General features: G+C 36.6%; 1 protein-coding gene and 2 pseudogenes across 3 annotated transcripts; 2 read left to right on the forward strand and 1 right to left on the reverse strand.

Annotated features, from left to right (window-relative positions):
• The first annotated feature begins 25820 nt into the window (after nucleotides 1-25820).
• On the forward strand, nucleotides 25821-940736 carry DIAPH2 (diaphanous related formin 2). Of its 3 annotated transcripts, XM_037165779.2 has the most exons (28): nucleotides 25821-26176; nucleotides 74096-74128; nucleotides 77239-77415; nucleotides 92797-92901; nucleotides 97811-97831; nucleotides 209000-209139; nucleotides 242122-242196; nucleotides 242275-242344; nucleotides 244957-245093; nucleotides 249051-249159; nucleotides 261099-261209; nucleotides 266867-266985; nucleotides 268891-269007; nucleotides 271248-271366; nucleotides 275470-275534; nucleotides 278498-278602; nucleotides 283658-283978; nucleotides 284989-285103; nucleotides 384159-384260; nucleotides 386044-386138; nucleotides 418275-418376; nucleotides 431141-431380; nucleotides 456755-456884; nucleotides 557031-557155; nucleotides 641129-641293; nucleotides 685856-685991; nucleotides 729538-729633; nucleotides 935327-940736. In XM_037165779.2, exons 1-28 carry the CDS (start codon nucleotides 26045-26047, stop codon nucleotides 935389-935391), a joined length of 3327 nt encoding a protein of 1108 aa, XP_037021674.2. In that variant the 5' UTR covers nucleotides 25821-26044; the 3' UTR covers nucleotides 935392-940736. The 3 variants fall into 3 exon arrangements, with proteins under 3 accessions (XP_037021674.2, XP_037021675.2, XP_037021676.2); XM_037165780.2 differs by lacking the exon at nucleotides 97811-97831; XM_037165781.2 differs by lacking the exon at nucleotides 74096-74128.
• Nucleotides 403272-403384, reverse strand: LOC119064210 (uncharacterized; annotated as a pseudogene).
• On the forward strand, nucleotides 761685-763591 carry LOC119064205 (E3 ubiquitin-protein ligase FANCL-like; annotated as a pseudogene).
• Nucleotides 940737-1153433: the final 212697 nt, after the last annotated feature.

Raw genomic sequence — 1153433 nt, forward strand, 5'->3', positions numbered from 1 at the left:
ATGATCACATAGGGGCTTTATCAAAATTGATATTATTGTATTCTATATTAAATCTAGTGAGTCAGAATCATTGGGGGGGTGCAGAGAAATCCTCATTTTAAACAAGTTTTTTTTTATTTCCAAGCAGATGGATTGAGAGCTAAATTGTGTACAGACTAAGACCTGATCAGGGGAACATTCAGTTAAAATGTAATGGAGATAAAAGCCTTTGAGATTGATGGAGTCAAAGAATGTGATCTGCAAGTTGCTACTCTCTTCTTGCCAGTTTTAGAAGGAAGGCCTAGTAGGGAAACTGGGAACAGGGAGGTTTCACAAAGCACATAATTGACTCCATCTGTTTTCCTTCACTAAAAAGGAAAAATTAACCAGATAAGACTAAGAGCTCAGAGGAGTTTTTCTGAGCTGGTTCCAAATCAACCAGGAAGTCCATGTAAGCACCTTAATGAAAAAGAAATTGATTTGGTTGATTGACTATAGTTGTTAACACAATAACAACACACCTATGAACTCCTCTGATTTTATTTTATCTGGCATTTTACACTCTGCTCTTCCTAGTGAATGCATCTTACCTGAAATCACTTAATGTTTAGACTTTCAGCTGTTTAATAATTCCAGGGATAAAAATCTCCATGTTTCCCATATTTTTCCTAAAATGAAAAAAATCTCAAATTAAGTAATTGACTTTTATTCAGTCAGAAAATGTTTCCATGTCTTCATAAAAAGGATAACTACATATTTGGAAATACATTACTTGTCATTCACTGCAAAATAGATTACTCTTAAGAATTACTTTACTTGTGTCCTTATAGAATCCCAGGGATGTACTCACAAACTAAATTTGATGGCATATGAATATTCTGCTATGGCTAGAAATATTCTTCTGAGAAATCAGCTGACATGGTTTGTTACTTTGTCAAATCAACTCTCTATATGGCTAGAGTTGGGTATTATCTTGCTAGAAATATGCCACCAAACTGCAAAAGATTGTAACATATTTTTTTGTTTTGAGAATACTGTGAATATTTCTATACATTCCTTGTAATTTTTCCAGAACAAATCATATTACAAAAACAATTGCCTCCTTTGCAAAGACTCTCTCCTTTCATAAAATTAAGTCAATTCTGATTTCAAAATTAAACATGAAGAATGATAAGATTTTGTAAGAGAAAGAACTGTTCTTTTAATATCCATTATTTCCACCTATCATCCCTAGTTTTCTAAGATACATTTCCTGGCTCAAATGTTGTGCCAGTAAGTTAGTAACACATGAAAAGCACATGATAGCCCCTGGTTATATAGAAGTTAGAAGGTGCTTTAGAAAGTATGAGGTGTGATGGTGAAATAAATTGTCACTTCTACTGTGATCCCACCCAGGAGTTGAGAGATTATGCTGTTAAACAAACAAACAAACAAGCAAACAATGAAACCTAGAGAGAAGAGAGCTAGAAAATAAGGAATTGTCGGTGGGTATGCAAAACCGTGTAAAAGAAATACTAGAGAAAAGGAATGAATACTGGGTCACTCTGAAGTTATATTTTTTCTAGATTAGGAGAGGCTCTAATGGAGTGTATATAAATATTCCCACAGGGGCATGAGATTGCTCTCTTTTTTAATTCCATACTTACCAAAACAATTTTTTAGTTATTATATTATTTTACTGGCAGTTATGTCAGTTGCTAAGGCTGCCACAGACAGGTTGATTTAAATGGAAATTTATCATCTCACAATTCTGGAGAGTAGATGTCTGAAGTCAAAGTAATGGGGTTGGTTTCTTCTTAGGCTTCCCTTCTTGGCTTGCAGATGAAAGTCTTCTCTCCTTGTCTCCACGTGGCCTTCCTTCTGTGTGTCTCTGCCCTATTTCTTTTTTAAAAGATTTTATTTATTTATTTTTAGAGAGAGGGGAATGGAAGGAGAAAAAGAGGAGAGAAACATCAGTGTGTGGTTGCCTCTTACCTGCCCCTACTGGGAACCTGGCCAACAACCCACACATGTGCCCTGACTGGGAATCGAACTGGCAACCCTTTGGTTCGCAGGTTTGTGCTCAGTCCACTGAGCTACACTAGCCAGGGCCCAATTTCTTTTTATAAGAGCAGGGATCATTGGATTAAGGCCTATACTAATGACCTCATTTTAACTTAATTACCACTTTAATGAACTTATCTTCCAATAGTCATAGTCTGAGATACTGTGGGTTAGGGTTTCAAAAAATATATTTTGTGGGGATACAATTCAGAGCCTAACAGTTATTATTCCAGGTTTCCACATACATTAATACAAAGAAAGGTCCCTGTAAATATATATCATCTAATATAAATTTAAACATCAAATGTTTGGCAAAATCTAGTTGACTGTGAGTTACCTTTCTAAAGGTCTGATCTTCTGGGGAATCAACATCCAGTTTTGAATACCTACTCTGTTCCAGGCAGTGATATATGCACTAGAGCCTGAAAGACAAAGGAAACACATTTCTTATCCTTGAGGAGCTTGCAATCTGGAGGAAGGCAAACAATATAAACAAGCAAGTACAATAAAATGTGCTAACATTATTACAGAGGAAATGAAATGTTGAAGGAGTAAATTCAGCTAGACCCATGGTGACCCAACCAAGATAAAGGAGTATATTAAGCCCTAGAATATTATTCAATTAATAATACAGCTTAAAGTTTTAGAGCTTATTATTTTTGACCTAATTTATTCATCTATTTAGATTTTTTGGCCTAAAACCCATTTCATGTAGAAGTTTTTAAAAGCTTTATAGAATGCTGCTTATATTTACAGAAAAAATCCAGCAGAAATATGTAAATTTTATGTCATATTATGATGGTCATGACCTTGCAGAGTGTGTTATACAAATTAAAAGTCAGTCTGATAAGATACTATAAGATAAGCCATCACTGAACACAAGGCTAGATATAAAAACTCTGAAATCCAAGGAAAGTTAAAAAAATCAAACTATACATAGGAACTAGAACAATCTGTAATGATATGTAAGAACCAGGTTATCAAAGTAGTGACATAACCCAACTCACTATCAAGTACTGTTTCACTTAGCAGATACCTATCTTATAAAAGTTATCCCGAAGTTATGATACACTTTCAGAAGCATTCAGAGCATTCTAAATTGTTTTTCATAATACCACCATTTTTCTGATAACCAAAGATAACTTGATCACAAATCTGTATACATAACTGAATCATCATTATAGATCTCTTTTTCTTTTTAGTCCTTCAAGGATTATATTAGGAGTAAAAAAAAAAAGTAGGTTTTAGGTCAGCAAATGCCACCAAGAAAAAGTCAGAGACTCTTTCTGTGGAGTTGTGCACTTAAAATGGTTCTCTAATATAAGTCTAACAAACAAAAATAAATATGGCATGACAAATGCTAACAACTTAAACAAAAAGTTGTCAAGTTTTGATAAGCACATTCCATTAAAAACAATTTTTACTTCCTATTGATTTTTTCCTTCCCAGGTTTTCTTGAAATAAAATACATCGGTATGTCATTTAGCTTTGAAATATGTAACATAAGAAAGTTGAACTAAATTAATTTTATGGTCATCGTTATTGAAGAATCTAAGACTTTGCCCTAAGTACAAGTTAACAAGTTAGTTAGCCACAGTTTCATAGATACTGGCAGAACACATGAGATTCCAGAGCCAGATACAAAAGATAGTTTATTAATATCAGCAGTAGCAGTTGCTAAAGTATTAGCATTTGTACCAGTTCCCTGAGCCCCAATTCTCACAGGGTCATGCAAAGAGAGCTAGAATATATCTTCCCATGCAGTAGAGTACATTATAAAAAAGGAATTTGGAATGCATTATTTATAATGGGCAGTAATCTCTGGAGAGGAATACTATCTGTTTTCCATGGCTCTTTGCTATAAAAAAAGTATTGTTATAAATTGAGATATAATTCACATACCATAACCTTTTTAAAGTATACGATTCAGTGGTTATGAGTATACTCACAAAGTTGTGCAATTATCACTATAATTCCAGAATATTTTCCATCATCTGAAAAATAAACCTCATTCCCATTAGCAGTCATTCTTCATCCTCCCTCCCCCAAATGCCTGGGAATCACTAAACTACTTTTGTCTCTGTGGATTTGTTTATTCTAAATATTTCATGTAAATGGAATCATATAATATGTGACTTTTGTGACAGGTTTCTTTCACTTAGCATAATTTTTCAAGTTCATCCATGTTGTAAATAAATGAGTTCTTCATTTATTATGACTAAATAATATCCATTGCATAGGTATAACACATTTTGTTTATCCATTCGTAAGTTGTTGATGGACAATTGGGTTATTTTAATGTTTTAACTACCAAGGATAGTGATGGCATGAATATTTATGTACAAGTTTTTGTGAGGACATACTCGTATATCTTCTATTCTCTTGGGTATATAACTAAGAGTGAAATTGGTCTCATATGTCAACTCTATGTTTGACTTTTGAAGAAATGCCAAATTGTTTCTCAAAGTAGATGCATCATTTTATACTCTCACTATTTTTGTGTGAGAGTTCCAATTTCTCCACATCCTTGCCAACATTTGTTGTTTCCTGTTTTCTCAATTATAGCTATCATCGTGAGTGTGAGTGATATTTCACTATGGGTTTGATTTTCCTTTCCCTAATGGCTGATGATGCTGAGCATCTTTTCATGTACTTATTGGCCATTTTCATATCTTCTTTCAAGAAATGTTTATTAAAATCTTTTGTCACCCATTTTTACATTGGATTGTCTTTTTATGGTTGAGTTGTAAGAGTTCTTTATATATTCTAGATACTAAACCTGTATCAGTTATATGATTTGCAAATATTTTCTGTGGGTTTTTTCAATATTTTAGATTTTATTTTATTTTATTTTTTAATTTTTATTTAGTTATTTTTCAAGTACAGTTTTCTGTTTATTTCTCCCAACCCAGCCCACCCCTCCCCCATGCACCCCACCTCCCTCCCATTTCCACCCCCCTTAGTTATTGGCCCCATGTCCTTTATACTTGTTCCTCTAAATCCCTCCCATTTTTCCCCTTAAATTCCCTCCCATCTCCCCTCTGGTCACTTTCCCCCTGTTCTCTATTTCAGTGTATTTGTTTTTATTTTGCTTGCTTATCTGTTTTGTTGTTTAGTTTCCTGTTAAAGGTGAGATCATATGGTATTTGTCTTTCACCGCCTGGCTTATTTCACTCAGCATAATGCTTTTCAGTTCCATCCATGCTGTTGCAAAGGGTAGTAGCTCCTCCTTTCTCTCTGCAGCATAGAATTCCATCGTGTATATGTACCACAATTTTTGGATCCATTCATTTACTGATGGGCACCTAGGTTGCTTCCATCTCTTGGCTATTGTAAATTGTGCTGCTATGAACATTGTGGTGCATAGGTTCTTGGAAATTGATGTTTTGGGGTTCTTAGGTTATAATCCTAGCAGTGGAATTGCTGGCTCAAAAGGCAGATTCATTTTTAGTTTTCTTAGAAAACTCCATACTGTTTTCCATAGTGGTTGTACCAGTCTGCTATCCCACCAACAATGAACTAAGGACCCCTTTTCCCCACAACCTCTCCAACATTTGTTGTTGGTTGCTTTGTTTATGATAGCCATCTTGACCTGTGTAAAGTGGTATCTCATTGTGGTTTTAATTTGCATCTCTCTGATAGCTAGCGATATTGAGCATCTCTTCATGTGTCTCTGGATCTTCTGTATGTCCTCCTTGGAGAAGTGTCTGTTCAAGTCCTTTTCCCATTTTTTAATTGGGTTGGTTGTCTTCTTAGAGTGGAATCATGTTAAGTTCTTTGTATATTTTGGAGATTAAACCTTTGTCTGAGGTATCATTGGCAAATATGTTTTCCCATACAGTTGGTTGTCTTTTTAATTTAATACTGTTTTCTTTAGCCACACAGAAGCTTTTTATTTTGATGAGATCCCATTTGTTTATTCTTTCCTTTATGTACCTTGCTCTAGGGGACATATCAGTAAACTAACCGCATAGTTTTCTTCCTTCCTTCCTTCCTTCCTTCCTTCCTTTCTTCCTTCCTTCCTTCCTTCCTTCCTTCCTTCCTTTCTTTCTTTCTTTTTCTTTCTTTCCTCTCTCTCCCTCTTTCTTTCTTCCTATCTCTCTCTCTTTGTCTCTTTCTTTCTTTCTTCCTTTGAATCTATTCAAGTGACATTTGTTCACACACCCATGCAGGTTTCAAGTGTACAACTCTACAAAACATTTGCACACTGCATCACATACCCACTGCCCAAAGCAAACTCTTCCTCTATCCCCATTTATTCCCCCTTTGCCCACCTCCAACTTCCCCCACCCCTCTTTCCCTCTATCATTGCACTGTTTTCTTTGAATATGTGAATATATATGTATGTATATGTATACATATATATGTATATATGTATATGTGTGTGTATATATATATATATGTTTGTTTTTTGCTTAATCCATTCACCTTCTTTTATCCAGTCCCCCATCCCCAACATCCCTGCCCTCTGACAGCTGTCAGTCTGTTTCATGTGTCCATGCCTCTGTTTCTATCTTATTGATCAGATTATTTTGTTAATTAGATTCTGGATATAAGTTAGATCATATGGTATTTGTTTTTCTCTGACTGGCTTATTTCACTTAGCATAATAATCTCCAGGTCCATCATGCTGTCACAAAAGGTAAGATTTCTGTTCTTTTTTTATGGCCAACTAGTATTCCATTATATAAATGTACCACAGCTTTTCTATCCACTCATCTACTGATGGGCACTTAGGCTATTTCCAGATTTGGTTATTATAAATTATGTTTCAATGAATGTAAGGGTACATATATTTTTTTCTAATTAGTGTTTTGGGTTTCTTTGGATATATTCCCAGGAGTGGGATCACTGGGTCAACAGGCAGTTTCATTTATCGTTTTTTTGAGGAAACTCCACACTATTTTCCACAGTGGCTGCACCAGTCTGCATTCCCACCAACAGAGCAAAAGTGTTCCCCTTTATCAACATCCTTGCCAGCACTTGTTGTTTGTTCATTTATTGATAATAGCCATTCTGACAAGTGTGAGTTGATATCTCGTTGTGGTTTTGACTTGCATTTCTCTGATGATTAGTAATATTGAGCATCGTTTCATATTTCCATTGGCCATCTATATGTCCTCTTTGAAGAAATGCCTATTCAGATCCTTTGCCCATTTTTTAAAAGATTTAATTTATTTATATTTTAGAGAGGGGAAGGGGGGAGAAAGAGAGGGAGAGAAACATCAATGTGTGGTTGCCTCTCGCAAGCACTTCCACTGCAGACCATGCCCACAACCCAGGCATGTGCCCTGACTGGGAATCGGATCAGTGACCCCCTGATTATCAGGCTGGCACTAAACCACTGAGCCACACCAGCCAGAGCTGACCATTTTTTAATTGGGTTTTTTGTTTTCTTGGAGTTGAGTTGTGTAAGTGCTTTTTATATTTTGGAAATTGACCCTTTATCAGATGTATCATTGGCAAATATGCTCTCCCACTCACTGAGTTCTCTTTTCATTGTGTTAATGGTTTCTTTTGCTATGCAAAAGCTGTTTAGTTTGATGTAATCTCTTTTGTTTATTTTTCCTTTGTTTCCCTTCACTTTTTTGATGGTGTCCTCTGAAGAACAAAAGTATTTAATTTTAATAAAATTCAATTTATATTTTTGGTTAGTTTTCCTTTTGGTGTTATGCATAAGAAAGTGAAGTCAAAAATATTTACAGCTATGTTTCTTCTAAGAATTCTAAAAATTCAGTTTTTTCATCTAGATGTTTGATCCATTTTGAGTTAATTTTTATATATGATGTGAAGTAGGAAGCCAAGTTTATTCTTTTCCGTGTGTATACGCAACTGATTCAGCACCACTTGTTCAAAATACTATTCAACACTACTTGTTGAAAATACTGAAAAACTACAGAATGTTTTCCATGTCCAAAATTAATTGACCATAAGTGATTGATATATTTCTGGTGTATTTATTATTATGAGAGTACCGTGCAGTCTTGATTACTATAGCTTTGTACTAAATTTTGAAATCAGGAAGTTGACAAATCCAACACTCTAGTTAACTTTTATTCAATATTATTATTAGCAGTTCTAGCTTGTGCTATCCTGCATGAAAAATAAATTAAATGCATCCAGATTGTAAAGGATTCAGTAAAACTGACTTTATATGCAGATGACATGATTATCTGTGTGGAAAAAACAATTGAATCTAAAACTATAAATTTATGAAAGAAAATATAGGAGAAAAATTTTGTGAACTTGAATTAGGTAAAGATTTCTTAGATATCATATCCAGTGTACAGTCCATAAAATAAAAATCAGTAAATTGGGCTTCATCAAAATTAAAAACTCTGGTTTTCAAAAGACACCATTAAGAGAATGAGAAAACGATGCTGGCCGGGTGGCTCAGTTAATTGGAGCGTCTGTCATCTCTTGCTCCAGAAGATTTTGAGTTCAATTCCTAGCCAGGTCACATACCTGGGTTTTGAGTTCAGTCCCCAGTCAGAGTGTGTATGGGAGGCAACTGATTGATGTTTCTCTCTTGCATGTATGCTTCTCTCTATATATAAAAATCAATAAAAAAAAACATATCCTTGAGTGAGAATTAAAAAAAGAGAACAAGAAAACAAGTCACAGATTGGAAGAAAATATTTGTAAGGCATATATCTAATAAGGGACCTGTATTTAGAATAGAAAAAAGAATCTCAGAACTCAATAATGAGAAAACTATCAACCCAATTCGAAATAAATATTTGAGAAGACACTGCATAAAACATATTTATTTGCTTATTTTTAATTGGATTTTATTGACTATACTATTACATTTGTCCTGATTTTTCCCCTTTTGTAACCCCTCCACCAAGCACCCTCCACTCCCTCAGGCAATTTCCCCACCATTGTTCATGTCCATGGGTCATGTGTATAAGATCTTTGGCTGCTCTACATCCTATATTATACTTTACATCCCTGTGGCTATTCTGTAACTACCTATCTGTACTTCTTAATCCCTTTACTCTTCACCCATTCTTTCTCTCCCTTCTGGTAACTAATTTCTATTCTCTTGCTTTTAAGAGTCTCTCTTTATCCTTAACCTTTGGCCTTTTAATTATGATGTGTCTTGCTGTGGGCCTCTTTGCATCCATCACAATTGGGACTCTTTGAATTTCCTGGACTTTCATGCCTATTTCCTTCACCAAACTGGGGGAGGTTTCCTTCAGTATTTTTTCAGGTAGATTTCCAATTTCTTGTTCTTCCTCTTCTTCTTCTAGCACCTTTATAAGGTGAATGTTGGACCCCCTAAAGTTGTCCCAGAGGTTATTAATACTATCCTTATTTTTCGTTATTCTTTTTCCTTCTTGTTGTTCTGTGTGGTTGTTGTTTGGTTCTTTTTGTTCCAAATCATTGATTTGACTCTCAGCTTCATTCATTATACTGTTATTTCCCTGTAAATTGTTTTTATGTCAATTATTGTATCCTTTGTTTCTGACTGGATCTTTCCCTCATTAAAGATTTTTAAGTGTACAACACACTATTAACTATAGGCATGATGTTGCACAGCAGATCTCTAGAACCTATTAATCTTTTTTTAGTCAAAATGGTTTACTTACATTTGTTAAAATCAGAATTGAAATGGCATGTATAAAAGAATACAGTGGATCTTTCACTATAGTCAGGTGTACCATTGCTTCCAATTTATCAGGACATGTGATCTGCACAGAGCAGGTATATGGACTCAAAACTGTCTCAACTGGAAGTACTCTCCATTTTAACATACCTATTAATCTGGCATGACTGAAATGATATACCTCTTGACTAGCAACTTCTCTTTTCCCTTTTCTCCCAGGCCCTGGCAGCCACCACTCTATTCTTATAGAAATTTTACTATTTTGGATACAAATTGTGTAAAATTGTACAGTCAAATACATGCAGTTTATTGTGCATCAATTATACCTCAGTATTCATGGAATTATACATACCTTTGAGAATAATAATTGCAGTTAACATTTATTATTTACTATGTACCAGGCACTGTAGTAAGCATTTTCATGCATTAATCTATCTCATTCTCAAAGCAACCTATGATGGAGGTATTATTCTTAACCCCACTTTGTCTGAATGAGGAAACTAAGGCAAAGTTACTTGGTCAATGCCACAAAGTCTCATAAAAGGTGGAGTATACCATAGGTTTGCTTCCTCTCATAATAATAGCTGAACTGTATTCAGTACTTTCTGAGGCAGACCCTGGGTTAATCATTTGACATGCACTATCTCATTTAATCCTCATATCAGCACTATGATATAGGTAATACTTTGCAGATCACGAAGCAGGCACAGTGGAATTAAGTAACATGTTCCAAATTATATAGCAAGTACAGATTTGAGGAGGAACAGAGATTTGAACCTAAGATCTTCATCTATCAGGTGGCTTTCAGTGGAAAATAGGTTGAGAACCACTTCTCTGTTTAGAAGTTGCGCCTGTTGTGTATGCTGATGGGTCTGATTTGCCTGATGCCAAACACAGACATTTATTATGTGGATCCCTCACTGCCTTGGCCCACTTTCCTGATTAGGTACTCAGACACTGACTACAGCTTACATTGTAGTGGAACCTGCTTAGATTTCTTATCTGACTGACCACCTCCTTGCCCTTCTCCACCACTCCAAACCACACTGTACAGATGAATTAGTTCTTCCAGATTTTTGACCTTAAATACTTGGGTGTCTACCAGCTCTAGTTTCCTCTCCTTACAGACTTTGTGTTACTGACAACCACAAAGCCCCTTAGCACAGTAGATTCAAGTTAAGATAAAGGCTAGTTCACAAACCATCTTATTCAGATTTAAATATATCTCCTTTCTTATAGGTCCATGGATTTATGCTGGTATTAGAAATTCCCTGCACATTTGAGGGCTGTGAATGTGGAATAAGCCATGCTCCCTGATGAAAGTTCAAGGGCCTGGGTTACAGGAACTCTCTTGTTTCCTTCAAGCACCCACTCAGATAATTTTGAAACATAAGTATATCCACTCCCATTAACCCTATCCTCCCTTGGGACTGCTTGTTCTTCTCTCTGGCAATACAGAATTGAGTGACAGGTGCCTCAGTATTTCCATAAAACCATTGAAAGCAATCAATTAACCTCTTCTGCTCATCTGCCACTGCTTTGCTTTGCTCTGACAGCTCCTGCTGGTTTGGATTTGATCCATCTCTTATAACACTTACTGTGTTCTCACCTTGCATTAAATATTTGGTCTCACATTGTACTCTGTTTATTGTTACTTTCTATACATGCAGTTCAGCACTTTTAAAACATCTGAGTAGAAGAGTTGTTCCTGGGAGGGCAGTTGCAGTGCTACAATTCAGTGTACTACTTCTTTAGTACCTCCCTTCTTCATTTACTTCAGTATCTCTTGCTGGTACCTTGTTTTCCTCTTTCCTCCATCCTATGACCCTCTTGCTCAGGACTTATTTTATTCTATGTCAGTGGTTTTCAAACTTGAGCATGTATCAGCATCTCCTGGAGGGCTTGTTAAAACACAGAAGGCTGGGACTTGCCACAGAGTTTCTGATGCAGCAGGCCTGGGTTAGTTCCTGAGAACTTTTAGTTCTAACAAATTTCCAGGTGATGCTGATGCTGTTGGTCTGGAAACTATACTTTCAGAACCACTGTCCTAACTCAACACTGTTCATATTGAACACCTGCCTATGTCTCTGGCTCGTCCTGTAGTGGGGCTAGACCCTTTCTTGTGAATTGCCTTGATGTGCAAAGCTGGCAGGTGTGGCTGAGAATCCTCTGAGGCCCAGACCAGAGGCAAATATTTAAATTAGAGCCAGTTACTGTGAGTTACCCTAAAGGTAGAAATTTAATGTGCTCTCTAGAAGTAAGAACTGAGAATAAAGATGTTGGATTTATGTTCTAAAGCTCATGAAATATCCTTCTAAAATGTAGTTCACAGTTCAACTTAAGCTAGTTCAGCTTTCTAGAAGTAAGAGAGAGGAAGAATAACTTTAGAAAATGAAACACAATCTACTCCTGAATAACTGAAATCAATGTAGTCTCTCATATCCTTATTTCTCTCTTCTCTCTCTCTCTCTCTCTCTCTCTCTCTCTCTCACACACACACACACACACACACACACACACACACACACACACACAAAATGCTGTTCCCTTTACCTCAAATGCCCTCTCCTCTAATTTCAAACTTTTGGAATCCAACTTATACTTAAAGGCCCAAGTTTTCCATGAAACCTTACCTACTCTCTTCCTCTTCTATATTTATGTAACATTCTTTTGAAGTTACATATGTATTTTCCAGCTTCCTTGACAACATGGTAAGCCTCTTGATTGAGATCATGGTAGGTTTGAAAATTTCATTACTGGGTGACAGGGAAGGTAGTGATACCATGATACTAGACTGTAGATTGGGAATCCAGGATAAAAAACCTTTTGTTTATCCTCATCCTATGACATCTTCTATTGCTTTTTAGAGAGGAAAAAGAAGAGAAAGAGAGAGAGACATCAATGAGACATCAATCTGACAGAGAAACATTGACTGGTTGCTTCTTGTACATACTCCAACCGGGGAGCTAACCTGCAACCCTGACTGGGGATTGAACTGGCAACCTTTTGGTTTATGGGATGACCCACCAACCCACTGAGTCACACTGGCCAGGGCATGAAATATTTTTGATATTGGATGCTAAGAAAACAATTCAGACAGGTAGCATGGGATATAGGAGAGCACAGTAACCCACAAGCTGTACATTAAACTTAAAGGGATGGTAGCCAGCAGAAAAGTACAAAGGTTGAGGTCTTTGGTGTCCTTAAAGACAGAAATTAGGGAACTAATGAGAAGTTTTCTTTTTGGAAACACTGCACACTTAGAAGACTATACACACATTAAAATAAACCTAACGTTGCTCAGAACTCCACTTTTGTGTATGCTTTCAGAGAGTTTATCAGCCAAAAACTGCAGTTCATACTCACAGAGTACTCACTCTTGACATACACCTGTGACTGTCAACTTATATGTTTCCCTCTTCCCCCTCCTCTTCCTTACTTGGCTTCATTTGTTATCCTCCCTCTCCTATAGTAGTTTGAATCTCTTACTCCCTGTTCCATGGGAGTCTCTGCTGGTGTTAGCCTGTGACCGGACATAGAGTAAAGGGGCTACATGGGGTGGAGGCTAGGTCCAAAGAGCCAAGTTGAAGCTAAGAGCCAGAAGGAGCAGTACTCAGAATGTATCAGAAAGCAGACTAACTGCCATAATTTTATTTGTATGCTGGAAGCATGCTCTGAGTGCTACAGGTTTATAACATGCAAAGTACAGTAAGTAAAGTTTTGCTCAGATATATGCTTATATATTAAAGAACATAAACAAAGCACACAAATAGATACACATGGAGATAATTTTTAATTTATCATGTTAAATTAACATACAAACATGTTCCTGCATCCTCAGTGCCTGGACATAGTTACTACTTAATATTTGTTACTATATTATTAACTAAAATTATATATGTAAGTTTTAATATGCTAGTTACATTATAATCTAATTACTTTATAGTCATACATCATATTTAATAATCAAAAACAGTGTTAAAGGAAAAAGCCATCTTCTAATAATATTGGCTTGGACAAAATGTTCATTTAGTTTTTTTCTGTAAGATGGCTCTAGCAGAGCTTTGTTGTCCTTAACTTCATTCAAAACAATTTTGTTAGATTGTATTGTGACAACTGTCATATCGGCATGCATTAATAAAACTTATCAAAATTAGCCCTAGCTGGTGTACCTCAGTGGAATGAATGCTGGCCTGAGAACTAAAAGGTCACCAGTTCAATTGCCAGTCAGGGCACATTCCTGGGTTGTGGGCCAGGTCCCCAGTTGAAGGACACATGAGAGGCAATCTATTGATGTATCTCTCACACATTGATGGTTCTCTTTCTTTCTCCTTCCCTTCCCCTCTCTCTAAAAGTAAATAAATAAAATCTTTAAAACAACTTATCAAAAATTGGTGAATTTTTGTTAGTCATTTTAATATTGAAGATGGAAGAAAATATGCAACATTTTTGCCATATTATGCTTTAATATTTGAAGAAAGGTAAAAATGCAACTGAAACATAAAAAAAGATTTTTGCACAGTGTATGGACAAGGTGCTGTGGCTGATTAAGTGTGCCAAAAGGGTTTTGCGAAGTTTCATGCTGGAGATTTCTCACTGGATGATGCTCCATGGTTGGGTAGACCAGTTGAAATTGATAACAATCAAATTGAGACATTAATTGAGGACAATCAATGTTATACCACATGGGAGTTAGCCAACATACTCAAAATATACACACCAGGAGTTGAAAATCATTTGCACCAGGCTTGATTAAGTTCATCACTTTGATGTTTGGGTTCCACAGAAGTTAAGCAAAAAATATCCTTCTTGACTACATTTCCACATTCAATTCTCTACTTAAGTGTAAAGAAAATATTCTGTTATTTTAAAAAACATATTGTGATAGGTGATGAAAAGTGGATACTTTACAATAATGTGGAATGGAAGAGATTATGGGACCAACAAAATGAACCACCACCAACCACACCAATGGCAGGTCTTCATCCAAAGAAGGTGATGGTGTGTATATGGTGGGATTGGAAGGGAGTTCTCTATTATGAGATTTTTCTGGAAAACAAAACAATTAATTCCAATGAGTACATCAACCTATTAGACCAATTCAAAGCAGCACTTGAAAAAAAGGTCCAGAATTAGCCAACATAAAACACATAATCTTCCATCATTATAATGTGAGACCGTATGTTTCTTTGATGACCAGGCAAAAACTGTCACAGTGACTGGGAAGTTCTGATTCATCCTCTATATTTACCAGACATTGCACCTTCAGATTTCCATTTATTTTTGTATTTACAAAATTCTTTTAATGAAAAAAAATTTAATATCCTGCAAGACTGCAAAAGGCACCTGGAACAGTTCTTTGTTCAAAAAGATACAGGTTGTGGAGAAAAGAGAACCCTAGTACAATGTTGGTGGGAATGCAGAGTGGTGGTAGCCACTGTGTAAAATAATATGGAATTTTCTCAGAAAACTAAAAATGAAATTGCCTTTTGACCCAGCAATTTCACTTATGGGATTATACCATAAGAATCCTGAAACACCAATCCAAAAGAACCTATGCACCCCAATGTTCATAGCAGCTCAATTTACAATAGCCAAGTGGTGGAAGCAGCCTAAGTGTCCATCAGTAAATGAGTGGATCATAAAACTATGGTACATTTACACAATGGGATTCTATGCAGCAGAAAGAAAAAAGGAGCTCCTACCTTTTGTGACAGCATGGATGGATCTGGTGAGCATTATGCTGAGTGAAGTAAGCCTGGCAGTGAAAGACAAATATTATATGATCTCACCTATAAGTGGAACTTAATTAACAAAATGAAGGAGAAAGCAAGATATAACCAGAGACATTGAAATAAAGAACAAACTGACAGTAACCAGAGGGGAGGATGGAGGGAAATAACAGGGAAAAAAGGGAAAGGGTCATCAAAGAATGTGTATAAAGGACCCATGAACAAAGCCAAAGGGGAGGTAGGATTGAGGGTGGGAGGTGGGGGTGGGGGGAAGATGGTGGTGGAAAAATGGAGACAACTGTATTTGAACATTAATAAAAAGAAAGATACAAAGTTTTGGGAAAATAGAATTATAAAGTTGCCTGAAAGATGGCAGAAATTAGTAGAACAAAATGGTGAATATGTTGTTCAATAAAGCTATCGGTAAAAATGAAAAAATATGGTTTTTATTTTTATTTAAAAAGTGAATGAATATATTGGCCAACCCAATAGTTATATAATTAGCATAGGGCCATATATGAGGCTGTGCCTACAGTAAAAAAGCTCTATTCTATAAATTTGCAATTAAGCTTGGCCCTGTGTGTCTTTGAATTTGGTCACCAATGAAGCCGAGGTTTTGAGGCCTTTTGATGATGTAAATCAACAGCATGATGAGGGATGAAAGGATGAAAATTTTCATGCAAAACAGTGTTGGCTCATAGGGTTCAGAGGCAGGTCTGCCTTTGTGTAATATCGGGCTGCGAGATAAAGCTGCTGCTGATGATGAGATGACAGCTCACCTGAGCCTTTATGTTTTGAAGGCACCAGGAAGCCCACATTATGGAGCTATTAAAAAAAATAAATAAAAGCATTGGCAAATAGATGTCCTTGCATCTAGTTCTCAAGAAATCATCCAATGACTAAAAGTCTTTTCCAAAATTTTCCGAAAAATTCATGTGCAAATCTCAAAGAAAGCCTTCTGAATAAATCTGACACCGATGTAGAGGTATGTTTTAACTTCTAATAATGTCAAAATAGAAGACTTAAAAATAAGTAAGACAAAACCTATATATTTTCTGCTACTGTATTAGGTAAAATATAATTTAATGTTACTGGTTTCTGGGTTGACTTGCTTAATTATATAAATTTCTAAGAGTTGTTCTGCTGTATAATGTATACTTGGTTTAATATGGTAGATGTGGTCATTTTCATAAACTATGAGACACAAGGCCTGGGTCAGAAAGAAATTTTTCTGTCATATTATTGTATAGAAAAATCAAACCCTAAATCTCCTGCTTTTGCCAGAAGAGGAAGGACAAGATTGGTATTCACATGAAAATATCAATTCTTGGAATTGTATGCAGGTATGTTTGTCACTGTGTTAGTAGGGGAAGTGGCTTAAATAACTGATTTGGGTCCAAGAAACAAGTAAGTAATAATGAACAAATAAATATTGATGAGGGATGGATGAAACTTGAAAATGTTACCCTCAGTGAAAGTAGTCAGTCACAAACACCATATATTGTATGATTCTGTTTATGTGATGTCCAGAATAGACAAATCAACAGAGACAGAAAGTAGATTAGTGGTTGCCTAGGGCTGGGGAAGGGGTGATGGCTGAGGAAGGGATTATTTTTGCTGTGAGGAAAATAGTCTAAAATTGATTGTGGTCATGGTTGTACAATTCTGTGAATATACTGAAAACTGATGAATTGTACCCTTTAAAAGATGAATTGTATCATATGTGAAGTACGTCTCAATAAAGCCATTAGAATTTAGGTGGGAGAAAATATAGAACAAAAATAAACCTATTTCTAAGACTTGCCTAACTGTGAATGCCCACTTATGAAAACCTATTTCTATTATTTACAGATGTCAAACACATATTCCTTAGTTTTCATGTAATTAATTATATTTTGCAAAGGTCAGAAAATAAATACAAACCACAAAAATAAAACAGATAATAGATTTTAATTGCATAATTGCTTCCACTTTTGAACTATAGTCATCTTTGAGACTGTTTATACTGATTATAAAAAAAACCCTGAACTTCAAAAAATAAATAGCATCTCTACAAACAATGATGTGTATTTCTTTGATTCACATACTTTAACAAACAAATTAAAAATTTTTCTCTCACTATTTATTACTATACATACCTATGTCTTAGTAACATATAGATTGGACAATTACCATTCATAATCTGTTAAGTCACTCTTGAAAATCACTTTGGGACTTTGGTTAATGTAGAACATGGAAGGGTGTTCTTTGTTAGAAGCATATTTTCCAGACTGTATCCAAAATTCCAGACTGTATCCAGACTATTTCCAAAATTCAGAGGGTTGTTTTTCAGCATTGTGTATGAAACTATAGGTGGCATGAATTTGGGAATTCTCAAAGTCTCTATCACTCTCAGCACTTTTGTCAATAGGAGAAATGAGCACTGTTGTCTCTTGGGCTAATTTTTACAGGGCTGTGCTTTAGCTGCTTGGCATCCTGCTTCCCAAATCCTGTAACCATCACAATTGAACACAATAACCTTTACTTCCAGGTAAGTGACTGTTATTTTTCCAGGTGTTTCCTCATTGTACACTTTTCCTCCACTGGGACCAATCCTGTTCCTAGTAAGAGAGGATTTGAATATTTCAGCAGCTCAGTGGCTTAGTTAGCATCAATCATGTGGACCTATTGCTTCTGGTTCTATTCTGATCTCACAGACTAGTTGAAGTAACTGGGTGTCTTGAGTACCATTTTTATTTGCCTGTGTCTGCTTCACTTCATGGACTTCATGGGGCAGGCTCAATTCCTTTAAACCTGGTGTCCTGCCTTGTTTAGTGAGGTATTGCTAGAACTTTTAAGGGGTTGCTAATTGGTTTCTTAATCCCAATTCCCATGCCTAGATTCCTGCTACATACTGCTTGCTTCAACCTCTGCATATTGTTCACCACGAGACTGTCTGGATTCTATTCTATGCCTGCCTCTTGGGACACCCATTGCTGTACTTCAGAGTCTCGCTGTCTGCTTGCCCACTGCTTACTCAACCCCTTCTATTTCACTTTCCTGTCCAGACTTGTCTTGTTGGTGATTATAGAACCCTTCTTAGCTTTCTAGGCTTGCCCTAATTAGTCTCTTTAACTCTGGATATCAGGCTCCTTGGTCTGGTTCTGCTTGCCAATAACAAGCACCTGTTGAGATAATATCTCCCAGGTTACCAGTAGGTTTTTATTTCCCTGGGCCAATGTTTTTGTAATTAGTTTTCTTTTAGTAATTCTATTTTCTCCCCTTTGTTTCCTGTATGTAATCTGTGGAGAGAAAGTTGTGTGTGTGTTTTTAATGGTTTGGATTCATTTCTTTCTCTTTATTTCCAACCTGTTTACTCTAGTTCCAATCCTCATGACCTTATCTGGTAGGACTCTATTTACTTTTAGTTACACTTCAGCAGTGATATCTCCAAGGGGCACCTCAGAGGTTGAGAAAGAAACCAGGTGGACATGAGCAGTGGTATGGTCTTTGATCTCATGCTAACTTCAAACAGGTCAGCTTGACTGGTATTTGTTGTATATATTGGGGTTCTGTGAAGAGTTTGCTTTAGAAAGAAATAACCTGTACTAAAGGAAGAGTAAGTTTGAAAATTAGTGTTAAAGTTATTCTGCTAAACCAGCTCCTTCAAATAACTTCTTTATTTTATAACATTCCTACTAAATATCCCTATAAGTTACTACTACTACATCTTACACCCACATCTGTTTACATAACGGGGAAACGCTATGAGGATAACTATGTTTCCTACTATTATTCAACATCTATGTTCTCACCATTCTAGTCAAGCCCCACTGGCCCCTCCACATTATTCCTCAGTATTGTTTCCAGGCCATTCCATATGTGGGCTTCTCCTCACTTCCTTTCTTTGCTTTGCCTATTCAAGTCTGATTTCTGTTTCATAGCTTGATAGTTCAAGTTTTTCTACGTTCTCTTTGTAAACTTGATTTGTTTTAAGCCCACTTAATTTTACCCCTTTACCATCTTACGTTGAATTTAGAGTCAGTACCCCTGAGTTAGGCAGCTAATTTCCTCTTACTGTTTCCCACATTTGTTTTCTTAGCTAGATTTTTTACCCGTTGATGGCAGAAATTTTATATTTTACAGTGTATCCCATTACAAGTGTTTATCTATCACAAACAACACATTAGCAATTGGTAAATATAAGAATGGTGTAAAAATAAGGTGGAAGTGCAGCTGGTTGGTCCATGGATGAATTTTCCTAACATTTTTAGTTTTGCAGTGATCAGGAGTGAGCTTTCTCACAATTAAGGAGAAGTATCAGGATTATATGAAGACTTTGGGGCGGGGGGTGGGGCTGGGATGGGAGAAAAGACAAAAAACTGTACTTGAAAAATAACTAAATAAAATTTTTAAAAAAGGATTATATGAAGACTTTAAGGAAAAGAGAAGAATTCTGCATAAAGACTCTGCCTCTTTAGTGTGATTGGTTTAGTGGCTTCAAAAACTCCCAATTTTCCACAACATTAGATTATCTGATAAAGCTATGAGTATTGATAATCAAGCTGTCAAGACTTTTCACTATGTTTTTAAAAACTTGGGTCCTCAGTTAGATAGTTAATTGTGGAGAGCAGGGCCAATAAAATAGTGTTGGTCTAGTCAAGATAGGATAAAGTATACAGAAAAAAAATGGAGTCACTAGTGTCAACCAAGATAGCTACCAGTCAGCCATGTCACTTTAGTTCAAGAAGGAAACTCCCTAGGTTATGTTAGACATATCTGGCAAGGAGACACACCTAAGATAGATATGCACATGTAAAAACAGCAATGCCTAAAGAGCAGGATCACCTATAGATAGGCTCCTGGGGAAACTCCCCATTTACCATCAAGGGTGCCAAGGCACTTAAAAAGAGACCCATAAAGGTGGAATACATCAAGGGTATAACTGAGGCAGGCTCCAGACCACTGCTGACATAGCTGAGCTCTACATACCAAGATGCTGTTCCACGTCACACTGATCTCCCTTGGCATCAGCAGCTGGAGGCTCTGTCTTGCTGGATTTATGACTTTGTCTGCTCCACTGCCCACCTGGCTTTAGAGATTCTTCCTTGCAAGACACCGATGGCTCCCTTGCCCACTGTACTGTCTCCCAGACCTGCAGATTGAGACTCTGGGACTTGGGTTTGTTACTCCCCATTGATTGCTGCATGTGTGTTATATTTCTCTTAGAGTGTTAGAGTATGAGTAGGATATTAATCTATGTTGATGTCCTACTTTAAGTGAAGCTGCATTCAACAAAAACTGAGTGAAGAGCATAGTTACCTTGCGTGATTCTTGTCTATTCCTTGGCGCCAGTGAAGGGAGAAGCCCTAGGAGACCTTTGCTCACCTAAGACCCCAGGCATCATAGGAGAACGATAAGGCCGTCTGGGAAAAGCAAATAGCTGGATAGTCTCTAGGACTGGGACTAACACCCCTGCTGATAGAACCAGTTTTCACATTTAGCCTTAGTACTCTGCTTCTGCCCCGTAGATAGAACTAATTATCTCATTCTGCTTCTGTATCCCGCTTCTCCACGTAGACAGGAAGACGCCTAGGCTATATAATCCCCAAGAATGCTTTGTTCAGGGCTCAGAATTTGGAGACTGACTCCTATGGGCCCATGTACGTTAATAATAAACCTCGAACTCCAGAATCCCTCGGTGTCTGGTTGCTTCATTTTCCTATAACACCAGGTTGCTCAGTAGGCAGCTAGCTGAGCAGTTGTCCAGTGGACTTATAGGAAAGACTATATTGTGAAACATATGCTCATGACATTTGATGGAAATAACATCTATTAAAAGTGACTGCCCTTGAGGACCCACTTTGGGAAAGAAGAAGTATGAGGACTACCAAGCACTGATGACTGTGATGCTGGTTAAAAAAACAGCAGATATTTAATCTCTTGACTATTTTCATCAGGATACTTACTGTTTTCATTAGGGCTCTGATTACAAAGTTGCATTTGATTTCAGTGATCTTCCTCAACCATATTTCCCCCAAGAGCTCTGTTATTTTTACGTGTGCAATTTTGCAGAACAATGTTTTTCAGGAAGACATATATGACAGTGTAGCAGAATGTCTGGTACTTTGTTATCTGCCGGACAACTGGTTTGGTGTTGGCCATATAATACATGCTTAATAAATACTTCTTTATTCTTAGGCAAACTTTAACTCATAAATATTTTTCTATGACCCTGCCTGCTGGGATATCCACAGCTGCACTTCAGAGTCTAGCTGTCTGCCTGCCTATTGCCTACTCAACCCCTTCTGTTTCACCTTCCTGTCCAGATTTGTTTTGGTGACTATACATACCTACTTAGCTTTCTAGTCTTGCCTAATCATATTTATCTAATCCATATTTCCTTTAATTTCTCTATTAATGACCCAGATTGTTTACATAAGAACATGCAACAGAAGGGAGACACCGAAAGCCAGAGGAAAACTATAAGGATCATCAGAAACCTCTGGGGTAATGAATGGATGCATCTAAGGACAATGTCAAGAAGACTAGAGCCTAGCAGCCTTTTATCTTTCTTTTCTCCCAGGGCTAGCTTTTTAGCATTTGACTGTATGCTAAACTCATGAGATGCCAGAGGGAAAGACCAAAAAGTTAGTGCTTCTAGGGTACATGTTTGATATGCAAACTGATGGTGGTAACGTCCTCCTTTCTTCAGCACCTGAGAAAGGCTGTCTCTCTATCCACCAGCTTACTTGTGTGTTCCAGAAAGGTAAAAATAAAGAAATGCAGGTGCAGTCAGATCAGCCCAAGGACTGCACTTGGTGAGATGCCTGGTTCATAATCAGTGGACAAAGTGTCCTTAAGGGAGATCAGTGGCTCCTTTGTATGTTAACTTCCAAAAGAGGCCAGTGACCCTGATGCCTGAAGGAAGGGTCTTTGTAATTACTCTTTATATTACCTGGAGCAAAATGCTGAAAAACAAACATCAAGAATTAACATGGGTCTGAGATAACCACAATAAAGTAAAATGTAAGCCATATCAGGAACAGAGTTTTTCACTCTTTGCAGTAAAGATTATGCATCTTTTCTTTTAAATATTTTATTTATTTATCTGCCCTGGCTGGTGTAGCTCAGTGGATTGAGTGCGGGCCTGCGAACCACACGATCGCGGTTCGATTCCCAGTCAGGGCACATGCCTGGGTTGCAGGCTGGTTCCCTGCAGGCCAGTTCCCAGCAGGGGACGCACAAAAGGCAACCATACATTGATGTTTCTCTCCCTCTCTCCTTCCTCCCCTTCCCCTCTAAAGATAAATAAATAATAAAAAATATTTAAAAAAAAAAGAAAATCTTAAAAAAAATATTTTATTTATTTATCTTTAGAGAGGAAGGGAAGGAGAGAAATATCAATGTATGGTTGCCTCTCATGAATCCCCTGCTGGGAACTGGCCTGCAACCTAGGCAGGTGCCCTGACTGGGAATTGAACCGCGATTGTGTGGTTTGCAGGCCCGCGCTCAATCCACTGAGCTACACCAGCCAGGGCAAGATTATGCATCTTTTACAGGTACCTCTAACTTGATTTCAAATGTAGCCTCACCTGGCCTGAGGATAGTGAAACCCAATCTTACCTCCAAAATAACGTCAATCCATTTTAAGTCTATTTACACCCTCCAAACAGAAGTAGTTGTACTATCAATACAATGCCTTCCCTCCTTTTAAAATCACACCAATGAGACCTACAAGTAGGGACTTCATGATCTGAGAGCTTCTTGTGTTCTGCTTCTTCTCCTGCAGCCCCCATCTCATGTCCCCAATTTCTTAACCATAAGGTCTCTGCACATGTTATCATTATTTCTTTTGCCTGGACTGTTCTCCATTCACCTTCTTTGCTCGGTAATTGCTCAATACATTTTTCCTGAATATCCTTCCCAATACCCAGAAAGTTCCATAAGAGCAAACTACATCTGTCTTGCTCACCAATGTACCCACAAAACCTAGCATAGTATCTAACACTTAGGCTGTCAAGAAATACTTATTGACTTTACACCTTTAAGACTCAGTTCTTTGGGAAGGTGTTCTGGAGCCTTCGACATCCCAGTGTGTACCTCCCTCATGTGCTCACAGGCTTCCTGTTCATATATGTTGTATTGAAGTACAAACTATGTGAGATTCTAAAATGGCAGAATTGAGGTCCCTTCATGTTTCTAACCCACCACACTCAGTAAATCACCTGGTATACACTAAGGAGCTCAATAAAAGTCTGTTGAGTAGATAATTGAGCAAAATTTGAGCTTGGAAAACCCTCGGCAATGGCCTATGCACCTACATCTCTCAAACATGAATTATATGAAAGCATTGGACAAAAAGGTCACATCTTTCTGCAGTAACCACTTTTCATGCAACTTTTCAGGAGGGGCAACAATTAAGTAATTTAAATCATGTGTGGGCACGTACACACGTGTAGTAAGTTGAATTCAAAATATACATCGGAATTTAAGTCAAAAAACTTGAACAAAACTAATTTACCTTCGGGTTCCTTTTCTTCCCTCTCTGGAAGCATATATTCCCTCTTTTCTGCTGTCTCTGGGTAGTTTACCTCCTGCATGACTACAAAGACAGTTAATGATGCAGCCGGTGTTAAAACTGTTTGGGTATCTTTTTAACCCTTCGTTCAAGTTAATTGCCTCACCATGCCTACAGCATGGTCAAACTTATCCTAACATACTTAGTAAATATGTTTATAAACAAATTACATTCAACAAAGCTGAATTTAGGTTGGAGGGGGAAGGGCTAAGGGAGTCATAACCTGAAGATATTGGGTTGGCCAAAAAGCCCATTACATTTTTTCCATAAAATAGAAAACACATTTTTCACTTTCACCAATAACTTTATTGATTTGGATATTTTGCCTATGTCGGCTATCTCCCGCTATTGGCTTCTAGTGGGTAGAGACCAGGGGTGCTGTGAAACAGCGTGCAATGCATAAGACAGCCCCATAGCAAAGCACTATTTGCCCAAAATGTCAATAGTACCAAGAAACTTGGAAAACCACTTCTGATATGTTTGATCAGTCACAGTATCTTTTCCATACATTGCAGAAGTGGGTTTTTTTTGCATTTTAGTTGTTTTTACCTTTCTTGAAGTAATAAAACATAATATGCTGAAATATGTATTTTCTTCCATCTTCAATATTAAAATGGCTGCACAAAAATTCACCAGTTTTGATAAGGCTTTTTAAAAAACAGGTGCTGATAGGATAGCTGTCCTAATATGATCTAACAAAATTGTTTCAAATGAAGTTAAAGACAACCAAGCACTACTAGAGCCATCGTAGGGAAAAATGTAATGGACTTTTTTGCCATCCCAATATCTGAGTAACAGGCATCTGGACCTGCTTAGGGATTTTGTAATTTGAACTTACATTTCATGTACCTTCCCTAGCATATGTGCTCTTATTCTGATGGAAGTTCATTCACATCTTGCCTTGTCCCTTGAAACATTATTTTTAAAGGGCTCTGTTTAAAAAGTATGGAAGAAATATTGCGTGGGCCTCTTCCTGACAACTCAAGGTTTAAAGACTCACAACACCTGCTTTGCCCTGCTGCTGCTACACAAATACACCTAGCATTGTCTACTGATTTACGTTTTAAACGAAGTTTTGACACATGTGATCTTTTTCACTCCCCACAACAACCCTAAAGCAGACAACTGTACTTGAACAACAATTTAAAAAAAAAAAGTTGTTCGGAAAACTGAGCATAGCACTCAATCCAATTTCTAACTCTCTACAGGTGCTGTGGTTAAAAAACCTTATACCCCACTCGGATTAAGTGGTGGGTGCCTGCTACTTCTACTACCTAACAGCATGGGAATAAAGGAAGACTATTTCTTTAGCCGCCATTCAATCATTGCAATAGAAAGCACCCACGGTTTCCACTTTGACCCATACAATCTGTCTAGGCAATTAATCAGTGCTCCCTGAGGTGGTTTTCCTATGGGATGCCAATTGCTTTGCCAATCAACCCCTCCCATACAGCGTAGCAACACCACACCCCAGAGCCAGGCCTCTGCCAGAGAAGGTGCTCTGGCCTACACTAGTGAAAAGGGATACTCTCAGATAGACCAGTGAAACTTACACAGGAATCCTCAAGGGCCTCAGTTTCCCTATCTCTAAAATGGGCTACACCTCCTCTCTTTGGACTAGTTCCCTCCCATTTCGCGAAAGGCCCCTCGGAAGTGAAATCAGTGCTTAACCACAGCTTAAACTCTGCTCCCTGAGCTCCGGTCGCTGGGCCGGGCATGCTCAGTAGCTGAGGCCGGCTCCGCACCGAGAGTAGGAAGCAGTTGTACGCGCGGGCGGCTGACTGCGGGCACTTTGATGAATCACGTGTGTTGAGGCCCTCTTAAAGAGATAGATACCCACTTTCTCCACCCTAAACGCCGCCCCGAGGGCGGTGGCAGTTGTGGTAATTGCAGCTGCTCAGGGGAAGGGCTTGCCCTAGCGCCGAGTAGTGGCAACGGCGTGCGGCGTCTGGGGTGCCTGGAAGCCCGGTCCTTCCACGGGCACCTCCCCAGGCTGACACACTCTCCCAGGAAGTAGTGTTCCCGAGTCAGCGCCCGAGGCAGCGAGACCGCTCGGAGGGGCTTCCTTAGTGGAGGAGAGGTGGGGTTACAGGGCACAGGTGACAGGGCCGGAGAAAGATGGAGCAGCCCGGCGCGGCAGCGTCGGGAGCGGGAGGCAGCAGCGAGGAACCTGGTGGGGGCCGGAGCACCAAGCGGAGCACGGGGAACCGGGCCGCCAACGAAGAGGAAACGAAAAACAAACCCAAATTGGTGAGTGCTCCCGCAGCCCCCGCCGGCCTTGGGGATAGAGAGAGCCCCGGGATCCTCCTAGCGTTGAACGCGGGGGCACCCGGGGCTCCCTCCCAAGAGTGACCGCGACCTCGCTGTGCAACCAGGAGAGCCGCTAAACGAGCGGCCACGCTGAGGCGCGGAGACGGCGTGGGGGCGGAAGAGCACCCCCTTCTCCACTTAATCCTTTTCTTACTCTTGTCAGACCTTTGAAGGCAGTTCGGGAAGGAGAAAGGCCCCACCCCAACTTGGGCAGACCCTGACTACTGGGCAGGGTGTGTTGTTTGTCCAACTTGTGGGCGCCAAGCTTCTTTGCGCGATCTTATTCCCCTCCCACCCCTGTCAGATGCTGGCTTTTGGTTCTTTAACGCTTTTAGGGTCTGGGCATGGGAAGCGCTCTTCCTTGCATCCAAATACTTGGGAGCCCACCCACAGACTTACCAAAAAAAAAAAAATCCTGTGAACAAAAACCCCCCACAAGACGTAGGCCCCCATTCTTTTTACTTTACCAGAAAATCTAAGGAAGAGGCGCCTACGTGCCTCCCCCCCCCAACTGGCCTCTCCATGTGCTCTCCCCCAAAACATTTCTTTGTAAGGGTGGGGGAGATACCACCAACTGTCCTGTGTGAATGAATAGACATAGGAGGACAGCACTTCTACTTAGTTGGTTAAGAATTCTCAAAACCACTAGGCTGACTCCACAAGTCTCACCGTCCTGAGAGTGTGTGAACCAGTGGTAGCAGTTCATTTCCTGCCACTGACTTCATGTGCAGAGGAATGAAATCTATGGGGCCCACTCTTAGATTGGGAAATACTGGAGTTTCCTCTACTCATCAGTTAAAAGGGTTCCTCTTTTTTGCTGAACTTTTTAATTCAGGTGGCATAGGGGGAAACGGTTTGCCTGCACAAATTGAGCACATACTCCTGCATGAACGTTGTTAGCCTAGCTCTGAAGCACAAGTCAGATGTTGCCCATCTAGTTTTCAGTTTTAACCAGCAACTTGTTCATAATTAGGATGGACAGAGTGACTTAACTAGAGCCAGTTCTTATGGCAATTTGGTATGTAGCTGTTTAACTTCCTGGTCCAGTACTATTTGCCTTTCACGTTAGGAAACAGTGGTCAATGCATTATAGTGTCAGGAAATATACAACCTTCCATTATGTGGGAAGGAATCTGGTTGGGTAGAATAAAATGACAAGTTTAAAGTCTCATCAGTTCCACCCTAACTTGAGGCAAATTGAGAATTTACTTACTGGATGTGTCCTATTACCCCAGTAATTACAAGTGAAGAAACTGAGTCACAAGGTCTTTGTGAATTGCCTAAGGTGGGTTTAATGGGTGCCCCCACCATAATGAAAGTGAGAAAAGTTTTGTGAGTGTATCACCAAAGTTTAATGTATTTAAGAATTCTGATGTGATTTTGAAATTTATCAGTTTGTGGTAAGACAGTGGTCATATCACCTTTTATTTTTGACCCAGCACAAAACTCTGGTTTAAGCAGTGATTAAAAGTTTAAGCAAACATAAAAGTGAATTGAGAGTTTCCACAAATAGTTTGGTACAACCAGCAAGAATCTTTCACTTTTAGGAAGTATACCAGAGAAAACGCTTATCTGTGCCTGTTAGTAAGTAACACCTTGATTATATTCTTCTCTTTCCTTTGGCCATTTGTTCTGTTTCATCTTTTATGTTTTACTTGCTTTGACAAGGTAACTAGATAGTTATGAGATAATATCACTTTCAGTTCCTAGCTGACACTAGTTTGGTGTTGAATATAGCTTGATGTAGTAGAACAAGTATTTGAATCCAAGAGTTTAATATCAGTGGAAACTTCTCTCTTTTTTTGCTCAAATATAACTTTTGAGCCTTACCTGATTTTATAAGCAGAGGTGTCAGAGTTAATAAATACAAATTTAGGAGGATATTTCAGCACTTTTCAAGGCAACCAAGTTGACCAAATAAGAAGACTTGGTAAAGTACTACACATTATAAATGCCTTACTCCTTATTTTCAGTTGTCTTATTGAACTACTCAACAGTTTCTTCTAGTCACAGGTGGCAAACATATCCAGCCCTCCACCTTGTTTTATCCTGCCCAGCACCTTGTTTCTACTCAGCGGCAGCGCCGAGCTCCCTGCCCCTAGTTAAGCAGTAGTTACATTTATACAGTCCTAAAATGACATTCGGCCCTTTGAAGGCAACTGCGAGGCTAATGTGGCCTTCGGTGAAAATGAATTTGACACCCCTGTTCTAAGGCCTTTTAGAGAATAGTTCACCTGGGATTCTTAAAATATTGCTAGTAAGATAAAGCTTTACCTAGACTAAGTTTTATTACTTTGGGTATTATGCTACAATCAGTGTAATAGTCCTTAATTATGTGCATGTGTGTGTGTTCATGTACATGTGGGATTATAAAAGCCATATGGTAATAGGAATTATTTGTGTAGGTGATTGCGGGGGATAGCAGTTCTTTAGTTCTTAAAATTGTATGAAAAATTTTGAATGTATGTAGGTACCTACATTTTTCTGGGCCTCATAGCTTTCATCAGTTTCTCAGAGGCATGTGTCACCTATAGAAGAACAAGAACTATTGGGTTACAAAAGAGAGAAGGAGAGTACAGAGAAGGCCAGTTGATTCCACTTAAAGTTACTGGGGAGAGGAGGTCAGTGATGGAGGGAGTATCAAAATAGCACAGACTACAGGAGTGATTGATATTGAAGATAATTCACCTGGGGGCAAAAAGTTAATTATACAATGTCAGTATAGTATTAGCCAAGGTGAAAGTTGCCATTATGTAGAAAAATGAACTTAATAGCTATCGTATATTGGATTCGTAAGACTTGTAATTCAGTTGTTTTCATTTAGTTACTCATTGTTCTGGAAAACTGGAGGATGAAGGCATGGTTTCTTTTTTCTATACACAACTCTCCTTTCATTTATGTCCCTAGCTTCTGATGGCTATTAGTGAGAATTTTTTTTCAGAGAGACATTTCAGAGACATTGACTTCTCTTTAAGATTAATTCAGTCAAAATGTAATAAAATTTACTTCAATCTGCTTGATCCATGCCTCCTCATAATGACCTTTTTATTTTGATTGTCTTTAACAAAGGCAACTTTGTTTATGACTCTTCATCACATTGCCTAGATTGTAGCATCTCATCAAACAGCATGATCCTTAGATAAATTTGTAATTTGATGTCAACCATGGAATGTATTTTCTTAAGTCAAGTAGTACAAAGACCTCTAGCAGTGTTATGATGGAATCTCATGTTTAAGGCAGTGACTTAACCATTAAGAGAGGCTAGTGTTAAGGTAGATCGAATACCTTTCACACACACAGAGTGGTGCAGAATGGGTATAGAATGGCTTAACATTCTCTGGTGCTTTTGTCTTTTGACTTTGTGTTTGTATATAATTCCTGAAGCCTTTAATTAGTAACTTGAAGTAACAGAAGTTAAGTTATCTTTTTGGTTATTATATAATTCCTGACAATTTGGTTATTTTTTATTGGATAAATCATGTTTCATTTTCATTGATAAACACTGAGTTTTATGATTTTATTTATGTAACATTTACTGAGCATTTCCTATGTGCTCTAGACATTATTCTGAGGGTTGGTGATATTGGGTTGGCCAAAAAAGTCCATTATGTTTTTTACCAATGATGGCTCTGATAGTGCTTAGTTGTCTTTAACTTCATTCAAAACTATTTTGTTAGATTGTGTTGTGACAGCTGTCATATCAGTCTGTGCTTAAAAAAAGCTATCAAAATTGGTGAATTTTTGTGTAGCCATTTTAATATTGAAGACAGAAGAAGATACACATTTTCAGCATATTATTCTTTATTATTTCAAGAAAGGTAAAAGCACAGCTGAAACATGCATACAAAAAAATTTGTGCAGTGTATGGAGAAGGTACTGTAGCTGATCAGACATTTCAAAAGTGGTTTTCCAAGTCTTTTGGTACTATTGACATTTTGGGCAAATAGTGCTTTGCTGTGGGGCTGTCTTATGCATTGCAAGATGTTTAGCAGAACCCCTGGCCTCCACCCACCACTAGAAGCCAATAGCGGGAGATAGCTGACATAGTCAGAATATCCAAATCAATAAGATTATTGGTGAAAGTAAAAAATGTATCTTCTGTTTTACAGAAAAAAACATACTAGGCTTTTTGGCTAACTCAGTACCATAATATGGTTGGTTATATGTTTATTGATTCCTTATTCTCTCCCCAATTCCATTTGTCTGTTTGGAGGTTATACATTCTTTTCTTTTACTAATAATTCTTTCCATTAAATGAATATAAGATGTGAGTTTAACATTTTTGCCCCTGTACTTTTTTTAAAAGATCCATGTTACCCTTTTCTTTGAATTTGAAGCATTCAACATTTTTGTGAAAAAAAACTTTCATTCGATATTTATGACATTTGTCTTGTCAGGCAGCATGCTGCTGTTGTACAAATAATGAAACCACGTCACTGATGTCTTCAGAAGTCTCTGCTAGAGATAAGTTTAAAAGCTAGCACTTTTATTGTCAAAGTTACCTATAACACTGTGTCATTATGCTTCAGGGATTCTGAAAGTGAAAAATGATTCAGTCTTTTTTGTACCTTTTTGGAACAATTGCAATTGTCATCCACCAGCTTTCATTCCAAGTACCAAGAGCTCTGGCAGTAGCAGCATGTCATTGACATGAAGTCACATTCTTTTCCCACCTGATCTCTAAAGCACTGTAAATAACAGGATGCTCTGAAAATAGTACATAACATAATATATGCCAATTAACATGAATCAGCACATTTGCCGAAATATTACTGGATATCACTAGCACCATAGTGATTGTTATTGAAGACCCAACATTCTCGTGTTCCTGTATTCAGTTTGCCATGCAGAAGAGACCAGTTCCTTCTGTTAGATTTTGGCTGTTTTAATACTTTATTTTGTCTCAAGCTTGAATGAACTAAGATGATGGCCAGGTGACTTGAAATATGATTTATATACCTTCTGTCCAAATGAGCATCTTGTAGAAGACACCCATGTGGAAGACTATTCAAAAGTGATGCAGTACCGCCCTGGCCCCCTGGCTCAGTTGGTTAGAACATGGACTTGATACACCAAGGTTGTGGATTTGATCCCTGGTCAAGGCACATAATAAGAATCAACCAATGAATGCATAAATAGTTGGAATAGCATGTCAGTGTTTCTCTCAAATCAGTAAATATAAATTAAAAAATTAAAAATGATGCATACAAATGAAGGTTTGGATATTTTCACAGCTATTGTTAATTTAAGTAATAGAAAGAAATTGACTTATACTAATTTAAAACTTATTTACTTGAGCAGGCCACATCTGTTTCAGTCTAAATGATTTACTCTGGCTCTAGCTTGAATAGACACTGAACTGAATCCTGATGCTTGCTTTTGTAAGGTAGCCTGGGGAAAAGGATATTTGTGCCTTTCTCATGAAAGAATGTAGAAAACTAAATTCTTACTAATCACCATTTACATAGGCTTTGGCTTAATGAAGGTATTCCTGTATTGCTTTAGAGAGGGGAAGCTACATTGCTACCAAATGCAGACTAGCACATTGGCTGCCAGATACTCCTTCTTTCAGAGCTCTAACATTTGCGGTGCCTACTTCAAGTGAGAAGCTTCTGCCTATTTTTAGGTAGCCTAGGTAGGAATCCAAGACTTCATTCGGAAAGAATCGTTCCACAAAGACTATTGAGTCAATCATCTAGCAATTCCGGTATTCCCCAAGGGAGAAATGGCTTGGGCACAAGAGATTGAATAATTTTTCTTGTTCTGTGATAGATACACATGCTCTGGTTAAGATCTCTAAATTATAAGGTATTTTTATCTGCTCTTAATTATTTGGTCCGTCTCACCCACCTAAAAGTAAAAGAGGTAAAATGAAGTTCCCACTTTCTTTGTGACAAGGGCTAATTAAGACTTTTTAATAAAACATAAAAATTTCAAACATACTATAAATAGTTGAGAGGAGAGTAATTAATATCCAGTACCTACATACAGTGGGGCAAAAGTAGGTTTACATGTGCTTACAACTGTAAACCTACTTTTGCCCCATCCTGTACAATATTATCTCAATTTTCAACATTTGCTTCATTCATCTTTTTAAATTTTTTCTCGCTAAGTAGTTTAATGCAAATCCCAGATATCATGTCATTTTAGTCCTAGGGACTTAGTACACAAAAATTCCTTTTTAAGTAATATAACCACTATATGCTACTGTCATATCTTTATAAAAATAACATATTCCTTGGCATCACCTAACACTCAATTTATAATCAAATATCTCCAATAACCTCAAAAATAATTAGATTTTGATCTAATCTGTACCTAATTAATGTACATGTCATTGAGCTCCTTAAACAAATACAGCTTTAAATTAATGGTAAAATCATTACAGTCAAAGTCATTCCACAGAAAGTGCTATCATATAGTATCATATCCAATTAAGTTCTCTTTTGTCTCTAATTCTGTAGAAGTGTTTGGAAAAGTTCACTATAAAAATACGAAGTGACTCCTTAGAATAGCTATTATGTATAATAGAAAATAGACCAAATTAAGACTTTTAGTTCCACTCACTGGTTGGATAATCGCTCATTTTTCATTTTGCATTTTTTCAGGTAGGGTGGGGTTTATACGTAAGAATTTTCCTCTTAGGGAAATGTTGTAGAGAATTTTGTGAAGAAAATGTGTCCTTGAATTCTATGCATAAAGCGTTCATATTGGCTTTTTGATACAGACACATAAGTTTGTTAATAGCTCTAGTTTTTATTTCACTACAAATGTCATTTTAGTACTTGAGGTAATATTTTTTTTGTGTGTGTATTTGGTGTGCAAACCCTTACAGAGAATTCTGAACTTTTAAGTCTCCTTAGTTAGACATTTGTGGGGTTAAAATTGAAAGCCAGGCTACACTAAGGTGATAGAGCTGGGAATGGGTGGAGTGGGTAAGCATGGGAATTAAGTTGAGAAAACCACAGGCTCTCCACACAGATTTACTAAAGAAATTGTGTAACCACTGCCTTCTACACAACAGTTTAGTGCTATTGTTGTGCCAGGAGGAGATAGGTACATAATTTATCAATCTTTTGGAATTAAGTCAACTTAGATTAGTAATCCATCTCCACTCTGCAACTTCCAGGCTGTCCTTTTACTGACCCAATCATGTAGGCAATTTTTTTCAAAACAGGAGATGAGTGATAATTGTGAGTTTGGACAGATGGCCTTTCCTCCTTTTGTTTTGCCCAGGAGAGATAAAGCTATAGAGGTGTTGTTTTATGTGCTTTGAAATGAATCACTGGTCAACTCTCAAATGCTTAATAGCATATTATGTTAGCTGAAGCTGTTTAGGAAGATTGTATATGTAGAATGAAAGACCTTATGTAGACTGTACACTTACATTTTGAACTTTAACAAAGTGTGTAATAGAGACCAGGGCCACTGTGCAGAGTGGGGCCCTATTCAAGGGTGAGACACCATACAGGTCACATCATGTACCTAATTATGTGCCTAGTTACAAGACTGTGTCTTCAGGGGACCACTTTTTTGAAGGCACACCAAGGTGCCATATGAGCTAGCTAATTGCTCTGAAAACCAGAGGATTGTGTTTCTGAAATTTAATAGGAAATTTACCAAGATACAGGACACAGTTTAAGGATATCATTTAGAATAGGTATTTTCCATTTGTCATTGATTTTGAAAAAAAGAATGTAAGGTGACTATCTATGCAACATGCTGCCCTTAACATTTGCTTTTAAGCTGTTGTAGTCCTCAAATGTAGAGTGCTGTGTCCTTGAGGATATAGCCTGCAGGTCAATGTTAATTACTTCCTTTTATTTAAGGCTCCCCATTTTCTGCACTCTTCCCAGTAATTTTCTTGACATTATTGTTTCACAGTGCTTCATATGGTCACAGATTGTGTAGGATAAGACTGCATTTTGGGGAAGTTACAACCTCAATTTATTTTCATTTACATTGCTCATGATATAAGGTAAGACCATATAGCCAGTTAAGATAGGTTAAAATAAATTTGGCAGAAGCATTTCCTCTAATAATATGCTTTATAGCTGAGTACTTCACATTACAAAATCAATGTTTCTGGAAAAGTCAGTGTGTACATAAAACATTCGTGAGTAGAAACAATCTTTTTGTAGGCTGATCTCACAGCTTGTTTTTCATTGGCAGTGCATTAGCTTACATGTTTCCTCCCCTTTGGTTGAGTAGCTAATCGTCTTAAAACAGGCTGTTAAAGAGAAGAATAATTTTACACTGCAAAATAAAAAAAAAGCCTGGATTTTATCCATGCTGGTGCTTTGGCTTTTCATGGTTTTTTTTTTTTTAATCAAAGCAGGGTTAACTCATGTTCTCTAATCTCTAAATTCTTAGGCTTTCTCAGTATAGCCTATACTTGTTTCATCAAATCATTTTTAGAAGGTCTTGTGTATTTCTGTGAAATCCAGGCACTCTTGTTTTTATAGAAGTTGAGTAGGTCTGAGACCAAATACTAAGTTTTTCAGTAGCCATATCTATGTATAAAAATTATAAAGTAGGAATTGTGCAGGGCTCAGGGCCCAATTTTCCATCATCTTCCTACCATCTGTTGTAGCTAATTGGGGATCAAGATATGCTATGTTAAAAATCCTTGATTTGTACCCCCTCCCTTTAAATATTCTATTATCACTTGTGTATTTCTAATTCTGAAGATCATCTTATTCCTTGTCATTTATACTGGTTTCAGTAATATTATTAATGGTGAATGCTATTGCCTGGCCACAGAAATAACATGCAGAAGGATGGCCATTGAATGTTTAATCAATTACTGAATATTACAGAAATTTATTTAAAAGCATTTCCCATCCACACCCATGGCCAACCATGTTACGATAAACTAGTAGAAACTGCATTTTGTTCTTGGTACCACTACTTCATGGTTTTAAGACCCCACATTTTATTTTATAGAATCTTAAAGTATTTCATATAATATACAGAGTTGAAATAGGCTAAACAGGATATCCAAATGATCCTATTAAGTATTTTTTTAAAGATTTTATTTATCTTTAGACAGGGAAAGGGAGGGAGAAAGAGAGGGAGAAAAACAGTGTGTGGTTGCCTCTCAAGCGCCCCCTGCTAAAGACCTGGCCTGAAACCCAGGCATGTGCCCTGATTGGGAATCGAACCAGTGATCCTTTGGTTCACAGGCTAGTGCTCAATGCACTGAGCCACACCAGCCAGGGCCAATCTTTTTTTAAAAAAGAGTTCCTGGCAGTTTAAAGAGGTTATATAGAGAGTAAGCTGACTACTTTTAAAATGTAACTCTGGGTAAGTCATTTATCTCTCTTCTCTCTGGGTGTCAGTTTATTCTGTAAAATAAGGGAGTTGAAATAAACAGTCTTCAAGGTTTCATTAAGCTCTGATGTACTGGGAATCAAAGGTTACTGAGAGCAGTAATGAATCTGCCCTAACATAAATACATGACATCTGGGTTCCAGTTAGATGAAAAGTTGACAATCATGAAAGATGACTGTTAATGCTGAATGCTAATGGGTGAAGATCCCAGTTTAATTTACTGTCCTGTTTCTGGAGTGTGAGTTAGCATGGTTCGGTGGAGGTCACATCAACGTTGTTTTAACCATACACTGTATGCAGGGCCCTGAGAATGCTGGCTCTGCCCTAGGTCATCCTGATATTTGGGTAGTATGCCTTAGTTCACTGATCAAGGGCAGTGCTTTAAGCCTGCCCAGAGCTGATTCTCAATGAACAATCTTGTATATAGTGGCTGCTATTCTTAGTGCCTTGCATGTATCTGTCAAGAACTGTGTAAGGTCTGGGATTTAATTCTGCTTACCAATTTGTGTTGCTGTTCCCTGGATGGTTGCAGAAGATACAAGACTCCTATGTCAGAAACAGAACACAATTTGTTATTCATTGCATAGCAGTTGCTAGAATGTCAACAAGACATGCTGGTTCACTATGGTCTTAAGTCCCATGAAATTGACCAGAATAGGTGCCTGCATAGGTAGTGAGTTGTATTAGAGAAGAGGAACACTGAGCTTAGTTGATTGATCATTTTTATTGTAAGCAAATGCAAGCCTGCTCTATGTTTGGGAGAGGAGGTATTATTACTCTATTTTCTGCACTGCTATAAACAAACCCCTAGGAAATGGCTTTGGAGAAAGTGCTCTCAGGGCTTTTCAGTCTTGGCATTCCCAGCAAGAATGTGCAGGGATGCTCAAGGATTGATGGTACATACTCTTCCCCATCAATAGTAACTCATTTGATTTTCACAGCAGTTATTTTGTAGGTAAGGAGAAAGGCTCACAGCACATATGTAATTTGCCCAAGGATATACAGTGGTGAATTTGGAATTCTATACCAGTGTGACTATAAAATCCTTTGCTTTTAACCATGATTTTCTATAGCGCCTAAGACCGTAAACTTCAGAGTACTTCTAAATTGACCCGAAGACCTTCCTAGTGGCTCCCTAGACTGGTGATGGTTGGGCCTGGCCTAGATTTTCCAGTATCCTTATGTATAATTTAGAAGACAGAATTCACAGCCATTCATTTTAGTGCCATTGATAATCAAAAGTGAACACTCTTTGAATCACTGCCATGAAGTAGTGGTCAGTCATGTGACCATTGCTAGAAAAGAGCCATGAAGATAAAACTGATGTGGCTGTGGATTTTAAGGCTACATGAACATAATTCTTAAAAATACTAGTCTGGCCTCTGTTAAATAATTTCATGGTCAGCACAAGGCCTACTGTACTTTACTACTGTTGCATATTGAATACAATTCTCTTTTTTGTTCTTTGTATGTTAGCCATGAAGAGAGTCACTTCTGAACATTGCAAGCCATACTGCTTGCTTCATCTTTTACATTTTCCCTTCTTCTCCCCACTCACCTTCTTCTCCCCACTCCCCTTCTGTTTGTGAAATTTTGTGTGAAGTAAAACTGCTTTGGACAAACTAATGCTATCTCCTACTACAAAAGTACACAGTATGCATTATTTCTTGTTTAGGGGTGAGCCAAGAACCACCTACCTTCTCCTGCTGCCTCCTGTGTCTGCTTTGCTTAAAGATTGGCTGCTATAAAAGTGTGGCATATTGAGCCAAGTGCTATCTCTTTTAATTAGGCTACTGAAGTGTTGTGACAAACTATTTTTGTGTTGATGTGTGACGAGTAATAGAGCCTGAAACTATGAGCTTCAATGTCAAATAATATGGAAGCTCATTAATGTGACTTGAGTTCTAGTCTCTCATCCTTAACCATCATCCCTCCTAAAAGGAAAATAGGGCCTTTAAGTGTAGAAAATGTGATGAGTGAAATAGATCATGCATACACCAGTATATGCCTGAAATCAGTTGATTTCACACTTATGATCACTAATCTTAATGAGTTAAAATTTCTATGTTGTTTCTTTTCATTGAACTATGTACAATAAATGTGAAACAAGGTAAAGGATGTCTTAAGCTCACATAATGATACAAATATAACTGGGAAAGCTGATAATTAAGCAGACCAATTATTTTTAACATTTATATATTTAAAATATTCCTCTTACCTCTTCTTACAGATTCATATTCTCTTCAAATATCCTGGTTGTTGATGTCCTTCTTTTGTTTTGATATCATGGAACCCAAAGAGTTTTGTGTTTCAGGCAACATATAAGGAAGGATGTAGTATTCCTTTGTTTCCAAAAATATGTTCTTTGCTTTACAGCAGTGATTCTCTGTGGGCGGACAATTTAACCTCCTAGGGACATTTGGTAATGTTTGGAGACATGTGTGATTGTCACAAATGGGAGAGGGGTGCTACTGGTATCTAGTGAGTAGAGGTCAGGGATGCTACTGAACATTCTATAGTGTGCAAGACAGCCCCCATCACTACACCCATGAGAAAGAATTATTTCATCCCAAATGTCAGTAGTGCCAAGGTTGAGAAACTTTGCTTTGGACCCTGTGAGTTTTTGTTCTAGGATGAAAAATTCCTATGGCTCCCTAGCCATTCTTACTCTCCATTCTCTTCTTTCCTCTCCATTCTCTTCTCTCCTCTCCATTCTCTTTCCTCTGTATGGTGACAGGGCCAGATCATCCCTGTCTTCCAGGAAGCATTGTTTGTTTCATTGACTCCTACCAATTTTACTTTCATTTCCTTTCTTTCTACTACTGGAAATCTGCTGGAATGGACTGTTTACAATTTTGTAGTTGCAAACTATACCTCTTATCACTTGTCTCATATCTGACCTCTAATAAAATTAATCGTCATAAATGCCTTTAAAAGGCTATTTTTCCACCTGCTGATTTCATGATACCTCAACAAATTTTGATGTTAGTCACTTTTAACTCATCATCTGTGCGGATTTTAGATTCCATGGTATGGAATTATCTGGCAGCTTCTACCTCTTGATTTATTGATTGCCCAAAGTAACACCTTTCCTTGCCTCTGACCCCCCAAGATTCTCATTATCTTTATCTGCTCTTCTCCACATACAATTATAGGCAATCATGTGCTTCCTCAAATGCTACCTGAATGCAGTTGGAGCCAAACCTTTCTAGCTACTTTGACATCTAAATTCTTTACTATATCATTGTTTGCTGAAAGGCATCTCCCAACTATGGTGCAGTCGTACTACAAACAGCAAAACGTTGATTAATTTCTCTGTGATCCATGTGAAACCTGGAATTCTTTATGGCAGTGGTTCTAATAATCTTTCTTCTTTCAGGGAAAATAAAAATTGGATTGATGTCAGTTCCCTGAACATACACAGACACATAGACATGCATACACACAGTATTTGTAAAGTTTATATTTTAAATATAAGATTTACTTTCATCTCACTTATCACCACACTGTATTATTATAACATTAGTCCTTTATGACCTTTATGATTTCTGGTCCAGTTGAAGCAAAGTTAACTTCCCTGTTTAATCAGTTACTTCTCCCTCAATTTGACAGGATCAGCTTATTTTTATATTCGGGGTTACTGTTAGACTACCTAATTTTATCTTTTCTTTTTTCTGTTTGCCCCTTTATTTAAGGGAAGCTGTAAGCTGCATTGCCCCCTCTGCCTGAAATGACCTCTTATCCTTTTTTCTCTCTTCAGTGAATTCCAAGTGCTTTCCTCTTATTTTTTCATATAACTTCTTAAAATCTTTATTGCCTGATTGAAAATGACATGGTCAGTGCACTCCCCTTCAACCTTGAGTTTCCTGTAGAGAGACACTTTATTCTGTGACATTTATGGTCATAGTCACAGTTATACTTATTATAAATGTGTATTACAGTGTATAATTATTCCACACATGTGAAATTATTATTATGAATGAGGCATCATGCTGAGGGTATAAACGCAATTAAACATATGTCTTACTCGTGAGAAGTTCATGGCCTAGCAAGAGAAGAGGGACATATGAGTCTAAAGTAGTAAGTCCTATAATAAATAGGTTTCAGCAGAGTGCTGTTGGAATGCCACATACTGTGTTAGGTAGGCAGAGGAAGGATTTCACAGAGGTCACACTTGCTTCTGGGTCTTGGAGAATGAAGAGTAGTTTAGTAAGGTTACAAGAGAGGAAATTCTCAATAGAGGAATTATCATGTATGCAACTTTAGAGTTATGTAAATGCAGGGTTTTTTTAAGTGTCATTGATTTTAAAATGTTATGTCTTAGAAGAAAGGCTGTGACCGAACTTGCTTTTTAACTGAATGTAGGTGATCAATCATATGAAGCATTTTTCACCAAATCAAAAGTGAGGCAAAGAGAAGGAACTAACATTTACTGAGCATCTACAATTTCCCACACATTCTTCTGGGAGCTTTAAATCACCATCTTAATTTTTATCATAAATGTGTATGCTAAGTATAGTAATTTCCCTCATTTTACAGATACAGAGACTGAGTCACATAGAGGTTAACTGATTCTGATTCCAAAATACATGTTATTTTGTGGTAGCATGCCACCACCTTCTTAGAAGTAACAGACTATATTTAAAATTTTAAAATGAACTATAATGTTTTTCTACTCTGTAAAAGTATACTTAGTATTTTTATGTTTTATTTTTTCTTCCTATCACAAGCCTCATTCAGAGTCTAATACATTCATCCTAATACACTTCATCATTGTTGGATTAAGTTAGTTGAGAAATAATAGAGATTGAGAAGATGGCTGGAGATTGTCCACAAATATCTGATTTAGAGCTATATATAGTTAGTTTACTACTGAGAACTTGGGCAAGCTATTCAATTGGAAAGGTTCTTGCTCTGAAATTCTTCTTGCTCAGCACTTAATCTAATTTAATGACTTTTGTAGAAACCCACCCCAGTACTGTACTAAGCATTACTAGGGTACTAAAATAAATAGTCCCTGCCCCCACTAGGAACACAGTGTTGAAAAGTCTTATGTGCACAAAACACTGGTGCGAGGTGGAATGTGTTAAGGGCTACTGGAGAGGTAAAAAGTGCTGGTAGTATTTGGGTTGACTTCATGGAAAGATTGGCAGTAGAAGAGGGTCTTAAGTTCGTAAAGAGTACTAGAGAGGGGCATTCCCTGTAGTGGGAACAATGTGCCCAGCTGCCAGGGGCTAGGAAATTAGGGCAAGTTTGAGGAATTATGGAACAAACTGGCAATTTGTTCATCTTAATCCCTTCCTCTTTTCCACCCATCTTCCTAACCCTCTTAAATCAATGACACTTAAAAAAATAAATTTATTTAAGAAATAAATTTAAATTGAAAAATTTAAGAAAAAAGCTAGCCAAAATAGGCCCCGGTATATTAATACATGCAAGAGTGGTGGAGGTCAGTCTGGAGGAGGGAGATTACAGTTCATTGCAGTGAATACTGAATGCTCCTTTAAACACTTTGGAGTTCATTCTGTAACCTGGGCAGAGTATCTGAGCAAGGGAGTGATGTTATCAGACCTCACTGGAGACTTTTTATAATTGGAAACATCACGAAGTTTTAAAACTTTTGTCAAAACTGTGGTAATTGGCATGTTTGTAGTGCAAATATAAAGGCATGTATTAATTCTGATATGCTTTGACATGCTTTGATTTGATAACTTTGAACTTGTGAAATTAAACATGTACTGTAAATAGCATGTGCTTTGATACCTTACAATTTTGTGGTGACTTAATTGGTCCTTGCTCCCAACCTGTTCATCTGTGCCTCTAAGTCTAAAAGTTTTTGCCTTTTTTTTTTTTTTTACAAATACATACTTCTCTAAAGGTCAGGTAGCTTACTTAGCATACAAGGCTGTTGCTGTCAACCTGAATGTATTGTGTCTAGACTGAATTACAGTTCCTGGAATATTCCAAGAGAAGCTGCATGATTTATTATATATACAAAACTAGGTAAATTTATCCTCACTGAGGTGTTGTCGTGATTTGGTTGTTCCCATTTTCTTGTATGAATCTCCTGTGACAAAGTAAGAGAAATACATTGCTCACACCATGGCAAAGTAGTCTTAGGGTTGTGATTTCAACTTGAATTTTCTACTTAACAATAATTCACTTAAACAAGTGAACTTTGTACTAAGAGGCACTGTCAGCTAAGCTAGGTTTCATTACTACAGCTTTTAAAGCTTTTTTACTAGAGGGGTCCAAATGAATTTAAGATAAAAGAGGAATGAAAATTTGTCCATATGCAAAGGATTTCATATACCCAGCATATCAAACTATATGTTAATCTGTGTTCAAATATAGTTTTTACACAGAACCTGATTTATAACATGTGGATGAAGTAATATATGTCAACATTGTTATTATTATTATTATTATTATTATTATGTTTATTATGTTTATTTGCATGTAAAACTTTAAAAAGAAATAGAGAGTTTTAAAATTTAGCTGCTCCCTTAAAAGTAAAGGTAAACTGTCTTTCTGTTATGTTACGTAACTGTTATTCGGTGTTTGGTTTAGTCAAGGACAAAGATAATTAGACCAAGCTTGAATGTTTTCTGATTATTTTTTATTTCTTGAGTTTAGAGGTAGTACCTATCACGTATTTTATTGAACATGAATGATTATTTTCTATGCAGTGGTTTGTAGCTATAGAAATGGAACATCATTTTGCAAGGTATAGGCTGGGAAAATTTTCTAGCTCCTTGTTGGATTACAAAATTCTGAAAAGACATAGGCCTTTAGAACATGAATTGTCCTTTGCTAGACAACTTTCTCACGAAAGTTTTGTGATTCTTGCAAAATCCCTTTTGAGCCCTCAAAACACATAGTATTACTACATGGCTATATGAAAGGCGGTAGGGCAGAGGCACTCCTGCTAACTTAGAGCCAAAAATAATTGCCTGGCCTTTTTCCTCTGCACTGATGCTGCCTTGGTGTTATAGGAAAATGAAGCAACCAGACACTGAGGGATTCTGGAGTACGAGGTTTATTAACGTGCATGGGCCCAGAGGAGTCAGTCTCCAAATTCTGAGCCCTGAACAAAGCATTCTTGGGGGTTTATATAGCCTAGGGGTCTTCCTGTCTATGTGGCAAAGCGGGATACAGAAGCAGAATGCGGTAATTAGTTCTATCTACGGGGCAGAAGCAGAGTACAAAGGCTAAATGTGAAAATCGGTTCTATCTGTGGGGGTGCTAGCCCCAGTCCTAGTGACTATCTGGCTGTTTGCTTTTCCCAGATGGCCTTATCATTCTCCCAGGGTGCCTGGGGTCTTGGGTGAGCAAAGGTCTCCTAGGGCTTCTCCCTTCATTGGGACCTGGCAGCCCAATCACCAGTGGAGTCATCTCTGCTTTGTTTTTTCTCAGTGACCTCCATAAATGTGGTGGTGCTGGAAACAATTCACTTCTTCAGTCTCCCTCCCATCTGACTTTGTTGCCAAAAAGTTGGAGATGATGATGGCTGTGAACTTTTCCTGCTACTGGTCCCTCTCCCTGTTTTGCTTAATAGTATGGGACACATTTTCCCATAGACATTATTTCTTTATTTGGTATATATTGTAGTATATTTCATTTTCCTAATATTCTATTTAGGGCTGAAGGATAAAGAGTCATGGAATATAGGTGCTTGTTATCAAGGAATTTATAGTTATTATAAGGAAAGTAAGCCTTGTATACACATCAGTATTTAATTAGTACCATACAAATGTCGGATTCAGAGACAAGAGAGATTAATAGTTTGAGTTAAAATAGGCTAGAAACTGAGTCACTAAGTCCTTCTTTCCACCCTTCCTCCCTACCCCACTCTCAAAATTCCCATGGGAAAATGCATTCAGAATTCAAAAGAGAAGAGTGAAGTGTGAATTTATGGATTATAGAATATTCCATTTCAGCATTTTTATATGGATTGGGTCAATGAAAATATTATAAAAACACATTTAAGTAGATTTTAGTAAACAAAATTAAATGTTCCTGATTTTTTAGAACACCACCTTATATTTTGATTATAACTATTGCTATACTATTGATCTGAGATGTGCAGTACATTGAAAAAAGTAACTTATTAATAACTCTCACTGGTTTCATATATTACTTGAAAATGTATTTATGAATAAGCACTATTGTTCAAAGTTGAAACGTGTGACATTAAATTGTATTTCTCTGGGACTGCAAATGCCAATATTTAAAGTATTTTAAATGCTTTTTAAAAATATGGAAATAGTTTCCATTTTTTTCATTCCTCTCATTTCCTTTAATTTTTTAAACTCCCTTTCACACAGACTTGTTAAAAAGTGTTTTTAGGACCACTTGCCTAAAGGCCACAGGGAAACTTGCTAAAAATCATGGCTTCTGGAGCCTCAGTGGACCTACTGAATGAGAATTTATTTGGTGTGGGCCCCAGGAATCTGCATTAGTAAGCTGCCTAAGTGATTTTGTACTTTAAAGTCAGAGACCCACAAATCTCATGTACAGCTTGTAGAATGGCAGCCCTGCAAGTTATCTGACCCACAGATTTGTTTTGTTTGGCTTGTAGCATTGGTAGTATGTTTTTTAAAATTTTGATTTGTCAGCTCCTAAACATTGGGAGTTTACATATAAGTATAAATTTCTGCTTTCACTTGAAACAGAGTAATTTTGTAATACTGAGACCATGTTCCCATGTGGCTGCCCATAGTCCCTGTACCTGAATAATATCTGTCTCATTTGAATGGGTAATATGCTCTTGAATTTGTTGCAGTCCACCACTTACTGCATTTTACCCTGGGTTCAAGTGTTACTCAGTGTTTACTTTTCTACAGTTGCAATGCATTGCTCAATTGTATTATCTGCTTAGAATCTGTATGCTTTTGAGTTTTTGATGCCAGATCCAAAATTTAAAATAGATGAGAAGTTATTGGAAAGAGGTGAAACTGGAGGCTAGGAGACTAGAGAATTTATAACAAGAGTAAAGATAATAAATGTACTTCTGAACTAGGACAGTGATACCACAGATGAAGAAAAGGAGGAGATTCAGACTTAGAAGCTACTAACCTTGGTTATTGACTGAATTGGGGTGGAATCTGGGTAGAAGGGGGAACCAGCATGGAGGAATAGGGAAAGAGATGGAATAGGTGGGCAACTGAGTTTGTTTTTGGGCACAGTAACTTCAGGTGATAATGGGGTATCATTGCTAGGTACTAAGGTAGAGCTTGTTAGGGAGCAGAGATCCCCTCACTGTGTTGGGGGACAGGATGACTCCTAGAAAAGCATATAAGATCTGGATGTAAAGCTTCGATTAAAAACCATATTAAAAAAGCTACCTACTTTTTCTGATTGCAAGCTGAAAAAATCCTACAAAATTGTGACTGGAAGGAATAGACAGAAAATAGCATATGCTCACCTTAATATAACCTGGGTGGAGGCTTTGCATACAGAGTCCTTGGGGGAGGTGTAACAGAATCCTTGTAGTACATGAGATAATTTTCTAAAGGGGTTAAAGTTTAGCAAAGGTTGACACTTTGCTGCAGTTTATCATGATAACACACTGATTTAATGACAACCATTTCTTTTTCACCAATGGTAACTTTGGTTTCTTTCTCCCTTTATGTCTTCTGTATTTTAAATTTTGCTCTGTGAATATTCTTCAGTACTATGAAAACTAGGAACGTGCTGTATTCCAAAAAGTTTTTGTCAAACATTTTTCTTTCTTTATATTTCTGAGAACATTGTTTCTTTGGAACATGTTGTATAAAGAGATTAGGTTTGCAGGAGTAGCTCCCCTTCTTCATACTTAATGCACATTGTAGATATGCTATTTTATAATAGTATGAGTCTGGGCCCTGGGAATAATCAGGGCACAGTGGAGATAGTTTCTTACTCTTTTTCTACGTACAGGGCAGATCTTAGGGAATATTATGGAATTGGTAAACTTTATCTTTGGGATTTCCCAAATCCCTCTCTGTGCTACCCCTTTTCTGTATAATAGTGCCCTTCCTTCAGGTGACGCCCCTTTCTCCTATAACTCTTTTCCCAAATCTTCGCTGTTCCTCAGTGTTCCAAAGTCTCCTACTTCCTCTCCAAAAACTCTTTCCATCTGTCATACAACTTATCTCGCCTAAGTATCAGATGAACTAAGGTATGCTAAAACCATTTCTGGAATTACTGTTGTTTTAAAAAGATGATTATTAACAACAATTGGTTGCTTGGGAAAATATCCAGTAGGCAGCACAGGAAAGTAAATAAAGCGGACAGTGAAAGGAGAATGTTTTGGAGGAGTGGGTAATCATCAGCAGCTCTGATTTAAGTATGAAGAGAGGAATAATTGGCCCTAAACTGTTTCTAATCTTCAAGTCTTACCTTTATTCACTTATGAACCCATCTCTCACACATGTCTTAATTCATGACTGCTTCTGTGAGAGCAATGGAGAGGCTTCTGGCATTAAATGTAAGCAAATAGGGTAAGAAGAGTGGGTCTCCTAAGTTTGGGGTTGTGGACTTTTGAGTGAAGGGTATATTCCAAAATGGCTTAATATAAGCAGTAATGAACTAATAAAAGTACTTTCATATTTTGTATCCATATATGGTGACATGCAAATTCTAAGCTTAGACAGTTTGATCATTGAGACAAATGATGAATATCATTAAAAACATTGGTTTCTAATAATTTGTAAACTACCTTCTGTTCCTGTCTCTTGAGTTGTATGCTTACAAAAGGATCCCTTTTAATTGGTCCTGAACATGTAATCCTAGCTATAACTGCCATTGTAATGATATGATTTGATTAAACATGAAATTGATGAAATGTGTGTGTGAGGAGAAAGATCCTTCTATGAAAATTAAATAGAAGTCTTCTGTGAGTTGATAAAGCAGCTAAAAAGATTGCCTTTGAATTAAGCCTAGGGAAGGCAACCAAAAGCCTGGGTAAAACGAACAAAAATCTAGAAGGATTCCTATCTATGGCTTTGCCGGTATCTTTAGGTTCTTTTAAAGAAAATGCTAATAGTAGAGAATGCATTAAAGTTGTGGTTTATGAAAGGAAGAGTTCTCTGAACTTCATCAAAGAGCCTATATTAAAAGAAGTGGCCCTAGCTCTACATCAGAAGATTGATGAGTGAATGTGTATTTCTACGTTGTGACAACAAAATGTTGAAGATAATTTTTAATTTTAATGATTCCTCATTTTAATCACCTTTTACAGTCACTACCTACTGCACCTTATCATGTCTGTACCATACCGTACAGTAAATGCTCATTTTCCATGCTCTGAAATGAAGTTCTGTCTAGCATGTGTTTACCATTTGTAGGCATAAAGAGGGTTTAACATGGCTTCAGGTTGTTTATTGAATGACCATGGTAGTCAAGCAGATTGTATTCTCATTCACTCAAATTTATTAATCACAGATTAATTTATTATAACATTTTCCATGACATGTGAAGGCATTTATTAAACATGGAAATTGTATTTCATGGAAATGATAAAGTTGGAAATGATTTTAATATATAGTGACTAAATTTATCCAGGAGTATGCTTTGTGGAACATGTGTAGTCCTCCTAGAGCAGAGGCATCAAACTTATTTTCACTAGGGGCCGCATCAGCCTCATGGTTGCCTTCAGAGGGCCGAATGTAATTTGAGGACGGCAACTATACCTTAACAGTTAAGTGAGAGGCCGGATTCGGTCCTCAGGCCTTGTGTTTGCCACTTGTGTCCTAGATAATCATGAGGGTTTCTATATATGACATTTACCTTAGTATTCCACATTTTTAGTGGGTTTTAGTAGTGAGATTGCTCAGTATAATATCATTTACAAGTGAAGTCTGATAGGTATGTTCTAGAACCATTCTCATATTACAGCAGTTCTTTTAAATGCAGATGAATTCAACTACCTATGCTTATTCTGATCTGGTTTAGTCTCCAGGGTAGGATGAATAAGGTAGTTTTGTTCTCAAGAAGTTTGCTGGATTGACTTTTTGTCCCTGCTGTTTTGAAAAAAATAACATACTTAGCCACTAACCCTTTAGGTAATGTTAATGATCACATGGGTGGATAATAGTCAAGGGGTTAGAATTCTTATGCAGAGGGGTATGCCATATCACAATTTATTTTCAAAATTGCTACTTCACTGTCCTGTCTGTCACATTCTTCCTGTTGATTTTAAGTTGAAGTTGATTGCTTTTAATAAACAAAAGATAAATTTCCTTTTTTTCCTGGTTCCTTTGAGTAGATTATTATCTGAATCAGAAGGGTTAGTGTCAATCAGTTTTTGGATAACATATACCAGGTCTGCCCAGAAGGTATCCAGCCATATAATATGAAAAATAGAGACATTTATTGAAGATACAAGATACAAAAAGCATTGTACATAGGACAATGACACCTCAGTCCCCTTCAAAGTAGGTACCTTGGGACCTCACACAGTTCTCCCAGTCACCATTAGCTGCCCTCTTGTATTTTCTTGAATCTCATTGATAGTCTGACATTTCTTCCCTTTCAAAGGTGATTTTAGTTTTGGGAAAACCCAGAAGTCACAGGGCACCAAATCGGGGCTATAGGGGAAAAGACACCTGGGTGATTTGATGTTTCACCAAAAATAGCAGATTAGTGATGTTGAGCATCTTTTCATATCTGTATGTACTGTTTGGAGAAGTGTCTGTTAGTCCTTTGCCCATTTTTTAATTGGATTGCTTGTTTTTGTTGTTGAATTTTTTGACTTCTTTATCAATTTTGGCTATTAGCCCCTTATCAGATGTATTGGCCAGTATTATCTCCCATTCCATGGGTTGTCGTTTTATTTTGTTGATGGTCTCCTTTTGCCATACAAAATCTTTTTAGTTTGCTGTAGTCCCATTTGTTTATTTTTACTTTTGTTCCCCTTGCCTGGAGTGATGTATCAGAAAAAAATATTGCTATGAGCAATGTCTGTGATGTTCCTGTCTATGATTTCTTCTAGTATTTTTATGGTTTCAGGTCTAATATTTAAGTTTTAATCTACTTGGAATTTATTCTTGTCTGTGATGTAAAAGGGTCTAGTTTCATTATTCTGCACATATATGTCCAATTTTCCCAATACCATTTATTGAATAAACTATTTTTAGCTCATTCCTTGCTTCCTCTGTCAAATATTACTTAACATTAGCTTCACTCTTGGCATTGTACATTCTTTGGGTTTTGACATATGTGTAATGACATGTATCCACCATTATAATATCATGCAGAATAGTTTCACGGCCTTAAACATCCTCTGTTCTCTCCCTATTCACTCCGACACCCTAACCCCTAGTAATCACTGTTCATTTTACTGTCTCCATAGTTTTGCCTTTTCCAGAATGTCATAGAGTTGGAATCATACAGTATGTAGTCTTTTTAGATTGGCTTCTTTCACTTAGCAATAATGCATTTAAGGATCCTTGAGTCTTTTCATTGCCTTGATGGCTCATTTCTTTTTAGTACTGATAAATATTTCATTGTCTGAACATAACAGTGTTTATCAATTCACCTGCTGAAGGATATCTTGTTTGCTTTTAAATTTTGATAATTATGAACAGTGCCTCTATAAACAAGTGTGCAGCTTTTTGTGTGGACATGTTTCATCTTCTTTGGATAAATACTAAGGGGTGGTAAGAGTATGTTTAGTTTTTTTTAGTTTTGTAAGAGACTGCATGTCTTCTTATGTCTCTGGACCTTCTATATGTCCTCCTTGGAGAAATGTTTGTTCAAGTCCTTTGCCCATTTTTTAATTGGGATGCTTGCCTTCTTAGAGTGGAGTCGCAAAAGTTCTTTGTATATTTTGGAGATTAAACCTGTGTCTGAGGTCTCACCTTTAACAGGAACCTAAATGACGAAACAAACAAGCAAGCAAAATATGACCAAAGACACTGAAATACAGAACAGGCTGACAGGGACCAGAGAGGAGAGGGGAGAGAATTTCAGGGGAAAAGGGGAAGGATTCACAGGAACACGTATAAAAGACACATGGACAAAAACTAAGGCGGGAAGGGAGGGAAATGGGAGGGAGGTAGGGAGCACTGGGGGGTGGGGTGGGCTGGGATAGGAGTAAAAGACAGAAACCTCTACTTGAACAATAATTAAGTAAATTAAAAAAATTTTAAAAAAGACACTGCCTGTCTTCTAAAGTGACTCAATCAAGGATTTGCATTGAGTTTTCCTATGCCCCCACTTTTTTTTCTAATTAACCTTTAGTCTTCCCTAAGACCTCTACTCAGTTCTCCCATTACCTCCCTGACTCAGTAATTTTCTCCCATTGACTGCTTTCATAGCACATGTACCTCTCCTTCATAGGATTTCTCATAAGTTTGTGTGTGTGATTCTTTAATGTCTATCTTCCCCAGTAGTTTGTAAGCTATATGGAAGCATGGATGGTGGTTCATTTTTTACTCACCATTTTATCTCTAGCACTTGGCCCACAGTGTCTAGCATTTTGGCAAGTATTTATTAGAATGAATGAATGAATAATATATAAATTACATCAATGTTCTTTTTCCATGATGATTGATAATTATGTTTTGCTTTGGAAATTTTATTATGCTTGAAGAATTATGCCTAGAATTCTGAAGAAAAACTAGGCAAAAGCATTTGAAACTTCATGTCAGAAGAGCCGAGCCGCACAAATTCTCTAAACTCCAAACTCTGTATGTGTGTCTCTGTACACACAGAGACACATATACACACGTTTGTGTATGTTCATATCGAGGCATTAAAAATAGTGTGCTTTCAAATGAATCAATCAATTTGTGATGACTATTGACCTAGCAAAGAAAATATTAGGCAACTCTTTTAGAGAAATGTGTTATTAGGTAAGAGATAATTACTGATTTCCCTTAAATGAATGGGTAAATAGTGAAGTGGAAAAGTTCTGTGTGTGCTTTAAAAAATTACTACATTAAAACTTTGCTTGCATCTTAAAGGATTAATGTATACTGCACAATAAAAATGGGTATGTAATTTAAATCTTGTCTTGCATGTGGCTTATTTTTGATTATCATTTGATTACTCATTAACCTGAAGGGGGAAAAAAGATTTGGGGAGCAAAGCATTCATTGAGATCATTCATTTTTGTGCAACACAATAGCTGTGAACTTGAAAGTGATTTCAGAACAAAGATTTTTAACTCAGGGTAAGAAGTATTGACTACTGATGCAAGCTATTAATGGAGGCAAATCTCATTGAAAGTCATACTCTAGGGACACTTATTTCAATATTTCACTTGTTATGTCTGGCTTATATATGCTTTCACATGGCAATATTGATTAAACAGTGGAGATTTATTCTCTGTCTTCATTGGAGTTAAGCAGTTATAGTTAAGAGAAAGTGAGGCACACACAAGATGTAAAGTGATGCTTTGTATCGTTTATTTCTTTTAAAGTTTCAAAGACCCAGAGTATTTTGTAAGATATTTTACACTTAATTAAGAATGAATGTCTTTATGTTTGATTATTAATGAGAAAGGATTAGGGTTTGAGGGAGCGACCGCTACTCAATGTGTATTTAAACACAGCCAAAATTTTAAGTTGTGTCAGAATTCTTTCATAAGCATAATAATATGAGAACAAGATTACTCCATTGTCTTTTTTACTTTTGGACCAAACATAAGGCATAACCCAGACCCTTTTATGTATTTTGGGTAACTTTCCTCTGATCTGGCTCCCTGTTACAGCTCTTTCAGTTATCTGGTTATGGTGTAAAACCTATTTTGCCACAGTGTTAGAATAATTGCAGATTACAGATGGTAAACTAAGGCTCTAAAATAATAAGGTGACAGATCCTTGCAAATTTGTTCAGTTGTCACTTCAGTGACAGTTAACCTGGGTGTTAGGGATTTTGTTTTTATTTTGTAATGATGCTGCCATTTCTCAAAATGTGTTTTTGGATTGTTTGGGAATTATATGCAGAACTAGTTTATAAGAGAAATGAGAGAGCCACTTTCAATGTCACATTTTGTTTGACTCTAGGGTATATTTGAGTATTTGCAGTGATAATCAGAGTTTAATGTTTTTGAAAGGAAACAAGTGTTTTGAATATGTACATTCTGGTATATTAAAGAACAAATTCAGTTATTTTCATATAGGGATAAGTTGGTTGTTGGTATATAGTCATTTATCTATTCTGATCAATCTATTTAAACTGCTTTGTTGAAGTATAATTGGGATACATAGAACCATGTGTATTTCAGGTGTACCACTTGCTAAGTTATGCATATGTACACACCCATGAAACCATCACCACAATCAAGATAGTGAAGATATCCACACACCCCAAACGTTATAATGCTTGGGAATTACTCCCTTCTCCCCTCATCACAGCCCCAAACCAATAATGTTTGCATTTTCTTCAGTTTTCTGATAATATTTCTGTACTGTTGCTTTTGGTAGAATACACAAGTGAAGCCATAGTTTCAGTCTTCTTTTTCTCTCTCCCCACCTCCTTCCTTCCTTAAGGAAAAAACTTTTGATTTTATTGATTTTCCTATATTGTTTTTCTATTTTATTGATTTCCATTTTGACTTTTATGATTTCCTTTCTGCTTGCTTTAGCTTCCATTTGCTCCTTTTCTGTTTGCTTAAGGTGGCAACTAAGTCAGTCATTTGAGAACTCTTATTTTCTAATCTACATGATTTGTTATAAATTTTCCCTTAATTACTGTTTTTGTGGCATAAATTCTGATATGTTGAGATTTTATTTTCATTGACTTAAATACTTTCCAATTTCTCTTTTGCTTCTTTAACTCATGTTATTTAGAAGTGCATTTGTTTTCATGTATTTGGAAAATTTCCAGAAATCTTTTGCTTTTGATTTCTAAGGTAATTGTGGTCTGAGAATATAGTTTGTATGACTTGAATACTTATAAATTTATTGAAACTTTGTTTTGTGGTAAATGAGCACATGCACTTGAGAAGAATGTATATTCTGCTATTGTTGGGTAGAATGTTCTAAAAATGTCAATCTCATCAGGTTGATTGATAGTGTTGTTCAGGTCTTCTATATTCCCGCTGATTTTCTGTCTACTTGTTCTATCAATTATTGAGAGAGGGACAGTGAAGTCTCTGACTGCAATTGTATATTTGTCTATTTCTTCTTCCAGTTCTGTCAGTTGGTGCTTCATGTATTTTTGAGCTCTGTTATTATAGGCATAAACATTTTGAATCGTTATGTCTTCCTGATCAATTCATCCCTTTATCATTATGAAATGACCTTTTTTTATCCCCAGTAGTATTTATATATGTGCATGTGTACATATATAAATACTATCCCTGGTAGTATTTATATATGTGTGTGTATTATATATTTTTTGCTGTGAAATCCACTTCATCTGATATTAATACCGCCACTCTAGCCTTCTCTTTGCTTGTGTTAGTATGGTTTAATCACCTTTATATTACCAATTTTTCTGGCTGCTTTTAACATTTTTTTCTTTATTACTAGTTCTTAGTAATTTGATTAAGGTGTGCTTTGGTGTAGTTTTCTTCACATTTTGTGTGCTAGGTTCATTGGGGTTTTTGAATTAGAGGGTTTATAGCTTATTTATTTTCAAACTGTATTTTTAATTATAGTTTGCCTTCAACCTTTTTTTTTAGTATTTCAGGTGTACAGCACAATGAAGAATTATTCATGTAGGTTGCAAAGTGTTCCACCTGATAATTCAAGTGCCCACCTGGCACCACAGACTGTTATTACAGTATTGTTAACTATATTCCCTATGCTTTACCTTACATGCCCATGACTATTCTGTAACTGCCAATGAGAAAAAATTTTAAAGATTTTATTTATTTATCTTTAGAGGGGAAGGGAAGGAGAGAGGGAGAGAAACATCAATGTATGGTTGCCTCTCGTGCATCCCCTGCTGGGAACTGGCCTGCAACCCAGGCATGTGCCCTGACTGGGAATCGAATCATGATCCTCTGGTTTGCAGGCCCTCGCTCAATCCACTGAGCTATACTAGGCAGGGTCCAATGAGAATTTCTTAATCCCTTCACCTTTTTCACCCAGTCCCCCAAACCTCCTCCCCTCTGGCTTCCGTCATTTTTTAAAATGTATTTATGGCTTTTTCTATTTTGTTAATTTATTTTGTTTTTTTGGATTCACATATAAGAATATCTATCAATCATATGGTATTTGCCTTTCTCTGTCTGGCTTATTTTACTTAGCATAACACTCTCTAGGTCCATCCATGCTGTCACAAATTGTTAAGATTCATTCATTTAACAATTTAACATTGGCTGAGTAATATTCCAATGTTTGGGAAAAGTCCAACCATTGTTAATATAATAAAATGGTTTGCACAACATCAATGTAACCTGGCAGCCAAGGAGAATGGACTGGAATGCACGTGCGTGAACAATAGCAACTTCACTATACTAGTAGTGGGGCTGGTAGATACCATTGAGTGAGCATGTGTACTGTGTGGCCATCACATTCAAAATGACTGAGTGACTAGAGCAACAAATCTGCATCAAATTTTTTGTTAAGGTTGCATATTCCTCTGCAGAAACTACTTAGATGATTCAGAAGGCTGCAGCTATGGACAACTGGTGATTGGCAGCTTCATCAAAACAAAGTGCCCACTCATGCGTCACTCATGCATCACTCATGCAGGTTTCCTGCAGAGTTTTTTTGTGAAACATCAAATCACCCAGGTGACTCAGCCCCCCTATAGCCCAGATGTGGCACCCTGCAACTCCTGGCTTTTCCCCAAACTAAAGTCACTTTTGAAAGGGAAGAGATTTCAGACTGTCGATGAGATTCAGGAAAATATGACAGGGTAGCTGATGGTGATTGGGAGAACTGTGTGAGATCCCAGGGTGCCTACTTTGAAGGAGACTGAGGTGTCATTGTGCTATGCACAATGTTTTTTGTATCTTCTTCAATAAATGTTTCTACTTTTCATATTACATGGCTGGATATCTTCTGGACAGACCTCATATGTGTATCACTGCTTTTTTATCTATTCATCTGTTGATGGAGATTGGGTTGCTTCCATAGGTTGGTTATTGTAAATAATGCTGAAATGAATATGGGAGTGCATGTATTTATTTGGATTACTGTTTTGTGTTTCTTCAGATAAATTCCCAGAAGTAGAATTGCTGGGTCATAAACACCTCCATTTTTAATTTTTTGAGGAACCTCCAAACTGCTTTCCATAGTGGTTTTACTGATCTGCATTCCCATCAACAGGGCACAAGTGTTCCCTTTTCTTTACACATTTGTAATATTTTTGGCCATTATATTTTTAAGTATTTATTATCCCTCTTCACTCTCTCTTCCTTTTGGACATCAATTACATATATTTGGTCAATTGAAAATCTCCCCCATGTTACTGAGGCTGTTTTCATTTTGACTTGATTTTTTCTGTTTCCTTTGGGTGGTTTCCTCAGCGAATGTCTTCAGGTGCACTGACCTTTGCTACTGTAATGTCTAATTTGACATTAATACTATCCAGTAAGTTTCTCTGTTCATATATTGTAATTTTCATCTCTAGAAATTCAATTTGGGCCTTTTTGTATCTGTCATATCTCTAGTTACCTTTTTATTCATGCAGAATACAAATAAAAATAAATTTTAATGCCCTCATCTATTAATTTTTACAGTCTATATTACTTCTGGGTCAGTTTTGATTGATTGGTTTTCTTTCTCTATTCATTATGTATCATAAATTTCTGCTTTTTGTATGCCTGGCAGTCTTTGATTGGATGCTAGATTTTGTGAATTTTATTTTGTTGGGTGGCAGATGTTTTTTGTGATGCTTACAATTATTGTAGAATATTATTCTGGGAGGCAGTTCTGCTACTTGGAAACAGGTTGATTCTTTTGGGTCTTGATTTTCATATTTGTTTGGAAAGACCAGAATAATGTTCAGTTTAGGGATAATTATTCCCTTACTACTGAGGCAAGAACCTTCTGAGACGTCTATGGAAAGCCTCATTAATTATTGAGGTTTTTCAGTTACATGTTGGAAACAAGTTGTATTCTCAGCTTTGTATGAGGGCCAGGCAGTGCCTTCTTTTTAAGCGTCTTGGATGGTTCTTTCTTCCCTATCATCAGGTAGTTTCTGTACAGGCATGTGTCAGTCAACACTCTGATGAGTGTATAGTTTAGACATCCACAAGTCTCCTGAGTTCTGTCTCTGGCACTCTGCAATGTGAACTCAGCAGCCCGGTCTCGGATTTTCAGCTCCTTACTCCAGCCAACGGCAGAGGTCTGCCTAGGTCCCCTTCCTGAGCTGTCACCTGGACACTTTCAAGGAAGTGTGCTGGGGCAGTCAGAGGGCTTGCCTTATTTACTTACCATGTTTCAGTGAGCTTTGTGTCCTGATGCCCAGCGTCTTGAAAATGCTTGTTCGAAATATTTGTCTGATTTTTCTTTTGTTTGTTTGTGTGTTTGTTTTGGGCAGTTTGGTAAGTCTAGGCACAAGTGGAAGTTCTAGACACATTTTAAAAAACAAGGTGGTTTGACATAGCTAAACTGGTTGTTTTTTGCTATCTTTTCCTTGCTCCTCTAGGCCAGCACATGGTCAGTCTTGACTGAATGTTAACTAACACCTTGTGATTTTTTTTTTTACTTTGGTTTCTTTTTTTTAATATTTTAAAGATTTTATTTACTTATTTTTAGAGGGGGGAAGGGAGGAAGAACGAGAGGAAGAGAAGCATCAATGTGGGGTTGGTTTTGCATGCCCTCTACTGGGGCCCTGGGCCACAATTTAAGCATGTGCCCTGACTGGGAATCAAAATAGTGAGCCTTTGATTCACAGGCCAGTACTCAATCCACTGAGCCACAGCAGCCAGGGCTAGTTTCTTTTCTTTTTAATATATTTTCTTGGTTATACTATTATAGTTGTCTCATTTTTTCTTCCATTTATTCCCCTCTGCCCAATACCCCCATCCCACCATCATTCCCCCACCTTAGTTCATGTCCATGGGTCATACATATAAGTTCTTTGGCTTCTCCATTTCCTAAATTATTCTTAACCTTCCCCTGTCTATTTTGTACCTAACAATTATGCTTCTTATTCCCTGTACCTTTTCCCCTATTCTTCCCCCTTCCCCTCTCTGCTGATAATCCTTCATGTGATCTCTACTTCTGTGAGTCTGTTAATGTTTTAATTGTTTGCTTAGGTGTGTGTTTCTTTTTTTAAGGCTTGGTTGTTAACAGTTGTGTTTGTTGCCATTTTACTGTTCATACTTTTTTATCATCTTTTTCTTAGATAAGTTTCTTTAACATTTCATATAGTAAGGGCTTGGTGATGATGAACTCTTTTAACTTGACCTTATCTGGGAAGCACTTTATCTGCCCTTCCATTCTAAATGAAGGCTTTGCTGGATAGAGTAATCTTGGTTATAGGTCCTTGCCTTTCATGACTTGGAATGCTTCTTTCCAGCCCCTTCTTGCCTGCAAGGTTTCTTTTGAGAATCAGCTGATAGTCTTATGGGCACTTCTTTGTAGGTAACTCTCTCCTTTCCTCTTGCTGGTTTTAAGATTCTCTCCTTATCTTTAATTTTGGGTAATGTAATTATGTTGTGCCTGGCTGTGTGCTTCCTTGGGCCTAACTTCTTTGGGACTCTCTGAGCTTCCTGGAGTTCCTGGAAGTCTATTTCCTTTGCCAGAACGGGGAAGTTCTCCTTCATTATGTTTTCTAGTAAGTTTCCAATTTCTTGCTCTTCCTCTTCTCCTTCTGGCACCCCTATCATTTGGATGTTGGAACATTGGAAGTTGGCCCGGAGGTTCCTAAGTCTCTCCTCATTTTTTTTTTTAATTCTTGTTTCTCCATTCTGTTCTATTTGAATGTTTTTCTTCCTTCTCTAAACTGTTGATTTGAGTCCTGGTTTCCTTCCCTTCACTGTTGGTTCCCTGTACATTTTCCTTATTTTGCTTTGCATAGCCTTCACTTTTTACTCTATTTTGTGACCTTAACCATTTCTGTGAGCATCCTGATTACCAGTGTTTTGAACTCTGCATCTGATAGATTGGCTATCTGTTCAACACTTAGTTATATTTTTTCTGGAGCTTTGATCTGTTCTTTTATTTGGGACATTTTTTTTTGTCTCAGTGTACCTGTTAAGTAGTAAGAGGCAGAGCCTTGGGTGTGCACCAGGGTAGGGTAACCCATGTGGCCACTTTGTGGTGCTGTATGTGGGGGAAGGATCAGACAGGGAATGGTGCTGCTTGCTCAGGTCTTTCCTGCCTTTCAGTCACTTCTTCCACTATCCACAAGGGTATTGCGCCCCTCTGGTACTGATTCCCAAGTGGGTGGGTTTGTATTTGTTCTGGGACCCTATGGATCTCTCCAATGAACTCTTCTGTGAGGCTGGGAGTTTCTCCTGCCACCACAACTTTCACAGGTTTCTTCAGTCAGATGCTTTGAGGCTTTATTTCCCTGTGCTGGAACCCTGGGTTGTTTAGTCTGTATTGCTCCCCACTTGTTCCTACTGGTTTATCTGCACACAAATATGGGAACAACTGCTCCACCAGCCACTGTCTTACCTTGCCTGCCCTAGCCTCCAGCCCCAACCATGCCACTAGTGGAGATGACTCAGGTCCCCATCTCTGCCCCTCTTACGGGTCTGAATTAATGTTTCTTCTTTAACCTCTTTGTTGTTGGACTTCCATACTGTTTGATTTTCTGGCAGTTCTGGTTGTTTTTTGTTTTTAAATTTGTTGTTGTCCTTCAGTTGGTTGTAGGAGGAGCCAAAGTGTATCTACCTATGCCTCAGTCTTGGCCAGAAGTCCTACTTTACTTTGTAGGCACAATCTCTCGGATTTGGTAAAAATTGCCTACTTAATAATTTTAACTTTGATCTGGCAGTCTCTCTTTTAGTCCAAAATTTTTTGGAAATTCCTTCCTTTACTGAACTTTGTTGGTTCATAAATATTGTGTATATGCAGATTCTCCCAGTTTCCAAACATTTTTCCTCCTAACAGTTCTCCTCTTGGTCATATAGTACATCTATTTCTTTCTAGTTGTTTATTACGATGCCCTTTTCAGCCTTGGCAAAAATTCAGCCTTTTGAGTTCTCATGTCAAAGTCTCCAGCTCAAGCACATATATTTTTAGTAGAACTATAGCACAGAAACAGAATTTTAGTGCTAAAGAGATCCTCACTGTTTATCACTTGAAAGGATTGAGAGCACACTTCTCCGTCTTTCTGCAGTAAGCACCCATCTAGGTTTTGCCTTGTCATACAATATTTAAGGTATTTATTTTCATCCTTGATTACTGTAACAATTCATATAAAAGCTTTTTAGAATATTTTAAATACATAATATAATTTAGGGATTATCTGATTGGTGTAAACTCACATGTTCTTTAAGCTGGAACATTCTCATTGGCCATGGTGGCAGGGAGAGGGAAAGGAAGAAGAGTATCCAAGTTACTGTTCACTTAGAAAAAAATGTTACATTTGTGCTGTATGGTCACATCCACACAGATTTTGGCAGAATGCTTCCCATCAATTTGACAGATTTTATTCATGATAAATGTACTTCTGGAGGGCTTGAGACAAACTACTCAGCTATAAATAGCTATTTCTGAAGTAATCCTTTCTGATTTGTTTTCAGTTTGTGGTTCCTCCCTCTCTTTTCCCACTCCTTCCACCCCTCCTTGAAACTGTACCCTGTGAATTAGTTAAAACATATTGGATGCAGAGACTAGTAGCATATTATACATATGACCTCATTTTGTACTGGTTTTCTCTTTCTGATAACATTCTTTATGGAATTCAAGGGGAAGCTTCTGTTTGACAAAACTAGGTCAAAAAATGAATTCTTCATTGCTGGCTGTCTCCAAAGCTTAAGTTGAAGTCATCATGTCCTTGACAGATTAAGTAAATGTACTCACTTTTGTATTTTACTGGAGCTAAATTTATGTAGATGAAAACAGAAAGTGGGAAGGTTTTAAATCCTTGTTGTAGGGTTTATTATGTAAAATGGGAGTACTTCCTTTTTTAATGTAATTTAAATAAAGGCAATAAACATTTCTAATGCAAATCCAAACTGAGAATTCATCTTGTAGAGATCATGAACATTTATTATATGATGTTTTCCTTCTGTATTTTTAAAATGCAAATACCACAGGAAAATCTAGTATGTGTACATGAGTGCATTTTGGTGCTTACTGAGTATTTTGTATCTTACTATTGGTCAGTCAAGTGCTTCCTAATGAACAGTGGAAAAGATCTGTGTGTTACTGGTGTGAGAAAACAAATTTAATAGCTTTTATACAGAAGCTAAGTCATAAAAGCTAACTTCATGTGAGTGATCTGGGAAGCACATGACCTTTGTGCCTTATAGCTCTTGCTTGGATTCTGAAAGTAAAAACTATGTAAATGATCTAAGATGTCAGCTGAAAAACTTTGGTTAGGTTTCGCCCAAGGGAAATATTGAATATGTTGAGATGGGTCCATCTGTAGTATGATGGATCACAGCATACCACGGACCTATGTTTGCTAATTATTTTGTGAAGATGTATTATTAGTCAGCATGGTAATACTGCATACAGGCCAGAGAATATTATAAAATGGTTTTGTTTAACCTCTGTGTGCTGCAGTTTTCTTATGAGTAAAATGGGGATAATAATACCTATGTTATAGGTTTGTTGTAGGGATTAATTAAACCAAAGCACTAGGAACAGTGCCGGGCATATAGTAGGTGCTTAGTGGATCTTAATTAGTAGTACTAATATTAATGCTCTCTCTTTAGGTCTAGGTTTTCTTTCTTTTTTTAACATACAAATCATTATTTAACACATTCCTTATTATGTGTCCACCTATACTATTTGGCAATTTAAGACATTCACATTCATTCATGTTCCTCCTCTCTCTCCCTGTCCCTTTACTTCCCTGCCCTTCTCCCTCCCTCCAGTCCTCTTTTCATCCCTCCACTATATTTCTTGGACTTGTTCATGTCTAGATGGAGTAGTAATAGGCTCAGAATATAAATGTTCTGTGAATTGAGGCAGTTTGATTAGGAGATAGAATTTGAAGCCATACATCCCAGAAGAGGAAAAGGGACCCAGACATCCTTTTGTTTGTTTTATAATTTGTTTTTTTTAATTCAGATTAAATTTTACAGATCAAATGTATTTAAACATAGAATGAAAAATAAACTTCTTATTTGTTTCCTGTTACTTTATTACCCTGACTAAAAAGCAACCCTTTAGCTGAGGTGAGCAGGGTGGTGGGATGTTACTTTCTAAGCAGGCTTCCATGGCTTCTGTATATTTAGGTTCCAGAGGTGGATATGTGTAATAATTCCTTCCTGAAAGATTCCCCCCCCAACCCAACACACAAACACTTTTTATTAGCCTCATAGATAGAGATATGGGTAAACCGAATCAGTGTGTCTGGCTGGTTAATGGAAACCATAGAGATTACAGATATTTTTTAAAAATTGTTTCCACATTTTTTATTGTTGTTCAAGTACAGTTGTCTCCATTTTTCCCCCACTTCTCCCCCACCCCATCCACCCCTACTTGCCGCCCCTATCCCCACTTACCTCCCTTGACCCTACCCCCCCTTTGGTTTTGTCCATGTGTCCCTCATACATGTTCTTATAATATGTTCTTGTAAATATTATGACTATTTAAAAAAAATTAAATCCTCCCCTGAGGATATGATTTTTATTGATTTTAGAGAGAAATGAAGAGGGGAGAGAGAGGAAGGAGGGAAGGAAGGAAGGAAGGAAGGAAGGAAGGAAGGAAGGAAGGAAGGGAGGTAAACATCAGTTGCCTCTCGTATGCTCTCCGACTAGTGATTGAACCCACAGCATAGGTAGGTGCTTTGACTGGGAATTGTATGTACAACCTTTTGGTGTAACAGGATGATGCTCCAACTAACTGAGCCACCCAGCCAGGGCCTGAGTCTGTGTCTTGATCAGGGGTATTAAGGCTCTTATGTTTATCGAAAACTTCAATAGTATTGATTATGGCCATTAAATAAGTAATTTCATTTAACATAAGTATAATATTATTACCAAAATAGAATGATACTTAAAGGGAACTCAATTTAGGAATATTATGAAAAACCTGGCAATGATTCTTGTGCTGGCTCATTAATTTGGAGCTAGAACTCATGACAGCACAGTAAGAGAAATTCTATAAATATTAAGCACATCTATATTTGTATTTCAATGATCTACTGATTATAAATCTTTCTGTCAGTTGCATAGTTACATTTTTCAAACTTTCTAATTCTTAATTCGCTAAACCATTACAAAACCAAATTACTCAACAGTGAAGAAAATAGAAATTTGAGAAAAATTTGCTATTAAAATAGGTTCAGAACTTCTCAAATGTAGCCTGTATAACTGATGTCCTGTTTTATCAGAGAGCATTTATCATGCATAATCTTGAGTGTTATTGACCTGTTTAAGATGTGTAGAGATACATATGTCTTTTTTATTGTTTGTTAGGAACCCCTATGAAAGGTCTTGATTTTGATGATCAGGAGACCTTCTTGGTGTCTGCAAAGTCAAAGAATTGCAACAAGGTGTTACTAGGCCTGTTGCATTTTTCGGCTTTGTGCAAAGTATGATCTGTATATTGATGTATAGAGGATACCACTGTTATCTTAAAGTCTGGCTGGAAAGGGAGAAAACTTGTCTACATCTGAAAAATGTCTGTGATTTTACAATATTAAAAAAGACAATCATCTGCTTTGACTTTTGTATGTGTGTAAGGACCATTTTATTAGTTCTTGAGTTGCCTGTAATTTTTCAGACAAAGGGGTATAACGGTTAATAATTTTTTATATTGTAAATGGTATAGTGAACATACACTGCACAGAAAGCCTGAAGGGCTAAGTATAGTTGCTGACTTATTTGCCATTCTTCCTCCTCCTCAGTTAACTCAAAAAATGAAGAGTCCATTGTGGAATAAACAGTGTTAGAGTAGAAGAAATTCAAGTTCTAATACAATTATTGCTTTGCCTAACATCATAAAAATATCAACAATTTAAAATTCCCTGTTAATTTGTTATGATAGTGTTCATAAAACACAGTGACACAAATGAAATATTTCTGCAATGTGTTCTTTATTTTACTTGGACAGAATTTGTCACTATATTTAGATGGAATCCCGTATCCCAATTAAAAATAAGTATTTAAGGAACACTATGGGACAAAAGCTTTAAAAGGAGTTACCACTACTCAGCATAGAGTCTGAAGCCAATGGGGGAAAACAAAATATTACAAAATTTAATAACACTTTGTTAGTCTTAAATTCTTTCAAAGATCTTTTTTAAGTTTCTTGACATTTTACATCATTTTTGCCTACCATGTAATCACGTTTGCATAAGTTTCAAAGTGTACATTGTTTGTTATAATATTTGGTTATTTTAAAAGTTATTGTATGAGTCTAAACGAGCAGTTTTTGTATTCCACAGGGAAAGGGTTATCTACTTTCACTTTGGAAACACTTTTATTAGTTGTATCTTTGGAAACATGTTCCGGGAGCGAAACAACTGACATACAAATGAACTTTTAGATCACAACCTGTTGCTGAATTGGAAATTATTTGCAAATTCAAGGATATCAGTTAAAAGTACTAATAGTGAAATTTAATGTAAATCAGTGCTTGGTTTATATATCTTTTCCTACCAAAAGTATGTTATAATAATACCTTATTCACAACTCAGGTATAATTTTCAGGTTTAGAAGATTCATACTCTTGAATCTTTAAAGGAGTGAATCATTCTGTTTTGTCAGATTAATTTTGAAGCTACATCAGAAAACTGGATGATGTGGTTATTTATAAAAGGTACTTAATGTAGATAGATACATCACCTCACAATGATTTGCTGTGTATCTCCAGAGTGATAATCATAGACATTTAGAGATTTTTGGTGTGCTATAAAGATGGTAATCATGACAGCAGATATTAAATTACTCTATTAAATATAAACAATAATCATATTGACATTGCTTCAATAACAAGTATAGTTTTAAACAAAATTGTATATAGTAACTGCCTTTTTTATTTCTATTGCTACATCCTAGTCTAAGCTCTTATGAGCTCACAACAGCATCTCTCTTTCTCTCTCCTCTCCCCTACCCATCTCTTGAATTCAGTCAGTCACAGTACCTTTGAAACAGTGCAGAAAAACTGAGGACACAGTTGGGACTAAGAGGGACCTCATACTTACTACGCTGAGTTTACATTATGTCAGAGAAGACCAGCAATTATAGGAAATTATAGTTTGATAACTGGGATTGTATTACAAAAGGAGAAGTTGGGAACCATGGGAGAGTATAACAGGACCAACTATAATCTCAGCTGAGATCAGAAAGGATGAGTAGGAGATGGTGGATGAAGAAGGGGGTGATGTGGCATGAGCACTCTTAGCACAGCAGAGTTTTAGCACAAATCATGGAAAGGCCAAGGCTGAAAAAGAATTTGAGCTCTAATCAGTATTTTTTTTTATTGTTGTTCAAGTACAGTTGTCTCCATTTTCCCTTCACCATTCCCCCCTGCCCCACCCATCCTCACCTCCACCCTTGATCCTACACCCCATTGGTTGGCATTCTCCATGGGTCCTTTAACACACGTTCCTTGAGGACCCTTTCCCTTTTTTCCCACATTATCTCCTCCCCCCAACTCTGGTTACTGTCAATTTGTTCTTTATTTCAATGTCTATGGTTATATTTTGCTTGCTTATTTATTTGATTCATTAGGTTCTACTTATAGGTGAGATCATATGGCATTTGTATTTCACTGCCTGGATTATTGCACTTAGCATGATGCTCTCCAGTTCTGTCCATGCTATCCTGACAGGAAGGAGCTCCTTCTTTCTTTCTGCTGCATGGTACCCATTGTGTAAATGTACCATAGCTTTTTTTATCCACTCATTTACTGATGGGTACTTAGGTTGCTTCCAGCACTTGGCTATTGTAAATTGAGCTGCTATGAATATTGGGATACACAGATTCTTTAGAATTGGTGTTTCAGGGCTCTTAGGGTATAATACCAGCAGTTGAATTGCCTGGTCAAAAGGCAGATGCATTTTTAGTTTTCATAGGAAATTCCATACTGTTTTCTACAGGGGCTGCACCAGTCTGCATTCCCATCAGCAGTGCACTAGGGTTCCCTTTTCTCCACAGCCTCACCAGCACTTGTTTGTTGATTTGTTCATGATGGCCATTCTGACTAGTGTGTAGGTATCTCATTGGAGTTTTACTTTGCATCTCTCTGCTGGCTAGTGATGCTGATGAGCATTCTTTCATATGTCTCTGGACCCTCTGTGTGTCCTTGGAGAAGTATCTGTTTAGGTCCTGTGCCTATGTTTTCAATTGGATTGTTTGTCTTCCTGGAGTGGAGTTAGTAACAGTATTGTTATGCTGATAAAGATTCTTGGAGACAGAGTTCAGAATGTACACACAGGTTTTAGAATTTGGATTGTACCCAGAATTCAATGCTAATTTCAACTGTGCAATTTCTTGTCCTTTGACTTGAGGCAAATGTCTTAATGACAGTAAACCTTGATTTCCTGACCTATAATATAGAACAGTAAATTCCAATTTTGTAGGGTTGCTGTAAGGTTTTAACTAAGACAATGCATGTAAAACTCTTAACATAGTGCCTGCACATAATAAATCCTTAGAAAAATGGTGGCCAGTATTTAGGTGGAATAGGCCAAACTTGCTGATCTGTACAAGCTGCCTTTCAAGCCTTTGATTCCTTCTCCAGTATATCCTTAATTTTACAGCCTATAACCCTTATGTGAAATTTTAAAATCTGAAAGTTCTGAACACAGAATTTTACCACTTGGCCAGAGAACCTGATCTGTCTTGAGGCTGTATTTATTTTTTATTTATCCTGTTTTGGGGGATATTCATGTTTCACTATTAACCTTGAGTGCATTTGCTTTAGGTTGGTATCACAGATTCTACTGTGTATGTTTTGTAGTGTGTATAATAGTTCCTATACCATAATCACTTCTAAAATATGGAACACTCTGAATTCCAAAATATATGCAGCTTCAAAGGTTTCAGGTAAGGGATGGTGTACCTGAACCATCCGAAGTCACCTTTTCCAAATAGCACCTTCTCCATGTTTGTCTTTGAATCAGGAAATCATAAGCACTACCATTGGTTGTCAGACTTAGTCTAGCCTACTCCTTCTGCTTTTCAAGACTGTCTCCAATCTGTCTCTAACTTAAATGTCCAAAATTGAATACTCTTCAATTTGAATTTTGTTTCATAAGACTGCTTCCCTCAAGTTAAATATTAATGCTGCTCCTTCTATCTGACTTCCTTCTCTTTCCCTATTGCTGGCTATTCAATTCCTACCCAACAGTTAGGGCACAATACTTTTTTAAAACAAATGGTTATTTTTTATTTTTAAAATATTTTATTTATTTATTTTTGGAGAGAGGAGAAGGGAGGGAGAAAGAGAAGGGGGAAAAACATCAGTGTGTGGGTGCCCCTCATGCGCCCTCTACTGGGGACCTGGCCTACAACTCAAGCATGTGTCCTCATTGGGAATCAAACCAGGGACCTTTGGTTTGCAGGCCAGCACTGTTTCCAGTGAGCCACACCAGCCAGGGCATAGGTACAATTCTTTATATAGTTTCTTAACAAAGTTACATGTACCTCTTTCTTCTCTGAATACTTACACTGATTCAGTCATCAAATATTGGAGCAGCTGTTGTGTACCAGCTACTGTTTTAAGTGTTAATGATCGGAAAATGAATAAGACAGGGAAATTATGGTCTTTACTGTTAGGGAACCTGTTTTTTTTTTTAAGCTGCAACACAAATAACTAAATAAATAAATGAACAAGATAAATTCAGGTAGTGGTTAACGCTGTGAAAGTAGTTAAGACAAATCATGTGATAGGGCCTAGGGAGGAGGAGGAGGAACTACATACCTCAGAATCTCATAGTTTAGCATTTAATTAACTATTTGGTTTAAAAAAATTAATTGATTTGAGAGAGGAATTAGGGTTAGGGGGGTGGGAGACAGAGAAACAAACATCGATTTGCTGTTCCACTTATTCATATATTAATTGGTTGATTGTTGTTTGTGTCCTGAGCAGGGATGGAACCCAAAACCTTAGCGTAAGGGGATGACACTCTAACCAACTGAGCTACCTGGCTAGGGGCTTAACTGTTTGTTTTTGTGCAGTTAGTTTTCGTTCTCCGGTTATATTCTGGATTCCTTAAGGGCAGAATCCTTTCTTAAACTTCTGTGTGCCATAAAATGCTGAGCATATATTAGATACTCAAATGTGTTAATGTTTAGTTGAGATATTTGTCTTTGTTTAAAACAGGGAAGATACAAACTTATTTAAAGCTAGCGCTTTTTTTCATTCCTATTGCTTTTTATTCATAGACTAAGAAAGAATTTTCAGGTCCAAACAATTTTCCCATTTGACATGATTTAGTACAAACCAAATACACATGATTTCTGTACCTGCAGAAGAAGTTATTACTCTTAAAAACCTGGATGATTCCTGCAGTTGTTTCTGATAATTCAGGTACTAAATGACCTCCTCCAATTCATTAGTGTTAGCTTTTTTTAAGACCCAAGTGGCAAACATACATACCCTGAAAACTTGGCCCTTAGCTCTGAAGCTGAGCATGAGTGTTACATGGAAGACTTTGCTGGATTCCCATATTAGTCCCCTGTCTTGTGCATTTAAGATTTGCAGTTCATGGAGAAATAGACAAAAAAATGTACTTGAAAAATAATTAAATAAAAATTTTAAAAAATGTTAGTAAAAAAAAAAGACAGTGACATGAAACTTATAGCTGGGTAAATAATTGACCATTAATCTTTATTGTGATGGTAAACTTAACTTTTTTTTTCTAAAGAGCAGAGAATTGTCCAAATCTGTGACTAAGTTTTTTGAGTTGGTGGTAAGAATTTTGAATTATATGCAATCTAGTTCTCTAATTTCTTAGATACTAGAATAATGTTCAGTGTTGTACAAAGTTCATAAAACATTGTGTTACCATGTAAAGTTAGCCATAAGAAAGTTGAATCTTTACATCTTGCAATAGTGACTGTTGCATTTAAATCAGAACTAAAGTGTTAGAATTTGTAAATAAATGAGCCATTTCTCTTATTCTTAAGGGGTTGAGACTTGGGAATGAAACTTTCATAACTTTACAATATTTATATAATACTGTACTAAGTTATATTTAATATAACAGATTATAAATGAAGTTTAATAAACTCTGATTGCCTGACTAATTTACAAGCTTACTGCTTTGCCAGAGTTGATTTTAATGAAAATATGTGGTCACTATACTTACTGGCATGAGATGTCCTCATCCTAATGACCATTAATTCTAGATTTACACAATAAAAACTTACTGAAATTACTTTAATCGGTACTTTTAAATCAGGGTTGTAACACTAAAGTTATTCAGTAATTTCTTATAATTCCACTGTAACTCTGTAGTTTGTACATAGGAATAAAATCTGTAATGTCTGCTTGCATGTGGTGTGAGAGATGCATGCACATGTATAAATTACCTTCAGATAAAATTTGAGAGGTTTTCCCTGTAGAACATCATTATAAATGAGACTTTTTAATACAACCATGTAAAACATGTTTTCAAGTTTACATAAAAATGACTGTGATTTATTCTTGTCAAAGAAACATGTCTTACATTTCTCTGAACTTTGTGTATTTTGTGTTGGTCTTCAGAATTTTATTTATTTGCTTTTTGAGAGAGAGAGAAACATCAAGTTGATGTTGCACTTATTGATGCACTCATTGGTTGCTTCTTGTATATATCCTGACCAGGGATCAAACCTACAACCTTGGCGTATTAGGTAGATTGTCTAACCTGGCCAGGGCTGGTGTTGGTTTTTGTTATTGTTCTCACCTCCTTTTGTGCCTTTAATTTTTGACTGCTATAGGAAGATTGTTGTGTGGCAGAAATTTGTTTTCTATTTTAGATAATGTAATAGTAACTGAGATAATAATTCAATGTATTTTTCATGTACATTGGCCCAAAATCACCCTTTCTGAAACCCATGCTCTTCAAATCCGCTTTAAGATTTTCTTTCTTTTTTTTTTTTGAATCTTTATGGGTACTTTATTCAGGTGGCCAGAGATCTGAGAAGAGGGTGGGTTCATACCCTAAGGGCCATCTTAAATTTCTTTCCAAGCCAGCATTTTTATAACAGAGAACAAAGTGCAGTGAGGGGTTTTGAAATTCAGGGAAATTTAAATTAAAAAAAATAACTGCAACATTCTCACTGTGGGCAGTTACCTGTTCCCAGGGGCCAGTGGTGGTCTGCTCTCCCTAGAACACAATGGCCCAGATGCCTTCTCTCATTCCTCAGGCGGTGGTCTTTAGCTGTGCCCCAGGAGGTCTGCTGTCTTTCAGGGGTGTGTTCGGCCTTATCTACAGTTCCTGAAACAATAGCTTTAACGTGTGCATTACCTACTGGGTTTAACTATTTACTTTAAACTAAAAAGTCCAACTCTTGAGTCCCCTATTATTCCCACAGTGTTAGTTTTAAAATATCTTATTTCTATTAAGTTGAAACAGCAGAGTCTTTCCACATATTAGAAACCATCCTGTGGACAATTTAACATGAGCATAAGCATGAGATACACCAGTGGAGGTGGTGCAGTTCGTCTCCATACCTGTTGAGAGCACAAAACAGTTTTTAGTACAGTTGACAAAAGTTGCATACTCTTTAGCTGGGACTACATTAGTGACCTTTAAGGAAAGCATTTCCCTGTCCTTTATAGTTACCACTGGTCCCCAGTTACAAATATCAGAGTAGGTCATTTTCTTTTTTTGTATGCTTAAACACAGTATAATTTTGAAGGCTTTCCAAGGGAGTACAAACACAAGACATGAAGTGAACTTTTATTTAACATAAATTCCTTCTGCAAAAGTCAGAAATATTCAGAACATATTTGCTAAATATACCCAAATATTTTCTTCCCATTTGAAAGGAATAAGTTGTCCATAACAAGGGGTTAAACAAGAGGTAAAGAAAAGAACATAAGTCATCGTTTCTAAAGATAACTTTCAGATCTTCTTTTAGTGCTTTTTTTATTCTGGTGTGATGAGTCCAAGTTTTTATTCCTTCCAGCTTCACCATTGTGGGGGTGGTGAGGAGTATGTCCCAAGTTTCAGTCCATTTTTCTTCCAGTTGGCTTTCTGGAGATGCTGTCACCCAAGTCTTAAGTAGCACCTTGTCTGCAGGCTCAAATGAATGCAGTAAACCTGTGGGGGAGAGGTCTCTGATGCAAGGTCATTCATCACAGCTAAGGTCTGACTTAAATGTTGTCTGTTTTCTTTACCTTCACTTCTTGATCTACATACGTACCATGTCTCCCATCCCAATCGTAGCCTGAAATGATCACCTGTACACAATTTCATAAGGACTCAACTGAACCCCAGTTCGAGGAACTACCCTTATAAAAGGTTTTCTTTTTAAACAGACTGTATTTGTTTCTTTTTTATTAAGTTAGAAAGAAGAGTTCTAAATATTAATATCAAGAAAATGTTTATGAAAGTAGATTTTTACATGAGGGAAATTTATGACAAAATATCCACATTAGCCAAATGTGCATAGTTACGTGTTTTCTTTATGGTTCTCTATCACAAGTAATTGCAATAATTTTTTACATGACTGTAATTTCCTGTGTGCCTCAGGGTGCTCTAGCATTCCAGAAGATGCCTGTTAGGGAAAAAAATCTTTAAGAACACACTAAAAACAATGTAATTCTCCACCATTATTTTTGAGATTTGATTTATCAATAACCAGACATTAAACTCAAGGATAGCTCTAGGAATAGAAATTTATCTAGCTAGATGGGTGTTTCAGGTAGAGGGAACAGTGGGTACACAAACAGGACATACTGGACCATACATTTGGGGAAAGAGTTTCAGGATTTCCATTTTTGTTTTATATAGCATATGGATCATGAGGGATGGGGAGAAGTAGGACTACAACTAGGGCTGAATAATACAGGACTTTGAATGCCATGTTAAGGCTATTAGTCTTTATTCTATAGGTCATCAGGAGCAATTGACTACGAACAGGAGTGTGATAGTCATTTATAGTTTTTAGTGTACCTTTGCCAAGCAATGCTCTAGGCATCATAGTACATCCCTGAACAAAACAGATGAATATCCCTGTTCTCATGGAGCTCATGGACAAATAATGATAATAATAATAAATTACAGACTGTTAAAATGTGATGTCCTAGTGAAATAAGGGAAAGTGGAGCACAGTAAGGCAGGTCAGGAATGCACAGAGGAAGTGGGTGTTTCCATTTAAATAGGATGGACAGAGTAGGCTTCACTGAGCAAAGACTTGAAAGGGGAAGTGATAATGGTGGAGTAAGCTGTATGGGAAATGGAAAAGAGCATTCCAGGCAGAGGGAAGAGCTACCACCTATGGCTTATTGCCTTACTGAGGAGAAGCGAGGTGCTTAGTGTGATTGGAACAGAGTGCATGAAAGGGCCAGTAGTAGGAGGTGAAGTCAGAAGGATATAGAGACTGTGCATATCAATAGGACCCTTTTGGCCATTGTAAGGATTTTGACTTTCACAGTGAAAAGAGGTAGTCATTGGAAAGTTTTGAGCAGAGGAGTGACATGATCTGATTTTTCTGTTAGCAGTATCACTTTGGTCTGTTTAAAACTAACCATAAGAGGATGAGGGTGGAAGGAAGCAGGGAGACAGATTAGGAGGCTATTCCAGAAATCTAGGTAAGAGGTGATGGTGTCTTGAACCAAATCTCTCCTTTAAGAAGAGGACTTCAGCAGTGAGAAAGGAATGGAAGCAGAGGTAACTATTAAGAGGCTGTTGCCTGATGATTAGAATGTAACCTGGGATGGTTTGTGTGAGGATCAAGAGGGAACTGCAGAAAGATTACCACGGGACTTGACAGTTGCTTGACTATAGGGAATGAAGAAAAGGGAAGAGAGCAAGGTGACATGAACATCTTAAATCTGGATAAATGGAATGCAGATGTAACCATTAATAAATGTCACTCTCCTGTTTGAAAGTCCTGACCCTCTGAGTTATTTTGTCCACTTTGTGTTCATGTAGTGTTTCCATTGAGTTATGAATTATATACCCACTTTTCCCTCCTACCACATGCCTAGAAATGGTCTGACTTTTAGAATTGTGGCAGTATTAAGGAGTAATTAAGAAGGTAAAATTTAAGAATTATGAAAGAAGGGATCATCTAAATTAGCATATAGTTTGTATATGGAGAATAGTTAATTAGCCACTTGAAGAACATAAAGTATGTTGGTGAAATTGAGTTTAGTAGATGACGTGTAAGATGTGGTGGGGAAGGACTGTGGGTGCTAGGGGAATGTTCTTTGGGATTATGCTTTGACCCCCTAGGTAATGATGGCCAAAGGCAGTTACCCCAAAAGGGGTAACTGTGAATTTGCCACTGTGAATTTGAGATTACTATAAACTGTTCCAATTCAGTAATTCAGTCCTAATATCCTAGAGCTTAATTATGCTCACAGAAAAGGTCATGTGTTGACTAAGTTTTAGTATGAAACAGTAATTAGATATGTGGTCCTTGGACAAGTCACTTATTATCTTTAAGCTGCAGTTTTATTATTTGTAGATAGAGAGGTTTTGACCAGATGATCTCAAATTCCATTCAAATTTAATATTTCTAACTCCATAGTGTGTGGTTAATATTAGGACAGAAATATATTAATTTAAAACAAGAGGAAAAATTCAAGCCTATTCTCATAAGACAAGGTAAAAATGGAGCTAGTAATACTTTTTTTTCTTATTTCTGTCCCCTATATTAAGCTGTCAACATACACTCAGTTGAGATATAGATTTAAAGCTTTTCAAACATATGTGTACCTTAACTTAGACAATTGGAGCAAATCAAATCATATTTTTCTCTAATTTACATCCTCACTTTGAAGATATACATCTGATTCCAATCTTGAGTTTTTAACCATACCATAAGGGAAGAGAAGAAAAGCAGGAGTTGCTTGAAGAACTGTATAATCTATCTAATCTAGCTAATACTGGTGGACAGGTATGTATCTGGATGGTAACAGGGTAGTTGAGGCACTTTTGAGACTTTGGCATTTTGTACTCTCATTTTACATTACAGGAGATCATGAAGCTTGTCATTGTGTGTAAAACAGTTTGCAGTAACCCACTGGGAAAATTAAAGAGAAAATTAGAGATAATCCTAGAGAGAATTGATCTCTCTTAAAATGGGTTCAGTTCTGATATAACTAATCCCGTCTCTTTTACTTTTCTTAGACAGTAAAGATTGATTGGGGTCTGTGTCAGCAGGCTGTGATGAAGACATTGTATATAGATATAGAAGTGTAGATCCCTGAAAGAATCAATGAATTGAAACTAGAAAACAAACTGTGCATATAATAGTGTATTTGTCCCAGCTGATACAAGGGAGAAAGATCTTTAACGGCATTTGGTTGGTGGTATTTGAATACAAAATAACTTCCTTAAAACTCACAATGGACTTCTCCCCACCAGTGAGAGGATCATATTTTTCTTAGTAAAGAAGGATGTAACCATGCATTACCAACTAGATTACTATTGTTCAGCTTATGTTGTAGGACATAAATGTACAGGATATAGCAGGAGGCTTAATTTCAATTCCTAATGTGAATTTTAAACAAAACCTGTTCTTCTGTAATCATGTTTCTTAGCTTGCAGTTAAGCATATTTATAATATATTATAATAAGAACTGCCCTTCATGCTGAGAGTATGTTATTGTAAGACCTTGAAGTATCTTCAGAATCATGAAAGATTACTACATGACTAGAAATAACTTTGCTTATTTGAATACTACTTTATTATTTGAGTATTGTGTATTCTAGTTCTTCAAATCCTGGTGCCACTGTGTATTATGTGGTAGCTTTCATTAACTACTGTACTTTATTAAGGAGAAAACATTTCCAATTATTCTCAGCATTATAAGTAGAAAACCACATTAAAAAAGTGCTGGAGTTTTTGAGAAATGGGCATATATTAGCAGAATCACTAAGTTCAATTTTATCTAGATTATTTATAAAGGTATCATTTAAATATCCATCAGATGTAACAGAATTCTGGACTGAAATGTTATATTATATTTCATTATTGTTAAATGTGACATTTTCCTATTATTCATATATTTTGGTGTTTTAAAAATTTATATATTATAAAAACATGATTATTCATTCTAAAACTTAGAAAAATTTGAAAGGGCTTATGACTTTGCTGATCATTTCTCATGTTTGAGCTTTGTGGTCTCATAATGTCTAATCCAAATGTGACTTTGGTACCTTGGGCATCATCTTTAAAAACAAATAAACACCCCTAATCCTTCATTTTTAAGTCTTAAAAAGTTGGGGTTTTTCCTTCTGTGAAAAATGTACTTGTTTATATATTTAAACTGATTCTTTTTGACTAGTTATACTTGATTAAATAAAAATTGGGAATAATCTCATTATTATTTTCTTATTTTCTCAGTGAATTTCTCTTATTGACAGTTTTTTTTCTTTTGGTTTTAATAGAACATTCAAATAAAAACTTTGGCAGATGATGTGGTAAGGTGGTCTTAGTAGCATGTTATTACATTACTCATGCATGTTGCCTTTTTACTAAAGTGACTGGACATTAAAGCATTGATATGCAAAGGATATAGAAAGTTTGGATATTTACAAAGTACAGTAGAATGGAAGAATTTTCAGTAGAGACACCTCTTTGTTTGAATAGTAACATAAACAATGATATAAAATCTCAACAAAATTTTGATATTATCATCTTTATATACAAGGTCTGTCCAGAAAGAATCCAGCCACGTAATATGGAAAATAGACACATTAGTTGAAGAAGATAACAAGGTACAAGAAACATTGAACATAGGACAGTGATACCTCAGTCCCCTTCAAAGTAGGCCCTTTGGGACCTCACAAAGCTCTCCCAATCACTATAAGCTGCCCTGTCATATTTCTCTGAATCTCATTGATGGTTTGAAATCTCTTCCCTTTCAAAGGTCATTTTAGTTTTGGGAAAACTCAGAAGTCACAGGGCACCAAATAGGGGCTGTAGAGGGGCTGAGTCACCTGGTGATTTGATGTTTCACCAAAAAACTCTGCAGGAGACATGATACGTGAGCAGGCATGTTGTTGTGATGAAGCTGCCAATCACAAGTTGCTCATAGCTGTGGCCTTCTGAGGCCTTCTGAATCATCCAGATAGTTTTTGCACAGGAATATTGAGGCTTCATGCAAAATTTGATATAGTTTTGTTGCTCTATACCCTCAGTCATTTTGAATGTGATGGCCACACAGTACACAGGCTTACTCCATGTTGTCTACTGCCCCCACTGACTAGTACAGTGAAGTCATCGTTGTTCACACATGCACATTCCAGTCCCCTCTCCTTGGCTGCCAGGTTACATTGATGTCATGCAAACCATTCTCATATTATTAATGGTTGGACTTTTCCCAGACAGACCTTGTATACTTTAACCAAATTTGTTTTATCTCTCTGTAAAGATCTCGCTGGAAAACCTTTTTACTTTCTAGCCAAGTAAATTGACTGTGCATATATTAACTACTAATGTGAATATTGCAAGAAATTAATGTAAAATAGAAAAGGAATTAAGTTAATTATGTCAGATTTTAAAATGCTTAAGTGTTTTTTTGAGCTGAATTTATCATAGTGAAACTTTAAAAGTTGTGGGCTTTAAAATTTAAATGTGACCTTTCATAGCTAAACTTTAAAAATGGTGTCTTAAGCTATGCCAGTTTTTTACTTGGTGAAGTTACCTATGTGCAAACAACGTTAAATATTGTTAGTAATTTAAGGAGGTGAAAGTATGTGGCTTAGCTTTATTTTCTTACCAAGATCCAGCTGAAAGCAAAAGCCAATTTTCTATATAGAAATGAAGGGCATAGTGGATGATCAAATATGTATGTAAATAATGCTACTCAGTAGAAAAAGTAGCACTGAAAAGTTAAATATTAAATGATATGACAAGACAGGAACAGTTGATTTAATGGTTGACTGCATATTCAAATGCTTTTATGTCCATGTCTTTTAGTTAAGTTTGACTATTGGATATGTATTCAGCTTATTTGGGATTGCTTAATATTTTTTACTGGAGTTGTTTGAAGATATACTACATGTCTAAACCAATTTAATTTTCCTCAAAGAATTAAAAGAAAATTTGAAAACATAGCTGAAGATGATTTAAAAACATGAATTCTAATGTGAACACTGGGATAGGAACCAGGGACTCATGAATTTAGCGAGTCACTTTTTTCTGTGAAATGAGGGTGTTGGTCTAGATGATGTTTCCTTTCTTTACAGCTCTAAAATATTATTATTTATATAATCTCTTTGTAAGTAAGCATATACTAAAATCATTTTTGTAATCCTAAATAAGCTGCTTAAAATGGCTCATATTTCTTTCAAAATACACTTTTTAATAAAAAAGTGTTGTTTGAATCAAAATGAAAAGTATGTTTTTTTTAATGGGGTCAACAGAAATTTACATAAGTTGTGGTAATAACTTCTTGATGCTTTTTGTATTGTTGAAGTAATTTATAAGTCTCAGTTATGTGTCAGTGAAGATGTGCGGTCCTTGCACGTAATGCATGTCTGCTTGTTTAACGTGAGCTGTCAGTGTGCATGTGTTCCCTAACAGTAACCAGAATAAAACTGAATTGCATTCAGTTTTATGGTAATTGCTAATTTTTGATGTCTAATGTTTTGTGGTTTAAAACAGAATGGCCTGTTTAGGTGCAGCTGGAGTTGTTAACCCACTTCCTGTGAAATAACATGCTAATTATTAGAGATTGTACATGGGATCAATGGTTCAGAGTCAATATCCATGAAGTAGCAAAATCTTTATAATAGTGTTTATAGGATTAAGATATTTCTGTTTGTGTTGTATATCCAGTAAATGGAAAAGGTGATGTCTTGTTAGTCCCTTTTTAGGGAAGAAGGGAGCAGAAGTAATAGTAGTAGTAGTAAGAACAATAATAACAAATAGCAGCTAAGTACACTAAACATATCAACTTATTTAAATCTCAATAACCCTATGGTGTAGGTACTATCATTATTTATTTATGTAACATACATTAAGTCATTATTGCTATTTTACAGATGAGGAAGCAGGGAGACTGACTGGTTTGCACAGGCTAAGTGAGCTAGCAAAAGGCAGATTCATACCTAGGTAGTATGGCCTCAGGGTCTATGCTCTTATCCATTGCGTCTACTGCTGCACTGACAAAGTATTCACAGATTTTGGCACTTTGAAGAAAAGAGGCATTACTATAATTTCCCCTTAGGATTGGATATTAGAAGCTCTTTTCATTTTCTTTCTCTTTTTATCATGGTTTGAAAGTTGCCAACAAAGACACATTCTTCTGGAAAAGTACCACATGACTTTGATGCAGGACTTTTGTTTACCTACTTCCTGTGCAAAAACTAATGAGAAAGGACTAAGTTTTAATTTTTGAGGAATATTTTCCACCCCCCAGACTGCTGAGGCTGAAGAGCTACTTAAGGGTTTCAAAATAGTACAATCTCTAATTACAGCTTGCTGCTTAAAATAATATCATACTAAGTATCATTTTGATTTTTCAGTTCTTCATGTTTGCGATTCTTGATCTCTTTTTTTGGCTTATTTTTTTTTCTCTTTGCAGCGTGACCGAATTACAAGTTTCAGGAAATCTACTGTCAAAAAAGAGAAACATTTTATTCAACATCCTATTGATTCTCAAGTTGCAATGAGTGAATTTCCAGCACCTCAGCCATTATATGATGAACGATCTTTAAATTTGTCAGAAAAGGAAGTACTGGATCTCTTTGAAAAAATGATGGTAAGGTCAACCCCCTAATTTTGTTGTAATTTTAAAATGTATGGCCAAGAATAACACTGGGTTTTAATGTTTGTATGCACTGTGTTTATAATCACATAAAGGAGAGACCATAAACTTGTTGATACAGCAGGACTATTTTCAAAAGTATGTTCCTTGAGCTAAACATTCATACTTATTTCCTGCAGTATGAGCTCCTAAAAACAGGGGCTGTCATATTTACTTTTATTTTCTCATAGTCTATAGGCTCTGGCACATCAGATCTATCTTCTAGTTAACTACTTTGTGTTCCTGTTTCTAGAAAGCATAACAGGACTGAGTTCTTTGTTGCTGCGCAAGGTATCTTGCTGGGTGTATGAAATAGAGTCGGGAGGAAAGAAGGTATACAGACAGTAATGGGAGCAAAGGAATTAATTCCTTCAAGTTTGTTCTAAGCAACATTCATACACCCAATATTTCCTAGCATGGTGCTTATTTTTTATAGCTTGTGGTCTTGATTATTTCTTAGATAATAATAGATGTAGTAGGTAATAGATGATAGTAGATATAATAGATAATAGTAGATGTAGTATAGTATTTTGAGTATTCAATAGTGTATGATAGGATAGGGGAGAGATGAGGATTTGGGCCATGTTACATTGGTTTCCTTGACCAGAAAAGAAGTAGACATCCTTACTCATGATTCATTCATTTATAATTCTATCCCACTTATGCTTGTAAAATTGGTAGATGTCTATTTATCTGGTGTTAGGGTTCACAGGCGTTTCCACGGTCCCTTCACTCACACCAAAATAAAAAGTTAACAATCACTGAAAATCTAGACCCTTTTATCCTACTCATTATGGTGGTAAGAAGCTTGTCACCACCCTTCTCCCCACCCCCACTGTTTCTCTCCTGTGCCTAGAAGAGGTAACCGGCCTTCAAAAAATATCAGTTGAAAGTTGTTGAATGAATACAAAATAATTCCCTTCATCTTTGAACTTTTCCTTGACTATTCCTCCTGTCTAGCCACAACTGGCCTCTGGCTTGTCCCCTGACACAAGTCCTGACATTTCTACCCTCTTCAGCTCTTCCTCTTCATCCTGTGGTCCACCCTTGTACACTCTTTTTGCTGCTGCTCCTTCTGTATCAGTTTAAACCATTTTTCAGCAGTCCTTTCTCTTGTGAAGTCTATTATCTGCTGACCTTCCTTAGTAAAAGCCCCTAGTAATCCTTTTGACTTTTCCCTTTCTATTCATTTTGGTGATTTCAACTATGATATCGATAACCCATACTTTTTTGCTCTTAGTTCCTTGGTTTCCTAAACTCTGACCTATGCATCTATGTATTTAGCTAATTATTGGCACAAATACACCTTGAACTGTGTCATGCTTGGGAATGATTTTACCCATATAAGATTTTTAACTCTGGAATTCTCCTCAGAAGCTAAATAACCTATGGTACCTCTCCCAGGCTCCTAATTTTACAAAGCCTGTATTGTGTAGTGGTTATGAACATGGACTTGGGGTCATTCTGACTTGGATTTAACTTCTGGCTCTGCCAATAATCGCATTACCTCTGAAAGGTTATGTAAACTTCTCTACAGTTTATTTTCCTTAACTGTAACAAAGGTATAAAAAGGTCTACCTCATATGGTTATCTTTAGGATTAAAGGAGATGATATTCTTAGAATAGTGCCTGGCATAGAAACTTTCTGTGTAGATAATTGTATAAACGTGTGTTACATTTCCTTTCTTTCTCAAAGTTTTGTTCTTTCATCAGTTGCCAGTATTTCTAGATCACCTAGATTGCCCCTCAGTTTACCACTTGGTTGCCATATTTTAATCAGTTAAAACAATGATGATAACAGTAGAAACAAGGACATTCCTCAATACTATTAACACTTTTAACCTTTTCTTTTTTTACCCAAACCTCACTCAAATTATACTTACTGCTTTAATCTGCCAATTAGTTGCCAATTTTAATAGTTCTTTGAGCTTATTGGGGCCATTGCACTACTCTATCTCGCTTAAGCTTGATACTTCTAGGCCATCTCCCACTCCATTGGTGTTCTCTGTCACTTCTATTGCTTGTCAAATCCCTTTGGTTCTGCTTTTGCAATGACTCTTACATCTGTTTCCTCAATTGTCTTCCAGATGCTCTCATCCTAGTTTTGACAGTCTATGTCTCTGGTTGTTTCTGGTAGGCTGCTAAAATAGTCTCCTGACTGGTCTTCCTCCTGTCCTTCAGGTTTTGCCTGTTCTACTCAACAAATTCCATAATAATGATTTCAAAACATTATTTTTCCAAAGCCCCAGGTAGGCCCTGATGTTTTCAGACAATTATTTTATATGTCCCAACTTAGTACTTCAACTATGGTCCTAGATGACTATTTCACACCTTTAGTTTGATGTTGAATCCTCACAACTCTTACCTATACATCATACTTTGATGATGACCTTGCTGCCTAAGTTACTGAGTAAATAGAAACAACCAGAAGAGAATCTCTACTCCCTTATGTATCTACCTAACTTTTGGTATCTATACTCACATAGTTTGTCTTGCTACCTGTCGCCATAGTTGAACTTTTCATGTTTCAAATCCTTCCATTGTGTACAGTTTCTATTCCTTTTCAACTATTCAGGGATGATACTTCAATACTTTTTTCTCCTCTCACCTCTCACATTCCCAGCAGCATACAAACCTATCTCATTTTATAAAACCTTTTCTTGACCTTATTTCCCTTGCCAGCTACTGCTCTATTTTTACTCTCCTTTGAGGCAAAACACCTTCCCAGATTTTGTTTATATTGATTGCTTCTGATTTCTCTCCTCTCACTGTCTCTCCTAAACTCCCTCCAGTCCAGATTCCATCTCATTATGCCAGCAAATTTGTTATCTGTGTCACCAAAGATCCTCACGCTGCTGGATCCCATGAAATCAGTTCTCAGTTTTCATCTTAATTGACTTACAGGCAGCATTTGATGCAGTTGGTCATTCTCTCCAATTTGAAATGCTTCTCCCTCCACCCCCCAACATTGATTTGGTTTTCCTTCTATTCTTTGGGATCCTTGACAAGAAAGAAGTCACCTTAATAGTGCTGATACAATTTATTATTTGGGATTTTGGGTTGATATATTTGGTGAAAGTTTAAATATTGTGAAAGGCAATATTCAAATACAATCTTATCTTACTCTGATAATCAAAAGGCCTGGGGATCACAGCTATTAACAGCAGTTCTCATTGTACAGGCTCATAGATGTAGGTAATAGGGGATATTGGGCTGAAACTTCAATTACTGTTGGATGTTCTTTTAAAGTATTAACTTTTATTTGATTATTATAACTCCTATTTAATTAATAATAGCTGACTTTAAAAAAATTACTTGGCTCTTTACAGCTAAATAAAATCCTGGAGTGGGTCTAGTTAATTAAAAGATATCAGTGGTTAGGTTTTACTTTACTAGCGTATTAGTAGATTATTAATGTTTCATTGACTCTGCCATCTACTCTATGCATTGGTATGTCATTTTTCATATTGTGAACATTCAATGACACAATAATAGATGTTTTTGAGTAATGGTATCAGTGACTATTGATGACAGATTTAAAGCTTCAAATTTGAAACTTTTAGGTGATTGCTTATTTTTTTAGAGCACAAGCTATTTATTACCAGTGTGTCTTCAGTAGTTTGTAAAACTTAATTTTGTACTTAGGGTATGGTCACTGACTATTAATTAAAAATTAGGAAGTGGTCTCTGAGAAATACTTTCAATAATAAAAAGAGACACTTGCTTTCATATGATTTTTATAATGACCTTCATGGGGTAAATTATAATTGCTCTTTAAGATTCCTATTCCCCCACTCACCCAGAGTCATGTTTTCAAATCTTACACAAGTGGGTAAAGGTAGTAGGACCAAAACAACAATAATTGCTTCAACATTTTGGGGGGATAACTTAAAAGGATTACTACACTATATAGCAGTATTACATATTATCTTTAACCCCCAATTCAAAGTTGAATAAGGTCCATATCAGTAGCCTTTCTCATGGTAATCAAAGACTTTTGAATGGATTGTAAGTAGGATTGGTGAAATATCTCCTCCCTGCCTCTTTACATATAAGAAAAATATTAAAAATGCTATAATAGAATAACTATTCAACATTTTAAGCTTACTGAGACTAAAATGGTTTTTGTACATTGAGGATAGTGCTGAAGGACTATTAAATATTTAATAATCATAACTTATTTTTATCCAAATTGAATTAGTGCAGTTAGAACAAGAAGAAAAATGTGTCTTAGCACTTGCATTTATTTTTTATATTGCTGTTTTGTATGCAGTTGTCCTTTTGGGGGGATGGATGGTAGGGGATTTCTAGTTAAAGTTTAAAAAAACTTATAGAGACTTCAAGTTGTAATTAAATTTCCGTTAGCTAGCACAAGGATCTACTGAGTGGAGGTCCAGCTTACACTGGTAACATTGGATTTGTATAAATATGGCAATAAGGACTGTGTTCTAATACAAGTAATTAAATAGTTGCATTATATGCAAAAGAGGAGCCTAGTGATGATTTATGATTAATTTCTAGGCATACTTCATTTCAACTTCATTTACTAATGACAATGTTTGATATATTACTCCATGTACAAATTCAATGTTTTATACTTTGTTTCTATTCAGCAATTTATATTAATGTATTTTGCATTTTGGCATAAACTAATAAGAATGTAGTTATATACAACAAATGCTAAGCTCTCTATTCAGTCTTCCATCTGATAGAACTCTGATAAATAATTCCAAAGGTTTTAATTTGTTCTTTCACTTTTGCCTTTCATCTCTTAAGACACTGAGTTTCAACCTCAAGTGTTGTACTTTAGCCCAAGTGTACTTATTTGCCCTTGACTGCTATCATGGATTTATTTCTTACCCAACACCAATTTTTTAGGAGTTGGTTAGCTTGGATGATAACCTTTTAGTGCTCTCAACATAAGTAATTTTAATTAATGGTTAGGTTACAATAAAACAAATTATTGGTAAAGTAGGTTTAAAAATCTATAATAAGCCATGGAAGTGTTTTAAAAAATTACTAGACCATTAGAAATTGTCTAGGTAGCATAATTTCCATTGGTTACCGCTTCATTTCCAATATTCTTACTCCATGTCATTAGACTGAGAAAACACTAGTATCATTTCTAGTCTACACAGACTCCTAAGAAAAGCTTAGGAAGGAGGAGCAAAACTTACCCAGTAAACAGGTCTAAAAGGTTATTAAATGTGGGTCATTCTTTAATTTCCTTACCAAAATTCTTACCAAAGCTTTCACAACTGAGAGACTAGTGGGCTAGGAGTCCTATGAAGATGAATTAAAGGAACTAGGTTTGCAAATTTATTCCAATTGTAAAAGGTAAACTTCACAATTCACTGCCTCTCTTCTTGGTTCATAGGTAGACATATTTTTCAAAATATTTTGACCATTTGAGAGGTTTTGCTAGTATTGATTGTCATGTATGCATTTCAAAACCATTTATTGCTGTGTTCAGTGTGTCAGGTCCTGTGCTACATGCTGGGGGTACAAGGATGAATGCAGCACCTCCCTTTTCCCCTTAGAGCTCAGAGTTTAGTCAGGAAGACAAGCAAATAAATGGATGATTTCCATGGTACTGAAACAGCCGGGAGTAGGCTGCTGTGTATACTTAACCCAGTGCCAGGGGCTCAGAGAGGAAACAGACAAGACCTGAATATACTATAAAACCAGTGCCACTTGTGAATTTTAAGTATTTATTTCTGAAAGCATTAAATCATTCTGAAGTTTGGATGATTTAGTTCATTGGAGTCCAATGCCTTCTAAATGCCAGGCACCTCTAAGCTCTGAAGAGAGAGAGAGCAGAGAATAACATAAAGAAAATCCCTCCCGCCAAGGAGTTTATGTTCTAATAGTGATGACATAGCAGAACAGAAGGTGTACTTGTGAGAAAGAAAAAGACAAATTTTTGTCATGGAGAAGTTTGACAACTCTCTACTGAAAGTACTTTATTAAGTACAGGGAACAGAAAAATGACAGACACTATCCCTGTACCTAGTATTTCATTTTGTACAGCTTGCAGGGTTAGAACCATTTTTATATTTTTAAATGGTTAGGAAAAATCAAAAGAAGACTGCTTCAGGGTATGAAAATTGTTTGAAATTCAGTGTTTGTAAATAAAGTTTTGTTGAACACAGTTATAGCTATTTATTTACATATTGTTGATGGCCCCTTTTGTACTACAACTGCAGAGTTGAGTAGTTGTGACAAAGATCTTCTGACCTTCAAAACCTAAACATTTACTGTCTGATTGTTTACAGAAAAAGTTTGTCAACTTCTGTACTCATGTACTAATCTCTAAACTTTTTGATTTTCTATCCTGTAAGAAGCAAAACATATAAACACTACAAACACACAGGGATGAGTAAAACTAGGTTAATAATAATAATTAATAATGCAATAATTAATTAATAATACAAGAATAAACTGTTCCACATACTTACAACTCTAAACCTATTTTTGCCTTAGGTATGCCTTAGCAAGTAAGCCCTATATATTTTATTTAAAATTATATTTTATATATAAATATACACTGTGTACATTATAAAATACATAGTAAAGAATGAGAAAAGCAGGAAATGTACATGATTTTTAAATGATTTAAAATGAGCCCATTTTATTTATTAATTTATTTAAAGCACTAAAGCTTTTCCTGTCATGGTTAATAAGTTTTTAGAGAGAACAATGACAATGTCATTTTTTATGTCTTGTTAAAAAAAAGACGTAATTAGAAGGTTTAGTTCCTAGATCATTTTATTTTGATATTAGGCTTGATATCTGTTAGAGTTGAAACATAAATCTTACAAAGATATGTAGGTCCAAGTGGAACAAGAACATCATTAGCAGCACTCATTAAATCATGGTATTAACTCTGCTGAGTCCAACCTATGAATCAAGCAAAGGTTTCCTGCTGAACTGTGTCTTGTAAATTTCCAACTTCCTTGATGATAGTCAGTTGTTCTTGCAATTAATCTGGAGTTCAAAATGAACTTTAAAAAATGGGCTTCAGCCCTGGCCAGGTAGCTCACTTGGTTAGAATGTCATTCTGGTACACCAAGGTTACCCATTCTATCCCAGGTCAGGGCACATATAATTTAAGGGGAAAAAATGGGAGGGATTTGGAGGGACAAGTATAAAGGACACAGGGACAATAACTAAGGGGGGGGGGTGGAAATGGGAGGGAGGTGGGGAGCACAGGGGGGTGGGCTGGGATGGGAGAAATAGACAGGAAACTGTACTTGAAAAATAACTAAATAAAATTTTTAAAAAAGAATCAACCGATAAAAACATAAATAAGTGGAATAGCAAATTGATGTCTCTCTGTCTCTCTGCTCCCTCTCCCTCCTTCCTTCCTTCTCTGACTTCCTTTCTCTCTCTCTCTAAAAACAATGGGCTTCAACTGATGTCATCAGGGCTCTTTGCATTTTTCCTTCCTTGTTTTTAATGAGGAGACCCTCATCCCCATTTTTGCATACTCATGTCTGCTCCACACATTGTTTCTTATGCCTGGAAGAGGGAGAAAGAAGTGAGTCATGTAGGGAAGGGTCAAGGAGACCAACTTGGAAGTTGGTTTTGCCAATTTGTGTCTTTGAATGGCATTCATTTAAATAGTTACTTTTTTACTAATTGATAAACTATGAAGGGATTGCTTGTCTTTTTGTGAATGAAAAATGCCTAAGTCATGCTAAATTTCAACAGTTTTTAAATATTTTATTTTTAGATTACTAGAGCTATATCTCTTGTAACGTACAACATATTTTCATGTTCACTTCCTATCTCATTTCAAAATATTGTAAATGTTCTACTGTATTTTAAATTTCTAATTTTTGTTGAGAAAGGTGCTATATTCTTAACTCTATGTAGCACTTTGTGTATTTTGGTTTCAACTTCTTTCTTGTAATAGCTGAAATTTTACATGAGGGGTAGCCTTACTCAGGAATCCCTCCCACTTAGTTTTTTTCATAAAGCATCTTTTTATTAAATAAATTATTTTCTTATTATGTGTTCTCTATCAGATTGTTCCATTAGTGACTCCAAGAAAAGTAGTTTCTATATTATGTTATTCAAACAGTCTAGCAAATAATATAAGCTGAGTTTAAAAAAACAGCTGTATTTTCATTTGGCTCTAAACCTTCTACAGAGTAATTTTTCTAATGCTCATTTTAGCATGATTTCTGAGTGTCTTCTAATAGTAATTGTTGACAAAAGATTTTGTTCTAGTTTACTGTCATGTTGTTTTGAATGTATATTTCAGCTATTTCTACCAAGTGTTTACCCAGTTTCACAAACCTTTTGTTACTTTTAAATGGGTTTAAATGGTCTAAGTTGAGGTAGCTTAAAGTGGGAGTCATCATTGATAATATCCATCTATATTTATTTCAAAGTTACCTTAATGATTTTTATCTTGCAGGGTCAGCTTCTTATGAACTGTAGATTTTCATTATTTTTACCACATTGCATGACTGATGAAAGGCTCAGACTTATGAGTAGGAGACGCAGCAGTCTAGTATTTTCTTGTTCACTTGTGTTTGCATTATTGGTGTTATCCTTTTATCCTCAATCTGTTGTCTTTGTAGGAGACTTTCAAAATTACTTTTCCATTTTGTTTTTTTTTTTTCATTTGAGGGTCCATTTAGTTGAAAGTAGATAAAACAACTTACAAATCCACTTAACCATGCAAACTACAGTCTGTTGCAGTACGCTGACAGTGAACAAATATGCATTATGAGCATTGCACTATTCCCCTAAGATACCCTGGTAACATTTGGACCCATGAATCTAAATATTAAATATTAAAGCTTATATTCTTATATTTTTAATACAAGTAAATATTTCACAAACTGCAATGGACTATATAATCTGTTGACTCTGGAAACCATTGGTTGAATGTTGAGTTTGGGATTAAGGATTGGGAAAGTGAAAATAATATTTTTGTTTTGCAATGTCTTAGTATATGTTCTAAACTTACCCTCATGAGGTAAAGAGGTATATGTAGGTATTTAAAGTTGGATCCCTCTAACGGGACCTGAAAGCTGAATTAGGAGAGTTTCTGTGTCTTAACTCAGTTACAGTCATTTAATATCATGCTTGTTTCCCTGTTTCTGCTTTTATGATATTTGTAGAGTTAATTTATTTGGACAGTTTTTTCCCTTTGTTTTCCATCTGAGTTTCTATGTCTCTTGGGGCTACAGTCTATATAGGTAGTTATTTAATGCCAGGTGGAATTGGTCAGTTATTTAATTATATAGAAAATCTGTAAATACTCTTATTGGAATTTTAGGGAAAAACCTTCTATCTTTTCTGGTCCACAGAAGCTAGAGGAATTATAGAACCTATCTTTAGAAAAGAATAAATTAAAGAAGTGCTGTAAAATTCCATTAATTTTAACCTTAGAATAATCAAACCTAACCATAATCACAGTTCATACTAGGTAGTTTTAGGAACTAGGGTATACATTGGTTCATTCTCTTTAAGTCTCCCAAACATAAAAGTTAAAAAATACTTGAGTAATTCCTGTTGAGAAGCAGAAGTATCTGAGCATTTGATAGTAAAGTCAGGTTCAGGGGTAAAATCAACCTTAAAGTGGGATCAAGACATGTTGCAGAAACAGAAACACTTAATAGGAAATATAGAAATTTATAGCAAATTTATATAAAGAAGGAACAAGTATTGTTTCTTACAGGAAAGGAAGAGATATAAAACTTAAAATGTTAACATGTACCTCTCATAAAGCAAAAGAGAAAAACAGTAGAAGAATTAGAAGGCGAAGAGAAAGTTTTGAAAATTATACTGTCACCTTTTAAATGATTTATGAGGCAGGAGATGGAGAATGAGAATGAATATGAATGAATGGGCAAGTAGTTCAACTTTTAACCTCCTTTGACTCTAATATGGTTCCTCAGCGATAACTTTAAGAATACAATGTTTATTTGCTGAAGAAGTGAAGAAACTTGTCGTTAATGGGAACATTATATCATGGCATATGTAGAAGGAGTAAAATAGTTCGATGTTAACAAATATGGCTTTAAAAATATAAATGGTCAGTTATTTAGACTTCAAACAACATTTTAAAACTACAAAATACTAATTTATTTCCATGTGTTCTAGAAGTGTTAGCTGAATATTAAACATACTGAAGGCTCACTTTTGTGTTTTGAGTACTATAAGAACTCAGTGTGTTTAGAAGTAGTTTCATATTCAATTACATTGTTTAGAATTAATATTTAATTATGAGTAGTGCTCTATTGAGTTTTATAATTGTGTCATAAAGCTAAAGTTAATGATTTGGAAGTATTAGTGATATGCTTCTCATTTCTATAAAAATAAAATGAGTCATTATGGTCTTTTCTGTTCATATGAATGGTACCTATTCACAATCAACCTATGCAGCAAGTTTGTAGGTATAGAAAAATTTTGGTGGATATAAAACAAATTAAAGTATTTAGAGAAAAGATCCTAAATATTACATTGATTCAACAAATGTTTATTAAGTGCTTATTGCACTCCAGGAGCTATGCTGTTTGCTGGGAGGATATAGATATAAGTGACCCAGTTTCTGTCCTCAGTTAGTTTATACTTTAGGGGAGACAGATTTTTTCATATAGTTTCAATTTAAGTGCTGCAATATTGGAATTCATATGGGAGAATAGAATAAAGATAGTAATTTCTAAATGAGGTATTTGAGAGAAATATGAAGAATTAGTGTATGTATGACTTATTCACATACAGATCTGGGTGGGGTGAGTGAGATGAGATGAGACGGGGTTGATAGAGGGAGAGGATGGTCAAGATGACAGCATTGTAGGCGGAGAGAACAGCATCATGTGCAAAGTATTGGGAGTATGTAACAGCATAGTGTATGTAGGAAAACTACAAACACCCTTGCATTATTGAAAGTTAAGGGGTTAGATTAAAAGTGGTAGAAAATGAGACTTGAGGGGGTGATACTAACACTAATAGCTAGCATTTTTGAAGGCTGATTAATCTAGAGGGTGGGGAAGAGTAGGTTTACAGTTCATATGGAAAATAATACAGTAATTAGATAATAATACAAGAATACTTTTGCCCTACCCTGTACACCAGGCTTGAAGTGCATGTTAATGCTTAATCTTGACAACATTCTTCTGAGGCCTCTAATCTCATATTCCCCTTATTGCCCTGCCTATCTCCATGCAAAAAGATTCTACTCTGATGGCATGATCTTAGCAGTGTATACGATTAAACATTGAATGGAGATACATTGTAATGTAGAAAAGTCATTGGAAGGAGAGCAAATTCTCTACCCAGAGACTGCCAGAGGTGGCAGTAACATACTCTTAGGCCTGGTGGTAAAGTTCACAAATCCAGAAGTGTTCCAGAGTTGATTTTTCTTGGGTTATGCAGATTGCTGCTAACCACATTTGCAGGAGACTGTAATTTAACTAGAATGTTTTGAGGCAGTATAGACATGGCCTAGCATATATATGAACAGCACACAGGGGTTTTAATGGCAACAAACACAGTGTGAGTTAGCAGAGTGATGTGTTTGCCAATACAGTAGTAAAATCTGAATTAATAGAGGTATTTCTAGGTGAAGGAGGTAGAAGTCCTTTCCTTCCTTGTGTTTATCCAACTACAGAGTATTTGAGAGAGAGAGAGAGATGGAGAGAGAGAGAGAGATAAATGCTAAGCTGTGTGTCACATGAAGATAAGTTGAAGCTGGTAGGTATACTTTATTGTAAAGGTGAGAGTGCTGCCTTCAAATAACATTTGCATGGTTGTTGAGTTTATTCCCTGTGCTCAATTTATCATCTCTCTTAGTTTAGACTATTATCATTAGTCATGTAAATTACTTTAATTGTCCAAATTATAGAGCATAAAAGAATCCACTCTGGCTAGCATAAATAGAAAAAATATGCTATTAAGATATGCATAAGGAACCTAATCAACAAAACAAACAAACAAGCAAAATATAACCAAAGATACTGAAATTGAGAGCAGGCTGACAGTGACCAGAGGGGAGAGGGGAGGGAATTTCAGGGGAAAAGGGTGAAGGGTTTGCAGGAACAATGATACAGGACACATGGACAATAATGGGGCTGGGAGGGTAGAAACTGGAGAGGGAGGTGAGGAAGGCTGGGGTGGTGGGAGAGGGATGGGAGGAAAAGGCAGAAAACTGTACTTGAATAACAATAAAAAAATTTAAAAAGATATGTATAGATATTAAGTACCTCTTGAATCAGCTAGCTTGCAGAAATGGGCTCCAGATCATTATAGGAAGAACTTCCAGAACCACACAGCTAAAAAACAGTCCAACTAAGGAGCTGTTGCCACCCCAAAACCGCTTTGTCAAACTGTCATGATAAAAAAGGTGCAGTTGCTGCCATGAGTTCAATAACCATATCACCTCTGTGGCCAAGCACACCAGCAAAATGGATGGCTTACTAGTGGACTGCTTCTTTTTACATAGTTCCCTTCTGAATCTACACCTCCTATAAATGCATTTCATTGGTGGAAACTAAGCCATATGCCTGTACCCTAGTTATAAGGGAGACTAGCAAATGTAGTTTTTATAGATTCTTCCTTGGTTAGGCAGGCCCGACACTGTGAGGGTGTGATAAATGTAGTGGGCATGTTCAGATGCTGCTGAGCAGGCACACATGACAGCAGACCACTCTGGTCCCCTAGCGGGTCTCCTCGCCGTCACTAAGATTTTTTTCTCAGCCTTCAAGACTGAAATCCTGGCGAAGACTTTTCTGACCATTCCATCAGTCCTCTGTGTTTCCCAAGCATCATTTTCGTGCCTCTATTATGATTATTGCTTTATATTTCCATTTTCCATACTAGACCACCAGTTATTTATTTTTATTTAAGAAAGAGCATTTACTAGTTAACAGGCATTGTCCCAAGTGTTTCATAAAAAGACAGTTCATTTAATATGTGGTACTAGCAGACATTTAATATTGCACTCCCTTTACCAGCTTAGCATAGCCCCTGGTGCATGAAATGTGTCCAGTAAATAAGTGATTCAAAATTTAGAAAGTAGAGGAAAAAAACTAATGACACAGTCCTGCCACATTAGTGCACTATTACTATTTGGTTGTACATATTTCACATCCAGTCCAAAGAAAACCTTAGCAAAAATTAAGCTACCCTAACATGGGATGGGTGGCCTGCTGTGGTAGTGAATCCCCTGTTAGTTGAAATTGACACAGAACATATATAAGTATCTGTGGACTACATCAAAATTGCTATCCAACTTAATTTCTCTGATTCTACTTTGATTCAACAATGCTAAATGTAGCCTATGAGAGAGAAAAAGGGAAAAGATGTTTTCTGCTTTCAAGTAAGTTATTAACAAGTGTGACATACAAATGAGAAATAAGATGAGAAGATAGGAAAGTAGGGGTAGAGGCAGTGATAAAGGTGATCAAAGGAGTGGTCATATACATACACGCTAAATTAATAATTATTGACTGAATGAACCATCCTAGGACTCATTGCAGTAGGTACAAATTTAGGTCATGAGATTCTGACTCACTGAAGTTACTATTCAGTTGATACATGTAGTTTGATTACTTTTCACAAATCCTTTGTTTTTTCCTCCCACATTCTCATATATGAGTCTTTAAAATAATTTTAATATTATTCTTTGCTCATTGGTTTACTTGATTAAAAAAGAAAAATAGTAATGGTGAGAATTACTAAGAGAATAAAGGGAAAATCAATTTAAAAAATTGAAATACAATTTACGTATCTTAATTCTACCCTCTAAAAGTGTTCAGTGTGTTTTTTAGTATATTCAAAGAGGCAACCATTACAATAGTAACTTTTAGAACATTTTTATCACCTCAAAGACAAATACCATACCTATCATTAGTCATACCCCAATCTGCCCATCCCTTCTCCCTGGCTCCTGGCAACCACTACTCCACTTTCTGACTCTATAGAACTGCCTATTCTGGACATTTCACATAAATTGAATTATATTATGTGTGTCTTTTGTGACCGGCTTCTTTCATAATGTAATTTTTTGATTCATTCATTTATCAGTATTTCATTCCTGTTTATGGCTAAAGAACATTCCATTGTATGGACATACTACATTTGTTTATCCATTTATCACTTGATGAACATTTGGACTGTTTCTACTCTTTGGCAATGCTGCTATGAACATTCATATACAAGCTTTTTGTGTGCACATATGTTTTTATTTCTTGGGTATATAAGTTGGGTCATGTGGTAACTCTATGTGTAACTTTTTGAAGGACTGCTAGGCCGTTTTCCAAAGTAGCTGCATCATACATATCTCATTCTGTTTCTCCACATGCAAACCAACGTTTATTATCATCTTTTTTTTTATCCCAGCCATCCTAGTGGGAATGAAGTGTTATCTCATTGCACTTTTGGTTTGCATTTCCCTAATGAGTACTGATTACATTTCCATAATGAATACATACTTATTGGCCATTTTTATATCTTCTTTAGAAAATGCCTTTTCAGATTCTCTGCCCATTTGTAATTGGTTTATTGTTGACTATATATTCAGGATAGAAATCCCAAATTAGACATGATTTGAAAACATTTTCTCCCATTCTGTAGGTGAAATCATTTCCAACTTGGTGACCCCCAAGAGTAACTTATTATTTTGCAAGGGTTAACATGAGTTTCAAAATGAAGAAAAATAATTTGTCTAATGAAAATTACATATGTATCACAAAATAAAGGAAGATTCCCAATCAAATCAAAGCTTATTGAACCTTAAAATATGTTCTTATAACTGCATATTTTCCCCTCCAATGAGGAGTTTTTGTTATCCTGATATAGCTGACTATGTTTCTGCCTTTTTTCCCAAATCCAGCTGCTTCTTGTGAATTTTTCTTCAGTGACATAGATATATATGTTCTTTTAATTTACAAATCATATTTGCTCATCCAAATAATAGATGCTACTATATAATAATATGCTCCTAAGGGAGCATATACCAAACACTAAACCATGTGTTTGTTATTTAATGTTTATTTTTTTGCTATTAGGGTAAATAAAGAGTGATGTACATCTCTACTGTAAATTGCCAATTTATTCTGCAGAATAGTTAAAATTTTTTTTTCATTCTGCTCATTATTTGACTAGGTACAGATATGAGCCATGAAGATATGGTAGATTTTATACAAGATTATGTTATCTAGAGTGGAAAATAATAGCAAAGAATCTACAAAAATAATTATTGTTGTTAGTCATGGCATGACTTACTATTTTAAGAAAATATTAATATTTATTAATCACTTTGAAGCTCTTAAGCAGAAACTTGCTAATGCTTCTAATAAATGTTCTTTTTAACAGGAGGACATGAACCTTAATGAAGAACGAAAAGCTCCTTTACGAAACAAAGATTTTACCACTAAGCATGAAATGGTTGTTCAGTATATTTCTGCTACAGCCAAATCTGTAAGTAGTCAGCTTTCCTGGCACCAACATAATGAGCTTAGTGTTATCTGCTTAGAAATAAACAAACCTCGGATCCTCAGGTTCTTGTCTCATTGTACTCATAGAGACTATTCAGAAAAAAATACACATGTGTTTTTATACATTTAGTATATATTTCAAAATTGTTTATAATTAGAGAGAATTCCATTAATAAACAGGACAGAGTAAAAATAGAAGGCTCTAAGTTAATCCATTGAGTTTTGGGGTAGAGGTTGTTTTGTGCACTTACTAAAAATTGACAGCAATTTGCAGTTACTCCACTTACTATATAGTTTGTTATATAAAAACTCTGGATTTTGAGAGCGAAGACACAAATATAGCTTAGTCACAAGCTTCAACTAAGGTTACATTAAAGCTACATGTCTAGTGCGTGCTGGCATGAATTTTTTAATGTTTTTAATATTCAGTTTTGTTAGTTTTTTCATTTTATGTGATACTATGTCAGCCGCCTCATAGTTGTTATTGTACAGCTTAATTTGATATATAAAGAAGGTTGCTTAATAGGAGCTTTAATCAAATCTGTGTGAGTCCCAAAAGATTTGAAAGTAGAGTTCACTGAAAAGACTTACCAGAAGGAAAAACATAGTGTTTTAATGGAATATGTTGCTTTGTTCATATCTTAAGCTACTTCCAAAAATAGTCTTCAGGATTGATTTTATTTTGTAAAAAAAAAGAATTTTTGAAATGGAGAAATATATTGTTTACATTTCTATAAAGAAAAACATTTTCTTGTAGAGATCATAAAATTACTATGTTTGTATCTATTTTATGTGTGTGATGTATACACACAGACATGCAGTGATAGTGTATGTGGTGTGTATATTATTATATGTGTGTATATATAAATAATGTATATAGATGCATGTATACATTTAAAACATGCATACTTTACATTTTAAAAGTTCAATGAAGAAGAAAATATATATTCATTGGAAAAATATAGTCTAAAATTATTTGGCTATCCTGTTAATGTTATTTCAGTACAGTAATTGCAGTGGCAATTCCTAATGCATTTTGCCCTGATTCTACGAAATATTTATTTCATATTATACTTTAAGCAAGCTAACTCTGAATGCTGAACTATTTAAACATAACGCATTGCAGCTCTGCCAGAGCAGAACAACAGCATGTTTTTTAATTTGCTTCTGGTATCCAAGGGCAGAAATATGTTTCAGGTGATAAGTGAAATTTGCCATGAGCATTGTTTTCAATAGAATTAGATGATGCACAGGGTTTTACTTTGAAATTCTGGTGAATCTCTCCTCATTTTGTACTCATGTTATTGTTCACAGTAAAATGCTTTAGGAAAACACAGGGTGTATATTCAGTGTTAGTTTTCTAATACCTAAAGGCAAATACAGCAGTAAATCTATATAACCAGATCTGACTGCAAAGTACAGATAATAATGTATGAATAATCATGTCATGTTTTTAATGAGATGAGTTTATTAGTGTTTCTGGCTCACTTATTGTTTTTGTTTGTGGAAGTGGGGCTGAATGTAATGAAGATTATATGAAGCTCTTCACCTTTAGATTTTCATTCTATTGCTATGTAGAACATGTTTTCATTTATTCTCATATTGTTTCATTTTCAAAGGACCAAAGAAAAGCACACTTTAAGTTATATACTCATTTTTCAGATTAAAATTCTAAAATTTTGGGAAATGTGGGATGAGCTTTCTTGAATTGTTTTATTCAAAAAAATGGAAATTGAACATTCCTAAAAAGACAGTGAAAATTCTGCCTAAAGCATTAACCTCAAAATCAGTACCATAACTCTTTACTGTATGATCTTTGTTTCATTTAACATATATATGAGTACCTGACACATGTACAGCCTTTCATTAGAGTTCCAAGATTAGACATTTTATTTGCTAATATTTTTCATGGAGCAAATATTATGAAAGAAAGCCTGTTGATAAGCATGTGTTAAGCTTTCTGACCTTGGGGAGACATTAATTAGTACTGTGTTTTCTGTTGTTAAAGAAAATTGCTTATGTAATTTCTTTTTGAAGGTGACAGGGATGTCATTCAGTGACAAACAATCCTCTCCTCTTTTGACCTTTTCATGATTATGACAGTAAAATTTTACATTAATTATAACCCAATGTATGGCCATTTACATGTGTGTAACCAAGGTTTCCATCTTGCTTGCATATCTTATATATTTTTATCTATATTTTTTATGTTTACCTTTTCATTATATTGGTACACTGATTAAAATATTTTCTCATTTAAAGTAGATAGGATTGTAATTATATCTTTATGAAAATGATTTATAAGTAGTCAAAACTTTCATCTTGAAGTTAAAACAAAGTTAAAGGCTAAAGTCCCCGGTGGAAACATATTTTATAGTCACATGTAAAGCATGTGAGAATTACTGTTAAATTGAAACATAAATTCTACATTTCCCCCTTTAACATCTGCATTAGTCATTTTATATGGAATTGAAAAAGAAAATATGCACTCAGTAAAAAACGTCCATCAGCCTCCTGAGTTCCTATAAGGACAGTAAAGCAAAATGAAACTGTACATAGGTATGTGCTCAAAATCTGTTTCTAAAGCAAAGGACAGAGTATTGTGTAATTAACGTTGTTAAAATTAGCATGCAATAAGAGAATGTGAAGGAAATGAAAAGATAATAAAAACTATTGCTTAATTTTTTTCCTTTTCAAGTCCCACAATAGAGAATGCTAAATTGTATGAATATTAAAGGAAAAAGTAGCTGGAGTAAATGTCATTGATGAATGAATGTTAAATAAGGGAGCAGAGAAGAACCTTTTCTCTGCATCAGCTGGGCTTGTTTGCTTATGGTACCAAGTGTGGTTCTGACCTGACCTCGGGTAGTTGGTACATGTACTCATTTAGCCAAAAGTAGCCTAGAAGAGCCCATATTTTAAGCAATAACATATGTTTTCAGAAATGAAAAACCAGGTTTTGTTAATATTGCAAATATTGTCTGTCATATTGATATGTTGTCATATAGAGGGCATCTTGCATATTATATCAGAACATCTTATATAGACAGTTATGAGGAAAGATTAGTCACTGAAATCCTGACCTTAGTTTGCCGTGTGCCAGTGTCCATATTAGAATATAAGGAAACCAGTTTATGTGTAACTTAAATCACGATCTTTGATGTTGAGATTTTAAAATATGTAAAATTATATTTTTAAAGACACATGAGCCCTTGAGAGGTATCATTGACTGGAAAAAAAATCTCAGTAGGAAATACTTTCAAATAGTGATACCAAACACATCTATAGATATTTTAGATTGATCTGTATAATAAGCAGTTAGAGTTTCAATATATCTGTGTATGTGTTTGTATACATGTATTTTGGCTTTGCTTTAGCCATTATCAGATATTTTCTTTTTCAGGACTTCTATTCCAGGCATGGCCTGCATTTGCTGAAACAGCTGAATCCAAACATGACCAAACCAGTTTTTCTTAGCTTCCTTCTGCCAGTCTAATCTGTTTGCCGTATGTGCTTTAGCTAATGCAGTTATTTTGCAATCTGAATGAATCATTAAATGGGCCATATTCTGGTAATTTCACTGGGTATAAACCTGCCTTAATTGTTAAGACAGGCTGGCATTCTTTTTTTTAGTCTCATGTCAGTGCTAAATAAACAAGGGACAAATAAGACCTCTGTCTTTTTGGTGGGAGGAAGTAATTTAGTTCAATAGCATATCTTTCAATTCAGAAGACTGTTAATGGCATCAAAGAGGCTTTTATTCAACTAAATAATCACTGCCTATAAATAGTCTGTCAAGTGAATATTTAAGAAAGCTGCTTCTCTATTTGGAGATTCATGGATTCCTCTGAAATAATTTACTTGGAAACTGTCATTATCTTTTTGTATCTTGTGGTATCCGGTTCAATTTGGGATTCTTACTGGGATCTTAATTATATATGATTTTTATTTTTGAAGTATTAGCTGAAAAATACAATACATAAATAATAACTGTTATCTTATTAATAGTTTTAAATTGTGGATTTGATTGCTTGATAATTCAAGTGTAGAGATCTGATATAATAAAATTATGTTTAAAACTGTGATTTTACTTGCTTTTTGAAACACAAATCTGCATCTCAAAAAGTCTCTCATCTCTTATCTATTATGAAAAAGCTCAATTGAAGTTATAATTTTGAACTTTCTCTTTATGACTATCTGCATGTTTAGATATAAAATGCTTCTATTTCATTACATTATATGGAAAACTCTGATGTTATAATAGAAATTCTAGGATAACCTAGAAAGCTAGAATTATAAGCAATCTATCTTGCTTGTAATTTTCAAGTCTAATATAAAATATTGTATCTTAAATTTATAAAAATATGAAACATTCCCTAAAGTTAATTTCTTAATACATGAGTTTGAATGCAACATATATAATTCTAAAATGCTTTATTTCAAACTTAACAGTATGCTTATAACAGGGAAAGAAAAAATGCAGTATTTGGAAAAATTAATTTTCTATTGATAATTTTTTGAGGGGCTATGGGCTGGTAAAATATCTGATGTCTAATTACACTTAATCTTGCATTACTTGATATTTAGATTGCAATGTATGAGAATCCCATTATAGCACATTAAAAAAATCCTCAAATTATAATAATCTTTTACTTGAGAAACCTTATTCTACAGACTTTATACAATTTTGAAATGTGGTAGAAATTAATACTGACAGATTTGTTTTAGTCTCTAGATCTAAAGTGTTAAAAGCATATATAGGATTAGCTATTTACTAATTTACTAAACACTTCTGTGAAAACTTTCTAATTACTAATACTGTTGATATTTGTTTTCTTTGTTCCGTGTTTTGTTTCACACCATAACCACTCTCCGTTGACCACTGCATGCAGATAGTCGGAAGTAAAGTTACGGTGAGTACAAAAGATGTATTTTATCCTTAGATGTGAATTTGTGCTTTTTGGAATTGAGCGATTTTTTTCTCTTAGTGTTTTATATGTCCATTTATTATTTTTTTGATGTGTGAGATGAATATTAAGATCAGGTGATTAGAACTTAACTATGATAAGTATTCTTTCTGTGGTCTTGGGAAATGTTTTAGAACTATAACATGTTTGTATACTTTGTCTTAGAAAATTTTACTTTTTTTTGGAACTGTGCCTATGTCAGTCTATGATTCTGATGAAATTGCATGTTATACCTCACTTTCTTTGGAAAGCAGGGAGAGACTCCTAAAATATTGGTTTATGCTAACAGAGGTTCATTTTCAAATATTTCACTTTGATTTTAGTATTACTGAGTACATGGCATAGTGAAAACAACTGTTCATATTCAGTCAGGAGGCCTAGGTGATTGTCTTTGTCGGGTGGTACCGATTGGCTCTGTGAGTTTGGGCAAGTCGTGCAATTTCACCTTGGTTCAGTTACTAAATGGATAAATTGAAATGATTGTATTATATTATCTTTTAAGACTCACTTGTTGTCTTTTAAAGTTCTTATATTCAAGGCACTGTATTGCAGTGTTATAATTACATGATATAGCAAAATGGCCTGTATTGTAACTGAGAGGTATTTGTAATTACCTTGTCTTTATGGCTAAGCAGTCTATAGCAGGAAATATCTTTAGCATCACCATGTACTGTGGTATCTAGAATAATGAATGTATTTCATATTTCTCTTTAAAAATTTGTTCTTTTCTCTTTTTTTTCAATTCAATGTGACATTTTGGGGAAAAAGCCACCAGTCTTTTGGGATAATTAAAAAAAATCAGTACATATTTCTTTAGTGCTTATTATGTACCAAGAGCTGTGCTAGGTGCACTGATAACTAGAAAATAAGAATCAGATTAAGACCTTTCAGTTTCAGTAATATACGTTGAAATAATCAAACCTTAAGTTATGTGTGCTGATTTTAAGTGTACTGCAGGTCCTTGAATAACATTATTTCATTCAGCATCATTTCATCGTAACATTGATGAGATGCTATAGGAACTTAAATGTTGTTTATATCTATTAGACCATGGTAAAAATTGGTTTTGTTATATGTTGTATCACTTAAAGTTGCAAGTTCCAAGAACCTATTGATGATGTTAAGTGTGGATGCACCATAATAGGATTTCATAAGCAGGAGACAGAAGTAGTCTTAGAGTAATTAGAGAAAACTCCATGAATATTTCTGGACTTAAACTGGGTTTACAAGAATTGTTAGTTATGATGGCCGGCATTTGACTCGGGAGAGGAGACTATGGAGAAACTCCCAGATTTGGGAATATTCAATGCAAAAGCTTGAAGAAAGAACCAAATTGTGTTTGGGGAGTGGCGTGGGGAACAGGTGTGTTTGGGGAGTGGCGTGGGGAACAGGAAAGCAAGAGATGAGGTTGATTTTGCTGAAACAGAATATATATTGGAAAGAATAAAAAGTCAAGTTGTAGGAGGATATTGAAGTACAGGCAGATTATTAGAAATTAGTTTGAGATCAGTTAAGCAGGGTTTAAGAAAAATAAATTTGATAGTAGTAGGTAGGCTGGATTAGGCTAATGGTTCTCAATCTTGAAAGTGTATCAGAATGCAAGAGATCCTAGATGTCAGAAGAGTGAGTGGAGATTACAGTAATCTTTTCCCAGGACCAGTATGGAGTTACAACTAGGTGGTGGAGAAATTATGTGGAATAAACAACTGAACAATAATGGGAGAGAAGCCTGATAACCACTAACAGACTGAATAAACAGCTTCAGCAAAATGTGACTGGTAGGGAGTATGGTGGAGATGCAAGAAGGCTGACCAGGCATCCACAGGCAGCTACTGAGTGCCAGAGAGGTGTTTAAATGGCAAGTTGGAACCTCCTGAGATGTGTAAGGTTTAAACCCTAAGCTGGGATCCCTAGCCTAGAGCACCATAGCTCTAAAAGTATGCAGATAACACCCAGCTGTGAAAGCGGCAGGGTTGCTCTCTGCCAGAGGTAGGCAGCTGGCGATGCAAAGAGCTGTTTAAAGGGCCAACACATAAATTTTCATTTGCAGCTACTTACCCTGGGCTCTGGCAAAGGGGCCAGGGTGGAGTCGGTGAGACACTACTGAGGAGAGACTGGGGAAGGAAGCTTTGGGGATAGAACTGAGAGACTAGCCACAGGGATCCCAGTGCTGAGTCATCCCCCATACTGCAGCAACCATCCTGGTCAGGCAGACCACTCCCCTCTGTGGGGCAGCAGGAAGAATGGAAACAATAGCTCTGACCCCAGAAAGGATTCTGCCCCACTGTGTGGTGCTTAATTTCAGCCTGACTGCTGAGTGCAGAGTGACTAGATTAACAACTGAAGGAGACAGCCACAGACAGTAGATCCCCAGTAGTCTCATAGGCTGCCTAAGGTCAGACAGGGTCACCATCTGACATCACCAGAGAGAGATCCAGAGAGAAAAAACAGTGGTCAGTACTAGATGTTACAAGACAAAATCCACCATGGTCTTCTCCATGATTTGTGATATTTTTTCCTGTATAGATTTTTAACATTCATTTCTTGTCTTTCAAGTTTGTGCATATTCACTAGGTTTTATATTATAGTTTATTTCAATTCATATATTTTGCCGTCCCCCTCTCTTACCACATTTTACTTTCTTCTTTCCTTTTATTATTTTCATTTTACATTGTTTTCTCTCTTGCTTCAACTTATTTCCATTCTGCACTCTTACTATTTCTCCCCTGTCCAGCCTCTTAAAACCAATTTTCTTGTCAGTGGTCACCTCACATCCTTTTTCCTGCTCTTAAAAGAGCCACATTCTCTCTTCACCTTCAGCACTCTTTTCTTGTTGGTTTTGGATAGGGTACTTACTGTTGCATTGTTTTCAATTTGATCTCCAGAACTTCACTATTACTGTATTTCAATCTCAAATTTTACCATTTCCCTCTCCTTCTTGTCTCAAATTTTGATTTTCCCTTATCTTAACCTGTTTTTTCTTTTTTCTCTTTCATTCTGCCCTTTCCTTTTTTCTTTTCATCTCAAATTTTAATATTTCCCTGTCATAGCCTAGTTTTTGTTCCCCACTCTTAGTATTTCCTCTCCCCCATCATTTCAAAATCACTTTCATTTCCTCTAGACATCACTTAAACTTTTCTTTCTTTTTTTCCCTCTTATTCCCATCCTACCCATATTAATTTTAGCTTATTTGTTGTTGCGTTGTGGTGGAACATTTTTTCCAATTTGGGCCTATTTTTATTATGTATTTACTTTCTGTTTCCTTTTTCTTTCTCTAAATTTATTTTATTTTATTAAATTTCTGTTTAAACCTAATACAATATGCTTCCCTTTTCTTACTCCATTCTGCTTTCTTCATTCCCTTTTTTATTTATAATGTAAATTTTACTTCGTCTTTTTGCATTGCTCTGGTTTCCTACTTTTATTAGTGCTCCTCTCTATCCTCTCAAGATCATTTTTCTTTCACTAGGTCATTTCATATTCACTCTCTTTTCTTATAGTAGTCCTAAACTCTTTACATCCTTATTGATACTGGTTCATTTGTTATTGACAGTGTGATTGCTGGTGGGAGTTAGTGTTGCAGGTGTGGGTTTGTCTCCTGGGCTTTGTGGATTTGTTCTGGCAGCACCTGTGTAACAGCACAAAAGACGTGGTGGGCGGAGTGACCTTCAGTCAACCAAAAGGACCCACCAAAGAAAGACCCTACAACAATCAAAATCCAATTACATCCAGAGAACCAGCATAAAAGGTATAAAGGGCATCTGAAGAGCATCAAGTTCAAGTGATCAATGTGATTGTGCCACTGAATCTCACAGGCCTCCTCCCATAGAAGTTCACAAAGTCAGGAAGTCAAAATAGATCAATTTAAGAAGCAGAAGCAAACAACAAGAGTCTCCCAAATGACAGAAAGCAAAGAAACAACCTCCAATCAAAAGGAAAGGAAGAATCCTCAGAAACAGTGCTAAATGAAATAGAGGCAAGTCAACTCTCAGATACTGAGTTGAAAACAGTGGTTAGCTTCTTTGGGATGAAGGGCTCTATATATATATCAGTTAAGTCCATTTCATCTCAGGCATTGTTCAATGCCATAATATCTTTGTTGATATTTTGTTTGGAAAATCTGTGCATTTATGACAGTGGGGTGTTAAAATCCCCTAGTATACTTGTGTTGCTGTCAATATCTTTCTTGAAGTCCTCCAAGATTTTCTTTATATATTTGGGTGCATGTATATTTACCATGTTTATGTCTTCTTGGTGGATTCTTCCCTTGAGTATTATGAAGTGACCTTCTGGGTCTCTCTTTATGGCCCTTTTTTTTTAAGTCTATTTTGTCTGATATGTGTATTGCTATTCTGGCTTTTTTTTCCTTGTCCATTTGCTTGGAAAATTTGTTTCCACCCCTTTACTTTCAATCCGTGTAGGTCTTTTGTCCTGAGGTGGGTCTCTTGTAGGCAGCATATGTGTGGCTCATGCTTTCTTATCCATTGAGCTATTCTGTGTCTTTTGATTGGAGCATTTAATCCATTTACGTTTAAGGTTATTATCGATAGGTAGTTATTCATTGCCATTATTGTACTTGTGTTTCTCTTTGTCTCTCTCTTTATTTTCCTTTCCTTAAAGCAGGCCCTTTAGCATCTCTTGCAGAGCTGGTTTGGTGGAGGTGTATTCTTTTAGACTTCTTTTGTCTTGGAAGCTCTTTATTTGGTCTTGTATCTTGATTGAGAGCATTGCTGGATAAAGTAGCCTTGGTTGCAGGCCTCTGGTTCTCATTACTTGGAGTATTTCTTGCCATTCTCTTCTTGCTTGGAGCGCTTCCATTGAGAAGTCAGCAGCTAACCTTATTGGGACTCCCTTGTAACTTCCTGTTTCTTCTTGCTGCCTTTAAGATTCTCTGTTTATCTTGAAATTTTGCCATTTTAATTATGATGTGTCTTGAAGTGGACCTCTTTGGGTTGGAGAGGTTGTGGAGAAAAGGGGACCCTAGTTCACTGTTGGTGGAATTGCAGACTGGTACAACCATTATGGAAAACAGTATGGAATTTCCTCAGAAAAAATAAAAATCAACCTGCCTTTTGACCCAGCAATTCCACTGCTAGGATTATATCCTAAGTATCCTAAAACATCAATTTCAAAGAACCTATGCACCACAATGTTCATAGCAGCACAATTTACAATAGCCAAGAGTTGGAAGCAACCTAAGTGCCCATCAGTAAATGAAGGGCTCAAAAGATTGTGGTACATATAGACAATGGAATTCTATGCAGCAGAGAGAAAGAAGGAGCTACTACTCTTTGCAACAACTTGGATGGAACTGGAAAGCATTATGCTGAGTGAAATAGGCCAGGTGGTGAAAGACAAATACCATATGATTTCACCTTTAACAGGAACCTAAACAACAAAATAATCAAACAAGCAAAATACTGCCAAAGACATTGAAATAGAGAACAGGCTGACAGGGACCAGAGGGGAGAAGGGAGGGAATTTCAAGGGAAAAGGGGAAGAAGGGTTTACAGGAACAAATATAAAGGACACATGGACAAAAACTGGGGGGGGGGATGGAAATGGGAGGGAGGTGGGGAGCACTAGGGGGTGGGCTAGGATGGGAGTAAAAGAAAACTGTACTTGAACAACAATTAAAATAAATTAATTAAACAAAATAACAACAACAAAACTATGGTTATAAGGCAGCTCAATGAACTCACTGAGAATTACCAGAAACTACAGGGAAGCTGGGCAGAGCTTACTACAAATTATATCAGCATGGAAAAGGGCATAGAAACAATCAACAAGGCCCAAGGGGAAATGAAGAATACAATTTTTAAATTAAAGAACAGAGTAGAAGGAATCAAAAACAGGCTGGGTGAAGCAGAGGATCAAATCAGTAAGCTGGAGGACACAGTAGAAAACAACTCCCAGAAAGAGCAAGAAAAAGGAAAAAAAGACAAAGAACAAAGTGTTTAAGGGAACTGCAGGACAACATGAATATCATAATATCCATATAATTATGCTCTTGCTCTGAAAATATTGGGTCTAATGGAGAAGACAGACAGGTAAATGCAATAAAGGCAGGGTTTGAAGATGCAATGTATTAAAACCTGCAAAGTGGCAGCCACCAGCCATGGAAAAAGTTTAGATAGGTGTTATGATTGATCTGATATTTAAATAATTTCATACCCATTCTCTTATCTATTAGTTGCTTCTTACAATGGAGTTTACAAATTCTGAGATAAATAGAGGAACCTATAGGAATTAGCTTCTATAGGAAGTGATGAGGGAGTAGTTCTAGAGGTTTCGGTGGGAAGGGTCCATAAATGGAGGAGTTTTTTGTTGTTGTTTTGAGTTTAGAGAGGGGAGCAGAAAAACAGTATTTAAAATTACTCTTGTCAAAGTCAGTTAAAAATGGCTTATTTTTAATGGTCTCATTAATCTTCAAAAGGTGAGAAATATTCATTGATAAAATGGGCAGATAAGAATTTCACAGAAGTGTTCCAGAGAGAAGAATTTCTAGAATAACCACTTTAAGTATCACAGTTGCCTGGGAATTAAAAAATGAGTGATGTGGAAACCAGATTGAAATGGGAAAGATGAAATATGTAATGAACTAGGTCTGCATGACCCTGTCTTTCTTTTATCTATTCAGTATTGATTAGAAGCAGAAATGGAGACATTTGAGTCCTCTCTGCTCTTGAACTATCATCCATTTTACATTTCACTATTCTCCTTTATACATTTTACTTTAAAAATCAGGCTGGAAGCCCTGGCTGGTGTAGCTCAGTGGACTGAGCTCGGGCCTACAAACCAGACATTCGAGGTTCGATTCCCAGTCAGGGCACATGCCTGGGTTGCAGGCTGGTTCCCTGTAGCCAGTTCCCAGCAGGGATGCACAAAAGGCAACCATACATTGATGTTTCTCTCCCTCTCTCCTTCCTTTCCCCTCTAAAGATAAATAAAAAATAAATTAGAAAAAATCAGGCTGGAAAACTGCCTGTTAACAGGAACATAACCAGCCTCATCCTCATGCAGTCTTGCTTCTGACTTTGCTCATCGGACTTTTTTTTTTTTGGCACAGAATGTTTTCCTTCCTTTGTGAACATTCAGTCTATCCTCTACAGCTCTTCCATGAAACCTGTCCTGATTCCCACCCTGCCACCACCCCGATTTCTATTTAATAATTTATCTGAATTTCTGTAAGCACTTTTTTTTAATGTCATATAGAATCACTTTCTACTTCATCTTATACTTTCAATTACATTATATGTTCCTTAAAAGCTTCTCTTATAATACTCTGATTTTACTTTATAGCAGTGATTTTCAACCTTTTTCATCTCATGGTACTCATAAACTAATTGGTAAAATTCTGTAGCACACCAAAAACATATCGTTTGCCAATCTGACAAAAAACTTGGTATAATTTTGATTCATTCACACTGGATGGCTGTTGTGTTGGCGGTTGTCTTTTTTTTTTGTTTTGTTTTTGACAATCTAAGGTAAAAGAGGTCAGTGCTCTGACTGAACAGCCAGGTACTGCATGTTTTAAAAATTCTTGTGGCACACAAATTGAAAATTGCTGCGTGTGCAAGGTGGGGTGGGCAGAGCAGGGGAGAGTAATGGGGGAAAATGGGGACAACTGTAATTGAACAGTAATAAAAATCTTTTCAAAAATCACTGATTCACAGTAATCTATAAGCCTTGAATAATACTGTCATCCTGTGGGTCTGTGTTTTTGTATCTGTGGTATAGACTCTGGAGAGATGACAATTTTAGTAAAGGTTCTGGGTTTAGAGGCAAAAAAAAACCCCTGGGTTTGGATTCCCACTCTGCTGCATACAAGCTGTGTGACCTTAGATAATTTACTTAAACTCTCTGAACCTTAGTCTTCCCATTCATAATATGGGGATAACAATCTAAATTCAGGATGGCTTTGGAGTTTATTTTTTATATTTTAATATATTTAACATATAAAGAGGCTTGTGAATAGTAGTTCTAAATTATGTTTTTTGTTAAATGTATTTAATTCTTCAAAATACTTGGTATAGAAAACATAACAAGAAGAATGACACAGTGAAATTGGAGTATGAGCTAGTATTTTTTAGTGAAGTATTCAAGGTGTGCGCTATTTGGTAGTATTTATTCCGGCTCAAGAATTGTGGGAAGATTTAGCTGGATGGATAAAGGAGAATACTTCACCTATTTATTGGTAGCTATGTGTTTTGTGGTATAGATTGTTGATGGGCTTTGAGAAAATAGTTATATGTGGTCTCAAGATAATATTGACAATGTTATTTTAAAAATTTAATAAGATTTGTTTTGGATACCATCTATAAAGGGAAATGGTAAGATATCTTCCTGTAGATATCTTAAAGTTAGCAAAAGAGAATTTTCAAAAGAGATAGAAAGAACTGAATGAGTTTTTAATGGTTTCCAGTTCTAAACTGTTGTACAAGCTTTTGAACCAAAATAAATTGTTCTTATTTAGTAACACATTGCATAAAGCAGATTTAGAAAACAGCAAAAATGATTGATTTGATTTTCACTGGAAGCTAAGAAAAATGTATCCGCAGGTGGAAAAACACTATTTTTCTGTGGCAGAAAACAAAGAATTGACATGATTACATATGGTAATTGGAAAATAGAATTACAATAACCAGACCTTACAATGTTGAATATAAGGTAATTTAATGACATAAATATTTGAGTGCCTAGTGTAGCAGTAGCATTTGGGGGGATGATATTTATTTTGGCATCAGAAAGACCTTAGTTTGAATCCCTCATTCAGCATTCATTCATTTGTTGCGACTTTGTTAACCTCTCCGGTCACAGTTTCATTCCTTAGGTACTCAAGTGATGAAGCATATAGTTAAATTCCTCATGGAGCTTACATTCTAGCTGGGGAGATGGACAGTAAGACACATATCAATTATAATGGCAGGGAGTGGTAAGTGCTATAAAGGGGGATAAATATGAGGAGAAAGCTGTGATCAGGGGTGTGCTATTTTAGATAAGTGAGCTCTCTCAGCAAATGGCATGGAAACGTAAATCAAACTGTACAGATCTATGCAAATATCTAAGGAAGAGGTTTATAGGCAGAGAAAACATTAAGTGCCATGGCTCTGAGGGAGGAGTGTGCTTTGAGTATTTGAAGAATAACAAAGGGGTCACTGTGCCTGAAGTAGGGTGAACCATGGTAAGTGGTATTTAGTAACCAACCCAGGAGCTAGTGAAGGTGACTAAAAATATAGGTTAATCATAGTAGTGGGTTGTACATTTGGAAAGGTGGTTTAAGGTCATTTTCGAAGGAATGTGCTGAGGAGTTGTAAGGAATCCTGGAAGGTTTTGAGCAATGGAATGATGAAGTCTGAGCTATATTTGGCAAAAATTAATGGAGCAGTGAAAATTGGAAAGGTTAGAGACTAGGGCAGGGAGATCAAGGTGCGGGTTGTTGAAGTAGTTTGATTTAATAAGACTGTGAACTGGAGTGTGGTTACTAAGAACTTAACAGCAGGTGTGGATGGGGGAGAGAGATTGTAAAAGTAGAATATCTCAGCCTCAGCAAATGATTAAAAAGGCAAAGGAGATGCGTGTGAATCAGTAACGACTGAAATTTCAAGCATGAGTGATGGACGTGATGGTGACTTCAGCATTCATAGAGAAGTCAGGAGCAAGACTGAGTCTGGAGGAAAAGATGATGAGTTCAGTTACACATGCCAATTGGGGGAAATTTAGTAACATCACAAAAAAACAGGAAAAAAGTTATCACCATGAAAGAACATTTCATTAGCACTTGTACCATTAAGAGTAGAATTTAATAGTTTGATTCTCTGTTTCAATCTCTGGCTTTTACTATTTTAAATATGCTCTCAGCACATTGCTGCCCAACATAATGTTTATCATCCTAATACCATTTACCTGTTTATAAACAGAAACTTCAGTATCTGTACTAGGAAGTGAAGGCCATGTGCACTTCTACTTGGCTCAATGGACCCTGACAGAAAAGAGCTGGGTTTTTTTTTTTGTTGCCCAGGAGCATTGCTCACCAGATAAGCCATTTTACATAATCAATATGTCACATTTATACCTTTTGCTGTGTTTCTAAATAATGTGAATCAAAAGGACAGCCTCATTGTAGGTGGAGGTTAGGTACAGATGTATGTTTCTTGGCTATAATTGGGGCATGGGAATCATGGGCCCTGTCTGATTGAGTGACTATTGCAGAACCTTTTTGAGCCAAATGAATATGTTTGCGCTGGCGAAGAAGGCCAGACAAAGAAAGTTCTTGTAAAAAGTACAAGTGTATCGCCAAGTTCAAAATAATAACTTCAAAATGCTACTGATGTATTCCTTGTTATAAGCCACTAGTAATCATCATAGTTATAAAATACTACTAAGTGTGATGGTATGTATTTGTGGGTTGTGAAGCTGCTATTGCATTATTAAATTGAAGTTTTATTAGCTTACTGCTTCAAATAGTGTCTTGATGATTACTTCATTAATGTGAAATTTATGTCAGGCCAATTATTTGAATAATTCTGAAAGATTGAATAATCATAAAAGTCAAATTGTATTTGCCTTTTAAAAAATTGTATAGACCAGAAGGGGGAGACAAAACATTGATTACTGAGGGTTGAAGTGACCGCTTCACTATAAAACATGGCTTTCTTGCTCTACAATTTGATTGCTTTTTTCTTACGGGTTTAGAAATTGTAGGATCGTTGCTACTGTAAAATATTTAGTTTTATCATGGTAACAATTTTGTTAAAAATCTAAATTCAATCGGAATAAAATAGTCAATTATTTTTAACTGGTAGAACTCATTTGATAAGCAGATGAAAATAAAACCTCAGACTGTTTAATGATGGTATATTATAAGTGATCTTCCAAAAATAGCAGAAGCACTATTAAAGTTCCAGTTTCCGTCTTTTCTAATTTCACATTCATTACGTGCAAGGAGTAGCTACCTTTCCATTTCCTCATGTTTTAATACTTGAAGGCAGCTCAGATATTATACTTGTTTTGAATGAGAGTATCTACGTATGTTTTGAAACGTTTTATTATTTACCTGTTCTATCTATTCTTAGAACAATTTCTTATCATTCCCTCTCTTTCTGGTGCATTGTCATTAATGACATTATTTCATCATGCCAAATTACATTCATTGTTTAAGGAATGCTAAGACAATGTACATTATAGAATATTAGCAAGTCATCTCATTTTGGGCATTTAAAAACTTGTAAAAGACAGCATGAATATTGACTTTCTGTTTAGACATATATTTTGTAAATTGATTGCATTAATACTTATGAGAATGAGACAGTTATGTTTTATAATCTATCCCGATACTAGAAACAAAAAGTTATACTTTTCATTTAGGATTCTATACTGCAAATTTATTTTCTTTGTACTTCGATTGTGATCATGTTAAAATTCTATTGAGGATATATTTCTCTGTGTGTATAGTAAGGTAAGAGAATACATTTGAAGTCTGATGCTTGATTTAAGACATTTAAAATGAGTACAGCTATTATTTCATATTGCATTGATTTTTGGTTTTTTACTTTTCAACTATGGCAAAAATTTTGATTGGCCATATAGCATGAGATAATTATATGATAAGTGGGCTTTTGTGTGTGTGTGCATGTGTGTGTTTGCTTTGTTGTTAAGGAGTATAGTCTCTGTACTATGTATCTATTAACAGCTCTGTGCAAAGTGTGCTGTTGCTATTACAAAACTTACAGTGGCATGCATGCCACAGGGAAACTTTTTATGATGTACTGCTTACTTGATCCAGGTAGTCTGGGCAGTCTGAGAAAAAGTGGAAACAATAAGATTAGGATCAATATTAAAGAGGTAACTTACTATGTATGTATTCAATTTGGGGCTTTTTGTTAAATATTTTATTCCATTCCCATTGTCGTTAATTAAGTTTCTTTTATCAGCTTATCTGTTAGGAAAGGCCTATTTGGTTGAATGAGAATTGGCTTCCATTGAATGGGATAAAGGCATAATAGTATCATCTTTAAAATGCCACCTTAGACTTTTAAAGTGGTTTAGAGTTTTTAAAGCCCTTTCACATATTTTCTCATTTAAGCTACATATTACATGTATTTCTGTAGGTTTGTGTATCAGTTTTTTAGGAAGACATTGCCTCCATTCCCATATTCCTGGGGTCTGGCCTTATCACATGGAATTTTTCTGTGTAGTATGTACTTGCCAAGATGTTTCCCATCAGTGGTCAACAGATATTTATAACTCGAATTAGTATCCAGGTAATATGCTGGTATAAAGTGCTTTGTGGGCCTGCATTTCTAAATAACTGTTGTGTGACTAGAAATATTTAAGGCAAATGTTTTTGCCTTGGTCACCATAGTTATGATATCAGGGTTACTAAATTAATCTCATATGCAATTATAATTGTAACCACAGTTACCAATAAAAACAATAAAGAAAACTTTATTTCTTTATTGTAAAGACCTGTTTGTAAATTTGTACTACTCTGTCATGACTCCTTTCTTTAATGAACTTGTGATTTAAGGAAATAATTGCTTGCACAATGTAATTATTGTGTTCTGAGTATAGTAGCTACTTTGCTTCAGGTAAATCATCTATTTTCATTGATGATGAAAGTTTTTTGGCAGAGTGGTTTTGCAGTCAAAGAGCTCTTTTACAAACTGTGATTGGCAACTGCATCCTAGATAATTTTTTGTGTGTCTATTTATTTGTCTATCCTCTCAAATTTAAATTAGCATAGGTTTCTCTATGTTTGAAAACAGATATTTTAAGGGAACTCAGACTTTTCTTCAAAATGATCTAGAAGGGCACCAAGTGCCCACAACTGCTTAGCAAATTCCATGTAAAAGGTAACTTAATCCTCATAAAAATGATTACCCCTATATTAGAGCTGAGGAAAATGAGGCTTAGGAAAGCAAGTGCATTGCCTGGGGTTGCCCAGTAAGTAAGGGTTCTTCCAGGACTTGAATCCAGTCAGACTGACCTCAGAGCTTGGCTTCTTAACCCCAACCTAAGAATTTGGTGGATTCCAGGCAGTTGTGGATAATGATCATCACCATGGGTGTTTACCTTTTTTAACATTGTTATTATTTAGTCCTTCACCAAGGTGATTATTATCTTTTACCAGTTGGAGCCTGCTGGTAGTCACAGTGACATGTAGATAGAGCCCTGCTTGTGGGAAAGCTACTACTCTATCATGGAGAATTACATAGCTTTCTGCACATGTTGCTCTATGGGACAAAAATGACTGAACAGATATGGTGTATGTGTTCTAATAGCAGGAATTCACAAACAGGTAACATTAACTCACATAAACACGACATACTGAGCAAGTTAAATGTGAGGAAAGAGATACTGCTGCTTTACGAACCAAATATTTTAAAAATCCCATTTTTAGCAATGGCCTTTATTTCCTTTTAAAAGCCATTTTCCCTGTGTCTTAAACAGATGAACACTGTGCCTCTTCAAGGTTTATATCATTGCTGTTCACTTTTTAGTGTGCACTCATCCTTTTTATAAATGATTTCAATTAAATATTACTTTTGTTTAATTATTACTGTGTAATTAAAATGCATATAAGCCATCAAAGGTCAAGGACTGTGTCTGAATATTCCTTACACGTTTAAAAATATACTAGGCTAGCCCTGGCTGGTGTGGCTCAGTGGACTGAGCACCGGCCTGTGAACCAAAGGGTTGCTGGTTTGATTCCCAGTCAGGGCACATGCCTGGGTTGCAGGCCAGGTCCCCAGGAGGGGCAGAAAAGAGGCAACCGCACACTGATGTTTCTCTCCCTCTCTTTCTCCCTCCCTCCCCCTCTCTCTAAAAATAAATAAAGAAAATCTTTAAAAATAAAAAATACACTAGACTATTAACAGTCATAAAAGAAACATCCTTTTGTTCAGTCTCTACATATTCACAAGTCCTCTTACTCTGAACTGTATATAAACTGAAATTTAAAAGCTTTTATAGTGCTTGTCAAGAACAGAAGTCTTCTTCCATTGGAAAATATTATCTAGTATCTTAAAAACTTATTTTTTTCAAGAATAAACTTAATTTCTCCTGTGGCAGTTCAAGGCCTCTTTTCTCTTGATATGTTTCCCACTTCCACTGAGAATGATTGTCCATCACCGTCCATGCAGTCTCTTAGATTTAAGTGGTCCTTCAACTACTTCTTCTTTCACTTGCTGTAACTTTTCCTTATAGTCCTGCCTTCTTTTTAATTGGCTTGGGACTGTACAGTTGGGGCCTCAGAACCGTAAGTGTTAATTGATGATATTTCTAATCGGAATGCTTTTATATTCATTTTACTCAGTCTGTGTGTGTGTTTGCAGTTCCTTAGTTTTAGTGGCAGTGCTGCTATTGATACTGCTATTGTGATTTTTCTGTGCAGAGGTGACTAAAAAATACTGAAAAGAACTCTGCCCCACCCCACATCCCATTTTCCCCCCATTATCTGGGAAACTCCAAAAACTTCATCACACCAGTTAGAAGCGTTCTGGATGTTCACTTGGAGTTTTTCTCCCAGTTGTTTTGGCTCACAGCTAGTGTACAGAGTGAATCACACCTATAGGGGAACCACCACATGAAATTGTTGTTTATGGCATAAATTATCACCTAGGGAAAATTACAGTGCTTGGGTTTAGAAGACCTGGGGTTTGGCTGACGGCTCTATCTCTTAATGGCTGAGTGACTTAGGGATAAAACACTCAACATGTTCATGAGCCCAAGTCTCTATTTTTATCTACCATGACATTCTAATAGAGTGATGAAGTAAACTATAAAACACACTACACATTGAAACCATGATCATTGTAGTTGCTAAGGCATGTTTTTTGGAAGTAAGTGCTAAACCACAACTACTGCCAGTGTATTGTGACAGCTGCATGCATGTCTTTGTTCCTTCATTCCTCAGTGTTTAGAAGCCAGTTAGGTTGTAACCTTTGTAAAAGCTCAGGTCTTCTAAGAAGGCCACTAGGCCACAGACTACATTTAATGCTACCTTTTTATTAAAAAACACAAGCAACCATGAGGATTATCTCTAGTTTTTCATCTAAATTTTAAAATATCTGCATATTAAATTGCACAGCATGGTATCCTTTTCTCATTTGATTTGAACTGTTTTCTCCATCTAAATATTGTATATAATTTACAAATTAAGTGTTCAATAACTATTTCCAAACTAAGGCCACACAAATACAGTAATGGGGAAAGCTTCTGGAGTAGTATTTTAAGATTTATGGTAGTAGGAATTTGGATTTTATTTTATTTAAGCAGTACTAAATGTTTACATACAAAAGGCCATGTTTCTTTTAAAATAAATGTTTTAAACCAAATAGGATATTTAAAGCAAATATTTTGATTTTTCAAATTTGTAATGCTCATTCTAAGAGTATACAGTACATTTCAGAAAATTAGATGATGGAGTTAGAATAATAATAATAAAAAAAACCCTATATTCCTATAACGGTAATGAAAACCACTGTTAGGAATTTGGTACTGATATCCAGTTACCTCTCTGCTATAGTTATGGTTTTTATTTTAATTTTTATTTATTTACTTTTAGAGAGAGGGGAAGGGAGGGAAAAAGTGAGGGAGAGAAAGATCCATGTGTGGTTGCCTCTTATGTGGCCCCCACTGGGGACCGGGCCTGCAACCCAGGCACGTGCCTGACTGGGAATCAAACTGGTGACACTTTGGTTCGCAGCCCATGCTCAATCCACTGAGCTGTGCCAGCCAGGGCTGTAGTTATGTTTCTAACATGGTTCCTACCATAGCTATACTTCCCTTCAGAAATGAACCCCTATTTTATGATGAGGTGAACTGATACAGATAACTTTTGGTAGATTACAGTTTCTGATAGCAAAGTAGTATTTTAATCCAATCCTAGCACCCTTACATCATTTAATTACAGTCTGGTTACTATGAACTCAATATCTATAAGCATTTGATTCCTTGAATAGTTCTGGCATGATTTTATCTTTAGTAATGTTTGAGGATGTGAACAGTTATAGGCCATTTTTACACTTAAAAATCTAATGAAATCTGTCCATGACCCATTTCGTTATTGGATGAACATTATACACAAATTGCTATCAGGATATGAAACAACATTACATGTCAGTTGTCTCTGATAGATATCTATTTATAATGATAAATTTTTCTTATCAGATATGAAAATTTTGCAGAAAAATCTATAGGTGTTAAATGCATACAAAGCAGCAGAAAAATGAATAACTCTCATGAAACTTTGTAAACCACAATTTCTATTACTTTTGGTGGGCACTGTTAAATTACTGTTGCACAGGAAGCAAGACCTTCATTTGGAAAAATTACTTGCATTAAACAGATGACTAGGCTGAAGTAGCTGCTAAACAATTTCATGCTTTTCTTTTGAATGTAGTTCAATTACAAAATATCACATCAGATTTAGCACAAGTATATAAGTGCATCATTTAAATTTTATTTCTGAGTTGTCACATTTTAGAGAAGTTGATTAAAATCACCTAAAATGCTTTATAGGTTCTCTTATGTAACAGTTTAACCATTTGAATTGAGTTAAAGCAAGACTGAAATTTTGGCAGTTAATACCTTTATCTAAGGAGTTGATCAATTGTTTTTAGTTACTCACTTTGCCCTTTTTATTGTTGAAGGTATAAGGAACTCATCACCACATTTTTATTTGCTCTAATTTTTTATTTTGGGGAATTTCAAATGTACAGAATCATCATCATAATATTACAGTGAACACCCAAGCCCCTCACCTAGATGCTCTAATTGTTAACATTATGTCATATTTGCTGTATTCTCTCTTTTTCATTTATCCTTGTCTTTCTCTTTTCTGAGTCTTAGTTGCTGATTTGTAATATTTCTCTCTTAAACACTGGGTATCTCTTTAAGAACAAGGACCTTCTTGTGTATAAACACAGTATAATTTTAAAACTCAGAGAATTTATCGCTGATACAATACTATTATTTAATATACATACTGTATTCAAATTTCCCAAACTATTTTCCCAATAATGTTCTTCATAAGTTCTTTTCTGTGGGGTCCAGTCAAGGATCATGTGTTACATTTATTTGTCATATCTTCTAATCATTTTAAATCTAGAACAGACCCACCCTACACTTTAAAAACTTTTATTTCATTAACATTTTGATTAATCCAAAGCAGTTGTTTTACAGAGTGCTCCTCATTTTGCATTTGACTGATTGTTTCCCTGTAATTAGATTCATGGTAAACATTTTGGTCAAGTCGGGAAACTTGCCCCTTATGTAGGGATGTTTGTCCTCAGTGCATCATATCAGGAGGCACGTAGTTATCAGTTTGCCTCATTATTGGAGATGTTAAGTGTGATCACTTGGTCCAGAAAATATCTTCCATATTTGTCTTTGTAATTAATAAGTACTATGTGAGGTTGTACTTTGAGATCTTGTAAATGACCTATTCCCAAGCAACATTTCACATGGCTTTAACATCTGTTGATGATTCTTGCATGAATCAGTTATACAAAAATAACGGATTTTACAAAATGGTGATTTTGTAAAATTATTATTACAAAATGGTGATTTCTCATCATTTTTCTACATTTATCATCCGGCATTCTTCTTCGAAGTAGGGCTTGGTTATTTCCCCTTCCTCTTTTTATTGAAAAAAGTACTATTATGAACTAATAGGTTATTTAAATTTAGTTCACCGACATAGTTTATTCATAAAAACCATATTAAAGCCTTCTAATTACTTACTGAAAATAAGAAATAAACTAAAGAAATTAAATAACATCTGTTTGGTTTGAACTTAATGAGGTAATTGCACATACTAATTTCTTCACACTCATCTAAGAGCAGCTCTATTTCATCCTCCCCCTCCCCCCAAAAACATTAAATAGATATAGTAGAATTTGAAGGAATGAAATGTCTGACATGGTAGATTTATTCACTGTAGTTGTTATATTTGGGCCTTATATAGATTCATTGCTGCACGGTACTTCTAAATATTCTAAACACTAAAATCTACTTTTGTATCTTACCTGACATAAGGAATCTTATATCAGATTGCTATTTGAAATAGAATGCCTTTAGACATTTTTATTTTCAGAATTCCACTATTCTTTTTTATATAAATATTTTTATTTATCTATTTTTAGAGAGAGGGGAAGGGAAGGAGAAAGAGTGGGAGAGAAACATCAGTGTGTTGTTGCCTCTCATGTGTCCCCTACTGGGGACCTGGCCTGTAACCCAGGCATGTGCCCTGACTGGGAATCGAACTGCTGACCCTTTGCTTCATAGGCCCATGCTCAATCCACTGACCTACACCAGCCAGGGCAATAACACCCCTTTTTTATTACAAAATATTTTATTACAAAATCATAAAGTGTGATTCTGTAACATAACAATGTCACATTCAAGCATACCATGTGACCTTAGATGAAATTTTCAAATTAAAACTATAAATTATTACACCCATATTATTACCATACCAACCACGTACTCAAGCAGGCCTTACTTATGCAGGACCCTGTATTTTAATGACTTTTCTACTGCTATTTTGTGCTATATATACTCCCTGTTTATCTTCAATATTTATTTATTTAAAAATATTTATTCAGTACATCTTGAATGTGCCAGGTATTTTTCTAGATGCTGAGGGGAAGAAGTAATAGGGGGAAAAGGCCCATGGAGCTTAAAGCATAGTTGGGCTAGTGTTAGAATAGACCATTGATAAATATGGTTTTTTTATTTTAATAAATTTTATTTAGTTATTTTTCAAGTACATTTTTTTCTATTTCTCCCATCCCATATGTTTGTTTTTATGAGCCTCAGTTATTTCATTGTAAGGGGAGTGGGAGCCACATTTTTAGTGTGTAAATTGATAATTTTATATTATAAAATTGTAGTTGTATTAATCTCTTATAGACTATCTGGTTCCCTGTAAGGGCTTATTTAATATTAAGCATTTAATGCATAAAACCAGATCACAGTGAAATCTTAGTAGTACGTCAACGCTAACTTTGATACTCATAAAAACAACCAAAACAGATAGCATTACATAAATGAGGGGTGGGGTGAGGTGGGGAGGAGATCAACTGTGGTGGTGAGAAAAGTCTTGAATATCTGAGTTAGGACTAAAATAGGAAGGAGGGAGAGGGGACAGGGGGAGAGGGAGAACAAGCATAAGAATAGCACGCTAGTCAGAACCGAAACCAAAGTAGACTTAGGGATTACATTTTACACATTAAGTCATTGGTTTGATTACAAGGGAGAAAGACATGTTCTGGCTGGTAACTGATTAAAAAGCCTAGCCTTTTTGCACAGAAGCTAAAAAGAAAAGGGAGAAAAGAGTGGAGATGATCACTGACAGCATAAGCATCAATGGCTTGCCAATATTAACACCATCAGTGACAGAAGCAATTTAGAGATGGTGGTAACAATTTTCCAGTGGACTTTAGAAATAGTGATTGAAGTAGCTTGATGCACAAAATGTAATAAAGACACAAATAGAAGAGTTTTGTTCAGCAGTAGGTCAGGGAACAAAAAGGCTGTGAGGCTAAGTCACAGGCCTGTGTGGTACCTCTTAACTACAGGTGAGGAATGTCAACAGTGTGAGAAGGCTGCTTTCTATCCTCCCACCCTTCATTTTGAGGATGGACACTTGTAACTGGAAAAAGTCCCCTTCCTTGCCCTTGTGGGAATCACTTCTGTATTCTATGTGTTTTGTGCCTGTACAAAAAAATCTGCTGATACTTTAATAACATCTAAGGATATTGTGTGAATGTGGATCCTGTGGCACACCCTAGTCAGTCATTTGGCCTTAGGTACCATCCACCTGCATCTGAATATTTCAGTTGTATCTGTTGCATTTTGTAACATGTTTATATCATGGGGAAGTATAATAGTCATTGTAGACAGACAGAGGCATATTTTAACCTAAACACTTAAAATAGCTGCATTGGAGTGCAAACTTGCATCTCCCTGAAATATTTTTTCCTAGAATGTCTCAATCCCTATTGATCCTAGGTCAGGAGGTATTTTGCTTTATTGATCTGCTTTCTGGCTGTTTGAGATTTTAATATTCCACATAGGTACACCAGTTTTCTTTGTGAGTGACACAGCCAGATTACATAATTGTACATATAGGATTCTCTCATGTTGCTAAAAATAATACTGGAACAAGATGAATGTCTTAATGAATAATCCATTTATTTTATTGAAATATTAATATCCATATTAAGACCTCATTTAATCTCACCTTTGATTTAAAAAAATATTGATTTTATAGAGAGGAAGGGAGAGAGAAATGTCGAATTGTTGTTCCACTTATTGATGCATTCATTAGTTGATTCTTGTGTGTGCCCTGACTGGTAATCAAACTCTTAGTGGTATATGGGGACTGTGCTCTAACCAAGTGAGCTACCTGGCCAGGCCTGGCCCTTGATTTCTTATAGTTATAGATGTATGGAATTGGCAATATTGATAAATATAATTCAGTCCTTTTAACTCTGGTACTTTAGGAGGAGGCTTCTTCATACAATAAAACATTTCTCAAATATATGTAAAAATAGGACTGTGAATATAAGCATCAACAATTACATGAATGAAATGAAACTCATTCATTTGACTATCAGGATTTGTAGAAAGTGTGTGGTTTCAAAAATTAATATGGAGGTGGTCACATACCTAAACAACTTAAACATAACCCTCCTTTCCTTCCTAATATCCTTGGACTGTATGTAGGACTTGCTTATTAGAGAGAGGAAGGTGTACTGTTATGTGGTTTATGACTTTAAAGAGCAGTGAACAGCCATGGCTGGGTAGTTCAGTTGGTTAGAGTGTTGTCCTGATATGCCGAGGTTGCAGGTTTGATCCCTAGTCAGGGTACATACAAGAAACAACCAGTGCATGCAAAGGTGTGTGGAACAACAAGTCAATGTCTCTCTCTCTCTCTCTCTCACTCACTCTCACTCTCTCTCACTCTCTCACTCCGTGCCTCTCAAATCAATAATAAAAAAGAGCAATGAACAGTATCAGAGCCTAGATGATAAAGATGGACTTCAGTGGAGTCTATTTGAGTGCTCTGGACACTGGATCATTGTGGAGGTAATTATCAGTGCAGAGTGGAGTCCTTGGACATGTTGGCTAGACCTAGACTGCGTTTTGGAGAATGGGCATTTTTGTAAGCTTGGCTAAATTGTAGTCAGATCATGTCAGATATGGTGAGCAACAGTGGTTGGGAAGACAACTTCTGGAGTCAGTAGGCTGGGGTTTGAATCCTGGCAGACTCTGTAATCTGGACTTTCTCATCAGTAAAATGTGATGACAAACTACAGTATCTGCTTCCAAGGTATGTAGTAAGGATTAAATGTTAGCTACTGTTATTGTTCTTGTTCCTTGGAAAGTGAAATGGATTTGGTTTTGCACACAAAAAAATCAATTTGGTTTCTGAAAGTAGCCAAATATAAGGGAAAAGGTAATAGAAATTAGGTAAAGGGGAGTGCAAGAGTTATTTTTTGAGTCCTCATATATGAGCCATAGTCCAAACCTAAGAAAACGTGGGGCTCCCTCAGGGGAAGATAGTGGATAGAAAAGAGTAAGGGGACAAAGGCAAAGGAATGCTCACATTTAGAGAGCAGAAGGATGAACTGGAGCTAATGGTGACCATAAAAAGCAGAAGAGAATGTCTTAAGGAATAGAGGGAGCAGGGAGGTGAGCAAGGTCAAGTAAGACTTTCATAGGGTTGAGGAAACCTGTTTATGTTTGAAGAAACCAAGGGAGTTAAATCAAAATACAGTTATACCTGCAGGTCCTTTTCCACAGAAAGGCACTAAAAGTGCCCTGTTACCATCAGTAAAACTTTACACTATTGTATAATATAAAGGTTATTTAATGCAGTAGTAATCAAAAATTTTGCAGCTGACATGAACTAAATGGCCCCTTGATAACCTCTGAAGAATTTAGCATCCTACTGTTAAGTCCTCACCTGATAACCAGGCAGTAATTAAGGGACTGTGGAGAATGGGGCTTTAGGTAATTAGAACTTAGAACTAGTCCTGTCTGTTGTGAATGGCTTCAGATTGTAAGCACATTTTGTGAGAGTATCAAGCAAGACTGGTAACAAATACTTTAGTTATCCTAAATGTAACTTCTACTACAGAATATATAACAGATGTATTTAGATTTTTATTTAGTTTTTAGTTTTTATTTGTGTTAAAAATACAATCTATTGATGAACATTGACAATATTACTTGCATAGCTATTTAACAGAGGAAAGAAATAATTGTGGAAAATTAAGTGAGGAAACCTCAAGCTGAAACACTTCATTCTGCTTTACTTTCAGTGATGATGGTACTACTCCTTTTACTTTAGCCCAATAATATTTTCATGTTTCGTTTTGTGGACTAAACTCCCTAGAGTAGTAGGAAGGTTTCAAAACAAAAGGTAAAAGAAAACACTTGTCAATATTGTATATGTTATTGCTAGTAAATTTTCTTTCAATATAGCTGGTGCCAAATTTCAGAAAATGTAATAATTGAAGCTAGTACAAGCGGTACCTTCTGTAATAAAATAATTTTATATTATGTACCATGATGTAAACTTTATTGCTTGCCTTGATTTATATGCAAATATTTCTTTTTCTTGTAGTTTATATGGCTTTCAGCTGTTATCTTAGTTTTCATGCCCTAGCCTACCTCCAGTTTTTTGAAGATTACCATCATAAAATAGGCAAGTAGGAAAAATTATGGCTACTTCCTGTCTCATTTTGTGTATTTGTTTCAGTAGCAGGACCAATCTTTTAAGCAACCAATGTTGCCAATGTCATGAATTTACAGTAAACCTGTGGAATTTACATATATAAAACAGAGATGTCATGCTGGTGAATTCAACTTACAAGCCATGGAATAGAACTCTTGCAGTGAGGCTATTAGTTTCAGGTAATTTAAATCTCAGTGGGAACCAAGAAATGGATTTTCAACTAATGTATTTTTCAAGTCTTCAATGATAGGAGATCGTAATATTCTGTATAGAGAAAAAAAAGTCGGTGATTTATTTTTAAGGCAAAGAGATTTAAATTGAATGAAGTGATTAAAAGTAATTTCAAGATTTATTTCCCCTTTATAGAAATAGTTTTTCTTCAGTTTAAAGGAAATTTGTTAAAAACTTAGGTTCTTTTTCAACATAATGCCAAATAGAATTAAACATATCTTCCAATGTTGGGAACTTTTTCTATTGGAAGGAATGCAAAGTATGTTTATGAGGACTTGCACAGAGCCTGATATAGTCTGTTCACCAGGACCATTGCAGACATCACTCTTAAGGGACATTTTATACTAGCTTTTGTGTCAGGTAAAATTATATCTTGATAAAATGTTTTCCAAATTTTAGAACTTGAAGGAAAATGTATAACTATTTTAAAGTGCAGGTAGTAGTAATAATCTTGTAATAAATGTTAACACTGCCACTCAGGTGTGAACCATTGTTAGCTCCTTTTCACACATTTGTTTTCTAACAATAATGGTGTGGAATGGTAGAGAGCATTAGTTATGCTCCTCATCTGTATTTGTCATGTTACTTCCTGTAAACTTCTCATACTTGTAACCTGGAATTCTAACAATTTGTTTAATTCTTTGTCTCTTTCAAGAGAACATGGGATTCTTGAAAGCTGGGGCTGGTTTCATTATTTTTATTTCAAGCAAAGCTAGCATAGTGCTTAATACTTAGTTGGTAGCTGATCGGTTCTAGAAAGAATCCTATATTTGTTGTAGGATCTCAAAAGGGTCTCACAAGACTTAAGGACCACCATCTTGGCCTTTTGAAATATTTTTAAGAATCAACTAACACCCCTAGTATTACCCAAAGAATTATGTAAATTGCACATATCAAAGTATAGGTTAGAGAAAACAGGAATGTTTGTGGTGGAATAGTTAAAATCTTTTTGTTTCTAATACTCCAGGCAGTGTTATTTCCAGGCGGACCATTTGTTACTGCATGTTTGTCTGTTAGTACTGTAAGCCCTTTAACGGGAGACTATGTTTTCATTCTTGTATTCCTGTTATGCCTATTACCTAACGTTGCCAGGAATATAATCATGCTTGTTAAAATTTTGAATGAATGATAAGTATTCACTGGTTTATTGCCAGCATACCCTTCCAATACTCCAACTACAGGATAAACAGTTTCAGGGTGAGACCCAACTATGAGCCATTGTAAAATTCTCTGACATTCAAAAGAGTTCCATGAGTATAGTCTGGGGTTTCTAAGACCACTCCCACATTCAAAGATTTACTAGAAGGACTCACAGGATATAGTAGAATATAGTTCTAGGAGCTAAGATTTATCACAGTGCTGTAGTAAGGATGTACAACCAGATCATCAGGGGAAAAGCACGTGGATTCTAGAAGAATCCATGAGCAGGCTTCCTTCTGCAATCTCTCTCCCATGAGGGGTCACATTCAGTGTTCTCTTTTCTTACAGAAATGAAAATGCAGCAGTATATCTGCAATGTTCCTGCTCAGGAAAGCCCAGTAGGGAGTCAGTGCCCAAGGTTTTTCTTGGGGGCTTGTTTTGTAGACACTCTGTTTAGCAGGTACCCAAACTCTAGACCCACCCAAAGAAAAGCAATTATTCAGTGTAATTCACATTATTTGTAGAGCAGGCACAGAAGCCTGTCCTTATCAGTTAGAGAACAGTGGGATCACTTTGGAAAATACAGTTCCCAGACCCCAGCCATGGGTCAATCTTGCTAGCAAGCCTTAGTCTTAGACTTGCTATGCTAATGTTTTTTTCTTCAGAGTATGGATTTGTATAAATACCATTTTTGGTAGGGAAATGAAACCGGATGGCATTTCTTCTAGTACTTCAAAGTAGTCTTATGCTTAATTTGTTAACAGGGAGATTAAGGTTTCTGTTCTTTATTAGGGTGCCTCTAGTGCCTTGGTGGTTTAAGTGCCTGTTCATCAACTTGAATTGTTGCTAAATTCTCTTCTTGAGTTTTATAAAGATATCAAGCATACCTGTCCTCCCTCCTTCTCTGCCCTCCTTCAGCACAGATCTGGAAAGCTTGCTACAAGCATGGTTGCTTATATTCCACCTGCCCCTGCAAGTATGGTCAGCTAGGCTACAGTCTCTGTTGATTTCTGTCTACTGATAGTTCTTATAGACCCCCATAATATGATATTGCCTTTTATTCACAGAGGGCTTCATTTTTTTCAAAGATTTTGTTTATTTTTTATAGAGGGGAAGGGAGAGAGGGAGAGAAACATCAAAGTGTTGCTGCCTCTTATGTGCCCCCTACTGGGGACCTGGCCTGCAACCCAGGTATGTTCCCTAGACTGGAAATCAAACTGGTGACCCTTTGATTGCCCACTTAACCACTGAGCCACACCAGCCTGGGCTTAATTTTCTTTATTTTGGTTAGTGGATCAAAGTGTTTGTAGGATAGGAGCTAAGAAAACAATACAACAAAGAGAGAAGGAAAGATTCCAGAAAATCTGCTCATACTGTTGTAGTATCACATGTCCTAAAATGTCCAAAGCTTAATTTCTGAGCTATTTAGATGAATTCCTGATAGGTGACATCTCCATGGTGATTGATAGAAAATCACTTTTGATTACTGCTTCAGGTAGTTTTCTGTGATAACATGTTTTCTGATTTTAAAGGTTTCTGTCAATCAGGTTTTACCATCTTGCTTTTTGAAATACAATTATGGCAGTTTTGTATTCAGCAGAGGCCCTGTATCAGGAATTTAGTGTTCTGACTATTCTCAAGTATTTGTAGTATTGTCCACATTTCTGCAAATTAAGGTAAAAAAAAAAAACACTTTTGTGTGTCTTAGAGAATTGTGGGTGTCAATACAGGCTTTTACCCAGTTAACCTTATGTTTTGAAAAGGAAAAAAAAAAAAGAAATTGCTGTCGACAGTGATATGTGACAGCTAATAGCAGAAAGAGGAACTATAAAAATATGGTAGTCATCAGTTATTTCACAGAGAGAAAAACAGTCCAATGCTCTTCAGTGGTTTCAGAGAGCAGCACTGTTATTATTGCACAGAATAGAAATTGATCTTGCTGAGGAGTTATCAAGGGACAATTCATTGTACTCTTCATCATTGCAGTCTGGGCATAATATAGTTTCAAAATGATTCTGTCAGGAATGCTTAGCATTTTTTCCCTTTTAGTTGTTACATTTTAAAAAGTATCTTTCAGGTACACAGCATGCACTCATAGATCACTGATTATGCAGGATTAAGGACTAATTTTTAGCATTCCTTATGAAAGCTTACAGGGAAAAATGACTTATTTGACACTTGACACTTAACATAATTAAAAATCTTATGGGCATAATTACAGGGGAACTATGCCAAATGAAAGAGGGAAGTTTCCAGAAATATTTGGTAAAATATGGAGTGCATTTTGCATGTTTGCCCCCCTTGCCTTACATTATTTTTTTTAGATTGATTTCCAAAAAAAAACCAGTCATAATTAAAACACATTGTTTTTAAACGATGTTTCTGGCTCTTGACTTCCAGCCAGCATGAAGGTGTAAGTAGATACACTTTGCTTCCTTGCAGAAACAGAAGGACAAGAACAAATTTAAAGACAAAAAACAACCAGAATTGCCAGAAAATCAATCTGTATGGAAGTCTGACAACAAAGGACTTAAAAAAGAAACATTTATTCAGACTGGTAGGAGGGGCAGAGAGGGTAGCCTAGGCAGAGAGGATGCATGATAAGACAGTGGCTGGCAGAGCAGGCATTCCATTTGTGTGCGGATAAACCAGGAGGAATAACTGGGGAGTGAGACAGGTGGTACAACCCAGGGTTCCAGCTTGGGGAAATAAAGCCTCAAAATCTCTGACTGAAAAAACTTGTGGGGGTTGAGGTATCAGGAGAAACTCTTAGCCCCACAGGAGAGTTCACTGGAGAGGCCCACAGGGTCCTAGAACGTACGTAACCCTACTCATCCTGGAGTCAGCACCAGAAGGGCCCAATTTGCTTGTGGGATGCAGGGGAAGTAGCTGAAAGCTGGTGGAGATCCAAGCAAATGGCATTGTTCCCTCTCTGACTCCTTTCCTATAGACAGTGCCACAATCCAGCCAAGAGGGTTGCCCTCCCTCTGACGAATACCCCTAAGACTCTACCCCTTACCATGTAACAGGTGCATTGAGACAAAGAAATATGGCCCAAATGAAAGAACAGATCACAACTCCAGGAAAAGAGATAAGTGACAAGGAGATAGACAACCTACCTGATGCAGAGTTCAAAATGCTGGTAATCAGGATGCTCACAGAAATGGTTGAGTTTGGTTGCATTGGTCGCAAAATAGAGGAAAAAGTGAAAGCTATGCAAAGTGAAATAAAGGAAAATGTGCAGAGAACCAACAGTGAAGGAAAGGAAGCCAGGACTCAAATCAATAATTTGTACCAGAAGGAAGAAATAAACATTCAACCAGAACATAATGAAGAAACAAGAATTCAGAAAAATGAGGAGAGGCTTAGGAACTTCCAAAAGAACTTTAAATGTTCCAACATCTCAATCATAGGGGTGCCAGAGGAAGAAGAATAAGAGCAAGAAATTGAAAACTTATTTGAAAAAGTAATGAAGGAGAACTTCCCCAACCTGGCAAAGAAAATAGACTTCCAGGAAATCCAGGAAGCTCAGAGTCCCAAAGAAGTTGGACCCAAGGAAGCACACACCAAGGTACATCATAATTAAGTTACCCAAGATTAAAGATAAGGAGAGAATCTTAAAAGCATCATGAGAAAAGGAGGCAGTTACCTACAAAGGAGTTCCCATAAGGCTGTCAGCTGATTTCTCAAAAGAGACCTTACAGGCAAGAAGGGGCTGGAAAGAAGTATTCCAAGTCATGAAAGGCAAGGACTTACATCCAGCAAAGCTATCATTTAGAATGGAAGGGCAGATAAAGTGCATCCCAGAAAGGTCAAGTTAAAGGAGTTCATCATCACCAAGCCCTTATTATATGCAATGTTAAAGGGACTTATCTAAGAAAAAGATGATCAAAAATATGAACAGTAAAATGACAACAAACTTACAACTGTCAACAACTGAACCTAAAAACAAAAAACAAAACAAACTAAGCAAACAACTATAACAGGAACAGAACCAGAGAAATGGAGATCACATGGGGGGTTATCAGCAGGGAGGGGGAGGGCCCAAGAATGGGGGAAAAGGTACAGGAAATAAAAAGCATAAATGGTAGGTACAAAATAGATAAGGGTTAGTTAAAAATGGTATGGAAAATGGAGAAGCCAAATAACTTACATGTATGACTCCTGGACATGAACTAAGAGAGGGAATGCTGGTGGGAGGGGACATGTAGGGTAGAAAGGAATCAAGGGGAGAAAAAATGGGACAAGTGTAATAGCATAATTAATGAAATATGCTTTAAAAAGATGTTTCTGGTTCTTCATGAGGTAACAGGTCTTGACACTTTAGCACTTTGTGGGATGAGGGAAGGCAATTTACAAAGTACTCGAACTCTGGTGCCATCTCATGGGGAGGTAAAAACTGCTATTGTTCAGAGCTCAGGAATGCAGTTCTTTGGAAGTTGGCAGTTTTACTTATTAACTGGGAGAAGAATTAGGTCAATTATGGTATTAAGAGGCCCAACACCATCCCAGTATTTTTTATAACTGTCCAATAACATTTACTGACCCCTTACAGTGTATGCCAGGCTTTGTGATAAGTGTTTTTCATGGATGACCACATTTAATCCCCACTATAACCCTATTAAGTGGTCATTATTTTCCCTCCAGTTTAGGAGGAGGCTGAAATTCAGAGAAGTTGATTAACTTGCCCAAGGTTAGTTGTGCCTGATGCTAAACTCTGATCTATTAACTGCTATGCTTTGTTGCTTCCTACCCAAATGTTTGCCCCAGGTGCCGTGATGTGCTATCTAGCAGGTTTTTCTCAGTCACTGTAGGAAAATGGAGATAAATATAGTTGTAAAAAATATGTGAGAAATGGATAATAGCTCATTATTCTTCTAGGACTTTCTAGTAGGGGCACGGACTTTTGGTAAATGAAATGCAGACCTACCATCTCAAGTTCAAAACTGTAAAGATATGCTTTGTTTCATAATATTTATTGGTCCTTCTATGGTTTTATAAAGTTATCTTCCTTTGTTGTTTTGATACTTTCTTATGAGAGGTCCTTGGTTACTCATTTTGCAGATAGTTCATTTATCCTTTTGCACTTGGGTGCCTGGACCCCATAATGCTGGAACTCACCTCTGTTGCTTTTGGGCTGCTACAGCTGCCTAAGCTGGGACTCTGTTCCTCTCATTCCTAGTCAGCATCTCATTTTTCAGGACTTAACTCTCGATCCCATTACTCCATACCACCAGTTGCAAGGAAGTTCAGAGCTTAGAACTTGTATTATTATACTACATTATTTTATGGGTTAACTGTATTTGACAGAATAAACTTTGCACTTAAGCATTTTATTTAAACTTTTAAAAAATTAAATATGACCCAGAGTTGTTTGCCAACAGATTTAGAAACATACTTAAGAATACAGTAGTTCCCCCTCCCCTCCCCATTGTTAGTTATATACTTCTATGGTTTCCGTTATTCATACTTAACTATGATCTGAAAGTATTAAATAGAAAATTCCAGAAATCAACAGTTATAAATTGTAAATTATGAGCTTTTCTGAGTAGCTTGATGAAGTTTTGAGTTCTCTTGCTCGTCCTGCCCATCCTGCCTGAAATGTGAATCATCTCTTAGTCCAGTCTATCCGTGGTATAGATGGTCCCTTTCTGCTAATCACTTTTGTTGTAAGATGACTGTGGCAGTATCACAGTGCTTGTGTACAAGTGACCATCATTATACTTAATAATGTCCTCAAAACACAAGAGTCCTGATGCTGGCAATTCAATATACCAAAAAGAAAGCTGTAAATTGTATGCATAGGAAAGACATGTTTTGTATAAGGTTTGGTACTATTTGGAATTTCAGGCATTCACTGGGGGTCTTGAAACATATATACCCTCAGATAAGGGGGGCAGGCTATTTTTCCATCCACTTATAAATGGGAACTGCTTGTATAACACATGTAGATTTGGGAATACTTTTGCTATCAGATTAGATTGAGTATTCTTGTTAATTTGAGTCCTGTGATATACATGAAATTGTGTATGTTTAAGTTAGTTTAACAACTCAGTTGCTATAAAAGCATAATTTCAATAGTATGTAAATTTAATGTAACTTTGGAAACTTAGAGTTGGTTTGTCCATTTCAGTGTTAATTTATTTAAATTTTACACATTTTAAAATAGGTTTGTGTAGGCTGTTAATGTTTTTTATTTCAGTATTATTACATCTTGAAAGTTACTTTTAACTAGGCTCTAAGGAGGTGTTAATTAAATTATTAGTAATGAGTTTGGTTGCCCTTCTTTAGTTAATAAACTTTTGAATTTATATTCATTTATTTGTCTTGAGTGTTATACTTTAAAAGTAACCTTTCTTAATTCAAGGACAAAATGACACACACACATACTTCACACACTTATCTCCATGAAGTAATCCTGTAAGTGTAATCAGTCATGCAGACTTCTTTGTGGGTTGTTTTTTTTTTTAAATTTCTCTATGTATGAGAGACATGAACATGCTGAATTTGTATGTAGTGTGCTTCAACTAAAGAAAATCATTACAATTGTGACCTACTTTTTTCTATTGGCCTTTATTCACTAATAGACAAGTGTTTTGATAAAGTATAAAGTAACATTATTATTTTTTCAAACCATTTGCTATGCTCTTTTGTAGAATGAAAATTTTCACTATTTGTCATAGTGCAGAATATAGAATATGAAACTATAATTTTCTACTTCTCTTAACTACAGTTATAATTTAAATAGTCCTCAAGATACATTTCTTTTGCCCTAGATATAAGTGAAGCCTGTTTTAAGTTCAGAGCTAAAATTAAGGACTGTTTTAGATTGAGTCCCCAGGACATTCAGTTTTTCATTCTGGGTAGCACTATCTTCCTTTTACATTTTCTGTGTTGTCTGTGTAGATGGTTAGAAAAGCAATACTTCATCAGAACGATGGGTTATTGCCAGCACCCCTCTGTGAGATGGTTATGAAAAGCATGTCCATTTCTCTCTAATTCAGAGTGCAAGGTTTTTACTGATGTTATATACTTGAGCTCCTCTGACTCAAGGAATAGGTAGCTAAAACAGCTTTTACACCTGGTTTTATAGCCTTTGGTACCATTTGGTATTTCAGCGAGTTAGGTGAGGTGGTTCTTAATCTTTCTCTACCTCTGTATCATTAATGTGGTTCATTGTCAGTGAGAGCTGCAGTCAAATAAAAATGGAAACTTTGTAATTTATGTGTAGCCTTAAAAAGGGAAAGAAATGAAGGATTATTGCAGTTGGTGCAGTCCCCGATACAATTAATATAAAATGCATATAAATCCTATTAGAGATCTGTCATGGGTGAAAAAGGAATATGAAAAATTCGTGACCTATCTTTATTAGATTCAGTTAGAGAGAGACCATACAGAGCGAAGGAGCTTTACGAATGGCATATTAATCATAACCATTCTTCTGAGATAAACTTATTTTTCATAACTTATCAAAGCCGTACAGTGATTAGTCATTCCCTTTGGTATAGGAATGTTTTACATATTGTTCTGAGGTTTGAACTTCACAGCTTTAAAAACTGATTAACAGATATTTTTAATACTAAAATACATCTCATTGAACTGCATAGCTTAGGCAGCTATTATCCTATAATGCCACCTCAATAGGGAGATGGGCTCGTTATCAAAACATCTACATCATTGTTTTGTTGTCTGTTGAACAAGAAACTCTAGGGAGTTGTATTAGAGACCAGGTAGAAGAACTTTGCTACAGCAAGCAATCGTTAAATCATGCAGAAATATTTTTTCCTTAAGTCTTTACTTTAAGCAACAATTGGGAGATGCGAGCACCATTTTTAAAAAATGTTTCTTTCAATTCTTGCAGTCTTTTATCATAACCATTCTCTTTGAATAGGAGAATTAGCTCAAGGGGGTGGTTAAGACCATCATATTAATGTACAGTATTACTAAAGAGAGGGGATGTATAATAGCTGTAATCTGACAAACATAACTAAGTTCCTGTTTTTAAAAACATGTGAGAAGGTTTTATAACGTTCTTTTATAAGATATGAAACTTAGACAAAATGTGAAGAGTAATAGGTATAAAATGTATCCTATAGTGCGGGTTAACAAAAATTAGAGATGCTGAGTGATTAAGCATTTAATGTCTGACCTCCTGTTGCCACTTGAGTATGTATGGTACATTAGATCCTGTCAATAAAAATAAAGCACTTTATCATGATGAAGATATATATATATATATATATATATCATTTTATTTCTTTGTTTTTAAATTTCTACAAGTATATACATTAAATAATACAAATAATACAAGTATATACAATAAAAATAAAATCTCTCATTTTCCCATCCTATACTCTAGAGGAAAGTACTATTAATAATTTGGTGTACGGTCCTTCTCAATATATTTTAAATACTTATTTATTGAAGGAATATACAGAAAAATGCATGTCATAACCATACAACTCAGATGAATCATCTCAAAGTGAATTTACCCATGTGACCAACACCAAATTCAAGAAATAGAACATTAGCAGTTATTCCCAATTCTTGTTGCCTTCAGCCACTATTTAGACTTGGAGCACTATACAGTATCCCCCCTCCCACCCACTTATCTGTGCTTTCCTTTTCCACAGATTGTTACCCATGGTCTACTATGATCCAAAAATATTAAATGGAAGGTTCCAGAAAATAATAATTGTTAAGTTTTAAATCACATGCTGTTCTGAATAGCATCATGAAATCTTGAGTTGTCCTGCTCTCACCCTTCCAGCTCCAATGTGTATCATTCTTTTTGTCCAGTGTAATCACAGTGTATACACTACTGTCCAGTTAGTGACTTAAGAGCTGCCTCAGTCATCAGATATATTATCAGAGAGTGGGGGCGGTTTAAGCCACATTCACATAAGCTTTATTGGAATATATTATTATAATTGTTCTATTTTATTATTAGTTATTGCTGTTAATCTTAATCTAATTTATAAATTATACTTTATCATATGTATGTATAGGAAAAACAGTATATGTAGGGTCAGTGGATGCCAGGCAGCCACTAGGTGGTCTTAGACTATTCTATCTCTCATGGATAAGGGGGGGACTGCTGTAGTTTAGTACTGCCTATTTTTGAATATTATAAAAGTTGGATCATAGAGTATATACTTTTCTGTACTCACTTTTTCCACTCAAACCCTGTTTGTGACAGTCATTTACAGCCTGTAGCTGTTCAATATATTGCTCTGTAGCCAGGGTCAGTAAATCTTTTCTGTAAAGGACCAGAAAGTAAATATTTTAGGCTTTCTGCATCATACAGTCCCTGTCGCAACCGCTCAGTTTGGCTGTTTTAATGCAAAACCAACCATAGATGATATGTAAATGAATGAGAGTGGTTGCATTCCAATAAAATTATACTTACAAAAATGGGCTGTGGCCTAGATTTGGGCCATAGACCACAGTTTACCTACCCCTGCTTTAGAATTTTCCATTATATGGATATATTACAATTAACTCACCCATTCAAATATTGATGTACATTTCAGTGTTGGCTATGAATATTGTCATACATGTGTTTTGTATACTATTGCATGCATTTCTGCTTGGTTTCTGAATTTGCCACATCTGTATTATGTGTAGTTTCAACTTAAGCAGTAGTGCCAAGTGCTTTACTAAAGTGATGGAATAATTCACACCCCTACTAGTAGTGTAGTCGACAGTAACAACTTATCAGTTGTTACTGTTGCCTGTTTGTTTGTTTATCTGAGAGCTTTTTATTGTATTGTTTCCCATGACCATTTGTCCCCCTTTATATCCCCTGTCCCCCACCATCACCACACTGTTGTCCATGTGCATGAGTCTTTTTTCCTTTTTGCTCAATTCCTCTACCCCCTAACCACTGCCCCAAATAGCTGTCACACTGCTCTCCATGTATGAGCCTGTCTGTATTTTGCTTCTTAGTTCAGTTTGTTCATTAAAGTCCACATATGACTGAAATTTTATGGTATTTGTCTTTCCATGACTGGCTTATTTCACTTAGCATAATGTTCTCTAGGTCCATTCATGCTGTCACAAAGGGTAAATTTTTCTTTTTTATGGCTGAGCGGTATTCCATTGTGTTAATGTCCCATGGTTGTTTTATCCACTCATCTACTGATGGACACTTGGGCTGCTTCCATATCTTGGCCATTGTAAATAATGCTACAATGAACATAGGGGTGCTTATGTTCTTTCAAATTAGTGTTTTGGGTTCCCTTTGATATATTCTCAGAAGTGGGATCACTGGGTCAAAAGGCAGATCAATTTTTAATTTTTTGAGGTATCTCTATACTGCTTTCCACAGTGGTTGCACCAGTCTTCATTCCCACCAACAGTGCAGAAATGTTCCCCTTTCTCCACATCCTTGCCAGCATTTGTTGATTTACTGATGATACCCATTTTGGCAGGTGTAAGGTGACATATCATTGTGGGTTAACTTCATTTCTGTGATGATTAGTGATATTAAGCACACTAATATGTCTATTGGCCACCTGTGTGTGCTCTTTGGGGAAGTATCTATTCAGGCCCTTTGCCCATTTTTTAATTGGATTGTTTACTTTTTTTGGTGTTGAGTTTTGTAACTTCTTTATAAATTTTGGATATTAACCCCTTATCAGATGTATTGGTAAATATGTTCTCCCAGTTGTCTTTTCATTTTGTTTGGTTGGTCTTTTAAAATAATATTTTTTATACTTACTTAGGTTATGTATAATACATGGTGATAGTTTAATTTAAAAAATTAAAATGTTAGAGATTCCATATATCAATTTACATTTACCTAATCACAAGACTCCATATAGACAATTTCATATATGTTAGCCCCTACATTAATCAGTTACTTTCCTTAATCCTGATATGCTAACAGAGTTCCACAGCATACATTATATAATTTATGTATTGAACTGACTTTTATCCTCAACAAATGTCTAATAGTAGCATTCGGTAGCCACACAGAAAAAAGAATATTTGATTACTATATAACATGATTTCTGCACATGTATTCTATTGATAGCCTTTTCTAGGGTTATTTATGACCTTTATCTTAGAGTCCAAATCCAAAGGCCTTTTCTCAAGTGTCATATACTTCAAATGATTTTTGGCATTTTATAGCCATTCTTTCTTGAAATTCCTGTGTGTTCTACCTATCTGAACCCTGTTTCCATTTCCTAGCTTCCCATCTTCCTGCCCAAATAATTTTGCCTAATTCTTCAGTTTTTTTCCCTTGCCATTTGTTCTCCTGAAAAAACCCCCGCCTACCACAAGCCCTGGGTGGATGGCTCAGTTGGTTGGAGTGTCATCCCATGCACCAAAACGTTGTGGGTTCATTCCTGGTCATGACACATGTCTATCTAGGATGTGGGTTCTATTCCTCCTCAGGGCATAGACCAGAGGCAACTGATCGATGTTTCTTTCTCTCTTGCTCTCTCTCAAAACCAATAAACATATCCTTGGGTGAGGGTTTAAAGAAATGTCTGCAATGATAAGTACATATCATCAGCCTTAATGTAGATGCTCCTAAATTTACATTTCGATCCAGGCATCTTGCTGACTTTCTGGTCTTATAATTTCAGATACATACAGAGTATCACTGTTTTGTCTCATTTTCTCAAATTTAAATATCTAAAGTAAAAGCCAACATCAAAATATTAATATTTACTCTCTCTTTTTGTTCCCCCCAAAGTCTCAACCTTCCTCTTACCCCCATTAGCAAATACAGATAGAAAGTATTTAATGAAACATGGTTAAATAGCAAGGAATAGAATCATTTCTCTTGTTGAGAAAATGAGAGGGAGGGGAAGGAATGGCACATTTTATAAAACTCTTATTAGGAAAGAAATTTTAGCTGTGTTCAAAATAATGTGAAATATTGTTGATTTTAATATTTGTTCTTTAAATATAAATCACTTTACAGCCATAATTTGGGATGGTTAGGCTTGATACTTTTGGAAAATAATGCAAAAGTAGTGTTTCATTATTGTAATATAAAAATGAGCAGAGTTTAATTCTTTATAATGATCCAAAAATAAAGTTACAAACATATAGCTAACACTTAAAAATAATTTATTCAGCATAAATAAGTGATGAGTGTCATTTTGCATAAAGGAATTGTTTCTGGGTAGTAAGAAGAAACATGTCTTTCCAGTGAGGCACTAATATTCTCTGATTGTAAATGGAGTTAGTTTAAAACTTCTGAGGAAAGCATGTAGTTTATCATAATGTCATTTCCAAATGTGGAAGCCTTTAATCTCATAGAAAATGAGGAGAGTCACTGACATTCTTTAATATCTATGACATACTGCTGAAATGTGTGATGATAACTCTGAGGCAAATTCCCTGATGATAGCCTGGCAAACTGTTAGAGTGTAATATAGGTATCATGACATATATTTCTGTGTCAACTGTGTTCCAGGCATTGTTGTAGCAGCTTATGAGTAAATTATAGTGAGAACAAAGAGAGAAAAATACACTCATGCACATGTATCCATGTACATACATACACGTATGTACACATACATATAGGTGGGTAAATAGACAAAAGCCCAGATATAAATGCTGTGGTGAAAAGAACTAAAATAGAGCAGGGTAAAAAGTATTGGGTGAGGGCTATAATTTCAAATAGGATGATCAGGACAGACCTTGTAGTGATATTTCAGCAAAGACAGGGAACAAGGTAAGGGAGTGAGCCAAACAAACACTTGGCATGGTGTTTATTTAGTAGGTTTTTATTTACTTCTCACTTCACTTCTCAAAGGAATGGGTGCCTAGACTATTTTGTAGGTCAAAACTAAAGAAAAACGTGATGTCTTGAGTTTTTCTGCCTTTGATAACATAAGGGAACCATATAGGGAAAACTTAGTCTACTCCGGGGAACATCTACCTGGCTTTTGTTTCACTGCCAGTGCTGTCATTTGGGGTTCCATGCTGCCCCTGTTTGAGATCCAATTTTCATATTAATTAAAATGATTATGTATAGTACATGTATAATACCAAATAATTATATCTCAAAGAATGTTTGTTGCAAAATGTGTATTTTTGGTCTACTTTTAATGGAAAGATTTCATTTCAGGAACCTTTATATTATGTATAACTCTAGTTCTTAGATACTTTAAGAAAGGTCCCTCAGGGGGAATACTTTGTAAAGTATCTGATTATCTAACCACAGTGGTGTACACCTGAAACCAATACAAAATAATAGTGAATGTCAACTGTAATTGGAAAAGATTTTTAAAAAATGTAAAATAACTCCAATTTAAAAATATACTATAATTATAGAATTTTTAGAAAAGGTGACATTCTTCCCTTCATAATGGGGCTGATTTAACAAGTACTAGATAGACAAAATTCAACACAGCATTGATTGTTAACTCAAATGATGCATAGATATGAGATAAAGAAAACAATGATACAATTTACAAAATGCCATCACTTGCACCAATATCTGTATCACTCCAAAGATTAATTAGTATTCTGAAGTTATAATGACAAAAGATTTTCTACTAGGCAGAAGAAAAAGTGCACTTTCTTTTTCCATCCCACCTCCTGTTTTGAATATACCTGCAACGGTGGTTTAAATCTTGCTTAAAGGTTTACAATAAAAACATGTATGCACTTCACATAAATGTTGTGAGGCTTAATTGGGTGTTAAAGAACACATTTTACATTTTCAACATGAATGGTTTCCTACTCTAAACATTTTTATTAAGCCATTTATTCAACAAAGTAAGGTCGGCACAGCAAGCAATAGTTTAGATGTTTTTCAGCTTACTACTCTGTCAGGAATGTTTGTCCAAACACATTTGAAATACTATGTTGAGGAAAAAACCCTTTAATGGAAATCCAGGTAACATAAAAATAATCACTACTGTTCAACTATAAGATTTGTCTACAGTTTGATTTTATGACTTTTTAAGGATAGCCTCATTTAGGGATATCTCACTATTTTCTCTTAAATTTTCTTCTATTGATGATTGTTTTAAATTACATGAAGCAAGAGATCTTTATCCTCTTTCTCTGGTCAAAGGTAGCTTCTTTTACTACTTTGACAGTGCCATGTATTTATGTATTTGAAAAGTTTTTTTAAAATTTAATTTATTTATCTTTAGAGGGGAGGGGAAGGAGAGAAGGAGAGAAACATCAATGTGTGGTTGCCTCTCGTGGGTCCCCTGCTGGGACCTGGCCTGCAACCCAGGCATGTGTGCTGACTGGGAATCAAACCACAATACTCTGGTTCACAGGCCCGAGCTCAATCCACTGAGCTACACCAGCCAGGGCTGAAAAGTTTTAATACATGCTTAGCAAAGATATTATTAACTACTTAAGCATATTTCATTGATTGGTGTATAAAACGTTAAATTATTAAAACTTTGGAAAGCCAGCCACAGTTATTTCTTGATATTCCATGGTGATTTTGCATGCTGCTCCATTAGGTATTTGATGTAAATAGGATCTCTCTAACTCACTCTTTCTCTCCCAATTCTACCTGTTCTGGAGACCTAAATATGATCTCTCTTTGTCTCTCTAGTCCAATAGTAGCTGGAAGAGAACAAAAGTAATCTCCCTGTTTCAATGTAGGAATGAATCAATATGTTTGCAGAGGCCTACTCTGTTTTATATGCTTGTCATTAAACATTATTATTGTGGTAAAGAAATGTATAACATAAGATCTGTCCTCTTAAAATTTTAAATGTATAGTATGGTATTGTTAACTATAAGAGCACAATGTTGTACAATAGATATCTAAAACTTTTCATCTTGGACCAGTGAAATTTTATATTCATTAAACAGCAATTCCCATTTCCCTCTAGCAACCTTAGCCCCTAGCAACCACCATTCTACTTCATGATTTGATGAGTTTGACCTCTATAAATACTTTATATAATGGAATCATAGTATTTATGCTTCTGGTACTGACTTTATTTAGCATAATGTCTTCAAGGTTAATCCATATTGTAGCATATGACTTGATTTCCTTCTTTTTATGGATGAATAATATTCCCTTGGATGCATATACCATATTTCTTTATCCATTTATGGAAATTTAGGATGCTTTCACCTTTTGCCTAATGTGAATAATGCTGCAGTGAACATGGGAGTGTAGATATATCTTTGAGAACCTGATCTCAGTTCTGTTGTATATATACCCAGAATTAGGATTGCTACATCATATGGTAGCTCTATTTTCAATTATTTCAGGAATTTCCAGACTGTTTCCATAGTGGCTGCACTATTTTACATTCTCATCATAAGTATTCAAGGGTTCAATATTCTCCAGATCCTTGTAAACACTTATGTTCTGTTCTGTTTTTTAAGTATATTTTATTGATTATGCTATTACAGTTTTCCAAATTTTTTCTCCCCTTTATTCTCCTTCTGCCCTGTACCCCCAACCATGCAGCAGTCCCCCCTTTAGTTCATGTCCATGGGTTGTACATATAAGTTCTTTGACCTTTCTCTTTCTTATACCATTCTTAACTTTTTCCCATCTATTTTATGCCTACCAATCATGCTTTTTATTCCCTGTACCTTCCCTCCCATTATTCCCTTCCCCTCCCCACTGAAAACCCTCCATGTGATCTCCATTTCTCTGGTTCTGTTCCCGTTATAGTTGTTTGCTTAGTTTTTGTTTTTGTTTTTTAGGAGCAGTTGTTGGTAGTTGTGAGTTTGTTGTCATTTCACTGTTCATAGTTTTTTATCTTATATTTCTTAGATAAGTCCCTTTAACATTTCATATAATAAGGGCTGGGTGATGATGAACTCCTTTAACTTGACCTTTCTGGGAAGCACGTTATCTGCCTTTCAATTCTAAGTGCTAGCTTTGCTGGATAGAGTAATCTTGGATGTAGGTCCTTGCCTTTCATGATTTGGAATACTTCTTTCCAGCCCCTTCTTGCCTGTAAGGTCTCTTTTGAGAAATCCACTGACAGTCTGATGGGAACTCCTTTGTAGGTGACTGTCCCCTTATCTCTTGCTGCTTGTAGGATTCTCTCTTTCATTTTAATCTTGGGTAACTTAATTATGATGTACCTTGGTGTGTGTTTTCTTGGGTCCAGTTTCTTTGGGGCTCTCTGAGCTTCCTGGACTTCCTGGAAGTGTATTTCCTTTGCCACATTGGGGAAGTTTTCCTTCATTACTTTTTCAAATAAATTTTTAGTTTCTTGCTCTTGTTCTCCTTTTGGCATTCTTATGATTCTGATGTTAGAGCTCTCAAAGTTGTCCTTACGTTCCTAAGCCTCTCCTCATTTTTTTGAATTCTTGTTTCTTCATTCTGTTCTGGTTGGATGTTTATTTCTTCCTTTTTTTTCCAATTTGTTGATTTGAGTCCTGGTTTCCTTCCATTCACTGTAGATTCCCTATGTATTTTGCTTTATTTCACTTTGAGTAGCCTTCATTCCTTACTTCATTTTGTGACCAAGCTTAATCAGTTCTGTGAGCATCCTAATTACCAGTGTTTTTAACTCTGCATCAGATAGGTTGGCTATTTTCTTGTCACTTAGCGCTTTTCTGGAATTTTGATCTGTTCTTCTATTTGGGTCATATTATTTTGTCTCATTGTACCTGTTATATTGTAAGGGGTGGAGCCTAGGTTTTCACCAGGGCGAAGCAACCCTCTTTGCTGCATTTCTGGTGCTGCCATTGGGGGGAGGGGTCAGAGAGGGAACAATGCCACTCACTTTGCTGTAGCCCCACTTTCCAATAAACTCTCTTGTTTGAGATTGGGAGTTTTTCCCTCTGTTAGGAAAACAATTGGAATTAAAGTAAATTCTCTAAAAAGTATACTAAAACCTTTCAAATACTGATTTTTTGTTCTTTTAAGTTACTTTTTGACCAATCTACAAGTTTTCTATCTTAAATTTAGCATCAGTCACCCTCCCATGAAATTTAAGTCTGGAGTATTTCTTTGGTTCTATTATCCCCTTTGAAGCATCTGAATGTAACTCTGATAGTTTTCTGTCAGTAATATTGGTATCTGGTCTGACTTTTGGGTCTTAAAAAGGTTATTTTCACTTTGGAAACACTTTAAAGATGCCTTGAACTTTTTTCTAAAGATCTATAATCCATTTGTACACATAAGGCATAGTGGTGTAAGTCTCCCACATACAAGGCTCACAACAGGCAAAATTCTATATGTCCACTTTAGATTTTTCTGTAGAATACAATGTTTTGGCTGCTTTAAAAACATTAAAGACACACTTGCTAGGTTGTGGTTTATTGTCTTGACTTTTGAAAGTTTCAATACTACTCTTTCTTAGGTTACACAGAAGTTATAAAGTATGTTTAAATTTTGTGAAGAATGATCTTTTAGACTTTCTGAACATAAGACACCATCAAATTCACAGTAAACTTTTTACTTCCTTGTATTAGCAATTTTAGTACTATCAAAAAAAGACATTATGAAATGAGCTACATTAAAACAAAGGGATATTGGATTTAGTTTCCTGAATAATTAGTTCCTCTGTTTCCTAGCTTCCCAATACCCACTGGCTTGCTGTTGGACTATGCATGAAATTAAAGGGAACTTGAATTCATAAATGGCCCCTGGTATTGTTTGAATGAAAGGACCATTTTAATTCACAGGTGGATTTTGATGCCCTTGAGCACATATTGTATAAAATGTTGAATCAGGCAGATAGGTGGCTGGTATTCATAAATGCTGCTACTGGTATATTTATGAGAATAATATCTGCCAAATACAGGAAGAATTATGGCAGCGGAGCTTTTTCTAGTTTTAGGAATTATATTAGAGACATTTTATATTAGTTGGAAAAAGTGTTGCTGAAGCAATTGACAAATTATTGAAAGGAGAATATAAATTGATTCTCACTATACAACAGAATAAATTTCAGAATAATTAAAGAGTTAGGTGTGAAGATACAGAAAACATTAAAGGGTATATACAGGGTCTGGCAGAAGTAATGCCTGCTTCAGTGTGGTTGGTAGGGTAATAATAAGGGTGTAATAATTTATAGTTTTAATTTGAACATTTTACTTAAAAGGTCATGTGGTGTGCTCAGTGTGCTATTGTTATGTTACAGAATTACATGCTTATGATTTTTTATAAAAGATTTTGTAAGAAAAAGGGATGTTATTTGTGCCAGGCCCTGTAGTTTTAACTCTATGCAAATTGGGAACTTTTATAAATGAAGAACAAAGGATGCATTATTAAAAGGCAAATGATGAATTTGGAACAGTTTTGTAAAATTTTGATAATGGATTAGTACTTTTACTATAAGAGTTTTTGTTCAGCACAAGAAAAATAAATATCCTAATAAAAATATGAGCATAATACTCATATAGTGTAAATTATATAGATGATGTACATGGTATGTATGGTGTGTATAGGTGGGCTTATATGGTTGTGTATGGGCATGTATGCATGTGCTCATGTTTAGCCTTACTAGTAATAAAAATGTGGTACAATTTAATAGGTAGAAAATGTCTAAAATAATTATGTGTTTGGTGAGGGTACCAAGAATTCATCATTCCCAGTTTTTGATGGTTGATTTACAAAATGGTTTAACCTTTCTGAAAGGCAATTTAGCAAAATAAACACAAGCAACAAAAATGTTTATATTGAGATCCTGCAATTCTATTTCTAAACAATTTCCTAATGAAGCCAATATATACATTAAAAACAGGAATCTGTATATGGATGATCATTGCAGTATTTTTGTCTAATAGTGAAAAATTAGAAAGAGCACAGATGCTCAATAATAAGTGTCTTTTAAGTAATTATTACATTATATTAAAATAAAACATATGTATGGAATAATAAGAAAGATATTCATGATATATTAAGCAGGATATTAAATGCACATACAAGATATAGTATGATCACAATTTTGTTTAAGCAGTATATCAGAAAAAAAGACAGGACTGTGCTAAAATATTAACAGTGGTGTTGGAAAATGAGAAATTAATGGTGATTTTTCTTCTTTTATGTTAACTGCATGTATTTTCCAATTTTCTAACAATTAGATTGTCTTAGTTTTGTAATGAGACAAAAAGCAGATTATATATACACACATGTACATATACACATATATACATATACATATGTATATACATACACACATATATACATATACACACATATACGTATACACATATATACATATACACATACACACACACACACACACACATATATAAAATCTGCTTTTTCATGTTGTGAGTGCAAAGGGTGTAGGAACCCACAGCAGTTCTTTTGTCTACCATATTTTTTAGATAGTACAAAAAAACTTATTTGAAAAAATAATGAAGGAGAAGTTCCCTAATCTGGCAAACAAAATAGACTTCCAGGAAGTCCAGGAAGCTCAGAGATTCTGAAAGAATTTGGGCCCAAGGAAGCATACACCAAGGCAACTCCTAATTACCCACCCCAGATTAAAGATAAGGATAGAATCTTAAAAGCAACAAGAGAAAAGGGCACACCTACAAAGGAGTGCCCATAAGAGTATCATCTAACTTCTCAAAAAAAAAACAAAAAACCCTTTCAGGCAAGAAGGGGCTGGAAAGAAATATTCCAAGTCATGAAAGGCAAGGACCTACTTTCAAGATTACTCTATGCAACACAGCTTTCATTTGGAATGGGAGGGCAGATAAAGTGCTTCCTAGATAAGGTCAAGTTAAAGGAATTCATCATCACCAAGCCCTTGTTATATGAAATGTTAAAGAGACTTCTCTAAGAAAAAGATTGAAACTTTGACAGTAAAATGACAAAACAACTATCAACAACTGATCCTAGAAAACAAAACAAAATCAAATGACCTAACTGAACAATGAGAACAGGAACAGATTAAAAGAAAAAGAGATCACATGGAGGGTTATTAGCAGAAGAGTGGGAGGGGGAAGAATAGGGGGAAAGGTACAATGAAGAATTGTAGATGGTAGGTACAAAATAAATAGGGAAGGTTAAGAATAGTTTGGGAAATGGAGAAGCCAAAAAACTTATATGTGTTACCCATGGACATGAGCTAAGGTGGGGTAATGATGGTGGGGGGGTGTTTCAAGGCAGAGAGGAATAAAGGGGAGAAAAAATTGGACAATTAATAGCATAACCAATAAAATATATATTTTAAAAAGACATGTATATACATGTCTATCTTTCCTTGTACACCCTGATCTAGTCACATGTGGATTTTAGCTTTTGACAGAGCATTGTATTAATAATTTATTTTGACCATTTTAGGGGGTATGTTTGAGACTATAATGATAATGGATTAAATGTGAGTTAACATTTGGAAGTAGATTTACAGCCAGTTTTGTTTTTTGTTAATAGGCTGGGAAGTTAAAAATAATACCTTGTAAGGGAAAACATTGCAAACAGATGAAATTTGGAAAGAGATGCAGTTTATCTCAGCATTAGCCATTCACAGTTGAAGAGCACTCATGGGAGAAATTGTATGTCTTTAAATTATCAAATTATTGGAACTGAAATGCTTTAGTACAGATCTAAAGAGTAAAACAAAAAAAAAAACCAAGTTGATAGTTTGTAACATTTTCCCATCTATTGTCTGTATTACAAGTAGAACTCCCAACGCCCACACTCATAACAATAAGCTCTTAAAAACAAATAAATGTTTCACAATTTCAGTTGTAGATAATGTATTCAGAAAGAGATGATAACATGCATAATAGTAAGGGACAAATATACTAGTTTTATTTACCTACAGATGTTCATCAGGACGCTTTTTCCTGATGTTTTTGATTCAAGTGTTTTTGATTTTTCTCAAAAGATCAATCTCATGAGCTATTTAAGAAAATGTTCATTTGTATATGTAAATAATTGAGTCCATAGACCATGTGATATTTCTTTTTGAATTAGGGTTAAAAATGGACATATAACACATATCACAAACCTATGCAGCATAATCAAATGAGTATTAGGAATTGCTTTGCTTAAGTATTTCTTAGCATGCCTAGAGTCATACTTATGATTGCATTTTTTTCTTTCTTAAAAGTACATCTCTTGGGGAGACCACACAATTACTCCCTTTTTGGACTTCTCTCAATCAGGCTATTTCTATGACCCCTCCTTGGGCAGTTACCTTTTGACTCATTCCAATAGCATTGGTGAGTAATTCAGTCCATAAAATCAAAGTTAGACTAGAGTTGTGATATATCTTATTTATCCAGCTTTGTATTGAAGTTCAGCTGAGTGGTTTTTGATATTTTCTAATGTATAATAAACATAAAAAATAAATCCCATTTTATAGGATCTCATTGAAATTAAATGCTTTTGCACAGCTAAAGAAAACAGTATTAAAATAAGAAGAGAACCAACTATATGGGAAAACATATCTGCCAATGATACCTCAGACAAGGGTTTAAACTCCAAAATATATAAAGAACTTACATGACTCCACTGTAAGAAGACAAGCAACCGAATTAAAAAGTGGGCAAAGGACTTGAACAGACAGTTCTCCAAGGAGGACATACAGAGGACCCAGAGACACATGAAAAGATGCTCAATATCATTAGCTATCAGAGAGATGCAAATTGAAACCACAATGAGATACCACTTTACACCTGTCAGAATGGCCATCATAAACAAAGCAACAAACAAGTGTTGGAGAGGTTGTGCAGAAAAGGGGACCCTAATCCATTGTTGGTGGGATTGCAGACTGCTACAACCACTATGGAAAACAGTATGGAGTTTTCTAAGAAAACTAAAAATGGATCTGCCTTTTGACCCAGCAGTTCCACTGCTAGGATTATATCCTAAGAACCTTGAAACACCAATTCAAAAGAACCTATGCAACCCAATGTTCATAGCAGCACAATTTACAATAGCCAAGAGCCGGAAGCAACCTAGGTGCCTGTCAGTAAATAAATGGATCAAAAAACTATGGTACATTTACACAATGGAATTCTATGCAGCAGAAAGAAAGAAGGAGCTCCTACTCTTTGTAACAGCATGGATGGAACTGGAAAGCATTATGCTGAGGGAAATAAGCCAGGTGGTGAAAGACAAATACCATACGATCTCACCTTTGACAGGAACCTAAACAACAAAACAAACAAGCAAGCAAAATATAACCAAAGACACTGAAATAGAAGACAGGCAGATATTGACCAGAGGACAGAGGGGAGGGAATTACAGGGGAAAAGGGGAAGAATTTACAGGAACTAGTATAAAGGACACATGGACAAAAACTAAGGGGGGTGGAAATGGGAGGGAGGTGGGGAGCACTGGGGAGGTGGGCTGGGATGGGAGTAAAAGACAGAAAACTGTACTTGAACACCAATTAAATAAATTTAAAAAATTAATCTCATTTCAGAGCATAAAGATCTAATTACAGCCACAGAAGCTACTTAAAAGGATGGATTTCATGCTCTAAAAAGAATTCTAGAAGAGGAATATCCAAAATGTCCTCATTGTGGCAATTTTCTAAAAATAAGTTTGTAGTTGATCAAAGGGACCACTTTAAGTTGACCAAAAACTTGGATAAGTTCTAATGTGTTGACTGAAATATGGCTTGAACCTTGGCTGGTGTGGCTTTAGTTGATTGAGTGCCATCCTGCGAATTGAAGGGTCACCAGTTTGATTCCAAGTCAGGGCACATGTCTGGGTTGTGGACCAGGTCCTCAGTTGGGGGCCTTTGAGAGGCAACCACGTATCGGTGTTTCTCTCCCTCTTTCTCCCTCCTTTCCCCTGTCTCTAAAAATAAATTTAAAAAACATTTTTAAAAAATGAAATAAAAATTGGCTTGATATTTTGACTGGATTTCTATCTTGCAAAAGTTTCAACAGTCCCCTCCATTTTATTTTGTTGGGTATAATTTTTATTGTACTTCTTCATTATCATTTATTCCCCTTGTACAGTCCTCCCATCCATAACCACATTGTTGTTTATGTCCATGAGTCATTTTTCCTTTTTGCTTAACCCAGCAAAACCCTATAGCCTCCACATCCCCCCCAGCTGACATCCTGTTCTCCATCCATGAATCTGTCTCTGTTGTGCTTGTTAATTCAGTTTGCTCATTAGATTCCACATACAAGTGAAGTCATATGATATTTGTCTTTCTCTTATTGCCTTATTTAACTTAGCATAATGTTCATCAGGTCCATCCATATTGTTGCAAAGTATAAAATTTTCTTCTTTTAATGGCTGAGTAGTATTCCATTGTGTAAATGTCCCATAGTTGTTTTATTCACTGAGCTACTGATGAACATTTGGGCTGCTTCCATATCTTGGTAGTTGTCAATAACGCTGCAGTGAACATAGGAGTGCTTGTTTTCTTTTGGATTAGTGTTTTGGGTTCCTTCGAATATAGTTCCAGAAGTGGGATTGTTAGTTTAAAAGGCAGATCCATTTTTAATTTTTTGAGATATCTCCATATTGCTTTCCACAGTGGTTGCACCAGTCTGCATTCCCACCAACAATTTAAAAAGGTTCCCCTTTCTCCAAATCCTTGCCAGCACTTGTTGTTTGTTGATTTATTGACAATAGCCATTCTGACTGGTATAAGGTGATACCTTTTTGTGGTTTTAATTTGCATTTCTCTGATGATTAGTGACATTGGTCACCTTTTAATATGTTTATTGGCCATCTCTGTGTGCTGTTTGGAGAATGTGCAGGTCCTTTGCCCATTTTTAATTGTGTAGTTTGGTTTTTTCGGTGTTGAGTTTTCTAAGTAATTTATATATTTTGAATATTAACCCTTATCAGATGTATTGGTAAATATGTTCTCCCATTCAGTGGGTTGTCTTTTTATTTTGTTGATGTTTTCCTTTGCTGTACAAAAAAATTAGTTTGATTTACACTCATCTCTTTATTCTTTTGTTTCCCTTGCCTAGGATGATATATATCTGATAAAATAGTGCTATGAGCTATATCTGAGATTTTGCTGCCTATATTTCTTTCTAGGAGTTTTATGATTTTGGTCTAACATTTAAATATTTAATCCATTTTGAATTTATTCTCGTGTGTGGTGTAATTAGGTAGTCTGGTTTCATTTTTCTGTACATATCTGTCAAATTTTCCCAACACCATTTATCAAATAAACTATCTTTGAATAAGCTCACAGTATGTGCTTACTTCCTCTGTCAAATAGTAATTGACTAAAAAGGTGTAGGTTTATTTCTGGGCTCTCTATTCTGTTCCATTGATTTATGTGTCTGTTTTTATGCTGGTACCATGTCGTTTTGGTTACTGTGGCTTTATAGTATAGTGTGATATTAGGTAGTATGAGTCCTCCTGCTTTGTTTTTCTTTCTCAGGATCACTGTTGCTGTGAGGGGAATTTTTTAGTTCCATATAAATTTTTGAAATATTTGTAATAGTTCTGTGAAATAAGTCATCAGAATTTTGATAGCAATTGTGTTGAATCTGTAGATTGTTTTGGGTAGTATGGGCAGTTTAATGATGTTAAGTCTTCCTCTCCATGAAAATGGTATGTGCTTCCTCTTATTTTTATCTTCTTCAGTTTCTTCAATGTCTTATAATTTTCTAACTACAGGTCTTTTGCATCCTTAGTTATGTTTATTTCTAGGTATTTTATTCTTTTTGAAGCAATTATGAATGAGATTGTTTTATTAATTTCCATTTGTTTTAGTTCATTATTGGAATATAAAAATGCAACTGATTTCTGTATATTAATTTTATATTCTGCTACTTTGCTGAATTTATTTATCAGTCCTAGTAGTTTCTTTTCAGAGGCTTTGGGAATCTCTTTGTATAGTATCATGTCATCTGCAAATACAGATTTACTTCTTTTCCAATTTGGATGCCTTTATTATGTTTAGGTGCGTTCTTCTTTTCTGATTGCTGTGTCCAGGAGTTCCAATTTCAGTACTATGTTGAATAAATGAAAGTGTACATTTCTGTTTTCTTCCTGATCTTAAAGGGAAAGCTTTTAGTTTTTGCCCATTGAATATGATGACGGGAGTGGGTTTGTGATATATGGCCTTTATTATGTTTAGGTGTGTTCCTTCTAGTCCTGCTTTGCTGAGAGTTTTTATCATAAATGGGTGCTAAATTTTATTAAATGCTTCATCCTTCATTTTGTTTATCTGGTGAATCACATTTATTGATTTGCAAATGTTGTACCATCCTTGTGTTCCCAGAGTAAATCCCACTTGATCATGGTGTGTACTCTTTTTGATGCATTGCTAGTGTATTTGGTTTCCTAATATTTTGTTGAGAATTTTAGCATCCGTGTTCATCAGGGATATTGACCTTTTTTCTTTTTTAGTGTCTTTATCTGGTTTTGGAATGAGGGTAATGCTGGTCTTGGAAAATCAGCCCTGGAGTCTTCCTTCCTCTTGAATTTTTTGAAATAGTTTGAGAATGAGAGATGTTAATTCTTATGGGAGTGTTTGGTAAAATTTCCTGTGAAGCCATCTGGTCCAGGGATTTTGTTTGTTGGGAGTTTGTTGATTACTGCTTAAATTCATCTAGGTATAATCTGTCTCATCAGATTCTCTGATTCCTCCTTGTTTAACTTTGAAAGATTATATGCTTGTAGAAATTTATCCATTTTGGCAAGCTTGTCCAATTTGTTGACATATAGTTGTTTGTAATATTTTCTTGCAATCCTTTGTATTTCTTTGGTGTCAGTTGTTATTTCTCCTTTTGTTTTTCTGATGTTATTTATTTGGGTCCTCTCTTTTTTTTGGGGGGGGTCTGGTTAAAGGTTTGTCTTATCTTCTCAAAGAACTGACTCTTGGATTAATTAATCTTTTGTATAGGGTTTTTTTTTTGCCCTATTTTGTTTATTTCTGCTCTGATCTTCATTATTTCATTCCTTTTAGTCACTTTGGGCTTTTTTGTTCTTGTTCAGTGCCTTAAGTGTGAAGTTCCATTGTGTATTTGTCTTCCTTCCTTCCTTCCTTCCTTCCTTCCTTCCTTCCTTCCTTCCTTTTTTCTTGATAGGTGTGTAATGGTATGAATTTCCCTTTTAGGATTGCTTTCCCAGTATCCCACAGATTTTGGATTGTTGTGTCCTCATTTTCATTTGTTTCATGGTGTCTTTTGATTTCTTCCTTTATGTCTTCATTGACTCATTCATTGTGTAATAACATGTTATTTAACTTTCATGTCTCTCTGTATTTTTCAATTGTTCTTCTTGTGACTCTAATTTCATATCATTGTGGTCAGGGAAGATGCTGGATAAGATTTCAATCTTCTTAAATTTATTAAGTTTTGTTTTGTGTCCTAGCATGTGGTCTATCCTAGAAAACATTCCATGTGCTTTTGAAAAGTATGTATGTTTTTCTGCTTTTGGGTGAAATGCTCTGAAGATACCAGTTAAATCCATTTAATCAAGTGTGTTATTTTAGACCATTGTCTCCTTGTTGATTTTCTGTCTGGGAGATCTATCCACTGAACTCAGTAGGGTGTTAAAATCCTTAACTATAATTGTATTTCTGTGCACCTCTCTTTTTATGTCCATTAAGATTTGCTGTACATATTTAGGTCCTCATATATTGGGTGTGTAAATGTTTATTAGGATTATGTCTAATTTTTGGATTCTTCTGTTTATCGTTATATAGTGTTCTTCTTTGTTTCTTACTATAACCTTGATTTTAAAGTTCCTTTTGTTGAATATAAGTATTGGTACCCCAGCTTTTGTTCCCTTTTCATTTGCATGAAATATCTTTTTTCTTTCCCTTTACTTTTAGTCTTTGTGTATCTTTTGATTAGAGGTGGGTCTCTTGGAGGCAGCATATATGGGTCTTGTTTTTTTATCCAGTCAGCTACCCTCTGTCTTTTGGTTGGAACATTTAAGACAGTTACATTTAAGGTGATTATTGATAGATACATATTTAGTGCCATTTTATTGTTAGACCATTTTCATGTTTTTTTCTTCTGCTCCTCCTCCCGCTCCTCCCCACCCTCCTTCTTCTTTTCCCTTTAACATTTGTTGCAGTACTGGTTTGGTGTTAATACACTCGTTTAGTTTTTCTTGTCTAGGAAGCTCATTATTTCTCCTTTGATTTTAAATGAGAGCCTTGCTGGGTAAAGTAGCCTTCATTGTAGGTCCTTGTTTTTCATTACCTTGGATATTTCATGCCAGTCCCTTCTGGCCTGTAATGTTTCTGTTGTGAAATCAGAATACAGCCTAATTCCTTCTCCCTCGTAGGTAGCTACATGCTTTTTTTCTTGTGGCTTTTAGTATTATCGTCTTGTCTTTAGGCCTTACCATTTTAATTATGATGTGTCTCAGTTAGGCCTCGTTGGGTCCAACTTGTTTGATACTCTTTGAGCTCCAGTACTTCTGTGTCTTTTTCCTTCACCAGATTAGAAAAGTTTTCGGTCATTATTTCTGCAAATAGGTTCTTGATCCCTTGCTGTCTTTCTTGTCAGTCTGGTATTCCCATGATGCAGGTGCTGTTATGCTTCATGTTGTCCCCAAGGTTTTTTAAGCTCTCCTTATTTTTAAAAAAAATTTAGTTATTTTTAGAGAGGAGAAGGAGAAAGAGAGTTAGAGAAACAGCAATACATGGTTGCCTCTTGCATGCCCACAACAGGGGACCTGGCCTGAAACCCAGGCATGTTCCCTGACTGGGGATCAAACCAGTGACCCTTCGGTTCGCAGGCCCATGCTCAATCCACTGAGCTACACCAAGCAACACTCTCCTCATTTTTAAAATTCATTTTTTCTTCATGGTTCTCTGCCCAGGTGTTTTTTTCTACCTTGTCTTCCAAATCATTGATTCACCCCTCTGCTTCATCTAATCTAATGTTTATTCCTTCCAGCGTATTACTTATTTCAGATTATTTTATGCTTTATTTCTGACTGGTCCTTTTTAATGGTTTCTTTGTCTTTTTTTTCCATGCTGTTGAATATACTTATAGTCATTACTCTAAAATCTCTATGATAAATTGCTGGCCTGCATTTCATCTAGTTCTTCTGGAGAATTCTCTTATTCTTTAATTTGGGGTCTGTTTCTTTGTCTTCCCATTTGGCTGCCTCTTTGTGTTTGTTTTTATGTATTAGGTAGATGTGTGAGACTCTGGTATAGGCCTAAGTCAAACTCTGCCTTTGACTGGCCCTGGGCAACCTGTTTGGAGCTTTCAGCAACCCCCAGCGTGTGGCTTCCTCTTCTGGGCTTTGTTGTGTGCAGAAAAATCAGGGGCACACGAAGCCAGTTTTTAGCAGCTGCAGGCCTGGGGCCATATCAGCTGAAGCCTCAGAGCTCCAGCAATTAGACTCTGCATGCAACCATTTTGTAGGGTTAATCAGTGAATGTCTTCCAGGTGTACTCCTCAGCAGTGGGGCAGAGTAATTGCTCCTCCTCAGGGTGATGCCATTCAGAGAGGAGTGCTCTGCCTAAAAAAGATGGTTCTTGCAGTATGAGGGATGATTCAGCACAGGGATCCTGGTGGATGTTCTATCAGTTCTCTCTTCCCAAAGGCAGTAGCCCTATACTCTCCTCACATGTCTGTAGTCCACTCTGTCCTCTTTCTGCTGGAGCTCAGCTGGATCTGGCTGCAAACAGAATTTTGTGCATTGCCACTTTAAGAGTCTCTCTGGATCTCCTCTTGTATCTCCGTGGTGGACAGAAACCCTGCGACTTTTCACAGCTGGATGTTATCTGGGTTCCTTTCTGGCTCTGGTGCTGTAGGCCGGGGAGTCCAGCTTGCAGTTAAGACCCCACACTTCTTAGGTGGAACCCCCTTCAGTATTTCAGCTGCTCCTGTGGGAGCCTAGCTAGCTCTCTCATGCCTCCTCTGCACTTCCTAGCAGTCTCTGTGTGCTGCAGTGACTTCTTCCATCTGTCTGTGATTAATATAAGAGTTCTCTCTGGCTAGTGTTCAGTTGGTTATTCAGGATGATTTTTTAAATAATTCTGTGGTAATTCCACTTTGTTCCTAGGAGGAGGTTAGTGTAGCTTCCACTTACTGCTCTGCCATCTTGGGTCTGATTGTTTACTTTTCTTTAGTGTTTGTCTTCGGGTAAGACGTATCATCCGTCTGTAATTGATTGCTTATATGTGACTAAAATAACCTTTCTGTCACTCACAAGTATTAAATACTTTTCTAGTCAGATAAAATTTTCTGAAAAACTCCAAAATTTAGATGTAAATTATTTGCTTACTACATTTACTTTATTTTATTTACTATTTGCTAAAGAATATTGTCAGTTATATTTTGGTACTATGTATATCTTCATGGAAGTTTTTAAGTAGATTTTTATTGGCTCTGTTTATGTGAGTAGAAAATTATGCTAAATTGCAAAACTAGAAATGAGCTATTTTCTCTTAGATTACTTTTTCGTCATTTTGTTTCCTTGTTATATAAGAACATGTTATGCTAGCTATCCCATAATGATGATTAAACTATTTTGAAATGTTCTGCTGGCACCTTATACTTAATATATCAAATATAGATTCCATCATTTTTCCTTATTACCCATGCTAGCTTCCCCTCATCTGCTTTTTATCTGTGGTCCTTGTCACTGTTAGCAACATCACCATTCACCCTGCCAACCAAATCTGTGCTACCCTATACTCATTCCTCATCCTGTGTTCTCTGGAATCAACCACACCTCAGAATCTGTTTGTTCCTGTTTGGTTCTTGTATTTTCACCTTTATGTTCTCCACCTCCAATATCTGATCCATCCTGTGAAAAGCCTTCAGAAATCTTTATAAAGCTTAGTATTTTCTCTACCACCTCTTTTATATTTAGAATTATGTAAGTTGTGTCCAGTGTTAAAATAAAGTAATCCTGAGAAGAGTTTTGCCTCTTGAAGTCCTTTTTCCCACATGGCTATGTAACTTTTATTTTAATTGCAGTTTTGTTTTTGAATCCACCTCAAAGTTAAAATGAGTTTAAAATAGGGAGGTTTTAATGGTTGAAGGTCATTAAAAACCTTAATGATCAGAACTGAATAATAATTAGAATTAGAATAACAGAAAAATGCACTTTATGATTAGGTACCTATATATAGATTACCAGCATTCTACATTATCTGTGAGAGTCAAATATTGCCAGTAAGTGGAGAACATGCACATGTTGCAGTGGGGAGTAATTCTGGCACTGACCTAGCTTAAAGGTAAGGAGCATGCTTGATTTGTAAAGTCAGAAACAGTGGGAGGTAGAGGAGATCATTTAGTCCAATGCTCTCCTTTGAAAGAGGGAAAGGGAAATGATTTACTCAAGATTGTATAACTGGTTATAGAGCTATATAGCTAGTAGTTGAACTTAGTATGTGGAAGAGTTAAAGTTTGGATTATTTGGAAACATGTATTACTCACACATTTGAAATAGAATGATATTAACAGAGTGACAAATACAAAGTCTGTCCAGTAGTTATCCAGCCATGTAATATTTAAAATAGAGACATTTATTAATGAAGATACAAGATACAAGAAACATTGCATGTAAGACAATGATACTTCAGTCTTCTTCAGGCACCAAAGCAGGCACCTTGGGACCTCACACAGTCCTCCCAATCACCATCAGCTGCCCTGTCTTATTTTCCTGAATCTCATCTATAGTCTGAAATCTCTTTCCTTTCAAAGGGGATTTTAGTTTCAGGGGAAGCCAGAAGTCTCAGGGTGCCAAATCTGGGCTGTAGGGGAGCTGAGTCACCTGGGTGATTTGATGTTTCACCAAAGAACATGAAATGTGATGCATGAGCAGGCATGTTGTCATGATGAAGCTGCCAATCACCAGTTACCCATAGCTGAGACCTTCTGAATCATCAAAACAATTTCTTCAGTAGAATGTTCAAGCTTAATGCAAATTTTGGTACAGATTCTTTGCTTTACTTGCTCAGTCATTTTGAATGTGACAGCCACAAAGTACACATGCTCACTCAAGGGTGTCTATAGTCCCCGCTGACTAGTACAGTGCAGTCGTCATTATTTAATCATGCTCATTCTAGTCCACTGTCCTTGCTCCTGGGTTGCATAGATGGCACACAAACTGCTTCTTCTTCTATTAATGATGGCTGGACTTTTCCAGACAGACCTGTTATGTATTATAAGTTTAGAATATTTTGTAAAACAGGTTCCTTTACTTGGATATGCTTTCTTGGTTAAATGTTGGTGTAAACTCTAGAATGGTCCATTCAAATGAAACAGTCTAAGAAAATAAAACTAGGTAATAGTTAGTCTGTATTAACAACTGAAGACTGGGTTAGATCATAGTCATAATTGTATTTAATTCCTCTTATATCCCAAGTCTTATGTATTATTTGTTATTTATGTAACACTTTTTAAAGGGTCCAAATTTCTTATTATAAAGGGAAAGGTATTAGCTAAAGATTTAAGGAGAGAAATGGAAACCAAGGACTTGAGGGGACTTCCTGAATGGCAAATTGTCAGAGTTAAGGCAGTTATTGCAAAGAATAAGAATATTATGTATCTATTAAACCACAGTCCAGGTGAAGAGAGCATGTTTGGTTAAAAATCAAATTAACAACCCAAAAGATCTGCAGGGCTGCTTTACAAAAGATAGGAAAATCAAGTGTATTAACAGGACAAAGCTCACTTAGGACAGTAAGTTATAATGCTTTTTAAATTTTTTTGGTCTTCGGGTGCTTTGTGCTATTAAAATTATTAGGGACACTGAAGACCTTTTGCTATTTTCTAAATAGACTTAGGACTGAGGATAAATTTAAAATATAAGAACATATGGGCACATACTTCATATGCTATCAGAGTGATGATTTATCCCAAGACATAGCTTCTAGAAAATTCCACTGTAGATTTGTGAGAGAATGTGAGTGGAAAAGTCAAATGTCTTAATATTATTCTGAGAACAGTGTTAACCTTGCATCCACCCCTAAAATGATTTCTGTGACACCCAAGAGTCCTCTGAGAACTTTTGTCTGTGCATTTGGGACCAGTATGGGTAGGAGTGAAGCTTGATATAATTAGAGATGATTTTGGTACTAGAATGTAGTCTTTTTTAATCTTTCCTCTCAGTGAGTCTAATTCTCACCTGCTGGAGAGAGGCTTCTTAATTTGGCAGACATACTGGTTTTCAGTAGCAAAAAGAGCAGTCAGATTGGCTTGACAGCTATGCCAAAATGTCTGTTTCAGTGCTAGTGCCCATTGAGATAGTATCTGTTTATATGGATGTGGAGGGTGACTTGGCCAAGTAATCTTTGCATGCTATATTTCTTTTTGCATGCTATATACTTTCCTTCTTACTTGGAAGGATCACATTGCACATTAATATAGCAAATTATCCAAAATACCTTGTGGTAGGACAATTAGTTAACTTTATTTAACTTTTTGTTTTTAAATTTTAGATGATACCAGGGCATTATTATCATCTCATGGGATACTAGTGTCTCACAAGACTTCGAGAAATCTTGATTTGTATTGGGTTGGCCAAAAAGTTTGCATGTTTTTTCCCATAAAATAAAAGACATATTTTTCATTTGCATTTTTAAATTTTCATTTAATTTCATTGATTTGCATATTTTGAGTATGCAGGCTATCTCCTGAGTGGGATAATGTTGATTGTTCTCAATTAATGTTTTAATTTGATTGCTATCAACTAACTTCAACTGGTCTACCTGACCGCAGAACATCATCCAGTGAGAAATGTCCAACATGAAACTTCACAAACCACTTTTAATACATTCGATCAACATCTTCTCCATACACTGCACAAATCTTTTTCTTTCTTTCCTTTTTTTTTTTTTTTTTTGCATTTCAGTTGTGGTTTTCCTTTTTTCCTTTTTATTTATTTATTTGTTTATTTACTTAATTATTGTTCAAGTACAGTTTTCTGCCTTTTACCCCCATCCCAGCCCACCCCCCCCCCCGTGCTCCTCACCTCCCACCCATTTCCGCCCCCCTTAGCTGTTGTCCATGTGTCCTTTATACTAGTTCCTGTAAATTCTTCTCCTTTTCCCCCCGAAATTCCCTCCCCTCTCCCCTCTGGTTACTGTCCCCCTGTTCTCTATTTCAGTGTCATTGTTTTTATTTTGCTTGCTTGATTGTTTTGATGTTTAGCTTCCTGTTAAAGGTGAGATCATACAGCATTATGCTGAGTGAAATAAGCCAGGCATTGAAAACAAATACCATATGCTTTTACTTTTTTGATATAATAAAGCATAATGTACAAAAATGTGTATTTTCTTCCATTTTAATATTAAAATGACTACACAAAAATCGATGTTTTTAAAAAATGCACTCTGATGTGATGGCTGTCACAATACAATCTAATAAAATTGTTTCAAAAGAAGCTAAAGGTACTAAGCACTAATACAGCCATCTTATAGAGAAAGAAAAACAAATGAGCTTTTGGTCAGCCCAATAAGATATAAAATTCTGTTTTCCACTTTTATGCTGTAGAGTTCACTATTCCCATTTCCATAATAGGGAAGTCAGTATGGTTTATAATAATAAGGAATGAACCACAGAAATTTATACAGGTATGCGTCATTAGGTGGAAAGTTAGTACATTGTTGCTAGGGTAATTTGTGCCTAAATAACATGTTTTGATTTTTGAGGGCATATAAATAGGTAGGCAAATGAAATCTGGTGAATGTGTTCTGAGACTGTTAAAATACTACAGAAAGAAGAAAACTTAGTATGTGTATTATCAAAAGGTCTTTATTAAAATTCAGCATGCATTCTTATTTTTAAAATGTTTACTACAGTAGAAGTTACATATTTCCTTAATATGATGAAAGTATATATTTCAAACTGAATCTCACTGTTATGTTTAATGGTAGAATATTTGAAGCATTCCCACTGATGTCAGGAACAAGATAAGGATGTTCATAATCACCAGTAGATTTTAATTCTTTATTCTTTTTTTCCTTTAATTTTTTGCAGGGCAGGAGGGCAGTGTGTATTAAGCAATGCAATGAGAAAAGAGACTGAAGTATAAAATTTATAAAGGAATATGTAAAATTACTTGCATATTATATGAATATCTGAAAAATAATCAGTTAATAGCATTCCTATATACAAGTAGTGAGTTAAATGGTAATTAATAGAAAAAGTCCTGTTTATTATAGCCATAAGAAACATGCAATGACACACTACTAAAAATTTGAAAATGTTTTTTTAGAAATTGGAAATAATGTTTAATTTTATATTGCAGGATAAATATTTAAGAACAGCCAGGAAAAAGCTGGAATAAACATGTAGTGAAAAGGAGCTAATCCCACAAAATGAGAAAAAATATTAAAGATATAGTAATTAAAATAGTTTAGTTATGCTTTAGGAACAGAGAGATAGGTTCCAGGAACAGAACAGAGACCAGGAATAGACCTTAATTCATATGGGAATTAAATGTATGATGTAAGAGGCATTTGAACTCAGTAAAGATCCATTATTCAATTTCAATAAACAAAGTTGAATACTACATTACAGAGTGAAAAATATATTCACAACACATGGGACTAAGAGCTCATATTATTAATATACAAAGACATTTTATAAAATTAAATACAAGCAAATTGAAATGTCAATTCTACATGATCTCACCTTTAACAGGAACCTAAAGAACAAAATAATCAAACAAACAAAATATAACCAAAGACACTGAAATAGAGAACAGGCTGACAGTGTGCCAAGGGGAGAGGGGAGGGAATTTCAGGGGAAAAGGGGAAGGATTTACAGGAACTAGACACATGGACAAAAACTAGGGGGGGTGGAAATGGGAGGGAGGTGGGGAGCACAGGGGGGTGGGCTGGGATGGGAGTAAAAGACAGAAAACTGTACTTGAACAACAACTAAAATAAAAAACAAATAAATAAACTAAATAAAAATGGAGAAACACTTGAACAAGCAGTTTACAGTTAAAGTAATACAAGTACTAAATACATAGAAAGTACTTCAAGAAGAATTAAAAAAATGTGGATTAACCAACAGTAACATAACATTTTGTAAGTCTCATAAATTAAAATTAGCAAAGGAGAAAACAGCTGATAATATGATAATAATATACAGAGGGTATGGGAAACAAGCACTAGTTTTTCTCCTGTTATTTGTTGGAGGGCAGTTTCACAATATCTATTAAAATTTGGTCCAGCAATCCCAGTTGTTGGGATTTTTTAAGTATATTTTATTGATTATGCTATTACAGTTTTCACAATTTCTTCCCCTTTATTCCCCCTCCACCCTGCTCCCCTATGCCCCCAGCATTCCCCCCCACCTTAGTTCATGTCCATGGGTTGTACATATAAGTTCCTTGAGTCCTCTGTTTCCTGTACCATTTTTATCTGTCCCCATCTATTTTATGGCTACCAATTATGCTTCTTCTTCCCTGTACCTTTTCCCCCCTATTCCTCCCTGCCCCCTTCCCACTGAAATCTCTCCATGTGATGTCTATTTCTCTGGTTCTGTTCCTCTTCTAGTCATTTCCTCAGTTTTTGTTCTTGTTGTTTGTCTTCTAGGTTCATTTGTTGATAGTTGTGAGTTTGTTGTCATTTTACTGTTCATATTTTTGATCTTCTTTTTCTTAGATAAGTCCCTTTAACATTTCATATAATAATGGCTTGGTGATGATGAACTCCTTTAACTTGACTTTATCCGGGAAGCACTTTATCTGCCCTTCCATTCTAAATGAAAGCTTTGCTGGATAGAGTAACCTTGGATGTAGGTCCTTGCCTTTCATGACTTCAAATGCTTCTTTCTGGCCCCTTCTTGCCTGCAAGGTTTCTTTGGGGAAATAAGCTGATAGCCTTATGGGAACTCCTTTGTAGATAACTCTTCTTTTCTCCTGCTGCTTTTAAGATTCTCTCCTTCTCTTTAATCTTGGGTAATGTAATTATGATGTGCCTTGGTGTGTTTTTCTTTGTGTCCAACTTCTTTGGGACTCTAAGCTTCCTGGACTTCCTCGTAGTCAATTTCCTTCTCCAGATTCAGAAAGTTTTCCTTCATTACTTGTTCAAATAAGTTTTAAATTTCTTGATTTTGTCCTTCTTTTTCTGGCACCCCTATAATTCTGATGTTGGAACATTTTAGGTTGTCCCAGAGATTCCCTAGCCCCTCTTCACTTTTTTTTTTGAATTTTTGTTTCTTCATTCTGTTCTTGTTGTATGTTTATTTCTTCCTTTTATTTGAAATCAGTGCTTTGAGTCCTGTTTTCCTTCCTGTCACTGTTAGTTCCCTAAATATTTTGCTTTATTTCATTTTGTGTATCTTTCATTTGTTTTTTTTTTTTTTCATTTTTTGACCAAGCTCAGTCAGATCTGTGAGCACTTTGATTACCAGGGCTTTAAATTCTCCATCAGATAGGTTGGCTGTCTCCTCATCATTTAGCTCTCTTTCTGAAGCTTTGCTCTGTACTTTCATTTGGGCCACATTTCTTAGTCTTGTCACACCTGTTAGGTTGTAAGGGGATGGGCCTTAGGTATTCACCCAGGGCGGGACAACTGTCCTGGCTGCAGTGCAGTGCTGTCTGTGGGGGAGGGGCCAGAGAGGGAAGAGTGCAGCTCACCTGCTCAGCTCTAGCCCACTTTCCAAGGAAGTCTGAGGGAGACTGGGAGTTTCTCCCACTGCAGGAACCACCATTGTACATAGTGAGCTCTTCAGTTTCCCATTCAGCCAGCCCTATCCTGTCCACACAGTCTGCTGCCTCGCCTAGGTTTCTCTTAGCAAGGCCTGACTGAGTGGTCTGTAGCCTTGCCGCAGTTTCTAACCGGTCTGGTTTTTCTGTTTGTTTCTTTAAGTCCTTGATTGTGGGCAGTCTATGCAGTTTGATTTTCTGGCACTTGTGGTTGTTCATTGATTTTAGATTGTTTGTTATCTTCCTTTTGATTGTGTGAAGAAGTGAAGGGTTTCTACCTATGCCTCCATCTTGGCCAGAACTCCCAGTTGTTGGGATTTATCCTCCACTTAATCCTATATAGACATGCAAAGATGCATCTACAAGAATATTGGATGCAGTATGTGTCTTGGCAGGAGTGGTTAGATAAATCTGCTTTCGTTCTTCCCCTAGTTCAGTGTGCTCCAACACCCCAGCCTTCTTCTGTTTTCTGAGTACACCCAGTCATTTCCATTTTAGGGCCTCTTCACTAGCTATTCCCTCCACTTGGAAAGCTTTTTGCCAAGATGTTTTTTTTTTTTTACATGACCTACTTTTTCTTGTTATTCAGGTCTCAGATTAAGTATTACTTTTCAATAAAGCCATTCCTCATAACTATCATACAGTTGCTCTCACCACCTATCATATTCCTCTGTTTTATTTTTGTCATGGTAACTGTTACTATTTGATATTTTCTTGTATGTTTATGTATTATCTATTTCCCTGGAGTGTGAAAAGGCAGTATAAGTATGTGATTAAAAGCATTGACTCTACAGCTATAGCTGAGTTCAGATTTTGTCTCTGCCATTTACTATCTTTGGGGATAATTTTAACTTAATCTCTATGTGTTTCACTTTCCTCATTGGTAAAACTCTGCACGAGAATAGAACTTATCTCACAGACTTGCTGTGAGAATAAATGAACTGTTAACGTCTAAAGCACTTACAGTGTAATTAAGATGTGGTAGACACTCACAAAATACTTGCTCATCATTCATGCAGAAGAATATTATGTAATCATTTCAAATAATTTCAGTGAACTAGGAAGATCTGTGATTGCTGATATCAACCTAGTTTATGATATAATATTAATGAATATAGGCTAGTAAACACTGAGATGTTAACCTCAAAATATCAGTGTCTTTAAACAAAGGCTTATTTCTTGCTTATACTTCATGTTCATTATATGTGAGTGTCTCTGCCTCATGTTATTCTCACTCAGGATTCTGGGTTCTACCATATAACAAAAGGAAATAGAGGATACACAATGGCATCTTAGATGCTTTCATCTAGAAGTACCATCTTTTATTCTATTCAGATTGCATCTGCCAAAATAGGTGACAATACCACAGCTAATTTCAACCAGTAGGAAAGTACAATTCTATACTTTTCCTCTGAGGAGGAAAACCCAAAATATCAGTGAACAATCATTATTAATGGGAACATAATAATTGAGAAAGAAGTACAAAAGACTAGGTATTTTTTTTAGTTTTCACAAGTTCTTCCCCTTTATTGTAGGGTAAGGACCTATCTTTTCAAGGATGTGTGTGAATAAAGTACTTGGGTTGATATAAAAATGTATGGAACAATGTACAAAACACTAACAGTTATTTTTTCTGGGAAGTAGGATGCTCACTTTGCATGGCATATCTTTATGATCTTGATGAACTGTTTGATCTATTTTTCAAATGCCACATATATCACTTTTATAAGTAAAAAACAGTCTTCCAACTTTCCCTCACATATCCTTTGGTAACCAAGTAAACTGGAGTCCATCTATGTGTTGCCTTGATACATGACCCCCAACAATTACTGTTGAAGGAAACAGGTTTTATTTACAGGATTCCAACCTCAGGGAGACTGAGAGCACTCCTGCTCAGAGCCTTGTTCTCTCATGAGACAAAGCACCTCCCCTGGTCCCCACCAGACCGTAAGCCCAAAAATGTGCCCAAAAGTTCTCCATATCCTTATCTGTTCTTAAGCTGGCTTCGCAAACAATTCCCCATCCTCTCTGGAAGGTACACTCATGGGTTTTAGAATCACTATCCTCTCTCAGCAGCTCTCTCCTTCAGGATCTGTGGCACATTGTCTTCAGCTTCCATGTAGTAGTCCAGGAAACATGTGCCATATTCTCCAGGCAGGTTTCCCAATGGGTCTCCTCTTTCTCATTGCAGCTCTTAATCTAAAACCACATGACATCTTACTCCAAACCACTTGGTGCCTTCTTACACACCAGACCTCATAGCCAATCCCCCTACTTCATTGCTTTTTCCTCATGGCTGCTTTACTCATGGCTGGCACTCACTACTGACCTCATGGCTGATGGGGTGGCCCTTCTACATCCTTTCAAACCACGTGGGTGCTACTTTTCCTCTCTCTGAGCTCTCATTGCTGCTCCCTTCTCTCTCACAGCCTGCCCTTATTTTTAAATGTTGACCTGGAGCTTCCAATGTGACTTCATATCTGGCCTCTCCTATAATGAGCTATTTTTTAGAGTTCCCCTATACCTTTTACCTTCTTTTGGCTGCCATCTTCAGTCAGGGCAAGAGTACCCCATGACACATGAGCCTTGCCTACCTGCCTCTTGTGCAGGTGCTGTATAAGTCCCCCTGGCTACTTCATGAGTCCCTGAATGCTCCCAAAGTCACATGCACCTTTGCCTGTGGTGGCTGCACAACTGTCAACTTGTCATTGTTATGGAAAGTATCTTAACCTCCATATCATCCATTACCTTCCCCTATTCCCCTTCCATGAGCTGTGGGGAATATGCTTTGCCATTTTCAGGGACCCCCTGCTCTGTACCCCATTTCACTTTGACAGTGTGCCATGGCCAGTAGTATTAAAGTTGAGTCAGTTTGGGATGACTTACACTGTATACATGTGGACATGGACATGAAATTAGCAATGAGAAAAAGAGACTGGGGAGAAATCAATTATTTTCTGGATAGAGAAGAATAAAATGGGATTCTATAAGGACCAGTGATAATAATAAAGTCCTATAAACTGTCTGATGTAGGGAATTGCATGGTAAAATTTCCAAGCTTAGTAGTAACAAGGTCTTTTGGATAGTTAAGTGCCGACCAAATAGGGGCCGACCACACAAAGAGTTTTGTATCACTTTGCACTTAGATAGAAAATGTGACATAAACAGGAGATATATTTCTGATCTCTTAACGTTATTGTTGGTAGTCATTCCAGGGCTTTTCACAGCTTGAAAATTTCTAATTTTCATACTTGTTCTTAAAATAAGACATGAGGTGATACACTTGTATGATTTGCAAACAATAGAAGAAGCATGACTTCAGGTAACAATCATTTCTTTTTGGGTTTTTGTTGTTACTTGTAACAATTTGAGTACATACATACATGTACCCAATTATTTCCCTCGTTATGTTCCCCTTTTACTGGTATTTCTTGGAAATGCATACTTTTTGTAGGGTAGACACAAATGCAGGAAGTTTTGTAAGGCGGCACAGATTTAGCTATAAAGTATGTGAGGTGGTAATTTGAAGGAATTTTGAAATTCAAAAATTACTGAATGATTTACACAGTGGTATAACAGAATTATGTAGAAAGCACTAAGAGAATTTGAAGGAAATTCTTTTCTTATCCTAATCTATTTTAAAAATTGGTATTATATATTTATTTTGTCTATTTTAAAAACTACAGTTAAGGTAGAAATTATGACTTAGTAAATTTTCAATATGTATTTGTATTCCCTTTTCATCACCTTCTGTTAAAGTAAATAGTATACTTACATTTTATATAGGAAGGCAAACAAAATCCTATTCAAAACTGATTAACATTTCTAAAGGATTAGGTTCTGGTATTAGAAAAATTAGAATTCCATTATATGAGTGAATCCAGAGAAATCAGATAGGGCTACTGGTGTTTCACATATTCAACCTGCTGACTTTTCAAAGGGTTTTATTACCATGGAGAGATATACGTGACAGCACTTTTTTACGTGCTTTATATTCCTGCATGATCATATTGAAGACAATAGGATTTTCTCAGTATTACTGAGGACCTCATACATATGTCAAGGAATGTTTTAATCTAAATGTTGCATTTTAAGATCAGCTGCATTTAGAGTGTGCTGTTCACCATATACTTCTCAGCAGGTGATCTGTGTGAACTAGGGAGACAGTATTCCTGCTCAACAATTTGACATATATCTTAAAGTATGAGGCCTGTCCAGAAAAAGTCCTACCGTTGGTAATATAACTTGATCAGTTTGCAAAGGAGACAAATGTAACCTGGCAGCCAAGGAGAGTGGACTGGAATGCACATGTGTGAACAATGATGACTTCACTCTACTAGTCAGTGGAGGTGATAGACTCCATTGAGTGAGCATGTGTACTGTGTGGCCATCATGTTCAAAATGACTGAATGATTTGTATTTAAGTGTTTTGTCCATCTTGAGTTTATTTTTGTATGTGGTGTAAGTTTCTGGTCGAGTTTCATTTATTGCATGTACCTGTCCCGATCTCCCAACACCATTTGTTGAAAAGGCTGTTTTTACTTCATTTTATGCTCTGCTCCCTTTGTCAAATATTAATTGACCATAGAGACCTGAGTTTATTTCTGGGCTCTCTATTCTGTTCCATTGATCTATGTGTCTGTATGCCAGTACCAGATGGTTTTGATTACTGTGGCCTTGTAATATAGTTTGATGTCAGGTATTGTGATCCTTCCCTCTTTGTTCTTCTTTTTCAAAATTGCTGTGGCTATTTGGGGTCATTTATGGTTCCACATAATTTTTGAAATGTTTGTTCTGTGTCTGTGAAATATGTCATTGTTATTTGAATAGTGATTGAATTGAATCTATAAATGGTTGTGGGTAGTGTGGACATTTTGTTGATAAAAAAGGAACTGCCTTTTGACCAGGCAATCCCACTGCTAGGATTATACCCTAAGAATTCTGAAACACCAATTCAAAAGAACATATGCACCCCAATGTTCATAGCAGCACAATTTACAATAGCCAAGAGCTAGAAGCAACCTAAGTGCCCATCAGTAAATAAGTGGATAAAAAAGCCTATGGTATATTTACACAATGGAATTCTATGCAGCAGAAAGAAAGAAGGAGCTCCTACCCTTCCCAACAGCGTGGATGGAACTGGAGAGCATTATCCTAAGTGAAATAAGCCAGGCACTGAAAGACAAATACCATATAATCTCACCTATAAGTGGAACCTAATCAACAAAACCAACAAGCAAAATATAACCAGAGACATTGAAATAAAGAACAAACTGACAGTAACCAGAGGGGTGGTGGGAGGGGATAATGGGGGGAAAATAGAGGAAGGGCCGGCCATCAAGGACCATGTATAAAGGACACACATACAAAGCCAAAGAGGGGTAGGATTGAGGGTGGGAGGTGGAGATGGCTAGGTTTGGGGGGAGTTGGAGTGGGAAATGGAGACAGTTGTACTTGAACAACAATAAAAAATAAGTAAAAAAATGACTGAGTAGAGCAAAAGTATGCATCAAATTTTGCATTAAGCTTGAACATTTCTTCTCAAACTATTTGGACAATCCAGAAGACCACAGCTATGGGCAATTGGTGATTAGCAGCTTCATCACAACAATGTGCCCACTTATGCATCATTGTCTCATGCAGAGGTCTTTGGAAAAATATCAAAACATCCAGGTGACTCAGCCCTGCTGCAGCCCAGATTTGACACCCTACAATTTCTGGCTTTTACCAGAACTAAAATCACCTTTGAAAGGGATGAGCTTTTGACCATCCACAACTCAGGAAAATATGAGAGGGCAGCTGATGGCGATTGGGAGAACTGTGTTAGGTCCCTAGGTACCTAACGTGAAGGGGACTGAGGTATCATTGTCTTATGTACAATGTTTCTGGAATCTTGTATCTTTTTCAGTAAATGTCTCTTTTTCATATTACATGACTGGATACCTTCTGGACCGACCTCATATTTTGATACAGGTGTCATGATCTCTGTTTACTCAAATATATAGTAATTCTAAGCTTTTCTCAATAATTACTCATGTGTAATTATGGAGTTCAAGAAAATTACCAAATGTGGTATTGAAAATGAACATCCAAAGCCATGAGGGAAAATATAGGAACATATACATGTTTTCAGAATCTCTATATATCTAATACAAATGGAAGACCTTATTTAAATTTTAGTAGTAAAAAAGGGCATATATGGTAAACATTACTTTTACCTTTGGCTCATATTTGCAAAATAATAATTCTTATTTGAGACTAATAATATGTGTTCATAAATAATCAACTTCCCTTCCATATTCAATTGTAAAACATGCTAGAAAGTAACAAAAATTATAGGCCTGCTATTCACTCCACAGTTATTTAGTGAGCTATTATTTACTTAGCAATACAGTTCAGTATAGAGAATACAGAAAAAAAATATATCTTGATTTCAAGGCAGTTATAATTTCCCTGTTTGATCTGTTTAGAGAGGTTAAATAATTTGTCCAAGGGATTATGGCTGGTCAGTGTCAGAGCTGAGAGAAATTCTTCTGACTCCAGAGGCATTTTTATTGCTACATTAAATTGCCACTTCAACAGCAGGACAAACTTCATGTAGTAGATGACAGTGAAATTGGAGTTTAAAGTATGTCACTGGAAGAAACACAACAAAAAGGGAATTTCAAAAATAGTAGTAAGGAAATTGGTCCAATCCCAAAAGAAGGCATGATTTAGGAAGTAAGAAAATATTAGTAATAATATAAAAACTTTAATGGCAGGTAGTATTAATTAGATACATATTATGTGTCAAGTACTGTTTAAGTGCTTTTAATACATGATTTCACCCTCACAATAATACGAGAAACAATTATTTCCATTTTGCAAATGGGGAAACTGAAGTCCAGAGAGGATAAGTAGCTTGCTTAGAACTAGTAAGTGGTAGAGCCAGTGTTTGAAGCCTAGCTTTGGAGAACACACTCTCACTTTTATGCTTTGCAGCCTCTATGTACTTTAGTATGGAGTGGTAAAAATCAAGCCAGTGTTGCTAATAAGTTCTGTGAATTAAGTACATATGAAAATTCAGACCAAGGTCTATGGCAAGATCTAGTAGGTTCCCTCAGTTTCTAGTGTTTCTCTGCATGTAGGCAGAGCATTGGATATATTGGTAGAGTGGGCAGGTCAGGTGGTGGCTGGCAGAATGGGTGTCCCACATTTGTGTGCAGATAAACCGGGAGGAACAACTGTGGAGCAAGACAGACTACTCATCTCAGGATTCCAGCACAAGGAAAATAAAGTCTCAGAACCTCTGGCTGTAAAATACTGTGAGGGTTGCAATGACAAGAGAAACTTCCAGTCTCTTGAAAGAGGGTTGAAAGCCAAGCAAGTGACATTGTTTCTTCTTTGGCCCATCCCCCATATACAGCACCACACACAGTAAAGCGTATTGCCCTGCCGTGGCAAATACCTAAGGCTCTACCCCTTACAATGTAAAATGTATGCCTAGACAAAGAAATATGGCCCAAATAAAAGAACAGAACAAAACTCCAGAGAAAGAACTGAACGACAAAGAGATAGCCAACCTATCAGATGCCAAGTTCAAAACAATGATAATCAGAATGCTCACAGAAATGATTGTGTACAGCCACAAAATAAAGGAAGAAGTGAAGGCTACACAAAGTGAAATAAAGCAAAATACACAGGGAACCTACAGGAAAGGGAAGGAAACCAGGACTCAAATCAATGATTTGGAACAAAAACAAGAAATAAACATTCAGTCAGAGCAAAATGAAGAAACGAGTATTCAGAAAAGTGAGGAGAGACTTAGCAACCTTTGGGAGAACTTTAAACATTTCACCATCTCAATCATCGGGAAAGAGGAAGAGCAAGAAATTGAAAACTTATTTGAAAAAATAATGAATGAAAACTTCCCCAATCTGGCAAAAAAAAAAAAAAATAGACATACAAGTCCAGGAAGCTGAGAGAATCCCAAACAAGTTGGAACCAAAGAGGAACATAGCAGAGAACATCATAATTAAATTGCAAAAAATTAAAGATAAAGAGGGAATCTTAAAAGCAGCAAGAGAGAAGAATAGGGTTACCTAGAAGGGAGTTCCCATAAGAGTATTCACAGATTTCTCAAAAGAAACCTTATAGGCAACAAGGTGCTGGAAAGAAGTATTCAAAGACATGAAAAGCAAGTACCTACATCCAAGATTACTTTATCCAGCAAAGCTTTCATTTAGAATGGAAGGGCAGATAAAGTGCTTCCCAGATAAAGTCAAGTTAAAGGAGTTCATTATCACCAAGCCATTATTATATGAAATGTTAAAGGGACTTATCTAAGAAGATCAAAATATGAACAGTAAAATGACAAGAAACAACTATCAAAACTGAACCTCAAAAACAAAAACAAACTAAGCAAACAACTAGAGCAGGAAGAGAATAACATAAATGGAGATCACATGGAGGTTATCAGTAGGGAGGGGGAAAGGGGAGGATGGGAGAAAAGGTACAGGGAATAAGAAGCATAATTGCTTGGTATAAAATAGACAGAATAGTATGGGAAATGGAGAAGCCACAGATCTTATATATATGACCCATGGACATGAACTAAGGGGGAAAATGCTGGTGGGAGGGAGGTGCAGGTCAGAAGGGACTAAAGGACTGAAAAATGGGAAAACTGTAATAGCATAATTAATAAAATATACTTAGAATACACATATATTTAATTTTTCAATTGCAGTCGATGTACGATATTACCCAAAACACTAAATTGAAAAGACATATATACCCTCATAGTCATTGTATCATTATTTACAACAGCAAAAGTATGGAAGAAATCTAAGTGTCCACCAATAGATAAATGTATGAAGAAGGAGTGGTGCATATATACAATGGAATATAATCCAGCCATTTAAAAAAAAAAAAAATGAACTCCTGCCATCTGCTGCAACACTGATGGATCTAGAGAGTATTGTGCTGAATGAAAAAAGCCAGACAGAGAAAGATAAATGTGTCTTATGTTCAAGCCTTTACTTGCCCCCTTCCAAATACAGGAGAATGAGATCTTTCCCTTCCCCCATGGTCACCATGGCTGATCCCAGGAATCATTAAAAGTACCTAAAGATGCCTTGGTTGAATGGAAAAATCTATGGTGATTTTAATGACCTTTCCAGAAGAGAAGGGGCCAGGGACATTTTCTAATCACCTTTTACCCCCTCCCTTTCCCTATCAGGCATAATGTCAAATCAGAAGATATTTATATATGTTATAAATTTTAAATAGTAATTTCCTTCAAAGTATATTGTTTTTATCAGGTCTTGTTTTAGATTTTATATTTAAATTTTTTTTAAATTTAGATGTTACTTTTACACAAAAGATTGTTATTTAGTTGTAAATACAGATATCTACTTACTTAGAATAAATTAAGTTCTTTTTATTGTGGTGTGGTGTCTGAGTATCATACTTGATATTAACCTAATTTTTGAAACACAACCACTGGGGTTAAGAATTCAATCTTAACTATAGCAGCATTAAGGGCCTCAAAAGTTAGTCAGGAATTCGTGCCCAGAATCCTTGTTTTGTAGAATTATATAATCTAATGATTTAGAATACTTTTGTTATCTAGACTTTAAGGTACTTATAAAACGCTGTTTGCTTATGGAATGAATTTTCTGTTGATAAATGACTGTTCTCAAAGGCATATTGATTTCCATATAATTATATAGCTAGTTATACTCTAGTTTGTTAACAAAACAGTCTTGGATTTTGCATAATTTAATGGGTATAATTAATGACTATTCTTCTTTTGTCTGATAGGCTAAGTAATCAGGCTGACCTAGACCAATGATTTATACTCATTACAGAATGGAAAAAAATAGCTGCAAAATATTTTTTCATGATGCTTCTCTTTTTCTCAACTTCCACTCATGGCATTTGATTAATTTCACTTTAAAGGTGTACAGGCATAGTTAATATAAGAAATAGAAACACTCTAGCCAAAACAGTGGTAAAGTAAAAGATACATGTAACATACTCCTTTACTGGTATGCTTCAAATTATAATGATGTGACTGAGTAGACTGGTACTGGTGTTTTAGATATTAGTTATTTATAATTTAATTATTAGGTAAGGGTGTTTTATTTTTTGGAGTGTGGATATAAGCATCTGAACTATATGTGTCATATTGGGAAATAATCGGTTCCCAAAGGAACCTTATAAATAGCTTCATGGATGAACATGTTTATACCTTATTAGCAGTCCACTATGAAGAGTATGTGTGAGTGTGTGAGTGACTGTGTAGCTGAGGGAGCATCCAGTGATCTTCAAGATGAGGCAATGAAGCCTCCTGATTGATCAAGTCAAGGTAAAGCAGCTATTTAGTCAATTTTACTTCTTAAGGGTAGAAACTATATATTTTTTTCTCCTTCAGTAGCTAGAGTTGTGCCTGGAGATAGTAGGTGCTGAAAAAATTTGATTGTACTATTGTAAGTAAAAATGAGATTTGGATTTTGATTATAAAAATGTTTACGCTATTTTCAGGAGTGTATATGTTGTGTAAAATAGGGTAGTTCTGTAATTAAAAGAAAGCAGGCCTTTTTGTACCACTATCCACTCCTGTTTGCTAAGCTTTTTCATGTGTGGCTTGTAGAATTTGTTTCTCACAGTGTAAATACAGTGTTTTCATGTATTGATCTCTTAATTCCTATTAGGCACCATGCTGGTACTTTCATAGGTGTTATCTTGTTTACCACATATCTTCATTATATGTATGAGAATTCATATTACAGTCTTCATTTTTCAAGTTACATGACTCCAACTCAGTATTTAAGTAAGCTACCCAGTAAGTTGCTTGGTAGTAGGCACTGGGGCTTTTATTTGAATTCAGATGCTGCTTCTCTTAAATATTCTTGCTGGCAGTAAATCTTCATTTTCTGAGAATGGAAATAATTTTTAGAAATAGCCTAAATTAATCAAATCCTAGCCTTAAAATATAAAGCAATGAGACATGTTTTATTGCTTGGGTGGTAAACTGTCCCTGAAGGTAATTCCTTCTTCCAGAAGGGATGTTCAGGATATTTTCAGCAGTTGCAGCATAATTCTAGTGCTTATATAACCCATGAGATAACTGATAGACAATACACATTTGGAAGATTAAAATCTTGTTAAAAAACAAAACAAGATAGTTACTTTATAGTCACACCTGATGCCAAAGCAAATCACTTCCATGCCATTAATTGTATACATTAAGAGATGTAAAGAAATATTAGAGTATGAAATTACACCACTTATGTTAGTGTAGAACATTTGATAATTTCTAAGGGAAAATTTCAAACTGTTTAGCTCACTTCAGTTTCTACAGCACAGTCTCTAAAGTCTCTTTTCTTTAACAGGTCCTTGTGGGTGTTCTAAGGGAATGATTGAAATGAAATGACAGAGTCAGACATTGTAACATAATAGATGAAATGGAAAGTAATTATGTTAATGTTGACTCATTATGGAGCTCCAGCTATTTTTACTTGCTTATTTCTGTGTAGAAACCTGTGCAGCTGAGGTGCTGAATAAGAAATTCTTGCACAAATGAGCCTGGAGGCATGTTTCTAATATTGGGGCTAAGTCTATGCAGTATCGTAATGAATTTCCCTAACTCAGTATTTAAATGAGCTATAAGAGAACTTAGTTCTCCAGCTAGAAAATCTGGATTCTAATATTTATCATCAAAATTTTTAGCTTCATGTTTGAATCTTTATAGCTGCATATACTTCTCATTTGTTGATTATTGTGGAGAAGCCCTGAATCTATACTACATGTACATCACATATAGTGTCAGATTTTTCAAGATTTATTCATAGAGAAGTATTTTAGAGAAATTGTAAGGAAGGGATTTATAACAAAAAATGTTAGGGCAAAATGATGTTGATAAATACATCTTGGCAATTATATGTACTCAGTAGTATTTTGTAAGGAAGCACTTGTAAACTATTCATTCAAGAAGTTTGTCCAAAAAATGAAGAGTGTGCGTATGTGTTTTTGTACAAATCCAGTCATAATCATATATATACACATATGGAGATATATGAAATGCTTAAGAACATGGAATTTGGAGTCAGGCAGAATAGATGTAAATGAAGTCTGTCTGATTCCCAAACTGAAGTGTTACTCCACAGAGACATTTAAAAGTATCATCCCCATAAATGCTTACACTGCCCCCCATTACATATATCCTCTTTCTTCAGTCATCATGTATAATCACGTTTAATGCTCTTAACCTTTTATAACTCAAATGTCCTGCCTGTATTGAGGAGAGAAAATATTGTAGAAATATCTGTATGTTCAATTGCAATCTATGGTGTAATTACTTCTTAGAAAAATAATATATTCTCGCTTTTAATTTAAAGAGACAATTTTATTTACTATGCCAAGGGATGGCTTCTGAAACAATTTAATTCCTAAAACAGTTAAATACCTATTTTCGTCAAATTATGTTAAACATTAATTTAATAGTTTAATTAAAACAAAAGAATATTTTACCTTAGACATGAACTTTTCTTTCCTACTGTCAATGCGCTAATGCTTTTTTAGTAATAAACTTAAACATTTGTTGTTCTTAAAATTAATGTTGGTCCTATAATGGTCTTTTATAGTGTCAGTTTGATATTTCATGTCAGTCTTCTGTATCTGGAACTTTTGAGACATTTTTGTATTATTTCCCACAAAGATGCAAGACCTAGTTATACTTTATTTTACCTGTGTAGCAGTGGCATCACGGTAGCATAGAATTATTATATCAGAACAAATATAAGAAAATTATCTAGAGCAGAGCCATTTAGGAGAAATGTAATGCGAGACACATATGTAAGTTTAAACATTCTAGGAGCCACATTTAAAAAGCAAAGAAAAAGTGAAATTTATGTTATTTATTTTTTGAAGATTGTATTTATTTATTTTTAGACAGAGGGGAAGGGAGGGAGAAAGAGAGGGAGAGAAACATCAATGTGTGGTTGCCTCTTGAGCACCCCCTACTGGGGACCTGGCCCACAATCCAGGCATGTGTCCTGACCAGGAATCAAACCGGTGACCCTTTGGTTTGCAGACTGGTACTCAATGTACTGAGCCACATCGACCAGGGCTGAAATTTATTTTAATAATATTTTTATTTAATATATTCAGAACATTATCATTTTAATGTGCAATTAAAATTATTAATGAGATATATTATGTTTTGGGTAGGACTGACTGACTTCAAAAGTCTGCTATTTTACATGTATAGCACATCTCAATTCTAACTAGCCAGATTGCAAGTGGTGGATTGCCAGACATGACCAGTGGCTACCATATTAGACAATGCAGATCTAGACTCTTGATTTCTATTCCATCCAAATATCTCTGATGACATGGAACATGAGAATAGTGCTAGGGGCTGACCAAGTAGGACATACCTCTCTGCTAAAGCATTATCAGAAAATCCAGGTGAAAGGAACTGTCTTCTGTAGTTTTTCTGTAGTTCGTGCATTCTACATGATCCTCATGTGTCCCTCACCTGAGGGTAGGGGGGCTTACCTTCTCCAAATTAGAATCACTGACCTTATTTGACCTATTATTTCCCCCTTGAGGAAACAAGACCCAGATTCATTCAAGGGCCTATGATCTGCAATAAAGTTGGCAGTCTCAGATTCCTTTCTACCTGAAGTTGCCTTCCTCTATGCCTGTACATGTTTTGAAATAAATCAGTTTTCCTTCTCCAGTCTGGATAGCTAACAAAATGGAGATATCACATCATTAGTGATAGTTCTATAGATTCTGTTTTTCTTATTAAGTATCCATTGCCTCTATTCTCTTTGACTCTCTACCAGTCACTTAAGCCAAACCCTACTGTAGTCTCAAAAAGAGAGAACTAATTGTTTTTGCATTTTAATACAAATTTGCAATCTATCCTATGAACTGAAAAACATCTCTTCTTCTCATTAATTGTAGTGCCTTTTTATTTCTTTAAAAGTGTATTTCTACTACATTATTACAACCAGGTAACAGTTAACCAACTGATTATATGCCTAGTGTTTTTTTAATCCCTTTGCCTGAATAATGTCACATAATCCACCAATCAAAGAAGGTGGCTTCTGTTGTTATACAGTGATCCCTCACCTATCACGGGAATTATGTTCCAGAGACCCCCCCCAGGATAGGTGGAAATCTTCGAAGTAGCAGCATTATATTTATTTTATTATTTATATGTATTTTAAGGCTTTATAAACCCTTCCCACACTCCTATAAACCTTTCCCACACTCTTATTAACCTTTCCACATTCTTATAAACACTTCATATGCTCTTAAACACTTTCTACACTATTAAACCTACGTAATTTTAACAAACGTATAAAATTCTATATGGTACTCACCAGTGAAGTAGACATTTGTCCTTTGCTATATCACAGTTCACTCATTGTGGCTTTACTGTACTGCGGGTTTTAAAAATGTGCATTGAGGGATGATTATATCTCTTTTTATTTAATTAATTAATTAACTAATTAATTATTACTGTATGGTTCCATACAGTTTTCCTGCCTCTTTTCTCCTGTTGCTCTCCTCTGCACCATCGCTCCCACTCCCAGTCAATTCCCTCCATTATTGGTGCCCATGAGTCCTCTATGCATGTTCCTTGACTTGCACCTTCCCCCTCTTTCCACCATTATCCCCCTCCCTCCTCCACTCTGGTTACTGTCAGTTTGTTCTTTATTTCAGTGTCTCTGGTTATATTTTGCCTACTTGTTTCTTTTGTTTATTAGGTTCCACTTATAGGTGAGATCATATGGTATTTGTCTTTCAACACCTGGCTTATTGCACTTAGCATCCTGCTCTCCAATTGCATCCATGCTCTCCTGAAGGATAGGAGTTCCTTCTTTATTTATGCTGCATACTCTTCCATTGTGTAAATGTACCACAGTTTTTTGATCCACTCATTTACTGATGGGCACTTAGGTTGCTTTCAGCACTTGGCTATTGTAAATTGTGCTGCTATGAACATTGAGGTTCATAGGTTCTTTTGGATTGGTGTTTCAGTATTGTTAGGATATAATCCCAGCAATGGAATTACTAGATCAAAAGGCAGTTCCATCTTTAGTTTTCTGAGGAAATTCCATACTTTTTTTCATAGTGGTTGCACCACTCTGCATTCTCACTAACAATGAACTATGGTTCCCTTTCCTTCACAGCCTTGCCAGTGCTTGTTGTTTGTTGATTTGTTTATGATGGCCATTCTGACTGGTGTGTAGTGGCATCTCATTGTAGTTTTAGTTTACATTTCTTTGATGGCTAGTGATGCTGATCATCCTTTCATATGCTTCTGGGCCCTATATGTCCTCTTTGGAGAATTGTCTGTTCAGGTCCTTTGCCTATCTTTTAATTGGATTGCTTATTATCTTGGAGTGGAGTCATGTGAGTTCTTTATATATTTTGGAGATCAAACTCTTGTCTGAGGTATCATTGGCAATTATGTTTTCCTACAAGTTTTGTTTCCTTTTCATTTTGTTGATGTTTTCTTTAGCTGTGCAGAAGCTTTATAATTTGATGTAGTCCCAGTTGTTTATTCTTTCCTTTATATCCCTTGCCCTAGCGGATGTATCGGCGAAAATATTGCTGTGTAGGATATCTGAAATTTTCCATCTTATATCCTCCTTTAGGACTTTTATGGTATTGTCACTTATATTTAAGTCTTTTATCTACCTTGAGTTTATTCTTTTGTATGGTGTAAGTTGGTGGTCAGTTTTCGTGTTTTTACATGTAGATGTCCAGCTCTCCCAACACCATTTGTTGAAGAGGTTATTTTTACTCTATCTTATGTTACTGCTCCCTTTGTCAAATACTAACTGATAGTATTGACATGGGTTTATTTCTGGGCTCTCTATTCTGCTCCATTGATCTATGTGTCTATTCTTAAGCCAGTACCAGACTGTTTTGATTACAGTTGTCTTGTAATATAGTTTAATGTCAGCTATGGTGATGTCCCATACTTTGTTCTTCTTTCTCAAAATTACTGTGGCTAGTTGGAGTCATTTATGGTTCCATACAAATTTTTGAAATCTTTGTTCTATATCTGTGAGGATGTCATTGGTATTTTGATAGGGATTGCACTGAATCTATAAATTGCCTTGGTTAGTATGGACATTTTGATGTTAATTTCTCCAGTCCATAAATTAAAGCATGGTATATGCTTTAATTTATTTGTGTCTTCCTTAGTTTCTTTCTTCAGTGTTGTGTAGTTTTCTGTGTACAGGTTTATACCTCCTTGGTTGGTTTAAAAATATTTTATTTTTCTTGTTGCTGTATTAAATAGGATTTTTCCTAATTTTTGTTTTTGATATTTCATTATTAGTATACAAATATGCCATTGATTTCTGAATGTTTACTTTGTAATTCACTGCTTTGCCAAATTCACTTATTAGGTTGAATAGTTTTTTGGTGGAGTCTCTAGGGTTTTCTTATTTTTTAATTTATTTTTTTATTGATTATGCCATTAGTTGTTCTAGTCCCCCCTTCATTCCCCTCCACCCTACCCCCCAGTCCCCACCATTACCCCCCCTTTAGTTTATGACCATGTGTCTCAAGTTCTTTAGATTCTATATTTCCCATGCTATTCTTGCCCCCCATCAATTTTCTATCTACTGTCTATGCTACTTATTTTCTGCTCCTCCCCTTCTCCTCTTCCCACTCCCCTGTTGCTAACCCTCCTTGAGATCTTCATTTCTGTTTCCACTCCTGATCTAGCTGTCCTTTTAGTTTGTTTTTGTTTTAGGTGTGGTTGTTAATAACTGTGAGTTTGCTGTCCTTTCACTGTTCATGTTTTTTTTAACTTTTTTTTCTTATATGAGTCCCTTTAACATTTCATATAATAAGGGCTGGGTGATGATGAACTCCTTGAATTTGATCTTATCTGAGAAGCACTTTATCTGTCCTTCCATTCTAAATGAAAGTTTTGCTGGATAGAGCAATCTTGGTTGTAGGTCTTTGGATTTCATGACTTGGAATACCTCTTTCCAGCCCCTTTTTGCCTATAAGGTCTCTTTTGAGAAATTAGCTGACAGTCTGATGGGAACTCCTTTGTAGGTGACTGTCCCCTTAGCTCTTGCTGCTTCTAGGATTCTCTCCTTCATTTTAATCTTGGCTAATGTAATGATGATGTGCCTTGGTGTGTTTCTTCTTGGGTCCAACTTCTTTGGGACTCTGTGAGCTTCCTGGATTTCCTGGAAGTCTATTTCCTTTGCCAGATTGGGGAAATTCTCCTTTATTATTTGTTCAAATAAGTTTTCCACTGGTGGCTGTTCCTTTCCCCCTTCTGGTGCCCCTATAATTCGGATGTTGGAGCGTTTAAAGATGTCCTGGAGGTTCCTAAGACTCTCCTCATTTCTTTGAATTCTTGCTTCTTGACTCTTTTCTGTTTGGCCATTATTTGCTTTCTTGTGGTCCACTCCATTGATTTGAGTCCCAGTTTCCTTTTCATTGCTATTGGTTTCCTGTGCAATTCCATTCATTTCAATTAGTTTTGCCTTCATATGTTTTCTAATTTGTGGCTATAATCATCCAGTTCTGTGAGGATCCTGATCACCAGTGTTTTAAACTGTGTGTCTGAGAGTTTTGCTATATTTTCATTGCTTAGATTTATAGGCTCTGGGGCTTTGAGATCTTCTTGAGCCATTTTTGGTCTGTTCGTGCCGTTAAGTATGAGGAGCGGAGCGTTGGACTCCCAGGTCGCTGGGTTGTGATGCTGTATGTGGGGATGTGGTCAGAGCGGGGAAATGGCGACCCCCTCTGCTGTTTTGCACCACTGGGTGAGGAGCAGATCCTTAAGTGGGTCTATTTACACTGATTGGTTTACATCCTACTTTCCAATTTGGATGACTTTTATTTTTTGTTCTTGTTTGATTTCTGTGGCTAGGACTTCCAATACTATGGTGAATAGCAGTGGTGAAGGCAGACTACCTTGTCATTTTCCTGATCTTAGTGGTAATCCATTGAGTGTGATGTTGGCTCTAGGTTTCTCATAAATGGCCTTTATTATGTTTAGGTATGCTCTCTCTACTCCCACTTTTCTGAGTGTCTTTATTATAAATTGGTGCTGTACTTTATCAAATGATTTTTCTGCATTTATTGCTATGATCATGTGGTTTTTTTTCTTTCATAATGTTAGTGTGATGTATTACATTTACTGATTTGTGAATATTGTACCATCCTTGCAACCCTGGGATGAATTCCACTTGGTCATGGTGTATGATCTTTGTAATGTATTGCTGGATCCAGTTTGACAATATTTGTTAAGGGTTTTATTTATTTTTATTTTTTTACTGTTGTTCAAGTACAGTTGTCTCCATTTTCCCCCTATTACTCCCCCCATCCCAGCTATCCCCACCTCTTACCCTCAGTCCTACCCCTGTTTGTCTTTGTTCATGGGTCCTTTATACATGTTCCTTGACAACCCTATGTTCATGGGTGTTATTGACCTATAGTTTTCTGTGTTTCAAAAATGGAGAACTTGAAGCTCAGAGAGTTTAAAAAGCTTTCTTAAATTCATATGGGCTGTGACTTGTGAGGCCAGGGTTCACATCCTGGAATCAGACTCCAGAGTCATACTTATTCTTTGCATAAGCCTTTGTTTTTCATTTCCCCCCTGCTTGGCATGCTGTCTGGTAGGGATTGACCTATGTGTTGTTGAGCTGTACTTTCCATGCTTTCATCCTTATCAGAGGGAAATGAGTTATATTACCCCTGCATGGTTCTTTGGCATGTTCTAAGTATTTGTAGGGTCCTCTTCTTTTCACCTTCATGCTTGCAGTACCCTCTTCCATATAAGGGAATGGAAATTTCATCATGTGAATAGAAATCAAGAAATTTGGAATAGGGAAATGTAGGGCAGACAGAAAAATATCTCAGGAAGTGATTGAAGTTGGCTCATTGTGTTCCATTCACCCATATTTGTAATTCTCACCAATGAAATGTCTCTTGAAATAATTGTCTTTCCTTTCCATTCCCTTCCCACTTTTGTATATTTAGCCCAGGACTTTTAGAAGAGCCTCTCGGATGGTATCCGTAACCCCTTGGAGGTGTCTGCAGAGTTGTTATTCTGAAAATTAATCTAATAATATTGCTCTTTGTTGTCTAGCAGTGGTCCAGTGCAGGGTCCTGGCTTTCTACCTTCTATACCTGTCATTCCCTTCTTGACTGCGCCCCATTCCCCTATAATCCTGAACATCCAGAACTCTACCCTCGCTCTGTTATTCATAATCTCCCAATGCACTACACACACTTTTCTACCTCTGTTTGTGATATTCCTCATTCACAGAATGCCTTCCCCATCACTATCTTCCAATGATGTCTCTTCCCTCCATTGGAATTATCATTTTCTTTGTATTCTAATAAATCTTTTTTACTCATAGGTTTCTTTATTTTTTGTTGTATGGTAGTTTGTGTTTTTTTTTAAATATTAAACTCCTTGGTCTGGAAAGAAACATAACTGACATTTATTGACTGTCTAGGTGTCAGGCCCTATGCTAGCTATGTTTAATTTATATCTGCAACCCCAGCACTAGAGTAGAATATGGTAGTTACATAGTAAATATTTGTGGAGTTAATGTTGTTTACAGACTTTAAAACACATTGGAATGCCTTTGGGAATTCTAACTTAATAACATATGGGCAGGATACTGATATGTACTAAAATGCCTACTAGGTGCTTTATATCTATAACTTCATTTAGTATTGGCAATAACACTGTGCTGATGGTAGTTTCCCCGTTTTATAGATGAGGAATTAAAGCTACATAAAGTCAACTAGTTACCCAAATCACTTGTCTAGTAAATGCAGAGCTATAATCTGAATCCAGATATAGCTAAATAATGCTTTCTTACATTTGAAAGTACAAATTCAGCATGAAGAAATAAATTTTGGTGGTGGTAACAGGTGTAGCAGTCTTGGCTAACTAGATCAGCTGAATCAAGCACGAACAGTGTTTTGGTGCTGGCACTTAGATCTGATAACCTTTACTTCCCCAAGGTATTAGTTTAATCACATGTTGCTTACGTTCCAGTTCCCTGTGTTGATATACAGTAAACTTTGCAAAGGTTCTTATTGGTTGTATACTTGATTGAAATGGAAGTTAGTACAACATAACTGTAGAAACAAAGGCTCTTTTACATTAGTTTAAAAAAAAGTCTGAATTACAGAATTTTTCTTTGACAGAAATACGAAGACCCGAAGTAGGCTAATAGCATTGCCTAACAGAGGGCTTTAGGAAACATGTTTTACTGAATGTATTAAAGCTCTTAGTAATTAGCATATTGATTATTTGTCAGTAAGAAGGGGCTACAGAATCATTTTTGGAAAAGGGTAGAAAACTAGCATTAGTTGAGTGGCATAACTTATGAAATTCTCACATTGTCTGATGAGATAGGTAACCAGAGATTTGTTAATTAAGACTAGAACAGGTTAAATAACTTGCTTAAGTGACAAGGTAATTGGTGGAATAACGTAAATGTATGTTTTTTACACTTCCCCAAAGCACACACACTTTCAGATATGCCAGTGACTAATTTCAATATTCTTTCTGTTCTCTTTGTTACTCCATCCACTTTATTAGCTAACATATTTCATAAGTGTCATACAAAGATGAATTTCAAAACTGCTCTATCAGTAAGCACCCAAAATCCACATATATGATTTGACTTCACATGCTAAAATTAAAACATATTGTAACCATTTAAAATGCCATCAATCAATTCATTCTTTTCAATTATGCATAAGCTCACCTTAGGTAAAATGGCTTATTTTTCACATACTTGCTTGAATGCACCATTTAAAGATAATAGTCACTTTCTCACACCTTTTAAATGATAATAATATTCTCCACTATGTCTTTTATTTCAATTTTTACCTCCTTTCACGAAAGTCAAGCTTTTGATTCAGCTTCAGCCAAAAATGGATAAAATAAATCCCTTCTCTTTAGTGTAAATAGTATAATTGTCATTGATTTACACATAAATTCTGAAGATCCAAATACTAAATTGCTTTTGCCAATCAAATTTTCTAACCCACTGTTGTACATGGTGATAGCTCAGTTTCATATGGTAATGTGAGTAGCAGTAAACCCGAATGAATCTAGGAAATTTATGTTGACACATTTTTCAGTGATATTTAGCATGTTGCAGAGGAGGTGCTATTTCACATCAATATACTAACCCTTTCTGAATGCCCCATTCATTGAAAACACTGAACACACCATTCATCACACAAGCCAGAACTCTTAAAAGCTAGCAAGCTTTAACATTCTACTTATAATTCAGTTGTGGTAATGAAATATGAAAAATAGTATTTTAAGATTTATTTAACAACACTTTGGTAAGGGTAACACATTTCTTCTTAGTCCCTCATTAATCTGGTTTTACACATGGGCTGGTTCCACTTATTTTGGAGGCAGTTAATCATTAAACATTTTTAGTAGAAAAACCTCTCCTTATAAAAAGATTTTTTATTTTCTCGTCACTGATTTCTCACTTTTCTTCCCAGATTTTTAACTTAGAAAATGCTATAAATAAATATCTTAAGGTAGCATTGCAATATTTCTGCCAAATTAAAATAGTTGTCTAACATTGCTTGTCCTTGTTTATTAAGTGGTCTATTGTTTAGTAGTTGATGACTTGTCTCTTCAGAGATGTTTAGATACTCAACCCTTTGCAAACAGCTTACTTTTGACATAGACACTAGATTGTCACCCCAATGAAAACAACACTAATCCTACCAGCCAAGTCCAAGGTTAACTGCTTAGGAAAAGAACAAGTTATCAGTACATTAAAGAACATTGCCATCTTGGTGGACTTTCTGTTTAAGTTTGTAGAAAGTCAATTTGTTGATGAGGTACCACTTCTAAGTTCAAAAGATAAGGCTCTGTTACCCTTTTCTTTAATGAGATGATTAATAATTTCCCCTGTTTCTGTCTCGGTTAAGCCTGATTAACAAATAATTATTCCATGTAGGGGAGCAGGAAAAATACGCATTTCCAATTAAGTATCATTTGGGAAGAATTTTATTCAGTGAAGCTCTTGACAGATCTGAATATGGCAACAATATTTTTGTATTTTACCTTTGGTCTTTCTAATTTCAGTTAATATAAAGTATAAATTAAAGCAAAAGTACCATTTTAAGTCGACTGTGAGAACTCTTGGCAGTGGTTGAAAAAAAAAGAATTTAAGCAGTACTTTTCTTCGGAGCTCCACAATAGCATTATATTTTACATATTTTTGTTTGAGCACCTCAATTATGAAAGCTGCAATATCAAGCAGAGTTAAACTTTGAACTAAAGGAAATGTATAAATGTGTCAAATTACGTTTATATTCACTTGGTCCAGTTTCTCATTTGACACATTTAACAAAGCAAGCAATGATAAAATATGCATGTATTAAGTATTATAAATTTGCACTTGAAACTGCAGAATCTTCTGACTGAATGAATCAATACTGCAAATAGTTTTTAATTATATAGCGTTTTTAATAGTATTTTGTCTAATAGTCTACAGTGTTTATGTAAAATATAGTCCTTCTTTTTAAAGAGTATCTGACAGGGAGTTTGGTCTCATGTTTCAAAGTACAGTACAAACTCTGTCCGAAATTTCAAATGCTTTTGGAATGCCTAATTTGAGTTCTGCATTGTATGTGTTTTAATGCTGCTGTCACTGTGACTGCTGGAACATTCAGGTCTAGTAGAACTAATAACTATGTTAATAAGTGTTTCTTGAGAGAGAGAAGATTCCTGACTCAGGTACCTCCCTTAATATATGCATTACCCCTTATTGCGTTATTGTCATTCTAATTATTACCACTCCTTTGTCCCTTTTTCCACCCCCATGGCACTTATCCTTTGCTGCTGCCTCTGTGGGTGGTGAGACAAAATATAAGGAAAATAATGTATGGGTGTGGGGGTTTATAGTTATCTCCTAGATCTAAAGAAGTGTGGTGCTGAAGAATTGTTCTCTGTAGGTCCAGAAGAAATAAGTGGAAGCAAATAATAAGTTACTCTAAGGTATGTTGTTTTACATCAGTAAAAGGACTAAGTGTTAACTCAAGATGCCCAGATATGGCATGGCTACCTTAAGAGGTACTGAGAATGTTGACACGACAGTAAAGTGTAATGGAAGGAATGTATGTGAATTTTGGAACCAAGCAGATGTTTATTTCAATTTTAGGTCTACCTCTTAATAGGTGTGTTGCCATAAGCAAGTCACTGAGTAAGGGAACCTTAGTTTCTTTCTCTCTAATGTGGGAGACAGTGCTTACTTTGTAGGTGGTTGGTGTAAGGGTTGAGATGATGTATGTAAAGGACCTCAGCACTGTGCCTGGCATGTAATAGTTGCTCAGCTCTTTTATTCATTTTATGAGTGATCAAAAGCCACACTTTAGAAGTATGTACTTGGGTATGATACAGGGTGCAGCGGGGGCGGGGCAAGAAAGGGATTTGGAATAGTGTGCAGAATTCAGAGTGTATAGGAATATTGGAGAGACATGTAGGATGCCCTCCCCCTCCCCCCCCAGGGACGAATGGAGCAGGGCCATTGAGAACTGTTTTGCATAGCAACAGTTTTGCAGCTAACCTCTGGAATGGTTATTTAACATATCTATAACCTTTAACTGGTTTCATAGATATGTTAAATAGCTGTGGCCAAGTTTGGGGCCAGGGAGAGGAGGTAGTAGCTGGGACTGAGGAAGGTAAGGAAGGGCTGCGCCCCTGAGGGAGAGTGCCTGTGTGGGAGCTTGGAAAAGACTGGCTCCGGGACATGTGGGGATAGCTGCCCAGGTGAAAGGGAAAACCACGCAGCTTTGCCAGAATGAAGATCCCTGCAGCCAGGTGAAGAAGAAAGCCACATGCTTTTGGTGGAGTGCGGACTCCTGCAGCTTTGGTAGAAGAGGCCCACATGGCTTTGGGGTGCCCCCTTTGGCCGCGTGGCCTGGAAAGCAACAGAGACTTTGACTGGAACTGGGTACAAAGGACTCTTGCCAGTGGACCATGAGAGGGTACCACAGTACTTTGGATTAACTCGAGATCCTGCCTGCACGGTGACACAGCTGATGGTGCCAGCGGCCTGCAACACAGACATGTGCTCTTTTCCTGATTTACATACGGTACCTGGAGTTGGGACAGTGGGGGAAGGGAGCGCTGTGTGGGTGTAGGTGTATACCCTAAAGGACTTTGCTATTTTAGTGGTGGCGTTAGGCCTGAATAGCATTAAATAAACATTTTGTTTCCTTTTCACAAATCTCTGGCATTGAGAGATGTCTTTGCAATTGGCGGCAGACAGAAGAGCCCAGTAGATATTAGTATTTTGTTTTTGGGAGGGGCCCCTGTTGTATAGCAGTTTTGGGCATCCCTAGGTGGGCCAAATATTGTATTGTCCCTCCCTCGGACCTCTTGTTCGGTAACAGGTATATATGTTATTTTGGACAAAGGAGAAAGGGAGAGAATGGGATCTTAGATTTCAAAAGTGACAATGGGTGATTTGAAGGTAATTGAGGAAGAGGGGAACACACATAGCAGGTGACTTTTTGCTAGGCAACTCAGAAGAATGGAACGTGGGGGTGAGGAGGGCAGTTAGTCAAGAGGCTCTTGCTTGGAGTCTTTCAGTCAAATGCTATAATGCTGAGGTTCCCTTCGTGAAGCAGGTTTTTTCATCTGAATCTCTAAGGCAGGAAAAGGGGGAGGGTCAAAGGCTCTTTCTGAGTCTCTCTCTCATGCTTAATAACCAGGTTAAAATCAATGTCCTGCAAAGGCAAAATGTTTAGTCCCCTTCACCAGCAGCATGCATACTCCACAACAAAGCAATAGTAAATGTTTTTATTGAATAAATGGATACAGAGACTGAGCTGTTTGGCAATTTGATGCATTTTCACCCTGTTATAAGTGAATTGACTATTTGCTCAAAAGCAGTTCACATTAAGCTGTTAAAGTAATTTTCATGTCTGTATTGCTGATAATTTCTTTTAGAAAAAGTAGGAAATTGAGGATGGTAAATGGTAAAATGTGTTTAATTTTATTGTACCATTTTCAAGAGGATCTTAAAGGACACGAGCCTCTTTTTGGCTGAGGGATTCTTAATGAAACCGGAAAAAAACAGGCATTTGTGCTGCCTGTCACACACTGAACCCAGTAAGCAGAAACAAGGATTGAATCTTTATGGGTGCTTTATTCAGATGGCCAGCCATCTGAGAAGACAATGGGTTTGCACCCTAAAGGACTGTCTTACATTTCCTTCCAAGCCAGCCTTTTTATAACAGAGAACAAAGTGCAGTGAGGGGTTTTGAGATTCATGGAAAATTAGATTAAGAAAAATATCCTAAAGTATTCTTGCCCTGGGTAGTTAGCTGTTTCCAGGGGCAGGCAGTCTTCTGCCTCTCCCTAGAACACAATGGCTTGCATATCTCCAGCTGTGCCCCAGGAGGTCTGCTGTCTTTCAGGGGTGTGTTCAGCCTTATCTGCAGTTCCTGAAACAATAGCTTTAACACATCATTACCTACTGGGCTTATTAACTATTTACCTGAAACTAAAATTTTCCAACTCTTGTGTCCCCTATCATTAAGAGATAAATGATAGTGCCAGGAGTGGTGGTGATTTTTTTTCCATCAGAGTTTTAGGTATCGAGCTGTGTCAAAGAGAATGATGTCCCAAACCCGAGCTTCATTAAACGCCAACAAAATTGTCCTTAGTTTATTCTTTGGCCATGGGAAGTATTATCTAGAACATTATCCATGCATGACTATAGCATTGAGATAATGGGATTTTATTTTATGTAATATACTTCTCAGGAATTCCAGTTTTCTTTGTTTGAATCTGGTAATGTAAAGAATGAGTGTTATTTTTAAAGTGTGCTCACTTTGAGGTAATTCTTTCTGTAAGTATGCCTATTGTTTGGGTAGGGCTAAGACTTAATGATATTTTTTCGTGATTATTCAACATATTCTTATTTTTATTACTCTAATGTAAACATTGGCTTCTTTTACTTTCCTATTATTTGTAAGGAGGGTATATCTACTAAAAATCTTTCTTCATGAATAATGTTGTCACCAGAAATGTGGAATACTTTTGGTTTGAAAACAGTTCCATGGTAAAATATTGCAAAAATACCTGTGATTGAATAATCAACCAATACAATTTCTATTCATTTGGAACATACCTAATGCAGTTGTCTGGAAGAATGCAGTAAACTTTACTTAATAGCTCAATAACCTTTTACAAAAAGGTGCCTCTACAAATACAAAATACTTCCTTAAGAAAGTATGGCAGAATAATCAGAAAAGCCTCTATTGTTTTTTGTTTTTTAATTTTAGCACTAAAACATTTACGATGTTTTTCCATTTTTCCCATTTCTGTTCTTTCAATAAAAAACCTAGGAAAAATTACTCTTAGACACCTTGTGATATTTCTGAACCTAGTGTTCATGCTGCATTTATTTCAACAAGGACCTCCTGGTACAGTAAATTGTATATCCCATTGGACCAGATCCTTACAGTATTAACTGCCATAATATAACATGGTGTATTTACATCAAATTGATCTCATATCTTAAAAAGCATTTCTTTTCATATTCTGTATAGATGCAATCCAGAGGTAGATTACCTGGTGAGATGATAATAATAGTAAGTGATTTTTGCTGAACAGTGAATATATGCCAAACATTGTTATAAATTTCTTAATTCATTTGTCTTAACGTGCCAATGAAGTAAGTAGTATTTTAATTCCATTTTATACAAGGCCTAAACAGGCACAGAGAGGTTAATTCACTTTACCAAGATTCCATAGCTAGTTAGGTGGATCCAACCTGTTAACAGCAAAGTGGCACCAGATGTTGGACCTTGATTCAGCAACCTCAGCTCTTAAGTTCAGCTGGCAAAGAATTTAGAGCCAAGAACTCTAATTATAAGAGAAAATTTATTTAGGAAGTCACAGAGGTAGAAAAAGTAAGACATGGAAAAAGTAAGCCAGCTGGGCTCTGTGGGTTCAGGAAAAAGTTACAGAGGCAAGACAAGGGCTCTTGGAGCTTAGGAAAAAGAAAGGTAAGGAGAATGTGCCTTGGGGACAGAGAGGGAGAAAGGCACAGAGTGCTCCAGAGAGTGAGTGAGAGAGAGAACAAACTCTAGAAGGAGATGGTGAGTGCCCTGGGGAGAGAGGCACGGGTGTGCTCAGCAGAGAGAAAGAGGTGTTGTGTGCAGAGTCCTTTGTCCTAAGTGTTTTCATTGCCTCTAAATGTGGGACTCTTAGAGGAGGATATCAGCTTTTCCAGGTGTGTGGTTTCAGGGTCATGGTTTCCACTAATTGGTTGGTGCTAGGGAGGAGGTCATTAGCCACTGCAGCCGATCCTGAGGTTAGCCATGGCTTTGCCCCACCTGGCCTTGCTCCTTTTCTGGGTCTGGAGCTGAAACACAACTAAGGTCTACGTGTTATGTCTAGTTTGACCAAAACTTTGTCTCTGTGGTCAACAGATCTGAGGCTTTGTTCCTTAGATTATTTGATGTCGGCCACAATCTTATGGTCTTGAGGGCTTATTGCTTATGGGAGAGGTCATGCAAGGGCTTGTATGGGAGTCCTATGAGACTATTCTCTGTTTTCCTTGTTCTTCCTCTAAGGGGGTCTACAGCATGGCTGGTGACATACCATGGGAAAAAAAGGTCAGGGGGGGTTCCAGAACTTCATGACCAGCAACATGAAAGTTCAGGCTGTTTAAACTTCATGACTAGCAATATGCTAAGGGAGGAAAGGTTTCTCTGAAGGTGAGGTCCCACTCTACTATACTTGTGTTTTCAGTTTTGCCTGTTGGTAGGCGCTTGGGGCTTCCCTCTCTAGTGACCTTCCGTATGTGGTTTATCATTCCTGCTCTGTTCGTGTCTGCCTAACTGCCTACTACAAACCCAGGTACTTTGACTCAATTATCTATTCTGTTAACATTGTTTTTTCTAGCTGGTAGATACTTTAAGCTGCTACCATGCTTCCTGCTTTTCCCCTATTTCATGTTCAATTGGCCCTTCATTCACAGGGAAAGCATAGAAGCTCCTTAGTTTCTCCCGTTTATTGCAGATCCTCATCCCATAGTGTCTGCCTCTGTATGAACTGTCTGAGGTCAGTAAGTAGTAGTATCATGACTTATGTTTCCCATCACAGTAATTGCTTCAGTCTCCCAGGCACCCAACATTTGAAGTGATTTTCAAACACATTGATTTTCTACATTTGCAAGTGCTAGTTTAAATAGCAATAGAAATAAAACTTTAATAAAGTAATGTTTGGTTGGCATGATGTCTAAATTTTGAGATTAGGTAATGAGATGTTCGAGGATTTTGCTCAGAGCTTATCTTTCTTGTCTTTTATCCCCATTCTACAGTCATAATTGTTATTCATAATGATAACCCTAAGGAGGCATCAAGATCTTTGTTCCTGAGACTGTACTTATAAAAGGAGGAATGTGGAGGCTTCTTTTTTAGAAGTATTTTTCTTAACATGAGTTTAAATAACAGTAACAATAACCAAAAAAGTTAGTGTAGTCATGAAAAACTTAAAGTGAAAGTTAAATTTACTATAACATATCATAATTCACACCAAACAGTCATTATGGTTAATCAGTATTTGGATTTTGAAAGAAATACATATGCCATAAGAATTCTAATATGTATGAGTCACAGAGCAGATTGTCGATGATAATTTGATATTTCATTTCTATGGCAGTTAAAGCTCTTTATTTAGACTCTTATTTTATACTAAATGAGTTCAAAATATGTATTACATTTCTGTAAAAAACTCCATTATTTTAGAATGTCACCTATCTAGTACATTTTATATTTTAAAGCTGAAATGTTCATTGATTTTAATTAAACCATAACAGGTTCACATAAAAATAGACAACTAATTTCTCTTTTATTTCATGTCAGTTTGGTCAGATGTCTTATGAATTCTCACAATGTGCTGGACACTGAACATTTCTGAGACCATAGGTTTACCATGGGTTTATAAGGAGAAACTGTGTGGTACTGGATTCTTCATATCATTTAATAAGCAGACTAGCCATGATTGAGTGTCTGACGTGTTGACCCCAGTAATCATAATTGAAGTGTTTACCAGATAATTTTCATCCAACAACAAACTTCAGTATGTCTAATGTAGGTAACTGTATGCTTAGGCCCCCTGAGAGATAAAAGGTGCCTTACTACCTATCTTCAGACTCCTCAGTTCTCACAAAGATAAGCTGTGTGGCTGCTATGTGAATTGGCAGAAGATTTAAAAATACAATTCAAGTTCTTTTTTTCTTTTTTTTCTGTGGTGATACTGCCTTTACTTTAACTTTAAAGTTTGTGTTGTTTTCCAGTAGCAGAGGCCCTAATTAGTTAGACTGGTGTTCCTTAGAAGACTTAGATATTTGTCCTAATACAAAAACAGAACAGAACAAAACAAAACAAAACTTGTTCAGAGGCAGAGAGAAGAAAACCCACCAAACTTTCTACTACTTCAAAGCTCAAAGCTGCCTGTACCTATTCATTCACTATTTCTGGAAGTATTTATTGCATATCCCTGATATCTGACATTGAAGGGATAGCTTTAAAAGAAAAGAAGTAAAACAAAACAAAACAAAAACATGATCTCTGCACTTGAAGAGTTTTCAATATAACCAGTGAAATGAAAGATATGTACATTCTCATGAGAGCATGAGATGGAAACAGCAAGTATCTTTATGAATTCTGAATTCAGGGTGGGTTTTGTTTTGTCTTGTTTTTAAATTAGGGAGAGATGGAAAATACTTGCCTTAGTATTTTCATCCTGATGTATTATATAATACATTAATATCAACATGAGTGTTCCTTGAGTGTACAGGTCATAGCACTGTTGAAATGTCTGCAAGTTTATGTTCTCTGCAGGTGTTTACTATTTCCATTTTTACAGGAGAGAGTGAAACATACACTGAAGACAAATAGTTACCTGCTTTTCAAAATGTTCGGAAATTGCAAATTATGACTTTAATAATAAGTTAGAATAGGTTTATCATAGTAGTGAGAGTTCCAAAATACTATTTCCAGAGATACTATTTTTCAAAGAAACACTTAAAATTCATAAATAGGTTTCTAAAGTTTTTCCTGCAATATATGTTTAAATGTAAAAATATATGTATCTTTCAAAGGGTATCACACCTAGTAATCTTAACTGTGTTTCACTATTGATTGAAAATTATGCTAGTTTTATTATGTAGCTGGAAGTTTATTCCCATTCAAATAAGTAGATTTTTCATTATGGTTACAAATTCACTTCAAGTGATATATCTGCAGCACACTCAACTTGCTTGGACCTTGTTTTCTTGTTCTGGTCTTATTAGCCCTGAATATTACACATGATTGTTATGAGGATTGACATTATATATGTGAAAATGTTTGCATTATAACTTGCTATATAATGTAAGGTACACCTATGGTATGGAAGCTAAGCTATCAGTATTTTTATCCAGTAGAGGGAGTTAACCATATACATGTTATAAAATCCAGATCTAAATTTTCTCTTCTGTTCAAATGATTTATTTTTATGTCAAAGTAAACTTTTGAATCAATGTCCCATTGTTTCTGGTTTTCCTAGAATAAATTTGCCTACCTCAGGGGTTCTGCTCTTTCTCGGCTACCTGTAAAAATTGACTATTTCCTTTGAAATCTCAGACCCCTGTCCCCTTTCTCCTTTGTCCATAATGGCATGTAAACCACAACCGTCCAATGCATTAGGAGTCATATCTTATGACACCCCTGGAATGTACATCCACAATAAACTTTGTACATTTTCTCCTGTTTAAAAAAAACCCTTTTAAAAAAGGATATATGCATGCAAAAAATCATTTTTTGTTGTCATACCATTGATAAAATATGTGATGAATACAATGATATTTAATAGTATATTAAGTAAAATAGTGCTTATTTGATTCCTTTGAAGTATGTAATCTAGATAGCTTTAGTTTTGTATTCTAGGGTTCTGGAGAGAGTGATTCACAGTGGATGCTGGTTATTTACATTATGCATTGAGCTGTTTCAGCTTTTAGGCCTACTCTGACCACCTATGTAATACTCAGTGGTAAAAAGGTAATAAATTGGCAACCATAAGTTGGAGTTTTGGAAATTGGTTGAATTTAAGTGGTTTGGCCATAGATGAAATCAAGGTACAATGGGATATGGGAAAGTGGCACTTTATTTGGACCACCGACATTCTAGGAATCTTCTGACCTGATAATTAAGATTTAGTTACTTGATTTTCTAGGCAGACCTTTGGTACCATTGTAGTTTCAGGTGATCAGTCTGGTTTGGAGCAAAACTGTTGCCAGACTGTGGGATTCATAATACAGGATGCTTCATGCAATTTGTAGGGAGAAAGCATAGCATGATGCCAAGTTAGCTAGGATTCAGGGCAACTTCCTGTGCCAGCAGGGGACGTTTACCTTAAATATATTGGGCTCTAGACTTAGGTCAAGTAAAGCTAAATCTAGACTCCACTTATAGGCAGTGATGAGGATCAGTATTTTGAGTTCCCTGGTCATAACTGAGCCTCCTGATAGAAGCTATCATTGCCTGGAAGTAACCGTTTATAAATCTGATAGACCACGCTGACAACATGAAACATGCATCTGCAATGTGATAGATATGTCCATTTCTCTTTGCTTCTGTTGACCTATATGGAGATTGATTGCTGCAATTAAGAAAAACTCAAAAAATCCCTCTAAAGACAATAAATCCCTGGACTAGAAATTGAAGACACTGGAGTCACATGTGTGGTTTAATTTCATCTTCCAGTTGAAGGTTGGAATTTTGAGTCAGGAGGATAAAGAAAGTCATTTGCCGATTGTGCACTAAAGTTAAATATTACATTTTTAATTTTACATTTAGTAAAGAGTACAGTGAAATGGTTAAGATGGTTTTTGTTTTGTGTATTTTACTACAATAAAAACAATGAAAAAGATCACATATGATAGTAACAAAGTACAAGATGATTTTAATGATCTTAATAGGAGGTATGTATAATTCACATAAATAATTCTACAACACTTTGAGAGCTATAAAAAGACTAGAATAAATGGAAAGAAAATAATTTTAGTTGTGATGAATAAAGATGATAAAGACAGAAAATTTTCTTTTTGAACTTAATCACTTTATAATGAAACAAAGACTGGCATTTTAATTGAATTTAACAAGATTATTATATATATGGAAAAGGAAACTGACAGGAATATAAAAATACCATTTTGAGAATCAGGGACAATATTGTGGTGGTAGGAACTATCCCATAAGAAGTTAAAGCAAACTATTTTTGTGGGAGATACTATATTAGCACACATTCATACAGATAAGTGAAAGTAAAAAATTCTAAAGTCTAATAACATGATTGATTGATATACTAATAAATAGGAAGACTTAGTATTTTGTGAGGATATAAAATAAGGGGAAGAGATAGGTATCCCAATGCCATTTATTATTCTGCCTATAAATCTGGGAGAAAAATAGGTTCATAACTCATATTGTATATGAAAATCATATAGAGATTAAAAGTCAATTTCAAAGTGAAAACATGATAAGCTTTGAAGTAACCGAAGTTCCGAAAGAAAAGATTTATTCCTGCTCTGGCTGGTGTGTCTCAGTTGGTTGGAGTGTCCTCTTATAACCAAAAGGTTTCAGGTTTGTTCCTTAGTCTGGTCCCATGAGGGAGGCAACCTGTCAATGCTTCTCTCGTGCATTGATGTTTCTCTCCCTCACTTCCCCTCTTTCTAGAAGAAATGGAGACAACTGTACTTGAACAATAATAAAAAAGGAAAAAAATAAAAGCAATGAAAATTTGTCCATGGGTGAGAAAAAAAGATTTATTTTTTAAAATAAATACAAGCTAAACTATTATGGAGGTATCAAAAATAAAACACTGAAAAATATTGACAAGGTTTTCACACAAGGGCTAACTATTGTTGCTATCTAAGTACTGCATAGAGCATGATGGAAACATTCATGTTTGGACAGATAAATGTGCAAAAAAAAGACAATATACATATGTGGAAATACAATTAGTAAAGTGGGGGAAATTAGCATACCAGTTGAGAAATTCAAATTTTAAAAGTATAACTTTTCCATCTATTTAATTGGAAAGAATTAAAGTCACATTACATAATGTGAATGAATTTGTTTATTATAGTGTGGAGAGTGTTAAATTTGTTTGAAAAGCAATCTGACAGAATATACAGAATATTTATACCCTTTGACCTCTGTTATATAGTACTTAGGAGAATTTATCTTAAGGAAATTATCCAGAATAAGGAAACAGTGATTCTTTGCAGGATTGTTTATACTTATGGAAAATAGGCTTAGGTGGTAACCTTAATCCTAAAAAGAAGGGAAATGTATAAATTAAGGGTAAAACACTTAAAAGAATATCAGGTAGGCATTAAAATTATAATATAGGCTATATATAAAATTATAATATAGGCTATATCAAGCTTTTGACCAGCTTGATACAGTGGTCAAAAGCAATTACATGTGTGTTACGATGCATGCTTTTAATGTAAAATGTAAGCTTGTAATCAAAGATTAGATTACAGTGTAAAAACTAGTTTCTGGTATGGTAGTGTTTTTAATGATTTTTTTACATTCTTTACAAACTTATTTTTAAAGGAGGGTTAGAGAAAAAATGAGAATGGGAAAGACTTCTAAGAATAATGTTAGGAATGCTAAAGTATGCTGCTAATTAATAATGGCAAAACTTGTATTGATCTTGTTCTATGGACCAGGAACAACCCTATGTTTTTGTATGTGTTCTCTAATTGTTGAAATGTTTGAAAGCTGAAAAGGGAGAAGGTTTAGGCAGGATATATTTGTCTCCATATCATTGACAGGCTGTGTGATAGGAAAGCACTATCAGAAAGGTCCTCTTTTATTCCACTGGGTAATGAAACAAGCAAAAACAACTATTATCAACAATACCAACATTTATAAGAAAACACATTTTTACTTAATGCTAACAAAACAAAATGGCAACAGCATACCTGTACTCCCTTCTATATTCTCCACATTGGGAAATGGATACCACTGTACATTCAGATGGCTGAGCCAGAACTGGGCCTTTGTTTTTCATACCTAGCAGTTCCTCATTCTCTACCTCCAACCCATCACCACATGCTGTTGATTTTAACTGCTCAAGTATTTCTGAAACTGGTCCTTCCTTCCTCATTCCTACTGTTCTTTCCCAGTTTAGGACACCATACTTTTCACTTAGGTTAATCACACTAGCAGCCTCCTATCTGGTTTCTTTTCTAGGTACGAATGGTACCTAACATACTGACATATAGTAGACATTCAGTAAATAATTGTCTTGAGTTCCAAGACTGAGTATTACCTACAGAGTTCCAACTAATGTTAGTGTTAATGAGGTGACCTTGACCATGTCTGGACTTTAAACTTTAGCTAGATTATTCTGTATATTTATGAATGGGCACATACATGCATGGTCATGTCAACATACGGTTTTTAAAGTTAGAAGATTGGTTTCGTAATCATGTATACTAATTAGTAGTCATGAAAATGATGCTATCACATTACAAATAGCCAAAATTTCATAATTAGGTTGTTGATTTGACTTATTGTGCTATTTTGGCATTGATTATGCAAAGAATTCTGAGTTGCTTTGTGTCTTTTAATGAAAAATATAGGACTCAATTATTCCCTGTGTAATCAGTGAGAGGGTATTAGGAATTGGGAAACAAATTCAAAAGAATTTTATTTATTTTGTTTTAAAGAGAGGGGAAAGGAGGGAGAAAGACAAGAAAAGAAACATCAATGTGTGGTTGCCCCTCATGTGACCCTACTGGGGACCCGGCCTGCAACCCAGGCATGTGCTCTGACTGGAAATCAGAGCGGTGACTCTTTAGATCACAGGCTGGCACTCCATCCACTGTGCCGGCTAGCCACGCCAGCCACACCAGCCAGGGCAAGAATTGGGAAATAATTTTAACTGACAGGAATATTTGTAAGATACCTTTTGTGGGGAAGGTCTTTTTTTCCCTTTTTTTTTTTTCTTGAGTATAGATGTTCAGGTGATATGTAATCCATATTCCTTCACAACCCCTCCCCTCATCAATATATTTTACTTATAAATGTCTGTCTATAAAGATGTGTCTTGAAGCTTGTCTTAAACAAATGCAAGGTGATCCATATTTGAATAAGCATCCTCTTTGTGTTTGAAGTTGAAAGAGTGCAAATCTTTTTTGGTTGAAGCAGGAGAGATTGTATCTGCTTTGTTATGAGGGAAGGGTTTCTTTTGTGTCCTCATTTTTTTAATAGCTTTCTACATTTTTTCTTGGACTGTTTTGTGTCTCTCCTTTATTATTAACTATTTATTGGGTTAGCCAAAAAGTTCATTTTTCTTCCCACAAGATGGCTCTAGTAGTGCTTAGTTGTCTTTAACTTCATTTGAACCAATTTTTTTAGGTTATATTGTGACAACTGTCATATATCAGTGTGCACTTTTAAAAAGTATCAAAACTGGTGAAGTTTTTGTGTAGACATTTTAATATTGAAGATGGAAGAAAATAAGCAACATTTTTGATATATTATGCTCTATTATTTCAAGAAAGGTAAAAACACAACTGAAAGTCACAAAAAGAAGATTTGTGTAGTGTATGGGGAAGGTACTGTGACTGAATTTGTCAAAAGAGGTTTGTGAAGTTTTGTGCTAGAGTATTCTCACTGCACAATGTTCCATGGTTGGGCAGAGCAGTTGAAGTTCATAGTGATCAAATTGAGATATTAATTGAGAATAGTCAATATTCTACCATGTGAGAGATAGCCGACATACTCAGAATATTCAAATCAATATAGTTATTGGTGAAAATGAAAAATGTGTCTTTTATTTTATGGGAAAGACTAAACAGACTTTTTGGCTACCCCAATATTTTATTCTTTCATGCATTATTTCTTTTATTCTCACATTTTCTTTATTACAGGCTTATACTTACATATATGAGTAAATTGCACCAAAACAGATGGTGAGACTTTGTGTGTGTGTGTGTGTGTGGTATCTTTTGATCAGTTTATTTTCATTTTTGATTTAGGGTTATATATATCTTGCCTAATTGTAAGTAGTATATTCTTCACTTCTATTTTGGATAAACTTTAATGATACCCATAGATTTTCAGCAAATTCACAAACACACTAAGAGACAGTGAAGACCCACCTATATATTTAGGACAAGAAAAAGACTTCCGGCAATGTATTGGAATTTCACTGGATCCATGTGTTCTTTTGATTATCATAAAGTAGTGAAGCTAACTTCTTAGAAGTCCAGGTTATGCCATTTTAAAAATCTTTATGCCTCTGGGTAAGTTGCCTTATCATCCAAACATTGCTGGGGGAATTAAGTGAGACATAAAGGCAATCTGTAAACTGCTAAAAGAATGCTACACATATTTCAGGTGTTCTGATATTAAGGTTCATTTTGGCAGCCTCAGATGACAGTGATTCTTTGATTTCTCAGTATGATCTCTGAGAACTCACAGATTTGGATAGAACCTTCTTTGGATGAAGGAGGATTGTACACACACACACACACACACACACAATGTATATGTATGTGTGTGTAAATTGAGTGTACATGTGTGTATTTTGTTGTGGTAGGGGAAACAGGCAGAAGGTAGGTAATGCTAGGCATTGAGATTTGGAAAAGTAGTTATAGCTCTGTTCTTGGTCTGTTTTTGGTCTGTTCTTGGTTCTTGTAGGATCTGTCTAGGGTAGATCTCTGCAGGAGCTCTTTGTTCCAGTTGTCATGGTGATCAATTCCAGTATTCCATTCCTTCTTGCACCAAGAACATTTCTCCAACACAGGCAGAATTGAGGAGGCTTAGCCCAAACACACCAGTTGTGGCACTGGGGGGAGGGAGTGGTAGTAAAATATAGTGTGGAGGTGCCGGAGGCCTCAATGACAGCTGAGGAAGCAGGCAGAGGGACAAGGGATAAGGTTAGTTGCAATTCCAGCCCTTGTGTCTGCCAGCGACTGGTGGCCATATGTTGCAGGGCACTGCTAGGCTGGAGATAGGTGTAAGCTGAAAGAGGAAGGTACAGAGTTGTGTGCCGGGATTTGGGGGTATGCAGTGGCATCCCCTGAGAGTTCTGGGACTCCAGGGCACCATCTTGTCCACCTAGGCAAGTGGATTGAGGGGGTCAGGTGGTGTTGGGCCCTCAACCCACGGTTTCTTTGGCAGCACTGCCATCACTCCCTAGTTTTATTTTTTTAAATAATATTTAATGTATTTTAATTACAAAAGTAATCATCTTCAGTTTAGGGAATGTGGAAACATGGCAGGTTTTAAAGAATAAAAGTATATATCTAAAATTATTTTTAATATTTTATTTATTTTTAGAGATAGGGAAAGGGAAGGAGAAAGAGAGGAAAAGAAATATTAATGTGTGGTTGCTTCTTGTGCACCCCCTACTGGGGACCTGGCCTGTAGCCCAGGCATGTGCCCTGACTGGGGATTGAACCGATGACCCTTTGGTTTGCAGCCTGTGCTCAATCCACTGAGCCACACCAGTCAGGGCTATAACTAAAATTCTATTAGGGATAATTACCATTAACATTACCATGGATCACCATTTAGATGATAGAAATATTTTTACATAATTGAAATTATACTGTATATAGAGTTTTGTATCTCATTTCACATATCGTTAACTCAACAGTATATTTCTATGTCAAACATATTTAATGGCTACATAATATTCCATTTTAAGTAGGTACTATAATTTACCTCTCCATTTCTCTACATTTGGTCTCTGCCAGTGTTTACAAATTTCCCCACTAAAAATTATATCATGAACATCTTAATACATAAATTTTGGTCTATAGTTCAAATTATTTCTTGTGATGATTCTTAGAAGTAGCATTACAAGATCAAAGAGAATGCATACTTTTTGAGGCTCTTAATTTTTCTTATCATAGAAAGATTAGGTCAAGCCGGCATGTTGGTATAAGCATTGTAAAAGGATTTCTATCTCACCACATGAACAGGACCTTTTAGTTTCTTTAACGGTATTCTAAAGCAGTAAGTGCCTAATTTCTGTATAGCTCTATGTACTGCATTATCAAATTAATCTATTAAACAAAGTATTCTACTTTATGCACATATTTGAATCTTATACAGCTTACTATGAAGGCAATAAGTACATGGTACATTTTTTTCTACATTTGGAATCTTTTATTGTGCTGGGTTATTACTCTGTGATATTGCACTACTCTGTTAAGTCCCCAAACTAAAGCAATAATTTTTTTCTAAGTTCTGTATCTTGGTGGCCTTGACAAGTAAGACTGTACTTTGGAGAATAAGTGATCCAGGACTGCATTTTAGGACAATGAGAAGTGCCAAAAGCATGAGAGAAAGACTAATGGATAGGATACTGAACTAGAAATCAGATGCTCTAGATTCTATTCCCAGCTCCATTTGTCATTGTATATCACAGCCAAATTTGATTAAAGAACTTGTCCAATCTGTAAAAAGGGGATACTATGTCTCACCTTACAGGGATGCTTGAGGGATTAATGCAGTATTTCTTAAAATACATTTTGTCTTCTTCCAAAGGAATTCTAACTTTAGAGACCAAAAACTTAAGTCAATCTAAAATTTGGGAGTAGAAATTAATTTTTATACTTTGAAACTTTTATATCTCCAGTTTCTTAAAAGCATTTATTTCTTGTTTATACAGAGTATAGATTGACTACAGAATTCCTCCAAATACAGGAAAAAGTGATAGTGGGCTTATGAACAATTAGATTCTGCTTTATAACTTACTATATTACCTATGTTCTTCTGTATTTATCATATATTACATTAAAATGTAAGGTGAATCAATTCTTTAAAAAAACCCAACATGAGTTAACATGTTAAGTTTAAAAACAGTATGAAAGTATTTTGCTTTAGTAATTTACGATATTTTCATTTGAGAAATATCTGTGAAACAGTGGCATGAAACAGTTTCTTTATCCTCATTGCTTGAATTCATGTTTTTTTCTGGATTTGACAAAATCACGTCTGTAAACTGATCTGGCTTTATTCTCATCTATGATGAGTATTTGCTAAAAGTAGTGGAAATGTTGGGATGAGTAGAAGAGTTAGGTGACAGTTTTAAATAATTTCTAAGCCTCATTTAGATACTTTCATTAAAAATTCTTTTGGTAAAGAAAATGCCGTTGAAGCTGACTTTTGAGCTCTTTGATGACAGGGCCTGTGTCTTAGACATCTTTGTGTATATACACCCACTGTCTAGCACATAGTAGGTGCTTAGTAAGTGTTTACTGAAGAAATTAATCTGCTGGTTGAGATAAAAATAAAAGCAATGCATAAAGGTCATTAGTTTCCAAGAAAACTTGTATATTGTAGAAGTTACAGAGGTCTTTGAAATAATTAATATCTGCCCTGGCTGGTGTGGCTCAGTGGGTTGAGCCCCTACTCATGACCCTAAAGGTTACTGGTTTAATTCCTGGTCTGGGCACATGCCTGGGTTGCAGGCCAGGTCCCCAGTAGGTGTGTATGAGAGGCAACTGATCAATGTTTCTTTCGCATATTGACATTTCTCTCCCTCTTTCTCCCTCCTTTCCCTTCTCTCTAAAAATTAATCTTAAAAATAAGTAATTAATATATTTAAAAATAATATTTTACACATATACTATACTTTTCTAAGAACTCGACATGTTTACTGCACTTAAAAATTCACATTTGCAGAGATTATACTGGGTACAGATATTTCAGATTGGTTGTATTTTGAACACTGAGTGCTTGTGCTTTGCGTAAATCCATACATGTAATTATCTTCTGGGACAAGAATAGAGCTTTTGCCCTTTAACTTTTTGTTTTCTCTTTGCTTTCAGGGACTTAACCAGATTGATAGTTGATCTGTAGCAATTTTTAGTATTCCAAGAAAACTCAGTTTTTGAATTCTTTGGAATGTCAGTAATGTTTCAAAATAATTTTATTTTTTGGCGGGGGCACATTTAGTTGTGATGGTGCATACCATTTTGTTTGAATTCTCACCAATAAGTTTTGAGATCTATGTGAACACATTTACTAATATATATGATATTTCTCATAAAAATGCTTCCCCACAGGCACATTTTTGTGTTTCAGTATGTGAAATATTTATTGGAGGAAAGAAGTTCCATCTCCCAACCCTAGGATTTTGTAAAGTTCTAGTACTATAAAGTGTATCACAGCAATAGCTATAGTCCTAAAATTTTATGTGAAACATTACAAAAAGTCACTGCCCTTGAGGAAGTCTACTGAAAGAGTAACACTTAAAGTATCTGGTGGAGGAAATAAGGAATTATCAAGAATAATCACGGGGCCATAAGTAATCTCGGGAGTAAGTAATATGTTTATTCTGGTATATATGCAGGGATGAGAATCAGTTGGAATTTGGTAAGTCATATGGGACTCAGTATCCATAGGATATCACTTTTGGGGAGAGACTTACTGTGCTTCTGCCCCATTTTTTGTCTTGGTAGTGGTTACTCTTTCTTAGAGGCCTCAGGAAGTATCTATTCCTTAATTTGTCACAGAACTATGGAATCTTCTATCTGCAAGCGACCTTAGAGGTAGTCTTTTAATCCAACACCTCATTTTCATAAGGCGAGGAAACAATCAACCAGTGAACCTGTGCATCTCATGGCACAAAGCAAACTGTCATTGAGCAAAGCTTGAAATTGAAGTGCCCTATTTTGCACTCCGGTGAGTTTTTCTCTTTAGCACACTGCCTCTTTCGTATTACTAGTGTTGTGTTTTAATCATCAGTCTAGTCTAGGAAAATCTCTCAACACCACTTTCTGCTAATCTAAAATGACTTATGTGGGATGTGGACTGTTCAGCAGACCAGATAGATCAAAGGGACTGACTTCTGGATCCTAGTGCGATGAAGAAGGAGGGTTGGTCTATAGGTTTATGTAAGATCATGAATCTAGAGATTTCTTTTTTTAAAGATTTTATTGTTTTTAGATAGCGGGGGAGGGAGGGAGAAAGAGAGGGAGAAAAAAATCAATGTGTGGTTGCCTTGTGTGCTCCCACTGGGGACCCGGCCCACAACCCAGGCACGTGCCCTGACTGGTAATTGAATTGGAGACCATTTGGTTCGCAGGACGGTGCTCAAGCTACTGAGCCACACCAACCAGGCCAAGTTTCCTTTCCAGGACTCATATAGGGTATATATAGGGTATAGCTTTCTAAAAGTAAGGGAGTTTGACTGAAGGTGAGAAATTGGTTCTCACTGAAGGTTAATTAGTGTATCTGATATACTCTGCAGTATTTCAGGAATATGTGCCACAGTTCCTTTCTGTCATATTTGTGTCTCCTGAAAACTCACCCGTAACTATACTTTCCAAATATGGTGTGAATTTGTGTTGATATGTATGCATATTTCAACAACAGAGTTAAAATCTTGGGTGGTATATCCATTCATTCATTCAACAAATATTAAAGTATTTCCTGTGCTCTAGGCACTATGTCCTGGACTGGGGATACAGATTTTAAGGAGACAGACAAAGTCCTTGCTGCCATGGGACTTATATTTTAGTGAAGGGGGACAGAGAACCAACATATGAGTAAGCAAAGAAAATACCAAATAGCAATAAGAGCCCCCAAAAGACTAAAATGGAGTGGTGAAGGGGTTTTTAGGGTGTTGATTTAATGCTGGGATATGTCATATAAGATCATCAGAGCTCTGGCTCGTGTAGCTCAGTGGATTGAGTGTGGGCCTGCAACCCAGAGGATTGCAGTTTGATTCCCAGTCAGGGCATGTGCCTGGGGTGCAGGCCAGTTCCCAGCGGGGGACACATGAGAGGCAACCACACATTGATATTTCTCTCCCTCTCTTCTTCCCTTCCCCTCTAAAGATAAATAAATAAAATATTTAAAAAAAAAGATCTTCAGAGAAGGGCCTCTGAGGGGGTGATATTTAAATAATGGAAGGAGACAACCATGCACAAATTCAGGAAAAGAGCCTTCAAAGCAGATGGGAAAACACATGCATAGCCCCTACTATGGATATGGGTTTGGGATGTTCGAGTGCTAGAAAATAGACTAGTGTGGTTATAATAGACCAGAGAATAGTGCATAGGGATGGGGAATGGTGTCAGATGAAGTTGTAGAGGTAGGGAAAGGCAAAATTACAGAGGGCTTTGTAGGCCCCCAAGCATGGAGTTCGAAACGAACAGAAGTTTGATCTCTGCTACTTACTAGCTGTGTGACCTCACATAAGTTTCTTAACTTTGTGGGCTTCAAGTTTTCTCATTGGTAAATTGGGGGTAATTATTGCTTTGCAGAATTGCTTATAAAGATCAGGATAGTAAATTGTAAAGTGAATTCACAGTGACTGGTGGTGATTATGTTGATAAGAGGCAATAAATATGCATTGATTAATTATCAATGTGTCAAGCATAAGTGCTGGACATTTTATACTTCTTTATATTTAAATCCTCAAAATAATTTTGTAAGATGGTGAAACCCACAAAAATTGTTACTTTTATTGTGAAATAGTTCTAAGTAGCAGATAATGGATTCAAATTTCCATGACTCCAAAGTCAGTTTCCTTCCACTGTGTTAAGGGAGTAAACAAATTATAATGTATTGGTTCGTTTTGTATGTGCATACAATTTGTGACTATACATGCTTTTAGAGAAGAGATCAATATTTGATATTATATGAGTACTTCTTGCCAGGCAGAAACTTTCATGCATGTTCATATTTCTCTCAGGCTTAGGATAATGTCTTGTTCCTCCTAGAAACTCATATTCATTGACTAAGTAGATCTGCATAACACTGTTAATACTTGCCAATGACAGACCATAACTTTAGAAGAAACTTTAGGACTCTTCAGGTTTTGTTGTTAAGATTTCTGATTTTGTCCCAAAGACACACATCATACAGCGGCCTCTTCTTTTGATAGTGTCCCTTAATGTACTCATTGGAAATGTCACAACAGTGCCTTAACGTATTGGGCTCCAGATGGCTGACTTTTCTTGTTCTTTTGTCTTCCTTTGTTTAAAGGAATGTAGAATTGGTTGCAGAGCCCTCTGACTGATGTTAGATTTGAGTAGTGTAAATTATGTTCGTTAACTTGCACTTAAAAAAATCACCAGTTGTGGGTTTTATTCTTTGCTGTACAAAACCTCACTGAATATATTTGATAAGTTAAAAGGTTCATTTATTTTGTGGGTGAGTTTATAAAGACATGATTTATAAAGACAATGATTATCTTACCTTTTGAAAATATTTAATGTTGATATTTTACATTGGTTAATAGAACAAGGAAATGAAGCATCTTAGAGATGTGTGTGTGTTTGTGTTGAAGTGTTAGTAATTTTCTCTCTGACAAGTAAGTGACAGGCTAAAATAATAAACCTCTGAAGAGGTCAGATCAAATATAGAACATGAAGTAATGCTATTTTTAGAATAATTATCTTGATGGCACAGGGATGTGTGGTTTCTTATGTTCAAATTCACAACTTGGGTCTGTAGAGGTAAGAACATTACCAACAGAACAGTGGGTAATCTTTGGAAGTAATGCCATCACATTGGATTATATTATACTGCTGCTTCTATTGGCATAACCTCTAACTGTAACATGATGCATATCCCTTTTGAGCCATAACATTGTTTGAACTTTAAAAAAAAACCTAGGAAGACTACATGCTCAGTATTCCTATCAAGTTGTTTTTTCAAGTGAGGCTAGGGCTTTGAGCAAAAGTATTTTGTGATATTTGTTGTATACTATTTAAGAATAGAATTGATTCTTATGCTGCATAGATGAATTATTTATTACAAAAAGCTTGAATAACCTATAACTCCATCGCTATTGTAGAAAATACAAACAAATGTTTGACTTTGTTAGGTAAAAATCAGTTTACTGAAATGAAACCAAAAAAGAGCAACTTCTGGGTATTCTTAGAATTTACATATACTAATCTAAACAAAGCATTCTTTAACCATACTAACCAGCAGACTATCCTACTAAAATAGTATTTGATCCCAAAGATGTCAGTTTCTTTAATTAAACTGAACATTTATGGACTATGTGACTTTATTATAAATATATTACTACTTCTAATGTTGCAGTAATTTTTTAGAGGTCAGATTGCATAAAGGGAAAATTGAGTATTCAGTTGCTTGTATACAAATTAAAATCTTATTCATCTCACTCATTCTTATCTATCTATAAAATACCCTGTTTTGTACCTCCTGCTGTCTGGTTCTGAATGTAATCACTGCTCAGATTTTCTTACTTGGCCTTGTCTTCTCACCTTCAACATGCTCTGTGGTGCATAAACAAACACAACTTTATCACTGAGTATGGAAGAAATTGTCACTCAGTGGTTCAGCACACAGGCCTCAGAATCCCAAAGACTTGGGATCAATTCAGGCTCTACCACTTATACTGCCCAGGTTTTGTAAGCCTTTGTTTCCTGATTGTAAGCATGCAGATAACATCATCATTTAGCTCAGAGTGCTTGCATAAATTGGGAAAACATCTTACTTCCTCCATCTTAACCTAGCCTGGCTTCCTCATTCACTTAGTAGGTGAATTAAGTCTATGTTTTAAAAACCGTTCTTGTCCAGTCTTATCTTTCTAACTGCATTATTAACGGTTAGCACATCATATTCTTCTGCGATGGTTTAAAAAGACTAAGCAAACCTACTGCTTCTACTCTCTACCACAGCTGCTTTTCTACACACCTCCATGCCGAAGCCATCTTTTACAATACAGATATATTTGTCACTCCACAGCCAAAGTCCCTGTTTTTACCTATGGCAGTTTTTGAAATTTGAGCAAAATATAGACCTCCTTTTAAAGGACATAACTTCTCAAAGGCCCCAGTGGTGGCTTAAAATAATTTAATTATGCTGTTTTAATATATGCACTCACACAAAGTAAGATATAAATTATGCCAGTAGTTCTTATATAACTTTTAAAAATAAATATGCATATTAAAAATATAAAGCCAATAAAATTTAATTTCACATTATTATAAGGAATAAATGAAGTTTTGCTGAGCCTAAATTGCTCTCCGCAATGTGAAGACATTATATTGAAGGCATTTTTGAGTTCTCTGTGCCTCTCTCTGCCAAGTTTGAAAATAATGGGGAAAGTTTTTGTTTGCTAGAAGACATTTTTTTTATTTCATTTACATTCACAGCTTTATTACCTACTTAAAATAGTTTCTATCTAGGCTGTAGGAAACACTTATTATAATCTGCAAAAGTATTATTAAATTAGCTTTGTTACAGTGTCTAAACTTAGAATTAGATCTAAAAAATGGTAAAGCAGAGAGGGAAAACATTAGATTTAAATATCTTCATAGTCTTTGCCCAAAATGACAAATCCTGATAAAGTTTTCACTATTCAGAAACATATCAGACTGATAGTTTATTAAACATATTGACGAATTTTGAATAGCATGAAATATTTTAATTAGCTTTCTCTAGCAAATCATTTAACAATAACAATGGTTTAGCTTTTTGTTGTTTATGTGTCTGAAAGTGTGTATATCAAATGAGATTGCTGGACAAGAAATGTTTCACAAGAAGTGAAGTTGAATGTTTTGGGATCAACATTCTACTTATTAAAATATTCTTTTATAATGGTAGAAATGAAAATTTGTGCATTGAGTAATTCCTTGATATTATTATAAGTATTTTCCTTCATATTTTATAAATTATTTTTAATATTTTATACATTAAATACATGTTTCATAGCAAAAGAAATACCAATAGGGTGACATAGTACACATTTAGAGTTTCTTTGTGTACTTGATATTTCTAAGAATACATGTGCCGAAAGAATAATTTAAATATTCTTGTTACGGTTTTAGGATTTGTGATTTGGGGGTAAAATGCTTTAATCTGGTATTTAATATATAGAAGCTTCAGTAACTAAACAATAAATTATTTCTCATAGAAAATCTTATATTTTTAAAAAAGCCTTTTAGCTAATCACATATAAAGTAACTTAGTCAAATCCTTTTGGGACAAATGGTATGTATAATATGAAGAATTACAGTACATCTGTATTGCTGTGAATTTTTTTTCTATCCTAGAATTTAGGGTATGTTCTCGTATTTTGCATATTACTTTCAGCTTCCAAATAAAGCCTTAATTAAAAAGGGCTTAATTCCCCATTGTGCCTTGCAATGGGGAATGACACTCTCTGATGTTATCTCATGATAGTAATTATCTGTGTAGGTTTTTATCTTAGAGACTCTGAATTGATAATGTACAGTTATTTTTATGTTGTATGTTTCATGCAGTGTAAAGAATTTTCACTGCAAATTGCATATATAGTAATTTGAAATGTTGTAATATATTTATTTCAAAATATATTTTGTATATTCTGGATAAATGAAGTACGTAACTCCATCGTCTCCTTTTATAAGGTATTTGTCCTAAATATTAGGAGAGAAGCCATCTAAAGTTTAGCATTCAGAGTTATATAGCTCACCAAATGTATCACTAATAGAATAAATAGGTAGATTAATTTGGATCAGGCGCTTGTTTTATGTTTCCTTTTCCTATTGGAACTTAAGAAACTGATGATGAGGAAAATAGCCTTTTAATTTCCCAAGCTTTTAAAGGCTTAGGAGCCTCTCAAAGGACAATACTGAGACCTTTGTAGGTATAATTCCAAATGTGTTCATCTCTAACATTGCTTTTTCAGAGAACGGCTATGATAGATAAGAAACTCATTTGATTAAAGTAGGCAAATTAACCTGACTTCATTAGGGTTTATGAATCATGGTCAATAATAGTAACATTATTACTGTTTTCATGATAATATTGTCCATACTCTTTGAAGGTGACACCGCTGGTAGTAATTGCTATTTGTGTATGCATTATAGTTGAAAAGACCTGTGTAATGATCAATTCTTCCTAGTGTCTGCAGGAAGATACCTTACAGCGTAGAACTAGAAAGCTTTCCTCAAATTATAAGTAAATATGTATTTACATTAAAGAGTGACAAATCATTCTCAGAGTAAGTCATCCTAAATTATAAGTCCTATCTCCACTGCAAACTTAAAATGTTTCTTCTAGACTATTGCTTCTCTGGTTTTGTTACTAACATTTCATATCGGGGTAGGAAGATGTGATTATTATACTAACCCAAAGTTCTTTTTTGGTTCTTTGTGTAATGTCTTAGGATAATACAAGCACACTCACACTGACAAGTGTTTCCAACCTAGTGATTTTCAAATTAAGAAATAGCTTCAAATTAGGAAAGCTTTTTGTTCACCTAGCTTTAGAGTAGCATGATGTATGCTAATTGGTAACTTTGCGTTATTTTTTAAAGATCAAATGGGCACAGTGGTAATTTTCATTAATCTCATACAGAGCAGTTAATTAAAATTTCCATTATTATCCATCCATTATCTAGTTGTTTCCTTTGTTTAGTATCAGAACAGGGTGTTAATAATAAGCCATTCTTGTATTATAGCCCTATTAAAGATAGTGGGAATTAATCTATTGCACTATTTTGTTTTTAGGTGATTTCTTTAATATTATGGTGTACCATATTTATTATGCTGAAGATTCTTTGACATTTTATAGTAGAGGTTTCACAATTAAGTACTTGTTGTTTAATGTTTTATTCAATATTGGGAAAAAGTGACATACAATATATAAAGAAGTAACCTGAGGACCAGAACATTAGTGTTTTTAGTCCTGCTGTCTTACTAATTATGTGAACTTTGGTAATCACCGCTGTTTTCTATTTCTGTAATTAGGGTATTAGAAGAACTGACATTTAAGGGCCAGTCTAGCCATTACATGGTATCACATTTTCATGATTATCAAATGTGAACTTGTGATAAAACCCCTAAGTACTTCTAGGCTTGATAAAAGTCATTTATTTATTCTATGAGGCTCTGTATTTTTGGTTTCGCTCCATTAGGTCATTTGCTTCCACTCATTATAACCAGAGATTATCTTAAATTATATAATTTAAACTTGTTTCTAAGATTTGGAGGAGTGGTAAGTCTCAATGTGATGGGCTGGCCCAATTGTTCCATAAATAGTATCTTAGCCATGACCATATGGAAGCTGGGAACTAACATTGTCTGGTCAGCTTACTCTGTTTTAGGCACTTCATATGCATTGTCTTACTTAATCCGTAACAAACATGGAGGGGCTAGGTGTTTATTACCCCTATATCATGGATAATTCAACAGGTTTATAGAGATTAGTTCAATTGCCTGCTGAGGGATTACCTGGAACATAAGTGAGGGGGCCATGATTCAAACCCAGTGGCAGTTTGAGTGGTCCTCAGCATGCTGTCATACATTGTCTCAATTTATCTGTTCAATGCTCACGTATCTGAATATATTATAATGGGATATCTCAGAACTCTAATACTCTGATGGAAAACTAAACTGAATTTTGAACCTTCTGCATGTTGAAACTCAATAGTTGTTCATTCATTTGTTTATTCTCCATCCATCCATTCATCCATTCATTCAAGAAATATGTATTGAGTACTTACTGTATGCCAAGCACAGTGTTAAGATCTAGAGATACAGTGTTGAGAAAGGTAGGCAAGATTCCTGCCTCATAGAGTTTATCTTTTAATGAGGAAGAAACAGTGAACAAACAAAGTGCTATAGGAGATAAACATGTAAAACTAATGCTATAAATGAGGTTTACAGTGGGATAAAACTAAGATGATGAGATCTAGCAATGGAGGGGTCAGGGGTCAATCTTTCAGACAGAGAAAACAGCAAATGCAAAACTCATTCTACAGGAATAAGGTTTATTTATATACAAGCCTCCAGGGGATCAGTAGAGCCTTGTTATCTATTAATTAAGAAAAAAGTTTGAATTTCATATAGAAGTGGTATGTGGTGATAACTTGCAGTTCTATGCTATTGGCATTTACTTGTGGATCTGTATATAGCCTTAAGAGGTAGATAAATAAGCCATAGAAATTTGGAAATGATTTCATGGTGATGGTTTTACTTACTGTGCCACTGTGCATACTGTGCTTACTGTATGTGGTAATTTATACAGTAGACTTCTTGAACATCTGTGTAGCTTAACAAAGCAAGAAAAAATCGGGTCAGTGGCCAGTGCACAAAATACGGGCACTAAAAGTATGAAATTATATTCTTTGTTCTGTTATTGTTATGGACAGATTCAATAACAGCACACTTTTGTTAAGGTTCACTAAATTCATTCACTATGTCAGGTACTTGGCTTACATGGACTTCCCAGTTTAGAAGAGAGACAGACACAATGACCTCCGCCCCAATGTCTTATGTGCTATAGGAGTGATAAAGCCACAGTGGTATAAGGGAATAATTTCCATATACATTAGACTTTAAATGTTTACTATTTAATGGAATTTAAAAAATCAGACATTAGAAATGATGGATAATTTCTATATTGAGAAGGTCTTCTCAATAAAAAGACAATAGTGTAATACCCTAAGGCATCTATTTTTTCTCATCAACACATTGTTTTTTAAAATTCTATATATTCTAATGCTATGAATTCTACCAAATGAGAAAAATTGCTTTCCTTATTGCAGCTTAGATACTTAGCAGAAACTGAGTATAATTTGTAAAAACTTAGAAAATGGGAATCAAGCAAGGGTTTTTATTCGTAGGGATATGTTTGTAATATATTAAGTGGTACTTATGATTATATGTATCTGGAAGGTAAAACTATGCATTATTGGTACAGTGAATGTGTTGATGATGTTTTCCTCCCAGCTGTTTCCCCAAACTACTTAGATAATTACAATTTGGTGACGAAGCTAAAGAGTTGTGATGTTATAATGAGTTCTAGAAATAATCCCACCTATATTGGAAATTAAGCTCAAAACTAGCTACTATCAGATAAATGTATTAATGACTTTTTTAAGATTCATCTATAACATGAGACTAACAAAGTTAGAAAGAAATTGGAATTGATGAATGCTTTAGACTAATTTGACTAACATGCTAATAGGAGACTATATTGTTTTATAATGTTTGTTCAGGTAGGCAGATACGCCATTTCAATAAATGTGGGCTATGTATCATGTTTTATGTTAAGGTTCATTCACTGTGTTTTGTGGAAAAGAATACAAATATCTTAGCTGTAAAAATTAATAAGATGATTGCTAAATGTTCATCCTGTGGGTTGAGGAGCAGCTAATGTTAATCCTAATACCTGAATTGTAAATTTAAGCTTTCCTGTCAGCGATACTTTATGCAACTCAGGTCCATATTCTATTCAGGTCATGAGCACCAGCAGTGTAATTTTCTTTTAAATGAGGCTGAGGAGAGTGTTGAGATACACCCAATGTGATTTCAACACATCAGTTCTGTGACCGTGAATTTTTAAGTGCCTAGTACTCTGCACACATTTTTATATAGTAAAATCTTAATATATTTTATGCATAATTTTGTTTCAAAATTTTATAAAAAGAAACTGTTTTTTGTCTTAATTGCTATCATTTTCTTCTATATAGGGAGGACTGAAAAACAGCAAACATGAATGCACCCTGTCTTCACAAGAATACGTTCATGAATTACGATCTGGTATTTCAGATGAGAAACTTCTTAATTGCCTGGAGTCTCTGAGGGTTTCTTTAACCAGCAATCCTGTCAGGTAGGTGGTTCTTATTTGTTTTGGTATGATTCATACAATTTGTACTGTATATAATTGTTGGGAATGTAATCAGTTAAATCGTGTTAATGTCAAGATTTTCTGATCAGATGTCTAATGTTAGCTAATGTAATAATACAGCAATGTCTAATTATGAGGTTGTAAGCATTTAAGAAAGTGTAGTTAATCTGATCTCTAGTAATATTCTATTTTAAGAAAACAAATATTACTTAGATGTGTAGTTCCTCTGTGGTTATATAAACATGTATCCAGAAGTTAAATATGCATATTTACATGGAAATTTGTATACCCAGGTAATGGTTATTATATATTTATTTATAAAACAAATTCAGTATACAAATATACAAGGAGGGACCCAAAAAACCTGGAATTATCTTCTGGGGGGCAGGCCCCCTGTAGTACAGGCTTCCCATGCCAGGTGAGGGTTCTAGGAAAACATCTGTGTCAGTGTTCCAGCTGGTGTTGTTGTGAGAGTCTGTGTTCAGCTTCACTGAATTTTTTTGTTTGCTTATTTCATGATGGATGATTTATGAGTGCACTTGCCCACACCATACTGTGTTGAGCAGTTTTTGACTGCTAAACAGCATATGATCCTTGTACCCCACCCTCCCTAATCACCTGATCTCACCCCAAGTGACACTTAGTTTCCCTGGATAAAGAAAGTGCTGAAAGGGAAATGTTATTCCAATGTGGAAGAGTTGAAAAAAAATGGTAGAAGCACTAAAAGGCATCAAAATCAATGATTTCAAAAACTGTTTTCAAATCATTGAAGCAGTGGAAAAACATCTCAATAGGTGTGTTGCATCAAATGGAGAGGACTTGGAAGGTGACTGAAGTTTAAACATATAAGAATAAATGCACAATTTTTAATAAATAAATTCCTGGTCTTTTTGGTTTCCCCTCATATTGGCTCTATGATATCATTTCTTTTTTAACATGAGAAGTAAATATAAATATAGGAGTTACTTCTACACATTTTAGATATACTATTTACATATTTCTATCATTTGGAATAGCAAAAATTTAATTATTTAACCAATAAAAGAAATGAAAGTACTAATAAACTCTTCAAAATTGTTGAAAAAGACTCTAAACAAGTTCCTTGCCAGTGATATATTCCAGTAACTGATTTTCCCATATTAAGCATAAAAATAAAAAGCATTTTTTTTACCATATCAAAAGCATTTTATTTTATTTATTTTTTTTTAAGATTTTACTTATTTATTTTTATTTTATTTTATTTTATTTTATTTTTTTAATTTTTTATTGATTATGCTGTTACAGTTGTTCTATTCCCCCCTTCATTCCCCTCCACCCTACCCCCCATCCCCACCCTCACCCCCCCTTTAGTTTATGACCATGTGTCTCAAGTCCTTTAGATTCTATATTTCCCATGCTATTCTTGCCCCCCCATCTATTTTCTATCTACTGTCTATGCTACTTATTTTCTGTACCTTCTCCCCCCTTCTCCTCCTCCCACTCCCCCTGTTGCTAACCCTCCTTGAGATCTTCATTTCTATGTTTCCACTCCTGATCTAGCTGTCCTTTTAGTTTGCTTTCGTTTTAGGTGTGGTTGTTAATAACTGTGAGTTTGTTGTCCTTTCACTGTTCATGTTTCTTTAACTTCTTTTTCTTAGATAAGTCCCTTTAACATTTCATATAATAAGGGCTTGGTGATGATGAACTCCTTGAATTTGATCTTATCTGAGAAGCACCTTATCTGTCCTTCCATTTTAAATGAAAGTTTTGCTGGATAGAGCAATCTTGGTTGTAGGTCTTTAGATTTCATGACTTGGAATACCTCTTTCCAGCCCCTTCTTGCCTGTAAGGTCTCTTTTGAGAAATCAGCTGACAGTCTGATGGGGACTCCTTTGTAGGTGACTGTCCCCTTAGCTCTTGCTGCTTCTAGGATTCTCTCCTTCATTTTAATCTTGGCTAATGTAATGATGATGTGCCTTGGTGTGTTCCTTCTTGGGTCCAACTTCTTTGGGACTCTCTGAGCTTCCTGGATTTCCTGGAAGTCTATTGCCTTTGCCAGATTGGGGAAATTCTCCTTTATTATTTGTTCAAATAAGTTTTCCACTGGTGGCTGTGCCTTTCCCCCTTCTGGTACCCCTATAATTCGGATGTTGGGGCGTTTAAAGATGTCCTGGAGGTTCCTAAGACTCTCCTCATTTCTTTGAATTCTTGCTTCTTGACTCTTTTCTGTTTGTCCATTATTTGCTTTCTTCTGGTCCACTCCATTGATTTGAGTCCCAGTTTCCTTTTCATTGCTCTTGGTGTCCTGTGCAATTCCATTCATTTCAATTAGTTTCGCCTTCATATATTTGTCTAATTTGTGGCTATAATCAACCAGTTCTGTGAGGATCCTGATCACCAATTTTTTAAACTGTGCGTCTGTGAGTTTTGCTATTTATTCATCGCTTAGATTTATTTCTGGGGCTCTGAGATCCTGCTGCGCCATTCTTGGTCTGTTCGGGCCCTTTAAGTGTGAGAAGCGGCGGCTTGGATTCCCAGGTCGCTGGGTTGTGACGCTGTATGTGGGGGTGTGGTCAGAGCAGGGAAATGGCGGCCCCCTCTGCCGCTTCACACAGCTGGGTGCGGAGGAGCAGTGCCTTAGGTGGTTCACCTGGGCCGGGCCACTCAGAGTCGCTGGGTTATGACGCTGTATGTGGAGGTGGGGTCAGAGCAGGGAAATGGCGGCGCCCTCCACTGCCGCTTGCAGTGGGGACCTGCCGGGCCCGGTCCAACCGCCCACTCCCTCGCCTGTCCACCCGCGCACAAATGCGCGACCTCAGTCAACACGCAGCCCCGGCCCGGCTGTGTCCCCCGAGGTCGCTCGCCTGGTTGCTCGCTGGGTCGCTCACTAGGTCTGACCCTGCGCCTGGATTCCTCGGGCCTGAGTGTGTCTGGCCAAGTTCTCCTGTGCAACCCTGCTCCGCCAGCCGCTGGTTTCTCCCCTTACCGGTCAGGCTGAAGAATTTGTTGTTAACGGACTTCTGAAAAGTTCAATTTTCCGTGTTCTGGCTGTGTTTTCTGTTGCTAATATTTAGTTTTCTCTAATCTTGGTTGTGGGAGAAGGCACGGCACATCCACCTATGCCTCCATCTTGGCGGAAGTCCAATAAAAAGCCTTTAAATTACACCAAAAATAAAATATTTTTATAAGGAAAATAGACTTTCAGTGTAATGTGAAAATATTGTGGGGTCTAATTACACAATTGCTATCCTCTTAAGTATAGAAATTAATACATAAAATATATAAAAATTGAGTTTTTATTTTATTCATATTCTTAACATATAATGGGGTCACATCTTGAACTTCTCTCACTTAGCTACAGAGCCTTGAAAATAATTTAGAGCTCAGTAATTCCCTTAGGATTTATGTATAAATTCAAATTCATCATAGTATAGTTGACTCTTGAACAACTTTTGGGGGGTAGGGGTGCCCACTGCCTGTAGACTAAAAAATTGGATTATAACTTAAGCATCTGCATAACCTAGATTTCCAGTGCCAGTTTACCCTTGAACAGTACAGGTTTGAACTGCACGGACATGTTGTTCGAGGGCCACCATTTTTTTTTGAATCCTCACCCAAAGATATGCTTTTAGAGAGAATTAGAGGGAGAGGGAGAGAGAAAGAAACATCTATGGGTTGCTTCCAGTAGGCACCTGATAGAGGCGGGCAGGGTAAGGGGGTGAACCTCAACCCTTTGGTGTTGGGAATGATGCTCCAAGCAACTGAGCCACCTGGCCAGGGCAACTATATTCATTTTTATCTATAGTGCATTTGTCAGGAAAACTGGAAAATTATAATTCTACAATAAAAACTTTAAAGAGGAAGTGGTAAGACAAACTTACATTTCAATATAATCATTCAAAGGTTGCTATCTTCCTATTTCTTCCAGAGTGCCTTTGGTTTTAATGATTTGAACAGCATGTGAATTCTCTGAGAGCAGTAACCAAAGTGGTGACCCCCCACACCATGTCCCCCAATTCTTTCCTTCTAGTTGCCCTTCACCCCCCCTCCCCCTCATGTCCCTGCCTCCTTCATGCCCATGTAACCTACAGCACTCTTCCACAGTGTACTTCAGTGTTCCAGAATTTCCATTGCTTAACTGATTAAACAAGTCAAAAAATAATCTGTAAAAAGGGACTGTAAGAAATATGCTTCTTGTTTTAACGATTTGAACAAAGATTTGCGTTCTTTCCTAACAGTGACCTTGGCAGTGGTTTCCCCCCTCGCCACCTCTTGCCTGCCCCCGTCACCTTCAACTCCACATCCCCTCACATAACCTTCAGCACTCTACCATAGTGAACTTGTCTGTTCCCAAATTTTGTGTAATGGTTAACTGACTTAGTGAGTGAATAAATTAATCTTTAAGAAGCGACTGCGGAAACTGATTGCTGTGGCCCAGCGGGTTGGGCCTTGTCCAGAAAACCCAAGTTCCATTGGGTTCAGGGCACATGCCTTGGTTGTGGGCCAGGTTCCCTGGGAGACAACTGATGGATGTTTTACTTTCTCTGTCCCATCGATGTTTGTCTTCTTTTCCTTCTCACTCCCTTCCCCTCTCTCTAAAAATAAATAAATAAAATCTTTTCAAAAATTACTGTGGAAGAACTTGTGAAATTTAGGAAAGAAGGAGTTCAGGGAAACTAGCAAAAATGCCTTTTTATTAGATGGCAGGAGAGGCCTGAAATTATACACCGGCCTATTAAAATGTAGCACTGATAAGTACTAGACAACTCCAAAGAACTATGGGATTAGGAGAAAAGCTGGCAGGTCCTGACTGGCTGGAGGCAGCTGCATTATGGTAGCTGATTGGATCCATGGTGATGTGGAGCTATGTATATCCTCACAAACCATGCATTCAATGTAACCCTGGGTGGAAGTGGAAGCTTGCTTGAGGAACTTGCTGAGTAGAGACAAGTCACTCCAACTTATCTGCTTGTGCTTTGGTTAAGATGAGTGGGAAAGGGTTTGGGAGCCGTGGTAGCTTTTCTGCTATGAATGGAGTCAGTGGCAACAGTGACATACTCCGGGTGGCACAGCTCCTGTTCTGAGAGCTCCAAGATTCAGGGCTGGAATTAAGAACATTATACCTTGTTGTGTGAATCAGATGCTCACAGCCACTCTGGTCAAGAATGTTTTCAAGGTTAGGGGAATATTAGTTTCCCACATCTCAATCGTAGGGGTCATCAGAAAGGCAGAGAAAATGTCAAAGTATATTTTTTACAAGATCCATGATACGACCACCAAGCCTATCAATGCCCACCACTGGCTTGGCAGAAGTAAAGCAAAGCAAGAGCTGACTCCATATCAGGTGAAAGTTTTTACTAAAGTGTTTGGTATCCTCAGTGGTTCTGCAGAGGTGAAGAGCCTTGAGGTATTGCAGATCCTCACCTTGGAAGACATGAACGAGTTCACCTAACATATTCTGGAAATGGTCAGGGTAGCCTTTGGGCAGAGTACACTTGTTATTCCATCCATAGTGGATCGGGCTCCAGAGTATGGTGAGGCCAGCCCTGAGTTTATCCAAAAGAAGGTGCTGCATTTAATTCATGAGTGTCCTCAACAGGAAGGTAAGAACATTCAAGAGCTCCAGACTGAGCTTTGCAGCCTGAGTATCAATGCCATCAAGGAAGCTCTTGAATATCTGATGGTCGAGGGCCATATGTACCCCAATGTGGATGGAGAACATTTTAAATCTGCTGAGTGAATCAGCAAAAAGTTTTTACATTTCCTGAGGACACCTGCCTCCAACTGTGACTAAGTTTGACCTGTTGACTTTTAGGAAGTAGTGTTTTTCAACAAAAGATCTCAACTGGCATCCCTTTGGAACCTCACAGCTTCTCCAGCTGCTCTGAACTTTTCCATTTTTCTAACGATATTTGAAGCTCAGAGGGAGATCACAGTGGAAAATTGACTGGACTTGTAAAGTTTTTACCGGCAAGCAAATGAAAATATTCTTGATCAGTTGAATGGAGAAAAGATACAGAAAAAGTTGAAAATTATTATTTAGTTGCGTAGGAGCTCCTTGTTTCTGAAATATCTATATATTAGGCAAAAATAGATGCAGTCATGGAGCCAGCTCAGAGACAAAAACAATTCTGTTGTTTTTACATTAGACTTACTTTCTGTCTTGATTTGGCTTATTATAGTCATTGCTGTCTCTTGCTGAATCTAGCAATTAATTTAAATGTGCTAAAGATAGCAACTTGTGAATTCATATGCTTATTTCCAGTGTTTATTGAATGATTTACTTTTCTTACCATAGGTTTTTTCTCTTTAAATGAAATTATACTGTTTAAATAGCAGAGTAATTTTTGAATGTTTTAAAAAATGTGATTGTTTATTGGATAGTTCTTCAAATAGAATGTGATATTTGGATAAATTACAATCTGTTGTAGTTATGTGGTACATTGGTGCTTGATTTCTGTAAGTTTGATGTTCTAAAGAATTATTAGTAGTCCTAAATGCTCTATTTTATATATAATTGTTACCGAACAACAAGAGGTGGTCCGAGGGAGGGGCAATACAATATTTGGCCCACCTAGGGATGCCCAAAACTGCTATACAACAGGGGCCCCTCCCAAAAACAAAATACTAAAATCTACTGGGCCCTTCTGTCCGCCGCCAATTGGAAAGACATCTCTTAATGCCAGAGATTGGTGAAAAGGAAACAAAATGTTTATTTAATGCTATTCAGGCCTAATGCCACCACTAAAATATCAAAGTCCTTTAGGTTGTACACCTACACCCACACAGCATTCCCTTCTCCCACTGTCCCAACTCTGGGTACCGTAAATCAGGAAAAGAGCACACGTCTGTATTGCAGGCTGCTGGCACCGTCAGCTGTGTCACTGTGCAGGATGTCGAGTTAATCCAAAGTACTGTGGTACCCTCTCATGGTCCACTGGCAACAGTCCTTTGTACCCAGTTCCAGTCAAAGTCTCTGTTGCTTTTCAGGCCCCGCAGCCAAAGGGGGCACCCCAAAGCCCCGTGGGCCTCTTCTACCAAAGCTGCAGGAGTCCACACTCCACCAAAAGCATGTGGCTTTCTTCTTCACCTGGCTGCAGGGATCTCCATTCTGGCAAAGCTGCATGGTTCTTCCCTTTCACCTGGGAAAGAGGGGGTCTGCACCCTGCCAAAACCATGTGGCTCCCTCTTTCACCTCACCAAGAGGGGTCCTCACTCTGCTGAAACCGCGTGGCTCTCCCCCCATCTGGCCAAGCGGGGACCCTTCATGTCTCGGAGCCAGTCTTTTCCAAGCTCCCTGACACAGGCACTCTCCCTCAGGGGCGCAGCCCTTCCTTACCTTCCTCAGTCCCAGCTACTACCTCCTCTCCCTGGCCTCAAACTTGGCCACAGCTATTTAACATATCTATGAAACCAGTTAAAGGTTATAGATATGTTAAATAATCATTCCAGGGGTTAGCTGCAAAACTGTTGCTATGCAAAACAGCTCTCAATGGCCTGGCTCCATTCATCCCTTCCCCCTGGGGGGGTCGGTGAGGACATCTTATATGTCTCCAATATTTCTATACACTTTGAATTCTGGACACCTTTCTAAATCTTTTTTTGGGGGGGGCCCCCCTGGCTGCACCCTGTATCATAATCATGTTTCATTTTTATAGGTTAGGCAGGCAAACAAATAAAATGTACGTATAGGAGAATTAAGCTTAGTAAGTTTAACTGAAATTTATTTAAACATTTTATTAAAATACTTTTATAAACTCTTTGTTGTGATTTTTTTAAGTACACTTGATAAAACCTTTTGTTTTTAAGCAATAATACTTTTCATTATCCAGAATAATTTTCCCTTCTCTATATAATACCAGTAACATATTAAATTTCTGTATTAATAATTTATTTTAGTACAGATTACATTAACTATGTGGGACTTTCAAAAAATTGAGATAAGCCCTCAGTAATACTTACACTGAAGATGGTATCTTCCAAGTTCCTAATTTTATTACATTAGAGAAAAAAATGTATATATAGTCATTCAGACAGATAAAAGATTAAGGCAACATTTGTGTTAATTGGATTACAAAAAGAAGATGCAAAAACAGAAAATCCCTTCAATGCACCATTGCTATTCATCCATACTGTTAGGAAGACTATTGTCATAATATTGCCTCTCATTGTCAGCCTTTACAAAACCATCAATTCTTACTTAAGCATTGTGAGACATAAGCTTCACTTTTCTTCCCCTTAAGAGCAAAGTAATCATAAATGGCACCTTTAAACCACCAATGGTTAACATACTATAAACCTGTTTTTGTCCTCTGTTAAAAAAGGTTGCCTGCTTTGGGGAAAATCATACTAGGGAAAAGGCCATGAGGGGCATATTCCTTCATCAGATCTGAGCACAGAAAGAAATAGACTAGGAGACATAATGTTCTTTTGTGATATCAATTATAAAAGTGCATGAAATCTGAGATTAAACTCTGATATTTTTATGACTTTAGAGTCACTCTTCTAATGGTCCACGTTTATTCAACTGGCCATTGGATAAGTATTCATGTTTTCCCCCCTACTCGAGAAAGAAATACTCCTTCAGAATGAGGAAAAGGGCAAAAAAAAAAAAAAAAAGCCTTTGGGCTGCCTTTGTGCCTGGGGACAGATGTGATATGTACACCTGAATTTAAGGCCCAGGACCATCTGCTTTCCCTCCCCATCTTCTGAGGGGAACTGTCCATGTGTGTTCCTTAAGGATCTTTTAATGTTTGTTAATATCCCAGTACCCATCCGCCTCTTATTCTTCTGAATGGAATCATGTGTTTTCCTGGGATTCTACTGTAGGTAAGGGACTGCAAGTAGAAAAATAATAAGTAGGGCTACCTCTAATGTGAGTTGAAATCAATATTTTTAGGCAGAATATAATTGCTAGATTATTGCATACATGCACATTTGGTACATGTTAGGGATAGAAGATTTTTTAAAATGCACTTTAAACCATCTGCCTGACATGCATACTTCTTTTTCAGTTTTGTTTAGATGATGAATTACTGGGTCTGTGCTCCCATTCCTCACTGGTCTTGCTTTGTACGTGAACCAAACATTTGAGGATAAGATACAAATCCTGGGCAAATACCATCAACTATTTTGGGCAGGGACATGTAAGCCTAAGGAATCTAAAGACCTTAAATGATGATTATGGTCTACTTGGGCTTGTTTTTCTATGGTTCCTAGGCATGTAAAATATATACATTACATTGAAGTTGATTCTAAATTAACTGAATAAGTAAATTTGAAAATGTTTTCAAGTCGGAGCTTATATTATTACTGTGCCATAAATGCTAGTAATGATTTTATTACTTTTATCTGCTAAATTTAGATTTGATTTCAAGTATAATCTGAGAAATACAAGTTCTTTTTTTTTCAATTTCAGTCTGCTTTTTATTGTGGTGCATCAAAAATAGTAACCACCAAGAATTATTTGCACTCATTAAACCTCTGTGCATTTAAATGTTAAGTTTCATTTTACTAGCTTAAATTCAATTGACTTCTAAAATGATTATTAGCCCTGGCTGGTATGGCTCAGTGGGTTGAGTGCTGGCCTGCAAACCAAAGGGTTGCCCCTTCAGTTCCCAGTCAGGGGACATGCCTGCATTGTAGGCCAGGTCCCCAGTAGGGGGCACTCCAGAAGCAACTACACATTGATGTTTCTCTCCCTCTCTCCCCCCTCTAAAAATAAATAAATAAAATATTTAGCAAAATAAAAATAAAAATATAAAACAAAGAAAGAAAAAAATCAATAAAATGGTTATTAAAATAACAATCGGATAATATTAAAATAATAACTACCATTTAATTGAATTTATTGGGGTGACATTGTTTTGGAAAACCATATAGCTTTCAAGTATACAACTCAATAAAACATCATCTGCATACTGCATTATGTGAACATTTTAATATTTACATAGTACTTATCTGCTAGGCACATAGGAGTGCGTGTGTGCGCGCGTATGTGTGTCCATCCCTCTATGTTATGCCTGGGTTTATATTTCCAACTCAGACTGCTCTCTTACTATTCAGACTGTCTCCAAATGCTTTCCTAGATGTCCTACTGATATCTTTAAAAACATTAAAAAATAATGACAAGGAATACTGTATAGTGTTTATTATCCCCAGGAAATGGTCTACAAGCTTGAAATACACATTCAACCAGGTTATCTTTATTATTAGTATTAACATTGTTCTCATTTTATAGATGAAAAAATTAAGGTTCAGAAAGATTTGGTAATTTTTTCCATTTTAATGTTACATGGCTACGAACTGTCAGCTGAGATTCCAACTCAGACAATGTTATCTCCAGAGCCTGGGCCCTTAACTACTTTTTAATTCTACCTCACAATAAGGAACATCTTTCAAAAGATCCTTCTTTTACTCTTGTCACATACTAAATATTTGGTATTATTTCTTTCATTAAGATTTGTCTGACTTCATTTTTAAAAACCTACTATGAACTCTTTCAGCGGAAATTATGAAGAATATAAGAACAGTTGTGAACTCACCTACCAGTTTAATAAGCAAAACTATTTATTCTTGTTATAGAAAATTTAGTACTGCAACTCAGTTTAATTTTAATGGTACTACAATACCTCTTGAGACTGTTTTCACTGACTAAAAAATCATGTGAAAGTCTGCATGTTCTATAAACCAATGCATTTATTTTTTGAAGTATGATGTCTTAAGAATATATATCATTATGTTGAAAAGTATCTTTTTCTGATGGCAACATGGCTCTGAATAGTGAAATTTGGGACTTATTTGCCCTGTTCATTAGGGATGATACCTGTAATAATTTAAATGTTATTCACATAATATTTATATCCATTTATTACTATGTGATATATTAAGAAAATGTTTTACTATTACACTATAAAGAGTTAGTTGTCTTTGGTAATACCTAAAGTTGGAGTAGTTCAGTGAATAGCAGCTAATAGTATGTGATTTGTTTTTACATAGCAGAGGGATATCCCATATGGGAATCACCAAACAATGTTCTTGTCCATATAGAACTTATATTCCAGTAAGAGAAGTCAGATAATTTAAATGAATTTTTATTTATTTAGAGAAATAAAGGGAGGGAGAGAGAAAGAGAAACACTGATTTGTCGCTCCACTTAATTCATGCATTCATTGTTTGATTCTTGTGTGTACCCTGACTGGGGATAGAATGATCAACCTTGACATATTAGGATAATGCTTTAACCAACTGAGCTACCCAGCCAGGGTGGGAAGTCATATACTTTATTTATTTATTTATTTTTAAAGATATTTATTTATTTATTTATTTATTTATTTATTTATTTATTTATTTATAGAGGGAAAGGAGAGAGGGAGAGAAACATCAATGTATGGTTGCCTTATTTATTTATTTATTTTTAAAGATATTTATTTATTTATTTATTTATTTATTTATAGAGGGAAAGGAGAGAGGGAGAGAAACATCAATGTATGGTTGCCTTTTGTGCGTCCCCTGCTGGAAACTGGCCTGCAGGGAACTGGCCTGCAACCCAGGCATGTGCCCTGACTGGGAATCGAACTGCGATCCATTGATTCGCAGGCCCGAGCTCTGTCCACTGAGCTATACCAGCCAGGGCTAGAAGTCATATACTTTAAAAAAAATTACACATAAAATGTCAGGGTGTGATCTGTGCTAGGGATGGGATGTTGCTATTTTATATCAGATGGTCAGTGTAGGCCTCCCTGACTTTTAATGATATTTGAGCAGAGGTCTAAAGAAAGTGTGGGAATGAGCTATATGGTTCACTGGAGAAGGAACATTTTTAGAAACAGGAACCAACAAAAGCAAATGTTTTGCCCTGTTCAGGAATGTTGAACAGGCCAGTGGCTGGAGGCAGAGAACGAAGTCTTGGGAGCCATTGGAAAGACTTTGGCTTTTACTCTGAGGGAGCTGGGAAGCTGTTAGAGAGTTTGGAGACAGTAATGGCATGATCTGACCTAGATTTTTAAAGGATAACTCTGGGTTGAAACAGGGAACTGGAAATCTCACAGGAATTCTGACAAACATTGTATAGCTGTGCTTCATGGGGGTTGATATAGAAGGTCATGTGACATCCTAAGGTAGTCCTAGAGTCTGATCATTTTCGTCATGAGCATCCCTTACTTCAGCGGCAGAAATTCACAGAGGATCGCCCTGATTAGTACCACTGGCAGCTTCCTTTCCCCGATATTAACTGCTTGGTCTTCTCTGTATTGCCCAGGTGAGATTCTTCATGGGATTATTCTGGTCGCCCTTTGGTTCTGCTTGGGCAAAGCTTTTCGTGAGAGGCCAACTCAGACTGCAGGTCAGGTTAAATGCTTACCACACCACATTTCAGGCTACCATGCCTGATGGAGTCAGATTTCCTTTGGTAAGGGAGAGGGTGGCAGGGTGATATGGTCCAGGATTTGTCCACCTTGGACTGTTATCTCAGAAGCTGACTTTATGAAGTGTTCCCCCTAAGAAGGTGATATGAGCTTGTCAGACAGCAGACAGCACAGTCACTTTAATAAAGATGAGAAGGAAAGTTATTGTAGGGGGATCTCTTGAAGATCAAGGTTTATTTTATTCATCCTAGAAATTCAGATTTTAACTTTATTCCTTGTGGCATTACAAGTTGAATAAATGAGCAAAAGCAGCACATTGCTACCACAGAGTGTCTCTGGTATTCCTGTGTGTATGTATATCTGTGTGTTTTGGAAAGAGGAGAAACAAGGAGCACCCGTGTCCTTATTTTTCCTCTGAATGTCCTGAGAATTCTTACCCAATTCTATAGTAAGCCACCTCCAAGCAGTGGTCTCTCCTTGGACTTTTATCTACCAGTAGGCTCTGTTTCAAAAATCTTCTTTCTTAATAAGGGGTTACTTTCCTCAACCTGCCCCTCAAGAATGCTGAAAAATGATGGTGGTAGGGTTTGTGTCTATATCACATAATTAAATAAGTTCTGGAGGTGCAGTACATTTTCCTGTTTTGGGTATTTACAGTAAACATTAGCAGTGTTTTTTTTTTTTTTTTTTTTAGGCTTTTAAAAGTTCTGCAGGAAAGAAACTTATTTCACATTATCATCCCAAAGTTTCAAAATGAAAAAAAAAAAAAAAAAACACCTCATTTTATTCCTTAGAAATGCTTATCACCATTTCATTGTCAAAACCTCACCTTCTATTTCTATCAGATTTGAACCCACAGACAACTGTAGATAAGATTATCGAACCATTTCCTAGTTTAAAATATCCCTCATAGAAACGAAAAGTTTAAGTAATCAAACCAACACAGCAAAGAACTAGTCTTCCTTTTGTGCAGAAACTAATGAACAAACAAGAGCTATGAAGCAGCAACAAAATAAACAACAAAAAATCAGAAAGGGAGGGAACTAGTGTAAGAATAGACTCAAGAATGAGAACAGTTTATATAATAAGAAGGGAATTACAGAGAAAAACAAAGAAAAGAAAGGCAGTCTGTAAAAGGATAAATTACCTTGAATGCATAGTGGCTTATATAATAGTAAATAGTCCTTGAAATTCAGCAGGAATCATTTAATATTATTGTTTTAGTTTCCTAGAATTTCCATAACAGTTACCCAAAACTGGGAAACTTAAAAAAACAAAATTTGCCCTGGCTAATGTTGCTCAGTGGATTGAGTGTCTGTCTGTGAACCAAAGCATTGACAGTTCATTTCCCAATCAGGCACGTGCCTGGGTTGCGGGCCAAGTCCCCACTTAAAAGGGGTGTGAGAGGCAACCATACATTGGTGTTTCTCTCTCTCTCTTTTTCCCTCCTATCCCATCTCTCTAAAAATAAATAAATAAAATCTTTAAAAAATTTATTCTTGTACAGTTCAGTTAGCCAGAAGTCTGATATCAAGGTTTTGGCAGGGAAGTCTCTCCTAAGGCTCTAGGTGAGGTTGTTTCCTTGCTACCTCCCGCTGCTGGCAGTCCTTGGGTTATGGCATTGTAACTCTAAACCTGTCTCCGTGGACCTATCTCCTGTGTGTCTCTGAGTGTCTTTTCTGTGTCTAGCATAAGAACACATTTAACTGAATTTAGGACTTTCCCTAATCCAGTATTATGTTATCTCTACCCTTAATTATACCTGTAAATACCTTACTTCCAAATAAGATGATATAATGCTTTGTAGGTAGATGATATTCAACCCAATACAATCATGCAAAGGACAGTTATCCTTAAGATCCTTGAAATAACAAAATTAAGCTAAATTATGTCTAGGTAAAAACATTAACTAGTTCAGGATATTTGAAAAAGTAGAACTATATACTACTTCTAGACCTATGTTTATATATAACTCCTTAGTGGAATTAAATTTTCTTGGCCTCATTTCCTTTATAAAGGAAAATGAGAAAATTTTTATAAAGAAAATTTTTCTGTAGTTCTGCATAGTGAGAGATAGCCTGTTATAAGATAGAGTCACACTAGAATGGCAGTGATGAGATCTGATTTCTAGTTCTAGATTTCTCACTTTCTGTGACCTTAATCCAATCAGTGAGTGACTTCTTTGGGTGGTAGTTTCACCATATGTAAATGAGATTGGAGCCTTCTAACTCTAAACTAGTATGTTTTACGTTCTCATTTGCTTAGTTGCAATCTTAATACATTTGCTATTGGAACTAGATTAGTATTTAGAAATCATTTTAAAAGGTGAGAAAAACTTTCCTCCATAAGACTAGAAGATTTCTTAGAATTCCATTATTTTCTTGCATCTATAAATATTATATTCAATGAATGCCAGGCAGGTATTTATAATTTTCTTTAGTATACTTAAGAAGGCAGTTTTCAAATGTGTTATGTAACTCTTTTTAAAACCTAATGTTCAGGGGTGGGGAAGGCTGGGATGGGAAAAATAGACAAAAAAACTGTACTTGAAAAATAACTAAATAAAATTAATAAAAAAATGAATAAACTTATCAAAAAAAAAACCTAATGTTCATTAGAATCTAGGCATTTGGCCTATCATGGCTGATACCCTTCTCTCGTACAGTTTTAACTGGTTTATTTTTGTTCAGCCCCTACTAAAATAATAAATATGAACATACAAAAATAGTTTTACTAAACATTCTCAAAGCACAATCATTTCAGAATTTTAAATGGAGTCAAGAATTTTAAATTCATACGCTATTTAATCCCTCAGATGATAAAGGCTCTACGAAAGTCATTTCATTATATTACTTTCTGCTAAAGGCAAATATTTGAAAATTCCTTGTATAAACCATTAACTGGCTATATCTCAAATCACTCCCTTGCCATATATTTCCTTCAATAGTTATTATTTACTCTATATATTCACCTGCATCTGCTTATGCTCTAAAATAGTTTCATGAGTATATGTCTGCTTCTGTTATTTAGATTTTTAGATTCCCCTGGGGAAGGGACACTCTTGCCCTCTTATTGTTTCATAATGGCAGATATGGTATAATTTGTATACAACAATGTGTGATTTGATGTGGATATTGACCCACCATCAATAAAACCAATGCTTCTCCAGCAGTGAGAATGAATTTGCATTAATTTGGCACTATTTTGTGTCCATGCATTTTTACATATAATCAGAGAAAAAGAAGGAAGCTGACTTCCTCCAAACAAAAGTGTAACCTGCTGGTTTGATTTGAACCACAGTAATAAGCTACAAACAATATTGCATGCTTTATGCAATGGTCTTTTTACTGTTGCATGATGAGTTAATGAAATTGAATGTTTACAACTCTGTTAACATCCTAAATATCCATGAATTTTGACTGTAAAATAAATCCTAATCTGCCATCACAAATTGCATTAGACTCTGAGCACACCATGGTCCATGTGTTTTAGAATAATGACTGTTATTTACGTATTTTTGTTCATATTCCTTTGCTAAATTTTATGAAAGGAAGCAATGCCTGCTGAGAAAGGACCAATAAGTTTGGGCAATTTTATTCCCAGACAACTCCTTATAGGATATGTAGTCTTCGTCAGTACATTCAATGAGGATCCAAAGAAATGTAGAGGAATAAGTTATTGTGACTAGGGGTATTTAACACATGACAAAAACCAGCAAATACTGGTTTGAGAAATAGTAACAGAGAGTTGTGATTGTGTAGAATTCTTTGCAGAGTTGTTGCTGAGATTGCCTTGCTGCTTGAAGGGTATTTTACCCTATTAGCAATTTTTTTTCTTTTTTACTTGGAATTTTAGTTATTGATCTGCAAACTCATGGCATAGTGTGTATGTTCACTTTCTGTGCAGATAGCTTCCTCAGCCTATGTTTTTAAGCAGATGAAAACATTTAAAATGTCCTTTAGGGTTTACATATGTGTAATTATGTGCATTACTTCTAGAACATCTTTCTTTTTTACTTGATATTTTCTAACTTCCCATTAGATTTAAACATTTTCTTGTGTATTAACAAATGCACATTTTAACATAATCATTGTAATGACATTGCTACTCTTGACAATAATGAAAATTAGGAATAAAAAGCACTTTCTTAATTATGGGTGTTAATAACTATTTAAACAACTTCTATTAAACTTACTAAAAACTTTTCAAAGGAACCAACACTACTTAGAAAGTTAATGTAAAGGTAGGTGCAGATCAATACTCTTAGAACATTTTGCATTGGTCTACCAGTGAAAAATGGAATAGTAAAGACAGTTTTTTATGATGCAGAAATATGATCAAGACTTAAAATTGTGAGCACACCTCATAAAGCAGTATTACTAAAGCAGGGTTGTTTACTATTGGTATTTTAAATTTGTTCGCTTTACCTTTTAAATGCATAAATCGATTTAGAAGATCCTAGTACATTTTTACATGAGATAGAGTATAATAAATTTAGTGCACTTACATTAAATTTTATGCTTTCTTTTAAAATCTTGGACAATAACTTGAATTAATAACAACCATATTTATGCTCATTTAGTTACATTGGTACCACATATGTTGACATTGAATTTTTAATTATATAATTTTAGTTTCAAAACATAGTTTATTACTTGCTTGCACTCACTGGGAAACAGGCTTTTCATTACTCTACAGACTGTACTAAGATACTTTATGTTAAACCAAGTTTTCTTCAGAAACAAATATAAATTTCTGCATTTCACGCTACACTAACAATACCAGCTTTTACACACAACTCCAGACAACACATTAGAGTGAAAAATAACCAGTATGAATGTCCTAACACGTTTCGTATAGCAGAATTATCCCAGTATTTACTTTCACTCCAACTGAAGCAGAATTTTAAGAGTAACCGCAGTTCCACAGATATTCAAGAAATAATGGTACAGGTCCTTTGATACAGTTTTACATTTTAACTGTCATCTGAAGATAACACTTAAAAGGATCACTGGCTCTACCTTTGACTGTCTAATGACGTTCTGGTGAGTAGAAGTAACTGGAATTTTAACTTCCAGTGGGAACACATTGTTATAATCTACCATGGAAGTAGGCCAAAATAAAAGTATTTATACAAACCTAAAAAAAAACCCCACACAACACAACTTTAAGGCATATCCAATATTATTTTTTATACTAGAAACAAACTGCTAACTGAGTGGATTCTTTAACAGAATGTGGGGGTGACTTTCCTCGCAAGTCCCTCCATGTGCCACGGATGAGAGTAATCATGCCTGAGACATGATGTGATCTGCTTGGGGAGGAGAGGTGGCCAGTTTCCCAGAGGAAAAAGGCCTTGAACAGTGGCCAGTTTCTCAGGGGAAAAAGGCCTTGAGTACCTTCCTCCAAGGGCTTTTATTGGGTTGTAATACACAGAAATACAGGGCAGCAAGGATCAAACAATAGATAACATTTCAAAGAAATCTGAGGGTTTAGTCTGAGTCAGAGGCTGTCAGGAAGGGAGTTTTAGAGTTTCCTGCTCAAACCCTTAACATATGAAGGAGCATACTCTGAGCAGATTTCACAGCTTTATCAGGAAGTCTTTGTGATGCCAGATTCTCCCCCCCCCCATGCTCTAGCAAGCTAAGGAGCTGCACCCCTCCCCATTAGGTTTTCAGGCTTAAGGGGATTAGAGCCAGGAAGTATTTCTCCCAGAGGTCATGGGGACTTGGGCTATGTCAAACCTGGGGGGCGAGAGTCCATTTCTCTTTCTTGCAGCCCCCTGATTCCTTCCATGATGGCCTCCCACATGATCAAGTCTGGCCTAGGTTTCCCCGAGATGTGAGGGGTCTTACCAGTCAAGGACTTCCGACCATGCTTTGGGGGCAGGGAGGAAACTGAGGCAGTATTTGCTACCAGAGATAAGCCTTGTCTTCTGTGGCTCACATTCCAGAGGTCACAGACTCATCCTTAGCCACAGGGGGTAGAGAGTTCCAATTCCTAAAACCAGGCAAAGCAGTCCACAACAATAGCATACTAAATTTCATTTATTTGAAAGCATTTTACATATATTTTATTGCATTTTCAGTGTATTGAAAATTTGTTTTTGGGAAAAAATCTTATACATATGTGGCATTTGAAATATATTTTTTTTAAAGATTTTATTTATCTTTAGAGGGGAAGGGAAGGAGAGAGGGAGAGAAACATCAATGTATGGTTGCCTTTCGTGCGTCCCCTGCTGGGAATTGGCCTGCAGGGAACTGGCCTGCAACCCAGGCATGTGCCCTGACTGGGAATCGAACCGCGATTGTCTGGTTCGCAGGCCCGTGCTCAATCCACTGAGCTACACCAGCCAGGTGAAATATTTTTATTTTGATTTATATGAGATAATTTAACTAAAGGTCTTGGACACATATTGGAGTTTTATATGCTTCTCTTATTATTATGGGACTATTAGTAAAAGCACTTGCACTTTACAGTAAGAAATGCAGGTATCCCAGTACCATTAAGATGAGGGTAAGAATGCAAACTCCAAGTAACAAGAAGGGAAGGTGGTACTTTTCAAAAGGCCTAGGACAATTCCCAGTAATGATTTGAGTATAAAGTATTATAGTTTAAATTTTCCTTGTAGCCAAGGGGAGAAAAAAAAAAGGCTTAATATTGGGAGACACAGCTGTTATCTGATAAATGATGGTGTATTTATTTTTCAGGAAGGACATTATTCCTAATTCTGAGATCCGATAATTTTATGTTGTGGCTCTTTAAATGAGGGATATTGAACAAAACAGTAGGGTGAGTCTTTGATAGTTTTCCATACAGTACAGAAGATTTCTTTGTATGTCCATATTCTCCATTGGACCTTGAGTTTAAAAAAAAATTAGGGTTGTGATGTTTCTACAAAGACCCAGGGTAACAGTACTGGTATGTAGCTCCCAGGAATCTAACCCACTACCAAGATATACTTGAGAAATGTCCCTGAGGCTCTCCCCATGGAATATCTATCATCGCAGCTGGACTTTTGATAGGAGCTGCATAGCTGAAAATTCTCAACTAAGATTCTAGCTAGCACTTGTAGCGCAGGCAGGCTTCATGGTAGATTGAAAGAAGATTTGTGTGCAGTAAATAACTGTGTTTTCTCTGTGACCCCAGCTATTCAGCTAGTGTTAGATAATGGACAGCTAATTCAGGGAGACTTCCCACCTGGTCAGCAAAACTATCATTGTACAGCCTCTCACATCCCACAATTGAACGTAAAAGTCTTCTGTTGGGATAGCATCCAGGACAGCAGAACATAGAAGACATTATATTTAAATAATATACTTTGAAAAACTAAATCAGCTTCACATGAGATGCTTAGTAGTTTGCCATATGATTATGAATCTCAAGCCTTTATATAGTCAGAATTAACCCAATCCCATTTTTTTAGGTCTGTTCTGCAGCACACAGTGTTACTAAAATATGCAGATTGAGTCCAATTCTATTTTGGAGGGCACTACCTGAGTACTGAGTACTGCTCTAGTTGTTCTTATGGGGCAGTTCTGTGGTATCATACCACCTTTCATACCAACTTCCAAAATAGTTTCCTGGAGAATAGTTTTCTGCATTCAGCATTCTTCAAAAAGTATTGAAGACCAAATGCTATACTGGATTGTTAAAAAGATTTTTTTCATGAGCTATCATAAATTGTCACATGGAATTAGCATTTGTCAAAGAATAAGAATACCCTGAAATGGATCCAGCATTAAAACTAAATAGGACTTCCGGCCAAGATGGAGGTGCAGGTGGAAATACTGTACCTTCTCGCACAGCCAAATTTAAGGACAACAAAGATTTAGAAACAAAATCACAACCAAAATGGACAGAAAATTGAACTGTACGGAAATCTGACAACAACGAACCATTCATCCAGACCGGTAAGAGGGGCGGAGTTGGAGGCCAGCAGAGAGGGTTTGCAACAGGGAAAAGTGGTGGCTGCCAGATCGACCCAGGTGTGCAGGTGGTGGTTGGCAACAGGCAGACCCAGTGAGGGCACAAGGTGGCTGGCTGACCACAGTCACACATTCATGCGTGGATCAACCAGGTGAAAAAATGGACAGTGAGACAGACCATGCAATGCAGGGCCCCAGTCCCAGGAAATAAAGCCTAAAAGTACCAATTAGAAAAACTTTCGGGGGTTGAGGTGCCAGGAGAGGCTCCCAGCCTCACAGGAGGGTTTGTTGCAGAGACCCACAGGGTCCTAGAATGTACACAAGCTCACACATCCGGGAACCAGCACCAGGAGGGCCCGATTTGCTTGTGGGAAGCAGCAGAGTGGACCGAAATCTGAGAGAGCAGAACAAACGCCATTTCTCCTTCTCTGACCTCATGCCCACATATAGCGTCACAGTCCAGAGACTGGGTAGACCTGCCCCAGTGAACACCTAAGCTTTTGCCCTTCATACTTAATAGGCACAAACTGAAGAACAGCTCAAAGCCCCAGAGCCAATACTTCTAAGCAAGCAAGAGATAGCCAACCTATCAGATGCACAGTTCAAAACACTGGTGATCAGGATAATCACAGAACTGGTTGATTTTAGCCACAGATTAGATGAAAAAATGAAGGCTACACTAAGTGAAATGAAGGAAAATGTACAGGGAACCAATAGTGTTGGAAACAAAACTGGGACTCAAATCAATGGAGTGGACCAGAAACATTCAACCAGAAAAGAATGAAGAAATAAGAATTCAAAAAAATGAGGAGAGGCTTAGGAACCTCCAGGACATCTTTAAACATTTCAACATCCGATTTATAGAGGTACCAGAAGGGGAAGAGGAAGAGCCACAAGTGGAAAATTTATTCGAACAAATAATAAAGGAGAATTTCCCCAATCTGGCAAAGGAAATAGACTCCCAGGAAATCCAGAAAGCTCAGAGAGTCCCAAAGAAGTTGGACCCAAGAAGAAACACACTAAGGCACATCATAATTCCATTAGCCAAGATTAAAATGGAGAGAATTCTAGAAGCAGCGAGAGATAAGGGGACAGTCACCTACAAAGGAGTTCTCATCAGACTGTCAGCGGATTTCTCAAAAGAGACCTTACAGGCAAGAAGGGGGTGGAAAGAAGTATTCCAAGTCATGAAATCCAAAGACCTACATCCAAGATTGCTCTATCCTGCAAAGCTTTCATTTAGAATGGAAGGGCAGATAAAGTGCTTCTCAGATAAGGTCAAGTTCAAGGAGTTCATCATCACCAAGCCCTTGTTATATGAAATGTTAAAGGGACTCACCTAAGCAAAAGAAGATAAAAAATGTGAACAGTGAAAGGATGGCAAACTCACAGTTCTTAACAACCATACCTAAAACAAAAGCAAACTAAGAGGACAGCTAGATCAGGAGCAGAACCATAAAAATGGAGATGACATGGAGGGTTAGCAACAGGGGAGTGGGAGGAGGAGAGGGGTGAGAAGGTACAGAGAATAAGTAGCATAGAAGGTAGGTAGAAAATAGACAAGGGGGGCAAGAATACGATGGGAAATGTAGAAGCTAAATAACTCGTGACAAATGGACATGAACTAAATAAAGGGGGAATGGAGGGGAGGGGTGTGCTGGGTGGAGGGGAATGAACTGGGGGAAATGGGACAACTGTAATGGCATAATCAATATTTAATTTAAAAATAATTTAATATTTAAAAAACTAAGTAAAGCATTAATGACTTTTCAAATATAGAAGTGCTTAAGAATTTTATAGTGTTGAAGTCAGCATTATAAACATCAATTAGAATGGAAAATAATTTTATAATGTAAGTGGTATGGAATATGTACCTGCAGGTATTCTCTGACCTTATGACATATCTTGTACCTTAAAAAAACTTTCCTGTCAATTTATTTGCATAACATTTTCTCCTAGGAGTAGAATGCTGTATATACTGTGCCAAGTTGTTATTACGTAAGCTTGTTGTAATTCTTGGTTATCTTGGTTATAAGTTACAGTAATGTCTTCACATGTTGAAATCATGTGTCTGAATTTGCTGAGGACAATAGTTTGGTGCAGGCATTCACCTCAATGCATTTCTCAATTCTTTCAAATGATCTTGAAAAATATGAGTAATACAGTTAATAATAGACAGCTATAGAGGAATTAACTTTGAGGAGTGAGAATAAATTATATATGATATTTATATATCATATATAACTTATGTGGCAGGAAATTTCTGAAACTATGGGTTGACGGGTGCAAGAAAATATGAATTATCTAATGGTATGGTGGAAATATAAGCAACATGCTGGATACGTGATACTAGATCTTTTAGTTTGTGAGCCCACAACAGTGTTGTGATTACATGATAGCAGGCAACTATTTTTGAGTGCATATATTATTATTTGTCTTAGACAGCTTATCCATCTATTCAGTGTTTTGGATCAGATCCCTGTGTGTGTGATTTGGATTCATCTTTGACAATCTGGTCATTACATTTGACCATTTTCTTTATTTTTTTCCAAGGGAAGTATACGTTTTATATATATACTTAGGAATTTGTAACAAGAATTATTTGCTGTTTTAGAAAATATTTTGCCAAGAACAATGCATTTTTGAAATTCAGGTCACCAGTATGTCACTTGTAGCTGATGTTTGAATGGTCAACTTATATGTATATATGCATTTCATATATGCTTGCAAGCATCGACCGTTTAACTCAGTCCTCTAGTATATATAGTCATGTCCAAGCATTTAGTCATAAAAATATTTATTACAGACATATCTCAGAGATATGGCAGGTTTGGTTGCAGACTGTTGCAATAAAGTAAATATCGTGATAAAGCAAGTGCCACAAATTTGGCTTCCCAGTGCACATAAGTGTTATGACATAAGTGCTGTAAATGAAGTTAAGTGTGTAATAACATCATGTCTTAAAAACAATGAAGATACCTGATTTTAAAGTGTTTTATTGCTAAAAAATGCTAATGATCATCTGAACCTTCAGAGAGTGGTAATCTTGTTGCTCATGGTGTCTCGCCTTTATGTTCATGAAAATGCAGTATCTGTGAGGCACAATAAAGCAAAACACAATGAAATGAGGTATGCCTGTATTTAAGTTTAAGTTAGCTTTCTCTTCTTTTTCTTTTACATTGTGGTTAGGGCTTTACATTTTTTTCTTTATTGAATTTATTCAGACAACTAAACAAAACAACTGTTCAACCATTTCTCTCACCTTCTCTCCCTGCCTCCAGAAACCACTAATTTGTTCTCTGTATCTGTGATCTCTCTCTCCCACTGTCTCTCTCATCTATCTATCATCTTCATCATCTATCTGATAGATATGTTAGATTTCACATATAAGAAAAATCATATATTTGTCTTTCTCTGACTTATTTCATTTAGTGTAATGCCCTTGAAGTCCATCTGTTTCTAATCACAAAATATTGTTTTTCTTCTTCTATCTAAATAATTTCTATGTGTGTGTATGTCTGTATGTATGCATATCCATTTATCTATCAATGGATACTTAGGTTGTTTACATGTCCTGGATATTGTAAATAATGATGCAGTTAACATAAAGATGCATAATCTGTCTGAATTATTATTTTTAATATGTTTTATTGATTATGCCATTACAATTATTATTTTTATAATCTTCAGATGATTACTCAGAAGTAGAATTCTTGGATCGTATGGTAGTTCTAGTTTTAATTTTTTAAGGGACTTCCATACTGTTTTCATAGTGGCTCCGCTTAATTTGTATTTCCACCAACAGTGTACAAGGATTCACTTTTCTCCACGCCCTTGCTATCACTTGTTAGTTCTAGTCTTTTTCTTAATATCCACTCTTACAAGATCTATTGTTATGTCTAAGCAGGTGTGAGGTGATACCTCATTATGGTTTGGGTTTGCATTTTCTTGATGATTAATGATTTGAGCATATTTTTATGTACCTGTTGGTCCTCTGTATGTCTTCTATGGAAAAATGGCTATTCAGATCTGCTCATTTTAAAATATTTTTTTACTATTCAGTTATATGAATTCTTTATATATTAAGATATTAGCCTTTATCAATATGTGACTTTGAAAATATCTTCTCTTTTTCATTTTGCTGATAGTTTTCTTGGCTCTGCAGAAACTTTTAAGTTTGATGTAGTGCCACTTGTTTTGTTTTGCTTTTATTACTTTTGTTTTGGATGTCCTATTTAAAAAAAATCATCACTAAGACCTGTGTGAAGGGACTTACTGCCTTTGTTTTCTTCTAGAACTTTTACGGTTTCAAGTCTTAAGTTCATGCGTTCAACCCATTTTAAGTTAAATTTTAATATATTTTAATGATTATGCTATTACAGTTGTCCCAGGTTTTTTGGTATGGTATAAGATAGTGGTCCAGTTTCATTCTTTTGCATGTGACTGACTAGTTTTCTGAAAACCACTTATTGAAGAGACTGTCCTTTCCTCATTGCATATTCTTTGCTCCTTTATTGTAAATTAATTGAGCATATATGCACAGGTTTATTTCTTGGTTCTCTATTCTGTTCCATTGATCTGCATGTTTGTTTTTTAAGTCAGTACCATAGTCTTGATTACTATAACTTTGTAATATAATTTGAAATAAGGGGCCTTCAGTTTTGTTTTGTCTTTTCAAAATTGCTTTGGCTAACAGGGTCCTTTTGGGTTTTATACAAATTTTAGGGTTATTTGTTCCTATTTCTTTGAGAAATGCCATTGGAATTTTGATAAGAATTGTGTTGTATAGATTGCTTTGGGGAATAAGGACATTTTAACAATACTAGTTCTTCCAGCCCGTGAGCATGGAATATCTTCCTCTTTATTTGCGTCTTTTTCAGTTTTTTAAATTAATGTTTGTAGTTTTCAATATGCAGGTGTTTTATCTTCTTGGTGAAATTTATTCCGAGCTTTGTTATTCTATTTGATGCAATTGTAAATGGGATTGTTTTCCTAATTTCTCTCTCTGATAGTTTATTATTAATGTATAAAAATGGAACAGATTTTTGTATTTTCATTTTAAATCTTGCAACTTTACTGAATTTGTTTATTTTAAGATGTTTTTGATGCAGTCTTTGGGGTTTTCTATATATAGTATGAAGTTACCTGAAAATAGTGATTATTTTACTTCTCCCTTTTCAATTTTGATTCTTTTTGTTGTTTTTCTTGTTAATTGCCCTGGCTAGGACTTTCAATACTATGTTGAATAAAAGTGGTGAGAGTGGGCATGCTAGTCTTATTCCAGCATGATTTTGGAAGTAAACCTTTCGTCTTTTCACCACTGAGCGTATCTGTTGGCTTGTAGGATAGGGCTTATATTATGCTGAGGTACATTTTCTCTATACATACATGTTTGTTGAGAGATTCTATCATAAAAGGATGTTGAATTTTGTCACATGCTTTTTTCTGCATCTATTGATAGGATTTTATGATTTTTATCCTTCACTTTATTAATACAGTGTATCACATTGATTGATTTGTGAGTGTTGAACCATCCTTGCATACCTGGAATAAATTCCACTTGATCATGGTGTATGATCTTCTGAATGTATTGTTGAAATTTGTTTGCTAATATTTTGTTGATAATCTTTGTATTTATGTTCATCAGGGATATTTTCTTATGGCATCTTTGATTTTTATTTTCAGCCTAATGCTGGTCTTATAAAATGAATTTGGAATAGTTTCCCCCTATATTTTTGTTTTGTTGTTGTTCAAAGTATTTGAGAAGGTTTGGTATTCTTTTAGTGTTTTATAGAATTCACTAGTGAAGCCATCTAGTGCTGGACTTTGTTGTGAGGTTTTGTGATTATTGATTGAATCTTCTTACTAATAATATGTATGGTCAGATTTTCTATTTCATCATGATTTAATTTTGGTAGATTGTATGTTTCTAGGAATTTACTCATTCTATTTTGTTCAATTTGTTAGTGTAAAAATGTTCATAGTAGTCCCTTATGATTCTTTTTATTTCTGTTATCAGTTGTAATCTATTGTCTTTTTATTTCTGATTTCATTTGCATCCTCTCCTTTTTTCTTTTTTTCTATTTTCTTTTGGTGAAAGTAGCTGTAGGTTTGTTAATTTTATCTTTCAAAGGAAACAGCTCTTAGTTGTATTGATCTTTTCTACTTTCTTTTTAGTCTCTGTTTTGGCTCTAATTTTTACTTTCTTTTTTCTTTTTTCCTAATTGAGCTTTGTTTATTCCTTTTTCTCTAGTTTTGTGAGATGTAAAGTTAGGTTGTTTATTTGAGGCCTTTCTTGTTTTTTTTGTGTGTGTATATTAGGCATTTATCAGTATAAGTTTCCCTCTTAGACCTCCTTTTTCTTTATCTTATAACTTTTGCTATGTTGTATTTCTATTTTATATTTTTCTCAAGGTATTTTTTTAGTTCTCTCAGTTTCTTCCTTGACCCATTGTTGTACATGGCATACATTTTATTGTTTACATATTTGTAAACTTTAAATTATTCTCAAAAATGTTGAATGGCTCTATTTGTACAGGTGCTTCCTAATACTTGTATTTTGTGTGAGGCCATATATCAACTATCCATTGCTAAAATTTTAAAAAATATTTATTTATCTTTAGAGGGGAAGGGAAGAAGAGAAGGAGAGAAATATCAATGTATGGTTTCCTCTTGTGAGTCCCCTGCTGGGAACAGGCCTGCAACACAGGCATGTGCCCTGACTGGGAATCGGACCTCGATTGTGTGGTTCGCAGGCCCGTGCTCAATCCGCTGAGCTATGCCAGGGCCAATTGCTAAAATTTTTTTATGTGAATGTCTGTAGATCAATACTTTATTGGTGTGTCTACAATCCATAATAATGAATTCTAGTATGATAGGGCTCTGTATGCTGAAGAAGCAGTTATTTTGTTTAATTGTATATGAGAAGCAGGAAGAAAGTACATTTTTGGAAATCTCCAATGTTATTATTAGCTAAATTTTCCCTTGTCTCGATGATAGAATTCATAATAAATAATAATAATAGTAAACCTCCCTAACACTGCTTTTGCTTCTGACTAGACACATTGATGATATTTTTATAAGTTGTCAGTTTTATCCATTATTCCTCATGAACAAAGAATAACCCAAACACATGTAACCAGTAATTGATCATGTTTATGTTAGTTGCTAATAATATAGTTGAATATGAGGTGCATAAGGATTGAGGAGTAGCAGTTTTCAATTATAGTTTTGCCATTAACAAACTGTATGACCTAAGACAAGACACTAAAATTCTCTAGTTTCTTTATCTGTAAGATGAAAGAGACAATATAGAGTAGCTTACTTTGATTTCACAACCAGTAAAGGTACTGTGCTCAGTGTGTGGTCTTTCAGTGAGGTTTGTTTGTAAATGAAGACAGAACCATGTTGTCAATTTAAGTGTTAATGTTTGTTTTGGTTTTTAACTATTGCAATTGAAAAGAAAATTCTTGCAATTTTGAAGAAGATCAAAGATACTTCAGCAATTAAAACATGCTTTTTTTCAAAAGCATTTGTATATTTTCAAACACCATGTATAAGTATGTATTTTTTAAGAGCACCTATATTTCTAGATTTTTCTGAAAATGAGCAAAGACCAGGCTGACTATAGTGAATGGCTAATGTTTTTTCCTTAGGATATTGCATTATAGTCCTATAAGGGTTTTATCTATAAGTCGTGTACATGTTTATTATTGTTTTGTTGTTATTTTGCTTTAGATGATTTTATGTCACCATGCAAGAGAAAAATAATTAGCATGTTTGGCTTAATTTGGCTTTGGTAGGCCTTAAAAAGTCCCAAGTTAATGTATGGTTATTAAAGATTCTTTACTTTTCATCATATAATTATTATGGTTTGAAAAACATTTATGTAAGGTGATTGTATTAAGATATTTATCTGTGGTTAAGGGTGCATATATGTGCACACAGAAATATACCCAATTTCCACAGTATATTTTTCAGTTACAGGGCAAGGGACTTCAAAATATTATGTAAAAGTAAGCCAGAAAAATAGAGGACAATTTTACATATCACATTCTGAGACAGTAAAACATTTGGACTTCCTGAGATATTTTGCATCCACAATGAGGTTCCAAAGAAATGCTTCCTTTTGGTTTGGTTGCAGTTATTCTATACTAAAAGTGTTTGTGAACATTAAATTTCTTGGATCTTTGTGTTTGTATCTATCACATTGTATAATGAATCATTCATTACATATTTTTGGAACTGCACCTGGTAGGGGAGAAGGATTGTTGCATTTCTGTTGTTCAGGCATCAAATAGTAATTACCCTTCAACTCTCCTTGTCCCTGTTATTGTGAAAGAAAATTCTTAATTTCTCTGCTGCCCATCCGAATCAGGCAGTATAACATGCAAATTAGTGTAGGAAAAATGGAAATTCATGGGTGGTATTTTCTAATGCCTCTCTGTTTTCCTGCTTGCATTCATAGAACCTGTTACCTTATGCACAAGAAATAAACTTGACATCAGCTGTGTTTTATTTTTAGTGTTTACAGATTAGGAATGGGATTTCTTGGAGTAGTTCCATTTTAACAAAATTCTACTAAATTACAAGAAATTGGGTTTCCTGTGGAATATGTGATAGAATTTTAACTGTATCACATAGCTTAGGAAAATGAACCAATACATTTGTCTTGTGGAAGTTAACATTTTATTATAAGTTTGACTAGTTATATTACAATGAGGCAACTTCAGTTAGTGTCCTAACATAATCTTATTCACAACCTAAAACCTATAAAGAAAATTTAAAATACAACTAGGACCATCTCTTTAAAATTTTTAACAATAATCTGTAAAGGAACACAAGAGAAGAAAATAATTTTTCTGTAGCCTGTTGGACATTTTAAAAGATTTGGACTTGAGCCATTTTGACTGTCTCCAAAGTAGTTTTGAGAGCTTAAGAAATCAATGGTAATAAATAAGGAACTGTATCCTTTGAGAGAGGATTTTTACTTCAACTACAAGCCCTCAGGAGATTTTTATATGTAACTCAGGCATTCACAGTTTATGAATATTTAAGAGGAATTTTTTTCTTATTATATGAGCAGCTAGAAAGCACATACATTTCCTCTTTGTGAGGAAGTCTTAAAAATATGTAGGTAGTATGAAACAGCAGGATCTTTCCAGTGATACCTGATGTGGAGAATAAATGTAGCCAGATGAAACCCTCTTAAGCAAATAACAAAGTATAGAGAGAAAGATGGAATGTCCTCTTTGGTGTTTTCTAAGGACATTTTAATTGATCTATCTCAATATTGGATTCAAAACCACTCAGAATCAAGGCTGGAAAATTGACATATTCAACCTTTCTATGAATCAGGTGAAATAAGTGGAAAGTGAATGTTGTACTTCAAAGAAATATATATAGGCAAATGTCTGGAAATGGCAGTATTATATCTAATAGATACAGTTAATTGGTCAGAAATAGTTTGTGCATTAATCTACCATGATGAATAGTTTCCAAGGATATTCAAATGCACGTGGCCCTTGTGTTTACTTTCATGTACCAGACCTGAGTAGATAACGTGTTTTTTATTGTTGTTCAAGTATAGTTGTCTCCATTTCTACCCCAGCCCCCCAACACTCTCCCCTGCCCAAGCCATCCCCACCTCACACCCTCAATCCTACCCCTCTTTGGCTTTGTCCATGGGTCCTTTATACATGTTCCTTGATGACCCTTTTCCCTTTTCCTCCCCATTATCCCTTCCTAACTCCCCTCTGGTTACTGTCAGTTTGTTCTTTATTTCTATGCCTCTTGTTATATTTTGCTTGCTTATTTGTTTTGTTGATTAGGTCTACTTATAGGTGAGATCATATGGCATTTGGCTTTCACTCTCTGGCTCATTTCTCTTAGCATAATGCTCTCCAGTTCCATCCATGCTGTTGCAAAGGTTAAGAGCTCCTTCTTCCTTTCTGCTGCATAGAATTCCATGGTGTAAATGGACCACAGTTTTTTGATCCACTCACTTACTGATGGGCACCTAGGTTGCTTCCAGTGCTTGGCTATTGTAAATTGTGCTGCTATGGACATTGGGATGCATTGGTTCTTTTGAGTTGGTGTTTCAGGGTTCTTAGCATATAATCTTGGCAGTGAAATTGCTGGGTCAAAAGGTAGTTCCAGAGGGAATTTAAGGGGAAATAGGGGAGGAATTTAGAGGAACAAGCATAAAAGACACAGGGACAATAACTAAGGGGGGTGGAAATGGGAGGGAGGTGGGGAGCATGGGGCAGGGTGGGCTGGGATGGGAGAAATAGACAGAAAACTGTACTTGAAAAATAATTTAAAAAGAGTTACTTAAAAAAAAGACAGTTCCATTTTTAGTTTTTGAGGAAATTATAAACTGTTTTCCACAGTGGCTGTACCAGTTTGCAATCTCACCAACAGTGCACTAGGGTTCCCTTTTTTCCACAACCTTGCCAGTACTTGTTGTTTGTTGCTTTGTTACACTGCTAAATATTATGGAAGACAGAATAATAAATGAGATAATATAACTATCTTCAGAGAATTTTTAATACAGAAAGGTATGTAAGACAGATGTGTCAAGAATTGCACTACTAAGTAATCAGAGATAAAGATACATGGTTGTTCAAAGGAAAAATAACTCATATTTGGATGGAAGGTTCATGACAAAAAACATTAATGGAGGAATTAACTGTTGATTTGACCTTGAAGGGTTTGGAGTGATGGAGTTGGGGTTGCCTTCTGGAAAAAACCATACATTAAATAATGCAGGCAAGTGTGGGAAGGATATCAGGAAAGAGAATTTCTCTGATATTTACTGGAACATGTGGTATAAGGCCTGAGGCTGTAAAGGTCGGTTGATATTAGATCAGAATCTGGATTTGAATTCCCTTCCCTCTCCCCTCTGGTCACAATTTAAGGGGGGAAAAGGGGAGGGATTTGTAGGAACAAATAGGAAGGACACCAGGGGCAAGAACTAAGGGGGTTGGAAATGGGAGGGAGGTGGGGAGCATGGGGCGGGGGGGCTGGGATGGGAGAAATAGACAAAAAAACTGTACTTGAAAAATAACTAAATAAAATTAAAAAAAAAAAAAAAACAAAGACACTGAAATAGAGAACAGGGGGGCAGTGACCAGAGGGGAGAGGGGAGGGAATTTCAGGGGAAAAAGGGAAGAATGGATTACAGGAACAAGTATAAAGGACACGTGGACAAAAACTAAGGGGGATGGAAATGGGAGGGAGGTGGGGATCACTGGGTGGGGGGGCTGGGATGGGAGTAAAAGACAGAAAAACTGTACTTGAACAATAATTAAATTAAAAAAAGTTTAGCCCTGGCTGGTGTAGCTCAGTGGATTGAGCACAGGCCTGTGAAACAAAGGGTTGCCGGTTTGATTCCCAGTCAGGGCACATGCCTGGGTTGCAGGCCAGGTCCCCAGTAGGGGACATATGAGAGGCAACCATACATTGATATTTCTCTCCCACTCTTCCTCCTTTCCATCCCCTCACTCAAAATAAATAAATAAAATATTTTTAAAAAAAATTTAAAAAAAAAGAATCTGGATTTGAAATGGGTTAGGTAGTGCAGAGAAAAATGGCAGGAGACTGGTTAAGTACAATCTAGTCCAGTGTTTTGAAGCTGCAGAGACCCTAGTTTGGAGGCTCCTGGCATATTAAAGAAAGGTAACTAGGGTCACACTACAATGTTCGTAGAGACAATGGAAAGGAGGGCAAGGCATTTGTGGGAGTCATTCTAGAATAGTATTCATGAGTGGATAACAAAAAGTCAAAGGAAACTCTACAGGATTCGTCTTCTAAAGCCTTGTACCACACATGGGATTTATCTCCTGCTGTTCACCCATGCCCACTTATCCAGCCCTAATGACACAGGTCTCCTTGCAGTTCCTGGAAGTTTTCAAGCTTGCGAACCACCACCTCAGTACCTAATTTGTGCTTATTCTTCTACTGGAGAAGTCTTCATTTCCTTCAAGGCTGTGCTCAAATACCACCTTATCAAATAATTTTTCCCTGACCACATGCATTTAAAGATAACATGTTGTCATTTCTTATTCCATTTGCCAAGGTTTATTTTGTTCATAGCACCAACACAGTGACATTTTATTATATTTTTATTATCAGTGTTCCTCTTTTGAGTATGTAAACTATATGAAGGTAAGGACATAGTTATGTTGACTGTCATGTCTCTATCGACTAGAACATGCTGGTACTTCATAAGTACTCAATAAATATTTATTGAATAAATGAACAGAATAAATGCAAAGGTCAAAGAGATTGGGGGCTCAAATATTATGCCAGTATTTTCAGCCTGAATGAATAAAATGGTAGTTGTGTTATTTACATAATAAGGAAGAATGGAAGAGGGGTTGATGTAGGGAAGCACTGACACAGAGGGAGAGAAATTTAGCTTATAAATTCAGTTTTAAGTATATGCTGCTGGTGAAACAACCAAGGCAAGGCTGTGGAATGGGCAGTCCAAAATGTGAAGAGAAAACTGAGATTGAGGTAAAGATCTTGAGTCATCCTCACAGCATATGGTTGAAGAAATTGGGGTAGAAAAAAGAATGACAAGAAATATAAAGTCAGGATTATCATATTTGAAAATGAAAATTTCATTTTAGGTCCTTTATGTTTTCAATTTACAAACATACTTATACATATTTTTGTTTATTTCATAGCTGGGTTAACAACTTTGGCCATGAAGGTCTTGGACTCTTATTGGATGTGCTGGAAAAGCTTCTGGACAAGAAACAGTAAGAATAAACATGAAAAAAATCAGAAAAGGGGAAATGTTTAGACACAGGATAATATGGTTTTTTTTTTTTATTCAGGCAAGAAAATATTGACAAGAAGAATCAGTATAAACTTATTCAGTGCCTCAAAGCATTTATGAATAATAAGGTGAGTAGTGTTTCTTTCTGCCTTTGTCACAAAAGATGAGAGACCTTGCTCAACAGCATGGAAGTATGAAACACACAATATAGTGTGTACTTATTCAGTTTATAAATGGGTCTTTATGATGCAAGTCATCATGTTTCATTTAAATAGTATTTAAAATATATTTTGATTCATGAAATATTTATTGATAGGCTTTTGCAATCATGGAAACACATAAATCTTGTGCCCAAATTAGTTAATACTATTTTTTCTTTTATGGTAGTAGAAACATTTGAATGTCATATGTTGAATACCATCTTCTTAGAGACTGTTTTTATTCTTTGAAAAGGAAAATTCAAAGCCATGGTTTGGCTTGATCACTAAGAGCATAATAAAGTTAAGATTTCTCTTTCTTTTGTGTTCAATTAATGTTAGTTAACATACATAAAAGACATTTATGGAAAACAGTGGGGTTTTTTTTGTGGTTTCTGTTTTTTCTTCTTTTTTTTTGCGTTGTAAATGACTCAATAGGTCTAGACATGGGTTTTTCTCAAAGTAGTCTTTGCTCAGGTTATGAAATTATAGTTAGTTTTTCTATAAACTATTTTGTTACTGTCTTAGAAATGATTTGCCCTATATTTCTGTAGTCAAAATACCACTAGCTAATTACATACTTCTCTTTAGATGGTGTTTTAATAATCTCAAGTATTAATAGAGATAAAGAATTACTACAGTAAACAAAAACTTGCCACATGTGAATTATAGTTATTAATAACCAATGTAGTAAGATTGTCTAAGTAATCTGAAAACACTTTCATAACTATATGGGATTATATGCAAGTATGTATATACAGGGTGAGGTAAAAGTAGGTTTACACTTATGAGTATGCGAAACAGTTTATTCTTGCATTATTATTTATTATTATATTATTTTCTAAATGAACATGGTGGATTGACTTGGATTATTCTGAAGTAAGGTTAAGCTTTAGTTAAGGGCATGTTAATGTCTTGCACATAAAGGCTCAGAACATGAATAAATAGTGGATCTTTTAAATTTTAGGTGTATGTAAGAGTTAGCCTAGACTGTGCATTCAAAATAAAAATATACAGTGATGTATGTTTCGTGTTGGAATAAACTATCATAATCAAAGAATGAAATTTTCATCTTTCATCTGCGATGACACAAATATCAAATTTGTTGGCCCCAGGGAGTTTATGTTACCTACATCAAAAACTCCTTTTTCTTATACAGTGCATGTCAGAATAGGATCATAAAAAGCTACCCATTTCTTCTTAACTTCTTTTGCTGTAATATTGCTCTAATATTTAGATACATGGTAGCTCATCATTTCTCATATCTTCATTTTTATTTTCAGCATTTCCCCACATAGTAGAAAATACTTTTAAACAATAAGTGGAAATTTAAAAATTTAAGTGATTTCACTCTCAGTCTGATTGATTTTTAAACTCATTAAGTTTGTTAATTGCATGGTAATCATAGATCTCTCAGTTTTACACCTGTGTTTTTCACTTATTTTTCTTACTGTGTGTTATCTACTAGCCACCTTTATACATACATATCCCTTTTGTTTTCTTTGCTTCTTTTAAATTTTGTCCCTTCCATTTCCTTTTTTTCTTTTGTTTTTTTTTCCTCTGTGTATTTCTTTATTTATTATGGCCTCTTTAAGAGCTTTGTCTATTTTCTCCAAGAATTCTTTTAGAAGTTAAATTAGCAACCTTAACATATTTATATGCTTGGTACTTAACTAAAGGTTAGCTTGAAATGGCACTTTTACTCTGATGAAATGTCAGATTTTACCATTAAACTAAAAAGAAGCAAATGTATTTCATAAGAAATCTGAGAAATACTTTATGGGACAATGATCAAAGAAAATATTCTTACTGTAATGAAAACCCAAGCTGTGTGTTTTCTTTAAAATTTCTTAACCTATTTCATTCTTATAATGCACACTTGTACATGCATATTGAAGACTAAAAATAAGTAAAATTGGTGTCTTCTCTGCCTAGTTCAGTGTGACACTTACTGAAATCCTGGTGCCATTTCTTTGGGCTTGTAGCTTATGGAATACAGCACAGCTGTCTGAAATGGGGGAGGATATGAGACAGAAAGTGTAGGAACATCTGTACAGAGGCTTATTGCTTAAACTGGCATATAGTATACAAAGAGGTTTTCAACATTTTACCCTTTTTGGTCAAGTTAATTTTTCATACAAACATATTGGATAATTTATCCATAAATTGTAGATATCTTCAGGGAAACCCAGTGACATAAGTAGAATTACTTTAGAAAATCATATCAGTATATGCTTTACATGTTCTTCTTTGTTTTTCCCAACATTTTAAATTTAACATTTTAAATTTAAAATTTCTCCCAAATTTTAATGGAATTTTTAGGCAGGCTAATGGAGATCATTTCTGATCAAGGGCCATAAACTCCAAGATACAGTCATTTCAAATAAAAAAAAGAAAGACAACTGCTTGTTTGAAGAACATTCATTTAATTAGGTAGAATCTCATTGTGAAGGTGTGGGTTTTTAGAAAATCAGTATCAAGTAGATTTTTAAAATTAAAGATATGTTCCAAAGACATCTTCAATAAAAATAATTTTTTTAAAGTTTGGATTACAAAGGATTCTAGGAGATGAAAGAAGTCTTCTACTATTGGCAAGAGCAATTGACCCCAAACAACCCAACATGATGACTGAAATAGTAAAAATACTCTCTGCTATTTGCATTATTGGAGAAGACAACATGTAAGTATGGCTATGTTATTATATTAACTGCATGGAAAATGCCACCTGAGAAATTAAGAAATCCTGCTTTTGTGCTGGTTCTTTAGGTAACTTGCAACCCATGGACATAAACTAAGGGGGGTGCTGATGGAGGGTAGGGGGTGCGGGGTGGAGGGGGGATAAAGGGGAGAGAATATTGGGGAAAATGTAATATAATAAAATATACTTAAAACAAAAAATGATATGAAATTTTAGGAAATAGTTACCAACATTTTTATATTATGTTTACATTTTAGCTCTGTTTGACTCCTTTGAAAAGTAGGTTTAAACAGATAGAATCCTAATGGGAAATTCTTCTGAGTTGGATTTAAAGTGAATGAATAGAATTTTGTCTACATAAAGTAATTAGTAAAAATATAGGGCAAAAATCAGAGTAATTTTGGCTAAAGACATACATACAATCGCCTCTACCCCTGCACACACCCACCCTACACATATGGCACATCACAAATTTGACTTCTTTAACTAACTGCATTAACTAGTGCTTTTATTTTGTATTATTATATATAGCTTTATTTTGCTTTACCTGTCTGTGGTAATGAATGGGAAAGATAAGGCAAGTATTTGTAGAATGAAATAAACTGACCTGTTAAAAAGAAATAACAAGGCTGTTGTCAGTGTTTCAGTGTATGTAAAAAATGCCAGTGTTAGCAAGTCATTGCTGACCATGCATTAGATCATTTCTACTTATGGGAAAAATATTGAATCAGAATAAAAATTTTAGGTTTGATGTCAATAATGTCTAGTTAAGAAGAAACTACTGTGATAAAGAAAGAAATACCTGTGAAGGACATGGACTGAAGTGTTTCTTCTTTTATTAAATTGTTTTGTATTTTCTATCGTACTTTTTGCATTATCATTTAGTCCATCTATACCCCCCTCCCACACACAGTAACCACTCTGTTATCCATGTGCATGAGTCCTTTTTTGCTCAACTCCTCTACTCCTTAGCCTTCCCTTCCTTAGTTATCATTCTGCTCTTCATCTGTGAGTCTATTTTGCTTGTTAGTTCAGTATGTTCTTTAGGTTTTATATATGACTGAAATCATATGCTATTTATCTTTCTCTGACTGGCTTATTTGACTTAGCATGATGTTCTCTAGGTCCATTCATGCTGTCGCAAAGGGTAGAATTTTATTCCTTTTCAAAACTAGTAGTATTCCATCGTGTAAATGTTCCATAGTTGTTTTATCTACTCATTTACTGATGGACACTTGGGCTGCTTCCATATCTTGCGGACTGTAAATACTGCTGCAATGAACATAGGGGTGATTTTTTTTGGATTAGTGTTTTCAGTTCCTTCAGATATACAGGGTCTGTGCAGAAAGTATGCAGCCAGTGTAATGCGAAAAACAGAGACATTTATTGAAGAAGATACAAGATACAAGAAACACTGCACATAGGACAATGGTACCTCAGTCCCCTTCAAAGTAGGCATCTTGGGACCTCAGTTCTCCCAGTCACCATCAGCTGCCCTGTCATATTTTTTCTGAATCTCATTGATGTTCTGAAATCTCTTTCCTTTAAAAGAGGTGATTTTAGTTTTGGGAAAAGACAGACATCACAGGGCACCAAATCTGGGCTCTAGGGGGCCTGAGTCACATGGGTGATTTGATGTTTTGCCAAAAACTTTGCATGAGACATGATGTATGCATGGGGACATTGTCATGATGAAGCTGCCAATCACCAGTTGTCCATAGCTGTGGCCTTCTTAATCATCCAAATAGTTTCTGTAGAGGAATGTTCAAGCTTCACACAAAATTTGACGTACATTCATTGCTCTGCTCACTCAGTCATTTTGAAATGCAAGGGCCACACAGGACACATGCTCACTCAATGACGTCTGTTGCCCATCACCCCCACTGACCAGTTCAAAGAAGTTCTCAGTGTTCACACATGCACATTCCAGTCTACTCTCCTTGGCTGCTAGATTACATTGATGTGGCAGAAACTGTTCCTGTGATATTAACAATGGCTGGACTTTTTCCACGCAGACCTCATATTCCCAGCAGTGGGATCATTTGGTCAAAGAGCAGTTCCATTTTTAATTATTTGAGGAATCTCCATAGTGCTTTCCACAGTGGCTGCACCAGTCCATTCCCACCAATAGTGCAAAAGGGTTCCCATTTTTCCATGTCCTTGCCAGCACTTGTTTATTGATTTATTGATGATAGGCATTTTGACAGGTGTGAGGTGATAATTCATTGTCATTTTAATTTGCATTTCTCTGATGATTAGCGATGTTGAGCATCTTTTCATATGTCTATTGGCTATCTGTATGTCATCTTTGGAGATGTATCTGTTCAAGTCTATAAATCAGTTGTATTTTTATATGCCAATAATGAACTAACAGAAAGGAAAATTAAGAATTCCATTCATAATTGCCACAAAAAGAATACAATACCTAGAATTAAACCTATCCAAGGATGTAAAAGACTCAGAAAGTACTCAGAAAGTACTCAGAAAATAATGACACTGAAGAAAGAAATTAAAGAAGATACAAGTAAGTGGAAGTACATACCGTGTCATGGTTAAGAAGAATTCACATCATTAAAATGTCTATAATACCTAAAGCAATATACATACTCAGAGCTATTCCTATCAAGATTCCAATGATGTATTTCACAGAATTAGAACAAATATTTCCAAAATTTATGTGGAACCACAAAATTTATCTGACTAGCAACAGCAATCCTGAGAAAGAAGAACAAAGTTGGAGGAACCATGCTACTTAATATCAAACTTTTCTATAAGGCCATAGTAATCAGAACAGTTTGGGACTCGCATAATAACAGACATATAGATCGATGGAAGAGAATAGTGTGCAGAAATAAAATATTGCTTCTAAACACTTTGTTGCATCAGCAGTGATTTCAATTTAAATCAGAATAGGCCTAAACAAAGTTTTAAGATGATTCTAATATATTGACTTTTTTCAACCTGCTAGAATAAAATGTTGCTTAATGCTGAATAGTGTCCTTAGAGAACAAAAGACAAACACTAAACAAAAATATTATTATGTAGCATTAAATATTGTCTCAGTGTGAACAAACTACAAATCTGTTAACATGCAGAAGTAAGATTTTCTTAGGTTTTATAGAAAAAATGAGTTTACATATGAATAAGAAATATTTTTTATTTAAATAGATTTTTCAGTATTTCATTCATATAATACAATCTACCCTATTATACTTATGATTTAATTATAATGTCAGATATATTTTGGAAGAGTACATAGAGTTTAATTTGATTCAGACTCTGTACTAAAAAAAGATAAGTCTTCAGTATTTTTTTTCAAATAACTAAGTTTCTTGTGCCAGGTGAATTATGAGTGCTTCTCTAATTACCTAGGCTTTCTCGTTCAGGTATTATTTTTTGTTTCATTTTCAAATAATGTTTTTAAGTTCTTTTTTAAAATTTTACTCATTCCAGCACTTTATTATAAAATTACAGTCAGGAGAGCATTTGAGATCTTACTCCCTACCATGTATCATTAGTTTGGTTCAAATAAAGTCTTGTAAAACTCAGAAAAAAATTACAGTTGTATTACAGTTGAATAAATTTTTAATAGTTGTAGATGCCATTCTGTGTTGAAGGGATATTACTTAATATCTGTTACATGAAATATCAGTGCCTGAAATTTTATATTTGAATCTTTATTAATTATCTTTTTAAAAGTGTCATGTAGAAAAAGTTGTTCCTCAAGATTTTTAAATTGAATTTTATTTTGTTAGCCTGCAGTTATTTAAAGCTCTCAGTATTTGCTGTGTTAAAAATACGCAGACAGGAACATGATTTTTTAATTGTGATGATCAAGCACCTGGAAGAAATTAGAGAAAATTGAAAGAGAATTACCCATATTCCCAATGTCTGTGCGAGACATATTTCTCATTTGTTTTCTATTTTTTTCCTCTATAGTCTAGATAAGCTTTTAGGGGCTATAACTACAGCAGCAGAAAGAAATAACAGAGAACGATTTTCACCAATTGTGGAAGGATTGGAAAATCATGAAGCTTTGCAATTACAGGTGAGTTAGTTTTATCTTACATTGCTTCTAGGATTATATTTTGAGCACTCACTTTGTGTGACATAAACTACATTTGTGCTAACACTTAAATTGAATGGAATATAAACATGAAGTTCTTCTTGTTGCTTAGTTCACAAAAACTAGAAGTTTTGCTCTAAGTGATGTGGCTCAGTGGGTTGAGTGCCGGCCTGCAAACTGAAAGTCCACTGGTTAGATTCCCAGTCAGGGCACATGCCTGGGTTGTGGGCCAGGTCCTATTTGGGAGCTTGCAAGAAGCATCTTGTCAATGTTTCTCTTGCACATTGATGTTTAGCTCCCTCCCTTTCTATTTCTCTTCCCCCTTTTTGAAAATAACTAACTAAATAAAATGCTTTTAAAAAGCTGGAAATTTTGCCTGTCAGAACAACAATTTGTTTAAAATTAGAAAAAGAATCCTTGGCTGGGTATCTCAGTTGGTTAGAGCATTGTCTCAATATGCCAAGGTTGCCAGTTTGATCCCTGGTCAGGGAACATGGAAGAGTCAACCAATAAATGCATGAATAAGTGGAACAGCAAATCAGAGAGAGAGAGTGTTCCTCTCTCTCTTCCTTTCCCTCTCTGAAATCAATAAATACAAGAATAAAATTAGGAAAAGTACTTTGGATTATTACAAATGTGATGATTATGATCATCATTAATATTTGGATAGAAATTTAGTAATTAATAAAGTACAGAAATTAAAGCCATAGCAGTAATCAGGGCAACCGGACAAGCAGTTCAGCCAATGTCATCCTACCAAGTTTTAATGATGTCTGTGGGCTTGTTGTAGAAATTTAAGAAAACTAAACACATCTCACTTTGGGTTATACATACAGCATTCCAAAGTTTGACTCACCAGAATAGTAGGGATTGAATTGCAACTCTTAGGACATTTTCTATTTGATAACCCTGTGTAGACCCAGCCTAAATGTTTTATTTAGAAAATGACAAAGCTCAGTATCTTAGATGATTTCAAGAAAGGACTCATATGCATGATAAGTTTGTCCTTGACTGGTGAGAACTCATATTTATTAACCATACTTACAGCCTGAGATCCTGGACTAAACGTTTTAAATTGTGGCTATTACCTGATTTAACTCTCACAGCAACCCACTTATGTAGGTACTGTTATTTAGTCATGAGTGTTTAAATATTCAAATTTCTCATCTGATGTAAAACAAACATTTTCTTTTCTTTTTAATTGTATTATGAATTATTGGTATGTTTTTTCACTAGACATTGAAACTATAGCAGATAGGTAAATTGGCATGTCCAAAGAGAATATGGTAGTGTTATAAAGCTATAATCCCTCTCCAAATATTTAATGATATTGGTTAATTGTTAGTTCTACTTCAACTATTCTGAGCAGTTTGGATATACTTTTATGGTGTGCCTTTTATGTCCAGCTTAATATATTTAAAAATAGTTATAGTATTTATTTCCATTGTTTTTTTTTTTACAATTCACTTATTATGAACTACATCTCAATACTTAATTTAATATCTCTACTGAAGGTTATGAAAACTAACTTTTTAGATGACTTCTTGAAATGTTTGTCCTTCTTCCTGTGGTTGGCTTACTTAACTAAATTTCTTTGACTTTTAGTCATATGTAGGAGTTTGCACTTGTCTTACAAAGTTTGTTTAGGAGGAATTAGGTTTTTTAGATATATCAAAGTTTTCATTACATCACTCATTCAAAATCACATGGCTGTTGAGCGGTAGAGCTATTATTTGGATCCAGGTGTTTGTGATGCCAACATTGGTATACCGAATTGTCTGATCTTTACAATGACAACTGTACTATAGAGTAGTTTACCCACACATGAGATGGGAATGACATTTTGTAGCCTTTAGAAAGCTGAGCTGAATGGAATGATAAAATGGCAGGTTGTTAACAAGTAAACATATAATAAACACAGTAAACAAGTTGAACACCTAGTAAATATCTAGGTGTTCAAGAGATCGTTGTGTATTTAATCCAGATGCAAACATGCAAATCACAATTTGAAATTTTCTATTCTATTGAGCTACAGAAATTAGTAATTGTGTACAGAGCCTCTTACTCTCACAAGAATTTTAAGTGTGTTTTATTTGGACTTTTTCATGTGAATGAAAACTATTAACTAGAAGTTCAAAAATATATTTGGAATGTACAATGAAAAACAAAAAAATATGTTATTTCAAAATATAATTAGTGTTATATTATAACACAATGGCTTTTCTTTTTCTGTATTATCTATTCTCAGACTTCTCAAAATGTTATTATAGCCCTGGCTGGTGTGGCTCAGTGGATTGAGTGTGGGGCTGTGAACCAAAGGGTTGCTAGTTTAATTCCCAGTCAGGGCACATGTCTGGGTTGCAGACCAGGTCCCCAGTAGGGGGTGCTCGAGAGGTCACCACACATTGCTGTTTCTCTTCCTCTCTTTCTCCCTTCCTTCCCTTCTCTAAAAATAAATCAATAAAATCTTTAAAAAATGTTATTACAGTCTCAGGAAGTAATTCTGTTAAAATATAGGACTAATTATTTTCTTAAATAACAACTGTGTACCTTTTTTCTCTTTTTGTGTGTGTGTGTTTTAAAACAAGTTATTAACCTCTCACAATGGAGTTCTAGCTCTTCTTTAAAGTGAAATTTTATACCTGTGATTGAATTTTCATTACCTTCAGTACTTCAAAAAGTAGATAAGACAGTAAATTACATATCTTCATATACTCTCCCTTCATTGAATTCCCTAAAGCTTAGTAGCATTTTCTTTTTCTTTAATTAAATCTTCATTGTATTTTTTCACTACCATTTATTCCCCTTATATGTCTCCTCCTCTCCACAACTGTTGTGTGTGTCAATGAGTTCTTTTCACTCAATCCCTTCACCTCCTCACATCCCCCACCACTTGCTGTTATCTTGCTCTTCGTGTATGAGTCTGTCTCCATTTTTCTTCTTACTTCAGTTTATTAATATGTTCTACATATTAGTGAAATCATACAATATGTGCCTTTCTCTGACTGGCTTATTTCACTTAACATAATGTTCTCCAGATCCATCTATATGGTCGCAAAGGGCAGAATTTTTTTTATGGTCAAGTACTATTTCATTGTGTAAATGTTCCATTTTTTTAAAGGTTTTATTTATTTATTTTTAGAGAGAGGGGAAGGGAGGGATAAGGAAGGAGAGAAAAAGAAATGTGTGGTTGCCTTTCACACATTCCCTACTGGAGACCTGGCCCACAATCCAGTCATGTACCCTAGAGTGGGAATTGAACCAGTGACCCTTTAATTTGCAGGCTGGCACTCAACCACTGAGCCACACCAGCCAGGCTGTAGACTTTTAATTGCCTACGAATATTTTATAATGGAGAACACTTTACCTGAAATATTGGGTTCATTAAAAAGCCTGTGTGTTTCTCGCTGTAAAAATATAAGGCACACTTGAAAAACTGAAAGATACATTTTAAATTTTTACCAGTAACTTTATTGATTTGGATGTTTTGAGTATGTTGGCCATCTCCCACATGGTATAATGTTGATTTTACTCAATGTTTCGATTTGGTTACTATCAAATACAACTGGTCTACTGGACCATGGAACATTGTCCAATGGGAAATCTCCATGAAACTTTGCAAAGCAATTTTGACACATTCAATCAGTCAAAGCACCCTCTCTATACACTGCACAAATCATTGGTTTTTGCATTTCAGCTGTGTTTTTATCTTTCTTGAAATAATAAAGCATAATATGCCAAAAATATTGTGTATTTTCTTTCATCTTCAATATAAAAAATGGCTACAGAAAAATTCACCAATTTAGACTTATTTAATACACACTGATAGGGCAGCTGTCACAGTGCAATTTAACAAAATTGTTTTTAATGAACTTAAAGAGAACTACTTACTATTAGAGCCATCTTACTTTTTGGCCAACCCAATACAACACTTTTTCATACTTGTATCCTTTTCCTCTTGAATGGTTTAATGTAAGCACAAAGGGGGCCACATTAGGTATGTACTACATACATCTAGGAAGGCTTCAGTGAGGAGGTGATGATTTAACTGGGTCTTAAAGGATAAACAGGAATCGGTATTATGGTAGAATGGGAGACAGAAGACTTCCAGTAAGTCAAAATTGAGGTCAGAGTAGTCTGACCTCACAAAAGAAGACAGAGTGAAGTAATATCAATTTACAGCTGAAAGTGGTTTGTGCATACTGCAGCAGGAAAAACTAGGGTACACTGAACATAAACAGTAGTTGTTTATGGAAAGAAAAAGTAGTATAGTTAACCTTCAATGATGTGTTATAAAAAGGGCCCAATCTTTATAGGCTACTGTTAGTCCAAAAGGTACCATGTCTTAATGTGTTTCAGGAGCTGTGTGCAGAAGTGTATTTAGCATGATTTAATGCTTTTTTAAAGTGTTTTCCACTGTGCCAAGAATGATAAATTCTTTTGCATGTCATCATTAGATATGGTACCTAAAAACATAGCAGTAAATATATATTCACTGATGTGTAATAGGTTCACTTATCCTGACTTTACCCATTGGATAGATTTATCATTTTGGAATATAATGGAGAACCAAAAAAAAAAAGAAATAAAACAAAAGTAAAATAAAACAACCTGAGCAGCCTATAAAATGTCACAAAATCCATCAAGTTAGCCTCATGATGACAAAGACATTTTGGCCTTTCATCAGAGCCTATTAACTCTTCTTTTCTGTGGTGCTGCAATGAGCCTAGTGATTTCTTTTCTATCTGTAGTGGACTAGATGCACAGGTTGTGAGGTTGGGAGAGGGTTTATTCCAGACTGGTGCACTACATGATCAAGAAGTGACAACTGGCAGACTAAAAAGCAAGGGAGGAGGAGGTAGAAATTCAATAAAAGACTGGAACTAGAATGTAAAAATTATGACATTTGCTTTCATTTAGTGTCAGAGCAAATAGCCCTAAACACCTCAGTAGCTCCTGAGGCTATCTCTGTGTTATATTGTAGCTCACTAACTCGGATATTTATTTATTCATGTCCCTGAGTTAGCAAGAAAAATAAGTTATAGTTAGGGTATTTTGTTTAAGAATATGGCAATTACATAATTTATTTCAGGAAGATTTTTAGGCAAAAACACATGCCACTAAATAGACAAATCATCAGATATATGCACTGATCCTTTGTAGCTTGATTCTCTTCACAGTGGTTCTCAAGTGTTAATATTTTACTCTAAGCATACTTGTAAGTTAGTGCACTCATACTTTCACATATAAGGAAGTAGTTTTGGATAAATCACTTACCATGTGTTAGTAGAGGTACATTTATAATAAAACAAGATGCTTCAACTCATGAATAAGGATAAAATTTGGGAAAAATAAATACATGTATTAAATATTAAATGTTGAATGAATGCCTGATATACTTAGGAAACTTGTTTTACTTATTGACAATTGTATATTTCTACCATGTTTAAAGTGGAGTTAGTACAGTGAGGGGAGTGTATAGGTATATTTGTACAATGCAGTCATTTTTCAAGTTATCATGTTGGCTTCTTCAGCACAATTTGACACCATTTGATCACTCCTTTATCATAGCTCTCTTTTTCCTTGACTTCTTTTTTTTTTAATTAAAAAAAATTTTTTTTATTTAGTTATTTTTCAAGTACAGTTTTTTGTCTATTTTTCCCATCCCAGCCTCCCCCGCCCCTTGACTTCTATAATAGTACGTTCTCCTAGCTTTTCTTTGACCTTATGTTGCATTTAAAATCTGTCTCCGTGCTAGATCCTTAAATACACTGATTCCTAGATCTTGGTCCTAAGTCCTTGGGTCCTTCTCTATACCCATGCTGTACATTTTCCTTAAGCAGCCATATCCATCCTTACGACATCAACTTATATGTGATGGATCTCTTTCAGTTCTTTTTTTTTTTTGAAACTTTTAATAATTTTATTTAGTTATTTTTCAAGTAAAGTTTTTTGTCTATTTCTCCCATTCTAGCCCCCCCTCCCCATGCTCCCCACCTCCCTCCCATTTCCACCCCCCCTTAATTCTCGTCCCTGTGTCCTTCATATTTGTTCCTCCAAATCCCTCCCCTTTTTCCCCCTTAAATTCCCTTCCCTCTCCCCTCTGCTCACTGTCCCCTTGTTCTCTATTTCAGTGTCTTTGTTTTTATTCTGCTTGCTTGTTTGTTTTGTTGTTTAGCTTCCTGTTAAAGGTGAGATCATATGGTATTTGTCTTTCAACCCCTGGCCTATTTCTCTCAGCATAATGCTTTATTCAAAATTCCTCCTGAGCTATAGCTCAGAGGAACCCCATATATTCAGCTACCTCTTGACTGAGTTTCAAACTCAATATTGTTCTTAATTCTCTGTACCCTCCTTTTCTTCATCTTTCTTACCACTCCAGCGCTATATCCAACCTTAACTTGCCTTTCCCTTGTATTCCCAATCCTGGTTAACCTTAGCATAATCCACCAAGTAGCATAAACTAGAAATGTAATAATCATCTTCAATTATAATCCGATTTTCCACCATTTCCTCAATCACCACATTCTACAAATTTGACCTTCTTGGTGTTACCCTTCCCTTCCTTTGTATGGTTTACCTCCTCTACTCCTGCTGCCATTTCCTTGCTTTGGAGTAATATTTTATTATTTCCCTGGGGTCTTACATATTATCTCCACCCTGCATTCTAACCCTTTTTAAATCATCTTCCACAAAGTTATATTTCTGAAATGCAATTCTTGTTACAGCACTGCTCAAAATCCTGCAAAGGCTTCCCATAGCCTCTAGAATTAATGTCTGGTCCTTGTCCACATAATATACTTCATCATTTCACTGTTTGTTGCTTTCTCGCTAGCCGCACATAGTCTACTTCACTTCTACATAACCTTTTTGGTCTAATCATACTGTACACATGTTCCTGAACATTTTATGCTGTTTCATACCTCTTCTTCCATACCTTTGTACATGATTTTGTCCTACCTGTAACCCTTGTCCATTTCTTGATTTAATTAACTTGCTCTGCACATTTTTATCTTTCTCGGTACTTATTTTGATGTTTTTTTTTTCTAACTCCTGTTGGGCTAGGATAAAGAAAGACCTTGTTAATGACAACAAAATACTTAATAAGGTTAAGTGTGTGACAGTGTCAATAAAAGTTTAAGAGCACAATTTGTCACAGCTAATGGCAATATGGATAATCTGTTGGAGGATGCCTTGGAGTTGGCAATTATTGTATTCTATAGCTCTATGAACTGTGATTAAAATAGATGTTTGTATAGTTTTCAGAGCTGATAAATAAAATGTTCCAGCATTTTCCCACTAGTTTTGTGAGGATGTTCCATGTTTAAATATTCCCTTCTCTGCCACTTAGGTAAGAAACTGAATGCCATTTCTTTTTCTAATAATATCTGTCATGCCAACAAAATTTGAGACATTTAAATACTATTCACCTATTATATCCCAACCAATTTATTGGGGATAGATATGTGTTACACAGAAAAACTTAAACAAATAAAGAGCCTTGTCTTAGAAAGTTTGCAGTCCATTTGTGATATTCCACTCTCTATACCACACCCCATGCCACACATGCACACCCCAGGGTGAAGATAGTAACAGCCTATGACTACAGACTGCAGATGATTATTGTAGAAAGAGAATGTACTATTATAGTAAAGAAAGGATTATAATGTGGTAGAAAAACTGATAGTAGTTCAGTTTAGTACCTACTTATTTATGGCACAAATTATTGGATGTTTTATCACAGGCACAGATTTGGTGGTTTTTATATGTGTTTATGTATATGCTTAATTGCTAATAAAGATATCATAGAAATCTCTTTATGATGTAAGGAGATTACTGAATAAAATTGCAAATACACAAACTACTTGATTCTACTGGTTTAAAATCAGAATTGTAGTTCTAGGCTATGATATTTATTAATAATGGAGAAAATTCACTGATTTCCTGTGATTTTAAAATGTTTACTCTCATGGAAGCTGTATTTAAAACAAACAGAGAGGACCATTTTGAACTTAGAGCCATTATAAGGAAGCTAAGCATCAGAAGGAATCTGGATAATGGACTTTGTGATCTTCAATTAAATGGTGCTTGTTTTCTTTCTCTACTACAAGGCAAATTGCTGTCCAGCAATGCCAGATTTGTACATTGTAGTGCGGCAGAAAAAAAATCCAAGACTAAAAGTTATTCAGCCTGAGTTCTAGTCATCTTTGTGATTTATTATTAGCTGTGTGATCTTGGGAAAATCACCTAATCTTTCTAAATTTTCAGTTTCTTTACCTTTAAATGAGCATTTTTGACCAAAGCATTTTATATTCTCTATTGCTTCAAAATCCTATGATTCTTTAGTATCTGTCTCCAAAGTTGAATATTTTTTTGAAAATAGATTGAGAGGTTCAATTATGCTGTTAAAGGTTTATATACTTGAAAGTTGAGCATAGCAGTTTTGAAACCTCTTATTATTGAGTTTTGTACTTCTTTGGAGCTAAGGTTTTTCACAGTAGGCCAGAAGCCTTTTTTCTGTAAAGTCTCCAGTGCAGTGCTATTCAGTCAGACTTTCTGCAGTGTTCTTCTTTATTTGTACTGTTCAGTGTGGTAGCCACTAACTGCGTATGGCTCTTGAACACTTGAGCAGTGATCAATGAGACCAAGCAACAGGATTTTAAATTTTATTTAATTGTAATTAAGTTTAAATTATGACTCATGGCTCCCTATTGAGCTGCATGGCTCAGTTTCGTGTGTATGCATGCACATGTATCTTAAGGAGTAGGGTGGTAGTAAGTAGAGGAGAGCGAGAAACCATTATTTTGGATAATGGGATGCTGCCATAGTTCATCATTTTATATATATATTTGAATCATTTTGTTCCTCCCTTTTAAAAAATGTTTTTGTGTTCCATGATATAATAGCCATTTAATTTTTATTGTTATAATTGTCATATAAAATAACTATTTTATATTCTAAATAACATCTTGTTAAAATAGTTGTATGTTTTTCTAATTAATCTGTAATTTCAAAGCTAGATATTCCCAGTGTATTAAATATGATGCACTAGTTAAATTTTATTACCTTACCTATGCTTAATAAACTTTCCAGAATCACATTCTGGAATGTGCTAGAAATGACTCTATATTTGCAGTAAGTGATAGGTTTAGAATTATGAGTTTCCTATCAATTATGAGTTTCCTATCCTGGCTGGAGTAGCTCAGCGGATTGAATGCTGGCCTGTGAACCAAAGGGTTGTGGCTTTGATTCCCAGTCAGGGCACATGCCTGGGTTACAGTCCAGGTACCCAGCTAGGGGCACATGAGAAGCAACCACATATTGATGCTTCTCTCCTTCTCTTTCATCCTCCCTACCCCTCTCTATAAATAAACAAACAAACAAACAAACAAACAAACAAACAAACAAACAGACTTTTAAAAAATCATGATTTTCCTTTCTGCAGTATGACCTTCGATAAGTTATTTATCTGCTTTGAGCCTCAGCTTCATCATCTATGTAACAAGGATAAGAGCAACTTATCTTGTATGATTTTTAAGTTATTTATTCACACATTATATGTAAAGTTTTTAATAGCATTGCAACATCTCTCTTATTAAGTGTGAAGTTGTGATATTTTGATGTTGATACATTCATTAATTTCATTGACTTTTGCCATGTTTCTCATCTCCTGATCTAAATACTTTTATTTGTATAAAGGTACAATTCTAAGACTCATTAGCTAGTTTCTTATAGAAGTGTTCTCTTTACTTATAGGGTATTAATATAAGCCATTAAGTTAGAATTTCTTTTGGCAAAAACAATCCTAGCAGATGGCAACTTTTCTCTCTATTAATTTTGGATTGGACATGTACTTTGGCTTGTTTGGTGATGTCATAGATGTAACAAAACAAGGATTACTCAAATATAGCTATGCTCATGTAGAATATATAAACATATCTCAGTCTATTGTAACTATAAAGACTTCAGTTTTTACTGTTAATAGAGTTATGTATCTATTAAGGCATAAGTATAATAATTTATGTGCTGTGTTTTTTAAAGTAATGCCAAGTGTGGGGTGACTGGGGCTGGGGAGAGCAATGGGGGAAAATCGGGACAACTGTAATAGAACAACAGTAAAAAAGGATTGGGTGGAAAAAAAAGAAAAAGTAATGGCAAGTCTATGACAAATAATTCAGCAGTTGTATGTGTTTTAGCTTGGCATTTGAGCATTCATAGGGAATAGACTGCATTGTTCAATTATCATTTTGACATCTAGTAATCTTAGAAACAACTCCTGCAGTCCCGTATAAAGCATGTAAGTTTTGATTTTTGAACCTGGATCTGAGGTAAAAGTGCTCATCTCTCAAAGAATCATCTTAAATGCATAACATACAGATGTAAAAATAAAAGCAATATACCTTTTAATCTTTTCTCTGTACTTGAAAAAATAAATGATAATAATAGGTTGGGACAAGTAAAGTCAAAATACATTTGAAATATATTTTGCTAATGTTTTTATTCCATAATATTTTTGTGAGGTAATAAAACTTTATTGGTACAAGGAGGCAGCACACCAGATTAGGCCTGTGGGCTGCAGTTGGCCCATAGTCTGTAGTTTGTCAATTCCTGGTCTCTATGCTTACTTAATCTTGGCAGCCTCAGGAGATTGGTTATCACTCAGAGGAGAAAAGGAGGCTTAGGGATTAGAGGGTTATCTGGTCAGTCTGGGGTCCCTGTGGGACGTTCAGTAGTAGGTATATTGAGGTACAGTTGGATTTGTACATGGGGAACCAAAGAGGGGAGAAGACAGAGGTCAGGGTCCCAGTCCAGATGAGGCCTCACTCAGGGTGTTGGGCACACTAAGCAGATAGAGTAGAGCTCATACCAACTGTTGATTTATTTGTATCCTCTTCTATAGATACTGAACATCTTTATAAAATCTGGTATTTTCTGGGAGTCCCCTTGCAGTTGTTCAGCTCTTTGACCACTCCACTACTCATCACTACTTTATTAATAATCAATTTAAACATGCAGCTCTTCACTTAAACTATTAGTGGCTATACACTTGAGAGGCATTTTCTAGAAATGCTATTAACAAATAATGTATGGAACACCTGGCAATTAGCATTTTAATAATTACCTTTTAGCTTGCAATTACCATAAAATAATTCCCCTTTTATAGCAGAGGACCTCAATAGCAGAAGGTAAGAAAAGCAAAACCCATTTTCCAGTGTCAATATAGTTAATGAAGCACCTTCACTTAAACAGAAGCCCTTATATTTACTTTATCATGCATGCACATTATTACTGGTATCACAATACCTTCTAGTTTATCTTAATCCATTCAATTCATTTTTATACATAATAAATTAATTCAGCTTAATCATATATTTTAATACTCTAAATGTTGTGTAAATCCATTCTAATAATAGGATAGAAATAGTATAAATCAATGTAATGATTTCTCTGAGTTATCACTGTTGCCTGTTTAATAGCGTAGTACTTTTATAACTTTATTTGATTTATTTTAGAAAAGTGTTTATAACCATATAAAATTCAGGCTAAGTGCACTCTCAGGACAGCTGGTTATGTAAGATACATTTCATGATCATTTTAAAGGGCTCTATTTGCATATTTTTGGAACTTTGTGTTTCTCGGGAAAGTGTTTAGTATTCCTTCATATTGTTCAGCAAACCATAGAAGTACTTGACCATCCATCATGTCTTCATTACAATTATTCTCCACATTAAAATTATATTATTATTTTGTCATTTATACTTTAAAATAATAATCATCCTTAAACTTGTAAAAATGTTTACATTTTTAATCTTCATAATATATTTATGCATGCCTTTAGTAAATGGAAAAATGTTTGAATACATTAATTAGATATTTCTTTAAATAATTTTTTAAAAATAAGTTTTGCTTTTTAATTGCAGGTGGCCTGTATGCAGTTCATAAATGCCCTCGTCACTTCTCCATATGAGCTTGATTTTCGAATACATTTAAGGAATGAATTCCTCCGTTCAGGACTAAAAACTATGTTACCAGTAAGTTGAGTGTACATACTATTTATGCTGATGAATTTTTACATTTTTCTTTCTTTAGACAAAAATACTTGCAACAGAGTAAAGAAATGTGTCTTGCTCTTTTCTTTTGTAAAGCATTAAGTATTTCATAAGACTTTTTCTATTGCAGTAATATCAGTCTTTATATGCAAATGGTGATGTATCCAGAATGGTTTTTTAATGCTCGAAGTGAAAAGGGAACTTCTTTTCTTTCAATGTAAATATTGAGAATATAAAAGACTACTTTTTCTGCAGTTTCAATTTTTATTTAAATTTTTTCTCTTTTCTTTAATAACAAATTGATTTTATTTATATTCTGCACAAGTATGCATAGAATTTCGATTAGTATGTTCTGGACATATTTCTTAAGATTTTTATTCTTGTTAGGGTACTCTAGGAACTTTTCTAAAGAAAAACAATTTTATTTCTTGAATGCGAATATTTACTTCAATTTTGAGTAGCCAAAGAACTTACATGCATGACCCATGGACACAAGCTAGGAGGTAGAGATTGGTGAAGGGAATAGGGGTACTGGGCGGAGGAAGGCAAAGGTAGAAAAATTGAGACAACTATAATAATATAATGACTAAAATATATTAAAAACAAAAAAACAAAAAGCATTTTTGAAATAACTTTACAGGCTTGATCTGAGATAAATGAATAAACTTGTTCTTTAAATACAAATACAAGAGCAGTTACTTTATATTTTATTTAATATGTTACCTGAACATGAGAAAATTTGTTCCACAAGATAGCTTTGTTAAAGGAGACAAGTAAAATCTCACTAGTCTGTTCATTTAAGGTACTCAGGTCATACATGAGAAACAAAAAATAAAAATAAGAGAGAAAAACCTGAGGAAAGAAAAACACAAAAGAAATGTCAATGAGCATGTATATAAGACTTAGCGTTCTAGAAACTAGAAATAGCTTAATTAGGGAAAATTCCTGATGAAGCAGAAGTGTGTAGCATGTGTCAGTTCCTTGTGTGTCTTAACTGAAAGTAGTTGGAAGGCATCATAAAATGGATGACTGGGTCTACTGACTACGATTTTAATCATATACATGATTGGGTCTGTTTTACAGATTTCTGTATCAGTTCCACTTGGCTGGAATTTAATGACCAATGAATTTTTTATTTTTTAAAATATATGTTTTATTTATTGATTTTAAGTATATGTTATTGATTATGCTACTACAATCATCCCAGTTTTTTTCCCCTTTATTCCCTTCCACCCTGCATCTCCCCTCCCACTAGCTTCCCCCACCTTAGTTCATATCCATGGGTCATACAGATAAGTTCTTTGGCTTCTCCATTTCCTATACTATTAACCTCCCCCTGTCTATTTTGTACCTACCATTTATGCTTCTTATTCCCTGTACCTTTCCCCCCATTCTTCCTTCTACTGTTCCCCACTATTAACCCTCCATGTGATGTCCATTTCTGTGTTTCTGTTCCTGTTCTGGTTGTTTGCTTAGTTTTTGTTTTTTTAGGTTTAGTTGTTGATAGTTGTGAGTTTGTTGTCATTTTACTGTTCATATTTTTGATCATCTTCTTTTTCTTAGATAAGTCCCATTAATATTTCATACACTAAGGCCTGGGTGATGATGAACTCTTTTAACTTGACCTTATCTGGGAAGCACTTTATCTGCCCTCCCATTCTAAATGAGAGCTTTGCTGGATAGAGTAATCTTAAATGTAGGTCCTTGCCTTTCATGACTTTCAATACTTCTTTCTAGCCCCTCCTTGCCTGCACAGTTTCTTTTGAGAAATCAGCTTAAGGATTTCTCAAAAGACTGATAGACTTCTGGGAAGTCGTTTGTAGGTAACCGTCTTCTTTCTTGTTGCTGCTTTTAAGATCCTCTCCTTATCTTTAATCTTGGTCAGTGTAATTATGAGTTGCCTTGGTATATGCTTCCTTGGTTCCCCATTCTTTGGGACTCTCTTGGCTTCCTGGTCTTCCTAGAAGTGTAGTTCCTTTACCAGATTGGAGAAATTCTCCTTCATTATTTGGTCAAATAAGCTTTCAATTTCTTGCTCCTGTTCTTCTTCTGGCACCCATATGATTTGGATGTTGGAACATTTAAGGTTGTCCTGGATGTTCCTAAGCCTCTGTTTATTGTTTTGAATTCTTGTTTCTTCATTCCGTTCTGGTTGAATGTTTATTTCTTTCTGTTCCAAACCACTGATTTCAGCCCTGGTTTCCTTCCTGTCACTGTTGGTTCCCTGTACATTTTTCTTTATTTCACTTTTCATAGCCTTCACTTTTTTCTATTTTGGGACCATACTCTAATTTCTGTGAGCATCCTATTTACCACTGTTTTGAACTCTGGATCTGATAGGTTGGCTATGTCTTTATCCCTTAGTTCTATTTTTGGATCTTTGACCGGTTCTTTCATTCGGACCATACATATTTTTTTTTAATCTCAGCACACCTGTTATGTAGTAAGTGGCAGAGAATTAGGTGTTCCCCAGGGCAGGGCAACCCACGTTGTTGCATTGTGTCATTGTATGTGGGGGAAGGGTCCAAGAGGGAACAATGCCACTTGCTTGGCTCTTGGCTGACTTTCAGTCACTTCCCCACTATCCACAAGCAGATTGGGCCCTTTCTATGCTGTTTCTGGGGTGGGTGGATTTGTGTACATTCTAGGACCCTGTGGGTCTCTCCAATGAACTCTTTCCTTTTGGCCTGGGATTTTCTCCTGCTCCTGCAACCCCGTCAGGTTTTTACAGCTAGAGTTTTTGAGGTTTTATTTCCCAGTGCTAGAACCATGGGTTGCAAAGTCTATCTTGCTCCACAGTTGTTCCTCCTGGTTTATCTGCACACAAATATGGGACTGCTGGGTCTGCTAGCCACTGCCTTGCTGTGGGCCCTTTCCACCCAGCTGTTTCTTTGCTCCCCTCCTACTGGTCTGGATGAATGTTTCTTTCTTTTTACTCCTTGGTTGTCGGACTTCCACAGAGTTCTATTTTTTTGGTAGTTCTGGTTGTTATTTGTTTCTAAACTTATTGCCGTCCTTCTTTTGGTTGTGGGAGGAGGCAATGTATTTCTACCTACATGTCAATCTTGGCCTGCAGTACAACAATGAAGGAATTGGTTGCAGTGAATCAAAGCAACATTTTAAGTGACCTATAATGAGGTTTAGTGTGCAGTTAACATAGGGGCATAATATATAACTAGTTATAATATGTGCAACACATTTATTCTTGTTTTGTCAGAAATATTTTTTCATGAAATGGCTTTGGCCTTCATAGCTAGATATAATGTATGGTCTTCATTCTAGTTTGCTTTTGAGTTGCCTACTGATTTCTTTTGTTCTTTGTCCTCCCAGGGTTATTCTTCTGTTTCTGGGAGAGTAGTAGTAATGTCTGGGGCACTTATTGGGACATTTGTTTAGAAAAGTACCTGAAATGTACCCTAGCTGGTGTGACTCAGTGGATTAAGCACTGGACTGCGAACTGAAAGGTCGCGTGTTCAGTTCCCTGTTGGGTCACATGCCTGGGTTGTAGGTGTCCGGGTCCCTGCTTAGGGGCGGGTGAGAGACAGCCAACTGATGTTTCTCTCTGTCTCTTTCTCCCTCCCTTTCCCTCTCTCTGAAAATAAATAAAATCTTTTAAAAATTACTGACATGTGTTTATAATAGTTCACATAATTAGTAATAGTGCAGTTCAGTAACTTTATAATATTCTGCATTTTTAAGCATAAAATTTTAGTTATGCATTTTCATTTATTTTTTATAAGGTATCTCATCTTTGTAGTACGTAAAAACATTAATTTATTGAATGATTATTTTATCAAGAATTTATGGATGTATCTTTTTAGGTTGGACATTTGAAAGGAAGTTTAATATATATATGTATGTGTATGTATGTGTATAGCATTTACATTTATTTTAATGGAACATTATAAAGAAACAATATTATAAGATATTGCATTGATGCATGTCCATATTTCTATATTATTCTGTATATGTTCATATACTATATATAGTCTACTGTCCTCATTTAAAAGCATATTAAAATTTTTGCAAATTATTTTTACTGAAAATACTTTAATTTTATTTATATGTTTTTTATTAAATGTATTGGCAGCATCATTGGTTATTTCCTGAAAGTATTTTAATCATGCATATTGATTCCACATTTTATAAAGTGCTGATGCTAATTAAATGTCAGTTTTTAACTTGGAATTTTCTATTTTTCAAATATATTTGAATGTGTTCAAGTTTTATAGTGAGCATCCAAGAGGAAATAGAATGTGACATGAGAATAATAAAAGGTTTATAGTCCAAAATGTGTTACAGGTTGTTTATGCAGTGACCAGAATATTGAGTGTGTTTTTCTTGTGCTGTTTTCTGAACACAATTCAGAAATCACCTGATAATATGACTGAGCAATGTTAGACAATTTTGCATATCAGTGAATTTCTTTATTCCCCTTCAAAGTGGAAAACTAGACCTAAAAGCAGGCTCTTACTAAAGAGGAAACTAGTATAAATATGCTTATTTGTTACATATTTATATGAAATTATACAGATATATATTAATATGTATTTTCCTATCCTATTTAGCTATATTTTCAGTTAATTCTTATGTTTGGGAATGTTAGAAAAAGAACATCTAGAAATTGCATAAATTTGTGTTTGCTTTCAGTATTTGCCATTACATCTCCATTTATAATTGTTCTATTGAATAAAAATAGAAACAAGAAGTGCATCCTATTTTGTTTTACTGACCTAATGTGAAGTACACCATGCTTGCATTTCCTTTTAGAGTTCAAGCTCAGCTCTGAAAATCCTAGTCCCACTTTCGGTATCACCCTTGAGCATCCACAGTTGTGATTATACAATTGGGTTTTGAAAGCTGCACCTTAAAGGACACATATTAAAAGATATTCCAGGTGATATATATTAAGCCCAACAATCTCTAGTGTGGCATGCTTCCAAAGATTTTGCTTATATTATTATTTTGAAAATTATCAGAGGTTTGTAATGCATGTGCTTATAATATATTACAAAACAAACCTTTGATGCCCAAGTTGGTATTTTGTGATTTGGCTAAGCAAAAATGAAAGGTGGGGGAGGAGGCTAGATAGGCAGCCTTATAAAAAGTCCTGATACCATTTTGCTTTGAGTCACAAAATATCATTTACAATAAATTTGTTTATTCAATTTCTCACGCCATACTTGGGACTGTTGTGCTTGAGTATATCCTTGTATTTGTTTTCCCTTAATTCAATTGATCTATATTTGTATTTTTTTTGCCAGAGGCATATGTGAATGATATAATTGCATGAGTTCTTCAGCAATCTTTGACTAGTGTGTTTAGTCAAAAATGACAGCATTTAATTTGGGTAATTAGCAATTAGTTTTTTTTCCTTTGTAAAAGTGATTGTTAATTTTTTAATGTGAATAATCAAAATCTGGGGCATGAAAAGAAAATCCAATGAATGCAATGAGGTTCTTTTATTTTAAAGTAGAAAAACATCATGCATTTACTTTCTTTTAGGAAACCAAGTGTGTGGGTCAATATTTGAAAGTACTTCTATGTATATAAATGAATAATAGTGTCTGGCCTTTATTACCAAAATATACTGTTGTCAAACCGTTATTCATCTGTTAAGTTTTATGTTTAAATATTAGGATCTAAAAGAAAAAGAGAATGATGAGCTTGATATTCAGTTGAGAGTATTCGATGAGAACAAGGAGGACGACCTAACTGAATTATCACATCGTCTCAGTGACATTCGAGCAGAAATGGAATATCCTTTTGATAAACCAGAAAACTCATTTTGTGTGTGTTGTGAAAAATGGATTTGTGGATGAATTTGTGAATCATTATTAGAATTCTTGTCTGCAAGCCCAATTTATATCCATTTATTTATATTACAACCTCACTGTGATGCTGTCCTTGAAACTCATGTTGATGAACTGTCAGATTGTCCTGATGATTTACACAGACTATATTGAAATCTGCACAATGGCTTGCTGTATTATAGGTAGACTGTGCTTAATGTTCTTGAATACAAAGAGTCTAAGGAAGTATACCTATTGGGGGGAAAGTTCATTGAGTTCATAGGTAGGTGGCTATAGGTAATATATTTATTAGTTTATTAAATGGTGCTCAGTGGTTTAGAGGTATAACTCAGTTCAAATAAATGTCTTATTCTCAACCCAAATATTTTGGTTCCTTAGCAAAACGTTGTTGGTTCCTAGAAATGTTTAGATGTGTGGTATCTGACTATAACAAGGCTGTGTGTAAAGAAGCATTCGAGTCAAATAGAGCTGGCAACTAATGTTTTTATGGCAACAATATATTACATAATGATTTGATATCTCACAGATGGTTGTCACTACATTATTGCCCATTTATTTCACACGCATTCAATTTCTTACTTATAGATTTTAGGGAAATTGGGAAATACTTCAGAACCAAAACGACCTTTGAGCTAGACCTCTTTTGTTCTATGATGTTTTGTTTCTTCTTCCTCCTCCCCCCCCTCAAAAAAGCAGGAAGTAGTTTCAGCTCCCTTCTTGAAACTTCTAGAGTGCTTTTGTTTGCATCTGTCTTATTTATGTAAACATCTATGCCCATTTGAGAGGGCAGAAATGTTCTATTTCCCCCCAATGTTCCTATTGAAATGCTTTACACATAAGTACTGGATAATTAGGTATGCAACAAATCATGGTGATAAGGGATAATATCTCATAATTTCTTATCTATCATTAGTGACTCTAGTCCACAGTGATTTCCATCATATTAAATGCTTTTTATGTCAATTAATAAATATATTGCCTTATGTACATTTTTTTTTATAATTAAACTTCACCATAAAGCTATTTTTGGATCCATTCTGTAGCTACTTAATGACCTTAGGAGACTTCAACACAACATTCTTGCATGGGGTATAAGAAGTGATCCCTCATATACTCAATTCTACTTCAGAGAAAATGTTGACATTTCAGGTTATTTTTAGGATGTTGAATTACATCTCTTCTACCTTTCTTTTTACTTTTAATGTAATGATTTTCCAGATCCATTTTTGAAATCTTTCTAGTTTATTAAAAACACTTCAACTTCTACCATTCTTTATATATACTAAGAAAAATGTTACTAGTTTTATTCTTTACTGCAATCTTTTATTAAGCAGTAAAATGCAAATGAATACAAACAATGATAATTTCAGATTTTATTAATTGTTTCATCTGTATAAAAATAAAACTGGTTTATGATCCTTTTTCAGTCCACACAGTGCTCTTTTATCTTCTTTCTGTCTTATGTCAAAGTGAAAATGAAGGAGCAGGGGCTCTCATGAATAGTATATGTCTTGCCTCTATCACAGCTACAGAAAGATTAAGAAAAAAACATTTTTATTAAAGGCATTGCTGTTCCAGTTGTACCAGCTTTTCCAGTTGTATCAGACTTGAAAATATAATGAATAACTGATCATTAATATTTTGATGGTTAAATGGTCTTGGAAATACTATTTCAGACTGTCTTGGTAAAAGATTAACAATTCTATAGATTATACTTCTTTATGTAAATGTTTAAATACAAGATAATAGAGTTGAAGTTTTAGAAACAGTAATACGAACAAAATGATAAATCAATGAATGAAACTTTCATGAAGAATCTTTGATTTTTTTCCTTGACTTACTTTTTTCACTGATATGAATGAAGTATACCATCTTCTGTATAATATGTTGAAGGACACAGCTGCTGAAAATTATTTATTGTCCATTCTACAACATTTTTTGCTCATCAGAAATGATTATTATGTCAGGTAAGAAGCAGTTCTGAGAGTACTATGTGAACAATTTGAGTTAGACATTAGAGGAAAGTGAAAAATGTGGTGGGTCCTAGCCAAAAATTGTAAGAGCTTGACGAATGAAGGTAACAATTTTTAAACAGTGTTAATTTCTTTTTAATTGGGCCGGAGGAATTTATTTATAAAAATGTGGTACCCCAATGACTGGACTTCTAATAGCAAGGAACCCCACAGATTTTATTAACCTCATGATTAATTTTCTTTGCTAGATAATGGTAGTACAGAATCAGCACTGAACAGTCCATGGTAGAACTTTAAAGTTCTTATATACTTTAATAAGCAAGGTTTTACTAATATATCAATTTTATATAGTTTTTATCTAGTAATAGATGTGTTCTTTTCTAAGAAAATAATAATGCTAATATTTTAGCTTTGTTTACATTCACTAATATAATTCTTCAAAATAAATGATTATGAGAATAATCCAAAAAGTTAGAAGTTTTAGAGTCTAGTAACTGGGAAAATATCTGAAAAGCCATAAAGTTACATAAAGGTGTCTGAGTGACTGAAATAATCCATCAGGTGGTGATCATGATCATATGTTTAACTGTTCAAAAGACTCTTTAATTGTTCTTGGTAGTCTGATATTCATGACATTGTGCAAACTGAGGTTTTCTGGTTTGTCAAACTTTGCTTGATTAATGGGAAAAGGAATGCTACCATGGGGTCAGCTACAGTCATAACAAAAATGACGGTTCTGAAGCCATAGAAAACTATCATAGTACAGACCAGCACAATAACTGATGAACATCATGTCACAAAGATGTAGAAGAATGTTGAAAATATTAAATTTTATGCTTTTTTAAAAGTAGAAAAGATGATAATATACTTAATGTGATTGTGGTTTTCTAAAATAACTTTTGGTAATTAAAGGGGTACTATGGCTGCGTGTTCACAGCTACCTGGGGAAATTATGTAAAGCCTTCAATTCCTCAGTAACTTTGATTAAATGAGAATTTACTATAATATGACATCCTTTTCATTCTGAGAAAATCTATGTGTGGTAGAAGTGTGACATGCACTTATATTCTACTGAGGGATAATTAACCTGTCCTCAAGGACAAAAATTTTGTTTTCCTTATTTACCCAAAGAGTCATTGACTGGGCTGATTATAATCCAATGTTATCTATCCTAGACCCTAGGATTACTTGCAAGAGCCTCAGATGTGTAATATACAGGGGTGGGAAAAATTAGCTTTACAGTTGTGCGTACATGAAACAGTCTATTCTTTTATTATTATTTATTAGTTATTTATTTGTATTACAATTGTAAACCTACTGTTGCCCAACCCTATATATTATCACTTATTCTTGATACCAGCCCTATGACAAAAGTCATATAAGACAATTGGAATGTGTTTGGCCCCATTAGCAAACTTTTAGTAGGTTGACTAATTATTATCACACAATTTTATGGAAGTTTATGTTATAATTTGTCTATAGTACTATTTCTTTCTGATTTTTCTCTTTTGAATTTATTAGCTACTGGTCAATACTCACTGTTCCCGAAATATTAATGCCAAAGGTGTCTTTTTAAAATTCTGAAGTATGCACATGATAATTTTTAAGGCGAGAATTACTTGGTAGATTACAGAATTATGATATGATTTAAAACCTTAGACACTTGGACAAAATTGAGGCTATAGCCATGCATATTAAGTTCATATGATTGCATAAAATAGATCTTTTAAAATATGTGCATAAGTAGATCTTTGGAATAGTCTATTCTGTAAGTGGCTCAGTCTGGTTTTTATCGGGGTACATTCAAAACATTGCTTGCCACCTGATGTGAAGATAACTCATTCCTCATTGAAATTGAGAGCATGTAGAGATCTAGAACTATTTCTTTATCTATGGATATAGGACTAACAGGTCATTTGTTTTCATTAAGTCTAGGAACAACAGCCTACGTTTAAGTAGGTAGGGTTGATAAGTAGTGTCTTTGAACTCAAGCATGAATCTCTGACAAATAGAGTATTAAGTCACTAAGTGGTCGCAGTTGCTTATATCACAGTGGACTCTGCATTGTAGCATCCAGACCATCTTTAAATATAGGCATATTTCTTCTTAAAGGAGTGTTATGACTTAAAATATTTTTAAACAGTGCTAGAAAAAGACTTAGTTTTTTTTATCATGCCAAAAATTGATTTATATAGATAGAAAAGGTATTCAATAATAATTTCTCTCTTTTTCAGGCCACAGTATTACAAAATAATTGAGGAATGTGTTTCACAGATAGTGCTGCACTGCAGTGGTATGGACCCAGATTTCAAGTATAGGCAAAGATTAGACGTTGATTTCACTCATCTCATAGGTAGGTAATGTAATCCTCAATGTCTTTTGATTGTATTTTATTCTCTTCTGTATAATAGGCATTTTTGAAAGGTAGCTCTCTTCAGTAAGTGAGCTACCTTCCTCTATTAATATCTGATAAATCTTCCTCTATTAATACCTGAGAAATCATTGTGTTTGTGGGTACTCAAACACTATAATTATTAATTATGATGATCATGAGAGTTCTTCCTTTGTGATTGAAAATATTAACCTATTTGATAGGTCTGAATACTCTTGAATTAGGATTAAAATTAATACCCTACAAGAAACATTGTTTTATTATAGTGATTGCCTTGGTGTTTAGAAACACAACTCTGAAGTCCTTTTATAGTTGTACCTTAAAGGCTTTATAGACATTACATGTACAATAGGGTCTAATTAGTAATATACCTATGTTATTCATGTTCACATTCAAGAAAAGAAATACAGGGTTATTTCAGTAACTTAAGACCTTTTAATTCTGTCAAAGTAGATCAAATTATATTTCATAGACTTAAAGCTAGAAAAGAATTTGGGAAGATCATATTCATCTACGTGGATTACTGAGGAAATGCCACTTTATCATCCTGTACTGATAAGTAGCTATACTTTCTGGACCAGTGTCTGGACAATATGAAACCCGTTTTGTGAAATATGCTGTGCTATGTGACGTTATAGTTGAACAGTTTTATTTATACCCAATCAAAATCACTATTGCTAAAATTCAAGCATTAATTCATTTGCCTGTTTTTAAAAGAAAGAAAAAGCAGCTGTTTAAAGCCAATTATATTATTGTTCTTCATTTCATAACACACAGCAGATTCACATTAATATTCAGATATGAATTCCTTATTACTATTTATTATGTAATAATCACTTTTACTCATTTATTAATGAGAGATATTAATTGGTTGTTCCACTTATTGATGCATTGATTGATTGCTGCATGTATGTGCCCTGATTGGGGATCAGATTCGCAACATTGGCATATTGACATGATTCTCAAACCAACTGAGATACCTGGCCAGGGCTATTCTTTTCTGGTTTTAAAACTTCTGCTTCCTTATTCTAGGCAATCTAGAGACTTATAGGATAGAATAAACTATCAACCTCACTTTTTAGCTCAGTACATTCTCTCTTTCTGGGCTTTTTATGGAGCATTTGTATTATGAGAATTTCCCCATGTTAACCTTTAAAATAGAACTTTGATAATTTTTCCATGTTAACCTTTAAAATGTGACTTAAAATGTCTGTGTAACATTCCATTTTATGGAATACCCTAATCATCTTCACTAGTTCTTTCTTACTGTACATCTAGATTGTTTTAGGGTTTTCACAATTATAAATGAAGTTCATGTGAACATTTCTGCACAGATATTTGGCTTTTTCTCATTATATCCATAGGATTGATTTCTGTAAGTGAAGCTATGTATTGTAAATGCTAAATTGTTTTTAGAAAGTGCACCAATTTACCTTGCATAGCAACTAATGTGAATACTGGTTTCACTGCATATTTTTTGTTGAGCTTGATAATCAGAATTTTTTTCATATTTTGTTGAGAGTGTTGTAAGGGACTGTTTCCAAATATTTCTAATGGTTTATAATCTATTATAGATTATTATGGGCACACATAGTATACTGTTGATTTTGTCTAGCTTGTTTAGTGTTCACAGACATTTGTTTTGTGTACTGTATGCCAGGAATTTATAATTGTGGATTGTTAAGAGTATTGGTGGGGGAGTGGAGAGATGAAAGGATCAAATGACAAAGAATAGTCAGCATCATAGACCCGTTAATATCTGAACAAATCACTTAACTTCTCTAGGCTTCAGTTTCCTCAACCTGTACATTTAAATAAGTCAGATATATGTGTGGCTCTTAATATGTTATGGTCAGAGGCCTTTTTCAGTAGCTGATGAATGCTGTAGAACTTTCATTAGAATGTGCACACACAGACACACAATATGCATGAATTCACAAAAAAATTAGCAAGTGCTTCAAGAATTTCTAGGAAATCTATGGATTTCTAAATTAAGATCACCTAGACTTGAAGACCATACCGTCTCTTCTTATTTCACAATTTTGTGTGTCTTGTATTTTTTATAAATCAGATCATATTCCTGCATAATTTTTCTTTTTCATATTTTTATTGTTATTCAACTAAAGTACTCCCCATGTTTTCCCTACCACTTCCCCCCACCCCACCGAACTCCACCTCCCACCCTCAAACCTTCACTGATCCACCCTTGTCTTTGTCCATGGGTTCCTTGACTTTACCCTTCCCCTTCTTTCCCCCATCATCTCCCTCCCATTCCCCTCTGCTAACCGTCAGTTTGTCCTTTATTTCCGTGTCTCTGGTTCTATTAGGCTAATTTATTTGTTTTGTTGATTAGGATCCACTTACAGGTGAGATCGTATGGTATTTGTCTTTCACTGCCTCACTTATTTCACTTAGCACAATGCTCTCTAGTTCCATCCATGCTGTTGAGAAGGCCAGGAGCTTCTTTATTTCTTTCTGCTGCATAGAATTCTATTGTGTAAATGTACCACAGGTTTTTGAGCCACTCATTTACTGATGGGCACTCAGGCTGCTTCCAGCACTTGGCTATTGTAAATAACAATGTTAGAAACATTGGGATGCATAGGTTATTTTGGATTGGTGTTATAGGATTCTTGGGTACATTCCCAGCAGTGGAATGACCAGGTCAAAAGGAAGTTCCATTTTTAGTCTTCTGAGGAGATTCCATACTATTTTCCACAGTGGCTGCACCAGTCTGCATTCCCACCAATGGTGCACTAGGGTCTTCTTTTCTCCACACCCTTGCCAGCACTTGTGGTTTGTTGACTTATTAATGATAGCCATTCTGATTGATGTGAAGTGGTATTTCATTGTGGTTTTATTTTGCATCTCTCTGATGGCTAGTGATGCTGAACATCATTTCATTTGCTTTCTCTTAAATAGATGAGTTTCATTTTCTAAAATTTTACAAGGTAGAAACATACATGTACTCCCTTTTTGCCTGGCTTCTTTCCTCAGCACAATTATTTTGAGATTCATTTATATTGTTCTATTATATGCAGCAATAGTTCATTCCTTTACATAACTGAGTGATATTCCAGTATAGGGATGTAGTGAAATACATTTATACATTTACTTGCTGATAGACATTTGGGTTCTTTCTAGTTTTAAGATATTACAAATAAAGCTGCTATAAAATTTATATACAAGTCTTGGTATAGACATATGTTTTTACTTCTTGAGGATAAATAAATAGGTATGGAGCCCTGGCTAGTATAGCTCAGTGGTTGAGTGAGGACCTCTGAGCCAGGGGGTCACTGGTTCGATTCCCAGTCAGGGCACATGCCTGGGTTGAAGGCCAGGTGCCCTCGCTGGGGGGTGTGTGAGAGGCAACCACACATCGATGTTTCTTTCCCTCTTTTTCTCCTTCCCTTCTCTCTAAAAATAAAATAATAAATTCTTTAAAAAATAAAAAAATAGATGTGGAATTGCTAGATACAGAAGAGACTATGTGTATAGTAATGAGACTTGTTGAAGGGGATTCTTCAGTTATTTATGCTCTCAAGTATTTGATTATATTCAAGAAAGTTAATGTTTATTTCTTTATATATTCTGCCTCCATCAGAAGTTATTTATGTGTAGTCTTTTCTTAGGAAACCTGAATTAATGAATGTTATTTTGTCACTTTCTCTAGCCTTATTTTAAGCATCATTTTGATTCTCAGTAATCTTAAGCATAGACTCTTGGGCACCTCTCTACACATAATAAACTGCAAAACAATTTTTTAAAATTCTGTAATTATAAAGGTTGCAAAACAATTGAATACCTTTAAAACAATGATGATTTAGTTAAGTATATTTCTGTGCTGGGTTTTATAACTCAAAAATACTCTCAGTGAATTCAGTTAGTTATGCAAAAGACAATTTATAGAGGTTTATGTTTTATGTATAGTCTAGGCCAATTTCGACTTAATAGCAATTGAAGTAGATATGATTATCTACATCATAGAATTATAGGCTGGCAGCCATATTTGCCTAGAGATCTGATGCAATAATTTCTCATCATTTTTTGGTTAATATTAATAGATTCTTGTGTGAACAAGGCAAAAGTTGAAGAAAGTGAACAAAAAGCCATGGAATTCTCAAAGAAGGTAAGGCTCATAAAATATTACCTGTTATTTTTAAATTAGTAATTGAATACAATATGTATTCTACTTTGTTTCTTATAAATGTTATTTCAGTTGCATAGTACTTTATGTTTCTGGATTTAGACATAACCACAGGATATTAATGTTTTTCCTGATAAGGTAAAATTGCTACTATTTCTTCCTCATCACCTTTAATCCTTTATGGAAGAAAATGCTAGCCATATTCTACTAAAGTGACAAATGAAATAAAATTAGGTTGTTGGAAGGACATAGTTAGAAACAATCAACCAAAATACATCCTTCCATTGCTTTCCAGCAGTTCTCACAGTAGGTATCTCCTTGGAGAACTGTGAGATTTTTAGCTACTATTATTTGTTTTACTCCACAGTCAGTGCTATTGATTGCAACCAAATGATGCAATGTTTTCTCTCTCTCTCTCAGACTTACCTTCTTTGATTTTTTAATAATTATCACTTTAAAAATGATATTTCTGTTTCATGTAGGTTTGGTGGAATCTGAGGTCCCCTTATGTAAATGCCAGCTTTGTGAATATCTTCATTTCATTTAAATCTTAAATTGTCTTTTCCTTGTTTTATGAAAGCATAGTTACAATCTTATTAGCCTCTACCAGAAGTTGAATTTGTTGTTGTTGTTGTTCTATACCCTGTGAAGTGTTAGTATAGTATCTCTCTGCTGTTGGTGGCAGGAGAACGATTGAAGCACAACGCTAAAAGCTCTCCAGTTTTTAGCCTCTGACAGCAAGATAAAGTGTTTACATATTGCTGTCTCTTCAGAGTTAGGACTTACTTTGGAGATTAGATAATCAATTTTTCTGATACTTTAGAAATTATGGAGTATTACTGAAGTTATTATTTCAGGGCATCTGTAGAAATGTCTTCACTCTTTCCGTTATTGGAATAGATTTTTAAGAGCTTGAGTATAAAATGTTTGTTTGAGCTGTCATTTGTATTGGTAAAGGAAAATGCATGCTTTTGACTAATATACCTTTATATTTCTAATGTTCTTGTTGTAAATAGCACATTTAAAATTGCCTTTGAAAATCTTAAAATCTCTTTAATTTTTCGCTGGCACTGTGATTACATACCATAAGACTGGAACAAATGGTGATAATCTACCTGGTAAAATTTTCTGTAAGCATATGCTATAGGAAAAGGAGTTCTGAAATAATAAAAATGATTTCTGTGTTCAATGCTTTATTCTCATCACCTACATTTAGAATGAAAACATGTATGGTCTCTCAGTGGTTGTCTGAATGCTTTGTCTTATTCTGGTGATTTTAAGGGATAGCATAAAGCAGTTTAAAAGAGAGAGTTGGGGGACTAGAATGAGAAAGTTGTAAGATCTCAGCTTTGCCATTAATTAGCTGTGACTTTAAGTAAGCCATTTAACAGGCTTTAGGTAATTAGTCTCTTTGTGCTTAAAAAGAATGCCTAAGTTTAGTGGATCTATAGGAAGTCTTCCAAGTCTTCTAGAGTGCGTATCTCAGGCTTCTCTGATTCTTTGTGTGGGTTTACAGATGAAAATCATTTCAAGCAGAAATGCTGTGTTCCTCTATTCAAAAGTACTAACAAATAAATACTTTGTAGAGGAAAACCATACAGTGTGCTACTGTAGACACCATGACTGAGAAGCACTGGGAAGTTAACTTTCAGAGGGAGGATAGGAATACAGAAGCAAATACATGTTAACTGGGATGGTAGTGAAGTGGGAAAAGCTCCCTCTTCTCAGTGAACTAGGAAACAAAATCATTTGCTGACTGTGAAGGATCTGGATTGGTTTTGAAGTTTAAAGAGGTAAGGGTTTGGACCAGCACATGTAGGACAGTTTCCTAGGTGTCAAGTAGAGATGGATTAAAAAATTAACTAAGTGTTTCAGGTTTGACCCAAACACTGTGATTATCCAATTTGCTCACCCACTCTTTCTTCAGAGTTGGATCTAAGTGACATTTTATAATTTGTAAAGGTCAACTCTACTGTAAAGATAAATACTTATTTGTCATGAACATACTTTTTTACTATGTCACAGTGCCTAAGTACAATTTTATATGGTAAGTTATCACTCTTAAAGGCAGAAATAACATCACTGGAATAATGCATAGAGTTCTAAAAATGACTTCAAGTGATATCGACAGCAGGCAAATGTTCTATAGCTGGACATGAGCAGTATTCACTCTAACTATGCAGGCATGTTTGGGCCTGCGTACAGCCCTGACTGGGATAAGAGATGTGCAAAATGCAGTAAGTGGGTATTCACCATTCAGATGGTCTCTGACTTATTAGCACACTTTAATGTAACCTTTTCTTTTCCCTCTTGCAACATTTTAGTCAAATGTTTTAGTTAACCCTGTGGAAGAGAATGCCATTATGGCATATATCATTCTGTCAGATTTCCAGGAGCAATATTTTTTGGATGCTAGACCAGGTTATAGTAGAAATATTCTAATTTATTTTAATGTACATTCATCCAGTTGAACATTTAAAAAAGTGCAGCCTCTTTTCAAGATTAAATGTAGTTAAGCAGTAGAACTGCTTGATGGATAATTGTTAGGTTTCATTTGCTAATTACATAAATTTGAAAGTATGGGATGAAACATTTAAAAACATGAATAATTATAAAAACTGACATTCAATAGCAGAAAAAAGACCTATTATATATGAAGATGGACTCCTCAGTTCACCCTTTTGAAACTTTGTTTCGTATTTTTTTCAGGAGTGAAAATGCGGTTTGTTTACCTTGGGTTGGGGGAGTATTTCTTCTACCACCATAGCAATACCTCACTCCCACAGGGGTGCTCAATTGTTATGGAAATAATGAAGTTCTGATTTTTTTAGTGACATGGAATTCAGTGAAGCAAGAAATACTCCACTTATTTAATACTTAATGTTCTTTAAAGCTTTCTTAAAACTGTATTATTAAGTGTACATTTATGGTGGTGATCATTGCAGTTCGATGAAGAATTCACAGCTCGACAGGAAGCTCAAGCTGAGCTTCAGAAAAGAGAAGAAAAAATCAAAGAGCTTGAAACAGAAATCCAGCAACTTCGAACCCAGGTAATGAACCAAGTTATAGACTTTCTGTCATGTCACAGTGAGTTCAATGGTAGAAAATTATCTTGTTAGATGGAAGGAAAAATATGACCTGAAGCAGATTTTGGCAGGTTCACATTTTCATTGAAATAACTAAAGATTTGATTTTCCAAGAAGATAAATTGTTTTAACACTGGGATAAAAATAAGGCATTCATTGCATAAACTGTCCTGAATATCTTTAATGGACTATATTACAAAAAAAACTGTCCCTGAGATGAAATTTTCATTATAATTTGAAAAGTTAGATGGATACTATTTTATTTTCTTTTAAAAGTAATGTGAAAGTGCTCCTTAAGTTTAATAATGCCCAAAGCTTTTTGAAATCTCTTTAAATCTCAACTACCATAATTTCAAAACCTATCAACTTTATTTACCTTTACATTTATATATGCTACGATGAAAAGATCCCATATATACTTAAAATATTAATTACAGTGTTTAAACTTAAGAACTGATTAAGTAGTCTCAGCATATTTTATATTTTAAATGAATATTAAGAAATGTAAGATAACTTCTTAACATAGTGGATGCTCATGTGTTGGTTGATTGATTAGATCTGTTTCTATCAGTATACTGAAAAATGACTTCACAGTCATCAGAAAACTTCAAATTAGCCAAGGTGATGGCCTCTTCCTACCCTTAGCCTATTCTACTCATATATAGTTGGTAATTTCTTTTCACTAAATCTTTCCTTCTCTCTTCTTTTTTAGATTTTATTTTTATTTTTAGAGAGGGGAAGGGAGGAAAAAGAGGGAGAGACATATCAGTCAGGTGCCACTCACAGGTCCCCAACCAGGGACCTGGCCCAAAACCCAGGCATATGCCGTGACTGGGAACTGAACTGGCAACCTTTCAGTTTGTAGGCTGGCACTCAATCCACTGAGCCACACTGGTCAGAGTCTTTTTCTCTGTCTATCTCCCTGTACCCCCTTCTCTCTCTCTCTCTCTCTCTCTCTCTCTCTCTTTTTCTCTCTCTCTCTTTGCTATCATCTGATTTCTCTTTTTACATCTCTGAGAACTTAGTTTTTCTTTGTTTTTGACCCACAAATGGTGATATTCCCTAATATTCTATCCTTTGCTTTTTTACTCTGTAGTTCTTTGTACTAATATCCCATTCAGTATTATAATTCAAATATCACCTTTTAGAAGGTGTCAGGTCTCCTGAGTTTGTCTTATATTTCCAGCTCTTGATTGTCTTTCCACATGAATGTTGAAATCAAACCAGCGTAATCTCCATTCTTATTTGTTTAAATTTAGCATGATTTTTTTTATCAAGAAGCTAGAGGGTTTATTATTTTTATTGTTTTTATGGCCTTGTCCCTGTGCTACCACCTGACAATTTTAACTGGTCATCGTTTCATAACAATTCTTTCTCTAATTTTTTTCCTTGCATCAAAACCCAGAACCACACTCAGGGTCACTCTCATTACATCCTGCCTCAAATGTTACAATTGTTTCTTAACTTTTCTCCCTGCCTATATTCTCTTCCTCCTCAGATTCATCCTTTTTGTCAGTGGCAAAATAATCTTTCTAAAATACTGCCCTTATTATTGTCACTCTAGACTTTACTATGTTCAAGGGTTGCCTGTTGCATTCAAGATTAAATAAAAATTTCCCAACCAGGAGTTTGAAGGACTTCTATTATGGGCTCCCTTATCTCCCCTTTGCAGCCGACCTTCTCTGTCTGCTCCCCTGACTACAGCCACTGTTGCAGCTAAGTCACCTTTCCTCCCTTCACATTTAGAATTTACTGTCTCCACACTTCTTTCTGTCAGCATTTCCCAGACATTAGTTACAGAGATGCTAATAGATTTTTCATGAGGAAAGCATTCCATAGTCTAATAAATTTGGTACACTTGAAATTCTCCTCTTGGAGGGTCAGAATATTCATTATAATATTAAAGGGTCTGAGGTGGCCTATATTGAAGAAACCCATCCACCTCTTTTTCATACAGCTTTACAAAACTAATTTAACCATAGTGCCCTTTATCTTAGACCATCTATTGAGCTTAATTGAAAAATGCTGATTTCATATCATTCTGTCAGAAATATCCTCCATTGTTCATCTGTGCCTGCAAGACATATCGTGTAAGGATAATCTTAGTAAAATATCCTTTGGAAAGCTTCACCAAGCACTCCACTGAGGAACTTCTGTGGATTTTTGTAAACCACTCATATCATAATTGTTTGGGTGCCTGCTTTGTTTCTTCTACTGGGACATACAGACCTTGAGAACAGTGTCCTTACTTATGCTTATTCAAGGCCCAACTACACCTAAAATAGGGCCTTACAATTTACTGAGTAGCTGGTTATTTATTATTAAATCAGACTAATTTGTAAAAGTTCAGTCACACAGTGATTTCTGGCACATACAAAATTGTGTTAAATATTTTTTTAAAGATTTTATTTATTTATTTTTAGAGATAGGGGAAGACTGGGGGAAAGAGAGGGAGAGAAACATCAGTGTGTGTAATCATTTTAGTAAAATTACTAATTTCCCAAAGTTTTCAGAAAAATTATTCTAATTCTCTCCAGCATTTCTTTGACCTCCATCAAGATTTTAAAAATCATGTTATTTTCTATCATTTCGCTGCATTAAAATAAAATTAAAAGAATTTCACATATTTTACTCCTATGTTTTTCATTCTTTCTAATCTAAGGAAGGATTGCATTACACTAAAGGATTTTCATTTGTTCTGTGTATGAACACTTTAGTTGTATGTATGTAAATACACATGTAAATATATATGGAAATAAAATATATGGATAAAGCACATTGAATAATACGAAAAACATTTTCATGTTTACCCATGATTTTTTAGCCATGATATACCCATGATTTTAAATTTTCAATAATCTAATAAATAGAGCAGACCTTTGTGTTGGTTATTTCAAATATCCTTCAAATTATTTATTTTGTAAAGATATTTCTAAGTTTATTTGGCACAATTAAATAGTTCAGGTAGGAAATTCATATTATTACTGAGGATAAGAAGACTTGCTCTGCAAGTACAAAGATCACTATATCAAGAAATTTCATCACTTTGAAACCTTTCATTCAGTTGATCTAAAGTCATGTCTTAATTACAGATGTTTGTTGATTAGTATGAGTTTGTTATAAATGTTTTTAATAAATAGCTTTGCTTCTATATTCATTTATTTTGGAAAGTAAATCATTTTATTCAGTAATTATTTAAAGAATCAGGTACAAATTAATCACCAAAAAATCAGATAATATGGAATGCTATTTTCTCTCTCGTTTTTCATTCCTCATTTAAAGAATGAGTTTGAAGTTACTTTCTGGTAGTAGTATAAGTTATACTCTCCTCATAATCCAATCTGAGTGAATCAGTTCCCCTCATGGCAGTGACACACATACATGAAGAAGCAATCTGCTGTAGTGGAATGAGGACTGCATTAGGTATGAGAACCACATTTGAATCTTAATCAAATTTCAGACTACAAGACCTTTGATTAGTCATTTAACATTTTTGCAGTTACAGTTTCATCATCTGTAAGCAGTGAGTTAATAGTAAGATAAAAATGTCCGACCTACATTACAGGGATATAATAAGAATGACAAGAAATAATACAGGATCCGTTAGAAGTAAGTCTTGATTGAGTGTGTTTGGTAGGTTGTGTGAATGTGTTGCATGAGGTGGACAGCAATTTGGACATTTCACCTAAAATGTCATATGGTGTGCTTAAGTATAATATTGGTATGTTACCGAATTACATGCTTCTGATTTCATAATAAAAAAGGGGCACTATTTGTGCCAGGTCCTATAGATGTAAAAATGTCGATGAACATTTATTAATAGGGACATAGATGTTACTTTCTATTAATTATTGGTATTAGAAGACAGCTAAGTTACTGGTACTCTGAGACTCTTTTTGTGTAAAGTTGATTGTCTTAACACAATCAAATATATGACCTTTTAAGTATTAATTATCTCACATTCAAACTAAGTAGTCTAATAGGCCCAAGCCATATATGAAGTCTGTCCAGAAAAAGTCCAAACATTGTTAATATAATGAGAATGGTTTGCTCTACATTGATGTAACCTGACAGCCAAGGAGAGTGGACTGGAATGTGCATGTGTGAACAATGATGACTTCACTGTACTAGTCAGTGGGGGCGGTAGACACTGTTGAGTGAGCATGTGTACTGTGTGGCAGTCACATTCAAAATGACTGAGGGAGTAGAGCAACAAATTTGCATCACATTTTTTTCATTAAGCTTAAAGATCCCTCCTCGGAAACTGTTCAGATGATTCAGAAGGCTTTCAGGCATGATGCAATGAGTGCAGAGATAAAAATATGATGAAAATGGCCATAACTCTGGGCAACTGGTGATTGGCAGCTTCGACAGTACAGTTTGTCCACTCATGCATCATGTGTGAAACATCATATTACTCAGGTGACTCAGCCCCCATGCAACCTAGATTTGGTGGCCCAGAACTTCTAGCTTTTCCCAAAATTAAAATCACCTTTGAAAGGGAAGAGATTTCATACTTTTGATGAAATTCAGGAAAATATGACAGGGCAGCCGATGGCAACTGGGAGAACTGTGTAGGGTCCCAAGGTGCCTACTTTGAAGGGGCAGAGGCATCATTGCCCTATGGACAGTATTTCTTGTATCTTCTTCAATAAATGTCTCTATTTTTTTATATTATGTGGCTGGATACCTTCTGGACAGAACTTGTATAATACTTCTTCGCATATAGTTATATTGAAAGGTAATTATTTTCATTAATTTGGGGGAATGTTTCACAAAATCTTTCAGGATGCCAACTTTCTTAGCATGAGTATTAGCAAAATTAGTCAATGTCCAGAATTTATAATGCTTACCAAAAATCTATGCAACTATTTTTCATGTACTGTTAAACCCTTATATGTTGCTCAACTAAATAAAGTGCTTATTATCTTAAAGCACAGATATCTCCTGATAAGTTTTCTTTGCTGTAATAGTTTACTACAAGTATTTAAACATCGTTTTTATTTTCTTATCTTTCAGGGAAATGGACTCTCAGGTGTATCAGGAATTCCAGGCCCTCCTCCACCACCTCCATTGCCAGGTGCTGGGGCACCCCCGCCCCCACCCCCACCTCCACCAGCACCATCTCTACCTGTAGGAGGTCCCCCTCCTCCCCCTCCTTTACCTGGAGTAGCTGGTGGTATACCACCACCACCACCTTTGTTCGGAGGACCTCCTCCACCACCTCCTCTTGGAGGAGTTCCTCCTCCCCCAGGAGCACCAATTGATCTGCCTTATGGAATGAAGCAGAAAAAAATATATAAACCTGAGATCCCCATGAAGAAAATCAATTGGTTAAAGGTAATCTTACAACTTGATGTTTCTGGCTTTGTCTAGCTGTAGACTATCATTTGGGAAAATGACTCCTCTAAGAACATACAGTGAGATCTGACAGTATCTGCATAATAAATTGTTTTGACCAGGATAATGGTTAAATCAGTTTTAAAGTTAAATGTATACTTAATGCTTTTTTTCATAAATGAGTATAAATGCTTTAGAATGTACAATGCATTTAAAAAAAAAAACAGGCACAATCTACCAAACTATTGGGTCCAAAAGCTGCTGGCTCAGTCATTTGTGTGTATAAATGCAGTGGTACATTAATTTAGCAATTTACCATGCAGCGTAATGATACTTAGGTGTCACAAAGCATCATGATATCCTGGACAATGTACAGTTCTAATCTTGGTTTTCAGTGTAGTGGCTAAGAGCATAGTTCTCTGGAGCTACACTGCCTGGGTTTAAATCCCATCTTTGCTATATACTAGTTTGTGCAGTCACTTAAGCTTTCTGGGGCTCAGTTTCCTCACATTTAATGTGGATGTAGTAGCTCCCACCACAAAGAATTGTTGTGAGAATTAGATTAGATTAGTTGATATATGCAAATAAACCGTTCTTATGGTTATTGCCTTCAGTCTAGTAAGTAAACATGGGGACTTCATATTTCTGAATCTCAGTTTCCCCATTTTTAAAAATCCTGGATCAAGAAGAATGTATGTGAGTTGTGAATGGACTTACCAAATTATTTTTAATGTTCATTCCAGTAGAAGATTTTTAATATCAGTAAAAGATTTTTAAAAATGTAATTTGTGATATGCTTTCCCTATCATATATCTTTCTATATAGTAATAGAATTCTGTGCCTTTCCCAATGAATATTTACGTACAAAGTGTTATTTGGATAGGTCCTAAAGTTGATTTCATAGGTAAATGAATAAAGGAACTATTATTCAACATTGGTGAAAGTGAATTTTTGAAAAATTGAATATTAAGTAATATTTTAGAGACTTATGTTTGTTATTTTTGTTTCAGATTGAACCCAGAGAATTGTCTGAGAACTGTTTCTGGTTAAAGGTTAAGGAGGACAAGTTTGAAAATCCAGATCTCTTTGCAAAATTGGCACTGAATTTTGCTACCCAGATAAAAGGTACATTTCACTTTTTTTAAATATAAATTCTTTATTCTGATTTACTGAAGTCATTGCTTTACTAAAATTTCTACTAATGCATAAATGTGTCATCCTTCCACAGTGGACAGAGTCAAACATGAGTAGATTAATTATTAAGTGTATTTACCTAGCAACTAAAGAAGGTAGCTCTTTTTCCATTTAGTTATTCATCTGAAAATATAGGTTTTATTTTTATTATTTAGTATGTGTTATTACTAATCTATTATAAAGTTATCATTTAAAAAATAATGTATCAATACTACTGGCTTAAAGGTTTCATGAAATTGGAATAGTGTTGATGCCATGGGGCTTAAATTGTCTTTCCTGCTACATTTGTACTACTGATCCGTTTGGTTTCCTAAGAAATTTTGTAATTTCTATAAGCAGATTTTCGGGAATAATATCAAAATCTGGTACCTAATAAGTCTATTTTACTGATTTTATAATAGAGTGCCTTGTTTATGATTAGATCTTTAGGCTTTTATGAATGTCACACATAAATTCTGTGCCATAGGGCTAACTTCTCGGTCTTATAATGAAACATTGTGGTTTCTGAATTTTCAATAGTTTATATTAACATTACCGTTTTACTTGTTACTGCATAATTTATAGTTTAGTGAAGCATAGTATTTATTTCAGTCTGAATGAGTCTTTACAACTAAGAAATTGATGTATTCCATATTCCCATGCCCTTGGAATTAGCACCTTTATCATTCTTTACTACATGCCCTAGCATGTGAAAATATAAATTTTGGAAGATTCAGAGACAGGGAAGGGGCGGGGGACAGAGAGGGAGAGGGAGACATGGAGAAATTATTCCTTTTTAGCCCTTTTATCACATCTTGCACACTGGAGGTGCCTGTGCTCTGTTTTTTGTTCCTTGTAAATTGAAGTTCACATATGCAATGAATTCTGTGGTGATTAGATTATTCTGAAGAATTTTGACATTTTAAAAAATTTCTGTCATTATGTCTTTTTTTCCTTCTTCTTTGCTAAAGTAAACCTTATGTTTGGAGGGTTTCTCAAGGACTCCAGAGATTACTATTTATTCTAAACTGTATTTAAAATTGAAAATGTAAAATGTGCTTGTGTTAAGGTATTCATATAATAAAAAAGAAAGAAAGAAAAGATGCATGGGAAACATAACCCTTCAATTCCACACTTACAGCTTCTTCCCCAGAGAAAACCACTCTTACTAATTTGTCACATTGCCTACGAGAAATAGTCTGTGCCTCTAGAAGCATATGTATATTTCTCTTTTTTGTTTTTTGTTTTTCACTTCCTGTTGTTTTCACTTTATGTCCTTGGATATTATTTCATAACAGCTTATGTTTTCATCCTGTGTTCTTTTTATATACTTTATAGAAGTCTGTGGTCTGGGCTTATTTAAATTTATTTAAACAGTTCCCTGTTAATAGATATTTATATTAGTTCAAATCCTTTGATATTTCAAGCAATGCTTCAGTAAACATGTACCTGCATATACCTTTGTGCACATGGGATTTATTTGTAGGGTAATTTCTAGCAGTGAAATTTCTACATAAAATATGCCATACATTTATAATTTTGATAGATGTTACCAGAATGATTTCCAAAGAGTTTGTGTCTATTTATAGTGCCACCTGAAATTTATATGAGTTCCCACAACTTTTGCCCATTGCAGAGGTTTAAATGGCAAATCATTCATGTCATAGTTTTTACTTCTTAAATTAGGAATGAAGTTAAGCAGCTTTTCTTTTGTTCATAGGCAGGTTGAATTTCTTTTTTTCCGTGAACTTTTCCCTACAGTTCTTTGTACATTTCATATTGAGCACTTGCTCTTTTACTTATTGATGTGTTTGTATTGAGTCGCACAAGAATCATGGTTTTCATAAAATTTTAGTGTTAGTCTGGACCTTAGAAGTGAGTCTTTATTTTACCAATGAAGAAAATGAAATTTGAAACACAGAAGTAACTACATAACTCATTAGGGAATTTCTAAAAGTAGTGTGGCACAGTGTGGGGAAAGCCAGAGGAAATTGAGTTATACACATACTTGCATTCCAGCTGTGATAACTTGTAACCTGTGAGGCTGAAGTTTCTCAGCTATAAAATGAGTAGAGTAATGTTTACCTAATAGTGTTGTGAGAATTAAATAAGGTTATATATTTAAAGTGCTCAGCACAGTGCTTAGTGTGGCAAGCACTCAATAAATATTAATCCCCTTTCCCCTTTCATTTAACAGGGTATGTGTGTTTTGTTTTAGTTTTTGACACTTAACACAGCTGTTAATTCAGCAAGAGAATTTCCTGCTCTTCAGAGAAGCATTTGGTGGACCCAGTCAATTACAATAGAAGTAATTCTTACTGTGACTGCTAAAGTCTAATCAAAGTGAAGTAAAACTAAACAAAAATCATATAAAGGCTCTCATATTCACTGCTCACAGCACTGCATTTCCATTCCTGTTAACTCCGATTCTCTGGATTTTCTAGGCAATGCTACTGCTACCTTTGAATATTTGGGTACAAATCAGGTCAGGAACACCTTTCTCTACCATCACTTTTACTAAGATTTATTCCTGAAGGGATATTTAAAGGAATAATTAAACATCATAGAATAGTCTAGATATGTATAATATATCCAAAACACATTTTAATGATGTCAAACTGCCATTCATTTGAATAAAACTTAATAACTATTGATTTATGTTACTGTAGTAGCTGAATTTCTTTGTCATTTGCAAGGCTTTGATTTATGATCTGGTCAATAGGTGGGAGGATCAGTGTAAGAAATTATCAGGAGGCTCTGGCTACATGAGGGTCCTACCTCCTGGGCATCACTTTCTTCCCTATTCATCAATGTGCCAGTCACTCAGCTGAGTTCAGAAAGGAGACACATACTCATTGTTCTTTTTTTCTTATTTTCTTTTTTTTATTGTTGTTCAAACACAATTGTCTCCATTGTAACCCCCTGGTCTCCCTACCCCACCCAACCCCACCTTCCACCCTCCATTCTACCCCCTTCGTCCTTATCCATGGTTCATTTGTACATGTTCCTTGATTTGATCCTTCTCCTTCTTTCACCTCTTATCCCCTTGCCCCCTCCCCTCAGGTTGTCACTTTGTTCTTTATGTCAGTGTCTCTGGTTATATTTTGCTCATTTGTTTTGTTGATTAGGTTCCACTTATATGTGACATCATATGGTATTTGTATTTCACCACCTGATTTATTTCAGGTAGCATAATGCTCTCCAGTTCCATCCATGCTGTTGCAAAGGGTAGGAGCTCCTTCTTTTTCTGTGCTGTGTAGTATTCCATTGTGTAAATGTACCATACTTTTTTGATCCACTCATTTATTGATGGGCACCTAGGTTGCTTCCATCTCTTGGCTATTGTAAATTGTGCTGCTATGAACACTGGGGTGCATAGGTTCTTTTGGATTGGTGTTTCAGGGTTCTTAGTGTATAATTCCAGCAGTGGAATTGGTGTTTCTAATACTTGTTTCCAAAGCTCTTAGACCCAGTGTCCTAAAACTTCTTAGAATTTCCTCTTACTGCAAAGATTTGGAGAACTCACATCTCTTTTACCTAAATTCATTGTAAGAAAATGTTTAACTTTGGAGTTTAAATGAAAAAATGTCTAATTTAGCTATTTAAAGTTTCTGACCACTAAATAGAAAGTTTTAAAATGCACTAGTTTTGGTAGCTATAATGTTTAAATGTGCAAATATTTAATGGAGGGAAGTGCCATTAAATTATACTTTCTATCTGAATTGCTTATTCTTAGGGTTGTAGAGAAATTTATTTGTAATTTTCTATTATAAACCAAACTCTTTTTTAGGATAGAATGGACCTCTTATTTAATTTCTGTTTGTAGAGTGCTCAGCAAGAAGGTATTATAATAAATGGGAGGGAAAGAAAAGAATACGGCTTGTTCCTGGATGGGGGAGGTCATCATCCAGCAAGGGTGAGAGCAAGAGGGGCACTGCATTTAATGAACTTGTATTAAATGTCGACATTCATATTTTTAAGAAGCCTTAGCAGCACCAAGTGGAAATAGTAAATTTTGTGTAAGGCAAATGGAGATCCTAGAGGTGGTATTATTTGAGTTGGACCTTGATGTTTAAGTAGATTTTCAATAAAGGAAGAAAGAAAGAAGACATTCTAGATGAAGAATACTCCTAACAAAGTAATGGAGGGAGTAGGTGAAACACTTACTGTGTTGAAAGCACAGTTTGTAGGGTTGGGATTAGGGGTGAAGGTGGTGAAGTAAAACTCCACATCGAAGAAATGGGTTTTGCTCTTTAATTGTTAAGGGCCCAATAATTCGATGATTAACCATTGAGCAGGTATTTGACAGACAGATTGGTGATGGGAATTCACAGATAAGTGATGGAGCATTGATGGTATGAATACACATCACTAGGCTAGGCAAGATATGGTTATGATATCCAGAGCAGTACAAATTCTTAATCTCTAATGTCTCTTCTAGTTCCTGAATCCTATGTTCTCACACTTAACATATTTAGGTTCTTCTTTTAAGCCATTGTGATGCTGTATGACAAAATATATCTCAAAATGATCTCTGCATTAGTGGAAAAATGTTTCTATATATATTCAAGAGAACTAGAAAATACCCTATAAGAACTTTTGAATATACATCATATATGCAACTGTTGAAATTTGTATTTGCTCTGTTTTTATTGTTTGATTTGAGGATATTTGCCAACATAGAAACATCAAGACTATAATAATGTTGTCATTTTCTTTAAAATTTTATAGTAATTGTAGGTAACATTGATATTATATAAATAAAGTAGTGATGGATAATATTAACTAAATTTGAAATAATAATAAAATATATAGGTTATAACTTCTAATTCTAATTAGAATTTCTAGGATTCTCTGGAGGCTTCAGGAAAAACAAAAAATGTGTATGGAAGTTGTAAGCAATTTCTTGGTTTTAATGTTGCTTGGAGGAAATATAAGTAAACATGAGAGGTTAATACAATTTACCTTCTTTAATAATATTTTTATTACACAATTTAGCTTTAATAACAACAATAGAAAATTGAGGTGTTATAAGTATTTCAAATACATATGTGTCATTTGGCATTGCTTGAAATACTGGGCATAACTTCAAGATTATGGGGGATCTGAGTTTGAAGATGTATTTATATAAAAACACTTTTCCTCTACCATCATTTTTTAAATTGTGTTTCTTAGTCTTAGAATCAATGGGTTGCTTATGAAGATACCTACTTTTGTTTGATGGATTAATAGTCTCCTATCTTTAGTAAAGCAATGGAAAAAACAAGAGTGGCAAACTCTAATTTATCTCTGCCTTCATAATATAGAAATTCTTGGAATTGAATTGAAAATAGTAAGGTGTCAGCCTGAGAGCACACACCCACTATAAGACTGTGCTAAAGTATCCTGAGAGACTGGTGCCCTAACAAATAATTTGTCATCTTAAGGACACAATAATAAACCAAGAAGACTTAAGAATCAAGAAGGCAGGCAACAAAAAACCTACATACCTGTATATAATTTTGTCATTTAGTTATTTTTGAACATAGTAAAATTATGATGAATACAGTATTCTGGATACAAATGGAATACCACTAGGTAAGAACTGTATTTACTTAAGAAGTCTATGATGGCATGGATTCAGATAAACCAAGGTTTGAGATAGCCACTTCACCATTCACATTTTAATTAGTGCTGACCAGAAGCTACAGCAATTTATTTTAGGCTAAGATTTTCAATGAAATTATAGAATGAATGTACTATTTAATGAAGGTGATATGTACTCATTTAAAGGCAGTTGGGGCCAATCAGTCCATGGGGAACCCTTACAAAGTCTAAGCACCAAATGAATTTTTGTGGCTTTCATTTTGGACCACCTTAAATTTTCTTTTGTTTTAATGTGCTTTCCATGAACACATACAAATGCTTTCAGGAAAAAGTTTTAACATGGAACCTTCTGCTTAGAGGTCTTGCCAACTGTTACTTATAATAGTTTCTAAGCAGTGAATACTTCAGAACAATCCCAAGCCAATACTTCATTGGTTACAATTCTAAGATGCAGAACATTTTCTTTAAAGTTTTCTGGTCCCTGAAAAGTCAGTAGAAACAAATGCATTAACTGAAAGTAGTATTTGTTTAAAAAAGAAAGTTTTACTCAAAGACAATTATGAATAAAATAACTATTTAGGCTGTCAAACATAATCTTTCTAAATTTCCACCCTGTAAGGAATGCTTACAATGTCCTTCAGGCTTGCTACTTTCCCCTTAGAATCAAAAGAAACCAACTAGGAATTTAACATTTCAATTACCTAAGAACTACTTAGTAAAGTGAAATTCTAGAAGACATACTACTATATTTCAAGAAAACACTATTAAGAGATAAGCATGTGTTGAAGAAGGCAGTTTATAAATGAAACATTATAAATCTTATGTTCATGCATACAACTTATAAAATAGAAAATGGTATTCTTCCAAATAGTATAACATCACACTAACACTATATAGTTGAGGTTGAAAGCTTCTTCATACACATCTGTTACACATCACAGCAGTATATACCTTAGATATTCTCTTTGTCACTTGACACATGCCAAGCATGGTTTCACAGACTTGTATGTTTGCGCAGGCTAAAACATTCTGCTTTATCTACTTAACTATGTGACTAAGTTAATCAGTTGCAGGAACCAAAAAGTTTTATAATCAAGTAAAGAAACACATTAAACCTCCACAACAGGATAAAAAATGCTTCTAAGGACATGATATAATCCTAACAGGAGGATGGATTATGCCTGTAGATATTATAGAGTATGTGGGACTAGTTTGGAGCCTGGTGAAATACATTAAGATATATGAACCTAAATGATCATCAAATCTATAATAAGTACTAGAAACTCAAATGTGAATTATTGGTGTTTTTCCAGTGGAATGTCCACTAATTTATGGCTTAGCTCTATTGAAAGCTGTTCTACCATTATAGGTTTTCAGTCAGTGCAAATTAATATCCAAACAATAGGGGGCAGCCTGAATCAAAAGGAATTTTGAAAAATTACAATGACCGCATATATAAACTTATTTTTGTATTCTGAAAATAGTGCTATAAAACTCAATTATTTTGCCAGCTTCTTTAAAGTTTCTACCATCATAGATAATTCAAATGAACAGCAATAAATAAAATAAAATAAAGTACTTCCTTTATAGAAAAAAAATGGTTTCCTACCAATTCTTTACTAAAGGAAATAAAAGCAAAATACTTGTTGGTCTCCTGCCCCTTTGTCAAATATTAATTGACCATACAGACATGCGCTTATTTCTGTACTCTCTACTCTGTTCCATTGATCTATGTGTCCTTAAGCCAGTACCAGGCTGTTTTGATTACTGTGGGCTTGGAGTATAGTTTGATATGGGGTGTTGTGATTCCTCCTACTTTGTATTTTAAAACCTTATCTCATTTAGTCCCAGCCCTAGATGCTATTATTATGGTTTTATAGGAGAAGAAACTGAGGCTATGGGAGATCAAGCAGTATCTTGTCTACGTAGCTAGTAAGTGGCAAAGCTTAGTTTTGAACCCAGGTTTGTTTTTAATCAGTTACCTTCCCTATGTCGTAACATTGACTTTTACTTTTATACTACCTCTTGTACTTACCTCTTAATACTTTACTTTTTAAAGTATTTCACATTAATTGTTTCATTTAATTTTTAAAATCTATGCTGTAGATTCTATGATTATAGCTATTTTGTGAAAAAGCAAAGTAGCACTGGAAATCAAGCTCAAGCAGGATGATTGCACAGCCTGCATACTGTACCACTTGCTATGATTACTATGTGAGCAAAGACATGGAAATAGGGCTTGTTAGAACAAGCCTGAATTTACAGCCTGTGCTTTTGACAGAACTAAACCAACAAGTTTGCCCACTAAGTAATTGTTTATGGTGTGTTGAAAGTCACATCTTCCAATATAAAACCAGTCTCAAAAGAGTAAAAAATATATTGAGGTTGCTAGCAACGCTTGGCTGAGTTCTCCACGTTTGTGTGGTCTGCCTTTGGCATATCCATACCCCAATATTAACACTAGTCTGATACCTCCCCAGCATCATTTCTTCATGCTCTTTGCCATGTGTCAATAGTGGCTTTAGGATTATCCTTTTAATTTAAATTAATTTCATTGGAGCTATAACAAACTATGTGTTGCATTCAAATGACAAATGTAACTATTGTGAAGTATCAGTATTCCTGCATGTGGATGGTTTACTCAGAGTTGACTCTGTCTGGCCTCATGTGGTAAGAATAGACTGATAACTTGATCCTGGCAATGCGTGAGAAATGCAGTTTTCCTAGCATGTAATTGTTTTTAATACAAGGCAACAAAAAGGACTACTCTTTCACATGTGATGCTGTTAGGATATTTGTCATTTTCTATGAAAAGAGAATCTGTTGTGATTAGGTAACTTTTGTGCCATGAACAGCAATAATAAAGATGCCATCACGGCTCTCCTGTTACTTCCTGTTCGTTCTTATACTACCAGTCAGATCACATGTTTGTTAATTATTGGCAGGTCTATTTCACATGCTTTTGTTTTCTCAATACTGAGAATTTAAGTATTTTAATAACTTAGTGTATTATCAAATGCGAATATATATAACTACATGAGAGATCAGAATATGATTACAGAATCCCTGTATCATTGTTTATAGACCCTCATTTTATTAATAATATTATTACTTGTCATTATACAGTTTATTAGTCCATTTCAGGGCATAAAATGAACACATATAAAGGTAAAATCATAGGAAATTAATTTCTTTGATTTGAAACAGGATTTGGGAACAAAAGTGTACCCGTCTTTGAATATTTCAGACTAAGGCACAATTTATCCAAGGAATTCCTTTAGAATATACAATTTCTTAAACACTTAGAATTTTTTACCCTTTCCTGAGGTGTATTCTAATCAGCTATATTTATTTTTTCATGTTCACTTATATAAAAACTATGAAAGCAATGAGATTTTCTGTATTTTTTCTTTGAAGTTTATTTGCCCGAATATTGTTTGTTATCCTCTAAATTATTTAATATTTAAGATTTTTTATAAAGTGATTTTTAAATTTAGTATTTCAAGTTTAGTATTAAATTTATCATTTGTTACATGTCACACATTGTTCTGAACTTTTTACATATATTACATAATTTAATTAATCCTCTTGAAAGAAAACTTATCAGCTAATGTCATTATTGCCAGTTTGAAACATTAGGTAACAGGGTCACAGGAAGATTAAGTGACTTGCCTGAAGGTCACAAGGGCAGTAGATAGCAAAGCTGAGTTTAACCCATTGCTTTTAATTACTACACAGGTAGCCAGGTTCCAGTTCATTTACATGATGTTAATTACATAGTTGGTAGTCTACACTCCTTTTACTATTTAGGAACTATATATCATAGAAACCACAGTCTTATTGCACCAGCCTGCTGTGTGCTCAGGCAGGCAGATCTGGGGTTTATCTGGAAACCAGAATGTGTATGATAGCAGTGAAGAAAATTAGTGTGGTTCAGTGATATACACTGCCTGTGGGAGAATTTCCAGACTATCCACATTTCTGTCTGAGTTGCTTCTGAGTCTGAACAATATTACTCATTCCTGGCATGTAAGTGTACTTATTTTAGGATCAATTCTTGAAGGTGACACTTGCAATTTGGGAAAGATATGAAAAACTCTAACAGAAGTTGATGTTGTTTTAATCCCTCCAGTTGCGTATTAGTTCTTAACAAAAAGTCTTTCCTATTGAAACTGCTGTTGGAAGTGGTTCAGAATTCCCTTATAAGGAAATGCTACAAGTTGTTTTGCAAGTTTATTTCACTATTATAGTAAAAGCTGAGGATTGTGAGCTAATTCAGCATGTCTTGCTTTTTATATCTTGCTTTATTCCCTAGCATCCACCCTCACTAAAAGGAGGGACCGTATGAAGTTAGATTCTGTCAGTCATGTTCGTCTATCTTCTTGGAGGCCTCCAGTTCATGTGACTCCTAGAAATGTAGTAATCTAAGCACCTAAATTACTCTTCACACCTGTAATGCAAATATTAATGCTTTTTTAGTTGTGTGGCGGTTTGAGATCCAAGGCCATTTCCAAATGTCTGCTAGGAGGTGACTGTGTATAGCAGTTGGAGGCACAACAGCATGCTTCTTTGACTGAAAAGAATTAATGTGTCAACTTATCAACATACATTTTTATACTGTTTCAAATACATTGCTTCTAAAAAGTTGCTGAGAACATGTAAATCATTTAAAAAGGTTATGGGAAGCTTAATTTTCTAACAATTGTTATCAAACTACTTATTAAGTAGAAATCATGCTATTTTTATTTTTTGTATCAGAAGCACTTGATCATTTATAAGAATCATTCCATTTTTATGTCCATCACTATTGGCTCACTAAAAGGTTTGGTATCCATAAGCATTTATTTAAATTTTCTGCACTTTCATTTTGAATTAAGGTCAGATAAGAGGGTCTGCATGAAGTATTTTCAATTCAAATCATCAAAAGGAGTTATATAGGTGGGCTTTGATACCTGGTGATATTAATAATATGTGCATTTGAAATATATTAATCATTGCACATTATAAATAATTAAATCTATTATAATTACCCTGAATGAGGTTGCTTTGAGTATTTCTGAATGCATTTTAGCCTGAACACTGCCATTAAAGAAATTTACCTTGGAACCATGTAGAAAACAGCAGAGTTGCTAGGATGTTGGAGTTTGTGGAATGGCTGCTTATGGAACATCAGTATTTTACTTATCATATTAAAATTCTTTATTATGATATTTGAGGAGGAAATAAAATATGCCCTGATTTATTGTTTATATTATGTGTAGCTGCATAACAGAAATCTAAAACTTTACAAATGGATCTTTTAATAATGCCTTTGCTCTAAAGATGCATACCCTGAAATTTATAGAATGTAAGCAACTTGTGAGCTTTACCATGTAGAAGTAGGCAACTGGAGCATATGTAATATTAGATACTTCTTCCGTAGTCAAAATAGATAATATTTAGATGCACTAATAACTTTTAGTGAATACATCAGCTACAAGTTAAGTAAACCACCTAGTAGGTTTAATACATTAATATGCTAACTGCTGTACAGAATTTGCTGGTGTGGACAAATACCTTTCTCAAGAGATGTTCATTACTAATTTCCATTACTAAGTAGTGATTGAAGACTGTTTTTCAGATCAAGTGTTAATGAAAGGGAAGATAATTTTTAATGAACTTTGCAGATAGTGTCATAAATTTAAACTCCATATCCCTGAACTTTGTAAAATAATCTTTTTTCTGACTTCTCTCAGACACCTCCTTTCTCTCAGTGGACCCAGATACTTGCATCATTAATGCAGTATCACATTCACATTTCACTAATTTTGGATAAACTGATGCTTGTGTCTTGAGAGCTACATTTCCTTGTGAACATATTAGTAAGTAATGATGGCCCACATAGAGACTAATTTACTGCAGAACTGTGGTAATGGCAGTTTTCTAGCAACTCTTCCAAACTGCCATTGAGGCCGTCCTCCTTGTCTCATTTGCTCTTTTAACAAATATGTATTGAAATTCTTTCATATACTGTACAGTACTGGTTTTCACAGATCAGATTGCGTATTGCACCATTAGGCCTGTGACTCACTGAATGAGTAAGTGTGAATTCTCTGTGATGGAAAGGGATTTGTATTGTTTTACACTCACAGCATTCCTGTATTTCTGTTCTTTAGGCCCTGCTTGCTTACTCAGACTCAAGATAATTATTTCTTCTACTACCTTTGGGAATTTCCTAGTATCCCAATTTCGTTGTTGTTATATAGATATGCTTACACTGATCTGTATTAAATGAACCACTGTATGCATAGCTATTCTCTTACTTCAGCCCTATTTTTATCTGAGTCTTCTTATTTCTTCCTGTAACTCAGTGTGATAAAAATGTTCCAGTGGACTTTGGGGTTGACCAGTATTTTGAAGTTTGGGAACAGGAGTGGAGAAGGCAGCAATTAGAGTATCCAGTAAAAACAAAACTAGGATTTTGATAAAGACTGTTTCGGGTGTTGTAATATGCTTGCCATTTCACTGGGCATTTGGTTTACAGAATTAGTAATTTTTTTGAATTAGCTGCTTATATTTTCCCGGAAATATATTTGTCTATTTTCAAGAAGTATGTAATAAATTATCTAGAAACTCTGCGTCCCCTAATAATAATCAGTAGATTTATTTTCCAGGAATTTTTATATTTACAAATGTGTATATTAAGTACCTACTTTGTGCTAGATGCTAGTCTAGGCCTTGAGAGTGGGGATATTATAGCTGTAATCAAGGCAGATGTGGTCTTAATTCTCTTATAACTTCTTTTAGTCTAACGGAGAAGATATAATAATAACATGTCATGAAATGAATATGAATTTTAGATTCATACCATTAAATATTCTAAAGAAGATAAAATACAATAATATGATAGAGAATTATTTAGGTGGAAGAGTAGTGTGATAGTTATGGAAAGTAATTTTAAAAGCACATGAATTGGAGAATGTAAAACACATCTTCAGAAGCAGAGACCAACACAGTTTTAATGGGTTGAGTTGCAGTAGATAAGAAAAACACAAGAAAATCAGGATCACTTGTAGTTTTGGGGCTTGAACAAACAAAATACTGTCCAATAAATATCCTGTTCTGGGCATTGAGTCAGAAAAGGCTGAGGGCAATGGCGTTGACAGAAAAAAAAAATGGTCAGAGGATTAGAACAATGTGATAATCAAGATCAAACCATTTTTTCATGTACTATACTAGTATTTCCAAAGACGGGAAGTACAGTGCAACCTGAGCTAGTTCATTGTTGATGCATGGAAGTAATATGTATTGGTTTAGCATTAACTACTGCTTCAAGTCTAAGGGTTTTATCTTTTGATTTGATTGTAAAGAGAATTTTTACTTTTTTCTGTGTTTAACTCTTTAGTGAAAATGAACATCGCACCTTATTTAACCAAAATGTTCCTTATGATTTGCTTCAGGCTGAGGTCACACTGTGTACTAGGTATGAATTAGTTATGAAGTGACCAGTTTTGTTCTGGTGAAGAGAGAATTTTATTTTCATTCATACTAAATATGTGATTTAAGAAAGTTTTTTACATTTTTTGTGTGCCTTAGGGGCACTGAAACTGTACTGATAAAAACCCCATCAAGTTCAGAAAGAAATGTAGGTCATTCCTTTTGAACTGTCTACTAAGTGGCTTGAAACACCATATTCCAAAGTCCTCTTTTTAGATAGAAATAATATCCTTTGTCCAGGAAATTATTAAGGGTTATTCATTATCTTCTTTCAAGAGTTCAGAGGAAATTCAGCATTTATTAATTATTGGGAAATTGCCAAAATGGATTATACATATGTGACAAAGATATTCATGTAAATTTTGAAGTATATTCTTATTATGGCTGCATGATTATTTGTGATAGATAGCAAAGGGCATTCTCGCTCATTTACTGGTGTTCCATGTCTATCCAGCCTTTTCTCTGATAACTTAATCCTAAGAAATGAGTGAAATTAATAAAGCAACTGTTATTGTTGATTATTTCCTTATCCTTTTTATCCCAGAAAACTAAGCACCAAATCTGAATCCTCAGTGGGTTGGTTGAGATTTCTAAACTTATAAATGACCATTGGTACATCTTCAGTTGTACTATTTTATTTCATTTCAATTTAGCATAAAGGGATTTTAGCACCAGTATAGTAACTTTATTTCTGGAAGCACTGTAAAGATTCACATTCAAGAAGATAATGCAACTTCTCTGTATGATTTTTTTCAAGCAGCATTGTAGTGCCTGTGGAAAGTATTATTGCAGTTTAGATATGCCAACTTGCATCTAAGATAGCTTAGTGTATTTCATTAGTGAGCTCCCCAAAAGTTATTTTGGATGGTCTCTGAAAAATATAAGAAAATTTTGAACTAACTCTGTTGAGTAACTTGTCTCCATTCCATTTCCAATTTTCCTTCAACTGCCACTTTTAGTTAATAATACATAACAGGAATCACAATTACAGGACTTTTTTCCTTTTAGAAATGATATCATAGTGGAGATTTAAAAATATATGTATAGTCGTGCTTGTGTATGGAAGAGTTACATGTTTTATCATCTTATGTTGATACAAACACATCCTTCAATGTGTATAACTTGTTTACATTTCTACATAAAATCTCAGTTGATCATGTATACCTTAGACTAAAGTTGGATTCTGATCTGCTCAGTAATTCTTTCCTCAAGCTGAGACCTTACCACAGTAGAAACACAAAGCTCTCAATGTAGGAAAAGTAGAATGGTAAGCAGTAGAAAAAGTGAATAGTGCTAGTCTTGGAAGACCCCAGTCTTTCCATTTCTATATTCCCAAAAAGCTCCTGTGAGGGGTCTGGTACTCTCACTGTGAGGGGTATGGTACTCCTATTGTGAGGGGTGAAGTTTCAGGGCTTCTGTTATAGTTGTTCATTGCAAAATGGTGCCCAGCTGAGTGTCCCACTAGGGGCTACAATTTGACACAGACTCTTTTTGACAAACTGCCTGTCTCTAATTCGTTCAGCAGTTTCATAGCTCTGGAGACAGCCCCTGTGGGTCGTGCAATATGCAGCCACTATACTCGATTCTACTGGCCTTCATTCCACATTCTCCCCTCAAACTGTTTTCTGTAATGCTTCCTACTCTGTGCTACTTTATTCCTTCCTATTCTCTATTTGTCCTTTGCTACCAAGAAGGTAATTCCTCTAAGGATGCTTAATTACGTCTCTTTGTTGGGAATAAGGCAAATGTTACCCTGGAGTGTTATATTTGCTGTAATTACTATGTCAATATCAATTGGGATCTGGAATATATCTCAGCATTTTCTCTCTTACTAGCACCCCCTTACTTCAAAATGGAGCATCTTTAATTACAATTTGCATACATCCTAACCTCTGAGGGAATGATTATAGTCTTATACATTAAAAACAAAGTCCAATTTAAATAAATAAACTTACAAATAGAATCTGGGAACAAAGTGATGATGATAATGGTTCTCACTTACTTAGTTTACTCTCTGCAGAGCATTGTTACAATTGTCTTACATGTATTTAACTTATCGTATAATCTCAATAACTCTTTGATGTTACTATTACTAGTCCTATTTTATATTTGAGGAATATAAGGAACTGAGAAGTTATATAACTTGCCCAAGATAACACACATAATAAATAGAGGAATGATGATTTAAATGAGGGCATTCTGTTTCATGGCCTTTTTTTTTTTACTATACTACAGTTTATGAATTTGCTAATTGCCTTAATATTGTTTTCCCTTTAACATTCTATGAAACTCTGCAATAAATTATCACTTATTTTTTTCTTGGTATTCACTGGGGATAAAGTAGCATCATATCAGTAGCTAAAAGAGGTTTTCTGGTTAATCGATGTAGTACTTTTAGAAGTTAGTACATGATAAAAACTGCATTGCCATAACGGATGACTGGAAGAAACAACTTATTATATATATGTGAGCACATATATACCCACGAGTTTGTATTCCATATCTCTAAAGTAGTGGGGTGATATAAACTTCAGTGTACTTTAAATGCAGTTACTGTGCTTCAACTATTCAGTGTTTCTTTAGAAACAAGAACTACTCCAAATTACCTAGAGCACAGCAAGGGAGTAAAGAGGATCTGAATCTGTAATAGCTCTTCAAAGAGTTGCCGTTATTGTCTTTTTCCCCAGGAATATACAAGGGAAGACCCTCCCAAAACTGGAATTATCTGCTGGAGAGTGGGCCCCTTGTAGTACAGGCTTCCCCTGCTCAGTTCTGGGAGCCCATCTGTATCAGTGAACCAAGTGGTATTGTCGCAACAGACTGTTCTTTTGTCTTCACTGAATTTTTTTGAAGACTCTTTCAATTCATTTTTCCATTTCATGATGGGTAATTTATGAGCGCATCTGCCCTCACCTGTCCCCACCATGCTGAGTGTTCAGCAGTTTTGGATCAAAAACAGCATGGCCCTGCCCCCACCCCTGTGCTCCACCCTCACTATTCATCCAATGTTGCCTCAAGTGATTTTTTTGTTTCCCTGGATGAAAACAGTGCCCAAAGGGAAACCTTTTGCTGAAATGAAAGAGGTGAAACAAAAGATGGAAGCACTAAAGGTATCAAAGTTGAAGAGTTCAAAACCTTTTGAGCAGTGGAAAAAATGTGACAGATATATTACATCAAGTGGAGAGTACTTTGAAGGTGACTGAAGTTTAAACATGAGAGAATAAATGCACAATTTTTTATTGTTGTTTAAGTACAGTTGTCTCCATTTATGCCTACTACTCCTCCTGGCCCCACCCATCCCTACCTCCCAACCTTGGTCCTACCCGCCTTTGGCTTTGTCCATGTGTCCTTTATATATGTTCTTTGGTTACCCTTCACTTTTTTTCTCCCACTATCCCCTGTTCCCTTCCCTCTAGTTACTGTCAGTTTCTTCTTTTTTCCATGTCTGTGGTTCTGTTTTGCTCTCTTGTTTGTTTTCTTGATTATGATTATGTTCCATTTATAGGTGAGATTATATGGTATTTGTCTTTCTCTGACTGGCTTATTTCACTTATCATAATGTTCTCCAGTTCCATCTATGCTGTCACAAAGGGTAGGAGCTCCTTCTTACTTTCTCCTGCTTAGAATTTCATTGTGTAAATTTACCACAGTTTTTTGATTCACTCATTTACTGATGGGCACATTGAAATAAAGAACAAACTGACAGTAACCAGAGGGGAAGGGTGAGGGGATAAGGGGGGAAAAAGTGGGAAGGCTTGCCAAGGAACATATATAAAGGACCCATGGACAAAACCAAAGGGTGATAGTGTTACAGGAAAATGAAGCAACCAGACACCGAGGGATTCTGGAGTACGAGGTTTATTAATGTGCACAGGCCAAAAGGAGCCAAACTCCAAATTTTGAGCCCCGAACAAAGGATTCTTGGGGTTTATATAGTCTAAGGGGTCTTCCTGTCTAGTAGCAAAGTGGGATACAGAAGTGGAATGCGGAAGTTAGTTCTAGCTATGTGGTAGAAGCAGAGTACAAAGGCTAAATGCAGAAATTAGTTCTACCCGCGGGGGTGCTACTCCTAACCCTTGTGAATATCCTGCTGTTTGCTTTTCCCAGATGGCCCTATCGCTTTTCCTAGGGTGCTTGTGGTTTGGGTAAACAAAGGTTCTTCAAAGCTTCCCGTATCAATAGGATTGAGGGTGGGATGTGGTGGTGGGTGGGGGTGGGGGAAAGTGGTGGCGAGAAAATGGAGATGACTGTACTTGAACAATAATAAAAAAGAAAAAAAACCATTTTGGAAAGAAAGAAACTTAGAATGATTTTATCATAGAGAAAGCGTAGAATTTACTTTGTTTCTTTTAACTGACTGATTTATAAATATCAGAGTATTTATAAAAAATAAAACTCTACCTTTTAACTGATATCACACTACTGTGCCTTGGTAGGAGAAAGAAAGCATGAACTATGGATTCTGTTGAGTATGATACACAGGTGGAGATATTTAGCAACTGGAAAAGCATATGGTCTGGAACTCACAGGGTAATTTAGCCTGGACAAAAGGATTTGGGAGGTTATTTAGTAGTTGTACACTCACTAGATATTGCGAGCCACATCTTTTTACTTATTAAATTTAACTAATTAATTAATTAAATCTTTATTGTATTTTTCCATTACCATTTAGTCCCCTTATACCCACCCCCAGCAATCACCACCATGTCATCCATGTCCATGAGTCCATTTTCCTTTTTGCTCAATCCCTCTACCTGCTAACCCCACACTAGCTGTCATCCTGCTCTCCTATGACTCAGCCACATTTTGAAATATAATTCGTTATGGTCAGTTGACCTGTTTCATTAATGTAGAATACATTATAGCTATACACACATATATCACAATTTGCAAAGGAGACAATTGAAAATACATGAAATTTGTTAGCTTAGTCTTCTCTAAAGATGAATTATTTGAATATGCTGCTATATTGGTTAAACTACTTGAAGAATATATTTGCTGAGGTTAGGGCCTTAGTTAATAAAAAATTATAAAAATCTGGCATTGCTTTTTTAATCTTCCTTGAGGATATATGTTTATTGATTTTAGAGAGAGGGGAAGGGGTATGTGTACATATACACATACACATTATCTCTCTCTCTATATATATATGTGTGTGTGTGTGTACATATATATATGTGAACATTGATGTGACAGAAAATTGATCAGTTGCCTCTTGTATGCACGCCAACTAGGGATCGAACCTGAATCTAAGTATGTGCCCTGACCAGGTATCAAACCTGTAACCTTTGGTGTATGGGATGATGCTCCAACCAGCTGAGCCACCCAGCCAGGGCAAAATTGAGGCATGTTTATAAACCCAAACGTAATCTAAGCAGACAATCCTATATAAGTAACTAACTGTGAAAAAAGAGAAAGGCTTAAAAACACAAATCACTTATTTAATTGTTTCCATTGTACTAATACACCATAATTTCTGTGAAGTACCATTTTAAGTTGTATGCTTGTTTAACTGTACTAGCCACCTGGAAATAAAAACACAGTCATAGACATAGCTGTCAGCCTCTGAAATTCAAAGGAGTTTTTGGAATTTAATTTCTTCAGTAAAAGATCCATCTTTAGATTACTTCGTTCACAGTGGAATATAATGGTCAGAAGTGTAGAAATGACCATTTTTGATTTAATTTATTTTTGTCACATAGTTTTTGATACTAGTAAAGAAAACATTGAGTATGATTGACCTTATTAATTTTAATTTCATACAATTTAATAAGACTTGTGTTAGTGATTTTACAGGATGAAACCTTTATCCATTTATGCTTTTGAAAAATGACCTTGTAAAATGTCAAAATTGCTATTGTATGCTTTTGAAAAATACTTAATGATTTGTGCTTGATGCATTTAAACTCTTTATTGAAGGTCAAGGATTCTGTTAGGGCACTTTTGTTTTAAAATGCTGACAGAAATTAACTAGGTGGTTGAATTCTCACTGACAGTACTGTCACATTTTTTAAGAAATTGTCTAATGATAAGGCCAGATTTTGCTCATTAGTTTTCTCAGTAACAACCACTAGTTCATTAAATATTGCCCTAATTAGAGTCTGTAAGTGTCAAAACTTAGTGGTCACAGTAGCAGTTCTTATTTAATAGATATTTATTTTAAATTGCTATAGTTTTGCCATTCCCTATGACTGTGCATATATACCATGCATTTTGATCAGATGTATGGGTATTCCATAAGCTTGGTAATTGTTGATTTTTAATGTATTTTTGGTATTCAAAGTTGAATTTAAACATCCACAATTTTATTTACAAAGTCATACTCCATACTAGTAAAGTGTCAAAACAAAGGCAATAAAGAAAAGCTGGTATATATTTTTATTTTCTAAATTAGAACTTTCTTGCCACCTAATTACTGCAGCATATTTTGTGAACAACTTGACTTATTACCTACTATCTAAGCAAGAGTTGATATTGTGTGATGATGTTTTTTGCACCCCAGCCCTCTTAAAGGCGATAGTTATAATAAACATAATAGTTTCAAATGTCCTAATATTGAAATATAAAAAGCGTATGTTATAAAGGAGGAAATATAATTTTCTCTCTATCCCTCTGGGGTCTTCTTGGCTGAGACCCCCTGTAATAAAAGACACATTAACAACAACAAAAAAAACCCAGAAGTTTATTAATATGGGTACTCCCATTTACCTAGAGAGATGGCCCAAGATACCACTTTGAATACTATCTTCAGCTAAAGACAAAAGAAAGATGTTGGGGCTGGGGGCCAGGGGCAGGGGGCCACAAGCAGGGTCGCGTTTAGCCAGTTATGGGAGGTGACCAGGAAAAGCAATGGTAATGTGTATTGTACAGATCAAAGTAGGTGCCTTTCTCCATTGATGTGTTTCTTGTGATTTAGAATCATCCTTGTCTTCTTGGTACAAGAGGCAGGCATCCTACCAAATGAAAGTTCCTTGTAAATGTGAATGTCTTTAAAGAGGGTAACTTTTAGTCAGCTTTCAGAACTTCTCCTGTGTCTTATAGTTTCTCAAAAGTAATCTGCTCAAAATAATCTTCATGCTGTTGGAGAGGAAAACATTTTTTCTCTTCTAATTTATTGATTGAGACCTCCATAATAAAAAGACATCATGTATACTTCATATATATGGGAGATAACCAGTAAAACAGAGTAATTCCCCTAAGTGGACTAAGCTGTCATCTTGAATACCACCTCTAGCTAAAGAAGAAAGATGTGGGAAAAGCGTAACTTCCACTTGGTTTTCAGAGCATCTCATTCTAAAGTTCTCAAAAAACAACAACCTGAAATAACCAATATTGCAGAGAAGCATATTGTGTGTTGTCATATTTTGCTACCCTTCACTGGACATGAGAATATAGTGGTACCAAATGTAGGATTGTGCCTCTTTTACTTATACCATTAAAGTACTTTAATATAAAATTCTTAGATTAATCTGTACGAAGATCACTTCCTCTGTAGGTGTTTGTCCATACTTTTTTGCACATGTATGTTCTGTTGATATACCATACAGAGAACTATTTTACTATGTTCATGGATCCTTGAACATACTATGATTGTGATACCTAATAGTTTTATAAGTATTATGAAATTATCCCTCAGAATTCTTTGTCCTTGGTATCTGAGAGAGGCTTGGATGGTATGTACATCATATTTCCACATGTCTGCAATTACATGGTATAAATGACCTTTTGGATGCATACCCTGTGGCTCTCTAGTACTTTGGGTTTTTACTCATGATCTTCATTTAAGTATTCAATCCTATTAAATGTTGTATGACATGTAGGAATTACAAGACACTTTTGGTTACTAATGATTTTTCTTTCATATTAAAAAGCACTTTATTCATACATTTTTAAAAGATTTTATTTATTTATCTTTAGAGTGGAAGGGAAGGAGAGAAGAAGAGAAATGTCAATGTATGGTTGCCTCTCATGAGTCCCCTACTGGGAACTGGCCTGCAACCCAGGCATGTGCCCTGACTGGGAATCGAACTGCAATCATGTGGTTCACAGGCCTGCGCTCAATCCACTGAGCTACACCAGCCAGGATATTCATACATTTTTATTATAGACAGAAAGGACTTTGGTTGTATAAACTGTAGTTGTCCTTCAGAGGTAGAGTAATGAATTAGATTTTTTTCACATTCTTTTTTCCTCACATTCTTTTATTATTGTTCAGTTACAGTTGTCTCCATTTCTTCCTGCCCACTCCCACCCACTACAGCCACCCCCACCTTCCACCCTCAATTCTACATCCCTTTGGTTTTGTGCATATGTCCTTCATACATGTTCCTGACAATCCTTTCCTCTTCTTCTCCAATTATCCCCTCCCACCTCCCCTCTGGTTACTGTCAGATTGTTTTTAATTTCAATGTTTCTGGTTATATTTTGCTCGCTTCTTTGTTTTGTTGATTAGGTTCTACTTAAAGGTGAGATCATATGGTATTTCTCTCTCACTACCTGGCTTACTTAGCATTATCCTCTCCAGATCCATCCATGCTGTCATGAAGAATAGGAGTTCCTTCTTTCTGCTGCATAGTAGTCCATCGTGTAATACTTACCACCAACTTACACCATACATAAAAATAAACTCAAGATGGATAAAAGACTTAAATATAAGCTGCAATACCACGAAAGTCCCAGAGGAGAACATAGGGAAGAATATCTCAGATATTCCACACAGTAATATTTTCATCTATATGTGTCCCCTAGAGTAAGGGACATAAAGGAAAGAATAAACAAATGGGACTTCATCAAATTAAAAAGCTTCTGCATAGCTAAAAAACAGCATTAAAAAGAAAAGAGAGCTGACTGTATGGGAAAACATATTCGCCGATGACATCTTGGACAAGGGTTTGATCTCTAAAATATATAAAGAAATCACACAAGTCCACTCCAGGAAGACAAAAATCCCAATTAAAAATGGGCAAAGTACTTGAACAGATACTTCTCCAAGTAGGACATACAGAGGGTCCAGAAACATATGAAACTTTGGTCAGCATCACTAGCCATCAGAGAGATGCAAATTAAAACCACAATGAGATACCACTTCACACTGGTCAGAATGGTCATCATAAACAAATCAGTAAACAATAAGCATTGGTGAGGATGTGGAGAAAAGGGAACCCTAGTGCACTCATTGTGGGAATGTAGACTGGTATAGCTACTGTGGAAAACAGTATGGAATTTCCTCAGAAAACTAAAAATGGAACTGCCTTTTAACTCAGCAATTCCACTGCTTGGATTATATCCTAAGAACCCTGAAACACCAATCCAAAAGAACCTATGCACCCCAATGTTCAGAGCAGCGCAATTTACAATAGGCAAATGCTAGAAGCAACTTAAGTGCCTATTTGTTAGTAATGATTTTTGATGTGTTTCACAGTCTTGACACTTTTTAATATAGCTATTATTTATTTTCTGAGAGTGTGAGTTTCATGGGGTTTCTAGACCTTGAGCCGTCATTGCTCTTTTCCTAGGCAAGGCTATATTTGTACCCCCAAATCAGTATCATCTCCATTTGGTTAACAGCCTTCAATGTCTTATGTAGTTTGTTGATGTTTTTCATTTCATCTGATGAGTGCAATCATTTATATTATATTAAACGTCATCCTTTCAATAGTCCTGCTTTGAAAAGATATTTCAGTAGATAGCATAAACATTAAAGATAAGATGTTGAATTTAGTGCTGAAATGTCTATGGAAGGCAACAACGGTCATTTGTGTAATTAACGCTTTTGTAACAACTGGGCAAATGTTATTGTCCAGTAAAGCTGGCTTACTTTGTATCAGGTTGATTTGTGGAGGTATTCATAGTTACATGACAGTACCTTACAGAGGAATTACATGCATTTTCCTTAAAGGACATTCTTAGCTTCTAGTTCCTGCGATTTAAGCTCTTTACTTTTCTAACCAGTAAAGATAGTTGTGTTCTGAAGAAAATTTTATATTGTACCTAAATAAACACAGTAATTAATACATACTTGTGTTGAACCCTGTAATATTTCTCTTTAGAATATGTGAATAGACTTATAACAAAAGAAGAAAAACACAGATTTATTTTATGTACCTTTTCTGCAATAGTTTACTGAAAATACATTTGATTTGGGGAAAAATAATTATTGTGTAGTAGAGAGGATCAGCTCATTTTAATTACTCCCTTCCCTGTTAAATAAAGAAATGCTCAATTTATGGGGCCCATATTAGTCATTTTCAGTTTGAAAAACTGGATTCCTTTATCATTTGCAATTTTTTTTCAGTTTTACTTACTTTTTAATGTTCAATTACAGTTGTCTTCATTTTCCCCCTGTTTATTATTCATAATACTTTTTTTGTTGTTGGTTAAATCCAAACTCATATATTAATTTCTAATTGTCGTTAATGATAAAAGAACGCATTGATTAGATACATTTGTCTGGCAAAGATAGCCCTTGAGGATAGAATGAAAATTAGTCATCTTCACTTGGGTTTTTTTGGACTTTATGCTGCTCAGGAGGTGGTCATGATAAAAAGTGAAGAAAAGGCCCTATAACAAAAAGGACTGGGTTGGTTAGAGAGAAGGAGAGTTAGGAAAGCAGGCTCTGGAGCTATTCATGTTCAGTTCAAAGACTACTTCTACCAGTTTGTACCTGGTGTGATCTTCAGTAAGGTCCTTAATATGTCAGTCTCTTCATCTCTACAATGGAGATAATTATATATCTAGCTCTTAGGTTTATTGTGACAATTGAGTTAATATACTGCAGTGTTCGAAATAGTGCCTGTCACATGTGAGATGTGATAGTTCCTGTGACCATTTTTTAATCTCTGTCAATAATGTTTGCTTATTAAAGCAGCAGGGATTTTTTTTCAGTCCAGGTATACAGTCAATTCTTTGTCACCTGTTTGCAAAGAATATGGTCCACACCATGGACACTATTCCTATCTATCTGATCAGTGTCCACACAGAGTCTGTTATCTGCCTAGTACTTAGTACAACAGTCTTATTTTGTAGGAAAAGAAACTGCGAGCCAGAAAGTTAACTTCTTAAGGTTGTAAAGCCTGGAAACTGGGAGTCTGATTTTGACTGTACTTTACTGATGGATTCATTGGTACTACTTGTTCTTAATGGCTTAAATTTGCATCTTTTTCTTCATTTTTGAATAATGAAATCCTTCAGTTTAAGGACCATGTAGTAAATGTATAAAATGTTAACACGGGCATAAGTTGTTTCGGTTTTTCCAGGAAGAATATGAACTCTGAAATGTAATTTATGAAATTATCTTTCTGTTGATATCTGTTATGAAATTGGATATATGAGGTCTGTGCAGAAGGTATCCAGACATGTAATATGAAAAATGAAGACATTTACTGAAGAAGATACAAGAGGCAAGAAACATTGTACATAGGACAATGATGCCTCAGTCCCCTTCAAATTAGGCACCTTGGGACCGCACACAGTTCTCCCAATCACCATCAGCTGCCCTGTCCTATTTTCCTGAATCTCATTGACAGTCTAAAATCTCTTCCTTTCAAAGGTGATCTTAGTTTTGGGAAAAGCCAGAAGTCACAGGGTGTGCTAAATCTGGTCTGCACAGGGTCTGAGTCTCCCTGGTAATTTGACATTTTGCAAAAAAAACTGCATGAAATACGATGCATGACTGAGTGCTTTGTCATGACAAAGTTGCCAATTGCCAGCTGCCCATAGCTGTGGCCTTCTGAGTCATGCATATAGTTTCTGTGGAGGAATGTTCAAGCTGAACACAAAATTTGATGCAGATTCACTGCTCTACTCAGTCATTTTGAATGCGATGGCCACACAGTACACATGCTCTCTCAATATTGTCTACCACCCCCACTGACTAGTACAGTGACATCATCATTGTTCACACATGTGCATTCCAGTCCACTCTCCTTGGCTGCCAGGTTACATTGATGTTGCACAAATTGTTCTCATTGTATTAATAATGGCTTGGCTTTTTTTGCTAGAAACTATATATGTACCCTAACATGTGATAAAAGTTAGACTCAATAACGGAGGGAGATAAGGTTAATGACAAAGAAGAAAACGACTAAGGGATGGTCTGGGCATTGTAAGTAGGAGACATAGGCTCCAAAAGAAATCAATGACAGGAATGTAATATTTTCTTTTTAAGAATTTATTATTTTTAGAGAGAAGGGCAGGGAGAGTGTAAGAGATGGAGAGAAATATTAATGTATGGTTGCCTATCTCATGTCCCCTACTGTGGAACTGGCCTGCACCCCTGTGCCCTGCCTGAGTATTGAACCAGTAACCCTTTGGTTCGCAGGCTGGCACTAATTCCATTGACTCAGAGCAGCCAGGGCAGAATGTAATGTTTTCAAATTGTCCACTTTCCACATAAAGTTAGAATGTACTATTTCCTAGTTGTTTACTTTTAAAGTAAAGATCTGGCAAATATGGAATGGAAAATCCTTTCATTTTCAGTACACTGTTAAAAGTTTCAAGATTCCTTCAGTCTTGCAGCTTTTAGCTGAATATTATTGGTTTTTCTCTCTCAGCTCTTAACTTAGAGATTCATGTCTCCATAAACATACATTTTCATAAAACATTTAAAACATGTCTATTTTATGTATTTTGTAAAATTATAATATTTGTTTAAAATAATATTTATAGTACTGTTGATTATGACAAAATTAATAATTCATCATGTGTTTTATTGTTATTTGCCATTAATACCTATAAGTTCACTATCTAATGCCCTTGTTTTCAAACACAGTGTCCAGTGCATTATTTTAGCCAGTACAGTCTGGTTGTCCTCACTTCTGCATTTGAGTTACACGTCTGTTTGTGTTCCTGTCACATACTGCTTCCCAAATTAAATACCTGATGCCTCTGGTTCAACTAATCACAGCACTTACCTCCTTCATAATCTTGTTTACCTCTTTTAATTAATCTTGATACTAGCTTTGAGAATACTGAAGAGAGCTAACATGCCAGAGTGGAGCCTTTCATTTACTTAATATGCATTCTATTAAGGTGTGCATTTTGCTTTCTAAATGCTCTTGAGTTACTTTGAAATGTCCTCTTTCATGTCCTCAACCAGTTTCTGTCTTTCTGAGGGTAGGAAAATTTAATCAATTTGTTTTGTTTCTTTGACAACATCATTGGGTGTTTAGTTCTAGCTATTTCCTGACTAATTTCCTCAGTATAGAAATGTTCATAATATGAGGATTTAGTTTAAATTAACTTACATAATAGATAAATGCAGGAGTTCGGAGATTTGTGGTCTATTTAAAAATCCCAAGCCAAATATATTTGTTATTAGTATGAAGTATATTATTGTTGAACTCTGTACCTTTGCCTATTCCTTATTTTTTTAACCCTGAAAATGGGAACACTTCCTAGAAATTTTAGGCAATAGAGATTGTGCTTGTAGCCTTGATTTTTTTCCACCTTTCTTGGCAAAGATAGTCCTATTTGGCCCTGTGCTTTAGTAGTTCTGCATTTGGAAGAATGTTGATTTTTCCCAATTTGGTTCAGTATTTTATGCAAGTTATTTTTTCTTGAAAGGAGAATGAACAAGATCAGTGAGACAAATGCTTCACAGCAATAATTAGCTTTTCTGTAAAAGGAAAGGGTGATGAACAAATACTGTCTTGATAAATCAAGTTGTTAATCCATGAATGTGTATGAGTCTCACTGGCTGAGAGTCTGTTGTCACTCAGTAGGTCAAATCTAATCCATGTGTCTATAGTCTTAACTACTCATTTTCACATTGGCTTAACTCTGTATATTTAGGCAGTACATGTTTTTGTAGATCTAAGCTTGCATATATTATTAAGTTTTATCCATTATATTTACTTTCCAATGAAAAGAAGTGATGACTTGTAGTGAATACATGTACATTTGCATCAGGATCATGTGGCCCACTCCTGTGTAAACTATATTAATGACAATCAAAATACCAAAAAGCAAAGCTGCAGTTTCATTTATGTTTTTTGTAATTCTTCATATGATTAAAGGCAAAAGATACAACTGACACTTCCCTAAAGCATGACTACGTTGATTCCATAGAAGATTTTAATTGTGAATTGTTAATTAAAGATCAAATATCCTTCTTTTTTCCTTATTGTGTTAATTTGCTCTATCAAGACTGATCATTTTTCAGTATATAATTATTTATGAGAGGGGACATAAATAAAATATGTTCTAAGTTTTCTTAATATTTTCCAATTCTCATTTTGTTATATTTGTCCCAATATCAGCAAGTAATGGAAGAGAGAAATAACAGTGATTTTCTTGAAGGATGATATTATGGGATATTATTTTCATTGTTATAAAATAAATGTAATGCTTGTGAAAATTGTTGGGCTGTCCAATCTTAGATCAAAGCCAGGCAGCTTTGTAGTCCAGATTTGAGATGACCTGTAGATCTTTCCCATTCAAGTTTTCGAATGCAAACCACATTCCTTTCTTGTCTTTACCTTTGTTTCTGCATTTTATTTGCCCTTTGTTTCCCCTTCTCTGTCTTCTTCTTATGTTCTCTCTCTTCCCTACACAAATTTGTACCAAGAGGAAAACTATAATTTGTACTGAAAGAGGGGAAAATCTAAATCTGTATTTATTTTTTAAATCTACCTACATGGGGTATTATTTATGATTATGCTGAAATTGTCAAATGGGTTTGCTTTCTAAACAATTAAAGAAGCAAAATTTTATTTGCCCTACTACAAGGCTTTACCTGTATGTATACTTACTTTCCTGTAATTTTTAAAAATGGAAATAATATATGGAGATGCCATTTTTTTTTCAAAACACCCTTCTGTATAATGTTGTAGTCACAATAATGCATATACGGTGACCTGAAGCCTAGTTAGTTCATAATATTTCAAATTCCATTGAATGAATATATTGTGTATTGTTTAGTTCCTGCTTGCTTCATTTGTTCATCAGTCATTAATCCAAACAGTTCTTGAGCATCTTTTATATTATGTTCTTCTTGGGCTGGCCTAAAACAGTGAATAAAAAGGTTTCTCACATGGACAAGTTCACAGTGTAGTTAGAGAGACAAGTGTGTAAATAAATAAAACTATAGTGTGGTAGTAAGTACCAAGGTAGAAAAAACTGCTCTGGGAATAGTAACTGCCTGAGATACTTGAGAAGGCCTCACATTAGGAGCAGTGATTTTTTTCTGAAGAATGAATAGGGATTATTGAGGTAGAGAAAATAATAAAATATATTTCAGGCAAAGGGGTCAATGCATGCATGGAAAAGCACAGTTAGGTGATGGTGTTAGGAATGTTTATTGCAGCATGGGGGAGAGACATTAAAACCAGCCATTGTGTGTAGTAATAATGTGGGTTTAGAATGCAACAGACTCATGGGATAGTTATTCCTAATTGAGCCTCTTCCAGGAAAACTTAATAGCACAGACAGTCATAGTGCTGAAAAGAGTACTTCCTGCGGTAAATGACTTCAATGATAACATCGATAGACTCTAACATTCAGCGAAAGGTTATTTCGTGCTAGCTACTGTGCTGAGCACATAACATGTATTCACATTTAATTCTCAGCACCCTCTGAGGTAGGTACTACTATGGAAATCTAAATTAAGAAAAAATGAGGTTCCAAGTGATTAAAAACTCCTCTAAGCTCTCATAGAAATGGCAGAACTGGGATTTGAGCCCAGTTGGTCTGACTCTACATCCTTTGCCCACATATATATATACATCCATAGTCCATGCAATGAGCTATCTCATATATTACAGTGGAAATGAAAAATCTAGATGTGAAATTTAACACAGCCTCTTTGTTTATGGATTTCACATTCTAAGACTTGTGCAAGGCAACTGGTAAATAATTATAGAGCAAAGCAGTATATGTTCACTGTCCTGGAGATACTTTTAAGATAGTGGGAGAATATTTATAATTGTGAGGAAACCACTGGATTTAGTGCATAGGTTCAAACCCTACTTTTGTTTCTTAGTACCTGTGTAACTTGCAACAAATTACCTAGGTTCTTTGATGCTGAAGATTCTGTAAATTGAGTTTAGTAATAAGTGTTACAGAGGTGTTACAAAGAGTAAATAAAATAAACCAAATGAGTTATACAAAGCCCAGAGTGACTGTCAGATATCTTCAAATAATAGCACAAACATCCTGTTGTTGGTGTTCTGTATTGCTTTCAGCCTGTGCATATTGGTAGTAGTGAACAGAAGTGCGTGGAGACACTCATTTGAGCCCTGAAGTAAGCCTCAAAAGCCATTTATCCCCTTTAGGAGCCAGTGTTGTGGCCGGAGGAGCACTTGTGGTTCTTGTTATTACTGCAAGCTGCACCTCAGTAGCAGCCATCAGGGAGTTTTGAAAAAAATCAAGGCTTATTACCCACAGGTCCTGAGGCTCACACAAAGTCACAACAGAGAGAGAGACAAAGAAAGCAGAACCTGGGATTCTGCCTTTATTGGTGTACCTAGGGTTTAAGGAGTTCCTTCTTTATTGACGAATTTAAAACATAAGAGCAGTAATTAAAAGTTTAGGAATGGAAAAGCAAGAGATCAAACAGTAATCTAAGTCAACCAGACCTGTATAAAAAGGAGAACTTCCTGGGTGGGGGTGGCTGCCTCTATCTGTTCCTGCGGATGGCTATGTGTTTATTGGAGATGGATGTCTTTGATGTGACTGCCTGGGCAATCGAAAGCTTAATGTCAGACAGTTACATTAATATCAAAAAAGTTTAATTGTCAGAAACTTACACTACAGTTGGAAATAACATGGCATTTGAAGGGAGACAAAAGTTATGGTGACCTTGGAAACCTGGAGTCTTAGTTGCCTAAGCTGTAAATACCACCGGCCTCTTGGCGTGTCAGCACATTCCTTATACACGTTTCCTGGGTCTTTAGAAGGAACCATCCCAGAAGAGGTAGCATTAGGCCTTGAAGAATGAGTAAGAGTTCACTGCCGAAACATAGTTTGAAATAAGAGTATGGTGCCTTTAGAAGCCTCCTGAGGAAAACCTGTAAAACTTAAGAGAGTTGCTGATGGCTAAGCATTGCCTTGGTGTGTTACATGGGCATCTTTATAAGCAAAAGGAAGTGGTCATGGACTAAAACAGAGAAAACAGAAGGGACTAGAGCAAAATACCCCCCTTTCTCTTACTGTGTTCATTGAGCAGAAAATAGGGAGAAAGGGGGTGGGCAGCCACGCTGTTCCTGCTTGTCAGTTTTCTTTTGGAGAGGAATGCACAGATTGAATAACAGGAGAGGCTCATGCTCCCAGTTGGCTGTCATTTAATAGTTTTCATGTCTGCTTTTTATAGGCATTTTGTCTTCTTCCTGCCGTCAGCTGTCACTTTGTGCAGATGTCATTGTGACTACCATACCTCAGTAGTCAGGGCCTAAGAACTGGCATTAAAGAAATTGAAGTCTGCAGCACCTTGGTTTCTAAGTTACTGAATTATCCTGGATGTCTGAAGCTTCCAAAATCAACAGACAAACAGCAGCTACAGCCAGGAGAACATGTCATTATATTCAGAGAGGCAGCCACATTACCTGTAGCTTCCAACTAGGTTAGAAGAGATGGACTATGCCAAGGAAAAGACTTAGAAGAGAGAGTTGGTATAAACTTTGGGCTTAGAATCTGTTGTGTGGCCCTGGTTGGGTGGCTCAATTGGTTGGAGTGTTGGCCCATGCATGAAAAGGGTGTGAGTTTGATCCTAGGTCAGGACACGTCTAGGTTGTGGGTTCAGTCTCCAGTCAGGATGTACACAGGAGGCAACTGATAAGATGTTTCTCTCTCACATTGATGTTTCTTTCTCTCCCTGTTTCTTTCTTCCTTTTTGTCTCTCTCTAAAGTCAATAAACATATCCTTGGGTGAGCATTAAAAAAATCGCCCTGGCTAGTGTGGCTCAGCGGATTGAGTGCTGGCCTGTGAACCAAAGGGTTGTCAGTTCGATTCCCAGTCAGGGCACATGCCTGGGTTTTGGGCCAGGTCCCCAGTAGGGGAAGCATGAGAGGCAACCACAACTGATGTTTCTCTCCCTCACCTTCCCCTTCCCTTCCCCTCTCTCTCAAAAACAAAAACAAAAACAAAAACAAAAACAAAATGAATCTGCTGTGTGAACTTGGACAAACGGTTTAATGTCACTGTTTGTTCTGAGGTATAGTATCGTTTAATAGTACCTGCTTTGCACTGTTGTGAAAAGTAAGCTAACACAGTTCTTTCACTTGGATAGACATTCAATAAATGTGAAATTTTTTGTAATCCCACTTCCTGATAAAGGAACATGTATGGTTAACTATTCAAAATCCTCAAGGTCTTGATATTTGAAGTTGTTTACTGTTGAAGGCACCGAGGTAAAGAGTCTACAAAAATTACATTGTCCAATTGAGTCACTTTGAGTGGATTAGGAAATGCTCATTGAGGAATAGTGAGAAATGTACTTAAGGGGTTTACAAGTGGGAGTGAAGTTGGCAGAATTGCTCAGACCATTCTTCAGAAATAAATTCTGGAGGTTAAGGTTGTATCCCATTGGCATTTGGGAGCCTTGGTGGATCTCGAAGGGTGATGTTTGGGACCAGCTGATCCGGCAGCCGGACAGAGAAACTTTGGGCAGGGACTTGAGTTATGGGACTGTTTTAGTAATCAAGGGCCAGGCGATAACAGCTTAGAGGCTGTGTTAATAGCAGTGGAAATAGAAAGGAGGAGGCACATTTTGAAGGATCAGTGAACATTCACTATGGAGGGATCCAGTTAATTTAAGGAGGTAGAAAATGGCCTTGATGATGGAGAAATAGGAAGGAGTCTTTCTGAAATGCAGTGTACTACTTCTATTATTTTTGTGTGTATTTACTTTTATGACATATTAGGATATATAATTAGGAATAAATCTTAGGCAACTAAAAAAAATAGACATGGAAAGGCAAGCTTTCTAAGAGTGTCACTGAGGAGGGGAACCAGAAGCATAGTATGGAATCATGGGAAGTGGTTATGGTTAATGGCAAAGGGAGCAAAAGGTCTAGAAAATGAGAAATGATGATCAGTGGTTGATGTCTCACAGTAGGTCAGGAAGAATGTAAAAGAATTTGGGGGAAATTTAGGAGTAAAACTAGCAGTTTCAGTGAAGTGGTATATCTGAGAGTTGGTTTGTTGGGGATTAAAGATGGAGTGTGATGTGTTTCTTGGGTTATTTCTTTATTTTTTTAATAAAATTTTTTGTTTCAGGTTTTCAGATTTATTACTTGTGTTGTATATTTTTTGCCTCTGCTTCCCCCTATAATTTCCTTCTCTCCCTCATGAGAAATCACATTTTTATCTTTTATTTTTCCTAATCCTTTCAGAAATCCTGAGCATCCATCTTTTCGACAGCTTGAACCAGATCAATTCCACCGCTTTACTCCTCTGAAAACTAGTTGTAGATACTTGTCAGTTAAAAACTATTTGCTCATGCTAAGTGAAATAAGCCCGTCAGAGAAAGACAAATACCATATCATTTCACTCATATGAGGAATCTAATGAACACTGAACTGACAAGCACAACAGACAGACTCCTAGATGGAGAGCAGGCTGGCAGCTCTGGGGGCAGCGGTAGGGGGTAGAGGAATAGAACAAAAGGTAGATGGACTCATGGGCATGGACAATACTGTGGTGATGGGAGGAGGGGAATGTAAGGGAACTAAATGGTAGTAGAAAAATACAATAAATTTTTTTTAAAAACCTGCTTGCAAGATCCCATCAGCTTTTTCACCAAGGGCAGGTGGGGAGGGCTAGGAAGGAGATTGTGCAACTTCGCTGCAGCTTAAAAGGAAAGAACTTGGGAGTCAGAGGTTTGGGGTTGAACCTGGCACTCCCAGTTACTAGCTAGGTGACCCTCAGCGGGTTACCTATCTTCTTATATGTCAGTTTCCTCGTCTGTAAAATAGAAGGGACAGTAATAGTTCCTCATCTGGTTTTCATGAGTTTAAAAGTATTAAAATGTTTCAAATAGCGGCCTGGTCCATAGTCAGTATTATGAGTGTTGGGTGCCGTTAGTTTCTAGTTGTTATTTCGATTTATTATTAACTAGACTTGAGGTATGGACATGAGTTAGGAACATATCCCACATTTAGACTATTTTATTTTTTTATATTGGAGAAATTTATTCTCAAAGTTATTGATTTTATTTTTAAAATAAGATGTTTAATTCGGTCTCTTTAAATATTGGGTACTGAGCACATTAAACATTTCAGGAAGGATGGGGATAAGTAGCACTTTATCTAAAGATTATATAAATAACATGAAACTTACACAGAAATTAGGCTACATATAGTGCCTTTCAGGCATCAAAATCACCATATTCAACTTAAACTATTTCTAATACCAACTTTTTTATGTGAATCAATGGGCAGTCTTAACAAACATTATTTCTAAAAGAGGACTTTGACATGTCATTTTTTAATTGTGTAAATGCTCTGCCTTACACAAATACTCTAGTGTTTTATTTTAGGTAATGCCTCATTTTGATTTTGACTAATGCACAATAAAAAGTAACTGAATTCAATAATTTCCACAGGCTCATTCCCATCTGCATTCACTCTTTGTCTTTTTAAGTGACCCGGTTTCTGGCAATCCTTCCCAGTGTCACAGAGTAACAAATACTATCTGATATGCTGACCTTATGTCAAATTTTACTTTTTTCCCTTCTATTTAATTTTTTAAATCCATCTTTCATGAGTCACTTGTAAATATGTGTCTATATACATGTTAACATGGCATTTTTTATGTTGTGGCTTTGTAACATCTTTCTGGGTTAAGGCAAATACTGAGTCAAAATCTCTTTTGTAAGAAAACCTCTTCACCTAACAAATTACATGATCTGTGTACGAGAAAATTCATAGCTGTAGCTGTAGTGTTCTACCTTCAGATGTATACACTGAAACTATGTATTGATCAATTCCTGTATGCTCTCTTTTGATCTGAGCAAATTATATTTCAAAATTTCTGTTGCTAACCATGTCTTAAAAAGCTACTTAGCCTTTGTGTTAGAAGTAAAACAGTTATGTCAGGTCCTACTGTTAACTTGGTGTGGCAGGAATATGTTATCCTCAGACTGGAATGCTGCTAAAAAGGTGTGTCTTGAAACAAATCACAAGCTGTCAACATGTTGGTGATTAATTTCTTGTTTTCATTTGGATCAGTAGGTGGGGCAGTTCCCCAAGTGTGAAATCGACATTTAGTCTTTCTTTTTATGAAATGTAAACCCATCAGTGGCTAATTCGTGAAAAATCGATGCTCAGCTTTTCTTAAGGTTAAGTTGTTCTCATTTGTCTTGGAGAACATTTCAGTTAGCTTGTGAGTTTATATAATTTGGCAGAAAGGAAAATGTATTTTGAAGTATTAAATTAACTCGTTCTTGACCTTTTATTTTGCAGTGGTAATATTAATGTCGTTAGCATGTCCTTATGAAAAAAATTAGAAGAAAGAGATGTGCTGTATATCAAAGGTTACTTACCTTCATTGTGTAAGGAATTGGTCATCCTCATGGCTTTTATTTACTCTCTATGCAGGCTTGTTCTTAAAGATCAAGATATGGGCATCCTTTTTCCCCCTCCTCAATAATTCAGGACTACAGTCACTGTTTATAGAATGGGGTGCTATCTATACCTTTGACAAGTTGTTTCCATCTGTTCCCAAAGAAAATTGTTAAAAAAGGAGTCACTCAGTTGTTAGTTGCTACATATTGGGGTAGCCAAAAATCCATATGATTTTTTTCTGTGAAATAAAAGACACATTTTTCATTTTCACCTATATCTTTATTGATGTGGTTCTTTTGAGTATGTTGGCTATCTTCCATGTGTTATAACATTGAGTGTTCTCAATTAATGTCTTGATTTGATCACTATCAACTTCAAGTGGTCTATCTGACCATGGAGCATCACCCAATGAGAAATCTCCAGCATAGAACTTCACAAACCACTTTTGACACATTCAATCAGTCACAGCACCTTCTCCGTGCATGGCACGAATCTTTATTTGCATTTCAGTTGCAGTTTTACCTTTCTTAAAATAATAAAGCATAATATGTGGAAAATGTTACATATTTTCTTCCACCTTTAGTATTTAAGTGGCTACACAAAAATTCACCAGTTTTCCTAAGTTTTTTTTTAATGCACACTGATATGGCAGCTGTCATAATACAATCTAGTAAAATTGTTTTAAATGAAGTTAAAGTCCGCTAAATGCTACTAGAGCCATCTTATGGGGGTGGGAAATGAGGAACTTTTGGGCCAACCCAAATGTCACTGTCCACCACAATGTAATTTGCTTTTATCTCCTAAAGTGTAGCATTGCTTATCTTTGCATCTGTCTGCTTTGTAGTTTTCTTGGCTCCCAATACAAGTCTTCAGGGTTGTGTAGTAAGCAAGAGATCGTATATCAGTTTTTAAGGGGAAATTTGTTGCTGATCTGGTCTTACTGGTTAATGTTAAACATGAGTGGATTTTGTATTTGGTATAACTGGGAGTCTGTGGGTTCTGTCACCAGTTGCCATCATGAAGCTGGGTATGAAGTTGGGCACCTCTTCTACTTTTAACACTTTTTCTTGGAGCTGTCTGAGGCCAGTGCAAGGACTTTTTAGATGCTTCTATTGAACATGCTTAATTTAAGATGTGTCAGACATAATTGCCATATAACCTTAAACCTAAGGTGTGTCTATCAATACAAACTTGATAATAACTAGATATTTTTAATATACCCCTTTGATGCAAGGATTATAAACAGTTGCCATTAGCCTTTTCATTTCCCTAAAGAAATTTTACTTAACTGAACACCAGCAGTTGAGAACTTCTACCATATTTTTCCTTTGGTTGATGGTGATGAGGAAAGAAAACTGTATTTTCTAAGATTATAAATAGTATATTCAGTTGAAGGTCATACGTGTAATAAAACTTTGATAAAGCACTGTATAACCTGAATTCAGATGTAATTCGAATGGGGCAGGAAGGGTTAGGAATTGTCTTTCTCTCAGGATAATTTGGGATCTCCTTAGTTCATTTTATGTTTTTTAATTATTTATTTATTTTTTAGCTGGTGAAAGGAGGGAGAAAGAGAGGATGATGCATTACTATCAACCAAAGTCCCTAGTTTACCTTGGGGTTACCTCTTTGCGTTATACAGTCTAGGGGGTCTCACAAATATATAATGGCATCTTTCCACCATTACAGTACCGTAGAGAATAGTTTCAATGTCCCAAATATCTTGTGTTCCACCTATTCAGCCTTCCCTCCTGACTCCCCCAGACCCCTGGTAACCACTGATCACTTTACTATTTCTATAGTTTTATCAGACCTTTTCAGATTGACTTCTTATACTCAGCAATATGTGTTTAAAGATTGTTCCATGCGTTTTCATGGCCTGATAGCTATTTATTTCATTACTGAATAACATTCTCTTATGTGGATATACCAAAATTTGTTTATCTGTTCATAGAATTTGTTAATCTGTTATCTGTTCTTCTAATGAAGAACAGCTTGGCTGTTCCAAGTTTTATCTAATATGAATGAAGCTGTTATAAGTATTTGTGTGCAGGTTTGTTTTGTAGATATAACTTTTCAACTAATTTTAATAAATACCAAAGAACATGATTGCTACATCATACAGTAATAATGTGTTTGGTTTGGTATGGCTGGTACTGTTTTATTCCTCCAATTCACAAAATTAGACTAATCACAGCCACTTAGTGCATAACCCCCTCATCATTGATTTGTGGGTGATTCACTTTTAATTTATTTATTAAGTTAATTAATTATCTTTGATAATATACTAAGTTCCTCTGATCTCACCATTCAAAATAAAATATATTGATTTGATAATCTGTCATTTAACTATGTGCATCCATTTCCCAATTTATTATTTGCCTCTCCCAAACTGTGCCTAGTGCCATTTTAGTATAAGATTTAAGAATGATTCATTGAATGTTTTTACTGTTTAAAAGTTAATTGGTTATTGAGGACACTTTTCTTAAGAATAGTCAGCCAAATGATTTTAACCAGTTTTATCCCTCCAAATGTGTAATAGACCTTAATTGATTTTTACTTAAACCATTTTACATTAATTTTATACATTTTGAAGCTTTTCTGCATATTAATAATGTATTTTTAAAAATATTTATTTATTTATTTATTTATTTATTTACTTACTTTAGAAATGGGAAGGGAAGGAGAAAGAGTGGGAGAGAAACATCAATGTGTGGTTGCCTCTCATATGTCCCCCTACTGGGGACCTGGCCTGCAACCCAGGCATGTGCCCTGACTGGGTATCGATCCTGCGACCCTTTGGTTCACAGGCCTGTGCTCAATCCAGTGAGCTATACCAGCCAGGGCTAATAATGTATTTTCGATTGGCCACACAGAAAGAGTTTTCTGCTAAAAAATGAGTTCATTTGTGAAATTATAATAATCAGGAAAGACTAGGATTTTTATATCCTTATGTGGAACAGACCCTTTGAAGAATTTGTCAAACTGTTAATGCCATACTCTTGTATTTTAAATCTACCTGCTCCCTTAAACTAATGGGAATGAAAAAGATTCCTCAAGAATATGTTAAGCTTTTGGCTATGTGGTGCTATGTTTGACCCACTCGCTTCTGTATTCAGGTACGTGCTGAATAACAAAAGCTTCACACATGCACTATGTGTTGCATCACAAATATCGATACATTTTAACAAGGGATGGTTAATGTTAATGTATGAAACACTTTCTAGTGAGAGTCAGCCTGAAACATAATTTAAATAAATGCTTGCTTGAGTTGATTAGAGAACACAACTCCTAATTTACTTAGTGCTCTATGGGTCTATGTGTGTATGTAGCTATAATATATCAGGTTTCCTAATTAACGGTAATTAACTTCTGGATGTATATGTGTAGTAGCAAAGCAGTTTTCAGTTGTACCCATTATTACTACATATATAATGTTATTACACATAAGATTATTTGAGCCATCAAAGAGGAAAGTGCAGATATGATGAATGTAATTCCTGCTTTCTTATGATGTCCTTAGTTCTGACAATCAAATTGTTTTTCTTTCTCCCAGGAGGTTAGATATTCATGGATGGGGATCATCTTTTATTCCTCTTAGTGTTCTTAGGGACTTGTGCATAGAAAGTCTTAAAAATTACTGTTATATCACTGGATGTTGAGAGCCTTGAGTAATATTTTCAGAGTAAAGGTTACACAGGAATCTCAAGGACCAAATAATATGATGCAAACAAGTTTAAGGTCTAGAAATAAAATTAATAGCATTCAGTGATATTGAAATGTAACAAATAAGTAGAATGTGAATTGATTAGGAAAATAGTTAATAGGTAATTAGTTACTACTTTGTGTGTACTCTGAGGCTGGGTGAGTAGAATATATTGTATGCATTTAAAATTCAGAATAGTCATTCAGAAAATATTGACTAAGAGCTTCCCTTATAAAGTACTTTCCCTTGTTTTGGAGGAACCAAGACAAAATTACATAATTATTATGATCAGGGAGTTTTCAGTGTAGTTGAAGAAGAGGCTTGTAAACAAACATTATGGTACAGTAAGATAGTTGTTCTAATGGAGGCATGCACTATATGTATAAGAGCAATGGGAAAATTGGGAAAGAAAATATCAGTCACCTTGAAGTAAGGACTTGCAGTTAGATTGTTAAAGGCTATGGATTATGTAGAATCTAACAGGGAGTAGAATATATTAATTGGACTGGGAAGAAGACCTAGGATGGATAAAATCCCAGCTCTGTAGCTTTCTAGTCCTGGCACCAAGTGAATCAATTTACTTGTCTGAACCTGTTTCCTTCACTGTAAGGTAGGGATAATGATACCAAGTCTACCTAGTTTTAGGGTTAAGGGTAATGAGTTACTATGAAAATGGTTCCCATACAAGTGCTGTATACATTTTCACATGCATTATTTTTGTTGTTGACATTGTGTGGTGTTGTGCATCCTGAACACCTTTGTTTGGAGTATGTGTGATACTATTTTCCTCCTGGTAGATGGAACAGGAAAAGCTCAGCAAGGTGGCTTTTAAGATGAGCTTTGGAAGAAAAAAATCCTCTATGTTGTATGTAGATGATTTTATAAATATACTATTTTTAAATGCAGTTATTTACATTAAGTTAGGTTTTTCTCTGAAGTAATGTTTTTATTTATTTATTTATTTTTATGAAAGAGCGAGTGCTAGGGGTTTGGGCTCATAAATGAAAATACATTTATCATAGTCTTCAAATGTGTATAGATCTATTCCTGAAAGTTAAATATCAAAAAGGTCAAGGTGATACTGGTGTAAAGAGAAATGTCTTGTACAGAATACTTTGATATATGTGTGAGAGCTTTGAGGTAGGGAGAACTGGGAAGCTAGATATCTATCTAAAGGGCTGTATTTTAAATACTTTTTTATAGAAATGTTCTATTTGCAAGAGTTTTGATCAAACCAAATGGCAGCTACATTTTTCTTCCACAGTTCTTATTTGTAGATCATTTTTGTTGCCTAGAGAACTTCTTTGTGGCTTGTCACTGGATATCAGGTCCATGGGAGATTTATGGATTTTAGTGATTGACAGCTAAGCATTAAACCAATGTGGGGGTTTGGGGAAATGCCCATTTTTATAGTGCCCATTTGGGGAAATGCCCATTTTATTTCTAACTTTAAATTATATGATAAAAACAGCAGTAAATTTAGAAAAGATATATAGAAACTTAGAAAATATATATAAATTGATGTCATCTGGAATTCTGGCATTTTAAGATAATGATTTTTAACTTTTAAATAATCTCAAAATTCTTTTTCTTCAGAAAATATATATTTTTGAAATATACCATACGTATATGTGTGCCGTAAGGATGTGTTAGGTGTTTGGCAGTCACAAGTTTAATTCACATTGAATATATTATTTGATAAATTTTACTATTTTATTATTTGGATTTTGATTTGTACTTAAAATTATTCATAGAAACTGTTACTATTAACAGTGTTGCAGATTTTATTTTCAGATTTTAATTGCATTGTGTTACATATGAAAAAATATTAGAATTGGTATTTCCTGTGTTCTTTCACTGTATCCAATATTTTCTTTCTATTTGATTTTGTTGAAAACATCATAGTTTTAGTGTTTTTCTGTATACCTGCTGATTTAGATTATTTTAAAGGCTCTGAAAATAACAGACTGTTTTGATCACAGTGCTTTGTAATAGAGTTTGATATCAGGTATTACGATCCCTCCTATTCTGTTCTTCTTTCTGAAAATTGCTGAAGCTATTTGGGGTCATGTACAGTTACTTATATTTTTTGAAATGTTTGTTGAATATCTGTTAATTATGTCTTTGGTATTTTAATAGGGATTGCATTGAATCTCTAAATTGTTTGGGTAGTATGGACATATTGATGATTCTAATTCTTCCAATCCATGAACACGGTATATGCTTCCGTTTGTTTTTGTCTTTAATTTCTTTCTTCAGTGTTGTGTAGTTTTCTGAGAACAGATCTTTTACCTCCGTGGTTAGGTTTATTCCTAGGAACTTTTTTTTTTTTTTTTTTGCTATATCAAATGGGATTTTTTCCTGATTTCTTTTTACAATATTTCATTGTTGGGGTATAAAAATACTTTCATTTTTTGAATATTGACTTTGTATCCTGCTGCTTTGCCTATTTCACTTATTAGATTGAGTAGTTTTTTGGTGGAGTCTATAGGGTTTTCTATGTATACTATTATATCATCTGCAAGCAATGACAGTTTTGGCTCCTCCTTTCCAGTTTGGATGCCTTTTGTTTCTTTTTCTTGTCTGATTGCTATGGCTACAACTCCCAATACTATGTTGAATAGAAGTGGTGAAAGTGGACATCCTTGTCTTGTTCCTGATCTTAGTGAGAAGACTTTTAGTTTTTGCCCCTAGAGTATGATGTTGGATTTAGGTCTCTCATATATGGCCTTTATTATATTGATGCTCCCTCTATTCCCACTTTGCTGAATGTTTTTATCATAAATGGGTGCTGTATCTTATTAAATGCTTTTTTCACGTGTGTTGATATGATTGATTTTGTCTTCTGTTTATGTGATATATTAAAGTTATTGATTTGCAAATATTGTACCATATTTGATCATGTGGGATGAATCCCACATGATCATGCTGTATGATCTTTTTAACATCTTGCTGGATGTGGTTTGTAAATATTTTGTTGGGGATTTTAGTGTCTATATTCATCAGAGTTATTGTCCTTTATTTTTCTTTCTTTATTGTGTCCGTGCTTGGTTTTGGGTTTATGATTATGCTGGACTCATAAAATAAGTTTGGGAGTCATTGTGTTCTTGGATTTTTTGGAATAGTGTGAGAAGGATAGGGGTTAGCTCTTCCTTAAATGTTTTGTAAAATTAACATGTGAAACTGTCTGGTCCAGGGCTTTTGTGTGTTGGGAGGTTTTTTTTCCCACTACTTCAATTTCACTAGCTGTTATCAGTCTGGTCAGGCTTTTTGCTTCTTCTTGATTCAGTTTTGGAAGATTGTATTTTTCTAGATATTTGTCCATTTCACCCAGGTTATCAAATTTTGTGGCATAGTTGTTTGTAGTAATTTTTTACAATCCTGTGTATTTTTGTGGTATCAGTTATAATTTCTCCTCTTTCACTTGTGATTTTATTTATATGAGACTCCCTTTTTTTCTTAAACAGTTCATTTAAAGACTCATCAGTTTTATTTATCTTTTCAAAGAACCAGCTCCTCAATATTAATCCTTTGGTTTGTTCTTCTAATCTCTATGTCATTTAATTCTGTTCTTATCTTGGTATTTTCTTCCTTCTACTCACTCTTGGTTTTGTTTGTTGTTGTTCCTCCTGTTCTTGTATAAATAAGTTTAGGTTGTTAATTGAAGTGTTTGTATATTTTGTAGGTAGGCCTTCATTGGTAGGAACTTCCCTGTCACGACCCTGCCTTTGCTGTGTCCCATAGGTTTTGTACTGTTACCACTCCTTGTTAAAAAACCTCATAAAGTTGTATAGATTTTGACTCTATTTCATGTGTTTTATTTTTCTAATATCCTGGGTTTGGTGTGGTGTACCTCTACTCCTGAGAAAGCTGACATGGCTATATGGAGAAATTTTGCTTATGGTGGCAGCAGACTTCATGTTGGGTTTTTGTGTGCTATTGGCAAATTCAGCTTCTCGCCTATTGTCCTTGAATAATGTTGATATCCTTGGACTATCAGGATATAGAAGAGACTAAATTGCTCACACCAAGTGTGTCATTACTACTTAATAACTCCAAACAGACTCATGGTTCTTAATAGGCCATGCTGTTACTTGACAACTTTATATGTTAGTGGAGTACACTTATTTGAGGGTGCATTTCATGTGAATTTAGAGGACATTGTGGTACCATACTAGAGAGAGGGAGCAAAAGCAAACACCCCAATTTAAAAAAAGTGGAAACGGTATGAAAAAACACGTCTTCAAGGAGGACATACAAAAGGCCCAGAGACATATGAAATGATGCTCAGCATCACTAGCCACCAGAGAGATGCAAATTAAAATGACAATGAGATACCACTTCACACCAATAAGAATGGTCACCATAAACAAATCAGGAAACAACAAGTGCTTACCAGGAGTTTGTGGAGAAAAGGGAACCCTAGTAAACTTGGTGGGAATGCAGATTGGTGCAGCCATTGTGGGAAACAATATGGACTTTCTTCAAAAAACTAAACATGGAATTGCCTTTTGATCTGGCAGTTCCACCGATGGGATTATACTCTAAGAATCCTGACACCCCCATTCAAAAGAGCCTATGCACTGTATGTTCATAACAGCACAATTTACAATAGCCAATAGCTGGAAGCAACCTAAGTACCCATCATAAATGAGTGGATCAAAAAGCTATCATATGTTTACCCAATGGAATACTGTGCAACAGAGAGAAAGAAGGAGCTTATACCCTGTGCGATAGCATGGATGGAACTGGAGAGCATTATGCTAAATGAAATAAGCTAGGTGGTGAGGGACAAATACCACATGATCTCACCTATAAGTAGAACATAATTAAGAAAATAAACAAGCAAACAAAATATAGTCAGAAACTTTGAAGTAATGAACAAGCTGACAGTAACTAAAGTGGAGGAACAAGAGGGATAATGGGGGAAAATAGGGGAAGGGCTGTCAAGGAACATGTATGAAGAATCCATGGACAAAGCCAAAGAGGGGTAGGTTCCAGGGAGGGAGGTCGGGGTGTGTGTGGTGGGGGCCATGGTGGGGTGAAAATGGAGACAAGTGTACTTGAGCAGCAATAAAAGAATAAACTCGGTAAATGGAAAAAGAAGAAAAGACATAACTTCATATGTCTCTAGGCCCTCTGTATATTCTCCTTGGAGAAGTATCTGTTCAAGTCCTTTGCTCATTTTTTTAATTGGGTTTTTTGTCTTCCTTGAGTGGAGTCATGTGAGTTCTTTATATATTTTGGAGATGAAACCCTTGTCTGAGGTCTCATTTGCATTATGGTAACTGAAATAAGCCAGGTGGTAAAAGACAAATACCATATATTCTCACTTACAAGTGGAAGCTAATCAACAAAACAAACAAGCAAGTGAAATAGAATCAGAGACAGTGAAAGTAAGAACAAACTCACAGTAACCAGAGGGAGGTGAGAAGGGGAAGGGGGAAGGGTTTATGGGAATATGTGTAAAGGACACATGGACAAAACTTGGGGGGGGGTTAATATCAAGGGTGAGATGTGGGGATGGCTGAGGTGGGGGATTGGTGAGGGGGAAATGGAGACAACTGTACTTGAACAATAATTAAAATAAAAAATATTCTAAGAAACTTGAAAATGGACAGTTAGCTTTATAAACGCATGGTAAATTTATATTTTGATCGTGTCTCCCAAATTGGAGGTCTTTCTTATCAGGACTATCATTGTTGCATAGATGATAGAAAAATCATACAAATCCACTTGCCACTTGATTGGAAATAAAAATGAACTAATTTGGTAGGTCTTCAATTAATATGTTTTAAGTACTTTTTGAATACATTAAATATACTATTGTAAATCTTAGGAAAAAGGATTTAGAAAGTATTTTATAATGTAAAACATGATTTTTTAAAATATGCATTTGGGTTCTATTGAGCTGTGTTTTATTACCACGTTCAACCTAATCAGGTACTCTGGGTGTGTCATTCTAAGAATCAAATAGATTCTCAGAATGTCAGTGAGATTCCCTAGGCTTTGAAATAGAAGGCCTAGGGAAATTTTTCATATTTCTGGACTTCAAACTGCAGGTGGCTCTCTTGGTCTTTTTAGTTCTAAGTTTAGGTTAATAACTTCTGTCCCCTAACTGCTTAGAAAAATCTTTTTCCTCAGATTATTAGACCTACTCATGAAAGTTGTAATAATTGTATTTGTATTAGATTGTAACCAAGATAGCTTTGTTTTCTCACTGTAGAAGATGCATTTTGTCATTTTTTCAGTTAGTTTACATTCAGTATTATTTTATAATAGTTTCAGGTGTATAGCATAGTTGTTAGGCAGTCAGATACTTTACAAAATGCTTTCCCTTATATTTTTAGTACCTACCTGGCACCATACAAAGTTATTACAATATTATTGACTGTATTCCCTATGCTGTACTTTACATCCCTATGACTGTTCTGTAACTACCAATGTGGGCTCCTTAATCCCTTTACCTTTTTCACCCAGCCTTCCAAACCCCTTCCCCTCTGGAAGTTGGTTTTTAAAAAACAAATTGCTTAGCATTTTTTGAGAATACATCTAGTTTTCCTTTTCACGTCCTAAATGAGGATTTGCTAAATATCAACTATAGTGTTGATAATGCTTCTAAAATTATATCAGTGTTCTAGCATCATTTTAAAAAGCATATTCATTTTTCTTCTCAATTTTAGAGTAGCATTCCTCTTTTATGCCATACTTTATTTTGGACACACTCGGTACTCTAGGGATTTTAAAAGTACTAAAATAATTGGATATAAAAACTTGTTGCTACAACTTCAGTTAGAAACATAAGCCTCATCTGTACCTTTATTTATTCTAATGTCTATTTCAACAATATTGAGATGATGAAGATGAGGTGATACATTTATGCCAATTATGTGCCGAATTAGAAATAATATGCCCCATATATGGATTGTTGAATTGTCACTATTAATAACATCACTTTTTGTTTTTATAAACTGAAAATCTAATTCTTCCTTTTGCAAAGTAGATAAAATATATGCAATGGCTACTTTTTTAAGATAATGGATTAGACTAAAATATGATGGGTGAGAGAAAATATTCTATAAAGATACTTCTTGCCAGTACTTGATTGTGTTAAAGATGTAAGCACTAATATCCAAAAGGTTGTTTGCAATAAAAGTCTTATACCAAGTCATTCATCAAGTAATGCAGTGTTAACCCCAAATGGTGAATTCTGTGTGATGTGTGCATTATAAGTTTGCTTGTGATAGTGCTATAAAAAAGGCACCAATACCATACTGCCCGAAGAATGACACATGTGGCATTACTGCAGCTGGGCTATTGTCTAGGAGATTCACAGAGGAGGCCTCCCAGGAATTATTTGTATGTTCCTTTTGTATCAAGTTTTTGTCCAGAAAGTCACTGTGCAAACAGTAGCTATTCCTTAGCACCTGCTTCTTCAAGGAGGAGTGAGTCTTTTATTTAGAGAACATCAGTAGCCGTTTCATTCATCACTGCACAAAAGACCTACATAAAGAGTGGCATTCTAGTGACACCAAAGAAACCAGAGTTTCCATCAAGTGTGGCACTTGCAAACACTGATTCTGCCTGTTTCTTTTCTGCTTTTTATGCAATTACACCCAGGTCTTTATTTCAAGAAAAAAAAAAGATTCAGAATAATAATGGGAAAAGTTTGAAAATGCAATTTTAAATTTAAAAAGCTGTATTATATAAGAGCTGTGGCAGTGCCATGTATAAACTTGGTCATTTGCATAAATATTACTTTAATCTTCTTAAAGTATTAGGAAATTAATTGTATTATAGAAGTCATAATGCCAAGATATTCCATAGAATATCTTTGAAAAATGTTTATGGGGTTGTTTTCAATGTGCCTATTGTACTAGCATCTAAATGGTTTTTTGTATTTCTTTCATGACATCTAATGATGTCTACATCCAGTGCATCCGCTACTTCCTAGCTCTCATATTGGCCATTGGCAGTATGATGCCTTTCTTTGATACTCTGTTAAAATTACCCTCTCTCTGGCTTCTAGTTACTAACCCCCAACCTTCTCTGTTAGCTTTTTCTTATCATTATTCATCATTATATTATACTTGACAGGATCTTCTTGATACATAGTTTGTCATTTAAAAAAGATGTAATGGTTTTAGCACATATACAGAGTTCTGCAGCCATTACCACAATGTGACTTTAGAACATTGTTTAACCCAGAAGGGAACCAGGTACCTGACAGCAGTCATTCTTCACCTCCCATCTTCAATAATCTGCCCTCACAATCAATAAACTACATTTGTCTGTGAATTTGCCTATTTTGGACATTTCATAAAAATGGAATCATATAATTTCTGGCCTGTTGGCCTGGCATCTTTCATTTTGCATATACTTTCAAGTTTCATCTATGTTGTAGTATTTATCAAGGCATTTAATTTTTTTGTGGATGAAAATATTCCACTGTGCAATATACTACATATTTTATGTTTTCATCAGTTGATGGACATTTGGGTTGTTTCCACCTTTTGGATCTTCTGAATAGTAGTGCTGTTGAAATCTATGTGGAAGCATTTGTATGAGAATACTTGTTTTCAGTTTTGGGTATATAATTAGGAGTAGGAAATTCTCAGCTACATGGTGATTCTGTGTTTAATATTTTGAAGAACTGCCAAACTGTTTTCCAAAGTAGCTGTAGAATTTTACATTCCCATCAGCAATGTAACAGAGATTGAACTTCTCCACATCTTACTTAATACTTGTCATTGTCTGTATTTTGACTGTAGTCATCCTAAAGGGTGTGGAGTAGTATACTGTTGTGGTTTTGAATTGCATTCCCCTATATCTTATGTTAATTAAGCAGGTTTTCCTTCATTTTTTGGCTGTGTGTGAGTATGTACATATATACAAGGTCTGTACAGAAGTTATGCAGCCATGTACTATGAAAAATAGAGATATTTATTGAAGAAGATACAAGAAACATTGTACATAGGACAATGAAGCCTCAGTCCCCTTCAAAGTAGGCACCTTGGGACCGCACACAGTTCTCCCAGTTGCCATCAGCTGCCCTGTCCTATTTTCCTGAATCTCACTCATGGTCTGAAATCTCTTCCCTTTCAAAGGGGATTTTAGTTTTGGGAAAAGCCAGAAGTCACAGGGCACCAAGTCTGGGTTGTTGTGGGGCTGAGTCACCTGAGTGATTTGATGTTTCACCAAAAAACTGCATTAGACGTGATGCATGACTGGGTGTGTTGTCACGGTGAAGCTGCCAGTCACCAGTTGCCCATAGCTACGGCCTTCTGAATAGTTTCCACAGAGGAATGTTCAAGCTTGACACAAAATCTGATGGAGATTCATTGCTCTCTTTGCTTAGTCATGTAATGTGATGGCAACACAGTACACATGCTCACTCAATGGAATCTATTACCTCTACTGATTAGTATAGTGAAGTCGTCATTGTTCACACATGTACATTCCAGTCCACTCTCCTTGGCTGCCCAGTTACATTGATGTCATGCAAACCATTCTTTATATAACAGTGGCTGGACTTTTTTCAGATAGACCTTTTGCATATAATACCTCAGATTTCATTATAAGGAAACAATTACATTAACCCCATTTGATATTTAGTGAAATATTTTTTTCATGGCACCATAAAAACATAGTAGCATCAATTGTACCATGATAATACAGCTAATAATTCTGAATTGACTCATGGATTAAATTTTAGTGAGTAGAGAGAGATAAAATAATTGTAATACATGAAAGTATACTTAAGAGACTGCTTACCTTTATTTACCATATGTTTGAACATTGATTTTATTTCCTATTTTCAGGACTTTAAGATATTTGTCCAGCTCAGTAGTAGTTATTTTTTTTTGCCTATCTGTATACATTGGTGGTGAGTTGTTCTGGATGAACCACCCCTTGCAATATATCTCAGCTCCAGTGTATGAGTTTGAGTCACACTATTTAGGAGGACATTAGGTATCTCCTGTACTTGATGTGTCCACAAGTCCCAGAGGGGAAGCATTTCTTTGGAGATCATTGGCTTTTGGAACTCCTAAAAAGTTCTTCATGTTTAGTTTTATTTACCACAATGTGAAATGATAAAATTTTGAGGAATGACCTTATTATGTTTTCATTACAACCTATAGGGGAGAAGAAAACCAAGTCTCTCACAGTGGTATATAAAAAGTTAAAGAAATAATAAAAAAAAAATACTTCCATAAAAGTTGCTTGTAGCTTACCTCTCCTCCCATTGATGTTTTTTTACAGCATAATGTGTGTGTTTTTGTTTCAGCATCATTTTATTTGGGGGCAGACTTCATATATCAAGTCTTGTAACTAGAATTTTTATTGCAAATGCTAGTTGTGCTTTTCTGCTTTTTTTAGTCAATACACATTTATTAAGTTTCTACGTTTTTCTAGGCACTGTGCTGCATGCTGGGAATATAGAAATATGACTGTGTTCCTAGGGAATTCTAGTGGATATGGTAGACAGGTAAATAGATTATTATTATAATGTTGCTGAACCAAAAAGTGGGGTTCAGCTGCCTGCTGCCTCCCAAAGGCAAAACCTAGAGGCAGACGCCAGTGAGAAAGGACAGGTTTTATTTGGATGCTGAATGATCTGGGAAAATGGGTAACTCCCCGTCTCAAAACTCATTTCTTCAACAAAATCCAGACAAAACCCAGCTGTCCTCAACAAGAACAAAACAAAAGAGAGTTCTCAGAATTCCTGCTCCATTTCAAAATTCCATCCTTTGGAGCCCGAGGTGACTACTAATCAGTCATTCAGATAGGTTAGGGGGTTCGCAGCTGCTGTCCGTCTTCAGGCTCCCTCCTGGTGGTTGCATGCGGAGCCAGTGCTGCTAGTGGCCATGCAGCTTCTAGGAATGCAAGGTCCCATGCCCCTGGGCTGGAGAGTGCTAAGTCGCTGGTGAATATTCCACCAGGTTGGCACGAGAGACTCTCCTGGAGGCCAGGGGCCACATGACTTCGAAGATCTCATGGCCCGTGGAGAGGAGAGACCAGTACACCCTCTGAACAGTGACTGATAAGCAAGAGGGAGTTTCTTTGTTTCCCCAGGTTTATATATTAACTTCAGTTCAGGTGTGGGATAAACTGGGCACTTTCTCCAAATGCCCAATTAATTTCCTAAACTTTTGTGTACTTTCAGTGGGTCCACCTCTCAAACTTCTTCCCCTGGCTACACTGACAGGTATCTTTGGTCCAGCACCTCGCCCTGCCACCATTTCAAATTTTATTGTGCAAGTGCCTGCCTTCCCCTGGTGCCACCCCCAATACAGTATAGGAAGAGGGTAGGAGGGCTTTTCTCTCTTATCCAGTTATCTTGCTAATTTTGTGCATTCTCCATGTAAGAATTTCCTTCTGCTGCTATATTTCCTGAGGGCAGGGAGCATGAGCTCCGTTACCTGGGCAGTGCAGCTCCATCCATGGGACTTGAGGCTGCCTCACTATGGCCCTGGACAGTTTCTGATCTCCCCTGCCTCCCCTCTGTTCCCCACCCTCAGTCCACTCCAGCAGTCCAGTCAGTCTTTCTGTCAGTATCTATAACATGTGATAAACCCAGGAATAGAGATGAGTAGGGTACTGCAGGACCACAGCAGAGGGAGGGTCATTGAGCTCAGATAAAGGATGTCAACAGGAATTCCCGGTTAACATTGATGTCAGGTCTGAGTTTCAAAGGCTTAATAGCGGTTAGCCGATGGAAAATGGAGGTTGCAGTAGCAAGGAATTCTAGACAGAGTGGAAGTACACATTGAAGCATGGGTTAATGTTTGAGAAAACCTTGTTTATTCTGGAAACTCGTAGTTTTCTGTTATAGTCGGTAGATAGTGTACTTCTAGGGGAAGTGGTAAGAAATGAGGGTTTAGAGGCACGAAGGGAACAAGTCATTAATGGCCTACTGTGAAATGTTTAAGAGTTTGGCTTTTTATCCTAAAGGCAACATTGAATATGAGTTTTAAGCAAGGAAGTGACATTTTAAGATTAAAACATTAGAAAGTTAACTGTGATTATGGTATGAGACCTACGACATGGTTGGTTGTGTGGAGGGAATATTTGGACTTGAGGCATGTAGACAAGTCTGGAGCTTATTGCAATAGAAATCTAGGCAAGGCACTGCACACATCTAAACCACAATTGTAGGAAGAAATGTGTACAAATTCTATAGATTAGATAGTATACCATTTAATTTTTACAACTTGATAGGGGCTATTACATTACTCAGTTTACTAAATTATAGTTCTCTTTCCTGAGGTTATCCTTGTCATCTTGGTCAGAATTGTGAGTAGTGGTTGGGCAATTTAGTGCCCAAATCTTGGGACTAATCTTTAGTTTTATCCCACTAGATAGCTAATAATAGCCATTATGTTTACTTGGTTTTTTACTAGTCTTATTTCCTTATCTATTACTAGCATATTACATGTAAAAAAGCACTCAAATACACAAATTTTAGATTTAAAAAAAGGACTTGGAAGAGATTATCAGAATTATTACAAGGCTTTGCATAAGTTTCCTAGAACCTTTTTGTAAAAAGTATCTTATAAAACATTATTTTGTTTGTACCCTTTTGGTTCTACTAAGGGATGGAACCTTCCTTCCTTCCTTCCTTCCTTCCTTCCTTCCTTCCTTCCTTCCTTCCTTCCTTTCATTTTTATTTTTATTACTAGCATTTTAAAATAATGTCTTTGGCTACAGACTGAGTACAACATTTTTTGCAACATCCACGCACATTTTTTCTTTTTAAAAATCTGCTTATTCCTCATAGTAAAAATATGTTCATGCATGGTATTTCATTATAAACATTATAGTCAATTTGCCCTAGCATTATTAACTGTCAAAACTGCTTTATTTAAAAGAGTCTGATTTATATGACCAAGTAGTGTGATTTTTTTCATGGTTTTCCTTAAATAATTCAGTAAACCTACTTTTGGCCAAAATAATTTCATTTCAGTTGCTAGCGTCTGTGTTGGGATGATCGGTTGTTTGTGTCACATGACCATTGCTGAAGGCCAACTCTTTTTGAAGGGCTGTAATGCTACATAAGAAACCATGATGCTCTTAAGGCACACATGTAAACCACTGTACGGCATCCTTTCCAAAGGTTCCAGATTCTGTATTTTGAAAGTGTTAAATCCATTGCTCACTGTCCACAGAGAGTTTTTCTACTATAAAAACAATTACTAGTGTGCTGTTAAAATTATTTTGTGATTATTAGATCTTCAGATATAGTTATACTTATATAGATACGTCTAGACTACACATCCATTCCATGTCAAGAAATGAAAATGTGAGATTATTATGAACAAGATTAGAAAACAATTAAAATTAGTTAGCAGCTTTAAATATTTTGAATCCTCACATTCAAAATGTACTTATTTTCCAAAGGAAGTTAAGAACACTGGACCAGATAACTAGATCAAAAAGATGCCAGATTTAATAATCTGAGTAGTTGCATTAAATGCTTGTTAATGTTGTTTTAAAGGTCATCTCCATAGATACTCTGTTGTTGATTTTTCCTTGCTCTTTCCCTTTTTTCCTTTTTAAAATGATCAGTAGGATGCCATAATTTACTTTTAACTAAATAGAGAACCTTATAAATTATTTAAGCCCTTTGAATTAAAGCAAAATAGAGTAATAAAGAATGTCTAAATAGTACAATAATATAAGTAAACACATACATTTTTCCCAAAGATGTTTGAAAGAGAAGAGTTGGAAAACTAAAGTCACTGTTACAGGATTAGCAAATTCCTTTAGAGTCAGTTTACTTTGTGATACATGAGTATTTGTTTTTAAGAGTTGAAGGATGAAGTTAAATTTTGAAACTTAAAAACTATAAATGTTGCCTAAGTGCACTCTTCATGATTATGAAGTTATGAGCAGATATTAAACATCAGGAACCCCAATAGAAAATATATACAGATTTAATGGGCTAAAGTGATTTAACCTGATATTTTGTTAACAACTCATATTTTCTATCTAGGTTGTTGTAGTAATTAGCCTGAGGGAAACTGCTCTTCCAGATGAAAATGTCTTCCATCTGGGAATGTCTTTTTTAAAAAAATATTGAAGTTATTGGGGTGACATTGGTTAACAAAATTATAGGTTCCAGGGGTACAATTCTATAGTACATCATCTGTATATTGTATTGTGCATGCACCACCCAAGTCAAGTCTCCTTCTGTGTCACCACTGATCCTCGCTTTACCCTCTTCTACCTCCCCATCCCCCTTTTCTTCTGGTAATCACCATGTTGTTTTCTGTGTCTTTGAGATTTTTTCCTCATCCCTTCAACTTTTTTACCCTGCTGTCCAAGACCCCTCCCCTGTGACAGTCTGTTCTCTGTGTAATGAATATATTTATGTTTTGTTTGGTAACTGATTTTGTTCATTAGACTCCACATATAAGCGTGTTCATGTGGTACTTGTCTTTCTCTGACTGGCTTATTTTAAGTAGCTTATTACCATCTACATCCATCCATTCTGTTGCAAAAATGAAAAAATAAAAGGGTACAAATATTGAAGATTTTATTTGGTCAACATTGTTTGTATATAGAAATTAAAATTTTAAAGTCAATGAAAATAGAATATAATTATTCCAGTAATTATTGTAATTTACTTTTATCATTGATATATAGATAATGAACAGTTGCAACCATATTCTGAGGAGAAACACATAGGTGACATACATTCCTCTTTAAAGAAATCTACATTGTGTATTCAGGACTGAATTCTTTTCCACGTGTTAGCCTAAGGTTCTAAAAACTAGGAGAGTGAAAATCAATGTGGAATTGTCAAGCAGGCAAAATATCTTGTCTTGGGATTATACAGATCTGCTTCTGAAACAAAAAAAAAAATCATCCTCTAGCAATGAGTAATCTTTCACAATGTAGGACGAGAAAAAAAAAAAGGTAGAATTCAAATTACCACCATGTAACTATTTAAAAATTACTCCATACTCGATACCCTGCACCACTATGTTATGTTAACACAACCTCCTTCTGTCATTTATAAAGAACTTGATTCAGAATATTACTGTTCGGGTGGGAATATATTGCCATTACAACCACTATACAGTTTCTGGTACTTAATTTTTTAAGTGTGTGTGTCTGTCTGTGCATATGTGGCCTGGATATATAGTAATCTAGGGAGAATCTCTGTATCAGTGAGCCTGGTATTTTATCTAGGCATTGTTGGTCTCAGAGGTCCCCATTAAAAAAAATAAGGATTGCTACTTCTCAAACCTTGTCAGATGCTGGGCATATTACCTGCATGCAAAATGGAGGTATTAAGGATAGTGATCCACCTTAGCGATCGCCTTATTTATAGACTTACAGAACATATTGACTACGGTATGCATTACTTCTAGAACACTACCAGAGCTTTGCTTGTAAGATATTTTAAGAACTGCACAAGAGGAAGGAATCATACACCTTAAATTCTGAATTGTCTAGTTCAGTCACAGTGATGCAGTGTTCAAATGAACTAGAGCAAATTTCATGTGCAATGTAGGACAGAGACACATGCACTGGATACACCAGGGAAAGAGATTACACGTACAGGGACTAGGTAGCATGAACTGTGAATAAAAGTCATCTTGATCTATGGGAATCCTTTTTTATTGGGAATGACTTTTGCTTGAAATTAATGAAGAAAATTTCAGGAGTTATGCTAAGTAAAGAATTTTAAAATAATGTTTTAACTTTTTGATTCTGCAAAATCTAAATTTCTGGAGTAAAAAACCCAAGAAATTGTCTATCATGAAATCATATGATCAAATGAAATGCACCTATGTTCTACAAAATCTCAAATATACAATTTAGGAAATAGTAACTATTCTTCATGTAACCTATTAACTTCATTAAAAAGTATTTAGACTTCAGTTTCTTGAATTAGAGATGCACTGATATTGAGTATCACTTTAATATTTTTTAACATGGTAATCTGGACATATTATCTTATAGAATATAGACTTCTAGCCAGTGAGCTGAAAAGCTTGGATTTAGTTCTTTGAGGGTTCTAAGAGTTCTTTACCAAAGAAATTATCAATCTTGAGGAGGAATTTAGAGAGAGAATGGGATTAATATGCTTTTAATTTGCTTAAGCCATTGAGAAGGGGAACCAAATAGATTGAACTGCAATTGAAAAAAAATCAAAGGTGTAATATAAATTTGAAATTTTATTCTTAATTTAAGTTTTGAAGTTTAGCATATGGTCACCTAGAATTCAAATCTATTTTTGATAATAAAACACTCTAAGTTTGAGGAATGAAGCTTATTTTTGCCACATCTACTGCCTTCAAAAAGTTCAAGATTGAATTGCTTAGTTAAATATAAGGCTAGATTTTATGTAAAATATACAATGTTAACATTTCATTTTATATCTGGCTTCAATAACCTTTTCATGTGCAAACTTCTCAGAAACCACCATAGAAGTCAATAATCTTCAAGAAAAGTCAGTGTTTTTGAGATGCGATATTTGAACAAATACAGCTAGAAAAGCTTATACATTGATATTTTATAGAACACTTGTAAGTCACAGATGATTTATATGTAGGGCCAAAGGGCTGTGTGCTGTTCAGCAGAAAAACAGGTTCTATACAGTACTTACTGTGTTCGGTGCTCTCATGGTTGCCCCAAATACTAACTCATGTCTTTATACACATGCAAGGTGTATTAATAGAGCAGAATGTTGGTGATAAAAATTGAATAGGAATACAAGTAAATTTAGAAATAACCATCATTCCATCAGTTCCAGCTTTGAACCAGTTCAAGAGAACATGAGGTTTTTTAAAATTTCATTATAAGTGCACAATAGAGGAGAGAGTTGACTGACCAAAGTTGGGTCATGAGTCAGACAGTCCTTTGTGTAACTGCTCTTTATTTTTTTCAAACAGATTTTACTTTAGGGAGGTTCAGTAGATACATGACAGTCTTCAAAATAGCAAGAGGACAGTTGCTGAGTGTCAAATGCTTCGATTGTGCTACTGATATGTTAGTTGAGTTTACCTAACTCCATTAATGCTACCAGATCCCTTGTGAGTTATAAGTAGTATTTTTAATCTCAGAGTTGCAGTTGAAGAAGCAGAAGTTTGAGAGAGCTAAATGTTTTGCTTATAGTTATAAACCACTAACTGTAGATCCAGAATTTAAATCCAAGTCATTCATATGATGTCACATATAAGGGAAACCTAATTAAGAAAACACACAAGCAAGCAAAATGTAACCAGAGATATGAAAACTAAGAACAAACTGACAGTAACCAGAGGGAATGAGGGAGGGGGAACAAAGGGGGAAGAGTCTTCAAGGAACATGTATAAAGGACCCATGGACAAAGCCAAAGGTGGGTAGGACCAAGGGTGAGAGGGGGATGGGTGGGACAGGGGAGTGTTGAGGGGAAAATGGAGACAGTTGTAGTTGAACAGCAACAAAAAAAAGAACACCGAGTTAAAAAAAGCAAATGCAAGTCATTCATACCATTGAACGTATGCCTAATTATTTTGGTTTATAATAGGCTATAATTAAGCATTGAAATGAACAAAAATTTCTCTTGAATCAAGTCTCTATTTAGCTGTGCACTAGATGACCTCATTCTACCTTTTGTGTATTGTACTGAATTACTGCTCTTAGGAAACCATACTGGGCTGCTTAGATGTCAGGCACGTATATGTCTTCCCTGTTGCTTTCCCCGGCCCCTTTTGCTCTTGCAAATACTTGTAATCTGGTTTATTTGTCTTGCCACTGTAGTTACTACAGCACGGGGTCACTTGCCCCCAAGAGTTACCTTGGGGAATATTTTCATGTTTTCCTTCATGTCCATTTCTAGTACATATGTTCACTTTATACCACTTTAGTGCAGAAGAGATTAAAAAATATCTTGAATTTATATCACCTGTTTGTGATAGCCAATTTACCATTTCCTTGTATATTCTGTCAGTGATAGTGCTGTTTTAAAAAATGTTTTTCTTATTTTTTATAAATAGTATCTTATGGATTTATGGGGTATACTATATCCTGGTTTTGGGAGCTAACACATTTTAAATATTGTATTGATTATGCTATTAAAGTTGCCCTAAATTTTCCCCCCTTCCCCTCTCAATGCAACACTCCCACTCCCTCAGGCAGTCTGCCACCATTGTTCATGTCCATGGGTGACAAGTATAAGTTCTTTGGCTACTCCATTTCCTCCTATACTGTACTTCACATCCCCATGGCTATTCTGTAATTGCCTATTTATACTTCTTTTTTTTTTTAAATTTTTAGTTTGAATTGTTCAAGTACAGTTTTCCTATTTGTACTTCTTAATCCCCTCAACTGTTCATCCATTCTCCTATCCCCCCTTTCATCTGGCAACCATCAAAACATTCTTATTATCCATGGTTCTCGCTCTGTGCTTCTTGTTTGCTTAGTTTGCTTTTTGATTAAATTATTGATAGATATGTATTTATTGCCAGTTTATTGCTTATAGTTTCAATCTTCTTTTTCTCAAGTCCCTTTAACATTGCATATAATAACAGTTTGATGATGATGAACTCTTAGATTTTTCTTGTCTGGGAAGCTCTTTATCTGCCCTTTGATTCTAAATGATAGCTTTGCTAGCTAGAGCAAGCTTGGCTATAGGTCTCTGCTTTTCATGACTTTGAATACTTCTTGTCAATCCCTTCTAGCCTGCAAAATTCCTCTAGAGAAGTCAGCTGACAGTCTTATGGGAAATCCCCTGTAGGTAACTAACTTCCTTTCTCTTGCTGCTTTTAAGATTCTCTCTATCTTTAAACTTTGGCCTTTTAATTATGATGTGTTTTGGAGTGGGCCTTTTGCATCCATTGTGTTTGGGACTCTTTGTTCTCCTTGGGCTTTCATGGCTATTTCCTTCACCAAATTAGGGCAGTTTTCTTTCTTTTTTAAACATAGATTTCTGCCCTGGCTGGCGTAGCTCAGTGGATTGAGCGCAGGCCTGCGAATGAAAGAATCACGGTTCGATTCCCAGTCAGGGCACATGCCTGCGTTGCAGGCCAGTTCCCAGCGGGGGACACATGAGAGGCAACCATACATTGGTATTTCTGTCCCTCTCTCCTTCCATTCCCCTCTAAAAATAAATAAATCTTAAATTAAGAAAAAAGATTTCTAATTTCTTGCTCTTTCTTTTCTCTTTCTGCCACCCCTATGGCGTGACTCTTGGACCTCTAGAAGTTACAGTGCAGTATAAACTCTAGTGACTTAATATGTACAAACTTGCTGGATGTATTTTTGTAATTTTTTAAAGATCTTCTTATATGTTTTTTAAAAGATCTTCCTATATGATTACATTAACCCCGTGTCAACTTTGTTACAGTTTGCTCCCCCCCCAAACTTTCCAATTGCTTGTAAGTTTTCCTTTAAATTTTTTTCAGATGAGGGAAAGTTTTATCATTTATTCGTTTTTGTGGAAAGTTGGTTCAACCATTTAAACTGGAGTTTCCTATTAGAAAAGTTTTACTTCTGTTCCTCCAGGGAAACAGAGGAGAGTATAGTGATTATAATATAGACCGAATTGAAATTATATATGTAGTGCTTTGGATCATCCTTGGCTTCCATTTAAGTGGAGCTAACTTTTTTCATATTCTGCTTCCTGTGTCTCCATCTGTGACAGTCTCTTGGCAAGATTTCAATCTAATTTTTTCTTTTACATTTGTGGTTGGAGCTGATCCAGCTTCTCCTGCTTCCTGGGGGGAGTTCCTTGTCAGGTACGTGCATTGACTTGGGGCTCTTGTAATGATGGAGCAATACATGCCCACATGTAGGACATTCAAGTTTCTTAAGACTCAAGTGGGTCGTATCTATGTCATCAAACCAAAGCATATTAAATCGGGAAGTAACCTTAAAGATCATGGTCTAAAAGTCTCACTGTGCATATAATTCAAACCCAGGGACACTACTTTTGCTTTCTTGCTCAGGCACACAGACTTAATTGAAGAATGGTGAACTTGGTTGATTTCCTGTTAAGTCACATTATGTTACAGAGACTTTGTTGGTATTGATCACATTACACATTTACTTTTGTATTTTATATATGGGAATGTAGTATTTTTTTTTCTATTGAGCCAGGCTATAAGTAGTGCATGTCTGTTTCTTGTCATAAACTTTTTAGGATGAGACTTGGCAAACAACCTAGCCATCTGAGGTGTTTTTTTTCATTGTTGTTTGTTTTTTTACAGAATGTTGTGTCTGTGGTGATGTTCTGTCTGACATTATTATAAAAACCTTTTGTTAACCACATTATATGTTTGTTAACATACTGAGATATAAGAAACTTTTTTTCACGGTTTACATAATTTCACAATGCATTGGGTACTTATCATAGTCCATTGGGGTGCTACTTAACTTACACATCTCACAGCACTTTGGATTAGTCATCATTTAACAGTTTGGGATGTTGTAGGCTAAAAATGTTGGGTCCCCAGATGAAGTATATTATTCCCTCCTGACCTGATAGGACTATAGCTGGTATCATCAGCTGTCAGGGCTTTGAGCAAGCCTGACTTGGGTGTTTTATCTTTTCCAGTAATTTGAGACATGTACTTGTATTGAATGTACATGAATATCATCTATAGCTCTGCTTTATTAGTCTGTGTTTGGATTGTCTTCAAGTGTTTTCATTTTAATATGTAGATTGACACATTTTTATACATGTTGCTGGAGACATTTTTGTACTACTGTACTTTAGATATCAAAATAATACATATGGTGTTCATTGTTTGTCTTTTCTTTGTAGTCATTTTTTAATGACTAAGTTTTCATTGGGAGTATTGGTAATATGGTTTTACTTTTTCTCTTCTCACTTTTTTCTTAAAATAATAATAAAAGATGAGGTTTTTAGAGAGTCATAATATTTCCTCATACAAAGATATTTACTACACTTTTTACTTAGACTGCCTTTTTAAAAGTAGGTTTAGACCTATAGAAAAGTTAAGAAAGTTCAGAGTCCTCATATACTGCTTCTGTACCTCCACAGAATTCCCCCTATAATTAACATCTTGTATTAATGTGCTACATTTGTCACAAATGATGAACTAATAATGATATGTTATTTTTAACGGAACTCCATAGGTTATATCAGCATTCATCCTTTTGTTATATGGTTCTGTGTGTTATGAGAAATGCATATGCTCTGTATACCAAAAACTGATACTTGACTTAGGTTTCGATGATGGCAGTGTCATTTCTTGGTTCATTGATTCATTGATTCATTCATCCATTTTGGTGATATATTTCTCCAGTAACTATTGATTGAGTGCTCTCTGTGTTAAGACACTGATAGATCTGCAAGAAGTCACCACTCTGTGCATCTCCAGTGATGAAATGGGGTCATGTATGAGAAAGTCTTTAAAAGGGGAAACCCTTTAATGACATAATGTTGTGCTAAGTAACTGATTGCTGATTATAGGTTTCTGGCTTTGAAGTGTTTTCCTAAGTTAAAACAGTGGTAGTAGTCATATGTTCCAACTATGTTTTAGACATTTATTGGAAAAATTTCTAGAAACATGTAATCCTCCCAAACTGAATCGAGAAGAATCAGGAAGCCTGAATAGACTTATAACAATTAGTGAAATTGAAGCAGAAATAAAAACTCCTGACAAATAAAACCCTGGATTGCATGGCCACACAGGTGAATTTTACCAAACATTTAGGGAAGAGCTGACTCCTATCTTTGTCAAACTATTCCAAAAAATTCAAGAAGAGGGAAGCATCTTGAACTCTTTTTATGAGGCCAATAATATCCTAATTACAAAACCAAGTAAAGACACAACAAAGAAAACTATAGGCCAATATCCCAGATGAACATAGATGCTAAAATTTTCAAGGAAATTTTGGCAAACCAGATCCAGCAATACATTAAAAAGATGGAACCAGAATAGCTGCAGCAATCTTAACAAAGAACAACAAATCAGGGGGGTTAATGTATCCGATATAAAACTATACTACAAGGCCACTGTAATTAAAACAATCTAATACTGGAATAAGGCCAAACACATAGAGCATTGGAATAGACTAGAGTACCCAGAAATAAACCTAATTAATATTTGACAAGGGGGGGGTAGAAGCATAAAATAAAGTTAGCCTTTTCAACAAATGGTGCTGGGAGATGTGGAATGGTACATGCAAAAAGATGAAAGTAGGCCACCAACTTAGACCATACCAGAATAAACTGTAACTGGATAACATACTTAAAAATAAGTCATGACACCATAAAAATCTTAGAGGAAAACATAGGCAATAAAATTTCATGTATCCCAGGCAGTAATATTTTTGCTAGTACATCCTCTAGGGCAAGGGAAATAAAGGGAAGAATAAACTAATGGGACTACATCAAACTAAAAATCTTCTGCATGGCTAAAGAAAACATAAAAAGGTAAAGGGAACCAGACATAAGGGGTTTGCCAACCATACCTCAGACAGGGGATTGACGTCAAAAATATATATAGAACTCATATGGCTCAAGACCAAGAAGGCAAACAACCCAATTAAAAAATGGGCAATTGACTTGAGCAGACACTTCTCCAAGGAGGACATACAGAGGGTCCAGAGACATATGAAAAGATGCTCAGCATCACTAGCCATCAGAGAGATGCACAGTAAACCCACAATGAAATACCACTTCACCCTGGTCAAAATGGCCATCATAAACAAATCAACAAACATCCGATGATTGATAATGAGATACCACTTCACAAGAGTCAGAACGGCCATCATTAATAAATCAACAAACATCTGGTGATTAATAAATCAACAAACTGGCGGTGATGCAGAAAAAAAGGGAAACCCAGTGCACTATTGTTTCAAGTGTACTGTGGAAAATTGTATGGAATTTCCTTAAAAACTAAAAATGAAACTACCTTTTGATCCATCATTGTCACTGCTGGGAATATACCCTAAGGATCCTGAAACACCAGTTGAAAAGGACCTATATACCTCTATGTTTATAGCAGCATTATTTATAATATCCAAGTGCTGTAAACAGCCTAAGTGCCTATCACTAAATGAGTGGATACAAAAGCTGTGCTACATTTGCACAATGAAATACTATGCAACAGAAAGAAAGAACTCCTATTTTTTTGTGTCAACATGGATGGAACTGTAGAGTGTTATGCTAAGTGAAGTAAGCAGATGGTGAAAGATAATTACCTTACTGTATGATCTCACTTATAATAGGAGGCTAATGAACAAAACAAAGGAGCAAAATATAACCAGAGGAATGCAAAAAAGGAGCAAACTGACAGTAACCAGAGGGGAGGGGGAATAGGAGATAAGGAAGGAAAGAAAGGGGAAAGACCTAGTTAAAGAAAAGGTATAAGTCACCCATGGACATGGACAAGAATGTGTGGGTGACAGGGAGGGGGGGCAGGGAAGAGGGTCAATGGGGCAGTGGATAGCAAAGGTGGAAAATTGGGATAAGTGTAAAAGAACAAAAGAAAAATAAAAATGGAAAGAATTTGTATTTAACCTGTATAATCTTAAGGATCATTCTGTTTTTTGTTGGTTGGTTGGTTTTTGGTGTGCACATGTAAAATACATATGTAAATGGTAAAAAAAATCCTTTGAAGATATGGTTTCATTTTTTAAACAACCTTACATTTGGGATTTTTAAAGCATACTTGTCTGGCAATATCTGTGGATTAAAATACATGGACATTGATTGCGATGGTTTACGTGTACTTATTTAGATGTTTAAAATGAGGTTTTCTTTTATGCAGATGATATGATATTATACATACAAAACTCTATAGGCTCCACCAAAAAACTAGTTGACCTAATAAATGAATTTGCAGAATATTGGGGTACAAAGTCAGTATTCAGAAATCAAAAGCATTTTTGTACACCAGTAATGCAATATCAGAAGCAGGAACTAGGGAAAAATCCAATATACAATAGCAAGAAGAACTATAAAGTGACATAGGAATAAACCTAACCAAGGAGGTAGAAGACCTATACTCAAAACTGGGAAAAAGAAATGTACGTTGTTTTTTGTTTTTGTTTTGTTTTTAATAAAGTTCACAAATTTATGGCTGCAAATGTTAAATGTTATTGGTATTAGAACTGCTGTCCCTGTTGGTAGATTTTCAAATGAGTGAATTGTTTGTGTGTGTGTGTGTGTGTGAGAGAGAGAGAGAGAGAGAGAGAGAGAGAGAGAGAATGTGAGCAAACTTCACATTTCAATTTTACGGATCCTAATATGACTCATTTTTCACAAAAGACTTCATCTCTCTGAAGTCTTTTGCTATCTTTGCTTGACAGAGAGAAAGAATTTGATGCCTTTTTGAAACTGCCTTCTGCTGCTTAGCCCCTTCGTGTTTTAGTTGCCTTATAGTAAAAATGGTGCAGAGAATTGAAAGAGCAAAGCAGTGGGAGTTTTATAGCTTGGGATGCTTTAAGGTTCATGAATTTGTTTTCTATTTAAATACTGGGTGTGGGAGCAGGGGAAGTGAAGTAATATTCTGATATTCATTTTTTCTGTTGGGATAGTTGGCCGTCCAGAATATCAGTTTACTTCTTTATATAAAACTAGTAGTATTTTGCCTTTTCTGAGGGATAGTTTTAATTCTGCATTGCAGAGATTTAGTAGGAGGGAATTGTAGGCATGCTTTTAATATTTATAAAGTATTTTAAGGACTGTGCATGAAAACTGTATATAAATATACTACTATAAAATAACATCACTAATACAAGTGAGATGTTAAAAACAGAAAAAATCTACTTGCCATTTAGTGAGCAGAGACATTCTTTTCCTAATTTTCATTTAGAAAACTATAAATTAAAATGATAAAAGAAAGGCAAACAATTTTAGCAATTGCTGCGGGGAATGTTAATATAACTTGCTTACTTGATGTAACTTTAAATAAATACTCTTGACATTAAGACATCATGCTTTCTGATCATGTAATGGTAAACCAGAGAAACATGTTTGAAATGGGCCTAGTTTGGACCACAGTGCAATATGAATTGCATCCTTTTATATCTTCAAATTAATTTGTGACATCTCTGTATACAGAAATAGATGTATAAAGAAAAATGAACACCTTGTTTTTCTACAAGAGTGTCATTTCTTTTGTGAACCATTATTATCAGTTTTCTACTTGGGCATATAACAAAGAAAATACGTAATATTGTTTTATCTTCCAAAATTACTTTGCTATATAAAAATACATTGTAATTTTGCAATAAAAGAAAACAAAAATCTACTAAACTGCTACTCATTTTTTGTATTAATCCTACACATGACCAAATAGATTGTACTGTCTTATAAAGTTTCTAGTATCTTCCCTTTAGCACAGCTAATTCATCATTTTCTCTTATTCAACTAGTTTTATGTCCCACTTTTCAGTCCCCAAAGCACGCACCACACATACACATAGAGATGCACTGATGTGTAGATCCAATCAATTAGAAATCCCTTTAACTTCCTCTGAAACTTTACCAAATTACTCTGTCTTTGCATTCATGTTTTCTCGTACTATGGACAAAAAGAGTCCCTACACCTATGAAAGAATGACCTGTCCACTTGGGCAATGGTTTCCACTCCTCAGTTATTTATCTTCTCTTCTCATGCTATGTTTATATTTTCTTTACAATAGATCATTTCAGCAGCACACCACCATGGTCTGGTGTCTTCGGTTTTGAAAAATATAAACACTTGATCTCATAGCCCTCTCTAACTATTCCCCATTTCTGTTTTTCACAGTGAGAACATCTTGAAAGATTTCTCTATTAGTTATAGATAAAGATAACCATTTGAGATCATTGTCACACAGATGATATTTAAAAATGTGTTTGGATGAAATCACTTTGTGAAAGAGTATACATGGACAAGACGAGGAAATATGGGACCCATCATCCCTGGTGTACTCTACCAGTTAGAGATTGGAGAAAGGAGGAAGATTTAGTAAAGCAAATTGAGGAAAGGATGTTTAGGAAAAATGGAAGGTATAGTGTCATAGAATCAAGATAAGAAAATGTTCCAAGAAGGAAGATATGATCTGAGGGATTAGGTGGGAAGACAATGATGCCTCCATTGAATTGGTAATGTTGAAGCCACTGATAGCCTTATGAAGTTTCAGAAGAGAGTTTGTCCTAGATGTCAGGCTGGATTGAGATGAAAAGTGAAATACGAGCTGGGGGAATGCATGCACTGTAGCTAGACAACTCTTGAGAAGCATGGCTTCTGTAAGAACACAGGAAGGATGGTGCCTTCAGGGTGCATGATATTAGGGGATTTTTTTGTTAGTATAAGATGCTAAAGCATCTTTGAATGCTACTGGGAATAGTAGAGTTGGGAGGGATAGGTTGAAAATGTAGTAGAGAGAAAAGAATATAAAAAGTGAGAAAAATGAAAATGGAAGATCCATATGTGGAAGAACTTCCTTTGGTGGGAGTGTCCTTTTCTGCTTTGTAATAGGAGAGAAAAGAGGATGGTATAAATGCAGCTCTGTTTTCTGGTCACATGATCAGAGTGTTCCCACTTGATGGTTTCTATTTCCTCATGAGTTAGTCAGCGGGGTCATCACCTAACAGTTTAGCAACTATGTGTATTGGTTTGATGAGTAGACTGTAAAAATTTGAAGTGATTCTTGGGATATTGTAGCCATCATTGCTGGGGAATATTTAGTGTTCATGTGAACTTAATGATTATTACTTTTGAGTGATATGACTCTTCTCAGTTTTTTTTTTCCAGAAATACTCAGGTATATGAATGTAGAAAATACAGAAGCATTGAGAGAAAAAGTGCGTTGAGTATGTGTGTTAAACAGTGATCGCTGATGCATAGTAATACTTATTTGGCCATGGAATTTAAACTAGATGGGGAGGCAAGTGAGGATATGATGGATGGTATGCCAAAAGCCTGGTGGTCTCAGTGATGCTTTAAAGATTGAGTGAACAGGGCTACCTGATAGATTAAGGTGGAACTATAGGCAAAAATGTAATGAGATATTGTGACTGAATTGGGATTTGGGAGGTTGAGTTATTTTTGGTGACTACAGTGTGACCATACGAGGGAATATCTATGGTTGAATTAAGACAAAGATAGATATGAAGAAGCAAAAGAAAGTAAGAGGCTAGATAGTTCTTGGATGTGGCTGATGAAGTCAGCAAAAAAAACCATAGAGTGGACAAAAAGATTGAGTTGGTTGCTAAAGTCCTCAGGAAATGAGTGGGAGTGACTAAGATCTGAAGATAAAATGGAAAAAATGGTATAGCTGGATTATGCTAGCTACTACCTATTTATCTCACTAGTGTAATAGGAAAATTAAATATTGGCAAACCAATTACCCTATAAACCAATGACTGAATGAAAATCACTTCATGAATTCTTAGGTGTAGCCTAGTAAAAATGGATTACATTGTGTTTATCTAGTTCAGATGGTATATTTAATAAGAACAGTGTAAGTGGAATGACATTAATGATGGCTATCTGTGCTTATAATGAATTTTTGAAACTTAATATTTAGATTTACATAATACCCTTTATTTAAGAAAGCATGTTGTAAAGAAATGTGTAAATGCAAGCTATCAGTAAAATGACAACAAACTCACAAGTATCGAAAACTGAACGTTAAAAAAGAAAACCAAAACCAAAAGAAGCAAACAACTAGAACAGCAAGAGAATCACAGAAATGGAGATCACATGAAGGGTTATCAGTGGGGAGGGGTGAGAGGGAAAATAGGGGGAAAAGGTGCAGGGAATAAGAAGCATAATAGGTAGGTGCAAAATACACAGGGGAGGTTAAGAATGGTATAGGAAGTGGAGAAGATAAAGAACTCATATGTATGATCCATGGACATGAACTAAGGGGGGAATGCTAGAGGGTGGGGGGCAGGGTGGAGGGGGATAAAGGGGAGAAAAAAATGGGACAACTGTAATAGAATAATCAATAAAATATATTTAACAATAAAAAAGTAAACATAAATAAATACTTGAAGTACGTAACAGTTATAATCATTTCCTCAAAAAATGTTTTGTAGTGTTTCATAGAAACAGTATATAAAGGATTTACTTGAAACATTTCAGATTGTTGACAGTATCCAAGTATTCAATATCTATGTATTGATTTGTTATCAATATGGTCTAATAAATTTGTATTTTTCAAAGATTCATTACTATACTAAATTATTTTGGTGTTCAATTTTCACCAGATTTGGTCAGAGAGAGCCCCGCCAAACTAACCTCTTGACATACCTCTCCTCCCTTATCTTTTTTTAGCACTACCTTATCTTCCAATATAAAGACATTTTAGTCATCTTGTACCTACCCTTCTATAGCACTGAGATCAGCTATATTTCTAAGGATCCTGGATAGTAGATGTGTGTTGCTATTTACTGGAATGCCAGTAAAAACAAGTTACTTTTAAATTAACGGAGTACAAAATGTTAAGAATGTAATCAGAATATGTAATTAGGAAAATAATGGGATTTCAGTTTTACATATATCCCATTGGTGTGATAGAAATGTGAAATGGTTTCAAACCCGCATGTGGTAACCTGATTATAATTCATAATAGTTTAATTTTTGAAATAATAGTGTGTAACGTGAGGACGTAGCAAATATTTACCTGTCAAAGAAAATATTGCTAATATATGTAATGATCATATATTAATACTCTATTTGAGTTGCTTGTGTGACTCAGTTAATTAAATAAGAAATTAAAATATCAAACAGAATTGGAGCAGGGATTTAGTGAGAAAACAGAATCTACTTCCACCTCAAAAAATCACAGTTAAACAGTAGATTTAATAATCCACTATGGAGTACTATAGGAGGACAAAATTCTACTTGAATTTATTTACTTTTTGAACTTAAACAATCTCTCATATTATGGGGTTACATAGAGTTTGTTTTATGTATAAATATTTCTTTAATTTTTTCATATATCTTTATTGTAATTAGAAAATAACATTTGATGAAACTTGTACACATTCACTGAATTAAATAATTCAATTAAAATCAGTTTAAAATTTCCACATTTAATGTTCTACTTCATTTTCTGAAATCCCTTTTGCATTGCTTGATATTTGATCTTTCTAAAATTCAGCAAACACTGAGCTATGTCAGCAGAAACCTAGTTAACACATTTTGGGTACTTTTTATTGCACTCAAGATATCGAGTACTTACTAGTTTCAAGGCACTGTCCAGGGAACTAATTTTTTAAAAAGTGGCTGGAATTACTGGTGTTTCCAGTGAAGTTGATAGTAGTGTCTGCTCCCTCCCTAGCCAACAGCACTGGACGAGCTTGTCAGATATATTACTCATTTGGTTGCTAAGGAATAAGGTGAGAACTTGAGGTTTATAACATAATGATATTTGATATTTTTCTTCTCTTCATTATCAATGCCATATCTGGATGTGAAAACCAATACACTTTTTAACATTTTCCTCAAAATATATTTTTCCTGAAATCCCATTATTTTTTAGCTATTAAATTTTCTCTAAAACATGTCTTAGAATTTATGGTGTAGTTTTTGCCCTTTTCCTATGGCAGTGATAATCAAATGCTTGTTTTTTGAAACATTTTCTTGACATGTCTGAAATGGATACATTTTTCTACCCACTACTTCTTTTTCATTGATTTTTTTTTCTTTGTATTGCTTCTTGTTTTCTGAGTAATCATGTATTTTTTATTTGGGTCAGTAAGTAGAAGTAGTAGTATAATTATGAGATTATATTAAATGAATTTCTTTTAGTTTGACCCAATCTGTATGAAATGGCAACAACTTACTAATAATTGAACCATGTTTGTTTATTTTTTTACAGCCCTCTTGAAAGGCAATAATCTTGTTAACATTGAAACTAGAGTCATTTTTGGCTTTATTCAGATGTATCAGTTTTGCGAAACCATAGAAAGATGTTCACATTCTGTTAAGGAACAGAAGAATTTTGTTATGCTCTTTGGATATTACATTAAAGTAGATCATTGCCTCAGGATCCTATTTAATATGTCCAGCTGATTTATTATTTCTTTGTAGTTCTTTTGCTTTGATTTGTCTCATCTTTGGAAAACTTGGCATTTATTTCTATTTTATTTTTTACACTGTCTCAATCCTTACCTCTGCTTTCATTACTTTTAGTAGTGTTACTTGCTGAATATAAATCAGGTAAAGGAGAATATTGTGTTTTCAATTTCCAATAATGAGGCTTGAAAAAGAAAACATGGTTTGCAGGTTCCCAGAATGATTTTTTTAAAAACTATCAATTTCTATATATTCTGAAAACACTGTACTTTTGGGTCTTATGTAATATCTAAAACAATATAAATGTTAAATACACTTTCATTCTTATTTTTGTTTACTTGCCTTTTTCTATTTTTTAAATTATTCTTTAAGTCATGACACAGGAAACTGACTTTCAGTGTACAGTTTTTTAAATTTTAAAACAGGTATAGATTGATGTAATCAAAACCATGATCAGGATACAGAAATGTTTCATCACATCAAAAACTCCTTGATGTTACCTCTTCATAGTCCTACATTTCTGGCAACCACTGATCCTTTCTCTATTACTGCAGTTTTGCCTATTTGGAAACACCATGTAAATGGGATTATTCAGCAAGTGACCTTTTAAAACTAACTTTTTAGGCCTGGTTGGTGTGGTTCAGTGGACCTAGAGCCAGCCTGCCAACCAAAGAGTTGTGGGGTGGATTCCCAGTCAGGTCACATGCCCGAGTTGCAGGCCAGGTCCCCATTAGGGGTGCTGGAGAGGCAACCACACATTGGTGTTTCTCTCCCTGTCTTTCTCTATACCTTCCCCCCTTCCTTATTTTTTTTTTGAAGTATATTTTTTTGGTTGTGCTATTATAGTTGTCCCATTCTCCCCCCCCCCACTTTATTCCCCTTTGCCCTGCACACCCCCTCCCACCTGCATTCCCCTGCCATAGTTCACGGCCATGGGTCATACATATAAGTTCCTTGCCTTCTCCATTTCTCATACTATTCTTAACCTCCCCTTGTCTATTTTGTGTATCCCAATTTTCCTTCTTATTCCTTGTACCTTTTGCCCCCTTCTCCCCTCCCTGCTGATAACCCTCCATGTGATCTCCATTTCTGTGATTATGTTCCTATTCTAGTTGTTTTCTTAGTTTGTTTTGTTTTCGTTTTTAGGTTCCGCTGTTGATAGTTGTGAGTTTATTGTCATTTTACTGTTCACAGTTTTGATCTTCTTTTTCTTAGATAAGTCCCTTTAACATTTCATATAATAAGGGCTTGGTGATGAAGAACCCCTTTAACTTGACCTTATCTGGGAAGCACTTTATCTGTCCTTCCATTCTAAACGAAAGCTTTGCTGGATAGAGCAATCTTGGATGTAGGTCCTTGCCTTTCATGACCTGGAATACTTCTTTTCAGCCCCCTTCTTGCCTGTAAGTTTTCTTTTGACAAATCTGCTGATAGCCTATGGTAATTCTGATTTTTCAGTTCAGGACTGGAGGGTATTGAGTGAAAGCTGCCTGCGTGCAGTTGCTCAGGCTCTAGAAGAACTCACAGAGGATATGCTTACCATGTAGAGTGACTTGACTCTAGGATTTTGCCATAGGAAAATCTGTCTTAGTTGTTTTCTTGGTTTTACCAGAGAAACTCATATATGTGAGCTGGTAACTTCCATGCTAGTGATGAAAATAGAAAACATAAATCAATCATAGAATCATAATCTTAAATGTAATATATAGCAATGAACGACTTTGGCATCTTTAATGCAATTTAATTATGGGTAGAATGGTTGATGTGCAATAACTATGAAAAGATCGCTTTGGATTTGTTAAATTACAATGCATTTTAATTTCTGATGCATAGATTTTAAAGAATTCTTATAATTTGGCAAAACAGTATTTTCATTCAATTGAGGAAACATTTTTTTAAATGTCTATTATGTACCAAATTGGTATTCATTTCTAGTGATACAAGTATGGTCAATATATGGCTGATGGCTTTAGGAAGCTCACAATTAATTGAGGAGCTGGATATCTAAACTACTGATAATGCAATATATTAACTTGTACATCCATGCTAGGAACAAAAATGCTGTGAAGGCCCATAGGAGGAAGTAATTAATTCTGCTTGGTAGAGTTCAGAAAGGCATCCCAGAGGACATGGTATTTTACCCTAGCCATATATTTTCAGGCTGAGAAGGAGTTGGCTATAAAGAGCTTTCAGCAAAGATTGTAGGCTTGGAAATATATGTGGGGACTATTTAATTTCCAGCCAGGTTTTTGAAAGGCCCGGAATGCCATGCTTATTACTTGAGCTTTATCCTATAGATTGTGAAAAAATTAAGTATATAAAAATATCATAATCTTTTAAAAAGCAACCCCAGTAATGAATATGTAGAAGAAATGAAAATAGTTAAAGTGAAAAAGTGCAAAACAAAAATTTGGGAGACTACTGTACATTCCTAGCTCTTCCATATACCTTAATGCATTGTTGTAGTCATTCATCTGTTCCCTCTCAAAACAGAGGTTGTGTATAATTCATTTTTGCTTTTGCATTGCCTACTGTAGTGCCTAGCTGTGGAATAAATGGATTAATGTAAGAATGAATGGACTAAGCAATAATTGTTGAAGGCTTTAAAGAAGGCAGTAGAGACGGAGGCAACATTTTGTAGGGCATAGGCAAGCTTAGGGAGAGAAGAGTCATTAATGACTTGAGGGCTTCTTGTATGGTATATATTGGGTTATGATGCCTTTAACCAATATAATAATCAGACAAACCACTTTTCATGTTACTGGATGTGAGTTCATTTTGGATTATCTTTATTTGAAGGTGCTGTGGAAAGGGTAAGAAATTTGGCTTATGCATCTGAACCTCCAGGGGAAGGCCTTTATCTGTATTTTTCTATATTGTTGTGTATGATATTATGAATATATATGCATTGCAACACACATCTGTTAATACAGATTTGGAAGCTAACAACATCACCCATATCTGCTTTTAAATAATTTTAGATTAAACCATAGGACAATTTCTAGGAAGGAGTAAAGAGAACAAAGGGCTCACACTTCTTGATTCATTTTTCATCTAATACAATGGGGCTGTCCTTTTTCAAGGGATCAGCTTGAAGTAGGTTTTTTTTCATTATGTGTGTTTATGCAGTTCATTTTTATTGATTACATGCTTTAAAAGGGTTTAATGTGGCCAAGTATTGAGGATGTAGCTGTAAGAGCCTTTACGTGGTGGTAAACTTTAGCTTTTAATACCTGCTGAAAATGCAATGTTTTCTCTCTTATTGTAGTTGACAGGTGTTTTGTTATTATTTCATACTCTTTATTTTGCCAAAAGGCAACTCATTCTGCAAGGTATTTTATGCCAGGGACATTTTATTGTACTTTGTAATGAGAGCTAGATTTTATATAATCTTTAGACTGTGTGTTTTTACTGTGGATTATAAATTACTGGAATTACTTAAGCAAAATTCACACTGAGATTCTTTACTTTCAATCTGGTAATGGCTATATGCAGTAGAAAGTGAGTCCAAAAAACTGCCAGCAGATAATCATCCTTGCATTTGGGAAACAAACTCAGTATATTGTGCTTCAATTACCATTAACTATTTCAGTAGGTATGCTCATCGATTTATTTCTGTTCTTTTTGTGAAACCAGATTTTTCCTTTATCATATTTAGCAATTGAATTTGAAATGATTAATATGCTTACCTGTAACTTTACAGAAGCTCATTTCTTTGTGTAACCCATCTGGTTAGACTGCATGGATTCAGCATTTGTAGGATGATTGCTGGGATGCATTGGATAGGAATTGGTATTTATTGAGGTTGTTGAGTGCCAGCCACTGTGCTTCATATTTTACACATGATAGTTCATTGATACGCAAACACTAAGTGAGGCAGCATACTGTAGTGGGAGGAATATATACTGGAAAGCTCTAATGTCTTGAGTTTGACTCCCATATTTATTGCTTGTTATATAGACAAAGCTACTTCACTGCCTTGAGCCTGAGTTCTTGTATAGTAAAAATGGGGTATTTACTCTAAAGAGTTATTAGGATATTTATGATACTAAAGGGATGGAGATATTTAATCTTTGGCACTTATTAAAGAGGAGACGACATAATAGTCAGCGTCAGTAGTTAATATTAGAAATTAAATGTTTGATTTTCTTTGGGTATTATTACTAAATTATAGTTCATACATAGCATTCATGGACATAGGAACATATAAGTAATCACCTTTTAAGTGACACTTAAAACAAAATTTTAATCAAAATATTAATTTGGCAATCATCTTGGATTCCATTGCTTTCTGAAGGCAGTGAGTTTTTCTTGGAACTCTTTCATTTGCTTTGGTAACACCTAGCCACCTACTAGGCACTTAACTATTTCTTTAATTATATTGCATTGGAATTGTTTGGAATAGCATGCATTTGTCACTAAACTGACCCAGCAAATTCTATTGTTTATTTGCATATTTTCTCTTAATGAGACTATAAATGCAGTTAGTAAATTGAGGAAAAAACCCTGCTGTCTTGTAGTTAGGCCTCTTTGCTGGTACATCTGTACTCAGTTTAGAGGGAAGCTGTAATTATTACCTTGAGGTCTGCATATGGTTAGATTTTACACCTTCAGCACACACCATGGGTAAATGGGTAACAGCCAGTTTATTTTCTCCGGCTAGTGTTGTAGATAAACACTTCATATTTTAGTTTATTCCTGATGTGACGTAATTAAATACTGTTCTAATATTTATTCAGTAACTTTTGTAACTCAATAAAAATGGCAATGGCTGCTGCTTGTGGGACATTTTCCATAGAACGTACCATTCCACTTTAATTCATTTGTTGACTCATCTAGATGGGGTTTCTGGGTTTCTTTGCCATAGATGTTGATGACGCCTTACGAGCTGTGCTTCTTATATAAACATTTAGTTATCTAAACAGTAATTTCGAGCCTAGTTTGGTTCATACTGCTATATAATGATTTTCTGTTCCCATAACACAGGAAAATGTTATTTTGTCATCAGTAAAAAGAGGGTGTGGTACTTACTATTTAGACTTTCTTTTCCTAGTTGATTGCATTAAGGAGCAATTCCAGGAAGCTTTGGACCATTGTATCACCATATCTCATTCCATTATAGACATTGATGAAACTTGGATTGCTGGATAGTATAATTTCTTTGGCACAATTTCTATTGATCTTGTCAGATAAGTCATTATGTGCTGGGTTTGTTCTGAAGTCATTTTGGGAATAAAAGCTGTTGTTGAGTTGAACACCTGACAATCAGGTGTCCCCTTGTCAAAGGCAAAGTATATAAACCTGAGATTGAATTATATTCTGTCTCCTTCATACTATAAAGTTGTTTTTCCTAATAAACTTCTCAAGTAAGTGGTCTTTTACTCATTGTTTTCATTCATTTCTTCCTCACACCCTGTCATGTGGTTTCTGTTGTGACTGCTCTCTTAAAATTCCACTCTATGGTCTGAAATGGCCTATTTGTCCGCTAGGTTCTGTTGTTACTAGGACTTTGACAATGCTGGTTCCTGCCATTTTTTGATATTTTTAATGACTTCCTATTATTGAAACATTTTTCTTTGTCATTGTGGGGACAGTATACCCCCCTGTTTATCATACCTATTCCATTGTTCTTTTTGCCCTCTTAATTGGTCATTCTTTTTTGTGTCCATGACTTTCGGCATTCTCTAAAGTCTCTTCTTCTGTCTTGGATTCTTTTTCAATGAGTGTTCAGTCACTTATTATGCTTCAGTTACATCTTGAAGAGAGATCATCAAATTCTCCTTTATATTTATGTACCTTCATCATTTTTTATTCTAATATTTCACATATTTTATTCACATACTGTTTCTTGAATATCATCTTCTAGGTTCTTTAGTAAATGAAATGGATGTGGAAAACAAAGTTGCATGAAACTTTGTTGTTTTTCCTGTGAACTTGTAACTTAGGGAAGGTGATAAGATGCATACATACACCTTGAAAGTAGGGCAGCATATGGAAAATATTTAATCAGTGATGTACATAGGCAAGGAATGTGCTGGCAATTGCAGAAGGTTCATAGACAAAGAGGTACTTTATTTGGGTCTTAATAGATAGATACAGGTTTGACAGCAAAGATGTAAAGGTAGGCAGCAGAAAGTCTTTTGCAAGTATGCAGTACTCCTGTAATACCTTTACTAACTTTAGGCGGACTTGCCTTAAGTGGACAATAGGCAAAGATTATAATATTTACAAATAGAACCTATAATCTTTTCATGTATATTAAGCACATAGAAAAACTGTATCTACAATGAATCATGTCATACCCATATCTATGTATTAAAATACATATATATTGGATGCAGAACTTCAAGAGTGACTTTAAATAGTGTAAGGATGTCTGTGATATCAGCGGTACTTTCTGCTCTTTCATTTCTGATTTTACTTATTTGGATCCTCTCCCTTTTTTTCTTCTCTTTTTTTTAGTTTATTTTAAATTTTCAAAGCATTCTATTATTTTTAAAAATATTTTATTTCTTTATCTTTAGAGGGGAAGGGAAGGAGAGAGGGAGACAAACATTAATGTATGGTTGCCTTTCATGTGTCCCCTGCTTGGAACTGGCCTGCAGCGAACAGGCTTGCAACCCAGGCATGTGCCCTAACTGGGAATCGAACTGCAATTGTCTGGTTCGCAGGCCCGCGCTCAATCCACTGAGCTACACCAGCCAGGACAGTATTTTTTATTTAGTTATTGTTTAAGTACAGTTTTCAGTCTTTTACTCTTATCCCAACCCACCCCCCAGTGCTCCCCACCTCCCTCCCATTTCCACCCCACTTAGTTCTTGTCCATGTGTCTTTAATGCTTGTTCCTGTGAATCCTTCCCCTTTTCCCCTGAAATTCCCTCTCCTCTCCCCTCTGGTCCCTGTCACCTTGATCTGTATTTCAGTGTCTTTGCTTATAATTTGCTTGCTTGTTTGTTTTTTTGTTTAAGTTCCTGTTAAAGGTGAGATCATATGGTATTTGTCTTTCACTGCCTGGCTTATTTCCCTCAGCATAATGCTTTCCAGTTCCATCCATGCTTTTGCAAAGGGTAAGAGCCCCTTCTTTCTTTCTGCCACATAGAATTCCATAGTGTAAATGTACCATAGTTTTTTGATCCATTCATTTACTGATGGGCACCTAGGTTGCTTCCAAGTCTTGGCTATTGTAAATTGTGCTGCTATGAACATTGGGGTGCATAGGTTCTTTTGCATTGGTATTTCAGAGTTCTTAGTATATAATTCTAGCAGTAGAATAGCCGGGTCAAAAGGCATATTCATTTTTATTTTTCTTAGAAAATTCCATACTGTTTTCCATAGTGGTTCCACCAGTCTGCAATCCCACCAACAGTGAACTAGGATCCCATTTTCCCCACAACCCCTCCAACATTTGTTGTTTGTTGCTTTGTTTATAATGGCCATTCTGACTGGTGTAAAGTGGTATCTCATCGTGGTTTTGATTTGCATCTCTCTGATAGCTAGTAATCTGAGCATACTTTCATGTGTCTCTGGATCCTCTGTATGTCCTCCTTGGAGAAGTGTCTGTTCAAGTCCTTTGCCCATTTTTTAATTGGGTTGCTTGTCTTCTTAGAGTGTAGTCGTGTGAGTTCTTTGTATATTTTGGAGATTAAACCCTTGTCTGAGATATCATTTGCAAATATGTTTTCCCATATGTTTGATTCTCTTTTTATTTTAATACTGTTTTCTTTAGCCACGCAAAAGGTCTTTATTTTGATGAGATCCCACTTGTTTGTTCTTTCCTTTATTCCCCATTGCTCTAGGGGACACATCAGTAAAAAAGTTGCTGCGTGAAATATCTGAGATTTTCCTGCCAATGTTCTCCTCTAGGACTTTAATGGTTTCAAGGCTTATGTTTGTCTTTTATCCACCTTGAATTTATTTTGGTGTATGGTGTAAGTTTGTGCTCAAGTTTCATTTTTTTGCATGTAGCTGTCCAGTTCTCCCAACACCATTTGTTGAAGAGGCTATGTTTACTCCACTTTATGCTATTGCCCCATTTGTTGAATATTACTTTCCTGTAGAGACTTGAGTTTATTTCTGGGCTCTCCCTTCTGTTCCATTGGTCTATGTGCCTGTTTTTATGCCAGTACCAGGCTGTTCTGATTACAGTGGCCTTGTAATACAGTTTGGTATGAGGTATTATGATCCCTCCTACTTTGTTCTTCTTTCTCAAAATTGCAGCTGCTATTTGGGGTCATTTCTGGTTCCATATAAATTTTTGAAGTGTTTGTTCTATGACTGGGATGTACGCCATTGGTACTTTAATAGGGATTACATTGAATCTGTAAATTGCTTTGGGCAGTATGGACATTTTGACGCTGTTAATTCTTCCAATACATGAACACAGTATATGTTTCTATTTGTGTCTTCCTTGATTTGCTTCTTTGGTGTTTTGTAGTTTTCTGTATACAAGTCTTTTACCTCCTTAGTTAGGTTTATTTCCAGGTATTTTATTTATCATTTTGCTATATGAAATGGGATTTTTTTTCTTGATTTCTGCTTCTGCTGTTTCATTGTTAGTATACAAAAATGCCTTTGATTTCTGGATATTGACTTCGTATTCCACTGTTTTGCCAGATTTATTTATTAGGTCCAGCAATTTGGGGGTAGAGTCTTTAGGGTATTCCAAGTACTTTATCCTGTCATCTGCAAACAATGATAGTTTTGTTTTGTCCTTTCAGATTAGGATGCCTTTTATTTCCTTTTCTTGTCTGATCACTGTGGCTAAAACTTCCAATACTATATTGAATACTGTTGGTGAAAGTGGACAACCTTGTCTACTCCTGATTTTAGTGGAAAAGTGTTTAGTTTTTGCCCATTGAGTATGATATTGGCTTTAGATCTCTCATATATGGCCTTTATTATGTTGAGGAATGCTCCCTCTATTCCCACTTTGCTGAGTGTTTTCATCATGAATGGGTTTTGTACCTCATCAAAAGCTTTTTCCGCATCTATTGGTGTGATCATGTGATTTTTTAAAAAAAATATTATCTTTAGAGGGGAAGGGAAGGAGAGAGGAAGAGGAACATCAATGTATGTTGATGCCTCCCCTGCTGGAACTGGACTGCAGGGAACTGGCCTGCAACCCAAGCATGTGCCCTGACTGGGAATCGAACCACCATCGTGTGGTTCGCAGGCACACGCTCAATCCACTGAGCTACACCAGCCAGGGACGAGATTTTTGTTTTTGCTTTTGTTTATGTTGTGTATTACATTTACTGACTTGTGAATACTCAACTATCCTTGCACCCCTGGGATGAATCCGACTTGGTCATGGTGTATGATATTTTTAATGTATTGTCGGATACGATTTGCAAATATTTTATTGAGGATTTTAGTGTCTGTGTTCCACAGCTATATTGGCCTGAAGTTTTCTTTCTTTGTTGTGTCTTTATCTGGTTTTGGAATTAGGATGATGATGGGTTCATAAAAAGAGTTTTGGAGTTTTCCATCATTTTGGATTTTTTTGAACAGTCTGGGAGGGATAGGGGTTAGCTTTTCCTTAAATGTTTTGTAGAATTCTCCTATGAAAGCATCTGGTTCAGGACTTTTGTGTGACCGGAGTTTTTTTATTACTACTTCAATTTCATCTGTTGTTATTGGTCTGTTCAGGACTTTTACTTCTTCTTCCTTGAGTTTTGGAAGATTATATTTTTCTAGAATTTTGTCCTTTTCACCGAGGCTTTCAAATGTCTTGGCATACAATTCTTAATAGTAATTTTTTACAATCCCTTCTATTTCTGTGGTGTCAGTTTTAATGTCTTCTCTTTCATTTCTGATTGTGTTTACTTGGGTCCTCTCTCTTCTTTTCTTGATGAGCCTACTGAATAGCTTGTTGATTTTGTTTATTTTTTCCAAAAAACAGCTCCTGTATTCATTGATTCTTAGAATTGTGCTTTTAGTCTTTATGTCATTTAATTCTGCTCTGATCTTGGTTATTTCCTTTCTTTTACTTGCTATGGGCTGTCTTTGTTATTGTTCCTCAAGTTCGTGGAGGCATAGGGTTAGGTTGTTTGTTTGAAATGTTTCTATCTTCTTTAGGTAGTCCTGTATTTTGTATGAACTTTCCTCTCAGGACTCTCTTTGCTGTGTCCCATAAGTTTTGGGTTGTTGTGAGTTTGTTTTCATTTGTTTCCAGAAAGTTTTTGATTTCTTCCCTAATTTCATTCTTGACCCATTCATTGATTAATAGCATACCATTCAATCTCAATGATTTTGGGTGTTTTGGGTTTTTTCTTTGGGGTTAGTTTCCAGTTTCAGTCTCTTGTGGTTGGAGAAAATGCTTGGTATGATTTCAGTATTCTTGAATTTGTTGAGGCTTGTTTTGTGACCTATCATGTGGTCTCTTTCTGAAAATGGTCTGTGTGCATTTGGAAAGAATGTGTATTTCTCTTCTTTGGGATGAAGGGCTTTATATATATCAGTTAAGTCCATTTCATGTAGGGTGTTGTTTAATGCCACAACATCTTTGTTGATATTTTGTTTGGAAGATCTGTCCATTTTAGATAGTGTTGTGTTAAAATCCCCTACTATAATTGTGTTGCTGTCAATATCTTTCTTGAAGTCCTCTTAATGTTTTTTATATATTTGGGTGCTCCTATTTTGGGTACATATATATTTACAATGTTTATGTTTTCTTGGTGGTTTCTTCCCTTGAATATTATGAAGTAACCTTCTGGGTCTCTCTTTATTTTCCTTATTTTTGAAGACTATTTTGTCTGATATGAATATTGCTATCCCAGCTTCTTTTTCTTGTCCATTTGTTTGGAAAGTTTGTTTCCACTCCTTCACTTTTAGTCTGTGTAGGTCTTTTGTCCTGAGGTGGGTCTCTTGTAGGCAGCATATGTGTGGGTCATGCTTTCTTATCCATTGAGCTATTCTGTGTCTTTTGATTGGAGCATTTAATCCATTTACATTTAATGTTGTTATTGATAGGTACTTATTCATTGCCATTTTTGTACCTGTGTTCCTCTTTGTCTCTCTGTTTTCCTTTCTTTCCTTAGAGCAGTCCCTTTAGCATCTGGTGCAGAGCTGGTTTGGTTGAAGTATATTTTTTTTAGGTTTCTTTTGTCTGTGAAGCTCGTTATTTTGCCTTTTGTTGATTGAAAGCCTTGCTGGGTAAAGTAGCCTTGTTTGTAGACATCTGGTTTTCATTACTTGGAATATTCCTTGCTATTGTCTTCTGGCTTGGAACGTTTCTATTGAGCATTCGGCTGCTAACCTTATTGGGGCTCCCTTGTGTGTTACTTCCTGTTTCTCTCTTACTGCCTTTAAGATTCTCTTTTTGTCTTGGAATGTTGCCATTTTAATGATGATGTGCCTTGAAGTGAGCCTCTTTGGGTTTCTCTTCTTTGGAACTGTCTGTGTTTTGTGGATTTGTATGACTTTTTTTTTTTTTAATCAAATTAGGAAGTTTTCTATCATTACTTTTTCAGATAGATTTTCTATCTCTTGCTCTTCTTCTCCTTCTGGTAACCTATTTTAGAGATATTATTATGTTTCGTATTGTTTTGTATTTGTATTAATCCCTCTTCATTTTTACTGACCCTCTTTTTCTTTTCTTGCTCTTTCTGGGTTTTTTTTTTTGTTTTTTTTTTCTGCTTTGTCCTCCAAGTCACTGATCCAATCTTCTGTTTCAGTGATTCAGGTTTTGATTCCTTCCACTGTATTCTTCAGTTGAGATATTGTCTTCTTCATTTCCTCTTATCTTTTGTTTATAGTTCCTATTTCTTGTTTCATGTTCATGTAATTTTCAGTACGTTTCTTATAGTTTCTGGTAACTTGCTGTTAACTCATTGAGCTTTCTGATAACCAGTGCTTTAAACTCCATATTTGATAGCTGACTTGCCTCTGTTTCATTTAGCATTCTTCTGCGGATTCCTCCTTTACCTTTATTTAAGCATTCTTTCTTTGTCTTTTCATTGTTTGTCAGACTCTTCTTGTTATCTTTTGCTTCTTAAATTGATCTGTTCTGGCTCCCTGGGTTTATAGTGTGAACTTCTGTGGTAGAATAAAATACCTTTGAGATTCAGTGGTGCAGTGTCCTTTGGGTATCCTGGTGTTTGCAGCTTCTACATATTCTTTTTTGTGATCAGTTGGATGCGTAAGGCAAAATGGTTTAAGACAGCAAGAGAGTATTCTATGATATTTACAGTAGCAGCCAGTAGAGAAGAGATAGGAGATCCTTTCACTATGTATAGTGTTAACTCTGATATGCCACCCAAGTAGCCACTTTTTAGAAAGGATGGAAAGAAGGTAAGATTCTTGTTGGGGAGGGAAGGATTGTGAATTGGATCTAGAAAGCAGTGAGCTTGTGGGAGGTGAGATTCTGAGGTAAGGTGAGAGAAAGGATAGTAAATAGGTGTACTGTGTGAGAGGATAGAGTTAACCACTACAGTAATAGAGTTCAGGAAAGTCTGAAGTAGGTTATGATGAGGGAGGGGTGTTGTATAGTATTTAACATGGTATGGAATAGCTATTATTTACAATAATATTAGAGGAACAATCTTATGACAGAATCTATGAGATCCACATAACAAGAATAGGGAGTATAGACCCTTGGGTAGTGTGCTAATGCAATGCAAATGAATGACAGTAAATTAGCAATACAACATGAATGAGATAGCAGGGGAGACTTGTCAAACAATATAGTATAGCCAGCCAAGCAAAGAAGACTATACAGAAGGAAAAGGAATGCAAAAATACTATTAAAATAAAAGATGTAAGAATAATGAAAAAAATAATATTACAAATATGCAATAACTTTCAGGTTTCTGTAATATCAAAGTGAAATTTGTGTCACTATATCAGCTGCCTGCATGCTCTGTGTCTGGGTCCAGCCCTGGTCTTTTTACAGTTACCGGTTTACTTGTCTCACTTCTGGGTGTTTGAAAAGAAAAAAGCAAAAGGAAAAAAGAGAAAAAAGCAGAAAGAAGGAAGAAGAGATAAAAATGGAAAGAAAGGAAGACAGAATAAAACTAGAACAAAGGATAGCGAAGTAAAAGGAATTGAGAGATATAAAAATAATAACAAATAAAAATAAAAAAATTAGTTAAAAATAATCAGAAAAACAAAAAACTTCTTGCTTGTTTCAAACTGGCCAAACCACTTGTTTTGGTCTTGCTGTCTATAGCAGGCTGAGGCTTCTTGTTCAGCACTCAGTCAACCTTGTCTGTACTTTCCCCATGGCTAGCCATGCATTCTCCCTGAAGCTAGCCTGGTGCCTCTCCAAAGTTCCTTGGTTGTGGGTTCCAGGGGTGTGCTCATACCAGGTTTAAGGGTGTGGGCTCCGAGTCTTCCAGAAAGCACACTTTCCCTGGGTTGTGGGCGCAGTTGTGGCCGTGGGGCCAGGCCACCTCTGGCCACAGGGGCTTGGGTGTTCACTCTTCCCAGGGCTATGTGTGGGTGCTTACAGCCCCCGTTTGTTTGCCACTAGTTCTTATTTCCCTCTCTACGGCTTCAAGCAACCAGGTCTCTCCTGGTGCCACTCAAACCTTGTTTGGCTGGGGAGGGAGTGGTTGACCCAGCTCTCTCCCAAGAGCCCTGTGATAGACCCGCTGAGTGCAGGGCCTGGGCCTACAACTTCCCTGGTCTCTGCTGATTCCTGGATCTTTACTGTCCTAAAGCACTCTTCTTACCATCTGGTTTTTCGGTGTCAGCTACAATTTCTGGTCTCTTATTTTCATATATGCTGTTGTACTGTTGGCTGTTTGCTGTTTCTCCATTGATTGGCCAGGTTTTTCTTTTGTGTGTAGGGGGAAGTGGAATCTTCTCCCTTGTACCACACCCCCATCTTTTCTCTCTCCCTTTTTTTCTTGATAAGTCTTGTTAAAGGTTTGTTGATTTTGTTTATCTTTTCAAAGTACCAGCTACTGGATTTATTGATTATTTGAATTGTTCTTTTACTCTCTATATCTTTTAATTCTCCTCTGGTCTTGGTTTATTTGCTTCCTTGTACTAGCTCTGGGCTTTGTTTATTATTGTTCCTCCAGTTCTTGTAAGTATCGGGTTAGGTTGTTTATTTGAAATGTTTCTATGTTTTTTAGCTAGGGCTGAATTGTTAGGAACTTTCCTCTCAGGATTGCCTTTGCTGTGTCCCATGGGTTTTAGACTGTTGTGATTTCATTTTCATTTGTTTCCAGAAACCTTTGATTTTTTTCTTGATCTTATTGTTAACCCATTTATGATTTAATAACATGCTATTCCGTGTCTATGAGTTTGAATCATTTTGAGATTTTTTTCCTTGAGGTTGGTTTCTAGTTTTAGTCCCTTGTGGTCAGAGAAAGTACTTGATATGATTTCAATTTCCTTGAATTTGTTGAGGCTTCCTTTGTGTCCTATCATGTGGTCTATCTTTGAAAATGTTCTATGTGCATTTGAAAATTATGTATACTTTGCTTCTTGGGGAAGGAAGGGATATATACATATCCCATATACATATACATATATACAACGTATACATATGCATATGTATATATACATATATATATAACTGATGTATGTATGTAACTGATATGTGTGTGTGTGTGTATATATATCAGTTAAGTCCATTGGCTCTAATGCGTTGTCTAGTTCCACAATATCTTTGTTGATGTTTTGTTTGGAAGGTTTGTTCATTAATGACAGTGAGGTATTAAAAACCCCTAATATAATTGTGTTGTTGTCTATATCTTTGTTGAAGGATGCTAGGATGCCAAGCTTATATATATATATATATTTGGGTTCTCCTATGTTGGGTGCATAATTCAGTCTTCCTAAACTGAGTCAAGAAGAAGCCAAAAATGTTAACAGATATAATGGCTGGTGAAATTGAACCAGTAATCAAAACACTCCTAGCACACAAAAACCATGGACCATACAGTTTCACAGGAAAATTTTAGAAAACATTTAAAGAAGAGCTGATCCCTACCCTCCTCAGACTATTCCAAACAATCCAAGAAGAGGGAAGACTCATGAACACTTTTTATGATCCAAGCATCACCCTAATCCACAAACCAGACAAAGACACAAAAAAGAAAGAAAGAAAACTTCAGGCCAATATTGCTGATGAAAACAGATGCTAAAATCCTCAACAAAACATTGTCAAACCACATCCACCAATACATTATAAAGATCATAAACCTTTAACTGGTTGTGCGGTGGGCATGGGTAGTGTGGAGAGGAGTAAGGGGGGATAATGGAGACAACTGTAATTGATCGACAACAACAACAAAGAAAGAAAATAAGAGCATAAAACATGATTAAGTGGGATTCATCCCAGGGATTCAAGGATGGTACAATATTCACAAATTGATAAACATAATACATCACATAAAAGCAAGACAAAAATCTCATGATCATATCAGTAGATGCCGAAAAAGCATTTGATAACATACAGTGCCCTTTTATGATAAAAAACACTCAGCAAAGTGGGAAAGAGGGAGTATACCTCAAAATAATAAAGGCCATATATAAGAGACATACAGCCAACATCATATTCAGTGTGTAAAAACTAAAGCTTTCCGACTAAGATCAGGAACAAAACAAGGATTTTTGCTTTCACCACTTCTATTCAATATAGTATTGGAAGTTTTAGCCACCTCAATCAGGAAAGAAAAAGAAATAAAGGATTCCAAATTGGAAAGGAGTGAGTAAAACTGTCATTGTTTGCAGGTGACATTATAGTGTACACAGAAAACCCCATAGACTCCACCAAAAAACTACTCGGCCTGATAAGTGAATTAGGCAAAACAGCAGGATACAAATTCAATATGCAGAAATACAACGCATTTTTCTGTATCAACAGTGAAATACAAGAAATGGAAGCTAGGAAAAAATCTAATATACAATTGCAAGAAGAAATGTAAAGTGCCTAGGAATAAACCTAACCAAGGACGTAAAAGATCTGTATTGATCAAACTACACAACACTGAAGAAAGAAATTAAGGAAGACACAAATAAATGGAAGCATATGCTGTGTTCATGGATTGATAGAATTAGCATCATCAACATGTCCATACTACCCAGACAATTTATAGGATTCAATTAAATCCTTATTAAAATACCAATGACATTATTGACAGATATAGAACAAACATTTCAAAATTTTATATGGAAGCATAAATGATCCTGAATAGCCATAGCAATTCTGAGAGGAAGAACAAAGTAGAGGGGAATCACAACAAGTAGTATCAAACTATATTACAAGGCCACTATAATCAAAACAGTCTGGTACTGGGATAAAAACAGACATATAGACCAATGGAACAGAATAGAGGTTCCAGAAATAAACTCAAATCTTTATGGTCAATTAATACTTGAGAAAGGGGAAAACAACATAAAATACAGTAATATAGCCTCTTCAACAAATGGTGCTGGAAGAGTTGGGCAGCTACATACAAAAAAAATAAAAATAATAAAATAAAAAAACTTGACCACCAACTTACACTACACACAGAAATAAACTCAAGCGGGATAAAAGGGTTAAACATAAGTCATAACATGATAAAAGTTCTAGAGGAGAACATAGTCTGGAAAATCTCAGATATTCCATGCAGCAATATGTTCACCAATATATCCCCTAGAGTAAGGGACATAAAAGAAAGAATAAACAAATGGGATCTCATCAAAATAAAAAGAATCTGCATGGCTAAAGAGAACACCAGCAAAATGAAAAGGGAGCGGATAGTATGGGAAATACGTTTTCAAATGGTATCTTGGAAAAGTGTATGATCTCCAAAAGAGATAGAGAACTCAACTGCACACCAGGAAGGCAAACAATCCCCTTAGAAAATGGGCAAAGGATCTGAACAGACACTTCTCAAAGGAAAACATACAGAGGGCCCAGAGGAATATGAAAGGATGCTCAGCGTCACTAGCCATCTGAGAGATGCAAAGTAAAACCATAATGAGATACCACGTCACACCAGTCAGAATGACCATCATAAACAAATCAACAAACAAGGGCTGGGGAGGTTATGGAGAAAAGTGAACCCTAGTACACTGTTGGTGGGATCATAGACTGGTTCAACCACTGTGGAAAACAGTATGTGATTTCCTCAGAGAACTAAAGATGGAACTGCCTTTTGACCTGGCAATTCCACTGCTGGCATTATATCTAAGAACCCTGAAACACCAATCCAAAAGAACTGATGAACCCCTATATTCCTAGCAGCATGATTTATAATAACCAGTTTCTGCAAGCAACCTAACTGCACATTAGTAAATGAATGGATAAAAAAACACCAGCACATTTACACAGTGGAATATTACACAGCAGAAAGAAAGGAGCTCCTACACTTTGTGACAGCATGGATGGAGCTGGAGAGCATTATGCTAAGTGAAATAAGCTATGTGGTGGCAAAGTAATACTATATGATCTCACCCATAAGTGGAACCTAATCAACAAAATAATGAACCAAGCAAAATATAACCAGAGATATTGAAATAAGGAACTGACAGTAATAGGAGTGGAGGTGGGTAATTGGGAAAAGAAGGGGAAGTTCATAAAGGAACATGTAAACAGGATCCATGGACAAAGCCAAAGTGGGTGGGATTTAGGTTGGGAGAGAGTGGTGGTTTGGACAGGGGAAAGTGATGGTAGGAAAATGGAGACAATTATAGTTGAACAACAACAAATAAACAAGCAAACACATGTATTCAGTTTTTTTTTCTGTATTCACTTATACCTATTGTATGTTCCATGCCTTTAAAAAAAATACTGTACTGGATATCAGATATAATCTGTGCCCTTTTAAATGTCTTATCTGAGTTATTTCCATTAGATTTAAGTGGAAAGCTTGATATATTAGTGCTTCTTTCATTTTTTAAAGGCTTGTCACCCCCTAGTTTGGTGTTCTGTTTTTTTACCTGATATTTTAATATGATTTTCCTGTACAAAATAGGAATCCATCGCTTCTTATTATCCAATTCGAAGCTTTTACTTTGATTATATTCTTTTGTGGTGTTTCTATTCCAAATTTTATATATTGACCTCCTGCTCGCTCTGTCTGTAGTTATAACCAGGGCTTAAATTCACATTCAGCGTGATCTAAATTACAAGCCGAGGCATGCTTTGGCGAGAGCATGAGGAAAGCAACAGTGAGTCCCCACAGTAATCAGACCAAATTCACCTGGGTGAAGTCAAGGCCAGCCTATTGGCAAGCACAGCAAGTTTGAAATAGCTGCCAGGGGAAAGAGTCAGCAGGTTGGTGTCCTGATCCAGTAAAATGTATTTGCTGTTTGAGACTATTAGCAGCTACTTCTTACCTGGGTTATTACTTTCTCTTTGATGTTTCTGGTAAAATCTTGAATTTGATGGATTTCTGATTTTTTATATAATGCATGTTTCATTCTAATATTTTTGCAGTATTTTACTTTATATGGTAATAGCTCTATTTCATTTTACAGATTTCAGAGAATTTGGGAAGACATCCATTGAAGTTGCAATGTACATTTGAGTTTCTTTTTTGAGATTAAAAGCAATGTTTAATCTTAAACATTGCTTTTAGCTTATATATGCCTTTATAAACAATACAGTAACCCTCTATTGTATACCTCTTGAGCTAAAAAGTTAATGAAAGGTACATAATAGGCAATTACCAATTCTACAATAAGTGACTAGGTTTATGTTACTGTTTTATAGCATATCTTTTGAAGTTAAATTAAAAAAATCTTGATACCAGAGAAGATAATATTATTAAAAGAAGTTCTCACAGGAGACAGAGTTCTCATATCTGGGCCCCCATCCAAGAATTTTTTTAAAAGTTCTTACAAGCTGACAGCCCAAACTATTTCTAGCCTGTATGAATAAAGTACCTCATGGAAGCTCATTGTTAAACTGAAGCTATCTATGATATATTTAATGATATACACATTCCTATCTCATTTATGCTTATCAGTGACTGAACATCAGACTAAGTGTATGTATTGAATAGGTTTCACAGAAGTTGACTTAATTTACTTTGATAAATAGCTTACATGTTGAACTCAGGTTATCATTCTCATTGTGTGTAGGTGGTAACACATGCTACTGTCTGGGAGCATAACTGCAATTGACCTTGATATAAACAGTATTCTATTTAGAAATATGTATTTTCACTAGAATTTGGTTCTCGAGATCTATTTGTTATTGAGATACAGGTTCTCTTCTCTTCTAGCATTGTGATAACTGCATTTATAAAGGGGGAGAAAGTCAATGGTATCTTACTAATTTTAATATCTATTATGTGCATACATATTTTTAATTACTGTGTAAAATGCATTATTTATTCCTAAAACCTCTGCGTGTGCAGCAGTATGAGATTATAGAAATATATGGCAAGATTCTTGCCCTCACATTAATAATTGATTTAAAAATAATCCAAGCGTTCCTTCAGTATCCTTTGCTCTTCCTTAAAACCCTGTTACTTGTCACTATTATGAGCCAACTTGTTGACCAAAAATTGCCCTTATTGTTAGATTCTGACCTTTAGAAGAAATTAAAAATAGTAGTTCCATTGTTTCCTGTTGATTATATTTACATTTTCAGTTTGGGGAGTATTTATTGATCTGTTAGGGTGTTTGTTATGTGCATTAGAGCAGTTCTTCCAAACCTTACTAATATTCACAACTACCTGGGGAGTTTTTATGAGATGCAGGCCCTGAGGCGGTACCTATAGTTATTCTGACATTCTGATTCCATTATTATGGGTGTGTTCAAATCCAGATTACAAGTGGATGAGAGTGTAAGGAAAGACAGGGGTGTGATGACAGATAATCTACATTTTTAGTAGTGTAACAGAGAGGGTGATAAATTGGGAAGGAAAAGGGTTATGAGACTGTTGGTCTTAAGAGCAGGATAACTTTCTGCTTATTCAAATTTTGTTCTTAGGTCTTTTCACATTTCCAAAGTAGTCTCAAAGGTTGCTTACTACTTTCAAATAAAAATCCCCAACATACTAAACTTGACATTAAAAAAGAGAAAGAAATGAAAAGTTTAGGTACTTTCTCTCCTAACCTTCTCAGTTTTTCTAGTGCTTTGATATGTCAACGGAATATACTGATGTGATTTTGCAAACTAAAGAAAATTACAGTTAAAAGGTAAAATTGAAACCAGCGGGAAACCCAAAGAGAAAACAGAGACAAACTGCTATGGTTGTTTCCCATTGAGCTCAGCTGGCAAAAAAACAAATTGAAATACTCAATAATATTTTCATGTACATAAAGTAAGAGAACTGTATTACATAAAATTCAAAGGTCTGATTTATGGTTTTTTATAAAATTCAGATTTTCATCCTATCATAAAGCAGCATTCCCCAAGTGAAGCATTACCAATCAGTATAGCTCCTTCTGAGCTCTCATTTTACCTAGATATTGATGAGATGGTAGAAACTAATTTTATGATTTTATTAGAGCTGATTTGTTTTTATGGTCATTTTATATGTCTGTATGATACAATCATAGGAGACTCTATGGGGAAAAATGTGAGGTGGTTATACTTTAGGATCAAATCATTAATCTCTATAGGATTGATACATTTTAAAAGCATGAAGAGCCCTGGCTGGTGTAGCTCAGTGGATTGAGTGTGGGCCTGCAAATCAAACGACTACTGTTCGATTCCCAGTCAGGGCACGTGCCTGGGTTGCAGGCCAGTTCCCAGCAGGGGACGCATGAGAGGCAACCATACATTGATTTTTCTCTCCCTGTCTCCTTCCCTTCCACTCTAAAGATAAACAAACAAACAAACAAACAAATAAATAAACAAACTCTTTAAAAAAATAAGTAAATAAAAAGCATGAAGTGTCCTGTCTAGTGTGATTCAGTGCTTTGAGCTCAGGTCTGTGAACCAAAGGGTCGATGGTCTGATTCCCAGTGAGGGCCATGCCTGGGTTGCAGGCCAGGTCCTCAGGGGAGGGCACTCGAGAGGCAACCACACATTGATGTTTCTCTCCCTCTCATTCATTTTCTCTTCCCCTCTCTCTAGAAATAAATAAAATCTTAAAAAAGTAAAAATAAAGCATAAGGAGTAGAAATGTTTTTTATTATGTGGACACTATTTGAAAAACAGAATTATCCATTGATAATTATAGTAAGGCAACTTCTAGATGCTATTTTGTAAGGAAATGTTTGAACACTTTCAAAGGTTGAAGTGAGAATAAATGGACCTCAGTTTCAAAATCGAGTAGTTAAGAGAGCAGGCACTTATTGAGCATCTTTGATGTCAGGGGTTGGCAAACTATGGAAGAGCCATTGGGCTGGCCACCTGTTTTCATGTATAAAGTGTTCATTGCTGCCGTGCTCCTTTGTTACTTTTTGTTTATGGCTGCCTTCACGCAACAGTGCCAGAGTTAAATAGAGTTGTGGCATAGACTGTATAACTTGTAAGGCCTAAAGTATTGACTATCTGGTGCTATCCAGAACTCCCACTTACACAGTTCCTAGAATTTATCTCAGCTGCTTTTCAAAGGACCTCTTGGTTCCTTGCAGAGGCCTATGATAGTGGAAGTGATCACTACTCATTAGCTAATGCTCTTTGACTTAGGCATACTCATCAAACATATGCCTTCTATGAGCATATTTATCCACTCTGTACAACCATTTTTTTGAATGTACTGACTTCTTTGAACCATTGGGTCCCTGGCATAATCTCTAAGCCTCCTCTCACTTTAGTTCTTCATCCATAAATTACACAAAAATTAGTTTAAAAGGCTGGACCAGGGGGAAACACATACCCCAAGCTGGTACTTCATTTCTAGTTCTGTTCTTCACCTTCCCCTGTCACATTTTTTATTAGGGATCACTGCGCACTAAAGTCAGAATTGCAGTTTGGGCAAGCAAGAATCCCAAGCCATGGGTAGAAAAATAAACCACAGCTTTGATTTAGTACTCTAGGATGCACAGCAGAATATTTGGTTAGACCAAAGGAAGAGCTCTATGAGGGATTTTGAACCATGGGGTATGTTCACTATCTCCACAGAACTTACCTTGAATTATTTAGTAGTAAGTTATGGGAGACAACTATGAATCTCATTCTATATCTATGAGGAATGATGGAGCCATACAGCAACATCATGGACTTTGGGGTCAGGCAGCCTGGAATTGAATCCTAGCTCTACCATTTAACTTTTCTCTCAGATTTTTCACAGGTTTCTGGAGACCTCAGTTTCCTTTTTTGTAAAATTGGAATAATAATACTGTTATGGACTGAATGTTTGTGTCTCACCAAAATGTATACATTAATGCCCTAACCCCCAGTGTGGCTGTATTTGGAGATGGGGCCTCTAAGGATGTAATTAAGGTAATTCAGTTGAAAAACACGGGGATCGAGCCACTAGAATTAGTGTATTTCTACGAAGAGACACAAGGAAGCTAGTTCACTCATTCCGCCTCTGCATATGCACCAAGGAAGGGCCATGTGAGCACAAAATGCAGTTGTAGCCATCTACCTTGCCAGCACCTTGATCTTGAACTTCCCAGGCTTCATAACTATGAAAAATTTTTGTTGTTTAAACCACCCAGCCTGTGGAATTTTGTTATGGCATCCTAATCAGACTAATACAAATATCTACCTTGCATAGTTCCTAGGAGAAGCCATCCAGTGCAGTGCCTGGTAATGGTTGTACATAGACTCTTAATCATTACATATATCCAATATTATCCCAGTTCATAAGAGTCTGCGAACAGAAATATAATTACAGAAACTATTGTGTGAGTAATGTACCTGAATTGGTCTTGCAGGAACTAGTCTACTCCAGTTCTCTACAACTGGTTTAGGGATTCTCCAGGCCAGGCCTACTTATTTATATAATGACTTGGTAGCCCTTGACTTTTGTATGTTCAACCTTCAGAGTATCCTTTGTAGATATTATAATTCAGTGAAACTATTAAATTTCCTTTCATATAATGAATTCAGGCATTTTTACAGACATGATTGTACTGTATACCAAGTAATATGTCTGTTTCCGTCCTATTGCTATTTTTGTCTGTATAGAAAACATTTGTGCAGGTATTTTAATATTTTATTGCAATTTGGCTTCCTTTCATAAATTATAAATGGTGAATAAGAAAATGAATGTGTTGATACTAGTAATAAGAAATATGGGTATTAGACATAAGACATTGTGAAGAAGATGGAATTTGTCAGGCATATTGACAGCAATGAATCTTTAAGCCCGCAACTCCACCCCAGCATGCATAACATGTGTGTTTTTAAAATATTTCTTATTTGTACTTCACTTATACATTGCAATATGCCTCTATGGCTATGAAGAATGAAGATGAAGCAGGCAGAGGGAAAAAGGAGTGCCAAGAGGGAGGAGTTGCAATTTTGAACTACATCTTCAGGAAAGATCTCTACGAGAAAGTGAAATTGAACGAAGATGTGAAAGAAGTGAGGGAAGATCTGGGGATGATATAACATCAACTGTAAAGGCCTTGTTGTGCTAGTTGTTCTGGTACATTTGAAAACAGCAACAGATTTATTGTGGTGGAATAGAGCGAATGAGAGGAAAGACGTTATAAATGAGATCAGAGAGGCTAAGAACACTGCATTAAATATAAAGCAGGACATTCTATGCCACTGTAAATGTAAAAAGCTTTGGTTTTTACTCTGAATAAGACAGGAAGCTATTGGAGGGTTTTGAACAGAGGACAAACATTAATTAATTAATTGATAGGATAGAGGGAAAAAGGACAAAGACAGAATTGTGGTTTCTTTTTAGGCTGCTGCAGTAACCTAGGCTTGAAGTCATGCTGACTTCAAATCCTTAGAAGTGGAGTTGATAAGAAGTGATAAAACACTGGATTTGCCCAAGAACGTGATATGGCCTGTGAGAAAGAAGAGTAATTGTTGACTCTACATTTGTTTGCTTAATAACTTAGGACTGGATTGCCATTTGTTGAGGAGAAGACTAAAAATCACATATGGCATGTGCTAAATCTGAGATGCTTCTTAGATGGTCAAGTGGAAATATCCAGAATATGAGAAGTTTCTTTACCCCTGAGATATAGCTTACCAGGGGTCTTTTATTTGAAAAAAAATTTGCTGACATCTATAACACTGAGTTTATTCTAGACATGCTCAGGTATATATATATAACCCAGACTGAAAAATCCTACATTGTCAACTTGAGATCCTGGCTACAAATATTCTGGGGCATTACTTTGTTCAGTCTTGCTAAGCAAAGCTTAAATAAATTGTGTGCAGAATTACATCAGTAAAAGATGGACCACATTAAAAAAGAAAAGTCTAGAGAAGATGAATATCCAAACTGTATTCTCAATAAGAAATGCCCTTTTAGCTTAGCACTACTGAGTTTTATCATACTGATTTCTACTGTTATGTTTTCCTTGGTACTCCTCTTTGACACACAGGGCCCTTGGGATTTATTGCTGGACTTAACTGATCTGTGACATGAATTAGGAAATGTAACATAATAGGAGGTTATCTGAGTGCATGAGGTGCCCAGAAAAATATCAATCCATACTTACAAAGCCAGAGCCAACCTACAGTAAAGGGATTAACTATAGCTTGAGTAAGGTACTTCACATTGGTTAAAGGTTAAAAGGAAGAATTCCCACCTCATTTGTCAAATACTATACCAGGTCGAGGTTACTTCAGTTTTACTATTTAAATTATCCCTTCAAACAAGGAAAATTCTACCTAAAACCTCTAACCCAACTTTATTTGTTCTTTCTAAAATATACATTACCTGCTGAGTTGTTCAGGCCCAGCTGAAAATATATATTAACACCCTGTCTGATGTGAATTGAGCACTGGTCTATGAACCAAAGTGTTGTCAGTTTGATTTCTGCTCAGGGCATATGCCTGGGATGTGGGCCAGGTCCCCAGTAGGGGGCATGAGAGAGGCAACCACACATTGATGTTTCTCCCCTCTCTCCTTCCCTTCCCTTCTTTCTAAAAATAAGCAAATAAAATATTTTTAAAAAAGAAAATACATATTAGCTAGTGGATGTCGTTAAACATAATGTTAGGTGACATTTAGTGGTTTTCAGTAATTGGCTTAATGAACAGGTGTGCAAGTATATTGGTTGGGCAGATGTTAATTTGCAGTAACATGTGCTGCCTGATTTGGGGGGTTCTTGTCTAAACTACAACCAGGAAGATTTGTTCCTTAATTAAGACATCATTATAAAGTATGTGTGTGTGATTCCCAACATCAGAACCATTACTCTTGTTTAATGTGCAGTAAACTTGGAGAACACTCCTGGTAATGCCATTGCTATGGTTTCAGGTACTGTGCAGGTGTCAGAACGAAATCTACCTTTCTGTGGGATGCCTTCGTTATTACAGGCAACACAGAAAGGGGACACTTCCCATCTGTGATATGCAGCACATAAGGGGAGATTGAAATGCAATTTCTTGGTACATGTTGCATCAGTTTTTCCTCTGAAGGTTTGGTAAACAAATGTGTTATTCCTCACAAAATAGATTAAAAAACCCATTGCAAAGAAAATTGTGTTTGCTTACCAAACTGACTCATCTTTGTCTGTATTTTTAAAATTATTTTCTCCCTATTGTTTCTGATTCCTATCTACACTTGGTCCTTGAGATTGCCAAAGCTAACAATTTATACATTATAAAAAGGGATAGGTTTATTTATGTATTTTACTCATATCATTTTTATTTCTACATTGAAAAATAGAAATTTGTGAAGGCTAATATAACAAAGACCCATATGCCAGCCTCCTAGAGTGAACAAATATTAACATTTTGTCATATTTACTACAGCTCTTTGCTTTTAAAGAAATGAAACATTAGAGATAAAGTGAAAATTTCCAATGTTCTACTTATCCCAGTATCACTTTGCTACCCTAAGACAAGCACTGTCAATGATCTGCTATCTATTGCATGTTTTTGTAATTTCCTTGTTTATATACTCATCTATAAGCAATATAGTACATCAGATTAGTATTTATTTTTTATTTAAATGAATGATATTATACTGAATGCACCATTTTCCATCACTTTTATTTTTCCATTCAGAATTGTGTTTGGCACTATATGTTCATTGAAATATTTACCTGCACTATAGGCACTGTAAATACTGGGTTGTATTTGATTATATTAATATCCTACAATTTATCCGTTTCATAACCACTGACGTGGCTTTGAAATTTTGTACTGTTATAAACATTGTTACAGCCAACATCTTCTCTCTTTGATGTTTTGACCTACAAGTAGAAGGATTGGGTTCTAGGTAGGGAAGGCACACCTTAAATATATTAGACATAAATCAATGTATATTCTTTTTTAAAACTGTATTTTCATTGTTGTTCAAATACAGTTTTCTGTCTTTTACTCCCATCCCAGTTCATCCACCCATCCCTACCTCCTTCCTTTTTCCACCCTGCCCACCCCCCCAGAGTTTTTGTCCATTTGTCCTTTATAATTGTTCCTGTAAATGCTTCCCCTTCTCCCCTGAAATTTCTTCCCCACTCCCCTCTGGTCACTGTCAGCCTGTTCTCCATTTCAGTGTCTTTGGTTATATTTTGCTTGCTTGTTTGTTTTGTTGTTTAGGTTCCTGTTAAAGGTGAGATAATATGGTATTTGTCTTTCACCTCTGGGCTTATTTTGCTTACCATAATACATTCCAGTTCCATCCATGCTGTTGTAAAGGGCAGGAGCTCCTTCTTTCTTTCTGCTGCATAGAATTCCATTGTGTGTATGTACCATAATTTTTTGATCCATTCATTTACTGACGGGCACCTAGGTTGTTTCCTGCACTTGGCTACTGTAAATTGTGCTGCTATGAACATTGGGGTGCATAGGTTCTCTTGGATTGGTGTTTCAGGGTTCTTAGTATATAATCCTAGCAGTGGAATAGCTGGGTCAAAAGGCAGATCCATTTCTGGTTTTTGGAGAAAATTACATACTGTTTTCCATAGTGGTTGCACCAGTCTGCAATTCTGCAAGTCAACTAGGGACCCCTTTTCTCCACATCCTCTACAACAATTGTTTTTTGTTTTGCTCATGATGGCCATTCTGACTGGTGTGAACTGGTATCTCATTGTGGTTTTAATTTGCATCTCTCTGATAGCTAGTGATATTGAGCATTTTTTCACGTATCTCTGTATCTTCTCTATGTCCTTCTTGGAGTAGTTTCTGTTCAAGTCCTTCACCCATTTTTTAATTGGGTTGCTTGTCTTTTTAGAGTGGAGTCGTGTAAGTTCTTTGTATATTTTAGAGATTAAACCTTTGTCTGAGGTATCATTGGCAAATATGTTTTCCCATACAGTTGGTTGTCTTGCTAATTTAATACTGTTTTCTTTAGCCATGCAGAAGCTTTTTATTTTGATGAGATCCCATTTGTTTATTCTTTCCTTTACATTCCTTACTCTAGGGGACATATCAGTAAAGAAGTTGCTGTGTGAAATATCTGAGATTTTCTTGCCAATGTTCTCCTCTAGGACTTTAATGGTGTTATGACTTACATTTAAGTCTTTTATCCACCTTGAATTTATTTTGGTGTATGGTGTAAGTTGGTGCTCAAGTTTCATTTTTTTGCACGTAGCTGTCCAGTTCTCCCAACACCATTTGCTGAAGAGGCTATCTTTACTCCATTTTATGTTACTGCCCCCTTTGTCGAATATTAATTGACTGTAGAGAGTTGGGTTTATTTCTGGGTTCTCTGTTCTGTTCCATTGGTCTATGTGCCTGTTCTTATGCCAGGACCAGGCTGTTTTGATTACAGTAACCTTGTAATACAGTTTGGTATCAGGTATTGTGATTCCTCCTACTTTGCTCTGCTCTTCTTTCTCAAAATTTCAGCTGCTATTTGGGGCCATTTATGGTTCCATATAAATTTTCGAAGTGTTTCTTCTATGTCTGTGCAATATGCCTTTGGTACTTTAATAGGGATTGCAATGAATCTGTAAATTGCTTTGGGCAATATGGACATTTTGATGAGCTTAATTCTTCCGATCTATGAACATGGTATATGTTTCCATTTGTTTGTGTCTTCCTTGATTTCTTTCTTCAGTGATGTGTAGTTTTCTGAGTACAGGTCTTTTACCTGTTTTGTTAGGTTTATTCCTAGGTATTTTATTTTTCTTATTGCTATATCGAATGGGTTGGTTTTTTTTTTTTTTTATTTCTGCTTCTGATGTTTCATTCTTGGTGTACAAAAATGCCTTTCATTTCTGGATATTGACTTTGTATCCTGCTCTTTTGCCAAATTTATTTATTAGGTTGAGCAATTTTGCGGTAGTGTCTATAGAATTTTTCATGTATACTATCATGTCATCTGCAAACAGTGACAGTTTTGTTTCCTCCTTTCTGATTTGTATGCCTTTTATTTCCTTTTCTTGTCTGATCACTGTGGCTAAAACTTTCAATACTATATTGAATAGAAGTGGTGAAGGTGAACATCCTTGTCTTGTTCCTGATCTTAGTGAAAAAAAATTTAGTTTTTGACCATTGAGTATGATGTTAGCTATAGGTCTCTCATATATTGCCTTTATTATATTGAGGAATGCTCCCTCTATTCTCACTTTGCTGAGTGTTTTTATTATAAATGGGTATTGTACCTTATCAAAAGCTTTTTCCGCGTCTGTTGATATGATCATGTGGTTTTTGTCTTTCCTTTTGTTTATGTGATGAATTACATTTACTGATTTGTGAATGTTGAACCATCCTTGCATCCCTGGGATGAATCCCACTTGGTCACGTTGTATGATCTTTTTGATATATCGTTGAATGCGATTTGCCAATATTTTATTGAGGATTTTAGCATCTATGCTCATCAGCAATATTGACCTGTGTTTTTTTTGTGTGTGTCTTTAACAGGTTTTAGAATTAGGGTAATACTGGCCTCACAAAAAGAGTTCAGTAGTCTTCTCTCTTCTTGAATTATGTGAAATAGTTTGAGAAGGATAGGAGCTAGCTTTTCCTGAAATGTTTGGTAAAATTCAACTATGTGCCATTTAGCCCAGGGCTTTTTGTTCTGGGGTTTTTTGATTACTGTTTCAGTTTCACTAGTTGTTATCAGTGTATTCCAGCTTTCTGCTTCTTTTATTATTTTTTTAATTTTATTTTTTCATTTTTAGAGTAGTCAAGGGAAGAAGAAGAGGAAGAGAAGCATATTTGTGGTTGCTTCTCACATGCCCCCCACTGGGAATCTGGCTCACAACCCAGGAATGTTCCCTGGACTGGGAATTGAACTGGAGACCCTTCGGTTAGCAGGGCAGCAGTCAGTCCGATGAGCCACCCCCTCCAGGGATTTCTGCTTGTTCTTTATTTAGTTTTTGAAGAGTATATTTTTCTAGAAATCTGTCCATTTCACCCAGGTTTTCAAATTTTTTGGCATATAGTTTTCATAGTAATTTCTTACAATCCTTTGTATTTCTATGGGATTAGTTGTAGTCTGTTCTCTTCCATTTCTGATTTTGTTTATTTGAGTTCTCTTTTTTTTTTTGATGAGTCTACTTAAAGGCTTGTCGATTTTTGTTTATCTTTTCAAAGAACTAGTTCCTATATTTATTATTGATCCTTTAAGTTGTTGTTTTAGAGTTTATCATGTAGAGACTAAATTTAATCATTTAATTCTTCTCTGATCTTGATTATTTTCTTCATTTTACTCTCTCTGGGCTGTGTTTGTTATTGTTCTTTGAGTTCTTGTAGGTGTAGCATTAGGTTGTTTATTTGAAGTGTTTCTACATTTTTAGGGAGGCCTGTATCACTATGAAGTTCCTTCTCAGGATTGCCTTCGCTGTGTCCTATAAGTGTTGGAGTGTTACGTGTTCATTTTCATTTGTTTCCAGGAACTTTTTAATTTCTTTCTTAATTTCATTATTGACTCATCCATTGTTTAGTACCATGCTAATTAAATGAGGTGAATGAACTGTTAACACATAAATATAATGATAGCTGTGGAATTTCTGTGTAGGAGGGGTTTATGGATTTTCTATAACACTTTTTTTTCACAGCAGCCAGCCAGCCATGTTTTTTTCATTTTGGTTTTTGGGATAACTTATTTGGGAGAAGGCATGGTAGAGATAATGAGGGGCTTAAGCCACTACTTGGCACTGCCACTCTTCACAGTTTCAGGGCATTTAAATTGTTTCTGAACTAGAGAATTACCCTCTTAATATACCAAAAATGTATCTTTTATTTTAAGAAAGCAAACAGTACTAAAAAAATGATTAGAGAAACAAAGGTAGCTTACTCAAAAGACCTCATCTTTGAAGTTTGTTAACTGTGTATATGGAAATGGGTGCTAGTGTGGTGCAACTTGCAAATGGTACATATCTATTTTTCATAGCAGTGTCTGCAGGAATTCTTATATGGCAACTTGTTTAGCAGCTAAAGTTACTTTAGGTACTTTAAAGCAATTTCACTAAATGAAAGACATGCCTACATTTTGACATAATGTACAATAAATGCGTATCTTTTCCTTAATTAGTCCAAATTAAGGAGATTTTACATTTAACTCCAGTGCTGCTTGTAGGTACCTGGTAAAGTAGGAATTAATGTTGCACATTAGTAAAAAAGCAGCAATTGATTTTTGGTTCTATTTGGCTTATCTTTTCTGCTTAAGTGCTGGTATTTAATTTGTAGAGAAACCTCTAAACAGGTCTATATTTTTATGTTTATCCTCTTACTCAAACTAATGAAATAAATGTATTTATTGATTTTGGCATGAGCTTTATTAATGTAGTTAGTATGCCTTACTAATATTATTATATGTGCTTGGATTAGTGCCATCATTGTTTATGAATCAACATTTTTCTTTCAGTTCAAAAGAATACAGAAGCTTTAGAAGAGAAGAAGACCCAACCTGCAAAGAAGAGAGTGAGAGAGTTGAGAGTTTTGGATCCCAAAACAGCCCAGAATCTGTGTATGTGAATTTTCCTTCCTAGGGGTTGATGAAGAGAGGGTGGTTGTTGAATATATTTAAACAGAATTGTAACTTCTTTGAACAGGTATGTTTAGCATTTACTAAAAACAAATTTCTGTGTAAACATGATTTGGCTTGTCTTTTTGTCATTCAGGCAAAATGAAGGTCATCATAATTTAAGCTTCTTCAGGCTTGATGAAATTTATAAATAATAAAGCTTTGGAAAGTACTGATAATTAGGCATTGTTAGAGGAGGACTCAGTGAGACATAAGGTAGAGTTGAAAAGATTGGTATTTCTTTTCCTTCTGTTTAGGCTTGGGAGTGAGAGTTTTAGAGTATTCACTAGTCACATTGGACAAATCCTTTCCTGCTATTCCTTTACATTTGAAGTAATTGTGATGTGAGCTACCGAAATTATTAACTACTGCACTTTAAAATTGGTCACTAAACCTTCAGGCCTTTAACATCCAGCCAGCCTTTAGTGTACTTTTGTGAAGCATCTGGACAGTTAAATCCATCTTCATTTAAGTAGGCCTTCAGTTTTACTTTGATAAATTCTCCCCTTTGTGTTGAATTTAGCATATTTTTAGTCACCAGAGTAGACTGTGTTTATATTCTGAGGGTACTGAAACACTATGCATGAAAAATTGCAACATATCAAGCATTTCTAATTACTCAGTGAGATATCATAGGAATTTATTTTGTTAAAGAATGTGCTATAGGGAATCAGATTAAAATAAACAACTCATCATTCTCCTGTCAGTCAGAATGTTGCTGTCATAAACGCAGTCTCCTAATAGCTCTTGTGAGTATGTACATTGCTTCTCTGACAGTAAAATTTCTTTATAAAGTGAATGTTCAGTATGTTTTTCAAAAAGTATGATCTTAATTGCTAGTTGGTATGTGTCAACATTATTACTTTTTATTATAGTTATCTCATTTTGTGTTTATTTCTAGGTAATCATGTGCATAAATAGTAAGGATTTGTTGTTTTAAGTATCGGTGAAGTCATATGGTCCTTTTCATGGGAAAAAAATTCTTAGCAATATATTCCTGTTCTAATGATAAGAACACGCAAATGTTCTTTGAAAAGTATGTTTAATGAAGGTTAAATATAATGTATTGTTCGAAAAAATACCTCCTGAGTTAAGTGTAAGCTTTTTAGATATAATTTAATTAATTAATTCAATATTACAGCGTATGTATTTAATAAAGACATTGACAAGGGAACTCGAGATCCAACGTATAAAGCAACTAACAGTACCACATGAATGTCAGCAGGAATGCAAAAAGCAGTGATGATTCAGACGCTTTAATTTTTTTCTTATATATGAGAACTACACAGTAGATTGATATGCTTTTCTTGTATTTGGTTACTTTATTGTCATTCCTGAGGAGTGCTGCGTTGGAATCATCTGATAATCTATGCACTGAATTCTGCATTGAATTAAAAGGCCAACTTGAAAGCAAATCTTTAAGTTTTCGTGGATAATTTTGTACCAGTTCAATCTGAAATGCATAAACACGTAATAGGTCTTTTATTTTGTATCTGTAAATACATGTTACCTGTAAATATTAAGGCCTGTGATAATAGGTAGTTTTACCTAGATGAGTTGTGTAATACATTGAATGGGAAGTACTTTTGTTTGTTTATAACTCTATAAATTAGTATTAGTGACAGAAGTTTCAAAATTTGATTTTATGAAACGAGAATCAGGCATTTATTAGGATGTAAAAATTTAGATGCTGTTCCGTTTTCACTAAACTTTATTTTTATTTTAGCTATCTTCCTCGGGTCATATCGTATGCCATATGAAGATATAAAAAACATCATTTTGGAGGTCAATGAAGACATGCTGAATGAAGCCTTAATTCAGGTAACTTGCATATTTTCCTTTTAAAATTCATTTTTGTGCATGTTTCTAGGTTCCTGAATGGAGTTGTAAGAAAATGTTCTTCTGTACTTGGGTAGTAGAATAAGGAATATCTAGCTATGTTGGTAGTCAGAGGACCCAATGTAGGAGATTTAGATTCTACTTTGATTTCTGGCATTCATTAGATAAGTATATTTTAAAATTGAAGTTTATGAATATGTAGACATATCATTCCATTATTCACTATAAATAAAATTGGATATCATCATCACACAGATTCTGTAAAGTGCACATTGTTATTATCACTCCATGGATATAAAAGAGGAGAGGACAACACGTTAAATGGCTTGCTCAAGATCAGTGGGTAAATGGGAAAATTATGCTTTGTTAGGCACTTAACATCTGCTGGGGATTGTGCCAAGAACTATGTATTTTCTCTCATTGAATCCTACAACAATTTTGTGAGATAAGTACTAATATCCTCATTGTATGAATAAGGAAACTGAGGCTTAGATAGGTTGCCTGTTGTGGCATGGCTGGTAAGTGTCAGGGTAGCAGAGCTGTGCTTCAGAACAAGGTCTATCACGACTCTAAAACCAATGCTTTTTTCTTTTTTTAATGTTTATTGATTTGAGAGAAAGAGAGAGAAGGGGAAACATCTATTTGCTGTCCCATCCATTTATGCATTCAGTAGTTGCTTCTTGTATGTGCCCTGACCAAGGATCAAACTCACAGTCTTGGTGTATCAGAACAATCATCTAACCAACTGAACTCCCTGGCCAGGGCCATTGTTCTTTCTATTCTATTACTTTGCCTCCTGTGGGCAAAATATTTCAGCTTGTTATATCTGTGCGTCTTCATCTGAGACCACATGGTTCCTGTGATGATTAAACCAAATAAAGTGCTTTCTAGAATAAAGCAATATACAAGATCTAACATGTTACTAGAAATCTTGGTATGCCTTGTCCTGTCTAGTTTAATTTCTAGAAGTAAAATCTGCAGAGACTTTTCATAAAAGGGCATGTTTATTATAGTTATTTTGTGGTGGTGGTTGTTGTTTATTTTGAAGCCATGCAGTTTGCTTTGATTTTACCAACGCAAATCAAAAGAGTAGTTGATGGAGATGGAGTAGTTTATGCTGTAATAGTTTTGCCGTAACTTCCTCAGACTGTGTCTAAATCTCAGAGAATCGGCATTTGTCATTTGAGCCTGCTGTGTCTGTATGAAATTCTGTTAGCCTAAAAGTAAAACAGTTCTTTCAAAGTAAGAGGCAAACTAGTGTTTATTTGAGATCAATAGGAATATCTATTCTGGAAACATTGATTCAGGTAGAAGCCCATTTTTTTTTTTGGATTTAGAGACAAAAGGTAATGAGAATTTATGAGAAAGGGAAGGGGAACAATTGTATCAATAGAAGGAAGAAATTTCTGTTGGTGAAGATAACATAACACTCATAGTGATAATTACAGACAATGTTTTTAATGACTATTAATCCAGTAGTCCTTGTCCCAGTAGTCATAATAATTGCTTTCTTGTTATCTTTATAAACAGGTCTCTTAGGCCTGTTACAAATGTTATCTTACCATGTTTTACAAAAACTTCCTAAGGATTTGAGATATGAGTTGTGCAAGGCAGTTCCTCCAGCATGGAAGTTTTAGCTCTATTTTAAAGTGGCTCTCTTCATGTTATTGATTACAGTTCCTTCATTTTGTAGTAAAGGCTTATATTATAGTTTACCTCATATCTATGTTTTAAATATACAAATATTCACTTTCTAAAGGTTTCATGAGTTGATTTAGGCTCTTTATTATACTGACACTTATATTAATCTCAGTAAGAGTGACTGACACTTTGATAAGAAATCCTCCAAAATTTTTAGAAAAGTGTTTTTCTCTGTGCAACTAGGAAATCCATACATACATAGCACTCTGAAATGGAGAGCCAATCACATTTCTCCTGTCCCACTTAGTTCCACGGTTCTTTGCGCAGTAGTCAGAATGAGCGATGAATGAAACCTAAACATGATTTAGTTCTCCCTTTTTTCCACTGGATGTTTTAAATTTAAACTACAAAAGGCAAACAAATTTCGGACTCCTACTGAAGAATTGAAGCTTTCTAGTCTTTTATGTATAATGAAATTACAGTAAAGTAGAACAATATTTTGAAGAATTAATCAATGCAGTCATTTTTTTACCCTTTAAATTATATAGTTTTTTTCTTTATATGCTTTGGTAAAAAAAATAATGCAAACATGCAGACTGCTACTGTGGTATTTATTTCCCAGTAACATCAAAAACTATAATTTTTTGAACAACAATTAAAATAAAAATTTTAAAAAACTATTATTTTTTAAGTCATGTTTTTCATTCTAGGGAATGTGAGAAGAGAAAGATTCTCACTATGAATGCTCCCCTACTCTTCAACAAGGTTTCAACATGTGTATATAGAAAAGCATTACCTGGAATTTTTTAATTCCTTTTATTTTCGCTTTATTTTCTGACATAAACAATATATATTTGTTACTCTCTTGAAAGTGGGTAGTCCTGGTTCAGTTGGGAGGAATGAATTGCTTAAAATTTAGAGATGACACTAAATTATGCCAATATTGTTGAATGTGTGGGTTTATTCTTAGCTACCATGCAGAGAAAACAAATGCTTGTGAAATCACATTATTATACCAAATTTGGGCCTGTGCTCTGGGAAGGTGAGTGAAGGGGACTCATAAAGTTCAGATTCTGCCAGACTCCTTTTGTGCATGTCATGCTGTGCTTCCATGCACCTCCTATTTGCTGTATGTGGAGGGACCTTGGCCTGTCTTGTCTCTTCCTCTTTTCTACACCTCCCTTCCCTTTTATAAGCCTTTAGTTCTTTCTTTTTTTTTTGCCCCATGTCTGTGTATTTTAGCCCTTGAATCATTTGCTCCACCAGTTTTGTGCCTGCTGTTGTTGGAGGCCTGCTTTTTTTCCTTGTTTTTCTTTTTCAACACCAGTCTGCTTTCCTTCTCATTGCTAGATACTCTACAGTTTTCTCTCATTTCTTACTGTTCTCCATCAAAACTTATCTTCTTCATTATGATGGTAGGAGAAAACAATGTAACATGCAGTTTACCGGTATGCATGATTGACATTGTGCTGCTTGGATACAGACAAGGCACAACTGGTGAGGAACTCACCAGAGCTACTGAAGTTAATAGTGCATTTATCTAGAGCAACCAAATGTCTCAGTATCTTTTCTGGTAAGGAGAAAGGTCCTGGATTGGAATGATTAGTTTATTTTCCAGCACCAAAAAGAGTGTTTGAACTATAAAGAAAGAGAAAGACTAGAATCACCAGTCCTCTTTCTCTCTCCCATTCTAGAAACTTTTGCTTCAGTGATGCAAAAGTAACATCAATTTGCCATTCATAGGAGCAGTTTGCCATTTGTGTCTAATCACCATGTAGCACATTGATAATGCATAGGTTTAAATGTTATCATCAGATTAACTTTGTTGTAAGCTCTGTTTGATCACAGCTCTAAACTCCATCCAGGTATAAACATATAAACATAGCTTGTTGCTCACATGGCATGGTTGTCTCCTCATAACAGCAAGACAATAAAAAACAATTAAGGACACATTGTTTTCCAAAGACTTGAATTAATGCCAGTATTAGTTATTTAGCAGGATAAATGTCTTATAAAACTTTTTAAAAAATCATCATTTGCCCTGATCATATATTTTAGATGTTTAGAGTACCACCCTGACACACCAAGGTTGTGGGTTCAATTCCTGATCAGGGCATATACAAGAAACAACCAATGAATGTATAAATAAGTGGCACAACAGACTCACACTCTCTCTCTCCCCTCCCCTTTCTCTCCTTTCCTTTTCCCCCCCTCTCTAAAAGTCAATAAATGAGATTAAAAAATTAAATCGGCAAAATTAAGCCAAAATTTTCAGATTATTAATAAATAAAAATACTAATATCTCCTTTATTTCAAAATATATAAATCTAAGCTAGAAACTGAGTTCATATGGGAAAGAAGTCAAAATATCCTAAATTACTTTCAGTAGCACATAGAAACATTTAAAAACTAATCCTATCCTGAAATTACCATTTTTTAAGAGAATGCAATTTTATTTATTATTTATTTATAAAAGTTTTATTTATTCATTTTTAGAGAGAGGGGAAGGGTGAAAGAAAGATAAACATCCATGTGTGATTGCCTCTCACGCACCGCCTACTGGGGACCTGGCCTAAAACCCAGGCACATGCCCCAACTGGGAATCAAACCAGCTACCCTTTGGTTTGTAGCCCGTGGTCAATCCACTGAGCTACACAAGCCAGGGCCTGAAATTACCATTTAAAAAAATTTTGTATTCTATTTTCTCATTACCATTTATCCCCCTTATATCCCATCCTCACTGTAATCACCACACTGTTGGCCATGCCCATGAGTCCTTTTTTCCATTTTGCTGAATCCCTTCAGCTAGTAACCTCCACACCCCTTAGCTTTCATCCTGCTCTCTATCAATGAATCTGTCTATCTTTTGCTTGTTAGTTCAATTTGTTTACTAGATTCCACATATGAGTGAAATCATATGATAGATAATTTGTCTTTCTGTGACTGGCTTATTTCATTATCATAATATTCTCCAGGTCCATCTGTGTTGTTGTAAAAGGCAAAAGTCTTTTTTTATAGCTGAGTAATAGTCCAGTATGTAAAAGTCCCATAGTTGTTTTATCCACTCATCTATTGATGGACACTTGGGCTACTTCCACATGTTGGTGATTGTAAAAAATGCTACAATGAACATTGGAGTGCTTATGTTTTTTCAAATTTGTGTTTTGCTTTGCTTCAGATATATTCCAGTAAGTGGGATCACAGGGTCAAAAGGCAGCTCCATTTTTAATTTTCGAGGTATCTCCGTACTGCTTTCTACAGTGGCTGTACCAGTCTGCATTCCCAACAACAGTACAAAAGGGTTCCCCTTTCTCCACATCCTCCCCAGCTCTTGTTTGTTGATTGATTGGTGTCAGCCATTCTGATAGGTGTCAGATGATATCTCATTGTGGTTTTAATTTGCATTTCTTTGATGACTAGTGGCATTAAGCATCTTTTCATATGTATTGGCCATCTGTATGTCTTGTTTGGAGAGTGTCTATTCAGATCCTTTGCCCATTTTTTAATTGGGTTGGTTGGTTTTTCAGTGTTGAGTTTTGTAAGTTGTTTATAAATTGTGGATATTTTCCCCTTATCAGATATATCAACGAATATGTTCTCCCATTCTGCGTGTTGTCTTTTTGTTTTGTTGATGATTTCCCTTGCCATGAAAAACTTTTAGTTTGATGTAGTCCCATTTGTTTATTTTTTTCTTTTGTCTTCCTTGCCTGGGGAGATATAGCCAATAAAAAATTGCCATGAGCAATGTCCAAGATTTTGCTGCTTATGTTTTCTTCAATGATTTTTATTCTTCTGGGTATAACACTTAAGTCTTTGATCCATTTTGAATTTATACTTGTATATGGTATAAGAAAGTGATCTAGTTGCATTTCCTGTACATATCTGCAATTTTCCAACACTGTTTATTGAATAAACTGTCTTTAGCCCATTGTAAGTGCTGGCTTCCTCTGTCAAATATTGACTATAAAGGACTGGGTTTATTTCTGGGCTTATTCCATTTCATTGATTTCTGTGTCTGTTTTTATGCAAGTGCTATGCTATTTTGACTGCTATGGCCTTGTAGTATAGTTTGATATTAAATAGTGTGATTCCTTCAACTTCGTTCTTCTTTCTCAGTATCTCCATTGCTATGCAGGTTATTTTGTTGTTCCATATAAAATTTTGAAATATTTGTTTGGTTCTATGAAATACATCATTGGAATCTTGATAGGAATTGTATTGAATCTATAGATTGCTGTAAGTAGTATGGATATTGTAATGATGTTAATTTTTTCTATCCATGAACACGGTATGTGCTTCCAATTATTTGTATCTTCTTCAACTTCTTTCTTCAAGAGTCTTATAATTTTCCAAGTACAGGTCTTTTACATCCTTCATTAGGTTTATTCCTATGTATTTTATTTTTTTTGTGGCCATTGCAAATGGGATTGTTTTCTTAATTTCCCTCTTTGTTAGTTCATCATTGGCATTTAAAATGCACTGATTTCTGAATATTAATCTTGTATCCTGCTACTTTGCCAAATTCATTTTTCTGTTCAATAGCTTCTTGGGGAGTCTGTAGGGTTCTCGATAGATAGTATCATGTGATCTACAAATAGTGACCATTTTACTACTTCTTTTCAAATTTGGATGACTTTATTTCTTCTTCTTGTCTGATTGCTATGGCTAGGGCTTCCACTACTATGTTGATAAGAGAGGTTAAAGTGGACCTTCCTGTGTTGTTCGTGGTTCTAAGGGGAGCTCTTGTACTTTTTGCCCGTTGAGTACAGTGCTGGCAGTGGGTTTGTCATACATGGCCTTTGTTATGTTTAGGTATGTTCCCTCTATTCCCACTTTGCTGAGAGTTTCGATCATAAATGGGTACTGGATTTTATCAAATACATTATTCTTCATTTTGTTTATGTGGCAAATCACACTTATTGATTCGTGAATGTTGTACCAACTTTGCATGCCTGAAATAAATCTGTTGTGATCATGGTATATGACCTTTTAGTGCATTGCTGTATTCTGTTTGCTAATATTGTGCTGAAAACTTTAGCATCTGTGTTCACCATGTATGTTGACCTATAATTTTATTTGTTTTCAGTGTCTTTATCTGGTTTTGGAATTAGGATAATGCTAGCCTCAAAAAATGATCCCTGGAGCCTTCCTTCCTCTTGAATGTTTTGAAATAGTTTGAGGAGAGATATTAGTTCTCGGAATGTTTGGTCAAATTACCTGTGAAGCCATCTGGTTCAGAGCTTTTGTTAGTTGGGAGTTTTTTGATTACTGCTTCAGTTTCATTAGTTGTTATCTATCTATTCAGATTCTCTGATTCTTCCTGATTTAGTTTCAGAAGATTGTATGTTTCCGGGAATTTATCTATTTCATCCACATTGTCCAGTTTGTTGGCATATAGTTAGGATTTACCCAGGAATGTAAGGCTGGTACAACATTCACAAATCAATAAATGTGATTCATCACATAAACAAAATGAAGGATAAACAACATATGATATTGTCGATACATGTAGAAAAACATATCCTGAAATTATTGAAGAGCTTTTAATATATAGAATTAATATTTCCAAATAATATGCAAATTTTCCAAATTATCCAAATAAATAATAGTATTTAGTAATAATAAATTTAGGTGATTTTTGAGTTATTATTTCATCTTAGAAAATTTGCTTCAGTGTAATACATAATATATGACCAATGAGTGTTTTGGGATGACAGTGGTAAAAATGAAATATTTGTGCAAACACTCACATATAGACTATTGTCAAAGAAATGAAACTGTTTAAAAATTGTAATTCAAGTCTTAAGGGAAAAATAAAAGTATCTTCTATTTTAGAACATTAGTGGAGGCAAATTATTTTCTTAAGTGCTGAGGAAATTCATCTTGGTAGGGAGTTTATGGCCACATTCACAATGCATAAGCAGAAAAAAGATAATTAACATGAAAGGCAGTATAATATTACTGCAGAATAACTTGCAAAGATATTTCTTTGTAGCTCAATTCAGAAAATTCAGGTGCCCCTACTTATATGTGAAAAATACTGCATCTTATTTTCTTTGATTTCTAACTAATATTTAGCATTTCATTTGACTAACAATGTGGACAGCAGACTGAAGAAATATTAACAGTATTTTTGATTTTAGAAATAATATTTTCATATCACAGTAAATTTGTGGTAAAGTTCATGAAATATTGTTTATAGCTATTACTACTTAAAGATTACACTTAAGATTAAACTTAAATATTATAGTTACTAAAGTTGCCAGTTGATTTTATTTTTGAATGCTTTAATCAAGATGCATATAAATATATCAATTTATTTTTGAGAATGTGTTGATACATATTTCAATATAATTAGTTTCTTTTGCATTCCTATGTATTTATTCTGAGAAGGGATCCATACACTGGTATAAAAAGGTTTATGGCATAACCAAAAAGGCTACAAACTAGTATAGAAAAATTTCCCAGTCAAGATGGTGGACATGAATCATTCTCAAGTTCAGTTCCCATTCACTGCTATCCATAGAAAGGATACTGTTGTGAAAATTCCAGACCCATGGGTTGATTCTAAAGCATCCTCCTGAACTAGAGAGGCCAAGAAGGACCACATTAAAAGGGTAAGAGGAACAGACCTACAGTACAATAAAAAGTGTTCAAGCCAAAATGAAAAGATGTTAATTTAAATCATAACAACCTATGAATGTGTAAAACTCACTGGAAATGAGAAATAGATAGTCAAAGTCAGATTCACTAGTACTATAATGGTGGTACATAATTCACTTGCACCTGTAATTAAAAAATAAACTATTAAAAATAACTATAACTACAATAACATATAATTAGGTCCATAGTATAAAAATGCTGTAAATTATAATATTGATATCCCAAAGTAACTTAAAATATGAGGGGGAGTAAAATTATAATTTTTTAAAGATTTTATTTATTTATCTTTAGAGGGGAAGGGAAGGAGAGAAATATCACTGTGTGGTTGCCTCTCATGTGTCCCCTGCTGAGAACTGGCCTGCAACCCAGGCATGTGCCCTGACTCGGAATCGAACCACGATCGTGTAGTTAGCAGGCCCGCACTCAATCCACTGAGCTATACCAGCCAGGAAATTATGTTTTTGTAAGCTATTAAAGTTATCAGCTTAAAATAAAATATATTTTAGAGCTCATTTTTTAAAATATTTTTTATTTTTAAAAGATTTTATTTATTTATTTCTAGAAAAGGGCAAGGAGGGAGAGAGAGAAAACCATCAACATGTGGTTGCCTCTATTCTCCCCCCCACCAGGGACCTGACCAACCAGGGCATTTTCCCTGACTGGGAATCGAACCAGCAAGCCTTTCGTTCACAGACTGGCACTCAATCAACTGAGCCACATCACCTAGGACTAAAATTGAATGTATTTTAAGTGTATTTTAAGCCTTATGGTGACTAGAAAGAAGAAACACCTCTAATAGATTATGATAAAGTAGTCAAAGAATACTGTTGCAAAACGTATTCAAATCACAAAGGATGAGAGTAATAGAGAAAGTTAAAAATGTAAGTGCATTGAAAATTTAAGAGATCAGAAATCCTAAACTTTCTACAAGGAAATGTGGAAAAAGCTCCTTGACATTGATCTGGGCCATGATTTTTTTGAATATGACAGCAAAATTACAATTAACAAAAGTAAAAAGAAACTATTGGGGCTATATCAAATTAAAAGTCTTCAGTAGGGCACAACATGTAACCAACAGAGTAGAAAGGCAACCTACAGTATGGGAGAAATTGTTTGCAAACTACATATCTGATAATGGGTTAATATCCAAAATATATGAGCAACTCATACAACTCAAGAGTAGAAAACCAAATAATGTGATTAAAAATGGACGAAGAACTTGAATAGACATATTATCAAAGAAGATATGCCAGTTGCCAACGGATGCATGAAAACTTGCTTAATATCAGTAATCATCAAGCAATGCAAATTAAAACTACAATGAGATTTCATCTCTTATCTGTTAGAATATCTGTTATCACAACAAGAAATACATGGTGGCAAGGATGTGGAGACAAGGAAACCCTTGTATAATTGGTAAAAGTGAAAATTGGTATAGCTGCTATGGAATACACTGTGGAGATTTTTTTAAAAAACTAAAATAAAACTACCACATGATCCTCCAATCCACCTTCTGGATTTATATTTGAAGGAAATAAAATAACTATATCAAAGAGTTGCCTGCATACCCATGTTTATTGTAGCATTTTTTTTAAATAATAGCCAAGACATGGAAAGAACAAACAGGTAAAGAAGTTGCTATGTATCACAAAAGCCAGCACAGGTGAGAGTTTTAAGGAAGGACAAAAGAGAGAATGAGATCTGGGGAAATGATGCCTTTCATATTCTGAACTGCAGTGACTTAGTTTAAGTAGCTGTTATTTTCTTATAATTCTTTCTTAAAACAAACCACACTATTTATCAGACACCTACCTGTATTCTTTAAGTAAATGTTCTATGTATTGTGTTCCATGTCTTTCTCCCTTATTTTTAGGGGAGACATTTACATCTGCTGGTCATATAACTCTGGTGTCTATTTTCTGCTCACCCTCAACCCTCTTTATGTCCTCTATTTCTTCTCTTTCCCTCTCATTCCTCTTCTTTTGTTAATTTCCCTTTCTTTCTTTCATTTTAACTAATTATGTTTTATAAAGGATACTAATGAATAATGATCCTTTCGTGAAATACAGCTCTAGGGAATTTCCTCCCTGACTGGAAACTACAGAAATAGCTCCAAGGTTGTCTTTCCATAACACATGTGTGGGAACCGTCCAGCTGGTGCTCCCCCACATCCTCCAGTTAATTTCCACCTCTAGTGGCATGGCACTATTTATTACTTTTCTGAAACCCTTTCAAGTTACCTAGCACAGGATCCAATGTGCGGGGTCTGCCAGTAGCCGCAAGATTATGTTTTTCCACATGTTATCTTACATCTCAAAATAGACTGTATGATTTCTATAACTTATTACTAGGTTCTGCCAAAATGATTAGAATAAAGTAAAGGTCATCGAGTCTCTTCCTTTGATTCCAGACAAGGCTACTCCTAATTCATCAAAGATAGATGGCTATGTATCGATTCTGCAAGGAAAAAGCATTCTACAACATCCCTCTTTTAACCAGTTCCAGATTATAATTATTCTTGTAGTCAGAATGTCATGCATGTGTAATAGTACAGCTTGTTTTTGTCTCCTCAATCCATCTTTGTAATCATTGATCTATTTATGTGGCTATCGACCATCTGTATTTTATGCAGGCTGTGAGTCTGCATGTGTTCATGTACTAAGTATATCAATTAAGGCTATAATGGCATTATTATTGTAGAATTTGAAAACATTTTTCTCTTAAATAACAACTCATATTCACCACATTCATTTTCATAATTGTGTAGGGAACATGAAACATTAGCAATGACAGCAACAATCATAAAATATTTCTTTCCAATTTCTCATCATGGTGGAATTAATAATTATTTTATGGCATGCTTATTGCAATCTAAAATTACTTTCATCCATGTGCTGCTGTTCTTTTTCATCTTTTGCTTCTAACTGGTTAGTTGATTTTATTTTTTGTTACCTTTCCTCAATGAAGCCTTCTTTAACCCTTGTTTGCTACTTTCTGTCTATTGTTTATATTAGACCTATTTCACACAAATGTGATAACTTTTTTTTGTCCCCTCTAAGCCTTTTGTTGATTAATACTGGTATTTTATTCATCACCATCACCGGTTGTGATATTGTCCATGTATGATACCACTTGTTTAACAAAGACAGAAATGGTAGCTTTAAACGATGAATTTTTTCTTGTACTAATTAGATTATGAAACATTTTAGAAATGCAAAACCTTTATTTATACTTTGAAAACATAGATCTTATTAGTAGTTGAACAACATATGGCCTCAAAGACCATACTTTATACTGCCTTATAGACTTTAAGCTGTGATAGTACTTCATTAAAATTCTGGTTCTTTCACACTGTATAGATTCCTTGAGTCTATTGAAGTGAGGTGATGTTTGCGGTACACCAGGGATTCCTTTGTGATTATAGAACTTTGAAAGTGCCCTCACTTTCCTCACACAGACTTCCTGAACCCTGAACTAAGAAATGAGAAGTAAGGTTAGACCCAAAGTTCTACTCTAACTTGCAGCTGTGTGGCTACCTTAGGACAAAATGCAGAAGTCCCTGAGCTCAAGGGAAATGGGGGGGCAGAGTGTCTACCTCTAATGCCCTCAGTGAAACAAACTAACATGGAGAACAACGACACTGTGTTTTCCTAAACTTGTTTTGTATTATATAGATTTGCTTTGAATCCGAAGATCATTAGCTATTCATATATTTAATAAGTAAGTCCTTTGTAATCTATTAAAGTACAAAACCACTTCCTTTGTGATGTGTAGTCAGGGGATAAAGTACTCAAAACATTCCTTTCTAGATATAAGGAATAAGTATTGACTTACCATATGGTTTCTGCAAAGCTTCTACCCTAATTTTCCATCTCCTGTGTAAAACTCTTATAGAAATTTACCTAGTCATCAAATCTATTAAAGTCATATGATACTTATAATATAATTTAACAAAATACTATAGTTAACATGCTATGGCATCCTTTAACACAGTATATTGATATAACATGATGGATATTTTAACTAGTCAGGAAGGAATACACAAGAGAGATTGAATGCTTTTTATTAATAAGCTTAGAAATGGGCATATAGAGTCATTGTTTTATGTATACAGTTTTGTATGTCTTAAGTATTACACAATGTATAAGTTTTAACTTTTTTTTCAAGTACTGAAAGCATATGCTTAAGGCAGGGTTCCTCGCCTTTGAGAGTATTGGCATTTTGGGCCCAATAATTCTTTTTTTGGGGAGTGCTGTCCTGTTCATTGTAGGATGTTTAGGAGTATCCTGGGCCTGTCCCACAAGGAAAATGCCTTCAGACATTGATAAATATCCCCTAGCAGGCAAAAGTGTCCCTCGTTGAGAATCACTGACTTAAGAATTACTTTTATTTGTTAACCATAAAGTATATAAGTACTAATTTTTCACAATTCAATAAGGTTCCAATCATTTGCTTTTATTTTCTGAGTTAGAAACTTCATGACAGATGTTTTGGACATTTGATTAATCTAGGGAAAAAGAAAACAAAACTTGATTCCATCTGCTTAAAAAATCTCTTTCCCAGAAACATAAATTATGTAAGTTTAAATTGCAAATACCCCTAGTCAAGCATTATTGAAAGGATAGACCATACTTATTTTTCAGTTGTGAATACAGGAAGTCATATTAGTGTGAATTGACTTTTTTCCTTATCACATTGTAGGTGTTTTTTTGGTTTTACATTATCAACTTATTAGTGTTGAACAATTCACTTTATATCATTTTGTAAGCCTTGTGTTTATTATTTTAATATGCCACTTAGATAGGTCAAATAGTATACTGATATCTTTCAGTTTGGACTCAGAAAGCTGGGTTTGACTTCCAACTCTACCACTTACCAACCTTGTGAACTTGAGAAAGTCATCTAACCTCTACAGGCCCATTGAATTTATTGTCTACATAGCTGATGAGGTTTTTTTTGTAGAGATTAAATAACATGTGAAATTCCCTCTAGCACAGTGTTGGTCACATGGCGGGTACAAAACAAATGTGTTTTGGTTGGACCGAGTGGGATCAGTTCACTTAGGTTTGGTATTTTTCAAACATTTTCTTTGAAACTTTTAGTTAACTAGTCAGCCCTCAGTTTTCTATACTGATGGAAGCATTATCAGCAGGTGATAGTTCTTCTGGGACTTCTTACTTTTTCTATACTGTCTGGAACTCCAAAAATAAAGATATCAAATAGGGACAAAGAATAGTAGAAGAGCCTAAGAATAGTCTACTGTTTTTGAGAGGATAATTCAGAAACCTCACTTTTGCCTCTTTGGTACTTTGTATTTCATCCCTTATTTTGTATTTCTGCTTATTTACTTGCTAAAGGGAAATGTATAGTCTTTTCAGTGGACATATATACTAACAGAATTCTGGTAGATATAGAATTCTAACAGCATTCTAATAGATACAGTCAGTGGCGCTGACTTTTAGGGACTTTGATAGGTGAGAATGAAGTCTCCTTAATGTTACCACAACTTTTTAATACTTCTAAAGTATTTCATAGGTTGTTTTTTTGTCCATAAGTAAATAAACTTTTATTGGAACATGGCCACGCTCATTTGTAGGTTTTTAATATTTCACTTGAATAAGTGAAACAGAATGTTATCTATCAATTGTTTTCTGCAATTTTTAATGTGTTGTTGAATGTATATTTTATGTTACTTGTGTCTTCTTTTTAGTGTTTTTAAGATTTAGCTTTCAGCATTTGTACTATTACTAAGCATGAGATGAGGCTATCATAATTTGAAGTCCTTAGAGCAAATGATCTGAAAATGTTTTAGATAAGTACCTGGCATTTTTATATTTGCATTTTGTCTCTTTAGGATTGTTTTACTTTAGTATACTGGGTAATATTTAGAGTCACAGAGATCATTTAGAGTCACATAGATCATGTATTTAGATCATTTAGTATCTATGACAACATATATGAAATCTTAGATTTACAAAATTATTAACATCTATTATGAATAAAATTGATATTTGTTTGAGTATTAGTAAACAGTATTTTGTACAAACCAAAGTACTGGGAATTGGGAACATGACTTTGTCTAAAGGTTTGGTGGTAGAAGAATTTTTCCTATTAAAGAGTTAATTAGAAATGGTGTGATCCATTCTGAATAATTAGTTATGGTATAATATCTACATTCCATATTTGTTCTAATAAAGAATCACAACATATAATCAATACTTAGGGACTAATAAGCTTAGATAACAATGTGAAATGTGGCTGCAGAACTGTTTTCATTGGTCAGAAAAAAAGGTGGGACTGCTCTGTGACAGCAAGGTATGGGGACACTTGTGAGATGGGTGAAACCTGCAGAGGTCTGGCTTTGCATGAAGGATTACAAGCAAGATGACCTCTTAGGAATGGAGAAAGCATATGGATGAAAGCAGATATGATTCCTGGTGCAATAGTTAAAAAGGTCTCTCCTTCTCTTCCAATTGTGAAGACATGTCTTCTATGAGGTACTCACTAAGGTGTGACCATTCTTTTCCAAACTGCTTATTTGTACTCAAATTGAATTTTGTCCCTGTGTCCCGCTTATGCAATTAGAGACCACCAAAAGTTAAGGCTAAAATGAAATTTATATTTATCTTACTCATTTCCTTTATTTTGTGGAAGGAGAAACTGAGGCTTAAAAAGGATTATATCACACAGCCAATGTGGGATCACAAATCGGTTCATATCAAGCCCAGTTCGTCAATTTATTTTTTGCCCCTATTGTTTGACCTGTATTTTTCCTTCCTGTAGTGTGCAGATGGGTGGATAGGTTTTGGAGTTTCCTGTTGGGCAGGAACAAAAAGTGGCCACAAAATGTTTACTAATTAAATAGTTTGTGAAATGTCCATCATCAGAAGTTAAGAGTAGAAATTAAATTATCCTTTTAAAGTATCTTCTTCCAATGTGAGAAGACATTATAAATGCCTTCGTTGACATTCATTACTATTTATGTTGTGAAATATATAATTAGGTGCCAAGAAATAGACTTACTTTTACTTAATGCAATGTAAGGAGCATTGGATTCTATTTGTGCATTAATAAACAGCATTTTAGCAAAATGAAAGTGTAGTTCAAATACTAATATGATCATCATTTATTTTATCCAATATGAAGGATGGAGGGTGATTGGCCCTTATTATTAATGAAATCAAGTCTTTCAGCTTTGTCAGAAAAATAAGAGGATATATTTTGGCCTTCATTTTATAATATTTTAAGAAGTGCATAGCTGAGTAGATTTGAACAATTAATTGCTTCTCAGGAAAAGCAAATAAGGTGTCTGCTTTTCTTCCTTGAGTGGTTATGACTAATTGCTACACTATCTCTTTGGAGTTTTTACTCTTCAGTGATTTATTCTTAAAATTCTGCTGTCAGTGTAGGGGGGATAAAAGCATTGTGTTTGAGTTTTACTTTCTTATACCCGGTGCAGTCTCAGGAAGTCACTTATCTTAGTGTTAAATTTCTTGCCTGTTAAACTGGGGGGAGGTGTACTTGCTGTTAATAAAAATTAAATATGAGCATTTTAGAAATCACCTGCAAACTATAAAATGCTAAGCAAATAGAACGCAAATATTGATGAGTCCCTTGGAGATCTACGTAGCCCTAACCTCTCACCTTCTCTAGTTGTTTAGTAAAATTTAAATTAACTCTCCACTTGAACATTCAACCATCACTTGAAAAAGTGTCCCAAACAGAGCTCATATGCTTGTTTCTTCCCCTAAATAAAGATATACCTTCCTTATATCCTAAAGTTCTTTTCATTCCTTCTCTCTTCTTTGACCCTGTCTGAGACTCATCTGGTTCATCATGCATTCTTACTGATCTTTTGACTGAACATTTATCCACTCTTAACCTTCCATTCACTCAGGACTAGACTGAATCTCTCATCACTTCAGTACTTGTACTACTGTTCTTTACTGTTCACTACTTTTGAACTATTGTTTGCTAGCTGATCTTTTCATCTCCAGACTGCCTCCAATCCAGTCACCTCACTAGATTCAACTAGGTTTTCTTTATCCTCCATTAATTTATTTTCTTCTTTAAAGGAGCAATAGCAGTGATTGCCATGTTTTTTATTTCTATTTCTTGTTTTCAGTTTGTTTTGTTTATTTTAATATATATTCTTTATTATATTGTTCCATTACCGTTGAGTCCCCTTATACCCTCTGCCCCCAGCAATAACCACACTGTTGTCCGTGTCCATAAGTCCTCTTTCTTATTTTGCTCATTTCTTCCACCCCCTAACATCGCCCCTACTAACCGTCATGTGTTCTCCATCTATGAGTCTGTCTCTGTTTTGCATGTTAGTTCAGTTTATTTGTTAGATTCCACATATGAGTGAAATCATATAGTATTTGTCTTTCTCTGACTGGCTTATTTCAAATACTGTAGAGGATCTCTAGTTAATGTCAAACGTTTGGTGAATTTCTCCCAGTTTTGATTTTGAATAATCTGTACCTGACTTGCCTTTGGTTTTCTCCAGGCCTTTGCACATGTCCTTCCATCCCTTAGATGTCCTTCATTTCTTTCTAAACATAAAACTGATTACTTTGTATAACACCCTGAAATAGAACTAAAAATACACCCTACTTTCTATACCATCCTGATAATTCTCTGTGTTCTGCATCTGTTCATATGTACTATGCCGTTCATAGGTTTTTGGAATAGTTTTTGAAAATATTCTGTACATCTGTGACTGATATTTTGATCTGTATATAAGCATTCCCTGTTCTTGTCATTTTTTTTTTTTTTTTAGTTTGTGTAGAACCACTCAGATACAGGATACAGTGTTTCAGCTGTATGAAATATATGATCATATCATGCGATTTGGTGCTATTTTAAACTGATAAGAACAGATACTACACTTGATCTTAGCCAAAAGGCCGAGAAGTGATGGTGCTATTTTAAATTACACATTGTGAAATTGTTGGATTGATCCTTTCTGTAGGGCTGCTTTGAGAGGGTGAGCGGTCCATGCTAAGCTTAGTGTCAGGTTTATGGATTTCTCCTTCTTGACTGTTTACTTCTGTGTTCTCTCTCAAGGATCTCTGAGAGGTCACCCAAATGTCCTTTATTGAACTAAAGAGCTTTATGAAAATAAGCACGATGACTCCACATAGCACCAGTGTAACACTTATACGGAGTCATGATTAGTGGTAGGCAATTTTGCCAGTCCTAAACATTTCTGTCATAGATTACTGTGATCTGAAAGTTCTTTAGCATTGAGAGGTGAAAAGTGCTCCATTTACCTGGGCCTCAACTACCTGTTTTGGAGACTGGGCTTCAGGCATAGGATTATTGGTCTCCATTAGCCAAGATTCATGCAAGCAGTTTTTTTCAGCACATTAGAGTCCAAGGGGCAGCCAGTAGATCTAGTTTATGTAAGTTTTATATTGTATATAATTCTAAAACAAAATTGTGGCTACTTCTAGATGAAGAGAATTTCTGTGACTGATGAAAAGCATCAAACATAGGGAAGCTTTTGTTATTGGTTGATGTAAATCCACGAAGGTTATCTGAACTCCTGTAAAGACAGCAGGTGCTCCACAGGATGTGTGTAAGGTGGAGGCTGCTTCCCCATTAAACAGGGGACATACCACAAAGAAGGGTTCAGCTTATTTGATCAGGAGTTTGAGAATGTTTACCAGATATCTCCCTTATATCCTCAACATAAGGACTCCCTTCCTATGCTCTTATGCCCAGGTTTCCTCAGAAAGACAAACAGGTCAAATGTCATGAAAAGGGCCAGCCTTGAGAGGATGCATAATTAGTTGATGATGGAATCATTAGCCACATAGGAGTGACTGGTTAGAGTGGGACTGCATCTGAAATGAAGCCCAGCTTCCCCAAAGTGATACACCCCACCTAACCAGCCAAAACGAAGTCATGGGGTAACAAATGTATTTGGTCACCCAATACTGATATACTGCCTTCTATATGATAATGAATACTCATTTCATTTTTGTGGAAGTTGATATTGCTGTATATTCCAGATCCTGTCTACATATAATCTAATTCATTGCTTTTATTTGATGGTAGAGTAGTGGTAAAACTTTCTCAATGAATGTTTATAAGTAAACATTACCACATGTCACTAATTAGAAAAACAATCAGTTTTTGAGGATTGCAGGGAAGACTGTTGTGGCTTTGTATCTGTTTGAAACTCAATGCCCCAGGCCAAATGTACTTTGTGGGCTATTTTAATAGATAATTTGAATACTGCTTCGAGGGGAAAATATTTCCAAAAAAATACATGATTTATTATAGGATTTATTCAATTTTTGTTTGATTAACTCCTCTTAATTTATGGTGTAAATGCATATGTAAGCCTAAGATTTGTCCAGGATCATTTGATTGTCTTTTGCCTCATTCTTTTTAAACTCAATTGACAGTTCTTTACAGGATATTCGGACAGGGTCCACAAAAAGACAGCAATTATTTTTCCTTTTAAAAAATAGTCTGAAATAGATGAGTTTAAGCCTTGGAGAGTATTACCGAGCTTGTGGAGGAAAAGTAAACTGAAGAATGTGTCTAGACATTGCAAATATGAGGCGTCATTATCTAGCTGATGATGACCAGCTGAAAAATGGCCCTGACTAGCCCAACACAAGAAATCAGTATTAATCCCGGGAAGAAAGAGGGAGAGAAACATCAACGTGTGGTTACCTCTTATGCAAACCCCACCGGGGATCCAGCCTGCAACCCAGGCATGTGCCCTGACTGGAATCAGTCAAACTGGCAAATCTTTGCTTCACAGGCCGGTGCTGATGCACTGAGCCACACCAGCCAGGGCATATATCTTATGTCTTTACAGGCCTAATTCTGTTTTTTGTTTTTGCCGAATCTTACTACTGTTTGCTTCTTCCTGTGTTATCTGTATTTTTTATTGTAAACTAGTGATTACTCAATATTTACCTGTGAAAATACTTTAAAACTGAAGTTTAAAGGTACTTTCCTTCTTAGAAATTCTTATGAATTCCTGCCAGGTACCTGGGAACACTACCAAAGAATAATCACTTTAAAGTGTCAGTATGATTTTTTACAACTGGGTAGTTTAAATTCTGGCCAAAAACCCATATAGAGGCTGTCTTGCAGTTACAGGATTTCAGAGGAGAAGCCACGCCTTACTCTCAATCCCAGAGTCAAGGCAAAAGGATGCAAGATTCAGTACTGATTTTCTCTGTCGGTAGGCTTTGGTTTTTCTTTAGGGTAAGACATTAACTGAGGATATTATTTTTGGGGGGGGTTGAGATTTATATAATGAACTAAATTTGTCCTCTCATCTGATGAAAAGTCTATGCTTTATGTACCATCTTATGTTTGAGACCCATTAATGCTATAAAGTCTAGACCAGTAGAGGTAGAAATTGGTAGATGTTCCTAGGACAGTCTTGGCCTTCAGCATTTAGTTATATCTGTAGACTAGTGTTATCTTTTTTTCACTTGAGGGAACAGGGGAAATGATGGGAGTTTTCCTTAATTTTTTGACAGCTAGCTTTTCATGTAAAGGTATGTTGAAAGAGTTTTATGTGCTCTGTAAATTGACTAGGGTATCTACTCATCTAGAAAAATAAGTCTTTTCTAAAGTATCTCTCAATGACTCATTGGGAAGTTGGGAGAAACCTGTTTGACACTGCTAGTCTGCCACCATGTTCACATCAGCCCATTTTGATATTCACAGATGCTAAGTTTTGTTGCTGCTTAGTTTACAAACATGTTGTCAGCTTGACATGGATGCATGATGTGTCAAAATGTCCAGCGTGTTATGAAAATTTCATATTGACTTTCTGGTTCTTTAATGTACAGGGTAACTGTATAATTTATGTTTGTTTTTGATTACCAAAAACAAAGAATACTTACTTAATGATAGTCCATCATGTATGACAGTTTCTAGTATAAACCATTTGAACTAATTGAAATGATTTATTGGTACTATAATGATCTCAGAAATCAAAGCCAATGTATGTGTTTGTGTGTGGATTGTTTTTCTAGATCGGGAAGTGTCTCTGCCTTTGAATCTGCAGTGTGGTTGAAGCTACATCTGATGTAGCACATTTCTTTTAATTACATGGACCTTCTGTTAGTACGCTAGTTTTCATAGCCTGCATGGAATTGTATCATTTCATATACCAAAACAAAACTTATGGAACAGAAACATTGACTTCTTAAAGTGGAAATGATTGGGTATACTATTAGCATACACTCCTCTATACTTGGGTGAAATTTTCAGATTTTCTTTTGGGGCAGTCCACATAAAGTTAGTTACGCTCTTCAAACTCTGTAGTTACCCTAGATAAATGTCTTGACTGTCAAGTTAGGATTCAGCTTTGGAAACATCTGTATATAATACTTTATAGTAATGCATCTTTGCATTTGTTTGTGGCAGTTTGAAAGACAGTTGAGTGTAGCATAAACAGGATATTGTATACCTATATGTAAGAAATCAGTTTGGCCTCTTGTAATAAAAATATATTTATGTTTTATTTGAAATATGATAATTTAAATACATAAACAATATATAATTTATAAAAGAATATTAATAAAATGGATACTACTTACACTTAGGAAGAATATATTATATTTCGACATGGACATACACATACAATATGCTATTCAATGTTCCTAGTGAGTTATTCATTCTGTACTATATATCTTTTAATTATTTTTTTAAAGATTTTATTTATTTATCTTTTAGAGGGGAAGGGAAGGAGAGAGGGAGAAAAACATCAATGTATGGTTGCCTTTCATGTGTCCCCTGCTGGGAATTGGCCTGCAGGGAACTGGTCTGCAACCCAGGCATGTGCCCTGACTGGGAATCGAACCGCGATTGTCTGGTTCGCAGGCCCGTGCTCAATCCACTGAGCTACACCAGCCAGGGCTCATATTTTTTAATTCTTAAAATCACCTTTAAGTTTTAATACAATTTCTGATATTTATTTTTGAGCGTAAAGTAGGACAAAAAAGAAACTAAATTAGCATCAAAGGAATACTTTCAGTAATTATTTTTAGATTAAGTATAAATCATATAAATTATTTTACTAGACAATACATTTGTTCTGCAAATAAAATCATGACTTTAATGGGAGTCAAAATTTTTATGCACAAACTAGTCACATTTTTCTTCCTTTTATAATTAAAAAAATTGCAAATATGTCTGTGAATTCCATTAGTCTAGTGCAGAACTAGGACTCTGTGGATAATTTAATTGAATTTAAGCTAAGAAATGTTTTAATACCATGTGATTTCCATAGCTCAGATTTTTGGCTATGGAATGACAATGAAGGGTTAAACCCAAAAGAGATTTTGCTGAAAGGATCCATCAGAACTTGTGACTGAGTGATCATTGCCAATTTAAAAGCTTAGAAGATGGATAGGATTCCAGTCTTATTGAAAGAATTTAAAAAAAAAAAAAAAAAAAAGAAAGAATGGAGCCATTCTGAGAAGCTGATAAAAGGATGGGTCAGAGTGAGGATGGATTCTTCTTTAGATTTGTTAATTTGAGTAAATGATGGGGCACCTGGGTGGGACTTTCTTATAGCAACATGGCAGTTGAAGATTGGTAAGAGTAGTGAGGGCTGGAGCTGTTCACTTGGCATTATTGGCACTGAGATGATACTGATCCTGGAAGAGTCAATGAACCTTCTAGGGAACTGAGTTAGTTAATACTAAGTCTCAGAATTTAGTGTAATTTCTTTTGGAAAAGTTTTCCTTCCTCAGCCAAGTCGAAGATTAAATAGGAAAGTTTTCTCAAGGCTGCTTCTTTGTAACATATGGTGCTTATATTCCAAGGTCAAATTTTCTCATCATGTTTTCAATGCTTGTATGTCCTTTTGTCAAATAACATTTTTTTAAAAGACTGGCTCCCTGAAGAGGGCTAGAAAATCTCCCCCTGAATTTTTGTCCAGCTAAGCAGCATTTTAACATACTCTACTGAGCTCAGGGAGTCTATTTTAGGAATTACAAAAATGGTAGGAATTTCAAACCAAAAGGAGAGAATTATAGCATGACCACCTGACAAGAAATGCATTTTGGATAAACCACAACTCAAATTACTGTCAGTCACATGTTGATTATGGTTTCCATGTTATAAGCAAGTATATGCATGGCCCTTTGTACCTATAATCTTTGTGAGGCCCTTTGTACCTATAATCTAGTGCTTAACATGGTGATGATCACATAGTTCGCAGCCAGTATATATTAGCTGAGTGGATGGATGAAACACAAAATAAGTATAGAACTAGATGTAGCATCATTTTTTTTTCATTTAACTCAAAGCAAAGAACAGGAACACGTGAATGTGATATTGGAACATTAAGTACACACACTTAAGAAATATGCCTTAAAAGTGTTGAAGACCATATAATAGTTAAGGGTTTGAGTTTTTGACCAAGTGACATGGGGGAGGTTTGTGTTAAGATCACAGAGATTTAGCCAAGACTTTGGGGAAACATTTTGTGTCTGCATTTTCAGAAAAAAAGTCAACATAACTAAAAATCATCCTGTTTTAGTCACGGCCAGGTGTTTAAGGTGGTTAGAGCATCATCCCATACACCAAAAGGTTGCAGGTTCAATCCCCAGTCAGGGCACATACAGGAGGGACCCAATTGATGTCTCTCTCTCACATCAATGTTCCTCTCTCCCTTCGTCTCTGTTTAAAATCAGTGAAAACATACCCTCAGGTGAGTATTAAAAATAAAAGCATATCGTTATATGCATATATATTATATATAATTTTGTGTATATGCTATCATGTATTTTAAAAAGGGTAAATAGGGTAGGGGGAGGTTAGGGCTGGAGGGATGGAGAAAAAAGGAAAAAGGACTTATGGACATGGACTGCAGTGTGGTGATTTCAGAGGATTGGGGGTAAAGGGGACTAAATGGTAGTGGAAAACTACAAGAAAGATTAAATAAAAAATAAAATAGCCCTGGCTGGTGTAGCTCAGTGGATTGAGCGCAGGCCTGTGAATCAGAGGATCGCGGTTCAATTCCCAGTCAGGGCACATGCCTGGGTTGCAAGCCAGTTCCCTGCAGGCCAGTTCCCAGCAGGGGACACATGAGAGGCAACCATACATTGATGTTTCTCTCCCTCTCTCCTTGCCTTCCCTTCTAAAGATAAATAAATAAATAAATATTAAAAAAGAAAATAAAACACATCGTAAAGAAGTAATTAAAAATGAAAATAATAAATAATAAAATTTTAGAAGAAATATTGACGCCTATCCATATATGTAGGGAATGATCACAGTAAATTTAACTGCTCTCCTGCTTCGCAAATGACTTAATGAGATATAACACAAAAAGTAAAGGTTATGTTTTGGCAAGAAGGAAAGGGCATTATGGTTCAATACTTTAACTTAACTAACCTTTAACGGTGCAATTAACATTTAAAGGAAATAAACTTTTGGAAGTATTATAGAGTAATTGCAGAAATGTAAAAAGTAGTTAAAACCCCATGATCTGTTAGGAGAGATGCCTTTAGATAGGACAGACAATGTTCAGAAAATGGATCTGTGATGCATAAAAGATGAAGAAAAATGTGCTCATTTGGTAACATAGTTATTGCTTTCCTCTTTGTTGTTTTGTGTGAATTTCAGTTCATTGACATTTTCAAGGATGAAACTTTCATACTGACCCAGAATTGATGGTTAAAACACAGATCTTGATAGATTTGAAACAAACCGCTCAGTAGTTATCAAGAGTAGTGGGAGGGAGAAATGAAAGGCCATATTTGTCTATCAGATCCCAGTTCGTTAGAATCTAAGTTGTATTTCGAAAATTACCAGTTCTAGCTTCTGCTATTATGAACAGCTTTTCCCTTGCAGTGTAGAGGGTGTCTGAACTCATCTTTGCAAATTATTTAGAGAATATATGTATATATACAATGGTAGTTATCAAGAAGGTAACTAAAATTGAAAGCTGTTTTTCTTGCTCTTAAAGAAATTTATCTCTTTTTTAAATCCCTAAATTAGATGTTTCTAGGTGTTTTAGGTAATAATTTACACATCCCACCATTTGTGTTGGGTTCCTTGTAGTAGATGTGGGATGATTTTCCTCATTTTCTGTTTTGAACTCTCTCCAAGAAACAAGTGCGGGGACAGGGGAGGAGATCGCCATTGGGCACAGCTGGCGTGTACTGAATCCCTCTGTCTGCCAAGGGTATGGACTGTTCTATGGCAAAGTGTAGAAACATGTTTCTACCCCTTTCTCCTTTATAAACATGCTTGATTAGATTGTACCCAAGCAGTGCTTATCGCATTGCTTTCCTTTCCACAGCACCTAGACACATGACTATGTGGGTAGCCCAGGCCTGGAGACACATCCATGAAGTAAATATGCTATACTCAGAAATCACCCCAATCCTTTCCAAAATGTAAGCTTTGTTTGATGGACACAGCCTGATCCTCTGATACATGCTGCCTTTTTGTTAGGAGATTTCTCTTCCAGGAGGCCCCTTAGTCCACCATACAAATACCCTTCTGGTGGATACCTTGGACTGCTCATGTTGGTCTCAAACGGTGCCTTGGATACCTACATTTTTTTCATTTTCTTCTCTTGACATACTTTCAATTTGTAGCTGAAGGATTGTAGAGGGAGATAAGTAGCTCTATGTCTCTCCTTTGTCCTCTTAACCTCCTTCCTCTTTTATTCAGATACTTATGGGCATGAAAACATCAATGTCCCATCTTATACTACATCTTTGTCTATGAATTTTAGTATGTATGTATGTAAAAAAATAGGTATATTTAAGCATTGGCTGTGATGGCCACTTGCAACATGGAATTAGAGGTAGCTAACTCATTAAGCAGTAAGTGGTATAAGTAGTCATTCTCTCTGTTACATGTGTGAGAGAATGACTTTTATTCCTAACCTTATTTGCAAATAGAAACTACTAAGCACTGGCACTTAAGCTTGTAACTCAGTCATAAAATGGTGTCCAGAATCAGAATATATCTAAGCCCACTGAATGTGTTAAATATTTCATATAGCTGAACAGTGAAAGAAAAGATGTCACCTACTATGGAGATTACATCCCGAAGAGGAGTTAACAGGTTTACCTACAGGTGGAAGAGAAACAAAATAACATATTTCACATTGTGACCTAAAATTCTATTTTAAGCTTGATTCATTCTCTAATACTTTTTATTCACAGTTAAAACTTAAAATTGGTTAGAACCTAATGAACAAAACAAACAAGCAAGCAAAATATAACCACAGACATCGAAATAAAAACTGACCAGAGGGGAGGGGGGAGGAGATAATAGGGGGAAATGGGGGAAGAATTGTCAGGAATATGTATAAAGGACACACAGACAAAGCCAAAGGGGGGTAAGGTTGAGGGTGGGAGGTGGGGGTGGATGGGGTGGGGGAAAGTGGTGGGAGGAAAATGGAGAAAACTGTACTTGAACAATTAAAAAACAACAACCAAAAAACACTTAAAATTTAGATGGAAAGTTTAAAATATTGGAATTGATATATTTTTGTACTTTCAAAATGTTCTTCATCTTTCTAATTTAGTTTTCCAGTAATAAAAATTATGAAAGTCGCCAAACTGATTAGTTGTTTTTCTTAATAACATTTCTCAGTAAACATGCCATTTACAGAAAAAAATTTTACAAAACAATTGGATAATTTATATATATCCAAATGAATCCTTGGTATTTACTTCAATTTTTTCTATAAAATATAATGATATTAGTAAAGCAAAATAGTGAATGTTCTTACTTTTATTTGATTATAGGTATATGTTGTTATATCAATATCAGTATTTCTTTAAAGTGAGAGGACATGATATTTTAACTCTTTACACTAATTAGTTATAGAATGGATTCCATTATAGGTCTAAAGGTTAATGGTTAATGGAAATGGAAAATTGAGTGGGATGAGAGAAAAAATAAATGGTAAGAGCAAAAACCCACTTAGAGTAGAACATGATACCACTTTTTCTCCCCAGCACTTATGTTATACGTTGCTTACTCAGTTTTTGTAATGTGGAAAATCTATAGCATAAAATTTGCCATTTATTTATGTTTAAGTGTACAATCAATTGGCATGAAGTATATTTACATTGTTGTTGAACCATCACCATTTTCAGACTTTTTCATCATCCCAAACAGAAACAATACACTTCTTTAGCAGTACCTCCCCATTCTCCTCTGCCCCCAGGCACTATTAACGTCTATTCTACTGTCTTTAAGAATTCATCTCTTCTAGATACCATGGATAAGTGGATTCATACAATATTTGCCCTTTTGGGTCTATCTCTCATGGTTCATGGATGAGTTAGCATGTATCAAAACTTCATTTGTTGACTTAATAATATTTGTTTTTATGTATGTACCATACTTTATTAATTTATATGTTGATAGACAAATGGATTATTTCCACCTTCTGGGTAGTGAATAATGATACTGCGGATATTTGTGTACAAGTATCTGTTTGAGATTATGTTTTCAGTTGTTTTTGTTATATAGTATGGATAGAATTGTGGGCTCAAATGGTAATTCTGAGTTTAATTTCTGAAAAACCACCAAGTTGTTTTCAGTAGTGGCTGAGCAACTTAACATTGTAGCCATCAATACATGAGGATTCCTATAATTCCACATACTCACCAACAATTATTATCCCCCCTGCCCTTTTGATAACGGCCATTCCTAGTGGGTGTGAAATGGTATCACATTGTGGGTGTTTTTAAAAAATGTTATCATAGAAAAAAAGGAAGGGTTTATGGGAACATCTATAAACAACACATGGATAAAACCAAAGGGGGGTAGGATCAAGGGTGGGAAGTGGGGATACCTGGGGGGGGGGAGGAGAATGGAGACAACTGTACTTGAACAACAACAAAAAAAATTAAAAAAAAAAACAAATGTTATCATGGAATTGTTTTCTTAATTTCCTTTTAGATTATTCATTGTTAGTGCATACAAATGCAACTGATTTTTGTATGTTGATTGTGTATCCTCAGATTTTGCTGAATAGATTTATTAACAATAACAGGGGTTTTGGTGGATTATTTAGTGTTGCCTACATATAAAATCATGCCATCTATAAACAGAGATAATTTTTTTCTTCCTTTTCAGTTTGGATGCCTTTTACTTCTTTTTCTTGCCTAATTGCTCTGATTAGAACTTCCAAGACTATGATTAATAGAAGTGGTTAAAGCATGCATCTTTGCTTTGTTCCTTATCTTAGTAAATAAGCCTTCAGTCATCACTATTGAGTAGGATGTTAACTGAGTTTATCATATGTGAACTATATCATCTTGGGAAAGGTTCCTTTTATTCCTAGTTTAAAGTGTATTTTTCTCAGAAACGTGTGCTAGATTTTATCAAATGCTTTTTATGCATTGGTTGAAATGATTGTGTGTTTTTTTTTCTTCATTTGTTCTCTTAAAGTGGTGTATCACATAGATTAGTTCTCATATGTTTAACTACCCATGCGTTTTGGGGTAAGTCTCACTTGGTTGTGGTGTGTAATCCTTTCAATTTGCTGCTGAATTCAGTTTGCAAGTTATGTTCTGAGGAATGTTAAATCTGTATTTGTAACCAAATAAGCAATGGGGTCCTACCAGTCACAACAAGGGGCAAAAACTCTGGAGGCAGCCTTCAGTGGAAAGGGAAATGAGTGTTTTATTCAAAGGCTATACAGTTTGAAATCATGGCAGGTTTCTGCCTCAAAGCCTGTTTCCTAAAGACACCCAGTGAAAACCACCTGGCCACCCTCTGCCAGCTGAGTTCAAGGTTATGCCAGAAACCTCTTCTCCTACCCCAAAATACCATGCTTTAAGAGATGCAGGTGGGTTAGGTGGTTTCCAGTCACTGTCTGGTTTCAGGCATCTTTTGGAGTTTGTACTCCAGGTGTCCTATTCACAGTTTGCTGCCCTCTTCTTCCAGCCACTGCCCTCTGGTGCATCCGTGTGCCTGGCTGAGACACACCCATGCAGCCCCAGCCCCTGGCACTGCTGTGGTGCTGGTGTGGGCAAGGCATGGTGGTGCTTGTTACCTGGCCACCCAGCTTCCAGGACACATGGGCCCAGGGTTACTCCTGCTCTGCCCTACCATCCAAGTCCCTGCTGTGCTCCTGGTTCCCTGGCCAGGCACCTGCAGTGTAGCACCCAGGGAGGTGTAACCAGGAACTTCCCACATCATGCAGTTTCCCGGGCCTTCTGGCCCAGGGACTTCAGTCCCCAGAGGCCTGGAAAAAGAATAACAAAGAGAGAAGCATTTCCATGCTCTTCACTTTATATAGTCTGGCCCAAAATCTTCCGTGTGGTGAAAGCATGTGGGGGGGGATGGTTTCCCTCCTTCAGGCCGGGCTGCCCTGTTGCTGGGGCAATTGCTCATGCACAGGCCTCCAGGCTTCCCAACCCCTTCCCCATCTCCAGGAGGGTTATAGCCTTTGGCACTGCTTCTGGGCTCCCCACTCCCCTCCACCTAGTGATCTGGGCAGACCCTCCCATCATTATATATTTATCAGAGACTATTGCCCTGTAGTTTTCCTGTAGTGTCTTATACCAGCTTTGCTATCAGTTTAATAATGGCTTCATAAAAGTTTTCCATCAATTTTTTTCGGAAGAGTTTAAAACGGATTGGTGTTAATTTTTTAAATATTTGATGGAATTGACCTGTGAATCCATCCAGTCCTGAAGTTATCTTTGTTAGGGAAATCTTTGATTACAGATGTAATCTCCTTACTCGTTATAGGTGAACTCAAATTTTCAAAATTGTTTGGATTCAGTTTTGGTAGTTTTTGTGTTTCTAAGAATCTGTCCATTTTTCTAGGTTGGCATTTGTTAGCATGCAAAAATTCCTAGTTGCCTCTTATAATCCTTTTTATTTATATAAAATCAGTACTAATCTCCCAAGTTCACTCATTTTAGTTATTAAAGTCATCTTCCTTTTTTCCTTTGTCAATCTAGCTAAAGATTTGTCAATTTTGGAATCAACTTTTGATTGTGTTGATTTTTCTCTATTGGTTTTCAATTCTCTATTTTTTTAAAAATCTCTGCTCCAATCTTTATTTCTCTCTTGTGCTGGCTTTAGATTTAGTTTGTTATTCTTCCAGTTTTTTGAGGAATATAGTTAAGTTACAGATTTTAGACCTTTCTTTTTTAATGAAGGTGTTTATTGCTCTAATATTTTTTCTCTTAGTACTGCTTTTGCTGCATTCTATAATTTTGGAATATTGTATTTTCATTTTCATTCATCTCAAGGTATTTTCTAATTTCCCTTGTGATTTCTTTTGGTTGTCTCAAAAGTATGTTGTTTATGTCTGCATATTTGTGAATTTTCTACTATTCATTCTGTTATTATTTTCTAGTTACTTTCCATTATAATCACAAAAGATACTTTGTATATTAAAGTCTGTTAATGTATTAGGACTTTGAGGGTAGAGTGTTTTGTATGTATCTGGTAGGTCTAATAGTTTATAGCAGTGGTCCCCAAACTTTTTGCCACCAGGGACTGGTTTTGTCAAGATAATTTTTCCATGGACCAGGGTGGGGGTATGGTTTGAGGATCATCCAAGCACATTACATTTATTGTGCAGTTTATTTCTATATTATTATTACATTGTGACATATGACACAATAATTATGCAACTCACCATATGCTGGGGTTAGAATGTGGGCTTACCACAACTGTGACTGAGACTAGTGTGCAGTGTAGGAAAGAGGCATGTATGAGAGTGGTAAATAAAATAATGGGTGAGCCATGCATGGACTGAAATAAGTGTCGGATTCTGACCTAAAACCTGCTACTACATGCAGCTGACTTGTCACTTGCCACTCACTGATAGGGTTTTGATATGAGCCCACAAGCCTCATAATAAGTCATGATATGATTTATTACGGTCTCTTTGCAGTCAAACCTCTCTTCTACTGATCATCTGTATTTGTAGCTGCTCCCCAGTACTGACATCACTGCCTCAGCTCCACCTCAGATCATCAGGCATTAGATTCTCACAAGGAGTGTACAACCTGGATCCCTCACATGCACAGTTCACAGTAGGGTTCGAGCTTCTTCGAGAATCTCATGCTGCTGCTGATCTGACCAGAGGCTGAGCTTAAGTGATAATGCGAGCAATGGAGAGTAGTTGTAAACACAGATGAAGCTTTTTTTGTGGACCACTCACCTCCTGCTTTGCAGCCTAGTTCCTAGTAGTACACGGACCAGTACTGGGAACCCTACCCTAGAGGAACTCAAGGACTAATGACACAGGGATGTTGAGGAATGGAGTATGGTGTCTGTTTCATGTATGCTATTCTCTTACTAGAGAACAGCAGTGTCTTTCTTCATGAAACACCTTGATCTACGTATTCAGTCAGGTTCTAGACTTTTGAAATAGTTTATTTAAATCACTATTTCTAGCTCACTGATTGCTTTGTGGAAGGTCCAATCCCGGAAACTTCCTTCTGTGCCATTTTGTGTCAATCCTTACTTTCTAATTCTTTGTTTCTTGCTTTCCGACCTTTCATATGTCTTTTGAAATCCCATAACTAGTTCCCAAAAGGTTGGCTGCAGGCTAATGTAAGAATAATTAAAACTATACCAAAGTGCAAGATAAGCCAGATTGAGAAGAATTAATCAATTTTGCTTCTGTTATATATCACACTTGAGCATGCATCAAATTTCATCACTTTTGCTTGATTTTCTGTTAAAGTGAAATTCATCATGTATTTAAATACAGACATTGTAAATAATGGGAGATTATTATTACAGTCTTACTGTGCTTTATAAGATTGAAAAGGATTTCAGGTTTTGCCAATATGAATACAGTTGACTTATTAGTAATATTATTATTATTATCCTCATTACACATGAACTAATTTATTCAGAGTATTTTTTCCATATGGATTGACTAATTTTCATGACAGAAAATAAAGCTTAAAAATTATATATTTAAGGCCCAGGAGGTCAGTTTGTTTATTTCTATCTTATGACATTTATTGCAATATGATCTTTTCTTTTTAAAGATTTTATTTATTTATCTTTATGGGGGAGGGAAGGAGAGAGAGAAAGAAATATCAATGTATGGTTGCCTCTCGTGCATCCTGTGCTGGGAACTGGTCTGCAACCCAGGCATGTGCCCCAACTAAGAATTGAATCATGGTTATTATGTTTGCAGGCCCACGCTCAATCCACTGAGCTACACCAGCCAGGGCACAATATGATATTTTTATTTAACTTTTTTTTCCATTTTTTAAAAATTTTAATTAAAGCCCTGGCTGGTGTAGCTCAGTGGATTGAGCACGGGCCTGCAAACCAGACAATAGCGGTTCGATTCCCAGTCAGGGCACCTGCCTGCGTTGCAGACCAGTTCCCTGCAGGCCAATTCCCAGCGGGGGACACATGAAAGGCAACCATACATTGATGTTTCTCTCCCTCTCTCCTTCCCTTCCCCTCTAAAGATAAATAAATAAAATCTTTTAAAAAATTTAATTATTTTTCAATTACAGTGTTCTGTCTTTTACTCCCATCCCAGCTCACCCCCCATGCCCCCACCTCCCTCCCATTTCCACCCCCCTTAGTTGTTACAGGAACTAGTATTTAACTTTTATATACGGTAGAACATAGTAACTGATTATTATATTTATATAATTATTGACATTAAGTTGTAGTTCATTTTCAGGTATGCTTTTAGGAAGAAGGTGTGTTAACAGTGGTACTATAACAGAACCACAATTAGAAATTTATATGCTACCCTATTTTATTACTTTTAGAATTGTTAATGCATGCTTAATAATTCTAAAAATAAAATAGTAAACGCTTATACTTTTTTTTTAGAACCTGGTTAAACATCTTCCTGAGCAGAAGGCACTCAATGAATTAGCACAGCTGAAGAATGAGTATAATGACCTTTGTGAGCCGGAACAATTTGGAGTTGTGGTATGTATCCAGCATGAGGGTTTGCAAACTCAACTTGGAGGTTACAGTCAGGAACAGTGAAGAAAGACAATTCTTCAGTTGTTGATATTTGTTTTACTTTATATCTACATATTTTAATATATTATGAGCTGTCAGACAAAAACTCCTTGTTTGTTATTATTTGTCATGGCATTGAAAAATAAAGAAATAGATATTTATATCTTATAAAATATTTCAGAATATCTCATGGAAACTCCTCCATACCAGTGCTGATATTTTATTATATTAATATATGAACAGTAACTTTCTGTGGTATATATTACCTCAGAAAAAGCAAAAGATTTCCCATAGAGTATCATTAATTTATTAAAAGCTTTAAATACATTGTCTCAAGTGGTAGAAGAATCTCATAAATATATATCATGCTTTAGTGTGATTAAATCATTATTAAAATATATCACATTTTCTTAATCCCCTCCATTTCAGAGGGGTACAAAAGATGGTTAGATATGAATTATGTATTACAGAATATAGTTGTATTTTTAAGTATTCTCCAAACCTGCTTTTCAAAAAATTGCCACCCAAAAGTGAGGAAGGGAGGGCAAGATGATTGATTTAATTTCTCAAAGAAAGAGCTGTTTGGACATAGGTATTCAATACAAGTTTGTTGCCTTGTGGGCCTTAAAAGTTCTAGTACAGCGGCCATCTTTACCCTCGCTCCCTGACTATTTTCCACTTGCCTACTAAGACATAAAATTAACATAAGACCTAATAGTCAAACACAGTGTCTGATTCATCCAAAATATTTTATAACATTTTAATAGTAATATATTTGAATTGATCTGATTGAGTTCTTTGTAATTTAAAAATTGATGAAAGACAAGTACCATATCATCTTACCTATAAGCAGAATGTAGTTAACAAAGCTAATGAACAAAATAGAACCCCCAGTCATGGAAACATGGAACAGACTGACAGTGACCAGAGAATATTGGGGTAGGGGATAATGGCGCAAAGAGGGGAAGGTACTAATCAAAGAACATGTATGCATGACCCACGGTCACAGACAACAGTGTGGGAATTGACTGTGGGATTGGGGGTTGGATGGGCGAGAAGGTCAAAGGGGGGAAATTGGGAAAATTGTAATAGAATAACCATAAAAATAAATTAATAAAATTTAAAAAATCCTATCTAAAGTCAAATTATGATAGGTGGGGCAGAGAATGTTCCTTTTGAATGCATTCATTAACTGTTTACCCATATTTAGAGTTTATTAATTCTCAGATATAGGTTTGCAAACAATGATCTAGGAGGATTCTTTCAAATCCTTGACAAGTACATTTGGAATGTATATTTGTGATGAGATAGGGCATGTAAATGTACCTGAGGAAGGCATTTTTCTCATTTTTTATTTAGGTGAAGTCTTCTGAACTGGCAAGATATTACCACTTCAGATTACCAGCACTTTAGTGCCATACTAATTAATAAAATTTTCTAGATCAGAGTTCTCACTGAAAACCTAAGGTGCTTGAATTCATATTACAGTTTAAACTAGTCTATGTACCATCTGAGAATTCAGCTGTGTCATGACTGTTATGAGTTTTACAGTAGGTACACTACGCAATTTTTCTCAGGCCATTTTTTCTGACTGCAGTTTATCTTAGAAGATGTATTAGTTTTCCAGTAAAGTCCTTCAAAAGGAATATCCTTCGTACCACACTGTGGAAATGAAATTCGGGGACATAAAAAGCAATATACCTTTTGAACTTGAAGCAAACTAGGGAAGGGAGGAGGTTTCTTGTTTATGCACATAACTGTAAATAACTCTGGGGCTGTGTACCTGAAATCACCTGGTCCTCATATTTACTCTCCCCATGCTAGTGACACGATGGGGGGGGATGTCAAGGACATTATAAAGTAGTTTATTCTATGTGAATTTTTGAAGGCAGTATCAATTAGTATTTACCACATAAATTTTGATAATCGTACATATTCCAAAAAGATATTTTTGAAATATCTTTTCCAAAAGGCACAATGATGTGCCTTAGTCTTTAAAGCAAGTATGCTTTGCAGTGCTTGGGATAGGTTTTATATAAAATAGACAGTTGATAGATGTTTATTAAATTGAGTTATAAGACAGTTATTAAATTGAAGTGTGAGCCTGAGATTAAAAATAGCATATTTTAGATCTGTATATGTGAAAATTACCCTAAAACATATTCCTTATGGTCTTTACTGAAACTGAGTTCAATTTTTTATGGATATACCTGAATATTCTTTAACCATCAAGTTTTATCATTAGTATACATTTTGGACAACTTTGGAAATGGATATAGAATAATGTTCAGTAATGAGAGAGGCTCCAAACTGTTTGTCTTGCTTCTGCTTTCTTGCTCCTTCAAAAATGGTTAATATAGTCTTCTTAAAATCTCTATTCATCATATGACATCCGTATCAAACACCTTCAGTGTCTGCCAGAGTTTACAGAATAAAACCTGAGTTTCCTTAGCATTCTTATTCTGTCTCTGGCTCTCTGGTTTTATATATTCCTGTTCTCTTTGGTGCATTCAGTGAATTTGTGTCTTTATAACATTTTAGGTTTCACCTCAGCGGGACTCTCATTGTCATTTCAGCAGTTATTTTTACCTGTTTCTATTCAGTGGTGTTTCATTTTTTCATAGCAGCTGTATCATTTCTTACCTGACTTTCTCAAGTCTTCTCTCCCTCCCCTCCCTGTTCTTTTCACCTACTACAAACAACCTAATCTGTTATTCACTGGACAAACAGCAAATCACTTTAGTTTCGGAACCTCCAATATCTCTTTTACCTACCTAGAGATAGGTAGGGATTACCTACCTATCTCTACCTATGTCTTATTAGCTTATTCTCTTATCAAACCTCAGGAAGAGGGTTACTTTATTTATTATGAAGAATATTGTTTTTATTATTAGTGATAGAAACAAAAATGTATTGAGGAGTTACTGTGTCATATACCATGCTAAACAATTTTCTCCCAGCATCTCATGTATTCCTCATAATCCTTGAGATTGGTACTGTTACCGACTCCATAATTTGAAAGAGGAAACTGAGGCCAAGTAAGATTGGGAAGGCTGTCCAAGGTTACACAGTAAGTAGGAGATCCATAATTAAAACTAGGCACCCTGACTTCATAGGCAGTGCTTTTAACAACAGTTATATACTGGTGTGTGTGTGTGTGTGTGTGTGTGTGTGTGTGTGTGTGTGTGCGCATTTATGTACAATGCTCTATTGTGTGCTAATTTACTTCTCTCCACATGGGGAATATTTTACCCTACTTTAGTTCTGTTATTTCATTGCCTATTCAATTTGTCAAGCTCCATCCTGCCCTTCAATTCAGAAAAAGAAAATCTTCATTCGCTTAATTCTCGAAAACAAGTGAATGGAAAACTGGAGAGATGGATGAATAAAGATCCTTCATTGGTCATGAGGTCCCTGATACCTATTTTCTTTCTCCATTTCCTAGCATCAGTTTTTTTCAAAGATTAGTCTCCTTTGACTCTACTTCCTTACCTTCAATGAACAGCAATCAGAGTTCTGCCTTAAATAGTACACTAAACCTGATCTATGAGAGTTCGTTAATTACCCCCTAATTTCATTGAAATACACATCGGATCTACTCACTTCTCTTTATCTGTGCCATCAGCACTTTTGCCTAGGCCAGCATCATCATTCTCTTTAACTATAATGATATACTCTGAGGTTGTTTTCCCTGCTTGCACTTTTGCATTTCCCCAAATCAGTCTCAGCAAAACCATTGTTGTGATATTTTGTAATCCTCACCCAAGGATATATATATTGATTTTAGAGAGAGAGGAAGGGAGGGAGGAAAAGAGGGAGAGGGTGGGGAGAGAGATCATTTTGAGAGAAAACTATCAATTGTAATCCTCCGACCAAGGATCCAACCTGCAACTTCTGGTTGTACAGGATGATACTCCAACCAACTGACCCACACAGCCAGGGCTCAATGTGATATTTTTGGAGTGCATTTATGTTGCATCATTATACTATTGAATATTTATTTGCTTTTAGAACGTCAGCGTGTCTATATGGCACAAGAGCTGCAGTATAAACTCCTTACCCCAACTGACCATCTTTTTTACTTTTATCTCTTAATGTTTGGCTTCTTGCTCGCTATCCCTCAGCCACATTGTATTTTTCTTTCTTTCTTTTTTTTTTTTTTTTAACTTACCTGCTGTGTTCTACCTCTGGAACATTACACATGCTTCTGCCTTTTACTCCCACCCACTGCCTGCTTCTCTCCTGCTTAAATTTCATTCTCTGGTGACATCTCCACTTACCTATAAATCTAAATTATGTCTCTCCATTAAATGCTCTCATAGAACATTTATTCTTTTCCTTTCTAGAAATTATCATGGTTTTTAATTAAATGATTAAAATTAATTAAATGATTAATTCGCAGGGTGTTTAAAATTAATGTCTGTAAACCCCCACTAGACTGCAACTTCTAAGTCCATGCATCATGTTGATTTTATTCACACTATGCATATTTAACAATGTTTGTTGAATGTATTAGCATGAAGATAAGATGAAGTGGACTTTTCAGGCCTAATTCTATATCCATATGACCCTTGAGAACATTGAAGAATTTTGTCTCCTTAACCTTTATCCTCCTTACATATTCTAGCAATAAATACTCTTTCCTCATTTTATGTATGTGATCCTTGCCCAGTGCCTTGTAGAGTTCACATTAGTATATCATTTCCTGGATGATAAAAAAAAAAAGAATTTCATCAGTTAGGGATAGACATATGCCAGAGGTGAGATTACTTCTGCCGGATTAACTAAAATCATCATCATCAAACAAACAAACCCAATAAAACTGGCAAAACTGGAGGAAAAACCTGGCTTTGACTGTCTGAAAGAAAAAACTTATTGATGACAGTGACTAGGCTTCACAGCTTTCAATAAACTTTTGGGGGTATTCTCAGCAGCCACATTATTGGGCTTGCTTGTATTTACATGTAAAAAGTTAAAAAGAAACCCCCCAAAAGAAATAGAAAAAGAAACAAATGAAAAACCTATGGACCTTTCTTCTGTCTAGAGGTAGACCTCCTGGTAAGAGGGATATGCTAGTTCCCACACCTTCTATGATCAATAATCCTTTTCTTTCGGGGACTAAACTGGCTGCACAACCTCCCGCTGGTACTTCCTTGTAATTATGTGCTGTGACTTTATAGGTAAAAAAAGCACAGATCTTTGAAAGCTCTTCCAGTTAGAACCCCCAGCAGGTACTTTTAGACTCTTTGCAGTGTGTTTGCAGCTCAGCTGTTCTCTAACCTCAGAGCTATGGAAATTCCCACTTGTCTTGTGCTGAGAATAGAGACCCATACTGTGTGTATCTATTAAACTAACACATCTTCTGAGAAAAAGAAGGCAATAATTGGTTCTCTTCTTAATTGGTCCTTTGTTTCTCCAACTTCAAATTACCCATATTTTTTCAATTAAAATATTCTAAAGCTACAATGTAACAAAAAGATTTTGAGATAGCGTGTGCATAAAAATGTAATGAAAAGTGAAGATTATGTGACATTGCTGACAGCACACTTCATTTTTTATTTTTCTACACAAATATATGAAGACAGGAGAAGTGGATTTATGCCTATAGATGGAAGTGCAACTATAAAGTCTGTGTTCTTTTTCATTTATTTTAAAACCCCATAAGAGCTTATGAGCTCTATTCAAGATAGCTTAACCAGGTGAAAAGGAAAATTTTTAAAGTGTTTTTTCCCCCACATATCATCATAGGCAATTACTTTGGATGGAAAATTGTGGTTCCTCTGTTCCATCATTATCGAATAATTATTCAGGTTTGCATATTCATTGGGAAAATCACACTTTCCTTTATATGTATCCAGAGTGTTTAGTGTTTTGATATGTCAAATGCCTTGATTGTCTCTATTCTCATTCTTTCTGTCAATATGAATGCTAGCTGTTAGTTCTAGATGTGCATTCATTTTAATCCAAGAAAAAGCTGGTTTAATAATTTTGAGATCAGATTAAAGAAAACCCCATGTGATTCATTCTCAAATCTGTGCATTCATATTGTTCTTTTCATTACTTTCTCATAATAATCCATTTGTGACAGGATTAATTATATCAGCTTTTGAAATAAAATAAGTCAAAATCTGAAGACAGAATATTCATATTAAGTCTATGGATGTCAATCAGTTTTGCTATTGAATGTGATTTATTACATTTAAAGAAACAACTTTACCCCTTCCCCCTGCATATATCAGTCATCTACAATACAACATAGCAATACAGTAGATGTTTTGATGGTAATTCTTGGCCTCAAACAGTGGTTTTGAGAAGGATGTTTGGAAATTCTTTGTTAAATTCTATGATTCCTCTGAGTTTAGAGTATCTTTTGAGACAGATATTGTTACTGTGTTCAACTCCAGAACAAATGAGTAGAGGTTTTTTGATGCATAATTTTCACATATTCCTATCTTTAGGGAAAATACTCTTTATCAACACATCATTACTTTTCTGGTATAGAGTCCATTTTCAACACTCTACTATTCCAAATCTTCATTTTACAAATTAACTATGGCTCTTATCTCTCATGACATCTAATATGTTACAAATATTTGCCACTGACTCCAGCTAGCTAGAGTACTAGTATTGATTTTGTCCAGGCCAAGTACTCAGTGCATTGCAGAAGGTGTAGCAAGGAGCAGGAGAAAACCAGTCCTTGAGGAGGTTGTTGCTAAAAAGGGTTAAGAAAATTATTTATTTAGCAGAGAATCACACATGTCCCTGCTTTATTTCTATACTAGCGGCAGGATTTTGCTTAGTCATTGAGTCAGGTTCTCACAACTTTTATAACCAGTTCTGCCTGTTGTGTAACTAAGTCCACCTGTCTATGGGACTTCATTATTATAACCTCTGTTACAATCGCTGATACAAAATCATTCTATATACTCAATGTACACTGGGTTCTAATTAAGTATTTGGGGGAATACACCTTGTAACAAATGTCTGTAACAAACAGATTGTTACAAATATATCTGTTAATTCTGATGAATTGTTAGCATTATTTCTTGAAGAGACTAGAGGATCAATTATGCTCAGATACGATGGTAGTTGAAGGTGTATTTCTTAGCAGTGTAAAGGAAAATATAATGAAATAACTTTAGCCCTGGCTTGGTGCCTTAGTTGGTTGGAGCTCTGTCCCATACAGCAAAAGGTTGCAAGTTTGATTTCTGGTTGGGACACATACCTACGTTGTGGTATGTGGTATGTGTCCCAACAACATAGGTGCCCCCTCACATACATGAGGACACATGCCTCTCATAGTCTCCATTTGGAGGATATATGAGAGGCAGCTGATCAATGTTTCTCTATCTCTCTATCATCTCTCTGTCTCTGTCTCTCTACCTTACCCTCCTCCCTCTCTCTTCCTCCCTTCCGTGTCTAAAATCAATAAACATATCCTCGGGTGAGCATTTAAATTTTTTATGTAATAAAATTTTGAAATAATCTAAAAGGTGAGTGACACATGACTGCAGGAGTGACATGTGGCCATCTCTTCCTCCCTCATGTGTGATTTTCATACTTGTGCCTCTTTTCTTTCTCTCTGGATTCTTTTGGTAGTTTAGCAGTTGATCAATATTCACCAGCTATATAGGTAGGGAAGTATATAAAATTCAAATTATATTTGAACAAAACTGTGTCAAACTCTTTGGGGAAATGATTCACTTGTAGCTATTCAATAATTCTGTCAATGCACATACTTTTTAAGAAAATTTTATTTAGTTATTTTTCAAGTACAGTTTTTTGTCTATTTTTCCCATCCCAGCCTCCCCTGCCCCTTGCTCCCCACCTCCCTCCCATTTCCACCCCCCTTAGTTCTCATCCCTGTGTCCTTCCTATTTGTTCCTCCAAATCCCTCCTTTTTCCCCTTAACTTCCCTTCCTTCTCCCCTCTGGTCACTATCCCCTTGTTCTCTATTTCAGTGTCTTTGTTTTTTTTGTTGTTGTTGTTTTGTTTTCTTTCTGCTTGTTTGTTTTGTTGTTTAGCTTCCTGTTAAAGGTGAGATCATATAATACAGATCAGCTAAAGAAATAATAGCTGCTTGATGTAATGTGATACACAAGTGCATCTTAAACCAAATAAATCCTCTACATAATACACCACCATGGTCAGCATCCCTCGGCATTTCAAGGAATGAATTATAAAGCTGAAGATGCCAGTCAACAAAAATGCTGTGATGGACCACAACTAAAAACAAACATATTTCAAAAGTTCTTGTTTTATTTACTTAATATCACTTATACACACTCAAGTGCCTTATCAGACATGAGCCTTTTAATAATTGTACCTGTGGCTGGAAATGTTGCTCAGTGCTTTCTATTATTTGTAAGCTGAATTATCCAAGACATTTCCTTACACGCAACCAGATTCAGCTATTGCTTAACAGTGTACCCTGGCCTGTTCGTAAAAATCCACACTTCATGGTTGTACCAAAGTATGTTAGTACCATCAAAGTGTGCTCGTTTGTTGCTCCTGTTAAAACATGTACCTAATAAAGCTTCCCCTCCTCCATAGGGTCTTGATTTTACAATAACACATTTTCAATGATAACATGTCTAATAAAAAGTGAATATTTCAGTTGGCTAAAGGGAGCAGAGCATAATATTTCCAGTGTATTCAATTGATAATGAGCATTGTTCTTCACCAAGCCCTGGAAATATACATTCCTTCTTGTGGGTGAGAGAAACTTTTCCCTCAGGCTTCTGAGAACAGTCAGGAATCATGTTTCCTTTTTGAAAATTTCTGAGGATGAGAAAGAGGGTAATAACAACCAGTGCTATTGTTTTAGAGTGCTTACATTAATTGTGTCAGCTGCTATAATGGGGTGTTCACACAGTATGTCATTCAGGTCTTATTGTAACTTGCATGGATGATTTAAGGAATATATTTTACTGATAAGGAAATAAACTTGGATTTAATAGGTAACTTATAGTAGGTTGTACAAGTCAAAATGACAAATCCAGGTATGTGTAACTGAAATTCTCTATTTCTTCAACTATTCTTTACATACGGGTCTGGAGAGTTCAAAATGGTTTCTGTCCCTCTCTGGGTATTAGGAAACATTTTTTCTCAAGCCTCTCATTTCAAATAGTTATATGGAGCTCTGAATTTGGGCAAATACTTGGCATGCGTAGTATTGTTGGGTTAACTCACATGGTAGCAAATTGCCTTCCATAGGTTGTTGTTCTCCATATCAAGATTTATATCAGCCTACACACTAAACATCATCTTCCACATTCAGCCTTTTGTTGATATTGGGGTTTCTATATATGTGAATGAATCCATCCATCCATCCATCCATTCATTCATTCATTCATTCACAATTATTTTAATCACCTATCATATTTATCAACTAAATATGCTAAACCTTATTCTAGAGAGTAAGTAAATGAAGAAATTTTGCCAGATCAAAGGGCAGCTCTAACCCTCTTATAATGTACAACCTCTTCCCAAAATCAGGTTGAGTGATGATAGGTTATATTCAGTAACAGCAGTTCAACATAGTTCTCTAGAATATCTGGTTTGACTTCATGACCGAAGAAATTATTTTAGGGACAATAAAACATCACCATCTGCTGTTAATTTTGTTCAATACACATTTTGACTGATCTACTTGGGAGATATGGAAAATGATTAGTCAGCTAAGGAGTGCATTTAAACTCAACCAGCAAATAATCGAACTAATATATGCAAGACCCTGTGCTGGTTGATGTACAAGGTACAGTCTTTGACTCTTTTCTCTGTATACTTTCTCCATCAGTGACCTCCCATAACATCTATTCAAATAACATAAATCTGCCAACTCCAATGATTATCTCCTAGACAAAGGGACTGAATTTCCAAAGCTGCCTGATATCACAATAATACTAAAAACTCAAAATATCAACAAAGCAATATTATTTCCCCATCATAGAAGTATCATTTTACTGTTTATGGGAGGATTTAAAGGGAAAGGCTGGCAAGGGATCATAGAGTATATTCATAATTGAACCTTGAAGTACATAAAATTTAAGTTTGAATAGTGACCATGGAAAATTAGAGACAATTCTAAGAAATTCTTCAGGTTAAAATATAGGTAAGGAATGGTATTAAATTATATTATGTTTAATATGATTTGAGTATGACTCCAAGATTTGGAGCCTTAATAATAGGGAGCCAGTAGATAGTATCTTTGTTAGTAGTAAAATGAAATATTTGGTGTCTGAGAAGACAGTGGACCAAGTTCACTTAAATGCTAATAAAAATTATTTTGTAACAACCAAGTAATATTTTTATTTGTAGCTCTTGTCCCCTTAATTCCACTGTTCCACAACTCTAGAGGCACAGACTGAAAAATAAGGAAACAATATTTATGGATCATTTATTTGACTCCTATTTAATTATCTAAGCAAGACTACTCATCAGGAATTTCCCATATGTTACACATGAGGAAAAAGTAAACCAGAAAAATTAGGTAGGTTAGTTTCACATGATTAGATTATGTGAAAGTTAACAGAATCCGTCATTTGATTGAATTTACTACTAAGCTGCACCATAGTGTAGGCAGCAACCAACCAAGGAAAGTGAAGCCATTTACCCTCATTTCCTGGAAAAAGACAACCAAGCAAACAGTAAAACACACCAAATCAGCATCTTTTTCTACCTTCATTATTGCCAACAATCTTCTACTTCACAAGAGACTTAGAACCTTGGAGCCATCTATGACTTTATCCTCACATAACTGGTCAGTTACTAAGTCCTACTGATTCTCCCCTATTTCCATCTCTTGTATCCATTGATTCCTTTTTCTTCCTGTCAAAATCCTAGCTCATTACCTGTTTCTCAGACAATTTTGAAGACTTAGGAATGGTATTCCTGCCACTAATCTCTGTTTCAACTACTCATTTATACTGCTCCTAATATGGCTCAAGAGGCAGTGTGGTATAGTGGCTGAGAGTCTTCCTTCTGTGGCTAAATGTCTAAGTTTAAATGTTCAGGTCTTCAACATGCAATTTGACATTGTGCAAGTTACTTAGTATTTCTGTGCATTACTGTCCTCATCTTCAGAATGAGATGGGTTGTATGGTCTATCTCACTCTGTGATGCAGACACTGGCCCACGGTGTCTGAGGCATTATGAATGAGATGAGACAAATTCATACAGACCTTCAAAGTCTTGTGGAGGAAAAGGGATGTCATAGCCACTCTTCAAGGGGAGAGCACCTCGGAGCCCTTTAGCCAGTCTCTTGAGAGGAGGGCGCCCCGACCTTTGCTTTGACAAGCTTTTATTGAGTTTAATTTGTGTAGAAATACAGGGTGTATACATAAAGCTCATCAGTCATTGCCAGGCAGAAATAATTAAACAATAGATAACATTCAAAGAACTCTGAGGGCTTATTTTGAGTCAGGGTCAGATAGGTATAGGGCCATAAAACTTTGGGGAACAAACTCACTTCATACTTGACCCTTATCATTTAAATTGAGGGTATTAACCAGGTAGGTTTCATAGGATTTTGTGCATTTTTTCTTAGCCCTGATCGCCTTAGGAAACCCACCCTTTCTAGCACAGGGCCTCACCCACCTCTAGCATTGTTTCAGGCTTAAGCCAGGCAGGGGAAGTAAGGCAGCCAAGAGATTAGGAGACCCTTGGCAGACAGAATGAGGACTCAGGCTATGTCAAAGCTGAGGGGCAAGGGTCCATCATCCCTTTTTTCTATAGCCCCCCAAGTCCTTCCATGAGGGCTCTTCATGACCATGCCTGTCTTAGTTTGTCCCTCCTTTGAGGAATCTTACCTGTCATTGGCTAACCAGTCATCCGTCAGGGGCCAAGGGGTGAGGTGAAAGGGGGCAGAGGCAGTGCCCCTACAAAAAAGATAAGGTTTGTCCCCTAAGTGGCTTATGGTCCCAAGGTCTTTTTACTCATCCTTAGCCATGGGGGGGGGGGTTACAGCTTCTCAAAGCAGGCAGGACAGTTCCCATCAACTCTAGAGGTGTTCCTCCCAGTTTATCTGCATACAAATGTGGGACTGCCTGCTCTGCCAGTTGCCACCTTGCCATTCCTCCTCTTCACCCTGGCTTCTCATCTCCCCCCTCCCCACCAGTCTGGATAAATGTTTCTTCTTTACTCCTTGGTTGTTGGACTTCTATAGAGTTCTATTTTCTGGCAGTTCTGGTTATTTTTTGTTTTTAAAGTTGTTGTTCTCCTTTTGGTTGTGCAAGGAGGCAGAGATATCTACCTATGCCTGCATTTTGGCTGGAAGTCCTTAATAGGAAATTTTTAAAGACATTGTGGTTCTACTTACATTTTTCTGTTGTTATATACATCTTTGATCTGTGGCCAAACCATTCACTCAACTAAGTGTTATATTTGTACATTTTCATAGTTCACCTCAGAACAGATTTTTGGCAGTTTAAATGCTGTTGATGACTAATAATTATGCAGTAAATATATAGCAACTGTTTAGCTTCAATAATATTAACTTAATGCTAGAAGGATAATTTAATTTGTTTAAAGCTGAACCAGCTGTTTTTTTAAGTTTTATATAAAAATCCCTTTGTAATGTCTAAGCCATGCAAAAACAATATTTTTGAAACCCAGAGAGAATTAATTTTATGCAGAAATTTTACAGCATTGTGTATAAAATTATTCCCACTTGAGAGAGAAATAACAGGCTTTGAATATATTCTTATAAAACATTCCTTATCTTACAGATGAGCTCTGTGAAAATGTTACGACCTCGTCTCAATAGCATTCTTTTCAAACTCACATTTGAAGAACATGTAAACAACATTAAACCAAGCATCATAGCAGTAACTCTTGCCTGTGAAGAACTGAAGAAAAGTGAAAACTTTAACAAACTTTTAGAATTAGTTCTTCTGGTTGGAAACTACATGAACTCAGGCTCAAGAAATGCCCAGTCTTTGGGTTTTAAGATCAACTTCCTTTGTAAGGTAAGATAATATTTTATAATGATAATTTACATCAGTCATCTCCTGTATGAGGGGGTCATTCTCAACAGCAGTAGTACTCAATAAAAAAAGTATGCTTGAGTGGGTGAATTTTATGGTATGTTAATTATATCTCAATGAAAACAGATACATAATCTTTTATTTTCAGTAAACTGTGAGTGACTGAGCAGATTCTTTTACAGTATGGCTTTAAAGTTTTTCGGATCAAATATTACTTGAGTTTGTAGATCAAGAAAGCTTGCTTTTAAAATTAGATGAAGTCATGTATTTCAGTCTCTTTCCACTTATTTTATGCTTCTCCAGAAAGTATTTGAGGAGTGAAATTCAGCCAGAAATTTCTTCTTGACTATACTTTGCTTATTCTACTCTAAGAAAATAATACTATTGTTGAATAGTGCTACTATGCTTATACTACATATCTAGTGCATTTACTAAAAGTTTTTAAAAAATCAAGTGGTGAATTGAGTATAGGCCTGTAAACCAAAGAGTTACTGGTTCAATTCCCAGTCAGGGCACATTCCTGGCTTGCAAGTAAGAACCCAGTGAGGGTTATGTGAGAGGCAAGCACACATTGATGTTTCTCTCCCTCTCTCTCCTTCCCTTTTTCTCTCTCTAAAAATAAATAAGTAAACTGTTAAAAAATAGAATTGCACTGGCTGGTGTAGCTCCGTGGATTGAGCATGGACCTGCAAACCAAAGAATCGTGGTTTCTTCCCAGTCAGGGCACATGCCTAGGTTGCAAGCCAGGTCCCAGCAGGGAATGCATAAGAGGTAACCATACATTGATATTTCTCTCCCTCTCTCCTTCCCCTCTAAAGATAAATAAATTAAATTTAAAAAAATTGTATAAAAAGCCCTGGCTGGTGTAGCTCAGTGGATTGAGCACAGGCCTGTGAGGCAAAGGGTCACCGAACAGTTCGATTCCCAGTCAGGGCACATGCCTGGGTTGCAGGCCAGGTGCCCAGTAGGGGACACATTAGAGGCAACCACACATTGATGTTTCTATCCCACTCTTTCTCCTTCCCTTCCCCTCTCTCTAAAAATAAATAAAAAATATTTTTAAAAATAGAATTGCAAAAGATGTATTAAAAAATATCAAGTGGTCATTGTTTTATTGTTTGGATCAGGCCATTTCATAGTATTATTTTTGAAATTTCAATTCTTGTAAATAGTAAACAAAGAAGTAGAGAAATGCAAAAGTGATTGTATATGTCCATTTGTAAGCTAAAGCAAACCACCTTATTCAGAAAATACCTGTCTATTACAGAGAGAAAACTGAGCAGACTGAGGTGAAGGCCTGTAAGAAAGCGAGAGACAAAAATAAATCTGAAAACAAGCAATCTGTCTTTGATCTCTCACCATTCTTTCGCCTTTTTCCCCCTCACATCTGAAAACATTGCAGAAATTTGGTTAGTTCTTAAAGTATAAGAAGAATCCCAGATCTAGTATAAATTTCTTTTCTATTTATGCATTAAGTAGATGTACATTACATATACATTGACAGGCATTTTTAACATGTATCAAAAATGATTTGCTTCTAGTAGTTCTAACTCACACATAGAGCATAACATTTGTAGATAATAGGATATATAATGGAATTTTATCTGTTTGTCCCTGATTTATTTTTGAGGGATATAAGGAATGAGAGAAAGGAACATACCAGAATGCTAATGTTTGTCAAAAAAAATTTTACTCTCTTTTTTTGTGGTATTAGGGGGCATGTAAAATTATTTGTTAATGCCAGAGAAAATAAAATAATACTTATAAAAACCTGAAATAAATCATAGCCACATTTGTAGGATAAAACTAATATTTAAGACTTTTTCATTGTATTGAATACCATATATTTAATACTAATGAAGTCATCTCTCACCCAGATGCTACTTGTTTAGAGTATATGCTATTTATTCAATGAGTAAATCTTAAAGTGATCTTGTTTGATGACCATAAAAATAGTATAAATTAAAGGAAAATATCATTGGAAATTTGTATTATAAACCTTTTTCATATTTAATTCATATAACATGGTATTTAAAGCAAATTGCCCTAATTCAAATAAACATGTGCCTTTTATGTGTCTTACTTTCACACCATTGAAATTAATTACATGAGCAGATTTTTTTGAACCAAGAATAAACAAGTCAGTTATACACAGGAACAGGGCATTGTATTAAATCTCACAGAAGGATTTTACAGTTACATCTTATATTTTGGAAAGAGGATTCTTCCTGTCATCTACCTGTCAAATAAAAGTTCTTCTACACAACGCTGATCCGACATCTAACACTAGAGGTATACTCAAAGGATTCAGCACAAAGATTTTTGCCAACTTCAAATATCACAAAAATAATCTTGTGGGAAGTACTTATATGTAGTAATAGTTGTTTTAAAAGAGAAAAAGGTCCATGTTTTAAAGTATCTCACCCTATCCCCCCATTTTTAAGTAGGATTTTTATCTTCAGAGAAATACTTGTCATTAAAAAAGAGAAATATAATATGTATGCATGATATTCCCATAATGTCTAGGATTCCATTATGTTCCTAGAATACAAAGGATTTTGAGTAGATATAAGTGTCTAAAATGACAGAAATTTTCTGAAGTACATAGAAATGGTTAGCTTGGGTTTGTAATCTGTTCAAAATGGAATTGACTGCTGATGTATGATTACCTAGAATTGCTGTTAAGTTCCAAGTAGATCAGAAAAGATTACTTGATTGATTTTTCTTAGTGTTATTTTTTCTTAAAAAAAAAAGCACAGGGAACTGTCTTTGTAGAGTGCTGCTTAGTTTTAAAAATGGTACTATTTAACTACCTAAATTATTTGAATGATAACTTTCTCATTGAATTTGAAACTGCAATCCAGTGTTTTTCACAAGAAACTTTACAGTGTGTTAAAACTATCTGTCTAGGTATAAAAGAGCCATTATATAGTCAGTTAAGCTTATTTGGTGTATCTTGTAGTAAAGTAATATTAAAAATTCAGATGGTCATAGTTGGTTCTATAATATTTGGGAAGAAAAGGAAAACAGGTGGGTTAATCTAAATGTCAAATATCACCAAAACGTATCATTACTATAAGTACTACCCTTACCACAAAATCTTTAGTTAACTTTCAGGAGTGAATTATTATTTTGTGAGTCCCCAAACCAGGGTGCTGAACTATAATGAATACCAATTCCATGCAGATGAATTGTCAGTGTTAGCTTGTCCTTGGGTTGCCCATTGGTTACTAAAATTTTAATGAATAGCAATTTTGCACCAACGAATTACTTGTTTATGCTTTTAATACATAATAACATATAATCTGCATAACAACAGAACATTTAAAAATACTCAGCACTGCCTGGGCACTAACCTTTGTGGGTACATTAGATAAGGATCTTTGTAAGCAATAGAAAGTGACTCTGCGGGATGTAAGAAAAAAATGGAATTTACTGGGAGGGTATGAGGTAGCTCAGCCAGAAACTGAGGAAAGGGTGAGGAACTTGGCCTTTAAAAGAACAACATCTATGGCAGCTTTGAGAATACAGGGAGCAGGAACTAATGGAAAGAAAGGCTTTTCATGAAGTTGCTTTTAACCTTAATTGACATTCCTACCAAGACTATGTATGATGGAAGGTTGGTCATGCCCCAAAGGCCACTGTTAACAAAGGTAGGAATACCAAAGTGAAGGGACATCAGACAGATTCAAAGGAAAAACAAAGAGATGGTACACCAGGGGGACAGCTAAAATACAGACTCAGAAAAACCTCAAGAAGCTTGTGGTACTATTGGGTAACCAGGAAATATGTATAGAGAGTATTATGTAACATCACAAGACACACTGTCAATGAATACAAAAACTAATGGACATTGAAATTAGCAGGACTTCAGAGAAGGGAAGAATTTTTTTCCCCTTCTTGCAGTATGGAAATGAAGATAGGCAGTAAGGTAAATTGGAACAGAAGGATCTTGAAAAATAGGTAGAATTTGGTTGTATAAAGGGAAGAAGCCTTAATCTTTCAATATAGAACACTGGGCTCAGAACCTACATTTTTGCTTCTGTTTTGCTAATCACTAGACAAATGTTTAAGGCTAAGTCACCTCCTCTTTCTGAACCTCAGTTTTCTATTGTGTAAATAAGGAAATACATACAGCGTCCCTTGTTTATTTTGATAGGGTTTTTTTTTTTCAGAGTCAAATAGAACGATCTTTATCAGAGTTCTCTGAAAAATTGTAAGTTGCCTAGCTGGTGTGGCTCAGTTGGTTGGACATCATCCCGCAAAGTGAAAGATTGGTGGTTTGATCCTCAGTCACGGTACATGTCTGAGTTGTGGGTTTGGTCCTGTGTTGGGCAATGTATGAGAGGCAACAGACAGATGTTTCTCCCTTACATTGATATTTCACTCCTTCCCTTTCCTTTTCCCTTCCCCTTTGCTAAAAATAAATAATTAAAAGAAAAAGTTATAATATTAAATAAATGCTTATAGTTCTTTTTAATGATTTTACACAACCAGGAATAATCATATGTTCGAGGATGAATAAGAAAACCACACTGCCTGAAATGTTGAGTGCATATTGGAAACAAATGAAAACATTGGTAGGCAGGATATGAAAAGAGTTATTTACATACTAGTGTGGATATCTTGCCTCTATAATATATATTTGAAAATCATTCACTGCCCATTTCATAACTTATGGAGGCCAAAATCTATTCTTTTTTTTTTTTTTGCCTCCAGTTAATATTTCCTGCACCTTTGCTATGACTTTCTGGTCATTCTAGTTAGACAGAGAGACATAACAAATTATAATACAGTTAGATGACGTGCTTTGGTACAGAAGGGAAATATGTCATAAGATGAACCTGAAGAAAAGATTAGGGTTTACTGTAAAGTAAAATTTAGATATCTTTAGGTCATTAGGAGTATTGTGATAATGTAATTGTGCTATTTTTTCTAAGATTCATGACTTATATGTAACATATAAAGACCTCATTTCCCAGAGGCCATGACATGGTATTAGTGACAGAATGTTACAAGCATTGCCCTAGCATACAAATGAAAAGCATCCATCTCCCTCATAGAAGTTGTAAGAAGGAATATAATACAGGTTCGGTTTCATCATGAAATAGATTATGTACCAGATGATATGGTTTATATGGAGAATGACTCCTGTCAATGGAAGCAAAATTTGCAAATATGCAATCCAAGAGAAAATCTGCAAAACACCTAAGAAAAAGTTCATATCTAAACATTCTATACATTTCAGAATATCTAATCATTTTTAGCTGAAATTGTGTGAATTGTGTTCATATAAATTTGGAATCTTAACATCAGAAAATATCTAGTCTAGCCTTTTTAGTCTGCAGACGAGAAAACTGGTGCTCAGAACAGTGAAATACTTTGGTTAATATATTGGTCAGCTGGGGTTGTCATAACAATACTACAGGTTGCTGGCTTAAATAACAGAAACTTATTTTATTACAGTTTTAGAGACTGGATCTAAGATCAGGGTTCTAGCCTAGATGATGTTTGGTGAAGGCACTCTTCATGGCTTTCAGACAGCTTCCTCCTCACAAAGTTCTCACATAGTCTCTTGAGAGAGAGAAAGAGAGACAGAGACAGAGAGAGAGAGAGATGGATATCTGAATTTCTTCATATAAGGACACTAATCAATTAGGCCCTGCCTTTATGACCCTATTTAACCTTATAATTGCCCTGACTATCCCAAGATTGAAGGCTTTCTGTGTGGTGGAACTTTTAGCGCAAAAATTGAGATAGTCTTAAGCAAACCAGGACAGTTGGTCACTTTAGTTATAAACCTAGAGCTAAGACCCTGGCCTCCTAATTAAACTCCATTTCCTTTTCTCTTAAACAAGTAACAAAAACAGCTTGCCTCTTGCAGTTTTATATTGTCCTTTGTTACTCTTCTTTGTCTAGTTTTTGCCCTTTTGCTCTTCTTTGCTTCCCAGTGAACATCATGAAGAGAATTATTATATTGGGTTGGCCGAAAAGTCTGTATTTTTCTTTCCATAAAATAAAAGACACATTTAAAATTTTTCACCAATAGCGTTATTGATTTGGATATTTAGAGTATGTCAGCTATCTCCCGCGTGGTATAATGTTGATTGTTCTCAATTAATGTCTTGATTTGATGGCTGTCAACTTCAACTGGTCTGCCTAACTGTGGAGCAACATCCATCAAGAAATCTGCAGCACAAAAATTAACACAACACTTTTGACATCTTTGATCAGTCACAGCACCTTCTCCACACACTGCATAAATCTTTTTTTTCTATGTTTGACCTTTCTTGATATAATAAAGCATAAAATGCCAAAAATATTGCATATTTTCTTCCATCTTCAGTATTAAAATGGCTACACAAAAAAGTCACAAATTTTGATGTTTTTTAAATGCATGCTGATATAACAGCTGAACAGTGCAATCTAACAAAATTCTTTCAAATAACATTAAAGACCACTAATCCCTACTAGAGCCCTGTTACAAAAAAAAAACAAATGAACTTTTTGAGCAACCCAATAGAACTGTCTACACTTTACTATTATTATTTCATTTCTTTTTCTCTTCCAAGACTCAGAATTCATGAAGTTTGGGTGTTTATTTTATTCTACATTATATCTTCCAGTGTCAGTTGTATATGAGGTCTTCAAAAAATTACCATTGAATGAAAGCCAGGCAGCTTGATTAATTAAAGGATTTGTTGTGAATGTTTACAATAAATGTTAATTTTTAAGTGAGAAACGTTAGTACTTTACAGATATAAGTGTATTTTTGCAGGAAGCCTATTGAATATGTAATCATAATACTTTGCTATTGTTTATTTGTAAAAACATAAGCATGTATCATTTGCTAAAAATATGAACCAGCAACTTACCCTCAAATATTGTTTGAGAAATAAATATAGAACTATTCATTTAAAACCAAAGATACTTTAGAAAATAACCACTATAGGATATACTGAAAGTCACCCTAGGAAAGATCAGTAAATCCTGGTCAGTAGTCCACACCTTTGGTTGGTGTGTTTTTACAGTTTATAAAGTGCTTTCCTTGCAACTCAGAGAGGTTAGTTATCATTAACCCCACTTGGCAAATTAGAAAACTAAAGCCCAAGGAGGTATGTGATTTTTCAAGATTAAAAAGCTAGGAAATGTTCTCTATTTCAGATTTGGAGGAACAAATAGGAAGGACACAGGGACGAGAACTAAGGGGGGTGGAAATGGGAGGGAGGTGGGGAGCAAGGGGCGGGGGAGGCTGGGATGGGAAAAATAGACAAAAAACTGTACTTGAAAAATAACTAAATAAAATTAAAAAAAATAAATTAAAAAAAAAAGCTAGGAAATGTTTAAATTTAGGCTTAAATATAGGTTTTCTGTATCCAAAATCCTTGCATCAAAATGCCTCTCATTTCAGTATAATGGAAGATTTGGTTGTAGTAGCTCATCTCCAGGAAACATTACAGAACAAGTTCTGGCATTTGCAGTATTCAGACAATGGGAAAATTTACATATGGGTTTTTCTGACTCTGGTAACTTATGAAATGAGGAATCTCTCTCTTTTTAAAATTCAAATTGAATTGTAAGTAAATATAGGCATATTGATGCAAAGTTACTCTTCCCTGAAAAGATTTTAATGTATCCAGGCAGTAGAGCCTATCTATTTTAATAACGAATCACCTGATAATCTGAATAATTCCAGAGCTATCAGTTGCTTTGTATGTGTAGGTTCCCAGGTCCTATACATTTTGTGTAGACAAGGTTGACTGCTGTTTTCAGTATTTTACAAATGAGGATCTGCTCTCCCGAGAGATGGATAACCCAGGATCACTCAGTGTCAGAGGCAAAGTTGGAATTCAGCTTTTTCTGGGACTCAAAATATTTCAGTGGCTCAAGCTATTTTTAGAATTTGATGTTCTCTTTTGGTTCACTGAACTATGTTCTTTTTTCTATCAGTGTTTAGCATTATTTGAATTTGGGGGAGATGTGTTTGATAATTTGCTGAGGAGAACATTGCTTTGTGGGATATAGTTGTTTTGGAAAAATTGCATGTGAGGTAAGATTAGACTATCAAGTATGTGTTGGATGGAATGTTAGGTTCTCTTTCCAAACTTTCTTGTTTTCACCCTATAGGTCTTTTAATCTTTGCTTCCTGTGGGGCTGTTTGCAAGAGAGTTTTCAGTAGGTAGTCTCTCTGATTCACTGGTTGTAATCTGTTATATAAGACCCCATTCTACAGCAAAATTCACAGGAGCTCATTCATGGTACTTGGAATTTACAGTGACATCATATCATATAGCGACACACAGTAACATTTGTTCATAATTTGTGACCAGTACACACAAAACTTTCAGGTTAAGAGTTTGTCTGTGCCTCATTGTATTACATTGAAGCAAGAACATTCACCATTTTTGACTAACCATTTTTGAAGCTTTGCAATAACTAAGCATCATAGAATGACACAAGAACAGGACATCATTCTTAATTTTAAATGGTTATTTTTTATTCAGCTTTGTTGTTGTTTGAACTTATATTTATGACCATTGTGTTTTACTTTTTTGTGTTTAATGGGCTCTCACTGTTCAGAATCACTCAATAGTTTCTTGAGTTTAAAGACAAATGTTGTTACCACTGTGGTACTTTGCCAGTGGTGACATATTAGATTCAGTTTCTGTTATTGTGTGATGGGGTTATTGTTCCTTGGAACTCTTCATGTAAATCAATATACCAAAATTTATAATTTTCAAATAGCAAGTATTAATATTACTTAAGTAAATAAGTCCAGAAGTTTAAAAATTTATAGAACACTGAATTAATTTTTAAAGAAATGATTATCCATAAGATCTTTAAATTCCCATATCCTGTTATATTTCCTACAGCACATATTTTTAATTTATGCCTGTGTACTTGTGCATACAAGCACATGTTAGTACCAAAAGATTTCTTCAGTCATTTCATTATTCTAGTAGTCAAGATACTTAGATAACATCTTGGAACTCTGATCCGAAGTTCTCACCTTCAGTGCTCTTGATGTCACTTAATACCTGAACAAAACAGAGGCTTCTCCTGATTTTTTTGCCTTCTTTAAAAGTGCAGCCTTCCAAAAGTTGGAAACTTATGATCATGGCTTCCTCATTTTGTAATCCCGTGAACACACTGCCATGTGTTTTGTCCTTCAGTTTCAAAATCAGCTCTTTTTTTTGTTACCAAGAGGGAGGGCACTTGTCTCTCTCTGTCTCTGTACTGTAGTGGTCTGCACATAGACATTGACTCCTCAAGTAGAAAGAAAACTGAATGATGGTAGTGTATGTTGTTTTCTTCGAAGATGGTTCCCTCAGTTTTTCCAAGGGATCAAACCATTTTCTAGATCTATGTTAATGTGGAGATGAATTATATCTTTCTTGTTCTCTGGAGCCTACACTATAGAATTGAGAATGGAGAAAAAGCAAACTTGTGTTGCATGGGAATTAATCAGTCTTGTAGATCTACTTCTTCAAATTAGCATGGTTATGAAGAGTATGTCTAAAAGAATTTCTTTTCTTGAAAACTTGAGTCCTAGTCAAAGGAAACAAACTCACACCTTTAGTGTCCTACTTGCCTCTAAAACTACAGCTGTCCCATGAGCTTATTTAAAGACTTTTTTCTAAGCTGAAATATTCATTAATTTACATTTGTTGGTGCAAATTACTCAGGTAATACTTTAAATGTAACACTTGTTTGTTTTCTTAGAATTTGATTATATCTATTTAGATCTTATCACATTTACAACACTATAGGTTGTATGAAAACTTCATTATAACCCCTCCGTTTCCAGTTTATTAAATTCTCTGGAGAATGGTAGTTTGTAGATGTAATTTGACTGACGCATACTTGGTGAGCATTCCTTGTTAATACTGACTGCTTTGGAGGCATTGTTTTCTTTTTTCTCTCAATATTTTTTTCTATTTTACTGATATATTTGAAAATGTCCTATCTTCTAAAGAGACACACACACAAACCCCATGCCCTTAACTGTGATTTTTAATACTTTGAATGAAGCTTATGCTGCTATTCCTGGTATTAACTCTGAGTTACAGTTACATGTGCTTCCCATATGTCCAGATAACTTGTTTTGAGGAGTAATACAAATACACACACCACACATACATGTACACATACATGTTTGCCTTGTGTACTAGCTATGACTGTTTATTGTCCTCCCCTATGCAAAACCATGGACCTTTTTGATAAGGAAGAGATTCCCATTTTTGAAACCTTTACATAAGGAAAATGTCAAGGAAAAGGAATTAAAAGCTAGACCAAGTGAAAAAGTATATTCGTGTGTGTGTGTGTGTAAAGAGAGAGAGAAAGAGAGACACACAGAGAATGAGAGACAAATTAAGAGAGAAAGAAAATGAAACATGTAATTAGGAATGATTTTCAGAATAGGATGATCAAAGAGAAACAGAATTGAATTAAGTATTTCTTCATATACATAAATTGACAAACTTGTAAAAAGCATTTTAAAACGTTGGAGTTGCTAAATTATATTCCTTCTGACTTTAATAATTATTAAAAATTCAATAGATATATTTGTATATAAAACTGTAGTGAGTGATTGGTTTATGGCTCATTAAATACAGATACAGTTCAAGGGAAAAAAAGGATGAATACATCTGTATTTTCTTCCATTTAAAAATATTCTCATACTGATATAAAAAACACAACTTAATACTGTGCCATAACTATACTTGTTAATGTCACTGGGACTAAACAATGGATAGAGTTAACTGTTCTGTTAGGTAGTATGTCTAAGGGAAATGAATAATTCTCTAGTTTACAAAAAAACTTTTTTTTTTTGGTTTTTGATAAGTTCCCCATATATCAGGGTTGGCAAATAAACAATTTCAGCCCTGAAGCAGACCAAAAACAAAGAAAGAGTTGATTAATGAGACTAGCTGTGGGTCTTTCTTTGTTTACCACGAAGAATGTTTCTATAAAGGATTTAAATGAACCCAACTAGCTTAGTCATTTTCTGAGTTTAAAGTTATGACTGATTTTTGTAATTCTCACAGTAGGGGGAAGTTGACAACCTGAACAGCCTTTAGGGCATATAATTAGTAAATTTGAAAACAAATACCTTTTTACTTTATGAAATACCTTTTTGAAGAGGATTTTGACCCTGTATGAGACTACTGTTTAAAAAACAAGGTTTAGTATGACTGAATGTGACTGATCATCTTGCAAACTGGTTTTCTTATCAACAGAAGCCAAACTAATAATGAAGGCCTGGCACAACTTAAAAGCTCATAACTATGAAAGGGGATTTATAAAGAAGCAGTTAATACTCAAATAAAGCTGTGAACAACAAGTTGTCTCTGTGATAATTTTAGGGAATCTAAGAACTATTTATGTACAATTGACTCTCCAACAATATGGAGGTTGGTGGAGCAGATACTTGAACAGTAGGAAATTCATTATACCTTTTGGCTCTAAAGTCAGTCCCCAGCATCCACAGATCCTACCAATCACATAGCAAAAACTATATTATTGAAAACTATGTATCAAAACCATGAAAACTGAAGTTAAGACCAACTGTATTAAAACAACTCTGTATCTTAGTGGGCTCACACAGTTCAAACCAATGTTGTTCAAGGGGCAACTGTACATAGAAATACTTCTTAGCTAGTAATTGGGCAGGAAGTTGGCCACATTTGTTGAGCAGTTACTTTCTGTGTAGCCCTGTGCTAGATATTTTGCAGATATAAAGAGAAATAAAACATGCATCTCTAGTCTGTGAGGGCTGTTTGACAGATACAGAATGTTGTAATTCAAAAATGAGAGTCAGGGAGGTAAATAGTGGAAGTGGGGCAGAGGTCGGGGTGAGGGTGCGGGGATGGCTTTTATTGGTAGCATACTGAAAACCTAACCTGTGTTGCTATAGAAATACTGGTTAACCAACTGTAAGATAATAACATGCTCTGCTCCATAACAGTCCATACTGTAAAGCTGTCCTACTTTTTTAGAGAGGAAAAGCAGAATACCAGCCCTATTGACATATACCATACTTCTCTTCCCCAAAACAATCACCTAGATTTTTCTTTTTCTGACTCATGTCATGGGGACAAACACAAAGCCTTGCCCTTTTAAAAAAAAAACTTTATCTGTATTCTCAGAATACTCTCTTCCCTTTTTATGCAACAATAAAGTATATTTAAAAACTACTTCTCTAACTTCCTACCTATTTCTACTATAATTAAATGTTATTATTTTTTAAATTTTGCTTAAAATTAATACCTATTCAAAAACAGTAAGAAAATGCTACTACTGTGTGCCTACTGTATGTTGGTCACTTCCTGATTCACTGATTGGGAATATATATATATATACACACACACACATATATATTTCCTTTAGTAAGACGATATGTTATTTTACAGGTAAATAAGAATGAAGGAAGTCAGTATATAATGCTTTGTATGAGGTATTATTCTAGGAGCAAAGCAGCTTGCTACAAGGAAATATAAACTGTTCTGAGGCTATTTAAAGGAAGGAATTTAGTTTTAAAATTCAAGAAAATAGCTAGATACTTATCTTAAAACAGAATGTTTTATTTGGAAACCTGTTCTGAGGAAAGTGGAAAAGCATTTGGAGAGAGATATGGAAGCAAAATGCCAAGGATTTTTCATCAGTCAGAGTCTGGTACACTCAAATCCCTTTGTGTTTCTACATCTCAGGCGTCATGAAGTTGACAAGAAAGGTCAGGGAGTCATCACCTTCTGAAAGCCTCTCCTTAGGACTCTGTTGTGTTGTCATTATTTCAGGAGTAAAATGTGTTCACAACCAAGAGAGATTTGTAATTTCTTTTAAGTTACTTAGTAAAAATTTATTTATAAGGCATTTTTAAAATTTAGAACATTTGCTCTTATAGAGATAAATAATATAATGACTGGTATGCACATTTTTTTTTTGCCTGCCCCAGCCCTGGTATGCACATTTTTAAGGCAAACCAGAGTTCAGGAGCCATATTGAGAACAATGTTATGTAAGGTCATAGTTTCAAGTTTATGTTATGTGGGAAGTAAATGTTTTTGTTTGTTTATTTTTCTTTTGTTTTGCCTGAGAGCCAATTGGCATTTTTCTCTCTACTTTCTGATTTCCTTTGTCTAGCCCCAAATCTCTTTTTTTACCTTTGATGCTAAAAAAATTATCTACTATGTTTATACTCCAAAGTATTCTCATAATCACCAATTCTAATACTCTCTGGAAGTAAACAGTATGAATTATAAATTAATAAAATAAAACCCCATTCCTCAGTGTAAACAGATAAAAGAAATCTGATCAAATTAATTCATACATCCATGACATATTTATGTAATTCTAATGAGATGCTTTCATTTCAAAACACCAAATTTATGTGCATATGGTAGAATAGAACACAGTGGTAGAAATGAGTGAATGGATATAGATACAAACATCAGCATAGTTATGTAACTCACCTCTGACTAGCTGCTCCTCAATGCTAAATTCTAATTATGCTTTACCAAATTTTACATGTCTTAGACCTTCCGAGTTCTTCAATAGCTAATACCACTAATGGTTAACCACCAAATATGTTTTATTTACAGTATATGTACATAGCAAAATCAGTTTTATACACCCTTTTGGTGTTGGTGATAATCTTTAAAGCTATATATACAGGAACAAAACCTCAAAAACTATTTCACCCAGTTTCAAACCTTATACATTTGAAACAGTTGTGTTAAGTAAAATGCTCAGGAAAAAAAAAAAAAACGTTTTTGTTGTTTAACCATTTCTGAGAAGAAACCACTTAATACCCTAGAGGTATTCATGCTTGTAAACTATTTCTATACCAATTTAAAATAATTTGGTTTTTGTTAAATCTGTTCTGAGAGGAATTTTTATTTGATAAGCCTACTATAGACAGGTTGATTAGGTAAGATCACTTTAAAGTACCAATCCAGCTTTTCCTTTTAAAGTATAGACATAATTTATTAATTATGTGGGGCCTTTCCTAAAATAAGCACAAGTGTTTGTTGATTTGCCACTAGTCTAGGCTATTCAGGCTAGTACATACATGCAGGGCATTGTCCTTGAATAAGTGAAGCTACAAGGGAAAATGTTGACAGCTGGAGCAGGAAGGGCAGGAAGCACAATTGTCTTCTCTGGGAAACTAAATCACAAATGGCCTGCTGGGCCTAAAGGTTGACACTTGAAGTGAATACTTGTGCTATTTAATGTTGTCATGGTTTCAAGTTCATGCTGTTCTTTCACAGATTGCTATCATAAATTAACCTAACAAATGTAAAAATCTTAAATTGTTTGACTTTTACACAACTGATATGTGTTCCCTTTTTGTTGGAAATATCATTATAATACCAACATTAAGACTGTAAAACAGGGAAGATCGAGCCTATATAAAGAATTAAGATGTCTTTCTACTGTCAGTTACTTTTGGCTGAGTTATTGTCAGCCCTGGTCATGTAGAGCCCAGAAAATTATTTTTAATGACAAATTTAGAAATAAAACCAGGAGAGCATGCATATTAAACCTGGCTGGCGATAGCAACAGAGCTAACATCTTTACAGCAGTTTCAATCCTTCAAAATACATGCTGTCTGCCGGCTGGTGTGGCTCAGTGGATTGAGCACCAGCCTGCAAAGCAAAGGGTCACTGGTTCAATTCCCAGTCAGGGCACATGCCTGGGTTGCAGGCCAGGTCCCTGGTTGGGGGCATGTGGGAGGCAAATAATCTATGTTTCTCTTTCTCATTGCTGATTCTTTCCCTCTCTTTCTCCCTCCCTTCCCCTGTCTCTAAAAAAATAAAATCTTTAAAAATTGCATGCTCTTAAGTGTTATTGCATTGTGTGGTGGTGTTGAAAAAAGCAATAATTTGTAAACAACCTCTGGCAGAGAACACAGAACTTCATTTTCTTTAAATAAAGGAGGCTAACATTAGAATTCATGTGCTGTGTCAAGACTGGCAAACAGTAGTGGTTGTTTTGATATATGCACTGGAGCATTCATGATTGCTAAAATATTAACTGTTCCATGAATATACAAATATAATAGGGATAAAAGAAGCCATGATTAGGGAAATTTTTACTGAAAAGAAATGAAATTGAATTATCTAATGGTATTGGTAGTTTAGATGGGCTTATCTCAGTGAGTCAACTAGATACCTTCACTGCATTTCACTCTCTCCTTTCTTGCCCAGGGCAATCCAATTCAAATATATATTGCATGGTCTTGCTGTCTGTCAGAACATTCTCCTTGACACAGAGGGATTAGGCCATATCAGTTTATCCTGAGTACTGGATCTGTTGATAAGTTTGCTGAGTTTGATATGGCCATTTGTATAAACACCAATGGGAAAAGGGCGGTTGGTGGATGAAGGCCTCCCTTTAGATGCAATCTATATAGAAGGTTTCCTATCTTGCATTAAAATTTTCTTGCATTTTAAATACAGACCTGCTTTAAATGTGTTCTGAAACTTTTTCCTTAGTAATATCCACACTGCTTTGCCACCTCATTTCTTTTGCCTTTTATATGAAAATCAGATTTGTGTCTGATAAATACTCATTCTACAGCAATTTGTGCAAGGAAACCTGGTGTTCCTCCTGCACATTCTTGCCTCTTTTTGGAAGAGAACATCTTCCTGCAGCTGGCTGTCTATGTGCTCTTTTAGTTGTGCTGATAATTCTCTGTGCCACTCTGCAAGGTGGGTGTGATTCATAGGAATAGAAGTTCCATGACTTTGTTGTTCCTGTATAATGTATGGTAGATAATCCATGAACAGATTCTCACTCTGGGCCTTCAACCGCAAATGGGGTTGCCAAGTATCAAATACAGTGTGCCTGTGTCATGGACAGGGAATATGCTTCCTCTTCCTGCCACCTTTTTTTTTTTTTTTTACATTCATTCACCCACTGTGTTCTGATCTCTGCATATAAATAAACTCTGTATGATGTTATGTATTGAGGTGTTTGTCTCCTTAAATCCAGTGCACATTAGCCCTGAAATTAGAAGTAGGAAATACATTTGCAGTATAAAAGTTTTATGGAAAGAATTACAACCTGATGTCTAGAACTAAAATTTGATATTCTCATTCAAAAGTTTTGAGTAAAAAGGAAGAAAATATCCCTTTGTGACAGCATGGATGGACCTGGAGAACATCATGCTAAGTGAAATAAGCCAGTCAGAGAAAGGCAAATACCATATGATTTCACTTATATGTCGAATCTAGTGAACAAACTCAACTAGCAAGCAAAACAGAGGCAGACTCATAGAACAAGATGACAGTTATGGGGCAGGGGCAGGTTAAGGGATGGAGGGATCAAGGGACAAGGAAAAAGGATTCATGGGCGTGGATAGCTGGAGATTGTGGAGAGGGCTGTATAAGGGGACTAAATGATAATGGAAAAATACAATTAAAGATAAACAAAATCTTGAGTAAATATCTAAGTAACAATTCAGATTTGCCAATAAGAAACAAGTCTATTGCTTGAGTTAGAGTTGAAAAGGCTGAATGATCTGCTGGGTTATGTACTCCATCACTCTGGTAATACAGAGTAGACAAGAAATACTGCAGCATCATGTAAATATACTTTCAGTACAGTTTAGGAGAAGGATGAAAGACCATTTAGAAGACTTATGGACAGTGTACCTAAAATCTTTACAGCACGGAGCATATTGTGTGGGCCATCTACTCTTGGATAAGTATGTAGTAAATTATACAAATCAGTCTCATTTTATGTAAATTAATTAAGAACATTCATAGTGATTCTGTCCTTCAGATGCCACGGATTGCTAGACAGTTCCTCACTAGATTGACATTGACACTAAGCTTTGGAATTATGTTGATGCTTTTGACTTGTTACATGTAAAAGTAATTGTGAGGGGGCACAGGTGAGCTGTGGGCAATTGTCAAGCATCTCTTATCTGAACATTTCTTTCAAGGAAGTCTAATGATTCTCAAAATTTAGCATGCATCAGAATCACCTAGAGGTGATACCAGAATTATTTTTCCAGTATGTTAAAACACAGGTTGATAGACAACACCCTCAAGTTTCAGATTTAGCGATTTGGTATTTGACCTCCAAATTTTCATTTCTCCCAAGTTCTGAGGTGATGCCGATACTGTAGGTTCAGAGACCATGTTGTCAGAATTAGTGAGGTGGTCATTGCCCATGCATTCACCTTTCTCACGGTTTTTAATTCTTAGTCCTTCCATTCTTTCAACCCCTGAGGCCAAATGATGCTGAACTTATTCGGGACAGAGTTATAATAATTTTTGTCACTAGTCTTACTGTTTTCCAGCTCTTGGCTCTGCTGCCCCCTCTAAAATTATTGCCTAGTTATTATCCACAGTCACTATTTTTAATAAATTAACTTATATATTACCTCTTATTTCTTCCTAGTCATTCTTTTTAATTTTGGATTCCGGCACTGTATTGAAACTGTGCTTGAAGGTCACCAAAGGTTTCTCTAATCATCAAGTTGGTCCTAATTACCTTTGTCGTCTCTTTCACATTTATTCATTCAATGAACATTTACTGAACAGAATTGACATAGTTCTCATTTTTAATGAGTTCACAGTCTGGTAGGTGAGACTGTGGGACAAATGCTGTAGCAAGTACATAGAACCACTATTGGAAAACAAAAACTGAATTTATTAATTCTGTTCAAGAAAGATGAGAAAAGCTCATTAGCACCACTCTTTAAATGCCACCCCCACATCTGCCCCTTCTCACACACCTTCTCCATCAACCATGACACTTAATTCAGTCCAGTACCTATTATACAGGCAGCATACATAAGTTATCATCCTGTGTTCTGGCACCACCTCTGACTAACTGTGTGACCTCGGTCAAGCAATTAAAGTACTCTAAATCTAGTCCCTTATCTATAAAACGGGCATACTAATAACTAACACACTGAAAAATTTGAGAATTATAATTTTAAAAAAGTGATGCATATGAAGTGCCTTATCAAAGCACCTGGTCTATAGGCACATGATAGATGGGTGGTAACAAGTGTTGGTCCACTCCCCCTTAAGGGAGGGTAGCATACTACCACCTGATAAGAGAAGAAGGGCATCTAAGTTTACAAAGAACATAAGAAAATTGATAGAAATCTTCACCCATTTTTGCCTTCAACAAATATATATTAAGGTATTAAGTACTGATTATGTGCAGGCCATTGTTCTGAATTCTAGGTATAGAAAAGGATGAAAAGAAGAAAAAAAGTCCTGTACTTGTGTCGCTGACATTCTAGTCAAAATGGAAAGAGCTATTCAGTAAATAAGAAAATAGAGTATATAATGTATTTGAGATAATTGCTCTGAAGAAAAATGAAAGAGGGAGGAGGTAAGAGGTGTTAGGAGTGTGTATTGCAATTTTAGACAGGCTAGAAAAGGCCATGGTGAGAAAGTGGCTTTTAAGAATAGATGTTAGACAGAAGTGAAAGATGCAGCTCAGTAAAAGCAAAACCTTCCATGCAAAGAAAAAGCCCTCATACAGGCTCTGAGTAAGACACATGCCTGGTGAATACAAGGAGCAACAGCTAGGAGCCTAGCATGGCTGAAGGGGGTTAAGTAAAGGATAATAGCTAGAGGTAGAGATATGATCATGATGGTAACGGGGCGAAAGCACAAAGGACTTTAAGGTTATGATAATGACTAATTCTGTGTGGAGATGGCTCCACATCCCTTCTTTGTGTAGATGGCCCTACAACTGGCTCCCATCACTTCTAATCTGGATATTGATATGGTCTTGATAATATATTACCTTAGTCAATTGTGCAAATCTATAAGCACAAGTATTATTCGATGCCCATTTTATGGCTGGGAAAGCTGAGATATAGAGTGTTAAGTAACTTGCCCAAGGTCATACAACTAGGGAATGAAAGAATGAAGGTTCACCTCCCTGGCTGGTGTAGCTCAGTGGATTGAGTGCAGGCCTGTGAACTAAGGGATCACGATTTGATTCCCAGTCAGGGCACATGCCTGGAGTGCAGGCCAGTTTCTAGCGGGGGACACATGAGAGGCAACCATACATTGATGTTTCTCTCCCTCTTTCCCTCTCTCCTCCTCTAAAGATAAATGAATAAAATCTTTATAACAAACTTAAAAAATAAGAAAAAAAGAATGAAGGTTCAAACCTTGTTCTGTCTGAATCCAAAATCTGTGCTGATTACTATTCTGATTAGAAATTTGAATTTTATTATATAAAGTATAGAGAACCATTGAATTTTTAACTATATTTTATTGATTATGCTATTACAGTTGTCCCATTTTTATCCCCCCTTTCCCCACCTCCACCTGGTACCCCCAGTTCCCTCTAGCAGTCATCCCTTTAATTTGTGTCCATGGGTCATGCATACAAGTTCTTTGGCTTCTCCATTTATACTACTATTCTTAACCTCCCCCTGTCTACCAATTATGCTTTTTGTACCTACCAATTATGCTTCTTATTCCCTATTCCCCCATTCTGCTCCCTCCTCCTCACTGCAGATAAACCTCCATGTGAATCTCTGTTTCTGTGATTCTGTTCCTTTTATAGTTGTTTTTCTAGTATGTTTTGATTTTGTTTTGGTTTTAGGTTCAGTTGTTTGCAATTGTGAGGTTGCTGTCATTTTACTGTTAATAGTTTTGATCATCATCTTTTTCTTAGATAGGTTCCTGTAACATTTCTTATAATAAGGACTTGGTGATGATTAACTCCTTTAAGTTTATCTTATCTGGAAAGCACTTTATCTTCCCTTCCATCTTTTTTTTTTATTGTTAAAGTACAGTTTTCTGCCTTTTCCCCCCACCCCAACTCTCCAACCCTCCACACCTTCCTCCCCTTTCCACACCCCACCCCGTATTGTCCATGCGTCCTGTATAATTGTTCCTGCAAACCCTTCACCCTTTTCCCCTGAAATTCCCTCCCTTTTGGTCACTGTTAGCCTGTTCTCAAGTAAGTGTCTTTGGTTATATTTTGCTTGTTTGTTTGTGCCCTTCCATCTTAAATGATAGCTTTTCTGGACAGGGTAAAGTAATCTTGGATGTAGGTCCTTGCCTTTCATGACTTCAAATATTTGTTTTCAGCCCCTTCTTGCCTGCCAGGTTTCTTTTGAGAAATCATCTGATAATTTTATGGGCACTCCTTTGTAGGTTACTCTCTTATTTACTCTTGCTGCTTTTAAGATTCTCTCCTTATCTTTAGTCTTGGGTAATTTAACTATGATGTGTGTTGGCGTGGGCCTCTTTGGGTCCAACTTGTTTGAGACTCTCTGTGCTTCCTGGACTTGTATCTCTATTTCCTTCACCAGATTGGGGAAGTTTTCTTTCATTATTTTTTCAAATAACTTTTTTATTTCTTGCTCTTCCTCTTCTCCTTCTGCTACCCCTATGATTCATATGTTAGAATGTTTAAAGGTGTCCCACAGGTTCCTAAGCCTCTCTTCAATTTTTTTTTTGAATTCTTGTTTCTTCATTCTGTTGTGATTGAATGTTTATTTCTTCCTTTTTTTTCTAAATTGTTTATTTGAGTCCTGGTTTCCTTACATTCACTGTTGGTTCCTTGTATATTTTTCTTGTATATTGTCAGGCTGAAAAGAAGGGTATATAGCAGGAACAGGGTAGAAAGGCAGGGAAAGGCCAGTTCACAAAGGGCCTTTTAAGCCAAGAACCTTATATACTATTTGAGTAAATGATAGGAGCCTTTACAATGAAAACTTTAAATGGATATTAATTATTCCTGTCACATATATATTCTATAATTCATTCTTAAATATATGGATATATAATATAAAATATTCCATCATATATATTCCATAATATATAAATTATAACTAATTATAAAATTAATTTATAATTAAAATTAGTTAATTTGAAAAATTAAATGTTTTTTTATCCTGAAAAATTAAACATTTGTTTACTAACATCATTGTGGGGAGGTTAAATTCAGTGAAATTCTTGGGTTTAGAACAGCAATCTTCAACCTGTGTGCCACAGGAATTTTTAGATTCTTGACTGTTAAGCAGTCAGATAATACCTGAGTGTTTAGTCATGACACTGACCTCTTTTCCCTTAGATTGTCAAATTAAAAACTTACAACAACCAACACAAGAATAGTCATCTGGTGTGAATGAATCAAAATTATACCTGCTATTTTGTCTGATGAACCCCCCCAAATATGTACTATATATTATATATAAATGTACTATATGTGTGTATGCATGTATACCTATAGTGTGTGTGTATGTGTGTGGTACAGAATTTTAGTAATTAGTTTACATGTGCCCTGAGATGAAAAAGGTTGAAAATCACTGGTTTAGAGAACAGAACACAAGAGATGGGAACTTTACTCTATGAGAGGGGGTTATACACAGGATCGTGACCAGTTATTTTTGGTTCCCACTGAGGACAGAGGAAGTAGAAATAAGCTTACATCTCAGCAGAAGGGAAAATTAACTACAGAAGGGGTCCTTCACAGAAAGACTGAGTGTGAATGCAGTAGATTATTAAAATGTTGTTTTCTCAGGCTCTCTGGTGGTGTGCTTGCTTCTCTATGCTCAGACTGCCTGATTTCAAAGACAGGACAAAATCTGCACATTTTCAAGCTTGAATGAGAATATTTGAAATGAAAAAAATATTTTACATGGTCGTTAGTTCAGATATTTTTGCTGTCAGCCTAGTGAAAGTTTTGGAAATGTTTTTGAATATGTCCATTCTAAACATTTTCTTCCATAACATAATATAGCACTCATATTTATTAGAAGAAAAATTATCAGAATTTGCTGCAGAAAAGATCTTGTTCTGTTAAAGCTATTTAATATTCATGTACCATATCACAAGTTATTAAAGATTAGGTAGATAAATTAGTATAAATTCAGTTATTAATCTTTATGGTTAACATTCATTGGTCAGTTGATTATAATTAAAATTGCTACATGGTTTATTAACTAATGGCACTTTATCAGTGATTGTAGTGAATTATTTCTTAGTTTTATTGTGATCACTTGTTGATAACTCAGCTTGTAAAATATAAAATGTTTTGAATTTTTTCAGAGATTTCCAATTTCTGGAACTGCTGTTTGTGTTTTCATTGTATGGAAAGAAATACAAAAGAGAGAATTGTAGGGTTACCACTTTCTTCATTCTTTTGCATCTTCTAAAGGCAGTGATTAGTGAGAGGGAGAGAGGGTAACAGAGGCATGGATGCAAACAAGCTCCTTGCTGCAGCAAACCTTCAAATGTGTAAAGTCACCACTGAGACTTAGGCAGTCTGGGCAACTAGTACTGGAATATTGGATGTTAGTGTAAAATTAACATTATTTCTAGTTAACCAGATATCAAGTGGAAAACAATTTTATTTCTTTTTTTAAAAAATATTTTATTTATTTATCTTTAGAGGGGAAGGAAAGGAGAGAGGGAGAGAAACATCAATGTATGGTTGCCTTTTGTGCGTCCCCTGCTGGGAACTGGCCTGCAGGGAACTGGTCTGCAACCCAGGCATGTGCCCTGACTGGGAATCGAACTGCGATTGTCTGGTTCGCAGGCCCGTGCTCAACAATTTTATTTCTTAATAAACTAACACAAAATACTTTCGAAGTAATTTGACACAAACTCAGATTAAGTTACTTTTATAGTACCACAAGAGATGAATATATCTACCTAGTACAGTTGCAATAGCAAATTATTAAATAAATGCCATTAGCCATTAGAATTGCTGGAGGTCAGTGTTCTTTGTTGCCTTCTGTGTTGACATTGAGCAACACCATAGTTCCTGACAGAGACAGTGACTAATGTGTGAATGGTGTATTTGTGGTAAGAGAGACTGAAAATATGATAATACAAAGTAAATATATTCTCATAAGCAAAAATTATTTCCCGTTCTATTTTAATATTAAGATTGTATATCGGTCTAAGGGTCATATACATGGAGAAAAATAAACAAGACTACATAATTGTCATGATTATTGTCTTCCAGTTTGAAACCTTAAAATGGGCTCTTGTGTGTGGGGTTATTTAAAAAAATATTGCAATATAGATTTATCTGTTTGTCTCCTGTACCAGCTAAGGTATTTCTTAACTTGATAAGACAGGCACTTGGCCACATTTGTCCATGCTTTGAAGGGGATGTTGCATTTCTAAAAAATAATGTATACTCTTTCTAAAACTCTTTCTAATTTTGACAAAGATACCAAGATATATTTTAACTGAAATGTTGTGCTTTATTTATCTTCTTAAAATGTAGCCATTGATGCTACTAAAATTCTTAAAAGAAATTAAATTAATGGACATATTATGAATAGATAATTATCACTTAAAATTATTGAAAATTAAGCACTCATAAATGTGTATGTCAGCACCTGAAGTTTTTTTTATTTTTTAAGATTTTATTTATTTATCTTTAGAGGGGAAGGAGGGGGAGGAGAGAGGGAGAGAAACATCAATGTATGGTTGCCTTTTGTGCGTCCTCTGCTGGGAACTGGCCTGCAGGGAACTGGCCTGCAACCTAGGCATGTGCCCTGACTGGGAATCGAACCGCGATTGTGTGGGTTGCAGGCCCGCACTCAATCCACTGAGCTACACCAGCCAGGGCTCAGCACCTGAAGTTTTAAATATAAAATTGACATATGAGCACCATGCTATTTTTTCATTTTTGTGTTTTATTTTCTACTGTTTGGTCATGTGCATTTAAAAAATTATATTTGTACAGTTTGGTGCCCCCCAAAATTAGGTGAGTTTTTTTTTGTGTGTATATTTGTCACCACAAAGTTCATAACATCTAGATCAGTTTCCTTTCCCTTCAGAAGATGTACCTTTGGTTTTCCCTAATCTGATTTTTGTAGACTTCAGCATTTAGGAGTTCAATAATTTGTATAAAAAAGTCAGTGTTAATTTTCTTATTTTTTGGAATATCAAGCATACTCAGAAAACGACTTTGTGAATGCATAACACCACATAACCGTAATCTCAGGTAAAGACTTTTCTTTAGGAAAGTGAGCCTCCCATTGATTCCTCTGCAACTACAAGCCTTACTTAAGACAAATTGCCCTTGAGGTTTTTGTTGGTTTTTGTTCTTATATCATGTCCTTGAATTGTGTCATTTCAACCCTGTAGTATTTTAAAGTGTTTACTGGATCAGTATGATAATGCTGAGTTTTAAATATTTTACCTATGTGGGAAAAGGTAATCCTAGAAATTCTAAAAGAAAGAATTGTGACCACTTAAACTTTCAATATCATGCCTCCTGTGGCTGTTTCTTGAGCTTGGTGACTAATGTTTCTTTTCAGTTGTTTATATCTTTGGGCTGTAAACAACTGTTAAAAAGCTTTAGCACAAAACAGATTCAGTGTAGGCCTGATTGACTGAACACATTTTTTTGTCTAAGTCACAAAAATAATAAAATTAAATTACTCTGTAATTACCTAAATATCCTCCACAGCCTTCTCCGAAACCTGTTCCTGAAGAATACTCATTTATTCTAAACAGAGTAATCCTTAAAGCTAAAAATCCCCAATCAGCATGAACATCAGTAGACAAACCCATCATTTTAGGATTATAGAATTAAAATATTGAATAGGATGAGAAAACTTGATACTTTATGCCATATTTATCCTTTGTTTTTCAGTAAATCCTTGATTTCATTTGCAGCTTAGTTTAATATGAGAGTTATATTAAGGAAAATACTTAGATTTGCATCATAGATATATTTGTGTCCTATACTTCAAAGATTTTTACCTTTCTAACCAAAGCATCTCTTTTCTACCATGTCTGCAAAGGAAATAGTGTGTGAGCAGGCAAATAAATTTGGACACACATGTCATCATGATTGTGTGCTCAGATTGCATTTATAAAACCACATAAGAAGATGTCAATTATTCCTTTTTGATGGCTCATGTAAGCAAAGGAGTGTAAAACATGTTTATTCTTTTACACTAAGTTGCATAAATGATAGCTAGAAATAAGTATAACCTCACAAATGAATCTTTTAATAATATATTTGTGTGATAAAGGATAAAGTAGAATGCTGATAACACAAGCATAGGTTAATTTGGAATACTTTTATCAATACATAAATGAAAGTTATTTTCTTGTGATAATCATTTATTTTGCCAGAATAATTTATACATCTTTAAAAATATAGATTCAAGTTTTTCCACTTATTTTGGTCATCCAAAATGTAGAATTCATTTTTAAAATATGGAACTCAGTTTTAAATCCAGAACATTGTTGTTACTAGACCCCACTGGAACCTACTCTGAACTTTTAAAAATTTACTTGTGATAAATTGAGTTTATCCATTCCACTTCAGAAAAAATCTATATTTGTGTTACTAAAAATACTAAAATTTTTTTATTTCATTTCAGATCAGAGATACTAAGTCAGCAGATCAAAAAACAACCCTCTTGCATTTTATTGCTGAAATTTGTGAGGAAAAACACCGGGATATCCTGAAATTTCCTGAAGAACTGGAACATATAGAAAGTGCAAGCAAAGGTAATTGATTTGCAACTTTGTTGAGATTATTCTTTGCTTAAGTATTATATTTTAAGTGGTAGGATTAAATAATCCATTAAAATCTTATTTTCCTGTTTTTATATAAGAAAAACAGGAAGACATTTTCTATTAGCTTATGTTTGTCAGCATAGTGTGTTTAAATGGCCTGCTTTAGACTACTTTATTTTTAATGCAGCTAGGTTATTGAAGCGTTCATTTATCTGATGAGATAGTCTGTTCCTTCTTACATTCCATAGACACTGGAGTGTATGTTGGTTGCAAAGGAACCATACTATGGGGCTTTTGGTGATATTAAAATGATTGTGAGAATTTCTTGCTTGAGTATGTTTAAAATCTAGGAGTCAAGAAAAGACATACATACAAATATTTTATAAAACAAGGATGAATATGAAAAATGCTACACAAAAAGATAATGTACTGCAGTTTAGATAAAAAAGAAAGTACTTCAGAATGGGTAGATAAGAGAAGGCTTCTGGAAGAGGCCAAAAGGGCGAAGCTTGTGGAGAAGATTTTTACAGGCATGAAAAGGACATGCTTTCCAGAGAGCAAATAATATGAGCAAGGCCCAGTGGCAGAATGTATTAGGTCAGATGAAAGAATGGTTGACTATAAGGATGGAGCAATAAGGTGTTATCTCACAGATCTCAATGTTATTCTAAGCAGCCCATGTGGTAGGAAGCAGGGACATCATTGGACTAGAATGGGCAGGACTTGGCACCTCAGAGGAAGGGGGGGAACGTCTCTAAAACTGTAATTTGAGCTAATTAGCTTTGTTTGTTAGTGAGTATTGTCTACTGTAGTAAGAAGTTGAAAAGTGAAAGGATTAAGGAAGCCTTTTTTGGAATATGGCATTATATATGTGAAGAAGTACTTTTTCCCTCTTAGATACAAAAAGTATGCCATAAATCATGTATTTGAAATTATAGTATAGTAAATATATTTCTCTATAACTCAGAGGACTTTCAATAAGGACTCAAAAGCATATACATTTCCCAAGTTTATTACATTCCATGTAAACCAGTTAGTATCCTTTGAAGGGGAAAAATATGTGTCTATAAACCTGAAAATATTTTTGTTTAGTGGTTGTCTCTGCTTGTCTGGTATTGTCAATCAAATCCTCAACATATTTCTTTAATCTACTATGTTGCTTTTGTGATCCAAGGACCACAGTAACACTACAAGGCAAACTATATCTCCAAAGTACTGCTTATTTGCTTTCTTTTATATGTAAAAAACTTCATAATGTGATGAAAAATTATACTCACTACAAGTATAGTAGCAACTTTCTGGCAATTGTTTTTCTTTTTTTTACATTAAATTTATTGGGGTAACATTGTTTAATTTGATCATATAGGTTTCAAGTATACATTTCTATAATATATCATGTGTATATTGTTGTGTGTGTCCACCACCCAAGTTCAAATCATCTTCTATCATCATATATTTGACCCACTTTATCCTTTACTACCCCCTCACCCACTTCTATCTAGTAAGCACCATACTGTTATCTGTGTCTGTGAGATTTTGTTTGTTTTTCTTATTTGTTTATTTGTTACTTTTAGTTTTAGATCCCACATATGAGTGAAATCATATTGTTCTTAGCTTTTTCTGACTGAGTTATTTCACTTAACATGATATTCTCAAGGTCCATCCATGTGTCTCAGATGGCAGTGTTTCATCTCTCCTCATGGCTGAGTAGTATTCCATCGTATATATGTACCACATCTTCTTTATCTAGTTCTCTATCGAGGGACACTGGTCATCTCCATGTCTTGCCCACCATGAATAATGCTGCAATGAACATAGAGGTACATATAACTTTGCAAATATATGTTACCAAGTTTATTGGGTAGATACCCAAAAGAAAGGGTACTGGGTCATATAGTAATTCTTAATTTTTTGAGGAAGTATATGATACTGTTTTCCATAGTGTCTGTACCAGTTTACATTCCCACCAACAGTGGTCCTTGAATTTAGAAACACATCTTCATGACTACAGGCACATATACTAACATATAACTAATATGGAATAATAACAATATTTATAAAATGGGTATTATAATTTGAAATATGAGAAATGTCACAAATTAAGGCCAGTTCTGAAATTGGATCATTTCAGGACTATTATTAATTTTTCACTGTCCTATACCAGAATTTTTTTCTAAATTAATTTCTTAAATACACAGATTCAATTTAAGAAAGATTTTGAGTGAAAGCATATCAAGGATATGTTTACATAAAATATGTCAATTTTACAATGGTGATTTTTAATTCTTACATTAAGGATACTTTACATGAATATACCTAATAAACATAGTTTTGGCCAAAACAATCTGAAACAACTCTAATAAAGTATGGAATGAAGTTTATATCAGTTTTGATTTTTAAGTCTAAATACCTGTTTATCTATATCTATGTCTATATCTATATCATATCATAATACTTTTAGCTACTAAGGTAGACTGTAGATCAGAGCATTTTGAGTTAGATTTTATAAAGTTCTGTTCCCAGCTCAATTACTTTTCAGTTGTATAAACTTGAACTACTAATTTAAACTTTCAAGATCGTGTTTCCTCATTTGTAAAATGGAAATGGTAATAACAATAAGATAAAATGAATTACCATGTTCAATGTAAGCAGTTAAAGGGTTGGCACATAGTAAATATTCAGTTAATTGCTATACCACTATCATTATTATTATTATTATTAGTAGTAGTAGTAGTAGTAGCAGTAACTGATATGCTACTATGAATAGTATAGCCATTGCTATTGCCTTGTTCAAAGGGAATCATCATGAGCATAAGACTACCTATAGTTTCTCTAGTCTCAGTTTAGTATGTAGTTTATTCAGTTCCATTTGTTTATTTTCTGTATCTTGGATTTTGGTAAATCCTTTCATATTTTCCTTTTACAATATAACCATCTTCTTTCTCCCTATCTATTACAAGAACAAAATCTGTATTTTGATTATTTCTGCCTTTGTGTATTTTCCCTGCCTGTGTATTCAAAAGACTGTTGCCAGAAATCCTCTTCCTATATCACTGTTTGGGGCCACAGCAATCCCCATTCTCACATTATTTTCACTACTTCTGTTTTTCTTTCCCTATGAAATTCTGACTCAGAGTTCTCAACTCAAAAAGTTCTTAAGTACATTCTGCCTGGTCGCATTCCTCTTTCATTTCCTCCTAGTTTTCATTTCAGTGTGCCCAGACATATTTCCTCTACAGTCATTTTTATTTCTTTCTCTGTGTACAATTTCATGCTGCACCCCATGCCTGCAAATTTCATCTGTCCTGTCAAGTTAGTTCAGAATGTATTTCCTTTCACTTTTTCCTAATACTTTAATATTAAAGCCTTAGGAGAAAATACTTTTGAATTTAGTCTGCAGGAAAAAAACAATACATGGTGAAATGTCAAGCCAGTGACCTTTTATTTATAGTTAAATACTTGTCCTTGGTATTTGAGTCTCTTATCTTGTTTACTTAATGTACATTTCAGTCCTGTTTAAATCTCATTCCCTCACCTTCAGTACTCTGTGTGTGTATATATATGTTTTTTCACAGTCTACCAGCAAAGATAATAGAGATCAACACTATATCATTAATTTTATTTGATGATGGACTGTCTCCTTGTGATATGATCACCTTTACAAACAAAACCAAAAACAGTGACTTGTATTCTAAGCTGAAGGATTATAGATAAGATGAACCTAATTTAGTTGATCATTAAATTATGTAATCATATGTAAAGAATAAATATATGACTACTAATTCTTTTTCCTGTGTTTTTTGATTATTAGAATCCAAGTTATTATTTTGATAGAGTGAGAATCTCTCCTGTTTGGTATACCAGATAACACATTTATTTTAGTTCAGTAGTAAAGGCATAGGCCTCAAAGTAACTGACAAAAAATTACTTTGAAGTGAAAGGAAAACTGAAGGAAGAAAATATGTGAGATCCATGGAAAAATTTATTTTGTTTCCTTGTAAAGCAAAGCTTTGGTATAAACTTAACCTATTTTCCTAGAGCTCTGCAATTCAAAGATACTGGAAAAAACATCATTTTTATATTAGGACATATATATTCTACTCATATATATTTACATGAAAACATATATTCTACTCATAGAATATATATATTATACTCTTGTGTATATATCTATCATGTACAATTTCATGCTGCACCCCATGCCTGCAAATCTCATCTGTCCTGTCAAGTTAGTTCAAGTTAATTAAGGTATAATTGAATCAATTATTTTTATAGGTTTATATAGGCATTTGTTAGGGTAACTTAGATTTTTGCATCCCAGGATCTTTTTCTGCTAGAAAAAGCATTTGCATGCATACCTTATCTGCCTCCTACCATTGCGCTACCTGTCTCAGAGCCTAACATCTTTATTTTTTCCAAATGGAAATACCACCCCCATTCCCTTAGCCCCTTTCACCCCTAAGTATCTTTAAAAATATTTATTAAAGTTATTGGTGTGACATTTGTTTATAAGATTATATAGGTTTCAAGTGTACCATTCCCTAATACATCATATGTATATTTTACTGTGTGTTATGCACCCACAGTGAAGTCTTCTCCTGTCACCATATATGTGACCCCTTTTACCTCTTCCCCATCTATTTCACCTTTGGTGTCCACCAAACTATTGTTTGTGTGTATGATATTTTTTGCTTGTTTGTTGTCATTTGTTGATTTCTGTTTTAAATTTTATATATGAGTGAAATCACATGGTTCTTGTTTTTTTCTATCTGACTTATTTTGCTTAGCATGACAGTTTCAAGATCCATCCATGTTGGCATAAATGGCAGTATTTCATCTTTTATTAAGGCTAAGTAGTATTCTATTTTGTATATGTGCCAGATATTCTTTATCCAGTCCTCTATGAAAGGGCACTTAAGTTGTCTCCACTTTGTTTCTACTGTGAATAATGCTGCAGTGAACATAGAGGCATAATATGTCTTTGTGAATAAAAGTTTTCAATTTGGGGAGTAGATATCTAGAGTAAAGGTTGCTAGGACATATGGTAGATCCATTCTAAATATTTTTAGGACACTCCTCCATACTGATCTCCACAGTGACTACACCAGTCTGCATTCCCACCAGCAGTTATGAGGGTTCCTGTTTATCTACAACCTCTCCAGCCCTGGTTATTTTTTCTCCTGTTAATGACAGCTAGTCAAATAGATGTGAGGTGATACTTCATTCTGGCTTTAATTTGAATTTCCCTTATAGCTAGTGAAGTTGAGCAGTGTTTCATATACATAAAATATGTGTGTGTAGATAGATAGATATGTATATGTGTGTGTATATACACACACAGTCCTAAGTATATTCTTGAAGTCTCACCTTAAATCTAACCGCTCCATAGTGACTCCTTCAACTGTTATGACTTTACATGGTCTCTCATTTCCCTCCTGTATCACGAAACTTATTTGAATGTCTTCATTTGGAACTTGATTCTGTAATTCTTGCATGACAATATAATGGTTTTCGTGTTTATGGTTGCATCCTGTCATGATGCTTTCTGAATTAATGTGTAACGTCATTTGTCTCCTTCTTTACGGCAAAGTCTAACATAGGACTGGAATGGTAAATTAAGCTTAGTGAATGCTCACTGAACATCAGTTTCATCCTTGTCATTGTCTTTATTTGACACCATAGTGGGTACTTACATGAACTAACAAATTCATAGATATTTAATTTCTTTAATAAGAAATAAAAGAATTTAATTTCTTATTAAAGAAATTAAATATCTACTTATTAAAGAAATTAAATATCTACTTATTACCCATTAAGCAACAAGTAAAACAACAGGTCTTCAAAAAGTATTTTTTAAAGTGAATCTATGGTGTTAGAAATCATTATCATGGTTACTCATGGGCTAGGGTAGTGACTGGAATGGATTATGTGAGTGCTCTTCTGGGTTGCTGGTCATGTTCTATTTCTTGATCTGGATTCTGGTGTCAGGGGTGAGTTTAGTTTGGAAAATCTGTTCAGCTGGTCACATATATGCACAATACATGTTTGGTGCAACAAGGCAGTTTTACAAGGCCACCCCATTCAGATTTGTAAAGTATGCGTTTCATGCAAAGTGAAAAAAAAGTGTTCCATTTTAATTCCTAAGGTCCTCATGTTTTAACATGTACTTAATTATAATGATCACATTCATTGTATATTTGTTGTCAGACTTGATCTGCTGTTATTGTAAATTATTATTTTTAGCAAGCTATATATCACTTAAGGATATTATCCAACGATATTTTAGTCTAAGAATAAATGGATGCACTCTAGTATTTTAAAAAAGGGAATAATTTTTAAACCCGCCAACTACATGATATACACATAAGCATTCCAGGTGATCTTTCTATAGTCATTATCAGTATTATACTATCTGATATAACATTGAATCTGAACATGTCCTGAGCACATGCTGGGTTAAACTTTTCTCTAAGAGCCTGTCATTGCTGTCATTGTTATCCCTGTGTCTTTGCTTCAATGTCAGGAAATGGGATATGTGGGAATATTGTTCAGTTTTATCTCATTGGGGATTCAAGGTCATTAATTGAAAAGCGAATATTAACATATAAAATGTTATAATTTAATTGACTTCTGAAATTATCATAATTCCATTGATGTGTGAAGTAAAAGAGACATATTTGATGCAAGAGGTTAAAGGACTGATGTTGAGTAGTAATGTCAAGGGGGAGGGGGGGAATGAAGGAAAAGGGAAGAAAAACAGAAATAAGGAAAGAACCAGCTGCCTGCTGCCACAGCACAATCATAAGAAAAGGTGGCTCATCTCTGAGTGGAGATTCCCTTGTACCCCTAGAGAAAAATGTGTAGAATCTGGCAATCAACTTCGTTACCATTACTGCAGTTTTCACCACTACCAATCCTTTTGATGGGGTCATGAATAAGGCTCAGCAAGGTTCAGGGATATAGCGAGTAAGGGTTTCAGGAGATTATAAGAACAGTATCACAGCAACCTTGACAGTTGCTTCTACTTCCCGCTTTCTGTACAATGCTAATGTGGCTTGAACACTACAACCATGTCATAGATGGTGATTTCCAGAATTTAATTGGGATCTTTTTCTGGAAATTGGATTCTACAAGTTGAATTTGTAAATAGGAAGTATAATATTCACTTGTGCCAATTTCATGTAACTCAAAATACTTAATAGCATTTTCATGTAAAACAGTCAGAATGGTGCTGGCACTTTTACTCAAAGATTTATTAAAATAATGAGAAAAAACCTGAGTTCTATTTGAAGCTAATAGTTCTATAGCAAAGGATTCTGGAGTAGTCATATGTGAAAGAAACACATGCTAGAAATAATATGTACAAAGGTAAGAATCATGACATATACATTCTAGTTTCAACTTTGTTACTGACTACTTGTTGGGTCATAGTTTGGTATGGTGATCTTCATGCCTATATTGTAACTTGTGCAATAACATTTCTTAATTTCAAAAAATAGATATGATTGTATTTACTCTACTTATTTCTTCAGATGATTATAATAATAAAATTAGTTTTTCAATATGGACATGCCTTAGAAAAAAAGTGTTATAGATAAATAATGGGTTTTTATTCAAGTTAACATGATGTTAATTCCAGATGATTTTGATCAGGTGTTTTGTTTATTCAGTCTTATTTTTAAAGTGAAGGTCAGAATTCACTTGTTAAATCATAAACCTGTCAGAAAGAATGTATAATGTTATGAATTTTATTTCCTTTACACGTTGTTTTACTTTTCCATTTTATAGTGTTTTAGAAACAAGACTATAAAAACATGATTGCAAAGCTCATCTTATTTTAAATAACACCTCTAAACTTTGATGGAAGAATCATTGTTCAACATTCAAGAATTGATCATAAAGTTTCCAGTATCTCATTTTGTTATTTTATTTTTGTCCTTAGCACGTATAAACATGGAAGAAAAGAAAAAGCACATATTTTTAATTGAATATTCTAAGTAATTAATCATAGATGTTTAGGGGAAATGAAAAAGGCACAAATTTTAAATATTATGACAACTAATAAAAATATTAACAAAGCATTATTTAATGTGCATTTTAAAGAAATGAATCCTGCTTGCATTTGTGAAGAAAATCCAAAGCTAATGTTTATGCTAGCTGTTGTTTATTCACTTAATTATGCATTTTTCATAATGCCTAATAGTGATAATAATTATTACCACTGGTAATGATTAATTATCAATGGTAATAATGGTACCATTACCATTACCAATGGTAAATGGTAGTTATCAATGGTAATAATGATTACCATTTATAAAGAGCCTACTAAGTGGCAGACACTGTTTTAAGCGTGGTTTTATAGAAAAGGAGATTGAGTCTCCGAAACAGTAATTAAAGTGCTGTGGGTCACACACTTAATCAGATCTAAGCTTTTGGCTTCTTCTATATCCCCTATTCTTTTCATTGTAACAACACTGAGAGTAATATTAAAAACAGAGTTAAAAAGCTATACAATGTAAAAATTATATCAAGAAGTTCAAGAGATACTGGGAAAGCAAATTCTGTATTTCAATAGGAACATTAATTATTATATTTAGAAACATCCAGTGACATCATACAAACACATATTGGTTTACTATAAACCTCTAGTAAACTGATAAATATATTAAAATGGTACTGTTAGAATTAAGGGTGTTATTCAAGTGATGTTTGCTTCTACATGTCCACAGAGAATAGTAACACACCCTGTGATGATGAACAAAGAATAAATATCTCCATTGCATACCCTTCGTGAAGGATACAGTCATCAACTACACACGTTTATTTAAGTCTAATAAGATAAGGACTTGCAGTCTCTGAGTTGTACATTTATATCTGTTTTTTTAAAAATACATCACTTTTCTTCAGTAACCTATTCCATGGAAGTGTAGGTACACTTTATATTAACATGTGCATTCATTCATATGTCTTTTACTATTAGAAACCACTCTGACTAGGTATTGTTCAAAGGAAAATGAGTTATCTCAAACATTTCTATTAATTGTCTTAGTATATATCTCAGCTTACTTAGAAATTCATTAGAAATGATTCTTAACCCTTAATTGGGCAAACGGCACATGGATAGAACATTCTGAGAAGAAAAGCATACCAAAACTGGTCAACCTCATCAAAATGGAAGAAATGCACATAAAACAATAAGATAGAAATTTGCAGCTATTGAATTGGCAGAGGTTAAAAACAAACCCTATCTATACAGTGCCTGTATGGGTGGTATAAGGGAGATACCTAGGTATTAATGGTCAAAGTTCATGATGACTTCAACTTTTTGGAAGGAAAGTGTAGTAAGAGGCTCAAACCAACTGTAAACCTTTAATTTGTCCGAAGAAGATGATCATAAATGGGCACTAGATTTTTCATAAGAATTTCATTGTGACATTAGTACAGTGAATAATTAGAAATATCTCAAATAGGAAATAAAGAAAATAATGATATTATTATAATGTATATATAATGTAATATATGTTATATAGAGTGCAAAATATACAACAGAATATACATTATATACATGTAATATGTAATATATGTATATACACATTATATACATATATATGTAATATATACATAGAATGTATATGTAATATAATATATATCGAACAAAATCAAGTTGTTATGAACTTTAATGACATGGCAAATGCAAATGCAATACATTTAAATGGAATTACATACAACAAGATAACAGTAATCATAATAGACTTAGCAACAATATTTACTGTCAGTAATATTCTTGTACTTTTGTATATTTTCTGTGTGGTGTATACAGTTGATTCTTGTTTGCAGTAGTTAATTTTATAAAGTCACAATGAGCACTGAATTAGTGAATACTGAATCATTGTTCTTGGGGGGAGCCTCTTGGCACAACGTGTTCATCAACCATTCAAAACAGAACCTTGTTTTATGTGTGTTTCTGTTTAAAGATATCTTATTTAATATACATGGTTGATTCATTAACATCGAACTCACAGCCAACAGCACTATGACTCATGCCTGAATGAAGCCTATTTAACACACATTCTCTTTGTAAGGCACATCACAAACTCCTTATTCATAGGAATGCTAGACAGCACTTTCCAGTACTCTATTTGAGGGTAATTTTTAAAAAGCAAGATCACCAAAAAAAAAAAAATACCCCAATAAGAAAGCGTGGCACTAAATATATTGCAAAAGGACAGTTGTTTGCATTATTCAAACTAAAACAAGTCAGGGTTTCACCTTGTTTGACCTCAGCTGGAAACATGTGCCAGGGACAACTCAAATTTTCCACCACTCTGCACCGGTGCATGTCTGTGAATGACCACAGAATTACCGTCAGTTTTTACCAGGTTTACATATTAATTTCAGCAAATAGAGAAATTTACAAATGCGGAATATTTTAACAATGAAGATCTACTGTGCACTTATATTTATAATCATAATAAGGTATAAGTTATGAAGTTAATTTATTTTCTCACTTCTCAAACAAATAATTATGAGGACTTACCATATGTCTGGCACAATTCTTTTTTTAAATTTTTATTTATTTATCTTTAGAGAGGAAGGGAAGGAGAGAAACATCAATGTGCGGTTGCCTCTCTTGAGTCCCCTGTCGGGAACTGGCCTGCAACCCAGGCATGTGCCCTGACTGGGAGTCGAACCGTGATCGTGTGGTTCGCAGGCCCGTGCTCAATCCACTGAGCCACACCAGTCTGGCACAATTCTTTACATTTGGGCTATAGTAGTGAATAACACAAAGTTCTTATTTTCATGGGGGGGGGGACAGACAAATATAATATATTCCACTCAATCATATGTATTATAAAGAAAAATAAAGCAAGAGAATAGAGAATGACAAGGGCGCTATATTACATATAATGGTCAGTAAGGCCTCTTTATGGAGATGTTTGGCCAGAAACTTATTAAACTGAAGTAACAAGCTGTGTTTGTATCTCAGTAAGGGGCATTGCAAGCAGTGGAAATAGTGAATGAAAAAGGCCCTGAGTCTTTTACATGTATCATGTGTTTGAGGGACCCAGTGTGTCTAGACCAAAGTGAGTGAGGCACAACATGATAGGAAAGAGGTTGGAGATGTAGTCAGGGACAAAAACATGTGTGACATAAAGGCTGTAGAATGGACACTGGCTTTTATTAAGAGTTTGATGGGAAACTATTAGCAGGTTGAAATTATAGGACCAATGAGATCTGACTTATGTCTGAAAGAATCATTCAGGCTGCCAGGTGGAGAAATGGATTGCAATAGGGCAAGAGTAGAGGAAGAGCAGGAGGTTATTGAAATCCATCAAGTGGAAAGATGTTAGCATCAATTAGGTTGACAGTCGTGGAGGTTATGAGGAGTAGACTTACTATTTTTAAAGAGAAAGCCAACTTCATTTGCTGAGAAGTTGGATGAGAAGTATGCCAGCATGATTTCTTCAACAATAACTCCAAAGGTTGTAATGAGAGCAACTTCCATCAATTGAAGTGGAGCATACAGTAGGACAAGGGTTAGGAGATGGGAGAATTAGGAGTTCATTTTTGTATGTACATTTACATGCCTGTTAGATATGAAAATGGAGATGTCAAACAGGCAGATGAATATGAAAGTCTGGAAGTTCAGGGAGATATTGGGACTAGAGATACACATTTGAAAGTGATCGGCACATGGACAGTGTTTAAATCCATGTGAGTGGATAAGAACACCCAGCAAGTGAGAGTATATAGGAAAGGGAAGAGACTTAAATGCTAAAAACCGTGGGGCTAGGGAATCCAGGTAACCAATAGGGTACTTTTAAGTGAATTTGGAGAATGCCCATCCAAGAGAATGTAGAGTACCCCCGGGCTCCTCTGGCATGTAGAATAACTGAATTTGATTGAAACTGTAAAGAATAATGATATGTACAACATGTGGATATTCTCTCTTCTGCATATAGTGTATCATTTGTTTTATCTGTGACAGAGCCTTTGTTTTAAGGGAAAAATACTACCAGTGTACACATATATGCAAAAACATACACACACATACATAGGTGTATGTATGTATGTATATATATTAGCCCTGAAAATTACCTACTACTTCCTGTAAACTCTTGATCATCATTGAAGTCCCCGTATAGTCATTTGGAGATTACCAAACAGGAAGTAGTATGTGGTGTACTGGTTATGAGACGATCTGCAAGCATGGAAAAAAATGATCACATACAAATTCTTAGGCTTTTTTACATATGTGAGAATTTTTATTTCTTTTGTAAATCTGTGATTCCAATATCTTCTAACCAGAACACTGACCATATTAAAAATTTTCAGGAAAAAATGCATTGAGGAAAACACACCATTTTTGTGGCTTTACAACTCTACCAGCATGTGCTTCTCACTATATATGTAACTGTAATCACCATGCTATATATTAGGTCTCCACAATGTATTCATTTTCTAGCTGTAAGTTTGTACACTTTTAGCGGTATTCTCCCCTTTTTCTTTATCCTCTAAATTCTGATAACCCATATTCTACTATCTTTCTCTATGAGTTTAACATTTTTAGAGTCCACATATAAGTAAGATCATGTAGTTTGTCTTTCTGTGTCTGGCTTATTTCACTTAGCATAATATCCTCTACATTTGTGCATGTAGTTGCAAATGGGAGGATTTAGTTCTCTTTTAAGGATAAATAATATTTCATTTTATATATGTATATACACACATGTATATATGTGTATGTGTGTGTATCTGTACGCATTGATCTATCAATGAACCACTGGCCACTAAAAGATTCTTTCCATATCTTGGCTACTGTGAATAATGCTGCAATGAACATGGGGATGCAGATATCTCTGTGAGATGATTTCAGTTTCTTCAGAAGAATACTCAGAAGTAGGATTGCTGGCTCATATGGTAATTAAAAAAAATTTTTTTTGAATAACCTTGATCCTGTTTTTCCACAGTGCTTATACCAATTTACATTTCCACAAATAGTATGCAATGATTCCCTTTCTCCCCATCCTTGGCAACACGTGTCATTCCAACAAGTATGAGGTGGCATCTGATTGTGGTTTTAAATTGTATTTCATGATGATTAGTGCTGTTAAGCACTTTTATGATACCAGTTTCCCATTCTATGTTTTCTTTGAAGGAATGTCTATTCAGGTCCTTTGCACATTTTTAGTTGGATTTTTTTTTGCTCTTGGATTGTACGAGTTTCTTATATATTTTAGATAGTAACCTGTTGTGTAATGTATCATTTGCAAATACTTTCCCCTATTTCATAAGTTGCCTGTCTTTTGTAGAAGCTTTTAAATTTGCTGTAGTCTTACTTGCTTATTATTACTTTAGTTGTCTGTGCTTTTGATGTCAAATCCAAAATATTATCAAGTCCAGTGTCAAGGAGATTGTCCCCCGTGTTTTCTTCTAAGAGTTTTATGGTTTTAACATCTCACCATATTTTTAATATTAAAAGTCCCTTCAACTCTGAAATACCTACTTGGAACCAGCAGCTTTTCTTAAAACAAAGACTGGTGTTTGTATATCTTGATTGTGGTATGTTTGCATGCATTGAAATATTCTGATGGGAATTAAAACAGGCAGGTAATTTCAGGAAAAGGGTGTGATTTAAACATATGTGCAGACTGTGGAGAATAGATAGTATACAAAGGTTTTGTGGTAATCAGTGGTGTAACATAAAGCTTGACACAATTGCCTGTGGCAGAAAGCAGCACATTTCCAACGGGTTTTAATTTTTTAATTGTATTTTTCCATTACTATGTATCCCTCTTATACCTCCTTCCCTCTGCAATCATGACACTGTTGTCCATGAGTCCTTTTGACTTTTAGCTTGATCCCTCCATCCCCTATTTACCCCACCAAGAGCTGCCAGCCTGCTCTCTATCTATGAGTCTGTCTCTGTTTTGCTTGTTAGTTCAGTTTGTTCATTGGATTCCACATATGAGTGAAATCATATGGTATTTATCTTCTCTGAGTTATTTCATTTAGCTAAATGTTCTCCAGGTCCATCCATACTGTCATAGAGGGTAAACTTTTCTTTTTTATGGTCACATAGTATCCCTTTGTGTAAATGTCCCATAGTTGTTTTATCTACTGTCTACTGATAGACACTTAGGCTGCTTCTATATCTTGACAATTGTAAATAACGCTGAAATGCATAAAGGGGTACTTATGGTTTTTGGATTAGTGTTTGGGGTTTCTTTGGATAAATTTCCAGAAGTGGAATTGCTGAGTCAGAAAGCAGTTCTATTTTTAATTTTTTGAGGTATCTCCACACTGCTTTGCCCAGTGACTGCACCAGTGTGCATTCCCACCAACAGTGCAAAAGGGTTCCCCCTTCTCCACGTCTTCTCCACCCAGCACTTGCTGTTTGTTGATTTATTAATGATGGCCATTCTGACAGATGTGAGATGGCATCTCATTGTGGTTTTAATTTGCATCTCTCTGATACCTAATGATATTGAGCATCTCTTCATGTGTCTCTGAATGTTCTGTATGTCCTCTTTGGAGAAGGGTCTCTTGAGGCCCTTTGCCCATTTTTGAATTGGTTTGTTTGTGAGAAGTTTTTGGTGTAGAGGTTTTGTTTTTTAAGATTTTTATTTTTATTTTTAGACAGAGGCAAAAGGAGGGAGAAAGATAGGGAAAGAAAGATCAATGTGTGGTTGCCTTTTGGGCAACCCTCAATGGGGACGCAGCCTGCAACCCAGTCATGTGTCCTGACTGGGAGGTGTTAACTTTTATGAGTTCTTTATAAATTTTGGATTGTAACTCCTTATCACATATATTGGCAAATATGTTCTCACACTTAATGGCTTATCTTTTCATTTTGTTGGTTTCCTTTGCTGTTCAAAATATGTAGTTTGAAGTCCTAGCTGTTTGGTTTTTTATTTTTTGTTTTGTCTCTTTTGCCTGAGGAGATATGTCAAAGCAAATATTGCAATAGGCAATGTCTGAGATTTCACAGCTTATGATTTACTCTAGGATTTTTATGGTTTTAGGTCTAACATTTAATTCTTTATTTATTTTGAATATATTCTTGTGTATAACATAAGAAGGTGGTAATTTCATTTTTTTGCATGTATCCTTTCAATTTTCTCCACATCATTTATTGAATAAACTGTCTTGACTTCATTGTATGTGCTTGATTCTTCTGTCAAATATTTATTGACTATAAAGGTGTAGGTTTATTTCTGAGCTTTCTATAATGTTTCATTGATCTATGTGTCTGTTTTTATGACAGTACCATGCTGTTTTGATTACTTTGGTTTTATATTATAGTTTGTTCTTTCTTTTGATTGTTGTTGCTATTCAGGACCTTTTGTGGTTCCATTACATTTTTGAAATATTTCATTTTGCATTACTAACAATGAAGTTAGACAACTGTACCTCCAGCAGTGAGCAAAATGCTTATCAAGCTAATTGCTTTTCTTGAGAAATACTGTTTATCAAAAGTAAACCCAGAAAGATCAAATTCAAATGTGTGCCTAGTAAACTCACCGGATGTAGATAACTAACTAATCTTGACTTACACTTGGTCCAGCACCGGAAGAATTATATGGTTTTTCTGCCCTCTCCTAGAGAGGGTTATATGAAAAATGTTCACTGACATTTAAATTTTTATGCCTCTATGGCTGTTTAACAAAAACACTAATGTATGTTATAGTTTTCCATGTTGTCATATCTTCATAAGTAAATTAATAGACTTGAAACTTAACATCTGGAAAGAAATGCATTTGTTAGCTTTGAGAATTTTTTTAAAAGTTCTTCACAAACATAATTTAAACTCTTTTATTATTTACTCAAATATTATTTTATAGTAATATCAAGTATTGTATGATCTGGGATCTCTTTTTAGTAGGCGAGTGTTGAGGACCTCTCTGTGTGGTTTTGAAGATTGCAGCCCCAGAGAGCAAGCCCTGAAAGGGGCTAGTAAGTCTCCCTGGAAAACCAGGTGAAAAACGCAGGTGGCAGACATGACCTGGCTCTAATACCAAGGGTTTACATGGAACCAGGCCTGATAAGTACATTGTATCCATTGAAGCTTGTACTGCTTTGCTTGGTGTAGCCCTGTTGATATAAACCAGATGTTTAAGTTCAAGGCATAAGGAGTAGACTCCTTATCTCATGAAACATGCCTAAAAGACCCTCTGGCATCGGCATGACTAACAAACCTTGACCTATGGCAAAACTCTGTATTCCTTCGATTGTTATCTATACATAATACCTGTTTTTGTATGACTATAGCCTTTTTGACATGGATTGATAAACTATGCATGTATGCTGTATACACCTACACACACCATTCCCAATAAAAGCCATTTGGGAGAAGGGCTGGGGGCGTTCTCTACTAGAGGGAATCGCCAGCCCCTTTCCCACCAGAACAGCAAGATTGTGTCTGGGGTGACTTATTTACCATCTGAGGCAGATTGGAGCATTCTGTGGGCGGGAGTCCCTCCCACAGGTGACAAGCCACAGCAGTGAGGCTGGAAAGGAAAGGAAAAATTTTGGAAAAATGAAGGAATTAAATATTCATTGGATTCGGGATGTGATATAAGTAGTATTAGATGAGGAAACCACAATGAGTAGAGAAGTTGAACAGTCAGAAGGGATATATGTGTATGCAGATACTGCACTTAAACAATGTATATGATAATTTGAAATTACCAGTATCTGTGTTTCAAAACACACATGACTACTTGAATGGATTTCTCTTTTATCATCAGCAGTGTCATACCACTACCATTTTAAAGTAAATAAAAATTCTACAACTAACTTGAATTTCAGATTCAATATTATCATTTAAGCTTGGCAAGAAATACAAAGAAATGTTTATTCTGCATGATGAAATTTTAAAACAACTATATACCAGGGTCAAATATTTAACATATTTCTATTTTGTATTCTATCAGTATTTCTATCTTCAAAACTAATCATTCCTCTAAGATTTACTGTTATTTAAAGTAGTTAGCATGTAAAGATATAATCCTGAGCCCTAATGAGATTTAAAAGGCTTATAAAGTTCAAATGTTTTGCAAAATATAATTTAATTCTTTATGGCTACTAATCACAGCTGAGTATTCTCTTTCTAAACACAGTCTTATACTAAGTAAATCACATTCACAATTTATTATACAATAAAAGAAATTTGTATCTATAAACAGGTTTTTCCTTTATTGTTTCTCTAACAACAGTAACCAGTTAATCATCTTCATTTTATACCTTACTCTGGTCTTCCATGTTCTCAAAACAATTGGAAATGATTGTGTTTAATCAAGGTACCCACAAGATGATATTTAGTACCTTATTCATATTGAAATGTTACAATATTTAAATTGTAAGTCAATATCTGAGATCGGAGGAAACAAAGAGCTCTATCTTCTGGAAATAATTTCCATATCCAGCTAGCAACAGTTAATATAAGGTAAATCAACTCTACGTGATTCTCCAGATTCTTGAATTCTAAGTTTGTGCCAAGTGGACTTGAGGGAATGTCTAGGGACCAGAACATTGACTCCATCGATTGTCAGCATTGTTCTCTTGAACAGTGCTGACTGCCAGCTCTCCACGTGTGCAGTGTTTGAGTGGTCGTGAGTGCTCAAAAACTGTATCATCTTAATTTCAAAATAAATAGTGACTGTCACTGTTGCTTTTACTAGAGCTTTTTGAGTCATGGGATTGATTTCCTCTGTATTTTTTTATTTTCATGAAAGAAAAAAGAAATCACTGGTTTGACATTCAGAGAGGGAAAATGTGCTAATTAAACCGTGGAACATTATTATCCTCTTTAGTTTTACACTGACAATTTTCATGCAGTCACTTTAACAGGCTTTGCAAATCAGAATTTGCTGGGCCTTTTATTTTATCTCTGAATTCACTGAACAAGTTCATTCCCAGGGATATTGAAAATGCAGAGCAAGACCAGACAAAAATAACATTTATTTTATGAAAGTTTCATTAGAACTCTCAGTAGCTGAAGATAAAGGGGAAAAATGTTTCACAGGGAGTCACATGAGATGTTATTGTATGCAGATTTTTAGAAACAAAACACAGAAGTCTGAAAAGCCATCGAGTATAGCTTTGAAAGGAATATAGAATTATATGGCTTTCAAATATGTTGAAAATGGCTTAAATGTACTGAGCTGTTGTTGTTCGCAGCCCTTGGCTTTTACTTTTTATGTGAGTTATAGCTGAACAAGGATTTTATTATAGTCAGTGTTGTTCATGCTGCTATAGTTAAGGTTGTCAGCATTTCCATTACAAACCCACTATTTCACTGGGGGTTCATAACTTGGCTTTATAAGTAACCCTCAGCTAAAGGTTGGCATATGCATTTTCAACTTGTGATGGTAGTGATAGATATGAGTATGATTAAGTATGTAGTAAATATTCATATAACTAGCTCTTATGCTATTAAATATTTCATTGGAATCTTATATTGTGGTTCCTTAATTATAGAAACTATCTGACAAATGGTAGCTCTGTTAATATAACTGATACATAGAGTTAAAGAAAATTCTTTTCAGTGTAATTAGTCCTTGTAGGCAAAAAAACTCTTGAGTGTGTCTTGGAGCCATGAGCCAGAAAACTTCTGGTTACCAATTGAGTAATGGCTTCCAAAAGCACACTGTAATATATCAATATTACACACAACGAGTGGTTAATTCTATCCAAAAATTAGTGAGTGCCTTGGGGATTAAAAGGTTAAACTAATAGTTTGAGATTTTATATATTTCTATACTCCCATAAGGCATGTACCTAACAGCTTTTCAAAATGAATATGTATTGTTTTTAAATTAGTCTTTTTTTCTGACTGTAAAACTTCCTGGCTATGAAAACTAAAATATTGTAGAAGAGTTAGTAAATATACAAAAAACTAAAGACAGAAAGTAATTGAAAATAATTTAAATTATTCCTAATCCCTCAAATCAGGGATAACCACTGGCCACATGTTGGAGTACATCCTTCAGATGTTTGCATTATGCATATACAGATATCTATATTGATTGAGGAGTGTGCAAAGGGGAAACTTTGTTACAAATAACAGTTATGTCTTTAGGTGTGTTTTTTTTTTTGAGGAGTGAGGCATTCACCATAGGAATAAGACATTCTTTAATATAAAGAGTTCTACGATGTGAGTTGTACGTTTTCCAGGTACAGGGACAAACAAGGACAGTGGGCCTGACACAGCAAGAGTTTAACCTGTTCTAGGACCCGAAAAGTAAGGACGGCTTAGAAAGGGAAGAGTGACATATGATGAGGCTGGAAAAGTACACATGCGCTAGGTCATTGAAGAACTGTGTGCCCTCCAAAGTGCCTGGTGGAGAGGAGGCCCTCACTAAATAGGCGTGTTTCCTTCCTTCTGGGCTTAAAAGATGAAGTAGTCTTGGCCTATGTTTTGGGGGTCAACTTGTAGGAATATGTAGGTTACATAAATATTTCCTCTGGGGTTTGGATCATCATGTGGATGATCTTAACAGAGCTCAACCTCACCTGTGATTTTTGTTTAGGTACTTCTTTTTCTTTGCTTTACACCATCTGTCCCTTACTGCCTCCTCTCCACAGAGCCATGTGTACTCATGCCCGTACTGATAAGCTGCCCATGCTGTACAAGCTTTTTGTGTTTTTCTTGATGCCATATTTGCTTCTCACTAGCACATCTGGAGTATTTTACTCTACCTGGATGTATTTTCTCTTCTTGTCTTGATTCTTTTGCAGCTCACAATTCATGATTAGAGTTTGTTGTATGAATACCACAAATTAGCAAGAGGATAGAAAAACAGCAAGACTCACTTAAAATTTCTCATGACAATGAATCTTTAAATCATTCTAACAGAAAGGTTACCTACTCTCCTTGGAACAAATAAATGAACCTTGTATGCACTTATGACAGCAAAAATAGGCCTATTAAAGTAACCAGCAGAATCCATGAATGAGATATCTTTGTATTAAGTGAAAAAGGGGCACAAATGTAACAGGATTATAACAAAAATAGCACTGTCATTATTAGTGAGAGTTGAGTTGTTTCTTTAGGTGGAATAACAATGGGAAAGCAATATACAACAAAGACCGGAAGTTTGTGTGCCTATAACACAAGAACATGTAATTTAGGCATATGTTCTACGTGTGTAAGATATGAATGCTTTATTATTGGCAATAATTAATCCCTTGTCTTAAATAGTTGTTGCCTCACAAGTTTTTCAGTATTATTTCTAATTGTTGTTAGTAACATATTTCATATGCAACCATTATGTTTAGAAAATTAAAAGTATATATATATTTATGTAGTAATGGTTCATGTTTTCTTTAAATACTGTTCTAGTGGATTTATTTTTTCTAGTGTGAGAGATCAGTTAAAAATTAGTTAATAACATTTGGTATTTCGAAGTCTCCCTGCCAAATACTTTTTATTAAATGTTCCTGTTATAGCAGCAATTTTCAGCCAGTGTGCTGCAACACCCTGATGTCACAAGAATTTTAAAAACATGCAATACACAGGAACAAATATAAAAGACAAATGGACAAAAGCCAGGGGGGGGTGGAAAAGGAGGGAGGGGGAGGGCTCAGTGGGTGGGCTGGGATGGGAGTAAAAGACAGAAAACTGTACTTGAACAACAATTTAAAAAAAATTTTTTTAAATGCAATACCTGACAATTTAGTCAGGGGCACTGACCTCTTTTCCCTTAGATTGTCAAATTAAAAAATGACAACAGCCTATACAACAATAGGCATCTAGTGTGAATGAATGAAAATTATATGCATTTTTGTCAGGTCAGTAAAAAATATACTTTTTTGGTGTGCTGCATAATTTTAGCAACTAGTTTATATGTGCCATAAATGGAAAAGGTTGAAAATTGCTTTGTTATAGGGAAGGAAAAACCTTTTTCTATGGTTCTAGATTCTCTGGCTGGGGTCCTATAAATTATACTGAGAAGAGACATTAACAAGAGGAAAAGTAAAAAAAGTTTATTAATGCATGCATGTACATGGATGTACTCAGTGATAAATAACTCAAAGGAGTTAGAGATTAGGCTTAGATACCATCTGTAAAAAAACAGTAAGTTTCGTAGGGAAGTAACAAGAGAAAGACAATGGTTTTTGAGCTTTGGAGGGCAGCAAATTGAGGAAAGGTAAATATATGGAGAAAAACAATGGATGATAAGGGATACTTAGTAATATTTGTTAGGTAAGTTCTGGTGCAGTCTCTAGACTGATAAGAGTTTAGAATTGTCTCCAAAAATTAAGACTCATTTTGCCCTTCCTTGTGGAGAGGGGGAGGGGAGTTTTCCTTGTGTCTTATTGTTCATTGGCTTCAGCTCAAAATAGTCTTTATGTCAAAATGCCATATTCTGGGATATCCTTCACTGCCATGTATACTCTAGCACATTATTGTGGAAGTGGGTGAAAAATAGGGTTCATTGTTACAATGCATAGAGATCCCACATTGTTTTTTTTTTTACTAAATCCCCCGTATCTTTAACATCATTTATCATATTTTAATACAAATATAATATGGTATTTAAAGATTGCCATTAAGAATGGTTTCCTGATGAATGTTTTTTCATTAGGGTTGGTAGCATTAGACTATGGACCTAGAATATAGTTCAGTTAAATGAACAATGTGTACTGTTCATAATTCTCTGTGCCAGGTACTGTAAGATGATATAAAGGTGAGTGAGCTTGGGTCCCTGTTCATCAGATACTCAATCTGGTATGGGAGTTAGCTACATTACCTCACCCCCTAAATCAGAAGGAAGACACTAGCAGGCTGTCATGGTAAATGTTTTTATCTATTATTTTAATTTTTTCACATACCTTGGCTCTTTTACAATTTGACACATTCCTATGGATCCCCACTCTTTTTCAGGAGGGGAACAAAAGGTTAAATATAAGGCATGAAACCATTAAAGTCCTAGAGGAGAACATAAGCAGGAAAATCTCAGATATTTCACGCAGCAGCATATTTACTGATATGTCCCCTAGAGCAAGGAATATAAAGGAAAGAATAAGCAAATGGGATCTCATCAAAATAAAAAGCTTCTGCGTGGCTAAAGAAAACAGCATGAAATTAGCAAGACAACCAACTGTATGGGAAAATATATTTGCTAACGATACCACAGACAAAGGTTTAATCTCCAAAATATACAAAGAACTTACACAACTCCACTCTAAGAAGACAACCAACCCAATTAAAAAATGGGAAAAGGACTTGAACAAACACTTCTCCAAGGAGGACATACAGAACATTCAGAGACACATGAAGAGATGCTCAATATCGTTAGCTATCAGAGAGATGCAAATTAAAACCACAATGAGATACCACTTTATACAGGTCAGGATGGCTATCATAAAGAAAGCAACCAACAAAAATGTTGGAGAGGTTGTGGGGAAAAGGGGTCCTTAGTTCACTGTTGGTGGGATTGCAGACTGGTGCAACCATTACGGAAAACAGTATGGAATTTTCTCAGAAAAATAAAAATCGACCTGCCTTTTGACCCAGCAATTCTACTGCTAGGATTATATCCTAAGAATCCTAAAACATCAATTTCAAAGAACCTATGCACCACAATGTTCATAGCAGCACAATTTTCAATAGCCAAGAGTTGGAAGCAACCTAGGTGCCCTTCAGTCAATGAATGGATCCAAAAATTGTGGTACATATACACAATGGGGTTCTATGCTGCAGAGAGAGAGAGAAGGAGCTACTTCTTTTTGCAACAACATGGATGGAACTGGAAAGCATTATGCTGAGTGAAATAGGCCAGGTGCTGAAAGACAAATACCATATGATCTCACCTTTAACAGGAAGCTAAAACAACAAAACAAACAAGCAAGCAGAATAAAAACAAAAGACACTGAAATAGAGAATAGGGGGACAGTGACCAGAGGGGAGAGGGAGGGAATTTAAGGGGAAAAAGGTGGAGGGATTTGGAGGAACAAGTATGAAGGACACAAGGACAAGAACTAAGGGGGTAGAAATGGGAGGGAGGTCGGGAGCACAGGGTGGGTTGGGCTGGGATGGGAGAAATAGACAGAAAACTGTACTTGAAAAATAAGTAAATAAAATTTAAAAATTCTCCAAAAAAAAGAAGTTTCAAAGCTGACTCCAGCATTGCCCCTCCTCACCTGCCCCCTCTGTTAAAAAAAAAAAGAAAAAAAAGTCACTTAAAAGTCACATAGGCACAGCGTGAAGTCCAGACTGATTTTGTAGAACTACAAGAAATACATATAGTCCTATAATTATATATCTTTAAAATCATGTTTTGGAACAATTTTAAGACAATAGGTAACCAAAACCACAGCACTAAACCAAAAGCCTTATTGTCCTGAAATCCATATTATCCCTGTAATACTGATTCTAGTATATCAGTGAAGGTAGCAATTAATGTGGACTAGAAATGTCAGAGGAGATAACACTTAAACTCCTCTATAAATATAGGTATTCAGCAGCAGAGAGAAGTAAAGGCAAGAAAAAAAACAGTGCTGTTAAATGCATAGGCAGAAGGAACAGTTTGTCTGCAGATGGCAGTGATAAATTAGGCTCCATTGGACATGACTGGATTTAATTAGGTCCAGTTAGGAGATAGAACTACTGTATGTTGTGTAGAAACTGAAAAGCTAAACTAAGTTCAGATTCATGCTTTAAGATTAGATGGACATAGTGTACCTGTAAGCAGGAGAGTGGTTTAATAAAAACTGTATTCTAAGAAAATTATTTGAACCCTAGTACCAAAATATCTTTTTTCCTTTATATACATTTATTTTTTAAAAATTTTATTTAGTTATTTTTCATGTATAGTTTTTTGTCTATTTCTCCCATCCCAGCCCCCCCTGCCCCGTCTCACCACCTCCTTCCCATTCCCCCCGCCCCCCCCCCCAAGTCCTCATCCCTGTGTCTTTCATACTTGTTCCTCAAAATCCCTCCTCATTTTTCTCCTTAAATTCCCTTCCCTCTCACCTCTGGTTGCTGCCCCAAAATATCTTTAAAACATGAACACTAAATGACAGTGCATTGCATTTCAATATTTCTCTAAAATTTATCATTATAATAAAGGCAGCCTGCCTTACTACTTCTATTTTAGTTCAGAAGCAGCTTGGTCTTTAGTATTATATTGTATTTTTTAGTCTTGAGGACTCTTCTTCAATTGTGTAACATTATGGTCTCTTAATCTGCAATTCTTATATGATATAGTTGCAAATTTATTCTGTCATCCAAGTTTATTCTTTTATATTATCCACCTTTTTTTTTAAGATTTTATTTATCTTTAGAGGGTAAGGAGAGAAGGATAGAAACATCAATGTATGGTTGCCTCTAGTGTGTTCCCTGCTGGGAATTGGCCTGCAGGGAACTGGCCGGCAACCCAGGCATGTGCCCTGACTGGGAATCGAACCGCGATCCTCTGGTTCGCAGACCTGCGCTCAATCCACTGAGCTACACCAGCCAGGGCTATTATCCGCCTTTTGATATAACTTCTTAATATCCCTTTTAAACTCTTCTTAGTTTTCTTTTTACTATTACCTTAATGTTATAAATTTCCTTAGATTTATCTTGTTATTGGCTAATTCTCTCTTTGGTTGTATCCAGTGAACTTTTCAAGTTCTCTTTTAAGAAGCAGTATGGTGTAGTAGGTGTACCTAAAGACTTTGAAGGCAGATTTCCTAGGTTCAAGTCCTTTCTCTGCTACCTACTAGCTGGGTGATGTTGGCTAGTTTCTTAACCTCTTTGTGCCACAGTTTCATCATTTGCGAAATGGAGGTAAGAATAGCATCTGCCTTATAGGTTTATTTTAGTACTAAATGAATGAATGTATAGAATGACCTTAGATCAGTACCAATGAATTTGTTTCTTTTTTTTATTATTGTTCTAGTACAGTTGTCCCAGTTTTTCCATGTTGCTCTCTCCTGCCCGCTCCCACAGTCAACCATGTCCGTGGGTCATTTATACCTATTCCTTGACTAGACACTTCTCTTTCTATCTACCCTTGTACCCTCCCCATTCCCTTCTAGTCCCTGTCAGTTTGTTCCTTGTTTCCATGCTTCTGGTTCTATTTGGCTCATTAGTTTGTTTTTGTTCATTAGGTTCCTCTTATAGGTGAGATCATACGGTATTTGTCTTTCAACACCTGGCTTATTTCACTCAGCATAATGCTTTCCAGTTCCATCCATGCTGTTGCAAAGGGTAGGAGCTCCTCCTTTCTTTCTGCTGCATAGAATTACATTGTGTAAATGTACCAGTTTTTTGATCCACTCATTTAGTGATGGGCACTTAGGTTGCTTCCAACATTTGGCTTCCAACATAATGTCAATAAAATTGCCAATTATTATTGATAGTATTCTGATGCAGTAAAGATAGTAGAATAATTAAATGTTTAGGGAAAACTAAGATGTGAATATCTTTTTTGAAAGCAGGTTAGAATGTAATAAAAAAATAGACGAATGAAAATAAAAGCATAAATATTCACAAGGGCTATTGAATAGTGTCTGACTCAACTCCTATCCTTCCAGAAAGGCTAGAAAAAACTAGGCAAACTGTAGTTTTTGTATTTTTAAATGTTAGTAAAGACATTTAAAAAAACAACAAGGATAATCAGGTCATGGGTATATGTGTTTTTATATTTACTATATAATTCTAAATATTTTTCCAAAACACTTGTACTAGTTTATACTTTCAATGACAGGATATAAGTGTTGTCTTTGCTACACTTTCTGGCCAACTTTTAATATTGTCAGACTTTTTAATTTATTTCAACCTAGTGTGTATAAAATGGTGTCCTTGTATTGCATTTCTGTGATCACTCATGAGGCTAAAAATTTTCATTGACTATTCAAAAAATTGTTAGGTCTTTTTCCCATTTTCTTTTCAGTTATCTTTTTCTTATCTTAAATTATTAATTAGTTGTTTAAATATTGGAGATACTAATTCACTGTCAGTAATATGTAATGGAAATATCTGGTCACAGTTGAGGTGTCAATTTTGACTTTTTTTTTAAATACCCTTACTTTTAATGAACAGAATTACAAAAAATTTAATATAATCAGTTTCTGTTGATCATTTCCCTTATGGCTTAGACTCTTTTGTCTTGTTTAAAAACTCTTTCTGCCTGATTTCATAAAGATATTCCTCTAAATTTTCTTTCATTCATGTAAATAATATTTATTGGTTACCTACTGCTACAGGATAGTGTTCCAGGTATTATGGAGATAGTAATGAAAGAAAATATTTAAAACTCTGAGATTCCTGGAGGTTGGGGAGGAAAACATGAACAAATGAGCAGGTAATGATTTCATAGAAGAAGGGTGATAAACATTATGAGAATCATAAAGCAATATGTCAGAGGTGAGGTTCTGTAGCTCAGAACAGTAAAGTGCAAAGTTTACAAGGAACTTATGTACTTAGGGGAGTTTGAGGAAAATTAAGAAGACCAGGTGGCTGCGATGCAGTGAGCAAGTGGAAGAGTACTGGTAGATGAGGGCTAATTGGTAACAGAAGCCCAGAGCAGGTAGGGCCTCTTAGGCTATTGTAAAGACTTGAGCTTTTGCTTTGAATTGAGAAGGCACTGGGAAGTTTTGAGCAGAATAATAATGTTTTGCTAAGTTAGTTTTTAAAAAATGATCACTCTAGCTGATGTTTTGAAATTAACAAAATTTCTAGGCAAGCAAGGGAGGAAGCCAGACAGTTAGGAGGCTTTTTCAGTAATCCAGGCAGTAATCCTGGCTTGGAGCAGGTGATGGTGGTGTTGACAAAAATGATCAGAGAGAGCCAGATGTCTGGCTTGCAAGTGGGAACCTCTGTTGTTTCACACAAAAGATAAGTTTTAAAATGGGTGATGTTGAGATGTGCAAGAAGATTTTTGTTTAGAAGTGTGCCCAGTGTCATACTGTGGAAAAGTGAGGCAAGCACAAGAGTAGGCCAAATCTCCATGGTCTGTTTGGTGAGGCCCTGGGATTTTCCTACATGGATGCCAACAAGAACAAGGGCATGACCTGGGGAGAGGCTGCACAGATGGAGTATTTAGAGGATCCCAAGAAGTACATCCCTGGAACAAAAATAATCTCTTCTGGCATTAAGAAGCTTCAGAAATGGTAGATTTGATCAGTTATCCCCCCAAAATAAAACTACTAATGAGTAATAGTTGGCCACTGCCTTATTTATTACAGATGTCTCATGAGTTTTTTTTAATGTGTACTGTATTGAAATGGATCTCACACACCAGAATTCCAATCATGAATGGTGAATAGAATGTTTCTTTTGGGCAATTCTGATTTAAATAATATTGGTTTGCAGTTAAATGAATATGATCAGCTTTTTGAACTTGGATGGTTATTTTAGTTCAGTCACTGCTATCAGTTTTCCCCTTCCAAAAATATGACAGGACTGGATTTGTAATATTTAACTTTTCACAGAGATGGTGAATGCTGTGTCGCAGCCTATAGGAGATTAGTTTTGTATTTAGATTTATATAACTGGCTATTTTAACATGTTTTAATACTGACGAAACCCTTTCATTCTTTATTAGAAAAAAAGACTTACTTGTGTTTCCAGTTGTGTTCATTAGCCTGTTAAAAGGCAAAAGCTGAAGATAAGTAGGCAGTGTCTGTTTCATCTTTTTAGCCCTAACTATTCCTATTTAAATATCCTGTACCTTAACTGTTGCCTTTTACTTCATGAAAGTCATTTTAGTATGGCTGTGAGTGTAATATCAAATAAAGAATATTTAACACTTCTCACATTTCATAGGTGATCTGTAAGGTCAGGTGCTTTTGAAATTCAGCATGACAAGATCTACTGGCAAACTTTGTGAATTCTTTGTCAGCCTAAGTTATAATTCAGGATTGTATTGATCAGCTAGTCAAAAATGAATGTAGAATTACTGCATATGTGTGTAATTGGTAATGATGCTCTCACCAACTCAGTAGAAGGATTAAAGAAAAGGAGAATAGATCATCAATTCAAAATTGTAAATTATGTGATCACAAGTCTTAGGATAATTAAAAATAAAATCACAGATCACAAAAAGTTTTTAAAAATGATTATATTCTTAAAATATTTTGTAGCTCAAGATTTGGAAATTGATTGCACATAATTTCTAAGAAAAATGAAGTGAAAAATGAGTAGCTCCTCCCTTTAGGGGGATATTTTTCTTGAGTACTAGAAAGAGAAAGTGATATTTTAAAGAGGTGAAGAAGACTGCAGGTGGAGCATGTTTAGGTTCAGAGGTAGGAACTTCCATTGGGGCATGTTACTGTTCTTATACCCATCAGTTTTCCAAATAGGGACACCAAGAAGGCATTTAGAAATATGAGTGAGGACTTATTGGAGAGGTCATACCTGGCTATATACATATGGGACCATATACATCGTCTTTGAAGACATGAGGCTAGGTGAGATTCCCAAGGGAATAAATATGAATATAAAAGGGAAGAGGCCCGGAGTCTGATCCATGAGACCCTGAAGTGCTTATAGATCTAGAAGATGAAGTGGAACCAATAAAAGGTTGGTAGTAAGCAGTGACCAGAGAAATAAAATTACATTTCAGTGGTGCCTTGGAAGCCACTTGAAGGACATTTGGTGTGGAGAGAGTGGTCGAATTTGTGAAATACAATGAGGTCGAGTAAAGTAAAGACTGAGAATTAAAGATGAGATCTGACAACCTGCCCTGTACAACTGCTGTTGGGATGGAGTGTGGTGGGGGAAAGACCTGGACTGGAGTAGATTTAAGAGCAAAAGAGAATGGAGGGGTTGATAATAAATATTTTCTGCTAAGGCATTTACATTTTCAACATATTTTTTCATTATTACAAAATATTAATAACGCTTATAGAGAATTTAGGAAAGTCTTAAAAAGAAGAAAATTTGTATTTTCTATGATCCATCCATAACCCTTGTTAATATTTTGGTTTATACCTCTTAGGCTTATTTTGTCTGTATACTTTAATAAATTGATTATCTAAGCCAAAAATAAAAATAGTGTTCATATGATTGTGGTGATCTTCTTGCATAACAATATATCATGTTTATACTTCCTCTTAACTAAGCATTTTCATGATTTCAGTGCTAGTATAGAATTTTATTATGCATTATAGTTTATATATAGCTAATACCCTATTAGACATTTAGGTTATTTCGAGTTTTCAACATCATTTAAAATAATTCTACAGCAAACATATAGATACATAAAAATGGGATTTTACTGACATATCCTTAAAAATTTATACTATTAATCCATGGGAACCTATTCAGAAGTGACATCAGTGTTACAAATAACATCATTTGCCATTCAGACCCCAGCACACTGCCATCCTGGCTGCACACAGAATCAGGAAGGCAGTCAAGGTTATTTTACTAACAAACAATGGTAGAATGTGGTCTTTCAAAATAAGTTTAGTTGCCTGGGAACAAAGAGAGGGTATAGCAGAGGCTGCTCCCATAGCAACAGTTGGAAGGGTTCCAGTGGAAGAGGAGAAATGTCCAGCAGCAGAAAGCAGTAGAGAGGAGGAGAGGAAGAGGTCCTATCCATACCCAAAGTCTGGATAGAATTGCAGCAGTTATTTTTGTAGCACCTTTTCAATCAGAAACCTTCCATATTGCACTGAGTTATAGGTCACATGCATTTTATACCACATATCTTATACATGTGAATATAAACACTTACTGCATTCTAGAATCAAACACAGTCCCATTTGTATATGTATATGTTGTAGTTGAGAAACTTCAATTTCTATGTTACACTAATAGTTTATGGAATACAAGTTTTGAAATAGATTTGAATTAAAGAATATTTTAATCAGTTGGAGAGAATTCTATTATTTGAAAACAAATTATAACTTACATTTTCTCTTTTTGACCTTGAACTGCTTGAACTCTGTAGTTTTCTGTTCATTTACTATCTTGAGAAATGCTATGGACAATCCAGAAGTTCTTTTTTTTTTGTTTTGTTTTGTTTTTGAGGCTTCTGTTGTAGTTTTCAGCAAAAGGGTCAATGCAGATGATATTTTACCTAATTTTGTTGTTGCTTAGGAACCGAATCAGGAGGAGTCTCTTCAGTTCAGATTTACAAAAAGCCAAATAACTTGGCCGTTGTTGAGGCTTGCAGAAACATGTGCATCTCTCGCCCTCTTTTTGAACATTTTCTATATTAAAAATAAGTCTGTCAAAATGTTCTTTTCATTTTTATAGAGCTTCTGAATATTTCCCTGTAAGAATGATTTGCTTCAGGAATCAGGGGAAAAGTACATTCTGATATATATATATATATATATATATATATATATATAATTTTAGATGATAAAAAAGGATCAAATGAAGAGTTTAAAAGATATGTCTGATAATGAACCTTTTTAAAAATTACATCTTTATAGGATTACTCATAACTAATATTTAACAATCAATCCTAATACTGCCCTGCAGGTCAGATCCCCTAATTTTAAATTGTCTCCTAAAACTTCCTACTATGGACTGTGTTCTCCAGGTGAACTGAATTACTTTCTATTTTTCTACTCACATTTATATGATATTCTGTCCACCTAGTCTTCCTGGATACAAGACATTGAAAACCTATTTTCCACCCATCATTTTAAGTTAATTAAGTGGCCACCTTCTCCAAGTGTGCTTCCATGAATACCATAAAGCACAGTCTCTTTCATTGAACTTTAATTTATTTTTGTATTTCCAGAGAGCACACTTGTGCTGGAACATAGTTATTACCATATGGGAGTTTAATTTGCTCTGTTACACTATTATAATGCATGCCATATACAATATATCATCCTTCAAGTATAGGTTTTCCTTAGGAAAATCTCTAGCATATGTAGATTTACATTTGTATATCTTTTGGCAACTTTGGATTGTATATACACAAATCCTAAGTATTCTTTATGGGGGTATTTTTAAATAATGATAAAAATTTAATAGTAGCTAAAATAGCAATATCGAGCTGTAGAATCATAATACCATTTATCAAGCATTTATTATATGGCACGTAAGTTTTTTATGTGCATTATTTCTTTTATACCTCTCTCTCTCTCTCTCTCACACACACACACACACACACACACACACACCCTCTAAGGTAAGATAACATTATTTTCCCCATGTTATAAATGAAGAAACTGGAACTTGAGGAGATTTACCTAAGTTCCCACAGACAGAGTATAAAGTTTTGAAATGATATCTTAGGACCCAGAAAGGAAAATGAGAAAAAATGCACCTGGGTTTTAGGGTTGTATTCAATTGTTGGGAGTGTTAGGGCTCCTAATCATGGTAGGAGCTTAGATTAATACGTGTTTCGTTATCTTAGATATTAATGGGAAAAGTATCCATAAATGCTTTCATAAAATAGTTTGATTCCTTTATGCCCATAAAACTGTTTTCCTAAAAAACATTTAATTTTTAAATGAATTACCCTAATGTAGGATTCTTCAGAAAACTGAATTCCTGGAGCCCAGTTTCTAAGACTTTGAGTCTGTTTAAAAGAGCTATTAATAAAACTGTGTATTTATTCCATGGTTTTATTTTAATTATTTTTGACTGATTCTGCTTTTTAAGTTCTAAATTAAAACAACTTCTTTAAAACATTTATCAAGGAGATGTTCTTGAACCAGTTTTACCTGGCATTTGCATACACCATCCTTTGGCTGCTTCCCACCCTGTGCTTAGAGAATGGTGACTTAGTGTAGATTATATTAGTTAGGATATGGTATTTGTTCAACTAGCATCCATTTTTCTGAGGGTTGGAGGGAGAGGATACAGGGAGGAGGGAGGGAATTTATTTTTAATATTATGAAGAAGTTTAGCCAAGGGATTATACTAACCATTATCACAGCTTTTGGCCACTTCAATGAAAGAATGTTGTTAATACCCAAAGTCCTTTTGCTACTCAAGATAGTCATGTGTACATACTGCATTATGAACCTATTTCTAGAAGATTAAAAACAAGTTCTAGCAGATTTAAGGGTTCTATTTTGCAATCAGCTTTTATATTACTATGGAAAGTAATCATTTACATCTCCTTGAACATGACATTTCTTGTTCTAGTTCTCTAGTATCTAATAGGCTGTCATTTCATATCAGCATTGAAGTAATATCACAATAGGTGGTGCCATAGCTCTGTATTGACTGACATTATAGGAAAAGATAAAGTGTTTTTGACCAGTGAAATGAAAAGGGGAGAAAAAATATAAAAAGAAAAAGTCTTCTGAGCCCTGCTTTCAGGAAACTCATGAACAGCTAAAATTATTTTAAAGGAGCACATTCTTTCATTCTTAGTTAGAAAAATACTGTGACTGCCTTCTCGATTCCGTTGCCAGCCAGGATGGCAGTGTGCTGGGGCCTGAATGGCAAATGATGTTATTTATAACACTGATGTCAGCCTGCATGGAGATTTATTACTATATTTGTAGTAAAGTACTGGATGGGTTGGAATCACTGCCTTTTTACTGCCCCCCCCCCCCTACCGCCCAACTTTGGTCATTTCTATTGACAGTTTACAGTAAAATAGCTGACAACTGCCCATGATTAGTTTAGGCAGATGCTCCTTGCTCTGGTAAATTCATTCTAAGCCTTTGACAAGACTGCAAAGATTATTGCCAGCTTAACTAAAAATATTTTTACAGATGGAATATGTGTGCAAAGTCAAATACTTTCCAGGTGTATGATGGCTATGTAAAATAACTGACAACATGTCTTCTTTGGTGTTTATTTGTGAATCATTTATCTACTTTATAGAACAATTGGTGGAGTTGTCTTTCACAGGTATGTTCAGGGCATGTCATCAAATGTAGCACTTACTGGTTTCTGCATGTTATTATGTTGCTCTATGAATTGCCTACACCTCAAGACTTAGGGAGTCACAGGGTAAAATTGGGAACCTCTGGGTTAAGAAATGTCAATAAAAATGAGAGGTTCTTTTCTAGCTATTTGTACCATTTAACATCAAAAAAGCAGCTCTTTTCTTGCTCTGAACATTGTTCTTGAGAAGGGCCTAACTGTTCTAGCTCCAAGTATTATTGACACATGATGACCAGTTTATTGTTTTTAAACCTCTCTTTTTTTTTCAGAGCCCTTCTCATTCATTCCCTCCTTTATCTTCAGTTTTCTTTTACAGTCTCCTTTTTCTTAGCAAACATTTACTATAGAAATGCCTCTTGTTAGTGATTATTGTGTTAAATTAGATTAGTTGAATAGAAGTGAATTTAGATTCCAGATTGCACCAATTCCTTGTTATCTGATAGCCCTGTTCCAAGACAGCCACTTTTATAGGCTTGGGGCAGTTTCCTATCTTCCTTCACAAAGGTAGGCACGACCTCGTTTTTTTGGAATCCTATATATGTGTACTCTTAGTTCTGGAACAATCTGGGAATGCTGTGTTGCCCAAACTTATTTTACAAATGAGGAAACTGAGACCTTGGGGTTTCAATAACTTGCCATTTATCACCTGGAGATTAAGTGGTTTGGGTGGTTTAGAACCTAGATTTCATTATATTCCAGTGTTTTGTCCACTTGCCTATGTTCCCTCCCAACTGGCTTGACTTTGTACCTTTGACTTTCTGTATACTTTGCTGGCTTCAGTTTTCTCACCAAACTTACTGACTTACCTGACTTCCAAATGGATTCTCAGAAAAAAAACAGCAGTAAGCAACTCTTTAGTTGTGCCCCATTTCCTTTTCCTATTTTCCTCCCTTTCTTTCTTTTCACTCTTCTGGAAGGTCTTTCTTTTCTACTTCAGTACTGTATTTTCAGCTATTATGGTAGAATACATAATTTTCCTTTGGAATTTCCTGTTTGTTTGTATTTACTGCATCCCTTTTTTGTTTTACCTCTAAAAAGTCTAGTTAAAGAAAAGAAACATCACCCTGCTAATTGGCTTCTCTTATTGGTCTCCTAGATAAAACACTAGGTAGGGAATAAGAAAACATTTGATGCTTTTTCTTACCTTGACCAATGACATAAACATTCTGTGCTCCAGTTTTCTACTTATAAAATGGTATTTCTCAGTATTGCAGAGTTATCAGCCAAATGTAATTTATAGGTCTAGATATATTTAGGGCATTGGCAGAGAGAATGGTGCATAGAAAACACATGATAATATTACTATGTTTTAAGCTATGGAAAAGAAAGATGATTGTTTTGATATTGGTGGTTATCATTATGAATTTTTAAATACTAGTAGTATATTCATAGCTTTTCAGGACAGTGATTTGGCAACCGGGTGACAGCACTGTGTTTCTTTTTGTCCTTATTTCACTTTGCTATGTTGTAGATTAACCCAGCCTCGACCATGTACCAGTAAAATGGTGTTAGTGGTGGTGGTGGAATTACTTGTGTATATGTGTTAAATATTTATTAGTTGCATGAGAAATTATAATATTCTCTTCCTAATCCTAGTTAATATGACAGTGGCAGTTTTTTATGAGTTTAAATATATAAGTAGGTAACAATTTTAGTGTTTTATGTAATACACAGATGGCTACCAGTAATGTGACATAAATTTATTTTTATAAAAAATATTATGATATGTTAATATGTAATATTTTATAAGATAATTGTGGGAAGTTTATTAAGTACTCTTAAGGATATGAGTCATCAATTAACCATTTGCTTTCCTTCTCGATATTTGCTGGCATTTGTCATTATGCTTAACAATAAAAGTGGACCCTGAAATCCAGAACAAAAAATACTTTGGGAGTTCAGAGAAGGTCGGGGCAACTTCTAGCTTGGGCCCTGGGAAGGCTTCATAGAAGTGGGTAGAATTCCTTGGTGCAATTCCAGTAAGTAGGTTGAGATCTTGGGATAGCCTATCGGGCTAGGCAAGATAGGGGCAAGAAAAAAGGTTGGAATTCAAGGCAGAGAGTACAAATTACACCAAGGTACAAGCTGAAGGGTGTGCAGACTCTATGTGAGGAGTAGTGAGTAGTCTATCTTGGTCAAGGATAGGATTTATAATTAGAGAAATTCTGCCAAAAGGAAGTTTGAGACTATATCAAGAACAGCCTTGAGTGCTATTTTAAGGAGTTTTGACTTTATTTATAAGGCAGTAAGGGAGCCACTGAAGAATTTTAAGTAACAGTGGAATGTTATCTGAGGTGGTTTTGAGAAGAGTGATCTGGCAGATATGAATGAAGTGGATGGAGGAAAAACTGAAAGAGGAACGTGTTATTAATTTACCAGAGTAATTCGAGCAAAGAAAGCCTACCACAAAATAGGTACAACCAAGATTAGGAAAACGGCTCACCATACCTGATTGTTTAAAATATGGGCAGGAAAGGATCAAGGACAGTTCTGAGCCGGAAGGACTTGCTGAACTTAATAGTTCAAAGGAAAGATTCTGTTTGGAAAGAAATTATTTGTAAACTTCTCTGAATTGAAGTATAGACAGTTGCCTAAAAGGGAGTAAACATACGTGGTTTGAATGGGTATCAATAATTATCCATTTTTACAGGTATGCCCACAAAGGACATAATTAAAATTATGAGATTAAAAGAGATTATTAGGGAAGAGTGTATAAGAAAGGAAGAAGGCCAAGGAAAGAACTTTGATGATCACCTCATTTGAGTACAGAAATAAGAGTGTCTAGAGAAGGGAAAGGTAGAGAAGCTGGGTGGGGGAATTATACTAACGCAGCACTTAGAAAGCCCATGGAGGAGAAAATTTCAGGAAAAAGGGTTTAATCAACAATCTAAATTTAGAAAGAGAAAACAAGTGAGTTGAGGATGAAAATGTAGGTCATTGGATTTGTTGGCCTTGGTTGTATTACTGATGCTAAAAGTACAATTTCGGGAGAGGGGAAAGGAAAGAGATAAGATTGTAAGGGCTCAACTAGGTCCTGGGTGATAATAAAGTCAAATATGTATAGATTACAGTCTTTTCAAAAGGTGAACCCTGCTTATTTTTGCTTTCATAGTGTTAAAGTGGGTTGATTGTAAATTTTAATATCGTGTGCAAGAACCATTTTTATCATTTTGTGGCAGTTTTTAAGGCCATAATTTCATATTCTGAACAGATCAGCATAAGACATTCTCTTTAGCACCATTTTAGTTCTGGACAAATTTCAAGCTGGATATTACTGATTACTCTGAAATGGAAATAGTGCTATTTTGTTTTATGGCTGTCATTTAAAAAGCCATGTACTCATTAAGATAAATATGTGCTGCATGAACAACAAAAAATGAGAAAGAAAATGGACATTATTTGTATTTTGTAGGTTCTCTGGCATGGAACCGAATGCAATAATCTTCCAATACTAATGAGCAGCAAAATGTAATTTGCCAATGCATAATTAACTTCTCACTGGTTTCTGTTGATTTGGAGTGCTATAACCCCTTACCTGGTGAAGCTTCCCAGCTTGAGAGATTTTATTAGACCAATATTTTAAATCGTGGCCAAATAATGAGATGATTATCATGAAAAAATGTTATGTTGGAATAAATTATAATGCTACAGAGCTCAGATTATAGCCTCTCTTTTCAATTGTCTGCCACCAGGACCATGAGCTTTTATTTTCCTCTTTTCCCTTGCGCTCTTGCCTTTTCCCATCATTGATAAAGGAGGGCTTCCCGCTCATTTTCCATTTGGAAAACTGCTAGTAGCTTATTTTAGTTGCATTGTTTTATATATCACATGACTATGTTGTCAATTCTCTCTTCCTGTCCTTCCCCTTTATTCTCTTACTGTGTCATGTTTTATATATGCATGCATACCTATATATTATATGTACATACACACATTCATGCATCTATATATACATTCATATAACAGAATAGCAGGAGAAAGATTTTAAAGCAGAAAGTTTAGCTGTTTAGCTCATAGTCTAATGAGGTAAGTTTTGTCTGTTAGCTCCGCATCAGAAAATCTCGACTCCATGGTTGTATGCTAAAATCCTAAGTCCAGCTAGCCATTTTACAAAGATGCCTCCTGAGCCTGGGAGATTGGGGTAAAACATATATGGCTCAGTGAGACCAATCATTATGATTAGCAAATGAACTCAAAACACTATCGTAGTAATTTAGGGCAGTCAGGAGTTTTATTTGCACAACATCCACACTGCAACATGCTGAAAGACTAGCAGATTGAAAAAAAATGGTAGAAAACTCTGAAGTGTGATTCTCTTATAATTTGGGGTAACACTTGCTTCACAGAATAATGAAATATTGTTTGTTGGAAGGGACCTGACAGAATCTTCTAATTTAATCTCATTTTTGGATACAGCAGTACTTTCTATATCACCCCTGAGATGAGAGATAAATGTCCCATGACAGAATTCTGTAATTTCTGTGGGCTTCTATCCTATTAACAATATATTCTTCATACTAAATTGTGATGTCTTCCCATAAGCTCTCATCCAGTTCTGCCCTAAGGGGCAATATGGAATCCAGGACTTAACCTCTTCTTCCTAACAGTTTTTTTCTCAGATATTTGAAGCTCTTTTCATTTGGTTCACTTTTCCAAAGTTACTTTTCTGTGCTACATAATTCTGGCTTTATCAACTATTCCTTATTTATTGACCCCTTCAGAATGTTGGTTCCTCTGTTTCTCATTCATTATAATTTTTCAATGACCCTCTTAAAATGTCATATGACATTATTTAATCTAATATGGCTAAATAGAGTCTGATTTTTGCAGAATATAATTGAATAATGCCTTCTGCATAATAGGTTTAAAGGTCAAATATCTATTTTCTATTTTATTATTTTATGTGCTCACTTGTCTGAATATTTCCTTACAATAATTATTTTAAAAAAATAGAAATTTGCTGCCAAAGAAAATATGCTTTTAAAATAATATTTATGTAATTTTTCAAATTGTTTTTGAGTAAAGGTGTATCTATGGAAACTACTACTACTGACAGTATCTTAAGACAAGAACCTTTCATACCCTTGCAACATTGGGCAATGTATGTCATTCTTTTAAATATTTGCTGATATGACAAATATAAAGTGATTATATCATTGGTACTTTAACACGCTTTTCTTTTATTTTTCAACTCATCCCTCTACCTCTCAAGGTCAAATGTTTAGAGTGTAGGTCCTCATTTTGTATTATTGATGACACTTAAGATTTTCAGCTTATATAGTAATTTCATCTTGCTGGGGGCACATGTTGATTCTGTGGTCAACTAAAATCCTCTCTCTTTTTTCTTTTTGAGATTTTATTTATTTATTTTTAGACAGGAAGGGAAGGATGAAGAGAAGGAAACATCAATGTATGGTTGCCTCTGGAGTGCCCCCCCTACTGGGGACCTGGCCTGGAACTTAGGCATGTACCCTGACTGGGAATCAAACCAGCGACCCTTTGATTTGCAGGCTGGCACTGAGTCCACTGAGCCACACCAGGCAGGGCCTTTGATTTTATTTTTTATAAACCACATTCTGGTTAGATTATTTCAAATCCAGGATCCTGTATAATTTTTTAACTACTTGTAAGATTTGTGTTTCTCCCTGTTAAATTTATTTATTCATTTTGATTTCAGTTAAGTACTGCTACCTGTTGTAAAAACTTTGAATCTCAATTCTATCATATTATTATATCAGAATCCCTTCAGGTGTTCTGTTATTTTCACATTTAACAAGTTTACTTCAAACATCTTTGGAGTCACTGATATGTTTTAAAAGACAGGAACAAGAATAAGTGCCCGAGGCTAACTCCCAGAAATAACGTACTCGTTTGACACCAATCTAATAATTAATAGACTTTGAATTCAATTTTTCAACCAAATTAAAATCTATCCAATTGTGCTCTTATCTTGCCCATATGCCTTTTTCTTTCTCATAGTGGTGAGAAGACAATTTGCCTAAAGTCATTGTGAAATAAAAATATTCTGTGTATGTATCTTCTAGTTGATTTTCTCTAAGAAAGGGTTGCCAGTAATTTGGCATCAGTTATTTACATATTCCATGCTACTTCTTGCTTTTATAGAATGACATTTTATATGGTTGTTGAAACCCCTAGCTAGGTATACCCAAACATGGTATAGAGTTGGGGATGCTTTACTTTCTTTAACACAACGAGAAACACTGGTGAATTAGTCAAGACTACTGTTAAGGGAGAAACAGAGAAGGTACAAAAATCTAAAACAACTGGCTTGCAAAATGCAGAATTCTAATATCCCTGTTGCTAACGAGCCATTCAACATGAATGAGAGGCTTTACCTTGACTCCTTATTTCCACTTTGTTGGTCTGCTTCCTTGTTTTGAGTGTCATTTGAGGGGAGACCCTTCAAGTAGCAATTTCTTTTTTTTTAAGACTTTATTTCTTTATTTTTAGAGAGGGGAAGGGAGGGAGAAAGAGACAGAGAGAAACATCAATGTATGGTTGCCTCTCATGTGCCCCCTACTGGGGACCTGGCCCACAACACGGGCATGTGCCCTCACTGGGAATCGAACCAGCAGGACGGTGTTCAATCCTTGAGCGACACCAGACAGAGCTAATTTTTTTTATTGTTGTTCAATTACAGTTGTCCCCACGTCCCCCATTACTCTCCCCTGCCCTACCTACCCCCCTCTCCATAAGTTTTTTTTTAATGCAAAGTGATATGACAGCTGTCACAATATGGTCTAATGAAATTGATTCCAATGAAGTTAAAAGGAAATTAGCACTACTAGAGCCATTGTTTGGAAACAAATAAATGAACTTTTTTGCCAACCTAATACTTAGCTGCCTTCTGGTGCTGGAAAAGCAATTTCATTGTCTAGTGAAGTTTATGCTGATGAGTTGAGTGCAATGGGTACTAGTATAATGCATTTAATTATATTTTACATTAATTTACTTTATTTTGCTGTTTATCAAGCAGGATATTAGCATCCTCACAAATTGTTATCTGACCCAAGGAAATGCATAGCCAGTTTCCTTTCTGTGTTGGAATTAGTATATCAAGCCAAGTGGAAAACTTAAATACATGTATGATGAATTTATTTATAGACTGGGATGTAGAACCCATCATCCACTTATATTTGTGTAAAACTTTACATATAATAAACATGTATAGAATTCTTTTTGGGTTTTGATGTATTTTTTACATTTACTATCATACTTTATTTTTCTTAATAACATGAGGACATATGGTAGGTACTGTTATTCCCATTTTATGGATGATATAAGTGAATGTCAGATATCTAAGTAATGTAAACTACACAACTAGTTAGTAAGTAGCAGAGTCAGGACTAGAACCTGAGATCATATGACTCCAAGTCTTGCATCTGTTCCTTATCTCTGCTCCATGCTGGTGCTTATCTTTGCATATTATTCTTAAAATATCTCTTCCCTCTTCCCTTTTCCCTCTCTGAAAGTGATAGCATTTGTACTCAAATATCCTATTTCCATTTTAATCTACTAGAAACGTTTTCCAATTGGTGAATTTGTTTTACTGGTTCCACCTTGTGGGGTAACTTATCTCAAACACTATGATGAGAGGGGAGGGGAGAGAATAAACACTATTGTTATAGAGTTTAAGCCTGAATTAATGATAAAATTGTAGACTCAATTAAATATGATTAAATGAGCTATTTTATAGCTTACCACTGTACAGGGCCATATTAATGATGATAGCAAAAGAAAGATTCCACATTCAGGTTTTAAATAGACATTTTTATTTTAGATGCATCAAAATTACTTTCCAAACTTTATACCTACCCTTCTCAAGGATGTATCACTTAATAGTTCTGTGATAATTGGTTAATTTGTTAGGGTATAGGGAGGATAGGTCCCAACCTCACACCATATCCTAAAATTTCTCCTATGTATATTAAAAAGCAAAAATTAGTAAAATACATTTACAAAGAAAAATATATAGCTGATTATTGTCTGATCTTAGGGTAGGATAGGACTTGCTAAGCATGAAGGCTTAGGGAACAACCGCAGGAAAAGTTTGAGTTGTGTTTATGCATTACATGCCATTGGTCAGCTCTGACTTTTGGCAATCGTACCAATCAGTAATATCTACAATGTCCTGTCCTCAGCAACCCTCCTCATCTATACCTTCTTTTATGATGTCAGCCCATCTCATATTTGGTCTTCTTCTTTTCCTGCTGCCTTCTATTTTTCCCAGCATTATTTTTTTTTTCCAAAGAACTCTGCCTTCTCATGATGTGCCCCAAGGACAACAGATTCAGTTTCATCACTTTTGCCTCTCCCAATGGTTCAGGTCTAATTTGCTCTAGGACTTGCTGTTCATCTTTCTGGTGGTCCTTGGTATCTGTGCAGTTCTCCTCAAACATCATATTATAAATCAAGAATTTTTATCCCTTTAAAAGCATTTGTATCATTATTTTATTTCACTTTTCCCAATTTTTCCCCATTTGCACTCCTCCACCAGCCCACCCACCCACTCCCACAGTCAATCCCCACATTGTTGTCTATGTCCATGGGTCATTCATACATGTTCTTTGATTAGTCCCTTCCCCTTCTTTCCATAATTATCCCCTTAACCCCTCCCCTCAGGTTGCTGTCAGTCTTTTCCTTTTCTCTATGCCTCTGCTTCTGTTTTGCTAATTAGATTGTTTTTATTCATTAGGTTCCACTTATAGGTAAGATCATATGGCATTTGTCTTTCACTGCCTGGCTTATTTCACTTAGCAGAATGCTCTCCAGTTCCATCCATGCTGTTATGAAGGCTAGGAACTCCTTTCTCTCTGCTGTGTAGTATTCCATCATGTAAGTATACTATAATTTTTTGATCCACTGATTTACTGATGGGTGCTTAGGCTGTTTCTAGCCCATGGCTACAGTAAAAAATGCTGTTATCAACACTGAAGTACATAAGTTCTTTGAACAGCTGTTTCAGGATTTTTAGGGTATAATCCCAGCAGTGAAATTGCTGGGTCAAAAGGCAGTTCCATTTTTAGTTTTCTAAGGAAATTCCATACTGTTATCCACAGAGGCTGCACCAGTCTGCATTCCCACAAATGGTGCACTATGGTTTTCTTTTCTCCACATCCTCTCCAACACTTACTATTTGTTGATTTGTTTGTGATAGCCATTCTGACCAGTGTGAGGTGATATCTCATTGTGATTTTATTTATTTTTAAAATATTTAATTATGTATTTTTAGAGAGAGGGGAAGGGAGGGAGAAAGAGAGGGAGAGAAATGTCAATGTCTGGTTGCCTCTCATGTGTCCCCTACCTGGGATCTGGCCCTCAACTCAGGCATTGCCCTGACTGGGAATAGAATCAGTGACCCTTTGGTTCTAAGGTTGCATCTTAAGCCACTGAGCCACACCAGTCAGGGTTCATTGTGGCTGTAATTTGCATCTCTCTGATTGCTAATGATGTTGAAGTATCCTTTCATATGTCTATGGGCCCCGTGTATGTCATCCTTCAAGAAGTCTCTAGTCAGATTCTTTGTATATTTTTTAATTGGACTGTTTGTGTTACTGGTGGTGAGTAGTGTGAGTTCTTTATCTTTTTTGGGCATGAAACCCTCATCTGATATATCATTGGCAAATATGTTCTCCCATATGATCAGATCCCTTTTTGTTTTTAATGATGGGTTTCTTTAGCCATGCAGAAGCTTTTTTAATTTGTTGTAATCCTACTTGTTTATGTTATCCTTTATTTCCCTTGCCCTGGAGGTATATTCGCAAAAATATTGCTATATGGGATATCTGAAGTTTCAAATGTCTATGTTTTCCTCTAGGACTTTTATTATGGTATCACAACCTATATGTAAGTCTTATCTGTCTTGAGGTGTACGGTGTAATTTGGCAGTTTCATTTTATTTTTTTTACATGTACTAGTACAGTCCTCCCAATATTGTATATTGAAGAGGCTACTTTATTCCATTTTATGATCCTTCCCCCTTTTTCAAGTATTAACTGACTGTATGGACATGGTTTTATTTCTGGGCTCTATTCTGTTCCATTGATCTATGTGTCTGTTCTCATGCCAGTACCAGACTGTCTTGATTACCATGGACATGTAATATAGTTTGATAACAGGTATGGTTATTCCTTCTACTTTGTTCTTCTTTCTCAAGATTACTGAGGTTATTAGGGGTCTTTTTTGTAGCCATATAAATTTTTCAGATATTTATTCTATATCTGTGATACATGTCTTTAGTTTTTAATAGGAATTGCACTGCATCTCTAGATTGCTTTAAGTAGTATAGACATTTTAGTGAGGTTAATTCTTCCATTCCATGAACATGTATATGCTTCCATTTATTTTTCTTTCTTAATTTCTTTCTTCAGTGTTGTATAGTTTTCTGAGTACGGGTCTTTTACATCCATGGTTAAGTTATTCCTAGGTACTTTATTTTTATTGTTGCTATAAAAGTGGGATTTTTTCCTAGTTTCTGTTTCTGATATTTCATTGTTGATTTACAAAAATGTTTTCCATTTTTGAATGTTGACTTTGCATCCTTCTATTATTGCAAATACACTTATTCAGTTGAGTGGAATTTTGGTGGAGTCTATAGGATTTTATACATACAATACCGTGGTATCTGCAAATAATGACAGCTTTACTTCTCCCATTCCAATTTGGATGCCTTTTATTTATTTATTTATTTTTTGTCTAGTTGCTGTGCCTAGGACTTCCACTACAATGCTGAATAAGAGAGGTTAAGGCAGGCATCTTCCTCTTGTTTCTGATCTTAAGGGGAAATCTTTTAGTTTTTCTATGTTAAACATGATATTAGCTGTCGGTTTCTTGTATATGGCCTTTATTATGTGGAGTTATGCTTTCTCTATTCCCACTTTGCTCAGTGTTTTTTATTATAAATGCATACTGGATTTTATTAAATGCTTTTCAGCCTCTATTGATATGATTGTGGGTTTTTTGTCCTTGATTTTGTTTATGTGGTGTATTATGTTTATTAATTTGCAAACATTGTCCCAACCTTACATCCCTGGTATGAATCCCACTTGATCATGGTGTATGGTGTATGATTTTTTCCTGTATTGTTGGATCTGGATTTCCAATATTATGTTGAGGATCTTTGTATCCATGTTCATTGCAGATATCTGCCTATAGATTTCCTTCTTTATTGTGTCTTTAAGTGATTTTAGAATTAGAATAATACTGGCCTTATAAAAAGAGTTTGGGAGTCTTACCTCTTCTTTAATTTTTGGAAAGCTTGAGGAGGATAACAGTTACTTCTTTAAATATTTGTTAAAATTTGCTTTTGAAGCGCTCTGGCCCAGGGCTTTTGTGTACCAGGAATTTCGATTATGCTTCAGTTTCTGTAGTTATTGTTCTATTTAGGCCTTCTGCTTCTTGATTCAGTTGTGGAACATTGTATTCTTCTAGAAATTTGTCCATTTCTCTCAGGTTTTAAAATTTCTTGGCATATAGTTGTTCATACTAATTTCTTACAATCCTTTATATTCTGTGCTATTGATTGCAACTTCTCCTTTTTTTCTGATTTTATTGGAGTCCTCTTTGTTTTTTTTTTTTTTTTTTTTTGATGAGTGTGTTTAAAGATTTATCATTTTTGTTTATGTTTTCAAAGAACCAGCCTCTGGATTTATTGATCCTTTGAATTCTTTTAGTCTCTATGTCATTTATTTGTGCTTTGATCTTCATTATTACCTTCCTTATACTCTCCCTGGACTTTGTTTGCTGTTGTTCCTCCATTTCTTCTTGATGTACAGTTAGGTTGTTTATTTGAAATGTTTCTATTTTTTTAGATAGACTTGTATTGCCATGAACTTCCCACTCAGGACTACATTTGCTGTGTCCCATAGGCTTGGGGTTGTTGTGTGTTTGACATGCGCAGAGGCTCGCAATGCCCATGGCGTCATGGATGAGGTATGAAACAAATTCACACAGACTATGGAGTCCTGTGGACAACAAGGGACTGCAGGGCTACTCCCTCAAGGGGGAAGTGCCTTACAGCAGCTTGGCCACCCTCTCAAAGGGAGAGCACCTTGGAGCAGCCTGGCAACTCTCAAGGGGAGAGTGTGCTGACCCTAGCCTAGACAGGCTTTTATTGGGTTTAATTTGCACAGGAATACAGGTACAGCTTATTAATCATTGTCAGGCAATAAGGATCAAACAGTAGATAGCATAAAAAGGAGTATTAGGACTTTTTCTAAGTCAGTGTCTATCAGCTAAAAGCCTACAAACCTTTGGGAAAACAAACTCATTTCCTGCTTGGGCCTCTAGGGCCTTTATCATTTAACAAAGAACATTCTTAGCAAAGCAGGCTTCACAGGATTTTATATATCCTTTCTCAGGCCTAATTACCCCAGGGTGCCTGCCCTTTCCAGCACAGGGCTGCACCACCCTCTGTCATCGTTTCAGGCTTAAGTCAGGCAGAGGAGGCAGATAGCCAAGGAATTCTCAGAGACCTCTCACAGACAGACCAAGGACTCAGACTTCCTCAAAGCCGGGGGTGAGGGTCCATCACCCCCTTTCTCCATAGACCCCCAAGTCCTTCCCTGGGGCCTACATGTGATCATGCCTGTCTTAGGTTGTTCCCCCCTTGGGGAATCTTACCTGTCATTGGCTAACTGATCAAGCATTGGGGGCCAGTTATGGAAAAAGGAGCAGAAGCGGCGCTCCTGCCAGGGAGATAAGCTTTGTCTCCTTAGTGGCTTATGGTCCGAAGGTCATTCATTCAGCCTTAGTCATGAGGGGGCTACAGCTCTTGAAACCAGGCAGGTAGGTTTCCAACATTGTGTTCATTATCATTTATTTCAAGATACTTTTTTAAATTTCTTTTTTGATTTCTTCGTTAACCCATTCATTATTCCATAACATGTTATGCAGTCTCTATGCATTTGAATGTCTTTTTTTTTTTTTATTTTAAATAATTTTATTTGGTTACTTTTCAAGTACATTTTTTTTCCTCTTCCCCCCCCCGCCCGGTCTCCCCCCTCCCTCCCATTTCCCCCCCCCCCCCCCCAGTCCTCATCTCTGTGTCATTCATACTTGTTCCTCAAAATCCCTCCCCCCTTTTTCCCCCTTAAGTTCCCTTCCCTCTCCCCTCTGGTCGCTGCCCACTTGTTCTCTATTTCAGCGTCTTTGTTTTTATTCTGTTTGCTTATTTGTTTTATTCTTTAGCTTCCTGTCAAAGGTGAGATCATATGGTATTTGTCCTTCAATGCCTGGCCTATTTCACTCAGCATAATGCTTTCCAGTTCCATCCATGTTGTTGCAAAAGGTAGTAGCTCCTTCTTTCTCTCTGCTGCATAGAATTCCATTGTGTATATGTACCACAATTTTTGGATCCATTCATTTACTGATGGGCACCTAGGTTGCTTCCAACTCTTGGCTATTGTAAATTGTGAATGTCTTTGAATTTTTCCTTGAGGTTGGTTTCTAGTTTCAAGCCATTCAGATCTGAGAAAGAGCTTGATGTAATTTTATTTTTCTTGAATGTGCTGAGGATTGTTTTGTGCTCTACCATGTGGTTTATCTTTCAAAAATGTCCTTGTGCATTTGAAAAGAATGTGTATTTTTCTTTTTTGAGGTGAAAGATTCTGTATATATTAATGAAGTCCATTTGCTCTAGAATGTCATTCAATACCACAATACCCTTTTTGATTCTTTGTTAGGAAGATCTGCATTTTTTGGCACAGGGGTGTTTCAATCCCCTATAATAACTGTGTTGCTGTTGATATCTTTCTTGAAGTCATCCATGATTTCTCTTATAAATTTGGGGGCTCCTATGTTTGATATATATATTTATAAAGGCTACATCCTCTTGTTGGAGCAATCCCTTATTGTGTAGTGACCTTGTTTGTCTGTTTTATAGTCTTTTTTTTTTTTGAAGTCTATTTTGTCTGATAAAAGTATTGCTACCCCAACTTTTGTTTTTCATGTCCATTTGCTTGGAATCTCTTTTTCCATTCATTCTCTTTCAGGATATATAGATCTTTTGTTCTAAGGTAGGTATCTTGTAGACAGCATATATTGGGATCATGTTTTCTTACCCTATTTCTGTTGATTGGAGTATTTAATCCATTTATACTTAAGGTTATTATTGATAAGTGCTTATTCATTGCCATTTTTCCTTCTGCAGTTGTGCTTCTTTCTTTCTCACTTTTTATTCATTTTCTTAAATCAATCTCTTTAGCTTCTCTTGCAGTAGTAGTTTTGGTGGAAATGTAGCCTGTTAGCTTTTTTTGTTGTTGTTGTTTTTGTTTGAGAAGCTCCTTATTTCACCTTGCATTTTAACTGAGTACCTTGCTGAGTAGTCTTGTTTGCAGACCTTTGACTTTCATTACTTGGAATAGTTTGTTCCATTCCCGTCTGGCTTGTAGTATTTCTATTGAGAAATAGAATGAAAGGTATTGATAGGTGGAAAGGTGGAAAGGTAATAAAAGGAAAAATGAAAGAAAAATAAGCTTACGAGATATCTGAAGGAAAGAAATGTGATTTTGAGAGGATGAAGGGGAGAAGAAATAAAAAGTGTTAGGAATGAAAACCAGGCTAACAGCAGGCAAAAGTAAGTTTTCAAAAGAATAAAAAAGAAAGGGCAGGAGAAAGGTAAAATTGAATAGTAGAGAGGGACAGTAAAATTTGAGATTTGACATATAAAAATAGTGACTATCTGGGAATGAAATTAAAGAAATGCAAAAACGACCATTATATCTATAACCAATGAGCAAAGACTAATAAAGTTGGAGAGAGACTAAGGATGTTATAAGAATGACAAAAAGAATGTGAGATGACTAATGACAAGAAAAATGGTTTTGAGAGGTTTGGAGGCAGAATAGGTAGTAAGAGTGCAGAATAGAAACTAGTTGTAGAAAGAGAAAAAATAGAATTTAAAACAAACAGAGGAAGGAAGGAAGGAGGCAAAATGGAATAACGGAAGGGAAGAATAAAATATGAGATTTGAAATAAACTAAAATAAGGAAATAGTGAAATAATAGAAACAAACTTTAAGAAAAATGTTTAAAATATATGCAGGTGAAAAAATAACACAAATAATGAAGACTGTGTTGGAATTTGTCTCAGCAGATTCTAGTGTTTACCACTGTCTTCTCTTTCTGTATCCACCACTGATAATGTCAGATGGCGTCCTAGTCTGTCCCTAAGCTGTCTATTCAAGGTTACAAGCATTCCTATTTGTGGCTGTGTCCTTCGTGCTTGGCTGGTCCCCACTGTACGGCCCTGCTAGCTTTCCATCAGCACAAGGCCCAGGAGTGGTTCATTTATTACCCAAGAGCACTGTCACTATCACCCCCACCTGCCTCCAGAGGGTGCCTTTAATGTGATCCAGAGGGTGGAATCCCTGGGTCACCACCAGGGTTGCTGTGCACACTTTGGCGAAGATATTTCTCCGCCCCTTTGTCACATCTTGGTCTGTCCCAGATTATTTCCAGTAATGTATAGTTTCTGGTGAATTAATTGTCCATTTCCTGTGAATAACCAGTCTGTGTAAAAGGGGCAGCTCTTTGCTGCTTGGTATTGATGGCAGCTCTGAGAGCTGAGGCTGGGTAGGGCCCTGAACACCCCTTGTTGTGCCTGTCTCTAATCTCTCTGCCCTTCTGCTTTCAGTGGATCAGGGCCAGAAGAACTATTGTAGCTCATAGTGCATGATAGATGTTCAGAAAAGGCCCTGTCAGAGTATCTCCTTCTTTCCCCTGAAGACATACACCAAGCAGGGGGATCCTGAACCTGGCCTCACTGATCTGGAATGCCTGCAATCCTGTAGGTGGGCATTGGGAACACCTGCCTGTGAGGGGACCTGCCTGGCTGCAACAAATCTCAGATTTCAGCTCCTGGCCTTCCAGTCCCCAACCTGCCGTTCTCACAGGAGACTCAGGCCAGTCTCTACTCTGCACAGTCTCCTGCTCTCCAGCAATGCTGAGTTGTGTCCCACAATCCCTACAGTGTGAACAATTTCAGCATTTTCTGTGCAGCTGGACTCAGTGGGACTGAACTGCACTTTCACTCTGCTTTCTTTGTTGGCAGAGCTGCTGCTTGTTTATGTGTGTAAGAACACATGGTCCCTCCCAAGTCTTGAGTCTTGCCTTAGCTCTTCTGTTAAAACAGTCTGTATGTGGACCTCTCAGTGCAGCATGACACCCTGGGCTCGTTCTCTGCACTGTCCCCTTCCTCAAACAGCACAACATCTCTCTTGGTCAGGGCTGACCATAGCCTCCCAGTGCCTCCCACATTTTTAGGTAGAGTTCCTTCCTGGAAGTCTCCCAGATGGTGCTGCAGCTATAGGCGTGCTGCTCACTGTCAGTGTGTAGCCAGACTCCAAGACTTTGTATGACCTTCTAAGCCTCTCCTAATTAGGGTTGGTGGTTTCCCTGTGTGGGACCAGAGCCTCACTCCAGGATGGAAGGGAGCTACTAAGCTGAATTTTCTGTCTGATCTCCTTTGCTGAAGGTGCCTTGCATAGGGCATTTCCCCCCGAACTTATAAAACTCTTACTGGAGCATCCTCTGCACTCCTTGGCTTCAATAAGCCAAGGATCAGCCAAGGATTCATATCAGCTGAGGTTCCATTGATTGTTCAGGTTACTTGTTGGAAGATCAGCTGAAAATCCATTCTGGGAGCAGCAGTGAGTGGACTTAGCTTCCATTTATCCTGCTGCCATCTTCTGCTTCTCTCCATTTTTTAAATTCTTGTTAACCTTCCCTATCCAGTTTTAGTATCCATACATAGTAATTGGGAATATGAACGTGTGGATGATCTTAGCCTTCGTCTCTAGTAACACACTTTTGCAGTTCGGGGATCTTTCCTAATTTTCCATTGCTGCCCTTAAAATCAGTTTCAGACTTCAATCGATTTTTTTATTATAGTTTTAATTTGAATTAGTGGCTGAATCAAGGTAAGCAAAATCTAACAATTTCAGCATCTTCTTTGTCTATGTCAAAGTTGTATATTTCTCCTGTGGTCATGAGTTCTGGCATCTTTATATTCAAATGCAGTCCTGCTTTGGCCCTTCTTTCACTTTCATTAGAAGTCATGTTGAATCATTGCAAATTCCTGCCAGCAAGATGGTGTCATCTGCATATAAGTTATTGATACTTCTTTTACCAGTTGTAAGTTCTCCTTGCTCCATATCTAGCCCACTTTTTTTATGATAAATTCTGCTTAAATATTAAACAGATACAGAGACAACATGCACCTTTTCTGACACCTTCCCCTATAGGAAATCATTCTGTCTAGCTATATGTCAATTAGTAAATACTGAAATCCCTTCCAAAAGTATAAACAAAATTAAAAGGCAAATTATAGACTCTGAGAAGTGGTCAAAACATGTAATATCAGTTATGTTTAAAACAGCTCATGAAGTATGGATGTCATAATAAATGTCTACTTTATTATTAAGTGTCATGTAAGAACAGCATAATCCAATAGAGCGTGCTTTGGATATTGAAATTGACTAATCTCATTGGTAAATTGGGAAATGATTAGAAACAAATATATTGGTAGTTAATAAAAATTAGTACTCGCCTTAGGATAGCCCACACCAACCTACCATTTTGCAATTTCTTGGTGCAGAAATATTATGCAATATGTATTAATAAAATAAAGGTGACCTAAAATTATATTGTTTATAAAAAAAGGACTAGGCATCCATGGGGCAGTATTTAACAGGATTTTGTATTTATAAGCAGAAGAGCCTTTATCAGTAGCTGCACATTTAACTTAAAGGTACATACAAAAATGCACATGTAAGTAAAACAATGATCTGATAGCATGTCCTTATTTTATTTTGAAATTTTATTTGTAAAAACAAAGTAGTCCTCGCAGGATTTGTTTACATTTTACTTGAAAGTGTGGATAAAGTATATGAAAGAATATGCCACTGATGAAACTCCTAAGTCTTAAGAAACTCTTGGTCACCTGAAACAATGATGACAGTTGCACAGGATAGCAAAGCTAGGTACTTTATAAGTGTATATGGAACTCAGAGTTGGAGTTATAGTCCTACACATAGAAAAGTCTGCACATGTGCACATGTATTGCTGTGTGTGGATGTGTGCACACTTTTGTTATACTGCAGTGCATGAACAAAGAGAAATAAAGGGATTTTTTAGTATTATAGTTTACCTTCTTTTATTCAATTCTGCATCACTGCCATCTTACCTGTTTTGAAGCTAAGCAGGATATAATAGAAGATTGTAGGTATTTGAATATGATCAGATACTAACAGAAATATGTTGAAAGAAAATATGGTTCTTATGGTATGAAATTCACAAAACTAAATGTCATCAAATGTAAATAAACAGAGAAGTTGTACACATACCAAGAAAGAAATAACATGAAATGCTTCATTTATGGACCAGTGCTGGATGCAAGGAGTGGACAGAAAAAAAGAAAATGTTCACTATTCCTTTTACCAACAACTTCTTTCAAGATTCAGATATTGAAAATAGCACCTTTTATTCAAAAGGTGATTTCTATGTTGAACATATGTCTTTGAAGCTTGTGTACATCTGATTTTCATTCAGAAAATGCAAATATAAAAACTTGTAATGAAATATTTGATGTATTCCATCGATTATAATGAATTAACTCCCTTATTTCCATTATTTGATAATGAGGCAAATTGATGAATTATATCAGGATTGGGGAAAGTATTTTCTAAATTTTTTGAATGTATGTTATTGATTATGCCATTACAGTTGTCCCATTTCCCCCCTTCATTCCCCTCCCCCCTGCACACCCCCTCCCCCACTTAGTTTATGTCCATGTGTCACAAGTTCTTTAGATTCTATATTTCCCATACTATTCTTGCCCTCCCCCTGTCTTATTTTCTACCTGCTGTCTATGCTACTTATTCTCTGTACCTTCTCCCCCCTTCTCCTCCTCCCACTCTCCTGTTGCTAACCCTCCATGTGATCTCCATTTCTATGGTCCTGCTCCTGATCTAGCTGTCCTCTTAATTTCCTTTTGTTTTAGGTGTGGTTGTTAATAACTGTGAGTTTGCAGCCCTTTCACTGTTAATATTTCCTATCTTCTTTTTCTTAGATAAGTCCCTTTAACATTTCATATAATAAGGCCTTGGTGATGATGAACTCTTTGAACTTGACCTTATCTGAGAAGCACTTTATCTGCCCTTCCATTCTAAATGAAAGCTTTGCTGGATAGAGCAATCTTGGATGTAGGTGTTTGGATTTCATGATTTGGAATACTCCTTTCCAGCCCCTTCTTGCCTGTAAGGTCTCTTTTGAGAAATCAGTTGACAGTCTGATGGGAACTCCTTTGTAGGAGACTGTTCCCTTATCTCTTGCTGCTTCTAGGATTCTCTCCTTCATTTTAATCTTGGCTAATGTAATTATGATGTGCCTTGGTGTGTTCCTCCTTGGGTCCTGGACTTCCTGGAAGTCTATTTCTTTTGCCAGTTTGGGCAATTTCTCCTTTATTATTTGTTGAAATAAGTTTTCCACTTGTTGCTCTTCCTTTTCTCCTTCTGGTACCCCTCTAATTTGGATGTTGGAACATTTAAATATGTCCTGGAGGTTCCGAAGCCTCTCCTCAGTTTTTTAATTGTTTCTTCATTTTGTTTTGTTTGGTCGTTTTTTTCTTCCTTGTGGTCCACTCCATTGATTTGAGTCCCAGTTTTGTTTCCAACACTATTGGTTCCCTGTCCATTTTGCTTCATTTCACTTAGTATAGCCTTCATTTTTTTCATCTTATTTGTGACTAATATCAACCAGTTCTGTGAGCAGCTTGATCACCAGTGTTTGAACTGTGCAACTGATAGGTTGGCTATCTCTTGGTCACTTAAAAGTCTTGGCTCTGGGTCTTTGAGCTGTTCTTCTTCTTGAGCCGTAATGTTTTAGTCTGTTAGTGCTTGTTATGTATGAGGGATGGAGACTTAGATATCCACCAGTGTGGGGCGACCCAGTTGCTGGGTTGGGACTCTGTATGTGGGGGTGTGGTCTGAGAAGGGCGATGGCATTTGTTCTGCTCTCTCTGGGATTTCCATCCCCTCTGCTTCCCACAAGCAAATCAGGCCCTTCTGGTGCTGGTTCCCAGGTGCGTGGGCTTGTGCACCCTCCAGGACCCTGTGGGTCTCTCCAACAAACTGTGAGCCTAGGGTCCTCTCCCAGCACCTTGATCCTCTCACGTTTTTCCAATTGGTGCTTTTAGGCTTTAATTCCCCTCACTGGGGCCCTGGTTTGCAGGGTCTGTGTCACTGCTCACTCCTTTGCCTGGTTTATCTGAGTGTGAATGTGTGACCAAGGTCAGCCAGCCGCCTTGCCCCCTCACTGGGTCTGCCCATTGCCACCTCAGACCTGGGATCTGCCAACCGCAGCCAGATGACTGGGTCGGTCTGGCCACTTTCTCCTGTCCGACCCCGCTCCACCACCTGCTGACTCTGCCCCTCTTACCAGTCTGGATGAATGGTTTGTTGTTGTCAGACTTATGTACAGTTCAATTTTCTGTGTGTTTTGGTTGTGTTTTTGCTACTAAATCTTTGTTGTCTTTAAACTTGGTTGTGTGAGGAGGCACAGTGTTTCCACCTATACCTCAATCTTGGCTGGAACAGGATTGGGGAAACTTTTTAAAGCAGCATTACACATGGCAGGTATAGAGTATACTTATTTATATTTTGTGTCTATACTTATTCATGTAGAGTATACTTAATTATGGTTTGTGTCTATGTGTTTATATTCATATGGATGTGGACATACAGATAACCTTAACATGTAACTCAGAACATATAACATGGGAAATATAATTTGTCCTCAGTGTTATACATGTAAAGTATGCAGTAAGCATATTTCTTCTCGCATATGGGAGGGTATAGAGGTAGCCAAATGGGTATGGTGAGTAAAACAGCTAGGCAGTGGCCAAGTGTACAGTAGACTTCTGCTCTGGCTGGTGTGGCTTATTTGGTTGAAACCTAATCTCATAAACTTAAAATCACAGTTCTTATTCCTTTCCAGGGCACAGGCCTGGGTTGCAGGTTCATTCCCTACTGAAGCATGCACAAGCGGCAACCAATAGATGTTTCTTTTGCATTGGTGTTTCTCGCCATCTCCCTTTCTCCCTCCTTTGCCCTCTCTTTACAAATTAATAAGCATATCCTCAGTTGAGGATGAAAAGAAATTGGACTTATATGCTACCTTCCATTTAATTTTCCTTCTTCAATTACACATTATTGGTTTTTTTTTTGTATATTTCCTCAAAACTTTGATATCCACTAGATGTATATGCTTAAACTTGTATGTATGCTTATTTTTAAGAATGCTCCTGATTAGAATCATCTAGGTTCATAAAAAGGAGAAACATTTGGTTGATTATTCATACCTTAGAAGGTTACAGTGTAAGTTATAAATTTTACATATCTAACAATCAATTCAATATATTAGAAATTTAAGTTGCCAACTTTTTTTCAAGAGAATTCTGTAGTAGAAAATGAGATGTATCTACATTTAAAAATACATTTAAGGTGCCCTACTATTGCTGACATTGTTTTTGTTTTTTTCCAGGCGTAGAGGAGGGTGATATTTATACATACAAATTGCAGCATTAGTACCTTCCACTTAATGATGCTGACCTTCATTCACCCATTTCCCTAGGTTACATTTGATTTGATGAGATCAATTTATGATCTTAACCACAACCATGTTGTCTGTCAAGGATTTGCTAACTCCATTTACCAGATTCTTTCAAAACTAATTTTAATTTTTGTGTGTGTGTATTTCTCAAGCCTGGTATATTTCTAGTTGAATAAAAATAAATAGAAAAGAAACAACTACTCAGTATTCTGAAGCAAGCCAGTTATGTTTGCATCACTTAGAGAGCTGTATAGGCTCAGACTGGGAGACAGATTAATGAGAATGGGCTGAACACCATTTGCTTCCTGAAAAGGCAGTGGGAGTGAATGATGGATTGTACATGTGTCATGAATGTTGAGAAGCTCAGCTCATAGTTCACAATGAAACAAAACAAAATAACTTATTGGATGAGTCTAGACAGATGCATGTTCAAGAACTCTAAGGATACTATGCCTTACGGGAAAAAATATGGTGGTCCTATCAGTATGTGTGTTTGTATAAGGAATATAGTATTTTAATATCTCACCTTGGCCAATGTATCTCAGTGGATTGAGTGCCGGACTGTGAACAAAGGGTTGTGGTTTGATACCCAGTCAGGGCACATGCCTGGGTTGTGGGCTGGGTCCCCAGTGGGGGCCATGTGAGAGGCAACCATACATTGATGTTTTTCTTTCTCTCTTGCTTCTTCCCTTTCCCTCTCTCTAAAAATAGAAAAAAATATTAAAAAATTTTAATATCTCTTTTAAACTAAAATTATCCAGTATTATAAATGGTCACAAAAGTCTTTCTCATAAAAAGGATATGAAACTAGAACTTACTTAATTTGAATATGCATATAGATATATTTAGACACAAGTGCATTTGAATTTGCACTTACCAGATTTGTATTTATAAGCAGTAAATATTTATCCTTATGTGAAATTTCATTATGACTGTATGGAATCATCAGCAATGTCTTAACTATGTATTCTGTTTCTTCTGATCTTTTATTCTTTGAAAATGTTAAGTGCTACAGGTAAACAGTCCATACCAGATACTGTATTTGTAGCTGTTGGTGTAGTGCAGAGTGTAGACAAGTAAACACTTGATGGATTTTGTTAAATATATTGAACTTTACCTACATAGTTTAAGCATTGTGCCCCAACTTTATTATTACAGTGATTTCCCAACACATTCATTTGATAGTTCCATCCCTGACATCACTGTTAAGAAAGGAAAACAGGAGACATTCCTTATAATTTTAATGTATTAGATGGGCATGTGAGCTGCAGTCAAAGTTTATCAAAAGTGAAGGTAAGTCAATGTAGAAAGAAGAATTGGCATGCCGAGAATAAGGTGGCTTGGAAGTGTGAAATTGGGGTGGGAGGAAGAGAGCCTTTTCATCAGCATTTTTCACTTGCAAGGCAGTGTTCTCAGTAGTTTCCCAAACTCTACTTTTGCATTCTTCCCTTGTAATAGTCAGCCACCCATGGTCTAAACAATCATCCCATAGGGTTGTATTCTTGATGATTAAATGTGTGCGTGTGTGTACACACACATCTATTTATATGTATGTATACATGTAATTAGCAGAAAATGGATAATATAGGACTTATAAAAATAATTCAATTTGTCATGATCTCTAATGTAAATAGTTTATATTTAATATATAAATGTGGAATATATTTACATATGTATATGTGTATTTATAATATATACTGATATTTACCAGTGGTATAATTCTACATTCTAGCCTTCCAAAAAAACACTTATGGAAAATTTGTTCCTAGGGACATTTCTTCTTTAGCATCATATCCCTTTCCCATTTATTGAAACAGTGTCTATTTTTTTTAATTTCTCAGAATGATTTAGTTATTGTGAAATATTAGTCTTCTCAGCACTGAAGTTGGGACCTTTTATTTGAGCCACTGTTTTCTGGTCTGATTTGAACCAGGGCTGGGTAGGGGGTTAGGGAAGGAAGATTTATTTAAACCATTTTGGTATTAATAGCAACTTAATGCTTTGGCTTTTACTCTGATTTCTATGGAATTAAATTATTTGAAACTTTTTCAGCCATGAAGATACCTGAATATATGATCTCTTACATTCCCTTCTTTGACTTAAGTACTTTTTAAAGGTTACCTACTTTAAAAAGAGCTAGACAAGGTATAATATTAATAAAAAGTATGTACTTTTTATTGATATTCTTCAAGTCTGCCTCTTCTGAACTACTTTTGAAAATGAAATGTTATAAAAAGAACAACTATTTAAATATAGGAATGATTGTCAATGTACTTATTATGGAGTCCTATAATGCTATTTCATACACACTGTGGAGTTTAGTAGGAATTTGGATACTTGCATCTTAAAATCTATTTTAAATAAGCACTTTGAAAGAATTCATTCATATGTACATATATAGATATATGTATAATGCATATATTCAAATGTTCAAATTATAATATCCATGTATCTTAGTCATATCTACTCTAATGCTGAGCAATAATTATACATTTTTTTTTTACCATATGACTGATTTTAAACTCTGCTGACATCATGTTAAAAATGTTTAAAGATTAGTGGCTTTAAAATAGTATGTTTGACAAAACAATGAAGGTTGTTTTACCTTTAAAGGGCCAGGCAGTGCTTTTAAGATGCTATGAGTAAGGCATACTCAGCATAGTGGTATTTATGCTCCTTATTGGAGTGTGACAAAAAGAAAATAGGGAGACAAAAAGAAAACAATTAAATGGGCAAAATACTTGAACAGATACTTCTCCAAGGAGGACATACAGAGGGTCAAGAGACATATGAAAAGGTGCTCAGCATCACTAGCCATCAGAGAGATGCACATTAAAACTGCAATGGGATACCACTGCACACTGGTGAGAATGGCCATCATAAACAAAGCAACAAATAACAAGTGTTGGAGAGGATGTGGAAAAAAGGGAACCCTAGTGCACCATTGGTGGGAATGCAGACTGGTACAACCACTGTGGAAAGCAGTATGGAATTTTCTCAGAAAACCAAAAATGAAACTTTCTTTTGATTCAGCAATTTCACTGCTAGGACTATACCCTAAGAGCCCTGAAACACCAATTCTAAAGAGCCTGTGCACCCCAATGTTCATAGCAGCACAATTTACAGTAGCCAAGTGCTGGAAGCAACCTAAGTGCCCATCAGTATATGAATGGATCCAAAAACTCTGGTACATGTACACAAAGGAATTCTATGCAGCAGAAAGAAGGAAGGAGCTCCACCCTTTGAAACAGCATGGATGGAACTGGAAAGCATTATGCTAGGTGAAATGAGCCATCTGGTGAGGGACAAATACCATATGATCTCCCCTTTAACTGGAACGTAGTCAACGAAAGAAAAAAGCAAACAAAATATAAACAAAGACATTAAAATTTAAAGCAATCCTACAATAGCCAGAGAGGTGGGTATAGGGGACAATGGGGCAAAGGGTTTTCAGGAACTACTATAAAGGACACATAGACAAAACCAAGGGGGAGGGTATACAGCAAGGGAGGGAGGCAGGTTTGGATGGGGTGGGGAAAGTGGTAGGGAGAATATGCATACAATTGTAATTGAACAACTATAGAGTAATGTATGAAACAGAAATAAATATGATAAATAAAAGATAAAAATAAAAGTATCATTGTCAGAAATGATTATCATTTTAAAGTTTTTTTTTAACTTTTTAAAAGGTGGCTACTAGGAAGTTTATTTTTTTATTTTTATTTTTAATTTTTTTATTGATTATGCTGTTACATTTGTTCTATTCCCCCTTTTGTTCCCCTCCACCCTACCCCCCCATCCCCGCCATTACCCCCCTTTAGTTTATGACCATGTGTCTCAAGTCCTTTAGATTCTATATTTCCCATGCTATTCTTGCCCCCCATCTATTTTCTATCTACTGTCTGTGCTACTTATTTTCTGTACCTTCTCCCCCCTTCTACTCCTCCCACTCCCCTGTTGCTAACCCTCCATGAGATCTTCATTTCTATGTTTCCACTCCTGATCTAGCTGTCCTTTTAGTTTGCTTTCGTTTTAGGTGTGGTTGTTAATAACTGAGTTTGTTGTCCTTTCACTGTTCATGTTTCTTTAACTTCTTTTTCTTAGATAAGTCCCAAGGGCTTGGTGATGATGAACTCCTTGAATTTTATCTTATTTGAGAAGCACCTTATCTGTCCTTCCATTCTAAATGAAAGTTTTGCTGGATAGAGCAATCTTGGTTGTAGGTCTTTGGATTTCATGACTTGGAATATTTCTTTCCAGCCCCTTCTTGCCTGTAAGGTCTCTTTTGAGAAATCCGCTGACAGTCTGATGGGGACTCCTTTGTAGGTGACTTTCCCCTTAGCTCTTGCTGCTTCTAGGATTCTCTCCTTCATTTTAATTTTGGCTAATGTAATGATGATGTGCCTTGGTGTGTTCCTCATTGGGTCCAACTTCTTTGGTACTCTCTGAGCTTCCTGGATTTCCTGGAAGTCTATTTCCTTTGCCAGATTGGGGAAATTCTCCTTTATTATTTGTTCAAAGAAGTTTTCCACTGGTGGCTGTGCCTTTCCCCCTTCTGGTACCCCTATAATTCGGATGTTGGAGCGTTTAAAGATGTCCTGGAGGTTCCTAAGACTCTGCTCATTTCCTTGAATTCTTGCTTCTTGACTCTTTTCTGTTTGGCCATTATTTGCTTTCTTCTGGTCCACTCCATTGATTTGAGTCCCAGTTTCCTTTTCATTGCTATTGGTGTCCTGTACAGTTCCATTCATTTCAGTTAGTTTCGCCTTCATATATTTGTCTAATTTGTGGCTATAATCAACCAGTTCTGTGAGGATCCTGATGACCAGTGTTTTAAACTGTGCGTCTGAGAGTTTTGCTATTTCTTCATTGCTTAGATCTATGGGCTCTGGGGCTTTGAGATCTTCTTGCGACATTTTTGGTCTGTTCTGGCCCTTTAAGTGTGAGAAGCAGTGTCTTGGACTCCCAGGTCGCTGGGTTGTGACGCTGTATGTGGGGGCGTGGTCAGAGCAGGGAAATGGCGGCGCCCTCCACTGCCGCTTGCCGCAGGGACCGCCCCCGGCCCCAGTCCAATCGCCCACTCCCTCACTTGTCTATCAGCGCACAAATGCCCAACCGCAGTCAACATGCAGCCCCGCTCCCCCGCTGTCTCCTCTGCGGTGGCTCACCTGGTAGCTTGTTCGGTCGCTCTCTAGGTCCAACCCTGCGCCTGGATTCCGCGCCTGAGTCCGGCTGGCCACGACGTCCTGTGCAATCCCTCTTCACCAGCTGCTGGTTTCGCCCCTTACCGGTCAGGCTGAAGAATTTGTTGTTAACAGACTTCCGAAAAGTTCAATTTTCCGTGTTCTGGCTGTGTTTTCTGTTGCTAATATTAAGTTGTTTCTAAACTTGGTTGTGTGAGAAGGCACCTATGCCTCCATCTTGGCAGAAGTCCTCTAAAGTTGTTTTTTTTTTAATAGCTTATCACTCTGTTTCTATGTTTCTGTTACTGGTTGCCTTGACTGTATTTTCTTAGCATACTCTCTATTTTGACTTTTGGCATTGCCTTCATTATAATCTCAGTATTTTATGACCTCCAGTTATCTCCATATTGTCTCCTTGTATTTGACACTGTCAGTCTCTTGAACAATAAATTAGACCTACTGTCATTGAATTTTGGCACTGCTCCTAACCAATCCTTTATCATTCTGATGGTACCTGTATAAGTGTGTTTTTGACAAAATTAATAGTTGAACTATATAGTTGTAGATTTAGTTTAATCAGTTGTAAGGAAAATATCAATTTAGTAAAAAATGTTACTAGTTCTATAGTATAGATAACCATATAAGTATATACAGAGTTCAATTAAAATACTGTAACATTATAAGCATAAGACAGTATAAACCTAAGTCATCCAGAAAGTTCTGTGGGCATCTTTTAAGATTATTTACTGGAAGTTTTATAAGAACAATAGGAAGAAGAAGATTGGCAGTGATGATAGCAGTTTCAAATTTATTGAGCTTGTTCTATGTAGTATATGTTAGAGCTGTTCTAAGTACTACTTTATATTAATGTATTTAATTCTTACAATAACCTTATAACATCAGAACCACTTTTATCCCATTTTATACATGAGAAAACTAAGAAGTAACATGACCAAATTTACGAAGCTAGGAACTGTAACAACCAGAATTTGACTACTTTTTTCATGTATCAAATTGTGATAGCAAGATTTGTCTTATCTTCTTCCCAGTATTTTATTAATTAACTTCAAGGACAGATATAAAGATGATGCTTTCAGTAAGTATTACTTATCAGTCATTCCCCACATACTTAGTAGGCTAGGCCATGTGCAGCAGTTATTTTCCTACTGAAATTCTTGGTTTAATATGTAAAGGAAGAACATTGCCACTAGAGCTAGTCATTTTGTATATGAAAAAAATGGTGTCTTTTCCTCTATATAGCCTTCATTATCCACATATCTATTCATCCAGGATTGACTTTGTGAACAATGCCATAATAAGTGATAAGAATAGTAAACAAGACATGATCTTTGTTTTCAAAAACTTAATTGAGCTCAAGAAGAGAATAGAAACTCATTTATTTTAGTTGCTTATATGCTTACCTGCCTGAGGGCAGATTAACTCAAGGAATCAACCAATTCTTTTATTTAGACTATAAGAATAAAATTTGCTTCCAGTGGAATTTAATTTGCTTTATTTGTTTTAGTCTGTCTTCAAAGTAGTTTGGATCAAATTAATACATTAGCTGCTATGAAATAAGGGTTGCTCTCTCTCTTTGCTAATTTTGCAAAAGAGGGAACATAGACAAAATCGTATATAAATTCAATTAGCACAATAGTGTGTTTTCTGTGAGAATATATATTTAGGAAGGAACGTGTAGAATTTCTGGGTGTTAAAAGATAATAAAATATTCTAGTGAATGTTCTTACAAAAAATATCTTTTGAGTAGGATGCTCATTCTGTTGGCCAAAAATTAAGTGGAGTATTATGTAAGCTTTTGCATTATTTCAATTTTATTGTATATGTGTATGTGTGTGTGTATATATATATATATATATATATATATGTATTTTTAAACAGCATTAAGGAAATGGAAAGATGTTTTTAATTTCCCAACTCTCAAGAATGTAAGACATTGGTCAGTTTTTGTCTCCATGTTTGTTTTTTTCTAGTCTTTTTCTATAAGGAATGTTTATAGAATTGTATGTTCTTTATTTGCATTTATTACGCTTAATATTTTGAAAGCATGATATTCTTTCTGTCATGCTACCTTTTTTTTTCATGGCTATAATTTGTTTTATTGTTGTTCAATTATAGTTGTTCCCATTCCCCCCCTCCATTACTCTCCCCTGCCCACACCTCCTACATTCAATCCACCCCCTTGTTGTCTTTGTCCATGCCTCCTTTATACATTGTAATCTTGACTCAAAAATTCATCAAATCAATTTTGTAGTATAAGAAACAAAGAACTTTAAACTTTTTCTGAGATATTTTATTTTTCAATTACAATTAACATACAATATTATCTTGGTTTTAGTTTTGCAACACAGTGATTAGATGGTTATGTAACTTACATAGTGATCACTCCACTAAGTGTAATACCCATCTGACACCACACATCATTATTACAATGTTATTCACTAAAATTCCTATCCTGTACTTTATATCCCTATGACTGTTTTTATAACTGGCATTTTTTTTGTTCTTGATCTCTTTCCTTTTTTCACCCTTGCTTCAAAACTGTATCCCATCTGGTAGCTGTCAAAGTGTTCTCTGTTATCTTTGAGTTTGTTCTTGTTTCTTTGTTTAAATTGTTTCATTAGATTCCACATATAAATGAAATTATATGGTATATGTCTTTTTCTGTTTGACCTATTTCACTTAGCATATCTTTCATCATTAAAAATTACTTTATACTTTACTCTTTAGCCATTTATAGTTTTCTTTCATTTGGTTATTTCCTTTAATTGAGTTTCTGCTCTTGAATTTTCTATTAAATTTGTCTTCCATGAAGATTATATCAATGTATAGAATCATCAGAAATACATAAATATCAGTTTCAGTACAGCCTCAAAAACAGTAGTTTTTGTCTGCATCTTTATTCTTACTTTCAGAGAGGGACTGAGACAGCTGGCAGTGAAAAGAACACACAAATTTAATATTAATGTACAAATTCCAATGAGACTTTTATAACATTGTACCAATAAAAATACAGTAGTACTCTCTTTTGTTGTAATTTAAATTCCTATGACTATGAGTCATAGTATATTCCCATTTTTTAAATTAACATTATCACTTTTTTTCTGTCTTGAAATTTTATTTATTTATTTGTTAATTTGTATTTATTTTGTTATTCTTTTATTCTCACCTGAGGACATTTTTTTCATTGCTTTTTAAAAAGATATAGAAGATAGAGAGGAAGGGAGAGAGAGAAAGCTCTCTGTCAGAGAGGAACACTGATGGGCTGCGTCCGTCCTGCACATGCCCAGACCGGGAATCATATGTTTCCTGTCCAGTACTGAAACCAACAACCTACCTAATGTGCCCTGACCAGGAATTAGATTTGCATCCTTTAGGTTATAGGACGACTCTTCAACCAAATGAGACACACCAGCCAGGGTTGCTTTGTATTTTTATTGAGTGAAGTCAAATGCTTTGCTATTTCTTCCATATAACTTCTTATTTTTTTAGTTTTTATTCAATTTATTAATAGAATCAGGGGTATGGTCTTTGATTCAAATGGATAAAAGTCAGAAAAAGAAGGTGCATCTTTCAGTAGACCAAATTGAAAACACTTTGTGAGCAAGGGGCGGGGGGGGGGAGACAGGAGGGGAGTCTACCGGATTTAGAGTTATAGGACCTGACTTTGAATCAGTCCTTGCTCTGCAAGTGAATGGTTGTGTGCTATTAGGCATGATTATCACTTCTCCCAACATAAGTCAACTCCTGTAAAATCCCTATAATTGCCACATTTGCTTCATTGAAGCTGTTTCCAAAATTAAATGAGGTAACTCACAGAAGCATCTGATGGAATTTTTCAAATGTGTGAGTTAAGAAGTCAATGGCTAAATAGCTGATAGAAAGGTTGGGGCATTTTCAACATTATATGGCCATTATTATTATTACTTTTGTGTACATACTGTAAAGGAATTATTGAAATGTTTAGCAAATGAAGTTTTGGTTGGTGATGTTAAGATTTTTTTAAATTTGTAATTCACATGAAATTTTGATAATAGATCAATATTGTGTTCTCTATAGAAATTATCTTCACTATAGAGAAAGGAATTGCACATGTTTTTCTTGTTGGAGTACATGAACTTTAACAAGGCAACCTGAGACTAATTACTGAGATATGAAATGAGAATGTGTTAAAATAATAACTTATTTCAGGCTCTAGCTTCAGTGGAAAGCATCACATTTTTATTTCTCCAGAGAAGAAAGATTTTCTTCCTTCTTTTTATGACTTTCCCCTCTGTATGTTACCCATCATACCCTCTTAAATGTTTCTGTTCTCACTTGTTATCAAAATTGAAAAGCGTGTTTTCATTGAAATGTTAAAATATGCTCACCATTTGGCATTAAGGTGTTAATATCATCAAGACTAACAGCTAAGCCAGTTCTTTCACCTCTTATCTAATTGTTGTTAGCTACCAAAGCCATCTAAATAATATTATGTGTCATATTTTAGAATTTTTGTTTGCATTAGCAGATAGTAAGGTGCAGCAAATAATGGTTTCCAGTTTTCAAAATGTTTCCAACAACCCTTAACTAAATCAAAGATTAGCAAAAGGTTGCATATACTTAGGTGATATGCAAATGTACTCTTCATTTACTGTAGAGAATAATTTTGTTAAAGTAGTTTTATTTTTATTTTCACTAATTCATTTAATAAAGTGATTAAACACCTGCATATCCCAGACATTGAGGATGCACAGATACAGTGCAGTACCTGCCATCCAGATTCCCCCACTGGAGTAAGGGAAGCAGATATCTAAGCGAGTAAATTACAGCACAGCATGTTAACTCATATTGTACCAATCAAACCTCAATGCTATGGAGTACAGTGGACAAAAACACCACGTCTGCCTGTTAAAGTCCAAGAAAGCTTTATGGCTGGGCAGACATTTGATCTTGATCCTAGAGGACAAGTAAGAGACTACCCAGTAAAAAGAAAGAAGTATAAGGGCTGAGAACTGCTTCTGCACAGAAATGTAATGATGAAAGGATCCAACATCTATAGACTGGGGAGTAGCTAGTAGTAAGAGTGTGGAATAAAATCTCTTCCACTTGATAAGTAAAATACCAGTCTTTTATTTTGACATTCCATAGATCAAGCTGTATAAATTAGTTTTACTCTGTGTGTGGGGGGAGGTTAAATTTGTAATGTCTTTCACATTTATGATTTTCTACAATTTTTCTCTAAAATATTAAATTTAAAGATGCACACGATAAACTTAGGTATTGAGTTTCTGTTTTTTTTAGTTGCTTAAGTTTTGTCTGTCTATAATAAGCATAATTTAGATAAGACATGTTTCACCTTGTTCAAATTTTTTGAGACTCCAGTAATGAAAATGAGAGTTTTTTTTAGCCTCCTATTATCTTGCTTAAAAGCACATCTCCAATATTCAGTGTGCATATACTTCACAATATGAATGAATAAGTTTAGTTTTCAGTTTGTGTGTAGCAACTTGCATAAAGGAAATATAACGATCTCATTAAATCTGTCTCCTTCAGACGGGCAGGGGCTTACTGTTCTTCCTCTGAGAATCTTTGTAATATTATTTTCTTGGATATTAGGTGGTATTTTTTCATTGACTCTTAGCATTTGATTTAAAAGCATCTTATTAAGTTGGGTCAAGATCTCACACTGAGGAAGAAGATTTTTCTCCCCTTGTCATACAACAATTCAATTGTTATTAACAGTGATGTGAATCATTCATGTACACTGAGAGGGAAATTGGTTCCAGTTGTTTAAAAAAACATTACTTTTTTAGTTGTAACCATGGGCAACTCTGTGAGGTGAATCATATCACTGTCTGTGGACAAGAGAAATGGGAATCAAGTTCTTGGCTCACCATCAGCCATGTGATCATTGAAGATGAAGAAATGGAGAAAAATCCTCCACTGACTCTTCTGTCATTTATGCAGTAGGCCTTCATGTACCCTTTTAGCCATGGGGATGCACAGTAAGGGACCACAAGGTAGTTTGTGAACCCCCATATTTTATATTAAAGTCAATCAGATAAATAATAGGGGTTTGGCTGTTTGTTTGGATATTACAGCTGCAACCCTCTGCTGCCTAAGTGAATTACATTCCTATAGTAGTTAAAGGTGTATTTATCTATGCAGATATACATCTGTATGTATATATGTGTATGTATGAGATTCATAAGCTTATTTAGAACACATATATCCAGTTGACAGTAAGGAAACTTTGTACTATATTTTCATTTATGGCTTACACACTAAAATGTTTTATCTCTGAAAATATAGGTATGAAATTGATGCAATAGGTTCAGCAATCAAAATTTGAGACCAAAGTTATACTATTTTCTGTTATTTTTGTGGTAATTTTCACCCTTATGATAGTGCCAGAAACTTACTCACTGGACTCATCTATGGGAAGAATGTTTAATGAACAGCTGTATCAGTCTGAGAATTGGTGGATGTACTTGAGACACATTTTGCATAGAGTTTCTTAGTGAGGTATGCCATTATACCAATACATGTACCTCGGTTAACGAATCATCTGTGGAAAAACTCTTTTTTTTTTTTTTTTTTACTTTTCAATCTTTTAGCTTTGTTGCGATTAAAATTGACATATAACATTGTATAAGTTTAAAGTGCACAACGTGTTGATTTGGTACACTTACATGTCGCAGTATGATGACCACTATAGTGTTAGCTAACATTTCCATCACATCACATAATTACCATTTCTTGTTTGTAGTGAAAACATTTCAGAACTACTCTTTTAGCAATTTTCAAGTAAACAATAGAGTATTGTTAACTACAATCACAATGCTGAGTATTAGATCCCCAGAACATACTCATTTTCTCTGTTTGGAAGTTTGTAATGAATTAATAGGAAACATTTTAAAATGGTATTGACTGTTGAAAGATATTTAATAATCCTACAGTGGAGTCTCATATGGGTTATAGATAAAATTTTTAGCTCACACTACAAATTTTCTTAAGAAAGCAGTTAACGTTTTTTTAAGAGAAGAAATAGAGTGGGTAGAAAAGAAGTATGCTGACATTCATGTCACCCTGACAGTAGAATTCAATGTTATAAATAAAATATCCCTGTCCTGTGAGCCCCATTTCAAATGCTTTCTTTTCAGTGGCAATATCCTCACTGGAAGTAATGGTGTCTTCGTCTTCCTTTAAATAGTTAAGGATTTTTTTGTCATTCTCTTGTGGTGGTCATTATTTTCTTTCTTCAATTGTGTATTTGATTGCCTTGTTTCAACTACCAGAATCTAATTTGGGAAAGGGGAATGGGGATATGTAAGACAGAGATTTATGCCATATCTAACAGTATTTCTCTCACATAATAAGTACCTAATGAGTATATGTGGGATTGAGTTTAATAACATCAATCGATTTAACAGTAGAAATTTATACCACAGTGCATGTTAAAATCCAAGAGTCTGGGAAGGACTGAAATCATATAGAAGGAAAAATATATTTGATACAGGTCTTCCAAGCTGCATTACAAACAGCCAGAATGGTGCCCATCACGTCTCCTGTGCCGCTCATATGCTTATCAGTATTCCGGATCAAGACAACATTGAAAACTACAGTGTTGTGTTATGTTACTTCAAATGCATCTTGTTTCTTTGGGCTACACAAAAAGGATAGTTTGTCACTATCATATAAACTCTAACTCCTATGTAATGCTTTCGACCCCTCACTTGGAAGCTCATCTGCTACAACAAGAAAGAACAAAATGCATCTCTGTTCTCAGGTTTATTGAGGGTGCTTACCCTGCCACCTTCCTGGCCACATTCCAAAGCTGTTCTGCTTATGCATGTACTGCTCTGCATCTGCTGAATAATCCACCACTGCCACACCACACTCTCCACATTTTCCTGAAAACCACTGTTCTGTCTACCTCAACAGTGAAGGAGCTATTTCCCATCATTTTATGCTTTCCCTAACTAATCAAATATTTCCTCACAATTGCATATGTGTTAACCCATGCTTGTTTGTTGCTATTGTTAATTCAACAATATTGCATGCATACTTTTAGGGGGAAAAAACTAAAATTTCTGGAAAATGAGAGCTAAGGTGCACTCTTGGAATACAAAGCACAGAACCCAATTTCTATGCTGAGGAGTAAAGACAGGCTTTTCATGTGAGATAATGTTTCAGCTGATTCTTAAAGATAGCAATATAAAATGATGTGGTAAGTTACACCTATGATCTCAGTTGTTATTGATACAATATCTCACATGTATATGCATTTGATTCCAGTGGCTATGTAAACTGTAGCATTTTGATGAAGCAGGAAAGAACCTAATACTGCCTGCAATACAACAAAAAAAATCAAACCGAACATATATTGTAACAAATTTTCTTATCTATGGAATACCACAGATAAGAAACTCATACTTACAAACGTGGTATTTGTTAAAGCCAGAATATGATATCTTATGTCCCTTCCAAATATAGTCTTCTGGAAAAGGGTCTTCAGAGAAATTATTAAACCTTCATATAATATACTAAGTGTTCAATGAATATGTTTTGCAGGTATGGAATTAGCAGACTGGTAATGCATGCATGAAAAATGTTTCCATTATTTTACAAGTTCTTCTGAAAGCAGGTCATGAAGAAAGGAATATAATTTCTTATAAAGTAAATAGAGTAAAATTGAAAACACTATAATATTTTAGTGTTTTCTATGATGTACAATAAGCATACTAAGTATATTGCACAATCTGACTATCTTTTCTTATAGGATGCTATATGAGAACATTAAATGTAAATAGTTTGCTTGTTAACTCTGAAGTAAAGGTCGGAATTATTTTGTTGTTGTTTGGTGAAAAACATAGGTAAAAGAAGGGCAACATGTTTTCTTCCATGATACTTCAGAAAGTTTGAAACGTACAGATACAAGAAGAAAATTATACCCGTAACCTTATAGGTCTTATAAGGAAATACTGGTGTTGCCATTTTTGCAATGGCATCTTACAGCCACACTTTTATTCTTATGGATTCACAGCTAAAAATTACAATGAAATCCATTGAATATATATGAGCAAATATGCATGTACTAGTTGTATAGAGTCTTTAAAAGAATATTAATAATAACTAAACTGAGAATAGGCTGACAGTGACCAGAGGGGAGAGGGGAGGGGTTAACAGGGGGAAAAGGGTGAAGAGTTTACAGGAACAATTATAAAGGACACATGGACACTAATAAGGAGGATGGAAACAGAGGAGGGAGGTGGGGAGGTCTAGGATAGTGGGGGGAGGGGTTGGGGGAAAAGGCAGAAAACTATACTTGAACAATAATAAAAATGTTTAAAAAATATTACCTAAACGAAATAGAGCTCTAAACAGAAACCACTCTGGTGAAGGTGTGTGCTTACCCGTAGTTCTAGCCTTACTGTTATCCCCAGATAGATTTTATATTTCTGCACCACCATTTTTCATCTTGCTCACCAACTAAATATCTTTTATAGATGTCAGAATGATTAGGCTTACTATCTGCAAAATACTCATCATTGAGACTTATAGGCCACTTAGAAGATTGGCAAGGACAAGTTAAACCTGAAAATAGGTCTCTCAACAGGCATGCAAAGTCATAGCAGTACTCAATAAATTTCCAGGTATATATTCCTTTCATGGTAGGAAGGGGGGCAGTTTATATTTTGAGGTTGTTTGCAGAATAAACAGTGGATACCAAAAATTACACCTATATTTATGGTCAAGTCACATGTATTATATAATGCATTTTCCTCCTACCCAGATGTAACTCACCCTCTGTTGAAATGTTATTTCCTTTGTTATCCTTTGTTAAAACTGGTTCAGTTCAGGTTTCACTCCTAGGACTCTAACACTTGTACTTCCTAGCTAGAGAAGTAGAAGTTCTGTTTTTAAAATCCTAAATGCACAGACGTTTCGCTGTGACAAGCCCTCTTTTTCAGGATGACCTTATCAGTGCTTATGAATTTTAGAAGGAAAAATGAAATCTAAGATGAGCCTTAATAACATTATTTAACTTGGTTCTTGAGGAGAGCACAGAGCAACAACCTGAAGATGTGGGTTTACTAATAAGCACCTCTATTCCTCTGGCTGCTCCCTTACCACACAAATACTGGAATTCCAGTGGAATGACCTAACAGGGAGGGGTGAGAGGGGACACTGTACAATGGGGATGTGGTGAAAGCAGGAAAGGTGGTGGGAGCAGATGGCAGCTAGAAAGAGAAGCGCTCCGTGGCACCGTTGGCATGGTTACAGAGAAGTAGATGTGCTAACAAGCTGTGCCAATATCTGAATGTTTTCAAACTCTAGTTTGTGGCTTGTGCCCTCAGACCTTACTGATTTGCTATCACCATGTAGTGTCCGCTATTGCAAACAGTTCCTATAAAAGCATTGTTTTCCTTATATTTTCTCAGTAATGTTTAAAATATATTTGTGTGTGTGTGTTGTAATTAATCTACTGATACATAGGAAAAAGTGTTCACTGCCCTTGGTCTCCAGATGAATATAATTAGTATGTGTAACAACTCTGATAATGATGATGATGATATATGTGTATGTATATTGTAAATAATCAATGCACATAACAATATTAATGCACACATATCATTATAAGTAGTTTTGCCATACAATCTATTTATATATCAGGAGTAAATACTGTTAAAAAAAACAGTTCGATAGGTTTTTTTTTTTTTTTTCTTATTTTACATTCAGTTGTAGGATTCATATGAGCATTTCGTGGTCTCTTTAGTTGAAATGCTGGTTACCATTAAAGAAGAAAAGCAAATGGCCTAATTTAAGTTAAAACAGCTCCTTGACTAAGGTCTTATTTTTCTGTAAAAATGAATCTATCCCAAATGTTACTGCCACTTCTAAAGCCTAAAATGCCCTTAGAGGATATGCACAGTGTATTGATTTGAAGTTTTCAGCCATATGGCATGGTTGAAGCAGAAACATATTGTATTAGGTCAAACCATGTATAATTGCTGATACTCAACCATTTCTGAACTATAAAATATCAATTTGGTATGGTTCAGCCTCATCTATTACAGTTTTATTCCTTATGTAGTATTCAGGTGGAATAAATAATAAATTATAAAACATGTGCACGTATATTTCACTTTACAGCTAAGTAAAGATGAAATACAATTTTCCAAACCTTCAGAGAGTCTAACTCAATTAAAAATACTGTTTGCACAGGTGTTGAGATTTGTCTTTGTAGTTCTCTGATGGGGTTGTTTGATATGTTATGTATTATCCAAAGCTCCTTTTGCTAATACATCTACTCAGAGATAACGCTGCCATGCACAAAAATATTTGATGCAACAGAGAGGCAGCTAAATAATGTGCATTTTGTTTTAAAATAAGGGAATTAATTCTTAGGTTGATCACTGGACTTTCTTGTTCAAAACTTTGTCCAAAGTAATAGTATGAAACTGTGGTAGACTCCAGCCAGCACAGTCTGTCTGTTGTGGCTGATGGCGAGAATGAATGCACAGGCCACAACAATCTTGTGGAAAAAAAGGTAACAGGCATGGCTACTCTCTCAAGGGGAGAGTGCCTGTGGGTGCCTCGGCTACTCCCTCAGGAGGGGAGCACTCTGACCCTTGCCTAGACAGGCTTTTATTGTTTACCTGGGGTCTTACATCAGAGAAAGATTTATTATCTATCACATAGGATATAATTGTCTACATTTTAGATACAATCAAGGAAATGAAAATAACATGCAGAGGGGAATGGCAATGAGCTGATTAGCTCTGTCCTTGGGCAAATTCACACAAGTTTTGGGTATTACCTTGAAGATAGACAATACACATTTGTTGTTCTAGAACACAGTGATGGAGTTTTAGCAAGAGCAAGCCATAACAGTCTGTATGCATTTTCTAGGCCTGATTCCCATGAGAAAACTTGGTTTGAAGGTCTGGCTCCTGCCCACCACTGCACTTCTGTATGTTGTCCATACAGAGCTGAGTCACGTTTGCCAGGCCAAAACAAACCCTACAGATGACTACTTGGATTTCTCCTAAATTCATATCAACACATATAATATTGTGGAATAATTTTTTAAATGAAGGCACAAAAGTCATAATGCCAATATTCATTCATTGACAAGCTTAAAATGAAGCACAATTCTAGTATCATGTGACCCCTGAATTCTGAGACAATTGTCTGGAGATTATATTTTGTTTCATTAAAGTGAAAAATAATCTTAGTTTTGCTCTTGCTTAGTTCAGAATGCAAAGTGAATTTTTCTTTTATATTTACTTTTTTTATTGTTGTTCAAGTACAGTTTTCTGTCTTTTACCCCCACCCCAGCCCAACACCACAGCCTTCCCCACCTCCCTCCCATTTTCACCCCCCCCCCCCCCCCCATTATTGTCCATGTGTCTTTTGTGTCCTTTATTCCTGCAAACCCTTCACTCCATCCCCTGAAATTCCCTCCCCTATCCCCTCTGGTCACTGTCGGCCTGTTCTAAATTTCAGTGTCTTTGGTTGTATTTTGCTTGCTTTTTGTTTGTTTGTTTGTTTGTTTTATTGATTAGGCTCCTCTTAAAGCTGAGATCATATGATATTTGTCTTTCACCTACTAGCTTATTTCACTTAGCATAATGCTCTCCAGTTCCATCCATTCTGCCGCAAAGGGTTCGAGCTCCTTCTTTTTTTTTGACTGGATAGAATCCCATTGTGTAAATGTACCATAGTTTCTTGATCCATTCATTTGCTGTTGGGCACCTACGCTGCTTCCAGTGCTTGCTATTGTAAATTGTGTTGCTATGAACATTGGGGTACATAGGTTCTTTTGGATTGGTGTTTCAGGGTTCTTAGGGTATAATCCCAGCCAGTGGAATTGCCAGTTGAAAAGCCAGTTCCATTTTTTAGTTTTCTGAGGAAATTCCATATTATTTTCCATAGTGGTTACACCAGTCTGCTATCTTACCAACAGTACACTAGGGTTCCCTTTTCTCCATAACCTCTCCAACACTTGTTTGTTTTTAAATGAAGTAATTTTAGTATTATACATATGATTTGGTTTTTTTCTCTAAATTCTAGATGTTTTATCTCAGTGTCCTTGGTACAAAATAGTAGATCATATATTTTCTAATTAATAAAACACATAGGGTAATTGATATATAATAAACTTTCCCTAAGATGTAGTAATACTCGTATTTCTACTGAATTAAATTAGTAGTGTCCTAGTACTTATGAACAACAGTTTTAAACCAGCATTCAAATTATCATAGTTTAGTAGTTTCATCTATAGGATCGTGTACATATGGATGGAAGAATTTCAACATTAGCAATTCAGGAAGCAGTAGTTACATATTTCTGAAGGTTTCTCTCTCTTTTTTTTTTTTTTTTTGGTTTTGTTGTTCAAAAACAGATGGTGGGTCTAACTCAGAGTAAAAATTACTGTAAACTATAACTTATCATTTTTAGTTTAAAGTCAAATGAAACCCAAAAGGATAGATTAATATTGAATATCAAGTGGAGTAGCATATACTTATTCCTAACCAATTTAGACTCTTAGTAATGACAAAAACATGACAGTATTTAATGTATTGGGATTGTGCTGTTACCATAATTGTTGTCAGTTTCTGAAAATAGTGGTTTTCAGCTTTTCAAGGTGTTCAATTAACCTATAGTGCAAATGCCAGTCTCTCTAATCACTGCATAGTAAAATTATTGTATTGTCTTTCTTTACCTGTCATGAGTTCACTTAGTATTTCCTTAATCTTTTTACACTTTAATAAACTAAGGGAAAGATTGAGATCATTACATGATCCAACTGTAATTTAGCACTGTCAAGATTAAGGAAGAGATTATGCTCATTAGAAGCAAAATGGTTTCACTTATGGGCTGAGAACAATGAAGCCCATCCATAAACTGCCTTTAATGATCCTAATTCTATCTAATTGTGTGCAGATCTAACAACAAACTCATTTGCTTCTTTCATTCTTGAGGGGAAAATTGTTAAACAGACATGCTTTGTTTATGTGTTGTTTTTACTTCTGTGAGGCTTAGTATATGTTCATGAATGCAATAAATTATGTATTGTGAACTAGTATGTCTTTTAATGGCACTGTGCTGTATTCTCTTGGTTTTTCAGTATATATTTGACAGGAGAATAGATTTTTCTAAGATTAAATGAATTTCAGCATCAATGGCATCTTATTCCTTACATGGGTCATTCTTTTAGAAAGATATCTATTTTATAGTTCCCCATTCAAAATACTTGAATATTCTGAGAATTGAAAGTGATCTCAGTAAGGGGTTCTTAAATAATGCATCTCTTTCTGGGCTGTCTTTCTCTTACCTTTATGGTAGAAATTCTCTTTACCTCATTAAAACCAAGTTGAGGAATCAATGCTAACAATTTACAGGATGTAAGTTGTTGACTGAGGTCCTGGACACTCTGACTTTTCTTGCAGCTAGTAAGCCATTCTCAGGGACACTCTGGCACTATGGCTCTTAACAGTTGAGATCTTGGATTTCCAGGACTTTATTGTGCATATCTTGCAAACTTCCTGCATATACCAGTTTTACTTGTTAGTGCAATTATGTCTTTCAATTAAATATTATGTGAACTCAGAAATGGTATTTAAAAACCATAAGCCATTTTTTAATGAAAACAATGTTGAGTGCTTTAGAAATCATTTAAAATTTGCCCTTTAATCAGGTGTCAGTAAGCACACTTAAACGATAAGGTATTGATTTCGAAGGCACTTTTTTGCTCAGATTGCCCCATGAATATACTTAAGGTCCAGAAACTTAAATCGAGAAACCAAGCTAGATAGTTTAGAGTATATCTCATGATTGGTTATATGTAATGAAGCCCCTGCAGAGAGCCAATCAGAATATTCTAACTCATATCCTAGCTCTATGACAGAAGGATTGGCAAGTGAATAGTGTTTATACCTTTTGGGTTAAAATGCTTAAGATGTACATTACGTTTCATAAATGCCTACATTAACTCTTTGATTAATTAACCTTGCCTCATTTTCTAATTATCTTTCTGAGTCAAGTCTACTGTATTAAAAATTTTATTGCTGCTCACTCATATTTACTAGAAATGTTACCTTTGTATTCTAAGTCCATCATTTTATTTATTTACAGTGTAAAAATGGGCCATTGTTTGCTCTGGTTTGAATACCCCCCCAAGACAAACTCAACTCCCATAGGCTGTTGGTCATTTTACCTAGTGAAGGTATATAAAACAAATAAACAAAGAAACCTTGAAGGCATATATCTTGTGTCTCTCTATATTATATTACCAATAGCCCATGCACTCTCTGCAAAAGGGAATCTAATAGTGGACTGAAGATAATTTTGTTGGTAATCCTAATTCTAATATCAGAAATAACTAGGACTTCCAATGGGGCCTACTTCAAGAAAAATGTGATGTCTCTGCTCTAGAGGAACTTACATTCTTATTGAAGAGATAAGACTTACAGATAGGAAACATTTAGAAAGCAGTAAAATAGACTGAAATGTTTACATGGTGCAGCACAGATTATAAATTTTCTAGGAACTAAGAGATAGAAGAGCTAAACGTTAATTATGCTACTAATCTCAGAATGTTTACCCATGTCTGATAATTGAATAAAATAATAGCTCAGGAAAAGTTGGAAGTCTATTAGTGTTATGAATAGAATGACCTTTCCACTGTAAATTGGAAAACAGTTAATAAAATGTAAGGCTATACAAATAAATACTGTGTTCGGAATTATATAATATAATTAGAAACATGCTAGGACTTGTTATGGAAGCATTAAGAATGAATGTATGTTTATAAGCATGTAATGTAACTGTTCAGGTAGTCAATGAAGTCAAAGAATTCAGCTATTTACAGTAAATTTAGAACTTATTTTGGTCACATATACCTTGGCATAGATATATTGACTTACAAATAAGGTAGATTCATATGGTTCAACCATTACATTTATATTATATATAAAATTCCCTCAAGGACTTTAATCAGCATAAATATATACGGGGCATGTCCAGAAGGTATCTAGCCATATGATATAAAAAATACAGACATTTATTGAAGAAGATACAAGATTCAAAAAACATTGTACATAGGACAGTGACATTCAGTTCCTTCAAAGTAGGCACCTTGGGACCTCACATAGTTCTTCCAATCACCATCAGCTGCCCTATTGTATTTTCATGAGTCTCATCGATGGTCTGAAATCTCTTCCCTTTCCAAGGTGATTTTAGTTTTGGGAAAAGCCAGAAATCATATGGCACCCAATCTGAGATGCAGGGGTGCCGAGTCACCTGCGTGATGTGATGTTTTGCCCAAAAATCTCTGCATGCAATGTGATGCATGAGTGAGCATGTTGTCAAGATGAAGCTGCCAATCACCAGTTGTCCCTGACTGTGAAATTGGGAATTATCTAAATAGTTTCTGCAGAGGAATGTTCAAGCTTAACACGAAATTTGTTGCAGATTTGTTGCTGTACTTGCTCAGTCATTTTGGATGGTAGGGCCTCACAGTACTCAATGGCATCTACCATGCCCCACTGACTAACTAATACAGTGAAGTCATCATTGTTCACACATGCACATTCTAGTCCACTCTCCTTGTCTGCCAGGTTATATCAGTGTCACACAAACCATTCTCATTATATTAACAATGACTGGACTTTTTCTAGACAGACCTCATCTATATTGTAGTGGTCACATTTAATTTTATAAATACGCCATAATTATATAGAAAATGATATATTAAAAGTAATATTTATATAATCTTTATTCACCTAATGTGGTCAGATTTAACAAAATGGCTTAGCTATTCATGGTACTGAAGCTTTCTGAGCACAGTACAAGACTTATAAATAATTGAGGCACCTTGGCTGGAGTGGCTCATTGGGTTGAGTGTGGGTCTGCAAATCCAAGGGTCACCAGTTCAGTCCCCAGTCAGGGCACACGCCTGGGTTGCAGGCCAGGTCCCCAATAGGGGGCTTATGAGAGGCAACCACACATTGATGTTTCTCTCCCTCTCTTTCTCCTTCCCTTCTCCTCTCTCTAAACAGAAATAAATCAAATCTTTTAAAAATTATTGAGGCATTCATTGTATGCAACATAATACATGAATAACCTAAAGATATTTCCCTATTCTGTACATTTATTATTTGGGACTTGATGCAGCTTATTAGCTGACTAACAGATTGTTGGATAGTAACGTTTGTTCATTTTATGCAATATTTATTTAACCTTACTATGTGTAATGTACTGTGCTAGTTCCAGTAAGAAATACAAAAAGAAGTTGACAGGAATATAATTTCTCTGATAAAATGATTGCAAAACATTTAATGAAGTTGACTTTAGCTAAGAGAAAGTTTCGAAAGACATTTCATACCAGTCTTAGTTTATTACAAATCTTAAAAAGTGAAAGTTGCACATGATGTGGATGTTACTAAAGCAAAAGAAGGAGATTCTTTACATCACTGGGAAAAGGGTGATAATCAGGAAGCCAGTGCATTTGTTGCATTCACATTAGTGACCACAAGGCATAATTAAATAAAACTGACTTTAAAATTAAGATTTAGCCCTAGCTGGTGTTGTTCAGTGGGTCGAAAGCCAGCCTGTGAATCAACGGGTTGCTGGTTCAATCCCCAGTCAGGGTACCTGTACTGGTTTGCCAGGTCTTCAGTTGAGGAAATGTGAGAGGCAACCAATCGTGGTTTCTCTCTCTTTCTTTCTCCCTCTCTTTCCCTCTGTTAATAAATAAAGAAGGTCTTTAAAAAATAGAATTAAGATCCAGCTTTTTTCCCCAACTTAATCCTAGGTAAATGTTTAAATCCTAAAATTATTAACTTTTGCCTTCAACTTTTTATAGGAAAATTTAGCATGTGCATGGAACAAATCTCGAAGTGGGGGAAAGGTAGTCTTCCTGCCTAATACTTAAACTTCTGACTACAAATAATATGAGCTCATGAAGCCTAAAATGATTGGAGTCATATACTCAATTCTGTATTTATGGTAGACAACTTGAAAATACTATGTTTGCAAGGAGAGAATTCATATAGAAAATGAAATCTGTTGAGGCATGGTGAGAAAAGAAAAAAAAAATTATTTTCCAACATTGTTTGTTGTTCTAGTACTACCGATTAGTGTGTGCTCACTCTTTTATTTCTAAGATCATTGCCTTTATTAGGCAGCAATAATGGAGAAAAGAAAATGAGCAGTTTACAATTATGTAAATAAAACACAGTTTTTCTATTTTTGAAAGGTAATAGGGAGAACTTTTGTCCCTATATTCATAAAATCTCAAATAAAATGAAAATATCTGTGCCTTGCTACTTATTAAAGGGTGACAATAGTAACAATTTGCAAAGAAGAAACTGTATAACTGTGATAAAACAGCATTATCTTGGGAAAATTGAGATTTCTCTCCATGTGTCGTGCTAAAAATGTAGCTGAGACCTAGTCTTTGCAAGATCAATGAGGGATACCCACATAAAATGTGATTTGCATATTTAAAAAATTGGTTTAGATTGTAGATTATAACCCACACCCCAGAGAAAGCAGTAACATAACAAGGTCGCACCATTGTCTGGCTATGTATAGCAGAACCCATGTGTTTACCCAAAGGGCAATAGTGCATTTTTAATTTCCAGAGACAATAAAGCTGGTGTATGAAGTTTACAAAAGCAATTTCATTTTACATCCACCATGGAAATTGTAACTATTTTTTGTATTTGGGAAAGCACTGTGGTCTCCTATTAATTTGTATTTCTTTAATGAAAGCATTCTATCCCCAAAACTTCTTGATTTGTGTTCAGGATGTTGGTCATATTCATTACTTTCTAATTGCATTCTGTAACCTATGGTAGCTTTTGGGATTCCAAATGTAATTCAGTGGTTTAATTTTAACTCATAGAATCAAAGACTGATATGGTGACATCAGTGTTCTAAGAAGAGTATTGTGTTTTCCTGGAGGCATTTGCAAGAGAGATTGAAAGCACCTTGACCAGATGCAATTTCCTAACCTCTTGGTGATGTGGGATTCAGAAAGGAGGAAGTTGCAGTGGGAAGGCAAAGACATAGGCCTAAGGCTTTTTGAAAAATGATGATTGATGAGAACTGACTGGATATATTTAATAAAAGGGATAAAGAGTGAAAACTAACTCTGTGGTTTTAAGCAACAACAGCTAAAAGAATGGTGTTTCCATTGGCGAAAACAGAATAATTAGAAATAGGTTTCGTTTTAGGGGTGTGAGGAGTGGTTACTGAGGTGTGGATATGCTGCTTAATGAGGACATTGAACACCCAACTGGTTGTGTTTAATTAGTTGTTGTGTAAGAACAGAACGCTTTCTCAAAAAAGAGACTGGGACTTGTATGTAGAGATTTGGTAATCCTCAACTTCCATATAATAACAAAAGTCTTGATGTAAAAGCAGTGCCTTAAGATAAAGAATTTATAGAGAAAGAACAGAGATCTTGGGCTCCTGTGTGGGTGGTGAAAAGCAGCATAGAGGGCAGCAAATGAAACAGAGGAGGAATAGTCCATTGCTCTATAGAACAGATTTGTATTTGGAATTGAAGCAGTGTTATATGTAGTATTGGCCTGAAATAATTTTCTATGTCCGGTAGTCATTTCTTTTCAAATAAAAGATAGAAAAATCTTCATAGATAATCACAATAAAGGTACTTATGAATTTCATAGTATATGCCATGACTCTAAAATTAAGCATAATTATTTTCATAAGTTGATAGAACTCTAATACACATAACCCTGCTGTAGAGTAGGGGTGTTCCTCAAGAGTTTTCTATGAAAACAATCTATCCCATGTACTGTGCCTTGCTTTCTAAGTATGACCTTTATCCACAATAACTTAAAAGAGTCAGGGAGCTGTTTTGGCCCCACCCTGCTGCCCTGTACAATCTTGATATAACCACATCTTTAATACCATCAACTCAAGGGTTTTTCAGGTCACAAACACTATTTATAAAGAGTTTCCCCAACTCGTTTGTATCTTTATAACCATCCTACAAGATCAGCAAAGCAGATTATTAATCAGCAGGTAGATTATTCCAGTTTTACAGGTAAGAAAATAGATACTCAAAGTGGTTTAAGTGTCTCATGGAAAGTCATATGGAAAGTAGGTGGGACTCCCGGTTTTATGATGACAAGATAAACTTTCTTTTAGTTGTCATTATGCTGTCCCACATTTGCTATACATTTTCTGAAGTCTGAAGTGAAACTTGAGAATTTCATCAAGAGAAATCCCAAAGGTACATGATAAATTCTCTCTCTTCTTTACTGAGGAAAAATCTATTTTGAGAATATTATATACAATAGGTCAGAGGTCTGAAGTGGGTGTTTACTGGGCTCTTTTAGACACATTTAGAAAACATTTTATTATTTTTAGAGATAGGAGAAGAATGGGAGAAAGAGGAAGAGAAACATCCATCTGAGAGAGAAACGTCAATATGTTGCCTCTTGTGTGTACCCCCAGCCAGGAACTAGTGCACAACCCAGGCGTGTGCCCTTACTGGGAATTGAACCAGTGACCTTCTGCTGTTTAGGATGATGCTCAAACAAGTGAGCCACACTGGTAAGGGCTCTTCAGGACAAAGTGTGAGGCATATTAATTCTTTCCAGTCTCTTGAGTAAATTACTCTAGAAAGGGTTCTTATTGGTATTCTTCAGAGGCCAAGGAGAGTTAATTGGCTTACAAAACATATGTGAATTGCACTATGGAAATAGTTTGCTCATCTCTTAACATCTGGATGTACTGTGATTTTTTTTTTTACAATTATGTATTCGTGTCTGAAAAGTGCGGCCATTTAAAAATAAATATGGTAAGTAAACAGCATGTATATAATTAAGAATAATTTACTATAACTCCACGACACTTTATAAAAATGTCCTGAAAAAAAAAAAGAGAAAAAGTCTTCAGGCTTATAGCACTATGTTAAAAATATTCTGGTGTATCTATGTAACATAATTTCAATGTAATATAGCTAAAATATTTTTACAGTAACACTTCATTCTCATTTTGAAAAAATTGCAAATTAGTTTTATATTATCTACTTTGAAAATATAAGAAAATTATTCAGAATGTTTGTGTACTTATATTTTCTGAACAAAAACAGTTTATTTTTCAACCTGCATTTCTCCAGAGAGATAGGAAAATACTTCTCTGCTAAAGTCTGATTTTCACCTGATGCTAATCATACTCTCTTCCTCAGACTTCTTCTCCTACTCCCTTCTCCACATAAACCTTGATCAAAAGAAGAAACAAAACAAAAACATCATCAAAGGAAGAAAGTTACAAAAATAGAAATGCAATACAAAATCTAAGAAATAAATATGTTTATTTAGTAGAAAACAAGAGATAAATGTTGACAACTCCACCTTTGAAAATGAATTCTAGTCTACAACATGGTCGCAAAGTTCCTTGGCCTCTACTCCATCAGCATAAATTTTTCCCTCCCTCTCAGGTCCCCTGTATGTGTGTAAAATATGGTTTGTGATCACATAGAATGTTGGTACCTCCAGGATTCCAAACTGTGACGTTCTACCCTCAGGCTTCTTCACCACAACCCTTGCCTCTGAAGCCTGTTTCTTGGCCTCATGGTACCTTTTCCTTTCCTCTTTATTAGCCTTTCCCTTTTCTCCCAACCTGTTAGCTCCCCTCCAGGGGACCTGTACATTTTAAGCACGCACTGTCTAGCCACTGTAGAGTTCTCATTTTTTTCAAGCCCTACCTCCTTTATACTTCCGTTATTCACACTGTGCTATTCCTGATACTCTATTTCAGGTTGAAGTCCTGAATAGATGATTAAAGTCAGACATCCACCTGATGGGTTCCACTATCCCAGGATTCTAACTGTAGCTTCCTAATGGAGTCAGGATACCTTTCTACTTAATTCTAAATTTCTTAAAAAGGAGAAAAAAAGAGCAGTTGTATCCCTGACTGGTGTAGCCCAGTGGATTGAGCACAGGCTGCAAACCAAAGGGTCATTGGTTCGATTCCCAGTCAGGACACATGCCTGGCTTGTGGGCTCAGTCCCCAGTAGGGGGTGTGTGAGAGGCAACCACACATCGATATTTCTCTCTTTCGCCTTCCATTTCCCTCTTTCTAAAAATAAAGAAATAAATTTTTTAAAAAATAAATTCCAAACTGTTTGTTCTCCTAAAGCCCCAAGACCATCCTCCACCGGCCCAGAATATCATCATTTCTCATTCATGACTGAGAAGATAGAAATGATTGTTCTCACAGTCATATGCTTCAAGGAATACATTGTATACCCTCTCCCCTTTACAAATGTTCTTTCTTCCTTCTCACTCTTTAGGATGTTATTACTTGACTGATACTCTCATCAATGTGTACATTCTTCTACATGCTTGTTTCAACCTCCCCAGAAAACACTGAGCTCCAAGAGGGCAAGGACTATGCTTTGCTCCTCCTTTACAGCCTTGTCCTTTGCTATTGCAATGTTGTGCCTTTAATAGACATTAAAGAACTTTGTGGCTAATTAAGGGCTTAGAAGGACGTCAGGTGCTGAGTTCAGTTCAAACTTCCCATCCTCGAAAATGCTGCTTAACTAAACTTGCCTCTACTTATTCCTGAGGGACAATAGAACACATTGGTTAAGGGCACAGACTAGACTACATAACTTTGAAGTCTGGCTCTGCCGCTTACTAGGTATATGACCTTGAGGAAATTGTGTAATCTCCCTTTGCCTCCAGTTTCTCAGATGCGAAAATTGGGATAATAACAGGATATACTTCATAGAGTAATTATGAGGATGAAATGAGAGAGAAGGAATGAGACAGAAACTGTGTGTGTACATTCTTTAAAATAAATATTGTAAATGTATTTTTTCTTCCTTATAATTTAATAACATTCTTTTCTCTTTATTGTAACATATAATATATAATATATATATATCATGCAAATTTTGTGTTAATTGACTATTTCTGTAAATGGCTCAACCATACTGTATTAGTAATTACATTTGGGGGGAGTCAAAAGTTTTAAATGGATTTTTGACCACATGGGGATGGAAGAGTTGGTGTCCCTAACCCCTGCATTGTTCAAGGTCCACTGTTTATCGAGTCATTTTGTAAACTAATACAATGATATCATCTGTACATTGCATTTCAATAAAAATATAGAACACAGATCAGCAAACATTTTTTACAAAGAGACGGACATTAAATATTTAAAGGTTTGCAGACTACATAGAATCCCTGTTGCAAGGACATAGCTCTGCCAGTCCAGTGCAAAAGCAGCCATAGGCAATATGCAAATGATGGGGCCTGGCCTTGTTCCAGTGAATCTTCACTTGTGGACACTGAAATTTGAATTGCATACAATTTTTCTGTATCACGAAATGCAGTTCTTTCCATTTTTTCAGCTGCTTATAAATGTAAGGAGCATTCTCAGCTTGTAGGCCATACAGAAATAGCAAGTTGGATTTGTCTAGTGAGCAGTGATCGGCTAACCCCTGTTCTAGAAATGGCCAAAGAATTTATGTGTGCATATATTTGAGTATATATGGTATGCATGGTATTACCTCTTAGTATTGGTATTTGTAACTTTTTTCTTCCTTTCCCTTATTTCATAAATGATCATGAATCATTTGAAAAATTTGAAGATCCTTTAACCCAATTGTGTGTATATATGTGGTTGCAGACATATGGTTGCCGGAATACCTCCAGGTCTCGGGAGTTTTTATAAATCTTTACTTTGCCTAATGTTTTTCAAACCTGTGTAGATGAATCAAAACTTTCAACAGCTTTTCTTTGCATGACTTGAGAGACAAGTTGCTATTTAAGTTACACAAAAGTGTCTGTAGACTTTCCTTAGGTGTTTGATGAGTCCAATTTCACCAGGGTGGAGGGACTTTTCAGAAACATGTTTGAATATATTGAGAGTTCTGAATAACTCAGTTCATGTATTTTTTGTGTCTTATGGAAGAAGACAGATTTAAAACAACCTCTGTTCCTTTGTTAGATATTTCATATATTCAGAATCCAAGGCATCTTTGCTTATTCTATATATGAATGTTTGTGTGTATATATATATATGTATATGCATATATCACATATATATGGTAGGTACATATATACACATCCCATATATAATATGGGATATAATATATATTAAATTATACATGTAATAGATGTTAGATATGTATATTATATATATATATATGGCACAGCTATTTGTGACACACACACATACACAGAGGAGCTTCTATAACAACTTCATCACATCTAGGGCAGCAGCACAATTACTGACTTAGAAAGTAAAGCCATTGTGCGCAGCTCCACCATTCACTCAATACACTGAGCACTGGTAATTATATTGGTCCATTCTTATTAAACAACCAGCAGTAAAAACTAAAAATGTATATATACTACAAGGAGATTATAGAGCTACAGTCAGGAAGAGACTGGATTTACTATGAACCTCTCAAGTAGAACCAATGGGAAAAAGGGACTAAAGAAGGATGAAACCTACATTGTGTTGTATTAGCTGAATTCCCCTTAACTCTTCACTTACTAACAATGTTAACATGTTTATAATGTGTACTGTGAAGGAAAAACAATCGAGTCTTTCACATATCTCCTCCTTCTTTAGAGGAAATTCTGGCAGATATTTTTCTGGCTATGTGCTTTAAAGGGATGCAGCTTTTTTGATTAGGTATACCCTCCCCATGTCTAAATGCAATTAGCTGTGTGGTTGTTATTGGCAACATCTGTTTTAAGTATAACAACATGGCTTGGAAAAAAACATGTGTTAATAGGAATATACATCATACCTGTGCATTTTCCCAGTAACTCACAGAAAAGCAGAATAAAAGGAAAAAATAGCAATACATTATAAGCATAGTTCAGAGGAAGAAGTTCTTAACCAACACCTAGAAATGCTTGAACTTGGAATGAGTCAGGGTTATAGGAATTATTACTTAGATTTACACAGACAAAAAACTAACTGTAGACTAAATTATATTATACCAATGTAATGAAACAGTAACTATTCTGAAGTGGAATATGTATGAAAATGCCTCATTTTTTTCATGCATCCAGCCCAGACCTGTCTGGTCAGCCTATTTGCAGTCTCAATTTAGATGGCTCATACTATTGAAACTTAGTAGGTCCAAAACTAAACCACTCATCTTTCCCCACAAATCTCCCTTGCAAATATCTCCATTTTCATCTTATGTGCCAGAAACTCAGAAGTCATTCTTAATAATTCCCTCTTCCTAACTGCTCACATTTCATCCACCCAAAGCAAGGCAGCTCTACTCTTAAAATAAACAATGAAACTATCTTTGGTATCCCTGGTCCAAGATACCTTGATTTCTTGTCTAGATCATAATAATTGCCTCCTAACTCTTCTTCTCTTTTCCATTCTTGATCCCTCCATTTGCCAAGTAGCTGCCAGTATTATCTGTTTTATAGTGTAAATTTCATCAGCCTTTTCTGCTTATAAGCCTTTCAGTTCTTTCCCACTACTTTTAGGGTGAAACCTAAACTCTTTATCTAGAAGGCCTTGCCTATGAACCTCACCCCTTCTTTTAATTCATTATTTGGTTATTAGGCAAAATTAGTTACAGTATAATAGATTTTCGAGATGGTAATATTCACATAAAACCCTGCTGTTTTATGAGCTTATTTCAGTGGTGAGAAACTTAGATAATTATTACAATTAGATCTTCTAATTACTTAACTTTGCATTTTCAATCTTTTATCTGTCAGCATATAGTAATCCTGTTAGTATCTACAATCAATTAATAAATAAGGAAAATGTATCCATCAGATTTCTCTACCTTTTCAAGCATCTTTTATATTACCTGTAACCCTATTATCAAGCAGAAGAATTGCTAATCTACACAGCAGTGATGTGGAATGGACTCTGATGCAGAATGGACTTGAATAACTCCAGCATGATGACCTCAGCACTGACAATGATCTTATGACAAGATGACAGCCCATATTCAGTTCGGGTGAAACTTGATGGCTTTGTAAATGTATATACCTATGGACTTTATACAGTAGACTTGTTCTGCAAAATCCTGTCAAGTGCAAGAGTAATTTTGCCAAATTACACAGTCTCATTACGTTTAGGAATATAGTTCATGGAAAATTTGTCCACAATCACAAAAATCTCAAGAAAGCTAATATTACTTTAAAGTAACTTTATGACAACACTATTTTGATGTATTTAATTCTTGCCAGATGGCATGTGAAAGAAAGTACTGAAGTTGTTTATCAATCATATAATCTTTCCACACCTTATTAAAGGTATAATATACCAGGACTAAGGCCATGCTAGTAAAATTTCCATTAAGTGATGGCTCAGACAAAGTAATTTTTCAGTGCTTAATCAAGAACCAGGTAGTTGTCTTGGTATAAAATAAGCAGTGCTTATTTCTCATACCTGATTTTATAGAACTTGGGCAATATTGAATATAGTGGTGTTCTAAGTGCTTTTTCTTTGTGATTTAAAAAATAATGTTAATTACAGTAGCTCAAAAGTAAACACACATATAGCCATAGACTCAAATTTCCAAATTTTATGAATTTGTAATTTCTAAAATTTTGAAATTTGTAATTTAATTAAGATTAGATTAAGGTTTTATTCTAGTGTCAGTCAACAAGTCTACCTTTTCCATAGCCCTTATTTATTTTCATGACTGAATTTATTTTAAGGCTTTTTCTTTATTTATTTTTAGAATAAGGAGAAGAGAAGGAGAGAGGGAGAGAAACATCAACATGTGGTTGCCTCTGACTCCTCCAACTGGGGACCTGGCCTGCCACCCAGGCATGTTCCCTCACTGGGAATCAAACCAGTGACCCTTTGCTTTGCAGGCTGAGCTCAATCCACTGAGCTATACCAGCCAGGGCATAATGCCTTCTATTGTTATATTAAGTGGCCACTTTCACATAGTCCCTTATTACCACTAGTGTTCCAATTCCAATGTGAAAGAAGAATTCATTACATACATTTGACAATTGAAGACATTACTATAGGATTGTCATGGAAGATTTATCAGCAGTTGAAGGTTCTGGCAACCTTTTTTGTTGAGGATGATATCTGTTTCATCCATTTCCATAAAATTTTAAGGGGAGAACAGTTTTGCATAGCCCAACCTCAACTCAGTGAAAACTTGACCCATTAGAATTATTCCAGTCTGAGGTGTGACTGAGTGAGGGTTCTTTTATTTCAAGGGAAAGAAATAAGCTTGAATCAAAGATTTTTCATGATGAGAACAAAGTATTGCAACAAGACTATATTCAGCATCATTTTATACAAGTTTCATTTTGCATACGTACTTAGCCTTTAGCTAAGACTGTCAACAAGAGTAAGGGATTTCAGTTTGTTTTTTAGCCTTTGACTTAAAAATTTACACATACTATTTCCTGCAAGCAGAATAACAGCTACAGAAGAGACAGCAGATGAACTGTGGTTCTTCATGGGTGGCTTGACTGTCCACTGCTGATGGTTCAGTGTTCAGGCTACAGAATTTTTTTTTTTTAATGCCAATCAGTTTTCAGAGGATTTCAAACTTTCTCTTTCCTCCTCCTTTACCCCACCTATCTTTTGAGCCATAATCTCCTCAGTTATTAGTAAGTTTTTTAAGAAGATGTCTCTAATTGTTTATTTTTAAAAATACATTTAGAATAACCTTTTCAAGCTAAAAGCTGTACAGTGTGAACCCCGGCATTGAAATATGCTTAGTGGAGTATTTAGAGTTAAATATTTATATGATTTATTAAGCAGTTCTTCATAATTTCTAATGGAAGTTCCTCTGCTCTCAGAACAGCTGTATTATGCATCAGGTCTAGAAACACTGTACCTTCTCCCCAAGATCACATTTAGAGGAGCAAGTGATGGCATTCATGAGCACCTGCTGAGGACATATATTTTTAAAATTTAATTTAATGACTCTTTTTTAAAAGATTTTATTTATTTTTAGACAGGGGAAAGGAGAGAGAGAGTTAGAGAAACATCAGTGTCTTGTTGCCTCTTATGTGGCCCCCACTGGGGACCTGGTCTGCAACCCAGGCATGTGCCCAGACTGTGATCCTTTGGTTCCCAGCCTGCGCTCAATCCACTGAGCTACACCAGCCATTTTGTAACTATTCTAATTAAAGGGTTTCCTTTTAAACATTTTTTTTCCTTCTGAGAATAAGTCAATTTCTAGCAGAGTTTTCTTTTCATTATAGGAATTTCTTATTTGGGTGCCATTACCACTTATTTTTTATTTTCATTTTCATTTTTCATCCTCATCCCGGGACATTTTTTTTCATTGCTTGTAGGGAGAGAGGAAGGGAGATAGAGAAACACTGATGCAAGAGACAAGCAGCAACTGATTGCTTGCCGTATGTGCCTGGACTGGGGATGTGGGTTCTAGGATCAAACCTGCAACCTAGGTATGTGCTCTGCCCAAGAATCAAACCTACAACCTTTTTGTTATTGGGATGACACTTCAACCAACTGAGGCACACCAGCCAGGGCACTACGTATTCTTTCAAAGTCCTAAGAAGCCCACAGAGATGAGCTCTAGCTACTATTATTATATAAATATATTTACCTCATTTCCATGTACAGCATTCATATAAAATAAAACTATTAACTTATAAATGCACTTGAGAGAATACAGCTGTGCCTTTTGTTCAGGCTGCTTGTAATGTCCTTTTTTTTTTTTTTCTTTTTTTTTTTTACATATGCTTTCTGGATGAGTCACTTTAATGTTGTGCACCTCAGCTGATAGTAATTCTACCACTAAATATATTCAGTTAAAGAAAATTGCAGGGTACTTATAATAATGTTTGGACCTACTCACATATATACTTGACAGAGTAAATTTTTATTTGCCCTTTCTGATAGCAAAGATGTAAGAAGTGATTAGTCACTTTGTCAATGGGTAAAATTAATAGAAATAATTAATTTAGAGAAAAAATTCTCAAGCCCCTAGAAAATCTGTTATATTTACATAAAATTACATATTTTGCATATGGTCTGGAGAATGTCATCATAGTACTTTTTGTCCCCTTAGATGCATATCATTTCACATATACTACATAATTAAAGAATCTTTCCATTTAAAATCTCACTTGAACTATTTATTTTGCACCTTAATTTCTTTAAAATTATAAAGTAGAGCATGTCTGTCATTTAAAATCTTCTCAATGAAAGATATACTACTCATATATATGCTTGTAGCTAGGTAAAAATTATATGTGTATTTCAACTGAAATAAGTAGATAAATAAGATTTGTGGGGAAAATTTCTTCCTACATACACCTCAAGAGTATATTGAACTTAAAAGGTTGTTTATAGAGTACAAGGAATAAATCTGTAATAAAGAACCCGGTAGCTATAACGTAACTTTTAATGTTATAGTTTAGATTCAGTAATTCACTAGCAGATGTAAAAAGTGAAATGAGAGGAAAAAAAATAAAGTGCCGCCAGAAGGACTAATCAGTCATTAAAAATGCCTGTAGTGGGAACTTACTCAGGAAATATTTGCACTGTCATTAAAAACTCCCTAATTTATATCAGTGAATGAATCTAATGACGGATACAGAAATACACCCTGAGGCTGAGGCTATCTATGCAGGAGATAAGTATTTCTAATCACTCTGCTATTTAAATGTTCTGAGCACTCCATGTACCCTACACACTTTTTCCCTAGTAAAAAACTCTCTCTCTCTCTCTCTCTCTCTCTCTCTCTCTCTCTCTCACTCACACACACACACACACACACACACACACACAAACACACACACACACGCACACTTTCAAGAAATATTAGAAATAATGTAGGTTAGGACCTCATTAAATAATTAAGTGATGAAGATTCATTGACTCTCAACTCTTGAGATTGAACCAAATATATTCAAGGGGATTCCAAGATGGCTGCAGAGTAGGTGTAAGGTGCATTCACTTGCTCCTGTTGCCTTACTGATTGACAGCTAAATTACAAAGCAATCAATCTGAATAACCAACTGAAGGGCAGCTGAACTGTAATAATATAACCATGAATTTATAGATGAAGCTACATAGAAACTGGTAAGAAGGATGGAGACACAGAAAGGGCTGGCCCCTGCACCCATGTTTGGCAGCTGAGAAGCTGGAAGGATATCTCAGCTGCAGAACTCCCTCCCTCCAGGAGTGTGGGGTCTGAACCCCATTCAGGGATCCACAACCCAGAGCAACAGAGACAGGAAGAGGATCCCACATAGCATCTGGTGGTGAAAATCAGTGGAGATTCACGTGGCCTGGGATAGAAAGGAGTCTCCTATAGACCTAGATGCCACCTTTCCCGTGCCAAGCAATCCTGTTGTTATAGCAACAGCCTGGTGCATGCACTACCTGGTCCTCCAACTACTGGTGATACAATTCTCTTGTGCTCAGGTCCTATAGAGGGGTCTGCTGGTGGTACCTAGCAGAAACCTCTGGAGAGCTCTTTTCCTGGAGAACCTATTGGTGAAGACTCAGACAGTGACTGAACTGTGTGGCTTTGGAAAGGGAACCATTCTTACCCACATCAGGTGTGCAACTGGTACCCTCCTCCACCTGTTGAATCACTTGGCCTGCCCTGCTGAATTCGGTCACACAGGGGATAAGAGTGTCATGCAGAGCTGCAACTGTCAGAGCACTTCTCCCAGGAAGGTTTTCATCCAGGAACCAGAGACACAGATGCTGAGTCGTGTGTCTGCATCACAAGGGGGGCAACTGCTATCTCTCCTGCAAACTCAGTGCAGGTTATCCTAGGAAAGGGGATAAGTGCATGACGCCCACCTAAAAGTTTGCTGGCATCATCCACAATGGCAGACTCTTTGGATCTGTCACCCAAGTCATCTTGGCCCTGCCCTACTGAGCTCAGTTCTGCAAGGGGGTTTCTGCAAGAGCCCTGCTTGGAGTTGGGACATTTGGAGTATATCTCCCTCAGAGGATATTGACTGGGACTGAGACAAAGTGCTTAGTCCTTACCCTGCAGGCTCAGCCAGAAACAGAACCAATGGAAGACTCTTTTGATCTATTCCCCCGAACCCCAGTGGCTCTACCCTGGTAAGCTTGTTTCTGCTGAGAGGATGGCTCACTATACCCACCCTGTACCTGCAGCACATTCCTCCTGGGGTAGCTCGAATTGGAGACTCTGGTGGAGAATATGTGGCTTGGCTCTGGAGTAGGGGCCACATCTTACCAATTAGCCCCAAGCAGGGGCTCACTACCCCTGTCCTCCCAATTCTGGTCATCTTGGCTTACCCAGGTCACAACCTGTGGAAGGGTCTGTGGGTTGTGACCACCCTGGGCCTACTCTACAGCTTTTATTCAGAGGTTTCTGTAGTAACACCAGAGGACCTCAGAGGGAGGAGGAATGGCTGACAACTAGAGGTAGACCTTAAAGGCTCAGACCATTTACAGATCTGCCACAAGACCTACACTGAGAAAACTATCAAAAAGAGATATTAAGAAAACAATCTCATCTACAATTGTAACAACAACAAAAAATAATGTACCTGGGAATAAAGTTAAACAAGGAGGTAAAAAAAAAACTATAATTGGGAAATTATTAGATAGTGAAGAAAGAAGTTGAAGAGGATACAAATAAGTGGAAATACATACCATGGTCATAAATATGAAAATTTAACATCATTAAAATGTCCCTACTTTCCAAAGCAATATACAGATTCAACACAATTCCTATTAAAATTCCAATGACATATATCACAGACATATAACAAAGATTCCAAAAATTTGTATGGGACCACAAAAATAACCCCAAATAACCTTAGCAATCTTGAGAAAGAGAAACAAAGTTGGAAGGATTATACTACCTGATATCAAACTATATTGTAAGACCATACTAATCAAAACAGCATGACACCGGCATAACAAGCATACAGATCAGTGGAACAGTATAGAGAGCCCAGGAATAAACCCATGCTTTTACGGTCAATTAATATTTGAAATACGAGGGAAGAACATACAATGGGGTAAAGACAGTCTCTTCAACATATGGTGTTGGGAAATTAGATACTTGCAAAAAAATGAAACTAGACCACCAACTTACACAATACACAAAAATAAAGTCAACATGGAATAAAGATTTAAATGTAATTTGTGAAGCCATAAAAATCCTAGAAGAAAATATAGCCCTTAATATTGCAAACATTTCCCCAGTCAGGGCACATGCCTGGGTTGCAGGCCAGTTCCCAGCAGGGGACTCAGGAGAGGCAACCACACATTGACGTTTCTCTCCCACTCTTTCTCCTTCCCTTCCCCTCTCTCTAAAAATAAATAAATAAATAAAATATTTATATATATTGCAAACGTTTCTTGTAGCAATATTTTTGTTGCTATATCTCCTCAGGCAAGGGAAACAATGAAAAAAATAAATGGAAATACATCAAATTAAAAAGCTTCTGCACATCAAAAGAAACCATCAACAAAATGCAAAGGGAACTCACTCAATGGGAGAACCTATTTACCAAAGATGTATCTGACAAAGGGTTAATTTCCAGAGTATATAAAGAACTTATAGAACTCAACCCCAAGAAGACAAAGAACCCAAATTAAATATGGGCAAAAGACCTGAATAGACACTTCTACAAAGAATTCACACAGATGGCCCATAGATATATGAAAAAATGCTCAACTTCACTAACCACCAGAAAGATGCAAATTAAAACCACAGTGAGACAGAGAACAAGGGGACAGTGACCAGAGGGGAGAGGGGAAGGAATTTAAGGGGAAAAAAGGGGAGGGATTTGGAGGAACAAGTATGAAGGACACAAGGACAAGAACTAAGGGGGGTGGAAATGGGAAGGAGGTGGGGAGCATGGGGCAGGGTGGGCTGGGATGGGAGAAATAGAAAACTGTACTTGAAAAATAACTAAAATTAAAATTAAAAATAAAATAATAAAACCACAGTGAGACACCACCTTGCACTGGTCAAAATGTCTATCATCAATACATCAACAAGCAAAAACTGGTGAGGATGTGGAGAAAGGGGAGCCCTAGTGCACTGTTGGTGGGAATGTAGACTGGTGCAGCCACTGTGGAAAACTGTGGAGTCTACTCAAAAAGTGATAAATGAAACTGCCTTTCAGCCCAGTGATTCCACTCCTGGGAATATATCCAAAGAAACCCAAAATGCTAATTAGAAAAAATATGTGTACCCCTACATTTATTGTAACATAATTTATAATAACCAAGCCTGGAAACAGCCCAAGTGCCCATCAGTAAATGAGTGGATAGAAAAGCTGTGAGTCATTTAGACAATGGAATACTGCTTGGAGGTAAAAAAGAAAGAATGTTTACCTTTTGCACAGCATGGATGGTCCTGGAGTTTGTTATGCTAAGTGAAATAAGCCAGTCAGAGAAAGACAAATACCATATCATTTCACTTATAAGTGGAATCTAGTGAGCAGAATAAACTGACCAACAGAATAGAATCAGAGGCATCTATACATAGAACAGAGTGACAGCTATCAGAGGGGAGGTTTGAGGGGGAACTGAATGAAGGAAGGTGATTGGATTAGTCCAAAAATAAACACATATGCATATCATTGTAGACACGGACAACCATATGGTCATAGCCAGAGAGAAAGTGGGAGGATGGCAGTGGCCAAAGGGAGGAAAAGTAGGAGTGGAAAAAGAATTTGGGGTGGTGGGTGTATGATGTAGTGTGCAGATGATGTTTCATTGACTTGTATACTTGAAATGTGTATGGTTTTTGAACCAGTGTCATCCTAATATTCACACATATATGTAAGGGGGATCCGAAAAGTGAAATTTATTTATAAAAATGTGTGTATTTATTCTCGTATGTTAAAACTTCAGTCACCTTCAAAGTACTCTACATTTGATGCAGTACACCTATTGAGACATTTTTCCACTGCTCAAAATAGTTTTTGAACTTGTCAATTTTGAGGCATTTTAGTGTTTCTGCTGTTTTTCTTGTTTCAGCTCTTCCACATTGGCAAAATGTTCCCCTTTGAGGCTTTTTTCTTCATCTGGGGAAACAAAAATATGTCACTCTGGGCAAGATCGGGTGAATGGGAAGAATGGGGCACAGGAGTTTTGGGTTAAAAATTGCTGAACACTCAGCGTGTTGTGGTCAGGTGCACTCATAAATCACCCATCATGAAATGGGCAAATGTGTTAAAAGAGTCTTCAAAAAAATTCACTGAAGATGAACACAGCCTCTCGCAACAGTACCACCTGTTTTAGGAACTCACGTGATACAGATGAGTTCCTAGAACGCTCATCTAGTAGGGGAAACCTGTGCTATAAGGGACCCACTCTCCAGAAGATAGTTCCAGTTTTTTTTGGGGGGTCCCCCTTCTGTATCTTAAAGGAAGGTAATCAAGCATATTAATTCCTTTGTAACACATTAAAAAACGTGTTACCTTTTAGAGAAGTCTAGAAAGCCAAAAAAAATAATAATAATTTTAAATGTCTGCATGGAAATACAGGCTAAAGGTTTTAATCTCCAGAAATATTGTTTAAATTAGGAACCTGTTAGTATCTCTAACAAATTGGCTGTTCATTAGTATAATTATATTGGCTGCTCATTAGTGTATTTGTAACTGGTTCATAGACCTAAAATTCTATGTACCTTAAAAAACCTACAGAGAAGACCATCTAAGTTTAGTTCTCTCAATTAGAAGGAAGATCCATATTAAGTTAAGTCAGATTGTAGCAGCATAGCAAGTAGTGAGTGACTGCTCTTTTGTGGTTGTTCAGGTACATCTAAATTGTTGTTTCATTCTTAGGGGCACATAACAGTAGAAATTTGTCTGTAGCAAAGGATAGTATAGGAGAATGATAGTGAAATATGAAATGAAAATTTATAGATACAACAAGAGAAACTGTTTATCAAATCGTTTAACTTGAATGACTGCTTTTTAAGGGAGATATTATCTTCATTTTGCAAGTCAGGAAATGGCAACCCAGAATTGCCAAGTAATTGACTCAAGGTAACCCAACTAGTAGCTGGTATGACAGAAATTAGAATCTCGTTCAATCTGGCTTCTCAGACCATGCTTATTCCCCAATATAAATAATATGCCTTTGTGCCAATGGGTACAGATTTTATTTCAACTGTCTAGCCTTCCAGGTACCGGAGACACTATTTTACATTTACAATTGACTGAGAAGACATCCTTTGGCTCATAGCATACCCCTGCTTTAAAGTAGAACATACTTCATAGAGTTTTTATGAATATTAAATTAGTTAACAGATAAAACCACTTAGAATAATGTCTATAATGTCTAGTGCAAATTAATTAGTCAATAAGTGTAGCCTGGAAAGATTGAGAAGATGCTAGTGATGCCATTCCTGTAAAACAGGGAGTAGACTTGATTGGTGTGGCTGTAAGGCAAAATGTGGTCTCATCTGATGGTTAAGAAAAATTCAAGTAGGCTGATATTGATTATAAGTGAACAATTTTTATCAAGTGTAGAAAAGGGAATAAGCCACTTAGGATAGAGTAAATCCTCTGTTCTGGATCTAGTTTATGCACCAGCTTAGATTCACCAGGTACCCCTTGTGTGCCACCACCCATCTCCAGGCCTGGGCTAAATGATTTGTACCCCATCCAGAGCTGGAAGTTCAGCCACCTTGTAAGAGAATTTCACCAATGAGAGGATAGGAAATGAGAAGGAGCCAGCATGTGAACTGCTCAGTCCCTTTACCAGCTCTTCAAAGTTGCAGTTGTTTCATTTGTATTATTTGGAGATGAGAACCGAGTGCATGGTTAGCATGGCCCAATGCAAAATGAAAGTGCAGACCCCCCATTTAATACATTATTGAGAATTTCAAAATGGTGACAACAAAGCATTAAAGTACAGACCCCTTCTAAGTACAGGGTCCTTTGCCACTACACAGGTCACATGGCCGTTTAGTTGGCTTTGATGGAGAACAGTCTGAGGTACTAAGCAAGCATGTGAATTTTTTGTAAAGCTGTGGTCAGTTCAGTAACTTACTCTTGCACTGCTTTCTTCCCCTTTTTCCTCATACCATTTCCCTGAGGACACACCCCACACTCACCCCCAATAAGGTCTTTATAATGCAAGTTTTTTCTTAGTCTCCTTTTTGAGAAACATAGGGTGTGGACTACAGAAAATAATATTTTTTGTCCCACCTTCTGAATTCTTCTGGCTGGGCTAATAATCAAATTAACAGAGACAGATTAACAGGAGAAAACCCAGAGAATCTAATATATGGGCATGGGGAATTCACATTGACATGATGAATCTGTGAAAATCCCAATGACAATGAAGCAACATTGACTATATAACATATTTTGGACAAAGGAGAAAAGGGGGGAAGAGGATATTAGGTTTCAGAAGTGAGAATGGGCCATTTTCAGATAGTTGAGGAAGAGTAGAACATACATGGCAGGAAAATTATTTCAAGGCAACCCAGAAATGATGGGACGAAGGGGTTCCCTAGCTTACAGACACTTTCTTCAAGCCCTCTTGTTTAACAAACTTCATTCAAATTAGGCAAGGCAACATCCTATGATTCCCTTTCTGAAGCAGGTTTCCCTGTCTGAATCTCTTGGGCAGGAAAAAAAGGAGGGTTGAAGTTTCTTTCTGCATCTTAGTTCTTAATGAACAGCTTAAAATCAATACCCCAAAAGGCAGCTTCAGGGTGGCAAAACTGGTTTCCTTCCGTGACTATAACACTTTGTTACTTGTCTTTAAAACCTGAAGGGCTGTTCCAAATCTCCTTTGGTGTCACTTCTAAGATACCATAATTCAACCAACTTTAAAGGCATACATTTTCTATAATGGTATTTTTATAGTGTAGCCTCAAATTTACATGTGGACTAAAATCCTTACATTATTACAGTTCCACTACTTCATTCTTTTTTCAACATAAATTAATAATTCATTAGAGGCGAAAGAACAGAGGAGCCTAACAAATAAAGGTGTTCCTTCTCTTTCTTGTCTCAATTCCTCACTTTCTGGTTTGTCTAATAAGCACCTCCTGCAGCCCTGCCTCTTCTGCAAATAATTAGACAGATGCCAACTTTCTGCTTCCTTTCCACACTCACATCATAGTTGATATGGTAAGTTTCAGTCACTATGACTGTAGCTAGCCTCTGAATGCACATTCAGTTGCAGAAATGAGCATAAATTTAAATCTGAACCAAAACTTCTTGAGATATACATGATCATTCAACAAATATTTATTGAGGGAAAAACAAAGAATTAGATATGGATCTTACATGGTAGTGACTGTGTTAATGTACAGAACAATAAAAAAAAATCCCATTCAAAGCAGAAACTAACATGTGGAAGATCACTTAAACAAAAGTACCTATAAATGATAGAGAATTTAGACTAGAGCTTTGGAGGGACTTATTGAGAACTCAGGATCTGACATGTGAAATTGAGGACAAGAAATATCTGGAAAGTAGTGTTTTATTCAGAATTTAACTTCAGGGTAAAAAGCAATATCTGTGAATTAAAAATATATATATTGTTATTTGAGGTATTTGGACTTTTGTATGCATAGCAACTTGCTCAGACTATTTCTGTATTTAACAATCAAAAGATGAATCCTCCTTTTCATCCTCTTTTTACTATTTTTAACTAGAGTTCCTATTGCTCTTAGTAGGAAGATTACTATTGTGGCCTAAACCTGGCCTTTGGGCATTTTGTTTTTTGCAGAAAGTTCCTGATATATTTATTTGTTCCAAGCAACCAACATGACATAAACAACCTGTCAGTTTTATATCTTCAGGTTTTTAATTAAGCAAATGGATAAGGAGAAATCTTGTGAATAATTATCAAGAATTAAGCAGAAAAACCCACACTGAAAAAATAATTCAGTTTTAAAGTCAGAATAATTTCCTCCACAGCTAACTCATCCTTTAAATACTGCAAGGGATGATTGCTAATCCATTAGCAAATTTTTGGCAAGCAAAGCTATATTAGACTTCTTCAACAAATAGTAGTTTTCAAGTTTTTGGATCTAAGTAAGTGGCAGAAAATTATACAGAACTGTTTGAACTGACAGGTTTATAAGAAAAAGATGTCTTTATTGTTGGTACTTGATTTTTCAGTTTCTTGAACTTCCATGTATACAAGGTCTGTCTGGAAAAAGTCCAGCCACTGTTAATATAATGAGAATGGTTTGCGCACATAAATGTAACCTGGTAGCCAAGTAGAGAGGACTAGAATGCACACACATGAACAATGATGACTTCTCTGTAGTGGTCAGTAGGGGCGGTAGACACTACTGAGTGAGCATGTGTACTGTGTGGCCATCACATTCAAAATGACTCAGCAAGCAGAGCAATGAATCTGCATCAAATTTTGCATTAATCTTGCACATTTCTCTGCGGAAACTATTGGGTGATTCAGAAGGCTGCAGCTATGGGCAACTGGTGATTTGCAGCTACTGCAGTGCACCCATCGATGTATCATGTCTCATGCAGAGGTTTTTTTTTGTCAAAACATCAAATCATCCAGGTAACTCAGCCTCCCCAAAGCCCAGATTTAGTGCTCTGTGACTCTGGGTTTTCCTAAAACTAAAATCACTTTTGAAAGGGAAGAGATTTCAGATCACCGATAAGATTCAGAAAGGCCTATTTCACTCAGCATAATGCTTTCCAGTTCCATCCATGTTGTTGCAAAGGGTAGTAGCTCCTTTCTCTCTGCTGCATAGAATTCCATTGTGTATATGTACCACAATTTTTTTATCCATTTATTTACTGATGGGCATCTAGGTTGCTTCCAACTCTTGGCTATTGTAAATTGTGCTGCTATGAACATTGTGGTGCATAGGTTCTCTGAAATTGAGGTTCTTTGAAACTGATGTTTTACGATTCTTAGGATATAATCCTAGCAGATGATCTCACCTTTAACAGGAAGCTAAACAACAAAACAAGCAAGCAAGCAGAATAAAAATAAAGACACTGAAATAGAGAACAATGGGACAGTGATCAGAGGGGAGAGGGAAGGGAATTTAAGGGAAAAATAAGGGGAGGGATTTGGAGGAACAAATAGGAAGGACACAGGGACGAGAACTAAGGGGGGTGGAAATGGGAGAGAGGTGGGGAGCATGGGGCGGGGGGGGGCTGGGATGGGAGAAATAGACAAAAAAAACTGTACTTGAAAAATAACTAAATAAAATTTTAAAAAAGAAATTAAAAGAAAAAAAGATTCCGGAAGGCAAGTTAGGCCAGCTGATGGCAATTGGAAGAACTGTGCGAGGTCCCAAGGTACCTATTTTGAAGGGGACTGAGGCATCTTTGTCCTATGTACAATGTTTCTTGTATCTTGTACCTTATTCAATGAATGTCTCTGGTTTTTCATATTACATAACTGGATACCTTCTGGGCAGGCCTTATATAAGGGAATTTCTCCTCATGGAGTCACAAATGTGTGTATGAGGAGAGTTTTGCCAAATTTTGTCAGGGAGTTGATTTTGTCACATATTGAAATTTTCATTGTTATTCTGATATGCCTCGCAATGACACTGGAATTTACTTAAAAATAGTATTATTTTATTTCTGTTTCATAGTTCTTTGATGAATAACAGTGTTTCAGAGGTCTGGATTTAAGAACCAATGTCACAGGCTACCTTTCAAATTGTAATACTTTGACTTTTCAACTAGAACCCAGGCAAATGCCATTGCTATTGATAGAAATGTCTTCATATCTAATTGGTCATCATGTAGTAATAGACTATCTATCTATAAAATAAGACTAGATTTTTAAAGTACCCCTCTGAAAAGAAGTCATCATGAGAGATCTGGAAAGTGTATTTAGGGGAATTCCAATACAATACTTAAAATCATTGGTTCTCAGTGAGGAGAGAAAAAGAAAAGTGCAGAGAATGTTCAGAATAGTTAAGGCAAGTGATGATAGTGTAGGAAGGCATGCTGAAAGTTTGTGAGTATGTACGTGAATTTGTGTTTGCTGGATTTTGCTCCAAATTCTCTGTATGTATCAACAGTTATTTTTAATTACTCTATGAGTATGAAAAGTACTAGGCAATCAAACTTTTAGCGTAGATGTTAGTTTATACAATCTAGAATACTTCAACAAAAGAAAAATATTTGATCCTTTTCTGTAATTTAACCTTAAATTATTTATAAAGTCAAGAACATGCATTGATAAAATAAGGTCTCTTTGAACCTTAGCTTCTCTTTAATCTTCAAATTAGATTTAAAGGATGAAATATTAGAAATTTCATCAATAAATTTAAATAGGAATAGATTCATTTGAGCTAATGGGTGAAGAAAATTGTGACATTTTCATGTTAAACCTGAAAGTCTGGTATATTATATTACACATTTCACTTACTTAATGGAGAGTAGAATTTTTATGAGCAGTGAATCAAAAAAATGTGAGTTGACTTCATGGAACTCTTTTCCACATTAAAAAAATACTTTAACTGATACAGTTGTTTTTAATCTTTTCCTGGAATACCTGGTAGAGTATTCTAAAGGCTTGGCATATTGTTCTTCAGTTTCAGCTCAGATTCTCAAGAGCAACCTTGCAGCAATGGAACAACAAATTGTTCATCTGGAACGTGACATCAAGAAGTTCCCCCAAACAGAAAATCAACATGATAAATTTGTGGAGAAGATGACAATATCCTTTATTTAAACATTTTGTTTATTTGTTAGTTTATATGTGTATGTGTGTGTGTCTGTGTACTTTCTGGTTAGTTCCAAACTTATTCTGTTTATACTGGATGAATTTTTATAAAGGCTGTTCTTATATTAACAGCATAAATTTTACTTCATGATATTTTGAACCAGGTACAGTAGACAAGAGAACAATTATATAAGAAAACAATGCCATTTCTCAAAGAAGAATCTTATTTGGAGTCCCACAAGATATGCAAGGTAAGTCTTATGAGGCTTGATTAGACATAGACCAAAACGAAACAAAGAACCTCCTTGTGTAACCATTTGCTTAAAGGAAATTATCAACAGGAGAAAACTTACTTTGGTCAAAGATTTTTTATCTTTGTTATATGTACAGTTTTTTTTCCCTGAAGGCACGCATGCATTTTCAAGGGCAGAGGATGACTAATATCAGTACACTAAAAGGATTGTGAAAGATAAAATGGATGCATGGATGAATAGATGAATTGATAAATAGATTATATATTTAAATAAATCACAGTAGCTATCTATACAACATTAAGCATTCCCTGATAAATAAGTGGTTTTAAACTTTCCATTTACATATGTTATATCTGTATAAATTACAGAAATATATGAAAAGGAAACTTGAGAACTAGCATTTAGTTTACATTGTTTAATGTTAAGTCTGGTGTCTAAAGATAAACCACATAAGAGCCGTGTTTTGTTTTTTTCTTCAGTTTGGTTTTCAAAAGTTAAAGCCATATCATACTCCTCTGGGTTTAAGGAAATATCCTGAACTACAGATTGATTCACTATTTTATATCTCTAGAGGGAATAAATACTGTAAATTATTTGCCTGATAATAAGTAAACTCCTTCAACAACTATATAACAGTCACCTTGTTTCAAGGTTAAATCCAGTGCCTTTTTCTTCTCAAATATGCTTTCCTTCCTGCCTAATTTGTAAGTTACTGTACAGAACATGAATTGCCTGAGAATGGCAATTTAGATTTACATTAAAAATTTTTTTTCATTCGTAGATTTTTGGCTCATAAATTAATGTTGTTTTGTGTGGTCCTTTAGTGACTCTGAGTACTTTCATAAAGAGGAATATTGTAAACAAATTTGTGGGTGGTTGGAGGCAGGAAATCCTCAGAAATAACCTTGGAATGCATAACTGCCCACAGTGGGATACTTAATGTGAAGATTTAGCTTTATTGCTGATTAGATTAGTCTTTTGAATAGGTTATATTGTCCTGTGGCCGAATATACTGCCTAAATTTTTCTAGTTTTGATTTGGCTCTTTTTAAAAAGATTTTATTTATTTGTTTGTAGAGAGAGAGAGGAAGGGAGAAAGAGAAGGAGAGAAACATCAGTGTGTGGTTGCCTGTGCCTGCCCTCTCCTGGGAATGTGGCCCACAACCCAGGCATGTGCTGGGAAACAAACTAGTGACCCTTTGGTTCACAGGCCCGCCCTCAATCCACTGAGCCACACCAGTCAGGGCTGATTTTGGCTTTTGTATCTTATATTTCAATTAAATTTCTGATCCCTTTGTTCTTTTTCACGTTTTCTTCTAAATTGGCATGTAGCCACATAACAGCTTGCACTATTGAGGAGTGTTAGAAAAAGAAAAGTAATTTCAAACCTGTATCAACTTGGCCTGGACTCTCTTATTTTATTTCTCTCTTTATACAGGTAATTAAGCGCTTAAAAATGAAAATCCAGAGTCTTGTATATCTCCATGTTACAGATGAATGGTTGGTTATTCTTTATTTAAGTGGCATTTAAGTATGACTCTTTGTCCATAAGGATATTGTAAACTATATTAAAATGTATTAAAATAACTTTATATATCACATTAGAAAACCAAAATATGCAGCAATTTATTTTCTGAATAAAAAGTTAAAATATTGAGTAAAATTGTTTAAAAACTCCAAATTAATGAATTATAATGATAGAACTATTGCTGAAGTTATTCTACCTCTGGAAGACTGAATGACAGTCTTCCATTGAAAGTTAACAGTTTCTTCAAAATGACAAAATGCATAATCATCACATACATCTATGTTGTATGAATTCTGGTGCCTACTTAATATTTTTCTACTGTTTGGGCAGATTCAAAAGAGAAGGATATTTTATCAAGAGATATTTGATTCTGTTTTCAAAGTTAGAACCATGATTCTATTTCTAGTAAAGGTTTCTTTGTACTGGATGATCTTTCCAGTGTTTCTGTCCACTGCCAATAAATTGGTTGGCTTCAGGTCAGTGGCTCTTTAAATTGAAAAACTACAAGCACACCATGGGAGTAGTTTCCCTTGAAACTAACTATACCTACTTAAGCAGTAATCTCTTTATAAGCACTGTGAGTTCAAAAGCTGAATAAACACCACCACGCCTCTGAGCTTTTAGAAAAGTTGCAGTGCTATAGTTAGCAACAACGGCATGACAGCCAGAAAACATACAGATTGAATACACAAGTTGAATCTACACTAAATCTCTAGGTCGGGCTAAGTCCCATAGCCCCCTATGTTTACCCTTGCTTTTCCCATAATATTAATTAAAAACTTATAATACGCTAGGCGTTGCCAGGCCATGAAAATACAACTTTGCATAATATAGAAAACTTGACCTCTAGCTGCTAAGAGTCTGGCATTTCCATGCTTTTCTATCTTTCTGTCCCCATGGCCATGATCATGTCTGATGTTTTATATGCCCATCACAATATACAGCACCTAGCAACATGTCGACACTCAGTAAGTATGTGCTGAATCACAGAATATTAGAGCTAGAGAAAATGGGGATCACCTTGTTCAAGATATTAGTTTAGTTAGTACTTCAAAAGGGATATTGTTAAGCAATAGTAGGTTGTGCTTATAGTTCTGAAATTTTTCTACATAATAAATCTTCTCAGGAACACTGAGAACACTTCTCAGGAACACTTAAATAACACTGAGTCACTTTTTTAGAGCATGCATATAAAGTATAATCAGTTTTAGAAGGGATAACTCACAACTTTATAAAGTTAATGTCGAAAAAATTGGACAACAAGCAAGTGAAACCTATCTTACGAGAGAAATGGCCCGGGCTAATTCCTGCCTCCTAAAGAACAGCCATTGGATTTAGAAGAAAGGTCATCACCTCTGTATCCCTTTCTCTACCCCAAGTTGGTTGCTTGTTCCAGATGTGGCAGAGAAAGAAATTTTACTCTACCTTTCTAGGTTTTTCCAGCTGGTCTAACAAAAAAAAAAAAAAAAAAAATGAGATAGATTAACAAGAGAAAATAACCAAATTTAATTTCATACATACATATGGAAACTCCACATATACGAGAGGTTTAGAGACCAAAAGAGTAATGAGATTTATATGGAACCTTGAGCCAGGGAGTGAGGTGTCATGCCCTGAGGCTTCAGAGGGGAGGAAGGTCATTTATATAAGGAAAAGAAAAGGCCGGATGTTTAGTAATTAGAAGTTTGCCTTGCCCTGTATATAGGTCAGAAAAGTTACCTCTGATAGTAACTCTTATTGTACAACCCCCAATTTATTCTTAAGAGAAAGGTAACTTTCTTATGAGCCCACAGGGTCTGATTGCTTTCAGCTCAAATTAATCAACATGTCAAAAATGGCACATCTTGGGTAGGCCTGCTCTGAGCCCCTGAATAACTCAAAAATTAGATGAAAACAGTAAAGTAAGCAAAATTAATTGTATAAGTCTACAAAACATGGAGAAATGGAGAAAATTCTCTTATAAGTCACAATAGGGATGCTCTAGGATCAAAGGGGATGGTCTAGCATGGATATAGTCCAATCTATATTAAAATGTCTATTGTTCAAAAATCTTGATAAAATTTTTGAAATTATTTGTTTTCCTAATTTTTTAAAAGGCAAAGTTCTTAGTATTCATGCTAATATATACATTGTAATGGTATTGGAAGTTTTTAGTTCAACTGCTTGTACTGTGAATTGAAATAGAATCTATAATCTAAACTTTATACTGTGTATCAGACATTGCCTGTTTTTATATATTTGAGCTTTTAAAAATGTTGCTATTTATTATTTTTCATGTCCTGATAAAATTGACCATACTTGGGCTAGGATAACTTCAACAACTCCTAAAGTTATTTGCCATAGCCTGTTTGTTTTTCATTCATTAATGTGTAGAGGTCACCTGTTTTTACTTTGTAAGGTTACGAGGGATTATGTAGTCCGTGTCAGTGTTTTGTGTGCATTGAAAATATTGGTAGGGTGAGGTTCAGAATCACATATAGTTTCAAAGACTTGAAAAATAACTCATGCTTAAGAGCTGAGGGGGAGCATTGTGAATGAACTGCTTCCCAATACTTAGGCTGTACTTTTTAACTTGATATTATAGGTGGATTCCAAATTTTACAAGTTCTGTCTTCTGGAGAGCTTTTCTTTCTTTTTTTTAAATCAAAGTATCGGTTTTACTTAGTGCTCCTTCCTTTTTCTGACAGGAAAAGCATTGTTAAATAGAGCTTCTTATTTTTTTCCATTACCATTTAACCCCCTTATATTCCCTTACCCTTTAAATCCCCCCACTGTTGTCCATGTCCATGAGTCCTTTTTCCTTTTTGCTAAATCCTTCCACCAACTGACCTCCTCCAAACCATACCTGTCACCCTGCTCTCTATCTATGTTTCTATTTGCTCGTTAATTCGGTTTGTTCATTAGATTCCACATATGAGTATAATCATACGGTATTATTTGTTTCTCTGCCTGCCTCATTTCACTTAGCATAATGTTCTCCAGGTCCATCCATGCTCTTGGAAAGGGTAGATTTTTCTTCTTTTTTTATGACCAAGGAGTGTTCCATATGTACATGTCCCATAGTCATTTTGTTCACTCGTCGGCTGATGGACACTTGTGCTGCTTCCATATCTTGGCAATTGTATGTAACGCCACAATGAACATGGGGGGGGGCTTACACTCTTTTGGATTAGTATTCTGTGGGGGGGTTTTATTGTACAAGTACAGTTTTCTCCATTTTCACCCCACCACCCCACCCATCCCTGCTTCCCACTCTCAAACCTACCCCCTTTAACTTTGTCCATGTGTCCTTCATACGTGCTCCTTGATGGCTCTTTCCCTACTATCCCTCTCCTCCCTCTTACCTGGTTACTGTCACTTTGTTCTTTATTTTAATGTCTCTGGTTATTTTTTGCTTGTTTGTCTGTTTTGTTGATTAGGATCCACTTACAGGTAAGATCATATGGTATTTGTCTTTCACTGTATCCATTATTTCACTCAGCATAATGCTCTCCAGTACCATCCATGCTGTCACAAAGGGTAGGAGCTCCTTCTTTCTGTGTGCTGCATACTATTCCATTGTGTAAATGTACAATAGTTTTGTGATCCACTCATACAATGGTGGGGACTTAAGTTGCTTCCAGCACTTGGCTATTGTGAATTGTGCTATGAACATTGGGGTGCACAGGTTCTTTTGGATTGGTGTTTCAGGGTTCTTAGGATATAATCCTAGCAGTGGAATTGCTGGGTCAAAAGGCAGATCCTTTTTTAGTTTTCTGAGGAATTTCCACGCTGTTTTCCACAGTGGCTACACCAGTCTGCATTCCCACAAACATTGCACTAGGGTTCCCTTTTCTCCACAACCTCCCCAGCCCTTGTTTTCTACTGATTTGTTTATGATGGTCATTCTGACTGGTGTGATGTGGTATGTTATTGAGGTTTTAATTTGTATCTCTCTGATGGCAAGTGATGCTGAGCATTCCTTCATATGTCTCTGGGTCCTCTGTATGTCCTCCTTGGGAAAGTATCTGTTCAAGTCCTTTGCCCATTTTTTAATGGGGTTGTTTGTCTTCCTGGAGTAGGGTCCTGTGAGTTCATTATATGTTTTGGAGATCAAACCCTTGTCAGATTGGCAAATATGTTTTCCCATACAGTCTGTTCTCTTTTCATTTCAATGCTGTTTTCTTTAAACATGCAAAAGCTTTTTATTTTGATGAGATCCCATTTGTTTATTCTTTCCTTTATGTCCCTTGCTCTAGGGGACATGTTGGTGAAAATGTTGCTGCATGAAATATCTGAGATTTTCCCGCCTCTGTTCTCCTGTACTCTATGACTTTTATGATTTCACGACTCATATTTAAGTCTTTTATCCACCTTGAATTTATTTTTGTGTATAGTGTAAGTTGGTGCTCAAATTTCATTTTTTTTTGCATGTAGCTGTCCAGGTCTCTCAACACCATTTGTTGAAGAGGCTATTTTAACTCCATATTATGCTCCTGTCCCCTTTGTTGAATGTTAATTGACCATAGAGATTTGATTCTATTTCTGGGCTCTCTGTTCTCTTCTAATGGTCTATGTGTCTGTTCTCATGCCAGTACCAGACTGTTTTGATTGCAGTGGCCTTGTAATATAATTTTATATCAGATATTGTGATCCTTCCTTCTTTCTCAAAATTCCCATGGCTATTTGGGGTTGTGTATGGTTCCATATATATTTTAGAAATGTTTGTTCTATATCTCTGAAATATGTCATCAGTATTTTCATAGGGATTGTATTGAATCTATAAATTCCTTTGGGTAATGTGGGCAGTTTGATGATGTTAATTCTTCTAATCCATAAACACGGTATATCAATTGAGCTTCTTATACCTTTAAATATTTGTTGTGATCCATTCTTAATATCTTATACTGTCTAAAAGCACATTAAACACAATGTTTAATGTTAATCATACTGCTTATATCCTGTTGACAAACTTCTTACTACAATTACTCACATAGATTTTGTTAATGGCAGGGTTGTCTGTTGTACCAAATCACCTTAGCTTTTTGATTGACTGCTGGCTTAATCATTTCACCAACTGGAGGACAGAGAATGACTGAGCAGCTGGGGCACCATTAACACTCAACAAGAAGAGCTGACAGAATGCTAATGATATTAACACCCTGTCAACTAATATCAATGCCTGGGGTTTCCTGATAGTAGAGGAAGAGACATTTGAAGTGTTTAAAAATGTAGTTACTGAGTAAGCACATTGTATTTGCCAGATAATTCAAAACAGATTTGGATTCTGTTCTGCACTGCAATTATGCTAATTTTTTATTTTTTATTAAGAGAATGATTTCTAAAAATTTGAAAAAGTTCACATTATTTAACCAAAGTTACATTAATTATCTTTGAGAACACGCCAGTAACAAGCTTTAGTAAGATGATGATCCACACTTTGTAATGTAAATGGTATGTGAAATTGACAAAACAAAACCAAAAAGAACCCTCAAGAACAAACACATTGTTTCTTTTTCCTTTTATCTTCACTTCTCTCTTTTTTGTAGGAATGTATTTTAGTAAGGCAGGCTATTTGCTAGCTCTTTAAGAATGGAGAACTAAAGACTAGATTGGAGGGGAAGTTCACTGGTTCTGACTCTTGAGTTTTCTTACCCTCAATTACTTGCTGATCTCAGACTAAAAAAAATGAGGAAGTTCAAAGCAAAACTTTTTTTAATGAGAATGCTCTGGGAGAGAAGGCTCAAGATTAAGGAAAGCAAAACAAAAACAAAAATGAGAGCATGGTCTGTAGTGGAGATAATGCATACATTGAAAAGCCTAATGTTCTAGAAAAGCATGTGGATAATCTACTGCTTTGAAATATACACTCTTCGTAATGGTATTTGGGGGCTTTTTTTCAATTTGTCCATGTTTTCAAATAAATGCTGTAATTACTTATACTAATAATAAAAGTAAAATAGATAATAGAATAGTACTAATAGCAACAGTTTAGTGAAAGTGCTCTATATCTATCTATCTATCTATCTATATATATATATATATATATATATATATATATATATATATATGTCTGTCCATAAAGTATCCAGCCAAGTACTTGGAAAAAAGAGACATTTATTGAAGAAGATACAAGACACAAGAAACAATGTACATAGGACAGTGATGACTCAGTCCCCTTCATAGTGGGCACCTTGGGACCTCACACAGTTTTCCCAGTCACCGTTATCTGCCTTGTCATATTTTCCTGAATCTCATGGATGGTCTGAAATCTCTTACCATTCAAAGGCAGTTTTAGTTTTGGGAAATGGCAGAAGTTGCAGGGCACCAAATCTGGGCTGTAGGGGGTCTGAGTCACCTGGGTGATTTCATGTTTGCCCAGAAACTCTGCATGAGATGTGATGTATGAACAGGTGCATTGTTGTGATGAAGCTGCCCATCACCAGTTGCCCATAGCTGCGGCCTTCTCAATCATATGGATAGTTTTTGTGGAGGAATGTTGAAGCTTAATGAAAAATTTGATGCAGATTTGTTGCTTTACTTGCTGAGTCATTTTGAATGTGATGGCCGCACAGTATACATGCTCACTCAACAGCGTCTACCACCCCCACTGACTAGTACAGTGAAGTCATCATTGTTCATGCATGTGCATTCCAGTCCACTCTCCTTGTCTGCCAGGTTATATCAGTGTCACAGGAACCATTCTTACAGTAACAATGGCTGCACTTTTTCTGGGCAGACTGTGTGTGTGTGTGTGTGTGTGTGTGTGTGTGTGTGTGTGTAATCTCATATATATATATACACACACACACATACATATAAATGTATATATACAATCTCAAGTGACTTTTAAAGCAACCTTATGATGTGGACACTATTTTTACCCCATTTTATATATATGAATATTGAGGCTACAGATGTTTATAGTTCAATCACATGTGTGAGATCCTATACTTAATAAGTCTGGTTAATGAGAGTGTGGAAGACAAAGAGTTGTCTGTAGGCATCATGGTTTCGTTGGCTGGTTATTAATTAAATCTATACAAGACAGATTGACAAGAGAAAATGACCAAATTTTATTTATATATATATATATACACACACACACACACACACACACACGCAAGCATGGGAATCCCACACACTGCATTGCTACAGACAGAAAAGGAAAATGGAGGATGATGACATTCTGAGCTAAGGAAGACCTTGAGGATTCAGAGGGCAAGAAGGTCCCTGCAGGATGATAAGAAGAATGAATATTAAGTAATTAGAAGTTTGCCCTGCCCTATAGAGGTCATAAAAAGTTATTTCTAGTGGTAACTTTTATTATGGGTAAGGTCCCTAATTTAAATTATTTAAGGGAGAGGTAAAAATATCTCTTAAGCCCCCAGGGCCTTTAGATTACTTTCCACTCAAAATAACCCACATGACAAAGTGGCATATCTTGGGAAGGCCTGTTCTGAACACCTACAAGGGCCAGGGTTGAAGCCTTCTGTTTGTAACCATGGTATTGTGCTGCCTCTGAGATCAGAAGGCTTCATAAATCTGAGATGAACTAAACATTTGTTCACTGTGAAATTATTGCTTCCTTTCCTTCTCACTCAGATGGGAAATGTTTTCTTTTTGAAAGGTTTGTAAGCTAATTTTAAAATTAGCTACTCATTTATACCATCTCCAGAATGCCTTTCCTAGTTATAGCAATCAAAATTAATTTCTCTGCCCCTTATGCTTTTGTATATATTTTTTAGACTTTATTTATTTATTTATTTATTTATTTATTTATCTATCTTTGGAAGGAGAGAGGGAGAGAAACATCAATGTATGGTTGCCTTTCATTCGTCCCCTGCTGGGAACTGGCCTTCAGGGAACTGGTCTGCAACCCAGGCATGTGCTCTGACTGGGAATCGAACCGCGATTGTCTGGTTCCCAGGCCCATGCTCAATCCACTGAGCTACACCAGCCAGGGCTGTTTTTGTATATATTTAACATTTTATTGTACTTGCAGACTTGCCTATACTCTACTTATATGCATCTATGTTTTGCGCTCTGAGTTATAAAATCTTTTCAGATGCATATTCTTATTCATCTTTGAGCACTCTACACCAAACAGAGCACAATGATTTTTAGAACGTTGTCTTAATAAATATTTAATTAAATATATTAACATTTATTGTACAATGATTAATGTTTAACAACATTCTGGCAACAAAAGAGAAAACATTAGCTATATGTTATCCTGGTATAAGTTCATTTGACAAGAGAAGGGGTCTAACATATTTCTAATGTTATTTCTTCTTATATTTTGATTTAAAATGCAGGTATTTATTTAAAATTATCTTTTAAACTCTTAGAAATCACATTCTAAGAAACTATCTCAATGGAGCATATATATATATATATATACACATATATATATGTGTATGTATATATATATTTTTTTTTTAGTATCAATCGGCACAAACATTTTTTATTTGAAGGGTTTTGCTCATTTGAACTTCAGCCTGAAGTTACACAGACTATGAGCTGTATTTTCCAAACTTCATTTGTGTAATTGATAGATATTTTGTGTATGTTGCTAATGGTGAGAAAAGAATATATTGATAAATCGAAAGATGCAAAAACCTTTTCAGGCTACTAGAGTCTCAACTGGTATATCATCTTTTTTCAGAACATATAGCAAGACAATTTGTCAGAATGAGTTAATGTACTCCCAACCTAACAATTCCTCAACATTCCCAAATGAAGCTAAGTTACAAGTGATTAAAACTTATTTTCTGGGATTTTATTTATATTCAATATAAATGGTATATTTGAAAAGCTTGGAAAAAGTAAATGATCCAGTATGGTTATGTTTTTGTGTATGTGTTTGTCCTAGACAGCATATAGCATATACATATATATCATCTGTATAGATACAGATGTAATTTAAAACCTTTTCACTATTCACAAGAGCATAAATGGACTATCATAGCAAGGAATCTATGAGTTTGTTTCCTTTTGCTTTGATTCGAAATTTACTCAAACTCTTTACTTTCAATCATGGACACACATAGTATGTTAAATACACATTGTTATAGGCATGATGATGATATTAGTATAGCTATTTAACTAATGTACTCTTGCAGCAAAATCTCAATTATTCACTCTTTTCATAAGGAAAAAATATATCAGTATCTTTTACTATAATAGAAATCTGTTTAGTTATTTCTAATTAAGATCTGTTTGTGATATAAATGATGAAAATTATAGCAAATAAACAGCTTTTTATTTAACATTTCCTGTTCTTTTTATCTGGTTTTAAACTTTAAGATATAGTAAGTGAAATAGCTTTAGAAGATACAGACTAAACATTTTTATAAATATAAGGAAGAAAGTAAGTCATTATTTTTAATAATCATGTAATGCTACTTTCTTTTGTGTTGCCAATGTAAAATAGGATTATCTATTACTTTGTTTCAATTCATGAGTAAAGTTAGAAGTGAAAGGAAATATGTAACATACATCACTGAATTTATCCAGTTGAACTTGCATGGTGGACACACCCACACATGCACACACTTCATAAGAGAAACCTTTAGAATTATTATCATCTTTAGTTTATTGCCTTCTTGCTACTAATTTAAAACTAAGACACTCAACCAATGGTGACAATGGAAAATAAATGAAAGTTTTAAAAATAGGACTATAGAAAAGCTTTACCAATAGTATTATGAGAAGAATATGATCCAGTCATCAATTGATGTTGTTTGGGTAAGGAAAGGCATGAGTAACTGGGTTGAAAATGGTTCCCATGGGTGGAGGAATAAACCCATCTTCACCTTATGAAAAACAAACTATTAAGAAATGACATTTTCTTATCTGCTAAGGCTTTTTCTAATTTGTGCACAGTTCAATTACTGATGTCTAAATTTCTTTATTATTGACCTGACTCAAAATTTAGAGAGACCCATCCCAATTCTTGTGGTACAATGTTGGGAAGTACTCTCTCTACTTTATTTGACCCATATGTGCATAAGTATTTTTGAATGTTAGTGTACTATATAAAATGCAGAGCATTTTTATTAATCCATTTGAATAGGAGTATATTTGGACCAAGTAGCAATAAGTTACTAAGTTCTAGCCTTGGTCTTTGCGGACCTAGCAAAGGTGCTTGGTTTCTCCATTTGTGAAAATGAAACTGTAATACAGTAGACTGTTGGACAATGCAGGGGTTGGGGCATGGGTGCCCCACCTTCAGTCAAAAATTTGCGTGTAACTGTTGGTTCCCTAAAAACTCTATTGTGCTCTGGCTGGTGTGGTTCAGTAGATTGAGCACTAGCCTACACACCAAAGGGTCGCCTGTTTGATTCCCAGTCAGGGCACATGCCTGGGTTGTGGGCCAGGTCCCCAGTGGAGGGCACACAAGAGGCAACCACACATCGATGTTCCCCTCCCTCTCTTTCTCCCTCCCTTCCACTATCTAATAAAATAATTTTTAAAAATCTTTAAATAAGAAAAACTCAGTAGGCCCTTGGTGTCCACAAGGATTGGTTGCAGGGCTTTCCCATTGATACCACAATTTGCATATGATAAGGCACCCTTGATATAAAGTGTCACTGAACAATGCATACAGTCAGCCCTCCACATACATAGATTCCCAACGAAGGATCAAAAATACCAATTTTAATCCCTGGTTGGTTGAACCCATAGATATGAAACCCAGAGATACAGAGGGCCAACTATATATTTTAACAAAATATGTGTATAAGTAGATGGCATAGTTCAAATCTGTGTTGTTCAAGGGTCAATTATACTTGCCTTGCCTACCTCACATATGTTGTATTGGACTACGTACAATTGGACTAGGTGTAATAATGACTTTGAATGTGCTAAATGGGAAATAATATCCCCACAAGGAATATGTTCTTTTTAAAAAATATATAATCTTTATTATATATTTATTACTATTTAATCCCATTATACCTCCCTCCTTCTAGCCATCTTTATAAATAACCATGACCTGCTTTTGTCCATTTTCATTTTATCTTAGTTATTCTTTTTTATATATAAATTCTAAGTTTCATTTTTTTAAGACTGAAATGAAAAGGCACATTCTTTAAAATGTAATAAATGCCTGTGGAGGAAGTAGGATGCTCATGCCTAATTATTCCAGGAGTTTCTGGATGTTTGGTATTAAGCAAATCCCTGCCTTTTTCACTTCAGTAGAAGAAGGAAAGAAACAACAAATGAATTTGAAGATAATTGCATACTCCATATAAGCTGATATCACGAACACTAGTAGGTTTACAAATAAGATTAACTTATGTTTCCTTCTTTTAGGAAGGAATGTCAGGTAGGTGAAACTAACAGAAAGAAGACAGCAACCAATAATGCAAGGTGATTTCAATGCTAAATGAGTGTACTGCAGGCTAAAGATGCAATAGGCATTTTCGATATATCTTCCCCTCTTTTTGGGTGTTCGAGACAGCATTCTGGTTTTGACCACAGATGGGAATTAACTTTGCAACTTTCTTTGTTTGTTGGAAATATATCCTCAAAACAAGCAAGAGACCCAAATGAGAAGTATGGAAATGCATCCCAGAGCCTAATGGAAATGACTTGTATATTATCCTTTATTTTGCATTAGCTGTCTCCCTTAGCATGGATAATTAAGAATTGGCTGGACCAACAATTTTTCTAGGTTCAAAACTGAATTTCTTTCCATGTTTTTATCAGTTAATCAGCATATATTTATTAAGCAGCTGCTGCAGAACTTAGCCCTAAGCTAGTTACCATAGAATTGAAGCATTAAAATGAAGTGCAGAATATTCTTTCTTTAAAGAACCTTAACCTTAGTTAAGATAATGCCTATGAAAAATAACTCACTAAAAGGAGAATGTTTAATAAGTTTAACTGTGTGGCATTGATTATAAAAAACATTACCCACTGACCAGACAGTAGAAGTGGTTTGGAACAACTTCATAGAGGAGATAAGATTCAACTCTTGTTGAAATGTAACCGCTCCGTGTGGAGGAATTTTACTGTTTTTGTGGTGATCATCTTTCATAGTCCTAGTGCCTGGCACATAGTTGGTCTCAATACATGTCTGGTGAAGAAATGAATGCATAATTTGCTCTCTGGTGACATTTTATTTTCAGGATGTTAGAGCATTTTATACAGGTGGTAGTTGAAAATATTTTGCTATATCCTCGCATAGGTCATGCAAAAGGTGATTCTGTCTGACTTTGAAATTCACTTAATGTCTTTATTTAAAAAAATACTCCCCCAAACCCCTCACTGATTATGTTTGGTTTGATAAATATTGAAATGAATTTGCATTTTGATAATTTGCCCACCTGGACTGTATGTAGATATACTAAGATTGCACTGAAGGAGAATCAGAATTTAAGATTTGAAATGATCAGCTAGAGTGAGTTGTTTTGTATTCACAATAGGATTCTTTTATTACTAAACTTTACATTGTTCAGTGATTCTCATTATAGAATTAAATACCTTAAATCCACAGTTCATGTTAACAGTCATTCCTTGGTTGTAGACATTGAGATGCCATATGATGGGGCATATGTTAGGTTATCTAACATTTCTCTAAAAACTCAGGTACCAGTATATCTGAGAACTTGCCCTCTGTTCTGGGTTGAATTTCCCCTTTGACCATATATCTATTCAGTCATTTTTTAAAACATATGAATGTACTTTGTGAACAAAGCATATTGAATTGTTTGGTTTAGGAAATGAATAAGGCATGGACCTTTCATTTCAGAAACGTGTAAGTTTGTAAACAGAACCAACAATATACCCAAATGATTATGAGGCAATATGGTCATGATAACTGCAATATATATGATGAAAATTTCATTTTATTAAACAATAAAATCTAGTACATCCAGATTTTGGTCTGTATAGAGTATTTACATACATCATCTTAGTAGCAGTTCAGAGCAGTGGAAGTTCGCTTTTGATTGAAAGGTCAGGGGAAGGTTTTATGGAGAGTAACAGACCAAACATGTGCACTCAGTCCAAAAAGATAAAAAATGTGTTGAAAGAACATCAGGTAGACCTGTTTTCCTGGGATAATGAAAGTTATTACTAGAAAAAGTAAAAAGTTAAATTTCCAATATCAAGAATACTGTTTAAAGAGTTTGAATAGAATTTGTTAGGTTGTAAAGAGGTGAAAGACAAATAATTATTGTTCTCTTTCTCCTTCCTGCTTCCAAGTACCATGTGGCATTTGCCTGAAAGGCACGATACTTGCCACCTGCCAACTACTGAGTGAAGTAAGGAGTAAACTCAGAATTGTTTATGATATTAGAAATATTGTGTGTGCATGTGTGTGCATGCACATGAGTGACTCTCATGGGGCAGATTTTTTTTATCTTTAATCATGCATTTTCAAACTTCCATATAGTTTGGAGTTATACTATAGTAAAAATAACATGTATGTATATAGTATTTTTCAGTTTAAAAAACTCTTTTATCTTAGAGTGCCTCCTCTGGAATTTTCTCTAACAAAAGCTATCATTTTAAGTCTTGCACCTAATTGATGCTTTTTAAGATTCATTCATTCCGCAGATTTTATTTAGTGATTTTATCTTTGTGGTAGGCATTGTCTTAGGTCCTTGGAATGTAGTGGTGAGAAAAGGACATGATGTGATTGTTACCGTCAGGAAGGTTTCAGTCTGATGGAAGAGTTAGACATTAAACAACTCCACAAGTAATCATGGCAAGTGACATGGAAGAGATTTATAATGCCAGGCCAATTGACAACCTAGTTAAGCATGGCTGTCTTCAGAAGGCAGTGCTTTGGCTGAAATGTGAAGAATGGATAAGGATTTAGAAAAGAGATGCAGAGCAGACAAATCTTTACTTCTCCCTGTTAAAAAATGTTTGACCATTTGGTACCTCCATGATGATATGGTTAATTGCAAATCCAACACATTTAGTTTCTTGTCAATGGCCTTACTGGATTTTTGCTTTTAGTGGAGCTTTAAAGTTGGAATTACAAATCTCTAAAATTGAACCAAATATTGAGGCCATTTTATGTTGCAAAACCTCTGTTAACTTTTTCCCCCTAAAGTTTCTCTTACTGTTGGTTAGGGATTGAATGTGGGTATTTTTGAAAAGCTATGTCAGATTCTGTTGAAAATGTAAAGCTCTACTAACCCTGTGGGAGCTGGAATTTCTCAGCTAAAGAGGTTCGAATAGATTTATATATTTATCCAAACCAAACTTTGAAACCATCAGAGATTTACCCATTACTCTTTTACGTGGAGCTTAACTACAGTGTTTTCTTCTTTCAACATTTACTTTTTTATTTAAATAGCTTAATTGAGAGCTATAAAAACACCAGATCAGTCTTTTCAAATAAAAATGAAATAGAGCTAGCATGCATTAGTCCTACAAAAGAAATTCTGCTGCCTGCATTGAGTTTAGGTGTTAAAATGATGGATTTTTAACTACCAAAAGATCTAGTTTTGGATTGCAAGGTCATATCTTTGAATTGCAAGTTTATAAAAAGCTAGCAATTTATTTGATTTGTATGTGTGCATTTGTGTATATATTTGTGTGTGACAAACATTATCTTTAAAAAAAGATAAATGAAATGGGTTAGAGAAAGATCTCTCAGAGTGAGTGACATTTAAGCAGAGATATGAATTGAGGGTATGATTTGTATGAATAACTGAAGAAAGGGCCTTCCATGCAGAGGGAAATATTTAATGCAAAAGCTCTAAGGTGTGGACATGAGCATGCTTGAAGTATGCAAGGAATAGCAAATGACCAGTGTGGTCAGTAAGCCATTAAGGGAAGAAGAAAGTAAGGAAGAGAAAGGGTGGGGAAAGTGAAATCATGGAAGACTTGATTGTACGGTGGAAAGCCTTTTGGGGGTGGAAAGCCTTTTGGGGGTGGAGCATGACAGTTAACAGATACAAGGAAGTCTAGACTAGGAAGAAGGGTAGTTGTGATAGTGGTGTATCAAGTGTTTGGCCTCAGATCCGCTAAGCTGGAGACATTATTAGGCATGCAGGTCAAGATGTTGAGCCTCAATATTTGAATGTTTGAAACTATGGGGAAAGATCCAGACTAAAGATAAAAATTAAGGAGCCATCAGCATGTACATGGTATTTGAAGTTATTAGAACAGAAAAAGATTAGCTAGAGAATGCTGACAGGGAGGTCAAAGGACCAAGGTCTTGGGTAGCCTAACATTTAGAAGTTAGCTAGATGATACACCTGAAACTAATGGAAAATAATATTGAACATAAACTGAAAAAATTAAAAATAGTAAATTAGCGAGATGACAAGAATTTTAACCAAAGACATGGGGAAAATAAAAGGTACAGTTAATGTGGAAGGAAGAAACCAGAAAACTATATTGGACTAGAAGTCAAGTGACAAAAATGTTTTTAAAAGGGTCTTTTTGCCTAGACCCCTTTATTCTATGAATTGATTGAAAAGGTGTTGCTGTGACTTTGTTAAATTGATATTAAGCAGAGCCCCAGGGTGTCAGGTGCTGAGTCAGTTCAAGGAAAGACCACAAGGGAAGTTATTACTCACAGGCCCTAGGGGAATATATAGCAGGCCTGAAGCTACTGCTTCGGGAGGTCAAAGCAGAGTGATGTGCCGTTCATTATTAGGGTTTGTGGGCAGAGTCTTGTGGGGTTCCTGGGCTCAGGCCAGATTGGTGAATTTACACCAAAAAGAGTGAGGCTTTGGTAAGATCTGCAGCGGTCTTATTTAAGCAAAATACAAGGGGAAAGCCCTGAGAAGCTGGGAGACTATAGCTCACAAGGGCTGCTAGGAAAGTCATGCCAGAAATCTATATTTGCTTGTGACTCTGTGGGCACTTATGTAGGGCATGCTTTTGGAAGGGACTAGTGTCAATTCAATGCCCCTGCAGGCCACCTAACCACACAAAATGGGTGCAGAGGCAGCAATATCATGCAGTAGTTTGGGAAAATTCTCCAACAGATATTATGTGTAAGGCTTTGAATACAGACAGCACAGTGGAACTAGTGAGTTCAGAACACTCTAAGTATTTTATTCACAAAATGTACACTCATATCATGCATTTCTTCTTTTACTTGGTGATTCATTCAGATAGTGTGTGTGGAAAGTTATGTTAAGTTCTTTTTCTTCTATTGTAGCTGACTATATTTCCAGATCAATCAAAAAGTCCCCATTAAGTTGTCAGTCAGATCACAAATAATTGTCATAGGCCATTCATTTCATGTTTTTAGAATCCTCTGCATTGAAAGCTATGGAATTCTTTGACCAAATATTTAGTGGAATCTGAGTTATCTGGAATTCCAGTAGCTTATGTCCCTTTATAAATAACCAGGATTTCCCAAGTCTGAATATTAACCATTGGAATGCTGGAATGAATGCCCCCTTTTGGGGGGAATAGACTTCTGAAGTCCATTATTATTGTATTTTGCCATGTATAATGCACAGTGCAAAAATATTTTTTGCCCATATTTTTGATGGGAAAAATAAGTGTGTGTATTATACATGGCAGTTTTTTTTAACCAAATTTTTGAGGGAAAAATAAGGATGTATATTATATATCAGTAGTACTAATTCTTTATCTGTATAAATGTTTTTAAATCTTTTACTTATGCTTATGTGTTAAAAGTGTAACTTTACAAAGCAATAACAATATCTGTATGCAAAATAATACCCGATAATTGGATTTGTTGAACTTACAAGAAAGTTTCAATGAAAGCAGTTTCAAACAATGATTCAATGCAATAAAATGAATAGTGACCTATTGTTACCCACAGAGTAAGATAGAAGATGCTGATAGTTATCCACTTGATAAGATAGGTGATACCGACTTTATTAACATAGGGTGAACGATGCAACATTTTTCTTTGAATACTTTAGGTTGGAGAAATTTTTGGAAAATGTTGAAATGGTTTTTGTATACTACAAGCTTTAAGCTAACAGTTATTAAATATGCTAAAAAGCATGGCAACAGAGCCGCCAAGAGATACTTCGGACCTACTCCCACAGAGAGTGTCAGCAGATTGTGGGTCAACAGGAAGAAAAGCTTCTTCAGATGCCAAGACAGAAGAAGGCAATGCGAGCGAGGGAAACCTCCACGGCGGCCTAAGGTGGAGCAAGAGATGAAGACCTGGATTCCGGAGCGGCGTCAAACTGGGATCTCTGTTTTGACCAAGATGATACAAGAAAAAGGTTAAAGGATTGCATGGGGGAAAAAACATTGATTATTTCTCAGGGACAACTTAAACGGTGCTTTGATTTTATGAGAGAGAAGTTTTGAGCTGAGGACAGGCACGAAACTTGTCCCAAAACTGCCAAAAGCCTATGAGAATCAAGTTTGGGAATTTCATTCTTATGTTATCTTCAAAAGACAGACAACTCTGAGCTGTCCCTAATCACCAATGTGGATGAGGTCCCACTCACATTTGATGTGCCATCCAACAGAACTGTGGATATCAAAGGAGCAAAGAACATGGTCGTTAAAACTAATGGCAATCTCTGGTTTGTGTGGTTCAGTGGATTGAGCGGCAGACTGTGAACTAAAGTGTTGCTAGATCTATTCCTAGTCAGGGCACATGCCTCGGTTGTGGGCTAGGTCCCCAGTAGGGGGCACACACGAGGCAACCACAAATTGATGTTCCTCTCCCTCTCTCCTCTTCTCTAAAAAAAATAAATAAAATATTAAAAAAAAAACTAGTGGTCATGAGAAAACACATTTCACTATTGTTCCAGCCTGTTGTGCAGATGGGACAAAGATACCACCTACTAATTATCTTTAAAAGAAAAACCTTTCCAAAAGAAAATATTCTTTTTTTAAAATATTTTATTTATTTATCTCCAGAGGGGAAGGGAAGGAGAGAGGGAGAGAAATGTCAATGTATGGTTGCCTCTTGTGTGTCCCCTGTTGGGAACTGGCCTGCAACCCAGGCATGTGCCCTGGCTGGGAATTGAATGGTGATCCTCTGGTTCACAGGCCCACACTCAATCCACTGAGCTACACTAGCCAGGGCAGAAAATATTCGAAGTGGAGTTATTGTCCATGTGCATGAAAAAGGATGGATGAATGAAGAAGGCATGAAAATCTGGTTTAACAAAGTCTGGTCATGAAGGCCTGGAGGATTACTTAAAAACCAGCTTTGCTTGGTTTTGATCACTTCAAAGCCCATGTTACACTAAGTGCAAAAGCAACTACAGCAAACCTGAAAAGCCTACTTGCTGTGATACTTGGTGGGCTAGCCAGCTAACTGCAGCCTCTTGATGTGTCAGCAAACAAACCTTTTGAGGCCCTAATAAAAAGTGGACATCATGGATTCAGTCAGCTGGTAATGATTTACTACTTACAAGCAGGATCAAGAAAGCATCTATCGCCCAGGTTTGTGATTGGATCCTGATTGTGGAATGGTGTCAAAAAGGAAATGATTGTGAAATCACTTAAAAAATGTGGCATCAGAAATACGATGGATGGAACCAAAGATGATGAGGTTTACCAGGATGAGGAAAGTGACTCTTCTGAAGACACCAGTAATGTAGAAATTGAAGAAGACGATACTTCTGATATTGACAGTGATGAAGAGTTCTCAGCCTTCTAAGATATGTAATTATAGTAAATTTGTTACCAACACATAACATTTCTTGTACTTTGTATCTGTTCTTGTGTTTTATAATTATTTGTTACATAAAATTTATTTTACCATAATATGTTCATAAATAAATGCTAACATTCATTTATAATAAAAAACCAAGATCATAATGATCTTGGATTATCCAAGTGCTTTAGAAATATTTGATGTGCTGATACTGTATTCTCTTTCCCCATCTTGCCTTGGTTCTGAAACTTTATTTTATTTGTTGCTTTAACACTGTCACATTGTTGTTTCTGAGCCATAGATGATTACTCCTTGTGTGTGAATACATGCACATGTGTCTTGTCTTTTTCATCTTTTTCAGTCTCTCTATGTGCATGTGTGTCTCACACACATACACACAGAGAACATGTCACACATTTGAATGCACTATATTGAAGAAGCAAAAGTGGGTATTTATGTCCTTCCCACTTATGCACACATGTGCACATACCTTTGATGCCATTGGGACAACCTGGGAAGTTGGTTACATACATTTTAGAGCAGCTCCTTGGCTTCTGAGCTACACTATTGTCAGAGCTCCTCAACTTCTACCCTCCAAGAATTCAGGAATGGTCAATCTTCCATCTCTTGAGAAATGACTTTGCTCTCTGTTGTCAGCGTATACTACCCGTGTTATTGATCTTAGTTTCTGCAAGTGTCATTCTATCATTATTTTGTTCCAGTTCCTCATCAATCTAGGTCAGTTCACAGTAAGAAAATCAAAACTGGAGGCAGCTGACAGCAGTGCAGATGAGAGGCACACTCAAAATGCGCTCCACTTGCTTACAGAGCTGGGGCATTGCATGTCTGGAGACAAGCAGTACCATCTAACGCGACCCATGTGCCAATGGCATTTGAACCAAGGCCTCAAATATACAAAGGTTCCAGCCATGAAAAATCCTGGGTAAAAGCATTTTGGGCGGGGAGAAGAGCATGTTCAAAATTATGGAAATGAGCAATAGTTTCATATGCTTTAAGGAATAGAAAGAAGGCCAAAAGGAAAATTAATATAAGGTGAAAACTGAGAAACAGGTAGGAAGCATATCATGTTGGTCCTTTCAGGAAGGATGAGGAGTTTGGACATAACTGCACCATTCTAGGTGTTAAGTAATATTATTATTGCTACTGAGTTGAGTTTTAACCAGCCAGTTCTCTAAATGAATTAGTGTTTAGGATTAACCCTGGCTTGGCACTAGAGATCTCATGGAGAGTACCTCATAGTACTTACCTCATAGGAGTTTACAATATAAATAATCTATTCTTATGATTTAGAAAAACAAGATTTTGCCCACAACTTTGGAAGAACAAATACTGGCTATTTTCTTTTCCCCTTCCTCCTCTTTTGTGTTTTATACAGATGATTCTGTCTCATAAGACTGTTACCAGCATTTATTTTGATGATGGACTTTCCAAGTGTTTCACTCTCAGTTTGCAAACTATTATTAGTGCCTGATTAGTGCAATGACTGTCATCGCCCTTATTAGAACATGGCCACATCTAGTTCAGTGTCTAATATGAAGCAGCTGTGTTGTCTACCTGAGCACAAATGATACTTTGGTGGTTAAATATCTTCTAATGTCTTCAGTTATGGAATTTTCTGGTATAATCTCATCTGTAAAGTGGAGTAGAAGAAAAAGAAAAAATTTAGCAAGAAACATAGCACATCAACCCTTTATGCTGCTAAAGCATTTCATATTTGAATTTGTGTTTTTTCAGTAAAGTATAAAGCAAAGAAATTATATGATTATAAATATTTTTATTTTTATTACTCAGCATAGGAATTTTCTCATGAACATGTTTTTAATTGCCAAATCTATTTTGGCTTTACCTTTAATGAAAAACTTTGTTTATTTGTCAGAAATGACTGGCTAATTCTTTGAGCCAGAACAGTGACATGAAATGTGATTTTTGTTGATTTTCTGAAGTGTAGCACAATTTATTTTTTGAAACATCCTTTGCTGTTGTTAAAATTCCCATGGCATAAAACAAACTGCTTATTCTGAGGTTGCAAAGTACAGCCAATCTACAAGAATAAGCTTTCTAATATCTGCTATCAAACTAAGAAGTGACATACTATACCAAAAATGTATACATGGAAAAGAAATTATTTTCTTAACATAGGATGGTGCCACTTGGACTGCACATACAGTTGATTTGCAATCTAAGTTAACTCTGTAATTATCAATTGTTCCATTTGACTTTGTACACATTAAGAATCTACAGAGTTTCTGAGTCATCAATAATAAGAACACTTTGTATGAAATGTAATGGGGTGCATCAGATGGATCCAAGTGAGATGTTGCATTAAATGTTGCTCAGCTTTACCATCTGTCACATATTTATTCATAATATTTTAATCCATTAAAATGTGTTTTTATTTTTTAAAAGAATTTGACCTACATAGGTTATACCAAAAAACCTGTAAGAGCTAGTCTCTGACTACTGACCTTTCCAGTGTCCTAAGATTTTTTTCACATTGTTTGTTTTCTGTGTGCCCTCATTAAGATAAAAAATGGCAATGCCTAGAAACTGAACATGCCAAGCTCCCAGATGCACTGCGAACGAGTAGTAAGTCCCATTAACTTTTTAACTTCTACAAGTTAAAATGTTAATACTGTTTGTGAAACTACTTGTTCTTGGGAGCAGTGATTGAATGGACTTAGGACTTGCTCTTACTAAGTGGAATGGAAAACTCATGTCACAGCATGTCAGTTCCTGCTTACCGACTAAGATATTCACCAAGATATAAAGTAGGCACTTTACATCCATCACTCTTTTAGGGCTCCCAGGCCCTTTTGATTTCCTTGTGTCCTACCTCCGTGTTCAGAATAGTACCTAGGTGACTTAAAAGACTTACTGTACAATCCAGCTGTCCAATTTTGACCCCCAAAATAGTTTACTCACCTGGGAGCCTCTGACTCTACATGCTCTCCTCCCTCTAATGAGAAAGTGAGCTGTCGGGTCACGAAATGAAAGGAACTTGTGTGTCATTTAGAGCCATTTACCAAATAAGCCATTGTGGCCTGAAAAAAATGAAGCAATATTGGACCTGGCAACTTACCATAATTGAAGACTTCCAGCAGAAAATATGCAAGTTATGATTTCTAGGCAACTGGTGTTTGTGCAGTGTGGCTCCTGGCAGCTCCCTGCATTATTTTCAGTAGCCCACTCTCCACTTCCTCCCCTTGTTATTAATTAGTAAAGTGAAACAAATTACTGAACCCTGAATTGTGCTATTACATATGCTTGAGTAATTTTATTTCATTTACAAAGAACTCCATTTTATTTATTTATTGTTGACACTCTGCCTACTTCCAGAACAATATGCACTGGACTATTTTTACATCATTGTAATTCAAATCAACTGAATAGTTTTCCAAGTCATATCTTGAAGAAGACTTAATGTCATCATCCATTATTTCACATGTACTGTGCTATGGTGATACGTTATTATAGCATTTCTCTTACCATTTAAAAATGACTATACTAACAAAACATCATGCCTAGGATTTAATATCACTTATTTTTGAGATTGTATGGTCTATTGGGAAAAATATACAAGTTAGCTTAGCTTTATATGCCTTGTTCTACCAAGTATGTGACCTTAGGAAAGTCACTTGCCATTTCTTGCTCAAATTTACTCAGTTTTAAAAGTGGTAGCTAATGTTTATCTCCCCAAATCTTAACAGATTAACTAGTGTAATAAATAATCAATTGCAGATAAAATGTTTAGGTCCCGTGTTTCTCTTTCATCCAAAGACTAACCAGGCCCAACCCTGCTTAGCTTCCTAGATCAGGTACATTCAGGATGGTATGGCAGTAGACTATGCTTCTCTCATTGTTAATACCAGGTAGCGTAACTATCACTTGAATTTAAAATATCAAGGCTTCCTCCTCCCATGTGTTCAGGCAAATGAGGGAGAGAGATGGCAAGAAAAAGTCACTATATTTAGGAATTCACAGTGTGTGGGGGGGAGGCAGGTGTATAACAATTATGATAAAATTTCTGATGGAATCAATGCCACAAGTGAGACACAAAAATATCACAGCCGAGAGAAGGTTCAAGTTAGGAACTCAGATTAGGGGTTTGAGGAATAGGTGAAAATTAGGAGAAAAACAAGATAATGTGTGGGAAATATTTGTAAAACTTCTTGGTGGATACTGAGACACAATCTTATCATCAGTGCCATTTATTTAATAGATATCTATGTGGTATTTGCTATGTGCCAGCCACTGTTGTAAATGTTTCACGGTAGTAACTCATTTAATCCTATTAGCAACCACAGTGAGGTAGATGCTATTAACTTCAGTTTACATGAGAATATAGGTACAAAGGTGCTAAATTCTCCAAGGTTACATAGCAACTAAGTGGCAGAGCTGAATGTGAGCCCAAGCAGTAGGGCTTTAGAGGTGGCACCTAAATCAGGTTTGCTGTACTGCTTCTCCATTACTTATTGACATAAGTTTATACCTTTGCTCTCGAATCTAGTGCTAGAATCCCTTCCATGACATTTTGACAAGTGGTCATTTTGATCTCTGTTTGAGTACCCGGAGAAATGACAAGGACCTAACTAGCTTTTGAAATAGCTACTACATTTTTTGGATAGCTGCAATTGCTGGAGAGTTTTTTTTTTTGCTGGAGAGTTTTGATTTAAGCTAAAATCTGCTTTTCCTGTACCTTCCATCCATTGATCCTATGTCTTTCTGACACTACACAGACTGATTCTATACTTTCTTCCACTCAGTGACTGTTATAGGGAAAATATCAGACAACATTTTCCATGCTTCCCGCATGAACTCTTCATTGTCTTTTCCATTTTAGGGACACCAACATCTAAAACAAAGGTGGTATTTGATGAGAGTAATTAGCAAATTCCATTGTTTCATTGAGCACTTATCTGTGGAGTTCCTACTGTGTGCAAAATGTTATACCAGCTGTTACCAATTGGAGAGAAATAAATCACAAAATATGTCCTCTGCACTGAGCTATTTAATTTTTACCCAAGGTAATGCAATTATAATTTAAGATACAAGCTGATGAATAGGAATATTGTGTGAACTTACTGAACTAGGAATTTAAATAAGCAGTCTCTTGCTAGCTGCACCTGTACACATGCCTTAATTACCCCACAGGATTAGAAACGTGTGGACAGAAACTGCTAATTCAGCCTAGTATTCCCCAAAATAGCTAGCATCAGGCCTTGTGAACAATAAAAATATACTCATATATATGTACTTATAGTATTTTAATCCTTACCATAAATGTGTGTATGTGTATCTCCTCAATGTGGATGCTTATTGATTTTAGAAAGAGAAGAGGGGAGGAGAGAGAGAGGGAAAGAGGTAGGGGGGAGAGAGAGAGAGAGAGAGATCTATGTGAGAGAAACATTAATTGGTTGCCTCCCCTGGGCACCCTGACCAGGCATTGAACCCACAACCTAGGCATGTGCCCTGACTGAGAATTGAATCTGCACCCTTTTAGTGTTACAGGATGATGCTCCAACCAACTGAGCCACCCAGCCAGGGCAGGCAATAAATATTTTGAATGAATGAATGAGGGGCATGCAGTATTCATTCATGCTATGGTTTATTTAGATCATTGTTCTTATGCTTTTTACATGCTGTTGTAACAATAAGAAAGATCATTTTACTTGGCTGTTTGAATTTCTTTAAAAACTTCATTTGCCAAGTTAAATAACATTACTTAAACAAGCAAATCTCCCCAAGAGAAATGTCTGAGTACAATGTTTGAAAGATAGCAAGATAATTAAGGAGCCAGAAGTATAAGACTGTAATAGTATTTGAAAAAAATTCCCTGTTACTATCTGAGAATCTCTTCTGCTACCATGTGATCCCAGGACAGGTTTTTTCTAGGTTATAATCATGGGGTGCTCCTTTGATGCCAATTGTTCTGGTTAATACAGTTATCAGTGGAGAATTCAGCAAAACCATAGAGTCTGTACTCTGGTCATTCAATTGGCGTTTTTATAGAGCATCACACAAGTGAAGTCAACCGAACCCAGAAGTTAAGGTTGAATTTTAAGTTCAGTACATTAATGTCTAAGAAAATAGATATAGCTATAGATATATAGCTATAGATGTTTCTATGGTAGTCCATGAAAACTTCTATTAGTGACATGATTCTGTAAATAATGAAATGATGCATGTCCATGTTAAAAACTTGAAGTGCCTATTTGTAAACAAATTATTATCTTTTCTGCTGTCTTGTTTGGCATAACCTTAACATCATGCATTTATTGGTGTTACCAATAGGAGAGGAGAGGTTGTTTTATTACATTAGAGATTTTGATAGTAATAGGCCTGTAATTAATTAACATTTCCATTAACAACCGATAAGGAGTACCAGTAAACAACCATTTAATTAAGTTCATAGGTAATAAATTAATAGGTGTGGTAGATACCAATGGAGACAAGAAAATAATTCAAACAGACTAGAGAATGTATAAGATACAGGAATGTAACAGGAATTCCACTGGTCACATGTAATTCCCTACTCCAACAAATAAAGGCAATATGGATCACATTGAGTATAGAAAATAAGAAAAAAAAAACAAAATAATTATCATTGTTAACAATATGATGGCTACAAGAAGCAACAGCTTTGTTTGTGAGGGATCTCTGAATATCTTTCCACATGGAAGTATTTTAGCTTTGTGCATCTTAGAAACAAACAAAATAATTATATCTGAATGGCAGGGCTTCTTTAGAAGCTGACATTTCTTGAAGCAAACCATTAGCCAGTGACTGTGTGTAGGTGCTTTAAATACATTGTTTGTTTTTAAGCTTGTCATACTTTGTATGCTCACAGACAGAAAAATTCCCAACATCTTGTATCCACTTAGCTTTAGAACTGGGTTTGAACCCACATCGTTCTATACTGTTTCCATTCATGATATGAAAGATTGCATAGTGTGTGTGTGTGTGTGTGTGTGTGTGTGTTTGTAAAACAGGTCTGGAAACATTTACCATTGGCTCAGTGATATACTGGTTAGTGATACACAAGTATTTTCCAGTAAGCTTGTGTGTAAGGGGGAGTTTGTACATTTAAAAATGGCCCCAAAAGTCTGCTGACTAATTAGGCCACTTGGGTGTAGGAGAATAGTTAGATCAGGTTTTGACTGAGTCAGTACCTATTTCACATGTAATTTGACACTGGCAGTTTTAATGAATACTTGGGTCTTATGAAACTTGCTGTGGCAATAATTCCACATATTTTTACTCTTGGCCTTGATATCATTACCAGCAAGAAGTAGAAGTGGTCATCCTGTTTCCTTTTAATGACTTAAACCAAATGAAACCTTGAAATTTTCAGAGAAAATAAAACTAGTGGGGGGTGTGTGTGTGTGTGTGTGTGTGTGTGTGTGTGTGTTTAGAGGGAGACACAGAGAGAGACAGAGATCAAGATCCTGGAAACAGCTTGAGTGGATGGAGTAGCTTCAGCTAGAATAAGGAAGCTGAAGATGTATACCCCAGACACTCCAGCTGAGTTAAGAGCACCCAGTACATCCACGTGTGTACTCTCCCACCAGACCTCCCACTGGATTTCGGAGCTGTCCCTGTCCATCGCATCCATAATCTGCCTGTCAGGTTCAGCACTACTTGTCACAGACTGCAATCTAATCTGTGCTATTACATCCCTTGGGAAAGATTTATACAAATGACTTCAGCTGCTTGGATGATTCCATTCCAAAAATATGAATGCATAATTATGCTTCTATATAGTTAGAATTCCTCATTCTTTTTTTTTGCTGATTTCTAATTTATTTATTTATATTGTATTTTATTGTTTATGTTTTATTTTTTCTCAATAATTTTATGTAGTTATTTTTCAAGTACAGTTTTTTGCCTGTTTCTCCCATCCCAGCCTCCCCCGCCCCTTGCTCCCCACCTCCCTCCCATTTCCACCCCCCTTAGTTCTCATTCCTGTGTCCTTCCTATTTGTTCCTCCAAATCCCTCCTCCCTTTCCCTCTTAACTTCCCTTCCTTCTCCCCTCTGGTCACTATCCCCTTGTTCTCTATTTCAGTGTTTTTGTTTTTATTCTGCTTGCTTGTTCATTTTGTTGTTCAGCTTCCTGTTAAAGGTGGAATCATATGGTATTTGTCTTTCAACACCTGGCCTATTTCACTCAGCATAATGCTTTCCATTTCCATCCATGTTGTTGCAAAGGGTAGAAGCTCCTTCTTTCTCTCTGCTGCATAGAATTCCATTGTGTATATGTACCACAATTTTTGGATCCATTCATTTACTGACGGGCACCTAGGTTGCTTCCATCTCTTGGCTATTGTAGATTGTGCTGCTATGAACATTGTGGTGCATAGGTTCTTTGATATTGATGTTTTAGGATTCTTAGGATATAATCCCAGCAGTGGAATTGCTGGGTCAAAAGGCAGGTCGATTTTTATTTTTCTGAGAAAATTCCATACTGTTTTCCATAATGGTTGTACCAGTCTGCAGTCCCACCGACAGTGAACTAAGGTCCCTTTTTCCCCACACCCTCTCCAACATTTGTTGTTTGTTGCTTTGTTTATGATAGCCATCCTGACTGGTGTAAAGTGGTATCTCATTGTGGTTTTAATTTGCATCTCTCTGATGGCTAGCGATATTGAGCATCTCTTCATGTGTCTCTGGATATTCTGTATGTCCTCCTTGGAGAAGTGTCTGTTTAAGTCCTTTTCCCATTTTTTAATTGGGTTAGATGTATTTTAAGACTTTGGAAACAAGAGCTTTCTTTAAAACCAAGTAGCCCCCTTTTTGCTAACAGACTTTATGTTTTGGAGCAGTATTAGGTTAACAGAACATCTAAGGAGATAGTAGAGACAGTTCTTATATACCCCCTCCATCCCTCACTGTTTCTCCTATAATTAACATTTTGTATTAGTGTGGTACTTTTGTTGCAACTGATGAACAAATATTGATAAATCATTATTGACTGTAGTTCACTGTTTACATTAAGGTTCATTCTTTGTTTTATCCAGTCTTTGAGTTCTGACAAATTTATAATAACATGTATCCAACATTATAGCATCATACAGAATGGTTTTATTGTCCATCTATTGTCCTAAACATCTCCTGTGCTCCTCCCATTCCTAACCTCGCTCCATCCCCCAGAACCTTCGGCAACCACTGACCTTTTTATTGTCTCCATGATTTTGCTTTTTCTTACAGTTCCAGTCATACTGTGCATAGACTTTGCAGATTGGTTTCTTTCATTTAGAAATATTCATTTAAAATTCCTCCATGTCTTTCCAAGGGTTGATGGCTCATTTCTTTTTATTGCTGAATAATATTCCATTATCTGGATGCCTAAAAAATAGGTATGATGTTGGAGAATAATTCCAAGGCATGTTCTTCTTTGGCTTTGCCCCTAGCAAAAGTTGCAGTACATCTGTGTGGGAGGCGCTGTTGTCGCAGGCGTGGAATCACAGCCACTGAGATGAGGAAGAGTTCAGCAGCACTGATTTGCTGGACAAAACAACATGTGTAGAAGAACGATGCAAGGCATACAGGCTTTCAGGCATCTGAAGTTCATGTTTGTATCCCACACCTTACCAAATGCTGTAAAACAGCCGTGTTCCTCTGTGGACTTTGGTTTCCTGATCTAGAAAACAAAGCAGGTACAAGAGGAACATGCACTCCATGGTTCCTCTAATTCTGAAATTTGATTATCTGGTCTAATTTTCTAGTTTTCAAAGTAAGAGAAGAAAGCACACAGTAATTAACTAGTCCAAAGAAGATAATATAACAAATTATAGGTACTGCATGGACTAGCAATTTAATCTGCACATTTGGCCTGGCATTTTTTCCCCTCTCATTTCACACTTTGCTTTCCCGATATTTCATGTTAAAATCTTTCTTTCTTGTTTCAGAGCCACTGATTACATCAGGTATTATAAATTGGTAGAAAAAAATAAGAAATAGAGATTTAAAGGAACTGAATCTTTTTTCTTTGAGTTGTATTATTTAAAATGTCCACCCAGGCTTGTGTTTCTAAAACATGCAATCCTATAGTGTTCTGAAGGTGAATAATTTTTCACCACTGATGGTGTTGTTCCTCCTTATCTTGGCAGATTTTAAAGGATAAAGAATATTTTTATCTCTGATAGCGTCACAGGATGCAGCTACTGACAATAAGGGGAAGAATATACTTCTCAGGGTATCCTTTCACTATTCACAGCCAGGCTAGGATACTTGTAGCACTGTCATTATCCGGGACCATGTTCACTAGCGAAAAGACAGGTGAATGACAGCCTTTCCAAGGACTTGCTTGTAAAGTAGATACCCAAATCACCCACATTCTACATCATAAATATATTGATAGAGATGTGCATGTTGATATGTAGATATGGATTTTTTTTACTTTCCAATCACAACTCATAGTAAAATCCTGGAATTTTGTTTTTCCCTAATTGTCACAAGGTTTCTGAGTCTTGGTCCTTTGGATTTTGAGCGTGTTAGATCTGAGAGGTAAATAGGTCTATAGCAGATTGGAATTACATTACAGTAGCTATAATTAAGGACTAGAATGGAGATAATTTTAATAGTAGGTTTGCTAAAGCTGAACTTTAGGTGAATAGTTTTAGTAATCAGGTTTTAAATATTTGTTTAATATGATAGCCAATGAAAAATAAATAAATACAATCCCAGTTCATGAGACCGTTGTTTTCAGGTTGCCTAGAAAAGTTGGTGACACGCTAGATCTAGATATTGCATCACTTCTCTCCCTTGCAATCATGGCGTTTTGATTTAATTAACTTAGAAAGTCTGCATGTACAATAGGGGATAGCGTGTGGATTTTACTTCTCTAAGAATTTGACAAGCAGATTGCAACAAATAAGCCTTGTTAGGGTAACAGAGGCCTTATAAATATGCAGTGCACTTTTCTGCATTTCCTGAGGTCCCTGAGGTAGAGATGTGATGAATAAAATTAAAACCACAAGATCGTTTTTTATAACGTTCAGTTACCACTATTTAAACCAAATAATGACTGTTTTACAGGAGTATGTCCAGTTGTTTAAAAAGTAAAGGAAGTAAAATGTAAAAATGTGTTTTGACTTTGTACTACGTTCCTATGAAATTGAAAAATTTTGTACTTTTATGTATCCTTATATATTTCCTTTAAGCCACATTCTCAATCTCTTCATGCATCCCCTAGGATTCTTTCATATTTCATGGTGCAATTGAGACTCATATGGAATAAAACGTGCAGATAAAGGATTTCTTAGGGACGTGGTATATGTTTATGTATAAACACATCATTGAAAGAGCGTAATCCATCTGAAACAAGTTCTTTAGAATTGTATTTTAATTAACACCCTTACTATCCTTACTATTTACCATATTTATGGTTATTTATCATTGAACAGATCTTTCTGTTCCCTTTCCAAAGACTTTGTGAAACTTGGCAAAGTCCAAGGATAGATTATTTCAGGCTCTGGATACCATGTCATTAAATACATCTCTAGAAGTAGAGGAGTATTTTAGAAGACCTATAAGAAAGGTTAAGGTAAAGTATAATTCATTTTATATATATTTGCAGCAAAGTTCATCAAAGTGTGTGGGAAATGTATAATGCAAAAGCTTCTTAGCTTGAAATATAAGACTACAACATGTAAATATTACACTAATATTAAGTATACTAAGCAATATTGTCACCAGCTCTAAATTTATTAAAAGGCTAGCCTTTTCTAATATTAACTGAAAAAAGGGGGAGTATATTGAAAACCCACATTAGTATGTTTTTTTAAAAGATTTTTATTTATTTATTTTTAGTGAGAGGGGAAGGGAGGGAGAAAGAGAGGAAGAGAAACATCAGTGTGTGGTTGCCTCTCACATGCCCCCCACTGGAGACCTGGCCTACAACCCAGGCATGTGCCTTAATTGGGAGTTGAACCAGCAACCCTTTGATTAGCAGCCCATGCTTAATCCATTGAGCTATAGCAGCCAGGGCTGGTAGGATGTTTTGTTTAAGGAAAAAAACCAATGGGGAAATGAAACTTTTACTTACTTAGAACACAGTTGTGTCAGTTGTGAAGTTTGGGGACTGGAAAAACTAATTTGTCAAATTTTGCCCTCAGACTTCAACAGTAAACTAGATGAAGTCTCCTGGGTTTATATACAGAAGGCTTCTGTAATTTGTCGTCATGTTCCCATACCTTCAAACTGCAACTTATTGCACCCAGAAGTACCAAATTGCAATCCCCATTAGCGACTTTTAGTGCATTTTAAAACAATGCATCCAAATAACAGACCAATTGAATTAAAAAGCACATTCTTTTACTGAATTCATCCTTAATCCTTTCCTTTTATTGTCCTCTTGATAAATGTTCTTTATATTTTTGCTTTTGACAATTTCAACTAGAGTCATGTCATATCTAAAATGAGGTAAGAAACAATTCTAACATGATATAGTAGCTCTGTGAATTAATTTATGCTTGTAGTTTCATCCGTTGTTTTTCCTTGTGTTCTCAAAAACTCTCTTTTCAGTATTACAGAACAAGAACAAAAATTGTGATTTGTCTTGTGATTCACACAAGACAGTCAATTTCATGTAGTGTCATGTTTCATGTTTCATCACATTCCTGGCATTTTCCCCCAATGAGATACTACAATATCATTGCATAATTGAGTGTCCAGACAGAGGTTTAAAAATGAAGGGTAGTTGCAGATGATGGCTGAGAAATATACCTTTTAGATCCAATTTTTTAGGACTTAGCGTTTCTAAGCCAGCTATGTAATTTGCATGTGCTCATATAGCCAGTTTATAGACAAATGAGCAATAGCATATGTGTGTGTGAGTATCTATCATCTATCCACCTATCCTTCATCTGTCTATAATGTATCAATAGGGAAGGCTATATATATATATATATATATATATATATATATATATATACATACATATGCATATACACACAAGTGTGCATATGACGTCTGTTCAGAAAAAGTCCAGCGATTTTTAATATAACAAGAATGGTTTGCATGACATCAATGTAACCTGGAGACCAAGGACCGTGGACTGGAATGTGCGTGTGTGAACAGTGATGACCTCACTGTACTTAATCAGTGGGGACAATAGATGCCATTAAGTAAGCATTTGTACTGTGTGGACTTTGAATTTGAAATGACTGAGCAAATAGAGTAATGAATCTGTATCATATTCTGTGTTAAGGATGAACATTCCTCCACAGAAACTATTTGGATGATTCAGAAGGCCACAGCTGTGGGCAACTGGTGATTGGCAGCTTCACTACAATAAAGGGCCTGCTTATGCATCACGTCATATGCAGTTTTTGATGAAACATCAAATCACCCAGGTGACTAAGCCCCCCCTATAGCCCAGACTTGGTGCCCTGTGACTTCTGGCTTTTCCCAAAACTAAAATCACCTTTGAAAGGGGAGAGATTTCAGACCATTGATGAGATACAGAAAAGTACAACAGGGCAGCTGATGTTGATTGGGAGAACTGTGTGAGGTCCCAAGGTGCAACTGTCCAATGTACAGTGTTTTTTATATCTTATATCTTCTTCAATAAATGTCTCTGTTTCTCATATTACATAGCTGGATACCTTCTGGACAGACCTTGTATACTTCTAGAAGTGGTTAATGAGTGTTTTAAAGGGAAGAGTGCTCACAGTATTCTAATGTCTTAGGACCTTCTTCCCATTTCTGTACATTTATACTCCAGTGAGGACCTCATCTACTTGGCCAATATTAACATTTCTTTGTACTCATGGGAAATATTTAAAATGTTCAACACATGAAGCTCTGGCCAGATAGCTAGGTTGGTTAGAGTATTGTCCACTAGGCCAAGGTTGCAAGTAATATCTTTGATCAGGGCATATACAGTAATCAACCAATGATTGCATAGATAAGTCGAACAACAAATCAATGATTCTGTGTCTCTAATTTTTTAATGTAAATATTTAACAACTGATATGTCATAGGAACTGACCAATCAGAATGGATAGAATCGTCATCTGGAATAGAATCCAGGAGGCCCATACTTTGCCATGTTACTGTTTAGTTGCTGGATCATGGGTGTATCTGTGAAATCGTAAGATGAGGGGCTAAAGTAGCTAGGACAGCAGTTTTTACCAGCTGGTGTTAAAGTATGTTTTTAAATATTTTAATAACCAGTATGGCCATTCCAGGCTATGAGTGAATATTTGGCACAGTATGTTGTAGAACAGGCCAAGATTACAATTGCAGTTGTCACCTCTGTAAGGCCATCTCTTATTCATGTTTCTATGTTCATTACATAAGAGTTACAAGGTTCCTTGTAAGTGAATGGACATGCTCTGAGCCTTTGTGGTAAGGCAGACTGTATGCCTCAGCCTCATTCTTCCACTAGGAATCAGTCCCCAAGAAATGATCCAACTGTGAATATTTGGAGACGACAACAGGAGAAAGGGAAGGATAGATGGGAATGCTCAGTGTGCCATATCTGCCTTATTTGTGTATCATTTTTTACTCTAGCCTATGAATATATAGAGGGTTAGCACTCTCTCTCTCTCTACCTTACTCTTCTCTGTCACTACTGCTTCTCACAGGACTTGGCATACAGCAAGTGTGTCAAGTCCTTGACACATTTTTGAACAAATGAAAGCATTGTATTCCACTGGTAAAAGGCTGTAGTATTGGAAATGAAGAGGCTTATATCAAGGAAATAAGCTCACTGGCCTTGCCTGAATTTTTAACCTAGCTATAAGATTGCCTCTTTACCTGTAAAAGAAGAAAAAATACAATATCCTCACTGCACAATGTGTGAAAGAAACTAGCAAATATTTATAACAATCAGATTGGCAGTGAAAGAAATCTGGAAGTGAACCCAATTATTTAACTTATTTATTCCCCTTTCTCCTTCCTTATAATTCATGCATCATGGCATGAACCTTTCAAATTCAGCTTTCTGGAATGCCTGTAAGATTCATTCATGGTCAGGCTGACATTCTGTATGATTGCTTCAAAGGCTATGTTGCAACATTTTATAATAGTACATCAAGATGTCAGGATAGATACTAAAAACTTGGTTATTGATTTTATCTTATAACTTTTAACGCATGTGTTGAGCAAACAAAACCCTTAGAAAATGGTCAAAATGCAAGTGTGTTTCTCCTGCTACCTCCTTTACTATTTATTCCCTGGAATTAACTTGCCTTGCACCTAGATGAAAATTTAGGCAGTCCCCATGGCTTTGAGATCTCCAAAGTGTCTAAATTGCAAACACAACCTCAGTCCAGGAATTACAGTGCAAGCTTCTAGCATGCTAGCAATACTAGCAATCTAATCTCACAGATTTAAAATTGAAATTAAAATCTTTTCTGCTTCCCAGACTGGGTTATTGTGGTGCTTAGGAAGCAACATGCTTCTCCTCCTTGGGGAGGCTCCCCTGCAACTCACTCTGTGGGTGAATGCATTTCCTTCAGCTGGGCGCTTCCCCTTTGTCCTACTTTTTTTAATCCTCACCTGAGGATATTTTTTTGTTAATGACTTTTGAGAGAGGAAGGGAAAGAGAGAGAATGAATCATCAGTCAGCTATCTCCCATATGTACCCCTAACCTGCAATGCAGGTATGTGCCCTGACCAGTAATCAAATCTGCAACCTTTTGGTTATAGGACAATGCTCCAAGCAGCTGAGCTCCCTGGCCAAGGCCGTTTTGCCCTACTTTCCTCAGAGCTCCCTGCTACAAACACTAAAACAAGGATTCTCTGTCTGGGTACCCTCATTCTCTCAGATGTTCCTCTTGGAGAGGACTAAAATACAAGCTCCAGTTCAGCTCTTTTTTTCCACAGGGTTCAGTTCTATTCTGTGGAAAACACTCATATGGGATTTTACACTGAAAAACTCTTGAGTGTAGGGATTGAAGCCCAGCTATCTCTATGTATGCTATCAGTTCAGGCAATTTTAGGTTCTGCAGGAATGAGTCCCATATCCCTCTACTGTGTCCCATAAGTTCAGGGAACATATTCATGCTCCAAATAGTCTGATGGGATTTCATTCACTACGTTTGAATTGAAGAATGTCGCAATCTCTATGCACGTGCACATCCTCGGCAGGTGATTCACATCATGGCAACAGTATTTTCCAAAGAATCTCTTTATAAATCCTTTTCCCTCCACTTTATTAACCCTTTTATGTTTAAGGGGTGGCTCCCAAGAGAGGGTATATGAAAGTCATAAAACCAATTTTAAGGATTTTTTTTCTGAAAATTCTGCATATGAAAGTCTATAGACATTTTTCTATGTAGTACTTATCTGACATTAGCATGTCAGTGAAAATGAGAAGAGTTTTCATTTTAGTATCTAGGTACATGTGAAGTATATTCTGCTACTTTTCTTACACATGAAGGCTTCATATGTCAGCAGACCATATAAGATTGTGAAAGGCATTTCTATACTGTGTGGTATCTAGTGCTTTCACTTGGCATCATGAGCACACAGATCACCACAATGCAAGTGTGGATAGCACAGTATTCAGAATGCAAAATTACGTTCTTCTCTTTTGAAGTTGATAGCTGACCTTCGTAATAAGAGGTTCGAAGAGTCAATATACCTTCAAAAAGATGAACATCTGGTGTATGGAGAGGAAGATTAAATTTACCATATTTAAATGTTCTGTTTGGTACAGAGAATAAGTAGCATAGACGGTAGGTGGAAAATAGAGGGGGGAGGGCAAGAATAGTGTGGGAAATGTAGAAGCTAAAGAACTTGTGACACATGGACATGAACTAAATGGGGAGACTGTGGGGGGAGGGGTGTGCAGAGTAGAGGGGAATGAAAGGGGGGAATGGGACAACTGTAATGGAATAATCAATAAAATATATTTTAAAAATATTCTTTTTGGCTGGAGAGTCTAGTAATGGGAATTTAGAAAGGTTTTGGTTTGGAATATTAGCTGTGAAGAATAGGAGGAGACACCAAACAAATACAAACACAGATGGATCATAGATGATGCTGAGGGCTTGGCTGACATTGGTGATGATGAATTTGTATTGTTGCTGCTTTGTAGCTGTGTGATCTTTTTTAGTTTCCTGCAGTTATCCTAACATAACAGAAGAGTTGGCACTTGGAGTATTGTTTCAGAGTTGGGGCTATTCTTGGGAGTTAAGGATGCAGAAAGTAGAAGGAAATTGTTAGGGTTGCTGATTACATAGTTTAAGTGATAAGTTATGGGGCCATGCTGTGTAGTGAAGGGATGGGAGGTCGGGAATCAAGTCATAGATGTTTAGATGAAAGGATTTCTGCAGGTGAAGAAGACCAGGTGCACTGGGAATGAGGGGGCTTAATGGCTGTGTGATTGTGACCACAAAATAGGACATTGTACATAGAGATTTCAAGAGCTGTGCAGTTCTAAGTAGTCAGGTAACATACATGAATGTAATAAGGAATGGAAATTCTCTATAAAATTAAATCATGGATGCTGTGGAGAATGAGTATACATGAAGATGGAAGATCTTGAGACTGTCACAGGGGGGATTTTGAGTTTAATATTTCAGAGGTACAGATGCTAGGTTATGTGGCGATTCTAGTTTTAATTTTTTGCAGTAGGTCCATGCTGATTTCCTCAGTGGCTGCACCAGTCTGCATTCCCACCAACAGAGCAGTAGGGTTCCCTTTTCTCTACAACCTCATCATCACCCGTTTGCTGATTTTTTGATGACAGCCATTCTGCCGGGTGTGAGGAGACCGCTCATTGTAGTGTTGATTTGCATTTTCCTGATGAGGGGATATAGTGTATAGAGTAGGCAATAGAGTCAGTAATATCATAGTAACTTTGCATGGTGTTAGTTACTAGACTTATCATGGTGATTATATCATAAGGTATTTAAATGTCGAATCACTATGTTTTATACCTGAAACTAATGTTGTATACCAAATTCATGTGAATAAAATTAAAATATTTCAGAGGTGGAACGAGCATTTATTTATCATCCAGGTGATGACACAAAGTACCAATTTGTGGTAGTGAGAGAAAAGAGAGCTACTGAAGTCATGTAGAATAATTTAGGTAGGATTTGCTGTGGAGAATGAGTCTGTGAGCCAAGTGACAAAGACCTAAGTAGTGAAGCATGGTTGACTTCTTTAGATGGCATCAGTGGAATGACAGTGGAGTGGTTTGTTGTCAAAGAGTGTGTCCATAAGGAACAAGGATGAGAGTGAAGAGATAAGACAATGAAAGTTATATTAAGGAAAAAAATACTGGTTTATTTGTCTACAGTGGATCAACCTCTTCACATTTATTTCTAATATTTATCCTAATGCAGCAAGATACATATTATTTTAACTTGTTTATTATGGAAAATATTAAGCATACACAATAGTAGAGAAAATGACATGATGAGCCCCTGTGTACCTTTCATTCAGCTTCAACAATCATTGTTTTACCAATTGATCCCTTTTTTCCAGGTGAGAAAACCTGAAATATAGAATTTAAGCAAATTTTTCATTATTTCATGGCTAATCTGTAAGTGAATAAGTCAGAACTCGAACCCAGGTCCAAATTATTTCAGAGCCTTTGTTTTTTCCATGATACCATGCTTTTCCCCTGTAAACAGTTATTTTCTCTTCTGAAAAAACATCTGTCACTCCAGGAGCACCTTGCTGCAGCATTGGAAAGCCAACCAGTTGAAACTGGTTAACCTCTCTGTCCTGATTACATAGCTCCCCCATGTAGTTAACAAGTCATTTGCTCTAGTGTAGATCTATTGTAAGCAACATTCTTTCACTTATAATAACTTTTTATTTCATTTACTTGGTTAGCTAATGTTGTTATCTTAAAGAAGTCTTCCCAGATAGTTTTTGTGTTTACTGATTTTTTGTTCATGGTGCTGCAGCTCTCATGGTTATTTAGTAGATGAACATACTGCTTTTTTCACAAATGAATTGTGGACTCTATCAGTTAAGTAAAAGATTGTTGAGATAAAAATATGAGCATTCAGAAAGGATGTAGAAATTGTGATTTCTAAGTTTATGTCAACATGTAACATGTCCATAATTACAGGATAATTGTCTATAATCTTCTCAGGTGTTGAAATGGTAGTTTCATCAGTACTCACCTGTCAACGTATCTGAACATTGTTCAGTGTGTTCAGAAACTCACAAATATTCAAGATAAATCACAAATACAATCCATGCTGTGATATTTCTAGCATTTTCAATTTGAATTGCTTTAAATGGCAGTCTGTTATGTCTTCATTTATATTGTCCATTTAATAGACTTCCCCAGCAGTCCTGTTCTGGTAATTAGTTGGCTTATTTATACCTCAACACCATGAGCTGCTACATCTCGTTTAACTTATTGCTCTTTAAAGTTCTTGCAACTCATTGGTTCTCAGTCCTGGATACACATTAGAATCACCTGGGGAACTTTTTAAAAATACTGATGCCTGGCCACCATCCCAGACCAATTAAATCAGAATCTCTGTGGGCTGGAGCTCTGAGAACCATGGCAGTAGTTCTTATTCTTTGACCAGTGCTACTCAGAATACTCTGTTCAGTGTGAAGTTGAGGCAATAAAAGCAACAACATGCCAACTCATTACCTCATCCCTTGCACTTTTATTTTTCTTAATTTGGCAGTAGATTTTTTTAAAAAATATGATTAGATACCATCACATTCATGTGTTATCAGAGCTTTGTATTTCTCCACTTGCCACAGATGTCATTGTAAAATACAACAAGATGCCGGAAGTAAGATTCCATTTGTAAATTTTAAAGGAGATCCATTGGCTTTGCACTCATGTTATTGTAATAAACAGGAAGAAGAGCAAGCAGACTCTGAGCAGAGATGAAGGAGATTGAAAGAGCATGGGACATTTGGGTAGCAAACAGTTACTATGACTGAGCCTTAGAATAGCTGGTGATAGAAGTATGAAGCATTTTCTTAAGGACTTTGGATATAATCTTAAGGGATTTGATCAGGACTGGCTACAGACATACCTTAGAAATGTCACAGTTTCAGTTCCAGACCACTGCAATAAAGCAAAGCTCGCAATAAAGTGAGTCATAATATGTTTGTTGATGGAGAGTCTTGCTTTCGATTTGTAAAGAGAGAGAGAGAGAGAGGACATCTGTGAAGTATAATAAAGCAAAATGTAATAAAAGAAGGTATAGTTGTAAATAATTTCTGGGGCCAGTGCAAAATGGCAATGCAGGGCCCCTGTTCATAATTCGGTAAGAACAGTAAATCAAGCACAGTGCCCTTGTAAATGTGGGTCCCTGTGTAACTGTACAGGTTTCATGCCAGTGAAGGTAGCCCTGGGTTTACTTTTATTGTGAAAGTAATGGAGGATGAGAAAGATTTAGGTAAATGAATAAATGAGGGTTTATTATGAAGCTAATTCTGACCACTATGTGGTAAAATGAATTGTTGAGTTAAGAGACAAATCACTACCAATGACTTTTAGGAAATCCAATGTGTCTACTCCATACTTTTTCTGTGATTTTTAACTCTTATAATGGTGATAGTAGTGATGGTATTAATAATAGCTTCCATTAGTATAGCACTTAAACCCCTTCATATACAATATTGTCATCTGGTCCTTCAACCATCTGGCTGTCAGGCAAGGCATATGTTGTTCCCCTTGGTTTAGAGATCAGAAAACAGTTAAGTGATTTGCCAAAAATTATGTGACCAGTGATTGATGTATAAGGGGTTCGAATCAGCCCTTCTGACACATTAGTGATATTTCTACTTTACTAATACTGCTAGTTTACTATTAACGGCTATGTATGCAAGCAACTTGCAGTGGATTTTGTTAAAGCGTAGTTGAAATCATTGTCTGCTGTGTTTTCAAAGCCCCTCACACAAAGATCCACATGACGGACGTTTTAGTTTAATGCCAGCAAGATATATATTTTTGTAGAAAGATGTCTGTTTTTCTTTGATCAGGCATTAAAAAATGTTACATGCCCCTATCTTTAGCTTGGCTGTCAGGGAATTTATATTCAAATTCAAGACTCACTTTTCAAAATTAGCTTATCTATTCCCTCAACTCTCTAGATAGCATCTACTGGTTTTTATCCTAGACAATGCTAAAATGTTTTAATTTAATGTTTTCTTTATTAGTAATGCTATTTTCACATTATATTAATTTTTATAAGTCACTTCAAATACATTTGGAAGCAGTTAGGATATAAATATTCACTCAGCGAATGAAATAAAAATCATTTAGAAATTTATAGAAAAGGAAGAAAAACACAAAGGAATGTTTAAGTGGCTGAGCCACTGGATAGTGGACATACTCATTCAAGCTTGTGAAAGCAGAAAGTAGCCTACAAGTCAGATAAGCACTCCCTAATTAAATGAAAGAGAAGATTGAGTGATACAGGAGATTTAAAAAGCACATGTGAACCTCCAAATGACTTAGGCCAACAAATCCTGTACTCTTAGAGATTGTGTAATGTCTCTATAAATTCCAGTAGTTCTGTGTCCTGCCCAACATCTCAGGTTTTTATAGTCTATGATGCACTGTGCTTAGAAATTTTCTTTTTGCTCTCTCTTTTGTTGACATTTCTTTATTGCTATTATTTTGTATATGTCCTGACTAGACATTCAGGCATCAGAAAATCTACTCTTTGATAGTAGATATAACAACTAAATTTTGGAAATACATGTTTTAAAAATATTTGAGTATTTTTATAGAATCACTATGTTTGGATTGTTTTAGGTGTTTGTTTCTCTGTTGTAATTAAACAGTTGGACTTAATTAAAGTCCAGGAAGAAACAACACTTTTTCAGTATTCTTGGTTTCACATTTCTTGATTCTTTATCTTTTTTAGTCTGTTCCTAAGTTGTACACAAATAGTTGTTATAGTTTACAGTGGCTACGGCAGGAGATAATATTTCAGTTTCAAAGCTACTTTATTCCCTTTATGATATGAATATGTTAAAAGTATCTCAGGTAGAATTCTAGTATCTGATACCAAGTGAAATGTAAGCTTCTGTGCACAGAGGCGATCCTCTAAAAACAGCTGGAAGGAAGCTATTTAGCAGAATTTATTGTGTGGATCTGATTGGTAGTCTACCAGACCCCTATACCCAAATGGATTCCTTGCTTTTTTTTTTAAGATTTTATTTATTTTTAGAGAGAGGGAGAGAGAGGGAGAAAGAGAGCAAGAGAAATATCTTTGTGTGGTTGCCTCTCGTGTGCCCCTACTGGGGACCTGGCCTGCAACCCAGGCATGTGCCCTGACTGGGAATCAAACCAGTGACCCCTTTGGTTTGCAGGCCCACGCTCAATCCACTGAGCCACACCAGCCAGGGTGGATTCCTTACTTTATTATCCTTAGTAGGTGCACAGTTGATCTTGTCGGACGGCATCCCTCTATCTGTCCTGGAATTTATCTCTCAAGTCACAGGCCCTGACTTTCATCCATAGAGTATCTGATGCTGACCTGTCCTATTTTCTTTCAGTATCCAATGCCAGACTATCCAACAAGAGTTTGTAAATTTACATGTATTTTTTAGAAATGGAAAGTAATTTAGAAACATTAAAATCCATTGGTCTTCATTTATGGATGAGAAAACTGAGACTTAGAAAAGATGACTTATGTGTCTGCATTGAATAACATTTTGAACCTTTTCATTGGAATCGGAAGATACAGATTATTTCTGTGGAGCTCTGTAGAGTTTTATAAGGAATTATATTTTCCTTCGAGTTATTCAAGAGGTGTATGCCCATATAAGGTACAGAAGGCAGCCTACTTTTTCTTATATCATTTCACATAGATAATTACAGGAATGTAGAGAAGCAAGAAGAAGCAAAAATCAATAGTACTTAATTTATATACGTTATTCTCTATTTGAACCTTGAAACTATTTGTTATATACACGATCATCAGTATATCATTTTTTTGTAGGAAATATGTAGGTCATAAAATTGAATTATAAAATTGAGAGTAGTTTTGTAATTTAGGAAATTTTCAACTTATGTTTATGAAGTTCTAAGTACATGACATTATTTTACAGTTTATTTAGTCCGCTGACATAGTAGATCTTGCCTGTGGATATGAAACACTTCATCAGCTTTTATAATTTCTCTGCCTTTCTTTTCCTCTCACCATCCCTTGGCAAGTGTTCTCCCAGAGTGTTAATCAATCCTTCAACACACAGAACTGTTAAGTCTATATCTCCCTTTTTTGTTTGCCATCCCACACACCAGACCTGATTTTCTAATGATTAGCTGCAAATTTTTAACTAGATATATATCACCACCCCCAAACTCATTATAATTAGTTCTAAACCTGTTCACCTTACTCTGGAAACTTTCTTTGAATACTACCACCACCCTCCTTAGTTATGTAGGTTCAGTCACTAGTGGTATTCTTGACCCTTGTCTCTCCCTTGCCTCCCATACCCACTTAATCATAATATTAATTTTGACATATATTTAACATTATGTGCCAGGCTCTGCACCAAGTATTTAACATTTCATTCTCAGAAGATTCTTTGAATCAAGTTGTTTATGACTACATTTTACAGATGGGCCAACCATATGCAGAGAAATTAGGTAGCTTCATTAAGTCAGAAGACATTTAAATGGAAGAATTGGGGCTCAGACCTATGCAATCTGGCTCTATTATCCAGGTTCTTGTTTACTGCATTAAGCTGCTTTACCAAATTGATATGTATTATAATTTCTACTTCTATAGTAGGGTTGTATCTGTCTAGTCACATTCTCTTATTACTTAGAATAAGCTCTCGTTACTACTTGCCAGAACTATTGCTCTAGTAGTATCCAATTTCTATAGTCTCTCTCTCCCTTGCTTATTTCATACACTCTCCTGAGATAAATCTTCCCAAAGCATGATGGCTAGTGACATTTAACTGTCCCTAGCCCAAAGAAAAATTCAGTAGCCTCAAACTCACTAGTCGTTACAAGAATTTTTCCTCTTCTTCATTAATCCTGTGCTGTAACCACACCTAACTACTTCCTGAAATACTATTAAGTATTGATTTATGTATGGTTGAAGTTGTCTACTGTATGTTCTCATTTATGTATATCATTTTTTAATTATCCATATTATGCATCATCCCTGGAACCTATATTTCTGGAACATATAGTAGGCATCGTATATCTTGTTTTCCATGTGAGACTTTAAAATTCTCTCATATATAAGCACATGTTGATTTATTCTGAAAATGTTTCCAACGTATGATAGACATGATTGTGGTTTTACAACGTAATTCCTCAACGTTGTGTGAACATTATGGGGGTTGAATATGAAGAAGAATCTCTTTACTTGCTGCCATTAGAACATGTGCTTTGGGGTATCTTTGCAGCCTCATTAGAATTCTTTCTGGTCCCTCTTTTTAGGAGTGACATGAATTTGCACCCTGGCTGGCTGTAGTAAAGGTACTTGCTGCAGAACCTTTTTTAGTTTATTTTACAAAGGTAACTGGTTCATGCAGGAATCCATGACTTTGGCCTCATTCGCACCATGACCTAAACAACTCTGACATATACAAATTACACAAACAACAAATCATAAGAGAAAGCGGAACTATAAGATGGCCTATTGGGAAATAATTTTCTTAAAGAACACATCCAAATAGAGTCTTGCATTTAGCAGCTTATGTCAGTTTCTTGATCCCGCAGAGTTGCTTGTTTTAAGAGTAAAAAAACAGTATACCAATAGCAGTGGAGATGGAAAGCAAGGAAGTTGTCCTGACATACTGTTTTCTTTCTTGTATAATGTAGATTTATATAGAAACAGGGGCTCTACCTACCTGTCAGTAATATGTTTTTGTCAATTTCCCTGTAGAGTTTTATACACGAAAATAGAACTGATGGCAAACATAAGCTAGTGAGTGAAAGAATCACACACAATTCCCCAAACTAGTCTGCCAATTTATTTCAGTGACTTGTAGTGCACTGACTTTTTTCCCTGCAGAGTTGGACCAAACCTTAGAACAAGTGAAAATTGTTACGGTTCTACTAGCTTTGATAGGTGGACAGGTGCCAAAAATTATCATTGCACTGACTTTTCCTCCCCAAGATAACCATTACTATTACTATTTACTACTATTTTGTTCCCATCTTACAAAATATGGAGTGGAATTTTAGAATTTTTATGGCGAAAAATAAAGCCTATTTCAGATTCTGTTTTGAATTTCATGACTTCTGGAAATCTTTTTTTTGTATACCTCAGTTAGCCCCTCTAATATAGAGATACCAATATATTGGGTATGATATGAAAATTAACAATTGTTTTAGTTAATCTTCTGGAAAAACAAAAATAGAACACATTTGCACAGCCATAGACTCTCATAAGTCAAGAGCAAGTGTTAAAAATCCTATACATCTCATAATTTTCAGGGCTTAGGGTATGTTTCTTCACTTCAAACTAATGCAGTATTTCTTGCCTCTTTCTGATTGTTAACTAAGTTAATTTTATTTGAGTACCCTCATGCTAGGTATTGGGAATTTATTAGTAGTAGACATTTAAATAATGATTGAGCATGGTAAAATGAATTTCCTTTCAAAATGACTAAAATAGATACATAGATTAAACTACTATGCTGATAATAACAAGGAACAGTCAGCAGTCTGATTTTTGTCAATATAGAAGTAAAATATACTGTGATAAATATGAGGAGGGACCCAAGAAACAAATTTATTCATTAAAAATTTGTGTATTTATTCTTATATGTTTAAACTTCAGTCAGCTTCAAAGTACTCTTCATTTGATGCAATATACCTATTGAGACATTTTCTCCATTGCTCAAAACAGTTTGACTTGTCAATTTTGATGTATTTTAGTGTTTCTGCTGGTTTTTTTGTTTGTTTTTGTTTGTTTGTTTCACCACTTCCACATCACCAAAACACTTTCCTTTGAGGTCTTTTTCCATCTGAGGAAACAAGAAAAGAAAAGTCACTCTGGCAAGATCTGGTGAATAGGGAGGATGGAGCAAGGGGGTCATGCTGTTTGGGGTCAAAAACTGCTGAACACTGAGCACAGTGTGGACAGGTGCATTACCGTGAAATGGGCAAATGCATTGAAAGAGTCTTCAAAAAAATCACTAAAGCCTAATACAGTCTCTCGCAACAATTCTGGCTGGTACACTGATACAGATGGGTTCCTAGAGCAGTCAGCCTAGCAGGGGAAGCCTGTACTACAAAGGGCCCATCCTCCAGAATATAATCCCATTTGGGGGGTACCCCCTTGTACAACATCGCTTGTGTAACTCTAGTTAGATCGAAAATGAAATGAAAATTAAATGATAAGATTTCAGAAGTCATGTCTCCAAAATCATTTGAGCAAGTCAGAAGTGTAGGAATTCATCATCAGGCAATCCAGGATGTAGACTTTGTTAGTAAACAGTCTATGAAATTACAAATTTGATAAATGTATTCTCACATTTACTATCAAGGACCTTTTAGTTCTTTTCTTCCCTCTTTCTGGGTTTATGCCTGCTACAGAAACTAGGAAAAATGTTAATTTTCTGGCCTACCTCCCTTGATCTGATGACCACGTTTTTGAGGTAGAGTAGAAAAGGAGCTACAAAGAATGAAAATAACAAGTATTAACTAAGACTAAATGAAACAGAGATATGAGAGTATTAGCATAGATGTGACACTTAGTGTCTTATAAATAGTAATAATAGCAATTATTATTCACAAGGTCTTGAACTAAATTAGGCTGGGAACCTTGAATTATTATTAGCATTAATAATAGTTAATACTATAGTAATGTTGATACTAGTTTTACTAATACTAGTTCTCTTTTGAAGTGACAAGGGATTTGCATGAAAACATAATAATTTAGGCTTAAATATGATGAAGTTGCCAGTGAGGGTTACCATCAACCTACTGGATAAAGTAGTACATTTTGGAGACTGCTGGCAGAAAATACTAGAACAAATCAGAAGATCCTGTGTTGCCTACTGCATAGCTTGAACTTTATCTTTTAAAAATGCATTGATGGAAAAATATTTTAGGAAGATCCAAATCATATATTTGAATATCAGGGACTTCCAACATCACTGAGTACAGTGTCACTCATTTCTGAACTGCGATGTGGTCTGGGGGATTTTCCAAGGTCATATCATTTGTTATTGGCCAAACAAGGTCTTGAACCTCAGACACCTGACATGAAGTTAGTGTGCTGATCTTTTCATTTAAACAACTTGACAGCATTGTTTTGAATTTATATTGTAAATGTCACTCTAAAGCAAAACATTTTTATATTTCAATTAAAGAATGAAGAGTTATATATATACATTGAGGTTGATGTAAGTGTACTGACCAAAATAAATAGACTTTTAAAATTTCCCAATTGTGTGTTGTAAGACAGTCATCGGGTTAATGTTGAATAGGTAATTTGCAATTCTATATTATTTGCAGAGATATCATATTTTGCTGTTATTATGAACATTCATATGTTTGCTTTGGAAGTTTTCTGAGACCTTTACCAACTTTGAAAATGACAGAGTGTCTTTTTAGTAATTCATGGAATAAATTATACATTGTTCTTTCCAGAGTATATAACTGTCTATATTGTATATATGGCAATATAATTTCTTAGGGTGGCTAATGACTTGTAAGATATAGAAAAACAAATGTACTTAATAGTGAAGTACCCATTTGAATTTGGTAACAGATTGTGATTTGTAATGACCAACAGTGAAAAAGGTTTGAATGATACTTTGATTTGTTCCTGATTTGTAAATGACTCACACTCCACAACATACTACTAAGATTTATGTTAGTCAGATATCTTGTCATTTGCATTTCTGAAGAAAAAGGCTGTCAGGAGAGTAATGGAAGTTGATACTAGGGACATGAATAACACACATTATCCTACAAGTCTTAGGAAATCAGACTGCCCCCTGACCTATTTTGAGAACATATTAAAGACATCAAGCTTTAGCTCTTTTGCAAAAGGACACATTTTCTTTTTTTTTTTTTGATATACAAAACTTACTATGGATAATGTAATGCATGCGTAGAATAACTACACACACACACACACACACACACACACACGCGCGCGCGCGCGCGCGCGCGAACGGGCCTCCCCCATGAAGGGAATTATCTTCTGCAGGGCATGCCCCTTGTAGTACAGGCTTTCCACCACTAGGTGAGTGTTCTAGGAGCCTATCTGTATCAGTGTACCAGTTGGAGTTTTTATGAGAGGTTGCATTCAGCTTCAGGGAATTTTTTTTGAAGAATTTTCCAACACCTGTTGCCCACTTCATGATGGGTGATTTATGAGCACACCTGCCCACACCATGCTGAATGTTCAGCAGTTTTTTTACCAAAAACAGCATGACCCCAATGCCCCCCTCTCTATTCACCTAATCTCACCCAGAGTGGCTCTTTTGTTTCCCAATGAAAACAGTACTCAAAGGGAAACATTTTGCTGGTGTGGAAGAGGTGAAAGAAAAAACAGCAGAAGCACTAAAAGGCATCAAAATCAATGAGTTCAAAAACTATTTTGACCAGTGAATAAAATGTCTTGATATGTTATTGCATCAAATGGAGAGTACTTTGAAGGTGACAGAAGTTTAAACATGTAAGAATAAATACAGTTTTATATATGAATTATTGGATTTTTGCCCCCTCCTTGTAGACAGAAAAATTCAGTGAGGCTTTCCAACTTTATCAGGACCTAAGCCCTATACCATACCAAGTCCAAAGTTACTTACTATACTGGTAACTGGTATTTAGCTTATCTCTTAAAATAAGCAAGAAGAATCACCCCATACTTACTGCTAACATAACAATTATAAAAATTCTAATTGGATAAGTAGCTTTTGTATAAAATTAATGCATGTATTAGATGTCCTCATGGTGTAAAAGGGCTAAGATATTAATAGTGTGAAATATGAGTCATGCCCTCTGTGAAGGGCTTCAACAATTAAATGAAATATCTGTTAGATAAGATACCATAAAGATATCGTATTCTAAGTTTTATCATGAGAAGAAATATGTTTATAACAATTTTGAAAAGCAAAGTATTCAAAACTTCTTGGAGGAAGGTTATGAGATCTGTAAAAGACTACCAGATTGTTCTTTATCATTTACTGTTCAGTCTAAAATGGTTAACTTTCAGGGAATAAATGTGTTAGCAAAATTAAGAGTACTTTAAAAAGGTTTTATTGAGAGCATTTTAAGTCTTAAACAAAATATCAGACCAAGAGGTTTGTAGGAACAAAATGCTGAAAAGAGATACAGTCCATAATCTCTGAAAGTCTTCATAACCAAAAGCTGACTGCATAGAAATGCTGTTTGTAGTTAGTTCATTCCTCATTCCATAGGTGCCAGTGGTAGTCATGAAACACCTGTCCACCATGGAGGAACAGCTGACTTGTATTCTTCCACAAGTTCCTTATCTCATAGTGAATTGGCACTTTGAGTAGCATCAATAATCAATATTACTCGTCTGATTTGGTGAGGTTAGTAGAGCTCAGCATAGGATCATAGAACTGTATACCCCCGTCAATATATTAGATGCTTATTCAACTTTGTATAAAAGTACTGGCAACTCAGTGTATTCATTCTGAGGAGGTAGTGAAACTGGGTGAGAAAACAAATCTCTCTCTTTTCTGCACCCCCTAAGTGCAGCTCTGCTTTCTGGTGCATCTGCTTATGATGGTACCCACTATTAAATGATTCTGGGGAGGTGTATGTTGAGTCATACAGCTAGTCATCTTTGCAGTACTTTGCATAACCAAATCATGTGAGGAAGACTTGCTGTAATTAAGATCTAAGCTCAACTTCGTTTTGGAGCTCTTGACACTCTTAGGACTTGACTTAACTTTTTGGTTTTCAAATTTGCATTCCACTTTTATTTTCTTTACTTTGTATAGATAAAGGGTGTATGCCCTTACTGGTTTAAACTTTGGTTACTTGGAGTTTTTGATTAGCAAAAAATACAGAGTGGGCAAAAGTAGGCTTACGATTATGAGTAAATGAAACACAGAGTTAATTCTTACATTATTATTTACTTATTATTGTATTATTCTCCATACCAACAACTGTGAACCTACTTTTGTCCCATCCTGTAATTGGGTTTGGCTTCTAATAGATTATGGATCGTTTCCCAATTCTTTTACTTTTTTACCTTCATCCAAAAGACTGGAACACCAGATCATCTTGTGTTTCTTACCAGCAACAAGAGACACCCAACTGTAGTTTGTATATGTTGTAAGACATACAGAGCGGGTTGAAAATTCCCAGTGTTGTCCTCTATTTCTTAGTCCCATACCAATCTTGATAAACTGTTATTGCTCAAGAAGGAGGGTTGTGATATGTTGTTGTTTTGAGATATTGAAATTGTGTTAAATTATATTGGCTTGGCCAAAAAGTTTGTGTAGTTTATTTAGTAGGATGGCTCTAGTAGTGCTTAGTTATCTTTAACTTAATTCAAAACAATTTTGTTAGATTGTATTTTTACAGCAGTCATATCAGCGTGCATTTAATAATAACTTACCAAAATTGGTGGATTTTTGTGCAGCCATTTTGATATTGAAGATAGAAGAATATACGCAACATTATTGGAATGTTGTGCTTTCTTATTTCAAGAAAAGTAAAAATGCAACTGAAATGCAAAAAAAATGTCCCACTTGTTTATTCTTTCCTTTATGTCCCTTGCTTAGGAGACATACTGGTGAAAATAGTGCTATGTGGAATACCTGAGATTTTCCTGCCTATGTTCTCCTCTAGGACTTTTATGATATTGCATGTTATATTTAAATCTTTAACCATCTTGAGTTTATTTTTGTGTATGGTGTAAGTTGCTCATTGAGTTTCATTTTTTTTCATGTAGCTGTCCAGATTGCCCAACACCATTTGTTGAAGAGGCTATTTTTACTCCACTTTATGCAAGCAAAATACAACCAGAGACATTGAAATAAAGAACAAACTAACAGTAACCAGATGGGATGGTGAGGGGAAAATAGGGAGGAAAAGGAAAGGGTCATCAAGGAATATGTGTAAAGGACACATGGACAAAGTCAAAGAGGTATAGGACCGAGGATGAGAGGGGCGATGTGTGGGATGGGTGGCATGGTGGGCATAAATGGAGACAACTGTACTTAAACAACAATAAAAAAAAAGAAAAAAACAAAAAATTACAGTAAAATCTATTTTCTCTAGTAAAAATAGATTTGTGCAATGTACAGAGAAGGTTCTGTGCTTTATCAAATGTATCAAAAGTAGTTTGCGAAGTTTCTTGGCACTACTGACAATTTTTCCAAATAATTCTTTGCTGTGGTACTCTCTTATGCATTGGAAGATGTTTAGCAGCACCTGTGGCCTCCACCCACTAGAAGCCAATAGTGGGAGATAGCTGACATACTCAAAATATGCAAATCAGTAAGATTATTGGTAAAAGTCTTTTAAAATGTATTTTATTTTAAGGAAAAAGCTAAATGGACTTTAGCCAACCAAATACATGGGGGATATTATTTATTTACTGAATTTGGTGCTCCCAAACTGTGTTCTACAGAATATTGTTCCATGGGATGCTAAAATTAATTTTAAAAAGAAAAAAGTGTTTGTGTGCCAAGGGAGGTAGACAGGGAGATTGTGGGAAGTATTTACTTCAGAATTTCTCATTTTATTGTAAATTTCTAAGAGAAGCTATGGTGTGAAATGTTCCCCCAACTTATTTAGCCATGCTGTGTGTGTGCATTTAATACCTTTTAACATCTCCAGCATGATGCACAGTGTTTTGGGAAAAGATAGTATGAATAAGGATATTGTATGAATAAGGCATAGGTAAAATTAAAATGCACACAGGACAAAATTTTAAAATTTCTGATATACCATACCTTAAATACATACAGAACTTATTAGTGAAGCTTCCTGATATTAGGAAATCCCCATTGAACTGTTCAGGAGGAGAAAAAATGTGTAATAGGATTACTTTAAAAAATACATTGGCAATGCCTTTGGTGTTGAATACAGGAAAGAATATAAGACTTTTAGATACTATATAAATAAATAATATGCTACATGTGATACCTACGACTTCATAACATTATAAATCTAGGTATCAATGCAAGCCTGATTATTTTTCATCAGGAAGAAAGATGTTGCTTTTATGGCTATATTTTTCACATTTTTTATTGTAGTTTATGTACAGTTGTCTCCATTTCCCCGACCACCACCTCCCCACCCCAGCCATTTCTCACCCTAGAGCCTACCCCCCTTTGGTTCTGTGCATATGTCCTTCATTCATGTTCCTGACAATCATTCCCCCTTTGCTTTTAGAACACATGATCCATTTGTACCAGCACTCTATAAACACTGTCCAAGGATCTTCTGTTTGTAACCATATTATTTGCAGCATGAGTTGCTTAAAACAGTAAAAAGGCATTTAACAGTGGAAGTAGTTGATCTCAGAAATAAATCACTTGAATAATTATCACAGCAATATTAAAATCCTGGAACTGCAGTGAAGCTGTGATCATGAAAGACCCTCATGTTAGAGGATAAACCCCTCTGTGAACCCTTTCCAACAACAGAATAATACTGAAAAAAAGCCCAGATAGATACACTGTGGGAAACAGTTGCCCTAGTTCTATAATTTCACATTGAAGTGGCAGAGTCTTCCATATGGGAAAAGTACTTGTACATATCTATGTGATGGTGTTCATCTCATGAAGTTTGATTCCATTTTGATGGGTTTGCTGATAGGACAATACCTGCCGTCATTGTGATCTGTGTTTATTATAGCTGTCTTTTTAATAAAGGATGCTGTTACGTACAATGACATGAAGCTGTCTTTTCAGAAATTATACTCTGCTGCTATAGTCATTGCAAAGTTGTAAACTGAGGATTTTGCTACCCAAAGAGTAGGATTATATTTTTTAATGTATTGATTCCTGTATTTTGTTGTTACATTGTAAGAAAGGACCCATGGTTATTTTTCTTTTGTATTTGTTTCTAAGTGGCATGCACTTTCAAGGAGAAAACAGCAAGGTAGGCAATGCAGTGTAGTGGAAACATGCCTTAATAGAAGAATTACAGAGGACTGGGCAGAGGGGAAGGTGAATGTGCAGAACGTAGCAGGGCAGCAGATTCACTATAATCCAAAAGTTATGGGAAGAGAACATCAAGAGTCAATAGGCATCACCTCTCCTAAGCTGAGCCGAGGGAGTATCTAAGAGATCCCAGACTGAGAAAATAGCCAAAGAATAGGAAGGCAAGAAGGCAGGGAGCTGCCACTAGGGTAGGTCAGCCAGTTGTACTGGATAATGTTTAACTCACCTGGAATTGCTTCTAACAATCTCACACCCAGTGACATTTTAATATTGCTGTCTGGCCCCAGGAACATTTGTGTATAAAACAAATTGAGCAAGGTTGAACAGAAAATATATTAAAAAGAAGTTGAACCTGCTATAATTAATTTACACTGTTCTAGCCAAGTGTCATTGAAGGCATTTCCAATTAGGTAACAATGGCAGTACACTCAACTCCTCTCCTTCCCCCCTCCTTCCTTCTTTTCCTCCCTTTCAGTTTCTTTCTCAGGTTAGAAAAAGTTTCCAATTTGGTTAGTGAAGGATGCACCATGTTGTGAGAAGTACAGGGTGAAATACATATGACAGAATTCAGCATAGTCCCCTTTGACCCCCTCCCAGAGTTGCATAAGGGGGAGGGGCCCTTTGTGGTGGGTAGCAATTAGGCTTGCTGTCACCAGATCTGGAAAGTTCAGCTCTCTCTGTACCGTGGCTCTTTTCCACACACCTATCTTTAACTATAATAAAGTATTTCCATAATCTGTACCTTCTCATTTAATGGCATGTTTACAAACACTGGGCTTTCCTCATCCCTGAACCCAAGCCAGCATTACCAAGACCCTGGGCTCAATCTGAAGGAAGAAAAGAGCCAAGGCTAGGTATTCTGGAAAACTATCTTTCACCACTGTCCTGCAGTCACGCTACCACTCTCTGCCCCTCTTCGTGCACGTACACATGCTTATTTTCTGGGTGTTTTGAGAATAATACAGTCACAAATTGGTTTCCCCTTGGGTATTTTTATATTTATCAACACAACTTTCAAAGCATTTGAGTACATTAACACTTGCTCTGGAACTTTATCCTCTACCTCAGAGAAACTGATTTTCAGCTATGTAGCTAAAGTAGTAAAGGAGATAAGATTTTCCATACCAGAGAGACAATTAACAAAGTCTGAGATGTTAGAAAATCTAACAGTTAAGGAGCACTGGGTTGTTATATTTAATTGGATTATTGGATAGATAATTAATTGTGACTGAGATAGTGCAAGGTTGGAAATGTCCATTGAGACCCATACACTCAGAGACCTGAGTGCTTAAGGAAGAAGCTTTTATTATATGTTTAAATAAGGGTTTTTTTTTAGTAGGGTCTTACTGTGATGGGACAGGCATGAAGGAAAAGCCAGTATGAATTACCAGAATGTTCTTGTCAGTTATAAATCCGTTGGCATGGGAAGCTAGAAGTTGACTACTATAACATAGAAATAATTGTAGTTTACCATAGAAGGAAAAGTGAAAAGAGCATTTGTGCAAAGCCTGAGTATTTACCTGTTTCTCGGATTTAATCCTTCTGTCTTATTTAGCAAACTGGCTTTGTCCCAAGTCTGAAAGAGTCTTGTCTCTTGTCACAAAGGGAATTCCTTTTGTGAAGGAATGTTAGTAATCTCTTACGAGAATTCAATCATCAGTTGATTGGAAGTATACTATAATTGAGTGTGATTTATAAGTAAGCAATAGATTTTGCCTGAGAAGACCTCGAAGCCATGTAAAGTATTTTTTAACTTTTTTCTTAATACTTGTTAAGCTTTTATACATTTCAGATTCAGTTTAAAATATAGAACTAGCATAAGTTGTGCAAATTTTATTAGCATGTACTGTTAGTTGTAAGAACACATCATCAAAGACTAGGTTGGCATGACTCAACCTTGTTTACAGATTGTTTCTACCTAGTATTTTTACTCCTGCCATTCGGAGATCAGACTTTAGGCTGTATTTGTGCCACTCCAGGTGGCTTGAAAGTTAGATCATATAGATCCTCCAAATAAAGCCTAATGAGTCTCAGAGATAATATTGTCACCTACTCTTTAATAGGTTTTTAATATTAAAAGGAATCATTTTCAAACAGTGTCACTACTGTCTAAACACTAATTAATTAGACATACATATTAGCAATGATTAAAAAAAAGACTGAGGTGAGGTTGTAAAGAAATGGAATAACCTAGGCCCAAGTCAGATACCTTCCTAATTAAATGAAAGAGTATTTCATTACTGCTTAACCTACTCCGCTCTTACAGACTAACCTTCACTCCCTTCCAGGTTAGAAGTCTGCCGAAGTGACAGTGCTGCTCTGGTCCTCAAATCCTACCACTTTGGTTCACTTGCTATACATCATTTTTCCTTCACTTCTATACAACCTACACTTCTTATGGGTAACAAAGCCTCTGCTAGCAGGTGTTTATTCAACATTTTCCTCAATTAGTGTCCTGCTCGGTTTTATTTTTTTAGATGAAATTTTCATTGATGCATTCTCAAGGTTTAAATATAATGTTTCCTGATGTGGTGTGGGCTTTAGCAATAAAAGAACTTTGTCATAGAATAACCTAAAGAAACTGTAGTTACATTTTTGAAACAATTTCCTTTGCTAGTGTTGCTATACAAAATGCTTTATAAATAACATTTCAAGAAAGATGTGTCTCCGAATCTCCTTATAGCTGCTGGAATGTTTCCCAGCAAGTTTTCTAATGTCTACTGATGTCTAGTGCTATGTTTAGATACTGGTCAGTTCTTACCCATTTTTATAGATGACAGCATCAATTACATAAAACCTCAGGTAATCTGTCTAGGATTTCATCTCCTCTTTTGAAGGGTCTCTTTGGGTCCTTGAAATATAGAGCCATTTGGGTGAGGAAAGCAAAGAAACAGTTTTAGGGCCCAAGTCTTGGTGAATGTACAAACCTGTTTCTTCTCTGCTAGTTCTAATCTTCATGTAACAGGAAAGTTGCTGGACAAGTAATTGTGATCTTTCTAGAGGGAAGTAAAAGGAAAGGAAAAGCAAGGCCCAGGTTCTGTCCCTAAAGAATGCCAGAGAGAAATGTAGAGAAATATACACCATACAGCTTTACCTGGTCCCCTCCAACATTTCCTCACTCTGAATTTACCAAGTGACAAAATTGCCACCAAAGAATCATCATGAATGGGATTTGAAGAATAGACTAGAATAAAATAAAGAGTAAATTACTCAACTGATAAGTTTAATTTTAAAAACCCATCCACTCATTCATTCATTCATTCATTCAGCAAGAAGTTATTGAGTGCCTAATAATGTGCTAGGCACTGTTCTAAACTCTGAGAGCACCATAATACACAGAACGGATAAAGTTTTTCTGGAGCTTGCATACTAGTAGTAAGGAAAAACAGAGAAACTAATTTTTTAATTTACAAAGTATTTTAGAAGGTAAATACCGTGGGAAAAAGAAAGCAAAGAAGAGAGCATTGGCATATTGGTATTTTGGGATAGGGTAAAAGCATTAGAGACATTGTGACTTCTAATTAAGACTCTCACAGATGTTCTTATGCATATATATATATGTGTGTGTGTGTGTGTGTTTGTATCTATATATTCATATATATATACATATACATATATATATATAAACATTCCAGAAGTATTGTATATATCCAGAAAAGTGGAAGTAAAATATTTGACACCGTACGTATATTCTTTAGGTAAGTAAAGATATAAGGCAAGTTCACCACAGTAAAATATAGTTGCATCTAAATAAGAAATTAGTATACATTGCTAGCTATTTGTCAAGACTACTGATAATACACTTTTAAAAAGGGGTCACCGGATTGGTTCAGTAGGCATTTAAGATAAGAGTCTATCAGTTGGCCTGAAGTTGTCTTTTTGCCTGACTAGCAGCCTGTGTGATGCACATCTTTGTCTGCGTTGTGGGGTGATTTCTTTTGTGCATTTGAATTTATAAGGGAAAAATTAGCATTGGACTGAAAAGATGTTAGAGAACTTAAAGGAATACTTAAATACATCATTCAGTTTGTCCAAATTTAAAAACCACAAAGGTTATTTGTTCAAATTGCTGTTTTCAAGAAAACATGTTGTGTATGGATGCCAGTGGCACCCTGAGTCCTTGGAAGGCAGGCTTGATTTTTGTTGCTGGGAAATGTTTCAGTTGGAGAATCCGTAGAAGCAAGTTGGCCCATACCTTTAAAGTTTTCCTCTCTTAGTCATACCTGTGATGAGACAGAAAGGGATGATAAGAAGCAATTGTCTGCCATTATTATAGAAACACCTTTAACATATAACTATTGACTGTATACTTAGTTTTATCTACCATTCTTCTTTTTAGCAGACTGTTAATCCTTCTTCTCTCTCCAATTAGAAACCCAGTAAGGGACATATGTATACACAAAAACGAGAAACCTGAGGCATAATGTGGTGTAAACAGATATATACATTTTAAGTCCTATTTTTACTATAGGTTAACATGTGAGATGTGGCTTTTATAATTATATGATCCAATGCAATCATTTCTCAAAGTGTGCTCCAAGGTACCCTAGTTCTGCATTTCTCTCAAAGTACAGCAGAGATTGTTGACAGGATGGGAACCTTACAGCCAGCCCCCTATGCTCATACTTATATATACAACAGCTCCATTCTCATGTGTTTTATAAAATAAATGGATTTTTAATGGTAGAACTTGTGAAAGGAAAGTGTTCTTTAGATTTCAAAAAAAAGCATAAACCACAGCTTTAGTAAAAAGATTTGCAGTAAGAGTTCTGCATTGAAATTTCAGTTCTGCCCTTAGATAATGCTTACTTCATCTATCACCATAAGCCCTCTACTTGAGTTTCTCAATTGTGAGGATAAATGAGAGACATTTGAAGAGCGCCTATTGCCATGGATGAGCACACATTCCTATTGAATTAGAAGAATGTGAATGGGAAGGTATTATTTAAAAACTTTGGATAAAGCCACTTCACATATTTATTAATGTGATGAGTGTTGATTTCATGTCTGTTTTAAATGTTTCATGTAATTGTACCTAAATAAGCATATTTGGCAAACATTAAATTATAAATATGTATATTTTTCTGCTCTCCACAAAATGCATAAGCATTTCAATTAGTTTTGATTCTATGTTATCTTTCATCTTTCTAAATTATATAGGATTTAGAGATCTGGAGCAGACACTCTCAAAGATTTAGCCTCACTATGTTGAGATATCAGATCCCTTAGCCTTTTAGGTGGCCATGCCCTCGAGCCTGTTGCCTATTTACCCTGGGATGCCATAAGGAGATTACCATTTCTTGTATGTAGATGGTATATACATGCATAGATAAGCATAGATGGTCTGTTTCCTCTTTGTCTTCTCTTTTTCTTCTTACCCTCTATTTGTCCTTTTCCCACTTTCTTGTCTTCAAACCCCTGATTTATAAAGACCAAAGAAACAAGTAAACCAGGGGTAGGGAGTATGGGCAATTTGATGAAGGTAGATAGTCCAGTTCTTACTTTGGTACCTCAAGCCCTGTTTAGACAAACTTTATTTACACATTAACAAAAAAGTATGTTTTTACAAGTTGATTAGTTTCCCTCTGAGTTTCCATTTGCCTTGAGCAAATTTGGACGATTCTTATGTAGATGGGGCAAATGTATTTGTATATCGGGGTCCAAGCAAAATGAAAAAGTTAGATGTGTGCTAGCTTCAATTATAGGAACAGCACAAATTGAAAAAGAAACATAATAGAAATGAGTGCACAGTGTCTAGGCAAAATGAGAAAGCAAATTGGCTGGGATATGAATCGCATGATGATTATTATAATACTCCTATTATTTTCTGAAAATTCAGGATGGCTTTATATTGAGCTTGAAGCAAAGGATTACTATGTCCATTCTGGGTGCAATCTGTAAGAAATACACTAAAGCAGGTGAACACTGAAAATGGTAAAATATCATCATTTGTTTGATGGCCCAACCACCAGTTTTCTGATTGCAAAGTAAGTTCTCCAGTCTTGTCCTTTTTTTGTTGTTCGTGGTTCTTAACAATTAACTTTTTAAACTCAAATAACTTGGTAAGAGTGCTTTAAAAGAAGAAGTTCAAGGGCTTTTTAAAATGCCCCTCCTGCTCTTGCCAAGCGAATGGAAGGCAAAATTCAGATTCAAAATATTATTTTACTTTCTCATGAATGATTTTCTTTGTTTACTTTAGAAACAGGCATTGTTCTTGTCATCATTATTATGTGATGATAATTGAAGTTAAATCACCCAGGTGTTAATACTCATACATTGATTTGATAGAAGAAATATTAGTAAGAACACCAAACCATGTTGAACATGATCCTAGACACACGAGGCCTTTTATGAAAGCATATTTTGACTAATAATACTAGAGGGAAATTAAAAGAATTGTGGAATATTTTGCTTTGCAAAAGAATGTGATGAATGTACCACTGTTCCTGTCACTGAAGCGAACAGTAGTTATGTTTACTGTCCCCTTTCCACTTTAAAACCAATATATCCTGACCACATCCTAACTGGTCCCCTGTAACTTGATTATAGTTTTTAACATGTCAAACCATTACAAATGTGTTAAACATCACCTACAATTGGAGAAAGGGCAGTCGTCAAACTATAGACACATTTAACCTAAATAAAGCTTCTCAATTGTATTATTAATAGAATTAGAAGTATATAATGTTTTCTCATAAAGTCTCAAACACAAAAGAATCTTCAAGAAAACATAGTACTTGTGGTTTTTTTCTTTTCTGGGGCAAAGATCAGATTAGAAATAATTGGAATTTAATATACTCAAAACATTCTTTTAAAAATTATTTAAATATAAAACATTGCACGTGTCTGTTTTCCATTCATAATATTGAGAGTTTTCTAAAACTGATGAGTAGCCCTGGCTGGTGTAGCTCAGTGGATTGAGCACGGGCCTGTGAAGTAATGGGTCACTGGTTCAATTCCCAGTCAGGGCACATGCCTGGGTTGCAGGCCAGGTCCCCAGTAGGGGAAACATGAGAGGCAACCACACACTGATGTTTCTCTTCTATTCTTTCTCCTTCCCTTCCCCTCTCTCTAAAAATAAATAAATATAATATTTTTAAAAATTGATGAGTAAAGTGGTTATACAGTAAGAAAAAAGTATACAGAACTTAATAAGGAATTTACTTACCTCTCTAGTTATCCCTGATGCTTCCTAACCCACATCTTCTATAAATAAGAAGATTTAGTCTATGTTAATTTTCTCCACTGCGGCAATATAGAGATTTTAATGGTATATTCACACATGCACAACATTTATAAATCAAGTTTGGGAAATGATCACTCTCCTATTCTAACTGGAGGGTTTTAACTCTTTTGTAGGGCGCCAGAACTTTAAAATATTTCTAATATAAAAATTTCATAATATTGTTTAAGAATTAGTGCCTAGTGTAATGCTTGGTGCTGAGTAGGGACTCAGGATATTATAAAAACTGTTGGTAATAAATATTTAAATATGTTCTTTCCACTTTTGCCAAGAGACACATTACTTTCCAACAACAACAACAGAGCCTATGGTTTTTGTGAAATATTCAGACCATAAATTGTTAAGCAGTCTAAGGGCCCATATGTTTCAGTATTACCTCTGGAGTAACCAACCTTGCAGATTTTGCCAAGCACTAAAGAGATTCCATGGACACGGAATTCTCAGTGCTAAACCTGGGAAAGTCCTAGGGAAACTGGAATGAATCTGTCATCCTCAAAATAACATCTCAAGTTGAGATTGCTACTTATTTTCTGTACCTTCCCCCCCCTTCTCCTCCTCCCACTCCCCTGTTGCTAACCCTCCTTGAGATCTTCGTTTCTGTGTTTCCACTCCTGATCTAGCTGTCCTTTTAGCTTGCTTTTGTTTTAGGTGTGGTTGTTAATAACTGTGAGTTTGTTGTCCTTTCACTGTTCATGTTTTTTTTAACTTCTTTTTCTTAGATAAGTCCCTTTAACATTTCGTATAATAAGGGCTTGGTGATGATGAACTCCTTGAATTTGATCTTATCTGAGAAGCACTTTATCTGCCCTTCCATTCTAAATGAAAGTTTTACTGGATAGAGCAATCTTGGTTGTAGGGGGGGAATAGAACAACTGTAACAGCATAATCAATAAAAAAATAAATTAAAAAAAGAGTAAATGCATTTGCCAATAGGAAAAAAAAAGGTGAGATTGCATTGTATGTAAGAAAATCCAAGCTTTTTGATAATTTCTTACATTAAAACCTATAACTCAAACAAAGGATTTGTCCTTTTACTTGAAATCTATAATATTATATTCAGCATAGGAGGAGTAAAAAGAAACATAAAAATTATTTTATTAAAAGCTATATCTTTTATTTCAAATGATATTATTAGAGATATTATTATCAATTTAATATTTATAAGTCCACTATAGTTGTCAATTATCCTTTATGACATTTATAAGATGACTGAATAGGAGCACATTTTCTAAGTTGAACTACTGAGAATAGCATTATGCAATTTTTTAATAGCTGGAAATTGAAAGGGAGAGTGCTAGATGGACAATTAACCTCTGAATCATGTTACATACTAGGAAATTAGGATTCCTCCTGCATTATGGAAACAAATTTAAGGGTAAAGCGTTCAGTAGAACTTCATAACATGGCTCATTTTGTATATGTTAGAGATCAAAGAATGCCATGTGAACCATAGTATTACTATGTAATAAAAATTGGAAAAAAATGTAAGTAGCATATGATAGACACATCATCGTACCTCCTAGAATGCGACCAAACATGTTCAACTATCATTGTCATAATGTTTTCCCCCAGAGTTTTGCTTCTTTTTAGAATATCATCATTGCAGAATGAGAAGTAATATAAATTAAAGAAACTTATATATAATTATAGTCATTCCCAACATATATGCATGCATGTATGTTACAGGCATTTACACACTCAGGTGTTTTTATTGAATTTATTAGGATGACACTACTTAACAAAATTATATAGGTTTTAGGTACACAGTTCTACAATATATCATCCGTACACTGTGTTGTTTGAAAAGGCCATTTGCCTTCTAATCTTGGTTAAAAATCATACAGAAAATTGTTTTGAATTTAGGCATATTTAAACAAATCATGCTAATTTATATCTTTAGAAATATATTTGCATGTAATTTAATTTGGAAAGACAAATATTTTACTAAAATATTTGGATAAACAAATGTTAGTATTAAATGCAAAAGCCTATAGCAGTTGAGCTAAAATTTTAATTGTAACTAAATTTTAATGTATTCATGAAATACATATTGCACAGTATTTAATCAAAATAAATTGTTTATATTTCTTACTTTGGAGACCCCTTTGAAGATAGTAAAGAAAAAAACCACTTTCAGGACAAGGAAATAGCCTACATAGTTTGTGGACAATGTTTGCCTGAATTTATGTTTATTAGTTTCAATGCAATTAAAAATAAATGTATTTTGCCCTGGCTGGTGTAGCTCAGTGGATTGAGCATGGGCCTGCGAACCAAAGGATCGCAGTTCAATTCCCAGTCAGGGCACATGCCTGGGTTGCAGGCCAGTTCCCAGTGAGGGACACAGGAGAGGCAACCATACACTGATATATCTCTCCCTCTCTCCTTCTCTTCCCCTCTAAAGATAAATAAATAAAATCTTTAAAAAATAATAAATGTATTTAGGAGCCTAATAATGTTATTCATGGCACATTTTTTTTAAGAATCAAGCATGTGATTCTTTGGTGGAGAATACAAAAACATCAAATATATTTTAGAGTTAAAGAGGAAGCTGTGCATAGGATATAGATGAGGCAATGCCAAAAGGAAAGGAAATGAATACAGGGAAGGCCGTATATTTAGTTACTTCCAGAGGGTGCTGGTATATGTTTTATAACTTATTCATCCCTGTTTATATGAAGTGCTAACTCCTTGAACCACAAAATTACATGTGTATGCCTGAAAGCATGTGGAAACAAAACACACTAGAAACCAGTGCTGACTTTTAGCCACTGGTTTAATGTGGACAGTGTTGGAGAGTTTTGAAAGTCTCACCGAATCTACTGATTTCTATTAGTTTTTTTAAGAAGAAAAAAAAACTTTTTAATTAAAAACCTACCAATCAAAATTGAAATTAGATTAGAGATGGTGCTTTGAGATTTTTCTTTCTGACTAAAAAATGGGTTGTTAATAGCAAAAGAACTTTTACAACATTAGTATTTGCTGTAAACTATGATATTTGAGGTCTGTCCAGAAAGTATCCAGCCATGCACTGTAAAAAAGAGGCATTTGCCCTGGGTGGTGTAGTTCAGTGGTTTGAGCTCCAGACTGCAAAGCAAAGGCTCATGGTTTTAATTCCCAGTGAGGGCACATGCCTGGGTTGTGGGCATGTCCCCAGTAGGAGGTGCGTGAGAGGCAACTACACATTAATGTTTAAAAAGAAAAAAGAATAAAAATAGAGACATTTATTGAAGAAGATACAAGGATCATTGTACAAGGGACAATCATGCCTCAGTCCCTTCAACGTAGGCACCTTGGGACCTCACGCAGTGCTTCTAATCACCATCAGCTGCCCTGTCGTATTTTCCTAAATCTCATTCATGGTGTGAAATCTCTTCCCTTTCGAAGGTCGTTTTACTTTTGGGAAAACCCAGAAGTCACAGGGCACCAAACTGGGGCTGTGGAGGGGCTGAGTCACCTAGGTGATTTGATGTTTCCCCAAAAATCTCTGCACGAGATGCAACGCATAAGCAGGTGCATTGTCGTGATGAAGCTGTGAATCACCAGTTGCCCATAGCTGCAGCCATTTTCATGTATTGTATCTCAACAGACGAAGAACATTGTGGTAGTACTCCTTATTAATTGTTTGGTCTGCAGGTACGTACTCGTGATAGATAACACCTTCCCAATCAAAAACACAATTAACATTGTCTTCAGTTTGCTGCGACTTTGTCACTCCTTCTTCAGGTGTGGAGAACCAGGCAACTTCCACTGGGATGACTGGGCCTTTGTTTCTGAATCCTAGCTGTAGACCCATCATTTGTCTCCGGTTATGACCTTCTTGAGGAAATCTGTTTCTTTGGTAGTGATTTGAATCAAGTCATTAGCAACTGCAGCACAATGTTCTTCTGCTCTGGTAGCAGAAGCCACAGAACAAATCTTACCATGACACATTTCATGCCAAGATCTTGAGTCAAAATCTCAGACACAGTAGTTTTTGAAACTCCCATATCAGCTTCTAATTCTCTCACTGTCGGTCGCTGGTCTTAGTCGATTGCAGCCTGTACACATTCAGCATTGTCAGGTGTTCTGTTTGTTGCAGGCCTTTCAGAACATGAATCACTTTCAACAGATTCTTGACCATCTTTGAAGTGTGTTTGTGCCACACTTTTGTTTGTGCTGTACTCGTTGCATTGTCCCCAAAATCCTTCTGAGTCATCCAAATAGTTTCTTCAGAGGAATGTTGAAATTTATCCCAAAATGTCATGCAGATCTGTTGCTCTACTCAGTCATTTTTAATGCAATGGCCACATAGTACACATGGTCACTCAATAGCATCTACTGTTCCCAGTGACTAGTATGGTGAAGTCATCACTGTTCACACGTGCATTCCAGTCCACTCTCCTTGGCTGCCAGGTTACATAAATGCCATGCAAACCCTTCTCATTGTATTGACCATGGATGGGATTTTTCTGGGCAGGCCTCATCGTATCTTTGGAAATAGAAATCTTTTCATGTTAATTCTTTACTTGTTCCTTGTCTTTAAAAAGAAAGCACAGAAAAGAGAGGCCCTTTGTAGGCTAAACTGAATAACTTATTGGGCCTAATGCTAAAATTTGGCCCTCATTTGTCTATTCAGAATCTAAATGCTATTAATTTGACTATACTAATAACCAATTAAAGGGAAATGATCACTCTTTGGTGCATGAAGATGACTCTGCTTTTAATAAAACATATAAAGAGGAAACGAGTGCTCTACTGGTAATTCAAAGGCTTCCATGACATTCCCATTTGGGCATCTGTTTTCTCTAATGGTTCTGGCAAGTCTTCAGCAGGGGGAAGAGGGATAATATGGGACTGATGAGAAAAGCTATAGTGTTGATTTCTATATAGAAAGCTGTAAATAAGGAACAAATAAGTATGTAGTTATAAGCCAGAAGTACCACTTAATATTTTCAGGTCGCAACTGCAACTGTCATTTCATATACAATTCCTTTCATTAAGTATAAAAAACAGTGCCTGCCTGTCAGGCTTTGAATGTCCTTCTTTTAACTATACAAGTAAACAGTAGAGAAATTACACACTTCTAGTGCTTTTTAGGATAGACTTTCAAAAATGGAAAATAAAAGGAGAAACCCCTTTATAGTTCTCTTTATAGCTTTCTAAGATGTTATAAATAACATCTTAGAAAAGAATGCACTAGTGATTGAAAGACAGGATTAGATCAGTAAAATGACAAAACAGTCAACCCCCATGTTCACAGTAAATATAATAATCTAGTCAAATAATACATTTTGAAAATCTGCCTTAAAATTTTTTTTTGCATTTTCTCGCTCATATTTTTAATGATGGCATCTCATTGTTTATTCTTGTTGTTTTTCTGTCTGATCTAACAGACATATCTTGATAGTCTGTACTCAAACACAAAGGTTTATGAGATCTGGAAGATCTTATATGTAGTGTGGTATAAAAGGACTGCGCACCTGAAGACTTGAATTTATTGATGTCCAGAGACAAAGAACACTGATGAGCTCTCTATATATTTTCTCTTCAGGCGGTGATAACCATCTAATATGGGACTACTGGAAAGCTATAAAAGTACATTGTTTTTTCTTAAAATATATATCACTCATCTTAATGTTGAAAAACAGTGAGCTTAGCGATGATCACCCTTCATGTACATGTCTATGGATAAAAAGGTAAATGGACAAGCCCCATTCTCTGCTTTATGCATGTGAGCAGTGAGCAGGCTGTTCTGTGGCTGACATCATGCCTTCTCAGTGCACAGTCTGTCTCTGCAGCTCTGCTTCTTAGAGACATCATGTACTTGATAGCATTGCTCAAGGAGAGAAAATACATAGACACAGCTGAAATATAAGACCATCTGGTTAGAATTACTTTTAACGGCCACGTTGAATATCAGTAGTTGATTCTTAGCATAGAGAGCAGGAAGGACCTTGTATTGCCATGCACAGCAGGGGTCCTTGCCAGGCAGTCTCTTAGATATCTCAGGCACGAGTAAGTTTTCCATTGCTTCGGTTTTCTTCCTAATGTCATTTTAGGTATTTTAGTCATTTGCAGCATTGCTTCTGTTCTTTAATTTAGTAACGGGAAAGTTAATTATCTTCTGCTCTAGAACTGAAAGGCTTTGTGGATTTAAATATACATTATATAGAAGTCTAGTAAGTGACATATTCCTTGTTAAATGTGGTTAAATACAAATTGCAAGCAGCTACTATCTGTAGGAATTTTTTATAAAAATCAAGGAAGTAACAACAAGCATGTCATTGTACATAGCCACCTTTCTTTATGCACTAATAAAATAACATTTCAAAGATTTCACAGTAGGTAGCGTATGAAATCCTCTATAAACATTGATTAGATTTAATAATGTTTGTATCATGATTTGGGAACATGTAGAAGGAATGTGACAGCCATATATTATTAGCATCAAAATAACTCAGAAGCAGAGCTCCTAATTAAAGCAGGACAGATTTAGAAACTTAGGAAAATTTCAACCAGAAATAACTACCTACCCACCTGCTCAAGACTTGGGACTTTCTTTAATGCATAAAAAACAGACTTGCTTCCTGGGGCTGTGAGATGGCTGCTATGAAACTTATAATGAGCTGTAACGGTACCATTTTCTGTTTGTCCAGAGCGGCACAAAACCTAGTCTCAGAAGGACAACATTGCTGCTGGAGTTAGGGTTTCAGCCAAGTGGCATCAAAGGAAAGCAAGATGTGGTCTCACTGTTGTGCTGAGCTGCACTCAATGACTCTCCATGATTGATTAATATCCTCTCACTTGGCAAATGTGCATATATTAAGCTCAGCAACACAATAGCAGAGATTCACTCACAGCCTGCCATAGTAATTTATGCACACCTGTCGTGGAGAACAATGCAAGTGTTGCTTTTGTATTTTCGTGGAAGGTATCTCTGTGATATTTTTACTTGGTCATTTCTAGAGGAGAGAAACAGGAGCAGATTCACGTAAACAGGAGAAAGAGGTTGTTTGATTGGACAGTTTGAAAAGCTGGCTGACAATGATTCCCCACCAGTTATAAACAATAGTTATACTATAATGAATTTCTGTGCCTGCAATCTAAAATATTAAATGTTCAATAGGTTTTTATTTTCATAGACAAGTGTCTGCAAGCTTAGGAAATTTCTTTGTTAGGTATTTAATCCTTCTTCAAAGTTGACATTTCCCTAATAAATACATTGCCTTTTTAAATAGAATTTTTCATAACCTTCCCTACAATGCATTTAATTAATTCCTTCCTAATTTATCTGAAAGCAAAGAGGCCCCTCTAAGAGCAATCATTCTTCTTCCCTGTTGTTAGCTCAGGTCATGTGTGTATTTGTTTTGTAATATCAAAACACTTAGGTATGTAGTATTTGTCATCTAATTGAATCATATTATCTTATTGTTTTTTCTAGATCTAGCATCTGTCTTTTTTCTATTTAGTTTATCCATCTCAGTTTCAACCTAATTGAAATAAAATGCCATTTTAAAAAGATTTTATTTATTCATTTTTAAACAGAGGGGAAGGGAGGGAGAAAGAGAGGGAGAGAAACATCAATATGTGGTTGCCTCTCGTGTGCCCTGCACTGGGAAACTGGCCTGCAACCTAAGCATATGCCCTGACTAGGAACCGAACCTGTGACTCCCCCTCCCACTTCACAGGCTGGCACTCAATCCACTGAGCCACACCAGCCAGGCATAAAATGTTCTCATTTGCTGAAAGTACTAAATCAGTAGTAAAGGTGCAACCATTTAAATTATTTTCCACATGTTCCTCTGAGATACATATCCTTATTTTCTACTTATTTTATTTTGACTGAGAAAAATAATTTATAAGCTGAATAATACTAAAATATATAAATATTCTGTTAATTTGATTCCAAAAATGAGCTGAAGACACTTGTCATATATATTAGACTATATAGCCACATTCATCATTTTTCATTAATACATCAGTATTTTATCTAAATTAAATACTGTACATCATTAAGTCTTTATTCCAAGATTGTTTCCCAAGATGTATTACTGCGTAAACATTTTTCCAACCCCCTTCCCATCAAAATATAGCTTTAAGTCATCATGATAAAAATGATAATGTATTTACAGAGACAGGATAAATCAAAAACAGTAAAGATGAAAGAATCAGGTTAGACATTCTGTTTTCTTCATATGGTATCTCATGCCCAGGTTTATATCTTTACAGAATTTATTGGGTATATTTCACCCACACTGCAATCTGACTGATTCTTTCCCTCTGCCATCTGCTGTTCAGTTAAAATGTCTTTGGATGTGTGCTTTATGCAAAAATAACTAACAGCCTAACATTTTGGCACACTTTGCTCTTGTGACTTTATAATGCCTGAGTATTTGTAGATACCAGAAATGCATTTTAGTTTATACATATAAACGAGTGAAAATAATTCCCCCACAGATACTCCCCCCACTAGAATGAGAATACATTGAGATGCTAAAAGGAAATTACCCACTTAAAAAAAAAAACCAATAGCTCTGGCTGGTGTGATTCAGTGGATTAAGTGCCAGCCTTCAAACCAAAAGGTTATCAGTTTGATTCTTGGTGAGGGCACATCCTGAGTTGCGGCCCAGACCCCTGCCAGGAGCGTACAAGGGGCAACCAATTGATGCATCTCTCACACATCGGTATTTCTCTCCCTCTCTTTGTGCATCTTTTCCCCTCTCTCTAAGTAAATAAAATCCTTTAAAAAGAAGCAATAAACTTAGGAAGATTGAAGTGTTAATATACAATAGAAGCATATGTTAACAATTATTTGAGTGTCATGTTTTCTTTTGTGTGTGTGTGAGACTGTTTCACTTATTTGGGCACCGGTATATATAACCTGTTGCGTCACTTGTTTGCAGCTTGTCTCTATATCTGAATTTCCTTAGATCAGCCAATGACTACTTTCATTATTGTCAGGTAGCAACATAGCTTCCAGGGCACCTGGGATTCATTACAAAGGGAAGAACCCACAGGAGGGTACCAGCCAGGTACTCTGCTTATAGTTAGCCTAATTATAGAATGTTTCTGTTGTCACTTTAGTTCTAATTCTATTGTTATTCCCTGGGTAAATCTGCTAACACTTAGAAAAGGCTTCTAAGTCACAAAGCACCTCTGAAATGTAAGTCTCAAAATCTCTCTAGGCACACCCACTGTCATTTTTTATGCCCTGCCTCCATTCCTAGACGCAAATACACATTCACTCCTTCCGGGCTCCTAAGCAAGGTGTGTGCACATGAAATTGTCAGGGGAAAAGGGAGAAGGAGAAAGTCATCATCTCCTCTATCATGAAATTGCAAGAATCCTAAGACTACTCAGATTTACTAATAAAAATCTGGATTCATTTTGTGTGAGTGTGTGCGTGTGTTCGTGTGTAGTTAATGACTTCAATAGAAGTTTGCCTTTTAAAAAAAATTGTGCTAAAATACATAATATAAGGCCTCCTCTCTTAAGAGATGTTAAATAACTATAAACGCAATGTTGTACCACAGATCTCTAGAACTTTTTCATCTTGTATGACTGAAACCATAGTTACTGAACAGCAAGTCTCCATTTTCCTCTAGCAACCACCCATCTACTTTCTGCTTCTATGAATTTGACTGTTTTAGACTCCTCATATGAATGGTGTCATGAAGTATTTGCACTTCCGTGTCTGGCTTATGTCACTTAGCATAATATCTTTCAGGTCCATCAATGTTGTACCATATGATAAATTCCTTTCTATTGTATCATTGAGTAATATTCTATTGTGTGTATATACAACATTATCTTTATTCATTCATGTGTCTCCAGACATTTAGATGTTTATCCACCTCTTGGCTATTGTGAATAATGATGCAATGAACAGGGGAATGCAAATATCTCTTTGAGATCCTGCCTTTTTCTTTCTTTTTTGTAGAAGCGCTGGCATTGCATAGCACATTGATGTTGAAATATATGATTCCTAAGATCACATGATTTTTCGAGATGTCAGGAGCACCTAGAGAGAACAAACACATTAAAGATAGATTTGCAGTCCTAGTTTGTATCCATGTCACAGACTGAACACTACTGAAGCTGTTATGTTATTGTTTGTTTTCCCCAAGCAGAAAAATTTCACAGGCCACATTTTTTATCTTTCGTAACAAAGGAAAGAATAGAAAAATAATGTGTTATTTAGAAATAAAGCCACTATATTTGAATATCTTCTTCTGCATAAAGCATCTAATCATGTCTTTCAGAATTAAATAATACAATTTCATATTTAAGACATATGTTTAATTTATACTAGAAAGAGCACAGAATTCACTAGTGACACAGTAAAATAAATAAATGCAAAAATGTGTGTATATATATAAATATACATACATACACACATGAATAGGTATACATACACATAAATGCATGTACGTTGAGAGAAATTTTTAAAAATATATGAGTTGCTAAAAAGCATAAGAAATGTGGTACAAAAAAAAACAGATTTTTCTGAGAGAATTTAATTATAGCAATGAATAAAATTTTCCTAGTGGAATTTCTGATCGAGGGTTGCTCCAAAATAGCTATTACCCTATTGAATAAACACAGAAAATGTTCTGAAATATTTGGCTGCCATGACTGAGATATTAATACTCTTTACATCCTGAAATGCATTTGTTTTCAACCGCGCAAAATTTTTTAGTAAGTGAAAAAGAGGAGATTAGTATTAAAGTTAGGTTTATATGATCATCTAAAGAAAATTTATGTAAGGCAATTGCATGAAGGGACTCTTGTTAAGTGAAGATAGTTCTTGAAAGCTTAGAGAACTACAGTTTGGAAGTTTAATGTCAGAGGTGGCCAGCAGCTCAGATTAAACAAGAAATAAGAGTCCTCAATAAATAATTGGGTTAGAAATACAAAGTTGTGTTTTACTGTTATTATTTATTTAAGAGTAACATGTTTGTCTTTGAGATAGTTTATTGTTGGTTAAATTTAGGATGAGGTTACTGTGTACTTACCAGGCCCTTAGCCCTGTTTCATACCAAAAAATAACCGTGCAAAATGTATTTAGTTTCAATTACATTTACTCTGAAATAGGAAGACAATGCAAAACTAAGCAACTAGCTTATATAATCAAGTATTTCCATTAAAGAAAACCAAGCATTTTCATCAGTGTTTCTCAAGGTATTAGTGCTTCCTTTTTATCTGAATATTTCCAGAATCCACTACTTTACAGCTGGAAGGAACCTTACAGAATTTGTACTTTAGTTACTCTCTTTTCATTTCTATGAGAAGTGAATCCTACCGAGCATCCTGTCCAGGCAAAAAAATGGTATTAAATATCTTGCATCAGTTTACATGTTATTGGAATGCACAGAATTGCCTCTTAACTGTATGAGTCAACTTGGTTTGGAAGACTTTTTTCTTTTTGATGCCAATCCTGTACCTCATTGGTGATTTTACTTAAGGAAAAATAAGCAGTAAGTAATAAAGCATTATAAGCTGAATTTGAAACAACTACTTGGATTGAAAATGTGTGATTGGAAACCATCTATAATTCAGTATAATAATCCCCAAACCTGGGCATTTGAAAGCAAGTGTAAGAAAACTAGAAAATAAAATGCCCAAAGAATATGGAGAATTATTTTACAGTGAACAATCAATCCCAAATACCTAGAAATTTATTGTAAAGCAACATAGCAGAAGTACATGCTGTAAAAAAATATTTCACACAATGATGAGAAATAGCAATTCTCAGACCCTTGGCATCAGCATTTCTAATTTTATACCTGTATACAGTTTTTCTTGAATCTATAGTAATGTATCTTAAATTCCTTCATACCTAACTCTGGCATTACCGAAAACAATAAAATGTAATTCCTCAAGGACCTATCCTTGGTCAAAATTGATACTGACTACATGTTTCACTTCACTGGCATTTGTAGTAAATGATGTTTTATGATCCTTGGAAACTGTTAGCCCAGACTGTGGGATGTGATAGTTTGTTCTCTTAGCTAAAGTTTGATTTCCAGAATAGTCTGTATTTGTGGGGGCCGTGTATCAAGACCAAAGATAATCAGACATAGAGTGTGTTCATTGGACCAAAAGGGTGTTAAGGGAGCATGGCTAAGGCACTGTTCTGATCTAGATCTGACTGGATGAGAAGTTGTCTTTGCTCCATTTTCCATGGTTTTGCAGTTCTCACTATTTCCATACAAGCTCATCTCCAAGGTATCAAGGAGACCATATATTTCCAAGTGCTTGTTAGATATGAACACCCGATGTTTCAGAATGTTCAAAATTAGTTGTTATTGGTCTCCTGCCCCCTCTTGTTTATGGACTGTTTTAAAATAAGTATACATGAAACATACCTTTGAGTTACATAGGCTAGAAAACTCAAGTGGCATCCTTAGATACTTCCCTCTCTCTAACTGTTGATATGTAGTCAGTCACCATGTCCTGTGCACTCTCCCTTTTCCTTCCTATTCACAGTGCTACTCTATAGCTTCCTAGGTGGTCTCCCAGGGTTCAGTCTTTCTTTTTTCCAAACCATTCTTTCCACTGTTGCCAGAAGTAGATTCCTACAAACAGGTAAGATCATATTTCTCTGTATAAAAATCATAGATTACTCATAGCCTACAAAGAAAACTTGACTTGCATATGCATTCAACACCTTTCCAGGAGCAGAGAAGGAAGGACTTGCCCTCTGTATTCCTAGGTTTGGTAGCCGGGTCTGTGAAACAAACTGATAGTAAACAGGTGAACAGGAGGAAAGGTATTCAGATTTATGAATTTTTGATATTATGTTCACAGGGACATCACAGGGGAAACAGTGAACGTCCAACAAACAGTGAGATTTGAGAGCTCACATGCCATCTTAATGAGGGAAAGAGAGAGAGGATGTAGGCTATTTTGAGGGGAGAGTAATGGATTTTTAGAAAAGACAAATGTTCCCTTCGAAGGATAGATGAAGTCATGATAGTGTGTGACAGAGTTTGTCTGGCAGTGGTGTCAACTTCTAGTCTCCTCTTCTTTGATACAAGTCAACCTTTGCTGGTTGATGAAACTCCAAGGGAAGAGATTTATGACAACTGAGTTCTTCTTGGATAATCTGTCTAAGCACATAAGGGGAGTTCAGAGAAAGTCTCTTCCTGCATTCACTGCATTCTCTAGTGCTTTCAACTCAAAAGAACTCTTATGCCAATGAGGCATATTTTGGGGTGACCTATTCTGTGACTCATCACGTCTCCCTGCCTCCTCAGACTGTATTATCCCTGAATGGTAAATGTTCCTTGATAACGGAAGATGCATTTACACCATTATTTATTCTATTCTTATTGCCTGGAGTGTCTTGTCTTTGGGTAGAAAGATCCTTTCCATACCTGTAGATGGAACTGGAAAGTTACTTGCTTCTAAAGCCTTTCCTGATAATCTCAAAGTCACTCTTTTCTGTGTGTTTTCACATCTTTGTTGAATTCCTTTGTGGAGCTTAGTTTATTTTTACCATACACTTTTATTTATTTACTTTTTATAAACCCAGTAAGGCATGCTGGTTAAATGTATGTGGTTTTATACTGTGGGGGAGTGGGGAAGGATACCCAGGGTCATATCCTGAATCCACCATTTACTATGGAGATGGCACTGAGTCAATTGATCACTTTGAGGCTAATTTCATCATGTATAAAATGCACTTACTAATAGCACATATGTATTATGGGACCATTGGGAAGAATAAATAAGGCAAAGCATTTACTTCATTGTATGGTTCATTGTAAGAGTTCAGTGAACATTAGTTACTGCTTTTCTTGCTCTGCTATTATTTCTCTGTCTCCTGGCTCTAGTTTATAAAGTCACTGAAGGCTAGGAGCCATGCCTTACCAGTTTACTTTCTTTTTCTCTACTTAATCTCTCACAGTTTCTTTTGCATTGTTGTTACAAGATTGTCATTACCATGATGCTGAGATGCTGAATGTGAGGTAAGGCTGGAGGAATGACTGTGTTACAGAACAACAGTGGCCAAGGTTTGTTATATCCACCGCCAGAGAAAATACATCTCTCAATGCCAGAAATTTGTGAAAAGGAAAGGAAAGCTTTATTTAAAGCTACGCAGACTTAAAGTAGTGATCCAATGTCCCCATTAAAATATCAAAGTCCTTTAGGATAACCACAGACACCCACAGCGCTTCCTTCCCCCCTGCCCTAATTCGGGGTACTAGATCTCAGGAAAAGAAGCACATGTCTGTATTTCATGCCGCTGGCACCGTCAGCTGTGTTGCCATCCAGGCAGGATCACCAATTAATCCAAAGCCATGTGGCACCCTCTCATGGCCTACTGGCAGAGTTCTTTCACCCTTTTTCCAGGCAAAGTCTCTCCTGCTTCCCAGGCCATGTGGCTAAAGGGAACACCCTAAACCCACGTGGTCCTCTTCTACCAGAGCTACAGGGGTCTGCACTCTGGCCAAAACCACATGGTTCTTTCCTCCACCAGAGCTGTGGGAAGGGGGTGGGTCACCACTCTGTCAAAGCCAAGTGGCAATTCTCTGCTAAAGCCATATGGTGGTTCCCCCTACTAAAGCTGCAGGGGTCCCCACTCTGGCGAAGCCTCATGGCTGTCTATCCTTCACATGGCTGCAGGGGTCCCCCTCTGCCAGAAGTGTGTGGCTTTCTCTCTGCACTGCCACAGCCTCATGGTTCCCTCTCCTTAAATGTCAGCCATGTCTGGGTTTAAATCCCCGCACCAGTCTTCCTTTGCAGCCTCATTTCTGACTCTGCCTACAGTTGGCTACACCTGCCAGCATTCCCTTATTATTCCAAGTTTCCTGGACTGCCATCATGAGTCTGCTCAGGTGTGGCCCCATGTCATGGAGTCAATCATCTCCAAGCTTCCATGCAGGGGACTCAGGGGACCTGCCTCCAGTTATGTCTTGGATGGAAGTCACTTCCATCCCCCTGGCTTAGAGCATGGCCACAGCTACTTAACATATCCATGTAACCAGTTAAAGGTTATAGGTATGTTAAATGACCATACTAGAGGTTAGCTGCAAAGCCATACGCTCTGTACAAAACAGGTTAGCTGTACAAAACAGCTCTCAATGGCCCTGCTCCGTTTGTCCCTTCCCCAACTCACACCTGGGGGGTGTAGAAGTAAGGACATTTTAATATTTCCTGGACACCTTGAGTTTTGGACCCCATTCCAAATCCCTTTTTGGGCCCCCTCTCGGCTGCACCCTGTTACAACTTGACCTAATTAATATCTGTGTGTGCAGACCATGAATATTCATTAATAGCACTGACATTCTAAAATATACTCATCAATCTCAAAATTTTATAATCATAAGTCTTTTGCTATTCTATACACAACTATTTATTTCTAAACACAAGTATTTATATTCCAATCTCAATAGTTATGTATTGGCCAACATCTATTGTTTTTTAACTGCCTTTGATTCTTTGTAACATTCTTAATAATTTATCAAATAGACTTCAATTGGATATTTATATAACAGATACTCTCCTCATCAGTAGTTAGGATATAGCAAGTAGACTTACTATCTTTTGGACAGTATTCTATATTCCATTAGTCCTGGGTTTTTTGTTGTTGTTAGTATTTGTTGTGTGTATGTATTAAGCTAACATTTTTATGCCTTCCAGCAAAAGAAATCTTATCCTATTACCTTCCTGTGTAAAGTTCTTCAATGACTTAACATTTTTCTCAGAAAAAAATTCAGCATGCTCAGGAGACTGATAGAATCTGGCCCCTACATACCTCAGGAACTGTGTCTCTCCTGTCTCCCACTCCTGTCCCTCCTCAGGCTCTAGAATTTCAGTTCTTCTCTTCTTTGTGTTCCTGACATATTTAATATCTGAGAGCCTTCACTCACACTACCCCAGTGCTCCTTCTCCTGGCTTTTCCCCTTCAGGTCTCTCTCAATGTTTGATCCTTTAAGAGGCTTTACTATGCTCATGGTGTACTCACACCCCTCCACAAGTCTATGTTAGGTCTCCCAGGTGTACTCCCCAACCTGTGTTTTGCAATGAAAGTTTTCAATTTGTAATTTTAAACATGTTTTCTAAATTTATTTGTTTAATGTGTGTTTTTCCACTAAACTGTAATCTCCATAAAAGCAGTGTCTAGTGGCCTTGCATGAATTCTCACTACCATATCCTCAGCACCTAGAAGATACCTGGGCACTTAATAAATATGTTTGAATAAATGGCAGAATCATTGTGCTGGGTATCTCCGTGGGCAATGATAGAGTCTGTCTTTAAAGGAAGAGTAAAATAAATGTACACAGAAGACACAAGGGAATGAATACTGAAAGGGTAGAGAAAAGTAGTAATGTTGATTGTACCTCCTACCTCTGTAATATCTATCAATTTTTGGCTTTAATTTGAAGCTGATTTAAAAGCATTGTCTTTATACCCAGCTGACTCAGGCCATCTGTGAAAAAGTGGGTTCATTGCAAAAGTTTAATTTCTCTAGTGTCATAATGGCTTCCTATATGTTAAAATGTAGAAACTTTGTTTTAAATTTTTTATCATTGATTATGGTATCATTGTGATATTATTTATTTGTCTGTGCCCAGATTTTGTAATCTTATTTTTAAAATAATTTTGTAGTCAATATCCTGAACTATTTTGAAGTATTAAGTTGAATCCAAATGCAAATTAATATATTAATTCAATATTGTCCTTGTGAATGTTCTACATTTTAAAATATTTGCCAACTCATACTCATCACATAAAGTGTGACTTTAAGTAAATTTCAGGGACTTTAATATGCCCTAATATTGTGTCTCAGTTAAATTTTTGAAATATTAATAGTTTTATACTGAAATGACATTTTTAATTTAAAAGGAAAAATTAATATATTCCTTTTAGCATTTAGAGAAATTGTGTCTGGGAGGTAATTGGAAGAGGAAATGCTATCTATATTCTTCAACAAATTATCTATTTGTGACTTCCTTTTATTTAAGTTAATAATCATGCCATGTTGCTAACGAAAGCTTGTGTGAAGGTTAAGTGGATCTCAAATTGATTTTTCTTTCCATGTTCTTAATAATCCAGCAGTAATGATGTTTAAATTTCAAGTTTTTATTAAAATCTTAACTAATGTACGGCCTACAAAGATGAGGAATTGTAAAACTGATTTCAGTCAATTAACTGTGAGATACATCAACTCCTTCATCCCCAGTACTCTGCAAAGGTTTATTCCAGTTCTGATGGAACAAGTTTTCTGTGTTAACAATTTCCCTTTACATCAAAATTAAGTATAATGATAAACAGTTTTCTCTGACTAATATCTGATGAAGTACTTCTATGTAAAAAAAGTTTTCCTCAACCTTCTTAGGGACCCTGGCTCAGTTGAAAAATTTAACTCGCCATGTAGATTGGTAGATTAACAGGAGGAATTCATACAAATTGATTGAATATAACTTTCACATGACACTATACAGTTTAATAGGAAAATAAGACCCAAAGAAATTGTTAAACCTGTGTATTTTTATGCTAAGATTGATAAAGAGTGGAAAGTCATGAAAAGACATGGTAGATCAAAGAATATGGGGTGAGTGTAGTAAACTGGGAGTAACTTAGCAAGGCCTGTTCATTTGGTTCTTCTTGGTATCCTCTCATCTTGGAGATATGAATGGTCCTTTTCTCCCGATATAAGGAAGCCACCTCTCATATGAGGCCCTTATGACTTACTTCAGGAGAGAAAGACCAAGAAAAGGTCAGAGTGACCTTTTTGCTTCTTTTTTCTCAAACTTCTTCAGCTTAGAATATTCAGTATTTCACAAAGCCATATTTTAGGGTAGCATGTTTTAAGCCCCATCAGCTATTTTACTAATCAGGGGCAAGGGTTACACCTACCTTCAACAAATTTATGGACAGGCCTGAAATAATCAAAAACAACATATACTGTACCTAAAAGTATAAAGAAAATCATTTACTTTCTATTTGACTACATGCCTATGGAATAATTATAGCCATATCAGGTTTAATTTTTTTAATTGAAGTATAATTGACATATAACACTATATTAGTGTCAGGTTACAACATACTAATTCAACATTTGTATACACTGCAGAGTGATCACCACAGTAAATCCAGACAACATTTGTCACCACACAAAGTTACACATTTTTTCTTGTTATGCAAATTTTTAAGATTTACTTTCATAGCAGCCCTCAAAGTTGCAATATAGTATTATCAACTGTAGTTACCCTGCTGTTCATACATTCCCCATAACCTATTTATTTTATAAATGGAACTTTGTACCTCTTGATCCCTTTGCCCATCTCACCCAGGTCCAACTCCCTTCTTCTTTGGCAACTACCAATCTCTTCTCTGTATCTGAGTTTATTTTATTTGTTCATTTATTTCATGTGTTCATTTGTTTTGTTTTTAGATTTCACATGTGAGTGAAATCACACATTATTAATCTTTGCCTGTCTGACTGATTTCATTTTTTTTAATGGCTGCCTAGTATTCCATTGCATGTGTATATACACATATACTGTGTGTGTGTGTGTGTATAAATTTTTATGGTCTGTCCAGAAAATATCTATACATGTAATATGAAAAATAGAGACATTTACTGAAGAAGATACAAGATCCACTGTACATAGGACAATGAAGCCTCAGTCCCCTTCAAAGTAAGAACCTTGGAACTTTACACAGCTCTCCCAATCACCATCAGCTGCCCTGTTGTATTTTCTTGAATCTCATTAACAGTCTGAAATCTCTTCCCTTTCAAAGGTGATTTTAGTTTTGGAAAAAGCCAGAAGTCACAGGGCACCAAATCTGAGCTGTACTGGGGCTGCTTCAACTGAGCAATTTGATATTTCACCAAAAACTTTGCATGCGATGCGATGTGATACATCAGTGGATGCATTGCTGTGATGAAACTGCCAATCACCAGTTGCCCATAGCTGCAGCCTTCTGAATTATCTGAATAATTTCCACAGAGAAATGTTCAAGATGAATGCAAAATTTGATGTAGATTCATTGCTCTACTTGCTCAGTCATTTTGAATGGGATGGCCACACAGTTCACATGCTCACTCAATGGTGTCTACCTCCCCCACTAACTAGTACAGTGAAGTCGTCATTGTTCATGCATGTGCATTCCAGTCCACTCTCCTTGGCTGTCAGTTTTCATTGATGTCATGCAAATGATTCTTGTCGTATTAACAATGACTGCATTTTTTCCAGGCCACATGCACACACAGACATCATTCATACACACACACATTTATCACACATACATACAGATATCACATCTTTATCTGTTCATTCATCAATGAACATTTTGGGTGTTTCTATATTTTGGCTTTTGAAAAGAATGCTGCAATGAACACATGAGTACATTTATCTTCTTTTAATTTTTTTTTTTGTTTTTTAAGACTTTATTTGTTAATTTTTAGAGAAAGGGGAGGAGAAGAAGAAAGAAAGGAAACGTCAATGTGTAGTTGCCTTTGACATGCCCCCCACTGCAGACCTGGTCTGCAACCCAGGTATGGGCCCTAACTGAGAATCAAACTGGCAACCTTTGGTTCGCAGGCCCACTCTCAATCAACTGAGCTACACCAGCCAGGGAAATTTTGAAAAAATTTTTATTGACAGTTTACATTCGATATTATTTTGTATTACTTAAGGTGTACAGCATAGTGGTTAGACAGTCATCTACTTTACAGAGTGTTTTCCTGATATTTCCAGTGCCCACCTGGTACCATACATAGTTATTACAATATTATTGACTATATTCCCTATGCTGTACTTTACATCCCTGTGACTATTTTATAACGTCCAATCTGTACTTCTCAATCCCTTCACCTTTTTCACCCAGTCCCCCAACCCCCTCTACTCTAGCAACGATTAATCTAATCAATACATTAATCATTGTATCTATGAGTCTTTCAATTGTGTTTGTTCATTTATTTTTCTCTTTGGATTCCACATATAAGTGAAATCATGGTATTTGTCTTCCTCTGACTTATTTCACTTGGCATAGAATATGCTCTAGGTCCATCCATGTTTTGATGGATAAGATGGGCAAATGATAAGATTTTACTCTTTTTTATGGCTGGGTAATGTTCCATTGTGTAAATGTACCACAACTTTTTATCCACTCATGTATTGATGAGCATTTGGGTTGCTTCCGTATCTTGGCTGTTGTAAATAATGGTGCAGTGAACATAGAGGTGCATATGTTCTTTCAACTTATTTTCATGTGCTTTGCATAAATACCCAGAAGTGGAATTTCTTGATCATATGCAAGTTCTAATTTTAATTTTTTGAGAAACCTCCATACTGTTTTCTGTAGTGGCCATGCCAATTTATATTTCTACCAACAGTAGACAAGATTTCCATTTTCTTTACATCCTTAGGTTTTATTTGCATTTCCCTGATGATTAGTGATGCTGAGTATGTTTTCAGATGTCTGATGGCCCTGTTTATGTCTTCTTTGGAACAAAGTGTCTATTCTTTCATTCAGTAGGATAACTTTCTTATTTTGTTGACAGTTTCCTTCGCTGCATAGACCCTTTTTAGTTTGATGTAGTCCCATTTGCTTATTCTCAGGTTTTTTTGTTGTTGTTGCCATTGCCATTGGCAGTCTGAGGCAAAAGAAAAATACCACCAAGAACAGTGACAAGGAGCTATATTTGTTTCCACATATGTTTTCTTCAAGGGAGTATAGGGATAGAAAATAGTTTTTCTCATGCCCTTCTCCTTTTCAGAATGTTTCACTTTGATACACAAACAGAATTTCTGAAATCAGTTTTTGTTCTAGAACAAATTTATTAAATTGTGCATCACTACATGGACATATATTACCTGGTGAAAATCTGTGTTATGATGAATGGAAAACAGTTTTTTGCCTTTTTTACCTCTTGCTTTTTTTTCTTCTGTGTTGTACAGATATCAAGCTTTCTGAAATATGTAATTTAGTACTTTGCATTGAAAATAGAGTATAAGTGACCTACGAAAAGTGTTTCTGCCTAGCAGGTCTCTGGAATGAGTCTGTTTCATTTAGGGAAGAGAGACTAGAAAACAAAAATCTCACTTTCATTCTGCTCTAAAAAATGAAGTGTATTGCTATATTTCTGCAACTCTTAAGTGGGATGTTGAACACTTTCTGAAAATTGTAGTGATATTTTCGGAGCTTAAACAAAAATATGTTTGTAGCAGTACCTATAACCGTTCATTGGTAAAAATGAAGTAGAATAAGTCAGAAATACATTCTTTCAGGTTTACTGACATCACTATGGACTGAAGTCTTAAAAGATTTAATGTCACTTTTTAGTAGGGAACAGGTTGATGGGTTGCTAATGTGAATGCTAATATTTCAGTACCATGATAAAGAACAGGGATAGGGGCATCCCCTTCTTAAATCATGTGCTATCCCATAAGTGTCAGCTGCGAAGTAATTTTCCAGAAATGGTCTGATTTCCCCATTGAATTCTGTTGTAAAACTGGAGCTGTGTTCCCATGGAAAATAAATTTGGCCCCAGGTTATAATAAAATACCTTGAAAATTTCAGAAAATCTTATAAAATCAAGTATTTCTAGACACAATTGTCAGTACCTGATAAAATACTAGCACAAATTATTAATACACAGTAAGTGGGTCTTAAAATAGCATGCCGTGAAGCATGCTATTATTCTTCTTTTACAATTCCAAGTCTATTACTATTCCATTTAAAGACATTTTACTTCTGTAATTGCTGTTGATTTTTAATAGATTCAACTCTAATTTTAGAAGGTGAATTTGGCATCCTATGTTCTTCATGGTTAGGCTGCTTACCTTTCTCTAAAGTGTTCTTATCAATTCTCATTCATAGATTATCAGCCATAGAAGGAAGGCAGAGGAAATGCTTCAAAATGGTAACAGTACTTGCTTCTGTTTTGTGGCAAATTTGTTTACTTATGTTTTTATATTTCTAAGTCCCCTGAAGGGATCATTCTCTTTTTTTTTTCTTTTCAGTTTTATTTTTTAATCCTCACCTGAAGATATGTTTATCAATTTTAGAGAAAGAGGAAGAGAGAGAGAGAGAAACAGAAACTTCAATCAGTTGCCTCCCATACATGTCCTGACTTGGGATCAAACTCACAACCTAGTTGTACCTCAACCGGGATGTAAACCCGGTGACATTTTGGTTTATGGGACAGTGTTCCAACAAACTGAGACCCCTGGCCAGAGCAAGAGATAATTTTCCATAAATATATCTTCTATAATTAGGAAAAAATACCATAATTTTTATATGTATAAATTTAGATATAAGATACCTTTAGTCAGAGACAAATATATATTTCATTTATTTTGTGCTTCGAATAGTAGTGATAGTTATCACTTCAATAAAATTTGTGAAACTGATGTAATTAATTTCTGGATAAGTACCAATGTAGAGCATACTACTCAAAATATAATCCTGGACTAGAAGCGTTAGCGTCAGCTTAGAACTTGTTTAGAAATTATCTGGCCCCTTGGCTCAGGCTCAGCAAACAGCAATCTGGGTTTTAATAAGGTTATATTGTAGAACTACGGCAGAATCAATCGCTGTCTCTCTGTCTCTGTCTCTCCCTCTCTCCCTTCCCCTCCTCATGAGTGATAAACACACACATACATAACCTATATGGAATATGTGTATTGGAAAAAGACGATATATACTTTTTTTCTAAGTTTTTTTGTTGGTGTTTATTTTTTACTGTACCTTGTACATAAAAAAGATATGAGGCACTTTGCAGGTATTTATACTTATGTGTTTTGACTTAGCAAACATGTTCTGCATGGTTATACATTAAATAATTTTGCCTAATTTATAGATTTTCAAAACCCACTAACAGATATAATGACACCAGCAACTTGTTGTAGACTTGAATGTGTCTGCCCCAAAGTCATATGTTAAAGCCCTAACATCCAGAACCTTAAAATGTTACTATTTGGAGATAGGGCCATGGGAGAAGTAATTAATCTAAATGAGGCTGTAAGGGGGGGCCCTAATCCCATGTGACTACTGTCATAAGAAGAAGAGATAAATACACAGACAGCACACAGGGATCACCATGTGAGGACGTAGCAAGGAAGTCAAGATATACAACAAGGCAATAAGCGAGACCACAGAGGAAACCAAACTCACTAACAACTTGACACTAGATTTCCAGCCTCCAGAATTGTGAGAAAATACATTTCTGAGTTGAAGCTACTCAGACTGTGGCATTTTGTCATGGCAACCCTAGCAAACGAATACATAAGTGTTTATAGAAATGGTAATATAATTCAATCTAACATCTAGTCATTGATTGCCTTTAGATACTATTGGATTATGTTCCTTAACAGAAAGCTACAGCTTTACAAAGAGTGCCAGAGAGCAGTATGACAAACTGTCCACCATGCACAGCAACATGGTAAAGCTCTATGAGAATCTTGGAGAATACTTTGTTTTTGACTCTAAGACAGTGAGCATAGAAGAGTTTTTTGGCGATCTCAGCAACTTCCGAACTTTGTTTCTGGTAAGTAATAGATCTTCAAGTATTACAAGGCCTGTTGCTTTTGTTTTTAAATAATTTATTTGATTGGAATTTTATATAACTTCTGACCATATTGATTTGTTATAGCCTTTTAACAGGAATTGATAGATATTTTATACCCGGGACGTGAATAAAATTTGTTAGCTGATTTAATGTATACTGGAGACTGAAATGAATTATCTTCAACTTTGGGTACACATGGGAGTTTTTCTTATTTTTATAGAAAATAAATGGCGCTTAAATGATCCTGATTTTTATACAACATGATATTATAATTTGATCTAGCTTGAAAATTCATATCTAAAATATTATTTCACTTAATACATTAAAATACTATGATTGATTAACAGGTTTATTTCATAGCCTAGATGAAAAATGGATTCTAAGTTGAACTATATAAATTATCTTGAATACTTAAAGTTTCTTTCAGAATGTGGGCTCTTGTTTCCAGCTCTTTCTCAGGGATAATATTAAATATTAGCATTAATTGAAGGGGGCAATTAGTCTGCCAATTATGATGCTAATGGGAAACCAAAGTTTTGCTGTATAAACAGTGTAGAACTCCTGTGCATCCAGCTGTGGAGCAGAAGAGCACAGACTCTGATTATGGTAGTAAAGAAAGATATGCACTATAGTTGATATCAAACAGGTAAAGGTTCATCTGTTTTAAAGAAGGAATTCTAGCAGTTATCCCAAGCAGGAAAACCAATTAGCAAAGTAATTTTTGCAGTTTGAGGTATGTTTCTATCAAAAGCAGTTGTTTGTTAAATAAGGCACCCTTTCTTAATTAATGGTGGGTACCCCATGAAATCACATGGTTTGGGTGTCTTGTGCAGCCTGTGAGATACAGATATGTTTGTGGAAAGCATTTGCTTTCATCTACCAGCTTAGAACATAGGACCCAGAGCATGCCCCAGTGTTGGTAACAGAGGTGAAACCACAAGCTTTCATAAATATGATAATTTATCTTCTTTTTTTTGCTGAGAATGTAACTTGTTTTGACCTTTGGTGTTTGCCTCTTAATAGACACACATTTTTAACTTTTAAGCTGGCCAATCAGTAGTAAAATGTGTTATACTGATAATGAGTGGTTGAACTAATTTCAAAACTTAAAAGTCATAAATATATGAACATATGAACACGCAGGTTATATTTACTTAGATTGTTTTCAAAATGAAAAACAAAGTGTGTTGAAAAGGAATGGGGACCAGAAAAGATACTTTAGTTGACTTATTGAAAAGATAAATCCAATGGATTATATTTGTAACATCAGTGTCTATGGGTGAATGGAGAGAAATAAATGTAATTAATATTATCAAGTGCCTTGGTTTAACATGGACTGTACCTTAAAATATTGCCTGTATTCCCCCACCTCCTTAATACATAGACACAGGACACAATTTGATATATTTCTCCCATGTTAAAGCATTTAGTGAAGGAACATTTCCGTGTGACAGCTTATGTTTAGCCATACTAGCCAGGTACTTAGAAGACATGCTAAGAAGTATACTTGTAGTACTTGTCAATCATAACTTGTTTAAAACATGTAAGAGTATAATTGTTAAGAAGACTTGAGTCTGTGACCTTGGGCTATCAGTCACAAGCTACATGACTGTAAGTCATTTATCCTTTTTAGCTATTTGCTTATTTATTTGTTTATTCATTTATTCACTTAGTAAAATGTTGGGATTATATTGTTGATCTCTAAGAACTTATTCTTTAGTAGTCTATGAGTCATGGTTAGAATTTCAGAGAGAGAGAGTTATATATGTGTATTACATACCTAAGGACACACATGCATATATATCTACTGGCTTTACTTTGCATGTAGCTCAAGTAGAGGGAAATGATTTGTCACAAGCCATTTTCATTCTAAATAAGTTGACATGTGGAATTCCAGTGCTGTGTGCATTTAACTTCTTGAGAAACTGCTAAGATTGAGTTTTGAAGCTTTCAAAACTGGTAACCAGCCTCTACACTGTCCCAGCCAGCCATTGCCATCTTAGACAACACTACTACTACTGCTTCTATCTACCCATCTTTAGTGATTGGCTCACATAAAAACTAGGTGTGCGAGTTATTAGCTCTTTTGAACTGGGTTGGCCATGTAATCTCTCTGTATATCTGTTCTTTCTTTTACAAAATATGGATAAATCCTGCCACATCTTCCTCACTAGTATGTGAAAACACCATGTAACATATACTATGCAGATGAAGATTATTATTAGCTATTCTCTGTCCATTCATTTGATTATTATGCATTAAGAACTAAATTGAGTTTGGCAGTGCTTTGATCTAGAGATAAAATGAAGAGAATAGTCTTTCCTGATACATAGGTTGAAGGAGAGAGGCAAATGAATGAAATATAATTGAATAAGCGCTGTTATAGGAATATGTCAGAATGGTGTAATAATACTAAGGAGGAACTGCCTAACCCTTCCTGAGCTGGCCAGAGAAGCCTTCACAGAGAAAGAAACATTTGGGCAGAGTCTGGGAAAATCCATAGGAGTTTGACAAGCACACTTTGACCAGCAGATTTGAGGGTTTTACACCTGACCTATAAGCTGAGCATTCCTAAATCAACATCACCAACTTCAGTCAATCATCTGTGTCCACCATGTTCCTGTCTCACAGTGAGCTTAAAAGAGAGTTCACTCTCCCCCGGGGAAGGAAGGACCCTGAAGGTGAGATAAAAATTGTAATCGCCGGAAGTTCCCATTTTTTTTAGTGTTTTGTGTGTTTGACCTCAGGGTTCTTAGTGCTAAAAGCATATTGTGCTGTAGATAGAAGCAATAAAATACCAGTAGTGCTGAGAAGAAAATAAGAGTTCTGATTCATGTGCTACCAAAAATTACTTCCAGATGAGCTCAGAGTTTCATTTTGTGAGATCTATTTGGTATGTGTAGCATAAACAAAATGCACATACCAAAAAATCTTTCCCAAAGAGATATCCTCTAAAGGATGGGAAAGTGGAATTAAACAAAAGGTGTTGACATGGATTAGGACCTTTTTCAAAATAATAACATTCAAATTAATGAAAGCAAAATTACATAATCTTCCTGAGATATTGCTCTATTAATTATTCAGTATCATTAATATTCAACTAATGAAGATATTAAAGATATTCAAGATGAATGTCCTGTATGACTATATTGGCATAAAGATATATGTTATTGGAAGCATTTCTAATTTCAGAATTAAGACTCTTTCCAGTTGGCTTCTCTGAGATTAGAGTTTTAAAAGCTGCTTGCATTGTAGGCAAGATTAATTAATAATTTCTAAATTTAGGTTAAATATTTTGTAGAAGAAAATAAAATTCCATATTTATATAATATCTAAATATCTTTCTTGCTTATTCTTTATTTTTCAGTCATTCTACTAGTTCAAATACTTGACAGTCTTTTTTAGAGGCATTATTTTCAATAGAACATTCAAAATCAGTGAACCTTATATGTTTTGCCACCATGGAGTATCTTGCTGAGGCATAAAAATTAATTACAGCAGTTGAGAAAGTGTTTGAGGTGAATGTAATATTTTAATAAGTTTCATAGCTGTAAATATAGAAAATACTTTTTCTTTTTAAAATATGTCACCTTCCTATTGCTTCTGTATATTTTTGTCTTGTTTTTTAAAGAACAATTGTTACCTAGGCACTCAATAAATATTTGTTATATATGTGTTCTCATTCTATATCTCACATATAGAAATATAGGAACAAGGCTTTATAGAATTAGATTCATTGACATAACTTAAGAAGGAAATGTTATCATTACTACTAATCATGCTAGAATATTTCCCCTTAACAAAATAAGTGCTATTGTTCATTTGATAAACTTCAATAATTTTAATCAGGACTTTTCCTTTAACAATTCTTGAACAGCTGTTAGAGGAACATCAGAATGACTAAGTGTTAGGAAGCTAAGTAATATGTATAAATCATGTAGTTTCATTGCATTGTTCAGTCTTATTGCTTCTACCTCCTACATACCTTTGAATCCATCCATTTCTCTCCAAGTCCATTGATGCCATTTTAGTTTAGGGCCTCCAGTATCTCACCTGCTCTATTATAATGATGCCCTGATGGGTGTCTATATCTGCTCCTCTTACCATTACTAACTTTGAATGTCATCCATTTGGCCTCAGGATAAAATCTATGCTGTTTAAAATTAAAGTGGTTTACAAAATCTAAAGAATTGTGGTTGCTTAAAGGCCAGACCATCTAAGTATGTCTGAATGAGCCATATATAATCACTTAGCATGACCTCTTCTCCCAGACTGGGAAGTCAGGTATGGAAAGTGAAAGCCACACAACAACACAACAGCAAGTACCAAAGAGGACCTGAATCTGTTAGAACAGGGAGAAACATTGGGAGTGTACAGTAGTATCAAAACTAAATGAAATCTCAGTCACAAATGTGTGATTGTCACTGTGCCTTAATTTCTCCCATAGCTGGTATGGCATGGGGAGTTGTGGGAACCAAAGTCACTCTTAATTCTCAGTTAGAAAACACAGTTAGGGGTGTGCTTCTTTCCATCTTATTAGTTGTTTTTTTAAAATCTAAACTTGTCTGAGACCTCCTTGTGTTGACTCATGAAGATACTTAATTTTCAGCTCTCATGCCTCTCAAGCCACCTTCCTCTTTAAAGAGGAAGGCAATCATGTCTAAATCAAAACTATGATTGGAAAGCCAAAGTAAGCATCTGCATTTAGGTAGACTCAAAATACTAAATTGATAATATACAGAAGATTGTATTCATTCATTAAAAGCAATTTACTTTTAAAGAAATGAGGAGGAATTTTTGCGTTGAAAGATTGCATATGTAATTCCTGATCTAAGAAGACTAAGTTATTTTGACACATTTTTAAATCTGTAATTCATGAAACACTTGACATTTAATGGTAAATTTAGTGCAGTGTTATAAAAATTCTGGACTTACATAAGAAACCAAATGTATTCATTAACAAAGAAGAGACTTAATCATATAAACTACGTTATCTAGAATTTCATCAACTAAAATTTCTATTAGATGCCTCATAAATTGATACATCTTTCCTTTGCCAATAAAATGGTAATTAATATTATGACGATGTCCTTAATAAACTATAAAATCCTGATGTGTCGCTTGAATAGTATAGTTTTATTTATAAGATAAATGTCTCCAGTTCTCATCACCTGTGAATTCAGATAGTAGGGGTCACCTTAGTAACAATAATCCAAATATCACAAATTATTTCTTCTTTACTCATTGTGGCAGGACTAAGCTCCCTGAAAAGTTTCAACTCCCAGGAGTACATCAGGAGTCATCTCCTCTTGGCTCAAAAACATGTCATCTATAATCACCACCTGATATTTTCCCACAAATATTTGAGTGCCTGCAATTCTAGGATGCCATAACATTGAACAAAACAGACAAAGCTCTGTCTTTATTTCTCCAGCTCCCCTTTACTAAATGTCTTTGCTGATAAAGTTGTTTTCTTGGCCCTCAGTGGAAGTACCTGCCTATGTCTGGGCAGAGTTTGCAGTCTCCTACTGCTCCAAATTTGCCACCAGTCCTCAGAGTACCGTAATGGTGTTATCCTCAGTGCAGAGATAGCCATGCTTCACAGGACCCTTCATAAAAACAGTTCTTTTCCCTTCTCTCATGATCCCCTTCTCCCTAGTACCTTAAATTTTTTCAAGTCCTGGAGAGATGAAGGGTTTAAGATCATAAAACCCATGATTGCACTCCTTCCTCCATTTTGTTCAGGTACCAAGGCATGGATCTTCCTTTTCCTAAAAGACAGAGATAAATAGAACACCAGCTCAAATACTTTCATGCAAATAGAGCCCCTGAGGACCCACCAGCTCCCTCTATTTAATCACACACACTTAGATAATTCCCTTTGAGCTCAGCTGGGACCACCCATGCTCCTGTAGCCTTAGGTTTACTTTGATCTACTGCAATTCTTTGAAAATAGGCAATCCATGTGAAATATATGGTAACTCTATTAAGCAGAATATTTGACCAGAATACCTCATTCTCTAGCTGTGCAGAGAACAGCCTTTACCTTATTATACACACATTTTTGTATTCTTCTTTAAAAAAAGGTCTCACCTATCAACTGTTGTATTCTGTTTGACTGTTTACCTTGGGCCAAAAGTAAATGTCTGATTTTTCTAAAATGATTGTTCCTCATATATGGAAGCTAAATATTACGATATAAAGAATGGAAGGAATTTGTTATAATGTAACTGTGCAAACTGGGCTTTGGCCACTCGAAACCCTTATATATGACCCAACAATTTCTGTTGAAGGAAATAGGTATTTATTATTATTAACAGGGATCCTACCTTTGCAGGGTGGGGAGATGGGGTGGAGCTGAGAGCATTCCTGCTCAGTCATCCTCCCCCTGAGACCCAGAATTTCTCTTGTTCCCTAAGACTACAAGCCAAAACCACACCCAGAAGTTCCCCATTTCCTTATATGTCCTTTTGGAGTTTAAGCCAGCCATGCAAACAGATCTCCATCTTCTCTGGAATGTGCACTCATGGGTTTCAGAGTCACCATCTACTCGCAGCAACTCTCTTTTTTAGGATCAAGGGTGCGCTCCTGTCAGTCTCCATGTAGGGGTTTAGGAGTTATGTGCTGTGCTGCACTGGATCATGGTGTCTCAGGTGCTAGGAGCCTGGCAAGGCACATGCCCTAGGAGTGGGCTCTCATCCATGTGTTGTCTAAGCACCTGGTGGGTCCAGCATCTTGTTGTCTCACAAGTGCTCCCATCCATGTGGGGAGCAGGGTCAGAAACCCAGAACATCTATCTGCTAAAAGCCTAGAGAGAAAGCTTGTACCAAGCTTCAAAGAAAGAGAGTGACTTTTCCATACCAAGTGCCTGTACTAAGAGTGCAAACAAGTAAGGGGGAGAGAGCCTTTCCGTGCCTTTGCTTTTAAAAGTCCCTCCCAAAATCCTATGTGCACAGGAAGCCAGTGGAAGTGTCCAGCTTTTCCTACAGTGCATCAGTGCCTACCATTTTGTCAGCTCCTTGTTATTGTTGACCCACTTTGAGTCAGCTGCCACCTTTAATCAGGGCAAAAGTTCCCCAGCTACACACAGGCACACAGGCATCTGTCCATCCAGGGTGCGGCACCCATCTGGCCCCTGGAGCTCCCAAGCTAGCACTTTATGAGCTCTCCCCACCCCAGCTATGTTACCAGTGACTCTGCCAGAGTGTGATCTCACAGTCCAGTCATCTTTGTTTACAATTTGCCCCAGGCAACAACCTCCTTCTGCATGCAGTTCATACCTACAGGTTGTTTTATACTGCCTTTGTTATGCAGTGTGCCTTAAACCTCATGCCTTCTCCATCAGCACACTTTCCCCCTTGGAGAAGGCATGGTATTTTTAATCTGCCACCTCAGAAGCCTTCATGTGTCCTACTGCTTCTTTGCAGGATTGGGGGGTGTTACCCTGTCTCCCGGAGACCTCTGGTATGACCTACCCCATTACAGTATTGGCATACATGGTATAAAGGAAACCCAAATTACCCAACATAATTAAAGTGCCTATTGGTATAAAGAGTGTTTAAATGTGTATACATTTTAGATTAATATTATACAACTGTAAAATATTATAAATGTTTTAAAAATATTTCTGAAGGTTGTTAAAATTGTTTTTGGCAAGCTGAATATTGCCCTTTAAAAATATACAACAATGGAGACCTCCGGCCAAGATGGAGGAGTAGGTAGATACACTGTCCCTCCTTGCACAACCAAAATAAGGGCAACAAAAATTTGGCAACAAAAAAATAACCAGTACTGATGGAAAATTGAACTGTATGGAAGTCCGACAACCAAGGAGTTAGAATAGACATATTCACCCAGACTGGTAGGAGGGGTGAAGTCAGGCAGCCAGACAGAGAGGGGTCACAGCAAAAAAAAAAGCAGTGGTTGGAGGACCCCAGGCACACAAGACAGCAGCGGGAAGACCCCAGGTGTGCAGGAGACGGCTAGCAGACCCAGCGAGGCAACAGATTGTGGAAGAGTGCGGTGAACATGGCAGCTGGCTGACCAGGCAGTCCTACATTTGTGTGCAGGTAAACCAGGCAGGTAAACCACATGACCTGGGGTCCCAGCGCCGGGGGGGGGGGGAGCCAAAATGCACTCATTGAAAACACCTGTGGGGGGTTGAAGTCCCTGGAGAGGCTCCCAGCCTCACAGAAGAGTTTGTCGGAGAGACTCATAGGGTCCTAGAACGTACACAAGCCCACCCACATGGAAATCATTACCAGAAGGGCTCAGTTTGCTTAGGGGAAGAAGAGGAGGAGACTGAAATCCAACAGAGTGAAGCAAGCGCCATTGTTCACTCTCGGACCCCTCATCCACAAACAGTGTCACAACACAGCAATGTGGTTTTCCTCGCCCTGGTGAATACCCAAGTCTCCTCCCCTCACTATGTAACAGGTGTGTCAAGACAAAAAAAAAAATGGCACAAATGAAAGAACAGATCAAAGCTCCAGAACAAATACAACTAAGTGACAAAAAGATAGCCAACCTATCAAATGCATAGTTCAAAGCACTGGTGATCAGGATGCTCACAGAATTAGTTGAATTTGGTCATAAATTAGATGAGAAAATAAAGGCTATGCTAAATGAAATGAAGCAAAATGCACAGGGAACCAATAGTGATGGGAGGGAAACTGGGACTCAAATCAATGGAGTGGACCAGAAGGAAGAAAGAAACAACCAAACAGAAAAAAATGAAGAAACAAGAATTCAAACAAGTGGAAATTCCAACAAATGGAAAACTTATTTGAACAAATAATAAAGGAGAACTTCACCAATCTAGCAAAGGAAATAGACTTCCAGGAAGTCCAGGAAACTCAGAGAGTCCCAAAGAAGGTGGACCCAAAGGGGAACACACCAAGGCACATCATAATTACATTACCCAAGATTAAAATGAAGGAGAGAATTTTAGAAGGAGCAAGAGAAAAGGAGGCCATTACCTACAAAGGCGCTCCCATCAGACTATCAGCTGATTTCTCAGAAGAGACCTTACAGGCAAGAAGGGTCTGGAAAGAAGTATTCCAAGTCATGAAATCCAAAGACCTACAATGAAGATTGATCTATCCAGCCAAGCTTTTATTTAGAATGGAAGGGCAGATAAAGTGCCTCTCAGATAAGGTCAAGTTCAAGGAGTTCATCATCACCAAGCCCTTATTATATGAAATGTTAAAGAATCTTATCTAAGAAAAAGAAGATTAAAAACATATATAGTAAAATGGCAGCAAACTCACAATTATTAACAACCACACCTAAAACAAAAACAAAAACAAACTAAGCAAACAACCAGAACAGGAACAGAACCACAGAAATGGAGATCACATGGAGGGATGGGAAGGGGAGAGAGAGGAAAAATGTACAGAGAATAAGTAGCATAAATGGTAGGTAGAAAATAGGTGAAAGGCAAGAAGAATATTATGGGAAATGTAGAAGCTAAAAGACATAAGTATTACACAGGGACATGAACTAAAGGGGGGAAATGGGGGTGAGAGGATGTGCAGGATGGAGGGGAGTGAAAGGGGGAAAATGGGACAACTGTAATAGCATAATCAATAACATATTAAAAATTATGTATACGACAATGAAATAATTAATACTGAAAAATACTAAGAAAATCAGTTCAATGTCTACTTTTCTTATTGAAGTCTAGTAAGAACTAGAACCAGAAAGCAAAATGCAGTATTTTCAGTTCTAGTAACAATACCTCAAATAGAATTATTCAAGGAAGTATTCCCCATAAATAAGTTATTATTGAATTATGTCGAAACACCAAGCAATAGGAAAGTTGTAAGATAAGCAGTAGGGTATACAATCTGACCTTTGCCAGTAGTCTTAACATTATCCAAAGCTACTGATTATTATCCACGTCTGCTTGTTGCAACCTGAGTAGGAAGATCCTGAAGGCTAATGGTTACCAGTACCATTCTCTCAGCTTGTTGAGCTAGTCTTGATTCAGCTTTATCCTCATTTGTTTGTCTATTTGCTAATCAATTTTTCATTAGAAAAGATGCCCTACCCTGGTAAAGGTAGTGGGAGGCAGTACTCTCCCTGGACACCTACCCATGGAGCTCCTTTTGACTGATCTGCCTACTTTTTCCTCTCTTCGTCTCCCCCCACTTCCTCCCCAGTTGCTTTACCAAATTGGTCAAGTCACTTCTTCTAAGAAACCCAACGTAACACTCCCATTTTGGCCAGGAAACCTTTCTGTGTACTTCCAAACCTCCATAATAGCCCATTTTCTTTTGTAATATCTTTATTTTCATATCTTCTATAATCATCACTATAATTAGCCTATTTTGGATCAAGCACAGTGCTAATTACTAAGGACAAACAAGAATCCCTTAATACATTCATAGCACAATGAATTAAATAACCAAAGATGAAAAAATCAAAATGTTAGCCTCCAGAGCTTACATTTTTGTGGGAAAGGAAACAAATCAAAGATACAACTACTGATGAAAAAACACGATACATATGAGGTCTGTCCGGAAAAACTACAGCCATTCTTAATATAGTTTAATGAGAATGCTTTGCCCAACACTAATATAACCTGTCAGCCAAGAAGAGTGGACTGGAATGTATATGTGTGAATAATGATGTCTTCGCTATTCTAGTCAGTGAGGGAAGTAGACTCTGTTGAGTAAGTATGTGTACTGTGTGGTTGTTTATTCAAAATGAATAATGAATAATTCAAAATGAATGAGCAAATAAAACAACAAATCTCTATCAAACTTTGCATTAAGTTTGAACATTCCTCTAGAGAAACTAATGCATGATTCAGAAGGCTGCAACTGGTGATTGGTAGCTTCATCATGAGAATGTGTTCGATCATGTATCACGTGCTCTGTTTTTGCTGGCATAGGTTTGGTAGTCTAATAATACTGCTTTGTTGAGCAACACCTATACAACTGCATACAAGACAAGGTGGGAGTTGTGAATACTGGTAAACTCACTGGAGTAGAGAACCCAACATCAACGGAGCCACCAACAGATAAAGCTCAAGTACAACAAGAGAGGCCACACAAACAGATAAAAAAAAAGGCAACCCTAGAGCATCCAGATGAGGAAGTAAAAGAGTCTTCACCACTGAATCCAACAGAACTCCTACCACAGAAGTTCACTCTACAAAGACAACTGGCAAAGCAGAGCTTCCAGAATTGCAGAAACAAACAAATATTGTCTCCAAAATGGAAAGACAGAGAAAGAACCTGAAATCAAAAGTAACGAAAGTCTCCCCAGTAAAAGAACTAAATGAAATGGAACTATCAGATACAGAATTCAAGAGAATGGTTATAAGGATGCTCAAGGAACTCACTGACAACTACAAGCAAATGAGTGGGAACTATAAACAAGAACCAGGAAGACATGAAGATTAAAGTCTCTAAAATAAAAGAAAACACACTAGAAGGAATTACAAGCAGGATGGATGAAGCAAAGGACCAAATTAGTGAGTTAGAAGACAAGGTAGAAAGAAATACCCAGGTACAACAGCTGCACAAAAACAGATTCCTCAAAAACTATGAAGATAGCTTAAGGGAGCTGCAATACAACATGAAATACAGCAAAATTAAAATCATAGAAATACCAGAAGGAGAAGTAAAGGAGCAAGGAATAGAAACCCTGTTTGAAAAAATGACAGAAAACTTCCAGAATCTAAAGAGGAGAAAAGCCACTGAAGTTCAGGAAGCACAGAGAGTCCTAATCAAGATAAACCTAAGGAGGCCCACTCCAAGACCCATCATTAATTAAAATGCGAAATTTTAAAGTCACAGAGAAAATGTTAAAGGCAATAAGGAAGAAACAGGAAGTAATGTACAATGGAGCTCCAATAAGGCTAGCAGCAGATTTCTCCACGTCAACACAACCCAGAAGGGAATGGCAAGAAATATTACAAATAGTGAAAAGTATAGGCCTGCAACCAAGACTTCTATACCCAATCAGGCTCTCAATTAAAATGGAAGGCAAAATAAGGGCTATCCTGGCCACAAGAAAGCAAGGAGCTGAAAGAATATACCTCCATGAAACCAGCAATGCAAGATATACTAAGGGAACTGCTATAAGAAGAGGAAGTAAAAAAGCAGGTCAGAGAGAGGAACACAAGTACAAAGGGGGAAAATAAATAAGTCCTTTCAAAAATTACCATTAATGTAAATGGATTAAATGCTCCAATCAAAAGAGATATGGTAGCTGAGCAGATTAAAAAAAAAAGCATGACCAGCACATATTCTGCCTACAAGAGACTGTCCTGAGACCAAAACACCTATAGAGACTGAAAGTGAAGGGCTGGAAACAAATATTCCAAGCAACTGGATGGAGAAAAGAAACTGGGGAAGCAATACTTATATCACACAAAATAGACTTCAAAACAAAACTCATACAAAGAGACACTAGTTGACACATCATAATACTCAAGGGAAGAATCTATCAAGAAAACAAAAACATTGTAAACATATATGCACCCAACATAGGAGCACTCAAATATATAAGAAAATTTTAGAGGACTTCAAGAAACATATAGACAGCAACACACTTGTACTAGGGGATTTTAACACCCCAGTGTCAAAAATGGACAGACCTTCCAAACAAAATTTCAGGAAAGATATTGTGGCATTGAACATGTCCTAGATCAAATGGGCTTAACTGATCTATAGAGAGCCTTTTATCCCAAAGAAGGAAAATACACATTCTTTTCAAATGCATATGGAACATTTTCAAAAATAGAACATGTAATAGACTATCACATGAGGTTCCCCAAACCTCAACAAATTCAAGAAAAAAATCATATCAAGCATTTTCTCAGACCATGATGTCTAGAAACTAGAAACCAACCTCAAGGAAAAAACTCAAAAACACTCAAATTTGTGGAGATGGACTAGCATGCTATTAAACAATGAATGGTTTAATAGTGAGATCAAGGAACTAGTGAAAAGCCTTATGGAAACAAATGAAAATGAACACACAGCAGTACAAAACTTATGGGACACAGTGAAGGCAGTCCTGAGAGGGAAGTTCATAGCAATACAGGTCTACCTAAAAAATGATAGAAACATTTCAAGTAAATGACCTAACCATATATCTACAAAAACTGGAGGACTAACAACAAACAAATCCCAGAGCAAGTGGAAGGAAGAAAATAATGAAGATCACAGCAGAATTAAATAACATAGAAACTAACACCACAACCCAAATGATCAATAAATACACAAGCTGATTCATTGAAAACATAAACAAAACTTACAAGCCTTTAAGCATACTCATCAAGAAAAAAGAAGACAGGACCCAAATAAACACAATCATAAATGAAAGCAGAGAGAGTACAGCTGATGCCACAGAAATAAAAAGGAGAGTATAAAAATTACTATGAACAATTACATGCCAAGAAATTTGAAAATCTGGGTGAAATGGACACATTTCTAGAACAAAATTCTTCCAAAACAAAATCATGAAGAAGCAGAAAACATGAACAGGCCAATAACAGCAGATGAAATTGAAGCAGCAATCAAAAAACTTGTGGCACATAAAACCTCTGGACTGGATGGTTTCGCAGGAGAATTTTACAAAACGTTTATGGAAGAGCTAACTCCTGTCCTTCTCAGAATATTTTTAAAAATCCAAGAAGAGATAGCACTTCCAAACGCTTTTTAAGAAGCCAGGATCATCCTAAACCCAAAACCAGATAAAGACACAACACAGAAAGACAACTACAGACCAATATCACTGATGAACATACACGCTAAAATCCTCAACAAAATATTGGCCAAACACATCCAGCAATACATTAAAAAGATCATACACCATGACCTAGTGGAATTCATCACAGAGATGCAAGGATGGTATAATCCTTGCATGGTATAATAGTCACAATTCAATAAACAAAGTACATCACATAAACAAAAGGAAAGACAGAAATTACATGATAATATTAATAGATGCAGGAAAAGAATTAGATAAGGTACAGCATCCATTTATGACAGAAACACTCAGCGGTGTGAGAGTAGAGGGAGCATACCTCAACATAATAAAGGCCTTATACGGTAAGGCTACAGCCAACATTCTACTCAACAGGAAAACCTAAAGGCTTTCCCACTAAGATAAGGAATGAGATAAGGTTGTTCACTTTCACCACTTCTATTCAAAATAATATTGGAAGTCTTACCCACATTGATCAGAAAAGAAAAAGAAATAAAAGGCATCCAAATTGCAAAGGAGGAATCCAAACTGAAATTGTTTGCAGATGACATGATAGTTTTCATAGAAAACCCTATGGACTTCACACACACACACACACACACACACACACACACACACACACACACACAAACCCTCAACCTAATAAGTGAATGTGGCAAATGAGTGAGATACAAAGTCAATATTCAGAAATCAAAGGCATTTTTATATGCTAATGATGAACTATCATAAACAGAAATCAGGAAAAGAGTCCTATTTTCTATAGGAACAAGAAAAATTAAGTACCCAAAAATAACCTAACCAAGGAGATAAAAGATCTGTACTTAGAAAAGTAAACAACATGAAGTAGAAATTAAGGAAGACACAAATAAATGGAAGCACATATTGTGTTTATGGATTGGAATAATTAACATCATCAACCTGTTCATACTACCCAAAGCAATTTATAGATTCAATGTAATCCCTATTAAAATACCAATGACATATTTTACAGATACAGAACACACATTTCAAAAATTTATATGGAACTACAAATGACCTCAAATATCTACTGAAATTTTGAAAAAGAAGAACAAAGTGGGAATAGCTACAATACCTTATACAAAACTATATTACAAGGCCACAGTAATCAAAATAGTCTTGTGCTATTATAAGAACAGACACATAGATCAATGGAACAGAATAGCCTAGAAATAAACCCAAGTTTCTACAGTCAATTAATATATGATGAAGGGACCAAAAGCATAAAATGGAGTAAAGGTAGCCTCTTTAACAAATGATGTTGGTCGATCTGGACAGCTACATGAAAAAAAAAAATGAAATTTAACCTCCAACTTTTACCGTATAGAAAAATAAACTCAAGATGGACAAAAGACTTAAATATAAATTGTGACACCATAAAAATCCTAGAGGAAAACAGGTAGGAAAATCTCAGCCCATGCAGCAATATTTTCATTAACATGTCCCCTAGAGGAAGGGACATGGAGGAAAGAATAAACAAATGTGACTTCATCAAAATAAAAAACTTCTGCATGGCCAAATAAACATCAGCAAAATGAAGAGAAAACTAGCCATATGGGAAAATATATTTGCCAGTGATACCTCGGGCAAGGGTTTGATATCCAAAATATATAGAGAACTCACAGGACTACACACGAGGAAGACAAACAGTCCAATTAAAAAATGGGCAGCCTTGGGTGGTGTGGCTCAGTGGATTGAGTGCTGGCCTGCAAACCAGTGAGTCTCTGGTTCTATTCCCAGTCTGAGGCAAATACTTGGGTTGCAGGCCTCATCCCCAGAGGGTCTTGCATGGGGGGCAGCCACACATTGATGTTTCTCTCCCTCTCTTTCCCTATCTGTTTCTCTTTCTCTCTCTTTCTCCTTTCCTTCCCCTCTGCATATAAATAAACAAACAAACAAATAAATGGATGGATGAATAAATAAAATCTTTAATAAAAATGGTCAAAGGACCTGAGCAGACACTTCTTCAAGGATGACATACAGAAGGCCCAGAGACATATGAAAAGATGCTCAGCATCACTAGCCAACAGAGAGATGCAAATTAAAACCACAATGAGATACCACTTCACACCAGTAAGAATGGTCGTCATAAACAAATCAGCAAACCATAAGTGATTACCACAAGGAGGTTGTGGAGAAAAGGGAACCCTAGTAAACTGTTGGTGGGAATGCAGACTGGTACAACCATTATGGAAAACAGTTTGGGATTTTCTAAGAAAACTGAAAATGAATCTGCCTTTTGACCCAGCAATTCCACTGCTAGGATTATATCCTAAGAACCCTGAAACACCAATCCAAAAGAACCTGTGCCCCACATTGTTCATAGCAGCACAATTTACAGTAGCCAAGTGGTGGAAGCAGCCTAAGTGCCCGCCAGTTAATGAGTGGACCATAAAATCATGGTTCATCTACACAATGGAATACTATGCAGCAGAAAGAAAGGAGCTACTATTCTTTGTGACAGCATGGATGGAACTGGAGAGCATTATGCTAAGTGAAATAAGCCAGACAGTGAAAGACAAATGCCATATGATCTCACCTTTAACAGGAACCTAATCAACAAAACAAACAAGCAAGCAAAATATAACCAGAGACATTGAAGTAAAGAAAAATCTGACAGTAACCAGAGGATAATTGGGAGGGGGATAATGGATAAAAAGATGAAGTATCACCAAGGAGCATGTATAGAAAAACCACGGACAAAGCCAAAGGGTTATAGGATCCAGACTGAGAGGTGGCAGGGAGTGTTTGGGGGAAAATGGATATAACTGTACTTGAAGAACAATTTTAAAAAATGTGAGATGAATCATAGTGCAAAATTTATACTAGATAATAATACATCTATCTGTCACATTAATGTTATCATCATAATTTCAATTATCCGCCTGATCGCCATAAGGTATTTTTTTAGTTTTCAATGATTTGTATATCATTGTAAGATCTCCTGGTTTATAATGAGTTGTAAAATTTTGAAATTGTGCGTGTAAATTGTAGACAAATTGAAAACCATATGAAAAAAATCAATGGAAAGTCTACTGCCAAGAGATAAGTAAAATTAATGCCATGGCATATATACTTCCAACCATTTCTCTATATGTGCACACATGTATTTAGATGGTGACTATTTTTATTAATAATAAAATTCTTGTAAAAATTTAAGCCCCCAAATTTATATTTACTTGTAAAAATTCTTGTAGCTTATGCCTATATGGTTAGGACCATCAGCATATAGTGTATAGTCCCACTGATTATGTCTTCAGTTGTCATTAAAATGTTAATTGGTTCATTTTTTATGCTTTTCCCAGAATAGCTGGTCTTTGGTGCCTTGTGAACCATAGTTGACTATTAGAAGCCACCTATAAATAGACTAATGAAATGTTGCCTTCTCTTTTTGTTATCTACATAATGTCTTCATCAGACTTCCATGTGGCAAGGAGCTTTAAATTGGTAATTGGTGAATAGCCAGTTGGCTCCATTCACACTAATGTTTTAAAAGCATTCTGCTATCTGTCTCTGCTGTATATTTTGGTTTAAGAACCATTTAATTCATCTAGGTTCTCTTTCCATTTATAAATAGGAATCAAATTACATATAGATTTCTAATTTAATCACAAAAAGATTTACAAAGGCACTAGTGTTATTTAAAACCAGTGTCCTAAACATATCGATGTTTTCCTTTTGTTTTCTCTCATTCGCTCCTTGCACCAAATTTTGCAGTCATATAGTACATTCTTTTAAAGCCTTTTTTTCTTAGTTCTGAAACATGTTATAATCCTGATGCTGAAAAGGTTCCTGTTTTTGCTCATATACCTATTTTGATTTTCTTTTTTTAAAGTATCGTTGTTGGAATTATTGGCAACATTGTTTAATAAAATTAAGTTTCAGGTGTTCAGATCTATAATACATCATCTGTATATTGTATTTTGTGTTTACCACCCCTAGTTGATTTTATTTTCTGCAAGTGTTTAGTCTCACAATAACCAGAATATCCTGATATTCTTGATGGGGTTTGTGGGCATATCAGAGAGTGCACAGTATTCCTGAAAAGCCAAGGAATAAACCGTTTATCCATAGAAATGTCATTTTGAAATGGAAGATATTGGAAGGCCATTATTCTTCAAAATCTTATAAAGTCTGTGTTCAATTAATTTACTACTCAGTATGATGGTTTACCTGCAATTCTTTTTTTCAAATTTTATTAATAGCACAAAAAAGAAAACCTGAGATCTGAAAACCCTTCTCCCTTTTCAGGTTTTTGTTTTTATCTTCTAGACCAAAGATGACTGAGCAAAACCAAATTATCCTCTATTCCAAGCTATTCCATCTCCAGTATAAGAAAGTTTGGTTTTTCTTTACACTATTAATAAAACTTGGGAAAAATCATTACAAGAATAAAATTAAAAAAGAAAGAAAATTGAGATACTAAAAAAGTAATGTTTTATGTACAGTAGAGACATGTAAATGAAATAGTGATTAGGAAGAGTGATATCAGGTGAGTAAAATGTGAATAAAATACTACTGTAGGTACCAATAAAATCTCTAGATGGGAGATATGGGTTGATATCCCCAACAAATTTGAATATTTATTTTGAAAGTTAATTATTTTTTGTGTTAAAAGCCATTCCCCTTCATTCGATGACATCTACCACAAAGTACTCGCCCATGTACATGTTCATTAGTTTAAAATACAAGATTTATAAAGAAAAATTAATTTAACATTAATCCTCTTTAATACATCATAATTATGTGGTTGTTCCCTAACTCTACATTAAAAGTCTAAAGCACATAATATTTTCAGACAAATGTACTTTCTTTTTACATTTGAGTATCATTTAGGCAAAAGATATTTTAGGTAACCCTTTAGGAAGCAGGCTTTAATGCACAGGCTAAATTAATTTATAACTATTCCTATACCTGCTTATGTCTGTAGATATTATTCAAGTATTTTTACAAACACCCGAAAATAATGAATTTAACTTTTCTTTTAAACAGAGTAGCATGTTTTGACATTTTCTCTTTTTCATAGTCTATCAGAAGGCTTTTTTGGCTGTCAAGTAACAAAAAGCATAACCAAATTAGCTTCAGAATATTGTTTTATTCTCTTTCTCTCACATCAGAAGAACTGTTAAGGTAAGACAGGAACAGAATTGGTTAATTCAATAAAGTAGTGATGTTACCCAGGACCTCCAATTTTTCTGTTCTGTCATCCTTGGCATGTTGACTCATGGTTGCACATTGACTGCAATTGTTTTAGGTGTCACATACAAATATAATATCTAATAAATAAAAGGGTGTTGCCTCCCATAAACCTTTTTTTTAATTAAACAGAAAAATGTGCCTAGAAGCCCGTGGGCCAATTTTTCCTTGAAATTCTGTTGTCCAGCTTAGATCACATTCCTATCTCTGAAGTATCATCACCATCAAGGAGAATCTTAATCTTTATTCACACTTGGGACTGGGAGAGGGACCCTTCCCTGCACATGAGCAGCCAAACCACTCTAGTGTTCTACCAGCAAGTAAGAAGATTGATGTTGGATGAATTAAGGCAGGCCACTAACAGTTTCTATATAGTAGACAACACAAAAGTACATCGTACTGAGCATTGTTTGAATCATCAAAAGTTCCAAAATTGGCGAAATACAAATGAATGAGGTATATTTATGAAGTACACACTTGTGTTTATTTAAATTGTTTTTTTTAATCTTGGGAAATAGGAATGTAAATTAAAAACATTATTCATTTATTTTCAGGTTATTCCTTCCTTTTTGTTTTCTGTCTTTAGCCGGGATATACTTACACAGGACAGCTGTACTTTCCCTGTTTGCTGGGTTGCTTTTCTCATTCATGTAGCCAAGAAATATTTATTGGGTGCCTACTAAATTAGACGCTGTTAAAGCCACTGGCACTGTTTAGCTTACTAACAGCTCTGCCCTCATGGAGCTTAATATGCAATGGGGAAAGTGAGATAATAAACTATAAACATAATTATGAAAGTTATATTATGTGTTAGAACATAATAAGTGCCACGAAAAGAAAAAAATGTGCCAAGTAGAATGAATGGCCACATGATGGTGGCTGAAAAGTTAAAACTTATTTATAAAGTTCCTTGTACAATCAGTTTTGTAAGTTAAGGCTCCCACCGTAGTATTACATCAAAAGCTTTTTCCTTCAATATAGGAACCAATGTCTTTTCTACTTTAGAATATTTCACTAATTACAATGAGATGGTTTTGACACAAATTGTAACTATTTCATAAGTTGTGCCTTCTTATGTATAGTATAAGAGAAATAAAAATGAACTCTGCCCCAGTTGAGAGTTTCGACAATGGCCTTATCATTTCAATTAAAATTTTAATATTATCTTCTGGAATGTGGAGTATATATAGGTAGAGATCTATACCTAGAAGCATAGCACATTGATTACTTTTAGATACAGTTGAAATTCAAAATTTAAAATAGGAAAATCATGAGAAAATGTCTGTCATTTTCCAAGTATTCTTTGTAGAGATATGGGTGTTGTCTTTATGAATTCACATCTGTTCTTTTTTAAGAGAAAGCAAAACAGTACTTCAGAAGGATATGAATTCAACCTCAGGGACTGCTTCTTCCCCAAGGGTAACTCAGATACCTTATTTTGGAAGATAGACATTAACATCCAAAATGAGTTTCTACACAGGAAGCTCTGATAATAGATGGCGTGTGTAACAAAACATGTAGTTGAGTAAAGGCATATTTTCAGTGCCAAATATATGAAAAAAATATAAGGAACTTACAAAGACAGTTAATCTTGGATTCCTTTTGCCCTAGTCTTTGTTCTCTGCTAGATGTCATCTAGTCAGTTCTATAAACTACTCACTACTAACGTGTCACTCATTCTGTATACATGTGTGGCCTTTAAATTCAGGGCAGTTAAGGGGAAAAAGGGGGAGGGATTTGGAGGAACAAATAGGAAGGACACAGGGACGAGAACTAAGGGGGGTGGAAATGGGAGGGAGGTGGGGAGCAAAGGGCGGGGGAGGCTGGGATGGGAAAAATAGACAAAAAACTGTACTTGAAAAATAACTAAATAAAGTTAAAAAATAATAATAAAAAAATAAATTCAGGGCAATGCCTAATCTAGCAGACCAATTCTACCACCAGAAACTTCCTGCAGCCTTTCTAGCTGACAGAGGAAATATGTAAGGAAAGCCAGCCTTTCTTGTACCTCTGGAAGAACATCATGTATGTTGCTGCCTAGTCTTCCTGGGTCTAGGATTGTTTTTTTCCCATAAAGATTATTCCAAAAATAAAACTGTCTGTGTGGTCTCATAAACCAGCTTTATGATCTTTGGTTTTCAGATGGCTATCCTCTGGTAATGGCATCGTCCATGAGAAAGATCAGGGATCTGCTATCTGCAAAGCAGGGGCCAAATATACCTGCCCTCTGCTTTTGTAAATAAGTTTTGTTGGCACACAGCTGTGCTCATTGCATTGTCTGTGGCTGCTTTCCCAATAAAATAGCAGGACCGATTAGAGACAAAGTCTATATGACCCACAATGCTAAAAATATTTACTCTCTGGCCCTTTACAAAAAGAGCTTACAGATACACAAACAGGCAGAGAAGAGAGATCCTGACTAGGATATCGTAGAAAACAGGTGTAGTCTCTTGCTTTTTAACTTTCAAATGCAGACTTTTCTTAAGTGAGTATAGATTTTCTCTTTTTCTTTTTTTTTTCCTTCATTTTTATTGTTGACTCTATTACAGATGTCCCCATTCCCCTCTTTACCCACTTTTACCTATCCCCCCAGGCCCCCTCCCCTCTGGCCATCACCAAACTGTTGTCTGTGTCCATGGGTCTTGCACTCATGTTCTTTGGCTAATCCTTTCACCTTCTTTCATCTAGTCCCTCTCTCCCCACTCGCAAGAGGGTATAGCTTTTAAGAAGATGGGAATTTGCAATTTCATTGGAAGGGATGTGGCAACCTCATGGCTGTTGACTTCCTCTTTCCTTTCCTGGTGACATTCACTTCTTCATATATTGTCCCTGAGGCAGATTTCTGCACTCCTGTGGCATGGGACACAGGATGACTGCAGGGACTGAGCCCAGTCCACGTATGTGAAACCCAAGTCATGCTTAGCCAGTAATCCTGACCTCACTTGTATACATAGTGCCTGTAGTATATAAGGAACACAATATATGCTTTAGATTCTAGAATTACTCCCAATCTACCTTATAGTATGATGCACACATAGCCTCTTCTGTAGAACAGTCATTTGTCATAATGAGACCAGGATTTCTTGGTTTTGATTTCAATAGAAATATCTTTTCAGTCTATTTCTTTGGTTCCCCATTCTTCTATGTTAAATGTGAGTATTACCAAGAGTGTACCCTTGGTCCAACAAAATTTTTCTATTCCTATGGTTTCTACTCTTTCCTGAGTTGTGATTTTATTCTTCAATCAAGTTTGTTATTTGCTGAATGCCTCAAACTAGATTTCCCACAGCTCTCTCAAGCTCAACACACTTGAACAACAATAAAATAATTTTTAAAAAACAAAAACAAATGGAACTCATTACATTTTCCCAGCTTCCTCCCATATTCTGTTTTAGTTAACAGCACAACTTGATATCTTCTTTTTCCTCATCATCCACATATGTTCAATTTTATGCTGATTCTTCCTGAAACATCCTCACTTTAGCTGCTTGAGTTTTGGTATTTGCTGTCTCTCCCTTGGACTGCTTCAATAATCTTTTCTGTTATCGGACTCTAGGCTTAACACCCTCTAAACTATTTTTATATCATTGCCAGATATTTCTTTCTTAAACATAGCTTTTATTGGGATGCATACCTTCTCAGAAACCTTTAATGGCCTCCTGTAGGTGACAGTAAAGTGTAAACTAGCATTTGGAAGCCCTTGGCACTCTACCCCCAACTACCATCTTTTTGCTCTGCTTGAATGCAATTATGCTCACAATTTTTCTTCTTCCAGCAAAATAATTTTCATCTTTCAAGGCTCCAGTAAATGGCTACTTTCTGCATTACATCTTTTCTAATACCTTCTCTTCCAACTCCAGGGATAATTTGTAAAAAAAAATTTGTTGATCCTAACCTGAGGATAGAATCATAGATTTTGGAAAGAGAGGAAGGGAAGGGGGAGAGAGAGAGACAGACAGACAGATGGATAGACACATTGATGTGAAAAAAAACATCAATTGGTTACCTTGCATATGTGCCCTGACAGGGGATTGAAGTTGAGACCTTTCAGTGTAAGGGGTGCTGCTGCAACCAACTGAGCACCCATCCAGGGAATTCCATAGGGGGATAATTAATTGCCCCCTATTTACTGTGTCCATATCATGTTATTAATGTGGCAACACTCCACTCATAATTGGTGATGTGCAGACTTACCATGTTGTCTATGTTGTGCATTCCTAATGGAATAAATGTATGTCACTTATGTTTGAATTTTTATCACATGGCAGGGTGTGTGGCACATAGAAGTAGTCAGAAAATATTTATTGATTGGGAACCTTATTTATAACTGGTAATTATGCTCCTCTTGTGCTAGTAATCTTTAAAAATGGCCTTTTCTATTAAATGCCTCAAAGCCCTCTACCTGCTCTCTCTCTTTCCTCTCTCCTCTCTCAAGTTTTTTTAAAAAAAACTTTCATTATTTTAATGACTCCTTTGACTCTTCATCAACATTGATTCAGCAAATATTTGACTACTTAAACTAGTCTGTATTTGCCACATTATTCTAAGTTGTGAAATTCCAAGTTGAACTTTATTTTCCATCTATGACTCTTAAATAGTGCTTTCTGTGGCAACAGGATGTACCTGTGTTTCCTCCATTTTATTTGTACATTGGAGTATACAACCTCTCATTTGTCAGCATCCTTTTGTGATTTACTATTCACCTGTGACTATGACCCATAAATCTTCATTATTTATCCGTAGTCAGCTACTCCTCTGCTTATGTCTCCAGGGTATTTTTCTCTTTATGATAAAAATCAATAGAGAAGGATTCTTCTTCAAACCTATACCTGATCATTCCACCTTCTCTAAGTCTTGCCATCTTCAAAGACCCTTTGAAGAGAGGAAAAAGTTTTAAGTTTCTTTTGGATAGTTGCTGCCATTTAAAAAGAAACAGTCATACATTTTATAAAATCTAGTCACCTTAAATTTGTTAAGAATATTATACTGTTATAGTTTATCTTTGCAAGTACTTAAATATAAATACTCACAATATGCAGAATATAACATTGCATTGTACTTGGGAACCTAAACTCAAAAGGCATTATGCTGAAGTTCACATTGAAGGAAGTCAAATCCAAAACATGCTATTTTTTATTGCAAAGTTTTGTACAGGAAATAAAATCCAGTGTGTCTGTACACTCCCCAAATCCTTTCATAAGTTATTTGCCCAACATGTCAAGTGTAATGGCAAAATCCCTCTATACCAATAAATAAGGCAACTTAAACAGAAGATTCATGATGAAGCCAGAAAATTCCTCTATAAATAATGACAGGGTATCCAGAGAGGAAAGGGGTAAAAGAGAGGGCAGTAGATCATTAGCATAGTAAGAGAAGGATATTGTCATCAGTAAGTAAGCAGTGATATTTGACCAAATCTAAGTCATGATCACGGATATAATCACAAGCAAGATGGGTTTTACACTGTGGAATATAGCCACGGTGCTCATATACAAATGGAATGGCTTGTTTCCCAGAATGCAATCACCACTATATAGCAATGTCCTTATTTCTAGTTTTCAAAAGGAGATCTTAGACTGTTCAAAACACTGGTGATCAGGATGCTCACAGAACTGGTTGATTTTAGTCACAAATTAGAGGAACATAGGAAGGCTAAACTAATTGAAATGAAGGGAATTGCACAGGAAACCAATAGTGATGAAAAGGAAACTGGGACTCAAATCAAGGGAGCAGACCAGAAGGAAGGGAAAAATGACCAAACAGGAAAATGTGAACAAACAAGAATTCAAAAAAATGAGGAGAGTCTTAGGAACCTCCAGGAAATGTTTAAACACTCCAACATCCGAATTATAGGGGTACCAGAAGGGGGAAAGGAACAGCCACCAGTGGAAAACTTATTTGAACAAATAATAAATGAGAATTTCTTCAATCTGGCAAAGGAAATAGACTTCCAGGAAATCCAGGAACCTCAGAGAGTGCCAAAGAAGTTGGACCCAAGAAGAAACACACCAAGGAACATCATCATTACATTAGACAAGATTAAAATGAAGGAGAGAATCCAAGAAGCAGCAAGAGCTAAGGGGATAGTCACCTACAAAGGAGTTCCCATCAGACTGTCAGTGGATTTCTCAAAAGAGACCTTACAGGCAAGAAGGGACTGGAAAGAGGTATTCCAAGTCATGAAATCCAAAGACCTACACCCAAGATTGCTCTATCCAGCAAAACTTTCACTTAGAATGGAAGGACAGATAAAGTGCTTCTCAGGTAAGATCAAATTCAAGGAGTTCATCATCACCAAGCCCTTATTATATGAAATGTTAAAGAGACTTACCTAAGAAAAAGAAGTTAAAAAAAAAACCATGAACAGTGAAAGGACAACAAACTCACAGTTATTAACAACCACAACTAAAAGAAAAGCAAACTAAGTGGACAGCTAGATCAGGAATGGAAACATAGAAATGAAGATCTCAAGGAGGGTTAGCAACAGGGGAGTGGGAGGAAGAGAAGGGGGGAGAAGGTACAGAAAATAAGTAGCATAGACGGTAGGTAGAAAATAGATAGGGGCAGGGCAAGAATAGTAGGGGAAATATAGAATCTAAAGAACTTGAGACACATGGTCATAAACTAAAGGAGGAATGGTGGGGGTGGGGGGTGCAGGATGGAGGGGAATGAAGGGGGGAATAGAATAACTGTAATGGCATAATCAATAAAATAAAAATTAAAAATACATAAAAATAAAGGGAAAAAAGAAAGCAGAATATCTATGGTTCTGAACTCTATCCCATCCAAACCCAATTTTACATTTATCCACATTATTTTAACAATTGTTTTCAGATTATTTTCACACATCAATTTTTTCTGGCTGTAGTGTCAAAGGAGACATTAAATTGTATATTCATTTTATTTATCCTATTTTATAAACTAGTGACTCAGACACATACCTATACAGCCAAAAAATTCTAGACTAGAAACCGAGGAATTTCTTATGGATTTTTCTCACAGATCAGGCTTTGGCATGTTTTTACAACCCTTTTAGAAGCTACCTAGCTAATTCTTAAAATATATTTCTAGAGAAAGCAATTTCATAACTTGACTTGATTCCACAGCTTTGCCATCCTTGCTGTAAAGTTCTTTTTTAATTCTCAGAGTTTCTTTTCTTAGAATTCAGATTCAGGACCATTATTTTCCTTCTTGAAATATGGAAGATAACTGATAAGTTTTGTCCTTTATTTTTTCCTTTTTAATGAATTTATTGGTGGTGACACCGGTTAACAGAATTACACAGGTTTCAGGTTCACAGTTCTACAGCATATCATCTGTACACTGTATTGTGTGTTCACAACCCCAAATCAAATAAATATCCAATCCATGTCTATGGACCCAGTTATATTCCTTAACTCCATGTTCCCTCAGCTTAATTACCCATCTTTTGTTCAGAGTTTGGAATTTCCCAAAGTTTATTACTCCTATTATTCTTCATCAGATTTCTTTTTCAGGCTTTCTTTTAAATTTTTAAAAGATTTTATTTATTTTTATAGACAGGGGAAGGGATCGAGAAAGAGAAGGAGAGAAACATCAATATCTGGTTGCCTCTCACGTGCCCCATGCTGAGGAGCAGGCCCACGACCCAAGCATTTTCTCTGACTGGAAATCTAACCATGACCCTTTTGTTCGCAGACCCACGCTCAGTCCACCGAGCTACACCAGCCAGGACTCTTTTTCAAGTTTTTATATATTCTTTCAACAGAGGAGGACCCAGATTTGTGAAGCCTACATTTATACATTTTGAGAGGAACTACTGAAAAGAATATAAATATATCTTTCTATTGCAAATTTTATAAAAACACACCACCAAATGAATACATTGCCGGCATCCTTCCCAAGAAAAGGAGGGATCCTGATGCTTTTGCTTCATTAGCTTCATGGTAAATCTGTCTCTGCCCATAAATTAAGTACAGCTCTTTATAAAAAAGGGGGGGGGCAATCTGTCAAAAAGGATATGAATGTTTACCACATGTGCAAAGCTAGTATTTACACTAAATCATCACTATCTTCATTTATTAAGAAATAGTTACTGTATATCTCCTTTGTATAGGTGCTGTATCCAGCTTATAATTAAGAGTGCTTATCTGAGTACAATGCACACACGCAGCAAACTAACCAGCACAGCACCTGCCCTTTCAGAGGCTGTTAAACTAAGCCAAGACTGTAGCAAACATGCCTAAAGAATATACGTGCATATACCTGAGTGTATGTCAAATATTTAACGGACATATCTACCTTATATACAAGAAAGGATGAGTGCATCTATCTGATAGTGACGGTTAGTGATGCAGTCCTTGGTATCTCTAATTTAATCTGAGGGACTAGAGGTTTAAAAGCATACTCTCTTTCGTGTAACTACTGAAAATTATATTCCCCTTATCAACAATATAGCGTGGAAGTTTCAGAACCATTGTGATCTCTAGGGGCTGTGTTGCCATTTTCTCCCATATGTCATCAGTGCTTCCTTTTTTAGTTGTGTTCTTTGCCTTCCATTACTTGTTTAGTGTTATGTAGATTTCTCTATATGTGAAAATTACTCTGATTGTTTATACAACATCACTACAGGGAAAGGTGCTACCCTATAATTACTGGAAGGACAGCTGGCTGTTAATATCATGGCAGGTAGGATAAAAACTCATCCAACAATCACTTTCTACTTAGAAGGGCACAGAGTTCTGACTGGCCATCAAGGTGGCTTTATGAAAAAGCAAATTGAGCAAAACCATTTTCACTTACTTCTTTGAAAGAATTGGTAACTTCTAAGTCCAAAATAAAGAACTCTCTCTTTATTTGCTAAGATTTTGATTCCCTCCCAGGTGACATTCTTAGGGATGATTTGTATAAAAAAAAAAAAAAAAAGGGTCTAGATTCTAGACTCTACTCTGTTAACTGACAGTAAGACAGTGTACCAGGTGAATGAGTGGGGGAAACTGATTAAAATGGAATGAACACTGCCGTGCCTCTTTGGAAGACTTCAAAGTGCCAGGAGTGCAAGAGCCTTGTCTGTAATTCTCATTGTTGATCCTCCAGGATTTAGAACAGTACATGACAATTCATGGTAGATACTCAATGAATGAATGAGTATTTCCTGATTCTCAGTGAAGGTAAAGTCACTGGATGCAAATAAGTCTACATTTATCTTAGCATTTCATCTTCCTTGTCCTCTTTTTTGTTTCTGTCTCTCCCATCACCCAGAGGACAGAAAAATTATTAATGGCAATATATCCAGTGGGATTTAATATCAATCACTTCATTAAAAAAGTTTGCCTTTGGATGGGTATGTTTCCTCGAAAAAAGATCAAGTGCAATGGAGACAAATGTACTTGAACAATAATAAATTTTTTTAAAAGATGGAGTACAAGTAGACATTAGTAAAATATAAAATAATTAAGTGCATTAAGCAGGTAATGTAGAGATAAGAGCATGTAGATTCCCTAGAAATTGATTCTTTACTCTTAGGGAAAGAATCAGCAGTATATGAGATATGAGTATTTTTTAAGACAAATCAGAAATGTGTAGAGTCGAAAGAATTTTACCCCCCTCCCCATATTCTTAATTTAAAAGTAATGACATGTCCCTAAATATTTTGGAAATACCTATTTTGGATTTTCCTAAAGTTTATGAACCATGTGGTTTAGATCTTTTCAGGGGTTCTAAATATTTACAATTTGATAATAGATTTAATTTTTGAAAATAGCTAAAAGTGATGAGCCAAGTTTTATGAATAAGACCTACAATCAAGGTAGGTAACAAAACCTCTGGTTAAAAATACTGTGACTCTAAAATGCAACCGATTTCATTTGATTCCGAGGTTAATTCTGAAAGAGCAGTTTCAATCACAGAGTAAGGGCCCTCACCAAAATGATTTAATGGCTTCCCAAGATCGTTATTTGAAAAACAGGATTAGTGATTTAATCTGATATATACTAGGACTAATCTTATAAGTTTACAATTGTACCTTAAACTGTTACAAAGCAAGTGCTAAGATATGTTAGGAGAATGAGACCATGGAAAACTGGGAGTATCCTTACACAAGATATTGGTTAGCCCATTTCTTAAGTTACTGTGTCCAGATTTGTCCATTATTTTTGGGGGGGTGGAGGCATAGGAGGATGAAGAAAGAAGTCTATATTTTTTTTTTAAAAAAACCGTCCAACAGGTAGAGAGAAAACCCAGAGGAAAGCATTAACATTATAAAATTTTAAAAGGAAGGAACTCTCTGTGATAGATTTATTCTAAAAGATGGTATTGAATGGTTTAATTTGTGGTCTGAACCACAGGGGCTCTCTGACTGCCCTTCCCCCCAAAACCCTTACCCTACAAACTAGGAAATTGATCTGCATTGCATTTGAGGATTAGCTTTAGTTTTGTGAAATTTAGGCACCACTTGTCCTGGAGACAAGTTACACCTCTATGAAAAATATTAAGTGTGATACTGACCAGGTTTTTACTTCTCGGTGACCAATAGACAAGATACAGGCTTAATAAACCTACAGCTTTTGTTTAGAAATGAGGAAGTATTTTCTTTGAGAAGTGATTAATTATCAGCACAGGTTTCTGCAGGAGATCAAGGAACCCTTTTCATAGGCAGAAGACTATAGCAAGCATTTCCTTAGGGCCCTTCCTGTCTGATTGCATATTTGTACTTGTCAAGGTAATTTGATATTCTTTCCCAAGTCTGCAGGTGCTTTTCCACCCACCGAAATTGGTCTTATCAAAACCTTACTGATTGTGCTGCCTCTCCCATCTTCTAAGATGGTGACAGTAGTAAGGAAATAAACTCACTTCTCAGGCTTGTAAGACACCATTGTTTTGTCCTTTCCACCCACCCATATTTCTCCAGGTCAATTTTGCCATTAAAGTATTATATCAGTCACTTTAGAGCTTCATTTTGTCCCTTCAGTTGAAGATAACATTAATTAAAAAGTTATAGATTAACTTCCTATGGGTGCTCAAAGCATTTTGTGGACTGGAAACAAGTAGAGGTCCATAAAAGCATGTCCTTCTCAGTTGTTTTTCTTTTCCCCCAGACAGAAAGTGGGAGACTCAGATACTTCCTAAGAAAAAATGTATCTGCAGAAACCTGCAGCATTTGACACCTTCTCCATGTTACAGATTATAGATTAACTCCCAGCTAATCAGAGTTCACCATTCTAATAGACTGTGAAGGGAGGAGGCAGTTTTCCCTGCAACTTCAGATCACAGGTTTTTGCATTTGTAAGGCAGATTTTAATAGAAGGCCTTGGCAGATCAGAGCCAGCCTTTATTATCAGTGCATGACCACTTTGTAACCAACTGCAAGTTTAATATTCAAGAAAATTTGCATATAACAGTCTTTTTGCCTTGTCAATTTTAATAGCTTGTATTTGCATTTCTCTTCACAACCATGCTGGAGTGCAAAGATCTGTGTGTCTGGCAAACCTCAGGATATGAACAGCATGTGAAAGATACATTAATTTTTTATTCGTTTTCTAAGAAGGCTGAATAGTAAACGGGTCATGCTGAATACAAGAGGACTATTTCAGTGAACATGTGCTAGAATTTACTTAACTGCTCCTTCACCTGGAGCTGATCAGTTTCTTCTATGAGTCTCCCATCTGCCAAAAGGCAGTCATTTATACAAATAAACTCAAGGAAATTTTCATATAAACTTTCCTCCCCAGAACTCAGACAGATTTGTCTTAAAGCAAAAGATCACTAGGAAAAGCTGTGTCTTACTGATGTTTGTGGATCCTAAAAATATCTTATTCAAAATAAATACTCATTTTCAAAATGAGGACACATCTTTCCTTTTAACTTTGAAGTTTCTTTGTAAACACCAATCTTTGCATAAGTGAATTTTCACTGCAGAGTGCTGAGCTATGTCTATGAGAGAAATGTCATAGATATCAGGCCTCAGAAACACTAAGTACTGGCTTTTTAAAAAAAAAGTAACTGTAGATGTCAGTGAACCATAACCTGTTAATGACTAAGAAGAACCCTACCATTCAAAGATGAGTAATACTTATTTCAAGGACACTAAGGTTTTTTTTACAGTTAAGAAAGCAAAGGTGTACAAGGAACGACATGTAGAGATATTCTTGGTAATTTACTGTTTTGAGAATTCCTGGGCTGAAAACTATTGTTATATAAAGAGACCAGGCTGCTAAATCAGACCAGAAAATGTGAACAGTATCTAAAGTGTTGTTAGGTTTTGACCTTTTATGTGATGAAGACTACATTAGGGAAGAGGGAGCTAGAGAGTTTGCTGGGGGCTTATTTTATGTTACATGCATGGTCAGGAAATACCTCACTGATAAGGAAACGTATAAGCAGAGACATGATGAAGCTGAGAGCAGAAGGAACACAGATGTAATGGCGCTGAGAAAAGGAGAGCAGTGGGCTGGGACACAACAATGAGGGAGAGATAAGGCCAGACAAGGAGGAGGGGGCCAGATCACATAAGGCCTTGGAGGGTACTGGAAGGGCTTTCTTTCCTCAGCTCTGAATACGAGTGGATGGATTCTCTGACAAACTAACATACAGAGAGAAGAGAGGCAGAAGGAAGGAGGGGGAAAGAGCTTTAGGGAAGGCAAAAATTAAAGAGTAGGTGAGGGCAGTGTAGTCTAGGAAGGATGTGGGGAGAAAGCAGTCTGGTCTAAAGGAAGGAGGGGACACAGTGACTCAGGAATCTTTGAAGGCAGGAAATGTATTATTTTGTCTGATTTGGTTTATCAAGTTACCTGTGACCCACTAGGATTAATACCATATTTGTGTAGGTTAATAAGCATGACTTTAATTCCCATCTAACCACAGTATCAATACAGGTGTGCAATGTGTATTCCTGAGACACTTAAGTACTTGAGCACGCTAATGAAGATTTCAGTTACCCAGTGAGAAAGCTATACTTGTCAGTTACAATTGTAGTTGATTGGTTGATGAAATATTCATGAGATCTTGCATAAGAGGAACCTTATAGGTCACTTGTATCATAGTAAGTGGAAGTCTATGGGAAAGAAAAAGTTTAGCAGTATTATAGTACTGATAAAATCTTCACAGGTACTGATTCTCAGAGTATAGTTGCTGCAGTGGGAAATTCTTTGCCCTGAGCATTTGTCATGACTCCTTCAATCAAATACACCCTTTAAACACAGTGAACAGCTATAGGAAAGGAACATCTAATGTTGTTTGATGTTACAGTGTAGGATTCTTTTCTTTAATGGAAAGCCTTAATTTGTCCCTAGTTGCAGCTGAAAAAGCTAATGAGTTTTTGTCACTATTTTATGTCGTGTTTTTTTTCTTCTTATCATCTGGTTGTTTAATTGTCTGTTCAAATGCTGAAAAACTCACCTTGGCTCAAATCTTCCCTTTTGTAACCTGACATGATCATTCCAAAATAGGAGTGAGAAAGATCAGGAAGAGTCTATGAGTCCTGATTTATCTTTGGTATTCTTTAGGATTTTCACCCACTTAAACTAACAAATTAGGGACTTAGTCCATGTTACACATCAGGTAGTGGTAACAGACATTGGGATTTTTGTTTGCCAGAAACTCTTGTCTTTGGTGGCAGGCATGTGCAGCAAATTGCAAAAATGCCACTAGCTGCCAAAACAATTCGAGCAAAGAATGTGTTAGAACGGGAGAAAGGAAAATTTTTTTAAGAAAAATTTTGATTAAAAGATGAAAAGCCATCATAGATAGAATCCCCTTTCATAGTCATTGTCATGCTCAAGACATCTCTGGGACACAGAAAAGACAATGCTGCTGTAACCCTAGTTCACTGTTGTGAACAACCTTTTCCTTTCTGTCTGTTTTGCCTCCTGCTGTGCCCGGAATTAAATAAGAACCCCACCAATGAGCAAAAAGGTTATACCATTCATCTTATCTTCTATTTGAAATCTTTCATCCCGGGCCAGGGGTTGGAGCATCATTATGTAACAGAAAAGTTGTGGATTTGAGTCCCAGTCAGGGCATGTACCTAGGTTCCAGGTTCAATTTCTGGTCCAGTTGTGTAAGGGCGGCAACCAGTTGATGCTTCTTTCTCTCCCTATTTCTCTAAAAGCAATGGAAAAAAATGTCCTTGGGTGAGAAGTTTAAAAAATCCTTCAGTAGATGGTTTTTCAGCAAGATTAGCAACCTCCTATGAGTGAAGATGACAAAAGCATAAGAAAGCTTAGGGAGGCGTAGGGTAGAGGATTGAGTGTAGGTTAATTCTCCTGACCTCTCCACAAACCTTTAGGCAGAACAAATAAATACTGCATTCTCAGATAGTAACAAAAGAAATAAAAGCAAACTTCTAATTTCCAAATCAAGTTGTTTTGTGGTTTTTCTTTTTTGTTTGTTTTTTAGTTTGTGCTTCATTTTCTCAGGGAGATGACAGATGTTTGAAAACAAATAACACCAGAATGAACCCAAGCAAACAAAAATCACGGCTTTCTTCCAGGAAACTTTATCCCTCAGTTTATGTGAATAGTCCTGTTAGGTGCATTGAACCTTAAGTAAGGTGATAGATATGTGAATTTCATTATTGGTCCATAGAAGGAAATATTTAGCGATGTTTTTCTTAGATTTGTCAAATTTGGTCTATTAACACGATAATATGCCCCCAAAACTTCTGTTGTTTATTCTGTCTCTATCATTTTTCCCTATGCTCATGGCTCAGGCAGGCAAGTCCCATTGTTTGTTCAAAGTTTGTAGGTATGAGAGGAAATGTGTTTTATTAGTCCATATTTTTACATGATACTACAGAATTGCCATATAATGAAGAATTCTTTCTTCTCCCCAGTGAGCATGCACATATGCGGTCATGTTCCTGGGTTGAGCAAAATTGAATACACACCCTGGATTGCATGGGGCATTGGTATTGCCCAACTGTGGAATAATATAATAGTGATAACCCACCAACAATCACTGAACATTTTCTATGTACCGGGCACTGTGCTTAATGGATTTACATGTAATTTATCATTAAATTGCAAACCAACAGTATGAAGTATAGATATTTTGTAGATCAGGGAAGGAGGCTTAGCTCAGTTAAATAAATGGTCCAAAGGGATAAAACATTATAGTGACCGGACAGCTAGGATTTAAAGTATATCTCTCAGCTCCTAAAGGCCATCCTGTGTTCACAAGGATATGCTATTCTACTTGAAATGTTTGGATTATAGGCCCTGGCTTCAGAGAAACAAAATAAATAGGACTCTTTCTGATTACTTTTACTCTGGGCATAAAATTATAGCTCAGGAATTTTAGAAGTCTTATCAACAAGATGCATAAAAGAATGAAGCCATAGAACCATCATACTTATCTAGGAAAGAAAAAAATTACAGTAACCATGCCAGCAGTTCTTTAATTTAAATGTTTTATGTGTTATTTTTATTGTTGTTCCATTACAGTTGTCTTTAATTAAGAATTTTTAAGTTTTCTATGTTATTTTAAAAATGGAATTCTATGCAGCAGAAAGAAAGAAGGAGCTCCTACCCTTTGCAACAGCAGGGATGGAACTGGAAAGCATTATGCTGAGGGAAATAAGCCAGGCAGTGAAAGACAAATACCATATGATCTCACCTTTAACAGGAATCTAAACAACAAAACAAACAAACAAGCAAAATGTAACCAAAGATACTGAAATAGAGAACAGGCTGACAATGACCAGAGGGGAAGGGGAGGGAATTTCAGGGCAAAAGGGGAAGGGTTTACAGGAATGAGTATAAAGTATAAAGGACACATGGACAAAAACTAGGGGGGTGGAGATGGGAGGGAGGTGGGGAGCACTGAGGGAGTGGGCTGTGATGGAAGTAAAAGACAGAAAACTGTACTTGAACAACAATCACAATAAATTTTAAAATTAAATAAAAAGAAGTAATTAAAAGACATTTTAAAATTCTGAAGTGGCTAGCATAAAACAAAGAAAGTTAAAAAATAAATCTTCTAAAAGCACAGTGTGATTAAAGCTAAGAGTGTCAGGTGTTAGGACAATCCAAGTTAAAATTTCACCTGTTTCGCCCTGACTGGTGTAGCTCAGTGGATTGAGCGCGGGCCTGCAAACCACACAATTGCGATTCGATTCCCAGTCAGGGCACATGCCTGGGTTGCAGGCCAGTTCCCAGCAGGGGACTCATGAGAGGCAACCATACATTGATATTTCTCTCTCTCTCTCCTTCCCTACCCCTCTAAAGATAAAGAAATAAAAATTAAAAAAAAATTTCACCTGTTTCATTGACTTTTCATGAAAAATAATATCTTGGTGACACATATTTAGAGTACAAAAAAGACTTTCAATGTAATACATGGCAGGTTTCTTTATATTGTTTCCAAATGATTTGACTCAGTATTATTTGAGAATCCTTCTAACATCCCTGATGAATGAAGAAACACTCAGCAGTGTGATCACAATATGCCTCTGGCACCAGAGTTATCAATTTGTTCACCAGGCTATTTCCAATTTACATTCTTTTAAGATTAGGTGACTGCTCTTCTACAGCTTCTGATACTGGAATGAATTGCAAGTCTTGCCAGGTACATTCACACAGGTACTCAGAATGATCCAAAACCCAAAAGAGAAGAAAATAAATCTCTGGTTTCTTATGAGCTTAGACAGTGTCGAAATGCTGCATTTCTAGTCATAGATCACATCCTCTTGAATTCTAAAAAAGAGGGACAGGCTTATGCAGAATAAACCATTGAAAGACATCATTTGTATCTTAATGACCAAATTCTTGACATTTGAGCTCTCAGATGTTTCTGTTATACATGCTAATCAGTGCCACCATGTACTGAGCATTTCTTCTGTATCAAGCATTGTCTTCAGTGTTTTTATATAAACATTAATTCCCTTAATCTATTGAACAATCAGTTTATTTGAGTATCTCCATTATGCAGTTGTGGAATCCAAAGCTCAAAATGATGAAGTAACTAAGTCGTTCAAGGTCACACAGGTTTTAGAATAAATCACGGGAGCTTGGATTTGAATCCAGGTTTACCTGACTTCAGAATCCATTTTCCTTAGTAATTTCTCCACTTCTTCATCCCTCAAAAATACCTTTGACTTTCAGTGAGATCACAGTTCTTGCAAAGTGCTTCTATAGTCAGCACTGATATAGTAAGCTTTTGGAGATGATGAAAGGAATGGTTTTGGTTTTCGGTGGTGGTGGTTTTTATTTCCAAATATCACATCAAGTTTGGAAGATATTTTCTTCATGTAGTCTTGGTGTGATTGAGGCTGGCATCTGAACCTTTTGAACATGCTTATCGATTTTAGAAAGAGGGAAAGGGAGGGAGAAGAGAGGGAGAGAAACATCAGTGTAAGATAAAAACATCAATTGGTTGCCTCTTGTACATGCCATGACCAGGAACCAGAACCCATAACCTAAGCCTGTACCCTGATGGGGAATTGGACTCTCATTCTTCCAGTTTGTGAGATGATGCCCAACCAACTGAGCTACACCCAGTTTTATTCACTTCTCAAAGTTTAATTGGAATAAATAAGTCTTAGTATTTACATGAGTTTTTTTGGCCATAGGTCTCATTTGTTAATTATGTACAGCAAAGGAAATAAGATTTTTAATTTATTCATATTTTCAGTGAGGCAATAGAGGTATCAGTGAGAGATTTAAAATTAGGTTGGTGATTGTCTAATTTGTGGCTATAATCAACCAGGTCTGTGAGGATCCTGATCACCAGTGTTTTAAACTGTGTGTCTGAGAGTTTTACTATTTCTTCATCGCTTAGATTTATAGGCTCTGGGGCTTTGAGATCTTCTTGAGCCATTTTTGGTCTGTTCGTGCCCTTTAAGTGTGAGGAGCTGAGCCTTGGACTCCCAGGTCGCTGGGTTGTGACGCTGTATGTGGGGGCGTGGTCAGAGCGGGGAAATGGCGACCCCCTCTGCTGTTTCTCACAGCTGGGTAGGAGCAGAGCCTTAGGTGGTTCACCTGGGCTGGGCCACTTACAGTCGCTGGGTTATGACGCTGTATGTGGAGGCGGGGTCAGAGCAGGGAAATGGTGGTGCCCTCCCTGCCGCTTGCCGCTGGGGCTGCTGGCTCTCGTCCAATCGCCCACTCCCTCGCTTGTCTATCCACACATGAATGTGGGACCACAGTCAACCTGCAGCCCTGCTCCCTCGCTGTTTCCCCACAATTGCTTGCTGAGTTGCCCACCAGGTCCAACCCTGCGCCTGGATTTCGCGCGCCTGAGTCCATCTTACCGAGTTTTCCTGTGCTACCCCGCTCCACCAGCTGCTGGTTTCGCCCTTCTTACCGGTCAGGCTGAAGAATTTGTTGTTATCATACTTCCGAAAAGTTCAATTTTCTGTGTTCTGGCTGTGTTTTCTGTTGCTAATATTTAGTTGTCTCTAAACTTGGTTGTGTGAGGAAGCACAGCCTCTCCACGTATGCCTCCAGAAGGGGGGGAATAGAACTGTAACAGCATAATCAATAAAATAAATAAATAAATAAATAAATAATAAATAAAATTAGGTTGGTGAATACATGTTATAGTACACCCTAGAGACATTAATCAGTTACATTTTGCTCCTTTTGTACATGTTTTTAAGGCATGTATTTATTTATTTGTTTCTTTGTTTATTTATTTATTTATTTATGCGTTAGTTTGAGACAGAGGGGAAGGGAAAGAGAAAGACAGGGAGAGAAACAGCAGTGTGTGGTTGCCTCTCTTACAATCCCCACCAGGGACAAGACCTGGCCTGGAACCCAGGCATGTGCCCTATCTGGGAATCAAACCAGCAAACCTTTGGTAAATGGGTTGGCACTCAATCCAGAGCCACACCAGCCAGGGCCCTTTTATACTTTTTATTGGCTCTTAAAACATAGATATGCCAGATAAGGTAAAGTTAAAGGAGTTCATCTTCACCAAGCCCTTATTATATGAAAGAGTAAAAGGACTTCTGTAAGAAAAACAAGATCAAAATTATGAACAGTAAAATGACAACAAACTCACAACTATTAATAACTGAACCTGCAAAAAAACAAAAACAAAAACTAAGCAGACAACTTGCCCTGGCTGGTGTAGCTCGATTGAGCGTGGGCCTTCGAACTAAAAAATTGTGGTTGATCCCCAGTCTCAGGCACATGCCTGGCTTGCAGTCCAGTTCTCAGTAGGGGACACATGAACGGCAACCATACATTGATATTTCTCTCCCTCTCTTCTTCCCTCTCTTCTTCCCTTCCCCTCTAAATAAAAATGAATAAAATCTTAAAAAAGAAAAAAAGCTAAGAACAGGAACAGAATCACAGAAATGGAGATCACATAGAAGGTTAGCAGCAGGGAGGGCAAAAGGGGAGAATGGGGGAAAAGGTACTGGGATTAAGAAGCATAATTGGTAGTAACAAAATAGACAGGGGGAGGTTAAGAATAATATGGGAAATGGAGAAGTCGAAGAACTTATATGTATGACCCATCGATATGAACTAAGGGTGGGGGTATTGCTGATGGGAGGGGGGATGCAGGGCAAAGGGGAATAAAGGGGAGGGGGAGAATGGGACAGCTGTAATAGCATAATCAATAAAATATAATTAAAAAATAGGTATGCCAGTAAAACTGAGATTTTTCTGTAAATATTTCTTACCTTGTTTGAGATTACCACCAAAACACTATCACAATGAGTATCCTTTTAAGATTTTTTTTATTTATTTATCTTTAGAGAGGAAGGGCAGGAGAGAGGGAGAGAACTATCAATGTATGGTTGCCTCTCATGCGTCCCCTGCTGGGAATTGGCCTGCAGGGAACTGGTCTGCAACCCAGGCTTGTGCCCTGACTGGGAATCCAACCGGGATTGTGTGGTTCTCAGGCCCGCGCTCAATCCACTGAGCTACACCAGCCTGGGCTCACAATGAGTATCCTTTTAACAGAACACAGTCCTGTACATTGACAGAATCTAGTCAGTTGGCATTCCTATCCCTAAGAAATAATGATTGATGCTTGCTTGATGATGATAGTACTCATAAGTTAGTGTTTAAAATGTTTAGTGAGGCTCAACAAGATATAAAGTGTTGTTAATCACAGCCCGTTATATAAGGTTGTTTTTTTTTTTTAAAGCTGAGATTAAATTTGCTCCTGTTGCTTTTGCTCTTTTGTTTAGGTTTTGTTTATAGGAATTAGGTGAAAAGAAAGTACCAGTATCTCATCCCGGAAGAGAGTTCTGTCCCCATCAGTTTTCACATTTAGGAGAGTTAAACCAAGTTTTGAAATATCTTTCACTCTAGTAAAACTCAAGATTGTTGATATGAAACCATAGTTAAGATTTGCCTTTCCCTTTTAAATTGTTTTCTTAAGGAGAGAGAATTGAACAGGCACATGTTTCCCACCCCTGAGTTTTTAAAGCCAGAACCAAAGAATAAAAACAAGAGCAATAGGGTCTTCTTTTCGGCATATGAGGCCTCTTCATGAAGACAGAATGGGTGACACAAAAACCAAAATTATACTTCACAGTCTGTGTGGCTTGAAAAAAATTTATGTCTTTGTACATGCTTTCATTCATTTTATTACTGACAAACCATTGAAAGTCTTTTCCTCTTCTGTTTTTGTCTCTTTAGGATTACACATGCCATTTTAAATGGTGTGCTTGATTCATAGTTAAATCTATTTATGAAACATTTAAGATGTGAACTAATGGATCTATTACTTGGTCTGTTTCATCATTTACTATGTCTATGCTTATGTTGTTTTTGTAATGTGGGTTTCAAGCCCCCATTTCATATAGAAATGTAACCTACTGACATATGCCAAATTTCTTTATTATTGAGCCTTTGATATTAATTGTTGACTTATTTTATTCTACCTCAATTGTATCAACTTAGATATAAACATTTTTTAAGCTTTACTCTATTTTCAAGAAAGAAAAACAAAAGAAATATGTGGAGAATGCTACAAAAATAGTGTGATTAAAGTCCATGAACCTTGGAATGCCTATCAATCTACATCAACACTTCTAGTCTCAAAATATGATTTGGATTTGGGCTTTTTATGTGGGTTTTTTTTTTTTTGCAATCGTCCTCCTGTTTTCATTAGATGATCTTAGTCTGCGAAAGGATGCTTATAAAAAAATCAACAGAGTCTTGGGAATGGGATTGCCATATGCATCAAATAAAAATAGATGCCTATTTAAATTTGAATTTCAGAAAAACCATGAATACCTTTTTAGTATCAGGTGTCCCAAATGTCACATGATTTTTTATTATTAATATGTCCCAAGTATTGTATGCATAGTAAATAATTTTCACATCAGTGGGTCTCAAATATTACATGAATTTTTCAAAGATAGCTTAAGTATTATATGGGATATACTTATACTAAAAAATAATTCATATTTTAAAGTAAAAATTTTCTGAGTGTTTTCCGTTTTATTTGACAACTCTACTTGGAAAGCATCATGGTAGTGTTAGTGGAAACACCTGGTTCTGATACTTAAGTAACTGAGTAACTTTGGGTGTCTCACTTAACCTACCTGAACCTAAGTTTCAGCATCTGTAAAATGAGAAGAAATAATAACTACTTGGCATGTTTTCTGTAAAGATTAGAAATTATTTACTTAAAACACCTGGCACATAATAGATTTTCATGAAAAAGTAGCTGTTATTATCTAGACAAAGAAGAAATATAAATGGAAGTCACTAGTTTTTTTTTAACTTCGTAATTGGCACCACTCATCAGTTAAACAGCCCATTCAATTAATAAGTAGAAGCATCTACCACATGATGTTGGCGACTATTTACCATTCAGAGATTTGACCAGTAATAAAATATTGGGTTGGCCAAAAAGTTTGTTGTTATTGTTTGTTCTTAGTAAGATGGCTCTAGTAGCACTTAGTTGTCTTTAACTTCATTCAAAACAATTTTGTTAGATTGTGTTGTGACAGCTGTCATACCAGCGTGCACTTAAAAAAACATCAAAATTGCTGAATGTTTGTGTAGCCATTTAATATTGAAATGAAAGATAATATGCAACATTTTGACATATGATGCTTTATTATTTCAAAAAAGGTAACAATTGAACAACATTGAAAATAAATTCAAAAAATAAAAAAATATTTAAGAAAGAAAGGTCAAAATCAACTGAAACACACAAAAAAAACATTTGTGCAGTGTATGGAGCAGGTGCTGTGACTGATCACATGTGTCAAAAGCAGTTTGCAAAGTTTCATGCTGGAGATTTCTCGGTGGACGATGCTCCACAGTTACATATACCAGTTGAAGTTGATAGTGATCATACCAAGACATTAATCAAGGATAATCAATGTTATACCACACAGGAATTAGCCAACATACTCAAAATATCTAAATCAATTAAGTTATTGCTGAAAATGAAAAATATGTCTTTTATGGAAAACACTAAACAGACTTTTTGGGCAACCCAATATATTCAAACATTAGCCTCCCTCCTTTTTCCTATAACTTGTTATGTTACTTACCAAACTCCATATAACTTGTTATCATCAGAGCCTTAATATATGTTGCCTTCGCATTCTTTTTTTGCTAAGTCACAATTTCATTTCAATCCTCAAACATCAGTGTTTTAAATTTTCTATTATTTTTATTGAGATATAATTTATATATAACATTCACTATTTAAAGTATATAAATCTGTAGCTTTTATTATATTCACAAGGTTGTACAACCAAGGCCAGTATCTAAGTCCAGAACATTTTCATCAGCTCCCAGAAGAACCCATACTCATTAGCAGTTACTCCCCATTCCCCCTTCTCCCATCCCCTGGCAGCCACTCATCTACTTTTTGTCTTTAAGGGTTTGCCTATTCTGGATATTACAGATAAGTGAAATCATAACGTATGTGGCCTTTGTGTCTGATTTTTTTCACTTAGCATAATATATTAAGGTCCATCCATGTAGCATCATGTTTCAATGCTTCATTCTTTTTATGCTTGAATAATATTCCATAATATGCTTGTATAGCACATTTTCTTTGTAACTCTTTGTTTAACATTTTAAGCAACTGTTTTCCAAAATGACTCATCATTTTACATCCACCAGTAACGGAAAGAGTTCCAATTTGTTCACATCCTCACTTTTTATTATCTCCTTTATATTATTATTATAGCCATTCAAGTGGGTGTGAACTGGTTCCTTTCTGAGATTTCGATTGGCAATTCCCTAGTGATTAATGATGTCAAACATGTTTTCATGGAATTATTAGCTATATGTATATGAAGGGGGACACAAAGAAAACCAAAATTATCATCTGGATTGCAGGCCCCCTGTAGTACAGGCTTCCCTCCACTAGGTGAGTGTTCTAGGAGCCCATCTGTATCAGTGTACCAGCTGGTGGTGTTGTGAGAGGCTGTGTTAGGCTTCAGTGATTTTTTTTTTAAGACTCTTTCAAAACTTTTGCCCATTTCATGATGGGTGATTTATGAGCGCACCTGCTCACACCACGCTGAGTGTTAAGCAGTTTTTGAGCAAAAATGGCATGACCTCCATGCCCCATCCTCCCTATTAACTCGATCTCACCCTGAGAGACTGTTTTTGTTTCCCTGGATGAAAAAGTCCTTAAAGGGAAACATCTTGCCAATGTGGAAGAGGTGAAACAAAAGAATGGCAGAAGCACTAAAAGGCATCAAAATCAACCAGGTCAAAAACCGTTTTCAGCCTTGGAAAATATGTCTCAATAGGTGTATTGATTTTATCAAATGGAGAGTACTTTGAAGGTGACTGAAGTTTAAACATGTAAGAACTAATACACAAGTTTTTACAAATAAAATCTGGGTGCTTTTGGGTCCCCCTTTGTATTTTCTTTGCAGAAAGATCAATTCAGTCCATTTGCCTATTTGTAATTAAGTTATTTATCTTTTCATTTTTGAATTGTAAAACTTTTTATGTATTCTTATCAGAAAAAAACTGATTGGCAAATATTTTCTCCCATTCTGTGGGTTATCCCTTCAGTTTCTTGACAGTGTCCTTTAATGGTTAAAAGTTTTTAGTCTTGATGAAGTCTTATTTACATGTCTTTTCTTTGGTTACTTGCAGTTTTGGTATCATATCACAATTTTTTTTCTTTCTTGAAGAATAAAACAAGCACTAAAACAGGAGTAGAGACAGAAGCTCTGTTCCCACATTCACAATTACATAAATGTGTGAGCTTAAGCAAGTATTAAACGCATTGGGAACTCAGTTTCCACATTTGTGAAAAAAGCTGGGTTCAGCAGAGCAGCACTTCATAATTTTTCATGAATAAATAATCTCCGAAACTCCTTAGGTTAGTAGTTCTCAACCCGGGTTACATTTTGGCAATCTCTGGAGACACTTTTGGTTGTCACAACTGGGAAAGGTAGATAGTGGCATTTAGTGAGTAGAGGTCAGGGGTGCTGGTAAATGTTACAATTTACATGATGGCTCCTACAACAAACAGTTGTCCAGACCAGAATGATAGTAGTGCTGAGGTTGAGAAAACCTGCTCTAAATTCTAATTCTATTATTCTGGTTTATTTTAAGTGGTAGTTTTTAAGTTTGTCCCCTAAAACCAGATTATTTTGTGCTCTTAACCTAGGGCTGGAGGTACCAGCCTGATGGGGGCAGTAGAAGGGAGAGGTACTGATAATTCTTGAGACTATTGGTCAAAAGATTTCTTCGAAAATGTTTTCAGGGCTTTTAGAAACTATTGTGTCTTCTAATTTGGAGAAAAATATTTTGATATAGACACCTCCAGGCAAAATTTTGTAGATGTGTTCATGTTATTGAGTCCCTTTCTTTAGGGTTTCTTTCTTTAGGGAACAAAATATTTTTGGGAAATACTTGGTATATGTTGTGAAGTATATCTAATCAATCACAATGGGAAAAAAGAAACAGAACAGCTTGATGGAAGAAACTTTGATTAGTGAGTTCTGTGACCTCAAAGAAAGTTAGTATTATTCTAGCTGATCAGTTTACTTCAACTTTATCCCATACCATCTACTAGAATGTACTGATTCTCTTGAGTTCCATAAATAACCTATCTAAGATAAAATAGACAATAGCTTGAAATATGTTTCAGTATTTCTAAAGATCTTGGCAATTAAACTTGTAGATATTTCTTCTCTGTGATTATATGGCTTATAATTTCATGCCTTTCACCATTAGAGTAATTGTCACCACCACAAGCACTACCATCATAGACTAGCACTTTATTAGGGTATCCCATTTTTCCTCATGAAAATCTTATGCGGTGGTTTTTTATCCCCACTTTTCAGATAAAGCCAAAAGTTACAGTGGAATTGTAAAATGCTTACTAAGCCATAGTTCCATATTAAAAAATGTTCTCATATATCAAAACTGTTTCCTATTTCAACAACACAGAACATCTATTTATTGTTAAATCTGTATACATTCATGTCCCTAATTTTATGGCCCTTTGTAATGTCGATTAAACCCTGAGTTATTTCTAAATGTTTACAATGCCTTAGAATTACTGTTTTTTCTCAAAAGTGTATGTATGCACCTTGAATCTGGTATAATATTTTTTCCATCTCTGAGCACCCACATGCATGTATGGATATGTAATATTAAAATTGTACAAGTTCTCCAGTATATAAGTAATGGTAGGATTTCTATTTAACTTTTTTTCTATATACAGGAAGCAGTAAAAGAAAACAATAAGAGAAAAGAAATGGAAGAGAAGACTAGGAGGGCAAAGCTTGCAAAAGAGAAAGCTGAACAAGAAAAGTTGGAACGCCAGAAGAAAAAGAAACAGCTCATTGATATAAACAAAGGTATGAAGTACTTCCATTTTTTCAAATGGTCTATAAAGTGCAAAATAATTGCACTTAATTAACTTTGGGTTATGAGGTGAATTGTGGTTTTGGTAGAAAAAAATCACAGTGTTATTAGGTACTCATGTCAAATTTCTCTCATGAAATTACATGTATTTCTTGTCACCCTACACTGAGCAGTCAGGATTTTTGGTAACCAATTCAAGATAATATGTTCTTGAAACAGTCTTTTTCTCTCTGTTTTTTTCTTACCAAATTATATTATGTTCTGGATGAGGCACTGGTGAAGGAAGAAGAGGGCAAGTTGAACAGAGAAAAACTGGTATGGGGAGATGAGCATTATAGCTCTAATTTTAATTTTGCTGACAAAGAGCAGCAACAATTAACACTTTTCCTTGGAGGCTTGAACATTTCAAGTCATAATGGATATTGACAGCACTATTTTATAAATTGAAAAACAAAGTTAGGAAAAGCATCCTGCTTAGCTGTGAGCCTAGGAAAAAAATGTTGGTATGTCCATGTAGTATAAAGTAGTTGTTTTCTTGGTTAGCAAGAATGACTATGTATTAAAGGTAGGTATTTTTGGATTTGTTTCTTTTCTTTATAAAGAAGGAAGCATAAATAGATTGGCATCAGATAGCTGCATCCTGAATATTTGAGAATGAAAAAGCATAGCTTTGCCATTGAGGGTTACAGAATTTAAAAATGAAAAAAAAAAAAAAACAGAACAAGATAGAAAATGCTACGATCAATATGGAATGGACCAGTGTAATGATAGTCAAAATCGTAAGGACTGTATAATGTTGAACATGAGCCATGTACTGTTCTAAGACTGTCACATTTTTTAAGTTAAGTAATCCGCATAACATCTCTATGAGGTAGTTTTTTTTTATTATTGTCTCATTTTACAGATGAGGAAACAGGACCATAAAAATCAAGGAACTTGCCCAAGGCAAATAGAAAGTATTAGCACCAAGAGTAGAATCCAAGTAGTCTGGCTATGGAATCTTTGCACTAGTAAAGGCATTATTAAATAATGAAACATGCCCTGGCTGGTATGGCACAGTGGACTTAATGCCAGCCTGTGAACCAAAGGGACATGGCTTGATTACCAGTCACAGTACATGCCTGGGTTGTGGGCCAGGTCCCCAGTAGGGTGAGTGTGAAAGGCAACCACACATGATGTTCCTCTCCCTCCCTTCCTCTCTCTAAAAATAAATAAATAAAATCTTTTTTTAAAAGCAGCCCTACCTGGTGTGGGTCAGTGGACTGAGTGCTGACCTGCAAGCCAAAGGATCACCAGTTCAATTCCCATTCAGGGAACATGCCTGGGATGCAGGCCAGGTCTCCAGTAGGGGGCGCACAAAAGGCAACCACACATTGGTGTTCCTCTCCCTCTGTCCTTCTCATCCTCTCTCTCTAAACCTAAATAAATAAAATCTTTTTTTAAAAAGCAAAAAATCATGTAGCACTTACTATGTAACTTGACTGGGAGATTAACATATATAAACATATTTAAGTTTCCTCAAGATGAGGAAACTAGGCACAGAGCAACTTGCTCAGGTTCACAAACACAGTAAGAGGTAGAACTAAGATCTGAACCTAGGCAGCCCATGGCCCAACTTACTTAGTAATAATTATAATGTGTTCTTATTATAATTATTACTCATAATTATTAATCAGTATCAGTCATCCATTGTAATGTCTCTAAATGGTTAATCTGAAATAATATCTATTCCTATTAAGCTATCCTTCACACCTATAAAATATGCAAAACCCCTGGCTGCTATATCTCACTTGGTTGGAACGTCACCCCATAAACCAAAAGGTCACAGGTTCAAGTTCTGCTCAGGGCACATGCCTAGGTTGTGGGTTAGGTCCTCTGTCAGGGTGCGTATAAGAGACAAGTGACTGTCGTTTCTCTTTCACATCAATGTTTCTCTCCCTGCCTTACCCTCCCTTCCCATATATAAGTGTGCCTTTGAATAAGAACAAAACAAATTAGAATAAAAATACAAAAAATTTCAGAAATTCACAATAGTCTATCTTTTCTACCCATAAAATAAATATAATTTCATTTTAAAAGAAGTAAAAAAAGTAGACCAGTGAGTTAAAATATAGCATAAATATAATTTAGCAAACAACTTCATATTTGGGCTCAGTAGAACTGGTCCTGACTAAAGACCACTCAATTAAGAAAAGCATTAGAGCACAGCCTGGCAATGGGTATTTATAGGAAGTTTTCCCTTAAAAAGTGATAAAGTTCTTTGAATAGCGCTGAAAGTTAGCCCCCTTATTTGCATGGAGGAATAGTGAGAGAAAAGGCTGGAAGAGGTAAGGGACAAATTGTTCATTCTCTAGGCTATGCTAAGGGTCTTACCCTGAAAGCTGTGGAAAGCCTATGAGTATTATAAACTGGAAAGTGATGTGCTCAAGTAAGTTTTATTTGGAGAGAAGTGTAGAGAATGGAATGGAAGGGGAAAGAGCAGAGAGAACAGAGTTTATGAAGCTATTATCATGAGAGATGATGGGGGCCTGAATTAATCAATGGTAGTGAGGTTAGAGAAATCACAAATTAGAGGTGTATTCAAGTTCTATAGGATATGTAAATGTAGAAACAGATTTATTTTAAGACCTACAAAGGAGTTCCCATCAGACTGTCAGCTGATTTCTCAAAAGAGACCTTACAGGCAAGAAGGGGCTGGAAAGAGGTATTCCAAGTCATGAAATCCAAAGACCTACAACCAAGACTGATCTATCCAGCAAAGCTTTCATTTAGAATGGAAGGGCAGATAAAATGCTTCTCAGACAAGATGAAATTCAAGGAGTTCATCATCACCAAACCCTTATTATATGAAATGTTAAAGGGACTTACCTAAGAAAAAGACGATAAAAAAGATGAACAGTGAAAGCACAGCAAACTCTCAGTTAAAACAAAAGCAAACTAAGAGGACAGCTAGATCAGGAGCAGAACCATAGAAATGAAGATCACACAGAGGGTTAGCAACAGGGAAGTGGGAGGAGGAGAAGGGGGAGAAGGTATAGAAAATAAGTAGCATAGACGGTAGGTAGAAAATAGATAGGGGGAGGGCAAGAATAGTAGGGTAAATATAGAATCTAAAGAACTTGAGGCACATGGTCATAAACTAAAGGGGGGGAATGGTGGGGGAGGGGTGTGTAGGGTGGAGGGGAATGAAGGGGGGGAATAGGACAACTGTAATGGCATAATCAATAAAATATATTAAAAAAAAAGAAATTGGCTCATGTGATTATAAAAGCTGGCAAGTCCAGAATATGCAACGTAGAATGACAGACTGGAGACCCAGGGAAGAGCCAGTGTTACAGTTCAAGTCTGAAGGCAGTTTGCTGACAGAGTTCCCTCTGGATGAAGGGAGACCAGTCCTTTGTTCTGTTCAGGCCTTCATTTGATTGGATGAGTCTCACCTACATTATGGAGGGCAATCTGCTTGACCTAAAGTCCACAGGTTTTAAATGTTGATCTCATCCAAAAAACACCCTCACGAAATCATCCAAAATAACATTTAAACAAATCTCTGGACTCGATGGCCCAGCCAGTTTGACCCTGAGGATTAATTAGATATGGAAATCAAGAAAAGGAGGTATTAAAGAAGGTAGTACCCTTCATAAAGTAGTGTAAAGTTTCATGAAAAAGGCTAAGTACAGTCTCTGGACATATCAGTAGAACTAGACACTGAAGGATGGGTAATATTTGAATAATCAGAGGCAAAAGTTGTCAATTAAAAGAGAAGAACAGCAATAGTGCATGTCAGCATATAAGGTAGCAGGCCTTATGTAAGATATGTTTAATGGCCCACAAGAAAGTAGATCATAGTGACTAAGAGGATAGGTGTTAAGTTCAAGTCCCAGATCCACAACTGACTAGCCATATAATCTCTAATAAGGCATTTCATTGCTGTTGCCTCAATTTCCTCATCTATAAAATGGAATAATAATAACTTCCTTGTTATAGTGAACACTAAGTGAAATAACCCACACAGACTGTTGTTATTCATACTCTATTGTATCAATTATATGCCGATGTCTTTGGTCTCTGGTAAATAATTTGATGTTCAGTAAATATTTTCTGACATTGTCATTGTCCTCATTGTTATCATTGGCAGGGAAGGCTTTGAACTGGAAAACTCTTGGAAAGGTGGGGAGACTGTTAGAAAGACAGTGAAGAAAGAGCCTTCCAAGTCAGACAGGGGAGCTGTGTTGTGATGAGGTTGGAGAGCCAAAGTGACTGTAGGAATTTGTTGAGGGAATCTCAAGGTTGTGAGCTAGAAGTACAAGAAAGGATAGGTGAATACAAGGTAAATGTACCTGGAAAAGGACAGTGAAAGGTGAGGGGAAAAAATAAGTAGTTCATACCTTATTCTTTCATACTTTATTCTTTCCTTCCTTTTAGGAAGGAAAGTTTTTATAAAAGCAATGGAGAAAAGGGCAGTGGAGTAGCAAGCAACAGATTCATTAATGGCCAAGGCTTTTAAATTTTTTTTAAGAACAGCACATTTTACCAATGTATAATTATGTATTGATGTTTTTTGATGTATTAGATAATTTCATTCATTCAGCTAACATTTATTGCACCATTTCCCAAATAACTGTAATTAAAGCATGCACACAGTAATACACTATTTATGTAAATGCGGAATCAAGGAAGCTCATTTAAATGCAGCAAAACATATGCTAAATCAGTAAATATATTCTAAAATGTGTAATAGTATATAAACTATGCAAAGTACTTGGTATAGTCTATGTTCTCCAACCTTTTATTATATTATATAAATGATAACTTAGGGACCACTCAAAATAAAATAATTAATTTTGTAGGTAGAGTGAGGAGGCTTACAAATATTTATAATATTTGTGAGTAAATCTGTTTTCATGTTTATGCAAGTAAACACATTAATTTCAAGAACTTGGAAGAAGGAGTAAAAAGAAATTCATATTTTATCGTTGTTCAAGTACAGCTGTCTCCATTTTCACTCCCCTATGCCCCACCCACCCATCCCTGCCTCTCACCATTGATCCTACCCCTCCTTGGCTTTATCCATGTGTCTTTTATACATGTTCCTTTATGACCCTTCCCCTATCAACCCCTATTATCTCTCTCCCTCCTCCTCTCTTGTTACTGTCAGTTTTTTTTTAGTTCATATCTCTGCTTATATTACTTGCTTGTTTATTTTGTTGATTAGGTTCTACTTATAGCTGATATCATATAGTATTTGTCTTTCACCGCCTGGCTTATTTCACTTAGCATAATGTTCTCCAGTTCCATCCATGCTGTCATGAAGAGTAGGAGTTCCTTCTTTCCTTCTGCTGCATAGTATTCCATTGTGTAAATGTACCATAGTTTCTTGATCCACTCATTAACTGATGGGCAATTAGGTTGCTTCCAGCACTTGGCTCTTGTGAATTGTGCTGCTATGAACATTGGGGTGTGTGGGTTCTTTTGAATTGGTGACAAATGCATTTTTTAAAAGAGTATTTTTAAATTGGAAACTCCAAGTGTGTTTTGTATACAAATATTATTTAATCAGAAACAGTTTTGCTCCTCCTTATATAAGATTGTATGGAAATTAGAACCACCTATTTACTTCTAGGATGATAATAAAGAATGAGCTATCTTAGTAAGATCTGATGATACATCAGCCTTCTGAGAGTGAATTAGCAAATTTTATCCAATAAACCTAAACATGTAAATTCTGTAATTGCTAGTGAATAGCAAGTTTGTTTTTCTCTGTATTCTAAGTTTTAAAATAATTACATCTTATAAGTAAATGAGTTCATTTTGTGTTACATTATTTTAAGCTGAATAGGTCAAAACTATGTTTCCTAATATCATACCCTAAACATTAAATTGCAGTAATCAAAATTATAGATTAGAATACTCACAATTAATGGAATTGATCCCAGTAGTATTAAAGCTTTTCTGCAAATATAAATTACTGAGGCAGTATAGATACCATTACAAATACTCATCAATGTAATCTAATCACAAAAGCTAAATAAGTGTATATACTTTGTGAACCTAGAAAAGAGCCATTGACCTAATAAAGCTTTATCTATGAAGGAAAAAAGAATATCTAGCTGATATTCCATGTATTTAAATTGCTTTGTTCCTTACATTAGCAAATATTTCAAGAAATCTATGTTTATTCACAATGAGAATTTTTTGATTGTTCTCGATTTTTTTGGTGGATATTAATGAGGCTTTTTCCTAAATAAGATTATTCAGTACAGTAGAGTTTTGCCCAGTTCTTTAGAGCTTTTAACAAATTAAGGTATTTTGTATAAATTTTGGGCTTTGTAATTTTTATGAAATATCCTAAGGTTTGTTTTGGGCAACATTATACCATACTACTGCCATTCACTCAATAAACACTTCTTGAATTTGTAAGTTCAAGTACTAGGTTAAGACAGTGAGGTGTAAGAGGAGTTCTCATAGTAGCAACCATCCAATGGTAAATCACACCCTGCTGGGTCATTTTGATGACTTCTGTGACATATCGTCTCAGACAGATCTTTCATTGGGTTAGCGTTCATTTGAGATGAATTCAACCTTTTCCCCCTTGTAGCCAAACAAACCAGAGTTCAAATTCTGATTCTGCATCCTAAACAATGTAACTTTGGGCAATTTAGCAAATTGCAAGTTTGCAATTTAGCAAGCTAACCTCTGTGATCCTCAGCTTTCTTGCCTATAAAAACAGTGTAAGAATGGCACCTGCCTAGGATTTTCATAAGAATTAAATAAGAGAATACAGACAAATCTCTTAACACATTCCTGGCACAAGGTTAGTTAGCACTTATGTGTTAAATGTTATTAGCCCATTAATAAGAGTAATTAGTTCAGTGAAAATATCAAGGGAATGTACTACTGGCAATAATCACAGTAAAATCTGGGTTCACCGGAATGTCTGGGAAGAGATGTTTTGATTAATTTGATTTCATAATTATGTAGAAAGCCATATGTATATCAGTTTTTATTATTCGTGATCTTTAGGAACTCTTTTTGTCTACAGCCCTCCTCTGACCCTGCCAACCATCTCCCCACTCCCTCCCAATTTTCCTTTTATTCATAGCTTTACATTTTACAGAGATGAAAATGTGCAGCATATAGTACTTAAATATAATTTTGTACAGACAGCCAGCACATAATATATAGGGCATGAGGACTTTGTTATAGATTCTGGACCATTATTAAGAGCATCAGTGATTGTTGCAGACAGACATCACAGAGAGTGAGCTTCATCCGTACTCATTCCAAAATGTCTTCTAGATTAACTGACAGTTCTAGTTATTTTTTTCCTGTAGCCTATTGGAGCCACTTATCACTAGAAATATTTTTCTGACCTCATAGTAAAATAATTACATTTCTGGCATCAGTTCACTGGAAGTAAGGGCTAAACTCTCACTTTATCTCTGTTAGCAGGAAAACAAATTTTTTGTATCTACTAAAAATGTTCTTTTAAAGAGGAGACAAAAATAAATATGTGAAACAAGATAGATAATACACTTTAGATCTCATTAAGAGTTTTTACATTTTAAATTCAGAAACTAATTTTGCAAAAACTGTCAAAGCTGTCCTCAGTGTTTTGAGCATTTAACAGATTTCATCAGTTGTTATGTAGAAGATGACTAATGCTGGCAGTTACAGACTTGGCTTTTCTCTGCAATATGTGCTCATTGTCACACACACCGCATGTAACTTTACTAGGTAGAAACCCATGAACATATTAGAGCAGGTGGGTGAAAACAATCAAATTGGCTACATAAGAAATGACCAAGTCACACTCTAGGTGGCCAAATCTCTATTAGAAACAAGCTTTGGTCACATATTTTAATACTCTAATTCTTATTAAAGTGTCAAATGAATAACAGCTGCTACATACTGACATCACAGTATTTCGTCTCTATTCTCAGTCAGATGCATTTAGATTCATGTCAGAAATTACACCTAACAGATTCATATAACTAACAAACTGTACTGAACACAACTTAGTCTCTAATGACTTTTTTAAATTATTTTTGTTCCACCCACACTGAATCCCCAAGTCCCTGGGCTGCTTCAGAATTAGGATAATATCTGTTATTACATGAAACATGCAAAAGGATTATTATGGATGAAAACCTTTAAGTGATTTTTAATTTAATTCCACAAGTATTTATTGAGTGCACACAGTGTGCTGAGCAGGGATGACATACCCTAATCACAGTATTGTTGTCTGAAAACTCAGCACTGTTAACCTACTTAAGGGGTTACTAACTGTCAGCATTTCTCCCTCCCTGTGTATCTCTTCTGTGAGAAATAGTGGTTCTTGCTGCAAATGTGTGTATGTTTGTATGTATCCATTCACACAGGACCATGTGTAGCATATAACATCTCTCTTATCATTTTTCTCATTTTTATATGGAATCTTCTATTTTTTATGTATAGTTCATCCTGAGTTACTCCCTTCATACATGATTGAACTATAATTGTAACAGACTGTCCTGACTAGTTAGTGGGAAGAAATGGGGGGGAACAGTATCTTAGTTTAAGAAAACAGTTATGCCTTTGTTATAATGATGTTAAAAAAACATTATAAACTAATCCTAGAATATCCTAGAATATGATTGTCATCTAAATGAGTAGTGTGTTTCATATGTGATTTCATAATAGCTTAGAAGATGATAGAATGATTCATTTGGGAAGCAAAAAACAATACTTTTAAATGTGCAATTAACTATGGATGGCATAATACTTTTATTTGTTTGAATTAGTATAGGAATCTACTTTAAGTACACATTGTATAAAAAATCCTCTTATTAGCCTTCTCTATTTGCCATGCTCTGGACAGGGCTGCCTGGGAATTAATTAACAGGATAGAGGCATGTAGCTATGGGAAGCTGCAGGCATGTCCCTGCTGGGTGGGCCAGGCCCTGGGGGGTTCTTTTGAGACCTGCGATTCTGTGGTAGAACAACCACATTCTCACAGCATGTTCTGTTAGACTGTGTTATAATCTGTAAGTCAAAATACATTGTTTTTTGGGGTGTTTAGTCTCTCATATCTTTTTATATCATAACCCCTATCTCAGATTTTAAAGCAATAATTTTATGCAGTTTACTGTCTGAAGTGAAGAAAGTTTCCAAATGCCCTGATTATCTCCAATGTCTCTGCATTCCTGGTTTGAGATGCTACCTCCTTTGTTTTCCTAGAACAGCATTTTTGCAAAAGGAAAATGTGTTCCCTCTAGCCCTCTTTTGTCAAAAACCCTTGCACTTCCTCTCTGTCAATTGAACCTTTCTTTGAAATGCATCAGTAGGGAGAGCTTCCCTAGTCTTTGCTAGAAAGTAGTAGCTGTAAGTGTATTTAAACAATCCAACTGGAAAAAGGGGTTTTTTTCCTCCTTTTATTTGAAAACAATTGAAAAAGAAATGTATGTGTCTCAGGATAGAGTGTTTAACCGACCTTGTTCTACTGAAATTCAGTATAGTATAAGAAACTGCCTCCCCTGTGTTTTCCTCAGTGTTTAAAAAGATTTTTTTTTTTCTTTTGGTTTGAGGCAACTGGTTCTGAGTCTGAGCTCTGCCTGGCATAACTGTGATCTAGTATGTTGATAGACCTTGTTATATTGTTCTTTGCATCTGCTTCTCTTCACTCAAAGAGTCACTGCAGCTTTGTTCTAAGGACTTTCTGATCATATTTTGAGGGGAAATGGAGATTGAGCTATACAGATGGACTATGACAGCATTAACCTTTGACTGTAACTATACTCATAATATGTAGCCTGGACATTTTTTTATAGCTTACACATCAGAATTTTTTTATTGTTTTTCAAGTGCAATTGCCTCCGTTTACCATCACCACTCCCACCTCCTACCCTCAATTCTACCCTCCTTTAGCTTTCTCCATGTGTCCTTTATGCATGTTCCTTAATGACCCTTCCCTTGTTCCTTGTTATCCCCTGCTGTCTCCTCTCTGGTTACTGTCAGTTTTTTCTTTTTTCAATGTCTCTGGTTATATTTTGCTCACTTGTTTGTTTTCTTGATTAGGTTCCACTTATAGGTGGGATCATGTGGTATTTGTCCCTCACCACCTGGCTTATTTCACTTAGCATAATGCTTTCCAGTTCCATCCATGCGGTCATGAAGGTTAGGAACTCCTTTCTTTCTGCTATATAGTATTCCACTGTGTAAATGTAGCACAGATTTTTGATCCACTCATTTATTGGTAGGTGCTTAGGCTGCTTCCACCACTTGGCTATTTTCAATTGTGCTCCTGTGATCATTGGGGTGCATATAATCTTTTCAATAGTAGTTTCAGGGCTCTTAAGGTATAATCCCAGCAGTGGAATTGCTGGGTCAAAAGGCAGATCCATTTTTAGTTTTCTGAGGAAATTCCACACTGTTTTCCACAGTGGCTGCACCAGTCTGCGTTCCCACCAACACTGTACTAGGATTCCCTTTTCTCCACATCCTCTCCAACACTTATTGTTTATTCTGTTTATGATGTCCATTCTCACTGGTGTGAAGTGGCGTGTCATTGTAGTTTTAATTTGCATCTCTCTGATGGCCAGTGATGCTGAACATCTTTTCATATGTCTCTGGGCCCTCTGTATGTCCTCCTTGGAGAAGTATTTGTTCATATCTTTTGCCCATTTTATAATTGGGGTGTTTTTCTCCCTGGAGTGGAGTCATGTAAGTTCTTTATATATATTGAAGATCAAACCCTTCTCCAAAGTAACATTTGCAAATATATTTTTCCATACATTTTGGTCCCTTTTCATTCTGCTGATGTTTTCCCTTCGCTGTACAGAAATTTTTTACTTAATGAAGTCCCATTTGTTTATTCTTTCCTTTATGTCCCTTGTTCTAATGGACATACATAGGTGAAAATATTGCTGAGTGGAATACATGAACTTTTCCTGCCTATGTTCTCCTCTAGTACTTTTATGGTGTCAGAACTTATATCTGAGTCCTTTATCTATCCTGAATTTATTTTTGTATATGTTGTAAGTTTGTGGTCAAGTTTTTTTTGCACATAGCTATCCAGATCTCCCAACACCATTTTTTGAACACACTATTTTTACTCCATTTTATACTTCTGCCCACTGTGTTGAATATTAATTGACCATAGAGACTTGGGTTTATTTCTAGGTTCTCTATTCAGTTCCATTGGTCTGTGTGTCTATTCTTATGCCAGTACCAGACTGTTTTGATTATCATGGCCTTATAATATAGTTTGATGCCAGGTATGGTGATCCCTCCAACTTTGTTCTTCTTTCTCAAAACTGCTGCAGCTTTTTGGGGGTGTTTATGGTTCCGTAAAATTCTGGAAATGTTTGTTCTAAATCTGTGAAATGTTTGTTCTATATTTGTTCTATATGCCATTGGCATTTTAATAGGGATTGCAATGACTCTGTAAATAACTTTGGGTAGTATGGACATGTTGATGATGTTAATTATTCCAGTCCATGTACATGGTATACACTTCCTTTTGTTTGTGTCTTCCTTAATTTCTTTCTTTAGTGCTATATCATTTTCTAAGTACAGGTCTTTAACCTCCTTGGTTACCTTTGTTACTAGGTACTTTCTTTTTCTTGATGCTATAGCAAATGGAACTTTTTTCCTGATTTCTCTTTCTGATGTTTCATTGTTGGCATACGAAAATGCCTTTGATTTCTGAATATTGACTTTGTATTCCACTGCTTTGTCAGATTCACTAATTGGGTAGACTAGTTTTTTGGTTGATCCTATAAGATTTTCTGTGTACTATCATATCATCTGCAAAAAATTACAGTTTGGATTCCTCCTTTCCAATTTGGATGCCTTTTATTTATTTTTCTTGTCTGACCACTGTGGCTAGGACTTCCAATATTATGTTGAATAGAAATGGGAAAAGCAGATATCCTTGTTTTGTTCCTGATATTAGTGGGAAAGGTTTTAGTTTTTGCCTATTGAGTATGATGTTGTATGTAGGTTTTTCATACATGGCCTTTATCATGTTGAGGAATGGTCCTTCTACTCCCACTTTCCTGAATGTTTTTATCATAAATTGGTGCTGTACCTTATGTAATGCTTTTCTCCATGTATTGGTATGATCATGTGATTTTTGTCTTTCTTTTTGTTTATGTGATGTATTACATTTATTGATTTGCAAATATTGTACCCTCCTTGCATCCCTGGGATGAATCCCACTTGATCATAGTGTATGGTGTTTTCAACATATTGCTGGATTCAGTTTGCCAATATTTTCTTGAGGATTTTAGTGTCTATGTTCATCAGCGATATTGGTCTGCAGTTTTCTTTCTTTGTTGTGTCTCTACCTGTTTGTGGGATTAGGATGGTGACGGCTTCATAAAAATAGGTTTGGAGTTTTCTCTCTTCTTGTAGTTTTTGGGATAGTCTGTGAAGGATCGGGGTCAGGTCTTTCTTAAATATTTTGTAAAATTCTCCTCTCAAACTGTCTGGTCTAGGGCTTTTGTGTGCCTGGAGTTGTTTGATTACTGCTTTGATTTCACTGGCTGTTGTTGGTCTGTTCAGGCTTTTTGCTCCCTCTTCATTCAGTTTTGGGAGATTATATTTTTCTAGATATCTGTCCATTTCACCCAGGTTTTCAAATTAGTTGGCATGCACTTGTTCATAGTAATTTCTTTCAATACTTTCTACTTCTGTGGTATCAGTTGTAATCTCTCACCTTTCATTTGTGAATTAGTTTATTTATGTTCTTTGTTCTTGACGAGTCTGGCTAAAGGCTTGCAAATTTCATGTATCTTTTCAAAGAGCCAGCTCCTGGATTTATTGATTCATTGAATTTTTTTAAATTTCTATGTTGTTTAATTGTGCTCTGATCTTGGTTAATTCCTTTCTTCTACTTGCTCTGGGTTTGTTTGTTGTTGTTCCTCTAGTTCTTATAGGTGTAGCATTAGGTTATTTGAAATGTTTATCTTTTTTAGGAAGGCTTGTATCACTGTGAACTTTTCCCCAGACTCCCTTTGCTATGTCCCATAAGCTTTGTGTTGTTGTGAGTTCATTTTTATTTGCTTTCAGAAACTTTTTCATTTCTCCCTGGATCTCATTATTAACCCATTCATTGTCTAGCAGCATGCTATTCCATCTCCACAAATTTGAGTGTTTTTGACTTTTTTCCTTGACATTGTTTTCTGGTTTCAGGCCACTGTGGTCTAAAAAAAATGCTTGATATGATTTCAATTTTTTTGAATTTTTTGAAGCTTGTTTTGTGTCCTATCATGTGGTCTTTCTTTGAAAATGTTCCATGTGGGTTTCAAGAGAATGTGTATATACTTCTCTGGAATGATTGGATTTATATATATATGTTAAGTTCATTTGATTTAGGGAATTGTTCAATTCCTCAATATCCTTGTTGATATTTTGGTTGGAAGACTTATTCATTTAACAACGGGCTGTTGAAATCTCCTGGTATAAGAATATTGCTGTCTGTATCTTTCTTGAAGTCCTCCAAGATTTTCCTCATATGTTTGGGTGCTCCCATGTTAGGTGTATATATATTTATAATGTTTATATCTTCTTGATGAATTCTTCCCTTGGGTACTATGAAGTATCCTTCTGTGTCTCTTTTTGTGTCTTTGTTTTTAAGTCTATTTGGTGTGATATAAGTATTGCTACTCCAGAGTTTTTTATTCTGTCCATTTGCTTGTAATAATTTTCTTCAACACTTCACTTTCAGTCTGTGTACATCTTTTATTCTGAGGTGTGTCTCTTGTAGGCAGCATACCTGTGGGTCAGTCATGTTTTTTATCCATTCGGCTACCCTATGTCTTTTCATTAGAGCATTCAGTCCATTTATATTGAAAGGTAGTTTTTATAGGTACTTATTCATTGACATCTTCTCCAGTTCATCCTGTGTTCCTCTGCCTCTGTTTTTGTTTTGTTTTTTTTTTTTGTTTTGTTTTTTTCCTTAAAGCAGTCCTTTTAACATCTCTCGTAGAGTTGGTTTGGAGATATATTCTTTTAGACTTAATTTGACTGGGAAATTTCTTATTTCACCTTCCATTTTAATTGACAGCCTCACTGTGTAGAGTGGTCTTGGTTGCAGGCCTTTGGTTTTCATTATTTGGAATATTTTTTGCCATTCCCTTCTGGCCTGTAATGTTTCTGTGGAGAAGTAGCTGCTAGTCTCATCAGGGCTCCTTTGTATTTACTTCCTGTTTTTCTCTCACTGCCTTTAAGATTCTCTTTGTCTTTGACTTTTGTCATTTTAATTATGATGTGCCTTGGAGTGGGCCTCTTTGGGCTCCTCTTGATTGGGACCCTCTGTGATTTCTGGACTTGTGTGACTTTTTTTCCCATCAAATTAGGGAAGTTTTCCAGTGTTCCTTTTTCAAACACATTTTCTATCCTTTCTTCTCATCTCTCCTTTCTGGTATCCCTATCATATGGATATTATTATGTTTCATGTGTTCCTGTAGTTTCCTTATCCCCTCTCATTATTTTTTAGTCTTTTTTTTTCCTTTTCTTGCTGTTTCTGGGAGGTTTTCTTTCTACCTTGTCTGCCAGCTCACTGATTCAATTATCTGCTTCATCTAGCTGGCTTTTGATGCCTTGTACTTGTTCTTCAATTCAGAAATTCTATTCTTCATTTCCTGATGGCTCTTATTGATAGTTTCTATGTCCTTTCTCATGCTGATATAGTTTGCAGTAAGTTCCCCATAGATTCCCTATAGTTTTTGGTAATTCTCTGTGAGCTCATTAATCTTCCTTATAACCACTGTTTTTTTTTAATTTATTTTAATTTTTAAAATAATTTTATTTAGTTATTTTTCAAGTACAGTTTTTTGTCTATTTCTCCCATCCCAGCCCCCCTGCCCCATGCTCCCTGCCTCCCTCCCATTTCCACGCCCCTTAGTTCTCGTCCCTGTGTCCTTCATATCTGTTCCTCCAAATCCCTCCCCATTTTCCCCCTTAAATTTTCTTCCCTCTCCCCTCTGGTCACTGTCCCCTTGTTCTCGATTTCAGTGTCTTTGTTTTTATTCTGCTTGCTTGTTTGTTTTGTTGTTTAGCTTCCTGTTAAAGGTGAGATCATATGGTATTTGTCTTTCAGCACCTGGCCTATTTCACTCAGCATAATGCTTTCCAGTTCCATCCATGTTGTTGCAAAGGGTAGGAGCTCCTTTGTTCTCTCTGCTGCATAGAATTCCATTGTGTACATGTACCACAATTTTTTGATCTATTCATTTACTGACGGGCACCTAGGTTGCTTCCAACTCTTGGCTATTGTAAATTGTGCTGCTATGAACATTGTGGTGCATAGGTTCTTTGAAATTGATGTTTTAGGATTCTTAGGATATAATCCTAGCAGTGCAATTCCTGGGTCAAAAGGCAGGTCAATTTTTATTTTTCTGAGAAAATTCCATACTGTTTTTCATAATGGTTGTATAACCATTGTTTTGAAGTCAATATCTGATCACTGACTTGCCTTTATTTCATTTAGCACTCCTTTTGAGGATTCCTCCTTTTGTTTCGATCGGGGGTTCTTTGCCTTCCCATTATTTGTGAGACTCCTCTTATTTACTTCTGCTTCTTAAATTGATCAGTTTTGACTCCCTGCCTTTGTAGTCTGAACTTTATGGTAGGAGACCTGTGGGATCAGCCAGTCTTCTTGATCCCCTGAACTTGATGATTTTAGAGTGCCCTTTATGCTATTTGTGCTGGCTCTGTGGATGTATTTGGGTTTTGATTGTTGTTTGGTTGTTCTTCGGTGTGTCCTTTCCTCCAGCTGGTTGACTGAGGGTCACTCTGCCCTCCACTTCTTGTATGTTGTTGTGCAGATGCTATCTGAACAAAAACATGGAGCCCAGGGAGCAAACCTATGTCTGCAAAAATAACTCCACTCCCCTTCCCACTATCAATAGCAAATGAACCTGTACTAATAATGGTATAAAGAGAGTAAGAGTACTAATGCAAGAGAGAAAATGAAAATAGTGAGAAGAAAGAAGGTAAAATGGGGGAAGATAAGGAGGGGGCAAAATATGTTAATCGAAGTAAACTGTAGTATAAAATCTAGTGACTTAATATGCACAAATTTGATGGACAAGAAAGGAATCTTAAAGAATGATTCAGGAAAGAAAATATCACTATTCATTGGAAGACCACTGTAGTTTTTGTCTGGTAGCCTCTAGTATTTACCACTACTTTTTCTTTCTGCATCCCCCCTTTTGTGATGTTCGATGGTGATCCCATCTAACCTTAGGTAGCCTGGTAAAGACTACCAGGGATCTACTGCCTTTGGCTGTCTCCTTTGGTTCTTAATCTAGTCATTCTGCACTCAGCAGTGAGGCTTAAGCAACACATAGTTGGGGCAGAGTCCCTTCTGAGGTCAGGGCTGTTATTTTTCCTCAGGCTGCTGTACGTTGCAGGGGAGTGGACTACCTGAGCAGGATGGCTACTGCAGTATTGGGGATGACTCAGCACTGGGGTCCCAGCATCTACTCTCTCAGTTCTCTCCCTAATACTTCTATCCCCAGTCTCTCCTCAAGTGTCTGTAGCCCACTCTGCCCTCACCTTTGCTAGAGCCCATGGTAAGTGGCTGCATATGAAAATCTGTGTGTTGGCCCTTTAACCAGCTCTTTATGTCTTCAGTCATGCATCTCCGGCCCAGAGCAACCCTGCTGCTTTTCATTGCCGCTTGTTATCTGTGTACTTTTTGGGCTCTGGTGCTCTAAGCTGGGGATCCCAGCTTAGGGTTTAGACCTAAGTCTTCTCAAGGGGATCCAACCAGCTGCTTAATTATCCATCTAATACTGTCACTTATGACACTTATGGAGTTTCCATCCAGTCCTCTCCAGTCTCCACTGCACTCCTTACCCAACAGGTTGTGCTGAAGCTCATTCTTTTCTCTGTCTGAGGTTATAAGTCTTCTCTCTGACTATTGTTCATTTTTTTTTGTTCTGGGTGTTTGCTCCACAATTTAGGTTTAATTCCAGATTGGTACTGGGAGGAGGTTACTGTGGCTTCCACTCACTCCTCCCCCTTCTTTCCCCTCTCAAATTGTTTCATTAGAAGTTTGTGCTCTACCTGGTTTTTATTTCTGATTTAAGGCTTTACTTATTTTTACTAGTCTTAGTTTTAGGTTACAACTTTCTCAATCCTCCACCCCCTCTGCCCCACACCTTGCTCCTATTGGTACTTGACAGGCTAATGCACTGCTATCATTCAACTTGAGCTTCTTCATTTGAAAAAAACACTCCTTTCCTCTATTGGTATCTTGTGATAGTTTGTCAGGGGCCCCAGAACCCCTGTGACAATGGGTGAATTACTGCACTTCAGATTCTTGGTGTTCTCCTTCAGCAATGGATGTCAAAGTGTGGTCCCTGGATGAGCAAGTTTAGTAAAACCTGGATTTTTTTTAGATATGCACATTTGCTGGCCTTGGCCCAGAATTACTGAATAACAAAATGTGTGCAAATAAGAGGGAGAGAAATCATTTTTTAATAAGCTCTCTAGGTGACTCTAAATGCACATTGAAGGTTAAGAAACCTAGAGCCCAATGACTGGACTCATGTTCTACAACTGAGACACTAATAGCATTTGCTCAAGGGCGTACAGCTAAGTTTAGTGCTAAATATTAGAACCTGTCTCAGCCCACTGCTCTTTCTACTATACTATTAGACATTGTTCATTCTTTTTTTTAAATAAATTTATTTATTGTTTTTTGAATTAATTATGCTGTTACAGTTGTTCTATTCCCCCCTTCATTCCCCTCCCACCCTGCCCCCCCACCCCCCATTACCCCCCTTTAGTTTATGTCCATGTGTCTCAAGTCCTTTAGGTTCTATATTTCCCATACTATTCTTGCCCCCCCCCCATCTATTTTCTATCTACTGTCTATGCTGTACCTTCTCCCCCCGTCTCCTCCTCCGACTCCCCTGTTGCTAACCCTCCTTGAGATCTTCATTTCTATGTTTCCACTCCTGATCTAGCTGTCCTTTTAGTTTGCTTTCGTTTTAGGTGTGGTTGTTAATAACTGTGAGTTTGTTGTCTTTTCACTGTTCATGTTTCTTTAGCTTCTTTTTCTTAGATAAGTCCCTTTAACATTTCATATAATAAGGGCTTGGTGATGATGAACTCCTTGAATTTGATCTTATCTGAGAAGCACCTTATCTGTCCTTCCATTCTAAATGAAAGTTTTGCTGGGTAGAGCAATCTTGGTTGTAGGTCTTTAGATTTCATGACTTGGAATATTTCTTTCCAGCCCCTTCTTGCCTGTAAGGTCTCTTTTGAGAAATCTGCTGACAGCCTGATGGGGACTCCTTTGTAGGTGATTGTCCCCTTACCTCTTGCTGCTTCCAGGATTCTTTCCTTCATTTTAATTTTGGCTAATGTAATTATGATATGCCTTGGTGTGTTTCTTCTTGAGTCCAACTTTTTTGGTACTCTCTGAGCTTCTTGGATTTCTTGGAAGTCTATTTCCTTTGCCAGATTGGGGAAATTTTCTTTTATTATTTGTTCAAATAGTTTTTCCACTGGTGGTTGTGACTTTCCCCCTTCTGGTACCCCAATAATTCGGATATTGGAGCGTTTAAAGATGTCCTGGAGGTTCCTAAGACTCTCCTCATTTCTTTGAATTCTTGCTCCTTGACTCTCTTCTGTTTGGCCATTATTTGCTTTCTTCTGGTCCACTCCATTGATTTGAGTCCCAGTTTCCTTTTCATCTCTATGGGTTTCCTGTGGAATTCCATTCATTTCCCTTAATTTAGCCTTCATATGTTTCTCTAATTTGTGGCTATAGTCCACCAGATCTGTGAGGAAGCTGATGACCAGTGTTTTAAACTGTGCGTCTGAGAGATTTGCTATTTCTTCATCATTTAGATTTATCTCTGGGTCTTTGAGGTCTTCCTGCGACATTTTTGGTCTGTTCTGGCCCTTTAAGTGGGAGGAGCGGCGCCTTGGAGTCCCAGGTCGCTGGGTTGTGACGCTGTACGTGGGGGCGTGGTCAGAGCGGGGAAATGGCGGCGCCCTCTATCGTCGCTGCGGCTGCCGGCAGCCGTCTATCGCCGCCGCCGCCAGTCCAAGCGCTCACTCCCTCACCTGCGTGCAACCATGCAACCTCAGTCAACTCGCTGCCCCCGCCTCCCCACTGACTCCTCCGTAGTCGCTCACTAGGTCCAATCCTGGGTTTGGAACCCGTTTGACTGGATTCGCGCGTCTGGATTCTGCGCCCGGTCCACTCCTTTGTAACTCCTCACCCGAAGCCGGTTTCGCCCCTTACCGGTCGGGCTGAAGAATTTGTTGTTAGCGGACTTCCGAAAAGTTCAGTTTTCCGTGTTCTGGTTGTGTTTTCTGATGCTAATATTTAGTTGTCCCTAAACTTGGTTGTGTGAGGATGCAGGCACATCCACCTTAAACCTCCATCTTGGCGGAAGTCTGCTCGACATTGTTCATTCTTAAATTTGTTTTTAGTCACTTAAATTTGGTCATGGCATATTAATGTACACGTGAAAGTGAGTGGCTTATCCTCCAAACTTTACATTTCTATACTTTTTGAACCACTGCCAGTAATGGGATCAATCAGAATCAGGTAGTTTTTAGGGACAAGTTGGGAGGATATCCTTGGCATTAGAACTTTACAGGAAACTGGGCAGTGTCTTTGTGTTGCACAGTATGGCTTTGATGGATGGATATTGCCATGTTTTTGAAAGTACAACATACCAAAATGAATTCAAGCCACTGATTTACTAAGGAATGATCATTTGCATTTGTGTATATGTGTGTTTGTGTTTAGTTTGTAAAATGAATTACCAAAGAATTTCTTAAGTAGCAATGTCCCTGGAATGTTAAAATAGAATTACTTGGTTGTGGGGTAAAGGTATTTAATGATTTACATTAACTGTTTAGGAACACATCTATTGAAGAACAAGTATACATTGTTTTAGTTTTTAATTATTATACTTTTTCTATAATTATCCTCATTTTAACATACTTTAAGGCCTTCTGTTTTCTCTAGAGGGGTGTTCTCATATATTCTCCAGATAGTAAATAAATATGTCTGAGTTTTCCATTGTTTTAGTTTGACATCTTTTCCCCTCATAGCCTCAAGAATCTGAACTTAGTGTGAAGGTGATACAAAGCTACTATTGCTTTTTTTCTGCTTTCAATTTTATTTTTAACAGCCAAACATTTTTCAGTGATCATTGGAGCGTTGAGACTATTATCCTACTAAATCATGCTTGAGTGGGTTGAAAAAGTTAATACATCCTCTAAAGGATGTGACTTAACCATTGGGATATTCTTCTTTGATATGATTTTATGAATGTTAAAAAAAGAAAATGGCATTAAGAAATTATCAGAAATAATAATTGCTACATCACTTTGAAGACCTTGTAAAGTTTTTTCAAATATTAATAAGAAACTTGCGAAAAATGGGCAGTCAAGATAGTCTATCATGTTACAGATGGGTTTTATTTTTACCAGCATTGGCTATATAAATTGCATGGCTCACTGCAAAATGAAAATATGAGCCTCTTGTTCAAAGATTGTTAATTTCAAAATGGCAAGTAGCAGAGTATTTAACCAATCATGGAGTCCTTCTTAGCACAGGGCCCAGATTGACTGCAGGGTCACAAGCCCAGGAAGCCTATGTTGTGCCTAAGTAATACAGTTAATAAAAGAACCAAAATCTACACCCCTTTGTTCTTGGAACAAAATTAACATTTTAACTTGAATAAAAGTGAAAAATTTTTAACAAGAATCTGCTTCTAAAAAAATCTATTCCTGCAGGTAACCTCTTTTATTTGTTTCAAAATGTCTATCTGTAGCAAATAAAAAGGGGAGCTTTTCCCTCAAGAACTTCTGTCAACAAATGATCTTTTTCAGCCCTCTTCTGCTATATTGAGAAATAGTTCTAATTTTCTTAAATTAGATGTTAACCTATTTCTCCGATAAATACTTTACATACTCTGAACAAACCGCTTAAAATTTCTCTCATATTTTCCTGAAGAGTTTCCTGTTTCTTTTTTGATCCCCAGTGGCTTAATGTATCATATCTACAGATAGTTTACATCACAATCTATGTACGTAATATGATAGGCTTATAGTATTTCATTCTGCAGCATTATCTTTGGGTCTATTTTCAGTTGATGCTGAGTTGACTTGGGGTAATAACAATCCTTTGAAATTTGTTTTCCATGATTTGGTTGTCATAAAGCATTAAGGTGCCCTCTAGATTATCCAGGCCAGTTCCCTGCTTCACGGTACACTCATATATAACTCTGTAAGACAAATGGTTAGATACCATATTTCTATCTGTTCAAGGAGAAGGAATGTGTGATAGTGCCAGTAATCCTTAGATAGGAAATAATGTCCAGAGAAATACCAGCTGCACTTGTATTCCTCAGAAGTCCCATTGTTCTTGTTTATAATTTAATTTTTAAAATTATTTTATTGGTTTTTTACAGTTGTCTGCACTTATAGATCATAGTCACCCCCACCTCCCTCCCCTGCTTCCACCTCTCCTTGGTTTTGTACATGCGCCATTTATAGTTATTTCTGAAAACCCTTCCCCCCTTCTCCCCATTAGCCCCTCCCACCTCCCTTCTGGTTACTGTCAGATTGTTCTTAATTCCAATGTCTCTGGTTATATTTTGCTTGCTTCTTTGTTTTGTTGATTAGGGTCCAGTTAAAGGTGAGATCATATGGTATTTGTTCCTCACCACCTGGCTTATTTCATTTAGCATAATGTTCTCCACATCCATCCACACTGTCGCATCACAAAGCGTAGGAGTTCCTTCTTTCTTTCTCCTGCTTAGAATTCCATTGTGTAAATATACCATAGTTCTGTGATCCATTCATTTACTGATGGGCACTTAGGCTTCTTCAACCACTTGGCTATTTTAATTTGTGCTCCTGTGAACATTGGGGTGCATAAAATCTTTTGAATAGGGGTTTCAGGGCTCTTAAGGTATAATCCCAGCAGTGAAATTGCTGGGTCAAAAGGCAGATCCATTTTTAGTTTTCTGAGGAAATTCCATATTGTTTTCCACAGTGGCTGCACCAGTCTGTATTCCCACCAACAGTACACTAGGGTTCCCTTTTCTCCACATCCTGTCCAACACTTGTTGTTTGTTGATTTGGTTATTATTGCCATTCTGACTGTTGTGAAGTGGTATCTCATTGTGGTTTTAATTTCATCTCTCTGATGGCTAGTGATGCTGAGCATCTTTTCATAGGTCTCTAGGCCCTCTGTATCTTTGACTTATTTTTTAATTGGGTTGTTTGTCTTCCTGGGGTGGAGTGATGTGAGTCCTTTATATATTTTGGATATTCAGCCCTTGTTCAAGATGTCATTGGCAAATATGTTTTCCCATACAGTTAGTTCTCTTTTCATTTTAATGCTGTTTTCTTCAGCCATGTAGAAGCTTTTTAATTTGATGAGGTCCCATTTGTTCTTTCCTTTATATCCCTTGCTCTAGGGGACAAACCCCATTGTGCTTGAATGCAATCATTATTCTTTTTTTTTATTGAAATTATTTGATGTGTCTTACTTCTTTACTTCAGGCAAAGTGTTTTATTTCTAAACCTAACCTTAATTATATTCTTCCCCCAAAAATACAAAACAGAAATATGCTTTTCTAACCACTAGACTCTACCATGTAAAACACTGGAAAACTGTTATCACATCTGTTCCTTCTCAATATGTAAACATGTCTTAGTTAATCATTATTACTGCATATGTTTCTCTTTTTTAATGAAAAACTATGGAATTGTTTAATTTTTCTTAAAAGTTCACTGATTTTTATATTTTAGATTATCTTTAGTATTCAGTGTATTTGCAGCATGCTCAGTTTTTTTTCACTGGTCCACTGGCTCCAAAATGTATTAGAATAATTTTATTTACTATATGTTTGTGTCATATTGGAAATGTTAAGAGAAAAATTGAATTTTGAATGTGAAAGGTTCTTTCTTCTTTTATCAAAAGAAAAAAATGCATTTTCTGACATTAATAAAAGTCACACTGGTGTTCCCTTTCAAGAAACTCACTAAAATGACAAAGAGCATAAAAATAATTAGATATTTGGTTGAGTGGAATTGTTTGGTTTTCTTATCTGATAAATTTTAATACAGAAAAATAAAATGACAATTGATAAGAAAGTCCAAACATTGCAGATACATTGATATTTGAAGTAATTGCCATTATTTCATGTGCTTACAATAGAAAAAATAAATTTGATTTTTTGCAAATATTGCTGAATTTTTCTCTGAAAAATACTATAATAAATAGGGTGTTTATTAAGTTTTCAGTGAGGTACTGGCTGCATCAAGGTTTTGGAAAAACAAATATGTATTTTCTATCTCTAAGTAAAAGATATTAACTAAAATGATAAAGGCTTAATATTAATTAACACTTGCTGAGAAGAAAAAAAAATGAGGTTACAGATTGTGTTTTGCTCAGTACTACATAACTTATTTTTGGAAGTCCTACTTAAGTTTTGAATTCTAAATCTGTCCCCAGTGAAATCATACCTCAAAAGTGTTTCATTAAAATGACAAGATAAGCTGCCTTGCCTTTGTATGCCAGAGTTGGGGCAAGGGACAGAATTCTGGGAGATCTTGCAAAACAATTCCCAGGCTGTAGTGGAAACAAGCACAAATTATTGACCTCAGTGAAAAATTGACAATATCTTCATATTGAAGGTAATAGGCAAAAGGATATGCCAACTGTGTGCTGAGCACTGGCTTATCTTATTGATCTTGTATTGATGATTCATACAGAGTTAAAACATGGAGGTGGGACTTATGGACTGTTATACATTTTCAAGTTATCTACTTTAGAAAATATTTTCTAAAAATGCATATTTCGTTGTCATAGCTTTCGGCATTGTGCCATCTTTCACTCATGTCTACCCCTCTTCTATTACTTTTTAAATTGAATTAACATGGGTTTACAACATTAAAGTTTCAGATATACTATATTATAATTAGATATTGGTATATATAAAGAGCCCCTCTTTTTATTTTGAAATGTTTTCTCAGAGAGTCAGAAATGGTTTACATTGCCTTAATAGTATATCCCTACATATTAGTTTGAACCATACGAAATTGTTGCTATTTGGCCATTTTTTAGTCTAGAAAAATGGTAATTTCACATGGTTCAATCTAATAAAAATATGTAATTCCCCAAAAAGAAAGATAATGCACTAGTATTAACCACTTTTTATTATGTATGCAACTCAAATTTGCCTTAGTTGATCATTTACTGGCTAAGTTTGACATTTAAGAAAATTCTGTAGCAGATTTTTGGCATTAAAGGAGATTTTAAATAAGAAAACCTCCTCCACGTTCATGCAGGGGACACCCTGGGAAATAGGCCTTAATGAAGTTACCTAATCAGTAAGACTGGTTTCCTGTGGATACAGTTCTGTTTGCAAGTATATCTTCAGGGAAAAGTGTAGTATGATTGGTCAATGTATCATTTGTTTTATTTTTGTTCTAAATGAATATGCCCTGGTCATTCTAATAAGATTTAGAACTATTGTGTCATATATGGATAGAGCTGGATGTTGACAAATTTTCCTAAGCCACCCATTTCCAAATCACCTCTGAAATGAGGACTAATACTCCATCCAGCACATGTTGACTTCTTCAGGTTTGAGTTTTCCCCAGTTCGGGGTGGGTGCATCTTTAAATAGCTTCCTCTAGACTGGCTATAAAGATTTTAGCCTGTCTAAAGGAAGAATGAGTAGGTTCTCCAAATATACTTTTTCTTTTTTGTTGTAATATTATATTTGTTTTAGTTACTAAACAAATGTCATCTTCTTAACACTTCAAGGTAGGAAATTGCTTTAAGAAATCGTGGTACATTCTTTTCTTGAAATAGAAAATCATAGTCCTATTAAAGACCAAGCATTCCATACATCATAAGAGCATAGCTAGTATATTCCTTGTAAAAGATAAGGATCGATTTCCCTTATAGAAAAAATCATCACCTGCCACAGAAGTGGAGTGAGAGATCATCCTTACCGTTTCTTTGTGGACTGCAGTTCTACCCTGTTGATACAGGGTATAAATAGAAAATAAACATTATAATAAAATCAGGTAGTATGCAAAGATCTCATGGATGACTTTAAGTGAGCAAATTGTGAAAAGAACAGACTTTTGCCTGGTCCTAAATATTTGCCAAGAACCATTTAGTAACCTATTCACCTTCCACCCTTTTGGCAGATACCACTTTTAACCCCATTTTTGAAGAGTAACCGTTATTTGATTCTGAATTTTTTTCACTAATCTAAAAGAGGGAAAATAATTAAGAATATTGAAAATATTACAGTTCACTGGACAAGCAACACAAGCACAGTCTTCAATACCATTTATTTAATAAAATCAGCAGTTCCTCCTTTTATAACATATTTTACAGTATATGGACCATACAAAAGTAAATTACTTTTCTCAGTGGCAGATCTTTGGCTTCAGCAAACACTTGAACCATAGCTGCAGTATAATATAAAAGATGGGCTGTTCTGTTTTGTACGTGTGAAAAGTTTGAAGTATTCTTCTCTTTGTTCTTCAAATATGTATTAAACGAGTACAGATTTTTAGAGAGTATTTTATTTCTGCTTGGATAGAACAGCAAGGCTCTTTACTAGCCAAAACTTTTCTTAATTTTCAAATTTATTAATTTCTTAATTTTCTCTTCATAGAGAAAGAAATATACAGTTTACTTATTTGTAGCAATTGAGTCTCAAGAGGATGCCTTACAGTTCTGTTTGAACACTGCTATCCACTGAGTAATTACCTGGTGGTTATGTGCTGAAAGCTTGAAGGAATAAATTAAAAACTAAATAAGGAATGTGTTGAGAATATGACTAAAGCAGTGCTCATTACCTGTGTCTAGACCTCCATGCTTTCCTCTCTGTAGCTACTAACTGTCCCAAGAAGAAACTTGGTTGAACAAATTTGAAATTGTGGATCTTTTTTACTTAATCCCAAGCAAGAAGTTAGGGGCCTATTGACAAGTCTGTCTCTGACCACAGCTCTATTTCAATGAAAACAAAGTATTTAGGAGTAATAATAATACAACAGTACCTAGATAGTGACATAGTTACTTCATAAAATAATATATGATATAAACCATGGAAGGTTATTTTAATTTAAAGAATTAAAGAAATGCAGAGGTCAACTAGACACATCAACTTAAAACAATGCACTGTATGAAGTTAAGTTCCTATGAATGACAGTCTGAATGACATTATTTTCTCCGGTTTCACCAGCTTTTAGCATATAATTTAAGCATATTTATCATTCTTGAATTTATATTGAAAGAATCACATAATGTTCAGAAATTTACATAATTATATCTCTGAGGTATTGGTTCCTAGTTTTGCAATTCTATAGCATTTCCTACTAACTGATCAACTCTCATGTAAATCAATGGCATTGATATTATTTATTCAGTAATCTGTGATTATAGACTTCCTCTAATGAAGTACCCTATGCTTCATTGCCATGTGTTCTTGGGAGCTTTGTGGGTTTCAGCTTTGCAAGATTTGAACTTAGAAGAGCTATTTTTTTCCTAGATGAATATTATGAAGTAATGAAGAAGTTACAGTGTTGCTTTGATTGTTTGAAATGCCAAAAGGCAATACCACCTAATATACATACAATTACCATACTACTTTTAATATGTCTTCCTCTTTTTTTAAGATTTTATTTATTTATCTTTAGAGGGGAAGGGAAAGAGGGAGGTAGAGAAATATCAATGTACGATTGCCTCTTGCGCCCCTCAACTGGGGACCTGGTCCACAAGCCAGACATGTGCCCTGATTGGGAATCAAACTGCTATCGTTTGTTTCACAGGCCCACACTCAATCCACTGACCTACACCAGCCAGAGCAATATGTCTTCTTTTTTAATTTAAAGATTGGAATAAATGAAGTGATAGTAGCTGTCTGTTAAATTAACTATGATTGTCTGCCCTAGGGAATTATTTATTTATTTGTTTTGAAATTAAGTTTTTTCTTTTTCATTTTTAAAAAATCTTGTTATTGTTGTTCAAGTACAATTGTCTCTATTTTCTCACCAGCACTTTCCCCTGCCCCACTAATCCCCACTCGCAACCTGAATTTTTTCTATTGGATACCATCTTCCTTTTATTTAATAAAACATAACTAAGGTCTATCTAAATTTTAATTATTTAATAAAACAGAATATTGTGTGTATATGTGTGTGTGTGTGTGTGTGTGTGTGTGTGTGTGTGTATTGTCTAAATTGCCAGAATTTAAGTCATTTGTATTTGTAAACTCGTCATACTAGGAATTTGACCCTTTGAATAGATCTGGTGAGCTAACATATATTCATATAATAATCATTCCAAAAGCTATATACATTTAAACTTAAAGTATACTCTATTTTACTTTCTTGGTAACTTTTTTATTTTAGAATTTATATTAATCTTTTACTTATTGATTAAACACATGAAGGAAGACATACAGGTGTGACTGCTCAGGAAATATAGAATATGATGAAGAGAAGTAGTCTGGCTGATGTGGTTGGAAGAGCCAAAGAATAATCTGGAAACAATTAATGAGACCTTTGCAGGGTCATTTGGATCCAATGAGCATTAAATCAAGAGAATAATTTGATTAAAGTTATAGTTTAGTAATGTAGAACAGTAGAATCAGAGAAGTCAACTATTGAGTCGGTAATCCAGGTTAAGGAACGAGTCATAAACACGGTGAGAAAACTCTGGTTCTCTGACAGATTGCCTGTGAAGAAGTGGTATCACTTAGTCACTTGATTTTGGAGATAACGAAACAATCCCAGAGACCATTCAAAGGTTCAGCCTGAAAGTTAATAAGATGTGAGAAAATTATTCTTTGAAGCAATTAAGGGGTGTGGCTAGGTTGGGGAATCTGTAAATGATGAAATTAGTCTTAGACACGTTGAAGTCTGAAATTATGTGAAATTTAGTAAGTAACCTTTTGGGGGGGTTAGCTGATCATTTGGGCCTGAAATGGGAATGGGAGTTAATACAGGGGTGAAAAAGAAAGCATCTCCATCATAGAAGGGATCTAGAAACCTTGAAATTAAGATCACCTCCCAGAGTCCAAGAAAGAAAGGCCACGGACTGGGCAGTGACACTTTGGTCTGCTTTCTAAATAATCTTTCTACAACTTGTTTTAATTCCATCAGGAGATAGCAGTGACATTTCTAGGACCAGTGCATTCTATTTGATGGAGAAAGAATCCAAGTATGTTCAGAATCACAGTGGCTCTCTCTGAGAGCAGACTATTGAACTCCTCCTTAAGAATTATTGAGGGATTTAGGACTTCCGCCAAGATGAAGGCATAGGTTGAGACGCTGTGCTTCCTCACACAACCAAGTTTAGAGACAACTAAATAATAGCAACAGAAAACACAGCCAGAACACAGAAAATTGAACTTTTCAGAAGTGTGATAACAACAAATTCCTCAGCCTGACCGGTAGGAGGGACGAAACCAGCAGCCGTCGGAGCTGGGTAGCACAGAAAACTCGGTCAGACGGACTCAGGCTTGTGGAATCCAGGCGCAGGGTTGGACCTGGTGGGCAACTCAGCAAGCAATTGTGGGGAAACAGCGAGGGAGCAGGGCTCCGGGTTGACTGTGGTCCCACATTCATGTGTGGATAGACAAGCGAGGGAGTGGGCGATTGGATGAGAGCCCCAGCGGCAAGCGGTGGCAGAGGGTGCTACCATTTCCCCACTCTAACCCCACCTCCACATACAGAGTCATAATCCAGCGACCTAAGTGGCCCTGCGCCAGTGAACAACCTAGGGCTCTGCTCTTCACCCAGCTGCAAGAAAGAGCGGAGGGGGCCGAAACAGCGGAAGCAGCAAGAGCTAAGAGAACAGTTACCTACAAAGGAGTCCCCATCAGACTGTCAGCAGATTTCTCAAAAGAGACCTTACAGGCAAGAAAAGGGGCTGGAAAGAGGTATTCCAAGTCATGAAATCCAAAGACCTACAACCAAGATTGCTCTATCCAGCAAAACTTTTCATTTAGAATGGAAGGACAGATAAAGTGCTTCTCAGATAAGATCAAATTCAAGGAGTTCATCATCGCCAAGCCCTTATTATATGAAATGTTAAAGGGACTTATCTAAGAAAAAGAAGTTAAAAAAACATGAACAGTGAAAGGACAACAAACTCACAGTTATTAACAACCACACCTAAAACAAAAGCAAACTAAAAGGACAGCTAGATCAGGAGTGGAAACATAGAAATGAAGATCTCAAGGAGGGTTAGCAACAGGGGAGTGGGAGGAGGAGAAGGTACAGAAAATAAGTAGCATAGACAGTAGATAGAAAATAGATGGGGGGCAAGAATAGCATGGGAAATATAGACTCTAAAGAATTTGAGACACATGGTCATAAACTAAGGGGGGTAATGGTGGGGATGGGGGGGTAGGGTGGAGGGGAATGAAGGGGGGAATAGAACAACTGTAACAGCATAATCAATAAAAAAAAATAAATTTAAAAAAAATTATTGAGGGATTTAATCAAGACTTAAAAGTAAGTCCTTCCCTCTCCCATTTTGAAACATCAACGTAAATTATACTATTGAGTTATGATAATGCTTATCAGAAATACATACCTTAAGCTCCTTATCTAAGGCAGCCTGTTAAGCATTACTGACCATGCCTTGCACCATACTATACTCTCCTTTCTCAGACTGGGCCAAAAATTGATTTGACCCATAGAGAGCCATTTCTAGGCAGGTCTATTTTTTTAAATATTTTTTAAATTTTATTTATTTATCTTTAGAGATGAAGGGAAGGAGAGAAACATCAATGTATGGTTGCCTCTCATGAGTTCTCTTCTGTGAACTGGCCCGCAACCCAGGCATGTGCCCTGGCTGGGAATCGAACCTTGGTCATGTGGTTTGCAGGGCCATGCTCAATCCACTGAGCTACACCAGCCAGGGCCTTAGGCAGGTCTATTTTTTTAGAGATAGCCTGTCATGAACACTCCCAAAAGGCTGTTCTATAGCACTTAAATCAGTTTGATTCTTTCTCTTGGAGTATTTGGACTCAAAGCACAGAGGGATAAATTGCTTACAAATGGCAGAAGGGAAAATAAAAACAGATACTAAGAGTAGGGGCACTTGGGTGGAGTGCATGGGTAGGGCTGAATGGACACTAAAATGCAAAAACAATAATATAGTGGATTTCCACGGCTATTGTTATAGCTGGAGGGTAAGAGTCAAGGTTGTATGTTGAATGGTGTTTCAGTTCTTTGTGATGCCACTCATATAGCCCATATAGCTGCTGAGGCCTGGTTTCTATTCCTTCTTACTTCTGCATTCACCCTTACATTAAACTCCCAGGTTTGTTTCTTGCAAACTGGGTAATGTGTTTATCAAGTGGGTTATAACAGTAGCCAGTTAACAGACATTTCCTCCTTTCCTTTTCCTTTCTCAGTGCCCCACCCTACTGGGATATCTAATACCTCCATGAGACAAGAGGGGGAGGGGAAGTGAGTGAGGGTTAAACTACAATAAAAAAAATTATGGAATCTTCCCACGGTGGCAGTAAGGGATATGAAAGGTGTATTTGACATTGCGTGCCTGAGAGCAATGATGAAGAAAATGCAAAACAATTTTATGTTTATATCTTTACTAAGTTGAGACCACTCAATAGACTAGTTGGTTGTCTGTGCCTGTTTTCAAATTGTTTTTGCTTTAAAAAAAAAGGATAGTGTAAATATCTACCCCTTCTTTACCCAGAAAGAGGCAGCAAAGGAATGTGAATAGAGGAGTACTTGGTACAGACAATAGCAGAGAGTTGACTATGGGAGTGGGGTGGGAGAATGGCATTGGGTGAATGAAGGGGAAAAAGGCAGGACAACAGTAACTGAAAAACAATAAATAAAAAAGTGTAAATATCATGTTTTAAAAAGATATGCTCCTAAATGTGAAAGGAATAGCTGTAATAAGGACACATAAGTTTGTAGGAGTGTGCCTTTTATGAGCGTTGAAAAACTAAGAGGGTCACACACGTATGCATGCACACCCATACAAGAACTTTTGCACTTTACAAAAATAGACGAGCAACACTTAAGTTTCTGCCCAAAAAGTGGAGTTAAGTTGTTATGGCCTATCTGCAGTTTCGTAGGAACATGGCTGGAGAGTCAACCTGCTGTAGAATCTGGTGAACAAAGAAAAGAGCAACACTGTGATTGATTCAAAAGTTGGGCTAGCAACTGATGAATTTCCACTTGTTTCCTGCACTCCAAGCATCAGCTGATAGGGAGTACCAGTTGTACAATTTACAACATTTTTTAGACTTGGTGCTGGGCTGCCATTTTTTCTGTGCTGTATGATATTTATTAAAGCTACCTGTCTTGACTCTCATGAGGGCCATTCTTGAAAAGCTACCTCCACTCCTACACTTTCCTCAGTGCTGGGCACTGAAGAAGATACAAGGATACATTTGACCTCATAATGGTGCTTCTGTGATGTGTGCACCAACCTGCAGTGCCTGCAGTGTTATGGATGAGATACGACACAACACAAATTCACATGGACTACTGAATCCTGTGGAGGAAAAGGGACAGCATGGCTACTCCCTCAAGGGGAGAGTGTGCTGACCCTTGCCTGGACAGATTTTATTGAGTTCAACTAGAACAGGAATACAGGTAGAGTTCATTAATCGTTGTCAGGCAGTAAAGATCAAACAATAGATAGCATATAAAAAACTACTAGGGCCTATTCTGAGTTAGGGTCTGTTAGCTAAAGGGCTATAAAACTTTGGGAAACAAACTCATTTCCTGCTTAGACCTTTATCATTTAATTGAGAGCATTCTTAACAAAGCAGGTTTCACAGGATTTTTATATATTCTTTCTTAGGTCTGATCACCTGGGGGAACCTGCCCTTTTCAGCACATAGCTGCACCACCCTCTGTCATTGTTTCAGGTTTAAGTCAGGCAGGGAAGTAAGGCAGCCAAGAGATTAGGAGACTTCTTGAAGACAGAATGAGGACTCAGGTTTTGTCAAAGCTGAGGGGTGAGGGTCCATCACCCTCTTTTGCTATAGCCCCCCAAGTCCTTCTCTGTGGCCTCTATGTGATCATGCCTGTCTCAGGTCATTAAACCCTTGGGGAATCTTACCTGTCATTTTCTAAGTAATCAAGCATTGGGAGTCAATTATGGAAAAAGGAGCAGAAGTGGTGCTCCTGCCAGGGAGATAAGCTTTGTCTCCTTGGTGGCTTATGGTCCAAAGGTCACTCACTCAGCCTTAGCCATGGAGGGTTACAGCTACTGAAACCAGGCAGGACAGTTCCCAACACTTCTGTCTTCCACTAGAGGATATCTGTATTTCTTACAAAGATGGTTAGGCTATAATATACACTATTATATTCTGGGATGGCAATCCAGTCGAAGTTAATAGGTAAGGAGCTAGGTCTTCTATAAAACTGCTCAATTTATTCTATGTCAGTCAGAAGCTGCTTCTCATACAAGAAATCAAAACTTGGAAAGTAGGTCTCCCACTGGCCTTTGAAGAATCTATTTTTGACTTTTTGTAACTGCTCTTTTGGAACTGGACTTCAACAACCCCTAAAAATGTAAATCCAGATAGAAATGTAGGTATAATTATTGCTTCATCATTCTGTTTCATTCTTGGCTTTGCCCTCTAAATGGAAGCATATCCATTTGAAGTAGGGTTACACTGACTGCTCCTGTTCTTTCCCACCTTGCCCCACTGTGAGTCCTTGTTTTACTGGTAAGGAAGTTGCCTGGGTCCTTCAGTACCTCAGAGGCAGATTGTGAGCTCCACAAGTGTCTGTACCTGGCGTGATACTGATGTTAATATCTACTCTAGAGCAGGGGTCAGCAAATGTTTTCTGTAAAGGGTCAGACAGTAAAGGGACAGAGAATGTTTTCTGTAAAAGGACAGACATTTTAGGCCTCATAGGTCAAAAGGTCTCTGTCACAACTATTCAACTCAGCCAATATAGCATGAAAGCAGCCATAGATGATATGTAATGAATTGAGCATGACTATGTTCCAGTCAAACTAGGTCTTTGGTAAAGGAGCTGGATTTATTCCATGGACATAAATTTGAATTTGGTGAAAATTTTATGTAGTACAAAATACTCTTTTAAAATTTTAGAAACCATCAAAAATGTGAGAACCATTCTTAGCATGTAGGATGTACAAAAACAGATGATAGTCTGGATATGAAAACTAGGGCTCTAGAGACATACTCCCTAGATTCTAATGCTGGCCTCTCACCTCCCAACTATGTGACCTTGCAAGAGTCACTTCACCTAAATATACCTCAGTTTATTTACCTGGAAAACAAGTTGGTGTGAGGACTCTCTTCGGATAGGGCCTGGCATATATATTACAGTCCCAATAAATGGAAGATATTATTAATATTCCTACCTGAAAAACACCTATCTTTTCAGACAGTAACTTAGATTTACTTTGGTGGGTGTTTTGAATTGAGTTAAATGTATTCTTTTTCCAAGTTTGTTTTTTCCTAGTTTTCCTTTCACGAGTGTTCCATGCCCTTGGTAAATGATTAATTCTGATAAGACAGCATTTCAAAGGTCTCTTTGAAATATTAATTACTTAAAATATTGAATGTGAGATGTTTCACCAGAGGCATCAAGTGCGGTTTTCTGGTAAATGTTAACATTGAGGTTTATTGGCTGTTTATTTATTTTATAGAATGTATAATTTTCTTGTTCCAATCCTATAGCATATAGGTAAAGTAGAAATGAATATGCATAAACATTGTTTTTTTAACTACCATTTACTATCAAGCTGTCATACAGTAGGCAAAGTACCAATAATGGTGCCTCTGGCCAAAAAATATTCTTCACTGAACAAGCTCCTCTTTAAAATGCAAATACATCAAGAAAAGTTAACTCACTAATTCAGTTTCCCTGACAAACTTTTAGGTAGTACATATCAGGTAGCTATTTGGAGAGGTATCATCATCTCATCCTTCACCATTCATCACTTTATTGTGAAATATCCATTTATCATGTGATGCTAATACAGTACCTATTTCAGAACAAATATACCTAAAGCATTAACTTAAAATTATTAAGGAAGAGTAGTATTCACTATGAGGTTTGTCAGGGTTATAATGACTTACTTCACTGTAGGAAAGTGTTTTTTTTATTAAAGATTTTATTTATTTATCTTTAGAGGGGAAGGGAAGGAGAGAAGGAGAGAAACATCAATGTACGGTTGCCTTTTGTGTGTTCCCTGCTGGGAACTGGCCTGCAGGGGACCAGCCTGCAACCCCAGTATGTGCCCTGACTGGGAATCGAAACTGCGATTGTCTGGTTCGCAGGCCTGCGCTCAATCCACTGAGCTACACCAGCCAGGGGGAAGGTTTTTATTAACTGTTCTGACAAGGAAATAACCAAATGAATGAATTCTCTGACCAACATTTCCCCACACAGTTTTAACTTTAATTGTTCTGAGATTAGTTTAGCTTTTTCGTGTGCACCACTGTGCAAGGCCTTAAACTGGGAGCATAGTGTTTTTGTTTTGTTTTACAAATTTTCAACTGGTGCATAATGTAATTGCTACACTGCCCCTAGCTCATCCTGTAATTTCTGGTAATTTCTTCTAACCTCCTGTGCCTTCTTTTCCCTCTTGGAAGTTTTCCTCTTTTGAACAGGAACATCTGCTTTTGTTATTTCCCATAGAACTTTATACGTTCTACTTATGCACTCTTTCAATCTCTCTGGAGTGATATCTTGATTTTCTTGAACACTTTTTTATGACTGTAAATAACTTCATAGACTATGTTCCTAGTTATCATATGTTGGTATTCCAAGCTTTCCAAGTCCACTTTCTTTCTTCATTTACTTCCACTTGAATTGCAAACAAACAAAAACCTCACATCAGGTAGAAGCTTTCTAGATTCTTGTGGATTGTAATACAATTTGCTCAGGTTCTTCTCATGTCTGTTGATACACTGCTTTGTCAAATGGTTTGATTTTGGTTTTTTTCTGACTCATTTATGTTTTATTGTTACTCTTAGATATTAAGGTCCTGTAGCACATGTTATTTTCATCATATTATGATTGCCTTTTGATTAGTGTACTACCATTTATTGTTCCATGTTGAATTATAAGAACTATTTGTCAAGCCCTGTGCCTTTTGTATTTTTTTAGATTCCCAGAGAAGGAATTTGATTCCTTCCTCTTTGATATGTGGGCAGTCTTCTAGTTTTGTGTCACCAACAAGTCCATACATTTTGCAGCATGGTCTTAATGTGGACCACAATAGATAGTGTAAAACAGATTGAATCTAACACTGATTTTTCTTGTACTCCACTTCTCACTACCTTCCTATGCTGTCAACTTCCATTTACTACTGCTCATGACCTTGCTCACTAAACCAATTTTACTTTTTGATTTAGTCTTTCACCATTAATGACAAAAGCAACCATTCTGCTTTGCTCAGCATATAGGTAGAATAATATTTGTCACTGCAAATTAAATTGTGCCCTGTGTATAATTCATTTCTCTCTCACTCTGGTCCGTTTTGCATACTCGTGTGAGGCTGATCATAAATGTCACCTTTATCACATCGCTGTCTTGCTGAAGATCTACCAATGGCTTTTTAGAGTCAATTGAAGCATTTTCAAACTTCTTTCTTTGATATCCAAGTGTCTTTAGGACTTTGCTATAATCAACATATCCAATAATAACTCTTCTACCTTTCAACTCTGTTGCTCTTCTCATGATTTATCAGACACAGCATATATATTTAATTTCAGGGAGCTACATTCATTCATCATTCAAAATGACCTCAACAAGTTTCACCTTTTTAAAATTATATGATATGAACAAGCAATATATGGTGGTAGAAATCAGAGCAGAGGTTGTCTCTGAATAGTGCGGGCAAGAGGGAACTTATTGAGGGTGATGGAAATGTTCAATATATTGATTGTGGTCATGATAACATGGATGTAGCCACTTATCAAAAGTCACCAAACTGTACACTTAAGATCTGTGCATGACATTATTTGTAAATTTATACACACACGCATACATGTGCATACATAAAGCAAGTGACTGCCCTGACTGGTGTGACCCAGTTGAAGTGTCCTCCCATAAACAAAAAGGTTTCAGGTTCAGTTCCTGGTCAGGGCACATGCCTGAGTTGTGGATTCAGTCCCCAGTTAGGGTGTGTGTGGGAGGCAACTGATAAATGTTTCTCTTTCACACCCTTGTTTCTCTGCCTCTCTCCTTCCTCTCTCTCTGGAACCAATAAGCATGTCCTCAGGTGAGGATTAAAAATAAAAGCCTTTAAGCTAGTGAATAAATACATGTGTTCTAGGAGTCAATAAACATAGATTGTAGTGTCTTTAACCAGTCATTATTCAGCCTTTTTAATGTAATGTTTTCAGAGGGTTAAGTCCTAATTCTTCCATGCGACTTTCCCAACTCCTTAAGTCCACAGACAATATAGTTTTATTTTTAAAAATTACTTTATCTATATAAGTATTATCTTACATAGTAGGGTTCTTCCATCAGGAAAAGGTGTTTTGCTTCCTTTGGGTCACTTTACACTGATTGGTTGATGGCAACTTATTCAACTTTGAGCAGCTGAACTCATCAAAAAAAGCCTTAATTAAACAATCAAGAATTCAAGAAGGCTGTAATAGTGAAGTGAAGCCATTATGCCCAGGTTATTTGGATCTTATGAAATGATCTTTATAGTATTGGCTCTAGTCATTTTTGAGTAGTAATGAACTGGAGTTGGGTGTTAGTTCATAGGAAAGTCCAAGGCACTAAGTGTTTAAGTTCCTAGACTAATAAGGGATATTACAATTAACAATGCTTAAAAAGGAATGAGAGCTCAGAATATTTTCAGAAACTGTGTAGAGTCAGAGATTTTACCCTAATGGCATGCTAACAAGTCAGTCTGCCACAGTTTCCAGTGTGTTGGCAGAAGACACAAGATCTAGGGTCAGAGACAAAGAACTCATGGTACAACAAGCACTGTAAGCTTCATGTTCACACTGCTTTCCCTTGCCTTCCAGGTCCCACAGGGTGACAGCATGATGGGCCTAGGTAGATACTAGGCACACAGTTGGTTTGTGTTACTGCTGAGGAACCCAGGCTTTGGGAACCCAACTCTTTTATAAATGACCGAAAGCAAACCTGCCTGACATGGGCCCTAGAGGAAGATACAATGTTTTGAAAACAAACAAACCTTCCCTCTGCTCTGAGGGAGACACTATGTCTTTCAAGATTGTTTACTATAAAAACATCCTTGAAAAAGATAGTGTAGAACAAAGGCATCAATGCTTGTACTCACAAAATGTGCACATATGTGAGAAAGCCATAGAGAACAGCCTCTAAATAAGTTTGTGCTAGCCATCAGGGAATAGCCTTGCAAAGAGGTGTAACAGAGATAATTAATTTACCTAGTGTTCATTTTACTCTGTAACATCTCCAAACTCTTCTGGGGAAATTGTCTGCACAGTACAGGTAAGTATATTGATGCTGAAAATTGAGATCAGCAAGCATTCAGCAACCACTAATGACCAAAACTGTTTGAAACATGAAATAGAAGGTACAACCCATGCTTTTCATTTTACCCAAAGATAAGTAAAGTAGCTCACACAGAGCCCACAGGGCTGCATGCAGCCTGCTTAGCTTCTTAATGCTGTCTCTGATCTTATTTCACGATGAAAGATTTGGAAGTTGTCCTTACTTCTCAGATATGCCCATATATTTCCATATTAGTGGCTAAAAAGCATTAACAAGTTTCTCCTTGTTCATTCTTTCACTTAGTAAAATAGGTATTTTAAATTTTAAGAAAGTGTATTTTTCTAACTCAAAAAGCTTTTTCCTTTTCAATGGGAAAAAAAAAAACCTCCTAAGAGATATTTTTCTTAAGTTTGATCATATAGACCAAAACATTAAAAACACAAACAAAAAATCCCAGCTAGTTGCTACTAATCATATCTAAGTAAGAATGAATGTTTCTGTGAACTAAGTAAGCTGTCAACTTTCCACAATTCAACCATACCAAATTTCACTGAAATGTATTTAAAATGAAGGATAATTCTTTCAGATGGCCATGTTGCCTTCCATATTGTTTCTAGGAAGACTGACATATAAATCAGTCCTAAAATATATTCATATAACCTCCATTCTTCAAGGTTACACATTACGTAAAAATTTCCCAGCTCCTTTGAAAGTTATCCAGAAGCAAATGAAACAGAAATGGTGGACTGAAAACAATATATATTTGTCTCCTTTAAAATAACAGTGATTCTTAGAAAGACTTGGCTTTTCTTTATTTTCTTGTCTGTCTGTCTTTCTCTTTTTTTACAAAGAAACAGAACCATTTAGCATTTGCCTTCTTTGGTTCTTGGGGAGGTGGGTGGAGAAAAATCTTAGATTTCACAATGGTTTGTACAACTCCAAAGGCCACAGTACAGAAGCAGATATGTAGTATATCTGTAGTATTAAATTTTAATGATGGGAGATTAGGAAAAAGATGTCTAAAAAGGTTTCTTGCAGGGGGCATATGATAATGAAAGAAAAAGTTCAGAAACAGTAATCTAGCATAGTATTTTCATCCGTGTTGCCAGATGACAACCACTAAATTAAGGAAAAATAATTTGATTGAAATGGTATCCATAATGTCATTGTTATAAATTAAAAAAAAATTTCCATATTCTTTATGTAATATCATATATACATACTATTTTGTATTCTGCTGTTTTGTATTATATATATTCATCTTTGTACATAATTTTCATTCTGATTTTTTATAAGGACACATTAAATTCAGTTTTATTGTAGCTGTCTTCTGGTGTACTTCTTTAACTTAAAAAATTCCTTCCATGTCTTCTTTGCAGTTTTGCTTCTCCTGATTTCCTAATGAAAATTGAGATCTTCAGGAATTGTATGTTCTGCCCCCACCTCTTTTCATATACTATCTAAGGGTAATCTTAATTAGCTTCCAACAGTACTTAGATCTTTTTTTTTTTTTTTTTTTAGGGATTTTATTTTATTTTTTATTTTTAGACAGAGGGGAAGGGAGGAAGAAAGAGAGAGAGAGTGAAACATCAATGTGCGGTTGCCTTTCACATGACCCCCACTGGGGACCTGGCCTGCAACCCAGGCGTGTGTCCTGACTGGGAATTGAACCAGCAATTCTTTTGGTTTTCAGGCCAGCACTCAATCTAGTAAGCCACACCAGCCATGACAGCACTTAGATCTTTTACTTCCAGGCCAGACTTTGCTCCTTGGTTCCAGACTCATGTTTCTAACTTTTTACTGGATATCTCTACTGAGATGTTCTTTAAAAAATAACCTTGAAAGAACTCATCTCATTTTCTCAAACATGTTTATTTCTGGTCATCTAGATTCCTTCACCCACCCAGCCATGTCCTATTGAAAGTATTAATACTTTTACAATATCCATCCTGCCCATGTACTCTGTTAAGGCCTTAGTCCTTTATCTCTTACTTAGATAATTATCCTATAGCTCTAAACATCTCCCTGACTTCTGTCATGCCATCTTGAGTCTTCCACCACACTGCTATGTGACAAGTCTTTCCAAAGTGTAAATCTTATCAAGTCACTTCCTATTGCTTATGGATACTTTGCTTAATATAGTAGCCAAGAGCTACATAGAGCTATTGAGTGCCTGAAATATACCTAATCTGGAGTGAAATGTGCCAAAATAAAAGTGTTAGCTTTTCAACACTTAGATAAGATCAATGTAAAATATGTAATTATCATACATATTGATTCAAATATTCACTTAATATATTCAAATTGATTTCACCTATTTCTTTCTATTTTTAAAATATTGCTACTAGAAAATTTAAATCTATTTATGTGGTTCATATTTGTGCCATACATTGTATATTTATTGGTCAGTGCTGGTTTATAGGATAATGCCCAAACTATATCATAAAATTATGATCTCTCATCACCTGGCCACCATATGCCAAGTACATCTCATCTTCTCCTAACTGCCATGCAAAAAGAGCTGGTCTTGGTGTCAAATTCATCCAAGTTCATTCCTGGGACCTTCCACATGCCAGCTGTGTGCTCTTCAGTAAGATGCTTAAAATCTCTAAAATTTAGTATCCCCAGATGAAAAAGAGATAAAATACCTATTTCAATGTGTTGTTGGGCAGATTAAAGGGTACAACAAATGTGAAGTACTTACTGTATAAAATTTAATTTTCCTACATACATTCCAGCCTCATCAAACTTTCAGTTCCTTCTTTCTTTCTTATTTTTATTGATTATGCTGTTACAGTTGTTCTAGTCCCTCCCTTCATTCCCTTCCACCCTGCCCCCCATCCACACCATTACCCCCCCTTTAGTTTATGTCCATGTGTCTCAAGTTCTTTAGATTCTATATTTCCCATGCTATTCTTGCCCCCCCCATCTATATTCTATCTACTGTCTATGCTACTTATTTTCTGTACCTTCTCCCTCCTTCTCCTCCTCCCACTCCCCTGTTGCTAACCCTCCTTGAGATCTTCATTTCTATGTTTCCACTCCTGATCTAGCTGTCCTTTTAGTTTGCTTTTGTTTTAGGTGTGGTTGTTAATAACTGTGAGTTTGTTTTCCTTTCACTGTTCATGTTTCTTTAACTTCTTTTTCTTAGATAAGTCCCTTTAACATTTCATATAATAAGGGCTTGGTGATGATGAACTCCTTGAATTTGATCTTATCTGAGAAGCACTTTATCTGTCCTTCCATTCTAAATGAAAGTTTTGCTGGATAGAGCAATCTTGGTTGTAGGTCTTTGGATTTCATGATTTGGAATACCTCTTTCCAGCCCCTTCTTGCCTGTAAGGTCTCTTTTGAGAAATCCGCTGAGAGTCTGATGGGGACTCCTTTGTAGGTGACTGTCCCCTTAGCTCTTGCTGCTTCTAGGATTCTCTCCTTCATTTTAATCTTGGCTAATGTAATGATGATGTGCCTTGGTGTGTTCCTTCTTGGGTCCAACTTCTTTGGGACTCTCTGAGCTTCCTGGATTTCTTGGAAGTCTATTTCCTTTGCCAGATTGGGGAATTTCTCCTTTATTATTAGTTCAAATAAGTTTTCCACTGGTGGCTGTGCCTTTCCCCCTTCTGGTACCCCTATCATTCGGATGTTGGAGCGTTTAAAGATGTCCTGGAGGTTCCTAAGACTCTCCTCATTTCTTTGAATTCTTGCTTCTTGACTCTTTTCTGTTTGGCCATTATTTGCTTTCTTCTGGTCCACTCCATTGATTTGAGTCCCAGTTTCCTTTTCATTGCTATTGGTTTCCTGTGCAATTCCATTCATTTCAATTAGTTTTGCCTTCATATATTTGTCTAATTTGTGGCTATAATCAACCAGTTCTGTGAGGATCCTGATCACCAGTGTTTTAAATTGTGCGTCTGAGAGTTTTGCTATTTCTTCATCACTTAGATCTATAGGCTCTGGGGCTTTGAGATCTTCTTGAGCCATTTTTGGTCTGTTCGTGCCCTTTAAGTGGGAGGAGCGGAGCCTTGGACTCCCAGGTCGCTGGGTTGTGACGCTGTATGTGGGGGCGTGGTCAGAGCGGCGAAATGGCGGCCCCCTCTGCTGTTTCGTGCCACTGGGTGAGGAGCAGAGGCTTAGGTGGTTCACCAGGGCCGGGCCACTCAGAGTCACTGGGTTATGACGATGTATGTGGAGGTGGGGTCAGAGCAGGGAAATGGATGCGCCCCCCCTGCTGCTTGCCAGGGGACCAGCTGGGTCCCGGTCCAATCGCCCACTCCCTTGCTTGTTTATCCACACACCAATGCGCGACAGCAGTCAATCCACAGCCCTGCTCCCTCGCTGTTTCCCCGCGGCTGCTCACTTGCTCGGCCGCTCGCTCGCTAGGTCCAACCCTGCGCCTGGATTCCGCGCGCCTGAGTCCGTCTGACCGAGTTTTCCTGTGCAACCCAGCTCCACTAGCTACTGGTTTCACCCCTTACCGGTCAGGCTGAAGAATTTGTTGTCTAGCTACTGGTTTCACCCCTTACCGGTCAGGCTGAAGAATTTGTTGTTAACAGACTTCCAAAAATTTCAATTTTCTGTGTTCTGGCTGTGTTTTCTGTTGCTAATATTTAGTTGTCTATAAACTTGGTTGTGTGAGAAGGCAGGGCTTATCCACCTATGCCTCCATCTTGGCGGAAGTCCCTTTCTCCCTTCTTTCTTATTTTAAAAAGTAGGTGTCTGGTCAATTCTGTGTACATACTTAATATTCTTAAAAGTGCATGATCCCCTTTCCATGTTCAGTCACTAGGGTTCTACTTTCCTCTTATTTTTCCTGTTTTCACCAAATATTAGATCTGAGAACCTCTGTTTCCCTTTATTTTTTTTAATTCAGTATCCTGTCCTAGAGAATTCATTTTAGAGTAAATGATTGTAATGTTGAGTAAATCTCAAGTCAAATGAACCGCAGAATCAAAAAAGATTTTAGCTTGTTCTTGCCCCATAAGACACTGTTTTATTTCTGTGATCTAATACCCTATAGTCAATTCTTTAAACAAAGTATGAATTAAATTTAACTTTGGAATAGCATCAGAAACAATTTCTTTTCCTTCATTCCTCACTTTTATTTCTCTTAACCCTCCTGCCTCTAAATGCCCCCTACCCCAGACCCACACATTTAGCTAACAAACATTAACTGTCTTTTTAGGGTCCTTTTAATCAGCTGAGCCAGTTGGGAAACCAGGCCTCAGAGCACTGCCTTATCAACAGTGTAGCGGAGAGTTGCTGGCAACTGACATTTGAGACAAATATTCTAACAGATCTTGGAAGTGTTTTTAATGGCCAAAGTTGTCAAAGGTGAAATGTTCTACATACATTTCCATTAGGAATTTCCATAAACATTTTTGGAGTACTCACTCATGTATTCTTCTTCACAGTTCTTTCCCACAGGAAAAGCTTAGAAACAAACTAGCATTCTAAAAGGGATGATGAGACTCTGGCTAATGCTCCTCAAATGTAAAATGTGGCCTTTAAGGTGATGTGGTCACCTTTTTCTAAAAACAATGTCAGCATTTCAAAATGAGAAAAGGATATGGATTAGGTAGGAAATAGATGCAAATATGTTTCACAAATAGTGTCTTGTGAGATAATCACAGATGATAGTTGAATGCTGAAGGTATTAATACAGTCAGTGTTTAACCTTGTGTAACTCAGTTTCATCAAATCACACCCTGTGCATTGTTTGCATTAAGCTGGGTCAGTGGTTTCTTGCTTAGGAATATCTTACAAGAATCTTAACAGTGAGGCAGCAGTAGCTGATCAACTGCTGTTTATCTGGGACTGAGCATGTCATCAATAATACAAAAGACAAGGCCTTTAAGTTGAAAGAACAGTGGGATTGGCATGAATTTTGCTTAATGGTTTGTAATAAGCAAAGTAGTCTGTGGTGCCAGAAACTGACAGGATCCATTATGTTAAAACAGATATATGTCTTTAATTTAGTGATATTATGTAAATCTGACCATAGTTTTCCTTTAGTTTAGCTCTAATTGCTCCAAGATTAATTTCCATTTCTCTTCCCTCCAGAGGGTGATGAGACTGGAGTGATGGATAATCTCCTAGAAGCCCTGCAATCAGGTGCAGCATTCCGAGACCGCAGAAAGCGGATTCCCAGGAATCCAGGTAAGACCCCTTCCAGCTCACTGGTACTGTAATACATGAATGTTCAGAACCAAGGACACCCTCACAACAACAAAAAAAATCTTTCCACATGAGAATTGATCTCAGTTCATGTACAGAGTCTCAGCAAGCTTCTCTATCTACATGATTGAAAGTTTCAACCTGGTAAACATATCTTCAAATAACTGAAGACTTTGCAAAAAAAATTAGAAACAAGGAGCCCCACTGTGTTTAATATTAAATGTTTTAATTGTTATTTTATGAGCATGTGGTTTGTGTGGAAATTGTGGTTTAAAACCATATATATAATTAAATCATTAAAAGTAATTGGCACTAAGGATGTCACATTAGCTATTTACAGATAAGGAAATTGAGACAATATTTCTTTTTAGAGACCATTTTGGCCTTGCAGTTCAGTCAGTCCTTTCTCCATGTTAACAAACAGAACAGAGGTGCAGATAATCTAACATCCTTCAAAGTCCCAAGTGTTGGAACACATGTTTGTGTGTGGTTTTGATTAGTAACAATGACACACAATGAAAGTTGATCGCAGGAGTATTAGAAACATGAAAACAACCTGTCTCACTCAATTGTAACTAGAAGGTTGTCCATGTTCTCCATTTGTACCCTATGGCTGAGGTAAACAGTAGTTCCATTCAGGGTAATCCAAATAGGCTGAGCTATCATCTCCTCTAAGTAAGTTTTCATATTTTTTAGTCCATATCTTCCTTAAAGTAGAGGAAGAAATTAGGTGTGTTGATTTTAAATGCCCTCTTCATGGACTATAAGGCTATATAGAGAAGTAAATAAAAAATGAAAATTAATAGTTAATATATGAACTCTACTTCATTTAGAGTAATAAGATTTGCCTTGAATATCCTGCAATTCAGAACGTATTCTGTATTTGGACTGGAAACTTTCATATGTCATTAGAATGCAAATCGGTGCTTCTCAAAACTATTGTACCCCAACAAACCCGTGAAAAAATGGATCATAGTGCAGAGCTATCCAGGAAGCTTTTGGCAATGGTAAAATTTGTGGCAGAAGACAATATACTTATGTTCATTTCGTTTACGTTTGGCTGAATCCTAATGGGTTGGTTTAGCCTGAAGGTAAGATATAATTGAGGTGATTGAAATGTTTTTGTTGGAGTATAAGACTGCTTTGTATATATGAAGACATTAAAGATGGCATACAAAAAGAGTGGAACACTGGAGGAAAGAAAATTAAAAACTACATTTATCTGTTCATATTACTTTCCTAAGGTAACACTGCATGGGAGAATGTTAGGAGCACTACTACTGTGCTACTATGAGGCGGCCATTCCATCCATCTTCTGTCTTTATCTGTGAAATGATAATGTTCTACCATGTGATTAGAGGCCCCTTTCACCGCTCAAGGAAAACAGAAACCTTCACTGCTCTTTGTTGATCTATCAGAGCATTAATAGTCAAGGGAAAGCAAACTGAAATAATTTTTGTATCAATTCAGTTCTTTGTTAAGCAGCAGATAAGTAAAAGCATGTTATTCTGTGCTGTAACAGAACTGCCATTATTTTAAAAATACATTTGTGCTGCTTAGACAAATCCAAAGAGGGGTAGGATCTAGGGTGGGTGGTAGAGGATGGCTGGGATGGGGAGAAGTGGTGGGGGGGATGGAAACAACTATATTTGAACAATAAAAAATGTAAAAAAAATACATTTGCTAAGGCCCCTGTCTTGTAGGGGACCAGTTTGTTTTAGTTTGGCAAATGTGACTCACCTCTGTATGGAAAACCTACAGAAGGGAAAAAACAAAGGGGGGGGATTGTAGGGGACCATTTTGTTTTCGTCTGGCAAACGTGACTCAGTTCTGTATGGAAAACCTACAGAAGCAAAGTGGTGGGCAGGAGCCAGACCTTCAAACCGAGTTTTCCCGTGGGAATCAGGCCTACGAAATGCATACAGAATGTTATGGCTTGCTCTTGCTAAAACTCCCTCACCCTTGTCTGAAACAACAAATGCATTTTGTCTATCTTCAAGGTAATTTCCAAAGCCTATGTGAGCTCTCCCAAGGACAGAGCTAATCAGCTCATCGTCATTCCCTTTTGCATGTTATTTTCGTTTCCTTGATTGTACCTAAAATGTAGACAATAATATTCTATGTGATAGATAATAAATCTTTCTCTGATGTAAGACCCAAGGAAAACAACAAAAGCCTGTTTAGGCAAGGGTTGAAGCACTCTCCTCTTGAGAGAGTGCCCGAGGCATCCATAGGCGCTCTCCCCTTGAGAGAATAGGCGTGCCGTCCCCTTTTTCTCCACAGGATTATTGTCACCAGTGCATTTATTCTCATCATCAGTCACAACAGGGGGACTCTGCTGGCTGGAGTCTGCCATACTGTCTGAATAGTCTCACACCAGTCTCACACCTCCCCCTGACTCTAGAAAGACAACTGGGAGAGAACTATCATTACATGGGGTTCTGCAAGTTTGGCATTCAAGGAAATACAGTTTTGTAAACTGTGAAACACTAAGAATATATTCAGAGACTGCATAAATTTATGGTACTGACTCCAAGTAATCTAAATTGGGATCTCTTTTGATTTTTAGCTAGAGTGCCTCTATGAACACATAAGGTCAAAAATGTCAGCCTATTTAGCTTTGGCAGTCATTCCCAGTGGTAACAGGCAATGCAAATGTCCAGCAGTAAAAAGAAACTAGAAGGCAGGCAGGCAGTTGTCATGATTGGTAGGGCATCTCTGACATCAGTAGAAGAGCTTGGAGTGAGGGAGAGGAGAAGACAGACAGGCACAGAGTAGACAAGACTGCCAAAACCTCTCCTGAATGCTTCTTCTTTCTAGAAGCAACAGAACCAGGGACTTTTCCAGGTTTTCTCCTCGTTTCTAATTTTCCTAGCTAAATCCATTTTTTCCTTCTGGCAGTGTATGTTGTGTTGACTTTCTTAGGCACCTGATTTGTTTTTTTTCCCAAGATTCCATTGAATTTATGTTATTGCAATTTCCCTGTTCAACACTGGCGTCCTTGTTGCTTCCCAACAATCTCCACTTGAACATGATGGGATAAAAGCAGTAAAAACAAATTATTTTAAAAAATGGCCTTGGGTAGTATGGCTCAGTGGATTGAGTGCTGACCTCTGAATCAAAGTGTTGCCGGTTCAGTCCCCAGTTAGGGTACATGCCTGGATTGTAGGCCAGGTCTCCAGTAGGGGGTGCTTGAGAGGCAATGACACATTAAGGTTTCTGTCCCTCTCTTTCTCCCTCCCTTCCCTTCTGTCAAAAATAAATAAATAAACAAAATCTTTTTAAAAATGCCTATTTTCCTGGCTGTTGTAGCTCAGTGGATTGAGCGTGGGCCTGTGAACCAGACAATCGAGTTTCGATTCCCAGTCAGGGCACATACCTGGGTTGCAGGCTGGTTCCCTGCAGGCCAATTCCCAGCAGGGGACGCACTAGAGGCAACCATACATTGATGTTTCTCTCTCTCTCTCCTTCCCTTCCCCTCTAAAGATAAATAAATAAAATCTTTTTTAAAAAATGGCTATTTTCTCCAAGTAAAGTAAAATAGGAGGAAATAGCCAAAAACCTGAAATCAGAATTAGCTACGAACAGCAAAGATGTACTGCTCTTCTTGCTATCTCTGTTATCACTTACAGATGGAAGTAATAATATATAAAATACACAGCTCTACAGTTCTGCTTCTAATTGCAGTGTTTTCAATTCCATCTTTAAATGAGGTGATAGCCTGTATTCTTTATTAGAAAAGTAAAATGTTAATAAGTGGTATAATCAGTTGCCTAAATTACAGGTATTCCTCACTGAGCCTATATCCCCTCCCCAAGAGTCACCCACATTAGGTAACTCAGAAGGAGCTCCAAAGTATTGCCTACAGCCAGTTCAGCTGAGTGCACTGTTTCTATTAGGGGCACCAAAAGCCATGTTAAGGGAGACTATCATATCAGGAGTGATATTAAAAACATTAATACCTGGTGTAGCACAGGCCCTAAGGAGTCAGAATATACAGAGGAAATAAGGAGCCACTGTGGTTGTACTAATTCATTCTGGCTGCATATCAACCCAGATTATAGCTTTGCTTATGTGAAACTGAGATTAGGAAATGAGCCCCTAAACATTCATTAATTCATCACATATCTGTTCTGTGAAAGGTTGTGAAATAATGAAGTTAAGACATCCTTAGTTATCCTTTTTATCTTTCATATAAGCCTTGTGTCTTGTAGGAAAGATAAAAACTACAGAAAGATTATAGAATGAGGCCAATAATAATAGTTATTATACAAAAGGTGTTAACATATTATGTGAGTTCAAAGAAGGGAACTATCATAATTTATTGGCTATATCAGGAAAAAGTCACAAAGAAAAATGCTTGGAAGGTTGGTAGTGGATTTTAGCAGTAGGAGTTGGAGGTAGGGATAGTAGTAAGCATTTTAGTCAAATGAAATGTCATCAAGAAAAATACAGAGGTAAGAAAATACCTAGTATTTTTGGAGAATGGCAAATAATATAACTAATGGTTCTATAAAGTGTAAAGGTATGGAGACTTTTCTAGAAAAGTAGGTTGGTGCCACATCATAGAGTACTTGAATAAGATATTGAGGTGTTAGCATATAATTCTTTAGACACTGGGGATATATTGAAGGCTTTTAAGCAGTGAAGGAGTGTGAACAAAGCTATATATTAGGACATTTCATCAGTGAAGAGTGAATGATGAATGAGACTTCTACTCTCATATTCTTAGTCAAAGGAGATAATGTAGGGGAAGTAAAGTAACCAGGAGTTAAGGATGATTCTAGGGTTTTGTGTGTGATTAGTTCAAAGGACAGTTGGGTTACAAGAGAAAACTATTAAGATCAGGAAAATGACTGCTGATAGAAGATAAATTTCACTTGGGTTAAGTAAACCTAAAACAGGTGGCACAGCATTGAGGTCAAGATATTTAGAAATTTTTTGTAAATATGGGTGTAGATTTCATCACATGGTTGAGTTCATGAGATTCCTGGAAATGGAAGAGATTATTAGAGGGATTATTAAGAAAAAAAAGAGATCCACAATGAGAATCTTGGAAATGCCTCCACTTAGAGGATAAAAGTAGAACTAATTAAGAAGCTAGACAAGGAAGAGTTGGGCAGGCAGGAGGAGAATGACGACACTCTTGATCTAGAAGCAAAGGAAGAGGAAAGTATTAAGAAAGTTGGACATATTAAACAATGACATATACTACAGTGGAACCAAAATGGATAAAGACCAATGATTTACCACATTGCAGCTTTCTAGTGACTTTTTAAGGACATCTTTTCAATATTGTGATGTAACTTGGAGCTGAATTCAGGAGTAGATAGTGAGGCTATAGGGATAGATAGTATTAGGTCAACAATTGAGCAATACTGTTGAGAGCCTCCTGGGTGTCTTGTACTAGGGTAGGTACTGAGGATCCAACAGCAAATAGGCCCCTTATCTCAAGGAATTTACATACTGCTTGCTTGGGAAAACATGAATGTAAGACAGTACAATTGCAACAAAATCTTCTATGTGCTGTAACAGATAGGAATTGTATGTTTGTGCAACACGGGAGTTAGAGTAACTTTCCCCACCCCCTCACCTTTGGAGAGTCTTTGCATCCCTAGAATGTGGACTATGCTTTGTGGAAGTTTGGTGGGTAAAAGGAACGTCTCAGTTTTCCTCAATAACCTAGTATGAATCTATTATCTATGAAATTTGCTAAATCTTTATATACCCTCTTTGTTGTAGCTTTTGTTAGCACTTAAGATGCTATATGTTTTACAACACACTTTGTAAAGAATTGTCCATCATTATTCCTGATTTTGTCATTATAAGATCAAAGGTAAGCTTTGGAGGGAGAAAATCACAGAAAAAACCCTTGAGGGAGTGAAAAGCACACATAATATAAATACACAATGCCGCATCTGTTTTATTACTGAATAACTATCAATCCTTAACACTTGCTTCCCCTCCTTTAATCAACTTGACTTCTTCATTCTTTGGCCACTCTACATGTAAGTGTATATATAAACAGGCTTCTCAGCAGGAGATAGATATCTAACTTAGTTACTTTGGCTATGACTGCATTTTGATATATAATTCTAGACATTTAAAAGAAAGAGAGAAGCATTATACAAAAAAGGAAACCAGGAAACACAATAAATGTAATTTGGTTTTAGAGCCACACAGGGCAACCAAGATAACTAAATTTGAAAAACTAGAAGAAATGCAGGAGACACACGATCTCAATTTTATGGATCCACAAGATAGCAGTATAAATGAGAAGGTATAAGTTACCATTAGAAAAAAGATAAGGGACAAGAAACAATGATGCTCAACATAGAAAGAAAACAAACTCTAAATATGAGGGAAAATATCTTTATGGCAAAACAAAATGTACATTTTCTAGGCCTCTCTACCTCACATAAATAATAAAACAGATTTTCCTGACTCTTGCCTCCATGTATACAGTCAGGACCTGAGCTGCAGCTCAGAGATCACTTATAAGGGATCGCAGAAGTATCCGTAGAAGTTGTCAGGGGGCATTTCACAAACACACTCACCCACCACTGTTCCCCAGTCTCCACCTATAATACCAGGCATTTCCACACCTGCTGTTGCCTATGGCTGGCACTGACATGCCTTCACAATTCTAGAGCTGGACAGTGGTCAGTAGCAAAGTGAGAAGAAATGACTCTCTCTTCCTTTATTTTGGCATTACACCACTATACTAAGCAGTACTGCCTATGTCTCAAAATCTTACAAACATGTTTAGAAAAAGGGCTGTCAGTTTTTTCAACCCTCTCGATTTCCATAGGATTTGATCTCACAGAGAAAAGGCCCAAAGACAAGCCAATGCAGATTCCATGAAGTATGCAATATTATCCTCCTTTTTAAAAAATATTCATGCAAGGATATGTTTATTGGAGGGGGTGGAGAGAGAGACAGCAATGCAAAAGGGGAAAATCAATCAGTTCCCTCCTGTATGCACTCCGACCACGGATTGAACCTACAACCTTTTTTTTTTTATTTTAATTGTTCTTCAAGTACAGTTTTCTGTCTTATACTCCCATTCCAGGCCCCCCCCACCGCCCCAGTTCTCACCTCCCTCCCATTTCCACCGCATTAATTTTGTCCTTATGTCTTTTATACCTGTTTCTGTAAATGTTTCCCCCTTTCCCCAGAAATTCCCTCCCCTCTCCCCTCTGGTCACTGTCCCCCTGTTCTCTATTTCAGTGTCTTGTTTTTATTTTGCTTGCTTGTTTGTTTTGTTGTTCAGCTTCCTGTTAAAGGTGAGATTATACGATATTTGTCTTTCACCTCCTGGCTTATTCCACTCAGCATAATGGTTTCCAGTTCCATCCATGCTGTTGCAAAGAGTAGGAGGTCCTTCTTTCTTTCTGCTGCATAGAATTCCATTGTGTAAATGTACCATAGTTTTTTGATCCATTCATTTACTGATGGGCACCTACATTGCTTCCAACATTTGGCTATTGTAAATTGTTCTGCTATGAACATTGGGGTACATAGGTTCTTTTGGATTGGTGTTTTAGGGTTTGTAGGATATAATTCTAGCAGTGGAATTGCTGGATCAAAAGGCAGGTCCATTTTTAGTTTTTGGAGAAAATTCCATATCGTTTTCCATAGTGGTTGTACCAGACTGCAATCCCACCAACAATGAACTAGGGTCCCCTTTTCTCCACAACCTCTCCAACACTTGTTATTTGTTGCTTTGTTTATGGTGGCCATTCTGACCAGTGTCAAGTGGTATCTCATTGTGGTTTTAATTTGCATCTCTCTGATAGCTAGTGATATTGAGCATCTTTTCATGTGTCTCTGGATTCTCTGTATGTGCTCCTTGGAGAAATGTCTGTTCAAGTCCTTTGCCCATTTTTTAATTCGCGTTGCTTGTCTTCTTAGAGTGCAGTCGTGTAAGTTCTTTGTATATTTTAGAGATTAAACCTTTACTGATGTATCATTGGCAATTATATTTTCCCATATAGTTGGTTCTCATTTTATTTTAATACTGTTTCCTTTAGCTATGCAAAAGCTTTTTATTTTGATGAGACCCCCATTTGTTTATTCTTTCCCTTATGTGCCTTGCTATAGGAGACATACCAGTAAAGATGTTGCTGCGTGAAATATCTGAGATTTTCCTGCCAGTGTTCTCCTCTAGGACTTTAATGGTGTTATGGCTTTATATTTAAGCCATTTATCCACCTTGAATTTATTTTGGGGTATGATGTAAATTGGTACTTGAATTTCATTTTTCTGCATGTAGCTGTCTAGTTCTCCCAACACAAATTGTTGAGAGGCTATTTTTACTCCATTTTATGTTGCTGCCCCCTTTGTCAAATATTAATTGACCATAGAGACTTGGGTTGATTTCTGGGCTCTCCATTCTGTTCAATCGGTCTATGTGCCTGTTTTTATGCCAGTACCAGGCTGTTTTGATTACAGTGGCTTTGTAATACAGTTTGATATCAGGTATTGTGAACCCTCCTACTTTGTTCTTCTTTCTCAAAAGAGCAGCTGCTATTCTGGGTTGTTTGTAGTTCCATATAAATTTCTGAAGTGTTTGTTCTATGTCTGTGAAATATGCCATTGGAACTTTAATAGGTATTGCATTGAATCTGCAAATTGCTTTGGGTAGTATGGATATTTTGATGATGTTAATTCTTCCAATCCACAAACAAGGTATATGTTTCTATCTGTTTGTGTCTTCCTTGATTTCTTTCTTCAGTGTTGTGTAATTTTCTGCATACAGGTCTTTTACCTCCTTGGTTAGGTTTAATTCTAGGTATTTTATTTTTCTTTTTGCTGAATAAAGGGGATTTTTTCTTGATTTCTGCTTCTGCTGTTTCATTGTTGGTATACAAAAACACCTTTGATTTCTGGATATTGATTTTGCATCCCACTGTTTTGCCATATTCATTTATTAGGTTAAGCATTTTTTGGGTGAATTCTATAGGATTTTCCATGTACATTACCATGTCATCTGCAAACAGCTAACAGTTTTGTTTCCTCCTTTCTGATTTGGATGCCTTTTATTTTATTTTCTTGTCTGATTGGTGTGGCTAAAATATCCAATAATATATTGAATAGAAGTGGTGAAGGTGGACAACCTTGTCTTGTTCCTAATCTTAGTGGAAAAGCTTTTAGTTTTTGCCCATTGAGTGTGATGTTGGTTCTAGGTCTCTCGTATGTGGCCTTTATTATGTTCAGGCTCCCTCTATTCCCCCTTAACTGTTTTTATCATAAATGGATGCTGTACCTTACAAATGCTTTTTTTGCATCTATTGATATGATCATATGATTTTTGTCTTTGCCTTTGTTTATGTGATGTGTTACATTTACTGATTTGAGAATATTGAACCATCCTTCCACCCCTGGGATGGACCCTGCTTGGTTATGGTGTATGATCTTTTTAATGTATTGTTGGATGCTGTTTTTCAATATTTTATTGAGGATTTTAGTGTCTATGTTCATCAGTGATATTGGCCTGAAGTTTTGTTTCTTTGTTGTATCTTTATCTATTTTGTGGATTAGGATGATGCTGGCTTCATAAAGAGTTTGGGAGTCTTCCAATATTTCGGATTTTTTGGAGTGGTCTCTGAAGGATAGGGGTTAGCTCTTCCTTAAATGCTGTGTAGAATTCTCCTGTGAAACCATCTAGTCCAGGCCTTTTGTGTGACGAGAGTTTTTTTTTTTTTAATTATTGCTTCAATTTCAAATGGTTTTATTGGTCTGCTCATACTTTCTGCTTCTTCTTCATTGAGTTTTGGAAGACTGTATTTTTCTAGAAATTTGTCCACTTCCCCTAGGTTTTCAAATTTCTTGGCATACAGTTCTTCATAGTAATTTTTTACAATGCTTTCTATTTCTGTGGTGTCAGTTGTAATATCCCCTCTTTCATTTCCAATTGTGTTTATTTGTGTCCTCTCTCTTTTCTTGATGAGCCTGCTTAAAGGCTTGTCTATTTTGTTTATCTTTTCAAAACACTAGCTCCCAGTTTCATTGATCCTTAGAATTGTGCTTTTAGTCTCTTTGTCATTTAGTTCTGCTCTGATCTTGGTTATTTCCTTTCTTCTACTTTCTTTGGGCTGTCTTTGTTGTTATTCCTTGAGTTCTTGTAGGCATAGGGTCAGGTTGATTGAAAAAGTTTCTGTCTTTCTTAGGTACGCCTGTATTGCTATGAACTTCCCTCTCAGGACTGCTTTCACTGTGTCCCATAAGTTTTGGGTTGTTGTGAGTTCATTTTCATTTGTTTCCAGAAACTGGTTTCTTCCCAAATTTCATTCTTGACCCATTCATTATTTAATAGCATGCTATTCAATCTCCATGATTTTGAGTGTTTTGAATTTTTCCCCTTTGTGTTGGTTTCTAGTTTCAGTCCATTGTGGTTGGAGAAAATGCTTGGTATGATTTCAATTTTCTTTATTTTGTTGAGGCTGATCTTGTGTCTTATCATATGGTCTGTATTTGAAAATGTTCCATGTGCATTTGAAAAAATGTGTATTTACTTCTTTGGGATGAAAAGCTGTATATATATATACAGTTAAGTTTATTCCATCTAGGGCATTGTTCAATGCTACAATATCTTTGTTGATATTTTGTTTGGAAGATCTGTCCATTTTTGACAGTGGGTGTTATAATCCCCTACTATGATCATATGGTTGTCAATATCTTTCTTGAAGTCCTCTAAGTTTTTCTTTATATATCTGGGTGGTCCTATGTTGGGTGGATATATATTAACAATGTTTGTGTCTTCTTGGTGGATTTTTCCCTTGAGTATTATGAAGTGACCTTCTGGGTCTCTCTTTATGGCCCTTTTTCTCAAGTCTATTTTTGTCTGATATGAGTATTGCTACCCTGGCTTTTTTTTCCTATTTGCTTGGAAACTTTGTTTCCAGCCCTTCACTTTTAGTCTGTGTAGGTCTTTGTCCTGAGGTAGGTCTGTTGTAGGCAGCATATGTGTGTGTGATGCTTTCTTATCTATTCAGTTATTCTATGTCTTTTGATTGGAGCATTTAATCCACTTATGCTTAGGGTTATTACTGATAGGTACTTATTCATTGACATGTTTGTACTTGTGTTCCTCTCTCTTTTTTCCTTCCTTTCCTTTGAGGAGTCTCTTTAGCATTTCTTGCAGAACTGGTTTGGCGGAGATGTATTGTTTTAGACTTCTTATGTCTGGGAAGCTCTTGATTTGGCCTTCTGTCTTGATTGAGAGCCTTGCTGGGTAAAGTAGCCTTGGTTGTAGGCCTGTGGTTCTCATTACTTGGAATATTTCTTGCTCTTCTCTCCTGACTTGGAGCATTTCCATTGAGAAGTCAGCAGGTAACCTTATTGGGGCTCCCTTGTATGTTATTTCCTGTTTCTTCCTTGCTACCTTGGAGATTCTCTCTTTGTCCTGGAATTTTGCCCTTTTAATGATGATGTGTCTTGAACTGGGCCTTTTTGGGTTCCTCTTGATTGGGACTCACTGTGATTCCTGGATTTTTGTGACTATTTCTTTCATCAAATTAGTGAAGTTTTCTATTCCTTGCTCTTCTTCTTCTTCTGGTATCCCTATTATATGGATATTATTACATTTCATATTATCTTGCATTTCTCTTTATCCCTTTTCATTCTTTCTGAGCCTCTTTTTCTTGCTCTTTATGTGTGTTTTTTTCTACTCTGTCCTCCAACTTGCTGATCCCATCTTCTGCTTCATTGATCCTGCTTTTGATTCCTTCCACTGTGTTCTTCAGTTCAGAAATTCTATTCTTCATTTCCTCTTGGCCCTCACTGATACTTTCTATTTTCTTTTTCATGCTGATATAGTTTACAGTGAGTTCATTGTAGTTTCCCTGTAGTTTCTGGTAGCTCATTCATTGTGAGCTCATTGAACTTCCTGATAACCAGTACTTTGAATTCAATATCTGATACATGACTTGACTCTATTTCATTTAGCATTCTTTCTGAGGGTTCCTCTTTTACTTTTATTTGGGGACTGTTTCTTTGTCTTCCCATTGTTTGTGAGACTCTTTTTGTTAGGTTCAGCTTCTTAAATTCATCTCTTCTGCCTCCCTGGGTTTATTGTGTGAACTTCTGTGGTAGAATACCTGTGAGATTCAGTGGTGTAGTCTCCTTGATCTCCCAGGCTCTCTGGTTTTGGGCTGTCTTTTAAGTTGTCTGTGTGTTTGCTTTGGGTTTTGTTTGTTTTGGAGGTCTTCCTTTTGTGGGTCCTTCCCACCAGCTGGTGAACTGATGGTCACTCTGTCTACCACCTGTTGTAACTTTTTGTGCTTGTTAGGGCAGATTCTGTTGAAGCTAGTTCTTCCATGTGTACAAGATTTTGAAGATTCTCTTTTTGTTCTTCAGTTATTTGTACTGGATAGTTTCTCCAGTATTTAGTTTTATTTCCAAATAGGTCCTGGATTAAGGTTTGTGTGGTTTCCACTCCCCCCTTCACCTTCTTCCGTTGGTATCTGTTGGTGGTTCCTTTGTTGTTGGGTTTCCTCTTCCAGTGGGTGTCTTGGTGTTCACTGCTTCCACCTACTCTTTTTTTGTGTGATCAATTGGAGGGGAAGGCAAAACGTTTTGTGACAGCAGGAGAGTATTCTATGATATTTACAATAGCAGCCCATAGAGAAGAGATAGGAGATCTTTTGGCTATGTATAGTGTTAACTGTGATCTTCAACCCAACTAGCTACTTTTTAGAAAGGATGGAAAGAAGATAAGACTTATTGGGGCGGGAAGGATTGTGAGTTGGATCTAGAAAGCAATGAGGTTGTGGGAGCTCACATGCCTAGTTAAGATTAGAGTAAAGGATCATAAATAGGTGTAGTATGTGAGAGAACAGAGTTAACCACTACAGTAATAGAGTTCAGGAAACTGTGAAGTGGGCTAAGATTTGGGAGGGGTGTTGTAAAGTATTTACACTTGTATGGAACAGCTATTATTTACAATAATATTAGAGCAACAATCATGTGACAGAATCTATGTGATCTGTATAACATAAGTAGGAGTTATAGAAGTTTGAGTAGTGTGCTAAAAGAACACAAGTGACTTGAAGGATAGTAAATTAGCAATACACTGTGGAAGAGAGAACAGGGAAAACCTGTGAAATGATACAATATAACCAGCAAAGCAAAGGAGACTATACAGAAAGAAGAGGAATACAAAAACATTATTAATATCAAAGATGTAAGAATAATGAAAAAATAATACAAATATGCAATAACTTGTAGTTTCTCTACAATAGCAAAGTGAAATTTGTCTCACTGTCTCAACTGTTGGGATACCCCCTCTTTGGGTCCAACTCTGGTCCTTTCATAGCTCCAAGTTTTTTGTCTTACTTATGTGTATTTTAAAAAAAGTCAGGAGAAGGGACAAAGAAGAGATAATATTGGACAGAAAGGAAGAAGGAATAAAACAGGAAGGAAGGAAGGAAGGAAGGAAGGAAGGAAGGAAGGAAGGAAGGAAGGAAGGAAGGAAGGAAGGAAGGAAGAGAAGGAAAAGGTATTGAAAGATAAAACAATAATAAAAATTAAAAAATAAAAGATTACTTTAGAAAAAACACCTCTTGTTGGTTTTAAACTGGCGAAACCAATTTTTCTGGTCTCACTGGCTGCAGCAGGCAGAGGGGCGTTTGGTTTGGTCTTTATGCCTTCTGGGTGTGTACTCAGCCAGTGTTGTGAGCGCTTTCCCAAGAGCTTGTCTGGTGCCTCTCTCCAGCACCACACAAGGGGGATCCAGGTCTTCTTTTGAGCACTCTTTCCCAGGGGTCATTGCTGTGGGCTGGGTTGCAGGTGCAACCTCCCAGCCAGTTTGTCTGGTTCCCACGGGTTTGGATGGGAACCCTTCCCAGTGCTATGGGGGAACGCAGTGCCTTTCGCCAGTCTGGATAGCAAGTAGGCCAAATGGCTGTTGCAGGAGAATTTCTCAAACAGTTTTCCTTTTTGAGAAATTCCTCCTACTCAAGCCTGCTACTCAGTACAGCCCAATTCTCCACCAAACCGGTGACTGTCAGGGTTAGTGCACATCACTTTGGGGCTCTCAACTCTCCCAAATCGGTGACCACGAACTTCACAGGTGATCACGGCCCTTGTGTGTCCTTATTCCCCTCTTTGCAACTTCAAGTAGCCAGGTCTCTCCTGGTGCTGCTCAAACCCTGCTTGGCAAGGAAGGGAGGGAGCAGTTGACCCAGCTCTCTCCCAAGGACTCTGTGGCAGTCCTGGGGTTCCCAAGGAGTCTGTGGTAGACCCAGCACCAGTGCCAGGCACTAGCCAAGGCTACAGCCACCCCTCTCCCTGCACTGGACCCTGGGGCCTTATTGTCCTGCAGCAATCTCTTTACCATCTGGTTTTTCAGTATCTGGTACAATTTTTGGTCTCTTATTTTCATATATGCTGGGGTACTATTGGCTGTTTGCTCTGTTCCTCCATAGATCAGCCAGGTTATTCTGCTGTTTGTAGGGGGAAGTGGAATCTGCTCCTTCTAACTTGTTGCCATCTTCTAGGTCTTGAACCTGCAACCTTTTGATGTACACAACAATGCTCCCACAAACTGAGCCACCTCACCAGGGCTTATCCTCTTTTTTGATGACTGAGGTCTGCTGGGGGTCTGTGTTTGTTTTTGTTTTATTATTACTACATCAAAGTGGTCATTCATTCCAAGGTTTTTACTTCTTTCTCCCTTAGGATGGGTTCTTTCCCATGAGGTTCCTTCATCTTTATTTGTGTTAGAATATTAGGTTGACCAACTAAATTCCATTTTGTCTATAGTATAGTTACTATATTTTTATGTGAATTCTAATCAGTAAAAATTATGTAATGTAAGCAAATAAAAGCATATCGTTCATCCAGATAATATTTATTGATCAAATAGCAAGAGCCAGGCAATAGTGCTAGGACCTTGGAGTGCAAAGAACTGAGAGTCTCATGAAGAAGACAGATCTATACACAGTAGAAATGCTCTGATATAAGTTTTCACAAAGTACCAAAAGAGCAACTAACTGCCTAGAGAATTCAAGAAGGATTTCATGGTGAAAATGTCATCTGAGCTGTGAGTTGAAGGATGGACTGTAGTTTTGTCAGGAGAGGAACAGGAGGAATAGGCATTTTAGGTAAAGTAAATGGCAGATACATGCACTAGAGATTCGGAAGGGTACAGTGGCAATGATGACAAATACATTGCAACAGCAAAGGGTTAGCAGAGGTTTTTAAGTAGAGGATTACATGCAAGCAAGAGGGTTTGAGGCTGGAGATAACAGATTTTCAGGACATCTGCATAGATACAGTTATAGAAATCTTGGAATCACTCAGGAAAAATGTCCAATGAGAGGTAAAGAAGGCCAAGATTAGTGAGTTTGGGGATTACAACATTTAAAAGGCAGATGGAGGAATCAGCAAAGGACACTGAGGAAAACATGTTCAGAAAGAAAGGAGAGGTAGCCAAAATGATACCTGGAAGACTCAGGGTAAAGAAAATTTTAGAATGGAGAAAGTCAACAGACTCACATACTGCAGAAAATTAAGTAGAATGCCAAATGAAAATAGACAAATGGGTGTTTCAACTAGTATGTAACAGTTGACCTTTCCCTGAGCAGTTTTAGTAAAATAGTGTGGGCCGAGCTAGGTTCTAATGGATTAAATAATGAATATCTTTTGTACCTTACATACTGGGGTTTTAAGGAAAGAAAGGCAGTTAGAGAATGAAAAGTAAATTGTGTTTCTTCCAGAGATTCTAACAGGAAACTCTGTCTAGACACTTTCAAGCATCTTGAATGGAGTTGCCAATCATATATTATTATACCTAGTTTTACTTCCAAATGTGTGGCCTTTCCCCCTCTTAACTCAATTGTGTTTATTAAGTATATACTGTGTAATATGGTTAAAATACTTTAACACTCCTAATGTTTTACAGTTAACAAAGCACTTTCTCATCTATTGTGTGATATGTGTTTCATAGCTGTCTAATGCTGAGCTCTAGTCTCCTAAGTTAAAATAAAGGACATTCATGGCTCGTACAGAGAAGGAGTGGGCAAGGGGTGGAGGAAAGATATTTTTGAGTTCACTATGTAGAAGCAGGGGGAGAGCTGGGAAAGGACATAAAAGGAATGGGCCCATTTCCAGAAAACCATTGTCAACCTTAGAATTAACTGGTTTGCAAGTGTTGAAAGTCAGGATTCGGTGGGTCATAGTGTATGTGTGATTCTTTTGAGAGGAAGGAAGAGGTGATTAAGATGGAGCAAATCAGATTCTCCTTAGGCCAGCTATTTCTTATTCTCAGTGGCATTAGCTTGGTTACCTCTGGGCAATTACTAGAGGGTGAATACTAGGAATACTAGGAGACTTGATCAGCATTCAGGTGATTGTGAAAAATACAACAGTGGGTAAGATAATCTGGGGAAAATGAGTAGAGCAGTGGGCAAATGAGAAAACAGACCTTTGTGGTTCTGTTAGTTGTACCTACACATTGGAATCATTTTGAAGTACTTCTAAGAAATATGTCTTGTTCCTCTTTGAACGAATCAAATACAAATCTGGGCATTCAGAGGCTAGGCAGTCATATATTTTTAAAAACTAAATGAACCTGTCCTAGCCATGCGGCTCAGTTGGTTCAAGTGTTGTCTGTACACCAAAAGGTTGTAGGTTCAATTCTCCAGTCAGGGCACATACGGGAGGGAGGCAAACAATCAACATTTCTCTCTCACATCGATGTTTCTCTCTCTCTCTCTCTCTCTCTCTCTCTCTCTCTCTCTTTTTCTCTCTCTCTCTGTATCTCACTTCCCTCTCCATCTCTCTCTCTCTCTCCCTTGCTCTTCCACCCTCCCTCTCTTAAGGCAATAAATATATCCTTGCATGAGAATTAAGAAAAAAAAACCTAAATGAACCAGGCACTTCAGTTTATTGTCTGTAAATGATAACACATGAAAACAAAGCTAGAATTTTTAAAAAGTGATTTAGGTTAATGTGCCACAAAAATTAAGAACCACCAGATTATGGGAATTGCTTCTAAGTCAGAGGGCATGAAAGAAAGCATGAAGGTGTTGGTTATAGAGATGTGGGGAGTAAAAAGCTAGTATGCTATCACAGAGGCCAAAGGAATAGAGCTTTTTAAAGAGAAAGTGCTTTCACCTCCTGGCTTACACACTTAGCATAATGCTTTCCAGTTCCATCCATGTTGTTGCAAAGGGTAGCAGCTCCTTCCTTCTTTCTGCTGCATAGAATTCCATCATGTAAATGTTCCATAGTTTTTTTGATCTGTTCATTTACTGATGGGCACTTAGATTGCTTCCAGCACTTAGCTATTGTAAATTATGCTGCTGTGAGCATCGGCATGTGGGTGGGAGGTGGGGATGGGTGCAGGCTGGGGGGGGGGGGTGAACAAGGAGACAAGTATAGTTGAACAATAAAAAAAATAAATAAATAAATAGAAAGTGCTAAACAGTAGCAGATGTAAGCAGGAGGACCAATAAAATAAGAATTGGAAGGAATCCATTGGATTTAACTATTAAGAACTCAGTGATGACCTTAGCAAAAACAGTTTTGGCAGAGTATTTAGAGGGGGATTAGAGTGAGTTAGAAGATGGATTGCACTGAGTTCTCAAATGCTGTGAATTTTTAAGTCTGCTTAATTTAGTGTCTTTTTTCTATCACTTCATTTTAAATTTATATTGAAGCGTGTACCTATATTAGTTACATAATTTTTGTTTGGTTTTTGTTTTCTTTTTATTTATGGAAATTTTACTTTTGGGACAGACATATACGTGTGTTAATCAGATCTAGGTTTGCATTAGGGAAACCAGAAAGAGAAGATTGCTATGTAGTCTGTCCTTGATTATTTTTTGACAACTGGAGAACAAATTGCACACAGGCCATTTATGCCCCATTTACATGCAAAATTGTCCTAAGCAAGCGCTGATGATGTACTCTATAGAAATTTCAATCACTTTTGCTTGTCTGTTCTCCCACACAATATAATCAGCTCTGCTGCACATTTCTTCATTGGTGATAGTTGCAGCCAGTAGGAGATAAGGTCAGTTTCAGTTGATTTTTTAAGACTATGAATTTAAAAGGCTTCCTTCAGATATTGGAATATGGGATATGAGGACAAGCAATTATTATGCAGCAATAAATTTATGTTGGTAGGTTTAATTCCATGTCAAACACTCACAGACATGCTAGTGTTAGTAGCTAAGCTCACAACCACCTGCTTATTTACAAACCTTCAGTTCAGGAATAAGTGGCTGGGACCCTATATGTTAGGCACATGATACCACTGTAATATGAGCAGACATTCTGTGCATTTGTAACTACCTTAACTGACAAGGTATTTATAATACTGTCATAAGTACCTTAAATTTTCTGGATAACTAATTGCTTTCAGAACTAAATAGAAATAACTGTTTGTTCTAATTGGTGCTCGTGATGTTGGGTTTGTATTTCTCTTGTATGGCCTAAATAGCATATTATTGTTTTACTAAAAAGGGATAAGAGATTGTAATCTGCTTCCTCTTCAGCAAAATTTCATCTGCTTCCCCAGTGGTCAAAGGCAGCTAGATTCACCTGGATATAAATGTACTGCTTCCCTATCTCTCACTTTTGTGAAATCTTTGGATATACCTCTCCTGTGTGTTATAATTTGAACCTTGCTCCTGGTAGTTCTCCTCAAGTCAATTAAATTGACAGGAACCAAAGATGATAGAAGGAAGGAAGAAAGAGGGCAATGGGCATCTTCAGCTTTTCCACAGTACCCTTTTGAGATTCATGTTCTTATGTTATTCATTGGTATCTTGCTTTTGCAAAAACATGAGCCAACATACCTTGCACTTAATATCCAGGAAGCCTTTTCTGCTTATGCTCAGTGTCAGTGCTCTTAAAGACAAAGATAATGCAAACTGCTAGAATACCATAAGCCTTATAACTGTATTTTACTTTTAAAAGATTGTGATTTGTTTTTAGCACCTGTAATGTAACTCAATATAATATATTGATAGTATATGCTCTTGATAATTGCTTGTTGAATACTTTACAATTATCCAAAAAAAATGAATCTACATGAAACCTTTTTAATGTATCATACCTAAAGCTGTCTCTCAAGTTTGAAATGTGAGAGGTGAAGGAAGTAGAAATTTCATTCTACATCACTGTAAATGGAATTCCATTAAAGCTGAGTTTATTCTGTTGGCAAACCTGAATGTCCATCCAATGCATGTTACCATCACATGACCTTTCTACATAGTAATGTTTAGGCTTGACAAGTAAAGGAAAATGATGAGTCCACATTAAAAAACAATATAACTATATGCTATTACTCTTATTTTTATGTCTATTGTCCTTGCATTCGACTGTCACCTCTTTATCATTCTCAATTCAAATCATAATTTCCTCTACTTCTACTCTTTAAAGGGGAAAATGCCTAAATACTGCTGCAGAAAATACAGGAAAAAGAGAGTGGCGATAATTGCATTTTGTTGAAGTAGTGCATATCTTCTCCTTGGTCTTTGCAAACATGCTATGAAAGACCAGGGAAGTAAGCAGGAGTTAGTGAACCTTTTTAGAATAACATTAAGTTAATTAATTGCTTTTCCAGCTTACTCACAGCTTTACTCAGGAGAACAGATATTTCTGAAGTTTAAGGGTTCTTATCTAGTTCAGTGGATTATTCTAAGGATTTGAACTGTTTGGTTGAGGGACTTCTAAAATCCAGGATGATATTTTCCCTTTCCACTTGGGAAGGTTTTAGCTTGAGATTTCTAGGTTTAATGGTCTGTTTGTCTTGCATAGATGTACTATATGGCAAGCAATACAGTTCTCCCTGGGCAATGAACAGAGATTTTTTTTTATTTCATACATTATTCAAAACTCTGCAGTGGTTTCAGAAAGTCCATGTATATCCTAGACACAAAGGGATGAAAAAATACAAAAATAAGAATATGATTTCATATTATTGTTTGGAAAATTAATATTATTGTACATGGATTCATCTTTAGTGTCCAGTTATAATACCTGTTAGATTTTTAGCAACTTTAGAGCTATTAATCAAAAGTGTGTACATGTTTGTCTTATTTCCTAATAAATTGATAAATTATCTTCAAATATTTGGAGCTAACTTATGAAGGGAAGTTTTTATCAGGAGGGATATGCAGTATGGCTTTATATGAATATTCAGGTATTTATTTTAGTTATGATATTTGTGACATTATCTCAGTTGTTTATGTTAGCACTACTTTAAGTGGCAGAGATAATAAGAGATTACTGTGCTGTGTACATATTTGTGGATTCCATTTTGTCATATCAACAAATAATTGGAATCAAACACTGTTGAACTGAAATGAAAAAGAACTTAAAAAAACTTTTCTAGTATGTAGTTGTTATTTTATGGTTCAAATTTAAGTAAACTCTCATGTACCCAAAGAGGATGTTAAAGCAAGTTCCATTAATAATCCTAAAAACCCACAATATGAAGGCACTAAGAGGATGGCCATCATTAGTGACTGGGGTATTGGTCCAAGGTAGAAAATAAATATAGCAATGAACTTCCAACATAATGAGTTTCTAGGAAATTATTAGAGGATATTTTATTTATTTTTTTAATTTTAAAAAATATTTTATTTCTTTATTTTTAAAGAGAGGGGAAGGGAAGAAGAAAGAGAGAGAGAGAGAGAAACATCAATGTGTGGTTGCCTCTCACATGGCACCCACTGGGGACCTGGCCTGCAACCCAGGCATGTGCCCTGACTGGGAATCAAACTTCAACCCCTTGGTTCACAGCCCACACTCAATCCACTGAGCTACACCAGCCAGGGCTAGAGGATGTTTTAAATGTTGAATTCATGTTGGATCAAATTAGGAAGGACAAATGGAAAGAAAAATATCACATCTGGCAATTTAAATACTTTTCTTCAGCTACCAGAAATAGTATTGATCAGTTTGCATGGCTCATTTGGAACTGAAATTTCCTGGCAGAGGAAGATGCAAAGCACTAAAAAGGGATTATGGTCAAACTGAATGCTATCCACACAGACTCTGCGCATTATAGATTATCCTTATGTTTCCAATTTCTTAACTTTTTTCTTATTTACCATGCTTAGTGGTCCTGGGGCCCATTGTTCACTACTTTCCTCTCTTCTATTTTGCTGCTTCAGAAGAATCCTCTTTCATCTGTTTACATTTTTCACAACACTCTTTCCCACCTCCATTGTCTCAATCTGGTATTCTGCACATTAGCTATGTGAAAGAAAAAATAAGGAAATATAATTGTGTGAGCATTGTTTGAGCTCTGTTTTACTTCTCTTAAGTCTCAGCATTCTCTTTGAAGAAAACAAAGAAAAATCAAGACTGGCAGTATGGGGGAAACTTTGCACGCAAGTCCCCCCATCCACCAGTTGATGAAAATAAAACTACCAAGACCTGATCTGCTTGGGGAGGAGAGGTGGCCCATCTCTCAAAGGAGAAGGACCATGAACCCCTTCCTCAATGGTTTTTATTAGGTTCATAACACACAGGAATACAGGTAAAGCTCGTCAATCAATGTCAGGCGACAAGGATCAAACAATAGATAACATTTCAAAAAAATCTGAGGGCTTAGTCTGAGTCAGTGTCTGTCAGGAAAGGGGGTTGCAGAACTTTGGGAAACATACTCATTTCCTGCTCAGACCCTTATCATATGAAGAAAGCACTTAGCAAAGTAGGCTTCACAGAACTATAGGAACTCTTTCTTATGCCCCACCCTGGAACCCGCTCTAGCTGACAAAGGGCTGTACCGCCCTCCCCATCATAGGTTTTTAGGCTTAAGTGGATTAGATCCAGGAAGCGCTTCTCCCAGACGGAAATGGGGACTCAGGCTATTTCAGAATAGCCGGGGAGCAAGGGTCCATCACCTCCTCTTTGCTGCAGCCCCCCGAGTCCTTCCTTAAGAGCCTCCCAAGTGATCATGCCTGGCTTAGGTTTTCCCCCCTCTGAGGGGGTCTTACCTATTATTGACTAATTGACCAAGCATTGAGGGTCACAGATGGATAAAGCAGAAGCAGTGCTTCTGCCAAGGAGATAAGCTTTGTCTCCTTAGTGGCTCACAGTCCGAAGGTCGCTCACTCACCCTTATCCATGGGGGGCGGGTTACAGCTCCTGAAACCAAGCAGAGCTGTTCCCAACATGTCACTACTTATTGCTCCCAAGAAAATCTCTCTTACTTTGGGCAAAATAGTTCTGGTCTTGGTAACAGGGAGTGGGGCAATGAAAGACATTTCAAAGGGACATAGAAAAGTTCATCAATGGACCCTTGGCTCCTAGCCCTTTTGGAATTCTAATATCACTGCTGGAATTTCTAAGTGTTCTTACTAGTGAGTGAAGTCACAAGTAGATGATAAACATTTTGTATAGCTACACAAATTATTTCATCAACTAATACAGACAATTCTGATTTATATTTTGGTCTCAAAAAGTATACAGTCTTACAAAAATCTTTAAAGTGGAAATACCTTTCCATTAAAATTCCTCAAACCACAACAGTTATGTACAGCCTGACAGGTGAGACTGTGTTTAATGAAAAGGAAAGACTTCTGGATTCAGTAAGTAGAGTAGCCTGGCAGGGTTTATCCTTTAAAAAGTTTTGTTTTTATAAATTTACTCAAATAAAATATTAGGTCTTACTGAAATAGATCATAATTAGGAGAGTTCTTTATTACCAAGGTATGTAAAACACTTTTTTTTAAAATATAGTTTTAAATATTTTAATTCATATGTTAATTTTCTTATATTTTAAAAACATACACCTCTGTTCATTCAGTTATTTATTTTTAAAACTCCTTTTATTTTTTAATTTTATTTATTTTCTGTTCATTGTTTTTCCTCCTAAGATATATATATTTTTTAATTTTTCATTGGTTTCAGATGTACAGCTTAGTGGTTAGATAGTATATAATTTACATAGTGTTCCCCTTGATATTCTCAGTACCCCAGCTTGCAGACTAACTCCAATAAAAAATGAGACTGCAGTGAATGCTCTTATCTATTTACTTAAACTAAAGGATGGCCCTTGGGAAATTGGATCTTTTATCAGAAGTGATTTTTTAAATATATAACCTTTGTTATATTTTTTCTTTACCATTTAGTCCCCTTATACTCCCTCCCCAAAACAACCACCACCCTGTTAAATCAAATGCAAAAAGTTTTTTATTATTCATTACGTATCACTTTTTATACTGCTATTTATCTTCTATTCTTGGCCACCAAATAGGTTTTGTTCTCTTAGTTGATTTGGCTATAAAAGTTAAATGTGGCTTTTTTTTTGCAAATGGAAAAGAAGCTTAATTTTGAATTATGGCTTCTTTTCTGGGCTCTGGGTGGTACATGTCCTGGCATAATTGAAGGTAAAAAGGGTAGTGATTGGGTTGAATTCATCACAGAATTTGGCTTCCTAATTGTGTGTCCAACACTGCTTTTGTACCAATTAACAATGACCTTTTATTCTAGCCTTAAGGTATGAGATTATTAGAGGTGAGTGTTTCTGAAATATATTCTTTCTAATTATTAGTTTAAGCAACTTTGTTTAAAGTGCTGACTTCTTTCGAGGTTGGTTTTTTGTTCTGTTTTGTTTTTCAGTGTGCTGCTTCTTTCCACTAAGCTGCTAAATCTTTCACAGAGGAATTAAATGTAATGTTTTCAGAACCATGAATAGCTTGTGCCCTTTTCTGTGTGTCCTACTTCAGAAATATCACAGCTGCAGTAGTATTACGTGCCTTTGTTCCTTCCTGTTTCTGCAGGGAAGCTCCTGCTTTAAGGTAGACCCAAGCTCTTTTATTCTTGGGATTTTCATTTTCTCAATGATATGAATGCTTCAGTGTTGTTTTTCAAAGCACATTGTTTCTCTCTCATCTTCTTTCACATAGGTTGATTATGCAATTTGTAGGAATAATAGGGACTTAGGCAAGGGAGTAGAGATGAATATTTATTTACAAATCAATCTTTCCTTTTCGAAAAACAACCCAAAGGAAGGGATCTATGAATATAGTCACAGTGTGGTACCTGTATGTGTGATACAGGCAGGGAACATCTCCACAGGCCATAAAACATCAAAAATGCAGTTAAAATGAAAACAAGTCACTGGTACATTTTTATGGTCCTCTGGTCATTGGACTACATTGTTGCCAAATGAAAAGGTGTTTGACTTACATTTGGGGCAGAAGAAAGGATTTTGCTGAGGTTTAGCTTGATAAGCCCCCTCCCTTTAAAACATTTCTTTTATGTTATTCTTCCATTTTCTTTCTCCATCTACTTGCCATTTTATTTGTTTCAACTTGAGTATCACACTGTTTATTGAATGGTGTCTCCTTTTGAAGTTCATTAAGCAGTGCTCTGAAATTTATTGAGAAAAAAACAAAGGTTATTGAACAAATTTTTTAAATTTTTAAAATTTTTCTAAAATACAAAGGTTATTGAACAAATTATTTAAATCCTATTCAAATAATAGAAGGCAAACTTCTACTTGACTTTGACATCTAATTTGAATTCTTCATACATGCTGTCTGAAAGCTGCTACCACTTGTTAAATTTAAATAGGAAAGAAAAAAAGAGACAGTAGAATATTACTTCTTTTCCACTAATGTTAAATTAATTTTAGATTGCATAGAACCACATCTTCATTATTAAAGTGAAAAATTCAGTATGTATGCCAAAATGCTCTCCTCTTCTGACTCCTTTAGTAGTATTAAAACCGCCTCAGAAGAACAGGGATATTACTATTTTGTTATGGTATAAATGTTCTTTCTAAAGTAACAATGTTAAAAATGATTTCTTCTTATGTTTATGATTTTCCTTAAGCTAATTATAACAGAAGCCACATAAGTAATTTGTATTACTGACTACCTGCCACTTAAACTGGAAGGAAAAATACAGTTTTAAAATAAAAAGAAATAAGCCTGATTTGAAAAGACTGTATATCACTAACAATTTTTATATATTCCCAAGTAAGCTCATTTTGAAACATATAAATACATTAAGTTGAAAGTGAACCTTACTTATATGCTAGCACTGGTTATGATTCATGGCTAGCACTGGTGCAAGCTGATATTTTAAAAACTGCATAGATTTTTTTACTGCATTTGTACACATTGGTGTCAGCTGTACAAATGATAAAATAATCAAAGGACTGATGACTTAATATACTGGCTATTCTACTCTAAATACCTTTTATGCTTTCACATTAAATATCTGTCTTGCCTTTGGTATCTACTTTTCAAAAATCCACTACCTTTTTCTTATACTCTTTAGCTGGGATTATTAGTCATTTGACAGTACTGAGTACTATTGACAGTATCTTTAATTTGCTTAATTTCCTGATATTTTCTATGTTAATTTTTTTTTACTTTCGGATTTTTAAATGCCAGATTTGTGCTTAAAATACAAAAACCCTCCACCAATAAGATTTAGTCTTATCACCTAAGTACTGCAGAATTGTCCCAGATACATGCAATAGGAAGAGATAAAGAAGGGATCACAGATAATAAATTTGCCCTGATTTCTCCACAAAGTTATTACTGCAAGCTTTAAGTCTCAGCTTTTTTTTTTTCAGCTTTTTTTATAAACATAAATATGGGTTATGTAAGGAAAGCCTGTAACTATTTATAGCATTCAATCAAATCTGGTTTTACTAATTGCTTTAGGCCAAATCCCTTCATAAACAGACCCACGGCAATTTGAAAACAGGTGGTGGTTTTGTAATCTGTTTTAATTGCATATGCCTTTTATTTTATGATTTTTGTAATCAAAGTAATAAAACTAAATAATATTTCCTGGCTAACTAGCAAGTAAAAAAGTTTGTACAGTATAAATGTATTTTGTCTTGTGAAACAACTGATGATCATTCATTCCAAAGGAAGACTGTTGAGGAGTGGTGGGAAAAGGTAGTATTTTCAATTGGTTGCCAACCTTTTAACAAAACAAATCCTATTATAATCCTAGACAATTTTATCTGACTAAATTCCCAAGGAAATGACAAGCAAGGAGTGAGAGCTATAGTCAAAGGAACAAAGGGTGGGTGGACCAGTATCTGAATGAGTTCCCTGTGGTGCTCTTTAGAGGGACCCATTATGCCATGGGATTAGCACCTCTCACCATTACTTGTAAAAATGCTCCGCATTGTAGGATGCTGTATATCTTACATTCTACTTACTAAAATTGCTTATACCATTTCAGTTGGCTATGGTATTTATTATGTTCTCCTCTCAGCATTATGTTAGCATGGTTAAACCTACAAAGTAGCTGCCTTTTTTTTTTTAAATGGATCAAGTGATTGTTATGTATTGTGTGAATATCAGTTCAAGTTTCTTGAATACTGCAGCAGCTAGATGAAGTAGTAAAGAAAGATTAGGCTTTAAAAAAAGATTTGTATGCTGTTCTTCAAATTCTGCATTGCCTAGAAATAAATAGTGGCTATAGGACCCTTTTATTTCAATAAAACTTAGATACATACATCCACTGGTGAGCACGTATAAATCTGAGCTTTGGAAATTGCACATAGGTATCAAGAGGTAAAAAATCCTCAAAGATGTTATTAAATCATGTTATATTGATGTTTTTAAGGTGGTTCAAACCAAAGGGACATCCTCGTGTACGTTGAATATATACAGTTTTTAACCAACAACACTCTTGAACTAGCTTCATTAGTTTCTTTTGAAGTGTGTGGAATGGGAGATTTTAAAATTATAAAAGCCTCTTTAAAAATATAACTTAGTAAAATGAACTATGCTGTATACCTGTATAACATATGTAGCTCCTTTGTTGTCTGGTGATAACTAGGTGTCATTCTAGCATTTTTGTCCACTCTCACCTTGGGTTTTTTGTTTTGTTTTTTTTTTTTACAACTGACACTTTTTCATTCTGTAACCCTCACTTCCCCACAACTTCTCCTCTGATCCCTTCAACTGCATTATCTCTTTCTTCTCTTTCCATCTGGGAATGCTTATGTCCCACAATTTACTGAAGTGCTATAATTAGAGTCTGCATCTTTTATTAATGTATCTCCATGCTATACTTTTCTGTGGTGGCACGCAATATTAATGTGATCAGTGCTATTCATTATGATTTACTGCCCATTTTGAGTGACAGCCTTAAATCACAGGATAAGCCTCCTCCAGAGTGGCCCACCATTTGTTTTTCTTTGAAGGAAGTAGAGGAATTTTATAATGAACAAAAAAAGTAAAAACCTCTCAGAAAATCTACCATTGCTAATATACCATACCCCCAAAATAACCAGAGTTCTGTTGGCCAGGGAGAGACAGGTGGAGATGCAGAGAGCCTTTTAAAGCACCCAAGCACAAATTTTCTCTTATAGCCACTTATACTGGATGCCCAACCACACTTGATGTTTCTCTCCCTCTCTATCTCTTTCCCGTTCCCTCTCTCTAAAAATAAATAAATAAAATATATTTTTTAAAAAGCTCTGCACCAGATGGCTTCATAGGTGAAATTTACCAAATAATCCAAGAAGAACTAATGCCTCTCCTTCACAAACTATTTAATAAAATTAAAGAGGAGGGAAGAATCCCAATGTCATTTTTTGAGTCAAGCATTATCCTAATCCCAAAACAAGATAAAGACACTACAAAGAAAGAAAATTATAAGTCAGTGTCCCTGATGAACATAGATGCTAAAATTCTGAACAAAATATTAGCAAACTGATTACAATAATGCATCAAATACATCATAAGCCATGATCAAATGGGATTTATTCCAGGAATGCAAGGATAGTACAACATTCACAAAATAATATATGTGATTCACCACGTAACAAAAGGAAGGATAAAAACCTCATGATTATATCAATAGATGCATAAAAAGCATTTGATAAAATCAGTACCTATTTTAAAACCTCTCAGCAAAGTGGGAATAGAGAGAACATATGTAAACATAATATAGGTCATATATGAGAAACCCACCGCCAACGTCATACTCAATGGGCAAAAAATCCAAGTGCCCCCATTAAGGTTGGGAACAATACACAGATGTCCACTTTCACCTCTCCTATTCAACATAGTACTGGAAGTCCTAGCCACAGCAATCAGACAAGAAGAAATAAAAGGCATCCAAATTGGAAAGAAAGAAGTAAAGCTTTCTTTATTCGCAAAGGATATGCTACTATACATAGAGAATCCCAAATATTTAATCACAAAACTACTAGAAGTGAAATGAATTCAGCAAAATAGCAGGATGCAAAATTAATATCCAGAAATCAGTTGCATTTTTATATGCTAATAATAAACTAACAGAAAGGGAAATTGAAAAAACAATCCTATGTACAATTGCTTCAAAAAGAAAAAAATTCTTAGGAATAAACCTAACCAAGGACCTATACTCAGAAAAGACCTGTACTTGGAAAATTGTAAGACACTGAAGAAAGAAACTAAGGAAAATACAAAATAATTTGAAGCACACACTGTGATCATGGGCAGGAAGAATTAGCATCATTAAATGTCCATGCTACCCAAAGCAATCTATAGATTGAATACAATTTCTACCAAGATTCCACTAACATATTTCACAGAACAAATATTTCAAAAATTTGTATAGAACCACAAAAGGTCCTGCATACCAACAGTGATCCCGAGAAAGAAGAACAACGTTAGAAATATCATATTACCTAATATAAAACTATACTACAAGGCCATGATAATCAAAACAGTCTGGTACTAGCATAAAAACAGACAAATAATAGATCAGTGGAAACAGAATAGAGAGCTCGGAAATAAACCCATACCTTTATAGTCAATTAATATTCAATGGAGGAAGTAAACACATACAATGGGCTTAAGATATTTTATTCAACAAATGGTGTTGGGAAAATTGGCCAGATACATGCAGAGAAATGAAACTAGACTATCTTCTTACACAACAGACAAGAATAAATTTAAAATGGACCAAAGACTAAAATGTTAGACCCTAAGCCATAAAAATCATAGAAGAAAACATAGGCAGCAAAACCTCAGACGTTATTCGTACAAATTTTCCATCAGGTGTATCTTTCCAGGCAAGGGAAACACGAGAACAAACAAATGGGACTTCATCAAATTAAAACGTTTTTGCACAGCAAAGGAAATCATGAACAAAATAAAAAGACAACCCACAGACATATTCACTGATACATCTGATAAGGGGTTAATATCCAAAATTTATCGAGTACTTACAAAACTCAATACCAAAAAACAAACAACCCAATTAAAAGAAATGAGCAAAGGAGCTGAATAGACATTTCTCCAGAGAAGATATGCAGATGGCCAATAGACATACAAAAAGATGCTCAGCATCGCTAATCATCAGAAAAATGCTAATTAAAAGTGCAATGAGATATCACTTCACACCTGTCATATTGGCTGTCATCAATCAATCAACAAACAACAAGTGCTAGCCAGGATGTGAAGAAAAGGGAACCATTTTGTACTGCTGGTGGGAATGCAGAGTAGTGCAGCCTCTGTGGAAAAGCAGTATAGAAATACCACAAAAAATTAAAAGTGGATCTGCCTTTTGACCCAGCAATCTCACTCCTGGAAACACATCCAGAGGAACCCAAAACACTAATTCAAAAGAACATAAGCTCCCCTATGTTCACTGTAGCCTCATTTACAATTGCCAAGGTAGGGAGGCAGTCCAAGAGTCCATCAGTAGATGAGTGGCTAAAACAATTATGTGACATTTGCACAATGGAATACTACTCGGCTTAAAAATTACCCTTGCAACAGTATGGATTGACATGGAGAGCATTATTTTAAGTGAAGTAAGCCAGTCAGAGAATGACGAATATCATGTGATTTCACTCATAGAATCTAATGAAGCAACTGAACTAACAAGCAAAACAGAGATATACTCATAGATGGAGAGCAGATGACAGCTGGGGGAGGGGCATTAGGGGGTTGGAGGGATTGAGCATAAAGGAAAAAGGACTCACGTATTTGGACAACAGCCTGGTGATTGCTCCGGGGAGGGGTATATAAGGGAGATATATGGTAATGGAAAATACAATAAATATTATATATTGAAAAACAGAAAGTTTTGACACTGAAACTTGGGGAATCTTCATCATGATAGCACATTTTCCATACTTCAGTAAGTTAATCCAAATGTTAATCACAAATGAGGAAACCTTTTTTATTTCCCACAGTGGTTGTGAAGACTGAGATGGCAAATGTGAAAATTTAATGAAATTTTTTAAGTTTATTTATTTAAAACTTGAACACAGTTGAAAGTATTTAAAGGTTATTATCATTACAATATTAAACCAGTGCCATTTATTTCTATGGCTTCCCATTACTTCTAGGAAAATCCAAAATTTTATGGTAGCTGCAAGGCTCTATGTGATCCAATTTGTACCTATATTACCTGTCTCATTTTGAATAGTTCAGGGCTATGAGGAAATGTGACTCTCAGCTGCAGGACCATCATTATATAAGAAAGAGAAACATTTTGGGTGTGCATAAATATTCTGGTATTCATTCCCAAAACTGGGGATGCTTAGTAAAATGTGATGGTTCAGAAGATGTGATGACACATAACTTTTATTATTATTGTCAGGTCATTACTAGGAAAATAGGCAAAATGCTATTGGTTTTATGTATATCTTTAATATCTATAATTGATTGAGATAATGAACAATTAAAATGTAAGCCATAATTTATGAGATATTTAAATAAATGCAGTAAATATATTCTATTGGACTTTGAGTTGCATTGCTTCTGCAACTCAGACTTATAAAGAAGGTATTATTTTCTAGATGGAACAATTAGAATAAATCTTATTTTAAAGTATCCATCTCTTCATATGACATCTAATCCTTCTGTTACAACTTAAAAAGCAATGGAAGTATTGCCTTTACCATGGCTTTTATATTTCAATGTTAGAATTACTTTTCTGCGTTTACATCTGTAATATTGAAAATGCTGTATTTTCTTAGGTAAGCTATTCTAGTGAAGTGAAATTTTGGAAAGAAAAATGATTTTGGATCAAGGACAAGCAACACTAGGAGTTAAAATAGTAATTTTTCCGGATTTTTAAAAGTTTTTTTAAAATTTTAGTTGTTATTCAAGTACAGTTTCTGCCTTTTCTCCCATCCCAGCCCACCTGCCCAGCTGTCCCCACCTCCCTCCCATTTCCACCCCCCCTTGTTATTGTCCATGTGTTCTTTATACTTGTTCCTGAGAACCCTTCACCCTTTTCCCCTGAAGACAAATACCATATGATCTCACCTTTAACAGGAACCTGATTATTTTTTAATGTAGGAAAAATTTAAATATATGGCACCAGTATTTTGCTCTGAAAGATTGAAGTTTCAAATATATTAGTTATAAGTGAACTGCAAAAGTAACAGCTCTTTCTTAAGAAACCAGTATAGTCAAATATACACCTAAGAAATGCAACTTGTTCATAGTTATAATAGTATCTCCATAAAGATTTTTATGTTGTTATTCTGATTTGTTCCATTACTGGAGACAAATGTGTATTTAAGTCTCATGATCAAAGGAGGCATAGCCATCGTAGCTCTGTCAGAAACAGAAGGATAATATTAACATTTTAATTTTTCATGAAAAATTAAAATGCTTTTATGAAACCTATAACAGAAGCTGTCAGTGTCTAGGGGCTGTCTTCAAATAAAAAATTCAGCATGCTGTAAAAGTAATATTAGGTTTTCCTGCTAAGGTCATCCAGAATCTGGCAATGCTGAGAAATGATTGTGGGTGAATTCATATTCTCAAATGCTCTAGGTTCTTATTCTCTTATTATATTTGATTGCAATCATAAAGAATATGACTGTGAAAGGGAATGATGCCACATGAAGATGGACATCACTTACAGAATTACAAATTGGTGAGCGTCTCCTTGCTGGTATTTCAGAAGTGTCTGACTAAAATGATACGGTTTAGTTCCATTTTTTAAAAGATAAAACAAAAAACACAATGGAAATGGACTTCAGCAGTACTCTAAGTCATTCATATGAAAAGTAATGGTGACCTGGGTGATTCATAAGCCCTCCAAGGCTCCATAGATGGAGAGGCATCTAAGAGACAGAAGCAAACCTGTTACACCAGTGCTCATTGCTTCTGCCCCAGAACTGAGTGAACAGCATATATAAAGGGTTCGTTACTGCTCAGAGACTTACATATTAAAATACTGTTGCCTGAAGATTTGTAACTGAAGAATGCAAGAGTACTACATAGTTGGCAGCAGAGGATAAAACTTAATGGATACTATCAAACAGTGCAACAGCAAATAAAGCACTCTGCTGACCTAATGAGCTTTATGTTGGAGTTGAAGATAGCTTTGAAGAATATACAAGAGATACATGCACTACTTCCTCCTCCTCCTCAGTTCTACTCAGACTTTAATGAAAAGATAGGAATTCTAGGTTGGGATGAACTTGTGTATGCAGTTTCTTGCTTCAGTACCATCAAGTTAAAAGTTGAAGATTCTTCTGGTAGAGAGCATTTAATCACTCTCAAGTTGAAGGCAAAGTACCCTGCAGAATCAGCAGATTGTTTTGTGGATTTTTCTGTTTCATTTTCTCTTTCCTGGACACTGCAGAGCTCTATAATAAGCGCTTATAGTCAGTATTTATCAGTTTTGGAATCACTGAAGGCATTCTGGAATGTCGTGAATGAAATTGAAAAGAAGACTTGGAAACTTGAGCCAGAAACACCTACATGGAGTGCAACATCACACAGAATTGCAGTAGGGAACAATGCTTCAATAAACATAGAGGTAGACCCCAAGAACCTACTATGCTTCCTTGCAGCTGACCATGTGATGAAACCCCTGGGAATTAAGCTGAGCAGAAACATACATTTGTGGGATCCAGAAAATTCTCTATTATAACAATTGAAAGATGTTTAAGAAACTGATTTACCAGCTTGTGCTATCATGGAAAAATCTGATTTTTCTATGGATTGTTGAATTTGTTATGCCTGTCAACTTGATGGTGCCATTCCTGATCAAGTGTGTTATAATTCCCAGTATGGACAGCCTTCCTACCAAATTAGGGTTATATAAGTTGTTGAGAGGAGTACAGTCTAGTAGACAGAGTTTTAACATCATATTTGCTGAATGTCCATATTATAGTAAGCCAATTACCTTGAAAATGTCTGGGAGGAAACCCCAAAATAAGAATGCAACACTTCTGTAAAGAATTAGCACTTTAAAAATTATCAGAAGGATTTTGTTTGATGTCTTCAGAGGAAATATGAAGCAAGACATACTAATATTAAAAGAAGAAGAATGGTGAAGCCATAATAATATACAACCGACTTTGTTTCTTCACTGAGGGTAAACTGGGAAATTGCAAGCCAGAATCCTGTAGAACTTTTTAAGTGTGTGACATCCAAACCAGTTATAGAAGTGTGTGTGTGTGTGTGTGTGTGTGTGTGTGTGTGTGCAGAGATGGACATTTTGACTTGTTAAATATATCTGGATTTGTAAAATATGAGGTTCATAAAATTAGCTTGGAAATGACAAAAAGAAAGAAAGAGTACAGAATTTTCTCAGAAAACTAAAAATGGACCTGCCTTTTGACCCAGCAATTCCACTGCTGGGATTATATCCTAAGAACCCTGAAACACCAATCCAAAAGAACCTGTGCACTCCAATGTTCATAGCAGCACAATTTTCAATAGCCAAGTGTTGGAAGCAACCTAGGTGCCCATCAGTAAATGAATGGATCCAAAAACTATAGTACATTTACACAATGGAATTCTATGCAGCAGAAAGAAAGAAGGAGCCCCTCCCCTGTGGGACAGCATTGATGGAACTGGAAAGCATTATGCTAAGTGAAATAAGCCAGGCAGTGAAAGACAAATGCCATATGATCTCCCCTTTAACAGGAACCTAAACAGCAAAACAAACAAGCAAAATATAACCAAAGACACTGAAATAGAGAACAGGCTGACAGTGACCAGAGGGGAGAAGGGAGGGAATTTCAGGGAGAAAAGGGGAAGGGTTTATAGGAACAAGTATAAAGGACACATGAACAACAACTGAGGTGGGTAGAAATGGGAGGGAGGTGGGGAGGGCTGGAGGGGTAAGCTGGGATGGGAGTAAAAGAAAACTGTACTTGAACAACAATTAAAATTAAATTAAAAAAGAGAAGAAACTATCAGCTAAGTAAAAAAAGAAGAATGAAAGAAAGAGGAGAGAAAGAAAGGAAAGGAAAGGAAAGGAAAGGAAAGGAAAGGAAAGGAAAGGAAAGGAAAGGAAAGGAAAGGAAAGGAAAGGAAAGGAAAGGAAAGGAAAGGAAAGAAGGAAGGAAGGAAGGAAGGAAGGAAGGAAGGAAGGAAGGAAGGAAGGAAGGAAGGAAAGAGGGAGGGAGGGAGGGAGGGAGGAAAAGAAGAAAGAAATGGCTAAGATTGTTTATGTCCCTAGAACACAGTATGTCCTCCTTAGTAAAGAGTTATTAAATGAATGAATAAATGAATTATCTAAATAAATATGTGTTCTATTTTAGTTATCTATTATGTTTTCCTTTTTCCAACCTTGACCAAATAATTTCAAATATGTTATTATCATATTTTCCCTATTAAAATGTTTTAGAATATAAAAGATAATATTTGCCCTTTGTAGAAAATTTGGAAACACATAATATGCAAAGACAAAGAAAAATTTCAACCATGATCTCAATATCTAGAAGCAACTACCATTAACATTTTGGTATATTTCCTTCTATTGTGTATTTCTATGCACACTTTCCATTATTCATGTTATACTGTATACACAGTTGTGTCTGTTTCTTTTTCATTTTACTTTGTAAGCATTTTCATATATTAACAAATGTCTTTATTGTTCACCTATCTAATTGTTGCATATTATATTATCTGGATATATGATTATTCATTTCATCAATCCCTAAATTGGATATTGAACTTGCTTCTATTTCTTACTGCTATAAATAATGCTGTAGTAGATATTTTTATACATATAGTGCACATATTTATAAATCAGCACTTTATCCCCAAAGGGATTCAGAAAGTAAATGTAAGGGAGTGTTGTCAGCAATATTGTCACCTAGGAGGTCCCCTGCTGTATTTCTTACTCAGTAGCAATAATTTGACATCTAACTACAGACAAAATGTCCCTGTGTGAGCTTTGGCATCTAGGTATGAGATTGTGAAACAGTAGTCAACTCCAAGACCAAGGAAAGCTGTTTTGAGAAGTCAGGCTTTCACCTAGGTGGCTGACTCACTGTGACTGTGGTCTGAGCTACAGACCCAGAAATAACTCTGGACCCCAGGGAATTCAGCTACAACCCCATATGGCCTGGGTCTGACATCAGTGGTTTGTGCCAAGGAACCTGGAAGGAATCACACCTACACATACCTCAGGTAATAGGCCCGCAGAGCTCGGTCCTGCCTGTGGACCCTGAAATAATATCTCATCAACTGGCTCCAGTCCCTCTCAGCTGTGGTCCTGTAGCTTCTGGAGATAAGGCTCCAAAACTCAGTTTGACAGGAGATCATGAAAAGGCATTGTAACTGGGCTCAAGCTTCTCCTAGGTGCAGTTCATGAGCAGTCCTGCCAGTCTAGGTATCCAGTGAGAGGCACTCCCTTCAGTATCTCTAGATATCTTGAAAGTGCCCTGTACCTAGCATCAGCACCTCTCAACTGGAATCAGGGAGCAGTCAGCCTTCCCAGAGACCTGGAGGCATACGTGCTCATCCATGTCTCTAGAGTCAGTTCTGCAGACCTCAGTACTGACAGTGGACCCTGAAGTAGTCCTGGGACTCAGTTCTACCCCCTCTTGGCCATGAGCCAGGGCCAGTCCTGCCTCCCAGAGACCCACCCTGTGACCTAGCAGAGGCCCTCTCAGGGACCCAGTGGGATCCACACCCATCCATACACCCCAGCATCAGCCTTGTGACTCAGCTTCAAACACTATGATTGCAATTCCATCAGCTGTGGGATGCAACAGGTGAAGTTATTTACTTGATGAAATCAGTCTATAAAAACTGAAAGAGGTATTTGTCCCTTTAAATGCACAGACACCAATGCAAAGCCATGTGGATTGTGAAGAATCAAATATGATGTTACCAACGGAAACTAATTAAAGCTCCAGTAACTGACTTCAAAGAATTGGAGATCTATGGATTTCCTGATAAGAATTCAAAATAATCATTTTAAAGAAACATAATTAAATACAAGAGAACACAGACAAACAACTAATAAATCAGTAAAATAATTCATGAACAAAATTATAAGTTTAATAAGGAAATGGAAAACTTAAAAAAGAACCAAACAGAAATCTTGGAGCTGAAGAATACAATGACAGAACTGAAATTTTCAATAAAGGGTTTTAACAGCAGTTTAATTAGATGATCAGCAAATTTAAGGACAGATCACTTGAAATTAGCCAGAGGACCACAAAAAAAAAAAAAAAAAGAATGAAATATACTGAAGAAAGCCTATGTGAATTATAGGACATGATCAAATGAATAAATATTTGCAATGTATGAGTATCAGAAGGAGGAAAAAGAGGCAGAGAGTTTACTTAAAGAAATAATAGCTGAAAACTTCCCACATTTTGGGAGATATGTAGATATCCAGGTACATTAAGCTAAAAAATCTATAACCAAGGTCATCCCAATAAAGATTACCCGGAGATAACATTATAATTAAAATGTAAAAAAGTCAAAGACAGAGAGAACTTTGAATGCAGCATGGGAAAAAGCATTCATCACATATAAGGGAACCCCATTAAGGCTAATGGATTATTCAGCATAAACTTTGAAGACCAGAAGGACCAAGATGATATATTCACAGTGCTGGAAAAAACCCTACCAACCAAGAATATCACACTTTGCAAAACTGTACTTCATAAATAAAAGAGATATAAAGATGTTCCAAGAAAAACAAAAGCTAAGAGTTGTTCACCACTGGTAGACCTGCCTTACAGGAAATGCTAAAAGGTGTTTCTCAAGTTGAAATGAAAGGGCACAGGGTATCAATGGAAAAGATATAGAAGCATTAAACTCATTGGTAAAGGCAAATACATAGTCAAATTCAGAATACCCTAATACTGTAATGGTGGTACACAAATGACTTTTATCCCTAGCATAAAAGTTAAAAACAATAGTATTAAAGTTGCTAAAGCTATAATACTTTTTAGTGAATATACAATATAAATGAAATAAAGTATGAAATTAATAGCATAAAATGTGTTTTGGTGGAATAGAAGTAAAAGTGTACAGGTTTTGTATACATCTGAAAATCATTTGTTATCAGTTAAAAATAGAATGTCATATCTATAAGACATTTTGTGTAAGCCTATAGTAACCACAGAGAAGAAACCTGTAATAGATACACAAAAGATAAAGAGAAAGAAATTAAAATATACTATTAATACTACAAAAAGAAATTACAAAAACAGCAAGATAGGAAGAAAGGAACTGAAAAGCAGTCAGAAAACAATTACAAAATGTCAGTAGTAAGGACTTACCTATCATTAATTACTTTAAATAAAAATGGATTAAATTTTCCAGTTAAAAGATACAGAGTGGCTTAATGGATAAAAGATATGAAAAAAATGTGTTGCCTTTGTGAGTCTTGCTTTAGCTTTAAGGACACACATAGGCTCGAAGTAAAGGGATGGAAAAGGTATTTTATGCAAATGATAATCAAAAGAGAGCATTAGTAACTATGTTTATATCAGATAAAACAGACTCAAAATCAGTCACAGGGGTCAAAGATGGTCACTAAATAGTGATAAAGAGGTCAATTTATCAGGAAGATATAATAATTTATATATATACACACATATATACATATATATACACACACACTGGAGAAAGCAATTACATATAATATAAATAAAATATCCAACATTGGAGCACCTAAATATCTAAAGCAAATATTTGCATAAATGAGGAGAGAATTAAACAGCAATACAATAATAGTAGGGGAATACAATACCCCACTTTCAACATTTAATATGAATAGATTACCCAGACAGAAAAATCAACAAGGAAATAGTGGACTTGAATAAAACTATAGACCAAATGGAGAACATTATGCTAGATGAAATAAGTCAGAGAAGGAAAAATACCATATGATCTCACTTATAGGAGGAATATTAAAACGCTGAACTTCTCTAAACAAAGACTAGATCGGTAGTTGCTAGGGTCTGTGGAGATGAGGAAAGTGAGGACATATTGGTCAAAGAGTAAAATCTCTCATTTAGAAGATAAATAAATTTGAGGATCTAATATTCAGCATATTGACTGTAGTTAACAATACTGTATTATATACTTGAAAGTTGCTAAGAGACTAAATCTTAAATGTTTTCACAAAAAATGTAACTATGAGTTGGTGGATCACAATATATACATATATCAACTCATCATGTACACCTCAAAGTCACACCATGTTACAGGTCAGTTATATCTCAGTAAAGCTGAAAAGAGAAGATTTATGAGAACAGCTCCAGACAATAGACATAAACACAAGTGATTAGAAGGAGGAGTAAATTTGAGCCACCACATTGTCTAAAAAGGAAGAGAAAGTAAGGGAAGTGAAATAAGAATTCTTTTTTACTTACCACATCAAAGCATTGTTTACCTCAGTCAAATAAAATCTAGAATGGCTGATTTTGGACAGATAGGTAGATTGATCTAGTTGTCTAAATCTAAATTTATCTATATATTGTTCACATTCTTTAAATAAATATTTTCAATATTTATTATAGCCAGAACCTGAAAGCCCAAAGATGGAACTTCTCTCAAAGTTATTTACTATCCACTGTGGAAAAGAGAGATGCATGAAATTAACTATCATGTTGAACCATATGAAATTCTAAACTTTTGAGCTATAAAACTGTCAATTTTATTTGCTTCCACCTACTGTAATACAATATGATAAGGGTTAATATGATAACAGGTACGTGGTGGCCTGGGGATGCAGATTTGTAAGCTAGTCATTCTTCAGACAAGTGATAATGCATATTGTTGCTACTTATGCAGCAAGAATGAATTAAACGTGAGGTGTCTTTCTTGTCTGTGTAGGCAGGTGCTAGAAGGTTTCTAGGCCCAAATTATGCATCCAATTTATGCTATTCAGTAGCATTGCAGTACAAGTAACACCTCACTTCTCTGAAAGTCAACTATTCCAACAATTGCACCTACCTGAAAAATGCCACCTATTTCTTCAAAATATGGCCATAAGCCTGTTAAATATGCAAAAAACAAAATATCCCTGATTAAGCAAAAGGAATGTAAATGTTCCTAAACAATACCCCATTGAATTTCACCTGAAGAGAGCCTTCCAATCCCTCACTCAAACAAATCTGTTTTCTTTTTTTTAAATATTTTATTTATTTATTTTTTAGAGCGAGGGGAAGGGAAGGAGAAAGAGTGGGAGAGAAACATCAATGTGTGGTTGCCTCTCATGTGCCCCCTACTGGGGACCTGGCCTGCAACCCAGGCATGTGCCCTGACTGGGAATCGAACCAGTGACCCTTTGCTTCCCAGGCTTGTGCTCAATCCATTGAGCTACACCAGCCAGTTCACAAATCTGTTTTCTATTAAAGAGATCTGCCAATTTTGTTTTCTGTCTCCCACCCCCACCCCAGCAAAAGGCAAACAAACTAGTAGTATCAGTAAGGGTGGATATGTTAAGACCCACTTGGAGTAATAAGAAGTAATATTGCTAGCCAATATGCTGCACCAGTGGAAATGCACTAATTCTCAAAGCAGGTAACATCTTACAGAGAAACAGCACAAGATACAACACTGCTTATAACTGATCTCAGCAATGTAGAATATATGTATATAATTGCTATAAAATCAGAATAAAATACTTCAAAATATTAACAGTATTTGTGGCTAGATCATGCTATTATGGATGATTTCTATTTTTTCCTACTTTTGCTAATATTCTTTTGTGACCATGTCCTGATTATATCATTAGAGTCAATAAAATAATAACTTTAACACAGTATTAAGATGGAAAAAAACTTTAAACATAGAGTAGTTCTTGTCTACTTAAAGAAAAGGTAAATAGACATACCTCAAGTCTGCCCTGAAGGCCTCTTTGGATTTCATGGCCATGATAATTATGTGAATCAGTAAAGATGTATTTTCAGTAGATTCTCTTTAGGAAGGCAGCAAAGTGTATAATACATCTTTGAAACATCCCCATACAAAGTGGCCAAGATTTTTTAAATGTTGCTATTTCAAAATTATAAACCCTTAGCAATCTAGATCAACTCATTACCTGAGGTTTCAGGATAGCTGAGATCTCATTTAAGGTTTTTTCTATTTTAAAAAGAATTTGCTCTTCAGCTATTTGTATGATTAAATCATGCAATATTATTATATCTAACTTCCTGTCCTAACTGTCCATAGCTATTTATTGAGGCATTATTTTCAGGTGGCCATGGAAACAAATGGCTAAGTCATTGTCTTTATTTTTTTATAAATGACCCTATTGGATGTTAAAATATATCTTCATTTCTTCAATGCAAGGTTTTAACTGTTCCATGTTGTCCTTGTTGGTTGACCCTTGCTTTTATAGACTTTCACAAAATAAGAGGAAAAAATATTTACACATTTCCAAACTGTTGCAATGTATTAAAATCAAATCATAAATTATTCAAGCTATTTGGAAAGTTTCCTGAGAAAAAATATACACAGAACAAATATAGTATTTAGAATCATATCTCCCTCTTAGTTGTTTTACAGTTGAAGCACAGTTGCTACTTAATCCTCTTCTCTTAAAAAATAAAAGTCAAACACTAACAACGAAACAAAATAAATCCTAAAAATGAATTTATTGCCCTTGTGGAAGAATCTCAAATGTTATCTTTGTCTTTTACGAATGAAGTACACTTATAGAATTAGCTGAGTCTTCATTACTGCTTAGCAGTCTCCTCATTTGTTGTCCATTGAGTCACATGACTTGGTGTTTGTTCTGGATTTGCTCTACTGTCCTCAGTCCCTCAAACTGAAACTCATCTCCATCAATCTCAGTAAATGACCTTATTTTCCAGTTTCCTCAGTTTCCCTCATTACATATTTCTGAGGCCCATATTGTACTTACTCTTCATCTCATTCCTCTTACCCCCTTCAGAATCATGCTTCATCAGTTATCCCCTGCTTCTTTTCTACATATTGCCTTCTTTTAAATTCATTTCTTTTTTTTTTTCTATAGAAATGCCCAGGTCTTCCTTGTACTTTAAAAGCAAACCTCAGTGGTAAATACCAAATAGTTAATAAATAAAAATATCTCCAAGCTACTACCCTCTGTCTGCCTGGGGAGAGACAACATGGTCACATGAAAGAGGTAAAATATGTATAGATCTGTAATGTACAATTTGTACAATAGGTACCATTTGGATGCACTGGCAACCATGGATGAACCTTATATGGCTATTGGGAGTTTACGTCTTTTAATTGAGTGGTTTAGCTGGAATTACTTGATCTAATGTGGTGCCTTGATGGTCAGTCAGTCCTTTTTTTCCCCTCTTTACTCTTTATTTTACATTTTTCAAATATATACAGTATGGAATACTAATATAATGAATCCAGCCCAACTTTAACAATGATTAATTCCTGGTCAATCTCATTCCATCTATACTCCCACCCTTGGATATTTTAAAGCAAATTTTAAACATTACATATTTAATCTATAAATATTTCTATATGTGTCCATAGAATATAAGGATTATTTCTAATGAAATCAAATATTATTATTATACCTCATTAGAAAAGAAAAAAATTTCTTAACAAATATTCAGCATTCAGATTTTCTTGATTATCTACTACTTCCTCCCTCCCCCCAGTTTAAATCAGAAATGGAATAATATATTTTGTTGTCCTCTTAAGTTCCTTTTAAACAAGGAAATATATCTTGTATTAGTTGTCAATTGCTATATAGCAAATTACCCTCAAAGTTTGGTAGCTTAAAATTACCAGTATTTATTACCTTGAAGTATCTGTGTGTCAGAGATTTAGCTGAGTGATTCTGTCTCATTGTCTCTCATAAAGTGGCGCTCAGGATGTTGGCCAGGGCTACAGTCATCTGTAGGTTTGACTGAGGCTGGAACATCTGTTTGCAAGCTCTCCCTTTACAACGTGGGCCTCTCTGTAGGGCTTCTAGACTCTCTTCACAACATGGCATCAGACTTCCCAGAGTCATTGATTTAAGAGGGAGAGCAAAGGGAAGCCATGGTACTTTCTATGTCCTAGCCTTGGAATGACAAAGCAACACTACTGGTCAACCCAGAAACAACGTGGGAGAGAAGTATACCAGAGCATGAACAGCAAGGGGTGGGGATAATTTAAGGGGCCAGCTACTATATCTCTCCATCCTTCTTTCTCTGTTTTTTAGTTATGATTTTCTTTTGGGATTGTTAAAGCAACCAGGTCACTGATCAATTGGTTATTGCATCCCAGTGGTATCATTTACGTATATCTTTCCTTGCCTCCCCACCCCATATATTGCCTATAAAATTAGATATAGCAGATACATCAGATTCAGGATTCAATATTTTTAGCAACACATCCTTATATTCTTGGTGTATACTTTTATAATAGAGCACATGATGACCGGTTGACTCATATATTAGCAGCCACTGCCGATCACTTCCTAGATCCAATAATTCAAAAGAGTGAAACGATGACTTGTCTCTTTTTTATTATTTGGAGTATTTCTATAAAGAGATATGTTCTCTAAACAGCCTTTTATTTACATTCAGGTATAATTCATAAATGGAAGGCAAGATAAATTTTTGATTCTTCTCCTTTATTTACCAGTTTGCAAAATGATATGTTGGCTCCCTGGCATCCCCCAAAGATAACAAGTGAGGTCTGAGAGCCTATGGGTATGCTGAGGCAGAATCTCCAGGCATTGGAATGTTTTTAAAAAGCTACCTAAGGATTCTGATTTGTTCCTTTATTAACTTCTACTGGTCTCCATTCATGGTAGATTTGAGATGGGGCCCAGGATTCTGGTTTTGTTTCTATGTTTTTTAAATCTCCAGATAATTTTCTTGGGTTTATAAGTTTGGGAAACACTATAGTAGACCATGCTTTTTCATACTTACTGTAGCTATATGGGTCTATTCTGTTTTCCTATGACATACATATCTGAAATTCTTCCTCCTACGAAACACAATTACATTGAAAGTCTACCTAGCACAGACTCTAAAATTAGACTGCTTGGATCCAATCTTGGTTTGACAGTTACTAGCTTCATGACCTTGAGAAGTTACTTATCTCTGTCTCAGTTTTTTCATATATAAAATGGAAATGATAGTAGGATTCCCCTCATCATTGTTTTGAGAACTAAATAAATTCATATTAGTGAAGTGCTAAGGACAGTGCTTGGTAAAGATTTCTTTCTTTTTCCTTTATTTTCTTTCTTTCTCTTTTATTTAGAGAAGGGGGAAGGGAGGTAGAAAGAGAGGAAGAGAAACATCGACCTGAGAGAGAAACAATAATCAGTTGCCTCCTTTATGTGCCCCAACTGGGGACCATACCCACAACCTAGACATGTGGCCTGTCCAGGAATCGAAATCTGTTACCTTTCACTTTGCATGACAAGCCCCAAACAACTGAGCCACACTGTTCAAGGAGGTTTTTTTAAACACATTATAAGGCTTATCAGTATTATATTAACTGCCATTTATTGACTACTTCATATATAACAGGCATAGTGGATTATATAAATTCTCTAAGTCAATTACTCCTCATATCGATTCTAAAAGTTTAGCATTATTGTCATTTTACATATGAAGAAACTGAGTCTCCAAGTAAGTAAGTTGCACAGTAAGTGCAACAGTAAGTTGCACATTGTAATTGAGCTAATAAGTGATGGTATAGGCATGACATATATTAAAGAGGCAGTGTGATTTTTAGGAGTAGAGAATTTGCAGCTAAGCTTTCTGGGTGTAAATCCTGGCACTGCCACTTCCTAGTTGTGCATCTTGCACAAGTTGCTTAACATCTGTATTTCAGTTTTATTATCTGTAAAATGAGCATAACAGTAATACCTCATGGATTTTTATGAGGATTAAGTGAATACTTACAAAGTGCCTAAAATGGTATCTGGTACCTAATAAGCTCTTTGTGTGTACTAGCTAGTTGTTATTATGGTTATTAATTATTGTCAATTATTTTTAATAGTTTGGGTTTAAAGGAAAGGCAGCAGTTAAGAGGGAGTGATTTAAGGTGCTGATGAGGAAGGGAGTAAACATAGAAGCATTGACCTTTAGGAGAGAAGGAAAGGAGACCTGTTTCTGCCACACAGATGGATAGGGCCGAAGATAACTGACATCTAGGCAAAGGTAGATGACAAAACTTGTGGGAGACAGACTCATTTTTACAACAAGGTAGAAAGCAAGATCTTCCCTTAGGAATGAGGAAAAAAAGAATTTGGAAGCCTGCAGAGGCAAGGGGAATTTGGACACACTTCGACGAGTATGCCAGGGAGATGCAGTAGATAGAGCCAAGTTGAATTTTGTTAATCATAGCTCAATTCTTTGAGGCTAAGAAAGTTAATGTCTGAGGGACAGAGATCCCAGGTTATTAAAGGGGTAGCTCATCAACCTGGTGAGGCCAGTGAATTTTGGCATGGTTGGGTGGGATGGTTATGATGGTAAGTAGAAGGAAAGGAATATTGAACAGGAAATTATGAGGCTGGGACCCTCAAATATGTCACTTGACCTTTGCATCTCAGTTAATTTCATTGTGAAATGAGAGAACTACATCAGTTTGTCTCTAACTTCCCTGCTGACTCTGAAATTTATTATGCTAATGGGCTGATTCTAGAGTCTAGCTGCAGAAGCAGAGTTGATTAAAATGCCAAAAGTAGGGAAGCAATGGGAAGGCTCAGGGAGGTTGGGATGCAGGTTCAATAAAAGTGGAGGTTGATGAAAGAACTCATGCTAGTCAGGCTCAATATCTCAATCTTTTCTGCCTTTAAAATTTGTTTTGGGGTTCAAAAAATGTTTCTTATTAGCTTCCCAATTTTTTTTTTCTTTTTTGGTTTTGTTCAAGCACAGTTGTCTCCATTTCCCCCCACCAGTCCCCCTGACCCCAGCCATCCCCACTCCCCACCTCAATCCTTCTTCCCTTTGGCTTTCTCCATGTGTCCTTTATACATGTTTTTTGACAACCCTTTCTCTTTTCCCCCCATTATCCCCCTCTCCCCATCCCCTCTGGTCACTGTCAGTTCTTTATTTCAATGTCTCTGGTTCTGTTTTGCTTGCTTGTTGGTTGTTGTTGTTGTTGTTTAGGCTCCCTTTATAGGTGAGATTATAAGGAAGTAGGTTGCCAATTTTTATAGCAGATATTGTGGATATGGTGAATGTGATAGGCTATGTGTGATGCCCAAGAAAGTAAATGTTACTTATTTTAGTTTATGCATCAAAAATGTTCATTAACACATGAAAAACATACCATTTTTACTGATAGAGTTATTTCTCTGCTTTTAAGCATAAGGTAACAAGATAATATTTTATGCTTTTATGTGCCCATGATAACATTATACTTTGGAGTAGCTAACTAGTTTCCTTAAATACACTGTTACAGAACTGGTTAATCCATAATTCAGCAGTTTCTTGGCTTCCAAGTTACCATATTGACAAACCTGAATAAAGTGGTTGGAACTAATTAGCACTCAGCATTATAAAATAGGAAGAATGAAGTAAAGCAGCTTCAATTTTAGACTCAGACCTCTATGAAGATATTTCCTTTAGTTACAGGGATTTTGAAATGATGGGCAGGCTAAACCAAAACCCATAATCCTTTTACAGTCTCCTACACCCACCTAATAAGCTTCAAGAGCCATTTCCTTCAAGTCTGGGATAGTGCCATCTTCCTCTAGGCTTTTCTGTATATAGCTCATAAATTCTTTACTGTTCCCACTAAACACTTTGTTATTTAAAATAGCACAAGAGAGTGTATGTGTGTATATATACATATTGATGCATTTTGACTGCAATAATAACCTTGGCCTATAGAGAATTTCAAATTATTAATAATTTCAGAGGAAAGCTTTTTAAGAAAAAGCTCCAGGCTTAGCTGTAATGAGGCATTTGAGAAGGAGGAGGGGGTATGTGTGTGTGCATAATGAAAATATTGAACCCTTTGGGATGTTATGAACCTTGGTGTACTAATAAATGATCTTTCCTATTCAGTGTTCCAGCAGACGTCTTTGTACCCTGGCAAAATGCCTTTAGCTCAAATTTTCTTTTAAATATTTCTTTCTCCTGACATTTGCTACTTGGGGTGGGGGCTGCAACAGGATGAATCTGGTGGAAAAAGGAGGACAGTACCAAGACGCTGGCAAAATCGACAGCTTAAAATAATGAGTCCATTTTCAGCTGAGCTGTGAGGTTCATGTGAATTAATTAACCCCTTACAAGTGCTTGCCTGACAATCCTAATTCTCATTCAGTTCAATGAGTTTTATAATTATCATTTAACTAAATAGCAGAAAAACTGTTTATATTCTGACATTAAGGAAGCTTTGTAGAGTTCTCTTCCTATAAATCATAGGAAACTGTTTACCATTTCAGCAGTCTTTGTTTCTCTTTTGGTTTATGATCAGGTTGCTGTTTTAAAAAATATTTTCAGGGTGCTAATTATAGAACATGCTCTAGAGTTGGGTTAGCTGTGTAAGGGTAAAGGACCTCAGTAAAGAATATTTTCCCATTTTAATTGGATGAATGTAGGCTTAAACTATTATCATGTTAAACAAGATGAATCCAATAATGCTAAATGGATATAGAGAGATTAATTACTCACTCTTAAGACCTGTGCTGTTTAGTTCCTGGTGATAGGATGGTGATAGAGCACTTTTACTCAGAAAGAGAAAAATTGAAAGCATTGTGTCGATGAGGCGGGAAAATAGTGTGAGAACACTAGGAAAGTATGTTTCAGGTGAGAAGCATATGCACCATTCCCTACCACCTAAGCCCTGTATTTTTAATTACTGTTCATTTTCATAGTAAAAGTCAAGGTAATATTAATAAACACAACTTAATTGTGTCTTTTGATTGCAAGGAACCAAAAGCTACTTAAACTGGGTGTTTATTGAAGAGATAGAGACAGGATTATTTTTTTTTTTTCACCAGGCCCAGGTGCACCAGAGCTTAGGATGGATACCTTTTTGGTCAGGTTCCTACCCAGGTTCAACCAGCTATTACTATTTGTGTCATGTGGTGAATAATTTAATTCTCACAACAACCCTTTGGTTAGATTAAGCACTATTATCGTACCCTTTTTTACAGAAGGGAGAACTGAGGCAAGGAAGGTTAAGTAATATTTCCAAGGTCATATAGTGCCTGGGGTTGTGCTCTGAGCCAGCAAACTCAACTCATAGGTGCTTTGTACTTAGTTAGGAGAGCTGGTTTCTAGTCACTGACCTGCCATTATTTGAATGATTTGGGAGGGTATCACTTAATCTACCTGGGTATTCAGCTATTCCATGAAGAGTTTAGAACTTATTTTTTGAGTTTATTTATTAAAAAGGTAAAAAGTGGAATAGAAGCCCAGTAACACATTGTCTTAGGGTTTGCTTTGTTACAAAGAATAGAAATCTACTCAAGCTGGCTTGATTGAAGGGGGATTTATTCAAAGATATGATAGGTGAACTTTTGGATATCCAAAGACAGGAATAAAACCATAGAGTGCCTTGGACTGGAACCAAAATTGAGAAGTTAGAATTATAAGTTGGTTTCTCTGTCCTTGAATGGTCTCACTCATTTCTCTCCCTTCTGTCTCCACTGGTTTCTTTGAATATGACTATTATAGGTATGAGACGGTATAACCCTTATTCTAAGTGTCTATCTTTATGTGACACCAGTGTCTTTAGATTTTGATTCTTGTGACAGAATCTAACTGGCCCAGCTTAGCCTATGGAGTCATTCCCTTTGGGTCAAGTGTCCAACCTGTGTGCAGTCATCCAGGGTTGAGATAAGATCACATGGTGCATAGGATTGCTGCCTTTTCCAAGAACTGTATGGAAGAGCATATTCTCTGGGAAAGAAGTATGAGTAGGGAAGGCAAATGGAATTATGTTTGCTACACTTATAATCCTAGCACTATAACAATTTAAAAATATATATTTCTCCATAGAACATCATTTTGGCTACATAGAAAATATTTTACCATTTAATAAGCACTTTATTGTATACCAGGAACTTTACTAGAAGTATATGAGGTACTGGGCCTCCTTTTCTTTATCTGTAAAAATAATGATCTTATCCAGCTTCAGAATTCTGCCACACACACATACATAGTACATACATATTAATGCATTTATTTAAAGACTACATTGTCTTCATTACCAAAGCAACAAGAATTTATTTATCCCAGTTAATGTTCATCAGAGTCCCATGATTTGAGTTAAAGAAAAAATTTGGTATCATTTCTATACAGTTGAGCCTAGTTTTTAACCAAACATTAGTATCACACAGCTTAATTGCTGAGCTTATTTATTCTGTTTGGCTCTGAAATACTTTTATGTTTTCCAAAACTCAAATCTACTCTAAGAGATTTGCTGTCATTGATACTATTCAAAAAATGTGAATCTGACTCTGAAGATATCTCAAAAGAGCACTCTTCTAATGTTTCACACTATGATATAATCATTGCTTGATTCTGTAACTTCCAAAGCCGCTACACTGATGATAATAGACCCCATTTACCAACACAAGCAGGTTATTTTACAAGTTATTCACATTACTTATAGTATCAAAATTACAAGAAAGTTTACCAAATACAAATGATCAGTTAAATCTATAGTTAGCCAGTTATGGGACTTAAAAATAATTTGATTGGACTCTTTACTGAAGTGTTAAAAATAAAAAAAAGAATTCTCTCCCTCTTAGTTCAACTACTCTGACCCATGATCACTATACTTATGTCCTCATATTAAAAAATATAGATTGAAGTCCTTTACCTAGGTACATTAAAAAGTAAGTAGATGGATTTAGTGCTTCTAAGAGAATGAGACCACTTTACCACAGGTCTCCTGAAAGAGCCAATTGAATTAATCCATAGTTTGTCATTGTTTTATTGTAGTTATGCAAAATCAATGCTACAAGTACAGGCAGAAGACTCAGAGGCACAAAATAGATTTACCAAATCTGTTGCTGCTTGCATGGTTTTGTAACCAAACAAAACAAAGGTTTTGAGTCCTGTCACTATAAAAGCCAAATCTGTGAGGCAGATGCTGGTGCAAAAGGAAACATTTTATTCAGGTGCTGTGTGATCTGGGAGAATGGTGGACTCCTGTGTCAAAGCCCATCCGTTCAGCAAGACCAACACAAAAGCCAGTGTCCAGAGTTCCAGCTCCAACTTAAAGTACAGTCCTTTGGAGCCTGCAGGTGGGTGTTAAGCAGTCATAGTCCACATCCAGGTAGCTTAGTTTTTTTCTTGGCTGCTGTTCATTTCAGATTCTGCCCCCTGGGGCCTGAGTGTGGAGCTCTCATGGCCATGGGCCCTACTGCTGCCAGGGCCACAAGGTTGCATACTACTGGGAGAGTACATAAATGCACCAACCAATGCATCACCAGTGGGTCAAGAAAGAGTTTCTTTGTTCCCCTGGGATTATATTAGCTTGGGTATGAGATGGCTGAGGTACTTTCTCAAGATGACCAATTAACTTTTGTGCCCTTTGGGTGGGTCCACCTCCCAACCATTCCCTTTTTTCCCCAGACTAAACTGACAGGCCTCTTTGGTCAGTACCATTCCCTGCACCATTTTGACTTCTATTGCACTTATGTCTGCTTAGCCCTGGTCCCACCCCCTAACTGGTACTGGAAGTATAGGGAAAGCTTTTTCCTATCCAATTATCTTGCTAAGTTTTCATGTGCATGGTCTAAGGACCTTCCCACTGCCACCATCTTGGCCAATGGGGGTGACTCCCCAGCCCTCTGACTTTTTTTGGTAACAGATTCGTGTTGGTGGTTAGACAATGTCTTATTGTGATAGCTATGGAGCTTGAGTGTGTATGTGAGTGTGTGAAGGTATGTCTGTATTTTTGCTGGAAAGTTAGAATCCTTGGGTTAAATATGCTTTATTTATGAAATGATTTGAGAAAGGTATATATTTTTCTCTTTCTTGTGGATTAAAGTATCTTTGTTTCTGTTTTTTAGTCTTTCTAGATTAGTCATTCTAACTTCTAAGAGGAATAGAAGACAATTTTAAAGCTAAAATTAGAATTCTAAGTAATACGGTCTGATGAACACACTCTTTATCTTAGACTTTTAACAATAAATGTTCTAATTAAGAATAATTGATATGAAAAGTCTATCATAAATGTGGTTTCATAAATTTGACATATTAATCACAGCTTTCATACTCTAAAGTAAATCACTTGTTATTTCTAGAAAACTGAGAATAACTACACTAATTCCTTTTTCTTGTTTTTCCACAAAGATTTGAAACCAATGCACTGTCTTTTTTCTAGTAGGCTAGAATACGGGTTTCCATACTCTTTCTGTTCAATTATACTTTAAGACCTAAGATATATTGTGTAGAAAGAATCCTTCTAAGTATGACCCAGAAAGCCCTGGCTGGTGTAGCTCAGTGGATTGAGCACAGGCCTGCGAACCAGACAATTGCAGTTCGATTCCCAGTCAGGGAACATACCAGGGTTGCAGGCAGTTCCCTGCAGGCTAGTTCCCAGCAGGGGATGCACGAAAGGCAACCATACATTGATGTTTCTCTCCCTCTCTCCTTCCCTTCCCCTCTAAAGACAAATAAATAAAATCTTTTATAAATAAATAAATAAATAAATAAATAAATAAATAAATAAATAGGACCCAGAGACTCTCTTTGTGCAGCACAATTTTTTTGTGTATGTTAATTATCATCCTGACTCATTTCTATCCTACCTTATGTCTCATCTTCCCTATTGTACAATACGAAGTCTGTTCAGAAGGTATCCAGATATGTAATTTGAAAACCAGAGACACTTGTTGAATAAAACACAAGATACAAGAAACACTGTCCATAAGACAATGATACCTCAGCCCCCTTCAAAGGATGCACCTTGGAACCTCACACAATTTTCCCAGTTACCATCAAATGCTCCACTGTATTCTCATCAATGGGTCTGAAATCTCTTCTTCTCAAAGGTGATTTTAGTTTTGGGAAAAGGCAGAAGTCACAGGGCACTGAATCTGGGCTGTAGGGGGGCTGAGTCACCTGGGTGCTTTGATGTTTCCCTCCAAAATTCTGCATGAGACATGATGCATGAATGCATGCACTGTCATGATGAAGCTACCAATCATCAATTGCCCATAGCTGCAGCCTTCTGAATTATCCAAATAGTTTCTGTGGAGGTATGTTCAAGCTTCACACAAAATTTGATGCAGATTCATTGCTCTACTTGTTCCATCATTTTGAAAGTGACAAACACACAGTAAACTTGCTCACTCAATATTATCTACCACCCCCACTGACTAGTGCAGTGAAGTTGTCATTGTTCACGCATGTGCATTCAGTCCACCCTCCTTGGCTGCTAGGTTACATCAATGTGGAGTGAACCATTCCTGTTATATTAACAATAGATGGACTTTTTCCATGCAGACCTTGTATGCTGACTCTAATGGCTAAGGAAAAAAAACATAAACATAAAACAAATATAAGGTGAATGATAGTTTTTATAACTTTAAAGGAGCTTTAAAATATACTTCACAGTCTACAGGGGAATAAACTTAATTTGGTTTCATACAGGTATCTGTCTGGTGTTTCATGCAGCAGAATTTACCCTTTTGGAAAATACTAGCAGAAAGTATGTATTTTTCTATGGGAGGACACAATTAGATGCTTAATTTAAACCTGGAACAACGTAATTTGAGCTGGTTTACAGAGGGAACATAAAAGCTGAAAAATCAGGTTGACAACACTCATGGTGGTATTGGCTTTCAATATATGTTCGCAGTGGTATTTGGAGATCATGCCACTTTAGTCAGATCACTGGGTCTTAGGAGATGATGCCTACAGTAAAACTTGAGTTCACTGCTTATCAGGAAATGCAGGAAGACTCCCAGGCTGAAGGTTCACTAGGTCAATCTTTAGGAGCTGTCAATCAGACTAAACTGGCGGGGGGGATCTTAAAAAAAAAATAGAAGTAAAATCATCCCACTTAGGATGTTTCCACATTGTATCCCTACTGCCATCACATTGTCCACACCAGAGAGTAGAACATAAGGTCATTTCAATGTCCGAATGTCAGCTTCTGGCCACTGTCTCTTAGGAGGTGCCTGCTGCTATCTTCTTGGTCACCTCAAGTGAATAAGATAGAATGATTCTCGAAATACAGAAGACTATAGGGAGATAGGGACTTTATTATATTCATTAGCCCCAATATCTTACCACAACATAATGTGAATATGTAATAAAGTATAAATTTTATAGTTTTTCTTTAACTCTCATTTTAATCAGCACCAAATTAAGCTAGAGTTTTGTTAATACATGTTTATTTCTAATATGCAGAATTAATTACTTCTTAATGAAACAATATTCTTCTCAGAATGCAGATTTAGAAAAATCTATTGAGTTTAACATAAGTTGATCTTATTTCCAGGTGGCATCCATTAGGACAAACATCATGAAAAGGCCACTTTTCTACTGACCAAAATGTTGATTCCCTGGCTGACACCTAGAAGAAAAATAAACTTATGTTTAATGGAGTAGACTGTCTCAATCCCTGTTTTGAGAAGAGTATGCATTCATGAATATGTATTCAGTGCTGAATTCAATAGATTCTAATAGTGAAGGACATCTGTATTATAGAAAGTAGCATGTATTCATTAGCTTACTACTTTTCAAAGAAGGAAGCAAGAATGTAGCTTGGGCTGGAATGCTAACAATAACCAGTTCACTCCTTTATTGTGTGACACAAAATTCATCATGACCTGCATGATAACCAAGGAAATAAAAATGTGATTTGTGTACAATCTATAGTCTAATTTTTATCATGAACAAATATTATAAGTGGTTTTGTTGTATTCTGGGTGCAGCATAATAGCCTATTTATTTATTTGTACATTTCAGAGAGTTTTTCTGTTTCTTATTTTCTGCAATAATGTCATCCTTGCACAACAGGGCCTAGTCCAAGTTCAGCTACATAAATGGCCATATATTTAACAAGGTTGGGTGGTTGTACAACATGACTTTTTAAGAAAATCAAATGATGAAATTTATCAGTAGAAATAAGATATCCTTTTTACCCAGACCCCTTTCCTCCTGCCTAGGCACTGCCTAAGTTCCATATGTAACCATCTCACTACATTTCTACAAAATTCCTGAACATTAGGTTTTCTCTTCCCAAGATTACAGGAGAAGAAATGGAGGGTTTGAGAAGTGAAGTAGCTTGGCCAAGGTCACGACCAGTGAGCAGTTGAATGATAATCAGAACACCAGTTTGTCTCATTCCAAACTACATGCTCTGCTATTTCCTCACAATGTTGCCTTTCACTCGGGGGCTCATGAAAGAAATTTAGGCGATCTCCCAGATCATCTTTGGTCATATTCCTAAGAACACTTGTAGCTGAATTTTTAGTTCTTGCATCAAATCACAGTAATGCCACTATATTTTTTAAAATGTGATTGATTTGTGGAAATATTCATTGGAACGCTTTTTAAGAATTTTCAAATCATAGAGTTGAAAGTGCATGCTGTGCTCCAGGCATTATTGATCCTGAGCCATCTCATGCAGGTAGATATAAATGCTGTTCTTAAAGATCTCTGTTGAAAAAGACTCCAGGCTTTGCCACAGTAATTTACCTCACTGCTGAAATGGCTTTCAGATAGGTGTATGCACATTGTTAGGGCCAATGACAAAATGCCTAGTTCCAGTGAAACAAGCCAATAAACTAATAATCCCTTTTAAAATTACAGTCTTCAAAGGGTCCCTGGAAATTACTTATAGGAAGTTTATTACTTATAGGATTTTACCATTTCTCTAGGACAGGCAGTTAAGTCTGTTCTTAGAGAGAGTCACAGAGAGATTTTTTATTTTGCATTTGGATTTTTTGTGGCTTAAATCACAGATTTCCACCTTAAATGTAAATGAATGGAAAAAAATATGTTGAGAATTGATATAATTGTTAATTGTTCATATTTGTTTTCACATAGCTTCACTACCACATTTTTCAGACTGTAAGATGCACTTCCCCAAAAAAAATTTGGGAGGAAAATGGGAGTGCGTCATATAGTCCAAATGTAGCTTGCCTGGCTCACGAGGGGGGTGGGCACAGCAGTGGTGGAGCAGGGTCACAGGTTATTAAATATTTTACCACATTTTTTACTTCAAAAAAATTTTTTCCTATCTTCCTTCTCTAAAACCTAGTTGCATCTTGAGGTCCTAAAAATACAGAATTTAGTTTTAGTATCCTATTCCATATTCCATCCTGTGTCTAACTGCTTATTTGTCCTTGTAACAAGACTTTGAGCAATTGGAGGGCAGGAATTGTGTCTTAGTCATCACACTATCTCTAGAATTTAGTATAATGCTTGACATAGCCAGTAATTATTTGTTGACTAAATGAATTAATTTCTCCAATTGATGCTGCTTGGGCCTTTCTCGTGCTGCCCCACAAGTATATACTGCTAATTCATGTTTCTCTGTTTTTGGAACATATTATCTCTCTCACCTGTAGTTATCTTTCCTTCTCTACCTATATTAATCCAGGTAGTTCTTCCTGGTATAATTAATGAGTCAATACATAAATCCTATTCTGACCATTTTATCACAAAGTTATGTCCCCATATCCTCATTCTTTTAGTCCCCGTGGGATGCACTATACGTTGTCCTTTATTATGTTATTTGCTAATCTTTTAATGTTGTTTACCCTTGTTTCTGTAACCGTTATGAGAAGTGGTCATGTTTTACACTGTTTTCTCTCCTCTTCATGACACAGTTATAGAGTAGAACAAGAAATGACAAGCTGTGGCTTACAGGCCAAATCTGGCCCAAAGTCTAAGAATGATTTTTACATTTTTATCCTCACCCAAGGACATGATTTTTTTCAGTGCTTTTAGAGAAAGAGGAAGGGAGAGGGAGAGAAATGTCAATTGGTTGTCTCCTGTAGGCACTTGGATAGGGGATTGCACATACCTGGACCAGAGATTAGATCTGCAGCCTACATAATGAGCCCCTACTGGGAACCAAACCTGCAGTCCTTCAGTTACAGGACAGCACTCCTAAGAATTGAGCCACACCAGCCAGGGCAATTTTTACATTTTTAAATGGATGCACACAATCATCATAAGAAGAATATTTTGTGACATGAAAATTATATGAAATTCAATTTCTGCCCTGTTCATTCATTTATGTATTATCTGTGGCTGCTTTGGGACTATAAGAGATGAACAGTTGTAACAAAGACCCTATGCCCCACAAAGCCTGAAATACTATTACCTTGCCCTTCACACAGAAGGTTTGACTTCTGCTGGAATAGGCCATCAATGAGGAGTACTCATGGTTAAATAATTCATTATCTCATGACTATTCTATCATAAAATAAGAAACTCTGAAAGGGCTAATAATTATGTTGTCTTACCTGAAATAAAGAAAAATAACATAAAAGCAACCCTTTGAGCATAGATGCTTGTCTTTTAGTTGATAAAGTACAAAAATTTTCCATATTTCATCTCTGGTAATAGTACCCTTCTTAACATGCACAGAACCTCTTTCTGTGAGGATTCTTAAAAACAGGGAGGATGATTAGATAACCTCTAACATTGTGCAACCCAGTGACTCCTGGAGTCCCCTCTGTATGTGAACCCAGTTTTATTAGAAAGGAGAAATTTGGCTTGTGAAAATGAAGTCTGCTCATTTGTAACAACTCTCTGATTCTCCTGTGCCAGAGCCCCAACCCCTCCACTTCTGGTTTAATCTAGTTATTGTAATTAAGTGTGAGGTAATTAAAATTCACAGAGTTTAAATCCAGATGGTTTGATTTAGTGATAAAAATCTGTGGCTTGTCAGGTTTTCAAGACATTATCCTGGCTTCAACCTTATCTGACAGGTAGTCAGCCTAGCAGGTTGAGAATGAAAATCAGAGCATCTAATTTTTTCAGGCATGATTTGCTGTTTATCTTCTGAGGCATAATTTACAACTAACCTATAGAAAATGGGTAGGGTTAGTAAGTAGAAAAGGCCCCCTTTTGCATCAGTGCAATTAATCCATTTAGAATGCAGTTACTAAGCCTACAACATGCATAGGCATATTTCAAATGAGGGAGTGGGGAATCTCCCAAGCAGAACTTAATTGATTAATGTAAATTATTCCTTTACTCACTGAATATGTAACATATGATTTTAGTCCTGCCCTCAAAAGGTAGCTCTGTCCCATTAGTTTCTGCCACAAACAAAGCCTACTATATCCTGCACTGCATTTTCAGAGAGGTAATGCTAATGACAGCTTGAGCAATTGCCTTAATGAGCCAGAAAGGTGTTCTTTTTTAATTTCTGTTCATCTGCTTAGAGTCATGTGAAATCGAGATCATCTGTACATGTTACAGAGTGAAAAAAGGCATGGGTTATCTTACTAATGTGTTTCTCCAAGCATGTTAAGAATAAGCCATCAATCAGTTATTTCCCAAGAAAATACTTTGTCAGTGCTACATAGGTGATATTCAGTCTTGATATGCAAGTTCTACATTCTAAGTATCATGCTAGCTGAGTAAATATAATTGTCAAGCTATATCTCTTAGTCGTTTCAGTAAATGTTATAGGACTTCTCAAATTGAACAGAAAATAGCATTAGTACTGTAAAACTGAAGTGAAAAATATGACCCTTTTATTTTTTTGGTTTTTATTTTTTACTTATTTTTTATTTTTATTTAGTTATTTTTCAAGTACAGTTTTCTATTTATTTCTCCCATCCCAGCCCACCCCTCCCCCATGCACCCCACCTCCTTCCCATTTCCACCCCCTTAGTTATTGTCTCTGTGTCCTTTATACTTGTTCCTCTAAATCCCTCCCATTTTTCCCCTTAAATTCCCTCCCCTCTCCCCTCTGGTCACTGTCGCCCTGTTCTCTGTTTCAGTGTCTTTGTTTTTATTTGGCTTGCTTGTCTGTTTTGTTGTTTAGCTTCCTGTTAAAGGTGAGATCATATGGTATTTGTCTTTCAACACCTGGCTTATTTCACTCAGCATAATGCTTTCCAGTTCCATCCATGTTGTTGCAAAGGGTAGTAGCTCCTTCTTTCTCTCTGCTGCACAGAATTCCATTGTGTACATGTACCACAATTTTTTGATCCATTCATTTACTGATGGGCACCTAGGTTGCTTCCAGCTCTTGGCTATTGTAAATTGTGCTGCTATGAACATTGTGGTGCATAGGTTCTTTGAAATTGATGTTTTGAGGTTCTTAGGATATAATCCTAGCAGTGGAATTGCTGGATCAAAAGGCAGGTTGATTTTTATTTTTCTGAGAAAATTCCATACTGTTTTCCATAATGGTTGTACCAGACAGACTATTCCAAAAAATCCAGAAGGATGGAAAACTCCCAAATTCTTTTTATGAAGCCAGCATCATCCTAATTCCAAATATGACCCATTTTTCAAAAAATAAAGCACTGTATGTGAGTCACCAGGAAGAGTTTAGAAATCCACCTACCTACACCGTGTTGCATGTAAAATTCAGCTGAATTGTAGCTTTACTTTGTTTTGTTTGAACCCAACACATTAGTACTTAAGACAAATTTCCTGTCAACTATGTCTTTCATTCTAAGTGAAATTTCCATATTTTCTTATTAATTCCAGTCTGTTTAGAGCAGGGGTGTCAAACTCATTTTCACCAGGGCCATATCAGCCTTGTAGTTGCCTTCCAAGGGCGGAATGTAATTTCAACTTCTTAACAGTTAAGGAGTAGTTACATTTATACAATCCTAAAATTATTCTGGCCCTTTGAAGGCAATCAAGAGGCTGATGTGGCCCCTGTTGGAAATGAATTTGACACCCCTGATTTAGAGATAAGGCATACCCCATTAACTGAGAAGACTGAGAAAGTTATGTGTAGGGGACCAGTTTGTTTTCGTCTGGCAAATGTGACTCAGCTCTGTGTGGAAAACCTACAGAAGCGAGTGCTGGGCAGGAACTAGACCTTCAAACCAAGTTTTCCCATGGGAATCAGGCCTAGAAAATGCATACAAACTGTTATGGCTTGCTCTTGCTAAAACCCCATTACCCTGGTCTAGAACAACAAATGTGTATTGTCTGTCTTCAAGGTAATATCCAAAGCCTGTGTGAATTTGCCCAAGGACAGAGCTAATCAGCTCATTGCCATTCCCCTCTGCACGTTATTTTTATTTCCCTGATTGTACCTAAAATGTAGACAATCATATCCTATGTAATAGATAATAAATCTTTCTCTGATGTAATACCTGAGAAAAGCAATAAAAGCCTGTCTTTGTAGGCAAGGGTTGAGGCACTCTCCCCTTGAGAGAGTAGCTGTGCTGTTTTCTTTTTCTCCACAGGTTTGCTGTCACCTGTGCATTTATTCTCGTCATCAGTCACAATAGGCAGACTCTGCTGGCCAGGGTCTGCCACAGTTATGAGCAAGTTTTAAGTCATGATATATATACCGTACCTGTAATTGACTATGGTGTTTTCATTTAGTTCTAAGAAGTAACTGTACTTTTCACATGGAGTCAAGCGTGGTGGTTTAACACATTAGTATCGTGAAAGTGTAAGTTTATACTTAAACCATACCCCTTAGCCAAGGATTTTTATAAAGTGCCAAAGATTATCTTGGGTTTGTGAGAGAAGTGAAATAGTAAATATATAAACACTCTAAGCTGGAGTCCTTTTTTGTTGTTGTCATGTGCAGTTCATGTCTCTATCCTGCCTAATCTAAATTCAGTGGTATGTATCCTGGGCCTGAGCACTGATTATGAAATTCAACCAATATTAAAGAGCTTAAAAAGTGCTTTTGGGACTACATCAAATTAAAAAGCTTCTACAAGGCTAAAGAAAACATCAGCAAAATGAACAGGGAACCAACTGTACAAGAAAACATATCTGCCAATGATACCTCAGACAAGGGTTTGATCTCCGAAGTACATAAAGGACCCACTCAAATGACTGCACACCGGAAGAAAAAAAAGCCCAATTAAAAATGGGCACAGGACCTGAACAGTCACTTCTCCAAGGAAGACACACAGAAGACACAGAGACATGTGAAAGGATGCTCATCATCACTAGCCATCAGAAAGATCAAAATTAAAACCACAATGAGATACCACTTCACACCAGTTACAATGGCCATCAGAAACAAATCAGTGAATAACAAGTGTTGGAGAGGCTGTGAAGAAAAGGGAACCATAGTACACTGTTGGTGGGAATGCGGATTGGTACAGCCACTTGGAAAACAATATGGAATTTCCTCAGAAGACTAAAAATGGATCTGCCTTTTGACCCAGCAATTTCACTGCTGGGATTATACCCTAAAATCATGAAACACCAATTAAATGGAACCTGTGCACCCCACTGTTCATAGCAGCATTGTTCACCATAGCCAAGTGCTGAAAACAGCCTTAGTGCCCATTAGTAAATGAATGTATAAAAAAACTAAGGTACATTTACACAATGGAATTCTATGCAGCAGAAAGAAGGAAGGACCTCCTACCCTTTGCAACAGCATGGATGGAACTGGAGAGCATTATGCTAAGTGAAGTAAGCCAGTAGGCAAAAGACAAATACCATTTGATCTCATGTATAAGCAGAACCTAGTGAACAAAACAAACAAACAAAATAGAACCAGAGGCATGTAAACAAGGCACAAAGTTTCAGGGAACAGGGGTAGGTGCATGAGGCAGAAAAGAAGGGGAAGAACCTAGGTAAAGAACAAATATAAATGACCTACGGATAAGGACAACAGGGTGGGGACTGACTGTGGGGGGCTTGGGGCTGGGTGGCTCAGAGGAGAGCAATGGGGAGAAACTGGGACAACTATAATAAAAAAGCAAACATGTGTTTCTGTACAGAACTTGTACTATGAAATACAACTTAAAAATAAAAAACACCTGGGTAATAGAAGTATGTTTTTTCAGTTAGAGTAATACTATTAAAAAAAATTGCATCCGGACTTCTGGCCAAGATGGAGGCATAGGTGGAAACATTGTGCCTCCTCGCACAACCAAGTTAAAGACAACAAAGTTTTAGTAACAAAAATGCAACCAAAACACAGAAAATTGAACTGTGTGGAAGTCTGACAACAACGAACCATTCATGCAGACCAGTAAGAGGGGCAGAGTCAGCGGCCAACAGAGAGGAGTCCTGGCAGGAAAAGGTGATGGTTAGTAGACCCAGGTGGGCATGGAACAAAAATCCAGTAAGGTTCGCAAGGCAGCTGGCTGACCTCGAACACACATTTGTACACAGATAAGCCAGGCAAGTTTAAAAATGGCCAGCAAGACAGACTGTGAAACCCAAGGCCCCAGCAATGGGCAATAAAGCCTAAAAGCACTAATTTGAAAAACTTTCAGGGTCAAGGTACCCAGAGAAGCTCCCAGGCTCACAGAGAATTTGTTAAAGAGACCCACAGGATCCTGGAGGGTGCACAAGCCCACACACCTGGGAACCAGCACCAGAAGGGCCCAATTTGCTTGCGGGAAGCAGCAGAGGGGACCAAGATCTGAGAGAGAGCAGAGAAAACACCATTGCCCCTCTCTGACCCCACCCCCACATACAGCATCACAACCCAGAGACTGCATCACCCTGCCCTGGTGAACACCTAAGGCTCCGCCCCTCATACACAACAGGTGGGAACAGACTAAAATATTATGACTCAAGAAGAACAGCTCAGAGCCCCAGAATCAATACATCTAAGTGACCAAGAGCCAACCTATCAGATGCACAGTTCAAAACACTGGTGATAAGGATGCTCACAGAACTGGTTGATTTTAGTCACAAATTAGAGGATCAAATCAAGGCTAAACTAATTGGAATGAAGGGAAATGCACAGGAAACCAACAGTGATGGAAAGGAAACTGGGACTAAAATCAATCAAGTGGACCAGAAGGAAGAAGGAAACACCCAACCAGAAAATAATGAAGAAACAAGAATTCAAAAAAATGAGGAGAAGCTTAGGAACCTCTAGGACATCTTTAAACATTCCCACATTTGAATTAGAGGGGTACCAGAAGGGGAAGAGGAACAGCCACCAGTGGAAAACTTATTTGAACAAATAATAAAGGAAAACTTCCCCAATCTGGAAAAGGAAACAGACTTCCAAGAAGTCCAGGAAGCTCAGAGAGTCCCAAAGAAGTTGGACCCAATGAGGAACACACCAAGGCACCTCATAATTACATCAGCCAAGATTAAAATGAAGGAGAGACTCCTAGAAGCAGCAAGAGATAAGGGGACAGTCACCTACAAAGGAGTTCCCATCAGACTGTCAGCTGATTTCTCAAAAGAGACCTTACAGCCAAGAAGGGGCTGGAGAAAAGTATTCCAAGTCATGAAATCCAAAGACCTACAACCAAGATTGCTCTATCCAGCAAAGCTTTCATTTAGAATGGAAGGGCAGATAAAGTGCTTTTCATGTAAGATCAAGTTCAAAGAATTCATCAGCACCAAACCATTATTATATGAAATGTTAAAGGGACTTATCTAAGAAAAAGAAGACAAAAAATATGAACAGTGAAAGGACAGCAAACTCACAGTTATTAACAATCACACCTAAAACAAAAGCAAACCAGAAGGACAGCTAGATCAGGAGCAGAACCATAGAAATGAAGATCTCATGGAGAGTCAGCAACAGGGGACTGGGAGGAGGAGAAGGGGGGAGAAGGTACAGAGAATAAGTAGCAGAAACGGTAGGTAGAAAATAGATGGGGGCAAGAGTAAGAATAGTATGGGAAATATAGGATCTAAAGAACTTGTGACACATGGACATAAACTAAAGGGGGGGAATGGTGGGGGAGGGATGTGCAGGGTGGAAGGGAATGAAGGGGGGAGAAATGGGACAACTATAATGGCATAATCAATAAAATATATTTAAAAAAACAAAAAACCCATACATCTTTTTCAGATCATATAATCTGTTATATTAGATTGCTTCATGGCATTTTGGCTAAGATCAAGTGTAGAAAAAGTTATATTAGAAAAGATCTAAATATACAAGTGATTCCTTGTATAGTTTTCAGAAAGTGAATCAAATAGTGAATTGAAGGACTTTTAGACTTCAATTATCATGTTAAATTACATATCCCTATAAATGTCTCATTCAAATCTCACATTGATTTGTGTGTATATTTGACCACTGAAGTAAAGTAAGGGGGACTATTATAGAATTTAATGCCTAGGTAATGGGCACTTGTCCAATTACAGATCTTCATGAAGTTTCTAATGAAAAGCACTAAAATGCTCCACATCTCAGCTACATCATAAATGACAAAAACTCAGTTCTCCAGGCCTAAGTCAGTGATAAGTAGAAGAGCCTCTCTTCCAGTTACTCATTTGTGCAGTTTTCTAAAGTTAGCTTACACCTTAACTCCTTATAAGGAGAAACATTTCCCGAGTGTTAATCTGCTGCTGTTGTCACAGCCATGTCATCCCCAAATAGTTATGATGTGCACACATTTAAAGCATTCAATTCATAATACTTTTTGCTATTGGAGCCAAAAATTCTATTCCACAATTATACTCTAATGGAGATAGCAATTATAATGTATTATTTGTTGAATTTTATTCTTTCTTCAAAACTCCAAAGAAAATGTAACACTCTACTATGTCTTTGAATCTGTTTATGAAAATTTGTTTATGTTGATTTATAACATGTTACTTGGTTTCCAGGCAGCTCTGTTTTGAAGCTGGTGACACTAAAATTTGTGTTAATTCATGTGAAGGCATATAAGTGTACTTGAAATCACCTAATTTGGAACTGTAGTTCTTAGAGTTCACTCTAAGAAATGCAATTATGTAAAGAATATCTTGAGTGAAATATTGAATAAATTAGTAGAAACGTAGTTAAGTTTTCCATACCTCTCCCAATAGTGGGCTTCGAAAGTGGTGCTTTTCTACTTTAATTAAAAATCTTGTACATTTTATGGCTAAGAATCAAGCTTATCCTTGTATTACAGAAGTCAGATTAAATGCTGGTACCATTAATTCAGAATAACTAAGTTCAAGTTGTTATGACTTAATGTGGGTTAAAAAAGAACAATGTAAGCAAATTTTTGGTTCATTTCTGTGATTTTTCTATCTAGGCTTTTTTTCTTCAGTTTTTTCTTGTTTTGTTAAATCTTCAGTTAGGTTATGAAGAAATGTCTTCAGACCTCCTTGTTCTTTAACCCCAGTGATCGGTGGTTTTAAATTTCATTCTCAGTAGTCATTTTTTAAAATATTTATGTATTTGTTTTTAGAAAAAGGGGAAGGGAAGGAGAAAGAGAGGAGAGAAACATCAATGTGTGGTTGCCTCTCACATGGCCCCTACTGGGGACCCAGCCTACAACCCAGGCATGTGCTCTGACTGGGAATTGAACCTGCAACTCTTTGATTCACAGCCCGTGCTCAATCCACTGAGCTACACCAGCCAAGGGTCAGTATTCATTTTTTAAATATTACACTTTTTCTGGAAAAGGAGAAAGGAAACAAGAGCTTTGACTTAACACAATGGTTTGCAAGGTATCCCAACGATTGGTTTTATCTAAAGTAAGTAATACAGCCATTTTTCCCCTTCATGAAATTAGTTATTAACATTGCATATATCATTTTTGAAATAAGAAAGAATGAACTGCGTATTTAAGTTCCCTTATCTATCACAAATCTCTAATTCCTGAGTCCTCCCTCTTGCCCTCTACCCACTTTGGGAGCTACTTTTCTCCATGATTAGTTTGTGTTCATCAGAAAAGTACAACAGGCAGAACAGCACAGCCAAGAGAGTATGTCTGTCTTACCTTTCTCCTGGTAAGGTGCTTCTTCCCCAGATATCTGAAACTTGAACTAAACCCATGCCCTAGGAAAAGAAAGGTCAGACGGTCATTTTGCTTTCTGACAGGCTTCAGAGATCAGGAAAAAGGGGAGAAGGAAGCATTTTGGCATCTACTCCAGAATTGTGCTTGACTGCTAAACTTGTTTCTAACCTCTCCATGGCATGTCATCAACATGCCACAGACCCATGTTGAGAGTTACCATTCATTTACTGGTGTAACTTTTCCTACCTTATGTAGATTTCCTTTGTTTGTCTTTAGTTAACCATTTATACAGTTAGGTACTAAATTTAGATCTTTGAGCACAAAAATAAGTTTTCAGAGAATGAATTTTTCAGAGAATTTTTGAGAGAATTTTTAGAGTATACCTAGTATATGAAAGCAAAATACTAACCATTGCAGGCTTTCTTTAAAATTGTGCCCTCTGTTTGTTTCCTTTGCCTGTTCTGTTTCCGCAATTAACTCTGGGAGCCCTGGGCAAGTTAGTTAACTTCCCTGGGCCTCAAAGTCATCATGTATAAAATGAGTGGTCTAGAATAGATGATCTTTATGGTCCCTTCCATTGCGAACATTCTATGCTGTGAAATCTCAAGGCCGTCAACTATATGAGAATAGGAGCCAGTTTTTTTAATCATTTTTTTCTCTCTACCCAGGGCCTAATGTAACTTTGAGTTCACTACCTTGCTCCCATGATGTGAAGTAGAGAATAGATTTTGAAAACTGCTCTAATGTGTACTGAATTAGATTAGAAATTGGACGTTCCTTTGTAATTGAAAGTCAGGTTACTTATGAGGTGTACATGTCATATAAACTTGAATGTTTCAGAAGAACTAACTTGTGGGAAATGAATCATTGGGACGGGATTATGTAATCCCACTTAGAGGACTAATATTTTAACAATTGGGTATGAAAAGGTTGCGGGTTGAATTGTGTCTCCCCAAAAAGATATATTGATGTCCTAGCCTCCATACCTGTAAACGTGGCCTTATTTGATGAGCTTGGACTGAATTAGGGTGAGCCCTAAATCCAATGACTGGTATTGTAATAAGAAGGCCATGTGGAGACCCAGGGACAGAGAGACCCCTGGGGAGAATGTCATGTGATGAAAGAAGCAGAGATTTGAGTGATACAGCTACTAGCCAAAGGCTGCCAAGGATTGATAGCAACCAGGAGTAGCTAGGGGAGAGGAATGGAACAGATTGTCTCTCAGAGCCTCCAGAAAGAATCAACACTGCCAGCACTTTATTTCTCATGTCTAGCCTCTAGAGCTGTGAGGGGGTACATTTCTCTTGTTTTAAGCCACCTAGTTTGTGATAATTCATTACGACAGCCCTAGTAAACTAATACAGAAGGCTTGGACACCAGCCTAGGAAGAGTTCCTAAGGTATACAGTTCTATCATCAACCAGTTGTATATTCAACCACTACAGGACATCCCGCCTTAGCCTGGGACACCTTTAGAAATCCGAATGGAAATTAACCTTTATGATCTGTTTTGGAGCACCTCAGAATTCCTTAAGACATCAGGAACCATCTTATAAAACTCTAATCAGCCTGAATTAGAATCCTATTTGTTATAGCTACTACTGGTTCTTTAAAAGCCATCTTTGTCCCAGCACTTCATACCCTCAAGTCTAAGGGTAATATACACAGAAAGACTATTCTTTAGAGTTACCATTCATTTACTGATATAACCTTTTCTACATTATGTAGGTTTCCTTTGTCTTTAGTTAACCATTTATACAGTTAGGAACTAAATTTAGATCTTTGAGCCCAAAAACAATTTTTCAGAGAATGAAAAAATGAATATGTCAGTATAAGCAGTTTACTTGCTCATTGAGAATAGCATCTCTCTTATTCTCTACCTATGAAAACTTCATCCATGCTTCTGCCTTGCATAGCTCAAATCTCATCTACTTCTTGAAGGCACCTTTGACCACCCTGTTTTGAAGTAATCTGCTTCCCACAGTTACATAATTTTTGCTTTCTATGTAATGCCTTCGATGGTTAACAAATAGTATCCTTTGTTATAGTTTTGTTTTTACCTGTGTGAGTTATCTGGACAATGAAGTTGTTCCTAGAAGATGGGAATTATAATTCATATTTTTGTAGCCCTACTGCACACCTGTAACATACAAAGAGAAGTGTATGGGTGTCATAAAGTAAATTGTGATAAGTACTTTTCAATTATGGCAGAATAATTATGACAATCAACAATTTAATTCAATAAACTGGTTCTAGGCATAGCCTTACACAACTCATTATGTAGCTAAGTCAAGGCAATCTATATTCTAAGATTCTGGCACAGAATTTCTAGTTAACAGTGATTGGCATAATGTATTCTCTCGCCTGTTATTTTCAAGTTATGTTATCACTTTATGCTCATTTTTAAAAGCAATACTTCTAAATATCACTGATAAAAGTATGACATTGTAGGCCAATGAAAAGAATCACTTCCAGTTTCAGAAAAGAAACTAAAGCATTATAGTATTCTAGAAATTACAGACCTCCTTACAAAAGTGATGGATTAATGACCATATAACAGCATTATGAAAGCTCGTTATAGTTTGCTTAAACCAGTCTTTCTCTTTATGGCGTTCTCAATCTTTTTAAACATCTAGGATATAATAACATTTTAAAAATTAAAGTATTCCACATAACCAAGAACTTGATATGAAATAAGCAACGTTAAGCACAAAACAATTGAAGCTTCAAATACTGGAATGGGCAAGAATTTTAAACAGGACAAATGAATAAGGATGCAACACTGTATTGCTTCTTCAGTTGCAGTAATAATCAGGCTCAGAGGTTAGCTGGAAGAGATATCATAGAAATAATGGCTCCCAATACCATTTTTCTCTGGTGACTTTGACTCACAAATGTGAAGCTTTTATTTGAAGATTTGATACACTGCAGCTGCAGATAGCAGCGGGAAGAATTTGGTCAGCTAGCTGAACCCTCTCAAACATCCATGAGAGAGGGTGAGATTGAGGAGAGACTGGGAGACACTGAGACAGGTAGAAAAAGAGAATGGGAGGGGACTACAAAAATAGAGAGAGATTTACATTACCAATGACAAATCAATCCTGAAAGTTTGCCACGCCTGTTGTCATCATTGTCATTCAGATTTAGAAAGCAGACTGCTGTGATAATTGATTTGATGGTCCAGCTTGAGTGAAAGCACTTCTGGGCATAGCAGGCCTCAGAGATGCCAGAAAAGAAGAAAAGGTGAGAATGAAATAATGTACTACTTTCTCCTCAGAGGCATGTGGCCCAGTTTTTAAGAACAGAAAAACATGCTCTGGGGCGGGAAGAGTAGAATGCAGAGGAAACCTAAATAACTTAGTAATAAATACAAAAATGACCACATATCTTCAGTCAGATAAAAATAGGCATCAAACTGAGACAGTGAGAGGACATATTTTACTGACAGATGAATAATAGTGGAGCTTGGTGGAAATAATCTGATTTTTAATAGACTCTGTCCTTGGGAATACCATTTCTGCTGTTCTTTTGTATAGGGGAAAAAGTGATTCCTTTTCTCAGAGTCTTTTAATTTTTAAAGATTTTTCATGCTAGTTTAATAGTTCAGAAACAGAAAAAGAAAACAATCATTGAGACTGAAAAGCCGTATATGTGCCTGCGTTATCTAAACGCTGTTGAATTTACTTCCATGATGCAAAAGGTAATAATGAAGCTTGTCCTTAGATTTGAGTGGAGGGTGGTGTTCAGCCATTGCTTCCTGCTGATATGAGTAAGTTGGGAGACTAAAGTGCAGCTTGAAGGGGTGGGGGAGAAAGAGATTTTTTTTTAAATAGTGAATTCACTGGCTGACCTCTTAATCACTGATGCCATTTGGACTGTGTGCCCTGTCATCAATTTAAGAACCTAAACAAAACTAGGTGAGAGACACATCTGTCTGTCAAAACACAAATTTTAATCAGAAACTGTTTGTCTTTTGAGAATAATGTAATTATTTATGTTCAAAAGTAGTTCAGTCCTTTACTTTGTTCTCCTTTTTTCATTTCTTCCCTGTCTCCTTTCATTTCTCCTTTCTCTCTTCTTCTCCTACTTATCTAGCTACCTGCCTTTACTTAAACCTACAGTGAAAGCCTGTTGTCTGGCCTCATTGAATCAGAACAAATTTATTTCATACCTGTGTAACCATTATGCAAATATCAATACCCTCACATCACATCACAATTTCTGCTCTCCTAGTAAGTTTCTCAATTACAGTGAAACAGTGAACATTATGAGTTAAAGAAGAAAAGAAACCCAACCTCAAATATATGACTTGTTTTAAAAAGACTCATGAAATTAATACAGAAAAAGCAGTGTTAGCTATGTCATTATAATGTAAGTCAGTACTTCTCAAAGTCTATACAAAATCATCAGCATGAGAATTACTTGGGGAGCTTATTAAAATTTAGATTCTCAGTTCCCACCCCAAGTCTACTGAATCACAGTGTATGGCACCCAGGAATCTATATTTTAACAAGTACCCAATATCATTCTTCTGTGTACTACTACAATTTGAACACTAGGAACATATGGTTAAAAAGAGTAGTGTTTAATCAGATAAAGTCATATCTGATTCATTTTCCACCCTTACTAGTTATGTGAATTTAGGCAGATTACCTGGATAAAATTTATCTAAAGTTCATTTTTCCCACTCATCAAATGTACATAATAGGGTTGTTCTCAGGATTAAATATGCTAATTAATATAAAACGCTTAGCACGGTACCTAATGGTTATGGTACCAACCAATACGTAGACAGTACTGTTGATATTGCTTATCTCTTGTGATTAAGAAATAGATTATTTTCTGTGAGTTATTCATATTGCCTCCACTTACAGTAAATACTAGGGTCCACATCAGTGTTAATTTACCTATATCGTACTTTTTCCTGCCTCAAAAAGTTTGTAAGATCAATTATATACAACACTTTATCTTAATCAATGGAGAAGCGAAACTGTCTTAGACTAAAATAATGGCACACATTCTTATTCTCATAGAGTGGAATATCTTTATTAATAATATCTATATGTAGACAGGTAGATGTATACATTATTCATATGTCAATTTATAGTAAAGAGCATTAAGGTACTGAACTTAATTGAGCAAGATGGGAAAGCCACCTAAGGGTATGAGTGCCATACCGTAAATACCAAAAGTAATTCAAAGTCTAGCCAGCAGTATTACTCGGCTCACACCTAAAGATAATAAAATATTATCATGTGTAAATAGGGACAGTGTTAGTCCTCGTAGCCTGGAATAAGGGAAGATCATTAGATGGTTTTAAAGAATATAACTAATTCCAGCGCTTCTTAGCTCTTTATCTTAGTTTGAGTTGTTTTAATAAAAACACCATAGACAGGGTGGCTTAAATAACAAGTATTTATTTATTTATTTATCACATTTCTGGAGGCTGGGAATTCAAAAATCAAGGTGCCAATAGATCTTCTGTCTGGTGAGGCCCCACTTCCATTTGCAAGGGCTCCACTCTTATGACCTAGTCACTTTGCAAAGGCCTCACTTCCAAACAGCACACATAGAAGATTAGGCTTCAACATATGAATTTGGAGGGGAGATACACAAACATATAATACTCTGGAATATGTATATGTATATATGTATGTGTGTATATGTGTATATATAGTATTAAACTATAATACTCTGCTACCTCAGATAAATCTCTTACCCTGAGCACCTCAACATAGAAAATGAGCATAAATTACATTTGCCGTATCACAGAGCCTTGAAGTGAGAAGAAAATATGGTAATGAATTTAGGAACCATTTATAAGCTAAGTTCTATACAAATTTATGGTATTATTTCACATGTTTTCAAATGGACTAAAACTCAGTTTTATAAATGCAATATCAACCTTTGACAGAGATAGCACTCTCATTTTCTAGGGAAGTCCAAAGAATAGAAGAAATTATAATTCTTCATTCATCAAGTCCTTGTTGTGCCTTGATGAGTTTTGCTTGAGGTGATTAAATTTCAATGATGCATTTTTATGCAGCTTTTGTTGAATGTTCCTCGGTCCAAACACTTTCAGCTTTGTGGCTTTGAAGCTCTGGTTCCCTGCTCAATGTCTGAACTTGTGAAGCTTGAAATTTGTCATTGACTTACGAGCAAATTTGAGTCAAAACTTGGTCCCTTTAAACATCTCCAGGCAGATTTTCAGCATGGCCTCATTTTTACTGATACAGTTATGTATTTATAAGTACAAATTGCCACTTTTGCTTCCAAGAGAGCACAAAGTGGTCATTGCTCCTGCCATAAGGTAATTGAAGGTGCAATAAAACACTTGTACAAAAAGGTTTTATTACAACTCTCCCTTCTTCCTACCCTTTCCCTCCATTCCTTTGTATATAAAGAGAAGAAATAATGTTATTAGCAGGCTCTGAATAAAGGTCAGCATTTCTTTTCCAGAAAAATAAATTGCATCTAAATTGTGCTTCTTTTCTTAAAAAAAAAAAAAAAGAGAGAGATGTGCTTGAGATACTCTGAGTGATTTAAAACAAAAAGTTGATGGAAACAGCGATATGTTTCACACTTCTCATTTTGCTGCAATGCTATATATGCTTAAACTTAAGCAAATGAGTAGTTTTGAGTATTCAAAAATAGCTATTGAGAGCCAATTATGGAACTTGCAGTGCAGCTATAGTTTTAGTTGCCTAAAACTATCTCCTCTGCGATTGCTCTAGACCAAGAGTGTAACATTCGGTTTGAATATGTCCTTTGCACCCATGTTCTTTGGGTCCTTTTTGGACTCTAGCGGTAGAAAAAATGAGAGAGTATAAGAAATGAAACTAAATGCAATGTAGAGCTTATTGGTTACCTGAACACTATATATGTTGCAACTGGCCTATAAAACGTTCTAGGCCAGCAATTTTCTAGGCCAGTGTGTTGCCGAACTTTTTAAAACATTCAATACCTTATTATATAGTCAGGGGAACTGACTTCTTTTCCCTTAGATTGTGAAACTAAAAAAATGACAACAGCCAACACAACAATAGCCATCTGGCATGAATGAATCAAAATTATGACTATTGTTTTGTCAGATTGACAAAAATATAATATTATTTTGGCATGCTGAAGGAGTTTAGTAATTACTTTTTGTGTGCCATGAGATGAAAAAGATTGAAAATCGCTGATCTAGGATGTGGAAAACTTCCTAGCCACTTCTTGGTACACTGCTTGTGGCTGTTGTAAGCTCTATCTGGAAATTATTTGTAGAGCTTGATTTTACATACTTTTTAGCCTGGTCTACTTATATACCACATATGTGCCTAGTCCAGTGCCAATAGTCAATCACTTTTTCCCCCTCAGAAACAGGAGAATGTTGTTTAAAGGGGCAGTTTCCTTTACTTAAGTGAACAATACAATTTCATAGAAGTTGGTGCACATGTTTTCCCTTGAATGGCTAAATTTCAAAAGGCCATCCTGAATTCCTCTTCCACTCTTAACACTATTAAAGCAAAAAAAAGTAATTTATGTAATACCCATGTAACTGACCAGATCCCTACAGGCAGCTTGGAGCTAATATAAAAGTAAATACTCCTTATAGACCATGGTCCAAAGGAGAAGGTTCAGGAATTCCCACAATTAAGTTATATTAATAAATTTAATGAAAAATAAGATCTTAGAAAGTGACTAAAAATGTGTTCAAGGTGATGAGAGGGTAAAAAAAGAGAGAGGTAGTAAAGTCTTTGTAAGCATGTTTTCAAAGGATGCTGTCACATATTAAGTATACAGACTGAACTCTGCCTTGTGTTAGTGACAATTGCATGCCTAAGCCAAGATTACTGTTTTGTTTCATTTTATTCCTTCCCTTCCACAGTAGTATCCATAGTGATGAGCAGTCCTAGAGAGTGTCATTCTGTTATGTTATGAAATTGTTGCCTATTAGGTAATCAAAATGTAAGAGAATTACATCACACTCCATATTGTCCAAACACAGAAGAGCAACAAAGACACCCAAATGAAACTATCTCTGGTCTTTTCAAAAGCAAAGAAGTGCAAGAAAACCATAGAATTTAATGGGCAGAAACTATCCCAGAAGGTGATTCCTAGAATTCAGATGCTCAAGATAGTAATAGAATTACACCTTTACAAAGAGTGAGAGTAACAAGTTAGATTTGAATTATTACCATTTCAGGTCCTAAATTCATTCAATTGTTAAAAACAAAAGAAAGCATAATCATGCTTTAGTTTGCAATTTTCACTGGTGCTAAGACAATGAATGAAAATAGCTCTCTCTAAAACCCTCCTACAAATTGGCACGTTCCATGAATAAGTAGTTCCTTGTAACCCTAAATCAGAAGCTTTCAATTGATAGTTTTCTCTATAAAGGGGGAAAACAATTCTCATAATTTATATTACATAAATGAAAGTTTAAAACTGACACTTTTTCATTTTTAAAAACTTCAAAATAGAGATGAAAATACCACGTTGAACTGTAATTTTTTTAGTCCTCAATCTGAAGAGCTTGGACCCATTTAAGGTATGTTGCACGGGAAGACAGTACCCTAATAAATGTTGGTTTAACCCAATTCATTCATATAATCAGTAATATTGTTAGATCTGTTGGCTGGAAATCAGGACAAACTTGGTTAGTCCAAGGTGATTTGAGGAAGGGAGACAAGCTGAGCGTGCTCTGCCCTGAGCATTATTGCCAGGGAGAAGAATGAGTCACATCTGAGGATTTGGCCAGGGCCCAGTCAGATACTATTACTGAAAAGAAACTGTGATGTATGGTAACCCTCCTTAAGACAGTAAAAAGAAGAGGTAGAATGGAATTGACCTTCTACCTCTGGCCTCCTCCACCCCTCAGTTTTTGAGCTCATGCAACCTAACCTTCTCCTTTCTCTGGCTCAGCCACTTTGTTACTCTTACCACATTCCTTCCCACATTCTCTTTGTACTTTATCTTTTGCTTTCTTGCAGTTTAATGTTGTATAAAGAGCTTTTTCTCTTGGGAGAAACAGAGGTGTGCCAAAGTTTTGATAGACAATATAATGTTAAGGAAACATGGGGAAAAATAACAATGCGGTTACCCAGCCGCGCTTCATCATAACTGGAATGTCCCAATTACAGCAGTGGCCCTGGCAGTCTGACATCAGCTCTGGTTTCACAATGACCACTCTCCCAGTAGTCTTTCTTATGGAGCAGGTGTTTGTTACACTGAACTCCACTTTTGCTTTACTATGCCACCTACTTTCATGCTTTGTCATTAGGGTGACTCAGGTAATCCATGTTTGTTTTTCTAATTCTTCTCTGTGCTCCTTGACACTGAATGTGCTCTGTTCTCTTTTGTACATCAAGGTGTGTGCTTATTCGTGGCTTCTACTGCCGTGTCACTTTTGCTTAACATCTTCTCTCTCTGAGCTTCCACTGCTGCCTACCACTTATATTCCTTTCTGCATATGTCTCATTAAATGTCCCCAAGAAGGATTTGGTTGATCTGGTTCAGAACAGAAGGTTCTTGCTAGGAAGAGCTTCTCCTGGTGTTTTTTTCTTTTCTTTGGCACTTACCCATTATGTAACTTACTATGATTGGGATCCCGTGATGCCAAGCATTGTGGCCTACATGTAAGGTACCTCTTTAGAAGGAGCCTCTAAGTTATATTTGAAGAAGACTGTAACCTACAGACATCATACACAGAATATTCTATATTGAGGCATCCCATCAAGGGACTTGAGGTACTAGATTTTTCATTCTTATACCATATATCACTGAATTTAAGATGATATCAATTGTAAGGTATACATTGGTTTATGTACCATTAAGAAAGAAAGAAATGCTGCCATTAAATGATAAAACACTATAGATGCATCCCAGTCTCAGGGCTGATATGTGAAAAAGTATGCTTCTTACAAAATGTGACACAGTGCCTGTCATGTATCTGAGATCATCACGGAGTGAAAGCAGGTTGTGAGCCTCCAGAGTAGGTCCCTGAGGATTGACCCATAGAGTGGGGTAAATGCTAAAAACTAGGAGTCAGGTCAGAAATCTGGGAGGCCAGTAGGTAACATCTAGAGAAGAGACAGCCAGATATCTGTCTGCAAAAGAGGAGGAGGCCAGTCTCTGCTCCCAGGTGTGTTTTGGGTCAAGGATGGGACAAATTTCAGAAGGTAGGTCCAAAGAGAGAAAGGAGTATGTTCCCCTAATTGTTAAATGACATGGGTAGATCAGGAAGGTCTGTTTCTCTTAAATCCCCACTTATACTCAGGCATCAATTCAGCTGTTTCTTTGCCATCTAAAATTACCTTTATTTATTACTTGAATATTAACTAGATCTTTGGAAGTAGGGTCATTTAGTAAAACAAATGCTGCATTTTGTCTGTAAGGCTCCTAAAATAGCATAACCAGGAAGAGTTAAACACATAATTATAATACATTAATGAATAATCTCTAGTTGTTGACTCCTTTTTTGTTATTGGGATAGTAATGTAGCTGGATCAAAATTATGAATCACCAGGACTGTCTTTTAGTCTCCTCTGTGTTACTAGAGCAAATGTCACATTAATGTGATTAGCATGGAAGTAAGTCCTTATCAAATTCCCAGTTCTTTCCTGGTGACTGGCCAGGGGTAGCTTGGGTGGTTATCTAAGGAGAGTATTCCCAAGAGATCTTTGCAGCATTCAGGGATGGTTTACTCTGGCTCTGTAGATATGGCAAGTGAGACATCAGTTTGTTAGGACCACATTTCCCACTGTTTCCACTGAACATTTCTTTGTATTGCATATTGCCCCACGTCTTGAATAAAAAGGATTAGATAAAAATGCTGGATGAAATAAACTTGGTTAAATTATGAGTGGAGAACTATCTATTGGTGAATCTCAGGGTACCACTCATGAGTTCCACAGCTGTTCTATCCCAACAGAGTCAGTGTGATGTTCAGGTTGGTCTTTTGGGACCTCTTCAGCTTCTGAGACCCCAGTGCCTAATATGAACTCATTTTTTCCTATATGCTTCAAAACTATAGTGGTCGCACCTCAGCCCCCTAGAGGACTCTTTTGAAACTATGAACAAGAGTAAGCCTGGCTCAAGAGGATAGCAAAGTACCTAGTTTTGTGTGTCACTGCATAAGGAAAATTTCAAAGGGCACCAGTTAAGTTTCTTAGTTATGTTCTGGGGGAAAAACACAAGTCTCCAATATTGTCCTTACAGCACACCTGAACAGCCAGACTGATTATCCTGAACTTTACATATCTGAAGAATGAGCTTAGCTTAATAATGAAAAAAAAGTTCTTTCCTTTTTCACACAATACCTTTCTACTCATTATTTCAGTAACACTTGTTATACATATTCTAGATCGGAGTAGCAGTGTCTATAAGTACACTTGGATTCCACTGTGGCCACTCAATTAAATTTTTTTTGGCAGAATAGGAATTTTTTTTAGCAGAAGTACTATTCAACAGTTTGCAAGTGACTGAAATGGCCTCCAATGGTCCTTTATTGATATCTGTAAATCTTAGCCCTTGCAGGTGCCTTCTAGGGATCCTGAAACATGTGTTCTTAAAGGCCCCACTTCCACTTTTTCACATATGCCAGGTCTTCTTCAGCCCACTCTTCTATTCCTTTCCTTCCTTTGCCTTTTACTCCAAACTTCTATTTTCTACCTCCATAAAGAAAATGGCTAAGGCGCAGGAAATGCTCCAGGCTGCTATTGTATGAAACTAATTTAATGGATACTTCTCAAATCCAGCATGAGAAATAAAGGTCTCATGGGTCCTTTTGGCAGCATTTAAGTGACTGCTCCCCTATGGCTTTGTGCCTATTAATGTGCATTCTCCTTCTGTAGAGCAAGGTACATTGATAGGCCACTGTATAAAGATAAATACTATTCTATGGATTTGTGGATTTTCTAAATAAACTGAGAACAGTGGCTAAATATCAGAAGACCTAGAAGCCTAAGAGGAAGAGGCATAGAATGACTTCATTCAGCCTCTTTTCAAAAGCACTCTGTATTTGTCAAGTGTCAGAGTTTGTAGAGACATTTAGCAGACAGTGGTCACAAGAAAAAGCAGAATTTTGCTGAGATGTGTAAACTGTACGACTTGTGTTAACTCATACCTAAAACATTAGACAACATATATTGATCTTGTTTTTAAAAGATAAATATGTTTTAAGTTGTACATAGGGACACATATGAAAATGAAGTATATGGCCTTTTTGTAGTATATATGAAAATGTTGTTATATGTTAGAAGATGGTAATATATTTCCATGAATCAAATTCTGTACATAAAGCTAATTTCTATTTATTTATATTGTGTTCTGTGATAGAAGGGGTTTTTTTTTTCTGAGGGTGTGGGGTGGGGAAGCAATAGAAATATTTTCTGGCTTTTAATAAATGTGAGCTTTTTAAATAATTATTTTAGTTCAACTGTTCATGTCGTATGACAAAATTTTTGAGCTTAGATCTTTGTTGTTGTTCTTATTTTGAACCTCCCAGAATCAGTCAGTTCTGTACTGAAATAAATGAATTCATGAAGTTGCTTTCTTTGAAGCATGAGGAGCCAACAGCTGGAATAAAAACAATCAACCTAATATTTCTTGTTGCTGGAAAATAATTATGAGAATATTACACAGAGGAAGCCATGCTGAAAATAAAGGCTTCATATTGCTTTCAAAAATCAAGAGGAATTTTCAAGCATTCTGTTTAGGAATAATATATAGATAAACCCTTGGAGAACTAATTATGTTGTTTCACATGAGTTACAAATGCATCATTTAGCTGCATTATAGTCCTACATGTGTCCTTTATAGTTAATCATCATTAAATGTTAGAAATGTGAAATTTAAGATGCAAAGAAAGCATACTTTTCAAACAAAATGGTCCAAACAAATACCAATATTTTAATTTGACCTCTGTAACTGCTCTACAGATTTTCATTTCCTCTTTTTGCAACATCATGAATGATTCTGAGAACTTGTGTTAATAGGGTTCCCTCACTGAAATCCTAATATTGATATTAATTGTAAGTTATGACAGTAATTTTCATTATACCACTTTAGGCTTACTTCTAGAGTTTGAGCAGTAGAAACATGTTATTAAAACTTTTCATTGTTTTTGTAGCTGCCTTCTCAAATGCATTTCTAAAAGTCATGGTTTTTTAAAGCTTTTTTTCTGAAAATCACAATTTCAAGTAGGAACTGAAATTCCAGTAACACAAGTAGAATCCTAGTGCAGAGTCCTAGCAGTAAGTTTTAGTGAATTATTTAGGAGATGAACATTTATTTCCTTATGAGTCAGTCCAGTCTCTTTCTCAAAATAGTGTTATTCACATTAGCCCTGCCATTTGACAGGAAAATGTTATATTGTAAAGAACTGGACATTGGTAACTAAATAGGCAGAAAACATAGACAATGAATAGTTTAACTGAAATGTGATAAACTTCTATAATGCAAACATTTATGGATGGAAAATGCTGTAAGGTGAGGAAACACCAAGTGGAAGGAATATTTATTAGCTGTTGGTTACTGAGTACTGAGTGCTGGGGATACTGCAAGGACTGAGAAATGTTTCCTTTCCTCAAGAAATTATACACTGAGTAGGAACACTCTGAATGGCCAAGAGTGAAGGAATTCACAATGAGTTGACATATTATGGTATAAACAGATGTACTTCATTGACTGAGGTCAATGGGCAAAGTTTACATGTATTTAAAGTGTCCCTTCATAACTGCCCTGCTGTGTAATTGCTGATAAAATCAGTAGGGGAATGGTAGAGCTAGAAGGGCTCTTAAAGACATGTAGTCCAAATCTCTCATTTTCCTAAAAATCGACCTGCCTTTTGACCCAGCAATTCCACTGCTAGGATTATATCCTAAGAATCCTAAAACATCAATATCAAAGAACCTATGCACCATAATGTTCATAGCAGCACAATTTACAATAGCCAAGAGATGGAAGCAACCTAGGTGCCCATCAGTAAATGAATGGATCAAAAAAATTATGGTACATATAGACAATGGAATTTTATGCAGCAGAAAGAAAGAAGGAGCTCCTACCCTTTGCAACAGAATGGATGGAACTGGAAAGCATTATGCTGAGTGAAATAAGCCAGGTGTTGAAAGACAAATAACGTATGATCTCACCTTTAACAGGAAGCTAACCAACAAAACAAACAAGCAAGCAGAATAAAAACAAAGACACTGAAATAGAGAACAAGGGGACAGTGACCAGAGGGGAGAAGGGAGGGAATTTAAGGGGGAAAAAGGAGAGGGATTTGGAGGAACAAGTATGAAGGACACAGGGATGAGGACTAGGGGGGGAAGGAAATGGGAGGGAGCACGGGGCGGGGGGCTGGGATGGGAGAAATAGACAAAAAACTGTACTTGAAAAATAACTAAATAAATTTTTTAAAAAATCTCTCATTTTCCAGAGGAGGCAAACTAGGCCCAGAGAGAGTAAAGTGATTTATTCCAGGTCATATAACAAATTATGACAATGGCAACTAGAACTCAGGTCTCTTGGTTTTCAGCCTTATCTTTCAAGAGAGAACAAACATACACTTTTGACTTTTCACTCTCTTCCCACTCTCCCCTTTACTTTAATGGTAAAATTGAAGGCGTAGGAAGTCTATGGAGAAGTGAAATTCCCCAAATAAGTGAAAAAGCCTTTGATAGGATGCTCATGAGGTCAACTAAGAAATTGGAAGACAGGGTGAAAAGTTGGTTAAAGGGAGGTAGGGAGCAAATACATAGCAGAAAGCAACAAGAGAAACCCCACAACAAGAACAAGAAAATCATAAAGAAAGGACGACTGAAATAATGATCAATTAGCAATTACTTTTACATAAAAGCAGGCTGAAAATGCCACAAATCTAGTTTTATGCATTCAGTGTGCTTCAATTATTATTTTCAAAATAATTAGAGTCAGTCATGTTTGGTACACTTTTATTAAACTGAACAACTCTCTTTTACCCAGCACATTTGTATAGCTGCAGAAGAATGTTGACTGATGCACATAATGATGACCCTGAGATAGTGTAATGCACCAAAATATCTTCTGAACCATGAAAAAACTATTTCTGTTGTGTTCAGCCTACTTTCATTGTTAACTACATTTTCTATTTCAATTGTTGGGAAAATGGAAGTATGTTTAGGATAATATCTCTGGTAATTACCTATGAATTGCTTTAAGTTCACAACACTTCATATCTTAGCTAAACCACATAGTAGAGATTTTACTGGCATGAGAAAGAGCCTATCTTGTTCAACTTGTCCTCCCAGATGTTTGTTTGTTTCTAAGGCTTTTGGGGCTTTTTGATTTTCCTTGCTCCTTTTCTGATGAAGAATTTCAGGCTGCCCTGCCCCATTGTTAACCATCTGGATCCAATGATGCTTTTGAAACAATATGTTGCATAAATAGTTACTTTCTGCTACCTTACAATTCTTTTTGTAGTAAAGAAAGATTATAATGTTGTCATTGGCCCTCAAATGTCCTTTACATCTAAGTCACCATCCAGGCAAGTATCCTGCATCTGTTTTCTAGCAGCTATTTGAATGTCTCTGCTAAATCAGTCAGTGTTTACAGGAGCTGCCTTTGTGAAGCAGATCCTGCAGGTACTGTTTCCGTCATATATACAATGACAGTAGTCAACCTAATAGACTGTTGCTTGGTCACTTTCTCTGTCCAAAGTGATGCCAGGTAAAATAGAGAAGAGAAATCCAAATTGAATGCATTTCTGTTGAAACCCAAATAGATTTAGGAGCAGAAAAAAACTACATTAATTTGAAGGTTTGCAGGGATTATCGTTCCCCCAAACATCAGCTTGAGATCCACTACATTCTTTATCAACAGTGAATTACTAATAGATACATAGACATAGTATAAAATGTATCACATGGCTGTAATTAACATAGGTCAGAATTGCAGTTCAGTTACTCAAGTTCCAGGAATTGTATTTCCTAATTGGAAATCTAGATGATCGGGTATAAAATGCCCATCATTATCATTTTACACATCACATCTATAGGCAATTGTCTGTACAAGTCCTAGGTATATTTTGCAATGAAGGAGTTTCCGGTGCCTACATTGAAGAACAAGCCTCCTCTTTGCATGCTGCTGCTCTTTCTTTTCTGTTTCATGTATGCTTTGGGATCATCGTCATTATGGACTATGAAACTACTCATCTTAGGCCATGCTGCCAACAATGGTGACATTCAACAAGGAGAGGTAGTCATGGAAAAAACATCCAACATCCTGCAGCATAGGGTGAAAACCCAAGACCCAGAAGCAGGGTTAGTAAAGACAACTGAATGCAAGGGACCAATTGAATAAGATTAGAGACATCCTAGGTTGTGCACATTAGCCCTGGATTGACGAAAAACAAGAACGGAATGACTTCCTTTGTATAAATGATCATTCTACAGTTCAGTAATGAAGCCAATAGTCTCATTGCACTTTGAATCCATTCAGATGTCATGTAAAGAATGAACATATGTAGTACTTAATAAAGAAAGGTCAGTTCTGCCATAGTGCTCACTGAAGCATAATGCAGCAAATGAGGTATGCCATTTTTGTCTTTTTTAACTCATCAATCCTAGAATATTCAAGCTTATCTTTTTAGGCAGTTGCTACTTTTTAAAATTCTCCTGCACCCTGATTGGTGGGGTTCAGTTGCTTAGGCATCATCCCACAAAGCAAAAATTCATCACTTCCATTTCCAGTCAAGACATATGCATGTGTTGCAGGTCCAGTCCCCCATTGGGGCACATACGAAAGCCAAGTGATCCATGTTTTTCTCTCACATTGATGTTTCTCTCCTTCTCTTTCCCCTTCCAACCCCCTCTTTCTAAAAATATATATTAAAAAAATCCTGTTATAATGTAAATGAACATCACTTTAAAGACAATTCTACACCTGTACTAACATTAAAAATGTCAAATGTGCATATAAATACTTGGGCTATGTCAGAATATCTGGAGGGCAAGCGTCCATTGCTCCCTCTTTGTCACAGCCCCTCCAAGTCCTTCCACAGTGACCCCCCAAGTGATCATGTCTGGCTTAGGTTGCCCCTCCTCTGAGGGGTCGTACTGGTCATAGACTAACTGACTAAGCATTGGGGACAGGGGACAAGCTTTGTCTCCTTTGCGGCTTATGTTCTGGGGGTCTCTCATTCAGTCTTAGCCATGGGGAGGTAGTTAAACCTGGCAGAGCGGTTCCCAAAAGATGTACAGTTTCACTAATGGGATCTCTGATTTGTCACTGCCCTATTTATCAGACTCTAAATGGATTCCTAAGGTGCTGTGGGTCTGTATTGTCTCTTATTTTATGGAATGTACTGCTTTGATTTTAGTTAACAACCAGCCACTTTGTTAACTTTTTGTTATCAAAAATACACCATTGGATTCATCATCCTTATCCAAGGAAAAATAGCTTCCTTGATTTTGAGCATAATGTTTCTGGATATCCAATGGCTTTTTTTTTTTTTTTTGCAGGGGGGTGAACTGGAAGGAAATAAAATTATAACCCCAGCATCTGACATAACTCTTGGTTTATAGTTTCTGAGAGGTACAGAAATAACTACATTAGTTCCAAAATCATCAGAACTGATTTCCACCTAGAACCCATTTGATTTTGTTTTTATTAAAAGTCTTATCCAAGAGTCAGCTCAAATGTCATATTCTTTAGTCATTCCAAATCTCCTCCTCTGAGTCTTCTGTCTCTGACTGTCATTAGTATATCTCTGATTGTCTATATATATTTCTGTCCAGTGATCTCTTTCCTTACCCATTGGTACTTGAAAGGCATCAACTATGCTATCTGTTATTTTTCCATTGCTTAGGAGTTGTTAATTGAATACATTCATTCATTTTTTTTAACAAATACTCTCTGTAATCTTCCTACTACTGGCCAATGATCTATATCAGAGGTTGGCAAACTATAGTTGGCAAAAATACAACCTGTGGGACTGAAGTTAATAATGATTTTTATATTGCGACACTTCAGGACCCATTGTCAAAGGTCATAAAAACAAACAAACAAAGGAATATGTGGTAGAGACCATGTAGGGCTAGCAAAACCTAGACTATTTACTGTCCGGATGTTTAGAAGGAGAAAGTTGCTGGCCCTTGGTCTTTGTACTGGGAATAATACAACCAAGAAGAACTCAGACAATAATTCCTACTTTCCAGGAGCCCCAATACTCTTATACATCTATTTTACATAGACTAAGATTCCATTTTTGTTATTGCCACACTACTTACATGTACTGTTGACCCTTGAACAATACAGGTTTGAACTCCATGGGTCAACTTGTTATGTGGATTTTTTTTTTCAATAAAGACCTGTGCTGTTTCCAATCTGTGATTTGGAATCCACATCGATACAGAGGGCTGACTATATGCATCATCTTACATCATTTTATATAGGGGACTTGAGCATCTTTGGGTTTTGGTATCTGCGGGAGGTGGGGGTATCCTGGAGCCAATTCACAGTGAGTACTGATGGGGGACAAATTTTGAGAAAATAAAAGTCAAAAGTTACATGTATATTTTCCACTGTGTGGGGGTTTCAGTGCCCCAACCAACACATTGTTCAAGGGTCAATTGTAATACGTGCTCAATGAATATTTATAAAATGAATGAATGAGGCATACATTGAATCTGTCCTCCAATATAGACAAATATAGACAAACATTTCCATATAATGTAATTAAATGTTGTATTTTTTAAAATTTTTATATCGAGTCTTATTCTAGATACTTTTTAGAGGAAAAAACTGAGATTACTTACTTGTCAAAGACATCTTATTCTGATATTTAATAAAATGTTCTCCCATCTTAATGTAACTTTTGTTCTTCATAAAATTCTGATAATCTACCTTCCTTATGCAATGTAATCCTAATTATATTTGATTCTGAAAGCTTTCTAAAATGGTAAATACTTCATAAGAATCATTTTGTATATGTGACAGTTAAAACAATGAGTTCATCTTCCAGAGAGTCTCTGTCATTGAAATCTCCAAGTTTGTGGTGTTGGAGAGCTGGAATTCGGATGAAATAATTTTGTAGCACATTACAATAGACAATAGTTTGCTTTCCATTTGGAGTTGACTAGTATTGTGGCAACTTTTCATAAAGTCAGGCTATAGATGCCATTAATTCTTCCACAGAGTGTGCAGCCCTTAGAAGCTGATGCTTGGATACTGGGGATGAGCTGAGGTGTGCTGACAGATGAGTGGAGGGGAAGAAGTGGCTAGTGAAAAGAAACCAGAAGTGGAAAGAATGGTATTTGTGGAGCCAGGAGATTATAGTAATGGCTAAGAGGATTGTGAAATTCCCTTTTCTAGCCCTTAATGGCAAAGTATGCCATTCAGCATTATTTCTCCATCCCAGCATGCCCCCCCAATGTGGTCAGTTATCCATTGTAACACCCACATATCTTCACCCCAAATCATCACTACCAGGAGTAATTTCACGTACTCTCTGGTATCTTTTAAACATCTCAAATGAGAATTAAATGGGGTATTAGATATAAAAAGTTAAAAAAATCTCAACCTTTAATACAAAGCTTTATTTCCATTGGCCCTGAATCTGAACTGCCCTTACTCCTAGTATCCTGCAAACTTCCTCTTAGAACAACACTATTGGTAATCTAAATACTTTGCTTTATTAAGAAGTTGCTCCTCCTTATTCCTTGCATACATCTACAGTTGACAAAATAAGAGTTTAAAATGCTATAATGGAGAATCTTAATTATAAATGAAGGAAACATAAGTATATTACTGTATGTACTGATTTACTTTGTTTATTGACCCTTATCAAGACTAATGAGATGACATATCTAGTAGAGAGAAAGGGGAAAACTTTTTAATGCACCTTCCTAATTTGCATTGTTAGGAATTATGTGCAACACAGTATTATTACAGCAAACCTGCATGTACTATCACTTTAATTGCACTTACTGCTTCCCACCACTAGCCCACCCCCATCCTCATATATAAGGTTAACGCATATGAAGGCATTACATTGTGAAGTAACAAAATAGAAAACCATGGATTTCTTCTCTAAATGCAGAGAGCTCATCTCCAACACAGTTTATAACTAACAGAGCATCAACATTTTTTGTCCTATTGATTCTTTGCTACTGAATATTCATTCAGTTACTTTTTGTTGTTGTTGTTTTTTAATTGATTTATTTACATTGTTGTTCAGGTACAGTTTTCTGTCTTTTATTCACATCACAGCCCACCCCCCAGTGCTCCCCACCCCCCTCCCGTTTCCACACCTCTTAATTTTTGTCTATGTGTCTTTATAATTCTTCCTGTAAACCCTTCTTCCCCTTTTCCCCTGAAATTCCTTTCCCTCTCCCCTCTAGTCCCTGTCAGGTTGTTGTCTATTTCAGTATCTTTGGTTATATTTGGCTTGCTCGTTTGTTTTGATGATTGGCTTCCTGTTAAAGGCGAGATCATATGGTATTTGTCTTTCAACACCTGGCCTATTTCACTCAGCATAATGCTCTCCAGTTCCATCCATGATGTTTCAAAGGGTAGGAGCTCCTTCTTTCTTTCTGCTGCATAGGATTCCATGGTGTAAATGTACCATAATTTTTTGATCCATTCATTTACTGATGGGCACCTAAGTTGTTTCCAGCACTTGGCTATTATAAATTGTGCTGCTATGAACATTGGGGTGCATAGGTTCTTTGGATTGGTGTTTTAGGGTTCTTAGGATATAATCCCAGCAGTGGAATTGCTGGGTCAAAAGGCAGATCCATTTTTAGTTTTTGGAGAAAATTCCATACTGTTTTCCATAGCGGTTGTACCAGTCTGCAATCCCACCAGCAATGGATTAGGGTCCCCTTTTCTCCACAACCTCTCCAACACTTGTTATTTGTTGCTTTGTTTATGATGGCCATTCTGACCGATGTAAAGTTGTATCTCATTTTGGTCTTAATTTGCATCTCTCTGATATTGAGCATGTTTTCATGTGTCTCTGGATCCTCTCTATGTCTTCCTTGGAAAAGTGTCTGTTCAAGTCCTTTGCCCATTTTTTTTAACTGGGTTGCTTGTCTTCTTAGAGTGGAATTGTGTAAGTTCTGTATATGTTTTGAAGATTAAACCCTTCTCTGAGATATTATTTGCAAATGTTTTTTCATACAGTTGGTTCTCTTCTTATTTTAATACTCTTTAGCCCTGCAGAAGCATTTTATTTTGATGAGATCCCATTTGCTTATTCTTTCCTTTATGTCCCTTGCTCAGGGGGACACATCAGTAAAAAGGTTGCTCCATAAAATATCTGGGATTTTCCTGCCTATGTTGTCCTCTGGGACTTTAATGGTGTCACAGCTTATATTTAAGTCTTTTATCCACCTTCAATTTGTTTTGGTGTATGGTGTAAGTTGGTGCTTGAATTTCATTTTTTTATACATAGCTGTCCAGTTCTCCCAACACCATTTGTTGAAGAGGCGATTTTTACTCCATTTTAAGTTGCTGCCCCCTTTGTCGAATATTAATTGACCATAGATACCTGGGTTTATTTTGGGGCTCTCTGTTCTGTTCCATTGGTCTTTGTGCCTGTTTTTATGCCAGTACCAGGATATTTTGATTACAGTGGCCTTGTAATACAGTTTGGTATCAGGTATGTGTGATCCTTCCTACTTTGTTCTTCTTTTTAAAAATTGCAGCTGCTATTCGGGCTCGTTTATGGTTCCACATAAATTTTTGAAGTGTTTGTTCTATGTCTGTGAAATATGCCATTGGTACTTTAATAGGTATTGCAGTGAATCTGTAAATTGCTTTGGGTAGTATGGACATTTTGATGATGTTAATTTTTCCAATCCATGAACAAGGTATATGTTTCCATCTGTTTGTGTCTTTCTTGATTTCTTTCTTCAGTGTTGTGTAACTTTCTGCATACAGGTCCTTTACCTCATTGGTTAGGTTTATTCCTAGGTATTTTACTTTTTTTTTTGCTATATCGAATGGGATTTTTTTTCTTGATTTCTGCTTCTGCTGTTTCATTGTTAGTATACAAAAATGCCTTTGATTGCTTGATACTGACTTTGTATCCTGCTGCTTTGCCAAATTCATTTATTAGGTCAAGCATTTTTGGGGTGGAGTCTATAGGATTTTCCATGTATACTATCATGTTATCTGCAAACAATGACAGTTTTGTTTTCTTCTTTCCTATTTGGATGCCTTTTATTAGCTTTTCTTGTCTGATCACTGTGGCTAAAACTTCCAATACTATATTGAAAAGAAATGGTGAAAGTCGACAACCTTGTCTTGTTCCTGATCTTAGTTGAAAAGTGTTAGATTTTTCCCATTGGATATGATGTTGGCTGCAGGTCTCTTATATATGGCATCTATTCTGTTGAGGAATGCTCCCTCTATTCCCACTTTGCTGAATGTTTTTATCATAAATGGGTGCTGCACTTTATCAAATGCTTTATCTGTTGACATCATTATAGATTTTTGTCTTTGCTTTGGCTTATGTGATGTATTACATTTACTGATCTTCGAATATTGAACCATCTTTGCACCCCTGGGATGAGCCCCAGTTTGTCATGGTGTATCATCTACTTAATGTATTGCTGGATGCTGTTTTCCAGTATTTTCATGAGGATATTAGCATCTATGTTCATCAGCAATATTGGCCTGAAGTTTTGTTTCTTCATTGTGTCTTTATCTGGTTTTGGGATTAGGATGATGCTGGCTTCATAAAAAGATTTTGGGAGTCTTCCATCATTGGATTTTTTAGAATGGTCTATGCCGCCTACAGGTTAGCTCTTCCTTAAATGCTATGTAGAATTCTCCTGTGAAACCATCTGGTCCAGGGCTTTTGTGTGTCAGGATTTTTTTGAATTACTGCTTCAATTTTTTCTGCTGTTACTGGTCTGTTCAGGCTTTCTGCTTCTTCTTCATTGAGTTTTGGAAGATTGTATTTTCCTAGAAATGTTTCCATTTCACCTAGAATTTCAAATTTTTTGACATACAGTTCTTCATATTAATTTCTTAAAATCCTTTATATTTCTGTGGTGTCAGTTGTAATCTCTCCTCTTACATTTTGTTAATTTATGTTTATTTATGATTATGTTATCTGTTTATTTATGTCCTCTCTCTTTTCTTGATGAGCCTGCTTAAAGGCTTGTCTATTTTGTTTATCTTTTCAAAACACTAGCTCCCAGTTTCATTGATCCTTAGAATTGTGCTTTTAGTCTCTATGTCATTTAATTCTGCTCTGATCTTGGTTATTTCCTTCCTTGTACTTGCTCTGGGCTGTCTTTGTTGTTGTTCCTTGAGTTCTTGTAGGCATAGGGTTAGGTTGTTTGTTTGAAGTGTCTCTATCTTTTTTAGGTAGGCCTGTATTGCTGTGAACTTTCCTCTCAGGACTGCCTTTGCTGTGTCCCATAAATTTTGGGTTGTGGTGAGTTCATTTTCATTTGTTTCCAGAGACGTTTTGATTTCTTCCCTAATTTCATTCTTGACCCATTCATTGTTTAATAGCATGCTGTTCAATCTCCATGATTTTGAGTGTTTCAGATTTTTTCCCTTTGGGTTGGTTTCTAGTTTCAGTCCATTGTGGTCTGAAAAAAATGCTTGGTATTATTTCAATTCTGTTGAATTTGTTGAGGCTGATTTTGTGTCCTATTATGTAGTCTGTATTTGAAAATATTCCATGTGAATTTGAAAAAATGTGTATTTACTTCTTTGGGATGACGGGCTCTATATACATATACATATCAGTTAAGTCCATTTCATCTAGGGCATTGTTCAATGACACAATCTTTGTTCTTATTTTGTTTGGAAGATCTGTCCATTTTTGACAGTGGGGTATTGCAATCCCCTACTCTAATTGTGTTGTTGTCAATATCTTTCTTTTTTTTTAATATTTTATTTATTTTTCTTTAGAGGGAAGGGAAGGAGAGAGGGAGAGAAATATCAATGTATGGTTGATTCTCGTGCATTCCATGCTGGGAACTGGCCTGAAACCCACGCATGTGCCCTGACTGGGAATCAAACCTGATCCTTTGGTTCACAGGCCCACGCTCAATCCACTGAGGTACACCAGCCAGGGCTCAATATTTTTCTTGAAGTCCTATAAGATTTTGTTTATGTATTTGGGTGCTCCTATGTTGGGTGCATATATATATATATATATATATATATATATATATATATATATTTACAATGTTTATGTCTTCTTGGTGGATTTTTCTCCTGAGTATTATGAAATGACCTTCTGGGTCTCTCTTTATGGCCCTTTTTCTGAAGTTTATTTCTTTTGACTTGAATATTGCTACCCTGGCTTTTTTTCCCTGTCTATTTGCTTGGAAACCTTGTTTCCAGCCCTTCACTTTTAGTCTTTCTAGGTCTTTTGTCCTGAGGTGGGTCTGTTTAGGCAGCATATGTGTGTGTGATGCTTTCTTATCTATTCAGCTATTCTGTGTCTTTTGATTGTAGCATTTAATCCTTTTATGTTTAGGGTTATTACTGATAGGTACTTATTCATTGACACGTTTGTACCTGTGTTCCTCTCTCTCTCTTTTTTCCTTCCTTTCCTTTGAGGAATCTCTTTAGCATTTCTTGCAGAGCTGGTTTGGGGGAGATGTATTCTTTTAGACTTCTTTTGTCTGGGAAGCTCTTTATTTGGCCTTCTGTCTTGATTGAGAGCCTTGCTGGATAAAGTAGCCTTGGTTGCAGGCCTCTGGTTTTCATTACTTGGAATATTTCTTGCCATTCTCTTCTGGCTTGGAGCATTTCCATTGAGAAGTCAGCAGCTAACCTCATTGGCGCTGCCTTGTATGTTACTTCCTGTTTCTTTCTTGCTACCTTTAAGATTGTCTCTTTGTCTTGGAATTTTGCCCTTTTAATAATGATGTGTCTTGAACTGGGCCTTTTTGGGTTCCTCTTGATTGGGACTCTATGTTTCCTGGATTTGTGTGACTTTTTCTCTTATCAAATTAGGGAAGTTTTCCCTCGTTACTTTTTCAAATAGGTTTTTTTATCCCTTTCTCTTCATCTTCTCCTCCTGGTAACCCTATTATATGGATATTATTACATTTCATATTATCTTGCATTTCTCTTAATCCCTCTTTGACCCTCTTTTCCTTTTCTTGCTCTTTCTGGGTGTTTTTTTCTACTTTGTCCTCCAACTCACTGATCCCATCTTCTGCTTCATTGATCCTGCTTTTGATTCCTTCCACTGTGTTCTTCAGTTCAGAAATTCTATTCTTCATTTCCCCTTGGCTCTTCCTGATAATTTCTATTTTCCTTTTCATGTTGATATCGTTTACAGTGAGTTCATCGTAATTCCTCTGTAGTTTCTGGAAGCTCATTGTGATTTCTTTGAACTTCTTGATAACCAGTGCTTTGAATTCAATATCTGATACATGACTTGACTCTATTTCAGTTAGTATTCTTTCTGAGGGCTCCTCTTTTCCTTTCATTTCGGGATTGTTTCTTTGTCTTCCCATTGTTTGTGAGACTCTTTTTGTTAGCTTTAGCTTCTTAAATTCATCTGTTCTGCCTCCCTGGGTTTATGGTGTGAACTTTTGTGGAAGTATACCAGTGAGATTCAGTGGTGTAGTCTCCTTGATCTCCCAGGCTCACTTGTCTTGAGCTGTCATTTACATTGGTTCTGTGTTTCTCTTTGGGTTTTGAATGTGTTGGGGTATTTCTTTTGTGTTTCCTTCCTACCAGCCGGTTAACTGATGGTCACTCTTTCCACCACCTCTTGTAATTTGTTGTGCTGATGAGGGCATGTTGTGGTGAAGCTAGTTCTTTCATGTGTACAAGATTTTGAGGATTCTCTTTTTGTTCTTGTTGAGTTATTTGTACTGGATAGTTTCTCCAGTATTTAGTTGCATTTCCAGATAGGTCCTGGATTGAGGTTTGTGTGGTTTCCACTCCCTCCTTCACCTTCTTCTGTTGTTATCTGTTGGTGGTTCCTTTGTTGTTGGGTTTCCTCTTCCAGTGGGTGTCTTGGTGTTCTCTGCTTCCACCTACTTTTTTTGTGATCAGTTGGAGGGGAAGGCAAAATGGTTTATGACAGAAGGAGAGTATTCTATGATATTTACAGTAGCAGGCAGTAGAGAAGAGATAGGAGATCTTTTGGCTATGTATAGTGTTAACCGTGATCTTCATCCCAAGTAGCCACTTTTTAGAATGGATGGAAAGAAGATAAGACTCTTGCTGGGGAGGGAAGGATTGTGAGTTGGATCTAGAAAGCAGTGAGGTTGTGGAAGGTCACATTCTGAGTTAAGATTCGAGTAAAGGATCGTAAATAGGTGTAGTGTGAGAGAATAGAGTTAACCACTACAGTAATAGAGTTCAGGAAACTGTAAAGTGGGCTAAGATCTGGGAGGGGTGTTGTAAAGTATTTACACTTGTATGCAACAGCTATTATTTACAATAATATTAGAGCAACAATCATATGATAGACTTTATGTAATCTGGATAACATGAATAGGGAGTATAGAACTTTGAGTAGTTTGCAAAAGGAATATGAGTGTCATGAAGGATAGTAAATTAGCAATACACTGTTGAAGGGAGAAATAGGGGAAACCTGTGAAATGATACAATATAACCAGCAAAGCAAACTATACAGAAAGAAGAGGAATACAAAAATACTTTTATTTAAATAAAAAATGTAAGAATAATGAAAAATAATACAAATATGCAGTAACTGTAGTTTCTCTACAATAGCAAAGTAAAATTTGTCTTACTGTCTCAGCTGTTGGGATGCCCCCTCTTTGAGTCCACCTCTGTTCTTTTCACAGTTCCAGGTTTTTTTGTCTCACTTGTCGGTATTTAAAATAAAAAGGCAGGAGAAGGGAGGAAGAAGAGATAAAATTGGAAAGAAAGGAAAAAGGAATAAAACAAGAAAGAAGGGAAGTGAGGAAAAAGGTATTGAAAGACAGAACAATAGTAAAAATTTAAAGAATAAAAGATTCATATAAGGCCCTGGCTGGTGTAGTTCAGTGGATTGAGCATGGGCCTGGAAATCAAAGGATCATGGTCCAATTCCCAGTCAGGGCACATGTCTGGTTTGCAGGACAGTTCCCAGCAGGGAATGCATGAGAGGCAACCATACATTGATATTTCTCTCCCTCTTTCCCTTCCCTTCCTCTCTAAAGATAAATAAAATCTTTAAAAAGAGAATAAAATATTTTTTTAAGAAAAAAAGCTCTTGTTGGTTTTCAACTGGCTAAACCACTTTTTCTCTTCTTACTAGCTGTAGCAGGCTCAGAGGTGATTGGTATGGCTTTTCTTCCTTCCTGATGTGCACTCAGCCAGTCTTGCACACAGTGTCCCTGAAGCTACTCTGATACCTTGGGTGTGGGATCCAGGTATTCCTCTGAGGCTCTTTCCCTGGGTTACCACTGTGGGCTGGGGTGCGGCGTGCTTGCTCAGCCATTCTTCCTTGGTCCCTTCCCAGTGCTATGGGGGTGCACAGGGCCTTCCATGCGGCCTTCCATGGAACCTTGGAATCATTGTCCAGCTGGGTGGGGAAGAAGCTGAGTGGCTGTTGTAGGAGAATTCCCCAAACATTTTTTGTTTTTGAGAAATTCCTCCTACTCAAGCCTGCCACTCCATACAGCCAAATTCTCCAGCCAGACTGGTGACTATTGGGGTCAGTGCCTGTCCCTGTGCTACTCTCAATTTTCCCAAGCCACTGACCATAGACTCTGTGGGTGGTCACAGCCCCTGTGTGTATTGCCTCTTTGTCCTATTCCCCTCTCTGCAACTTCAAGCAACACGGTCTGTCCTGGTGCTGCTCCCTTGGTGTGGGAGGGAGGGAGCAGTTGACCTGGCTCTCTCCCAAGGACTCTGTGGCAGGCCCGCCACTCCCAAGGAGTCTATGGTAGACCCAGCATCGGGTGCCAGGTGCCAGCCTAGGCTACAGCTGCCCCTGTCCCTGGGCTGGTCCCTGGGACCCTGTTGTCTTGAAGCACTCTCCTTACTGTCTGGTTTTTCAGTATCTGCTACAATTTTTGGTCTTTTATTTTCATATATACTGGAGTACTGTTGGCTCTTTGCTCTGTTCCTTCATAGATTGGCTAGGTTTTTCTTCCATGTATAGGGGGAAGTGGAATCTGCCCCATCCTAGTCTGTCACCATCTTCCTTCTCTCAGATCATTTTCTAATTAAACATTTTGCTATTTCCCCTTTAATATTTTACTACTTAATTTTTTCTTTTGTCTTCCTTTTCACTCATTCATAATAACCCAAATTTGGAAGTAGTTCCACATCTTTTGGATTAATTTTTATGTTGTTTCAATGCTGCTTCTCCCAGAGTTTCCTTTCAAACCTTTTCACTATGCTAGTTCACAGTAACATGGAATAAGTTATTGCAGAGCACTGACACTCAGTAAATGCAGCATTTGAAACTATTCATTGTGGTTAGGCAGCAAGTCTAATTCTATTTTCATTTTAAAAAGGTTTGTTCCATAGTCTGAAGAGGAAAATTACTTAAAGCACCTCAAAGTCCATCTGGATTTTTGTATTTTTTACCTTTTCAGTGAAGTCATAAAAACAAGCAATTATTGTGTGTGGTGTAAGAAGGTGGTCTACTTTTATTTTTCAGCACATATCTGTTCAATTTTCCCAACACCATTTGTTGAATAAACATCTTTAGCCCATTGTATGTGCTTTCTTCCTCTATCAAATATTGACTACAAAACTGTGGGCTTATTTCTGAGCTCTCTACTCTGTCCCATTGGTCTATGTGTCTGTTCTTATGCCAGTACCAGGCCGTTTTGATTACTATGGCCTTTAGTATAGTTTTAGTGATTCCTCCAAATTTGTCCTTCTTTCTCAGGATTGCTATTGCTGTGTGGGGCCTTTGGTGGTTCTGTATAAATTTTTGAAATATTTGTCCTAGTTCTGTGAAATACATCATTGGAATCTTGATAGAGACTGCATTCACTCTATAGATTGCTTTGGGTAGTATGGACATTTTAATAATGTTAATTCTTTTTATTCATGAACATGGTATGTTCTTCCACTTATTTGTATCTTCTCTAGTTTCTTTCTTCAGTGTCTTAGAATTTTCTGAGTAAAGGCCTTTTACATCCTTGGTAGATTTATTCAGAGGTATTTTATTCTTTTTGAAGCAACTGTGAATGGGATTGTTTTCTTAATTTCCCTTTCTTTGAGTTCATTATTGGCACATAAAAATACAACTGATTTCTGGATATTAATTTTGTATTCTTCTACTTTGCTTAATTCATTTATCAGTTCTAGTGGGTTTTTTTGGTGGAATCTTTGGGGTTCTCTATGTATAGTATCATGTCATCTGCAAACTGAGACAGTTTTATTTCTTCATTTCCAATCTGGATTCCATTTATTTCTTCTCTTTGTCCTATTGCTAATTCAAAATGGATCAAAGACTTAAATGTTAGACTCAAAACCATAAAAATCCTAGAAGAAAACATAGGTAGCAAAATCTCATACATTGCTTATAGGAGTCTTTTATCGAATATATTCCCCTAGGCAAAGGAAACAGAAGATAAAAAAATAAATAAGTGGGACTTCATCAAACTAAATGTTTTTGCACAGCAAAGGAAATCATCAACAAAATAAAAAGACAACCCACAGAATGGAACAACATACTCTCTAATACATATGATAAGGAGTGAATAGTCTAAAATTTATAAAGTACTTACAAAACCCAGCACCAAAAAACCAAACAACCTGATTAAAAATGGGCAAAGGGCCTGAATAGACACTTCTCCTAGCAGGACATACAGATGGCCAATAGACATAAAAAAAGATGCTGAACATCACTAATCACCAGGGAAATACAAATAAAAATCACAATGAGATACCATCTCACATGTGTCAGAATGGCTGTCATCAATAATTCAACAAACAAAAAGTATTAGAGAGGATGTGAAGAAGGGGGAACCCTTCTGCACTGTTGGTGGGCTTGCAGACTGGTGCAGCCACTGTGGAAAGCAGTATGGAAATACCATAAAAAAAAAAGGATCATCTGTTTGACCCAGAAATCCAACTTCTGGGAATATATTCAAAAGAACTCAAAACACTAATTTGAAAGAACATAAGCACCCCTATGTTCATTGGAGCATTATTTACAATCACCAAGATATGGAAGCTGCCCAAGTGTCCATCAGTAGATGAGTGGATAAAACAACTATGGGACATTTACACAATGGAATACTAATTTTTTGTGAAAAAGAAGAAGATTTTACCCTTTGTAATGGTATGGATGGGCCTGGAGAATACTATGCTAAGTGAAATAAGCCAGTCAGACAAAGATAAATACCATATGATTTCACTCATATGTGGAATCTAATGAATAATCTGAGCTAACAAGCAAAGCAGAGACAGACACATAGATGGAGAACAGATGACAGCTAGTAGCGGGGAAGTTGGTGGGTAGAGAGAGGGACTGAGCAAAATGAAAAAGTGACTCATGGACATGGACAACAGTGTAGTGATTGCTAGGGGGAGGGAGTATAAAAAGGCAAATGGTAATGGAAAAAATATAATACAGATTAAATTAAAAAATAAGCATTTCAAATAATTTCCCTCACTACTCTCAGAAAGCCCTGAAGTGATGTATAATTTATATATCTTTCATCTATAAGGCTGAGAATCACTGATAGGACTGAAAGAAAGGTGGAAAAAAGAATATTTTTCTAGGTAAAGTGATGACAGTTTTATCCAAGTTTTTAAAAAATTCTGTGCAAGAATTTTGAGGGGGGATAACAGCATTTTTATCAATTATTAAAATATATTGCTGGTAAAAAATTGAGCAGTAAGGCTTTAGTCAGACATATTCTTAGTTTCTTACAAACCAATATCTTTTATGACTTTTTAAAAAATCTGTTTACAAACATCATCCCCACATTTTTCTAGCTGCTTTCATTAAAGGAAACCCTATAGGCAAAAATGTAATTTCTCTAAGGTCAGACATACAGCCAATGTCAGAACTAGCAAATAGTACATAAATAGTTTCTAGATTATTTGCTATTTTAAATTACCCATGACTAGGCTAATTACTCCATTAGCCTAGATAATTGAGAATTGGCTATATATTACCTAGTATCCAGAAAAAGAATTGAACATTCTGAACACTACCTTTTAATCCCTGCAATTTCAGTTTTGCAGAACAAGGGCAGGCTACTTCATTTTTGCTCACAGTAATATACAGATGTGTCCCTGTTTAAGCAAACTCAATAAATGAAAATATGATTTTACAAAATTAATGAGCTAAAGTGACTTTCCCCTTCAAGGATTTCTTACATTAAAAAGAAACTCACCGTAGGGTTACTTTAGTTAGTCATTTCCTTGACTGCATTTAAAACATCTCTGTTTTAAAGAAAAAAATAAAATCTATGTATAACTTTCCTGGAACAAATATATTATAAATCATTTGGATGTGCGAGAACTGGCTAGAAGATAGTCATTGCTCCATCTCACTCACCAGCTAAATGTCCTGTCTTCTCTTTAAAATGTTTACAAGCCTTTAAACTGGTTTTTAAATGTTTAAGGGAATAGTAGTCTGTGCATACCCTGTGCATACTCTGTGAACCTACGAAGATGAAGTGTACTTATGACTGTGATTGATAAGGCTGCCAGTAATTTTCAACTGAGGTTACTATTTAAACAGTGGACCACATATTCATCTGTCAATCTTTGTCAGATAGTTTATTTCTTATTTATTTTTCTATAGCCCTTTAGGATGTTTTTCTTTTTCCCACACATTCATCCTCCTCCCTTCCTCAAAATTCCATTCTAAAAGCAAATCAAGAGCCCTGACTGGTGTAGCTCAGTGGATTGAGCATATGCCTGCAAACCAGAGGATCGAGGTTCAGTTCCCAGTCAGGGCACATACATGCCTGGGTTGCAGGCCAGTTCCCAGCAGGGGATGTACAAGAGGCAACCATACATTGATATTTCTCTCCCTCTCTCCTTCCCTTCCTCTCTAAAGACAAATAAATAAAATATTTTTTTAAATAAAATATTTTAAAAAATAAATAAAAGCAAATCAAGAAATTCACTTACCCAATATGGATAACAAGGATGTTATTTAGTTTTACTTTAATCTTAGCTATCCTTAGACCTTATTTTCTTCATAGTCATTTCCAGCTGAAATAAAAAGGATTTTTGATGTATGTAGGAACTATGATTGTTGTTTGGGAAACTGTTAAAATTGTATAACTTCAAAGAGTTTCCAAATGTTGCATTTTCAAAAATGTTTTATCTTGTTTTTCTTTAAACTTCCTGTTGCTCTGTATAGTTCCAGTGATGACTGAAGGCATTGAATTTTACATCTGTATTGTTCTCTGTGTTCCACATCTAGTTAGCAGTTATAAAAGTACTTTTATGGAATTAATTACTCAAAGCTGACTTATTTCTAATGAGTTTTTTCAGACCATTATTTTAAAGTATACTCGAATTTCCACATATGTAAAGGTTTTTCTCCTTTAGATAGAATGTAGATACATGTTGATTGCATCCTAAGCAGGTCCTGCCTTTGGTACAGTTTGCCAAGTTATTATCCTGGATATAAATTCTAGAAGGGTTCATTATCTTCCTCCTCCCATCTCAGTTGACCTTCCCTCCTTTTCCTCCCTGCCTCCCTCCCTTCCTTCTTTCCTTCCTTCCTTTTCTGCATGTATTAATGTATTTATCTCTCATCTGATTCCCAGAAAGATTTCAGGTAGTTTACAAAAAAGGCAATTAAAATAACATAAAAAGTTAGAAGGAGACTGTTAGACAATTACTTGAGATATTTAAATTAAGGATGGTTATAATTATTGAGCATTATATTAGTCTCTTCCCAGAAGCCTAGACAGAAAGAAAAGCACAATATATCTTATACATGTCATCATGACAAAATGAAGTTTAAAATGGGAAACAACAACATTGCCTTCAATAGCAGTTTGAGATTAAAACTAGAGAGAGAGAGAGATGACACAAAAATCATCTCCAAAATAGAGATGGTAGAAAATGTTCTTCATGGTTATTTATTTCATCAACAAGCACTTTCTTATTGCCTTTCACTGTTCACTTATGAAGAACAATGAAATGCCATTGCATTTGTGGAATGTATTTGAAAGATATTGTAGAAAGTATTTATTCTGTAATAAATTCTCCCTGCTCCTCACTCCCCTTTCCCCATTACACATTCCTTACCTTTCCTGACTTCCAAAGTTAAGTGATTGGTGATAGTTTTAGAACAGGAAAAAAATCATTTATTTCTAAGAAGTTGTAAAATCTCAATTCCACTTGCAAGCATTTATTGAGCAGCAAGTTTGTGCATCTCTCTTTTAAAGTTACCATTTCAAATGAATAGCAAACATTAACAAGAACTATTTAGCCAGACAACCTTTATAGAAATTTGTCATTAATAGCTATTTGCATATCTGTCAATAGAAGTTACTTGCCTATAGGTCCTAAAATCATAGAAATTTAAAGATGGAAGTGATCTTAAAGTACATTTACCAACTCCTTCCTTGCACGTAGAGGAAAAAACTTGGGCAGCTTCATGTATCTCATTAGTAGAAAAGTTGACCCTAGAACTTGCACCCTCTGATGATTATTATAGCACTTTTCCTGCTGTACCATGACATAAAATTGCAGGACTAGAAATGCATTCAAATTGCTGTCACATCCCTACACATGACGAACCTGAGCCTCATGTAATCTTTTCCCTTTCTATACAGAACTTATATCCTGATTAGTATGAAGACTCTCAGTTTCTAAGTTTCATAATGAAATTTTCTATATAGCACACTAATTCATCTTTGACCCATTCAGTCAAATACTTCTGAACTATGTATTTATAATTTGAGGTCCATTTGGTTAAAAAATCATGACCACTTTCATTAGTATTTTAATTAGCTTAATTTTGTACTTCAGAGGGGCAAAATCAGGAACTGAGTTTTAATGGTAACTGAGGTACAATATGCCTTTTAGGCAAATGGATCCCTGACTTTTTGTTCTTATGTTCAATGTTGTTCTGTGTACTTTTGTTTTTACTAGAAGAAGGAGTGCCATTACCGTATTAGCACAAACACTAAATACATTTCACTTCACTTCTGCCCATAACTGCTCCTTTCCTATTCAGGAAATAGATGATTTTCATTGTTCCTACTTACAGACCTATCTGTCCACCAGCAGAAGTGCCGAATTGAAGGCACAAGAAAGTGGAACCCATGAACTCAAGCACAGGATGGAAGGCTTTCTAATACTTTACATGACAGATTCAGGCAGGACTTGCCTGGTTTATTACCTAAGGCAGTGCTATATTCTTTCATGCCTTTGGAGAATCCCCCAAAATGGGCTAAAAGTTGAGGGAAACCTCTTTGGTCTCACAGGACTTTCACAAACAAAGGTAATTCATTTCAGCCTAGAGGCAAAGAGAATGTCTATTCTTATAAGACTTTTGTTCTTATTGCCTATATCCTTTGCAATCAAATTAGTGGGAAATTGGAACGTTTTTCTTTCTCTGTCCCTATATATACCTCCAATACCTGCCAGCCTTGAATTTTTTGAGACCAGTTAAAGGCAAATAGATTGATAAGGAATTCCTTTGTTCCTGACTCCTCTCTGGAATGTTCTCCCTTTTTTTTTTTAGATTTTATTTATTTATTTTTAGACAGATGGAAAGGGAGAGAGAAAGACAGGGAGAGAAACATCAATATGTGGTTGCCTCCTGCACTCCCCACACGGGGGAACCTGGCCTGCAACCCAGGCATGTGCCCTGGCTTCGAATCGAACCAGCAACTCTGCTTTGCAGTCTGGCATTCAATCCACTGAGCCACACCAACCAGGGCTGTTCTCCCTTCTTAATATGCATAGGAATGTATTTGAGATATTTCTGATGAATATCAGGAACAAGCTGAGATAATAACCAAAGTTAAATGGATTGAACATATTTGTATCAATATGAATTCATAATCAATTTTATTTAAGTATTTATCTTTGTCCTTTGGAATTTCAATTAGCCAAAGGATGCCTGTGCTGATATTAATACAGCCTGACAAAGGAAATTATTTCTTCTGACTTCACAGCTCCAAAGGTTATCTCCACATAATATCTCTCATCCACCACCACCCCTTTTGGGCAATATTTAGGGGAAAAGGAAAAAGATCTGTGGGGGGAGAACTTACTCAAGTAAATTCAGAGCAATTTCAAAACCAGTTTTGTTCATTAAAAATATTACTTGAGCCCTGGCTAGTGTGATTCAGTGGATTGAGTGCCAGCCTATGAACAAGGGGATCACCAGTTCTTTTCCTGGTCAGGATATGTACCTGGATTGCCAGTTGGGTCCCCAGTGGGGGACAAGATAGAGGCAGCCACGCATTGATGTATCTGTCCCTCTCTTTCTCCTTCCCTTCCCCTCTCTATAATTAATTATTTATTTATTTAATTTATTTTAAAAATTACTTGGGCTCTGATGGGGTAGCTCGGATGGTTAGACCATTTTTCCATGCACCAAAAAGTTGCACATTGGGTTCCCAGGGGAGACGTGTGAGGGAAGCAACCAATTGACATTTCTCTCTCACATCATTGTTTGTTTCTTTCTTCCTCCATCTCCCTGTCTCTCTAAAATTAATAAGCTTGGCCCTGACTAGTGTAGCTCAGTGGGTTGAGTGCGGGCCTGTGAACCAAAGGATCGCAGTTCGATTCCCAGTCAGGGCACATGCCTAGGTTGCAGGACAGTTCCCAGCAGGGGACCCACGAGAGGCAACCATACATTGATGTTTCTCTCCCTCTCTCCTTCCCTTCCCCTCTAAAGATAATTAAATTAAATTAAATTATATTAAATTAATAAACATCATCAGGTGAGGATTATAAAAATAATGAGTTGAAATTGATAGCAGGTACATTTCCCTCTGTAATTTTTCATGACCCATTTCATTTCTGTGTTATTTTATTTTTAAATTTTTTGTGCTTTATTTTTATTTTATTTTTTAAATTATTTGTAATATATTTTATTGATTATGCTATTATAGTTGTCCCATCTTTCTCCCCTTTGTTCCCCTCCACCCTGCACCACCCTTTCCACCAGCATTCCCCTCCCATATTTCATGTCATTGGTCATACATACAAGTTCTTTGGCTTCTACATTTCTCAAACAATTCTTAACGTCTCCCTGTCTTTTTTGTACCTGCTATTCAAGCTTCTTAGACCCTGTACCTTTTCCCCAGTTCTCCCCCTCCACCACCCACTGATAAACCTCCATGTGATCTCCATTTCTATGATTCTATTCTTGATCTAGTTGTTTGCTTAGTTTGTTTTTGTTTTGTTTTTTTTTAGGTTGGTTGTTGATACTTGTGAGTTTATTGTCATTTCACTGTTCATATTTTTATCTTCTTTTTCTTAGATGAGTTCCTTTAACATTTCATAAAATAAGGCCTGGGTGATGATGAACTCCTTTAACTTGACCTTATCTGGGAAGCACTTTTTCTACCCTTCCATTTTAAATGGCAGCTTTTCTGGATAGAGTAATCTTGGATATAGGTCCTTGCCTTTCATGACCTGGAATACTTTCCAGCCCCTTCTTGCCTGCAAGGTTTCTTTGGAGAAATCAGCTGACAGTCTGATGGGCACTCCTTTGTAGAAAACTGTCTCCTTTTCTCTTGCTGCTTTAAGACTCTCACCTTATCTTTAATCTTGGGTAATGTAACTATGATGTGCCTTGGTGTGTTCCTCCTGGTGTCCAACTTCTTTGGGACTCTCTGAGCTTCCTGGATTTCCTGGAAGTCTATTTCCTTTGCCAGATTGGGGAAGTTCTCTTTTATTATTTGTTCAAATAAGGTTTCCACTTGTGACTGTTCTTCTTCCCTTTCTGGTACCCCTATAATTCGGATGTTGGAACATTTAAAGATGTCCTGAAGGTTCCTAAGCTTGTCCTCATTTTTTTTTTGAATTATTGTTTCTTCCTTCTGTTCCAAATTATTGATTTGAGTCCTGTTTTCCTTCTCATCACCGTTGGTTCCCTGTCTATTTTCCTTTATTTCATTTTCCATAGCCTTTACTTTTTCCTCTATTTTGTGACCATATTCAACCAATTTTGTGAGCATCCTGATTGCTAGTGTTTTGAACTCTGCATGTGATAGGTTGGCTATCTCTTCATTGCTTATTGCTTAGTTGTATTTTTTTTAGCTTTGATCTGTTCTTTCATTTGGGCCATATTTTTTATTTTGTCATGCCCGTTTACATAGTAAGGCTCAGAGCCTTAGGTATTCACCAAGTCAGGGCAACCCAGGTCACTGTGTTGTGGTCCTCTATGTGGGGGAGGGGTCTGAGAGGGAACAGTGCCACTTGCTCAGCTCTCAGCAGGCTTTCAGACACTTCCTCTGCTACCCACAAGTTGTTGGGACCTTCTGGTGCTGATTCCCGGGTGGGTAGGTTTGTGTACATTCTAGGACCCTTTGGGTCTCTCCAACAAACTCTCCTGTGAGTCTGGGAGTTTCTCCTGCTGTGGTAACCCCCACAGGTTTTTTCAGTCAGAGGTTTTGAGGCTTTATTCCCTGACTCTGGAAACCTGGGTTGTGCAGTCTGTCTAGTTCCCCAGTTATTCCTTCTGGTTGATCCTCACATAAACGTGAGACCGCCCGGTCTATCAGCCACCCTCCTCACCTGCTCCCCAGCCCCCACCTTGCAGTGAGTCCTCTCCACCCCACCTGCCCATCTCCACCCCTCCTACCAGTCTGAGTGAATGTTTCTTAATTTTGTGTTTGTCAGACTTCCATACAGTTCAATTTTCTGGCAGTTCTGGTTGTTTTTTGTTTTTAAATTTGTTATTATCCTTCTTCGGTTGTGGGGAGAGGCAAAGTGTATCCATGTATGCTTCCATCTTGGCTGGAAATCATTTCTGAGTCAAAATATTTTAAACTGTTCTACAATTCCCAGAAATTATTTGGTTCTTAAATTCATTTTTCACAGTTTTTAAATAAAATTTATGATCATCTTTATGTAAGAAATAAGCAATAACTGGATTTTAGTGTAAACTGTAAACTAGTAGCCCCACCCTACTTTATTTTTCTTCTTAGCATTTATCACCACCTGCCATCTAGTTATTTATTTATTGTCTTTTCCTCCCCTCCAAAATGTAAATTCCACAAGAGAAGAAAATTTTCACTTTTCTTGTTATCCAAAGACTCCCCAGTGCCCAGTGTCTGGCAAATACTTATAGTAGATTTTAAACATTTGTTGAATTAATGATTAGTATGACTAGGCTGCATAGTTTATTCATTTCCAGCTCTGTGATGAATATTCTCCTATACCTGAGAAATCTCCCCTTATACTGGACTGTTACCATTATGTTCTTCTGATGACCAACAAGATAGCACCACCAGAGCCATAAAAATGACTTAAATTCTCTTTTCATCCATGTACCTTTATATTTTCATGTAACATCCATGTACCTTTATATTTTCATGTAACAATATATGGTCTTCACATTAACAGACATTCCTTCATTGATTCAATGAACATTCAATGAGAATTAACAATGAGCCAGACACTAGCCCAGAGAGAGACATACAGAGACAATTAACATACTGCATTCTTGCCATAACTCCATTAGAGCACAACCTCAGAAAAAAATATTTCAGAATCTCCGTCATCCCCACAGTTGTTTGTGGATTTTTCTACAAAATTGTTTGTCAATGTTTTTTCTGGGGACACCACCTTTTTCTGATTTTTCTGATACTTTCTATAGCTCCTCTGTCACTGATGTTACCTTTGCTCCATGCATGTTAAAAGCCCCTTTGACCAAGTTTTCTTCCTGAATCCTTGTCCTCTTTGTTCCCATATTTTTATCTATCACGCATATGGTTCTCAGCTCTGTAGCTGTGGCCCACAATTCTCCCTGGAACTTCAGACTTACATAGCTAAATGCCTGTTGGATGATTCTACCTGGGTGTTTCACAGACACCTTAAATTCAACATGTCAAAAAATTTTTTCCTATATGTAATTTATTTTATTTTAGGGTGTCTTCTTTTCTTATATTTTGTTCCTTTTCAAATACAGTTGACATTCAAGTTTATTTCTTTTTGGCTTCTGGTATACAACATGTTGGTTAGATATTTACATAATTTAAAAAGTGATCTCTTAATAATTCTTGTACCAACCTGGCACCATAATATAGATATTACAATAGTATTGACATAGTTCATATTCTGTACTTTACATCTCTGTGACTATTTTTTGCCTATCAATTGTACTTCTTAATTCCTTCATTTTTTATACCCAGTCCTTCCATTTTTTATACCCTCCCCTCTGGCAACCATCAGTTTGTTCTGTACCTATGAACCTGTTTCTATTTTGTTTGTTAGTTTATTTTGTTCATTAGATTCCACATATAAGTGAAATCATGTGGTATTTGTCTTTGTCTGACTGGCTTATTTCACTTAACACAATACCATCTATGTCCATCCATGCTGTCAAAAATAATATTTCATTCATTTTAATTGCTGAGTAATATTCCATTTGAACATATCAAAATCTTAATCCTGTTTTTCCTATAAAATCTCTGTTTAAAAAAAAATTTCTTACCCTGCCTTGGCTCATGTGGCTCAGTGGACTGAGCATTGGCCTGTGAACCAAAGGGTCACTGGTTCAATTCCCAGTCAGAGCACATGCCTGGGTTGCAGGCCAAGTCCCAATTTGGGGGCATGTGAGACTCAATGGATTCAATGTTTCTCTCCCTGTCTTTCAACTTCCCTTCCCTTCTCTCTAAAAATAAATAAATAAAATCTTTTTTAAAATCCTCACCTGAAGATATCTCATTGATTTGAGGGGTGGGGGGGAGAGAGAGAGAGTGATATAAGAGAGAATCATTGGTCAGTTGCCTGTTCATGCCCCTACTAGGGATCAAACACACAGCCTGGGTATGTGCCCTGACTGGATGTTGAACCTATGACCTTTCCGTTTATGGGACAACTGTACAACCAACTGAATTACCTGGCCAGGGCAGTAGCTTTCAGTCTTGTCTACTGTCTCACCCACCCATTCTTTTATAACTTTGGTCATTTTGTCCCTCCACCTCAACTGCCCACCCTTATTGTTTTCACCTGCTTTAGTCCTATTCGTCCTTTAAAACTCAGCTTGGCCCTACCACCTGGAGGACTGTACATACATCCTCAGTCCTTCCATGATACTTTCATCACAGTGCCTTCTGTAAACTCCCACACTGCTTTATGTTGGTTCCTTTCACTGCCTGTCTGTCTTATTAGACTGTGAACTCTTGAGGGGCACAATGTCTTACTTATATTTGTAGATGTGGCAGAAAGTATGTCTCTTGGAAAGTAATAAGACCTTTGTAAATGTGTGAATACATAAAAGATGAATGAACAAAAGCACAAACAGACAAACAAAAGGTGGCTTTGAGGTACAATATTAGGATATCAAAGGATATAAAGTTATGTTCTTTCTACTTTAGATATCAATCTTACACATTGATTAGGAAAAATGAAAACATGAAAGGGCTATAACCAACCAGAATATAAGACATACCTTCTTATATTCACTATCGTTTCATCTGATTTTACCTTTTCAAGACAGGTATTACAGAGAGTATCTGGGCCTACATAAACTGCTAGTTCTCTGAAATTTGTATTGAATATTTCCATAGAAACTTGCCCATGGCTTGGTTCCATGTAAGTGCCTTGATGGTAGACCAGTTTGCATAAATGAGAAATGTTTCATACATAGTTCCTACTTCAAAGATATAAATCTGACCTTGATCAATGTTAGCAAACCAGGTCTTTGGCAATCACTTCACAATTTTGATTGTCCAGAGAAGTTTATCGTCATCCTTAGATAACTACACCCTGGCATGGCAGGTTGAGTTAGTATCAATGGAGCCTTGTCAGACCTGTTTCTTAACAAAAATGACCTCAAGCAGGAGTGTGTAGTTTTTTCCTGAGAAAGCTTTTCTTCCTGAGCAGATCGTAGCATCTATAAATTTCTTCTAAGCAGTCACACAGAGGTTGGTTTATACAGATGAACGTGACACTGAACATAAGGAATTTCAATGGCTATCTAAAAGTGACCCCCTCGAACAGAAGGGTAAAATGCTACTACTCTTGAAGTATTAAAATAGAATCTTTTTCTTTTGAATTCATGGAACATTTGTGATCAGGCCACTAGAGAAGAATGAATGCAAATAGCAATCAATGTTATCATATCCATTTGTCACTTGTTAATAAAATGTTAAGAACAGGCATTTAATATTATATTGTTTTTATTGTTCATCCCAGCACAGTGCTGAGTATGTGTTCCCTCCAAAGCATGTTGCTCCTCTACAGCCTCCATCTCTAACAGTGATTAGCTCAGTCACCTAGGTTCAAACCCTTGGAGTCAACTTTGACTCAAGACATTTGTTTCTGATCAACTAGACCTACTGATCACCAATTTGGATTTTATCACTTTAAACTGTTGTACCCCTAGGTAGTATAAAATTCTCATATTTGAACACAGCCTCTTCTCCTTTCATATTTCCTAGTCTATTCACCCTACTTGTGCTTTTCTGTGGGATTTTCTACAAGCCCTTGTCCCATTTCAGTATTTTCTCATTTCTGTATCTACCCAACTATGACTCTGTTGTCAACCATTTTGACACTGTACTCAATAGTACTGCTTCTTCGCTCACCCAATTCTTCAATTGATAATGGCTTTACAATCTCATTAACCATTTTTCTCCTCTTATTACTCCTAGACTAATTTATGTTGTAGGCAATAACATTCAATGGTAGTAGGTTGATCAGGTCCATAGCCAGTGAAAGAAAAATTGTAACTTCATTAGATAGAACTTTGAAAACAAAACATCTGTCTCCGTACATATATTTGGTTCTGAGAAATTGTGATTTTTGTAATTATTGAGAGGTTTCTCAATAACCTGACTGAGGCAACCTGATTGCCTAACTGGTTTTTACATGTTTAAAATCATTCTAAAAAGATTAAAAACAGAGCACCTGATATACTGACAGAATTTTCTTTAGGATTTACATGAATCTAATCTGTCAGAATGGAGAAATAGAATTGAAAACCAGGAAGAAAAATTCAGGTATAGAATCTCAGCATCCTAATATGTTTCCCCTGGTTAAGAACAACACACCAGCATGTGTTCTTCAAATACAGGCAGTCTCAGTCTTACAAATGGCTTGTAGACAGATGTGGGATGCATTATTGTTTGAATCCTGATTATTCAAGTGGGAAAACTTTGTTTAAATGTCAGGTATTACAATCCAGGAAGCATTTTTCCCACAGAAGCAATGTTATAAATGATGGTTGGGCTCCCCCAGGATAGTCAATAATGTCACTGAAATCCTATACATTTGCAATGGAACAGTAGGAAACACATTTGTAATACTAATAATTAAACAAAAGCGGTAGCATTGAGTAAGATAATTTTACATTTCTGACTTGAATGCTAGTACTTAAATAAGATGATGAAGAAGTATATTGAGGCTTGTGAAATATAATAGGAATCAGGAGCATTTTTGAAGATTTTAAATGGCACATGCTCTTTAGAAAGCCTAGCTGAATTTTAAAATTGTGAGCTTTTTGCTTCTGTCCCTTTTTTTTTTTTTTTTTTGGTTATGGGGTCTTATGCTGAGATTAACACACTATGATTGAGGTCAGGGATTGACTGGAAATCAGAACAAAGAGGGAGAATGGAGATGTGGTGCTACAGGAAAATTTGGAAAGAGAAGACATATACAGATATTCAAGATAAAAATATAACCATGTATGTCAGCAAGCACCACCATCCAAAGGAAAAAGGAGTTCTTGCTGTGTAATCAGTTCTCAGGCCATCCTTCATATATAGATAGATAGATAGATAGATAGATATAGATATAGATATAGATATAGATATAGATATAGATATAGATATATAGATATATAGATATATAGATATATAGATATATAGATATAGATAGATAGATAGATAGATAGATAGATAGAAAATTTGAAATATATTGGAGAGGCTAAGCTGCACCACACTAAAAAGATGATACAGGGAAAGAAGAGTAAACTACAGAGCTTGTGTGAGGTGGGATAGGGAGAGAGGTATTTATTTGCTTTTTCTTTCCAGTTTATAGACTAGATGTTGGAATGGGGAGGAAGCTTTGGGACTGTGCTGGCTTGAGTATGAAAAGTTGAGTCAGAGAGAGATATATAGACACTTTATCAGTTTTGTTGCATATTATAAATGGAAACATCCTTTGGTATCCTGGGAGAAAATTCCGTATCTAACTACATTGTTTTCCAACCATGCTTTATTCTGATTGTTACTTGTATACAGCTCCATGCCATTAGGGAACCATGTGGTAGCTTGGCCTTATTTAAGGTATATAGGTATGATTGAGTTCTCAAAATCACATTGAGCTGTTAGTGAGGAAGAGGAGATGAGGAATTCCTCATAGCATGATTACTCTGAAGAAAGAGAAGAGAAGGTGGTAATGGAGGGGCATTGAGCCACATTGTTTTCTGTGTTGCCCACCAGCTGATTGCCAGACAATTCATTCAACAAATACTTATTCTGCTCTGTGCTAGGCACTGTGCTATGTATTTGAAGATACAGTGAAAAATTACTGGGAATACAGTGGTAAATATAACACTGTCTCAGCTTTCACATGGGGGGAAAGTACACATAAGTAAAAGGGAAATTATAATGAATTGTAAGTGCTGATATGGAAGGACTATTGAATATTAAGTGCACATACAGAAATGTTACCTAACTCAGACTTTGACAATTAGGAAACACTTCCCAGAGCATTCTAAGATGATACCTAAAAGACAAATAGGGGTGAAACTGGGAAAGAGAAAATGAGAGGCAAATGTTCCTAGAAGAAGAAATAATATTTATGACTCCATTATATGGCAAGGAGTCTGGAGAGGGAAATAAATAGTAAAGGAACTATTTCTACTCCTGGCAATGATGTTGTAACTTGAGCTGAAAGAATGCTCTACCAAGAACATCTAAATAAGCCAAATGGAAGACAAAAATTCTATTTGAAAGCATGGGAAATTTGCCAAGCCAGACAGGGCTTAAGTTAAAACCTTGAGTAGGGAAAACTCAAGAGAAGTTAGTCATACTTCCCTTTGGAGCATTTGCCAGTTATTGGTGTGTAATACAAAGTTATCAGATGTCTCAGCTATCTCATGTGCCTGGGAAGAAAATAAAACTGGGTGCTGTCCATGCAGTTAACACTAGAGGGGCCAAAGTCTTGAAGAGAAGGGATGAGTAAAGAAGTGAACTTTGCACTCAGTAGTTTATTTCCTTTGGTCATTTTCCAAATTCTTAAGCTGTTCATGGTATGAGAAAGCTTGGTTGAGCAGAAAGTAGCTGAAAAGCATAGGGGACTTTTCCCCAAGTTCATAATTACTGAAGAAACAATACTCACAACCTTCCGTGGAGGAGCAACCTCAGACAATGCCTCAAGATTTCAGTTGAGACCCCTACAGAATCTATGCCCTGGGAATTGGGGGTGAATTAGAAGTAGACTGACCCTTTAAAAGACTGCACCGCAATTTCTACTCATTCATTAGATTAAGGTGATCTGCCTTTGCTGTAATTGCCTACTGGGGTAGGGTTAATCCTCTCTGGAGGAAAATAACATGCAGAACTCCTAGAGTTTTTTCATATAAAATTTCTTTATTCAATCAAATATTAATAGGCATATGAAGAAACTGGACCGTGGGAAAAATTAGACAATAGAAATAGACCTACATATGATCTGGGTATTGGCATTTTTATAGACTTTTAAATTATTATAACCAAAAAAGTTACTGTGATTAATATTTTCAAGAAAATAGATGACCATATGGAGAGCTTCACAATGGAACTGGAATCCATTTCAAATAAGAAAAGAACAGTCACATAGCTAGGAGAGTGATAAAATTAGTGAAGACTGTTTCAGTAAGGACAGAGTAGTTGACATTGACTGAAGTTGCAGAGAGATTGTTTGGATGTAATAACAAGATTGTTTGGATGTAATAACAGGTAGAGTGAGTATTGCAAAGTCCTTTGGATTTTATAAATTGGCTGCTGGTGACTTTGGATGCAAACAGTTTTGATGGAGTGGTGGCTATAGAAGCATGATGATCATAGTTTTGAAGTGAATAGAGGAGGTGACTATGCAAACATGGAAGGCACCATGGCCTTAGTTAAAGTTGTGGTTCATGAATTTATAATGATATCAATCTATGTGGATCTATAATTTTCTCTAGTAACACTCATCATTTTGTGTAGAAATATAGAGATCATTGGACTATTAGGTTTATTGAGAGTTGGATTTTTTCAGCCACATTCAAGAGAAAAACAGTGGGGCCAGGGAATAGAGAAATTAGTGAGAGAGGAGATAAGAATGCTTTTTTGGGGGGGGGGGTTGGAAGTAAGAGCTAAACCAACTTGGAGTGGCTTAAAACGATAAGCATTTATTATTCTCATATAACAAATGTGAGGGCTCTTACCCTTGGTTCAGGGGCTCAAGTGTGTTAGGGCTAGAATTTTGTTCTTTTTACTTTTCAGTTATAGCCACAAGCTAGCTCCCATGGCTTCAGGTAACCTATATGTATTCAAAGCAAGAAGAGTGAGGAAAGGGAAACGCCAGCTCTATCTGTTGGTTTTATCAGGAAAACTTTCACCAGCATCTCACTGCCAAGAACTGTGCTACATATTTGCTGTAAAGATAGTGAAAAAGTGAGTATTTCATTTACTCTCCTCTAAATGTGAAGGGGGAACAGTATTGGCAATAATTATTGGGTTAGCCAACCACTAGTATCTGCAACAAGCAGCAGATGCACTATGGGCTCTAGGCTGAAGAGGGAAAGAAATTAGGACAGGGACAGGCTGATAGCTAAAAACAAAGTAGAGTGGTCCAGAACTGGAGAACATTATGCTAAGTGAAGTAAGGCAGGTGGTGAAAGACAAATACCATATGATCTCACCTTTAAGTGGAACCTAGTCAACAAAACAAGCAAGCAAAATGCAACCATAGATTTGGACATAAAGAACAAACTGCCAGTAACCAGAGGAGGGGCGAAGGGCATAAGAGGGAAAGAAGGAGAAGGATTGTCAAGGAACATGTGTAAAGGATCCATGGACAAAGACAAAAGGGGGATTGAGTATAGGATGTGGGGGTAGGTAGATAGGGGAAGAGTAATGGGAGAAAATGGGGATGACTGTATTTGATCAACAATAAAAAAAGAAGTGCCTCTTAAACTAAAGAACAGATATAGTGGGAGTCATTATGGGAAAGAGCTGGAAGCATAGGAGGTTGTGGTTAGAGAATGGGATGCATGAAGCTATTACATATTGCTGAAGTGGAGTTAGTTGAATTAGTTTTAATTACTACATTGAATGAGACGAATGTCTGGTGTCAATGAGTGAAGAAGATGTGTATGTGTGGGGGGGGTGTAAGGAATACCCATGAAGGATATTTGAGGTGCTAACCATATAAGTAGAAAAAATCTCCAGAAATATGAAATAAATGTTTATTAGGATTTCATTAAAAATTATAACATTCATCATCATCTCTTCTTTTTTATGGAGAGCAACCACTTGCTTTTTTTTTTTGACTTTTTAAAAATTATATTTTATTGATTATGCTATTACAGTTGTCCTAATTTTTCTCCCTTTGCTCCACTCCACCCACTCCCTCAGGCCAATCCCCCCACCCTTATCATGTCCATGGGTCATATGTGTAAGCTCGTTGGCTACTCCATTTCCTACACTGTATTTTACAATCCTCATGGCTATTCTTTTTTTTTTAACATATTTTATTGATCATGCCATTACAGTTGTCCATTTCCCCCCTTCATTCCCTTCCACCCTGCACACCCCCTCTCCCCACATTTCCCCCCTTTAGTTCATGTCCATGTGTCACATGTTCTTTAGCTTCTACATTTCCCATACTATTCCTGCCCTCCCCCTGTCTATTTTCTACCTACTGTCTGTGCTACTTACTCTCTGTACCTTCTCCCCACACACACTCCCCTGTTGCTAACCCTCCATGTGATCTCCATTTCTGTGGCTCTGCTTCTGATCTACCTGTCTTTTGTTTTAGGTGTGGTTGTTAATAACTGTGAGTTTGCTGTCCTTTCACTGTTCATATTTATTATCTTCTTTTTCTTAGATAAGGCCCTTTAACATTTCATATAATATGGGCTTGGTGATGATGAACTCTTTGAACTTGACCTTACCTGAGAAGCGCTTTGTCTGCCCTTTCATTGTAAATGAAAGGTTTGCTGGATAGAGCAATCTTGAATGTAGATTTCTGGATATCATGAGTTGGAATACTTCTTTCTAGCCCCTTCTTGCCTGTAAGGTCTCTTTTGAGAAATCCGCTGACAGTCTGATGGGAACTCCTTTGTAGGTGACTGTCCCCTTATCTCTTGCTGCTTCTAGAATTCTCTCCTTCATTTTACTCTTGGGTAATTTAATTATGATGTGCCTTGGTGTGTTCCTCCTTGGGTCTACCTTCTTTGGGACTCTGAGCTTCCTGGACTTCCTGGAAGTCTATTGCCTTTGCCAGATTGGAGAAGTTCTCCTTTATTATTTGTTCAAATAAGTTTTCCACTTGTTGCTCTTCCTCTTCCCCTCTGGTACCCCTACAATTTGGATGTTGGAATGTTTAGAGATGTCCTGGAGGTTCCTAAGCCTGTCCTCATTTTTTTTCAGTTCTTGTTTCCTCATTCTTTTCTGTTCGGTTGTTTCTTTCTTCCTTGTGGTCCACTCCATTGATTTGAGTCCCAGTTTTGTTTCCATCACTATTGGTTCCCTGTGCATTTTGCTTCATTTTACTTAGTGTAGCCTTTATTTTTTTCATCTAATTTATGTCTGAAATCAACCATTTCTGTGAGCATCCAGATCACCAGTGTTTTGAACTGTGCATCTGATAGGTTGGCTCTCTCTTAGTTGCTTAGAAGTATTGGCTCTGGGGCTTTGAGCTGTTCTTCTGCTTGAGCCATAATGTTTTGGTCTGTTTGCACCTGTTAAGTATGAGGGGCAGAGGCTTATGAGTTCACCACGGTGGGTCTACCCAGTCACTGGATTGTGACTGGGGGTGGGGTCAGAGAGGGAACAATGGTGTTTGTTCTGTCTCTCAAATTTTTGTCCCCTCAGCTGCTTCCCACAAGCAAATTAGGCCCTTCTGGTGCTGGTTCCCAGGTGTGTGGGCTTGTGTACATTGTAGGACCCTGTGGGTCTCCCCAAGGAACTCTTCTTTTAGGCTTGGAGGCTCTCCTGGAACCTCAACCCCTGAAGGTTTTTCCAGTCAGTGCTTGTAGGCTTTATTGCCTTTTGCTGGGGCTCTGGGTTTCACAGTCTGTCTTACTGATCATTTTTTAACTTGCCTGGTTTATCTGCGCACGAATGTGTTCGAAGTCAGCCATCCACCTTGCAAGCCTTACTGGGCTTTCATTCCGTGCCCACTGGTGTCCACTAACCACCGCCTTTTCCTGCCAGGACTTCTCTCTGCTGGCCGCTGACTCTGCCCCTCTTACTGGTCTGTATGAATGGTTCGTTGTTGTCTGACTTCAGTACAATTCAATTTTCTGTCTGTTTTGGTTGTGTTTTTGTTTTTAAATCTTTGTTGTCCTTAAATTTGGTTGTGCAAGGAGGTACATACATATTTCCACCAACTCTTCCATCTTGGCTGGAACTCCCCCCAATTGCTTTTGACCTTGTTGTAAAAATTAAAATAATTTACATTATGTGTATGGTAGCAAAATAGGGTGTGACCAAAAGCTAGGTTGTTTATTTTCCTAAAGGTTGTCATTTTTCCCATGGTCAGTATACTGGTATAAGTGACTTTTCACTGCCATTCCAAATATGGGGATTTCCTTCCTCTCCCTTCCTCTCTCCTGCCCCCTATGCATTTCTATTTCTGCTTTTGTTACACTTCCATTTTGCATTCATTCCTTCTCTTTTCCTCTTTGCCCATTTTTTTGTGTTTGTTTTCTTACTTTTTTTTCTAATAGTGGAAATATTGATAAGTTGTGTAGATTGAGAGAAGAGAGCCTATATAGAGAGAACTACTTATTCTCAAACTATGCCATCACAAATCTCAGATGATTTTTAGAAGTGATGTGTATTCTAGTAAAATCTACTCTACCTGAACTTTTATAGACATAACATACATTATAATTAAAATGCCTGTTAGAGTCTCATACCATATAATTATAGTGTGTACATACCATAATTATATGTGTACATATATATGTATACACCATAATTATATGTGTATATACATATAGCATGGGGCAAAAGTAGGTTCACACTTGTTCATATGGAAAAGAGTACACTAATGAATAAATAATAATACAAGAATAAACTTTTTGTTTTGTATACACACAACTATAAACCTGCATTTGTCCACCCCTGTATATGCCAATAATATTTATGTTATGTGCCTGTATCTATGTGTATCTGTATATTATATGCCAACACAGTATTTTCTTTTTTTTTTTAATTAAAGATTTTATTTATTTATTTTTAGACACAGGAGAAGGAAAGGAGAAAAAGACATAGACATGTGCCCTGACTAGGAATTGAACCAGTGACCTTTTGGTTCTCAGGCCTGTGCTCAATCCACTGAGCTACACCAGCCAGGGCCCCAACACAGTAGTTTCTTAAAATAAATTTATAACATTGGGAAAAAAGAGTTCTGTTGCCATATAGACTGTTTATTAAACATTACAATCCAATTTTTTAAGAGGTGATTAATTATTACAACTTATTAGTCCATCACCATTTGGAATAATACCTGTTCTAATGTAGTTAACCATTGAAAGAAATACATGTTAAGTGTTCTAAATTGCATTTCAAGTTACTTGAAACTAAAACTCTAGAAATTTAAAATTTATCTTATGAAAGGTTTCAGTGTTTATCCCTGTTGTTGCACTATTACTTTAGATTAGGGTAACTTCATTCTGAAATTACATGTCAAATATAATTTACTCATAATAACATGAAATGTATTGCTTTACTCTGAGAGAAAAAAGCCTGTTCAGCATTTTTTTAATATCATATACCTAAGCAGAAGTTACAGAATGATTAGATCCCATTTGGCCCAACATAGATCTATTTGTAATTTCATAATGCATGTACATGTATACACTGTTATATTTTATTACTATCTTGATGCATTGATTTTCCTAAAAAGGGAACTATCATCCATATCTTTTTGCACAGAAGTACATTTAAACATTGGCACAGGTAAACAACTTAAATGAAACCCATGCTTGGCCCAACTATTACTGGTGTCACAGGTTTTACAACTGTAATATTTCTTAAAATCTAGTTTAAACACTTTGGAACATCTTTTAGCAGTGAATGCAGAGGCATTATGTCAAATAGTAAAACTTGTACAATTCATTTTGCATTCTATTCCAGGCCAAATCTTAAGTGTCACTAAATTTGACCCCATCTTGAACAGTTGCCCAGTATCGTCTCCACAAAGAGGTTTTGCTTTCCCACAGTGGGCAAGTGCACAGTTTGAAACAAAGGAAGTGGCTTTGCCAGCAGTCAAATATTAAGAATAAAAGAGTTAGAGCCCTGGCTGGCATAGCTCAGTGGATTGAGTGTGGCCCTGCAAATCAAAGGGTTGCTGGTTCGATTCCCAGTCAGGGCACAGGCCTGGGTATTGGGCCAGGTCCCCAGTGAGGGGGGGCATGTGAGAAACTACCACACACTGATGTTTCTATCCCTTTCTTTCTCCTTCCCTTCCCCTCTCTCTAAAAATAAATAAAATCTTTTAAAAAAAGAGTTAGAAATAGGTTAACAAAATCCAAAAAGTAAATCTAAAATCCAAAAATACAGGCAGCTTTAACTCTGTTCTATTTTTCTCTTGTGATCCTGTTTAAAGAAAGATATCAATTTCTTTTAAATAAAGCAAACTCACTAACATACTGTAGAAACAATATTAAAGTGGTACATAAAAAATGCCACTCTTAAAACATGAGTTTCTTCTCATCAGAAGGACTCTCTCCATAGGCTATGTGACTGTGTTGAGGACATAGCAATTGACAAGAGAGTGAGTTAGCCTAGTGACTTGAAACTAACATGACAAAGTCTGCTTGGGCTTACTATATTTTATATGTAGAATAGTTGGTTAATTTTTAATCCTCACCTGAGGATATATTTATTGATTTTAGAGAGAGAGGAAGGAGGGAGAGAGACAGACAGACACATTGATCAGTTGCCTCCTGGACATTCCCTGACTCGGGATTGAACCTGCAACTTTTTTGCTGTATGGGATCAGGATCATTGATCCACCCAGCCAGCGTACAGTTATACGGCATTGCACAAGCCCTCCAGGTTGGGTTCCTAGTACTCATCTTTTTTTCCTCCTAATTTCGTATTTTGCAAGAATTTCAAATTCATAGAAAAGTTGCAAAAATAATACTGAAAATTCCTGTGTACTGTTTACTCAGATTCACCATTTTAAACATTTGGCCACATATGTTTTGTTATGTCCATTTACATCTTAATACTTCAGTGACTGTTTTCTTAAAAAAAAAAGATGATTCTCTCAAGTAACCACAGTAAAATGATCAAACTCAGGAAATTTATCATTACTATGATACACTACTTTCATCTGTTTAACAGCCTGTAGTCCATATTCCAGTTGTCTCAATTATCCCAATGATATCTTTCTGAAAAAAAAAATTTATTTATTTTTAGAGAGAGAGGAAGAAAGAGAGGTCAAGAAACATCCACATGTAGTTGCCTCTCATGTGCCTCCTACTGGAGACCTCACCTACAACCAAGGCATGTGCCATGATTGGGAACCAAACCAGTGACCCTTTGGTTTGCAAACTGGCATGCAATGCACTGAGCCACACCAGGCAGGGCTCTATTGATATCTTTTTCTATCATTTTTCCCTACAGTCCAGGACCACATGTTGCATTTAGTTATCTTGTCTTTTTAGTCTCCTTTACTGTGGAACAGTTCCTCATGACATTGCATCACCTTGTTGACTACAAAGAATACTGGTCATTGTATAGAACGTTCCTCACTTTGGGTTTCTGCCCTGATTAGATTCAGGTAATGAAGTCCCATTCAGAATACTACATACACAAACTGTGTCCTTCTTAGGATTTCACATACGAAGGCACACAATATCTCCGTGTTCCCAGTCAGTGATGTTCATTTTGACTGCTGGTCAGTGTGTTGCCTGGTGTCTCTACTTAGTAGATATTATTTTTTCCATTTCAACTAATAAGCAGTAGAGAGACACTTTAAGACCACTAGATTCAATAACTTAACGATTCTAACTTGAACCAACCTTTACCACAGTGGACGTAAGTCATCTTGTGTGAATTTCTTCTGGAATGGGAAAAAACAGAATTTTTTTCTGGTAATTTACAGAAGAATCCAGAACATTTCCCTTGACAGTGTTCTAATATAGGCAGCTATTTTCTATGGAATCACAGAGTAGTCTACTTGATGTAACTCAGTTAAAATCAGCAGAAATTAAAATCAAAGCTCTAGAATATATATGCGCTCCCCAACAAGTTATGGAATAAACTTTCCTAAAACTGTACTCCAGGTATATATAAACACAATTTTATTGCTTCTTAAAAAACAAACATGTTTTTAACTGGCTTACTGACAGAATTCTCTGGAGTTTCCAGCTACCTTAGTTTTTCTGGAATTTGTTTTATGTACTTTTCAAATTTTCAGCTTTTCCTTTTCCATCCCTTCAACAAATTATCACATCATCCACTCAGTCATGTTTTATCTAATTTATGTATTTGTCTTCTTCCTTCCCTCTTCCCTAAGCCGTTTGTGGTTGGGAACACCTAAATTTTAAGTACTCCCTAGTCATGCCTAGTCTTATAAATTATGCATATCATTTATTTAATAAGTATCTTGGCCATGTATACAAGTGGACAACAGACCTTTCAGGCATCACAATGAAAGAGATTAAGGTTATATCAATATTATATTATAAAATAGTTGTATAATAGTTGCTAATTGATGTTTTACATATTTAGGGAACTGTACAAAAGTCAAATTTTCTTCAGTGTAACAATTCTATTTATATCTTTTAATTTAAAATTTAATTAAAGTTATAATTTTTTCTATATAGCATTCCCCATAACTAGCTAAGAGTTTTACTATTTAAAAAAATATTTTATGGATTATGCTATTACAGTTGTCCCATTTTCCCCCTTTGGTCCAGTTTGCCCTATATGCCCCTTCCCACCCACATCCCCCCTCTTTAGTTCATGTCCATGGGCCATATATGTAAGTTCTTTGGTCCCTACATTTTCTATACTATTCTTAACTTCCCCCTGTCTTTTTTGTACCTACCATTTATGCTACTTTTCTCTGTACTTTTCCCCCCTCTCTCCCCCTTCCACTACCCCACTGATAACTCTCCATGTGATCTCCATATCAGTGGTTTTTTCTGTTCTAGTTGTGTGCTTAGTTTTTGTTTTTGTTTTGTTTTAGGTTCAGTTGTTGATAGCTGTGAGTTTCTTATTATTATACTGTTCATATTTTTTATCTTTTTCTTAGATGAGTCCCTTTAACATTTCATACAATAAGGCCTGGGTGATGATGAACTCCTTTCAACTTGACCTTACCTGGGAAGCACTTTTTCCACCCTTCCATTCTAAATGGTAGCTTTGGTGGATAGAGTTATCTTGGATATAGGTCCTTGCCTTTCATGACCTGGAATACTTTCCAGCCCCTTCTTGCCTTCAAGGTTTCTTTGGAGAAATCAGCTGACAGTCTGATGGGCACTCCTTTGTAGGTAACTCTCCTTTTCTCTTGCTGCTTTAAGATTCTCACCTTATCTTTAATCTTGGGCAATATAATTATGATGTGCCTTGGTGTGTTCCTTCTGGTGTCCAACTTCTTTGGGAATTTCTGAGCTTCCTGGACTTCCTGAAAGTCCGTTTCCTTTGCCAGATTGGGGAAGGTTTCCTTCATTATTTATGCAAAGAAGTTCTCAATTTCTTGCTCTTCCTCTTCTCATCCTGGCACCCCTATGATTCAGATGTTGGGACATTTAAAGATGTCCTGGAAGTTCCTAAGCCTGTCCTCATTTTTTTGAATTCTTGTTTCTTCATTCTGTTCTGGTCGAATGTTTCTTTCTTCCTTCTGTTCCAAATTGTTGATTTGAGTCCCAGTTTCCTTCTCATCACTTTTGGTTCCCTGTACATTTTCCTTTATTTCACTTAGCACAGCCTTCATTTTTCCCTCTAATTTGCAACCATATTCAACCTATTTTGTGAGCATCCAGATTACCAGTGTTTTGAACTCTGCATGTGATAGGTTGGCTATCTCTTCATTGCTTAGTTGTATTTTTTCTGGAGCTTTGATCTTTTCTTTTATTTGGGCCTGTTTTGTTTTTTGTTTGTTTTTTTGTTTTTTTGGGTTTTTTTTGTCTCAGTATGCCTATTACATAGTTGAGTTTTACTGTTTCCATGAAAAAAAGTTCAGTGTCCCCATGAACCCTGAATGCTTAATATATACATATGTAATTGATGTAGATTTATTATTTACTTGATAACTTTCTAGCTACTTTCTTAAGTCTCTGATACGTTCTATATTAGTAAAAATTATGAAAATTAGGTTTAGTGGATTCCTCAGCCAGATGATCAAAGTCAACATTATTATTTGTGATCAGATATGTAGATAATATGTTCCCCTTGTATGATAAGAAGGGCATTTACTTCTGTGGTCTTCCTCGCCAAAATCTATGACCCCAGTCTAATCGAAAGGAAAACAGACAAACTCAAATTGAAGGAAATTGTACTTGACCATTAGTCTTGAATACTGTCAAGGTCATCACAAACAAGAAAAGTCTAAGAAACTGTCACAGTCTAGAGGAGCTTAAAGTGATATGAAGACTAGATGTGATGTACTATCCTGAATGTATTCCTGAGACAGAAGAACATTAAGAAACAAGTAAGGAAATCTGATCAAGTATGAATTTTACTTAATGATAAAGTATCAGTGTTGGTTCATTAGTTGTGACAAACATACCACACTAAGGTAAGATAGTAACAATAGGGTGAACTGGGCATGGGGTATTTGGAAACTCTACTATTTTTATAATGTTTCTATAAATCTGAAATTATTCCATACATTTTATGTAAAAAATGGGTTCATTTGGAATAGTATATTTGATATGAGATGTGAGGTTAGAAATTCTAAAATCAGCATAAGGTTCCTGAAAATATAAAATGCTATAAATGTATTTTTTATACTTGATAAAGAATAGATATTACCCAAGGTCACTATCATCTAGGTGCATTTCCATTCATTTCAATTAGTTTAGCCTTCACACGTTCCTCTAATTTTTGACTAAAATCAACCAGTTCTGTGAGCATCCTGATCACCAGTGTTTTGAACTGTGCATCTGAAAGTTTGGCTATTTCTTCATCGCTTAGATTTATCGGCTCTGGGGCTCTGGGTTGTTCTTGAGCCATGGTTTGATCTGTTGGTGCCTGTTACATACGAGGAGAGGCGCCTTGATGTTTACCCAGGCCACCCAGGTCGCAGGTTTGTGACGCTATATGTGGGGGTTGGGTCAGAGAGGGAGCAATGGCGGCCTCTCCACTAGCCCAGTCCGCCTCACCACTCGCCCCCGCCTGCTTATCCGAGTGCAAATGTGTGAGTCTGGCGCCCTGCGCCAGTCGCTGAGGCCTGCAAGATCTGTCTCAATGCTCACCTCTTCACTGGTTTATCTGCGTGCAAATGCGCGACCCACCGCAGACAGCCAAAAGTGCCTCTTCCCTGGGTTCCACCGTAGCTAGCCCACACCTGGGATATGCACCCCTGGCTGCCTGTGCACCGCCCGGATTTTTTTTGCCCAACTGTCTTCGCTGCTCGTTTCGCCCCTCTCACAGGTTTAGCTGAGTTGTCCTTTGTTTCCAGAGTCTGTATTCTATTTTCTGTGTGGTTTGGTTGTTTATTGTTGTTAAAACTTTGTTGTTTTTAGCTTTGGTTGTGCGAGGATGAAAAGTGTTCCCACCTACGCCTCCATCTTGGCAAAGTCTTGATAAACTATTTAAAAATAGAATATTGTGGAGGTATGACAAATATCCTATAAGACAAATAGCCACTTAATATTTGTACCACCAGAGTATATTAAATTATTAAGACCTACAAATATTTCACACTAATACTTGTAGATTTTCTGCACTGGATTATTTACCTCATCTTTCAATGGCATTTGTCTGCACATCCTGTCCTCCATAAATCCAATTGCCCAGCTGTACTCTTTTCAACTATGTTTCAATATTGGATAGAGAATCATATAACCTGCAACCTCATAAAACACTGTTAACCAAAAAATATGTCATCAGAATGAGTGGGATCTGACAGAGGCCTGCATCACAGAAAAATTATACAAAATTATGCACAAGTGATTGATTGTAAAAAAAATTTCATTTATTACTGCTGTTACACTGTGCAAGATCCTATAAAGGTTGAAAAAATAAAGCTGAATAAGCCATGATCCCTGTCTTCAAGGAGCATACAGATCATTGGAGGAGACAAAGATACAAGACCTGTCCTGGTATCCATCCATATGGAAGGTATCAATCCATATAATATGAAAAATAGAGGCATTTACTGAAGAAGATACAAGGTACAAGAAACACTGTGCACAGGACAATGATGCCTCAGTCCCCTTCAAAGTCAACACCTTGGGATCTAACACAGTTCTCCCAATTGCCATAAGCTGCCCTGTTATATTTTCCTGAATCTCATTGATGTTCTGACATCTCTTCCCTTTCAAAGGTGATGTAAGTTTAGGGAAAAGACAGAAGTCAATGGGCATCGGGGGCTATAGTAGAGCTGAGTCACCTGGGTGATTTGATGTTTCCCCCAAAATCTCTGCATGAGATGTGATGCAAGAATGGGAATGTTGTTATGATGAAGCTGCCAATCACCAGTTGCCCATAGCTGTGGCCTTTTGAATCATCCAAATAGTATTCATGGAGGAATGTTCAAGCTTCATGCAAAATTTGATGCAGATTCCTTTATCTACTCCCTCAGTCATTTTAAATGTGATGGCAACACAGTACACATGCTCACTCAGTGGCATCTACTGCCCCCACTAACTAGTACATTGAACTCATCATTGTTCACGCATGCACATCCAGTCCACTCTTGTTGTTTACCAGGTTACATCAATGTTGTCATTCTCATTATATTAACAATGGCTTGAGTTTTTCTGGACATTGTATATGAAGATAATTTTAATATGGTACTTATAATTCTGTAATAGAGGTAAAAATCTATATTATATGGAAATATGAAGAAAAGAAGGAATGGATTTCAAAAAGAAGCATTCATGGCAGAAAACATATTTGGAATGGGCCCTGAATGAATGTTTTAAATTTTGGCAGGTAAAAATAAAATAGGAGAGAGAAGTGCAGGGTGTGAAGTATTTCTGAAGGAGCATGAAAGCAAAATGTATTCAGTAGTTACACGGAGACTACAGCAAGAAATCAGATCATGGAAGACCAAATAGATGACTGGGGATTTTGAACAGCCATAGGGAACTATTAAAAGTTTGTGAGCAGTAGAATTTCAGAATCAGTCCTGAAATGTTAATGATCTATTGGGCAATACTATGAAGGTTAGATTGGAAGGGACAGACACCTCTTAGATGATGCAATAAATAATAAGGCTCAAGTTTATTTAAGTAGACTTGTTAGCTTAATTTTAACAGTTAGTATGTGTGAAAAAAACCTCTGAGGTGGTCCCTCATGATCCCACATTCTAGTATTCATGCCCATTGAATGTAGGCTGGGTCTACTGTCTTGCTTTTGATGGGATGTCTCTTCTGAGATTAAGTTACAGAAAGACCTGGCTTCCAACTTGGATGCTCTCTCTGTCTCTCTCATGGGCCACTAACTGCCATGTTGTGAAGACACTTAGGCAGTCTAAGGAGAGGTCCACATGTCCAAGAATCACTGGCTGCCAGCAACCATGTGAATGAACTTGGAAGAATATCCTGCCTTACTCTCTCTCCTTTAAAGTATAATGTGCAGCACATACATTTGATTAATAAACTGAGTAGCAACTTTTATAATTATTTTCCAGTATTTTTTCATTATCCAAGATGCAGTGAATAGTTACTGTCCTCTACCTATGCTACTCTTAAAACTTTGAAAACAAACTTGTATTCCTAAAAAGGATGAACATAATTTCAAAATAGGTTCCTAAGATTTCTCTTACATATATGGGCACGAGGGTGATCTGGCTGTGACATCTGTCACTTCATTGATCATCAGGGTTGATTCAGCTGATCTGGCTGGCTAGGCGGGTGTCCCCTTCCTCCTTCACCAATTCATGTGAGTCTCTCCCAAAGCCACGTGCTTGGTGGAAGAGGATGACCTTCCCAACTAGAGGACTGGTCTTCAGTCAAGGGATTAGAAGTAGCTGTGCTCCCCTGCTAGAACCTCCAAACAAGTTCTCAAGGTCCATATAAAAACCTGTATCTTTCATTTTTCAAACAGACTGAGCCTTCATAGAAAATTGAAGCCCTGGTCAATTGCTTGGCTGCAGTTTGATAAAATACCTTGTGCCAGAGGTATCACTTAAACTAAGCTCAGATTCTCAGTGTAAAGAAAAATGAAACTGTAGATAATAAATGTTTATTATATGCCACTAAATTTGGGTTAATTTGTTAGGCAGCAACAGTATGTCAAATCCAATATCTATCCTATTTTGTTGTTGTGCTAAATTACCAAATATTTCACTTCTATCATGTATGTACATGGTATGGTTTAAAAATTACTGCATTAACATCCAGAATATTCTTCATATTTCTTTTATAATTTTAACTATTCATTGTAAAAGTTCATCCCCCCACCCCCATCAAATTCTAGTTGTTAGGGAGGTACTCATTCCCAAATACTTTTGTGATCCCTTAACATTTACAACTTTCTGAGAAATTAAAGACACAAGATTTATATGTAAAATATGTCTTAGAAACCTATTTTGAATTTAGAGATTTCTGTCCCTGCCTTGTGTGGCTCAGTGGATTGAGTGCCAGCCTGTGAACCAAAGGGTTACCAGTTCAGTTCCCAGTCAGGGCACATGCCTGGTTTGCAGGTCAGGTCTCCATTAGGGGGTGCATAAGAGGCAACTACACATTGATGTTTCTCTCCCTTTCTTTCTCCCTCCTTTGTCCTCTCTCTAAAAATAAATAAAATCTTTAAAAAAAGAAAATAAGGATTTCTCATATTTTCTGTTCATCCTTTTTAGGAACACAAGTTTGTTTTCAAAGTTTTTAGAGTACCATAGAGGACAGTAACTTTATTCACTGCATCTTGGAGATTTAAAAAAAAAACTACTGGAAAATAATTTTTACAGTTTCTAATCAGTTCATTAATCAAGTGTGTCTGCTGCACATTATACTGAAACAAATTGAAAAGGATGTTGTGCTATCCAGATATTCCTTCTCAAATAAAATCAAAAGTGAAGATAAATTGACTTTTTCTTTGAGGTTGATTTCTATCTCAGTAGATCTATCTCTAAAACACTGAACAAAGGAATTTGCACCTCTCCATAGATCCAAGCCTCTACTAAAATTCTATACTTTCAGTGACTTGGTCCTCCAAGATTCATTTTAACTTTATTTAATCAGTCTGCCTTTACTTTCTATTTTAGGTTTTATTTGTTTTTGTAGCCAATGATATTTTCATTTCCTGAATTCCAAATACACTTAGAAAATAAGAGAGGAAAACAAATAATATCTTGTTCATCGCATTAAAGCAGTTGGTTTGTAACCTAATAAAAAGATTAAATAACTTTATATATAACTTACAAAAAAATGTAGCACTGGGCAAAAATAAATGTCTACAGTCAGGATGATTCCATTCATTCCCACTCATTCTCTATGGTGCTTTAGCTATGATCATGACAGGGAGACATTGTGTCCTGAAAAACATGCTGTCATATTTGCAATTACGATTAATGTAGATCTTCCACACAGGTCTCTGCATAAGGTCCAAGGTTATCTAACAGGTAAAAGGAGTGACTAAAGTCTGACTTAAAACACTATATAGTTCTTCCCTTCCTTTCTTGATATTGACCTTCAAATGTATTGGGATTTTTAAAAAGCCAAACCTGGAAAAATGTGTAAGTTCAAAATTGGAATTTGTTTGAGTTTCATTAGGTTTGAGCCACACGCAAGTCTGTGTCATTTTCCGAAAACAGAGTAATTTAGATTTAAAGCAATGGTCTGTGAAGAAGAAACAGGTGTCCTAGAAATTACATTAACTAAGACTCCTTTGTTATGGACAGATATACATCATAACTTCTTTTGCTAGGTTATTTTATTTACTCCTTTAATTTTGGCATTCAATTTCAAAGGAGTCCAGAAATCTTAAAATGTATGTATGTATCTGTGTCTATACACAAACACACAGAGGTGGGGAAAAGTAGGTTGACAGTTGTGAGTGCATGAAATAGAGTTCATTATTTTTTATTGTTGTTTAACTACAGTTCTCTACATATTCACACCACTATGCCTCCTGCCCACCCATCTCTGACTCCCATCCTCAAAATTAGTGCCTTTGCCTTTGTCCATGGGTTTTATACATGTTCCTTGGTGAGTCTTCCCCTTCCTTCCCATACTATTATCCTTCTCCACTCTCCTTTTTGCTTACTGTCAGTTTGTTCTTATTTCAGTGCCTCTGGTTGTTTTTTGCTTGCTTGTTTGTTTTGTTGATTATGTTCCACTTATAGGTGAGACCTATGTTATTTGTCTTTCACCACCTGGCTTATTGCACTTAGCATAATATTTTCCAGTTCCATCTATGTTCTTCAAAAGGATAGGAGCTCCTTCTATTTTCTGCTGCATAGAATTCCATTGTGTAAATGTACCACTGTTTTTCGATCCACTCATTTACTGATGGGCACTTAGATTGCTTCCAGCACTTGGCTATTATACATTGTGTGGCCATTAGCATTGGGGTACCTGGGTTCATTTGAATTGGTATTTAGGATTCTCAGGGTATAATCCCAGCAGTGGAATTGCTATGTCAAAAGGCAGTTCCATTTTTAGTTTTCTGAGGAAATTCCACACTGTTTTCCACAATGGCTGCACCAATTTGTATTCCCACCAAAAGAAAACTAGGGTTTCCTTTTCTCCACAACCTCTCCAACACTTGTTTGTTGATTTGTTTATAATGGCCATTCTCACCAGTGTGAAGTGATATCTCACTGTGGTTTTAATTTGCAACTTTTGGATGACTAGTGATGCTGAGCATCTTTTCATAGGTCTCTGAGCCCTCTATAGGTCCTTCTTGGAGAAATGTCTGTTCAGGTCCTTTGCCCATTTTTCAAATGGGTTGTTTGTCTTCCTGGAGTAGAATCATATGAGTTTGTTATATGTTTTGGACATCAAACCCTTGTCCGAGGTATCACTGGCAAATATATTTTCCCATACAGTTAGTTCCCTTTTATTTTAATGCTTTTTTAGCCATGCAGAAGCTTTTTATTTTGATGAGATCCCATTTGTTTATTCTTTCCTTTATGTCTCTTGCTGTAGGGGATATACTGGTGAAAATACTGCTGCATGGAATATCTGAAATTTTCCTGCCGATGTTCTCTAGTACTTTTATGGTGTCAAAAGTTATATTTAAGTCTTTCACTCACCTTGAGTTTATTTTTGTGTATTGTGTGAGTTGGTGATCAAGTTTCATTTCTTTGCATGTAGCTGTACAGGTCTCCCAGCACCATTTGTTGAAGAGGCTATTTTTACTCCATTTTATGCTTCTGCCCCCTTTGTGAAATATTAATTGACCATAGAGACTTGGGTTTATTTCTGGGCTCTCTGTTCTGTTCCATTGGTCTATGTACCTGTTTTTATGCCAGTACCAGACTGTTTTGATTACCATCGCCTTGTAATATAGTTTAATGTCAGGTATGGTGATCCTCCTACTTTTTTCTTTCTCAAAATAGCTGCAGCTATTTTGGTTCATTTATGATCCCATATCAATTTTTGAAATGTTTGTTGTATATCTGTGAAATATGTTATTGGTATTTTAATAGGGATTGCTTTGAATCTATAACATACTTTGGATTATATTGACATTTTGATGATGTTGATTCTTCCAATCATGAACATGGCATATGCTTCCATTATTTGTGTCTTCCTTTATCCTTTTGTTCATTGTTGTGTAGTTTTCTGAATATAGGTCTTTAGCCTCCTTGGTTAGGTTTATTCCTAGGTACTTTATTTTTGTTGTTACTATAGCAAACGGGATTTTTTCTTCTGACTTGTGATTCTGCTCTTTCATTGTTGCTGTATAAAAATGCCTTTGATTTCTAGATATTGACTTTGTATCCTGCTGTTTTGCCAAATTTATTTATTAGGTTGAGCAATTTTGGGGTAGAGTCTATAGAATTTTTCATGTACACTATCATGTCATCTGCAAACAATGACAGTTTTGTTTCCTCCTTTCTGATTTGAATGCCTTTTATTTCCTTTTCTTGTCTGATCACTGTGGCTAAAACTTTCAATACTATATTGAATAGAAGTGGTGAAAGTGGACCTCCTTTTGGTGTTCTTGATCTTAGTGGGAAATGTTTTAGGTTTTGCCTGTTGAATATGATGTTGACTGTAGGTCTCTCATATATGGCCTTTATTATGTGCAGGAATGCTCCCTCTACTCCCACTTTATTGAGGAGTGTTTTCATCATAAATGGATACTGTAGCTTACCAAATGCTTTTTCTGCATCTATTGATATGATCATGTGATTTTTGTCTTTTGTTTATGAGATGTATTATGTTTGCTGATTTGAGAATATTGTACTATCCTTGCATCACTGGGATGAATCCCACTTACCATCCTGTATGATCTTTTTAATGTATTGCTGAATGCAGTTTGCCAATATATTGTTGAGGATATCAGCATCTGTGTTCATCAGTGATACTGGTCTATATGTTTTCTTTCTTTGTTGTGTCTTTATCTGATTTTGCGATCAGGATGATACTGGCTTCATAAAAAGAGTTTGGGAGTCTTCTCTCTTCTTGGACTTTTTGGAATAGTCTGAGGAGGATAGGTGTTAGCTTTTCATTAAATGTTTAGTAAAATTCTCCTCTAAGACCATTCAGTCCAGGGTTTCAGTGTGCCAGGAGTTTTTTGATGACTGCTTTGATTTTATCAGCTGTTACTGATCTGTTCAGGCTTTCTCCTTCTTCATTCAGCTTTGGAAGATTATATTTTTCTAGAAATCTATTCATTTCATTCTGGTTTTTAAATTTCTTGGCATATAGTTATTCATATCTATTTCTTACAACCCTTCATATCTCTGTGTGGTTGGTTGTAATCTGTCCTCTTTCATTTCTGATTTTGTTTTTTGGAGTCCTTCTTTTTTTCTTGATGAGTCTTCCTGAAGGCTTGTCCATTTTGTTTATGGTTTCAAAGAACCAGCTCATGCATTTATTGATCCTTAGAATTGTAATTTTATTCTCTATGTTGTTTAATTCTGCTCTCTTCTTGGTTATTTACTACCTTCTACTATCTCTGAACTTTGTTTGTTGTTGTTCCTCCAGTTCTTGTAGATGTAGGGTTAGGTTGTTTATTTGATGTGTTTCTTTTTTAGGTAGGCCTGCATAGCTATGTATTTCCATCTCAGGACTGTGTTTCATAAGTTTTGGACAGTTGTGTGTTCATTTTCATTTGTTTCCAGAAACTTTTTTATTTCTTCCTTAATCTCAGAATTAACCTATTTTTTGTTTAATAGAATACTATTCAATCTCCATGAATTTGGGTGTTTTTACATTTTTTCCTTGAAAATGTTTGGTGTGATTTCAATTTTCTTGAATTTCTTGAGGCTCGTTTTGTGTCCTATCATGTGGTCTATCATTGAAAATATTCCATGTGCATTTGAAAAGAATGTGTATTTAGCTTCTTTGGGATGAAGGGCTCTACATATATCAGTTAAGTCCATTTCATCTAGGACAGTGTTGAATTCCACAATATCTTTGTTGATTTTTTTATTTGGAAGATCTGTCCATTTTTGACAGTGGGGTATTAAAATGCCCCTCTATAACTGTGTTGTTTTCCATATCTTCCTTGAAGTCCGCTAAGATTTTCTGTATATATTTGGGTGCTCCTGTGTTGGGTACATATATATTTATGATGTTAATGTCTTCTTGGTGGATTCTTCCCTTGAGTATTATGAAGTGACCTTCTGGGTCTCTCTTTTGTGGCCCTTTTTTTTTGAAGACAATTTTGTCTGATATGAGCATTCCTACCCTGGCTTTTTTTTTTTTTTTTTTCTGTCCATTTGTTTGGAAAATTTGTTTCCAGCCCTTCACTTTTAGTCTGTGTAGGTCTTTTGTCCTGAGGTGGGTCTCTTGTAGGCAGCATATGTGTGGGTCATGCTTTCTTATCCATTCAGCTACTCTATGTGTTTTGACTGGATCATTTATTCCATTTACTTTTTAGGTTATTATTGATAGGTACTTATTCATTGTCGTTTTTTTACATGTGTTTCTCTTTCTCTCTTTTTTTCCTTCCTTTCTTTAAAGCAGTTGTTTTAGCATCTCTTGCAGTGCTAGTTTGGTAGAGATGTGGTCTTTTAGACTTCTTTTGTCTTAGAAGCTCTTTATTTGGCCTTCTGTCTTAATTGAGAGCCTTGCTGGGTGAAGTAGCTTTGGTTGCAGGCCTCTGTTTCTCATTACTTGGAATATTTCTTGCCTTTCTCTTCTTTCGTGAAGCGTTTCCATGGAGGAGTCAGCAGCTAACCTTATTGGGCTCCTTTTTATGTTACTTCCTTTTTCTCCCTTCCTGCCTTTAAGATTCTCTCTTTGTCTTGGAATTTTGCCCTTTTAATGATGATGGGTCTTGAAGTGGGCCTCTTTGGGTTCCTCTTGATTGGGAGTCTGTGTGTTTCCTGGATTTGTACGACTATTTCTCTCATCAAATTATAGAAGTTTTCCATCATTACTTTTTCAAATAAGTTTTCTATCCCTTGCTCTTTTTCTTCTACTTCTGCTATCCCTATTATAAGGATATTACTACATTTCATATTGTCTTGCATTTCTCTTAATCCCTCTTCATTCTTTTTGAGCTTCTTTTCCTTTTCTTCGTCTTCCTGGGTGTTTTTTACTACTTTGTCCTCCAACTCACTGATCTGATCTTCTGCTTCATAGATCCTGGTTTTGATTCCTTCTACTGTGTTCTTCAGTTCAGAAATTCTATTCTTCATTTCCTCTTGGCCCTTGCTGCCAATTTCTATTTCTTTTTTCATGTTGATATAGTTTGCAGTGAATTCATTATAGTTCCCATATAGTTTCTGGTAGCTCATTGTGATCTCTTTGAACTTCCTGATAACCAGTGCTTTGAATTCAATATCTGATAGCTGACTTGCCTGTGTTTCGTCTAGCATTACCTCTGAGGCTTCCTCCTCTCCTTTCATTGGGGGGGTTGTTTCTTTGTCTTCCCATTGTTTGTGAGACTCTTCTTGTTAGCTTCAGCTTCTTAAATTGATTTGTTCTGGCTTCCTGGATTTATGGTGTGAACCTTTGTGGTATAATACCTGCGAGATTCAGTGGTGTAGTCTCCTTGATCTCCCCAGTTCACTGGTCTTGGGCTGTCTTTTACATTGGCTCTGAGTCTGTCTTTGTGTTTTTGTTGTTTTCGGGTCTTTCTTTTGTGGGTGCTTCTCACCAGCTGGTGAACTGATGGTCCCTCTGTCCACTACCCATTTTAATTTGTTGTGCTGGTGAGGGCGGGTTGCATTGAATCTATTTCTTCTGCGTGTACAGAGTTTTGAAGATTCTCTTTTGCTCTTGTTCAGTTGTTTGCCCTTGGTAGTTTCTGTGCTATTTAGTTGTATTTCCAGATAGGTTTTGGATTGAGGTTTGTGTGGTGTCTACTCCCTTCTTCACCTTCTGTTGTTATCTGTTGCTGTTTCCTTTGTTGTTGGGTTTTCTCTTCCAGTGGGTATCCTGTTGTTCACCACTTCCACCTTCTCTTTTTCTGTATCATCAGTTGGAGGGGGGAGTCAAAATGGTTTCTGACAGAAGGAAAGTATTCTATGATATTTACAGTAGCAGGTGGTAGAGAAGAGGTAGTGGATCCTGATAACTATAATCTTCAACCCAATTAGCCACTTTTTAGAAAGGATGGAAAGAAGATAAGGCTCTTGTTGGGGAGCGAAGGTTTGTGAGTTGGATCTAGGAAGCAGTGAGGTTGTAGGAGGTCAGATTCTGAGGTAAAGTGAGAATAAAGGATGGTAAATAGGTGTAGTGTGTGAGAGGATTGAGTTAACCACTACAGTATTATAGTTCAGGCAACAATGAAGTGGGCTCAGATCTGGGGTGGTGGTGTTGTGTAGCATTTACAATAGTATGTAACAGATATTATTTGCAGTAACATTAGAGCAACAATCATATGACAGAATCTATGAGATATCAAGATTAGGGAGTATTGGACCTTCAATAGTGTGCTAACTGGGCAAGGGGAAGTAAAGGATAGTAAATTAGCAATACACTGGGAATGAGTGGACAGGGGAAACCTATCAAGTGATACAATATATCCAGCCAAGGCAATGAAGACTATACAGAAAGAGGAGTTATACAAAGATACTATTAAAATAAAAAATGTAAGAATAATGAAAAAATACAAATATGCAGTAACTTGAATTTTTTCTGTTATAGCAAATTGAAATTCTTTTCTCAGTCTCTACTGTTGGGATGCTCTATTTTTGGGTCCAACTCTGGTCTTTTCGCTGTTCCAAGTTTTTTGTTTCACCTGTGGGGTAGGGTAGCGAAAGGAAAAAAAGGCAGCAGAAGGGAGTAAAAAGCGGTAATTTGGAAAGAAAGGAAGAAGGAATAAAACAAGAAAGAAGAAGGGAGAGGGTCAAACAATTGAAAGATAAAACAATAATAAAGTTAATAAAATAAAAGATTATTTTAAAAAAACCAAAATCCTCTTTTTGGTTTCCAGCTGGCCAAACCATTTTTTCTGGTCTCACTGGCTTCAGTGGTCTGAGGTGCGATTGGTATGGCTTTTCTCCCTTCTTGGTGAACTCAGTGGGTCTCATGAACACTGTCCCAAGATCCAGACCCACGCCTCTCCCCAGAGCCCCTCTGAGAGCAGACTTTCCCCAAGAGTCACAGTCCAGGGGTAGAGCGTGGGCACGCGCTCTTGGTCAGGTTTCCCGGGTCTCGTAGGCTTGTGCTCGAACTTTTCCCAGTACTACAGCAGGGGGCGGGGGGAAGGTGGTTACACACAAGGGTGACTCTCAATTCTCCCAAGCCGACGACCACAGCCTCCACAGGTGATCAAGGCCCCCTTGTTTGCTTCCTCATGCCCATTTCTCTCTCTGACAGTTTAAGCAAACAGATCTCTCCCAGCGTTTTTCAAACTGTGCCTGGCCAGGTAGGGAAGGAGCTGATGATCCGGCTCTCTCCCAAGGACCTTGCTGCCAGCCCTTGGCTTCCAAAGAGTTCCCGGAAGACCAAGCCTGGGCCCTGGCATGGCCCAGCGGAGGTGGCAGCCTCAGCCTGCAGCCTCTGCCCTGTTCCCTCGGACCTTATTGACCTGTAGCTGTCTCCGCACTGTTTGGTCATTCAGTGTCCGCTACAATTTCTGGAGTCCTATTTTCCTATATTCTGGGTCACTGTTGTCTATTTGCTGTGTTCCTCCGTAGATCAGCCCAGTTTTTCTCCCATGTATGGGGGCGAGTCTCATCCTTTGTCCTACTCTGCTGCTATCTTCTCGGGATGTATTCTTTTAGACTTTTGTCTGGAAAACTCTGTATTTTGCCTTCCGTTTTGAGAGCCTCACTGGGTAGAGTAGTCTTGGTTGCAGGCCCTTGCTTTTCATTTCTTGAGATATTTTTGCCATCCTCTCCTGGCCTGAAGTATGTCTGTGGAGAAATCAGCTGCTAGCCTTATCAGAGCTTATTTGTATATTACTTCTTGTTTCTCCCTTGCTGCTTTTTAAGATTCTCTCTTTGTATTTAAAACTTGGCATTTTAATTATGTTATGTCTTGGAATAAATCTTTTTGAGTTCATCTTGATTGGGGCCATCTCTGCTTCCTGAACTTGAGTGGCTTTTCTCCAATCCAGGTTCAGGAAGTTTTCTGTCACTATTTTTTCAAACAGGAATTCTACCTCTTGCTCCTTTTCTTCTCCTTCTGGTATTCCTATGATTCAAATGTTGTTACATTTAATGTTGTTTTGCAGTTCCGTTAAGGTATATTCATATTTTTTAGTCTTTTTTCGTGCAGATGTTGTACTTGGGTGTTTGTTTCTACCTTGTCTTGCAGCTCACTAATTTGGTCCTCTGCTTCATCCAGCCTGTTTGTATTTCCTTCTAGTGTGTTTTTTCTTTCAGAAATTGTATTATTCATTTCTTCTTGGTTCTTGTTTATAACTTCTATTTTCTTTTTTATACTGTTGTCATTCTTACTCACATCCTTGTAGTTGTCTGTGAGTTCCTTGAGCATTCTTTTGAATTCTATGTCTGATAGTTTTCTTGCCTCCATTTCATCTAGCTCTTTCAGTGGAGAGTCTTCCATTCCTTTTGATTACAGGTTATTTCTTTGTCTCCCCATTTTAGGTGACTCATTTTGTTTGTTTGTTTCTATGAATCCTGATGCTCTGCTTTGCTAGTGGGCTTTGTAGGATGAACTTCTGTGGTAAGCATTCTATGAGATTCATGGTGTGATCTCTTTGATCTCCTTGTCTAGATGCTCTAGGGTTGCCCTTCCATTTGTGCGGGCTCTCTTGTTGTATTTGGGTTTTACCTGTTGGTGGTTCCTTTGTTGGTGGAGTCTCTCCTCCATGAGTTTTCTTGGTATTCACAAATGCCACCTTTTCTTGTATGTGATCAGGGGTAGGGTGAAGGCAAAATAGAATAAGACAGCAGGAGAGTTTTCTGTGGGATTTAAAGTACCAACAAGTAGTGAACAGATAGGAGAGCCTTTGGAGAATTACAGCGATAACTGTGATATTTCACCCAACTAGCCACTTTTTATAAAAAGTAAAAAAGAGATAAGACTCTTATTGAAAGGGAGAAGGAATGTGAGCTCAGTCCAGAAAACAGAGTACTTGTACGAGGTTAAATGCTGAGATATAGTGAGATTAAAGGATAGAAACTAGGCATAGTGTGGGAGATAATAAAGTTAACCACAGCAGTCATAAAGCTGAGGAACATAGTGTAATGATCCAAGACCATGGAGGGGCGCTGTGTAGTATTTACAATAATATGGAAACAAGAATTATTTGTAATAATACAGGAACAACAATAATATGACAAGAAATTTGTGATCTAAATAAAAAGAATGGAGAGTAAAAGACCAAAAATAGTGTGTTATTGGGATATGACTGAAGTGAGAGAAGAAAAATTAAAATACCATGTGAAAGTGAGAACAAAGAAAACCAGCAAACAATGTAATTAAACAAACAAAATGAAGAAAACTAAGCAGAAAGAAGAGAAATAAAAATTAAAAAGTAATAAAATCAAAGAAATAAAAATAATGAAATAATAATAATAATGAAAATATAACATAAAATACAAGTTCTAGAGGATAGCAAAGTGAAATTTGTCTCTTTCCCAGTTAGTGTTAGCCTTCTGATCTCTCTCTGGTTTTGTCTTAGGTTCTTTGGTCCTTTCACAGTTCCAGGTTTTATTGTCTCAAACTTGGGGGGAAAAAAAGACTGCTGACTTTAAACATGCCAAATTAGTTCTGCTGGTCTTCCTTGCTGTTGTAGGCAGAGGGTAGCTATACTTCACTCTTCCTTTCCTGTGGTTTTGTGAGGATGGGGCTCAGTCTAGGCTTCAATATTTGCAGTTTTCCAGCCTGTAGCCCAAGCCCTCAAAGCACTATGGGGCTCCCACTGTCCATCTGCACCTAGCCAGTGCCTTTAATGCAACATGTTGTGCTGCCCATGATGTACACTGATTAGGAGCAACCTGCACCCCTCTTCCTCACTATTTGCTGGCCTGGGTGCTGCACACCCTCAAAGTTCCCTCCAGGCAGTTTAGTTCCCCTATTAAATTAAGTCTCTGTGGGGACTGCTACCCTTCTGAGTTCCTGCTGCCCTCCTTTTATCAGTCCCTGTTGTGTCCCTCCTCCTCCCTCTTGGCTGGCTGAGCTACTGTGATGGGGAGGTTCTTGCACAGAGGCCCTATGCCATTTTTTTATAGGGAGTTTCCCTTGGTTTCCAGCAGTTGTTTTTAGCAAATGATGGGCTTTTCTCACAGCTCAATTCTCTGATCAGTCTTGAGATTCTCTGGGTTATGATCAGTCATGGCCCAACTCTTCTTCCATCTCCAGGTGTCTCCCTGCACCCTGATCTCTCTGGTACTGTTGAGCCAGTGACTTCAGTGCAAGCTGAGGAATGCCCCCTACTGTGTGTCTCCCACTGCCTCCTTAGCCCCCCATTGACTTCATACATCCAGGTGTCTCCTAAGCCAGACTGGTTTATCTGCTCTGGGAGAGGAGGGAGCTGCAAAGTTAGAATCACTAACCCAGTTCTCCTCCAAAGCTCCTACAGCAGCAGGGACTGGGACCATAGCCACCATGCCGTGGTCCAAGGCCCAGAGTACAGCAAACTTCCTGTCCACCTACCAAATTTCCTTACAGTCTGTTTTTTAATGTCCTCTATAATCTTCAACTTCCAAACTTCGTAAGAAGCTGGGATTCTGTTGGCTGGTCACTCTGTTCCTCAGAAGATCAGCTAAGTGTCCCAGTTGGGTGCACGAGCAAGTGGGTTCAGCTGCCACCTACCACACTGCCATCTTCCAACCTTCCCTTCCCCTTATTTTTGTATTATTATTTGTTAATTGTATTATTTATTTGTATTACAATGGTAAACCTACTTTTGTACCACCTCAGGTATGTAAGAATATACAAATTTATACTTCATATACTATCTCCACCATATTATAAGGATACAATATCCATTTATTGAGATGTGGATTACATATTTATTACCAGTTATTTAGGATTATGCTGAATTCACAGATGAAAAAAAATGAGCAAAGAAATGCCACTGGATATAAAGTATTTGCTTTCCAAAAGCATTAATTTAAGCAATTGGCCCATGGTTATCTATCTGCTGTAGCAGTGAAAGATCCCTAAAGACAATGCTTGTCTTCCATCCTTGTCACACTCAGTATGCTATTGGTATTAACAAGTATTTGCCCCAAATGGCTCAACTGAGGATCCAGGAGACAGAAATATATGAACTGCAGTTAGTTATTGATAGGATCTGAGTGAAAAATCTTTACATTGCTATAAGACTTAAGTGAATGGACACAGTTTCCTATTGTTTTGTATATTTCTGTCCTGTTTCCCACTGGCAATCCAAGTGTGTGTGCGCGTGTGTGTGTGTGTGTGTGTGTGTGTGTGTGTGTGTGTGTGTGTGTAAACAAAGAGTTCTAGAAGTTGAAAATGTCAACTGGAATTGGTATCTTTTCAGGAGCTGAGATATTCTTTACCCTTCAGCAAAATCTGCAGTAGAATCTTCTGGTAATTAACACCTTGCTGAGATTAAATTAGATAATAGTTAACTTCAGAATGGTTTAATGTAACATATTTAATTCTTTTGTGTGTTTTAAAAAATATTACTGTTTTTTAAAGATTGTATTTATCTCTAGAGAGAGGGGAAGGAAGAGAGAAAGAAAGGGAGAGAAACATCAATGTGAGAGAGATTCATTGATTGGTTGCCTCTTGCACAAGTCCCAACCTGGGACCTGGGCATGTGCCCTGAATGGAAATTAAACCAGAGACCTTTCACTTTCTGTGACAATGCCCAACCAAATGAGCCACACTGGTCAGGGCTGTTTTCATGTTTTTAAAATACAAAGAAAATTTTAAATAATAATATTACCAAGTTATTAATAGAAAACTTATCATTATATAATTGATTAGAAGATAAATATTTAAACCCATTATGTATGAAGTGATAGGTACTGCAGAATAATAAAGCTGTGAAGGCAAATGGTTGACAAATTATAACCAGCTGTAAAGATAATCCAGAAGCAAAGTAGTGGTTTAGCAACCTTGTTGCAAACTTTTCTCTATAAGTGAATATATATGGCCTTCAGAGCCTTTTAATCATCAACAGATACTTAAAGTTTTGTATTTATCATAATTCTGTAACATTGTTAGCAATTGTTTATACAACTGCATTGAACTTATTAGAGCAGATATAAGCATATGTTTATGCATCACTCTTGAGCTGTCTCTGGAGGAAAAGAGCAAGAGAGCAAAAGAAAGTGAAAGAGTGCAAACAGGGTGATAAGAAAAATAAACCTCCTCGTACTTACAGGCATAGGAAAATTGCACATTCTTCACGGCTAACCTAACTCCCCAATTGACCATGACATTTCCTCCCAAATATTAAATACCAAACTAGAATTCTGTTTTTGAAGCAATGTACATTAAAGAAAAATTGAGTCAATAAGTTAAAGAGAAGAGAATTAATTACATTTACCAAGGATCCTAATCCACTTAGGTACTTACCAAGGTACTCAGTAGGTTTTACTGAGGAATTTGCATTAAGCACTTGATTAAAATTGGGATGAAGTGAATTATCTAGTTACTAGAGGAATCATTATGAGGTCACAGAGAAGTACTATAATATAACTGAAGCTGGGGGAAGTAAAGGCAAATTTACAATGCAGTGGAAAGCAAACTTTTATTCTTTCAGGTCATCTTTCCATTGAATATTGCCTACATATCACATGTAATATGAAAAATGTGACAGATTACTAAAGTACTCGACATGAATGCAAAATTATCTAAAATAATTTTTGTGTGACTCTATCCATATCTTCCATATCCCAAGGAAATACAAATACTTCTACATTGTTATGCCATGGTACATTTGACCTGGGAAGGGGAGGATAGACCCAGAGTGATGGTTTGCTTTTCCAGTATTCATACATGATTGTGTGTGTGTGTGTGTGCAAGCACGTGTGCATATGCCAAGACAATCTGGCTTCACCAATTGCTTTCTAGAATTTTCTGTCTATTATATTCCCTGGACTAGCAGGCAGACAAGGAACATAATCACAAAAACAAAGATATATGAGGTTGTATAATTCTGAATAGCAGGTGTTTTTCTGTTTCCTCTCAGGAGAAATAAAATACAGCATGTTTAAATTACCAATTAGGATCATGTTGAATTGTAAAACATTGTTTTACTCTGTAACGATTGTGATAGAGTTTTGCAAGGCGAGACTGTGAAATCTCCAAGAACATGTTGAGAAAATAGTTGATGATGGGTTTTTCTGGTACTTTTGGCATATAGCCCTCTACATGGAAGCACAGTGTGGGCCTAAATGACTTCAACTGAATCAGCAGAGAGCTGATTAGAAAATGTATTCTTTTATCTGATAAGCATGAGATTAAATAGATTGCCAGGCATCTTGAAGCTTTTGCCACAGAATTATTAATTTTTAACATTTTCATATGGTAACCAGTTGCCAACCTCCCAGTCAGAAGACCTGCAGTAAGTTTTTCAGGCTCTATGTAGAATGTTGGGTAAGGGTAGGACTAGACACTAGCTCAGGTTTATATGATATTTTAGCTAGTCACAAGTGCTAGAGACAGAATATCAGGCTAAAGAAATAGTGGCCCTTAGCCGGATCACTCAGTTGGTTGGAGTATCGTCCCATGAACCAAAAGGTTGTGGGTTTGATTTCTCTTCAGGTTGCAGGTTTGGTCCCCAGTTGAGATGAGTATGGGAAACATGGGATGGATGTTTCTTTCTTTCTCTCTCTCTCTCCCTCTCACACTCTCTCTTCCCCTCCCTTCCTTTCTCTCTCTTTAAAATCAATAAACACATCCACAGATGAGGATTAAAAAATACATTTCTAGTCAAAAGTAAGATTTCCAGTCAAGATGGAGTCACAGGTAGACATGCATCACCTCCTTGCACAACCATAGAAGGAATTACAACCAGATCTGTAAAATAAATAACACCCAGAACTGTCAGAAAACTGAACTGTATGGAAGTTCAAACCAAAGGATTTAAAGAAGCCAGTCATCCAGATGGAGAGGAGGGGCAGAGTTGTGGAGCCAGGATGGAGAGCAAAAGGTATGGTGCAGACAGGCAGCAGCAGCAGTAGAACATGAGGTAGATCAAAACTGGAAGGGATACCTTGAAAGCAAGCAATCCCAGCCCCAGGCCAGCTCACACAGCCCAGGTTTCCAGTGCCAAGAAGATAAACCCCATTACCTCTGGCTGTAAAAACCAGTGCTCGTTGGAACAGCAGAAAAGCCTGCTGGATTTTCACCACTTTAAAGGGCCCACATGGGCTTACAACACATGCAAACCCCATGGCAGCAGCTGAAAGGTCATCCATCACATATGGGTGGTGGGAGAGCTGACTGGAAGTAGGGCAAGTGCCTGGCACGTCTCTAGAAGCCAGGCAGCAGTGCTGATCCCTCTCACAGCCCCACCCCACCCACATACAGAGCCACAACACAGTGAAATGTGTTGCCCTGCCCTGGCAATTACCTAATGCTCCACTCCATACAATTTACAGGTGTCTTTTCTACATAGACCACACTCCTAAGGCAGGGAGTAAAAGCAGCTCTATCTAATACACAGAAACAAACACAGGGAGGCTGCCAAATTGAGGAGACAAAGCAATATGGCCCAAATGAAGGAACAGAACAAAATCCCAGAAAAAGAACAAAATGAAATGGAAATAACCAATCTATCAGATGCAGAGTTCAAAACACTGGTAATCAGTGTGCTCAAAGTCATTGAGTATGGCCACAAAATAAAGGAAGAAATGTAGGTTACACTGAGTGAAATAAAGAAAAATCCATAGAGAACCATCAGTAAAGGAAAGGAAGCTATGATTCAAATCAGCAATTTGGAACAAAAGGAAGAAATATACATTCAACTAGAACAAAATAAAGTAAAAAGATTTTTAAAAATGAGGCGAGTCTTAGGAACCTATAAAACAACTTTAAACGTACCAACATCTGAATCACAGGGGTGGCAGAAGGAGAAGAGGAAGAGCAACAAATTGAAGACTTATTTTTAAGAAATAATGAAAGAAAATTTGCCTAATCTGGCAAAGAAAATACACATGCAAATCCAGGAAACACAGAAAGTCCCAAACAATTTGTACCCAAAGAGGACCACACCAAAACATGTAATTAAAAATGCCAAACGTTAAAGATGAAGAGAGAATCTTAAAAATAGCAAGAGAAAAACAGAGAGTTACCTACAGGGGAGTTCCCATAAGATGATCAGCTGATTTCTCAAAAGAAATTTTGCAGGCAAGAAGGGACTGGCAAGAAGTATTCAATGTGATAAAAAGCCAGGGCCTACAACTAAGATTATTCTATCCAGCAAAGCTGGCATTTGGAATGGAAGAGTTGGTAAAGTACTTCCCAAAGTAAAGCTAAAGGAATTCATCACCAAGCCCTTTACATGAAATGTTAAAGGGAATTACTTAAGAAGAAGATCAATACCATGAATATTAAAGTGACAATAAACTCACATCAACAACTGAAACTAAGTAATGAACCAGAACAGGAACAAAATCACAGAAATGCAGATTCCATGGAGGGTTATCAGGGAATAAGGTACAGGGAATAAGAAGCATAAATGATAGGTACAAAATAGACAGGGGGAGGTTAAGAATAGTATGGGAAATAGAAAAGCCAAAGAACTTATACGCATGACCCATGGACATGAAGTAAAGGGGAGATTGTTGGAGAGAAGGGGATACTGATCAGATGAGGGCAAAGGGGAAAAGTGGGATAATTGTAATAGTATAACCAATAAAATACACAAAAAAGAGCAGATCAGTGGTTGTTAGGGGTGATGGGTATGCAAAGAAGTTGACCACAAAAGGGCACAGGAAATTGTATGTGTGTGTGATGGGGGTGATTGAAATGTTCTATATTGTGACTGTGGTAGTAGTTGCATAAACTTGGCAAACTTTGCATTTGGCAAAATCCATAGAATTTTATACTTAAAAGAAGTAAAGTTTTTTGTGTGTTACTTATACTTAAGGTTTTCCAGATTTTTTTTAAAAAGCCAAGGCATTTAATATGATACATACATACATACATACATATATATATACTAAGACATTGTGAATAAACAGGTTCAGGTCAAGATAAAAAATGAAAAGAGCGAGCAAGGAAGAGTAGAAAGAAAAAGGGGTCCAAGAAATAGTAAGTATTACTATTAAAAGGTATATATCTATTGTCAAGTGCTGTATAACAAACCACTCCAAATTTAATGACTTAAAACAATTATTCATTGTTCTGCATTCTAGAATGGCCTCAGCTGGGCAATTCTGCTCTCCTAAGGTCACTCATGCAGCTATGGTTTTCTCAAGGCTCTGCTAGAGCTGGATAGTCCAGAGTAGACTCACATGCCTGATGGTTAGTTGGGGCTGTCAGCCCAGCACTTGTAATTGCATGGCCTCTCCAAAAGGAAGTTCAGCCTTCTTAAAAGACCAATGCAGTGTTCCAATAGGTCAAGAATATAAACTGCACAGTCTCATGAGGCCTGGGTCAGAAGTCACGTAGTACCACTGGTATTGCCTTCTAACGGTCAAAGCAAGTCACAAAGCCACCATAGATTAAAGGGGTGGGGAAATAGTTGGAAGAAGCTGCATATATGTGTTCACATTTAATCATTCACATAACTTAAATGACGATGAAAATAATATGGCAAGCCTAGTGTACTCTTAAGTGGAATTACTTTTATTTATTTTTTAAAATATTTTATTTATTTATCTTTAGAGGGGAAGGGAAGGAGAGAAATATCAATGTATGGTTGCCTCTCGTGGGTCCCCTGCTGGGAACTGGCCTGCAACCCAGACATGTGCCCTGACTAGGAATCGAACTGTGATCCTTAGGTTTGCAGGCCCACACTCAATCCACTGAGCTACACCAGCAGGGCTGGAATTACTTTTAATGTGCACTATTTTACAGTTCTTCTTGTGGAGCCTCTGTTTAACATGTTTTAAATGTCTCTATATATTTTATTCTTGAATCTCTATAAAGCTAATAGTCATGAGAAATATTTTTATTTTAGTCATTCAATAAACATTAATTACCTGTTGGTGTCAGGCACTGATTTCTCTGTTACTCTCAGATGTATCAGTAGCCTTAGATGTAAAGTGATTATTTGCTGCTTTATCATAATAATTGTTTAACCTTTTTTGTAAGTGCTTTACTGACTCTTGATAGAAAAAAGATTAATTCATATTATAATTATTCATCAAAAACATAGGAAATGTCCTTCCCTTTCAAACTTCTTCAGTTTTCACCCCTCTACTCTCCCAGAGATTTAAATAGCATCACATGAAATTATAGCTGGATGAGAAGGGGAGAAAAACTAGTAAGGCTTATTCAAATTGCATTTCAGATATATAAAACATATCCTCTTCCTAAGAAATGAAAGCTAGTAGAATATTAAATCAATAGTATACATACTTAAATTAATATTATTTTATGTGATAGTTAACTATTATGTAGTGTTTAAAACCAAACTGATTTAATTATCATTACAGTCAACAAAATGAATTTTTAAACTGGTTGTTACTACCTTCTTTTTAGTTTGCTGTAGAGTTTCCCTCTGAGGAGAGAGGAGACCAGAAATAAAATCATCGTATAAAATACAGGGTTTCTGTATCTCCATTTTCCACACCAATTTTAGTGTTGATGTTATTTTTCTATGGAGGCTCTCTGAAAGCTAAAATCTTAAATAAAAATCACTTAGGTCATGGCATTTTTACTGACTAGAAGTCAGTTTTCCTATAAAATGTACCACAAGATATTACTTTAATGGCTCTGGTTCAGGGGAAACAAGACTCTCCAGACTATGTGAGCTTCAGCAGCAGCACTCCTTTAAGTGGGATACTAATGGCTATGTGAATCATTGGGCTAACTCGCTATTCACATTTTCATCTTAGAAAAGCAATTTCAAGTATATTTGTACAAGAAGTTTAGCCTTGACTGGTGTGGCTCAGCAGGCTGGCCATTGCCCTGCAAATAGAAAGGTCACCAGTTCAATCCCCAGTCAGGGCACATGCCTGGATTGTGGGTCAGGTCCCTGGTTGGGGGCATGCAGGAGGCAATCAATCAATGTTTCTCTCACACGTGGATGTTTCTCTCCCTCTCTTCCTCCTTCCCTTACCCTCTCTCTAAAAATAAATAAATAAAGCCTTTAAAAAAATAAAAGGAAGTAAAAAATTTATTAAGAAAGTAAAATTTAAAAATCCACTCAAAAATAACTTTACAACCCATTCAATTCCTTGAGTATTTAATGTGACCTAGTCTGTATCTAAGCATTCTATACCTGAGTGCAATTCGGATAGCAAAGACATATTGAAACAGTCTCCATACTTGAGGTACTTGAATTTACTTTATGAGACAAACATGGTCACTTAATTATGGACTCAAGTTGGCATTCCAGGCTTTCCATGGGCTAGCCTTCAATGGACTTTTTCTGTGTTTCCCAGTACTTCCCTCATCTACCCCCAGTACTCCAGCCCCACTCAATGATATCTTTTTCTCTGATTATACCTTACATTTCCCACCTGTGTAGCTTTCCTCATCATTTGCACCCTACCCAGTCACTTTCAGGCTCATTTCAAACACAAATTCCTTCATGACAACTTTCTTCCTGACTAGATACACCACTGGTACCCACTCCCTCCCAAATCAAATGTTCCTCTCCTTTTATCTCCTGATCCCTCTATCATTGCACTCAGTTCTTCTTTGTGTAACAGTTGTCTCTGTATCCTTTCTCCATCAGCCACTGAATTGGAAATCCTAAAAGTGCAAACAGTGTTTTGCTCTATCTCCTCCAGTACCTAGCACTCAGTAAGAGGCAAAACAGCTTTACAGTTGAATTAGAAATGAATGCAAGAAAATATTCTGACCATCTGTCAAAATGTGTACTGATGATGTTGGAGTTCTAGAAGTACCTTTTTTCCTTGAAAGTTTGATAAAAATATATATTCCCATAAAATTAATCACTTGTCTAAAATGTAGCAGCTAAACTAGCATTTACTTGTGTGTTTGTTACTCTGCATAATGTGTTTATCATGTATGTGAAATCACTTTATTTAGTCAAAACTATCGAATGAAATTTTCCCAGTAATTCCTAAGGGCTGTCAGCTACTCATTAAATCTTGATTTTCTGTCAAGAGGAATTAATAAGTTTGCTTTTGAGTGAATTTTGAAGCAATGAGGAATTGAGCAGAAATATTTGACTACCCTCTCAGTGGTAAATTGGATATCCAATTTCCAACTTAGTCTTAACCAGTAAAAATAAATAAATTGAATCCAGAAGCTGTTTTTGTCTTTTTCTTTAAAAAGATTTTATGTACTTATTTTTAGAGAGGGAGAAGATAGGGATAAAGGAGAGAAACTTCAATGTGTGGTTGCCTCTTGCATGTACCCTGTTAGGGACCTGGCCTGCAACCCAGGCATGCGCCTGAGACTGGGAATTGAAGTGGTGATCCTGTGGTTCCCAGGCCAGCACTCAGTTCACTGAGCCACACCAGGCAGGTTTTGTTTTTTTCTTAATGTTTCCTCCCCTTTTTAGCTGAGTTAAAAATGAAAAGATATAGTTCTTCCCCAGTGGTGGGGGAAATCTGTTTTCATTCATTTTAGAGAAGTTACTCTGTTTCAAATGAGACTTAATGTATGGACAGTCATTATAGCTAAGTCTATAAGGTGATCCTCGGAAAATTTAGTACGGTAACACAGAAATTGATTTGCATGATATTTGAATAGTGTTTTTTTCTAAAGGAAAAGCATCCCTCTCCTCCCCCTAAAATCAATTTTATTTTCAAATACTGGTACTAACAATTATTGAAATCACAATTCAGTTTTTAAAAGCAAACTGCCCTATTATTGCCATGCAGACGTTAATTTACATCAAACTAGTAAAAATATAGATGTTAATTTTTAGTTTCTGCTACACATAATCTGTACCTGACATTAGACTGAAAGTTCATTAAAATTAGAAAAGGTTTCGATTCCCAGTCAGGGCACATACCCGGGTTGCAGGCCGGTTCCCTGCAGGCCAGTTCCCAGCAGGGGATGCGTGAAAGGCAACCATACATTGATGTTTCTCTCCCTCTCTCCTTCCCTTCCCCTCTAAAGATAAATAAATAAAATCTTTAAAAAAAAAAAAAAAGAAAAGAAAAGGTTGAGAGACATTGATAAACGGGCTTGAAAACTTGTGGGTTTTATTTTTTTTTTCTCCAAACACTTTTTTTTCTAACCAAAGTTGCATTATGTACCATCCAGCAGTACATTTAGCTGTTACAGGGCTGCTGATAGATGCCCATCCATTATGCAGTACAGAAAAATGGTCACTTTCTCAGTGAGGAAATAAGTTGAATATATTTCTATCTGTATTATGACTGTATGACCCCATGTGTGTCACTCACTTCCAGTTTTTTTTTCCCCAAAATACCAGGGAGCAGTTTGGTTGAATTTAACTGTTTTTTTCATGCTAGTTAAGAAGAACTAGTAACACACCTAACTCCAAATTATTTCTATTCACAATTTCATTCTATGATAATCCTTTATAGATATGGCTCACATTCAAAGAATGAGGTCAAATGATGAGGACCCAAGTCAGAAAGAGCCAAATGCCTGTGAATACCTTATCTCTTCTCCTGGCTTCCCTTAATCTTGCTAGGGATCAGAGGCATCATCTGTCTGATTGATGGTAAAACTTTACAAGAAATTGACTTCTTTCTGGCTCACATATATTACTTTTCTAACTCAAACTTCACTTAGGATATGAAAAAGTTTCCCTGGTTAAGGTGAATAGACTTAGTCTACTAGATTTTTGCTGTCTGCAAGCAAGACAATATAAATGTCAGCAAGCAGGACAAGATTAGTATAACAAGAAGTAACAAAAAAAAAAAACAAAACAGGAAATAAATGCCAAAATGTAGATAGTCACCTGTGGTAAATTGAGAGGTATCAGCAAATTTCTAAGCTTTTACTTCAAAAGATGTTGAAACATGACCAGCAAGTTCTTACTTTGCGTAGGTACTGTTGATTGAATTTCTTCTCAAGCCTGTGCTTAAAATCAGCCTTCAGATTCAATGTTAGTACCCCTTGCTTCTTAGAAGTAACACTAGTGTCAACATCTCCTTTGAGGGGGCTGCAGTTTTCCCAGGCCTCAAGTCAGTTTACAGCATCCCAACCTTTGCACCCACACAACTTACATTTTTGTATCAGTGTGGAGCAAGAACTGTCCCTCATTATTCCTCAAAGAATCTTCTCAGGATAGATATAATCATCCCCATTTTATAGGTGAAGCAATATAGAGGCCCAGAGAAGTTGTCCACGGTCATACAGCTGCTAAGTGATAGTTAGGAATTGGTCATATCTGCCTAATCCTGAATCCTTATGTCTTTGTGAGCTCTGTGTTGTCTCCCTATTTAAAAATCTTATTTATATAATTGCCCTCCATAAATATTTATCCTATTTGAACTGAGTTGCTGAAAGTTTAGCATCAATCCTTGTTTACTGGTGTCAGCTAAACAGTGCTGTTGGAAATGCTCAAATAGCCAGGGCAACTAGTTCTAAATTCAAACCCAAGCTCTAATACATGACAATAGAAACCACTGTCCTCCAGGAAAAAAAGTACTGACCTGAGGATGCCAGAGTTCTTTGTGTAATTCAAAGCCAAACTCCCGATTCATTCATTCATTCATTCATTCATTCATTCATTCATTCATTCATAGCTTCTCTCTCTTTCCCCCACACAATTTTGGATGGACAAACAATTTTAGGTCGTTAAAAATTTTCTTAATATGTTTATTGATTTTAAAGAGAGAAGGAGAGAGAGAGAAACATCAATGTGAGAGAGAAACATTGATTGGTTGCCTCCCATATGTGCCCTGACCTGAGATCAAACCCACAGCCTAAGTTATTTTTCATCTGGAGAATTTGTACCCTTTTCCCTGATTACATGGTAATACAATCTGCCCACAACAGTGTGACTCACTCTGTGTGAGTCTCCTTGAGGTCCTTTCTTGTGAATTTTCATTTTGTGCCTCCTTTTTGAATATGCTCTAAATAGCGGGGATGGTCTGGAGCTAGAAAGCATGGCATGTCTGCATGGATCTCTCAGCCATGTTGCTTTTCTTAACCATGAAAAAGCATCACTACTTAGTGATACAGCCCAGTTTTCTAAACTAATTTAATTCAATGTACAATGGTAGGGGCATTGGGGATTAAATACAAGTCTACATCTGTCCAAAGTTCACAATGCCTTTAAAGCAACGTGATAATATTTGCTCATTTCTTGTGTATGTGTTTTTTCCTATATGCCATACAGAATTTCACTTGTAGTCTCTGTGCAAGATGATGCCTTAAAAATTTAAAAAATATGTAAAACGACTACTGTAACTTAGTCTTGAATATGGTCTAAATATGAACTGACCATAAGGACACTAAACGTTTATGCTGCTTTGAAAGGTTTTTCTTGTCACAATAAGCACTTGAAACATGGCCAAGAAAAGTACTAACTTAGCTGCAAGTGAAAAAATTAAATTCATATATTTGTTATTTTTTTAAGAGAATTTATTTTGGAAATTTGCTGAGCCATGTCTACATTAAAGCCCATATCAAGAAAGCTGTCTGCTTATAAAATGATATGTAGAGATTTTTCCAAGTGCTGAGAAATTATTTTATATAAATTTTAAAAGAAAAAGACACTCACTTAAAAGCACTTGTAACATACTATATTTTGTGATTTTAATGTGCTTTTTATTTCATTTATTTGTTTTGATTCACCTTACTATAATCCAATTTGCTGATAGGCTGGTTTGCTAAATGGCTTCAGTATTTGAGTTTAATTTACTATAAAGTAGTTCTTAGAAATTAAAGTTTCAGGTTTAAACTTGCCTTTCATATCTTCTTGTGTAAATATATATATATATATATATATATATATATATGAGAAAACAACCTAACTTGCATAAATATTCAAAATATTCTATAGATTTTACTTTTGTATTTTGCAATAATTTTAGACTTACAAGCAAGTTACAAAAATAGTCCAAAGATTTTTATATGCCCTTTACCCAGATTCCCCAAATATTAATATTTTATCACATTTGCTTTATTATTCTTTTTTGTACACACTAACATGTTCACAGGCATTATTTTTTTCTGAATGTTTGAGAATAAGTTGCAACATGATGCCACTTTACTCCAAACACTTAAGTGTGTACTTCTCTAAAAGTAAAATATTATTTTACATAACAGTAAATTTATCAACATTGGTAAGTGAACACTGATAAAATCCTATCTAATTTATAGACTTTGCTCAAATTTCATCAATTGTACCACTAATAGCCTTTATAGCAAAAAAAAATAATCCAAGAGCACATGTTGCATTTTGTTATAATATCTTTTCAACCTGCTTTAATCTAGAACAGTTCCCATGCCCAAAATGTATAACCTGAATCTAATCATGAGGAAAAAACAAACAGTTCCACATTTTACAAAGGAATTTACCTCTACTCTTCAGAACCCAAAGCAATGCTTAACCATGTTGTTGAAGAAAGATTTCTTTTTGAAAGTTAAAGAAAAACATTCTTAGACTAAATTTTTATTTAAATATGGGATGGCCATTTCAAAAAGTAGCATTATGTAATAAGTTAGGGGAAATCCATCTTTTATATACATATTTCAGACAATTGTTCATTCTGAGCAACATTACTTCCTTGGGCTTTTAAAAAAAGATTTTATTTATTTATTTTTAGAAAGAGGAAGAGAGGAAGAGAAACATCAATGTGTAGTTGCTTCTCAGGCACCCCCCAGTTGGGGACCTGGTCTACAACCAAGGCATGTGCCCTGACTGAGAATTGAACCAGAGACCCTTTGGTTCGCAGACCACCATTCAATCCACTGAGCTACACCAGCCAGGGCTCTTCCATGGGCTTTTAAACTAAGAACATTAAACTGCTTATGGAGTAATTTTTTTCTAACCTCTGCCTCATGACCATCTCCCACCACCATACCTATGACAACAACAGTGAACTTTGAGCTCAAGATTCTACAAGAGATCTACATGGCATGCAAAGTTCTTAAGAACCTTTCTTAGGAAGGATATATAAAGGAAATTGGAAAGCCTCATCTGCACAAAAGAACTCCCACATATCCTCTCCCAATTCAGGTTGCATTTAGTTAAACAAGATATTCCTGTAAATACAAATACCAGTGAGACTATCTAATGCTTTCATGATATCACAACTTCACAATAATTATCCACTCTGACTACTTTCTGGATTGAATAAATGGAATATTTCATTAAGGAACAGGGAGAATGAAAGAAGTAAAGTAGAGCAAGGAGTGTGTAGTGAAAGCGTCTCTTTTGCTCTTCACCTAGGGAATTACGAATAGCAAGAGGGCCCAATTACAAATAGCAAGAGGCAGGGAAGGAGTGTTGAAAAATAGGTAGAAGGCCAACTACTTTGCAGTTTTGCCTGATAACAGCAACCTAGGCAGCCCAGGCCTGTTTTCTAGTTTGACACAACTGCAAATGACGATAAACAATATCAGTAACACTTCCTGACTATTATATGACTGTTTTAATTTTGAGAATAAAATTTCCACTGTTATGATTCACTAAAGCAGGTGTATCATGGTAGGTTATTTTTTTTAATATTTTCTTTTTTAAAATTTTATTTAGTTATTTTTCAAGTACAGTTTTTTTGTCTATTTCTCCCATCCCAGCCCCCCCACCCCGTGCTCCCCACCCCGTGCTCCCCACCTCCCTCCCATTTCCACCCCCCTTAGTTCTCGTCTCTGTGTCCTTCCCATTTGTTCCTCCAAATCCCTCCCCTTTTTTCTCCTTAAATTCCCTTCCCTCTCCCCTCTGGTCACTGTCCCCTTGTTCTCTATTTCAGTGTCTTTGTTTTTATTCTGCTTGCTTGTTTGTTTTGTTGTTTAGATTCCTGTTAAAGGTGAGATCATATGGTATTTGTCTTTCAACACCTGGCCTATTTCACTCAGCATAATGCTTTCCAGTTCCATCCATGTTGTTGCAAAGGATAGTAGCTCCTTCTTTCTCTCTGCTGCATAGAATTCCATTGTGTATATGTACCACAATTTTTTGTCCTAAGAATCCTAGAACATCAATTTCAAAGAACCTATGCACCACAATGTTCATAGCAGCACAATTTACAATAGCCAAGAGTTGGAAGCAACCTAGGTGCCCATCAGTAAATGAATGGATTAAAATATTTTCTTTATAATTTGTTAAATTCCATGGCTATTTTTAGAAGGCTCTAGGAATTTTTCTTAGCCTCATTATTCCCAAAGCATAAAGATTCCCATCCTGGCTATTCTATTGTACCTATAACTTTCTCCCTAGGTGATTATTTAAAATCCCTATCTTCCTTTTCTTTATTTTCTAGAAATGGCATTATGGAGGTAAAACAAATTATAACATGCAGTCTGGAGAATTAGTCAAATGTTCCAAAGTTGTATATGAAACATTTGACTTAGTGTTTTGCAAAAGTAACACTGACCCAAATAAGTAGTAATCAATGCAAGCATATAGACTTAGAGGACTAATTTTAGCCCACACCTGTATGATTTTGATTTAGTCAATAAGGCTCTCTGGACATCAGCAATCCCTCCTTGCATGAAATGAGGTCATTGAATTATGATTCCTATATTCTCTCCCAAGATGTGAACTCAATATTTTTTAGTATAGTAGTACCCTCTTATTTGCAATTTCACATTCTGTGGCTTCAGTTACCTACGGTCAAAAATATTAAATGGAAAATTCTAGAAATAAACAATTTATAAGGATTTTTTTAAGAGAGGAGAAGGAAGAGAGAGGGGATGAAAAGAAGAGAAACATCAATGTGAGAACCATCAACTGGTTGCCTCCCTTATGCACCCCAACCATAAATGAACTCAAAACCTGGGCATATGCCCTGACCTGGAATGGTACCCATGACCTTCAGTTTATGGCATGGCGTCCAACCAACTGAGCCAGACAGGTCAGGACAATAATTCATAATTTTTAAGTTGGGTGTAATTATGAGTAGCATGATGAAATGTCATGCCATCCCACTCTATCCTGCCTGCAGCATGAATTATCTATTTGTTCAGCACCTCCATGCTCTGTATGATAACCACTCATTAATTACTTAGTAGCTGTCTTGGTTATTGAATCAATGGTCATGATATCTCAGTACTTGTGACCCTATTTTACTTAATAATACCACATTCACATACCTTTTATTGCAGTATATTGTTATAATTATATTTTTTTATATTTTTATCTTAATTGACTAGGGTGATGCTGGTTAACAAAATTATACAGGTTTCATATGCATAATTCTACAACACATCATCTGTGCACTGTATTATGTGCTCACCACCCCAAGTCAAGTCTTCATTCATCGCCATTTATCCCCCCATTATTATTGTTAATTTCTTACTGTGCCTGATTCATAGATTAAACTTTATTATATATACATATATATAGAAAAAATAGTGTATATAAGGTTCAGTACTATCCATGGTTTCAGGCATTCACTGGGGGTCTTGGAATGTTTCCTCCACATAGAACTACTGTGTAGAAATTTACAAAGCCACTTAAGGGGGAAAATTCTATTCATTTATTGATGAAGTTAGTATTGAGTTCTTACTATATACTACACTGAATAGAAATGAAAAGGCTATATGCCTTAACCCTACTAAGTTCATTTGTTTGTACATATCTAGAGAAAATAATGTGAAAAGGTTACATGTAAAATCAGGAAGTTAACTGTAAATAGTTAATAAATTGAATCAGCAATTAACACAGCCTCCCTTAAAAAGTGGACTTCCAAATGGATAGAATCATAACATTCAGAACTAAATTATATTTGATAATACATTCTTTTAGAAATAGATTTTTATGCTCTGCACTATCACCTCAAAATACAACATTGAATCCATTACACTTTTCACTCATTACCATTTTCTTTTTGAAAGTACGAACTTCTTTCCTATAACATAAAGGTAAAAGAAAATCTCAGGATGGATAGATAGACTTTGTTTTCATGGTAATACAACTCCATACGGAAAACCAATATACATGTTCCTATCTGAAAAACCCAAAGAAAAAGAACTAAGTGCTAGAAGTATGAAAGGCTGGAAATAGTTGACTTCATAATCATTATTGTGTGTATTAGTTCACTGGGGTTGCCATAACAAATACCACAGATTAGGTAGTGTAAAGAACAGAAATGTACTTCCTCAAAAGTCTGGAGATTTATTTTTTTTCTGAGATTTTCTTTGTCTTTAGAGAGAGGGTAAGGAGGAGGGGAGGGCTAGCCACAACCCAGGCATGTGACCTGATCAGGAATTGAACTGGTGACCTTTTGATCCTTAGGCTAACACTTAACCCACTGAGCTACACCAGCCAGAAGAAATCTGGAGGTTTAGAAGTGAAAGATCAAGGTGTTTACAAGTGTGATGTTTTCTGTTGACTTTTTCTTTGGCTTTCAAAAGGTTGCCATCTCCTTGTGTCCTCATATGGTCATTCCTTTGCCTGTGTTATCTGTGTCCTAATATCCTCTTCTTATAAGGACAAAATCCAATTCAAATTGGATTAGGGTGCATCCCAACAACTAGTTTTTAATTTAATGACTTCTTGGAAGGCCCTATTTTCAAATACAACCTCATTCTCAAGTAATGGGATTTAGGGCTTTAACGTAGGAATTTGAAGGAACACAATTCATCTCATAAGACTTGCTTATTTTCATAACAATTAACATGGATCTATGTTATTCTTCTGTTTTGTGCACTGAATATAGTTTAATTTTTATCGTACAGTCGCCTTTCACATACATCAGCTTATCACAGTATGCCAAGGATGTGAAATGTATTGCTTCAAAATATATCTTAATTAAGATAATACTCACAACATTCTCATAGCAATTGATTTTTTTTCCTTGTTAAATAGAACAGAGAATTAGATACTGTTCACATGTTACAGATCAGTCAATAAACCAAACCATTCTCTGTGTGGATAAGGATTTAAGGGATGGTGCATGGCAATGATAAATTTTATTGCCCTTAATTTGAGGACATCCTTAAATACAAACACCATGGCCATTTTACTTGGGATATTATATATGCAGCAGTGTTTAAAGCTGAAATAAAAATTCTTAGTTCAAAAATTCTTGAACACTTGAAAGTATTCAAGTCAATTGTGGCCTGGTGCTAAAGCATAAAATAGCAACTTTTGACATTGTACTAAATCTTTGATTCTGTTCTCTGTCTGACTTTAAAATACTTTATGTAATGAATGGGTTAAAACAAATGATTGAGAAAAATGTAAAGGTAAAAGTGTTTTAAAGGAAGTAAGATAAAGCATAAGGTCTAACTCCAGCTATATTCAACAGACTATACAGTTATGGTGCCAGACAGCCTGGGTTTGCATCTTGACAATTTACTCATTTAATTGTACTTTTTTGTACCTCAGTTTTTCATCCTTAAAAGAGGGTAGATAATGATACCTTAATACATGCTTGATGTGATTATTAATAAAATAATTTATATAAGGTATTAGGCACAGAGACTACATATAGTAAATTCTCTACAATTTCTAGTTATATTTTAGTATATGTACATATATTTATACCTGTGTTTGTATGTATTTGAACATATATTATGCATTTATATACATATTATGTACACATACTAAAGTTCATTTGTATATTATCCAACCTCTGTTTGGTATACTGCTGTTATATGTAGTCCAACTAATGGCTAGTTCTCCTTTCATAGCGGATAAACTAGCAGGGGCGCAGATGTTGTCAGCGGAAATCAGGCTTTTCCATGGGATCATGAGGAAAGCATTTCAAGGACCCATGCATGGGAGATCATGATGTGGCAAGTTTTATTTGGGTGGAAATAGAAGCTGGACCTGGGATTCCAATATCCCATGTCTATTCATTCTACCATGAACCAAGTCCAACCATGTCCTCAAGCCCAAAAGAAAAGTCAGTGTCCAGAATTTCTGCGTCATATTAAAGGTTAGTCCTTTGCAACCCACGCCATCTGCTGCAGGCCCCAGTAGCTGCTAGATTCACATGGTTGCATGCTTCCAGGTGAGAGAGCATGTGCATGAATGCATGGGATGAGTGTGTGTGTGTGTGTGTGTGTGTGTGTGTGTGTGTGTGTGTGAGAGAGAGATAGAGAGAGAGAAAATATGTCTTTGTTACCCTGGGATTATATATCTCAGGCTTGGAAAAGACCAGAAGCTTTTTCAAAATAACCAATGAACTTCCCAAGCTTTCATGGGCTTTTTGATGGGTCCACCCCCTAGTTAGATTGACAGGCCTCTATGGTAATGCACCTCCCCCTGCGTCCCCAAACAATCTGATACTAGAGGGTAGACAGTGCTCCTGAGATTTCCTGTGCTCTTAGGATTAAGTCTCCTTGGCAGCAGTTCCCTGGAGTGCTTGAGTGAGTCTGTAAATGCTATAGCTTCCTGGCTAGGCAAACAGGTTTATGCTCCCCACTTCATTAAACTCAATGTCTAATTGCCTTTGCTTCCCTGTCTTACAAGTAATTAGCTAACTACCTATAGCAACATAGGAGTTGGTGAAATCAGTCTCAAATGGAACATCTTTCTGTAATTAGACATATCTATTGATTAATTGTCTCACAGACACTAACTCTAACCTATAGGGAAATTGTTGCACAGAACCCAAATCCCTTCCATCCACTCCTAAGTGTTGAGAGATCTGTTGATGACATATAAAGCTATGTAAATGTCTCTAAGTTTTTCTTTAGTGTACATATGGCCTTTATGTTTGACTCATTTTTAAGCTTTCAGAAGGCTGAGACTACATACCTTCCTCATACAACTTCAACCATACCTGATATAAGTTTTCTCACAACTTAGACACTGAAGAAATTATGAAGTCTGATGAGAACTGCAACTAACCCATAATTTAAGAAACTAAGAAACTAAAGATGTTTCTTGCTCTGGACCCATATTAGTCTAAAAGGTTCAAGAAATCACTGAAAGGCAAGAAGAATAGTGGTTTCTACATGGACTACAGAGAATAAGCTACCTGGATTTGAATCCTAGCTCTGCAGCTTAATATTTATATGACTTGAGCAAGTTTTTTGACCTCTCTGTGCCACATTTTCTTTATTTATAAAATGGAGATAAATAATATCAAAATTTATGAATTTTGGGGTAGCCACTTTAATATTGAAGATGGAAGAACAGATGTAACATTTTTGGCATATTATGCTTTATTATTTCAAGAAAGATAAAAACACAACTGAAATGCAGGAAAAAAAGATCTGTGCAGTGTATGGAGAAGGTGCTGTGACTGATAAAACATTTCAAAAGTGGTTTGTGAAGTTTTGTGCTGGAGATTTGGCACTGGACGATACTCCATGGCCAGGTAGACCAGTTGACGTTGATAGCAATCAAACTGAGACATTAATTGAGAGCAATCAACATTATACCATGTGGTATGCTCTCAAAATATCTAAGCCAATAAAGTTATTGGTAAAAATGAAAAATGTGTCTTTTATTTTACAGAAAAAGTACATGCAGACATTTTGGCCAACACAACAGTTCCTGGCACAAAGTAATTGATAACACCTACTCTAAGTGTATGTGATATAAATAAAATCAAATGTCTGGCATCTCCTAGCTATTTAAAACAGTGGTCCAAAAACTAGTGTATTCCACACAGGTCTTCCACACCATAATCTACTATAAACCTAGTTGAGATCTCCCAACTAGGTAGCTGTAGGTCTTTCAGAAATTTCGTTGGTGTTCATGCGCAGACAGAATATTATAAGTTGGTTTCAGCCAACCTTTCCTGAAGAGGTTTAAAAAACAGAGTGATGGGACATTTGCTATGTGTTTCTTTGATGCTTTACAATCTGTGTTTATAGTGCCTACATCATTAATAGATGTCTCTTTCTGTGCTTACACTCTGTCATTATTCATCCCTGTTTTGACTTTAACTTGTCAATGGCAGAAAGGAAGAATATGGTTCTCCTTGAGTCCTAGTGCTTCTTTATGGTCATAGCTTTATGGCTATTTCTTAGCCAACTAAGATACAGTTGCATGCCCATTGAATCTGAATTATTCAGAAATATCTTTACTATTTTTTGTTGTCTCTATTTGATTTGTTTTCACTCGGATATTTATTGTTTGCATCCTTCTACTGATTTGGGGCTTTGTTTGTTCTTCTTTTTCTACTTCTTTTGGGTGTAAGGTTAGATTATATATTTGAGATTTTTCTTTTTCTTGAGGTAGACCTGATCACTACAAAATTTCTTCTTGTCACTGCTTTTGCTGCATCTCATAGATTTTGGAATGATGTGTTTTCATTTTTATTGTCTGAAAGTATTTTTAAATTTTCCCTTTGATTTCCTTTTGGACCTATTATTTGTTTAGCAACATGTTGTCTAGCCTTTAAATACATGTGTTTTTTCTACTTTTCTTTTTGTATTCTAGTTTCATACCTCTGTACCCAGAAAAGATATCTGTTCTGATTTCACTCTTGTTTTGTGGCCTAACTTGTGATCTCTTCTGTGGAACAGTTCATGTGCACTTAAAAACAATGTGTCCTGTATATATTTATTAACTACATACAATAGAATATAATTCAGCCATTAAAAAGAGTGAAGTCTTGCCATTTTTTACCTGAACGGACCTAAAGGGTGTTACACTAAGTGAAATAAATCAGACCAAAAAAACACATACTGCATGATTTCACTTATATATGGAATCTAAAAACAAAACAAATAAATAACAAAGCATAAAAAAAACAGGCTTATAAGAGAAGAAACTGATAGGTGCCACCAGGGAAGAGATTAGGTGAAGAGCGAAATAAGTGAAATGGATTAAAAGGTACAAACTTCCAGTTATAAAATAAACAAGTCATGGGGCTGTAATGTACAGCATAATAAATGTAGTTAATAATATCATAATAACTTTGGTGATGGATAATTACTAGAGTTATTGTGATAATTATTTCATAAGGTATATAAATGTTGAATCACTATGTTGTACATGTAAAAATAATATAAAATAGTCAACTATACTTTAATAAATAAAAACAAAGAGCAAATGCAGTCTTCATTTTCCTTCAATTTTGTTTTACTTAGGGAGATAAAAAGAGAGAGCTAGCTACAAACATGAGAGTTGAAATATCTTTATGAAAATATCATTATAATGAATGCGATAGACAATATTTTAATAAGGGTGAGTGGAAGAAAGCTTTATTAAGGAAATTAGAAACACAGATGAACAAAATGACTTCAGATGAAAAACTAGCAACACAATGTCAGTGTAGAAACCAGACAGTAAGTTAGAAAAGGAATTTTTAAATTATAGACATGAATAAAAGATTTTATTTTTATTTCAAAAAATGTACTATAAACAATAAATTTTTACATATACCTGTAGGCAGTGGTTATGTTTGTATAGCAAAGGCTATGTTAATGAAATGGCTAGAGAAGCAATATCTTACCTGGTTTTATATATGGGTCTACTGCATGCATTACTGTAATTTTTGTTGAAAACTTACACTAAAATAGGTTTTATAAGAAACAGCAATAATAGCTACAATTCCCATTACTTTACCATTCTACCATAGACTGGAGAACATTAATATGTGAGTTCCACAATAATATGACACATGTTAGAGCACAAAACACCAACCAAAACTTCAAAGACAATTTCTTACCATAGAAAAACAATTTTATTGGTTCATTCATGGTTCTAAATCTTTCACCTGTGGCTTTGAGATCTCTGTTCTATTCCCAGTGGGAATGATGGTAGAGAGAAGCAGTCATTTTTCTATGAGTTTTGTGTCTGTTTTGTCCCCTCCCTGAAGCCAAAATCATCTCGGAATTAAATATGTATGAAAGTTGTAAAGAGACTCTCCAAATGCTGACTGAGACTCTTACTTGGGAGAGAAGGATGGATGTTTTAGAGAATGCACTGGACATAGATCTTTTACCAAGCCAAAAAAATCTAATTAAGAGAATGAATGTTAAGTCATTTATCATCCATTATTTATTCATTCAATAAAACTGTATTGGGTGCTGTATTAGTTTTCTAGGGCTGCCATAACATACTACCGTAAACTGGGTTACTTAAAATTCCAGAAACTCATTCTCACCAGAGGCTTGAAGTTTGAAATCAGGGTGTAAGCAAGGTTGGTTCCTTTGGGAGCTTTGAGGGGAAAATCTGTTCCATGTCTCACTTCTTGCTTCTGGTGGTTTCCAGCAATCCCTGGCATTCCTTGGCTTACAGCTGCATCACTCTAATTTCTGCATCTGTTGGCATATGACCTTCTTCCCTCTGTGTGTCCTCTATATCTCTGTGTTGCCAAATCCCTTCAACTAAGGACACCAGTCATTGGACTTAAGGCCCACTCACATACAATATGGCCTCATCTTGATGTTATTACATCTGCAAGTAACTTATTTACAAAAAGGGTCACATTCACAGACATTGCAGGTTAACACAACAGCATATCATTTTAGAGGACAGAGTTCAACCCACAGTAGGTATATTCATTTTACCAAATATAATGCTAGATGCTGGGGATAGAAAGATGAAACTTTCTGCCTTCAAGGACCTCACTCTGGTAGTATACCTAAATATATATTATAATTTAATGGCATAAATAACATGTCTCAATGAAATGCTGTGGAAACACTGAAATGGGTGATTAACACTATCTTAGTTGACCAAAAAAAAGCTATATCATGGAGCTGTCTTTTGAGGCATAGGATAAGGATATTGGAGTTTTTGGGTGAATTCATGATTGTTACTGTGCAAAGGGCATTCAAAAGAAAATAATATGTATAAAAATATGATGTCATGAAAAGACCTAGAATCCTTCAAGAAAATCAAGGCATTTATGTAACTGGATTGCAGATTTAGTTGCAGGGACTGGTGAAATACATAGGAGAAAATGAACAGGGTGGTAATTGGTAGTGGGCCTTCTATTTCATGCCAAAGAATACGATCTTTATAATAGTATATACTAGAAAGCCTCTACCAATACACTTGTGGAAACTTTAATTCTTAAAGTGAAAAACTATGGATTTAAATAGTGTCCTAAAATGAAATAAAACAGTATTAATAGAGCATCTTGCAAAATTGGAAAGGCCATTCAACTCAGAGATGATTATTTGAATTATAGAATAATTGTAAGGAAATGCATTTTTATTTATCTTAGTATGATCAGGAACTCCTACTAAGTTAACAAGAGTCAGTCATTCAAACCATTGTCTCATAGAGGTCCTTAAAGACTCAGTTTTAGTGAACAAATATGGCTAAAGTGTAATTACCATATTGATTATTTATATATAAATTGATGCATTTAAAGTACTTGAGGGGATTTGAAAAGTTTGTTCTCTTAAGCATTTTAAATATTCTCCTCATAACCTTATTTACACTATTAATTTTAGATTATCTGTGGGGAAGGAGTTTGCTAAACAGAGGTAAACTTCGATCCCACTCCCTGGGCAACAGATGAATTCTGAGTTATTCATTCTTTCTTTATTCAACAGTTATATATTGCTTAACATCTATAAACCAGATCTGTCCTAAGCGGCAGGGATTCAAAGTCATGAGAGGAACCATTACCACCCTTGTCTTACTTACAGTCTAGTTGGGGAGACCAAGGTGGAAACAAATAACCGCATTAAAACTTGTTGAGTTGGATAATAGTGGTTTATACGTGTTGCTGGGTGAATACAGTAGAATAAAAATCCAGTTCTTTGTGGGAGAAGAGAAGCAGACTATCAGAGTAGAATTATATTTAGGTTGAACTTTGAAGGATAAAAAGTATTTTTCCTAGTAAACAAGGAAGCCAGACTGTGTAGTCAGTATCCTATTATAAGGCACAGCTCTTTTAAATGGTGAGGAAAATAAAGGCTATGCCACACTCCCAGAAGTACAAGAAATTGAAAGTAGGTGGCTTGACATGCAGGTGTGAATGGGCAAGGTGAGAGATGAAGCTAGGGAGTTGAACTGCAGCCCAGAACTGTTCTAATACAAAGGCATTTGAACTTTTATATGTTCTGGGAACCACTTTTTTGGATATATATGTAATATATTATATATTATTGCATACATATATACTATGTATACACATACATATGTAATTGCATATAATATATATATATTACAAGCTATAGGATCTACTTTTATCTGTGTATGTATATGTGTGTGTATATATATATATATGTGATCCACTATTTTACGTATGTGTTATATATGTGGAATATATTATTTTATCCTATATATGTGTATATATACACACATATATTATTGTATACATATATATGTAATTATAGTGTTACAGGTTTTAAGCAGAAGAGGACCATGTTCAAATCTGAGTTTTAGAAAGAGACCTCTGGGGGCAATTTGGGAGAAGAGACTAAAGCAGTGGTTTTCAAATACTTTTTCTTTTATTCAGAGAAAACTTTTCCAAGTAAAATCTTACATGTAACCAAAGTAGATAAAAGATAAGAAAGGGACTTTATTAGAATAAATTTATGTATTCAAATGTTGAGCATCTATTTATTATGAGGCCTATGAATACAGACTGCTTCAAACTAAAAAGTATGAAGTTGGGGGTTATAGATAACAGCTCCTGTATTACATCAAATTCATCATCAAAACTGCATCTGAGGCCCATGAGAGCAAATTTCTGTATGTAAAAATAAACATACTTTCGTCAGCCAGAAGCTTTGTGGCAGGCCCCAAGTTAGGCATTAAAGATACAAAGCTACAGACAAGTCTTCAAGTAGCCTTCAGTTTAACCTGTATGAACCACAGAGAGCTACAGTAGTAAAGGCATTAATATCTAGTTAGCTGTGAGGGTAAATCTTTTTTTTTAATTTTTAAAATATATAATCTTTATTTTTTCTTTACCATTTAGTCCCCTTATACTCTCCTCCCTGAATAAATCACCACACTGTTGTCCATGTCCATGAGTCCTTTTTCTTTTTTTGTTCAATCCCTCTACCATCTAACCTTCCCCTCACTAGCTGTCATCTGTTCTCCATCTTTGAGTCTGTCTGTTTTGCTTGTTAGTTCAATTTGTTCGTTAGATTTCACATATGAGTGAAGGTATTTGTCCTTTTCTGGCTGGTTTATTTCACTTACCATAATTTCTCTAGGTCCATCCATACCATTACAAAGGGTAAACTCTTCTTTTTTATACTCAAGTAGAATCCCATTGTGTAAATGTGCCATAGTTGTTTTATCTACTCATCTACTGATAGACACTTGGGCTGCTTCCGTACCTCGGCAATTATAAATAAGTCTGTAATGAACATAGGTATGCTTATATTCTTTCAAATTAGTGTTTTGTGTTCCTTCAGATATATTCCCAGAAGTGGGATTGCTGAGTCAAAAGGCAGATCCATTTTTAATTTTTGGAAGTATCTCCATACTGCTTTCCACAGTGCCTATATACCAGTCTGCATTCTCACCAATGGTGCAAAAGGGTCCCTCTTTCTCCACTTTCTCGCCAGCACTTGTTTGTTGATTTATTGATGACAGCCATTCTGACAGGTGTGAGAGGACACCTCATTGTGGTTTTTATTTGCATTTCCCTGAAGATTAGTGACATTGAGCATGTTTTCATATGTCTATTGGGCATCTGTATGTCCTCTTTGGTGAAGTGTCTATTTAGGTCCTTTACCCATTTTTTAAATTAGGTTGTTTGTTTTTTGGTGCTGAGTTTTGTAAGTACTTTATAAATTTTGGATATTAGCTCTTTATCAGGTGTATCAGCAAATATGTTCTCCCATGCTATTGGTTGTCTTTTTACTTTGTAGATGATTTCCTTTGCTATGCAAATCCTTCTTAGTTTGATGTAGTCCAATTTGTTTATTTTTTTCTTTTGTTTCCCTTGCCAAAGGAGATATATCCAATAAAAATGTTCTACAAGCACCGTCCAAGATTTTGCTGCCTACATTTTCTTCTATGATTTTTATGGATTTAAGTCTAACATTTAAGTCTTTGATCCATTTTGACTTTATTCTTGGGTGTGGTAAAAGAAGATGGTCTAGTTTCATTTTTCTGCATCTATCTGTCCAATTTTCCCAACACCATTTATTGAATAAACTGTCTTTAGTCGATTGTATGTGCTTGCTTCCTCTGTCAAATATTAAATGACTATAAAGGTGTGGGCTTATTTCTGAGCTGTCTATTCGGTTCCATTGATTTCTGTGTCTAGTATAAAATGCCAGTACCAAGCTCTTTTGATTACTATGACCTTGTAGTATAGTTTTATATTAGGCAACATGATTCCTCCTACTTTTTTCTTCTTTTTCAGGATTGCTGTTGCTATGTGGGGCCTTTTGTGGTTCCATATAAATTTTTGAAATAATTGTTTTAGTTCTTTGAAATACGTCATTGGAATCTTGATAGAAATTGCATTGAATCTATAGATTGCTTTGGGTAGTATGGATATTTTAATGATGTTAATTCATTTTATCATGAACGTGGTATATGCCTTGACTAGACTAATTATAGTCATATAAAAATCATGTATAGACCATATAGGAATGAATGATATCATCTATCAAATGAAGTGTTAGACCTCACTTAATAATCTAATCAGCCCCAGCTGGTGTGGCTCAGTGGATTGTGTGCCAGCCTGCAAACCAGTCAGGGTGTATGACTGTGTTGCAGTCCAAGTCTCCAGTAGGGGGCACATGAGAGGCGACCACACATTGATGTTTCTTTCCCTCTCTTTTCCCTCTCTTCCCCTCTGTCTAAAAATAAATACATGAAATCTTTAAAAAATAAAAAAACTCATAAAAATAATAATCCAATGAAATTAGAATGCATATTCTCTTTTTCAAGTGTGTCATTTTCAATTTCACTTTCTCTTTGAGACCCTGATGATACCATATGATAAACCCTTAGTTAGGTCCAAGTCCAATTACATTTTATATCCTAAAATGGTCCATTACACTAAAAAGAATTTTATTATACTATCCAGTGCAAAAAGTGCTTTGTATTATGAATGTGTAGGCCTATCTTTAACACACTCAAATATCTAGGCATTCCTTATAGGTATTTGAAGCAGATGAGGTGGAGAAAACCTTTCATTTTCTGTTTCTGGGAATATATTGGTGGTGGTTATATTAGGATATTATTGTTGGATATATTTGCCACCTGCTTTTAGTGCTTATTACTCTGCAACTGATATGTTTCATTTGATTTAGTATCACTGACATGGATCAATTCCTCTTCTTCTTTTCTTCATTGTCTTGTTGTGTGTATTTGTTTTGTTTTAAAAGAAAAATCAACAGTTAAATTGCTAGTGATAGACATCATTGGAACCATTTTTAATAAATGTGTAAACATATTTATCTTCCTTTAAAGTCTGTTATTTTTCTCTTTTTTAATGTTGTTCAAGTATAATTGTCCCCACTTTCCCCACACTACTTCCCCCACACCAGCCATCCCCACCTCCCACCCTCAATCCTACCCTTCTTTGTCTTTGTCCATGTGTCCTTTATACATGGTCCTTGATGACCCTCCTCCCTTTTCCCCCTGTTATCCCCTCCTACCTCCCCTCTGTTTACTGTCTGTTATTTATTCTGTAGTATAATGCCTTTTAAATGCAACTCAATCACAGTAGACTATTGACTACTGAAGAGCTGACTGCTACCTTGTATGTATTTTCATTTGTTGGCCTTTCTAAATAACTACTTGTCAGAAAGGCAGGGGAATGGATGAAAATATCTATTCTGACACCTGCTGAAATGTAAGTGTTAGTTGACTATATCTGTTACATCACCCTGTACACATTTGGCATCACTAATCACAATATTAAATGACCTTTTACTTTACATGACATTAAACTTGTGCTCCTTGACCTTTCAGCCTCAAGTAGGCCTTTCCTCAGCACTCTCGTGTATCTTTAGTACTATATTAAATTCTTGAATCATTATCTATCTTGAGGATCTATCTGCCTTGCCTTAGAGGTGCTCTGATATTTGTTAATACTTCCCATTGGACTTTACATACATTTCCAGATCATGGCAGTGTCATTTGGTATCTTGGTTTTAAACACCATTCAAGTGGCTTATGTTGAAGAACCTGAACTAAAAATAAAATGATAAAATAAAAACAACAAAGGTATTTCTTCTGTGCTTATTAAGATGGCAGCAAAGATTGCTCTACCCAGCAAAGCTATTATTTAGAATTGAAGAGCCCATAAAGATCTTCCCAGATAAGAAAAAAACTAAAGGAGTTCATCATCACCAAACCATTATTACATGAGTTATGAAAGGTACTTATTTAAGAAAGAAAGATCAAAATTATGAACAATATAAATGGCAATAAATATATATCTACAATTGAATCTAAAAAACAAACTAAGCAAACAAGAACAGAGACAGAATCATAGATGCAGGGAGTGTTTTGATGGTTGCCAGATGGGAGGGGTGTGGGGGGGGAATGGGTAAAGAGGTGAGGGGATTAAGAAGTACAAATACTGGGGGGTGGGCTGGGATGGTAGTAAAAGACAGAAAACTACTTGAACAACAATTAAATTTTTTTTTAAAAGAAAAAACCTAAAATAAAAAGAAGTACAAATAGGTAGTTATAGAATAGCCATGGGGATTTAAAGTACAGTATAGGAGATGGAGTAGCCAAAGAACTTATATGCATGACCCCTGGACAAGAACAATGGTTTGGGGATTGCCTGAGGGAGTTGGGCATGCTGGGTGGAGGGAGACAGAGGGGAAAAATTGGGACAGCTATAAATGGCATTGTCATTAAAATAAAATGTAAAAAAGATGACATGGAAAAATACTTAGATTTTTTTTAATTATAAATACATTCAGCCCTGGCTAGTGTGGCTCAGTGGATTGAGCACTGGCCTGTGAACTGAGGGGTCACTGGTTCGATGCCCAGTCAGGGCACATGCCTGGGTTGTAGGCCAGGTTCCCAGTCAGGGAGCTTGAGAGGCAGCCATACATTGATGTTTCTCTCCCTCTCTTTTTCCCTCCCTTCCCCTATCTAAAAATAAATAAATAAATTTAAAAATTAGGTTTTTATTACAATCTACTTTGTAGCACTGATGTGAAGAAAGGTGACATTTTTAAAAAGATAACTATCACTGTGTGGAGCATTTTTTAAAATTGGATGATAATTGTACACTTAATATTTCCCCTTCAGTTGCAAACATTATCACTTGAATTTGAGAAAGTAGTTTAGTCTACTTCCTAAAAGTTTAGGAACTCCAAGTAGGAGGGTTTGCAGTTGTGAGTGCACTGAAAGTGAAATGCCAAGCTGCCAGGGATACACTGTAGGGAGCTCTCTTCAGATTTCATGAGTTGTCAGAGAAGTGGCAGCTGAGCTTCCACATGGGTAAGGCAATGCATTTGGGGGGGTGGCAGTGAAGGTAAAATAAGCCAGGCTGCATTCACTGGCTGGCAGACTCTGATTTCTCAGTTCCAATCTTGAAAAGGCTCCTAAAAATGACTGATAACTATTCCCTGAAAACTTTAGCTCAGAAAGGTCAACATTCTGCTGGTCAAGCCCCAGAGAAAGAGAAAGAGAGTGACATTGTAACAGAAGATGTTTGACTTCGTCAGTACAATATTAGTACTTCATGAAAGTTTACAAGTAATTATGGCTGCTGCTGCTGCATCCTGCTTGCAAAGTCATTTATAATGAGCCAGCTAATCTTGGTGAGGATTTCTGGTTATGAAAGGCTTAAACAATTAGGATACCTTGTGTTAGAAAAGAAAATGGTTGAGTGAAGCTATGCTCAGGGCCCATCAAATCCTGAAACCATAAAAGGTTTGGATAGGATGTATGCAAAACTTTTTACCAAACTCAAGAATATTGGAAATATGGAGTAGCAGATGTAAATGACAGGGAAGGGGATGTAGTATACATAGCATATGGAATAAGTTAGCCCAGAAGTTATAAAGAACTAGCATGGATAAAAAAGTGAAGTGATCCAGGTTAGTTAATCACTGTAGATATGTGGTTAGCAAGGAGAAGGTTAGGGAAGCAAAGGAAGACAAAACATGTCTTTTTATAGATCATCCCTAGGTGACTCTTGGCAGAAATAGAATCGTGAGGCTAAATAGATCACTACCACTTACTTACTACGTGATCTTGAGCAAGGTTTTTAAATTCTTGGAGGTACACTCTCCTTTGCAAAAGGGCTTCATAATACCTAACCTATAGGGTTTTTTTTTAAGAATCATTGACATATAATATATGCAAGTCACTTTCATGGCACCGAGCAAGTGCTAAATAAATAAATGGCAGCTCTTAGTATTATTGTGGGTCAAATGAGCCACGTTACCAACCTGGATTCAAAAGCTTGTAACAAATATGATGGATAACATGTGCCTGCATTTTCCTAATATGATGTTTTAAAAGGTTTTTTTTTTACTATCTTGTATATAGATAGCCTTTTAGAAATGTATAGGAAAGAGTAAAACATCTAATTTTGTTATGAAATTTTATTTGAATATATGGATGTATTCAAATTGCATACAGTGTCTAATAATATCTGTCCATAAAAATATTGCTTTTTCCTTCACTCTCTCATTTTGTAAACAATTTTGTTCAATTCATTCACAAATATCTCTGTTGTCAGTGTATCTATAGGCATGAGAGCCCATGTTTGAGTTCCCTAACACTTTTATGGAACACACTGCATTCATATCCATCTAAGTTGTTAAATAGGTATATAATACTGTAATTGGTGTATGATAGCATTTCTGGCATTTTTATCCCGAGCCACAAATATCCATCTACATAATACTAGGTCAATTGATTATTCTAATAATTCTAAATTTATATATTTTTTATCTTCTAGGTATTCACAGCATTTCAATTTTAAGCGGTCTTTCAAAGGCTTTTTTACACTTGCCACTGTTAGGTCATAAACTGTAAATAATTCTTAGATCTGTGTTACATTTTTTTTGTCCACAACTCCTCCCCAGTTCCGTAAATTTACCTCCATAATCACCTAAAACTCATTAATTGAGGTTGTCCTAGACTAATTTGTGTTCTCTAAAGCATGCCCTAATAGCATTATTAAGAATAATTTAGAAAAGGCCCTTTATATGAAAGAATTTGTAAATACTTGAATATTAGAAAGTTTCCCTTTTTTCTTAGACATAACAGAGTAAGGAGGCATGCATTATATTTAGGAAGATAGGGATATAATTTTTAAAAATATTTTACCCAATTTCAATGAGGTAAATATGATTCAAAACTTTGAATCATTCAAGTTTTTTTATATTTATTCCTCATATGTGTTAAGTGCTGGGAGGATTCAAACATGCAGAAGTCAAAGTTATTGCCATTATAGGAATTTTCAGACCTTGGAGAATATTCAACTGAAGAAAAATGTATTGAACATCTATTATGTGAAAAGCATTTGCAGAGAGAAAGATATGAATTTCAGCTTCTATCCTCAACAGCTTACAAGCTATTCCAGGGGTTTCAAACAAGTATTCAAATAATTCTTGTACCTAAGAAAACTTAAGAAAGCTATAAACTGTTCTAGGGGATTTACTGATAGGAGAAGCCATATCCAGAAAAGGCTTCAAGAACTCAATGTTATTTAAGATGAAACCTAAAAGTAAGATATTCCCAGTCATTCAGAGTAGAGTAGTAGAAAGGGAACCAGACCCTACTGTGAGAGTGAATTGCCTGAGCAAAAACTGGAAGAAAGAATAAAGAAAACAAGAAGGATATTCAGGAACAATGAGTAGTCCATTTAGATGTAATTAGAATTTATGGGAACAGTGGTGAAATAGGGTATAAGTGAGATTAGACTGGATTGAAGGCTTCTAGGCTATGCTCAAAAAAGCGTAATTTTATCCAGTAAGCAATAAAGACAGATTTATTATTAACTGGAGATGGAGTTATAAGATTGGGTTCATGTTTCAGTTATTTGGGGGATTGATTTATAAAATAACTGTGAGTTGACAGAAGTGCCCTAGGAGACAGAAGAATAGATTGAAAAATTTTTGGAGATTTATCAGGAAGTGGAGACCATTTGGATATTGGGTTTCAAAGGATAGGAGGATTGATGATAATTAGTTATATGGCCACAGCATTTAGTTAGACAGGCTTGGAGGAGTAATCAACAAATGTGGTTATGTTGATATTGGACATAATATATGAAGGAGCTGCAGACATGGTTCACAAGGCAGTTCACATAGGAGGAGAGAAAGTTTATATGTAAAAAACATGCACAGGAAATCATCACATGGAAACACACACAAGTAAAGAAATTCAAGTTAAAATAACAGTAGGTAGCAATATATATCAATGAGAATGTCCAAGCACTGAGTGAGGTGTTAGAGGAGGTACATTGAACAAGGTACAATTTGATGGTAGTGCCGTTGCATGATAATTCATAGAAATGTGTACAGGAAGCAATGTTAAATGGAATCTAAACCTTAAGATCTCATGTTTAGATCACAAGAGAGTATATAAACACTGATTATATCTATAATAATGTGTGTATGTTGACACGTATTGGAAGAGAATTTGAAGGAATGTAAGTAATTTAAGTTCATTTGCATTTTCTTTCTAGTACAGTTATTTAAGTACATTCTAATTTGAAATGAATGGGATGAAAAATGATTCCCCATCACAACCCTAAAAATACATGCACATACACACATCTTTGCAAATAGATTGTGGTAGAATATGATGTGCATTGTTTGTGAGGTTGTAGCATTATGTATAATTCAGGGATGTAATTGAAGCTGTAGTTCCTTCATTATCTACCATAAGTCTAATGAGGCAGTTTTTGATTGCTGCTTATTATAGCAATGAGAAAAGAGGAAAAGTTTTCCTCATAAATCCTGGCAATCTGCATTTTAAATTCTTTTACATTATGAATGCTGTACCTCCACTAACTAAACACAGAAAGTACTGCTTATTCTTTCTACCTTTCTCTGAGTAGTCAGTAGTCCTTGACCTTTATCTGTCAGTTTTTTAGTTGTTTTTTTTCGCTCTCTAGGGCTGATACATTGACATTTATTTATTAAGCACACACAGCTAACGATCTGATTTATATTCAGCTAAGAAACTGAATGGATTTAACCATGTGTCACCCATTGTTGCCTGGTATGCTATAGAGTAGATTTCACTTAATCTTGATAGTAAGCATCTGAGATCTGAAATATTATCTGTATTCTTACATGACAAAAAGTAGGTATCAGCTCAGTAGGTGGTTCTCTTCAGAGCCTAGCACAGTGCTCTTTCTTTTCTGTCATGGTGCCTTTTTAAGTGGCTACTTAATAACAAAAAGAAGGCACAGTGTATGTTATGGTTTATGATATAGTTTTAAACATATAAAATAACTTATTAGAGGGAAACATATTTTTTAAAAGATGTATTTAAAAAAAAGAAGTATGCTCCTTTTCCTCATTTAAAAAATGTGTACTTTGCTATAAAATTACTTTATAAGGGCATTTGGAAAATTTGATACAAAGAAATTCAAAGTGATACCAACAATTTAAGTGGAATCCAAATATGAAGCAAGGTTTTCTACTACTTTAATGATTTCAATTAAATAAAATGTATGACCTGGTAATAAATGTTGAAGTTTTAGTTAAAGAAGTACATGAGGTTGGCATGCTGACCAATAACAACAGGTAGTTGACATAGCATTACATAATACAGTACATGATGCAACAAGGAAAATGTTGAAGTAAGGCATGGAAAATCATGAAGTCTGACTACATGGATGCCTCAAGTGGTGATTGGTACAATGAAGTATATTAACTATGAGAATGTTTTCTGACTCAACATATAACATTATTAAGACTGCATTGAGATGATTGAAATGCTAGTATTTATGTGGTGTCTGAAGTGCTATTGAAACTGGAAATGTGCACCAGATAACCAATATTTTAAGATGCAGGCCAGAGGTGGTGCTGGTATGAATCATGTAAAAATATGAACTGGAAAGCTGTCCTGTTTAGTAGAAGAAAAGAAGGAGTCTAGCAGGAAAGGTAAAGAGTTTAGAAATAGGAAGTATGGCAATAATGCAATGGGAGTCATATACATGGTAGAGTAAAAGTAGGTTTATATTGTTCACATGGAAAATAGTACAATAATTAATAAATATTAATACAAAAATGAACTGGTTTCATGTCTTTACAACTATAAGCCTGATTTTGCCCCACCCTGTACATAAACCATGTGTACACAAACATCCACCTCCTTTTGCACTACTTACATTATGTTTGTGGCTTGCAGGAGTAAGAAACCTTGATGAGAAGGTAATTGTTCAGAAAAAATAACTTGAGTTGAAATCAGTAAAAGGAATAGCATTTTAAAACAGATACATAACAATAAGTAGTATAAAGAATTAATGCAAAAACAGTTAGTGCTTTCTAGTTAATTTCTAAATATCTCTATTGCCATTGTGTAGCTCATTCAGATTCCAGAGAATAACTGGAAACAGAGACTTTATGAAAGAAGGCTCTCATTTAACTGGTCCACCTGTCAATTGGCTTTTAATTCAATTTTATTACCAATCAACTTAAATTAAAATACCCATACCCAACTCATAGCAAAATACTGTAGACAGGGTCTCAAATACTGAAACACATATTCTATGTAAATTACATTGATTAGGACAAAGATTGAGAAAAACAATGACACTAAACATTTATGTGATACCAGTAACATTGAGCTCCTTCTATCAATGTGGAACATGATGAAATTACCAGAAAGGGCAACTTTTCTAACTATGCAAAAATCCAGTGCCTTTTAATAAAGACATGGTGCCAATATCAGATATATACTTATATATAGCACCATTTATATATGTGTGTATGTGTGTATGTCCATAAACATCTATCCATCCCAGGTGCATCTCACCAAGGCACTAGCCCAGACAACTGTGTTCTTTTCTTCTCAGGTCTTTACAATATAAATGTGTACTTTAAGGACTTTGTGGACAAGACATGATGTAAATATGTTTTGGGTCCATCAAAATGCAGATTATAGGTTATATATTTTTTCCAGTGAACTTTTTCTTACCAAATAACTGAATTACTTAATGTTGTTTTATAGGAGTTTTAAGCATATTGTTACCCTCTACTTACTTCTTTAGGTTAATTATTGTATGGGATCATCAGAAGATCATAGTCTGTCATATTATTGCTATCTTTGATTCTGAATATATTATCTAATAAATGAATGATAGAACAATTATGGTTATATAGTTTATTACCTTACATCCCATTTTCTGCTTTAAACCTCTCATTTTCATATCTTTATTGTGTAGGGTATTTATGACAAATCAATTCTCCTCTGGAAGTCAGTATCATCATTTATAAAATGAAAGGTTAGCCTTCACTAAATAATCCATAAATTCTCTTCCAGCACTAAAATTCCATGTTCCACTGACTGTCTCTAAACTATTACATCATACAAGTTCATAGGGCTCTTTTTAAAAGTAGATATCTTTCATGAAACACTGTATTGACTTGCATGAATTGAGATATCATATGGTATCAAAAGACCTTTCTGCTTAAGACAAATACTGTATCATATCAACTATATTTGGAATCTAAACAAAACTGAACTTGTAAAACCAGAGAGTAAAATACTGGCTACCAGGAATTGGGTGGGGGTGGGAGGAGAGATGGGAAAGATGTTGTTTAAGCCTCAAACTTACACCTGGTAGACAAGTCTTGGAAATCAAATACACAGCACAGTGGCTATAGTCAGCAGTATCATATTACAAACTTCAAACTTGTTAAGAGATTGGATCTTAATTATTCTCACCATAAATCAACATGTTGTATACCCTACACTTACCTGATGTCATATATCAAATATATTTCCATTTTTTTACAGAAAAAAACCCTTTCGTGCTTGAATCTATGATAGATGAGTTAGAAATGTTTAGCCCCCAGAAAGAGAAGATATGGGACTAGTCACTCTTCAAGTTTATGATAAAATAATGACTAGTTTTCATTCTCTTGGTAAAGGATAGACTAAAAGGAAACAAACTGTACCAAATCCAGGGTGACTAATGTAATGGTGCATCAAAAAATGCTGTAGAAGCTGGAAATGCTTAGAGGAAGCAACCATTTGATGCAAAAATATCAGCTAACTTCCCCTCTAGTGTCCTTTAAATCCAGGAGTCTCAACATGTGAGGGTGTGAAGAAAGATTGGAGCTGTTTCTCACAATTCAACAGGAAGGCATGTTGTGTATTATTTTATATATTTATTATGTTTTTAATTACTTACATTGCTGAGATATTTCTCCTAAGGGAAAATACTCAGATCCAAGATATAGAATATTGGCATTTAAAGATACAGACATCATCATTGGTTAGATTATATGCACCCAAAGTTAGACTATATGCACACATTTATATGTAGTTAGTTTATATGTGTAAAGTGAACCAGCAGGATCCAATCTACCCCTTCCTCCACACAAATTAACTTATAGTCTGAATGTGAAAGTGTGAAAGTAGACCATTGTGATGTCACTTATTCTTTTTAAGGACATTAATTCACTGATGAGTAATATACTGGCATCCCTAAGATTTTGGAGACCAGTAATATTTTTATGCCTCTTTTTCCTGTAGGTAAATGTATAAGTTATTTAATAATCATTAATATAAAGTGAAAGAATGGCTGATATTAGAGTTGTTGATAAGGAGGACAGTTATGAAGGAACTGTGACTTAGCAGAATCAGTATATTCAGTCAGAAACTTATGAATTATATTGTATCTATTAATATTTGTAATTGCAGCACATTGAATAAAATAACCATCCTTTCTAAATAATTGTCCAGCAAGAGTTCAAAATTGAGTAAAGTCATAGTTGGTAGACACAGAGGCACAGCTAACAAGTAATAATGGGCTCATCCAGCTAATGTCAAGTCTGAGGTTTTTTTACTCTTTTATGATGAAGATCATAAGTGAGCATTAAGGACAACAACCCATTCAAGAAAGAACCAGTTTTAAAGTTAGCTCTCTCTTTTTTTAAAGTTTTTGCATAACATTCATTTCCATTTAAATGTTGCGAAAAGCTGAATTGCAAGCATTAACCATAAACATAAAGAGAAATGTTGATATTTTATTTAACCTAAAAATAGTAATTATAGTTAGGCTGCTTTTATGATTATCATATTGAAAATATATCATTTTACATTGGGATTACAGTAGGGATTTCCATTGTGATGCTACAATAAGAACATTTGTTTTGAGTGCATTAAAAATACAATAGATTATTATTGTAATGTACGGAGGGAAAGTTCTTTGCTTTTGGCAGTCTGTCAGTGCATGCAGCCTAGGAATAAAAGTATGGTAGTTGCTTTATATAAAACAATAAGAGAAGGACACATGCTCAGAGAAAGTTTTTCCAGCTGCTGTTATTCAAGAAATTCTTTTATAGAAAAGAGGCTGCTTTATTTTTCATTCTCTTTTTGCTTCCATCTCTGAATCCACTGCTTTCATGTGGCATCTAGATTGTCTGTGATGGCAGCCTGTGCAGTCTGTTATTTAAACTGCCAACTACTAAAATGGATTGAGTTGAACTAGAGGTGGAGACTAACCCCACTGTGGCAAATGCAGTTTTATACCCTCTTTTTAAGAAAATATTTTAAGGAATAGCTAGAAAGTTTCCCCTAAGACTTTCATAGAATTGTTAGATTGTAGCCATGTAAAAGAATGCTTATTGACTCCTGTCAGAAAGTTTGGAAGAGATGAAGAGACTTGTCCCCTGGCTTTCTATATGCTTTGTCAAATCAGGCACTTGAAGCAGAAGTATGAAGTGAAGGCTGATGTCAGGGAATGCCTTAATGCAGGAACTTTCGCCTGTCTCCTGTGGCTTCTTCTTTTTTTTTTTTTTATTACAGAATCAGATTGGATTGTGAAATGATAGGAATGTGACTGGACACAAACACTTTTATTACAGGCTCAGCAACCATTACATATCATTAGTGGAAGGAGAAAAAAGGGGACCATTTTGATGTCACTTTTATTCTTTTTAAGGACAGTTTCACTTAAATTCTGGAGATTTGCAATAGTTATATGCCTTTTTCTCTAGGTAAACATATAAGTTTTGAATAGTCATTAATTATAAACTGAAAGAATGGCTGATGTTTGAGTTAGTGTAAATTATAAAGCAATTATAAAGCAACTGCAACATATCAGACTCAGTATATTTCCATACCAAAATGTGGTACCTTTTTCTTGCCTAAGTATAAACTATTGCTAATATACCATTTTGGTTAAAGTTAATGTCAAAATCCAGTATTTCAAAGGTAATAATGCTTTTTATTAAGAGATATAGGTTGACCTAAACTTTTCACTTATAAAAAGCCATATTCCTTACACATCAATTCTAAAGTTAATCCCATTTTCTGACTTTTCTTGTTCTTTATTCACCTTGCTGAAGAATCTCTGTAATTGGCTTGCCCTGCCAAGTGTTTTATTTGCCCTTCTGAACATTAACTGTTTTAAGAATCTGAATGTATGATGGCAGGTTTACAATTCCAACCATATTCGTGCCCCACCTCCACTGCCTAATAACCACTTCTGTTTTGAGTATTCTAGGGAAGAGTGAAATTGCCAGGATGTAACTGGTCCCAAAAAGCGATGTAAACAAAGGAGTCATACCAGGAAAAATCCTAGATTTGTGCCCAACATGGATCTTGATCCTGCCCTACTTCTAGGCATCTAACATATCATCAGAGTCTTTTCTTCTGTATTGTGATTTTTAAAACTGAAGAACTTTAAGATGTCCCATGTAGTTTAAAACAAATCAGACAATTATGTCCTAAATATTTCATTAGTCAGAATAATTACGTTGATCAATTCTGGGAGCAGTGCAAGCAAAATAATGGGGTAATTGAACCAGTGAGACTCTAATGGGAACTTGAGCTCATTCAGATATCAAATCTAATCATTGTTTTACACCTGTATGCACAGTCCCATTGAGCAAATTCACAGTAAAGGTTTAGTGGAACACTTTCAATACTGTGGTCTAAAGGGACTTGCTACTACTTTCACAAGAAAGCAAGAATATTTTTAGCAATATATTTTTTTGTGGTGTGTTAACTAAGCTCTGAGTTTTTTATGTTGGTGCCAGGTCCCTATCTAGGGAGGAAGAATAGGGAGATATGTATAACTAGGAATGGATTTTGAATGGTTTTACCATTTTAAGGTAATAATAGTGCACCTAAGCATTTGCCTCACTGGACTATGTGTGTGGGGGCAGGCAGTGCAGATTGGGGAGGGGTTGTTAAACAACCTATGCAACCTACTAGAAATGATCCCTTAAATCTTTTTTAATATGTGGTATAAAGTATGACGTTGGTTATTGAGGCATAAAGTAACAATTAGGCATTGCACAGAAATGCAGTATTTAATTTCTATGTCACCATATAACTGTAGCAGCAAATTAATTGCTTTTTATTCTCCTATAAGACATCTAAGGAGAATTGACAGACCTAAAGTTTTTTTAAGGATCTAAGGAATGGAAAGATGAATTTAGTGCTGCTGTACAATGACTGTTGAACTAACAGATCTTCAATAGAGCTCTCTTATTTGAAGTTTCAAAGCACACAGGAAAATTAAAAGATTGGCAGTATATTCTGAACGACTAGGAGAGACAGATCTGCCCAGCCCTCTTTATCAAAAAAGGCTATTATAGATGAATTAACTTACCTAAATAATATATTTTTAAGGTTTTATTTATTTATTTTTAGAAAGAAGGGAAGGAAGGGAGAGAAACATCAATGTATGGTTGCCTCTCGTGTACCCCCTACTGGGGACCTGGCCTTGCAGTCCAGACATGTGCCATGCCTGGGAATCGAACCCTAACCCTTTGTGTTCACAGGCCGGCACTCAGTCCATTCAGCCATACCAGCCAGGGCCTAAAAAATATCTTTAATACATACACACAAACTTATTCATGAATGTTGCAGTCTAATATTTTTGCTTTCTCTGTGGATAAACAAAAAAATGTGTTCATTTATGTATTCATTCAAAAACCATTTATTGAGTTCCTATTATATTATAGGCACCAAGGCACCAAGGAAACAAATGCAAATGGAAGTTTCTGCCTTACCAGAGCTTGCAGTAAAGTGGGGGAGACAGATGGCACAGGCACAGTCACATGTACAGCTGAAGCTGAATCTTCAAAGTTGAGTAGGAGTTTCTTGGGCCAGAAAAGAAAAACGAAGAGAAGCATGTTTCAGGAAAAGGAATGGTGTTTATGGAGGAAATAGCAGACAATGATATATTCAAGGAAGAGAAAGGAGTTCAATGTTGCTAACGAATAGGCAAGAGAAGCTGCCATGTGAGGCTTTGGATAATAAGGAGTTTGATTTTTTTCATTGCATGGATGATGAGGAGCCATTTCCAGCTTCTCCTAGCCACATGGAAGGCTGATAGGGTGGATGTGAAGCTAGACATAGGAGAGTTTTGATAGGAGTCTATTAAAAGAACACAGACAATGGAAGAAGGTCCTGCACTAAAGCCATGACAGTGGAGTTGATAATGAAAAAAGAATAGATCCAAGAATAATTCAGCATTCAGAATTGATTGAACTTGAGCAATTGGATATGAGAGTGCAAAAAGGGAAGGTGTCTAAGGCGATGGTTTATTCTTTGCCTTTTGTTTTTATGACTTGGCGTATGAAGGCTGTATTTGTTTGCTTGCTCTGCTACAACAAAGTAGCACACACTGAGTAGCTTAAACAATGAAATGTATTGTCTCATGGTTCTGGAAAATAAAGGACCAAGGTCAAGGTGTCAGCAGGGGTGTGCTCCCTGTGAAAGTGCTAGGGAATGATCTTTTCCAGCCTCCCTCAGCTCCCTGTGGTTTGCTGGCAGTATTTTGCATTCTTTAATTTGTATAATCGTCACCCTTATCTCTGCCTTCATCTTCACATGTCATTCTCCATTTGTGAGTGTGTTGCCAAATTTCTCCTTTTTGTGACACCAGTCATATTGGATTAGAACCCATCCTAATGACTTCGTTGTAATTTGATTACCTCTGTAAACACTGTATTCCAAATAAGGCCACATTCTGAGGTAATAGGGGGTAGAGATTCAACATAAGAAATTGGGGTGGAGTAGGGGGGCATTTCAACCCATATCATTTATCAAAATAATTAAACATGAAAAGGAGAGAATAGAACCAATGGAAAGGATCTTGAGTGTGAGTTAGCTTTGAACCAATCAGGAGAAATATTTAGAAGGTGATTGAAGTTGTGGCCTAAAGCCTAGGAAATGTAGAAATGAGACCATTAGCATAAAGGAAGCAGAGCAGTTAAAGTTGTGCAAATGAATGGAGAGTAGTTCATAGAATATGCAGAGTAATGTGGGAAAGGGAAAAGACTAAAATCCTGAAGATTACTAATATATAAGGTACAAGGAAAACAATGGTGGCTTTTAAAAGAAACAGAGAAGCCCTGGCTGGTATGTCTCAGTGGATTGAGTGCTGACCCGTGAACCAAAGGGTAATGGGTTCGAATCCCAGTCAGGGCACATGCCTGGGTTGTGGGCCAGGTTCCCAGTGAGGGGCATACGAGAGGCAACCACACATTGATGTTTCTCTTCCTCTCTTTCTCCCTCCCTTACCCTCTCTGTAAAACTAAATACATAAAGTGTGAAAAAGGAAATAATAAGAGAAGAATCATACAAAGTGGTAATTTGAAAATTAAGGAACAGTGGTAATTAATATACAAGCCAAGAGAGAAAAGAGCTACATGGAAAGAATAATTGCACAACTGTATGTGCTACAGAGAGGCCAAGGAAAATAAAAAGAGAAAAGAAATTCTAATTCTTAAGGCAGGAATGTGATGATGATTCAGAATAGGCCTATTCATAAATACAATCATCATGGCACATACCCTATATTTTCAATAGAAGTTCACTCTTTGTATTGCTAGAGAAAAGAAGAGAATATATTTATGCTTCATAACATTTTATACCTATAGAAATTGTTTTTCTGCATGATCCAGTTCTTCTATAAGAAAGCATTCACTATCAGTGTGACTCCTTTTTTAACTATCAAAATGTAGTTGAATATTACTGACAGAGACTCTTTTAAAAGCAAAACATACAAATTCTGCCTTGGTCTTGAAATTCTGATATTTATGGTCATTGTATCTTATGACTCATGCTCAGAATAGGATAAAATGGAGCGTCTCAGAATGAGATTGTAGTGTGGCTGGTCAGAACAGAGTCTTTTAAGAAAGTATCTTTTCTTTCAACTCATTGTCTGTTTTTATATGGTCAACATTAGTGCTCTCAGCGATGCTAAATGTCATTTTTATGTATACTTTACAATCTAACCATACATATTTTCCCTTTCCCTAAATTTCCCTAAGAACACAAAACTATCTCCTGGACCAATTTCAAAGATTCACAATTAGACCCATATTAAAGAAAAAAAGAATGGAAAAGATAGGGTACAGTTCAGTTTATAAACTATCGTCCAATACCAATATGTGTATATGGGAGCAAATGACACACCTTTATGTCTACAAGTCCTCAGAAAAGTTTTATTCATAGAAAGGGAACAAATAGGTATATATTAAATGGCTATTTAGTGTAGTTTTGAGAATGCTAATAAAGAGATAGAAGAGATGTATTTTCTGATCTGTTAGAAAGGCAATATGTAAAATGATAGTGAAACTGGCTAAAATTAAAAGCTGAATTATGCGATACAAGCTAAGTTTGTGCTAATGGAGCCCAGTGGAGAGAAAGGTCAATGAGAAACAGAAAGCTCAGGGAAGTAGGCTTTGAATTGGGCTTTGAAGGATGGGTAGACTATAATATATAATAGGAGGGAGAAGGTCACACAAGTAAAAGTCTGGAATATACATAGACATGTTCTGAAGCCAACTGAACTGGATTAAATGGTGAATAGTAGAGAATAGGGGAAAATCTGATTGGATAGAATGGGGTTTCTGTAAAAATAAATAAATAAAACAAAAACAGAATGTGTATAATTTATTTTCTTTTACTTGTTTAGCTTCCACAAATTTTAGACCCCAATTCATTACATATATATTCTAATCTCCCTGAACTACTTCCTTTACAGTGAATATGTTCGCTTTTGTCTTCATATGCCTTATCTTGCAATGAATTTTAATCTGTAAGCCCTCCAAAGTCCTTTTGGAAGTTATTTTAATTTTATCGTTTCCTTTTTTCCCACCACTTCAAGTAATAGTTGAGCCAGGTTTGTCTTTTTCTTTTTTTAGCATAGTTCATATACAATACAATATTGTATTAGTTTCAGGTGTATAACATGATTCTACATTTATATGCCTTACAATGTGATCACCATAACAAGTGTAGTAACAATCTTTCACTGTACAAAGCTAGTACTATATCACTGACTATATTCCCTGTGCTGTACATTACATGCCTGTGACTTACTTATTTTATCACAAAGTTTATACCTCTTATTCACTTTCACCTGTATTAGCTGTCCTCCTACCCCTCCCCTCTTGCAGCCATCAGTTTGTTGTATGTGTCTGAGTCTATTTTTGTTTTGCTGTATTCGTTTTGTTCTTTTAAGTTCCACATATAAGTGGTATCATACAGTGTTTGTCCTTCTCTGACTTGTTTCACTTCACATAATACACTCTAAATCCATCCATGTAATCCGAAATGGCAAAATTGTATTCTTTTTTATGGCTGAGTAATATTCCATTATATGTGTGGGTGGGGTTGATTCACATCTTTTTTATCCATTGGTCTACTGATGGACGCCTACATTGTTTCCATATCTTGGCCATTATAAATAATGCTGCAATGAACATGGAGGTGCATATATCTTTTCAATTGTTTTTGTTTTCTTCAAGTAAATACTCAGAAGTGTAATTGCAGGATTGTATGGCAGTTATATTTTTAATTTTTTGAGGAAGCAGAAACTTTCATGCCCTGTTGGTAAGGTTGCAAATTGGTGCAGCCAATGTGGAAGTTAGTCTTGTTTGAAATCTATGGCAACCTTTTGAGCTGGGCAATGAGTTATATGCTCAGAAAGGAGGTTGGAGAATGCCTTTAATGGAAGAAAATCTAAGTATAGTGATTAGTCTAGCTGGTGCTTTGTTTCTCAAATTTTAGTAGTAAAAGGTATCTATAGATACATTTTGGAGGAAATCTAATTCTTTGGGGTCTCTAGTAATTGATTTAAGCTATTATTAATACACTGTTACTTAAATATTAAGAAATATAAAATTAGGCATAAACTCCTAATGCTTTAACAATTTTAGTAAAACTATAAAACAGATAAAAATATAATGTCTACTTAATAGCAGATTTCACTTTAGATCCAGTTACATATTTTGACTTTATTGATAACAGTGCAGAGAATCTGTATTATATAAGAGGACTAGACACAATGGTATTAATAACTTCAAGGCTTTGTCATTTAACTCAGTGCCATCAGACTCCACATTGAATGTAAACTCTGATATTGAACAACTCTCAAATTTTAGTTTTCATAGGGTGTCTCCTTGATAATTTTGTAAAGTTGTCTTGGTTACATAAAGATAAGGCTAGGACTGAAACTCTTCATATCATGGGTATATAATGCATTTATTGTTAGAATCAGGAACAGAGAAAAAGTCATTCAGTACATATTCATTCCTCTGTTTACAACTAATGAACAGTTGCAAGTTGGTCCACAAAGACTATATTCTCACTGTATATTTGCTCACACTTTGAAGATGGTAATGACTTCTTTGTCACAGGTCCTTATATGTCCAGCTTGCCTATGCTATGATATAAAATAGTATCACACTCTGGGGTGACTCAATCACTGAGGAATTTTATTTATGTTATTGTGAAGCTTTATTTTACTATACCGTGATATTGCCTGGCTTTTTTTTAAATTAAATTTCTTGAGTGACATTGGTTAATAAGATTATATAATTTTCAAGTGTACATTTTACCACCTATAGTCTAGTCTCCCTTTGTCACCATATATTTTATTTGAGTGCTCAGCTTTCATATAATAGTATATGTGTGTGTATGTATATATATAAAATCATATATAACCAGATATAACTACATATAACCATGAGCAATACACTAATTACTTATAAGATGATACAGATTATGTTCATGTCAACATTTTTTTATGAATATGAGAACACAAAACTGTAACTATACCCTGCTTTAAGAAATCATGGGGACTTCCTCCAAGATGGAGGCATAGGTGGATATGCCGTGCCTTCTCACACAACCAAGTTTAGAGACAACTAAATATTAGCAACAGAAAACATAGCCAGAACACAGAAAATTGAACTTTTTGGAAGTCTGTTAAGAACAAATTCTTCAGCCTGACCAGTAAGGGGCGAAACCAGCAGCTGGTGGAGAAGGGGTGCACAGGAGGACTCGGTCAGATGGACTCTGGCGCAGGGTTAGACCTAGTGAGCGACTGAGTGAGCGACCGTGGGGAAACAGCAAAGGAGCAGGGCTGCGGGTTGACTGTGGTCGCGCATTTGTGCGCAGATAGACAGGCGAGAGAGTGGGCAATTGGACCGGGACCCAGCGGGTCCCTGTGGCAAGCGGCAGGGAGGGCACCGCCATTTCCCTGCTCTGACCCCACCTCCACATAGAGCGTCACAACCCAGCGACCTGGGAGTCCAAGGCTCCGCTCCTCACACTTAAAGGGCACGAACAGACCAAAAATGGCTCAAGAAGAGCTCAAAGCCCCGGAGCCTATAAATTTAAGCTATGAAGAAATAGCAAAACTCTCAGATGCACAGTTTAAAACACTGGTGATCAGGATCCTCACAGAACTGGTTGATTATAGCCACAAATTAGACAAATATATGAGGGCGAAACTAATTGAAATGAATGGAATTGCATAGGAAACCAATAGCAATGAAAAGGAAACTGGGACTCAAATCAATGGAGTGGACCAGAAGAAAGCAAATAATGGCCAAACAGAAAAGAGTCAAGAAGCAAGAATTCAAAGAAATGAGGAGTCTTAGGAACCTCCAGGACATCTTTAAACGCTCCAACATCCGAATTATAGGGGTACCAGAAGGGGGAAAGGCACAGCCGCCAGTGGAAAACTTATTTGAACAAATAATAAAGGAGGATTTCCCCAATCTGGCAAAGGAAATAGACTTCCAGGAAATCCAGGAAGCTCAGAGAGTCCCAAAGAAGTTGGACCCAAGAAGGAACACACCAAGGCACATCATCATTACATTAGCCAAAATTAAAATGAAGGAGAGAATCCTAGAAGCAGCAAAAGCTAAAGGCACAGTCACCTACAAAGGAGTCCCCATCAGACTGTCAGTGGATTTCTCAAAAGAGACCTTCCAGGCAAGAAGGGGCTGGAAAGAGGTATTCCAAGTCATGAAATCTAAAGACCTACAACCAAGATTGCTCTATCCAGCAAAACTTTCATTTAGAGTGGAAGGACAGATAAAGTGCTTCTCAGATAAGATCAAATTCAAGGAGTTCATCATCACCAAGCCCTTATAATATGAAATGTTAAAGGGACTTATCGAAGAAAAAGAAGTTAAAGAAACATGAACAGTGAAAGGACAACAAACTCACAGTTATTAACAACCACACCTAAAACAAAAGCAAACTAAAAGGACAGCTAGATCAGGAGTGGAAACATAGAAATGAAGATCTCAAGGAGGGTTAGCAACAGGGGAGTGGGAGGAGGAGAAGGGGGGAAAAGGTACAGGAAATAAGTAGCATAGACAGTAGACAGAAAATAGATGGGGGGGCAAGAATAGCATGGGAAATATAGAATCTAAAGAACTTGAGACACATGGTCATAAACTAAAGGGGGGTAATGGTGGAGACAGGGGGTAGGGTGGAGGGGAATGAAGGGGGGAATAGAACAACTGTAACAGCATAATCAATAAAAAAATAAAATAAATACAATAAAATAAAACTTGGGGGAGAAAAAAGAAATCATGGGCTAGTGAGCTTCACTGACTATTTTTTAACACAGTTGGCTAAAATCTTAGCAATCGAATCATGTAATTTTTGTCTTTGTTATATCGAGCTCTTTTAGAACAGAAACTTACTCAGGACACCTTAAGAAACAAAATTGGCCTGGGATGGGAGAAATAGACAGAAAACTGTACTTGAAAAAATAACTAAATAAAATTTTTTTAAAAAGAAACAAAATTGGTTTCACTTCCTTCTGTGTATCTGTTCATTCTTTTTTATTTCTCTTTCAACTAGTTGATTACCCTGTGAATAGTGTCTTTCATCACAAGGCATGTCATGTGTTGCTAGCCAGCCTATGAATTGGCTGCCCTTGAGGGGGACAGATGACCATCATAATCCATTCAGTGGTCTCTGTTATGGTGGTAGAGGGGCAGGAAAGCCTATGCAGTGTTGGCTCCTTCAGTAAAAAAGTGCAAGCAGTTTCAGGTAGCAGTGAAGTGTTGGGCATGTCAGGTACAATGACCTGAGATAACTGTTTTTGCTCTATGCAAATATCACCTCTTTCAAGGTCATGGGAAATACAAGTGTAAGTTACACTCATTACCTCCACTTAACTCCTCAATCTTCAGCAATATGGGTTCTGCTCATCTTATTTTACTGAAATTGTTCTCATTAATTTCTCTAATAATCTTCATATTTCTAAAGCTGATAGTTTTCTCTTTGTTATACTGCATCTTTCTACAGAATGTGATATTATTGCTTACTTCATTTTTCAAATGCCACATTTTCACACTATAAGACACACTTTTTCTCCCCCAAATTTGGGAGGAATAATGGTTGTTAATGCTGCTGTTGATTTCTGTTTACATTTACATTGGTGAGATATTACGTTATTTATGTTATTAAATATTTTACCACATTTTTTGGTTCAAAATTTTTTCCCTATTTTCCTCCTCTAAAACCTAGGTGAATCTTAGGGTCTGAAAAATACAGTATTTACTCTTCTAATTCTATAATGTATGTTCTAATGTCTCATTCTGTACCTCTGAATAGTTGTTGTCTCCTTCACAGATTCATTTTCCTATGCTCATCTATTAAATGCCAGTGTTTCTAAGAATTGATCATCAGCCCACTGCTCTTCTTATTCTACATAACTTTCTTGCATAAGTGGCTTCAGTTACTCTATATGATAAATTTCCAAAGGCTCTCATACTCTTTCCAGACCTCTCCTTAAACCTGTTTTGTAATAATTAGTTGCCTGCTATAAAGCTCCACCTAGATATCCTAAAGGTATTTCCAACTTGAAAAATCCCAAACTGAACATGCCATCTCCTCCTAGAATGTAACTTCTCCTCCTCTTGTATACTGTTGATCGAAGCTCCATTGTCACAAATGTACAAGGTAGAAATTTCTGAGTTGTCTTTAACTTTCTCTCTCTTCCATGTCCAATTGTCTTGTCCCCTTTAAACCCCTCTCCACAACATGGTCACCAAATTGAACTTTCTTAATTTTACTCCCTATTGAACATCTAAATCCCAGGAGCATGAAAATAGCACACAAGACTATCCATGATCAAAGTCCAACATCTCTTACTTTTCATCAATGTTGATTTGCTTGTAGCCACACACACATTTGCTTCTCGTCTATTGTGTCCCTATCCTCACATTATCTCTCTTACCTGGAATGTATAAGGTCTGTCCAGGAAGTATCCATCCATGTAATAAAAATAGAAACAGTTATTGGGGAAGATACAAGAAATATTGCACTTAGGACATATTGAGGAAGATACAAGATACAAGAAACATTGTACTTAGGACAGTGAAGCGTCAGTCCCCTTCAAAGTAGGCACCTTGGGACCTTACACAGTTCTCCCAATTGCCATCAGCTGCCGTGTCATATTTTCCTGAAGCTCATCAAAAGTATGAAATCTCTTCTCTTTCAAAGGTGATTTTACTTTTAGCTAAAGTCATACGTCACAGGGTGGCAAATCTGGGCTATAGTGGGGCTGAGTCACCTGGATGATTTGATGTTTCACCAAAAATCTCTTCACGAGAGGTGATACATAAGTGGGTGCATTGTTGTGATGAAGCTGCCAATCACCACTTGCCCATAGCTATGGCCTTATGCATCATCCAAATAGTTTCCATGGAGGAAAAAGACTTCTATAACCATCTGTTTGCATCTTATCCCATTGTCCCCAAAGTGGCTGAAACATGCACAATATTGCACCTGTACAAATGCTGGTAAGAAACAGTTTACAACTTCTTGCCAATATCACCCCCTACAAACACACTACCTGCATAACCGGGAAGAATACCCATATGCATGTCTTTTGAAAGTGGGTCTATATTATTTACCATCAAAGGGCATTGATGCAGACTCTGTCCAGTGGGGCCCATATGCTGTGGATACAATAAACAAATTCACATGGACTGTAGAAATCCTGTAGAGAAAAAGGACAGCATGGCCACTCTCTGGGTGAGAGAGCATCTCGACCCTTGTCTGGACAGGCTTTTATTGTTTTCATTAATTATGCTCAAGTTTGCTTTAGGTGATTACCTTTTACAGATAACAAAGGAAAGGATGCTACTGATTACTACTGTAGATTAACAAGGAAGACATATTGCAAATGCAAAGAAACAATAAGAGTGATTGGTCTGGTTAAACTCTGTCCTTGGGAGAATTAGCACAGACTTTAGGAAGTTACTTTAAAGATATGCAGTAAACAGTTTCTACTTCAATTCAGGGTGATGGAGTATTAGCAAAAGCAACCCTCAAAGCAGTCTAGGTACAATGCAGGCCTGGTTTCCCACGGGAAAGCCAATCTGTGGGTCTGGCTCCTGTGTGCCATCTTCTGCCTGCCAGTTTTCCAACAGGGAACAGGTACATTTGCCATTTTCAAGTGGATTGGTTCCCTATAATCCCTGTTGTTTTTAATTAGGACTGCCACAAAGCTTGCTACTTGCTGGTCTCTTATATGACCTTGAGAAAATAATGTGCAAATGCAGCAAAGTATATAAAGCATTATTAGAATCAGTAAGCAACTGGCAGCTCCAAAGACCCACATTCTCAGGTTAAGTCCATCAAACCAGTTTCGGGGGTTTAGCCACAGAGATTATCGCAAAGGTTTTGGAACACCTTCTGTTCAGTAAGGCATTTGATGAACTGTTGGTGGAGCTCAAGCTGGAGCTGATCAATCTGTCCTCTGAGATTGGTAGAGAACACACCCTGCAGGCAATGATGAATATCTTCCCAGGAATGCCGGCTGGAATTCCACCTCAGGGGGTGACACACAGCTTAGAGAAGTCTGGGTGGGAAGAGTCCAATGGAGCAGAGATAGGTTTCAACCAGGGAAGCCTTTTCTGTGATATGGCTTCACCCTCTTTGCCACCAACTCCAAAGGTCCTTCTGGAAAGTAAACACAAGCATACCTTTTCCCCAAGTCAGTAGTTCAACTGGGCCTTCCCATTTTCCTTCCCCAAATGGGTCTTTGTACAAGACCAAGGGTTTGTGGGCCTGCAGGACTGTTTTGCACAAGGTGTTTGTCTATGGGTGACTTCAGATTATCATCACAATTCAAAAAATTGTATGTGTATATTGTTAGCATGGTTAAATTCCTGGGGATGTTTCCTGACTCCCCCTTTTTGTTTATTTAATAATATTTTAAAGGTTTGATTAGCTCTTTCAACAACTGCTTGACCTGTAGTATTATAGGGGATACCTGTTTTATGCCAAATTCCCTATTTTTCTAAGAAAGCCTGAGTGGTTTGTGCAATATATCCTGGGTCATTATTAGTCTTGATTTCTTGTGGACAGCCTAAGTGGCTGAAGGCCTGAAGCTCTAACATTCTTTTTTGAATTTGTTATTTGTAGGTAACTTGTTGTTGCAAAGGAATTTTTAAGTCTCATTAGATATTACCATTGAAGTAAAGCCCTCCAGATAATGTCATGACATATACCTCCTTATCTTTCTGAATTTTTATCTTTTTGGAGAGAGACAGTGTCTAGATTCACTTCTTAAGACTACAACCACATAAACAAGAATAAAAAATAAAATGTTCACAATAACCCTTTCAAAAAGACTAGAACTGTTAGAATTTAGAATTTAAGAATAATGAAATACTTTTATAAACAACAATATATGAAGACAGTTTAGTCGTGTTGTAAAACCAGTTGACTTATAAGCCATTATTTTCCTTTTCTTGTTTTCTCAATTACAGTAATTATGTATATGGTAATTAGTTTTAGGTATACAAAACAGTGAATAGGCATTTGTATAACTTGTGAAGTGATCAACCTGATAAGTCAAGTATCCATCTGACACTGTAGATTGTTAGAATAATATTATTGACTATATTCCCTATGCTGTACTTTCATCCCTGTGACTATTTTGTGTAACTACCAATTTGTATTTCTTTATTTTAATCTTCACCTGAGGATATGTTTATTGATTTTAGAGAGAGAGGAAAGCAGACAGAGGGAGAGAGAAACATTGATATGAGAGAGAAACATCAATTAGTTGCTTCCTGTGTGTACCCTGACCAGGGATCAAACCTGCAACCTGGGTATGTGCCCTGACCTGGTATCAAACCCACAATCTTTTGGTATATAAGATGACATTCCAACCAACTGAGCCACCCAAACAGGGCCAATTTTTACTTATTAATCCTATTCTTCTTTTCCTCCATCCTCTATTCCTCCATCCTCTATTTCTCTATCCTGTAACCCTACCATATAGAAACCATCAAGATGTTCTCTGTATCTATGACTTTGTTTCCGTCTTGTTTGTTGATTTTGTATTCTAGATTCTGCATGTAAGTAATAGCATATGGTATTTATGTTTCTCCGACTCAATTCATTTAGCACAATACCCTCTAGGTTCATTCATATTGCCTCAAATGGCAAGATTTTACTCTTTTTTATAGTTGAATAATGTTCCATTATATGTATGTATCACATCTTTATCCATTCATCAATCGACTGACAGGTTGCTTCCATATCTTGGCCATTATAAACAATACTGCAGCAAACACAGGGATACATATATCTTTTCAAATTAGTGTTTTGAATTTCTTTGGATAAATATCCAGAAGTGTAATTGCTGGATCATATGATAGTTTAATTTTTTATTTTTGAAAAACCTCCGTACTGTTTTCCACAGTGCCTGCACCAGTCTTCATTCCCACCAACAGTATACTAGGGTTCCCTTTTCTTTACATCCTCACCAGCACTTGTTGTTTGTTGATTTATTGATAATAGCCATTCTAACAGGTGTAAGTTGATATCTCATTGTGGTTTCACTGATAGATATTGAGTCTCTTTTTATGTCTTTTGGCCATCAGTATGACCTCTTTGGAGAAATGTGTATTCAGGTCATCTGCCCATTTTTTTAATCAGATTTTTTGTAAGTTATATGAGTTCCTTATATATTTTGGATACTAACTCCTTATTGGATGTATCATTGGAGAATATATTCTCCTATTCAGTGGGTTCTCTTTTTGTTTTGTTGATTGTTTCCTTTGTTGTGAAACAACACTTTAGTTTGGTATAATCCCATTTGTTTATTTCCCTTGCCTGAGGAGATACATCAGAAAAAATATTGCGAAGAGAAATGTCAGAAATTGTATTGCCTATGTTTTCTTCCAGGAGTTTTAGGTTTTTGAGTTTTACATTTAATTCTTTGGTACATTTTGTATTTATTTTTGTATATGGTGTAAGAAAGTGATCCAGTTTAATTTTGTTACATGTGCCTGTCCAGTTTTCCCAATACTTTTTATGAAAGGGACTATCTCTACCACACTGTTTATTCTTGACTCCTTTGTTATAAGTTAATTAGCAGTATAGGCATGGGTTTATTTTGAGGTTCTCTATTTACATTGATCCATGTGTCTATTTTTATGCCACTATGTGCTGTATTTACTACTATGGCCTTGTAGTATAGTTAGATACTAAGTAGCATGATACTTCCAACTTTATTCTTCTTTCTCAGGATTGCTTTACCTATTGGATTCTTATAAATTTTAGGATTATTTATTCTAGTTCTGGGGAAAAGGCCATTGGTGTTTTGATAGAAATTGCAATGAGTCTGTACATTGCTTTGGGCAGTATGGACATTTAAATGGTGTTTATTCTTCCTATCCATGAACATAGTATATCCTTGCACTTAGTTGTTTCTTCTTTAGTTTCTTCAATGTCTTATAATTTTCTGTGTACAGGTCTTTTACCTCCTTGGTTAAACTAATTCCTAGGCATTTTACTCTTTTTGATACAGTTATAAATGAAATTATTTTCTTACTTTCTGATGGTTTCTCATTGGTGTATAAAATACAACTGATTTCTGAATATTGATTTTGTATGCTGCTACTTTGCTTAATTTACTTATTCTAACATTTTTGGTGGAATACTTAGGGTTCTCTCTAGATAGTATCATTTCACCTGCAATTAATGACAATTTTACTTCTTTCTTTCCAATTCAGATGACTTTTTTTTTTCTTGTCTCATTTCTGTAGCTAGGCCTTCCAGTACCCTGTTGAATGAAAGTTGTAAAAGTGGACATCCTTGTCTTGTTCTTGATCTTAAAGAAAAAGCTTTCAGCAACTCACTGTTGAGTATGATGCTAGCTGTGGGTTTGTCATATATAGCCTTTATTATGTTGAGGTATGTTCCATCTATCCCATTTTGCTGAGAGATTTTATCATATATGGTTGTTAGATATTTTCAAATGCTTTTGCTACATCTGTGGATGTGATCTCATTGTTTTTATTCTTCACTTTGTTTAAGTGGTGTATTGTATAAATTGACTTGCAGATATTGAGCCAATCTTACATCCCAGGAATATATAGCACTTGCTCATGGTCTATAATCTTTTAAATGTATTGCTGAATTTGTGTTGCTAATATTTTGTTGAGGATTTTTGCATCTATATTCATCACAGATGTTGGCCTACAATATTCTCTCTCTCTCTCTTTCTTTCTGTATGCCTCTCTCTCTCATAAGGTCTTTGCCTGCTCTTGGTATTAGTGCAATGCTGATCTTGTAAAATGAGTTTGGGAACTTTCCCCCCTCTTCGAGTTTTTTTGGAATAGTTTGAGAAGCATATGTATTAGTTCTTCTCTAAATATTTAGTAAAATTCACCTGTGAAGCCATCTGGTCGAGGACTCTTGTTTGCTGGGCTTTTTTTTTTTCTTTATTAGGGATTCTATTTTATTAGTAGTTACCAGTCTGTTCAGATTTTCTGTTTCTTCCTCATTTAGTTTTGGAAGATTGTATAGTTCTAGGAATTTACCCATTTCTTCCAGGTTGCCCAATTTGTTGTTATATTATTGTTCATTTTGGTGTTGAATTGTCACTTCTGCTTTTTCATGTATGATTTTATTTATTTTGTCTCTGTCTTTTATGCTTGATGAGTCTGGCTAAAGGCTTATCAATTTTGTTTATCTTTTCAAAAAACAAGCTCTTAGTTTCATTGATCTTTTTTGTTTTTTCTTTAGACTCTGTTCTGTTTATTTTCACTCTCATCTGTGGTATCTTGGGAGGGGTCTGGTACAGGCCAAGTTCAGCACTGTTTGTGCTAGGCTTGGGGCTGCCTGGTAGGAGTTGCAAAGTTATCTGTGGTTGGTTGCCACTTGTGCTAGAATTTGAGGTGTTCAAGAGAGGCTATTGTAAACCAGTACTTTCTGACGAGGATACATACTATGGCCCTTATTTCAGCAGTGCCAAAAATGTTACCACTCAGAGATAACCACTATTGTTATTGGTATATATCCTTCCAAACTTCTAAAAATTATATTTAAAAAATAAGAATATATTATTTTCTAACTTGCCTTTCCACTTTATAATGTGGATCTCTTTCTGTCAAGTACATGTAGATCTATATAATAATTCAGTATGGATGCGTTGCATCCTAGTGCATGTGGGTCCCATATTTATAATATAATTCCATGATGGACATACAGGTTATTTACAACTTTCAACAGTATAAAAAATGCTGCAAAAATCAATGTACAGCCACTCACAGTAATAAATTTGTCTAATTATGTGAGGATTGACTTTGTTCCAGTAGACTTAAAAACCAGGAAAGATTCTTTGAGATGTATATGATAGGTAAGTTGCTATTAAGTGGTCATTATTTTTATTCAGGTATAGGCTTGGCCTGTATTCACATTGTGCACAGATTGCATTAGAAACTAAAATTACAAAAGAACTTCTGCCGGTTATTAATATGACATTGAGAAACTGTGTTTTAACTTTGTCCTAATTACCTATATTTAAAACAACTGCTGATTGGCTCCTACATTAAGAGACTATAATTTAAAACAATGGCTCTGGTATCTGCTAATGTGTCTGTGATATTAACCATACAGTTTGCCTTTATCCATATAACTTGTTAAATAATTAAATAGCATGGGGAACACTGTTAATAGGAAACACCTGTTTTTAGGCTTGTACAGTGTAGCTTGTAGATTAATATCTTTTCTCCTCAAAATCAGAGCCAGTGGTACATTTCTATGTTCTGGTCCCTTGGATTCTTGTTTGTTTAGTTTTTTTTTTTAAGTTTCAGTTGTTAATAGATTTTGCCATTTTATTGTCCATAGTTTTGATCTTTTTTTACATAAGTCCCTTTAACATTTCATATAATAATCATTTAGTGATGTCGAACAACTAGTTTTATCTTGTCTGCAGGCTCTTTATTGGCCCTTCAATTCTAAGTGATAGCTTTTCTGGGTAGAACAATCTTGTCTGTAGGTGCCTGCTTCATGACTTTGAATATTTCTTGCCAATCCCTTCTAGCCTTCAAAGCTTCTTTTGAGAAATTGGCTGACAGTCTTATGGGAACTCTCCTGTAGGTAACTAACTTGTGTTCTCTTGCCACTTTTAAGATTTTCTCTCTCTGTCTTTAACCTTTGGACTTTTAATTATGAAGGGACTTGGAGTGGGCCTCTTTGCATCCACCTTGTTTGAGACTCTGTGCTTCCTGGACTTTAATGTCTATTTCCTTCACTCAATTAGGGAAGTTTTATTTTACTATTTTTTCAAATATTGATGCAGATACTGGCTTGCAGCATCATTATGGATGAAATGAGATATTCACACAGACTACTGAGTCCAGTGGAGGAAAAGGGACAGCATGACTTTTCTCTCAAAGGGAGCAAAAGCCCTGGCCCTTGCTGTGACTGGCCTTTATTGGGTTTCTGGGCACATTACATGGTGGTCCTCATTTACTATGCACAGGTTGCTTTAGGTGGTTACCTTTTACAGAAAAGAGAGGAGCTAATGCCTCTAATCACAGCACAGAAGAGGGATATTAGCAAATGAAAAGGCAAAAGTGGTTGAACCAGTTACACTCATCCTCGGAAGGTTTAGTATGGATTTTAGGAAGTTATTTTGCAGTAAATGTTTGCCACTAGGGGCTGGGCCCATGCCATGCAGAATGGTCTCCTACAAAATATATTTACAATTTCTTGCTCTTGTTTTGGCACCCCTATGATGTGAATTTTGGACCCGCTGAAGTTGTTCCAGAGGCTGCTTATAGTACCCTCATTTTCTTGGATTCCTTTTTCTTCTTGGTTGTTTTTTTTGCATCCTTGTGTTCCACATCATTGATTTGCTTCTGAGGCATCATCTACTCTACTGTTGTTTCCCTGTAAATTGTTCTTTATTTCAATTAGTGAATCATTAATTTCTGACTAGATTTTTTTGTGCTGCTGAGGTCCTCACTAATTTCCTTGAGCATCTTTATAAACAGTATTTTGAACTTTGCATCTGATAGATAGCTTATTTCCATTTTGTTCCTCTCTTTTTCTGGAGTTTTGATCTACTCTTTCATTTGGGCAATGTTTCTTTGTTTCCTCATTTTGGCAGCTTCCCTGTGTTTGTTTCTGTCTCTTAGGTAGAGCTGCTTTGACTTAGTCATGTGGCCTAATGTAGTAGATGTCTTGTAGGGTCCAGTGGCACAGCCTCCCCTATCTCCCAAACTGGGTACTCAAGGTACACCCTTCATGTGGGCTAGGTATACCCTCCTCTTGTAGTTGAGCCTTGGTTGCTACTTGCAGGTCAATGGGAGAGATTTACCCAAGCCAGTCAGCTACAAGGATTGGCTATGAATACTGACCACCTACTTCTGCCCTCTGTGGAGGATCAGCTGTGCAGGGGTACAGTAGTGGTGCTCCAACAATATCTGTAGCTGTCCACTGGGTGCGCTGGCCCTGGGGTTTAGCTGGTGGTGCAGGCCAAGGTCAACCCTGACCTGTATTTTCCCAGGGCAACCCTGCCTGAGCTATAAAGCAATCTGCAATGGCTGCTACTGTTACCAAACAACAGGTGTCCAAAGGGGGGGGCAATATTTGGCCAACCGAGGGATGCCAAAAACTGCTACAGAAAATAGGCCCCCCCAGGATGGTATAGTACCTACTGGGCTCATCTGTCCTCTGCCAATTGGAAAGACATCTCTCAAGGCCAGAGATTTGTGAAAAGGAAAGGAAAAGTTTATTTAAACCTATACACTTAAAGTAGTGACCCAATGTCCCCATAAAAATATCAAAGTACTTTAGGATAACCACAGAGGCCCACAGCACTTCCTTCTCCCCCTGCCCTAATTCAGGGTACCGTATCTCAGGAAAAGAAGCACACATCTGCATTTCAGGTTGCTGCCACCTTGAGCTGTGTCACTGTCCAGGCACGATCTCCAGTTAATCCAAAGCCATGTGGTACCTTCTCATAGTCTACTGGCAAAAGTTCTTCATACCCATTTTTCCAGGCAAAGTCTCTCCTGCTTCCCAGGCCACGCAGCCAAAGGGAGCACCCCAAAGCCATGTGAACCTCTTCTACCAAAGCTGCAGGGGTCAGCACTCTGACCAAAAGCATGTGGCTCTCTTCTTCACCTGGCTGCAGAGGTCCCCATTCTGGTGAAGCACGTGGTTCTCTTTCACCTGAGCAAGAGGGGTCCCCACTGTAGCAAAACCTTGTGGCTCTCTCAGCTGTCTGCAGGGGTCTACATTCTTCCAAAACCGCGTGGCTCTCCCTTTCACCTGGGCAAGAGGGGGTCCTAACTCTGCTGAAACTACCTGGCTCTCTCTCCTTACTGCAGGGGTCTGCACTGTTCCAAAATTGTGCGGCTCTCCCCTTCAATGGCTGCCGCATCTGGGTTTAAATCCCCTAGCCAATCCTCCTTTGCAGCCCCATTTCCAACTCCTCCCACAATCAGTTACACCTGCCAGTATTTCTGTATTATTACAAGTTTACTGGTCTGCCATTATGAGTCTGGGCAAGTGTGGCCCCATGACGTGGAGCCAATCAACTCCAAGCTCCCACACAGGTGATGTAACTCAGGGGACCTGCCCCTAGTTACGTGTTGGGTGGAAGTCACTTCCTTCTCTCTGGCTCAAAGCATGGCCACAGCTATTTAACATATTTATGAAATCAGTTAAAGGTTATAGATATGTTAAATAATCATTCCAGAGGTTAGCTGCAAAACTGTTGCTATGCAAAACAGCTCTCAATGGCCCTGCTCCATTTGTCCCTTCCCCCAACTGACACCTGGGGGGGTGAGGACATCTTAATGTTTCATGGACACCCTGAGCTCTGGACCCCATCCCAAATCCTTTTCTGGTGCCCCCCTCTTGGCTGGGCCCTGTTACAATACTTGTGCTGTGCTTGAAGATTCCCAGGGAAAACCAAGCTGTGAATCTAGGCTGGATACTAGTGCCCAGCGTGGAGCTCACTGAAGCCATCTGTTGCATGTTTCATAGGATCTAGGGAATCTGCAGCATGAGCCAAGACAAGCCATTCATATGGAAAACTGCTTAGTTTAGGTGGGCCCATAAGTTGGGTGGGGTTGAGTTTCTGAGGATCTCCAAGGCAGGTCAAAGAGTGGTAGCCAGATTGATGGAGTCTCAGATATGGCACCAGCTTGCCAGCTCTGTGGGGGGAAGATTTAGAAAGGGGACAATAGCCTCTCCTTGCTTTGATGGCAGATACTTCAGTTTCTCCCTGTGTGCCACTGGTACCTTTCAAGCTGCTACCCCGGTGCTTTAGCTCAAAGGGAGTGAGTCTGAGTAGGTGAGTCCGTGTGTGGCATCTTTAAGAGGAACTGCTTGGGGTTCCAGAATTTTCTTCCACCAACCCAATCTCTGCTGGTTTTTGCAGCCAGAAGTTGTGGGGGCTTATCTTCCCAGCACTGGAACCCTGGGCTGTTGTGGGAACCAGATGTGGGTCTGGGACTCCACCCTCCTAAGATATCCTTTTCAAATTTTATACACCACATGTGGATGTGGGATGAGCCCATTCTGCATCTGCACTCCTCCTACCAGTGGATGGATGTGGTTTCTTTAATTCCATAGTTGTTGGACTTCCATTCAGTTTGATTTCTGATAGCTCTGAATGATGATTGTTCTATATTTTAGTTGTAATTTTGATGTGATTGTGCAAAGAGGTGAACAATGTCAGCCTATGCCACCATCTTGACCAGGTCCACGTATCTTTTAAGGCCTAATTAGGGTGATAGTCTTCCTGACCCCCAGCTCTTAAACTCAAAGCATATGATTTTTCTCTATTCTGAACCTCCATTATACTTATACTATAATAGATCCTATGACACATATAGTTTTGCGTTATAGTTATTTGTACATTTATGCTTTCCTCCCTAGTAATTTATGAGGGTGCCTGTTATGGTACACTGTGTAGATATTTTATCCACTAAAATTTGTGGGTGGATGAAATGGTGTAAGGAAAGGAGAGAGAAAGGAAGAAAGTATGGGTTTGCTTTCCTTTCCTTAGACTAATGACAGAATATATTCCCTGTGTGTAAGCAGTATAGCAGAAAGTGAAGTGGAGGATCAGTTCCTGATTCATTGCTAATGATTTGATGATTAATCAACAGACAGTTTTTGAGAAACTATTATATGTAATCTACTATGATTGACATCTGAGCATCTCTATTATAGTTTGTATGGCTTACCCTTTGGTTTACTGTAATGTAATATAAGTTACACATATATAGGTGACTTGGCAAGTTTTCCAACTATTTTCTGATATTCTTTGTATTTTTATTTGTTGCCCTTTCCATATTTTCCAGATGTATAGGCATTGCCATTAGACTTTCAACCTCATAGAGAGAAAATTTGTCTTAGGACCCAATTCCATTTCCTTTTATAGAAGCAAACATAATGCATGGCTAATATACAAAACCAAGGACATTTTTTTTAAAAAATCTACTCACTGGCTTTGACATTGTGTCCAAGATAATCAATAGCGAGGTCTGTAGCACTTGAAATACTGAACAATATACCGATTTTAGTTTTTTTCTGAGCCCTGCTTTTCTAAAATACTTTGAAATTCTCAAGCTACCAATTATGTAAATGCAAGTCATTGAAAATCCCAAGAGGTTGATTGCACATATCATGAAAATATCATGTTTATGATAGATAAAAAGTATTGCATATTTTCTACATTTGTAGCTTAATAAAAAGTATTGCATATTTTCTACATTTGTAGCTTAAAGTAATATTGTTATACTATGTAGTTGTACTTTTATCACATATTTCAATCTTCCTAAAGTTGCTGTAATTGAGTTTGTTTAATAATGTACCTTTACATTATACGAGATTTGATATTGTGCAAAATATGAGGTTCATAATAAAGATAGAGAGTACAGTTACTACCTGGCAGGGAGGATAAGAAGAAAGTGAAATATAGAAAAGTGTTTAATCTCACTACTGTAGTTTTATAAAATATAATTTGTCTTTCCCCTAGCACAGCAGAATTTCATGCTGATAACAAGCTACTGAATTAATAAATCCATTGCAATTATTGAGAATTTTCCTCTAATAACATAATGAATGCTGAGCATTAAGATGAGAAAAGGAAAGGCATTCTTTGTACAAATATTACCTCTAGCAGATCTACATCCCTAAGCATTGGAAAAATACCAACATCATACCCTGAGCAATATCAATATGAAAATAATTTGTGCATTTCAATAAGCATGTTCCACACAAAAGCATACCATTTCCTGGAACATATTTTCTTATTTTCCAATTGGAAAGACATTTAGGGGTCTATTTCATTATCATTACATGTGCTTAACTCCAATTATAGTTAATAGGAGTTGTGTGTCTATAGTCACAGTAGCTTCTGAATTACTTTAACATTATTGCTTCCCAATACCATCCTTGTTAAAATACTTTCATGTCACTTCTGCCAAAATGGAGGCATATGTGGAGATGCCGTGCCTTCTCATACAACCAAGTTTAGAGACAACTAAATATTAACAACAGAAAACACAGCCAGAACACAGAAAATTGAACTTTTTGGAAGTCTGTTAACAACAAATTCTTCAGCCTGACTGGTAAGGGGCGAAACCAGCAGCTGGCGGATTGGGGTAGCACAGGAGGACTCAGTCAGACGGACTCAGGCGTGCAGAATCCAGGCACAGGGTTGGACCTAGTGAGAGACCCAGCAACCGCGGGGAAACAGCAAGGGAGCAGGGCTGCGGGTTGACTGTGGTCACGCATTCCTGCACAGATAGACAAGCAAGGGAGTGGGCGATTGGACCAGGACGCAGCAGGTCCCCGCGGCAAGCGGCAGCGGAGGGCACCGCTCTGACCCCACCTCCACGTACAGCATCATAACCCAGCTACTCTGAGTGGCCCTGCCCTGGTGAACCACCTAAGGCGCTGCTCCTCACCCAGCTCTGAGAAACAGCAGAGGGGGCTGCCATTTCCCTGCTCTGACCACGCCCCCACATACAGCGTCACAACCCAGCAACCTGGGAGTTCAAGGCTCAGCTCCTCCCACTTAAAGGGCACGAACAGACCAAAAATGGCTCAAGAAGATCTCAAAGCCCCAGAGCCTATAAATCTTAAGTGATGAAGAAATAGCAAAACTCTCAGATGCACAGTTTAAAACACTGGTGATCAGGATCCTCACAGAACTGGTTGATTATAGCCACAAATTAGACAAACATATGAAGGCGAAACTAATTGAAATGAATGGAATTGCACAGGCAACTAATAGCGATGAAAAGGAAACTGGGACTGAAATCAATGGAGTGGACCAGAAGAAAGCAAATAATGGCCAAACAGAAAAGAGTCAAGAAGCAAGAATTCAAAAAAAATGAGGAGAGTCTTAGGAACCTCCAGGACATCTTTAAACGCTCCAACATCCGAATTATAGGGGTACCAGAAGGGGGAAAGGCACAGCCGCCAGTGGAAAACTTATTTGAACAAATAATAAAGGAGAATTTCCCCAATCTGGCAAAGGAAATAGACTTCCAGGAAATCCAGGAAGCTCAGAGAGTACCAAAGAAGTTGGACCCAAGAAGGAACACACCAAGGCACATCATCATTACATTAGCCAAAATTAAAATGAAGGAGAGAATCCTAGAAGCAACAAGAGATAAGAGGACAGTCACCTACAAAGGAGTTCCCATCAGACTGTCAGCTGATTTCTCAAAAGAGACCTTCCAGGCAAGAAGGGGCTGGAAAGAGGTATTCCAAGTCATGAAATCTAAAGACCTACAACCAAGATTGCTCTATCCAGCAAAACTTTCATTTAGAATGGAAGGACAGATAAAGTGCTTCTCAGATAAAATCAAATTCAAGGAGTTCATCATCACCAAGCCCTTATTATATGAAATGTTAAAGGGACTTATCTAAGAAAAAGAAGATTAAAAAGATGAACAGTGAAAGGACAGCAAACTCACAGTTATTAACAACCACACCTAAAACAAAAGCAAATTACGAGGACATCTAGATCAGTAGTGAACCACAGAAATGAAGATCCCATGGAGGGTTAGCAACAGGGGAATGGGAGAAGGAGAAGGTACATAAAATAAGTAGCATAGACAGTAGATAGAAAATAGATGGGGGGGGGGCAAGAATAGCATGGGAAATATAGATTCTAAAGAACTTGAGACACATGGTCATAAACTAAAGGGGGGTAATGGTGAGGATGGGGGGGTAGGGTGGAGGGAAATGAAGGGGGGGAATAGAACAACTGTAATGGAATAATCAATAAAAATAAATAAATTTAAAAAAAAATGAAAAAAAATACTTTCATGTCTTCTACCAAACTGAACTACCATGGTAATCTGGGTTTCTATTTTCTTTGCATGGATTTATTTGCTTGTAAAAAAAAGTATAGATTACACAATATGGTCTGTTTCTAGTTTGAAGAATATTTTGTCATTGAGATTAGAAAAGAGCTAGAACTATTTGTTAGGGGGAAGTAATTGGCTGGCTTCTAGATATGCATTTTTCATAGTACCCTTGTATGCAGTTCTGTTGGAATCAAATAATGTGTTTGATATACATTAATATTTCTGGTTTCTAGTGCAAGCCAATTTTGTAAAGACATAGAAAACATATCAGAAAATTACATTTACAACCAAGAAACACTAGACTTTATTATCAATAGCCAACAAACTATACATTTAATTCCAATTATTTGTATTTTTGACAAGGCAAAAATAATGAGAATAAGAGTATTATAAAATCTCTACATAGATTTGGTGATATTCTTTTTTTTAGTGCTGGTCTCTGCTGTATTTCCCAAAGAAAAGTGGTAAGACAATAGAAAAAGTGATCAGAATACAGAGAAAGAAGCTTTTTAAAATCTTTGAGAAAATGAGAAACCTGAGGAGAACTGGTTTTATTTTTATTTATTTATTTATTTTTAGTTATTTTTCAAGTACAGTTTTTTGTCTATTTTTCCCATCCCAGCCTCCCCCGCCCCTTGCTCCCCACCTCCCTAAAAACATTATTAGGCTCCTGGACAGGTTGCTCAGTTGGTTGGAGTGTTGTCCCATAAACCAGATGTTTGCTGGTTCAATCCCCAGTCACGGCACATACGTTGGTTAGACTTTCATCCCCGGTCAAGGTGCATGCAGAATGCAGCTGATCCATGTTTCTCTCTCACATATATTTCTCTCTCCTTCTCCCTCCCCTCCTCCATCTCTCTCTAAAATTAATGAATATATCCTTGGGTGAGAATTAAAAAAAAACATAATTTGAGACTTTAGAGTCACTTGACTTGTTGGCACTCATGAAATAGACACCTGCCTAGCATTGCTAGGGAGAGCCTAGTTAGTACACACTGGGTTTGTTTTCAAACTATACTTTTTCTTTTTCAGGATTTTTTGTGATGAAAGTATGATGTAGATATCCAAAATGTGCTCTAAAAATACATTTTTGAAATGAAAATATAAATTGTGGAGTATTATCTCCACTGGCTATTAAAACACAGTATGAGGCTGAAATAATACAGTCAGAAGGTACTGGCAGCAAAATAGTCAGAAAAATACTTAGGTCAATGGAACAGAAATGTACCTTAGTATAGATAATTTATGATAAAAAAGGTATCATGAGTCAATGTAGAAATTCATGATTATTCATCAAATGGTGCTGGGACAACCCATTTTCAATTTTCAAGAAAAAAATTCAAGCAAGCAATGTGGAAACCTATCTGACATGGCACAGCAAAGTAAATTCTAAATTGTTTAAATAATCGAATGTCAGAAAAAGCAAACCCTGAAGAAAAAGAGATATAGTTGAATGTGTATCGGATATCTCTGGCTACAGAAAGACTTAATTTTGCATACTTAACAATGCTACTTCTGTTACAAGAGAAACCTGGTTCTTCTTGCCAATGCAGTGCAGAATTACAAATCAGCAAGTCTATTAGGGTGCAAGCAGGGTTTATTAGTGATATGTTCTCATGGAAGGGAATGGGCCTTACCAAGGCAGGAGGTGAAAGGCATAGGTTAAGGGCATGGCAAGGTAAGGCTGGCAAAATGCAAGGGCAGAAGTGGCAAGAGCGTGAGGTCTTTTGTTCTGAGGACTTGTATAGTTGGCACAATGGGGGTGAAGAAGTTACATATTGATAGGCTGGTGAAGATGGTGCCAGTTTCCAAGGGAGATGTAACTGCCCAAATATTGGTATGTGTAGGGGTCTGTTAGCCTGAATCCTTATGTTAATCCAGATTACATTTGTTCATCTTGTGGTAAAACAGATATGTGACAGGGGGCAGTTAATTAAAGTTGGGTCAGTTACCCAAAGTTATTTATGGGCTCTTTCTGTAAGCATTAGGGACTCACTCATAAAATAGATAGTAACCAGAAGAAGATAAGTAACCTAAGTTGTTTTATGGGCTTCTTATTCAGGCACTGTGGATCCCGTCTGCTTCCTTTTTCCAGGCCTTGGGATGAATACACAATTTTAAGGCTTACTTTCCCAGACAGCAGAAATGACACATAGAATTTCAAGGCCTTCCCTCCTCCCATACTAACATAGTGTTCCTGGTGATGTCGGAACACCTGGCGACATTATTAAGCCAGGTTCAGGACTACTGTCTCCTTCCTCCTACCTGCCTTGGTTTGCTATCTATCCTACATAACACTTCTACACATGATATATATAAAAATACAACTATAAGTATATTCACTGTGAGGTTTTTTATAATAGAAAAAATGGGATCAACCTAAATGTCCAACAGTAGAGATATGTTTAATCAAATTGTGGTTTATTTATATAATATAAAGGAAAGTGGCCATTAAAAATCATGTTTTCTCCAAAATATATAAAGAACTTACATGACCCCACACTAGGAAGACAAACAACCCAATTAAAAATTTCACAAATGACCTGAGTAGACCCTTCTCCAAGGAGGAAATACAGAGGGCCCAGAGATACATGAAAGGATGCTCAGCATCACTAGTCATCACAGAGTTGCAAATTAAAACCACAATGAGATACCACCACTTCACACCAGTCAGAAAGGCCATCATCAACAAAGCAATAAACAACAAGTGTTGGAGAGGCTGTGGAGAAAAGGGAACCCTAGTGCACTGCTGGTGAGAATGCAGAATGGTGCAGCCACTGTGAAAAACAGTATGGAATTTCCTCTGAAAACTAACAATGGAACTGCTTTTGACCCGGCAATTCCACTGCTGGGATTATACCCTAAGAACCCAGAAATACCAATTCAAAAGAACCAATGCACCTCAATGGTCATAGCAGCACAATTTCCAAGTGTTGGAAACAGCCTAAGTGCCCATCAGTTAATGAGTGGGTCAAAAAACTGTGGTGCATTTACACAGTGGAATACTACACAGCAAAAAGAAAGAAGGAGTTCCTACCCTTCATGACAGCATGGATACAATGGAAAGCATTATGCTAAGTGAAATAAGCTGGGTGGTGAAAGACACATACCATATGATGTCACCTACAAGTGGAACCTAATCAACAAAACAAACAAGCAAGCAAAATATAACCAGAGACATGGAAATAAAGAACAATCTGACAGTAACCAGAGGGGAGGGAGGAGGAGATAATGAGGCAAAGAAGGGGAAGGATTGTCAAGGAACTCCTATAAAGGAACCATGGACAAAGACAGTGTGGGTGGGGGAGGATTGAATGTGGAAGTTGAGGGTGGGTAGGGTGGAGGTGATTAATAGGGAAAAAATAGGGACAGCTGTAATTGAACAACAATAAAAAATAAAATAAAATAGGTTATCTTATAATTAAAAGATAGAATTATCTTCATCAGTGTTTGGAATGCAAACAGCTACTTAGTAGACATTTCCTGAAACAATCTAAAATTTTCTTGGTTTTCTTAGCCTAAACTCAGTAAACCCAGTCCTCTCTTTGCTCAGTATGCTGGATGTAGTGCCTTACCCATTGGTGGTTAATCTTCTACCTCGACTTTGAAGAGCTTTGGAGAGCTTTGGAGAACACAGAACTAACAGTAAATTACAGAGGGTTTCTTTTACTTTGTTTTCTAGCCAACTAATTTGCATTAAAATGGAATATTTGTAATACAATGGGCAGTATATACCAGGCACACTTTTTTATATTTCCCTACTGGGAGTGAATAATGCATTATGTTAGGTTGCCATTTGATATACAACTACATGCCTATGAAGCACCAGGAAAGAAACAATTCTTCCATAGATGACAGATGGATACCCAACCTGGGGGGAAATGAGTAATGGACATGGCCTTTCTATCACAGTTTTTCAGTTTTAACCTGACTTACTCATGCAATATACAAGATGCAGCTTTGTATGGTTGGCATACACTCACTTTTCTAGAGGATTAATTGTCCATTCCCAGGTTACACACCACAGACTTGAGTCTTTTGATCTTTCTCACATCAAGTTTGGTTTCAGCCTTACCTATGATATGCTTATTCCTCAGTTATTGCATTTGACAAAGTTTTCAGTAAGAAGGAAATTAGTGGTGTAGCTTTAGCTAAGGATCTGAAACTTTGTGACATTCAGGTATTCCATGGATGATGTGCTTTGTATATAGTTACTAAATAGATGATTGCACAAATTAATTTTTAAAAATTACAATAATGTGTTTAATTCATTCCCTGCAGGACTCAGTTGGGAAGATTTTGAGATGAATGTCAAATCAATTTATGCTCAGAAATGGCATAAAGCTTCTTGCCCTTAAGTCAGTGGGGAGGCCTACACATTGGTATGAGCTGGTTAACTTGATATTCAGAATATGCAGAAGTGTGTTAGAGCTAGACCATGTATTTATAGTCTCTTGGTGACAGATTGGAATTTTTTTTTTTAATTTGAGCCATCCTTCGTCCAGAGAATGCATGTTTTCACATGACTACATTATTCTCTTTAACCTCATGCTATGACCAGGCCACCCTCTGTAACAGCAGAATCTTTTCATCTTCACAGGAGGCATATTTTATAAAGAAAAGCGTTTGATGATCAAAGAGAATTTGTTAGCGTATACTTACCAACTGTGGTGGATTTAGAAGCTAAATTTTGGAACTAACATCTGAGGCTTTACTACTGCATTAATCCTTGTGTTTACCAACAATAGAATGCCTTGACGAATTCCTACACCCTGAGGATATGCTAGAATCTCTAGGCTTTCTTATTCATTATAATATGTCACCTCATAAATTAATAAAATGTAAGTAGAGGAAGATTATGACAAATCACGTTCCCCCTCCTCTAAGGAGATGGTTTTGCACTGTATCTCCAGCAAGCATACAAAATCACACAGATGATTCCCCCATCTTCCTCTCTTTGATTTCCAAAAACACACCAGGTATATTGGAAAGAATAACCACTAACAAAGCCCTTCATATCATCTCAGGTAAATACATAATGTTTTAAACTATTGGCTTTTTGGAGGACAGGCTCCTGTTTTCACCATGTAAACTACTCTAGGGTCAGTAGTGTTGGGACAATCACATAGGTTAGAAAAGTTAATTTTGTTCATTCTGGGTCTCCTTGAGCTCTCCAATCATATCACATGTACACTTGCTTCTTCCACCTGTGTTTCCAGAATGGAAATGCAATCACCAAAATCACTCTATTAGCTCTCCCAGCAATAATATCTAACATGTCCTTCTTTATCATAATGTAATGCCAACTATGGGCCCTCAACTTATGAGGGTCATACCACTGATTTTTATGCATTAGTATTTAATACTATAAATATAGAAGTTTTTATCTAAAAAATTTTAGTGATTCTCAATCTCTGCTTCAAAGAAGGCATGAATCCAAGCATGAAACATTATCATCATTAGATTGTAAGCTATTAGAATGTGAAGAGAGATGAATATATTTATTATATATATATATATAGATAGATATAACATTATCATCCAACTTACACTGTAGCCTGATCCACACAAGTCTAGAGAATAAATACATATTTTCTACAAAAAATATTTCTAATGTCATATAGAGAATTGTAAATAAATCACAAAATTCAGATCAGTCATTGCTGTCACTGTTTCTAATGACATTTTTTTCATAAACAAATTTGTAGCTTGATATTTTAAAAACATTAAGTGGTGACTTTTACAGAATTGAACATAGGGGACCGATTAGGTACCAAAAAAATTAGAAGAGAGAGAAGGAAGAGTGGAAAGGAGGAAGGAAGGGAGGAAATATAGAATATTTCACTATTGTGTATGACAAGAGCTGGGTTTGGACCCTGAACCAGTGTTTGTTTATCTTGCCTTTCAAAAGCTTCAGTATCCTTTCCTCGGTCCATTTTGACCTGAAAGTTTGTTTTCTTACACCAAATGCTACCAACTAGTTGCAGGTAGACATAAACCCTTACATCACATCATTTAATGGGCAGTGAGGAATTATATGAGGTGCCAGTGGCGTGCCTGCAGTGAGTGTGAATGCCAATTTTATTTTAATGTGTAAGACCATTACGGTGCAAGTCTCTTCATGAGCTGGGACACTCCTTGGTGACTGGTACCATCATTCTCATATCTGATAGCTTTAACACTGAATTCCTACCTGGCAGCAATGCAATGGTAACTGTTCATTATAACCTCACTTTTAAATGTTTTGTAAGAAGTTTCAAACCATACCATATGCAAACCAGTGCCATCTAATAAGCCCTTTATCTAAGAATGTTATCTTCACATTTTAGCTGACTTGTGATCCATATCACAAACTAAATATTGGACTTTTAAATGGTATCTTTAAAAGAATACTCAAATAATCCATCACTCAGATATTTCTCTGGAAAGAGAAAATGCATGCCTCTTCCTTTCTCTCCTCTCAATGATATTAATGCAGGTGAGGCATTTTAAGTTTATAGCTTGTTGGTTTGGTGCAGTCTCACCAGGGTATTAATGAGCCCAATGCCATGGAGGCCAGTTGGCTTTCTTTGCTTTGTGTACTGACCACAGACTGCTGGGAGTCAGTCAAGAGATACCAGCACAGATGAAAAAGACACCATGGCAAAATCTCAGCACTTCTCACAGTCCATCCTTCTCATGGGACAGACAGGTGTCTCCTTTCATATATTATCATCTTAGGAAGGGAATGATAGTAGCTTGGGAGGCTCCAACATTTACTTCTGAACAGAGAGGTTTGCCATTTAGGCATTAACTTTGCAATATAATCCCCCATCATTGATTTGCCCTGTAACCTTCATCAGTAAAGTAGAGATAGTAGGATAGAATGAAATGGGCTTACCTCCTAGGGATGTTGTGTGAATTAGCAAATTAAGGAGTGTGAAGTGTTAGCATCTATGTAAGTGCTGGTGGTTGCCATTATTTCTAGGCACCTACTCTCATCCTAAATAGAGACTCTCAGTATATTATGCTTTTGTCATAAAGGGATTTTCACCCACATCAGTTGTGTTTAAGCTGAGCGTAAAGCAAAGGTGATAATAACATAGTAGTGATCATCTCAGTGCAGAGCTGTAAACTTTTTTCCTATTAAAGCTAAAACTATTTTCAGCAACTTTCAATACTTTAAAACGTTGCTTTCCAAGCTTTGTGCCAACAGTTATTTCTACAGTGATAATTTTTCCTGTGATGGTTGAGGGGAAGGGGACCTATTCATTATTCATTCCTATTATGACTATATAATGTATTGAACTTGTTTACATCATGCAATCAGGCAAGGACTCGGTAGCTGGTTTGATTGCCACATATTGCAATCATTGTAAAAAAATAAAATAAAATACCTCTTTTCTGCTCTGCCATGCTGGTGTCCTAAAGAGGTAGCCAATATACAGATTGAAAACTCATGGGAAATTGAAGTAGTTACCAAGAAATTTTGTTGTCACCTGCTATTCCCAAGGGCATTGTGCTTGAGAAAATTCTTCCATTTCTTGTATCACTCTGATTTCACTTACCAAGAAAAGCTATTTAGTGCTGATTGCAGAACTCTTGAACTCAGTCTGGCAGCTGCAGTGTGAGATTCTCAGATCTGGGTTCCTTGTTAGTTATTTACATATTAATTGGAAGTGATTTTTTTCATGACTATTTGAAACCCTCTCTCGACCTGACAACCTGTAATAGCTGACACCTAAAACTCACCATGTTTTTGGTTCTTTTTCTCCTTGTCTTACAGATAATAGACGGGTACCTTTGGAAAGGTCACGCTCTCGCCACAATGGAGCTATCTCTTCTAAGTGATTCCTGATGCCAAAGAATATAAAAATATTTAAATATACAAAATCACTCATTTTGAGAAGGACAAAACATACAGTCAAGGGATGGAGAGGAAATACATGCATTTCTGCAAAGATCAAGCTAAACCGTATGACATAGCCTGCATTTGTAAAGCTACTGCAAGATTTCTCACACAATTAGACTAATATGAACATAATTATTGAGGTTATAAAATGTGTGTTCCATTTTAGTGTAACGATGTGTATTACTTGTTATTGTGTGTGACCTGATGGTGATGGTGAAAAGTGTAAGAAACTGAAGCGTTCTAAGAATTTCAGAAACATCCAGTTTGTCAAAATTTACAATGTTATTCATATTTGCAGGTCACCCCCCTGAAAAAAAGGAAAAAAAAAGAGAAGAGAGGAATAGAAAGAAACAATTTATCAGTGTCTGCTTCTTATTCTTGTTACACGGGAAATGAAAAGGCTAATGAAACTGCGCATGTTAACAATTTAGAGAGGCACTAATGTTGCATACTCTGTAAGAGAAACCATTTTGGAAACACAAAAAAGTACTGCTTCAACCCCATCAGGTTATATAGATAGAACCTTATTGCCAGTGAAAGCTGATACATTAATCTACTTTGGCTGAAATTAAACTTATTTTTAATCTAGAGTTTTAGCATGATATTGCAGGCACTTATCATTGATAAAACTAAACCAAAGTTTAACAGAAGCAGTTAATACGATTTAAATTTTATTTAAGGAAGTGTTTTCTAATTATGCACATATATCTACTTTCTACAAATACTTTATATGGCTATTTTTGAGAAAAACTTCACATTTTAGTGTTTATGCTAAGGATGAACCAAACAATTCTATTACCTTTATTTAAATTTTTTAAGGTAAATATTGATTCCCAATCCCTGTGGTTTATTTCTTCTCTATCACTTCTTTCTCCCATGACCCCCTTGAAAGCAGGGAATAGAATTCTAGAAGACCTGAGAGGGAAAAGATTTCTCTCTGCAGGAGGCAGCAGAAAACTGAAAGGTCAATTGTTTTATCTGCCTTTCTACTCCCCTTTCCAATTCTGCCTTGGTGGTCTGAAGAAGAAAAATGTATGTATGTGTATATATGTGCATATATTTATATCTCCTGTTACAGTAATTCCACATCCCAGTGACTAAGTGAACTTTTCAGTCATCATACTTACTTACCTATATTAACAAATTAAAATCATGCTGCCATAAACAACTTTAGGAAGAAAATAGGCTCTATGTTTTTCTTAAATCAATGAGAGAATAAGAATATAACATAAAGTATCTATTATTTTAAAATATGAATCGAAGTAAGATGGTATAACTTCTCTGCAGTGCAATTTTAAGATTAATCCACACAGATGATTATTGTAAAAGATTTCTTATGTGTATATATCTAATATAGAGAATCCTATTTCTCCTCTAAAGAGCATTGTAGACAGTCACAAAGAAGAAAGGACTGACTTGGCAAGTCACCCCTTGAGATGAAGGAAAAAAGTGACCAATAGCTTCCAGTTTCCTTTATACAGATGTATAAGGATTAAAACTGCTGCCTTTTTGTCCAGTGCATTCTTACTTAGAAAAATACTTTAAAAAGCTCTGAAGCTGCTATAGTAGAAAAATCAAAAAGAATTACAGTGTCTGAGATTTTAAAGTTTTATCTCAAGAAACATACATAGGCACGCACAAATTTAAGAGGCATATCAATTTCTCAGTTTTTTAACAACAATAAAATACAGGTTCTACTACTTTATGTAAATACTTAATGTGTGTATTTTTGACTTCACAAAGTCATTTCTGAAATCTTCATGGTATGGCTTCTTTAAATCTTTTCATAGCTTTTTATTCTATAGGAGAATGGTATTTTGAAAGGTTAACACTGACCAAAATTAAGGGGTATTTGCCATACCATGTTATCAAACTGGTCAAGGTAGAAATACTAACATATATCACCTTTTCCAGGTGTGAACTTGCCTTATTTTATATTTTGTGGAAAAAAGTGAAGTACTATTATTCATAAATTATATATTTGTATTTAGAGCAATCCCACATGCTTCTCACAAATGTTATGAAGCCTTTTCAGGGTCTTTCATGAAGTTCCAATAATTAAGTTCAGGGAATTACTTCACAGATTTATAATGGTCCTGCTCTAGCTATTTGCAGTCAAGATTTTAAAAGTATCACCAAAAAAGTGCATAGTGATGTTTCTAGTAATGAAACATTATACCAGGGGTCCCCAATCACCAGGCCATGTACCAGTAGCATCCATGACCTGTTAGGAACCATGGATGAGCAGCAAACCTTCACTTGCATTACTGCCTGAGCTCTGCCTCCTGTCTTCCCCCCACCCCGTCCCTGGAAAAATTGTCTTCCATGAAACCAGTCTGTAGTGCCAAAAATACTGAGGACCACAGGATTATACTAAAGTGTTTTGTTAGATTTATTACTACCACTTGTGAGAAGCACCAATTTATGAAGATTTCCTTTGGAATGATTTAAAAAATTATAAAACCCTTAAAATATTTACTAGTTTTATTAGTTTCTTTTGGCTGCTATATCACAAACTTGGTTGCTTAACACATCAGAAATTTATTCTCTCACAGTTCTGATGACCAGATATCTAAAATCATGCTCCCTCCAGAGGCTCTAAAAGAAAATCTCCCCTTGCCTCTTCCAGCTTGTGGTGGCTATTGGCATTCCTTGGGTTATGGCCACATCTCTATGCTCCATTTTCATATTCCCTTCTCTGTGCACTGAATCTCCCTCCACCTCTTTCTTAGGTGGCATTTAGGACCCACTCAGATAATCCAGGATAATTTTATCTGAAGGTCCTAAACATAATTACATCTGTAAAACATTTTTCCAAATAAGGTAATATTCACAGGTTCTAGGGATTGTGTTACAAATATTCCATTTATTGGAGATGACCCTTGGCCCACTATAGTCTGCTCTCTGTCCCCCACCCCCAATTTTAGGTCTGTCCCATATGCAAGATATCTTCATTCCATCTCAACATTTTCCCCAAGTCTTAACCCATTACAGAATCATCTAAGTTCAAAATTTCATCTAAACATCATCAGTTTAAAAGTCCCCAAAATCATCATCTAGATCATCTAAATCGGGTGTAGGTAAAATTCCTGGGGCAAAATTCCTCTCCATCTATGGATGAGTACAACAAGAAAACAAGTTATCTGCTTCCAAAATACAATGGCAGAACAAGCATTGGAGAATAGTTGTGGACATTGGTATTTCAAAAGGGAGAAAATGGAATGTAGAAAGGAGTCATCTGTCCCAATAATTTGCAAAATTCAGACAGCAAAATTCCCTTAGGTTTCAAAGCCTAACAATAATCCTCCTTGTCTTGGGGCTTTAGGCCGGTAGCTCTGCACTCTTGGTCCATGGATTGAATCTCTCTCTCTCTCTCTGCCCATGGCTTTCACTACTACTTCTGCTTGCATGCTTGGGCCTCTGCCTCTGTACCGGCAGCTCTACTCTACAGGTGATCCTTTACATTGAAGGGTAGCACATGTTTGCTGTTTTATCACCCTGTCTGCTGCCTATAAAAGTTTAGCAGTCTTGACAACTTTATCTCATTTTGTCACATCTCTGTCCCTTTCAGGCCAACCTAAAAGTGTTTCTGCTGGTATAACAGTCTAAAAAACTCTGTGAGCCTCTTGTGTGTATCACATTGATTCAATAGTGATACAAGAGAGTCCTCATGAATCTTTGCCAGATAACCCCATATCTATTCCTGGCTTCTATTGAGATGGCTGAGTGGATCCATGCCTAATTACTCCAGCACTAGCCAAAAATCATCTAGCCACATGCTTGGCTTTATCTCCAAAGCACACTATGCTAACAGTGAAGCTAATGTTAGCATTTTTAACAATCTGAGTAGGCTCAGAATTTCCTTAATCACCAACTAGTGATTTATTTTTGTTTAATAGTTCTTCAATTTCTCTCTTTCCTCTTGTATTTTAATATAGGCTCAAGGAGAAACTAGACCATACCTCCAAGCTTGGCTTAGAAATCTCAGCTAGATATTCAAGTTCATCACTTACAAATTCTACTTTCCATACAACCATTGGAAACAATTCAGATAAGACCTATGCGGCTATATTACAAGGATCACATTTCCTCTCATTTCCATGAAACGTTCCTCAGTTCCTATCTAAGCCCTTACCAGGAGAACCTTAAACATTCATATTTTTACCAACAGTTTATTTAAGGCAATCTGTATTTTTTCTATCACATGCATCAGAATTTTTCCAGCCTTTACCCATTATCCAATTCCAAAGCCATGTCTACATTTTTAGGTATTTGATATAGCAGAACCTTATTTTCTAGTACTAAACTCTGTATTCGTTTCCTGTGGCTGTTGTTACAGATTACTGTAAATGTTATAGCTTAAATCAACAGCTATTTATTCTCTTATTGTTTTGGAGGCCAAGAATCCGGTATTGAGGTGTTAGCTAGGCTATACTTCCTCTGGAGGCTCTAGGGGGAAATCTCTTCCTTGCCTCTTCCAGTTTCTTGTGATGCTTTGCTCAAATCAGTCTCTGCTCTGTCTTCACATCACTTTTCCCTCTGTGTATCTAATCTGTCTCTGCTTCTTCCTCTGCCCTCTTAAAAGGACACTTGAGATGCCTTTTAGGGCCTACTTGCTTAATCCACAATAATCTCATCTCAAAATCCTTAACTTCATTTGTGAAGAACCTTTTTCTAAATAAAGTTAACATCACAGGTTTTGGGAATTAGGACAATGACACACCCTTGGGGAGCCACCATTCAGTTCACTACAATAGTCATTGCATATAAATGTACTTTTCACTTTTTAAAATGCATCCTTGGTGCTCAAGCCAAATTCAAGGTTGTCTCTAAAAGCTATTATCTGCACAGGCTACTGCATGCTTTGATGTTAAATGGCTAAACAGGCTATTCTAAAATTAGGTTAATATTTTTGCTTCTATGGCCAGTTTGCTTGAAAAAATAATTGGTTGCAATTCTTAGCTCATCTCTTCTGCCCCTTTTATGGAATCTTTGACCAAATATCTTCTATGATGTATAATGCAGGCGTAAAACTACCTCTGATACAGGAAGGTTCTTTACAAGCTTATTTTAGATATTGTGAATCCTTCAGCTGAAGGGAGAGGTGACAACAAAGCCTGCTTTGAATGGTACTGATGGAGATTGTGCCCATGCCAAACACTCAGAAATATTTCAGTATCAGTAGAACTGTGGATTCATGATCTCATATTGCCTTGGAATAAATACCTGTCTCTTTGAAGGACCAAGAATGACTTGCAATTTATATGTAATGCATACTTATTCAATAAAGTTAAGATATACATTAAACGTTGTGCTGCCTATGGTAATTGATATTAAGGATGAGTGAAAAGGCACAAACTCAAGTACTGAAACAGGATGTAAGAATGTTCTAGAAAGATAAACTTCAACTGAACAGAAATGCAAGAGTGTTTTTATAAGGACCTGGTCAGGTGAAAATCACAGGATGTATTCAAAGACACACATACCTGTGGGAATCATACAATTTCCTTGAAGTGTTCTTCAGCACTGATTGCCAGAATAGTGGAGAGATATTTGCACAACTAAAAGTCCAGGTAAGTCAGAAGGGTAATTTACATCCTCTAGAGAAACCGTTTGTTTCCACAGAAAAGGTTTTTATTTATTTATTTATTTATTTATTTATTTATTTATTTATTTATTTATTTATTTATTTCTTGTCTCCATTATAGAATGAAAGTAAATGGGCTTCAAATGCTCAGAGGAATAAAAATCTCGAATGAGTAATTTAGGATGATAGGTAATTATTCTCTGAATGGGCTTTCAAAAGAATTTCTCATCATAGGTGGGACAACTTGAAGATGAAGGGTTGTGCAAAGTATAACCAGGTTTATATTGATCTAAAGTAATTGGCAAAACCATTTTCCCTTGGAATGGTTTGTTCCAGGAATCAAATACATAGGCTTTTTCTTCTCCAGAGGCCCAAGTAGTCAAATTCCTAAGTGGGGAATCTTAGAAACAGTATCCACAACTAGGAGAATTGGGGCTTAGTGCCAAGATTTCAAAAGAAAGTGGTAACCTGAAAATTGATATATACATAGTGCATATAACATGCAACATAGTTTTGATTTATAAAACAAAGAAAACTATAGCCAAAGATCCTATTTACAGACTGAATTTATTTAAATGTCTATAACTCCAATAGCCACACATATTACAGTTAGCATCCATTGCAGGGAAAAACAACTCCCAATTTCCTGAATTATGCAAATTTTGATGTTAGCCCTAGTTTTTTCTTGGAGATTGGCCAGAGTTTAATTTTTAGCCATGATGTCCTTATATCTTGGCTAATAGAGGCTCAACCAATATTTTCACCTATATTTTGGTTAATTTATATCCAGACATTTTCGCCTTTTGATGTTTATGAGCAAAGCACAAGAGCTGTTATCATACAATTAGAAATAGTAATAAACCTCAAGTTTCTCTACTTTGCTATAGCTTCCAATGTGACTATTCTTTTTTTTAAAGATTTTATTTATCTTTAAAAGGGAAGGGAAGGGGGGAGAGAAATATCAATGTATGGTTGCCTCATGTGCATCCCCTGCTGGGAGCTGGCCTACAATGGGAACTGGCCTGCAACCCAGGCATGTGCCTTGACTGGGAATCAAACCGCAATCCTCTGGTTCGCAGGCCCACGCTCGACCCACTGAGCTGCACCAGTCAGGGCCCAATGTGGCTATTCTAATCATTGAGTGTCCATTTCATGAGCATTGTTTTTCAGGACACAATTATTAATTAAACATAGCTGATGACTTCAGGGATTTCAATCTACTGGGAGATGGGACAGATACAAGAAGAATTGTAATTAAAAGTGCCAAGAAATACTATAATATCAAAAAGACCTCAGGGGGATGGGCTGGGATGGGAGTAAAAGACAGAAAACTGTACTTGAACAACAATTATAAATAAATAAGGCCTCCGAGAGGTCAGACAAAAACAAACTACTTGTATTTAGAGAGGTGAGGTGAGGTAGGTATTAAGGTGAGAAGCAGGTGTCAATACAGATATTTTGGCAGGATGGCATTTGAAATGAATTTTAAAGGGTAAGTTGATTTGGAAATGTGGTTTTATTTATTCAGTCGATATTTAATGACCATGTACCATATGCCAACCACAATGCTTGACTCTGAGAACATAAAGATGAACCAGATAGATGCAGTTACCTATTCTCATGCAGCTTATTCAGCTTTTTTAGGAAGGAGGGAAGGCATGAGCATAAGTACAAACTTTGATATGTATATGCAAGGAATATTGAACAATTCATTTTAACTGGAGTATTATGCCCATGAAAGGCAGAGTGGTCATGTGGTTTGGGCTTGATTTTATAAATGGTAGGGAAATACTGAGGGATTTTGAGGAAAGAAATAATATGGAGTACTTAAGGAAGATGACACTGGGAGGTCTGTGTAGGACAGAAAGGGGAGAGGTCACAAAAGGCCAACTTTGTTGGGGGCTCTTGCCAAAATACTTTTGGTAAAAAATGAGGGCCTAAACAAGGGTAGCATCAATGGGGACATCCAAGTGGCATCTGAAGAACTGGTAATTAAGTAAATGTTGAGGGTATGAAGAAAGGATGGATTCAAATCTGACACCAAGGTTAATACAACAGTTGAACACAAGAAGGATAGCTCCTCTTTGCAGTTGTGATACCATGGATATGCACAGATGCAGCTCTGGCACTTGATACAATTCTATTATCCGTACTGTTGAATGGTTCATACAAGTTTTATATACAAGGAACATTAAGTCATAAAGACATATAGCAGACAGGAGAATATGATTCTGCACAAGAACTTATTTAATGTTATTATAGTGATTATGGTAATAAGGGCAAAAGGAATGTCTCTAGGTTACATTTTTCCTTTCATTCTTATTCTTCTTAGCTCTTACTTTCCCATTCCCTTCTCTTTTCTTTTTAATAATACTGCAAAGCAAAACATTGAATGGCTGTTCAAAGAAACAAAGAACTGACAAAGACTGGACATTAAAATGTACTGATTCACTTTTGGCCTCATAGTGACAGGAAAGGTATTTAGATGAAGTATAATTTGTGGGAAAAGCTCTAATTAGTTCACAACTAGGACTTAAATGTGTGGTTAATATTTTAAGCCATACATTTAAGAGGTTGTTGAACAATTATTATTCTCTAGAAGAACAACAAATTCTCCCATTTTCTTATTTTCCTAGGAATCTCTCAGACTTCTAAACTGTGCCCAAGTCTATTTATTCTTTTTAGGCTAAATACCTTCCCATTCAAAGAATCATAAGCTTTCCTTTCTCAATACATTTAACTGCTGAGTACATGTGACACTGAATGGCTTTATTTTAGCAAATATTAGCTTGTTTTGGAAGAATACCTGGTTTATGAATCTGCTTCACCTCCCCCCTCACTTCCTACAAATACCTTTTGTTATTGTCTCTCCATTTTCCTACAAACAACTATCACAATGGGAATTAAGTTGAAAATACTCAAATACTATGAATTTTTTTAAGAACAGTTTTGGGAAACCTATCACATGTAATATTAGAGTGGCCTAGACTTGATGAAAAAAATCAAGTAGACTGAACAATTGGTAGCACTTTATGGTGGCACTTGGGGGGATGGAGGAAAGGCCAATGTAAGGAGTCATGAATAAGACTCCATAGCAGAATTCAGTATAATGATAAAAATGAAAAGGGCCTTTCAGACGTCAATGGCCTTTTGACTCCAGAACTTCTTGGATAAAAAGCCGACTTGCTGTGACTTTATATTGTGTGGTGCTTTGTACTTCTGAAAGAGCTTTTACTCTTCATATCCATTATTCCAGCATCTTGTTTCCTCTCAGTCTACAAGCACCCTCAAATTTCCTCCATCCAATTGAACAGTAACTTTCTTGTGAATCTCTCATTCAAGGCTACTATTGGCCACCTGATTGCCAATTCCTCTTAATTCCTCTTAATTCTCATCCTGCTTACTTTCTCCCACACTTCCACAAGGTACACCTAGTCCTGTATACTCCCACCACTCAGAAGACTCTTCGGTTCCCTTTATTTGTGGTTGTCTTCACATGATACCTAAATATAGGTGGTATCTCCTGTGTTCATTTATATTCTTCCCACAGCTGAGGTCTCTTAGTCATTTACATGGCTTCAACAATTTCCTACCAAGAGATGACTCTGAGATCTCTCCTGAATCCCAAAACCACTAAACTCAGCATATTTCCAACCACATTTATTCTCCAGCAAACTAGTCCTTTTATTCAGGTTGTCTGTCATTATGGGCACTACACTTTTCCCAATCTTTTAGGCTAGAAATAATAGCAGCATCTTGTATTATTCCATCTCTCCTAATATCCAGTGAAGCACAGAAGTTGGTCTCCCTGTTTCAGTCCTTTTACCTCTTCAATCCCTCCTTCACATTGCTAGAGATTGCTTCCTAAAATGCCTTTTTTGGCCTCCTTCAAAAGTTTTGATTTTTCCCTTTAATTAAAATTAGTATGGACTTCAAAGATCCCAGAAGCAGACACATAACCTTCAAGCCTTGTCATCATCCCTCCAGTAATGGAACTTGCCAGTGACAAAGAAACAGACATATGATTACATCCCCAACATATTTATACCTTTTATGCCATTTTATGTACATACAATTTAGTCTGGTATGACCACACTGCCCAACTTCAAGGAGCAATGCCACCTTTCCAAAGCCTGCTTTAATGCTCCTTCCTCCATTAAAATAAATTGTGTTATCTATGCTCCCACAGCAATCTGTTCATACTCCTATTACAGCCCTTATTGCATTCTGCCTTCTACTAGAGTTGGCAGTCTGTGTCTGTGACTAAAGTGTAAGTTTCTTGATGGTGATAACTGTCTCATTCATCTCTGGGACTTTACGCAAAGCCATTGCTCAATGAATTAATGTGTAGTGTCAATTCTAGGTGAATTAAACAAATGAAAAAGAATGTTTTGTACAAGTAATGGAAAATTATAGCTGATTTCCTCATCCAGGTGAGAGCATAACCTTCAGTATTGTCCTGGGAACTACGGGCCAGTCTAAGGTCAATGGTGAGGACAAGCTCCCCCAACTCTAGAGGACTGGAAGTTGATTTTATAACAGTGCTTTCAGGAGCTGGTAACTGATTGAAAACAAGGAGGAAGGTTTTCTCTCCAAGGTCGAGCCTTTAACAAGTATCTGCAATGTACACTGAGGGATTTGGCTGTATTCCAATTATGCTAATATGTTTTATATATGGGCTTCCAGCATTCAGAAATCACCTCCCTAAACAATTTATTAAGTGTAAATATCAAGGCAGAGTTGTAAATGTGGAACTTATTTGTAATGTAGCAACCTTGTTATTATCAAATGCCATGGGGTATATATAAGTCACAGGAATTATACTGCCCACTTTTTACTACATTTATTTTACTTTTTTATTTATTTATTTTTAATTTAATTTATTTATCTTTAGGGGGAATGAACAAGGAGAGAAATAGCAATGTATGGTTGCCTCTTGTGCATCCCCTGTTGGGAACTGGCCTGCAACCCAGGCATGTGCCCTGACTGGGAATTGAACCACGATTGTCTGGTTCACAGGCCCGCACTCAATCCACTGAGCTATACCAGCCAGGGCCATTTATTTTACTTTTTAAAAGTGAAGTATATTTCTATAAGCTTCTAGCCTGGCTGTGTGTTCTAGATTTATAGAAGGCAGGAACTTTAGGGTCACAGAATTAATAGGCTTCCCTAATAGTAAAGGGACCTCATGGGTCATTGACTCCACCCACTGACACAATATTCTCAATATTAGGCTTCAAATTTTGGGAACCTGTGCGTTTCTCCATACAAGAGATTTCATGATCTAGAAAACAGAATTGTTGCATCCTCCTCCCTCCCATCATCTGAGCATGTGGATGTGTGTATGTTCCTGTTGTAAAGAAGCTGACAATTTTTCAGGAAGTCTTCAAAGTCTTGATTGGCAGCTTGATATGATGCAGTTCTAGAGGCACCTATTAAGTGAATTTTTGGCAATTGAAAGTGAGAGAAGTAGACCAGATTTTTCTGGTGTGGACCAGGAAGGCATCCACTACCCCCAGCCCACAATTCCTTTTTTTCCCATAATCTTCCTCTCCTCCCCCTTTTCCACTTTTCATTAATTTCTTACCAAGGGAAGAGCAAGTGTCTCTCTTACTCCATATAACTAAGCATTCAACAGCAACAGCCCTTTATTTCAAAGGATTCCTTCCAGTCTATTTGCAGGCTTCCCTGGTATTAGGTAAGAACACTGCCAGGCCACAGAAGCATATTGGCCAGTGAATCTATTGTTAAGGGTGTGAAAAGTATCATTACTTCCTAAGTTCCCTTGGAAGACAAGGGACAAAAAAGGTAAAAAAGCACTTAATGGTTGCACCCAATAAGTTCTTCCATAGCATTACTTCCTTAATGCCAGAATCCCCCTGCATGTTTGGTTTTTAACAATGTTAATAATAAGCTATTCATTTGTTAATCACTAATTCCACAAATAACCACTGAGCAACAACTATATGACAGGCATCATTTAATGTGAGCCAAAATAGAGGCGATCCAGCTCTTCTTGATGAGCTTACAGTCAATCAGAGCATGTCAATGATAAACAAATGTATATTTGATTGCAATTGCATTAATTGCCTAAGAAGAACATAATACAGTTACTTTAGGAGAAAATAATAGTGTATGTATGTATGGTGGGGAGGGAGGCTTAAATTATATTCAGCCCACCCAAGTGATCAAGAAAGTTCTCTCCGAAGAAGAGATATATAATTGGAGATATCAAGAATGAGTAGAAGTTAAAGAGGGGGTGGAGGAGGGGTGGGGAGAAAATACAGACAACTGTAATTGAACAACAATAAAATAATTTTAAAAAGAATGAGTAGAAGTTAACATGAAAAGTGAGGATTTGTGTCAAGTTAATATAATACAATTAAATCCATATAATGGGGTAGTGTATTAATCAGCTTTGGGTAGGTTGTGCTATGGTTACAAACCATCCCCAAACCTCAATTTCCACAGTAAAAGTCCATGTGGCAGATACAGTTTATCTGAGTGTGTGCTTCATATACTTCCTTCATTCCAGGACCCTAACTGAAGGAGGACCCCTTACTTGGGCATGCCACTCTTATGACAGAGGGGAAAGTACAAAAAATGCTGCCTCATGCCATGGCTTTTAACTGCTTCTCATCACATGTGGCAGAGGTCACTTTGGCTCAGATTCCATTGGGGAAAACAATGGCTTTTACCCATACTCCCCCTGTTTCAGCCATCCCAACATAACTCACCCTTCTCTGAAAGTCTCCATTAACTAGATAAGCACTAACCAGCAGAAATTTAATGCCAACCACAGATATACTTTTAAATTATCTAGAGAATATATTTTAAAAAGTAAATACAAACCAGCGACATTGATTTTAATACAGTAAGTCCTCCCTTAATGTTGTTAAGATCTTGGAAACTGTGACTTTAAGTGAAAAGAGGTTTAACAAAACCAATTTTACCATAGGCTAATTGATATAAATAAAAGTTCCCATGAAATATTTCTTGTCACAAAAACTTGTAAATGAAGACCCCCCAAACATTCTTAATATTCAACACTGAAATAAATGTGAGCTATACATATGTTTAAAAGAGATGAATAAAAATATGTGAGATCACTGTTTTCCAACCCATTAATTCCAATTCAGGGTCTCGGGTGACCCGAGTCTGCCCTAGCAGCTGAGAGCATAGGCAGAAACATACACTGGACAGGACACCCTTCCACTACAGGGCCACTCACACATATACACACAAACACTGGGACAATATAGGCATACCAATTCACCTTACATGCACATATTTGGGGTATGGGAGGAAACTGAAGTCCCTGGGGAAAACCTACTCAGACATTGAGGGAACATATAAACTTCACATAGAAAGTGGTCCCAGTTGGGCATTAATATTTTTTTGCCATCAATGTTAGAACAAAATGACATTGGACTAAATGACATTGTTCAAGGACCTTCTGTATATTTAAGTTAACTTAATATATCCAAAATATTATTCTTTCAACATACAATCAATATAAAAATTAGTGGTTCTTTTTTTTATAATTAATTTTATTTAGTTATTTTTCAAGTACAGTTTTTTGTCTATTTTTCCCATCCCAGCCTCCCCCGCCCCTTGCTCCCCACCTCCCTCCCATTTCCACCCCCCTTAGTTCTCCTCCCTGTGTCCTTCCTATTTGTTCCTCGAAATCCCTCCCCCTTCTTCCCCTTAACTTCCCTTCCCGCTCCCCTCTGGTCACTATTCCTTGTTCTCTATATCAGTGTCTTTGTTTTTTTTTTTTCTGCTTGCTTGTTTATTTTGTTGTTTAGCTTCCTGTTAAAGGTGAGATCATATGGTATTTGTCTTTCAGCACCTGGCCTATTTCACTCAGCATAATGCTTTCCAGTTCCATCCATGTTGTTGCAAAGGGTAGTAGCTCCTTCTTTCTCTCTGCAGCATAGAATTCCATTGTGTATATGTACCACAATTTTTGATCCATTCATTTACTGATGGGCACCTAGGTTGCTTCCAACTCTTGGCTATTGTAAATTGTGCTGCTATGAACATTGTGGTGCATGGGTTCTTTGATATTGATGTTTTAGGATTCTTAGGATATAATCCCAGCAGTGGAATGGCTGGGTCAAAAGGCAGGTCGATTTTTATTTTTCTGAGAAAATTCCATACTGTTTTCCATAATGGTTGTACCAGTCTGCAATCCCACCAGCAGTGAACTAAGGACCCCTTATCCCCACAACCTCTCCAATATTTGTTGTTTGTTGCTTTGTTTATGATAGCCATTCTGACTGGTGTAAAGTGGTATCTCATTGTGGTTTTAATTTGCATCTCTCTGATAGCTAACGATATTGAGCATCTCTTCATCTGTCTATGAATGTTCTGTATGTCCTCCTTGGAGAAGTGTCTGTTCAAGTCCTTTTCCCATTTTTTTAATTGGGTTGGTTGTCTTCTTAGAGTGGAGTCATGTAAGTTCTTTGTATATTTTGGAGATTAAACCTTTGTCTGAGGTATCATTGGCAAATATGTTTTCCCATACAGTTGGTTGTCTTGCTAATTTAATACTGTTTTCTTTAGCCATACAGAAGGTTTTTATTTTGATGAGATCCCATTTGTTTATTCTTTCATTTACATCCCTTGCTCTAGGGGACATATCGGAAAAGAAGTTGCTGCGTGAAATATCTGAGATTTTCTTGCCAATGTTCTCCTCTAAGACTTTAATGGTGTCACGACTTACATTTAAGTCTTTTATCCACCTTGAATTTATTTTGGTGTATGGTGTAAGTCTGAGCTCAAGTTTCATTTTTTTACACATAGCTGTCCAGTTCTCCCAACACCATTTGTTGAAGAGGCTATCTTTACTCCATTTTATGTTACTGCCCCCTTTGTCAAATATTAATTGACTGTAGAGAGTTGGGTTGATTCCTGAGCTCTATGTTCTGTTCTATTGGTCTATGTGCCTGTTTTTATGCCAGTACCAGGCTGTTTTGATTACAGTGGCCTTGTAATACAGTTTGATATCAGGTATTGTGATCCCCCCTACTTTATACTTCTTTCTCAAAAGAGCAGCTGCTATTCAGGCTCGTTTATGGTTCCATATAAATTTTCAAAGTGTTTGTTCTATGTCTGTGAAATATGCCATTGGTACTTTAATAGGTATTGCATTGAATCTGTATATTGCTTTGGGTAGTATGGAGATTGTGATGATGTTAATTCTTCCAATCCATGAACAAGGTATATGTTTCCATTTGTTTGTGTCTTCCTTGATTTTGTTCTTCAGGGCTGTGTAGTTTTCTGCATATAGGTTTTTTACCTCCTTAGTTAGGTTTATTCCCAGATATTTTATTTTTCTCTTTGCTATATCGAATGGGATTTTTTTCTTTATTTCTGCTTCTGCTGATTCACTGTTGGTATACAAAAATGCCTTTGATTTCTGGATATTGACTTTCTAACCAGCTGTTTTGCCAAACTCATTAATTAGTTTGAGCAGTTTTTGGGTAGAATCTATAGGATTTTCCATGTACACTATCATGTCATCTGCAAACAGTGACAGTTTTGCTTCCTCCTTTCCTATTTGGATGCCTTTTATTTCCTTTTCTTGCCTGATCGCTGTGGCTAAAACTTCCAATACTATATTGAATAGAAGTGGTGAAAGTGGACAACCTTGTCTTGTTCCTGATCTTAGTGGAAAAGCTTTTAGTTTTTTCCCACTGAGTATAATATTGGCTGTAGGTCTCTCATATATGGCCTTTATTATTTTGAGAAATGCACCCTGTATTCCCACTTTGCTGAGTGTTTTTATCATAAATGTGTGTTGTACCTTATCGAAAGCTTTTTCTGCATCTATTGATATGATCATGTAGTTTTTTTCTTTGCTTTTGTTTATGTGATGAATTACATTTACTGATTTGTGAATATTGAACCATCCTTGCATCCCTGGGATGAATCCCACTTGGTCATGGTGTATGATCTTTTTGATATATTGTTGGATGCGATTTGCCAATATTTTGTTGAGGATTTTAGCATCTATGTTCATCAGCGACATTGGCCTGAAGTTTTCTTTCTTTGTTGTGTCTCTATCTGGTTTTGGAATTAGGATGATGCTGGCTTCATAAAAAGAATTTGGAAGTTTTCCATCCTTCTGGATTTTTTGGAATAGTCTGTGGAGAATAGGGGTTAGCTCTTCCTTAAATGCTTTGTAGAATTCTCCTGTGAAACCATCTAGTCTGGGGCTTTTGTGTGATGGGAGTTTTTTGATTACTGCTTCAATTTCTTTTGCTGTTATTGGTGTATTTAGATTTTCTGCTTCCTTTTCACTGAGTTTTGGAAGATTGTATTTTTCTAGAAATGTGTCCATTTCCCCTAGGTTTTCAAATTTCTTGGCATACAGTTCTTCATGGTAATTTCTTACAATCCCTTCTATTTCTGTGGTATCAGTTGTAATCTCTCCTCTTTCATTTCTGATTGTGTTTACTTGTGTCCTCTCTCTTCTTGATGAGCCTACTTAAAGGCTTGTCTATTTTGTTTATCTTCTCAAAGAACCAACTCCTGCATTCATTGATCCTTAGAATTGTGCTTTTAGTTTCTATGTCATTTAATTCTGCTCTAATCTTGGTTATTTCCTTCCTTCTGCTTGCTCTGGGCTGTCTTTGTTGTTGTTCCTCAAGTTTTTGCAGGCGTAGGGTTAGGTTGTTTGTTTGAAATGTTTCTGTTTTCTTTAGGTAGGCCTGTATTGCTATAAACTTCCCTCTCAGGACTGCCTTTGCTGTGTCCCATAAGTTTTGGGTTGTTGTGAGATCATTTTCATTTGTTTCCAGAAACGTTTTGATTTCTTCCCTAATTTCATTCTTGACCCATTCATTGTTTAATAGCATACCATTCAGTCTCCATGATTTTGGGTGCTTTGGGATTTTTTCTTTGGGGTTGGTTTTCAATTTCAGTCCCTTGTGGTCAGAGAAGATGCTTGGTATGATTTCAATTTTCTTGAATATTCTGAGGCTCGTTTTGTGTCCTATCATGTGGTCTATCTTTGAAAATGTTCCATGTGCATTTGAAAAGAATGTGTATTTAGCTTCTTTGGGATGAAGGGCTCTCTATATATATATCAGTTAAGTCCATTTCATCTAGGGTATTGTTTAATGCCACAATATCTTTGTTGATAATTTGTTTGGAAGATCTGTCCATTTTTTATAGTGGGGTGTTAAAATCCCCTACTATAATTGTGTTGCTGTCAATATCTTTCTTGAAGTCCTCTAAGATTTTCTTGATATATTTGGGTGCCCCTATGTTTGGTGCATATATGTTTACACTGTTAATGTCTTCTTGGTGGATTCTTCCCTTGAGTATAATGAAGTGACCTTCTGGATCTCTCTTTATGGCCTTTTTTTTGAAGTCTATTTTCTCCGATATGAGAATTGCTACCCCAGCTTTTTTTTCTTGTCCGTTTGATTGGAAAACTTGTTTCCAGCCTTTCACTTTTAGTCTGTGATGGTCTTTTGTCCTGAGGTGGGTCTCTTGTAGGCAGCATATGTGTGGGTCATGCTTTCTTATCCATTGAGCTATTCTGTGTCTTTTGATTGGAGCATTTAATCCATTTATGTTTAAGGTTATTATTGATAGGTACTTATTCATTGCCATTTTTGTACCTGTGTTCCTCTCTGTCTCTCTCTTTTCCTTCCTTTCCTTAAAGCAGTCCTTTTAGCATTTCTTGCAGGGCTGGTTTGGTGGAGGCATATACTTTTAGATTTCTCTTGTCTTGGAAGTTCCTTATTTGGCCTTCTATCTTGATTGAGAGCCTTGTTGGGTAAAGTAGCCTTGGTTGCAGGCCTCTGGTTTTCTTTACTTGGAATATTTCTCGCCATTCTCTTCCTGCTTGGAGTGTTTCCATTGAGAAGTCAGTAGCTAACCTTGTTGGGGCTCCCTTGTATGTTATTTCTTTTTTCTCCCTTGCTGCCTTTAAGATTCTCTCTTTGTCTAGGAATTTTGCCATTTTGATGATGATGTGTCTTGAAGCGGGCCTCCTTGGGTTCCTCTTGATTGGGACTCTCTGTGATTCCTGGGTTTGTGAGACTTTTTCTCTTATCAAATTAGGAAAATTTTCTCTCATTACTCATTCAGATATGTTTTCTATCCCTTGTTCTTCTTCTTCTCCTTCTGGTATCCCTATTATTCGGATATTATTATGTTTCATATTGTCTTGCATTTCTCTTAATCCCTCTTCATTCTTTCTGAGCCTGTTTTCATTTTCTTGCTCTTCCTGTGAGATACTTTCTACCTTGTCCTCCAACTCACTAATCCTATCAACCGCTTCATCTATCCTACTTTGGAAACTTTCTACTGTGTTCTTCAATTCGGAAATTGTATTCTCCATTTCCTCTTGTCCCTTGCTGATAGTTTTCATTTCCTTTTTCATGTTGATGTAGTTTGCAGAGAGATCATTGTAGTTCCCCTGTAGTTTCTGGTAGTTCACTGTGAGCTCTTTGAACTTCGTAATAACCAGTGCTTTGAATTCACTGTCTGATAGTTGATCAGCCTCTATTTCATCTAACATTCTTTCTGAAGTTTCTGCTTTTCCTTTCATTTGGGGATTGTTTCTTTGTCTTCCCATTGTTTGAGACTCTTCTTGTTAGTCTCTGCTTCTAAAATTGATCTGTTCTGAAACCCTGGTTTTATGGTGTAAACTTCTGTGGTATGATCCTTGTGAAGTTCAGTGGTGCAGACTCCTTGAAGTTTCTTGATGTTCTTCGTCTCCACCTACACTCACGCTGGTCCTCCCGCTGGTCCCTGGGTTGGCCGCCTACTACTGCTGAATCTCCCGGCTCTAGTAGCCGCCTCCTCAAGCACCCAGGCCCGTTACTACGGCAGCGGCACAGAGGCTGGGAATGTCTAGGCTCCCGTATCTGGCTCTCTATGCCGCCCAGGGCCGTCACAGGGGTTTGGAGCGTCCCAGTTTCCGTAACTGACTCCCCGGCATCTAGTCCTGTCTCTATGGTAGTGGCACAGAGGCTTAGAATGTCCCAACTCCCGTACCTGATTCCCCAGTGTCCAGTCCCTTCGCTATGGCAGCAGCACAGGGGCTGAGAATGTCCCGGCTCCCATAGCTGGCTCCTCTGCCACCCAAGGCTGTCACAGGGGTTTGGAGCATCCCGGCTTCCGTACTTGACTACCTGGCATCCAGTCCCATCGCTATGGCATTGGCACAGGAGCTGAGAACGTCCCGGCTCCCTTAGCTGGCTCCTCAGGGTTCAGGCCTGTCTCTTTGGTGGCGTCACAGGGGTCTTTGGTGTCCCAGCTCCTGCAACTGACCCTTCCGTTGCCCAGGCTGGTAGCTATGGCATCGGCACAAGGGCCGAGAATGTCCCCGCTCCGGTTCCTGACTCCTCTGTCTCCCAGGACTGTCACAGGGGCTTGGAGTGTCCGGCTCCCGTACCTGACTCCCCGGCTCCCAGGCCTGTTGCTCTGGTGGCAGCACAGGGGCCGCGTGAGACCCAGCTCCAGTAGCTGACTCTGCCGCCATCTGGTGTTTCAGTGTCGGTCACAATCTCTGGTCTTTTAATTTCATAAATGCTGGGTAACCGATGGTTTATTGTGCTGTTTCTCTATAGATCTGCCAGGATTTTCACCCATGAGTACAGGAGCTAGCATCAGATCCATCTTACTCCATTGCCATCTTCCCAGCATCCAAAAATTAGTGGTTCTTTTTTAAGCCTTACTCAACGACATTTTTTAAGTGTGTTCAGAGAGAGAGAAAGAGAGACAGAGAGGAAAACATTGATTGGTTGCCCTCTTATACGTGCCCTGACTGGGGATCAAACCTGCAACCTGGGTATATGCCCTAACTGGGAATTGAGCCCACAACATTTCAGCCTACAGGATGGTGCTCCAACCTATTTTGTGGCAACCTTGAGCCACACAAGTCAGTGCAAAAATTATTAATGAAACACTTTACATTCTTTTTCATTTTATGTCTTCAAAACTCCTTGAGTGTTTTACAGTTACAGTACATCTCAATTCCCATGCAATAGTCACATTTCCAATGCTCAAGAACCATGTAATTAGCAGCTGCCATATTGAATAGTACAGATCTTGCCTTCACCCCAGGGCTCAAGGCAAGCACTGTCCTCTCCTTGAAATCCATCCCACTTAAACCACCTCTGGAGATGCTACCTTCCAAAGACTCAGCTCATAAATCACACACACTAAGAAGTCTTCCTGGATTCTCTCAACTAAAATTCATCTTTTCCTTCTTCAATATTGTCATACACATCTTTTTATTATATATCTTTAAGACTTGTGAGTAGATAATACAGCCATTTGTTTCAAAACTCAAGAGATTACTGAGGGATATGCATACAATAATACCTCCTCCCACCAGCCACCATGATTCCTTCCCCTGCAGACAACCAGTGTTATAAGACTTTTGTGTATCCTTGCAGATATATCTTATGCATATATAAATGCATAAGTAAACATCCATTTCTTTCCTTCATCCTTATGAACCAAATGGCAACATACTAAACATATTGTCTTATACCTTACAGCTTTATACCTGACAGTCTATATTGGAGATCGTTCTATATTAGTACATAAAGCATACCTGTGTCCCTTACAAGGCTATAAATTCTTAAGGGATATAGATTTTGTCCTTTTTTTTTTTGTATACTTACATACCTCTGCACCTTGGATTCTGCTGCTATACATGTTACTTAGTAGATGATCCTTAAGTTGAATTGCTTGAACTATTACCAGATTAATTTCCATAAAATGTTCTTTTTCACGTGATATCCACCACACCCATCAAAAACTCATAAACTTCTAATTGCCAGTAGAACACATTTCACATTCAAGGACCTTCACAATCTGAGACACATTCTCTTCTAGACTAATCTTTATTCCCTAGAGACATAAGGGAATTATTCCCTTTATTCCCTTGCTTTATTTTAGGGGGAGGTGGGAATAGTATTTATTTCTTTTTTGGTTTTTATGTAAGTTTTTTAAATTTAATTTTTGCTGCATTTTTCCATTACCGTTCAGTCCCCTTATACTCCCCTCCTTTCAGCAATTATCACACTGTTGTCCATGTCCATGAGTTCTTGTTCCTTTTCTCTCCATTCCTCCCCCCTCACCTTCCTGCACCCTAGTAGATATCCTGCTTTCCATGTATGAGTCTGTCTCTGTTTTGCTTGTTAGTTAGGCTGGTTCATTACATTCCACATAACAGTGAAGTCATATCATATTTGTCTGTCTTTGACTGGCTTATTTCACTTAGCACAATGTTCTCCCAAGTCCATCTGTACTGTTGCAAAGGGTAAAATATTCGTTTTTATAGCCAGGTACTATTCCATTGTGTAAATGTCCCATAGTTGTTTACACTCATCTACTGATGGACACTTGGGCTGCTTCTATAACTTGTGATTGTAAATAGCACTGCAATGAACATAGGGGTGCTGATGCTATTTTGAATTAGTGTTTAGGATTCCTTCAAATATATGTCCAGATGTGGGATCACTGGATCAAAAGGCAGATACATTTTTAAATTTTTGAGATATCTGCATACTGCTTTCCACAATGGCTGCACCAGTCTGCATTCCCACCAACAGTGCAGTAGGGTTCCCCTTTCTCCACATTCTGATAGGTGTAAGATTGTATCTCATTGTGCTTTTAATTGACACTTCTCTGATGATTAGTGACACTGAGCATCTTTTCATATATCTATTGGTCATCAGTGGGTTGTCTTTCTATTTAGTTGATAATTTCCTTTGCTGTGCAAAAACTTTTTAGTTTTATGTAGTCAATTTTATTTATTTTTTTCTTTTGCTTCCCTTGCCTGGGTAGCTATATCCAATAAAATATTTCTACCAGCAACGTCTGAGATTTTGCTGCTTAGGTTTTAGTCTATGTTTTTTTATGGTTTTCTGTGTAACATTTTAGTCTTTGATCCATTTTGAATTTATTCTTGTGTGTGGTGTAAGAAGTTGATCTAGTTTAATTTTCTGTATCTGTCCAATTTTCCCAACACCATTTATTGAGTAAACTATCTTTAGTCCATTTTATGTGCTTGCTTCATCTGTCAAATATTAATTGACTATAAAATTGTGGGTTTATTTCGTGGCTCTCTATTCTGTTCCATTGACATATGTGTCTGTTTTCATGACAGTATGATACTATTTTGATTATTATGACCTGATAGTATGGTTTGATATATGGCAGTGTGATTCCTCTGATTTTGTTTTTCAGGATTATGGTTGCTATGCACGGCCTTTTGTGGTTACATATGAATTTTTGAAATATTTGTTCTAGTCTGTGAAATACGTCATTGGAATATTGACAGAAATTGTACTGGATCTACAGATTGCTTTGGGTAATATACATGTTTCAATGATGTTAATTCTTCCTATTCACGAACACATTATGTGCTTCCACTTATTTGTATCTTCTTCAATTTCTTTCTGCAATGTCTTATAATTTTCTGAGTACAGGGCATTTGCATCCTTGGTTAAGTTTATTCCTAGGTATTTAATTCTTTTTGAAGCAATTGTGAATAGGACTGTTTTCTTAATTCATCTTTCTGTTACTTCATTATTGGCATATAAAAATGAAAATGATTCTGGATATTAATTCTATATCCTGTTACTTTGCTGAAATCATCAATCAGTTCTTTCTAGTAGTTTCTTGGTGGAAATCGTCAAGGTTCTCTATGCACAATATCATGTCATCTGCCAATAATGACAATTTTACTTCTTCTTTTCCAGTTTGGATGACTTTTATTTCTTCTTGTTATCTGACTCCTGTGGCTAGGACTTCCAGTACTATGTTGAATAAGAAAGGTGAGGAGAGAAGATGGCGGTATGATAGGTGGGAGCAGAGCCCACTTCCCCCTGCCACCTAGCTGATCTTCTGAGGAACAGAGTGAACGGCCAACAGTACCCCAACATATATGAAGATTGGAGACCAAAAATTGTAGAAGACATTGAAAAATCAGACAGTAAGGAGAATGCTTCAGGACAATAAGATCCCTGGGTAAAGTACAGGGACCAGGGTGGCTGCAGCCCCAGTCCTGGTGCACACCAGGTCTGCTACAAGATTCTTTGAAGAGAGCAAGGCTGGGCTGTGTGAGAGGCCAGGTGCTTACTTGGACTGGTGGGCCTGAATAGGAAGAATTTTTCAAAAATAAAAAGAGAAAAAATAGGAACTACATAGCTGTTCAGGGAATTCTCTGCAGCAGCCGCCTGCCTCCTGCACCCCTACTCCCATAGCTCCTGGACATTGCATACCTGATAAGTGGCCCAGCTGCCACAGGCACCCATGCCCGAAGCACCGGGGCACCCATGCTGGAAGACCCAGGGATGGAGCACCTCCCACCCAGCCCCTGTGCCCAGAGCCCTGCAGGGCCAGACAGAAGTTCCCAGAAGGACTTGACTACCCTGAAGGGGTGCTGAGAGTTCCTAGCATCTAGGACAGCAAAGACCAGGAAGGTGGTATGTGTTGCCCCTAATTGGTGCACCTCAAGGACAGTGCAACTGGTAGACTAAAGGCCTAGGCATGGCACAGAAGGAACCGAGAAACTGGGCTGGAGGCTGGCAGACAGCAAAGAGTGCTGCTCAGGAAGGGAGAAAAGTGAAACTAATCCCTCCTCAGCCTGACACAGCCAGAAAGACCAGCAAAACTGGTTTGATCAGTTTAAAGCCAGCAAAAGGCTTTAAGAAAATTCCTTCTTCCTTTCTGTCCTTTTTTAAAATTCCTTCTTGCTTCCTTCTTTCCTTTTCTTTTTTATTCCATCTCCCTTCCTTCTTTTATTTATTTTATTAATTTTAATTTTTTTCAATTCCTTCTTTGTTTCTTTCCTGTTTTCTTTTTTATTCCTTTTTTCTTTCCTTTTAATTTTTCTTCCTTCTTTTCTTCCCTCCCCTTTTTTCCATTCTTTTTCCACATGCAAGAGAATAAAACCTGGAGCTGTGAAAATACAAGAGTTAGACCCAAACAGGGGTTATCCTAACAACAGAGGCAGTCAGACAAATTTCACATTGCTAATCCAGAGAACTTGCAAGGTGGGATTGAAGAACACCAGTAAAACTGCTGGAAGAGGAAACCCACCACAGATAACAGTGGAAGAAGGTGAAGTAAGGAGTGGAAGCCATACTAACCTCACCTCAGGTCGAATATGGAAATACAGCTAAATGGTGGAGAAACTACCCACAACAAACAACTGAATAAGAGTGATGGAGAAGCCTCAAAACCTTTTACACACAGAAGAATCAGCTTCAACACAACCTGTCCACACCTGCACAACAAAATATAAGCTGTGGTGGACAGAGTGACCCTCAGTTAACCAGCTGGAGAGAAGGACTCACCAAAGAAATACCCAACAACAATCAAAACCCAAAGACTTACAGAGAGTCAACATAAATGACAGCTCAAGACCAGTGAACTCAGGAGATCAAGGAGACTGCACAACTGAGTCTCACAGGTATTCTACCATAGATGTCCATACCATAAACCCAGAGAGTCAGAACAGATCAATTTAAGAATTAGAGGCTAACAAGAAGAGTCTCAAAAACAATGGGAAGACAAAGAAACAAACCCCAAATGAAATGAAAGGAGGAAGCCTCAGAAAGAATACTAAATGAAACAGAGGCAAGTCAACTATCAGATACTGAGTTCAAAGCAATTGTTTGAGGAAGCTCAATTAGCTCACCGAGCATTACCAGAAACTACAGGGAAACTACAATGAACTCATGGCAAACTATGTCAACATGAAAAAGAAAATATAAACTATCAACAATGGCCAAGAGGAAATAAAGAATACAATTCCTGATCTGAAAAACAGAAGGAATAAAAAATCAGGCTTCATGAAGCAGAGGATCTGATCAACAAGCTTGAGGACAAGGTAGAAAAAAACACCCAAAACGAGAAAGAAAAAGAAAAGAGACTCAGGAAAAATGAAGAGGTGTTAAGGGAACTTAAGTAAAACAGGAAGCATAATAGTATCCTTATAATAGGGATACCAGAAGGAGAAGAGGAAGAGCAAGGGATAGAAAACCTATTTGACAAAGTAACAATGAAAAACTTCCCTAATTTGATGAAAGAAAAGTTCACACAAATCCAGTAAACACTGCAAGTCTCAATCAACATAAACACAAAGAGGACCACTTCAAGACACATCATCACCCTGGCTGGTGTAGCTCAGTGGATTGAGCGCGGGCCTGGGAACCAAGCAACCACGGTTCGATTCCCAGTCAGGGCACATGCCTGGGTTGCAGGCCAGTTCTCTCCCTCTCTCCTTCCTTTCCCCTCTAAAGATAAATAAATAAAATCTTTAAAAATAAAAAAAAGACACATCATCATCAAAACGGCAAAATTCCAAGACAAAGAGAGAATCTTAAAGACACCAAGGGAGAAACAGGAAGCAACATAAAAGAGATCCCCGAAATGGTTAGCAGGTGACTTCTCAATGGAAACACGCCAAGGCAGAAGAGAATGGCAATAAATATTCTAAGTAATGAGAACCAGAGACCAGCAACCAAGGCTACTTTACCCAACAAGGCTCTCAATCAAGATAGAAGGCCAAATAAAGAGCTTCCCAGGCAAAAGAAGTCTAAAAGAATACACTTCCACCAAACCAGCTCTGAAAGAGATGCTAAAAGGACTGCTTTAAGGAAAGGAAGGAAAAGAGAGAGACAGAGAGGAACACAGGTACAAAAATGGCAATGAATAAGTACCTATCAATAATAACCTTAAAAGTAGTGGATTAAATGCTCCAATCAAAAGACAGAATAGCTCAATGGATAATAAAGCAAGACCCACACATATGCTGCCTACAAGAGACACACCTCATGACAAAACACAATACACAGACTGAATGTGAAGGGCTGGAAACAAATTTTCCAAACAAATGAACAGGAAAAAAAAAGCCAGGGTAGCAATTCTCATATCAGACAAAATAGACTTAAAAAAAGGGTCCATAAAGAGAGACCCAGTAGGTCACTTCATAATACTCAAGGAAAGAATCCACCTAGAAGACATAAACATTCTAAATATACATGCACCCAACATAGGAGCACCCAAATACATAAAGAAAACCTTAGAAAGATATTGACAGCAACACAATTATACTAGAGGATTTTAACATCCCACTATCGAAAATGGACAGATCTTCCAAATAAAATATCAATAAACATATTGTGGCATTGAACAATACCCTAGATGCAATGGACTTAACTGATATATATGGAGAGCCTTTCATCCCAAAGAAGCAAGATATACATTCTTTTCAAATGCACATAAAACATTTTCAAAAATAGACCACATGAGAGGACACAAAACAAGCCTCAGTAAATTCAAGAAAATTGAAATCATACCAAGCATTTTCTCCAACCACAAGGGACCGAAACTGGAAACCAACCCAAAGTGAAAAAAAAACCCAAAACACTCAAAATCATGGAGATGGAATAGCATGCTATTAAACAATGAATGGGTCAAGAATAAAATCAGGGAAGAAATCAAAGTTTCTGGAAACAAATGAAAATGAACTCATGACAACCCAAAACCTATAGGACACAGTGAAGGCAGTCCTGAGAGGGAAGTTCATAGCCATACAGGCCTACCTAAAAAAGATAGAAACATTTCAAATAAACAAACCTAACCCTAAACCTACAAGAACGTGAGGAACAACAACAAAGACAGCCCAGAGCAAGTAGAAGGAAGGAAATAACCAAGATCAGAGCAGAACTAAGTGACATAGAGACTAAAAGCACAATTCTAAAGATCAGTGAATCTAGGAGCTGGTGTTTTGAAAAGATGAACGAAATTGACAAACCTTTAATCAGGCTCATCAAAAAAAAAAGAGAGAGAACCCAAATAAACACAATCAGAAGTGAAAGAGGAGTGATTACAACTGGTACTACAGAAATACAAAGGATTGTAAGAAATTACTATGAAGAACTGTATGCCAAGAAATTTGAAAACCTAGGTGTAATGGACAAATTTCTAGCAAAATGCAATCTTCCAAAACTCAATGAAGAAGAAGCAGAAAGCTTGAAGAGACCAATAACAGCAGACAAAATTGAAGCAGTAATCAAAAAGCTCCCAACACACAGAAGCCCTGGACCAGATGGCTTCACAGGAGAATTCTACAAAGCATTTAAGGAAGAGCTAACCCCTATCCTTTGCAGACTATTCCAAAAACTGCAAGAAAGAAGACTCCCAAACTCTTTTTATGAAGCCAGCATCATCCTAACCCCTAAACCAGATAAAGACACAACAAAGAAAGCAAATTTCAGGCCAATAGTGCTGATGAACATAGACACTAAACTCCTCAACAAAATATTGCCAAACCACATCCAGAAATACATTAAAAATACACCAATACATTAAAATACACCACGACCAAGTGGGATTCATCCCAGGGATGCAAGGATGGTACAATATTTGCAAATCAATAAGTGTAATACCTCACATAAACAAAAGCAGAGACAAAAATCACATGATCATATCAATAGATGCAGAAAAAGCATTTAATAAGGTACAGCACCCATTTATGGTAAAAATGGTCAGTAAAGTGGGAATAGAGGGAGCATTCCTCAACATAACAGAGGCCATATATGAGAGACCTGCAGCCAACATCATACTCAATGGGCAAAATCTAAAATCTTTCCTACTATAATCAGGAGCAAGAAAAGGTTGTCCACTTTCACCATTTATTCAATATAGTATTGGAAGTTTTAGCCACAGTGATCAGACAAGAAAAGGAAATAAAAGGCATCCAAATCAGAAAGGAGGAAACAAAACTCTCACTGTTTGCAAATGACATGATAGTGTACATGGAAAATCCTGTAGATTCTGCCCCAAAACTGCTCAACTTAATGAATTAATTGGGCAAAAGAACAAGATACAAAGTCAATGTCCAGAAATCAAAGGCATTTTTATATATCAACAATGAAACACAAGAAGCAGAAGTCAGGAAAAAATCCAATTTTATATAGAAAAAAAACCAAACCTAGGAATAAACCTAACCAAGGAGGTAAAAGGCCTGTATGCAGAAAATTATACAACACTGAAGAAGGAAATTAAAGAAGATACAAACAAATGGAAATATATACCCTGTTTATGGATTGGAAGAATTAACATCAACAAAATATTCATACTACCCAAAGCAATCTACAGATCCAATGCAATACCTATTAAAGTACCAATGGCATATTTAACAGATATAGAAGAAATACTTCACATAGACCAATGGAACAGAACAGAGAGCCCATAAATAAATCCAAGTCTCATGGTCAATTAATTTTTGATAAAGGGTGCATCAGCAGAAAATGGAGTGAAAAGAGCCTCTTCAACCAATTCTGTTGGGAGAACTGGACAGCTACATGCAAAAAAATGAAACTTGAGCACCAACTTACACCATACACCAAAATAAATTCAAGGTAGATTAAAGACTAAAATATGAGTCATGGCAACATTGAAGTCCTAGAGGAGAACATAGGCAGGAAAATCTCATATATTGCATGCACCAGTATTTTCACTTATATCCCCTAGAGCAAGGGGCATAAAGGAAAGAATAAACAAATGGGATCTCGTCAAAATAAAGAGCTTCTGCATGGCTAAAGGAAACAGTATTAAAAAGAGCATCAACCATATAGTAAAACATATTTGCTCATGAATGCTCAAACAAGGGTTAAATTTCCAAAATATATAAAGAACTCTCAAGAATCAACTCTAAGAAGACAAACAACCCAATTTAAAAAATGGGAAAAGGACTTGAACAAACACTTCTCCAAGGAGGACATACAGAGGATCCACAGACACAGGAAAAGATGCTCAATATTGCTAGCTATCAGAGACATGCAAATTAAAACCACAATGAGATACCACTTCACACCAGTCAGAATGGCCATGATAAACAAAGCAACAAACCACAAGTGTTGGAGGGGTTGTGAAGAAAAGGGAACCCTACTGCAATGTTGGTGGGATTGCAGAATGTTGCACACTGTGGAAAACAGTATGGAGTTTTCTCACAAAACTAAAAATGGATCTGCCTTTTGACCCTGTAATTCTTCTGCTAGGATTATATCCTAAGAGCCCTGAAACACCAATTCAGAAGAATCTATACACCACAATGTTCATAGGAGCACAATTTACAGTAGCCAAGTGCTGGAAACAACCTAGGTGTTCATCAGTAAATGAGTGTATCAAAAAACTATGGTACATTTACGCAATGTAATACTATGCAGCAGAAACAAAGAAGGAGCTCCTACCCTTTACAACAGCATCAATGGAACTGGAAAGCATTATGTTAAGCAAAATAAGCCAGGAGGTGAAAGACAAATACCATATGATCTCACCTTTACCAGGAACCTGATCAACAAAATAAACAAATAAGCAAAATATAACCAAACACACTGAAATTAAGTACAGGCTGACAGTGACCAGAGGGGAAGTAATTTCAGGGGAAAAGGGTGAAGGGTTTGCAGGAACAACTATAAAGGACACACAGACAATAACAAGGGGAGTGGAAATGGGAGGGAGGTGGGGAGGGCTGGGGGGTTGGGCTGGGGTGGGGGTAAAAGGCAGAAAACTGTACTTAAATAACAATTAAAATATTTTTAAATAAATAAAATAAAATAAAATAGCAAGAAAAAAAGGTGAAAGTGGACATCCCTATCTTGTTCTTGACCTTAAGAGGAACACTTGTAGTTTTTGCCCATTGTGTATGTGCTGGCAGTGGGTTTTCATATATGGCCTTTATTATGTTTACATATGTTCTGCCTATACCCCCTTAGCTGAGAGTATTCATCATAAATGAGTGGTAGATTTTATCGCAATGCATTTTCTATATCTATTGATATGATCATGTGGTTTTTGTCTTTAATTTTATGTGGTGAATCACATTTATTGACTTATGAATGCTTTACCAAAATTGCATTCCACTTGATCATGGTGTTTGACCTTCTTGATGTATTGCTGTAATTCATTAAGTTATATTTTGTGAGGATTTTAGTGTCTATATTCATCAGCGATATTGGCCTGAAGATTTCTTTCTTTGTTGTGACTTCATCTGGTTTTGGAATTAGTATAATGCTGGCTTCATAAAATGAGATTGGGAGCCTTCCTTCCTCTTGAACATTATGACATAGTTTGAGAAGAAGAGGTGTTAGTTCTTTTGGAATTTTTGGTAAAATTGACTTGTAAAAGCTACCTAGTCCGGGGCTTTTGTTTGTTGTGATTTTTTGATTACTGCTTCAAATTCACTAGGTATAATTTGTCTGTTTAAATTGTCTGATTCTTCCTGATTTACTTTGGTAGATTTTATGTTTCTAGGAATTTATTCATTTCATCCAGGTTGTCCAGGTTTTTGCCATATAATTGTTCATATTTCCCTCCTTTTTTTACTACAAACCAATATATCTTTTTACATTTTTTAAAATTTTGTTTTATTGTTGTTCAAGCACAATGGTCTCCAATTTTCCCCCACCAACTCCCTCACCCCACCATCCCTGCCTCCCACTCTGGAACCTACCCCCTTTGTCTTTGTTAATTTGTCCTTTATACACGTTTGTTTATGGCCCTTCCCGATTTTCCCCCATTATCCCTCTTCCCCCTCCCCTCTGGTTACTGTCAGTTTGTTCTTTATTTCCATATCTCTGGTTACATTTTGCTTGCTCATTTGTTTTGTTGATTAGGCTCCACTTATAAGTAAGATTACATGGCATTTGTCTTTCACCACCTGGCTTATTTCACTTTGCATAATGCTCTCCAGTTCCATCCATGTTTTCATGAAAAGGAGGAGCTCCTAGCCCTGGCTGGTATAGCTCAGTGGATTGAGTGCGGGCCTGCGAACTAGACAATCTTGGTTCGATTCCCAGTCAGGGCACATGCCTGGGTTGCAGGCCAGTTCCCTGCAGGCCAGTTCCCAGCAAGGGACGCAGGAAAGGCAACCATACATTGATGTTTCTCCTCCTCTCTCCTTCCATTCCCCTCTAAATATAAATAAATAAAATCTTTTTAAAAAAAGAAATAAAACAAACTGCTGTTTCAAAAAAAAAAAGTAAGAGCTCCTTCTTTGTTTCTGCTGCATAGTATTCCATTGTGTAAATGTACCATAGTGCACTGTTGATGGGAATGCAGACTGGTGCAGCCACTATGGAAAATAGTATGGAATTTACTCAGAAAACTAAAAATGGAACTGTCTTTTGACCCAGCAGTTCCACTGCTAAGATTATACCCTAAGAACCCTAAAACATCAATCCAAAAGAACCTGTGCACCCCAATGTTCATAGCAGCAAAATTTACAGTAGCCAAGTGCTGGAAGCAACCTAAGGGCCCATCAGCAAATTAGTGGATCAAAAAACTATAGTACATTTACCCAATAGAATTCTATGCAGCAGAGAGAAAGAAGGAGCCTATACATCTTTGGAACAGCATGGATGGAACTGCAGAGCATTATGCTAAGTGAAATAAGCCAAGCGGTGAGGGACAAATACCAAGTGATCTCATCTTTAACTGGAACATAAGCAACAAAAGAAAAAAAGCAAACAAAATATACCCAGAGTCATTGAAATTAAGGACAATCTTATAATAGCTAGAGGGGAGGGGGAGGGGACAGTGGCGAGAAGGGCTTTCAGGAACTACTATAAAGGACACATGGACAAAACCAAGGGAGAGAGTGGAAGCAAGGGAGGGAGGTGGGTTTAGATCGGGGAAGAGGAGTGGGGAGAAAATCCAGACAACTGTAATTGAACAATAAAATAATTTTTCAAAAATCTATGGTACATGTTCACAATACTTTCTTACAAACCTTTGTATTTCTTTGGTGTCCGTTTTTATTTCTCCCCTTTCATTTCTTATCCTTTTTTATTTTGGTTCTCTCATTTTTCATTGATGAGTCTGATTAAAGGTTTGTTAATCTTGCTTATCTTTTCAAAGAACCAGATATTGGATTCATGAATGTTTGGTATCTTTTTTTAGACTCTGTTTCATTTATTTCTGCTCTGATCTTTATTACTTCCTTCCTTCTAGTAACTTTGTGCTTTGTTTCTCTTTTTCAAATTACTTTAAGTGTGAGGTTATATTGTTTATTTCAGCTTTTTCATGTTTTTTATTTTTCAGTTAGGCCTGTAATGCTATGAATTTCCCTGTAAGTATTGCTTTCCCAATGTCCCCATAAATTATGGGTTGTTGCGGTCTTATTTTCATTTGTTTTCAGGCATCTTTTGATTTTTTACTTGATCAGGTTGTTGGCCCATTCATTGTTTAATAACATGTTATTTAGTTTCCATGTTTTTGCATGTCTTTCAGTGTTCTTCTGATTGATTCCTAGAATCATGATATTGTGATTGGAGAAGATGCTTGATATTATTTCAATCTTCTTAAATTTATTGAGACTAATTTTGTGTCCTAACGTGTGGTCTATTCTAGAAAACGTTTCATGTGCACTTGAAAAGTATGTATATTCTGCAGCTCTGGGATGGAACGCTCTGAAGATATCAATTAAATTCATTTGATCCACTGTATCATTTAAAGCCATTGTCTCCTTGTGTTGATTATCTGCTTGGAAGATCTATCTATTGAAGTCAATGGGGTGGTAAAATCCACAATTATGACTATTTCTCTTGATCTCTCCATTTATGTCCATCATGATTTTCTTTACATAGTTACGTGCTCCTATGTTGTGTGCACAAATATTTACTAGAATTATACCCTTTTTTGGATTTTACCCTTTAAAATCACTATGTGGTGTCTTTCTTTGTCTCTTACTATGGCCTTAGTTTTAAAGTCTATTTTGTCATATACAGGTAGTGCTACCCAGCTTTTTTTTTTGTTTTCGATTTGCATGAAAGATCATTCCCATTCCTTTACTTTTAGTCTGTGTGTATCTTTCGATCTGAGGTGTGTCTTTTGGAGGCAGTATATATATGGTCTTGTTTTCTTATCCATTCAGCTACCCTCTGCCTTTTGTTGGAGCACTTAAGTCATTTACATTTAAGGTAATTATTGATAGATACCTATTTTGTGCCATTTTATTGTTAGACTGTTTTACTTTTATTTCCCTTCCTCCTTTTCTTCTTCTTCTTCTTAAAGCAAGCCCTTTAACATCTGTTCAGTACTGGTTCATTACTAACAAACTCCTTTTGTTTTTTCTTGTCTGGGAAGCTCCTTATTTCTCTTTCAGTTTTTTAAATTTTATTTAGTTATTTTTCAAGTACAGTTTTTGTCTATTTCTCCCATCCCAGCCTCCCCTGCCCCGTGCTCCCCACCTCTCCCATTTCCACCCCCCTTAGTTCTTGTCCCTGTGTCCTTCCTATTTGTTCCTCCAAATCCCTCCCCCTTTTTCCCCTTAAATTCCCTTCCCTCTCCCCTCTGGTCACTGTCCCCTTGTTCTCTATTTCAGTATCTTTGTTTTTTTTCTGCTTGCTTGTTTGTTTTGTTGTTTAGCTTCCTGTTAAAGGTGAGATCATATGGTAAATGATAGCCTTGCTTGGTAAAATAACCTTGGTTGTAGGTCCTTTCTTTTCATCACCTTGACTATTTCACACCACTCCCTTCTGGCCTGAAATGTTTTTGGTAAATCAAATGATAGTCCAGTTGGTGCTCTTTTGTAGGCACCACCTGTTTCTTTCTTTCTTTCTTTCTTTCTTTTTTTTTTTTTTTGATCTCTTCTTGTCTTTAAGCCTTGCTATTTTAATTATGATGTATCTGGGTGTAGGCCTCTTTGGGTCCAAGTTGTTTAGGACTCTCTGAGCCTTCTGGACTTGTGTTTGTTTTTCTCTCACTATATTAGGAATGTTTTTAGTCATTATATCTCCAAATAGGTTCTCAATCTCTTGCTCACTCTTCTCCTTCTGGTATTCCCAAGATGCAGATGTTGCAGTTCATGTTGTCCAAAATGTTTCTTAAGCTTGCCTCAGTTACTTAAATTCTTTTTTTTTTTTTTTTTTTGCTGCTCTACTTGGGTGTTTTTTCTACCTTGTCTCCAAATTACTCATTCAGTTCTCAGGTTCATTTACCCTACATTTTATTCCTTCCAGCATATTATTTATTTCAGAAGTTGCATTCCTTATTTCTGACTGGTACTTTTTATGATTTATATGTCTTTTTTCATGCTTTTGAGCATTATAATCTTTATCCTAAACTCTCTTTCAGACACTGCCTGTGGCTAACCCTGGTCAACCTATTTGGAGCTATCAGTGACCCACAGAATGTGGCTCCCTCTGCTGGACCTGTTTTTGTGTAGAAAGAACCAGGCTGTGCACCAAAGTTTGGCTTTTATCAGCAACGGGCCCAGAGAAGTGTCAGCTGAAACCTTACAGAGCTCCCAGAGATTTGCCTTAGTTTTTAAACTAATCAATGATATAGCATCAAGGTATAATATGCAGCCTGGCTTAAGCTCCACAGGGTAGGGCAGAAGGATTCTTGCCGGTAGGGCTATTGCTTCCCCTCAGGCTGATGCCATCTGGAGAGGAGTGCTCAGCTTGAGGAAGATGGCTCCTGCTGTATGAGGAATGACTCAGCACAGGGATCCTGGCAGGTGTTCCTTCTGTTCTCTCCCCATAGCCACCAAGCCCAGACTATCCTCATGTGTCTCTAGTCCACACTTCCATCCCTCTACCAGAGCCCAGGATAAATGGCTGCAAATGAAATTTTGTATGTTGGCCCTTTAAGAGGCTCTCGGAGTTTCTAGCTATCTCTTTCTGGCAGACAGAAACCCTGCTGCTTTTCATAGTTGGATGTAATCTGGGTTCCTTTCTGGCTCTGGTGTTATAGGCTGGGGAGCCCAGCTTAGGGTTTAGACACCACAGTCCTTAGGGACTTCCCCAACTGCTGAAATATCCCTTCAGAACTTCAGTTGCCAACCATGGGAGCCCAGCCAGCCCTCTCATGACTCCTCTGCTCTCCCTATTAGTCTCATGGTAAAGTATTTTTTCCCTGTCTGTCTGTGGTTATAAGGCTTCTCTCCAGCTTGTGTTTAGTTGGTTATTCAAGATGATTTCTCTACAATTTAGTTGTGATTTCATATTGGTCCTAGGAGGAGGTTAGTGTAGCTTCCACTTACTCCTCTGCCATCTTGGATCCACCCTTTGCCTTAATCAACATGTGTTCTCACTGGAGCTTTGCCACAAGACAATATTTACAATTGCTTATATGTGTGTGTGTCCATGAATGTGTACACACACATGTATTTTACCAATATCTTCCTACCTAGACCATAAATTTCTGAAACATGGGTTATGTCCAATGCCCTTGTTTATCCTAGGGCAACACTTATAACCCTGCAACCCTCCATGTGTACTGGATAGACTTAGCAATGTCTTTCTTCAGGCATTCTTCTTTCCCTTTCCTTGCCTTGCACCTGGACTGTACCAGACTGGATGATAATTACCCCGATTCCACATTTCATTTTGGCAGAGACAGAAGACAGATTGTTTCTCTAATCTAATTTTTATTTTAAGTCATTCTTTCATTATTCAAGTGATTTTTATGCCAGAGAAGTAGGCAGAAGCAATTAAAAGTGTCAAAGCACAAAATAAACATAGTTCTTGACAGGGAGATTTTCTTCCCATTTTCATGCTTTTGTCCAAAAGTCCATTTATTTAAATCTGAAATCACAAACTTTTCATAAGTCTCAGACAATTGAAGCTGCTTTGAGATTCACATCAAAAGCAAGAATACACTGCTGTGGCTGGCTCACAATTGAATGAAGTCCAAATAGTACTTAAATACGATCAGTTTAAAGATAGCAAGCCTGACAATATCTGCCAGTTATGAAGGACTATGTAGAAGTTGCTACTCTAAGGCTTTATACTGTTTACTTCATTTAATCTTCACAATCATCCTGAAATAGTTTCTATTATTCATATTTTACAGAGGAGTAAGCTGAGGCTCAGAGAGGTGAGGTGGCATGATCAAGATCTTTATTAGAAAGCAATAGAGGTAGAATCTGAACCCAGAGAATATGATTCCAGAACACATGCTTTTAACCAATAGCCATATTTTCCCCCTTGCCTTGAGAAAGGAACTACTTTTCTGCTGTTTATTGCTTGAAACCCATCTATTTGAATACCTGAAGAGCATAAATGCAATCAGCCTCCTATCTACCTCTTCTTTGTTTTCTTTGCCCTTCATGTGGTCCAGCATTACTCATGCTACTTTTCCACTGAGCCTCTTCATACTTTCAATGCCTACTAGACAGAGGGCTCAATATATAGATTTTGTATCTAGAATGTTTTTTGTGACACAAAATATGCTTCTTGAACAACGAGCACCAGCTTCCCCAGAAAACTTGTTAGAAATAAAATATGGCAGGTATAACTCTAGCCTCCTGAATCTGAATCTGCATTTTAACAGATTCTCAGGTGATTCATGTGCACATTGAAGCTTCAGAAGCACTACTTTTCATCTTCTGGAGTACTCCCTGAGAGATTCCTTGCTGGAATATTCCAGAAACAAAAGTCTAAAATCTATGGCTTGAAAGGAAGGGAATTATTTGAGTCAGTCAGAGACCATGCTATGTATAGATTTTGCTGTCTTTAGAATAAAAAAATATAAGATGAAAAGACAACTACACATTAGCCATCATTTTCTTATAATATTTAATTTGTGCTCTCCTCATGTCTCACACTGCCACAACACTTTCTTTTCTATAATGATGAAATTTTTAAATTAAAAGCATCAGAATATATTAGGATATATAATCTTTTGAAAATTAAGTTTATCTGTATTTACAAGCCTCCAGTTATTTGGTAGTGACAAAATGAGAAAAAAACCTGCCTCTGAAGACACATGGAAGAATAATTAAGTTAATTTACAATAATTGCTTTAATTCTGGTATACTGAATTGTAGTGTCTCTTTCAGTTGTCTTCGTATAAGATAAAGGAAAAATACAGGAGTGCATAAAAGTAGGTTTACAGTTGTTTGTATTTGAAATAATACAATTTTCAATAAATAATAATACAAGAATAAACTGTTTCACATACAACTATAAACCTACTTTTTCTCACCCCTGTATATTACCATATTCTATATTATACTCCTGAATTACTGGAAATTCTGCCTTGTAATGCATGCCTATCTTCCACATGATCCATGCAGTAGCTGAGGAGAGATCCCAGAAGCAGCTCCTTACTCCACCCCCAACAAGTAATTGCTACTCTACTCCACTCCTTCAATTTAAAATGGAAAGTCCATGTTCAGAAGCAAAGTCGTTAGAAGCTATTAATTTCTTAGCTCTAAAAAACTGACCATGCCACAACTGAATTAGAGAAGGCATTCAGGAACAGGACACAAGACAAGACCAGGAGAAGGTCCAGGTTTGGGAGAGGGTAGCCGAGATATACAGAGGTTGAGGTTGCTTACCTTCTGGTGATGTTTCACAACATTCTGGCTGGGTGTCATCTCTAACTTTTGCTATGGATTCAGCACTACATATGCCCAAGAAGCATCTGGGGTAGGAAGAGCACTGCTACTTAAGGTGTTGTATAATATTGCTCCCAGTACTCTGCTCATTGCTTCCCACCCCTGCCTGCCTTGAGGTTGCTCACTTCTCTTTTTGAAGGAACTGGCTTGGTCAGGCCTGCTTTTGCTTTTTGAATGACTCACATCTGAGCCATTTATCAAGGGGAGGGTACCCTGTGAGAGGAACAGTCCTTTCAAGTCAGAAGAGTGGAGTTGCATTCTAATGGACCATTACCATTCCGAGACATTTGGCTGAGAGTTATCATTTCGTTATTTTACTTTTAGAAAAACTACACTCTTAATTTTTGCTCTCAGTGACCTCCGATGTACCACTGATTTCAATCTTGAAGTCATAGAAATATCTGTCTCCATATTCTGGAATGAAGCATTGAGGTTAACAAAACAGATTTCAACTGGAGACAGTGTTTGGCAGCTAACAACATCGTACTGCATCCCACTTTCAAGAGTAGAGGGGAGATTGTGTGGGCTCTCTTGGTTGACAAGCCTTTAGAAAAAGAAATTATTAGCAACAAGCAGATGTGGGTCATCATTATTAATATTTTTATACACAAGCTTCCCTCTGGTGGGCTTCAGGCCTTCTACATCTATGACCTCAACTGTGAGGGGTGATTTACAGGGCATGAACACACAAATACATATATACCAAAGAATTCCCAAAATACTTTTACATCTAGCACCTTGTTTTAGGCACACAACAGCTCTGTGAGGTCTACAGAGATTTTCAAACCCTGTTTGTGAAAAGGCATCATTTGAAAGCCAGAGTTTCCAGCTCTGATGGCACTATATGCAAGATGCTTTAAGAGCAGCAGGAGATTAGAGATAGATAGAGATAGAGATAGAGATGATAGAGATAGAGATAGAGATAGAGATAGAGATGATAGAGATAGAGATAGAGATGATAGAGATGGAGATGGAGATGGAGATGGAGATAGAGATAGAAAGAGAGAGAGACAGAGAGAGAAAGAAGGAAAGAGGGGAGAGAGAGGTGAGAGAGAAAGGGAGAGAGGGACAGAGAGGGAGAGAGAAAGGGAGAAGAGAAATAAAAAATATGGAACAGGCTGATAGGGACTAGAGGGGAGAGGGGAGGGAATTTCAGCAGAAAAGGGGAAGGATTCATGGGAACAAGTATAAAGGACACATGGACAAAAACTAATAGGGGTGGAAATGGGAGGGAGCTGGGGAGCATGGTGGGGGTGGGCTGGGATGGGAATAAAAGACAGAAAACTGTATTTGAACAATAATTAAATTTTAAAATGTAAAAAAAAAGAGCAGCAGCTTTCAGCACTGCTGTTGCTATAGGTGGTAAGCACTATTCTTGAACTACCAAGAATGTGGGGGAGTAGCTGTGTGCTTCAGAAGATTGGTATCAGGGACTCTTTCTTCCTCTGCTTCATGCACTCCTATTTTTTCACTTTGACTACTTATTGAAAAATGGTGATGTAAATGCATTGTTTCTACATCTTTCTTCTTCCCACCAACCCCAGGTAGTATTTTAGCCTCCATAGTTCCCATAAGTCCTTCTTTATACTTAGATTCAAAAATGTTTCTTGACTTTTTAAACCTTTGCTACCACCTTTTTAATCCTTGCCTGAGGATACATTTATTGGTTTTAGAGAGAGAGGAAGAAAGAGAGGGAGGGAGAAAGGGATGGAGGGAGGGAAAATATTGATGTTAGAAAGAAACATTGATTAGTTGGTTCATGTACATGCCCTGACCAAGGACTGAACCTGCAACATAGGTGTGTGCCCTGACCCAGACACAAATCCATGACCTTCTGCTGCACAGTATGATGCTCCAACCAACTAAGCCACACCAGTCAGAGCACCTCTGCCGGTTTTTCATAAATATCATGCATGCCTGGCCATTCATTCCTTCTCACTTGCTCTTTGCAAAGATACTGATGTACCCATCCATACTCAATTGAGAGTTTGGTCTCTTGGTTTAGATAATCATCATCTTATGTCTACAAGCAATGACCTTTATTTTCTATCTTAAGAGGTCAACATACACTTTTTTCTCTTATACATATAAGGTGATAGAATATTCATATGATCTTTCAAAGTATTTCTCTCCTATCCCGATTCTAAAACATAAAGCCCCTTGATAATAACTGCTCTATTATTACTTATAGAGTTTTATTATACGTATAATAGTTTCTATGCCTGCCCCACTAGACTGTGACCTTCTTGAGGACAAGGATGTAATCCAGTTGTTTGTTGTATCTTTAAATACCAAGCAGAGTGACAGGTAAGTAATTGATGTACATTAAATATGTATTAAATGAATAAATGAATAAACAGTGCCAGAAGAAATCTTATTCAGTGCTGCTGCATTATTTTTCTGGTGTCTTGTTATGTTTTTAGCAAAAGTACAAGTTGGAAGTGTTTGAAATTCTTTAACATCTGACCCTCTGAAGAGTGTCAGTGAAAACAAGGTTTCCCTTTTTTATTACCACAATTCTGTCTTTTACACCACTGAAGCTTTACTGCTCAGGTTTATATGCCTCTGCTTGAATAATTATATACTTCCTTCTTTCATCTTGAGTGTTTTACACTGACAGTAATTGCCAAGAATTGTATGCATTAACTCTAAGAATCTAAGTCTACTAAAAAAGGGCTGATTTCACACTGTAATATGTTGTAATACACACAATATTATATATTATATTACATAATCATAGACACAATATTACACATGATAATATGTAATAATATTCAAAACATTAATTTTGTAATTTAGAAGAAGTTCAGATCAGCTCCACTGGTCAGCCTATCACCCATACCTGAACTTGAAAATAGCTTAGTATCAATAAAAATAAATAAATAAATAAAAAAGAAAATAGCTTAGTATTGTTAGTTGTTTACATTTTTCTTATATCAAGTAGACATATATGTCATAAACCATTTGGAGTGAAGAACTGCAATTTATGTTTTGATTTTTTTTAATTTTTAATTTATAGATAGTGTTACAAAATATAATAAAAATAAGTTACTAGAAAATATAATAAAGGGCATGTGAAAGAAAATCCATTTATTATTTATTTATTGTTAATACTGACAGACATGAAAGTACTCTGTCAAATTACTGTAAGGTTCTCAAATTCTTACTCTCAACAGCTACACTTAACTCATCATGGACCATCATCAGTCTACATGATGAGACTGTGTACTTATCCAGGCCTCAGCCAAGTCTTATTATGGTGTTAATTACCTTTGAAACCCCCCCAGAGGCAAGTCTAAATCATGCATAATTATTCAAGATGATTTTCTAAAAAAATTAATGTGCCCTTATTTAGAAGACTATCAACCTTTGTGAGCATAAGTTATAATTGATGTTAGTGACCCACCACTGTAACTAAAAGTGCAATCTTGAGGGATAAACTTGGGTTAGAATACTGGGTTAGCTACTTACCAGCTATGTGTCTATAAGCAAGTCATTTTTATCTTTCTGTGCCTCAGTTTCTTCCTCTATAAAGTGGAGATAATTAAAGTATCTGTATCATAGTGATTCTGTGAGGATTAAATGATGTGATGCATTTAAAATACTTGGTGATTGTATACAGTTGAAACTAATATAATATTGTATGCCAACTGTAAGTATAAAATTAAAAATGATAAAAATAAAAAAATGTTATTTTTAGAGATAAGGAAGTTCCATATGGAGAAAATCACATCCTCGAGCATCTTTTGTTTCATTTCCTCAGAGTCCAGCCTCAGCAAGGCCCTCATTACGAAACATTGCGACGCTGCCTCACTAGCTTCCAACTGCTGAGCTCTGCTTTCCCAATTATTTTAAAATTAGATATTTATCTCTTGGGAGGCAAGATGGCGATAGAGTAGGATGGAGCAGATTCTAGTTCCTTGTACACAAGGGAGAGAATCCTGTCCATTGGCGGAGGAGAAGCCAGGCAGCCAGCAGTTGCTCAGCATATATGAAATAAGGGACCAGAAATCTTGACGGTCACGGAGGACCCAGACAGTAGGGAGACAGCAGCGGTACAGTGGAGTCTCGGGGACAGGAACAGCAGGGAATTCGGGGGGGCGGTGCACAGTCTGGGGACCAGTGCTCAGTGCACGGGTGCACTTTGGCAGGCACCAAGCGTACCTTGGCGGGCGCCCAGCACTCCGGACCAGTTCCCCGTGCTTCTCCCTCCCTTGGATTTCTCAGGAGGAACAAAGACAGGAACAGAAGGGTTTTCGGCTGGTGCACAGTCCGGGGGACCAGTGCACACTGCGCAGAGCACCTTGATGTGTGCCCAGCATGTCTAAGTCAGCACCCAGCCCTTAGATCAGCTTCCGACTTCCGGCTCATTTCCCTTGGAACCTTTGGGAACCCTGGGCCTGCTGAGGGGTCCTTAGGAGAGAGCTGGGATCCTCAACTCCCTCCCTTTCTGGCCAAGCAAGGTTGGGTGCCAGGAGAGACTTGTGTGCTAGAGATTGCAGAGAGGGTGCTGAGGACAAAGGGCCTCAACCACAGACTCCATGGTCACCAGCCCCAGAAAACTGATAGGCACAAAGTGGGGCTCTGACTCCGAAAGACATAGCTGCCTGGTCTGCTCCTCACCCAGCCTGGCAGTGAACCCGAGGTTGGGCAGAGGGCCTGGAATTTCCCCATAGAAGGGGGGACAGGACTGTGCTCAATCACGTGGGAACCAGGCAGCCTGGATGGCGCAGGCGCCCTCCCGCCCTGCAACCCAACCCACGGTGGTAAACCCTGGGAAAAGAGCACTGTGAGGAAGTCCCATTTCCTCATCTTAGGGAGCTTGGGAGAGGCGCCAAAGGTCTGGCTCCTGAGAGAGGGCTTGCAGAAAACACACACTAATGGACCCTTAGCCAGCTGCAGCCAAAAAACCAGTTTGGCCTGTTTGAAACCAGTAAGTGACATTTTTTGTTTTTTTTCCTTTTTTTCTCTTTTCAAGTAATCTGTTATTCCTAAAATGTAATTATTGTTTTATCTTTCAATAATTTTGTCCTCTTTTTTCATATTTTCTGTTTTATTCCTTCTTCCTTTCTTTCCAAACTTATCGCTCTTTCCTCCATTCCCCTGCCCATTTTTTCTTCTTTTATTTTTTTCTTTGTCTTTTCTTTCTTTTACCCACAAGAGACACAACTTGAAAAGACAAAAAGACTAGAGCTGGACCCATAGAAGAGGCTTCCCAACAGTAGAGTCAGAGAGACAAATTTCACTTTGCTGTAAGAGAGAAGCCACAAGTTGCTGCATATTTGAGTAGGTGGAAACAGAGAATGACAGGAAAACTGAAAGAGACTGCACCACTGAATTTCACAGGCATTCCACCACAAAAGTTCATACCATAAACCCAAGGAGTCAGAACAGATCAATCTAAGAAGCTGACACTAACAAGAAGAGTCTCACAAACAATGTGAAGACAAAGAAACAATCCCCAAATGAAAGGAAAAGAAGAACCCTCAGAAAAAATGTTAGATGAAATAGAGGCAAGTCAACTATCACATATTGAATTCAAAGCACTGGTTATCAAGAAGTTCAAAGCGCTCACAATGAGCTACCAGAAACTACAGGGGAGCTACAAGTATCTTATCACAAACTATATCAACATGAAAAAGAAAATGGAAACTATCAGCAAGGGACAAGAGGAAATGAAGGATACAATTTCTGAATTGAAAAGCATAGTAAAAAGCATTAAAAATAGGGTAGATGAGACCGAAGATCGGATTAGTTAGTTGGAGAACAAAGTAGAAACCATCTCACAGAAAGAGCAGGAAAGGAAAAGAAACTCTGAAAGAATGAAGAGGGATTAAGAAAAATGCAAGACAATATGAAACGTAATACTATCCGAATAATAGGGATACCAGAAGGAAAAGAAGAACAAGGGATACAAAATGTATGTGAAGGATTAATGAGATAAAATTTCCCTAATTTGATGAGAGAAAAAGTCTCACAAACCCAGGAATCACAGAGAGTCCCAATCAAGAGGAACCCAAAGAGGTCCACTTCAAGACACATCTTCATCAAAATGGCAAAATTCCAAGACAAAGAGAGAATCTTAAAGGCAGCAAGGGAGAAAAAAGAAGTAACATACAAGGGATCCCCAATAAGGTTAGCTACTGACTTCTCAATGGAAACACTCCAAGCAGGAAGAGAATGGCAAGAAATATTCCAAGTAAAGAAAACCAGAGGCCTGCAACCAAGGCTACTTTACCCAACAAGGCTCTCAATCAAGATAGAAGGCCAAATAAGGAACTTCCAAGACAAGAGAAATCTAAAAGTATATGCCTCCACCAAACCAGCTCTGCAAGAAATGCTAAAAGGACTGCTTTAAGGAAAGGAAGGAAAAGAGAGAGACAGAGAGGAACACAGGTACAAAAATGGCAATGAATAAGTACCTATTAATAATAACCTTAAAAGTAGTGGATTAAATGCTCCAATAAAAAGACAGAATAGCTGAATGGATAATAAAGCATGACCCACACATTTGCTACCTACAAGAGACCCACCTCAGGACAAAAGACTTACACAGACTAAAAGTGAAAGGTTTGAAACAAGTTTTCCAAGCAAACAGGCAAGAAAAAAAACCTGGGGTAGCAATTCTTATATCAGACAAAATAGACTTCCAGAAAAGGGCCGTAAAGAGAGACCCAAACGGTCACTTCATAATACTCAAGGGAAGAATCCACCAAGAAGACATTAACATCGTAAACATATATGCACCCAACATAGGAGCACCCAAATATATAAAGAAAATCTTAGAGGACTTCAAGAAAGATATTGACAGCAACAAAATTATAGTAGGGGATTTTAACACCCCACTATCAAAAATGGACAGATCTTCCAAACAAAATATCAACAAAGATATTGAGGCCTTAAACAGCACCCTATATGAAATGGACTTAACTAATATATATAGAGCCCTTCATCCCCAAAAAGGTAAATACACATTCCTTTCAAATGCACATGGAACATTCTCAAAGATAGACCACATGTTAGGACACAAAATGAGCCTCAAAAAATTCAAGAAAATTTAAATTATACCAAGCATTTTCTCTGACCATAAGGGACTGAAATTGGAAACCAACCCCAAAGGAAAAAAACCAAAACACCCCAAATCATGGAGACTGAATGGTATGCTATTAAACAAAGAATGGGTCAAGAATAAAATTAAGGAAGAAATTTAAAAGTTTCTGGAAACAACTGAAAAAGAACTCACAACAACCCAAAACTTATGGGACAGAGCAAAGGCAGTCCTAAGAGGGAGGTTTATAGCAATCTAGGCCTACCTAAAGAAGATAGAAACATCTCAGACAAAAAAACCAAACCCTACACCTGCAAGAACTTGAGGAACAATAAGAAAAATAGCCCAGAGCGTGTAGAAGGAAGGACATAACCAAGATCAGAGCAGAACTAAATGACATAGGGACTATCAGCACAATCCTAAGGATTAATGAATCCAGGGGTTAGTTCTTTGAAAAGATAAACGAAATAGACAAAACTTTAAGTAGGCTCATCAAGAAAAACAAAGAGAGGACACAAATAAACACAGTTAGAAATGAAAGAGGAGAGATTACAAATGATACCACAGAAATAGAAAGGATTGTAAGAAATTATGATGAAGAAATGTATGCTAACAAATTTGAAAACCTACGGGAAATGGACAAATTTCTAGAAAAATATAATCTTCCAAAACTCAATGAAAAAGAAGCAGAAGCCTGTACAGACCAATAACAGCAAAAGAAATTGAAGCAGTAATCAAAAAACTCCCCTCACACAAAAGCCCTAGAACAGATGGTTTCACAGGAGAATTCTACAAAGCATTTAAGGAAGAGCTAACCCCTACTCTCCACAGACTATTCCAAAAAATCCAGAAGGATGGAAAACTCCCAAATTCTTTTTATGAAGCCAGCATCACCCTAATTCCAAAACCAGATAGAGACACAACAAAGAAAGAAAACTTCAGGCCAATGTCGCTGATGAACATAGATGCTAAAATCCTCAACAAAATATTGGCAAATCGCATCCAACAATATATCAAAAAGATCATACACCATGACCAAGTGGGATTCATCCCAGGGATGCAAGGATGGTTCAATATGCGCAAATCAGTAAATGTAATACATCACATAAACAAAAGCAAAGACAAAAACTACGTGATCCTATCAATAGATGCAGAAAAAGCTTTCGATAAGGTAAAACACTCATTTATGATAAAAACACTGAGCAAAATTGGAATAGAGGGATCATTCCTCAATATAAAAAAGGCCACATACGAGAGACCTACACCCAACATCATCCTCAATGGGCAAAAACTAAAATCTTTTCCATTAAGATCAGGGACAAGACAAGGATGTCCGTCCACTTTCACCACTTCTATTCAATATACTACTGGAAGTTTTAGCCACAGTGATCAGACAAGAGAAGGAAATAAAAGGCACCCAAATTGGAAAGGAGGAAACGAATGTGTCATTGTTTGCAGATGACATGATAGTGTACATGGAAAATCCTATAGGCTCTACTCAAAAGCTGCTCAAACTAATAAATGAATTTGGTAAAACAGCAGGATACAAAGTAAATATCCAGAAATCAAAGGCATTTTTATATACTAGCAATAAATCAGCAGAAGAAGAAATCAAGAAAGAAATCCCATTTGATATAGCAAAAAGAAAAATAAAATATCTGGGAATAAACCTAACCAAGGAGGTAAAAGACCTGTATGCAGAAAACTACACAACACAGAAGAAAGAAATCAAAGAAGACACAAACAAATGGAAACATATATCGTGTTCCTGGATTGGAAGAATTAACATCATCAAAATGTCCATACTACCCAAAGCAATATACAGATTCAATGCAATTCCTATTAAAGTACCAATGGCATATTTCACAGACATAGAACAAACACTTCAAAAATTTATATGGAACCATAAACAAACCCAAATAGCAGCTGCTATTCTGAGAAAGAAGAACAAAGTAGGAGGAATTACAGTACCTGATATCAAATTGTATTACAAGGCCACTGTAATCAAAACAGCATGGTACTGGCACAAAAACAGCTATATAGACCAATGGAACAGAACAGAGAGCCCAGACATAAACCCAACTCTCTACAGTCAATTAATATTTGATGAAGGGAACAGAAACATAAAATGGAGTAAAGATAGCCTCTTCAACAAATGGTGCTGAGAGAACTGGACAGCTACGTGCAAAAAAATGAAATTTGAGCACCAACTTACACCATATACCAAAATCAATTCAAGGTGGATAAAATATTTAAATATAAGCCATGACACCATTAAAATCCTAGAGGAGAACATTGGCAAGAAAATCTCAGATATTTCACGCAGCAACTTCTTTACTGATATGTCCCCTAGAGCAAGGTACATAAAGGAAAGAATAAACAAATGGGATCTCATCAAAATAAAAAGCTTCTGCATGGCTAAACAGTATTAAGTTAGCAAGACAACCAACTGTATGTGAAAACAGAATTTCCAATGATACCTCAGACAAGAGTTTAATCTCCAAAATATACAAAGAACTTACACGACTCCACTCTAAGAAGGCAAGCAACCCAATTAAAAATTGGGCAAAGGATTTGAACAGACACTTCTCCAGGGAGGACATAGAGAGGATCCAGAGACACATGAAAAGATGCTCAATATCATTAGCTATCAGAGAGATGCAAATTAAAACCACAATGAGATACCACTTTACACCAGTCAGAATGGCTATCATAAACAAAGCAACAAACAACAAATGTTGGAGAGGGTGTGGGGAAAAGAGGTCCCTAGTTCACTGTTGGTGGGAATGCAAACTGGTACAACCACTGTGGAAAACAGTATGGAATCTTCTAAGAAAACTAAAAATGGACCTGCCTTATGACCCAGCAATTCCATTGCTGGGACTATAGCCTAAGAACCCTAAAACACTAATCCAAAAGAACCTATGCACCCCAATGTTCATAGCAGCACAATTTACAATAGCTAAGAGCTGGAAGCAACCTAGGTGTCCATCGGTAAATGAATGGATCAAAAAATTTTGGTACATATACAGAGTGGAATTCTATGCAGCAGAAAGAAAGAAGGAACTACTACCCTTTTCAACAGCTTTGATGGAACTGGAAAGCATTATGCTGAGTGAAATAAGCCAGGCAGTGAAAGACAAATAGCATATGATCTCACCTTTAACAGGAAGCTAAACAACAAAACAAACAAGCAAGCAAAATAAAAACAAGGACACTGAAATAGAGAACAGGGGGACAGCAACCGGAAGGGCAAGGGGAGGGAATTTCAGGGTAAAAAGTAGAAGGATTTACAGGAACTAGTATAAAGGATACATGGACAACAACTAAGGGAGGTGGAAATGGGAGGGTGGTGGGGGGTATAGGGGGATGGGCTCGGATGGGATTAAAAGACAGAATACTTTAGTTGAGAAAATAATTTTAAAAAGAATAAATAAAATAAAAAATTTTTAAATGTTATTTTTAATTGAAAAAAACTTGGCGAAATGCCTGGGAGATAGTACAAACTCAGCAAGGTTGGCTATTATTGCTATATTCCCAATAAATGTTATTGGTATTCCTTTCACTTCATAAGAGATGAAAATTCCAAATTTTCAGTCCCATACATTCCTCATCCAGTGACTCTGGGATTACAGAAACTGCTTCATACAGTGTGTCTCAGACTTGCAGGACTGCTCTCACAGGCATCCGGCCCATTCTGGTCTTCCTTCTCCTACTCAAGGTGATTGATTATCAGTGCTCCTGAGAAGGCTTCTGTATCCTAGTGAATTCAATCTATTTACTTATTTTCCCTTGCACTCAACCAGCCAATTCTTACTTCTAGACATTTTTGCAGGACAATTCTTAACCTAGAATGCCCACTCCTTTCTTCAATGTCACAGGCATTTGCCTTGTTCAAAGTCAAACTTTAACGTTCATCAGAACCACTTGGTGATCCTGTTAAGTGTGCCTGCTCCTGAACGGCACCCTTAAATTCTCATTTTTGTAGCTCTAGGTTAGGACGCAGGAATTTGAGGGTTTTTTTTATTGATTATGCTGTTACAGTTGTTCTATTCCCCCTTTATTCCCCTCCACCCTACCCCCCATCCCCACCATCACCCCCCTTTAGTTTATGACCATGTGTCTCAAGTCCTTTAGATTCTATATTTCCCATGCTATTCTTGCCCCCCCATCTATTTTCTATCTACTGTCTATGCTACTTATTTTCTGTACCTTCTCCCCCCTTCTCCTTGTCCCACTCCCCTGTTGCTAACCCTCCTTGAGATCTTCATTTCTATGTTTCCACTCCTGATCTAGCTGTCCTTTTAGTTTGCTTTTGTTTTAGGTGTGGTTGTTAATAACTGTGAGCTTGTTGTCCTTTCACTGTTCATGTTTCTTTAACTTCTTTTTTCTTAGATAAGTCCCTTTAACATTTCATATAATAAGGGCTTGGTGATGATGAACTCCTTGAATTTGATCTTATCTGAGAAGCACCTTATCTGTCCTTCCATTTTAAATGAAAGTTTTGCTGGATAGAGCAATCTTGGTTGTAGGTCTTTAGATTTCATGACTTGGAATACCTCTTTCCAGCCCCTTCTTGCCTGTAAGGTCTCTTTTGAGAAATCTGCTGACAGTCTGATGGGCACTCCTTTGTAGGTGACTGTCCCCTTAGCTCTTGCTGCTTCTAGGATTCTCTCCTTCATTTTAATCTTGGCTAATGTAATTACGATGTGCCTTGGTGTGTTCCTTCTTGGGTCCAACTTCTTTGGTACTCTCTGAGCTTCCTGGATTTCCTGGAAGTCTATTTCCCTTTGCCAGATTGGGGAAATTCTCCCTTTATTATTTGTTCAAATAAGTTTTCCCCTGGTGGCTGTGCCTTTCCCCCTTCTGGTACCCCTATAATTCGGATGTTGGAGCGTTTAAAGACGTCCTGGAGGTTCCTAAGACTCTCCTCATTTCTTTGAATTCTTGCTTCTTGACTCTTTTCTGTTTGGCCATTATTTGCTTTCTTCTGGTCCACTCCATTGATTTGAGTCCCAGTTTTCTTTTCATTGCTATTGGTGTCCTGTGCAATTCCATTCATTTCAATTAGTTTCGCCTTCATATATTTGTCAAATTTGTCCGTATAATCAACCAGTTCTGTGAGGATCCTGATCACCTATGTTTTAAACTGTGCGTCTGTGAGTTTTGCTATTTCTTCATTGCTTAGATTTATTGGCTCTGGGGCTCTGAGATCCTCCTGCGCCATTCTTGATCTGTTCGGGCCCTTTAAGTGTGAGAAGCGGCGCCTTAGATTCCCAGGTCGCTGGGTTGTGACGCTGTATGTGGGGGCGTGTCCAGAGCGGGGAAATGGCGACCCCCTCTGCCGCTTCTCACAGCTGGGTGTGGAGGAGAAGTGCCTTAGGTGGTTCACCTGGGCCCGGCCACTCAGAGTCGCTGGGTTATGACGCTGCATGTGGAGGTGGGGTCAGAGCAGGGAAATGGCGGCGCCCTCCACTGCCGCGTGCCGTGGGGAACCTGCCGGCCGTTCCAACCGCCCACTCCCTCGCCTGTCCACCCTCGCACAAATGCGCGACCTCAGTCAACACGCAGCCCTGGGCCCGGCTGTCTCTCCCCGCGGTCGCTCGCCTGGTTGCTCGCTGGGTCGCTCACTAGGTCTGACCCTGCGCCTGGATTCCGCGGACCTGAGTGTGTCTGGCCGAGTCCTCCTGTGCAACCCTGCTCCGCCAGCTGCTGGTTTTGCCCCTTACTGGTCAGGCTGAAGAATTTGTTGTTAACGGACTTCCGAAAAGTTCAATTTTCCGTGTTCTGGCTGTGTTTTCTGTTGCTAATATTTAGTTTTCTCTAATCTTGGTTGTGTGAGAAGGTACGGCACATCCACCTATGCCTCCATCTTGGTGGAAGTTGGAATTTGAGTTTTTATATGGCCTCCCCTTTCCCACTGCTCCAAACTCAAAATACTCTGAGACATTAACTTTTTATACCAAAGATTGGGAAATAATGCTCTATACAAGAACATAAGTTAACAGCACTGGACTCAATTCTCCAGATTTCTTTAAATGTTAATATTTTAATAAAGTAACACCTTATTAATTCATCTCCATTAAAGTAGAATTCTTGATGAATGGAAATAAGTGAGGCTGCCAAAGAGAGAGGTGGGGGACTGAAGATAAATCTGCCTTCAATATGATAAATAGAGCTAGCCATGCATTTTTAGATAGGTGTTGAGTGAGTAATTCCTTACTGATTTATTCACTGACTAAAAAGTTGCTCAATTAGTCCATTCAGGGCCTCATCTTCCATTTGCTCTTACTTGAATTATACCCTAGACTCTTACTAGTCTTTCCATAGCTCCCCTCCTGTCTAAGAGTTCATTCTCTACTTATATGCTTGTATAAACTTAAAACTAAAATGGTGGTTATATCCCCTAAGTAAAACCTTTCAGTGGTTTCCTGTTGATCTTAGGACAGAGACCAAACTATTTATCAGGGTATGTTGGGAACAGCCCTGCCTGGTTTCAGGAGCTGTGACCCCGCCCCCCCCCCAATGGCTACGGCTGAGTGAGCAATCTTTGGACCATAAGCCACTAAGGAGACAAAACTAATCTCCCTAGCAAGAGTGCTGCTTCTGCTCCTTTTTTCATAACTGACCCCCAATGCTTGATCAGTCGGCCAATGACGGATAAGACTCTCCAAGGGGGTAACCACCTAAGACAGGCATGATCACATAGAGGCCCCAGGGAAGAACTTGGGGGGCTATGGAGAAAGGGGGTGATGGACCCTTACCCCTCAGCTTTGACGAAGCTTGACTCCCCTGAGTCCGAGAGAAGTCTTCGAGAATTCCTTGGGTATCTTGCCTCCTCTGCCTGACTTAAACCTGAAACAACGACAGAGGGCAGTGCAGCCCTGTGCTGGAAAGGGTGGGCTCCCAGGATGATAAGGTCTGAGAAAGGATGTGTAAAATCCTTTGAAGCCTGCTTTGCTAAGAATGCTCTTAGTTGAATGATAAAGATCTGAGCAGGAACTGAGTTTGTTTCCCAAAGTCTTGTAGCCCTTTAGTTAATAGACCCTGACTCAGAAGAAGCCCTAATTGTTCTTTGTATGCTATCTATCGTTTGATCTTTACCGCCTGACAATGATTAATGAGCTGCACCTGTATTCCTGCACAAATTAAACCCAATAAAAGCCTGTCTAGGCAAGGGTCAGCATGCTCTCCACTTGAGAGAGTGACCAGGCCATTCTGAGGCACTCTCCCCTTGAAGGAGTAGCCATGCCATCCCTTTTCCTCCACAGGACTCGGTAGTCTGTGTGAATTTGTTTCATGTCTCATCCATGATGCCGCAGGCACCGTGAGCCGGTACATGCATCAAGGGTACACAAGGCTCTGCACAGTCTGCCTACCTCTCAAGCATTATCTTATATCTCTCTTCCCTTGGCTCTCTGTGCTTTACACATGCTAGCTTTGTTCCAGCTCTGTGACAAGACCCCAGAGTATATGCTCTTCCATGGATTTGGAATGTTCTTCCAAGCATCCATCCCCTGTCCACACAGCCACACAAAACCCTACTTATCTTTGGATCTTGGCTCATATGTTTCAACCACAGAGAAACCTCCTTAGCTTCCTACTCTAGGATAGTTTCCTTTTCTAGATGCTTTCAGAGAATCATGTTCTTTGTCACAATACAATTACTACTATTGGTATAAATATTTTATTAAAGCCCACCTTGTCTTCTAAACTGGGAGCTCCCTGGAGTACTAAAGCATATCACTGCATCCTTTGCATATGGTATAGTGACTAGCATATTATAATAGTCACTTAATACTTAAAAAAAATGGGCAGGATGAATCCCTTCTGTTTCTTCCCAGGCAGACCAAAACTATCCAAACTTTTCTGCTTTCCTTCCACAAAGGACACAATCTTGACACTGTGTGTAGGAATATGTGAGTGATGTGAGTTCAGATTCTTCCACAGGGAAGACCCCAATCAAGGTAATAGGATTCAAAACTTACCCACTTAAACCTTAAGCATTAAGTCAGCTCCTTCACCCAGGGGACCAGACAAACATGACACTGAGTACGCTTGCTTATAGGCCTCTGCACTAAATAGTCCCCTTGTTCCTAGAAGCCACCTAGGTATTAGATGGTAACAATGGGATCCTTGTTCAAGTCATTAAGTTCCAGTTCAGCGTGGTCAAATCTTCTTAGCTATCACCTTAACTACCCAATGTCATCTACACTAAACAATTATATCTCAATTAAGTTATACATCCTACTCTATGTAGTATGTATGTAATTATAGTTCTTAAAATTGAAATCAAGAAGTGGGAACAAGAACGTTCTGGTAATGGTGATGGAGAATGAGTGGATAATGTAGTGTGTTATGTGTCATTTCTAAGCACCAGATACTGCTCAGAATTTTACATAGGTGGATCCAGCATTGGACAGAAGAGCCACTTTAACAACCTGGAAAGCTTCAGAGTTGAAAATTATTAACTCTTTGTCTTTAGGCTTCTGAGTCAACCAGAAAAATCGTAGAAACAAAAAAATTCAGGACATTTGGGCTAGGGAGATCGTTGAAGACCTAGATTTTTAAAAATTCTGACTGATTCAGTGGGCTGCCTTAGGAATCTCAGCATAGGAAAAATCATATCGAATCCTGACTCTGAATGGAGGCATGATAGGAGAATGTTTTTGTCAGTGAAAACCTTAACTACAGAACAACAAGGCAATTCAAATGATTTTATAATTGGTCATCATTTTTCAAACATTCTAATATCACAAGTTTTCCCCGTAGTTCATCTCAGAAGAGGCACACCACAGGGAGAGCTTAAAAGTGATTGGACTCACAATTATTCTCTCTGCTCACTTATTCTGTCCTTTGGATTTTTTTTGGCAATTGTAGTTATTTTATCTGTCCTTTTAACTGATGTTAGAAGGAATATTATTTAAGGTCTGAGATGCCGTTGGCAGCACCTATAATTCTTAGTAAATTGAATAGCATTCAGCAAGGTTTGCAAAGACACTTTAATATAATGGCTTTTTAGAAGATCAAAGATGAATGGAGGAGTAAGTGGAAGCAATATAAACCTCCTTCCAGGACAAGTCTGGAGTTACAACTAAATCGTAGAGATATCATTCAGAATAACCAACTGAACAACAGCAGGAGAGAAGCCTTGGAGCCACAGACAGAGAGAAGAAAACTCTTCACCACAATGTGACTGGTATGGAGTATGGAGGAGACATGAGAGGGCTGGCTGGGCTTCCATGGGCAGCAGCTGAAGTGCCAGAGGGAAATTTCAACAGCCAGGGTGTTCTCCCTGAGTAGTGTGGAGTTTGAACCCCAGACTGTGCTCACCAGCCTACAGCACCAGAGCCAGAAAGGAGCCCAGACAGGGTTTCTGTCTGCCAGAGAGAGATGGCTGGAGGCACAGAGCCTCCTAGAAGGCCAACACACAAAATTTTATTTGCAGCTACTTACCCTGGGCTCCAGCAAAGGGAAGAAAGAGTGGACTAAAGATGCTTGTGGAGAATCTGGGCATGGTGACTTTGGGATGAAAACTGAGGGAGCAGCCACTAGGATCCCAGTGCTGAATCAACCCCCATACAGCAGGAGCCATGTTGCTCAGGCAGAACAGGTCACTCTAAGTGAAATCAGCCTGATGGGAACCAATATCCCCACCCACTAGAATTGCATGCCCCACAGAATTACTAGATCAACAACTGAAGGAGTCAGCCATAAGCTATGGATCATTGGTAGTCTCACACAGGGACTGGGATACCATCTGACATCACCAGGTGGAGATCCAGAAAGAGACTGGTAAACACTAGGTTCTACTGAGACAAATTCCATTATGATCTTCTTCATGATTTGCATTACTTTCTTTCCTGCATTACTTTTACCATTCATTTCTTGTCCTACAAGTTTGTACCTATTAGGTCATTAGTTTTTATATTGTAGTTATTTCAAATTTCATATTTTGTACCTCCTTTCTATTACTCAATTTTACCTTCTTCTTCTTTCCATTTTAAATTTTATTTTCTCTCTTGTATGACTTTTAAAAATATATTTCATTGATTTTGCTATTACATTTATCCCATTTCCCCCACTTTATTCTCCTCTGCCCCACACAGCCCCTCCCACCCGCATTCTGCCCATGCAGTCCATGTCCATGGGTTGTACATATAAGTTCTTTGGCTTCTACATTTTCTATATTATTCTTAACCTCCCCCTGTCTATTGTGTACCTACAATTTATGCTACTTATTCTTTATACCTTTTTCCCCATTTGCCCTTCCCCATCCCTACTGATAACCCTCCATGTGATCTCTATTTCTGTGATTCTGTTCTTGTTCTAGTTGTTTCTTTAGTTTGTTTTTGTTTTTAGGTTCTGCTGTTGATAGTTGTGAGTTTGTTGTCATTTTACTGTTGATAGTTTTGATCTTCTTCTTTTTCTTATATCTAAGGGACTTATATCTAAGTCCCTTTAAAATTTCATATAATAAGGGCTTGGTGATGATGAACTCCTTTAATTTGTTCTTATCTAAGAAGCACTTTATCTACCCTTCTATTCTAAATGATAGCTTTGCTGGATGGAGTAATCTTGGACATAGGTCCTTGCCTTTCATGACATGGAATACTTCTTTCTAGCCCCTTCTTGCTTGCAAGGTTTCTTTGGAGAAATCAGATGATAGCCTTATGGGAACTCCTTTGTAGGTAACTGTCTCCTTTTCTCTTGCTCTTTTAAGATTCTCTTCCTGTCTTTAATCTTGGTTAATGTAATTATGACGAACCTTTGTTTGTGCTTCCTTGAGTTCAACTTCTTTGGGACTCTCTGAACTTCCTGGACTTCCTAGAAGTCTATTTCCTATGTCACATTAGGGAAGTTATCCTTCATTATTTTTTCAAATAAGTTTTCAATATCTTGCACTTCCTCTTCTCCTTTTGGCACCCCTATGATTTGGATGTTGGAATGTTTAAGGTTAGGAACCAGAGGTTTCTAAGCCTCTCCTCATGTTTTTGAATTCTTGTTTCTTCATTCTGTTCTGTTGAATGTTTATTTCTTCTTTTTCATCCAAAGTGTTGAGTTCTAGTTTCCGTCCCATCACTCTTGGTTCCCTGTACATTTTCCTTTATTCTACTTTTCATAGCCTTCACTTTTTTCTTTACTTTGTTACCATACTCAACCAATTCTATGAGCACCCTGATTAGCAATGTTTTGAACTGTGCATCTGATAGGTTGCCTATCTCTTCATCACAGTTGCATTTTTTTCTGGAGCTTTGATCTGTTCTTTCATTTGGGCCATTATTGCTTGTCTCAGCACACCTGTTACATAGTAAGGGGTAGAGCCTTAAATGTTCACCAGGGTGGGGCAACCCATGTCACAGCCTTGTGGCACTGTATATGGAGGAGGGGCCCAAGAGGGAACAATGCTGCTTGCTCAGCTCTCACCCTGCTTTCAGACACCTCCTCCCTACACACAGGCAAATTGGCTCTTTCTGGTGCTGATTCCCAGGTGTGTGGTTTTGTGTACATTCTAGGACCCTATAGGTCTCTCCAATGAACTTTCCTGTGAGAATGGGAGATTCCTCCACAGGTTTTTTTCAGACAGAGGTGTTAAGTTTTTATTTCCCCACACTGGATCCTTGGATTGTGCTGTCTGTCTTGCTCCCCAATTGTGCTTTCTAGATTATCTACATGAAAATTTAGGAATGCCTGCTCCACCAGCCACTGCCTTGCTGGGTCCACCATCCCCTGCCTTGCCACAAGTCCTCTCATCTAGCTACCCATGTCTGCCCCTTCGACCAGTTTGGGTGAATGTTTCTTCTTTAACTTTTTGGTTGTTAGACTTCCATACAGTTCAATTTTCTGTCAGTTCTGGTGGTTTTTTTGTTTGTTTGTTTTGTTTTCAAATTTGTTATTGTCCTTATTTTGGTTGTGCAAGGAAGCACAGTGTATCTACCTATGTCTACATCTTGTCCAGATGACTCTATCTTGTATGACTCGTTCCATTCTGCATTCTTATTATTTCTCCCTCCACCAGCCTTTCAAACATTTTTTGTCATTAGTCATCTCACATTCTTTAACCTGTTCTTAAAATACCCTTATTCTCTCTCCATATTTATTAATCTTTGCTTGTTGGTTTTGGATATAGTGGTTGATGTTCCATTTCTTCAATTTTGTTTCTAGATCTGTACTATTTCTGTATTTCAAATCTCAAATTTTACCATTCCCTTCTCCTATTCCATTTTTCTTCCTCCTGCTCTTTCTTTTTTTCATTTTAAATTTTATTATTTTTCTGTCTTGGCCTGGTATTTATTCCTCACCCTTACTATTCTTTTTCTCTCTATCCTCTCAAAATCACTCCTCTTTCCACTAAATATCTCTTAAGCTTTTCTTTCTTTATCCCCTCTAATTTACACCCCACCTATATTAATCTTTGTTTATTTGTTGTTGATAGTGCTGTGGTGAATATTATTCTCCAATTTGGTTAGTATTTTTTTCTATTTTTCACTATATACATATTTTAAATTTCTGTTTATTTTTAAAGGTTTTATTTATTTATTTTTAGATAGGAGAAGGGAGGGAGAAAGAAAAGGAGAAAACATTAATGTGTAGTTGCCTGTCATGTGCCCCTACTGGGAACTTGGCCTGAAACCCAAGCATGATACTGAGATTGGGAATCTAGCCAGTGACCCCTTTGTTCACAGGCTGGCACTCAATCTACTGAGCCACACCACCAGGCCTAAATTCTGTTTAAACCTAATATTATATCCTTCTTTTTTCTTACTTGATTCCATCTTCTTCCCTCCTTTCTCTATTTATGATGTAAATTTCCTATCTCTCTTCCCCTTGCCTCTATTCCCTATTCTTATTATTGCTCCTCCCTCTGCACTCTCGAAATCATTTTTCTGTCAGTTAGACATCTCATATTCTTTTTCCCTTTCTTATTAATCTTTTACACTTTTATTATTACTGGCTTATTTGCTGCTGATAGTATGATTGTGGGTGGGGGTTATTTTTCCTGGTGTGGATTTATTTCTTGAGTTTTTTTGGTTTTGTTCTGGCAGCATTTGTACAAGAGCATACAAGACATGACTCTAGCCAGAGGAAATAGCCCACCAAAGAATGACTCAACAACAACCCAAACCCAATACAACCACAGAGCCCATATAAATGGCATTAAGGCCATTCCAAGAATATAAGTTCAGGAGATCAAGGAGTCTGAACTGCTGTGTCTGACAGTTTTCCTACCACAGAAGTCATAACAGAAAGACAGGGAGTCCAGGCAGATCAATCTAATATGCTGAAACAAACAAGAGTCACCTAAAATAGGGAGACAAAGAAAGAACCCCTAATCAAAAGGAAAGGAGGATTCCCCAGAAAGAGTGCTAAATAAAATAAAGATAAGCAACATATCAGACACAAGGATACTCAATGAGCTCAGTGAGAACTACAAAGAACTCCAGGGAAACTACAAGGAACTTACTGTGAACTACACCAGCATGAAAAAAGAACATAGAAACTATCATTAAGAGCCAGAAAGAAGTAAAGAATAAAATATCTGAAATTAAATACAAAGTAGAAGAAATAAAGCAAGCTAGATGAAGCAGAGGATCAAACCAATGTGCAGGAAGACAAGATAGCAAAAAATTCCCAGACAAGGCAACAAAATTTTAAAAGACTGGAAAAGAATGAAGAGGATTTAAGGGAGCTGCAGAACAGCATGAAATGTAATAATAACCATATCATAGGGATACCAGAAGGAAAAGATGAGGAGCAAGGTATAGAAAACATATTTGAAAAGTAATGATAGAAAACTTCCCTAATTTGATGAAAGAAAAAGTCACACAAGTTCAGGAGGGATAGAGGATCCCAATCAAGATTAACCCAAAGAGGCCCACTCTAAGAAATCATAATTAAAATGATAAAATGTAAAGAACAAGAGCGAATCATAAAGGTAGCAAGGAAGAAACAGCTAGTAACATACAAGGGGGCTTTGATAAGGCTAGCAGCTGCCTTCTCAACAGAAACCCTACAAGCCAGAAAAGAAGGTCAAGAAATATTCCAAGAAATGGACAACAAAGGCCTGCAAACCAAATTAAGCACACAGGCTCTCATTTAAAATGGATGGTGAAACAAGGAGATTCACAAGCAAAACAAAAGGACAAAATAATACATCTCCACCAAACCATCATTGCAAGAGATGCAAAAGGGATTGCTTTAAGAAGACAAAGAAAAGAGAAAAAATAGAGAGAGGAACATACATACAAAGGAAAAATGGCAATGGGTAACTATCAATAATAGCATTAAAAGTAAATGGAATAAATGCTCCAATGAAAAGACACAGGGTAGATGAATGGATAAGAAAACATGACCTCATATATGCTGTCTACAAGACACCCACCTCAAAACAAAAGATATTCATAGACTGAAAATGAATGAATGGCAAAAATATTCCAAACAAATGGACATGAAAAGAAAGCTGAATTAGCAATACTTATATCAGGCAGACTCCAAAACAAAGGCCATGAAAAGAGACAAAGGAGGACTTCATAATACTCTAGGGAAGAATTCATTAAGAAAGCATAAATATTGTAAACATATATGTACCCAACACAGAAGCACCAAAATTTATAAGGAAAATCTTGGAAGATTTCAAAAAAGATATAAACAGCAACACACTCATTGTAGGGGATTTCAACAATTCATTGTCAACAATGAATAGATCTTCCAAGCAAAGAATCAACAAGGATATTGTGGCATTCAACAACACTCTAGGTCAAATGGATTTAATTGATATATACAGAACATTTCATCCCAAAGAAGCAAAATATACATTCTTTTCAAATGCACATGGAACATTTTCAAAGATAGACCACATGGTAGAAAACAAAATAAGCCTGGAAAAATTCAAGAAAGTTGGAATCATATCAAGCATCTTCTTGGATCACAATGGCTTGACATTAGAAACCAACATCACAAAAAACTCAAAAACATTCAAATACACAGAGACTGAATAACATGTTATTAAATAATGAGTGGGTTAACAATGACATCAAAGAATAAATCAAAAAGTTTCTGGAAAGTAGTGAAAATGAGGACACAACAGCCCCAAAACTATGGGACATAGAGAAGTCAGATCTGAGAGGGAAGTCCATAGCAATACAGGCCTACCTAAAAAATATAGAAAAATGTCAAATAAACAGTGTTACTCTATATACACAAGAACTACAGGAACAACAACAAACAAAGTCCAGAGTGAGTTGAAGGAAGGAAGTAACCAAGATCAGAGCAGAATTAAATGACATAGAGACTAAAAGCACAATTCTAACAATCAATGAATACAAGAGCTGGTTCTTTGAAAAGATAAACAAAATTGACTCCTCTTTAACCAACTCATCAAGAACAAAAGAGGATCCAAATAAATACAATCAGAAATGAAAGAGGAGAAATTACAAGATGCTACAGAAATACAAAGTATTGTGAGTTAATACTATGAAAAACTATATGCCAAGAAATTGGACAACCTGGGTGAATAAATTTCTAGAAATATCCACTCTTCCAATACTGAATCAAGAAGAAGCAGAAAGCCTGAACAGACCGATGATAACAACTAGTGAAATTGAAACAGTAAAAAAACCAAACCAAACAAAACAAAACCAGCACACAAAAGTCCTGGACTGGACAGCTTCCCAGATAATTTTACCAAACATTTAAGAAACAGCTAACGCCTATTTTTCTCAAACTATTCAAAAAAATTCAAAAAGAGAGAATACTCCTGAACTCTTTTTACAAGGCCAGTATTATTCTAATTCCAAAACCAAATAAAGACAAAATGAAGAAAGGAAAATACAGGCCAATATTGATGATGGAGATAGCTTCCAAAATCCTCAACAAAATATTGGCATAGGATCCAAAATACATGAAAAACATCATACATCATGACCAAGTGGGATTCATCCCAGGAATGCAAAGATGGTACAATATTTGCAAATCAATAAACATAATACATCACATAAACAAAAGGAAAGACAATAATTACAAGATCATATCAATAGATGTGGAAAAAACATTTGACAAAAGTGCACTATTCATTTATGATAAAAAATGCTCAGTAGAGTGGGAATAGAGGGAACATACCTCAACATGATAAAGGCCATATAAGAGCCCTAGCTGGCATAGCTCAGTGGATTGAGCACAGGCCTGTGAACGAAAGGATCATGGTTCAATTCCCAGTCAGGGCACATGCCTGGGTTGCAGGCCAGTTCCCAGCAGGGGAAGCACAAGAGGCAACCATACATTGATATTTCTCTCCCTCTCTCCTTTCCTTCCCCTCTAAAGATAAATAAATAAAATCTTTTTTTAAAAAAGCCATATAAGAGAAACCTACAGCCAACATCATACTCAACAGGCAAATACTAAAATGTTTCCCCCCTAAGATCAGGGACAAAACAAAGTGGTCTCCTGTCAGCACTTCTATTCAACATAGTATTGGACGTTCTCTAGCCACAGCACTCAGACTAAAACAAGAAAAAAAAGGCATCTATATTGGAAAGGAAGAAGTAAAATTGTCATTATTTCCAGATGACATGATAGTGTATATAGAAAACCCTATATTCTCCACCAAAAAAACCTATTTGATCTAATAAGTAAATTTGGCAAAATACTGGGACACAAAGTCAATATTCAGAAGTAGAAGGCATTTTGAACACCAACAATGAAATAACAGGAAGAGAGACTAGGAAATAATCCCATTTACTATAAAAACAAGAAAAATAAAGTACCTAGGAATAAACTTAACCAAGGAGGTAAAAGACCTGCGCTCAGAAAACGACACAACACTGAAGAAAGAAATTAAGGGAGACATAAATAAATGGAAGCATATACCATGTTCATGCATTGAAATAATTAATATCATTAGAATTTCTATACTATGCAAAGAAACCTATAGATTCAATGCAATCTCTGTCAAACTACCAATGACATATTTCACAGACATAAAACAAACATTTCAAAAATTTATAAGGAACCATAAACAACTCTGAATAGCCTCAGCAATTTTGAGAAAGAAGAACAAAATAGGAAGAATCACAATACTGATATCAAACTATATTACAAGGCCACTGTAATAAAAACAGTATGGTACTGGCATAAGAATGGACACAGAGATCAATGGAACAGATGGAGAGCCCAGAAAGAAATTCATGTCTCTACAGTCAATATTTGATAAAGGGGGCAGAAGCATACAATGAAGTAAAAATAGCCTCTTCAATAAATGGTGTTGGGAGATCTAGGCAGGTATATGCAAACATTGAAACTAGACCACCAACTTACATCACACACCAAAATAAACTCAAGATGGGTAAAAGACGTAAATATGAGTCATGACACCATAAAAGTCCTAGAGGAGAACATAGGCAGTATAATTTCAGACATCACATGCAGCAATATTTCTGCCTATATATCCCCTCAGGCAAGAGACATAAAGGAAAGAATAAACAAATGGGAATCTATCAAATAAAACAGCTTCTGAGCTAAAAAAATCAGCAAAATGAAAAGCTATCCAACCATATGGGAAAATATTTTTTTTGCTAATGATACCTCAGACAATGATTTGATTTCCAAAATATATAAAGAACTCATACAACTCCACAGCAGGAAGACAAACAATCCATTTAAAAATACCATGTGATCACATGTATAAGTGGAACCTAACAATAAAACAACTAAGCAAGCAAAATAGAACCAGAGACATGGAAGTAAAGAACAAACTGACAGTGACCAGAGTGGGGGAGGGGATAATAGGGGAAGGAATGTGAAGGGTCATCCAGGAACAAGTATAAAGGGCCTGTGGTGAAAGACAATGGGGTGGGAGGTGGGGGTGGGTAGGGTGGAGGAGAGTAATGGGGGCATAATGGGAGCAACTGTAATTGAACAAATATAAAAAATAAATAAAATAAATAATTTCATTATTAATAAAAATAAATGGGCAAAGGACCTGAACATACACTTCTCAAAGGAGGATATACAGAGGGTTCAGAGACATATGATAAGATGCTCAGTATCACTAGCCATTAGAGACATGAAAATTAAAACTGCAATGAAATACCATCTCACACAGGTTAGAATGGCCATCATTAACAAATCAACAAACAAGTGCTGTTCAAGATGTGGAGAAAAGGGAACCCTAGTGCACTGTTGATGAGAATATAGATTGGTGCAGCTACTCTGGAAATCAATATGGAATTTCCTCAAAAAGTTCAAAATGAATCCTGGCTGGTGCAGCTCACTGGATTGGGTTACAGCCTGTGAATCAAGGGGTTGTTTGTTCAGTTGCAAATAGGGACACATACCTGGGTAGTAGGCTGAGCCCCCAGTTTAGGTCAGGAAAGAGGCAAGAGATTGGCATTTTTCTCTGTGTCTTTCTCTCTCCCTTCCCCTTTCTCTGAATAAAGTAATTAATTTATCAAACACTAAAAATTTAACTGCTTTTGACCCAGTGATTCTACTGATGTGATTTCTGGGATTCCTGAGATTGTACTTCAGGATTCCTAAGAATCCTGAAACACCAATTCAAAAGAACCTATGCATCCATACATTCATAGCGGCATTATTTACATTAGCCAAGTGCTGGAAACAGCCTAAGTGGCCATGTGTAAATGAGTGGATCAAGAAAGTGTGGTACATTTGCACAATGGAATACTCTACTGAAGAAAGAAAGAAAAAACTCCTTCCTTTTGCAATAGCATGGATGGACCTGAAGAATATTATACCAAGAGAAATCACCCAGTCAAAGAAAGACAAATACCATGTGATCTCACCTGTGAGAGGAAACTAGTGAACAAAACAACAGATGAGCAGAATAGAAGCAGGGACATGGAAACAAGGAACAGACTAACAAAGACCCGAGGGGGAGGGGGAGAAGGATAATGGTGGAAAGAAGGGGAATGGACTAGTCAAAGAACATGTATAAATGACCCATGGACATGGGCAACAGGATGGGGATTAACTGTAGGAGCAGAGGTAGGGCTCAGCAGAGGAGAACAAAAGGGGAAAATTGGGACAACTGTAAGAGAACAATAAAATATTTAAAAAAGAAGTACAGAAACATATATAATTTTATGTTTCTTGATAAAATCATCTGTTTGCTAAAAATTCATTTGGGAAATGTTTAGAAAGTGTTCACTAGATATAATTTTTCCTTGTTTACTCTCTTTTCCCAATTTTTATCAAAGGAATATATGAAGATTTTCCAAAAATGTGGTAATATGTGAGATCAGCTGATGAGTTACAGTATGACCTATCTACTTTGTTATATTGACATCTGGACTGTGTACCAACAGTAGATCCAAAAAGGAATATTTATGGACTAACCAGAGGCCTATGAGGTGGACTGGTATAAGGATTCTAACCAGATCCTTAGTGATGGGGAGTTACAATTTGAGACAAAAATTCAATTCATTGGTCACTAGTGGGAAAAAGAGAAGTAGAGGCAAAATAGCTGTGCTAACCTCATAGCAGAGTAGTAAAAGATTGAGTGATAGAACACTTTTTGTGAAAGAAGAGCTTACTGCTGTATGATAAACAATGGTCAAGTTCTTTTAACAGAGTTTGTGGCTTGATTACAATAAACTTTCATTAACACAGATATCCTGAGACTGTCACTCTTTTTTGTAACCTGACTGTGTCTAACACATGGGTCAACTTTTAAAATTTTCTGAAGTTGTCAATGTAGACCAAATAGAGGCTTGACTAAGATAAAAAAAATCATGTATCCTCATTTCCAATTAAATAATATTTACAAGATCAACTTTACTTCCTATCTGAAAGTTTTAGCCATCAATTAATTGAAAACTCAATTCATAGTTGACGAACTGTACTTTTCCAAACTTGCTACTACCAACTTCATCAACAGTATAATGTCATCTTATGTATAGGAATGCCTGATAACAATTCTGCAAGATGACAAGTAAATTTCCAGGTTAGTATGTATAAAATATTTGATTGGTAAAATGGCAGTCCTAGGAACTAGTTGGAGAAGAGTACCATGTGGTCACTCAAGCTCTGGTGAGGGAAATCCACACTCAAGACCACACTTAACTGTTTTTTTTTTTAAGATTTTATTTATTTATTTTAGAGAGATGAGGAAGGGAGGGAGAAAGAGAGGGAGTGAAACTCAATGTATGGTTGCCTCTAGCACAGCCCATACTGGAGATATGGCTTGCAACCTAGGCAGGTGCCCTGACTGGGAATCAAACTAGTGATGCTTTGGTCTGCAGACGTGTACTCAATCCACTGAGCTACACCAGCCAGGGCTCATACTTAACTCTTACACTTCAAATGGGAAACACTTTTTAATCAAATGTTTCAAAAAGAAGCCTTTAAACATGCTCTGTATGTTCTGGTCTTATTAAATGTACCTCTTCTGGGTGAATCTGCCTCTCTGCTAGATCTGTCCTAAGATCTGGAATGGTGCCACCATTTCCCTTACTTCTTGGGATAGTACCCAAGGCTCAACCTTTTAGTAGTTATTATTCCAAGACACAGAAGCTTTACTTGTATTAACCAAAGAAATGTAATGTCTGATGCTGATTTTTCAAACTGTATACCCTCCATTCCAGCAAAATATGTGTATGCTATAAAGTCTTTAGACTGAAGAAACCTGTTCCATGATTTTGCAAATACTGATAGGTTCGAGTAATCTAAAGAATCAAAGCAGCTTAAAAGAAAGTTGGACTCAATGTCTTTGGACCTTCATGGCCACATTTGTAAAATGAGAATAATAAAACCTGCCATACCAACACAACCCCCTGGAATCCTAGAATATTAAAATTGTAAGTATCCCTCAGGTTTTCTCATTAAGTTTCCTCCTTTCCCTCATGAATGAGGTATGTGCTTCAGGTGGACAATGTAAATGCATTTTGGAAGGTGCTATAAAGTATTAACATCATTACTCTTTTTAAAATTTAAATGGTGCTATTGTGTTTCAAAGGAGACTCTTGGCTGTTAACTCACTGGTTACCTTAATTGGAAAGACCTGCTTTTCAAATCCACTCCTCAGAAAAAGAAAACATTTTCTGTATAAGACTTTAGCTCTATGCAGAATATTAGCCAGTGTATAATTCTTTTTTCATGAGTCATCTATATTTCATGGTTACATTTAAATGTATCCCCAGAAAAACTAACATATATCCCTAACCAAGAAGGCACTTCCTGATTTGTCCTATTTCAGGTGTCATTCTCCTTGTACAAAACCAGTATGTCTTACCTGAAGATCTTTGAGAAATAACTTGTCTAAAGACTCTCTAATACCAGTTGGCAAAACCAACTGCCCCTGAATTACCTAGGAGGCCTTTGAAAAATATAGGCTCTTTTGCTTTGAATTTTATAAATTTTTTTACTATAAAAACCTCAAACATATAAAAAATGAGAGAATAAAATAATTCGCAGATAATCATCACCAAGATTCCATGATTAACCACCCATAGTTAATCATGTTCCACTTATATCTCTTTCAACCACCCCTTGGGTTATTTTGAAGTATATATCACCCATAAATATTTCAAAATAAAAAACATGTATATATATTTTTCAAATTCAAGTTCCTGAGATTCTGATTCATTAGGTTTGCACTGGGGCCCAGGAATCTGTATTTGTAATAGCTGACCCTTATTCTCAAATTTAGCAACAGCTGCGTTTTATTCTCCTTATAATATAGGAAGAAATAAAATCTAGACATGGGAAGTTGCTAGCTGAAGTTTATTACATTGCTCTGTCACAGAGATAGGCTACTATTTTGAATAAAGAAATATTCTTTCATTTACTGATGGGCACCTAGGTTGCTTCCAACTCTTGGCTATTGTAAATTGTGCTGCTATGAACATTGTGGTGCATAGGTTCCTTGAAATTGATGTTTTAGGATTCTTGGGGTATAATCCTAGCAGTGGAATTGCTGGGTCAAACGGCAGGTCAATTTTTATTTTTCTGAGAAAATTCCATACTGTTTTCCATAATGGTTGTACCAGTCTGCAGTCCCACCAACAGTAGATTAGGGTCCCCTCTTCTCCACAACCTCTCCAACACTTGTTGTTTGTTGCTTTGGTTATGATGGCCATTTTGACTGGTGTAAAGTGGTATCTTATTGTGATTTTAATTTGCATCTCTCTGATAGCTAGTGATATTGAGCATCTTTTCATGTGTCCCTGGATCTTCTGTATGTCTTCCTTGGAGAAATGTCTGTACAGGTCCTTGGCCCACTTTTTAATTGGGTTGCTTGTCTTCTTAGAGTGGAGTCGTGTAAGTTCTTTGTATATTTTGGAGATTAAACCCTTGTCTGAGGTATCATTGACAAATATGTTTTCCCATACAGTTGGATGTTTTTTTTTATTTTAATACTGTTTTCTTTAGCCATGCAAAAGCTTTTAATTTTTATGAGATCCCATTTGTTTATTCTTTCCTTTATGTACCTTGCTCTAGGGGACATATCAGTAAAAAGGTTGCTGCATGAAATATCTGAGATTTTCCTGCCAATGTTCTCCTCTAGGACTTTATGGTATCAGGACTTATAATTAAGTCTTTTATCCACCTTGAATTTATTTTGATGTGTGGTGTAAGCCGGTGCTCAAGTTTAATTTTTTTGCATGTAGCTGTCCAGTTCTCCCAACACCATTTGTTGAAGAGGCTATTATTAGTCCATTTTATGTTGCTGTCCCTTTTGTCAAATATTAATTGGCTATAGAGATTTGGGTTTATTTCTGGGCTCTTGTGATCCCTCCTACTTTGTTCTTCTTTCTCAAAATTGTGCCTGCTATTTGGGGTCGTTTATGGTTCCATATAAATTTTTGAAGTGTTTGTTCTATGTCTGTGAAGTATGTCAGTGGTACTTTAATATATCTTGCATTGAATCTGTAAATTGCTTTGGGTAGTATGGACATTTTGATGGTGTTAATTCTTCCAATCCATGAACATGGTGTATGTTTCCATTTGTTTGTGTCTTCCTTGATTTCTTTCTTTAGTGTTGTGTAGTTTTCTGCATACAGGTCTTTTACATCCTTGGTTAGGTTTATTCCTAGGTATTTTATTAGAAAGCAACTTTATGAGATGTCAACTAAGCAATGAAACCTTCCCAGTCCACACTGAATTCTCATGCCTTTGAGCTCAGCTTACGCTGACTGAACTATTCATTCGGAAATTAATCACAGACAGCCTTGTGACAGCTCATGTATTATGGAATTGATTTCACTCTTAAATTGCCTTAACTCTTCACCTAAAATTGTAAGCTCATAAAGGTTAGGAAACTTACCTGATCCAGCTTTGTGCCACTATACTCCTTCCCCCTAACAGAACCCTGCATGGTGTCCCATCAAGTGTGATAATTTACTACAGTGCATTATTTTATCTTACATTACTAAGGGATTCACTCACCACATTTTCATACTAATGTGCTAAATGTAGTGAAAACATTAGTGACAATGGCCCTATGTGCAAGGACACCCATGTGTTGTGACTCAAAAGGTCCTCTTGTAAAGTCCTGGACCACAAATATTTCTTCAGTGCCTTGCCATATTGCCTGGAATTGCCACTCCTATTTACTTAAGTGAGTGGATTTAAACTTTTAAATTCAAATAAGAATGGTAATCCTGGAACTCCTTTCATAAATGAGCTGAGAGGGATGATAGAATTTGTGATATAGAACTTTTTGATGTCATAAAGGGACCATAGATAGCCCAATTGGGCTTCTCTAGAGGAGATCATGAGGCTATTATGTACCCAATGTGTGAGAATGGGTTTGCTGCAATGGAACACAGAATGGCATAGTGGCCAAGAATGCAGGTTTTGAAGTGAGATGAATGTACCATTTACTAATTGTGTGACACTAAGATAGTCACTTAACTTCTCTGAGCCTTACTTCATTTATTCATTCAAGAAATTTGACAGCCTCCTATGTGTTATGTTGTGTGCTGGCACTGAGTATCTCACAGAAAACGAGCCAGGCAGGGTATCTGTACCCCTGGACTTAAATTCTACATGTTAGGATTGTGCTGAGGCTTCCAGTGAGATAATGCACCTGGAGAGCTTAGCATGGTGGCTGGATCTGGAAAAAAATATAGACTTAGTTATATATTAATGTTTACTATTATCCAGGAAGAAGGGTGAATGGCACCTGAAAAAGATATTTCACAATTTTCCCAAGACTCATGCTATATTATATAATGGTAAAGAAAAACTAGCTCAGGCCCCCAAAGCCTGAGGAAAGGATAGAAGCAATGCACAAAAGGACATTTGAGGAATGGACAAAGTCTCCCTTAGCTGAGAAGTTTTCTCTAGCCAAGAAAACATTCTTATGTCTGCTTATAACCACAGCCAACCAAAAGAAGCCCTCTTACTACAGCAGCAAATACAATGTCAGGGTCTATATGCAAGTCAGAATGTTCACATTGCAGGGATTCATATAATAACTAGATCAACAGAGGCATGATAAGTGAGCTTTCTGTAGTTGAGACAAAAACCCATGTACTTTAAGGACTAACATTTGCATTATTGTAGGGAAGGAGGGCGAGAAATTACTGCAATGAGCATCAACAGATGTAGGATTGGCAAATGGTCATCCAGTTAGACTATAAAAGAGTTCAATACACAGAAAATGAAGTGTAGCTACAAGATTATGAAGAAACACATGACACTGGAAGAGGAAGGTACAGGGATTCCCTCTGAAGACAATAATTGAGAATGCAATGCAAAATATCCAGGGAGGAATGGTGACCTTGGGTGTGGTATGACAGGAATCGATAATGAAGAGGTCCTATTCAAGAGGTAGGGCTAGGGAAGCAGCACCCAAATGTCCAAGGGCCATGCTTGGCACAAAAGTAAATGGATCTAGGACAACAGCACTAAATTTTGCCCTCATCCATTAGTATCACTGGAACTTTCTTTTATTTTCTGATGTTCAATATTTTCTGCCCCAGTGTTCAGGCCTAGCTTAATAATTTGGCTGGACTGAGCCTGTAGAAGATGCATTAGTGACTCAAGCTGGGCATGCCTGATATCAGGTATCACAAGCTACAGGGTCAAGTATGGCAAGTATGTGTAGAAACATCTGGACAAACACAAAAATAACATTGTCATTCAAAAAATATGTATATTCAGACTCATATTTATATCCACATTCAAAAGTCAATATGTAATCATTAAAAAAAATTTTATTGATTATGCTGTTACAGTTGTTAAATTCCCCCCTTCATTCCCCTCCTCCCTACCCCCCCATCCCCACCATTACCCCCCCTTTAGTTTATGACCATGTGTCTCAAGTTCTTTAGAGTCTATATTTCCCATGCTATTCTTGCCCCCCCCCCCATCTATTTTCTATCTACTGTCTATGCTACTTATTTTCTGTACCTTCTCCCCCTTCTCCTCCTCCCACTCCCCTGTTGCTAACCCTCCTTGAGATCTTCATTTCTGTGTTTCCACTCCTGATCTAGCTGTCCTTTTAGTTTGCTTTTGTTTTAGGTGTGGTTGTTAATAACTGTGAGTTTGTTGTCCTTTCACTGTTCATGTTTCTTTAACTTCTTTTTCTTAGATAAGTCCCTTTAACATTTCATATAATAAGGGCTTGGTGATGATGAACTCCTTGAATTTGATCTTATCTGAGAAGCACTTTATCTGTCCTTCCATTCTAAATGAAAGTTTTGCTGGATAGAGCAATCTTGGTTGTAGGTCTTTGGATTTCATGACTTGGAATACCTCTTTCCAGCCCCTTCTTGCCTGCAAGGTCTCTTTTGAGGAATCCACTGACAGTCTGATGGGGACTCCTTTGTAGGTGACTGTCCTCTTAGCTCTTGCTGCTTCTAGGATTCTCTCCTTCATTTTAATTTTGGCTAATGTAATGATGATGTGCCTTGGTGTGTTCCTTCTTGGGTCCAACTTCTTTGGTACTCTCTGAGCTTCCTGGATTTCCTGGAAGTCTATTTCCTTTGCCAGATTGGGGAAATTCTCCTTTATTATTTGTTCAAATTAGTTTTCCACTGGTGGCTGTGCCTTTCCCCCTTCTGGTACCCCTATAATTTGGATGTTGGAGCGTTTAAAGATGTCCTGGAGGTTCCTAAGCCTCTCCTAATTTCTTTGAATTCTTGCTTCTTGACCCTTTTCTGTTTGGCCATTATTTGCTTTCTTCTGGTCCACTCCATTGATTTGAGTCCCAGTTTCCTTTTCATTGCTATTGGTTTCCTGTGCAATTCCATTCATTTCAATTAGTTTCACCTTCATATATTTGTCTAATTTGTGGCTATAATCAACCAGTTCTGTGAGGATCCTGATCACCAGTGTTTTAAACTGTGCGTCTGAGAGTTTTGCTGTTTCTTCATTGCTTAGATCTATAGGCTCTGGGGCTTTGAGATCTTCTTGAGCCATTTTTGGTCTGTTTGCTCCCTTTAAGTGTGAGGAGCGGAGCCTTGGACTCTCAGGTCTCTGGGTTGTGATGCTGTATGTGGGGGCGTGGTCAGAGCGGGGAAATGGTGGCACCCTCTGCTGTTTCATGCCGCTGGGTGAGGAGCAGAGCCTTAGGTGGTTCACCAGGGCCGGGCCACTCAGAGTAGCTGGGTTCTGACGCTGTATGTGGAGGTGGGGTCAGAGCAGGGAAATGGCGGCACCTTCCCTGCCGCTTGCTGCAGGGACCAGCTGGGTCCCGGTCCAATTGCCCACTCCCTCGCTTGTCTATCCACGCACCAATGCGCGACCACAGTCAACCCACAGCCCTGCTCCCTCGCTGTTTCCCCGTGGTTGCTCGCTTGGTCGCTTGCTCCGTCCAACCCTGCGCCTGGATTCCGCGCACCTGAGTCCGTCTGACCGAGTTTTCCTGTGCAACCCCGCTCCACCAGCTGCTGGTTTCACCCCTTACCGGTCAGGCTGAAGAATTTGTTCTTAACAGACTTCTGAAAAGTTCAATTTTCTGTGTTCTGGCTGTGTTTTCTGTTGCTAATATTTAATTGTCTCTAAACTTGGTTGTGTGAGAAGGCATGGCATATCCACCTATGCCTCCATCTTGGTGGAAGTCAATACATAATCATTTTTAAGTGACTGCTTAAGCTTACCTTCCCTTGATTTATTTAGAAAGGTAATATTTATGTATAACCTATATTTGTGGCTTAAAATAAAGGTCCATTAAATAAATGAGAAGATAAGTTTTGAGCGGGTCTTTTGCCTATGGTCTCTCTCTCTTCTCAAAACTTATTAATGCTAGATTCCAAAGGTCAAATCTTTAGCAATTACTCTGAAGCACTAGATCCTACCTGCAGCCTTTTAAACTTTCTAGCCTAAAGAGGATTCATTCTCTTTTCTTGGAAATATATGTGAACTCTCGATTCAATACCACTAATAAACATTTCTAATTGATGTTTGAGGTGAGGGAATATTTTCCCCTTAAGCATGCTGCCTTTCATCTTGGTCAGTGGCTTTGCTGTTTATAAGAAAAAAATATTTGTGCATTCATAAAGCATAGGTTAAGAGTTAAAGAATAATGTTTAATTTTTCCTTTTGTCAAACTGGATGAAGGTGCCATTAATACTGAAGAGTTTTTCTTTTTCCCATGATTTTATGTAAGTACATTACAAATAGACAAATCAGACACATATTCAGATTTCAGTTTCACTATAAGGGCACAAGAATACCTGTCCCAATCAAATGCCTGAAGCCAAACCATGAGTTGCAAAGTCTGAATTTTCTTCCTTCCATTTTCTACTTTAGTGCCTCATAATTTTTTAAACCATAAAATGAGATTACATCACCCACCTTTCGGAGATACTGTTAAGATTAAAGCAAATAAAATAACCATTGTGGGGGAAGAAATAATATCTGATTCCAAAGCCAACTGAGAAATAAGACACAGGCTTAAGGCAAATGAAGATAAAAAATACCAGCTTTATTACAGATAATGCTGAACTCAAGGATATAACTTTGATATGCAGCCAAGTTGTCTTAATAGTTTTCCCCCTTCTCTCTCTACTGTTTGAGATGGCTTACCTGAAGGAGTGTTTCAGTCTGCAGAGCAGAAAAATCTTAGCCAGAATATCCTCTTACTTCTATGGAACTGAAAAACATGGACCAATGTTTTAATTCAGATAATTCCCTCCTACTCCCATTGGTGAGATTGTTTGTTAGATTTAGCATATGAAAACACAAAACAGACTCAAATTTGAATTTCAGATAAATAATGAGTAACTTTTAAAAAAAATCCAAGTTCCAACCAAGATAGAGTTGTAGGTAGAAACCCTTTACTTCCTTGCACAACCAAAAGGAGGATAACAAACAATCTAAAGTGAATAAACAACCAGAAGTTTCAGAAAATCAAACTGCATGGAACTCTGACAACCAAGGAATTAAAGAAAAAATCAGGAGACCTCTGCCAAAATGGAGGCATAGGTGGATATGCCATGCCTTCTCACACAACCAAGTTTAGAGACAATTAAATATTAGCAACAGAAAACACAGCCAGAACACAGAAAATTGAACTTTTCAGAAGTCTGTTAAGAACAAATTCTTCAGCCTGACCGGTAAGGGGTGAAACCAGCAGCTGGTGGAGCGGGGTTGCACAGGAAAACTCGGTCAGACGGACTCAGGTGCGCGGAATCCAGGCGCAGGGTTGGACGGAGCAAGCGACCAAGCGAGCAACCACGGGGAAACAGCGAGGGAGCAGGGCTGTGGGTTGACTGTGGTCGCGCATTGGTGCGTGGATAGACAAGCGAGGGAGTGGGCAATTGGACCGGGACCCAGCTGGTCCCTGCAGCAAGCGGCAGGGAAGGTGCCGCCATTTCCCTGCTCTGACCCCACCTCCACATACAGCGTCAGAACCCAGCTACTCTGAGTGGCCCGGCCCTGGTGAACCACCTAAGGCTCTGCTCCTCACCCAGCGGCATGAAACAGCAGAGGGTGCCGCCATTTCCCCGCTCTGACCACGCCCCCACATACAGCATCACAACCCAGAGACCTGAGAGTCCAAGGCTCCGCTCCTCACACTTAAAGGGAGCAAACAGACCAAAAATGGCTCAAGAAGATCTCAAAGCCCCAGAGCCTATAGATCTAAGCAATGAAGAAACAGCAAAACTCTCAGACGCACAGTTTAAAACACTGGTGATCAGGATCCTCACAGAACTGGTTGATTATAGCCACAAATTAGACAAATATATGAAGGTGAAACTAATTGAAATGAATGGAATTGCACAGGAAACCAATAGCAATGAAAAGGAAACTGGGACTCAAATCAATGGAGTGGACCAGAAGAAAGCAAATAATGGCCAAACAGAAAAGGGTCAAGAAGCAAGAATTCAAAGAAATTAGGAGAGGCTTAGGAACCTCCAGGACATCTTTAAACGCTCCAACATCCAAATTATAGGGGTACCAGAAGGGGGAAAGGCACAGCCACCAGTGGAAAACTAATTTGAACAAATAATAAAGGAGAATTTCCCCAATCTGGCAAAGGAAATAGACTTCCAGGAAATCCAGGAAGCTCAGAGAGTACCAAAGAAGTTGGACCCAAGAAGGAACACACCAAGGCACATCATCATTACATTAGCCAAAATTAAAATGAAGGAGAGAATCCTAGAAGCAGCAAGAGCTAAGAGGACAGTCACCTACAAAGGAGTCCCCATCAGACTGTCAGTGGATTCCTCAAAAGAGACCTTGCAGGCAAGAAGGGGCTGGAAAGAGGTATTCCAAGTCATGAAATCCAAAGACCTACAACCAAGATTGCTCTATCCAGCAAAACTTTCATTTAGAATGGAAGGACAGATAAAGTGCTTCTCAGATAAGATCAAATTCAAGGAGTTCATCATCACCAAGCCCTTATTATATGAAATGTTAAAGGGACTTATCTAAGAAAAAGAAGTTAAAGAAACATGAACAGTGAAAGGACAACAAACTCACAGTTATTAACAACCACACCTAAAACAAAAGCAAACTAAAAGGACAGCTAGATCAGGAGTGGAAACACAGAAATGAAGATCTCAAGGAGGGTTAGCAACAGGGGAGTGGGAGGAGGAGAAGGGGGAGAAGGTACAGAAAATAAGTAGCATAGACAGTAGATAGAAAATAGATGGGGGGGGCAAGAATAGCATGGGAAATATAGACTCTAAAGAACTTGAGACACATGGTCATAAACTAAAGGGGGGGTAATGGTGGGGACGGGGGATAGGGTGGAGGGGAATGAAGGGGGCAATAGAACAACTGTAACAGCATAATCAATTTAAAAAATTAAAAAAAAAGAAAAAATCAACCAGAACAACCAAATTTGTAAGGCAGTAGATCACCCAGGCCAACTCAGAAAAACCATGGTAGAGCAGTGAACTGGGTGGGAGGGGCTGGATGAAGGCAAAACTGAGACTCAGAGTTGACTGTGGACTACAGCAGTTGCTGTGGTGGGAGAAACTCCCAGTCTCATATGAGAGTCTCCATTGGAGTGTGCACTAGAGACCAGCAGGCAAGCTGCATTGTTACTTCTCTGGCCTCTCCACCTCAGGTGCAGCAAAGAGAATTTCCCTGCCTAGGTTAATGACTAAGGCCCCACCCCCTTACAACTTATCAGGGGTATCAAGACAAAGAAATATGGCCCAAATGAAAGAACAGATCAAAACCTCAGAAAGAGAGCTAAGCGATGAGGAGACAGCCAACCTATCTGATGGAGAATTTAAAGCCCTGATAATCAAAATGCTCACAGAACTGATTGAGATTTGTCAAAAAATTAAAAAAACAAATCAAGGATACCAAAAGTGAAATAAAGCAAAATATTTAGGGAACCAACAGTGATAGGAAGGAAACTAGGAGTCAACGCAACAATTTAGAACAAAAAGAAAAAATAAACATCCAACCAAAACAAAATGAAGAAACAAGAATTCAAAAAAGTGAAGAGAGTCTTACAAACCTTTGGGACAACCTGAGACATTCCAATATCCAAATTTTAGGAGTGTCAGGAGAACAGCAATAGCAAGGAATTGAAAACTTATTTGAACAAATAATGAAGGAAAACTTCCCCAGTCTGGTGAAGGAAATAGACTTCCAGGAAGTCCAGGAAACCCAGAGAGTCCCAAAGAAGTTGGACCCAAAGAGGAACACACCAAGGCACATCATCATTAAGTTACCCAAGATTTAGTATAAAGAGAGAATCCTAAAAGAAACAAGAGGAAAAGAGAAAGTTACCTACAAAGGAGTGCCCATAAGGCTATCAGCTGTTTTCTCAAAAGAAACCTAGTAGGCAAGAAGGGGCTGGAAAGAAGTATTTGAAGTCATGAAAGGCAAGGACCTATATCCAAGATTACTTTATCCAGCAAAGCTTTCATTTAGAATGGAAGGACAGATAAGGTGTTTGCCAGATAAGGTCAAAGGAGTTCATCATCACCAAGCCCTTATTATGTGAAATGTTAAAGGGACTCATCTAAGAAAAAGAAGATAAAAAATATGAACAGTAAAATGATAACAGTCACAACTATGAATAAATGAACCTAAAATACAAGAAAAACAATGAAAACAAAAGCTAAGCAAACAACCAGAACAAGAAGAGAATCAGAGAAAAGGGCATCACTCGGAAGGATTTCAGTAGGGAGAGGGAAGGGAGGAATGGGGGGAAAGATACAGGGAAGAAGCATAATTAGCAGTCATAAAATAGACGGGGAGAGGTCAAAATGTTATAGGAAATGGAGGACTCAAAGAACTTATATGTATAACCCATGGATGTGAACTAAGTGGGGAGGAATGCTTGAGGTTTTGGGGGGCTGGGAAGAGTGGGGATAAAGGGGGAAAATTAGAAAAACTGCAATAGCATAACCAATAAAATATTTTTAAAATATTAATAAATAAATAATCCTCACTGAGGATGTTTTTTATATTAATTTTAGAGAGAGAGGGCCAGGGTGGGGGTCAGTGGGGGAAGAGAGAGAGAGAATGAGAGAGGAAGAGAAACACTGATGTGAGAAGGAAATATTAATTGGTTGCCTCCTGTAGTGCCCAAGTGGGGATTGAACCTGTAACCTTTAGGTATATAGGACCACACTCCAACCACCTTAGCCACCTGGCCAGGGCAAATACATAACTTTTAATATAAGTATGTCCCATGCAGTGTTTAGGGCATACTTATATTACTAACATTATCTATTCTTTATCTGAAATTGAAATTGAATGGGGCATCCTGTATTTTACCTGGCAACCCTACCCATGGGATGAAAGTAAGAGTGGGAAGAGAATTTAGGGGTGTTGTTCTAGTAATAAGAAGAATTACCTACCTATAAGGCCATGGGAATGGAAGATTCTCCTAACAGCCCTACAGTATGGAGCACAGGGCAGAGCACACAGAATATGCTAAACACATGTGGTTACTTTCCTTCATGCCTGTAAGAGCCTCGTGGTAAACTCATTTATACCAAGGTGCTTGTTTCTTACTGGGTTGCTATTATAGAATTTGTCTTTACTTTAAGTGAGGTCTAGTAAGAGATCAATACTAGCCTACAGAAATTCTTCTCTAATGATTGATTTTCAACTTTGACTGCACATCAGAATGCCCTGGAGAACTTATTATAACTACAGATACCCAGCCTCTCTCTCCCCAACTTTGATTCTGGGGTAGGATCTAGTCATTTGTATCTTTACCAAGCTTCCCCAGAGAAGTTTAAAGCAATCTTTCTAACATATAAGTGCAGTGTCAGGGAGAAGGGAATGGTTATACTCATTGGAAAATGTGTATACTTCTACCCAACAAGATACCAGAGAAACTATTTTGCCATCATATGGGCCACTGGGTTAGAGATATTATTCAAAACCATGAACAGAAAGAAACATATCCTCCTTATTTTAGTAGCAATAGGCTTAGGCTCCAACAGTAAAATTATTACTATTGAAATACTGGAGTAGAGGTCATTTTAGTCAGGGGCTCCTTCCCGCACTCATCAACCACATTAAACACTAAGTGATTGGCCCTAAGTGCAGACCTAAGCAATCACACTGTCCTCAGTGCAGATTACAGTCCATGTGGAAGGGCTAGAAGAGAGGCAAGTAAAGGGAGTAGGGATTTAGGAAGGAGTAGGGAGGAAGAATCATAGAAAATTTAACAGAGAAGGTGAGTTATCCTTCAGCCCTCAAAAGGTGAATACAAATTTACCTAGAAGAGAAAAAAGAGATAAATACATAGAGGCTAGCAGACAAGAGACTAATATAAACAAAAAAAGACTGAGACAGTTATGTTGTACACCACTCTGCCTGATTTTAGAAATTGTATCTCTACCCCTTGTGGCCAAGGGCGAGGGACGACCTTTGGAACACCAGCCACAGGAGACAAAGCCTGTCTCTGGTAGCAAATGCTCCCTCAGTTCCTCTCCCTGCCCTCAAAGCTTGGTTGGAAGTCAATGATGGGTAAGACTCCTCACAGTAGGGGGCAACCTAAGCCAGACTGGATCACTTGGGAGGCCTTTGTGGAAGGACTCCGGGGGGCTGCAACAAAGAGCAATGGACTCTCGCCCCCCCCCCCAGGCTTTCACAAAGCTGGAGTCCCCATGTCCTCTAGGAGAAGCTTCCTAACTCTAATCCCCTTAAGCCTGAATACCTGATGGAGAGAGGTGCGGCTCCTTGCCTTGCTAGAGCATGTCCTGGGGAAAATCTGGCATCGCGAAGATTTGCTGATTAACCTGTGAAATCTGCTAAGAGTGCTTTCATTCCTGTGATAAGGGTCCGAGAGGAAATGAGTATGTCTCCCAAAGTTTCTGCAACTCTCTTCCTGACAGACACTGACTCATAGTAAGCCCTCAGATTTCTTTGTAATGTTATCTATTGTTTGATCCTTATCGCCTTGTATTCCTGTGTATTACAACCCAAAGAAGGCTATGGAGAAAGAGGCTGGGGGCCTTTTCCTCCTCAGAGAAACTGGCCACAGCCCACGCCTCATCCCCAAACAGATCCCCTCTTGTCTCGGCCACATTTACTCATTCATGCGTGTCTGTGGCATGGGGGGGGGGACTCACGAGAGGAAGTTGCCCCCACACAGTTATATATTGTATGGAAACTTTTCAGAATAAGAAATAGACAGTTATAAGGAATAGAGAGAAAAAAAGACACAGTTACATTAACAAAGAGTTTGAGAAGACAGAGAAAGCAGAAAAGGCACAGAGAGGAACATGCAAATCCATATTATAAAACTGGTTACAATACGCATAGAACAGCACTGTAGAACTTCAGTGCTGTTTTAACATGGCATCATGGTGAAAGAAAACACCAAGTATACATATGTTATACTTTCTCTGAAGACTCTCTCATAGCTGTGGGGAAGCTGAATGTATAGGAAATGAATACCACATTTGCTTATTCTTTATGACATTTACTACATACAAATAGCTGCTTCTCAGGGGAAATATTTATTATAATTCTGTTGCAGGAAAATGAAGCAACCAGACACCGAGGGTTTCTAGAGTACGAGGTTTTATTAATGTGCACGGGCCCAGAGGAATCAATCTCCAAATTCCGAGCCCTGAACAAAGGATTCTTGGGGTTTTTATAGTTTACAGGGTCTTCTTGTCTACATAGCAAAGTGGGATACAGAAGCGGAATGCGGAAGTTAGTTCAAGCTACAGGGCAGAAGCAGAGTACAAAGGCTAAATTCGAAGGTCAGTTTTTAATAGCAGGGGTGTTAATCTCAGTCCTAGCTAATGCACTGTTGTTTACTTATCCTAGACAGCCCCATCATTCTCCCTAGGGCTCCTGGGGCCTGGGCAAATAAAGGTTAGAGGTTCTTCAAAGTTTCCCATATCAATTCCAAAACTAGGCAGATCCATCATTAGTATATTTAATAATTAAGGGTAGAATCATAATAAAGTATTGAGAAGCAAGGCAGCCTTTCTTCCTGAACTGAATCTAAAGGTAGAATCTCAAATTGTTGCCACTACAATTCTCCAGAACTATTGTACTGTGCATCCCTCTCCTCTCCATTTTATGTTATTATTTAAATTTATTTTCTTGTTTTTTATGAAACTTTTGGAAAACCTTTGCAGCTAATGAGCCCCACCACTGAGTGTAGGTGATTTGGCTTCTGTTTTGGGAGATATTGTTGAGCATACCACCTTCCTGGAGGATACATAGTAGAGGAAGATCAATTTTGCTTCATGGTGTTTAGTATCACCTCCAGATCTTTTTCCTTCTATTTCTTGTTCCTCATCCTTTTGAATCATACATTCAAATAGCCACATGTATGAACATTCAAAGGAACACATCTCAGCATGTCTTTGTAAAGGCACAGAAGACAATATGGCATTACACATCCTCAATATGCTATTTTGAATTCTGTAGAACTTTGTTTTTTCAAAATCAAATAACTTCAGAAAAAAGAAATGTACGTTGCTCAGTCAGAAATGTGTAGCTGCCAAGTTTGATTTCTCTTCTGTATCCTAATCATTTTCAGCATCTGCTTTCCAACCCAAGGGGGTTTTTTTTGCTTGTTTGTTTTCTTTTCTTTCCATTTTGAGTGTAGATAGTAAGCAGCAGGTGAGGAATTACTATATCTGGAGAAAGGTAGTGGAAGAGTTCTCTGAAAAGCTTGTATTAGCTATAGATATAAACCTAGGATGGGAAAGGACTGGGTGATAGCTGGCACATACATGAGAGCTTAATGGAAGAAAAAGAATAAGCAAGCAAGGAAGGCTTGCCATCTTACCCACTCTCTTGACTCGGAGGAAGCGGTCACTCTATTTGTGTATAGGGAATGGTATTAAGAATGCCCTAACTACAAAGAGTCTCCTACTGTTTTCCTGTTACAAAAACAAAATTTTCATTTCAGAAGAGTAAAAGCAGTTCTAAAAATTAGCAGCCATTTCCAAAGGCTCCTAGTAGCTTATAGTTTATACTGCAATGACATGAGCATCTACAATTCCTGTTTTTGATGATTATTGAGCTCATCATCGATTTTTCTGCCACTGTTACAGCTGGTGTCCTTATGCTGTTACAGAGGCACTGACCAGTGCCCTTAATCCCCCACTCATGATATACTTATACCACATGTGTCCTTGTTCTGCTGTTCTTCATTCTGGACACGTGTCTTTCTATCCTCCGTCCATAGCATTTTCAAATGTCCTTAGGTTTCCTGAATAATCCATTATCACAATTGCTTTGTATCCCCAATCCAAAGTAGATTTACTCCTTCAAGTTTACAGTTCTCTAACTATTAGAACAATTTCCCCCAGAAAGGACCTTGAAGTATTTAATTTCTGTTATTTCTCATTGACTATTAAGGACTCTTCCAAGATAACAAGTATGTAAATAGTTGTCTCCTAACTTCTGTCCTGTAATTCCCTCATACAATAAATCAATCATTCACCAGATGTTTGTTGAGCACTTTTGCTAGGACTAGGGGTAAAATGATTAATAAGATATATAAGGTTCTTACCTTCACATAGCTTACAGTTTAACAAAAGAACAAACAAGTAATTATATAAAAGTGTAATATGTGTTATTTAAGGGAAAGCAGATTTTGCTGTAGAACCTAACAGCCTCTATGAATCGGAGGAATCATGAAGGCATTGCTAGGAGGAAAAGAGGTAGGTTAGAGGTGATTATTCCTAGATGGAAGGTATGAAAGTCAAGGAGTAAGAGAGAACCTGGCAATTTTGAAAAAAAATGAAAAAAAAACACAACTTAAGCATAACTGGAATATTGAGCAAAAAGAACAGTGGGGTGAGAGATCAGACTAGTAGATTAAAAAATTCTAGATGATGAGAAACCTTATAATGCATTCTAAAAACTTCAGACTATCATTCAGTAACAGGAAGCTGTGTTGGGATATAAAAAAGTGAGTGTGACATGATCAGGATTAAAATTGGGAAAGACTGCTCTTACTGTATAGTGTGGCAGAATAAGTTGGAAAAGGGCAAGGAAGGGTGAACTGAAAAGAGTTGAGTCTGTTGTTGTAAGAGGCAGGCTACAGATGGTGGCCTTAGCTATGGTAATAGCATGGGGATAGAGAAGACTGGGTAGATTTGAGAGGTAGAATATAATCAACTAAAATATAGAAAAACAGGAAAAAGAAGGAATCAAGGATGGCATCTGGTTACAAGTTTATGTAACTTACTGGGGGACAGTGGTGATGTAAGTTATTTGGGAGGAAGACGCAAAACAAGTGGTTGGTTTGGGAAGAAAGATGATTTCAATGTTAGAGTGTGGAATTTGATATATCAAGACATCCAAGTGGAGATGCAAATTAGACAGTCAGATAAAGGGAACTGAAGCACAAAAGAGAGGTCAGGCATGAAGCTATATTTGTGAAGTATGTGAGTATCCAAGCTAACCCATGAGGAGCATGATGAAAAAAGTCCAAGACTCAGAATATAGCTTTTAGGAATGTCAGCCTTTAAAGACTAGGAAGAAGAAGAGAAGCTTGAAAAAAGTCTGGGAATGGTCAGATAAGTAGAAATAACATGAGTAGAGAGCAGTGTAACAGAAACCAACAGAGAACTTCAAGGAGGAAAGTCAAATGTCAAATGCTGGTGGGAGATAAACCAGATAGAACAAGACTAAAGGGAGTGCTTGGATTTTATGACACACAGGCCACCTTAGCACATCCTCGATGGAATCATGATGATTGGGTGAGTGTTGGGGTTGGTTCAAAGGGTTGGAAGAAAAAACAAAATGTGGTGCATTGAGAAGTGGCTAGGAGGCAGGCAGAGACAGGGAATCTAGAATAGACCATTCTTCTGAGGAATTTGGCTGAAAAGTGGGGAGAAAAGTAGGATGGTGACTAGAAGGGTAAATAGACTCCAGAGAAACATTTTGTTTATTGCTACTGCTGAGTGCCTCTCCATTCAAAATGATGTTCTGATTTTTCCTCATTGACTATGGTATGAAACTGATACTGTTTACAAATTCCTTCTCTTGTGGAAAATGAATCATAGGGTAACACAGGAAGAAAAGAGAATTCAATATATTTTAAAATTCAAGAGTCATTGTCCCTAATTTCCCAGAAGACACTCAGTCCTGAAACATCTTCTTCACCTCCTCCATGGGCCCAAGGGACCTGGCTGTAAACAGTAATTTTCGTAATATGACTTGCCTTCTCAGTGTTTGTCTGGTGAGCAAATAGATGAGACCCCTACCAAAACTCTTACAACACTATTCTTTTAGAGATATTCCTAACAATCTCCTTTCTTCTACTGAGAGAAACACAAGTATTGTTGCTGTGTGGGAGCGACTCTCCCTGCCAGTCCCCCCAAATGCCACAGATGAAGAGTAATCATGACAGAAATATGTGATCTGCTTAGGGAAGAGAAGTGGCCATTTTCCCAGAGGGAAAAGGCCGTGGGCTGATGGCCAGTTTCTCAGGGGAGACAAAGGCCAGCAGTGGCCAGTTTCTCTGAGGAGAAAAAGGCTCAGATCCCCCTCCTCCAGGGCTTTTATTGAATTCTAATATACAGGAATACAGGGTGGCAAGGATCAAACAGTAGATAACATTTCAAAGAAATTTGAGGGCTTACTATGAGTCAGAGTCTGTCACGAACAAGTCTTAGGGTTTCCCGCTTGAACCCTTAACATATGAATAAAAGCACTCTTAGCAGAGCAGATTTCACAGGTTTATCAGGAAGTCTTTGTGATGCCAGATTTTTCCCCAGGGCATGCTCTAGCAAGGCCAGGAGCTGCAACTTTCCAAACAGGTATTCAGGCTTAAGGGGATTAGAGCCAGGAAGAGCTTCTCTTAGAGAACATGGGAACTCAGGCTATGTCAAAGCTGGGGTGGGGGAATGAGAGACCATTGCTCTTTGTTGCAGCACTAGAGTCCTTCCATGAAGGCCTCCCAAGTGATCGAGTCTGGCTTAGGTTGCCCCCTGCTATGAGGAGTCTTACCCGTCATTGACTTCTGTCCAAGCTTGGGGGGCAGGGAGGGAAAACTAAGGCAGTGTTTGCTACCAGAGACAAGCCTTGTCTTCTATGGCTCGCATTCCAAAGGTTGTCCCTCACCTTTAGCCACAGGGAGTTGAGATACAATTCCTAAAACTAGGCAGAGTGGTCTACAACATTGCTGTGGCTAGTATTCACATTTTCCAGGAAGATAAAAACTCATTTTGCTTTTCTTCCTGTATTATCTTAAGTTTTACTTTTCCAAGCAGGAATTCACAGTCAACATTTATTCCAGGTCACAGTCAATGATTAGAAATCAAAATATCGGGATGCTGGGAAGATGGCGACAGAGTAAGATGGAGCTGATACTAGCTCCTGTACTCATGGGTGAAAATCCTGGCAGATCTATAGAGAAACAGCACAATAAACCATCGGTTACCCAGCATTTATGAAATTAAAAGACCAGAGATTGTGACCGACGCTGAAACACCAGACTGCGGCAGAGTCAGCTACTGGAGCTGGGACAAACGCGGCCCCTGTGCTGCCGCCACAGAAACAGGCCTGGGAGCTGGGGAGTCAGGTATGGAAGCCAGACACTCCAAGCTCCTGTGACGGTCCTGGGAGACAGAGGAGTCACGAACCGGAGCGGGGAAAATCTCAGCCGTTGTACCAATGCTATAGCTACCGGCCTGGGCAACGGAAGGGTCAGTTGCAGGGGCTGGGACACCAAGGGCCCCTGTGATGCCGCCAATAGATACAGGCCTGGGCCTTGAGGAGCCAGCTAAGGGAGCTGGGACGTTCACAGATCCTGTGCCGATGCCATAGCCATGGGACTGGACGCCGGGGAGTCAGGTACGGAAGCCGGGACACTCCAAACCCCTGAGACAGCCCTGGGTGGCAGAGGAGCCCTCTACGGGAACTGGGACGTTCTCAGCCCCTGTGCTGCTGCCATAGCGACGGGACTGGACACTGGGGAATCAGGTACGGGAGTTGGGACATTCTAAGCCTCTGTGCCACTGCCATAGAGACAGGACTAGACTCCGGGGAGTCAGGTACGGAAACTGGGACACTCCAAACCCTGTGACGGCCCTGGGCAGCAGAGAGCCAGATACAGGAGCCTGGACATTCCCAGCCTCTGTGCCGCTGCCATAGTAACGGGCCTGGGTGCTTGAGGAGGCAGCTACTAGAGCCGGGACATTCAGCAGTGGTAGGCGACAAACCCAGGGACCAGTGCGAGGACCAGCGTGAGTGTAGGTGGAGATGAAGAACATCAAGAGACTTCAAGGAGTCTGCACCACTGAACTTCACAAGGATCATACCACAGAAGTTTACACCATAAAACCAGGGTTTCAGAACAGATCAATTTTAGAAGCAGAGACTAACAAGAGTCTCAAACAATGGGAAGACAAAGAAACAATCCCCAAATGAAAGAAAAAGCAGAAACTTCAGAAAGAATGTTAGATGAAATAGAGGCTGATCAACTATCAGATAGTGAATTCAAAGCACTGGTTATTACGAAGTTCAAAGAGCTCACAGTGAACTACCAGAAACTACAGGGGAACTACAATGATCTCTCTGAAAACTACAGCAACATGAAAAAGGAAATGGAAACTATCAGCAAGGGCCAAGAGGAAATTAAAAATACAATTTCCGAATTGAAGAACACAGTAGAAAGTTTCCAAAGTAGGATAGATGAAGCGGTTGATAGGATTAGTGAGTTGGAGGACAAGGTAGAAAGCATCTCACAGAAAGAGCAAGAAAATGAAAAGAGGCTCAGAAAGAATGAAGAGGGATTAAGAGAAATGCAAGACAATATGAAACGTAATAATATCCAAATAATAGAAATACCAGAAGGAGAAGAAGAAGAACAAGGGATAGAAAACGTATTTGAACGAGTAATGAGAGAAAAATTTCCTAATTTGATAAGAGAAAAAGTCTCACAAATCCAGGAATCACAGAGTACCAACCAAGAGGAATCGAAGGAGACCCACTTCAAGACACATCATCATCAAAATGGCAAATTTCCAAGACAAAGAGAGAATCTTAAAGGCAGCAAGGGAGAAAAAAGAAATAAATACAAGGGAGGCCCAATAAGGTTAGCTACCGACTTCTCAATGGAAACACTTCAAGCAAGAAGAGAATGGCAAGAAATATTTCAAGTAATGAGAACCAGAGGCCTACGACCAAGGCTACTTTACCCAGCAAGGCTCTCAATCAAGATAGATGGCCAAATAAAGAGCTTCAAGGACAAAAGAAGCATAAAAGAATATACCTCCACCAAACCAGCCCTACAAGAAATACTAAAAGGACTGCTTTAAGGGAAGGAAGGATAAGAGGGAGACAGAGAGGAACACAGGTACAAAAATGGCAATGAATAAGTACCTATCAATAATAACCTTAAACGTAAATGGATTAAATTATCCAATCAAAAGACACAGAATAGCTCAATGGATAAGAAAGCATGACCCACACATATGCTGCCTACAAGAGACCCACCTCAGGACAAAAGACAATCACAGACTAAAAGTGAAAGGCTGGAAACAAGTTTTCCAAGCAAACGGACAAGAAAAAAGAAGCTGGGGTAGCAATTCTCATATAGGACAAAATAGACTTCAAAAAAAAAAGGCCATAAAGAGAGATCCAGAAGGTCACTTCATTATACTCAAGGGAAGAATCCACCAAGAAGACATTAACATTGTAAACATATATGCACCAAACATAGGGGCACCCAAATATATCAAGAAAATCTTAGAGGACTTCAAGAAAGATATTGACAGCAACACAATCATAGTAGGGGATTTGAACACCCCACTATAAAAAATGGACAGATCTTCCAAACAAATTATCAACAAAGATATTGTGGCATTAAACAACACCCTAGATGAAATGGACTTAACTGATATATATAGAGCCCTTCATCCCAAAGAAGCTAAATACACATTCTTTTCAAACGCACATGGAATATTTTCAAAGATAGACCACATGATAGGACACAAAAGGAGCCTCAAAAAAATTCAAGAAAATTGAAATCATACCAAGCATCTTCTCTGACCACAAGGGACTGAAATTAGAAACCAACCCCAAAGAAAAAAACCCAAAGCACCAAAAAACATGGAGACTGAATGGTATGCTATTAAACAACAAATGGGTCAAGAATGAAATTAGGGAAGAAATCAGAACGTTTCTGGAAACAAATGAAAATGATCTCACAACAACCCAAAACTTATGGGACACAGCAAAGGCAGTCCTGAGAGGGAAGTTTATAGCAATACAGGCCTACCTAAAGAAGATAGAAACATTTCAAACAAACAACCTAACCCTACACCTGCAAGAACTCGAGAAACAACAACAAAGACAGCCCAGAGCAAGCAGAAGGAAGGAAATAACCAAGATTAGCTCAGAATTAAATGACATAGAAACTAAAAGCACAATTCTAAGGATCAATGAATCCAGGAGTTGGTTCTTTGAGAAGATAAACAAAATAGACAAGCCTTTAAGTAGGCTCATCAAGAAAAGAAGAGAGAGGACACAAATAAACACAATCAGAAATGAAAGAGGAGAGATTACAACTGATACCACAGAAATAGAAGGGATTGTAAGAAATTACTATGAAGAACTGTATGCCAAGAAATTTGAAAACCTAGGGGAAATGGACACATTTCTAGAAAAATACAATCTTCCAAAACTCAGTGAAAAAGAAGCAGAAAATCTAAATACACCAATAACAGCAAAAGAAATTGAAGCAGTAATCAAAAAACTCCTCTCACACAAAAGCCCTGGACCAGATGGTTTCACAGGAGAATTCTACAAAGCATTTAAGGAAGAGCTAACCCCTATTCTCCACAGACTATTCCAAAAAATCCAGAAGGATGGAAAACTCCCAAATTCTTTTTATGAAGCCAGCATCTTCCTAATTCCAAAACCAGATAGAGACACAACCAAGAAAGAAAACTTCAGGCCAATGTCGCTGATGAACATAGATGCTAAAATCCTCAACAAAATATTGGCAAATCGCATCCAACAATATATCAAAAAGATCATACACCATGACCAAGTGGGATTCATCCCAGGGATGCAAGGATGGTTCAATATTCGCAAGTCAGTAAATGTAATATATCACATAAACAAAAGCAAAGACAAAAATCACATGATCATATCAATAGATGCAGAAAAAGCTTTTGATAAGGTACAACACCCATTTATGATAAAAACACTCAGCAAAGTGGGAATACAGGGAGCATTTCTCAAAATAATAAAGGCCATATATGAGAGTCCTACAGCCAATATCATACTCAATGGGAAAAAACTAAAAGTTTTTCCACTAAGATCAGGAAGAAGACAAGGTTGTCCACTTTCACCACTTCTATTCAATATAGTATTGGAAGTTTTAGCCACAGTGATCAGGCAAGAAAAAGAAATAAAAGGCATCCAAATAGGAAAGGAGGAAGCAAAATTGTCACTGTTTGCAGATGACATGATAGTGTACATGGAAAATCCTATAGACTCTACCCGAAAACTGCTCGAACTAATTAATGAGTTTGGCAAAACAGCTGGTTACAAAGTCAATATCCAGAAATCAAAGGCAATACCAACAGTGAATCAGCAGAAGCAGAAATAAAGAAAAAAATCCCATTCGATATAGCAAAAAGAAAAATAAAATATCTGGGAATAAACCTAACTAAGGAGGTAAAAAACCTATATGCAGGAAACTACACAGCCCTGAAGAATGAAATCAAGGAAGACACAAATGGAAACATATACCTTGTTCATGGATTGGAAGAATTAACATAATCAAAATGTCCATACTACCCAAAGCAATATACAGATTCAATGCAATACCTATTAAAGTACCAATGGCCTATTTCACAGACATAGAACAAACACTTTGAAAATTTATATGGAACCATAAACGAGCCTGAATAGCAGCTGCTCTTTTGAGAAAGAAGTACAAAGTAGGGGGGATCACAATACCTGATATCAAACTGTATTACAAGGCCACTGTAATCAAAACAGCCTGGTACTGGCATAAAAACAGGCACATAGACCAATGGAACAGAACAGAGAGCTCAGAAATCAACCCAACTCTCCACAGTCAATTAATATTCGACAAAGGGGGCAGTAACATAAAATGGAGTAAAGATAGCCTCTTCAACAAATGGTGTTGGGAGAACTGGACAGCTATGTGCAAAAAAATGAAACTTTAGCACAGACTTACACCATACACCAAAATAAATTGAAGGTGGATAAAAGACTTAAATGTAAGTCGTGACACCATTAAAGTCCTAGAGGAGAACATTGGCAAGAAAATCTCAGATATTTCACGCAGCAACTTCTTTTCCGATATGTCCCCTAGAGCAAGGGATGTAAAGGAAAGAATAAACAAATGGGATCTCATCAAAATAAAAAGCTTCTGCATGGCTAAAGAAAACAGTATTAAATTAGCAAGACAACCAACTGTATGGGAAAACATATTTGCCAATGATACCTCAGACAAAGGTTAATCTCCAAAATATACAAAGAACTTACACGACTCCACTCTAAGAAGACACCCAACCCAATTAAAAAATGGGAAAAGGACTTGAGCAAACACTTCTCCAAGGAGGACATACAGAACATTCAGAGACACATAAAGAGATGCTCAATATCGTTAGCTATCAGAGAGATGCAAATTAAAACCACAATGAGATACCACTTTATACCAGTCAGGATGGCTATCATAAACAAAGCAACAAACAACAAATGTTGGAGAGGTTGTGGGGAAAAGGAGTCCTTAGTTCACTGCTGGTGGGATTGCAGACTGGTACAACCATTATGGAAAACAGTATGGAATTGTCTCAGAAAAATAAAAATCGACCTGCCTTTTGACCCAGCAATTCCACTGCTGGGATTATATCCTAAGAATCCTAAAACATCAATATCAAAGAACCTATGCACCACAATGTTCATAGCAGCACAATTTACAATAGCCAAGAGTTGGAAGCAACCTAGGTGCCCATCAGTAAATGAATGGATCAAAAAATGGTGGTACATATACACAATGGAATTCTCTGCAGCAGAGGGAAAGAAGGAGCTAGGAAAGAAGGACCTTCTGCAACAACATGGATGGAACTGGAAAGCATTATGCTGAGTGAAATAGGCCAGGTGCTGAAAGACAAATACCATATGATCTCACCTTTAACAGGAAGCTAAACAATAAAGCAAACAAGCAAGCAGAAAAAAAAAGACACTGATATAGAGAACAAGGGGATAGTGACTAGAAGGGAGAGGGCAGGGAAGTTAAGGGGAAAAAGGGGGAGGGATTTGGAGGAACAAATAGGAAGGACAGAGGGACAAGAACTAAGGGGGATGGAAATGGGAGGGAGGTGGGGAGCAAGGGGCGGGGGAGGCTGGGATGGGAAAAATAGACAAAAAACTGTACTTGAAAAATAACTAAATAAAATTAAAAAAAAAGAAATCAAAATATCTACCTTCATTCCAGAGATCAGTAATGGTTAGTTTTCCCTGTCAAAACTCTAATTAAATACAGAGTGAATTTTCAAACTTTTTTGAGTTAGGAAAATGCAAACATGTTTCTCATCAGCATATTATCTCTCCTCTGATCTCTCTATCAATTTTAAGACATTTTCCATCATTTATATTCTAACCAGGCATGGCAATCAGCCCTCAATAAAGATTTGAAATGGTCAAAATTTCTGATTTTCAAGGGTTTAAAATTTAATTATCATTATTTATTTTTTAACCGTACTTACTGTTATTTCTTATTGCATTGAATACACATTTTTAAAATATTGGGTTCAACTACATTTTTCTCACTATTACATCACTTCTCACCCCCAGTCTAGCCATATCCACCTCTCTCCCCTGATTCCACCCCCCTTGGATTTGTCCATGTATCCTTTATAGTTGTTCCTGAAAATCTTTCACAATTTTCCCCACATTATCCCCTCCCACCTCCCCTCTGATTACTGTCTGATTGTTCTTAATTTCAATGTCTCTGGTTATATTTTTCTTGTTTCTTTTGTTGATTAGATACCACTTAAAGGTGAGATCATATGGTTTTTGTCTTTCACCACCTGGCTTATTTCACTTACCATAATGCTCTCCAATTCTATCTATGCAGTTGCAAAGGACAGGAGCTCCTTTCTTTCTGCTGTGTAATATTCCATTGTGTAAATGTACCATGGTATTTTGATCCACTCATTTACTGATAGGCACTTAGGTTGCTTCTAGCACTTGGCTATTGTAAATCATGCTGCTATGAACATTAGGGAGCATAGGTTCTTTTGGATTGGTGTTTCAGGGTTCTTAAGATATAATCCTAGCAGTGGAATTGTGGAGTCAAAAGCCATTTCTGTTTTTAGTTTTCTGAGAAAATTCCATATTGTTTTCCATATTAGCTGCAGCAGCCTGCAATCCCAACAGTGCACTAGGGATCCCTTTTCTCCACATCATCTCCAACACTTGTTGTTTGCAGTTTTGTGTATGCTAGCTATTCTGACTGGTGTGAAGTGGTATCTTATTGTAGTTTTTTTTGCATCTCTATGATGGCTAGTGATGTGGAGGATCTTTTCATATGTCTCTGGACCCTCTGTGTGTCCTTCTTGGAGAAATGTCTGTTCAAGTCCTTTGCCCACTTTTTAATTGGGTTGATTTTCTTCTTAGAGTGGAGTCATGTAAGTTCTCTGTATATTTTGGAGATTAAACCCTTGTCTGAGATATCATTGGCAAATATGTTTTCCCATACAGTTGGTTCTCTTTTTAAGATTGTTTTCTTTAGCCGTGCAGAAACTTTTTATTTTGATGAGATCCCATTTGTTTATTTTTTCCTTTATGTCCCTTGCTTAAGGTGCTGCATGAAGTATCTGAGATTTTCCTGCCAATGTTCTCCTCTAAGACTTTAATGGAGTCAAGGCTTATAATTAAGTCTTTTATCCACCTTGAATTCATTTTGGTGTACAGCGTAAGTTGGTGCTAGGATTTCTTTTTCTTTTTTTTTTTTTTTTGCATGTAGTTGTCCAGCTCTCCCCTCACCATTTGTTGAAGAGGCTATTTTTACTCCATTTCCTGCTGATGCCCCTTTTGTCAAATATTAATTGACCATAGACACATGGGTTTATTTCTGGGCTCTCTATTCTGTTTCATTGATCCATGTGTTTCCTCTAATGGCATTACCAGGCTGTTTGATTACATGGCCTTATAATATAGTTTGATATTAGGTATTGTGGTGCCTCCTACTTTGTTCTTCTCTCCCAAAATTCCTACAGCTATTTGGGGTCATTTATGGTTCCATATAAATTTTTGAAGTTTTTGTTCTATATTTGTGAAATATGCCATTGGTACTTTAATAGGTACCACATTGAGTGTATAAATTGCTTTGGGTGGTATGGACCTTTTGATGATGCTAATTCTTCCAGTCCATGAGCACAATATTTGCTTCCATTTCTTTGTATCTTCCTTCATTTCTTTCTTCAGTGTTGTGTAGTTTTCTGAGTATAGGTATTTTACTTCATTAGTTAGGTTTATTCTTAGATACTTTATTTTTTTTGTTGTTGCTATATCAAATGGGATTTTCCCCCCTAATTTCTGTTTCTGATATTTCATTGTTGGTATACAAAAATGCCTTTGATTTCTGAATATTGACTTTGTATCCCGCTGTTTTACAAAGTTCATTTAATAGGGTGAGCAGTTTTTTGGTGGAGTCTATAGGATTTTCTATGTACACTATCATGTCATCTGCAAACAATGACAGTTTTGTTTCTTCTTTTTCAATTTGGATGCCTTTTACTTCTTTTTTGTGCCTGATTGCTGTGGCTAGGACTTCCAATACTATGTTGAATAAAAGTGGTGAAAGTGGACAACCTTGTCTTGTTCCTCATCTCAGTGGAAAAGTTTTTAATTTTTGCTCATTGAGTGTGATGTTGTCTGTAGGTTACTCATATATAGCCTTTATTAGGTTGATGATTGCTCCTTCTATTCCCACTTTGCTGAGTGCTTTAATCATAAGTGGGTGCTGTACCTTACCAAATGCTTTTTTTTACATGTATAGATATGATCATGTGATTTTTGTGTTTGGTTTTATCTATGTGGTGTATTGTGTTTATTGATTTGTGAATACTGTATCACCCTTGCATCCCTGGGATGAACCCCCACTTGGTCATGGTGTATGATCTTTTTAATGTATTGCTGGATGTGGTTTGCCAATATTTTGTTGAGGAATTTAGCGTCTATGTTCATCAGCAATATTGGCCTGCAGTTTTTTTCTTTGTTGTGTCTTTATCTCTTTTGGGAAATAGGATAATATTGTTTTCATAAAAAGGGTTTGGGAGTTTTCCATCATTTTGGATTTTTTGGAATAGTCTGTGAAGGATAGGAGTTAGCTCTTCTTAAATGTTTTGTAGAATTCGCCTGTGAAACCATCGGATTCAGGGCTTTTGTGTGTTGGGAGTTTCTTGATTATTGCTTCAATGTTGTCAGCTGTTATGGGTCTGTTCAGGCTTTCTGGATCTTCTTCATTCATTTCTGGAAGATTATATTTTTCTAGAAATTTGGGCATTTCACCTAGGTTTTCAAATCTCTTGGCATATAGTTCTTGGCAGTAATTTCTTATAATCCTTTTCATTTCTGTGGCATCAGTTGTAATCTCTCCTCTTTCATTTCTGACTGTGGTTATTTGGTCCTCTCTCTTTTTTTCTTGATGAGTCTTCTTAAGGCTTGTCACTTTTGTTTATCTTTCCAAAGAACCAGCTCCTGGATTTATTGATCCTTAGTATTATTTTTTTCATCTCCATGTCCTTTAATTCTGCTCTGATCTTGGTTATTTCCTTCCTTGTACTTGCTCTGGGCTATCTTTGTTGTTGTCCTTCCATCTCTAGTAGGTGTAGGGTTAGATTGTTTATTTGAAATGTTTCTCTCTTTTTTAGATAGGCCTGTATCACTATGAACTTCCTTCTTAGGACTGCCTTTGTTGTGTCCCATAAGTATTGGATTGTTGTGAGTTCATTTTCATTTGTTTCTAGAAATTTTTGAATAATTCATTAATCTCATTCTTGACCCATTCATTGTTTAATAGCTTGCTATTCACTCTCCATGAGTTGAGTGTTTTTGAGTTTTTTCCTTGAGGTTGGCTTCTAGTTTCAGTCCCTTGTGGTCAGAGAAAATTATTTTTTAATATATATTTTTATTTTATTGATTATGCCATTACATTTGTTCTATTTTCCGCCTTCATTCCCCTCCCCCTGCATACCCCTCCCCCATCATTCCCCCCCTTTAGTTCATGAACACATGTCTCAAGTTCTTTAGATTCTTTATTTCCCCTACCATTCTTACCCTCCCCCCATCTATTTTCTATCTACTGTCTATGCTACTTATTTTCTGTACCTTCTCCCCACTTCTCCTCCTCCCACTCCCCTGTTGCTAACCCTCCATGTGATCTTCATTTCTATGGTTCACTCCTGATCTAGCTGTCCTCTTAATTTGCTTTTGTTTTATGTGTGGTTCTTAGTAACTGTGAGTTTGCTGTCCTTTCACTGTTCATATTTTTTATCTTCTTTTTCTTAGGTAAGTCCCTTTAGCATTTCATATAATAAGGGCTTGGTGATGATGAACTCCTTGAATTTGATCTTATCTGAGAAGCACTTCATCTGTTCTTCCATTCTAAATGAAAGCTTTGCTGGATAGAGCAATCTCGGTTGTAGGTCTTTGGTTTTCATGACTTGGAATACCTCTTTCCAGGCACTTCTTGCCTGTAAGGTCTCTTTTGAGAAATCTGCTGACAGTCTGATGGGCACTCCTTTGTAGGTGACTGTCCCCTTATCTCTTGCTGCTTCTAGGATTCTCTCCTTCATTTTAATTTTGGCTAATGTAATGATGATGTGCCTTGCTGTGTTCCTTCTTGGGTCCAACTTCTTTGGTACTCTCTGAGCTTCCTGGATTTCCTGGAAGTCTATTGCCTTTGCCAGAATGGGGACGTTCTCTTTTATTATTTGTTCAAATAAGTTTTCCACTTGTGACTGTTCCTCTTCCCCTTCTGGTACCCCTATAATTCAGATGTTGGTGTGTTTAAAGATGTACTGGAGCTTCCTAAGCCTCTCCTCATTTTTTTAGATTCTTGCTTCTTCATATTTTTCTGTTTGGTCATTTTTTCCTTCCTTCTGGTCTACTCCCTTGATTTTCGTCCCAGTTTCCTTTCCATTACTATTGGTTTCCTGTGCATTACCATTTATTTCAATTAATTTAGCCTTCATATGTTCCACTAATTTGTGACTAAAATCAACCAGTTCTGTGAGCATCCTGATCACCAGTGTTTTGAACTGTGCATCTGATAGTTTGGCTATTTCTTCATCACTTAGATTTATCGGCTCTGGGGCTCTGAGTTCTTCTTGAGCCTTGTGCCTGTTAAGTATGAGGAGAGGCGCCTTAGGCGTTCACCAGGGCGGGGCCACCCAGGTTGCTGGTTTGTGACGCTGTACGTGGGGGCGGGGTCAGAGAAGCAGCAATGTTGGTCCTCACCCTGTCCGCCTCACTGCTCGCCCCCACCATTTTATCTGAGTGCAAATGTGTGAGCCTGCTGCCCTGCACCACTGCGCGGTCTCAGTGCTCACCTCTTCACTGGTTTATCTGCACACAAATGCTCAACTGACTGCAGACAGCCAGCCATGCCTCTTCCCTGTGTCCGCCCGTAGCTAGCTCACACCCGGGATCCGTGCCCTCAGCTGCCTGTGCCCTGCGCAGATCAGGGGATCATCCCTGCCTGACCCACTCTGATGCTAGCTTTGCCCCTCTCACTGGTTTAGCTGAGCGATTAGTTATTTTCGGACTCTGTATTGTTGATTTTCTGTGTGGTTTGATTGCATTTATTGGTGTTAAAACATTATTATTTTTAGGTTTGGTTGTGCGAGGACACAAAGTGTTTCCATCTATGCCTCCATCTTGGCGGAAGTCCAGAGAATTCTTGGTATGATTTCCATTTCTTGAATTTGTTGAGGCTTGTTTTTTGTTCGATCATGCGGTCTATCTTTGAAAATATTCCATGTGCATTTGATAGGAATGTATACTTGGCTTCTTTGGTATGAAAGTCTCTCTCTATATATATATCAGTTAGATCCATTTGATCTAGGACATTGTGCAATGCCACAATATCTTTGTTGATATTTTTCTTGGAAGACCTATCCATTTTTGACAGCAGGAAATTAAAATCCCCTGCTCTTATTGTGTTGGTGTCAATATCTTTCTGAGGCCCTCCAACATTTTCCTTGTATGTTTGGGTGCTCCTAGTTGGGTGCATTTATATTGTTAATGTTTATGTGTTCTTGATGGAGTCTTCCCTTGAGTATTATGAAGTAACCTCCTGGGTCTCTTTTTATGGCCCTTATTTTGAAGTTTACTTTGTCCGATATAAGTATTGCTACCCCAGTTTTTTTTTTCTGAAATTTTGCTTGGAGTATTTGTTTCCAGCCCTTCACTTTCAGTCTGTGCAGGTCTTTTGTTCTGAGGTGGGTCCCTTATAGGCAGCATATGTGTGGATGTTGATTTCTTAACCATTCAGCTATTCTATGGCTTTTTTAAAATTAATTTTATTTAGTTATTTTTCAAGTACAGTTTTTTGTCTATTTTTCCCATCCCAGCATCCCCCGCCCCTTGCTCCCCACCTCCCTCCCATTTCCACCCCCCTTAGTTCTCCTCCCTGTGTCCTTCCTATTTGTTCCTCCAAATCCCTCCCCCTTTTTCCCCTTAACTTCCCTTCCTTCTCCCCTCTGGTCACTGTCCCCTTGTTCTCTATTTCAGTGTCTTTGTTTTTTTGGGTTTTTTCTTTTTGCTTGCTTGTTTGTTTTGTTGTTTTCTATGGCTTTTGATTGGAGCATTTAATCCATTTCTGTTTAAGGTAATTATTGATAGGTACTTATTCATTGCCATTTTTTTTTTTTGTAACCGTGTTCCTCTCTCTCACGTATTTTTCCCTTTTCTTAATGGAGACCTTTTAGCCTCTCTTGCAGTGCTGGTTTGGTGGAGCTGTATTCTTTGAGACTTCTTTTGTCTGGGATACTCCTTATTTGGCCTTCCATTTTATTTTATTTTATTTTTATATATTTTTAAATTTTATTTAGTTATTTTTCAAGTACAGTTTTTTGTCTATTTTTCCCATCCCAGCCTCCCCTGCCCCTTGCTCCCCCACCTCCTCCCATTTCCCCCCCCCTTCCTGTTCTCGTCCCTGTGTCCTTCCTATTTATTCCTCCAAATCCCTCCCCCTTTTTCCCCTTAACTTCCCTTCCTTCTCCCCTCTGGTCACTATCCCCTTGTTCTCTATTTCAGTGTCTTTAGTTTTGGGGTTTTTTTTTCTGCTTGCTTGTTTGTTTTGTTGTTTAGCTTCCTGTTAAAGGTAAGATCATATGGTATTTGTCTTTCAGCACCTGACCTATTTCACTCAGCATAATGCTTTCCAGTTCCATCCATGTTGTTGCAGAAGGTAGTAGCTCCTTCTTTCTCTCTGTTGCATAGAATTCCATTGTGTATATGTACCACCATTTTTTGATTCATTCATTTACTGATGGGCACCTATGTTGCTTCCAACTCTTGGCTATTGTAAATTGTGCTGCTATGAACATTGTGGTGCATAGGTTCTTTGAAATTGATGTTTTAGGATTCTTAGGATATAATCCCAGCAGTGGAATGGCTGGGTCAAAAGGCAGGTCGATTTTTATTTTTCTGAGAAAATTCCATACTGTTTTCCATAATGGTTGTACCAGTCTGCAATCCCACCAACAGTGAACTAAGGACCCCTTTTCCCCACAACCTCTCCAACATTTGTTGTTTGTTGCTTTGTTTATGATAGCCATCCTGACTGGTGTAAAGTGGTATCTCATTGTGGTTTTAACTTGCATCTCTCTGATAGCTAATGATATTGAGCATCTCTTCATGTGTCTCTGGATGTTCTGTATGTCCTCCTTGGAGAAGTGTCTGTTCAAGTCCTTTTCCCATTTTTTAATTGGGTTAGATGTCTTCTTAAGAGTGGAGTCGTATAAGTTCTTTGTATATTTTGGAGATTAAACCTTTGTCTGAGGTATCATTGGCAAATATGTTTTCCCATACAGTTGGTTGTCATTTTAATTTAATAGTGTTTTGTTTAGCCATGCAGAAGGTTTTTATTTTGATGAGATCCGTTTGTTTATTCTTTCCTTTACATTCCTTGCTCTAGGGGACATATCAGTAAAAATGTTGCTGTGTGCAATATCTGAGATTTTCTTGCCAATGTGCTCCTCTAGGACTTTAATGGTGTCACAGCTTATATTTAAGTCTTTTATCCATCTTGAATTTATTTTGGTATATGGTGTAACTTGGTGCTCGAGTTTCATTTCTTTGCACGTAGCTGTTCAGTTCTCCCAACACCATTTGTTGAAGAGGCTATCTTTACCCCATTTTATGTTACTGTCCCCTTTGTCAAGTATTAATTGACTGTTGAGAGTTGGGTTGATTTCTGGGCTCTCTGTTCTGTTCCATTGATCTATGTGCCTGTTTTTATGCCAGTACCAGACTGTTTTGATTACAGTGGCCTTGTAATACAGTTTGACATCAGGTATTGTGATCTCCCCTACTTTGTTCTTTTTTCTCAAAAGTGCAGCTGCTATTCTGGGTCGTTTATGGTTCCATATAAATTTTTGAAGTGTTTGTTCTATGTCTGTGAAATATGCCATTGGTACTTTAATAGGTATTGCATTGAATCTGTATATTGCTTTTGGTAGTATCGACATTTTGATGATGTTACTTCTTCCAATCCATGAACAAGGTATATGTTTCCATTTGTTTGTGTCTTCCTTGATTTCGTTCTTCGGGGCTGTGTAGTTTTCTGAATACAGGATTTTTACCTCCTTAGTTAGGTTTATTCCCAGATATTTTATTTTTCTTTTTGCTATATCGAATGGGATTTTTTTCTTTATTTCTGCTTCTGCTGATTCACTGTTGGTATTCAAAAATGCCTTTGATTTCTGGATATTGACTTTTTAACCAGCTGTTTTGCCAAATTCATCAATTAGTTCGAGCAGTTTTTGGGTAGAGTCTATAGGATTTTCCATGTACACTATCATGTCATCTGCAAACAGTGACAGTTTTGCTTCCTCCTTTCCTATTTGGATGCCTTTTATTTCCTTTTCTTGCCTGATCACTGTGGCTAAAACTTCCAATACTATATTGAATAGAAGTGGTGAAAGTGGACAACCTTGTCTTCTTCCCCTGATCTTAGTGGAAAAGCTTTTAGTTTTTTCCCATTGAGTATGATATTGGCTGTAGGTCTCTCATATATGGCCTTTATTATTTTGAGAAATGCTCCCTGTATTCCCACTTTGCTGAGTGTTTTTATCATAAATGGGTGTTGTACCTTATCAAAAGCTTTTTCTGCATCTATTGATATGATCATGTGATTTTTGTCTTTGCTTTTGTTTATGTGCTGTATTACATTTACTGATTTGCCAATATTGAACCATCCTTGCATCCCTGGGATGAATCCCACTTGGTCATGGTGTATGATCTTTTTGATATATTGTTGGATGCGATTTGCCAATATTTTGTTGAGGATTTTAGCATCTATGTTCATCAGCGACATTGGCCTGAAGTTTTCTTTCTTGGTTGTGTCTCTATCTGGTTTTGGAATTAGGAAGATGCTGGCTTCATAAAAAGAATTTGGGAGTTTTCCATCCTTCTGGATTTTTTGGAATAGTCTGTGGAGAATAGGGGTTAGCTCTTCCTTAAATGCTTTGTAGAATTCTCCTGTGAAACCATCTGGTCCAGGGCTTTTGTGTGAGGGGAGTTTTTTGATTACTGCTTCAATTTCTTTTGCTGTTATTGGTGTATTTAGATTTTCTGCTTCTTTTTCAGAGTTTTGGAAGATTGTATTTTTCTAGAAATGTGTCCATTTCCCCTAGGTTTTCAAATTTCTTGGCATACAGTTCTTCATAGTAATTTCTTACAATCCCTTCTATTTCTGTGGTATCAGTTGTAATCTCTCCTCTTTCATTTCTGATTGTGTTTATTTGTGTCCCTCTCTTCTTTTCTTGATGAGCCTACTTAAAGGCTTGTCTATTTTGTTTATCTTCTCAAAGAACCAACTCCTGGATTCATTGATCCTTAGAATTGTGCTTTTAGTTTCTATGTCATTTAATTCTGAGCTAATCTTGGTTATTTCCTTCCTTCTGCTTGCTCTGGGCTGTCTTTGTCATTGTTCCTTGAGTTCTTGCAGGCATATGGTTAGGTTGTTTGTTTGAAATGTTTCTATCTTCTTTAGGTAGGCCTAGATTGCTATAAACTTCCCTCTGAGGACTGCCTTGGCTGTATCCCATAAGTTTTGGGTTGTTGTGAGATCATTTTCATTTGTTTCCAGAAACGTTTTGATTTCTTCCTTAATTTCATTCTTGACCCATTTGTTGTTTAATAGCATACCATTCAGTCTCCATGTTTTTGGGTGCTTTGGGTTTTTTTCTTTGGGGTTGGTTTTCAATTTCAGTCCCTTGTGGTCAGAGAAGATGCTTAGTATGATTTCAATTTTCTTGAATATTTTGAGGCTCGTTTTGTGTCCTATCATGTGGTCTATCTTCGAAAATGTTCCTTGTGCATTTGAAAAGAATGTGTATTTAGCTTCTTTGGGATGAAGGGCTCTATATATATCAGTTAAGTCCATTTCATGTAGGGTGTTGTTTAATGCCACAATATCTTTGTTGATAATTTGTTTGGAAGATCTGTCCATTTTTGATAGTGAGGTGTTAAAATCCCCTACTATAATTGTGTTGCTGTCAATATCTTTCTTGGAGTCTTCTAAGATTTTCTTGATATATTTGGGTGCCCCTATGTTTGGTGCATATATGTTTACAATGTTAATGTCTTCTTGGTGGATTCTTCCCTTGAGTATAATGAAGTGACCTTCTGGGTCTCTCTTTATCCCCCTTTTTTTGAAGTCTATTTTGTCCTATATGAGAATTGCTACCCCAGCTTTTTTTTTCTTGTTCGTTTGCTTGGAAAACTTGTTTCCAGCCTTTCACTTTTTTTTAACTATTCATTTATTGATCTTTAGAGGGGAAGGAGAGAGGGAGGGAATCATCAATGTATGGTTGCCTCTAGTGCGTCCCCTGCTGGGAACTGGCCTGCAGGGAACTGGTTTGCAACCCAGTCATGTGTCCTGACTGAGAATTGAACTGCGATCCTCTGGTTCGCAGGCCTGCGCTCAATCCACAGCCTTTCACTTTTAGTCTGTGATGGTCTTTTGTCCTGAGGTGGGTCTCTTGTAGGCAGCATATGTGTGGGTCATGCTTTCTTATCCATTGAGCTATTCTGTGTCTTTTGATTGGAGCATTTAATCCATTTACATTTAAGGTTATTATTGATAGGTACTTATTCATTGCCATTTTTGTACCTGTGTTCCTCTCTGTCTCCCTCTTATCCTTCCTTCCCTTAAAGCAGTCTTTTTAGTATTTCTTGTAGAGCTGGTTTGGTGGAGGCGTATTCTTTTAGGCTTCTTTTGTCCTGGAAGCTCTTTATTTGGCCATCTATCTTGATTGAGAGCCTTGCTGGGTAAAGCCTTGGTTGTAGGCCTCTGCTTCTCATTACTTGGAATATTTCTTGCCATTCTCTTCTTGCTTGAAGTGTTTCCATTGAGAAGTCAGTAGCTAAGCTTATTGGGGCTCGCTTGTATATTAATTCTTTTTTCTCCCTTGCTGCCTTTAAGATTCTCTCTTTGTCTTGGAATTTTGCCATTTTATTGATAATGTGTCTTGAAGTGGGTCTCCTTGGGTTCCTCTTGATTGGGACTCTCTGTGATTCCTGGATTTGTGAGACTTTTTCTCTTATCAAATTAGGGAAATTTTCTCTCATTACTCGTTCAAATACATTTTCTATCCCCTGTTCTTCTTCTTCTCCTTCTGGTATTCCTATTATTTGGATATTATTACATTTCATATTGTCTTGCATTTCTCTTAATCCCTCTTCATTCTTTCTAAGCCTCTTTTCATTTTCTTGCTCTTTCTGTGAGATGCTTTCTACCTTGTCCTCCAACTCACTAATCCTATCAACCGCTTCATCTATCCTACTTTGGAAACTTTCTACTGTGTTCTTCAATTCGGAAATTGTATTTTTAATTTCCTCTTGGCCCTTGCTGATAGTTTCCATTTCCTTTTTCATGTTGCTGTAGTTTTCAGAGAGATCATTGTAGTTCCCCTGTAGTTTCTGGTAGTTCACTGTGAGCTCTTTGAACTTCGTAATAACCAGTGCTTTGAATTCACTATCTGATCATTGATTAGCTTCTATTTCATCTAACATTCTTTCTGAAGTTTCTGCTTTTTCTTTCATTTGGGGATTGTTTCTTTGTCTTCCCATTGTTTGAGACTCTTCTTGTTAGCCTCTCCTTCTAAAATTGATCTGTTCTGAAACCCTGGTTTTATGGTGTGAAGTTCTGTGGTATGATCCTTGTGAAGTTCAGTGGTGCAGACTCCTTGAAGTTTCTTGATGTTTTTTGTCTTCACCTATTCTCATGCTGGTCCTCGCACTGGTCCCTGGGTTGGTCCCCTACCACTGCTGAATGTCCCGGCTCTAGTAGCCACCTCCTCAAGTGCCCAGGACAGTTACTGCGGCAGCGGCACAGGGGCCAAGAATGTCCCGGCTTCTGTAGCTGACTCTTCTGCCACTGCCCAGGTCCGTCACAGGGGTTTGGAGTGTCCGGCTTCTGTACCTGACTCCCCAGTGTCCAGTCCCATCGCTATGGCAGCTGCACAGAGCCTGGGAATGTCCCGGCTCCCGTAGCTGTCTCCTCTGCCGCCCAGGGCCGTCACAGATGTATGGAGTGTCCCGGCTTCTGTACCTGACTCCCCAGTGTCAAGTCCCGTCTCTGTGGCAGCGGCACAGGGGCTGATAATGTCCTGGTTCCCGTAGCTGGCTCCCCGGCGCCCAGGACTGTTGCTCTGGCGTCAGCACAGGGGCCGCGTTTGTCCCAGCTCCAGTAGCTGACTCTGCTGCTGTCTGGTGTTTCAGCATTGGTCACAATCTCTGGTCTTTTAATTTCATAATTGCTGGGGAACGGATGGTTTATTGTGCTGTTTCTCTATAGATCTGCCAGGATTTTCACCCATGAGTACAGGAGCTAGCAAAAGCTCCATCTTACTCCGTCGCCATCTTCCCAGCAGCCACCAAAGTAGTCTTGTTTATAGGCTTTTGGTTTTCATTACTTAGAATATTCCTTGCCAATCCCTTCTGGCTTGGAGTTTTTCTGTTGAGAAATCAGCTGTTAGTCATAGCAGGACTCTCTTTTATGCTACTTACTGTTACTCTCTTGCTGCATTTAAGATTTTCTCTTTGTCTTGGAATTTTGCCCTCTTAATTATGATGTGCTTTAAGTGGGCTTCTTTGGGTTCCTCTTAATTGGGACTCTCTGTGTTTCCTGGATTTTTGTGATATTTTTCTCATCAAATTAAGGATGTTTTCCATTGTTACTTTTTCAAAAAGGTTTTCTATCCCTTGCTCCTCTTCTCCTTCTGGTATCCCTATTGTATATATATTATTATGCTTCTTGTTTTACTGAATTTTCTTTAACACCTCTTCATTTTTTCTGAGTTTCCTTTTTTTTCTTTCTCCTTTTGGGTGTTTTTTTCTACCTTGTCCTTCAACTCACTAATTCGATCCTGTGCTTCATACAGCCTGCTTGTAGTCTTTTTTTTATTTCTGAAATTTTATTGTTCATTCTTTCCTAGTGTTTGTTTATAGTTTCTATTTTTTTCATACTGTTGTAGTTATCATTCAGTTCTTTGTAATTGTCTGTGAGTTCCTTGAGCATCTTTATAACCATTCTTGTGAATTCTATATCTGATAGTTGGGTTACCTCTATTTCCTTTAGTTCTTTTAATAGAGAGTCTTGATACCTTTTGATTTCATGTTCTTTTTTGTTTCTTCATCTTAGGTGACTCTTTTTTTTTTTGCTTCTGTGCTTCCTGATGTTTCCCTTTGCTAGTTGTCTTTGTAGGGTGAACTGCTATGGTAGGAATTCTATGGGATTCAGTGGTGTGGTCTCTTTGATCTCCTTGTCTGGGTTCTCTAGGTTTGCTCTTTTCTTCTGTTTGTGTGGGCTGTCTGGTTGTACTTGCATTCTTACCTTTTGTAACAATGCTTCCTTTGTTGGTGGTTTCTCTCTTCCCATGTGTATACTGATATTCAGAGCTCCCACCTATTCTTGTATGTGATAAGTGACAGGAGGTAGGCAAGTGGCTTAGGACAGCATCCTATGGGATTTAAAGTACCGACAAATACAGAAGAGATAGGAGATTCTTTGGATAAGTATAGTGTTACCTGTGATATTTCACCCAACTAGCCTCTTTTTTATAAAAGGTGAAAGAGAGATAAGAATCTTGTTAAAGGGGAGGAGGATTGTGAGTTGAATCCAGAAAACAGAGCACTTGTGCAAGTTTAGATGATGCGATACAGTGATAGAAAGTAGGCATAGTGTGTGAGAGAATAGAGTTAACCACAACAATAATAAAGCTCAGGAATAAAGTGAAGTGGACTAATATCAGGGAGGGTTGCTGTGTAGTATGTACAATTGTATGGAACAACAATTATTTACAATAGTGCTGGAACAACAATAATATGACAAGAAATATATGATTTGGATAGCCAGAATAGAAAGTACACAATCAAGAGTAGTGTGTTATTGGAACAAGAGTGAGAAGAAAGAAGGAAAATTAAAATACAATAAAGAGAGAAGTAAAACCAGTCAAACAACACAATTAAACAGAGAAATGAAAAAAATAATACTACACATAAATAATAAAATGACAGCTCTATGGGTTGGCAAAGTGAAATTTGTCCCAGTTTCTGTTTTGGGGATTAGCCTTGTGCTCCCCCTTCAGATTTGTCTCCTGACTTTTTATAACACCAGGTCTTATTGTTTCCCTTGGGGGAAGAATAAAAAGAGAGAGGAAAGAAAAAAAATAAGCCTCCTGCTGTCTTTAAACCCATTAAGAGAATTCTGCTTGTCTTCCTGGATGCCACAGGAGGTGGGGGCTGGGCTTTGCTTTTCTCCCTTCCTACAATTTTGGGAGGATGGGGAGCAGATCTGGGATGCAGTATTTATAGTTTTCTAGCCTCCAGCCCAGGTCCTCAGTGAGCTGCCAGGCTCCCACTGTCCATGTATGCCAGGCCTGTGCCCTTAATTCACCAGTTGCCCCAAGGTCTGTGCAGTGCTCCTCCTCCTTGCTCTTTTTCATCCCATGGCTGGAGCCCACCACCAGGTGAGCAGTGCCAGTAAGACTCTCAGTGAATATCCCAAGTCAGTTTGGGTGTTCAGCTCAAATCAACTTCTGGGTGAGTGGTATCAGAGTAGCCAGAATCATCCTCAGGGCAAGTATCATCAGACAGCCTCCAGACAAGTGGCATGACTCATATTCATGGCTAGCAGCCTGAGTCTGGTGTAGGCAAGCAGCTCAAGTCAGCCTCAGGTCCAGTGGGGCTAATCAGCTCCCTGGCAAGTTGCCCAAGTTGAGCACAGGTACTGTGCTCAAATCTATAGTCAGGCAAGCAGCCAGATCCAACTGGGATACACAGCTCAAATCACCCTTGGGGTGAAACAGCTGCTGCACCAGAGTTCCTTATAAAGCAGCTGCCTTCTGTTCTTAACAAGCGCCTAGCTTTTTACACAGCCCACTTTCCAACCAGTCTGGAGACTATCCACATCAGGGTCTGACAGTCCAATTCTTCTCCCTTCTACAGGTGTCACTCAGCTCCCCAGTTTCTCTGGTAAGGACCTAGCTGGTATCCATAGTCCCAGAGGGTGTATACCACCTCTGTGTCTCCCAATTCATCTCTATTCCCCCCAGCGACTTCAAGCATCCAGATCCATTCTGGTGCCAAGCTGCTCTCCCTGCTCTGGTGGGGGAGGGAGGTGGTGATCTAACTCTCTTCCCTCTATCCTGTGGCAGGCACCAAGCCAGGGGCCACAGCAGCCTAGGTGCCTGCCCAGATCCCAGGATCTTACCATTCAACACTGTCTGTTTTTCACTGTCTCTTTTTCAATGTCCTCCACAATTTTTGGCATCCATACTTCATATTAGCTTGGATTCTGTCGGCCGTTCACTCTGTTCCTCATAAAATTGGCTAGGTGTTCCAGCGGGACACAGAGAGAACTGGACTCTGCTCCCACCTACCTCGCTGCAATCTTTTCCAATCTTAATTATGATAATTTCTTTAAAAAATTGGCTGCTTAGTGTTAACCATTTCTTTTGACTCAAATTGCCGACCAATTTTGCCTTAGGAACTTAAATATTAAAAGGTAAACAAAAATATTCTCCCATTTCACTCTAAGTATAGACAGTTTATCCCCTAAAGAATTCCTCATATGACCTTATTTGTTAGGAAGTGGGATGTTTCTTCTCTGGCTTTTCCTCTTTATCTCTCTTTTGAAAAAAAAATGTTCTTTATTATTTTCACTGTTCAATTACAGTTGTCCCCATTTTCCCTACATTACTCTCCCCAACCCTACAGACCCCTGTCCACTTTCAATCTTCCCACCACAGGTTGTGTTTGTCTATGAGTCCTTTATACCTGCTCCTTGACAACCCTTTTCCTTCTTTCCCCTCTTATCCCTCTCCTCCTCCTCTCTGGTTACTGTCAGTTTGTTCTTTATTTCTATGTCTCTGGTCCTATTTTCCTCATTTCTTTATTTTGTTGATTAAGTTTCACTTATAGGTGAGATCTTATGGTATTTGTCTTTGACCACCTGACTTATATCAATTATCATAATGCTCTTCAGTTCCACCCATGCTGTTATGAAGGGTAGGCCTGTCCATGTATGCCAGGCCTGTGCCCTTAATTAACCAGTTGCCCCAAGGTCTGTGCAGTGCTCCTCTGCTAGCTGCAGGGCTAGCAGCCTTGCAGCTGAGTCACACCACTTGCCTGGAGGCTGTCTGGTGATACTTGCCCTGAGGATGATTCTGGCTACTCTGGTACCACTCACCCAGAAGTTGATTTGAGCTGCACACCCAAGCTTGACTTGGGATATTCACTGAGAGGCTTACTGGCACTTCTTCCTTTCTGCTGTGTAGTATTCCACTGCATAAATGTACCACAATTTTGGGATCGACTAATTTACTGATGGGCACTTAGGCTGTTTCCAGCATGTAGCTATTGTAAATAATGCTGCTATGGTTGTTGGGGTCTATAGGTTCTTTTGAACTGGTGTTTCAGTATTCTTAGGGTATAATCCCAGCAGTGGAATTGCTGGGTCAAAAGGCAGTCTCATCTTTAGTTTTATGAGGAAATTCCATACAGTTTTCCACAGTGGTTACACCAATCTGCATTCCTACCAACAGTGTCCTAGGTTCCCATATCTCCACAACCTTACCAGCACTAGTTGTTGATTTGTTTCTGCTGGCCATTTTAACTGGTGTGCAGTGGTGGCTCATTATAGTTTTAATTTGTATGTCTCTGATGGCTACCAATGCTGAGCATCCTTTCATGTGTCTCCAGGCCCTCTATAGCTCCTCCTTGGGGCAGTGTCTATTCATATACTTTTCCCATTTTTTAATTGGATTATTTGAATCCCTGGAGTGGAGTCCCATGAGTTCTTTATATATTTTGGAGATCCAACCCTTGTCTGAGATATTGTTGGCAAATATATTTTCCCATATGGTTCATTCTTTCCATTTTCCTGATGTTTTCTTTAGTCATGCAGAAACTTTTTATTTTGATGAAGTCCCATTCGTTTATCCTTTCCTTTGTGTCCCTTTATCTAGGGGACATATCAGTGAAAATATTGCTGTGTGCAATATCTGAAATTTTCCTGCCTATGTTCTCCTCTAAGACTTCTATGATGTCATGACTTGTATTTAAGTCTTGTATCCATCTTGAGCATATTTGCGTGCATGATGTAAGTTGGTGGTCGAGTTTCATTTTTTTTTGTATGTAGCTGTCCAGATATCCCAACACCATTTGTTTAAGAAGCTATTTTTCTCCATATTATGCTTCTACCCCATTTGTCAAATATTAATTGACCATAGAGACATGGGTTTACTTCTGGGCTCTCTGTTCTGTTCCATTGATCTATATGTCTGCCCTTATGCCAGTATCAGGCTGTTTTTAATTACAGTGGCCTTGTAATATAGTTTGATGTCAGGTAAAAATTCTTACTTATTCTATTACAGTTGTTCCAATTTTCCCTTCTTTGCCTTCCTCCATCCCAACTACCCCCCAACTCCCACAGTCCATGTCCCCTCTGTTATCCATGTCCATGGGTCATTCATACATGTTCTTTACTCCCTTCCCCTTCTTTCCACAATTCTCTTCTCCCCCTTTCCTCTGGCAGCTATTAGTTTATTACATCTTTCCATGTCTCTGGATCTGTTTTGCTCATTAGTTTGTTTTGTTTATTAGATTCCTCTTATAAGTTAGATCATGTGGTATCGATCTTTCACTGATTGGCTTATTTCACTTTGCATAGTGGCCTTCACTTGATCCATGCTGTTACAAAGGGTAGGAATTCCATCTTCTTTCTTTGTGCTGCATAGTATTCTATTATGTGAATGTGCCGTTCAGTTTTTTAAATCCATTCATCTAGGCTCTAGGAGGGAAGATGGCAAACGCAGTAGGACAGAGTGGATTCCATCTCCCCCTACACATGGAAGAAAAACCTGGCCGATCTATGGAGGAATGGAGCAAATAGCCAATGGTTCCCCAGCATATATGAAAATAAGAGACCAAAAATTGTAGCGGACACTGAAAAAACAGATGGTAAGGGGACGGCTGCAGGACAGTAGGGTCTCAGGGACTGGAGCAAAACCAAGAGCGATGGCCTTGGCCCATGCCTGGTGCCCAGTGCTCTGTGGGTCTACCCCAGGCTCTTTGGGAGCCCTGGGTTTGTCACAGGGACCTTGGGAGAGAGCTGGGTCATCGGTTCCCTCACTCCCAGGCCATGCAAGGTTTGGGCAACACTGGGAGAGACCTGGTTGCTTGAGGTTGCAGAGAGGGGAATAAGGACAAAGGGCCGTGGTCATCTGCAGAGCCTGTGGTCACCAGCCTGGGAGAATTGAGAGGCACAGTGTCAGACTCCAACTCTGATAGTCACCAGTCTAGCTGGAGAACTGGGCTGTACTGGGTGGGCTTGAGTGGAAGGAATCTCTCAAAAAGTAAATTGTTTGGGGGATTCTCCTGGGACAGACACTTGGCCTATTTCCCACCCAGCGTGGCAGCAATCCAGACATTGGGTGGAAGGCTTTGCATTCCCCCATAGCACTGGGAAGGGTCTGTGTCCAAACCTCTGGGACCCAGGTAGCCTGGCCGGGCATGCATACCTGTACCCCAGCCCACAGTGATGACTCCTGAGGAAAGAGTGCTCTAAAGAGGACCTAGACCCCCACCGTGGGGTGCTGGGGAGAGGCTCCAGGCTAGCTCTTAGGAGAGTGCACACGGGACAGGCTGGGTACACATCAAGAAGGGAGAAAGGCCCTCAGCTTGCTGTAGCCAGTGAGACCAGAAAAACTGGGTTGGCCAGCTTGAAACCAACAAGAGGTGTGTGTTTCTTTTTTTAAGTAATCTTTTATTTTATTATTGTTTTATTTTTCAATATCTTTTCCTCTCTTTCCTTCCTTCTTGTTTTATTTCTCCTTTCTTTCTTTCCAAACTTATCACTTCTTCCTCCCATTTTTTCCCCACAAGTGAGACAGAAAACTTGGAACTGCAAAAGATCAGAGTTGGATCCAAAGAGGGGGCATCCCAACAGTAGAGACAGAGAGAAAAATCTCACTTTGCTATTGCAGAGAACCTTCAAGATATTGCATATTTGTATTATTATTTTTTATTATTCTTACATCTTTTATTGGAATATTTTTCCTCTTTCTGTTTAGTCTTCTTTGCTTAGCTGGTTATAATGTATCTTTTGACAGGTTTTCCCTGTCCTCTCATTCATAGTGTATTGGTAATTTACTGTCCTTCACTTCACCTGTGTTCTTTTAGCACACTACTCAAGGTCTGATAATCCCTATTCTTGTTATCCAGATCACATATATCCTGTCATATGATTGTTGCTCTAATATTATTGTAAATAATAGCTGTTCTATACAACTGTAAATACTTCACAACATCCCCCCCCCCCCGGATCTTAGTCCACTTCACAGTTTCCTGAACTCTATTACTGTAGTGGTTAACTCTATTCTCTCACACACTATACCTATTTACTATCCTTTACTATCAACTTATCTCAGTATCTGAACTCCCACAATCCTACTGCTTCCTAGATCCAACTCATAAGCCTTCCCTCCCCAACTAGACTCCCCAACTAGAGTCTTATGTTCTGTCCATCCTTTCTTTTTTTTTATTTGTTTATCTTTAGAGGGGAAAGGAAGGAGAGAGGGAGAGAAACATCAATGTATGGTTGCCTTCATGCATCCCCTGCTGGGAACTGGCCTGCAGGGAACCGGCCTGCAACCCAGGCATGTGCCCTGACTGGGAATTGAACCATGATTGTCTGATTCACAGGCCTGCGCTCAATCCACTGAGCTATACCAGCCAGGTGTCCATCCTTTCTTAAAAGTGGCTAGTTGGGTTGAAGATTATGGTTAATACTATACATAGCCTAATATCTTCTATCTCTTCTCTATGGGCTACTATCGTAAATATCATAGAATACTTTCCTTCTGTCATAAACCATTTTACCTCCCATCTCCAAAAGATCACAAAAAAAAGAGTAGGTAGAAGTGGTGAACACCAGGATACCCACTGGAAGAGGAAACCCAACAACAAATGAACCACCAACAAATAACAACAGAATATGGTGAAGGAGGGAGTAGGCACCACACAAATCTCAATCCAAGACCTATCAGGAAATACAACTAAACAACAAAGAAACTACCCAGTGCAAACAACTGAACAAGAGCAAACGAGAACACTCAAAACCTTGTACAAACAGAAGAAGTAGCTTCAATACAACGTGCCCTCACCAGTACAACAAATTAAAACAGGTGGTGGACAGAGAGACCATCAGTTAACCAACTGGTGGGAAGGTCCCACAAAAGAGAGACCCTAAAATGATCAAAACCCAAAGACAAAAACAAAGCCAACTTAAAGGACATCCGAAGACCAGTGAGCTTAGGAGATCGAGGAGAATACACCAACAAATATCACAGGTATTATACCACAGATGTTCGCACCATAAACCCAGGAAGCCAGAACAAATCAATTTAAGAAGCTGAAGCTAACAAGAAGAGTCTCACAAACAGTCGGAAGACAAAGAAACAATCCCCAAATGAAAGAAAAGGAAAAAGGCTCAGAAAGAATGCCAGATGAAATAGAGGCAAGTTAACAGATATTGAATTCAAAGCACTTGTTATCAGGAAATTCAAAGAGCTCATAATGAGCTACCAGAAACTACAGGGGAACTATAAGGAATTCACTGCAAACTATATCAAATGAAAAAGGAAATAGAAACTATCACCAAGGGCCAAGAGAAAATGCAGAACACAATATTTGAACTGAAGAACACAGTAGAAAAAATTGAAAGCAGGATCAATGAAGCAGAAGATTGCATCAGTGAGCTGGAGGACAAAGAAGAAAAAACAGAAAGAGCAAGAAAGGAAACAGAGGCTCAGAAAGAATGAAGAGGGATTAAGAGAAATGCAAGACAATATGAAATGTAATAATATCTAAAAAATAGGGATACCAGAAGGAGAAGAAGAGCAAGAAAGAAAACCTATTTGAAAAAGTAATGAGGAAAACTTCCCTAATTTGATGAGAGAAATAGTCACACAAATCGAGGAAACACAGAGAGTCACAATGAAGAGGAACCCAAACAGGTCCACTTCAAGACACGTCATCATTAAAATGGCAAAATTCCAGGACAAAGACAGAATCTTAAAAGAAGCAAGGGAGAAACAGGAAGTAACATACAAGGGAGCCCCCAAAATGTCAGCACAGACTTCTTAATGGAAATGCTCCAAGCAAGAAGAGAATGGCAAGAAATATTCCAAGTAATGAGAACCAGTGGTCTTCAACCAAGGGTACTTTACCCAGCAAGGCTCTCAATGAAGATACTATGCCAAATAAAGAGTTTCCAAGACAAAAGAAGTCTAAAAGAATATGCCTCTACCAAGCCAGCTCTGCAAGAGATGCTAAAAGGACTGCTTTAAGGAAAGGATGGAAAAGTGAGAGACAGAGAGGAACACAGGTACAAAAATGGCAATGAATAAATACCTATCAATACTAACCTTAAACAGAAATGAATTAAATACTCCAATCAAATAACATAGAATAGCGGAATGGATAAGAAAGCATGACCCACATATATGCTGTCTACAAGAGACCCACCTCAGGACAAAAGGCCTACAGAGACTAAAAGTAAAGGGCTAGAAACAAATCTTTCAACAAAACAGAGAGAGAAAAAAAGCTGAGGTAGCAATACTCATATCAGACAAAATAGACTTCAAAAAAAGGGCCATAAAGAGAGACCCAGTAGGTCACTTCATAATACTCAAGGGAAGAGTCCACCAAGAAGACACAAACATTGTAAATATACATGTACCCAATGTAGGAGCACCTAAATATAGAATGAAAATCTTAGAGGACTTCAAGAAAGATATTGACAGCAACACAATTATAGTAGGGGATTTTAACACCCCACTGTCAAAAATGGGCAGATCTTCCAAAACAAAATATCAACAAAGATATTGTGGCATTAAACAACACCTTAGATAAAATGGGCTTAACTGATATATATAGAGCCCTTCATCCCAATGAAACTAAATACACATTCTTTTCAAATGCACATGGAACATTTTCAAAGATAGACCACAGGATAGGACTGAAAACTAAAATCATACCAAGCATTTTTTCCAACTACAAGGAATTGAAACTGGAAACCAAACCCAAAGGAAAAAACCCAAAACATGCAAAACCATGGAGATTGAACAGTATGCTATTAAACAACAAATGGGTCAAGAATGAAATTAGGGAAGAAATCAAAACGTTTCTGGAAACAAATGAAAATGAACTCATGACAACCCAAAACTTATGGGACACAGTGAAGACAGTCCTCAGAGGGAAGTTTATACCAATATAGGCCTACCTAAAAAAGATAGAAACATTTTAAACAAACAACCTAACCCTACGCCTACAAGAACTCGAGGAGCAACAACAAAGGCAGCCCAGAGCAAGTAGAAGGAAGGAAATAACCAAGATCAGAGCAGAATTAAATGACATAGAGACTAAAAGCACAATGCTAAGAATCAATGAATCTAGGAGCTGGTGTTTTGAAAAAATAAGCAAAATCCACAAGCCTTTAAGCAGGTTCATCGAAAACGGAAGAGAGAGGACCCAAATAAACACAATCTGAAATGAAAGGGGAGAGATTTGAACTAACACTACAGAAATACAAAGCATTGAAAGAAATTACTATGAAGAACTGTATGCCAAGAAATTTGAAAACCTAGGTGAAATGCCCAAATTTCTAGAAAAATATAATCTTCCAGAAATGAATGAAGAATAACAAGAAAATCTGAACACACCAATAACAGCAAAATAAATTGAATCAGTAATCAAAAAACTCCCATGACACAAAAGCCCTGGATCCGATGGTTTCACAGGAGAATTCTACAAAGCATTTAAGAAAGAGCTAACCCATATTCTTCACAGACTATTCCAAAAAATCCAAAATGATAGAAGACTCTTTTTATGATGCCGGCATCATTCTAATTCTAAAACCAGATAAAGCTACAACAAAGAAAGAAAACTTCAGGCCAATATCGTTGATGAACATAGACACTAAAATCCTCAACAAAGTATTGGCAAACCATTTCCAACAATACATTAAAAATATCATACACCATGACCAAGTGGGATTCATCCCAGGGATGCAAAGATGATTCAATATTTGCAAATAAGTAAATGTATTACATGTATTCAAATATAATACAAAACATTTTTAAAAAGCAAAGACAAAAATCAGATGATCATATCAATAGATGCGGAAAAAGCTTTTGATAAGGTACAACACCGATTTATGATAAAAACACTCAGCAAAGTGGGAATAGAGTGAGCATTCCTGAGTATAATAAAGGCCCTATATGAGAGACCTACAGCCAACATCATACTCAACAGGAAAAAACAAAAATCTTTTCCAATAAGATCAGGAACAAGACAAGGATATCCACTTTCATGACTTCTGTTCAATATAAGTATTGGTAGTTTTAGCGACCAAAATCAGACAAGGAAAGGAAATGAAAGGCATCCAAATTGGAATGGAGGAAGCAAAACTGTCATTGTTTGCAGATGACATGATAGTATTCATCGAAAATCCTACAAACTCAGCAAAAAACTGCTCAACCTAATAAGTGAATTTGCCAAAACAGCAAGCTACACAGTCGATATCGAGAAATCAAAGGCATTTTTGTATACCAACAATGAAACAGCGGAAGCAGAAATCAAGAAAAAATCCCATTCGATATAGCAAAAAGAAAAATAAAATACTTAGGAATAAATGTAACCAAAGGGGTAAAAGACTTGTACTCAGAAAACTACACAACACTGAAGAAAGAAATCAAGGAAGACATAAACAAATGGGAACATATACCATGTTTATGGATCGGAAGAATTAACATCATCAAAATGTCCATATTCCCCAAAGCAATTTACAGATTCAATGCAATGCCTATTACAGTACGAATGGCATATTTCACAGACACTTCAAAAATTTATATGGAACCATAAATGACCCCAAATAGCTCCTACAATTTTGAGAAAGAAGAACAAAGTAGGAGGGATCACAATACCTGATACCAAACTGTATTACAAGGCCGCTGTAATCAAAACATCCTGGTCCTGGCATAAAAACAGGTTCACAGACCAATGGAACAGAACAGAGAGCCCAGAAGTAAATCCAAGTCTTTATGGTCAATTAATATTTGGTAAAGGGGGCAGTAACATAAAATGGAGTAAAAATAGCCTCTTCAACAATTTGTGTTGGGAGAACTGGAGAGCTACATGCAAAAAAATGAAACTCGAGCACCAACTTACACCACACAACAAAATAAATTCAAGGTGGATAAAAGACTTAAATATAAGCCGTGACACCATTAAAGTCCTAGAGGAGAACATTGGCAGGAAAATCTCAGATACTTCAGGCAGCAACATTTTTACTGATATGTTCCCTAGAGCAAAGGATATAAAGGAAAGAATAAACAAATGGGATCTCATCAAAATAAAAAGCTTCTGCGTGACTAAAAAACAGTATTAAAATAAAAAGAAAACCAACTGTATGGGAAAACATATTTGCCAATGATACCTCAGACAAGGGTTTAATCTCCAAAATATACAAAGAACTTACACGACTCCACTCTAAGAAGACAAGCAAGTCAATTAAAAAGTGGGCAAAGGACTTGAACAGACACTTCTCCAAAGACATACAGAGGATCCAGAGACACATGAAAAGATGCTCAATATCGCTAGCTATCAGAGAAATGCAAATTAAAACTACAATGAGATACTACTTTACACTGGTCAGAATGGCCATCATAACCAAAGCAACAGACAACAAATGTTGGAGGGGTTGTGGGGAAAAGGGGACCCTAGTTCACTGTTGGTGGGATTGCATACTGGTACAACCATTATGGAAAACAGTATGGAATTTTCTCAGAAAACTAAAAATGAATCTGCCTTTTGACCCAGCAATTCCACTGCTAGGATTATATCCTAAGAACCGTGAAACACCAATCCAAAATAACCTATGCACTCCAATGTTCATAGCAGCACAATTTATAATAGCTAAGCATTGGAAGCAACCTAGGTGCTCATCAGTAAATGAATGGATCAGAAAACTATGGTACATTTACACAATGGAATTCTATGCAGCAGAAAGAAAGAAGGAGCTCCTACCCTTTGCAACAGCATGGATGGAACTGGAAAGTATTATGCTGAGTGAAATAAGCTAGGCGGTGAAAGACAAATACCATATGATCTCACCATTAACAGGAAGCTAAACAACAAAACAAACAAGGAAGCAGCATAAAAATAGACACTGAAATAGAGAACAAGGGGACAGTGACCAGAGGGGAGGGGTAGGGAATTTCAGGGGAAAAGTGGAAGGATTTACAGGAACTAGTATAAAGGACACATGGACAAGAACTAAGGGGGGTGGAAATGGGAGGGAGGTTGGGAGCAATGCAGGGGTGGGCTGGGATGAGAATAAAAGACAGAAAACTCTATTTGAGCAGTAATTAAATTAAAAAACCCATTCATCTACTGATGGGTAGTTTGGCTGTTTCAAACACTCGGCTAGTATAAATAGCACTGCAATCTACATGGGGGTGCATAAACTTCTCTGGATTATTAGAAATCTCTAAACCCCTCTATGTAAACAGAAGAGGTAGGGAGAGATTGATGGTATTCACAGATAGCAATTGGTTTGTTTGATAGTCTCAACTTTTCCATCATCTTCCAAGTATTTCCTACCCACCAAATTCACCATGAATGCTCCAGCTCCATTCTTCACCAAGTCTCAGGCCTGGACTGGAGCATGGGACAGAGATTAGCAACAGGTACATAAGCTATTGAATAGGCAAGCTATTGAATAGAGTCATGATAAGTTGGTAAGGCTTACTGCATGCCTCCCTTTCAGACCTGGACATTACATCACTGAACTGCACATGGTTGACAGGCCTTCAGGCTTGTGCCTGGGCACTGGGCCTCTTCCTTGGAATAGGCTTGCCTCTCAGACAAATCTCCTTTAAAACTACCTTTTCCTTCATGTGATCAACATGATGCCCACATACAATCCATCACAGATGCCAACCTTCTTAGATTAAAGTAGGAATTGGGTGTCATATAACTGAGGATGTGAGACTGTGATGAAGTGACTCTATATACAGCTCACAAGATATGGTGGATGTTGGCTCAGGTAATGAAACCCATATTCCTGAATGAATAGGAAATTGTCACCACAGAAGATGATAATATTTGTGAGTCACACTAAGAAGCATGAATTCTAATATAAGGCAGTTCATCTTTATGCTACATAATGTGAAATCTTAACACTATTGCTATTCAAACTCATTTCACAACATGATTTACTGCAGCTCTAAGGAGCCAACAGAAGGGAAAAAATGGGAGGTGGGAGAATAAAGTTGTTGGGAGTGGAAATAGTGACGAACCCAGCTTTGTGAGCAAATTTCATTGCCACTAATAATGTAATATTTTGCTTTTATTAAAGCTCTATCTTATTGAATGTGCACAGTGTTCTAAATACTGCTTCTTCAGCCCAGTCACTGATACTTTTGTGGATTCCACTTTCAAAACCTGCATTTTGCTGTGTGCAAATGTAGGAGAATGGAAGGAGGAAATCACACAAAAGGTATGTTTTTGTTAAGACAGGCTGAAAATGTTTACTTTGCTAGATTCATTTTCTTTGTGTCAGAAATTTCCAAACAGATGGTGGAGAAATTGATGTTTGATCAGATGGTTGAGCACTCAACAATAGAAACTAATTGTCATAGAATTCTACTAATGGTACCTATGCTTATACTGGACACAGTGTAAGTTTTGGGGGACTAGTATTCAATATTCTCTTCAGTAAGAATACGTTAAGCCGGGACTGGTGTGGCTCATTTGGTTGGAATGTCATCCCTGTCACAAGCAAATATTTCCTGATACAGTCTTTCCTATAAGTCAGCCCTCAGTCCCTGCTCAGGTCATCTCACCTTGGCCTTAACAACCAAAACCACTGGGCTGCCTATACAACTATCAGCCCTACAAGTGACACCAGCACTAAGGAATAACACTGAATCAACATAGATGACTATGCTATTTACTGAGCTTTTATTAATGCAGATTCAACCCAAATCCATACCAACCTAATGACAATAATACTAACCTAATAACAATAACAATAACAATCACTCAATAATAAGCCAAGTGTTGAAAGACAAATACCATATGATCTCACCTTTAACAGGAAACTAAACAACAAAACAAACAAGCAAGCAAAATAAAAATAAAGACACTGAAATAGAGAACAGGGGGACAGTGACCAGAGGAGAGAGGGGAGGGAATTTAAGGGGGAAAAATGGGAGGTATTTAGAGGAACAAGTATAAAGGACACAGGGACAATAACTAAGGGGGGTGGAAATGGGAGGGAGGTGGGGAGCACGGGGCAGGGTGGGCTGGGATGGGAGAAATAGAAAACTGTACTTGAGAAATAATTAAATTTTTAAAAAAGGGAAAAAAAGAAATAATAAGCAATAACATCACTCAAGAGAATTGGGGAATAACAAACCCGAGTCCCAAGAGTCAAAATCAGGTCCAGGGTGGGAGGCAACAGAGAGCAGTCAATGTCTTACAAGGCAGAGTCAGAGGGACAGAAGTGTAGTGGAACTCTTTCTCTCTCAAGGTGGAATGTGCAGGATGTCTCAAAGTAACTTGCTCTCTGGATGCATTGTCCATGGTTTGAAGTCTTCTGCCTTTATGCTTCTTTTGGTTGCAAAGTCATGTTCATTTTGAACAATTTCTTGTACATATGTTTTTCTTAATTTGGATAGGCACATTTTATTTTCCTCAGTCTCAGTAGGCACATGTTGTATACATCAGCTATGATAGGCACATGTTTACCTCAGTTCCAACTGGCACATGCTATTTTGTGCAACCTTGATAGGCATGTGTGGTTTATGTCACTCTACTGCACATGATCTGAGAGGGTGGTGTTACCCTTCAGATAAGACATATGGTCTGCCACGCTGTACTGTGCATGCTGAGGGATTGTATTATTTCTCTGAGTCATTGCTGTACTGCACATGCTCTAAACATGGCATCAGGTTCTGCTCTCCATAGTCCCATACACCAAAAGGTTGAAGGTTCAACCCCTGGACAGGGCATATACAGACCCAGGTTGCAGGTTTGACCCCCTGGTCAGGATGCTTATGAGAAGGGAACCAATAGATTTTTCTCTTTCACACTGATGTTTCTCTATCTAAAAAGCAAAGATAAAATGTCCTAGGATGAGGATTAAAAAAAAAGAAATTAAAAGACATAATTAGTTAAATGCTTCTAGGAAACAGACTCACTTCAGGAAGACTCTATTTTATTTTATTTTTTAAAATATATTCTATTAATTATGCTACTACAGTTGTTCCATCCCCCCTTCATTCCCCTCTGCCCTGTACAACCCCTCCCACCCACCCACATTGCCCTCCTTTAGTTCATGTCCATGTGTCATACATATAAGTTCTTTGGCTTCTACATTTCCTATACTATTCTTAACCTCCTTCTCTCTATTCTCTACCTACCATTTATGATACTTATTCTCTGTAAACTTTTCCCCCTCTCTCCCCCTCCTACTTCCCCAATGATAAAGCCCCATTTGATCTCCATTTCTGTGATTCTCTTCCTGTTCTCCTTATTTGCTTAGTTTGTTTTGTTTTAGCTTTGGTTCTTAATAACTGTGAGTTTGTTATCATTTTACTGTTCATATTTTTATTTTTTTCTTAGATAAGTCCCTTTAACATTTCATATAATAATGGCTTGGTGATGATGAACTCCTTTTACTTTACCTAATCTGGGAAGAACTTTATCTGCCCTCCCATTCTAAATGATAGCTTTGCTGGATGGAACAATCTTGGATGGAGGTCCTTGCCTTTCATGACTTGGAATACTTCTTTCCAGACCCTTCTTGCCTGCAAGGTTTCTTTTGAGAAATCAGCTGATAGCTTAACAGGCAATCCTTAGTAGGTAACTGAGTCCCTTTCTCTTACTACTTTTAAGATTCTCTCCTTATCTTTAATATTGGGTGATATAATTATGATGTGCCTTGGTGTGTTCCTCCTTGGGCCCAACTTTCTTGGGACTCTCTGAGATTCCTGGACTTCCTGGAAGTCAATTTTCTTTGCCAGATTGAAGAAGTTCTTCACTATGTGTTCAAGTAAGTTTTCAATTTCTTGCTCTTTTTCTTCTTCTGGCACCCCTATGATGTGGGTGTTGGAATGTTGAAAATGCCCTGGTGGTCCATAAGGTTTTCCTCATTTTTAAAAAAATTCTTGTTTCTTCATTCTGTTCTGGTTGAATGTTTCTTTCTTCATTTTGGTCCACACCATTGATCTTAGTCCTGGTTTCCTTCCCATTTCTGTTAGTTTCCTGTACATTATCCTTTATTTCACTTAGCATAGCTTTAATTTTTTCCTCTAATTTGCGACCATATTCAATCAATTCTGTGAGCATCTCGATTACCAGTGTTTTGGACTATGCATCTGATAGGTTGGCTATCTCTTTATCACTTAGTTCTATTTTTCCTGGAGCTTTGATCTGTTCATTTGGGCCATTTTTTTGACTCAGCATGCCTGTTACATAGTAAGGAGCAACCGACATTGCTATGTTGTGACACTGTATGTGGGGGAGGGGTCCAAGAGGGAAGAATACTGCTTTTCTGCTCTCTGCTGGTTTTCAGTTACTTCCCCCACTACCCACAAGCAAGTTGGATCCTTCTGGTGCTGATTCCCAAGTGGGTGGGTTTGTGTCCATTCTAGGACCCGGTGGGCCTCTCCAGTGAACTATCCTGTGAGGGTGGGAGTTTTTCCCACTGCTGACTCAACCTGAACAGGTGTTTTTAGTCAGAGGCCTTGAGGCTTTATTTCCCTGGGCTAGAACCATAGGTTGCATGGTTCGTCTCTCTCCCCAGTTGTTCCTCCCAGTTTATCTGCATGCAAATATGGCACTTCCCTGTCTGCCAGATGCTGCCTTTCTGCAAATCTTCTCCACCTGACTGCCAGTCTCTGCCCCTCCTACTGGTCTGGATGAATGTTTCTTCTTTAACTCCTTGGTTGTGAGACTTCATTACAGTTCAATTTTCTGTCAGTTCTGGTTGTTTTTTGTTTTTAAATTTGTTGTTTTTTCTTTTGGTTGTGCGAGGAGGCACAGTGTGTCTACTTATTCCTCCATTTTGGCCAGAAGTCCAGAAGACTCTATTTTAAATATAGCCCAAAATGTGTGTATACAGTCCACTCTGCCCTTGCCTGTTGGTAGAATCTACTTAGGATAAAAAGTGGTCTTTAAAAGTTATTCTGTGATTATTACACTGATATCATCTCTGCCCTTGGTTCCTGGGATGACTGTGAATCATAATAAAAAGCTCAAGGAGTCAAAATACAAATGTTTCAAGTTCAGTAATGCACTGAAAATTCATGTATTCCTTCACACAAGCTATCAGCATTTTGGATTTAGACTGCAGTCAAGTTTAATGGGTTGGTTCCTCCACCTATATTCCAGGTGCCTATTTGCTTGTGGCTATCAAATTGAGCTCAGAGAAGAAACTTCTGGCAGGTGGTTAATTAATATTTCCAGAAGATTTCCTACTATGGTCATGAGAAAAAGTGTGCTTAACTGAAGACAAAGGGAAAGACTTTCAGACAATTGTTTTTAAGATTTGTGACAAAACCAGAGGCAAGGTTGCAGGGTGGTGCTCTTATAGGCCTTTCATAAAAACCTGATTTGGTGTGGAAAGTAATGTCCTACTATATACTCAGATAGCAGGAAGAAGGCAATTAGACAGAGACCTGTGTTTCTTCAGAGAGGCAACTACATATAAAATCAGATCCTTCCAAGTTGCCACACTCTGAACAGAATCAGCTTTGGAATGTATCAGCCTCTGTGTCCAGACTCTCCTGAAACATTAGCTAGAAATTGACCTTCCAAGTTTTGTGATTCTAGATGCAACAAAGAGAACACTCACTACTATATGCCATTTGTCACTTCAGACAGCTGACAGACATTTTGTCAGTGTCAAATTATTTCACTATCTCTCTACTTGTGCAAACTAGATCAAGGAGGCATTTCAGAAGGTGGTAAATGAGGGGCCTCTAATATTTGCCTGGAGGTATTCTATGGATGAATAATTAATCTGAGTAAACAGTCTCCATTGTCTGTATATGTTGTTGCTCTATTCCTTACATTAAAATGTGATTATTCAGGAAGCACTGTGCTATAATCTAATTTCCATAGATAATCAGAAATGTCTAAATTCTTTCCATTGACTGGTAAGTGTTCATTATGTGCTTTATTGGGGTTATAATACTGTGGAGCGTGATTTAATATGAAATGTAGTATATTATACAATGAGAAAGGAACTATCCAAAACAAATTTTACTATAAGTGTTTGGTGCAAACATGACACTGGGTTATATTAAAAACAGTTTTTCCTTTAAATATAAGAACATTAGCAAGTATTTCATTTCAATTATGAGGAATCTTAGAAAAATTAATAGTGTACAACATTCCAACAGGGTTTTTGAAATGGGCATCCTTTGTATTAGTCATTTTATAGGTTCCTTTTGAAGAACAGGATTAAAACTAATGCGCTATTTGTCCTTGGTGAATGTAGCAGAAATGGAGCCTGTAACACAAACATTAATAACTCTACAGGTATCCCATTTGTTACAAAATCTTTTTTGTTTCTTATCTATAGAAGACCATTCTGTGTGGCATGGAAAATGTAGCCCAGCTCCCGCTTGGAAAGACCAGTGGAAAGAGATGACCAGCACACAGGACCCATGCCCACAGATAGCTTCTCTTGTGGGGAATCAGGCCTGCATTTTATTTAGTGCAGGTATTTAGTATACTTGCTTTTGATAAAACTCCCTCACCCTGAATTGAGGCGGAAAAAGTTTACTTTGTATCTTTAAAGTAACTTCCTAAAATCTGTGCTAAACCTTCCAAGGATGAATGTAACCAGTTTAACCACTTTTCCCTTTACATTTGCAAATATCTTCCTTCTGTGATATAATTAACAACATCCTCTCCTTTGTTTTCTGTAAAAGGTAACCACCTAAAGTGAACCTGTGCATACTAAATGAGGACTATCCTCAGTGCAATGTGCCCAGAAAAGCAATAAAAGCCTGTCCAGGCAAGGGACAGGACTGACCCTCTCTCTCACTCAGAGAGTGGCCATGCTGTCCCTTTTTCTCCACAGGACTTCTTTAGTCCATGAAATTTGTCTTGTCTCATCTGTAATGCTGCAGACACTGTGGGCCAGTGTCTGCATCACTTGCCCACTTCTTAGAACTTTACCATAGATCCATATCCATCTACCACCAGCAGAACATTTTGCCTTGATGACAGTGGTTTAACAGCCATGAAAGAGAAGTTACCTTTTTGTTTTTATTTTACTCATTCTTGGTCTGAACAAAAGAGGGTGACTGTGCTAGTGAACACAGAGTAATGCTTACCAAGGGGAAAGAGACCATGTGAGTTACGATGGTTAGAAATACAGTGGCCTCAAAGAGCTCTGCTGCTGCTAGCAGTTTCACATGCAGTACTGGCAATCTCAGGTCAACTGGGGATTTCATAGTGAGAAACAATATTATACCAAAATAGGAGAAGTAGCTGAGACATTAACTGGAATGGTACAGCTGAAATAACCTAAAAGCAGCCAGGATGTATAAAACATGATTTTGCCTCAGGTTTGTTATCATAACCATTCCATGAGACTCACCAATGAGATCCAGTGAGATCAAATTCTTCTTTATGGGCAGCTACTATTGGTCTTATCTTCCCTAACTGCCCCAGCAACCAGACAGATGTGTGGTCCATACTGTGGAGCACCTTATATTCAATAGTAAGCTTGGAGAACCCAGCAGGAGAGAGATCTTCTTTTGGTTCTCAGTTCTGCTACCTGTTTATTATTAGACAAAGACCATGTGGCTAAGAGTATGAATGCTGCCATCAGACAGCCCTGGGTTCACTTCCTAATTTGTCTGCTTCTTTTTGTGCAAGTTGCTTAACTCCTCTACCTGTCATTTTTCTCATCTAAATAATGTGAAAAACCCTCATGGGATTTGAGAAAAGATTAAATTCTAAAAATTATAAAAATACTGAGCATAGTGACTAACACATCCTAGGAACTCACTAAATGGTAGTTTTTTTTCAAGAATGGAAAATGATGTCTCTTCTATATCATCTGGGATTAGTACTTGTAATGCAGGAGCTCCAAACTGGGGAGCTGCTTAAGTGTTCATGATATTCTGAAAAATCCACCCAGAGAACTAGCAGGTGTGGATATGCCATTTATTACTCACATCACAGGGGAGTATACCAATGGCAGAAGATCAGTGTGAGAAAGACCACACCTTCCTGAGTCTGAGACTCATTTTAAGGAGTCTCAAACAAAGAAGACATGTCCCATGCATGACTAAACTAAATTACCTCACTGTGTACATGCAGAAAGAAAAAGTCAAGAAGCAATCAGAGGACAAGAAGCTGCTCCAAAAGAAGATAAGGAGGGTGTTATGATCCATTCCCAAAACAATCCACATTCCTTCTGGCCAGCAGCCATATGACCACCCCTCAGTCATGGGAGGGTGAAGGGCCATGTAAGCATTGAGCTCACACTCCACCCTAACATTGCTCCTCCACCTCACATTCTTCATGTTAATTCTTCTGGTAGGGGACCTATGTGGGGAACATGTTGGCCCAGTGCATCCATAAGCCACAGATATAGTTAAGATTACACCCTAAAACTAAAAGTGTGAGACAAAAGCCAAAGACGCCTAGGAGGAGGGAATGCCACTAAGAACCTAAAGAATTCCAAGTCATAAAGACGTCAGAAGCTATGGCTGATTTGTGATGGATTTTGGCTCTTGAGGTGGTTAATGCTTGGGGTATATTGTTGGCATTAGCAAAGATATATACACAACACTGTGTGCAGAATGGCACAGGTATTTCCTTGGGTGGCAATGAGAAAGCCTAATGCCATTCTATTCTGCAGTACAATTTTCCTCATTTGAGTTACCTCATCAGGAATCAGAGCAGCAGCGTGCTTGGTGTGATTAAGGGCTATTGCAGTGTGATTTGCTAGAGTCTTAATGGCCTCATGGATTAGAATAGTGTCTGCAGGGGTTACAAAAAGGGCTAGAGTGTAAAACAACTAGTCAGAGCTCTTGACTCAGTAACATGCCCAAAATCAGTCCCAATTCTGAGAGACATCTGGAAGAGTATTCAATACTCACCCTGGGATATAAGATTCTCCCCAGGTGCAATTCCCAGTATAATTATATGGAAGATAAGGCCAAACATATTTTCCACAGACCCACAGGGCTACCCATAGGAGATAACTGGCCTGTGTCCTATTAGTAGACCATTACCAGTAGTTGGTAGCAGTCACTACTGTAATGTTTTTGCATAGGGCTGCCAGCATCCATTGCATGAGCTGAACAGTTTCATTTGCAGCTCAATTTGTGCATTCAATACATATGGATATGTGCTGTCATACTTTTACCTGTAATGCTTACAGGCACCCCACACCATCACAAACTGCACACATGAGCTATGGCTTGATGTGTTTAGCCTGCTTTCTCATGAGGGAAAATACCTTTTCACGCGTGTTTGAAGAGGGTGAGAAGCCTTCCAACCTTGCAGCCAGTTCCAGTGTGTCTGGTTTGTAGGGTGAATCCACTGTGGCTGGTTGGCAGAAGCCATGGTCAGGAACTCTTGGCAGACCCAACAGTCTGAGCAGTTGTTCACAGTGGCCAGCATTCAAACCCATTGGGGAATGGTATATCTTTGGCAGAATCCAACTAGACAACTCCCAAAACTTGACAGAGAAGCCAGGTATACAAGGTCAGAAGTATATATTCTATGAAAACAAAAAGAATACAAAGGTTAATGAACAAAGCAAATCATAAACCAGTTTCTGAGTCTGCAAGAGTGTCAGGTGAGATCAAGACATTCAAGATGATGGAGGAGTGAGTAGAAATTACACTAACATCCTCCTAGGACCAATCTTGAATTACAGCTAAATTGTGGAGAAATTATTCAGTATAGAAAACTGACAAATAGTGGGAGAGAAGCCCTACAACTATAGAAAGACAGAAGAAATAGACACAACATGACTGGTAGGGAGCACAAAGGAGACATGAGAGGGCTGTCTGGGCTCCCACAGGTGGCAGCTGAAGTGCCAGGGGGATATTTCTGTGGCTGGGAGGATCCCCTGGAGAAGTGTGGGGTCTAAACACTAAGCTGGGTTCCCTCACTACAGTACCAGAGCCAGAAAATGTCCAGCTGTGAAAAGCAGTGGCATTTCTCTTTGCCAGAGATGGACTACTGGAGATTCAGAGAGGTGTTTAAAAGGATAAAGCATAAAGTTTTCATATGTAATCACTTACCATAGGCTCCAGCAAAGGCAGGGCAGAGTGAACAAGAGATGCTTGAGGAGAGACTGGGGATGGTGGCTTTGGAGAGAGAATTGAAAGAGCAGCCATCAGGATCCCACTGCTGAGTTATTCCCCATACTGCAGAATCCATGTTGCCCAGGCAGAGCATTCCCCACCGAGTGGAATCAGTCTGAGGGGAAACAATAGCCTTGACCTCAGGAATTACTCTGCCCCAACCTGTGGTGCTTAAGTCAGAGTGCTGAATGCAAAGTGGCTACATTAATAACTGAAGGAGTCAGTCACTGTTGGTAGATCTCTGGTAGCCTTGACAAGCTGACTAAGGCCAGACTGGGACAGGATCTGACATCACCAGGCATGGATCCAAAAAAAAAAAAAAAAAAAAAAACAGTGGTAAACACTGGATGCTACAAAGATGAAATCCATCGTGGTATTCTTCATGATTTGCAATATTTTCTTTCCTGCATAGTTTTTAAACATTCATTTCTTGTCCTTCAATTCGTACACATTGTCACTAGATTATATAATTTATTTCAATTCTCATATTTTGCTCCTCCCTTCTCTTACCCCATTTTACTTTATTCTTTCCTCTTATTATTTTTATTTTAAAGTTTGTTTTCTTCCCAATCTTACTATTTCTCCCCCATTCAGCCTCTCACACCACTGTTCTTGTTAATGATTATCCATATTCCATTTTTTGCCCCTAAAATACATGTGTCCTCTCTCCACTTTTATCAATCCTTTCTTCTTGTTGGTTATGGATAGGGTAGTTGTTACATTTCTTTAAATTTTATCTCTCTCTAGATCTTCACTATTATTGTATTTCAAATCTCAAATTTTACTGTTCCCTTCTTCTACTCTATTCCATTTTCATCCTGCTCATTCTTTTTTTTGTCTCAAATTTTATATTTTCCTTATCTTAGCCTGTTTTATCTTTTTAATTTTTTCTTCTTTCACCCTGCCCTTTCTTTTTCCTCTTTCAATTTTTAACTTTTCCCTCTCCTAGCCTGGTTTTTGTTCCTCATTCTTTGTATTCCTTCTTCCCCTGTCATCTCAAAATCACTTCTTTTTTCTCTAAACATCTCTTAAGCTTTTCTTTCTTTCTTTTTCCCCTCTTCTTCCCATCCCACCCATATTAATCTTAGCTCATTTGTTGCTGATAGTGCTATTGTGGATCTTTCTCTCCAATTTGTTTCCTATTTTTTTAACATATACTTTTTTCCTTTTTCATTCTCTCTCCCATTCTACTTTTCTTTAAAATCCTGTTTAAATGTACTACTATATGCTTCCCTTCTCTTACTCTATTCTACCTTCTTAATTCCCTTTTTCATTTATGATGTAAAATATACTTTTTGCAATGCTCTGATTCCTTACACTTACTAGTGCTCTTCCCTCTCCCTCTCAAAATAATTTTTCTCCTTTCTTATAATAGTGCTTACATCTTTATTAATACTGGGAATTCATTTGCTGTTGGTAGTGTGATTATGGGTGGGTTATTTGTATCTGTGTGGGGTTGTTTCCTGAGCTCTGTGGTTTTGTTGTGACAACACCTGCACAACAGCATACAAGACATGGTGGGTAGAGTGACATTCAGTCAGCTAGTTGGAGGGAAGGACACACCAAAGAATGACCCAACAATGATCAAAATCCAATTACATCCAGAGAGCTAACATAAACAGCATAAAGGGCACCCTAAGATCATCAAGTTCTGCAGATCAAGGAGACTGCACCACTGCATCCCACAGGTCTCCTACCATAGAACTTCACAACACAAAGACATGGAGAAAATGAAGATTAATTTAAGAAGCAGAAGTAAATCTGGGAAGATGGTGATGAGGTAGGTGGGAACATAACCTGCTTGCTTATGCACTCAACCAGGACACATAGCTGATCTTCTGAAGAACAGAGTGAACAGCCAATGGAGTCCCAGCTTATACGAAGTTTGGAAGTCAAAGATTGCAGAAGACATTAAAAAACAGACAGTAAGGAGATTTTGTACACCGATGGGGAGGTCTCTGGGCCTTGTACCAGGGACTGCAGCTGCCACAGGAGTTTTGGAGGATGGCCGGCCCAGCAACTGGAACTTCATAGCTCCCTCCCCTCCCAGAGTAGGGAAGTCAGTCCTGTGCCAGGAGGGACCTGGGAGCTTGAAGTTGCTGGGAGATAAATATGCAGTAGAAGACACAGCAGGCAGTGTTCCCCAACTAGGACTGTGGTTGCCCACTGGGACAGTACCAAAAAAATTGGGGATTTGGGTGACACCTGGAGCTTGGAGAAAAGTTGTGCTATGACTGACTGTGACCCAGATAGTCTCAACAATGGTCAGAGAGTTGTGTTCTCTGAAAAGTTGGGTACTTTTTAGAAAAGGCCACCCACAACCAAGGGGAATTCACTCAAATGAAAAAGGCTCACAGCCCCTATGCAAGGACCTTTCATATGCAGTGGCCAGGTCAGCAAAGAAGAAAGAGGAAGGGTGCAATTTGCTCCAAATCAGGGTGCCCCATGGGCTGATAAAAGGGGGCAGCAGGGGCTTAGAGAGGTAGAAGTCCCCAGAGAGACTTCATTTAATAGGGGAACTAAACTGCCTTGAAGAAACTTTGTGTGAGCACAGCACTCAGGCCAGCAAAGAGGGAGGAGGAGAGGTGCAAGTTGCTCCCACTCAGTGCACCTCATGGACTAATCAAAGGGTGGCACAACAAGGTGGATTAAAAGTGCCATCCCAGAGCATATGAACAGTGGGGACCACGCAATGCTCTGAGGGTTTGGGCTCCAGTTAAGGAACGTGTGATTATTGTAGCCGAAACTGAGCCTGAATTCTCGAAAAACCACAGGAAAGGAAAAAAATAGAGCCCAGCTCCCCTACACCTGCAGCATTCAGGAAGAGCAGCAGAACCTGCTTGGAAGGTATAAAGTCAGCATGAGGCTTGTATTTTTAAGAAGTGTGAGATTATACATCCTGGAGCTGTGAAAAGACCAAAGACAGATCCAGAAAGAGATCAGAAGGCTAATGCCAACAACTAAGACAAATTTCACTTTGCTGTCCTATACCACTTGCGTTTTTTTATCTTTATTGTTATTTTTATTTTTTTACTTCCCTTTTTTCTGTTTAGTTTTCTCTGTTTTATGTGTTTGATTTCATTGTTTGACTGGTAATCTTTGTTTTACCTATCATATTGTATTTTAATTTTTCTTCTTTCACTTCACTTGTATTCCACTAACATACTGCTCTTGGTTTTTTACTTTTTGTTCTTTTTATTCAGATCATATATTTCTTGTCATAATATTGTTCCAAATCTCAACAGCACCCCTCCCTGGTCTTAGCCTATTTCACTATCTTCCTGAGCTTTATTATTGTTGCGGTTCCCTTTTTCTGTCACACACTATGCCAAGTTTCTATCCCATACTCTCACAATATTTCACCATCTAACCTCTCAAGAGTGCTCAGGTATCTAAAGTTAGCTCACATTCTTTTTTCCTTCTAATAAGAGTCTTATTTTTTTCATCTTTTATAAAAAGTGGCTAGCTGGGTGAAATATCATGGTTAACACTATACATAGCAAAAGGATCTCCTATCTCTTCTCTACTGGCGGCTACTGTAAGTATTATAGAACACTCTCTTGCTGTCTTGAACCATTTTGTCTTACCACTCCAACTGATCACAAAAAAAAGAGTAGGTAGAAGTTGTGAACACCAGGATTGCCAAAGGAGACTGCACCACTGAATCTCACAGGTATTCTACAACAGAAGTATACAGTATAAACCCAGGGAGCCAGAACAGATCAATTTAGGAAGCTGAAGCTAAGAAGAGTCCCACAAACAATGGGAAGACAAAGAAACAATCTCCAAATGAAGTGAAAGAAGGGAGCCTCAGAAAGAATGCCAAGTGATATATAAACAACTCAACTATCAGATACTGAGTTCAAAGCAATGGTTACCAAGAAGCTCAATGAGCTCACAGCGAATTACAAAAAACTATAGGGAAGCTACAATGAACTCACTGAAAACTATTATCAACATGAAAAAGGAAATAGAAACTATCACCAAGGGCCAAGAGGGAATGAAGAACACAATATTTGAAGTGAAGAACACAGTAGAAAAAAATGAAAGCAGGATCGATGAAGCAGAAGATTGCATCAGTGAGCTGGAGGACAAAGTAGAAAAAAAAACAGCTAGAAAGAGCAGGAAAAGGAAAAGAGGCTCAGAAAGAATGAAGAGGGATTAAGAGAAATGCAAGACAATATGAAACGTAATAATATCTGAATAATAGGAATACCAGAAGGAGAAGAAGAGCAAGTGATAGAAAAACTATTTGAAAGAGTAATGAGGGAAAACTTCCATAATTTGACGAGAGAAAAAGTCATACAAATCTAGGAAACACAGAGAGTCACAATCAAGAGGAACCAAAGCAGGCCCACTTCAAGACACATTATCAATAAAATGGCAAAATTCCAAGACAAAGAGAGAATCTTAAAGGCAGCAAGGGAGAAACAGGAAGTAACATAGAAGAGAGCCCCAATAAGGTTAGCAACAGACTTCTAAATGGAAACGCTCCAAGCCAGAAGAGAATGGCAAGAAATATTTCAAATAATGAGAACCAGCAGCCTGCAACCAAGGCTACTTTACCCAGCAAGGCTTTCAATCACCATAGAAAGCCAAATGAAAAGTTTCCCCCAAAAAAGAAGTCTAAAAGAATACAACTCCATCAAAACAGTTTTGCAAGAGATGCTAAAGAGATTTCTTTAAGAAAAGGAACAAAAAGAGACAGAGAAAGAGGAACACAGGTACAAAAATGGCAATGAATAAGTACTTATCAATACTAACCTTAAACATAAATGGATTAAATGTTCCAATCAAAAGACATAGAATATCTGAATGGATGATAAATCATGACCCACACATATGCTGCCTACAAGAGACCCACCTTGGGACAAAAGACCCACAGAGACTGAAAGTGAAACGCTGGAATCAAATTTTCTAAGAAACAGAGAAGAAAAAAAAACCAAACCTGGGATATCAATGCTCATATCAGACAAAATAGACTTTAAAAACAGCGCCATAAAGAGAGACCCAGAAGGTCACTTCATAATACTCAAGGAAAGAATCTACCTGGAAGACACAAACATTCTAAATATACATGCACCCAACATAGAGGCACCCAAATACATAAAGAACATCTTAGAGGACTTCAGGAAAGATATTGAAAGCAACAAAAATATAGTAGGGAATTTTAACACACACTGTCAAAAATGGACAGATCTTCCAAACAAAATGTCAACAAAGATACTGTGGTATTGAACAACAACCTAGATGAAATGGACTTAACTGATATATATAAAGCCCTCCATCCAAAAGAAGCTAAACACACATTTTCCACAAACGCACATGGGACATTTTCAAAGATAGACCACAGGATAATAAAGAAAACAAGCCTCAACAGATTCAAGAAAATTGAAATCAGAGACTTCCGCCAAGATGGAGGCATAGGTGGATGTGCCGTGCCTTCTCACACAACCAAGTTTAGAGACAACTAAATATTAGCAACAGAAAACATAGCCAGAACACGGAAAATTGAACTTTTCGGAAGTCCGTTAACAACAAATTCTTCAGCCTGACCGGTAAGGGCCGAAACCAGCGGCTGGTGAAGCGGGGTTGCACAGAAGGACTCAGTCAGACAGACTCAGGTGTGCGGAATTCAGGCACAGAATCCAGGCGCAGGGTTGGACCTAGTGAGCAACCGAGCGAGCGACCAGGTGAGCAACCACGGAGGAGACAGCGGGGGAGCGGGGCTGCATGTTGACTGTGGTCACGCATTTGTGCGCGGATAGACAAGCGAGGGAGTGGGCAATTGGACCGGGACCCAGCTGGTCCCTGCAGCTAGCGGCAGGGAAGGCGCCGCCATTTCCCTGCTCTGACCTCACCTCCACATATAGCGTCATAACCCAACGACTCTGAGTGGCCCGGCCCAGGTGAACCACCTAAGGCACTGCTTCTCACCCAGCTGTGAGAAACAGCAGACGGGGTCGCCATTTCCCCGCTCTGACCACGCCCCCACATACAGCGTCACAACCCAGCAACCTGGGAGTCCAAGGCGCCACTTCTCACACTTAAAGGGCGCGAACAGACCAAAAATGGCTCAAGAAGATCTCAAAGCCCCAGAGCCTATAGATCTAAGCAATGAAGAAACGACAAAACTCTCAGACGCACAGTTTAAAACACTGGTGATCAGGATCCTCACAGAACTGGTTGATTATAGCCACAAATTAGACAAATATATGAAGGTGAAACTAATTGAAATGAATGGAATTGCACAGGACACCAATAGCAATGAAAAGGAAACTGGGACTCAAATCAATGGAGTGGACCAGAAGAAAGCAAATAATGGCCAAACAGAAAAGAGTCAAGAAGCAAGAATTCAAAGAAATGAGGAGAGTCTTAGGAACCTCCAGAACATCTTTAAACGCTCCAACATCCGAATGATACGGTTACCAGAAGGGGGAAAGGCACAGCCACCAGTGGAAAACTTATTTGAAAAAATAATAAAGAAGAATTTCCCCAATCTGGCAAAGGAAATAGACTTCCAGGAAATCCAGGAAGCTCAGAGAGTACCAAAGAAGTTGGACCCAAGAAGGAACACACCAAGGCACATCATCATTACATTAGCCAAAATTAAAATGAAGGAGAGAATCCTAGAAGCAGCAAGAGCTAAGGGGACAGTCACCTACAGAGGAATCCCCATCAGACTGTCAGCAGATTTCTCAAAAGAGACCTTACAGGCAAGAAGGGGCTGGAAAGAGGTATTCCAAGTCATGAAATCCAAAGACCTACAACCAAGATTGCTCTATCCAGCAAAACTTTCATTTAGAATGGAAGGACAGATAAAGTGCTTCTCAGATAAGATCAAATTCAAGAAGTTCATCATCACCAAGCCCTTATTATATGAAATGTTAAAGGGACTTATCTAAGAAAAAGAAGTTAAAGAAACATGAACAGTGAAAGGACAACAAACTCACAGTTATTAACAACCACACCTAAAACGAAAGCAAACTAAAAGGACAGCTAGATCAGGAGTGGAAACATAGAAATGAAGATCTCAAGGAGGGGTAGCAACAGGGGAGTGGGAGAAGGAGAAGGGGGGGAGAAGGTACAGAAAATAAGTAGCATAGACAGTAGATAGAAAATAGATGGGGGGGGCAAGAATAGCATGGGAAATATAGAATCTAAAGAATTTGAGACACATGGTCATAAACTAAAGGGGGGTAATGGTGGGGATGGGGGTAGGGTGGAGGGGAATGAAAGGGAGAATAGAACAACTGTAACGGCATAATCAATAAAAAAATTAAAAAAAAGAAATACAGCCAAGGTCTTAAAAAAAAAGAAAATTGAAATCATATTAAGCATTTTCTGGAATCACAAGGGACTGAAACTAGAAATTAACCCAAAGGAAAAAAAAAAAACCAAAACATTCAAACTCATGAAGATTGAATAGCATGCTATTAAACAATGAATAGGTCAAGAATGAAGTTAGGGAAAAAATCAAAAAGTTTTTAGAAACAAATGAAAATGAACTCACAAAAATTCAAAACTTATGGGACACAGCAAAGGCAGTCCTCAGAGGGAGGTTCATAGCAATACAGGTATACCTAAAAAAGATAGAAAATTTCAAACACATAACCTCTCCCTACACCTACAAGAACTCAAGGAACAACAACAAACACAGTCTAGAGCAAGTAGAAGGAGGAAAATAACCAAGACCAGAGCATAATTAAATGACATAGAGACTAAAAACAAAATTCTAAGGATCATTGAATCCAGGAGTTCTTTCTTTGAAAAGATAAACGGAATAGACAAAACTTTAAGTAGGCTCATCAAAAAAAGAAGAGAGAAGACACAAATAAACACAATCAGAAAGGAAAGAGGAGAGATTACAACTGATACCACAGAAATAGAAAGGATTGTAAGAAATTACTATGAAGAACAGTATGCCAAGAAATTTGAAAACCTAGGTGAAATGGACATATTCCTAGAAAAATATAATCTTCCAAAACTCAGTGGAGAAGAAGAAGAAAGCCTGAGCAGACTAATAACAGCAGATGAAATTGAAGCAGTAATCCAAAAGCTCCTGACACACAAAAGCCCTGGACCAGATGGTTTCACAGGGGAATTCTATAAAGCATTTAAGGAAAAGCTAACCCTTACCTTCACAAACTCTTCCAAAAAATCCAAAATGATGGAAAACTCCCAAACTTTTTATGAAAACAGCATCATCCTAATATCAAAACCAGATAAAGACACAACAAAGGAAGAAAACTTCAGGCCAATATTGTTGATGAACATAGGCGCTAGATTCCTTAACAAAATATTGGCAAACTGCATCCAACAATACATTAAAAAGATCATATACCATGACGAAGTGGGATTAATCCCAGGGATGCAAGGATGGTTCAATATTCAGAAATCAGTAAATGTAATACATCACATAAACAAAGCAAACACAAAAATCACACTATCATATCAATAGATGCAGAAAAAAGATTTGATAAGAAATAGCACCCATTTATGATAAAAAAAACACTTAGCCAAGTGGGAATATAGGGAGCATTACTCAACATAATAAAGGCCATATATGAGAGACCTACAGCCAACATCATACTCTATGAGCAAAAACTAAAAACTTTCCCACTGAGATCAAGAACAAGACAAGGTTGTCCACTTTCTCCACTTCTATTCAATATAGTATTGGAAGGTTTAGCCACAGCGATCAGACAAGAAAATGAAATAAAAGGAATCCAAATCAGAAAGGAGGAAACAAAAGTGTCACTGTTTGCAGATGACATGGTAGTGTACATGGAAAATTCTATAGACTCCACCAAAAAACTGCTGGACCTTATAAGTGAATTTTTCAAAACAGCGGGATACACAGTCAATATCCAGAAATGAAAGTCATTTTTGTATACCAATAATTAAACAATAGAAGCAGAAATGAAGAAAAAAATCCATTCGATATAGCAAAAAAGAAAAATAAAATACCTAGAAATAAACCTAACCAAAGGTAAAAGACTTGTATTCAGAAAACTACACAACACTGAAGAAAGAAATCAAGGAAGACACAAATAAATTGAAACATATACCGTGTTCATGGATTGGAAGAATTAACATCATCAAAATGTCCATACTACCCAAAGCAATTTACAGATTCAATGGAATACTTATTTTTTTTTGACAAGGTAAATCGCTTGATTTATTTTGTTTGCAAAGTGCCTCTGCAGGACTTCCCCAGCCCCCACCGCCTCCACGTTGTAGGGAGAGTGCAGCCACTGTGAGCCGTCTCCCAACTCAGCTCCTCTCACTCCTACCTTTTCCCCTGAGGCTCCTAGGCGAGGTCCCAGGCTAGGTAGTTTCTCGGGAGCTTGTAGGGCTTTGCAAACAAAGTGTCTGCAATAAAGTGAAACCTGGAGGGACACACAGAAAGCCAGTGGAAAGGAAGGAGAAAGGAGGAGGGAAGTTAGGGAAAGAAAGAAATCTGGGAGTTCTAGACAACCGCCAGCCCTGCGGGTAAATCCTGTGCTGCTCTGTTTTGCAGGTTGGCTGCCTGGTGGGTCAGTGAGGGTGCGAGGTAGATGTTGAGCATCCCCAGCAGCTGAGGGCAGGTAAGGAGAGAGCCGCAGGGCTGCTGGGGCTCTTGTAGCGCGGAGTGCTCTCACCTCTTCCTCCTCAGATTAGTCCCCTCAATGCAATACTTATTAAAGTACCAATGACATATTTCACAGACATAGAACAAACACTTCAAAAATTTATATGGAACCCTAAACGACCCCAAATAGCTGCTGCAATTTTGAGAAATTAGAACAAAGTAAGAGTGATCACAGTACCTGGTACCGAACTGTATTAAAAGGCCTCTGTAATCAAAACAGCCTAGTACTGGTATAAAAATAGGTACATGGACAAATGGATCAGAACAGAGAGCCCAGAAATGAACCCAACTCTGTACAGTCAATTAATATTCGACAAAGTGGGCAGCAACATAAAATGGAGTAAAGACAGCCTCTTCAACAAATGGTGTTGGGAGATCTGAACAGCTACATGCAGAAACATGAAACTCCAGCACCAAATTACACCATACACAAAAATAAATTTAAGGTGGATAAAAGATTTAAATATAAACTGTGACACCATTAAAGTCCTACTGGAGAACACAGGCAGGAAAATCTCAGATATTTCATGCAGCAACACTTTCACTGATATGTCCCCTAGAGCAAAGGACATAAAGGAAAGAATAAACAAATGGTATCTCATCAAAATAAAAAGCTTCTGCACAGCTAACAAAAACAGTATTAAAATAAAAAAAGAACCAACTGTATGGGAAAACATATTTGCCAGTGATATCTTAGACAAAGTTTTAATCTCCAAAATATGCAAAGAACTTACATGACTTCACTCTAAGATGACAAACAATCCAATTAAAAAATGGAGAAAGGGCTGGAACAGACAATTCTCCAAGGAGGACATACAGAGGATGCAGAGACACATGAAAAGATGCTCAATATCGCTAGCTATCAGAGAGATGCAAATTAAAACCACAATAAAATACCACTTCACACCAGTCAGAATGGCCATCATAAACAAAGCAACAAATAAGTGTTGGAGAGGATGTGGAGAAAAGGGAACCCTAGTGCACTCTTGTTGGGATTGTAGACTGCTACAACCACTATGGAAAACAATATGGAATTTTCTTAAAAAACTAAAAATGGACCTGCCTTTCTATCCAGCAATTCCACTGCTGGGATTATATCCTAAGAACCCTGAAACACTAATAAAAAAAAAAAGCTATGCACCCAAATGTTCATAGCAGCACAACTACAGTAGCCAAGTGCTGGAAGCAACCTAGGTGCCCATCAGTAAATGAATGGATCAAAAAAATACATGGTATATATACAGAATGGAATTCTATGCAGCACAAAGGAAGAAGGATCTCCTACCTTTTGTGACAGCATGGATGGAACTGGAAAGCATTATGCTGAGTGAAATAAGCCAGATGGTAAAAGACAAATATCGTATGATATCAACTTTAACAGGAACCTAAGTAACAAAACAAGCAAGCAAAATATAACCAAAGACAATAGAATAGAGAACAGGCTGATAGTGACCAGAAGGGAGAGGAGAGGGAATTTCACAGGAATTTCAGGGGAAAAGGGGTAGGGTTTACAGGAACAAATATAAAGAACACATAGACAAAAACTAGGCGGGGTCAAATGGGAGGGAGGTGGGGAGGGATGGGTGGGTGGTCTGGGATGGGAGTAAATGATAGAAAAATTAAACATTAAAATTAAACAATTAAAATAAAATTTTAATTTTCATTGAACAATTAAAAAATTTTAAAAATTAGCAATATTTTTAACAAAAAAGTTTTCAAAGCCACAATTACCTTCAGTTTATTGCATCTCATAGTGAATTTTTCTTGAGCTTTATCATCTGAAAGCACCTTATATAGTTATTTCACAGAGCTCCAGAAATCTTCATTCAGTTCCATTCTCAGAAATATGCAATCCAAAACAAGTCAGAGTCCTCTCCATGAACCCCTCCCAAGATAAGATACATTTTTTAAATGCACTAGAGCAAAATAATGACTGTTTATAAATGACAAAACTTAAAATGACATGGTTACAGAGTTGAATAAAATGCAACTAACAAAGAAATTTGCTTTTCTGCAACATTTTAAAATAACAATTAAAACTACAAATGAAAATGTAATAGAACTGATATAACCTCTAGAACATCTACTTTAATAAAAATGTCTATACAAATAGAATGTAATTGTTATTTCATCATTTCACAAAGATTCCTGTATACTTTAAGCATATTAAATAGGCTTAGTTAGTTCCAAAATTTCTCTTTTATATAAGAGGGAGAACAACTACTTGAGGAATTCTAGGGGTTCACTGGAATAATCCAAAGTTGTTTCTTAATTTAAACAGTCTCTTAAATGTTAACTTTGGAAAGGCTTTCAAACAAAGTTAATCTAAAGATTGTAACATAAACTTTTTATAAAACAACACAATTTTATTTTAAAAGACATTAATTAGACTTAAAACCAGTTTTCACATCAAATAATTTGTCCAGACACAGGATTCTGCTTATCTTATATGTATTTACTTTCTTTTTAAAAAATATTTTATTTATTTATTTTTAGAGAGAGGGGAAGGGAAGGAGAAAGAGTGGGAGAGAAACATCAATGTGTGGTTGCCTCTCTTGAGTCCCCTGCTGGGAACTGGCCTGCAACCCAGGCATGTGCCCTGACTGGGAATCGAACCGCGATACTCTGTGTATTTACTTTCTTTAGATTGATAAAATACTACACCTTAATTATGCCATGCAGAGGCAAAAAACACCACATGAAATACACAGACAAACACATATCACATAAAGACCATACACATGAAGACTTCACACATAAAAACTACACACATGATTTGACTTACTTGATTAGGGTGGAGAAAACACAAGATGTTCTCATGTGCTTGTCTTTTTGCTTCTTCCCTCTACACAATCCTCCTGCAACTTTCCTAGTCCCTTTAAACTCATCCAGAAATGAGAACAGTCTACTTTTAATTCTATTTCTTTTAAAATATATTGGCATAATTTACACCTATTATTACTAAAGCCATATTTTCTCCCAAATTAAATATTCTAAGTAATTACATGCTAAGTAATTAGCATTCTTTTTAAAAATATATTTTATTGATTCTGCTATTACAGTTGTCCCATTTTCCCTCTTTTATTTCTCTCTGTCCTGTATTGCCCTCCCACCAACATCCCCCACCCACTAGTTCATGTCCATGGGTTGTACATATAAGTTCTTTGGCTTCAACATTTCCTATACTATTCTTAACTTCCCCCTGTCTATTTTTTACCTACCATCTATGCTTCTTATTCCCTGTACCTTTTCCCCCTCCCTCTCCTCACTGATAACCCTCCATGCGTTCTCCATTTCTGTGATTATGTTCTTGTTCTAGTTGTTTGCTTAGTTAGTTTGTTTGTTTTTGTTTTTAGGTTCTGTTGTTGATAGTTGTTATTTGTTGTCATTTTACTGTTCATATTTTTATCTTCTTTTTCTTAGATAAGTTCCTTTAACATTTCATATAATAAGGGTTTGGTGATGATGAACTCCTTTAACTTGACCTTATCTGGAAAGCACTTTATCTGCCCTCTTTAGATTGACAAATTAATGAATACATTTCATAAATCTTACCCCATTTACTAGACCTTTAGTAAAACAATTATTTAAATTTTTTATTGTTGTGCAGTTACAGTTGTCCCCATTTTTCCCTCATTACTCTCCCCTGCCCTAGGCACTCTGCTCCCACATTCAATTCTCCCCCACATTGTCTTTGTCCATGGGTCCTTTATACATGTTCGTTGATTTGACCCTTCCCCTTCTTTCCCTCATTATCCCCCTTCCTTCTCTCATCTGGTCACTGTCAGTTTGTTCTTTATTTCCATGTCTTTGGTTCTACTTTGGCAAAACAATTCTAATTAGTCTAAAATGTGACAAAATCCACTCCTTTACAAAACAGAAAAATTTTTAAAAAGACAAAATTTCAAGAAAGGTCGAAGACTAGCCTAAGATTCTTATCTCCTTAAGCTCATGTTTTAACTGCTGTACTTTCACTTTTAGCTGCTTCTTCCTTTTTCCCAAAACAGGTCCTTTGCAAGTGCCATTAAGAGCTTTGCGGGCATCCCCTCATACTGGTACAACATCCTAAGATTACCCTTGCCATACTTGGGATTCCGCTGGAGATCCCCCATCAGGCATGTTGTCACCTGCAGTTGACTCAACTGGGTTGTTTCCTGGGATATTCTGTTTGTGACACCAACTGTAATACAGGAACTTCAAACCAGGGAGCTCCCTACGTATTTGAGATATTCCAAAAATAAAACAATTGGAGGACTAGTAGATGTGGACATGCTGTTTATTACTCACATTACAGGGGGTGCACAAATGGCAGCTGACCAATGTGAGAGAGACCACACCTTGATGAGACTGAGACTGGTTTTATTTTTATTTAATCTTTATATTATATTTTTCATTACCACTTAGTCCCCTTATTCCACCTTCCCCCAAGCAACCACCACACTGTTGTCCCTGTCCAATGATCCTTTTTCATTTTTGCTCAATCCCTACACCCCCAAACTTCCAGTCCCAACTAGCTGTCATCCTTTTCTCCAACTATGAGTCTGTCATCATTTTCCTTGTTAGTTCAATTTGTTCATTAGATTCCACATGTGAATGAAATCATATGGTATTTGTCTTTATCTGACCGGCTTGTTTCACTTAGCATAATGTTCTCCAGGTCCATCCATACTGTTGCAAAGGGTAAAATTTTCTTTTTTTATGGTCAAGTAGTGTTCCATTGTGTAAATGTCCCATAGTTGTTTTATCCACTCATCTATTGATGGACACTTGGTCTGCTTCATTTCTTGGCATTGTAAATACTGCCGTAAGGAAAATAGGGGAACTTGTGTTTTTTTTTGAATTAATGTTTTGGGTTCCTTCATATATATTCCCAGAAGTAGAATCACTGGGTCAAAAGGAGATCCATTTTTAATTATTTGAGGTATCCCCATACTGCTTTACACAGTGGCTGCAATAGTCTGCATTCCCACCAACAGTGCAAAAGGGTTCTCCTTTCTCCACATCCTCACCAGCACTTTTTATTTGTTGATATATTGATGACAGCCATTCTGACAGGTGTGAGATGATATCTCATTGTAGTTTTAATTTGTATTTCTCCAATAATTTGTGATGTTGAATGTCTTTTTATATGTATTTTGGCCATTTGTATGCCCTCCTTGAAGAAGTATCTATTCAAGTACTTGGCCCATTTTTTAATTACATTGTTTGATTTTTTGGTGTTGAGTTTTGTAATTTATAAATTTTGGATAGTAACTTCTTATCAGATGTATTGGCATATACATTCTCCCATTCTGTGGGCTGTCTTTTTATTTTGTTGAAAATTTTCTTTGCTACATAAAACCTTTTTAGTTTGATGTAGTGCCATTTGTTTATATGTTTCCTTACCTGGGGAGATATAGTCAATGAAAAATTTTTACAAGCAATGTCCAAGATTTTGCTGCCTATGTTTTCTTCTAGGATTTTTATCATTTATGGCCTTACACTTAAATCTTTGATCCATTTTGAACTCATTTCTGTATGTGGTATAAGAAGGTGGTCTAGTTTAATTTTTCTGCATGTATTTGTCTAATTTTCCCAAAACCATTTGTTGAATAAACAATCTTTAGTCTGTTGTATGTGCTTGCTTCCTCTGTTGAATATTAATTGACTATAAAAGTGTGCATTTATTTCTGGGCTCTCTATTCTGTTCCATTGATCTGTGTGTCTGTTTTCATGACAGTACCATGCTATTTTTATTATTTTTGCCTTATAGTATAGTTTCATATTATGTAGCATGATTCCTCCAACTATGTTCTTCTTTCTCGGGATTGCTGTTCCTATACAGAACCATTTGTGTGGTTCTATACACATTTTTGAAATATTTGTTCTAGTTTTGTGAAATGCCATCAAAACCTTGATAGGTTTTGCATTGAATCTATAGATTGCTTTAGATAGCATTGATATTATAATGATATTAATTCTTCTATACATAAACATGATATGTGCTTCCAGTTGTTTGTATCTTCCTCAACTTCTCTCTTTAGTGTTTTACAATCTTCCCAGTACAGGACTTTTACAACCTTGGTATGGTTTATTCCTAAGTATTTTATTATTCTGAAGCAATTGTGAATGAGACTGTTCTGTTAAATTTCCTTTCTGTTAGTTTGTTTTTGGCATAAAAATAGAACTGATTTCTGGGTATTAATTTTGTATCCTGCCACATTACTTAATTCGTTTATCAGAACTAGTAGTTTCTTGGTGGAATCTTTGGGTTTATCCATGTACAGTAGTATGTCATCTACAAATAAAGACAATCGTACTTCCCTTTCCAAGTTGGATGCCTTTTATTTCTTCTTCTTGTCTGATTGCTGTGACCACGACTTCTAGTACTCTGTTGAATAAGAGAGGTTAAAGTGGGCATCCCTATCTTGTTCCTGATCTTATGGGAAATGCTTGTAGTTTGTGTCTATTGAATATGATGCTGACAGTGGGTTTCTCTTATATGATCTTTATTTTGTTTAGGTATGTACTCTCCATTCCCCCTTTGCTTAAAGTTTTGCTCATAAATGGGTACTGGATTTTATTAAAAGATTTTCTACATCTGTTGATACGATCATGTGTTTTTGTCCTTCATTTTGTTTATGTGGTGAATCACATTTATTGATTTGTGAATGTTATACCAAACTTGCATTTTTGGAATAAGTCCCATTTGATCATGGTGTATAATCTTTTTGATGCATCGCTGTATTAGGTTAGCTAATATTTTATTGAGGATTTTAGCATCTATATTCATCAGGAGTATGGGCCTATAATTGCCTTCCTTTGTAGTGTCTTTATCTTACTTTGGAGTTAGGTTAATGCCGGTCTCATAAAATGAGTTTGGGACTCTTCCTTCCTCTTGGATTTTATGAAATAATTTGAGGAGATGTGTTAGTTCTTCTCAGAATGTTTGGTAAAATTCACTTGTGAAGTCATTTGGTCCAGGGTTTTTTTTGTTTGTTTTTGTTGTTGCTTTGTATTTTCTTAATTGCTGCTTCAAATTCACTAGGTGTAATCTGTGTATTCAGATTCTCTGATTCTTCTTGATTTATTTTTGGAAGATTATATGTTTGTACAAATTTATGCATTTCATCCAGGTTGTCTATTTTGTTGGTATATAATTGTTCACATTATTTTCTTATAATCCTTTGTATTTCCTTAGTGCCAGTTGATATTTTTCCTCTTTCATTTCTGATTTTTTATTTGGGTCTTCTTTATTTTTTTCTTGATGTGTATGGTTAAAGGTTTTAAATCTTATTTATCTTTTCAAAAAACTATCTCTTGGAATCATTGATATTTTGTGTCAATTTTTAGACTCTTTCATTTGTGTTGGCTCTAATATTTAGTATTTCCTTCCTTTTACTAACTTTGAGCTTTGTTTCTTGTTCTTTTATAAATTCTGTTAAGTATGAAGATAGAACATTTATTTGGGATTTTTCTTTCTTTTTTTCTTGAGATAGGCCATAATGCTCTAAATTTTCCTTTTATGATTGCTTTCCAGTGTCCCATAGATTTTGATGCTTGTGTCCTCTCTTTCATTTATTTCAAGGCATCTTTTGATTTCTTCCTTGATCTCAGTGTTGAACCATTCATTGTTTAATAACCTGTAATTTAGCTTCCATGTCTTTACATGTTTTTCAGTTTCTTCTTGAGATTGAGTTTTAGTTTCTAGCATTTTGATCATAGAAGATGCTTGATACGATTTCAATCTTCTTAAATTTATTGATATTTGTCTGGTGTCCTAAGATGGGGTGTATCCTAGAAAAAAATTCATATGCACTTGTAAAGTACATGTATTCTGTTGCTTTGGGATAAAACACTCTGACTATATTAATTAAATCCTTTAGATCTAGTTTGTTGTTTAAGGCTGCTGTCTCCTTATTGATTTTCTGTCTTAAAGATCTATCTATTGAAGTCAATGTCATGTTACAATCCCCAATTATGACTGTATATCTATTTCTCCCTTTATGTTGATCAAGATTTAGTTTACATATTTAGGTGCTCCTATTTTTGGTGTGTTAATGTTTACTAGTTTTATATCCTTTTGTTAGATTGTTCACTTTATCATTATGTAGTATCCTTCCTTTTCTCTTAAAGACATTTGTTTTAAAGTCTTTTTTGTCGGATATAAGTATTGCTACCCAGCTTTTTTTCCCTGCTTCATTTGCATGAAATGTCTTTTTCTATCCCTTTACCTTTAGTCTGTGTGTATCTTTTAATCTGAAATGGGGCTCTTGGAGGCAGCATGTATGGATCATGTTTCATTTTCTATTTATTTTATTTTTATTTCTTTTAAAATATATTTTATTGAAAAAAATAAAATATATTTTATTGATTATGTTATTACAGTTGTCCCATTTCCCCCATTTATCCCCCTCAATCCTGCACACCCTTCCCAACCAAATTCCCCCCACCTTTCATTCATGTCCATGGGTCTATATATAATTTCTTTTTCTTCCACATTTCCTATACTATTCTTAACCTCCACCTATTTTCTACCTACCATTTATGTCACTTATTCCCTGTAGATATTCCCCCTTTCTCCTCCTCCCCCATTGATAACCCCCCATATGAGCTTCATTTTGGTGATTCTGTTCCTGTTCTAGTTGTTTCTTAGTTTGTTTTTGTTCTTTAGGTTCAGTCGTTGATACCTGTGACTTTCTTGTCATTTTACTGTTCACATTTTTTCTTTTCTTTTCTTTAGATAAGTCCCTTTAACATTTCCTATAATAAGTGCTTGGTGATGATGAACTCCTTTAACTTGGCCTTATCTGAGAAGCACTCTATCTGCCCTTCCATTATCAATTATAGCTTTGCTGGATAGAGCAATCTTGGATGTAGGTCTTTGCCTTTCATGACTTGGGATACTTCCTTCTAGATCCTTCTTGCCTGCAATGTTTCTTTTGAGAAATCAGCTGATAGTCTAATGGGCAATACTTTGTAGGTAATTCTCTTCTTCCCTCTTGCTGCTTTTAAAATTCTCTCCTTGTCATTAATCTTGAGCAATGTAATTATTATGTGCCTTGGTGTGTGTTTCCTTGGGTCCACCTTCTTTGGGACTCTGAGCTTCTTGGACTTCCTGGAAGTCTATCTCCTTTATCAGACTGGGGAAGTTCTCATTCATTATGTTTTCAAATAAATTTTCAATTTCTTGCACTTCCTCTTATCCTGGCGCCCCTATGATTTGGATGTTCGAACGTTTAAAGTTGTCCTGGAGGTTTCTAAGCCTCTCCTCATTTTTTTGAATTCATCTTTCTTTTTTATTTTTATTTTTTAATATTTTATTTATTTATCTTTAGAGGGGAAGGGAAGGAGAGAGGGAGAGAAACATCAATGTATGGTTGCCTTTTGTGCATCCCCTGCTGGGAATTGGCCTGCAGGGAACTGGTCTGCAACCCAGCCATGTGCCCTGACTGAGAATTGAACCTCGATTGTCTGGTTCGCAGGCCCGCGCTCAATCCACTGAGCTACACCAGCCAGGGCTCATCTTTCTTTTTAAAAAAAAGATTTTATTTATTTATCTTTAGAAGGGAAGGGAAGGAGAGAGGGAGGGAATATCAATATATGGTTGCCTCTCGTGGGTCCCGTGCTGGGAACTGGCCTGCAACCTGGGCATGTGCCCTGACTGGGAATTGAACCGCAATCCTCTGGTTTGCAGGCCCATGCTCAATCCACTGAGCTACACCAGCCAAGGCGGATTCATTTTTCTTCATTCTGTTCTGGTTGAATATTTATTTTTTCCTTCTGCTCCACATCATTGATTTGAGTTCTAATTTCCTTCCCTTCACTGTTGATTCCATGTACACTTTCCTTTATTTCACTTTTCATAGCCTTCAGTTTTCCATCTATTTTGTGACCACATGCAATCATTTCTGTGAGCATCCTGATTCCCAGTGTTTTCAACTGTGCATCTGATAGGTTGGCTATCTCTTCATCACCTAGTTGTATTTTTTTCTGGAGCTTTGATCTGTGCTTTCATTTGGGCTTTTTTTTTTTTGTCCTGAAGTGCCTGTTATGTAGTAGGGAGCAGAGCTTTAAGTATTCACCAGAGTGGGGCAACCCACATTGCTGTGTTGGGGAGGAGTCCAAGAGGAAACAATGCCACTTTTTCAGCTTTCTGCTGTCTTCACTTCTGCTGCTACCCACAATCATATTGGGCCTTTTTGGTGCTGATTTCCACATGGGTGGTTTTGTGTATGTTCTCAGACCCCTGGGTCTCTCCAATAAACTCTTTTGTGGAGCTGGGAGTTTCTCCTGCCATGCCAACCCTCACAGGTTTTTCCAGCCACAGGTTTTGAGGCTTTATTTCCCAGTACAGGAACCCCAGGTTGTGTGGTTTTCTTTGCTCCCCAGTTGTTCCTCCCAGTTTCTCTGCATGCTAATGTGGGACTGCCTGCTCTGGCAGCCACTGCCTCACCTGGCCCCTGTCCTTCAGCTGCCATCTTGCCATAAGTCCTCTCCACTCAGCTGCCTCTCTCCTCCCCTCCTACTGGTCTGGATGAATGATTCTTTTTTAACTCCTTGGTTGTCGGATTTCATACAGTTCAATTTTCTGGCAGTTCTGGTTGCTTTTGTTTAATTTGTTGTCCTTTTCTTTTTTTTTTTTTTTTTGATTGTGTGAGGAGATACAGTGTCTATCTATGCCTCCATTTTGGCCAGAATTCTTTGGGTCATGTTTTCTTAATGATTCACCTATTCTATGTCATTTAACTGGAGCATTTAAGCCATTTATATTTAAAGTGATTATTTATGATATTTTTGCCACTTTTAAACTATTTTCCTATTTCTTTTTTATTTTCTTTCTTTTTAAGCAAATCATTTAACATTTGTTGCAGTACTCATTTGGTGTTAACAAACTCCTTTAACATTTTCTTGTCTGGAAAGCTCTTTATTTCTCCTTCAGTTTTAAATGGTAGCCATATAAGGCAAATAACCTTGGTTGTAGGTCCTCGCTTGTCATCACCTTGAATATTTTACACCAATTCCTTCTGGCCTGAAATGTTTCTGTAGATAAATCAGATGACAGTGTAATTGGAGCTTTCTTCAGATAACTAACTGCTTCACACTTATGGCTTTTAACAGTCTCCCCTTGTCTTTAAGCTTTGATATTTTAATGATGATGTATCTTGATGGAGGCCTCTATCGATCCATGTGGTTTGGGGCTCTACTCCCTGGACATATGTGTCTTTTTCCTTCACCAGATTAAGGAAGTTTTTGGTCATTATTTCATCAGATATTCTTGATCGCTTGCTCACTCTTTTCTCCTTCCAGTGTTCCTCCGATTGGATGTTCTTATGTTTTATGTTGTTTCAAAGAGTTCTTAAACTCTCCTCTTTTCTTTTCTTCATTTATTTTTTTAAATTTATTTAGTTATCGTTAAAGTACAGTTTTCTGTTTTTTACTCCCATCCCAGCCCATCGCCCCCAGTGCTCCCCACCTCCCTCCCATTTCCACCCCCTTAGTTGTTGTCCATGTGTGCTTTATACTAGTTCCCGAAAATCCTTCCCCTTTTTCCCCTGAAATTTCCTCCCTTCTCCCCTCTGCTCACTGACCCCTGTTCTCTATTTCAGTGTCTTTGTTTATATTTTGCTTGCTTGTTTGTTTCGTTATTTAGCTTCCTGTTAAAGGTGAGATCATATGGTATTTGTCTTTCACCGCCTGACTTATTTCACTCAGCATAATGTTTTTCAGTTCCATCCATGCTGTTGCAAAGGGTAAAATCTCCTTCTTTCTTTCTTTCTTTCTTTCTTTCTTTCTGCTGCATAGGATTCCATTGTGTATATGTACCATAATTTTTTGATCCATTCATTTATTAATGGGCACCTAGGTCGCTTCCAGCTCTTGGCTATTGTGAATTGTGCTGCTATGAACAATGGGATGCATAGGTTCTTTTGGATTGGTGTTTTAGGGTTCTTAGGATATAATCCCAGGAGTGGAATTCCTGGATCAAAAGGCAGGTCCATTTTTAGTTTATTTAGAAGATTCCATACTGTTTTCCACAGTGGTTGTACCATTCTGCAATCCCACTGACAATGGATTAGGGTCTCCTGTTCTCCACAACCTCTCCAACACTTGTTTGTTGCTTTGTTTATGATGGCCATTCTGACTGGTGTAAAGTGGTATCTCATCGTGGTTTTAATTTGCATCTCTCTGATAGCTAGTGATATTGAGCATCTTTTCATGTGTCCCTGGATCTTCTGTATGTCCTCTTTGGAGAATTTCTATTCAAGTCCTTTTCCCACTTTTTAATTAGGTTGGGTGTCTTCTTAGAGTGGAGCCCTGTAAATTCTTTGTATAGTTTGGAGATTAAACCCTTGTCTGATGTATCATTGGCAAATATGTTTTCCCGTACAGTTGGATCGCTTTTTACTTTAATACTGTTTTCTTTAGCCGTGCAAAAACTTTTTATTTTTATGAGATCCCATTTGTTTATTCTTTCTTTTATATCCTTTGCCCTGGGGGACGTATCAGTAAAAAAGTTTCTGCATGAAATATCTGAGATTTTCTTGCCAATGTTCTCCTCTAGGACTTTAATGGTGTCACGGCTTATATTTAAGTCTTTTATCCACCTTGAATTTATTTTGGTGTATGGTGTAAGTTGGTGCTCAAGTTTCATTTTTTTGCACGTAGCTGTCCAGTTCTCCCAACACCATTTGCTGAAGAGGCTATCTTTACTCCATTTTATGTTACTGCCCCCTTTGTCAAATATTAATTGACTGTAGAGGGTTGGGTTGATTTCTGGGCTCTCTGTTCTGTTCCATTGGTCTATGTGCCTGTTTTTATGCCAGTACCAGGCTGTTTTGATTACAGTGGCCTTGTAATACAGTTTGATATCAGGTATTGTGATCCCTCCTACTTTGTTCTTCCTTCTCAAAATTGCAGCTGCTATTCAGGGTCATTTATGGTTCCATATAAATTTTTGAAGTGTTTGTTCTATGTCTGTGAAATAGGCCATTGGTACTTTAATAGGTATTGCATTGAATCTGTATATTGCTTTGGGTAGTATGGACATTTTGATGATGTTAATTCTTCCAATCCATGAACACGGTATATGTTTCCATTTGTTTATGTCTTCCTTGATTTCTTTCTTCAGTGCTGTGTAGTTTTCTGCATACAGGTCTTTTACCTCTTTGGTTAGGTTTATTCCCAGATATTTTATTTTTCTTTTTGCTATATCGAATGGGATTTTTTCCTTGATTTCTGCTTCTGCTGATTCATTGTTTGTATACAAAAATGCCTTTGATTTCTGGATATTGACTTTGTATCCTGCTGTTTTGCCAAATTCATTAATTAGTTCGAGCAGTTTTTGGGTAGAGTCTATAGGATTTTCCATGTACACTATCATGTCATCTGCAAACAGTGACAATTTTGTTTCCTCCTTTCCTATTTGGATGCCTTTTATTTTCTTTTCCTTCCTGATCGCTGTGGCTAAAACTTCTAATACTATATTGAATAGAAGTGGTGAAAGTGGACATCCTTGTCTTGTTCCTGATCTTAGTGGAAAAGCTTTTAGTTTTTTCCCATTGAGTATGATATTGGCTGTAGGTTTCTCATAAATGGCCTTTATTATATTGAGGAATGCTCCCTCTATTCTTATTTTGCTGAGTGTTTTTATCATAAATGGGTGTTGTACCTTATCGAAAGCTTTTTCTGCATCTATTGATATGATCATGTGGTTTTTGTCTTTGCTTTTGTTTATGTGATGAATTACATTTACTGTTTTGCGAATGTTGACCCATCCTTGCATCCCTGGGATGAATCCCACTTGGTCATGATGTATAATCTTTTGGCTATATTGTTGGATGCGATTTGCTAATATTTTGTTGAGGATTTTAGCGTCTATGTTCATCAGCGATATTGGCCTGAAGTTTTCTTTCTTTGTTGTATCTCTATCTGGTTTTGGAATTACGATGATGCTGGCTTCATAAAAGGAGTTAGGGAGTTTTCCATCCTTTTGTATTTTTTGGAATAGTCTGTGAAGAATGGGGGTTAGCTCTTCCTTAAATGCTTTGTAGAATTCTCCTGTGAATCCATCTGGTCCAGGGCTTTTGTGTGATGGGAGTTTTTTGATTACTGCTTCAATTTCTTTTGCTGTTATTGGTCTATTCAGGTGTTCTACTTCTTTTTCATTGAGTTTTGGGAGATTATATTTTTCTAGAAATGTGTCCATTTCCCCTAGGTTTTCAAATTTCTTGGCATACAGTTCTTCATAGTAATTTCTTACAATCCTCTCTATTTTCTGTGGTATCAGTTGTAATCTCTCCTCTTTCATTTCTGATTGTGTTTATTTGTGTCCATTCCCTTCTTTTCTTGATGAGCCTACTTAAAGGCTTGTCTATTTTGTTTATTTTTTTCAAAGAACCAACTCCTGGATTCATTGATCTTTAGAATTGTACTTTTAGTCTCTATATCATTTAGTTCTGCTCTGATCTTAGTTATTTCCTTCCTTCTACTTGCTTTGGGCTGTTTTTGTTGTTGTTCCTCGAGTTCTTGCAGGTGTAGAGTAAGTTCATTTGTTTGAAATGTTTCTGTCTTCTAGGCCTGTATTGCTATAAACTTCCCTCTCAGGACTGCCTTCGCTGTGTCCCATAAGTTTTGGGTTGTTGTGAGATCATTTTCATTTGTTTCCAGAAACGTTCTGATTTCTTCCCTAATTTCATTCTTGACCCATTCATTGTTTAATAGCATACCGTTCAGTCTCCATGATTTTGGGTGTTTTGGGTTTTTTCCTTTGGGGTTGGTTTCCAGTTTCAGTTTCTTATGGTCAGAGAAAATGCTTGGTATGATTTCAATATTCTTGAATTTGTTGAGGCTTGTTTTGTGCCCTATCATGTGGTCTATCTTTGAGAATGTTCCATGTGCATTTGAAAAGAATGTGTATTTAGCTTCTTTGGGGTGAAGAGCTCTGTATATATCAGTTAGGTCCATTTCATCAAGGGTGTTGTTTAATGCCGCAATGTCTTTGTTGATATTTTGTTTGGAAGATCTGTCCATTTTTGGTAGTGGGGTGTTAAAATCCCCCACTATAATTGTGTTGCTGTCTATATCTTTCTTGAAGTCCTCTAAGATTTTCCTTATATATTTTGGTGCTCCTATGTTGGGTGCATATATATTTATGATGTTAATGTCTTCTTGGTGGATTCTTCCCTTGAGTATTATGAAGTGACCTTCTGGGTCACTCTTTATGGCTCTTTTTTTTGAAGTCTATTTTGTCTGATATGAGAATTGCTACCCCAGCTTTTTTTCTTGTCCATTTGCTTGGAAAATTTGTTTCCAGCCTTTCACTTTTAGTCTGTGCTGGTCTTTTGTCCTGAGGTGGGTCTCTTGTAGGCAGCATATGTGTGGGTCATACTTTCTTATCCATGACGCTATTCTGTGTCTTTTGATTGGAGCATTTAATCCATTTACATTTAAGGTTATTATTGATAGCTTCTTATTCATTGCCATTTTTGTACCTGTGTTCCTCTCTGTCTGTCTCTTTTCCTTCCTTTCCTTAAAGCAGACCTTTTACTATTTCTTGTAGAGCTGGCTTGGTGGCAGAAAATTCTTTTAGACTTCTTTTGTTTTGGAAGCTCTTTATTTGGCCATCTATTTTGATTGAGAGCCTTGCTGGGTAAAGTAGCCTTGGTTGTAAGCCTCTGTTTCTCATTACTTGGAATATTTCTTGCCAATCTCTTCTTGCTTGGAGTGTTTCCATTGAGAAGTCAGTGGCTAACCTTATTGGGATGCCCTTGTATGTTATTTCTTTTTTCTCCCTTGCTGCCTTTAAGATTCTCTCTTTGTCTTGGAAGTTTGCCATTTTAATGATGATGTGTCTAGAAGTGGGCCTCTTTGGGTTCCTCTTGAATGGGACTCTGTGTGATTCCTGGATTTGTGTGACTTTTTCTTTTGTCAAATTAGGGAAATTTTCTCTCATTACTCTTTCAGATATGTTTTCTATCCCTTGTTCTTCTTCTTCTCCTTCTGGTATTCCTATTATTCGTATATTATTATGTTTCATATTGTCCTGAATTTCTCTTAATCTCTCTTCATTCTTTCTGAGCCTCTTTTCCCTTTCCTGTTCTTTCTGTGAGATGCTTTCTACTTTGTCCTCCAATTCACTAATCCGATCTTCTGTTTCATCCACCCTATTTTTAATGCTTTCCACTGTGTTTTTTTTTAATTCAGAAATTGTATTCTTCATTTCCTCTTGGCCCTTGCTAATAATTTCCATTTCCTTTTTCATGTTGATATAGGTCACAGTGAGATCATTGTAGCTTCCCTGTAGTTTCTGGTAGCTGATTGTGAGCTCTTTGAACTTCCTGACCACCAGTGCTTTGAATTCAGTATCTGATAGTTGACTTGCCTCTGTTTCATCTAACATTCTTTCTGAGGATTCCTCCTTTCCTTTCATTTGGGGATTGTTTCTTTGTCTTCCCATTGTTTGTGAGATTCTTCTTGTTAGCCTCAGCTTCTTAGATTAATCTGTTTTGACACCCTGGGTTTATGGTATGAACTTTTGTGGTGGAATGCCTGTGAATTTCAATGGTGCAGCCTCTTTTGGTTATCCTGTTGTTCTCTGCTTCCACATACTCAAATATGCAGCAACTTGTGGCTACAACAATGTGCAATTTGTCTCTCTGATTCTACTATTGGGAGGCCTCTTCTATGGGTCCAGCTCTGGTCTTTTTATATTTTCAAGTTGATTGTGACTCTTGTGGGTAAAAGAAAGAAATGATAAGGAAAGAAATAAAAGGAAGAAAGAAAAAAAATGGTAGGGGAATGGAAGAAAGAGCAATAAGTTTAGAAAGAAAAGAAAAAGAAATAAAACAGGAAATCCGGGAAAAGAGGACAAAAGTATGGAAAGATGAAACAGTAATAAAGTTTAAAAGAAATAACAGATTACTTTAAAAAAGCAAAAAGATAAAGAAAAGGAATGGAGAAGGGAGAAAGGTAAATAAAAAAAAAGAAAGAATAAAAATAAAATAAAGTAAAAAAACACAAAAAACAAAAAACGCACCAAAATAATCTCTCAAAAACAACCTCAGAAAAAGGAATGTCACTTGTTGGCTTCAAACTAGCGGAACCGGTTTTTCTGGTTGCAGTTGGCTGAGGGTCAATTGTTGTGATTTTTTCAGCCAGCCCCTCTCAGGATCCAGACACTTGGCGCCTCTCCCCCAGCTCCCTACAATGGGGAACTAGGACTTTCTCGTAGCGCTCCCCTCCCAGGGGTTACTGCCATAGTCTGGTTTGCTGTGTTTGCAGGCACCTGCACCGGCCTAATTGCCTGGTTCCCTCGGGATTGAGCACAGGCCTGCCCCCGTTCAGTTGGGAGGCCCCAGACCCTCTGCCCAGTCCTGGGCTCGCTGCCAAGCTGGGTGTGAAGCAGACCAGGCTGCCGTGTCTACTGGATTCAGAGCCCCAGGCTGCACCTCTGAGTTCTCCTGGGCTGGCAACCACAGAGTCTTTGGTTGGGGCCCTTTGTCCTCCGCACCCTCTCTGTAAACTCTATCAAACAAGTCTCTCCTGGCCCCCCACCTTGCTTGGCCAGAAAGGGAGGGGGTTGAGGGTCTCAGCTCTTTTCCCAGGACCCCTCAGCGTCCCGGGCTTCCAGATAGTCTGAGGGGGGTAGACTGGAAGCCGGGAGCCGATCTGAGGACTGGGCGCAGACCTAAAAACTCTGTGTGCTCGTCATGGCACGCTGCGTGGTGTGTATCCCTTCTGCTCCTGTGTTTGTCTGGGTCCCCTGGCCAACCTCTGGCAAAACAAACAAACAAACAAACAAAAAAAAAACAAACCAAAAAAAACCCCTAGGGATGTAGCAGCACCACGCCGGATGCTGGACCCAGAACTGTGTGCAGGCTGAAATCACCTCTGCTCCCCTCTGGTTGGGTCTCTTGGCTGGTCCCGGCCCAAAAATCCTAGGGAGGGAGCTTTCTGGGCGCTGAACGTTAGCCTAGGCGCCCTCAGGCTCTTGCCCAGACACACTGCGTGTGGAGGGACTAGTTCCCCAACTTGTGCGCAGGCTGAAATTTCTTCCACACCTCTTTGCCTGGGCCACTTGGCCTGCCCGGCAGAAAAATCTCAGGGAGGGAGCCCTCGGGGCGCTGAAGGCTGTCCCAGGAGCTGTTGGGCTCTCGCCACAGGGCGCTGGTTCCCCTACCCTGCACTGGCTGTTTCTCCCTGCTCCGTCCCAGAGACTACTGTACCCCTGCTGTCTCCCTACCGTCTGGTTCCTCGGTGCAAAAAAAACATAAAAAAATTTAAAAAACCCAAAACACAAACAAGTAAACAGCAAAAAAAACCAAAAAACAAATAAACAATAACAACAACAACAGAGAAACCTTTCCCTTGTTGGTTTCAAACTGTCCAGACTGGTTTTTCTCGTTGTAGCAGGGTCTCCCTGTGTGCTGGGATGCCGGCGCAAGTGTGCGCACCAGCAGGGCTACCAGCTAGGGGTGTGGGCGCCTGCACCCTTGCTGGGAGCACCAGCCAGGCCACTGGATTGTGGTGTGGGCGCCTGCGCACTTGCCGGGCACACTCCCGGGCTGTCCCAGACTGCGCAACCAGCGCTTCCTGGTCCACGCCGGCCCGAGCACTTCCCGATCCTAGTGACGTCAGCCTAGAGTTCTCTGCGCCCCCACTCGCGCAGGAAACCGTCTGGTGCTTCTAGGTCCAGTAGCCCCGGCTCAAAGATCCCTGTGCCAGTGCTCACCAGAGTCCGGCTATGCGTGCGAGCAGGAAACAGTCAGGGAGCGTCTTTGTCCTGTGGCGCCTCTCTGAACTCTCTGCGCCCGCGAGCTCATCCTTCTGGGACTGGCGTAACCGGCAGCGGGCTTCCCAGTCCCCTGGTGGTGGCTCAGAGGCCTCCGCTTCCAACAGACCTTCTGGGACCCGGAGTAACAGGCAGGGCGCTTCCCATTCGTGTGGCTAGTCCCCAAAAGCCTACACTTTCCCCCTGGCTCGCTGCAAGGTCGGATAGGAAACAAGCCAATCTGCCTTGGCAGGAGAACACCTCAGTCCACTTTCAATAAAACAAAACAAAACAAAACTTTCCGGACATCCTGTCTCTCATTCCTGCTCAGTCCCCAACCAAACCCGTGAGGCTAATGCGTCTCTGGATTCCTCCCAGGCTTGCAATCACAGAGTCTGCAGTTGAACCGGGCCCTGTGTCTTTGTACCCCTCCCCAAAAATGCAAGCCGGTAAGCAGACAGGTCTCTGCCTGGTGTTGTCCAGTTTTGCTTATACAGGAAGCAGGGGAGCTGCTGGCCCACGCTGGTGGCCACTGGAGCCGCTGGATGGCCAAGCTCCTGTGGTAGACCTCTCTGGTGTTGGTCTCAGACCGATGGTTCTGGACCCCGGCTGTAGATGCAGCACCCAGGCCACCTGGCCTGGGGCGCCAGCCCCCGCCGCTGCTTTGTCTTTACTCTGGTCCCCAAAGCCCCACTGACCTGCCGCTTTCTGGTGTTTCAGCATCCAACAGAGTCTCTGTTCTTTCAATTTCACAAATGGTGGATAACTGATGGATTAGTGCGCTGCTTTTCTATAGATCTGCCAGGATTTTCACCCACGAGTGCGGGAGCTAGAATCCGCTCCCTCTTACTCCGACGCCATCTTCCCCGGTCTGTTAGTTTCTATGTCATTTAATTCTGCTCTTATCTTGCTTATTTCCTTCCTTCTGCTTGCTCTGGGCTGTCGTTATTGTTGTTCCTCCAGTTCTTGCAGGTGTAGGTTAGGTTGTTTGTTTGTAATGTTTCTATGTTTCTTAGGCAGGCCTGTATTGCTATGAACTTCCCTCTCAGGACTGCCTTCACTGTATCCCATAAGTTTTGGTTTGTGGTGAGTTCATTTTCATTTGTTTCCAGAAACTTTTTGATTTCTTCCCTGATTTCATTCTTGACCCACTCATTGTTTAGTAGCATGTTATTCAGTCTCCATGATTTTGAATGTTTTGGGTCTTTTCTCTTGGGTTTGGTTTTCAATTTCAGTGCCTTGTGGTCAAAGAAAATGCTCGGGGTGATTTCAATTTCCTTAAATTCATTGAGGCCCATTTTGTGTACTGTCAGCTGGTCTATCTTATAAAGTGTTCCATGCGCATTACAAAAGAATATGTTTTTAGCTTCTTTGGGATGAAGGGCTCTATATATATCAGTTAAGTCCATTTCATCTAGGACATTGTTCAATTCCACAATATCTTTGTTGATATTTTGTTTGGAAGATCTGTCCATTTTCTCAGTGGGGTGTTAAAATCCCCAACTATAATTGTGTTGCTGTCAATATCTTTCTTGAAGTCCTCTAACATTTTCTTTATATATTCGGGTGCTCCTACTTTGGGTGCATACATATTTACAATGTTTATATCCTCTGGGTGGATTCTTCCCTTGAATATTAGGAAGTGACCTTCTGGGTCTTTTTTTATGATCATTTTTTTGAAGTCTATTTTGTCTGATACGAGTATTGTTAACCCAGCTTCTTTTTCCTGGCTGTTTGCTTCCAAAATTTGTTTCCAGCCCTTCACTTTTAGTGTGTGTAGGTCTTTTGTCCTGAGGGGGGTCTCTTGTAGGCAGCAAACGTGTGGATCATGCTTTCTTTTCCATTCAGCTATTCTATGTCTTTGGATTGGAGCATTTAGTCCATTTATATTTAAAGATATTATGGATAGGTACATATTCATTGTCCTTTTTATACCCATCCTTCTCATTGTCTCTCTCTTTTCCTTCCTTTCCTTAAAGCAGATCTTTTAGTATTTCTTGCAGAGCTTGATTGGTGAAGGTGTATTCTTTTAGACTTTTTTTGTCTAGGAAGCTCTTTATTTGGTCTTCTATCTTGATTGAGAGTCTTGCTGAATAAAGTAACCTTGATTGAAGGCCTCTGGTTCTCATTACTTGGAATATTTCTTGCCATTCTTTTCTTGCTTGGAGCATTTCCATTGAGAAGTGGGTTGCTAACCTTATTGGGGCTCCCTTATAGGTTACTTCCTTGTTCTCCCTTGCTGCCTTTAGGATTCTCTCTTTATCTTGAAATTTTGCCATTTTAATGACATGGGTGTCTTTGGGTTCTTCTTGATTGGGACTCTCGGTCTCCTGAATTTGTGTGACCTTTTCTCTTATCGAATTATGGAAGTTTTCTGGCTGCAGGGAAGATGGCGACGAAGTAAGATGGAGCTGCTGCTAGCTCCTGTACTCATGGGTGAAAATCCTGGCAGATCTATAGAGAAACAGCACAATAAACCATTGGTTACCCAGCAATTATGAAATTAAAAGACCAGAGATTGTGACCGACGCTGCAACACCAGACAGTGGCAGAGTCAGCTACTGAAGCTGGGACACACACCATCCCTGTGCTGACGCCAGAGCAACAGGCCTGGGAGCCGGGGAGTCAGGTACGGGAGCCAGGACACTCCAAACCCCTGTGACGGTCCTAGGAGGCAGAGGAGTCAGGTACACAGCCGAGGCATTCTCAGCCCCTGTGCTGCTCCAATAGCAACAGGTCTGGATGCTGGGGAGTCAGGTACCGGAGCTGGGACATTCTAAGCCTCTGTGCCACTGTCATAGCGATGGGACTAGACGCTGGGGAGTCAGGTACAGAAGCCGGGACACTCCAAACCCCTGTGACGGTCCTGGGCAGTGGCAGAGGAGTCAGCTACGGAAGCCGGGACATTGTGGCCCCGTGCCGCTGCCGTAGTAACTGTCCTGGGTGCTTGAGGAGGTGGCTACTAGAGCCGGGACATTCAGCAGTGGTAGGGGACCAATGCAGGGAAGTGCGAGGACCAGCATGAGAATAGGTGAAGACAAAGAACATCAAGAAACTTCAAGGAGTCTGCACCACTGAACTTCACAAGGATCATACCACAGAACTTCACACCATAAAACCAGGGTTTCAGAACAAATCAATTTTAGAAGCAGAGGCTAACAAGAAGAGTCTCAAACAATGGGAAGACAAAGAAACAATCCCCAAATGAAAGAAAAAGCAGAAATATCAGAAAGAATGTTAGATGAAATAGAAGCTAATCGATGATCAGATAGTGAATTCAAAGCGCTGGTTATTACGAAGTTCAAAGAGCTCACAGTGAACTACCAGAAACTACAGGGGAACTACAATGATCTCTCTGAAAACTACAGCAACATGAAAAAGGAAATGGAAACTATCAGCAAGGGACAAGAGGAAATGAAGAATACAATTTCTGAATTGAAGAACACAGGAGAAAGTTTCCAAAGTAGGATAGATGAAGCGGAGGATAAGATTAGTGAGTAGGAGGACAAGGTAGAAAGCATTTCACAGAAAGAGCAAGAAAATGAAAAGAGGCTTAGAAAGAATGAAGACGGATTAAGAGAAATGCAAGACAATATGAAACGTAATAATATCAAAATAATAGGAATACCAGAGGGGAAGAAGAAGAACAAGGGATAGAAAACGTATTTGAATGAGTAATGAGAGAAAATTCCCTAATTTGATAAGAGAAAATGTCTCACAAATCCAGGAATCACAGAGAGTCCCAATCAAGAGGAACCCAAGGAGGCCCACTTCAAGACACATCATCATCAAAATGGCAAAATTCCAAGACAAAGAGAGAATCTTAAAGGCAGCAAGGAAGAAAAAAGAAATGACATACAAGGGAGCCCCAAAAAGGTTAGCTACTGACTTCTCAATGGAAACACTTCAAGCAAGAAGAGAATGGCAAGAAATATTCCAAGTAATGAGAAACAGAGGCCTACAACCAAGGCTACTTTACCCAGCAAGGCTCTAAGTCAAGATAGATGGCCAAATAAAGAGGTTCCAGGACAAAAGAAGCCTAAAAGAATACGCCTCCACCTAACCAGCTGAACAAGAAATACTAAAAGGACTGCTTTAAGGGAAGGAAGGATAAGAGGGAGACAGAGAGGAACACAGGTACAAAAATGGCAATGAATAAGTACCTATCAATAATAACCTTAAACGTAAATGGATTAAATTATCCAATCAAAAGACACAGAATAGCTCAATGGATAAGAAATCATGACCCACACATATGCTACCTACAAGAGACCCACCTCAGGACAAATGACCATCACAGACTAAAAGTGAAAGGCTGGAAACAAGTTTTCCAAGCAAACGAACAAGAAAAAAAAGCTGGGGTAGCAATGCTCATATTGGACTTCAAAAAAAAGTCCATAAAGAGAGACCCAGAAGGTCACTTCATTATACTCAAGGGAAGAATCCACCAAGAAGACATTAACATTGTAAACATATATGCACCAAACATAGGGGCACCCAAATATATCAAGAAAATCTTAGAGGACTTCAAGAAAGATATTGACAGAAACACAATTATACTAGGGGATTTTAATATCCCACTGAAAAAATGGACAGATTTTCCAAACAAAATATCAACAAAGATATTGTGGAATTGAACAATGTCCTAGATGAAATGGACTTAACTGATATATATAGAGCCCTTCATCCCAAAGAAGCTAAATACATATTCTTTGGTAATGTGCATGGAACATTTTCAAAGATAGACCACATGATAGGACACAAAACGAACCTCACAAAATTCAAGAAAATTGAAATCATACCAAGCATCTTCTCTGACCACAAGGGACTGAAATTGAAAACCAACCCCAAAGAAAAAATCCCAAAGCACCCAAAATCATGGAGACTGAATGGTATGCTATTAAACAACAAATGGGTCAAGAATGAAATTAGGGAAGAAATCAGAACGTTTCTGGAAACAAATGAAAATGATCTCACAACAACCCAAAACTTACGGGACACAGCAAAGGCAGTCCTGAGAGGGAAGTTCATAGCAATACAGGCCTACCTAAAGAAGATAGAAACATTGCAAACAAACAACCTAACCCTACGCCTGCAAGAACTTGAGGAACAACAACAAAGACAGCCCAGAGCAAGCAGAATGAAGGAAATAACCAAGATTAGCTCAGAATTAAATGACATAGAAACTAAAAGCAGAATTCTAAGGATCAATGAATCCAGGAGTTGGTTCTTTGAGAAGATAAACAAAATAGACAAGCCTTTAAGTAGGCTCATCAAGAAAAGAAGACAGAGGACACAAATAAACACAATCAGAAATGAAAAAGGAGAGATTACAACTGATACCACAGAAATAGAAGGGATTGTAAGAAATTACTATGAAGAACTGTATGCCAAGAAATTTGAAAACCTAGGGGAAATGGACACATTTCTAGAAAAATACAATCTTCCAAAACTCAGTGAAAAGGAAGCAGAAAATCTAAATACACCAATAACAGCAAAAGAAATTGAAGCAGTAATCAAAAAACTCCCCTCACACAAAAGCCCTGGACCAGATGGTTTCACAGGAGAATTCTACAAAGCATTTAAGGAAGAGCTAACCCCTATTCTCCACAGACTATTCCAAAAAGTCCAGACGGATGGAAAACTCCCAAATTCTTTTTATGAAGCCAGCATCATCTTAATTCCAAAACCAGATAGAGACACAACAAAGAAAGAAAACTTCAGGGCAATGTCGCTGATGAACATAGATGCTAAAATCCTCAACAAAATATTGGCAAATCGCATCCAACAATATATCAAAAAGATCATACACCATGACCAAGTGGGATTCATCCCAGGGATGCAAGTATGGTTCAAGATTCGCAAGTCAGTAAATGTAATATATCACATAAACAAAAGCAAAGACAAAAATCACATGATCATATCAATAGATGCAGAAAAAGCTTTCGATAAGGTACAACACCCATTTATGATAAAAAACACTCAGCAAAGTGGGAATACAGGGAGCATTTCTCAAAATAATAAAGGCCACATATGAGAGACCTACAGCCAATATCATACTCAATGGGAAAAAACTAAAAGCTTTTCCACTAAGATCAGGAACAAGACAAGGTTGTCCACTTTCACCACTTCTATTCAATATAGTATTGGAAGTTTTAGCCACAGCGATCAGGCAAGAAAAGGAAATAAAAGGCATCCAAATAGGAAAGGAGGAAGCAAAACTGTCACTGTTTGCAGATGACATGATAGTGTACATGGAAAATCCTATAGACTCTACCCAAAAACTGCTTGAACTAATTGATGAGTTTGGCAAAACAGCTGGTTAGAAAGTCAATATCCAGAAATCAAAGGAATTTTTGTATACCAGCAGTGAGTCAGCAGAAGCAGGAATCAAGGAAAAAATCCCATTTGATATAGCAAAAAGAAAAATAAAATATCTGGGAATAAAGCTAACTAAGGAGGTAAAAATCCTATATACAGAAAACTACACAGCCCTCAAGAAAGAAATCAAGGAAGACACAAGCAAATGGAAACAAAAGAAATCAAGGAAGACACAAACAAATGGAATCCTTGTTCATGGATTGGAAGAATTAACATCATCAAAATGTCTATACTACCCAAAGCAATTTACAGATTCCATGCAATACCTATTAAAGTACCAATGGCATATTTCACAGACATAGAACAAACACTTCGAAAATATATATGGAATCATAAACAAGCCCAAATAGTAGCTGCTCTTTTGAGAAAGAAGAACAAAGTAGGAGGGATCACAATACTTGATATCAAACTGTATTACAAGGCCACGGTAATCAAAACAGCATGATACTGACATAAAAACAGGCACATTGACCAATGGACAGAGCAGAGAGCCCAGAAATCAACCCAATTCTCTGCAGTCAATTAATATTTGACAAAGAGGGCAGTAACATAAAATGGTGTAAAGATAGCCTCTTCAACAAATGGTGCTGGGAGAACTGGACAGCTACGTGCAAAGAAATGAAACTCGAGCACCAAGTTACACCATACACCAAAATAAATTCAAGGTGGATAAAAGACTTAAATGTAAGTCGTGACACCATTAAAGTCCTAGAGGAGAACACTGGCAAGAAAATCTCAGATATTTCATGCAGCAACTTTTTTACTGATATGTCCCCTACAGCAGGGAATATAAAGGAAAGAACAAATAAATGGGATCTCATCAAAATAAAAAGCTTCTGCGTGGCTTAAGAAAACAGTATTAAATTTGCAAGACAACCAACTGTATGGGAAAACGTATTTGCCAATGATACCTCAGGCAAAGTTTTAATCTCCAAAATATACAAAGAACTTACACAACTCCATTCTAAGAAGACACCCAACCCAATTAAAAAATGGGAAAACGACTTGAACAGACACTTCTCCAAGGAGGACATACAGAACATCCAGAGACACATGAAGAGGTGCTCAATATCGTTAGCTATCAGAGAGATGCAAATTAAAACCACAATGAGATACCACTTTACACCAGTCAGGATGGCTATCATAAACAAACAACAAATGTTGGAGAGGTTGTGGGGAAAAGGGGTCCTTAGTTCACTGTTGGTGGGATTGCATACTGGTACAACCATTATGGAAAACAGTATGGAATTTTCTCAGAAAAATAAAAATCGACCTGTCTTTTGACCCAGCAATTCCAGTGCTGGGAGTATATCCTAAGAATCCTAAAACATCAATATCAAAGAACCTATGCACCACAATGTTCATAGCAGCACAATTTACAATAGCCAAGAGTTGGAAGCAACCTAGGTGCCCATCAGTAAATGAATGGATCAAAAAATTGTGGTACATATACACAATGGAATTCTATGCAGCAGAGAGAAAGAAGGAGCTACTACCTTTTGCAACAACATGGATGGAACTGAAAAGCATTATGCTGAGTGAAATAGGCCAGGTGCTGAAAGACAAATACCATATGATCTCACCTTTAACAGGATGCTAAACAACAAAACAAAGAAGCAAGCAGAAAAAAAAAAGACACTGAAATAGAGAACAAGGGGACAGTGACCAGAGGGGAGTGGGAAGGGAAGTTAAGGGGAAAAAGGTGGAGGGATTTGGAGGAACAAATAGGAAGGACACAGGGAGGAGAACTAAGGGGGGTGGAAATGGGAAGGAGGTGGGGGGCAAGGGGCGGGGGATGCTTGGATGGGAGAAATAGACAAAAAACCTATATTTGAAAAATAACTAAATAAAATTTTTAAAAAATTATGGAAGTTTTCTATAATTACTTTTTTAAATAGATTTTCTACCTCTTGCTCTTCTTCTTCTCCTTCTGGTATCCCTATTATTTGGATATTATTATGTTTTATATTGTCTTGTATTTTTGTTAATCCGTCTTCATTCTTTCTGAGCCTCTTTTCCCTTTCTTGCTCTTTCTGGCCATTTCTTTCTACTTTGTCCTCTAACTTGCTTATCCGATCTTCTTCCTCATTGATCCTGCTTTTCATACTTTCCACTGTGTTCTTCAGCTCCAAAATTGTATTCTTTATTTCCTCTTGACGCTTGCTCATAGTTTCTATTTCCTTTTTCATGTTGATATACTTTGTATTGAGTTGATTGTCGCTCTCCTGTAGTTTCTGGTAGCTCATTGTGAGCTCTTTGAACTTCCTGATAACCAGTGCTTTGAATTCAATATCTGATAGCTGACTTGCCTCTATTTTATCTAGCATTCTTTCTGAGGCTTCCTTCTTTCCTTTCATTGGGGAGTTGTTTTTTTTTTTTGTCTTCCCATTGTTTGTGAGACTCTTCTTGTTAGCTTCAGCTTCTTAAATTGATTTTTTCTGGCTTCCTGGATTTATGGTGCACACTTCTGTGGTATAATACCTGTGATATTCAGTGGTGTAGTCTCCTTGATCTCCCCCAATCGCTGGTCTTGGGCTGTTCTTTACGTTGGCTCTGGGTTTGTCTTTGGGTTTTTGTTGTTTCTGGGTCTTCTTGTGTGTGTGTGTGGGTTCTTCCCACCAGCTGGTGAACTGATGGTCCCTCTTTCTCCTACCTGATTTAATTTGCTGTTCTGATGAGGGCGGGTTGCATTGTAGCTAGTTCTTCTGCATATACAGGGTTTTGAAGATTCTGTTTTGCTCTTTTTCAGTTGTTTGCTCTGGGAAGTTTCTCTGCTGTTTAGTTATATTTCCAGGTAGGTCTTGTGTTGAGGTTTGTGTGGTTTCTACTCCCTCCTTCACCTTACTCTGTTGTTAACTGTTAGTGGTTCCTTTGTTGTTGAGTTTCCTCTTCCTTTGGATATCCTGGTGTTCACCGCTTCCACCTAGTCTTTTTTCATGTGTGTGTGATCAGTTGGAGGAGAAGACACACTGGTTTATGAGAGCAGGAGAGTATTCTATGATATTTACAGTAGCAGCTGGTAGAGAGGAGACAGGCGCTCCCCCGACTATGTACAGTGACAGCCATAATCTTCAACCCACCTAACCAGTTTTCAGAAAGTGTGGAAGCCAGATAAGGCTCTTGTTGGGGAAGGAAGGCTTGTGATTTGGGTCCAGAAAGGAGTAAGGTTGAGGGAGGTCAGATTCTGAGGTAAGGTGAGAATAAGGGATGGTGAATAGGTATATTGTGAGAGTCAACCACTGCAGTATTATAGTTCAGGCAATAATGTAGTGGGCTAAGATCTTGTGGGGGGGGGAGGGTGTTATATAGTATTTACAACAGCATGCAACAACTATTATTTACTATAGTATTAGAGCAACAATCATACAACAGAATCTATGATACACCAAGATTAGGGAGTATTGGACTTTCAGTAGTTTGCTAACTGGGCAAGAGGAAGTAAAGGACAGTAAATTAGCAATACACTATGGTTGAGGGGACAGGGGAAACCTGTCAAGTGATACAATATATCCAGCCAAGGTAAAGAAGACTCTACAGAAAGAGGAGGAATACAGAGATACTATTAAAATAAAAGATGTAATAATAATGAAAAAACCTCAAATATGCAGTAACTTGTAGTTTTTCTGTTATAGCAAAGTGAATTTTGTCTCTCTGTCTCTACTGTTTGGATGCCCCCTCTTTGAGTCCAACTCTGGTTCCAAGTCTTTTGTCTCACTTGGGGGGGAGGGGGTCAAAAAGAAAGAGAAAAAAAGGTAGCAGAAGGGAGGAGAAAGTGGTAGGTTTGGAGAGAAAGGAAGAAGGAATAAAACAAGAAACAAGAAGAGAAAGGGTAAAAGTATTGAAAGATAAAACAATAATAAAGTTAAAGAATAAAAATTAAAAAAAACCCCACAAAAACCTCTTCTTGGTTTCCAGCTGGTCAAGCCTTTTCTTCTGGTCACACTAGCTGCAGCAGTCTGAGGGTTGATTAGTACTGTCTTCCTCCCTTCTCGGCGAACTCAGCTGGTCTCAGGATTGCTCTTCTAAAACCCTTTCGTCAGCACTGCACTGAAAGCAGTCTTTCCCCAGGATTCACAGTCCTGGCCTGGCGGGTGGACGTGTGATCCCGGTCAGGCTTCTCTGGTCCCGCTGTCCTTGGTGCAAACCCTTCCCAGTGCTATATGGGAACACAAAGGCGACTCTTGATTCTCCCAAGCCAGTGACCACAGACTCCACGTGTGATCAATGCTCTCTGCTTTGCTTCTTCATACTCACTCCTGTCTCTCTCTGACAATCCAAGCAAACAGATCTCTCTTAGCGTTTTTCCAACTGCACCCGGCTGGGTAGGGAGGGAGTTGGTGACTGGCTCTCTCCCAGAGAGGCCTTGTAGCCAGCCCTGGGCTCCTGCTCCCAGAGTCTGTGGCAGACCGAGCAGACCCAGCCCAGGCCCAGTGACTCTCAATTCTCCCAAGCCGGAGTCCACAGACTCCCCATGTGATCAAAGCTCTCTGTTTTGCTTCTTCATACCCACTCCTCTCCCTGATACTCCAAGCAAACAGATCTCTCTTGGCTTTTTTTCAAACTGCGCCCGGTGGGGTAGGGAGTTTTTCCAAACTGCGCCCAGCTGGTGTTTTTTCAAACTGCACCGGGCTGGTGACTGTCTCTCTCCCTAGGTCCTAGAGCCAGGCTTCAACTCCCAGAGACTGAGGCGGACCAACCGGGGCCCTGGCACGGCCCAGCCCACCACTTCAGAGGGCCTGTGGCCTTTGTGCCGTTCCCTGGAACCTTATTGACCTGCAGCTGTCTCTCCTCACCTTCTGGTCATTCAGCGTCTGCTCCAATTTCTGGAGTCCTACCTTCTTATATGCTGGGTCCCTGTTGGCTATCCACTGCATTACTCCACAGATCAACCTCGTTTTTCTCCGGCGCGTGGGGAGAAGTGAAATTCTTTGCCTACTCCGTTGCCATCTTCTTCCGTCTCTAAACTCTCCTCTTTTTCAAAATTCTTTTTCCTCTTTTGGTGCTCTGTCTGGGTGTCTTTTACTACCTTGTCTTCCAAATCACTGATTCAATCCTCTGCTTCATCTAACCTATGGTTTATCCCTTCCAGTATATTATTTATCTCAGATATTGCATTGTTTTTCTCTTTAAAACTTTTTGGTGCATTTTTAGATTTTATTTATTCCTTTTTAGGGAGGGGAAGGGAGGGATAAAGAGAGGGAGAGAAACTTCAGTGTGTGGTTGCCTCTCAAGTGCCCCCCACTGCGGACCTGGCCCACAACTCAGACATGTGCCCTGACTGGGAATCAAACCAGTGAGCCTCTGGTTCACAGGTCGGTGCTCAATCATTGAGCCACACCAGCCAAGGCACATTCTTTTTTTTCTGACTTGTCTTTTTTTTTATGATTTCTATTTTTCATCCTGTTGATTATCCTTATAATCACTACTCTAAACTATACATGATAAATTGCCTCCATTTCATTAGTTCTTCTGGAGAACTCTCTTGTTCTTTCTCTTGAAATGTGTTTCTTTGTCTTATCATTTTGGCTTCCTCTTTTGTTTGTTTCTAAATATTAGGTAGATATGCAAAGATTGGGTAGATAGTTCAGGTCTATGGCTGATGGTGCCTATCACTGGCCCTGGGCAATTTTGTTTAGAGCTATCAGTGAGCCATAGCCTGTGGCTCTTTCTGTTATGCCTAGATAGGTGAAGAAAGAACCCAGCTGCACACCAAGGTCATCATTTACCAGCAGTAGGCCCGGAGGAAGATAGAGTTAAGTCTCAGTGCCCTCAGAGATCTTCTTCACCTGCAGGCTTTCTCTTAAGCTTAAACACTAAAATAGCCACCAGTTGTACTCCTCAGCAGCCTGGCTTAAGCTCCATAGGTTGGGGCGAGAGGGATTCCTTCAGGTGGGGCTATGGGTTCCTCTCAGGCTATTGCCACTTGGAGGGGAGTGCTCCGCTTGTGAAGGATGGCTTCTCCAGTATGGACAATGACTCACACAGGGATTCTGCTGGCTGATACTCCCCAAATCCACCAACCCTAGACTGTCCTCTTGTAGCCCTAGTCTACTCTGTTTTCTCTGTGGCAGAACTCAAGTTAAGTGGCTGCAAATGAAATTTCGTGCATTGGCTCTTTAAGTCTCTAGCTGTCTATATTTTTTAAATATAAGTCTCTAAGGCTATAGTGTAAATTTTCCTCTAGATACTGCTTTAGCTTCATCCCATAAATGTTTACACAGTACATTTTCATTGTAACTCAGTTTGAAATATTTTCTAACTTCCTTCGTGGTTTCTTTTTTTTATTTTATTTTTTAAATTTTTTATTGATTATGCTGTTACAGTTGTTCTATTCCCCCTTTATTCCCCTCCACCCTACCCCCATCCCCACCATCACCCCCCTTTAGTTTATGACCATGTGTCTCAAGTCCTTTAGATTCTATATTTCCCATGCTATTCTTGCCCCCCCATCTATTTTCTATCTACTGTCTATGCTACTTATTTTCTGTACCTTCTCCCCTCTTCTCCTCCTCCCACTCCCCTGTTGCTAACCCTCCTTGAGATCTTCATTTCTATGTTTCCACTCCTGATCTAGCTGTCCTTTCAGTTTGTTTTTGTTTTAGGTGTGGTTGTTAATAACTGTGAGTTTGTTGTCCTTTCACTGTTCATGTTTCTTTAACTTCTTTTTCTTAGATAAGTCCCTTTAACATTTCATATAATAAGGGCTTGGTGATGATGAACTCCTTGAATTTGATCTTATCTGAGAAGCAATTTATCTGTCCTTCCATTTTAAATGAAAGTTATGCTGGATAGAGCAATCTTGGTTGTAGGTCTTTAGATTTCATGACTTGGAATACCTCTTTCCAGCCCCTTCTTGCCTGTAAGGTCTCTTTTGAGAAATCCACTGACAGTCTGATGGGGACTCCTTTATAGGTGACTGTCCCCTTAGCTCTTGCTGCTTCTAGGATTCTCTCCTTCATTTTAATTTTGGCTAATGTAATTACGATGTGCCTTGGTGTGTTCCTTCTTGGGTCCAACTTCTTTGGTACTCTCTGAGCTTCCTGGATTTCCTGGAAGTCTATTTCCTTTGCCAGATTGGGGAAATTCTCCTTTATTATTTGTTCAAATAAGTTTTCCACTGGTGGCTGTGCCTTTCCCCCTTCTGGTACCCCTATAATTCGGATGTTGGAGCATTTAAAGATGTTCTGGAGGTTCCTAAGACTCTCCTCATTTCTTTGAATTCTTGCTTCTTGACTCTTTTCTGTTTGGCCATTATTTGCTTTCTTCTGGTCCACTCCATTGATTTGAGCCCAAGTTTCCTTTTCATTGCTATTGGTGTCCTGTGCAATTCCATTCATTTCAATTAGTTTTGCCTTCATATATTTGTCTAATTTGTCGGCATAATCAACCAGTTCTGTGAGGATCCTGATCACCAATGTTTTAAACTGTGCGTCTGTGAGTTTTGCTATTTCTTCATCGCTTAGGTCTATTGGCTCTGGGGCTCTGAGATCCTCCTGCGCCATTCTTGGTCTGTTCAGGCCCTTTAAGTGTGAGAAGCAGCGCCTTGGATTCCCAGGTCGCTGGGTTGTGACGCTGTATGTGGGGGCGTGGCCAGAGCGGGGAAATGGCGACCCCCTCTGCTGCTTCTCACAGCTGGGTGTGGAGGAGCAGTGCCTTAGGTGTTTCACCAGGGCCGGGCCACTCAGAGTTGCTGGGTTTTGACGCTGTATGTGGAGGTGGGGTCAGAGCAGGGAAATGGCGGCGCCCTCCACTGCCCCTGCCGTGGGGACCTGTCGGCCCGGTCGAACCGCCCACTCCCTCGCCTGTCCACCCGCGCACAAATGCGCGACCTCAGTCAACATGCAGCCCCGCTGCCCCGCTGTCTCCCCCGCGGTCACTCACCTGGTCGCTCGGTTGCTCACTAGGTCCGACCCTGCGCCTGGATTCCGCGGGCCTGAGTTTGTCTGGCCGAGACTTCCTGTGCAACCCTCCTCCGCCAGCCGCTGGTTTCGCCACTTACCAGTCAGGCTGAAGAATTTGTTGTTAACGGACTTCCGAAAAGTTCAATTTTCTGTGTTCTGGCTGTGTTTTCTGTTGCTAATATTTAGTTTTCTCTAATCTTGGTTGTGTGAGAAGGCACGGCACATCCACCTATGCCTCCATCTTGGCGGAAGTCTGTCCGTGGTTTCTTTTTTGAAACATCAGTAAATACTGTAAATTCAAGTATGTTTTTAAAATTTCAAATATTTGGGCATTTTTCTATATCTTATTTTTATTAATTTTTAATTTAATTCAATTATGGTTAAATAATATATAAGGTTTGAATTTTTGAAATTTATTCACCTATTTTATGACCCAGTATACAATCTATCATGGCAAACATATTATATAAACATTTGAATATGTGTGTTCTTTATATTTTACTCTAAAATATCAAAGTAAATTGGTCAATAATGTTTAAACCTCCTATAGCCTGAATTTGTTCTCCAGTATTTCTATCAGTTACTTAGAAGAGATATTAAAATACCCAATTATGCCTGGATTTGTCTATTTCTCCCTTTAGTTTGGCAGCTTTGGCTGGCACAATATTATTAGCTACATAAATAGCTTTGATTACATGTCTTCCTCATATATTAATCCTTTTATAATATAAAATTTTCCTCTTTATCTTAAATAATACTCCCTGTCTTGAAGTCTTCTTATTTTAATAACATAAGCTTTCTTATCTTTATTGTTTCTACCATGTGACTTCTTCTGTAATTTTATTTTCAACTTAGCTATGTCAAAACACAATGTCTGTTGCAGCACAAACTAAGGTCATTAAAAAAAAAAAAACAGTTCAACAAACTGATATTTCCCAGAGGAGAGGAACATTGTGGGGATGGGTGAAAAAAAGTGAAGGTACTGAGATGTACAAACTGGTATTTATAAAATAATCAAGGGCATATAAAATGCAGCTTAGGGAATATAGTCAATAACATTGTAAGAATATATATGGTGCCAGAGGATACAAAACATCAGGGAGATCACTTTGTAAGTTATATAATTGTCTCACCACTATGATGTATACCTGAAAGTAATATAATATTCAATGTCAACTGTAACTAAAAATAAATTTAAAAAGAGTATACATCTGTGCCTTTTAGAGAGATTACTTACATGTAACTTGTTGATATGGTTGAGTTTATATCTACTCTACTGTTTTTCAATTTGTTTTCTTTTGGTCTTATTTGATATTGTTTTCTCTGTCCCTCCATTTCTGCTTTCTTTTGGTTTAGTTTTATTTTTCCCTTTTAAATTTCTCTTATGGCTTTTTAACTTTGTCTTTTGTATTATTTTTTAGTGTTTTCTCTAGGGATTATGATATGCATTCTTAACATTTCACAGTTTGCCAGAGATCGAGCCAAGATGGAGGTATAGGTAGAAATGCTTCACTTCCTTGCACAACCAAAAGAAGGATAACAACCAATTTAAAAACAATAAAGAACCAGAAGTGCCAGAAAATCAAACTGCATGGAACTCTGACAACCAAGTAGTTGAAGAAACATTCACCCAGACCCAAAGAATGTGCTGAGATGGGAGATGTACAACTGAGTGGAGAGGATGTGTGGCAAGACTGTGGAGCATGTGGGTGAGGAGAGTCTGGCAGAATGGGAAACTAAAGACTCAAAAGTAGCTGTAAAACACTGTGGGGGTTTCAAGGGTAAAAGAAACTCTCAGTCTCACAAGGGAGTTCATTGGAAAGTGGGGCTAGAACGGAGTGAGCAAGCAGCATTGTTCCCTCTCTGACCTCTCCCCCAGATGGTGCCACAACACAGCCAAGAGGGTTGTCCCCGCAACCCCCGTGAATACCTAAGACTCCACCCCTTACAATATAACAGGTTCACCAAGATAAGGAAATATGGCCCGAATGAAAGAACGAATCAAAAATCTAGAAAAGAGCTAAGCGATGAGGAGACAGCCAACCTGTCTGATGCAGAGTTCAAAACACTGGTAATAAGGATACCCACAAAATTGGTTGAGAATGGTTGCAAAATGAAGAAACAAATGAAAGCCACCCAAAGTGAAATGAAGCAAAAACATTTAGGGAACCAACAGTGAAGGGAAGGAAACCAGGACTCAAATCAATGATTTGGAAAAAAGGAAGAAATAAACATCCAACAGGAACAGAATGAAGAAACAAGAATTCCAAAAAATTAAGGAGCCTTAGTAACCTCTGGGACAACTTTATATGTTCCAATATCCAAATTATAGGGGCGCTAAAAGGAGAAGAAAAAGAGCAAGAAATTGAAAACTTATTTGAAAAAATAGCCCCGGCTGGTGGAGCTCAGTGTATTGAGCACAGTCCTGTGAACCAAAGGATCATGGTTTGATTCCCAGTCAGGGGCACATGCCTGGGTTGCAGGCCAGTTCCCAGCAGGGGACCCACGAGAGGCAACCATACATTGATATTCTCTCCCTCTTTCCTTCCATTCCCCTCTAAACATAAATAAATTTTAAAAATCTTTAAAAAAGAAAAAATAATGAAAGAAAACTTTCCCAATCTGCCAAAAAAAATAGACCTCCAGGAAGGCCAGGAAGCCCAGAGAGTCCCAAAGAAATTGGACTGAAGGTGGAACACACCAAGGCACATCATTAATTTACCCAAGATTAAAGATAAAGAGAGAACCTTAAAAGCAGCAAGAGGTAAGGAGAGAGTCATCTACATAGGAGTGTCCATAAGGCTATCAGCCTATTTCTCCAAAAAAATCTTACAGACAAGAAGGATCTGGAAAGAAGTATTTGAAGTCATGAAAGGCAAGGCCTACATCCAAGGTTTCTATATTGAGCAAAGCTATCACTGAGAATGAAAGGGCAGATAAAATGCTTCCCAGATAAGACCAACTTAAAGGAGTTCATCATCACCAAGCCCTTATTACATGAAATGTTAAAAGGACTTAACTAAGAAAAAGAAAAAAAATGAACAGTAAAATGACCAGAAAGTCACAACTATCAAAACTGAACTACAAAAACAAAGACTAAGGAAACAACTAGAATAAAAATAGAACCAGAATGATGGAGATCAAATGGAAGGTTTTCATTGGGGAGGTGGAGGGAAAGAATGGTGGGGGAAGGTACAGGGAATAAGAATCATGATTGGTAGGCACAAAACAGACAGGGGGAGGTTTAGAATAATATAGGAACCAGAGAAGCCAGAGAACTTACATGTACAACCTATGGACATGAACTAGGTGGGGGAATGCTGGAGGGGGAGGGGGGTGCAGGGCTGAGGAGGGATAAGGGGGAGAAAACATTGGGAAAACTGTAATAGCATACTCAATAAAATATACTTAATAAAATAAAATAAAATCTAAAACAACCTTTCACCATCTATTTTCAACTAATTTTGTTTTTTTGTTTTGTAAATTAATTTTATTTAGTTATTTTTCAAGTACAGTTTTTTGTCTATTTTTCCCTTCCCAGCCTCCCCGCCCCTTGCTCCCCACCTCCCTCCCATTTCCACCCCCCTTAGTTCTCGTCCCTGTGTCCTTCCTATTTGTTCCTCCAAATCCCTCCACCTTTTTCCCCTTAACTTCCCTTCCCTCTCCCCTCTGGTCACCATCCCCTTGTTCTCTATTTCAGTGTCTTTGTTTTTTTTTTCTGCTTGCTTGTTTGTTTTGTTGTTTAGCTTCCTGTTAAAGGTGAGATCATATGGTATTTGTCTTTCAGCACCTGGCCTATTTCACTCAGCATAATGCTTTCCAGTTCCATCCATGTTGTTGCAAAAGGTAGTAGCTCCTTCTTTCTCTCTGCTGCATAGAATTCCATTGTGTATATGTACCACAATTTTTTGATCCATTCATTTACTGATGGGCACCTAGGTTGCTTCCAACTCTTGGTTATTGTAAATTGTGCTTCTATGAACATTGTGGCGCATAGGTTCTTTGATATTGATGTTTTAGGATTCTTAGGATATAATCCCAGCAGTGGAATTGCTGGGTCAAAAGGCAAGTCGATTTTTATTTTTCTGAGAAAATTCCATACTGTTTTCCATAATGGTTGTACCAGTCTGCAATCCCACCAACAGTGAACTAAGGACCCATTTTCCCGACAACCTCTCCAACATTTGTTGTTTGTTGCTTTGTTTATGATAGCCATCCTGACTGGTGTAAAGTGGTATCTCATTGTGGTTTTAATTTGCATCTCTCTGATACTAATGATATTGAGCATCTCTTCATGTGTCTCTGAATGTTCTATATGTCCTGCTTGGAGAAATGTCTGTTCAAGTCCTTTTCCCATTTTTAATTGGGTTGGGTGTCTTCTTAGAGTGGAGTTGTGTAAGTTCTTTGTATATTTTGGAGATTAAACCTTTGTCTGAGGTATCACTGGCAAATATGTTTTTCCATGCAGTTGGTTGTCTTGCTAATTTAATACTGTTTTCTTGCTCTAGGGGACATATCAGTAAAAAAGTTGCTGCGTGAAATATCTGAGATTTTCTTGCCAAAGTTCTCCTCTAGGACTTTAATGGTGTCACAGCTTATATTTAAGTCTTTTATCCATCTTGAATTTATTTTGGTGTATGGTGTAACTTGGTGCTCGAGTTTCATTTCTTTGCACGTAGCTATCCAGTTCTCCCAACACCATTTGTTGAAGAGGCTATCTTTACTCCATTTGATATTACTGCCCCCTTTGTTGAATATTAATTGACTGTAGAGAGTTGGGTTGATTTCTGGGCTCTCTGTTCTGTTCCATTGGTCTATGTGCCTGTTTTTATGCCAGTACCAGGCTGTTTGATTACAGTGGCCTTGTAATACAGTTTGATATCAGGTATTGTGATCCCCCCTACTTTGTTCTTCTTTCTCAAAAGAGCAGCTGCTATTCTAGGTCGTTTATGGTTCCATATAAATTTTTGAAGTGTTTGTTCTAAGTTTGTGAAATATGCTATTGGTACTTTAATAGGTATTGCATTGAATCTGTATATTGCTTTGGGTGGTACGGACATTTTGATGATGTTAATTCTTCTAATCCATGAACAAGGTATATGGAAACCATTTGTGTCTTCCTTGATTTCGTTCTTCAGGGCTGTGTAGTGTTATGCATACAGGTTTTTTACCTCCTTAGTTAGCTTTATTCCCAGATATTTTATTTTCCTTTTTGCTATATCAAATGGGATGTTTTTCTTTATTTCTGCTTCTGCTGATTCACTGTTGGTATACAAAAATGCCTTTGATTTCTGGATATTGACTTTGTAACCAGCTGTTTTGCCAAACTCATTAATTAGTTCGAGCAGTTTTTGGGTAGAGTCTATAGGATTTTCCATGTACACTATCATGTCATCTGCAAACAGTGACAGTTTTGCTTCCTCCTTTCCTATTTGGATGCCTTTTATTTCCTTTTCTTGCCTGATCGCTGTGGCTAAAACTTCCAATACTATATTGAATAGAAGTGGTGAAAGTGGACAACCTTGTCTTGTTCCTGATCTTAGTGGAAAAGCTTTTAGTTTTTTCCCATTGAGTATGATATTGGCTGTAGGTCTCTCATATATGGCCTTTATTATTTTGAGAAATGCTCCCTGTATTCCCCACTTTGCTGAGTGTTTTTATCATAAATGGGTGTTGTACCTTATCGAAAGCTTTTTCTGCATCTATTGATATGATCATTTGATTTTTGTCTTTGCTTTTGTTTATGTGATATATTACACTTACTGACTTCCGAATATTAAACCATACTTGCATCCCTGGGATGAATCCCACTTGGTCATGGTGTATGATCTTTTTGATATATTGTTGGATGCGATTTGCCAATATTTTGTTGAGGATTTTAGCATCTATGTTCATCAGCGACATTGGCCTGAAGTTTTCTTTCTTTGTTGTGTCTCTATCTGGTTTTGGAATTAAGATGATGCTGGCTTCATAAAAAGAATTTGGGAGTTTTCCATCCTTCTGGACTTTTTGGAATAGTCTGTGGAGAATAGGGGTTAGCTCTTCCTTAAATGCTTTGTAGAATTTTCCTGTGAAACCATCTGGTCCAGGGCTTTTGTGTGAGGGGAGTTTTTTGATTACTGCTTCAATTTCTTTTGCTGTTATTGGTGTATTTAGATTTTCTGCTTCCTTTTCACTGAGTTTTGGAAGATTGTATTTTTCTAGAAATGTGTCCATTTCCCCTAGGTTTTCAAATTTCTTGGCATACAGTTCTTCATAGTAATTTCTTACAATCCCTTCTATTTCTGTGGTATCAGTTGTAATCTCTCCTCTTTCATTTCTGATTGTGTTTATTTGTGTCCTCTCTCTTCTTTTCTTGATGAGCCTACTTAAAGGCTTGTCTATTTTGTTTATCTTCTCAAAGAACCAACTCCTGGATTCATTGATCCTTAGAATTCTGCTTTTAGTTTCTATGTCATTTAATTCTGAGCTAATCTTGGTTATTTCCTTCATTCTGCTTGCTCTGGGCTGTCTTTGTTGTTGTTCCTCAAGTTCTTGCAGGCGTAGGGTTAGGTTGTTTGTTTGCAATGTTTCTATCTTCTTTAGGTAGGCCTATATTGCTATGAACTTCCCTCTCAGGACTGCCTTTGCTGTGTCCCGTAAGTTTTGGGTTGTTGTGAGATCATTTTCATTTGTTTCCAGAAACGTTCTGATTTCTTCCCTAATTTCATTCTTGACCCATTTGTTGTTTAATAGCATACCATTCAGTCTCCATGATTTTGGGTGCTTTGGGATTTTTTCTTTGGGGTTGGTTTTCAATTTCAGTCCCTTGTGGTCAGAGAAGATGCTTGGTATGATTTCAATATTCTTGAATTTTGTGAGGTTCGTTTTGTGTCCTATCATGTGGTCTATCTTTGAAAATGTTCCATGTGCATTTGAAAAGAATGTGTATTTAGCTTCTTTGGGATGAAGGGCTCTATATATATCAGTTAAGTCCATTTCATGTAGGGTGTTGTTTAATGCCACAATATCTTTGTTGATAATTTGTTTGGAAGATCTGTCCATTTCTGATAGTGGGGTGTTCAAATCCCTTACTATAATTGTGTTGCTGTGAATACCTTTCTTGAAGTCCTCTAAGATTTTCTTGATATATTTGGGTGCCCCTATGTTTGGTGCATATATGTTTACAATGGTAATGTCTTCTTGGTGGATTCTTCCCTTGAGTATAATGAAGTGACCTTCTGGGTTCCTCTTTATGGCCTTTTTTTTTTTTGAAGTCTATTTTGTCCAATATGAGAATTGCTACCCCAGTTTTTTTTTCTTGTTTGTTTGCTTGGAATACTTCTTTCCAGCCTTTCACTTTTAGTCTGTGATGGTCATTTGTTCTGAGGTGGGTCTCTTCTAGGCAGCATATGTGTGGGTCATGCTTTCTTATCCATTGAGCTATTCTGTGTCTTTTGATTGGAGCATTTAATCCATTTACGTTTAAGGTTATTATTAATAGGTACTTATTTATTGCTATTTTTGTACCTGTGTTCCTCTCTGTCTCCCTCTTCCCCTTCCTTTCCTTAAAGCAGTCCTTTTAGTATTTCTTGTAGAGCTGGTTTGGTGGAGGCGTATTCTTTTAGGCTTCTTTTGTCCTGGAAGCTCTTTATTTGGCCATCTATCTTGATTGAGAGCCTTGCTGGGTAAAGTAGCCTTGGTTGTAGGCCTCTGGTTCTCATTACTTGGAATATTTCTTGCCATTCTCTTCTTGCTTGAAGTGTTTCCATTGAGAAGTCAGTAGCTAACCTTATTGGGGCTCCCTTGTATGTCATTTCTTTTTTCTCCCTGCTGCCTTTAAGATTCTCTCTTTGTCTTGGAATTTTGCCATTTTGATGATGATGTGTCTTGAAGTTGGCCTCCTTGGGTTCTTCTTGATTGGGACTCTCTGTGATTCCTGGATTTGTGAGACATTTTCTCTTATCAAATTAGGGAATTTTCTCTCATTACTCATTCAAATATGTTTTCTATCCCTTGTTCTTCTTCTTCCCCTCTGGTATTCCTATTATTTTGATATTATTACGTTTCATATTGTCTTGCATTTCTCTTAATCCGTCTTCATTCTTTCTAAGCCTCTTTTCATTTTCTTGCTCTTTCTGTGAAATGCTTTCTACCTTGTCCTCCTACTCACTAATCCTATCCTCCGCTTCATCTATCCTACTTTGGAAACTTTCTACTGTGTTCTTCAATTCGGAAATTGTATTTTTCATTTCCTCTTGTCCCTTGCTGATAGTTTCCATTTTTTTTTCATGTTGCTGTAGTTTGCAGAGAGATGATTGTAGTTCCCCTGTAGTTTCTCGTAGTTCACTGTGAGCTCTTTGACCTTCGTAATAACCAGTGCTTTGAATTCACTGTCTGATAGTTGATCAGCCTCTATTTCATCTAACATTCTTTCTGAAGTTTCTGCTTTTTCTTTCATTTGGGGATTGTTTCTTTGTCTTCCCATTGTTTGAGACTCTTCTTGTTAGTCTCTGCTTCTAAAATTGATCTGTTCTGAAACCCTGGTTTTTTGGTGTAAACTTCTGTGGTATGATCCTTGTGAAGTTCGGTGGTGCAGACTCCTTGAAGTTTCTTGATGTTCTTCGTCTCCACCTACACTCACGCTGGTCCTTGGGCTGGTCCCTGGGTTGGTCGCCTACTACTGCTGAATGTCCCGGCTCTAGTAGCCGCCTCCTCAAGCACCCAGGCCCGTTACTACGGCAGCAGCACAGAGGCTGGGAATGTCCAGGCTCCCATAGCTGGCTCCTCTGCTGCCCACGGCCGTCACAGGGGTTTGGAGCGTCCCGGCTTTTGTACCAGAATTCCAGGTGTCCAGTCCCGTTGCTATGGCAGCGGCACGGGAGCTGAAAACATCTTGTCTCCAGTAGCTGACTCCTCAGGGCCCAGGCCTGTCTCTATGGCGGTGTCACAGGGGCCTTTGGTGTCCCAGCTTCTGCAACTGACCCTTCCGTTCCCCAGGCCAGTAGCTGTGGCATCGGCACAGGGGCCAAGAATGTCCCAGCTCTGGTTCCTGACTCCTCGGTCTCCCAAGACCGTCACAGGGTGTTGGAGTGTCCGGCTCCCGTACCTGACTCCCCGGCTCCCCGGCCTGTTGCTATGACAGCAGCACAGGGGCTGGGTGAGACCCAGCTCCAGTAGCTGACTCTGCTGCCGTTTGGTGTTTCAGCATCAGTCACAGTCTCTGGTCTTTTAATTTCATAAATGCTGGGTAACCGATCGTTTATTGTGCTGTTTCTCTATAGATCTGCCAGGATTTTCACCCATGAGTACGGGAGGTAGCATCAGCTCCATCTTACTCCGTTGCCATCTTCCCAGCATCCCCTAATTTTGTAAAAAGTATTACTTTCAAGATGCTTTGTGTATCTTTGGATGTAATTTCATTATGATGCACCTTATTTTTTGTATTGTGTATTAATACTTTTGGGCTTCATTGAGCTTCTTAAATTTGTACATTGATACTTTTCACCAAATTTGGAACATTTTCAGGAATATATCTTCAAATGCCCTTTCCCTCCACCCTCTCCCTCTTCTTCTGAGCATCTGAATATGACATGCGTGTTCGACACTGCTGTCTTACTTACTTGTGGTATTAGATCCAGGACAGGAAAACTACTGCCTCCCAACCAATTCTGGCCTATTCTTTTAGGACCCTCAAAATAAAACAAATGGAATTAAGAATGATTTTTATATTTATACAAGTTTGTAGAAAACAAACAAGAATATGGAACAGAGATTGCATGTGGCCTACAAAACCTTCTTTTGCAATATATCTTAGGCTTTGCTATAAAACCTAAAGTATATTCTAACTAGCCCTTTACACAAAAATTTACTGTCTCCTAAGTTAGAGGATGCAGTCTGTAGCTTCTACAGTGATTAGAATTTGAGGAAATCCTGGAAAGAGGGGGTCATAGATGGCTGAAACTTGCAAATGTCTTTATCACCATGATATTCAGGCTAGGAATTGGCCTCAGGGAAAAGATATATATAGGTGATCAAACAGGATAACTTCCTTTTTTAAAAAGTTGAAGAACTGTCCAATTTCTGAAAGCTTTGCTTTCTCCCCATTACCTCAAATAGCAGTTATTTTTATATTTTCCCTGAGTTTATCAATGTTATCTGTAGGAATTTTTAGGCTATACAAGCCACTCTTCCATCATCAGATATATTTTAAATAAGTAGAATATGAATTATAATACAGCAGGTAGGTGATATGATGAAATGAACATTTAAACTCCATTTATTTACCCAGGTGTTTTGGTATGGAGCTCTGGTTATATCTTGTCACCTTACCTAAGTGAGCATCTTCTATATAACACAAGTGTCTCTGTAGGAGAACTATTAAAATATCAGGATAATACTATGCCCCAAATATTCATAGTTAATAATTATATCTCCAAATTATATCATCAGAGTTGGAATGAACCTCAGAGGATACACCCCATACAGAAATTTCCCTCACAGCATCACAGATGGGTAAACATTCAGAATGTAATTAAATTTCAATAACAAAAAGTTTTGTACCTTTTATATTTTCTATAATATATCAATGCCCTTTGACTCCAAATATTTTCACATCATGAATTGTCTGATATAATTAGACTCAATATTTAACAGTTGTTGAGGTATGAATCAAAGCCAGTCTTTTTCCACCTTTGCTGAAATTCCAGAAGCTTTTATTTTTTTTTCTAATGTGAACGGAACCCAGGAATTCATAGACATGATTTGAGGACTATTCTGTGTTTTTAAATTCCTTCAAATAATTTTTAGATTAAGGAAGCAGTTCACACTGGATGCCCAGGGAAGGCAATTCAAGCATACTCTTTTGATATACCTAACTGTTGATAGAAACACTTTTGACATGTGGAAAGCCAGATATATCCACTTATAAAAACATTCTATAGTAAACAAACCATCTTGGTGTGGCAAGAACACTCTTCAAAGATGTTTACAAGATGGGTCTGACATTCATTTCCAGTCCACTGAATTTTTAATAAATGAAAAATTTCAAATTAAAATAAAGAGTATTTCTAGCATGAATTGACCCCTTCAGTGGAAATCTTTTAACCACTTCACTACATACAGGCTATGAACTTTTGTTATCCTGCATTTCTATATAACTACTACTACCTCTATGATTTAACAGGGAAAAATGACATCAAGTAATAACTTGTGGCCATAATTTCATGGACAGTTTCATGCTGTTTCTCTTGTATAATTTTATAGATAAATAAAAACTACATCTTAAAATTTGTTTTCTAATTTTAATGCAAGGCACAGGAAAGTCGTTAGCCAGCTAAGGCAATTTATCATGCACAATAATTCTAGGGAATAATATGAACTACTTTCATCTGTGTTAATTACTGTGCTATCCTACTTTCATTTTCCATTTATGTTCTTGAAAGATTTGCTTGCCCACAATCTCACTTAATTCTCTGTAACTACAATAAGATATGTTAGGGATATCCAGGCCTATGTTCTTCATGTAAACAATTCAAAGGTAAGAGTCTTTGGTTAAAAAAAACAAATAAACAGCCCTGGCTGGTGTTGCTCAGTGCATTGAGTGCGGGCCTATGAACCACACGATAGCAGCTCTATTCCCAGTCAGGGCACATGCCTGGGTTGCAGGCAGGTTCCCTTCAGGCCAGTTCCCAGCAGGGGACGCACAAAAGGCAACCATACATTGATGTTTCTCTCCCTCTCTCCTTCCCCCCTTCCCCTCTAAAGATAAATAAATAAAATCTTTAAAAAACAAACAAAAAACACCTAACCAATATTTTGGTGGTGGAGAGAGAAAATTTAATCATAGATTTTAAATGTATAATACTGTAAATCTACCATATCTAGGTTATACGCCAGAGAAACTTGTATGCTTCTTAAGTTTCTCTTTTCTCCAAAAGGTGGATTTGTGTGTTACAGAGATAGAGCGAGAGAGAGAGAGAGAGAGAGCACACAACAGAGATTTTTATGTCTTTTTATGTCTTTCTAAATGGTGTGCTAAAGGTATAAATGCTGAAACCATGAACATTTTCTAAATATTCTTTTTCTAAAGCAGGGGGAAATGTTTACTTGAACCTATTGCTGGGAAGAATGTGCATGTGTGTGTGCGTATGTGCCAGGGCCAGACCTAATAGGGATTTGAACCATTTCTTTCATCAGTGATCTCTGCAAAACTCATGTGATATCCTACAAATAGGAGAGAATAAATAAATGTTCCCATTCTTCTAAGAGTCAAACTACTCTTCATGTTATAGAAGCAACCCTCTCCCACCCCAGGGGTCTTTTTATACTATGGTTTTTCTTTGCCAGCTGCCAGTAGGTATTGTGGTTTCTATTGTCATAGCTTGGTAAACAGGAAAGGAACTACTTAATTAAAAGTTATACAGGTTTAGATAAATGGCACAATTCTACTGTTAAATCTCACTCCCTTTAGAAACGAAGATACACCCACAAACACACAGTCCTGCCCTCCCCGCTCTGCCCAGTCAGGCTGGTCTCAGAGCATGACAGTCATAAGTACTGTCCTCCGGAAGAAGAAAACAGAAGTCTGCAGCTCACTTCTCCTGGTTCCCTTCAGTCATCTGTGCTCCGCTGGGCAGGCGAAGGTTCCCAGCACCATCAGCTGTGTTGCTGCAATCTCCAGTTTTAATCCAAAAACACGTGGCACCTCCTCATGGCCCACCGAAGACAGTCTTTCACCCCTTTCCTTCCTGCATTGTCTAGCATTGTCTTGCATTGTTCCTGTCCCACATGAGGGCCTGCCTTTTTGTTTAAATTCCAGCCTATAACCTCCTTCATAACTCCATTTTCAACTCCTCCCACAATTGGTTACACCTGCTAGCACTCCTGTATTCTCTGCCTTTCTTGGCTGCCATAGTTAGTCTGGGTAGGCATGGGCCTGTGGAGTGGAGCAAACCATCAGCAAGCTCTCCTGCAGACATAGAGACACTGTAACCAGGGGGAGCTGCCTCCTAGCTACATCATGGGTCGAGGTTATGCTCATCTCCCTGTCCCTGCTCAAGCTAAGAAGCTAGCCTGCTGTTATTGATATGCAAAATAACTCTCAATTCTCCTGCTGCTGCTTTTCCCAGCCTCCAAGCTAGGCTTTTGGGGGAGGGCCTTGGGACCTCTCAGCCTGCTCCCTGTTACATTCATAGCACTGCATCAACAAACCTTTTTAAGATGGAAGAGTGGGGAGGAGCAGGTCCAGATCCCAATGGCGACTACCAAAAATTATTTTAACAATTACCAAAATACAGTAACAGTATATATTTTTAAAGATTTTATTCATTTATCTTTAGAGGGGAAGGGAAGGAGAGAGGGAGAGAAACATCAATGTATGGCTGCTTCTCGTGCGTCCCCTGCTGGGAACTGGCCTGCAGGAAACCTGCCTGCAACCCTGGTATGTGCCCTGACTGGGAATCAAACCATGATTGTCTGGTTCACAGGCCCACGCTCAATCCACTGAGCTACACCAGCCAGGGCAGTAACAGCATATTTTTTAATTTGTCCTCAATGCTCAATGTCACTCTGACTTGGCTCCATTGTTAGAATTTCACAAGATTCATTTGCTTTATGTATGAAGTTCAGGGAGCGGCAGTGGAGACAGTTTTCTTGGAGACTGTTTTCCCCCAACTGTTATAATATTGGAGATTCTCTCCTAGTTACACGTATTTACCCTCCTCCAACACTTATACACACTCCAGGAATTATAAAGGGAAACTTTATGTGTGCAGATTGTGTCATTCACTGTCAAGCTTCTGTAACTTTATAGAAGTAGCTGCTTCCTGTGCAGCCTGTTATAAGATCTGAGGCCTAGAGATCGACCCAGAGGTCTAGTTATTGGTTGCCTATACAACGATTTAAATTTCTGCTAATTCTGAAAAGAATTTGTGCAGATAATTGCCAACAACTGTCAAAACTCCACTAAATATATTATTGATGGCAACTAAATATTATGCTTATAGAATTGCCCCCCCCCCAATTTTAGTCAACAAGGAAGTCACCCATTATTGAACTTCATCCAAATGTCCTAATCTATCATGTTGGGCACAAGCTAAGCATTCTAGTCTGCCTCAGGAAATATTTCTTTATTTTTTTCCTCATGCACAGGTAAATGTAAGAGCTAGGATATACTTGCATTGCAGGGTGTAACAGGGACTAGATATCTAAGAGGGGAGGACCCAAAGAAATCCAGAAATATCTTCTGGAAGGTAGGACCCTTGTAGTACAGGATTTCTTCATTATATGAGTGTTCTAGGAACCCTTCTATATTAGTGTACCAGCCGGCATTGTTGTGAAAGGCTGCATTTTGATTCAGTGATTTTTTTGGAAGACTCTTTCAATGCTTTTGTCCATTTCATGATGGGTGATTTATGAGCACACCTGCCCGTACCACACCACACTGAGTATTCAGCAGTTTTTAAACAAAAATGACATGACCCCCTCATACCCCACTCTTCCTATTCACCAGATCTTGCCCGGAGCAACTTTTTTTGTTTGTTTGTTTCCATGGTTAAAAAAATCCTCAAAGGGAAATGTTTTGCTGATGTGGAAGAGGTGAAATAAAAAACAGCAGAAAAACTAACAGGCATCAAAATCGATGAGTTCAAAAACTGTTTTGAGCCATGCGAAAAATGTCTTGATAGGTGTATTGCATGAAATGGAGAGTACTTTGAAGGTGACTAAAGTTTAAACATGTAAGAATAAATACACAATTTTTATAAACAAATTATGGCTTTTGGGGGGTCCTACTCATATATTCTCCTTAGGTGAAAAGGACAAGTATTTTTTCTTGGCTTGAATTCCAAAATATTTAGCTAAGATGTTGGTGGTTCATGCCATTTTAATGATAGTCTTTAGCTGAATGGCCTTCTGATGAACAATTTAAAAGTTGGCTGGCATTTAAAATAGATGAAGATGGACAAAAAATCAACCTTAATATTATTTCTTCGAGAGTGTGTATAAAGCTAAATGTTTGGGGAGCACTTATGTACAAACAATTTAGTGGATCTCATAGCATTATTAACATAAAACTTTTAGTGTCTGGTTTCTCAATCAAGCAGGTGCCCCTTTTTACCAAGGTATTGAAAAATATTCTACATTTTATAGACCAAGCAAACATTGAAACAGTAGCAATAAATTTATTTTCTATTTTGGTTGCATTTGTGTGTTTCTTATCTGTAATAAGAATCTACCCACTAATATCTATTTTCATTGGCTGTAAAGTTCTTTCTTGAGGTGCTCACTTGATGTAATCAAATAATTTTTACAGTTAGACAATGCTAGATTTCAAAAATAATGTTGTAATTTAGTGATAAGATGTGAAAAGAAAATTTGCTCCTTTATATTAAAAAGGATTCAGTTAATGCTTTTAAGACACCTGAGTAATTTAATTTATATAGCTCTCACCCAGATATTCAATGTCTAATCATCCTAATAATCATGTTTGTATGTAAGATATATCTAAAAAGTGCTCATCTCAGTGCTATTGTCAATATCACAATATTGAAAACAAGCTAAATGCCCCACTACAAGGCATTGGGATTAAATAAATAAAGGTGAAAACACATAATAGAATACTCTAATGTGCATAATAAACATACACACAACTTATATAAATTCATGATTGGGCCCCTCCAAGTGCTAGAATTTTGAGTGACTTCTGTTTTTCTTTATGCCCCCCACAAACAACAACCATTTATTCAGCTCAAAAATATGTTGAACAACAATTTGGGCTGTTTTCAGCTGGGTGCTCCTGCTGATCTGGGTCAGGATCAACTAACTGATCTTTGCTGTGGCTCATGCGGGTGCCTCTGATTGGGTGCTGGAGTTGGCTGGTGACTGGTTAAGTAGCTTAGGTGGCTATGCTTAGGCTCAGCTCTCTGCTGAGATATGGTCTTGTATCCTCTAGTAGACCAGCCCAGACTCATTCACATCTTGGTAATGTCTAGGCTCAGCCAAGTCTAAGCACCAATACACAAGCACTTTTTAAGCTGCTTCTTCTTCCTCTTTTTTTAAAGTTTTTCATTTGGTTGAAATTTTTTTTATAAATTTTATTTAGTTATTTTTCAAGTACAATTTTTTATCTATTTCTCCCATCCCACCCCCCACCCCGTCTCCCCCCTCCCTCCCATTCCCCCCCACCAGTCCTCATCCCTGTGTCTTTCATACTTGTTCCTCAAAATCTCTCCCCATTTTTCCCGTTAAATTCCCTTCCCTTTCCCCTCTGGTCGCTGCCCACTTGTTCTCTATTTCAGTGTCTTTGTTTTTATTCTGTTTGCTTGTTTGTTTTATTGTTTAGCTTCCTGTCAAAGGTGAGATCATATGGTATCTCATCAAAATAAAAAGCTTCTGCATGGATAAAGAAAACAGTATTAAATTAAAAAGACAACCAACTGTATGGGAAAACATATTTGCCAATGATACCTCAGACAAAGGTTTAATTTCCAAAATATACAAAGAACTTACACGACTCCACTCTAGGAAGACATCTAACCCAATTAAAAAATGGGAAAAGGACTTGAACAGACACTTCTCTAAAGAGGACATACAGAATATCCAGAGACACATGAAGAGATGCTCAATATCATTAGCTATCAGAGAGATGCAAATTAAAACCACAATGAGATACCACTTTACACCAGTCAGGATGGCTATCATAAACAAAGCAACCAACAACAAATGTTGGAGAGGTTGTGGGGAAAAGGGGACCTTAGTTCACTGTTGGTGGGATTACAGACTGGTACAACCACTATGGAAAACATTTGGTTGAAAATTTTATCATCTTAACCATTTTTAAGTGTATGCTACTGGAATGTCAACTGTATTCATGTTGTTGTGCAACAGATCTCTAGAACATTTTCATCTTGTAAAACTAAACCTCTATGTTCAATGAACAACTCCCCCTTTCCACTCCTCCCAATGCCTGGTAACCACCATTTTATTTTCTGTTTCTGTAAGTTTAACTACTTTACACCTTTTGTATAAGTGAAATTATACAATGTTTGGGTTTTTATTATTGGGTTATTCACTTAAAATAACACCCTCAAGTTTCATCCATGTTGTAGAACATGGCAAGATTCTCCTTTTTAAGGCTGAATAATATTCCATTGTATGTATACATCTCACTTTTTTATTCATACACTGATACATATTTGAGTTGCTTCCACCTCTTGGATATTATGAGTAAAGCTGCAATGAACATAGATGTGAAAATATCTCCTTGAGATTCTGCTTTCAATTTTTCACATATATACATAAGAATGGGATTGCTGGATCAGATGGTAATTCCATTATTAATTTTTTAAGTTTAAGTCCATGATTTCCACGGCGCTATGCCATTTTATATTTTCACTAACAGTACATAAGGGTTCCAATTTTTTCACATCCTCATCAACACTTGTTATTTCCATTTTTTTTGGCCATCCTAGTGAGGTTATACTACCATGAGGTTATACCTCATGTTAGTTTTTATGTGTATTTCCCTGATGATCAGTGATGATTGAGCATCTTTTCATGTACCTGTTGGCCATTTGTATATCTTCTTTGGAAAAATGTCTATTCAGTTTTTTGTCTTTGCTTTGCTTTTTGTGATTTTCTGTATATTTAATTTTCTTCAGTGAGTATTTATTAAGTTTTATATTGAAGAAATTATTTGGAATAGTAATAAACAATGTATTAAGCAAGTTTTTGCAATAAATAGATGGGTCAATGTTGACTGCGTAGTTGGGGTAACTTATGTGTGGGGCCAGAATTAAACACTTGGAAAACACTTAAAGGAACAACTTTATTCCAAACTAAGTCCCCTCTATATTTTGTGAATCAAGTAGCTCAGGTAACATAAAGCAGGGTAAGCAGAGGATTAAATCAGTGAAGCTGAGCTGTCAGTGCAGCCATGAAGTACTCAGTAACAGCCTGTGCCCAAAACCCATGTGGGGTACTTGGTGATCTTGCACACAAAATCTTGGTCTGGATATTGCAAATGATTGTTTTCTTAGGGATTTTGAAACTTTATTATGTAGATATAATTTATGACTTTTATCTAGCCAATTCAGAAGTAACTAGATAAATTGCCAACAATTTTATAATCTGGGCTTTAAGAAATGCTCTTTAAGTATTTTCAGGTCCAGATTAATATAAAATAAAAATAAGCAAAGAAAAGCTCATAACAAGGCTTTCACTTTGAAACCCAGTCAAATTTTAAAGCTTGAATTACATGATTCATGTTCATGAAGTATATTTTCTCAAAGCTATGAACTTGCTGCATGGAATTACTACCCTGAAAAGAAATAATGGAGAATTGTGGCAATTGTCTTCTTAATTGGGTATGCAAGCTGTGATCATTATTTTCCTTATTTTAATAATTATTTTATTGTTCAATTACAGTTGTCTGCATTTTTCACCAACTACTCTCTGAACCACTCCCCCCCACCCCAGCCAAACCCACCTCTCCCCTTGCTTCCATATTCCCTGCTGGTTTTGTCCATGTGTCCTTTATAGTAGTTCCTGAAAACCCTTCTCCCCACTGTCCCTTCCCCCCTCCTTTCTGGTTACCATCAAATTGTTCTTAATTTCTATGCTTTGGTTATACTTTGCTTACTTTTTTCTTTTGTTGATTATGTTCCACTTAAAAGTAAGATCATATGGTACTTGTCCTTCACCACCTGGCTCATTTCACTTAGCATAATGCTCTCCAGTTCCATCCATGCTGCCACAAAGGGTAGGAACTCCTTTCTCTCTGCTGCATAGTATTCCATTGTGTAAATATACCATAGTTTTTTGATCTGCTCGTTTACTGATGGGCACTTAGGTTGCTTCCAGCACTTGGCTATTGTAAATTTTGCTGCTGTAAAATAAACATTGGGGTTCTTTTGGATTGATGTTTCAGGATTCTTAGGATATAATCCCAGCAGTGGAATTGCTGGGTCAAAAGGCAGTTCCATTTTTAGTTTTCGGAGTAAATCCCATACTGTTTTTCACAGTGGCTATACCAGTCCACATTCCCACCACCAGTTCAGTAAGGTTCCTTTTTCTCCACATCCTCTCCAACACTTGTTTGTTGATTTCTTTATCATGAACATTCTGACTGGTGTGAAGTGGTATATCACTGTGGTTTTAATTTAAATGACTCTGATGGCTAGTGATGTTGAGCATCTTTCTATGTGTCTCTGGGCCCTCTGTATGTCCTCCTTGGAGAATTGTCTGTTCAAGTCATTTGCCCATTTTATAATTGTTTTTTTTGTCTTCCTGGAATGGAGTTGTATGAGTTCTTTATATATTTGGAGATCAAATCCTTGTTGGAGTTATCATTGACAAATATGTGTTCCTGTACAGTTGGTTCTCTTTTTGTTTAAATGCTGTTTTCTTTGGCCATGCACATGCTCTTTAATTTGATAAGGTCCTGTTTGTTTATTCTTTCCTTTATGTCCCCTGGTTTAGGAAACATTTCTGGAAGATGTTGCTGGGCAGGATGTCTGAGATTTTCCCACCTATGTTCTCCTCTAGTACTTTTATGATGTCATGACTTATATTCAAGTCTTTTATCCACCTTGAATTTATATTTCTGTATGGTGTAAGTTGGTGATCAAGTTTCTTTTTATTTTTTTTTTTACATAGTAGTACAGATCTCCCAACACCATTTAAAAAAAAAAATAAAGATTTTTTATTTATTTATCTTTAGAGGGGAAGGGAAGGAGAGAGGGAGAGAGAGAAATATCAATGTATGGTTGCCTCTCATGTGTCCCTTACTGGGAACTGGACTGCAACCCAGGCATATGCCCTGAATGGGAATCGAACTGCGGTTATTTGGTTTGCAGGCCTGCTGCACTCAATCCATGGAGCTATACCAGCCAGGACAAATGTTGTATAGTTTTCTGAGTGCAAGTCTTTTACCTCCTTGGTTAGGTTTACTCCTGGGTACTTTTTTTTCTTGTTGCTATGTCAAATGGGATTTTTTTCCTGAATTCTGTTTCTGATATATCATTATTGCTATACAAAAAAGTGTTTGATTTCTGAATATTGAATTTCTATCTCACTGTTTTCCCAAATTCACTTATTAGGTTGAGTAGTTTTTTGGTGTAGTCCATAGGATTTTCTATGTACACTATCATGTCATCTGCAAACAATGACAGTTTTGCTTCCTCTTTTCAAATTAAGGGGCCTCTTATTTTTTTTCTTGCCTGATTGGACTTCCGATATTATGTTGAATAGAAGTGGTGAAAGTGGGCATCCTTATCTTGTTCCTGATCTTAGTGGAAAAATTCTAGGGTTTCCCCATTGAATGTGTTGTTGGCTGTAGGTCTCTCATATATGGTCTTTATTATGTTTTTTTAATTCCTTTATTATTATTATTATTATTTTATCTTTTGAAATTATTTTTTAATTAATCACTTTTTTATTTAGTCATTTTTCAATTACACTTTTCTTTTTATTTCTCCCACTCCAGCCCATACCTCCCCCATGCACCCCACCTCCCTCCCATTTCCAGCCCCCTTAGTTATTGTCCCTGTGTCCTTTATACTTGTTCCTCTAAATTGGTTCCATTTTTTCCCCTTAAATTCCCTCCCCTCTCCCCTCTGGTTGCTGTCCCCCTGTTCTCTATTTCAGTGTCTTTGTTTTTATTTTGCTTGCTTGTTTCGTTGTTTAGTTTCCTGTTAAAAGTGAGATCATATGGTATTTGTCTTTCACCGCCTGGCTTATTTCACTCAGCATAATGCTTTCCAGTTCCATCCATGTTGTTGCAAGGGGTAGTAGTTTCTTCTTTCTCTCTGCTGCGTAGAATTCCATTGTGTATATGTACCACAATTTTTTGATCCATTCATTTACTGACGGGGACCTAGGTTGCTTCCAGCTCTTGGCTATTGTAAATTGTGCTGCTATGAACATTGTGGTGCATAGGTTCTATGAAGTTGATGTTTTGGAGTTCTTAGGTCATAATCCTAGCAGTGGAATTGCTGGGTCAAAAGGCAGGTCGATTTTTATTTTTCTAAGAAAATTCCATACTGTTTTCCAAAATGGCTCTACCAGGCTGCAATATCACCAACAGTGAACTAAGGTCCCTTTTCCCTAAAACCTCTCCAACACTTGTTGTTGGTTGCTTTGCTTATGATAGCCCTCCCGACTGGTGTAAAGTGGTATCTCATTGTGGTTTTAATTTGCATCTCTCTGATAGCTAATGATATTGAGCATCTCTTCATGTGTCTCTGGATATTCTGTATGTCCTCTTTAGAGAAGTGTCTGTTCAAGTCCTTTTCCCATTTTTTAATTGGGTTGGGTGTCTTCTTAGAGTGGAGTTGTGTAAGTTCTTTCTATATTTTGGAGATTAAACCTTTGTCTGAGGTATAATTGGCAAATACGTTTTCCCATACAGTCGGTTGTCTTTTAAATTTAATACTGTTTTCTTTAGCCACGCAGAAACTTTTTATTTTGATGAGATCCCATTTGTTTGTTCTTTCCCTTATATTCCTTGCTGTAGGAGACATATCAGTAAAAAAGTTGCTGTGTGAAACATCTGATATTTTACTGCCAATGTTCTCCTCTAGGACTTTAATGGTGTCACGGCTTATATTTAAGTCTTTATCCACCTTGAATTTATTTTGGTGTATGGTGTAAATTGGTGCTCAAGTTTCATTTTTTTTGCATGTAGCTGTCCAGTTCTCCCAATACCATTTGTTGAAGAGGCTATCTTTACTCCATTTTATGTTACTGCCCCCTTTGTTGAATATTAATTGACTGTAAAGAGTTGGGTTGATTTCTGGGCTCTCTGTTCTGTTCCATTGGTTTATGTGCCTGTTTTTATGCCAGTACCATGCAGTTTTGGTTACAGTGGCCTTGTAATACAGTTTGATATCAGGTATTGTGATCCCTCCTACTTTGTTCTTCTTTCTCAAAAGAGCAGCTGCTATTCTGGGTCGTTTATGGTTCCATATAAATTTCTGAAGTGTTTGTTCTAAGTCTGTGAAATATGCCATTGGTACTTTAATAGGTATTGCATTGAATCTGTATATTGCTTTGGGTGGTATGGACATTTTGATGATGTTAATTCTTCCAATCCATGAACACCGTATATGTTTCCATTTGCTTGTGTCTTCCTTGATTTCTTTCTTTAGGGCTGTGTAGTTTTCTGCATACAGGTTTTTTAACTCCTTAGTTAGGTTTATTCCCAGATATTTTATTTTTCTTTTTGCTATATTGAATGGGATTTTTTTCTTGATTTCTGCTTCTGCTGATTCATTGTCGGTATACAAATATGCCTTTGATTTGTGGATATTGATTTTGTAACCCACTGTTTCGACAAATTTATTAAGTAGTTCAAGCAGTTTTTTGGCTAGAGTCTATAGGGTTTTCCATGTACACTATCATGTCATCTGCAAACAGTGACAGTTTTGCTTCCTCCTTTCCTATTTGGATGTCTTTTATTTCCTTTTCTTGCCTGATCGCTGTGGCTAAAACTTCCAATACTATATTGAATAGAAGTGGTGAAAGTGGACATCCTTGTCTTGTTCCTGATCTTAGTGGAAAAGCTTTTAGTTTTGCCCACTGAGTACGATATTGGCTGTAGGTCTCTCATATATGGCCTTTATAATATCGAGGAATGCTCCCTCTATTCCCACTTTGCTGAGTATTTTTATCATAAATGGGTGTTGTACCTTATCGAAAGCTTTTTCTGCATCTATTGATATGATCAGGTGATTTTTGTCTTTGGTTTTGTTTATGTGATGTATTACATTTACTGATTTGCGAATATTGAACCATCCTTGCATCCCTGGGATGAATCCCATTTGGTCATGATGTATGATCTTTTTGTTATATTGTTGGATGTGATTTGCCAATATTTTGTTGAGGATTTTAGCGTCTATGTTCATCAGTGTTATCTGCCTGAAGTTTTCTTTCTTTGTTGTGTCTCTGTCTGGTTTGGGAATTAGGATAATGCTGGCTTCATAAAAAAATTTTGGGAGCTTTCCATCCTTCTGGATTTTTTTGAATAGTCTATGGAGAATAGGGGTTAGCTCTTCCTTGAATGCTTTGTAGAATTCTCCTGTGAAACCATCTGGTCCAGGGCTTTTGGGTGAGGGGAGTTTTTTGATTACTGCTTCAATTTCTTTTGCTGTTATTGGTCTATTCAGGTGTTCTACTTCTTTTTCATTGAGTTTTGGAAGATTGTATTTTTCTAGAAATGTGTCCATTTCCCCTAGGTTTTAAAATTTCTTGGCATACAGTTCTTCATAGTAATTTCTTACAATCCCTTCTATTTCTGTGGTATCAGTTGTAATCTCTCCTTTTTCATTTCTGATTGTGTTTATTTGTGTCCTCTGTCTTCTTTTCTTGATGAGCCTACTTAAAGGCTTGTCTATTTTGTTTATCTTTTCAAAGAACCAACTCCTGGATTCATTGATCCTTAGAATTGTGCTTTTATTTTCTATGTCATTTAATTCTGCTCTGATCTTGGTTATTTACTTCCTTCTACTTGCTTTGGGCTGTCTTCGTTGTTGTTCCTCAAGTTCTTGCAGGCGTAGGGTTAGGTTGTTTGTTTGCAATGTTTCTATCTTCTTTAGGTAGGCCTGTATTGCTATGAACTTCCCTCTCAGGACTGCCTTTGCTGTGTCCCATAAGTTTTGGGTTGTTGTGAGATCATTTTCATTTGTTTCCAGAAATGTTCTGATTTCTTCCCTAATTTCATTCTTGACCCATTCGTTGTTTAATAGCATACCATTCAGTCTCCATTATTTTGGATGCTTTGGGATTTTTTCTTTGGGGTTGGTTTCCAATTTCAGTCCCTTGTGGTCAGAGAAGATGCTTGGTATGATTTCAATTTTCTTGAATATTTTGAGGCTCGTTTTGTGTCCTATCATGTGGTCTATCTTTGAAAATATTCCATGTGCGTTTGAAAAGAATGTGTATTTAGCTTCTTTGGGATGAAGGGCTCTATATATATCAGTTAAGTCCATTTCATGTAGGGTGTTGTTTAATGCCACAATATCTTTGTTGATAATTTGTTTGGAAGATCTGTCCATTTTTGATAATGGGGTGTTAAAATCCCCTACTATAATTGTGTTGCTGTCAATATCTTTCTTGAAGTCCTCTAAGATTTTCTTGATATATTTGGGTGCCCCTATGTTTGGTGCATATATGTTTACAATGTTAATGTCTTCTTGGTGGATTCTTCCCTTGAGTATAATGAAGTGACCTTCTGGGTCTCTCTTTATGGACCTTTTTTTGAAATTTATTTTTTCCGACATGAGAATCGCTACCCCAGCTCCTGGTTCTTGTCCATTTGCTTGGAAAACTTGTTTCCAGCCTTTCACTTTTAGTCTGTGATGGTCTTTTGTCCTGAGGTGGGTCTCTTGTAGGCAGCATATGTGTGGGTCATGCTTTCTTATCCATTGAGCTATTCTGTGTCTTTATTTTTTTTATTTTTTTTATTTTTTATTTTTTATTTAGTTACTTTTCAAGTACATTTTTTTTCCCTTCCCCCCCCCCCGCCCGGTCTCCCCCCTCCCTCCCATTCCCCCCCCACCCCCAGTCCTCAACTCTGAGTCTTTCATACTTATTCCTCAAAATCCCTCCCCCTTTTTCCCCTTAAGTTCCCTTCCCTCTCCCCTCTGGTCGCTGCCCACTTGTTCTCTATTTCAGCGTCTTTGTTTTTATTCTGTTTGCTTGTTTGTTTTATTCTTTAGCTTCCTGTCAAAGGTGAGATCATATGGTATTTGTCCTTCAATTCCTGGCCTATTTCACTCAGCATAATGCTTTCCAGTTCCATCCATGTTGTTGCAAAAGGTAGTAGCTCCTTCTTTCTCTCTGCTGCATAAAATTCCATGGTGTATATGTACCACAATTTTTGGATCCATTCATTTACTGATGGGCACCCAGGTTGCTTCCAACTCTTGGCTATTGTAAATTGTGCTGCTATGAACATTGTGGTGCATAGGTTCTTTGAAATTGATGTTTTAGGATTCTTGGGGTATAATCCTAGCAGTGGAATTGCTGGGTCAAAAGGCAGGTCAATTTTTATTTTTCTGAGAAAATTCCATACTGTTTTCCATAATGGTTGTACCAGTCTACAATCCCACCAACAGTGAACTAAGGACCCCTTTTCCCCACAACCTCTCCAACATTTGTTGTTTGTTGCTTTGTTTATGATAGCCATCCTGACTGGTGTAAAGTGGTATCTCATTGTGGTTTTAATTTGCATCTCTCTGATAGCTAACGATATTGAGCATCTCTTCATGTGTCTCTGAATGTTCTGTATGTCCTCCTTGGAGAAGTGTTTGTTCAAGTCCTTTTCCCATTTTTTAATTGGGTTGGGTGTCTTCTTAGAGTGGAGTCGTGTAAGTTCTTTGTATATTTTGGAGATTAAACCTTTGTCTGAGGTATCATTGGCAAATATGTTTTCCCACAGTTGGTTGTCTTTTTAATTTAATACTGTTTTCTTTAGCCATGCAGAAGCTTTTTATTTTGATGAGATCCCATTTGTTTATTCTTTCCTTTATATTCCTTGCTCTAGGGGACATATCAGTAAAAATGTTGCTGCATGGAATATCTGAGATTTTCTTGCCAATGTTCTCCTCTAGGACTTTAATGGTGTTATGGCTTATATTTAAGTCTTTTATCCACCTTGAATTTATTTTGGTGTATGGTGTAAGTTGGTGCTCAAGTTTCATTTTTTTGCACGTAGCTGTCCAGTTCTCCCAACACCATTTGCTGAAGAGGCTATCTTTACTCCATTTTATGTTACTGCCCCCTTTGTCGAATATTAATTGACTGTAGAGGGTTGGGTTGATTTCTGGGCTCTCTGTTCTGTTCCATTGGTCTATGTGCCTGTTTTTATGCCAGTACCAGGCTGTTTTGATTACAGTGGCCTTGTAATACAGTTTGATATCAGGTATTGTGATCCCTCCTACTTTGTTCTTCTTTCTCAAAAGAGCAGCTGCTATTCAGGCTCGTTTATGGTTCCATATAAATTTTTGAAGTGTTTGTTCTATGTCTGTGAAATACACCATTGGTACTTTAATAGGTATTGCATTGAATCTGTATATTGCTTTGGGTAGTATGGACATTTTGATGATGTTAATTCTTCCAATCCATGAACAAGGTATATGTTTCCATTTGTTTGTGTCTTCCTTGATTTCGTTCTTCAGTGCTGTGTAGTTTTCTGCATACAGGTCTTTTACCTCTTTGGTTAGGTTTATTCCCAGATATTTTATTTTTCTTTTTGCTATATCGAATGGGATTTTTTCCTTGATTTCTGCTTCTGCTGATTCATTGTTTGTATACAAAAATGCCTTTGATTTCTGGATATTGACTTTGTATCCTGCTGTTTTGCCAAACTCATTAATTAGTTTGAGCAGTTTTTGGGTAGAGTCTATAGGATTTTCCATGTACACTATCATGTCATCTGCAAACAGTGACAATTTTGTTTCCTCCTTTCCTATTTGGATGCCTTTTATTTCCTTTTCTTGCCTGATCGCTGTGGCCAATACTTCTAATACTATATTGAATAGGAGTGGTGAAAGTGGACATCCTTGTCTTGTTCCTGATCTTAGTGGAAAAGCTTTTAGTTTTTGTCCGTTGAGTATGATATTGGCTGTAGGTTTCTCATAAATGGCCTTTATTATATTGAGGAATGTTCCCTCTATTCCCATTTTGCTGAGTGTTTTTATCATAAATGGGTGTTGTACCTTATCGAAAGCTTTTTCTGCGTCTATTGATATGATCATGTGGTTTTTGTCTTTGCTTTTGTTTATGTGATGAATTACATTTACTGTTTTGCGAATGTTGAACCATCCTTGCATCCCTGGGATGAATCCCACTTGGTCAGGGTGTATAATCTTTTGGATATTTTGTTGGATGCGATGTGCTAATATTTTGTTGAGGATTTTAGCGTCTATGTTCATCAGCGATATTGGCCTGTAGTTTTCTTTCTTTGTTGTATCTCTATCTGGTTTTGGAATTAGGATGATGCTGGCTTCATAAAAGGAGTTAGGGAGTTTTCCATCCTTTTGTATTTTTTGGAATAGTCTGTGAAGAATGGGGGTTAGGTCTTCCTTAAATGCTTTGTAGAATTCTCCTGTGAATCCATCTGGTGCAGGGCTTTTGTGTGATGGGAGTTTTTTGATTACTGCTTCAATTTCTTTTGCTGTTATTGGTCTATTCAGGTGTTCTACTTCTTTTTCATTGAGTTTTGGAAGATTATATTTTTCTAGAAATGTGTCCATTTCCCCTAGGTTCTCAAATTTCTTGGCATACAGTTCTTCATAGTAATTTCTTACAATCCTCTCTATTTCTGTGGTATCAGTTGTAATCTCTCCTCTTTCATTTCTGATTGTGTTTATTTGTGTCCGTTCCCTTCTTTTCTTGATGAGCCTACTTAAAGGCTTGTCTATTTTGTTTATTTTTTCAAAGAACCAACTCCTGGATTCATTGATCTTTAGAATTGTACTTTTAGTCTCTATGTCATTTAGTTCTGCTCTGATCTTAGTTATTTCCTTCCTTCTACTTGCTTTGGGCTGTTTTTGTTGTTGTTCCTCGAGTTCTTGCAGGTGTAGAGTAAGTTCATTTGTTTGAAATGTTTCTGTTTTCTTAAGGTAGGCCTGTATTGCTATAAACTTCCCTCTCAGGACTGCCTTGGCTGTATCCCATAAGTTTTGGGTTGTTGTGAGATCATTTTCATTTGTTTCCAGAAACTTTTTGATTTCTTCCCTAATTTCATTCTTGACCCATTCATTGTTTAATAGCATACTGTTCAGTCTCCATGATTTTGGGTGTTTTGGGTTTTTTCCTTTGGGGTTGGTTTCCAGTTTCAGTCCCTTATGGTCAGAGAAAATGCTTGGTATGATTTCAATATTCTTGAATTTGTTGAGGCTTGTTTTGTGCCCTATCATGTGATCTATCTTTGAGAATGTTCCATGTGCATTTGAAAAGAATGTGTATTTAGCTTCTTTGGGGTGAAGAACTCTGTATATATCAGTTAGGTCCATTTCATCAAGGGTGTTGTTTAATGCCGCAATGTCTTTGTTGATATTTGGTTTGGAAGATCTGTCCATTTTTGATAGTGGGGTGTTAAAATCCCCCACTATAATTGTGTTGCTGTCTATATCTTTCTTGAATTCCTCTAAGATTTTCCTTATATATTTTGGTGCTCCTATGTTGGGTGCATATATATGTATGATGTTAATGTCTTCTTGGTGGATTTTTCCCTTGAGTATTATGAAGTGACCTTCTGGGTCACTCTTAATGGCTCTTTTTTTGAAGTCTATTTTGTCTGATATGAGAATTGCTACCCCGGCTTTTTTTTCTTGTCCATTTGCTTGGAAAATTTGTTTCCAGCCTTTGATTTTTAGTCTGTGATGGTCTTTTGTCCTGAGGTGGGTCTCTTGTAGGCAGCATATGTGTGGGTCATACTTTCTTATCCATGACGCTATTCTGTGTCTTTTGATTGGAGCATTTAATCCATTTACATTTAAGGTTATTATTGATAGGTACTTATTCATTGCCATTTTTGTATCTGTGTTCCTCTCTGTCTGTCTCTTTTCCTTCCTTTCCTTAGAGCAGACCTTTTAGTATTTCTTGTAGAGCTGGCTTGGTGGCAGCAAATTCTTTTAGACTTCTTTTGTCTTGGAAGCTCTTTATTTGGCCTTCTATCTTGATTGAGAGCCTTGCTGGGTAAAGTAGCCTTGGTTGTAGGCCTCTGGTTCTCATTACTTGGAATATTTCTTGCCAATCTCTTCTTGCTTGGAGTGTTTCCTTTGAGAAGTCAGTGGCTAACCTTATTGGGATGCCCTTGTATGTTATTTCTTTTTTCTCCCTTGCTGCCTTTAAGATTCTCTCTTTGTCTTGGAAGTTTGCCATTTTAATGATGATGTGTCTTGAAGTGGGCCTCTTTGGGTTCCTCTTGAATGGGACTCTGTGAGATTCCTGGATTTGTGTGACTTTTTCTTTTGTCAAATTAGGGAAATTTTCTCTCTTTACTCTTTCAAATATGTTTTCTATCCCTTGTTCTTCTTCTTCTCCTTCTGGTATTCCTATTATTCGGATATTATTACGTTTCATATTGTCTTGCATTTCTCTTAATCTCTCTTCATTCTTTCGGAGCCTCTTTTCCCTTTCCTGTTCTTTCTGTGAGATGCTTTCTACTTTGTCCTCCAATTCACTAATCCGATCTTCTGTTTCATCCACCCTATTTTTAATGCTTTCCACTGTGTTTTTTAATTCAGAAATTGTATTCTTCATTTCCTCTTGGCCCTTGCTAATAATTTCCATTTCCTTTTTCATGTTGATATAGTTCACAGTGAGATCATTGTAGCTTCCCTGTAGTTTCTGGTAGCTGATTGTGAGCTCTTTGAACTTCCTGACCACCAGTGCTTTGAATTCAGTATCTGATAGTTGACTTGCCTCTGTTTCATCTAACATTCTTTCTGAGGATTCCTCCTTTCCTTTCATTTGGGGATTGTTTCTTTGTCTTCCCATTGTTTGTGAGACTCTTCTTGTTAGCCTCAGCTTCTTAGATTAATCTGTTTTGACACCCTGGGTTTATGGTATGAACTTGTGGTGGAATGCCTGTGAATTTCAATGGTGCAGCCTCTTTTGGTTATCCTGTTGTTCTCTGCTTCCACCTACTCAAATATGCAGCAGCTTGTGGCTTCTCTCCTACAACAATGTGCAATTTGTCTCTCTGATTCTACTATTGGGAGGCCTCTTCTATGGGTCCAGCTCTGGTCTTTTTATATGTTCAAGTTGATTGTGACTCTTGTGGGTAAAAGAAAGAAATGATAAGGAAAGAAATAAAAGGAAGAGAGAAAAAAATGGTAGGGGAATGGAATAAATAGCAGTAAGTTTAGAAAGAGAAGAAAAAGAAATAAAACAGAAAATCCGGGAAAAGAGGACAAAAGTATGGAAAGATGAAACAGTAATAAAGTTTAAAAGAAATAACAGATTACTTTAAAAAAAGCAAAAAGATAAAGAAAAGGAATGGAGAGGGGAGAAGGGTAAATAAAAAAAGAAAGAATAAAAATAAAATAAAGTAAAAAAAAAAAAGCACCAAAATAATCTCTCAAACACAGCCTCAGAAAAAGGAATGTCTCTTGTTGGCTTCAAACTAGCTGAACCGGTTGTAGCAGGATCTCCCTGTGTGCCGGGATGCCGGCGCAAGTGCGCGCATCAGCCAGGCTACCAGCTTGGGGTGTGGGCGCCTGTGCACCCGCCGCGTGCACTGGCCAGGCTACCGGATTGGGGTGTGGGTGCCTGGGCACTTGCCCGGCGCACTCCCGGGCTGTCCGGGACTGTGCAACCAGCGTCTCCCGGGACCGCGCCGGCCCCGGGCCCTTCCCGGGTCCGCGCCGGCCCGGGCACTTCCCGGGTCCGCGCACTTCCCGGGACCAGGCCGGCCCGAGCACTTCCCGACCCTAGTGGTGTCAGCCTAGAGTTCTCTGCGCCCCCGCTCGCGCGGGAAACCATCTGGCGCTTCTAGGACCAGTAGCCCCGGCGCAAAGAACCCTGCGCCAGTGCGCGCCCGAGTCCAGCTATGGGTGCAAGCAGGAAACCGTCAGGGAGCGTCCTTGTCCTGCGGCGCCTCTCCGAACTCTCTGTGCCCGCGAACTCGTCCTTCTGGGACTGGTGCAACCGGCAGCGGGCTTCCCGGTCCCCTGGTGTTGGCTCAGAGGCCTCCGCTTCCAACAGACCTTCTGGGACCCGGAGTAACAGGCAGGGCGCTTCCCATTCGTGTGGCTAGTCCCCAAAAGCCTCCACTTTCCCCTTGGCTCCCTGCAAGGTCGGATAGGAAACAAGCCAATCTGCCTTGGCAGGAGAACACCTCAGTCCACTTTCAATAAAACAAAACAAAACTTTCCGGACATCCTGTCTCTCATTCCTGCTCAGTCCCCAACCAAACCCGTGAGGCTAATGCGCCTCTGGATTCCTCCCAGGCTTGCAATCCCAGAGTCTGCAGTTGAACCGGGCCCTGTGTCTTTGTACCCCTCCCCAAAAATGCAAGCCGGCAAGCAAACGGGTCTCTGCCTGGTGTTATCCAGTTTTGCTTATACAGGATGAAGGGGAGCTGCTGGCCCACGCTGGTGGCCACTGGAGCCGCTGGGTGCCCAAGCTCCTGTGGTAGACCTCTCTGGTGTTGGTCTCAGACCGATGGTTCTGGACCCCGGCTGTAGATGCAGCACCCGGGCCACCTGGCCTGGGGCGCCAGCCCCCGCCGCTTCTTTGTCTTTACTCTGGACCCCAAAGCCCCACTGACCTGCCGCTTTCTGGTGTTTCAGCGTCCAACAGAGTCTCTGATCTTTCAATTTCACAAATGCTGGATAACTGATGGATTAGTGCGCTGCTTTTCTTATAGATCTGCCAGGATTTTCACCCACGAGTGCGGGAGCTAGAATCCGCTCCCTCTTACTCCGACGCCATCTTCCCTCTCCTATTTTCTGTGTCTTTTGATTGGAGCATTTAATCCATTTATGTTTAAGGTTATTATTGATAGGTACTTATTCATTGCCACTTTTGTACCTGTGTTCCTCTCTGTCTCCCTCTTTTCCTTCCCTTCCTTAAAGCAGTCTTTTTAGTATTTCTTGTAGAGCTGGTTTAGTGGAGGCGTATTTTTTTAGACTTCTTTTGTCTTGGAAGCTCTTGATTTGGCATTGTATCTTGATTGAGAGCCTTGCTAGGTAAAGTAGCCTTGGTTGTAGGCCTCTATTTTTCATTATCTGGAATATTTCTTGCTTTTCTCTTCTTGCTTGGAGAATTTCCATTGAGAAGTTGGTTGCTAACCTTATTGGGGCTCCCTTATAGGTTACTTCTATTTTCTCCCTTGCTGCCTTTAAGATTCTCTCTTTGTCTTGGAATTTTGCCATTTTATAGATAATGTGTCTTGAAGTGGGCCTCTTTGGGTTCCTCTTGATTGGGACTCTCTGTGATTCCTGGATTTGTGTGACTTTTTCTCTCATCGAATTAGGGAAATTTTCTCTCATTACTCTTTCAAATACATTTTCTATCCCTTGGTCTTCTTTTTCTCCTTCTGGTATTCCTATGGTCTTTATTATGTTAATGAGTGCTCTCTCTATTCCTACATTGCTAAGTGTTTTTTTTATCATAAATGGGTGCTGTGCCTTATCATATGCTTTTTCCATATCTATGGATATGATCATGTGATTTTTGTCTTTTGTTTTGTTTATGTGATACATTACGTTTATTGATTAGTGAATATTGGACCATCCTTGCATCCCTGGGTTGAATCCCACTTGATCATGTTGTATGATCATTTTCACGGACTTCTGGATACAGTTTACCTATATTTTGTTTAGGAATTTAGTGTCTATGTTCATCAGTCATATTGGCTTGAAGTATTCTTTCCTTGTTATGTTTTTGTCTGGTTTGTGGATTAGGATGATGCTGGCTCCATAAAAAGTGTTTGTGAATCTTCCATCCTCTTGGATTTTTTGGAATAGTCTGTGAAGCACAGAGGTAGCTCTTCCTTAAATACTTTGTAACATTCTCTTCTGAAATGGTCTTGTCCAAGGCTTTTGTGTGTCAGAAGCTTTTTGATTACTGCTTTAATTTCATCAGCGATTATTAGTCTGTTCAGGCTTTCTGCTTCTTCTTTATTGAGTTTTGTAAGATTATGTTTTTCTAGAAATTTGTTCATTTTGCCTAGGTTTTCAAATTTCTTGGCATACAGTTCTTCATAATAATTTCTTACAACCCTTTTTATCTGTGGTATTAGTTATAATCTCTCCTCTTTCATTTCTGATTGTGTTTATTTGGATCTTCTCTATTATTTTGTTGATGAACCTGCTTAAAGGCTTATCAGTTTTGTTTATCTTTTTACAGAACCAGCTCCCGGATTCATTGATCCTTAGAATTGTGCTTTTAGTCTTTATGTCATTTAATTCTGCTCTGATATTGGTTATTTTCTTCCTTCTACTTGCTCTGGGCTGTCTTTGTTGTTGTTCCTTGAGTTCTTGTAGGCATAGGGTTAGGTTTGTTTGTTTCAAATGTTTCTATCTTTTATGTAGGCCTGTATTGGTAGGAACATTCCTCTCTGGAGTGCATTCACTGTGTTCCATAAGTTTTGGATTGTTGTGAGTTCATTTTCATTTTTTCCAGAAACTTTTTGATTTTATTCTTAATCTCATTCTTGACCCATTCGTTGTTTAATAACATGCTATTCAATCTCCATGAATTTGAATGTTTTTGTTTTTTTTTTTCCTTGAGGTTAGTTTCTAGTTTCAGTCCCTTATGATCCAAGAAAATGCTTTACATGATTTCAATTTTCTTGAATTTGTCGAGGCTTCTGTTGTGTTCTATCATGTGTTCTATCTTTGAAAATGTTCCATGTGCATTTGAAAAGACTGTGTATTTTGCTTCTTTGGGATGTAAAGCTCTATATATACATATATAAGTTAAGTCCATTTGAGTTGGGGCATTGTTCAATGCTTCAATATCCCTTTTGAAATTTTGTTTGGAAGATCTATACTTTTATTTAAATGGGTGTTAAATCCCCTTTGTACAGGTGTGTTGCTGCCTAAATCTTTCTTGAAATCCTCCAAGGTTTTTCTTATATATTTAGGTGCTCCTATGTTGGATGCATATATATTTACAAAGTTTCTCTCTCTTGATGGATTTTTCTTTTATGTATTATGAAGTGACTTTCTGGGTCTCTTTTTCTGGTCTGTTTTTCTGAAGTCTATTTTGTCTGATATGAGTATTGCTACTCTGGCTCTTTTTTTTCCTGTGCATTTGCTTAGAATATTTGTTTCCAGCCTTTCACTTTTAGTCTGTGTAGGTCTTTTGTCCTGAGGTGGGTCTCTTTTAGCCAGCATATGTGTGGGTCATGATTTCTTATCCATTCAGCTATTCTATGTCTTTTGATTGGAGCATTTAATTTATTTATGTTTACGGTTATTATTGATATGTACTTACTCATTGCCATTTTTTCATACCTGTGTTCCTCTCTGTCTCACTGTTGTTCTTTCTGTTCTTAAAGCAGACCCTCTAGCATCTCTTGCAGAGCTGGTTTCTCTCTTTTGGCATTCTATTTTAATTGAATTTTTTGCTGGATAGAGTAGTCTTGGTTGCAGGCCTCTGATTTCATTACTTGGAATATTTCTTTTTTTTTTAAATTTTAACAAGATAGCTTTTAAAAAAGATTTTATTTATTTATCTTTAGAGAAGAAGAGAAGGAGAGAAATATCACTATATGGTTGCCTCTCATGAGTCCCCTGCTGAGAACTGGCCTGCAACCCAGGTATGTGCCCTGATTGGGAATCGAACCACAATTGTGTGGTTCACAGGCCTGTGCTCAATCCACTGAGCTACACCAGCCAGGGCTCTCATTACTTGGAATATTTCTTGCCAATCCCTTCTGGCTTGGAACGTTTCTACTGAGGAGTTTGGTACTAACCTTATCGGGGCTCCCTTGTATGTTATTTTCTTTTTCTCCCTTGCTGCCTTTAAGATTCTCTCTTTGTCTTGGCATTTTGCCATTGTAATGATGATGTGTCTTGAAGTGGGCCTCTCTGGGTTCCTCTTGATTGGGACTCTGTGTTTCCTAGATTTGGGTGACTTTTTCTCTCATCAAATTAGGGAAGTTTTCTATCATTACTTTTTCAAACAGGTTTTCTATCCCTTACTCTTGCTCTTCTTCTTCTCCTTCTGGTATTCCTATTATATGGATATTATTATGTTTCATGTTGTGCTGCATTTCCCTTAACCCCTCTTCATTCTTTCTGAGTCTCTTTTCCTTTTCTTTCTCTTTCTGGGTGTTTCATTTTACCTTGTACTCTAGCTCACTGATTTTATCTTCAGCTTCATGTAGCCTGCTTTTGATTTCTTGTACTGTGTTCTTTAGTTCAGAAATTGTATTCTTCATTCCTCTTGATCCCTGTTGATAGTTTATATTTTCTTTTTCATGTTGAAATAGTTTGCAGTGAGTTCATTGTAGTTTTCCTGTAGTTTTTTGTATTTTGCTGTGAGCTCATTGAGCTTCCTGATAACCAGTGCTTTGAACTCCATATCTGATAGTTGACTTGCTTCTGTTTCATTTAGCATTCTTTCTGAGGCTTCCTCTTATCCTTTCATTTGGGAGTTGTTTCTTTGTTTTCTCATTGTTTGTTTGTGTTTAGTTGGAGGAGGAAGGCAAAATGGTTTAATACAGTGATTATATATTCTATGGTATTTAATGTACCACCCCACAGAGAAAAGATAGAAAATCTTTTGAATAGGTATAGTGTTAACCATGATATCTCACCCAAGTAGCCACTTTTTAGAAAGGGTTGAAAAAAGATCAGACTCTTGTTGGGGCAGGGGAGCATTGTGAGTTGGATCTAGCAAGCAGTGAGCTTGTGAGAGGTCAGGGTATGAGATAAAGTGAGAATAAAGGATAAAAAATAGGTGTAGTGTGTGAGAGAATAGAGTTAACCACAACAGTAATAAAGTTGCAGAAACAGGGAAGTGAGCTAAGATCCAGGAGTGGTGTTGTGTAGTATTTACAATTTTATGTAATAGAAATTATTTACAATAGTAATGGAGCAGCAATTATTGGACAGAATCTATGTGATGTGAATAACAAGAATAGGAACTACATGACCTAGAGTAGTGTGCTATTGGAACACAAATGAAGTAAAAGACAGAAAATTAAAAATTCACTATCAAAGAGAGAACACAGGAAACCAGGCAAACAATGCAATTTAAGAAACCAAGTGAAGAGTACTAGATGGAAAAAAGAGAAATAAAAATATACTAATAAAATAGGAGATGTAAAAATAATGAAAAATAATAATGATACCATGTATAATAGCTTGCAAGTTCTCTAGAGTAGCAAAGTGAAATTTATCTCACTGTCTCAGTTGTTGAGATGTCCCCTCTTTGGGTCTAACTGGTCCTTTCACAGTTCCAGGTTTTATCATCTTACTTGTGGGAATAAAAAAATATAAAAAAAGGGAAGGAAGGAAGAAGGGGTTAAAAAAAGAAAGGAAGCCCTAGCTGGTGTAGCTCAGTGGATTGACCATGGGCCTGCAAAGCAAAGGGTCACCGGTTTGATTCCCAGTCAGGGCACATGCCTGGGTTGCTGGCCAGGTTCCCAGTAGGGGACACATGAGAGGCAACCACACATTGATGTTTCTCTCCCACTCTTTCTCCCTCCTGTCCCCTCTCTCTAAAAATAAATAAATAAAATATTTTTTTAAAAAAGAAAGAAAGAAGGAATTAGAAAAAAGAAGAAAAAAACATGGAAGCCTCCTGGTGGCTTTAACAAAGCCAAACCAGTTCTGCTGGTCTTCCTTGCTGCAGCAAGCTGAGAAGGGATTGGTGAGGCTGGGCACCAGGTACCTCTAGGTGGCAGGGTCAGGCACTGCTTAATCCCTGGGGCTGCAAGCATGAGCTCTTGGCCTCTCCTGCTGGGACAGGATGTGCAGCTGCTGGGCCAGGGGTCTGGGTGTGCACCATCCTGGGGGCCTCACTTGTGAGGGCACAGCCTACACCACATCTGTTGAGTCAGCTTGTTTGGTGGGGTCAGATGCGCTCTACCCTCGGGGTAGAGAGTGTGGGCGTTCTGCCTCTACTGCTGGAGTGAAACTGGTACAGGGCCACGGGTTAGGGTGCACACTGTCCCAGGCGGTTTTGGGTGTGAGTGTGCAGCTGCTGCAGCAGCAGTGGGAGCAGGGCAGGGCAGGAGGCGGCTGAGTTGATGGCATATCTCTGGGGTCCCAGGTGCCACTGGGCACCCTCTGCCACTGGGGTGGGGGCTAGGGGCACAGTTCTGGTCCTGGAAGCAGTGGTGGGCCTATGGCTGAGGCTGTGGAGGCTGCTCAAGTGCAGCTGCAGCGGGGGCGGGGGGGGGCTATCGTGGGAAAATTCCGAAAGAGCTGCTGAGTGCCTCTTTTTTTCTCTTTTCCTTTTTGAAAAATTCCTCCTGATCAAGCCTGCCACTCCATACAAGAGCCTGGTCTCTTACACAGCCCAACTCTCCAACCAGACAGGGAGTATCTGGGTCAGCACCCATCACAGCCCAACTCTTCCCAGCCAGCATTCACAATCTCAGTGGTACAAACTGCCCCTGTGTGCCATTTCGTCCTCCCCCCCACCACCAACTTTAAGCATCCAGGTCCCTCCTGGTGCTGCTCAAATCTTGTTTGGTAGGGGAAAGAGCTGTTGACATGGCTCTCCCAAGAATCTTGCAGCAGATGTGATGGGCACCAAGCCTGGAGCTGCAGCCACCCTGGTCCCTGGGCTGGTTCCAGGGACCTTACTGTTCCAAAGCACTCTCCTTACCATCTGATTTTTTCAATATCCTCTACAATTTTGGCCTCCAATTTTCATATATGCTGAGATACTGTTGGCTGTTCACTCTGTTCCTCTGAAGATCAGTGAAGTGCTCCACCCATGCACATGGGGAAGTAGACTCTGCTCTTACCTATCTTGCTGCTATCTTCCCTTCTAATCATTATTTTTCTTAGCAGATAGCCTAGTATGATTAGCAGAACATTCTGAGCAGGTGTACACATTCCTTCTGCAGAAGCAAACTGGACATCCAAAGTGTCAATAATTATGGGGAAGGGGTACTGGGGTACAATGAGCCAACTATACATATAAATAGCTCTATTCCTGCTTCTAAACTTTCTTAATTGAAAGCCTGGATAGCATGAATATCTAAGACCCATACTCAGTCTTATTACACTACATATGTCTTTCAGTAATGTCTTAACTCCTGTCCCTCACTCATTACCATGTAATTTTCAGTACCTTTTCTTTTCTTTGTGTTATTGTACCATTTCTCTTTCCTTTTGTAATACCTTACTGAAACTTTATTTTGCACCACATTAAGTCATCTCATCTACCTCTTCAGCATTTCACTGTATTTTTTCTTTTCAACCTGATAAGCAGCACTTTATGACTAGTTTATTATCTTACAGCTGTAAAATTTCTATTTTATTTTCAACCACTCTCTTCTGTTTTGACTATATCATATCTGCTCCTTTGTTTTGGATAATTAACCTCGGTTGTCCATCTGCCTACAACATTAATATTATCTATTTCCTCTTCTTCCTGACTTATTTCCTCTGGAACAAGTCCATCTAATTGTTTAGTCTTATTTCTTGCTTTCTGTATCACAGTGCTCTCTGCCTCCAAAGATCAGTGTCTTATTTCCTTTCTTGATCCCATAGGCTTCATAAGTGGCATATCCAAAGGGAAAACTCGGTAGACCCTGCTGAGGCAAATCTGCATTGTGTGGTCAGCACCTGCACAGCAGCTCACATGCCATGATTGGGGATGGGCCTCATAATCAGCCAGCCTGAGGGTTGATACCACACACAAATGGGCCAATATCAATCAAGACTCAATTATAATATTAGGGCCCATACAATGTACACAAAGGACATTCCTAGAGCACCCAGCTCAGGTGATCAAAGAGACTGCACCACTGGACCCCACGGGATATCTATTACATAAGGCCAATTCACAAAGACTGGGAGTCACAGAAAGATCTAACACAAAAACAAACACAAAGAGGAAGCCAAAATGGGAGACAAAGAAATGGGCCCCAAATAAAAGAACAGGAGAAATCTCCAGAAAAAGAAACAAATGAAATAGAAGTAAGTAACTTATCATATATGTATTTCATAAAAATGGTTATAAGGATGCTCAAGGACCTTAGTGAGAAGAACAAGGTACTTGATGAGAATTACAATAGCATGAAAGGACACTGAAACCATAAAAATAAGCAGTCAGAAATGAAGACTACAGTATGTGAAACAAAGGATACACAGGAAGGAATAAACTGTGGGTTGAATATACCAGAGTATTGAATCAGTGATTTAGAAGACTAGGTAGAAAGAAAAACTCAAGTGCAGAACCAAAAAGAAAAAAAAATTAAAAATGAGGACAGTTTAAGGGACCTTTGGGACAACAAGAAGAGTAACAACATCCATGTCATATAGAACCAGAAAAGAAACAGAGAGAGCAAGAGACTGATAACATATTTGAAGAAATAATGACCCTAAACTTCCTGATTTCTTGAGAAAAAGACACACAAGTCCAGGAAGCACAGAGTCCCCCAAAAATGAACCCAAAGAGGCTCACACCAAAACACATCCTAATTAAAATGGCAAAGGTTGAAGATGAGGAGAGAATCATAAAGTCAGCAGGGGAAAGGAAATTAGTTACCTACATGGGAGCTCACTTAAGACTGTCAGCTGCTTTCTCAACATAACTGTTTCAAGTCAGAAGAGACTGGCATGAAATACTCAAAATGATGAAAAGCAAGGACCTATAAAGAAGACTATGTTACCCAGCAAGGCTACCATTTAAAATTGAAGGAGAAATAAAGAGTTTCCCAGAAAAGAAAAAGGGACAGGTGGTTGTTGCCACCAAACCAAGATTAAAAGAAATGTGAAAGAGTGAGGAAGAGGAAGAAGAAAGAAAGAAAAAAAGAAAGAAAGAAAGAAAGAAAGAAAGAAAGAAAGAAAAGAAAGAAAGAAAGAAGAAGAAGAAGAAGAAGAAGAAGAAGAAGAAGAAGAAGAAAGTTAAAAGAATAAAATGGCAAGAAATTCATATCTATCAATAATCACTTTAAATATAAATGGCTTAAAAGTTACAATCAAGAGACATAGAGTAGCAGAAGGGATAAGAAAACATGACCCATATATAAGTTGTTTACCAGAGACACATCTCAGAATAAAGATACACGCAGACTAAAAGTAGACTGATGGGAAGATATTTCATGCAAATGGAAAGGTAAAAAGATGGAGTACCAATACTTATATCTGACAAAATAGACTTTAAAACAAAGGCTACAATAGGACAAAAAAAGATAATACAGCAATAAAGGGAGTAATCCAACAAGAGAATGTAAGATTTGTAAACATTTATGCACCAAACATAAGAACACTGAAAAATGTAAAGAAAATCTTGATGAACATAAAGGGAGATACTGACAATAATACAGTCATAGTAGAGAATTCAACACCCCATTGACATCAGTGGATAGCTTTTTCAGAGAGAAAATCAACAAGGAAATGGCAGCCTTAAAAGACATGCTAGACCAGATGGATTTAATTGATATCTTCAGAATATTTTTCGCAAAGCAGTAGAATATATGTAATTTTCCAGTGCACATGGAACATTTTCTGGGGTAGACCACATTTTAGGCCACAAAACAAGTCTCCATACATTTGAGAATATTGAAATCATATCAGGCATATTCTCTGACCATGCTGGTATGACACTAGAAATCATACATAAGGAGAAAAATGAAAATTACAGAAAGACTTAGAAGCTAAATAACATGTTACTAAACAATAAATGGGTTAACAATGAGATCAAGGTAGAAATCAAAAGACACCTTGAAACAAATGAAAATGAGAACACAACAACACAAAATCTATGACACACAATGAAAGCAGTCCTAAGAGGGAAACTCATAGCATTATAGGCCTGTTTCAAGAAACAAACATACAAAAAATATAATATAACTTTACACTTAAAAGAACTTGAAAAAGAACAACAAACAAAGCCCAAAGTGAGTAGAAAAAATGAAATAAAGATCAGAGCAGAAATAAATGAAATCAAGTCTAAAAAATTCAAAATACTAATGAAAACAAGAGCTCATTCTTTGAAAAAATAAAAAAGATTGAAAAACTATTAGTCAGACTCACAAAGAAAAAAAGAGAGAGGACCCCCCCAAAAAAATAAAATCAGAAATGAAAGAGGAGAAACAATAGTGACACAAAAATTACAAAGGATTGTAAGAAAATATTATGAACAACTATGGGCCAAAAAAATAGGACAATCTGGATGAATTTCTATAAACAGTCTTCTAAAACCAAATCAGGAAGAATCATAAAACCTGAGTAGACCAATTACAACTAATAAAATTATGACAATAATAAAAAAAAACCTCCCAGCAAACAAAAGGACTGGACTGATGGCTGTTGGGAACCGCTCTGCCTGGTTTCAGGAGTTGTAACTGCCCCCCATGGATAAGGCTGAGTGAGCAACCTCCAGACTGTGAGCCACTAAGGAGATAAAGCTTATCTCCCTGGCAGCAACACTTCTTCTGCTTCATCCCCTGCCCCTAAAGCTGGGTCAGTTAGTCAGAGATGGGTAAGACCCCTCAGAGGAGGGGCAACCTAAGCCAGACATGATCACTTGGGAGGCCATCAAGGAAGAACTCAGGGGGTTCCAGCAAAGAGGGAGTGATGGACCCTCAAACCCCAGCTATTCTGACATAGCCTGAGTCCCCATTTCCAGCTGGGAGAAGCGCTTCCTGGCTCCAATCCACTTAAACCTAAAAATCTATGACTGGAAAGGTGGTGCAGCCCTTTGCCACCTAGAGCAAGTTCTGGGGTGATTGGGCATAACAAAGATTTCACAAAGTCCTGTGAAGCCTGCTTTGCTAAGAGTGTTTTCATTCATATGATAAGGGTCCGAGCAGGAAATTCATATGTCTCCCAAAGTTTTTGCAACACTCTTACCTAACAGACACTGACTCAGACTAAGCCCTCAGATTTCTTTGAAATGTTATCTATTGTTTGATTCCTGCCACCTGACATTGATTGATAAGCTTTACCTTTATTCCTGTGTATTACAACTTAATAAAAGCCATTGAAGAAGAGGTTCTCAGTCCTTCTCCTGTGAGAGATTGACCACCTCTCCTCCCCAAGCAGATTATGTCTTGGTAGTATTATTTTCATCCATGGCATATGGGGGGGGGACTTGAGGGCAAAGTTGCCCCCACAGATGGCTTTACAGCCAAATTTTATCCAACTTTCAAATAACTAATACCTATCCTTCTCAAATTATTCCCCAAAATTCAAGAGTAAGGAAGACTCCTACACTCACCTTATGAGGACAGCATTACCTTAATTCCAAAACCAGATAAAGACACTACAAAGAAGAAAATTATAGGCCTATATCCCTGATGAGTATAGATGCTAAAATCCTCAACAAAGTATTAGCAAACTGCAGCCAGTAATACATTAAAAAAAATCAGAGTACACTTCTGCCAAGATGGAGGCATAGGTGGATATGCCGTGCCTTCTCACACAACCAAGTTTAGAGACAACTAAATATTAGCAACAGAAAACACAGCCGGAACACAGAAAATTGAACTTTTTGGAAGTCTGTTAACAACAAATTCTTCAGCCTGACTGGTAAGGGGCGAAATCAGCAGCTGGCGGAGCAGGGGTTGCAGAGGAAAACTTGGTCAGACGGACATAGGCGCGCGGAATCTAGGCGCAGGGTTAGACCTAGTAAGAGACCCAGCGAGTGACCTCGGGGAAACAGTGAGGGACCAGGGCTGCGGGTTGACTGTGGTCACACATTCATGCGTGGATAGACAAGCGATGGAGTGGGCAATTGGACCGGGACACAGCAGGTCCCCGCTGCAAGCAGCAGCGGAGGGCGCTACCATTTCCCTCGCTCTGACCCCACCTCCACATACAGCGTCATAACCCAGCGACTCTGAGTGGCCCGGCCCTGGTGAACCACCAAAGGCTCTGCTCCTCACCCAGCAGCTCGAAACAGCAGAGGGGGCCGCCATTTCCCTGCTCTGACCACGCCCCCACATGTAGCGTCACAACCCAGCGACCTGGGAGTCCAACGCTCCGCTCCTCACACTTAATGGAACAGAACAGACCAAAAATGGCTCAAGAAGAACTCAAAGCCCCAGAGCCTATAAATCTAAGCAATGAAGAAATAGCAAAACTCTCAGGCACACAGTTTAAAACACTGGTGATCAGGATCCTCACAGAACTGGTTGATTATACCCACAAATTAGACAAACATATGAAGGCAAACTAATTGAAATGAATGGAATTGCACAGGACACCAATAGCGATAAAAAGGAAACTGGGACTCAAATCAATGGAGTGGACCAGAAGAAAGCAAATAATGGCCAAACAGAAAAGAGTCAAGAAGCAAGAATTCAAAAAAATGAGGAGAGTCTTAGGAACCTCCAGGACATCTTTAAACGCTCCAACATCCGAATTATAGGGGTACCAGAAGGGGGAAAGGCACAGCCACCAGTGGAAAACTTATTTGAACAAATAATAAAGGAGAACTTCCCCAATCTGGCAAAGGAAATAGACTTCCGTGATAACCAGGAAGCTCAGAGAGTCCCAAAGAAGTTGGACCCAAGAAGGAACACAGCAAGGCACATCATAATTATATTAGCCAAAATTAAAATGAAGGAGAGAATCCTAGAAGCAGCAAGAGCTAAGGGAACAGTCACCTACAAAGGAGTCCCCATCAGACTGTCAGCAGATTTCTCAAAAGAGACCTTCAGGCAAGAAGGGGCTGGAAAGAGGTATTCCAAGTCATGAAATCCAAAGACCTACAACCAAGATTGCTCTATCCAGCAAAACTTTCATTTAGAATGGAAGGACAGATAAAGTGCTTCTCAGATAAGATCAAATTCAAGGAGTTCATCATCACCAAGCCCTTATTATATGAAATGTTAAAGGGACTTATCTAAGAAAAAGAGGACAAAAACATGAACAGTGAAAGGACAGCAAGCCCACAGTTATTAACAACCACACCTAAAACAAAAGCAAACTAAGAGGACAGCTAGATCAGGAGCAGAACCATAGAAATGGAGATCACATGGAGGGTTAGCAACAGGGGAGTGGGAGGAGGAGAAGGGGGGGAGAAGGTACAGAAAATAAGTAGCATAGACAGTAGATAGAAAATAGATGGGGGGCAAGAATAGTATAGGGAATATAGAATCTAAAGAACTTGAGACACATGGACATAAACTAAAGGGGGGGTAATGGTGGGGATGGGGGGTAGGGTGGAGGGGAATGAAGGGGGGGGAATAGAACAACTGTAATGGCATAATCAATAAAAAAATAAATTAAAAATATTATACACTATGACCAAGTGGTATTTAATCTCAGGTTGCAATGTTGGTACAACATCTGCAAATTAATAAATATGATATACCACATAAATGAAATGAAGGATAAATAACACGTGATCTCATCAATAGATGCAGAAAAACTGATAAAATTCAGCACCAATTTATGTTAATAATTCACAGCAAAGTGGAAATAGAAGGAACATAATTCAATGTTATGTAAGTGTTATATGACAAACCCTCAGCCAACATTATAGTCAATGGGAAAAAACTACAAGCATTTCTCTTAAGATCAGGAACAAGACAGGGATGTGTATGCTTTTATCACCCTTATTCAACATAGTACCAGAAGTCAAGACAAGAATATTAATTGATATCAGATAAGAATAAGAAATAAAAGGTATCCAAATTGGTAAGGAACACATAAAAGTGCCATTATTTGCAAATGACACAATACTGTATATAGAGAACCCTAAAGATTACACCAAAAAATACTAGAGCTAATAAATGAATTCAGTTGATTAGCAGGATACAAAATAAATATCCAGAAATCAGTTGCATTTTTGTATACCAATAATGAATTATCAGAAAGAGAAACTAAGAAAACAATCTTATTCACAATTGCTTAAAAATACATTACCTAGGAATAAATTTGACCAAGGAGGCAAAGACCCGTACATGGAAAATTATGACACTGGAGAAAGAAATTGAAGAAGATACAAATAAATGGAAGCACATACCATTCTCATGGCTAGAAAGACTTAACATCATTAAAATGTTCATACTTCCCAAAGCAATCTATAGATTCAATGAAATTTACATCAAGATGCCAATGGTATATTTCACAGAGCTAGTACAAATATTACTAAAGTTTATATGGAATCACAACAGACCCTGAATAGCCAGAACAGTCTTGAGAAAGAAGAACAAACTGTCAAAAATCATGCTAACTGATATCAAACTATACTCCAAGGCTGTAGTAATCTAAATGGAAGTACATCAAACTAATAATTTTATTTTGCACAACAAAGGAAACCATTGACAAAATAAAAAGACATCCCACAAAATGGGAGAATATATTTACCAATAATACATTTGATAATGGGCTCATATCCAAGATTAAAAGAAGTTATAAAACTCAATACCAAAAAAACAAGCAGCCCCATTAGAAAATGAGCATATGACCTGAATAGACACTTCTCTAAAGAGGATATATAGATATCAAATAGACATGAAAAGATGTTCATCACTAATCATACAAATGCAAATCAAGACCACAATGAGATATCGCCTCATACCTCTCAGATGGCTATCACCTGAGAAATCAACAAAAAACAAGTGCTGGCGAGATGGAGAAAAAGGAACCTTTGTGGACTGTTGATAGGAATGCAGACTGGTGCAACCACTATGGGAAGAAATATGGAATTTCTTCAAAAATTAAAAATGGAACTGCCTTGTGACCCAGCAATTCCAATTCTGGGAATATATCTGAAGAAATCTACAACACTAATTTGAAAGAATATAAGTGCCCCTGTCTTCATTACAGCATTATTTACAATAACCAAGATTTGGAAACAGCCTAAGTGTCCATCAGTAGATGAGTGAATAAGAAAGCTGTGGTACATTCACACAATGGAATGCACTCAACCATTAAAAAGAAGGGAATCTTACCCTTTACAACAGCATAGATGGACCTGGAGAATATTATGCTAAGTGAAATAAGCCTGTCAGAGAAAAACAAGTACCACAGGGTTTCACTAATATGTGGAATCTAATGAATGAAGTAACTAACAAACAAAATAGAAGTAGACTCATAGATAGAAAGCACTGACAGCTGTCACAGCAGAGGTGGGTTGGGAGACTGGGTGGAAAAGGTGAAGGGATTAAGCAAAAAATAAATAAAAACAACTCACTGTCACAGACAACAGCATGGTAATTACCAGAAGAAAATGTGATGGGGAGAAGTACAAAAACTAAAGGGAGGAAAAATGGTGATGTTATAAGACATGACATTGGGTGGTGAAGATACAGTACAATGTACAGATGATGTATTATAGAACTGTACACCTGAAACCTATATAATTGTATTAACCAATGTTGCCCCAATACATTCAATTAAAAACCCATCTTAAAGTATGTAAATACAATATGATCTAGGCGAATACATTTTCAATTATACAAGGAACGGTGTGTTAGTATCTAGATTATACACAAAAATATACATGTGCATGTATCCCACAAATCAATAAAACAATCAGAAACAACATGATAGTGAAATATATAAAACATGCACAGCTGAAGACATGAATAAGAATGTTAATAGCACTATTGATCCTAGTATACTCAAACTGGAACAAACCAAATAAGTGAATAAATTGACAAGCTTTGTTACATATCTGAAAATTAGAGACTTCTGGCCAAGATGGAGGCATAGTTAAATGCACTTTGCCTCCTTGCACAACCAAAGGAAGGATAACAAAAAATTTAAAGCAAAAAAAAAAAACCCAACAAAACAAAACCAAGACCTGCTGAAAGATAAAACTTCATAGAATTTTGACAACCAAGGACTTAAAGAAGATACACCCATTTAGACTGGTAGGAGGGGTGCAGACAGGTGGCCAGGTTGGAGACCCAGCGAAGCAGTGTCTGGAGTACTGGGAAGGTGAGGCAGCAGCTGGCAGACTGGGCAGTTCCATATTTGCATGAGGATAAACTGGGAGGAACAACTGGGGAGCGAGACAGATTGCACAATCCAGGAGACTGGAGACTCCAGGTCCAGGTCTAGCACATGAAAAGAAAGCCTCAAAACATCAGGCTGTAAAAATCTGTGGGGGTTGCCCCCACAGGAGACACTACCAGCATCATTGGAGACTTTGTTGGAGAGACCCACAGGGGCCTAGAATGTACACAAATGCACCTACTTAGGAAGCTGGGGAAGTGACTGAGAGCTAGACAAGAGCGGAGAAAGCAGCATTATTCCCCATCTGACCCCTCCCCCACATACAGCACCACAATGCAGCAATGTAGGTTGCTCTGCCCTGGTGAATACCTAGGAATACCTAAGGCTCTGTCTCTTACAATGTAATAGGTACACCGAGGCAAAGAAATATGGTCCAAATGAAACAACAAATCAAAACTCCAAAAATAGAACTAAGCGATGAAGACATAGCCAACCTATCAAATGCAGAGTTCAAAACACTAATAATCAGGGTGCTCACAGAAATGGTTGAGTATGGTCTGAAACTAGAGGAAAAGGCGAAGGCTATGCAAAATGAAATAAAGAAATATGGACAGGGAACCAACAGTGAAGCAGAGGAAACCAGGAATCAAATCAATGATTTGGAGCAGATGGAAGATGTAAACATTCAACAGAACAGAATGAAGAAACAAGAATTCAAAAAAATGAAGAGAGGTTTAGGAACCTATGTGACAACTTTAAACATTCTAATATCCAAATCACAGGGGTTCCAGAAAAAGAAGAGGAAGACCAAGAAATTAAAAACTTATTTGAAAAAAATAATGGAGAACTTCCCCAATCTGGCAAAGGAAATAGACTTCTGGGAAGTCCAGGAAGCTCAGAGAGTACCAAAGAAGTTGGACCCAAGGAAACACACACCAAGGCACATCATGATTACATTACCCAAGAGTAAAGATAAGGGGAGAATCTTAAAAGCAGCAAGAGAAAAGGAGACAGTCACCTACAGAGGAGTTCCCATAAGACAATCAGCTGATTTCTCAAAAGAAACCTTGCAGGCAAGAAGGGGTTGGAAAGAAGTATTTAAAGTAATGAAAGGCAAGGACCTACATTCAATATTACTATATTCAGCAAATCTATCATTTAGCTTGGAAGGGCAGATAAAGTGCTCCCGAATAAGGTAAAGTTAAAGAAGTTCATCATTACCATGCCATTATTATATGAAATGTTAGAGGGACTTATCTAAGAAAAATAAGATCAGAAATATAAACAGTAAAATGACAAAAACTCACAACTATCAACAAATGAACCTAAAAAAAAACCAACTAAGCAAACAACTGGAGCAGGAACAGAATCACAGAAATGGAGGTCACTTGGAGGGTTATCAGAGGGGAAGAGGGCAGGTGAGAATGAGGGAAAAGGTATAGGGAATAAGAAACATAAATGGTAGGTATAAAATAGACAGGGGGTTAAGAATAGTGTAGGAAATGTAGAGGCCAAATAACTTATATGTATGACCATGGAAATGAACTAAAGGGGGAGAATGCTGGTGGAAGTGGGGGTGCTGGGCAGAGGGAATAAAAAAGACACAAAAATGGGACAACTGTAGTAGCATAATCAATAAAAGATCCTTAAAATAAGAAAATCATTGAGGTACTGCTTCACACAACCACATGGATGATCTGCAGAATATTTCATGAAAAAAGCAAATAACAGAAGAAAACATATATTCTTCATTCTTAAAAATTAAGTTCAAAACTAAACTAGCTGTTATACACTGATATAATTAGTTGTGTCAAAGATAATGGAAAAGCTAAATAACTTATATGTATGACCCATGGAGATGAAGTAATGGGGGATGGAATGTTGGTGGGAGGGGTTTGCAGGGCAGAGGGGAATAAAGGGGAGAAAAAAGGGGACAACTGTAGTAGCATAATCAATAAAATATACTTTAAAAATTTTTTTTATTTAGTTATTTTTCAAGTACAGTTTTCTGTTTATTTCTCCTATCCCAGCCCACCCCTCCCCCATGTGCCCCACCTCCCTCCCATTTCCACCCCCCTTAGTTATTGTCCCTGTGTCCTTTATACTTGTTCCTCTAAATCCATCCCATTTTTCCCCTTAAATTCCCTCCCCCTGCCCTCTGGTCACTGTCCCCCTGTTCTCTTTCAGTGTATTTGTTTTTATTTTGCTTGCTTGTCTGCTTTGTTGTTTAGTTTCCTGTTAAAGGTGAGATCATATGGTATTTGTCTTTTACCACCTGACTTATTTCACTCAGCATAATGCTTTCCAGTTCCATCCATGTTGTTGCAAAGGGTAGTAGTTCCTTCTTTCTCTCTGCTGCATAGAGTTTGATGCAGCAATTCCACTGCTAGGATTATATCCTAAGAACCCCAAAACATCAATTTCAAAGAATCTATGCACCACAATGTTCATAGCAGCACAATTTACAACAGCCAAGAGCTGGAAGCAACCTAGGTGCCCATCAGTAAATGAATGGATCAAAAAATTGTGGTACAGCCCTGGCTGGTGTAACAAGTGGACTAGAGCACGGGCCTGTGAACCAGACAATAGTGGTTCGATTCCCAGTCAGGGCATATGCCTGGGTTGCAGGCTGGCTCCCTGCAGGCCAGTTCCCAGCAGGGGATGCACAAAAGGCAACCATACATTGGTGTTTCTCTCCCTCTCTCCTTCCCTTCCCCTCTAAAGATAAATAAATAAAATCTAAAAAAAAATTGTGGTACATATACACAATAAAATATACTTTAAAAAACTTCTAAAAATGCAAGGGATTGATAAGCACATGATTCAAGGTAGTAATTACCTACCTCTGAGGGCTAGAATCAGAGAACAGCTTTCAGGAGACTACCTTATTTTTCAGACCATAAGGTTTTAGATGCACCTAGGTTTTAGAGGAGAAAAATAAAAAAAATTGAAGCAAAAATGTGGTAAAATATTTGATAACATAAATAACATAATATTTCACCAATGTAAATGTAAAGCTACATTCAGACTATAAAACGCACTCCCATTTTCTTCCCAAATTTGGGGGGAAAAGTGTGTCTTATAGTCCAAAAAATACAGTAAGTGGATAGTACATTTTAAATTAACTGGGCAGTAGAAGTATAAATTTATTGTATTACTATTATTTATAACATTAATATTTTTATAAGTATTATTTTATACCTCAATATTAAATGTATATATATATATATTTTTTTTAATGTTGGAGTAGCATTGTTAATATGGGTGGATCCAATCCAAACTCTGTGGGCCAAAATATTTTGAGATGGAATCTGTGATGCTAACCTATTCCTTCATTTAAGAGTGCTTTCTTATCCTGCAGTACAACCATCCAGCCGTAATACTCAAGCATGAAGAACGCAGCATCCTTTTTTATTGGGTACAATATGCATTAGAAACAGGAGAAGGTTGAGTTTGTGATTACTGTAAGGGTAATCAGAGTCTTTGGTATGTAAAGATGGAAGACTATTCTGAATATTCTGAAAAGTGGAATAAATATTAAATGGGATTATTTAGACCTAGAGTTCCCATTGTAAGCATACTAATTGCATTTCCAGACTGAACTCACAGCGTCAATTCTTTCATCTCTTCTACCTTAACCTCTAGTCTCAACTTCAGGACCACGGTATTTCATCAGAGTACCTTTTTATTTACCATTATTTTCCAACAGATTGTTG

The sequence above is a fragment of the Artibeus jamaicensis genome, unplaced genomic scaffold (genome assembly GCF_021234435.1).
Source record: "Artibeus jamaicensis isolate MK-2021 breed Jamaican fruit bat unplaced genomic scaffold, CSHL_Jam_final scaffold_461, whole genome shotgun sequence".
Taxonomy (NCBI): domain Eukaryota; kingdom Metazoa; phylum Chordata; class Mammalia; order Chiroptera; family Phyllostomidae; genus Artibeus; species Artibeus jamaicensis.

Excerpts from the sequence above, each read along its gene's own strand:
- DIAPH2 (XM_037165779.2), top strand. The coding sequence starts at position 26,045 with ATGGAGCAGCCCGGCGCGGCAGCGTCGGGAGCGGGAGGCAGCAGCGAG. Across the intron at positions 242,345-244,956 it reads AAGCATTTATGAATAATAAG|TTTGGATTACAAAGGATTCT; the intron begins GTGAGTAGTGTT and ends ATTTTTTTAAAG. Across the intron at positions 266,986-268,890 it reads GACATTCGAGCAGAAATGGA|TGATATGAATGAAGTATACC; the intron begins ATATCCTTTTGA and ends TACTTTTTTCAC.